This window comes from Bombina bombina, chromosome 2 (assembly GCF_027579735.1).
Source record: "Bombina bombina isolate aBomBom1 chromosome 2, aBomBom1.pri, whole genome shotgun sequence".
NCBI classification, from domain to species: domain Eukaryota; kingdom Metazoa; phylum Chordata; class Amphibia; order Anura; family Bombinatoridae; genus Bombina; species Bombina bombina.
The window spans coordinates 313,959,911-314,962,410 of record NC_069500.1 but is presented as its reverse complement, the minus strand read 5'-3'; the positions used below and the strand labels follow the sequence as shown (position 1 = coordinate 314,962,410).

Sequence of the window (1,002,500 nt, the reverse complement as noted above, 5' to 3'; positions counted from 1 at the left end):
TGGATGGCGGTTTAGGGGTTAATAAATTAATTATTTAATTTGCGATCTGGGGGAATGGTGGATTATGGGTTAATAGATGTATTAGGTAGTTTGCAATGTTGGGGTTGGCAGATTTAGGAGTTAATAAATTTATTATGCAGCTGTTTTTTTGTTTTTGTTTTTTTAATACTCATTGTGGGCTTTTTTTTTTAATACTTCTTATGGGTGGTTAGTTTTTTTTTTTAACACTTATTGTAGGTGGTAAGGTTTTTTTTTTGTAGTTCTCCGTTTGCCTTCGCTGCATCCAGGTGAATTATTTTGGCTGCGCACACAGCCAACATTCTTTTGGCTGTCTCGCGCAGCCAACATTCCTTTGAGGATGCGTGTGCAACTGGTGACACCGACAGACGTGTTACAAACGCGATGATAGTATAGGTATATATATATACACACACACACACATTCTTTTAACCATTTTAAAACATTTTAACAATATTTAAATTATATATTTGTATTAAAAAATGTATATATGTGTGAAATACTTTGTGTTTCACATGTGTTTTGTAATACTTACAGTTTACTTCAGGCCTCAAGTCATGCTAATAATTCTAGCGCAGTTTCAGCTTTTGCTCGAGCACAAACTATAACCTTCAACTTGTAATATGAGTCCAAAATAGCCCTTCGCGATATCCATTGAAAGAATAGGTTGCACTAACCCTTAATGTTAGCGTGGTCCACTTTTAATCTGGCCCTATATAATGATACATTGTTGTATAAAAGGTAATGCAAAGCAGATGAAGTTTAGCTCTATAGTTGGAACTGGAGAAAGTGAGCTCTTGGAGTGTGTGTTGTTTATATATGTGTTTATTAATATTCTTTTGCATACACTAAACCTGCAAGCACACTGCATAATACATATACACAAAAACACTTTTACACATACATTGTATTTTTCATACATTATGAGTAATGGAAAGGGTGTGTGAGAGGGAGAATGAGAAGGCTGGTGAGAGATAGATAGATAGACAGATAGATATACATATAGATTAATATACAGATGATAAATAGATAGATGATAGATAGATAGATAGATAGATAGATAGATGATAGATAGATAGATAGATAGATAGATAGATAGATGATAGATAGATAGATAGATAGATAGATAGATAGATAGATAGATAGATATGGCAAGAAGGAGAGTGTAAAGAGAGAGGGAGGGTTGAATCTAATTGTGTAAGGCAAAATAAAGTTGGGTAAGAGGAGTGCATAAGAGTGAGCAAAAAGTCAGTGAAGGCGAGGGTGAATACCTAAAGTGTACCAAAAAATACTAAATAAATTAAAAAAAATCCCATTAGTGACTTAACCACTTAACCTTTACAATTAACCACCTGAGGCTTATATATGGGAACAACGTGACATAAAAAGGAGATCATCTGGTATTCTGTGGGCAGTGAGAGCCAGGCTGTGGTATGTGCTTTATGCAACAAATTCCTTTACTGAATCCTCTGGAGTTTGTTGCATACCTGGCAAGGTTTAGTACACTGAAACAGAGAGTGTCTGTATGTGCTTGATACTGTGTATTTGTGTGAGTGTAACTAGATAAGCATATCTGACAGTGTATAAGTTTGGTGGTATGTAAATATGCCTGATTATATATGTTTTAGGGAGCCCTGGCAAACTAGACCATCTGAACCTCTCTTTCCGATGTCATAAGTGCAGTATATCCTTTGGTTTGAAGCAGATCTGTCTGTTGTTGATAGTCATTTTTTTCTTCTTGTTGGAAATGTCACATTGCATTACCTCAATAAGACCGATAGATGGCGATCACGTTTTCTAAAGTAACAGACAATGATATTATATCAGAATTACCTGCGGACCCAGATAGATGCAAAGAGAGCTGGCAAACTGCAGAGTCACAATACCTGATCTATAATGTTAATAATACTTACAGTCATATTTCACATGACTAATTGAAACAGCAAAATATCTGACAACCAAAATCTTTGAAGTCATCAATAAAAAACAAGCTGGACAAATTGCAACAAATAATGATTTTTAGTGACAGGGCAGGTCATCTGTCTGTGTGAGAACAGACTTTATTTGCATTTATATATATGTGACTCTATGTGTGGTTAAGTTTGTATTCCAAATATGGCTGTAACCGCCAAATATCCATCAATACAGGTGCTGCAGGTGCAGAAAGCAAACTTACTTGAAACTCAAGGGCAATATCATTAGTTTAAGTCATCACATTGTGTTACATTATATATTACACACAAGTACACACATGTATACAAATATGCACACAAAGACAAACATACAAATTCACACACACACACAAATTCATATATACACAGAAATATGTCTACATACACAAATACACATATACACAGAAACACACACACATACAAACACTTATGTGTATGTATGAATCTCTATGATAAACATATGAATAATTTTTATTAGATGGTGTTATTATGATCGTGTTTACTTTCAACTTGTAATACGAACAGAAAACACGACGCTTGCAAACACAATCAATAAACCCTTTTTCGCTCGTGCATAACTGTTAACGCAACACTTGCAAGCCATAATAAGCCATATTTTCAGCTTACACACAAGAGGGAGCCATATATCTTCATTTTAACACGATAATTTCTTAAACATTATATTGAGCACTGTGATCCCCCCTGCAAAACATAGTTAACAAAAGTATTGGCACTACTAAATAATATTCAAAATAAAATCAAATAAAGTGGCATCTGTTATTAATTTAATTATAGCTGTTCCTGTTTCCATGGGGTATAAATATAAGATTGCACATACATGCAATATATAGAGAGAATAGAGTAGACAGTTGGTGGCTAACCGACTAGGGACTCAGGGCTTGATTATGTAAACCTCGCAATTTCAGATGTGTTTTTTCTCGCCAACCTTTGCATGGGCTGCCCTTGTGGAATTATTGTAAAAACGGGGTAGTCCCTAGAAATGGAGAGATATCTCCTATTGAAAGTAATGGAGCTCGCTGGAACCATGGAACAAAGCTAGCAGTGAGCAGAGGGGGCGCAATATAAAATCTTTACAGAATTACGCTGGGATTAGAGAGATAATTTCATAGACACCCATGGAATGCCCATGTTCAGCCTAAACATTACGACTTTCTAAGTGTTTTTTGAACATCCTGTGTACATAAATTAAGATTTACACTGTGCATATTTAAAGCGATTTATTCTTAAGTAAATTACATACACATTTTACATTTTTGATAAAATATGATTTTTGTGAAAATGTTTGTTACAATTTTTGGTGCATCTTAACAATACAATGTTCCTGCATTTTTTTGAGTAAATGGTTAAATTATTCGTTTTGTAAGATATTTTAAATACACATTTTATTGTGCACTTTTGTAATCTATCCATCTCCTCCCCATACACAAATGCAGTAAACGCCCCTTAGCGAGACACCCTGTTTTCTTTGAAAGGAAAAAGAAAAAAGGACAAAAAAAACAGAAGGTGCTCCAATGGCATAGTATCCCAAGACTCAGGCCCCACCAGAATAACCCACAAGTAGTATACTCACAATGTATGAGCACTTATCACAAAGTGCATAATAAAATGATCTAAGGTATTAAAAGCTCCCCAGTAAACTTAAGTCCAGTAGTCAATGACACTTCCTGGTATCCCACGGTAACTTCCAATCACCATACAGGACCACAGGGCAACAAAAGTGTTTAAAATGCTCCACAAGCAGGAATAGCAAGGGAGAGTTTATTCCATTTAAGATACAAATGTACACAAGCTGGACGCATTTCGCAAGTTATACTTGCTTCTTCAAACAGCATATAATAATAAAGATTCACCGGACAAATATATGTAGCACACAAATCAATCAACAATTAAGAATGAATTAAAAATAATTACTTACATAAGGTGCATATACTCAAATAACATATCTCCCATTCTGATGTGGACATACTCCTCGAGGGATAATTAGAAACACGCAATTACCAGTACATTGAGGTAAAAACAGCACCAAATTGTATAATCCAATCAGGTACTTGTATTCCACATGACTAGCCTATAATCAGTGGTTACCAAATCATGTGATAACGCTGACATCATTTGACAAGAGATTTTGTTCACATGATAGGCCATAATTGCGCTGAATTATTGCGTGATCCCACACATCCATATTGTTTAAGGGCAAAACACACTTTAATGACAAAATGTGTAAGAAATTACAAAGCAATATATTTCAGTAGACAATCTAGGAGGAGGATACCCGCATCACAAAAATGTGATTACCCACTCTTATAGATCAATAATAAGAGTTACAATGTGACAGATGAAATTTCATAAATTGCACACTAGATAAATACAAATGTATCCAATACATATACAAAATATTAAAAAAAAATATACTAATCAGTACAATATTAAAAACCCAATATATAAAATACTAAGCAATGAACAAACGATATTTTAAAAAATATAATGATATAATAAGATGATAAATTAAAAACCCACAAAAAAATTCAAATACAAAACTTAATTAATGGCTGTTCAATCTAAATTTTCATTAAGACCCTCTGGGTTAAGAGTTCTCAATCTCCAAATCCAAAAGTTCTCCCTTTGTCTCAATCTGGTAAAGCGGTTGTATTGATTGGAAGGAGGAATACATTTGATAGGTCTAACTTTTTTTTTTCCCAAAATTTTTTTTATTGAGACAATCAAACATGAACAATAAAAGGATGAAAGGAGATACAGGAGGGATATGCTGTTGCAAATCATGATAACAATACAATTTTTCATCGCTATGAATACATGGTAATAGTTGGTGCGCATCTCTTTCAATGTCAGGGATGCGACCTGTAACATCTGTCATACCTATGATTGTATTACATGTCCATTAGTTGTGAAGAAAAAAAAAACAAACAAAAAAACAAGGAAAAAATTAGGATTCCCTGCCTGTATATATCTTGTCTCTATTTTATAATTTTTTTTTAAGAAAGATAGTAGAATAAGATTATACAATAATACATAAAACTCTTAAATAGTTTGGACTCTATGGTCCATTCTCTAAGATACAATAAGATCATTAGATAACTATGTAAACATTTTTGCTTTAATTTAGACATGGAGAAAGTAGAAGTGAGGTCTACACATTTTAGAACCTTGTACAAGTACATATCCATATATATCTGCGTACGATCACGCATATATAAATATATCCAGATAAGCAGAGAACATAAATATAACCATATCGATATCCAGAGGCAATGGGTGGGAAAGAGGGGGAGGGAGGGGGTGAGGGTCTGCGGGAGTAAGAGTTCTGTTTCGGTTTTTAGCTCATTCTGGGTAAAGTGTAAGCCAGGGATGCCAAATTTTGATGTGTGAATCTGTCTTGTCAAGTACTCTAAAGGAATATTGCTCCATTAGTCTGATATGTCTGACTATAGATAGTATTTGTGTAAAAGATGGTGGGGTTTCATTCTTCCACGCTCTGGCAATAGCCAGCTTAGTTGCCATGAAGAGATAAATCGTAAGGGCGTCTGCGGATTTGTCTAAAGTAGGAACTGGCATATGTAGGAGAGTGACCTCCGGTAAGCAAGGGGGATAAATATTAAGGTTATTCATTGTGTTGTATAATTTCCTCCAGAGAGGTTGAATTTTTGGGCATGACCACCAGATGTGTACATGAGTGCCTGACTGGCCACATAGTCTCCAACAGAGGGGAGATTGTGAGTTGTAGGTTTTATGTAAGTTGACGGGAACAAGATGCCATCTTACCGTGATTTTATAATATAGCTCCCATAGGGTAGCACAGTGGAGAGGTTTCCTAGTTGTCTGTATTCTGCTATGCCAAACATCAGTGTCTACTATGAATCCAATCTCTTTCTCCCAAGCGCTGTATTGCGATATTTTGAGGAAAGGCTTAGTGTTTGTTAGGAGGCTATAATGTAAGGATAGTGCGTGCTTGATAGTGTGCGCCTTAGTCCATGTGTGCTCCCATATCGAGGGTAATCTAAGAGCCCTCTTTGGATAGTCCCATGAGCGCAGTAAGGAGCTAATGCGGAAGGCTTCAAATTGTAACTTCGGGGGTATGTTAAATTTGGTGCAAAGCTGCGGGTGAGAGAGCCAGGTCCCTAAGTCATAAAAATTATTAACAGTTTTAATGTGCAGGGTCTGCCATAGGTCTGGATGAGTTTCTAGCAATGCAACCAAAGCTGCTGCCAAGGTAAGAACAGGCGAAGGGTAAGGTGAAATATTGGGGTCATGGCGAATATGATCCCAAAACTTTAATGCGTCTTGAAGTGTGGGGCACAGGGATCCTAGTTTTTGCCTGTGATGTGAGGGTATCCACAGGAGGTCAGGTAAGGTTAGATTAGGGGGAAGCATCAAGGATTCCACAAGGTACCAGCCTAAGGCATTCGACTTATGATTATTCCACTCTAATATGTGTGAAAGTGTAGTAGCGTTGAAATATGTAATAAGGTTAGGGAGAGCTAGCCCTCCTTGCGTGTATGGTCTTTCTAAAGTCTGTCTCGCCGTTCTAGGGCGTCTGTCTTTCCATATGTAAGTAGTAATCATACCTTGTAATTTATTCAGAATGGGTCTTGGGCTGTTGTATGGTATGCATCTAAATAGATATGTGATCTTAGGGAGAAAGGACATCTTAATAGCAGCCATTCTCCCTGTTCAAGAGATTTCCTTGAATTCCCATGGATTTAGGAGTTTGTGAAACTCTGTGAGCCTATCGGTGAAATTTTTAGATATGGTGATCATGGGATCTAAAGCTAAATGAACTCCTAGAACTTTAACAGAGTTGGATTTCCAACTAAACCTATAGGAGTTTTGCAGTGCCCCGAGTTCCTGAGCCGTGAGATTAGCTATTAAGGCTTCCGTCTTGTCGACGTTTAATTTATAATAGCTCATAGAGCTAAATTTGTCTATAATCTTAAATACTGCTACCAGGGATTCAGCCGGATGAGTCAAGAATAGGGTTATATCATCCGCGTATAGCGAGATTTTGTGTGTATGATCTCCAGATGATATGCCTTTTACCAAAGGGTCTGTTCTTATGGCCTGTGCAAGGGGTTCTATGGCTATGGCAAATAGTAGTGGGGAGAGGGGGCAGCCCTGTCTTGTGCCATTTGTAATGGCAAAACTTTTGGATTGAAAGCCTGTACCTCTGATTCGAGCTGTAGGATGAGAGTATAAGGCTTGTATGGCCTTGATAAAAGGCATGGGAAACTTGAAGGTCCTCAGCGTCTCCCATAGATAAGTCCATCTTACTCTATCGAAGGCTTTTTCCGCGTCCAGGGATAAGGCCAGAAATTGGGCCTCACCCCTGGACGCTATATTAAATAGATCCAATATACGTCTAGTGGCGTCTGGGCCCTCTCTGTCTGGGATAAATCCCACTTGGTCAGGATGGATGATTGAAGTAATTACTTTCGATATCCTGTTAGCTAAAATTTTGGCGTACAATTTAATGTCAATATTGAGGAGGGAGATGGGTCGGTAACTACTGCATTTTTCTGGGTCTTTCCCTGGTTTGAGGATTGTGACCACTACCGCCTCAAGATACTCAGCATTAAACGAGCCCTTTTGCATAACCTCTTGGAATAATCTGCAGAGCAGGGGGGCTAGTATAGTTTGATAAGTTTTATAAAAGCGAGCTATGTATCCGTCTGGACCTGGGGATTTCCCTAGTTTCAATTACTTAATCGCATGAACTACCTCTTGAGGTGATATTTGGGCTGTTAAAGCGGAAGTAAGTGCTGAATCTAGCGTAGGTAGATTGAGGTTTACAAGGAAGGTAGCTATGTCTGTAGAGGTAGGGGGGGGGGGGTATATCCATGTCCTGTTCTATATTGTATAGTGACTGGTAGAAATCTTTGAAAATATTATCAATATATCCAGGGGCAAAGACGGGCTGTCCTTGTTTATTTCTAATAGTTAGTATCCTGGACTGTGCAGAGCGATGTCGTAATTTCTTTGCTAGTAAGGATGTGGCCCTATTACCAAAGTGGTAGTATAATTTTTTGAACTTCTCTAATGTGTAGTGTGCCCTTTGTAATTCAGCATCTTGTATCTGTTTATTTACCTCTTGAAGTCTGTTATTTGTAGTGATGGAATATGACTCAACTAATTGTCTCCTCAAGAGCCTGGCTTGAGTAATTAACGAGGAGAGAGTAGCCACTCTCCTCTTTTGGAATTCTGTCTCTATGTCAATTAGGTGTCCTCTTAGTGTAGCCTTAAGTGTAGCCCATAAGTTCTCAGTAGAGGTTTGGAGGTCATCATTTATTTCTAAAAAACTGGTGATTTTTTCCTGTCTATCTTTCTTAGTGAGCGGGTCTGTTAACATATAATCTTTTAGACGCCACAAAGAGCCTGGCGAGAGTGGGGGCTGGGCCATGAATGACATGTGTAAGGCATCATGATCCGACCAGGATATCGGGTCAATTTTAATTTGTGATATTTTATCCAATAAATCTATTGGGTGTGGGATTTATGAGGGGAAGAGTAAAAGGTAAAATCCCTTTCCTGCGGGTAAAGTGATCCCCACGCATCATAGATATCATATTGACAAATTAAAGATCTGAATGCTCTAGAAAGGGAGGACACTGATCTATCTATGGTGGAGATCTTAGGGCCCATTCTATCTATATTGTGGTCCCATATAAGGTTGAAGTCTCCCCCTAAAATCAGTTCCCCTTGTTTTATGTCTGATAAAATATGTAAGACCTTATTGAGAAAGCGTAATTGTTTCGTATTTGGGGCGTAAAGATTTGCAATAGTAGTCAGTTTGGAGTCTATTTTGCAAATGATAATTATATATCTTGCTTGGGGATCAACTTCGGTGTGAATGAGCTCAAACTTTATGTCTTTACTAAAAAGAATGGCTACCCCTCTAGTTTTTTATGTGAATGATGCTTCTAGAACTACAGGGAATTTCTTAGTTGAATGAGAGGTATGCGGTGTAAGTGTCCAATGGGTTTCTTGAAGAAGGGCAATGTTTGCTCTAGATTTCTGGAGGTAGTTAAAGAGGAGGCTACGCTTTGTCGGCGAGTTTAGACCCTTAACATTAAGGGATATAATGCGTAGCTGTTCCATATTCTATGATATCTAACTGTTCAATAGGGTATGAAGAGAGGAATGAGGGAGAAGGGGTAAGGTGTCTTGCCTCTGGATAAGTATAGCTACAAACGTTATATGTTTCTCATGGTATGATCCAATAATCTGCAGTGTTAGTAGAGTTTTAAGTGTTAAGCTTAAGAAAGGAAAGGGGTGAAAGAGTACAGCGGACAAGAGCCGCTCACGGTAAGGAAATAGGTAAAGAACCCGTATGGGGGGGGGCGGAGCTGCTGTGTATTGCTAGATGTGTCCTAGTAGGACCGGGTGAAGTTTTTGGTGAAGTATGTAGTGGAATGATGGTAGGGTGTCAGGGTCATGAGACCCTCCAGGGTATCTTTATGTTAATGTGTTCTAATATTAAGGAACTCGATAGGCTATTATATGTTTGAATAAAGAGTGCTGTACGCCATGGTGTATACCTAGCAGGCTACGAAGTGGACTCTTGAGTAGGGAAGCGCTTATCAAGGGGAATTACTAGTGGATTCTATTTCTATAGAGAAGTGGGCTAAGTCTAGAAGGTTAACTTTAGGGGTTAGCTCCATCAGTCATGTAAATCTTTGTGAAATAAGTTACCTGCAGTAATAAACAAAGAGGTGTGAAAGGGAAAGGTATAAAGTGTGAGTACATAGGAATGCCACGTAATAGATTAGCTATATTGTGACTGTTCTGTAACCTTCTTATAACCAAGACACAATTGTTAAATGCTCATTTGTTCTAAACAAGAATAACATACTAATAGTCTAACGTGCTAATATACTAACAGAGTAACATAACTAAACATAAACAGATAATCTGGTTAAAAGGACAGTTTGTTTGCAGTGTAAATACATTTCTTCTAAGATGATACTTGTGTTTTACATATCTGTCTTAAAGCAAATCTTATATAGTTGAGCTGAACTGCTCTATTCAGCCTTAGAGTTCAATATAGAGTAACGTGTAACCTTTTTGCAAACTGCTAGGTATATACTGTGTTAGTAGTAAAGATAAAATCACCTGTAGGCCTATTGAGCGAGAGCAAAGTCCTGATGTTCTCTTCAGTAGTTAGGCAGTCTGTGTGGAGAGGTCTGCTAAGTCTTTCAACTCTCAGCGGTGAAGAAAGTGTTGTGTCCTTTGTGTCTCGAAGTCCTATCTTGATTAAGGGTTCGTTAGGTCTGTTCCAGGCAAAAGTGTAGGTCTCATAATGTCCGCTTGGGTATCAGGCATATGCAGGTTTGAGTATATGAGCTAGAGGAGAGTAAGATGAGTACCCGTGTGTGAGCTCATATAGCGCCCGAATAACAAGAGACCTTTTTAAAGAGTAGAGTAGAATGTGTATGGTTACTTGAGCTTTGATGAGGGTAAGATATGTACCCGTATGTATGCTCAGATTCCTATGTGACTTGGTCGTTAGGCGAACATGGGCTTGGATTCCAGTCTGGGACTGATGCGTTGAGCGGTTCTGAGATGTCTGTTTGGTTGCGACTTGGTTTCTGAGGGAGGTTAAGTTCTAGAGTGTTAAGAAGCTTCATTCCTTGTTCAGGGGTAGAGATTACGTAGGATCTTTCTTGATGCTGCAAAAAGATTTTCACGGGGAATCCCCATCTGTATTTGATGTTATGTTGTCGTAGGCACTTTGTGAACTGTTGAAAGGATCTTCTCCTTGCTAGAGTGTGTTGTGACAGTTCTGGGAAGATTTGCAGGTTATGATATGGTTCTTTTAACGTCTTGTTAGCAAATGAGGCTCTTAGAAGTTTTTCATTGGCTGTGAAATGATGTAGTCTCAGAATAACATCCCTAGGGGCATCCGCAGAGGCGTTTCGGGGACGTGTGGCTCTATGAGCTCTATCAATTAACAATTCTTGTGGCTGGAGCATGTCTAGTATTTCTTTGAATAGTCATTGGAGATAGCCTGAAAGGTCAGCTGAGGTGACTGACACTGGCACTCCTCTGATTCTCAAATTATTGCGACGTGACCTGTCTTCTAAATCTGCCAGCTTACCCTCTAGGTCTGAGATCTGTATTGCTAAATTTTGTGAGTAATCTAGGAGGTTTGAGTGATCAAGAGAGAGATCTTCATGTTTCTTTTCCAGAAATTCAGTACGTGCACTCACTGCAGATACATCTCGTTTCAGCTTAGTTACAGATTGTCTAAGTTCCTGACGTAAGGATGTGTAGTGTGTATCCATTTTGTCAGACAGAACCTGAATTGTATCTAGAAATGTTGACTGCGAGAGGGTAGTACCTTCCCTACGTGGATTGTCTGATTTGGCCAATCTGTTAAGGGAGATGGTTGAATCTCTGGAGTCATCTTCTGAGTTTTCCATATCTGAAGCATGTTTGCTATGAAAATGATCAGTTAAGGTTCTTTTGGGATTTTTTTGAGTTTTTTGCTTTCTTCTTATTACATTTGCCATGGTTAATCGGGCTTGTAGGGGTTTTAACGTCTTGCTTGTATAGCTGGTTTAGCAGGGTCCTTAATTAAGAAAGCACCTGGAGGGTTCACTATCCTGCACCCTTTACATTATGCCTTTAGCCTTGCATCATGTTTTGAACTTGTTTCAACTAGAACCGAGGGCTAGATGTTTGTAACACAGGGCTTGTGCAAGACTTCCCTCCCAGGGGAGTGCCCCCTATTGGGCGAAGTGGGTAAAAGGGAGTTGGTTATGACCCGCTGTTACAGAGAGCAGCGAGAAAGGAGGGGAGGGAGTCTGAGCTTGAGAGCCTTTTGTAACTATGTAGTGACCTCTGATAAATTAGGCTGGAAAAGATATCTAGACCCCAGCAAATCTTAATAACTCTGTAGAATGGTAAAGATATAAAGTCTGTCTTTGTGGGTCAAGTGTTCCTTCCTAGTTTGCTCCCTGCTCCTATTCAAAAATAAGAGAGAAGTCTCCCAGAAACCAAATGTATTTTCTCTGTCTCAGCTGAGGCAATATACTTTCTCCGTCCCAGCTGAGGCTGTTAAGTGAGCTTGTACAGTTCAGTAGTTACTGCAAATCAATACCGTACCATACAATGGCAGCTGTGTTTTGAAGCTGTGGGATATGCTGCAGTGCTACGTATTGAGGGATCTTTTATGTTAGGTGAGGGTTATCTCAAGGTTCCCCTCTAATGTGCTTAGCTGATCTGTCGCAGTTCTCTATCCGGAATGCACTGCGTGTGTCACCCTTACTTCATGTACCTGTCATAAACTGAGCCTGATTTAACTATGTCAAGACAGGAGAAGGAGTGTGGATATGACCTGCTGCGACTCAGCACAGCAGGAAATGGGAGAGGAGTGCGCCTCTCAAATTTGATGTGTACTTGGTATGTAGAGTTAGGGCTGCTATTAAAGTATTGCAGAGTACACAGTAAAGAAGATACTTTTAAATGTCCAAGATGTTTAGTTCTGTGTTTTTATCTTAGGGAGAGGATGGAGCTGTGTGGAGTGCGGTATAGTTACTTAAGACACTGCCCACGAAAATATTTATTGCAGTTTGTTAGGGCTGTTAGAGCTAGGACATCTATTTGAGTATTGCAGGGTCCTCAATAAAGAAATTATTTCCAACAGACCAAAATATTCAATTATGTGCCTTTAAATCATGTATGGGATGTAACCATGTGGTGTGCAATTTAGATTCTCAGGACACTATCCTCTGAAAGATTACTTGTAATTATCAATAGCTGCACACTTGTTAGTAGTGCTAAATATGGACAGTGAAGAGCTTGTATTAGTCCTGGTACCCTCAATAAAATTGGTTACTTTAGTACTATGTATATGTGACAGACCAGAGTAGAAGTCTTCCTCCTGAGCTGGGGAAGGAGGGGAACACTTGCAGAAAAACTTTTATTTTAAGGCGTTTTTTAATGCTGCCTTCACACAGCCATAACTATTTAGTGTGTCTTCCAGATGAATCCCACTTTTCCAGTTTAACAACATCCCCTGAAGAATATCTGGGGGAAAGTGTCTTTTCATTATTGTGTGCCCAGACGCTGCAGAGTTGTGAGGAGGGAGAAGGAGAAATGGCGGAGTTCGGCGCCTTTTTATGCAGCAGGTCTGAATGCCTCAAGTCTATATTTTATGTAATGGGAATCAATTACCCTCCAGCAACAGCGAGTGTCCCTTTTAAATATACACTTCACCCCTTGTAGGCAATATAAACAAAATCCCAGGCTTTACCTTGTGGGAGCCCAGTTCGATGTCCAGCACCAACCGATCACGCCGGCAACAGGGGAAGTACCTTCCGTGCTCTGCTGACAAACCCCTCTGACCGGACCTTAGCCGGGTTATGTCAGATTGTTCCGCAGGCTCCACCGGGCAGTGTGTAAAGCAGGACCAGCTCAGTGATGGTGTTACAGAGTCGGCGGTCTCAGGGAAGCAGCCGCGGCTCAAATTGTCTAAAGGGGGGTAGTCCCGGCACCATTAGGGTTAGATTTATATTGGTGGCAAGGTTCTTTACTGAAATCACTCCGGAGCGGATCCCCGACCCTTCGGAGTGCAGGACACAAGTAGCAAGACTGTCCGGTGTGCTGTATAGGCCTCCTGTTAGAGTAGGGAAAACTAACTGGTAACTCGCAAACTTCAGCTCTTAGGTGAATAAGATATGGTTATAGTATGAAACCTAGTTATTAGGAGCACTTTTTTTTGCTGTACCTTAGCTAAATACTATATAAATTTGGGTCTGTGAGCAGAGACCTAAACACAGACGTCTTTACAGAATGGCAGTTGGCTCCGCCCCCCAGGTCTAACTTTTTAAATACCCTTTTTACCTAGATGTTTACTGGTGCTATGATAGAATTTTTTTATTCCTAAGGTGTTCACTCCACCGTTCTCTCAAAGACCTGCTGGTGTGGCCACAATATTGGAGACCACGAATGCAGTCAACTAAATATACCACATAACAACTATCACAACTTATCCGGGATTTAATCAGAAAGGTTTCCTGAGTAGTATTGGATTTAAACACAGAACATTTGTTATCAAGAAAAATACAAGTACCACATCTTGCTTTATTGCACTTATATACACAATTAGAAGTTCCTAAAAAGTTCAAACCCTTATTGTTTCCACACTTTTTTAATTATGGTGGGATACTACCTTACTTGGTGCTAAGGCATATGGGCCTCTCTCTAATTAGATCTTTTAGAATCGGATCCAAGGATAAAACAGACCAATGTTTGTTTATAATGTTTACAATACTTTTATAATTGCTATTAAATTTGGTGATAAACTTAGAAGATTTCTCAAGCTTACTATCACCTTTTTTATTTTTAGGTTGTGTAACAAAAAAAAAAATCCCTATTCTATGATAGTGCTCTACTTTTACTATCATAAATGCAAGTAGGATCAATGACATCCAATTCTGCGAAATTGACTGAACAGGATATTTTCCAACCATTTTGGATGATGATTGCTGTGTCTATTAGTATAACTGTTAGGGGTCAATTTATGATAGTGTATCATGTCCGCCACACATCGATAAATGCTGACATGTCAGCATTTACCATTGCACCAGCAGTTCTTGTGAACTGCTGGTGCAATACCGCCCCCTGCAGATTTGCGGCCAATCGGCCGCTAGCAGGGGGTGTCAATCAACCCGATCATATTAGATCGGGTTGATTTCTGTCCGCCGCCTCAGAGCAGATGAGCTTGATAAATTGACCCCTTAGAGTCTACTTTTTAAAATAACTTTTAGACAAAACATGGCCTTCAGGGCTCCATTCAAAAATGACATCTAGAAAATGTATAGGGTTTTCTTTCTAACTGCTGGTAAAATGAAATCACCCAAGTATTACAATTCAGATATTTCACTAAATATTCTGCCAATACTGTTGGGCCCTCCCAAACAAACAACAGATCGTCTATGAAATGGCCATAGAAAATCACGTTTGCCCAGAACGATGACAGATACATCAAGCTCTGCTCAAAATGACCCATAAACAGGTTCCCAAAGTTAGGGGAAAAACGCGTTCCCATGGCCGTTCCACAGGTCTGGAGATAAAATGTATCTAAATAAACAAATTAATTATGGGTTAAAATAAACTGAATAGACTCCAATAAAAATCCACGTTGTATAACAGGTAGATATAAATCTGTATCCAGAAAAGATTTCACCGCTATTAGTCCCATTTGTGTTGAATATTGGAATATAATGCGGTGACATCGCAGCTTATCCACAGTCTATCCTTATTACTAACAGGGGTTTTATTAAGTTTATCAAGGAGGTCGGTCGTTTCTTTAATGTATGATTCCAAATTGGTCACATACTTCTTTAGGAACCAATCAATATACCTAGATAAATTGCTAGTCAAACAATCTACACCCCAAATAATAGGTCTCCCAGGGGGAGTATCAACATTTTTATGGACTTTCAGTAGGTGGTAATAGTAGGCTACCCCAGGTTTATTGGAAGTAGAAGATTCCTCTCTTTCTAAAAAGTGGCTTTAGATCCTTCCACTAGGGAAATATAAGTACTGGTGAGCATTCTTTAATAATCTCGCCAGCCCAAAGACCTTTAGGTCATAGTGCCCTATGTATGGCTGCTGACCCAGGAGGGGGTCAGGAAGCTGCAGACGTGAAGCATAGAAAGACTGCGGATTCAGTTTGGCCTCTGATGAAAAGGTAAACACTTATGAAAATGAACACTGCATGGTATGTCAGCTTCTGAGTTGCTAAAAGTTGATGGGGTTGTGCAAACTGAGCAAGCAGCAAAGCTCACTTATCTCAATTCGTTTGGCAGACTTGCAATTTAGCCAATCAGTGCCTAACTGTGAATAGCTTTCAAAATTCACTGAGATAAGAGGTTCCTAGGTTTAGCTTTCAGAAAAAGAATACCAAGGGAACAAAGCAAATTTGAAGTAAATTGAAAGTTGTTTAAAATTGCATGCCCTATCTAAATCATGAGGGTTTAATTTTGACTTGACTGTCCCTTTAAGTGAGGGCAGACAAGAAAATTAATCTTTCTTTAGTGAATCTGAGCAAATCAACAAACTTTGCAGCCATGTGCAGCTGCTGCAATCAGCAACATGGAGGCAGTAAAGAAAAGTAATACAGACATAAATTTTGCTTGTGCACAGGCCAAAAATGGGGATTATGAAGAAGCAATGGATGTGAGTAATAGAGGGGAACAACGCTATAAGCAAATCTCAATATGTAATGCAGCCTGAAGCAATACTAACTCCTTGCATTTACATCAATCGCTCACAACAGCGCACTTACATAGGCTCCAATGGGAGCCTCATTTTCATGCCGCCAGCCGCCAGCAAACCACCTAGCGCAGCGCAGGGAGAAAAAGTGCAGCATTGGGCAGCAAGAAATAAATATATATGTATATGCTTATATACATATATATTTATGTGTTTATATGTTTATATGGTTTCTGGTTAATGATTTCAAGCGCTATGTGTAAAACTGAGCTCACAGTAGCATTAACCAGCCACTTGTAATGGCTACTTATTTAACATTTGCTGGTAAAAGGTAACAAGCGAATGTTAAGATAGCACCTTACTATTAATCCAGCCCTAAGTCATTTGCCAGTGTTGCATCATCTGTGTCTCCTGTTTTTAAATGCAAATGCTGCTGCTTCCTTTGCTGACTAACTTTAGACTTCCAGATGTAAAGCTTAGAGAGGCCCTAAGTCTTTTTGTAATTTACATGGGAAAAATCCTTTAAATAGAAGGGATGTAGTCAGATTAACCTATTGTGACAATCATGAAGAGGACAGAGGTGCTTATTAATAAATCCCTGGGTTCAGATGCTGTTTCTGCTCTGCTGCCTGCTCCATATTCAGAGCATTATGATATCAGCTTTAAGATGCCGTCTCATCTGGAGTCTTCCTGGCAGCAGTAGAAGATTGTAAAAGACACACCTGAGTGGAATAACTTTGAGGCAAATGCAATTACCAGGCTGGAGTCTGTGATCATTGTATTTGATCCTGAATCCATTCCAATAGAGGACATAATTTTCTGGCTGAAACGCCAATGTGTAGACCTTAGTGGGCGTAAGAAGATCTACAGTGGAGATTATTGGAATGGAGGTTATTTGTTAGAAGTCAAGCTTTTTCCCAGGATAATATAAGAATCAATGTGCCACACTTCTTTTTCATTGGCAATGTTAGAGGGAGATGCTATTATCATGGACAGACAAAATGTTGCTTTGTTTGGTTCCAGAGGACATTTTTTACTTCAGACTGTGATAAAATCTTATGCAGTAACTGTAAGGAATTTATTCATCAAAGAAGTGAATGCATCAACACCATTGTTTGCAATTTGTCCGAAGCTTTAGAATAATCAGAAGTATGAAGAGGAAAATTCCATTAGTGATATAGGGGCCTATTTATCAAGGCATCAACCGCAAATACGCTGGAATTCCGCAGTGTAATTGTGGAGAGCTTGATTCGCCTTATTTATCAAAGACTACAGACCGGCAAAAGTAGAATTTTGTGACTTAACATACGATCCGATGTTCTCAGTCCGACAGAGATCAATGCTTACGTCACTACAGATGTTCCAAATGCAAATTCAGCACTATCTGACTACTTTTGCTAATTAGCAAATATCTAACAGGTCCGCTCGCCACTATTCTTGCCCAGCGTACCTGGTTTACAATAAAACGCCCCTGGAGGCGGCGGATGCCATAGAAATCAATGGGAGTCTGAAAGCAGCGAGAGCTATGTTTGCTGCTGCCCAATATCCCATTGATTCCTATGGGAGATTATAAGTAACATTTACATCTAACACCCTAACATGTACCCCGAGTCTAAACACCCCTAATCTGCCGCCCCCTACACCGCCACCACCTACATTATGTTATTAACCCCTAATCTGCCGCCCCCTACACTGCCGCCACCTACATTATACTTATTAACCCCTATTCTGCCGTCCCAACACTGCCGACAAATACATTATACTTATTAACCCCTAATGTGCTGCCCCCTACACCCCGCCACCTACATAAAGTTATTAACCCCTATCCCGCAGCTCCCCACATCTCCATAAACTAAATTAACCTATTAATCCCTAAACCTAACAACCTGCTAACTTTATATTAAATATTGACTCTAACTATTATACTAAAATTACCATAAACTATATTAAAATAATAATTAATCTACCCTAACTTTTAAACTAAAATTACATTAAACTACAAATTAAAATAACTATATTCTATATTTAAACACCTAACCCTATTTAAATAATTTAAATCTACACTAAAAAATTACTAAGTTACCAAAAACTTACAACTAAGTTACCAAAAATAACAAACACTTACACCTAGATTACGAGTTTTGCGTTAGAGGCTGTGCGGTGGTAGCGAGCAGTTTTCCCTCACCGCTCACTTACCTACAGCGCTGGTATTACGAGTTTTCAGAAACCCGTCGTTAAAAAACAAGAAGTGAGTGTTGAGCAAAATTTTGCTCATTACCGCACTCCAATACCAGCGCTGCTTAAGTCAGCGGTGAGCTGGTGTAACGTGCTTGTGCACGATTTCCCCATAGGAATCAACAGGGGAGAGCCGGCTGAAAAAAGTCTAACACCTGCAAAAAAGCAGCGTAAAACTCCATAACGCAGCCCCATTGATTCCTATGGGGAAATAAAAGTTATGTTTACACCTAACACCCTAACATGAACCCCGAGTCTAAACACCCCTAATCTTACACTTATTAACCTCTAATATGCCGTCCCCGACATCACTGACACCTATATTATACTTATTAACCCCTAATCTGCCGCTCCGGACACCGCTGTCACCTACATTATACTTATGAACCCCTAATCTGCTGCCCCCAACATCGCCGCCACATACATTATATTTATTAACCCCTAATCTGCTGCCCCCAATGTCGCCGCCACCTACCTACACTTATTAACCCCTAATCTGCCGCCCCCAACGTCGCTGCCACTATAATAAACATATTAACCCCTAAACTGCCGCACTCCCGCCTTGCAAACATTAGTTAAATATTATTAACCCCTAATCTGCCGTACCTAACATCGCCGACACCTACCTACATTTATTAACTCCTAATCTGCTGCCCCCAATGTTGCCGCCACTATATTAAAGTTATTAACCGCTAAACCTAAGTCTAACCCTAAACCTAACACCCACTAACTTAAATATAATTTAAATAAATCTAAATAAATATTCCTATCATTAACTAAATAATTCCTATTTAAAACTAAATACTTACCTGTAAAATAAACCCTAACTAGCTACAATATAACTAATAGTTACATTGGCATCTACTTATCAAGCCGTCAACCGCAAATACGCTGGAATTCCCCAGCGTGATTGTGGAGAGCTTGATTCCCCTTAGTTATCAAAGCCTACAGACCGACAAAAGTAGAATTTTGTGATGTAACATACAATCCGCCGGTCTCAGTCCGACACAGATCGATGCTTACGTCACTACAGATGTTCCGAATGCAAATTCGGCACTATCTGACTACTTTTGCTAGTTAAGAAATGTCTACCAGGCCCAGCGTACCTGGTTTTCAATCCGCCACCCTGGAGGCGGCAGATGCCATAGGAATCAATGGAAGTCTGAAAGCAGCGAAAGCTCATGTTCGCTGCTGCCCGATATCCCATTGATTCCTATGGGAGAATAAAAGTTATGTTTTATGTTTACACCTAACACCCTAACATATACCCTGAGTCTAAACACCCCTAATCTGCCACCCCCTACACCGCTGCCACCTACATTATACTTATTAACCCCTAATTTGCCGCCCCCACACTGCCGCCACCTACATAAAAGTATTAACCCCTATCCCGCCGCTCCCGGAGCCCACTGCAACTAAATAAATGTATTAACCCCTAAACCACCAGCCCCCACATCGCCATAAACTAAATTAACCTATTAACCCCTAAACCCAACAACCCGTTAACTTTATATTAAATATTAACTCATCCCTATCTTAAAATAAATTTAAACTTACCTTTAGATTTAAATTAAACTATATTAAACTAATAATTATCCTTCCCTAACTATTATAATAAAATTACATTAAACTATATTAAATTAATAATTAATCTAACCTAACTTTTATACTAAAATTACATTAAACTACAAATTAAATTAACTATATTATATATTTAAACACCTAACCCTACTCAAATTATTTAATTCTACACTTAAAAATTACAAAGTTACAAAAAAATTCTATCAGCCAATCGTAATTAAGGTAGGAAAAATCCTATTGGCTGATTGGATCAGCCAATAAGATTGAGGTCGCATTCTATTGGCTGATTGGAATCAGCCAATAGGATTTTTCCTACCTTAATTACGATTGGCTGATAGAATCCTATCAGCCAATCGGCATTCAAGGGACGCCATCTTGGATGACGTCATTTAAAGGAACCTTCAGTCAGTGTTAGGACGTAGGGAATTTTATTATTTTGGGGGGCTTTTTTATTTTATTAGGAGGATTAGATTAGGTGTAATTAGTTTAAAATTCTTGTAATTCTTTTTTTTTCTGTAATTTAGTGTTTTTTCATAATTTAGTTTATTTAATTTAATTGTAATTAATTGTAGGTAGTTTAGGTAATTTATTTAATAATAGTGTAGTGTTAGGTGTAATTGTAACTTATGTTAGGATTTATTTTACAGGTAATTTGTACTTATTTTAGCTAGGTAGTTATTAAATAGTTAATAACTATTTAATAACTATTGTACCTAGTTAAAATAAATACAAAGTTGCCTGTAAAATAAATATAAATCCTAAGCTAGCTACAATGTAACTATTAGTTATATTGTAGCTAGCTTAGGGTTTATTTTATAGGTAAGTATTTAGTTTTAAATAGGATTAATTTATTTAATTATGTTAAATTTATTTCATTTAATTTAAATTATATTTAAGTTAGGGGGGGTTAGGGTTAGGGTTAGACTTAGGTTTAGGGGTTAATACCTTTAATATAGTAGCGGCGGCGTTGGGGGTGGCAGATTAGGGGTGAATAAATGTAGGTAGGTGTCGGCGATGTTAGGGACGGCGGATTAGGGGTTAATAAAATGTAACTAGTGTTTGCGAGGCGGGAGTGCAGCGGTTTAGGGGTTAATATATTTATTAAAGTGGTGGCGATGTCCGATCGGCAGATTAGGGGTTAATATATTTATTAAAGTGTTTCCAATATGGGGAGGGGGGGCTCGGTTTAGGGGTTAATAGGTAGTTTATGGGTGTTAGTGTACTTTGTAGCACTTTAGTTTAGAGTTTTATGTTACGGCGTTAGCCCATAAAACTCTTAACTACTGACTTTTAAATGCGGTAGGAGTCTTGACAGGAGAGGGTGTACCGCTCACTTCTTCTTCCAAAACTCGTAATACCAGCATTAGGTAAATCCCATTAAAAAGATAGGATACGGGGGGGCGGAGCTACGCCGTGCTGGAGCATGGACGCACTGTAAAAGAGCTCCGGAGCTGTTTGGGACCTTTGGGCATTATTAATGGCATAAATGCTACCAATTACCGCTGCCAGGTCATCCTAATTAGTGTCTAACAACCCAGACACACTATTCACTTTGCAACTTCGAGGAAATCTGTTGCGGAACTATCTGTAACAAGAACTGCAGACGCCATCTTACCGCTACACAGGACCCCTGATCGGCGACTAGTGCCGCTTATGCTGTTTGCCACGTGAGGCCTCCTACCCGACTGCACTCCTGAACGGCTCTGTTTGGGGATCCTGCCGGTCCGGATTCTCCCCGGCTTCACCATCTGCCGGTGGCCCGACACGCAACTGCCTCCCACGTGGCTACAGGTACTCATAACTACGCACTCCATCCTAACAGACACTAATGCTAGAGGCCTCCACTCTCACCTCTCAGGATTATATATTCCCATACAACACTCATTTAGCCTCTCTGAGTGGCCAGTAAACCTACGCTCTTTTGAGTCATTGCTTGACCGGACCTCACCAGTACACTTTTTTGGTCCGTTGCAGTTCTGCAGTATAACTTAATATTTCCTCCTGAAGTTTAGCGCATGGACTGTTGCCTTATACAGAAATTGATCCCTTGAGCTTAACCCAGAGAGACTGTAATAGATTTCTCCATAAGATCCCTGCTACTCAGTGCAGGAAGAACCAAAAAGAAATTTTCTTTACTATTAGCCTATTTTTCACAATATTTTGCTACGCCACCAATCTCTCTCACCATGACAAGTAAGAAAGGAAATAAACCTGACAAACCCACAAAAACACTAACTCTGGGCCCCTCAGTAACATCATTTTTTCACCCTCAAGAAACTGTAACGACGGATAATGCACAATCCTCAGAACTGCCCTCCACTGTTCTTAACCCTTCTTCATCCCAAGATTCCCTACAATCTATTCAGACACAGATAGCGGGACTGCCATCCAAATCAGATATAGAATCCTTAAAGAAATTTATTAAAGATGAAATTAAAGATCTTAAAAAAGACCTTAACGAATTGGGCTCCAGAATGGAATTTTTAGAAGACGGACAAGAACATCTCAACAACATGGTCAGCACCAATACTCAAAACATTAATGTGCACGACTCTATGATCCAAAACTTAAACGACAAAATCGAAGACCTCGAGAATCGAGGAAGAAGAAACAATCTCCGCTTGAGGGGGATACCAGAGGATGTCTCTACTGAACAACTCAGGACATATGTCACAGAATTTTTTCACTTCCTCTTACCCCAAGCCCCTCTTATTCAGAACGACGACATCGAGAGAATCCATAGGGCTCTAAGACCTCCTGCTAAACCGCCTGCCCCACCTAGGGACGTTATCCTCAGATTTCTTAAATACACCACAAAAGAAGAGATCTGGCAATCTGCCAGAACCCGACGGACCATTCAATTTCACAACCACTCCCTACAAGTATATCAGGATCTCTGCCCTCAGACAATCCAGCGCAGAAGAGAGGTCCGCTTTATCACCAAAACTTTACAAGAACACAATGTCAGATACCGTTGGGGCTTTCCATTTAGCCTAATCATCTCCCACAATGGAGGCCAACTTGTCTATAAAGGCTTCTCAGACCTGGACCACATTTCTAAGAAACTTAACCTTACATTCGAACAACCTCCTGAGTCGATCATCACTAGCCAACACCACCTGATACATTCAGATGACGAGGCACCGAAAGACCAGAGACCTAGCTGGTCGAGAATACTACCTAAGAGACGCAGAACAGGCCTTGCCACCACTTCTACAGGATCCTAAACTGACCACTTACTAACTTCCCATTGAAAATTCCCACAAGCCTTACCCCATAGGCTAATTGTTCATTCATACCCTTATTCCTCAATACATTTGAGGGATCTGTCTCCAGTTTTTCTCCCTCGAAGAAAAACCTGCAAGTGACTTATACTCTGGACTGGTACAGTATAAACCCACTACACCTGGGCTTGTATTGACATGCTTCTTAGATTTACCTTACATGCTACTTTGCCCATATGTGTATGTTGCTCAAGCTATAATTATGCCATATATTTATGTTTGTTTAACAAATTTCACCCCTTAGGTTCCATAACATCATTCCACCCCCCTGGATGATGTCCTTTCCAGGCCGCAGTACTGGCTGCGGTAACCTGGATCAAGTTGTTTTTCTGTTTTTGTTGTTGTATGCCCAGTTTATTCATGCAAGTTCTGCTGTAATTGTTCAAGTTTATTTGTGTGTGTTATATTCAAAACGTATTATGCTCATTTTCACATATCTTTATCATATTGCTCAAGGTCATTATAGATTTATCTTTATCACCTCTGTTTACCTTCTCACCAGAGGTATTTGGTTGCTACGTGTCTGCTTATATTACCATGTTCCCCACTCTGCCCTTACTTTTTCATTTGTCTTCTACTTCTCCCTTAGTCATTGGGCCATCATAGACCCCCTACCTTACTCTCACAATCGCCCTACCCTCTTAGGCGACATCTCTCTATCCTCGACTTCAGCGCTCACCCACTCACATAGACATGGATAGGAACCCCAGATCCATCTCCATCGCTTCTCATAATGTAAAGGGCTTTAACACCCCTCAGAAAAGATCGAGGGCCATGAGGGAATTCCAAAAACTCAAATACGATATCATCCTACTCCAGGAAACCCATTTCAAAAAAGGTAGAGAGCCATTATTATCTCTTAGGAAATTTGGCCAGGTGTACTTATCCTCTCACTCGACAAAGCACAATGGGGTAGGCATTTTGATCAGAAATCAGATCCCCTTCACCCCCTCTAATATATACAGAGACAGGGAAGGTAGACTAGTGATTATCACCGGCCGGCTGTTTAATAGGACAGTAACCATTGCCAACATATATGCCCCTAATTCCAACCCTACTGGGTTCTACCACCAGTCCTGTACTATCATTTCAGAAATGACTAGAGGCACCCTGATCCTGGGGGGTGATTTCAATTTGGCCTTAGACCCTGGTCTTGACTGTTCCTCCGGCCACACATCAATCCCCCAAAAAACCCTTAAGTCAGTAAAGTCCTCCCTCTCCAAATTGAATTTACACGACACCTGGAGAATCTACCATCCCCAGGAAAAAGATTATTCTTTTTACTCATACCCCCACCAATCCTACTCTCGTATCGATTATATAATGATTGATGTTTCAAGTCTGACCCTAGTGCAAGCTACCGACATCTCCCCCATAACCTGGTCTGACCATGCTAGGATTAGTTGCACACTGTCGTGGCCCACCTCCCAGAGATTAGACTACACTTGGAAGTTAGATGAGTCCTTACTGTCCGACCCTATGATTAAAATACAACTACAAGAAAAACTCACTTCCTACTTTAGATTAAATTCTACACCTGGGATGTCTCCCCTTAATATCTGGGAGGCACACAAATGTGTCATCAGGGGGGACCTCATTGCAATCAAGGCAGATAGGAGACGGCAACACTCTCTAGCCCTCAAAAACTTACTAGAAGAACTGACAAAACTTCAAGACTCCCACAAGAGATTTCCTAAGTCACACTCCCTCCTCGATCATATCCAACATAAACAAAAACAACTAGACTTACTTTTAGGGGTTGAGGCTAAACGTAGGGCCCTCTTCCTTAGAAGGAGATTTTACGAAGGGGGAAATAAACAAGGTAGACTGCTAGCGAGACTCCTCCGCAGTAAAGCTTCCAAAAAATACATTATGCACATAAAAGACGCTAAAGGGAAAACCTGGCACTCCTCCTCTGATATAGCTGATAAATTTAAAAACTTCTATGAGGAGCTATACAATTTACATAAAGAAAGAGCCCCCCCCTCCCAGGAGGCCATTTCGGAATACCTAGCATCTATTGATCTACCCTCCCTCTCCACAGACCAAAAATCAGACCTAGACTCTCCTTTTACTTTAAAAGAACTCCAGACAGCTATCCGATCCTTCCCCACCGGCAAGGCCCCTGGTCCAGATGGTTTTACCCATTCATACTACGCTAAATTCCTCGACATTCTGGCCCCCCCTCTTTTAGCTTACTTTCTAGATATCGACAATGACGTCCCCTTCCCATCCTTGTCCCTCCAAGCCCACATTTCCGTTATCCCAAAACCTAACAAGTCCCCTGACAGTATCCCGAATTACAGACCAATATCCCTATTGAACGCAGATATCAAAATTTATGCGAAAATGATAGCGACCAGATTAAATCGTTATCTCCCAGACCTAATCCACCGAGACCAAGTGGGCTTTATCCCTTTCAGAGAGGCGAGGGACAATACAGTCCGGAACCTGTTTCTCCTCTGGCATGCCAAAACGCAAAATCTCCCCACGATCTTTCTCTCAACCGACGCGGAGAAAGCGTTCGACCGCGTCGGCTGGCCGTTTCTTAAAGCCACCCTTCAGTCCCTGGGCATTGGAGACTCTATGCTCCATAGAATCTTAGCCCTGTATGATTGCCCGTCCGCTCGAATATCTCTCAACGGCATTCTCTCCCCTCCCTTTCAGATTTCAAATGGCACTAGACAAGGATGCCCCCTGTCCCCCTTATTGTTTGTCTGCCTCCTAGAAACATTCGCATCCAGAATCCGACAAAATTCAAAAATTCATGGTATCTCGATCCAGGGGGAGTCCTACAAACTCTCTTTATTCGCAGACGATGTACTATTCTCCCTCACCGACCCCTCACAATCCATTCCAGCCCTTATAGATGAACTCACGCTTTTTAATACCCTGACTAACTTCCTGATCAATCACTCCAAATCCGAATACCTGGGGGTCTCCCTGCCGCCACTCCTCAGACAACAACTTAACTCATCCTGCCCCTTTCGCCAATGCTCCTCCCACCTAAAATACCTAGGCACCCTCCTCACAGAGGAGATAGATTCCATATACAATTTAAACTTTGCCCCTTTAAAACTTTCTCTAGAGCGGGAACTTTCATCCTGGCACTCCAGGCACCTTTCCTGGATGGGTAGAATCAATGCAATTAAAATGACGGCCTTCCCCAAACTTCTATACCTGCTGCAAACTCTACCCATACCCCTCCCCCCCCGATTTCTCTCTAACATACAAAAACTATTCACATCTTTTATCTGGGGTGGTAAGCACTCAAGAATTAATAATAAAGTTATGATGAGTCCCCGAGTTCACGGAGGTCTGGGAGTCCCCGATCTTAACCTTTATAACCATGCCATCTTTATACAGAGAATCGTGGATTGGAGACTCCACAGATCCCAGAAAAGATGGGTTGTCTTAGAGGAACTTATAAATACTGGGCTTAACTTACAATCTTGTTGCTGGGACCCGGGGGGCGGAGTTGTACCGGAGGGAATAATGAACCCAATTACCAAAGAAACCTTGACTCATTGGGACAAGATCAATAGACTTAACCCTTACCTCTCATCTAGGCCCTCCCCATTGACATCCCTACTTTTTAATCATGAGTTTTCCCTGACGACCTGCAGAAGAATTCCTGAGGACCCTTCCCCCTCGACTGACATTTCCATATACCACATCACTGATAATGAGCGCCTTCTGACACAAGCTCAACTTATAGAGTCAGGCTTTACTTGGGCCCACAACTGGTTCACCTTCAGGAAGATCCACCACTACATTACATCCCATAGACATCACCTTAACATGCTGAGACCACTGACCAACCTAGAAAAATTATTTTCCTCCACCTCTATTCTCAATCACACCCTCTCTAGAATATACTCCATCTTAACCTACCCCCCTCCTGGCAACCTTCCCCATTCTATGGAATCCTGGGAAAGGGAACTGGGGGTCACTATTCTCCCACAGATGGCCTCCTCTATGTTCATCAACACTAAATCCTCCTCTTCCTCTGCTGGCTTGCTAGAACTGAACTACAAAATACTCCACAATTGGTATCTTACACCACGCAGACTACATAAATTATACCCCACAACTACGAACCAATGCTGGCGCTGTGGCCACGTGGGCAGTGGCATGGGCCACATGTGGTGGTGGTGTACTGTCATCAACTCATTCTGGAGATCCCTCATTGGGGAAATAGAGACTATCTTCCAAAAACCATTACCTTGCGACCCCCTGCTATACCTCTTAAATAAAAACATCAAACTCCCATCCAAACCACTCATCACCTTGTTTCGTATCTTTATAAACAGTGCCAAATCCCTTATAGCCAAAAATTGGAAATCCGCAGACCCCCCCACTATTGCACAATGGAGAGCTAAAGTTTCAGATCTTCTAGAACTTGAGGAATACAGGGCTTATAGATTAGATAATAGGGACCACTTTATCACTGCTCAGATTACCTGGGAACAGTATCTCAAGAACACTCTCGACTTATCGCTTGCTGTGCAGGACACCGCTTAAATAACCATTCTTACCCGTCATCCATAGATTCTATTTTGACTATTCCTAATTGACCCAGACACACTATTACTTCGACTCTAGCAGACACATTTGACCGTTGCTAATTCAATGTAAGCAAACGATATCCCCCTCCCTAATTCCAACCAACCCTCTTATCCGCTTTCCCCTTTTCCCCCTTCCTTCACCCTCCTTTTTTTTCCCTCCCCCCTCGCCCTACCTCCATTCTCCCTTCAGCCCTATGTATATATTGTTTAATTGACTTTGATTTTTCTCACGAAACTGAATGTTTGTAACAAGCATGTTCTGGCTGATTCTATGTTGTAAACTTCTTATAACCCCTTTAATAAAAAGAATTTGGATTAAAAAGATAGGATACGGGGGCGGAGCCAGCTACCGCACTGCAAGGACGTGCAGACACTGAGCTCTCTTACATAAAAGTCTAAAACAAAGTTTTATATATAAGCTTCTTCTGCAAGATTAGGCTAAAATATTACTTATATTATATAAGTAATATAACCCAGCACCCTGGTACCATCATATAGGGCTAGACTCTATTGCTTTGGAGAGACTTGACTCATTTTGCTACACCGGGCTGGCCACACACTAACTTGCCGCCTACACTACTGAGACTGCGTCTGCCCGTGTTCTGGAGGGTTGGGGCTCCACTCCAGAACGTCCACATATCATCTCTCCCTTGCTGAGCTTGGTTCAGGGGACCCGTGCAGAGTCGAGAGTCCGAAGAGGGTGTAAAAAAGGCTTCCTGCAAGATAGACCTATTTAGGGAGACACCTGCGGCTGGTATCGTGAGCTCCGGTTTGAGTGCCGCGGCTGCCGTGGTTCCTGGTCTCCGGAGGGTCGGGGCTCCACTCCGGAGACTTGACTACATTCTTACCGGCTCGTCAGAGTGAAGCTGCTTACCCCTGGGACCCTCATCGACAAACACTGAATTAAGGCCTTACACCAACCGGAGATCGACTGCTGCCTTGGATGCTGGCCGGGCTTCTCTGGCCATCCTAGACTGCTGGGGCTGGAGCCCGAGGTGAGGCAGTGAAGCCATTGGAGAAAAGGGAGATCCGACAGGACAGGCCTACATACCCCCCTGTTGCGCGGCTCAGAAGCGAGGGTGCGAAAATCAGCCATCTTGGGCCTAAGCGCTACATCCAGGCCGCCTCCAGAAGTGCTGGATAGCTGAGGTGCGGTGAGTTTTTTATTTGCCCCAGACCACCTTGGGCCTCTTTCGCACATACAGCTAGCCTGGGCGGCTTACTAGAGGAAGGGAGAACTGCAGGGGGAGCAGATGTCACTGAGGGTTCCCCCTGGTCCGAGAGCAGGCCTCACCCACGTAGGAGATTAAGGTACTGGCTTATCACAATATTCTATAGACATAAGGGTCCCTATTACAATTTGTCAGCACACAACTACATGGGACATAAGCACTGATATATTGCACCTAGCTTCAGCTTGGGGTCCCCCCATTCTCCCAGTCACACTGTTTGCCCCTAACATCACAGATAACAGTTAACTTGGAGACTCTGCCTGCAATAGTTGGAGACAAAGATAATCCCCTGAGAGGCCTGGGCAGGACATTGCACCTTCTGGAGCCAACTATAGCACAGTTCTGAGAAAAAGATTACTGGGGGATCACAGGCTTACAGGGGGTACAGAACACTTGAACAGAGGATCTTGCAGCAGAGTGCTAAATAATAATACTGCTAAGTCACATCTGCTGTAAGGGCATTGAAGGTTTTTCTTTTTTATATATCAGTGCAGCCCTGTGATACATACCCAGCTTTATCTTATACTGCGGGCCCTGGGTCTAGGTCATTTCATTCAGGGTGAGGTGGACTCTCACACACATAATAAGTTGCGGGACTGGCTGGACTTACTCCTCAAGAACTTTTAGTTTGGGAAACTTTTTGTGTTTAAAGCTGCTGCGTCAGCATAATTTTCTCTGAGTCCTGAGCTCTGAGTGGAGTGTAATGCTAGTTCTCTCTGTGTGCTTAACTAATATCTTTTGATTCTCCATACAGGTTTAAGGACATTATAACATAAATAAGTGCTACTGATCTGAGTATAGCCTTAAGGGTATGCCTAGGGTACCTCTGTTATTGTAGTTCTATGTTGCTTAACTTGCTGCATGTCATACTGTGTGATTAGGGCCTGAGTCATTGTGTTATAAGCGTCACTGAGTTGAACTGAGACATATTTACATTTATAACATAAGCTTTATTTTCAGGTAGTAAGAGTGCCCTCTCCTCCCTTTCCCGCCAGGCTATCGCTGGCGGGTCATATCCCCCTCCCTTTTCCCCACATCGCATGGTGACAACTTCCCCAGGAGAGGGCCGCACAAGGGTACAAAGGCCTTGCACCTTGGGGGCTCAAGCTTCAAGTTAAGATCTACACAAAACTAGTTTTTCCTGGCCTCCTGCAGACCTAGGGACCCCTCCCCCCTGTGGGGAGTCAATATTTTTTGCAAATATTTTTGTGTATCCTAAGTAAGTCTGACTACACCATGTCAGTCTAAAAAGGGCCCTGGATGCCCCCCCCCCCCTACTCGCATATCTGAGAAAGACAAGATAGCATCTATCTAACAATCACTGCAGTGACCGGCATCAACAAAGGAGCCATCATGTCGCAGCAAGCGAAGAAAAAACAAAAAAGCAATTTTGGGCCTAAGAAAACCGTGATGGATCACTTCCATCCGCAGGGACAGAGGGAATCCGCCAGATCGGAAGGCGAGCAATCTAACGCTTCAGACATGCCAGATGACCATATTGAGAGTAGGCTCTCTGCCTCCAGCACTCCAGGCCGAAACAAGGGGGACACCCCGACCTTACCGCTGGAATCTATACAGCACATGTTTGAGAACCAGAACCAGACCCTCACTAGACGGTTTGATAAACTGGAGAAATCATTTGAGGACCTGAGGCGGGATATTTCCTCCATCAGTGAAAGAACTGATACCATCGAAAGGAAACAGGAAGATCTTATGGTGGACCACGCTAACTGGGTGGGTCAAACACAGAGCCTGACAGATCAAGTGTCCTCTTTGGAGGCGAAAGTGGCAGACCTGGAGGACAGATCCAGGCGAAATAATGTGAGACTCAGGGGTATCCCAGAGTTGGTACTCCCGCAAGATCTGGAAGATTATGCTCATCGCCCTTTTCAGTCAATTCTTGGGCCTGCTGCCGGAGATGTAAACAGAATAGACCGAATTCATCGTACGGCGAGACCCAGAAACCTTCCTCCTGGTAAACCCAGAGACACTATAGCCCGCTTACATTACTATTCATACAAAGACAAATTGATGAGAGCAATGTTGCGCTCACCACAGCTTAATGGGCAATTTAGAGAGGTCTCCCTGTTCCCTGATCTGTCCTCCTACACCTTGTCTCAAAGGAGACGTTTTGCGGAGGTCACTAGAGTCCTAAGAAGCAACCAAGTCCGATATAGGTGGGGCTTTCCAACCAAACTAATAGCCACTAAAGATGGAACCCAACATATCATCCTGACTCCACAACAGGGGCAGGAGCTCATTAGGACGTGGCAATTGCTGCGGCAAGATAGGTCCCCGTCAGCCTCCCCGGGGAGGCCTCCTATAGATCAGAACCCACCTGTACGCCCACGCAGAAGGAGCCCAGATCTAAGAGTGAATGCCCAGGAATGGAATCCGGGAAGCCCATAACCCTGTGAATGACTTTCTGCTCATCTGGGTCTGACTTACTTTGTTTATTCCTCAGGTTGAAATCTATCCTAATAAAACTGCCCGCACACCCAGGAGGGGTGTAGGAGTTTTTGAAAATAATTAGGACCTGTAATCATTTTTACTTTTTTCTCAACCTTGTCAAGTTCTGATATAAGGTCTGCTTATGCTTAATCATTCTATGCTCACCTTGAGGCACAACAGTGGGTCTCAGTTGGGCAGATAGTTCAGGTAGACGCACAGTAGTTAAATGTCACTAGTATCACTGAATGCTCTCCTGTTTCATAACTAACAATATTTACTTTGTCAATTTAGATTTAAAGGTTACCATTCTTTAAGGCCTATAGGGGCTATATTTGGTCACTGGTTTTCATACATTTGTTTATGACCTCCTCTAGTTACAGGTTTGGGGGGGGGCTGTGGGTCTGTTGCTGGCTCCGCCCCCTCTTTCATCTTTTCATCTCTCATCTTTCATCTTCCATCTTTCATCTTTCACCTTCCATCTTTTATCTTTCTTTTTTCAACTCTCAGCTGCCATTTCTCATCCTTTACCTCTCATCTTAAGACATTCATTTCACACCTCCCACATACTTCTCATCCCTTCTCCTCTTACCTTACACCCCCTGTCCTGTTCCCTCTCATCCCTCATCTCTCATTCCCCATCTTTTCATCCTCCACCTTCCAGCTTACGTCTCCCATTCCTCACCTTCATCTCGTGTCACATCTCATTTCACCTCGCTTTATACCCCCCTGCCTCACCATCACCACCCCACCCCATCTACTCTTGTCCCATCCTCCCCCATCTCATTGCTCTTACCCTTCTACATGTCATACTATTTCTTCTCACTACTCCCTAACTCACGAAACATAGGATTCATTTGCGGTTAGGGGACCCTTGACCCTCCGCATACCCCTGGCGGAGTAGAGAGCTCTCTGCCATTCCGGGGCGGCGGGGCATCTGTACTGGTTAGACCTTTTCTACGAAAACCTACATTCTATAACCTTTACCCCTTCCCCTTCCCTATATCCCCCCCCTTTTTTTTTTTTTCTCCCCCTTCTTCTAGGGTTCCCCTCACAATTAAGAAACATGAAACTATGCACCTTAAACTATGCACCTTAAATTTCTGAAATGTCACCAATGTCTAGATATAGCTCTCCTCCAGGAGACTCACTGGACGGAGGATATAGCCTCCAGATTTAAATCAAAACATTACCCAGTTAATATCGCATCCACATTTCACAAGAAAGCAAGGGGGGTAACGATATTGATAGGGGAGCAAGTGGCTTATGACCCTATATATACAGAGTGTGATGTGGCAGGGAGGTATGTAATCTGTGTATGTCGGCTTGACTGTATTCTGTATACGTTAGTGGCTGCATATGTGCCCAACACCAATCAAGCTGGTTTCCTTAGAAAACTCCTCCGGAAAGTAAATAAAGTGAAACAGGGCCACACCTTCTTTGCTGGGGATTTCAAAATGATCTGGGACCCCGAGAAGGATAGGAGGGGGAACACCAGACTGACCGGGGATAGGAATAGAGATTACACCTCTTAAAAGTTTAGGGAAATGACTGCTCAAAACGATCTCCATGATGTCTGGAGGGCCCTTCATCCTGACTCCTGCGATCACACCTACTACTCAGCTCCCCACTCATCTTTCTCTAGCCTGGACTACTTCTTTTGTGTCCTTTGGACACTGAGGAGGGTGCAAAGATCTGTCATAATGCCATGCACATGGTCTAACCATGACGCGGTGGTGGTTACCTTAGATGCGAGAGGTGCCCATGGAGGACCTAAAAGATGGAGCATGCCTGACAATCTATTTCAAGATATTTCCATGCCTGAATGGTCCAGAGAAACCACAGAATTTCTGAGGATCAATAACACCGGGGAAACCTCAGTGCCCATAGTCTGGTTGGCACTAAAAGCCTATGGGGGGTAATTATCAAGCCGTCTACTTTTCTGGCTTCGCCGGCCCAATACGCCCGCCTAAGCTCGCCTCACATCACCGCCGGGGACCTGAAAAAATACGCCTAAGTTATCAAATAAAGCTGTCAAAAAGCCGCGGGGCGATGAGCAGCGGACTGTGAGAGTTATCACTCATCCGATCTCGCTGCTCTTCAGCTTTTTCCCAGCTTTATTGCTAGCCAGTCACTAAGCACCCACACTAAACTACACTATTCTATCCCTATACCGGTGCCCCCGGAGCCTCCCGCAACTAAATAAAGTTACTAACCCCTAAACCGCCGCTCCTAGACCCTGCTGCAACTCTTATAAATGTATTAACCCCTAAATCGCCGCTCCCGAACACCGCTGCCACCAACAGTATGCCTAGTAACCCCTATCCTGCCCCCCCTACACCATCGCCCTCTATTATAAAGTTATTAACCCCTATCCTGCTGATCCCGCACCTCTCCGCAACGAAATAAATAGTTTAACCCCTAAACCGCCACTCCCTGAACCCGCCGCAACCTATATTAAACCTATTAACCCCTATCCTGCCCCCCTACACCGTCGCCACCTATAATACATTTATTAACCCCTAATCTGCCTCCCCTACACCGTCGCCCCCTATAATAAATTTATTAACCCCTATCCTGCCCCCCACTACGCCGCCGCCACTGAAATAAAATTATTAACCCCTAAACCTAAGCCTAACCCTAACCCTAACGCCCCCCTAACTTAAATATTAATTAAATAAATCTAAATAAATTAACTCTTATTAACTAAATGAATCCTAATTAAAACTAAATACTTACCTTTAAAATAAACCCTAATATAGCTACAATATAAATAATAATTATATTCTAGCTATCTTAGGATTTATTTTTTTATTTTACAGGTACCTTTCAATTTATTTTAACTAGGTACAATAGCTATTAAATAGTTATTAACTATTTAATAGCTTACCTAGCTAAAAGAAACTGAAATTTACCTGTAAAATAAATCCTAACCTAAGTTACCATTACACCTAACACTACACTATACTTTAATAAATTATTCCTATTTAAAAATAAATACTTACCTGTAAAATAAACCCTAAGATAGCTACAATATAATTAATAATTATATTGTAGCTATCTTAGGATTTATATTTATTTTACAGGTAACTTTGTATTTATTTTAGCTAGTTAGAATAGTTATTAAATAGTTATTAACTATTTAATAACTACCTAGCTAAAAAAATACAAAATTACCTGTAAAATAAATCCTAACCTAAGTTACAATTAAACCTAATACTACACTATCATTAAATTAATTAAATAAACTACCTACAAATAACTACAATTAAATACAATTACATAAACTAACTAAAGTACAAAAAATAAAAAAAGCTAAGTTACAAAAAATAAAAAAATAAGTTACAAACATGTTAAAAATATTACAACAATTTTAAGCTACTTACACCTAATCTAAGCCCCCTAATAAAATAACAAAACCCCCCAAAATAAAAAAATGCCCTACCCTATTCTAAATTAAATAAAGTTCAAAGCTCTTTTACCTTACCAGCCCTTAAAAGGGCCATTTGTGGGGGCATGCCCCAAAGAAAACAGCTCTTTTGCCTGTAAAAGAAAAATACAACCCCCCCCCCAACATTAAAACCCACCACCCACATACCCCTAATCTAACCCAAACCCCCCTTACAAAAACCTAACACTAATCCCCTGAAGATCATCCTACCTTGAGTCGTCTTCACTCAGCCGAGCAGTGATGGAACCGAAGTGGACATCCGGAGCGGAAGAAGTTAATCCTCCAAGCGGCGCTGAAGAAATCTTCCATCCGATGAAGTCATCATCCAGGCGGCGCTGAAGAAAAGTCTTCGATCCGGCCGATGTCATCTTCAAAGAGGCGCTGAAGAGGTCTTCTATCCGGGCAATGTCATCTTCCAAGCCGGGTCTTGAATCTTCCTTCCGCCGACGCGGAACCTCCTTCTTCACCGACGGACTACGACGAATGAAGGCTCCTTTAAGGGACGTCATCCAAGATGGCGTCCCCTCAATTCCGATTGGCTGATAGGATTCTATCAGCCAATCGGAATTAAGGTAGGAAAAATCTGATTGGCTGATGGAATCAGCCAATCAGATTGAGCTTGCATTCTATTGGCTGTTCCGATCAGCCAATAGAATGCGAGCTCAATCTGATTGGCTGATCGGATCAGCCAATCGGATTGAACTTGATTCTGATTGGCTGACTCCATCAGCCAATCAGAATATTCCTACCTTAATTCCGATTGGCTGATAGAATCCTATCAGCCAATCGGAATTGAGGGGACGCCATCTTGGATGACGTCCCTTAAAGGAGCCTTCATTCGTCGTAGTCCGTCGGTGAAGAAGGAGGTTCCGCGTCGACGGGAGGAAGATTCAAGACCCGGCTTGGAAGATGACATCGCCGGATAGAAGACCTCTTCAGCGCCTCTTTGAAGATGACATCGACCGGATCGAAGACTTTTCTTCAGCGCCGACTGGATGATGACTTCATCGGATGGAAGATTTCTTCAGCGCCGCTTGGAGGATTAACTTCTTCCGCTCCGGATGTCCACTTCGGTTCCATCGCTGCTCGGCTGAGTGAAGACAAGGTAGGATGATCTTCAGGGGATTAGTGTTAGGTTTTTGTAAGGGGGGTTTGGGTTAGATTAGGGGTATGTGGGTGGTGGGTTTTAATGTTGGGGGGGGTGTATTTTTCTTTTACAGGCAAAAGAGCTGTTTTCTTTGGGGCATGCCCCCACAAATGGCCCTTTTAAGGGCTGGTAAGGTAAAAGAGCTTTGAACTTTATTTAATTTAGAATAGGGTAGGGCATTTTTTTTATTTTGGGGGGGTTTGTTATTTTATTAGGGGGTTAGATTAGGTGTAAGTAGCTTAAAATTGTTGTAATATTTTTAACATGTTTGTAACTTATTTTTTTAATTTTTGTAACTTAGCTTTTTTTATTTTTTGTACTTTAGTTAGTTTATGTAATTGTATTTAATTGTAGTTATTTGTAGGTAGTTTATTTAATTAATTTAATGATAGTGTAGTATTAGGTTTAATTGTAACTTAGGTTAGGATTTATTTTACAGGTAATTTTGTATTTCTTTTAGCTAGGTAGTTATTAAATAGTTAATAACTATTTAATAACTATTCTAACTAGCTAAAATAAATACAAAGTTACCTGTAAAATAAATATAAATCCTAAGATAGCTACAATGTAATTATTAATTATATTGTAGCTATCTTAGGGTTTATTTTACAGGTAAGTATTTATTTTTAAATAGGAATAATTTATTAAAGTATAGTGTAGTGTTAGGTGTAATTTTAACTTAGGTTAGGATTTATTTTACAGGTAAATTTCAGTTTCTTTTAGCTAGGTAAGCTATTAAATAGTTAATAACTATTTAATAGCTATTGTACCTAGTTAAAATAAATTGAAAGGTACCTGTAAAATAAAAATAAATCCTAAGATAGCTAGAATATAATTATTATTTATATTGTAGCTATATTAGGCTTTATTTTAAAGGTAAGTATTTAGTTTTAAATAGGATTCATTTAGTTAATAAGAGTTAATTTATTTAGATTTATTTAATTAATATTTAAGTTAGGGGGGCGTTAGGGTTAGGGTTAGACTTAGGTTTAGGGGTTAATAATTTTATTACAGTGGGGGCGGCGTAGTGGGGGGCAGGATAGCGGTTAATAAATTTATTATAGGTGGCGACGGTGTAAGGGGGGCAGATTAGGGGTTATTAAATTTATTATAGGTGGCGACGGTGTAGTGGGGGGCAGGATAGGGGTTAATAAATTTATTATAGGTGGCGACGGTGTAGGGGGGGCAGATTAGGGGTTATTAAATTTATTATAGGTGGCGACGGTGTAGGGGGGGGCAGGATAGGGGTTAATACATTTAATATAGGTTGCGGCGGGTTCAGGGAGCGGCGGTTTAGGGGTTAATAAATTTATTATAGTTGCGGTGGGCTCCGGGAGCGGTGGTTTAGGGGGTAATAACTTTATTTAGTTGCGGCGGTGTAGGGGGGGGACAGATTAATGGTGTTTAGACTCGGGGTACATGTTAGGGTGTTAGGTGTAGACAGCTCCCATAGGAATCAATGGGATGTCTGTCAGCAGCGAACTTGTACTTTCGCTATGGTCAGACTCCCATTGATTCCTATGGGATCCGCCGCCTCCAGGGGTGGCAGTTTGAAAACCAGGTACGCTGGGCCGTAAAAGTGCCGATCGTACCTGCTAGCAAAAGTAGTGAGAATGTGCCGCACTTGTGTGTGGAACATCTGGAGTGACGTAAGAATCGATCTGTGTCGGACTGAGTCCGGCGGATCGAAGCTTACGTCACAAAATTCTACTTTTGCCGATCTCGAGCCTTTGATAACTAAGGCGTATCAGCCTCGCCACAAATACGCTGCGGAATTCCAGCGTATTTGAGGTTGACGGCTTGATAACTACCCCCCTATATGAGAGGACTCCTTATAAAAAAGGAATCGCAACAGAGAAAACGGAAAAAAGAGTCCCTGGCACAGCTATATTGCAAGCTGGGGGCGATTAGGAAGAGACCAGCACCTCCCCCTTAGACGCCATTAGGTGGCAAGAGGTTAAGGCACAAATCCAAAAATTGGAGCTGGAGCAAACGCAAAGAACTCTTAGGTATTTGAAGCTGAAATTCTACCATAGTGGAAATAAGGCCGACCGCATGCTTGCGAATAAATATCGCCAATAAACAATGGCGAATAGAATCACTTATATATAAGTAGAGAAAGGGAGGTGTTATTCTCCTAGAGCCATAGGTGAAGCCTTTGTGGAGTACTACAGCAGGCTTTATCAGATACCCTCTTCGGAGAGGAGGCCGATCCTCCCTAGGGAGGATATTGTGAGCTTTCTACATACTCTCAACCTGCCTAAGGTCCCTAAAGAAGCTGAGGAGCCTTTATCAGCTCCTATCACTATCTCTGAGGTGACCCAGGCCATAAAAGGGTTAAAATTACACAAGGCCCCGGGGCTGGATGGCTTCTCATCTATCTTCTATAAGAAACTTTCGGTGGAAATTAGCCCCATCCTGTTATCTGTCTTTAACTCAGCCTTCCAGACTGGGTGCTTTCCCAGAGAGTACTTGGAAGCGAAAATTGTGACCATTCCAAAACCAGGTAAAGACCCGAGCAGATGCGAAAGTTACTGACCTATATCCCTGATAAATGTGGATATAAAACTCTACTCGAAAATCCTGGCCAATAGGCTAGCCAAAATACTCCTCTCATTGATCCATCTGGATCAGGTGGGGTTATTCCGGGGTCATCAGGGCTCGGACAATACGCGCCGCCTGCTGGATATCTTTGCTGAATCCAAGTTTCTGGGGCTCCCACTCGTTGCCTTGTCACTGGATGCAGAAAAAGCCTTTGACAGGGTGCGGTGGGAATATATGGAGGAAGTCTTGAGGGTCTTTGGGCTCCCGGCTCACCTAATCAGTGCCATTATGGCACTATACTCAGGCCCTTTGGCTAGAATCAGAGGAAAAGGGTTCTGCTCGGATTCTTTTGAGATTAGAAATGGGACCAGACAGGGGTGCCCGTTGTCCCCGCTGCTCTTTGTATTGACCATTGAGCCTCTGGCAACCATGATCAGACAGACTAGCGGAGTACAAGGATTGTTGATTTACGACACCATGCAGAAACTCGCGCTTTTTGCAGATGACCTCACCCTGTTCATCACAGAACCTGAGACCTCACTGCCAGCAGTGTTTGTGTGTTTACGGACATTTGGCGAGATATCATATTATAGACTTAACTACACTAAGACAGAGGCATTGGCGATAAATCTTCCCGCGGAGCAACTTTTGTGGCTCAAAGAGATGTATCCATTTACTTGGTCCATAACTGAATTAAAACATCTAGGGGTTATCCTTTCCCCAGACCTGAAGACAGTAATTCGGGCAAATTATGACCCTTTGCTAAAAGAATTTGATACTTTCACCGCATAATGGGCTAGGTACGAGATATCATGGATGGGGAGAATACAGTCGGTAAAGATGTCGCTTTTACCCAAGGTCACGTACCTTTTTAGGTGTATACCGTTGGCAGTCCCGCAATATATCCTCAGTCGCTTTCAAGCAATCATCAACAGGTTTATCTGGCAGGGCAAACCCTCGCAGATAGCCATGCAACAACTGCAACGGCCGGTTCTCCATGGAGGGTTGGCGGCACCCAACGTATGTAAATACTACAAAGCGGCCATGCTTTCACATGTGACGGCATGGAGGGCCCCGTCTGAAGACACCAGATGGGGACAACTTGAGCAGGCTGTACTCCCCTTGGGCCTATCGCTAGAAGACCTTATATGGGTCCCTCAATATACAGACGTACTTATGGGAGTTGATAATCCTATCATTAAAGCAGGTATTAAAATTTGGAGGAAACTTCGCGGTCTGGCTCGTGTTGCACCTCATCCATCTCCAGTGCATTCAGTTAGAGCTCTGCTATCCTGTCTGCCGGAGTCACATGTGCAGATGTGGTCTGGTTGGGGCATTAAGCATGTTAGGGATCTCTATACGCCTCGGGGCTTGGCGATCCAGGCTCCGGACCTGTCTGACATAGATATCCCCAAAAAGTTCCACTTTGAATATTTCAGGCTTATATCTTTGATAATATCCTGGAATTTCCAGAAGGGTAAACCCAGAGAATTGACCCAATGGGAAAAAAGGTGGCTCACGGGCAAGCCTCTTCGAAAGGCTTTGACAATACATTATCAACTCCTATTAGATTCCGAGGGATTTACAAAAACTTTCCGCATCTTGGAATGGGAGAGAGATATGAGGAGGGAGCACAAGGAATCAGAGTGGCAGCAGGCAGTTCAAAATACTAGAGCAGCAATCCACTGTGTCACATTGTATGAGCTTTACATAAAATTGGTCCTGCGATGGCATAGAGTACCAGTTAGCTTAAATAAGATGTTCTCACAGACCTCAGACAGATGCTGGATGGGGTGTGGCCAAAGAGGTTCTCATTTCCATATTTGGTGGAGTTGTACGGGAGTCCGGGGAATTTGGAACCAGGTGGCGACACTGTTAGATCACTTTGGATTACTGCGCAGACTGACGCCCGACACTTCCCTATTCCATCTGGGATTGGGGGGGCTAGCCCAGCTTGCGAGGATGCTATGTGTAGTTATCCTTTTAGCCACGAAATTAGCAATTGCAAGATGCTGGTTGGGAAAAGCACAGGTCACACTCAATATGATACGTGATATCATCGAATACATCCGTTCTATGGAAGAATTCTCTTTAAGATCCGTGGGCAAAGTAGGCTTACATGGACAAGTTTGGGCACTTTGGGACACTGTGGGAAAATATAGGATATCTAGGAGGTAGCGGCCCTTGGGAGGAGAGGCCAAGGGGAGCATAGAAGGGGGTAGTTACACCCGCGGACAAGGCTGGGGCCCTGGTTACCCCCCCCTTTTTTTTTTTCTTCTTCCCTCTTCCCCTCTCTACCTCTATTCTCCTCTTTATTCTTAGACGCCCTGTCGCCCTGCTGAACTTTTACTCTTTGACCATTAAACAAGGTATAACTTGCCTGGGCTTAGACAATTTATAATCCTACAACACTACATCCCGTATTAGCCAATGCTTGAGGAGGGGACCTGTCCCAGGCGAGGCCCAAGTAGACTCCTAGTTAATTTCTTTTGGTTTATGTTACTTCAGCTAAAAATGTTGTTTTTGAACTGATCATTGACAGGGATAAGCCCTCAGGTTTTAAGCACCACTGTTAGACTATAGGCTTACAGTAGGAAGCTCTGATGCCCTTATTATTCACTGTCTGTTGAAAATGAAGTTATGTAAAAAGAGTTTGGATGGAACTCAAGGTCTCTACATAATGTTAAGGACATGTCTGTTATACTGGTCTTTTAATTTTGTTTTCTGATGTATGTCATACGGGCATGTTGCCATGATACTCTCATGTAAATGTACTGTTGCATATGTGACTTTACCTCAATAAAAAAGTATTTAAAAAAAAAAAAAAAAAAAATATAGGATACGCAATTGACGTAAGGGGATTTGCGGTAGCCTTGAGTCATGGAAGAAAAGTGAGTGGTACACCTGTACCTGCCAGACTCGTAATACCAGCGTGCATTAAAAAGCAGCGTTGGGACCTCTCAACGCTGCTTTTTAAGGCTAACGCCAAACTCGTAATCTAGGCGTTTGCTTTTCTTTCCTAAGATATGGTGAGTACATGGCTTGAGTAATTACTGTTGTGAAGCAATACCCAAGCTAGAGGACACAGATAAATAGGGAGGGACAAGACAATCAGTCCTAAACAGAAGGCACCACCACTTGAAGAACCTTTATCCCAAAAGAAGCCTCAGCCAAGGCAAAAATATCAAATTTGGAAAACTTGGAAAAAGTATGTAGAGAAGACCCAGTTGCAGCCTTGCAAATTTGTTCCACAGAAGCTTCATTTTTGAAAGCCCAAGAAGAGGAAATAGCTCTTGTGGAATGAGCAGTAATTCTCTCAGGAGGCTGCTGTCCAAACAAATTATACTTCGTAACCAAAAAGAAAGAGTAGTAGCAGTAGCTTTCTGACCTTTACATTTCCCAGAGAAACAGACAAAGAGGGCAGAGGACTGGTGAAAATCCTTAGTCGCCTGTAAGTAGAAGTTAAGAGCACGTACAACATCCAAACTGTGTAACAAACGTTCTTTGGAAGAAAAAGGATTAGGACACAGAGAGGGAACAACAATTTCCTGTTTGATATTTCTATTAGAAACAACCTTAGGAAGGAAACTTAACTTAGTATGAAGAACTGCCTTATCGGCATGAAAAATAAGATAAGAGGAATCACACTGCAGAACTGAGAGTTCTGAGACTCTTTGAGCAGAAGAGAAAGCAACAAGAAACAAAACCTTCCAAGATAACAACCTAATGTCTATGGAATGCAATGGCTCAAATGGGCACAGCTGTAAAACTTTAAGAACAAGGTTAAGGCTCCAAGGAGAAACAACAGACTTAAAGACAGGCGTGACTTTTAAAAAAGGCCTGACAATTAGATTGCACATCTGGCACATCCGCCAAACGTTTATGTATTAAAACTGATAAAGTAGAAATCTGACCCTTAAGGGTACTGACTGACTATCCATTTTCCAGGCTTTCCTGAAGAAAAGATAAAATTCTAGGAATTCTACTTCTACTCCAAGAGTAGCCCTTGGATTCACACCAATAAAGATATTTACGACATATCTTATGGTAAATTCAGGCTTGCGAGCCTGAATCATGGTCTCAATGACCGACTCAAAGAAACCACGCTTAGATATAATTAAGCGCCCAATCTCCAAGCAGTCAGATTCAGAGAAACGAGATTTGGATGAAGGAAGGGACCCTGAATCAAGAGGTCCTTCCGCAGAGGTAGTCTCCAAGGTGGGAGAGATGACATCTCCACTAGGTCTGCAAACCAGATCCTGTGAGGCCATGCAGGGGCTATTAGAATCACTGACACCCTTTTCTGTTTGATACAAGCAATGACTGGTGGAAGGAGAGCAAAAGGAGGAAACAGGTATGCCAACCTGAAAACCCAAAGAACAGCCAGAGCATCTATCAGAATGGCCTGCAGATCTCTTGACGGGATGCCATCATATCTAACTCTGGCACCCCCCCCATTTGAGGACTAGGCTGGAAAACACCTCCCGGATGGAGTTCCCACTGCCCGGGATTAAAAGTCTGTCTGCTCAGAAAATCCACTTCCCAGTTGTCTACTTCTGGAATGTGGATGGCAGAAAGACAGCAATTGTGGGTCTCTGCCCACTGAAGAATCTGAGTAACCTCCATCTTAATCCCTCTCTGGTGATTGATGTGAGCCACAGAGGTTATGTTGTCTGACTGGACCCTGATACACTGGGCTGAGGACAACTGAGGCCAAGCCAATTGAACATTGTAAATCACCCTCAACTCCAGGATGTTGATGTGATGGGTAAAGCAGACTCCTCCCGAGTCCAAAGTCCCTGAACTTTTAACGATTTCCAGACTGCTCCCCAGCCCATCAGGCTGGCGTCCATGGTCACTGTGACAGACCCTTCTGTCAGGACTGAAGGAGTTAATTGTGTTTAGCTAAGAATCTAATTTCTAAAGACAGGTTTTCTGGCCTCAGCTATTGTGTGCTATAATTACATTTAAGTAATAAACAGGCCATTGTTTAATCACCCTCAGAGAGCAGACGCTAGGTGATAAGACAAGCCAAATGTGTTTAAGTTGTTATCTGCCTAAGTAAAGTATTTAAGTAATGTAATTCTACTGTTTCATAAAAGGGCGTCTTCCCCTTTTTATCTAAATGTACAAGAGTCTTTCAACCCCCCCATCTGGGGTCAAACCTGTATAAATACTAGGCATCTAGCCTTTAATAAATGTCATTCTGTTTTAAACCTGAAACTGGCTGGGTTGTGAATTGCTGATTCCCTATGCAGGACATTGTTCATCTGGTATTAACCCTTGGTACACTGTTGGTACCGTAACAATTGGTGGCAAGCGACGGAATGAACCTTATCGCCCAGAAGAGCAACTACACAAGCCAGTAACCTCAGGAAGAGGGGGATTATTACAATACTGACTAAGATGGAAAAGAGAAAAGTAAATTTTGCAGCTTTTAAAAACTTCCTGGAAACAGAAGGAGAGATTGATGGGTACCTTGCGGATTTTGAGAGGCAATGTGCACTACACAAGATACCCGTAGAGGACTGGGTCACGATATTATCTGGAAAATTATCCGGCCGGGCCAGAGAGGCTTTTCGGGCCATTCCAGATGAGGAAGTCAGGGATTATAATACTGTAAAAGAGGCTCTGCTCTCCAGGTATGCGGTTACACCGGAGGCATACCGGAGGCGGTTCAGAGAAACTGTTAAATTAGCTGGAGATTCCTACCTTGAGTGGGCATGTAAGGTGCACCGCACAGCAGCTCACTGGATAGCGGGGTGCCAAGCCATATCTGGGGAAGAGGTGCTGCAGCTATTCCTGTTGGAACATTGCTTCGACAAGTTACCCGCAGGAGTTCGAGAGTGGGTTCGGGACCGTAAACCCTCCACCCTGCAGGAAGTGGCTCGCTTGGCAGATGAGTATACGGATGCCCGCAAACTGGACACTGCTACCACTAAGCCCCCTGCTAGAGTGGAGTACAGACCCCCAGTCACCCCAGCAGCTGCCAGTTACCAAACCCCGGCGCACCGCTATACCACACGGCCTCCGGCCACGAACTACCCTCAGAGAGCCCGGTTCAATTCGCGGTGCTACTCACAACCTATTCGGTGCTTTAGATGTAAGCAACTAGGGCACAAAAGACCAGAGTGTCCCCTAAACGCAGCGAAGCAAGCGCAGTCCTGGAGAAGACACGCCGGCGGAATCCCACGTAATCCTCAGCCTGCGGCCCGCTACGTAGAGGCGCAAGAATGCTGGAGCATCCTACATGAGGCAGACCTTGTGCAAGCTGCCCACCGGAATAACCGGCAACTGGTTAAAGTGAATGGGAAGAAGGTCAGTGGTCTACGGGATACTGGTGCTACCATGACCTTGCTTCAAAAGAACTTGGTGTCTGAGAAACAGTACACTGGAGACACTGTGGCTGTGAGGGTAGCAGGGGGCGATGTGTTCAGCCTACCTGTTGCCAGGGTACATTTGGATTGGGGAGTGGGCGCTAGACCTGTGAATGTGGGGGTCAAGAAGGACTTACCTGCTGATGTTCTTCTTGGAAATGACTTGGCCCCCCTTGTTTCTGCCTACGCTCCTATGGGTCCCGCTGATGTTAACTCTGTGACTACCCGTGCCCAGATCCGTGCAGCAGAGACTGACCCCCCTGCTGCTAAGCCCCAGGATGCTGAGCTCAGTAAATCTCTATCCGCTATTGATACATGGAAGTCCCGTTACAATGCGCTGATGAAGGAGAAGAGGAGCGCAGAGGAAAAAGCACGTTTAGAACGTGAATCTCTGCTAGACAAGCTGCACCGACAGACTGCAGAAAACACCAGCTTGAGAGTGGGACATGAAACATTAAAGACAAACTTAGCGACACTTGAGGAGAAGCTGACGCTGGCTCATAGTGAGGTGCAGCAACTCAAGGGCACCCTATGTCAGTAAAAGACCAGAGTGTCCCCTAAACGCAGCGAAGCAAGCGCAGTCCTGGAGAAGACACGCCGGCGGAATCCCACGTAATCCTCAGCCTGCGGCCCGCTACGTAGAGGCGCAAGAATGCTGGAGCATCCTACATGAGGCAGACCTTGTGCAAGCTGCCCACCGGAATAACCGGCAACTGGTTAAAGTGAATGGGAAGAAGGTCAGTGGTCTACGGGATACTGGTGCTACCATGACCTTGCTTCAAAAGAACTTGGTGTCTGAGAAACAGTACACTGGAGACACTGTGGCTGTGAGGGTAGCAGGGGGCGATGTGTTCAGCCTACCTGTTGCCAGGGTACATTTGGATTGGGGAGTGGGCGCTAGACCTGTGAATGTGGGGGTCAAGAAGGACTTACCTGCTGATGTTCTTCTTGGAAATGACTTGGCCCCCCTTGTTTCTGCCTACGCTCCTATGGGTCCCGCTGATGTTAACTCTGTGACTACCCGTGCCCAGATCCGTGCAGCAGAGACTGACCCCCCTGCTGCTAAGCCCCAGGATGCTGAGCTCAGTAAATCTCTATCCGCTATTGATACATGGAAGTCCCGTTACAATGCGCTGATGAAGGAGAAGAGGAGCGCAGAGGAAAAAGCACGTTTAGAACGTGAATCTCTGCTAGACAAGCTGCACCGACAGACTGCAGAAAACACCAGCTTGAGAGTGGGACATGAAACATTAAAGACAAACTTAGCGACACTTGAGGAGAAGCTGACGCTGGCTCATAGTGAGGTGCAGCAACTCAAGGGCACCCTATGTCAGTATGAAGGGATTGTGGATACCTATAAAGAGCAGGTACAGAAAACTCGTAAAGAAGCTGATGGGATTTTGAAGGACTGTTTAGCCCTAGTCTGGGCACTGAGGAAGTTGAACCCTTCTTTGTATGGACAGGAATTCTCTCTCATAACGGGAATACAGATGGATTGTCCTGGCAAACTGACATGCCTACCACCTCCTAGTCCGGTCATCCCCAGGTTGACCCGCCAAAGGGTCAAGCCGGGTCTGCCGGAGTGTTCCACAAGGGGGGAGATATGTGACAGACCCTTCTGTCAGGACTGAAGGAGTTAATTGTGTTTAGCTAAGAATCTAATTTCTAAAGACAGGTTTTCTGGCCTCAGCTATTGTGTGCTATAATTACATTTAAGTAATAAACAGGCCATTGTTTAATCACCCTCAGAGAGCAGACGCTAGGTGATAAGACAAGCCAAATGTGTTTAAGTTGTTATCTGCCTAAGTAAAGTATTTAAGTAATGTAATTCTACTGTTTCATAAAAGGGCATCTTCCCCTTTTTATCTAAATGTACAAGAGCCTTTCAACCCCCCCATCTGGGGTCAAACCTGTATAAATACTAGGCATCTAGCCTTTAATAAATGTCATTCTGTTTTAAACCTGAAACTGGCTGGGTTGTGAATTGCTGATTTCCTATGCAGGACATTGTTCATCTGGTATTAACCCTTGGTACACTGTTGGTACCGTAACAATTAGTGGCTAGCGTTGCCCTCAATTACTCTCCTACGATACCAGTGCTGTTGTGGTGCTGCTCCTTGCGCTAGGACGCCAATCCCACCGCTGCCGCCAAATGTTACGGTTGCCTCCAGGCTGGCTGGAAGTTGGACCGTAGAAAAGGATGCTCCTAGCGCTCCCCAAAGGAGCAGCAGCACCGTAGACACTATAATTACTGCGTAGCCACCATAAGTAATGCAGACTCTATGAACCACCGCTGCTGGGCTGGTATCTCGCCGTCTGCTCTGCGCCCTGGACCTACAACCAGGCTCCAGTAGGTGAACCTCTTCCTTCTGTAGCAATCCCTGTAGCTAAGGGAGTATGAAAAACATAGCAATCCCTGTAGTGATTATAAGCTGTATCCTACAAACATGAGTCAAAGCTTCAAGTTAGAGGGTCAACATAGGTCTGATGTGCTGGAGCACACAGCCTGCTTTTTATTGAGGTTACATGCAAACAGGACACTCTCAGGGGGAGGCATAAAATCCCCCATCACACATTTGATATTAGATAGAGAGACACTCCCTTTGACAGGCCACAACATTACTTCAGCAGATAACATTTTACACACAATAAAACAATGCAGTCCACCTTATCAATACTAGTCTGATTAGACAATGGGAAAGTTGATCACTAAACCTAATTAGAGCTAATCCCAGCAGACTTGTATTTAGAATAGGTTTCTTGAAGCTGAACAAAATTTAACTCTTTAGTTCTGACCGAAGTGCTCCCCCTCTGTGGAACACAATGCCTGTGTGGCACCTGGCTCAGCAAGTCCCATTCACTGAACCAAGTGGGAGAAAGCCAGGGACAAGCTATTTTACAGGTCTGGTGACATAGTCTTAAAGGGGCATTGTTCACCAAAGTCACAATATGTCCCCAGACGGTTCTTAAAGGGCCATACACACCCAATAAAAGTTAATATACTCTCAGGGACACAATCTTCCAGGGGCCATAGTCATGAGGAAGGAGGCTGGCAAATAGGCTTCTCCAAAATCCAGGGAAGCAGGGCAATTTTCCATTTAAAGATCCAGTTATAAATAGCAGTTTGTAACATATCTCCCCTTTTGGAGGGAGACTAACCAGGCACCTGACCTTCTGTCGGTCAGTGCCTAAGTTAGTCTCGCAACCCACCCACAAATAAACACTAGCAGCAAAGCAGCCCCCCCACAACAAGTAGCACTGGCCTGTAGGTTCCAGGTTATAGGATGAAAGTGTAGCATCCTCTGCCTTCCTGGCGCAGCTGGGCAAATAGCTGATGGTACTTGGGGGGCAGAGGCCAGCGGCACTCTGCCCTGGTGCCAGCGCTTCTGCTGGGGTGAGGGGTTTGCAGGCCAGTCCTGTAACAAGGGGGTCTGTAGGGCAGAGGCCAGCAGCGCTCTGTCCTGATGCCAGCTCTTCTGCTGGGGGAATTGGGGCATAGTCCTGCCCGGTGGCAAAGGGAACGTGGGGGTCAGTGGGGGTTAACATCTCCACTGTTAACCCTGGGCCCAAGTTAGGAGTTAGCTGTGGAGGGGGAGATTGGCTTACCTCCTCCTCCTGATACTCCGGCGGCCGTTGGGAAGGGAGGTCGATGCTCTCCTCTTCCTGTGGAACATGCTGCGGCTGGGGAGAGAGACCGGTTGTCTCCTCTCCCTGGAAGGCACACTCCGGCTGGGGAGGGAGGTCGATGCTCTCCCCTCCCTGTAGCTGGGTCTGTCGCTGGGGATCTGGGCCGCCTGCCCAGCATCCCTGTAGGGCCGGTAGAGAGACTGCGGTCCCATCTCCACCTGCCTGCTGGGGGTCCTCCCAGGACCAGTCTATGAGGCCTGCTGCCTCTGGTATCTCTGGTTGGGGTTGGGGAAGGAGACCGGTTGTCTCTTCCCTCTGCACAGTATACTGCCGCTGGGGAGGGAGGTCGCTGCTCTCCTCTCCCTGTGGAACATGCTGCGGCTGGGGAGAGAGACCAGGTGTCCATACCCTCAAACTCCACAGTTGGCGCTCAAAGGCTCGTGCCGCTTTGTTCTCCGTATACAATTCCCGGATGATGCGACTGACTACCTCCTGCGCAGGGTCTGGACCATAACGGACTAGCCGCCTCTTTACCTCTGGAACGAAATCCGCGCCCTCATAGCGACGGATCCGGTTGAGGTGCTCTTCACATGGTTCTGACCAGTATCTTGTCAGCTCCATGCTGCTGTAGGTAGGGATGCTGCGCAGTGGCTAGCGTTGCCCTCAATTACTCTCCTACGATACCAGTGCTGTTGTGGTGCTGCTCCTTGCGCTAGGACGCCAATCCCACCGCTGCCACCAAATGTTACGGTTGCCTCCAGGCTGGCTGGAAGTTGGACCGTAGAAAAGGATGCTCCTAGCGCTCCCCAAAGGAGCAGCAGCACCGTAGACACTATAATTACTGCGTAGCCACCATAAGTAATGCAGACTCTATGAACCACCGCTGCTGGGCTGGTATCTCGCCGTCTGCTCTACGCCCTGGACCTACAACCAGGCTCCAGTAGGTGAACCTCTTCCTTCTGTAGCAATCCCTGTAGCTAAGGGAGTATGAAAAACATAGCAATCCCTGTAGTGGTTATAAGCTGTATCCTACAAACATGAGTCAAAGCTTCAAGTTAGAGGGTCAACATAGGTCTGATGTGCTGGAGCACACAGCCTGCTTTTTATTGAGGTTACATGCAAACAGGACACTCTCAGGGGGAGGCATAAAATCCCCCATCACACATTTGATATTAGATAGAGAGACACTCCCTTTGACAGGCCACAACATTACTTCAGCAGATAACATTTTACACACAATAAAACAATGCAGTCCACCTTATCAATACTAGTCTGATTAGACAATGGGAAAGTTGATCACTAAACCTAATTAGAGCTAATCCCAGCAGACTTGTATTTAGAATAGGTTTCTTGAAGCTGAACAAAATTTAACTCTTTAGTTCTGACCGAAGGGTCTGTCACATAGCACTTAATGGCACACAATGAAAACCAATGCCTCTGTAACAGTGCTCCCCCTCTGTGGAACACAATGCCTGTGTGGCACCTGGCTCAGCAAGTCCCATTCACTGAACCAAGTGGGAGAAAGCCAGGGACAAGCTATTTTACAGGTCTGGGGACATAGTCTTAAAGGGGCATTGTTCACCAAAGTCACAATATGTCCCCAGACGGTTCTTAAAGGGCCATACACACCCAATAAAAGTTAATATACTCTCAGGGACACAATCTTCCAGGGGCCATAGTCATGAGGAAGGAGGCTGGCAAATAGGCTTCTCCAAAATCCAGGGAAGCAGGGCAATTTTCCATTTAAAGATCCAGTTATAAATAGCAGTTTGTAACAGTCACGATCACCCAGGAAGGTCTCCGAAAGCATGTGCCCTAAAACAGATGTTCCTGAGAAATCCACCATGTGAGAGAGTCCCTTGACGAATGATCTAACTCTATTCTCTGAGATGGATCTGCATGGTCATCATTCCATTGCTGAGCATGCACAACTAGAGAGCTCTCAAATGGAATTGAGCAAAAGGAATGATGTCCATGGAAGCCACCATCAGACCTCCATACTATGAGTCACTGAAGGACAAGCAGTAGCCTGAAGAGAGACGCAAGAGGAAATGATTTGTTTTTCCTGAGCTCTGCTACTCTTGTAGCAGGGGAAAGGGGTCTTTTTTTCAGATTCACATTTCATCCATGGGAAAGAAGAAAAGACAACAATGGGGGGGTAGTTATCAAGCCGTCAACCTCAAATATGCTGGAATTCCACAGCGTATTTGTGGTGAGGCTGATTCGCCTTAGTTATCAAAGGCTCGAGACCGGCAAAAGTAGAATTTTGTGACGTAAGCTTCGATCCGCCGGACTCAGTCCGACACAGATCGATTCTTACGTTACTCCAGATGTTCCGCACACAAGTGCGGCACATTCTCACTACTTTTGCTAGTTATCAAATGACTAGCAGGTACGCTCGGCACTTTTACGGCCCAGCGTACCTGGTTTTCAAACCGCCACCCCTGGAGGCGGCGGATCCCATAGGAATCAATGGGAGTCTGACCATAGCGAAAGTACATGTTCGCTGCTGACAGACATCCCATTGATTTCTATGGGAGCTGTCTGCACCTAACACCCTAACATGTACCCCGAGTCTAAACACCACTAATCTGTCCCCCCCTACACCGCCGCAACTAAATAAAATTATTACCCCCTAAACCGCCGCTCCCGGAGCCCACCGCAAGCTACTCTATACATATTAACCCCTAAACCGCCACTCCCAGAGCCCACCGCAACTATAATAAATGTATTAACCCCTAAACCGCCGCTCCCTGAACCCGCCACAACCTATATTAAATGTATTAACCCCTATCCTGCCCCCCCTACACCGTCGCCACCAATAATACATTTATTAACCCCTAATCTGCCCCCCCTACACCGTCGCCACCTATAATAAATTTATTAACCCCTATCCTGCCCCCCACTACGCCGCCGCCACTGTAATAAAATTATTAACCCCTAAACCTAAGTCTAACCCTAACGCCCCCCTAACTTAAATATTAATTAAATCAATCTAAATAATATTTTTATTATTAACTAAATTAATCCTATTTAAAACTAAATACTTACATTTAAAATAAACCCTAATATAGCTACAATATAAATAATAATTATATTCTAGCTATCTTAGGATTTATTTTTATTTTACAGGTACCTTTCAACTTATTTTAACTAGGTACAATAGCTATTAAATAGTTATTAACTATTTAATAACTTACATAGCTAAAATAAACTGAAATTTACCTGTAAAATAAATCCTAACCTAAGTTATAATTACACCTAACACTACACTATACTTTAATAAATTATTCCTATTTAAAACTAAATACTTACCTGTAAAATAAACCCTAAGATAGCTACAATATAAATAATAATTATATTCTAGCTATTTTAGGATTTATATTTATTTTACAGGTAACTTTGTATTTATTTTAGCTAGTTAGAATAGTTATTAAATAGTTATTAACTATTTAATAACTACCTAGCTAAAAGAAATACAAAATTACCTGTAAAATAAATCCTAACCTAAGTTACAATTAAACCTAATACTACACTATCATTAAATTAATTAAATAAACTGCCTACAAATAACTACAATTAAATACAATTACATAAACTAACTAAAGTACAAAAAATAAAAAAAGCTAAGTTACAAAAAATAAAAAAATAAGTTACAAACATTTTAAAAATATTACAACAATTTTAAGCTACTTACACCTAATCTAAGCCCCCTAATAAAATAACAAACCCCCCAAAATAAAAAAATGCCCTACCCTATTCTAAATTAAATAAAGTTCAAAGCTCTTTTACCTTACCAGCCCTTAAAAGGACCATTTGTGGGGGCATGCCCCCAAAAGTTAAGCTCTTTTGCCTGTAAAAGAAAAATACACCCCCCCCAACATTAAAACCCACCACCCACATACCCCTAATCTAACCCAAACCCCCCTTACAAAAACCTAACACTAATCCCCTGAAGATCATCCTACCTTGTCTTCACTCAGCCGAGCAGCGATGGAACCGAAGTGGACATCCGGAGCGGAAGAAGTTAATCCTCCAAGCGGTGCTGAAGAAATCTTCCATCCGATGAAGTCATCATCCAGGCGGCGCTGAAGAAGTCTTTGATCCGGCCGATGTCATCTTCCAAGAGGCGCTGAAGAGGTCTTCTATCCGGGCGATGTCATCTTCCAAGCCGGGTCTTGAATCTTCCTCCCGCCGACGCGGAACCTCCTTCTTCACCGACGGACTACGACGAATGAAGGCTCCTTTAAGGGACGTCATCCAAGATGGCGTCCCCTCAATTCCGATTGGCTGATAGGATTCTATCAGCCAATCGGAATTAAGGTAGGAAAAATCTGATTGGCTGATGGAATCAGCCAATCAGATTGAGCTTGCATTCTATTGGCTGATCGGAACAGCCAATAGAATGCGAGCTCAATCTGATTGGCTGATTTTTCCTATCTTAATTCCGATTGGCTGATAGAATCCTATCAGCCAATCGGAATTGAGGGGACGCCATCTTGGATGACGTCCCTTAAAGGAGCCTTCATTCGTCGTAGTCCATCGGTGAAGAACGAGGTTCAAGACCCGGCTTGGAAGATGACATCGCCCGGATAGAAGACCTCTTCAGCACCTCTTGGAAGATGACATCGCCCGGATCAAAGACTTCTTCAGCGCCGCCTGGATGATGACTTCATCGGATGGAAGATTTCTTCAGCGCCGCTTGGAGGATTAACTTCTTCCGCTCCGGATGTCCACTTCGGTTCCATCGCTGCTCGGCTGAGTGAAGACAAGGTAGGATGATCTTCAGGGGATTAGTGGTAGGTTTTTGTAAGGGGGGTTTGGGTTAGATTAGGGGTATGTGGGTGGTGGGTTTTTTTTTTTTTTTTTTTTTTTTTTAAAGATATTTTTATTGAGGTTCTGTTCAAAACAAACAAAAATTAACTGTCAGTACATAGTAAAAAGGAGAGTAAAATTTTACAGGGCAATCTGCCAATACAAAATCGTACAGGTACACAAAACATTTGAATGACAAATTACCCATTAGAAAGGAGCGATACACTCTATCTTCAGTGTTTTACCTGCTATTAGAAATAAGTGGCCGCTTGTAGACCACACAGATGCTATAGCAAAATATGAAGCAGGCAAGCAATGGTGTGACAGGGCCACTCATGGACCCCTAATGGAGAACCTCTATTTTATATATATAAATCTGTTAAGTATACATAAACAGAAGTGTTAAACCAGAAATATAGTGTCAACACTGTGGTAAAATTTAAGAAATAGTATAGGTTGCGGTATTAGTTAGAAAAACCGCAGAAATAGTCCTCCTAAACTAGGAGGCACATTATGCAATAATGGGAGGGAGGGTTGGTATTAAGGCATATTAGGTAACTAATATGGTATAAACTGGAGGTAAACTTATAAACAAGGCTGGCATAGCTTATGGAGCTTATTTGAGGTGTGATACTCGGTAGGGCCAAGAATAACAATAGTTAAGCAGGACCTGCCTGCCTCAGAGGGTCTGTCACAGGCTTCAAAGTAAAGCTATGCATCCCAAGGTATCTATGTCCACAACCGCCAATTGTGTATGTGCTGGAGTAGTTATAAGGAGGTACAAGGGTTATTGTAGCCAACCCTTCTGTGAAAGGGGGTTTATTATGGTGAGGTGTGGGGGGGTAGATGGCAAGGTAAATAAGATATATACAAAAAATAGCTTACGGACTGATAGACTCGCTGTGGGTGAGAGGGATGGTAATTGGGTGGACATATCAAAAAACAAATGCTAGGTACACTAATTAGACACGCTGCAGTGCTACAAAGCAAGATAGGCATACGCATATTCTCACGGGCATATCAGCTAACAAGAGAGAAATAAAAGTGAATTAAATACATATCGAAGTAGTGGTATACCGAGTGTAGTTGAGCCTAGTTCTGTGTATAGTGGGTCAAAAAGGATGCGTGAGGCCAATATATCTTACATCAGGAGTTCAAATATCCACCATTACTAATTGGACACTGGGCCCACAGAAATGTGTGACAGAGTAGAACATTTAAAATCTAAGATAGATCTCAGACTATATGAACAGGAGTTAATACTAAATTAACATCGTTATGGGGAGAGGATGAGTATGTGCTAAAGGATACCAACACCACTGGACAATTTGCGTACTATGAAGTTGCCTCGGCCGCAGGCAACGCCCTAGCTAAGAATGACTAAGTCACAGCGGTTGGAGCAAGATAATATGGGTTTAACCTCCCTAATATCCCTCAAAAAGAGAGTAGATGGACTATTAAAATATCAAGTAAGGCACAAACATTGTTTGCAAATTGGTATACTCAAATACACGCAGACACTTCAAGGATAAATCCACTATGCTTTCAGGATACATAGATATTGGTCTGAGGGCAGTCTCAATTGTATGGAAGGGTCCACACCATAACCATAAGATAGTGAAAAACTGCATAGTCCAAGTCTATAGATGTGCCCCTGCAACCATTAATATAACTATATTATAGAGAAAAATATAACAATACAGGCTTAATAGTATTAATTACAAACATCCTTAGAAACAAGCTCAAGCTATGTAAAATATTGATCTTGGCAGACCTAGAGACATAAGAGAGATCTTTAACTGTGTTAGCATAAACATTTGAAAGTATTGCATGTACATAATGATAAGACTTAAGAGCATGAATGTTTCCCAGCCATTGGATATGCACATCAGTCTGATCATGGCCTATATATATATATATAAAGAAATATGCAGTGATCCTAGGTAAAGCAGCTCCATACCTACTGGGCTAGAAGTCTTGGAGGAGATAAGAGCAATAAAAATAAAAAAAAAGTGAACTGTAAAAGCACAGAAAGTAATGGTGTGGAAGGAAGGAACAAGCTGTGACTCCCCTCTAGTGGTAGAATATGGCAATTGCATCCTCTAAGCAGGAACAGTAACTTTAAAGCCAAATTCTGCAGCGTGGCTAGTTTTAGCAGAGGTGGTTCAAGTGATATAGTACTGTATAACCTAATGCATAGCAGGTATAAGAATAACTGATCTCAACAGCCCCTAAATATTCCTAAAACATGGTTCAACATGCATACAGATAACAATAAGCAAATACAAATGCAGACAGTAAATTTAAGCCAAAATAAAGCTGTGAGAAATAAAGACAGTGCTATTGACGTCTAGTCCACATGTAGAAAGTAAGTCAATATTTTCCCTTTAGTGAATATGCGAACTGCTAGTGAGATGCTACAGATGAAAAATAAATGTATTCACAAGCCCATAGAGGACTAGAAAGGCTTTGGGTAATACAATCTGCAATGCCACACTCCAATTAACAGTACAGATAGCCAATAAAGTAAATAATATGAAAAGTGGAACTTTCTCTGCTAGTGTTCCGTTTTAGCCTGCTTCAAAATAGGTCAGAGGCAGCTTGTGACCAAACAATAGACCCTGCAGTAACTGCTCTTCCAAGCCATCTAGGATCCAGATGCTGCAGCTCCAGCGTGTTACATGCATTTGTATTAGAGCTAGCAAGGCATATACCGTGGTGTGAGAGATAACACATGGGTTTACTGCTGCGATAGGAGGGTGAGCGGTGTGCAGCTTTATGTTTCCAGGACTATGGTCAAATTTCTGAGAAGGGATCACTTGTAAACTATAAGCAGTGCGCTCTTGATCCTGTAGTATGGTTAAACTGATCACTTTAAGTGTAGTTGCACCAGCTGGGGGCAAAGTCTTAAGGCTCTGTATAACTCTATCTGCTTTTCTGGCCGTCATTTCATTATGATGTGTTAGCTTCTTAGCTGTGTCAGCCTCCCGATTTTCTATAGGAGTGTTAAGGACAGGAGACAAGCACCGGGGCCCCAAAGCGCACCCCCCATTCCTTTCAATCAAGATGGGCTCATCTAAGTCAGGTTGCTGGAAGTAACTTGCGCCTCTGCTATTAGGCGATGCGTACAGCTTGTCAGCTAAGGCAGTATGATGCCTCTCCAGTATGAATCGCAGCTCCTCGAGAAAATGAGAAGCAGTGCCCATGGTGGGGACTTAGCAGGGAGCGTTGAGAAGGGGTATATTTTCAATGTCTCTCAGGCTAGCTGGGTGTCTGTTGATGATGCGTGTAATTCTCAAAATGGCGGCTCCCTTCTTAGAAAGCTAATGAGGCAGTTATGCTCTCCGGTGAGATGGGACGCCCCAGATCTTACCAATATATGCCCATCTGCACTGCTTGTGTAAAGCGTTGGCTAAATTTTATGGTTTCCTCATCCACCGTGTCACTGAAAGTAGGACAATAATGATGTCCCGGTGCAGTCTCTCCGGTACCTTAGCAAACTCATATCAGTAATATGGTAGTTCTTGGGTCTCTCTACATTGATGCTGGGTATAAAGCAGTTGAATCATGTGAAAAGACCCCTAATTTAGGATCTTGGCATCCGGAGCTGCACCGAGACACGTCCAGCTGTGGGTGGTGGGTTTTAATGTTGGGGGGGGTTGTATTTTTCTTTTACAGGCAAAAGAGCTGAACTATTAGGGGGCTTAGATTAGGTGTAAGTAGCTTAAAATTGTTGTAATATTTTTAAAATGTTTGTAACTTATTTTTTTATTTTTTGTAACTTAGCTTTTTTTTATTTTTTGTACTTTAGTTAGTTTATGTAATTGTATTTAATTGTAGTTATTTGTAGGTAATTTATTTAATTAATTTAATGATAGTGTAGTATTAGGTTTAATTGTAACTTAGGTTGGGATTTATTTTACAGGTAATTTTGTATTTCTTTTAGCTAAGTAGTTATTAAATAGTTAATAACTATTTAATAACTATTAAACTAGCTAAAATAAATACAAAGTTACCTGTAAAATAAATATAAATACTAAGATAGCTACAATATAATTATTATTTATATTGTAGCTATATTAGGGTTTATTTTACAGGTAAGTATTTAGTTTTAAATAGGAATAATTTATTAAAGTATAGTGTAGTGTTAGGTGTAATGGTAACTTAGGTTAGGATTTATTTTACAGGTAAATTTCAGTTTATTTTAGCTAGGTAAGCTATTAAATAGTTAATAACTATTTAATAGCTATTGTACCTAGTTAAAATAAATTGAAAGGTACCTGTAAAATAAAAATAAATCCTAAAATAGCTAGATTATAATTATTATTTATATTGTAGCTATATTAGGGTTTATTTTATAGGTAAGTATTTAGTTTTAAATAGGATTAATTTAGTTAATAATAAAAATATTATTTAGATTTATTTAATTAATATTTAAGTTAGGGGGGCGTTAGGGTTAGACTTAGGTTTAGGGGTTAATAATTTTATTACAGTGGGGGCGGCGTAGTGGGGGGCAGGATAGGGGTTTATAAATTTATTATAGGTGGCGACGGTGTAGGGGGAGCAGATTAGGGGTTAATAGGTTTAATATAGGTTGCAGCGGGTTCAGGGAGCGGCAGTTTAGGGGTTAAACTATTTATTTAGTTGCGGAGAGGTGCGGGATCAGCAGGAGAGGGGTTAATAACTTTATTATAGAGGGCGACGGTGTAGGGGGGGCAGGATAGGGGTTACTAGGTATAATGTAGGTGGCAGCGGTGTCCGGGAGCGGTGGTTTAGGGGTTAATACATTTATAAGAGTTGCGGCAGGGTCTAGGAGCGGCGGTTTAGGGGTTAATACATTTATAAGAGTTGCAGCAGGGTCTAGGAGCGGCGGTTTAGGGGTTAGTAACTTTATTTAGTTTTGGGGGGGCCCCGGGGGCGCCGGTATAGGGATAGAACAGTGTAGTTTAGTGTGAGTGCTTAGTGACAGGCTAGCAATAAAGCTGGGAAAAAGCCGAAGGGCAGCGAGATCGGATGAGTGATAACTCTCACAGTCCGCTGCTCATCGCCCCGTGGCTTTTTGACAGCTTTTTTTGATAACTTAGGCAAACGTATTCAAGGTCCGCGGCGGTGAAGGTAGGCGAGCTTAGGCGGGCGTATTGGGCCGGCGAAGGCAGAAAAGTAGACGGCTTGATAACTACCCCCCAATATCTCTGTGTGAGATTTTGCTTGTTGAAAAGATGGCGCCAGGTAGGGTGCCACAGCAATTAATGAATCAATGCCAAAATAGCCCCCAGAACCTTTGAAAAAATTCTGGCAGCCGTGGCTAGACCAAATGGAAGGGCCACAAACTGGAAATGTTTGTCCAGAAAGGCAAATCTCAGGAATCTGTGATGGTCCCTGTGAATAGGAACATGAAGACATGCTTCCTTTAGGTCTATGGTTGTCATGAACTGACCCTCTTGTCCTAAAGAAAGAATGGAGCGTATAGTCTCCATCTTGGAGGATGGAATTTTGAGAAACTTGTTTAGACACTTCAAGTCTAGAATGGGATGGAAAGTTGCCTCTTTTTTGGGAACCACAAATATGCTGGAGTAAAACCTGAGACCCTGTTCCCGCACTTTAACTATCACTCCCAGGGAGGAAAGATGTTGTATACATTTCAAGAACGCCCCTCTCTTTATCTGGTCTGCAAATAATCTTGAGAGATGGAATCTGCCTCTGGGAGGAAAAGTCTTGAATTCCAATTTGTAACTCTGGGATACTATGTTCACAGTCCAGGGATCTGGGACATCTCAGGCTTGACAGAACTGAGAAAGTCTGTCCCCACCTGATCTGATCCCAGATCAGGGGGAAACCCTTCATGTTAATTTGGAATCTGCTGCGGGTTTCTTTGATTGTTTCCCCTTGTTCCAAGACTGATTGGGTTTCCAAGAAGACTTGGATTGTTCCTGCTTGGAAGAAGAAGGGGAAGGCTTTCCTCTGAAGTTACGAAAGGAACAAAAATTACTTTGACGTCCTTTAGGCCTATTCTTCTTATCTTAAGGTAGAAAAGACCCTTTTCCACCAATAATATCAGAGATCATTTCTGCCAAACCAGGTCCAAACAAGGTTTTTCCCTTGTAAGGAATCGCCAGAAGCTTGACTTTAGAGGAAACGTCTGCAGACCTGGATTTTAACCATAATGCCCTGTGGGCTAGAAAAAGCGAAACTATAAGTTTTAGCTCCTAGTCTAACAACCTGTAAAATGGCATCTGCAATAAAGGAATTGGCCAATTTAAGAGCTTTAATCCTATCTTGAATTTCATCCAAGGAAGTCTTTACTTGAATAAAATCAGACAAGGCATCGAACCAATAAGATGCCGCACAAGTCACGGTGGCAATACACACCGCAGGGTGCCATTGGAGACCTTGATGAACATTAGTGCTGTGGAATCTGTTGGTGCTCTACAAATAACCGATAATAATAATAATAAATCTTTTTCAAATAAGCATCTGGCTTCTTGTCCATCGGATCCTTAAAAGAGCAGCTATCCTCAATAGGAATAGTGGTTCTCTTAGCCAGAGTGGACATGGCCCTTTCAACTTTGGGTACAGTATACCAAGGGTCTTTAATGGAATCTTCAACAGGAAACATTTTCTTAAAAATGGGAGACAGGGAAAAAGACACCCCTGGTTTCTCCCATTCCTGTGAGATAATCTCCCTAGCATGGTCCGGCACAGCAAAAACATCTGAAGTGGAAGGTTCATCAAAGAAACTATTAAGTTTATGATTTCTTAGGAGTGACAACGACAGGGGTATCAGAGTCATCTAAAGTAGCTAAAACCTCCTTTAACAATACACGAAGGTGCTCAAGCTTAAATCTGAAGGATACCACCTCAGTTTTAGAAGAGGGAATTATACTGTCTGAATCTGAGATTTCACCCTCAGAAAGTCCCGATGTATCTTCCTCATCAGACTTATGAGAAAGGGCAACTTGGGAAGCAGAACTGAGGACAAGCACCTTACTTTCTGAATTTCTAGATTTCCTCTTGCGTTTTTCCTGTAATCTGAGAATGGCAGCTAATGCGGCAGATACTGGTGAAGATACCTAGGGAGCAATTTTTTATTTTAAATAAACTCCACTAGGAGATATAGAAGAACCGCAGGGCACTGCATGTGGCACCATTGAGGCTTGGGACATAGCAGGAGAAAGCTGAGGTATTATTTTAATAGCATCATCCTGAGAGACATTAGGCTCAAACATTTTACCTTTATTTTGCAAGGTTTTCTTGACACATGAAGAACAAAATTGCATAGGAGCTGCAATATGTGCATCTAAACATAATAAACATGAATTCATGAGAGCAGGCTCTTGATCCATATCAGACATGTTGTGAAACAGTAAATAAACTTGTACAGATAAGTTTCAAAGATTTTAATATTCAATTAAAATAAGCCAATAAAATACACTTTAAATTTTACCCCAAATTAGGATCGATAACCAGCTAAAATTATGTGAAAAAGTAAAAAAAAAACATTTAATAAACATCAAATAAACTTCTAAAATGCCCCTCAGGCAACCCCAAACCTCAATTACTGAGGTGCCTTACTGCTACCAATTAAGACCAGATCACCCAGAAATGGAGAAAAACAACTTTTTCCACAGAAACGTTACGAAGTAAAGCCGGTCATGTGACGGCAATTGCAGAGCTTAAATTACTGCTGCAACACAGAGAGGCACTACTTCCTGGTACACTGAGTACCAGAAATAACCGGTTTTCAATGTTGCATTGTTTGATAAGCAGAGGGGAAATGAATAAGCTGCTGAAATAGAAAATTCAGCCTTACTTTTAGTTTAAACTTCTATTGTTTTATCATGTAAATATGTGTCAGAAAATAAAGCCTAATAAAAAAAAATGTACCCTTTCTTTTTTAAAAGAGTTTAAATGTTAGTCTCACACATGCTACAGTGCCTGCTTCATGTCCCAGTGTAACCCATACAACAGAATTATCTATGTCCCAATAAATAAGCAGTGTCTTTTAATTGGTTAAGTGCATGGTCTCCCCAATTGGAAGAAAAAGCACTTATCTGCTCCGCTGTCCGGCATGCAGACAGTTACAAGGTATGAGAGGACACAGTTCCTCACAGAGAACTTTGAAAAAGAAAGAACAGAGTAGCCATCTCTGGCTTTCTAAACTAGGGCAGCAATTGTTAGAAAAATGCGGTAAGTACCTCTTTACAAGTGCCTAACTGCTTTAAAGCCACCACTACCTGATTGCAAGGAATGACGTGGAATACGGCTATACCCCAAAACTTGCTTGTAGATGAAATAAAAAAAATTCTTCAGACACCTAAACTTTACCTCCTCCATGCACCGAAGGAAAAGAGAAAGGGAGTGATACTTGGCAGTTTGACTGTGGTGCTCTTTGCCTCCTCCTGCTAGCCAGGAGTTATATTCCCAACAGTAATTACTCAAGCTGTGGACTCACCATATCTTAGGAAAGAAAAAGGTTGTTGCTTTGCTTATAGGAGAGGACTAACCCTGGGAAACAGAATAGCACCCACCCAAATAAAGAAACAGAATGAACAAAGATTAACATAGGAGCTGCAATATGTGCATCTAAACATAATAAGCATGAATTTATGAGAGCAGGCTCTTGCTCCATATCAGACATGTGAAACAGTAAATAAACTTGTACAGATAAGATTCAAAGATTTTAATATTCAATTAAAAAAAATACTTTGACACAAAAGATAAAGCGGGCCCCTCACTAGCTAATGCCCTTAAACGCCGCCAACTTAACACGCAGGTACATAACATCACAAACTCAAGAGAAGATGTCTATAAAGATAGCAAGGCCATTGCGGAAGTGTTCAGGCAGTAATATGCATCTCTATATAGTATTAAAAACACAGCTAGCCAGCAGGAAATAGACCGTTTTTATCAGACTCAAACTTGCCAACACTAGACAGGGAAGAAGCAGAACATATAGAATCCCCAATCACACACAAGGAGATACAAAAAGCGGTCAAGGATATGCCTGATGGACTAAATATGAAGTACTACAAAGCATACTTACACCACCTTTTACCACCCCTACTTACCCTATTCAACACACTATTGGAGGATGGGGGATTCACAGACAACATGTTAGAGGCACACATCACGCTATTACCGAAACCGAGCAAAACACCGGACAAGCCAGAACATTTTCGTCCGATTTCACTATTAAACTCAGATATCATTTTTTTTTGCAAAAATGCTAGCAAACAGGATAAACTAATATTTACCCAAATTGCTAAATCCTGATCAGGTGGGGTTTGTGCCAAATATCCTGAAAATTCTCAACTTATATTACATGCATAAAATACAACAATATACCTATGGTCCTCATTGGTACAGATGCAGAGAAGACCTTTGATAGGGTTCATTGTTAATTTCTAAAAGCAGTTTTGCACAAAATGAAATTTGGCGATAAAATGATCAAACAGATATTCTCGCTATACCTCTCCCCCACAGCAAAATTTAAAGTTAATGTCCTCCAATCAGAAAAATGTAATATTAACAATGGACAGGGCTGCCCTCTCTCTCCCATCCTCTTTGCCCTCGCAATAAAAGCCTTAGCACAAAAAATTAGAAATAGTAACCAAATAACGGGAATTAAAATTGGCAACCATGAACACAAATTGGCATTATATGCTGATGATGTCCTACTCACACTCACAAACATATGAACATCTGTACCAAAGACCTTAGAGATCTTCAAAGAATATAGCCACATCTCTAACTTCCTATTAAACATTACCAATTTTTACTCGGCATGGGATAAATTAATATACACATTTACAAACATCCCTAACATACTATCACCTATGATTCCCATATGCCACAACCCTGCACTTCCCTAGAACCACAGAGACACACCAATAGACCAGATCGGCCACATCAAAAATAGGATAATATCCATCTTTCTCCAAGATAAAAAAAATTTTAAAACATGAAATGACATTCAGGAACAATTTTCTGATCTCTCAATAAATTGGTACACATACAGGCAGATGAACCACTATATAAACTCACACCCCAACAAATACTGCATGATCAGAAATGTAACGCTATTTGAAACTTTATGTCTAATAGACACTACACAGAGACATGCAATCTCAATTTTATACAAACAACTCATGGCAGAAACCATACAAAACCTGCCCACATACACTAGATCTTGGGAGACTATCTTGGGAGACAGAGCTAGGGACAAACATAAGAGACAAAGATTGGTCCACAGCTTTCTCGATAACCAAAAAAGTGTCAGTGTCCACAAGAATTCTAGAGACAAAATATAAATTCATTACAAGATGGTACTTAACTCTCAACAGGTTACAAATGCTATATAAATCAGCTAGCAATAAATGCTGGAGAGGATGTGGGGAAACAGGCACTCCAACACACATATGGTGGACGTGCACAAAGCTAGACACATGTTGGACAAATGTACTCCATCATATAACAGATATAATAGGTAAAACACTGCCAAATGACCCGCAAACCCTATTGTTTCTCTCGCTCCCCAAGTTAGGCAACACAACTACAAATGCATTGCTAATTCTGATGCTGAATAGCGCTAAAACACTGATACCAAGGTATTGGAAAACCAATACAGTTCCAACAGTAGAATAATGTTATCAAGTAGATAATTTTTTTCGACTGGAAAGGTATCACCACCTTCAGACAGGAACTCTTGACAAACACTAGCTAATGCTAGAAACATGGAGACAGCACTACACAAATTCATCAATACAAAATATAAAGGTTGAGAGAGAGTGTCCACCTTTTCCCAACACCATACTCACCCCCCCCCCTCCAATCTAAAATACGCCCCACTGTTGTGCACAGTTTTTTGTATGATAGGATAATAAGTATAAAGTTACAAAATAAAAACTATGGACTAAGGTTGGACTGCACCACTTAAGGTTTTAAAGTCAACGGCATCTACATATCAAGCCGTCGACTTTCTTGCATTTAACAGCACCAATACGCTCGCATAAGTTCGCCTAACATCGCTGCCGCGGACCTGAATACGTTCTCCAAAGTTACAAAAAAAGCTGTCAAAAAGACACGCACCAAGTACGGGGCGATGAGCAGCGGACTGTTGTTAACTAACAGTCATCGATCTCACTGCTCTTCAGCTTTTTTTCGGCTTTATTGGTACCCTGTCACTAAACACCCACCCTATACTAACTGTTTTACCACCTATACCGCCATCCCGTACCCCGCCGCACCTAAATAAAGTTATTAACCCCTAAACCGCTGCTCCTGGAGCGCACCACAACTCTAATAAATGTATTAACCCCTAAACCGCCACTCCCGGAGCCCACCGCCACTTACATTATACATATTAACCACTAATCTTCCGCCCCCTATACCGCCGCCACCTACATAAAGTTATTAACCTCTATCCTGCCGCTCCCGGACCCAACCGCAACTAAATAAAGTGTTTAACCCCTAAACCGCCGCTCCCGGAGCCCACCGCCACCTACATTATATTTATTAACCCCTAATCTGCCCCCCCTAAACCGCCGACACTATATTAAATGTATTAACACCTAAGTCTAACACTAACCCTAACACCCCCTAACTTAAATATAATTTAAATAAATCAAAATAAATAATTCCTAAATAATTCCTATTTAAAACTAAATACTTACCTATAAAATAAACCCTAACGGCTAAATTTAGAGTTTGGCGGCCAAAGGGGTGCGTTAGCTACGCGTGCTTTTTTTCCCCCGCACCTTTTAAATACCGCTGGTATTTAGAGTTCACAGAATGGCTGGGTTTTCAGTGCGTTAGGCTCCAAAAAGGGAGCGTAGAGCATAATTTAACGCCACTGCAACTCTAGATACCAGCGGTGCTTACGGACGCGGCCAGCTTCAAAAACGTGCTCGTGCACGATTCCCCCATAGAAAACAATGGGGCCATTTGAGCTGAAAAAAAACCTGCAAAAAAGCAGCGCTCAGCTCCTAACGCAGCCCCATTGTTTTCTATGGGGAAACACTTCCTACGTCTGCACCTAACACCCTAACATGAACCCAGAGTCTAAACACCCCTAACCTTACACTTATTAACCCCTAATCTGCCGCCCCCGCTATCGCTGACACCTGCATATTTTTTTTAAACCCTAATCTGCTGCTCCGTAAACCACCGCTACCTACATTATCCCTATGTACCCCTAATCTGCTGCCCCTAACACCGCCGACCCCTATATTATATTTATTAACTCCTAATCTGCCCCCCTCAATGTCGCCTCCACCTGCCTACACTTATTATTAACCCCTAATCCGTTATTAACCCCTAATCCGCCTCACTCCCGCCTCAATAACCCTATAATAAATAGTATTAACCCCTAATCTGCCCCCCCTAACATTGCCAACACCTAACTTCAATTATTAACCCCTAATCTGCCGACCGAATTTTGCCGCTACTGTAATAAATGGATTAACCCCTAAAGCTAAGTCTAACCCTAACCCTAACACCCCCCTAAGTTAAATATAATTTAAATCTAACTAAATAAATTAACTCTTATTAAATAAATTATTCCTATTTAAAGCTAAATACTTACCTGTAAAATAAACCCTAATATAGCTACAATATAAATTATAATTATATTATAGCTATTTTAGGATTTATATTTATTTTACAGGTAACTTTGTATTTATTTTAACCAGGTACAATAGCTATTAAATAGTTAAGAACTATTTAATAGCTAAAATAGTTAAAATAATTACAAAATTACCTGTAAAATAAATCCTAACCTAAGTTACAATTAAACCTAACACTACACTATCAATAAATGAATTAAATAAAATACCTACAATTATCTACAATTAAACCTAACACTACACTATCAATAAATTATTTAAATACAATATCTACAAATAAATACAATTAAATAAACTAACTAAAGTACAAAAAATAAAAAAGAACTAAGTTACAAAAAATAAAAAAATATTTACAAACATTAGAAAAATATTACAACAATTTTAAACTAATTACACCTACTCTAAGCCCCCTAATAAAATAACAAAGACCCTCAAAATAAAAAAATGCCCTACCCTATTCTAAATTACAAAAGTTCAAATCTCTTTTACCTTACCAGCCCTTAAAAGGGCCCTTTGCGGGGCATGCCGCAAAGAATTCAGCTCTTTTACCTGTAAAAAAAAACATAAAATACCCCCCCAACATTACAACCCACCACCCACATACCCCTAATCTAACCCAACCCCCCCTTAAATAAACCTAACACTAAGCCCCTGAAGATCTTCCTACCTTGTTTTCACCATGCCAGGTATCACCGATCGTTCCAGGCTCCGAAATCTTCATCCATGCCCAAGTGGGGGCTAGACATCCATCATCCGACGGCTGAAGAAGTCCAGAAGAGGGTCCAAAGTCTTCATCCTATCCGGGAAGAAGAGTAGATCCGGAGCGGCAACCATCTTCTTCCAAGCGGAATCTTCTATCTTCATCCGATGAGGACCGGCTCCATCTTGAAGACCTCCACCGCGGACCCATCTTCTTCTTCCGACGACTTCCCGACGAATGACGGTTCCTTTAAGGGACTTCATCCAAGATGGCGTCCCTCGAATTCTGATTGGCTGATAGGATTCTATCAGCCAATCGGAATTAAGGTAGGAAAATCAATCAGCCAATCAGATTGAGCTCGCATTCAATTGGCTGTTCCGATCAGCCAATAGAATGCGAGCTCAATCTGATTGGCTGATCGGGGTTAATAAATATAATATAGGGGTCGGCGGTGTTAGGGGCAGCAGATTAGGGGTACATAGGGATAACGTAGTTGGCGGCGGTATACGGAGCGGCAGATTAGGGGTTAAAAAATTTAAATATAGTGGTGGCGATGTGGGGGGACCTCGGTTTAGGGGTACATAGGTAGTTTATGGGTGTTAGTGTACTTTAGAGCACAGTAGTTAAGAGCTTTATGAACCGGCGTTAGCCCAGAAAGCTTTTAACTACTGACTTTTTTCTGCGGCTGGAGTTTTGTCGTTAGAGTTCTAACGCTCACTTCAGACACGACTCTAAATACCGGCGTTAGAAAGATCCCATTGAAAAGATAGGATACGCAATTGACGTAAGGAGATCTGCGGTAAGTGAGCGTTAGACCCTTTAATGACTGGCTCCAAATACCAGAGGGCGGTAAAAACCAGCGTTAGGAGCCTCTAACGCTGGTTTTGACGGCTACCGCCCAACTCTAAATCTAGGCCTAAGATAGCTACAATATAACTAATAGTTACATTGTAGCTAGTTTAGGATTTATTTTTATTTTACAGGAAACTTTGTATTTATTTTAACTAGGTACAATTGTTATTAAATAGTAAAATACCTGTAAAATAAAACCTAACCTAAGTTACAATTACACCTAACACTACACTATTATTAAATTAATTACCTACATTAACTACAATTAAATAAAATTATCTAAAGTACAAAAAAAGCAAACACTAAATTACAGAAAATAATAAAATAATTACAAGAATTTTAAACTAATTACACCTAATCTAATCCCCCTAACAAAATAAAAAAGCCCCACAAAATAAAAAAGCTCTACCCTACACTAAATTACTAATAGCCCTTAAAAGGGCTTTTTGCGGGGCATTGCCCCAAAGTAATCAGCTCTTTTACCTGAAAAAAAAGTACAATACCCCCCCAACATTAAAACCCACCACCCACACACCCAACCCTACTCTAAACCCACCCAATCCCCCGTTAAAAAACCTAACACTAATCCCTTGAAGATCACCCTACCTTGAGATGTCTTCAACCAACTGGGCCAAAGTCCTCAACGAAGCCGGGCGAAGTGGTCCTCCAGACGGGCAGAAGTCTTCATCCAAGCCGGGGCGAAGTGGTCCTCCAGACAGGCAGAAGTCTTCGTCCAGGTGGCATCTTCTATCTAAGCGAGTCCATCTTCAAGAATTCTATCAGCCAATCGGAATTAAGGTAGGAAAAATACTATTAGTTGATGCAATCAGCCAGTAGGATTGAAGTTCAATAGTATTGGCTGTTCCAATCAGCCAATACAATGCAAGCTCAATCCTATTGGCTGATTGGATCAGCCAATAGTATTTAACTTCAATCCTATTGGCTGAGTGCATCAACCAATTGGATTTTTCCAACCTTAGAATTTTATCAGCCAATCAGAATTGAAGGGACGCCATCTTGAATGATGTCATTTAAAGGAACCTTCATTCGTCGGTTAGTCGTCGGCCAGGAAGGATGCTCCGCGCCAGATGTCTTGAAGATGGACCCGCTCCGCACCGGATGGATGAAGATAGAAGATGCCGCCTGGATGAAGACTTCTGCCCGTCTGGAGGACCACTTCACCCGGCTTCGTTGAGGACTTCGGCCCGGTTGGGTGAAGACATCTCAAGGTTTTAGAGTAGGGTTGCGTGTGTGGGTGGTGGGTTTTAATGTTGGGGGGTATTTTACTTTTTTTCAGGTAAAAGAGCTGATTACTTTGGGGCAATGCCCCGCAAAAAGCCCTTTTAAGGGCTATTTGTAATTTAGTGTAGGGTAGGGCTTTTTTATTTTGGGGTTTTTTTTTAATTTGTTAGGGGGATTAGATTAGGTGTAATTAGTTTTAAAATCTTTTATTATTTTCTGTAATTTAGTGTTTGTTTATTTTTGTACTTTAGATAATTATATTTAATTTTATGTAATTGTAGTTAATTGTAGTTAATGTAGGTAATTAATTTAATTATAGTGTAGTGTTAGGTGTAATTGTAACTTAGGTTAGGTTTTATTTTACAGGTACTTTTGTATTTATTTTAACTAGGTAGTTATTAAATAGTTAATAACTATTTAATAACTATTGTATCTAGTTAAAATAAATACAAACTTGCCTGTAAAATAAAAATAAACCCTAAGCTAGATACAATGTAACTATTAGTTATATTGTAGCTATCTTAGGGTTTATTTTATAGGTAAGTATTTAGTTTTAAATAGGAATAATTTATTTTGATTTATTTTAATTATATTTAAGTTAGGGGGTGTTAGGGTTAGTATTAGACTTAGGTTTAGGGGTTAATACATTTAATATAGTGGCGACTTAGTAGGGGGGGCAGATTAGGGGTTAATCAATATAATGTAGGTGGTGGCGGAGTAGGGGGGGCAGATTAGGGGTTAATAAATATAATGTAGGTGGCGGTGGGATTCCGGGAGCGGCGGTTTAGGGGTTAAACACTTTATTTAGTTGCGGCGGAGTCCGGGAGCGGCGGTTTAGGGGTTAATAAGTATAATGTAGGTGGCGGCGGTGTAGGGGGGGCAGATTAGGGGTGTTTAGACTCGGGGTACATGTTAGGGTGTTAGGTGTAGACATTACCATAGGAATCAATGGGATATCGGGCAGCAGTGAACATGAGCTCTCGCTGCTTTTCGACTCCCATTGACTCCCAAAACTTTTTTATTGCTCTTGAGAAAGACGATTCTACTCGTTGAAACGCGAAGAGCCAAAATAAGAGCTTTTATCAACATGTTTTAATAAATATTTGTTTTTTACAAGTATTTTTCTCTGCTGCCTTTTTGGAAGTATTTTTTAAGCTACAAACCTACATTTGAGGAACCGGATTCCGAATTATTCGGAGTGAGTATATTGCACTTTATATATTTTGTGAGATACAATCACTTTCAGTGCAATCTCCATTGTCTGCAGATACCTGTTAAATCCTAAATATGGGCAAACCAGGCTACAAACGTATGTGAAGAGGCTGAACTCTAAATTTTTCGGAGTAAGTATACTGCACATTATTTGGTGTTAACTTTTGCAAATCACAAGCCAAGTTTCTCTCTTCAGTGTGTCAACAACACATAAAAGGATATACCATTAAGACCAGCGCCTCATCCAATTTCCACTAATCTATAAACAGTCCTTTGGGAGAGACTGATAGAAGGCTGCGGTCACTCAAGAGGGGACTATTTTTCTCTAATTATTCTAGTCATTCTGTACAGTTTGTTGTTTTAACACCTACCATATTTGTATAGCATCTGAAATTCTAAGTTACAATTACACCTAACACTACACTATAATTAAATACATTAACTAAATTAAATACAATTACCTAAATTAAATTAAATTAGCTAAAGTACAAAAAAAACCAAACACTAAATTACAGAAAATAATAAACAAATTACAGAAATTTTAACTAATTACACCTAATCTAATAGCCCTATTAAAATAAAAAGCCCCCTCAAAATAAAAAAAAATCTAGCCTAAACTACCAAATAGCAGTTAAAAAGGCCTTTTGCGGGGCATTGCCACAAAGTAATCATCTCTTTTACCTGTAAAAAAAAATACAAACAACCCCCCCAACAGTAAAACCCACCACCCACACATCCAACCCCCCAAATAAAAACCTATCTAAAAAAACCTAAGCTCCCCATTGCCCTGAAAAGGACATTTGGATAGGCATTGCCCTTAAAAGGACAGTTAGCTCTTTTGCCGCCAAAGTCCCTAACCTAAAAATAAAACCCACCCAATACACCCTTAAAAAAACCTAACACTAACCCCCTGAAGATCAACTTACCAGGAGAACGTCTTCATCCAAGCCGGGCAAAGTGGTCCTCCAGACGGGCAGAAGTCTTCATCCAAGCCGGGCAGAAGTGGTCCTCCAGAAAGGCAGAAGTCTTCATCCAGACGGCATCTTCTATCTTCGACCATCCGGTGCAGAGCGGGTCCATCTTCAAGACATCCGACGCGGAGCATCCTCTTCATCTGATGACTAACACAGAATGAAGGTACCTTTAAGTGACGTCATACAAGTTGGCGTCCCTTAGATTCCGATTGGCTGATAGAATTCTATCAGCCAATCGGAATTAAGGTAGAAAAAATCCTATTGGCTGATGCAATCAGCCAATAGGATTGAGCTTGCATTCCATTGGCTGTTCCGCCACCTACATTATATTTATTAACCTCTACTCTGCCGCCCCCAATGTCGCCGCCACCTACCTACACTTATTAACCCCTAATCTGCCGCCCCCAATGTCGCCGCCACTATATTAAAGTTATTAACCCCTAAACCTAAGTCTAAACCTAAACCTAACACCCCTAACTTACATATAATTTAAATAAATCGAAATAAATATTACTATCATTAACTAAATTATTCCTATTTAAAACTAAATACTTACCTGTAAAATAAACCCTAAGCTAGCGACAATATAACTAATAGTTACATTGTATCTAGCTTAGGGTTTATTTTTATTTTACAGGCAAGTTTGTATTTATTTTAACTAGGTAGAATAGTTATTAAATAGTCATTCACTATTTAATAACTACCTAGTTAAAATAAAGACAAATTTACCTGTAAAATAAAACCTAACCTAAGTTACAGTAACACCTAACACTACACTATAATTAAATTATTTCCCTAAATTAAATACAATTAAATTAAATGATCTAAATCTAAAGTACAAAAAAACCCCCACTAAATTACAGAAAATAATAAACAAATTACAGATATTTAAACTAATTACACCTAATCTAATAGCCATATTAAAATAAAAAAAGCCCCCCCAAAATAAAAAACCCTAGCATAAACTAAACTACCAATAGCCCTTAAAAGGGCCTTTTGCGGGGCATTGCCCCAAAGTAATCAGTTCTTTTACCTGTAAAAAAAAATATAAACAACCCCCCAAAAGTAAAACCCACCACCCACACAGCCAACCCCCCAAATAAAAACCTATCAAAAAAAACCTAAGCTCCCCATTGCCCTGAAAAGGGCATTTGGATGGGCATTGCCCTTAAAAGGGCAGTTAGCTCTTTTGCCGCCCCAAAGTCCCTAACCTAAAAATAAAACCCACCCAATACACCCTTAAAAAAACCTAACCCCCTAAAAGATAGACTTACCGAGAGAACGTCTTCATCCAAGCCGGGCAAAGTGGTCCTCCAGACGGGCAGAAGTCTTCATCCAAGCCGGGCAGAAGTGGTCCTCCAGACAGGCAGAAGTCTTCATCCAGACGGCATCTTCTATCTTCATCCAGACGGCATCTTCTATCTTCATCCATCCGGCGCGGAGCGTGTCCATCTTCAAGACATCCGACGCGGAGCATCCTCTTCATCCCTCTAACACAGAATGAAGGTACCTTTAAGTGACGTCATCCAAGTTGGCGTCCCTTAGATTCCGATTGGCCGATAGAATTCTATCAGCCAATCGGAATTAAGGTAGAAAAAATCCTATTGGCTGATGCAATCAGCCAATAGGATTGAGCTCGCATTCTATTGGCTGTTCCAATCAGCCAATTGGAATCTAAGGGACGCCATCTTGGATGACGTCACTTAAAGGTACCTTCATTCTGTGTTAGTCGTCGGATGAAGAAGATGCTCCGCGTCGGATGTCTTGAAGATGTATCCGCTCCGTGCCGGATGGATGAAGATAGATGATGCCATCTGGATGAAGACTTCTGACCGTCTGGAGTACCACTTCTGCCCGGCTTGGATGAAGACTTCTGCCCGTCTGGAGGACCATTTCGCTCGGCTTGGATGAAGACTTTTCCCAGTAAGTTGATCTTCAGAGGGTTAGTGTTAGTTTTTTTAAGGGTGTATTGGGTGGGTTTTATTTTTAGGTTAGGGACTTTGGGCGGCAAAAAAGCTAACTGCCCTTTTAAGGGCAATGCCCATTCAAATGCCCTTTTAAGGGCAATGGGGTGCTTAGGTTTTTTTATATAGGTTTTTATTTTGGGGGGTTGGTTGTGTGGGTGGTGGGTTGTTTGTATTTTTTTTTACAGGTAAAAGAGCTGATTACTTTGGGGCAATGCCGCACAAAAGGCCCTTTTAAGGGCTATTGGTAGTTTAGTTTGGGTTAGGTTTTTTTTTATTTTGTGGGTGCTTTTTTATTTTAATAGGGCTATTAGATTTGGTGTAATTAGTTTAAATATCTGTAATTTGTTTATTATTTTCTGTAATTTAGTGGGGGTTTTTTGTACTTTAGATTTAGATTATTTAATTTAATTGTATTTAATTTAGGGAAATAATTTAATTATAGTGTAGTGTTAGGTGTTACGCTAACTTAGGTTAGGTTTTATTTTACAGGTAAATTTGTCTTTATTTTAACTAGGTAGTTATTAAATAGTGAATAACTATTTAATAACTATTCTACCTAGTTAAAATAAATACAAACTTGCCTGTAAAATAAAAATAAACCCTAAGCTAGATACAATGTAACTATTAGTTATATTGTCGCTAGCTTAGGGTTTATTTTACAGGTAAGTATTTAGTTTTAATTAGGAATAATTTAGTTAATGATAGTAATATTTATGTAATTAGTTTAAATATCTGTAATTTGTTTATTATTTTCTGTAATTTAGTGGGGTTTTTTTTGTACTTTAGATTTAGATAATTTAATTTAATTGTATTTAATTTAGGGAAATAATTTAATTATAGTGTAGTGTTAGGTGTTAGTGTAACTTAGATTAGGTTTTATTTTACAGGTAAATTTGTCTTTATTTTAACTAGGTAGTTATTAAATAGTTAATAACTATTTAATAACTATTCTACCTTGTTAAAATAAATACAAACTTGCCTGTAAAATAAAAATAAACCCTAAGCTAGATACAATGTAACTATTAGTTATATTGTAGATAACTTAGGGTTTATTTTACAGGTAAGTATTTATTTTTAAATAGGAATAATTTAGTTAATGATAGTAACATTTATTTCAATTTATTTAAATTATATTTAAGTTAGGGGGTGTTAGGTTTAGGGTTAGAGTTAGGTTTAGGGGTTAATAACTTTAATATAGTGGCAGCGACGTTGGGGGCGGCAGATTAGGGGTTAATAAGTGTAGGTAGGTGGCGGCGACATTGGGGGCGGCAGAGTAGGGGTTAATAAGTATAATGTAGGTTGCGGCGGTGTCCGGAGCGGCAGGTTAGGGGTTAATAATTATAATTTAGGTATCGGCGATGTCTGGGCAGATTAGGGGTTAATAAGATTAGGGGTGTTTAGACTCGGGGTTTATGTTAGGGTGTTAGGTTTAGACATAAATTTTATTTCCCTATAGGAATCAATGGGGCTGCGTTAAGGAGTTTTACGCTGCTTTTTTGCAGGTGTTAGACTTTTTTTTCAGCCGGCTCTCCCAGTTGATTCCTATGGGGAAATCGTGCACAAGCACGTTACATCAGCTCATCGCTGACTTAAGCAGCGCTGGTTTTGGAGTGCGGTTATAAGCAACATTTTGCTCAACGCTCACTTCTTGCCTTTTACCGACGGGTTTCTGAAAACCTGTAATACCAGCACTGTAGGTAAGTGAGCGGTGAGGGAAAACTGCTATTTAGCACTGCACAGCCTCTAACGCAAAACTCGTAATCTGGGCCAGAGACTTACAAAATGCAAAAAAAAGGACAATTTTTTAAAATATGCTGGAACTTTTAAAAAGGTCTCAGATTACAACTGATTTATATCGTTGACACGCTTTTTGAAATTGATGCACTCTTATTATATTCTGTATAATTACAGCCCCACAATGTGTGGCATTTTGTATTTATCTAATTTGAAATAAAGATAGTTTGAAAAGTAAAAAAAAAAAGACAAAGCTGAAAATACAGTAAAAAAAAAAGAAAAAGAAAATACAATAGTGCAATAAATGGATACATTTTCTGATAATTCCCTTTAAAAAAGTGGATTGGGAAAGAACTACAATAATAGAGTAAGTGGTTAATCTGAAGTGACTGGATATACTGCTTAGTGAATTTAGCAGATTATACCTAGATTCCATTAAAAATATGGAGACAGCATATTTTTATGCACAATCACCCCGCTGAGTATATTCAGGGTCACACGAATACCTCTGAGAGTTAGGACACTTAAAAGCCAGCTAAGATCTCCCCCAAAAAACATCAAACTGAACACATGCTTAAAGCCATCAATTAAGAAGTCAATTAGTAAACCTGCGTTCACTCACCGGACCACACAAGCAGCTCAAAAAAGGGATCCCTTCACAACCCCTTAAAAGGAGATAAAAAAATATTAACCCCTTAATGACCACAATGTACCCTGTATGTCACTGGTCGTTAAGGTTTTTTTCAGGACATAATAGCACAAGTCTAGCAAGAACACACTATTAATGCCCTCCCTCCAGCAGGCTTTGTGGAATAGAGCAGTCTCAAAGCTGGTGGCAAGACCGCGCTATAAACAATCAAGTCCCAAAAAAAGACCAGCGACATACAGGGTACGTCGCTGGTCCTTAAGGGGTTAATATACTGTTGCACCAATAAATGCAATTTACTAAAGGTCCTTAACAAACATTATTTTAGTATAGAAAATATATATTTTTTTTAAATACATGTATATTTGGACTTTTTTCCTTGGTTTGTGAATATGATTTGACTCTGTTTAGGACTAGATTACGAGTAGAGTTTTAAGTGTAGCAAGCAAGTAATATGGTGTATTTCACAGGTTTTTTTTCTTGCATCAGAAATAGCCTGTGTATAATGAGTTAAAGTAAAGCACAATCAAATTTAAAGCATTTGGTTAGTGTGAATTCAGAGCCCTGGTTAACTGTTATGCGAGACAAAAAAGTTTCAGAAAAAACATCAAGAATACATTTGAAAGTAGAGTTGCAATCATAATAACATTCACCTAGATTTGGAGTTTTGTCGGTAAAGACCTTTGTTGCTAACAAGCCTTTTTTTTCCAGCTCACCCTTAAGACAACGCTGGTATTACGAGTTGTCTGAATGGCTGCGTTAGCCTCAGAAAAGGGAGCGTTGAGCCAAATTTAGATCCACTTCAACCCTCAATACCAGCGTTGCTTACGGTAGCGGTAAGCTGGAAAAACGTGCTTGTGCACGATTTCCCCATAGGAAACAATGGGGCTGAGCTTACTGAAAAAAAAAAACTAACACCTGCAAAAAAGCAGCCCCATTGTTTCCTATGGGGAAACACTTTCTAAGTCTACACCTAACACCCTAACATGAACCCCGAGTCTAAACACCCCTAACCTTACACTTATTAACCCCTAATCTGCCGCCCCCGCTATCGCTGACACCTACATTATATTATTAACCCTTAACCTGCCGCTCCGGACACCGCCGCAACCTACATTATAGCTATGAACCCCTAATCTGCTGTCCCTAACATTGTCGACACCTATATTATATTTATTAACCCCTAATATGTCCCCCCCAATGTCGCCGCCACCTACCTACACTTATTAACCCCTAATCTGCAGACCGGACATCGCCGCCACTATAATAAATGTATTAACCCCTAAACCACCACACTCCCGCCTCGCAAACACTATAATAAATTTTATTAACCCATAATCTGCCCTCCCTAACATCGCCGCCACCTACCTACAATTATTAACCCCTAATCTGCCACCCCCAACGTCGCCGCTACTATAATAAAGTTATTAACCCCTAAACATAAGTCTAACCCAAACCCAACACCCCCCCAAAGTTAAATATAATTTAAATAAAACTAACTAAAATTACTATCATTAAATAAATTAATCCTATTTAAAACAAAATACTTACCTATAAAATAAACCCTAATATAGCTACAATATAACTATTAGTTACATTGTAGCTATTTTAGGATTTATATTTATTTTACAGGCAACTTTGTATTTATTTTAATTAGGTACAATAGCTATTAAATAGTTAATAACTATTTAATATCTACCTAGTTAAAATAATTACAAAATTACCTGTAAAATAAATCCTAACCTAAATTACAAATACACCTAACACTACACTATCAATAAATTAATTACATAAATGAACTACAATTATCTAAACTAAAATACAATTAAATAAACTAAACTATAATACAAAAAAAAAACACTAAATTACAAAAAATAAAAAAATATTACAAGAACTTTAATCTAATTACACCTAATCTAAGCCCCCTAATAAAATAAAAAAATCCCCCCAAATAATAACATTTGCTACCCTAAACTAAATTACAAAGTAATCAGCTCTTTTACCAGCCCTTAAAAGGGCTTTTTTGCGGGGCATTGCCCAAAGTAATCAGCTCTTTTACCTGTAAAATAAAATACAATCCCCCCCCAACATTACAACCCACCACCCACACACCCCTACTCTAAACCCACTCGATCCCCCCTTAAAAAAAAAACTAACACTACCCCCTGAAGATCACCCTACCTTGAGCCGTCTTCAGCCAGCAGGCCACCGATAGGCCAGAAGTGGATATCCGGAGCGGCAGAAGTCTTCATCCGATCGTGGCAGAAGAGGTCCTCCAAGCGGCAGATATCTTCATCCAAGTGGCATCTTCTATCTTCAATCAACCGGAGCGGAGCCATCTTGAATCCAGCCGATGCAGAGCCATCCTCTTCTTCCGATGACTTAAGGCCGAATGAAGGTTCCTTAGGATTCTATCAGCCAATCGGAATTAAGGTAGGAAAAATCTGATTGGTTGATTTAATCAGCCAATCAGATTGAAGTTCAATCCGATTGGATGAGCCAATAAAATGCAAGGTTAAATCAACCAATCAGATTTTTCCTACCTTAATTCCGATTGGCTGATAGAATACTATCAGCCAATCGGAATTTGAGGGACGCCATCTTGGATGACGTCATTTAAAGGAACCTTCATTCGGCCTTAGGACATTGGGAGAAGAGGATGGCTCCACATCGGCTGGATTCAAGATGGCTCCGCTCCGCTCAGGTTGATTGAAGATAGAAGATGCCGCTTGGATGAAGACATCTGCCGTGTGGAGGACCTCTTCTGCCCCGATCGGATGAAGACTTCTGCCGCTCCGGATGTCCACTTCTGGCCCAGCGTTGGCCGGCTGGCTGAAGACGGCTCAAGGTAGGGTGATCTTCAGGGGGGTAGTCTTAGCTTTTTTTAAGGGGGGATCGGGTGGGTTTAAAGTAGGGGTGTGTGGATGGTGGGTTGTAATGTTGGGGGAGATTGTATTTTATTTTACAGGTTAAAGAGTTGATTACTTTGGGGCAATGCCCCGCAAAAAGCCCTTTTAAGGACTGGTAAAAGAGCTGATTACTTTGTAATTTAGTTTAGGGTAGGGAATTTTATTATTTTGGTGGGCTTTTTTATTTTATTAGGGGGCTTAGATTAGGTGTAATTAGATTAAAATACTTGTAATATTTTTTAATTTTTTGTAATTTAGTGTTGTTTTTTTTGTATTATAGTTTAGTTTATTTAATTGTATTTTAGTTTAGATAATTGTAGTTAATTTATTTAATTAATTTATTGATAGTGTAGTGTTAGGTGTATTTGTAACTTAGGTTAGGATTTATTTTACAGGTAATTTTGTAATTATTTTAACTAGGTAGATATTAAATAGTTATTAACTATTTAATAGCTATTGTACCTAGTTAAAATAAATACAAAGTTGCCTGTAAAATAAATATAAATCCTAAAATAGCTACAATGTAACTAATAGTTATATTGTAGCTATATTAGGGTTTATTTTATAGGTATTTCGTTTTAAATAGGATTAATTTATTTAATGATAGTAATTTTAGTTAGTTTTATTTAAATTATATTTAACTTAGGGGGGGTGTTAGGGTTAGACTTAGGTTTAGGGGTTAATAACTTTATTATAGTAGCGGCGACATTGGGGGTGGCAGATTAGGGGTTAATAATTGTATGTAGGTGGCGGCGATATTAGGGAGGGCAGATTAGGGTTTAATACAATTTATTATAGTGTTTGCGACGCGGGAGTGTGGCGGTTTAGGGGTTAATACATTTATTATAGTGGCAGCGATGTCTGGTCGGCAGATTAGGGGTTAATAAGTGTAGGTAGGTGGCGGCGATGTTGGGGGGGCAGATTAGGGGTTAATAAATATAATATAGGTGTCAGCGATGTTAAGGGCAGCAGATTAGGGGTTCATAGCTATAATGTAGGTGGCGGCGGTGTCCGGTCAGCAGATTAGGGGTTAAATATTTTTATTATAGGGTTTGCGATGTAGGGGGGCCTCGGTTTAGGGGTTCATGGATAGTTTATGGGTGTTATTGTACTTTGTAGCACTGTAGTTAAGAGCTTTATGTTCTGGCGTTAGCCCATAAAACTCTTAACTACTGACTTTTTTTTGCGGTTGGAGTCTTGGCGGTTGAGGCTCTACCGCTCACTTCTTCCAAGACTTGTAATACTGGTGTTAGGCAAATCCCATAGAAAAGATAGGATATGCAATTGATGTAAGGCGATTTGCGGTAGCCTCAAGTTGCGGAAAAAAAGTGAGCGGTAGACCCTTTCCTGCCTGACTCGTAATACCAGCGGGCGCTAAAAAGCAGCATTAGGACCCCTTAATGCTGCTTTTTAAGGCTAACACAGAACTCCAAATCTAGGTGATTGTCTAATAATTATTACAAAATAAAATTTAATTTAAAAGTTATAAGGGCTCAAAGATATGAATTCTCAGTGGTTAGAAAATAAAGGGCTGCAAAAGGGTTTTTTTTCTCTGTAATGGTAGTTTGTTTATTTTTTAGGTAAGGTTAGTTATTTTATTTTTAAAGGTTAGGTTTTTTATTTTTTACAGGTAAGGTTAGTCTTTTTGGGGGATTTCTTAGGGGGTGTTAGGTTAGGGAGTTAGCTGGTTAAGGAATTTAGATTATAGTGGGTATTTTGTGGTGGGGGTTGTGGTGGTTTATGGGTTTATAGAGTAGTAAGGTATTTTGTGTTGTGGAGTTGTGGCGGTTTAGGGGTTACTATAATAGTGGGGACTTTGCGGTGGGCTATGCAGCAGGTTAGGGGTTAATAGTGTAGTGGGGACTTTGCGGTTGGCTATGTGGTGAGTTAGGGGGCTTATGGCAGTTAGCATGAAAGTATGGGTATTTTTTCCACTTTTCTCTCCCTTTGAAGTCTATGGGAGAGTACGTTAACAGGTTGTGATATTCTAACTCCTAATCATTGCACACATCAGAGTTAGCACACACAAAAACATTTACTTTCAACTTGTAATACGTGTGCTACCCAACGCACACAAAGAGTAGAATTCGAGCGAAGTTAGTGTGCAAGTATGAGTGGTAAATACTGCTCCACTTGTAATTTAGCCCTATATGAGAAAATTCAAAGATTTGGCTTTGTATTAGAGGATTTTGCCCAACTGTACACTAATATAAATATCCTGAGCATGTTTAATTAAGCTAAGCTATGATGTTCGGTAGGTTAGGTGCATTAAAGAGACAGTTAACACCAACACTGTTATTTTTTAAAAAGATAGATAATGCCTTTATTACCCATTCCTCAGCTTTGCACAACCAACATTGTTATATTAATATCATTTATAACATTTAATCCTCTAAATTACTGAAAAAGAAATTCAAGAGAAGGAAGAAATACACTGAAAATAGCATGACAGTAAAGAGGTGATTTTCATTTCTGCTGTATCTGAATCATGACAGTTTAATGTTAGTTGGGCTATCCCTTTGAGCTATCAGCTTAAGATCAAACTAATCAAACATCAATTTGAATTTTAAAATCCTTGTCTAAAATATTACACTGTGTGTCCTAATGTCAGCATCAATGCTTATCTTTAATTCTGCATTCACGTATACATACTTTCAAAGTATAATACACAATGTAACAATGTAACAAATGGCACTTACAAGTTCTGATAAGTGATCAATGACACAAGTATCAAGCATTTTGATTTGTTAGTGATTGTTTAAAATGTATATTTGAATCAGATTTGCTGATGTCATAAATCATGTGATTATGCATATTCCAATCAAAAGTGTTTGAAAAATTCACTAGTGTGTGGGTTGTTTAGGAGTTTGCATCATAATTGGTGCAAAAAGTGTTGAGTCAAAATTGGTTCGAAGTGGAGAGTGGGACTTGTATTACATGGCTGAAACATGGTGCACATAGATTTTTCACAACAAATAAAAATGAAGTTTGCTATATTATGTTGTGTATTTATTTCATTTTTATCTCTATATCAATTAGTGTGAAAAGTTTGGGGCAAAACTTTTCAACAAATTTGTAGAAATAATATTGTCCCCTTGCATTGTAATGAGAGACACATTTGTAGCATAATCCATAAGTAGTAATGTATTTTTCATTTGTATCCCTTTATCTACTACTGCACCAAATGTGGAGCAATTATATTGTTTGATTTAGAAAGGGTTCTATGGCATCCTCGACCTCAAGGATGGCGAATTGAAAACTAGGTACGCTGTGTCGGAATAGATAAATTGGGAAAAGTGTCAAATAGAGTTGAATGTGAATTTGAAACGTCTGTAATGTTGCAATCATCGATCTGCGTCAGATTCAGATCGTGGGATCGTATTTTACATCACAAATTTAAACATTTGCCGATCTTGATGCTTGATAACTACAGCGGATCAATCTCGCGACAAATACGGCACGAAATTCAAGCGTATTATCAATTGACGCTTTGATAAATTGACACCTAAGGGGTCAATTTATTATTGGCTGAATTGGGCCAATTCACACTGTTTCTGTGCGAGCCTTTATGCCCCTTTATGCTCTTGCCCCACTATATATAATTGTTCTTTTTTTTTTCTTTTTTCTTTTTAATTGTTCTTTTTTTCCTTTTTTGTACTTTAGTCTATGATTCAGTAATATAACAGACAATATACACAATAACCTAGAAGAGTATGTAAATATGCTTCTAGGATTCATTTTACATATTCCAAATTATCTTACCTGTGCTTCTGAGATGAAGAGATCATTTTAGTTGTACGGGGTCATATGTCTTTTTAATACAATTATGTGTATTTGCATTCTCTCAATATATTTTTTTTTTGTATTTTACTTATTCAAATTGCGGATTATTTTTAAAGTGGATAAGTAAATTTGAAAATTGAATGAGATTTTTTGTACCCAGCCCTTGTTTCATCCACAACTTGAGAGTCCAGTTTCATTATAATTAATAGAGTCACATTTATCTCACAACTGCACACTTTTGACTGTATTGAATGGATTCAATTGTAAATGATACAGGCATCACAGAAAAAATTCCTTCAAAACCTTACAAAGCAAAAACATTTTAAATAAAAAAATACACCCTTTATAAAACTCAACTCTAACTCTGTAAATCATCATTACTTTCTATGTTTTAGCTTTGTACTGTAATTCCACAATTAGCCACATGTGTTGCACAGTGGGTGGACGTTTTTTTAAAGTTTCTTTCTCACATCCATGGGGCATATTTATCAAGCTCTGTATGGAGCTTGATGCCCCGTTTTTCCAGCGAGCCTTCAGGCTCACTGGAAACAGAAGTAATGAAGCAGCGGTCTAAAGACCGCTGCTCCATAACTTGTCCGCCTGCTCTGAGGCCGCAGACAGAAATCACCCCGATCGAATACAATCGGGTTGATTGACACCCCCTGCTAGCGGCCGATTGGCCGCGGATCTGCCGAGGGTGGCATTGCACCAGCAGTTCACAAGAACTGCTGGTGTGATTATAAATGCTGACAGCGTATGCTGTTGGCATTTATCGATGTGCCGTGATGTGCAGCGGACAAGATACGCTACTTTGGATCATGCTCGCTCGCACATTGGTAAATATACCCCAATGTTTTGAGTTAGTCTTTGCTCTGGTTGTGATTATAATTTATTCTGATATTTTTTTATGACCTCCTGTTGCCTCCTGACCTTCCCTCAAATCATGACTCTCCATATCTGTGACCCTGTAACATTGGAAGGTAAAACAATGAGCCCAATTCTGTGATTTATCAGGATGTGACTTGACAAATCTGAACACAGAGGGAGATTCACATACCCATGCCCCAGCTAAACTGTGGAACCACAGTAGGGAAGTAAACTAGACAAAAGTCTGGCTAAGAAGTAAGACCCACACCAGTGTAAGTATAAGGTAAAATTCTGAATAAGGAACAGCACATAATTGTGCATATTAGTACTTACAACAAATATCCAGAAATGAGGCACGCAAGAGTCATAAGCAAAAGCATATAGCCAAAGTCAGGAAGCAAAGATATTATCGAATACAGGTTCAGGTAACCTCAAAGCATAGACTACTCTGATACTAGAGCACTAGTAAACAGAATTATATAGAGGGCTAATTGGAAACACTGCTTACTTAAAGCACGACAGTTGTGAACAAGCAGTTAGACAATGGCACTTGCAGGCTTTTTACAAAAATGTAAAAATACATTATTACATGTTATAATCACTGGTGTCAATGTGCTATAGGTCACTTGATAAACCAATAAGAAAAGATAAGGCTTCTCTTTGACATTCATGAGCCCTCCCACTTATTTCAATAGTTATTTTTTTACTAATTTTGAATCTTGAATAATATTCAAGTAAACAGAGGAAAAGTAGACCAGGCCTATGACAAGGAGGACTTTAAGGGACGATTGTTTGTGTTACAGGCAGAGACTACAGATGAACATCACTGGAAACATATTAGACTTAATTTAGTGGTTGAGGCTGCATTTATATTTGAAGAGCTCAGTGTTCAGAAAGTAGATATTAAATGCATTTTTGAAACAAATGTGATGAGGGTTAATCTTGTGTGGGGTGGTCATATGGTGGGGATGAGTTTAGGGGTTCAGAGTTGAAGGTTTTTATGGGGTTTGCTATTTTTATAGTACTATGTGAAGGCTGGAGATGTATGGGCTTTGAGCTGATGTAATGATAAAGGGCTTACTAGCTGCTCACAGAGAGGTCATAATAAATTGTTACCGGTTTATGATATCATCTTAATTTGGTTTTGAGGTTCTCATTGAAAGCTGCAGATAATTGTGACTGGTTGGTATGGGTCTGCTTGTATGTTTGTTTGTTTTTTTTGTTTTAATAATTTTTTATTGAGCTTGTGCAAACAAAACATCATAAAGGAATTTGCATAATACATAAGAAAACATAAATTGCAGAGTTACAGTAGACATTATCAATCATAAAATCAGCAAGGTAATTGCAAAGAATAAATATCTAGAACCTCCATTTTAAAAGAATTTTTAATATATTTCCTCACTAGAATTAAAAGGCAACTCTTGCAACCATTGTCACTTTATATGACTAGCAATTGATACATTAAATATTACAATAATAAAAGAGGTGAGTATATAATACAATGATGATCTTAAAGAAGAGTCTAGTATCTGATGCAAGTAAGTGGTACAGAGACACATGTATTATACCATATCCAATCATGAAGTAGCTATGGTAATTTGAACAAACATATCATGACAGAGGCTGAATATTTAGTTTGATTACTAGCGACCAGTATAATACAAGAGTAGCAGAACTGTGGGGACAAGTAATAGGATATATTAAAAGTTGTCATCTTACATCTAACAAACTTAAGCAGTTCTAATAGCATATAAAATATATTTTCTGTGTAACCTGAGAAAGGCCTCGTAGATAGGTTATTAATTGTTTTTATAGCACACTATCTATCTGGAAAGGAACCTCATTGAGAATTCTAGTGGATTGACTTACCACTGAAAAAATGCACCTCAAGTTATCTCTCTGCATAGATAAGAATATTATAAAATATTTACTGCAACCTTTTAAAGGAAACTTTAAAATTTGGCATAGTAGACCCTAATGTTTCAGCCGCTGACACGAGGGCCACCACTGATACGTCAGATGTTGTTAAATAGCTTATTACACTGTTAGTAGAGAGATTTCAAGGGTTGTGCATTAACAATGGGGTTTCTATCATCTTAATACTTTGACAAGCTTAGTATCTCTAATCATCAGACATTAATCTTTTCTTGAAGCAGATAACAATTTAAATGAATACTAAAGGTGATATGGGACAATGAATTCTATATATGAGTGACCAATATATTTCCCACATATGAATCTTTGTTACTGAAAGGCAGCATAAACACACATAAGAGAGCTCAACCTCCCCCAAATATATTAGAACAATGCAAAAATCGATAGTATAACGTAAGGGATTAACTTCTGTAGCTCATAAGACACATAAAATAATTATTCCCCAGTTCTCTGACTTCCAGTCTTCAATTGGAATTATATAGCTATTCAGTGTAGAAAAACAGACTTTCTCTAACACTGATCGTAGCTGACCGTAAGAGTTTGTCATTAGAGACCCCACTGGAATGAAGAGCATCTTCAGTTATGCCTTGCCATCTAGATTGTCTCTTAGTCAAAGCATTAAGCACTTGCTCCTGGTATTTTGATTCTGGCCACCAAATTGCTCTGTATACTTGTGTTTCTGCCATCTCCCGAAACTCCCCTAGCATGACTACAGTATTTTCAGGTTGAAATATCTCCACCTCCATCCTCCGACTCTGCTTTTGAATTCCGCCATAATCCGTCTCTTCCTTCCGCAAATTTGGGAGCTGCAATACAAACACCCCAGCCGGAGATCTATGCCGGGGCCAGTAGTATCACCCTGGTCTAGGAGTCCGCACTCGTTGTTAGGAGGTGGATTTGCAGTAGACTCTGGGATCAGAAGAAGGCTTACTGCAGACTTCAGAGTGGACAGACAGGCCGCACAATGGTAATCTAGGCGGCTGCTTAAATCTCACAGTAGCTCGGTAGCTGACTTCATGATATAATTGTAATCCATTGTAGTTGTAATTACTTGAGATAAGCTGGTAATAGCAGACCGAAAGCTGCTCGGGGGGGGGGGGTGCGAGATCTTATGAAAAGGCCGCCTCCTAAGGCCTCAGTTGTCTGGATTAGATCCCAGTTAGCAAAAGTGCACTAAGATAGGTATAGATCAAATCCATATAATATTATCAAGCTGTAACATACGTTTACATGTGGAAATAATAAAAATCTTGAAGGATAATTGGCGGTTTATCCAAATCTTCCTGGGAGCTTCTGAAAATGCACCTTAGTATGGCCGCCGCCCAGACACGCCCCCTGCTTGTATGTTTTTAATACCTATAATTTAATTATATAAATCACAACTAATACTTGCAGGGTCATCATTATTTAATGGATCAGCTGCTATCAGTTCAGTTTTATTATATTACACTTGTGTGTAACTCTCTTAGTTACATCCAAAATTAGATGCAAATAAAGTGCAAATAAAGAAGTAGCATAGTAATCTTTTATTAAATTACATGTTTAGCTTGATTCTTAGGGGTAGATTTAACAAGCAGCCGATGTTGCTTTCTACGCCCAAACGAATGTTAAGAAGCACCAGTCGTAAGACCACTGCTCGTTAACTACTCTGCCACATTTTAGGTGGCGGACTGAAATCATCCCGATCTGATATGATCGGGATGATTGACTCCCCATGCTACCGGCCGATTGCCCGCAAATGTGCAGGGGTGGCATTGCACCAGCATTTCACAAGAAATGCTTGTGTAATGTTAAATGCTGACAGAGTATGCTGTTGGCACTTAGTGATGTCGGGCGGACATGATTCGCTATAGCGAATCATGTCCGCCCTGTACTTTTTAAATCTACCCGTTACTGTTTATTTGTCCTTATCTAAGCTTGTCCTTCACTCTGAATATCTGAATATCTGTATGTCTGTCTGTCCAACTAGTTAAATGTATTAAAAAGACTTGAAACCCAAGAAATTTGCTTTCATGTTTTAAACAACTTTCCAGTTTACTTCTATTATCAAATTTGCTTCATTCTCTTAGTATCATTTGTTGAAGGAGCAGCAGTGCACTACTGGTTTCTAACTGAACACAAGGGTGAGCCAATGACAATCAGTATATGAATGCAGCCACCAATCAGCAGCTAACTGAACTTACCTAGATACACCTTTCAGCAAAGGATAACAAGAGAAGGAAGCAAATTTAAAAAAAAAGTAAATTAGAAAGTTGTATACAATTGTATGCTCTGCCTAAATCATGAATGTCTAATTGAGACTTTTCTGTCCCTTTAAGTGATTTTTAAAAAATATCTTCCTTTTTTACCTAGAGATATTCAGGTGATATTATATTGTCAATGTGCTGCAGTTACAGTATATTGTATCAATTTCAAGTGATTTAACTATATTATGTCCCTTTTAGCCCATACCATTATCTGTCTTGCTTATACATGTTTTACACGTCATCAAAACAATTTGATATATTTGAAAAGGACTGGGGAACAAATGGTGTATATTGTGCTTTACTTTAAAAATTGATTACAAAACTGCATCACAGTGTACACGTACAATACAGATATTTAAGTATGTTTTTTAAGTGACATGTTTTTATGGTTGACTAATTACTAGTTGTAGCAAGTTAGAGCAATGCTGCTATGTTTTGATTTTTGAAATTATTGTAGTTCATTTATCAATGGTTTGTCACATAGCGACGTGTGAAACATTTTTTGAAAAATGAATTGATTGTGTGATGTAGATATTTCAAACAAAGTAAACTTCATAATAACATAATAATATACTTCATAATAACACTTATTGCATATTTTTTCTAAAGTATCTGATATTTTGTGTAACCTCTTGAGAATTAATATAATGAAAAACCTTTGACACATGTAGCAAACTCACAATCAACCCACAATTTTCGGAGGTCAATCCTGCTGCTCTGCTCCCTGTATGTATGTTCCAATTTCCCTTTCAAACCTAGGATTGTTCATACTTACTACAGATTTATGATCATGATTTGCTGTGCAAAACGTGCTTAAATTGTGTTTCCATCTCTTTCAGCTTCTTCAGTGCCTATGTTATGCTATGCATGCTATTCTTTAGAAATGAGGAGGCTGTTGAGGTAATTGATTATTCCCTGAAAGTCAGAGAATCAAGCCAATAAGATTCTAAAGACGCACATCCTCGACTGAAGATGGTGGTAACTGCTCTCTTGTCAACATCAACCAGCTCTGAACATATAATAAGAGAGAATAAATATATTGCTTTAGATTTGACCTGGAGCCTCTGCAGTTCTAGAACTTTCTCTTGGAATTATTGTGTTTTGGGCAATCTTCTTAAAGAGCCATTATAGTCATACATACATGCTTTAATTTTAATTATGCTTTTTAATTTTAAGACTAGCCACCATTTAATGCTATTTGTTAAACCCAAGAAAGGTGTTAAAGGGACAGTCTAGTCAAAAATAAACTTTCATGATTCAGATAGGGCATGTCATTTTAAACAACTTTGCATTTTACTTTTATCATCAATTTTGCTTTGTTCTCTTGGTATTCTTAGTTGAAAGCTAAATTTCGGTAGGCTCATATGCTAATATCTAAGCCCTTGAAGGTCTCCTCTTATCTGAATGCTTTTTGACATGTTTCACTACTAGGTTGCATTAGTTCATGTGTGCCATATAGATAACATTGAGCTCACGCCTGTGGCATTACCTAGTAGTAAGCACTGATTGACTAAAATGCAAGTCTGTCAAAAGAACTGAAATAAGGGGGCAGTCTGAAGAGGCTTAGATACAGGGTAATCACAGAGGTAAAAAGTTTATTAATATAACTGTGTTGGTTATTAGTGATGTTGCAAACCTAAAAATTTGGGTTCGCGAACGGCGAACGCGAACTTCCACAACTGTTCGCGAACGGGCGAACCGGGCGAACCGTCATAGACTTCAATAGGCAGGAAAATTTTAAAACCCACAGGGACTCTTTCTGGCCACAATAGTGATGGAAAAGTTGTTTCAAGGGGACTAACACCTGGACTGTGGCATGCCGGAGGGGGATCCATGGCAAAACTCCCATGGAAAATGACATAGTTGATGCAGAGTCTGGTTTTAATCCATAAAGAGCATAAATCAACTAACATTCCTAAATTGTTTGGAATAACGTGCTTTAAAACATCAGGTATGATGTTGTATCGATCAGGTAGTGTAAGAGTTACGCCCGCTTCACAGTGCGCAGTGTAGGTGATATACCTGCCCTGACCATGCTTTGCAGACCAAGTATCAGTGGTCAGATGGACCCTTGCCCCAACACTGTGTGCCAGACATGCCATTATAGCAGACTTATATGGCTTTGGTATTGCTTTTTGGTAATTAGAAGGCTGCTAAATGCCACTGCGCACCACACGTGTTTTATGCCCAGCAGTGAAGGGGTTAATTAGGGAGCATGTAGGCAGCTTGTAGAGTTAATTTTAGCTTAAGTGTAGTGTAGTAGACAACCCAAAGTATTGATCTAGGCCCATTTTAGTATATTTCATGCCACCATTTCACCGCCAAATGCGATCAAATAAAAAAAAATTGTTCACTTTTTCACAAACTTTAGGTTTCTCACAGAAATAAATTATTTACAAACAACTTATGCAATTATGGCATAAATGGTTGTAAATGCTTCTCTGGGATCCCCTTTGTTCAGAAATAGCAGACTTATATGGCTTTGGCGTTGCTTTTTGGTAATTAGAAGGCTGCTAAATGCCACTGCGCACCACACGTGTTTTATGCCCAGCAGTGAAGGGGTTAATTAGGGAGCATGTAGGCAGCTTGTAGAGTTAATTTTAGCTTAAGTGTAGTGTAGTAGACAACCCAAAGTATTGATCTAGGCCCATTTTGGTATATTTAATGCCACCATTTCACCGCCAAATGCGATCAAATTTAAAAAAAATTATTTTTTTTCGCAATTTTAGGTTTCTCACTGAAATTATTTACAGCTTGTGCAATTATGGCACAAATGGTTGTAAATGCTTCTCTTGGATCCCCTTTGTTCAGAAATAGCAGACATATATGACTTTGGCGTTGCTTTCTGGTAATTAGAAGGCCGCTAAATGCTGCTGCGCATCACACGTGTATTATGGCTAGCAGTGAAGGGGTTAATTAGGTAGTTTGTAGGGAGCTTGCAGGGTTAATTTTAGCTTTAGTGTAGAGATCAGCCTCCCACCTGACACATCAGACCCCCTGATCCCTCCCAAACAGCTCTCTTCCCTCCCCCACCCCACAATTGTCCCCGCCATCTTAAGTACTGGCAGAAAGTCTGCCAGTACTAAAATAAAAGGTTTTTTAAAAAAAAATATTTTGTGGTGTAGCATCCCCCCTTAGCCCCCAACCTCCCTGATCCCCCCAAAACAGCTCTCTAACACTCCCCATCTGCCTTATTGGCGGCCATCTTGGGTACTGGCAGCTGTCTGCTATTATTTCACAGTCAAAAAAGTGTTGTTGTTTTTTTAAATGTACACTACTGTTACACCAGATATGAGTGGTGGCACTGGGCAAGTGGGCACAGTATATGCTGTGAGCCTGACACACACGCTGGCAGGCAGGCAACTACAATTAGATTACACAGGAGAAAAAAAAAAAGCAGACTGATGTTCTAGCCCTAAAAAGGGCTTTTTGGGGTGCTGTCCTTACAGCAGAGATCAGATGAGTCCTTCAGGACTGTAGTGGACACTGAATACACTAGCCTAGCTATCGATTTCCCTATTAAATCAGCAGCAGCTACACTGTCCCTCCTCTCACTAAGAATGCAGCTTCCAAATGAATCTAAAATGGATGCTGTCCAGGAGGTGGGAGGGTCTGGGAGGGAGGGTCTGCTGCTGATTGGCTGTAATGTGTCTTCTGACTGTGAGGTACAGGGTCAAAGTTTACTCAATGATGACGAATAGGGGGCGGATCGAACATCGCATATGTTCGCCCGCCACGGTGAATGCGAACATGCTATGTTATGCAAAACTGGAGAATGGATAATAAAGGGATTATCTATCTTTTTAAACAATAAGAATTTGGTGTAGACTGTCCATTTAAACACATAGTAGAATTGCTTCTGGCCCTGAGCAGATAATGATGCTGACCCAATCAGCAGCACTAGTCACATGCTCTGCAGGATCCGAGCAATACTTCTACTATGTGTTTAATCGCTTTGTAGGTGTTTAACACGTAGCATTAAAAGGTTGCTAGTCTTTAAATGACATGCCATAACAAATTAGAGCATGCAATTTTTCAAGTATAATGGCCCTTTAATGTCTTACTGTCCCTTCACTGTATATTTTTAGAATGATTTATTTAATAGGGCTCTATATTCATAAAACTGAATTAATCTAGAAGATATTTATATTTGGGTTATCTAATACAGAAATCTGAAATATTATTCTGCACTTATGTTTTGTATTTTTTTTTTAATAATGTCAACAGCACTGATGACATAAAATGTTCACTAAACAGATACCTTATTCAAGTTTAACAGATTTACCAGTGTTTTTATAGTTTTACATCATTACCCCTAATGACACCACTATATTGTAAACAAAATGATTTTGGAACATGGTAAATTCACTGTAAACAAAAATGACTTAATTTGAAATATTAATAGTTATCTGAAATAAATTAGGTTAAATGGTAAAACAAAGCTTTGAAACACAAAGCTTTGTTCACAAATGAGCTATTTATGCAAATAACCCTTCCATCATATTTTTTGTGCTAAAAGGACGACATAACTTAAATTTGTATGTATAACTTATATGTCAAAATTCCACATGCAAAGTTATAAACCAAGAGCTATTAGATTTATCCAAGGGTCACTTGAGAGGTAAATCAGTGGGATCTAATTTTGTAGGTATGCACCACTACAGGAAAATAGAAGCAGTATGGGGGTAATAAAATGCAGGACCATCTTAATTTATTAAATAAAAGGTTTTTAAACATTTTTAAACCCAAGTTTTTCTTTTGTGATTCAGATAGAGCATGCAATTTTAAGCAACTTTCTAATTTACTTCTATTATCAATTTTTTTCTTTGTTCTCTTGCTATCTTTATTTGAAAAAGAAGGCATCTAAGCTTTTTTTTTGTTCAGGACTCTGGACAGCACTTTTTTATTGATGGGTGAATTTATCCACCAATCAGCAAGGACAACCCAGGTTTTTCACCAAAAATGGGCCAGCATCTGAACTTACATTATTGCATTACAAATAAAGATACCAAGAGAATAAAGAAAATTTGATAATAGGAGTAAATTAGAAAGTTGCTTAAATTTTCATGCTCTATCTGAATCATAAAAGAAAAAATTTGGGTTCAGTCAGTGTCCCTTAAAAGAGAAATAAAAGTTATTTTTATTTATACATTGTAAATTGTTAACTGCATTACAAAATGTATGCATGCAAAACAGATGTTTTAAAATAATTTACAACTGTCATTTTGTTAGAAAAATATCCATTGCGTTTTTTTTTTCTGTAGGCCTGAGACACACCGCTAAAAGAATTGTAAATGTTGTTTATCCTACTTCCTTTGCTGGGGCCAAATAGAGAGATATATAAACAATCTCCTGCACATCAAGAACATCAGCTGTGACCCCAAAAGAATGGGTATGCTAAAGTAAGTTTGCTTCTATGTACTATCTGTAAATACTTGAATAAAGATGTATTAAAGATATATTAAAATGTAGCTTTTAATTAAATTTCTTTTAAAAAAGCAGCAAAAAAAGTTATGAGAGCTGCTTGTTGCTCACACACACACACACTTAAAAACACACCACCAGTGTATATATATATATAAGATAAATAGTAACTAATGTTGAAGTCAATATCGATTGAATAATAATGATATAGAAATTAGGCTAATAAATTTCCAGTAGCAACACTGAGTACTGTGTCTTTAAATATCTTGTTTATCTATAATTTGGCTTATATTGTATGCTTGCTTATATTGCTTTTCCTCAGACCAGACACAATATCACCGATGTTACCCACTCCTAGTGATACTAAGAGCATACCACACTTTTGCAAAATATATACCATTAAACTTGAGCAATGGATCTTGACAGTTAACGAACACCCCTTAAACAAAAAGTATAAGATCCAGATCACCACAATGACCTCTATGGCCTCTATTTATCAAGCTGTCAACCGCAAATACGCTGGAATTCCACAGCGTATTTGTGGCGAGCCTGATTCACCGTAGTTATCAAACCCTACAGACCGGCAAAAGTAGAATATAGTGACGTAACAAACGATCCGCCAGACTCAGTCCGACACAGATCGATGGTTACGTCACTACAGATTTTCCGAACGCAAGTTCGGCACAATCTGACTACTTTTGGAAGTTATCAAAAAACTACCAGGTACGCTTGCCACTATTCCGGCCCAGCATACCTGGTTTTCAATCCGCCGCCCTGGAGGATGCCATAGGAATCAATGGAAGTCTGCCAGCAGCGAAAGCTCATGTTCACTGCTGCCCGATATCCCATTGATTCCTATGGGAACATCTACACCTAACACCCAAACATGTACCCCAAGTCTAAACACCCCTAATCTGCCCCCGCTATACCGCCGCAACTCTAATAAATGTATTAACCCCTAAACCGCCACTCCCGGAGCCCAACGCAACTCTAATAAAGTGTTTAACCCCTAATCTGACCCCCCTACACTGCCGCCACCTACATTATACTTATTAACCCCTAAACCGCCGCTCCCGGACCCCGCCGCCACCTACATTAAATTTATTAACCCCTAAACCTAAGTCTAACCCTAAACCTAACACCCCCTAACTTAAAGATAATTTAAATAAATCTAAATAAATATTCCTAGCATTAAATAAATTATTTATATTTAAAACTAAATACTTACATATAAAATAAACCCTAACGGCTAGATTTGGAGTTTTGTCGGTAACGACCCGAAAAACTAACGCCGGCTTTTTTCTGGCCGCACCATAAAAATAACTCTGGTATTGAGAGTCCACATAAAGGCTGCGTTAGGCTCCAAAAAAGGAGCGTAGAGCATTTTTAACGCAGCTTCAACTCTCAATACCAGAGTTGCTTATGCAAGCGGCCAGCCTCAAAAACGTGCTTGTGCACGAATCCCCCATAGGAAACAATGGGGCTGATTGAGCTGAAAAAAAACCTAACACCTGCAAAAAAGCCGGGTTCAGCTCTTAACGCAGCCCCATTGTTTGCTATGGGGAAACACTTCCTACGTCTGCACCTAACACTCTAACATGTACCCCGAGTCTAAACACCCCTAACCTTACACTTATTAACCCCTAATCTGCCGCCCCCGCTATCGCTGACACCTGCATTTTATTTTTAACCCCTAATCTGCCGCTCCGTAAACCGCCGCTATTTACATTATCCCTATGTACCCCTAATCTGCTGCCCCAACACCGCCGACCCCAATATTATATTTATTAACCCCTAATCTGCCCCCCTCAACGTCGCCTCCACCTGCCTACACTTATTAACCCTTAATCTGCCGAGCGGACCGCACCGCTATTATAATAAAGTTATTAACCCCTAATCCGCCTCACTAACCCTATAATAAATAGTATTAACCCCTAATCTGCCCTCCCTAACATCGCCGACACCTAACTTCAATTATTAACCCCTAATCTGCCGACCGGAGCTCACCGCTATTCTAATAAATGGATTAACCCCTAAAGCTAAGTCTAACCCTAACACTAACACCCCCCTAAATTAAATATAATTTTAATCTAATGAAATTAATTAACTCTTATTAAATAAATTATTCCTATTTAAAGCTAAATACTTACCTGTAAAATAAACCCTAATATAGCTACAATATAAATTATAATTATATTATAGCTATTTTAGGATTTATATTTATTTTACAGGTAACTTTGTATTTATTTTAACCAGGTACAATAGCTATTAAATAGTTAAGAACTATTTAATAGCTAAAATAGTTAAAATAATTACAAAATTACCTGTAAAATAAATACTAACCTAAGTTACAATTAAACCTAACACTACACTATCAATAAATTAATTAAATAAACTACCTACAATTACCTACAATTAACCTAAAACTACACTATCAATAAATTAATTAAATACAATTCCTACAAATAAATACAATTGAATAAACTAGCTAAAGTACAAAAAATAAAAAAGAACTAAGTTACAAAAAAAAAAAAATATTTACAAACATAAGAAAAATATTACAACAATTTTAAACTAATTACACCTACTCTAAGCCCCCTAATAAAACAACAAAGCCCCCCAAAATAAAAAATGCCCTACCCTATTCTAAATTAATAAAGTTAAAAGCTCTTTTACCTTACCAGCCCTGAACAGGGCCCTTTGCGGGGCATGCCCCAAAGAATTCAGCTCTTTTGCCTGTAAAAAAAAAACATACAATACCCCCCCCAACATTACAACCCACCACCCACATACCCCTAATATAACCCAAACCCCCCGTAAATAAACCTAACACTAAGCCCCTGAAGATCATCCTACCTTGTCTTCACCTCACCAGGTATCACCGATCCGTCCTGGCTCCAAAATCTTCATCCAACCCAAGCGGGGGTTGGCGATCCATCATCCGGTGGCTGAAGAGGTCCAGAAGAGGCTCCAAAGTCTTCATCCTATCCGGGAAGAAGAGGCGATCCGGACCGGCAACCATCTTGATCCAAGCGGCATCTTCTATCTTCATCCGATGACGACCGGCTCCATCCTGAAGATCTCTACCGCGGACCCATCTTCTTCCGGCGACGTCCAACTGAAGAATGACAGTTCCTTAAGGGACGTCATCCAAGATGGCGTCCCTCGAATTCCGATTGGCTGATAGGATTCTATCAGCCAATCGGAATTAAGGTAGGAATATTCTGATTGGCTGATGGAATCAGCCAATCAGAATCAAGTTCAATCCGATTGGCTGATCCAATCAGCCAATCAGATTGAGCTCGCATTCTATTGGCTGTTCCGATCAGCCAATAGAATGCGAGCTCAATCTGATTGGCTAATTGGATCAGCCAATCGGATTGAACTTGATTCTGATTGGCTGATTCCATCAGCCAATCAGAATATTCCTACCTTAATTCCGATTGGCTGATAGAATCCTATCAGCCAATCGGAATTCAAGGGACGCCATCTTGGATGACGTCCCTTAAAGGAACCGTCATTCTTCAGTTGGACGTCGCCGGAAGAAGATGGGTCCGCGGTGGAGGTCTTCAGGATGGAGCCGGTCGTCATCGGATGAAGATAGATGATGCCGCTTGGATCAAGATGGTTGCCGGTCCGGATCGCCTCTTCTTCCCGGATAGGATGAAGACTTTGGAGCCTCTTCTGGACCTCTTCAGCCACCAGATGATGGATCGCCAACCCCCGCTTGGGTTGGATGAAGATTTTGGAGCCAGGACGGATCGGTGATACCTGGTGAGGTGAAGACAAGGTAGGATGATCTTCAGGGGCTTAGTGTTAGGTTTATTTAAGGGGGGTTTGGGTTAGATTAGGGGTATGTGGGTGGTGGGTTGTAATGTTGGGGGGGTATTGTATGTTTTTTTTTACAGGCAAAGAGCTGAATTCTTTGGGGCATGCCCCGCAAAGGGCCCTGTTCAGGGCTGGTAAGGTAAAAGAGCTTTTAACTTTATTAATTTAGAATAGGGTAGGGCATTTTTTATTTTGGGGGGCTTTGTTGTTTTATTAGGGGGCTTAGAGTAGGTGTAATTAGTTTAAAATTGTTGTAATATTTTTCTTATGTTTGTAAATATTTTTATTTTTTTTGTAACTTAGTTCTTTTTTATTTTTTGTACTTTAGCTAGTTTATTTAATTGTATTTATTTGTAGGAATTGTATTTAATTAATTTATTGATAGTGTAGTGTTAGGTTAATTGTAGGTAATTGTAGGTAGTTTATTTAATTAATTTATTGATAGTGTAGTGTTAGGTTTAATTGTAACTTAGGTTAGTATTTATTTTACAGGTAATTTTGTAATTATTTTAACTATTTTAGCTATTAAATAGTTCTTAACTATTTAATAGCTATTGTACCTGGTTAAAATAAATACAAAGTTACCTGTAAAATAAATATAAATCCTAAAATAGCTATAATATAATTATAATTTATATTGTAGCTATATTAGGGTTTATTTTACAGGTAAGTATTTAGCTTTAAATAGGAATAATTTATTTAATAAGAGTTAATTAATTTCGTTAGATTAAAATTATATTTAATTTAGGGGGGTGTTAGTGTTAGGGTTAGACTTAGCTTTAGGGGTTAATCCATTTATTAGAATAGCGGTGAGCTCCGGTCGGCAGATTAGGGGTTAATAATTGAAGTTAGGTGTCGGCGATGTGAGGGAGGGCAGATTAGGGGTTAATACTATTTATTATAGGGTTAGTGAGGCGGATTAGGGGTTAATAACTTTATTATAATAGCGGTGAGGTCCGCTCGGCAGATTAGGGGTTAATAAGTGTAGGCAGGTGGAGGCGACGTTGAGGGGGGCAGATTAGGGGTTAATAAATATAATATAGGGGTCGTCGGTGTTAGGGGCAGCAGATTAGGGGTACATAGGGATAATGTAAGTAGCAGCGGTTTACGGAGCGGCAGATTAGGGGTTAAAAATAAAATGAAGGTGTCAGCGATAGCGGGGGCGGCAGATTAGGGGTTAATAAGTGTAAGGTTAGGGGTGTTTAGACTCGGGGTACATGTTAGAGTGTTAGGTGCAGACGTAGGAAGTGTTTCCCCATAGCAAACAATGGGGCTGCGTTAAGAGCTGAACGCGGCTTTTTTGCAGGTGTTAGGTTTTTTTTCAGCTCAAACAGCCCCATTGTTTCCTATGGGGGAATCGTGCACGAGCACGTTTTTGAGGCTGGCCGTTTGCGTAAGCAACTCTGGTATTGAGAGCTGAAGCTGCGTTAAAAATGCTCTACTCTCCTTTTTTGGAGCCTAACGCAGCCTTTATGTGGACTCTCAATACCAGAGTTATTTTTATGGTGTGGCCAGAAAAAAGCCGGCGTTAGTTTTTCGGGTCGTTACCGACAAAACTCCAAATCTAGCCGAGGATACGCAATTGACGTAAGGGGATCTGCGGTATGGAAAAGTCGCTGCTGAAAAGTGAGCGTTAGACCCTATTTTGAGTGACTCCAAATACCGGCGGTAGCCTAAAACCAGCGTTAGGAGCCTCTAACGCTGGTTTTCACGGCTAACGCCAAACTCCAAATCTAGGTCTAGGATAGCTACAATATAACTAATAGTTACATTGTAGCTAGTTTAGGGTTTATTTTTATTTTACAATCAAGTTTGTATTTATTTTAACTAGGTACAATAGTTATTAAATAGTTATTAACTATTTAATAACTACCTAGCTAAAATAAATAGAAAAGTACCTGTAAAATAAATCCTATCCTAAGTTACAATTACACCTAACACTACACTATCATAAAATTAATTACCTAAATTAAAATAAATTAATTATAATTAAATAAAATTAACTAAAGTACAAAAAAAACACTAAATTACAGAAAATAATAAAATAATTACAAGAAGACAAATAAATATTCCTTTTAATGACGTCATCCAAGATGGCGTCCCTTGAATTCCGATTGATAGAATTCTATCAGCCAATCGGAATTAAGGTAGGAAAAATCCTATTGGCTGATGCAATCAGCCAATAGGATTGAGCTCGCATTCTATTGACTGATTGCAACAGCAAATAGAATGCAAGCTCAATCCTATTGGCTGATTGCATCGGCCAATAGGATTTTTCCTACTTTAATTCCGATAGAATTCCATCAGCCAATCAGAATTCAATGGACACCATCTTGGATGACGTCATTTAAAGGAATATTCATTCGTCAGCTAGTCATCGGTCTGGATGGATGCTCCACGTCAGATGTCTTCAAGATGGAGCCGCTCCTAGCCGGATGGATGAAGATAGAAGATGCCGCCTGGATGAAGACTTCTGCCCATCTGGAGGTCCTCTTCTGCCCAGATCGGATGAAGACTTCTGCCCACTGGAGGACCACTTGTGCCCGGCAGGGTGAAGACGTCTCAAGGTAGGGTGATCTTCAAGGGGGTAGAGTAAGGTTTTATTAAGGGGGGATTGGTGGGTTTTAGAGTAGGGTTGGGTGTGTAGGTGGTGGGTTGTAATGTTGGGGGGTATTGTTTTTATTTTTTACAGGTAATAGAGCTGATTACTTTGGGGCAATGCCCCGCAAAAGGCCCTTTTAAGGGCTATTTGTAATTTAGTGTAGGGTAGAGCTTTTTTATTTTGGGGGGCTTTTTTTTATTTTATTAGGGGGATTAGATTAGGTGTAATTAGTTTAAAATTCTTGTAATTATTTTATTATTTTCTGTAATTTAGTGTTTGTTTTTTGTACTTTAATTAATTTTATTTAATTGTAATTAATTTATTTTAATTTAGGTAATTAATTTAATTATAGTGTAGTGTTAGGTGTAATTGTAACTTAGGTTAGGGTTTATTTTACAGGTACTTTTGTATTTATTTTAGCTAGGTAGTTAGTAAATAGTTAACTATTTAATAACTATTGTGCCTAGTTAAAATAAATACAATGTTTCCTGTAAAATAAAAATAAACCCTAAGCTAGCTACAATGTAACTATTAGTTATATTGTAGCTATCTTAGGGTTTATTTTATAGGGAAGTATTTAGTTTTAAATGGGAATAATTTATTTAATGATAGGAATATTTATTTAGATTAATTTAAATTATCTTTAAGTTAGGGGGTGTTAGGGTTAGACTTAGGTTTAGGGGTTAGTAAATTTAATATAGTGGCAGCGACGTTGTGGGCGGGAGATTAGGGGTTAATAAATTTAATGTGGGTGGGGGCGGTGTAGGGGGGTCAGATTAGGGGTTAATAAATTTAATTTAGGTGGCGGCGGTGTAGGGGGGTCAGATTAGGGGTTAATAAATTTAATGTAGGTGGCGGCGGGGTCTGTGAGTGGCGGTTTAGGGGTTAAACATTTTATTTTGTTGCGGCGGGGTCCAGGAGCAGCGGTTTAGGGGTTAAACACTTTATTAGAGTTGTGGTGGGCTCCGGGAGCGGCGGTTTAGGGGTTAATAACTTTATTTAGGTGCAGTGGGCTCTGGGAGCGGCGGTATAGGGGGTAAAACAGTATAGTATAGTGTGGGTGCTTAGTGACAGAGTAGCAATAAAGCTGCGAATAAGCCGATGAGCAGCGAGATCGATGACTGTTAGTTAACAACAGTCCACTGCTCATCGCACCGTACTTGGTGCGCGGCTTTTTGACAGCTTTCTTGATAATTTTGGCAAACGTATTCAGGTCCACAGCAGCGATGTTAGGCGATCTTAGACGAGCGTATTGGTGCCGTTGAATGCAAGAAAGTCAACGACTTGATAACTAGAGGCTTTAGTGATTACCTTGAAAGATAAAAAATATTACAGTAATACAACAATTAAAAGATCCAGGCATTGGATAAAAAACATTTTTCTAGATTTTGCAATGGTGATATATTTATTCTTGTCTTTATATTGATTCTTGTGTGCTCTGCAAGATATATAATATGTAAAATAAATGGCAAATTAATATAATAAAATATTTCATTCTTAGGATCGACAGTGGACTATAAAGCAGATACCAATAAAGCCATAATGAATCTTGACCATTGTATATTATTCCTTTCAAAAGGTCTTGAGAAAAACAAATCATTCACATGATTTATGAAGTCCTGTATGAACAGTTGCAATGACTTTATAATCGCTTCTCACTTTCTTAACATTTTCAGCATTTACTGAAATCTTGCTTGAGTGCAATGGTTAATCATGAACTTGTAATATGAGTGAGTTTCCCCTTTGTACTTGTCATATTAAAGAATATAGAGAGTTATTTATTTGTAATACGGATTTGAACAGTAAAATTATCACAACTTTGCTTTATTTGGGGGATAACACACAGTGGCAATATTAGCGAGACATCTCTTAGATCAGCAAAAATAAGCACTCATTTCCTGACTGGGATTCTAGTGTTGTACTTATAAAGTTGCACATATTACACACTTGTACAATTATTCATTGTGCAATGTCTATTGCTAAAAAGTTTTAAAAAGTCTCATTTAGTTATGCACTTTCTTTGCACTTTTTCTGAATGCAAAGTAAAGATACTTATCATACCTAAATCAGAGGTGCACAAGATATATAACCCAGGAGCCCTGTCCCACCAAGTTTTTCTATCTGGAGTTTAAAAGAAAAGAGAGTTCACTATAATCTACATTTTCAGCCTTAAGAATTCTATTTAATGATACGTCCCTCACCTAAATCAGAGCTGCCCAAGATATAAAACCCAAGGGCCTGTCCCACTAAGTGTTTCTAATTGGAGTTTATATAAAAAGAGGGTCCAATATAGTCTACATTTTCAGCCTATAGAAGTCTGTTTTAATAATACGTCTCTCAACTAAATCAGAGCTGCCTACGCTATAACCTATGGCCCTGTCCCACCAAGTGTTTCTATCTGGAGATTAGAGGGTTCACTATAGTCTACATTTTTGGACTTTAGAATTCTATTTTAATGATACTTCCCTCACCTAAATCAGAGCTGCCCAAGATATATAACCCAAGTGTAAGATATATATATATAACCACCAAGTGTTTCTATCTGGAGTTCCTATGAAAACATCGTCCACTATAGTCTACATTTTTTGCCTTTAGAATTCTATTTTAATGATACTTCCATCAACTAAATCAGAGCTGCCTGAACTATAACCCAAGGGTTCTGTCCCACTAAGTGTTTCTATCTGGAGTTTCTATGAAAATATAATTATATAGTGATAGTTGATATTTGATATTAGCAAGCTTTGTTTTCTCATTTGAGACTTATAAACATAAGACTCTTTTGTGGTCTCATTACTTTGACTTCTATTTTTCTATGTTTGCATAGTTGAGCTTTCTTATTATTACTATATCAACTAAAATACAAATATTCTCAAATTGGCTTACAATTTGAAACAGTAGTTTCTCTCATAGGAAACCTCCGTATGGTTGATGGATTTCTACAAATAACAAATGCCAAGCTGGGCAAACCCACATATATACAGGTACATAATACTCATCCAAATGTGGTTTTTAAAAAAGTATTCTATCATGAATATTGGAAAATAAATACTTCTCTACACAACACTAATGTAGAAATACCTCATTAACTCGCCATCCAGTAAATCAATGTTTCTCAATTTCAGTCCTCCAAACAGACCAGATTTAAAGGATTCCCCTACCTGAGCACAAGTGAGACAGGTATAATGACTGAGCTAATGAACAACCTTAGAACAGAAATACTTTTTTGATTCAGACAGATCTTTTAGTTTTAGACAACATTCCCATTTACTTAAACTATCTAATTTGCTTTGCTCTTTTAGTATTCTTTTTGAAAAGTCTACCTATGTATGCTCAGAGCAGCAATGCATTACTGAGAGTTAGATAGTGATTGGTGGCTACCACTTATATGCCTCTTAAAATAGGCTAACCAGATGTATTTAGCAAGCTCTCAGTAGTGCATTTCTGCTCATGTGCCACTGCCTACCTTTGTATGCTTTTCAACAAAGGATACCAATAAACTGAAACATGTTTGATAACTGAAGTAAATTGTATACTTTTTTAAAATTGTATGCTCTATCTGAATAAAGAATTAAAAAATGTGGGTCTTATATCCCTGTAAAATCTGACCCATAAGGGCTTTTCGTGGACTGGCAATGAGAAATATATATTTTAGAATGATGTGCCATAAAACATAAATAAAAACACTAAAATAAATGTAAAAGCATATAATAAGATCTACACTAGCACTTCATTTCAAGCAATCCACCCTGAAGTTATAACTTACTAAAGTAGTTACTGCAATTTCTCTTGAAATATTTATAGTAGAGCTTTAAGCTTCATCATGCTAAAAAAAATAATTAAAAATAAACATACTAACATGGTATGTTTTAATTAGCTGGAAGGGAGTGTGGAGCTGTGTTTTATCAAGGCTGCAATTCTGTATTTCATAATGTGAGTTAATGGGATTTTTCACACAGATATTAGATAAAAGCTGTAATATCAGACACAATATATGAGGATTGTGTAGGTCCTTTTATGAAAGATATAGTAAGCACAATGCAATTCTTGTATTGCCCACATGAATATAGCTCCTTACTTTTTATTTGTTGTCTCAGTGACTGATTGGTTCAAAGGTTATATGTAAATGTGACATTGTAAGTGCAATAAAATGCATATGGACATACGGCTTCCTCCACTGTAGCTATACACAAAATGCTTTCATTGATTTTTACCATGGTATATTAAAAACGTCCATATGCTGCAAGAACAAATCTAGGAGAAAGCAAAGAGGACATGCACTATTGATTGTTTTGTGCATGCAATCAACACCACACACATTAACCATGACATATATTACCATTTCCCAAATGCTAAATATCAGTCTTGATTACTAAAAGGTGAGTTGCTGTTATCCGCTGTGAAGAAACAAACAACTTCTGACAGCACTGTATTAAATGACATTTGAAAAATAATTATTTCTGCTGTGGTAAATCATCATGTACCCTAAATATTCCAGTCATATGTTCCCTAAAGTGGGTAGTGTCCTATGTAGGACTCATTTACTAAACCATTTTAAACTTTTGTGCACCCTCTTTTCCTCCTACCCAGAGGCAAAATGGATCTGGCAAATGTCACATCTATTTGGTTAAAGGGACACTGAAATCAAAATTTAACTTTCATGATTAAGATAGAGCATGTCATTTTAAAAGACTTTCCAATTCACTTCCATCATTAAATTGTGTCTTTTAATACATACATTCTGAGGCATCAGATCTGATTGTATATCAGTCTGAGATTGGCTGATGGCTGTCACATGATAAAGGGAGCTGTCAAATTAAAGTACATTTTTAAATTTGTCAGAAAAGAAAATCTACTTCCCATTTAAAATTCAAAATAAGGCCGCCATTTACCAAGCTGCCTATGCAGACAACAGTTAGGAAGCAGCATTAATCAGACCGCAGCTTCCTAACCAGTATGCCAGCTATTAGCTGGCAGATTAAATCACCCTGGGTACACTCGCCCCAGGGTGTTTGACAATCCTCTACTCGTGCACCATTGGGCTAGAGCAATAAGGAGGCATTATTGCAAAAGCAAGCGCTTGTGCAATATTAAGTACCGGCAGCATATCACTGCAATACGCTGCCTGCATGCTGCAATCTCGGATGGACAGTTTTGCCTGATAAATGCCAGCCTAAGGGGCCCATTTATCAAGCTCCGTATGGAGCTTGTGGGCCTGTGTTTCTGGTGAGTCTTCAGACTCGCCAGAAACAGCAGTTATGAAGCAGCGGTCTAAAGACCGCTACTCCATATCCCTGTCCGTCTGCTCTGAGCAGGCGGACAGGAATCGTCGGAATTCAACCTGATCGAGTACGATCGGGTTGATTGACACCTCCTTGCTGGCAGCCAATTGGCTGTGAGTCTGCAGGGGGCGGCGTTGCACCAGCAGCTCTTGTGAGCTGCTGGTACAATGCTGAATACGAGAGCGTATTGCTCTCCGCATTCAGCGAGGTCTGTCGGACCTCATCCTCACTGTCGGATCAGGTCCGACAGACCTTTGTTAAAAAGGGCCCCTAAGTGTCATATAATTTTTTATTATGCATGTTGATTGTGCAATTCTACTGTATTTTGTGGTCATTTAAAGCTTACAGTTGGTTTACAGCAAATACATTTGGTGATGGTAACAGCTAGAAGCTTTTTCCGTAAAAAGTACAAATGTTGTAATAGAAACATAAATATTGACGGCAGATAAGAGCCATAGGCCCAGCAAGTCTGCCCGATATTACCTAATAGTATAAACTTATCTAGTTCATAGGATAGCCTTATGCTTGCCCCAGGCATTTTTAAAGTCCCTGACAGTGTTTGTCATTACTACCTCTTGAGGAAGTTTATTCCATAAATAAATCACTCTTTCTGTAAATCCTCAAATTACTCCTGAATTTACTACCCTTCAACTTGAGATCATGACCCCTTGTTCTTGAATTTTCCATTTTATGTAAAATACCCACAGCCCTTTAACGTACTTGAAAGTTACTATCATATTACCTCTTTCCCTTCTCTCCTCCAAGCTATACATATTTAGGTAATTGAGCCTATCCTGGTAAGTTTTATTTTTTAGACCATGTACCATTTTGGTAGCCCTCCTTTGCATACATTCAAGTTTGTTAATATCCTTCTGAAGGTATGGCCTTCAGAACTGCACACAATACTCAAGATGAGGCCTAACTAATGATCTATAAAGTGGCATAAGAACCTTACTATTTCTGCTGCAAATACCTCTACCAATACATCCAAGCATTCTGCTAGCCTTACTCGCTGCATTACTACATTGTTTACTAAGTTTTAAATCATCTGAAATAATAATTCCCAAGTCCTGTTCCTCATCTGTAACAGTCAGTAAAGTGTTATTGAGTCTGTAATTAACATTTGGATTTTTCTTCTCTAAATGCATTATTTTACACTTTGCTGTGTTAAACTTTAGATCCCAGTCGTTTGTCCAATCCTCCAATTTTTGTATATCACTTCTCATTTTGTCGACCCCCCCACCCCAGAATATCCACTCTGTTACAAATTTTTGTATCATCTGCAAACAGACATACTTTCCCCTGTAGCCCTTTGCTGATATCATAGATAAATATGTTAAACAAAACAGGCCCCAGAACTGACCCCTGGGGAACACCACTAGTAACAGCCCCCTCTGCTGAATGAACTCCATTTACTAAGACACACTCACCTACATTATAAGTTTTGCGTTAGAGGCTGTGCGGTGCTAACGAGCAGTTTATGCTCACCACTCATTACAGGTTTTTACAACCTAGACAAGAAGTTAGCGTTGAACAAAATTTTGCTCCTTACTGCACTCCAATACCAGTGGTGCTTACGTTAGCGGTGATCTGGTGTAACGTGCTTGTGCACAATTTCCCCATAGGAATCAACGGGGAGAGCCGGCTGAAAAAAAGTCTAACACCTGAAAAACAGCAGCGTAAAACTCCTTAATGCAGCCCCATTGATTCCTATGGGGAAATACATTTTATGTCTACACCTAACACCCTAACATGAACCCCGAGTCTAAACACCCCTAATCTTACACTTATTAACCCCTAATCTGCCTCCCCTGACATCGCCGCAACCTACATTATATTACTAACCCCTAATCTGCCGCTTCCGGACACCACCGCCACCTACATTATACTTATGAATGCCTAATCTGCTGCCCCCAACATCGCCAACACCTACATTATATTTATTAACCCCTAATCTGCTGCCTACAATGTCGCCGCCACCTACCTACATTTATTAACCCCTAATCTGCTGCCCCCAACGTCGCCGCCACTATAATAAACATATTAACCCCTAAACCGCCGCACTCCCGCCTCGCAAACATTAGTTAAATATTATTAACCCCTAATCTGCCGCCCCCAATGTCGCCACCACTATATTAAAGTTATTAACCCCTAAACCTACGTCTAACCCTAACCCTAACACCCCCTAACTTAAATATAATTAAAAGAAATCTAAATAAAATTATTATAATTAACTAAATTATTCCTATTTAAAACTAAATACTGACCTGTAAAATAAACCCTTAACTAGCTACAATATAACTAATAGTTATTAAATAGTTATTAACTATTTAATAACCACCTAGCTAAAATAAATACAAAAGTACCTGTAAAATAAAACCTAACCTAAGTTACAATTACAAATTATTTTCCTAAATTAAATACAATTAAATACAATTAAATTAAATTATCTAAAGTACAAAAATAACACTAAATTACAGAAAATAATAAACAAATTACAAGATTTTTAAACTAATTACACCTAATCTAATCCCCCTAACAAAATAAGAAAACCCCCCAAAATAAAAAAAAAAGCCCCACACTAAATTACAAATAGCCCTTAAAAGGGCTTTTTGCGGGGCATTGCCCCAAAGTAATCAGCTCTTTTACCTGTAAAAAAAAAGTACAAATCTCCCCCCAACATTAAAACCCACTACCCACACAACCAACCCTACTCTAAAACCCAACCAATATCTCCTTAAAAAAACCTAATACTAACTGCTTGAAGATCACCTTACCGGGAGAAGTCTTCATCCAACCGGGCCGAAGTCCTCAACAAAGCCGGGAGAAGTCTTCATCCAAGCCAGGTGAAGTGGTCCTCCAGATGGGCAGAAGTCTTCATCCAGACGGCATCTTCTATTTTCATCCATACGATGCGGAGCGGGTCCATCTTCAAGACATCCGATGCGGAGCATCCTCTTCTGATGACGGCTAAGACTGAATGAAGGTTGCTTTAAATGACGTCATCCAAGATGGCGTCCCTTCAATTCCGATTGGCTGATAGAATTCTATCCGCCAATCGGAATTAAGGTAGAAAAAATCCTATTGGCTGATGCAATCAGCCAATAGGATTGAACTTCAATCCTATTGGCTGATCCAATCGGCCAATAGGATTGAGCTTGCATTCTATTGGCTGTTCCAATCAATGCAATCAGCCAATAGGATTTTTCTATCTTAATTCCAATTGGCTGATAGAATTCTATCAGCCAATTGGAATTGAAGGGACGCCATCTTGGATGACGTCATTTAAAGGAACCTTCATTCAGTCTTAGCCATCGTCAGAAGAGGATGCTCCACATCGGATGTCTTGAAGATGGACCCGATCCGCGCCGGATGGATGAAGATTGAAGATGCCATCTGGATGAAGACTTCTGCCCGTGTGGAGAACCACTTCGCCCGGCTTAGATGAAGACTTCTCCAGCTTCGTTGAGGACTTCGGCCCGGTTGGATGAAGACTTCTCCCGGTAAGGTGATCTTCAAGGGGTTAGTGTTAGGTTTTTTTAAGGGGGTATTGGGTGGGTTTTAGAGTAGGGTTGGTTGTGTGGGTGGTGGGTTTTAATGTTGGGGGGGATTTGTAATTTTTTTTTACAGGTAAAAGAGCTGATTACTTTGGGGCAATGCCCCGCAAAAAGCCCTTTTAAGGGCTATTTGTAATTTAGTGTAGGGTAGGGCTTTTTATTTTTGGGGGGCTTTTTTATTTTGTTAGGGGGATTAGATTAGGTGTAAGTAGTATAAAAATCTTGTAATTTGTTTATTATTTTCTGTAATTTAGTGGGGTTTTTTTTTTTTTTTTGTACTTTAGATAATTTTATTTAATTGTATTTAATTGTATTTAATTTAGGGAAATAATTTAATTGTAGTGTAGTGTTAGGTGTAATTATAACTTAGGTTAGGTTTTATTTTACAGGTACGTTTGTATTTATTTTATCTAGGTAGTTATTAAATAGTTAATAACTATTTAATAACTATTGTACCTAGTTAAAATAAATACAAACTTGCTTGTAAAATAAAAATAAACCCTAAGATAGCTACAATGTAACTATTAGTTATATTGTAGCTAGCTTAGGGTTTATTTTACAGGTAAGTATTTTGTTTTAAATAGGAATAATTTAGTTAATGATGGTAATTTTATTTAGATTTCTTTTAATTATATTTAAGTTAGGGGGTGTTAGGGTTAGGGTTAGATTTAGGTTTAGGGGTTAATAACTTTAACATAGTGGCAGCGACGTTGGGGGCGGCAGATTAAGGGTTAATAAATGTAGGTAGGTGGCGTCGATGTTAGGGACGGCAGATTAGAGGTTAATAATATTTAACTAATGTTTGCGATGCGGGAGTGCGGCGGTTTAGGGGTTAATATATTTATTATCGTGGCGGCGATGTCCGGTTCGGCAGATTAGGGGATAAAATTTTTAGTTTAGTGTTTGCGATGTGGGAGGGCCTAGGTTTAGGGGTTAATAGGTAGTTTATGGGTGTTAGTGTACTTTTTAGCACTTTAATAAAGAGTTTTATGCTACGGCGTTGTAGTGTAAAACTCTTAACTACTGACTTTAAAATACGGTACCAGTCTTGACAGGAGAGGGTCTACCGCTCACTTTTTGTCAGACTCGTAATACCGGCGCTATGCAAGTCCCATTGAAAAAAGAGGATACGCAATTTACGTAAGTGGATTTGTAGTATTTCCAAGTCTGGCCAAAAAAGTGAGTGGTTCACCTGTACCTGCAAGACTCGTAATACCAGCAGGCGTTAAAAAGCAGTGTTTTTAAGCCTAACGCACAACTTGTAATCTAGCCGTTTGTTTTCTGTCCTTAAATTAATTTAATGAAATTAAACTTTCATTATTCAGATAGGACTTTTAATTTTAATCAACTTTCCAATTTACTTTGTACATTTTATATTTTAGACCATGTACCATTTTAGTAGCCCTCCTGTCCAAAGGAGGGCTACTAAAATGGTACATGGTCTAAAATATAAAACGTACAAAGAAAGACTCTATGATCTAAATATGTATAGTTTAGAGGATAGAAGGGAAAGAAGTGACATGATAGAAACCTTCAAATATATGAAGGAACTTAATAAAATAGAAGCTGAAAGCATTTTTCACAAAAAAATAAATGCCAAAACAAGGGGTCACAATCTAAAGTTAGAGGGTAGTAGATTCAGGAGAAATTTGAGGAAGCATTTTTTTACAGAAAGGGTGGTGGATTCATGGAATAAACTTCCATTTGAGGTGGTAAACACAAAGACTGTAAAGGAATTTAAAAATGTCTGGGACATGCATAAGGCTATCCTAAGGAAAAAATAACATGTAATATGGGTAGACTTGATGGGCCTTTTTGGTTCTTATCTACCGTCAAATTCTACGTTTCTATGTTTCTATGTTTCTATCAAATTTCCTTTTTTTCTCTTGGTATTCTTAGTTTAAACTAAACCTATGTAGGCTCATATGCTAATTTCTAAGCCTTTGAGGGCTGCCTTTTATCACATTCTTTTTAAATCTCTTTTCAACACAAAGAGACAGAAAGTACACGTGGGCCATATAGATAACACTGTGTGCAGGCACAGTGGGTTATTTAAGATTTAGCACAAAACAATGCTAAATGCAAGACAATAGATAATAAACAGTCACAGTCATGTGATCAGGGGGCTGGAAGAAGGTTCCTAGATACAAGGTAATCACAGAGGTAAAAAGTATATTGATATAACTGTGTTGGTTATGCAAAATTGGGGAATGGGTAATAAATGTATTATCTATCTTTTAAAACAATAACAATTCTCTGGTAGACTGTTCCTTTAAGCCAGCATTCCACCCAGTTCACAATTTTTGAGTCTAGACCAAGGAGATACAGTTTGTGAATTAGTTTATTGTGTGGGACGGATTCAAATGCTTTGTTGAAATCTAGATATGCTACATCAACTGCTCCACCCTTGTCTAATACTTTTGTTACATAATCAAAGAAGTTGATTTTGGTCCTCTAAATTGTTTTTCTTTATGTAAGTCATAATTCTTTCTTTTAAGAGGCTTTCCATTAATTCCCCTACTACTGAAGTTAAACTAACTGGCCTGTAGTTACCAGATTCCTCTCTACTGCCCTTTTTTATGAAGAGGTATTACATTTGCTATTCTCCAATCATCTGGGACAGCTCCTGGTAATAGTGACTGATTAAACAGATCAGTAAATACTGTAGGACAGTTAGCACTGATCGAAGTTCTTTTAAAACCCTTGGATAAATATTATCAGGACCCACTGCCTTTTTAACATTTATTTTTGATAATGCTAACAAAACCTCATCCTCTGTAAAAAGATTAGTGTTAAGCTTGTTTCTATTTTTCATAGCATCCCTTAATGTAGACATTCTATCTTCACAATCTTTTATGAAAACAGAACAGAACTAGTCATTGAGACAGTCTGCAATTTGCTTATCTCCTTCTATTATTCTACCAACAACTGATTTAAATTTTACTATTCCTACCTTATTTTTTCTTCTTTCACTGATATATCTAAAGAATGTTTTGTCTCCATGTTTTACTGACTGTGCTATCTTCTCTTCTGCATGAACTTTAACCTTCCTAATTATCTGTTTAGTCTTTTTTTGTTGTAGTCTCCATATTTTCATATTATCATCTGATTGTGTGCGTCTGTAATTTTTATACGCTATCTTTTTTGTCTTTACAGCATGTGCTACTTCTTTGGAAAACCAAATTGGTTTCCGCTTTCTTTTACTTTTACAGACATGTCTAATACAGTGTGAGTTTGCATCTAAAATGGCACCTTTCACAAATTCCCACTGTTCTTGAACCCCTTTAACCCCTTAAGGACCACAGCACTTTTCCATTTTCTGTCCGTTTGGGACCAAGGCTATTTTTACATTTCTGCAGTGTTTGTGTTTAGCTGTAATTTTCCTCTTACTCGTTTACTGTACCCACACATATTATATACTGTTTTTCTCGCCATTAAATGGACTTTCTAAACATACCATTATTTTCATCATATCTTATAATTTACTATAAAAATTTTTTATAAAATATGAGGAAAAAATGGAAAAAAAAACACACTTTTTCTAACTTTGACCCCCAAAATCTGTTACACATCTACAACCACCAAAAAACACCCATGCTAAACAGTTTCTAAATTTTGTCCTGAGTTTAGAAATATCCAATGTTTACATGTGCTTTGCTTTTTTTGCAAGTTATAGGGAAATAAATACAAGTAGCACTTTGCTATTTCCAAACCACTTTTTTTTAAAATTAGCGCTAGTTACATTGGGACACTGATATCTTTCAGGAATCCCTGAATATCCCTTGACATGCATATATTTTTTTTTAGAAGACATCCCAAAGTATTGATCTAGGCCCATTTTGGTATATTTCATGCCACCATTTCACTACCAAATGCGATCAAATAAAAAATTTGTTCACTTTTTCACAAATTATTTCACAAACTTTAGGTTTCTCACTGAAATTATTTACAAACAACTTGTGCAATTATAGCACAAATGGTTGTAAATGCTTCTCTGGGATCCCCTTTGTTCAGAAATTGCAGACATATATGGCTTTGGCATTGCTTTTTGGTATTTAGAAGGCCGCAAAATGCCACTGCGCACCACACATGTATTATGCCCAGCATTGAAGGGGTTAATTAGGAAGCTTGTAGGGAGCTTTTAGGGTTAATTTTAGCTTTAGTATAATGTAGTAGACAACCCAAAGTATTGATCTGGGCCCATTTTGGTATATTTCATGCCACCATTTCACCGCCAAATGCTAACAAATAAAAATAAAGTGTTAAATTTTTCACAATTTTAGGTTTCTCACTGAAATTATTTACAAACAGCTTGTACAATTATGGCATAAATGGTTGTAAAAGCTTCTCTGGGTTCCCCTTTGTTCAGAAATAGCATATATATATGGCTTTGGCTTTGCTTTTTGGTAATTAGAAGGCAGCTAAATGCCGTTGCGCACCACACGTGTATAATGCCCAGCATTGAAGGGGTTAATTAGGGAGCTTGTAGGGAGCTTGCAGGGTTAATTTTAGCTTTAGTGTAGGTATCAACCTCTCACATGACACATCACACCCCCTGATCCCTCCCAAACAGCTCTCTTCCCTCCCCCACCCCACAATTGTCCCCGCCATCTTAAGTACTGGCAGTAAGTCTGCCAGTACTAAAATAAGAGTTTTTTGGGGATTTAAAAAAAAAAAAAAAGATAATTCTGCTCTGTAGGATCCCCCCTTAGCCCCCAACTTCCCTGATCCCCCCCCCCAAACAGCTCTCTAACCCCCCTCTCGGCCTTATTATGCGCCATATTGGGTACTGGCAGCTGTCTGCCAGTACCCAGTTTGAAATCAAATATGTTTTTTAGAACATTTTATTATTATGTTATTTTAAAAATAGTATTTTCTGTAGTGTAGCTGCCCCCCCTCAACCCCCAACCTCCCACCCTCCCAGATCGTTAACATTTGTAAAACATTTGCCCCCCCTCAACCCCCTCTCTCCCACCTTACAGTGTTTCATAGTGTAGGGTTCCCACCCGCGTGCACGCACCCGCTCCCGTGCACGCGCGCCCCCGCTCCCGTGCACGCGCGCGCACTCGATCCCGCCTCCCTTCACCACCGATGGCCGCCCACCCGCCTCCCACGATCAGCTCCCACCCACCAACGAACAGGGCCATTGATGGCCGATGCAGAGAGGGCCACAGGGTGGCTCTCTCTTTATCGGACGGCTTAAAAATGTTATAGCAGGATGCCTCAATATCATCACTGCTATAACATGAAAGCAGTTGGAAGTGATCAGGATCGCTTCCACTGCTTTCAAAGACCAACGACGTACGGGGTACGTCCTTGGTCATTAACTGCATTTTTTTGCAGGACGTACCCCATACGTCGTTGGTCGTTAAGGGGTTAATATATTCTCCCATTAATGAAAAATCTGCCTTCCTAAAGTCTAAAACTTTTGTTTTAGTTTGGGTGGACAGTTCCTGCACAGGAATACTAAACCAAACAGATTGATGATAACAGGATCCTAAGTTCTCACCTACAGACACATCAGAAACTGTATCACTGTGTGTAAGTATTAGATCTAATATAGCTTCCTTACGAGTTGGTCCCTTAACTAATTGCTCAAATGATTCCCCTAGCAGAGATTCAAGAATTTACCTGCTTTGAGCTGATCTAGCAGAAGGAATCTTCCAGTCTATATCTGGCAAATTAAAGTCCCCCATTACTATAACCTTACCCTTCATGGTCATTTTGGTTATTTCTTCTAATAATAGATTGTCCAGTTTTTCATCCTGCAATGGAGGTCTATATACAACCCCTATTCTAAACACACTTTTATCTCCAATTTCCAAAGTCATCCTAATACTTTCCACCTCATCATTTGTTCCTACAATTTCAGTAATATTTATATTTTCATTTACATACAGAGCAACTCCTCCACCTTTCTTTCCTACTCTGTTCTTTTTAAATAACCTGTATCCAGGTATGACTATGTCCCAGACATGCAAATCATTGTACCATGTTTCTGTTATAACTATTAAATCCAAGTTGTCCCTAGTCATTATTGAAATGAGTTCAGGTAATTTTTTTCCAAAGCTGCGAGCATTTGTGCTCATTGCACAAAGAATTTTTCTACTAGAATTTCTAGAATTGTTAATTGGACTAACAGTTTTGGCATTCTGTGGGGGGCAGGTGGATATATTAATGCTACCCCCTTTATTAGTTTAAATGATTTCTAATAAAGCATTTGAACTCCTCTCCCAGATACGATGTTCCTTTAACATCCAAATGCAAGAAATCTCTCCTAAATAACTTAGTATCTTGCCAAACAGAGCTATAATGGCTAATAGAACCAAATCCTCATTCCCTGCACCACTTATCTAACCAAGAATTAAATGTTGTTATTATTATTGTTGTTAGTAATTATTGTGAACCTACACTATTATTTAATTCTCTTGTTTAAATTCTATGTCAAAAGCTATGAGCTTTCCTTGGTGTTTCCCAGGACATCTCCTTTTCATATGGGGGCCGATTTATCAAAGCTTCAACTGATAATACAATGGAATCTGCTTGAATCCCGCGTCACATTCTACACAAATTGAATCTGCCATAATTAACAAAGCACCAACATAGTAAAATGTTGAAATGTGTGACGTAATATACGCTCCCGCAAACTCAATCTGACACAGATCGATGCTTGCGTCATTCCAGATGTTTCTAATTCATATTCGATTCTATTTGACCCTCTTCCCAGTTTATCAAACGTTCAACAGGTACGCTCCCATCTTTTCCGCTGCCGTTGAGGCCGCGAATGCCATAGAAATCAATGGGAGTCTGAAAACCCAGAAAGGTTATGTTAGATGCTGCAAGAGAATGAAGCTTATTACATATTTATGTAAATTAGAAAGTTGATTACAATTGTATACTCTTTCTAAATCACACAGACAGCAAAGATGCATGCTCAGTATCTAAATAATATGTTAAATAATAATATTATAATCACATGTAATTTCAAGGGACTGATTCATTTAAAAAGTAGTTTTAATGACAGGTAATGTCTGTCTGGCAGCAGGACTAGTAGATATAGTTCTCCCGGCTTCGTTGAGGACTTCTGCCCACTTGGATGAAGACTTCTCCCGGCTTGATGAGGATGGATGTCCGGTCTTCAAAAACTGTAAGTGGATCTTCGGGGGTTAGTGTTAGGTTTTTTAAGGGTTTATTGGGTGGGTTTTATTTTTAGCTTAGGGTTTGGGCAATGGAAAAGAGCTAAAATCCCTTTTAAGGGCAATGCCCATCCAAATGCCCAATGGGCAATGGGGAGCTTAGGATTTTTAGATAGGATTTTATTTGGGGGGTTTGGTTGTATGGGTGGTGGGTTTTACTGTTGGGGGGGTTCTATGTATTTTTTTTTACAGGTAAAAGAGCTGATTTCTTTGGGGCAATGCCACACAAAAGGCCCCTTTAAGGGCTATTGGCAGTTTAGTTTAGGCTAGGGTTTTTATTTTGGGGGGCTTTTTTATTTTGATAGGGCTATTAGATTAGTTGTAATTAGTTTAAATATTTGATAATTTCTTTTTTATTTTGTGTAATTTAGTGTTTTTTTTTTGTAATTAAGTTTATTGTATTTAATTAATGTAATTTATTTCATTGTAGTGTAATGTTAGGTGTAAGTGTAACTTAGGTTAGGTTTTATTTCACATGTAAATTTGTATTTATTTTAGCTAGGTAGCTAGTAAATAGTTAATAACTATTTATTAACTAGTCTACCTAGTTAAAATAAATACAAACTTGCCTGGGAAATAAAAATAAAACCTAAGCTAGCTACAATGTAACTATTAGTTATATTGCAGCTAGCTTAGGGTTTATTTTACAGGCAAGCATTTATTTTTAAATCGGAATTATTTAGTTATTGATAGTAATTTTTATTTAGATTTATTTTAATTATATTAAAGTTAGTAGGTGTTAGGGTTAGGGTTAGGTTTAGGGGTTAATAACTTTAGTATAGTTGTGGCGGTGATGTTGGGGACGGCAGATTAGGGGTTAATAATATTTAACTAGTGTTTGCGATGCGGGAGTGCGGCAGTTTAGGGGTTAATATGTTTATTATAGTGGCGGCGATGTCGGGAGCGGCAGATTAGGGGTTAATAATTTGATTTTAGTGTTTGCGATGCGGGAGGGCCTCAGTTTAGGGGTTAATAGGTAGTTTTGTTAGTGTACTTTGTAACACTTTAGTTATGTGTTGTATGCTACAGATTTGTAATGTAAAACTCATAACTACTGACTTTAGATGGCGATACGATTCTTGACGGTATAGGGTGTACCGCTCACTTTTGGCCTCCCAGGCAAAACTCGTAATACCGGCGCTTTGGAAGTCCCATTGAAAAAGGACTTATTGAAAGGTGCGATAGTTACATTGCATTACGGCCAAAAAAGTGTGCGGTACAGCTATACCTGCAAAATGCGTAATAGCTGCGGTAGTGAAAAAGCAGTGTTATGAGGCTTTTTCACTGATAACGCAAAACTCGTAATCTAGCCATAAGATACCCTGATTACATGTTATATTGACAATTATTCTTCCTCAGAATAATAATATATTTACACTATATACATATAGTGGTATCAATAAACACAGAGATATGAAATACAACATTGTTTAGAACAAAATAAAATTTAGGGACATGTAAATATGTTTGGAAAAGAGTTCTGACATAATATACTGTATATAAGTATGTGCAAAAATATATGTACAAATTCTAGCATTAATGATCATTTTAAGAAAAGAAAAAACATGAGATAGTCATACCATGATTTCTAGAAATACAAATACAGATTAATTTATGTGAAAATATCATATATCAGATTTTTTGTATAACAAATAAAACAAAAAAATTACTTTCTATGAGATATTATTGTTTGTTCAGGTATAAATTTAGCTATTTCTTGGACATTAACAGATGAAAAATAAAAGATTAGCTTTAGAGAAATGTGCTTGTTCATGGACAGTAATGATATGGTATAAATAAAGTTGGAAAAAACAGAATGTCCATGACATTGATGACTCTTATTTATCAACAGTCCGATGCTCATCACTCTGTACTTGACCCGCGTGTTTTTGACAGACTTTTTAATAAATAAGGTCGTCATATGTGGATTTGCGGCAGCGATGTCTGGCAATGTCTGGTGAGCGTATTGACTCAAGCGAGTGCACCGAGATTGACACTTTGATAAATCAGCCACACAGAAGCCTACTTATCAAGCCGTCAACTGTCCTGCATTCGACGGCACCAATACGCTCGCTTGACATCGCCTAACATCGCCTAACATCGCAGCCGCCAGCGCAACTCTAATAAAGTTATTAACCCCTATCCCGCCACTCCCGGAGCCCACCACAACTATAATAAAGTTATTAACCCCCATCCCGCTGCTCCCTGAGCCCACCGTAACTCTAATAAAGTTATTAACCCCTAAACCGCCGCTCCCGATGCCCTCTGCAACTAAATAAATGTATTAACCCCTAAACCCCTGGCTTCCCACATCACTACCACTTATTAAACCTATTAACCCCTAAACCACCAGCCCCCCACATCGCCATAAACTAAATTAAGCTATTAACCCCTAAACCTAACAACCCGCTTACTTTACATTAAATATTAACTCATCCCTATCTTATAATAAATTTAAACTTACCTTTAGATTTACATTAAACTATATTAAACTAGTAATTAACCTACCCTAACTATTATACTAAAATTACATTAAACTATATGAAACTAATAATTAATCTACCCTAACTATTATACTAAAATTACATTAAACTGTATTACATATTTAAACACCTAACCCTACTCAAATTATTTAAATCTGCAATAAAGAATTACTAAGTTACAAAAAACTAACAACTAAGTTACAAAAAATAAAAAAACACTAAGTTACACAAAATAAAAAACACTGTTACACAAAATAAAAAACACTAAGTAACAAAAAATAAAAAACACTAAGGCCTAGATTTAGAGTTCGGCGGTAAAAGGGCTGTTAACGCTCCGCGGGTTTTTTTCTGGCCGCACCATAAATTTAACTCTGGTATCGAGAGTTCAAACAAATGCTGCGTTAGGCTCCAAAAAAGGAGCGTAGAGCATTTATACCGCAAATGCAACTCTCGATACCAGAGTTGCTTACGGACGCGGCCGGCATCAAAAACGTGCTCGTGCACGATTCTCCCATAGGAAACAATGGGGCTGTTTGAGCTGAAAAAAAACCTAACACCTGCAAAAAAGCAGCGTTCAGCTCCTAACGCAGCCCCATTGTTTCCTATGGGGAAACACCTCCTAAGTCTGCACCTAACACCCTAACATGTACCCCGAGTCTAAACACCCCTAACCTTACACTTATTAACTCCTAATCTGCCGCCCCCGCTATCGCTGACCCCTGCATTACACTTTTAACCCCTAATCTGCCGCTCCGTAAACCGCCGCCACCTACGTTATCCCTATGTACCCCTAATCTGCTGCCCTAACATCGCCGACCCCTATGTTATATTTATTAACCCCTAATCTGCCCCCCACATCGTCGCCGACACCTGCCTACACTTATTAACCCCTAATCTGCCGAGCGGACCGCACCGCTACTATAATAAAGTTATTAACCCCTAATCCGCCTCACTAACCCTATCATAAATAGTATTAACCCCTAATCTGCCCTCCCTAACATCGCCGACACCTACCTTCAATTATTAACCCCTAATCTGCCGACCGGAGCTCACCGCTATTCTAATAAATGGATTAACCCCTAAAGCTAAGTCTAACCCTAACACTAACACCCCCCTAAGTTAAATATAATTTTTATCTAACAAAATAAATTAACTCTTATTAAATAAATGATTCCTATTTAAAGCTAAATACTTACCTGTAAAATAAATCCTAATATAGCTACAATATAAATTATAATTATATTATAGCTATTTTAGGATTAATATTTATTTTACAGGCAACTTTGTAATTATTTTAACCAGGTACAATAGCTATTAAATAGTTAAGAACTATTTAATAGTTACCTAGTTAAAATAATAACAAATTTACCTGTAAAATAAATCATAACCTAAGATATAATTAAACCTAACACTACCCTATCAATAAAATAATTAAATAAACTACCTACAATTACCTACAATTAACCTAACACTACACTATCAATAAATTAATTAAACACAATTGCTACAAATAAATAAAATTAAATAAACTATCTAAAGTACAAAAAATAAAAAAGAACTAAGTTACAGAAAATAATAAAATATTTACAAACATAATAAAAATATTACAACAATTTTAAACTAATTACACCTACTCTAAGCCCCCTAATAAAATAACAAAGCCCCCCAAAATAAAAAATTCCCTACCCTATTCTAAAATACAAATATTACAAGCTCTTTTACCTTACCAGCCCTGAACAGGGCCCTTTGCGGGGCATGCCCCAAGAATTTCAGCTCTTTTGCCTGTAAAAAAAAACATACAATACCCCCCCCCAACATTACAACCCACCACCCACATACCCCTAATCTAACCCAAACCCCCCTTAAATAAACCTAACACTACCCCCCTGATGATCTTCCTACCTTGTCTTCACCATGCCAGGTTCACCGATCCGTCCTGGCTCCAAGATCTTCATCCAACCCAAGCGTGGGCTAGACATCCACTGAAGAAGTCCAGAAGAGGGTCCAAAGTCTTCCTCCTATCCGGCAAGAAGAGGACATCCGGACCGGCAAACATCTTCTCCAAGCGGCATCTTCTATCTTCTTCCATCCGATGACGACCGGCTCCATCTTGAAGACCTCCAGCGCGGATCCATCCTCTTCTTCCGACGACTAGACGACGAATGACGGTTCCTTTAAGGGACGTCATCCAAGATGGCGTCCCTCGAATTCCGATTGGCTGATAGGATTCTATCAGCCAATCGGAATTAAGGTAGGAATTTTCTGATTGGCTGATGGAATCAGCCAATCAGAATATAGTTCAATCCGATTGGCTGATCCAATCAGCCAATCAGATTGAGCTCGCATTCTATTGGCTGTTCCGATCAGCCAATAGAATGCGAGCTCAATCTGATTGGCTGATTGGATCAGCCAATCGGATTGAACTATATTCTGATTGGCTGATTCCATCAGCCAATCAGAAAATTCCTACCTTAATTCCGATTGGCTGATAGAATCCTATCAGCCAATCGGAATTCGAGGGACGCCATCTTGGATGACGTCCCTTAAAGGAACCGTCATTCGTCGTCTAGTCGTCGGAAGAAGAGGATGGATCCGCGCTGGAGGTCTTCAAGATGGAGCCGGTCGTCATCGGATGGAAGAAGATAGAAGATGCCGCTTGGAGAAGATGTTTGCCGGTCCGGATGTCCTCTTCTTGCCGGATAGGAGGAAGACTTTGGACCCTCTTCTGGACTTCTTCAGTGGATGTCTAGCCCACGCTTGGGTTGGATGAAGATCTTGGAGCCAGGACGGATCGGTGAACCTGGCATGGTGAAGACAAGGTAGGAAGATCATCAGGGGGGTAGTGTTAGGTTTATTTAAGGGGGGTTTGGGTTAGATTAGGGGTATGTGGGTGGTGGGTTGTAATGTTGGGGGGGGGTATTGTATGTTTTTTTTTACAGGCAAAAGAGCTGAAATTCTTGGGGCATGCCCCGCAAAGGGCCCTGTTCAGGGCTGGTAAGGTAAAAGAGCTTGTAATATTTGTATTTTAGAATAGGGTAGGGAATTTTTTATTTTGGGGGGCTTTGTTATTTTATTAGGGGGCTTAGAGTAGGTGTAATTAGTTTAAAATTGTTGTAATATTTTTATTATGTTTGTAAATATTTTATTATTTTCTGTAACTTAGTTCTTTTTTATTTTTTGTACTTTAGATAGTTTATTTAATTTTATTTATTTGTAGCAATTGTGTTTAATTAATTTATTGATAGTGTAGTGTTAGGTTAATTGTAGGTAATTGTAGGTAGTTTATTTAATTATTTTATTGATAGGGTAGTGTTAGGTTTAATTATATCTTAGGTTATGATTTATTTTACAGGTAAATTTGTTATTATTTTAACTAGGTAACTATTAAATAGTTCTTAACTATTTAATAGCTATTGTACCTGGTTAAAATAATTACAAAGTTGCCTGTAAAATAAATATTAATCCTAAAATAGCTATAATATAATTATAATTTATATTGTAGCTATATTAGGATTTATTTTACAGGTAAGTATTTAGCTTTAAATAGGAATCATTTATTTAATAAGAGTTAATTTATTTCGTTAGATAAAAATTATATTTAACTTAGGGGGGTGTTAGTGTTAGGGTTAGACTTAGCTTTAGGGGTTAATCCATTTATTAGAATAGCGGTGAGCTCCGGTCGGCAGATTAGGGGTTAATAAGTGTAGGTAGGTGTCGGCGACGTTGTGGGGGGCAGATTAGGGGTTAATAAATATAACATAGGGGTCGGCGATGTTAGGGGTAGCAGATTAGGGGTACATAGGGATAACGTAGGTGGCGGCGATTTGCGGTCGGAAGATTAGGGGTTAATTATTTTAAGTAGCTTGCGGCGACGTTGTGGGGGGCAAGTTAGGGGTTAATAGATATAATACAGGGGTCGGCGGTGTTAGGGGCAGCAGATTAGGGGTACATAAGTATAACGTAGGTGGCGGTCGGCAGATTAGGGGTTAAAAATTTTAATCGAGTGGCGGCGATGTGGGGGGAGCTCGGTTTAGGGGTACATAGGTAGTTTATGGGTGTTAGTGTACTTTAGGGTACAGTAGTTAAGAGCTTTATAAACCGGCGTTAGCCAGAAAGCTCTTAACTCCTGCTATTTTCAGGCGGCTGGAATCTTGTCGTTAGAGCTCTAACGCTCACTGCAGAAACGACTCTAAATACCGGCGTTAGGAAGATCCCATTGAAAAGATAGGCTACGCAAATGGCGTAGGGGGATCTGCGGTATGGAAAAGTCGCGGCTGTAAAGTGAGCGTTAGACCCTTTAATCACTGACTCCAAATACCAGCGGGCGCCCAAAACCAGCGTTAGGAGCCTCTAACGCTGGTTTTGACGGCTACCGCCGAACTCTAAATCTAGGCCTAAGTTAACCCCTAAACCTAACAACCCACTTACTTTACATTAAATATTAACTCATCCCTATCTTATAATAAATTTAAACTTACCTTCAGATTTACATTAAACTATATTAAACTAGTAATTAACCTACCCTAACTATTATACTAAAATTACATTAAACTATATGAAACTAATAATTAATCTACCCTAACTATTATACTAAAATTACATTAAACTGTATTACATATTTAAACACCTAACCCTACTCAAATTATTTAAATCTGCAATAAAGAATTACTAAGTTACAAAAAACTAACAACTAAGTTACAAAAAATAAAAAAACACTAAGTTACACAAAATAAAAAACACTGTTACACAAAATAAAAAACACTAAGTAACAAAAAATAAAAAACACTAAGTTACAAAAAAACAAAAAACTAACGGCTAGATTACGAGTTTTGTCGGTAAAAACTTGCGTTGCTAACGAGCCTTTTTTTTCCAGCGCTCACTTTAAACAACACTGGTATTACAAGTTTTCTGAATGGCTGCCTTAGCCTCAGAAAAGTGAGCGTTGAGCAAATTTAGCTCCCCATCTCACTGTAATACCAGCGTTGCTTACGGTAGCGCTAAGCTGGCTAAAACGTGCTCATGCACGATTTCCCCATAGGAAACAATGGGGCTGAGCTGGCTAAAAAAAACAACTAACACCTGCAAAAAAGCAGCGTCCAGCTTCTAACACAGCCCCATTGTTTCCTATGGTGAAAGAAAAAATATGTCTGCACCTAACACCCTAACATGAACCCCGAGTCTAAACACCCCTAATCTTACACTTATTAACCCCTAATCTGCTGCCCCGACATCGTTGCCACCTGCATTATATTATTAACCCCTAATCTGCTGCTCCGGACACCGCCACAACCTACATTATACTTATGAACCCCTAATCTGCCGCCCCCAACGTCGCCGCAACCTAACTACACTTATTAACCCCTAATCTGCCAACCGGACATTGTCGCCACTTTAATAAATGTATTAACCCCTAAACCGCCGCACTCCCGCCTCACAAACACTAGTTAATTTTAATTAACCCCTAATCTGCCTGCCCTAACATCGCCAACATCTACTTACATTTATTAACCCCTAATCTGCAACCACCAACGTCGCCGCTACTATAATAAAGTGATTAACCCCTAAACCTAAGTCTAACCCTAACCCTAACACCCCCTTAATTTAAATATAATTTAAATACATCTAAATAAAATAACTATAATTAAATAAATTATTCCTATTTAAAACTAAATATACTTACCTGTAAAATAAACCATAAGATAGCTACAATATAACTAATAATTACATTGAAGCTATCTTATGATTTATTTTTATTTTACAGGCAACTCTGTATTTATTTTAACTAGGTACAATAGTTATTAAATAGTTATTAACTATTTAATAACTACCTAGCTAAAATAAGTACAAAATTACCTGTAAAATAAATCCCAAAGTAAGTTACAATTACACCTACACTATCATTAAATAAATTACCTAAACTACCTACAATAAATTACAATTAAATACAATAAACAAAATTTCAAAAAACAAACAAACACTAAATTACGAGAAAAAAAGAAAACTAAATTACAGAAAATAAAAAAAATTACAAAAAGTTTAAACTAATTACACCTAATCTAAGCCCCCTAATAAAATAAAAAAGCTCCCCAAAATAATAAAAAGCCCTACCCTATACTAAATTACAAATAGCTCTTAAAAGGACCTTTTGTGGGGCATTGCCCCAAAGTAATCAGCTCTTTTACCTGTAAAAAAAAGAATACAATACCCCTCCAACATTACAACCCACCACCCACACACCCCTACTCTAAAACCCACCAATACCCCCTTAAAAAAAAACTAACACTACCCCATTGAAGATCACCCTACCTTGAGCCGTCTTCACCCAGCCGGGCACCAGTGGTCATCCGATCCGTCCAGAAGTCTTCATCCAATGGGCCAGAAGAGGACATCCAGACCGGCAGAAGTCTTCAGTCTGATAGAATCCTATCAGCCAATTGGAATTCGAGGGACGCCATCTTGGATGACGTCATTTAAAGGAACCGTCATTTGTCGTTAGTTTGTTGGCCTGGAAGGTTGTTCCGCGCCGGAGGTCTTCAAGATGGAGTCGTTCCTCGTGGGATGGACGAAGATAGAAGATGCCGCTTGGATGAAGCCTTCTCCAGGTCCGGATGTCCTCTACTGCCCGGATAGGATGAAGACTTCTGCCGGTCTGGATGTCCTCTTCGGGCCCATCGGATGAAGAATTCTGGATGGATCAGATGACCACTGGTGCCCGGCTGGGTGAAGACGGCTCAAGGTAGGGTGATCTTCAATGGCGTAGTGTTAGGTTTAAGGGGGTATTGGGTGGGTTTTAGAGTAGGGGTGTGTGGGTGGTGGGTTGTAATGTTAAGGGGGGATATTGTATTCTTTTTTTACAGGTGAAAGAGCTGATTACTTTGGGGCAATGCCCCACAAAAGGCCCTTTTAAGGGCTATTTGTAATTTAGTATAGGGTAGGGCTTTTTATTATTTTGGGGAGCTTTTTTATTTTATTAGGGGGCTTAGATTAGGTGTAATTAGTTTAAACTTTTTGTAATTTTTTTATTTTCTGTAATTTAGTTTTCTTTTTTTTTTCGTAATTTAGTGTTTGTTTTTTTTCGAAATTTTGTTCATTGTATTTAATTGTAATTCATTGTAGGTAGTTTAGGTAATTTATTTAATGATAGTGTAGGTGTAATTGTAACTTAGGTTGAGATTTATTTTACAGGTAATTTTGTACTTATTTTAGCTAGGTAGTTATTAAATAGTTAATAACTATTTAATAACTATTGTACCTAGTTAAAATAAATACAAAGTTGCCAGTAAAATAAAAATAAATCATAAAATAGCTACAATGTAATTATTAATTATATTGTAGCTATCTTATGGTTTATTTTACAGGTAAGTATTTAGTTTTAAATAGGAATAATTTATTTAATTGTAGTTATTTTATTTAGATGTATTTAAATTATATTTAAATTAGGGGGGTGTTAGGGTTAGGGTTAGACTTAGGTTTAGGTTTAGGGGTTAATAACTTTATTATAGTAGCGGCGACGTTGGTGGTGGCATATTAGGGGTTAATAAATGTAAGTAGGTGTCGGCGATGTTAGGGCAGGCAGATTAGGGTTAATAAAAATTAACTAGTGTTTGCGAGGCGGGAGTGCGGCGGTTTAGGAGTTAATACATTTATTAAAGTAGCTGCGATGTCCGGTCAGCAGATTAGGGGTTAATAAGTGTAGTTAGGTTGCGGCGACATTGGGGGCGGCAGATTAGGGGTCAATAACTATAATGTAGGTTGCGGCGATCTTAGGGGCAGCAGATTAGGGGTTCATAAGTATAATGTAGGTGGCGGTGATGTCCGGTCGGCAGATTAGGGGTTAAAAATATTTATTATAGTGTTTGCGATGTGGGGGGCCTCAGTTTAGGGGTTAATATTTAGTTTATGGGTGTTAGTGTACTTGTTAGCACTTTAGTTAAGAGTGTTATGTTACGGGCGTTAGCCCATAAAACTCTTAACTACAGACTTTTAAATGCGGTAGAAGTCTTGCCAGGAGAGGGTCTACCGTTCACTTCTTCCAAGACTTGTAATACCGGTGTTAGGCAAATCCCATAGAAAAGATAGGATACGCAATTGACGTAAGGGGCTTTGCGGTATGGAAAAGTCGCGGAAGAAAAGTGAGCGGTACACCTGTGCCTGCTAAACTTGTAATACCAGCGTTAGATAAAAAGAAGCGTTAGGACCCCTTAACGCTGCTTTTTAAGGCTAACGCAAAACTCGTAATCTTGCTGTAAGTTACACAAAATAAAAAACACAAACGGCTAGATTAAGAGTTTTTGTCAGAAAGGCTTGCATTACTGACGAGCCTTTTTTTTCCAACCGCTCACTTAAGACAACACTGGTATTACAGGTTTTTTTAAACTTGGCGTTAGCTGCAAAAAGGTGAGCGTAGAGCAAAATTTAGCTCCACATCTCACCTCAAAAGCAGCGTTGCTTAAATCAGCGGTAAGCTGGCTAAACGTGCTTGTGCACAATTTCCCCATAGGAAACAATGGGTCTGAGCTGGCTGAAAAAAACCTAACACCTGCAAAAAAGCGGCGTTCAGCTCCTAACGCAGCCCCATTTTATCCTATGGGGAAAGGAATTTTATGTCTGCACCTAACACCCTAACATGAACCCCGAGTCTAAACACCCCTAATCTTACACTTATTAACCCCTAATCTGCCGCACCCGACATCGCTGACACCTACATTATATTATTAACCCCTAATCTGCCGCTCCGGACACCGCAACCACCTACATTATAGTTATTAACCCCTAATCTGCTGCCCCCAACATCGCCGACACCTACATTATAGTTATTAACCCCTAATCTGCCCCCCCAACGTCGCTGCAACTATATTACATTTATTAACCCCTAATCTGCCGCTGCCAACGTCGCCACCACTATTATAAATGTATTAACCCATAAACCTAAGTCTAACCCTAACCCTAACACCCCTCTAACTTAAATATAATTTAAATTAAACTAAATAAATTTACCATCATTAAATAAATTAATCCTATTTAAAACTAAATACTTACCGATAAAATAAACCCTAAGCTAGCTACAATATAACTAATAGTTAAATTGTAGCTATCTTAGGATTTATATTTATTTTACAGGCAACTTTGTATTTATTTTAACTAGGTACAATAGTTATTAAATAGTTATTAACTATTTAATAACTTCCTAGTTAAAATAAAGACAAATATACCTGTAAAATAAATCCTAACCTAAGTTACAATTATACCTAACACTACACTATAATTAAACTAATTACCTAAACTACCTACAATTAATTACAATTAAATTCAATAAACTAAATTACGGAAAAAAAAACCCACTAAATTACAGGGGGAAAAAAAAAGAATTACAAGAATTTTAAACTAATTACACCTAATCTAGTCCCCCTAATAAAATAAAATAGTCCCCCAAAATAATAAAATTCCCTACCGTACACTAAATTACAAATAGCCCTTAAAAGGGCCTTTTGTGGGGCATTGCCCCAAAGTAATCAGCTCTTTTACCTGTAAAAAAATACAATACCCCCCCAACATTAAAACCTGAACCCTACTCTAAAACCCACCAAATTCCCCCTTAAAAAAACCTAACATTACCCCCCCTGAAGATCTCCCTACCTTGAGCCGTCTTCACCCAGCCGGGCATAAGTGAACCACCAGAGGGGCAGAAGTCTTCATCCGATCCAGGCCGAAGAGGTCCTCCAAGCGGCAGAAGTCTTCATCCAGGCGGCATCTTCTATCTTCATCAGTCCGGAGCGGAGCAGATCCATCTTCAATCCAGCTCTTCCATCGACGTCCTAACGAAGAATGAAGGTTCCTTTAAATTACGTCATCCAAGATGGAGTCCCTTGAATTCCGATTGGCTGATAGGATTCTAAGGTAGGTAGGAAAAATCCTATTGGCTTATCCAATCAGCCAATAGGATTGAAATTCAATCCTATTGGCTGATTGGATCAGCCAATAGGATTGAGCTTGCATTCTATTGGCTGTTCCAATCAGCCAATAGAATGTGAGCTCAATCCTATTGGCTGATTGCAACAGCCGATAGGATTTTTTCAACCTTAATTCCTATTAACTGCTGATAGAATTCTATCAGCCATTCGTAATTCAAGGGACGCCATCTTGGATGACATAATTTAAAGGGAAACCTCATTGTAAAGAAGACGTCAGAAGAAGTGGATGCTCCGCACCGGATGTCTTGAAGATGGCGCCGTTCCGCGTCGGATGGATGAAGATAGAAGATGCCGTCTGGATGAAGACTTCTGCCCGTTTGGATGAAGACTTCGGCCCACTTGGATGAAAACTTCTCCCGGCTTCACTGAGGATTTCTGCCGCTTCGTTGAGGATGGATGTCCGGTCTTCAAAAACTGTAAGTGGATCTTCGGGAGTTAGTGTTAGGTTTTTTTAAGGGTTTATTGGGTGGGTTTTAATTTTATATGAGGGGTTTGGGCACCGAAAAAGAACTAAATGCCATTTTAAGTGCAATGCCCATCCAAATGCCCTTTTCAGGGCAATGGGGATCTTAGGTTTTTTTAGATAGGTGTTTATTTGGGGGGTTGGTTGTGTAGGTGGTGGGTTTTACTGTTGGGGGGGGGTGTTTGTATTTTTTTTTACAGGTAAAAGAGCTGATTTCTTTGGGGCAATGCCCCACAAAAGGCTCTTTTAAGGGCCATTGGTAGTTTATTGTAGGCTAGGTTTTTTTTTTTTTGGGGGGGGGGCTTTTTTATTTTTGTAGGACTCTTAGATTAGGTGTAATTAGTTTAAATATTTGATCATTTATTTTTTATTTTGTGTAACTTAGTGTTTTTTATTTTTTGTAACAGTGTTTTTTATTTTGTGTAACTTAGTTGTTAGTTTTTTGTAACTTAGTAATTCTTTATTCTAGATTTAAATAATTTGAGTAGGGTTAGGTGGTTAAATATGTAATATAGTTTAATGTAATTTTAGTATAAAAGTTAGGGAAGATGAATTATTAGTTTAATATAGTTTAATGTAATTTTAGTATAATAGTTAGGGTAGATTAATTATTAGTTTAATATAGTTTAATGTAATTTTAGTATAATAGTTAGGGTAGGTAAATTAATAGTTTAATATAGTTTAATGTAAATCTAAAGGTAAGTTTAAATTTATTATAAGATAGGTATGAGTTAATATTTAATATTAAGTTAGCGGGTTCTTAGGTTTAGGGGTTAATAGCTTAATTTAGTTTATGGCGATGTGGGGGGCTGGCGGTTTAGGGGTTAATATTTTTAGTTAATGGTAGTGATGTGGGAAGCCAGCGGTTTTGGGGTTAATACATTTATTTACTTGCGGAGGGCTTCGGTAGCAGCGGGATAGGGGTTAATATATTTATTTAGTTGTGGAGGGAATCGGGAGCGGCAGGATAGGGGTTAATACATTTTATGTAGGTGGCAGCAATGTCGGGCGGCAGATTTGGGGTGTTTAGACTCGGGGGTTATGTTAGGGTGTTAGGTGTAAACATAACTTTTATTCTACAATAGAAATCAATGGGGTATCAGGCAGCAGCGAACATAAGCTTTCGCTGCTTTCAGACTCCTATTGATTCCTATGGCATCCAGGGCGTCCAGGATGGAGGATTGAATAGCAGGTATGTTGGGCCGGAATAGTGGCGAGCGTTCATGTTAGAGGTTTGATAACTTGCAAAAGTAGTCAGATAGTGCCGAATTTGTATTTGGAACATCTGTAATGACATAAGCATTGATCTGTGTCGGACTGAGACCGGCGGATCGTATGTTACATCACAAATTTCAACTTTTGCCGGTCTGTAGGCTTTGATAAATGAGGCGAATCAAGCTCGCCACAATTACGCTGCGGAATTCCAGCGTATTTGCCGTTAGACTTTATCATACAACCTCTCTGCCTTTTCCACAGTATCTTCTCTTCTATAATCTGATGCACAACTTCGAAATAATATGCTTCAGCACAGGGCAAAAATCTGCTCAGTTCAATTCGAATGTCCAATGTAGTTTTAGTTTTCCAGCCATATATTATTGTTATTACTGAGTAAGTGCTCTGCAATATCATATTAAAACCTATCCCATTAGGTACACATCAAAGGCAAAAAATAGATTATTTATATTTACTAGACATGTTGAAAATGCTATTAAAAAAAATAATCAATTTTTCAAAAATAAATTGTTTACATACATGGTTCTGCTGTCCTTAAATATAGCAATGTGACCAGCAAATTAAATAAAAGTTTGATTGTTTTATAGATATGCATGTAATACATTTTATTTGTATTATTTCACTAATTGTTGATTCATTTAGCAGCCCCTTTTTAATCTCTAGAAGTAAATAATCAAACATCATCCCGTGAGGTTTTGTTCAATTAATTTTTAATCGGTTAACACTTTTTTACAGTAAGCAAATTAATGTGCATGCCATCATTTCAGTGACCCTTTTGGTGACTGAAAGATGAATAGCTTAGTGGAGAGCAGAAAGACAGGTGATATGATAGAAACTTTCAAGTATGTCATGGAATTTAATAAAGTATTGGATGAACAAGGTCAGATTGTCCTACCAAAATACCAGAAGACAATTTATATAAGTGGGGCTGGTGGTAAGGCGGCACTTATGTATCAACTCTCTTTGCTCCTCTGAACTATATATGTTAAGGTTACAAAATATTTCCCTGTAAGCTTAATTTCCTACACCATGCACCATTTAGTAGCCCTCTTTTGAATGAATTCTAGTGTCTAGTCAAATCACCCTCTGAGACAAAGTGGCACACTATTTTGTGAAGAACATAAGAACGTAAAATATTTATTACTCACTTCGGGTTATCATTGTATTTTGAACACGGTATTGTTTTTATATATATATATATATATATATATATTGGCTGCACCATCCATTGAAGTCTATGTCGATAAGAAGTTAATGTGGTTGTGATATCTGAAGTCCTACAGTTATCACGTGTCAGGTTTTGCTCTTGCGCTAATGTTTTACTTTCAACTTGGGGGCGGGGTTGAAGTTCAATCGACAGGGTTTGAGAACGCCAATGTTTCCTGTTGCAGGTGGTGAGTCCACCAGGTGACTCCTAGGATCTAGACTGCTTGCATTGCACCTAGTGCACATTCTTAAATGTGAGTTGCTCCTTTTTTTCTATTTTGTACCTTCTAATCAGACATATTGCACTATGAGGAACCTTCTGTGTTTCATTTTCTAGAAGATTGCAAGTGTATTGGAGGATTTTCCCCAATTATAAAGTTTCTTTGGGGCTATTATTGAGGACCATATTGGTATTTCAAGAATTGTGCAAAGAACAGATAGGGGACACCCTTGAAAGAATAGAATAAGGTATACAATTGTAGTTGCAATTGTGATACAAAAAATGATAAAACAGAATTTATGCTTACCTGATAAATTACTTTCTCCAACGGTGTGTCCGGTCCACGGCGTTATCCATAACTTGTGGGAATATTCTCTTCCCCAACAGGAAATGGCAAAGAGCACAGCAAAAGCTGTCCATATAGTCCCTCCTAGGCTCCGCCCACCCCAGTCATTCGACCGACGGACAGGAGAAAAAACAGGATAAACCATAAGGTGCCGTGGTGACTGTAGTTAAAGAAAAAAATTCATCAAGCCTGATTAAAAAACCAGGGCGGGCCATGGACCGGACACACCGTTGGAGAAAGTAATTTATCAGGTAAGCATAAATTCTGTTTTCTCCAACATTGGTGTGTCCAGTCCACGGCGTCATCCATAACTTGTGGGAACCAATACCAAAGCTTCAGGACACGGATGAAGGGAGGGAGCCAATCAGGTTACCTAAACAGAAGGCACCACGGCTTGCAAAACCTTTCTCCCAAAAATAGCCTCCGAAGAAGCAAAAGTATCAAATTTGTAGAATTTGGCAAAAGTGTGCAGGGAAGACCAAGTCGCTGCCTTACATATCTGATCAACAGAAGCCTCGTTCTTGAAGGCCCATGTGGAAGCCACAGCCCTAGTAGAGTGAGCTGTGATGCGTTCAGGAGGCTGCCGTCCGGCAGTCTCGTAAGCCAATCAGATGATGCTTTTCAGCCAAAAGGAAAGAGAGGTAGCAGTAGCTTTTTGACCTCTCCTCTTGCCAGAATAAACGACAAACAGAGAAGGCATTTGTCTGAAATCCTTTGTTGCTTCTAAATAGAACTTTAAAGCACGAACTACATCTAAATTGTGTAACAAACGTTCCTTCTTTGAAACTGGATTCGGACACATAGAAGGCACAACTATTTCCTGGTTAATATTCTTGTTGGAAACAACCTTTGGAAGGAAACCAGGTTTAGTACGCAAAACAACCTTATCTGAATGGAACACCAGATAGGGCGGATTACACTGCAAAGCAGATAACTCAGAAACTCTTCTAGCAGAAGAAATAGCAACCAAAAACAGAACTTTCCAAGATAACATCTTGATATCTATGGAATGTAGAGGTTCAAACGGAACCCCTTGAAGAACTGAAAGAACTAAATTCCGACTCCAGGGAGGAGTCAAAGGTCTGTAAACAGGCTTGATGCTGACTAAAGCCTGAACAAAAGCTTGAACATCAGGCACAGCTGCCAGTCGTTTGTGTAACAAGACAGATAAAGCAGAAATCTGTCCCTTTAGAGAACTCGCTGATAATCCCTTATCCAAACCTTCTTGTAGAAAGGAAAGGATCCTAGGAATTTTGATCTTACTCCATGAGAATCCCTTGGATTCACACCAACAGATATATCTTTTCCATATTTTATGGTAAATTTTTCTAGTTACAGGTTTTCTGGCTTGTACCAGAGTATCTATTATAGAATCCGAAAACCCACGCTTAGATAAAATCAAGCGTTCAATTTCCAAGCCATTAGCTGGAGGGAAACTAGATTTTGGATGTTCGAATGGACCTTGTACTAGAAGATCCTGTCTCAAAGGTAGCTTCCATGGTGGAGCCGATGACATATTCACCAGGTCTGCATACCAAGTCCTGCGTGGCCACGCAGGAGCTATCAAGATCACCGAGGCCCTCTCCTGCTTGATCGTGGCTACCAGCTACTAATGCATCCACTACAGTCGCCTTGGGATCCCTGGATCTGGACCCGTAGCAAGGAACCTTGAAGTTCTGACGAGACGCCATCAGATCCATGTCTGGAATGCCCCATAATTGAGTCAACTGGGAAAATATCTCCGGGTGGAGTTCCCACTCTCCCGGATGGAATGTCTGACGACTCAGATAATCCGCCTCCCAGTTTTCCACTCCTGGGATGTGGATCGCAGATAGGTGGCAGGAGTGATCCTCCGCCCATTTTATGATTTTGGTCACTTCTCTCATCGCCAGGGAACTCCTTGTTCCCCCCTGATGGTTGATGTAAGCAACAGTCGTCATGTTGTCTGATTGGAATCTTATGAATCTGGCCTTTGCTAGTTGAGGCCAAGCCCTGAGAGTATTGAATATCGCTCTCAGTTCCAGAATGTTTATCGGGAGAAGAGACTCTTCCCGAGACCATAGCCCCTGAGCTTTCAGGGAGTCCCAGACCGCGCCCCAGCCCACTAGACTGGCGTCGGTCGTGACGATGACCCACTCTGGTCTGCGGAAGCTCATTCCCTGGGACAGGTGATCCTGGGTTAGCCACCAATGGAGTGAGTCTCTGGTCTTCTGATCTACTTGAATCACTGGAGACAAGTCAGTATAGTCCCCATTCCACTGTTTCAGCATGCACAGTTGTAATGGTCTTAGATTAATTCGCGCAAAAGGAACTATGTCCATTGCTGCAACCATCAACCCTACTACTTCCATGCACTGAGCTATGGAAGGTCGTGGAACAGAGTGAAGAACTTGACAAGCGTTTAGAAGTTTTGACTTTCTGACATCTGTCAGGAAAATCTTCATTTCTAAAGAATCTATTATTGTCCCCAAGAAAGGAACTCTTGTCGACGGAGACAGGGAACTTTTTTCTATGTTCACTTTCCATCCGTGAGATCTGAGAAAGGCCAGAACAATGTCTGTGTGAGCATTTGCCTTTGAAAGAGACGACGCTTGTATCAGAATGTCGTCCAAGTAAGGTGCCACTGCAATGCCCCTTGGTCTTAGAACCGCTAGAAGGGACCCGAGTACCTTTGTGAAAATCCTTGGAGCAGTGGCTAGCCCGAATGGGAGAGCCACAAACTGGTAATGTTTGTCCAGAAAGGCGAACCTTAGGAACTGATGATGATCTTTGTGGATAGGAATATGTAGATACGCATCCTTTAGATCCACGGTAGTCATAAATTGACCCTCCTGGATTGTAGGTAAAATCGTTCGAATAGTTTCCATTTTGAACGATGGCACTCTGAGAAAATTGTTTAGGATCTTTTAATCCAGAATTGGTCTGAAAGTTCCCTCTTTTTGGGAACTACAAACAGATTTGAGTAAAAACCCATTCCTTGTTCCACGGTTGGAACTGGGTGTATCACTCCCATTTTTAACAGGTCTTCTACACAATGTAAGAATGCCTGTCTCTTTATTTGGTTTGAAGATAAGTGAGACACGTGGAACCTTCCCCTTGGGGGTAGTTCCTTGAATTCCAGAAGATAAAGAGAAACTATTTCTAGTGCCCAGGGGTCCTGAACATCTCTTGCCCAAGCCTGAGCAAAGAGAGAGAGTCTGCCCCCTACTAGATCCGGTCCCGGATCGGGGGCTACTCCTTCATGCTGTTTTGGTAGCAGCAGCAGGCTTCTTGGCCTGCTTACCCTTGTTCCAGCCTTGCATCGGTTTCCAAGCTGGTTTGGTTTGTGAAGCATTACCCTCTTGTCTAGAGGCTGCAGAGTTGGAGGCCGGTCCGTTCCTGAAATTGCGAAAGGAACGAAAATTAGACTTATTCTTGGCCTTGAAAGGCCTATCTTGTGGAAGGGTGTGGCCCTTACCCCCAGTGATGTCTGAGATAATCTCTTTCAATTCTGGCCCAAAAAGGGTTTTACCCTTGAAAGGGATATTAAGCAATTTTGTCTTGGAAGATACATCCGCTGACCAAGACTTTAGCCAGAGCGCTCTGCGCGCCACAATTGCAAACCCTGAATTTTTCGCCACTAATCTTGCTAACTGCAAAGCGGCATCTAAAATAAAGGAATTAGCTAACTTAAGTGCGTGAATTCTGTCCATAACCTCCTCATACGGAGTCTCTCTACTGAGCGACTTTTCTAGTTCCTTGAACCAGAACCACGCTGCTGTAGTGACAGGAATAATGCACGAAATAGGTTGCAGGAGGTAACCTTGCTGTACAAAAATCTTTTTAAGTAAACCCTCCAATTTTTTATCCATAGGATCTTTGAAAGTGCAATTATCCTCGATAGGAATAGTAGTGCGCTTGGCTAGTGTAGAAACTGCCCCCTCGACCTTAGGGACTGTCTGCCATAAGTCCTTTCTGGGGTCAACCATAGGAAATCATTTCTTAAATATAGGAGGGGGGACAAAAGGTATGCCGGGCTTCTCCCACTCCTTATTCACTATGTCCGCCACCCGCTTGGGTATAGGAAAAGCGTCGGGGTGCACCGGAACCTCTAGGAACTTGTCCATCTTGCACAATTTTTCTGGAATGACCAGGTTGTCACAATCATCCAGAGTAGATAGCACCTCCTTAAGCAGTGCGCGGAGATCCTCTAATTTAAATTTAAATGTCACAACATCAGGTTCTGCCTGTTGAGAAATTCTACCTGAATCAGAAATTTCCCCATCTGACAAAACCTCCCTCATGGCCACTTCAGATTGGTGTGAGGGTATGACAGAACAATTATCATCAGCGCCCTCCTGCTCTACAGTGTTTAAAACAAAAATATTTGGATAAAATATTTGCTATGGAGTTATCCATTACTGCCGTCAATTGTTGCATAGTAACAAGCATTGGCGCGCTAGAAGTACTAGGGGTCTCCTGCGTGGGCAAAACTGGTGTAGACACAGAAGGAGATGATGTAGAACTATGTCTACTCCCTTCATCTGATGAATCATCTTGGGCAACTTTATTATCTGTGGCAGTACTGTCCTTACTTTGTTTGGACGCTATGGCACAATTATCACACAATTTTGAAGGGGGAGACACATTGGCTTCCATACATGCAGAACATAGTTTATCTGAAGGCACAGACATGTTAAACAGGCTTAAACTTGTCAATAAAGTACAAAAACCGTTTTAAGACAAAACCGTTACTGTCTCTTTAAATTTTAAACAGGGCACACTTTATTACTGAATATGTGAAAAACTATGAAGGAATTGTTCAAATGTAACCAAATTTTCACCACAGTGTTTTAAAGCATTCAAAGCATTGCACCCCAAATTTCAGACCTTTAACCCTTAAAATGAGGAAACCGGAGCCGGTTACAGTTTTAACCCCTCTACAGTCCCAGCTACAGCCTTTGCTGCGACTTTACCAAACCCAGGGGGGTATACGATACCAAATGAAGCCTTCTAGGAACCTTTTCAACTACTTTCAGACCCACACACATGCAGCTGCATGTCCTGCTCTCAAAAGTAACTGCGCAGTAATGGCGCGAAAATAAGGCTCTGCCTACTACAGAGAAGGCCCTTCCTGACTGGGAAGGTGTCTAAACCAGTGCCTGACGTAAATAAACGTTCCCCAAAGTTTATAAAGTGTGAATTTCAACATAAAGCTGTATAAAATGCCCAAATAAAGCAATTGATCTAGCCCATAAAAGTGTCTACCAGTTTTATAGCCCATATTAAGCCCTTTATTCTGTTTCAGACTAAGAAAATGGCTTACCGGTCCCCATGAGGGGAAATGACAGCCTTCCAGCATTACACAGTCTTGTTAGAAATATGGCTAGTCATACCTTAAGCAGAAAAGTCTGCCAACTGTTTCCCCCAACTGAAGTTATCTCATCTCAACAGTCCTATGTGGAAACAGCAAACGATTTTAGTTACTGCTGCTAAAATCATATTCCTCTCACAAACAGAACTCTTCATCTTTTTCTGTTTCAGAGTAAATAGTACATACCAGCACTATTTTAAAATAACAAACTCTTGATAGTAGAATAAAAAACTACAACTAATCACCACATACTCTTCACCATCTCCGTGGAGATGCTGCTTGTTCAGCGGCAAAGAGAATGACTGGGGTGGGCGGAGCCTAGGAGGGACTATATGGACAGCTTTTGCTGTGCTCTTTGCCATTTCCTGTTGGGGAAGAGAATATTCCCACAAGTTATGGATGACGACGTGGACCGGACACACCAATGTTGGAGAAATTAGACTCAACTGATGAGAGATATACAACGTATCAAAAAGAGTAAAAATAATAATATAGACAACCAATAATGATATAGATATCTTAAATAAATGTGCAATAGTATTTTAAAGGGTGAGCTAGGTAATTGATATATACTACCAGCAAACGATGGATATCAGAGTACATAAAAGTTCATAAGTGACTTTTGAATGGTATCAATAAGGATGTGTGAAGAAATCCGGGAAGGCAGCTATCTGTAGAGGATAAATGCCACAATCCAAAATCAGTAATCTGTAGTGGAGAGAGAAAAACAGAAGCGCCACATGGCCCAATATTGTAGGGTAATAGGTGTAAAAAAAAAAAAGGTAATGGTTTCACTCACATGTGATAAATCACCCCTATTGGTGTGGAAGGAGCAGTCTGGGATCAGATGACAGTCACCCAGAAGACAGGCCTCCAATCAAGGTGTAATGACCTGTAGAGGGTAGTATAAAGCACAAGAGGGTGCCTATATGGCAAAGGACTTTTGGAACAAAATATAAGGTATAATCAGTGAAATATTTAGGTTTTGTGCTGCCCTAGGCACTCAAAATTATGCTGCCCCCCCCCCCCTAGGTTTTAGGTTGTTTTTTGGCCATAATATTTTTTGGCCAGGGGATATCATGACTTTTTATGTCTATATATATATATATATATATATATATATATATACACACACACATATACACACACATCTATATATCTATATATACATCTATATATACATATACAGGGAGTGCAGAATAATTAGGCAAATGAGTATTTTGACCACATCATCCTCTTTATGCATGTTGTCTTACTCCAAGCTGTATAGGCTCGAAAGCCTACTACCAATTAAGCATATTAGGTGATGTGCATCTCTGTAATGAGAAGGGGTGTGGTCTAATGACATCAACACCCTATATCAGGTGTGCATAATTATTAGGCAACTTCCTTTCCTTTGGCAAAATTGGTCAAAAGAAGGACTTGACAGGCTCAGAAAAGTCAAAAATAGTGAGATATCTTGCAGAGGGATGCAGCACTCTTAAAATTGCAAAGCTTCTGAAGCGTGATCATCAAACAATCAAGCGTTTCATTCAAAATAGTCAACAGGGTCGCAAGAAGCGTGTGGAAAAACCAAGGCGCAAAATAACTGCCCATGAACTGAGAAAAGTCAAGCGTGCAGCTGCCAAGATGCCACTTGCCACCAGTTTGGCCATATTTCAGAGCTGCAACATCACTGGAGTTCCCAAAAGCACAAGGTGTGCAATACTCAGAGACATGGCCATGGTAAGAAAGGCTGAAAGACGACCACCACTGAACAAGACACACAAGCTGAAACGTCAAGACTGGGCCAAGAAATATCTCAAGACTGATTTTTCTAAGGTTTTATGGACTGATGAAATGAGAGTGAGTCTTGATGGGCCAGATGGATGGGCCCGTGGCTGGATTGGTAAAGGGCAGAGAGCTCCAGTCCGACTCAGATGCCAGCAAGGTGGAGGTGGAGTACTGGTTTGGGCTGGTATCATCAAAGATGAGCTTGTGGGGCCTTTTCGGGTTGAGGATGGAGTCAAGCTCAACTCCCAGTCCTACTGCCAGTTTCTGGAAGACACCTTCTTCAAGCAGTGGTACAGGAAGAAGTCTGCATCCTTCAAGAAAAACATGATTTTCATGCAGGACAATGCTTCATCACACGCGTCCAAGTACTCCACAGCGTGGCTGGCAAGAAAGGGTATAAAAGAAGAAAATCTAATGACATGGCCTCCTTGTTCACCTGATCTGAAACCCATTGAGAACCTGTGGTCCATCATCAAATGTGAGATTTACAAGGAGGGAAAACAGTACACCTCTCTGAACAGTGTCTGGGAGGCTGTGGTTGCTGCTGCACGCAATGTTGATGGTGAACAGATCAAAACACTGACAGAATCCATGGATGGCAGGCTTTTGAGTGTCCTTGCAAAGAAAGGTGGCTATATTGGTCACTGATTTGTTTTTGTTTTGTTTTTGAATGTCAGAAATGTATATTTGTGAATGTTGAGATGTTATATTGGTTTCACTGGTAAAAAATAAATAATTGAAATGGGTATATATTTCTTTTTTGTTAAGTTGCCTAATAATTATGCACAGTAATAGTCACCTGCACACACAGATATCCCCCTAAAATAGCTATAACTAAAAACAAACTAAAAACTACTTCCAAAACTATTCAGCTTTGATATTAAAGAGTTTTTTGGGTTCATTGAGAACATGGTTGTTGTTCAATAATAAAATGAATCCTCAAAAATACAACTTGCCTAATAATTCTGCACTCCCTGTATATATATATATATATATATATATATATATATATATATATATATATATATATATATACGGTGAAGGAAGGCACTCACTGGTCTTTTCATCAAAACAACTTTATTGAGCGTGACGTTTCGGGGACACACTCCCCTTCCTCAGACAAAAATCAAACTGAAAATGATTGAACATATAAAGCCAAACAAACCCCTCCCAGTGAAAATTGCGCCAAAAACAGTTGCCGTGGTGATCCTCAACAACATTCTAATCATGTGATCAGTGTCAATTATGTAAATAGTTACAACAACTGTTGTAACAAGAAATATAAATAATCCACAATTAAACAAATAAAACTCAATTCAGCAAAAACATCTGATAAACACATGTGGACAAACTAATGTTAGAAAACAACATATATAAAAATAGCCATATGAAGTAAACAAGACAGTCAGGTGTACTGGTAAGTGTATCTTACTAGTGTGCTAAACATATAAGGAGACTAAACCATAAACTCTCCTACTCGCAAAATAAGTGTACTAAATACCTGTGTGTCCCCTAACACATGTGTTGTGTTAATATACAGTGTACTAGTGACTATATCCTAGTGTGCACAGTAAAAATATGAATATTATAAGCCCCCTGGATAACCTAAACATAGATTCTGGTTAAACACTCTGATCTCCAGAGTGTCCCTATCGAATATTAGAATGGGCAGAGTTACAAGTACATTAATAATTATCACTTCTAACAATAAAAATAAAATAAAAACCAACACAATATTGATAAATGCATACTGTAGGCATAGTTGTTGTAACTATTTACATGATTGACACTGATCACATGACTAGAATGTTGTTGAGGATCACCACGGCAACTGTTTTTGGCACAATTTTCACTGGGAGGGGTTTGTTTGGCTTTATATGTTCAATCATTTTTAGTTTGATTTTTGTCTGAGGAAGGGGAGTGTGTCCCCGAAACATCACGCTCAATAAAGTTGTTTTGATGAAAAGACCAGTGAGTGCCTTCCTTCGCCGTGTATATTTACCTGCTGGCACCCTGGCATCAGGATTTTGAAAGTGAGAGTGCTCTCTATCTACATATATATATATATATATATATATATATATATATATAGATATATATATAGATATATATATCTATATATATATTACATATATATCTATATATACACACATATATATATATATATAGATATATATATATATATATAGATATATAAATTCATATCTCTATATATCTATCTATATAGATATATGATCAGTGTCTTTGAAAAAGTTGTTTTATGGTGAAGTAATTGCTTAGTCACTAGAGAGGTTTTGACCAGATACAAAATGAAGAGCAGTGTAATGACTGTACCTGCTCATCAAAACAGGTTAATGCAGTCACATTTTTTTATTTTGCACCAAACAAAACGTGAAATAAGCCTGATTAAAATTCCATTTTAATTAATAATTATAATTAAGTGAGATATTTGAAAAAGATACATTTTATGTTAAACTCCTTGACTACCTGGAGATCTGGGAACCTAATTCATGTTAGGTGATCAGATCCAGAGATAATGGTCTTTAGGAAGAAGATTATTATTTTCTTAAGCAAAATACCAGTAATCTGTATTAAATATAACCCTGGCTGGCTCAAAACTTAATTTGCCATTGCAATCCCATCGCAAAAATTAATAAAAATCTCTATTCTTTCCTTTATATTGGTAAACCTCCACTTTTTATTCTCGCATAGGGAATTTTACTATTTCACAAAGAATTATGCTACATTTTTTAACCATATATATGGAATGTCTATAAGCACAACAATAATGGGCTAGATTACAGTTGTAAAATGTTTACCAGAATTACCAGCCCGCCGCCACTGATGTCCTCAAATCACTCCCAAGTCCTTTGTGTGCTCACACAGACGTAAAGAGCACAGCTCCTGACAACTACTGAGAAGGAGAGAGTTCTTTGAACGCAGCACCCATTCTCTCATCCTCTCCTCTTCCCGCTCTTGCTAGTAAGGAGGGGCTGCGCCTGATGTCTCTATACTGATTCCTGAGTGTTTCTGCACACTAGTGCACAATGCAGATGCGATGGAGCCGGATTTGATCACTGTGAGGACTGGAGCAAGCAATGGATAAAACAGCCGCCTTAACTCTGATAACTTGTAAGCCACAGTGCGGCGTGGCAAGTTGCAACTTACAACACTGGTCCTGGTGAGTGCGGCAGCTTGATTGGCAATGACACTATATATTTTTATATAGGCATTGCCAATCAATCTGAAACACTCACCATGGCCAGTGTTGCTATGCACTGTGGCTTACAAGTTAGCAAAGTTAAGGCGGCTGTTCCATTGCTCCTCTGGCAAAGAGCTGTGGCTGCTGCGGCTGGGACTGCTGCTCACAGAACTCTCCGGTAGAAGGGGCCATCATACTAGTGCAGCTAACAGAGTAATAAGCGCTAAAATAACTTTCCTTTTGGGGGAAATTTGTCGGGTGGACAACTGTGAGAGGGGGAGTCAGACTTTCTACAAAGGGTCCAAAAAGTGCCGCCCCTCCCAAGCTGCCACACTAGGCACCGGCCTTGTGTGCCTAGGCGGTAATACGCCCCTGGGTATAAGTGTATTGTATTCACTCACATTTGGTGGAGCACCTCCCTTGGTGCTGCAGAGGCAAGCTTGGATCAATATGGTCACCCAGTAGACTTAAAACTCCAGCAAATCAGGAACTCTCGGTGGTCCAAAAAATCAGATTTGAAGGCTGAAGGATAATTAAAAAACAGGAAGCAAGTGGTAAGTAATAACTTACTTTATTAAAAAGGTAAAAAATTAGCAACACGTTTCTCAGCCAACCGGTGGCTGTTTCATCAGGCTTAATAAAACATGTATAAAACACTTGCTATATATGCCAAACAAACAAGTCTAATTGATTTAGAAAATGAGGAACACCTGAGGGGTGTGTGGCTTAGAGTACATGCTGTGTAGGTCATAAACGTTTACATCAAGAGGTATTCTCAAACATCACAATTGATCAATACATGAATATAAAATCATAATATATTAGAACACAGATATTAAAAACACAGTATTATTAGAGATATTAAAACACAGTATTATTAGAGAGAATACATAAATGAGACAAGTTCATAATTGACACACATGTATATATACATATATAAAACCAATAAAGATCTAGATCATCATCTTAGATAATATATTCGTTCTAGGCCTATAGTGTGTGACATGCAGATATTGTGAGTGTTAGATTCACCTCTAGAATTCATGGTAACCCAGTTATGGAGAGTGGGGGATATTCTGACACAATTGTTCAATATCCTATAAATACATGTATAGACACCCTTTCCTTTCTATGCTACCTATAAAGTCGATCTTTACATTTAATGATGTCACATAGGACAAAATGTACCTGCAACACTGAGATGTGTATGTGTATATGCGCATCCTTCTTATCATAACAATCATCATATATGTCTCTGGGAGGAGTGATTTCGTCAGTCTGGTTTGTAACGCCGAAGTGTTGCTATTTTTTCTAACAAACACTGCAAACAAATCCTCAATGCTTTCGTGAGAGGGGATGGTAGTGTGACGTAAGTGATATGTGGCGAATTTTGATAGGGTAAGCAAGATCTTGTATAATTGGCCAGAAAGAGGTGAAAACGTCATAAAGAGGTGGAGTTAAAAGCGGACCCTGATTCATAAATATATAGTAATAGAAACAGACAATAATATATAGTAATAGAAACAGACAATAATATATAATGTAGAAAGTAATGTGGAAAAAGAGATAATATAACACTCTTTATGCGAAAAACGATATGATTAATACTAAATATAGTGCGACTATATGAAGTCATTGACCGTAAATCAATATTGTATCATAATAGTGCGAGAGTGAAGTGCCTAACAATTTGTGCTATAGGTCAGAAAAAACAGTGTGGTATCGTATGATAAACATATCTAATTAAATAACTCTTTTTCCACATTACTTTCTACATTATATATTATTCTCTGTTTCTATTACTATTTATTTATGAATCAGGGTCCGCTTTTTACTCCGTCTCTTTATGACCTTTTCACCTCTTTCTGGCCAATTATACAAGATCTTGCTTACCCTATCAAAATTCGCCACATATCACTTACGTCACACTACCATCCCCTCTCACGAAAGCATTGAGGATTTGTTTGCAGTGTTTGTTAGAAAATATGAAATGGGTGTGGAAGGGAGCGCTGAAAGCTTAAAAGGCTAAAAATGCTTATAAATAGTGACAATTTATTATAATGACATATAAAAACAGCAATTCAAGCATATAAAAATACAATAATATAATGTTACAATGGCTAAAAACTAAATGGATCCATGATATAAATAAAAAAGAGTTGATACATGTTGAAGTTATACCATAGGTGGTAATGTACAAAAGATGCAAACACAGCAAGGAATAAATGTGCCACACACATCACATGATTGGTTATTAACCCATTTTAAATTTATTCCTTGCTGTGTTTGCATCTTTTGTACATTACCACCTATGGTATAGCTTCAACATGTATCAACTCTTTTTTATTTATATCATGGATCCACGTAGTTTTTAGCCATTGTAACATTGTATTATTGTATTTTTATATGCTTGAATCGCTGTTGTTATATGTCATTATAATAAATTGTCACCCATTTCATTACTGTTACCTTTTAGGGGACTTTTGGAAGTGAGCTTAAGGCATATATACTAGCGCACGGTTTACAACATCCAGTTTGTTAGAAAATATAGCAACACCTCAGCGTTGCAAGCCAGACTGACGAAATCACTCCTCCCAGAGACATATATGACGATTGTTATGATAAAAAGGATGCGCATATACACATACACATCTCAGTGTTGCAGGTACATTTTGTCCTATGTGACATCATTAAATGTAAAGATTGACTTTATAGGTAGCATAGATAGGAAAGGGTGCCTATACATGTATTTATAGGATATTGAACAATTATGTCAGAATATCCCCCACTCTCCATAACTGGGTTACCATGAATTCTAGAGGTGAATCTAACACTCACAATATCACTGTCACACACTATAGGCCTAGAACGAATATATTATCTAAGATGATGATCTAGATCTTTATTGGTTTTATATATGTATATATACATGTGTGTCAGTTATGAACTTGTCTCATTTATGTATTCTCTAATAATACTGTGTTTTTAATATCTCTAATAATACTGTGTTTTTAATATCTGTGTTCTAATATATTATGATTTTATATTCATGTATTGATCAATTGTGATGTTTGAGAATACCTCTTGATGTAAACGTTTATGACCTACACAGCATGTACTCTAAACCACACCGCCTCAGGTGTTCCTCATTTTCTAAATCAATTAGACTTGTTTGTTTGGCATATATAGCAAGTGTTTTATACATGTTTTATTAAGCCTGATGAAACAGCCACCGGTTGGCTGATAAACGCGTTGCTAATTTTTTACCTTTTTAATAAAGTAAGTTATTACTTACCACTTGCTTCCTGTTTTTTAATTATCCGTCACCCTTCAAATCTGATTTTTTTGGACCACGAGAGTTCCTGATTTGCTGGTGTTTTAAGTCTACTGGGTGACCATATTGATCCCAGCATTTTGCAGATGCACTTCTTTACACAAAAGATAGTTGATTAAGGAACATACTTTTCAATAATATCCAAGTGGAAAAAAATGGCCTGAATTCCAATTCAGGAAAATGGCCTCATGATACTGATGAGGTTTTTAATAGGTTTAACAAATTCGAGAATATTCCAATCTATTTGTCAACCTCCCAATGAACCATTAATTTAAACATTTGTTTATTTATGGACTTTCCAACATACGCAATTTAAAACACAGTTTTGCCTGTATTGGGTGAGTTTGTTTTTAATGTTGGCACATCATTTTACTTTATTTTATTTATATAAAAGTAAAGAAAATGTAGTTTAAATGTTTTACTTAAATTGTCTTTTATGATTGCAAAGTGTTTAAAAGCATAACAATGTTAATTATAAACTTTCAGATACATAAGATACATCAATATTGTATTAGAAACATAACTTTCATACACCTAGATTACAAGTTGTGTGGAACGGCTATACCGCTGAAAACCTTTGTGGGCTGAATACTCAGCTTACCCGTATTACAAGTCACAGTGGTACAGCTATACCGCTAGCGTTTTAGCCTATACCGCAACTCTCCACTTTGCATTCAAAAAGTGAGTGTGGAATACTCAGCTCACCTGTATTATAGGTTCTGCGGTCTGGCTATTCCGCTAGCGTTATAGCTTATACCGCCACAATCCATTCCACTATCAAAGACCAGTAGTTATGGATTTTGCGATACAAAAATGCTTCCCAAAACTCATAACAAAAATGTTACAAAGTACACTAACAACCATTAACTACACGATTAACCCCAAACCACCACCCCCGCATTGCAAATACTATAATAAGCCTATTAACCCCTTATCTGCCACCCACCCACATCTCCAACACTAAAACAAGCTATTAAACTCTAAACCGCCGCCCCCCACATCACCAACACTAAATAAACCTATTAACCCCTAAACTGCCGACCCCCACATCGCTAACACCTACATAAAACTATTAACCCCCAATCGGCCTTGCTCCGCAATGCAAATACTAAACTAAACCTATTAACCCATAAACTGCCAAACACTCACATCGCAAATACTCAACTAAACCACATTGTGACTACCTAAATTAAACTATTAACCCCTAAACCTAACACCTGCTAACTTTAAATTAAAGTTACAATATAACTACCTTAAAATAAATAAAAACTTACCTGTGAAATTAAAAAAAAACTAAGGTTAAACTATAAAGAAGCCTAAAATTACTATTTACCAAATAATAAAAAACCTAAATTACAGAATTAAAAAATCCTATCACTCCTAAAAAAACAAAAAAAACTAACATTACAAAAAAAAAAAAACAATATTAACCAAAATAAAAAAATGAAACAATCTAATACCCCAATACAATAAAAAACAAAAAAGCCACCCCAAAATAAAAACACCCCCTAATCTAACACTAAACTACCAATAGCCCTTAAAAGATCATTTTATAGGGCAATGCCCTAAGTATAACAGCTCTTTTACTTTAAAAGAATACAAATTACCCCCTAACAGTACAGCCACCCAACCCACCAAAATAAAAAAAATACCTAATTCTAAAAAAAAACTAAGCTACCCATTGCCCCTAAAGGGGCATTTTTATAGGCATTGCCATTAAAAGGGCAATCAGCTCTTTAGTACCCATTAAAAAACAAAAAAATCCTAATCTAAAAAAAACCACCCAAAAAACAAACAAAAAAAACCCTAAAACTAACCCCGCCATAGGTACTCACCATTCCTTTCCTGAAGTCCGTCGGTGAAGGTCTTCTTCCAAACGGCTCCATCTTCATCCAGAGTGGGGCCATCTATTTTCTTCATCCCGGTGGCATGGAGTGAAGAGTAGCGGAACAGAGCTGGATTGGCGGCTGCACACTCATACAGCGAGTATCCTCTTCATTCCATTGTCCGCCGCACACTGATTTTTTCGCAGTGTTAGGATTTTTAATTTTTTTTAATTTTGCAATATCAGTTTGTTATTTTTGGTATATATATATATTTTTTTTTTTTCAAGTAATGTTAGGTTTATTTATAGTTTAAGCTTAGGCTTTATTTATTTCACAGGTAAGTTTTTATTTATTTTAAGATAGTTATATTGTAACTTTAATTTAAAGTTAACGGGTGTTAGGTTTAGGAATTAATAGTTTAATTTAGTTTGTCGCAATGTGGGTGTTTGGCAGTTTAGGGGTAAAAAGGTTTAGTTGACTATTTGAGATGTGGGTGTTTGGCAGTTTAGGGGTTAAAAGGTTTAGTTGAGTATTTGCGATGCGGGGGGAGGCGGATTAGGGCTTAATAGCTTTATTTAGGTGTTAGCGATGCGGGGGGTAGGGGATTAGGTGTTAGCGATGCAGGTGGGTGGCAGATTAGGGGTTAATAGGTTTATTGTAGTGTTGGTAATGCATGTGGGTGGTGGAAAAGGATTTAATAGGTTTATTGTAGCGTTGGCGATGAGGTTGGGTGGTGGTTTAGGGGTTAATAGCTTTATTTTGGTGTTAGCGATGCAGGGGGGCAGTGGTTTAGGGGTTAATAGCATTATTAAGGTGTTAGTGATGTAGGTGGGTGGTGGATTAGGAGTTAATAGGTTTAATGTAGTGTTGGCGAGGGGGTGGCGGTTTAGGAGTTAATAGCTTTATTTAGTGTTGGCAAAGTCGGGGGCAGCGGTTTAAGGGTTAATAGCTTTATTTAGGTGTTAGCGATGTTGGGGATGGCAGATTAGGGGTTAATATCTTTATTTAGTGTTGGCAATGTCGGGGGGCAGGCGGATTTGGGGTATTTAGATTAGGGGTTTATGTTAGGGTGTTAGATTTATACATAACTTTCTTGTCTCCATAGACATCATTGGTGATTGCGTTATAGTGATCGCCATTCCGCAATCGCAGGTTTTTTCTAACACTTTTTCTCCATTAATGTCTATGGGGGAAAACGTGCATGAACACGTCAAGTCAGGACTTGGCTTTTGTGCGGTATGGAGCTTTTTCGCACCATACTGCACAACACAAGAAGTTTTTTTTGTAACTTTTAATGGCAGCGCTATGGAAAATTCCGTACTGCTGAATTATTAGCGTTATTTACGCACCAGGTTTAGTGCATAACTTGTAATCTAGGTGGAAATGAATACAGCAAGTAATTAAATCAAAATTACGTAATTGGAGAGCATAGACGCAGGTTTAAATCAATATTTCAAAGTTATACAATTTTGATCTTTAAATTGCAGCAGTGTTGTCAATCATATTCCAACCATACATGTATCAATGTCCTTACTCTTCTCCTTTAGACAATATTCAATGTAGTAGGTATATCACCTAAACAATGGGGAAAATCGCAAAAAGGAAACAACATTCTTTTACACTGTAACTTATAAAGTTAACTTGCATGTCTTAGAGTTTAGCATTCTGTATATATTAAAATGGACTGCTTGAACTTTAACTTTAAATATGTTTTATTTCTATCAAACAAAGATTGAAAATGAAATGTAGTAACTTATGGTTATTAAGGTAGATATCAACAATACTAAAAGCCCAAATTAATATTAAAGGGACAGTAAAGTCAAAATTAAATTATCATGATCCAGATAAAGCATGCAACTTTAGACAACTTTCTAATGTATTAATGTAATTTGCTTTAATCCTTTAGAGACCAGACCATTTTTCAATTTTCTGACCGTTAAGGACCAAGGCTGTTTTTACATTTCTGCTGTGTTTGTATTTAACTGTAATTTTCTCTTACTCATTTACTGTACCCACACATATTATATACAATTTATATCGCCATTAAATGGACTCTAAAGATACCATTATTTTCATCATATCATATAATTTACTATAATTTTTTTTTAATAAAATATGATGAAAAAATTAAAAAAACCACACTTTTTCTAACATTGACCCCCAAAATCTCTTACGCATCTACAACCACCAAAAAACACCCATGCTAAATAGTTTCTAAGTTTTGTCCTGAGTTTAGAAATAGCCAATGTTTACATGTTCTTTGATTTTTTTGCAAGTTATAGGGCAATAAGTACAAGTAGCACTTTGCTATTTCCAAACCATTTTTTTTTTCAAAATTAGAGAAAGTTACATGGTAACACTGATATCTGTCAGAAATCCCTCAATAACCCTTCACATATATATTTTTTTTTAGTAGACAACCCAAAGTATTGATCTAGGCCCATTTTTGTATATTTCATGCCACCTTTTCACTGCCAAATGCGATCAAATAAAAAAAAAACTTTAACTTTTTCACAAACAATCACCAAAAATGATTTACAAACAGCTTGTGCAATCATGGCACAAATGTTTGAAAATGCTTCTCTGGGATCCCCTTTGTTTAGATATAGCAGACATATATGGCTTTGGCATTGCTTTTTGGTAATTAGAATGCTGCTAAATGCAGCTGCGCACCCCAGCAGTGAAGGGGTTAATTAGGTAGTTTGTAGGTTAATGTTAGATTTTGTGTATAGACCTAATCCCTCTCAAACAGCTCTCTTCCCTCCCCCATCCCATAATATAAAAGGCTTTATATATATATATATATATATATATATATATATATATATATATATATATATATATATATATACTAGTTCTAAAGCCCGTGTACACGGGCTATTTTTTGCAGTACAGTGGTCCCACCCCTTGCTCTCTCTCTATCCCCCCTCTCTTTTTCTCTCTCTTTCTCCCCTCTCTTTTGCTCTCTCTTTCTCCCCTCTCTTTTGCTCTCTCTCTCTCCCCTCTCTTTTACTCTCTCCCCCTTCTCTTTTACTCTCTCTATCCCCCTCTCTTTTGCTCTCTCCACGCTCTCTTTTACTCTCTCTCTCCCCCTCTCTTTTGCTCTCTCTCTCCCCCCTCTCTTTTGCTCGCTCTCTCCCCCCTCCCTTTTGCTCTCTCCCCCTTTCTTTTGCTCTCTCTCTTCCCCCTCTCTTTTGCTCTCTCTCTCCCCCCCTCTTTTGCTCTCTATCTCCTCCCTCTCTTTTGCTCTCTCTCTCCCCCCTCTCTTTTGCTCTCTCTCTCCCCCTCTCTTTTACTCTCTCTCTCCCCCTCTCTTTTGCTCTCTCTCTTCCCCCTCTCTTTTGCTCTCTCCCCCCCTCTCTTTTGCTCTCTCTCCCCCTCTTTTGCTGTCTCTCTCCCTCTCTTTTGCTCTCTCTCTCTCCCCCTCATTTGCTGTCTCTCTCCCCCTCTTTTGCTGTCTCTCTCCCCCTCTTTTGCTATCTCTCTCCCTCTCTTTTGTTCTCTCTCTTCCCCCCCTTGTTTGCTCTCTCTCTCTCTCTCTCCTCTCGTTTGCTCTCTCTCTCCTCTCTTTTGCTGTCCTTCTCCCTCTCTTTTGCTCTCTCTCCCCCTCTCTTTTGCACTCTCTCCCCCTCGCTTTTGTGCTCTCTACCCCTCTCTTTTGTGCTCTCTCCCCCTCTCTTTTGTGATCTCTCCCCCTCTCTTTTGTGCTCTCTCCCCCTCTCTTTTGTGCTCTCTCTCCCCTTCTCTTTTGTGATTTCCCCCCTCTCTTTTGTGCTCTCTCCCCCCTCTCTTTTGTTCTCTCTCCCCCCTCTTTTGTGCTCTCTCCGCCTCTCTTTTTTGCTCTCTCCCCCTTTCTTTTGCACTCTCTCCCCCTCTCTTTTGCACTCTCTCCCCCTCTCTTTGGGCTCTCTCCCCCTCTCTTTTGCACTCTCTCCCCCTCTTTTTTGTGCTCTCTCCCCCTCTCTTTTGTGCTCTCTCCCCCTCTCTTTTGTCCTCTCTCCCCCCTCTCTTTTGCGCTCTCTCCCCCTCTCTTTTGTGCTCTCTCCCCCCTCTCTTTGTGCTCTCTCCCCCCTCTCTTTTGGGAAGTCGGCCCGGCACATGGCCCCGCCCGCGTCACGCCCATCCCCGCCAGCGTCATGCCTGGCCCCGTCCGCGTCATGTCCGGGCCCTGTCCACGTTGCACCCGCACGGCCACGCCCAGGTCATACCCACCGGCCATGCCCACTCCACCACATGCTGACGCCAGATGCCAGGTCAGTTGGAAGGCCAGGTGTGTTTGTCCTCACGCGCAGTCTCTACTGCGCATGACAGCTTCGGACAAACACACTTGGCCTTTTATTATATAGGATATATATATATATATTCTGCAGTGTAGGATTCCCCCTTAGCCCCCAACCTCCCTTATTCCCCCCAAACAGCTCTCTAACCCTCCCCCCTCTACCTATTTGCCACCATCTTAGGTACTGGCAGCTGTCAGGCTTTTTAAAAAAAAAAAAACACAAAAAAACACAAAAGTGTAGCTGCCCCCTCAATATCCTATCCCCTCCCCTCTCCCTCCCAGATCCCTTTTCCAACACTTATACCGCCTCTCCCTCCTTCACACTCACTAAACTTTTGCTGTAGTGTAGCAGTCCCACCCACTCCCGTCCCCTCACTCCCACTCCCAGACCTCTCATGCCTGCTCCTGGACCTCTCAAACCTCCTCGCACCCTCCACTTGACCCCTCCAGCAATGTGCTACTCACCCGCCTCCCTCCTATCCCATCCACGCCACCAACAATCGGAACCATCGCTGGCCGATGCATAGAGGGCCACAGTTGCTTACCAGAGGCATCGCTGCAATATCCTGAAAGTGGCTGGAAGCGATTACGTTTTTTTGTAGGACGTGCCTGTAACATTTTTGGTCATTAAGGGGTTAATATCTTTTATATACTTTGTTGAAAAGCATACATAGGTAGGCTTAGGAGCAACAAAGCACTACTGGGAGCTTGCTGCTGATTTGTCGCTGCACATATATGCCTCTTATCATTGGCTCATCTGATGTTTTCAGCTAGCTTTATCGAAGGTTACCAAGAGAATGAAGAATATAATATTAGAAGTAATAATAAAAGTAAATTGTTTAGATTTGTATGCTGTGTCTGAATCATAAAAGAAAAAAATTGGGCTTCATGTTGCTTAAAGAACGAATTGTCCCAAATATTGTCTATGATTATAGCTTTGTAAGCTGAAATGTGTCAAGTCATTGACCTACATGTAATCTTGGTATCAGCTTATTCGTTTTCTTAAACCATATGGTAACAAATGTTTTTAAATTTAAATAAATGTTGAACCTTTGTGTTTCCTAATTGTTGTGTTAATACTTGGAGTACAAGGACTTTGATTACAGGAGAATCACTGGTTACTGCATATTCATACTGCTGCCGGTTCATACCTTGTAGGAATAAAGAGGCTTAATTAATTAGAGATATGAAAAACATTTCCTTGGTGATACATGATATAGATTGAATAATGGTTTAGACAGAAGGCCTGATGAATTAAAGCTTTCTAGTCTGGTGAGATTATCAAGACAGTCTCATCAGCACTGAAAGGTCCCTCATAGACATTTAGGAAAGCTAATTTTAGCTGCAGAGCTGTTTATGTCACAATATCGGCTTCTGGGTGTGAAGGATCTTATAATGCTATTTTTAATAAAATTTAAAAAAAAAGGATTTTTGGTGATTTATCTCCATGCTGGAGACATTCTGATCATCAAGTCCATAGTCAGCACTGCTGCTCTCCAGATTCCCCAAGGTAGAGAGGGTAGAAGTGGCTGGTATTGCACTGTCCCAACTAGCCCATGGGATAGTGGTGGGTAAGAGAGCATGTCTGCGGCACTAAGCAATTGCAGCTATTAATTATGTATAGCCATTGGATTTCATTAATGAGAAATGGATCTGACCTTTTAAGAATTTTATTTGTTGTAACATAAAAAGCACAAAATATGAAAATAAAATTAAACATGCAAATTATTGTCCAATATTCACACGGGCTCCTGCTGAATTTATTAACAAAAAAAAGTTGACCTGGGGGGCGGAGCTAGCCGCTAAAGCATCTAGACGTACATAGCTGGAGCTCCTGGCCTGAATGGGGCTTTTGGGGGTTCTTTTTGACCAATTAACCCATAATAAGTGCCGGATGGTCTCTGAATCCCTTCCCAAGAGCCTGCCGTGAGGATCTGCAGAATACCTGGGAGCTTCACTCATAGCCTACTGACAGGGTAACTTACTGTGGCCTAACTAGGAGGCAGCGCAACATGGCGGACTCCCGCGCAACTATCTTAGCCCTCTTTGAGGAGTATGAGCGATATATCCTCAGCAGATTTGACCGGCTTATTTCGATCGTTGCATGCCGGGCTGAAAAAGAAGTAAATGCTGAGCCAAATGGAGGAGCAATAGAGGCTCCGGGAAAGCGCATGTTTGGTGACCAGGGGACTATCGTCCGATACTCTATACCGGAGACAGCCTATCCTCCAGAGAATGCTCCAGCTTCCGGGAGCATTGGTTGCCCTCTTTACCTCTGTGCTCCGGGAACTGTGGCTGATGATCGGGAGCTAACTGAGACCTCATTGTACCTGCAGGAGGGCACAGTGCGGGGGAAGGCTGAGGCTGGGGTCCTTGCGATGATTGGAGAAGGAGCCATGGCGCAGTCTGTATACAACATTACAACTTCTGAGGTGCACTATCCTGCCAGATGGGCATTCTTGCTGCATGGGCTGGGATTGCAGCGGAGCTGTTCTACCATCCACATTCTTGTGTGGTCTCATTGGGGACCGGGAGAGACTGGCCGTGCCACCATAAAAGTAGGAGTTGGGTGACATTTTTGCAGGGGCAGCAAATACCAAACGCTTTAGCTTGCAGCAACACTCTTATTCGCTCCTAGCTATAACTTTTTATTCTTTGAAAACAGAGCACCAGCACTTACGAGGATTCCTATCTGAATATGTGTGGATTCTACAGTTGAATCTTCCAGCTATTTATTGAATATACCTTTACTGACTGGTGAATAGATTTGCTATTCAAAAAGAATTGGTATATATGCAAAAGGGATGGACTGATTATGCTAGTGCATCTTTGCAAACCTGACTTGCTACACTAGGTCCCCTGGACATAATATGGGCATGCTTTTCTGTAGGAGAAATTTGACTCATTACTTGGGGTCCAGCACAACTTACAGCAAGAGTGACATGTTCTTTAAAACTCAAGCTATATAATGCTGCTCCTTATGTTGATTTTGGTCTATCTGTTTATACCTCTCAAACCCATTAGTTCATCAATGCTTTATTATAGCTGGTCTGTGAAAATTCTCTCTAGGGCTACATAGCCCTCTATCACCTAATTCCTAGTGTTTATAGTCCCTTTATATCCATAATCCTGGGGGTGGGGCAGTTGCTCTGTTATCTATTTACTAAATTTATCTGTTGTTCTTTATCATATCCTATTGATCAGAGCTATGTCTAAGAATAATTTAAAAATGTTTTCTATCCTATATAAGCTAACATATTGGGCTTCTGCTGAGACTCGGTTGCTACCTCCTCTATATTCTATTGTCAGAGGTACATAGTTTGACATTACAGAACCACTCTGTGCAGGTTCAAAAGAGGATTACTATACCTAAAATTCCCCTGATGCCCCTCGTATAGATTATATCATATTAAGCTAAAATGCCAGGTAATTCTATGCATTGCTAGCTATATATAGGGCTTAACCCCCCCGGAGGGTAACCTTGGCTGGAGAATCTTAGAGGGTACAAATACTGAAATACATTGCCTCAAACACACACCAGTCCCAGTATGGCCCCTCCTAAAAACCTTTCTTATTCTATACAAAAGGTTCACCTATTTGTTATTTTCTCGTATGTTTGGTGAGCAAGTTTCATGATGTATGTTGCTTTGGAGTGCTGTTGTCTGGTTGTGCTGTGAGTCATATTGCATATCCTATTGTAATTTGATTGTTAGTAACTCATATGTTAACGAGTGTCCCCATGCTAAATAGCCTGACTTACAGTATGAGCCTATTAGTAAGGTAGGGCAAGTAGAAGCTAAATATATCTGCACAGAACAACAACCAATATATGTCAATAGCTTATCCCAGCATTAAGGTAGACTGAGCATTGCTACACATTGCCTGTTGGTTTTATATCTTATCACACTGTCTGCAAGGCGTAGGATGACGAGAGATATCACTGTAGTAAGGGTGTAAAGTCTACTGGACAAGATAAAAATTGAGCTAGTGTATGGGTGAAGTATTCTGGGATCAAAAGGGTAACTAGACCTTATCCAACCACTGGCTTAGAGGAAGTGCCTTTGTTATTAGAGCCTAGCTTTCTTAAGGGTATAAAAATATATCACAGTATAAGACAATTTAATTACATCTGGATACCTTTTAAACCAAGTATAAGGTGCTGTCTTATCAGCGAGACATTGTCATAATAGTCTTGAACCCTTAGAGTGCTTTATTATGAATAATTATATATTGCGCACTGCTCGGCCATATAATGGGAACAAAGTTTATGTGTAAATGTTTATATGCCATATTGTACTAGTTGTACATTGTACTGATATTGAAATGCAGGACTATGTAAACAGTAATGTATTACTGACAGGTAACACGCATCTTTACTGCTTAAGTTATTCCCACCCAGGATGAGCAAGCCTGTAATGTTGTTTAAACACATTTTTGTGATTCCTGCTAATATGCATAGGATACATGTTATTTGAATAATGAGAGCATACACAGAGGATACAGGTCAGACTAGGTATCAAGTTTGATAACGGGGACTCCGTTACTAGTCTTTCATTCGCCCCCCTCATCTCTCCCCCCCTCCCCTTTCCCCCCCCCCCCACTATGTGGTAAGAGATAGACTATTTATCCTTCACATTCAATTTGTTAGCAGAGTTTTGTTGCCTTTGCCCTCCCGTAGAGCCATTATCATAGTTCGTCCATATATTAGTATAAAGAAGGCTCTCCGGGCCCTAATGTGGAAGAGCCAATTGTGCCTTTCTATATGTGTTTCCTAGCTTTATATGAGTTATCACCGTATCCACTGTTATTAGTCCATATTCTGTTAAAAAGTTGTGAACCCCTTCCATTCTTGTACCAGTTTTCTGGACCTACCCAAGGTTCTGGTAGTGGTGTGAAGGAACAGGTTAAATATAGGCCCAAAAGTGCTTTTAAAAAATCCTCTGATTGTTACTTTAAGTGCATTGGGGTCCAAAAGTGGCCGCAGCCATTCCTGAGGTAAAAAAAGGGGGAGGTTTGGTGTTTGCTCTCTAACCATTACGCGTGAAATCCTTTTTTTTTTTTTTTTCAACTTTGTCGTTAAATCAAATTGTTATACTTGAGGTTATGTATGTTACTGTACATCTTTGTATCAACTTATGACTTTTGTTATACTGAGCAAGCTGAATTCAGTTTGCTCAGTATAACAAAAGTCATAAGTTGATACAAAGATGTACAGTAACATACATAACCTCAAGTATAACAATTTGATTTAACGACAAAGTTGAAAAAAAAAAAAAAAAGTTGACCTGCTTTTTCCTATAGGTAATGTCTTCAGGGCAGCCGGTAATCAACTCGACAGCAGATTAAATTCAATAAGGTCAAAGTAGTAGGTGGTGCTACTGCTACTAAATTTGAACTTTCTTATCCTTCTTCAGAGGTATTTTGATTTGTATTTTGGGGCTGGGAAATATCAGTGGGATCAAACTGATACATTTCAGAAACATTTTCCCTTTCCTTGTTGGGTGCTTCTCTTGGTTTAAAAAAGTGAACATTTGAACTTTGTAATGCCCTTTCAACCTAAAAAAATATTTTCTCATGCAATGCCGCACCCTGCCCAACCAATTCCTCTAGAGCAGGGAATGTCAATCTCCCCATACATGCTATTGTCAGGGTTATTAATCATGCCACTTCTAAGGTGGTGAAAGGTTAATAAACCAGTTTCTGCTTATTGAATTTGTGGCTTGTAGGAGCCTGCACTGCAAACCCTCAAAAGCTGCTTAATAATTCTTCCTTATGTTTTGCTTTAATACCAAAAAACAATCTCAGTATTGAAAATTTGTATTCCATTTTATTGTTAGAGAACCAACATGCACATGCAAAATTAATAAGGGATAAACTCAGATATTTGTTAATAAATGTATTTGTTATAATTTCTGAGTGCATCTTCTTGTATCAGGCTGTGTGTGTGTACAGTACACTGTGCCATGTTTGAGAGTGCATTAATATAAATGTGCAGTGTATATTTATCAAATTCTGACTGATAAAATAACCTGAACCTGACATAACCTGATAACTATTTAATAGCTATTGAACCTGGTTAAAATAATTACAAAGTTGCCTGTAAAATAAATATTAATCCTAAAATAGCTACAATGTAATTATAATTTATATTGTAGCTATATTAGGATTTATTTTACAGGTAAGTATTTAGCTTTAAATAGGAATAATTTATTTAATAAGAGTTAATTTATTTCGTTAGAATAAAATTATATTTAAGTTAGGGGGTGTTAGTGTTAGGGTTAGACTTAGCTTTAGGGGTTAATCCATTTATTAGAATAGCGGTGAGCTCCGGTCGGCAGATTAGGGGTTAATAATTGAAGTTAGTTGTCGGCGATGTTAGGGAGGGCAGATTAGGGGTTAATACTATTTATTATAGGGTTAGTGAGGCGGATTAGGGGTTAATAACTTTATTATAGTAGCGCTCAGGTCCGCTCGGCAGATTAGGGGTTAATTATTGTAGGTAGCTGGCTGCGACGTTGTGGGGGGCAGGTTAGGGGTTAATAAATATAATATAGGGGTCGGCGGTGTTAGGGGCAGCAGATTAGGGGTACATAAGGATAATTTAAGTAGTGGCGGTTTACGGAGCGGAAGATTAGGGGTTAAAAATAAAATGCAGGTGTCAGCGATAGCGGGGGCAGCAGATTAGGGGTTAATAAGTGTAAGGTTAGGGTTGTTTAGATTCGGGGTACATGTTAGGGTGTTAAGTGCAGACGTAGAAGTGTTTCCCCATAGCAAACAATGGGGCTGCGTTAGGAGCTGAACGCGGCTTTTTTGCAGGTGTTAGGTTTTTTTTCAGCTCAAACAGCCCCATTGTTTCCTATGGGGGAATCGTGCACGAGCACGTTTTTGAGGCTGGCCGCTTGCGTAAGCAACTCTAGTATTGAGAGTTGAAGCTGCGTTAAAAATGCTCTACGCTCCTTTTTTGGAGCCTAACGCAGCCATTCTGTGGATTCTCAATACCAGAGTTATTTTTATGGTGCGGCCAGAAAAAAGCCGGCGTTAGATTTTCGGGTCGTTACCGACAAAACTCCAAATCTAGCCGTTAGTTTCTACAACTGAGTCGAATGACTCCTATGATTTCTCTGATCAAGAATTTAAAAATGATGATAATGATGATAATAATTTTACAGATATTATTGATTCTTCTGAAAGAGAAGACTAAAAAGGAAAAGTGAAAAATTTCTAATTCTCCTAAAACTAAACTCTTTGATAATAAAGGAGATTTATTTACTGATCCTGATGAACTCCAACACCCTAGATCCTCCCAATGGAGACCATCTAAATAGGTTGCGAAGTTCCTAGATTATTATATCAGGAAACCATTATCTAAGAAAACAAAATCTACTTTGAGGGCGGAATGTCCCAGGCCTGACCTTCCTCATAATACTCATTTAACACCGGAAATTTATGTGAATTTATTAAAATTTATTGGTTCAAAAGATTTTAGTTTAAGAAAAGCTCCTGACCGATACTTAAAAGCATGCCAAGATAAGTTACTTGATGTTCGAGGACCTGTAACTAAATTGTTTGAAATTTATGAAGAGGCCATTTCTCTAGACTCACAAGTAGATCCATACATTCTAAGAGAATGGATTCAGAGAGTTGTTTATTTATTAGGTGACGCCAACACGTCTTTAGCCTCTCAGCGTAGACGTATTGTTTTAAGACGTATTGATCCTAAAATTTCTGACTTTGCCTTAACTGAGATGGGCCCTAAAGCTAATGGGTTACTCTTTGGTGACGCTGGACTGAAAGAACTGGGTCATTATGTTAATAATTTTAACTCTCTTAATAAAATTAAAATGAACACTAGAATTTTTTTTTATCCTCAACAAAATTATTTTTTTTTACAGGGCTGGGAAAGGCAGGGGCCGCTTTCCCAGCCATACCCCATCAATCTCTCGGTCCTATTTTCAAAATAAGCCCACTCCAGCAACATCCCATTCAAATTTCTTCCCATCAAGGAACAGACAATGGGCAAGTCGAAACTTCAGATACAGATCATTCTGCAGACATTTCTCAGGTAAGTTCTCACATCTCTCTATTCACTCCTTTTTCCCAAAAAAGAAATTGGCACCTTATTACTTCATATCCTTGTGTTTTCCAGACAGTTACAGGTCTTCATTTAAATTTCACTTTCCCTCCAATTCAAACATTTCTTCCAACTCCAATAAAATTTTCCCAATCAGATGTGTCCCTTTTGAATCTAGAACTACTAGATCTCTTGGAAAAAGAAGCAATAGAAAAAGTATTTTTCCCTTCAAACTCCTTCATCAGCAATATGTTTCTGGTGAAAAAGAAAGAAGGGTCCTTTCGACCTGTAATAAATTTTAGAGATTTAAATTGTTTTCTAGAATACAATCACTTCAAAATGGAGGGTATTCATCTCCTCAGAGATTGTCTTCTAGATTTTGATTGGTTAGTTCGCCTAGATTTAAAGGATGCTTATCTAACCATTCCTATTCATCCAGATTTCAAGGAATTATCTTTGTTTCCTTTGGAAATATTCAGTTTTACAATTTTCTTGTCTCCATTTTGGTCTTTCTTCAGCTCCTTGGGCTTTTGCGAAAGTTTTAAAACCTGTTGTAGCTTGGTTGAGGACAAGAGGTGTTCGTCTAATTATTTACTTAGACAATATTCTTTTACTCCACCAAGATTATTCTCAACTTCTAGATCATTTACATCTCACTATATCTTTCCTTCAGAACTTAGGTTTTATCATAAATTTCAAAAAATCTGTTCTTATTCCTTCCCAGAATCTTATTTTCTTAGGTTTCATATCAACACTCAATCTGCTACATTGAGTCTTCCGTCAGACAAAATAAAGAAGATAAAGAAAGAAATTGTTTATCTTCTCAAAAGAGACCTTTTTCCTATTCATTTTCTTGCTTGAATTATAGGGCTTTTGTCAGCTTCAATTCAAGCTTTTTTTCCAGCTCCTCTTCATTACAGAGCTCTTCAAAGATTGAAGATTCAATACCTTCGTCAAGGTTTCTCCTATTTTCACAAAATCTCTTTATCAGAGGAAGCCAGAATAGAATTACAATGGTGGCTTGCAAACATAGAAGCATGGAATGGCAAAGCAATTTTCGGGAAATCCCCAGACATTATCCTGGAATCAGATGCAAGCAAATCAGGTTGGGGTGCAAGATGTGGTCCTCATATTACGGGAGGAAAATGGTCTTGTCCAGAGAAGAATCTCCATATCAAATTGTTTAGAACTTATAGCAGGCTCATTTTCAATCCAAAGTTTTGTAAAAATCAATCAAACTGTTTCAATTCTCCTTCGGATGGACAATATTTCAGCAGTCAAATATGTCAATCGTTTAGGAGGTACAACTTCAAAGTTTTATCCAATCTTACCAAGGATTTTATTCATCAATGTCTTTCTCAAAATATTTTTCTACGAGCAGAATATTTACCAGGTCTCAACAATCAAGCTGCAGATTGGGGTTCTCGATATTTGTCGGATGCCAGCAACTGGAAATTGAACAGAAATATTTTTCTTCTTTTACAATCTCTGAGAGGTTCTTTTCCATAGATCTTTTTGCCTCTCGTCTAAAATTTCAGATTCTCCCCTTTTTCAGTTGGAGACCAGATCACAAAGCACTAGCGACAGACGCCTTCCTGCAACACTGGCCAGTCAAAGGAGCTTATGAATTTCCACCTTTTTCGATGATTCCTCGAACAATCTCATTTGTGAAAAAGAACCGATCATCTCTCCTTCTGATAACTCCTTGGTAGCCAACCCAATCTTTGTTCCCTTCTCTTCTGGAAATATCTTTCCTTCCTCTAGTATTGATCCCTCTTCAACAAGACCTCCTCACAAATCCCATAGGAGAATTTCACAAACTAATTCTTCAAGGTTCCCTTCAACTTATTGCTTGGAACATTTCAGGGGATCCTGGTCCTCTGATGGTCTTTCGTCAGGAGCTAAACTCCTCCTTGAAGACTCTTGGGCGCCAGGAACCAGAAAATGTTATATTTCCTCCTGGTCTAAATGGTCTAGCTGGTGTGACAACTGGATCCTCTTGGCGTCTGGATCCCTTTTCAGCCCCTTTAAATGAAGTTATTAATTATCTCACTTCTTTATTTGAGGCTGGTTTGGCTTACAGATCAATTAATGTTGCACGTTCTGCTATTTCAGCTGGACATGAACTTCTTCATAATATACCTATAGGTCAACATGTTACTATATGTAAACTTCTGAAAGCTATTAGAGTCAAGAAACCTCCAGTACCCAGATACAAATATTTTTGGGATATAGATTTGGTTATTAACCTTTTTAAATCTTGGCCTGATAACTCTGATTTATCATTAAAACAACGTACATTCAAACTGGCTACATTATTATGTCTTTTATCATGTAAAAGAATTTCAGATGTTAGAGCTATAGATTATGATGCAAAGATGTTTTCCCCCCATGGTGTCATTTTTTCTTTGTCTAGACGTACTAAAACTTTATCCTCTTCTATATTTTATCCTTATTTCTATGAACAGCCTAAACGTTGTGTTGTATCTTGTCTTAAAATCTATGAATCTAAAACTATTTCTCTTTGAAACTCTTCTTCTAATCAACTTTCGATTTATTTTTCTCTTCTTCATTTACCTGTAGGTGGGTTAAATGGATTATGATGCAAGCTGGTGTGGACTCATTTTTTTACTTCCCATTCAGTTAGAGGAGCCTCAGCTTCTAAAGCTTTCTCAAAATCTGCATCTTTACAAGATATTTTGAATGCAGCAGATTGGTCCTCTGACTCTATTTTTCGTCAATTTTATTTTAAACCTATTTCCTCTATTCCACACCATCTGGTATCCTAATTATTTGTTTGCTTTAAACTAGCAAAATATGAAGTCTCTGTCCTTGTAATAAAATTCCAATTATCCTAATATTATGACGGAATAATCTAGATTCTAGATCTAGAGACAAATATTTTCCCACCTCTTTCATTGTTTATTATTCCCTCCCTATATTTTATATTTTATTATATTTAATAATTTTTATATATATTTTAAGCTCCACCTTCTTCAACTCCAGGAATTTAAGAGAGAAGATCCTATAGATTTCTCCTCAGATTTTCTAAATTCATCGATTCCAAAGTTGTCTTCGAGATAAAGTTTGACTAACCTGTTCCTTCCACGAGGGATTCGTTTGGCCTTGTCATTGTTGTATTTCTTCAGCATGTGTTGCATATTTTCTGAATTTTGTTTCTTCCTTCTTCCAATAATTTTCTTCTTCATCGCATCAAACAGAAAAGAGGATGTTTAACTGTCTACTTGGACTATTTATACCTATTAACCGTCTTACTGGACATTCAAATACTGACCTATGTTATCCTAATCTCATTGGATGTTATATTTATGTTTTTCTTTTAATTTATGGCAGTTTATATGTTATACTTTAAAAAGCTGTTGAGCAGTAAAGAAAAGTTATAAGCAAAATATTCGTCTCCGTCTCTTTAATAAAATCTAGATTATTCCGTCATAATATTAGGATAATCGGAATTTTACATATAGGGCTCCAATGTACTTGGTCCTGGATGAAGAAGGAAGTGGTACCCGCTTGGAAGAAGGTGTCGGCTGCTTGGAAGAAGACTTCAGCGCCTGAAACAGGACCTTCTCCGCCGGACTTCAGGAACGGTGAGTATCTATTTGGGGGTTAGAGCTAGGAATTTTTTAATTTTTTGGGGCGTTAGATTAGGGATTTATTGGACACTCTTAAAAGAGCTGAATGCCATTTTAAGGGCAGTAAAAGAGCTGAATGCCCTTTCAAGGACAATGCCCATACAAATGCCCCTTTAGGGGGAATGTGTAGTTTATGATTTTTTTGTGTTAGTTTTTTTATTTTGGGGGTTTGTTGGGTGGTGTGTTTTACTGTTAGAGGGGGGACTTAATATTTGTTAAGGTAAAAGAGCTGTTTAATTTAGGGCAATGTCCTACAAAAGGCCCTTTTAAGGGCTATTGGTAGTTTAGCATTAGATTAGGGTTTTATTTTTATTTTTGGGGGGCTTTTTTAGTTTAGGATTAAGTTTAATTTTTTTATTTTGGATAATTTTGTTTCTTATTTTCTGTAATGTTAGACTTTTTTATTTTTGGTAATTTTAGATTAATTTATTTTAATTTAATCTTAGGTTTATTTTTCTTAGTACTGTTTGGATTTTTTATTTTAATTTAATTTTAATCAGAATTTTATTATTTTATGTAATTTGTGGTTAATTTACTGGGTGTTAGGTTAGGGGGCTTAGTAATTAAATTAGTTATTTGCGTTGTGGGTAGTTGGCGGATTAGGGGTTAATAGAATAATTAGGGTACATGCGCTGTGGGGGTTTGGCAGATCAGAGGTTAATAATTTTATTATGATTATTGTGTTGTGTGGGTTTGGCGGATTAGGGGTTAATAGATTTATAAGGTTTGTTGCGATGTGGATTAATGGTGGATTAGGGTTTAATAGTTTTAATAGGTAGTTTGTGATGTGGGTTAATGGTGGATTAAGGGTTAATACATTTAGTAGGTAGTTTGCAATGTTGGGGTTGGTGAATTTAGGGGTTAATATTTTTTCTCGGTAGATCGCGATGTGGGTGAATGGTGGATATGGGGTTAATAGTTTAATTAGGCATATTGCGTGTGTGGGGTTGTCGGTTTAGGGGTTAATACATTTATTATTAGTTGCGATGTGGGGGAATTGCAGATATAAGGGTTTTTACGTGTCAGGTTTATTTTTGGGAGGCGGGTTAGAATTTTACGGGACATTTAATTTTTTTTTATTCACTGGCGACTCCAGAAATTTGTATTTACGCACATTTCTAGACATCGCTAGTTTATCCAACTTATGGCACTTTATGAACTGCCGGCACTGTATATGTGATACCCCGATGTGCGAGGTGAAATTATGGGCGGCTCAAGTTTCAGCAGTTACGCTGAAGCTTGCACCGCTTATGTAATCTCGCCCTTAAATTGTGCTCAATCTATTGCATTTACTTTCATCCTGTAATACCCACACAACTTTTATTGCACACAAAAAGATGCGACAAACCTGATAATGCTCACATGCAACAGTTAGGGCACCACTCGTAATCTAGCACAAGTATATTCTGCACTACTACTTTGGCCTCAATTAAAAAGAAAATAAGCACAGTCCCTTTGTTAAATGTAGGTCATTCCTACAACTAAGCAAATATTTTCTTATGCTTACCCAAAGAATAAGTAGATCACACAAACTTAACAAAAAAGTACACACCATTATTACTGGTTTATAATCTGATTATACAAGCAGGAAGTATGATTATAGCTGTATAAGGAACGCATGTGTAATGATGAGCTTCAGTTATATATATATATATATATATATATATATATATATATATATATATATATATATATATAAATTTAAATTCTAGTCTGTTCATGGCCTTAGTAGACGTGAATTGAACTCAAGTGAGATATATTGTTATTAACTCACCAAGTCAAAAATAAACAAATAAACATGAGTATGGTACGTAATATGCATGAAGGAAATTGCAACACATTGCACTTGTTTCATTGAAGCCCATTTGAAGAACAATCATTTTATACTAATAGGACAGCTGAATAATCCATCTGCATTTTAAATATCAAAGCTAAAATAAAGAAAAAAAATCTAAAATATGTTGATTGTTTACCACACTGTGTAGTGTCATAGAAAATTATATTTTGGATTCTTGCACTTACAATAAGGACATATATGGGGTATTCTGAAAATAACTGCTATCAATAGAAAAGTAAGCATGTTTTGGAGCAGCTAAAAGCAATATATCGCCTGTAATTACTAAAGATTGCCACAAGATGGCAGGATAGTGATATTAATAAAGGGAAAGGGAAACCTGAAAATATGGAACAAAATAACTTAAATGCAATTTCATATCTCTTTACCATAATGTTAATTTTCCGCTTCACTTCACATAACTATTAATATTACTGATAATTCATGAAAATTAATTATTTTTTAGATCTTTTATCAAGTTCTAAGTACAAATGTAAATGTGTATGTGTCCTAAAAACAGATGTATATTTATGTTTAAAATTCATTTTGTTATCATGTATTCCATTTAACCCCTTGGTTGTCAGACAGGCATGTACCAATTTGCTGGAACACATTCATAGGCAGACAAGAGGTTAAAAAGCTCACATGTCATTGCAATAAAGCTGAATTTGAAATCAAAGAGAAAAACAAGTATAGTAGGTTTGTTTAAGAAAAATAATGCAGAAACAATAGGTCAGTTTAGTTTGCATCTGCAAAAGTTGGTAGAATATTTAACCAAGGGAAAAAAATTTACTTGGTTCAGATAAGACTTCATTAAAAATAGCCTGTGATAGCAGCAACCATTCACCTAGATTACGAGTTTTGCGCTAAACAGGGTGCGAAAATAACGCCAAAAATTTGCGTTATTGCACTCTCCATTGCACTGCCATTACGAGTTACTGAAAAGCCTCCTAGTGCTGTGCGTTATTGTGCGATAAGCACCATACTGCACAAAAGCCAAGGGCTGAGTTTACGTGCTTGTGCACGCTTTCCCCCATAGACATCAATGGGAAGAGAGCTATAAAAAAAAAAAATAACACCTGAGATTGCGGAATGGAGATCGCCGTAATGCAACCCCATTGATGTCCATGGGGAAAAGAAAGTTACGTTTAAAGGGACAGTCAACACCAGATTTTTTGTTGGTTTAAAAGATAGATAATTCCTTAATTACCCATAACCCAATTTTGCATAACCAACACAGTTAAAATAATTCACATTTTACCTCTGTAATTACCTTGTATCTAAGCCTATGGAGAATTCCCCCTTATTTCAGTTCTTTTGACAGACTTGCATTTTAGCCAATTATTGCTCACTCCTCGGTAAATTCACGTGCATGAGCTCAATGTTATCTATATGAAGCACATGAACTAACGCCCTCTAGTGATGAAAAACTGTCAAAATGCTTTTAGATTAGAGGCGGTCTTCAAGGTCTAAGAAATTAGCATATGAACCTTCTATGTTTAGCTTTCAACTAAGAATACCAAGAGAACTAAGCAAAATTGGTGATAAAAGTAAATTGGGAAGTTGTTTAAAATTGCATGCCCTATTTGAATCATGAAAGTTTTTTTGGGACTTGACTGTCCCTTTAAACCTAACACCCTAACCTAAACCCCTAGTCTAAATACCCATAATCTGCCGCCTCCGACATCGCTGACACTAATAAAAGTTATTAATCCCTATTCCGTCGCTCCCCTACATCGCTGACACTAACAAAAGTTATTATATCCCCTAATCTGCCGACGCCGACACCTAAATAAATCTATTAACCCCTAAACTGCAGCCCCCCCACATCGCTAACACTATAATAAAGTATTAACTCCTAAACCTCCAGCCCCCACATAGTAACTACTAAACTAAACCTATAAAGCCCTAAACCTCTGCCCCCCACATCTCAAAACACTAAATTAAACTATTAACCCCTAAACCTAACACCCTTCCTAACTTTAAATTAAAAATACAATATAACTATCTTTAAAAAAAATAAAAACTTACCTGTGAAATAAAAAAAAACTGTTTAAACTATAAATTAACCTAACATAACTATGCTAATAAAATTTAAAAAAAACTAAAACCTAAAATGAAAATTTTAAAAAAACCTAACACTGCGAAAAATAATACAAAATCTAACATTATAAAAAATAATAAACACTAAATTACGAAAAATAAAAAACTCTAAGATTACAGAAAATAATAAACGAAATTATAAAAAATAAAAACAATTACACCTAATCTAATAGCCCTATAAAAATAAAAAAAGCCCCCCCCCAAAAAAAAAACACACCCTCTAACCTACAAAAAACTACCAATAGCCCTTAAAAGGGCCTTTTGTAGGGCATTGCCCTAAGTTAAACAGCTCTTTTACCTTAAAAATTACTAAATACCCCCCTAAAAGTAAACCCCCCCCACCCAATCAACCACACAAAATAGAACAAACTAACTCTAAAAAATCCTAAGCTACCCATTGCATTTATATGGGCATTGCCCTTAAAAAGGGCATTCAGCTTTCTTACGGCCCTTAAAAGGGCATTCAGCTCTTTTACTAGTTCCCATCCTAAATCTAAAACAAAAAACAAAAAAAAACCTAACACTAACCCCATAAAATCTACTCACGGTTCCTGAAGTCCGCACATCCATCTGCATCCAGGCGGATGAGAGCTACTGAAATATTGGCTGATTTGAACAGCCAAAAGGACTTCAGCAGCTCTTATCCTATTGGCTGTTTTGAACAGCCAATAGGATTTCAGAAGCTTTCATCCTATTGGCTGATTTAAATTTGAAGAATCAAATCAGGCAATAGGAATGCAAGGTGTGCCATTTTGAAACAGCCACCTTGCATTCAACTACAGTGTATGGCGGGGACTGTATGAAGAGGATGTCTTCACCATCCAGGATAGCTCTGCTCCGCGCCGCTGGGATAAAGATAGAAGATGTTCCCGAGATGGATGAAGGTGTTGCCGCCTGGATGAAGACTTCTCGCCGCCTGGATGAAGATGGATGCCCGGATTTCCGGAACCATGAGTAGATTTTATGGGGTTAGTAGGGGTTACTGTTAGTTTTTTTTGGGGGGGGTGTTTTTTTTTTAGATTAAAGATTTTTAGGGCAGTGTAAAAAAGCTGAATGCCCTTTTAAGGGCAATGCCCAAACAAATGCCCCTTTAGGGGCAATAGGTGGTTTAGGATTTGTTTTAGACTTATGTTTTTAAATTTGGGGGGTTGGCTGTGTGGTGGGTTCTACTGTTGGGGGGACTGTATATTTTTCTAGGTAAAATAGATGTTTAACTTAGGGCAATGCCCTACAACAGGCTCTTTTAAGGGATATTGGTAGTTTATTGTAAGTTAGGGAGTGTTTTTATTTTGGGTGGGCTTTTTTATTTTTATAGGGCTATTAGATTAGGTGTAATTGTTTTTATTTTTGATAATTTAGTTTATTATTTTTGTAATCTTAGAGTTTTTTATTTTTTGTAATTTAGTGTTTATTATTTTTTTGTAATTTTAGATTATTTTTTTTTGTAGTGTTAGGTTTTTTTAAATATGTAATTTATATTTTTTAATTGGTAGTTTTTTTATTTTATTAGAATAGTTATGTTAGGTTAATTTATAGTTTAAACTTAGTTTTTTTATTTCACAGGTAAATTTTTATTTATTTTAAGATAGTTATAATGTAATTTTAATTTAAAGTTAGGTGGGGTGTTAGGTTTAGGGGTTAATAGTTTAATTTACTGTTTTGCAATGTGGGGGACGGCGGTTTAGGGATTAATAGGTTTAGTTTACTAGTTACAATGTGTGGGGCTGGAGGTTTAGGTGTTAATAGGTTTAGTTTAGTAGTTTCAATGTGTTGAGCTGGAGGTTTAGGGGTAATAGGTTTAGTTTATTAGTTGCAATGTGGAGAGCTGGAAGTTTAGGGGTTAATACTTTAGTGTAGTGTTGGCGATGTGGGGGGCTGGCGGTTTAGTGGTTAATAGGTTTATATAGTGTCAGCGATGTTGGGGGCGGCGGAGTAGGTGTAAATAGGTTTATTTAGTGTTGGCGATGTCGGGTAGTGGCGGATTAGGGGTTAATATATTTTATTAGTGTCGGCGTTCTCGGGGAGCAGCGGATTAGGGTTTAATAGGTTTATTTAATAGTTGCGATGTGGGTGGGCAGCAGATTAAGGGTTAATAAGTTTAATGTCTATGATTACGGCTATACTCTGCCGAAACATGTAAGACCTATTTTGTATAGAAACATAGAAACATAGATATTGACGGCAGATAAGAGCCATAGGCCCAGCAAGTCTGCCCGACCTTACCTAACAGTATAAACTTATCTAGTTCGTAGGATAGCCCTATGCTTGTCCCATGCATTTTTAAAGTCCCCCACAGTGTTTGTTGCTACTACCTCTTGAGGAAGTTTATTCCATAAATCAATCACTCTTTCTGTAAAGAAGTGCTTCCTCAAATTACTCCTGAATCTACTACCCTTTAGCTTGAGCTCATGACCCCTTGTTCTTGAATTTTCCATTTTATGTAAAATACCCACAGCCTCAGTTTTACTAAACCCTTTAATGTACTTGAAAGTTGCTATCATATCACCTCTTTCCCTTCTCTCCTCTAAGCTATACATATTTAGGTCATTGAGCCTGTCCTGGTAAGTTTTATTTTTTAGACCATGTACCATTTTGGTAGCCCTCCTTTGCACAGATTCAAGTTTGTTAATATCCTTCTGAAGATATGGCCTCCAGAACTGCACACAATACTCAAGATGAGGCCTAATCTTCCACCATCCCTTGATGTTACCTTCATATGCTTTTAACGAATTTGGATTTGAATCCTGAATAAAGTTTGGACTTTTATTTATCTACATTGGCGACTTTTTGGACTTATTTTTTCTATTAATAAGTTTAATATAGTATTTGCGATGCGGGAGGGTAGCGGTTTAAGGGTAAATAGGTAGTTTATTGGTGTTACTGTACTTTGTAACATTTTAGTTATGAGTTTTGAGAAACATTTTTTTTACACAAAGTCCATAACTACTGGTCTCAGATGGCGGTATGGATCGTGTTGATATAGGCTGTAACGCAAGCACAACCTGTAATATGGCGCTATGGAAAATCCTGAACTCAAATGTCATTTTTTTTGAGTGCGGAATGGACGTTGCGTTACAGGCTAACATGCTTGCGGTATAGCTATACCACCGCAACTCGTAATATGCATTTCCAGGCCATTCCATGTGCAATCGCTAATTTTTCAGTGGTATAGCAGTACCGCAAAACTCGTAATCTAGCCGATTGTTGCTAAACAAATGTTAAATGTTTTTGGAAAATAATGTTATCTATTCACTTTATCAAATAGTTCATCCAGACATCGAAAGTAGCATAAAAATATTCAAATATATAATAACAGTTAAAAATTAACATCTGGACATTCAATGATCCTTTAGTAGATTATGATACCTTTTAATGGACCAACAAATTCAAGTTTTTTTATTCCATAAGCTTCGAAGACCTAAACAAAATAATAAAAAAATATGAATAGAAGATTAGAAAATTAAAAACATTGTATGTGCAAGCGACAACATTGTGTGTTTGAATAACAGTTTGGTTAAAATATAAGATGTTTACTGATATCAGCGTAAAATTGTGATAAGTGCTATAAATAGTATAATATAGAAATAAATACAGTTTTTCTCCCAAAAGGGATACGTTAATAAAAAGAACAATATGATCAAAGATAAGGGTGATAAGTGACTAACATAAATATAATTTATAAAATGATCTGATTGTTGTGCACAGGTGACTGTTTTTAATAAATATTTAATACTGTACATTCAATAACATTATGGAATACTGAAAATACATATTAGATATTAGTATTCACGTTTTGTAGAAGTTTCATAAAGATGCATAACAATTGTTGTTCTCATTTAGCCCTCTTGGTTGTATGGAATCTAATAGATCCATCTACAGTCTGCTTTTGAAAGGGATTTTTCTAAATTTCGTCCTTTTATTCCTAATGAGATTTTTTTGGGTAAGACAGAGAATTTTAGCCATTTAGAATTACTTTTGTGTGCCTCTTGAACATATTTTGCTACTGTTGTTAATTTCTTTGACTTTTTCTTCATCTTTTTTGGCATTTTTAATATTATCAATGTGCTCCATGACTCTCATTTTTACCTGAAGGGTCATCATACCTACATACACTTTGAAACAAAGACAGTATAAAGCATATATGATTGCTTCTGCTGTGCAAGAGAAATACTGGTTGATTGTATATTCGTGACCCCATTTGTCTGATTTTTAATGATTTTACTTGAGGGCTAATTAAGCAACTGAAAACAATCAAAAAGCGGTGCTTCAGGATACTCAAAATTTTTTAGAACACTTTATTGTAGTAGCTTGTTCACAACATGGATAAGATAAAATAAAACACTTGCAAGTGTCAGACAAGAGTGTGACGCGTTTCGGCTTACGCCGTCATCAGAAGCCTTAATCATATTATCTGCCAACACCACTTTTAAAGGCTTAACTCCTTACTGATAGGTTAGCAATCAAGTTATATCACTAGACAATTGAGCACAGATTAACCCCTTATAGACTATTTCCCCTGACTTAACCCCTCCACCTCTGTTTTACTTATACTTTGAGATTTTTACTTGCTAAAAACAGGAATATCTATCCCTCAACAGCTATTTTAAATCTACACATAGTAATTTGCTGAGGAGGAGTGAAGGGAGGGAAGGTGGGTGAAAATTATATACATATTACTTCCATACATTTATCAAGTCTTCCCCAGTATTAAAACCAAATGGCAAACGTGTTTGCAAAGAAAATATCCAGAAAGCTTCGCATTTAGATAACAGCATATCTAGGTTCCCCCCTTTATCCTTTAAACTCACTTTCTCAATGACTTGCCACTTGAATGATTTTACATTTTCATTGTGTTGAGTTATAAAATGTGTCATTTAAATGTTCTCTAATCCATACTCTCACCTCCCTAGTGGTCATACCCACATACTGCATCCTGCATTCTGTGCACTGAGCCATGTAAACAACATATTTTGACCTACAATTGGTACAACTGGTGGCTTCATAAACTTGTTGTGACACACATGATTGGAACTGCTTAGAGACTAATGCATGTCCACAAGCTTTACAATTGACATTATTACACTTGTAGTGTCCCTTACACAATAGCCAGCTGCTATGGTTTGGTTTTGTGGAGTTGACTGCACTAGGTGAAAGGTAATTACCTAGAATGCGATTACGCTTAGATACAAAGCAACATCCTCCTTTTACAATGTCATATAAGACATTGTCTCCCTTCAGAATTGCAAAATGTTTTTCCACAATCTTTACAATTTTTTTTATAAAGGTTGGTTTGTCCCTATCATGTACTCTCTTACACTTTCTATTGTCTGATAGCAATTCTATTAGATTTTTAAATTAATCTTTTGTTATAACCTCATTGAGATAACCTTTGAGCTAAAAAATTATATTCCTGCATGTATATTTTATTTGTTCGGATGAACAAATATCAGAGTCTTATAAATTCCCCATAAGGTATTGAACTTACTGTTCCCTTGGCATGTGAGCTAGATCTGGGAAGTAAAGTATTAGTAATAGTTTCTTTATAATACATTTTGGTCTTTAAGGTTCCATCTTGATTAGGATCTATTGTTAAATCAAGGAAAATTAAAACATTTTGACTCACCTGAAAAGCAAGTTTAATATTTAAATCATTAGTATTACGTATGGTACTGAATTCATCTAATTTGTCATAATTGCCTTCCTAGAAGAATAAGTCATCATCTATGTATCTTATCCACAATGGGATAAGTTGAACATATTGGTCATTGATATCATAATAAATTATCTGACGATAAAAGTTATCATTAAATGTGAAATAATTATGAATTAGAATGTATTTCTACAAATTTTGAACAAAGTAATTGTGATCTGTATTGTTATATTGATTCTTAGTTAAAAAAAAAATTTGATTACATTTATTCCATCTGAGTGTTTGATGCTAGTAACCATTCTTGTATTGGGAGATATTCTGTAATTTGTGTAATACTTCTGTTGTATCCCTCACATATGATGTTTTTATTTACCTTGGGAATTAAATACATTGTTGCAATTTTAGGATTTTCAGACATGAGAAATTTATTTTCTATATTTGTGATAATTTTGTTCTCCCAGGCATTGATTATTAAAGGGATACTAAACCCAATTTGTTTCTTTCATGATTCAGATAGAGCATGCAATTTTAAGCAAATTTCTAATTTACTCCTATTAAATTTTTTTCCCAATTTTATTTGTAAAGCAGGAATGTAAAGCTTAGGGTAGCACTTGCTGATTGGTGGCTAAATGTAGCATCCAATAAGGAAGCGCTATACAGGGTGCCAAACCTAAAAAGGGACAGCTCCTAAGCTTTACATTCCTGTCTTACAAATAAAGATAGAAATAAAACAAAGAAAATTGATAATTAGAGAAAATTAGAAAGTTGCTTAAAATTGCATGCTCTATCTGAATCATGAAAGAAACAAAAGTGGGGTATTATTTTAATCTGTTATATTGGGTTTTCTATCCTATTGTAGGATTGCCACAAAGTGTTTTTATAACAATTTGTGTTACTTAATTGTTTATTGGCCTCTGCTAAATACATTTGTCTTGACCATAAGTCAACATTGTTGCCTTAACCCTTTAAGGACACAGCTTTCAGTTTGCTCAGTTGTTTTATGACGGAAGAATTCCATCATATGTCCTTAAGAGGTTAATCTGAGGGCTTTGTGATTGTATCTGTCCAGGAAGTAACATCTTGTAATACTTTAAGTTAGGAGAACTATTAAATGTCTGTAATTTGTCTATATGATTACAGACCACATCACTTGCATTTCTTTAGATATGTTGTGAGGAGGAGTGTATGTAGATTTACATTTAATTTCAACAAATGATATCAAGAGAATGAAGCAAATTTAATAATAGAAGTAAACTGGAAAGCTGTTTAAAATTGTATGTTCTACCTAAATCATGAAAAATAAATGTTAAGTTTCATGTCCCTAGATATTACACAATCTAGTATTACAAGTGTATGGTTAAAAACGTTAACCAAAGCATTTTAACCCCTTAAGGACAAGGTCATTTTTCAATTTCTTTCCCTGAAGGACCAGGGCAATTTTTACATTTCTGGGGTGTTTGTGTTTAGCTGTAATTTTCCTCTTACTCATTTACTGTACCCATACATATTATATACCGTTTTTCTTGCCATTAAATGGACTTTCTAAAGATAGCATTATTTTCATCATATCTTTATATTTACTTTAAAAAAAATGATAAAATATGAGGAAAAAATAAAAAAAACACACTTTTTTTAACTTTGACCCCCACAATCTGTTACACATCTACAATCACCAAAAAACACCCATGCTAAATAGTTTCTAAATTTTGTCCCGAGTTTAGAAATACCCAATGTTTACATGTTCTTTGTTTTTTTTTTGCAAGTTATAGGGCCATAAATACAAGTAGCCCTTTGCTATTTCCAAAACACTTTTTTTCAAAATTAGCGCTAGTTACATTGGAACACTGATATCTTTCAGGAATCCCTGAATATCCATTGACATGTATATATTTTTTTTTAGAAGACATCCCAAAGTATTGATGTAGGCCCATTTTGGTATATTTCATGCCACCATTTCACCACCAAATGCAATCAAATCAAAAAAATTGTTCACTTTTTCCCAAATATTTTCACAAACTTTAGGTTTCTCACTGAAATTATTTACAAACAACTTTTGCAAGTATGGCATAAATGATTGTAAATGCTTCTCTGGGATCCCCTTTGTTCATAAATAGCAGACATATATGGCTTTGGCGTTGCTTTTTGGTAATTAGAAGGCCGCTAAATGCCACTACGCATCACACGTGTATTATGCCCAGCAGTGAAGGGGTTAATTAGGGAGCATGTAGGGAGCGTCTAGGATTAATTTTAGCTTTAGTGTAGTGTAGTAAACAACCCCAAGTATTGATCTAGGCCCATCTTGGTATATTTCATGCTACCATTTCACTGCTAAATGCGATCAAATTAAAAAAAAACGTATTTTTTGTTACAATTTTAGGTTTCTCACTGAAATTATTTACAAACAACTTTTGCAAGTATGGCATAAATGATTGTAAATGCTTCTCTGGGATCCCCTTTGTTCAGAAATAGCAGACATATATGGCTTTGGCGTTGCTTTTTGGTAATTATAAGGCCGCTAAATGCTGCTGAGCACCACACGTGTATTATGCCCAGCAGTGTAGGTTGTTTGTACGGAGCTTGCAGGGTTAATTTTAGCTTTAGCGTAGAGATCAGCCTCACACCTGACACATCACACCCCAGGATCCCCCCTAAACAGCTCTCTTCACTCCCCCATCCCACAATTATCCCCACCATCTTAAGTACTGGCAGAAAGTCTGCCAGTACTAAAATAAAAGGTATATTTAAAAAAAAAAAAAAAAAATTGTATAACATATTTACATATGCAGCTGTGTAGGATCCCCCCTTAGCCACCAACCTCCCTGATCCCCCCCCCCAAACAGCTCTCTAACCCTCCACCTCTACCTTAATGGGAGCCATCTTGGGTACTGGCAGCTGTCTGCCAGTACCCAGTTTGCAAATTAAAATGTTTTTTTTTTAATTTTTTTTTAATTTTTTTTCCTTTTTTCTGTAGTGTAGCTCCCCCCCCCGCCACAGACCAATCCCCCACCCGCTCCCAGATCCCTTAGATTTACTTTTATTAGGGATTTTATCTATCCCCCCTTACTGCCACTTATATCAAATGTTTTTTCTGTAGAGTAGCGGTTCCTACTGTTTTTTCTGTAGTGCACGCGCCCGCCCGCCGCCCCCCGTGCACGCATGCTCCCGACAACCCCGCCCCCGATCCCGCCCCCTCTCTCTTCAGCCTTTCATCAATGGCCGCCCACCCGCCTCCCACGTCAGCTCCCACCCACCAACGATTGCGGCCATCGATGCCGGTGCATCTCTCTGCATCGGATGGGGGAAAAATGTTAATGTTAAAAATGTTATTGCAGGATGCCTCGATATCGAGGCATCACTGCAATAACCGTAAAGCAGGTGGAAGCGATCAGGATCGCTTCCCGCCACTTTAATCAACCTCGTATAGGGTACGTCACTGGTCTTTAAAGACTAGGTTGTGTGCGACGTACCCTGTACGACTCGTGTCGTTAAGGGGTTAATGCAAATATTTTTAGCACAATAATTTTAATGGAGCGCCATTAGCATGCTCATTGCACTTGCATATTTTAGTTGTGTATATGCTCATAAGTGTATTATTTTATTTTATTTTTGTTATCATTGATTTCTGTAATCCTTACGGTATCCATGTTTTTCAATCTTGACATATTTTGTAGGTAGAGTTTAATAATTATTTTTATGTATTTGGGGATATCACTGACATTTATATCAATATTATAAGTGGTGAGTTAAGTGTTGCGCTTTTGCACAATCCAAAATACCGCTGTAAAATGTAGTGCTTTTTAAGGACTGAAGTAAATGATGTTTTAGTTTGCATAACAAACACAGGAAAATGCTAAAAACTTTAGACTTAAATACTTATGAAAAAAAGGTATTAATGGCAGAAATAAAAGGAATATGACAAGTATGTGTAGGTATATATGTTTATGTTTGTGTACATATGTGTGAAGTCTTTTATGCTTATGTTTCATTAAAGGGACACTGAACCCAAGTTTTTTCTTCCATGATTCAGATAGAGCATGGCATTTTAAGCAACTTTCTAATTTACTCCTATTATCAAATTTTCTTCATTCTCTTGTTTTGGTGAACAACCTGAGTTGTCCTTGATGATTGGTGGATACACTCATCCACCAATAAAAAAGTGCTGTCCAGAGTCCTGAACCCAAAAAAAGCTTAGATGTGGGGGGCGGAGCCAACTGAAGTTGAAAGCAGCCGCATTATATCTGAGCTCTGCAGAAAGTTGATAAAAATTTGCTTTTTTTAATCAAAAAGAGGTTTAAAACTACCAATCATGGTTCAGGAGATCTTCAAGAACCTTAATATAACCTCAATCAACTGGCATAGTGTCTCATGGACTTTATCATCTAAGCACCTCCGGTACAGCGGTAGGAAAGACCGCGGCTGCAGCATACTACGGGAGACGCACGCACCTAAAGAGACAGCCAACTTCCCCCAGTTTGAGAGCCAAACAGATCTAGAGGTGCCCTGCATGCTAAGGGAGGAGAAACCTGTAACTAGATTGCTGTAAGCTGGGGCCCCAGGACCTATACAATCCAGAGCTAGAGCTGGATGGGTGAGAGTCATCTGGTCACTCACGGCATAGACTCAAGCCACTCACTAGAAAGCTTGGGGCATCGAGTGTTCTGATCTCCTTCAGAGGTTTGCAGGAGTGATCTCAGCAGACACAGGAAAGAATAAGACCGGCGATAGGAAGTTGGTGCGAATCGCCATTAACAAGGTCCATCACATAACTTACAGAGCGGGCCTACCTGCAGGGGACACATTTAACAGGCACAAAAGGATCCACATTTAAACAGTGACATCACTGCACAGATAACCCCATTCGTGCGGGGTGAGGCCCAGAGGTGTTGTGCCATACGCAACTATTATACCTCAGACTTTTCATAGGTTCAAGCACAGAGGCCGTTGATAGCCCCATCTATCAGAAAGAAGCCAAACAGGGGTATAAACTCATAGCCTGTTTTCTGAACTTTAGCCTGCAATCTATCTACACGTCCCCCTGAAGGACCATCTAGTTTCCTGGTACAAATTCCCCTCCTACCCATATATAAAGCTTAGCGGCAAAGCTGACAGGGGGGGACTTGAGTCTTCGCAGTCCTGTTAATCAACAGATATAGGGGGGGAAAGCATAGAGACTGTCAATAGCTGCAATTGAGCCCCATTATATATATATATATATATATATATATATATATATATATGCAACAGGGCTGATAAGGAGGGAGCAGTTTGTGTGTGGACTACCTACTAATTGCAACTGGGGAGCAGCCTAGCCTTTCTTTTCATAAATAACTAAACCTGACCACGGTTCCGCTAAAGTTGAATAAGCTGCAATTGAATTCTAGGAACTAAAAGTTTGCTGAGAATAACATTCTCTCCTCTCCCTTTTCCTGCCAGCAACTGTATCCCAGACTCCCTTCCCGAGATTGTCCTGTGAGGACAACCTTCCCCGAGGAGTTGAGTGCTATTCAGATCTCAGATGCACCCAGGAACAGTGTAAAAAACAAGCTTAATCCTACATGATTATTAATTAGCAGATAGATTTTTGACAGGGTGGTGCAGTATTTGTAGGGGCTTTTATCACTCGCTAACCTCTCATCCTATAGCCAAGAGACTTTTTTGGTGACAAGGACTACATGAGAGGTATTCATAGTAGGCCTCAATTCACCCCACTCTGTCATTTCCTTCTTCAAACTTCAATCCAGGAAGATATGCTATTAAGCCCAAATGACCTAGCCCATGGAAGTTTCAGGCACGATTGAAAAATAAGCAAGGCAAAGGTGGATCCATAAGAGTTATTGGTCATCTCAACCACTCTATAGGTGTGGGGGTAGCATTGTTGTGGAGAAAGAAGCCACATATTTGGATTCCAGACTATACCTAGTTCAAAGCACAAGAGTCTCCTCTATATCTCATTCCAAACCTCAGTCCAATCATGAAGAGCCATACACAATCGGTCAAGGAATGCTTGTCAAAGTCACAACAGAAGAAGAAACAAGCACTGATGGAGTCCTCACACTATATAGAACATGTCGATGATACAGTGACTCATTCGCCATCTTCCCCTAAGACGTCTGCCTCGAATGAGGCACTATTAAAGCAAATAAAGCAAATGTTCCATGAAGAAATAAGAGCGGCCCTCTCAGAACTGAAACAAGATATCTCAGACATTGGTGAGAGAACCTCATCATTAGAAGATAAAGTGGATAAAATATCCGAAGAGATCCCAGAATTACAAGCTACTGTGGACTCGCAACAAGCCCAGATCCATAAATTAGAGGAACATCTGGAAGATCTGGAAAACAGATCCAGAAGGTCTAACATCCACATAGGTAATTTACCTGAAAAGTATAATAATCTTTCAGATGTCATAACATTTTCCAGCAATTCCTCCCTGAAGAGGATACATCACTCTTTTGATGGATAGAGTACACTGAGCTCTGACCAAACCACTAAACTCTGGGGCCTCCAGAGACATTATAACCAAACTCCATTTTTACCATGTTAAAGATAGAATTATGCAGGCTGTTCGAGGAGTTCCAGAAATCACTTTTGAGGGATAGAGGATTCAACTATTTGCTGACCTCTCACCCATCACTTTAAAGAAGAGGAGAGACTTTAAACCCATAGTAGCTGCACTCACTAAAGCTCAGATAAAATACAGATGTGGGTTTCCTTTTCGTCTATCTTTCATGGTGGACAAAACATCCTTCTCATGCGTCACAGTGGAGGAGGGACATTCTATCGTGAATAAGCTCCAGATTGATAAAACAACGCCATCAGCAGATCAATCACCCAAACCGCAATGGAAGGCATTGCCACATACCTGGACACAATTCCACAAAAATGGAAGGGCACAAAGGCGTAGCCAAGGATCAGAGAGCCCGACCTGAGCTGTACTGGTGAAGTTCCTGTTTTGTATGCAATACAAACTGTTTCCCATCCAGTGGGATTGAGTGACTTGCTCAGCTTGTTTTGAAAATTCAAGCCCAGAGAGGCTGTTTCAGATTGTTATATATATAGTTTTAAAGATATTTAACCACTCTGCATAGCCCTCTCTGCCTCTCTTTGTGAGTGCTCTGCTACTGTCCGCTTTCCCTTCTCACTTTTTTCAGCTGTATCATATTGCCAGATTTGAATCCTGCTATTAACTATGCCAATTTCTTTATGTTTATCTTGGATTGATCAAGAGATCCACCTTTATTCCTAATTTATTTCTAATTTTCTCTTAAAATGTACTTAATATTTCAGTCATGTATGCCCGAAGTTCTTTATTTTTATAGTTAATCTCTTTTTTTTTTTTTTGCCATATGTTTGAACCTAAATTTTGTGTTCGGACCGAGTATGGTCGCTTGTTATCTGTTTTATTGTTATATTATTTGTTATTCTAATGATTATTCATTTTTTTTTCAATTTCAACAATATGTGAATTCTATATAAGTGAGATCTATCTCTTACAATTCCTGAAGTACATGGTCAAGTGCACTGTGTTGATGCGGGGGAGCTGACCCAGCCTGCTAGAATTGGGTAGGTTCAAATGTCTGTTTTATTTGAGCACCTCACAAATACCTAAAAGATGTCAATAAATGTAGTATCACACAAAGTTAGTGGGTTGCATTCCAATTTTAAGAGACATAAGGCAATAGATGTTTATGAATCACTGAATGCCCATATAGTTTTAATGCAGGAAACTCATTTTACAAAAGTTAAAACTCCTTAGTATTGGGACAGAAGTTATCCTGCACAATTTCACGCCACATGTCAATCTAAAAAAGTGTGGGGTATCAATACTGATCCATTCTAACCTTAATTTTAAGGAAGATGAATAAATAGTGGATACGGCTGGATGTTATATTATTGTTAAAGGCAGAATCGACGACACACATGTGATAATAGGTAACATATATACGCACCTAACGAATCTCATGCCATTTTCTTGTCCAAGATAGGGAAATTATTAACTAAATGGAAAAAATCTAATTTTTTAAATAAAAATTTAATTGTGGGGCGTGATTTTAATCTGGTAGTCAATGCAGAGGCAGATAAATCATTGGTCCTGCAATCGATATCATCCCAAAACGCATGCATGATTTTATCCTAGGCCACAATCTAGTTGACAGCAGGAGATACCAGAACCCAAAAGTCAGAGATTATACATTTTACTCCACGTCACATAAGGTATACTCCAGGATAGACTATATCCTGGTTAGTCAGATTATGTCCCCACTAATAATGGCATCAGATATTCTACCAGCAACTTGGTCAGACCATAATAGTGTAATGACAACATTATCAGGCTTAATCGACCCCTCTAGAAGTAGGAGTTGGACACTGAATCCAATGTTATCTACGGATAAACTATTCACACAGACCTTACAGACAGAAGTAGCCCAATTCCTAGCAACAAACCATAATTCTGTATCAAACCCCATGCATATTTAGGGGGCACTTAAAGCATTTACTAGGGGTATCCTGATAAAAGAATCTAATAAGCAGAAGAGGAATTACTTGCAACAAGTTCAACAACTTAAACAGGAGATCATACATTTTCAGTCGCAACACCAAAAGACACATGATGGAGGGATCCTTAGATTATTAAACAATAAAAATATTCTCTTGACAAGCTCTTAACATCTGAAGCAGCTAGGTCTTTAAGACTTATCGATACTCAATACTTCATACAGGCTAATAAACCTGATAAAATGTTAGCTCATAAACTGAAGGAAATTTCAATAGTAGCATCAGTGCCACAAATTCAGAAGCATGATGGGCAAATTTCTAGTCATTGCAGACACTTTCGGACACTTTCGGACACTTTCGCTCATTATTACCAAAAATGATATGCTCTTCCTGCTCACAATAATCCCCCCAGTAAGACATAGAAATGGCTGACTTTTTACAAAATTGTAATTTACCTAAAATTGATATAGAGGATCTGAACAAATTAAATTCACACATAACCATACAGGAAGTGAAACAAACAATCCGTGATCTAAAGACTGGCAAGGCACCTGGTCCAGATTGCTTCTCTGGTATATTTTACAAAACTCTACTACAGGGTGTTAGCCCCATTTTAGCTACCATATTTAATCATATTCTGGAAGAAGGATATTTCTCCCCAGAACTCTTAGAGGATTGTATATCAGTGCTGCAAAAGCCTAGTAAAATCAAACAACACTGTAAAAATTATAGGCCCATCTCTTTAATTAATTTAGACATCAAGCTATTTAACAAGATTTTAGCTACTAGGCTGAATGATATACTACCTAAACTTATCCATCGGGATCAGGTGGGATTTATCCATAACCGAGAGGCCCCTGACAATGTACGAAAAAAATTATAGACTTAATAGTCTTTTCAACAAAGCAAAATGTGCCTTCTCTGTTTCTCTCCTTGGATGCAGAGAAGGCATTTGACTGAGTGAGCTGGGGTTACTTGTTAAAAACCATGGGATTTACAGGTAATTTCTGTGCAGCAATTTCCACAATATACTCTAGTCCACCTGCATTCATTAAAATAGCGGGCTACAAATCTAAAACTATCAATATACTCAATGGAACTAGACAGGGATGTCTGCTATCACCATTATTATTCGCCCTATGTATCGAGCCTCTTGCAGCCAGTATTAAGCAAAATGTGGACATCTCTGGAATTAGAATACACACCGGGAGCATAAAAATGAGCCTATTTGCAGATGATGTTATTCTTTCGGTCACCAAACCTATTGTTTCTCTCCCTTTGATATATTCAACTATTAATAAGTTTGCCACAATTTCAGGATACAAGATAAACAATGATAAATGCAAGGCAATTAGCTTAAATCTCATACAACACACAAAATATTTATTGGCACTAAACTTTGATTTTAAATGGTCAGATAAGGGCATGAGATACTTGGGCATCACTATCCCCAACAACTTAGATTTCCTCTACAAACTTAACTATTCTCCCTTATTTACACAAATTAAAAATTTGATATCTAGGTGGAGTAAGCTTAACATCTCCCTCTACGGTAGATTGATTACAGTCAAGATGACAGTTTTACCCAAGATTTTATGCTTGTTCTGCTCACTACCTGTGACTGTTCCCATCTCAGTTCTACAGAAAATCCAAAAGGACTTGATAGCATTTATCTGGAAATATCGAAGGGCTAGAGTTAATAAAAAATGATTAATAGAAATGCCTCTAAAAATATACGGAAGTTAATTACCCTGATAGATTATGCCTGGAATACGGAGCAAAAATCTACTACAAGTAATTGTAATGATATGGCCATTCTTACACTAGATGCAGTTAAAGCTTTCGATTTGATAGTATGGGACCACCTTTTTACCTCACTTGGTAAATTTGGGATGACGGGGAATTTTTTGCAATTTATCCATAGAATCTATGCGAAGCCCATATCATATATACTCGTAAATGGGATGATCTCCCCTAAAATAACACTACAGCGAGGTACAAGACAAGGATGTCCATTGTCGCCATTGCTGTTTAATACAGCATTAGAGCCGCTAGCGATAAGTTTGAGAAACAGTCTACCAGGGATTACATTAGGATCTATGCGTTTAAACATATTGTTATATGCTGATGACATTCTAGTGTTTCTAGAAAATACACAGCAATCCATTCCTATTTTGAGGCAGTTACTAGAGGGTTTTAGCTCGTTTTCAGGTTATAAAGTGAATACGGAAAAAAGTGAATTAATGTATATTGGGAAAATAGCCTCAAGTTACCCCAGTAACCCGTTCAAACTGGTAGACTCCGTTAAGTATTTGGGTCTCTTACTACATAAAAACCCGAAGCACTGGTATACAGATAATTATTTGCCTGTTTTCCAAAAAATTAAACAAGACCTACAACTATGGACATCCTTTCCTATATCATTAACGGCGAGAGTGAATCTGGTCAAAACAATTATCTTTCCACGTCTTCTCTACCTAATTCAAAATTTTCCATTACTGATAACTAATCGGGACCGCAGAAGCTGGTACTGTTATCTATCTAAATTTATCTGGCAAAATAAAAAACCTTGTATTGCTTTAGCTAGGCTAATGCAGAAATCAAGGGCTGGTGGCTTATCATTGCCAGATATTAATCTATATAATATTGCAGCGATGGCAAAAATTGCAATTGATTGGCTAGCAAGAACAGATATATTTTCCTCTACTGAGCAGGAGTCTTTGCTGATATACCCTTTCACATTGTCAGCTATATTACATTGTAAGCCGCGCCAATTACCATCTAACGTTTCTTCACTTATTACATTTAAAAATATAGTTCTGGCATGGCACAAATTCTGTAAATTGCTGAAGATAGATTTTTCTTTCTCAGAATTTCTTCCCATTCGGGGTAATCCTCTATTCTCCCCTGGTTTACATCAAAACACTTTTAAGAATTGGGCTGAAAAGGGGTTAAACAGGATTGGTCAATTAATCGGCTCAGATGAGTTAGTTCTAGAAGGTGAAACTTTGTTCTCTCTTTATCAGTTACCGAGATCAGATTTATTTGCGTTTTTTCAGGTACGTCATTTTATCGTGACACAGGAGTGGAAGTTTCCTATATCTGCTGCATGGTCCGATGTCAGAGTCTTAATACAGAAATTTGTTTCGGGTGTTACTTCGATCTCGTTAATTTATGATATTATGCTCTCAAAACAAACGCAAGGTTTTTTAAGTAAGATTTGTGGCCAACTAGGTAGGTTAATCCGGGATATAGAGTCGGATAGTATTATACAGAGTTTTAAGTCTCTAGAAAATTGTAAAGTTCCCTCAATATGGCAGGAATCTCATATGAAACTAATAAATAATTTTTATCTCCATCCTGTTAAACTGGCTCGATTCTATCCATCTAGGTCAGCTTCTTGTCCTAGGTGTGCATATAGGGAAGCAGATTTATTACATATGTTTTGGAAATGCCCTAGGATAAATCAGCTTTGGTTGAAATTGATATATTGGTTTAATATTATACATGGTGTATCGGTTTCCCTCACATTCCGGGATATTCTCCTATTGGTTGACCCTTTGAACAGTCTAGATAGGTATTGGACCCGCTCTTTAAATACTTTAATATTAGCGGTAAGACAGAGTATTCTTAAAAAATGGAAAGCAAAAAAAGGGCCTGTATTTTCCGAGATCCTGCACGCTATCCAAGATCAGATTAGTTTTGAATCATACCACTTACAGGATGCCTCAGAAATTAGAATTAAATTTTTTTTACTTGGCTGGTATCCCATTATTAACTCTTATCCCGTCCCTATACAAAAACGAATCTTAGCACCTTTTACATCTTCAGTTAGTTTTGCTGAAATGGTCATACTAGACCTTTTTCCGCATTCATGGATATCAAGTGCTACAGAAATTCAGTATTAATTATAGTTTGGAGTCTGGGTAGGAGTGAGGGATTTTCCCCCCTTTTTTTTTTTTTCTCTCTTTTCCTTCTCCGTTTTTTTTCTATTCTTTTTTATCTATTGGTCTGTTTGTCTTGTTTTTTTTGTGTATCTAAAATATAAAAATCCCAGCTCTATGTACAAAGATTGCTCATAATGAGATTAATTTACTGAGAGAAAGTAAATCTGTTTCTATAATTTGTGCCGTTGTTGTTTTATAACATGTTGTATCCTGCCCTGTGTGGCACAAAATGTTGAAATTATTTGAGTGTACATTGTGCTGGTAATAAAATAAATATATAAAAAAAAAAAAAAGTTAATTAATTAAAGTTAATAAAAAAAACACTTACTCAACATAGGACAGGTGGAGGGATGGGGCTCCCAGATTTATTCACTTACTTCTACGCTGCCAGAACAGCAAAGTCCTCCTTATGGCATAATCAATCAGATAGGATTCAATGGGTCCAAATTGAATCAGATATGATGATGCTAAATCCCATTTACAAGCTGCTCTGGACCGCTAAAAATGATAGACCTCCTAACTGGCTATCATTTGTCACTATTTCACATACCTTGTAATTGTGGGAATCCCTAACAGTTAAATATTTTTTGATTCAGAAGGGTTCGAAGGCAGCCCCCTTGGTAACCTTGTCAACTGATTATGACCAAGTCACGCAGGAGAAGTGGGCAAATAAAGGTCTATACCATATTGCAGATGTTTTGATAGGTACTAAGCTACTGTCCTTTAATTAATATGCTGAACTAAATAGGCAAGAGCGATCTAGCTGGTTCCATTATCTCCAGTTGAGGGCCAGAGTAAATACAGTTATGGGAAGTAATGGACTAACTACTAGCTCATATTTAGAGAATATTTGTTTAGCTCCTGGGCACACGAGAGGTGTTATTTCCAACCTATATATTCGGTTTAATGTTCCTTCTAAATTAAGTAAACTACTGTTTATGCTAAAATGGGAATCAGACTTTAATTTTAATTGGTCGGCTGAAAAATGGTGTGACACGTTGATGTCAGGTACTTCTTTTTCAATATGTGCCCACCTAAAGGAAATTTTTATTAAGGTAGCTTTTCAGTGGTATTTCTATCCTTCTAGAATACATAATAAGGAACATACTAGCACTAACTGTCTGCGTGGTTGCGCTGAGAGGAGTACATATACTCATATGTGGTGGCAATGCTGTCATGTGTCTAATATATGGTCCTAAACTTTGGTTCTTCTGAGTGAAATACTAGACAGGCAAATTGACTTAACCCCTACTCAGGCACTATTACACAATCCTCTTCCAGATCTAAACTCTAAGGCAAATAAATTAGTGGCTATCATTTGCACTATAACTAAATTAAGCATAGCAAGATACTGGAAAACTATAATCCCAACTTATTCGATAATTAGGAACAAGATTGATTTCTATTATCAGATGAGTAGTGCTTCTGCAGACTTACTAGGCAACAAAGAGCAGTTTCTTTCGATTTGGGAACCTTGAATTATGTATATTGAAAGTAGGAACAGACAGATGATAATAGGGTACTTAATTAAACTCCACTTGGGTATGTAAGGAGGACTGCATCTCCTGCCTCCTCCGCTCCCATCCAGCCTGCCTGGACGGGTCATTTCACACTTCCTTTTCCCCTTCCTACGGGTCAAATCCCATGTTCCTCGAGGCAGGGGGTGAGTCTTTACGATAGATAACTGAGATATGCTCGGGTTTCTTTTGGGCTGGGCCTCCGCCCTAGAAGGGGATTTCAAGTCTTGAAATAAATGTCATGGTAATATACTGTCTGTTTGAATTATATACACGTTCTCAGGAGAGATAGAAGGACAGATTTGTTAAGAATGTAAATTTGATGGCAATAATGAATCGTGAATATTTGTCATGTAAACATTTCTTTGTAATTGGAAAATTCAAAATAAAAACTATTTTTCAATTAAAAAAGCTTAGATGCCTTCTTTTTCAAATAAAGATAGCAAGAGAATGAAGAAAAATTGATAATAGGAATAAATTAAAAAGTTGTTTAAAAATGCATGCTCTATCTGAATCACGAAAGAAAAAATTTGGGTTCAGTGTCCCTTTAAAATAGTACAGCACAGAACTAAATGAATAACTCCACTATTGGAATGTATTTTTTTGTGCATCATGAGCTTAGCACTAGCGATATTTGACATTAATTTTACTGCTCGCCACCATGGATATTTATTATGTGGGGGAATTAGTGCTCCCACCCTATCTAATATGTAGATCTTAGCATGCAATAGACTAACGCTTGATTGATAAAAAAATAAAGTAGGGCTATGTGGGCAAAAATGTAAGCATTGATTGATGTTAACACACAATAGTAATAAAATTTTGAGCTCCATAATCTAGTCCATAATGTTTAAGAAAGCATTATAAGGAAATGGTTTTGATCAGTGAACAGATTTTATCTGCTCTTTTGAATATCCATTACCTTATGTTTTAGAAGGCAGTGGCAATATTATAATATTATTCTGTGCTAGTAATATGATTCATCTATATTTTAGTTGTGTATATGCTCATAAGTGTATTATTTTATTTTATTTTTGTTACCATTGATTTCTGTAATCCTGATGGTATCCATGCTTTTCAATCTTGACATATTTTGTAGGTAGAGTTTAATAATTATTTTTATGTAGGTGGGGATATCACTGACATTTTTATCAATATGCTGGTATGGTCCATTAGCAGTCTTTGCAATTTGCTCTACATATAGCACTGAACTTAAGCTTATTGAAAATTATTGTCATTTTTTTTAATTTTTATTTTATTTTGAAAAATAAATGTGTATGTTTTATAAGAAATACTTATCTTTATTTAATCTGTAAGGCAGCAAAGCTGTATCTGTACAGTGCTAAGGGTCACTGGTTCTAGCCCTCGAAGGGTTTTCATCAGCCTGACTAAAAGGGATTAATAAAAGTATAGCTTTGAATTAATTAAATTTATGCTTTAGAAGAAAGGATGAACCTTCGGGCTCTTATCTGACATTCTGCTATTTTTTTTTCTACTTACTCTTGAAGTTTTTTTTTTAATTTGTTATTGTAACATTTTATCTTCTATTATTTGAGAATGCACAGCAAAGCAGATTATATAAATATATTTGTGTGTGTGTACACTGTATATATTTATATACATATATGTGTGTGTATATATATATATATATATATATATACATACAGTATATATATATATCCTATATTATAAAAGGCCAGGTATGTTTGTCCGATGCAGTTATGTGCAGTAGAGACTGCAGCGCGAGACAAACATACCTGGCCATAAGGAAGCATCAGTCAGTGAGGATCAGACAGCAGATGGAGGGGTGGGACACAGGGGGCGTGAGCAGGCATGGGGTCCGCAAGCGGGCGGAGGGGGGCAGGAGAAGGTGGGACCGCTGCACTACATAAAAAAAAAAAGTTGAAAGCAGCAGGGAAGGGAAAGGAGGGAGAGAGAGGGGATCCAAGTGAAAGGGGATTTTGGTCTGTGTACACAGGCTTTAAGACAAATATATATATAAAGATACATATGTTCAAATAAATGTAGTTTCATTTTAAACTCCATGTTGATCATTGATTTTTGTTGTTGTTAATTAATAATATACTTTGATCAGAGTGCATATATATATATATATATATATATATGTATATATATATATATTTATATATATATATGTATGTGTGTGTGTGTGTGTGTGTTATAACAGCTAGTTATTTAAATTTGTAATTTTTATTTGATTTTTTTACATTTTTGTTTAATCTATTTATAGTTTTGCTAAAACAAATCAGTGGAATTTTAACACAAATGGGGCCCCATTATATATGTGGCGTCGCCCGCAAAAGCCAGCGACACCGGTTTTTGCATGGTTTTGGTATCATATATACAGCGCCGCATATAAATGCGGCATGTACAGGGTGTGCAGAATTATTAGGCAAGTTGTATTTTTGAGGATTAATTTTATTATTGAACAACAACCATGTTCTCAATGAACCCAAAAAACTCATTAATATCAAAGCTGAATAGTTTTGGAAGTAGTTTTTAGTTTGTTTTTAGTTATAGCTATTTTAGGGGGATATCTGTGTGTGCAGGTGACTATTACTGTGCATAATTATTAGGCAACTTAACAAAAAACAAATATATACCCATTTCAATTATTTATTTTTACCAGTGAAACCAATATAACATCTCAACATTCACAAATATACATTTCTGACATTCAAAAACAAAACAAAAACAAATCAGTGACCAATATAGCCACCTTTCTTTGCAAGGACACTCAAAAGCCTGCCATCCATGGATTCTGTCAGTGTTTTGATCTGTTCACCATCAACATTGCGTGCAGCAGCAACCACAGCCTCCCAGACACTGTTCAGAGAGGTGTACTGTTTTCCCTCCTTGTAAATCTCACATTTGATGATGGACCACAGGTTCTCAATGGGGTTCAGATCAGGTGAACAAGGAGGCCATGTCATTAGATTTTCTTCTTTTATACCCTTTCTTGCCAGCCACGCTGTGGAGTACTTGGATGCGTGTGATGGAGTATTGTCCTGCATGAAAATCATGTTTTTCTTGAAGGATGCAGACTTCTTCCTGTACCACTGCTTGAAGAAGGTGTCTTCCAGAAACTGGCAGTAGGACTGGGAGTTGAGCTTGACTCCATCCTCAACCCGAAAAGGCCCCACAAGCTCATCTTTGATGATACCAGCCCAAACCAGTACTCCACCTCCACCTTACTGGCGTCTGAGTCGGACTGGAGCCCTCTGCCCTTTACCAATCCAGCCACGGGCCCATCCATCTGGCCCATCAAGACTCACTCTCATTTCATCAGTCCATAAAACCTTAGAAAAATCAGTCTTGAGATATTTCTTGGCCCAGTCTTGACGTTTCAGCTTGTGTGTTTTGTTCAGTGGTGGTCGTCTTTCAGCCTTTCTTACCTTGGCCATGTCTCTGAGTATTGCACACCTTGTGCTTTTGGGCACTTCAGTGATGTTGCAGCTCTGAAATATGGCCAAACTGGTGGCAAGTGGCATCTTGGCAGCTGCACGCTTGACTTTTCTCAGTTCATGGGCAGTTATTTTGCGCCTTGGTTTTTCCACACGCTTCTTGCGACCCTGTTGACTATTTTGAATGAAACGCTTGATTGTTCGATGATCACGCTTCAGAAGCTTTGCAATTTTAAGAGTGCTGCATCCCTCTGCAAGATATCTCACTATTTTTGACTTTTCTGAGCCTGTCAAGTCCTTCTTTTGACCCATTTTGCCAAAGGAAAGGAAGTTGCCTAATAATTATGCACACCTGATATAGGGTGTTGATGTCATTAGACCACACCCCTTCTCATTACAGAGATGCACATCACCTAATATGCTTAATTGGTAGTAGGCTTTCGAGCCTATACAGCTTGGAGTAAGACAACATGCATAAAGAGGATGATGTGGTCAAAATACTAATTTGCCTAATAATTCTGCACTCCCTGTATATTTCACCTGTTACTCACAATTTTTACTCCCATAGGCTAACATGGTACTGCGTCGCAAATCGGTATTGAATATCCAGCGCAAGGACTTACGTGGCGAAAATGGAGAAATCTTACTCCATTTTTACCTCGCCATAAAAGGCAGCCATAGCAGGCCTTGTGCTGAGTATGGGAGCACCGTAACTCCCGAAAATGCCTGCAAAAATAAACTAACACCTAACGCATGCGCAATGTCTATCTACCTGTCAACCGCAATCCCCCACCGCAATAACTAATGGCTAGATTGCGAGTTTTGCGTTATGAGTGAAAAAGCAGTGTTATGTCTCTTTTTCACTACCACTGCTATTACGAGTCTTGCAGGTATAGCTTTACCGCACACTTTTTTTGTCCGCAACGCAACGTAACTACCGCAGCTTTCAAAAAGCCATTTTTCAATGGAACTTCCATAGCTCCGGTATTATTATTTTGCTTTTCCGGCCAAAAAGTGAGCGGTACAGCCCATAACTACAAGATCCGTACCGTAAACTGAAAGTCAGTAGTTATGGGTTATGCTGTAACATAAAACTCATAACTAAAGTGCTAAAAAGCACACTGACACCCATAAACTACCTATTAACCCCTAAACCGAAGCCCTCCCACATTGCAAACACTAAAATTTAATTATTAACCTCTAATCTGCCGCTCCGGACATCGCCGCCACTATAATAAACATATTAACCCCTAAACCGCCGTACTCCCGCATCGCAAACACTAGTTAAATATTATTAACCCCTAATTTGCTGTCCCTAACATTGCTGCAACCTACATTACTGTTATTAACCCTTAATCTGCCACCCCCAACGTCACTGCCACTATACTAAAGTTATTAACCCCTAAACCTAACCCTAAGGGGCATATGTATCAAGCTCCCGAATGGAGCTTGATGCCCCGTGTTTCTAGTGAGCCTGTAGGCTCGCCAGAAACAGCAGTTATGAAGCAGCGGTCACAAAGTCCGCTGCTCCATAACCTGTCCACCTGCTCTGAGCAGGCGGACACACATTGCCACAATACAACCCGATCGAATACGATCAGGTTAAGTGACACCCCCCTGCTGGCGGCCCATTGGCCGCGAGTCTGCAGGGGGCTGCGTTGCACCAGCAGCTCTTGTGAGCTGCTGGTGCAATGCTGAATACGGCGAGCGTATTGCTCGCCGTATTCAGTGAGGTCTGGCGGAACTGATCCGCTCTGTCGGATCAGGTCAGCCAGACCTTGATAACTATGCCCCTATGTCTAACCCTAACACCACTAACTTTAACATAATTAAAATAAATCTGAATAAAAATTACAATTAATACCTAAATAATTCCTATTAAAAACTAAATAAATACTTACCTGTAAAATAAAACCTAAGCTAGCTACAATATAACTAATAGTTATATTGTAGCTATCTTAGGTTTTATTTTTATTTCACAGCTAAGTTTGTATTTATTTTAACTAGGTAGACTAGTTAGTAAATAGTTATTAACCGCTTGGAAGAAGACTTCACCGCCTGGAACAGGACCTTCTCCGCGGGACTTCAGGAACTGTGAGTAGCAACCTGGGGCTTAGACTTAGGGTTTTTTAATTTTTTTTTTTAAATTTTATTTTGTTTAGATAGGGTGGGCAGTAAAAGAGCTAAATGTCCTTTTAAGGGCAATGCCCAACAAATGCCCTTTTCAGGGCAATGGGTAGTTTAGGGTTTGTAGTGTTAGGTTATTTTATTTGGGGGGCTTTGGTGGGTGGGGAGTTTTAATGTTAGGGGGGCTTTGTGTATTTTCTTGTAAAAGAGCTGATTATCTTGGGGCAATGCCCTGCAAAAAGCCCTTTTAAGGGCTACTGGTAGTTTATTAGAGTAGGGGGTGTTTTTATTTGGGGGGGTTATTTTCATAGGGATTAGGTATAATTTTTTTTAAATTTGGTTATTTTCTTTTTTATTTTCTGTAATCTTAATTTTTTTTATTTTCTGTAATTGTAGTTTAAAGGCTCAGTCTATTCCAGAATTTAGATTAGACTGTCCCTTTAATTTATACTTAGTTTATTTGTATTTTTAAAGTAGTGTTAGTTTTTTTTAAATTTAATAGTAACTTTAGTATTTTGTAAATTAGGTAATTTGGGTTCATTTAGGGGGTGTTAGGTTTGGTGTGGGCTTTGGCGGTTTAGAGGGTTAATAGTTTTAATGGGTTTATTGCGTTGTAGGTTAATGGTGGATTAGGGGTTAATAGTTTTAATGGATTTATTGCATTGTGGGTTAATGGCAGATTAGGGGTTAATAGTTTTAATAGGTAGTTTGCGATGTTGGGGTTGGCGGATATAGGGATTAATAATTTAGATATTACTTGCGGTGTGGGTTTGATGGTGGATTTAGGGGTTAATAATTTAGTTATTACTTGCGGTGTGGGTTTGATGGTAGATATAGGGGTTAATAGTTTAATTAGGCTTATTGCTTTGTGGGGGTTGTCGGTCTAGGGGTTAATAAATTTATTATTAGTAGTGAGAGGGGGGCTTGCGTATATTGGGGTTTTTACGTGTCAAGCTTATTTTTGGGAGGCGTGTTAGACTTTTACGGGAGATATGTTTTTTTCTTTACTTTTCTTAGACGCCGGCAGTTTCTAAAGTGCTGTAAGTCACTGGCGACTCCAGAAATTTGTATTTTATCTCATTTCTGGACATCGCTAGTTTATCAGACTTACGGCACTTTATGAACTGCCGGCGGGGTATATGTAATACCCCGATGTGTGAGGTGAAATTATGGGTGGTGCGAGTTGCAGCGCTTGCGCTGAAGCCTGCGCCGTATATGTAATCGCGCCCATGGTATTTAAAATTTATATTCCTGCTATATTTTTGGTACTTATTTGATATCATATGACTCTTAAACACGGCTAGCAGTGCAACATTGCTGTACCAGAGAGTGGAGTGAAAGGGACACTATACCTAAACATTTTCTTTAAGGTAGAGAATATAATTTTAAACAACATTCCAATTTACTTCTATTACCTAATTTGCTTTATTCTTTAGATATACTTTAATGAAGAAATAGCAATGCACACAGTGAACCAATCACAGGAGGCATTTATGTGCAGCTACCAATCAGCAGCTACTAAGCATATCTACATATTCTTTTCAGCAAAGAATATCAAGAGATTGAAGCAAAATAGATAATAAAAGTAAATTTGAAAGTTGTTTATAATTGTATGCTCTTTCTAAATCATGAAAGAAAAAAAATTGGGTTTCATGTCCCTTTAATGACATCACATGCTTTCATTATAATTTTATATATAGTTTTAGCACATTCTTATGGTACTGAACAATTTCACACAATGGCATTTCATAAAATACGCAAAGCACACCCAGGCAGAACACAGTATTTTATTATTAAAAAACAGTAGCTGTTTCAATCTAAATTCTTATTTTTCTGCTGTTTTATAGGCAAAAATGTACAAAATCTTTGCAAAAAATGTAAACAATGCAAAACATTATATCAAGTGAATAAACAAATAACAGTTACTATGGCAATAAAAATAGAACAAATCAATGCACAGAACATGACAATTTTACAGTATTTTAGGTGTTTTTTTTCTTTTTCTTTCTTTTTTAATAGTGAGTCATAGCCAGGTGTGTAAATATCTTCCAGCCAGTACTGTAAGTCATTTGGGTTTTCCTGTTAAAGAATTTGAAATTATTTATTAGTAGAGAAATCATGCAAAATCTTTGGGGGGTTTAGACCATGTATTGTAATGTAGGAGTCTCTGTTTCATATAAACACTACATAGCAACTTAAAGGGACACTGTACCCAAAAAAATTCTTTCGTGATTCAGATTGAGCATGAAATTTTAAGCAACTTTCTAATTTACTCCGATTATCAAATTTTCTTCATTCTCTTGGTATCTTTATTTGAAATGCAAGAATGTAAGTTTAGATGCCTGCCCATTTTTGGTGAACAACCTGGGTTGTCCTTGCTGATTGGTGGATAAATTCATCCACCAATAAAAAAGTGCTGTCCAGAGTACTGAAACCAAAAAAAAGCTTAGATGCCTTCTTTTTCAAATAATGATAGCAAGAGAACAAAGAAAAATTGATAATAGGAGTAAATTAGAAAGTTGCTTAAAATTGCATGCTCTTTCTGAATTACAAAAGAAAAAATTTGGGTTCAGTGTCCCTTTAAACATGTCTCAAGCTAACATTTGTGTTTATAAATTTATTTAAGAGACTTGCTGTAACAGGGAGACATTAGAATATCTTGCTTGAGCGGCGAGGTATTGAATATCAGGCCCTGGGCCTGATATAAAAAACTCGCAGACATGGAAAGAAATCACACAAAATCTTTGGGATTTTTTTTAGATCTTGAATTGTAATGTAGGAGACTCTGTTTCACACAAAGAACACTACATAGCAACATAAGCATTTCACAAGATAACATTTCTAATGGCATTGCCGTACCAATGAGACTTCTTAGAATATATTGCCTCAGTGGCGAGCTTTTGAATATAAAGGGGAATATTTATCAAAGCCTCAACCACTAATACGCTGGCATTCTGCAGCGTAATTGTTGCGAGATTGATCCAACCTAGTTATCAAAGCCTACAGACAGGCAAATGTTGAAATTTGTGACGTAACATACGATCCGCTGGTCTCAATCCGACGCAGATCAATGCTTACATCATTACAGATGTTCCGAATACACATTCAGATCTATTTGACACCTTTTCCCAATTATCAAACTTTTAACAGGTACGCTGGCGGCTATTGCGGCCCAGCGTACCTGGTTTTTAATCCGCCACCCTGGAAGCCACGGATGCCATAGAAATCAATGGGAGTCTAAAAGCAGTGAAAGCTTATGTTCGATGCTGCCAGATATCTCATTGATTTATATAGTTGAAAACAAGTTACGTTTCCGCCTAACACCCTAACATAAACCCGAAGTCTAAACACCCTTAATCTACCCCCCCCAACATCACTGCCACCTAAATAAAATGTATTAACGCCTATTCTGCCACTCCCTGACACCCCTGCCACTAAATAAATGTATTAACCCCTAAACCTCTGGCCTTCCACATCACCACCACTAACTAAACCTATTAACCCCTAAACCATCAGACCACCACATCACAAAAAACTAAATTAAGCTATTAAGCCCCTATTAAGGGGGTCGCCGCCATAAACTGGAACTTCAATGCAAGTGACATCATCCAAGATGAGTGCTCAATCCTAGTGGCTGATTGGAACAGCCAATAGGATTTTAGCAGCTCTAATTCTATTGGCTGATTGAAATCTTTCAGCCAATAGGAATGCAAGGGACACCATCTTGGATGACATCACTTGCATTGAAGTTCCAGTTTATGGCGGTGACCGTATAAAGAGAATGCTCCGCACCGGGTGTCTTCAGGATGAACCCGCTCTGCGCCGGATGGATGAATATAGAAAATGCCATCTGGATGGAGACTTCTTGCTGACTGGATGAGGACTTCTCTGGCTGGATGAAGATGGAAGTGGCCGTCTGGATGAAGTCTTCTTGCTGCCTGGATGATGACTTCTCTGGCTCCGGATGGATCTTTCAAGCGGGACTTCAAGAACTGTAAGTGGATCGTCGGGGGTTAGTGTTAGGTTTTTTTAAGTTTTTTTTGGGTGGGTTTTATTTTTAGATTAGGGTCCGTGCATGTCAAAGAGCTAAATGCCCTTTTCAGGGCAATGGGGAACTTAAGTTATTTTAGAAAGGTTTTTTATTTGGGGGGGTTGGTTGGTTGGGTGGTGGGTTTTACTGTTGGGGGGGTGTTTGCATAATTTTTACATGTAAAAGAGCTGATATCTTTGGGGATATGCCCCACAAAAAGCCCTTTTAAGGGTCTTTGGTAGTTTATTGTAGGCTAGGGTTTTTTTATTTGGGGGGGGGGGCTTTTTCATTTTGATAGGGCTATTAGATTAGGGGTAATTCTTTTTTATTTTTGATAATGTGTTTTTTTATTTTTTGTAATTTAGTGGGGGGGGGGTTTGTAACTTAGTGTTTGTTTGTTTCTGTAATTTAGTAATTTGTAATAATGTTTAAGAGTATATTTAAATCATTTGAGTAGGGTTAGTTTTCTTTAATATGTAATTTAGTTTATTTAATTGGTAGTTTAATTTAATTGTAGGATAATAGTTAGGGTAGGTTAATTAATAGTTTAAAATAGTTTATTTTAATTCTACAGGTAAGTTTAAATTTATTTGAAGATAGGAATATTGTAATGTTTATTTAAAGTTATCGGGTTTTTAGGTTTTGGGGTTTATAGCTTAATTTAGTTTATGGTGATGTGGGTTGCTGACGGTTTAGGGGTTAATAGGTTTAGTTAGTGGTAGTGATGTGGGAGGACAGAGGTTTAGGGGTTAATACGTTTATTTAGTGGCGGCGGTGTTTGGGAGCGGCAGGATAGGGGTTAATAACTTTATTTAGGTTGCAGCAATGTCGGAAAGCTGCGGGATAGGGGTTAATAACTTTATTTAGGTTGCGGTGGTGTCAGGGAGTGGCGGGATAGGGGTTAATAACTTTATTTAGACAGGGTATAAATAAAGTTGGGAAAAAGCCGAATAGACTCAAGATCGATGACTATTAGTTAACAACAATCCGATGCTCATCGCCCTGTTCTTGGTGCGCGTCTTTTTGCCGGCTTTTTTATAAATAAGGAGAGCGTATTGAGATACGCGGCCATGATGTTAGGTGAGCGTATTGGTGCCGGCAAATACAACAAAGTTAAGGCTTTGATAAATATCCCCCAAAGCCCTCTCATTTTAGATTCTGTACTAAATCTTATAGGGGCTCCATACTTTATTACCTCTCTGGTGCTCTCTGTATTTAAATGCACTGTATCACAATACATATATTTCTGAGCTCAGTTTAAGTCTTGATTCTCCCTATCTGGGAAGGTTTAGGTCTCAAAAAATAGGTTTAAAGCAATATCACTTTCACCTGTTCTATGGAGAGTCAGGGATGGGGTGTTACAGAGGGAGTCACTGCTGAGATCCAGATATGGAGCCAATTTAGAAGAGACATATCATTTAAAACCAGAAAAGATTGATATTCCCCAGAGAAACTGACATATGAGGACCTAGTTAACCCTAGATCTGATCATTAACTGATGTTACCTGCTTTAACTTCAGCTGTACAATGTGTTTTCAAAAAAAATATGTATTAAAAGTAATTTGAACCTAAATGAGCATATCACTTTGTTTGTAGGTTTGTTATTACAAAGTGTTTTATTGAATTGTTGAGTTGCCCCTTGCTGGGAAGTATACACGACAGATGTGCAACTAGCACATCTGATTTCAGTGGCAGTTTCCTTCCACACAGGGCCATCAGTATTCTACAAGTCCTGAGGGGCACTTCTAAACTGTGTTTAACCCTTTTACAGGTTAAAATACAAAATTGTCTAGGGTTGATAGGCTTAGAATTTCAAGTTCTAATTAATTACATGTCATTTTGTGACTGTCACAGCCCTTTAAGATTTATTGTGTGATTATTTAAGTCTTTATACTATATCTTAGAGGAGCCCCACACTGTACTACTTTTGGGGTGTTCCCTATAGGTGTAGACACTACATCTTACAGTCATCCCTTCTAGGCCCAAATTCAGTCCTGATTCTCCAAATCTGCAAAGTGTTAAGTCCTAGATTAACAGCAATAACACCTGACCTAAGCAGACTCAGGAAAGGGATGGTACATGCATATATAAAATGTTTTGGTACCTTTAAGTAAAGTGAAAACTTGGGGTTTTGAGAATGTCTGTCGTAATCCTGAATGGTCCATGAAGGTTGTTTCTTATTTTCTTCCTTTCTATCCTCCTTCCCAGCATCCAAGTACAAAGGATTGCTTTTAATGGTAGATGTCAAGATTTCAGGAGTGATGTGTCCAATCAGTTCTTTGTCAATAAACCCTGGAAGTTCCTCATTTGAAGAATAAAAAGGTTCGTTGATACTCTTGTGCTTCTATCATAAACAACAAAATGTTATGGTCTAAAAATGTTTAACTTGCAATAAAAATTTCAAACATTATAAAATAAAAAATAAAAATGCTGTTGTACATTTTGGTGTTTAATAAAACACTATTTTATATGACTTGCTACTTTTGCACCATTTGAGTAACCTGTTTCCACCATTGGATGGTCAATAGCCGAAAGGAGGCCGATGTACCCCCATCTACTGCGAGTGAAGAGGCACTCTTTTGTATCCAGTGTATCCTTGTATCCAGAGAAGAGTTTTACCGGACCACTCTGAGGTTCCGATCTGCCTAGTTTTCACTACGTTACAGTCCAAGACCAAATGTGAGTGTATTACATTCAACATTTATCTTTTGTTACACCATACAGAATTATGCTATTTGGCGCCTTCTCCATCTTTTTCTAAAAATACTCTGAAGTGGAAGGCCTTTACCCTGAGGAGAGCTGCCAGTTTGCACCTACCTATACCAAAGTGCATTTGAACTTACACATACAGGGAGTGCAGAATTATTAGGCAAATGAGTATTTTGACCACATCATCCTCTTTATGCATGTTGTCTTACTCCAAGCTGTATAGGCTCGAAAGCCTACTACCAATTAAGCATATTAGGTGATGTGCATCTCTGTAATGAGAAGGGGTGTGGTCTAATGACATCAACACCCTATATCAGGTGTGCATAATTATTAGGCAACTTCCTTTCCTTTGGCAAAATGGGTGAAAAGAAGGACTTGACAGGCTCAGAAATGTAAAAAATAGTGAGATATCTTGCAGAGGGATGCAGCACTCTTAAAATTGCAAAGCTTCTAAAGCGTGATCATCGAACAATCAAGCGTTTCATTCAAAATAGTCAACAGGGTCGCAAGAAGCGTGTGGAAAAACCAAGGCGCAAAATAACTGCCCATGAACTGAGAAAAGTCAAGCGTGCAGCTGCCAAGATGCCACTTGCCACCAGTTTGGCCATATTTCAGAGCTGCAACATCACTGGAGTGCCCAAAAGCACAAGGTGTGCAATACTCAGAGACATGGCCAAGGTAAGAAAGGCTGAAAGACGACCACCACTGAACAAGACACACAAGCTGAAACATCAAGACTGGGCCAAGAAATATCTCAAGACTGATTTTTCTAAGGTTTTATGGACTGATGAAATGAGAGTGAGTCTTGATGGGCCAGATGGATGGGCCCGTGGCTGGATTGGTAAAGGGCAGAGAGCTCCAGTCCGACTCAGACGCCAGCAAGGTGGAGGTGGAGTACTGGTTTGGGCTGGTATCATCAAAGATGAGCTTGTGGGGCCTTTTCGGGTTGAGGATGGAGTCAAGCTCAACTCCCAGTCCTACTGCCAGTTTCTGGAAGACACCTTCTTCAAGCAGTGGTACAGGAAGAAGTCTGCATCCTTCAATAAAAACATGATTTTCATGCAGGACAATGCTCCATCACACGCGTCCAAGTACTCCACAGCGTGGCTGGCAAGAAAGGGTATAAAAGAAGAAAATCTAATGACATGGCCTCCTTGTTCACCTGATCTGAACCCCATTGAGAACCTGTGGTCCATCATCAAATGTGAGATTTACAAGGAGGGAAAACAGTACACCTCTCTGAACAGTGTCTGGGAGGCTGTGGTTGCTGCTGCACGCAATGTTGATGGTGAACAGATCAAAACACTGACAGAATCCATGGATGGCAGGCTTTTGAGTGTCCTTGCAAAGAAAGGTGGCTATATTGGTCACTGATTTGTTTTTGTTTTGTTTTTGAATGTCAGAAATGTATATTTGTGAATGTTGAGATGTTATATTGGTTTCACTGGTAAAAATAAATAATTGAAATGGGTATATATTTGTTTTTTGTTAAGTTGCCTAATAATTATGCACAGTAATAGTCACCTGCACACACAGATATCCCCCTAAAATAGCTATAACTAAAAACAAACTAAAAACTACTTCCAAAACTATTCAGCTTTGATATTAATGAGTTTTTTGGGTTCATTGAGAACATGGTTGTTGTTCAATAATAAAATTAATCCTCAAAAATACAACTTGCCTAATAATTCTGCACTCCCTGTATATATGGAATTGGTAATATAATTTCTATACATTTGCACTACTCCACGACTGTTTGTGTAATTTGGTCCTACACTTTTGGTATCATATGCTATATATTGTTTAGGGTATATATATATATATTTTTACATTGTTGCTGACATTTTTTATTGTGGTGATAGCGCCCCTATATACACTTTGTATGTGGTTTTTATTCCATAGCCTGATGTTATTTTTTTTTAAATGTTCACAATGCAACAAAATAAAATGTATTACATATGTATAAAGATGTACAATTAGCAATATAATCAATTGCATAATACAATGATTATCTTATTATAGAGTTGGCTGTATAGTATTGTACTGCAAGGTTTTCTAGCAACAAAGGGGTTAAGGACTGCACATCCCATTAGACTGAGTAGGGATGTCTATACCCAGCTGCATGTGCAGCATGAATGTCTATAACCAGCACTTAAAATGTTTGAATTTTAATGCTGGATGTTTTTGCTACTACAGGACACTTATATCAGGAGGTGCAGGGGGTACCAAGTAAGGAACCTTGTCCATTGGTGATTTGATAAATGGGGCCCAATGTGTTGTCCTCTGCAATTAATTAGAGCCTGCAAACATATGTCACAAGTATTCCTTTGACATGACCCTGAAGTGAACCAATGATTGATGCAAACATAAGTCAAATGACACAAATTTAGTGTGTGCAGAAAATGTTCAGACTCAACTTTGCCTGTACGGTAAGGCAGTTTTAGATTGTTTAATGTTTTCCTCAATAATGTCAACATATATTTAGCTTGCTCAATTTAGTGACTAAAGGTTAAATATTCATCTCTATGCCCAAACCTTGAATTATAATGCACAGGTTATAATTTAGTTTCACTATTAAATTTTGTATCTCACACACATTATCCTTATGGGGTCAATTTATCAAGCTCCATACGTTCACAAGCGTATGCTGTCGGCATTTATCGGTGTGCAGTGGACATGATACGCTACATTGTATCATGTCCGCTCGCACTTTAATAAATTGACCCCCTATATCTCTAAAATGAAGTTTAAAGTATTCCTAAATTTTCCTTCACATAAAATGCTTCCAAATAACATCACATCCTATCACCGGGATAAATACGCTTTTCTTATACTGTCTGCATGGAATACAAAGCTTCTGCAGACACTAATGTACAAACACACATATTTATATACAGACACATATAAATGCATAGATACATGCAATGGCCGAGGGTTCCTGAGGAGCCTCTACCAATTGAATCTACAAAGGTAAATCCAGACCTCTGAACATTTCATTTACATATGTATTGTATTATAAATATATTTAAAAATGTATGTATGATATCACAGAGATATGCATGTAATGTATTAAAAAGATAACAAAAATAATTTTATTGTAAGTTTAATGCCACTTTGTGGTAACATTGCCTTTAAACTGCATAGAATTTCAACAGATGAAAATTATGAATAATCTTAAAACTGATTAAACTCTCAAAAAAAATTAAGAAATTAGAATTTACCACATTTACAATTTCACAAATAAATTAAAATAATGAGCCCTAAACTGACAAATATGCAGACACCCATATTGAATGCATATAGTGCAGAAAAACACACACAGTTACTGTATACAAATAAAAGGACTTAGTAAGAATAAAATAGTGAGCTATACAACAATGTGTTCAATATTGATCACGAGTAAAGGTGAATGCAAACTGAAAAGCATGAAATAACGAATTACTTCCAAAATCAATAAAATGTGCTCGCTGGAAGAACTTACCTGTAAATAAACCTTATTATGCCATTGTCTGCCCTGTAGAACTGCAGAATTTGCTATTAAATTCTTTACGTCTAAGCGAAGAAATTTGTCAGGATGATTGTTATTTGGCAAGACTGAAAGATCCATGTTTCCTGTTCATTATGTGAGAAAGACTGATAAATGTTCCCGGAGCTGCGGTTACATACATTCTGCATAATGCATGACAGAGACAATGATCTCACAGGTAAGTGAAACAGTAACTCACTACTTCAATATAATTGCACATCCATCTGACTTCAGTGCTCTGCACAATGGACATGGCTATTTTAGTTATATCACATTTCTAGATTTTTTTTTATAACAAAATGTATCATTTCTATCAAAACGTATTTTAATCTGTAATTAAAAAAAAGGGATTACCTTTTTTAAAATGTGTAAGACTATGTATGTGCTTACTAGTGAAAAATATCAACCTGTACACCCAGATGTAATACAGATATGCAATTATTAACCCTTTTCTATAGCATTAATAGCATTAATGTGAATGTTTCAATGTTAATATTTAATTTCTTATGTTATTTATGCCTAAAATGTTATGCCTAATGCCCCTGGGGCAATACCTTTATCTGTGCCCGCAGCTAGTTCCATACTCCTGACAAATTGCAGGTCCCACTATTAGAAAATTAGGTGTATATATATCTGAGAGAGGATGAGAAAAAGAGGAAGATATAGAGGGGGAAAGGGACAAAATGGGGGAAAGAGAGGGAGAGACAGAGGAGGAAGAGCTGGAAAAGAGGGTGGAGAGAGATTGATGTAGAAGAGGGGGAGGGGAAAGGAAGAGAGTGGAAAGACAGAGGGGGAAGAGATTGGGAGAGACAGAGGGGGAAGAGATTGGGCAAGATGGAGGGGAAAGAGAGTGAGATACAGAGAGGGAAGATAGGAAGATAGAGGAATAAGAGAAAGAGGCAGAGATGGGGAAGTGTGGGAAAGAGAGAGAGAGGGACAGAGGAGGAAGAGAGGAAAAAACAGAGAAGGGAAGTGAGGGATGAGAGAGGGAGATAGCAAAGAAAAGACAGAAATGAGGGGGAGACAGAGATGGAGGAGAAAGGGATGAGAAAGTGAAGACTAGAGTGAGAGACGTAAAGGTGAATGAGAGGGAGAGACAGAGGAGGAAGCGGTGGAGGGATATACACACATACACTCAAACAAACACACACACATGCACAAATACACTCATGCATACATACATACACTTATAAAGATGTACTCAGACTCTCATAAATACATGCACACTCGTACAGAAATACCCTCCTATACACACTCATATACATGCATGCAAACACAAATAAGCATTAATACATACACACATTCCTACACTTATACATATGCACACACATTTATAAATACACACACACTCATACATAAATACCCACATGTACACTCTCATAAACATGCATGCATTAATGCATATACTCATTCGTACATACACATACACACACACTCATTTATACATACACACATTCCTACACTTATACATATGCACACACATTTATAAATACACACACACTCATACATAAATACCCTCATGTACACTCTCATAAACATGCATGCATTAATGCATATACTCATTCATACATACACATACACACACACTCATTTATACATACACACATTCCTACGCTTATACATATGCACACACATTTATAAATACACACACACTCATACATAAATACCCTCATGTACACTCTCATAAACATGCATGCATTAATGCATATACTCATTCATACATACACATATACACACACTCATTTATACATACACACATTCCTACTCTTATACATATGCACACACATTTATAAATACACACACACTCATACATAAATTCCCTCATACTATTACCCTAACACTGCGCTAACTGACCACTGCTGTAGAGCCTATTGCCACCTATTATTAAACTGGCTGTACTCTACACACTAGACCGGGTACAGAATTAACATACAAGGTAAAATTCACAATGTAAGTTGTCTAAGTGAGCTAACCGCTAAACACTCCTTGTACACGATAAAACAACACAGTCACAATGAACGATGTTAAAAATCAATTAAATAACAAATGTAACACAATATTCAAGAATAAAAGCACAACCTAACTAATACATGTAACATTGAAACAAACTAACTACATAAAGTAGCCTTGAACATGCTACCTATCTCACCTCGATGTCCCCAGGAGTATGGTAAACTTTGATGTGTATTCAAGTGTTTGAATAAGAATCCTCCTGTCTCTGTTGCTGAGAGCGGTGCTGCTTTAATGTTCGTTAGACGCTGAAGAGCGCCCAAACAACTGGTAGCTGTGAACACAAAAAAGGAACAGAGCGCAACCGCAACTCAAGGTAAAAGTTTTATTATTTTGTCAAGCGCTAAAAACAAATTGCACTTACAAGAAGTTAGCAATATTCAAGCCTTTAGGTTTAACAGTCCGCTAGATCGCAATTTCTCTGTTAGCCCTCCACGCTGGAATCGGATATGGCGTCTCCGGGAAGTCCACAGGCTCAGATGTCAATAACCAAATGGTGACTAGTAAACAAGTACTTGTAAGAGCAAATAGATATAAATGTCTTTCAACAGTATCCCTTTTTAAGGTCTACGCGTTTCGTCCTCTTTTGTCTGGACTTTCTCAAGACTCAGGGTATAATGACCTATTTCGCGGGGATCCTCTTTTTAAAAGGCCAGCTATGTTTCTATTGGTTGGAATTTAGGCCAATCACGGACACCAATCCGACACACCCACTATCAAACAATGTCTCTCATTTGCGGTGAGTCAGATTGGAGTCGCCGGTCTTCACATTCTTATTTAAATTCAAAACACCAACACATAAGGAATGCGTATTGCAGTGGAACTGAATAAATATATTTAAAAATACATAAAAATGCAAACATAACAACAACATCATATGATATATCTAAAAACACGAACATATCGTTGTATTGTGCTTTAGAATAGCGGTTGTGGGGCTCTTACTTACAACACACTTTGCTAGGAGTTCTTAAAGGGATATTATCAATTCCTTAAAGGGATATAAACATTGCCTTCTCCCTTATATACCTCCTATTACTGGCAATAATGATGTACCAACACCAATTCTAATCTTAACTAATGTGTGCTTTCCTACAGATTGAATGTTTTTTTAAAAATACTTGTAAAACTTTAAAACATTAATTTATAATAATACTAATAAAAATATATATATTATTCTAAACAATTACTACTTATTAAATTAAATTATTCTCTTTAAAATCATTGTTGATTATATGAATGTACCTATGATAATTAGTTAATAAATTATTGAAATTAAATCATGAATGCTTGGAGGTCCAAATCTATATTTAACCCTTTTGGAGCCAAGCAATCTAAAGATTGAATCCACTTCGTTTCTCTTTTTCTTAATTCTGTTAATCTTTGATGGGGATTGGAAGTCACAGAAACTGTTTCTAAAATACTGATTTTAAGACTACTGGGGTCCTTGTTATGGAACTCACGGAAGTGATCAGACACACTGTGTGTCTTCAGACCTTGTTCTATGTTGTAAATATGCTCATAGCATCTACGTTTCACTTTCCTTTTTGTCCTCCCTACATAGACACACCCACATTTGCATGTTAAGCTATATACCACATAAGTGGATTGACAGGTGCCTCGTGATTTAATGGGAATTAATTTCGAATGACTTGTGTCCTTAATAGAGTCCCTATTCCAGATTAAGGGGCACATGCAACAGTTTTTTCGACCACATTTAAAGGTCCCTGGTTTCCCTTTCGCCCAATGGTCTAATGTTCCCAGGCCACCTTGTCTGTTCTGGTCTAGCATAGGCAATTTGGAGGGGGCTAGTATATTCTTGAGGCTCCTATTTTTCTTATACACAATATTTGGTTTGTCTTTAATTGCGTCCTTAAGTAGGGGATCCGCTTGCAAGATACCCCAATGTTTATTCAGAATTTTCTTAAAGAAACCAGCACCTTCATTGTACGTGGTTATGAACCTAATTGTGTTGTGCTCGGACCCTTCATTAATAGTTCTCTCTTTGGAACATAATAGTGTGTCCCTACTACTCACTGTATTCCTACTTCTTGCTTCTGTTATCAGCTTTTTATCATACTCCTTTTCTAGGAACTTCATTTCTAAAACATCAGCTTCCCTACTGAAATCCTCTAATTTTGTACAATTTCTTCGTACCCTACGAAACTGCCCATAAGGGATATTTTGTATCCATGATCTCTTATGGCCACTATTGGCATTTAAGAATCTGTTACTGTCAGTGGGTTTACGGAAATTTTTTACCATTACAGTATTTGGAATACCTTCACTGAAAAATTCAACGTCCAGAAATTCGATACTAACTTTGGACATTTTACTAGTAAATGATAAATTAAAAGTATTGGTATTCATATAATTAATAAATTCTGTGGCCAATAGTTCTTCTCCTTGCCAAATGATAATGATATCGTCAATGTATCTCAGATACTTGACGATATACTTTGCAAAGGGATTATTATTCCAAATTTTCATATCCTCAAATTGGGCCATGTATATATTGGCATAAGAAGGCGCCATCGGGGTACCCATGGCCGTCCCTTGGATTTGTCTATAAAAATTACCCTAAAAATTAAAGTAATTCTTACTTAATATAAAATCTATCGCTTTAATTAAAAACTCAAGCTGTTTATTTGATATGCCACTATTAGCACCTACTGTATTAAAGGCTTCTATTCCTTCTTTATGAGGAATGCTGGTGTATAAAGAAGACACGTCGCATGTTATCCACACATAGTTCTCATTCCATATTAAACCTTCTAATTGAGTGATAACATCCAACGTGTCTTTAATATTCGATTTGATCTCTTTCACAATTGGCTACATAAAAAAATCAATATAAGTCGATAAATTACTGGTAATTGACTCCACCCCTGAAATAATGGGATGACCAGGGGGATTACACGGGTCTTTATGTAGTTTAGGAATATGATAAAAAATGGGTATTTTTGGATGGGGATTGTATATAAATCCAAATTCCTCATTGTTCAGGATAGATTCATTTTTAGCCTCACTCAAGATGCTTATCAGCTGTTTATTATATTCGACTGTGGGATCTCTACATAATTTTTCATAAGTTTGTGTATCTCCCAAAAGTCTAGAAGCTTCATTTAAATAATCTGCCCTGTTCTGGACAATAATCCCCCCACCTTTATCCGCCTGTCTTATGACCAACTGTTTATCATTTTTTAACTTATTAAGAGATATTCTTTCTTGCTGATTTAGATTATCTTTAAACTTAAATTTATTCTTGAAGGTACCTGAATCAAAATATCTATTTAATTCTTCAGTCATTAGTGTATTGAATACTGGAATGTATTCTCCCTGCGTGGACGTGGGATTAAAAGAAGATGGACGTTTAAAATTACTGTGTTTGATTTCAACCTCAGAATCATGTAAACTCAATTCTAACAAATCCTCCAATTCTGGGTTCACAACATTTTCTGCCTCTCTTGTATCTTTAAGCTCATTAAGAATCCTTAGAGTTTCAACATCTTTTTTATCCCAAATATTTTCCGTCTGGTCTTTCATGTTTACTACTTTGAAAGACCAGACGGAAAATATTTAGAGGATTTCAGTAGGGAAGCTGATGTTTTAGAAATGAAGTTCCTAGAAAAGGAGTATGATAAAAAGCTGATAACAGAAGCAAGAAGTAGGAATACAGTGTGTAGTAGGGACACACTATTATGTTCCAAAGAGAGAACTATTAATGAAGGGTCCGAGCACAACACAATTAGGTTCATAACCACGTACAATGAAGGTGCTGGTTTCTTTAAGAAAATTCTGAATAAACATTGGGGTATCTTGCAAGCGGATCCCCTACTTAAGGACGCAATTAAAGACAAACCGAATATTGTGTATAAGAAAAATAGGAGCCTCAAGAATATACTAGCCCCCTCCAAATTGCCTATGCTAGACCAGAACAGACAAGGTGGCCTGGGAACATTAGACCATTGGGCGAAAGGGAAACCAGGGACCTTTAAATGTGGTCGAAAAAACTGTTGCATGTGCCCCTTAATCTGGAATAGGGACTCTATTAAGGACACAAGTCATTCGAAATTAATTCCCATTAAATCACGAGGCACCTGTCAATCCACTTATGTGGTATATAGCTTAACATGCAAATGTGGGTGTGTCTATGTAGGGAGGACAAAAAGGAAAGTGAAACGTAGATGCTATGAGCATATTTACAACATAGAACAAGGTCTGAAGACACACAGTGTGTCTGATCACTTCCGTGAGTTCCATAACAAGGACCCCAGTAGTCTTAAAATCAGTATTTTAGAAACAGTTTCTGTGACTTCCAATCCCCATCAAAGATTAACAGAATTAAGAAAAAGAGAAACGAAGTGGATTCAATCTTTAGATTGCTTGGCTCCAAAAGGGTTAAATATAGATTTTGACCTCCAAGCATTCATGATTTAATTTCAAGAATTTATTAACTAATTATCATAGGTACATTCATATAATCAACAATGATTTTAAAGAGAATAATTTAATTTAATAAGTAGTAATTGTTTAGAATAATATATATATTTTTATTAGTATTATTATAAATTAATGTTTTAAAGTTTTACAAGTATTTTTAAAAAAAACATTCAATCTGTAGGAAAGCACACATTAGTTAAGATTAGAATTGGTGTTGGTACATCATTATTGCCAGTAATAGGAGGTATATAAGGGAGAAGGCAATGTTTATATCCCTTTAAGGAATTGATAATATCCCTTTAAGAACTCCTAGCAAAGTGTGTTGTAAGTAAGAGCCCCACAACCGCTATTCTAAAGCACAATACAACGATATGTTCGTGTTTTTAGGTATATCATATGATGTTGTTGTTATGTTTGCATTTTTATGTATTTTTAAATATATTTATTCAGTTCCACTGCAATACGCATTCCTTATGTGTTGGTGTTTTGAATTTAAATAAGAATGTGAAGACCGGCGACTCCAATCTGACTCACCGCAAATGAGAGACATTGTTTGATAGTGGGTGTGTCAGATTGGTGTCCGTGATTGGCCTAAATTCCAACCAATAGAAACATAGCTGGCCTTTTAAAAAGAGGATCCCCGCGAAATAGGTCATTATACCCTGAGTCTTGAGAAAGTCCTGACAAAAGAGGACGAAACGCATAGACCTTAAAAAGGGATACTGTTGAAAGACATTTATATCTATTTGCTCTTACAAGTACTTGTTTACTAGTCACCATTTGGTTATTGACATCTGAGCCTGTGGACTTCCCGGAGACGCCATATCCGATTCCAGCGTGGAGGGCTAACAGAGAAATTGCGATCTAGCGGACTGTTAAACCTAAAGGCTTGAATATTGCTAACTTCTTGTAAGTGCAATTTGTTTTTAGCGCTTGACAAAATAATAAAACTTTTACCTTGAGTTGCGGTTGCGCTCTGTTCCTTTTTTGTGTTCATAAATTCCCTCATGTACACTCTCATAAACATGCATGCATTAATGCATATACTCATTCATACATACATACACTTATAAATATGTACACACACACACCCATAAATAAATACATACTAGAACATAAATACACTTATATACACACTAATATGCATGCACACACACACATGGGGGTCAATTTATCAAACAGTCAATCTGCCCTAATGCATCTGTTTCCGCATGAGCCTTCAGGCTCGCCGGAAACAGGAGTTAAGAAGCAGCAGGTCTTAAGACCATTGCTCCTTAACTCGTATGCCTCCTCTGAAGCTGTGGACATCAATCCGCCCGATCGTACACGATCGGGTTGATTGACACCCCCTGCTAGTGCCTGATTGGGCGTGAATCTGAATTCTAGTTGGTAATGTGTCTGTATAATTTAATATGTAAAAATAATTTATGTGCTGCTATGCACCATATTATTGATGTTGTTAAAGAATATGATATGATTTTTTTGTAGCCTCCACAAATAGTCTGTAACTATAAGCACAGCAGTGTTTCTAGTTGGTAATATACATGTAGTCTTTATAAACGAAATACAGGATTTACATTGCACCTTCTCATACCCTTACCCCTGATGAAAGTATGGGGCTCAGGAAGGTGCTGTCATTTCACTACCGTCAGCCATCTTAGTTAAGGTTGCCAGCATATTGGTGAATGCAGAGTATGTGTGTGCACACTGTACACAGTGATTGTTAACACTAACCCTTGCTGCACACAGTGATATTGCTGTATATACAGTGAGGTGTCTATAAAACCAGCAGCACTACCAAGGTAGACTGTATTCACTCTTTATTAAGTACCAGGAGGAAAAAACATGACGTTTCGGGCTCAATTGATATGATTAAGGGCAATTGAGCCTGAAACATCATGTTTTTTCCTCCTCGTACTTTATAAAGAGTGAATACATCCTATCTTAGTTGTGCTGCTGGTTTTATAGACTTTTTGATTATTTGGCGTCTTTAAGCAGTGGCTCCTTCAGCTTGCATACCGATAGCCACTGGTGCTGGAGAACTTTTTGCTTTACGTATATACAGCGAGGGTTAGTGTAAACAATCACTGTGTACAGTGTGCAATGACAATAACAAGTTATATGTGTGATATGAGGGTTCTTTGTCAGTAACAGAATGTTCTATACTGCAGTATTACTGTGTGCAGAGAGGGATAGCGTAAACAATCACTGTGTACAGTGTGTAATGACAATAACAAGTTACATGTGTGATAAGAGGGTACTCTGTCAGTAACAGAATGTTCTATACTGCAGTATCATTGTGTTCAGCGAGGGTCAGTGTAAACGATCACTGTGTATACTGTGCAATGACAATTACAAGTTAAAAGGGTGATATGAGGGTTCTCTGTCAGTAACAGAATGTTATACACTGCAGTATTACTGTGTGCAGCGAGGGTTAGTGTAAACAATCATTGTGTACACTGTGTAATGACAATAACAAGTGTGATATGAGGGTTCTCTTTCAGTAACAGAATGTTCTATACTGCAGTTTTACTGTGTGCACTGCAATTGATTTCCTCCAATTGCAACGAATGCCCAAATAAGTGTAATATTCAAGAGCACATACAGTACTACTAACCCGGATGCTATACACTAATCCTGTCAGAGTCTGTTTACAAACTAATGGCTAGATTTAGAGTTTTGCGTTAGCCGTCAAAAGCAGCGTTAAGGGGTCCTAACGCTGGTTTTGACGGCCACTGATATTTAGAGTCAAGCAGGAAAGGGTCTAACGCTCACTTTCAAGCCGTGATTTTTCAATACCGCAGATCCCCTTACGCCAATTGCGTATCCTATCTTTTCAATGGGATCTGCCTAACGCTAGTATTTAGAGTCTTGGCTGAAGTGAGCGGTAGACCCTCTACCGACAAGACTCCAGCCGCAGAAAAAAGTCAGTAGCTAAGAGCTTTCCGGGCTAATGCCGGTTTATAAAGCTCTTAACTACAGTGCTCTAAAGTACACTAACACCCATAAACAACCTATGTACCCCTAAACCGAGGCCCCCCCCACATCGCCACCACTATAATAAATATTTTTAACCCCTAATCTGCCGACCGCACACCGCTGCCACCTACATTATCCCTATGAACCCCTAATCTGCTGCCCCTAACATCGCCGACACCTAAATAATATTTATTAACCCCTAATCTGCCCCCTTAACGTGGCTGCTACCTTACCTACACTTATTAACCCCTAATCTGCTGACCGGACCTCCCCGCCACTATAATAAATGTATTAACCCCTAAACCGCCGCACTCCCGCCTCGCAAACCCTATAATAAATAGTATTAACCCCTAATCTGCCCTCCCTAACATCGCCGCCACCTAACTTCAAGTATTAACCCCTAATCTGCCGACCGGACCTCGCCGCTACTCTAATAAATGTATTAACCCCTAAAGCTAAGTCTAACCCTAACCCTAACACCCCCCTAAATTAAATATAATTTTAATCTAACAAAATAAATTAACTCTTATTAACTAAAGTATTCCTATTTAAAACTAAATACTTACCTGTAAAATAAACCCTAATATAGCTACAATATAACGACTAATTATATTGTAGCTATTTTAGGATTTATATTTATTTTACAGGCAACTTTGTATTTATTTTAACTAGGTACAATAGCTATTAACTATTTAATAGCTACCTAGTTAAAATAATTACAAAATTACCTGTAAAATAAATCCTAACCTAAGTTACAATTAAACCTAACACTACACTATCAATAAATTAATTAAATAAATTACCTACAATTACAAGCAATTAAATAAATTAAACTAAATTACAAAAAAAACAAACATTAAATTACAGAAAATAAAAAAAGATTACAAGAATATTAGGCTAATTACACCTACTTTAAGCCCCCTAATAAAAATAAAAAAGCCCCCCAAAATAATAAAGGTCCCTACCCTATTCTAAATTAAAAAGTAACCAGCTCTTTTACCAGCCCTTAAAAAAAATACAACCTCCCCCAACATTAAAACCCACCACCCACATACCCCTACTCTAACCCAAACCCCCTTAAAAAAAAACTAACACTACCCCCCTGAAGATCTCCCTACCTTGAGTCGTGTTCACCCAGCCGGGCACCGATGGACCAAAAGAGGACATCCGGAGCGGCAGAAGTCATCATCCTATCTGGGCAGAAAAGGACATCTGGACCGGACATCTTCATCCAAGCAGCATCTTCTATCTTCATCCATCCGGAGCGGAGCCATCTTCTTCCAGCCGACGCAGATCCATCCTCTTCAACCGACGCCTACTCACCGAATGAAGGTTCCTTTAAATCAGTGTTTTTCAACCAGTGTGCCGTGGCACACTAGTGTGCCGTGAGAGATCCTCAGGTGTGCCACGGCAGACTGACAACAGTGTGACATATTTTTTAAACTTTGCTTGTTTTTTACTCTCAGTGCAGGGGTAGTTTGTAGGAGGCATGGCATAACAGCACAATACATACAGTATGTGTGTGTTTGTGTGTATGTGTATATATATATATGCTGTATTAGGCTACAATGTGTGATTTTTTTTAAATTTTGGGATGGTGGTGTGCCACAGGATTTTTTAATGTAAAAAAGTGTGCCACTGCAAAAAAAAGGTTAAAAATCACTGCTTTAAATTACGTCATCCAAGAAGGCGTCCCTCGAATTCCGATTGGTTGATAGGATTCTATCAGCCAATCGGAATTAAGGTAGGAAAAATCTGATTGGCTGATCTTGGATGACGTCATTTAAAGGAACCTTCATTCGGCGAGTAGGCGTCGGTTGAAGAGGATGGATCCGCGTCGGCTGGAAGAAGATGGCTCCGCACTGCTCTGGATGGATGAAGATAGAAGATGCCGCTTGGATGAAGATGTCTGCCGGTCCGGATATCCTCTTCTGCCCGGATAGGATGATGACTTCTTCTGCTCTGGATGTCCTCTTTTGGTCCATCGGTGCCCGGCTGGGTGAACACGACTCAAGGTAGGGAGATCTTCAGGGGGGTAGTGTTAGGTTTATTTAAGGGGGGTTTGGGTTAGAGTAGGGGTATGTGGGTGGTGGGTTTTAATGTTGGGGGGGTTGTATTTTTTTTTTTTTACAGGTAAAAGAGCTGATTACTTTGGGGCATGCCCCGCAAAAAGCCCTTTTAAGGGCTAGTAAAAGAGCTGGTTACTTTTTAATTTAGAATAGGGTAGGGACCTTTATTATTTTGGGGGGCTTTTATTTTATTAGGGGGCTTAGAGTAGGTGTAATTAGCCTAATATTCTTGTATTTTTTATTTTCTGTAATTTTGTGTTTTTTTTGTGATTTAGTTTAGTTTATTTAACCCCTTAAAGACAGAGGACGTACCAGGTACGTCATAGAAAATACTTCCCTTAATGACAGTTGACGTACCTGGTACGTCCTCTGTTGTCTGAAGTGCTGGAAGCGATCTTGATCGCTTCCAGCTGCTTACAAGGTATTGTAGTGATGCCTCAATATTGAGGCATCACTACAATCCCCCATTTTACATACCGATGCAGAAAGGGCCACTCTGTGGCCCCATCTGCATCGGCTATGTATCTTTTACAATTAGTGGCTGGTTGGTGTGCTGCTGTTAAGCAATATATACCCATGATTACAATTACTACCCGATCTCTATGTCTTCCGTTTTTCTGCTGGTCCGGCGGTAGCGGCGGGGGGAGGCTGGGGGGCTGGCAAAATTTACAGCACATAAAAAAAAAAAAAAAAAAGATCGATCTAGATGCAGTGGCATCTTTGTTCTTTAATAAGGGATCTGGGAGGGGGAGGGTTGAATATTATTTAGGGGGGGCCAGCTACACTACAGCAAACATATTTTATATTAAAAAAGTAAAAAAAAAAACTATTTTGGGGGGCAAATTGGGTACTGGCAGACAGAGATGGCGGCATATAGACAGAGGGGGAGGGTTAGAAAGATGTAAGGGGGGATCAGGGAGGTTGTGGGGTAAGGGGGGATCTATCACTGCAGACTTTATGCCAAAAAATAAAAAAAATATTTTTATTTCAGTACTGGCAGACTTTCTGCCAGTACTTAAGATGGCGGTGACAATTGTGAGGTGGGGAGGGAAGAGAGCTGTTTGAGGGGGGTCAGGGGGGGATCAGGGGGTGGGATGTGTCAGGTGGGAGGCTGATCTCTACACTAAAGCTAAAAATTAACCCCACAAGCTACCTAATTAACCCCTTAACTGCTGGGCATATTACAAGTGTGGTGCGCAGCAGTATTTAACGGCCTTATTATTACCAAAAAGCAACACCAAAGCCATATATGTCTGCTATTTCTGAACAAAGGGGATCCCAGAGAAGCATTTACAACCATTTGTGCCATAATTGCACAAGCTGTTTGTAAATAATTTCAGTGAGAAACCTAAAATTGTGAAAAATTTAAGTTTTTTTTTTTTTATTTGATCGTATTTGGCGGTGAAATGGTGGCATGAAATATACCAAAATGGGCCTATATCAATAATTTGGGTTGTCTACTACACTACGCTAAAGCTAAAATTAAACCTAAAAGCTCCCTACAAGCTCCCTAATTAACCCCTTCACGGCTGGGCATAATACACGTGTGGTGTGCAGCGGCATTTAGCGGCCTTCTAATTACCAAAAAGCAATGCCAAATCCATATAGGTCTGCTATTTCTGAACAAAGGGGATCCCATAGAAGTATTTACAACCATTTATGCCATAATTGCACAAGTTGTTTGTAAATAAATTCAGCGAGAAACCTAAAGTTAGTGAAAAAAATTGTGAAAAAGTCAACAATTTTTTTTATTTGATCGCAATTGGCGGTGAAATGGTGGCATGAAATATACCAAAATGGGTCTAGATCAATGCTTTGGGATGTCTTCTAAATATAAATATATACATGTCAAGGGATATTCAGGGATTCCTGAAAGATATCAGTGTTCCAATGTAACTAGCGCTAATTTTGAAAAAAAGTGGTTTGGAAATAGCAAAGTGCTACTTGTATTTATGGCCCTATAACTTGCAAAAAAAGCAAAGAACATGTAAACATTGGGTATTTCTAAACTTGGGACAAAATTTAGAAACTATTTAGCATGGGTGTTTTTTGGTGGTTGTAGATGTGTAACAGATTTTGGGGGTAAAAGTTAGAAAAAGTGTGTTTTTTTCCATTTTTTCCTCATATTTTATCATTTTTTTTTTTAGTAAATGATAAGATATGATGAAAATAATAGTATCTTTAGAAAGTCCATTTAATGACGAGAAAAACGGTATATAATATGTGTGGGTACAGTAAACAAGTAAGAGGAAAATTACAGCTAAACGCAAACACTGCAGAAATGTAAAAATAGCCATTGTCCTTAAGGGTAAGAAAATTGAAAAATGGTCCGGTCATTAAGGGGTTAATTGTTTGTAATTGTAGGTAATTTATTTAATTAAATTATTGATAGTGTAGTGTTAGGTTTAATTATAACTTAGGTTAGGATTTATTTTACAGGTAATTTTGTAATTATTTTAACTAGGTAGCTATTAAATAGTTAATAACTATTTAATAGCTATTGTACCTAGTTAAAATAAATACAAAGTTGCCTGTAAAATAAATATAAATCCTAAAATAGCTACAATATAATTAGTCGCTATATTGTAGCTATATTAGGGTTTATTTTACAGGTAAGTATTTAGTTTTAAATAGGAATACTTTAGTTAATAAGAGTTAATTTATTTTGTTAGATTAAAATTATATTTAAATTAAGGGGGGTGTTAGGGTTAGGGTTAGACTTAGCTTTAGGGGTTAATTCATTTATTAGAGTTGCGGCGAGGTCCAGTCGGCAGATTAGGGGTTAATATTTGAAGTTAGGTGGCGGCGATGTTAGGGAGGGCAGATTAGGGGTTAATACTATTTATTATAGGGTTTGCAAGGCGGGAGTGCAGCGGTTTAGGGGTTAATAACTTTAATAGAGTAGCGGCGAGGTCCGGTCAGCAGATTTTGGGTTAATAAGTGTAGGTAAGGTAGCGGCGACGTTGGGGGGGCAGATTAGGAGTTAATAAGTCTAAGGTTAGGGGTGTTTAGACTCGGGGTTCATGTTAGGGTGTTAGGTGCAGACTTAGAAAGTGTTTCTCCATAGGAAACAATGTGGCTGCGTTGGGAGCTGAACGCTGCTTTTTTGCAGGTTTTTTTTTCCATCCCAAACTGCCCCATTGTTTCCTATGGGGGAATCGTGCACAAGCACATTTTAGCTGCTTACCGTTACCTTAAGCAACACTGGTATTGAGGTTTGAAGTAGCGGTATATTAGGCTCAACGCAACCTTTTTGGAGCCTAACACAGCCCTTCAGACAACTCTAAATACCAGCGTTGTCTTAAGGGTGCGTTGGGAAAAAAAGCGACATTAGCTACGCGGGTCTTTACCGACAAAACTCAAAATCTAGCCGTAAGTCTTCTGTTATGTGATGTCACAATCTGTCCACCAATCGTGATGCACAGAATCAGCACAAGCCCACACCACAGCCACACACAGCACAGATAGGGGTGGCTCTGGATACTGCATCATGATTGGTGAATAGCAGGTAATATGTCTGTATTTGAAAGGGTGGCATTTGGGGCTTCTGCTTGTTACTATTCACATTGAAAAAGGCCACTACTTGGGCCGAAACTAGTTTGTGTATTCTTTGAGTGATATTGCATATTTTTTCACCCCTGGCACCTGATGCCGACGACTGCAGCTATCAGCCAGGAAACAGGGGGGAGAATGCATGCACTTTTTGTCTTACTTGATTATTACTTTGGATGGTGCGGTTTCATTTATTATATAGAGGTTGTTTCCTCATTTTTACATTTAATTATTAAAAGTTATTTTTTTAATTCCTTACTATTTAAACTAGGAAAGAGTGCTCATTAAACCCTAAACCTTTATTCTTTACTTATATTGTTATATACCACTGTGTAATCTGCTGGCGCTTTATAAATACCTGATAATAATAATAATAATATATGTCTGTTACGGTACCAACTGTGTACCAAGGGTTAACCCCAGATGAACAATGTCCTGCATAGACAATCAGCAATTCACAACCCAGCCAGTTTCAGGTTTAAAACAGAATGACATTTATTAAAGGCTAGATGCCTAGTATTTATACAGGTTTGACACCCCCCCCCCCCCAGATGGGGGTTGAAAGACTGTTGTACATTACATGGAGGGAACAAGCCCTTTGACATGATACAATAGAATTATATTACTTAAACACTTCAACCACAAGACACTCTTGGCCCTTCTTATCACTTAGGCGTTTTCTCTCTGGAGGTGATCAAACAATAGAATGCTTAGCACTAATTAGATTATAGCTGGAGCCAGCAACTCTGTCTTTAGAAATTAGTTTCTTAGCTAAACACAATTAACTCCTTCAGTCCTGACAGAAGGGTCTGTCACATATCTCCCCCGTTGTGGAACACTCCGGCAGACCCGGCTTGACCCTTTGGCGGGTCAACCTGGGGATGACCGGACTAGGAGGTGGTAGGCATGTCAGTTTGCCAGGACAATCCATCTGTATTCCTGTTATGAGAGAGAATTCCTGTCCATACAAAGAAGGGTTCAACTTCCTCAGTGCCCAGACTAGGGCTAAACAGTCCTTCAAAATCCCATCAGCTTCTTTACGAGTTTTCTGTACCTGCTCTTTATAGGTATCCACAATCCCTTCATACTGACATAGGGTGCCCTTGAGTTGCTGCACCTCACTATGAGCCAGCGTCAGCTTCTCCTCAAGTGTCGCTAAGTTTGTCTTTAAGGTTTCATGTCCCACTCTCAAGCTGGTGTTTTCTGCAGTCTGTCGGTGCAGCTTGTCTAGCAGAGATTCACGTTCTAAACGTGCTTTTTCCTCTGCGCTCCTCTTCTCCTTCATCAGCGCATTGTAACGGGACCTCCACATATCAATAGCGGATAGAGATTTACTGAGCTCAGCGTCCTGGGGCTTAGCAGCAGGTGGGTCAGTCTCTGCTGCACGGATCTGGGCACGGGTAGTCACAGAGTTAACCTCAGCGGGACCCATAGGAGCGTAGGCAGAAACAAGGGGGGCCAAGTCATTTCCAAGAAGAACATCAGCAGGTAAGTCCTTCTTGACCCCCACATTCACAGGTCTAGCGCCCACTCCCCAATCCAAATGTACCCTGGCAACAGGTAGGCTGAACACATCGCCCCTTGCTACCCTCACAGCCACAGTGTCTCCAGTGTACTGTTTCTCAGACACCAAGTTCTTTTGAAGCAAGGTCATGGTAGCACCAGTATCCCGTAGACCACTGACCTTCTTCCCATTCACTTTAACCAGTTGCCGGTTATTCCGGTGGGCAGCTTGCACAAGGTCTGCCTCATGTAGGATGCTCCAGCATTCTTGCGCCTCTACGTAGCGGGCAGCAGGCTGAGGATTACGTGGGATTCCGCCGGCGGGTCTTCTCCAGGACTGCGCTTGGTTCGCTGCGTTTAGGGGACACTCTGGTCTTTTGTGCCCTAGTTGCTTACATCCAAAGCATCGAATCGGTTGTGAGTAGGCCCGCAAATTGAACAGGGCTCTCTGAGGGTAGTTCGTGGCCGGAGGCCGTGTGGTATAGCGGTGCGCCGGGGTTTGGTAACTGGCAGCTGCTGGGGTGACTGGGGGTCTGTACTCCACTCTAGCAGGGGGCTTAGTGGTAGCAGTGTCCAGTTTGCGGGCATCCGTATACTCATCTGCCAAGCGAGCCGCTTCCTGCAGGGTGGAGGGTTTACGGTCCCGAACCCACTCTCGAACTCCTGCGGGTAACTTGTCGAAGCAATGTTCCAACAGGAATAGCTGCAGCACCTCTTCCCCAGATATGGCTTGGCACCCCGCTATCCAGTGAGCTGCTGTGCGGTGCACCTTACATGCCCACTCAAGGTAGGAAACTCCAGCTAATTTAACAGTGTCTCTGAACCGCCTCCGGTATGCCTCCGGTGTAACCGCATACCTGGAGAGCAGAGCCTCTTTTACCGTATTATAATCCCTGACTTCCTCATCTGGAATGGCCCGAAAAGCCTCTCTGGCCCGGCCGGATAATTTTCCAGATAATATCGTGACCCAGTCCTCTGCAGGTACCTTGTGTAGTGCACATTGCCTCTCAAAATCCGCAAGGTACCCATCAATCTCTCCTTCTGTTTCCAGGAAGTTTTTAAAAACTGCAAAATTTACTTTTCTCTTTTCCATCTTAGTCAGTATTGTAATAATCCCCCTCTTCCTGAGGTTACTGGCTTGTGTAGTTGCTCTTCTGGGCGATAAGGTTCATTCCGTCGCTGCCACCAATGTTACGGTACCAACTGTGTACCAAGGGTTAACCCCAGATGAACAATGTCCTGCATAGACAATCAGCAATTCACAACCCAGCCAGTTTCAGGTTTAAAACAGAATGACATTTATTAAAGGCTAGATGCCTAGTATTTATACAGGTTTGACACCCCCCCCCCCCCCCCCAGATGGGGGTTGAAAGACTGTTGTACATTACATGGAGGGAACAAGCCCTTTGACATGATACAATAGAATTATATTACTTAAACACTTCAACCACAAGACACTCTTGGCCCTTCTTATCACTTAGGCGTTTTCTCTCTGGAGGTGATCAAACAATAGAATGCTTAGCACTAATTAGATTATAGCTGGAGCCAGCAACTCTGTCTTTAGAAATTAGTTTCTTAGCTAAACACAATTAACTCCTTCAGTCCTGACAGAAGGGTCTGTCACAATGTCTATATATATATATATATATATATATATATATATATATATATACATATATATATATATATATACATACCGGTATATATATATATATATATATATATATATATATATATACACATATAAATACATAAATTCAGATGTACTGGGGTTTTAGTGTTAGTATCTTCTATTTTTTTTCTTATTTTTTAACTTAGGTTTTTTTGGGCACTTTGAAAAAGAGCTTAATGCCCTTTTAAGGGCAGTGAAAAAGAGCTGAATGTCCTTTTAAGGGCAATGCCCATACAAATGCCCTTTTCAGGCAATGGGTAGATTAAGTTTATTAGTGTTAGTTTTTTTTTAATTTGGGGGGTTTGGTAGGTTGGGGTTTTACTGTTAGGGGGGACTTTGTTTATTTTTAATATAAAATAGCTGTTCAACTTAGGGCAATGTCCTACAAAAAGCCCTCTGGGGACGGTCTGAGGAAGGGGATACGGTCCCCAAAACGTTACATTAAAGGCACGTTTTTTGAAAAAGACCAGCGAGTGCAAGCCATTGTTTATTGATATATATATATATTGTAGCCGGTGGCCTAGCACTCCTTCCACATCAATGTTGCCAATGCCTGGATGCTATCCTCAAGTGGTATGTATAGAGTAGTGGTAGAGATGGAGGGCACACACAGGACTTGTATCAATAAGTAACTTTTATTATGCTGATTACATTAATACAGTGTCGACGTTTCGGCCTTTTCTAAGGCCTTCTTCAAGACAAATTCATAGTCTTAAATCATGCGGAATGCACTGTCAGCGGCGTACTCCCAGAGTAGAAAGTATAGTTCACTATACTTTCTACTTTGGGAGTACGCCGCTGACAGTGCATTCCGCACGATTTAAGACTATGAATTTGTCTTGAAGAAGGCCTTAGAAAAGGCCGAAACGTCAACACTGTATTAATGTAATCAGCATAATAAAAGTTACTTATTGATACAAGTCCTGTGAGTGCCCTCCATCTCTACCACTACTATATATATATATATATATATATATATATATATATATATATATATATATATATATATAAATAAATAAATAAATAAATGAACTGCACTGTGCCCTTTTAAATTAAACACCTAAATTTACATCCACAGCCATTTTTAAAACTTTAGCTATGCAAGTTTGGAGGTGGAAAATCCCAAAAAACACGCTGGCTTAATTTAGCCACCCTCTTTAGGGGTATCAGATTCCGGATCCTCAATTGCCCTATGTTCTAATAAGTGTTCTTTGAGGATCCTTTTAGTCCTAGCCATGTACTGATGGAACAGCCACAGCACATATGTAAATATACTATATGAGTGGTGTTACAATTTATAAAAAAATAAAATTCATATTGTATACGGTAACTATTGAGGTAAATGTGTGGGACCCTCCTTGACAAAATCTCAGGTTTTGTACTTTGACCATCTACACCAAGGCATTTGTAAGCCATTGTTCATGTCTCTTTTTACGTAACAATGAGAGTAAAACCACATTTCCAATTGTTCTGCCTTTTCTAGAAAAAAATGACAACCTCCTTGTATAATATTTTTTAATATAGGGTCAATATACAAAACAAATGCAAAACTAAACTTGGTTACAAAGGTAGGCTTACTAGTGTATATTCTATGCACCCATGTATCAGATTTATATTTTAATAGATCAGATCTGATAACTGACTTTTTTTTGCAAATTTGTAGTAACACGTTTTCATTGTAACCCCTTTCTTTGAGGTGATTTGCAATATCTGTGGCACAATTTTCATAATCAATAATATTTGTGCAAATCCTCTTTGCCCTAATATATTGGCTCTTGTGAATACCTTTAAAGATACAGTCTACTCCAGATTTTTTATTGTTTAAATAAGATAATCTCTTTACAACCCTTTGACAGTTTTGCATAGCCAACAGGGTTATATTAAAATACTTTTTACCTCTGTGATTACCTTGTATCTAAGCCTCTGCAGACTGTCCCTTATTTAAGTTATTTTGACAGACTTGCATTTTAGCCAATCAGTGCTGACTAGCACTGTCTAGCTGTGAAAAACTGTCAAAATGGACTAAGATAAGAGGCAGCCTTCAAGGGCTAAGCAAATTTAATGAAAAAATTAAATTAGAAAGTTGTTTAAAAAAATGTTCTGAATCATGAAAGTTTAATTTTGACTAGACTGTCCCTTTAACTATATGCGTGGGCTAACAAGATCTGTAATGAAGAATTGTATTTACTGCTGTTTTGGTTATAGTAAAGTGTCTTATCTACACACCAATATGCAGGTATATATCCAAAGTGAAAAGAGTCTTTAATGGAAACAGTCCCACAAATACAAAAAGTTCAAACAAAGTTCCTCAAAAGGAAGATAAAAAACACCTCATAGCATGCATAATACTGTGTAGATCTTCACTTCCCAGATTGAAGGCAGACCCAGAATATTCACATTAGTTAGAGCTTCAACAGCTCAAGATAATTAGCTCTATTGTGCAGACCCAAGGCAAACTGGATACAGACAATGTCAAATGCTCAAAGCAAATGTACAATTTATTAAAAACAAAAGCCAAAGTTCATATCATTCACTAAGGGTTACAGGTACAAACATACAAGGATACTATGGATGTGATAGTCCGTTACTTCAGACCACATGAGGCTCCACACCATATCTGTAGTTTTTCTGCACCGGAAAAGTACCCCTCCTTGGGACCAGTCTATAGGTAGATAGATATAGATATGAAGAGATATACACTGAAAGAGCAGTCTGTCAGGAATGAGCAACAGCTCAGTGGCTTGTTCTATGGCCTGGTTACAACCTGGGATTAGCTTAATTTAGGCCAATTATGCTTTTCACAGAGGAAAACTTTTCCTCATCAGTGAGGTGTAGCCATATCCCTCTAAGCACTTCCGGCAAGGAGTCCACGTCTGGTTTCCCCCATGACCCTTAAGGTGACTTTCCCCAGGGTCGAAATACAAATATACAGAGAAAGAGTAGCAGTCAGGCAGTAACAAACAGCTTAGTGGTTTGTTCTATGACTTGGTTACCACCTGGGAGTAGCTTCTTTTAGCACAATTATGCTTTTCACAGAGAAAAACTAAAGTATATCAGTCTGCCCCCGCCTAACAATGTCAGTCTAGCCCTGAAATACCAGGCAATTTTCCTCTGAACAAGGGAAACGGCAACCCCAGGCGATTGCTTTGGCCCTCACCAGGGAGGTGCAGCCAGATCCCTCTAAGCACATTGGGCATTTGATATGAAGAGATATCAATATATGTTATATCAACTGGAAATCTATAACTCTTTCATACAAATATGGGACTCTGTCCCACATATTCTAAATACAGATGTAGAGATACAAGACTAATGGTAGATTATTTCCTACCTGTGATCTGGCTTCCCTATTTATCATATTGAGATTTATGAAACACATGAGATGGTAGAGGTTATTTAAAGTAGACATAGCATAACCCGTTAAACCTACCTTACATAACACCCTTGCAGACCATTATAAGAACTGTTACAACATATCATTAAGCAAACATAATCAAAGGTTATACCCTGGTTCTATTTTGTCCTAAAGGAATTGAAATTTAGAATTTGTAATATCTATTGTTAATTGTTTTATTATATCGCTAGTATTGCACGTTGTTATTGCTCATATTTTTAGTTTTAATTATTGTTTATATGCTCAATATTGTACAGTAAATCCCGTATTCATACCATTAGTTGTTAAAGAACTATCAAAGAAGGGGATCTGGATGGGCATTTAACCATAATGCTTTCCTGTAGAGAGACTGTAGCTAATTTCGATTAGATGCAGAATGTAATTGAATGAATTATAGACAGTTGTAATTCTGTTTCTTTGTTTATATTTTTTTCAGAAATTACAGTAACCATTATCACACTCAATCTATTTTTTTATTTTCATTTAATTTGAAATACATTTAGAATTATTCCACTAGGTGTTTATTAGCTGATGATTTTTTTTATTTCTTTCAAGGTTTATATGATTTTATTTTTTTTGGCTGTCAAATTGCCAAGTTCTAAAGTATGTTTGAATAGAATAACACTCACAAGAATACACCAATATATCAAATATTTCAAATATTTTAAAATGAAAAGAAAAAAATACTCATGAACCACTAAACATCTGAAATATATTTTTTAATGTTAAATTCAGGTAAACAGTATAATATTTTTAAAGAAATATTTAACATTCCCAAATAATTCACCAAACTTTTAATAGACTAAGGATATATTTTTACACAAACAAACACATGGCAAACAAATGCAATGTTATGAGGAAATGTAAAGAAAATGTTTTGTTGAGACACTGGTTCTTTTTGAGGACAAGGCAAATAGAGGTCAAAATTGAACTTTCATGATTCAGCTAGTGCAGAATTGTAAACACTTTCCAGTTTGCATCTTTAGTCAAATTATCAGATTTATTGCTTTCCTCTGCAAATTTTGGCTTCTTTCGTGATAGAATACCTAGGTAGGTTTTGTAGCATGCTAATTTCAGTGCTATATACTGTATTACCATATTAATAATCCTACTTTTGCATGCTCTTATGGAAAAATACTTAGTTTTAAAAAAAGATACTAGGAGAAATGTGAATCTAGCAAAAGTTTTATAAAACTGTATACTTTATTTGAATCATGGAAGTTTCATTTTGACATCAAGGTTCCTTTAAAACTAGATATATACTGTAATTACCATAATTGTGTGTTTAACATATTCATTTAAAATTGTAAGTTTTCTTTATCCAAAAAAGCATTTATTACCAATGCAAATACTAGACATTTTTTTATAAATCAAATCATTTTTTAAAAATCCTTTTCTGAATAATACTATATGCTTATTGGTTATACACTGTGCATATGGAAATATGTGCTTGTTTGGATTATATGTGGGAACCAAAAATTGGCATCTGTATTATAAGTGAACCTACATTTTTGCTGCCCACTCTGATAGATAAGGGGTTAAGCAGATAGGTCTCCTTACCAATAACATTCTGGACTATATTATCTAAACATTGGCAATAATTATTAGGTGTAAAACTGAGGGGAGCCCTAAAAGAGTTGGTTTGCCATTTAAAATGGTCGTTTATTCTTTGAAATGGATAGGTCCACCACCCATACAATTAAGTAAGTGAGTAGTCAGTTTTGATATTATCAATAAACAGTGTAAAGTGCATGATCTAATTATTAAAGCTAATGCTTCTCCGTATATGTTCCCAAATTATAGTATACAAAATTGAAACCATGATTTGAAAAGTTATGTTTAAAGGGACATGAATGCCAATTTTTTTCTTTCACGGTTCAGACAGAGCTTGTTATTTCAAACAAATTTCCAGTTTACTTATATTATCTAATTTGCTTAGTTCTCTGAGTATCCTTAGTTGAAAAGAATGCCTAGGTAGGCTCAGGAACAGCAATGCATTACTGAGGTCTAGCATCTGATTGGTGGCTGCACATAAATACCTCTTGACATTTGTTCCCCAGATATGTTCAGCTAGTTCCCAGTTGTGCGATGCTGCTCCTTCAACAAAGGATACCAAGAGAATGAAGAACATTTGATAATAGAAGTACTGGAAAGTTGTTTAAATTCCCAATTGTATCTAAACAATGAAAGAAAAATTGTGGGTTTCATGTCCCTTTCACTTATTGCCCCATGATAAATTACCATCAATAGGTAGATTTAGCAAGTCTTCAACTTTCAAATATTCAAAGTTATTCAATATTGTATTCTTTATGAGGTTATAAAGCAACTAACCTATACCAATAAGTAACAAATCATCATACAGTATTACTTAGGCACAGAGATGTATACCTCCTGAAACAGCTAGTACTTTATATACAGATTCAATCCCCTTGTAAAAGAACCTATGACATTATATGTCCACTTAAATAACAAGGACAACATTTACATTTAATAGTCAATGTAAGTAAAATTGTAAAATAAATTGAATCAATTATAGTAAACTGCCTAGAAACGTTCTTAAAGTATTTAGTTTACAATTAACCAGTGCAACAGTGATTCAGTGTAAACATATACAGTGTTTGATATTGTATTCAAGTTGATGTGAGTGAACACTAGTGTCCTGATAAGATAGCAGTTGACACAAGAAATATGTTCAGGAAGATCTATATAAAAATATGACCTCTCTACTTGGCACACTTGAAGAAGTAAATGTCTCCACTCTGCTTCTATGATAAGGTCAAATGACCATTCTGTTTCTTCAGTGCAATAGCAGATCCCTTTACTTAAAGGAACACTGAACCCAATTTTTTTATTTTGTTATTCAGATAGAGCATGACTTTTTAAGCAACTTTCTAATTTACTCCTATTATCAAGTTTTCTTCATTCTCTTGGTATCTTCATTTGAAAAGCAAGAATGTAAGTTTAGATGGTGACCCATTTTTGGTGAAAACCTGGGTTGTTCTTGCTGATTGGTGGATAAATCCATCCACCAATAAGAAAGTGCTGTCCAGAGTTCTGAACCAAAAAAAAAAGCTTAGATGCCTTCTTTTTCAAATAACAATAGCAAGAAAACTAAGAAAAATTGATAATAGTAGTAAATTAGAAAGTTGCTTAAAATTGCATGGTCTAGTCTATCTGAATCACAAAATAAAAAAAATTGGGTTCAGTGTCACTTTTAAGGTAAATGCAAGCTGACGGTTCATGCAACACTTTAGTTTATGGCTGTTACAGGCATATGATGTAAAAATAACACCTTAAATATTTAATTGGTTTAATGCAATCTCTAATGAAAACATACATTTACTTATTTTAGTTTTATTAACACTGGTTTTAAAAATCCTCCAGGTGATTTCATGCTAAGCTGTTAGTTTAAATACTACTGAAATGTAATTTTATTTTTGCACTTTGTTGCTATTTTGTTAGAACAACTGGACACTATATTTAATTCCTGTGCCTCTCCCAAAATAATTTAATGTTATGGAAGTGGTATTATGCATGTATGTGATATCTAAAGATATCAGTTCAAGTAGGATACCGAATATTATCCATCAAAACATTTGTTAAATTGAAAGTCTTTGTAGTTTTGTAAAGATGAATGGCTACTGTAGATCTCATTTTTAAACTAACTGCAAATTATACAGTACTGTATTAGTCAGTAAGTAAAAGGTGTAGCTGTTTAGTAGTGTTCAGAGAAATATGACTGGTAAAGTGATTCATCTTTACAAAACACACAATGCAAACTTGAATGTTTGATGCAGGGAAATGCTACAATAGGAGGATTTAAAGCCTCTTCAGTAGTAGTGTGTGCGGATTATTCTGATGGTGGCATTGCAAAAGTTAGGAAAAATGAACAGGTATATTTTATAAACCGTGTTGGCAATGCTAGATGTGTTTGTATGCTCAGAAATGTACAAAAAAAAAATGTTTTGTTCACAAACGTCATAATTTATCACCTGTGTAATAAGATATTTTATAACTATTCCCTTTTCTAAAAAATGTTTTTTCCAGAATAAAATTAAGAGTTTTAGTGGTTAAACTGTAAAAGTGCTATTTATTTTTTGTTGAATTATTATACAAAAAGGATCACTTTGTCACTACAAACATGCATGTAATTAGCTAGCTCACAAAACACATGATGCTATAGAACTTCCTGATTTGATCATTTTCTAGTATATATCACACACAACATAAATTATTTAAACTTTTCTACAAGTCTTGCAGAGAATAAAAATGAATATTGATATTGTTCATGAAATACAAAAATTTTTAAAAAATAAGGGGTTGTGCTTTTTTTCCCTAAAATTAAAATGTCTCGGGGTTTATATACTTGTTTTGGAAGTCAACCAAGTTTTTCTTGGAAATATGTATTAACAATTATTAGAATTTTAAAATGAATGTGTTACTGTTCCTAAATGAAAAATATGGCTGTTGCTTATATTTTTCTGAACAGCAGAGAGAAAAAAAAGCTAAGAAAGTGTTAAAACAGATTAAACTCTAAGGGGTAGATTTATCATAGGCAGAATGGCTATTGTTCCCCTTGTTTCCGCGTGAGCCTTCAGGCTCACTGGAAACAGCAGTTATGAAGCAGCGGTCTAAGATCGCTGCTTCATAACTTGTCCGCTGCCTCTGAGTCTTCAATCCGCCTGATCCTATACGATCGGGCTGATTGACACCCCCTGCTAGCGGCAGATTGGCCGCAAATCTGCAGGGAGCGGCATTGCAGAAGCAGTTCTGGTGAACTGCTTGTGTAATGATAAATGCCGACAGCGTATGCTGTCAGCATTCAGCAATGTCGGGCAGACATTGGTAAATCTAGCCCTAATAATCTATTCACTCTATTATTTTAACATTTATTTTAGCCAACAAAAATGCATACCAGAAATCATGACTTTATTTATGAATAGCACCAAATTTCTGGTTTAGCACCGTTTTCAAATTTGGGTTTAGCACCTTAATATATTAATGTTTCTATGGCCCAGTTCCTATTTGCTACAGTACTCAAGGCACACGTCTACTAACTATTTACTAAATTGCAGCATTATATAATTTAAGGGCAACACCACCTACTTTATGTAATGCCTCTATTATAAATCACAATTATCTTTACAAAAAGACACCTGATGTGATCACAACTATGAGTTTTACTATATTTTAGTGTAATAGATCCAAAAGATTAAGAAATATCTTTGTTTATTTGCAGTTAAAATGAGTTTTGTGTCTCATCTCCACTATCTGAAAAAGTATAATAATCTGATTCATTTACACATACTGGCCATTTGCATTAAACTGATACACTAAATTACACATTATTTAGATATATATATATTCTATTGCAATTACAGTAGAAAGATGCCCTAACGGTATGCATTTCTGGTTTAAACACGTGCTGCATATATATAGCAATTGTGGTGTGGAAACTGCACAAAATAAATTAAATTGATAAAATTATTTAAAAAAATACTGAAAACATTTCGGCTTATGTATGTATGCATATTTTTGTATTGTTTTTAAATAGGTGTGTAATAGAATAGAATCAGTTAGGTGAATGTCAAGTCCTTCGCTGCATTTTTTGAGCATAAAAGTCCCTGCAGGTTTCACAGCAACGTTGGTACCATCTCATGTCCTGACAGAGGTTTTTTTCACGAATGACTTTGCAATATACTGGCCATTGGTCCTGAAGACATTTGAAGGTTAAAGCAGCTGCAAAAAACACAAAACAGGAAAATGATGTATAAATGTGATTGCTATATTAAAAATGTAAAAATTTAGAATTGAATACCTTAAATACATTTATTATACTAAGGGCAAGATTGCAAGTGGCGTGACAAATGTATTTTTCGCTTGCTCGGTAACATCGAATAAAGTGCGATTACAAGTTGAAAGCATAAAGTTAGAGTGTGAACGAAACCTGATGCACACTAAATTCAGGACTTCAGATATCACAAAAGCACTAAGTACTTCTCCCCATAGGCTACAATGGAGCATGCTGTTCAGGAAAAAAAATAACACGTAGCTTGCGTGCTAACTCGGCACTGTGTAAGACCTACAGCACTAAAGCCAAAAGTAGTTATATTTTACATTCCATTTTTCGTCACATAGAAAATGTTCTTTCTATTTTAAAATGTATATTTGTACATATATGCTATATATATATATATATATATATATATATATATATATATATATATATATATATATATACCTATATATTTATATGAATATATACAGGTAGAGATATACAGGGAGTGCAGAATTATTAGGCAAATTAGTATTTTGACCACATCATCCTCTTTATGCATGTTGTCTTACTCCAAGCTGTATAGGCTCAAAAGCCTACTACCAATTAAGCATATTAGGTGATGTGCATCTCTGTAATGAGAAGGGGTGTGGTCTAATTACATCAATACCCTATATCAGGTGTGCATAATTATTAGGCAACTTCCTTTCCTTTGGCAAAATGGGTCAAAAGAAGGACTTGACAGGCTCAGAAAAGTCAAAAATAGTGAGATATCTTGCAGAGGGATGCAGCACTCTTAAAATTGCAAAGCTTCTGAAGCGTGATCATCGAACAATCAAGCGTTTCATTCAAAATAGTCAACAGGGTCGCAAGAAGCGTGTGGAAAAACCAAGGCACAAAATAACTGCCCATGAACTGAGAAAAGTCAAGCGTGCAGCTGCCAAGATGCCACTTGCCACCAGTTTGGCCATATTTCAGAGCTGCAACATCACTGGAGTGCCCAAAAGCACAAGGTGTGCAATACTCAGAGACATGGCCAAGGTAAGAAAGGCTGAAAGACGACCACCACTGAACAAGACACACAAGCTGAAACGTCAAGACTGGGCCAAGAAATATCTCAAGACTGATTTTTCTAAGGTTTTATGGACTGATGAAATGAGGGTGAGTCTTGATGGGCCAGATGGATGGGCCCGTGGCTGGATTGGTAAAGGGCAGAGAGCTCCAGTCCGACTCAGACGCCAGCAAGGTGGAGGTGGAGTACTGGTGTGGGCTGGTATCATCAAAGATGAGCTTGTGGGGAATTTTCAGGTTGAGGATGGAGTCAAGCTCAACTCCCAGTCCTACTGCCAGTTTCTGGAAGACACCTTCTTCAAGCAGTGGTGCAGGAAGAAGTCTGCATCCTTCAAGAAAAACATGATTTTCATGCAGGACAATGCTCCATCACACGCGTCCAAGTACTCCACAGCGTGGCTGGCAAGAAAGGGTATAAAAGAAGAAAATCTAATGACATGGCCTCCTTGTTCACCTGATCTGAACCCCATTGAGAACCTGTGGTCCATCATCAAATGTGAGATTTACAAGGAGGGAAAACAGTACACCTCTCTGAACAGTGTCTGGGAGGCTGTGGTTGCTGCTGCACGCAATGTTGATGGTGAACAGATCAAAACACTGACAGAATCCATGGTTGGCAGGCTTTTGAGTGTCCTTGCAAAGAAAGGTGGCTATATTGGTCACTGATTTGTTTTTGTTTTGTTTTTGAATGTCAGAAATGTATATTTGTGAATGTTGAGATGTTATATTGGTTTCACTGGTAAAAATAAATAATTGAAATGGGTATATATTTGTTTTTTGTTAAGTTGCCTAATAATTATGCACAGTAATAGTCACCTGCACACACAGATATCCCCCTAAAATAGCTATAACTAAAAACAAACTAAAAACTACTTCCAAAACTATTTAGCTTTGATATTAATGAGTTTTTTGGGTTCATTGAGAACATGGTTGTTGTTCAATAATAAAATTAATCCTCAAAAATACAACTTGCCTAATAATTCTGCACTCCCTGTATATACAAATATATATTTCAATTAAAAACATTTTGTTATAAGTGAAGACCAATGGAAGGTAAAATATTTTCAAATCACATTAAATATACATTTAAAAGTACAGTTACACTCATAATAATGATACAAGGTGAATGAAGGATTACTCGGCACTCTGTGCAGTGATAAAATCTTTTTCTTTATTCGTGAAAACCAGTTAAAAGACAGGTATCAGCGCCTTCATCCAAATACTATGTACAGCACACTTTAGATAAGCAGTAGGTTGGTGGTCACTAATGCTGACGCGTTTCGGCTCCCCACGCCGTAGTCATAGCATCTAAAGTGTGCTGTACATAGTATTTGGATGAAGGCGCTGATACCTGTCTTTTAACTGGTTTTCACGAATAAAGAAAAAGATTTTATCACTGCACAGAGTGCCGAGTAATCCTTCATTCACCTTGTATCTATATTCTTTAGCCAACGAAGGATAACGGCCGACTGATATCAGTTAAAAACTCCCCCGTTCCACCTTAGCAGTGAAGAAAGGACGAGGGCGTGACGTCAGACGCTGAGCCAAGTCACGCGTCATTTCTCTGTACCCGGAACCAACAGGCGGCTTGAGGAGGGGAGCGGGCAAACATTGCCGAGTGAACCGCAGTCAGCGGAGAGTCTGCGCTCCCCCAGGACCGAGTGCCATGGACGGAATGGGACAGAGGAAACTGTGAGTTATAAAGCAAAATGTACAGAATCTTCTTCGTAAGAAATTTGCAATTATTTATTAATTAATTGCTTTAAAGTCTGCTAAGGTGGTGTATGTGTGAGGAGTTGGGAGTACTGGTCGTACACGGAAAGGAGAAAACCCTTTTGTTGTTTTTCACACTCATAATAACACTAATACAATTATTACAAATACACATTGCACAATAAAGTTATAAGGGCTCAAATATATGAGGTCTCAGGAGTTAGAAAAAAAGGCATGCAAAGGGCTTTAATATAAAATGTTTATATGTATGTATATATTTATATGTGTGTACAGGTGTATTTATAGGTGTATATATGTATTTACAGACATTTGTACACATATAAACATAAATATATATGTACACACACACACGTATATATATATATATATATATATATATATATATATATATATATATATATATATATATATATATATATGTGTGTGTGTGTGTGTGTATAAAATGTGCATTGGAGCCCTTTGCAATTAAGTAGATGAAAACATGTTAAATCATATTTATGCAATATTCAGTGTATTTACTGTAAATATTTCATATTACAATGTTCTGCACATAGAGGAATATGTTCTAAGTACAGTATTTATAAATATATAAATAGATATATTATGTATATATTTATACCTATATTTAATCATCTATATACAGTTATCAATATATATTGTACCAAATTACCATCAGATATATGTAGAAATATGTATTTATGAATTAATAGAACAGATTCTTCAATGTGAAGAAAATTGGAATGTAAAATATTCATATTTTCATGTCGGGTTGCGTGCGAGTAAAGCTTACTTCTAGCGGGATTATTAAATACCACTCCACTTGTAATCTGTATTAAAGGGACATTAAACCCAAATTTTTTCTTTCATGATTCAGATAGAGAATACAATTTTAAACAACTTTCCAATTTACTTCTATTATTTAATTTACTTCCTTCTCTTGTTATCCTTTGCTGAAAGGTTTATCTATGCAAGCTCAGGGGCAGCAGAGAACCTAGGTTCTAGCTGTTGATTGGTGGCTGCATATATATATTGATTGTGATTGGCTCACCCATGTGTTCAGTTAGAAACCATTAGTGCATTGCTGCTCCTTCTACACATGATACCAAGAGAATTAAACAGATTAGATAATAGAAGTAAATTAAAAAGTTGTTTAAAATTGTATTCTCTATCTGAATCAGAAAAGAAAATTTTTAGGTTTCATGTCCCTTTAAGGAGTGGATGGGCAACAAAGCAGCAGTCTAAAGACTGTCGCTCCTTTACTTGCAGTTGCTGGTTCATGTGAGCACCTCAAGGGATCAGAAAATCCTATCTTCATCTGCATAAAATAAGTTTTTTTTTTTTTCCTCCTACCATTGCCTTTTACTAGCACATTTTAAATTTACTTCTATACATCTATCCTGGCTCACCTTAGTAACATTCACCAAAAAAACAAACTGGCCCTAAGCAGGGATTAAGTAAGGGTTAGAAAGAAAAACAAAACCTAACAGTTATCTTTTCAGCTGGGCATAAAACTCATCTTACTGCCACTGAGCATGTTTTTTATTTTTTGCCCTAGAGAAGATTTTTAGCCTGGAAGCTTCCCTACCCATAACCATTAATTTATTTCCTTTAAAGGGATACGAACCCCTCATTTTTTCTTTCATGATTCAGATAGAGCATGCAATTTTAAGCAACTTTCTAATTTACTCCTATCATCAATTTTTCTTTGTTCTCATGTTATCTTGATTTGAAAAAGCATTAATAAAAGGTTAGGAGCCGGCCCATTTTTTAGTTCAGCACCTTAGTAGAGCTGCTGATTGGTTTGCTACATTTAGCCACAAATTAGCAAGTGCTAACCATGTGCTGAACAAAAAATGGTCTGGCTCTAAAGCTTACAGTATTGCTTTTTCAAATCAAGATAGCAAGAGAATAAAGAAAAATTGATAATAGGAGTAAATTAGAAAGGCGCTTAAAATCTCATGCTCTATCTGAATCATGAAATAAAGAAATTGGGTTTAGTATCCCTTTAAGTTCATACGATTTAGATAATAGTAGATGCCAAGGCTGTGTTTTCTTCAGTCTTTTACCTTGGACTGAATATATTGTTATATGACTACTTTTTTTTTTATATAGATACAAAAAACAGTCAGTGTTTTTTTTATCTAGCACTTCCTTCAATATCTAATCTTGTCTGAGTTACCTGAGGGCACAAGCCTTTTCTTAGTAAATATCATAGAAGATAGTTGCTCCTATTCTTAGGTGTTTTATGTGGTTTGTCCACAAAATAGATATTCTGTGGACTGAAAGTTAAAAAATTGGATGTAGTCATTGTTGTGTACATATAGAATAATGCTCTTCATTTGACATACAGGAAATATTACTATCACTTATCTGTTCAATTTGTTGGTCTTACCAAGGCGTGGAGAAGTTATTTTATTAACATTTATCTTCTCATTACAAGCATGTAGATGACATGGTCTGTATGCAGCTGGTTTTTCAGATGAAAAACATTCATTTCCATGTCTTCCTGTAATCTTGTGCATGCACTGAATAACTCTTGATTGCATGCCTTTTCCACAGGTCACAGAACACTACATTTAAAATAAGAATTGAAAGTTAGAAATAATATTCATTAATATTTCTGTGATATAAAAACATGTGTATTGTATTCAAAAATGAGCATATGTGCAGATATAAAAACAGTTTACCAAATACAGCTGATATCTCCCCAAGTGTTATAAAAATGCACAAAGCTTATATTTCAAATTATTAGAAAATGAAACATGATTTGATTCAATATTCTCATACGCCTAGATTTAGAGTTTTGTCGGTAAAGACCTGCGTAGCTAATGCAGCTTTTTTTTACTACCGCTGCTCCCAAACAACGCTGGTATTTAGAGTTGTCTGAAGGGCTGCGTTAGGCTCCAAAAAGAGTGTGTTGAGCCGAATATACCGCCACTTCAACCCCCAATACCAGCGTTGCTTATGGTAGCGGTAAGCTGGCAAAACGTGCTTGTGCATGATTTTCCCATAGGAAACAATGGGGCAGTTTGGGCTGAAAAAAACACCTGCAAAAAAGCAGCGTTAAACTCCCAACGCAGCCCCATTGTTTCCTATGGGGAAACACTTTCTAAGTCTGCACCTAACACCCTAACATGAACCCCGAGTCTAAACACCCCTAAACTGACACTTATTAACCCCTAATCTGCCGTCCCTGCTATCGCTGACCTTTGCTGTATATTATTAACCCCTAATCTGTCGCTCCGTACACCGCCGCAACCTACATTATCCCTATGTACCCCTAATCTGCTGCCCCTAACATCGCCGACACCTATATTATATTTATTAACCCCCAATCTGTCCCCCCCCCAACGTCGCCGCCACCTACCTACACTTATTAACCCCTAATCTGCTGACCGGACCTCGCCGCCACTATAATAAATGTATTAACCCCTAAACCGCCGCACTCCCGCCTCACAAACACTATAATAAATTGTATTAACCCCTAATCTTCCCTCCATAACATCGCCGCCACCTAACTTCAAGTATTAACCCCTAATCTGCCGACCGGACCTAATAAATGTATTAACACCCCCCTAAATTAAATATAATTTGAATCTAACTAAATAAATTAAATCTTATTAACTAAAGTATTCCTATTTAAAACTAAATACTTACCTGTAAAATAAACCCTAAACTAGCTACAATATAACAAATAATTATATTGTAGCTTTTTTAGGATTTATATTTATTTTACAGGCAACTTTGTATTTATTTTAACTAGGTACAATAGCTATTAAATAGTTATTTACTATTTAATAGCTACCTAGTTAAAATAATTACAAAATTGGGGGGGCGTGGCCAAGCACCACTGGGAGAGGACGCAAATTCACCCAGCTCCAGTTGGGGATCTCATATACCTTAACTTTTCCTGAAAACTGGCCAACATATATTAGAATAAGTGATTTAATCACTTACATAAAAACGTACTGCCCACGAAACTACCTGGCTTTCTGGATTTTATTGAATATATAGCCTGAGCCAGGCCAGTGAGGCCTACGCACGCAAGATCCTCGCCGCCCTCTCCCGGTGTGAAAGTTCTAACTATTACCCTAAACCTTCCCATTGACTATTTAATAAAAATGGCTCATACAGAGGGAACCCAGAAGACGCTACAGGCTCTACTACAAGGTCTGATTCAACAGATGGACATTCGCTTTTCAGACCTATCTAACACATTGACATCGGCAATGGCGGGAGTGACTAGCGATACTACAGATCAGCCAGCAAAAAAGGACTTGTATCAACAGACCTTGCCTCAGTGCGACTCAGTCCAACATCATCGGCTCCCGTGGCCTGACTACGCCAACGCTATTATGGAGGCTGCCGCTCAAACCCAGGACACGGCTGTTATCACCAGGGGTCATGACGACCCGACAATAGAGGGAACTCCTGCTACGCTGTCAGTGAAGTTTCTGCAGCCCCCGACACTACAAGCTCCTCTCACTAACATAGTCTACTCTGGAATGTTGTTCAGGAGGGACCGCGATCTGAAAAACTCCAGCACCTGGATGGCCATAGGGGCCGGACTGTTACAGCGGAGAGCAGACACTGATGCTGCCTCTATCTCGTGTAGTCACCCGGTATCCTTCCCCCTGGTGGCATGGATACACTTAGGGGGATTCCTCCGACAATTTCCTTCCACCATTTGCTCAGCATTTAACTCCTGTCTCAGCCATTACAAGATTAGCGCTGCTAGAAGAGGAATTGGGTAATGTTTCAAAATGCCCTGCAGCCCTCCACATCATAATGGTAATCTTCTAGCTGGATACCTAGATACATACTTGGGACACTAGCTGCACACACCCTGCTCTATTAGTGGTCTTAACATCTAGGATCTGGCAAGGACAATCTCATTATCCTGGACATTACATACCACTAGAACCCAGATTTGAGGATGGTTCTGCTCTAACCATTTGAGCTAAACCTGTTAATGATGACTGTTTAGTATGATGCTCAAATTTGTGGTCTCATTTTATTTTTCCTATCGTACTTATATTATCAAACTATAAGCTTATATAGTGCTTCTATTTACTATTTTTCACTATTCTCTTTTAATATTCAATATTTTTTATTTTTTTTTACTCTTTATGCTTCTTGTTTTGTTACATTTGAAGAATAGGCTATATTTTTCCTTTTATAGTCTTACATAATGACTATGCAAATTTTCTTTGAATATATTTAAGGTACTGTGGGACAGGTTCTGTCTAGTTGGTCAGTATGAATCACTCTACTGCAAATGTTAATATAAATGAGGTTAAGAAATGTTATACAATTGCTACTCAGTGAGAGGACATGCAGTGCCTAATGCCTCTCAATTAAGACATGTTTATGTTCTATTTTTCATATGAAGCAGATATTCTACTAACATATAGTTTCTATTCCACAACAGAGCTTTAGAATAACTTCATGACTTAGAAATTTACTTTTTTTTTAGGTTCTCATTTTCGTATAGTCAAAAAAATTTTATGCCTCCCAAAACCTTAGGACTACATGTATATTTGTAGCTTATTTATCCTGAGCGATAACACAAGTCTTTATCTATATATGAGGCAACACTTGCTAATCTAGCAATTAAAGCATCTACACCAACCCATACAGAAGCAGACATATTATAATCTTAAACGACCCTCTTGTGACTCATGCTTCTTAGACTTGATAGCCTGCAAACGAGTGTTGCCTATATTTTCCTCTCATAGGCCCTACATATACCCTTGTCCAGCTTGTAACACGTTCACTTAGTCGGAACTTCCTTGCTGAATTTTTACTGAGGCTAGGCTTCTGCAAAGTTTAGACTAATATAGCACGTAGCTATAGTTCTGTATATATATTAGTCACCTTGAAATATAGCTCTATGTACCCCCGCTATGGCATAGTTAAGTATTCTCTCCCTACTTTAAATTGTGCTTTGCCTAAAGCTAGAGTAGCGTGGTGCAGACCTTCATTATCATTCTCTAGAAGACTGAGCAGTACTTAAAGAATTTCTGCCTAATTACGCCCTGCTTAAACTTTCCTGTGTCATGCAGTTTAATGTTGAGTCTTTGTATGGATATTATAACAACAATATCCTATTACATGTCGTACAGGATATGACGCCAGCAAAATTTTCTATTGGCTCTTACACTCTAGTTTACACATTACAAAATATGGTTTAACTATTACTTAAATGTGACATTATATCACTACCTTCTTTTTTATAGGGTAAAGGAGTCATCTAGACTCTATCTGGCTGTTGTTAGTCTATTCAATACTGCACCCCCTTATGGGAAAAATTAAGCATAAGTTACTATAGGAATTCAACATAGGGAGCTTTCTCTGAGAAAGCATGACATTTGCTGTTGATCCTGCATGTAACTAGATAGTCCCTGACAGGGTTTAAAATAGTCAACTTGCCTCAGACTTTATATATGGTAATTGCCAATATTATATCAATAACACTCCCCATAGACCATTAATAATTTGGGTATAGGAGGTTAAGTTCTATATTATATTGCCATGTCTATTGCTCTGCATTAGGTATAATATTTATTGTCCTAAAAATCTGAGCATTACTTAAATAATTTCTGCCTTAATACGCCTTACTTATACCTTCCTGTGTCATGCAGCTTACTGTTTAGTCTCTATACTAATATTGTAACAACTATATGCAAGGTATATTTATCACCTACTATGTATGTATGAGTATTTGAGGGTATAATATAATCCAGGTGTCATGCCCAGATTTGTTCGGTGTCCCACATTGGTTATTTAGACAGATGCAATCTCCCCCTTTTATTGCTGTTATATATTAACCTATTTACTATTAAGGCCTGTGTTACGAGTACAGCTCTCTACATTAGTTATAATATTTATTACTCTAAAAATCTGTGCATTACTTAAATAGTTTTTGCCTTAATACGCCTTACTTATACCTTCCTGTGTCATGCAGCTTACTGTTTAGTCTCTATACTAATATTGTAACCACTATATGCAAGGTATATTTATCACCTACTATGTGTGTATGAGTATTTGAGTATATAATATAAACAAGGTGTCATGCCCAGGTTTGTTCTGTGTCCCACACAGGTTATTTAGACAGATGCAATCACCCCTTCTTATTGCAGTTATTGATTAACCTATTTACTATTAAGGCCTGTGTTATGAGTACAGCTTCTATAAAAAAATAAAAAAATAAAATAAAAAATAAAGAGCTTCTATTAGGTCTTGACAGCTTGTATACTCCCCCTGTCTAAGTAAAGTAAGCTAATAGGGGTACATTCCATCTACCCTGCTCTATGGTCAAGACCAACCTACTCTCACAATCTCCTGGCTCGTAGCTTATACAGGGTTAAAATCATTCTACGTCCTGATAATGCCCCTATTTTTGCTAACTTCCCTTCAACACTATTGATACAATCATACCAATAAAGGAGAAGCTTACCGACAGGGAATACCCTAATTCGCTATTTATTAGATTTAATAATCCCTAGTCAGCCCTGGGACTCCCCCTCCTTGGACATTTCTAGTCTCCCAGCTCATACTTTAAAGCTTAAACTTTGCATACACATATAAGGCTCTGTCCCCCCCCCTCCCTCTTTCCTATACATATAGCGGTGCTTACCCGCTGAATATCCCCCCCCCCTTAGATATCTCAGCCCAAAAGTGGCTGATGCATAAGCCAACTCTCCACAGCTTGACTTCTCTGACCTGGATACTCTATTGATTATTTTCTATAGTACTGTGGAGAGCATATATTAAACAGATAACATAAAATGAAGTTGTATTCCATTTCGCCTAAACTTATTGTCTATTTTTCAGCTTACGATTTGATATGTAATTATATTAGTACATGTATATCTTGTTTTTCTATTTCCAAAAATGTCAACCTATAGACAATGTATTATTTACACTGGTGTAATTTTTGCCCCAGGGCGATGTTTGCTTGTAAATCTATGTGTTAAACTTCAATAAAAAAATTATTTTCAAAAAAAAAAATAATTACAAAATTACTTGTAAAATAAATCCTAACCTAAGTTACAATTAAACTTAACACTACACTATCAATAAATTAATTAATTAAATAAATTACCTACAATTAAATAAACTAAACTAAATTACAAAAAAAAAACCCCACTAAATTACAAAAAACCCCCACTAAATTACAAAAAATATATATAACAATATTACACCTACTCTAAGCCCCCTAATAAGATAAAAAAGCCCACCAAAATAATAAAGGTCCCTACCCTATTCTAAATATGCCCCAAAGTAATCAGCTCTTTTGCCTGTAAAAAAAATACAACCCCCCCCAACATTAAAACCCACCACCCACATACCCCTACTCTAACCCAAACCCCCTTAAATAAACCTAACACTACCCCCCTGAAGAGCTCCCTAACTTGAGTTGTCTTCACCCAACCGGGCCGAAGTCTTCATCCGATGGGGCAGAAGAGGACATCCAGACCAGCAGAAGTCTTCATCCTATCCTGGCAGAAGAGGACATCCGGACCGGCAGACATCTTCATCCAAGCAGCATCTTCTATCTTCATCCATCTGGAGTGGAGCGGAGCCATCTTCTTCCAGCTGACGCGGATCTATCCTCTTCAACCGGCGCCTACTCACCGAATGAAGCTGTTCCGATCAGCCAATAGAATGCAAGCTCAATCTGATTGGCTGATTGGATCAGCCAATCAGATTGAACTTGAATCTGATTGGCTGATTCAATCAGCCAATCAGATTTTTCCTACCTTAATTCCGATTGGCTGATAGAATCCTATCAGCCAATCAGAATTTGAGGGACGCCATCTTGGATGACGTAATTTAAAGGAACCTTCATTCGGCGAGTAGGCGTCGGTTAAAGAGGATGGATCCGCGTCGGCTGGAAGAAGATGGCTCCGCTCCGCTCCACTCCAGATGGATGAAGATAGAAGATGCCGCTTGGATGAAGATGTCTGCCGGTCTGGATGTCCTCTTCTGCCCGGATAGGATGAAGACTTCTGCCGGTATGGATGTCCTCTTCTGCCCCATCGGATGAAGACTTTGGCCCGGCTGGTTAACACGACTTAAGGTAGAGAGATCTTCAGGGGGTAGTGTTAGGTTTATTTAAGGGGGAGTTTGGGTTAGAGTAGGGGTATGTGGGTGGTGGGTTTTAATGTTGGGGGGGTTGTATTTTTTTTTACAGGCAAAAGAGCTGATTACTTTGGGGCATGCCCCGCAAAAAGCCCTTTTAAGGGCTGGTAAAAGAGCTGGTTACTTTTTAATTTAGAATAGGGTAGGGACCTTTATTATTTTGGGGGGCTTTTTTATTTTATTAGGGGGCTTAGAGTAGGTGTAATTAGCCTAATATTCTTGTAATCTTTTTTTTATTTTTTGTAATTTAGTGTTTGTTTTTTTTTGTAATTTAGTTTAGTTTATTTAATTGTATGTAATTGTAGGTAATTTATTTAATTTATTGATAGTGTAGTGTTAGGTTTAATTGTAACTTAGGTTAGGATTTATTTTACAGGTGATTTTGTAATTATTTTAACTAGGTAGCTATTAAATAGTAAATAACTATGTAATAGCTATTGTACCTAGTTAAAATAAATACCAAGTTTCCTGTAAAATAAGTATAAATCCTAAAATAGCTACAATTTAATTATTCGTTATATTGTAGCTATATTAGGGTTTATTTTACAGGTAAGTATTTAGTTTTAAATAGGAATACTTTAGTTAATAAGATTTAATTTATTTCGTTAGATTAAAATTATATTTAACTTAGGGGGGTGTTAGGGTTAGGGTTAGACTTAGCTTTAGGGGTTAATACATTTATTATAGTAGCGGCAAGGTCCGGTCGGCAGATTAGGGGTTAATACTTGAAGTTAGGTGGCGGCGATGTTAGGGAGGGAAGATTAGGGTTTAATACAATTTATTATAGTGTTTGTGAGGCGGGAGTGCGGCGGTTTAGGGGTTAATACATTTATTATAGTGGCGGCGAGGTCTGGTCGGCAGATTAGGGGTTAATAAGTGTAGTTAGGTAGCGGCGAAGTTGGGGGGGCAGATTAGGGGTTAATAAATATAATATAGGTGTCGGCAATGTTAGGGGCAGCAGATTAGGGGTTCATAGGGATAATATAGGTGGCGGCGGTGTGCGGTTGGCAAATTAGGGGTTAAAAATATTTATTATAGTGACGACGATGTGGGGGACCTCGGTTTAGATTTACATAGGTAGTTTATGGGTGTTAGTGTATTTTAGAGCACAGTAGTTAAGAGCTTTATAAACCGGCGTTAGCCCATAAAGCTCTTAACTACTGACTTTTTTTGGCGTTAGGAGTCCTGTCGGTAGAGGGTCTATCGCTCACTTCAGCCAAGACTCTAAATACCAGCGTTAGTAAGATCCCATTGGAAAGATAGGATACGCAATTGGCGTAAGGGGATCTGCGGTATGGAAAAGTCGCGGCTTGAAAGTGAGCATTAGACCCTTTCCTGCCTGACTCTAAATACCAGCGGGCAGCCAAAAGCAGCGTTAGGAGCCCTTAACACTGCTTTTGACGGCTAACGCAGAACTCTAAATCTAGGTGATAGTAATGAGATATGAGAACCATCCTTCCGTAAATGTTCAGTATTATCTATTAAGTTAAATTACATTTATTAACACAATATCCTATCCATTCTAAGTGGTGATTTCTAAAAGTTACTTTTTTTTCCACAATATCCTTTTAAAACTAGAGGGGAATTGCAAGCATTTTATGTATGGCATACATAAGCAATTAATGCAGAAAATAGTCACTTTTGCTCTTGCCACTTCAGAAACCATATGCAAATGTAAATTTGCTCTACTACAGCAAGTATGCCAAAAGAAAAGATTAAAAGACAAAAATAAGATGTACATTAAAAGTAGAATTCCAATGAAAATATACATATATGTTACTAATGATGTCACTTATTAAAGGGACACTAAGGGCTAGATTACAAGTTGATCGCTAATTAGCGCGTTTGCTATAGCGCTAGCGGTAAGCCTTTTGTGCTCTTCAGGTAGTGCTGGTATTTTCAGTTGAAAGTAAAAAGTTATCACTCCAGCGCTAACCCGACAGAGCAAAAAGCAGATCTTACACTATCGCTCGAGGAAAAAAAGTGGAAAAAAACCCTAACACCCTACTCGCGCACACCCGATCGCCATAAGCCTCTACTCTAATAACCCCTTAACTGTCACATAGCCCACCGCAAAGTCCCTGCTACACTATTAATCCCTAAACCACCAGCCAACACAAAGTAAAAAACTACATAATTAACCCCTTAACCGTCATCCCCCACCGCAAAGTAAAAAACGAAACTATTAGACCCTAAACCGCAACTCAGCAAAGAAAATAACCCACTAACATCTAAACTCTTAACCTAACACCCCATAAGTTAAACCAAAACATACAAATCCACTCTAATACAGAAAAGTGTACAATTACAGGTTATATCTGCATAAAAAATAATAACACAAGCAGCTTGGATTGGCAATTTAAACTAGATATGCAGCCAAAGTGGAGTCATTTTGATTTAACAATATACCATAAAAAAAATGGTTCAGCCCTAAAATGTGTTAAGTGTCATTAGAAACAGAGACATTAATGCTTTTGTGTTAGAAACAAACGTTCTACCCTGATGGAAAAAATAAACACAGCATTCCTAGCTACTGATGCTAATTTGGCCATGTTTGCTTTTACGCAGAAGTTTCAGGAAAGTTTGATGAACACAGATAATTTTTTGTTAGATATCACGATACATTATACAGACTGTGACCTTTTCAAGAAAAATAGAGCACTTGATGAGTTTGTGATTTTAAGCTATATAGTTACCCTTGACATGTCTTTTACTCACATTTAAATATAATGTATTAGCTTTTAATAACATTTTTACACTTTTCTTTCTAAATAAACAATGACATTTTATAACCCAATAACAAAAGTGAGCAACGACAGAGACCATGGCATATGTTATAAAATGTAATCAAACTTTAAGAGGTAATAAACTGTTTAAAGATAAACATTCCTGTATTATTTTCATTAATTTGTTCGTGGGACTCTCATTTGTTATACCTTTACTTTACATTAACTTATTAATTATGGGTTTAAAAGATCATAAACATTTATTTGTTTATATATGCACAGTACATTTCAACAATTAAGTACTGCATTGAAAAAAAAAATCTGTGTACTAAAGAAATATTTTATAAACACTTAAAACTGCTATTTTTTAGTAAAATGTATTATTATTGTTATTATTATTATTATTATTATTTATTTATTTATTTCTAAAGCTCCAAAATTGTATTTAGCTTTGTGGCATTAGCTATATGATTACAGATTAAAATAAACAAAGGCTGTTACACGAACCATAAAGGGTAGAAAACCCTGTCCATGTATTACTGTTTGCTGTAAACCACCTATATACCAGGTGATCTCTAGGATGGACTTCTGAGCTTACATGATAAATCCAAGACATTGCTTTGAAGTGATGTGTATGTCTCTGACCTGTACAGGCTACTGTTGTATATACTCCAGGAGCTAGATCTTATTCTAGCTACTAAAATTGAGACTTAGCCATAAAAACAGCAATAGCGATTGTTCTGCAGCAATTCTACTTGTGCATGTGTCATTTGCATTATATGCGACTCATCAAAATTGTGTGGCTCCTTATGACTAGTTATGATCAACCAGGTGCATTAACACTGGTAACTATAGGTATTAATGTTAGCGCCCTTTATACCTTGGGAAAGTGAGGGTGTAATGCACACCAGTGTGTATTACCACCCATAGGGGGCGCCTCCTAAGGCGTATCAAACAAACAAATGCTAAAGCAATATCAAAAACCTAAATAGTTACTAGTAGAATATACAAATATGCTTATACATAAATAATAAGATGTACCAACATAAAGTCCAAGTGGGTAATATTGATACAGTCCCAATAGAAAAATGGATCCAAGACAAGGTAGGCAGCTCTCAGTCTTAGGATGGTCTTCCTGGTAGATGGGTAACTGAAACAAGATAAAACACAGAGGCGCCAAACATGGCCTAGTACAGCCAGATACTTGTTTGACATGTTTGGCGCCTCTGTGTTTTATCTTGTTTCAGTTACCCTTTATACCTTACCTAATCTGATTTCAACAGAAATAAATTCAAACCAGGTTGCTACTAATCATACTGTAACTCAGCTCCACTAATATTAAGCCTAACTGCACTAAGACCATGAGGGGACCAAACATGATTAACTGTTAATTACAAGCAAGCGACAACCACTATTAAACAGTGATCAGCACATGGGGTGAAAAGCAATATCCTCATGGTAACCCTAATTGGTTAAATCACCCACAATATATCCCCTTCAATAAATCCCACAGCATAACCCATCATTGTTAAATTCTATCAATAAAATATAAACTTGCACAGAACCATACCCATACCAAACACCCCATGATCCAGTCATAAATACCAAAACGCTACTCCCCAATCTAAAACTCAATACAAACATCTCCAATAAAATCCATTCTTTGCATACTTTCACTATCTGCAAACACACTTTCTAACTTGTTACCATAGAAACAGAATTTGATGGTAGATAAGAACCATAAGGCCCATTAATTCTACCCATATTACATGTTACTTTTTTCTCTATGTATTATGGGTAGACTTGATGGGCATTTTGGCCCTTATCTACCATCAAATTATATGTTTCCATGATAACAATTTAGAAAGTGTGTTTGCAGATGGCGAAAGAATGTAGGATTGTATTGGAGATGTTTGCACTGGGCTGCAAAATGTCTTGTAGTAAAAACATAAATAAAAATCTCCAACTCTTCTGCTGAAGAATTTTCTTCAATCTCCTTAAAACAACAGTTTCCTCTTCATCCAACCTTCATCAAATTCTGAGGCTCTTTGATGTTTCTCTCAAATATTTAAAGTGATTTAGTGATTTAATTAACTAATAAGGTAATTAGCTCTACCCAAACTGGTCGATCATCTCCTGTTCCACTATGCAACTGCACCCCTGAAACAACTATCATTAATTGTGACCTTACTGAACCACACATAATACTGATGGTCCAACCTCAACCCTTAATTAACTCTCAAATGCAATTATTCTAAACAGAACTACCCTTGATCATTACCTGGGCCCTATCACAGAAATTCCTAACCATGACCTCATCCCACTGCAATTTTCACTACCAGAAATGGCCCAAAAGCATGTCTATGGTCCACTACACCATTTCCTACCCACAATACTTACCAACACTCCAGAGTTCCCCTTACATGAATATCCCCCAACAACGAAAATATCATTTTAGCTCAATACACCTTCAACACCCAAAGATCCATCCATTATACCTAGGAATCCTCTTAAATATGAAGGACCCACCTAAGTTTAAGGATCTGGTTCCCCTAATTTTAACTCTAATTAACCCAACAAATTAACTATAATTCCTGTTCCACAAATACTGCTGAAGGTCTCATTTCCAAAGCTGATTCCTTCAAGTCTTTTGAAGGGTTACATATTTCAGCAATTGGGTCCAGGGCAAAGATAGAAATAAATATAGTTAATTATGATTGGGATGTGGATCACAACTATGGTTAAAGTGAATGTCAAACTAACACTATTACCTGAACTGAAAGGATAGCAGTTAAAAAACGATTAATCAAATCGTTAGTAGATACTTATCTTCAGAGATATTTCACTCTGAACGCTATAGGGATAAGAGCCAAAGCTCGGGTCACCATTTACAGCAATTGATTGACAGATCACTCATCTGCAATCAACAAATCATTGTTTCCCCCCCAGGGTGTTCAGTTCCTCTGCACAAACATCACTGCCCGGGGGGAAGAAATGATTTGTTGATTGCAGATGAGTCATCTGTCAATCAAATGCTGTAAATGGAGACCGGAGCTTCGGCTCTTATCCCTATAAGATTCAGAGTGAAATATCTCTGAAGATAAGTATCTGCTAACGATTTGATGAATGAAACCCTCATTCATTTTTTAACTGCTATCCTTTCCGTTTAGGTAATAGTGTTAAAGGGACACTAAACTCAATTTTTTTATTTCATGATTAAGATAGAGCATGCAATTTTAAGCAACTTTCTAATTTACTCCTATTATCAATTTTTCTTCATTCTCTTGCTATCTTTATTTAAAAAGCAGGAATGTGATGCATAGGAGCCAGCCCATTTTTGGTTGAGAACCTGGGTTATGCTTGCTTATAGGTGGGTAAATGTCAGCCTCCAATAAGCAAGCGCTATTCATGATGCTGAACCTAAAATGGGCTGGCTGCTAAGATTTACATTCCTACTTTCAAAATAAAGATAGCAAGAGAACAAAGAGAAATTGATAATAGGAGTAAATTAGAAAGTTGATTAAAAATCCATGCTCTATCTGAATCATGAAAGAAAAAATTTGGGTTCATTGTCCATTTAAATTAACATTCACTTTAATTGTTTCAGGTGGCCAGGCTGTGGTATAGCAATGGTTAGGGTCTTGATGTGCAAAGCAAATATCAGAATATAAAAAAGAAATCATTAATCCTAAATAGTTTTGTTACAATGTAAAATATTTCTGTTGACATTTTTAAAGGACAATTGTTTTTTTATAGGTTTAGGGAAAAAAATATGCCTGTTTACCCGATAAATTCCTTTCTTTCATGGGGGTGAAAGTCCATGATTCATTACACCTGAGATTCACTTCCCTGCTACGAGTAGGAGGCAAAGTTTCCCCAAACTTTCAAGAGCACTTCATCCCTCCCACTTCACTGTTATGTAAGTTGTACGTATAGCCAAGTAAGGAGAGTAAAAGTTGAAGGTAGGAAAATACAAAGCTGGGAAAATTGAGGTGTAAGGAACAATCACCATGATGCATTACGCCTGGGATCTTATACCAAAGCTGTGGGGTCCACCAGTAATGAAGTGGTAGAAAAAGGAAAGGAATAAAATGGTAAACTGTTTTCCAAACACTGCTGCCTGAAGGACTTTCCTACCAAATGTCGCTTCAGAAGAAGCAAAAAAATGTAAAAATAGAAAAGTTTAGTAAAAGTATGTAGGGATGATCAATTTGCTGCATAAAAAAATCTCTACCATTTTTTGAAGTAGAAAAAGATCTTGTGGAATGAGCTGTGATACATTTTGGAGGAGGTTTAACTGCCTCAAAGTAAGATTTGTGAATCAAAGACCTAAGACAAGGCAGCAGATAAAAATTCAGCTGATGTTTTCAAACTCTTTCAAGGACTTGAGTAAAGAACAAAAATACTAGAATATTGTCTAAAATCTTCAGAAGCTTGTAAATAAAACTTTAAAGCTCTCGCCACATCCAAATTATAAATTAGCCTTTCCTTCGAATTTTGTGGATTAGCACAGAGAGATGGTGTAATAATCTCTTGATTTATATTATCAGCAGAGACTACTTTTGTAAAAAGTAAAATGTAGTTTTTAAAATTGCCTTATCCTGGTTAAATATAAGATATAGAGTTTCAAAAGAAAGAGATGGAAGTTCAGATACCCTTCTGGCAGAAGAAATTGCAAACAAAAATAAAACTTTCCATGAAAGAAATTTTATGTCCAAAGAATGCATAGGTTAAAAAGGTGGAGCTTGTAACAATTAGATTCAAATTCCATGGTGTGCAAATTGGCTTGAGCACAGGATGAATTCTAACTAAAGTTTAGACAAAATTTTGAATATCAGGTAATGTTTGCAATATTTTTGATACAACCTTTACCAAAGCTGAAATCTTAACATCTAGAGAGCTGACAGATTAACCTTTATCAAAACCCTCTTGTAAAAATTGAAGAATCTTAAGAATTCTGAAAAAATAACAATTGAAGTTATTCTTTTCTCTCTAGAAAAGTCTTCAAAATCTTGAGATAATTTATTCTAGTAACAGGTTTTCTGGCTTGGATTTCATCAGAAAAATGTTGCAGAATCAGGCATTCAGTCTCCAAGCCTTCAAGTTGAGAGACTTGAGATCACCTTGTGATAGAAGATCTGATTGAACACTTCTGGATGCAGACACCATTATCCAGGATGAAGCGATTTACAACTAAGATAATATGTTACCCCAATTGTCACTCCTTTGATAAGTATGGCATTACTAGAGAACTGTGAGTTCCTCTTTGGTGATTGATGTATGCCACCGCTGTGACAATGTCTCATTGGATTAGGAGATAAATCTCTTTTCTCAGAAGAGGCCAGCTTTGAAGAGCCCTGAAGATAGCACAAAGTGCTAAGATGTTTATTGGTAACCTCGCCTCCTGAGGAGACCAAACTTCCTATGCTCTCCTAGACCCCATACTGAACCACAACCCAAGAAACCTGTATCTCTCGTGATAATTGTCCAGGATAGAGAAGTTGTTGTAGCTGAGTGTAGTCCTTCCACAACTGACAAAGCATAAATAAAATGACAGGTCTCATATAAAATCAAAGAAATGGAATTGTGTCTGATGCTGCAATCATCAGACCTAGAACTTCCATAAATAGAGCTACTGAAGTATTTGACAGAGACTGATGTTTCACACATGTTGTTTGCAATTTGAATCATCTTTGATCTGTTAGAGAAAGTTTAATAAGACTCAAAGAAAGTATACTCTGGTCTGAGGAGAGAACTCTTAGGAATGTTGATCCTCCAGCCATGATTGCAAAGAAACAACAAAAGTTTTATGGTATGAGAAACAGATAAAGATTTAGTCTGTACCAGGATATCATCCAGTTGTGCTACTACTAAAATAACTTAGGCCCGAATTACAGACAGGAGGCCTCCCATAAACTTTGTAAAGATACTGGGAGTGGTAGCCACACCAAATGGAAGAGCAACAAACTGAAAATATTTGTCCTAGAAGGCAGAAATAAGGACTGATGATGGTCTCTGAGGATGGCTCCTGTTGAATAAGGGGAAGAGTTGTTTGAATTGTTTCCATCTTGAAGGTAGGGACTTTGAGAAATGTGTTTATAGTCTTTAAATCCAGAATTGGGTTGAAATCTGGGACTATGAACCAAATGGAATAAAAAAAAACCTTGTTCTGATATCGGAACTGGAACTATTACTCGTTCTAGTTCCTGAACACAATGAAGAAAGACTTGAGCTTTCACAGGGCTCTTTGAAACACAGGACAGATGAAACCTTCCTCTCGGAGGCCTTGATCTGAAACCCATCCTGTATCCTAGATAAACTATGTTTAGAACCCTAGGATTCTGTACAGTTTGAGACCAGGCCCCTTGAAAATGGCATAACCTGCCACTTACCAGAATTGAATCTAGATTGGGAGCCATATTTTCATTGTGATTAGGAAGTGAAAGAAGACTTTTTGGACTGTTTAGACTTGTCCAGGAAGGATCCGTTTTCCAGGAAGGTCTGTAAGAGTCTGGTTTTTGAATGGAGGAGGAATTTCTTTGGTTCCTTGATTGACGAAAGAAAAGAAAATGATTTGAAGTTTTCCCTTTTCCCTTAGACTTCCTGTCTTGAAGGAGAAAAGCATCTTTACCTCCAATAACAGCATAGATAATAGTGTTTAGATCAGGTCCAAAGACTAAAGACTGAACTTTGATACCATGGCATCTACTTATCAAGCCATCAACTTACTTGCATTCGACGGCACCAATACGCTCGCCTAAGATCACCTAACATCGCGGCCGCAGACTTGAATACGTTCTCCAAAGTTACCAAAAAAGCTGTCAAAAAGCCGCACACCAAGTACAGGGCGATGAGCAGCGGACTGTTGTTAACTAACAGTCATCGATCTCGCTGCTCTTCGGCTTTTTCCCAGCTTTATTGGTATACTGTCACTAAACACCCACACTATACTATACTGTTTACCCCCTATACCGCCGCTCCCGGAGCCCACCGCAACTCTAATAAATGTATTAACCCCTAAACCGCTACTCACAGACCTCGCCGCAACTAAAAAAAGTGTTTAACCACTAAACCGCTGCTCCCGGAGCCCACCGCCACTTACATTATACTTATTAACCCCTAATCTGCCGCCCCCTGCACCGCCGCCACCTACATTATACTTATTAACCCCTAATCTGCTCCCCCTACACCGCCACTACCATATTAAATTTATTAACTCCTAAACCTAAGTCTAACCCTAACCCTAACACCCCCTAACTTAAATGTAATTTAAATAAATCTAAATAAATATTCCTATCATTAAATAAATTATTCCTATTTAAAACTAAATACTTACCTACAAAATAAACCCTAAGCTAGCTGCAATATAACTAATAGGGTTTATTTTTATTTTACAGGCAAGTTTGTATTTATTTTAACTAGGTACAATAGTTATTAAATAGTTATTAACTATTAACTACCTAGCTAAAATAAATACAAATATACCTGTAAAATAAAACCTAACCTAAGTTACAATTACACCTAACACTACACTATAATTAAATAAATTCCCTAAACTAAATACAATTAAATACAATTAAATAAAATTATCTAAAGTACAACCCCCCCACTAAATTACAGAAAATAATAAACAAATTACAAGATTTTAAAACTAATTACACCTAATCTAATCCCCCTAACAAAATAAAAAGGCTCCACAAAATAAAAAAAAAGCCCTACCCTAACTAAATTACAAATAGCCCTTAAAAGGGCCTTTTGCTGGGTATTGCCCCAAAGTAATCAGCTCTTTTACCTGTAAAAAAAAAATTACAAACCCCCCCCACATTAAAACTCAACACCCACACAACCAACCCTACTCTAAAACCCACCCAATACCCCCTTAAAAAACCCTAACACTAACCCCTTTAAGATCCCCTTAATATGAGAAGTCTTCACCCAACCGGGCCGAAGTCCTCAACGAATCCTGCAGAAGTGGTCCTCCAGACGTGCAGAAGTGGTCCTCCAGACTGGCAGAAGTCTTCATCCAGACAGCATCTTCTATCTTCATCCATCCGGCGCGGAGCGGTCCATCTTCAAGATATCCGATGCGGAGCATCCTCTTCTGACGACGTCTTCTTGTTGAATGAAGGTACCTTTAAGTGATGTCATCCAAGATGGTGTCCCTTCAAATCCGATTGGCAAATCGGAATTAAGGTAGAAAAAATCCTATTGGCTGATGCAATCAGCCAATAGGATTTAAGTTCAATCCTATTGGCTGATTTAATCAGCCAATAGGATTGAGCTTGCATTCTATTGGCTGTTCCAATCAGCCAATAGAATGCCAGTTCAATCCTATTGACTGATTGCATCAGCCAATAGGATTTTTTCTACCTTAATTCCGATTGGCTGATAGAATTCTATCAGCCAATCAGAATTGAAGGGATACCATCTTGGATGACGTCATTTAAAGGAACCTTCATTCAGTCGCCGGCCGTCATTTGAAGAGGATGCTCTGCGTCGGATGTCTTGAAGATGGACCCGCTCTGCGCCGGATGGATGAAGATAGAAGATGCCGTCTGGATGAAGACTTCTGCCCATCTGGAGGACCATTTCTGCCCATCTGGAGGACCACTTCTGCCCATCTGGAGGACCACTTCTGCTGGATTCGTTGAGGACTTCAGCCCGGTTGGGTAAAGACTTCTCACGGTAAGGTGATCTTCAAGGGGTTAGTGTTAGGTTTTTTAAGGGGGTATTGGGTGGGTTTTAGAGTAGGGTTGGTTGTGTGGGTGGTGGGTTTTAATGTTGGGGGGGTTTGTAATTTTTTTTACAGGTAAAAGAGCTGATTACTTTGGGGCAATGCCCCGCAAAAGGCCCTTTTAAGGGCTATTTGTAATTTAGTGTAGGGTAGGGCTTTTTTATTTTGGGGGGTCTTTTTTATTTTGTTAGGGGAATTAGATTAGGTGTAATTAGTTTAAAAATCTTGTAAATTGTGTATTTTCTGTAATTTAGTGTTTGTTTTTGTACTTTAGATAATTTTATTTAATTGTATTTAATTGTATTTAGTTTAGGGAATTTATTTAATTATAGTGTAGTGTTAGGTGTAATTGTAACTTAGGTTAGGTAGCTAGGTAGTTAATAAATAGTTAATAACTATTTAATAACTATTGTGCCTAGTTAAAATAAATACAAACTTGCCTGTAAAATAAAAATAAACCCTAAGCTAGCTACAATGTAACTATTAGTTATATTGTAGTTATCTTAGGGTTTATTTTATAGGTAAGTATTTAGGAATAATTTATTTAATGATAGGAATATTTATTTAGATTTATTTAAATTATATTTAAGTTAGGGGTGTTAAGGTTAGACTTAGGTTTAGGGGTTAATAAATAATATAGTGGTGGCGGTGGCGGGGCAGCAGATTAGTGGTTAATAAGTATAATGTAGGTGGCAGCGGTGTCTGGGCGGAAGATAAGGGGTTAATAAGCATAATGTAGGTGACTACTAGCAAAAGTAGTCAGATTGTGCCGAATTTGCATTTGGAACATCTGTAATGATGTAAGCATCGATCTGTGTCGGATTGAGTCTGACGGATCGTATGTTACGTCACAAAATACTACTTTTGCCGGTCTGTAGGGTTTGATAACTAAGGGGTATCAAGCTCGCCACAAATACACTGCGGAATTCCAGCATATTTTCTTTAGCTTGATAAGTAGATGCCCATGTCTGCTGAAAAAGATTTAAACCACAAAGACTGACAGAGCCATGTATTTGGCATTCAATTTGATGATATCACTAATAGGCCTCTAGTTATCGACGTGTCTACATACCTGCATTCGCAAGCCCCAATACGCTTGCCTAAGCTTGCCTAACATCGCCGCCGCGGACCTGAATAGGTTTGCCAAAGTTATCAAGAAAGCTGTCAAAAAGCCGCGCACCAAGTACGGTGCAATGAGCAGCGGACTGTTGTTAACTGACAGTCATCGATCTCGCTGCTCATCGGCTTATTCACAGCTTTCTTGCTAGCCTGTCACTAAGCACCCACACTATACTATACAGTTTTACCCCCTAAACCGCCGCTCCCGGAGCCTCCCACAACTATAATAAACTTATTAATCCCTAAACCGCAGCTCCCGGAGCCCCCGCACCGAAATAAACTTATTAACCCCTAAACCGCCGCTCCTGGACCCCTCCGCAACTATAATAAACTTATTAATCCCTAAACCGCCGCTCCCGGACCCCGCCGCCACTATAATAAATATATGAACCCCTAAACCGCCGCACCAGGACCCCACCACCACCTACATTATACCTATTAACCCCTAATCTGCCGCCCCCTATACCGCCACCACCTACATAAAGTTATTAACCCCTATCCTGCCGATCCCGGACCCCGCTGCAAATAAATTAATTATTTAACCCCTAAACCGCCACCCCCAGAGCCCTCCGCCACCTACATTACATTTATTAACCCCTATCCTGCCCCCCTACACCGCAGCCACCTACAGTACATTGATTAACCCCTAAACTAACCCCCCTACACCGCTGCCAATATATTAAATGAATTAACCCCAAAACCTAAGTCTAACCCTAACCCTAACACCCCCCTAACTTAAATATTATTTAAATTAATCTAAATAAATATTCCTATAATTAAATAAATTAATCCTATTTAAAACTAAATACTTACCTGTAAAATAAACCCTAAAATAGCTACAATATAATTAATAATTACATTATAGCTATTTTAGGGTTTATTTTTATTTTACAGGCAAGTTTGTATTTATTTTAACTAGGTACAATAGCTATTACATAGTTATTAACTATTTAATAGATACCTAGATAAAATAAATACAAAATTACCTGTAAAATAAATCCTAACCTTATGTTACAATTACACCTAACACTACACTATCATTAAATAAATTAAATTAATTAACTACAATTACCAAACATTAAATAAAATTAACTAAAAATAACTAAAGTACAAAAAAACCTCTAAATTACAGAAAATAAAAAAATTACAAGAAGTTTAAACTAATTACACCTAATCTAAGCCCCCTAATAAAATAAAAAAGCCCCCCAAAATAATAAAATGCCCTACCCTATACTAAATTACAAATAGCCCTTAAAAGGGCCTTTTTGCGGGGCATTGCTCCAAAGTAATCAGCTCTTTTACTTGTAAAAAAAAGAATACAATACCCCCCAACATTACAACCCACCACCCACACACCCCTACTCTAAAACCCACCCAATCCCCCCTTAAAAAAACCTAACACTACCCCATTGAAGATCACCCTATCTTGAGCCTTCTTCACCCAGCTGGGCACCAGTGGTCATCCGATGGGGCAGAAGAGGACATCCCGACCGGCAGAAGTCTTCATCCTATCCAGGCAGAAGAGGACATCCGGACCGGCAGACATCTTCATCCAATCGGCATCTTCTATCTTCATCCTTCTGACGATGAGCGGCTCCATCTTAAAGACCTCCGGCATGGAACATCCTTCTAGGCCGACGACTACCCGATGAATGGCTGGTCCTTTAAATGACGTCATCCAAGATGGCGTCCCTCGAATTCCGATTGGCTGATAGGATTCTATCAGCCAATCGGAATTAAGGTAGGAAAAATCTGATTGGCTGATGTAATCAGCCAATCGGATTGAAGTTCAATCCGATTGGCTGATTGGATCAGCCAATAGAATGCAAGGTCAATTCTATTGGCTGATCCAATCAGCCAATCGGATTGAACTTCAATCCGTTTGGCTGATTACGTAAGCCAATCTGATTTTTCCTACCTTAATTCCGATTGGCTGATAGAATCCTATCAGCCAATCGGAATTTGAGGGACACCATCTTGGATGACGTAATTTAAAGGAATATTCATTCGTCGGGTAGTCGTCGGCCTAGAAGGATGTTCCGCGCCAGAGGTCTTCAAGATGGAGCCGTTCCTCATCGGATGGATGAAGATAGAAGATGCCGCTTGGATGAAGCTTTCTCCCGGTCCGGATGTCTTCTTCTGCCCGGATAGGATGAAGACTTCTGCCGGTCTGGATGTCCTCTTCTGGCCCATCGGATGAAGACTACTGGACGGATCGGATGACCACTGGTGCCCGGCAGTGTGAAGACGGCTCAAGGTAGGGTGATCTTCAATGGGGTAGTGTTAGGTTTTATTAAGGGGGTATCGGGTGGGTTTTAGAGTAGGGGTGTGTGGGTGGTGGGTTGTAATGTTGGGGGGTATTGTATTCTTTTTTTTACAGGTAAAAGAGCTGATTACTTTGGAGCAATGCCCCGCAAAAGGCCCTTTTAAGGGCTGTTTGTAATTTAGTATAGGGTAGGGCATTTTATTATTTTGGGGGGCTTTTTTATTTTATTAGGGGGCTTAGATTAGGTGTAATTAGTTTAAACTTCTTGTAATTTTTTTTATTTTCCGTAATTTAGAGTTGTTTTTTTTGTACTTTAGTTATTTTTATTTAATTTTATTTAATGTTAGGTAATTGTAGTTAATTAATTTAATTTATTTAATGATAGTGTAGTGTTAGGTGTAATTGTAACTTAGGTTAGGATTTATTTTACAGGTAATTTTGTATTTATTTTAGCTAGGTAGTTATTATATAGTTAATAACTATTTAATAACTATTGTACCTAGTTAAAATAAATACAAAGTTGCCTGTAAAATAAAAATAAAACCTAAAATAGCTATAATGTAACTATTAATTATATTGTAGCTATCTTAGGGTGTAATTTATAGGTAAGTATTTAGTTTTAAATAGGATTAATTTATTTAATTATAGGAGTATTTATTTAGATTAATTTAAATAATATTTAAGTTAGTTGGGGGTTAGGGTTAGACTTAGGTTTAGGGGATAATTCATTTAATATATTGGCGGCAGTGTAGGGGGGTAGATTAGGGGTTAATCAATGTACTGTAGCTGGCGGCAGTGTAGGGGGGGCAGGATAGGGGTTAATAAATGTAATGTAGGTGGCGGAGGGCTCCGGGTGCGGCGGTTTAGGGGTTAAACAATTAATTTATTTGCGGCAGGGTCCGGGATCGGCAGGATAGGGGTTAATAACTTTATGTAGGTGGCGGCGGTATAGGGGGCGGCAGATTAGGGGTTAATAGGTATAATGTAGGTGGCGGCGGGGTCCGGGAGAGGCGGTTTAGGGGTTCATATATTTATTATAGTTGCGTCGGCGGTTTAGGGGTTAATAAGTATAAAGTAGGTGGCGGCGATGTAGGGGGGCAGATTAGGGTTGTTTAGACTCGGGGTACATGTTAGGGTTTTAGGTGCAGACACTTCCCATAGAAATCAATGGGATATCGGGCAGCTCTGAGAGAACACGTCCTGTTGCTTCGGTTATCGGCTCCGCCCCCCCTCTGTTTTTATCCAGAAATGCATCTAAACCATTTTTAAATATATCTAAGTTATTGGCACTTACTACCTACTTAGGCATGGTGTTCAACAATTTGATAGCTCTTACAGTGAAAAAAATATTTACTTTTTTGGAGATTAAATCTAATTTCATAATTTCCTGAAAGCTTGCAGTTGTATCCACTATTAGTTAGTTATTAAAGGTATCATCTATATATCATTTTTCTTATTTTCTTACAAAATGATTTTTACTTTTTTGACTTTCCTCTAGTTTTAAATTATGACTACTTGTCACAAACAACTACCTTGAAACAAACAACTCTTCCCTCAACATGTTATAAATTTTTCTTTGTACTCTTGCTATCTTTATCTAAAAAGCAGGAAAGCTTAAGAGCCGGCCCATTTTTGGTTGAGAACCTGGATTATGCTTGCTTATTTTTTTGCTAAATGTAGCCACCAATAAGTAAGCACTATCCAGGGTGTTGAACCTAAAATGGGCTGCCTCCTAAGCTTTAAATTCCTGCTTTTTAAACAAAGATAGCAAGAGAATGAAAAAATTGATAGCAGTAAATTAGAAAGTTGCTTAAAATTGCATGATCTCTCTGAATCATGAAAGAATAAAATTTGGGTTTAGTATCCCTTAAACCTCTTATCAGGTACGTCCTACAAAAACCGGCCATTAACGACTAAGGACGTGCCTGGTACATCCTCAGTGGTTTCAATCGGTGGAAGCAATTGTGATCACTTCCAGCCACTTTCAGGGTATTGCAGCGATGCCTCGATAGTGAGGCACCGTGCAAAATACCCTTTCCTAAGCAACCAATGCAGAGAGGGCCACCATGTGGCCCTCTCTGCATCGGCCAGTGATAGTGCCGATCGTTGGTGGTGTGGGAGGTCTTGGAGGGAGGTGGGTGGGCGACCAATAGCTGGAGAAGGTGGGAGAAGGGCGTCAAGAGCGTGTGAAGGTGGCCAGGAGTATGTGGGACCGCCACGGCCATGCTACATCATGGCAGTAAGTAGGAAGGAGGGAGAAGGGGGAAGGAGCAGAGGGGGATCCTATGTGGGATCCATGTTTGTAAAGGGATCTGGGAGGGGGAGGGGGGTTTGCTAATGAGGGGAGGTAGCTATACTATGGAAAAAAGTTTTTTTTTTTTGCTCTCTCTCTCCCCCCTCTCTTTTGCTCTTTTTCTCTCTCTCCCCTCTCTTTTGCTATCTTTCTCTCTCTCCCCTCTCTTTTGCTCTCTCTCTCCCCCCTCTCTTTTGCTCTCTCTCTCCCCCCTCACTTTTGCTCTCTTTCTCACCCCTCTTTTTTGCTCTCTCTCCCATCTTTTGCTCTCTCTCTCTCTCTCTCCCCCTCTTTTGCTCTCTCTCTCCCTCTCTCTTGCTCTCTCTCCCCCCTCTTTTGCTCTTTCTCTCTCTCCCCTCTTTTGCTTTCTCTCTCTCTCTCTCTCTCCTCCTATTTTTGCTCTCTCTCCCACCTCTCTTTTGCTCTCTCACCCCTCTTTTGCTCTCTTTCTCTCCTCTCTCTTTTGCTTGCTCTCTTTTCCCCTCTCTTTTTCTCTCTCTCCCTCCTCTCTTTTGCTTTCTCTCTCTCCCTCCTCTCTTTTTATCTCTCTCTCCCCTCTCTTTTGCTCTCTCTCTCCTCTCTTTTGCTCTCTATCCCTCTCTCTTTTGACCTCTCTCCCCCTCTCTTTTGCTCTCTCTCTCCCCCTCTCTTTTGCTCTCTCTCCCCCTCTCTTTTGCTCTCTCTCTCTTTCTTTCCCCCTCTCTTTTGCTCTCTCTTTTCCCCCCTATTTTGCTCTCTCTCCTCTTTCTCTTTTGCTCTCTCTCCCCCTCTCTTTTGCTCTCTCTCTTTCCCCCTCTCTTTTGCTCTCTCTCTCCCCATTCTCTTTTGCTCTCTCTCCACCCTCTCTTTTGCTCTCTCTCTCCCCCCTCTCTTTTGCTCTCTCTCCCCCCTCTCTTTTGCTCTCTCTCCCCCTCTCTTTTGCTCTCTCTCTCTCCCCCCTCTCTTTTGCTCTCCCTCTCTACCCCTCTCTTTTGCTATCTCTCTCCCCCCTCTCTTTTGTGCTCTCTCTCTTTTGCACACTCTCTCTTTTGCTCTCTCTCTCCCCTTCTCTTTTGCTCTCTCTCCCCCTCTCTTTTGCTCTCTCTTCCTCCTCTCTTTTGCTCTCTCTCTCTCCCCCTCTCTTTTGCTCTCCCTCTCTACCCCTCTCTTTTGCTATCTCTCTCCCCCCTCTCTTTTGTGCTCTCTCTCTTTTGCACACTCTCTCTTTTGCTCTCTCTCTCCCCTTCTCTTTTGCTCTCTCTCCCCCTCTCTTTTGCTCTCTCTTCCTCCTCTCTTTTGCTCTCTCTCTCTCCCCCTCTTCTCTTTTTCTCTCTCTCACCCCCTCCTCTCTTTTGCTCTCTCCCCTCTGTTGCTTTCTCCCCCGCCTGGCCACGACCACTCATCATGCCTGCCGGCCACACCCCCATCACGACACACCCGCTCTACCACGTCCCCATCACAACACGCCCGGCCACGTCCCCATCATGACATGCCCAGCCACACCCCCGTCACGTCGCTCCTGTCCGGCCACGCCCCCTCCACAGCAGCTTCCGAAAAACACTTTCTCTGCTGCTCAAGGTCAGGTATGTTTATCCTCGTGCAGTCTCTACTGCCCATGACTGCATCTGCGCATACCTGTCCTTTTATTATATAGGATGATGAATATAACGGTATCTTTAGAAAGTCCATTTAATAACAAGAAAAACTATATATAATATGTGGGTACAGTAAATGAGTAAGAGGAAAATTACATCTAAACACAACACCGCAGAAATGTAAAAACAGCCCTGGTCCTTAACAGTAAGAGAATTGAAAAATGGTCTGGTCACTAAGTTGTTAAGGGGCATGAGTTGCAATATTTGACTCGTAGTTGTACTAAGGAAGTTACATTGGGACAGTAAAAATATTGTTAGTGTTAAATAGCAGTTTGAGTATAAAAGACTGGCTTAAATTGCTAAGATTAAAGAGACAAATATATATTATATTCTGCAATTTAGTGGTCCTTTAGCAAGGCTAAAAGAAAAGAAAGCCACAGTAATAAGGACTGCTCTCTGCAAGTAACTTTTATATAACATTTTGTTTTTTTACATGGGCCAAATGTTTTCCCTTCCTTTGCTTATTTAAAAAATGTGGATTGTTTACTGTATTATGATAAAACATTACCTTAGACCAGTCTCCAGTTCTCCATATGTAGCACTTTGAATAGTCTTCACAATCTTCCATTTCTTTAGGTCTTGATGACAAAAGGCATTTCTTACGGGGATTTGTGCACCTCACAGTTCGATGCCGTACACCTTTACCACATTTTAAAGAGCACTAAAACAACAAGAAATGTTCCTTTTAAAACATATCAGGTTACCATGACATACACCCTTAATAACTTAACATTACCTAGAACTTTTTTAAACCAATGCATATCTTATATTTTATGCATATATTAAAGGCTTGGATTGGAATACTGATTTTTTTTCTGAAAGGGGCATAGTGCACTTTTACTGCACTATCGGCCAGATTATGAGTTTTGAGTTACGGTGTGGTACGGCTTTTAACGCTGAAAAATTGGCCTTTACGCTGGAATGGCCAGGAGTGCATATTATGAGTTGTGTCGATATAGCTATACCGCAAGCATTTTAGCCTGTAACGCAACGTCCATTCCGCACTCAAAAAATTACGTTTTTGTGTAGGATTTTCATAGCGCTGGTATTACAGGTTGTGCGGTTCGGCTAAAATGCTTGCGATACAGCCTACACGATTTATACCGCTATCTGAGAGCAGTAGTTATGGATTTTGTGAAACAAAGATGTTTCACAAAACTCATAACTAAACTGTTACAAAGTACACTAACACCCATAAACTACCTATTAAACCCTAAACTGCAACCCTCCCGCATCACAAACACTATATTAAACCTTTTAACCCCTAATCTGCCGCCCACCCACATTGCAACTATTAAATAAAGTTATTAAGCCCTAATCTGCCGCCCACCCACATCGCCAACACTATTTAAATATATTAACCCCTAAACCACCGCTCCCCAACATCGTCAACACTAATAAAAGTAATTTACCCCAAATCCGCCGGTTCCCGACATCACCGACACCTAAATAAACCTATTACCCCTAAACCGCCGGCCCCCCACATCACCAACACTATAATAAAGTATTAACCCCTAAACCTCCAGCCCCCCACATCGTAACCATTAAACTAAACATATTAACCCCTAGACCACCAGCCCCCCCACATCACAAAACACTAAATTAAACTATCAACCCCTAAACCTAACACCCCCTTAACTATAAATTAAAATTACAATATAACTATATTTAAATAAATAATAACGTACCTGTAAAATAAAAATAAACCTAACATTAAACTATAAATTAACCTAACATAACTATTCTAATAAAATTTAAAAATGCTACTGATTAAAAACCTAAATTACAAATTTAAAAAAACCTAACACTACGAAAAAAAATTTAAAGTCTAAAATTCCAAAAAATATTAAACACTAAATTACAAAAAATAAAAAACACTAAGCTAACAAAAAATAATAAACAAAATTATCAAAAATAAAAACAATTACACCCAATCTAATAACCCTATAAAAATAAAAAAGCCCCCCAAAATAAAAACACCCCTAACCTACAATAAACTAATAGCCCATAAAAGGGCCTTTTGTAGGGCATTGCCTTAAGTTAAACAGCTCTTTTACCTTTTAAAAATACAAAGTCCCCCCAACAGTAAAACCCACCACCCAACAAAACCCCCAAAATAAAAAATCTAACTCTAAAAAATCCTAAACTACCCATTGCCCCTAAAGGGGCATTTGTATGGGCATTGCCCTTTAAAGGGCATTGAGCTCTTTTTCACTGCCTTTAAAAGGGCATTCAGCTCTTTTACAAGTGCCCATCCCTAATCTAAAAAAAAACCCACCCAAAAAAACAAAACCAATACTAACCCCATAAAATCTACTCAAGATTCCTGAAGTCTGGCCATGCATCTTCATCCAGGTGGTAACACCTTCATCCATCTTGGGGACCTCTTCTATCTTCATCCCGGCGGTGCGGAGTGGTGCTATCCTTTTCATACGGTCACTGCCGTAAACTGAAGTTGAATGCAAGGCACCCATTTTAAAATGGCGTACCTTGCATTCCTATTGGCTGATTTGATTCTTCAAATTCAAATCAGCCAATAGGATTAGAGCTTCTGAAATCCTATTGGCTGTTCAAAACAGCCAATAGGATGAGAGCTAATGACGTTTTCTGTTGGGGGGACTTTGTATTTTTTTACAGGTAAAAGAGTTGTTTAACTTAGGGCAATGCCCTACAAAAGGCCCTTTTTTTGTTTTTTTACAGGGCTATTAGATTAGGTGTAATTGTTTTTATTTTTGATAATTTAGTTTATTAATTTTTGTAACCTTAGTGTTTTTTATTTTTGTGTAATTTAGGCCTAGATTTAGAGTTGGGCGGTAGCCGTGAAAACCAACGTTAGAGGCTCCTAACGCTGGTTTTTACCGCCCTCTGGTATTTGGAGTCAGTCAGGAAAGGGTCTAACGCTCACTTTACAGCCGCGACTTTTCCATACCGCAGATCCCCCTACGCCATTTGCGTATCCTATCTTTTCAATGGGATCTTTCTAACGCCGGTATTTAGAGTTGTGGCTAAAGTGAGCGTTAGAAATCTAACGTCAAAACTCCAGCCGCAGAAAAAAAACAGTAGTTAAGAGCTTTCTGGGCTAACGCCGGTTTATAAAGCTCTTAACTACTGTGCTCTAAAGTACACTAACACCCATAAACTACCTACGTACCCTAAACCGAGGTCCCCCCACATTGCTGCCACTCTATTAAAAAATTTTAACCCCTAATCTGCCGACCGCACGCCGCTGCCACCTACGTTATCCCTATGTACCCCTAATCTGCTGCCCCTAACATCGCCAACCCCTATATTATATTTATTAACCCCTAATCTGCCGCCACCAACGTCGCCGCTACCTACCTACACTTATTAACCCCTAATCTGCCGAGCGGACCGCGCCGCTATTATAATAAAGTTATTAACCCCTAATTCGCCTCACTCCCGCCTCAAAAACCCTATAATAAATAGTATTAACCCCTAATCTGCCCTCCCTAACATCGCTGACACCTAACTTCAAGTATTAACCCCTAATCTGCCGATAAGAGCTCACCACTACTCTAATAAATTTTTTAACCCCTAAAGCTAATTCTAACCCTAACCCTAACACCCCCCCAAATTAAATATAATTTTATTCTAACGAAATAAATTAACTCTTATTAAATAAATTATTCCTATTTAAAGCTAAATACTTACCTGTAAAATAAACCCTAATATAGCTACAATATAAATTATAATTATATTGTAGCTATTTTAGGATTAATATTTATTTTACAGGCAACTTTGTAATTATATTAACCAGGTACAATAGCTATTAAATAGTTCAGAACTATTTAATAGCTACCTAGTTAAAATAATTACAAAATTACCTGTAAAATAAATCCTAACCTAAGTTACAATTAAACCTAACACTACACTATCAATAAATTAATTAAATACAATACCTACAATTATCTACAATTAAACCTAACACTACACTATCAATAAATTAATTAAATACAATACCTACAAATAAATACATTTAAATAAACTACCTAAAGTACAAAAAATAAAAAAGAACTAAGTTACAAAAAATAAAAAAATATTTACAAACATTAGAAAAATATTACAACAATTTTAAACTAATTACACCTACTCTAAGCCCCCTAATAAAATAACAAAGACCCCCAAAATAAAAAAATGCCCTACCCTATTCTAAATTAAAAAAGTTCAAGGCTCTTTTACCTTACCAGCCCTGAACAGGGCCCTTTGCGGGGCATGCCCCAAAGAATTCAGCTCTTTTGCCTGTAAAAAAAACACATACAATACCCCCCAACATTACAACCCACCACCGACATACCCCTAATCTAACCCAAACCCCCCTTAAATAAACCTAACACTAAGTCCCTGAAGATCTCTCTACCTTGTCTTCACCTCACCGGGTTCAGCGATCGGTCCAGAAGAGGGTCCGAAGTCTTGATCCAAGCGGCGGCTGAAGAACTCCATCATCGGGCTGAAGTCGGAAGTCCATCATCGGGATGAAGTCTTCTATCTAGCGGCATCTTCAATCTTCTTTCTTCTGGAACGGAGCGGAGCGATCTTCTTCCCAACCGACGCGGATCCAACCTCGTCAACCGACGCCTACTCGCCGAATGACGGTTCCTTTAAATGACGTCATCCAAGATGGCGTCCCTCGAATTCCGATTGGCTGATAGGATTCAGCCAATCAGATTGAGCTCGCATTCTATTGGCTGATCGGAACAGCCAATAGAATGCGAGCTCAATCTGATTGGCTGATTGGATCAGCCAATCGGATTGAACTTGATTCTGATTGGCTGATTCCATCAGCCAATCAGAATTTTCCTACCTTAATTCTGATTGGCTGATAGAATCCTATCAGCCAATCGGAATTCGAGGGACGCCATCTTGGATGACGTCCCTTAAAGGAACCGTCATTCGTCGGGAAGTCGTCGGTGAAGATGGATGGATCCGCGCTGGAGGTCTTGAAGATCAGCCGGTCGTCATCGGATTGAAGAACATAGAAGATGCGGCTTGGAAGAAGATGTTTGCCGGTCCGGATATCCTCTTCTGCCCGCTTGGATCAAGACTTCAGCCGGAGGATGGACGTCACTCTTTAGCCCCCGCTTGGGCTTGGATCAACACTTCCGAGGCTTGGATCAAGACTTCCGAGGACGGATCGGTGAACCTTGGAATGGTGAAGATAAGGTAGGAAGATCTTCAGGGGCTTAGTGTTAGGTTTATTTAAGGGGAGTTTGGGTTAGATTAGGGGTATGTGGGTGGTGGGTTGTAATGTTGGGGGGGTATTGTATGTTTTTTTTTACAGTCAAAAGAGCTGAATTCTTTGGGGCATGCCCCGCAAATGGCCCTTTTCAGGGCTGGTAAGGTAAAAGAGCTTTGAACTTTTTTAATTTAGAATAGAGTAGGGCTTTTTTTATTTTGGGGGTCTTTGTTATTTTATTAGGGGGCTTAGAGTAGGTGTAATTAGTTTAAAATTGTTGTAATATTTTTCTAATGTTTGTAAATATTTTTTTATTTTTTGTAACTTAGCTTTTTTTATTTTTTACTTTAGTTAGTTTATTTCATTGTATTTATTTGTAGGTATTTTATTTAATTAATTTATTGATAGTGTTGTGTTAGGTTTAATTGTAGATAATTGTAGGTATTGTATTTAATTAATTTATTGATAGTGTAGTGTTAGGTTTAATTGTAACTTAGGTTAGGATTTATTTTACAGGTAATTTTGTAATTATTTTAACTAGGTAGCTATTAAATAGTTATTAACTATTTAATAGCTATTGTACCTGGTTAAAATAAATACAAAGTTGCCTGTAAAATAAATATTAATCCTAAAATAGCTACAATATAATTATAATTTATATTGTAGCTATATTAGGGTTTATTTTACAGGTAAGTATTTAGCTTTAAATAGGAATAATTTATTTAATAAGAGTTAATTTATTTTGTTAGATAAAAATTATATTTAACTTAGGGGGTGTTAGTGTTAGGGTTAGACTTAGCTTTAGGGGTTAATACATTTATTATAGTAGCGGTGAGCTCCGATCGGCAGATTAGGGGTTAATTATTGTAGGTAGCTGGCGGTGACGTTGTGGGGGGCAGATTAGGGGTTAATAAATATAATATAGGGGTCGGCGGTGTTAGGGGCAGCAGATTAGGGGTACATAACTATAATGTATGTTGCGGCGGTTTACGGAGCGGCAGATTAGGGGTTAATAATAATATGCAGGGGTCAGCGATAGCGGGGGCAGCAGATTAGGGGTTAATAAGTGTAAGGTTAGGGGTGTTTAGACTCGGGGTACATGTTAGAGTGTTAGGTGCAGACGTAGGAAGTGTTTCCCCATAGAAAACAATGGGGCTGCGTTAGGAGCTGAACGCTGCTTTTTTGCAGGTGTTAGGTTTTTTTTCAGCTCAAACTGCCCCATTGTTTTCTATGGGGGAATCGTGCTCAAGCACGTTTTTGAAGCTGGCCGCGTCCGTAAGCACCGCTGGTATCGAGAGTTGCAGTGGCGTTAAATTATGCTCTACGCTCCCTTTTTGGAGCCTAACGCACTGAAAACCTAGCCATTTTGTGAACTCTAAATACCAGCGGTATTTAAAAGGTGCGGGGGAAAAAAAGCACGCGTAGCTAACGCACCCCTTTGGCCGCAGAACTCTAAATCTAGCCGTTAGTGTTTTTTATTGTTTGTAATTTTAGATTTGTAATATAGATTTTTTTAATTGGTAGTTTTTTTTTATTTTATTAGAATAGTTTTGTTAGGTTAATTTATATTTTAAACTTAGGATTTTTTTTTATTTCACAGGTAAGTTTTTATTTATTTTAAGATAATTATATTTTAATTTTAAAGTTAGGAATGTGTTAGGTTTAGGGGTTAATAGTTTAATTTAGTGTTTTGCGATGTGGGGGGCTGGCGGTTTAGGGGTTAGTAGGTTTATTTAGTGGCGGCGATGTGGGGGGCCGGAGGTTTAGGGGTTAATCGGTTTATTTAGTAACAGCGATATGGGAGGCCGGAGGTTTATGGGTTAATAATTTCATTTAGATGCAGCAATGTCGGGGAGCGGCAGTTTAGGGATTAATCATTTTATTTAGTGGCGGTGATGTGGGGGAGTGGTGGTTTAGGGGTTAATAACTTTATTTAGTGGCAGCGATGTTGGGGAGCGGCGGATTGGGGGTTAATAACTTTATTTAGGTGTCGGCGATGTCGGAGGCGGCGGATTAGGGGTGTTTAGACTTGGGGTCTATGTTAGTTTTTTCCCCATAGACATCAATGGGGTTGCGTTACGGAGATTTTTCATTCCGCACTTCAGGTGTTTTTTCTTACACTCTCTCCCCATTGATGCATATGGGGGAAAGCGTGCACGAGTACGTAAAATCAGCCCTTACAGGCATTTTATGGCTAACAGAGCCCTAGATTTTGTGCGGTATGGAGCTTAATGAACCATATCGCACAGCGCTATGGAGAATGAAATAACGCAACTTTTTGGCATTAGTTTCGCACCCTGTTTAGCGCACAACTCGGAGAATGGCATTTAAGGCCCACTTTGATTGCCATTTTTGTAAATCTACTTTAAACATTTAAAGGACCATTAAATACAGTAGAACTGCATAAATAACAAGTGCATAATAAAGTGAATAAATCATAGACAATGCAATAACACGTGACAGAAATCAGCTAATCACAAAATAGTATACGTATACTCTGTGAGCTTGTGCACATGCTCAGTAGGAGCTGGTTCTCAAAAAATTTGCATATATAAAGATATATAAAATTTGTTAATGGAAGTAAATTGGAAAGTTGTTTCAAATTGTGTGCTCTTTCTGAATCATGAAAGTTCAATTTTGACTTAAATGTCCCTTAAAACATTTTAAATAGACCAATAATAATAATAATTAAAAAATCCATTAATGTAGAAGGGGTTTACTGTTCCTAACGAATCTATTCCATATGTGCTACTACACCTCAGACCATACTCCGGCCTCCCACACTGTGAAACATTCCTGGCCGTCACAGCGCTGGGTAGAAGCTGGTTTAGATCCAGGGCAGTCTCTTTCTCTTGCTGTAATCAGTGTTCCATTGCGTAGTTGTTGAGTACATGCCGTCTGCCTACTTTGAGTTCCTTTCCCACATGTCCTGGAACATGACGTCCATTCTGTCATCATCCATCTAATAAAAAAATAAAAAAACACACAAAAGAAAATCAGTTTAAAAACTGTATTAAAAATAAATAGTAAATATTACAAATCATATTATGCTCATTAAATATTGTATCAAAGTTATGCAACAAAATGTGACTTAAAATGCACAAAACTCAAAACCATTTGTAGTATGCATGAAAAAATGTATTTAATGTACACAATAAACATTCGGCTAGATTATGAGATTTGCGGTATGAGTGAAAAAGCAGCGTTATGGCTCTTTTTCACTACCGCTGGTATTACGAGTTTTGCAGGTATATCTGCCTGCACACTTTTTTGGCCGTAACGAAACGTAACTACCGCAGCTTTCAAAAAGTCCTTTTTCAATGGGACTTCCACAGCGCCGGTCCTGCCAAAAAGTGAGCAGTACAGCCAATACTGTCAAGATCTGTACCATAAACTGAAAGTCAGTAGTTATGGCTTTTATGTTACAAAGCCGTAACATAAAACTCATAACTTAAGTGCTAAAAGTTCATTAACACCCATAAACTACCTATTGACCCCTAAACCGAGGTCCTCCCGCATTGCAAACACTAAAATAAAAACATTGCCGCCACTATAATAAATATATTAACCCCTAAACTGCTGCACTCCCGTATCGTAAACACTAGTTAAATATTATTAAGCCCTAATCTGCTGTCCCTAAAATTGCTGCATCCTACATTACTGTTATTAACCCCTAATCTGCTGTCCCTAACATCACCACCACTATACTAAAGTTATTAACCCCTAAACCTAACCCTAAGTCTAACTCTAACCCTAACACCCACTACCTTTAATATAATTAAAATAAATCTAAATAAAAATTACTATCATTAACTAAATAATTCCTATTTAAAACTAAATACTTACCTGTAAAATAAAACCTAAACTAGCAACAATATAACTAATAGTTACATTGTAGCTAACTTAGGTTTTATTTTTATTTCACAGGCAATCAGCCAATAGAATGCAAGCTCAATCCAATTTGCTGATTGGATCAGCCAATAGGATTAAAGCTCAATCCTATTGGCTAATTGCATCAGCCAATAGGATTTTTTACCCTTTAATTCCGATTGGCTGATTCTATCAGCCAATCGGAATTCAAGGGACACCATCTTGGATGATGTCATTTAAAGGAGGATTCATTCTAGAAGAGCCGTGGAAAGAAGAGGATACTCTGTGCCGGATGTCTGGAAGATGGAGCCCCTCCCCGTCGGAAGGATGAAGATAGAAGATGCCGTCTTGATGAAGACTTCTGCACGTCTGGAGGACCACTTCTTGCCGCTTGGATGAAGACTTCTCCCGACTTCGTTGAGGACTTCTTGCTGCTTGGATGAAGACTTGAGGATGGATGTCCGGTCTTCAAAAACTGTAAGTGGATCTTCGGGGGTTAGTGTTAGGTTTTTTTTAGGGTTTATTGGGTGGGTTTTATTTTAAGCTTAGGATTTGGGCAGAAAAAGAACTAAATGCCCTTTTAAGGGCAATGCCTATACAAATGCCCTTTTCAGGGCAATAGGGAGCTTTGTTTTTTTTAGATAGGATTTTATTTGGGGGGTTTGGTTGTGTGGGTGGTGGGTTTTACTGTTGGGGGTTGTTTATGTTTTTTTTACATGTAAAAGAGACAATTTCTTTGGGGCAATGCCCCGCAAAAGGCCCTTTTAAGGGCCATTGGTAGTTTATTGTAGCTAGGGTTTTTTTTTATTATTTTTTATTTTTTATTTTGATAGGGCTATTAGATTAGGTGTAATTAGTTTAAATATTTGATCATTTCTTTTTTATTTTGTGTAATTTAGTTGTTTTTTTGTAATTTAGTTAATTGTATTTAATTATTGTAATTTATTTAATTGTAGGGTAAGGTTAGGTGTTAGTGTAACTCAGGTTAGGTTTTATTTTACAGGTAAATTTGTATTTATTTTAACTAGGTAGCTAGTAAATAGTTAATAACTATTTACTAACTAGTCTACCTAGTTAAAATAAATACAAACTTAGCTGTGAAATAAAAATAAAACTTAAGATAACCACAATATAACTATTAGTTATATTGTAGCTAGCTTAGGGTTTATTTTATAGGTTAAGTATTTAGTTTTAAATAGGAATTATTTAGTTAATGATAGTAATTTTAATTTAGATTTATTTTAATTATATTAAAGTTAGTGGGTGTTAGGGTTAGACTTAGGGTTAGGTTTAGGGGTTAATAACTTTAGTATAGTGGCGGCGACGTTGGGGGCGGTAGATTAGGGGTTAATAAGTGTAATGTAAGTGGCGGCTATGTTAGAGGTGGCAGATTAGGGGTTAATAAGTGTAATGTAGGTGGCGGCGATGTTAGGGGTGGCAGATTAGGTATATAATAAGTGTAGGTAGGTGGCGGCGATGTCGGGGGCAACAGATTAGGCGTTAATAAGTGTAATGTAGGTGCCGGCGATGTTGGGGGCAGCAGATTAGGGGTGTTTAGACTCAGGGTTTATGTTAGGGTGTTAGTTGTAAACATAAATTTTCTTTCCCCATAGGAATCAATGGGGCTGCGTTACGGAGCTTTACGCTCCTTTATTGCAGGTGTTAGGCTTTTTTTTAGCCGGCTCTCCCCATTGATGTCTATGGGGAAATTGTGCACGAGCACGTAAAACCAGCTCAAAGCAGCGCTGGTATTTGAGTGTGGTATGGAGCTCAATTTTGCTCAATGCTGCCATATTGCCTGCTAACGCCGGGTTTTTGCAAACCTGTAATAGCAGCGCTATAGGGAGGTGAGCAGTGGAAATAACTTGCAAGTTAGCACCGAGCGGCTCTTACCGCAAAACTCGTAATCTAGCCGACTGTATTTAAAGGGACATTGTTCTCTAAACTTTTCTCCTCTTTAAAATGCCATAAAACAGGTTGAGATTTGTGCATACCATAGAAGGGCTAATTAATTTAAAATAGTGTGCATAAAAAATTGCTGGCAAGTATTTTAAAATAATTTTCAAAAACAAGCTAAATTAATTACATAGCTAAGCTGCCTGGAGCAGCCAACTCCACCCCTCTTATCAGTGTTTAGACACAAGCATTGTATTTCAACTGAGATCACAGCTTCTATAGGCATGCTCCAGCAGATAATCCCTATTTACTTTTGCATTTTACCAAAAGAACAATAAACTTAGATACAGCCATAAAATGAAATGTGTGGGGGGAGTTAGAGCTTTACAATTCAGAAACTAAAAAGAAAGGGTTAATGGTGAGGCACTGCAGTATAAATTTGCAGGTAAAGTAATTAAAGTACATATATTATTTTGTCTCTATCCCAACTTATTTCATGTCCCTTTAATGTGCTCCCAATGGTCCATTTTACCTGCTGAAGTGTACTTACAGGTTATTTTGTGATTTGAAATGGCTTCATGTTGTATCCCCATCTATACTGAAAATATGAGTAACCAATGTTTTTCTATGTAGAAAAGCTAATTAAACAGTAGACAATAGCCCTATTTATTCTCCCAGTGGGGGGTAGGATGGAGAGAGATATTTTGTATCTGAAGTAGCTGGTTGAGCTCATTCATCCCAACAGTCATAATTAACATTTCTATTAATAACATTGGGGTCGATGCTCCCCAAATGGTCTATTCAAGTAACCCTTATATTCAATGTGCAAGGGAAATACTCATTTACATGTGTGACATTGACCTATTGTTATCAGAATCCATCCTCATCACTGATTAACTATATGGATGCCATATGTATCGTAGCATGATGGTCATACTTCAATTGTCACACCAGGAAACCAACAACTACAAATGGCGTGTTTTTATATTTGATTCTAAGGGGCCTATTTATTAATGTGCAAGCGACATGATCCAATATTGCGGATCATGACCGCAGCACATCGATAAATGCCGACAGCATACGCACTCAGCATTTATCATTGCACCAGCAGTTCTGGTGAACTGCTGGTGCAATACTGCCCCCCGCAGATTCTAGCAGGGGGTGTCGATCATCCCGATCGTATTCAATCGGGTTGATTTCTGTCCGCCGCCTCAGAGCAGATGGACAGGTTATGGAGCAGCGGCATAACTTCTGTTTCCGGCGAGCCAGAAGGCTCGCCATAAACACACGGCATCATATCTACTCACCGTTCCTGAAATCCGTAAGTCCAGGCAGAGCAAAGTCTTCATCCAGACAGCGAAGATCATGTTCCAGGGCGGCACCATCTTCTATCTTCTTCCCGGAGGTGCGGAGCGGTCTTCGGCTATGCGCGGATCCGGAGCACTGGTCCTCATCTGGAGCTCTGGTCCTCTTCAGCGGTGGCGGTCTTCAGAGACGTGGATCTTCCTCTTCATGCAATCGTCCACCGCACACTGAAGCTTGAATGCAAAGTACCCCTTTTATATTGGGGTACTGTTGCATTCCTATTGGCTGAAATTTTCAAAACAGCCAATAGGATGAGAGTTGCTTAAATCCTATTGGCTGTTCAAATCAGAGTGCTCTTTTATAAATAGAGGGGACACTAATTACACATGGCCCTTGCACATGACATTGACATTATCAGTTTGTATGTCTAATTAGTAATTTATTCCTAATGTTTTCCCAAATCACCTGAATATGCAAATGATCTTGCATGTTTATGCTAAAAGCATGCACATAAAAGTCATATTTTTATACCCTCTATTTTGAAAAAATGCAACCTTACCTTGATCTTCTTCTTCTTCTTACTATTAATAATTTATTTTTAGGGGCACACATGCATTTTAATCTTTTTTTAGTTATGTGTTAGCTGTCATTAAATCAGATGGCTGACTAATCCATATTCATTTTTACTTATGGCAAATGATGGCAACTTTTTTATTAGACTCCCTAGGGTATAATAGGAGGATTTTTTTCAGGTGGTCTAGTAGGCAATGGCGTGGATATTTGGATAGCAAGTGGCAAAAGAAGGGACCATGTGCCCACACTAGAAAAGGAAATACAACACAGTGGATAATTGATAGAGCAAGCAGCCCCCTCCCCTATAAACACCAAGGAAAGCAAACATACTTTTTGGTTCTTTGACATTCTCCCAGGTTGCTCACTAATATCCTGTTCTTGCTAATTTCCTGTAAGTACTTTCACTACTTGAGTTTTGTTTGTATGATCTCCTTTACCCCCAGACTTTAAACACAGAGAAGCAGGTTTGACCTTTATGAATGCTAATGTAAATAACTTTTACTAGAGATTTGCATTCATCTACATTTTGCAGATTGGCTAAATCGTCTAATACATGAACAGCCAAACACATTTTTGGACAAAACAGAAGAAGAAAGAATGATTGCTTGACAAAATTGATTTGTCCATTTGTTCATGCCATTTGGCACCAAAAAAAGGTGCAGGAAGACCAGGGGGTTATAATTTTTGCGTTAAGCAGCTCATTTGTTTGTATTGATAAATAGGGGCTCTAACCATTTGTGTATCCATTGTCCCCTGTCCAAACCTGCCATAGTATTACTAATGGCTGATATTAGGGAAAGACAGTCATGTACTAAATGTTTGATTTTAGTCATACAGACTTGCTTTAACCTAGCTAAGGGAGGAAGGAGACAAGTGGATGCTCAGACATAATTTCACTTTGACTAGACCTATTAGAACATGCAGTTTCATGAATTTTGTGCCTCTGTGAGACAATTTTAATTAAATCAGAGAGTTGTATGTTCTGTTAATTGAAAGATAGGGTTCTTTAATTATTTGAATCCCATAGTGTAAGATTTTTGTTAATATTAGTTGTCTATATTTGCTGCTCCTATTGAAAATAACGGTAATGAATCTGAATCCAATATCTGTCTGAAATAAACGTCCACATGGAAAAACTTTTTCTGAACCAAAAGCTTAAAAAAATCTTTAATGAATCTTTTAGACAAATCATGTGCACATCTATTTTCTATAAACAGCTTACAGAAAAGCATATCAATTCTCTCCGGTGTATGTGCAATTAATTATTGTCCTATTCTGTTAAAAATATTTTAATTAATAGAATATAAATAATCTTATTTTATACTACTGCAAGTTTTTTTCAGCTTATTTTTACTTGAAGGGATACGAGACTTTAAAATGAATAACAATACATGCAACACTAGAACTTACCTTTAATGGTGTAAAACCTCCAACCAAAACGCCTTTTTCCCCAGTCTACTGCTTCTATTCAAGCCTTGCCAGCAACCCCCTTTTCGGAGTTTTTTTTTCCCCAAGCACTCTCATGCTTCTATGCACTCAGGACTATAGTGCAAATGGAAATAAGTGAGAATGCACACTTACTGAATTCCATGAAGCAAACGGTGCGCAGTTTGATTGGCTTAATTACCTGTTCCATCAGGTGTGGAAAAAGAATCCCACCAGCTCCGCAAGCCCAAGACAGAAGCACCAGACTAGCTGGTTGCCCTAGCTTTGTTGGATTCTTAATCATTTTAAAGTGTAATTTTTTTTTTTTAAACAGACTTTCAATATTGTGCTAACATTGTTTATGAAACGGATCATTTTTGCTCTATTTTTAAAATCTACATGGTTTGAAAACGTAAATAAGATCTACACCCATTGTCTGTTATATCAACATACTGTGTGTTTTTTGTTTTGTTTTGCGTGTCTTAAAACAGACACTAACAATTCCTTCAATTTAAATATATCTTAATGATAAATAACATCTGTAGGAAATTAACTTTATTATTGCACTTAAAAAGATGTATGAAAAACCTCTCACCTCCTATTACAAACTCACTCTGGTCCCTGTGATAATATTAAGCACTTGTTTGAAGCAGCTGGAATTCATATCTGGGCTTTAATTTCTAGAATTATTTTATCTGAGACAATATCACAAAGCATACAATATTTTAAAGGCAATACAATATGTATAATTTGGCAGGTAAGGCCCTATCATGAATGTTTGTGAAATGTGGCAGATTATCTAGAGATGACTATAAAAATATAGGTGACAAGTATATGCTAACAGAAAACACTTTCCTATTGCTAATCTGTGTTTTTATTATTTAGACTCAGATTTTGTGAACAATTTGTGATGGTGAAATGTGATATTATTTCAAGGGGCAGTTTAAGAACATATGCATAAATAGTTATATGTGAATGATCTGTGCAAGACACATGGTTTCTATGTACACATATTTTACCTTATTTGACAAGGCTGTTCATTACATTTCCTGATTTGTGGATCTGGTTTTGTAAGTTCTTTGCAATATTTGCTGCCAACAATGGTGATATTTTTATTCAGAATTTTAGTGCACGACACAGTGGTCTTCCTTTCCCCTATTTGGAAAAAAAGATAGAATATTAGAGTCATACTAATGAAAATAAAAAATGTAGGTAAACTGAGACATAATAACCAAATATTGAATCACTTGGTTCTAAAAAAACTTATCTTATGATTTGTCTTTATTGTATTACTTAAAGGGACATTGTACACTAGATTTTGATTTGCATAAATGTTTTGTAGATGATCCATTTATATAGCCCACCTGGGAGTGTTTTTGTAACAATCTATAGTTTTGCTTATTTTATATAACATGGCTACCCAAACGCCAACGTTTTAGATGTATACTGATGTCTATAGACTCCAGCTTGCTCCTGTTTGTGTAAAGGGTCTTTTCATATGCAGGAGTGGGAAGGGTGAGTGTATTTTCTTCTTGCTTTTTCAGCCCATTTTAGTGGGTGTCCCAGCCTAAACTCATCAACAGTACTAAATTGGGAGCTTCTAAGTACGTATTTTAAAAAGGTTTTATACCAGATTTTTATATCAGTATCTGTGCATATTATTCTTTATAGTAGTGTCTATAACATGCAGTTATATAAAAAATGGTGGATACTGCCCCTTTAAAGGGATAGAAAGGTCCAAATTTAAATCTGCATGGGTGCATTTACATTTTAAATAGAAGCATTTTTGCAGTATATTTCTATAATCAAAAATGCTTCTAGAAAAAATTATTAGTTTTTTGTGTGTGTGCGGCATACTCACATATGCTCTGAGCATTCAAAACACAACTCAGAGAGTTAGCAGTGGCATGTAACACAAATTATTCTTAGGCCTAGATTTGGAGTTTGGGGGTAGATGGGCTGTTAACACTACGCAGGCTTTTTTCTGGCCGCACCATAAAATTAACTCTGGTATCGAGAGTCCCAAAAAATGCTGCGTTAGGCTCCAAAAAAGGAGCGTAGAGCATTTTTACCGCAAATGCAACTCTCGATACCAGAGTTGCTTACGGACGCGGCCAGCCACAAAAACGTGCTCGTGCACGATTCTCCCATAGGAAACAATGGGGCTGTTTGAGCTGAAAAAAAACCTAACACCTGCAAAAAAGCAGCGTTCAGCTCCTAACGCAGCCCCATTGTTTCCTATGGGGAAACACTTCCTACGTCTGCACCTAACACTCTAACATGTACCCCGAGTCTAAACACCCCTAACCTTACACTTATTAACCCCTAATCTGCCGCCCCCGCTATCGCTGACCCCTGCATTATATTATTAACCCCTAATCTTCCGCTCCGTAAACCGCCGCAACTTACATTATCCCTATGTACCCCTAATCTGCTGCCCCTAACACCGCCGACCCCTAAATTATATTTATTAACCCCTAACCTGCCCCCCACAACGTCGCCGCCAGCTACTTACAATAATTAACCCCTAATCTGCCGAGCGGACCTGAGCGCTACTATAATAAAGTTATTAACCCCTAATCTGCCTCACTAACCCTATAATAAATAGTATTAACCCCTAATCTGCCCTCCCTAACATCGCCGACACCTAACTTCAATTATTAACCCCTAATCTGACGACCGGAGCTCACCGCTATTCTAATAAATGTATTAACCCCTAAAGCTAAGTCTAACCCTAACACTAACACTCCCCTAACTTAAATATAATTTAAATCTAACGAAATTAATTAACTCTTATTAAATAAATTATTCCTATTTAAAGATAAATACTTACCTGTAAAATACATCCTAATATAGCTACAATATAAATTATAATTATATTGTAGCTATTTTAGGATTAATATTTATTTTACAGGCAACTTGGTAATTATTTTAACCAGGTACAATAGCTATTAAATAGTTAAGAACTATTTAATAGCTAAAATAGTTAAAATAATAACAAAATTACCTGTAAAATAAGTCCTAACCTAAGTTATAATTAAACCTAACACTACCCTATCAATAAATTAATTAAATAAAATACCTACAATTACCTACAATTAACCTAACACTACACTATCAATAAATAAATTAAATACAATTGCTTCAAATAACTACAATTACATAAACTAACTAAAGTACAAAAAATAAAAAAGAACTAAGTTACAAAAAATAAAAAAATATTTACAAACATAAGAAAAATATTACAACAATTTTAAACTAATTACACCTACTCTAAGCCCCCTAATAAAATAACAAAGACCCCCAACATAAAAAAATGCCCTACCCTATTCTAAATTAATAGAGTTAAAAGCTCTTTTACCTTACCAGCCCTGAACAGGGCCCTTTGCGGGGCATGCCCCAAGAAAATCAGCTCTTTTGCCTGTAAAAAAAAACATACAATCCCCCCCCCAACATTACAACCCACCACCCACATACCCCTAATCTAACCCAAACCCCCCTTAAATAAACCTAACACTAAGCCCCTGAAGATCTTCCTACCTTGTCTTCACCATCCAGGTATCACCGATCCGTCCTGGCATCCGGTGCTGAAGAGGTCCAGAAGAGGCTCCAAAGTCTTCCTCCTATCCGGCAAGAAGAGGACATCCGGACCGGCAAACATCTTCTCCAAGCGGCATCTTCGATCTTCTTCCATCCGGTGCGGAGCGGGTCCATCTTGAAGCAGCCGACGCGGATCCATCCTCTTCTTCCGGCGTCTCCCGACGAATGACGGTTCCTTTAAGGGACGTCATCCAAGATGGCGTCCCTCGAATTCCGATTGGCTGATAGGATTCTATCAGCCAATCGGAATTAAGGTAGGAAAATTCTGATTGGCTGATGGAATCAGCCAATCAGAATCAAGTTCAATCCTATTGGCTGATCCAATCAGCCAATTAGATTGAGCTCGCATTCTATTGGCTGATCGGAACAGCCAATAGAATGCGAGCTCAATCTGATTGGCTGATTGGATCAGCCAATAGGATTGAACTTGATTCTGATTGGCTGATTCCATCAGCCAATCAGAATTTTCCTACCTTAATTCCGATTGGCTGATAGAATCCTATCAGCCAATCGGAATTCGAGGGACGCCATCTTGGATGACGTCCCTTAAAGGAACCGTCATTCATCGGGAGACGCCGGAAGAAGAGGATGGATCCGCGTCGGCTGCTTCAAGATGGACCCGCTCCGCACCGGATGGAAGAAGATCGAAGATGCCGCTTGGAGAAGATGTTTGCCGGTCCGGATGTCCTCTTCTTGCCGGATAGGAGGAAGACTTTGGAGCCTCTTCTGGACCTCTTCAGCACCGGATGCCAGGACGGATCGGTGATACCTGGATGGTGAAGACAAGGTAGGAAGATCTTCAGGGGCTTAGTGTTAGGTTTATTTAAGGGGGGTTTGGGTTAGATTAGGGGTATGTGGGTGGTGGGTTGTAATGTTGGGGGGGGGGTATTGTATGTTTTTTTTTACAGGCAAAAGAGCTGATTTTCTTGGGGCATGCCCCGCAAAGGGCCCTGTTCAGGGCTGGTAAGGTAAAAGAGCTTTTAACTCTATTAATTTAGAATAGGGTAGGGCATTTTTTTATTTTGGGGGTCTTTGTTATTTTATTAGGGGGCTTAGAGTAGGTGTAATTAGTTTAAAATTGTTGTAATATTTTTCTTATGTTTGTAAATATTTTTTTATTTTTTGTAACTTAGTTCTTTTTTATTTTTTGTACTTTAGTTAGTTTATGTAATTGTAGTTATTTGTAGCAATTGTATTTAATTTATTTATTGATAGTGTAGTGTTAGGTTAATTGTAGGTAATTGTAGGTATTTTATTTAATTAATTTATTGATAGGGTAGTGTTAGGTTTAATTATAACTTAGGTTAGGACTTATTTTACAGGTAATTTTGTTATTATTTTAACTAGGTACCTATTAAATAGTTCTTAACTATTTAATAGCTATTGTACCTGGTTAAAATAATTACCAAGTTGCCTGTAAAATAAATATTAATCCTAAAATAGCTACAATGTAATTATTATTTATATTGTAGCTATATTAGGATTTTTTTTTACAGGTAAGTATTTAGCTTTAAATAGGAATAATTTATTTAATAAGAGTTAATTAATTTCGTTAGATTAAAATTATATTTAACTTAGGGGGGTGTTAGTGTTAGGGTTAGATTTAGCTTTAGGGGTTAATACATTTATTAGAATAGCGGTGAGCTCCGGTCGTCAGATTAGGGGTTAATAATTGAAGTTAGGTGTCGGCGATGTTAGGGAGGGCAGATTAGGGGTTAATACTATTTATGATAGGGTTAGTGAGGCGGATTAGGGGTTAATAACTTTATTATAGTAGCGCTCAGGTCCTCTCGGCAGATTAGGGGTTAATAAGTGTAGGCAGGTGTCGTCGACGTTGTGGGGGGCAGGTTAGGGGTTAATAAATATAATATAGGGGTCGGCGGTGTTAGGGGCAGCAGATTAGGGGTACATAAGGATAACGTAGGTGGCGGCGCTTTGCGGTCGGCAGATTAGGGGTTAATTATTGTAAGTAGCTGGCGGCGACGTTGAGGGGGGCAGGTTAGGGGTTAATAAATATAATACAGGGGTCGGCGATGTTAGGGGCAGCAGATTAGGGGTACATAAGTATAACGTAGGTGGCGGTCGGCAGATTAGGGGTTAAAAAAATGTAATCGAGTTGCGGCGATGTCGGGGGACCTCGGTTTAGGGGTGCATAGGTAGTTTATGGGTGTTAGTGTACTTTAGGGTACAGTAGTTAAGAGCTTTATGAACCGGCGTTAGCCCAGAAAGCTCTTAACTCCTGCTATTTTCCTGCGGCTGGAGTTTTGTCGTTAGAGCTCTAACGCTCACTTCAGAAACGACTCTAAATACCGGCGTTAGGAAGATCCCATTGAAAAGATAGGATACGCAATTGACATAAGGGGATCTGCGGTATGGAAAAGTCGCGGCTGAAAAGTGAGCGTTAGACCCTTTAATCACTGACTCCAAATACCGGCGGTAGCCTAAAACCAGCGTTAGGAGCCTCTAACGCTGGTTTTCACGGCTAACGCCGAACTCTAAATCTAGGCCTTAGTCTTTAATAATGCAATGTGCACCACTGTAAGCTATCTGAGCAGGCATGGTGTTTGGTTTGAATCCCTGTTCTCTAGTAATATGTAACACATATGAGTATGCTGCTAAAACAGCAATACATTTTACTAGAAGCATTTTGGTTAATGGAAGTATGTTGCAAACATGAACACAAACCATTGCAAGCACAATCAGACAAGCATATCTAGCTCTTATTGGCTTAGACGGAAGCACTAAAGACTGCTCACCATTATACATTAATTATGTCATGAATGAGCCCTTTTTCTAAAATATGCATTTTTTCTACACATAGATTCCAGGTGTGACTTCCTTTAGAATTATGTGGTAAACAACAAGTTTCCACTGTTTTATGTTGTATTTTTATAAACATTTTTATAATAAAACAACAAACTTTAAAACTTTGCATTATCATGAACTTCAAACTTTATTTTTACTTGACACATATTATTTGCAACTAAATCATCTTGCCATAGGTCAATGTATATTAGAAGGTCAATTCAAAAATATTTTTATTTTACACTTGAATAGTAACATCACTTTACATGATGACTGCAGACGCACACCAAAATGTTTTAACTACAAAGGCCAGCATTTATCATCTGCCATACAGACAGTGTTCACTCACAATCGCAAAATGCATATTAAACGCTTGTGCAATGCTACCCACTGCTCTCACTAGCCCAATGGGTTTAGCATAGGTGTTTGCGCGTGTTGGAAGTAGTGCGCTTATTACAAGTTGAAAGTAAACCATTTCGTTCGAGCGCAATTTAAATGAACGCTCATCAGGTAAGTGCGACTTTAGAGGCCTGGTTAACTGTTAGACTTGAATAAAATGTGTAAAAAAAACCCCATAATAATTACATCAAACAGTACAGTTACACTCATAACAACACTATCTAATAAAAATTAATAAAAAAAATGGCATACAAAAGTTAGGTCTCAAAGATATGAGATCTCATGTGTTAAGAGAAAAAAAGGACTGCAACGGGCTTTAACATTGAGATACATACATATAAATTTCTAAATATGTATATGTATCTATATATATATATACTGTATATATATATATATATATATATATATATATATATATATATATATATATATATATATGTGTGTGTTATTATTGATGTACTATACATATTTAACATTCCAATGTTCTTCACTTACAGGAATGTTCTTCACTTACAGGATAATGTCCTTTTTATTTTTAACTACACACACATATATATATATATATGTGTAAAACTTCAAACCGGAAGGGACACCGAAGGTCACTTCCGGTCCGGACTAAGGCAATAAACTTAGAGGGACACTGTACCCAATTTTTTTCTTTTGTGATTCAGATAGAGCATGCGATTTTATGCAGCTTTCTAATTTACTCCTATTATCAATTTTTCTTCGTTCACTTGCTATCTTTATTTTAAAAAGATGGCATCTAAGCTTCTTTTTTGGTTCAGTACTCCGGACAGCAGTTTTTTATTGGTGGATGAATGTATCCACCAATCAGCAAGAATAACCCAAGTTATTCACCAAAAATGGGCCGGCATCTAAACTTACATTCTTGCATTTCAAATAAAGATACCAAGAGAATGAAGAAAATTTGATAATAGAAGTAAATTAGATGTATCCACCAATCAGCAAGAATAACCCAAGTTATTCACCAAAAATGGGCCGGCATCTAAACTTACATTCTTGCATTTCAAATAAAGATACCAAGAGAATGAAGAAAATTCGATAATAGGAGTAAATTAGAAAATTGCTTAAAATGGCAAGCTCTATCTGAATCACGAAAGAAAAAATTTGAGTTCAGTGTCCCTTTAACTATTGCATATGCTAATCGTCTATGCATTCCACCTCATAACAAAAGCTAGCAGTTTCAACCCCCAAAACACACATATAAATAATACATCAAATGAGAATTCCTGCAGATGTTACCACTAAAAACCAGATCAGATGCAGGCTAGTAATCAGGAAGTGTCACTATCTATGTGAAAAACGGAAGTTGGGCACTCTTGTAGCCCTGTGCAACTAAAACACTGGTATTAGAAACCGGAAGTGGGGCATATTGATATTGTAAATATAACATAAAAACACTAGAAAAATAACATAACATAAAAAGTCATGTTAGCACATGTCAGGTATCATGTACTTAATGAATAATGTGATAGTGCAAACTAGAAGGTGTGCAAAATATTATGCATATAGTGATCCAATATATCAAATAACATAGAATGTAAATATATTACAAATATCCTATATATATCTTGTACTGGCTAAGAACCATAGTTCATTTGTAGAGGTATTACTCAAACTTAACAAACAGTAATATTACTAAAGCATTGACACTAATAGTGCTAATTGTGCCAATTCTACACATTATAACCATGTAATATTAGGTATTCTATGTGGGGTAACTATGCAATGTCTCATTTAGTTATACAGCTAACAAGTATTGATATATAAATGGCCACCTTATTCACTAAAAGGGAGCTATGTTACATAGTATACCATGCACAAAAAGGGTCCACCTCAGGGTTTATACAACTCTGGACACTGCATAGTTAACCCACAGAGAATACCTAATACTACATGGTTATAATGTGGAGAATTAGCACAATTAGCATTATTAGTGTCAATGCTTTAGTAATATTACTGTTTGTTCAGTTTGAGTAATACCTCTACAAATGAACTACGGTTCTTAGCCAGTACAAGATATATATAGGATCTTTGTAATATATTTACATTCTATGTTATTTTATATATTGCATCACTATATGCATACTATTTTGCACACTTTCTAATTTGCACAATCATATTATTCATTAAGTACATGATACCTGGACATGTGCTAACATGACTTTTTATGTTATTTTTCTAGTGTTTATTTTTGTCTACGTACCCATTAATTTTTATGTTATATTTACAATATCAATATGCCCCACTTCCGGTTTCTAATACCGGTGTTCTGTCGAGAACTCCAATCTGTTGAAACTCCAATCTGACGTCACTTCCGGTATTTCTATATATCTGATTAACCTCATTCTCCAAGGTTTACTTAGGGTGTATGCCAAAGAGTCTGCGGTGGCCCCCCAGGCAGAGGCAAAACAGATATTAAATAAGAGTCACCGGAAGTGACATCAGATTGGAGTTTTTGACGAATTGGAGTTCTCGACAGAACACCAGTGTTTTAGTTGCACAGGGCTGCAAGATTGCCCCACTTCCGGTTTCACATAGATAGTGACACTTCCAGATTACTAGCCTGCAACTGATCCGGTTTTTAGTGGTAACATCTGCAGGAATTCTCGTTTGAATGTGTGTTTTGGGGGTTGAAACTGCTAGCTTTTGTTATGAGGGGGTATGCATAGATGATTAGCATATGCAATAGTTAAGTTTATTGCCTTAGTCTGGACCGGAAATGGTCTTCAGTGTCCATTCCGGTTTGAAATCTTACACAGTGTGTGCATTTGATTTTATTTTGGCACCTGTTTGGAAGGGGGAGGTAATCACTGTATTAATATTTGCCCTATTTAAGGGGGTTATGTGTATTGTTTGATTGTTCTGAAGAAGGGGAATAGTATCCCTGAAACGTTAATAAATTGTGACATTGTTTGGAGAAATCCTGAGACTTCACTGTTTTTGTTGAGTGTGTATCCAGAGTGCAAGCTCAAGTGGTTGATCCTGGAGGGTGGATTCATTGATGGAGTTTGGTGTATAATTAACATTTGAAGAGCCCCCATTTGTGACTACATTCAGAATACCTAAAAACAAGAAAATAGAGAGATGCATGAATGACTAAATTTAGAATACCTCTTCCAGTCTTGTGGTTCCCATTGGAATCTGAGAGTCTCATTTCACTACTGGCTTTGAACTGTATGCTTTGTCTGGACATTTATCGGTACTACTATTTGGCCCTTAATTGTATTATTTACATCTTATAGGAAGGAGTATGCAATATAAAGCATCTACCATAGAATTGGCAAGCACGGATGACACTGCAACCAACGTACAGCAAGCACAACAAGGTACTGTTTCCTTTTCACAAGAAGATGCTGATAGGATTCTCTTTGAACCGATACAACAGACTGTGAGTGAGACCCCTATTAATTTATATTATGCTTTGTTAAAACTAAAGAAAAGAGAAATTGATCTATCTTTACATGGAAGTTATCTTTCAGAGTATCACAACTGAATCAGATCCCACAGGGCTTTAGGGTTAGGAATATACCCACATTTGGTAGAGATAACTCAGAGTTCAAAAGGAGGTGGTGTAGTATCCTCAATAAATGTTCTTATGATTTGATTTTGCTTGTTATTGAGGAAGTAAAGGCACTGCTCAATAAAATTAAGCTTGAGACTAGGGAATTTGAGGAATTACACAAACATACTCTCAGTACAGACGCCTATAGGAATGACCTGATCTCATTTAAAAATAGGAAGCTGGACACAGTTAAAAGTGACTATGAAAAGGGGAGGGTATATAGGTGGTTGACTAATATACAGGAAGGGAGAAAACAGAGGGCACAACGCCAGGGCAGAGTAAGATTTGACACCATAGATTCAAGTGGGGGTGATACATCTGATTGAGACAGGGATTCTTCCTTAGCTAGACATAACAATACTGGTTCAACAACAGGGTCAGGGCCTATACTTACGGATAAAAGACAGTCTTTTTTAGAGGTCACTACTCGGATCAGGATGGAGAAATTTCAGCCCAGCATTAGGTCCAAGAAGAGTCTCTCACAGACCCCCTAGGAGGAGCAGGTAAAAACTGATAATAACATAATCATTAATCTTAGCTCACATAGACTTACGAGTAGAGAAGAATCTCTCCTTAATAGGGGTAACTTGTGTGAGATGGATTTTATGAAAGATATGCACAAAATAAAGAGAACTTTAAAGGTTAAATAATATTTTCAAACTAGTGCAAATGTGCAACCACAAGGATTTAAAATCACTAAGAAAGATAACTTCGATCGAGTCAATTACAGTGTAGGTATTAAAACCTACATGAGAATGGTCCAAAAGGATATAGATGAATCTAACAAACATCTTGTCAGGGTGCCAGGAATCAGACTGAGATGAGAAGTGTAAACATAATCACACCTTTATTAACAACAAAAAATAATAAAAAGTCCACAAGTCAAATAACAAGCCAGGAGTCAAAGCAAGAGCTGGTAGACAGACAAGCCGAGTCAGGAGCCAAAGTGAGTAGTCAGACGAGCTGAGTCAGGAGCCAAAGCGAGTAGTCAGATGAGCCGGAGTCAGGAACAAGGAGAACAGCAGATTAAGGAACAAGCCAGGGATCAGGAACCAGGAGGGACGTCAGACAGCCAGGTAATACACAGGAACTCACAAACAGGTCTGAGACAATGCAAGGGCAAAACATACTGAACAGAGGCCCTTTAAATAATAAGTGATGACATCACAATTCTGAGACTGCAACCTGTCTCACATGGATGATGTACACCAGTCTGGCCATAAGAGGGCATTCAGGAAATGAGCAGCATCACACACTCTGCACCAGACTCAGCAAGAGAGGTGAGTAAAATGCCTGCCAGCAGCACATGGAAAACAAAGCAGGTAAAAAACCCTGACAGTACCCTCCCCTCAACAACCCCTTCCCCGCGGGAGGACAAAAGGCTTATTAGGGAAACAGGCATGGAAGGCACGGAGGAGGGTGAGAGCATGAACATCACAGGAGGGAACCCATGAACCCTTGTCTGGACTGTAGCCCCTCCAGTGAACCAAATACTGTACGCGGCCCCTGGACATACGAGAGTCAATAATGCCGCTGACCTTATATTCTTTATGGTTGTCAACAGAGATAGGATGGGGATGAGGCAACACAATGGTAAACCAATTACAAACCAATGGTTTCAAGAGGGAGACATGAAAAACATTGGAGATGCGCATTGCAGGAGGAAGGTCAAGAGCGTAGGCCACAGGATTCACCCGTCGGAGTATTCAAAAAGGACCAACATATCTGGGAGCCAGTTTATTGGAAGGCACACGAAGGTTCAAGTTGCGGGAGGACAGCCAAACCCTCTCACGAACCTGGTAGGAAGGTGCGGGCAGATGCCTACGATCAGCCTGGAACTTTTGGCGCTGCATAGAACGATGAAGGCAATCCTGAATCTGCACCCACGTGGAACAGAGTTGCCGGAGATGCTCCTCCAAAGCCGGAATACCCTGAGACATGAATGAATCGTGCAACAAGGATGGTCGAAACCCACAATTCGCCATGAACAGGGAAAATGGGAGGAAGCATTAATAGTACTATTACGAGCAAACTCTGCCCAAGGTAACTGTTCAGACCAATTATTGTGGTGATCTGAGACATAGCAACAGAGGAACTGTTCCAGAGCTTGATTAGACCGTTCCGCAGCCCCATTGGATTGAGGGTGATATGCCGAGGAGAAGGAAAGCTGGACCCCCATTTGAGCACAAAAGGAAAGCCAAAATCTGGAGACAAACTGGCTACCCTGGTCTGACACTATCTCATTAGGTAACCCATGTAAACGGAAGACCTCCCGGGCAAAAATTGAAGCAAGCTCCTGAGCGGTAGGCAGCTTCTTCAAGGGAATGCAATGTGACATTTTAGAAAAACGGTCAACCACCATTTGGATAACAGTATTGCCAATGGAAACAGGGAGCTCGACAATGAAGTCCATGGAAAGATGTGTCCAAGGACGCTCACCATTAGCAATAGGTTGAAGAAGACCCACAGGAAGACGTTGAGGAGTCTTATTCTGTGCACAAACTGAGCAGGAGGCAATAAACATAGCTACATCAGAACGAAGACCTGGCACCAGAATTGTCGAGTGACAGACTATATCATTTGGCTTTTGCCTGGGTGACCTGCGGCTTTAGGATAGTGGTAAGTGTGCAAAAGTTTAGTTTGAAGATTCTCAGGAACAAAGCACTTACCACTAGGTTTCTCAGGAGGTCCATTGGTTTGTGCAGCCAGGATCTCCTCCTCCAAGAGAGAAGTCAAATTAGTCAAAGTATGGTAGTCAAAATATGGTAAGGTGGTATAACTGGAGTAGGTACAGACTCTTCCTTGGACATTGGCGAAAATTGTTGAGAGAGGGCATCAGTCCTAACATTCTTACTACCAGGCAGGTAGGAGACCACAAAATTGAACCAAGACAAAAATAGAGCCCATCTGGCCTGTTGGGGGCGACAAACATTTAGCTTCGGATAGATAAGTTAAATTCTTGTGGTCAGTAAGAATGAGCACTGGTATGCTAGTACCCTCGAGAAGATGCCTCCATTCCTTGAGTGCCAAAATTATGGCCAGTAATTCCCTGTCACCAATTTAATAATTGCACTCCACTGGAGACAATTTCTTAGAGAAGAAACCGCACGAATGCAAGGAACTGTCAGGTGTAGGACGTTGAGACAAGAGGGCACCTACTCCAGTCTCAGACTCATCAACCTCAAGAACGAAAGGCAGGACAGGGTTAGGATGAGCCAGTACTGGAGCGGCAGCAAAGGCAGTCTTAAGACTATTAAAGGCCTTAATGGCAGTAGGTGACCAATGGAGTGAATCATTTCCTTTACGGGTCATGTCTGTGATAGGTTTGACCAAGGAAGAAAAGTTTTTAATAAACTTTCTATAGTAATTGGCAAAGTCCAAAAAATGTTGAATAGAGCGAAGACCAACTGGGCGAGGCCACTGCAGAACTGCAGACAACTTGTCAGGATCTATGGAGAACCCTGCAACGGAGATTACATAACCTAGGAAGGTTACTTGAGTCTGATGGAACTCACATTTCTCGAGTTTAGAAAACAGTCCATTCTCACGTAGTCTCTGAAGTACCCGTGTGACATCAGAACGATGACCCTCAAGTGTGGGTGAGTGTATGAGGATGTCGTCTAAGTACACAACAACATGCTGTTGCAACATATCTCGTAGGACATCATTAATAAATTCCTGAAAAACAGCAGGAGCATTACATAGGCCAAAGGGCATTACAATATATTCATAATGCCCGCTCTTGGTGTTAAATGCTGTTTTCCATTTGTGGCCCTCTTTGATCCTAATGAGATTGTACGCTCCTCTCAAATCAAGTTTAGAAAAGACATTAGCTCCCTTGAGGTGGTCAAATAGTTCCATAAGGAGCGGAATAGGTTAAGCATTCTTAACAGTAAGACGATTAAGACCCCTAATCAATGCATGGTCTTAACTCGCCAGCCAGCCCCTGCAGGAGAGCAGTATTTGCGGATGATCCCCTGCGACAGAGCATCAGCAACATACTCCTCCATAGCACAATTCTCCGCAACAGACAGAGGGTAAACCTGGCCCGAGGAGGAATGGCTCCAGGTTGCAGGTCTATGGCACAACCGTAAGACCGGTGAGGAGGCAACGTACTGGCATGCACCTTGTCAAAAACATCTAGGAACTCTCGGTACTCCTCTGACAATTGAGATACTGAAGAAGTGCACAAGACTTTGACTGGTTTCCGAAGACAAGTGGAAATACATTGTGGAGACCATGACAAAATGTCGGACCTGCGCCAGTCGAGACTGGGAATGTGCTTTTGGAGCCAGGGATAACCCAGAACAACCAGAAAATGTGGAGAGTTTATTGCCTGGTACTGGAGAGTCTCAAAATGGAGAGCCCCAACAGCCATGGATAACGGAGCGGTTTCATGAGTAACGAGTGTAGGCTGAAGGGGCCTGCCATCAATGGCCTCAATAGCAAGCGGAATGGACCAAGGCAATACAGGAATGGAGTGCTTTGATACAAAAGCACTGTCCATGAAATAGCCTGCAGCACCAGAGTCAACAAGAGCCTGGGTGACTATGGAGGAGTCAACCCAGGAAAGGACAAACGTGACCAAAGGTTTCTCCTTTAGCGGTTCCGGGGATGAGGAAAAACCACTCAAGGTCTGCCCCTGACAGGACCTTAGGTGCGAGCGTTTCCCGGCCGTGTATTACAAGACTATAAAAAGTGGCCCTGTAACCCACAATAGAGGCAGAGCCCCTCCCTCCTCCTAAAGGCCTTATCCACTGCGGAGAGACGCGTGAATCCCAACTGCATCGGCTCAGCAGTACCTGGTGACTCGGGACCAGGAGGCATGGGAGGAGAGGGAGGCATGGGTAGGAACGAACACGTAGGAGACAAAGGAACAGGAGGCTTCCGCAAGCGCACCTTGAAAGAGGGCCTCTCTCTGAGTCTGATATCAATTAGGATAAAAAAGACACCAATGCCTCGAGATCCTCTGGTAAATCTCTGGCAGCAACTTCGTCTTTAATCGCATCAGAGAGCCCATGAAAGAAGGCGGCAACAAGGGCTTCATTGTTCCAACCTACCTCTGCGGCAAGCATACGGAACTCAGTGGCATACTGAGCAACAGATCTCGTACCTTGCTGAATAGACATGAGTCGTTTAGCAGCAGAGGAGGAGCGAGCCGGAACATCAAATACCCTTTGAAAGGAGGCCACAACTTCAGGGTCATTTGAAATCACAGGTTTATTAGTCTCCCACAAGGGATTTGCCCAGGCAAGAGCTGTGTCAGAGAGTAACGAGATGAGAAATCCCACCTTAGCTCTGTCAGAGAGAAACGCCTGAGGTAACATCTCAACGTAAATGCCAACCTGGTTCAAAAACCCTCTGCACTGAATAGGATCACCTCCATATCGCTGAGGTAGAGGTGCAGAACCGGACATGCTCCTGGTAGGACTAGGTGCAGAAGCAGAAACAGGAGCAGCCATAACTTGTGAGACACTCTGGTCCAAATGTGCAGTGCGAGTCAGCAGGGTTTGCAGGGCTAGTGCAAATTGATCCAAACGGTGATCCTGTTCATCCATCCTAGAAATGATGGTAGGTAAAGGTGGATTATTAGCACCATCAGGATTCATGGCCCTTGCGTAATGTCAGGGTGCCAGGAATCAGCCTGAGATGAGAAGTGCAAAAATAATCACACCTTTATTAATAACAAAAAATAATAAAAAGTCCACAAGTCAAATAACAAGCCAGGAGTCAAAGCCAGAGCTGGTAGTCAGACGAGCTGAGTCAGGAGCCAAATCGAGTAGTCAGACGCGCCGAGTCAGGTGCCAAAGCGAGTAGTCTGATGAGCCGGAGTCAGGAACAAGGAGAACAGCAGAGTCAGGAACAAGCCAGGGATCAGGAACCAGGAGGGACGTCAGACAGCCAGGTAATACACAGGAACTCACAAACAGGTCTGAGACAACGCAAGGGCAAAGCATACTGAACAGAGGCCCTTTAAATAATAAGTGATGACATCACAATTCTGAGACTGCAACCTGTCTCACATGGATGATGTACACCAGTCTGGCCATAAGAGGGCGTTAAGGAAATGAGCAGCATCACACACTCTGCACCAGACTCAGCAAGAGAGGTGAGTAAAATGGCTGCTAGCAGCACATGGTAAACAAAGCAAGGAAAAAACCCTGACACATATAAAATGTAAGGATAATCTATATAAAAGTGAGAGAGAAGCTATTAAAACCCTTATGAATGATACTTCCATAACTATCTGCCCTGCTGATAAGGGAGGAGTGATAGTGCTATTAGATTATGCATACTATAGAGATGACATCATGAAACAACTAAATTATTGTGAAACTTACCTTAAATTAACTTTTGATCCTACATTAAAATTCAAAGAACAGTTAGATTATTTGATAAGATTTGGATTTGAGCAAGGTTTTTTGACTGAGAAACTCAGGGATTTTATGATTACTACACATCCTAAACTTCCAATACTGTACACAATCCCAAAGGTTCATAAGTCACTGCAAGAACCCCTGGGCCGCCCTATTGGGATCTATACTTCAACCAGTGGCCCAATTCTTAGACTACTTCAACCAGTAGTCAAATCAGATAGATCTTACTTACTTGACACCAATGAATTGTTACGTACACTGAAAAAGACCAATGTCATGAGAGATGATATTCTGGTTTCGTTAGATGTGAGCAATCTTTATAGTATCATCCCTCATGACATAAGACTGGCAGCAGTCAAATAAACACTTGAGAATACTGATAAATACATAGGGCCACCAATTGAATTTGTAATACTGCTACTGGAATTTTGTTTGAAAAAGAATTATTTAAAATTTGAGAGGTCATTCTTTCTTCAAACATCCGGCACAGCTATGGGGTCCAATGTGGCCCCAGACTATGCCAATATTTTTATGGCTTATTTTGAGAAAGATGTACCTCCTATAATTTTTTACAGGAGATACATCGATGACATTTTACTAATTTGGAGAGGTGGTGAGCACAGCCTAAAAGATTGGTTTCAGTCAGATTCAAAATAATTACAGCATGACTTCAATACAATTTCTGGACTTACTAATCACAAAGGTTGACGATAGGTTAGAAACGACAATATATTCAAAACCTACAGACCGAAATTCCCTTCTCAGAGCAGAGAGTTGCCATCCCCCTTCACTCACCAGGGGTATAGTTAAATCACAAGCAATTCGTACAATTAGAAACTATTCTAACACTAAAAAAGGGGTCTCACAATTAAGTAACATGAGATCAAAGTTCCTGGACAGGGGATACAAAGCAAGGATGATTGACCCCATTCTGGAACAAATCAAGGGACTCACCCAAGATGCTATTCTACAGACACAGAGTATAAATAAGGACACAACTTCAAAACTGATTATGACAACTACATTTTCTCCTAATACAGCACAACTTAGCCAAATAGTAAAAAAGCATTGGAATATCCTTCATTCTAACTCTAAATTGGAGTTTGCCAAATCAACCACCCCCATGATAGGCTACAAACATAATGCCAACATTAGAGACCTTTCGGTCAAAACTGACCTGGTCAGTTCGTACCTAACTGCCACCACAACTAACATCAGAGGCTGCTACAGGTGCCAAAATTGTACCACATGTAATGGCTTAATTGCCACCAAGAAATTAAATCACCCACATAATAATAAGAAATATACCATTTTGCACTTAATTACATGCACCACTGAGTATGTGGTATATATGCTGTTTTGCCCATGTGGGAAACATTTCATTGGAAAGACTCAAGGAACTCTGAGAGAATGCATAGCAAACCATAGAATGGCTATGAGACAAGCCATAGAAAAGGGACGCTCGGACCAACCAGTGGCACATCACTGGATGGAGGCCAAACATCTTGTAGCTTCTGTTAGGGTGATTCTGATTGACCACATACCAAAACCATTAAGAGGTGGAAATAGAAACAAGTTACTTCTCAGGAGAGAAGCAGAATAGATTCTGAGATTGGACACTATTGCTCCAAAGGTTTTGAACTCTATGCCAGATTTGGGTTGTCTCATATGAATACGACTATTGGTGTAAAGGGGCCAGTGAGCTGTAGTATTTACCATTGCAGATGTAGTGCAGGTATCTTGATGTCTTTAGACACCAGATTTGTGCATTTTTTCATCCTATAGACTTCAGCCCAGAGTTGTATAAACCCTAAGGTGGACCCTTTTTGTGTATGGTATACTAGTATGTAACATAGCTCCCTTTTAGTGAATAAGGTGGTCATTTATATATCAATACTTGTTAGCTGTATAACTAAATGAGTATGCATAGTTACCCCATAGAGAATACCTAATACTACATGGTTATAATGTGTAGCTCAATTAGCACTATTAGTGTCAATGCTTTAGTAATATTACTGTTTGTTCAGTTTGAGTAATAGCTCTACAAAATGAACTACGGTTCTTAGCCAGTACAAGATATATATATAGGATCTTTGTAATATATTTACATTCTATGTTATTTGATATATTGCATCATTATATGCATAATATTTTGCACACCTTCTAGTTTGCACATTTTTCATTAAGTACATGATACCTGGACATGTGCTAACATGACTTTTTATGTTATTATTCTAGTGTTGCATAGACGATTAGCATATGCAACAGTTAAGTTTATTGCCTTATTCCGGACCGGAAGTGGCCTTCGGTGTTCCTTCCTGTTTGAAGTTTTACACAGTGTGTGCATTTGATTTGATTTTGGCGCCTGTTTGGAACGGGGAGGTAATCACTGTATTAGTATTTTCCCTATTTAAGGGGGTTATGTGTATTGTTTGATTGTACTGAAGAAGGGGAATAGTATCCCCGAAACGCTAATAAATTGTGACATTGGAGAAATCCTGAGACTTCACTGTTTTTGTTCAGTGTGTATCCAGAGTGCAAGCTCAGGTGGTTGATCCTGGAGGGCGGATTCATTGATGGAGTTTGGTATATGTATATATATATATATATATATATATATATGTCACATAGGTATGGGCACTCGCAGGATTTTAAAAAAATCAAGCTTTATTGTAGAAATTCTTTTAAAAGTCAATGTCGACGTTTGCGGCCCAGAGTCGGGCCTTTATCAAGACAACATGTCATATTGATGTAGCACAATACAGACACAGTAGCGGCATCAAGCCGCCCTCCCAGCGTCTATGAGTAGAAAAGTCGGGTCTTTATCAAGACAACATGTCATATTGATGTAGCACAATACAGACACAGTAGCGGCATCAAGCCACCCTCCCAGCATCAATAAGTAGACACTTTATTAAATATGAATATTGCATATATATATATCTATATATGTATACTTATGTGTTTTACTGTATATTTTCTGTAATATTTTAAATTCCATTGTTCTTCACTTATAGGGTAATGTCCTTTTTATTCTTAAATAAATATATATATATGTACCTGAGCCTGGATATCTATAGGTATTTTACATGAAGAGTATCAGATATATTTAAAAATATATATTTAAATGTAAAATATGTGTTTTGCGCATCGCGTTTCTCAATTTAGATCTTAATGCAGTCAGGTTAGCACACATAAAAACTTAGGGGTCCATCCGATAAAAATCGTCGCCCGCAAAAGCCGGCGACGCCAATATTTGCGCGGGTTTGGTATCCTATATACGGCGTAACCTAGAAGTTACGCGCGTATATTTCTGCCGTCGCCCGTAGTTTTTTGGGCTATAGGCAGGTATACCAAACCCGCGCAGTTTGGTATCCAATATGCAGCGTAAGGACTTACGTGGCGAAAATGGAGAAAACTTACTCCATTTTCACCTCGCCACAAAAAGCAGTCGTAAGAAGCCTTATGCTGACTATTGGAGCCCCGTAACTCCCTAAACTGGCAGCTAAAATAAACCTAACACCTAACGCATGCGCAATGTCTATCTCCCTGTCAACCTCGATCTTCTAAAATAAACCTAACACCTAATGCATGCGCAATGTCTATCTCCCTGTCAACCGCGATCTGCTAAAATAAACCTAACACCTAACGCATGCGCAATGTCTATCTACCTGTCAACCGCGATCCCCCCCCCCCGAAATCCCTAATAAAGTTATTAACCCCTAAACCGCCGCTCCCGGACCCCGCCGCCATCTACATAAACTAACCCCCTACTGTGAGCCCCTAAAACCGCCGCCATCTACCTTATCTATCCCCTAATTAGAACCCCTTACACCGCTGTCATCTACCTTATCTATCCCCTAATCTGACCCCTTACACCGCCGCCACCTATATAAAAATAATTAACCCCTAATCTAATCCCCCTATACCGCCGCCAGCTATATTAATATTATTAACCCCTAATGTAAGCCCCTTACACCGCCGCCATCTCTATTAAAATGATTAACCCCTTATTTAATCTACCTACCCCGCCGCCAGCTATATTATCTATATTAACCCTAAGTATATTATAGTTAATATAGGTATTACATTATATATATTAACTATATTAACCCTAATTATATTAGGGTTAATATAGTTAATATAGTTACTATAGTATTTATATTAACTATATTAACTCTATCTAACCCTAACACCCCTAACTAAATTTATATTAAATTAATCTAATTCATTTATAAACTAAAATATTCCTATTTAAATCTAAATACTTACCTATAAAATAAACCCTAAGATAGCTACAATATAATTAATAATTACATTGTAGCTATGTTAGGGTTAATATTTATTTTACAGGTAAATTGTTAATTATTTTAAGTAGGTATAAAAGCTATTAAATAGTTATTAACTATTTAATATCTACCTAGTTAAAATAATTACCCAATTACCTGTAAAATAAATCCTAACCTAAGTTACAAATACACCTACACTATCAATAAATTAAATAAACTACAAACATCTATCTAAAAATACAATTAAATTAACTAAACTAAATTACAAAAAAAAAACAAACACTAAATTACAAAAAATAAAAAAAGATTACAAGATTTTTAAGCTAATTACACCTATTCTAAGCCCCCTAATAAAATAATAAACCCCCAAAATAAAAAAAATTCCCTGCCCTATTCTAAATTAAACAAATTTCAAAGCTCTTTACCTTACCAGCCCTTAAAAGGGCCTTTTGTGGGGCATGCCCCAAAGAATTCAGCTCTTTTGCATACAAATACAATACCCCCCCATTACAACCCACCACCCACATACCCCTATTCTAAAACCACCCAAACCCCCCTTTAAAAAGCCTAACACTACCCCCCTGAAGATCTCCCTACCTTGTCTTCACCACACCGGGCCGAACTCCTGATCCGATCCGGGCGATGTCTTCCTCCAAGCGGCAAAGAAGAATTCTTCCTCCGGCGATGTCTTCCTCCAAGCGGCAAAGAAGAATTCTTCCTCCGGCGACGTCTTCCTCCAAGCGGCAGCAAAGTCTTCATTCTTCCGGCGGCATCTTCAATCTTCTTTCTTCGCTCCGCCGCCGCGGAGCATCCATCCCGGACGACTACTGAACTTGGAATGAGGTACCTTTAAATGACGTCATCCAAGATGGCGTCCGCCGAATTCCGATTGGCTGATAGGATTCTATCAGCCAATCGGAATTAAGTTAGAAAAATCTGATTGGCTGATTGAATCAGCCAATCAGATTCAAGTTCAATCCGATTGGCTGATCCAATCAGCCAATCAGATTGAGCTCGCATTCTATTGGCTGTTCCGATTGTAGTTTATTTAATTTATTGATAGTGTAGGTGTATTTGTAACTTAGGTTAGGATTTATTTTACAGGTAATTGGGTAATTATTTTAACTAGGTAGATATTAAATAGTTAATAACTATTTAATAGCTATTATACCTACTTAAAATAATTAACAATTTACCTGTAAAATAAATATTAACCCTAACATAGCTACAATGTAATTATTAATTATATTGTAGCTATCTTAGGGTTTATTTTATAGGTAAGTATTTAGATTTAAATAGGAATATTTTAGTTTATAAATGAATTAGATTAATTTAATATAAATTTAGTTAGGGGTGTTAGGGTTAGATAGAGTTAATATAGTTAATATAAATACTATAGTAACTATATTAACTATATTAACCCTAATATAATTAGGGTTAATATAGTTAATATATATAATGTAATACCTATATTAACTATAATATACTTAGGGTTAATATAGATAATATAGCTGGCGGCGGGGTAGGTAGATTAAATTAGGGGTTAATCATTTTAATAGAGATGGCGGCGGTGTAAGGGGCTTACATTAGGGGTTAATAATTTTAAGATAGATGGCGGCGGTGTTAGGGGCTCACTTTAGGGGGTTATAGATATAATATAGCTGGCGGCGGGGTACGGGAGTGGCGGTTTAGGGGTTAATAACTTTATTAGGTTGCGGCGGGGTACGGGAGCGGCGGTTTAGGGGTTAATAGCTTTTTTATTGTTAGGATAGTGAGGGGGGATAGCGGATAGAGGGTTAGACAGTGCGGGCTATGTTAGGGAGGCGTGTTAGACGTGTCGGGCTATGTTAGGGAGGCGTGTTAGACAGTGCGGGTGTTTTAGACTTTAGTCAGGTTTTATAGGTGCCGGAAGTTTCTAACGTGCCGCAAGTCACTGGCAACGCCAGAAATTTGTACTTACGCAGATTTCTGGACATCGCTGGTTTGTCAGACTTACGGCACGTTAGCATCTGACGGCGACTTATATGGGATAGCTCGAGTTGCGAGCTGAAACTGCGGGCGACGCCGGTTCCCTCGCTTGCGCCGCAAACTGCTATCTATATCGGATCGCGCCCTTAAGGTGTGTTATTGAAATATTAGATATGTTTAAAAAATGATTATAAGTTATTAAAAATTATTAAACATACTGTAATTTTATAGAAATATTCTATATATTATTTAGAATATTTTAATCATTTTTATAATTTTGTATTTTTATTTTATATGTAATATTTCAATAGTGTTCATGTGCGCTAACCTGACCGCATTAAGATCTAAATTGAGAAATGCGCAAAATGCATATTTTACATTCCTATGTTCTGCATATACAAAATAATGTACTTTTTAATATATATATATATATATATATATATATATATATATATATATATATATATATATATATACTGTATATATATATATATATATATACTATATATACAGTATATATAAACTAGTCCTAAAGCCTGTGTACACGGGCCATTTTTTGCAGTACAGCGGTTCCACCCCTTGCTCTCTCTATCCCCCCTCTCTTTTGCTCTCTCTGCCCCCTCTCTTTTGCTCTCTCTGCCCCCCCTCTTTTGCTCTCTCTGCCCCCTCTCTTTTGCTCTCTCTCTGCCTCCTCTCTCTTCTGCTCTCTCTTTCCCCCTCTCTCTATTTTGCTCTCTCTCCCCCTCTATTTTGCTCTCTCTCCCCTCTCTTTTGCTCTCTCCCCCCTCTCTTTTGCTCTCTCTCTCTCTCCCCCTCTCTTTTCCTCCCTTTCTTTTGCGCTCTCTCTCCCCCTCTCTTTTGCTCTATCTCTCCCCCTCTCTTTTGCTCTCTCTATCCCCCTCTTTTACTCTCTCTCCCTTTTCTTTTGCTCTCTCCCCCTCTCTTTTGCTGTCTCTCTCCCTCTCTTTTGCTCTCTCCCCCCTCTTTTGTTTTCTCTATCCCCACTCTTTTGCGCTCTCTCCCCTTTCTTTTGCGCTGTCCGCCCTCTCTTTTGCTCTCTCTTTCTCTCCCCTTTCTTTTGTTCTCTCTCTCCCCCCTCTCTTTTGCTCTCTCTCTCTTTCCCCCTCTCTTTCCCCCCTTTCTTCCCCCCTATCTTTTGCGCTCTCCCCCCTCTATTTTGCTCTCCTTCCCCCCTTTCTTTCCCCTCTCTTTTACTGTCTCTCTCCCTCTCTTTTGCTCTCTATATCGCCTTTCTTTTGCTCTCTCTCTCCCCTCTCTTTTGCTGTCTCTCTCCCTCTTTTTTGTTCACTCTATCCCCCCTCTCTTATGCTCTCTCTCTACCCCCTCTCTTATGCTCTCTCTCCCCCTCTCTTTTGCTCTCTCTCCCCCCTCTCTTTTGCGCTCTCCCCTCTCTTTTGCTCTCTCTCTCCCCTCTCTTTTGTTCTCTCTCTTTCCCCCCTCTCTTACCCCCTCTCTTTTGCACTCTCCCCCTCTCTTTTGCTCTCCTTCCCCCCCTTTCCTTCCCCTCTTCTTTGCTGTCTCTCTCCCTCCCTCTCTATCTTTCTCTCTTTCTATCCTCTCTCTCATGTCCGCACAGCCCCACCCATGCCCCGCCTGGCCCCGTCCACCCCGCCTGTGTCCCATCCGGCCCTGCCCCGTCACACCCGGTCAGCCTCATCCAGGTCAGCCTGTTGAATACCAGGTGTCTTTGTCCTCGCGCAGTCTCTACTGCGCATGGCAGCTTCGGACAAACACACTTGGCATTTTATATTATAGGATATATCTGACACTGTTCATGTAATATACATATCTATACATATATATCTATAGGAATAAATCCACAGGTATAGGTATACACACACACACACATATATATATATATATGTATATAATATACAGTACATACAATATATATACGTATATATATATATATATATATATATATATATATATATATATATATATATATATATATGAAAATATATACATACATACGCACATATATAAAGTATATATATATATATATATATATATATATATATATATATATATATGTGGATGTCAGTCACCAAGCACTCCACATTAGGTACTCCATAAATGACCTGGGTGGAATCCAAAAAGATTCAAAGTATATAACAGTCACATAGGTATGGGCACTCGCAGGATTTTAAAATATTCAAGCTTTATTGTAGAAATTATTTTAAAAGTCAATGTCGACGTTTCGGCCCAAAGCTATTTTACATTTAAATATATATTTCTACATATATCTGATACTGTTCATGTAAAATACATATCTATACCTATATATCTATAGATATGCAGGTATAGGTATATATATATATATATATATATATATATATATAGATATATATATATATAACATAATTTATGCTTACCTGATAAATTTATTTCTCTTGTAGTGTATCCAGTCCACGGATCATCCATTACTTATGGGATATTAACTCCTCCCCAACAGGAAGTGCAAGAGGATTCACCCAGCAGAGCTGCTATATAGCTCCTCCCCTAACTGCCATTACCAGTCATTCGACTGAAAACATGCAGAGAAAGGAAAACCATAGGGTGCAGTGGTGACTGTAGTTTAATGGTAAAATTACCTGCCTTAAAGTGACAGGGCGGGCCGTGGACTGGATACACTACAAGAGAAATAAATTTATCAGGTAAGCATAAATTATGTTTTCTCTTGTTAAGTGTATCCAGTCCACGGATCATCCATTACTTATGGGATACCAATACCAAAGCTAAAGTACACGGATGACGGGAGGGACAGGCAGGCTCTTTATACGGAAGGAACCACTGCCTGAAGAACCTTTCTCCTAAAAACAGCCTCCGAAGAAGCAAAAGTGTCAAATTTGTAAAATTTGGAAAAAGTATGAAGAGAAGACCAAGTTGCAGCCTTGCAAATCTGTTCAACAGAAGCCTCATTCTTAAAGGCCCAAGTGGAAGCCACAGCTCTAGTAGAATGTGCTGTAATTCTTTCAGGAGGCTGCTGTCCAGCAGTCTCATAGGCTAACCGTATTATGCTACGAAGCCAAAAGGAGAGAGAGGTAGCCGAAGCTTTTTGACCTCTCCTCTGACCAGAATAAACGACAAACAGGGAAGACGTTTGTCGAAAATCCTTAGTTGCCTGTAGATAAAATTTCAGGGCACGGACTACATCTAGATTGTGTAGCAGACGTTCCTTTTTCGAAGAAGGATTAGGACACAAAGATGGAACCACAATCTCTTGATTGATATTCCTGTTAGTGACCACCTTAGGTAGGAACCCAGGTTTAGTACGCAGAACTACCTTGTTTGAATGAAAAATCAGATAAGGAGAATCATAATGTAAGGCAGATAACTCAGAGACTCTTCGAGCCGAGGAAATCGCCATTAAAAACAGAACTTTCCAAGATAACAACTTGATATCAATGGAATGAAGGGGTACAAACGGAACCCCCTGTAAAACATTAAGAACTAAGTTCAAACTCCATGGTGGAGCAACAGTTTTAAACACAGGCTTGATCCTAGCTAAAGCCTGACAAAAAGCTTGAACGTCCGGAACTTCTGACAGACGTTTGTGTAAAAGAATGGACAGAGCTGAAATCTGTCCCTTTAAGGAACTAGCGGATAAACCCTTTTCTAAACCTTCTTGTAGAAAAGACAATATCCTCGGAATCCTAACCTTACTCCATGAGTAACTCTTGGATTCGCACCAATATAAGTATTTGCGCCATATCTTATGGTAAATCTTTCTGGTAACAGGCTTCCTAGCCTGTATTAAGGTATCAATAACTGACTCAGAAAAACCACGTTTTGATAAAATCAAGCGTTCAATTTCCAAGCAGTCAGCTTCAGAGAAATTAGATTTTGATGTTTGAAGGGACCCTGGATCAGAAGGTCCTGTTTCAGAGGTAGCGACCAAGGTGGACAGGATGACATGTCCACTAGATCTGCATACCAAGTCCTGCGTGGCCATGCAGGCGCTATTAGAATCACTGATGCTCTCTCCTGTTTGATTCTGGCAATCAATCGAGGAAGCATCGGGAAGGGTGGAAACACATAAGCCATCCCGAAGGTCCAAGGTGCTGTCAAAGCATCTATCAGAACTGCTCCCGGATCCCTGGATCTGGACCCGTAACGAGGAAGCTTGGCGTTCTGTCGAGACGCCATGAGATCTATCTCTGGTTTGCCCCAACGTCGAAGTATTTGGGCAAAGACCTCCGGATGAAGTTCCCACTCCCCCGGATGAAAAGTCTGACGACTTAAGAAATCCGCCTCCCAGTTCTCCACTCCCGGGATGTGGATTGCTGACAGGTGGCAAGAGTGAGACTCTGCCCAGCGAATTATCTTTGATACTTCCATCATTGCTAGGGAGCTTCTTGTCCCTCCCTGATGGTTGATGTAAGCTACAGTCGTGATGTTGTCCGACTGAAACCTGATGAACCCCCGAGTTGTTAACTGGGGCCAAGCCAGAAGGGCATTGAGAACTGCTCTCAATTCCAGAATGTTTATTGGTAGGAGACTCTCCTCCTGATTCCATTGTCCCTGAGCCTTCAGAGAATTCCAGACAGCGCCCCAACCTAGTAGGCTGGCGTCTGTTGTTACAATTGTCCAGTCCGGCCTGCTGAATGGCATCCCCCTGGACAGATGTGGCCGAGAAAGCCACCATAGAAGAGAATTTCTGGTCTCTTGATCCAGATTCAGAGTAGGGGACAAGTCTGAGTAATCCCCATTCCACTGACTTAGCATGCACAATTGCAGCGGTCTGAGATGTAGGCGTGCAAAGGGTACTATGTCCATTGCTGCTACCATTAAGCCGATCACCTCCATGCATTGAGCTACTGACGGGTGTTGAATGGAATGAAGGACACGGCATGCATTTTGAAGCTTTGTTAACCTGTCTTCTGTCAGGTAAATCTTCATTTCTACAGAATCTATAAGAGTCCCCAAGAAGGGAACTCTTGTGAGTGGAAAGAGAGAACTCTTCTTTTCGTTCACCTTCCATCCATGCGACCTTAGAAATGCCAGTACTAACTCTGTATGAGACTTGGCAGTTTGAAAGCTTGAAGCTTGTATCAGAATGTCGTCTAGGTACGGAGCTACCGCAATTCCTCGCGGTCTTAGTACCGCCAGAAGAGCACCCAGAACCTTTGTGAAGATTCTCGGAGCCGTAGCCAATCCGAATGGAAGAGCTACAAACTGGTAATGCCTGTCTAGAAAGGCAAACCTTAGATACCGGTAATGATCTTTGTGAATCGGTATGTGAAGGTAAGCATCCTTTAAATCCACTGTGGTCATGTACTGACCCTTTTGGATCATGGGTAAAATTGTCCTGAATAGTTTCCATTTTGAACGATGGAACTCTTAGGAATTTGTTTAGGATCTTTAAATCCAAGATTGACCCGAAAGTTCCCTCTTTTTTGGGAACCACAAACAGATTTGAGTAAAACCCTTGTCCTTGTTCCGACCGCGGAACCGGATGGATCACTCCCATTAATAAAAGATCTTGTACGCAGAGTAGAAACGCCTCTTTCTTTATTTGGTTTGTTGACAACCTTGACAGATGAAATCTCCCTCTTGGGGGAGAGAATTTGAAGTCTAGAAGGTATCCCTGAGATATGATCTCTAACGCCCAGGGATCCTGGACATCTCTTGCCCAAGCCTGGGCGAAGAGAGAAAGTCTGCCCCCCACTAGATCCATTCCCGGATCGGGGGCCCTCGATTCATGCTGTCTTAGGGGCAGCAGCAGGTTTCCTGGCCTGCTTGCCCTTGTTCCAGGACTGGTTAGGTCTCCAGCCTTGTCTGTAGCGAGCAACAGCTCCTTCCTGTTTTGGTGCAGAGGAAGTTGATGCTGCTCCTGCTTTGAAATTACGAAAGGAACGAAAATTAGACTGTCTAGCCTTAGGTTTGGCTCTGTCTTGAGGCAGGGCATGGCCTTTACCTCCTGTAATGTCAGCGATAATTTCTTTCAACCCGGGCCCGAATAAGGTCTGCCCTTTGAAAGGTATATTAAGCAATTTGGATTTAGAAGTAACGTCAGCTGACCAGGATTTTAGCCACAGTGCTCTGCGTGCCTGAATGGCGAATCCGGAATTCTTAGCCGTAAGTTTAGTTAAATGTACTACGGCATCTGAAATAAATGAGTTAGCTAACTTAAGGGCTTTAAGCTTGTGTGTAATCTCATCTAATGGAGCTGATTGAAGTGTCTCTTCCAGAGACTCAAACCAAAATGCTGCTGCAGCCGTGACAGGTGCAATGCATGCAAGAGGTTGCAATATAAAACCTTGTTGAACAAACATTTTCTTAAGGTAACCCTCTAACTTTTTATCCATTGGATCTGAAAAGGCACAGCTATCCTCCACCGGGATAGTGGTACGCTTAGCCAAAGTAGAAACTGCTCCCTCCACCTTAGGGACCGTTTGCCATAAGTCCCGTGTGGTGGCGTCTATTGGAAACATCTTTCTAAATATCGGAGGGGGTGAGAATGGCACACCGGGTCTATCCCACTCCTTAGTAACAATTTCAGTAAGTCTCTTAGGTATAGGAAAAACGTCAGTACTCGCCGGTACCGCAAAATATTTATCCAACCTACACATTTTCTCTGGTATTGCAACTGTGTTACAATCATTCAGAGCCGCTAACACCTCCCCTAGTAATACACGGAGGTTTTCCAGCTTAAATTTAAAATTTGAAATATCTGAATCCAGTTTGTTTGGATCAGAACCGTCACCCGCAGAATGAAGCTCTCCGTCCTCATGTTCTGCAAATTGTGACGCAGTGTCTGACATGGCCCTAATATTATCAGCGCACTCTGTTCTCACCCCAGAGTGATCACGCTTACCTCTTAGTTCTGGTAATTTAGCCAAAACTTCAGTCATAACAGTAGCCATATCCTGTAATGTGATTTGTAATGGCCGCCCAGATGTACTCGGCGCTACAATATCACGCACCTCCCGAGCGGGAGATGCAGGTACTGACACGTGAGGCGAGTTAGTCGGCATAACTCTCCCCTCGTTGTTTGGTGAAATATGTTCAATTTGTACAGATTGACTTTTATTTAAAGTAGCATCAATACAGTTAGTACATAAATTTCTATTGGGCTCCACTTTGGCTTTAGCACATATAGCACAGATATCTTCCTCTGAATCAGACATGTTTAACACACTAGCAAATAAACTAGCAACTTGGAAATACTTTTCAAGTAATTTACTATAATATGAAAACGTACTGTGCCTATAAGAAGCACAGAAAAAGTTATGACAGTTGAAAATTAATAAACTGAAAAGTTATAGCATCAAATCTTTGTAAAAAACACAATTTTAGCAAAGGATTGCTCCCATTAGCAAAGGATAACTAACCCTGATAGCAGAAAAAAAAAAAAAAAAATACAGAAATAAACGTTTTTTTATCACAGTCAACTACAATCTCACAGCTCTGCTGTGAGTGATTACCTCCCTCAAAACAAGTTTTGAAGACCCCTGAGTTCTGTAGAGATGAACCGGATCATGCAGGGAAGACAATAAACTTCTGACTGAATTTTTTGATGCGTAGCAAAAGCACCAAAAAAGGTCCCTCCCCCTCACACATAACAGTGAGAGAGATCAGTAAACTGTCATAAATTAAATAAAACGACTGCCAAGTGGAAAAAAATAGTGCCCAAAACATTTTTTCACCCAGTACCTCAGAAAATTAAACGATTTTACATGCCAGCAAAAAACGTTTAACATTAATAAATTGAGTGTTATTAAAAAGCCTGTTGCTAGTCCCTGCAAATTAGGCTAAAATTTTATGCATACAGTATAATTCCAGTGAAGTGCCATTCCCCAGAATACTGAAGTGTAAAATATACATACATGACAGCCTGATACCAGTTGCTGCTACTGCATTTAAGGCTGAGTTTACATTATATCGGTATGGCAGAATTTTCTCATCAATTCCATTGTCAGAAAATAATAAGCTGCTACATACCTCTTTGCAGATTAATCTGCCCGCTGTCCCCTGATCTGAAGTTTACCTCTCCTCAGATGGCCGAGAAACAGCAATATGATCTTAACTACTCCGGCTAAAATCATAGAAAAACTCAGGTAGATTCTTCTTCAAATTCTACCAGAGAAGGAATAACACACTCCGGTGCTATTATAAAATAACAAACTTTTGATTGAAGGTATGAAACTAAGTATAACCACCACAGTCCTCTCACACATCCTATCTATTCGTTGGGTGCAAGAGAATGACTGGTAATGGCAGTTAGGGGAGGAGCTATATAGCAGCTCTGCTGGGTGAATCCTCTTGCACTTCCTGTTGGGGAGGAGTTAATATCCCATAAGTAATGGATGATCCGTGGACTGGATACACTTAACAAGAGAAATATATATATATATATATATATATATATATATATATATATATATATATATATATATAAAGGACATTACCCTGTAAGTGAAGAAGATTGGAATGTAAAATATCAAAGTAAATATACAGTAAAACACACATAAACACATAAGTATACATATATAGATATATAATAAACAAATAAGTACAAAAATCACTTGGTATATTGGTAATAATAAGAATAAAAAGTGAAAACTAAACAAATCAAATGTGGTCAAATACAATTTTAAGGATATGTGTAATCGGTGAAGTCCTCCTCAATCTATGGCCTAGATTTAGAGTTCGGCGGTAGCCGTCAAAACCAGCGTTAGAGGCTCCTAACGCTGGTTTTGGCCGCCCGCTGGTATTTGGAGTCAGTGATTAAAGGGTCTAACGCTCACTTTGCAGCCGCGACTTTTCCATACCGCAGATCCCCCTACGCCATTTGCGTAGCCTATCTTTTCAATGGGATCTTTCTAACGCCGGTATTTAGAGTCGTTTCTGCAGTGAGCGTTAGAGCTCTAACGACAAGATTCCAGCCGCCTGAAAATAGCAGGAGTTAAGAGCTTTCTGGCTAACGCCGGTTCATAAAGCTCTTAACTACTGTACCCTAAAGTACACTAACACCCATAAACTACCTATGTACCCCTAAACCGAGCTCCCCCCACATCGCCGCCACTCGATTAAAAATTTTAACCCCTAATCTGCCGACCGCCACCTACGTTATACTTATGTACCCCTAATCTGCTGCCCCTAACACCGCCGACCCCTATATTATATTTATTAACCCCTAATCTGCCCCCCACAACGTCGCCGACACCTGCCTACACTTATTAACCCCTAATCTGCCGAGCGGACCTGAGCGCTACAATAATAAAGTTATTAACCCCTAATCCGTCTCACTAACCCTATCATAAATAGTATTAACCCCTAATCTGCCCTCCCTAACATCGCCGACACCTACCTTCAATTATTAACCCCTAATCTTCCGATCGGAGCTCACCGCTATTCTAATAAATGTATTAACCCCTAAAGCTAAGTCTAACCCTAACACTAACACCCCCCTAACTTAAATATAATTTACATATAACGAAATAAATTAACTCTTATTAAATAAATTAATCCTATTTAAAGCTAAATACTTACCTGTAAAATAAACCCTAATATAGCTACAATATAAATTATAATTATATTATAGCTATTTTAGGATTAATATTTATTTTACAGGCAACTTGGTATTTATTTTAACTAGGTACAATAGCTATTAAATAGTTAAGAACTATTTAATAGTTACCTAGTTAAAATAATTACAAATTTACCTGTAAAATAAATCCTAACCTAAGATATAATTAAACCTAACACTACCCTATCAATAAATAAATTAAATAAAATACCTACAATTACCTACAATTAACCTAACACTACACTATCAATAAATTAAATAAACACAATTGCTACAAATAAATACAATTAAATAAACTAGCTAAAGTACAAAAAATAAAAAAGAACTAAGTTACTAGAAAATAAAAAAATATTTACAAACATAAGAAAAATATTACAACAATTTTAAACTAATTACACCTACTCTAAGCCCCCTAATAAAATAACAAAGCCCCCCAAAATAAAAAATTCCCTACCCTATTCTAAATTAAAAAAGTTACAAGCTCTTTTACCTTACCAGCCCTGAACAGGGCCCTTTGCGGGGCATGCCCCAAGAAGTTCAGCTCTTTTGCCTGTAAAAGAAAACATACAATACCCCCCCCAACATTACAACCCACCACCCACATACCCCTAATCTAACCCAAACCCCCCTTAAATAAACCTAACACTAAGCCCCTGAAGATCTTCCTACCTTGTCTTCACCATACCAGGTTCACCGATCCGTCCTGGCTCCGATATCTTCATCCAACCCAAGTGGGGGCTAGACATCCACTGAAGAAGTCCAGAAGAGGGTCCAAAGTCTTCCTCCTATCCGGCAAGAAGAGGACATCTGGACCGGCAAACATCTTCTCCAAGCGGCATCTTCGATCTTCTTCCATCCGGTGCGGAGCGGGTCCATCTTGAAACAGGCGACGCGGATCCATCCTCTTCTTCCGATGTCTCCCGACGAATGACGGTTCCTTTAAGGGACGTCATCCAAGATGGCGTCCCTCGAATTCCGATTGGCTGATAGGATTCTATCAGCCAATCGGAATTAAGGTAGGAATTTTCTGATTGGCTGATGGAATCAGCCAATCAGAATCTAGTTCAATCCGATTGGCCGATCCAATCAGCCAATCAGATTGAGCTCGCATTCTATTGGCTGATCGGAACAGCCAATAGAATGCGAGCTCAATCTGATTGGCTGATTGGATCAGCCAATCGGATTGAACTTGATTCTGATTGGCTGATTCCATCAGCCAATCAGAAAATTCCTACCTTAATTCCGATTGGCTGATAGAATCCTATCAGCCAATCGGAATTCGAGGGACGCCATCTTGGATGACGTCCCTTAAAGGAACCGTCATTCGTCGGGAGACATCGGAAGAAGAGGATGGATCCGCGTCGCCTGCTTCAAGATGGACCCGCTCCGCACCGGATGGAAGAAGATCGAAGATGCCGCTTGGAGAAGATGTTTGCCGGTCTGGATGTCCTCTTCTTGCCGGATAGGAGGAAGACTTTGGACCCTCTTCTGGACTTCTTCAGCGGATGTCTAGCCCCCGCTTGGGTTGGATGAAGATATCGGAGCCAGGACGGATCGGTGAACCTGGTATGGTGAAGACAAGGTAGGAAGATCTTCAGGGGCTTAGTGTTAGGTTTATTTAAGGGGGGTTTGGGTTAGATTAGGGGTATGTGGGTGGTGGGTTGTAATGTTGGGGGGGGGTATTGTATGTTTTCTTTTACAGGCAAAAGAGCTGAACTTCTTGGGGCATGCCCCGCAAAGGGCCCTGTTCAGGGCTGGTAAGGTAAAAGAGCTTGTAACTTTTTTAATTTAGAATAGGGTAGGGAATTTTTTATTTTGGGGGTCTTTGTTATTTTATTAGGGGGCTTAGAGTAGGTGTAATTAGTTTAAAATTGTTGTAATATTTTTCTTATGTTTGTAAATATTTTTTTATTTTCTGTAACTTAGTTCTTTTTTATTTTTTGTACTTTAGCTAGTTTATTTAATTGTATTTATTTGTAGCAATTGTGTTTATTTAATTTATTGATAGTGTAGTGTTAGGTTAATTGTAGGTAATTGTAGGTAGTTTATTTAATTATTTTATTGATAGGGTAGTGTTAGGTTTAATTATATCTTAGGTTAGGATTTATTTTACAGGTAAATTTGTAATTATTTTAACTAGGTAACTATTAAATAGTTCTTAACTATTTAATAGCTATTGTACCTAGTTAAAATAAATACCAAGTTGCCTGTAAAATAAATATTAATCCTAAAATAGCTAAAATATAATTATAATTTATATTGTAGCTATATTAGGGTTTATTTTACAGGTAAGTATTTAGCTTTAAATAGGATTAATTTATTTAATAAGAGTTAATTTATTTCGTTATATGTAAATTATATTTAAGTTAGGGGGGTGTTAGTGTTAGGGTTAGACTTATCTTTAGGGGTTAATACATTTATTAGAATAGCGGTGAGCTCCGATCGGAAGATTAGGGGTTAATAATTGAAGGTAGGTGTCGGCGATGTTAGGGAGGGCAGATTAGGGGTTAATACCATTTATGATAGGGTTAGTGAGGCGGATTAGGGGTTAATAACTTTATTATTGTAGCGCTCAGGTCCGCTCGGCAGATTAGGGGTTAATAAGTGTAGGTAGGTGTCGGCGACGTTGTGGGGGGCAGATTAGGGGTTAATAAATATAACATAGGGGTCGGCGATGTTAGGGCAGCAGATTAGGGGTACATAGGGATAACGTAGGTGGCGGCGGTTTACGGAGCGGAAGATTAGGGGTTAAAAGTGTAATGCAGGGGTCAGCGATAGCGGGGGCGGCAGATTAGGGGTTAATAAGTGTAAGGTTAGGGGTGTTTAGACTCGGGGTACATGTTAGAGTGTTAGGTGCAGACGTAGGAAGTGTTTTCCCATAGGAAACAATGGGGCTGCGTTAGGAGCTGAACGCTGCTTTTTTGCAGGTGTTAGGTTTTTTTTTCAGCTCAAACAGTCCCATTGTTTCCTATGGGAGAATCGTGCACGAGCACGTTTTTGATGCCGGCCGCGTCCGTAAGCAACTCTGGTATCGAGAGTTGCATTTGCGGTAAAAATGCCCTACGCTCCTTTTTTGGAGCCTAACGCAGCATTTGTTTTAACTCTCGATACCAGAGTTAAATTTATGGTGCGGCCAGAAAAAAGCCCGCGGAGCGTTAACAGCCCTTTTACCGCCGAACTCCAAATCTAGGCCTAAGTGATTCAAGTGGTTTCTCGCCTCAAAAACAAGAAAAAGAAAATATAGTGCAATATTTTTTTTTAAAAGGAGATAAGGCTCTAGGTTTAGATGCACACCTGGTTTTATACTGCCAGGTCCCCAGTATAACACCAATCGCAGGTCGCTGCTTTAGGTAAATAGCTTTTTATTTAAAAACATAAAAATTCTTTAAAAGCCACACATGACTACTCATACATATAGTCACTTGGGTATCTGTCCACGTGCAATGCTTTAGTGGAAGTGATATTCCAACCCCTTCTCAGATGTAGGTAGTTGGCGTGCCTGATAGCTATGCTAACCCTCGCCGGGTAAGTGATAAACACTTGATACCTGTCCTGGTCACTTTTTTGTAAGAGTGTAGTAGTGGTCTTCGCTGATGTTCCGACTTATGTTTCGCCTTAAGCATACAGCTTTTTAAAGGAAGTGGAAGATTCCACTTCCTTGAAAAAGCCGTACACTTACGTAGGATGTTAGTTGTTTTTTTCACTTTTCGCGCTCGATTGAAGTGATTACATTGCTGGTTATTGCTACCATATGCTCGCAGTAGCAATTAGTGCTTATAAAATTAACCAGAGACCAGATCTCTGGTTAATTTTATAAATGTGCCCAAATGCCCCCAAAATACAGTGTAGTGTATTCTATTGAAGAAAAAAAGAAAACTAGCATTTTTTATTTTTTAATAAAATAACTGCACTAGGCAGTATTTTGGGGTAAAGTTGGCGGGAGTGGGGTGTTGGAAAAATATAGCACTGAAAAGTGCCTTTACATTGCGGTCTTCAGGAAATTGTGTGTTCCCAGTAAATATATATGTATATGCTTATATACATATATATTTATGTTTTAATATGTGTATATAATCATATACATATATATTTACAATTTGTTGCCATTGCTGTGCGACTTACTCCCTTCGCTGCCCTAGTTTTCATGCCGTCTCTGATGGTATGAGAACGAGGCTCCCGTTGGAGCCTATAGAAATGTTCTCTCATGAGCGCAATGCTTCCCAGCAATGCAAATGTGAGCTCATGTTCACATTGCTGTCAACTTGTAATACCAGCGCACATTAGCGTGTGCTGGTATTACTCAGTGGAGCACAAATATTTAGCGCGTCACTTGTAAGCTGGCCCTTAATTTGTAGAAAATGGTACATTTATCTACTATCTATTTAAACAGAAAATAAGATTTGCTACTTTGAACATTAAAATATCATAAGCAAAAAAGAAAAAAATATGAATCAACTGTTTTTTTAATTAGCCACAAAGCTCTATCATCACAAAACATTTCATAAACTGATCTTCATCTATATTAGCTGTAGAAATAACAAACCATCTGTAATAGGGGTGGGCAGCTATTTCATTGCATTTGAATATTGGTCTCATTCATTCAATATGAATGTAAAATATCTGCCTAACAACCCACTTCCACTTAAAATAAATGTCAGAGATTGAAGATCTTACCCGGGCAGGATATGAGCTGCACTTAGAAGTCTGGGGTTAGAGCAGTCAATATCATAAAGTTCATGTCCTGAGATTAGCGCTACTATGGAGGAAGGGTGCTCTATAACTAGCGTGGTGGTTGACTATGCTGACATATATTATGTTCTATGGTAGCGCTATATGTGGTGACAACATTGGAAATAGCCTTGCAACATTATTGGCACTAGAAGTTACAGGAAATTTTAATAGGCCTGTAATGCATCATTTTGTGCTAGGCTATTTTGTCATGAAGACCCTGATATTTCTGTTCCTTATTTGTTTATTCTAGTTTGACCCCAGATTGTTTTTTGGACCATGCTACCTGCTTGCGTCTCTGTACTTTTGCTTGTCTTGGAATGATAACAAGGTTGATTAGGTACTGATTATGGAATTACTATTCTGTTTGCTTCTCTTGCTTTGTTGCCTGGTTATATTAAAATGTTAAACATTTAAATGAAAAAACATTGACAGGATAAATCTCCAGGAAAAATTTGGTTTACCATTCAAATGTCCAAATACCCCTAAAAAGGAATATTTGTTTACAGTTTACATTAATATTAAACTAGTTTACTGGACACTTTGTAGAGATGAACAATTATTCATCCTTTAATTATAATCATTAGTTAAATTTGTTATTGCAATATTTTATGCATATAAAAATAAATACATATAAATTAAAACAAAACAAAAAACTACAAAGAACTATAAAGATGACAAGCTGTAGTTAAACATCATATATGGATAGATGGATTAATGGATACTAGACTGTGTTTTTTTATTTTTATGTATAAATCAAAACATATTTACCTCCTCCACAAACAGCATCACAGTCTTCCCAGCCAGAATGTGTCCACATAAATAACGGTTCATTCACTTTAACTCTACGATTCTCTTGACCAGGGTCTACAGGAATTGTATATTCATAATGAAGACCATAATTCTGATCATGAAATAGCAGCACCTGTAAAATTCACAGAAATAAAAATTTGGCACATTAGGCAACCTAAAGCAGTGTTTCTCAACCTCGTTCCTCAAGTACCCCCAACAGGCCAGGTTTTCATTATAGCTAAACCAGTGCAGAGGTGAAATAATCAGCTGATGGGTGAGAGCAGGTTAGTAACCATGGTTACTTATCAGCTGATTACTTCACCTGTGCACTGGTTCAGCTATAATAGCCTGTTGGAGATACTTGAGGATTGCAGTTGACAAACACTGACCTAAAGTGTCTGAAAGTTTGCAAACTGGGCTGAGAACTAGAGAAAAATTTAAAGCCCCTATGTGTATGCAGTTTATTGGGGAGACTTATGTTTTATTTATTTGGAGCTAGATTAGCAATGGAGCACAATTAACTTGTGGTTTTACAAGTGGATAGTTAAAAATGTTACTGTGCTCTTATAAAAATGTTTAGAGCTAAAGATACCTCAGCAATGCCAGCGCATTGGTAAAAAAAAGTTTCCTTCATCAATTAAAAATAAATAATATATATTTTAAAAACAATATTTATTGTATATACATATTCAAATAAACATTCAAGAATAAAAAGATACGTAAAAATGCAACAATGTTTAAAAGTCCTAGTAGTGCATGATCTAATCTAAATCCTGTTGAGTTTGCACACATAAGCCCGACATGAGTACACTAATTATTCATGTATTCAAGGTGCATTATGAATTTATTAAATATAAAATATTTTAAAATATTAATAATTATTATAAATAATTATAGATGTACTAAAATATTTTAAAAAAATCAATAGAATATCTATCTATACACGCTGTATGTGTGTGTATATATATATATATATATATATATATATATAAAATATATATATATATATATATATATATATAAAATATATATATATATATATATATATATATATATATATATATATATATATATATATATATATATATATATAAAGAGACAAAGTGCACTCCTAACTTGCAGAACCAGGCCTTGCGTGCAGCAAACAAGGTATCAAGTAAAAGCAGAAGGAAGCGCACTCCAAAGAGCTTGTACTAAATATTCACCAATAAAGGTGAATATTTAGTACAAGCCCTTTGGAGTGCGCTTCCTTCTGCTTTTACTATATATATATATATATATATATATATATATATATATATATATATATATATATATATATATATATATACTACAGTAACTATAATTATTATTATTTTTTCAATGTTTCTATTCAATATTTACATAACGCGCCTTAAGATAACTAATTCTTTATGTGCGCTAACACGACACAGCGTTAACCCAACAACGTTATGCATATTTTACAATCCTATGATCTTCACATAGAAAAAAAAAGTTCTTTTTATTTTCAAATAGATTGAAATTATATATATATATATATATATATATATATATATATATATATATATATATATATATATATATATATTATACTATAGCCTGTAATGAGTGTCTGGATTCTGGATAAAGGTATTTTGGACCATTCCTCCTTGCAAAACATCTCCAGTTCAGTTAGGTTTGATGGTTACCGAGCATGGACAGCCCACTTCAAATCACCCCACAGATTTTCAATGATATTCAGGTCTGGGGACTGGGATGGCCATTCCAGATTATTGTACTTGTTCTTCTGCATAAATGCCAGAGTAGATTTTGAACAGTGTTTTGGGTCGTTGTCTTCTTGAAATATCCAGCCCCGGCGTAACTTCAACTTTGTGACTGATTCCTCAACATTATTCTCAAGTATCTGCTGATATTGAGTGGAATCCATGTGACCCTCAACTTTAACAAGATTTCCAGTACCGGCATTGGCCACACAGCCCCACAGCATGATGGAACATCCACCAAATTTTACTGTGGGTAGCAAGTGTTTGCTGTGTTTTTTTGCCGCCATGCATAACGCCCCTTGTTATGACCAAATACCTCAATCTTTGTTTCATCAGTTCACAGCACCTTCTTCCAAAATGAAGCTGGCTTGACCAAATGTGCGTTTTCATACCTCAAGCGTGTGTGCAGAAAAGGCTTCTTCCACATCACTCTCCCATACAGCTTCTCCTTGTGCAAAGTGCGCTGAATTGTTGAACGATGCACAGTAACACCATCTGCAGCAAGATGATGTTATAGGTCTTTTTTGTGGTGGTTTGTGGGCTGTTTTTGATCGTTCTCACCATCCTTTGCCTTTGTCTCACCGATATTTTACTTGGCTTGCCACTTCTGGCCTTAACAAGAACTGTGCCTGTGGTCTTCCATTTCCTCACTATGTTCCTCACAGTGGACACTGACAGCTTAAATCTCTGCAATAGCTTTTTGTAGCCTTCCCCTAAACCATAATGTTGAACAATCTTTGTTTTCAGGTCATTTGAGAATTGTTTTGAGGCCCCCATGTTGCCACTCTTCAGATGAGAGTCAAAGAGAACAACAACTTGCAAATGGCCACCTTAAATACCTTTTCTCATGATTGGATGCACCTGTCTATGAAGTTCAAGGCTTCATGGGCTTACCAAACCAATTGTGTGTTCCAATTAATCAGTGCTAGGTAGTTACAGGTATTCAAATCAACAAAATGACAAGGGTGCCCAGATTTATGCACCTCTCTAATTTCATTTTGATGCATATTGCACATTTTCTGTTAATCCAATAAACCTCATTTCACTACTGAAATATTACTGGGTCCTTCAGTTATTTGATAGATCAAAATGAAATTGCTGATCCAAACACCCAATTATTTATAAATGAAAATCATGGAAATTGTCAGGGGTGCCTAAACTTTTGCATACAACTGTATATATATATATCTCTGTGTGTTGTATTAATTTGTTTTGTAATTTTCCCTATGGTTCTTGCACCCAGACCTGTCTGGGGTTAACTGCTTGTGGCTCTGGGGACAGCACAGCTTCCTGTGAGTGCCAGTGGCACCCAGGGCTGAGCATGTTGCAGGGTCATGGGATGTGTACCCGGTCCGGTATGAGAGTGCAGTTCCCTTCCGTGTTTTGTATATGTCTAGGGTGGTTACATATTCCTGTGCACCCTTCCCTTGTTTTCAGTTTGTTTGGATTTGAAAGCTTGCATTGTGTGGCTGTTTTAGGGTCTCAGGTATTGGAGAGGACCTTGACGTGGTACCTGAGCTTGTCCCATTTGGCCAGATGCGGTGACTAACCTTTCCATTTTTGCTTTTAAATCTTAGCTGAGAGCTTGTAAGTGAGTGCTGGGTTTTCTCTGTGTGTTGTATTAATTTGTTTTGTAATTTTCCCTATGGTTCTTGCACCCAGAACTGTCTGGGGTTAACTGCTTGTGGCTCTGGGGACAGCACAGCTTCCTGTGAGTGCCAGTGGCACCCAGGGCTGAGCATGTTGCAGGGTCATGGGATGTGTACCCGGTCCGGTATGAGAGTGCAGTTCCCTTCCGTGTTTTGTATATGTCTAGGGTGGTTACATATTCCTGTGCACCCTTCCCTTGTTTTCAGTTTGTTTGGATTTGAAAGCTTGCATTGTGTGGCTGTTTTAGGGTCTCAGGTATTGGAGAGGACCTTGACGTGATACCTGAGCTTGTCCCATTTGGCCAGAGGCGGTGACTAACCTTTCCATTTTTGCTTTTAAATCTTAGCTGAGAGCTTGTAAGTGAGTGCTGGGTTTTCTCTTTGTGTTGTATATATATATATATATATATATATATATACTGTATATATATGTATATGTATATATATATATATATATATATATATATATATATATATATATATATATATATATATATATATTTGCAGTCAAATACATGGCCATGTGCTATATACCTAAGTTTAATGAAAACTACACTAACTACCTCAGGAGATATAGTCTCAACAGCTGATAGCTGGTGAGACAAACATGGCCACTACCCACCTCACAACCTGCACTTCGTCGATTTAAACTATTTTTAGTTTCAGTGAGCGCACTCTCTGTGCAGTGCAGGCCCACATCAAATAGTGCCTTCTCCAGCCTCAGTAATATGCCGATGAGCAGCGATGTTGACGATGCGGGTGCTGACATCACACTCCCATTGACCTCTATGGGAAAGACATCGCTGGTCGCCAGTATTGCTTGTTTACGCCCCTTTTCTTTGAATATCTCTACAGATCGTTGGACTGAGAGGCCGAAGAGGCCAGTAAGGCAGTTTCTCGACAGTCTGTCGATGCTTTGAATATCAGGGCCAGAGAGAGAATTTAGAATTTGAATGAGAAGGTTATGAAGGTAGAGAGGTGTATTGGGGAAGCATAAAGTTAGTATGTATGTGTTTGTTGGGGAGGCCAGAAATATAAGGAAATGAGAATAAAATAAGGTGAAACAAAAATACAGAAAAATTTAAGTTAAATATCACCAATATCTTAATGGATGGAACATGGTTTATTTTTTAGTTTAGTTTCAGGTAAGCTGATAATATAGATAAACAGGGAGAAGCACCAATCAGAGCCTCTGTATATTTTGTGAATGGCATTGGGGATGTGCAAAAATATACAAATCTTAGAGTTATATTTGGAATAAGGAAGATTTAAAAAAAAAAAAAAACTATAACACTGCAAAGTCTGAATACATAGTTAACTGGGGATGAATAGACATTTCTTGCTTTTATGTCCCTTTAAACTAAAAACGATGCAAATGATTACAAGTGTAAATGTACAAATGTGGAATTTCCTTTTGAATACTACCATTTCCTTAACAATCTTATTGTTACCAAAATATGTAGAGGAGATGTCGTTGGACCTTTCGCAGAAATCTTTTCCCACAGACCTCTTCTAATATAATGCACAGTTGTTCCGGCCATCTGAAATGCTCCTGGCTCTTCAATTTTCCAGTCATCATTAATAGTCTGTTTGCTGGCATCCCTGAGAGCTACAGAAAACAGAATACTATAAATACTTAAAACATAAAGCTTACAGATTTGATTGGTGGTTAATTTTGGAGATTTGTGGTTAATTTTGCAATTTTGCAATAAAAAATGATTGTATGTATGTATCAATAATAATATGCAAGGCATGTTAAAGTTACATTAAAGACTTTTGAGATTGTAATAGAAAAATATTTAATTATGTTCAGTAAAAAAAAAAATGTGATTTACTTTCATTATTTATTTAATCCAATTCCCCTGTAATTAAATTCTGAAAATAGTGGCTTTTCCAATTCCTCCTCAGGCTATACCCATGAGCCAGTGTCACTACTGTGCCATTATATAGTGCTGGGTGTTATTATACTGATGCAGATACCACTGATCCTATAACCGTCCCTCCTCTGGCCATACCCATGTGCCAGTGCCACTACTGTGTCATTATATAGTGCTGGGTGTTATTATACTGATGCAGATACCACTGATCCTATAACCAGCCCTCCTCTGGCTATACCCATGTGCCAGTGTCACTACTGTGCCATTATATAGTGCTGGGTGCTATTATACTGATGCAGATACCACTGATCCTATAACCAGCCCTTATCTGGCTATATCCATGAGCCAGTGTCACTACTGTGCCATTATATAGTGCTGGGTGTTATTATACTGATACAGATACCACTGATCCTATAACCAGCCCTCCTCTGGCTATACCCATGAGCCAGTGTCACTACTGTGCCATTATATAGTGCTGGGTGCTATTATACTGATGCAGATACCACTGATCCTATAACCAGCCCTTATCTGGCTATACCCATGAGCCATTGTCACTACAGTGCCATTACATAGTGCTGGGTGTTATTATACTGATGCAGATACCACTGATCCTATAACTGTCCCTCCTCTGGCTATACCCATGTGCCAGTGTCACTACTGTGTCATTATATAGTGCTGGGTGTTATTATACTGATGCAGATACCACTGATCCTATAACCAGCCCTTATCTGGCTATACCCATGAGCCATTGTCACTACAGTGCCATTACATAGTGCTGGGTGTTATTATACTGATGCAGATACCACTGATCCTATAACTGTCCCTCCTCTAGCTATACCCATGTGCCAGTGTCACTACTGTGTCATTATATAGTGCTGGGTGTTATTATACTGATGCAGATACCACTGATCCTATAACCAGCCCTTATCTGGCTATACCCATGAGCCATTGTCACTACTGTGCCATTACATAGTGTTGGGTGTTATTATACTGATGCAGATACCACTGATCCTATAACTGTCCCTCCTCTGGCTATACCCATGTGCCAGTGTCACTATTGTGTCATTATATAGTGCTGGGTGTTATTATACTGATGCAGATACCACTGATCCTATAACCAGCCCTCATCTAGCTATACCCATGTGCCAGTGTCACTACTGTGTCATTATATAGTGCTAGGTGTTATTATACTGATGCAGATACCACTGATCCTATAACCAGCCCTCCTCTGGCTATACCCATGAGCCAGTGTCACTACTGTGCCATTATATAGTGCTGGGTGCTATTATACTGATGCAGATACCACTGATCCTATAACCGTCCCTCCTCTGGCCATACCAATGTGCCAGTGTCACTACTGTGTTATTATATAGTGATGGGTGTTATTATACAGATGCAGATACCACTGATCCTATAACCAGCCCTTATCTGGCTATACCCATGAGCCATTGTCACTACAGTGCCATTACATAGTGCTGGGTGTTATTATACTGATGCAGATACCACTGATCCTATAACTGTCCCTCCTCTGGCTATACCCATGTGCCAGTGTCACTACTGTGTCATTATATAGTGCTGGGTGTTATTATACAAATGCAGATACCACTGATCCTATAACCGTCCCTCCTCTGGCTATACCCATGTGCCAGTGTCACTACTGTGTCATTATATAGTGCTGGGTGTTATTATACTGATGCAGATACCACTGATCCTATAACCAGCCCTTATCTGGCTATACCCATGAGCCATTGTCACTACTGTGCCATTACATAGTGTTGGGTGTTATTATACTGATGCAGATACCACTGATCCTATAACTGTCCCTCCTCTGGCTATACCCATGTGCCAGTGTCACTATTGTGTCATTATATAGTGCTGGGTGTTATTATACTGATGCAGATACCACTGATCCTATAACCGTCCCTCCTCTGGCCATACCCATGTGCCAGTGCCACTACTGTGTCATTATATAGTGCTGGGTGTTATTATACTGATGCAGATACCACTGATCCTATAACCAGCCCTCCTCTGGCTATACCCATGTGCCAGTGTCACTACTGTGCCATTATATAGTGCTGGGTGCTATTATACTGATGCAGATACCACTGATCCTATAACCAGCCCTTATCTGGCTATATCCATGGGCCAGTGTCACTACTGTGCCATTATATAGTGCTGGGTGTTATTATACTGATACAGATACCACTGATCCTATAACCAGCCCTCCTCTGGCTATACCCATGAGCCAGTGTCACTACTGTGCCATTATATAGTGCTGGGTGCTATTATACTGATGTAGATACCACTGATCCTATAACCAGCCCTTATCTGGCTATACCCATGAGCCATTGTCACTACAGTGCCATTACATAGTGCTGGGTGTTATTATACTGATGCAGATACCACTGATCCTATAACTGTCCCTCCTCTGGCTATACCCATGTGCCAGTGTCACTACTGTGTCATTATATAGTGCTGGGTGTTATTATACTGATGCAGATACCACTGATCCTATAACCAGCCCTTATCTGGCTATACCCATGAGCCATTGTCACTACTGTGCCATTACATAGTGTTGGGTGTTATTATACTGATGCAGATACCACTGATCCTATAACTGTCCCTCCTCTGGCTATACCCATGTGCCAGTGTCACTATTGTGTCATTATATAGTGCTGGGTGTTATTATACTGATGCAGATACCACTGATCCTATAACCAGCCCTCATCTAGCTATACCCATGTGCCAGTGTCACTACTGTGTCATTATATAGTGCTGGGTGTTATTATACTGATGCAGATACCACTGATCCTATAACCAGCCCTCCTCTGGCTATACCCATGAGCCAGTGTCACTAATGTGCCATTATATAGTGCTGGGTGCTATTATACTGATGCAGATACCACTGATCCTATAACCGTCCCTCCTCTGGCCATACCAATGTGCCAGTGTCACTACTGTGTTATTATATAGTGATGGGTGTTATTATACAGATGCAGATACCACTGATCCTATAACCAGCCCTTATCTGGCTATACCCATGAGCCATTGTCACTACAGTGCCATTACATAGTGCTGGGTGTTATTATACTGATGCAGATACCACTGATCCTATAACTGTCCCTCCTCTGGCTATACCCATGTGCCAGTGTCACTACTGTGTCATTATATAGTGCTGGGTGTTATTATACAAATGCAGATACCACTGATCCTATAACCGTCCCTCCTCTGGCTATACCCATGTGCCAGTGTCACTACTGTGTCATTATATAGTGCTGGGTGTTATTATACTGATGCAGATACCACTGATCCTATAACCAGCCCTTATCTGGCTATACCCATGAGCCATTGTCACTACTGTGCCATTACATAGTGTTGGGTGTTATTATACTGATGCAGATACCACTGATCCTATAACTGTCCCTCCTCTGGCTATACCCATGTGCCAGTGTCACTATTGTGTCATTATATAGTGCTGGGTGTTATTATACTGATGCAGATACCACTGATCCTATAACCAGCCCTCATCTAGCTATACCCATGTGCCAGTGTCACTACTGTGTCATTATATAGTGCTGGGTGTTATTATACTGATGCAGATACCACTGATCCTATAACCAGCCCTCCTCTGGCTATACCCATGAGCCAGTGTCACTACTGTGCCATTATATAGTGCTGGGTGCTATTATACTGATGCAGATACCACTGATCCTATAACCGTCCCTCCTCTGGCCATACCAATGTGCCAGTGTCACTACTGTGTTATTATATAGTGATGGGTGTTATTATACAGATGCAGATACCACTGATCCTATAACCAGCCCTTATCTGGCTATACCCATGAGCCATTGTCACTACAGTGCCATTACATAGTGCTGGGTGTTATTATACTGATGCAGATACCACTGATCCTATAACTGTCCCTCCTCTGGCTATACCCATGTGCCAGTGTCACTACTGTGTCATTATATAGTGCTGGGTGTTATTATACAAATGCAGATACCACTGATCCTATAACCGTCCCTCCTCTGGCTATACCCATGTGCCAGTGTCACTACTGTGTCATTATATAGTGATGGGTGTTATTATACTGATGCAGATACCACTGATCCTATAACCAGCCCTTATCTGGCTATACCCATGAGCCATTGTCACTACTGTGCCATTACATAGTGTTGGGTGTTATTATACTGATGCAGATACCACTGATCCTATAACTGTCCCTCCTCTGGCTATACCCATGTGCCAGTGTCACTATTGTGTCATTATATAGTGCTGGGTGTTATTATACTGATGCAGATACCACTGATCCTATAACCAGCCCTCATCTAGCTATACCCATGTGCCAGTGTCACTACTGTGTCATTATATAGTGCTGGGTGTTATTATACTGATACAGATACCACTGATCCTATAACCGGCCCTCCTCTGGCTATAACCATGTGCCAGTGTCACTACTGTGTTATTATATAGTGCTGGGTGTTGTTATACTGATGCAGATACCACTGACCCTATAACCAGCCCTTGTCTGATTATATGCATGTGGCAGTGTCACTACTGTGTCATTATATAGTGCTGGGTGTTATTATACTGATGCAGATACCACTGATCCTATAGCCGGCCCTCCTCTGGCTATACCCATGAGCCAGTGTCACTACTGTGTCATTATATAGTGCTGGGTGTTATTATACTGATGCAGATACCACTGATCCTATAGCCGGCCCTCCTCTGGCTATACCCATGAGCCAGTGTCACTACTGTGTCATTATATAGTGCTGGGTGTTATTATACTGATGCAGATACCACTGACCCTATAACCAGCCCTTGTCTGACTATACCCATGTGCCAGTGTCACTACTGTGTCATTATATAGTGCTGGGTGTTATTATACAAATGCAGATACCACTGATCCTATAACCGTCCCTCCTCTGGCTATACCCATGTGCCAGTGTCACTACTGTGTCATTATATAGTGCTGGGTGTTATTATACTGATACAGATACCACTGATCCTATAACCGGCCCTCCTCTGGCTATACCCATGTGCCAGTGTCACTACTGTGTCATTATATAGTGCTGGGTGTTATTATACTAATGCAGATACCACTGATCCTATAACCGGCCCTCCTCTGGCTATACCCATGTGCCAGTGTCACTACTGTGTCATTATATAGTGCTGGGTGTTATTATACTGATGCAGATACCACTGATCCTATAACCGGCCCTCCTCTGGCTATACCCATGTGCCAGTGTCACTACTGTGTCATTATATAGTGCTTGGTGTTATTATAGTGATGCAGATACCACTGATAATATAACCGGCCCTCCTCTGGCTATACCCATGTGCCAGTGTCACTACTGTGTCATTATATAGTGCTGGGTGTTATTATACTGATGCAGATACCACTGATCCTATAACCGGCCCTCCTCTGGCTATACCCATGTGCCAGTGTCACTACTGTGTCATTATATAGTGCTGGGTGTTATTATACTGATGCAGATACCACTGATCCTATAACCGGCCCTCCTCTGGCTATACCCATGTGCCAGTGTCACTACTGTGTCATTATATAGTGCTGGGTGTTATTATACTGATGCAGATACCGCTGATCCTATAACCAGCCCTCCTCTGGCTATACGCATGTGCCAGTGTCACTACTGTGTCTTTGTATAGAGCTGTGTGTTTCTATACTGATGCAGATACCACTGACCCTATAACCAGCCCTCCTCTGGCTATACCCATGTGCCAGTGTCACTACTGTGTCATTATATAGCGCTGGGTGTTATTATACTGATGCAGATACCACTGACCCTATAACCAGCCCTTGTCTGGCTATACGCATGTGCCAGTGTCACTACTGTGTCATTATATAGCGCTGGGTGTTATTATACTGATGCAGATACCACTGACCCTGTAACCAGCCCTTGTCTGGCTATACGCATGTGCCAGTGTCACTATTGTGTCTTTGTATAGAGCTGGGTGTTATTATACAGCTGCAGATACACATCCAGTATTTCACTCAGGCTTTTATTTATTCCATAACTTATCACCCAATATCGCTAGCAGTCTCTTGACAAGCCACTAACTTTATTCACACTACATATTTTTTTTTTCCTATTATTTAATCAGAAAGAAAAGATATACTAAGGTTGTCGCGGACCCTGCAAGGGCTAGTCACGGACACCATTGTCCGTGTACGGACACCTTGCCTATCCTTGATGATGCGAATCTCCGTTCCACCACATCCCAAAGGTGCTCTATTGGATTGGGATCTGGTGACTGTGGAAGCCATTAGAGTACAGTGAACTCATTGTCATGTTTAAGAAACCAGTTTGAGATGATTTGAGTTTTGTGACATGGTGCCTTATCCTGCAGGAAGTAGCCATCAGAAGAAGGGTACACTGTAGTCATAAAGGGATGGACATGTATTTTATAGATGCTAAAACTTTACTCTAATTTCTTCAAACAACTAATATAAAATATAAAAATATGTCTACATATTGGATTCCCTTTACAATGCAGCAGATATTGCTATGGAGTCCTTGCAGGGCAGCCTCGCTTTACACCCTTTTCACCACCTCTGAGGTTGCGGAGATAAATCATTCCAAACTCACTTGTCTAAGTAATTGGTAGTCACACAAGAGCAAGGGACAGAACTACACAAGCAAATGCTTCTGCAGTAGCAAATACAGGCAGTGGACTTACAATGTCCACTGCCCGTTCACTGCAGCATATGTTAGTACAGGGGGGCCTATAATTCTCAGGCTAATTTTTGCTTGTAATATGTTTCTTAATCTGGTATTTATTTACTATTTAATGTTCTTTTAAGCAGGATGACCATTAAGAATGTTCTCAGGACAACACAGAAACATCCATTTTGATGAAATTATTATAAAGCAAATCCAGCACAATTGTATGAATTTTCCATATGGATCTTTATTAACCCCTTCCACGCTGAGACATTTTACACCTCTGTGCAGAAGCCATTTTAACACTCATGAAATTTAACGTCAATTCTAATAATTTTCCTGAGAGTTTTTACAGGAGAACTATACAGATACAGCAAATATGAGAACACATTGTCACCAAAGTGTTTTACTTAATTTTTTATAGCACACATTATTTTAATGTAAGGCTTTTTTTAAAATATACATTTTTAAATCACTTTATGGTTGCAAATTTTAAATCTATTCACTTTTAGAAAAAACAGCATTTAGGATTCAGCAACTCTGTTTTGCAATAAATATAAGTAAATGAGACTTAGATGATAACATTATTTATTTATTTATGTGTTTTTTGTTGTTTAGTTTACATTATTGTAGCTCTCCCAAACAGATTAGAGGTTCAGGTGTGTCAGAGACATGATGTCTAAGGAGTGGTCATGTAAACAATGATACATTGAGGGCTTATTTAAGATTTGTCTTGTATTGTATTGTATTAGAAGCCTGATGAAACAGTGCTTAGCTGTGATCCACTTTTGTTTTGTTTTTATACGCGAAGAAGTATGGGATCATTTTGAAATGTTTAAGGATCTTTGCAGTGGGCGGACAGGGTCCTCTCTTACCGGCAGCCACAAACTGTTTGTTTTTAAACATTTGTCATTTGACATTATAACATTTATTTTACCTCTTAAACGCTTTGCAGCTGAAATTAATAATAATAATAATTAATATTTAATAATAATTAAAAAATTAATAATGAATTAATTAAATTTCTACTCTATTCTATACAGTATTATGCTATGTTTGTATCTTTCTTTCTTGCATGAATCTGGGGAACTCTGTCAACCACTCTCCATACTCCTGAGGCAGTTAAGATTCTCACCATTGCATGAAAGATCTACAGAGAGTCCAATGATGCCATTGAGTATAAAGATCTCTTCCCCACACCTGAACAAGACGTGGAAAAAAGAATTAAGAAAATAGTACTCTGGAGGACAAAGATAAAACCACCTTTACCCACACAGAGCAGACAGCTTACCTCATAAGGATTGAGGTCATATCTGGTAAGCAGGAAGTCTTTTACAACCTTATTGAATACGCTATCCACAACAAGAAATCAACATTAACTAGGTCTAAAAGAAAAAAAGTTCTATATATATCAGAGAAATATATACTATAGCAGAGCGTCATCTTATTATTATTGATTGCTCTTTCCTTACCATTTCTAACAGTGACATGGGTACACTGTGTCAATACTGAGGCAGCACGCTATTTAAGTTTTGTTGTACTATATGCGGTGCATATATATGCCTTTCTCATAACAAATTCGACTATTTCTACATAAACCAAACAGTGATATCCATCATTACCAATATTAAAGTAGGATAGTACAAAGGCAAAACACACCTCATAAACTAATACACTGAAAAAACATATCATATTGTAAGGGTTGAGCGCAGGTGATTTTTCTTGATTAACATATATATATATATATATATATATATATATATATATATATATATATATATATATATATATATATATATATATATATATATATATATATATATATATATATATATATATATATAGGCAAAATGAGTCAGTTGCACTCTCACAAACAATTTTCCAAGGGCCAGGGTGCTAGAGTAGGTGAAATATAGTAGAGAAGAAAACAGCACTCTCTGGACTTAAATTTAAACAGATAGTTTAATAGGTAATATTAAAGTATCTGTTTAAATTTAAGTCCAGAGAGTGCTGTTTTCTTCTCTACTATATATATATATATATATATATATATATATATATATATATATATATATATATATATATATATATATATATATATATATATCATAGAAAATAGAGAACCGCACTCATAGGTCTTTGTGAAAATACATCTTAGTTTTTAATACATATATGACGTTTCGGGGTTTCCGCCTTTATCAAACATAACAAATACAATACACATACCTTGCTTTATACCCCAACACCCAAATTGACATTCAGCTCTATCCGGTGGGACTTCCGGTAGCGTCTCCTCAATGCAACCACGCATGCGCCAAGCAGCGCTATGGAAGCCCATACGGACCAACTGTTGGAAATCAAAAGACAAAAAGAACCGTTACTAGGCAACAGAGCCTAACAAAAGTTTAACAATACCGAACATCCTTGTGCAGCTATTTTCGTATACAATCGGATAAATCCTTGAATTAATAGACTATATAATCTCAATTATGCATACTTATCCCATCTAATTTTACTTAAATACAATATATTATCTTTGGTTTCTGCTGAGTTGAAATACAAGTTGACATGCAGTTGTGATACCATTGATTTCTTGGACTTAAGAATTACCAAGCAGGCAAGCAGATTGAATACTGAGCTTTTTTCAAAACCCACAGATCGGAACTCCATGCTACTATATACCAGCTGCCAAGAGAGCGTTACCAAGTTCACAATTTTGTAGAGTGGTAAGAAATAATTCCACAGAGGAGGGCAAATTGAAACAATTGGAAACCATGTATCAGAAGTTTCAAGAAAGACAATATGAACAACACGTCATTGAGAAAGCATATCAAAGTGCATGCAGCAAGTCGCAACAGCAACTACTGACGAAAAGGGAACATCAGGATGATCAAACTAATAGGATGACTTATGTCACTGAATACAGCCCTGATAAGAAAGAATACAGGAACATACTTGATCAGCATTGGCACATAATTGCTAGTGACAACAGTTTGCCCTTAGCGAATACCATAGCTCCAAGATTGAGTTACCGTAGGGGTAAATCACTACGGGACACGCTCATGAGACCAGATTTAATGCAAGCCTACACTAAGGTCACCTGGTTACAACAGAACAAAAAAACAGGTTGTTTTAAATGCTTGGGGTGCACAACGTGTAGTGCCCTAATACAGTGTACAGAGTTCACTCATCCTTGGACCAACCAAAAATTTAAAATCAAATACCGTGTTACATGCACGACGACCCATGTAGTCTATCTGCTACATTGTATTTGTGGCAGATTTTACGTTGGTAAAACGACTGATGATCTGCGCACTAGAATGGCGAATCACAGGGCAGCCATTCGGGCAGCGATAGATAAAGGTGATTCTGAACAGCCTGTTGCGAGACATTTCGCTGACTATAAGCACACTGTGAAAGATCTAAAATATGTCATCATTGACCATGTACCCCCTCTAAATAGAGGAGGGGACAGAGGCAAACTTCTGTTACAAAAGGAGTCCAGGTGGATTCACACCTTGGACACGCTGATGCCAAAGGGACTGAATACACACTTTGATTTACAGTGTTTTCTGTAGAATCGCTGTGTCTTTAAATTTCTTTAAATTTCTCCAAAAATGTAATTTACAATGTTGTTGTTAAGATAATTTGCTCCATTGTTTGGGTAATTTAGATAAACTGTGTGAACAGGGAATTATCTAAATAATTATGTTAGACCTATATGTAGATAGTGGCATATCCGTAAGTAACAGCAGATAGACTTATTTATGTATATGAATGTACCAAAGATAATATATTGTATTTAAGTAAAATTAGATGGGATAAGTATGCATAATTGAGATTACATAGTCTATTTATTCAAGGATTTATCTGATCGTATACGAAAATAGCTGCACAAGGATGTTCGGTATTGTTAAACTTTTGTTAGGCTCTGTTGCCTAGTAACGGTTCTTTTTGTCTTTTGATTTCCAACAGTTGGTCCGTATGGGCTTCCATAGTGCTGCTTGGCGCATGCGTGGTTGCATTGAGGAGACGCTACCGGAAGTCCCACCAGACAGAGCTGAATGTCAATTTGGGTGTTGGGGTATAAAGCAAGGTATGTGTATTGTATTTGTTATGTTTGATAAAGGGGGAAACCCCGAAACGTCCTATATGTATTAAACACTAACGTGTATTTTCACAAAGACCTATTAGTGCAGTTCTCTATTTTCTATGATATATGTGTATGTATGCACCGCACCTAGGCAGAACAGTGGAACACGTGAGTGCTTTGGAATGAAATTTTGTGGACTATATATATATATATATATATATATATATATATATATATATATATATATATCACTATACCTGTATATCTATTCCTATAGATATCTAAGTATAGATAACCTATTTTACATTGATATTATCGGACATATATAGAAATACATAGTTAATAAAAATTACATTCTTTCTATGTGAAGAACAGAGGAATGTAAAATATGCAAAATGTGCTTCGGGTTTCGTGCTTTAGGTCTAACACAATGTCGAGTAAACTCACATGCAGAAATAGTTACCTTAAGGCGCCTTATTGAAATATTTAAGATAAAATATTAAAACATAATAATAATTCTTAAAAATGATTATAGATACTGTAAAACATTCTAAATAATCCATATAGCATATATATATATATATATATATCAGTATTTATAATATTTTTTAATAATTATTATTTATCGTTTTTAATATTTTATATTTAATATTTCAATAACGTGACTAATTCTTCAAGTGCGCTAATCTGACACTGTTTTAAATCTAAACCTGAAACCTGAAGTGCGTTACAAATATTTTACATTCCTACGTTCTTCACATAGACTTTTTTATTATTAAATATATATTTCTATCTCTATGATAATGTTAATTTAAAATATATATCTACACCTATATAGCTATAGGAATATATATATAGGTATATACAGACATATATATATATATATATATAATTTTATTTAAAATAAAAATAACATTGTCCTGTATGTGAAGAACAATGGAATGTGAAATATGTACAGTAAATGCACAGTAAAACACATCATTAAATATTAATATGGTATAATTATGATTTTTCATGTTTTCAGGTATTTGACTGCAAAGGACTCCAATGTGTATATATATTTATGTATATATACATATAAATACATAAATACATATGTACACACATATATGCAAATGTATACATACATGCATACACATATTTAGACAAGTATATGTATGTATATATAAACAATATAGCCCTTTACAGTCAAACCCCTTGTCATGGAGAAACAATACGATAAAAGACAAAATTTTACAAACAAATACAGGGGGAATTGATAAGAGGCTCCATTTGTGATTTTCTAGAGAAAGGAGGATTATTGACATTTTGTATGTGAACTCCCCTTTTTATAAGAATTATTATCAATAAGTGAAATTGTGGAGATTGCTTTTTATATGCCAGAGGTGGCACATATAGTTTTGAGTACATAATTTTGTTGGCATGATTAAAAGATATTAAGAGTGAGACTGGAGAAAGTAGAGAGAAAAAGATTCCTTGTTACATATGTACTCTTCTGGAATCATTTTATCCTGATAGTTACACACACCTTATCTCCTAAACTGTCTACTAATGTGTGCAAGTCATTGCTCAACAATATTTCTTGGTAGCTTCCCACCACCTAAAAAGTGAATTAATCAAACACTGTACTTGAATGGATTTCACTTTGATCAAAATCCTGACAGCAGCATTATTTATCACTGCCCATACTTTTACTATGGGACCAGCATAGCAAGTCAACTACTTTGGGGTTATAACCGACATTGGTGTTTTCTACCATGTTTTCAGAGCCCTCATTTGCTACAATTTTTTCAACTTATTGCTTATTTTCTCTGAAATCCTTTGGGAAACTAACCCCTTTTTTAAGGCACTTAAAAACATATTTCGCCTAAAAGTACAGTAAAGTTCAAATTAAACTTTCACGATTCAGATACTGCATGAAAATTTAAACAACTTTTCAATTTATTTCTAATTTGCTTCATTATTTTTGTATTCTTTATTGAAAAGCATACATATATAGGCTCAGGAACAGCAATGCACTACTAAGAGCTAGCTGCTGATTGGTGGTTGCACATATGCTTCTTATCATTGTAGTACCTACGTCTAGCAGAGAGGCGCATGATGCAGTCCCCACTGTTAGCTTAGACAGTGGGAGCTGCAATCAGGAGGCAGAAGAATTGTGCTCCCTTACCATATGAAGCCAGATTACATATAGTTACAGAGAATGACACTGATGGTGTCACTCTCTGTAACAATCCTCTGTTAGTGCCAAGTCGGAGCAGTGAGGTATAGGAAGATGGTGGGTGGGCAGCCCAGTAGAGGAGAGGGAGGGTAATTGCAGGGCTCCATAGACTATTGCCAAAAGTTATGAAGGGGTAGGAAGGAATGGTGCCCTGCACTACGGAAACATATCGGCTGGAGGTGGGTGGGGTCCCTTCACTACAGAAAATAACAAATATAATAAATACAGAATTAAAAACAGAATTAAGTCTTGCAGCCATTAACAAACATAGCGGGAAGCAGTGGGAGGGGGATTATATAACTGTTTTGGGGAGGTCAGAAAGTGGGGAGTGTGAAGAGGGATCTACACTACAGAACTATTAGTACCTAAGTTGGTAATGACCAGTAGGGGAGGTAGGTGTCTGGGAGGGTACAGGTAGGGTCAGGGGGTGGGAGGTGTCAGGTGGGTGGGTAACCCCTACACTAGAGCAAATATTAACCATACAAGCTACCTTGTGTTGTCTACGTTAAACATATAAATATAGTTTTCATAGATATATTTTAAAAAAAGAATGGAAAATGTTGACATATTCTTAACTTAAAGGAGTTGATCATCATTTAGGAAGCATCACATAAGGCGGGACCCTCTGAATACAACTGAACTAACTCTGATCCAAGATCAACTGGGAACGCTGAGTTGCCACGGCCTTTCTTCAGCTGTAAATCATACACCTGTACTGTTCCTTGTCCATTAAAGCCAGTGTGCTTATGTAATGTCCTATATTTGAAGTTTTTTATATATGTTTTAAATAAATATTTACCTGGATCCTGCGATCTCCTGTTATCTCCTGCCAGAGGAGTCAGAAAAAATTGAGCAAATATAACTGAGAGCTCAGTCATGTGTGAGTATGGTCCTATAGAATTAACATATATTGTTTAAATCACAGAACTTCACTATTGTTTGTACATCTCTCTCTTAATTTTGAGGATTCTGGTGTGGAAAAGGTGGTCTTAAAGGACCAGTAAACACAGTAGATTAGCATAATCAACAAATGCAAGATAACAAGACAATGCAATAGCATTTACTCTGAATTTCAAATGAGTAGTAGATTTTTTTCTAACACATTTCAAAGTTATGTATATTTCCACTCCCCCTGTACCATGTGATAGCAATCAGCCAATCACAAATGCATATACGTATAGTCTCTGAATATTTGCACATGCTTAGTTGGAGCTGGTGACTCAAAAAGTGTAACTATAAAAGGCTTTTTTTTAATGGAAGTAAATTGGAAAGTTGATTAAAATTACATGCTGTATCTGAATCATGAAAATTTAATAAAACCTGAGTGTCCCTTTAAAGGAACATTTCCTTAAAGGAACATTTTCCCAAGATAAATTCAACAGCATATACCAGTCTAAAAGACTATGACCTAGATTACAAGTTGTTATTTTGCTGAAAAATTGGCCTTTGCGAGCCGAATATTCAGCTCACCCATATTACAAGTCGCGCAATACGGCTATACTGCTAGCATTTTAGCCTATATCGCAACTCTCCATTCCGCACTCATAAAATGGCTTTTGGTGTGGAATTTTCAATAGCTTATACCGCCACGATCCATTCTGCTATCAAAGACCAGTAGTTATGGATTTTGCGAAACAAAAATGTTTCACAAAACTCATAACAAAAATGTTACAAAGTACACTAACACCCATAAAAAACCTATTTACCCCTAATCCGCCACCCACCCGCATCGCCAACAATAAATTAAAGTATTAACCACTAATCTGCTGCCCCCCCACATCACCAACACTAAATAAACCTATTAACCCCTAAACTGCCGATCCCCCACATCGCTAACACATAAATAAAACTATTAACCCCTAATTCACCGTCTGCCCGCTTTCACAAATACTAACCTAAATCTATTAACCCCTAAACCACCAAACACCCACATCGCAACTACCTAAATAAAACTGTTAACCCCTAAACATCCCCCTAATTTAAATTAAAGTTACAATATAACTACCTTCAAATAAATACTATTTTAAGAACATAAAATATACCAAAAATAAAAAAAAACTAAATTACAAAATTAAAAAATCCTAACACTACAAAAAAACTGTCTAAAATTACGAAAAATAAAAAAAATAAGTTTACACAAAATAATAAACGAAATTATCCAAAATAAAAAAATAAACCTAATCTAATACCCTATAAAAACAAGAAGCCACCCCAAAATAAAAAAAAACCCTAATCTAACAATAAACTACCAAAGGGCCTTTTGTAAGGTATTGCCCTAAAGAAATCATCTTTTTAAAAAAAAAAAAAAAATTACAAAGTCCCTCCTAACAATACAACCCCCCACCCACCCAAACCCCCAGAATAAAAAAGACCTAACTAAAATAAACCTAAGCTACCCATTGCCCCTAAAGGGGCATTTGTATGGGCATTGCCCTTAAAAGGGCAATATGCTCTTTTGCTGCATATTAAAAAAAAAAAGCCCTAATCTAAAAAAAAAACACACCCCAAAAAAAACTAACACTAAACCCGACAAAGGTACTCACCATTCCTGAAGTCCAGTGTTCAATTGAGAACTCCAATTCATAAAAAACTCCAATCTGATGGCACTTCCAGTGATTCCATACATCTGATTGGTTCGAGTCTCAGTGAGTGACAGGATTCACAAAAAATCAGATGGGCACTGTGATCGCCTATCTTCCCTATCTATTTTGCCTCCGCCCAGGGGGTTCAAGGGGGACGAAGCCCCCCTTGTAAATCTCATTCCCCAAGGTTTACTTGGGGTGTGTGCCAGAGGATCGGTGGTGCACCCCCCCCAAGACAGGCAAAACAGATAGTGAAGGTCTTCCAGGCGGATCCATCTTCATTCATCATCCCGATGGCGCAGCGCAGAGAGGGAATGTCGGGCCGCGCAGACATCCAATGTGGAGGGTCCTTTCATGTGATCCTCCGCCGCACTCTGAAGATTGAATGCAAGGTACTGTTTTGTATTGGGATACCTTGCATTCCTGTTGGCTGAAAAATTTCAAATCAGCCAATAGGGTGAGAGCTACTGAAATCCTATTGGCTGTTCAAATCAGCCAATAGGATTTCAGTAGCTCACATCCTATTGGCTGATTTGAAATTGTCAGTCAATAGGAATGCAAGGTACCCCAAGTATATATAGGATAATGTAAAATAGATATATTTACCTATATATTTACAGTAATAGATACATAAGTTTGGGTATATACAGATATATATAGGAATATAAATTTACAATAAAAAAAAAAATTCTGTATGCAAAGAATATTTGAATGTGAAATTAATAACTCCATTTGGGTTAGCGTGCGAGCAATGTGTTAGATTTTTTTTCCTCTACGATGTCCATTGAAGTCTTTTGGGAAGACTAAGCTAATAACTTGTAATAGTCACGCTACCCGACGTGTGCAAAAAGCTTAATTCTAGCACTCTTGATTAAAAGCGCTAAAAAGTGTGTCACTTGTAATCTAGCCCAGAAGGTTTAAGTATTATGTCCCTTTAAATCTGCATTTTTGAGCAGAAGGCATGTATAATAAAACAGTCAACATTTAAATTTTCATTTGGAATCAAGTATTCATTACTCTCTAGACGACACACTAGCACAATGTTTCACATTGAATGGAGTTGGAATAATAATCTTTATACATTTATCTTAATGTCCCAAATCATAGTGGTTTTGATTCTTGAGCAATAAAAGTACATGCATTTTACTAGCAGGCATGTTTTTCATCATATAGTTAGATGTCAACCTGTTTTTAATAAGCACATTATGAGGCTGAATGGCAGCATACTGATGGTTATATGCAGCTTTTTGTTTTATACAATTTTAGTTATTAGATGCAATGTCAAAGGTATTTTAAGTGGGAGGTCTTAGTGAGGTAGAAATTAAAAAGTAGAAATCTATACTATTGTACCTTATTTCTATCATATTGTACCTTATTTCTATCATGTATATGAAAGCGCAGCAATTAAAGAAGAAAGCACTAAGTTGCATTTTCAAATACTCTGTTTTAGCTAGAATAAAAAAAAGTTTTGAGTATTTTGTTTATAAAATGAGAAAAAATTCCTAAGACAATATTTTCTGAAATGTTCATAAATTTAGATTATTAAATGTGTAATTGTATAATAGTCTGGGCAAACAGTATTTACATTTATTAAAAACATTATTAAATTTGTGTAAAGTAATGTGAAGTCAAAGAGAAAATGCATAGAGGCCGAGGGGGAGGTGCACAAGCTTGAATAAATTATAAAACCATATATTAACTATTCTGAAAGTAAAATTTGCATTAACTTGCATTGTCAAAATAATCAGTCCAAGAACATTTGGAGAGAAACAAAAATAAAGGTTTCTTTATTTAAATATTTCTATGTCATGGAATTGCTCTGTAACAGAATATAAATGAAGAAATTGAATGAAAGTGAAGCCCAAACAGAAAATGTTATGTCTAAGTTCTTAGATGACATACATCCTGTTTATGGCTGATACTCACCACTAGGGGCACCCTTATGTCCAAGGTTCTTCTGGTTTGTTCACTAAATGATAAAGTTCTTTAGGTGTATGATATTACCCTTATAAAGCTGGATACATTAACAAAATTGCTTCATTCTACTTACCAAGGTAACTATGAGCAGGCGTTTCTTCTACAACTTTAATTCTTCTTGCACCAGCTGGTATCACCACTGCTTCTACATATCCTGAGAAGACAATAACCTATTGTAACTTGGGAGTATCACTAATGAATAAAAGTTACAGGGATTCATTTTGTTTTAAAATTCAAGTAGGTAAAATTTTCTAGTCATGCTGTCAATATAAAAATTAAAAAATAAAACGTCACAATAAAAAAATAATAGAAATCAATGGCAACTGTAAAAGTTCCAAATTAGTTCTAGCAACTCTATCATCTGATCCACATATTATGTAAAATAGTTCCAGGGATGCACAGAAAATGCGATTTTGTAACCAGAAGAAAATGTATGATTAATATACAGTAGGGTAATTTCGATAGCCCAGTGCAGAGAGTTAAAAGAGCAATGTCAGAGCTTTGTATTATAAAACATAAATTTAATAAAAAATGTAAGTTTAAATGTTTAAACTCTGTGTTCAATAAATACATTAATAACTGCTTGTGTTGTATTTGATGTATTCATGAAATAAAATTGTAATTCCAAATGGTTCACATATTTTGTCTTGCCACTGTAAATGTACCTATTCTGCATAAAGTTAAAGATGTTGAGCGCATAAAGGATATTATAAACTAAGTATTAGATAGCCTAAATATTAATTCTTAATACTTAACCATATATAAAGAAACAAAAAATGCAGCATAAAGCCAGACAGAATGTCTTCTTTATGGAACTTTATTGTTCCACATTTAGCATGAATTCAACTTTCTAAAACTTTCTAAATAGTATATATAACTATATATATAAATATATATATATATATATATATATATATATATATATATATATATATATATATATATATACAGTATATATATATATATATATAAAAAAAATATTTAGTTATAAATACTTAGAACATATGTTCTGCTATGTGCAGAACATTGGAATGTAAAATATTTACAGTAAATACACAGTATAACACTATTAAATATGAATATTGCATATATATAATATATATATATTTGTCTGTATGTGTGTACATATGTATTTATGTGTATATACCGTATGTGTATATCTGTCTGTAAATACATAAATACATATATAAATGCATATGTACACACACACACACACACACACACATATATATGTATATATATATATATATATATATATATATATATATATATATATATATATATAGTAACAAAGGAGAGCACTCCCACTTAGTCCAGCAACTGCCAGGGTGCTAGTACAGTTTAAATACAGCTGAACAAAAAGCTTGCACTCTCTGGTCATTTAAAAAAAACTCTTTACTGTGAAAAGTAGTGACGTTTCGGGGACCAAATCCCCTTCCTCAGACACAGTGTATACATATTACAAACAATATATAGCAAACATTCAAAGCCCCATCCCCCAATTAGGACCAACCCCCCCCCCCGCCAAATGGTAGTCATAGTAACCACCCAATCACATAGTAAACAAATAAAGTGTACATCATAATAAACAAAACCAGTTTGAGCTTAATAATGCATAAAGGTGAATTAATCTTATGTGAGCTATATATCTTTTAACCAGATCAATATACCCTCAATAGAGAAACAGAAGCGTTTAGGTAGTGGCTGTTGGAGTTTTACAATTTATATAGCGTGTCTGACTTAGACCGCAACATGATACCCACATGTAATACAGTTGATAACAACACAGAGCAATATGGACAAGAATAAATCCAGGCAGGAGATACAATGATTAATCTGTATAAAGCCGTTGTCACATATTTACAGAACCGCCACGGCATAGTCCCAAATCATGAGCACAATACTTCCTGGAAAGTCACATGGTAGATTGCACCAATCGACGGCTAGCATCTGTGTTGCTATGGCAATGCATCGTATAGTACTATAATCAATACAGGAATGGAGGAACCAATCAGCAGGAAGGATCGAGTGGGCGGGATCCACCAACGATGTGTAGTCAAAGCAAGACACGGCTACTGTAGATAATAAAATACATACGGCTAGATTACGAGTTTGGCGTAAGAGGCTATGCGGTGCTAACGAGCAGTTTATGCTCACCACTCACTTACAGACAGCGGTGGTATTACGGGTTTTTACAAACCCGGCGTAACCACAAAAAATTGATTGTAGAGCAAAATTTTGCTCCACATCTCACCTCAATACCAGCGCTGCTTACGTTAGCGGTGAGCTGGCTGAACGTGCTTGTGTACGATTTCCCCATAGGAATCAATGGGGGAGAGCAGGCTGAAAAAAAACCTAACACCTGCAAAAAAGCAGCGTTTAGCTCCTAACGCAGCCTCATTGATTCCTATGGGGGAAAATACATTTATGTATACACCTAACACCCTAACATGAACCCAGAGTCTAAACACCCATAATCTTACACTTATTAACCCCTAATCTGATGCCCCCGACATCGCCGACACCTACATTATATTGATTAACCCCTAATCTGCCGCTCCGGACACCGCCGCCACCTACATTATACTTATGAACCCCTAATCTGCTGCCCCCAACATCGCCGACACCTACATTATATTTATTAACCCCTAATCTGCCACCCCCAATGTCGCCGCAACCCACCTTCACTTCTTAACCCCTAATCTGCCGCCCCCAACGTCGCCGCCACTATATTAAAGTTATTAACCCCTAAATCTAAGTCTAACCCTAACACCTCCTAACTTAAATATAATTTAAATAAATCGAAATAAAATAACTATTATTACCTAAATAATTCCTATTTAAAACTAAATACTTACCTATAAAATAAACCCTAAGCAACCTACAATATAACTAATAGTTATATTGTAGCTAGCTTAGGTTTTATTTTTATTTTACAGGCAAGTTTGTATTTATTTTAACTAGGTAGAATAGTTATTAAATCGTTATTAACTATTTAATAACTACCTAGTTAAAATAAAGACAAATTTACCTGTAAAATAAAACCTAACCTAAGTTACAATTACACCTAACACTACACTAAAATTAAATTAATTCCCTAAATTAAATACAAATAAATACAAATAAATAAAATTATTTAAAGTACAAAAAACCCCCCACTAAGTTACAGAAAATAATAAACAAATTACAAGATTTTAAACTAATTACACCTAATCTAATCCCCCTAACAAAATAAAAAAGCCCCCCCCCAAAATAAAAAAGCCCTACCCTACACTAAATTACAAATAGCCCTTAAAAGGGCTTTTGTGGGGCATTGCCCCAAAGTAATCAGCTCTTTTACCTGTAAAAAAAAGTACAAATCCCCCCAACATTAAAACCCACCACCCACACAACCAACCCTACTCTAAAACCCACCCAATACCCCCTTAAAAAAACCTAACACTAACCCCTTGAATATCACCTTACCAGGAGAAGTCTTCACCCAACCGGGCTGAAGTCTTCAACGAAGCCGGGAGAAGTCTTCATCCATGCCGGGCGAAGTGGTCCTCCAGACGGGCAGAAGTCTTCATCCAGACGGCATCTTCTATCTTCATCCATCCGGCGCGGAGCAGGTCCATCTTCAAGACATCCGGCGTGGAGCATCCTCTTTCATCTAAGTCTTGTTACTAAAAGACGGTTCCTTTAAGTGACACCATCCAATATCAGCCAATCAGAATTAAGGTAGAAAAAATCCTATTGGCTGATGCAATCAGCCAATAGGATTGAGCTGGCATTCTATTGGCTGATTGGAACAGCCAATAGAATGCCAGCTCAATCCTATTGGCTGATTGGATCAGCCAATAGGATTAAAAATGTTCTACCTTAATTCCGATTGGCTGATAGAATTCTATCAGCCAATCGGAATTGAAGGGACGCCATCTTGGATGACGTCACTTAAAGGAACCGTCATTTAGTAAGAAGACTTCGATGGAAGAGGATGCTCCGCGCCGGATGTCTTGAAGATGGACCCACTCCGTGCCAGATGGATGAATATAGAAGATGCCGTCTGGATGAAGACTTCTGCCCGTCTGGAGGACCACTTCGCCCGGCATGGATGAAGACTTCTCCCGGCTTCGTTGAGGACTTTGGCCCGGTTGGGTGAAGACTTCTCCCGGTAAGGTGATCTTCAAGGGGTTAGTGTTAGGTTTTTTCAAGGGGGTATTGGGTGGGTTTTAGAGTAGGATGGTTGTGTGGGTGGTGGGTTTTAATGTTAGGGGGAGATTTGTAATTTTTAACAGGTAAAAGAGCTGATTACTTTGGGTCAATGCCCCTCAAAAGGCCCTTTTAAGTGCTATTTGTAATTTAGTGTAGGGTAGGGCTTTTTATTTTGGGGGGCTTTTTTATTTTGTTAGGGGGATTAGATTAGGTGTAATTAGTTTAAAAATCTTGTAATTTGTTTATTATTTTCTGTAATTTAGTGTTGTTTTGTTGTACTTTAGATAATTTTATTTATTTGTATTTAATTGTATTTAATTTATGGAATTAATTTAATTATAGTGTAGTGTTAGGTGTAATTGTAACTTAGGTTAGTTTTTATTTTGCAGGTAAATTTGTCTTTTTTTTAGCTAGGAAGTTATTAAATAGTTAATAACTATTTAATAACTATTCTACCTAGTTAAAATAAATTCAAACTAAAAATAAAACCTAAGATAGCTACAATGTAACTATTAGTTATATTGCAGCTAGCTTAGGGTTTATTTTATAGGTAAGTATTTAGTTTTAAATAGGAATTATTTAGGTAATAATAGTAATTTTATTTAGATTTATTTAAATTATATTTAAGTTAGGGAGTGTTAGGGTTAGGGTTAGACTTAGTTTTAGGAGTTAACAACTTTAATATAGTGGCAGTGACGTTGTGGGTGGCAGATTAGGGGTTAATAAATGTAGGTAGGTGTCGGCGATGTTAGGGACAGCAGATTAGGGGTTAATAATATTTGACTAGTGTTTGCGATGCAGGAGTGCGGCGGTTTAGGGGTTAATATATTTATTATAGTGGCGGCGATGTCCGGTTCGGCAGATTAGGGGTTAAAATTTTTATTTTAGTGTTTGCGATGTTGGAGGGCCTCGATTTAGGGGTTAATAGGTAGTTTATGGGTGTTAGTATACTTTTTAGCACTTTAGTTAAGAGTTTTATGCTACGGCGTTGTAGTGTAAAACTCTTAACTACTGACTCTTAATACCGGCGCTATGCAAGTCCCATTGAAAATATAGGATACGCAATTTAAGCAAGTGGATTTGTGGTATTTCCAAGCCTGGCCAAAAAAGGGAGCGGTACACCTGTACCTGCAAGACTCGTAATACCAGCGGGCGTTAAAAAGCAGCGTTAGGACCGGCCAACGCTGCTTTTTAAGCCTAATGCCAAACTCGTAATCTAGCCGATAGTTTTGAAAAAGGTTCATAACTGATATACATAGCCATCACTCCTGTACATTACGCTGAATTCAAGTGGAACACCCATATTGCTATGCATATATACATAGAGTACATATACGCCCACTCAAAGTAAAATAGTGCACTTAAGAGAATAAAGTACATCATAGATGCTCACCACAGTAAAGAACAAAGTGATATATGCGCAATATCAAATAGAGTCTATGACAGGAGGATATAGAAAACAAAGTACTGCATGAATTTAATTAAGGAATTAATTTAATGGTGGCAAGTATAGATATACCTCTGAAAACCTTACTGTATATTACCAAAAGATGAGAGGTTTATATAAAACACCTTCAAGGGATAAATAGATCACCCCACAACCAGGGAAAAAAAGGGGAAGGAAAGCACTGCTCAAACGATTGGTTCAATGGTCTAGAACTCTCATTAAGTACATAACAGATTGTGGACCCACATTATATAGGTAAACCATCCCATATTTATAAGAAACAATGCCAGTCTATGACTGTATTCAGTCCATTAGGTTGCACAGTGTTAAGGCGGTGAATCCACCTTGCTTTTGTTTGCAGGAGTATATTGTTCCAATCACCCCCACGTTTGAGAGGGGGGATATGATCGATCAAGACGAAACGTAGATCATTCACCTTGTGGCCGGCCTCCAAGAAATGCCTCACCACTGGCTGCTCACTCTTCTTATTCTTTATGGCAGTCCTAATAGATCATCTATGGTTGGCAAATTGTGTCCAGGCATCGTCTGAGGTCTTGCCGACATAGAACCTCCTACAGCAGCTACAATTCAACAGATAAACCACGTAAGTGGTGGTGCAGGAGATAAAGTGCCAGATGGAGAATCTCTTATTGGTATGTGGGTGTCCAAAAGTGGTGCCTGGTACCATTGCACTGCAGGTCGTGCATCCTGCACATCTAAAGCAACCTTGTTTCTTATTCTGTTGAAGCCAACTGACTTTTTTGTAGCAATGAGAGGGTGTCCTTTAAATTCCTGTTCCTTTTAAAACCCACCCATGGATCACTTTTAATGATGTTCCAGTGTTGATTAAGGCTCTTACCCAGATTACTCATGGGAGGACTATATACTGTAGTGAAGGTCAGGCGTTGTATACTGTCATTATCCATGTTAGCAGCCGTGGTATCAAAGTCATCAACCATTCTTTTACTCTGATCGATAAGTTTTTGATTGTAGCCTCACTGTACAAATTTGCAGGCCATTTCAGATAGTTGGGACTGTCTCATTACTGGTTCACTGTTGTTCCTTGCTACACGGATCATCTGTGCCTTCGGAATGGCTTTCAGTAGAGATGTTGGATGATTACTTGTTGCGTGTAGCCGTGAATTTCTGTCCGTAGGTTTGCAGTAGAGGGATGTTCCCAATTGATTTTGTTCTTTCTTGAAGATCTTCAGATCCAAAAACTCAATCGAGCTTTCATTGTAATTGAGTTTGAATTTCACCGGGTTGTCTAAGGCATTTAAGTGGTCAAACCAACTCGTCAGGTCCTCCACTGTGCCACTCCATACAATAAAGAGGTTCTCAATGTAGCGACGATAAAACCTTACCTCAGGTTTAACAAAGACATCCATCACTGTTACCTCATACTTTTCCATGAATAGGTTGGCCAGGGAAGGAGCCACGTTCGATCCCATGGCCGACCCAGATATTTGTTGGTAAAAACACTGTTCAAAGTGGAAATAATTAAGCCTTAAGCCTTAAGCTTAAATCAAGTATCTGAATGAGAAAATTGCTTGGGGGCCGATATAAGGGTATCTGTTTAATGCCTCCATGACACATTGCTTGCCACTTTCGTGCGGTATAAAGGTGTACAAACTGGTAACATCAGCAGTCGTGAGAATCCATGTATCTTCAATATGTAGATTCACCACTTCATTAATCAACTGTGAAGAATCGCGTACAAACGATTGCATGTTTCTGACTAGAGGTTGCAAGAAGTGGTCCACAAACAATGCTAATCTAGACGTGATCGAGATGCGTGCTGAGACAATTGGTCTCCCCGGGGGTCATTCCATGTTTTTATGGATTTTCGGCAGCGTGTACAATATGGGACAGGAAGGAAAATCCAACTTCAGGTACTTAAACTTACTTTCATCTATCCATCCAGAATTATAGCCCTGCAGTACTGCTTCATCAATAATATTCTTAAATTCTCCTGTTGGGTCATTGTTTAGTAGCACATAGGTGGTACCATCGTTCAACTGCTGAAGTATTTCCTCACGATAGTAAGAGCAGTCCAGGACAACCACCGCTCCCCCTTTGTCCGCCGTCCTTATGACAATATCTGGATCAGAGGACAGGGATGTAAAGGCTTGTTTCTCATCTTCTGAGAGATTGTTACAGTATTTCACCTGTTCCATTCTTGTGATATCCTGGGTAACCATTCTCATATAGGTCTTTATACTTGGATTCAGGCTGTGTGGCTCAAAGGTGCTTTTACATTTGAATGGATGGCATATAACTTGAGAGTCTGTGTCTTTAAAAAATTCTTTAAGTCTCAAAGATCTTTGGAATTTTTGGCAGTCGATGTAGGTATCAAATTAATCGTGTCTGCGAGTAGGGACAAAACTCAGGCCCTTATTTAGAAGGCTTTGCTCAGCCAAGGTAAGGGGCCGGTGGCTGATATTCACGACCAGGTCTGTCCCTAAGTTGGAAATCTGTGTTACCTGGGGGCAGTGGTGGCTTTCTCTCTCTAGCCCCCCCCTTCCCTCCAGCCCCCCCCCCCCCCACCATAAGTGGGGCCTCCCCCTCATTTTCTTTGGCCGGCTCTTGCAGTGACCCCCTGAAAAAACTGCTGTGTATTTCCAGACATGTCAACAGGGCCACTGTCACTCTGGGGCATGTCACTGTCAGAGCCCGAGCTACTGTCCACAGTTTGGAGTGATTGCTTACTGTAATAGCATTGGCACCTCCTCCTCTGCATGTAGGGTCCTCGATTGTTACCCCCCTATCAACCACCGATACACTTTTTTGTCCTTATGGTCCTCGCACACTGTTTGCAATTTCCTGTTCTTAAACTGGATGAGATTGTCCTTATACTCCTTAATGAGTAGCCAACTTGTCAAGCCATAGTTCAGAAGTGTCTTCCCTTAAGACTTGGATTTTCTTTGTCTCACATCTTTTTTTTCCCTGGTTGTGGGGTGATCTATTTATCCATTGATGGTGTTTTATATAAACCCCTCATCTTTTGGTAATATACAGTAAGGTTTTCAAAGGTATATCTATACTTGCCACCATTAGATTAATTCCTTAATTAAATTCATGCAGTACTTTGTTTTCTATATCCTCCTATTGCACATATATCACTATGTTCTTTACTGTGGTGAGCATCTATGATGTACTTTATTCTGTTAAGTGCGCTATTTTCCTTTGAGTGGGCGTAGTGTACAGGAGTGATGGCTATGTATATCAGTTATGAACCTTTTTGAAAACTATGTTTTTTATTATCTACAGTAGCCGTGTCTTGCTTTGACTATGCATCGTTGGTGGATCCTGCCCACTCAATCCTTCCTGCTGATTGGTTCCTCCATTTCTGTATTGATTATAGTACTATACGGTGCGTTTCCATAGCAATGCAGATGCTAGCCGTCGATTAGTGCAATCTACCATGTGACTTTCCAGGAAGTATAGTGCTCATGATTTGGGACTATGCCGTGGCAGTTCTGTAAGTATGTGACAACGGCTTTATACAGATTAATCATTGTATCTCCTGCCTGGATTTATTCTTGTCCATATCGCTCTGTGTTGTTATCAACTATATTACATGTGGGTATCATGTTGCGGTCTAAGTCAGACATGCTATATAAGTTGTAAAACTCCAACAGTCACTACCTAAATGCTTCTGTTCCTCTACTGAGGGTATATTGCTCTGGTTAAAAGATATATAGGTCACATAAGATTAATTCACCTTTATGCACTATCAAGCTCAGACTGATTTTCTTTATTATGATGTACACTATATTTGTTTACTATGTGATTGTGTGGTTACTATGTCTACCATTTGGCGGGTTTTTTTTGGTCCTAATTGGGGGGTGGGGCTTTGAATATTTGCTATATATCGTTTGTAATATGTATACACTATGTCTGAGGAAGGGGATTTGGTCCCCGAAACGTCACTACTTTTCACAGTAAAGAGTTTTTTTAAAAAGACCAAAAAATGCAAGTTTTTTGTTCAGATATATATATATAAATATATATATATATATTTATATATATTCACACATACACAGCATATACATATTTAAACATGTATATGTATGTACTGCATCTATGTTAAAGACCTTTGCAGTCCTTTTTTTTATCTTTGAGCCCTTATAACTTTTTATTGCAATGTTTTTATTAATTATTTTTATAAGGTGTTATTATGAATGTAACTTTACTATTAAATGAATTTTTTTGATGTGTTGTGACACTTTTTTGTTTCACGAACCAGTTAGCCAGAGTTCTATGGACGCGCTTTCCTGACGAGCGTTAAAGGGAAAGTCTACACCAGAATTTGTATTGTTTAAAAAGATAGATCATTTTTGCTCAAGGTTATAAAAGTGTTTGTCTTATGACCACTCTCAATGGAGCCAATATGCTACTTGTGTTATTGTTAAAGGTTATAAGATTGTTGTTGTTTTTTTGATAATTACTCATGATGTAATAATGATGGATTGTTTAAAAGAGTTTAAATACCCCTTCGCTGACCTTATAAGGGGGAAGAAAATATTATGTGAACGAAAATGCTGTCAGACTGTCTGGTATGGTATAATATTTATTTATATGCAAACTTGACTAAATGATTGTAACTCTCTTGTACTCAAAATCTATTATAAGATATGAGACCATTTTTACTTATATAACATTAGTACGTGTCTGGATTTTCGTTTTCAGAATAACTTTTCTTTAAGGCAATATAAGAGGGAAAAGGTAAGGAACGTTACAAAAGAATCATCAATTAAAAATCCCTTTGAAATTCAGTAGCTCATAAAGCTTAGTGGATACTTTTACTGATTGGATTTAGAAGGGTCATGATTTTGTACTCTGTTTAAGGAATCCTATTTGATCCCTTTCATTCTTATAAATAAAGCTAAAGTAATAGAATATGTAATGGCTTTCAAATTCATCCTGAAAACAGAATGTTGACATATTTAATATGTGTTTTTATGAAAATACAGCACTCTAAAATTGTGAAATAAAACAAAATGTTAATTGCATATTTAAAAAATTAAGCTTGTGAATTTCGCAAATTAAGTTCTCTGTCAATGCTGTCACATTTTTCATGTATTAGTGCAATTAAAGGGACACGGTACTATAACATTTGTTTCCCCTTACTTTGTTTCAAATGACTTATACCTAATGCACAGTATTACATGTATGGGAAATGGCTTTTTTCATGTTTATTTCTGTATTTAAAATACCATCACATAGGAATTGACCATAACAATGGGCTGAGTCTGCAAGTAAAGCAAACCTGATGATGCTTTTTATATTAGGTATTGAAATGCTAATTATGGCTGAAATTATGGCTGGGTGGTTGAATAAACACAAGCAGCTATTTCCCATACAAAATCTCTGTCTTCCTCATCACCCTAACTTGGAGATTAATCAGCGCTATCTACATAGCTTTTCTACAGAGAAAATGTTTGTTTACTCATATTTTCAGTATAGATGGGAATAAAACAGGCAAAAGTAGCTATCTAAAATAAAAAATACAGAAGCTGTTTGCAAACAATTAAATACACTCAAGCAGGGGAAAAATGGACTATTGGGAACACATTAAGGCTAGATTACGAGTGGTGAGCTAACTGTACTTCGCAAGCAATATGGGGTATTTCTCTACTCTTTTCGCATGATGGAGATGGCATTTATTTGGAGTTAAAAGTAATCTTGTTCACTTGAGTGCAATCAAATTTAACATGCCTTGGTTTTAGTGCGATTTCAGAGCTCTGGTTAACAAAAGAGACAAAAAGTTGCACAATACACATACAAATACTTTTAACAGTACAGCTACACTCACATAAAAACTGTTTCATTGTTATAAGGGTTCAAAGATATGAGGTCTCAGGTGTGAGGAAAAATAAAAGGCATGCAAAGGGCTTTAAAATAAACTTACATACATATGTCTATATATGTGTATATTATGTGTGCATATATGTTTTTAAGTATTTATGTGTTTTACTGTATATGTAACGTACATGTTTAACATTACAATGTTCTCCACTTAAAGGATAATGTACTTTTAAATGTAAATACATAATTCTATATATATCTGTCTGAGGAAGGGGAGTGTGTCCCCAAAACGTCACGCTTTATCCATTAAAATGTATTCACTAAAAGACCAGTTAGTGTCTTCTACTGTCCTTATATTCCTATAGATATATACGTATAGATATGTATTTTATATGAACATTAATATATATATATATATATATATATATATAATATACTAGAGTTACAGTAAAACAGTACATTATTTTCTATGTGAAGAATGTAAAATATGCACAAAATATGCATAACGCGCATTGAGGTTCACAATTTGGCAATAACTGGATTTTTTTTTTAACTTTTTTCCTGTTTTTGTGCTCCATTTAAGTCAAAGAGAGAATACGTTAACACAATTGCAATATTCAAAGTTCAACTTTTTGCACATGTCGGGTTTTTGCTCCTAGACTAACGAGGACAACCTTATGCACGCAAAAAGCCTCTGTCTAGCGAACTTATCGCACTAGTAATCTAGTACAATGTCCCTTTTATACAGAAAATAATGTTAGACTATATAGTAGAAAGATCATATGAAAAATAAAAACTACCTGCTCCTCTAGTATGATTAAAGTCACCCTTAATAATTTTGCAAGATTTTCCATTGCCATTGCAAATACCGCAATGATCCTCTCTTGATAACGAACCTAAAATTCCATCACAGCCAACTTTCTATGAAAAAAAGAAAGAAATGAAGATCAGTGGGTTATTCATTGCCGCTTGGTATTTATTAATGCACATTACGTCAAGATATTTCATGTAAAGAAAATTGTTACACAATGAATATAATTGTTAATTTATTTAAATGATTAGCAAACAAAAAAAAACAAAACAAAACGGTTTGTTATAAGGGAAATAGGAAATGGTGAAAAGGAGAATTAAATCATAATGACTGAGATATTAAAGGAACTGTAAACACCCTGGGCCAGATTACAAGTGGTGTGCACTCAAAGTAAAAAATGAGCGTGGCCGCATTAGCGCTGGTATTACAAGTAAAAAGTTAACGTTTGAGTGAAAGACTCAGATGGGTTAACTTCAGGACTTTGGATATTGCAACAGCTCTAAATCCCTCTCCCATAGACTTCTATGGGTGCACTAAAAAAATATTAGTTATTGCTCGCACGCAAACCTGAAGATGCATTCGAAACACTTAAAGTAATTGTAGAGTTAACGCTATTATTATTGAAACGATAGAAGTTAAGAAATGAATGAGACTTTCATTCATGAAATATTTAGTATATATAGTACTTATCTTCAGCGAAATTTCACTAGAAACGCTATACGGATAAGAGCTGATCCTCCACCCGCCATATTCAGCAATTGATTGACAGATTACTCATCTGCAATCAACTAATCGTTGTTTCCCTCCGGGCAGTGACGTTTGTGCAAAGGGACTGAACGCCCCAGAGGGAAACAACAATAAGTTGATTGCAGATGAGTCATCTGTCAATCAATTGCTGAAAATGGCGACTGGAGGTTCAGCTCTTATCCGTATAGTGTTTCTAGTGAAATATCTCTGAAGATAAGTATATACTAAAGATTTCATGATTGAAAGTCTCATTAATTTTTTAACTTCTATCGTTTCACTTTAGCTAATAGCGTTAACTTTACATTCACTTTGAATACACATGTATACTGATATATACACAAATATAGATATGCATATATAAACACATACACACACACACACGCATATATATATATATATATATATATATATATATATATATATATATATATATATATATATATATATATATATATATATATATATGTCCCTTTAAGATACTTTCACTCCACAAGACTCTCCCCTAGTTTTGAAAGCTTCAAGCATTTCCTAAAGACTGTACTATTCAGGAATGATACAACCTACACTGACCTTTCCTAACTCCATTGCTATCCCCTTGAACCCCTTAGCATGTAAGCCTATGAGCCCAGCTGTTTGTAGATCACCCTCATAAGAGCTGACTACATCAGTGCAACTGTCGGCAGGGCCCTCTACCCATTTGATCCCTATAAATGTTATCATGTATACCGCCTATGTTTATAGCGTAGCGGAATCTGTTGGCGCAACACAAAATCTGATAATAATAATAATAATAATAACTCATTGCTAAACAACAGATTAACTCACTGCATAATTAATTCAGCTTCCTATACACAGCTACTGATAGTTATGGACACTCCTGTGTATCAGTAAGACAGGGAAACAGAACGGCCAATTATTCTGCATTTTGCAGGATTGCCCTAAACTGGAAACTCAGTCCCAACCTCAGATGACTTAGTCTGGCTCCAGACTAATTGTGAGGTTTGCTTATTGGTAGGTAAATAAGCACTAACCAGACAGAATAACATTATAATAAATGCTGTATTGCATTTTATTAGTGAATAGATGTATGTGGTGCCAATTTTGGCAATCAGAAAGGTTTATTAATCCTTATTATTTTAATAGTGTTTTGTAGCATCTGCAATATGGGGTTATGCAGGAGCTATACAGCACCAACATACTCCTGATGTTTATGTCCTTGAGACAGCAATTTACAGCAAGTGCAGAACTACCAGTGGTGCAGTAGCACTGGGGCCCAAGTTCTGGGGGTGTAGGAAGTCGCTAGTCTGTACATAGGGGTCATTATCAGCATCATTATACTGTGTAGCATACTTATCATATAGTATAAAGATACATCATTATACTGTGTAGCATACATATCATATAGTATAAAGATACATCATTATACAGTGCAGCATACTTATCATATAGTATAAAGATACATCATTATACTGTGTAGCATACTTATCATATAGTATAAAGATACATCATTATACTGTGTAGCATACTTATCATATAGTATAAAGATACATCATTATACTGTGTAGCATACTTATCATATAGTATAAAGATACATCATTATACTGTGTAGCATACTTATCATATAGTATAAAGATACATCATTATACTGTGTAGCATACTTATCATATAGTATAAAGATACATCATTATACTGTGTAGCATACTTATCATATAGTATAAAGATACATCATTATACAGTGTAGCATACTTATCATATAGTATAAAGATACATCATTATACTGTGTAGCATACTTATCATATAGTATAAAGATACATCATTATACTGTGTAGCATACTTATCATATAGTATAAAGATACATCATTATACAGTGCAGCGTGTACAGTGTATTTACAGCCAGTGTATAAATACTCAGTATCTTATTATCATTATGAAGTGCAGCATGCTCATCATCAGTGTTTGTGTATGTTTGTATCTATCTAGCTATATATAACTCATGATACAGAGAAACATGCATATTATTACTATTGCTTATTTCTCAGTAAGTAATTCACAGTCATGTGTCTTTAGCAGATTTTAAATTGTGTTTTTCAGAACAAGTTCTGTTTACAGCAAGTGTGGCAAATCTACGGCACTGTTGCCAGCTTTAGCATGCAACCAAAAAAGTTCATTTTTTCATGCAGGACTGACAACCCACTATAATGCTGATTACAGCACCAAGTAAATCAGTTATGTAATCTGAGGAATTATTAGGTAAATATTTCATTTTAATTCATAATATTTTATAGTCAGAAGATCATCTGCAAAGGTGGAAACCAGCAATACTGAAACATGCAAAAAACGTAAAAACAAGTTTTTAGTTATATTTTTTATTTTTTATCTTTTCTAACATTGCTCTTTTACTGTTATTAACACATATAGTGATTTGAATATTCACTAATCTGCTGCTCAATAATAATCTTCTACTCAAATTACTATGGGCATGACAGAGAATTGTTCAGAAAATTAGTGACAATTTGGGTGCATGCTCTCAAAAGTTATCAAAACCCCAGTGATGAGGATTACACTGGACAGATTGAGGTTGAACGATTTGACAATATGCTCATCTACTTGGATTTGTATATCATTTTTCTTAAAATGCATTTTAACCCAACTAGAATCCAGTCTGATAAATAATTTTAGGATGGATTAGCACATAAATATAACAGGCAATATCACTTATGTGACTCACACACAAGTCTGTCTTCAGTGTGTTTAGTCTATCTTAGACTATCTATCTATCTATCTATCTATCTATCTATCTATCTATCTATCTATCTATCTATCTATCTATCATCTATCTATCTATCTATCTATCTATCTATCTATCTATCTATCATCTATCTATCTATCTATCTATCTATCTATCTATCTATCTATCTGTCTATCTAGCTCTCTCTAGTGGCCTTGTATAAATATAATGTAACATTTTTGCATTCTACAATGTTACACTTAACTATAATTAAATTAATATATAAATATAATGCTGATGGTAAGCAGTAACTTATTAAGGACATATGGACATATGATCTATGGATCTACACAGTCTAGTCTTGAAAGTAATTGTGGAGGGTTTTGTGAATTGTGAGCAAACTTTACTTGCATACAGCTGGGGAGATACATCAGTGAGAACAGCTTGTTTAAACTGCTTACAATTTCACAAGACTGGTGAGAGAGCTTCAGTTATATCCTGGGAATTTCCCTGTCCGTCCAGGGAACTGCCCTGTCCCTCCCCACTTTCTGAAACTGTCTGTTTTAGTTTGTAATGCAGTAAATGCAAGGTGCAATGTAATTTGTAAACAATACACAAACATATATTATGATCCTAATTTGTTAAAATAATACAGAAACTTTCAAAATATAATCAGATTTGTAAAATCACTGCTAAATCTAAATCTAAATGTATTAAAATATAAATGAGAAAGTGTAAAGCTTAAATGCAATAATACTAAAAGGAACCAATCTGAAATGTATAGTAAGATAAAAAACACAATGCACAAAGTGTAAGTGTAAACAAAACTCATGTCATGCAGTGCTACATTGCACTGAGCTTGTCTCTCCTTCACATACAGAAATGAGAGCCTCTGTGAAGTCTGAACTGCAATTCCTTTTCAAGATGGAGAATCCTTTGAATACCAGGGCCTTAGGACCTGATATTCAGAAGCTCACCAGCATGGAGAGAAATTATGCAAAATCTTTGGGATTTTTTTATACCTTATATTGTAATGTAGGTGTCTCGCCTTCACATATAAAAACCCTGCATAGTGAGAGAAATATCTTTCAAACAAAAATTTGTGTTTCTAACATTTTTTAGGGACCTTTCCATTCTGATGAGATGTCTTAGATCATCTCACCTGAGCGACGAGCTTTTGAATATCAGGTCCTTAGAGTTAACAATTGAAAATTAACATTTTCCATAGCGACTACTAGTATTGAAATGTTCAGTATAGGTGGGGATACAACAGGCAAAATTAGCGATTTCAAATGACAAAATAAAGCTAAAGAATACATTTGTAATATACTACAGCAGGTAAAATAGAAAATTGGGAACACATTAAAGGGACAGTCTAGTCAAAAATAAACTTTAATGATTATGATAGGGCATGTAATTTTAAACAAGATTCCAATTTACTTTTATCATCAATTTTGCTTTGTACTCTTGGTATTCTTAGTTGAAAGCTAAACCTAGATAGGCTTTTATGCGAATTTCTTAGCCCTTGTAGCCACCTCTTATCTAAATGCATTTTGACAGTTTTTTACAAATAGAGGGCGTAAGTTTATGTGTATCATATAGATAACATTGTGCTGATACCCATGTAGTTACCTAGGAGTCAGCACTGATTGGATAAAATGCAAGTCTGTCAAAAGAACTGAAATAAGGGGGCAGTCTGCAGAGGCTTAGATACAAGGTAATCACAGACCTAAAAAGTGTATTACTATAACTGTGTTGTTATTAAAAACTGGAGAATGGGTAATAAAGGGGTTATCTATCTTGTTAAACAATACAAATTCTGGTGTAGACTGTCCCTTTAAAGAGGAGAATTTTTTACAGAACACTGTCACTTTAAATCAAATGCTGACAAGTGGATAAGATGATCAATCTCTCACTATGTTACTGGTGGGCAATGACATTACAGAAATCTAAAAACTAAAAAAAATAATCTTTCTTTGTATTTTAAATTGCTTGCAATTTTACAATTTGACTCAACAATTACTAATGTCATCTTAATATTTGAAAGATTAGTAAAACTTAAAAATGTTTACAGAAAATTCCATAATTCATCATACATAAGTAAAATAATCACAATACTATAACAGTTTTGGCACAGATTTATGTAACGTCTGTGACTTTAATCAGTAGCTGTATTAAATGTTATGCTTGTTAAAGCCATCAAGACATTTCATAAATCTGCACAAAGTGTGTGTTATTTTCTAGGTATTTATTTTTTACTTGTGTATAATATATATATTAATAAAAAAATAAAAAATAAAATTAACTTTGTGTGTAGATTTATGAAAGGTATTAATGGCTTTAACCAGCAGGTGCATAATAGTTAATACAGCTACTGATTAAAGTCACTAAGACACTTTAAAAGCATGTGTGTGTGTGAGAGACTATATTTTTAAGCACTATAACTGTCATTTATGGCAAACTTCATTGAGGTCAGTGGGTTAAGAGCAGTCAGCCATTATTATCTTTCCCAAACAACCCACTCCTTTCCTTTTTACTCACTTCTTGTGTCTAGCTCCATATGGGAACTTCTCCCTCCCATTCAGATTCGAAGATTTTTTCTGCACAGCATTCTGGAACTTATAGTTTCCAGCCGTGCAGCGTGGAAAGGGCCCAGTTGCACCTAATTAAATTTCCTGTGTGGCCAGCTGTTGCAAGTAGCAGGGGTATGTGGGGGTCAAAAATGAAGGTGACATCACCTTTCTTTAAGTACTAATGGCACCCTGGCTCCTGACTGGAGTTATTTCTGTCACCCCCTCATGGCGGCCCTGGTTGAACTTTAACAAGAAGAAATCCGCCTCCGAAATGAGCTGAATGCCCCAAGTAACCGCCATCTTCTGCATTCGGATCCTAACAAAGCATCCAAATGCACATCCCTACTTTTATCTCATATCAAAAGATAAAATCAGAAAGATTGCACTGGACCCTAGGTTTGATTTTATTATGATGACATTTTAGAAGTGTAAATGGTATACAATAGCAAATTTTGATTTACAGGAAAAGTAATATATGTGCATACGAAAGTGACACACAGGCATGTATTTATCAAGCCGTCAACCGCAAATACGCTGGAATTCCGCAATCAAACCCTACAAACCGGCAAAAGTAGAATTTGGTGACGTAACATACGATCCGCCGGTCTCAGTCCGACATGGATCGATGCTTACGTCACTATAGATGTTCCGAAAGCAAGTTCGGCACAATCTGACTACTTTTGGAAGTTATCAAATAACTACCAGATACGCTCGGCACTATTCCAGCCCAGCGTACCTGGTTTTCAATCTGCCGCCCTGGAGGCTGCGGATGCCATAGGAATCAATGGGAGTCAGAAAGCAGCGAGAGCTCATGTTTGCTGCTGCCCGATATCCCATTGATTCCTATGGGAATGTGTACACCTAACACCCTAACATGTACCCCGAGTCTAAACACAGAGTCTAAACACCCCTAATCTGCCCCCCCTACACTGCCGCCACCTACAATATACTTATTAACCCCTAATCTGCCGCCGACACCGCTGCCACCTAAATAAAACTTATTAACCCCTATCCCGCCGCTCCCAGACCCCGCCGCAACAAAATAAACTTATTAACCCCTAAACCACCGCTCCCGGAGTCCACCGCCACCTACATTATACTTATTAACCCCTAATCTGCCCCCCTACACTGCCGCCACCTACCTACATTTATTAACCCCTAATCTGCACCCCCAACGTCGCCGCCACTATATTAAATTTATTAACCCCTAAACCTAAGTCTAACCCTAACCCTAACACCCCCTAACAAATATAATTTAAATAAATCTAAATAAATATTACTATCATTAACTAAATAATTCCTATTTAAAACTAAATACTTACCTATAAAATAAACCCTAAGATAGCTACAATATAACTAATATTTACATTGTAGCTAGCTTAGGGTTTATATTTATTTTACAGGCAACTTTGTATTTATTTAAACAAGGTACAATGGTTATTAAATAGTTAACTATTTAATAACTTCCTAGTTAAAATAAAGACAAATATACCTGTAAAATAAAACCTAACCTACGTTACAATTACACCAAACACTACACTATAATTAAATAAATTAACTAAACTAAATACAATTAAATACAATTAAAATTTTTTATCTAAAGTACAAAACCCCCCACTAAATTACAGAAAATAATAAAATAATTACAAGATTTTTAAACTAATTACACCTAATCTAATCCCCCTAACAAAATAAAAAAGCCCCCCCCCCAAATAAAAAAGCCCTACCCTATACTAAATTACAAATAGTCCCTAAAAGGGCCTTTTGCGGGGCATTGCCCCAAAGTAATCAGCTCTTTTACCTGTAAAAAAAAAATTACAACCCCCCAACATTAAAACCCACCACCCACACAACCAACCCTACTCTAAAACCCACCCAATATCCCCTTAAAAAAACCTAACACTAACCCCTTGAAGATCACCCTACCTTGAGAAGTCTTCACCTAACCGGGCCGAAGTCCTCCACAAAGCCGGCAGAAGTGGTCCTCCAGACGGGCAGAAGTGATCCTCCAGACGGGCAGAAGTGATCCTCCAGACGGGCAGAAGTCTTCATCCAGGCGGCATTTTCTATCTTCATCCATCCGGCGCGGAGCTGCTCCATCTTCAAGACATCCGACGTGGAGCATCCTCTTCTTTCGATGTCTTCTTGATGAATGAATGTTCCTTTAAATGACGTCCTCCAAGATGGCGTCCCTTGAATTCCGATTGGCTTAATTAATTCATCAAGAAGACGTCGAAAGAAGAGGATGCTCCGCGTCGGATGTCTTGAAGATGGAGCAGCTCCGCGCCGGATGGATAAAGAATTGTATTTAGTTTAGGGAATTTATTTAATTATAGTGTAGTGTTAGGTGTAATTGTAACTTAGGTTAGGTTTTATTTTACAGGTATATTTGTCTTTATTTTACACATTATTAAATAGTTAATAATTATTTAATAACTATTGTCCCTAGTTAATAGTTAAAATAAATACAAACTTGCCTGTAAAATAAAAATAAACCCTAAGCTAGATACAATGTAACTATTAGTTATATTGTAGCTATCTTAGGGTTTATTTTATAGGTAAGGATTTAGTTCTAAATAGGAATAATTTTGTTAATGATAGGAATATTTATTTAGATTTATTTAAATTATATTTAAGTTAGGGGGTGTTAGGTTTAGGGTTAGACTTAGGTTTAGGGGTTAATAACTTTAATATAATGGCGGCGACGTTGGGGGCAGCAGATTAGGGGTTAATAAATGTAGGTAGGTGGCGGCGATGTTAAGGACGGCAGACTAGGGGTTAATAATATTTAACTAATGTTTGTGAGGCGGGAGTGTGGCGGTTAGGGGTTAATATGTTTATTATAGTGGCGGCGACGTTAATAATATAATGTAGGTATCTGCAATATGTATAGAAATATGTATTTATGAATAAATAGAATAAATAAATAGAACATATTCTGCTATGTGAAGAACATTGGAATATGAAATATACAAATTTTCCTGTTGGGTTAGCGCACTTGATAATATGCGTTCGGATTAGCATGAAAGTGGGGTGTTAGGATTTTTTTCCACCTTTTTTGCCCCATTAATTTCCATTGAGGAGTACGTTATCCTAAATTTGTCTTTTTGCGTGGATCGGGTTAGTGCGCAAGCAATAATTTTTTACTTTCAAAATGTAATTGAACCGCAACCCGATGCATGCAAAAAGCTAACTTCTAACACAGTGCGAGAGAGAAATTGCTAAATAGGGCTTCATTTGTAATCTAGTCCAAAATGTTTTATGTATGTACAGTATACATCAGCAATTAAGTGACACATTACAAAAGGTCTGCACACACAATACACTTTTATACAGGGAGTGCAGAATTATTAGGCAAATTAGTATTTTGACCACATCATTCTCTTTATGCATGTTGTCTTACTCCAAGCTGTATAGGCTCGAAAGCCTACTACCAATTAAGCATATTAGGTGATGTGCATCTCTGTAATGAGAAGGGGTGTGGTCTAATGACATCAACACCCTATATCAGGTGTGCATAATTATTAGGCAACTTCCTTTCCTTTGGGAAAATGGGTCAAAAGAAGGACTTGACAGGCTCAGAAAAGTCAAAAATAGTGAGATATCTTGCAGAGGGATGCAGCACTCTTAAAATTGCAAAGCTTCTGAAGCGTGATCATCGAACAATCAAGGGTTTCATTCAAAATAGTCAACAGGGTCGCAAGAAGCGTGTGGAAAAACCAAGGCGCAAAATAACTGCCCATGAACTGAGAAAAGTCAAGTGTGCAGCTGCCAAGATGCCACTTGCCACCAGTTTGGCCATATTTCAGAGCTCCAACATCACTGGAGTGCCCAAAAGCACAAGGTGTGCAATACTCAGAGACATGGCCAAGGTAAGAAAGGCTGAAAGACGACCACCACTGAACAAGACACACAAGCTGAAACGTCAAGACTGGGCCAAGAAATATCTCAAGACTGATTTTTCTAAGGTTTTATGGACTGATGAAATGAGAGTGAGTCTTGATGGGCCAGATGGATGGGCCCGTGGCTGGATTGGTAAAGGGCAGAGAGCTCCAGTCCGACTCAGACGCCAGCAAGGTGGAGGTGGAGTACTGGTTTGGGCTGGTATCATCAAAGATGAGCTTGTGGGGCCTTTTCGGGTTGAGGATGGAGTCAAGCTCAACTCCCAGTCCTACTGCCAGTTTCTGGAAGACACCTTCTTCAAGCAGTGGTACAGGAAGAAGTCTGCATCCTTCAAGAAAAACATGATTTTCATGCAGGACAATGCTCCATCACACGCGTCCAAGTACTCCACAGCGTGGCTGGCAAGAAAGGGTATAAAAGAAAAAAATCTAATGACATGGCCTCCTTGTTCACCTGATCTGAACCCCATTGAAAACCTGTGGTCCATCATCAAATGTGAGATTTACAAGGAGGGAAAACAGTACACCTCTCTGAACAGTGTCTGGGAGGCTGTGGTTGCTGCTGCACGCAATGTTGATGGTGAACAGATCAAAACACTGACAGAATCCATGGATGGCAGGCTTTTGAGTGTCCTTGCAAAGAAAGGTGGCTATATTGGTCACTGATTTGTTTTTGTTTTGTTTTTGAATGTCACAAATGTATATTTGTGAATGTTGAGATGTTATATTGGTTTCACTGGTAAAAATAAATAATTGAAATGGGTATATATTTGTTTTTTGTTAAGTTGCCTAATAATTATGCACAGTAATAGTCACCTGCACACACAGATATCCCCCTAAAATAGCTAAAACTAAAAACAAACTAAAAACTACTTCCAAAAATATTCAGCTTTGATATTAATGAGTTTTTTGGGTTCATTGAGAACATGGTTGTTGTTCAATAATAAAATTAATCCTCAAAAATACAACTTGCCTAATAATTCTGCTCTCCCTGTATAGGTAAGTATTTAGTTTTAAATAGGAATTATTTAGTTAATGATAGTAATATTTATTTAGATTTATTTAAATTATATTTAAGTTAGGGGGTGTTAGGGTTAGGGTTAGACTTAGGTTTAGGGGTTAATAAATTAAATATAGTGGCGGCGACGTTGGGGGCGGCAGATTAGGGGTTAATAAATGTAGGTAGGTGGCAGCGGTGTAGGGGGGCTGATTAGGGTTTAATAAATATAATGTAGGTGGCGGCGGTGTAGGGGGCGGCAGATTAGGGGTCAATAATTATATGTAGGTGGCGGTGGGCTCCACGAGCGGCGGTTTAGGGTTTAATAATTGTATTTAGTTGCGGCGGGGTCCGGGAGCAGCGGTTTAGGGGTTAAACACTTTATTTTGTTGCGGTGGGGTCCTGGAGCGGCGGTATAGGGGGTAAACAGTATAGTATAGTGTGGGTGTTTAGTGACAGGGTACCAAGAATGCTGTAAAAAAAGCCGAAGAGCAGCGAGATCGATGACTGTTAGTTAACAACAGTCCGCTGCTCATCTCACCGTACTTGGTGCTCGGCTTTGTGACAGCTTTTTTGGTAACTTTGGAGAACATATTCAGGTCCGCGGCAGCGATGTTAGGCGAGCGTATTGGTGCCGTTGAATGCAAAAAAGTCGACGCTTTGATATATAGATGCCACAGTGTTGGAGCGGGGGAGAGGGAGGTTGAAACAGTCTGTGTAATTTTAAATGGCTTCTAGAAATTAAATTACTTAATTTAGGAGATACCTAAGTTATTTTAATTTTTAATGCAAACACAACTATTTTTAAAACATGTAATGTAGAAATTTGATAATTAGGTGTAAATTATTGATTAAAATGTATTTCTGTGCATTTATTTAATACAAAAAGTCTAATGAAGAATATCTGCATAGAGGCCTCATTAATGTTTATGATAATTTATGACGTATAAGATAGCTGGAGTGTCTAGTTTGGTAAATCATGTAATTGGGAAATGCTGCATAGTTTGTCAAAATGGAAGACACTTTAGAAGCAAGAACACGGTGAGATTCATAGGTAAAAAAAAAAAAAAACAGTGTCTGTTCATGCCAAATAAAAGTTCCAGATAAACAGATAAATTCAGTCTCAAATGTTCACTTAATGGAAATTAGAAACATAAATCCCGCACAGAGGCTGCATGCAAACAAAAGTACAAAAACACTACACCTCCTTACCTATGATACACAGGAGATTCAGGGAGAAGGGGAACTAAGAAATTATGTTTAACATTTCCATGTACATCCTCTCCTTTTCCCATGTCAAATATAATCATAAAGTTACCTTTTGCTCATTTATTATACACTTAAGAAATTGATGACTGCAATGTGAGCATTTAAAAAAAAAAAAAAACATGTTGTAGTGCAAAACTGTTCTCTGGAATCTTTATTTTAAAAAGCGCAACCCATGTGCTGAACCAAAAATGGGCCAGCTCCTAAGCTTAAATTCCTGCTTTTCAACTATACCAAGAGAACAAAGGAAAATTGATAATAGGAGTAAATTAAAAAGTTGTTTAAATTGCATGCTCTATCTGAATCATGAAAGAAAAAAATTGGCTTTACTATCCCTTTAACTGTTATAACGATGGGATAAACACTTTAAGGGGATATAAAACTGCAATTAGAAAATGTTCTAATATGTTAGGCCATTTTCTTATTTACAACTATTTTTTTAACTCAGGCAAAAATGATAAACACATAGTTAAAGTCAGCTCCAGGGTGGCAACGCACTACTAGTCCAATGATTAATTGCTATGTATACATGCCACTCCTGATTGACTAACTGGACGAGTTAAGCTCAGGATCAGAAGTCCATTACTGCTCTGACTTTAACTATGTATTTAACTAATTTGCTGGTATAGGCAAGCATTAGTTTAATAAGAGAATGTTATAATGCAACAAAGGACACAATTAGCTGTGCAGTTTACTGTACCTGGCATCTACCATTTGAGCATATGTCCACCCCATTCTGGCCACAAGGTGTTCCATCCAAAGCTTTTTCTGCCACAAGTATAGGCTGATCTTTTCCGAGCGCAGAGCAGAAAAGTGAACAAGGTTTCTCTAGATATGAAGGAAGCAGAATATAACACAAATAACTAATCAATAACATTAAGACTATATCTCAGTACTGAGGAAAAAGGGCTAATTAAGGATAGTGAGCAAAAGAAGGGCAACCAGAATTACCCGCAAACTTCATCATAAAATTAACTTATCTCCATTCTTATAGATATATGCTACTGAATAATCTTATTTGCTCCTTGAACTCAAAAAGAACTAAATAAACTGTACAATTAAAGGGATAGAAAAGTCAAAATTGAAAAGTGCATGAGTGCATTTGAATTTGAAATAAAAGCATTTTTGCAACATATTTCCATTAGCAAAAATGCTTATAGTAAAACGTATTACTGTTTTTCAATGGCATACACACATATCCTGTGAAGGCCATGCACCAGCATTCAGACACCCAAATGATGTCTTCGCTGAAGAAATACACACCATTGCCTGCTCTTTGAGTTATAACTTTTGCTAGAAGCATTTTTGCTAATGAAAGTATATTGCAAATATGTTTTTATTTCAAATTGAACTACATCCATGCAACTTTAATTTTTGACTTTTCTACCCCTTTAATAGAACAAACATTCTAAATCACCTGTTTGAAATAACATTCATTATGAAACTATTTATCACTTTTGATCCGACCATTGCACTAAAGTTTTTCAGCTACTAATAAAAATAGCCGCTGCTTTTATACAGCTTATTGGTACTTATTTTAATGATCTCTGAGTAAGTAATTTAAGTGATACATTTAAAATTATTTAATATAATTAAATCATAAAAATAAACCAATATTGTTATCCTCATAAAATAAATTGTCTGATTATTATCTGACACCAGATAAAATAATTCAGAAATGTTACTATTGTTATATTTTTAAAGCATCTCCAATATAGAAACCGAAAGAACAAATGAAGATCAATGTGCATTATACAGGTGAAACTCGAAAAATTAGAATATCGTGCAAAAGTTAATTTATTTCACTAATGCAACTTAAAAGGTGAAACTAATATATGAGATAGACTCATTACATGCAAAGCAAGATCGTTCAAGTTGTGATTTGTCATAATTGTGATGATTATGGCTTGCAGCTCATGAAAACCCCAAATCCACAACATGCAATCAATAAAACAAGGATTGTACATAGAACAATATCGGACCTCTGAAAAGTATAAGCATGCACACTGTATGTACTCAGTACTTGGTTTGGGCCCCTTTTGCAACAATTACTGCCTCAATACGGCGTGGCATGGAAGCTATCAGCCTGTGGCATTGCTGAGGTGTTATGGAAGACCAGGATGCTTCAATAGCGGCCTTCAGCTCTTCTGCATTGTTCGATTTCATGTCTCTTATCTTTTTCTTGGCAATGCCCCCATAGATTCTCTATGGGGATCAGGTCAGGCGAGTTTGCTGGCCAATCAAACACAGTAATCCCACAGTCAGTGAACCAGGTTTTGGTGCTTTTGGCAGTGTGGGCAGGTGCCAAGTCCTGCTGGAAAATGAAGTCAGCATCCCCATAGACCTCATCTGTGGAAGGAAGCATGAAGTGCTCCAAAATATCCTGGTAGACGGCGGTGTTGACCCTGGACTTAATGAAGCACAGTGGACCAACACCAGCAGATGACATGGCTCCCCAAATCAACACAGACTGTGGAAACTTCACACTGTACGTCAAGCATCTTGCAGTGTGTGCCTCTCCATTCTTTCTCCATACTCTGGGTCCTTGGTTTCTAAATGAGATGCAAAATTTGCTCTCATCAGAAAAGAGGACTTTGGACCACTGAGCAACAGACAAGGTCTGTTTTTCTTTAGCCCCGGTAAGACGCTTCTGATGTTGTTTGTTGTTCAGGAGTGGCTTGACAAGAGGAATACGACATTTGAAGCCCATGTCCAGGATCCGTCTGTGTGTGGTGGCTCTTGTTAAAGTCCCCAACACTTTTGAATGGCCTTTTCCTGACAATCCTCTCCAGGCTGCGGTCATCCCTGCTGCTTGTGCACCTTTTTCTTCCACAATTTTCCCTTCCACATAACTTTCTATTAATGTGCTTTGATACAGCACTTTGGGAACATCCAACTTCTTTTGCAATTACCTTTTGAGGCTTTCCCTCCTTACAGAGGGTGTCAATGATGGTTTTCTGCACAACTGTCAGGTCAGCAGTCTTTCCCATGATAATGATTCCTACTGAAGCAGACTGAGAGACCATTTAAAGGCTCAGTAACCCTTTGCAGGTGTTATGGCTTAATTAGCTGATTAGAGTGGGACACTTTGAGCCTAGAATATTGCACCTTTTCACAATATTCTAATTTTCTAAGATTGTGGATTTGGGGTTTTCATGAGCTTTAAGCCATAACCATAACAATTATGACAAATCACAGCTTGAACTATCTTGCTTTGCATGTATGAGTCTATCTCGTATATTAGTTTCCCCTTTTAAGTTGCATTAGTGAAATAAATTAACTTTTGCACGATATTCTAATTTTTCGAGTTTCACCTGTACTGTAGTAAAATCAGTTACGTCATAAAAAATTAGATTTAAAATTACACTGTCCCTAATTTCAATTTGTTAGTATGGGATTTGTTAAATGTTCTGTTATATAAAAGTACATGATTAGTAGAATTAAGAGGTTCCACCTTATATAGGTAGTCATCTATATTTATGAGAAACTATTGTGAGAATAAATATGTTGGGTTTTAAGAATAAATTATTGTTTTATAAACTCAGTATAGGAAATTGTAGATATGTGCACGGGTGAAAATTTTGGTTCGTACAAATTATTCATTAGTCGGTGTGTTCGGTTCAACCGAATTTTTGTATATGTATTTTGTATGACACAAAATTCATTACATTGGATCAAATCATTTGGGAGCTTTCCTTTTAGCCACATAATTACACTGCTAGGAAATGCAAACAATCTAAAGATTCATTGCTAACTGGGACATGAAAACATACAAGAACTAGAATACGTTTTATAAAGAGAATTCAATCAATAAATTGAAATTAAAAACAACACTACAACAACCTTTCTGTACATTTTTTTTTCATTCAACCCTTTTTTTGTTTTTGTTTTAAATCCCTCATGCTACCCCTTTTCCTCTATTTTCCACCCACCTGCTCCATACCGTAAGTTTGTAGTTACACTAGTTAGCTTGGAGAGTCAATTCAAAGAAGGGCAGAAGCAGGAGAGGTGGCACCAGCAGGCAGCAGAGTTACTGGCTTAGGTAGGCCTGACAATACAAACATTTACTTGATTTTTTTTACTTTAACTGATGATGACCACCACAGAGCAGGAAAGGCAGGAGCAGGAGTGAAAGGAGCAGCAGACAGCAGACTTACTGAACTAGGTAGGACTGACAGTACATAAACCTCAGGGGAGGAGGAGGGCAAAACATGCCTAGAGCCCCTCAGACTTAGAGTCCCTTGTAAAAAGCGGCCAGCAGTTCTCTGAGGAATTGGCATTGATGGATGATGACCACCACAAAGTAGAGAGGTCAGGAGCAGGGTTGACAGCAGCAGCAGAAAGCAGAGTTACTGAACTAGACAAGTAGGCTTGATACATGACGCTGCAGTCTGCTGGCCCCTGTTGTGAGTACTGCTCCTAGTAGGTGGCATTTCTGGCTGTTATTCATGTGTCCTTCACAAAGATAAATCTCCCCAATTGCAGGTCATCTTCTCTGATGAGTCCAATTTTCAGCTTTGCCCAACACCTGGTCATCTAATAGTTAGACAGAGACTTGGAGAGTCCTACAAGAAACAGTGTCTTTCACCCATTGTGGAAATTTATGGAGGATCGGTAATGATTTGGGTGCTTCAGCAAAGCTGGAATCAGGCAGATTTATCTTTGTAAAGGACATATTAATCAGGCCATGTACAAGGCTATCCTGGAAGAAAACTTGCTCCCTTCTGCTCTGACAATGTTTTCCAACTCTGTGGATTTGTTTTTCCAGCAGGACAATGCTCCATGCCACACAGCCAGGTCATTCCAGGTGTGGATGGAGAAGACCCTGTCATGGCAAAACCAATCTCCAGAACTGAACCCCATTGAAAACCTTTGGGATGTGATCAATTGGAAAATGGATGGTAACAAACAATCAAACAAAGCCGAGCTGCTTACATTTTTGTGTCAGGAGTGGCACAAAGTCACCCAACAGCAATGTGAAAGACTGACAGGCAAAGATGCATTTGAGTTGTGATTGAAATCAGCATTATTTCACCAAATATTCATTTCTGAACTCTTGCTACGTTAAAACATTAGTATTGTGTTGATTAAAAAGACTGATCATTTTGCAGTGATCTCTTAATTTTTAGATAGATAGATAGAGTATATATAATAAAATATTACATGTTTTGCTAGATAACTATAGAAATCAACCATTTAAAAAAAGGCAGTAATGTGCACTGACTACATGAAAAAATAATAATTCTAAACACAAAAGTTTAAACTTTAATTAAAATGTATGTGCACCCCCCAAAAAAGGGCAGCTGGCCTTCCTATAAGTCACAGGCTATGCTTTCACTGCAATATAGTAAGCTAAATGGACTGCAAGAAAATAGTAATGCTAAACTTTAATTTAAAATTGTTTAACACCCTCCAAAAAAGCCAGCAGTCACAGGCTATGCCCCGACAGCAATATAATTATCAATAAACAAAACATGCAGTTAATGAACTAAATGTGCAGTTAACGGCAAGAATATAGAAATGTTTCTGCACACAAAGGGTTAAACCTAAATTAAAAAAATAATTCTCCAAATATAGCCAGCAGGCCAACCTATCAGTCACAGGCCCAAAGCAATATAATAGGTTAACTGCAAGATAGTATCATTTTTCTACACACAAATGGTTAAACTTAAAATAAGTTACCCCCCCCCCCCAAACACTGCACCGCAAGAAAAGCTCTAAGGGGCCATTTATCAAGCTCCGGATGGAGCTTGAGGGGCAGTGTTTCTGGCGAGCCTGCAGGCTCGTCAGAAACACCAGTTATGAAGCAGCAACTCTGAGCAGGCGGACAGACATTGCCGCAATTCAACCCGATCGAGTACGATCGGGTTGATTGACACCTCCCTACTGGCAGCCGATTGCCCGCGAATCTGCAGGGGGCAGCGTTGCACCAGCAGCTCACAAGAGCTTCTGGTGCAATGCTGAATACGGAGAGCGTATTGCTCTCTGCATTCAGCGAGGTCTGTCGGACCTGATCCGTACTGTCAGATCAGGTCCGACAGACCTTTGTTAAATAGGGGCCATATTCTGCACAATTTTACACCAAAAAAAACAACACAGCAAGCTGACACAGACATACACCACTGTACTGCTTAAGAGCTGAAGTTAAATTGACTAGAAGGTGGCTGATGTTCAATAGACTACCACCAACCTATGCTAGGTTAACAGTGGATTGGGCAAGCTTGTTTGGTATTTAATGCCTGACTTGCTGGCCCTTGCATCAATCAGTTAGTAAAGCTCTGTTAGGATTGGACAGGGGGAGATGTACACATGAATGGTCAGACCAACTGTACATCACTGCAAACAAAGGAGCTGATTTGTAACAACAATATCAGCTCCTTTGCCCTCTCCTGTGTTCCCTGACCCCTTTTTTAGTGCAGAAAGTTTCAAATGAAAATGAAACAAATGTGACTAATAAACAGATAACATTTTTGTTATGGTCAAACTTTAGTCCCATTTTCATTTGTCCACTTTGTATGCTGTTGAATGGACAAATGGGCCATAATTCAGACAAATGCACATGGCTAGTAAATGGAAACGAGGTAGCTGGAACAACTGAAACTCCATGTCCAAAGCAATCTGGCTATTTAAAGGGGGATTCCAGACAAAATTGGAATCCTCATGGATTGCATTTCAGTTTTGATTAGAAACATTTGTGTAATATACAGTACATGTATTAGCAAATATGCTTCTAATAAAAGCTATAGCTGTTTCAAAAGTATGCATCATGCACCAGCATTTTAATTACAGCACTTGCTCAGAGAGCCGAAAGGGTTTGTATCTTTAGGTAATGACTCAATTTGCTCCATTTATTAAGCAGCGGGTGCTGCTTCGGAGCCTTATCATTTCAGTCTTGCCTGAAACTGAAGTTTAGAAGCAGTGGTTGTAAGACCGCTGCACCTTAACTTCTCCGCCACCTTTTAGGTGGCGGACTGAAATCATCTCGATCCAATGCGATCGGGATGATTGATGGCCCCTGCTAGCGGCCAGTGAGCAGGAGGCGGCATTGCAAAAGCACTTAACCAGAAATGTGCAATAATAAATGTCAACAGCTCATGCTTTCGGCATTTAGTGAGGTTGAGCGGACATGATTCACTACAGCGAATCATGTCCACTCGCTTTTTAAAAAATCTACCCAAATGTATTAATTACTGACATGATACAAGTCCCACTGGCCCTCTTAGCAGCTGCAGTGTTTAAAATGCTGGTGCACTGAAAATATCTTGATATGCTTCACATGCATGTGCAAGATATGCTTCACATGCATATTGGCAAGAGTCCATGAGCTAGTGACGTATGGGATATACAATCCTACCAGGAGGGGCAAAGTTTCCCAAACCTCAAAATGCCTACAAATACACCCCTCACCACACCCACAATTCAGTTTAACGAATAGCCAAGCAGTGGGATGATAAAGAAAGGAGTAGAAAGCATCAAAAAAATAAATTTGGAAATAATTGTGTTTTATACAAAAAATCATAACCACCATAAAAAGGGTGGGCCTCATGGACTCTTGCCAATATGAAAGAAATTAATTTATCAGGTAAGTTCTTACATAAATTATGTTTTCTTTCATGTAATTGGCAAGAGTCCATGAGCTAGTGACGTATGGGATAGCAATACCCAAGATGTAGAACTCCACGCAAGAGTCACTAGAGAGGGAGGGATAAAAATAAAAACAGCCATTTTCCGCTGAAAAAATTAATCCACAACCCAAAAAAATAAGTTTATTCTCATAAATGAAAGAAAAAAACTTAAATCAAAAGCAGAAGAATCAAACTGAAACAGCTGCCTGAAGAACTTTTCTACCAAAAACTGCTTCTGAAGAAGCAAATACATCAAAACGGTAGAATTTAGCAAATGTATGCAAAGAGGACCAAGTTGCCGCTTTGCAAATCTGATCAACTGAAGCTTCATTCTTAAAGGCCCACGAAGTGGAGACTGATCTAGCAGAATGAGCTGTAATTCTCTGAGGCGGGGCCTGACCCAACTCCAAATAAGCTTGATGAATCAAAAGTTTCAACCAAGAAGCCAAGGAAATAGCAGAAGACTTCTGACCTTTCCTAGGACCAGAAAATAAAACAAATAAACTGGAAGTCTTCCTGAAATTTTTAGTAGCTTCCACATAATATTTTAAAGCTCTTACCACATCCAAAGAATGTAAGGATCTTTCCAAAGAATTCTTAGGATTAGGACACAAGGAAGGGACAACAATTTCTCTACTAATGTTGTTAGAATTCACAACCTTAGGTAACAATTGAAAAGAAGTCCACAAAACTGCCTTATCCTGATGAAAAATCAGAAAAGGAGACTCACAAGAAAGAGCAGATAGCTCAGAAACTCTTCTAGCAGAAGAGATAGCCAAAAGGAACAACACTTTCCAAGAAAGTAGTTTAATGTCCAAAGAATGCATAGGCTCAAATGGAGGAGCCTGTAAAGCCTTCAAAACCAAATTAAGAGTCCAAGGAGGAGAAATTGATTTAATGACAGGCTTAATACGAACTAAAGCCTGTACAAAACAGTGAATATCAGGAGGTATAGCAATCTTTCTGTGAAATAAAACAGAAAGAGCAGAGATTTGTCCCTTCAAGGAACTTGCAGACAAACCCTTATCCAAACTATCCTGAAGAAACTGTAAAATTCTAGGAATTCTAAAAGAATGCCAAGAGAATTTATGAGAAGAACACCATGAAATGTAAGTCTTCCAAACTCTATAATAAATCTTTCTAGAGACAGATTTACGGGATTGTAACATAGTTATAATCACTGACTCAGAGAAACACCTATAACTTAGTACTAAGCGTTCAATTTACATACCTTCAAATTTAATGATTTGAGATCCTGATGGAAAAACAGACCTTGAGACAGTAGGTCCGGCCTTAATGGAAGTGGCCAAGGCTGGCAACTTGACATCCGAACTAGATCCACATACCAAAACCTGTGTGGCCATGCTGGAGCCACCAGCAACACAAATGATTGTTGAATGATGATTTTGGAGATCACTCTTGGAAGGAGAACTAGAGACGGGAAAATGTAAGCAGGATGATAACACCAAGGAAGTGTCAGCGCATCCACTGCTTCTGCCTGAACATCCCTGGACAGGTATCTGGGAAGTTTCTTGTTTAGATGAGAGGCCATGAGATTTATCTCTGGAAGACCCCACATCTGAACAATCTGAGAAAACACATCTGGATGGAGAGACCACTCCCCTGGATGTAAAGTCTGATGACTGAGATAATCCGCCTCCCAATTGTCTACAACTGGGATATGCACCGCAGAGATTAAACAGGAGCTGGATTCCACCCAATCAAGTATCCAAGATACTTCTTTCATAGCTTGGGGACTGTGTTTCCCACCCTGATGATTGACATATGCCACTGTTGTGATATTGTCTGTCTGAAAACAAATGAACAGTTCTCTCTTTAACAGAGGCCAAAACTAAAGAGCTCTGAAAATTTTGCATGGAGTTCTAAAATATTTATTGGTAATCTTCCAAACCCCTTGTGCTGTCAGAGATCCCCAAACAGCTCCCCAACCTGAAAGACTCGCATCTGTTGTGATCACAGTCCAGGTTGGCCAAACAAAAGAAGCCCCTTGAACTAAACGATGGTGATCTATCCACCACGTCAGAGAGTGCCGTACATTGGGATTTAAGGATATTAATTGTGATATCTTTGTATAATCCCTGCACCATTGGTTCAGCATACAAAGCTGTAGAGGTCTCATGTGAAAACGAGCAAAGCGGATCGTGTCTGATGCTGCAGCCATGAGACCTAAAACTTCCATGCACATAGCCACTGAAGGGAATGACTGAGACTGAAGGTACCGGCAAGCTGCAACCAATTTTAAACATCTCTTGTCTGTTAGAGATAGAGTCGTGTACACTGAATCTATTTGGAAGCCTAAAAAGGTGACCCTTTGTCTGAGGAATCAAGAAACTTTTTGGTAAATTGATCCTCCAACCATGTTTCCGAAGAAACAACACTAGTTGATTTGTGTGAGATTCTGCAGAACGTAAAGACTGAGCTAGTACCAGGATATCGTCCAAATAAGGAAAAACAGCAATACCCTGTTCTCTGATTACAGAGAGTAGGACACCTAGAACCTTTGAAAAGATTATTGGAGCTGTTGCTAGGCAAAATGGAAGAGCAACAAATTGGTAATGCTTGTCTAGAAAAGAAAATCTCAGGAACTGAAAATTTTCTGGATGAATCGGACTATGAATGTATGCATCCTGCAAGTCTATTGTGGACATATAATTTCCTCGCTGAACAAAAGGCAAAATAGTTTTTATAGTCACCATCTTGAAAGTTGGTACTCTTACATAACGATTCAAAATTTTCAGATCCAGAACTGGTCTGAATGAATTTTCTTTCTTTGGGACAATGAATAGATTTGAATAAATCCCCAGACCTTGGTACTGAAAAGGAACTGGCATGATTACCCCTGAAACCTCCAGGTCTGACACACTTCAGGAAAGCCTGAGCTTTTACTGGATTTACCGGGATGCGTGAGAGAAAAAATCTTCTCACAGGAGGTCTTACTCTGAATCCTATTCGGTACCCCTGAGAGACATTGCTCTGAATCCATTGATTTTGGACAGAATTTGCCCAAACATCCTTGAAAAACCTTAATCTGCCCCCTACCAGCTGAGCTAGAATGAGGGCCGCACCTTCATGTGGGCTTAGGGGCTGACTTTGGTTTCTTAAAAGGCTTGGATTTATTCCAATTTGAGAAAGGCTTACAAATGGAAACAGTTTCCTTGGGGGAAGGATTAGGTTTTTGTTCCTTATTTTGACGAAAGGAACGAAAATGATTAGAAGCCTTAGATTTACCCTTAGGTTTTTTATCCTGAGGCAAAAAACTCCCTTCCACCCAGTAACAGTTGAAATAATAGAATCCAACTAAGAACCAAATAAATTATTACCTTGGAAAGAAAGAGATAGAAATATAGACTTAGATGTCATATCAGCATTCCAAGATTTAAGCCACAAAGCTCTTCTACCTAAAATAGCTAACATCAATTTTGATAATATCAAAAATTGCATCACAAATAAAATGATTAGCATGTTGTAGTAAACGAACAATGCTATATAAGTCAGAATCCAACTTTCTCCAACCAGAAAGTTGATGCAGCCGCAACATCAGCCAAAGAAATTGCAGGTCTGAGAAGATGACCTGAATATAAATAGGCTTTCCTTAGATAAGATTCAAGCTTCCTATCTAAAGGATCCTTAAAATAAGTACTATCTTCCATAGGAATAGTGGTACGTTTAGCAAGAGTAGAAATAGCCCCATCAACTTTGGGGATTTTTTCCCAAAACTCTATAGAATTTTCTGGTAAAGGATAACATTTTAAACCTTGAAGAAGGAATAAAAGAAGTACCTGGCTTATTCCATTCCTTAGAAATCATATCAGAAATAGCCTCAGGAATAGGAAACCACAGGAGGTTTAAAAACAGCATTTAAACGTTTATAAGACTTAACGTCAAGAGGACTGGTTACCTCAATATAATTAACACTTCTTTTAATAAAGAATGCATATACTCTATTTTAAATAAATAAGTAGATTTGTCATTGTCAATGTCTGAGGAAGGATCTTCTGTATCAGATAGATCCTCATCAGAGGAGGATAAATTATTATGTTGGTCATTTGAAATTTCATCAACTGAATGAGAAGTTTTAAAAGACCTTTTACGTTTATTAGAAGGTGGAAATGCAGACAAAGCCTTCTGGATAGAATCAGAAACAAATTCTTTAAAAATCATAGCTATATCATGTACATTAGAAGTTGAAGGAACTGCAACTGGCAATGTACTATTACTGATGGACACACTATCTGCATGTAAAAGTTTATCATGACAACTATTACAAATGACATTCGGCGAAATAATTTCCACAATCTTACAACAAATGCACTTAGCTTTGGTAGAACCAATGTCAGGCAGCAATGTTCCAGCAAAAACTTCTGAGGCAGGATCAGATTGAGACATCTTGCAAAATGTAAAAGAAAAAACAACATATAAAGCAAAATTATCAATTTCCTTATATGACAGTTTCAGGAATGGGAAAAAAATGCAAATAGCATAGCCCTCTGATAGAGAAAAAGGCAAGAGGCAAACATCAATGGGCTATTAAAATAATGAAAAAGTTTGGCGCCAAGTATGACGCACAACATAACTGAAAACTTTTTTGGCGCCAATAATAACCGGAAATGACACACTCGCGTCACTAATGACACAACCGTGTGTAAGGCTTCGGCGTCAACTATGACGCCGGAAATGACGAAGTTGCGCCATAGACGTATTTTTCGCGCCAAAAAATTCTCACGCCAAGAATGACGCAATAAAGTCTAGCATTTGGCGCACCCGCGGGCCTAATACCATCCGCAATTTGCAAGAAGTAGTCATTTTGAAAAAAAGACAAAACCCCAGGTAAGAAAAAAAAAATTCTTAAAAAATGTTTATTTTCCCCAAATATGAAACTGACAGTCTGCAGAAGGAATTACATAAACCTGACTCATGGCAAATATAAGTACAATACATATATTTAGAACTTTATATAAATGCATAAAGTGCCAAACCATAGCTGAGGTGTCTTAAGTAATAAATAACATACTTACCAAAAGACACCCATCCACATATAGCAGATAGCCAAACCAGTACTGAAACAGTTATCAGTAGAGGTAATGGTAAATTGAGAGTATATCGTCGATCTGAAAAGGGAGGTAGGAGATGAATCTCTACGACCGATAACAGAGAACCTATGAAATAGACCCCCGTTAGGGAAATCATCGTATTCAATAAGTTATACTCCCTTCACGTCCCTCTGACATTTGCTGTACTCTGAGAGGAATCGGGCTTCAACAATGCTGAGAAGCGCATATTAACATAGAAATCTTAGCACAAACTTACTTTACCACCTCCATAGGAGGCAAAGTTTGTAAAACTGAATTGTGGGTGTGGTGAGGGGTGTATTTGAAGGCATTTTGAGGTTTGGGAAACTTTGCCCCTCCTGGTAGGATTGTATATCCCATACGTCACTAGCTCATGGACTCTTGCCAATTACATGAAAGAAATGTTAAGACTAAAACAAAGATACGTTTTACTAGAAGCATTTTTGCCAATACATGTATATTGAAAATATGTTTCTTTTCAAAGATGTAATTCATCTATATGCATTTAAAGTTTGGCTGGAATGTCCCTTTAAGATCAATCCAGTAAACAGAAAGCAAGGTAACTGGAACAACAGCTACTGCAAAGCAAAGTTTAGTCCAGAAAATATCAAACAAGATAGTTGGAACAAGAGGTATTGCAAACCTGGATCAAACTATTACATACTTATTTGTAACTATATTGTTATTTAAAGAAGATGACAGTAACACAGATATGAATAACACATTACCATAGAAAAAACATTATCCAAAGACAAAGCAAATATGTATACAAATCCAGTCTTGATACATGTATAATTCTACTTATAACACAATGTATCACTCTTTACCCTCCTTCAGCTTATCTCATACCTTCCTGAAATTGTTTACTGCTACAGATTTCTGAAAATAAATGAAAATGTCCAGCACAATATGAATAGTAGTGTTACCCTGCCAAAGTTATGCAAATCAATAAACTTGCGTCCCTATAGATATAAAAATTTGATCAGTCTGTTTTACTTTAATTATTTAAATTATTGTATCTTAATAGGTTTAGGGTGTTAAAAATATTTTTGCTAATAGGATGTTCTTTTGTATTAAATCATTTTGACATTAGGTGTCACTATTGTATAGGACATGTTCAAGATATTGTTAATGAATGGTTGTTAGGTGTTTTAAGATATTTAAATGACATGTATTTTTTTTATATGCAGACATGATTAAGAATATTGGTGTGAAAGAATGTCTATGGTACATTTAATCTGAAATAAATTGATTATTTGCAATTGAGGAGTGTACTGATGATGATATATAAATTTACAGGACAGATGTCTAAGAACACAATTCATCATGAAAAACATGGCAATATACAGGTATTCTAGCAGGAAGACATTCCACTACAGCAGTTTGCAAAAACACTGTCCAGCAGAACAAGTTGGGTAATACAAGGACCTTCAGGCTCAAGCAGAATAGAGATCCAATGGCAGGTTAAAGGGACACTTAACACAAATTTTTTTCTTTCATGATTCATATAGAGCATGCAATTTTAAGAAACTTTCTAATTTACTCCTATTATGAATTTTTCTTCGTTCTCTTTATTTGAAAAAGAAGGCATCTAAGTTAAGAAGCCAGACCGTTTTTGGTTTAGACCACTGGACAGCACTTGTTTATTGGTGTTGTCCAATCAGCAAGGACAACCCAGGTTGTTCACCAAAAATGGGTCGGCATCTAAACTGACATTGTTGCTTTTCAAATAAAGATACCAAGAGAAGCCGGACAGATAGCTCAGCATGCTAAGGCACTGTGGCTAAACTCTGTAGCAACCCAAGAATTGCAGGTACATTCCCCAGTGACGTCCACTCAGCCTTTCATCCTTCTGAGGTCGATAAAATGAGCCCCTTATGGGTGATTAGCCGCGCTATGTACCCAATACATACATACAGAATGAAGAAAATTTAATAATAGGAATAAATTATAAAGTTGCTTAAAATTTCATGCTCTATCTGAATCACGAAAGAAAAAAATTGGGTTTAGTGTCCCTTTAAGTAGCATCATACACAAAGTCAGAATGAATTAGGAACTAACCCAGAGCAAAGATAGACTTAAAGAGAAAGACAGACTTTTAAAGACCATGCCAAGCAACAACTGTGATCAAATCAGAGCTCAAATAAATACAGATTCACAGGGGCCCATTTATCAAGCTCCGGATGGAGCTTGAGGGTCCGTATTTCTGGTGAGCCTGCAGGCTCGCCAGAAACACCAGTTATAAAGCAGCGGTCTAAAGACGGCTGCTCCATAACCCTGTCTGCCTGCTCTAAGCAGGTGGACAGAGATCGCCACAAATCAACCCGATCGAGTGCGATCGGGTTGATTGAAAACCCCCTGCTGGCGGGGAATCTGCAGGGGGCGACGTTGCACCGGCAGCTCACAAGAGCTGCTGGTGCAATGCTGAATACGGAGAGCGTATTGCTCTCCGCATTCAGCGAGATCTGTCGGACCTGATCCGCACTGTCGGATCAGGTCTGACAGACCATTGTTAAATAGGCCCCACAATATGTACCAGTGATCTGAAAACTATAGAAGTAGAAAGATAATTTATCATTATCTGCAAAACTGGTTATTTGTCCATCTCCTAGTTTGATGTTTTATGAATAGAAAAGCAAACACTTGTTTGTGTCTGATTACCTAAGTATAAACCAGGCTCTAGAGTGAGTAGTTATTTTAAAATCAGTATCTTCAACAGTTTTGCCCAGTTGCTTTAGACAACTAGACAAATCTACTGTTCCATTTTGGAACACTTAAAGGGACATTCCAGCCAAAATTGGAATGCACATGGGTGCATTTCAGCTTGTAATAGAAGCATTTTTGCAATGTACGTGTATAAGCAAAAATTATTCTGTGCAGCAGCATTTTGAACACAATATTGGCTCAGAAAGCCCAAGGTGCTTATATCATATAGTAATTACTCAATTTGTTAATTGCTGACATAATACAAGCCCCACTGGTGTGCTGAGCAGCTGCAGTATTAAAAATGGTGGTGCACTAAGAATACCAAGCTATACATCACATGCACGTGCAGAGAAAAATGCTAACACTAAAACGTTTATAAATTTTACTAGAAGCATTTGGCCAATACATGTATATGGCAAATATGTTTCAATCCAAAAATGTAATTCATCTACATGCATTTGAATTGACTGGAATGTCCCTTTAAGACTGAAATAGAAACACATATGTTAATGAGCAACTCAAAACCCATTTTTTTATTGGTGTATGGAAAGCTGGGAAAGATAGAAAGACCTTGAAAGCATTTTAGTAAACATGTGCATTTGTTTTCAGAAGAATCAAAGAAAACAAGAAAAAATTGCATTTTTGTTATATTCTGTGCTTTACCGGAAATTAAAACAGGCAAAAATAAAAAAATAAATAAAATAAAAACACTTTATTTTCTAATAAAATGTTAATTTTCAGTTGGTGGATGCTGTTTTTTTATGATGCAAGCAGTCATTATTTAATGAATACACACCAGGAAGGAGCGGCAGAATAGACTGACAGTTTCTCTCAGCATGTGACATTTTTTAGCCAACCAGAATTCTCAGGGGGAGGGAAGTGAAAGGGGATTTTTAACTTATTGCTGAGCTGCTCAGAGGCTTAGATTTGTGGAGGAACTTTAAGAGGCTATGGACAGACACGTCCGGTAGTTTTGTCACAGTAGCAGCATAGCAATGCTGGTGGTACTGCTACTTTTTTTAAGTGGGTCAGTCACACATAATATTTGTGTAACACTGGTCAAACAAATAAAACAGACTCCCAGCAGCCACTGATGTTCTTGTGGACCCTGTAATAGCTGCTGGGGAAAGAAAGGGCCTGCAGCTGTGGGTTGTTTTTTTTCCAGACAAAGTCGTATTTAGTTGTCACTCAAGAGGAAAATACTATTTGGCAGACTTAGAACTCTGTAATGAAATCAATAAAAAAGTTAAATGTAAATGTAGAGTGAGCAGTGGAGAACTTATCTATGGGGACAACTATTCAAACTGTGTACTGACTGAACACAGATATTATTTCCCTGCATGTTTTTTTTTTTTCCTTTTAATTAAAAATAAATGGTTGCTGCCGGCAGAAAATGTTTTAAAAGAGTATAACAAATAACTGAGTGAAGCTTTAGACAAAGACAAGACAAAAAGGCGTGAGAATAAATTTGTTAATTCTACCAAATTTATTACAAAATTCAATAGCAATTATATAGGAATTATTGAAATTTTAAATAAACATTGGCCTGTTTTATCTATAGATCCGATTTTGAAGGATATAATAGCGGAGAGACCAATATGTGTATTTAAGAGGGCTCCAACCTTGAAAAACGCTCTATCACTGAGTAAAGTTGTATCAACTAAAGTGAATAGGTGTAAGAAAAACAATTATATTTCATTTGTAGGTACTACTAAGGGTGTTTTCAAATGTGGCAAGTCCAGGTGTGGAACTTGCACATTTTTGGAAAATAAATGTACAGAATTTAAATCAAATGTTACTAGTGAAAAATGTCCCATTAAGTCTAGGATGAGTTGTGAAAGTTGTTATGTGGTCTATTTGGTTGACTGTGTTTGTGGTTTACAGTGTGTTTGTGGTCTACAGCACATTGGGACGCACATATAAGGAATATCAAACATAAATTCCTCAAACATATTGTTTCTCTCCATCGTGTATGCAAACACCAGGGTAAAAATGGGATTTATAGAATTAGACCAATAGAGTTTATCCCCCCATCTACCAGTACAATAGGTTTACTAGGCTGAGACAAAGGGAGACCTTCTGGATCTGGAAATTAAGAATGTTATCTCCAGAGGGTCTTAATCATAATATAGACCTGGTAGCCTTTAACTGAATCAAGTTTGTTTTAGATGTCTTTTACATATCTATTTGTCATATACTGTATTTGTATATATGTTGATATCAATTAACATTTTTATTTTATTAGATTGTGGGTTATGAATTTATTATTATTTTTATTAAATTTAAATGTTTTTTATATATTAGTTTTAATTGTTCCTTATATATATACATATTTCATATTTTGTTTCACTGCATTAATTGTATCCTTTTTTTAATGATTGTTATTGTATTTGTGTCACTTTATGTATCGATTACTCACCAAAAATGTTTATTTATTTGATTGGGTCCGGTATGCACAATGGAAGTTTGCTGCGATATACACGCTCCGGTTGCTATGGATACATGTGTCTGAAGATCGCCACAGTAACCGCTTGTTGTGGTCTGGGCTATAGAATCCTAGCGAGATTGGTGACATCACATGTGCACTCGTGATTGGGGTGTTCTGTGTCATAGTTAACATTTCCGGTTTGAATTATATCTTACATGATTGGTGGATTTATATAACCGTTAATAGGAGTCATGTGAGCAAACTTAACATTGAGCTTGGGCCTCTGTGCTGGGCCAGGTGATTGTTCACATATGTTCTTATGAGGATAATTATGGGAAACCTGTTTGCAATTTAATATGCCTTATTGTAAATGCTGTGTGTGTGTGTATATATATTTGTGTATAAGCCTTGTTCATGTATGCTGCTTGAAGAAGCAAGTCAATCTTGCGAAATGCATTCAGTTATTTTTTATATGTGCTATTAGCACTTTTAATAAGCCATATTATCTTTTACAAACAATTTTAAGTGTGTTTATATTTGGATACTGTATGGTGTTTGGTAAACGCTGTGGGTATCCAGGACATTGCTTATACCGGATGAGTGCTATCTGGGGAGCTCCTAATCGCCCAGACCACTTGATATTGCACTTTGTGATAAGTGCTTAAAATCTGTGAGTATATCTCTTTTGGGGCCATAAAGTGCACTTTTTTGGGGGAACCTTACTCCAGAGATAATACGCCATTGGAGCGCCTTCTTCTTCTCTTCCAAGCTTTAGAATAAATAGACTCAAAATGGAAAAGTAAAACTTATAGTGCAAAGCCAGCAGCCAAAAGGGTTAATTCATTTTCCAAATTAAAGTGGGCATGTGAGAGTGTGTGTGCGGTGAGTAAACATGGTTGTTGGTTGACACAATACCATGGTGTTCCTGACACTGCAAGAGTAAAACCACATTGTGCCAATTCAACCAATGACAAGTATGCGTGGTAATGGGATTGTGTGGACACAGTTAAATGGTTGACGCAATAACATGGTGTTACTGACACTGCATGAATAACACTACATTGCGCTTGTCAACTGACAAGTATGTGTGGTATGGAAAATAAGTGTGTATGTGACTGTGTACTGTGTTTTCTTTGTTCTTTCTTTTAATAATTTGTAACCTAAATAGAAGTACAACAGCAAAAACTAGAGTTCCCAGGTTGAACATTGCTAATCCTTCATCAAAGGATTAAGCAAATGTTATAATAGAAGAAAATGGAAAAGTTGTTTACATTTGTATGATGTATCTGAAGAATAATAAAAGAAAAAAAAATGGTTTTCACTATGAAACCCAAATATTATATATATTTTTTTTTAAATATTTTTTATTGAGGTTTTGCATGTCAAACAGAAAACATAGTACGCTTGAACAAATCATTTTAACAGTTATGCAGTGCATTAATGATAGGCTAATGAAACCTCAATTTTTCTATTATATGGCATACCTGACTGACCAGATGGAAACACAGTATTAGGCCCAATGGACCCATATTGTAAAGAAAAGAAAGGAAATATCTGCTGATCAGGAGCTCAGCTCTATGAGAGCTTCCAGAAGAGAAGGAATGCGCATATAGTAGGGGGGAGGGGGGATATTCAGCGGGTAAGCACCGCTCTAAATATAGGTGAAAGGGTGGAGGGCGGAGCCATAGTATATACATGGGGTGGTGAATGACTACTCACGTATAGCCACTAAAGGAGCTTATTGCAAACTGTATGTAAACTATGCAAAATCCCAAGCTCTTAGTGATATATAGATTATAACTTTGAATTAGCAACCTTCTGCAGGGGACTGAGGTTGTCCTCCTTAATTAAGATGTAAGTGTAGGGCCTAGTAATTAAAGCATAGAGCATAGATACATTAGCGGGGTGTACACAGGATACATACTATAACCATAGGCAGAAGTTAGGCCAGGAAAAGGGAATTATATTAATTATTAGGAGACCTGTATATAATTAGTTTAGAATGTAACTAGTAGAGAGACCACATCCTATGTAGGATTGATATGACATCATCTTGCAGACAGCATATTAAATATCCTATCTATATCTTAGTCTGGAGAAAGGCCCCTTACAAGCCTACCACTTAATCACATTCGAGTCATACTACTCAGGAATCCATAACCATCCCATTATGCATAACTTCAAAATAGTACTATCTGGTGCAACCCCATAAAAATACTTGGAAATAATAGAATCAGTACCATATATTATGGATAATTCTAACAGGTCAACAACAAGAAAGGTAGTAGTGAGTTCCTTATTGTCTTAAATCAAATACATCTGGATACTTAAATAAATGCCAGTTTTAAATATGGTAAAATAGTTGTTGCTGACAGGCAGAACTACAATTTAATCCAGGTGACCTAAACACTAGTTAGGGACTTACAGTAAACACTATACATACAGGAATAGTATACAAGAGGAGCATTACATATGGCATGCTAATGTGGAAATTAGCTTGAATGTATGCTAAGCCCACCTAAAGGACCTATGTAGAACCTCAGGCTGACATTAGTTAATAGCATAAATGCTAATTGATGGGAGCTACCTCTATACATAATATGGTTCTTGCTAGAAAGCAAGTGATATTTGTAGGGTATATGAGAGCAAAGGAGATATACATTGAGTCGGGTGGCGTTACTCACATCTCAGCCACTAACCATGCAAAAAGCTAAACCAAAAAAAAATATATATATGTGAGAGACTATTCTACAACATATTGGAGTACATGAAGAGTTAAAAAACTACATAAATTATTCTGCGGACTCCAAAGTTTAGGCACCTTAAAGTAGACACAGGGGATAATGTCTTGCCATGAGTACTATAGAATAGTATAATATATGTACATATCACACAGATCCCACAGCAGGAATTCTTAGGAGATAGGAAAGGTAGTACCTGGCTTTATAAAAATAGCATCTTAACTCCACGTCTCCTACTCTCTTATATAACTAGTATGATTATCTAAATCAAGTGCATATCTAAACATTTTATATATAGGGGGACTAAAACTTTTTTGATCTAATTTGCTGCGTTTGGTCACCTGTCCTAAGGTAATATAGGGGTATAGGGGTATATTTCAGTGGGGAGTTAATACCCTCTGTAGCTGTTTAGAAAACTGTTCTATAAACCATTTTTTCAAAGTATATTATTGGGTCTAGTATATCTACTGCAGGTCATACGATATACATGAAGTGTTAAGGGTATATGACTTCTTTGCTATAAGTATCATAAGTATAGACATAAGTAGATTCAATTTATCAACCCCTACTAAGTGCTAGCATAACCACCTATAACAAGGTTATACACTCCAAGTTGTAACAGGAAACTATAAACAGTTGCATACGAATAGAATATATACATTTTGGTTGAAATAGACATTAGTGGGGAATGTTAGTTATCTTACAGTGTGGCTGTACTCCAGGGTACCCTTTTAGAATACACCCATGAACTAGGGCTATCAACAAAAATTAGCAAACAGAAACAGTGCCCAGACTTAGAACATGTCAGACATACGAATGCCTGTGAAGGCAGTGGGACCATATAGTTGGCGCAAGCGTCCCAAACATTAGCCTAGGATATATATCTGTGAATGTATAGTCCAGAACTGTCCTTAGCAGACAATAAATGTTATTAATTTGGGCCAGACCTCTGAGATCTAGATCTTATTCACAGTATAAGGGGTAGTCTCTGATTCCCTGGAGTAACTTTACAGCCCAAAGATATATATGAAATCAGGACTATGCATTCAAAAGTCCTGCAAGGTTGCATGAGAGTTCACAAACCACCGTATCAGTAACTCCGATACTCAGCCTGTGGTTAAGCAGAAAAAACAAAGAGAAAGTTAGCCACCCGGATCAAAGTTCCTCCTCAGCCATCCAGAGAGCATCATGTAGTTCAGCCTTCGGGTTCTCTGCCTCAGACTCGGGTATTTATTCGTAGCGTAATCGCGACCATAGCCGCTCAGATGCCAGATAGGAAAAGGTTGCGTATAAGCGAGTGGCAGAGGTGTCTTATCTGCGGCGGCCATTTTCGGAAGAGATAGCATCTCGGCAAAAACCGCCACCTTGAGCGGAGTGATAGAACTTCTGGCCGGGTCATATTTAGAGACCAAAGATGGAGGGTTGGGCTGCTTAGCTGGGAGCAGGACCTCAGTAGGGAGGTCAATTACATTCAGAGAAAGGATCGCCTCGGGCATCCGCTGTCCAGCTCTCTTCCCCTTATATATGTCAGCACTTGACACAGATTTTGAACCATCCGCTTGAGTCGTGTGTGCCTGTGTGCTAGCTCGTAGGTCTACTTGCTTTACCACCTCCCCTGTAGTTGCAAATGTCTCTCTTTGTTCAGCGCCATAACATATGACGCTTCTCAGGGAGTTAAATTGGTACCTCATGCGATTGTCGAATTCTATTAGGAGGGCTCTTACTTCCTCCAAGCTCTCCATTATGCCGTATATAAGCAGAACAGTTTTGGTGATTTAGGCAGAGTTGCAGTAATAAAAGAAGTGCGGTAGTTAGAGTTATGACATGAGCCACATGGTTTCTCTCACAGCCACTAGTTGCTGGTTGTAGTAGGACCCAGTTCAAATAACCTCAGATGTTGCTTCCCAGATCACATATCCGGATTCTACTCCCTAAGAAGTTTACAGAGACAGTTACCCTTAGATCCTGTCCATTCTGGAGATTCCAGTTAATAATAAATTGGGTATTTGCTCATGTTTAACTTTTTGGAACAGAGGAGCTCCAGGCATGCACGTCTGTTCTCCTCGGCAGTAGGCTCCGCCCCCCCAATATTATATTTTCATGATGCAGATAAAGGATACATTTGTAAGCAACTTTTCCTTTTATTTCTATTATTAGTTTTGCTTTATTATCTTGATATCCTTTGTTGAATGTTCAGCAATGACAAGAGGTTTATATGTGCAGTCACCAATAATCCGCTAGCTCACTTCCTGCTTCTGAGTCTCAGCCTAACTGTAAGTATGCTTTTCAACAAAGGATGCAATGAAAAAGAAGCAAATTAGCTAAATAAGTAAATTGGAAAAATAGTTCCTGCACTATCTGAATGAAATTTTTTTTTTCATATCCCTTTAAGATATTAGTAGTTAACTGTACCTTTAAGTAAATTTATTTGTTTTACCAAAAATACAGTGCATACAAATTAGATGTATAAATTAAAGAATAAGTTTAAAGGGATAGGAACGTCAAAATCTTAAAGCACTTTTAAAATCACTTCTATTTGCAAATGTGCTTTGTTCTTTTGGTATTCATTGATGAAAATTAAGACGCACATATCCTATACTATTGGGAGCTAGCTGGTGATTGGTGCCTGCATACATTTGTCTCTTGTGATTGGCTAACTAGATGTGTTCAGCTAGCTGCCAGAAGTGCAATGTTTTTCCTTCAGCACAGGATAACAAGATGATGATGGATATGTGATAATAAAAGTACATTTTAAGGGGGGGCGGAGCCGACCATGGACTGAAATGGCCGCATAGTTTTTAAGCTCTGCAAATCCTAAGTCACAGTTGGGGCATAACACTCTAAATACTCATGCTTTAATTATATAAACAGGCTTTGAAAACTCCTTAAACTCTAAAGCACAAAGAAAGTCACAGAAAGAAAGTGTGAGTATCATAATAGTTCTGCTTCTAACGAAGCGCCAAAACCGCCATACAAAGCACAGTGGTAATCATTTGAAAGAAGTTAAACTTGCCACACTGACAGGACGGTTCGCCGCAACTCAGAACCAGCATCACTCCTAAGGAAAAGTAACTACCCGATCGCTGATCGAGTGAACCGGCATAGCGACGGACCGAGTGCAGAGAAGGAGTGAAGGAGGCGGCCGTCACAACGCAAACGCAGGTCAGAGGTGAGCGCCATATTTAAACAACACAAGCACAGAGGCGATCAGCTTTAATTATACTGTCCCAGCATATAATTCGGATCTCACAGAGCTGACTGACATTTACATCAGATGGGAAGCCATAAATAGCGCCGTTTGCACTATAGCTAATAGGAGCTGCTTTAGAGCCAATACATCAGGCATAGTGGCAGGCCCATATTCTATGACCTCGAGGCTTGGGACTGGATAAATTAAGCATCAGTGACTAAGACTTATCTTCCCGCAGCAAATACTCAGACAAAGGTTTTCCCAGACAGAGTCTAGCTCATTGGCTCAGTATCAGAGAGGTTTAAGAGAAGGTGAATGCTGTTTTCTCTCTCTTCCACCTAATTAGCCAGTGGCAGTATTTGAAAGATTAAAATATACCCCTGTGAGAGATAAGAGGGCTTATAGTTACATACCCCTATTACATATCTATCATCAAGCTAAGAAACAAATAAATAATTATAAACCTAAAAGGGGAAGAAAAGAAAAAGTGAGTAGAGGAGGAGGAAAGAAGGAGAAACAAAGAAAACAAGGAAAGTAGGGGTAAATAGAAGATAATCTGGTTCACACCGCATCCACAAATATAAGCTACATTTTAGTGACAGAGATCCTCTGCACTGAGAGGGAGGATTGTATTGATAGATACCTGCTGAGGTTTCAAATATGGCTTCAAGGAGATCAGTTAAAGGTGACAAAAATATGAAACATAACCCCAATAAGATGAGCATGTTCTTTAAAACGTCACAGGCGTTGACAATGGAGGATGAGGACTCATCTCAGACTCCAGAAGAGGCAGAAATCCAACAGGATATAACAGCGGATACCCCTCTCACAAGAGCTGATTTAAAGGATCTCCCTACAAAAGGTGATTTCACCTCATTCATACAGCAAGTAGGCCGCATGATCAAAGATGGGCTGGCGGAGGTGAGGAAAGAGGTTAATGAGCTGGGAAATAGAGTGGAGTACTTAGAGGAACAGTCGGAAACACAGACATCAGATATGGATCTAATAAATAGAAAACTATTGGCTCAAGAATCCCAAATATCCTTTCTTCAGGAAAAATTGGAGGACCTGGACAATAGAGGGAGGAGGCAGAATATAAGGATTAGAGGTCTACCAGAAAGAATTACCCCTGAGATTCTGCACACATCCCTCCAGGATTTGTTCAAGTCCATATTAAGAGATCCTGAATATAATGAAATACCACTTGACAGAGCCCACAGGGCATTACGCCCTCAACCCAAAGAGAAGGATCCCCCAAGGGATGTAATCATAAAGTTCCATAAATATCTGGACAAAGAGAGGATAATGAAAGCATCGAGACAGCAGCAATCTATATCTTTCCAGGAGCACCAGCTACAAATTTACTCTGATCTTAGCCCACTCACTCTACAAAACAGAAAAGAAACAAGATTTTTGACACAACACCTTCAAGACAACGGAATCCCTTATAGATGGGGGTTTCCCTTCAGTATCAAAGTGCTGAAAAACAACCGCATGCATGTCTACAAATCTTTAGATGACCTGGAAACCTTTTGTACCCAACTTGGAATACCGCACCCCTCCTTGCCGTCACTACATGAAGCAAAAGCTCCAGAAGAAACCAACCCACTACAGCAAAGACCACGCTGGCAAACAGTCCAGCGAAAGCGCTCAAGAGCCCCTGCTGTAGGTGGCTCATCAGCAGCACAAGACTCTGAGGATAGATGATTTCTCACCCTGTAAGTAGAATACGGATCTTAAGAAGAAACCAAGGGCTTGGAAATAAGTCTTTGGTTCCCCACTGCCTTGAAGAGGAGAACTCTCATCTGCTCAGGTAATACAGTTTATTGTTCCTTATGCTACACTGTTCAGAGCTCTACAGGAATAGGCATTGAGCCTAAATATAACTGACTTTGCAGTGGACTCATGTTCTGCTATTGAACCCAAATTCCATTGTTACTGTTACTGAAAGACTTTGCATTCATAATAAATTAACAGAGTCACTTGAGATCACTGATTATTTGCCCAGCATGAGTATTTAGTATACTAATAAATAATAAATTTAAAAAATAATAAAAAAAAAAAAAAAAATAATTAAAAAAAAAAAAAAAAAAAAAATATATATATGTATATGTGGAAAATAATAAATATATAAAAAAAAAAAAACAAAAAAAAAACTTAAATATAAAAAGCAAGTGTAATTTTACAACCTTGTTCCCCTAACTGTGTCTAGACCTAAAAAGGTCTGTGGATTCCCCCACCATATTTTTTCTTTTTTCTCTTTTCTCTCTTGTCTTTATTTCTCAATAGAGAAAATGATATGGTTAACTAGATTTATGGTTAAAATGTTGATATTGTTTTACCTGGTTATCAGGTTATGTTTGATTTTTATGTATTGTTGGTCACTACTATATAAGAGGTACTATTGTATGGTCCGCCCGTTAGAGATGACGATTAAGAAAGTGCAAATGCAAACTAAACTCATAGTCAATGTCTTATGATATAAAGCTAATATCACAAAACTGTAAGGGTCTGAACTCCCCTACCAAAAGGTCAATTGCCATGGCATGGTTTAAAAAATCACAGGGATCGATAGTGTTTCTACAAGAAACCCATTTTCCCAAGCATAAAGAACCAACTCTATACTCCAAATATTACACCCAACAAATTCTTCACTCTAATGTCAGAAAAAAGAATGGGGTAGGCATCTTAATTAGTAAGGACGTCCCTTTCCAAATTTTAGATCAATACTCAGATGAAGAAGGCAGGTTCTTGATATTGGTGGGTACACTATATAACACTCAGCTAACTTTGATGAACATATATGCGCCCAATACAAACCAACAAGCTTTTTATAACAAGGCTCTAACCAAACTGGGAGAGGTTCAGAGAGGGGTAGTGCTGATGGGCGGAGATTTAAATATCACACTGAACCCTCTCATTGACTGCTCCACGGGGAAAAGTCAAATAACCCAGAAAAACAGAACATGTATCACCCAAAGATTGGATACTCTCTTGCTAATGGATGTTTGGAGGTTAAATCACCCCAAAACCCGAAGCTATACCTTCTATTCGCACCCGGGTCATTCTTACTCTAGAATAGATTATTGGCTGCTAGACCATAATAATATAGCTTTGGCCACTGAAGCAGAGATTCTGCCGATATCATGGTCGGACCACGCTTCTATCACCTTAGAACTTAGTTGGCCCTCAATGCCCCAACGCCAATCTATGTGGCGACTAGACCCCACTTTACTACACAACCCACTTATTAAGAATCATATAGGCGAACACATAAAAGAATTTTTTCAGCACAACACCTCAGGGGACACAAATAAGGTTAATAACTGGCTTGCACACAAAGCGACTATCAGGGGAGAATTAATTAAACAAAGAGCAACTCTCCGTAAACAAAATGAAAAAGAGTATCAAAAATTATTCTCTAATTTAAAGTCAGCAGAGCAGCGACATAAACTTAACCCCACAAGCGAGGACCTCACGCGGCTGGTATGTGGGGCCAGAGTTGCCTTCCGAACACACTTGCAAAAGGCCGCAAATAATAAAGCATTCTACCTTAAAAAAATGTACTTCCATAATAGCAATAAAGCAGGTACGTGGTTGGCAAAAACCTTAGCAAAAAAGATGTATCAGGCTCACATTTTTAAAATTGACAATGATAGGGGACAGACTGAGACAGAGCCGAAAAAAATAGCGAATGTGTTTGGTGACTATTATGCTAAATTATACAACATTGCAAATCAGGATGAAATAAGAAACTTAGACACCCTTAATCAGTACCTAGATTCGGTAGATACACCTAAAATTTCCACCCAAGAAGCAGATATCCTAGACTCTCCATTCACATTGAAAGAGATCTTAGATGCTATTGAGACACTGCCCAATAATAAAAGCCCAGGCCCAGATGGATTTTCAAATGATTACTATAAAATGTACAAATTACTATTAGCCCCACACCTATTAAAAGCATTCCAACATATAGACGAATTAGGTAGTTTCCCAGCAGAGTGTTTGGAAGCATATATTTCCGTGCTTCCTAAACCAAATAAGCCAGCCAATCAACCAAGCAGTTATAGACCCATATCGCTACTCAACACGGACCTAAAACTCTACGCAAAGATTTTAGCAGGGCGCATTAATAAAATATTACCCCAGATTGTCCACCTGGACCAAGCAGGTTTTGTCCCAGGGAGAGAAGCGAGAGACAACACCATCAGAACACTACAACTAATTGACTATGCTAAAATTAATAAACTAAAAATGGTGATTGTCTCTGCTGACGCAGAAAAAGCGTTCGATCGCTTAAATTGGAGATTTCTACAAGCGATATTAAAGAAATTGGGATTTGGGGAAACTATTATAAAAAGAATCTTTAGTTTATATCACAATCCCTCAGCTAAAGTAAAAACAAATAATATACTCTCAGATAAGTTTTTCATCCAGAATGGAAGCCGACAGGGATGCCCTTTATCCCCTCTTTTATTTGTGTTGAGTATGGAGGTCTTGGCCCATAAAATTAGACAAAACGCGCAAATTTCAGGTATAAAAATAGGGCAAAATGATTATAAACTGTCCCTCTATGCCGACGATGTGTTGCTCACACTGTCTAACCCATTTGAGTCGATCCCAGAGGTGCTTAGGGAGTTTAGGGAGTTCGGAACTTTTTCCAATTTCCTACTAAATGATCAAAAGTCAGAAATTTTGAACATTAATATGTCAAATAAAGAATACTCTGAATTATTAAAGAGATGTCCATTCACCCCTCAAAAAAAGGCTATCAAATATCTGGGGATTTACTTGTCACCTAGACCCAGTATCCTGTTTGAGAAAAATTACCAAAATTTATATAATGAGCTAGCTAAAGAATTAAATAGGTGGAGCGATAAGTCAATCTCATGGTGGGGACGCATACAGGCAGTGAAGATGACTGCATTGCCCAAAATTCTCTATATGCTTCAAACAGTACCAATTGCGCTAACTACCTCATTTCGCGATAAGCTCCAAAAAATGCTAAATAAATATATATGGGGCAAAATTAAACCAAGAATCATTAAGTCCACAATGTATAGACCTACCCAAAATGGAGGGTTAGGACTCCCCAATGTTGAATCATATTATAAAGCGAAATGTCTACAAAAAATATTAGATTGGCATCGAAATGCCGAAAACAAGGCATGGGTGGCGTTAGATTCTCATATTTTGAAATCTCCCTCCCCAGGGGTGTTGTGCTGGGTAGAAAGAAAGAGTCGCCCACCGTGGATTAAAGCATATCCACTATATCAACATGTATTCGACATCTGGGACAACACTATAGCCGGCAATAGCGGGATATCGTCCCTTAGATCCCCGATGTCTCCAGTTTCACCTAACGCTGAATTACACGGGGGTTTAGAACAAAAACTTAATATGCAACTTGACTGGGAAATAGGCTACACAACACCCATACACAAATTTTTAACCGGCGGTAAACTTAAGCAGAGAACTGATCTTGGGGAGGTAATGGGGGGTGCTTTCACGAAGTGGTTGAAATATTTTCAACTCCAGCACTTTCTGACCACTTCTCCAGACAGAGAAAAGCTGACTAGACAGCCCACTTTGTTCGAGCTACAGTGTCTGGGTAATCAACCCCTATGTCATACCTTGGCATGGGCTAAGAGGGCATTGTCGCTCAGTGATTTGAATGAAGTTCCTAATTATGTGAGTAGATGGCATAGGGAGCTGGGGAGAGATCTAGATGAAAGGGACTGGAAACTCATAATGCAGAACACCAGAAAATCCTCGACCTCTGCCAGGGCTCTAGAATTAAATTTCAAAATCCTGACGAGGTGGTACCTCACCCCAGCGAGAATCAAGACAATCTACCCGACAGCCTCTGATATGTGCTGGAGGGGGTGCAATAGTAAGGGCACCATGATACACATCTGGTGGTCCTGCACTAAGCTACAACCTTTCTGGCTAAAAATAGGGGATTATATTAAATCTGTCAGCAACCAAAGCAACGAGTATCAGATCCAACCCACCACAGCATTACTTAACCTACTCCCAAAATGTAAATGCAAAATACGCAGGAAACTAATACAATTAGCTCTAAATACTGCTAAATCCCTGATAGCCACTAACTGGAAGTCACAAACAATCCCCTCATACAGAGAATGGGAAGCGTCAATGGATCGTACGATCCAATTGGAGGAATATGGCTATTTTATAAGAAAAGATATGGAAATGTTTCACAATGTAAAGTTCTATTGGGAAACACGAATGCACACACATTGAGTACTGTATATAATCTAGGAGAAATTCACGGTAATTGGGAGAGGGTAGTCCCTATGGTGACCATGCAGGCACTGCATAAATAAGTATATCTTTACATCAAGACGGGCAAGAGACTCTTTAACTCCTGCATAATCAAGATGACCAATATTTGTTCTGTTTTTGTTTTTCTTTTCTTTTTTAGTGAATTACAATGTACCTAAGATAAATTAAATATAGGATGTTAAGCTATTGTAAAACACAGCATGACATGTTGACTTGTAACCAATGTGATTTGAAATGCATTAACGTGTATTGTTTTATTTTTCATCCAATAAAAAAAAAACTTTAAAAAAATAAAAAAAAAAAAAAAAAAAAGTACATTTTAAAGTTGAATTCAATTTTTGAGGTTTTCTGTTCCTTTAAGAATTAAATAGAATTACAAAATTAAAGCTAATATAGAGGATTATATCTTCAGATAAAGAAATAATCTACACTGTAGCTCAAAATGAATATTTTAGTTTGAAACAAAAACTTCAAACAAATTTAGTTTGAAACTAATGGAACACTGAACCTAAATGAACTAAAACAAAAATAATAAATTTAACAAAAAGAAAAATTTGGACGATACAAAAAAAAAATCTGTGCTAATCTCTACATTTGAGATCTTAGGGTTTTACCATATTGTATAAAACCTATCTGCTCGGCAAAGAAAGAGGGCCCATTGTTCAAAGGATACAAAAAAAATAAAAAATTAGTCTCTCCAATCTCACAAAATGCCCACCAGGCAATTTGCTATATAAAGTGGGCTGACCCTCATTGTACAGACATGTGGTGATGTGCTTTTCATATGCTATTATAGGGCTCGCACTTCTTTTCAGCAATGACCACATCTTTAGTGAATGTGGATTTAGGCAGTGTGGAGGGGGCATATTTTCAAAGCATGTATATATAACATATATTGTGGTTCAATAAATATAAAAATGGTTTCTGTTTAGTAACATTTCAAATAATAGCTGTGTTAAGTTTCACTGTAACTGCAGTAGATTTTTTTATTTTTTTTTAATTGCTTTTATCGCCACTGAAAGGATGGCGAGACAGGTATGTGTGAAAAGGTTAACCTAAGCTGGCATATATTGTTTATAACATAAGAAATCTCCAGTGATGTTTCTTTATTATAATACAGGTTACTCCTATGGAACACCCATGAAACTCTAAGGGGAACGCCTATATATTTGTTATGTATGTGATCACCATTGTTAATAAAGAACACAAAAAAACCTTAATAATAAATCTTTATGAGCTGGGGGATTGTGGGTAAATTGTACATGTGTATATGTTGTGTCATATGTATTATACTGTAAAATAGTAAATTATGGCCTAGATTACAAGTGGATCACTAAATGATTGCTGCATGATAAATAACCAGCCATTACAAGTGGATGGTTATTGCTACCGCAAGCTTGCGGTAGCAATTAGCGCTTATAAAATTAATCAGAGATCAGATCTCTGCTTTATTTTATAAATGTCTACCAAATGCCCCCCAAAATAAAATGTATTATACTTTATTAACCCCTTGAGTGCTAATGAAAGGCTCTGAGCCGTCGCAGAGTTTCCCACTCAGGTGCTAACGGCGGCTCAGAGCCGTTGCTAGTACTCTTCCACCTTGAGGGAGATCTGGAGGCTCCCATCCGCTCCTACCCCGGCAATCGAGCCTGTATAGTGACAGGCATCGCTGGGGCTTTATGTTTTGCGTGGTGACGTCACAGGCAATGACGCGATGACGTCACCTCGCAACTTTATTAAAAAAAGACAATGACAAGTATAAGGAAAGGGGGCATGCTGCTTATAGGCCTGTATCTCAGGCATCTAAGTAGCTACAGACCCACTGTTGGAAAGGTAATCTCCTAACCTTTCTAATGTTATGAGTCTTGGGGATCTGAAAAAAAAAAGTAAAAAAAAAAGTTAAAAAAATTAAAAATGAAAAAACCCTCAAATCCGCTTAGCACCCAGGTGGGAAAGTGCTTAGCACTAGTGATGTCGCAAACCTAAAAATTTCGGTTCGCAAACAGTGGATACAAACCTCAACTGTTCGCGAATGGGCGAACCGGGTGAACCGCCATTGACTTCAATAGGCAGGCGAATTTTGAAACACACAGGGACTCTTTCTGGCCACAATAGTGATGGAAAAGTTGTTTCAAGGGTACTAACATCTGGACTGTGGCATGCCGGAGGGGGATCCATGGCAAAACTCCCACGGAAATTTACATAGTTGATGCAGAGTCTTGTTTTAATCCATAAGGGGCATAAATCACCTAACATTCATAAATTGTTTGGAATAACGTGCTTTAAAACATCAGGTATGATGTTGTATCAATCGGGTAGTGTAAGGGTTACGCCCGCTTCACAGTGACAGACCAAACTCCCCGTTTAACGCACCGCAAACAACCGCAAACAGTCCATTTGCACAACCGCAAACTCCCCATTGCCACGAGATAGATAGATTTGATAGATAGATACATAGATTAGATAGAAAGATCAATAGATGCAATAGATACATTTGATAGATACGATAGATAGATAGATAGATAGATAGATAGATAGATAGATAGATAGATAGATTTGATTGATCAATAGATAGATTTGATAGATAGATAATTTCCCAGACAGAGAATTACAAGACGTGCAGTCTGTGACCCATGGTAAGGTTCCCAGAGGCAGTTGCAGCACCCGAGGCTCTGATTAGAACAGAGCACTCTGGAACGTATCTGCCCTCAGCCGAAATCGGAACATTCTTTAGCTTTCTATCTGTCGGCCAAATGTCCGTCTGCCAAATGTCCGTCTGCCAAATGTCCTTCTGCATTTTGTCAGAGCACCGTGTGCAATCTACTGTGCCAACAGATATGAGTGGTCTGTCAAGTAGTATTATTCTTATCAGTTTAATCCCTGTTACGTCTCCTATCAAGGGACGTGTATATGGCATGGATTTTAGGAACCGGGAGATGGAAAAAGATGCTTGGTCGGTCCTGCCACGAGATAGATAGATTTGATAGATAGATACATAGATTAGATAGATAGATCAATAGATGCAATAGATACATTTGATAGATACAATAGATAGATTTGATAGATCAATAGATAGATTTGATAGATAGATAGATAGATAGATAGATAGATAGATAGATAGATAGATAATTTCCCAGACAGAGAATTACAAGACGTGCGGTCTGTGACCCATGGTAAGGTTCCCAGAGGCAGTTGCGGCACCCGAGGCTCTGATTAGAACAGAGCACTCTGGAACGTATCTGCCCTCGGCCGAAATCGGAACATTCTTTAGCTTTCTATATGTCGGCCAAATGTCTGTCTGCCAAATGTCCGTCTGCCAAATCTCCTTCTGCATTTTGTCAGAGCACCGCGTGCAATCTACTGTGCCAACAGATATGAGTGGTCTGTCAAGTAGTACTATTCTTATCAGTTTAATACCTGTTACGTCCCCTATCAAGGGACGTGTATATGGCATGGATTTTAGGAACCGGGAGATGGAAAAAGATGCTTGGTCGGTCCGGCCACAAGATAGATAGATTTGATAGATAGATAGATAGATAGATAGATAGATAGATACATAGATTAGATAGATAGATCAATAGATGCAATAGATACATTTGATAGATATGAAAGATAGATAGATAGATTTGATAGATCAATAGATAGATTTGATAGATCAATAGATAGATTTGATAGATAGATAAATAGATAGATAATTTCCCAGACAGAGAATTACAAGACGTGCAGTCTGGGACCCATGGTAAGGTTACTTCCTTTTGCACAATCGAGTACAGGTTGGGGATTGCCTTTTGTGCAAAGAAATTTTGGCCGGGTACCTTCCACTGTGGTGTCCCCTATCAGGGGACGTGTATATGGCATGGATTTTAGGAACCGGGAGATGGAAAAAGATGCTTGGTCAGTCCTCCTACTTCAAATTTGGGGCACTGCGCGTGCAATCTACTGTGCCACCAGTTATGAGTGGTGTGTTAAGTAGTACTATTCCTATCACTTTAATCCCTGTTACGTTCCTTTTTTTTTGTTTTGTTTTTTGAAGCCACAGTGCAGCACCAGAGGCCAGAAAAATTTGGCAGGTACACATGCCTGAAAAATTAGTTATTGTGGCAGCCGCTGCTGTAGCAGCGGCCAGAAAAATGTATGTTTGTTTCCCTGGCAGAAAGTGCCCTAAAACATTGCGGCTTGAACACTAGTTGGTGGCGGATAAGTCACGCAAGTCATCCGGCATTCAAAGATAACATACAGCAACTTGTGGACCATTTATAGCCCAAGGCAGATCATCTCATTAGGCCTTTTTTACTCTAATGTATCGCCCAATGTCAGTCCCTTCGGGATCCATCCCTCATTCATCTTAATAAAGGTGAGGTAATCTAGACTTTTTTGACCTAGGCGACTTCTCTTCTCAGTGACAATACCTCCTGCAGCACTGAAGGTCCTTTCTGACAGGACACTTGAAGCGGGGCAGGCCAGAAGTTCTATAGCAAATTGGGATAGCTCAGGCCACAGGTCAAGCCTGCACATCCAGTAGTCAAGGGGTTCATCGCTCCTCAGAGTGTCGAGATCTGCAGTTAAGGCGAGATAGTCTGCTACCTGTCGGTCGAGTCGTTCTCTGAGGGTGGACCCCGAAGGGCTGTGGCAATGCATAGGAGTTAAAAAGCTCTGCATGTCCTCCATCAACATCTCATCTGTTAAGCGTCCTGTCCTTGCCGGCGTGGTCGTGGGAGTCGGAGGATTACTTTCACCTCTTCCCCTGTTAGATTCCCGTTGTGCTGTGACATCACCCTTATACGCTGTGTAAAGCATACTTTTTAATTTATTTTGGAACTGCTGCATCCTTTCTGACTTGTGTGAATTCGGTAACATTTCAGGCACTTTATGCTTATACCGGGGAATATTATTATAATAATATAATAATTATAATATAATAATAATATTAATAAAGAATATTTCAGCAGCTATAGTAGTCCTGAACAGACTCACCATTTAGGAAGACTGGTGAACTTGACCCCAACAGCTACAACTCTAGCATCAGAACTTACTCCTGCCTGATTGGCGATGAAGTCAATAGGACACTGACATCTAAATATAAGAACACTCTGACAATGGATGAGATCCTAGCAATTAAATCACTGGCGACTGATCCTCAAATTATCATCTGCCCGGCGGATAAAGGGGGTGCGGAGGTCGTGATGAATTACAAGAATTATAGAGGAGAGATCATTCAGCAATTAAATGACATCTCTACATATCTCCCATTACAAAGAAATCCTGTGAAAGAATTCCAGAACAAGATTAAAACTGTGGTATTTGATGGGATTGCCCAAGGCTTCATTGAATAAAAGATTGCTGACTTTCTACTGGTTGATTATCATAAGTGTCCAATACTATACACGTTACCTAAGGTGCATAAGAATCAGACGCACCCACCAGGCAGACCTATCATCTCGGCCAGGGACTCTATCACGTCACCTCTTTCCCAATTTGTGGATTTCTTCTTGCAACCCATAGTTAAGAACATGAGATCATATGTCCGTGATTCCACGGATCTCATACAGACGCTAAAGGGTTTAAAAATGGAAGAGAACTGGGTACTGGTTACGGCGGACGTAACCAGTTTATATACAGTAATACCACAACAAGATGGCATCAAGATGGTAGCAAGAGGACTGAGCAGATACCCTTATGCGGGACCTCCCATGACGTTTTTGCTGCAAGTTTTGGAATTAAGTCTACGGCTCAATTACTTCAGATTGAAGAGCCCTATTACAGCCAAATAAAAGGGACTGACATGGGGTCAAACCTGACCCTCTCCTTTGCTAACCTTTATATGGAGCACTATGAAGAGGAAATCATGAAAGTTTATCACAAAGAGGAGGTGGTCATGTACCAACGATATATTGATTACCTCTTCTTGATTTGGGCAGGACCCGCAGCAACAGCAGAGAAGTGGTTTAAGGATCTCAATGACCAGAAACATCCAATTCAATTCAGGATAAGTCTGAATAAGGAGAAAGTAGAATTTCTTGATCTCTGCATCTTTAGGGATAAAGAGCAAGTGGGTACCACGTTATACCGCAAACTGACCGATAGGAATTCGGTCCTACACGCACAGAGCTGCCACCCCTCTTCCCTACTAAAGGCTATACCACAGGGCCAAATGGCCAGGGTCAATCGTAACAACAGTGATATATTGAAGAAAAATCTAAAAGTACAGGACATGGCAGCAAAGTTTATTGCCAGGGGATACAAATGGGAACATTTACTTGACTGCATCAATGAACAAAATCACCCTAAGGGGGTGAAATAGAAGGATTCCCGTAATCGGATGACGTTTGTCACAAAATATTGTCCTGATACCAAGAATATTGGACACAGTATTAGAAAGCACTGGCACATCATCCAGAGTGACCCCAATCTACCATTTCAGGATTGGAACAGCCCCAGGGTGGGATTTAAGAGAAATCGGAACCTGAGGGACCAATTGGTTTTGACAGATCCCAAACACTGTTATATTAAATGAACATGGTTGAAGGGCACAAAAAGAGGATGTTTTCGTTGCATTGGCTGCACAACATGCAATTCCATGATTCCGGGTTCTACCTTCCATCATCTAGAGATGAATCGCAAATTCCAAATACAGCACTACTTAACATGTACCACCTTGTTTGTAGTATATATGATTAATTGCCCATGTGGCATTTTCTACATTGGAAAGACAGGGGATGATGCGCGTACATGTATGGCTAACCACAGGTCCTCCTTTAGAGCTGCAATTAAAAATGGAAAAAGTGACCAACCTGTGGCCCATCATTTTGCCACCAAGGGACATACAGTGCAGGATCTGAGGTTCAAATTAATAGATCACATACCAGTTTTATCGAGAGGTGGTGACAGACACCGGAAACTGCTTTAAAACGAGTCCAAGTGGATTTTTACTTTGAACACAGTACGCCCAAATGGATTGAACATTAGTCTGGACTGGCATTGTTTCTTATAAAGAGATCTCGATGTAAAGACATGATCTATCAAGGAAGCTTATTAGTACTTGGGAAATAATAGGGGGATTAATTTTGTCCCTATACTATAGTATTGTTTTATGAGAGTCTCACAATCTATACCATATGAGAGCCACCATTTCATGTAAAGCAGCCATAATCCCACGTCCAGTTCCTTGACTCTTGGGGATTCCCCTGTCCCTTTAAGAGATTTATAGAGTAATTTACGATCTATATAATCTTTATAATATTTACCTAGATTATAATATTTACCTAGATTCATATAGTAGTTACTATACATCCCCTCGTATGAATATGACTATTAACAGTATTTTATGTCTAGCTTGGAGCAATGATCCTCTCTCAACAGTAGTACGTTTTGTAATTTCACATGAGATCACTGGCCTGCTGTATGATTATCTCATCTGAGTGTTCTATGACAGCTTATATCATTAGATTATGTATAGTGCCCCAATAGCGATTCCCAAGCAGTATGTTAGGATCTTAGCACTATGATCTGTGTTTAAAAGAAAAGATTGTTCCCTTTATCAGCTTTGATGTACATATTGGGTCATGGGTATCCATTTGAGATTTGTTCTGTTTTAATGTAATGTTTTTTCGTTGCAATAATTGTATATACCACAGGGGGGCGGATGGTCTCTGTGTAATCATTGTGTGGCCTCTCAGTCACGTCTCTGAATTATGACGCCTATACTATGAGCCTGAGCGATGTGAATGCGGTGAGGTTGCACGCTGGGGACAGGTAGATGGTGTGGATTAGGAGGATATTAAAGGTAAACTATATTATCTTACTCCGTATCTCTTCTTTTTTATATATATATTTCATACATATCTCATATATATCTGAATATGTTTGGGATTTACTTTATTTAACTGGATTTGTTGTCCGTTCTGTTTTGTGACACGGGTATGTATTGGTTTTTCAACATGTGGGCCATTATATGTATCTTGTATATCACACTTTAGGCTAGATTTCGAGTTGTGCGTTAGGGCAAAAAAGCAGCATTAAGAGGTCCTAACGCTGCTTTTTTACGCCCACTGGTATTAGGAGTCTTGAAGGTTTAGGGGCACCGCACACTTTTTTGGCCTTGGCCTGATTGCAACAGCCAATAGAATGCCAGCTCAATCCTATTGGCTGATTGGATCAGCCAATAGGATTGAACTTCAATCCTATTGGCTGATTGCATCAGCCAATAGGATTTTTTCTACCTTGGATGACGTCACTTAACCCCTTAATGACAACTGACGTACCAGGTACGTCATGCATTAACAAGCAGTTAATGACAATAGATGTACCTGGTACGTCAGTTGTCTAACAGAGTGCTGGAAGCGATCGCAATCACTTCCAACAGCTCTGAGGGTATTGCAATGATGCCTCGATATGGAGGCATCCTGCAATACCCCTTTACAAGCCTCCAATGCAGAGAGAGCCACTCTGTGGCCCTCTCTACACCGGAGCATCGTTGGTGGGTGGGAGCAAAGCAGGGAGTTGGGTGGGCGGCCTGCAATGGGCCTGAGATCATGTGGAGGGGGTGGTATCGGAGGCGGGAGTGCCAGGGGGCGTGCACCGACTGCGCGTGTTCACGGGGCGGCAGGCGGGCGCGTGCACGGGGCGGGAGCGGGTGGGAACCGCTACACTACAGAAAAATTGAATAATAAATTTGGAGAAAAGGGGGGATTTTTAATCTATAAAGCAAACAAAGGGTTCTGGGAGGGAAGGGGGTGGGGGGGATAGCTACAGAAAAGGGCAAAAAATTAAAGCATTTTTTTTTTTACTAAACTGGGTACTGGCAGACAGCAAACTCCCTACAAGCTACCTAATTAACCCCTTTACTGCTAGCCATAATACACGTGTGATGCACAGCGGCATTTAGCGGTCTTCTAATTATCAAAAAGCAATGCCAAAGCCATATAAGTCTGCTATTTCTGAACAAAGGGGATCCCAGAGAAGCATTTACAACCATTTGTGCCATAATTGCACAAGCTGTTTGTAAATAATTTTAGTGAGAAACCTAAAGTTTGTGAAAAAGGAAACATTTTTTTTTTTTTATTTGATCGCATTTGGCGGTGAAATGGTGGCATGAAATATACCAAAATGGGCCTAGATCAATACTTTGGGTTGTCTACTACACTACACTAAAGCTAAAATTAACCCTACAAGTTCCCTACAAGCTCCATAATTAACCCCTGCACTGCTGGGCATAATAAACGTGTGGTGTGGTGCGCAGTGGCATTTAGCAGCCTTCTAATTACCAAAAAGCAATGCCAAAGCCATATATGTCTGCTATTTCTGAACAAAGGGTATCCCAGAGAAGCATTTACAACCATTTGTGCCATAATTGCACAAGCTGTTTGTAAATGATTTCAGTAAGAAACCTAAAATTGTGAAAAATGTAAAGTTTTTTTTTTTTATTTGAACGTATTTGGCGGTGAAATGGTGGCATGAAATATACCAAAATGGGCCTAGATCAATACTTTGGGTTGTTTACTACACTACACTAAAGCTAAAATTACCCCAAAAAGCTCCCTACATGCTCCCTAATTAACCCCTTCACTGCTGGGGATAATACACGTGTGGTGCGCAGCGGCATTTAGCAGCCTTCTAATTACCAAAAAGCAACGCCAAAGCCATATATGTCTGCTATTTCTGAACAGAGGGGATCCCAGAGAAGCATTTACAACCATTAATGCCATAATTGCACAAGCTGTTTGTAAATAATTTCAGTGCGAAACCGAAAATTTGTGAAAAAAATTGTGAAAAAGTGAACGATTTTTTGTATTTGATTGCATATGGCGGTGAAATGGTGGTATGAAATATACCAAAATGGGCCTAGATCAATACTTTGGGATGTCTTCTAAAAAAAAATATATACAGTACTTGTCAAGTGATATTCAGGGATTCCTGAAAGATATCAGTGTCCCAATGTAACTAGCGCTAATTTAAAAAAAAAAGTGGTTTGGAAATAGCAAAGTGTTACTTGTATTTATGGCTCTATAACTTGCAAAAAAAACAAAGAACATGTAAACATTGGGTATTTCTAAACTCAGGACAAAATTTTGAAACTATTTAGCATGGGTGTTTTTTGGTGGTGGCAGACGTGTAACATATTTTGGGGCTAAAAGTTAGAAAAAGTGTTTTTTTCATTTTTTCCTCATATTTTATAATTTTTTTATAGTAAATTATAAGATATGATGAAAATAATGGTATCTTTAGAAAGTCCATTTAATGGCGAGAAAAACAGTATATAATATGTGTGGGTAAAGTAAATGAATAAGAGGAAAATTACAGCTAAACACAGACACCGCAAAAATGTAAAAATAGCCTTTGTCCCAAACGGACAGAAAATGGAAAACTACTGTTGTCATTAAGGGATTAAAGGTACCTTCATTCAGTTTTAGTCGTCGGATGAAGAGGATGCTCTGCGTCGGATGTCTTGAAGATGGACCCGCTCCGCACCGGATGGATGAAGATAGAAGATGCCGTTTGGATGAAGACTTCTACCCGTCTGGAGGACCACTTCGCCCAGCTTGGATGAAGACGTCTCCCGGTAAGTCGATCTTCAGGGAGTTAGTGTTAGGTTTTTTCAAGGGTGTATTGGGTGGGTTTTATTTTTTAGGTTAGGGGCTTTGGACCGCAAAAGAGCTAACTGCCCTTTTAAGGCCAATGCCCATCCAAATGCCCTTTTCAGGGCAATGGGGAGCTTAGGTTTTTTATATAGTATTTTATTTGGGGGGTTGGTTGTGTGGGTGGTGGGTTTTACTGTTGAGGGGGTTGTTTGTATTTTTTTTACAGGTAAAAAAGCTGATTACTTTGGGGCAATGCCCCGCAAAAGGCCCTTTTAAGGGCTATTGTAGTTTAGTTAAATGTAGTTAATTTAGTTAATTTATTTAATTATAGTGTAGTGTTAGGTGTTAGTGTAACTTAGGTTAGGTTTTATTTTGCAGGTAAATTTGTATTTATTTTAGCTAGGTAGTTATAAAATAGTTAATAACTATTCTACCTAAAATAAATACAAACTTGCCTGTAAAATAAAAATAAATCCTAAACTAGCTACAATGTAACTATTAGTTATATTGTAGCTATCTTAGGGTTTGTTTTATAGGTAAGGATTTAGTTCTAAATAGGAATAATTTTGTTAATGATAGGAATATTTATTTAGATTTATTTAAATTATATTTAAGTTAGGGGGTGTTAGGTTTAGGGTTAGACTTAGGTTTAGGGGTTAATAACTTTAATATAATGGCGGCGACGTTGGGGGCAGCAGATTAGGGGTTAATAAATGTAGGTAGGTGGCGGCGATGTTAAGGACGGCAGACTAGGGGTTAATAATATTTAACTAATGTTTGTGAGGCGGGAGTGTGGCGGTTAGGGGTTAATATGTTTATTATAGTGGCGGCGACGTTAATAATATAATGTAGGTGTCTGCAATGTCGGGGGTGGCAGATTAGGGGTTAATAAATGTAAGATTAGGGGTGTTTAGACTCGGGGTTCATGTTAGGGTGTGTAAGTGTACAAGCTTACTCAACAACAATGCGACCTAACTAACTCCTCTGTTTGCACCTCTCTCTCTACTCTGACTAATCCTCCACTCCAGTGAAGTGTGTTGTAGCTCAACGAACAATTCAAATACGCTGAAGGAAATGGTGGCTGCGGATGGGTTTATATATGAATTTGAATAGCGCAATTACGTGTCGCATTTTATCTGAATTCTGTTTGTTATTTTTACGAGTGTTAACCTAATTTGCATAAAACTACTCTTTATTGACACTTTCCGTGGACATAATACTGGCGTAAGTTACTTGCGAAGACTAAAATGTGCATTTGCGCACATTTCAGAAAATCAAAAACCAGTTTGTCCTACTTACGCCAGTTTTGCATCTAACGGCACAGTTTATGTAATACCCCGATATGCGAGGTGAAATTACGGGCGGCGCGGGTTTCCACGCTTGCGCCAAAACCTGCGCTATTTTGAATCGCGCTCTAAATGTATAGTTAAGCCACTTTATAGGTGGTGAGCAATAAGTCAACTATATTTCCAGCCAGTTTGAATTTAAATAAAAAAATATATATTTGTAATGCAAAACTTTTAATAGCTTTTACCTTATATCAATAAAGCATGTTAATCACGTTTTACTGAACTGATTAGAAAAATATAAGGTGCAAAATGAAAGAAAAATATATTTAAACAATAATTCTAGTTTAAAAAGTAAAAATATAGATTAAGGCCTATATTACAAGTGGGTGCACAAATATTACAGCGTTAATGCTAAATCATAGTAGTGCATTTATTTGTGTGCTCAAGTTATTTTTTATCGCTCAGCTGATAGTCTTGCACATGTTAACATCTGTATGATGGATATCACTGGAGCACTAAATCTAGGGTTGCCAGGTGTACAGTATTCAACCAGACAGTTAAGTATTTTAGCAGGCTGTCAAGTAAAATCTTCACAAAAATACTGGACACTTAAATGACATAAGTCTATGGAACAAATTTATTAAGATGCATCAGGACAAGATTCTCAAGTTGAGAACTTGGGGCCCATTTATCAAGCTCCGTAAGGAGCTTGTGGGCTTGTGTTTCTAAAGACCGCTGCTCCATAACCCTGTCCGCCTGCTCTGACGAGGCGGACAAGAATCGCCAGAAATCAACCTGATCGAGTACGATCAGGTTGATTGACACCTCCCTGCTGGCGGCCGATTGGCCGCGAGTCAGCAGGGGGCGGCGTTTCAGCAGCAGCTCTTGTGTGCTGCTGGTGCAATGTTAAATGCGGAGAGCGTATTGCTCTCCGCATTCAGCGAGGTCTTGCGGACCTGACCCGCACTGTCGGATCAGGTCTGCAAGACCTTTAATAAATAGGCCCCCTTGTCTGCACGACTTCACGCCATACTGATAGCATACCCTGTTCGTCCGCTGCCCGTATGTACCATTACATACTCAAGTGAGTGTGTAATGCCGCCCCCTTCTCACGCATGACCAATTCTGTGAGAGAAGGGCCTGTCAATCATCTCAAGGGAGATAGCTTAGGGTGATTCTCTCCGCCAACTAAGAGGTGGTGAAGAGTGTAAGAAGCAGCGGTCTAAAGACCACTGCTTTGTACATTGCAGGAACTAGGTGCATACCTGCCATGCAAGTCTCTGAAGCAGCTTGCACTGCTTAGTGCATGGAGTCCCATGAGTGTTAGCTAAATGTAAAAAGCCTCATATGTCTAAACACTTTACAAATATGGAGGAGAAAGAAGTGAGGAGCGGTCACGAGTGTCAAATCATTTCTGTTTATGTGTGTTACTGGCAGCCAAAGAGGTACATTTTTTGATTGTATGTTACTAGCAGCCAAGGGGTAAAATGACTGCTCAGTTGTGATGGTGCACAAGTAGTGGAGTTATTTATGTAGTTCTGTGCTATACTAATAACTAATAATAATGGTTTACGTAAGTTCTTAAAAGGGCTTCATTTTACAGCTGTATTTTGGATTGCACTCAAGAACAACACTTAACTCCCTGCACTACTCATTAATTGTATAGGGAGTGCTAAACAAAGTTTCAGCCTCACTGAGATGCTTTGGTTCAAATATTTAATGTTCATCTTGTTATACCAGCTAGACAGTACTACGTAATGTGTGCCATATGGATAACATTGTGCTCACTCTTGTGGAGTTTTTTATGAGTCAGCACTGATTGGTTAAAAGGCAAGTCTGTCAAAAGAACAGAAATAAGAGGGCAGTCTGAAGAGGCTTAGATACAAGGTAAAAAGTATATTAATATAACAGTGTTGGTTTGCAAAACTGGGTAATAGCTTATAAAGGGATTATCTATCTTTTTAAACAACAACATTCTGGAATAGACTGTCCCTTTAAGGTGTGGAAAACTTATCATGAACATTTCAAATGATTAAAGGTAAAACCCCCTCAAAATACACATAATTATTATTATTATTATCATCCTCATTTTGATGTATGAAATCTACAGTATCAGAGAAAGGCCCCTGGTGAACCAAGAAAATACATAATCTTGTTCATCTGTTGCTGGCCCTTATACTCTAAATAACTGCAGATTTTAGCTTCCACTTCTAATCAGTCTGTCAGAACCACTGTTTTATGTCAGGAACTGCATGCCAAGCTTAAACAGTATCTCATTGTATTACATTATTATTCCCTTACATTAAAACAATCTGGATTGTTCTGCAAAGAGGCCACTAGGCTACTTTTATGCTTCAGTCACAATGTGACATATTAACATGTTACTACTTTAGACACAGTGATCAATATGGGGCCCTGGTCTCTGTAATTAAAGTAATTGTTCTACATGCTTCATACGTACAGTATAAGTTACAAGTTTTGCAGCATTGGTAAGTTACAAATTGCCAACATATATTTCACTATTGCAATGCTTCTTTTTGTATTGATATGTAAGAAATACTTCATAAAGTAAACAATTAGTGATTCTAGTGAACACAAATATTATTTAAAGGGATATTTTTAATGTTTCACTATCAGAATAAGAAGTATAATGAAAAGCTGCTTTTATGCTTTGTTTTTGCTTTAATTCAATATTAATGTGTACAGAAGCAGTAGATACAAACAAATGATGTACTTTTTATAGACACTACAATATACTCAATGAACAAGAAGTGCTACATTAAATGTAATCCCTCATATTAGTAAGTGAAAGATGTTCATGGAATGTAATCAATTCTCTAAACACATCATGGGCAATATCACAAAATTAAGTTTGTCTGAATCTTTCGGAATGAATATTCCAAATATTTAAACTAAACAAAAATGGAATATTCCAAAGCTACAGGTGAAAAGGTTTGCCTGCAGCTTTATACTTACCTTTAGCACACTGAGGAGTCACATTAAAGGGACAGTTTACTCAAAAATTTTCTCCCCTTTAATTTGTTCCCAATGATCCACTTTACCTGCTGGAGTGTATTAAATTGTTTACAAGTAGCTCCTTTACCCTTATATTGGCATTTGAAATAGTTGATTTAGCATGTGGTATCCCCACCTATTCTGAAAGTTTGTGGCCGCAGGTCCAAGCTATAGATAAGCTTTGTAAACACAGCCAGCAGAAGAAATTACACTCCCAGCGTGATAAAGCAGAGATAAGGTAATAAAATGTTGATTTTCCATTGTTCTCTACAAGTACTGGTTATTGTTTTAAGGACAGATATAAGATAAGTAATGAGATCTGATTATACCTACAAGCTCAACCCATTTTATTAGGTTGTGGCTTCAAAATACAAAATCAGAGCTTTAATATACACAAATAAACCTTAAAAAGCTAATTTTCATACATTTTTTACTCTGCAGTTGGTAAAAAAAGCAATTGTAAACACTTTAAGGGAAAAACTATTTTACAGTATACTGTCCCTTTAACTCACTCCTCTTCTTCACAAAGGACCTTCTCCATTAGCGCAGGCCCTGGGACCCGTCGCACTAAGCCTCATATTAGCACAGCCGTGGTTCAGTGTAGAAGAGGACGAGGTAAGTGCAGCTCTCCCGCATGCTAGAGGTAAGTATTTAACTTCTTAAAGGACATTTAAAGAAAACTAATGAATTCTGGCAAATTCCATCAGTATTTTTCAATTTCTTTAAATTTTTAAACTTCATTGGTGTATTCATTCGGATATTTGTTTTGCGTAATGAAACAAATGCACATCTCTATTACCTAGTTTAATATCAAGACCCCTCAAAAAAACACAAAAACAATACTAATTTAAACCCCTTTTTATAGAATAGAATTTCCTTTTGCGGATATAAACAGAAATGGGTACAATAAATCTAGACTGAATAGCCCCTATTGCCTACAAGTAGCTGGAGATGTATATTCAAATTAACTAGTTGAAACATTAACTCAAATTGTAATTCCCCATAGAAATTCAAATTGCACATAGTGAAAACAAATATTATTTATTTTCCAAGCTTTCCAGTAATTGAAATCTGAAAATTTTCATTGTTCTACTCCCGTAGAGAGGCAGGAGTGCATTCCTTTAAATTGAGAAATCTGATCACCCTACATATTGCAGTGATTATTCAATTCGTTCTGACAACAAATTGGCCACTGCAAGGAGTGTTTCCCTGGACTGCAAAACAATCTAATTTTTTTTTTTACAAAATAATAGTTTTATATTATTTTGTATGAAGATTTTTTGCAAAGCAGTGATACATGTCTGATAAATATATATAAACATGCATAATATGGGCACACAAAACAAAGCTTTTTATAGATATACTGTATATATATATATATATATATATATATATATATATATATATATATATATATATATATATATATATATATAAACTGTCATTTTGCTGTCCAAGAGCAGTCCAGTGTCATAACCATTTTTAAAAATAATAATAATAAATAATTTTAAAAAATACCCCCCCCCCCCACTGTGCCCAGTTGAGGGCAGACATAAATGAGCTCATGTGTTGATCATGCAAGCACTGTGTAGCATGTTGCAGGGTAAAGGTTCTATATCCTGTAGTATGAGCTACAGCTCTAAAAGAGCAGTGTCAAAAACACATTTGAAGTGACAAATTACATAAGACAGAAAAAAAGTGCACTGTATTGTGTTTTTTAATAGATAGATGATGACAGATAGATATATAGATAGATAGATAGATAGATAGATAGATAGATAGATAGATAGATACCTTTAAGTTTGGTCTGTGCTCGTTTTTTTCTTTTTTTTAGCATTATCAAGATTTTATTAACCAGTGGAGAAAATGTTTTGTTCCAGGTTGTCACCAACTGATAAAATGCAAGGCTTCTCAATAGAGCACCATATGAAATCACAAAAACGAAATAGAATGGGGACCTTTATGTGAACTTCATTATTTCCAAGGAGACCAGGATAAACAGGAAATAGCTGTCTGCAGTCACTGATCCCGAAGGGGCCTTGTATGAGCTATAGTCTGAATGAAGTATGTATTGACAATAATCAACCACACTAAATTCCAAATACATTTACATGTATATCTGAGTGTAAAGTGCAGCATATAGAAAATAAATCCCTGCATATGTGCACCATTATGTATATAGCGAAAACTATTTGAGGTAAATGAACACTGAATAGGTTAAATATATACCATAAACAACATATTTATAAATATATTCTTCACTACTAAACATAATTTATGTTACTGTAAGGTTGGGCTGCTTTTGGTAATTGTATTGCAATCAGTGCAGATAAGATAAGAGCAATTAACCATAAAATCAAATATTTTATACAGAATGTGTCTGTCAGAGAGAACCGACGGCGACTGCAAGTAAACACAGATCCTTGTTACGAGAGCAAGAATGTGTATATAGAGGGCAGTTATCGTTTGCTGCCATTAGTCCTCTAATTTATTACACTGGCTGCAGATTAAAGGCTGTACTGAGCAACTTAGGCTGCTTTCGAGCACTTGCAGGGCAGGTTCACACATGGAAACCTGCTTTCTTCAATGTAAGAAGCAGCGGTCATCAGATCACCAGTTCTTACACTCTCCGCCACCTCTGAGAAGGCAGATTGAAATCACCTCAAACATGCTCGTTTAGGGTGATTGACACCACAGGAAGTCTGGTCTGAACGCAAAAGATGGGTACATTCTAGGGAAACATTTCAAGACAGTATCTGATGCATGTTCTGACATATTTTACCAAGGCCTGTGTTCTAAGTACAAAATTATTGAGATTCATTTGTAAGGGAGACTGACCATATCTTTCAAGAATATTTATTTGAGGTCACATGCATGCTTAGCATAAGGAATTAATGGCACAGGTGGTTAATTATGATAGCAGATATGTCTATACAATCTTATAAAATTATTCCCTGTTTTATAGAAGGCTTTGTCACTACTTTTAAACAGATTTTTTGGAGTTTTCTATTTTAACAGCGTTGACCTTTAAGTGTTTGTTTAATGTTCACCATACTAATAAACACAATGGTTTCCTGGTGTACAAAAAAATTAAATAAAAATAAAATATATCTGACATTCTAAATAATTAAAAATATATACAAATATCTATGATTATCAGAATGTTTACTTTTTTAATATTCTTATATTATTATGCAACTGTTCACATCATTCATTGATATTATTAGTAAAGATAATATAAGGTAATCGTCATCGATACTGAATTTATCAGCTGCTATATTTTACTTTTCAGTTGACTATTTATATTTTACGGCTGTGTGGGTTCAAGGAAACCCTATGAAAACCCCCACTTAAAAGCTTGTTTTCTGTAGTTACGTCAAGGTGCAGTGAAGGATCTCACCTGTTTTCCTTAACCCCTTCACCCAAAAGGACATATATATACGTCTTGCAGTACTTTGCCTATCGTACTGCAAAACGTATATATATATATACTGTACGTCCTAGCTTTAGGAAGCTCCAGCACTACAGCCGAGAGCTGGATCTCCTGTAGTTTCAGGCATCTGCTGCATATGGAGCCAGAGTGCGATCGGTTCCCCCGCCTTCATATGAGGGCAGATGCCTGATCGTTAGAGACGGTGACACTGTATGTGTCACTGTCTGTAACAATCTTCTGTTGGTGCCGGCGGGAGGTGTGGGTGGGAGGCGGGTGGTCGTCCCTGCAGGGAAGGAGGGAGGTAGTGGGAGGAAGAGGGAGGGCCCTACACTAGGTAAAAAAAATAAAAATAAAGGGACAGGGAGTGATGGGGCAGCTTCACTACAGAAAAGGGGATCTAGTGGTGTGGGGGACCCTAATTAAAGATCGTGGGTGGGGGAGGAGTGGGGGAGACACTTCGCTACAGAAAATATTGTAAAAATAATTAAAATAAATATGATTTTTTTTAAATAAAGCAGTTTATAGGTACTGGCAGAGGCAGACAGCTGCAAGTACCTAAGATGGTGGGTAATAGTTATAAGGGGGAGGTTTAGAGAGCTGTTTGGGGATCAGGGAGGTTGGGGGTAAGGGGGATTCTTCACTGCAGAAAATGTAAAAATTTATTTTAAAAATAAAAAAGCCTTATATTTTCATACTGGCCAGTACCTAAGATGTGAGTTACCAATGAGGGGTGGGGGAGGGAAGAGCTGTTTGGAAGGGATCAGGTAGGGATCAGGGCGTGGGAAGTTGGGGGCTAATCTCTACACTAAAGCTAAAATTAACCTTTTAAGCTACCTAATTAACCCCTTCACTGCTGGGAATAATAGAAGTGGGGTGCACAGCTGCAATTAGCGGTCTTCTAATTACCAAAAAGCAATGGCAAAGCCATTTATGTCTGCTATTTCTGAGCAAAGGGGATCCCAGAGAAACTTTTACAAACATTTGTGCCATGATTGCACAAGCAGTATATAAATCATTTCTGTGAGAAACTCAAAGGCCTAGATTTAGAGTTCGGCGGTAGCCGTCAAAACCAGCGTTAGAGGCTCCTAACGCTGGTTTTGGGCGCCCGCTGGTATTTGGAGTCAGTGATTAAAGGGTCTAACGCTCACTTTTCAGCCGCGACTTTTCCATACCGCAGATCCCCCTACGCCATTTGCGTAGCCTATCTTTTCAATGGGATCTTTCTAACGCCGGTATTTAGAGTCGTTTCTGCAGTGAGCGTTAGAGCTCTAACGACAAGATTCCAGCCGCCTGAAAATAGCAGGAGTTAAGAGCTTTCTGGCTAACGCCGGTTTATAAAGCTCTTAACTACTGTACCCTAAAGTACACTAACACCCATCAACTACCTATGTACCCCTAAACCGAGCTCCCCCCACATCGCCGCCACTCGATTAAAATTTTTAACCCCTAATCTGCCGACCGCCACCTACGTTATACTTATGTACCCCTAATCTGCTGCCCCTAACCCCGCCGACCCCTATATTATATTTATTAACCCCTAACTTGCCCCCCACAACGTCGCCGCAAGATACTTAAAATAATTAACCCCTAATCTTCCGACCGCAAATCGCCGCCACCTACGTTATCCCTATGTACCCCTAATCTGCTGCCCCTAACATCGCCGACCCCTATGTTATATTTATTAACCCCTAATCTGCCCCCCACAACGTCGCCGACACCTGCCTACACTTATTAACCCCTAATCTGCCGAGCGGACCTGAGCGCTACTATAATAAAGTTATTAACCCCTAATCCGCCTCACTAACCCTATCATAAATAGTATTAACCCCTAATCTGCCCTCCCTAACATCGCCGACACCTACCTTCAATTATTAACCCCTAATCTGCCGACCGGAGCTCACCGCTATTCTAATAAATTGATTAACCCCTAAAGCTAAGTCTAACCCTAACACTAACACCCCCCTAACTTAAATATAATTTTTATCTAACGAAATAAATTAACTCTTATTAAATAAATAATTCCTATTTAAAGCTAAATACTTACCTGTAAAATAAATCCTAATATAGCTACAATATAAATTATAATTATATTATAGCTATTTTAGGATTAATATTTATTTTACAGGCAACTTTGTAATTATTTTAACCAGGTACAATAGCTATTAAATAGTTAAGAACTATTTAATAGTTACCTAGTTAAAATAATAACAAATTTACCTGTAAAATAAATCCTAACCTAAGATATAATTAAACCTAACACTACCCTATCAATAAAATAATTAAATAAACTACCTACAATTACCTACAATTAACCTAACACTACACTATCAATAAATTAATTAAACACAATTGCTAAAAATAAATACAATTAAATAAACTATCTAAAGTACAAAAAATAAAAAAGAGCTAAGTTACAGAAAATAAAAAAATATTTACAAACATAAGAAAAATATTACAACAATTTTAAACTAATTACACCTACTCTAAACTCTAAGCCCCCTAATAAAATAACAAAGCCCCCCAAAATAAAAAATTCCCTACCCTATTCTAAAATACAAAAATTACAAGCTCTTTTACCTTACCAGCCCTGAACAGGGCCCTTTGCGGGGCATGCCCCAAGAATTTCAGCTCTTTTGCCTGTAAAAAAAAACATACAATACCCCCCCCCAACATTACAACCCACCACCCACATACCCCTAATCTAACCCAAACCCCCCTTAAATAAACCTAACACTAATCCCCTGAAGATCTTCCTACCTTGTCTTCACCATCCAGGTATCACCGATCCGTCCTGGCTCCAAGATCTTCATCCAACCCAAGCGGGGGTTGGCGATCCATAATCCGGTGCTCCAAAGTCTTCCTCCTATCCGGCAAGAAGAGGACATCCGGACCGGCAAACATCTTCTCCAAGCGGCATCTTCTATGTTCTTCCATCCGATGACGACCGGCTCCATCTTGAAGACCTCCAGCGCGGATCCATCCTCTTCTTCCGACGACTAGACGACGAATGACGGTTCCTTTAAGGGACGTCATCCAAGATGGCGTCCCTCGAATTCCGATTGGCTGATAGGATTCTATCAGCCAATCGGAATTAAGGTAGGAATTTTCTGATTGGCTGATGGAATCAGCCAATCAGAATCAAGTTCAATCCGATTGGCTGATCCAATCAGCCAATCAGATTGAGCTCGCATTCTATTGGCTGTTCCGATCAGCCAATAGAATGCGAGCTCAATCTGATTGGCTGATTGGATCGGCCAATCGGATTGAACTATATTCTGATTGGCTGATTCCATCAGCCAATCAGAAAATTCCTACCTTAATTCCGATTGGCTGATAGAATCCTATCAGCCAATCGGAATTCGAGGGACGCCATCTTGGATGACGTCCCTTAAAGGAACCGTCCTTCGTCGTCTAGTCGTCGGAAGAAGAGGATGGATCCGCGCTGGAGGTCTTCAAGATGGAGCCGGTCGTCATCGAATGGAAGAACATAGAAGATGCCGCTTGGAGAAGATGTTTGCCGGTCCGGATGTCCTCTTCTTGCCGGATAGGAGGAAGACTTTGGAGCACCGGATTATGGATCGCCAACCCCCGCTTGGGTTGGATGAAGATCTTGGAGCCAGGACGGATCGGTGATACCTGGATGGTGAAGACAAGGTAGGAAGATCTTCAGGGGATTAGTGTTAGGTTTATTTAAGGGGGGTTTGGGTTAGATTAGGGGTATGTGGGTGGTGGGTTGTAATGTTGGGGGGGGGGGGTATTGTATGTTTTTTTTTACAGGCAAAAGAGCTGAAATTCTTGGGGCATGCCCCGCAAAGGGCCCTGTTCAGGGCTGGTAAGGTAAAAGAGCTTGTAATTTTTGTATTTTAGAATAGGGTAGGGAATTTTTTATTTTGGGGGGCTTTGTTATTTTATTAGGGGGCTTAGAGTAGGTGTAATTAGTTTAAAATTGTTGTAATATTTTTCTTATGTTTGTAAATATTTTTTTATTTTCTGTAACTTAGTTCTTTTTTATTTTTTGTACTTTAGATAGTTTATTTAATTGTATTTATTTGTAGCAATTGTGTTTAATTAATTTATTGATAGTGTAGTGTTAGGTTAATTGTAGGTAGTTTATTTAATTATTTTATTGATAGGGTAGTGTTAGGTTTAATTATATCTTAGGTTAGGATTTATTTTACAGGTAAATTTGTAATTATTTTAACTAGGTAACTATTAAATAGTTCTTAACTATTTAATAGCTATTGTACCTGGTTAAAATAAATACAAAGTTACCTGTAAAATAAATATTAATCCTAAAATAGCTATAATATAATTATAATTTATATTGTAGCTATATTAGGATGTATTTTACAGGTAAGTATTTAGCTTTAAATAGGAATAATTTATTTAATAAGAGTTAATTTATTTCGTTAGATAAAAATTATATTTAACTTAGGGGGGTGTTAGTGTTAGGGTTAGACTTAGCTTTAGGGGTTAATACATTTATTAGAATAGCGGTGAGCTCCGGTCGGCAGATTAGGGGTTAATAATTGAAGGTAGGTGTCGGCGATGTTAGGGAGGGCAGATTAGGGGTTAATACTATTTATGATAGGGTTAGTGAGGCGGATTAGGGGTTAATAACTTTATTATAATAGCGCTCAGGTCCGCTCGGCAGATTAGGGGTTAATAAGTGTAGGTAGGTGTCGGCGACGTTGTGGGGGGCAGATTAGGGGTTAATAAATATAACATAGGGGTCGGCGATGTTAGGGCAGCAGATTAGGGGTACATAGGGATAACGTAGGTGGCGGCGGTTTACGGAGCGGCAGATTAGGGGTTAAAAGTGTAATGCAGGGGTCAGCGATAGCGGGGGCGGCAGATTAGGGGTTAATAAGTGTAAGGCTAGGGGTGTTTAGACTCGGGGTGCTAGGGGTGTTTAGACTCGGGGTACATGTTAGAGTGTTAGGTGCAGACGTAGGAAGTGTTTCCCCATAGGAAACAATGGGGCTGCGTTAGGAGCTGAACGCTGCTTTTTTGCAGGTGTTAGGTTTTTTTTCAGCTCAAACAGCCCCATTGTTTCCTATGGGAGAATCGTGCACGAGCACGTTTTTGAGGCCGGCCGCGTCCGTAAGCAGCTCTGGTATCGAGAGTTGCATTTGCGGTAAAAATGCTCTACGCTCCTTTTTTGGAGCCTAACGCAGCATTTGTTTTAACTCTCGATACCAGAGTTAAATTTATGGTGCGGCCAGAAAAAAGCCCGCGGAGCGTTAACAGCCCTTTTACCGCCGAACTCTAAATCTAGGCCAAAGTTTGTGAAAAAAGTAAAAAAAAATTTAATTTGATTGCATTTGGCGGTGAAATGGTGGCATGAAATGTACCAAAATGAGACTAGATCAATACCTTGGGTTGTCTACTAATATATATATATATATAGTTTTGATAGGTAAATAAAAAAAAAAGAAGGCTCTATTTCTGTTTAAATGGAGTGATAGCAAAAATGCTAAAAATTCTCTGGTATTTTGGGCAAGTCTTTGTCAGAAAGTCCCGGTAGTGAAAGGGTTAACGTTTGCCTGGAATACTCTTACCACAATTGTAAAAGAACATGTCAAGCACGATGGTTGCGACACTGATGATGGAGCAACGCATACGTTCTAAAGGCAAAGTGCCTGAGGTGCTGAATCTCAATTTGTGACTCTTCCTGGACTCCCCTTTGTGTATTAATCCAAACAATTGCATTTCCTGCTTTAAATTTGGACATTGGCTTGCTACTGACAATGTTCATGTATTAACCTGGTGGTTATTATTTGACAGGCATTGGTTTGGCTTCTGACTAGCGTTACCCTCTGGCTGCTCTGTATGACTGATCCAGCTTTAGACCTTGACCTTGCTCCTCACTACCCTTCAGAATTACTCTCTGACTGCTTTTTATTACTGATCTGACTCCAGAACTTGGCTTGGCTCCTGACTACGATCCTGCATTAGTTTCTAGTTGCTATGTATTCTGATTCCATTCCGGACCTTGACTTGGTTCCTTATATACATTGTGCTGTGTCTTGTTAATTTTGTGTTCTTTTTTAACGCTCTATTCAAAATAGATGTTTGTTAACTTTACAATATCTTACATAGTAAAATAATCCTTCAATCTCCTTATTTATTACTAGTGAGGTGTCAGATAACAATCATTTGTATGCTTATCAAGATTTAAAAGTTTCTTGATAGACATATTTTATTGCTTTTCTCTTATTTTTTCTTAATTTTATCTTAATATTCAAATGTTTTCTCTAATTATTTGCTATTTTTTATATATTGTACAAAAAATCTAATGGGATATGTCTGCTAGTCTACTAACAACTTAAACTAAAGCACAAAAAGACTGCAATTTTGTTACAGTAATACTTGCCTAGGCATATCACTTTGTGATATGGAAAATCTAAAAGCGTGCTCTAGTACTGTAAGGCACCATGACATAGCTTACATGAGCTTGTCTACAAATTAATTAAGTAATGGTAATTGCTGCCTTTTTCCCACACATGGAAATGCTGGAGTTGAGATCAATTTAAGATGAATCGGCAGAAAATGAGAAAGCGATATTACACACAAAAGCATTAAAAAATAATATAAAACTACTTTAGGTTCTATGTATAAGCTGTATTGTGACATGTAAATATCGCCTAAGAGACATAAGATAAGAAAATAATTATTTAGGTGCCCATTCAGAGATATGTCAAAAATGTTGATGTTGCAGACCCATTTGTTTTAAAATTCTAACAGCTGATTTAGAGTTTTGTCGGTAAAGACCTGCGTAGCTAACGCTACTTTTTTTCCCAGCGCACTCTTTAAACAACGCTGGTATTAAGAGTTGTCTGAGTGGCTGCGTTAGGCTCAGAAAAGGGAGCGTTGAGCAGAATTTAGCTCCACTTCAACCCTCAATAACAGTGTTACTTACGGTAGCGGTAAGCTGGCAAAACGTGCTTGCGCACGATATCCCCATAGGAAACAATGGGGCAGTTTGGGCTGAAAAAAAACCTAACACCTGCAAAAAAGCAGCGTTCAGCTCCGAAAGCAGCCCCATTGTTTTCCTATGTGGAAACACTCTCTAAGTCTACACCTAACACCCTAACATGAACCCCGAGTCTAAACACCCCTAACCTTACACTTATTAACCCCTAATCTGCCGCCCCCCCTATCGCTGACACCTGCATTTTATTATTAACCCCTAATCTGCCGAGCGGACACCACCACCTACATTATCCCTATGAACTCCTAATCTGCTGTCCCTAACATCGCCGAACCCTACATTATATTTATTAACCCCTAATCTGCCCCCCCCCCAACGTCGCCGCAACCTAACTACAAGTATTAATCCCTAATCTGCCAACCGGACCTCGCCGCCAATATAATAAATGTATTAACCCCTAAACTGCCGAACTCCCGCCTCACAAACACTATAATAAATTTTATTAACCCCTAATCTGCCCTCCCTAACATCACCGCCACCTACCTACAATTATTAACCCCTAATCTCCTGCCCACAACGTTGCCGCTACTATAATAAATGTATTAACCCCTAAACCTAAGTCTAACCCTAACCCTAACACCCCCTAACATAAATATAATTTAAATTAAACAAAATAATATTCCTATAATTAAATAAATTATTCCTATTTAAAACTAAATACTTACCTAGAAAATAAACCCTAATATAGCTACAATATAACTAATAATTACATTGTAGCTATTTTAGGATTTATATTTATTTTACAGGCAACTTTGTATTTATTTTAACTAGGTACAATAGCTATTAAATAGTTAATAACTATTTAATAGCTACCTAGTTAAAATAAGTACAAAATTACCTGTAAAATAAATCCTAACCTAAGTTACAATTAAACCTAAAACTACACTATCATTAAATTAATTAAATAAATTACCTAAAATTAGCTAAACTAAAATAGAATTAAATCAACTAATCTATAATACAAAAAAAAACATTAAATTACAAAAAAATAAAAAATTACAAGAATTTTAATCTAATTACACCTAATCTAAGCCCCCTAATAAAATAAAAAAGCCCCCCAAAATAAAAAAATTCCCTACCCTATTCTAAATTACAAAAGTAATCAGCTCTATTACCAGCCCTTAAAAGTGCTTTTTGTGGGGCATTGCCCCAAAGTAATCAGCTCTTTTACCTGTAAAAGAAAATTCAACCCCCCCAACATTACAACCCACCATCCACATACCCCTATTCTAACCCACCCAAACCCCCCTTAAAAAAAGCTATCACTAACCCCCTGAAGATCTCCCTACCTTGAGTCTTCTTCACTTAGCCGAGCTGAAGTCTTCATCCAATCCGGGCGATGTGGTCCTCCATCCTGTAGAAGTCTTGATCCAAGAGGCAAAGAAGAGGTCCTCCATCTGGGCGAAGTCTTGATCCAAGCGGCAAAGAAGAGGTCTTCCATCCGGGCGATGTCTTCTTCCAAGCGGCATCTTCTATTTTCTGTCTTCCGGATCCATCCTCATCCCGCCAACGCGGAACATCCTCCTTCCCCGGTGGACTAACGACGAATGAAGGTTCCTTTAAGGGACGTCATCCAAGATGGCGTCCCTCGAATTACAATTGGCTGATAGGATTCTATCAGCCAATCGGAATTAAGGTAGGAAAAATCTGATTGGCTGATTCAAGCAGCCAATCAGATTGAGCTCACATTCTATTGGCTGATCGGAACAGCCAATAGAATGCAAGCTCAGCCAATCCTATCAGCCAATCAGAATTCAAGGGACGCTATCTTGGATGATGTCCCTTAAATGAACCTTCATTCATCGTTAGTCCGTCGGGGAAGGAGGATGTTCCTCGTCGGCGGGATGAAGATGGATCCGGAAGACAGAAGATAGAAGATGCCGCTTGGAAGAAGACATCGCCCGGATGGAAGACCTCTTCTTTGCCGCTTGGATCAAGACTTCGCCCAGATGGAGGACCTCTTCTTTGCCGCTTGGATCAAGACTTCTACCGGATGGAGGACCACATCGCCCGGATTGGACTTCGGCTCAGCTGAGTGAAGATGACTCAAGGTAGGGAGATCTTCAGGGGGTTAGTGGTAGGTTTTTTTAACGGGGGATTGGGTGGGTTAGAATAGGGGTATGTGGGTGGTGGGTTGTAATGTTGGGGGGGTTGTATTTTCTTTTACAGGTAAAAGAGCTGATTACTTTGGGGCAATGCCCCGCAAAAAGCCCTTTTAAGGGCTGGTAATAGAGCTGATTACTTTTGTAATTTAGAATAGGGTAGGAATTTTTTTTATTTTGGGTGGCTTTTTTATTTTATTAGGGGGCTTAGATTAGATGTAATTAGATTAAAATTCTCGTAATATTTTTTTTATTTTTTGTAATTTAGTGGGAGTTTTTTGTATTATAGATTAGTTTATTTAATTGTATTTTAGTTTAGCTAATTGTAGGTAATTTATTTAATTAACTTAATGATAGTGTAGTGTTAGGTTTAATTGTAACTTAGGTTAGGATTTATTTTACAGGTAATTTTGTACTTATTTTAACTAGGTAACTATTAAATAGTTATTAACTATTTAATAGCTATTGTACCTAGTTAAAATAAATACAAAGTTGCCTGTAAAATAAATATAAATCCTAAAATAGCTACAATGTAATTATTAGTTATATTGTAGCTATATTAGGGTTTATTTTCAAGGTACAGTATTTAGTTTTAAATAGGAATACTTTATTTAATTATAGAAATATTATTTTGTTTAATTTAAATTATATTTATGTTAGGGGGGTGTTAGGGTTAGACTTAGGTTTAGGGGTTAATACATTTATTACAGTAGCAGCGACGTTGCGGGCGGAAGATTAGGGGTTAATAATTGTAGGTAGGTGGCGGCGATGTTAGGGAGGGCAGATTAGGGGTTAATAATATTTATTCTAGTGTTTGCGAGGCGGGAGTGCGGTGGTTTAGGGGTTAATACATTTATTATAGTGGCGGCGAGGTCCGGTCGGCAGATTAGGGGTTAATACTTGTAGTTAGGTAGCGGCGACGTGGGGGGGGGCAGATTAGGGGTTAATAAATAAAATATAGGTGTTGGCGATGTTAGGGGCAGCAGATTAGGGGTTCATAGGTATAATGTAGGTGGCGGCGGTGTCCGGTCGGCAGATTAGGGGTTAAAATTTTTTATTATAGTGGCGGCGATGTGGGGGGGCCTCGGTTTAGGGGTACATAGGTAGTTTATGGGTGTTAGTGTACTTTGTAGCACAGTAGTTAAGAGCTTTATATTCCGGCGTTAGCCCATAAAGCTCTTAACTACTGGCTTTTTTTGTCGGTAGGAGTTTTGTCGGTAGAGGGTCTACCGCTCACTCCAAAGACTCCAAATACCGGCATTAGGCAGATCCCATATAAAAGATAGGATACGCAATTGGTGTATGGGGATCTGCGGTAGCCTGGAGTCGCGGTAAGGAAGTGAGCGTTAGACCCTTTCCTGGCTGACTCTAAATACCAGCAGGCGGCCAAAAGCAGCATTAGGACCCCTTAACGCTGCTTTTGACGGCTAACGCCAAACTCTAAATCTAGCCGTAAGCTTTTTTTTTAATCATGACAGAGTGATATTACCACGTACATGCATTTTACTTCTGCAAACCTACATGTATTTTTCTAAGAAGCTTATGCACTTGTTCACAAATGTAGCCCTTGATTGGTTGCACAACAACAAATAGAATATTAGACAATCTTAAAGGAACAGTAAAGTCAAAATTAAACTTTCACGATTCACATAGGGCATGCAAATTTAAATAACTTTCCAATTTACTTCTATCATCAAATTTGCTTTGTTCCCTTAGTTTTCTTTGTTAAGCTCATATGCTAATTTCGAAGTCCTTGAAGACTGCCTCTTATTTCAGTGTATTTAAAAAAAAAAATCACTGTTAGACAGAGCTAGTACATATGTCCCATATAGATAACATAGTGTTCACTCCTGTGGGGGTTACCTATTATTATTATACCTTATTTATGAAGCGCCAACATATTCTGCAGCGCTGTCCATGGGTACAATTCATTGAAATAAAACAATGATACCAAACTTGTAAATTTTACAAACACATGCAGGAGGAATTTAGGGCCCTATTCCTGTGGGAACTTACAATCTAGTGTAGGAGGTTGAGAAACAGGAGGTGAGGACTGCAAGATTGAGAAAGATGTTAATGCAGAGTTAGATGAGGGAAATGTTAGGTAAGTGAAATTAATTTATTACTGAGCTGGGTGGTAGGCTTCTCTGAACAAAAACGTATTCAGGGAGCATTTAAAAGAAGAAAGATTTGGGCAAAGCCTGACAGCACGAGGGAAAGTATTCCAGAGGGTAGGTGCTGCAATATAGAAGCCCTGCAGTCTAGCAAGGGAAGAGGTGATAGTCGAAGTATACTTGTTGATTAGAGAGGATAGGTAGTGGGCGGGATGGAGTTGGTGAGAGCTTTGTATGGAAGGGTGAGAATTTTGAATTTAATTCTGCTGTGAATGAGGAGCCAATGAAGGGACCTACAGAGAGGTGCAGCAAATACTGAGCGATGGGAAAGGTGGCTTAGCCTGGCAGAGGCATTTAGGATAGATTGAAGGGGGGAGGGGCAGGAGAGAGGAAGGCCAGTAAGTAGGTTATTGCAGTAGTCAAGTCGGGAAATAAAAAGGGAGTGGATTATCATTTGCTTTGTGGTGTTAGCGCTCAGAAAAGGGTAAATCTTAGAAATATTGTGTAGGTGGTTGCAGCAGGATGAAGAAAGCGATTGAATGTGGGGGGCCACAGGATAGATTTGAGTCACATGCAACTCCGAGGCAGCGGACTTGGGGCGATGAGGAGATGGTGATGCCATTGTCAGGGATAGAAAAGTCAGAAGTTGGCGTAGAGCTTGAGGGTGGAATTAGAAGGAGTTCAGTCTTGGACATGTTAATCTTTAGGTGATGAGAGGCCATCCAGGAAGAAATACCTATGAGTCAGTACTGATTGGCTAAAATGCAAGTCAGTCAAAAGAACTGGAATAAGGGGGCAGTCTGCAGAGGCTTATATACAAGGTAATCACAGAGGCAAAATATATATTAATATATAACTGTGTTGGTTATGCAAAATTGGGGAATGGGTAATAAAGAGATTATCTATCTTTTTAAACAATAACAATTCTGGAGAAGCCTGCCCCTTTATTATATATGGGTCATCAATGCACCCCTCTAAGTAATGGATCTTAAAGGCAGCTGTTTACATTGCTAATGGAAAATCTAGCCTGCCTCAGATAAAAACAAATCTTTAAAAAGTGACATAATATATGTCCAAATCACCTATCTTCATAATCCAAACAAAATGCAATGCAGTAGAACAAAAATAATACACCACTAAAAAGATAATGGTAGCTTGACCAGACAAGAAATACAAACATGAATTATGTTATTCATATAGTATATTTAAGTATTATTTGTCTTAATAAATTAAAGGGACATTTTATAATATAAATTTTGTTGTTACCTTTATGCAACTCTGAGAACGTGTTTTGATGTATATGCATACCTAACTAAAATCAATTCACCAGTAACTAATTTGTGAACCGTTCAGCTAATACTTTTAGCAACATTTAGGCATTAAACATATCTTTTATATAAAAACAGAACCAAAAATGACAAGTGTTCTCAAAATGTCTCTCCAATTTATTATAGTGTTTGATATTCAATTGAGTATTTTCATTATTCACACACATCATAACCCACGGCTAGATTATGAGTTTTGCGGTAAGAGCGGCTCGGTGCTAACTTGCAAGTTATTGTCACCGCTCACCTCCCTATAGTGCTGCTATTACAGGTTTGCAAAAACCCGGCATTAGTAGCAGGCAATATGTAAGCATAGAGCAAAATTGAGCTCCATACCGCACTCCAATACCAGCGCTGCTTTGGGCTGGTTTTACGTGCTCGTGCACGATTTCCCCATAGACATCAATGGGGAGAGCCGGCTGAAAAAAAGCCTAACACCTGCAATAAAGGAGCGTAAAGCTCCGTAACGCAATCCCATTGATTCCTATTGGGAAAGAAAAAGTTATGTTTACACCTAACACCCTAACATAAACCCCGAGTCTAAATACCCCTAATCTGCTGCCCCTGACATCACCGACACCTACATTACACTTATTAACCCCTAATCTGCTGCCCCTAACATCGCTGCCACCTACCTACATTTATTAACCCCTAATCTGCCGCCCCCAATGTCGTCGCTACCTACCTACACTTATTAACCCCTAATCTGCCATCCCCCGACATCGCCGCCACCTACATTACAGTTATTAACCCCTAATCTGCCGCCTCCAACGTCACCGCCACTATACTAAAGTTATTAACCCCTAACCCTAATGTAACCCTAACCCTAACACCCCCTAACTTTAATGTAATTTAAAAAAATCTAAATAAACCTACTATTAATAACTAAATCATTCCTATTTAAAAATAAATACTAACCTATAAAATAAACTCTAAGCTAGCTACAATATAACTAATAGTTACATTGTATCTATCTTAGGTTTCATTTTTATTTCACAGGCAAGTTTGTATTTATTTTAACTAGGTAGACTAGTTAGTAAATAGTTATTAACTATTTACTAACTAGTTAAAATAAATACAAATTTAACTGTAAAATAAAACCTAACCCGAGTTACACTAACACCTAACATTACACAACAATTAAATAAATTACATTTATTAAATACAATTCACTAATTTTCAAATAAAAATAAACACTAAATTACACAAAATACAAAAAGAAATTATCAAATATTTAAACTAATTACACCTAATCTAATAGCCCTATCAAAATAAAAAAGCTCCCCCAAAATAAAAAAAAAAAACCCTAGCCTACACTAAACTATCATTAGCCCTTAAAAGGGCCTTTTGCGGGGCATTGCCCCAAAGAAATCAGCTCTTTTACCTGTAAAAAAAAAATACAAACAACCCCCTAACAGTAAAACCCACCACCCAAACAACCAAACCCCCCAAATAAAATCCTATCTAAAAAAATAAGCTCTGCATTGCCCTAAAAAGGGCATTTGGATGGGCATTGCCCTTAAAAGGTCATTTAGCTCTTTTTTCGCCAAAACCCTAAGATAAAAATAAAACCCACCGAATAAACCCTTAAAAAAAACCTAACATTAACCCCCGAAGATCCACTTACAGTTTTTGAAGACCCAACATCCATCCTCAACGAAGCGGCAGAAGTCCTCATCAAAGCCGGCAGAAGTCTTCATCCAAGCGGGCCGAAGTCTTCATCCAAGCCGGCAGAAGTCTTCAACCAGACGGAATCTTCTATCTTCATCCATCTGGCGTGGAGCGGCTCCATCTTCAAGACATCTGACATCCTCTTCTTTCCACGGCTGTTCTCGAATGAAGGTTCCTTTAAGTGACGTCATCCAAGATGGCGTCCCTTAAATTACGATTGGCTCATAGAATTTTATCAGCCAATTGGAATTAAAGGTGAAAAAATCCTATTGGCTGATCCAATCAGCCAATAGGATTGAGCTCACATTCTATTGGCTGTTCCAATCAACCATTAGAATGCAAGCTCAATCCTATTGGCTGATCGCATCAGCCAATAGGATGTTTTACCCTTTCATTCTGATTAGAATTCAAGGGATGCCATCTTGGATGACGTCACTTAAAGGAACCTTCATTTGAGAAGAGCCGTGATAAAGAAGAGGATGCTCCGCGCCGGATGTCTTGAAGATGGAGCCGCTCCGCGCCGGATGGATGAAGATAGAAGATGCCGTCTGGATGAAGACTTCTGCCCGGTTGGATGAAGACTTTGGCTCACTTGGATGAAGACTTCTGCCGCTTCGTTGAGGACTTCTGCTGCTTCATTGAGGATGGATATCGGGACTTCAAAAACTGTAAGTGGATCTTCGGGGGTTAGTGTTAGTTTTTTTTAAGGGTTTATTGGATGGGTTTTATTTTTAGCTTAGGGTTTGGGTGGAAAAAGAGCTAAATGCCCTTTTAAGGGCAATGCCCATCCAAATGCCCTTTTCAGGGCAATGGGGAGCTTAGGTTTTTTAGATAGGTTTTTATTTGGGGGTTTGGTTGTGTGGGTGGTGGGTTTTACTGTTGGGGGGTTGTTTGTATTATTTTTTTAAGGTAAAAGAGCTGATTTCTTTGGGGCAATGCCCCGCAAAAGGCCCTTTTAAGGGCTATTGGTAGTTTAGTGTAGGTTAGTTTTTTTTATTTTGGGGGGGCTTTTTTATTTTGATAGGGCTATTAGATTAGGTGTAATGAGTTTAAATATTTGATCATTTCTTTTTTTATTTTGTTTAATTTAGTGTTTGTTTATTTTTTAAATTAGTTAATTGTATTTAATAAATGTAATTTATTTAATTTTAGTGTAATGTTAGGTGTTAGTGTAAGACAGGTTAGGTTTTATTTTACAGGTAAATTTGTATTTATTTTAACTAGGTAGTTAGTAAATAGTTAATAACTATTTACTAACTAGTATACCTAGTTAAAATAAATACAAACTTGTCTGTGAAATAAAAATAAAACCTAAGATAAATACAATGTAACTATTAGTTATAGCTAGCTTAGGGTTTAATTTATAGGTAAGTAAGTATTTAGTTTTAAATAGGAATTATATAGTTATTAATAGTAGGTTTTATTTAGATTTATTTTAATTACATTAAAGTTAAGGGTGTTAGGGTTAGACTTAGGGTTAGGTTTAGGGGTTAATAACTTTAGTATAGTGGCGGCAATTTTGTGGGCAGCAAATTAGGGGTTAATAACAGTAATGTAGGTTGCGGCGATGTAAGGGACAGCAGATTAGGGGTTAATAATATTTAACTAGTGTTTCCGATGCTGGAGTGCGGCGGTTTAGGGGTTAATAGGTTTATTATAGTGGCAGCGATGTCCGGAGCGGCAGCTTAGGGGTCAATAATTTTATTTTAGTGTTTGCGAGGCGGGAGGGCCTCTGTTTAGTGGTTAATAGGTAGTTTATGGGTGTTAGTGTACTTTTTAGCACTTTAGTTATGAGTTTTATGTTACGGCGTTGTATAAAACCCATAACTACTGACCTTCAGTTTATGTTATGGATCTTGTACCGCCTCCCGCCACTTTCTGGCCTCCCAGGCAAAATTGTAATACCGGTGCAAAGGAAGTCCCATTGAAAAATGACTTTTGGAAAGCTGCGGTAGTTACGTTGCGTTCTGGCCAAAAAAGTGTGCGGTGCAGCTAAACCTGCAAGACTCGTAATACCAGTGGTAGTGAAAAAGAGCCTTAACGCTGTTTTTTCACTCATACCGCAAAACTCGTAATCTAGCCACCAGTTTTTTACTCAGGGATAGAGTATAGAAGGCGTGCATTTTGTTGACATAGTTTAAAATACATACGCCTAGATTACGAGTTTTAGTCGGTAATGGTGTGTGGTGCTAACGAGCGTTTTTTTCTCACCGCTCACTTAAGACAACGCTGGTATTACGGGTTTTCTGCAAGCCGGTGTTAGCCTCAGAAAAGTGAGCGTTGAGCAAAATTTAGCTCCACATCTCACCTCAATACCAGCGTTGCTTAAGTCAGCGGTGAGCTGGCTGAACGTGCTCATGCACGATTTCCCCATAGGAAACAATGGGGCTGAGCTGGCTGAAAAAAAACTAACACCTGCAAAAAAGCAGCGTCCAGCTTCTAACACAGCCCCATTGTTTCCTATGGGGAAACAAAAGTTATGTCTACACCTAACACCCTAACATGAACCCTGAGTCTAAACACCCCTAATATTACACTTATTAACCCCTAATCTGCCGCCCCCGACATTGTCGCCACCTACATTATATTATTAACCCCTTATCTGCCGCTCCGGACACCGCCGCCACCTACATTATACTTATGAACCCCTAATCTGATGCCCCCAACATCGCCGAACCCTACATTTTATTTATTAACCCCTAATCTGCCCCCCCAATGTCGCCGCAACTATATTAAATGTATTAACCCCTAATCAGCCACCACCAACGTCGCCGCTACTATAATAAATTTATTAACCCCTAAACCTAAGTCTAACCCTAACCCTAACACCACCCTAACTTAAATAGAATTTAAAAACATCTAAATAAATTTACTATAATTAACTAAATTATTCCTATTTAAAACTAAATACTTACCTGTAAAATAAACCCTAAGATAGATACAATAAAAACTAAATACTTACCTGTAAAATAAACCCTAAGATAGATACAATATAACTAATAGTTACATTGTATCTAGCTTAGGGTTTATATTTATTTTACAGGAACTTCAATCCTATTGGCTGATTGGATCAGCCAATAGGATTTTTTCTACCTTAATTCCGATTGGCTGATAGGATTCTATCAGCCAATTGGAATTGAAGGGACGCCATCTTGGATGACGTCACTTAAAGGAACCTTCATTCTTCAGTCGCCGTCGGATGGAAGAGGATGCTCCATGTCGGATGTCTTCAAGATGGACCCTCTCCGCTCCGGATGGAAGAAGATAGAAGATGCCGCCTGGATGAAGACTTCTGCTGGTCTGGATGTCCTCTTCTGGCCGGATCGGATGAAGACTTCTGCCCCTCTGGAGGTCCACTTGTGCCCGGCTGGGTGAAGATTTCTCAAGGTAGGGTGATGTTCAAGGGGGTAGTGTTAGGTTTTATTAAGGGGGGATTGGGTGGGTTTTAGAGTAGGGTTGGGTGTGTGGGTGGTGGGTTTTAATGTTGGGGGGGTATTGTCTTTTTTTTTACAGGTAAGAGAGCTGATTACTTTGGGGCAATGCCCCGCAAAAGGCCCTTTTAAGGGCTATTTGTAATTTAGTATAGAGTAGGGAATTTAATTATTTTGGGGGACTTTTTTATTTTATTAGGGGATTAGAGTAGGTGTAATTAGTTTTAAAAAATTGCAATTATTTTGTTATTTTCTTTAATTTAGTGTTTTTTTGTACTTTAATTTATTTAATTTAATTGTAGTTAATTGTAGTTAGTTTATGTAATTTATTTTATGATAGTGTAGTGTTAGGTGTAATTGTAATTTAGGTTAGTATTTATTTTACAGGTAAATTTGCACTTTATTTAACTAGGTAGCTATTAAATAGTTAATAACTACTTAATAACTATTCTACCTAGTTAAAATAAATACAAACTTGTCTGTAAAATAAAAATAAACCCTAAGCTAGCTACAAATTAACTATTAGTTATATTGTAGCTAGCTTAGGGTTTATTTTATAGGTACGTATTTAGTTTTAAATAGGATTAATTTATTTAATTGTAGTAATTTTATTTTGTTTTAATTAAATTATATTTAAGTTAGGGGGCTTAGACTTAGGGTTAGACTTAGGTTTAGGGGTTAATAAATTTAATATAGTAGCGGCGACGTTGGGGGCGGCAGATTAGGGGTTAATAAATGTAAATAGGTGTCGGCGATGTTAGGGACGGCAGATTAGGGGTTAATAAAATGAAACTAGTGTTTGCGAGGCAGGAGTGTGGCGGTTTAGGGGTTAATATATTTATTACAGTGGCGGCGATGTCCGGTCGGCAGATTAGGGGTTAAATCATTTATTTAAGTGTTTGCGATGTGGGGGGGGGGCTTGGTTTAGGGGTTAATAGGTAGTTTATGGGTGTTAGTGTACTTTTTAGCACTTTAGTTAAGAGATTTATGTTACGGCGTTAGCACATAAAACTCTTAACTACTGACTTTTAAATGCGGTAGGAGTCTGGACAGGAGAGGGTCTACGCTCACTTTTTCAAGCAATCGTAATACCGGCATTAGGAAAATCCCATTAAAAAGATAGGATACGCAATTGACATAAGGGGATTTGCGGTATGCGAAAATCGCGGAAAAAAGTGAGCGGTACACCTGTACCTGTCAGACTCGTAATACCAGCGGGCGTTAAAATGCAGCGTTGGGACCCCTCAACGCTGCTTTTTAAGGCTAACGCAAGACTCGTAATCTAGGCGATATTCTTTATTACATCGATTTTGGGTACTAACTGCTGAAACATATGCACTTATTTCATTAAGCATATTACAAAATGTCAGACAAAAAATAAATATGAAAATGACAGCAATTGTGCAATACATGCACAGCTTTAGAGATATTGTTCATTGATAAATCAGTGCATAGGTTTTAACTTCTCCATATCAGATAACCAATTAAAATATTTACATTCTATAACTAAATCATTCTATTTCATCTCTTTATATTCAGTTAAAACATTCAAGGAACATCATACTATTTCAGTTGTGAGGGCTAATTATGCTTTACTGCTTTATTTCTTTTCAGACTTTTAACAGCTGAACATAGCCAAGCCATTGTAGTAAACTGTTTCCAGCCTCTCTGTATCACTGGTTAAAATATATATGGATACCACTTAATATTAAACCTTTATTTTATTGCAGAAATGTAAAGTACAATATCTAATTCTTTCCCCACATTTTCACATGGAATGATGGAAAAATTAAAGTTTGGAAATCTGTGTACATTTTATAGCATGCTGAAATATACATTTTATGGTCCCTACTTACTGGTACATGAAAAATATGAAAAGTGAAATCCATTTATGGAGCAGCCTTGTTCCTTCCTATTGAAAACAACAATTCTATTGAAAATGATGCATAAAGCAATTACACACAAAAAAAAGAAAAAGGTATGGCTATATATCAAAGTTTTTGTACTAAGCAACTTAAAAGATAATGGCAGTTTGAACAGACAAGAAATACAAACATGAATTATGTTATTCATATAGTATATTTAAGTATTATTTCGTCTTAATAAATTAAAGGGACATTTTATAATATAAATTTTGTTGTTACCTTTATGCAACTCTGAGAACGTGTTTTGATGTATATGCATGCCTAACTAAAATCAATTCACCAGTAACTAATTTGTGAACCGTTCATTCAGCTAATACTTTTATCAACATGGTATCCTAATGACCGCAATTCTATGCTACAGGCTAGCAGCTTTCACCAGCCATTCCTCAAAAAAGGCATCACGAGGTCCCAGTTTCTAAGAGTAATAAGAAGCAACACGGACTCAACCAACACTCTTAGACAATTGGAGCAGATTAAAATCACCATATTGGAACAGCCAATAGAATGCAAGCTCAATACGATTGGCTGATTGGATCAGCCAATCGGATTGAACTTCAATCTGATTGGCTGATTGAATCAGCCAATCAGATTTTTCCTACCTTAATTCCGATTGGCTTATAGAATCCTATCAGCCAATCGTAATTGAAGGGATGCCATCTTGGATGACGTCACTTAAAGGTACCGTCATTGTGTTAGAAGACTCCGGATGAAGAGGATGGCTCCGCGTCGGCTCCTTGGAAGATGGCTCCGCTCCGGATGGATGAAGATTGAAGCCGCCGCCTGGATGAAGACTTCTACTGGATGAAGAACCTCCTCTGCGCACCTTGGATGAAGATTTCGGCCCGGTAGGGAGATCTTCAGGGGGTTAGCGTTAGGTTTTTTTAAGGGGGGTTTGGGTGGGTTAGAGTAGGGGTATGTGGGTGGTGGGTTTTAATGTTGAGGGGTTTGTATTTTTTTTTACAGGTAAAAGAGCTGATTACTTTGGGACAATGTCCCGCAAAAAGCCCTTTTAAGGGCTGGTAAAAGAGCTGATTACTTTTCGTAATTTAGAAAAGGGTATGGCATTTTATTATTTTGGGGGGCTTTTTTTATTTTATTAGGGGGCTTAGATTAGGTGTAATTAGTTTAAACTTCTTGTAATATTTTTTTATTTTCTGTAATTTAGTGGGGGGGGGTTGTATTATAGATTAGTTTATTTAATTGTATTTTAGTTTAGCTAATTTGTAGGTAATTTATTTAATTAATTTAATGATAGTGTAGTGTTAGGTGTATTTGTAACTTAGGTTAGGATTTATTTTACAGGTAATGTTGTACTTATTTTAACTAGGTAGCTATTAAATAGTTATTAACTATTTAATAGCTATTGTACCTAGTTAAAATAAATACAAAGTTGCCTGTAAAATAAATATAAATCCTAAAATAGCTACAATGTAATTATTAGTTATATTGTAGCTATCTTAGGGTTTATTTTCTTGGTAAGTATTTAGTTTTAAACAGGATTAATGTATTAAATTATAGGAATATTATTTTGTTTTATTTAAATTATATTTATGTTAGGGGGGTGTTAGGGTTAGGGTTAGACTTAGGTTTAGGGGTTAATAACTTTATTATAGTAGCGGCGACATTACGGGCGGGAGATTAGGGGTTAATAATTGTAGGTAGGTGGAGGTGATGTTAGGGAGGGCAGATTAGGGGTTAATACAATTTATTATAGTGTTTGCGAGGCGGGAGTTCAGCGGTTTAGGGGTTAATACATTTATTATAGTGGCGGCGAGGTCCATTCGGCAGATTAGGGGTTAATAATTGTGGTTAGGTGGCAGCTACATGTGGGGGGCAGATTAGGGGTTAATAAATATGAAGTAGGTGTCGGCGATGTTAGGGGCAGCAGATTAGGGGTTCATAGCTATAATGTAGGTGGCGGCGGTGTCCGGTCGGCAGATTAGGGGTTACATTTTTTTATTATAGGGTTTGCGATGTGGGGGGCCTCGGTTTAGGGGTACATAGGTAGTTTATGGGTGTTAGTGTGTTTTCTTCGTGACAGTCCTGGGGTGACTGTTTTAGAGTGGCCTTGTTCTCTTTCAGCTATTAGCGCTATACTCCTGTGTTCATCTGTTTTTACTTTCCCCTTTGTATAGCAGCTTTTTGCACATATTTATAGTCATTTAACCATTATTTATTAATTCTAATTTTGTAGTAACCTCACATAGCACTTGTCCTTTAGCACTTTATCTTCACTATGGACTCTGAACTTTTTTCATTCAGAGAAAATTTATTATCTGAATTAAGTAACACACATATCACTGAGGAACGCCCACAAAGCAATCTTTTAGATTTTCACCAACTAGTAAATGAACTAGACAAATTAATGGTAAAAGAAATTAAACAAAAAATGGAATTGGTCTTTTTAGAAAATACACTAATTTAAATATAATTCCTAGAGGCTTGAAATTTAAGAAAGCATGCACGTTCACTTTAAAACAAACACACCAAAAAGAATGGGATTTGGCACTAAAAGAAACTTCACTAAAATTGATTGAAATTATAAAAAAATCACGTAATGAAACCTTAGAGGAAATCAATACTAAAATTACAGATCTTAAAAACCAATTAGAAAATAAGAGAGAACACCCTAACTTTAAAGAAAGGCAGAATATTCTAGTAAATAAATTGATAGAACTAAAACATGGCCTACTAGACACCAAATGGAAGAAATTAGAAAGAGATAGGAATGATTTATTGGAACAAACTAAAGAATTAAAAGACAGAATTGAGAATGCTAATAAAGTAACTAAACAATCAGATGATTGGGATAAACATAAACATACTAATAGACAACATTCTAGAGGCCACATACCACCTAATATACCAAAAAATAAAAATTTTGAGATATATGGGAATAGAAACATACAAAGTGGCCAGCTTGAGAATGTATATGATACACAATATCCTGAACAATATCAATCCAATACCAACTGGAGAGATCGTTCTAATTATGGGACACATAGATATAAGGTTCCTTTCCAACAATATCGTCACAACCCTAATTATCCCAATAGAACATACCATGAAAACTCTGAAAATTATTATGGCAATAGAATACCACAAAACTTTAGGGATACATATAGGAATGGGTACAGATCCCAATATTATGAGAACAGAAATCACAATAACCATAATTTTTGGCAAAATACAAGACAACAAAGAAATTCATACTATGACTCAAATGATGAATATTATGACAATAGGAGAAATAGATCAAGGATGGATAGTTGGCATTTAGAAACCAGCAATAGATTTGCAACCTTAGATAATGAATGTGAGATCGGGATAATCAATAATGAGAAAGATTTTTTAGGCAACAGCCCTCCGAGGGAGGGCACCTCAAAGAACCTTGCAGCTCTAGAAAAAAGAGAGAAATCTTACACCCCATCAAATCTAAGAAAAAGGCAATTAGAGGACAAAGAGGAGGAAAGAATAGAAGGAGAGGCAAAGAGAGTGAGATAAATATTGGTAACACAGGTATTTTTAACCTGAGCAATAAAGAATTGAATAATGATGAAAAAAGGATATTATCATTAGGTTTATCATTTGCTCCAACTACTACTCTGAACAAATTCAATACCCATATTCATGTAAAACAATTCATCCGAAAGTTAACACTAAAACGTTATTTTCTGAAGAATCCCATAGAAAGACAGGTAAATCCATCCAAATTCCCAAAAATTGTAACAGATAATGATGATAAAAGAACCCATACTAACCTTAGACCCATATCCAAATTCTATCCTTCATACGCCAAAGGATCTAACATAGAAACCTTTGAAAAGATGGTCTTAAAAGATTTAAAAGAATTTAACCCTAAAAAATCGAGGCCCAATTTTAATTTATCATAAAAAGATAAAGAAATTATAGATAAACTACAGAAAGATAAAGACGTAATTATAAAGACAGCAGATAAGGGTGGGGGGGTTGTTATTATGAATAAAACTAATTATATAACAGAAGCAAACAGAATATTGAGTGACCCCAAAACATACAAAATATTAGAACTTAACCCGATCAATAAGATTAAGAAAAATTTACTTTGCATTCTGGAGGAGGGAAAAGATGGGGGAACTATTAATGATAATGAATTCAAATACTTGTATCCTGAATTCCCAAGAACCCCCATCTTTTACTTCCTCCCGAAAATTCATAAGGACCTTAAAAATCCCCCGGGGAGACCCATCATATCTGGAATAGGCTCTATAACATCTAATCTTTCCAGATATGTGGATATATTTCTTCAGAAATACGTTAAAAATCTTAATACCTATTTAAAAGATTCCACACAAGTACTACAATTAGTTGAAAAAATTAAATGGGAAGACAATTATTTCCTTGCAACTAGTGACGTTACATCCCTTTACACGATCATTGATCATGAACAGGGCCTAAGGGCCATTGAAAACACTCTGGAATCAGATAAAGATATGGATAATCATCTTAGAAAGTTCATTCTAAAAGGAATAAAATTTATATTAGAAAACAATTATTTCGAATTCAATGGTAGATATTATCTTCAATTAGAGGGTACCGCGATGGGCACGAGGTTCGCGCCAAGTTACGCTAACATATTCATGGGAGACTGGGAGGATCACTTCCTTATGTCACATGAATTTGGCGCGGACCTCGTGCTCTTCAAGAGGTATATAGACGATATACTAATAATATGGAAAGGCTCAGAAGAAAACCTGAAATTGTTCTTTCAAGCGATGAATACCAATGATAAGGGTCTTCATTTCACCTACCAATATAGTAAAACTTCCATTTCTTTTTTAGATTTAGAATTATTTGTTGATGAGGGTAGTCTAGCTTCCAAAACATTCTTCAAACAAGTAGACTGTAATGGGTATGTACATAAGAAGAGTTGCCACCATGAAAGATGGAAAGGCAATATACCCATAGGTCAATACCTTAGAATTAAGAAAAATTGTTCTAGGTATACAGACTTTGAGACCCAGGTGAATGTCCTCCAACAGAGATTCTACGAAAGAGGGTACAGTGAGCAAGAACTAGAAGGAGCCATGATTAGAGCTAAAACAACGGAGAGAAGTTCTCTCTTACAGTATAAAGAGAAAAACACATCAGCCATCAGGGATAATAAAAATGAGTATGATGTAGCACTAATAACAAACTATAATGACGATCATCAAACATTACGTAAAATAATGACAAAACACTGGCACATAGTTAAAAAAGATCCCTTGATAGGAGATCTTCTAGCATACAAACCTAAAATCATTTTTAGAAAAGCCAGAAATCTAAAGCAAATTCTAGCTCCCAGTGTCCTAAAGAAAGACAATGTCACTATGGTAGATCAAGATCTCAGAGGGAATAATCTAAAGGTTTTTTTTTCCCTGCATTTCATGTAGGGCTTGTAGGTATAGTAGCAAAATTAGCTCCATTCAGATAACAGGGACAAATATAGATTTTAAAATTAAAGATACTATAAGATGTTCTCACAAAGGCATTATATATCTTCTAAAATGTTCATGTGATTTACTTTATATTGGAGAGACCACCAGATTTTTACGTGACAGGATCAGGGAACATCTCTGTAATATTGAAAAAGGGAATCTAGACACCCACTTATATAAACATTTTAGAGAGATCCACAAAAATAATTTACAGCATTTAAAATATTGGGGAATATGTAAGGTCAGAGGAGATTGGAGAGGAGGGGACTTCGAAAGCAAATTACTCAAAAAAGAAGCCGAACTAATCTATAAATTTGATACCCTTTTCCCCCGAGGTCTCAATTCAGAGATAGACCTATCCCCTTTTTTAGGAATTAAGATATAATATATTCACAATTAACATATAGATAATATATGAAAACATCCTAAATCCTATATGAAGAACTGATAACATTGACTCTAGAATGATTTTTAAAAATGTATAAAAGATAAATAATTCTTTAGAATTTTAGAATTTTATAACATTTAGTAATCAATAAAAGGTTTCATAGTTTGATTAATTTACTACAAGGTTATATATAATGAAAATCATTCTTTATTCTCTAGTACCATTTAATACCCAACTATGATAAGTTGATGTCCAAAGAATTCTAATAAATAATTTCTATGATCATTTCTATTCTTTATGTACTAGATGATTAAACTGTCCATTCCAATGGATATGAAACTCACTAAATTTTTTATAAAATACCACCTTTGGCTTTACCACCTTAATCGAGTTTTACCACCTTAACTGAACATTCAAACATATGTCATGATATCTTTAAGTTTGAGCGCGATAAATTTCTATAAATATTATATGTATCAGCTTTTATTGAATGAGCGGATGACCCAATTCAAACGAAGATAATATACCACCTTAAGTATAAATAAGCTTGATCATAATTCCACCTTTAATTGGAAAGACTCACAACCAATGAACACAATCCAATGATCATTTAAACCTTGTCCCGGGAACTAACCAGTATCTTGAAAAAGCCCTATCGGGTGAAACGCGTAGACTTACTTGTGTTGTTCCCAACAAAAGACTTTATCTTCAAATCTAGGTACCTAGTTTTACTCTGTAGCCCGCGCGTGATTCACGCTAAGTGCGGGTCTGTGGACTTTCATTATCCCCTTGGAATCCTGCAACATCTGACACATAGAGGTTTGAAAAAACAAGCTGTCTCCAATCACGCTGACCGGGTTCAGCCGATTCAAGCATAGGAATTTTGGAGCAAAGAAAGCAGTTTTCAATCACGCTGACCTGGTTCAGCCGACTCAAGCAAGTAAGAAAAGTTACTAACACTTTGGAAATATTGTTTACTTCTGATAATCTCCAAAAGTGTAAGCTATCAAGCCGTTATTACAGTCATTTGGAAGAGTGTGAGTATAACCTGATTACAAGGTGTTCAACATGATCGCTTAACTCTTATGAAAAATCCTACTTACTAACTCCACGCTGACACTATTTGCTGAACTGTAACATTTTTTTCGATCAGTTAACACAAGAAACTATGTTACAAAGACTGTGAAGATTTCACTCAAGAACGATATTAACATTGTAACAATCTTGCTGCATTTTTACACAACGCTCAAATATTTTAACAAAAAATATTCCTTTTTTCCATATTTTTTTACATTTTTAAGGTGGTAATCCAATTTTTAAAGGGAGATGTCCCTTCTATCGTATTATTCATATTTTAATGTGTAATGTTGTAATTGTATTTAACTGTGAGTAAAGGTATTCATTTCAATTTTTATTTGCATTTCCCGTTATTTGACCAAGTGTGGTGAGAACTTAGCTTTTAGCGCCCTCTTTTTTCTCCTAAACTTTGTTTTCTTCGTGACAGTCCTGGGTTGACTGTTTTAGAGTGGCCTTGTTCTCTTTTAGCTATTAGCGCTATACTCCTGTGTTCATCTGAGTGTACTTTGTAGCACTGTAGTTAAGAGCTTTATGTTCCGGCTTTAGCCCATAAAACTCTTAACTACTGACTTTTTTTGGGGGTAGGAGTCTTGTCGGTAGAGGCTCTACCGCTCACTTCTTCCAAGACTCCAAATACCAGCGTTAGGCAAATCCCATTGAAAAGATAGGATACGCAAGTGACGTAAGGGGATCTGCGGTAGCCTGGAGTCGCGGAAAGAAAGTGAGCGGTAGCCCCTTTCCTGACTCTAAATACCAGCGGGTGTTAAAAAGCAGCGTTAGGACCCCTTAACGCTGCTTTTGACGGCTAACACCAAACTCTAAATCTAGGCCATAGTTTGTTAAATATTTTAAATATGAAATAAGAGACAGGGGGAAATGTTAAAAATTACAATTTTGCCCCCTATAAAAAAATTATAATAATAAGAGAAGCCTCAAACCTGACATGTTCTGCATTCACACTATACTTACCTGGGTACCCCCTAAAAAATAGGACTGAGACTCAAACCTTTACCATTATAAAGTGACCCTAAATGTGGAACTTTCCACAATTTTCATTACATTAGGACTTTAGTTCTAATTCTAATGATCAAGAATGTGAAATATGTTTATATATGAACATATACCTTGTAATGTGATCTAGAGATCAGTTTTTGTTCCAAGGAGCTAGGACCATCTTTAGCTGGGATATAGAGGTTTCCATAAAAATCTGTATAACCAAAATTTGTTGTACGCCATGACACAAAGATGACTGCTGTGCTTAAACCAAGCTGGTTTGTTGGATGTTGGACCACTTGAGATAGATTGACCCTCCATTGAGGTCTATAGGGAGAAGTTAGCCCAGTATCTGAAGCGAGCATGCATAGGGTTTTGCTTGCGTGCAAACAATTTACTTTCAGCTTGTAATACACACACGCTAACCCACCCACATTAAAAGTTTACTTTGAGTGGTGTTTGCAAGCATACAATAAATGATTTAATGATCCACTTGTAATCTAGCCCTAAATATTTAATTATACTTATTAAAAAATAATTGTGATTCAGTTTCAATATTTATTTTCATGTAATTTGCTTCCCAATAGTTTTCTGAACTTTCCTCATAATCCTCAGAGAAGCTGGAGCACATATCGTACGACCCAAAAACCTGAGCCTGCAACATGCTATACTTTACTTAGTTGATAAAAGGAAGACCTTGTTTACACTTAAACTAGCCATATCAAAGGTGATACAGTAAATATATTTAAAAGTCGTTTAAAGTATATGTCCCTGGACTGAATAATGATGTTGCTAACATTACAATTGCATTGTTTTACTGCTGATGTATATACACATATATAAAAACATAACTTTAATGTCCTTTTAAATCCTACTAGTTCAAATGGAAAATAGATCAATGATAAATAACAATCATTAGTCTAGATAGACATCATTACATTATATATCTGTTTTTAAATAATATTACCTTCAATTATGACTGCATGCCATTGGTATTTCTGCTTGTGGTAGGAAGACCTGTAGTTAAAAGCTTGGCACTGCCAGTCTCTGAATTCAGGTGATCCAGCAGGACAAATAGGATTTTCACAGATTCTGTACTGTATCTTGGGATCATTACAATGTCCTTCTTCAGAGCCTTGACTAGATCAGAAAGCAAAAAAATCCAAATTAAAGCTGTGAAATTATTGAATAAATAGAAATTAAAAAGAAAATACAGTTAAGATGAATCAAACAATGATACATATTAAAAGATAGGAAACAAAGTTTACCGAAGACATTTCCGTTGCCGGCTGCTGATCCCAGTACCACATGTCCTGCTACAAGCGTTCCAGGCACTCCATTCGCCAGCTAAGTGTTCTGCAGATGATGTCTTGCTGATACATTCGCCAACCCTACACCACTGTGGGAGAAAAATGTTAAATACAATATGTTATAAACAAATAGAATAAATGCATCCAATATTAAATGCACAAAACAAATAATGCTTAATAATTAATATGTAAATCTAAATGTTATATCTAATTAAAGCAAATATATATAATCACACACACATTGCTGATTCTAATAGTCATTTTTTATTGATAAAATTATCCAGATTGTATAAATAGAAACTTTAAACTCTATTAATTCTGAACACACAGAAGTGGCTTTGGTAATGCAGAAGCTGGAAACTGTTTCTTGCCAGCATATTGCTTACACTAAATTAATGATTTCCATTTAAGCTGTAATGAATTATTGCAATTAAGTACTTCAAGGATCATCTTAGCATATTAGGAAATAATATATAACATGAAAACAATTTTATAATTGTATGAAAAGCATATGGCATATTAAATTACATTACCATATCATTCTACATTTTATTGCATATACAAATGTTAAATTATGCTACTCAAGTAACAAAAAACAATTTATCTAGTGCAGAAAAAAACATAAGATACATTCCACGTTGGTTAACAAATGATGTAAATATTCCTTAGTACCATTTAACAGCTGAATAAATTAACCAAGTGCAGTTAAAGGGGCAGTAAACGTTGGATGAAAAACCTGTAATGTGCAAAGTGTGTTCATAACAGGCTTAATATATGTAAAAGTTAATATAGATTAACTTATACAAATGACCTTTGACAGTCTTCTCTTGAACACTATTTAATCAAAGCAATGAATGAGTGCTACAGCCAATCAGAAGGCAACCATCCATGCCACGTCAGTACTAGGAGTAATTTTAGTGCACATACACAGGGAAGCCAGGCAGAAAGCCTGAACAAACAGCATAAGAAGGGAAAAGGGTAGTTGGCAGCACGCTCATGGGCTGCTAATTTTCTGGAAAACAAAATTTATGGCAATAGATGCCTTCAAGGGAGGGCAATTTTAAATAAGTCTGTGTACTGTGATTTTTTTTTTCTCTCCTCTCTAATTGAATCCCAATCATCCATTTAACCTGTTGGTGTGTATTAAATCCTATTATATAAAAGGCCAAGTGTGTTTGTCCGAAGCTGTCATGCACAGTAGTGACAGCACAAGGACAAACACACCTGGCCTTACCTGTTTGCAGCAAAAGTGGGTGTGGCTGGATGGGAGCATGGGCGTGGCCGAGCAGGAGCGTGGGCGTGGACGGACATGACCGGGCATGGTTGGGGGTGTGGTCTGGCATGGCAGATGCGTGGCCGGGCACGGTCGGCACGACAGAGAGGGGAGAGAAATAGAAAGAGAGGGGGAGAGACAAAAAGAGATAGGAAAGAGCTTAAAAGAGGGGGAAGAGCAGAAGAGAGGGGGAAGTGCAGAAGAGAGGGGGGAGAGAGAGCAAAATAGAGGGGAAAGAGCAGAATAGAGGGAAGAGTGAGAAAAAGAGAGGGGGGGGGGAGAAAGCAAAAGAGAGGGGGGAGAGAGAGCAATAGAGAGGGAGACAAAGAGAAAAAGAGAGGGGGGAGAGAGAGCAAAAGAGAGGGGGGAGAGTGAGCAATAGAGAGGGTGAGAGAGAGAGCAAAAGAGAGGGATGGAGAGAGAGAGCAAAAGAGAGGGGAGAGAGACAGAGCAAAATAGAGGGGAGAAAGAGAGAGCAAAAGAGAGAGGGGAGAGAGAGAGCAAAAGAGAGGGATGGAGAGAAAGTTCAAAAGAGAGGGATAGAGAGAGAGAACAAAAAAAAAAAAGGGAGAGAGACCAAGCAAAAGAGAGGGGGGAGAGAGAGCGCAAAAGAGAGGGGAGAGAGAGAGCACAAAAGAGAGGGGGACAGAGAGAGCGCAAAAGAGAGGGGGAGAGAGAGCACAAAAGAGAGGGGGAGAGAGAACGCGCAAAAGAGGGGGAGAGAGAGCGCAAAAGAGAGAGAGAGCGCAAAATAGAGGGGGAAGAGAGAGCGTAAAAGAGAGGAGGAGAGAGAGCAAAAGAGAGGGGGAGAGAGAGAGCAAAAGAGAGGTGGAACGAGAGAGAGCGCAAAATAGAGGGGGAGAGAGCGCAAAATAGAGGGGGAGAGAGCACAAAAGAGAGGGGATGAGAGAGAGAAAAAGAGGGGGAGAGAGAGAGCAAAAGAGAGGTAGAGCAAAAGAGAGGTGGAGCGAGAGAGAGCGCAAAAGAGAAGGGGAGAGAGAAAGATCAAAAGAGAGGGATAGAGAGAGAGAGCAAAAAAAAAAAAGGAGAGAGAGGCCGAGCAAAAGAGAGGGGGGAGAGAGAGCGCAAAAGAGAGGGGAGAGAGAGAGCACAAAAGAGAGGGGGACAGAGAGAGCGCAAAAGAGAGGGGGAGAGAGAGCACAAAAGAGAGGGTGAGAGAGAACGCGCAAAAGAAGGGGAGAGAGAGCGCAAAAGAGAGAGAGCGCAAAAGAGAGGGGGAGAGAGAGCGTAAAAGAGAGGGGGAGAGAGAGCAAAAGAGAGGGGGAGAGAGGGAGCAAACGAGAGGGGGGGAGAGAGAGCAAAAGAGAGGTGGAGCGAGACAGAGCGCAAAATAGAGGGGGAGAGAGCGCAGAAGAGAGGGGGAGAGAGCGCAAAAGAGAGGGGGAGAGAGCGCAAAAGAGAGGGGGAGAGAGCACAAAAGAGAGGGGGTGAGAGAGCAAAAGAGAGGGGGGAGAGAGCAAAAGAGAGGTAGAGCAAAAGAGAGGTGGAGCGAGAGAGAGCGCAAAAGAGAAGGGGAGAGAGTGCAACAGAGAGGGGGAGAGAGCACAAAAAAAGGGTGAGAGAGCACAAAAGAGAGGGAGAGAGAGCGAGCAAGGGGTGGGACAGCTGTACTGCAAAAATTGGCTGTGTGAACGGCTTTAGGACTAGTTGTTTATAAATACCTACTTTACTTTTTTTTTTTTTTTTTTAATTTTAATACATAAGTACTCGTTATAGAAAAGCTGTGTTAATGAAAAGGTGCAAAAATCACACTATCAGAGGCAGGTGGGAGAAAGAAGTACTTAAAGGGACAGTATACACCACTTTTCATATAACTGCTTGTAATAGACACTACTATAAAGAAGAATATGCACAGATATTGATCTAAAAATCCAGTATAAAACCTTTAGTTTTTAGCACTGTTGATAAGATTAGCAGGAACACCCAGTGAAAGGGGATAATAGCAGACACTCCCCCTCCCCTGAATATGAAAAGACAGATTATACAAACAGAAGCCAGCAGTAGACTGGAAAAGCGCGTCTACTTCTGACACTGGAGTCTGCAAATCTACACAGTTATTAAAAAATAAGCAAAATTATATATTGTTACAAAACACCCCCAGATGGGCTATATAAACGTATCATTTACAAAACATTTATGCAAAGAAAAGTTTGGTGTATAATGGCCCTTTAAATGTTTATTTTAATTGTGTATACAGTGGGAGATAAGATAAGGATGATTGTGTGTGTATGTATATAGATACATAGAAAAGATGAGGAGGACATCTCTTCCAGTAACCACAGTCCATTTGTATTGTTTAAATTAGCAAATACAGCTATTTCATATACAAAAAAAATCCTTTAGGCACAATTTCCACACATTAAGGGGAAAACAATGTTACGGTACAATGTCCCTTAAATCTTGCGGCATTGTGTTAGTTTATATATTTATTTAACCTATTATGAACTTAAATTGCATTCTAAGAGGTTTTTCTTCCAGCATTTCGTGTGCCTTTAATAAGATTACTTATACCTACTTTTAATGTATGACATTTTATACACATTGCTTTAAAAGTAGAAAGACAATAAACCATACAAGATATTAAATTATTAAAATGTAGAATTTTTTTTTATTATTATTATTATTTATTCCAAGCAGTAAAAAAAAGTACATAAACATTGGTATTATGTTTACAAATCAAATGCAAGAAATACACCACTTTCCAAGAGATTATTAGCAAAACATCACTAACATGTTAAACCATGTTACCTTTATGAAGACAATGACCACAAAACTTACATATACAAATCATGGTATTGTTTGTACAAGTAACTTACTACCTAATTAAGGTCCAACCTCTGGTCAAGTTATGCAGTGCAAATATCATTATTTCCCGCAGCGTCCATAACTATTTGTGTCACCTATCAATAGTGACAAAATGTGTTTTTTTATGAACTTGGATCTCTAAAACTTTAATGAAGCTATGCCATTTCCAAATAAAAAAATCTATTCTTTGTTCTCTTTCGTGCAAAACATTGCACACGTCAATAGACACTTGTTTTTTTAAGGACTCTAAAATCTTTTAAATACTGAGGATGCTAGGGAAAAGCCAAGATCTCAGCATTCATTTCCTTGTCGTGCACGATTCCCCCATAGAAAACAATGGGGCTGTTTGAGCTGAAAAAAACCCTAATACCTGCAAAAAAGCCACGTTCAGCTCCTAACGCAGCCCCATTGTTTGCTATGCGGAAACACTTCCTACGCCTGCACCTAACACTCTAACATGTACCCCGAGTCTAAACACCCCTAACCTTACACTTATTAACCCCTAATCTGCCGCCCCCACTATCGCTGACACCTGCATATTATTTTTAACTCCTAATCTGCCGCTCCGTACACCCCCGCCACCTACATTATCCCTATGTACCCCTAATCTGCTGCCCTAACATCGCCGACCCCTATATTATATTTATTAACCCCTAATCTGCCGCCCCCAACGTCGCCTCCACCTAACTACACTTATTAACCTCTAATCTGCCGACCGGACCTGAGCGCTACTATAATAAATGTATTAACCCCTAATCCGCCTCACTCCCGCCTGAATAACCCTATAATAAATAGTATTAACCCCTAATCTGCCCTCCCTAACATTGCCGATACCTAACTTCAAGTATTAACCCCTAATCTGCCAACAGGAGCTCACCGCTACTCTAATAAATGTATTAACCCCTAAAGCTAAGTCTAACTTTAACCCTAACACCCCCCTAAATTAAATATAATTTAAATCTAACGAAATAAATTAACTCTTATTAAATAAATTATTCCTATTTAAAGCTAAATACTTACCTGTAAAATAAACCCTAATATAGCTACAATATAAATTATAATTATATTGTAGCTATTTTAGGTTTAATATTTATTTTACAGGTAACTTTGTAATTATTTTAACCAGGTACAATAGCTATTAAATAGTTAAGAACTATTTAATAGTTACCTAGTTAAAATAATTACAAAATTACCTGTAAAATAAATCCTAACCTAAGTTACAATTAAACCTAACACTACACTATCAATAAATTAATTAAATAAACTACCTACAATTATCTACAATTAAACCTAACACTACACTATCAATAAATAAATTAAATACAATTCCTACAAATAAATACAATTAAATAAACTAACTAAAGTACAAAAAATAAAAAAGAACTAAGTTACAAAAAAATAAAAAAATATTTACAAACATTAGAAAAAATTACAACAATTTTAAACTAATTACACCTACTCTAAGCCCCCTAATAAAATAACAAAGACCCCCAAAATAAAAAAAATGCCCTACCCTATTCTAAATTACAAAAGTTCAAAGCTCTTTTACCTTACCAGCCCTTAAAAGGACCTTTTGTGGGGCATGCCCCAAAGAATTCAGCTCTTTTGCCTGTAAAAAAAACATACAATACCCCCCCACACATTACAACCCACCACCCACATACCCCTAATCTAACCCAAACCCCCCAAAGTCTTCATCCTATCCGGGAAGAAGAGGCGACCATCTTGATCCAAGCGGCATCTTCTATCTTCATCCAATGACGACCGGCTCCATCTTGAAGACATCCACCGCGGACCCATCTTCTTCCGACGACTTCCCGACGAATGACGGTTCCTTTAAGGGACGTCATCCAAGATGGCGTCCCTCGAATTCCAATTGGCTGATAGGATTCTATCAGCCAATCGGAATTAAGGTAGGAAAATTCTGATTGACTGATGGAATCAGCCAATCAGAATCAAGTTCAATCCGATTGGCTGATTCAATCAGCCAATCAGATTGAGCTCGCATTCTATTGGCTTTTCCGTTAGTGTAGTGTTAGGTTTAATTGTAACTTAGGTTAGGATTTATTTTACAGGTAATTTTGTAATTATTTTAACTATTTTAGCTATTAAATAGTTCTTAACTATTTAATAGCTATTGTACCTGGTTACAATAAATACAAAGTTACCTGTAAAATAAATATAAATCCTAAAATAGCTATAATATAATTATAATTTATATTGTAGCTATATAAGGGTTTATTTTACAGGTAAGTATTTAGCTTTAAATATGAATAATTTATTTAATAATAAAATTTATTTTGTTAGATTTAAATTATATTTAAGTTAGGGGGGTGTTAGTGTTAGGGTTAGACTTAGCTTTAGGGGTTAATCCATTTATTACAGTAGCGGCGAGATTCGGTCGTCAGATTAGGGGTTAATAATTGAAGTTAGGTGTCGGCGATGTTAGGGAGGGCAGATTAGGGGTTAATACTATTTATTATAGGGTTATTGAGGCAGGAGTGAGGCGGATTAGGGGTTAATAACTTTATTATAGTAGCGATGTGGTATGGGTTAATAAATATAATATAGGGGTTGGCGGTGTTAGGGGCAGCAGATTAGGGGTTCCGATCAGCCAATAGAATGCGAGCTCAATCTGATTGGCTGATCGGATCAGCCAATCAGATTGAACTTGATTCTGATTGGCTGATTCCATCAGCCAATCAGAATTTTCCTACCTTAATTCCGATTGGCTGATAGAATCCTATCAGCCAATCGGAATTCGAGGGACGCCATCTTGGATGACGTCCCTTAAAGGAACCGTCATTCGCCGGGAAGTCGTCGGAAGAAGAAGATGGGTCCGCGGTGGATGTCTTCAAGATGGAGCCGGTCGTCATCAGATGAAGATAGAAGATGCCGCTTGGATCAAGATGGTTGCCGGTCCGGATCGCCTCTTCTTCCCGGATAGGATGAAGACTTTGGAGCCTCTTCTGGACCTCTTCAGCCGCCGGATGATGGATGTCTAGCCCCCGCTTGGGCTTGGATGAAGATTTCGGAGCCTGGAACGATCGGTGATACCTGGCATGGTGAAGATAAGGTAGGAAGATCTTCAGGGGCTTAGTGTTAGGTTTATTTAAGGGGGGTTTGGGTTAGATTAGGGGTATGTGGGTGGTGGGTTGTAATGTTTGGGGGGGTATTGTATGTATTTTTTTACAGGCAAAAGAGCTGAATTCTTTGGGGCATGCCCCACAAAAGGTCCTTTTAAGGGCTGGTAAGGTAAAAGAGCTTTGAACTTTTGTAATTTAGAATAGGGTAGGGCATTTTTTTATTTTGGGGGTCTTTGTTATTTTATTAGGGGGCTTAGAGTAGGTGTAATTAGTTTAAAATTGTTGTAATTTTTTTCTAATGTTTGTAAATATTTTTTTATTTTTTGTAACTTAGTTCTTTTTTATTTTTTGTACTTTAGTTAGTTTATTTAATTGTATTTATTTGTAGAAATTGTATTTAATTTATTTATTGATAGTGTAGTGTTAGGTTTAATTGTAGATAATTGTAGGTAGTTTATTTAATTTATTTATTGATAGTGTAGTGTTAGGTTTAATTGTAACTTAGGTTAGGATTTATTTTACAGGTAATTTTGTAATTATTTTAACTATTTTAGCTATTAAATAGTTCTTAACTATTTAATAGCTATTGTACCTGGTTAAAATAAATACAAAGTTACCTGTAAAATAAATATAAATCCTAAAATAGCTATAATATAATTATAATTTATATTGTAGCTATATTAGGGTTTATTTTACAGGTAAGTATTTAGCTTTAAATAGGAATAATTTATTTAATAAGAGTTAATTTATTTCATTAGTTTTAAATTATATTTAAGTTAGGGGGGTGTTAGTGTTAGGGTTAGACTTAGCTTTAGGGGTTAATCCATTTATTACAGTAGCGGCGAGATTCGGTCGGCAGATTAGGGGTTAATAATTGAAGTTAGGTGTCGGCGATGTTAGGGAGGGCAGATTAGGGGTTAATACTATTTATTATAGAGTTATTGAGGCGGGAGTGAGGCGGATTAGGGGTTAATAACTTTATTATAGTAGCGGTGCGGTCCGCTCGGCAGATTAGGGGTTAATAAGTGTAGGCAGGTGGAGGCGACGTTGAGGGGGGCAGATTAGGGGTTAATAAATATAATATAGGGGTCGGCGGTGTTAGGGGCAGCAGATTAGGGGAACATAAGGATAACGTAGGTGGCGGCGCTTTGCGGTCGGCAGATTAGGGGTTAATTATTGTAGGTAGCTGGTGGCGACGTTGTGGGGGGCAGGTTAGGGGTTAATAAATATAATATAGGGGTCGGCGGTGTTAGGGGCAGCAGATTAGGGGTACATAAGGATAACGTAGGTGGCGGCGCTTTGCGGTCGGCAGATTAGGGGTTAATTATTGTAGGTAGCTGGCGGCGACGTTGTGGGGGGCAGGTTAGTGGTTAATAAATATAATATAGGGGTCGGCGGTGTTAGGGGCAGCAGATTAGGGATACATAAGTATAACGTAGGTGGCGGTCGGCAGATTAGGGGTTAAAAAAATTTAATCGAGTGTCGGCGATGTGGGGGGACCTCGGTTTAGGGGTACATAGGTAGTTTATGGGTGTTAGTGTACTTTAGAGCACAGTAGTTAAGAGCTTTATAAACCGGCGTTAGCCCAGAAAGCTCTTAACTACTGACTTTTTTCTGCGGCTGGAGTTTTGACGTTAGATTTCTAACGCTCACTTCAGCCACGACTAAATACCGGCGTTAGAAAGATCCCATTGAAAAGATAGGATACGCAAATGACGTAAGGGGATCTGCGGTATGGAAAAGTTGCGGCTGGAAAGTGAGCGTTAGACCCTTTCCTGACTGACTCAAATACCGGCGGTAGCCCAAAACCAGCGTTAGGAGCCTCTAACGCTGGTTTCACGGCTACCGCCCAACTCTAAATCTAGGCCTTAGTTTGTGATACCCTGAGGTATGCATCACATGTTACTTGATGAGTAAGTTTTAAGCTTTTATGCAAATCTTCTATAGAGACCCCTTCATCTACCTCCTTGTTCCAAGACTCTTTGAGTTTGGACAAAATCTTGCCCTTATTTGAGTCCAGCAGAGCTTCATAAATAAGCGAAAAAGTATATTTCCCTTTCTTAAACATTAAAATAGTTTTAGCCAAGCAGTAAACTTCCAATACAGAGGCTGCTTTTGCAGTAGATCATTAAAGGGACAGTCTAGTCCAAAATAAACATTCGTGATTCAGATTTTGCTTTGTTCTCTTGGTATTCTTAGTTGAAAGCTTAACCTAGGAGGTTTATATGCTAATTTCTTCTTTCTTTTCAGAATGCATTTTAACAGTTTTTCACCACTAGAGGGTGTTAGTTCATGTGTTTCATATACAGTGGGGAAAAAAGTATTTAGTCAGCCACAAATTGTGCAAGTTCTCCCACTTAAGAAGATGAGAGAGGCCTGTAATTTTCATCATAGGTATACCTCAACTATGAGATACAAAATGTGGAAACAAATCCAGACAATCACATTGTCTGATTTGGAAATAATTTATTTGCAAATTATGGTGGAAAATATGTATTTGGTCAATATCAAAAGTTCATCTCAATACTTTGTTATATATCCTTTGTTGGCAATGACAGAGGTCAAACGTTTTCTGTAAGTCTTCACAAGGTTGTCACACACTGTTGCTGGTATGTTGGCCCATTCCTGCATGCAGTTCTTCTCTAGAGCAGTGATATTTTGAGGCTGTTGCTGGGCAACACGGACTTTCAACTCCCTCCAAAGGTTTTCTATGGGGTTGAGATCTGGTGACTGCTAGGCCACTCCAGGACCTTGAAATGCTTCTTACGAAGCCACTCCTTCGTTGCCAGGGTGGTGTGTTTGGGATCATTGTCATGCTGAAAGACCCAGACACATTTCATCTTCAATGCCCTTGCTGATGGAAGAATGTTTGCACTCAAAATCTCACGATACATGGCACCATTCATTCTTTTATGTACACGGATCAGTCGTCCTGTTCCCTTTGCAGAGAAAAAGCCCCAAAGCATGATGTTGCCACCCCCATGCTTCACATTAGGTATGGTGTTCTCTCTCCTCCAAACATGGCAAGTTGTGTTTCTACCAAACAGTTCTAATTTGGTTTCATCTGACCATATGACATTCTCCCAATCCGCTTCTGGATCATCCAAATGCTCTCTATCATACTTCAGACAAGCCCGGACATGTAGTGGCTTAAGCAGGGGGACATGTCTGGAACTGCAGGATCTGAGTCCCTGGCAGCGTAGTGTGTTACTGATGGTAGCCTTTGTTACGTTGGTCCAGCTCTCTGCAGGTCATTCACTAGGTCCCCCCGTTTGGTTCTGGGATGTTTGCTCACCGTTCTTGTGATCATTTTGACCCCACAGGGTGAGATCTTGCTTGGAGCCCCAGATCGAGGGAGATTATCAGTGGTCTTGTATGTCTTCAATTTTCTAATTATTGCTCCCACAGTTTATTTTTTCACACCAAGCTGCTTGCCTATTGCAGATTCAGTCTTCCCAGCCTGGTGCAGGTCCACAATTTTGTTTCTGGTGTCCTTTGACAGCTCTTTGGTCTTCACCATAGTGTAGTTTGAAGTGTGACTGTTTGAGGTCTTGGACAGGTGTCTTTTATAGTGATATCAAATTCAAACAGGTGCCATTAATACGGGTAATGAGTGGAGGAAAGAGGAGCTTCTTAAAGAAGGTGACTAAATACTTATTTTCCACCATAATTTGCAAATAAATTCTTTCCAAATCAGACAATGTGATTGTCTGGATTTGTTTCCACATTTTGTCTCTCATAGTTGAGGTATACCTATGATGAAAATTACAGGCCTCTCTCATCTTCTTAAGTGGGAGAACTTGCACGATTGGTGGCTGACTAAATACTTTTTTCCCCCACTGTAGATAACACTGTGCTCATGCACGTGAAGTTATCTGGGAGCAGGCACTGATTGGCTAAACTGCAAATCTGTCAAAAGAACTGAAATAAGGGGGCAGTTTGCAGAGGCTTATATACAAGATAATCACAGAGGTTAAAAGTATATTAATATAACTGTGTTGGTTATGCAAAACAGGGGAATGGGTAATAAAGGGATTATCTATCTTTTAAAACAATAAACATTCTGGTGTAGACTATCCCTTTAATGTAGTGAGTAATTTGACAATAGGCAAAATAGTGAGAATCTGGTATCTGAACCTTACGTTGTAACTCTTCAAAATATATTATTTTCCTTTGTGGTATATTTATTAAATCTCCTATTGTTTTTATGTTAGCCTTATGTCACACTTTAGAAAATCCTAAGGACATACCTGGTAAAAACCATGGGTTTCCCCTTATAGGTAAAAGTAATGAAAATTGCTGCTGAGCTCCCATAACCTTATGGACTTTCTGCCAGGCCCTAAGTATACTCTCATACATGATGTTGTTTCTAATTACAGGTAAAATATCCTTCCATTTTCGATGTAACAATGAGGATAATGCTATATCCTCTAGAATAAAAGCATACATTGCCTCAACATAAAATTGCTCTTTGTCTAGGAGCCAGTCTATTGGTACCTTTGTCAGTGCTGCAAGATTATAATAATGAATGTCTGGGATGCCTAATCCAACATTTTCCCTTTTCATCTATAATTTTTTAAACTAATTCGTGTTTTTTTCTCTTCCCACAGGAAGGAGTTAAACATCCTATTAAATTTGTTAATATCAGTTTTAGGAATCATAATCATTGGGTACAATAATTTAATAATAGTAGGGGCAATAAAGGACATCCCTGCCTTGTTCCCCTTTCTAGGAAAAACCTTGGGGATGTCTCCCCATTAACAGACAATGGAGCAGCTGGTTTGTTATAAATGTTTTTAATAAGGGAGAGGAAGAATCCCTGAATATTATATTTTTTTAGGCAGGAAAATAGGAATGGCCATTCAACCCTATCAAAAGCTTTTTCTGCATCTAATGCTAAGAGAGCAGCATTCCTCTTAAGCTGTTCTGTTAGCTGTTTTTTATTAAGTAACCAAAAGTGGTTAACAATGTATAACACTTTTCTCATGTTTTTTTTTTTGTCAAAGATCTTGCTTGAACAAAAACTGACTGATCATTGTGTATTAATAAAGGTAAAACTTTTTTAATCTGTTGGCAAAAAAATTTGCCAGCATCTTGTAAACTTGGTTGAGCAATGGTATTGGTCTATATGAGGCAACATTAAGAGGATCTTTCCCTGCTTTTGGTATAACGATTATACATGCAGCTGAGAATTCTTGAGAGGGCTGAATTTCCCCTGATAAATATAGATTAAATAGTTCTACCAAAATTTTAGAGGCTTGCTCTTGAAGTATTTTATACCATTCCTCAGGGACACCATCTGGTCCTGGTGCTTTTCCTATTTTTAGCTCCCCTATAGTTTTAATAACTTCCTCTAGCGTAATTACTGCATTTAGATCTTATTGTTGTTCTTGTGTAATTTCTGGCTGGGGTGTCGAGTCTAAAAACAATTTACTTTCTTTTTTTATATTGCTGTATTTTTCTGATTTATACAGTGTTCCATAATATTTACTAAACTCTTAAAGTGAAAGTCAATCTTAGCATTGTACAAATGCTAGGATTGACTATTGAAACAAATAAAGGGGATACTTCATGTAGAAAGCTCCTTTATTTGTTTCAACCGATTGCCATTCTTGGCTGCTGCAGCAGCCCACGGCTAAAAGATTTTTTTGCTAAGAGGTGATGTTTTCACCTTTTAGCCAATAGTTGTGCGGTAAATCCGGCTTGGTGTCCATGGGAGCCGGATTTACCACACAGCTATTGGCTAAGAGGTGAAAACGTCACCTCTTAGCAAACATTTTTTTAAATGTGGGCTGCTGTAGCAGCTAAGAATGGCGATAGATTGAAACAAATAAAGGAGCTTTCTACATGAAGTATCTTATACTTCATGAAGGAAAGTCCCCTTTATTTGTTTCAATAGTCAATCCTAGCGTTTGTACAACGCTAGGATTGATTTTCACTTTAAGCAATCTCCTCCAATCTTATCTTAATTCCCTTCTCTGTTTCTATTTGTAGAATTTGCTTATTTCCCTGCTCAGTTGCCCTGTCTATAAAATTTACCTTGAGTTTTCTTCATATCTCTAGTGGCTTGCTGGGTCAGATAAATATTAATTTCCTTTTTATTGGTAAGATAACTTTTTAAGTTTTTGTAAGAACGATTACCCAAGTATAGTGCATACGATGCTCCCAGTTTTTCACTTAGCTGCCTATACTGCGTTTACATGGTTTAATTATAGTTAGCTACAAAAGCAATAATGTGACCTCTAATAACCACTTTCCCTGCTTCCCAAATTGTTTGAATATTACAATCATCACCTTTTTTATTCTCAAGAAATTCTTCCTATTTTTCTTTTAGAAACGCCTCAAATTTTTTGGAGCCGTATAAAAACTTGGGGAGCATAAATCTCAATGTTTTCTTCTACTTGTCTATAATTTGTTGCACTAGTTCCTTTAAGATAAAAAATAAATCTATCCTAGACATCGATCCATATTTTTTTGACATGCTTGTGAATTCCCTTAGAACTGAATTTTTGTATCTCCATGAATCTATTAGGTCAAATGCTCCCATCAGAAAAAAAGCTAAATTTTTTTTAATCACATTTACCTCTTATATCTTTATTTTTCTTAGTTGCCCTGATTTATTTGTTTAATCTATCAATTTTAAAATTGGGGGTTAAGCTAAAGTCACCGTCTATGATCATTTTTGTATCACCAAATTTATTTAGTACTTCAATCAATGATTCCCAAAATGCTCTGCTGGACTCATTAGGACCATATATATTACACAAAGTCAACACTTCTTTATTTAATACAATTTGCACAAGATACCTTCCCTGGGGACCATGAATTGTCTTTTTTATCGATAGTCTAGTTTTTTATTAAACAAAATTGCTATACATCTACTACTTTTTTTGTAGGATGAGAATATGATTTCCTTAACCCATTATCTTTTCAGTTTCAGATGTTCCTAGCTGAGCAAATGTGTCTCTTGTAAAAATACCAAATCAGAATTAAAGCATTTTCTTAAGTGATTAAAAATATTTTTCCTTATGGGGAGTTTATACCCCCCCCCCCCACACATTTCACAATGTAACATATAACATTCTTAATATCAAATAATGCCAGTAGATTAGCCGGCAAAGGGAGAGCAGATAAGAAGAGGAAAACAAGAGAAAAAAGAGAACAAAAAAGGGAAAGAAAAAAGTGGATATGTTAAAAAACATAAGTGTGAAAGTAGTGCAAGCTTGATATAAAATAATTTACTATATAATTTATATAAGAGTCGAACATTTTGTGAAAAATTCTGTATCTTTCCGGTCTCAAAATATTGAGGACTCTTAGTACAACGTAGTATTGCTATTTTGTAGTTATAATAGTGATTTATTAGTGTATACCAGTGTATCTTAATGTGAATAGGAGCATTATGCTCTGTATTAAAAGCAAAGTGGATAGAATAATAATAAAAAAACAAAACAAACAAACAGTAACAACAATAGTGATTCATTAATGTAAACTAGTGTGATAACTGTGAATAGGATTATTTTACTCTATATGATTTTGAAGGTATGTTCAACTCTCTGCCCACCCCTTGCCTCAGAAACCTTCACTGACAGGCCTTTTTACACGTTAAAAGCTTCTAAAAAGCTGTAGATCTCTACTTTATTTTGCAAGAACTTTACCTCGTCTTGCAAGATAACTTTGACTTTAGCTGGGAAAATATTATGAAGTTAAGTCTAGAGACTGCTGCTCCTTAACCTGTCCACCTGCTCTGAAGAAGCGGACAGAGGTCGCGTGAAATCAACCCGATCGAATACAATCAGGTTGATTGACACCCCCTGCTAGCGGCCGATTTGCCGCGATCCTGCAGGGGGTGGTGTTGCACCAGCAGTTCACAAGAGCTGCTGGTGCAATGCTGAATGAGGAGAGCGTATTGCTCTCCACATTCAGAGATGTCTGTCGGACATGATCCGCTGATCAGACAGACATTTCATAAATAGGCCCCAATGTACTCTCTTAATTGCAAAAGTCGCCGATCTCTGCCTTAAAACCCAACAAGCATGGTAGTTCAGCCTCAAACAAAACCTTCAATTCTGCTGCTTAACTGTTTCTGGGATACCCAATACTCTCAGATTTTTTCTCCTTGACCTATTCTCCATATCTTCTACTTTGAGCGTCAAGCCTCTATTTTGTTGTTCTAACTCCCTGATTCTATCTAGAATATTTATTTGGGAGTCCTCTATATCTGTTCACAAAATATTTTCCCATTAAACTGAGAAAAAAGTAGGGAATTAACACAAGCTAACCACCAGAAAAAAAACAGGAAGGCTACTCAATAAATATGTAAAACAATGTAGCACCGCTATGGTTCTGTAAAGTATGGCTATATGGGTATTAAATTTCTCACCTTCAGGTACATTTTAAGAAAAAAAAAGTCTAGCTTACAATAATAAAGAATAAAATTGATTTCCCCTGTATCCAACAGTAGCTGGTGTCACCAGCTGCACCTGCACTCGTTATCTTTTACAGCAACAATTACATCCAGACTAGATTATAGTAATACAGAATACAATTGATTTTCCCTGTATCCAACACTAGCCGGTGTCGCCAGCTGCACCTTCACTCACTTAGCTTTAACAGCAACAAGTACCTCCAAGTACCCCAAAAAATTACAAATTAGCTCATTTTGGAGATCTAATCTCATTAAAATTCCACTATAAGTGCATTTTGAAAAAATAGTAGCAATCAAGTCCATTTGAAGATTAAGAGTCCAGCTGGTTTTGAGCAAAAGTTAATCTTAAAGTGAGTATGGTGGACCAAGACAGAGCTTTACTATGTGTAAAACCAGTAGTGCCTGTTCTTTAATGAAGGCCTCTTATCCGATTCTTCACTTAGTGAGGGAGAACAAAAGAAAAAAAAAGTCTTGGCTTGATAGCTTATTTGTTTTGCCCACTGTTACATTTTATCCAGAAAGTGTGAGCATTGCAAACAGAGTTTTGCCACTTAAGCTCCCTTATGCATTTTTATTGTTCTTTGTTGCACAGCATTACACCAACAGGCAAAACCTTGATTTGTCTAGCACCCCAAATGGGGTCTTCCCGGTTTCTTCACTGGGGGATTCAGTACCCAAAGTTCAAAACAGGCTTAACCCTCTGCATTGCTGCCTAATAGACAGCAAACAACCACACCACAACTGCAGTCAATCCAATGACCTTCAAGCCCCCTTAACGTAAGGTAATGTACTTACAGTTTTCGGTTAACTGTAAAAGGTTACCACTGCTGGTACTTCCCCCAGACTAGCTGACTTTCGGTTTTGAGCTGCTTGCCGCTGTAAGGGCAGCCTGCCTTCAGCTGGTTCCTTACTACTGTTAGGTGATTACTTTAACCGGGACCTTCCGGTGCTGCTTTGCTATGCGGTGTCTCCTGATCTCTGCTGCATTCCTCCACTACTCTCCTGGCCATGCTACTTCCACATGGAGATCTTAAAGCTCCTCACTGCTGCCAGATCCAGCCGGGTGCCACTGTCACCACACGCGCTATTCCCCTGGAGCAAACAATGGCTTCCCAGCTCAGCCCCACTCGAGCGCTGCACCTTGCCCAACCAAGTCAGTATACAGCCTGGTCAAGGGCCCTTGAGATGGCATGTACACGGTGTATGCTGATGGGAGACTGCTCTCATGCATCTCAACACACCGCTCTCTGCCCACTGGAAGTCACTAGCCAAAATGTAGTAATTTATAGAAAAATGCTATTACTACTATTAAGCAAGATTTGTTGGCAAAAACAAAACAAAAAAATATTAAACAGGATCACCATATATTGATTCATTTTACAAAGAACATCACAATAAATATTTTGATTTCCTATGTTCCATCTAAGATTTGAACATCTGCATTAACCTTATTTTAGTTTGACATCTGAAACGTGAACAATGTAGAGAAAAGAAAAGACTGAAAATGAAAATGGTAAAAATGATAACAAACAAGTAGGGATGGGCGAATGTGTCTAAAAATTCGAAATTTAAAACAAATTTTGATACATTCGTTCATTCGAATCGAATTTCGAATGTTTATATAACATTCTAACATTCTATTTTCAAATTTTCGTTTTTGAATTTTTCAATAAAATTCGAAAATATTCGTTCGAATAATAGAATGTTTAGCTATGTATTCATTCAATTTCAAAATGTAATATTCGAATTCGAATGTGACATTCGAATTCGAATGTGACATTTAAATTTTAAATAGTTTTTCTAGTCTACAACTGTGTTTAATAAATGTAATATTAGAATTCAAATGCTACGTTCGAATTCGAATGTCACATTCGAATTTGAAATAGTATTTCTAGTCTAATACTGTGTTTTAAATGTGATATTCGATTTGAATGTGATATTCGATTTGAATGTGACATTCAAATTCGAAATAGTATTTCTAGTCTAATACTGTGTTTTATTAATGTAATATTTGAATTCGAATGTGACATTCGATTCGAATGTGACATTCGATTCGAATGTGATATTCGATTTGAATGTGACATTCAAAATAGTGTTTCTAGTCTACAATTGTTTTATAAATGTAATATTCGAATTCGAATGTGATATTCGAATGTGACATTCGAAAACTGTAAATAACATTAGAAAATCGAAATTTTAAGAATATTCGTTCTTATCAACATTCTATTATGTAAATCGAATTTCTACAATAACATTCGTTCTAACATTCAAATTCGGATATAAACACATTCGCCCATCTCTACAAACAAGGTGAGGCTATACAGAGTATAAAAGACGGAGGCCCCATAAAGTGACATAACATTAATACTGTATGTGTTAGAGCATTTTCTTATGCCACTAATGCGTAAATATAACCATGTGTTTAACCCCTATAGAGGTACAGTTCTGTTACAGAAATGAATGCATAATGCGGCTAGCATGTGCGGGCTATGCATAAATGCGACAACAGTGCAATAAGAAAATGGACACATTAAAGCATTACACTTTAATAGAGAAACATTATATAAAAATTTACTCATCAGCATTATGCATCCTTACTACTCCCATGATCCAGACGGGCACGAGTTATCATTTTAAATTAACCAATAAAACTTTTTTATATATATATAGAATTTTTTATTTATTTCTTTGGAAATGTCTTTGTGCAGAAAGCAATGAACAAGGGGAAAGGTTCAAATAAGTGTTACTGCCTATTAGGGATGGGCAATATGTGAAAACATGAAAATCGCGATTTTGACCATGAAATATCGCAATTTTTTGAAAATAATTCAAAGCTAGTAGTGACAAGCCCCCCCACCCCCAACAAGACAGACAGTTCCTCTTACACATCTGATCCTGCAGCCCCTTTAGCTTGCCGCTGCCCACCATCTTTCCCTCTTCCCAGTGCTCTTTCCCTCTTCCCAGGCACAATAAAAACATATGTTGTGAGGAGCTACAAATTACAGCCCACAGTAGCGGCTGCAGGAAGGCCTATAGAATAATATACCAGCACTGCCGCCCTGCAGTCACTGCTGTGGGTTGTAATGTTGTGCAACTCCTCATTACACATGTTTTTATTGTGCCTAATGATTCTACTAAGCGATGAGAATATAAATCTGATGCTACAATAGCGCTATATGATTTATATATAGTGAGAATGTAAATCTGATGCTACAATAGCGTTATATGATTTATATATAGTGAGAATATAAATCTGATGCTACAATAGCACTATATGATTTATATATGATTTATATATAGTGAGAATATAAATCTGATGCTACAATCTGATGCCCACCATCTTTCCCTCTTCCCAGTGCTGCCGCTTAGTAGAATCATTAGGCACAATAAAAACATATGTTGTGAGGTCCTGCAGATAACTGGGCAGGCGTCACAGCCCCGAGTCTGCCCCCATTCCAGCTCCTCGCAGCAGAACCTCGACCATGGCGATGTGGAAATTGAAGTCACTGCCACGCCCCTTACCCGCATGTGGCCGCAGTGGAGCTCATAGGTGGCGTCATAATGGGCTGGTTAAAGATTGCCCACTCCCGCAATTTGAAATTGTGGTGATTTTAAATCACGATTAATCCCATCATGCGATTAATCGCTCAGCCCTACTGCCTATCCACCTTGCCCTACCACAATTAAACCATAAACTAAGCCTCACTGCATTAAAAAATAAATGAGACAGCTCTAAATACAAATGCTAATCCACCTGTTTCAGATTTACAATAGTCCATAGCCATTCTAATGTAATCCCTATTAACACCCAAGGGATCATCTTCATAACCTCACAATGTAAACATTCTAATACCTCAAGAACTTACCATAACCTAATAGCCTCTTACCAACCACTAGATTCACCCCCATAAAAAAGAAAGAAACACTCACCATAGAGACCCACCAGCATGATTTATTTCCCTATGCTACTAAAGTTTCAAGTATGATCTATCTTCAGCTTCTTCCGGCTGCCACAACATGTTGACCTGTGTTCTTCTTCCTCATCATGGGGAGTGTGGTCCATATGCAAATAGTTGAAAGCTCAATTCTGACATTGAACTTTCTCACCACAATCCCAAGTGATTATGGCTAAATCTCTTAATAAATGTAGCATAAGATATAAATAGGAAGGAACCCTAGAAAAATTCCTTTGCTACGACAAAGAAAAAGGAATATAAGGGGCCCAGTTGCTGTAACTAAATGAGAGTAAAGCTGGACTGAACTAGATCCTGAAATAAAGTAAAGAACTTGCATTTCAAAGTTAGAGGCAGTTGTATTTTGTTTTTGTTTTAGAGGAGGATCTAGTGGTCAGAAGAGGTACCCTTACTTGTATGTTTCATTGGTGATGGGGCATTGGGTGAAAGGTCAAGTAAGGATCATGGTGGTGTTATAATAGTATATCACAGTGTCAGGAAGTCATGGTTATGGTTTATTACTAGCGGCGGATCTCAGGAACGTAAATATACTTTTAACTGTTGGTATTTAATGTTTCAGTGTAAAGAACTCAGTGAGGCAAATAATTTATTTTTTATTTCTACATTTAGATGTTTCCTGACTTGCAGACTTATACCAGATTAAGGAAAATTGGTTAAATAGGCATAGTGACAGACAGGGTTAAAATTGTGTAACTATTTTTATTTTGGGTATCCCATGTAAATAAATAAATGTTGCTTGTTGCTAATATACTGTTGGCTATTTAATTGCCAACATGCTTTTAATTACATGTGACCCACAACTGACAGCAACAGGGTTGTCACTATGTTGCCATAAATTGTTATATGATTGAGGTCTAACCCATTTTCGTCATCAGTTTGCATAACATAACTTCTAGATTTTCTTTTATGATTCAACTACAGCCAGCTGGTAACCATCCAATAAAGAGTAATACTTAGCATAGTGTCTGAAGGACAGACAGAGCTGTATGTCATCTCCATAGCCAACTAATATGTCATCTGACAATATTTACAGGTGGTTGCATTTACATGAAGCATTACATAAGAACTATAGTAAGTGCTTATTAAGATTCTATGTGAAATAATTGTGCACTAAGTGTTACTAAAAAATTAATAATAATAATAATAATAATAATAATAATAATAAATAATAAGTGTGCTTTTGTTAATAGGAAACAAAATGGCTGGGAGAGAAGGGTGGAGGGTGTATAGGTTAAGGGTCTATTTTTAACTTAATTTAATTGCATCATGTTATGGTAAATTGTTAAATAGTATAAACTAATTGGTATTATACAAAATAAAGACTTGTTATATGACCATTTTTATACCATTAAATGCTGCTAATGAGAGGGGGAGGGGAGTAGAGTAACCATTTACATCACCACAACAGATGCAATACGTGTAAAATTAACCTACTTATAAAATGTAAATCAATGAGAAGTCAATGAGTTATGTTCCAGGCCTCCTCTCCCTCTTGTATATATTTATAGCCATTTGATGATAACTGCATACCCCACAAGGCTTCATCGGTACAGTTAAGCATGTCTACATTATTCCTACAAAGTTTTATCTCTTTGGCTTCTTGGCAACCTAACACAAAGGAATTGACTGTTACTTTTGTTATATGATAGAGGTATCTCACTCCTTCTCAGTAATTTCCAGCCCATCTAGAATTTGGTCTGGTAACCTAACTTATCCCATTGACCTCAGAACTCTTCATAATGTCGTTTAGAAAAGATAGCTTGAAATGTTGACACATTTATTAAAAATAATGAATATGCATTGCACTACTGTCAGCTATCTGAACACATCTAGTTAGCCAATCAAAATAGACAAATATGTGCATATTCTTTTTCAACAAGGGATACCAAGAGAATGAAACCAATTGAAAAAAAAAAAAAATTAAAAGTATTTTAAAATCACATGCTCTATATGAATCATGCAAGTTTAATTTTAACTTCCCTATCCCTTTTTGAATCAGATGTAATATTCATATATAACATTTAAATTTCCCTTACTAAGGGCTCGATTACGAGTGGAGTACTAACAGTTATGTGCAAGCGAAAATAGGTTTATAACGGGTGTTATAACTCATATTACAAATTAAAATTAAGTGCAATTGAGTTAGCAAAACAATTAAATTTAACAAAGCACACCAAAAATGCATTACAAAGTACAGTTACACTCATAATAACACCATCTAATAAAAATTATAAAAAAAAAAAATATTGCACAAAATAGTTATAAGGGCTCAAACATATGAGGTCTCAGGTGTTAGAAAACAAAAGGCAGGCAAATGGCTTTAACGTAGACATAATACATATACATGTCTAAATATATATATATATAAAATATATATATATATATACTGTATATATATATATATATATACATATGTATATATGTATTTATATGTGTATATAGATGTATTTACAGACATAGTTACACATATAAACACATGAATACATATGTACATATATATATATATATATATATATATATATATATATATATATATATATATATATATAGAAGTGCATTCGAGCCCTTTGCCGTTAAGTAGATGAAAACAAGAAAAAACATATTTATGCAATACTTATATTTAATAATAGTTTTAACTATGCATTTACTGTAAATATTTCACATTACAATGTTCTGCACATAGCAGAATATGTTCTTTGTATTATTTCTAAATACATATTCATATATATCATATTTATTTATATATATATATATATATATATATATATATATATATATATATATATATATATATATATATATATATATATATATATATATATATATATATATATATATATATATAGTATATACATACAGTGGGGCAAAAAAGTATTTAGTAAGCCACCAATTGTGCAAGTTCTCCCACTTAAAGGGACACTCAGGTTAAATTAAATTTTAATGATTCAGATACAGCATGTAATTTTAAACAACTTTCCAATTTACTTCCATTAAAAAAAATGTGCACAGTCTGTTATATTTACACTTTTTGAGTCACCAGATCCTACTGAGCATGTGCAAGAATTCACAGACTATACGTATATGCATTTGTGATTGGCTGATTGCTATCACATGGTACAAGGGGAGTGGAAATATACATAACTTTGAAATTTGTTATAAAAAAATCTACTACTCATTTGTAGTTCAGAATAAGTGCTATTGCATTGTCTTGTTATCTTGCATTTGTTGATTATGCAAATCTAATGTGTTGACTGGTCCTTTAAGAAGATGAGAGAGGCCTGTAATTTTCATCATAGGTATACCTCAACTATGAGAGACAAAATGTGGAAACAAATCCGGAAAATCACATTGTCTGATTTGGAAAGAATTTATGGTGGAAAATAAGTATTTAGTCAATATCAAAAGTTCATCTTAATACTTTGTTATATATCCTTTGTTGGCAATGACAGAGGTCAAACGTTTTCTGTAAGTCTTTACAAGGTTGTCACACATTGTTGCTGGCATGTTGGCCCATTCCTGCATGCAGATCTCCTCTAGAGCAGTGATGTTTTGGGGCTGTCGCTGGGCAACACAGACTTTCAACTCCCTCCAAAGGTTTACTATGGGGTTGAGATCTGGAGACTGGCTAGGCCACTCCAAGACCTTGAAATGCTTCTTACGAAGCCATTCCTTCGTTTCCTGGGTGGTGTGTTTGGGATCATTGTCATGCTGAAAGACCCAGACACGTTTCATTTTCGATGCCCTTGCTGATGGGAGGTTTGCACTCAAAATCTCACGATACATGGCCCCATTCATTCTTTCATGTACACGGATCAGTCGTCCTGTTCCCTTTGCAGAGAAACAGCCCCAAAGCATGATGTTGCCACCCCCATGCTTCACAGTAGCTATGGTGTTCTTTGGTTGCAACTCAGCGTTCTCTCTCCTCCAAACATGATGAGTTGTGTTTCTATCAAACAGTTCTACTTCGGTTTCATCTGAACATATAACATTCTCCCAATCTGCTTCTGGATCATCCAAATGCTCTCTAGCATACTTCAGATGGGCCCGGACATGTACTAACTTAAGCAGGGGGACATGTCTGGCACTGAAGGATCTGAGTCCCTGGCAGCGTAGTGTGTTACTGATGGTAGCCTTTGTTACGTTGGTCCAGCTCTCTGCAGGTCATTCACTAGGTCCCCCCGTGTGGTTCTGGGATGTTTTCTCACCGTTCTTGTGATCATTTTGACCCACAGGGTGAGATCTTGCGTGGAGCCCCAGATCGAGGGAGATTATCAGTGGTCTTGTATGTCTTCCATTTTCTAATTATTGCTTCCACAGTTGATTTCTTCACACCAAGCTGCTTGCCTATTGCAGATTCAGTCTTCCCAGCCTGGTGCAGGTCTACAATTTTGTTTCTGGTGTCCTTCGACAGCTCTTTGGTCTTCACCATAGTGGAGTTTGGAGTGTGACTGTTTGAGGTTGTGGACAGGTGTCTTTTATACTAATAACAAGTTCAAACAGGTGCCATTAATACAGGTAATTAGTGGAGGACAGAGGAGCCTCTTAAATAAGAAAATAAAGGTCTGTGAGTGCCAGAAATCTTGCTTGTTTGTAGGTGACCAAATACTTATTTTCCACCATAATTTGCAAATAAATTATTTCCAAATCAGGCAATGTGATTGTCTGGATTTGTTTCCACAAGTTGTCTCTCATAGTTGAGGTATACCTATGATGCAAATTACAGGCCTCTCTCATCTTCTTAAGTGGGAGAACTTGCACGATTGGTGGCTGACTAAATACTTTTTTTCCCCACTGTAGATAACACTGTGCTCATGCACGTGAAGTTATCTGGGAGCAGGCACTGATTGGCTAAACTGCAAATCTGTCAAAAGAACTGAAATAAGGGGGCAGTTTGCAGAGGCTTAGATACAAGATAATCACAGAGGTTAAAAGTATATTAATATAACTGTGTTGGTTATGCAAAACAGGGGAATGGGTAATAAAGGGATTATCTATCTTTTAAAACAATAAACATTCTGGTGTAGACTATCCCTTTAATGTAGTGAGTAATTTGACAATAGGCAAAATAGTGAGAATCTGGTATCTGAACCTTACGTTGTAACTCTTCAAAATATATTATTTTCCTTTTTGGTATATTTATTAAATCTCCTATTGTTTTTATGTTAGCCTTATGTCACACTTTAGAAAATCCTAAGGACATCTTCTTAAGTGGGAGAACTTGCACAATTGGTGGCTGACTAAATACTTTTTCGCCCCACTGTACATATATATATACACATATATATATATATATATATACACATATATATATATATATATATATATATATATATATATATATATATATACACAGACTAGCTGTTTCTCGTGGCTTTGCTCATGTAGATTTTGTGATTTGTAAAAAATAGCGAAAAACTTGACCACTTGCAACAACGTGTGCCCTCACGTGTGTGCCCGTTCGGGTTGCACACTCGCTGACATGAACTTCTTGAGTTTTCATTAATTCTCTGTGTTTCGTGTAATCTAAATACCAATTTTCACGTCTGTAACATCTTTGTTTTTTTAGATAGATGTATCCTCATAAATCAGCCCCCCCTTTTGACCCAACTTAAGTGGATTTATAAATCACGTGTTTATTTTTAAAGGAGAATCTAAATACCAATTTTCACGTCTGTAACATCATCGGTTTTTGAGATATAGGTATCCTCATAAATTAGCCCCACCTCTTTTGACCCTCCTTAAGTGGATTTTGGGGAAATGTTAAAACACATGTTTCTTTATTCTTCAAGGAGAATCTAAATACCAATTTTCACGTCTGTAACATCGTCAGTGTTTCAGATATGGGTATCCTCATAAATCACCCCCCCCCCCTTTTTTTTGATCCCCCATATGTGGATTTTGGGGAAATGGTAAAACACGTGTTTCTTTATTTTTCAAGAGAATCTAAATACCAATTTTCACATCTGTAACATCGTCGGTTTTTGAGATATAGGTATCCTCATAAATCAGTCCCCCTTTTGACCCCCCTCCCCCCATAAGTGGATTTTGGGGAAATGGTAAATCACGTGTTTCCTTATTTTTCCAGGAAAATCCAAATACCAATTTTCACATCTGTAACATCATTGGTTTTTGAGATATAGGTATGTTCATAAATCAGCCCCCCCTCTTTTGACCACCGTTAAGTGGATTTTGGGGAAGTGTTAAAACAAGTGTTTCTTTATTTTTCAAGGAGAATCTAAATACCAATTTTCCCGTCTGTAACATTGTTGTTTTTTGAGATATAGGTATCCTCATAAAAAAGTTCACCCCCCTTTTTCTCATCCTTAGGGACATAATTTTAAAAAATCCTTTTATTTGGTACCTACGTCATAAAAAACAAGGTACGTTCCAAATTTCACGTTCCCAGGTTAATCTAAATACCAATTTTCACGTCTGTAACATCTTTGTTTTTTGAGCTAGAGGTATCCTCATAAATCAGCTCCCCCCTTTTCACCCAACTTAAGTGGATTTATAAATCACGTGTTTATTTTTAAAGGAGAATCTAAATACTAATTTTCATGTCTGTAACATCATCAGTTTTTGAGATATAGGTATCCTCATAAATTAGCCACCCTCTTTTGACCCTCCTTAAGTGGATTTTGGGGAAATGTTAAAACGCATGTTTCTTTATTCTTCAAGGAGAATCTAAATACCAATTTTCACGTCTGTAACATCGTCTGTGTTTGAGATATGGGTATCCTCATAAATCAGCCCCCCTTTTTTGATCCCCCTTATATGGATTTTGGGGAAATGGTAAAACATGTGTTTCTTTATTTTTCAGGAAGAATCTGAATACCAATTTTCACATCTGTAACACCGTCGATTTTTGAGATATAGGTATCCTCATAAATCAGTCCCCCTTTTGACCCCCCCCCCTTAAGTGGATTTTGGGGAAATGGTAAATCACGTGTTTCTTTATTTTTCCAGGAAAATCCAAATACCAATTTTCACATCTGTAACAATGTTGGTTTTTGAGATATAGGTATCTTCATAAATCAGCCCCCCTCTTTGGACCACCGTTAAGTGGATTTTGGGGTTAAAACAAGTGTTAAAACAAGTGTTTCTTTATTTTTCAAGCAGAATCTAAATACCAATTTTCCCGTCTGTAACATTGTTGTTTTTTGAGATATAGGTATCCTCATAAAAAAGTTCACCCCCCTTTTTCTCATCCTTAGGGACATAATTTTCAAAAATCCTTTTATTTGGTACCTACGTCATAAAAGCAAGGTACGTTCCAAATTTCACGTTCCCAGGTTAAACGGTTTGAGCTGGGCATTGATCAGTCAGTCAGTCAGTCAGTCAGGACTTCTTTATATATATATATATATCTGTATATATCTATACCTATATATAATCATGTGTGTGTATATATATATATTAGGGACAGATATATATAGTACCAAAATACTATCAGATATAAGTAGAAATATTTATTTATAAATAAATAGAACATATTCTGCTATGTGAAGAACATTTTGATTTAAACTATTCATATTTTCTTGTTCGGTTAGCGCACTTGAGAATATGCGATCGGGTTTGCAAGCAAGAAGGGTGTTTTCCCCAACTTTTTTTGTATATTGCACCAATGCAATTTTTCATCATTGCTATTATGGGTCACATATATATATATATATATTAAAAAAATACTATTTACCCTATTATTACTCTGCTGCTTTTTGATTTCTGTATGCTATAAGTATTTTAATGGACACTTTATGCTATAAGTATTTCTATGTACATTCTTTGTCATAACTTTTTTAAACCTTACTGTTTTTAACTATAGAATTCTGTGAATACATTTTTATTGTTAGCACCCTTCAGCCTCATTAGACACTCCTTTACACACTCTAACTACTTCCTTTAATGATCCTGTTAGGTGATCATCATCTAAGTGAGCCTGTGTGCCTCTTTTGGCGCTGTATACTATACTTCTTACCTGTTAAATAATGCTCCACTTGTTATTTGACAATAAATATTTAAACTGAGGTCAATGAGAATCAACATTTGAAAATCTATTTCTGTAATTCAAATTTTATATTATATAAATGAAAAGGTAACATTCTTTCTTTTCATTTTGTTAATTGATAAAATAAACTAATAACATTTCTATTTTTGAAAGAATTCTTACTTTACAGTATTTGTTTACACTAAAACTTTTGCACAGTAGTGTATGTTTGCTACATTATATGCAAAGGTAATATAAACAGTTTTTCATTTATATGAAAAAAACAAACAAAAAAAACCAACAACATCCTAGTGAAAATTTCTCATATTGGATGGCAGACTGTGTATAATATACACTGATGTAACTCAGTTCATTATTACGGTTGGTATAATACAAATTAGACCATGTATTTCTACCAATAACTTGTGTCATACAACAACTAAACATGAATATCTCCCAGATCTACACCTCCGGCTCAGTCTGCCACCAATGTAAAAAAGAAACTTACATTTATACTATCTGCAGAAACACAATAGACATCAACTTCTCTTTATAGATCATGAAATAAGCTGTTATAACATAAAATAATTATCTTTTAAAAAAATATTTAATACAGGTTGAATACATAAGAATTCTGTAAACCCTTTGATATGCATTTTTTTGGGTTAATCAAAATCACTGTAGCTATTATCTCTTTTAGTTAACGGCATATATGTTCTATTATATCATCATACAATGCTTTCCTCTTAAAGGGATACTAAACTTAAAATTTTTCTTTCACGATTCAGATAGAGCATGCAATTTTAAGCAACTTTCTAATTTACTCCTATTATCAATTTGTCTTTGTTCTCTTGCTATCTTTATTTGAAAAAGAATGCATCTAAGCTAAGGAGCCAGACATTGGTTTAGCACCCTGGACAGCACTTGTTTAATGGTGGATACATTTAACCACCAATCAGCAAGAACAACCCAGGTTGTCAACCAAAAATGGGCCGGCTTTTAAACTTACATTCTTGCTTTTCAAAAACAGATAGCAAGAGAATGAAGAAAAAATTATACTAGGAGTAAATTAGAAAGTTGCTTCAAATTGCATGCTCTATCTGAATCATGAAAGAAAAAAAATGTGGGTTCCGTGTCCCTTTAAAGGGACATGAAACCCCAAAAATTTATTTGATTCAACTACAGCATACAATTTTAATTTTTTTTTAATTTAAAAAATGTATATTATCTAATTTGCTTTATTCTCTTGGTTTTCTGTGTTGAAAAGGATATCTACATAAACTCAGGAGCTGGAAGGCTTCAAATTGATGCCACTTGTTAATAGTTAACCAATGTAGTCAGCTAGCTCCCAATAGTGCACTGTTGCACATTCAATAAAGGATATTAAGAGGATGAACATTATGGGTTTCATATCAGTTTAATCCAGTATTTATTTAAAGGGACAGTCAACACCAGAATTTTTGTTGTTTAAAAAGATAGATAATCCCTTTATTACCGATTCCCCAGTTTTGCATAACCAACACAGTTATAATAAAACATGTTTTACATCTGTAATTACCTTGTATCTAAGCCTCTGCAAACTGCCCCCTTATTTCAGTTCTTTTGACAGACTTGCATTTTAGCCAATCAGTGCTGACTCCTAGGTTACTTCACGTGCATGAGCTCAATGTTATTAATATGACACACATGAACTAATGCCCTGTAGTGGTGAAAAACTGTCAAAATGCATTCAGATTAGAGGCTGCCTTCAAAGGCTAAGAAATTAGCATATGACCTACCTAAGTTTAGATTTCAACTAAGCAAAATTGGTGATAACAATAAATTGGAAAGTTGTTTAAAATTGCATGCCCTAGACATGCCCTAGGAGAGGTTCCGGAGGAGGAGCTTAGCACAGGTAGCTGAGCGTTTATTCTCCAGTCCCAAGCATCTGGCGGTGCAATCCACGCGCCAAGCCCTGAAATCAGAGGCTGCTACCTGGACGGCAAGAACCACACGCAGAGAGACCCCCTGTTCTGAAGGGGAACATAACTCCAATACACCACACTGTAAATGAGGAGGACTCAAAGGTGTAATTGACGGAGAAAAGATCACAAGTCTGTGCACCTGACAAGGCTTCTAACTTTCTGTTTTATATTTGTGCCCTCTGTTAAATCCTGCCTGCTTGCACTCTTCCCCTCCCGGTGTGAAGTCCGAACACTAACTGCCTCTGGCCGTGGAGGAGTGTTGTGTGGTTCCCAGGGGAGCCTGCGAGTCCGGCGAGGACTCGGGATCTGCCCCTCCTCCCCCACCGGTGCTGCGTGGGAGGAGGCGCTGAATTGGCATCTCGGAGCGTGGAGACCCTACCTGGAGTCCTCGTGTGGGGACGATTTGTCTGAGCACCTGTGTTGGTGGTGCCGCTTTCGGACCCGACCTAGAGGCTGTCACCGGACCCCCTCCCCCCCCACCGGTGCTGCGCGGGAGGAGGTGGGTCAGACAAGGCAAGAGCGGACACCTTCCGCGACAACACGGAGTACAGCTTAGAAGCATCCCCTAATCTCTGGCAGTCAACGGCAGGGTTTCAAGCCCAGAGGTTACTTCCTGGACGGTAGTCCCCAAAAAAAGAAGACACCGGAGGGTGAGTGCAATAAGCAGAGGCAAACATTGTGTGCTAGGAAACCCTGGGACTTTTCTTTGAAAGATAGCGGGTGTTAGCAAGCAGGGGGAACAGACTTATTTTAACTATACACGCTGCACAGAAACTTATACAAATTCAAGAAAAGGGGGAAATCAAGGAAAAAAAAAACAAAAAAAAACATCCCTTTACATAAGTAAACTATGCTTCGCTAAACTCAAGACCTTGGGATAAACCCCTAGCAAACAAACAAGATAAAGTTTGTGGGATCTTTACCTTACCAAAAAGCCCAAAGAAGCGGGAGAAGGGGCAAATTAAGGGCTCATACTAAAGGGGAAGGAGAAGAAGGGAAGAAAGTGGAAGGAGGGAGTGAAGGAAAAAGAAAAGGAAAAATAGAATATGATACATCGCTACTAGAAGATACAGTCACAGCAAAAAAAATACATTTTCCCCTCCTCAATCAGCGTAAGATACAAAGGGAGAAACAGTAACATTAAAAGTTTCCGAACTAACCTCCGCTTGTTAAGACTCCTATCTTAACAACTCAATAGGACTGTGACTCCTTAAATTCATATACAAATTTCTACCCTTGAACTGCAAAATTGCTGAATATACAGCAGATGTGTTTTTCGTCTGCTGACTATTGATTTCTTTCTTTTTTCTTTGGTTGTTTTTTTTTTTTTCCTCCTTGCCAATATCGCTAATTCATTACCTGTGTTTAAAACAATGCTATGTATTTAATGTATGTTATTCCTACTAACCTGTCCACAATAGGGTATTTGTTTGGTCTCTGCATCTTCAAACCATTAGGGACTAAACTACCAATGTTAGAAGATTTGAACAATCTCAGGCATTATATATCAATGTTATAACCATATAGCGGGCTAGCCACATGTCTATTTTTGGTCAAGTCAGGGTAATTGTTTGTAGAGGTCCCTCATATGGGCTTACTGGAATAGACTTCTTGCCTCATTTACAGCTATTTTTCCGCTGGATTTAAACGATTCAAAGCTCTGATTTAATATATCAGCTAACTTAGATTAAAATTAGCAAGGAAACTGATCCTGGAAACAGAGGCTATATACTAACCGCAACTGTCTGCAAGCTGCTTTAATTCTTGAAAGTACAATAGCTACGTCTATTTTCACTAACATCGCTAATTTACTATCTAGGATTAAATTGCTGTGTACTAACCTTTGCCACTCTAGTTAAGGTGCCCATAAAAGAGCACTTCCTCTCTGGTTTTTGTAATTAAGTCCTCAGGTTTTTTTATAGGCTCTTGACTTGCAGGACAAAATTATTAATTCAAACAGCTTGTACTAACTGCAGGTACCATACTTCACAGCCATAAGGGCACCGTGGGACAGTCACAGTCTTACCTGTGTTGGGTTGGGGTATCTGCCCAGGGGAATCCCACTTCTGGGTTCCCCCGAGCAAGTTCTTAGTTTTAACAACTGATACTTAATTGTAGGACAAAAATAAGCAGAATCTCATACTATCTTGAGATTCGTGTCTTCTCTCAGTCAGCTCCTTATTAAGAGACTTAAGGCCTTGATTCAATTTCCCAGCTAAATTTAAATTTAAAAACTGATCTTGCAGGCAGAGGTCACACACTATTTGCTCTGCTCTACCCATTTTAAGTATGCGACTCTGTGACTGACTGCCTAAGCTTGACTTGAACACTTTAAAGCCACTCACACCCCCTTTTTTTTTTTTTTTTTTTTTCCTTTCTCTCTTTTCCTTTTTTCACTCAGAGCTTTATCGCACCGTCACGGTATACACAAATAGTCACATAAATTGGATCACTCTTTTCTTTTGATCCCTAAATTATTTTCTCACTTATAACCTATACACACTTTCCTCCATTTTTCTTTCACAAGAGTTATTTACTCTCCTATCTCAACACTATCACACACTACTCAGGGGCACCCCCTTAATTAGCACTTTCTCCACACGCACAATTAGCACATGGACAAATTTCTCAATACTTCCTCCAAAACAACATCTCCAAGCATGGCAGGCAGACATAGAGATAAGAAATCTAAAGGAATCGCCGAGCCTTTAGTTGAAGCTCACTCTGCAACCAATCTAAGCTCCATAAGCGAGGTATTGAACTTACAAAATCTGGTTACCAATATTTCAGAAGCCCTGACCCCCAAATTTGACACCCTAAGAAATGAAATAAAACAAGATATAGATCGGCTATCTCAGGAAGTCAGACAATTTTCAAGTAGACTGCAAGAGGCAGAACAAAGGGTATCAGATTTAGAAGATCTTTCAGTGGTACAAGGCTCTAAATTAGCAGACACAGAAACTAAACTACAAAAAATGCAGTTGAGATTAGAAGACTTAGAAAATCGTTCGCAAAAAAATAATATCAGGATAATTGGCATACCTGAGGAAAAAAAATACGAAAATTTAACGCTATTTATAACAGAAACGTTAGCTCAAATTTTGGAAATATCAAACACTCAGATAATAATCGAAAGGGCTCATAGAATTGGCCCTCCCCCAGATGATAACAAAACAAGCAGAAGACCCAGGGTAGTCATTGCACGATTTCTGAACTACTTAGATAAAGTTTATATCCTTCAACAATTCAGAAAAAAGCAACCTATTAATATAGATGGTGCAAAAATTTTATTGTTCCAGGACTACTCAGTAGAAACCTCCATAAAACGGAGAGATCTAGCACCTGTCTGTACAAAATGTATTCAAAAAGGTTACAGGGCAACTTTAATATATCCATCCAAACTCAAAGTAGTCACTGGTGATGACATACATTTTTTCGAAAATGCTAAAGAAGCAGAAAGGTTCTTTATTGAATTAGAGTCAGCAGGCTAAGCACTTGCTTAACAGGGGCTCATAGCTCAAAATTAAGAGTATAGAAATAATTTTGTTCTTTGTTTTACCGTCTTTTTTTTTCTTTTTCCTGTTGTCACTTAAATACAATATGGGTGTCTTATCAAAATTACTTCCCTCGGAAAGAGATCCCTTTAGGGACAGAGGGAAAAAGGAGGAGTTAGCCCTCCTTTTCTATCATATAATAGAGTATCAATCCCCCCCCTCCCCCTTATTATATATATATATTTTTTTTTCCCTCTCTCGTCTCTCTCCCTCTCTCCCTCTTCCCTTCCTCCCTCGTTTTTCCCTCCCGCGTGCTTCTTGTTCTCTTTTTTTTTTTACTATATATTATCTGAACGGATAAGCTAATTCGATGAAGCCGCCAGATAGGTTTAGATTAATTTCATGGAATGTGGGTGGAATCACAACTCCTATAAAAAGAAAAGCCATAATCTCACACACGCGAAAATTACAGGCAGACATCACTTTTCTCCAAGAAACACATCTAAACTTAGAAGAAGTAATTAAATTGAAAGGCTCTTGGATAAAGGAGGTAATTGCCTCACCTAGTGTCAGAAGGAAGAGAGGGGTGGCAATACTGCTAGGTAAAAGACTAGAGTATGATATACTTCAGATAAGGAGTGACCCAGAGGGGAGATTCATAATGATTAAAGCCTGAATAGCCAAACAAGTATATACATTGTGCAATTTATATGCACCTAATGAATTGGATTATGAGTTTTGGAACTTAATGCAAACCACCATCTTGTCCTTCACAGAAGGGTTTTTAATAATCGGAGGAGATTTCAATATGGCCCCACAATCCCCTTAGATAGACTGAGATATAATAGCAGGCAACTAAAGTGTTAAAAGGATAAGCTTGAAACAAATATTTTTAAGATTCTCTTTCAGAATTTACTGGTCAAAGACATCTGGCGAATACAAAACCCTGATGTCCGAGACTATACCTGCTTATCCAGGGTACATAAAACCTTATCAAGAATAGATCTACTATTAACTGACGAGAGACTCTGCTCAAAGAATATGAAAGCAGGAATCACACCTATAATCATCTCAGACCACTCCCCCATCTTCCTTGAGATACATTTAAATACTGCGATAAAAACACCTCTAAGATTCAGGTTTCCCTATCACCTGACAAATGACGCGAAATTTAAAAAACACCTAAATGATAAATTTAAAGAATATATTCAAATGAATATTGAATATATTGATAGACCGGAGATCTTTTGGGGTGCTGCAAAAGCAGTCATCAGAGGAGAAATAATCGCCTACGCGGCCAAACTTACCAAGATATTGAAAAATAGAGAAAAAGAAGCACTTAATTTTGTTGTAAATTCTTATAATCATTTTCTTCTATACAAGTCAGCTTTTAATTGGGCCAAATATATGAAAGCCAAAAAAGAAAGAGACGCCTTAACACTGCTCATAGAAACTCAAAAAGATCTTAGATATCAGGCGAAAATCTACCGATTCGGCAATAAATCCGGTAAACTTCTGGCAAGGCTAGTTAAGGGAGAAAAAAAACCCTCATACATCGATAGAATACAACAAAAAGAGATCATTCTTACAAAATCAGAGGATATTTTAGAGAGCTTCAAAAAATTTTATGAAGATATTTACTCCTCTAGAGTCGCCAACTTGGATCAGTCTCAAAAATTTTGGAGCAAAATAACCTGTCCCACAGTCCCAGAGGAAATGTTAACTAATTTGAACAAACCAATCTTAGAGGAAGAAGTTAGCAAAATGATCTCTGAGTTATTACTTAACAAAGCGGCAGGCCCTGATGGGCTCCCTAATGAGGTGTATAAAATTTTAGCCCCCGAAGTGGTCCCATGTCTCTGTAAACTATTTAACGAATATTTTATCGATGGTAAAAATATACCTCCTAGTTTTACGGCTTCCTATACAACTTTATTGCTCAAAGGAGGGAAAGATCCAACCCAAAGAGATTCCCACAGGCCCATAGCTCTTCTGAATACTGAATATAAAATATTAGCCTCAATTTTAGCAAGCAGACTTCAAAATGGTCTCACTCATATTATTCATAATGATCAGGCAGGCTTTCTTAAACATCGTAACTCGGCCTCCAAAATCAGAGAAGCTCTAGCAATAACAGAATACTTCTCTCGGAAGACAGCCGTCGGGGAGGAGATGGGGGATCCTGATCTTGCAATAGTTGCAATCGATGCTGAGAAAGCTTTCGACTCGGTCTATTTTAGCCACATATTCACATCTCTGGAAAAATTCGGAATTTCAGGCAAATTCCCTAGCTTTATAGAAAATCTATACAAAAACCCACATACAAAATTAATTATTAACAATTCTCTATCATCAGATATTGCAATTCAAAGGAGCACGCGGCAGGGTTGTCCCCTATCTCCTCTCATCTTTGACATAGCCATTGAGTCTCTGGCAATAAAGATTAGACAGTCTCTCCAAGGGGTCACAATTTCTAAACATGAATTAAAAATCGCGCTTTATGCGGACGATATACTTCTCTATCTCTCAAATACAAAGAGGAATATACCCAAGTTGATGCACATAATAGATAGGTTTGGGTCCTTCTCAGGATACAAAATAAATGCAGCAAAGTCAGAGATCATGTGGCTTAGGAAAAAAAAGGACTCATTAATTGAGTGCCCTTTCAAAGAGGTGAGGGAATCATTTAAATACTTGGGAATTTTTATACCAGTTAATCCCTCAGATCTATATAAACTCAATATAATACCAATTCTTTCACTGATCCGAGATAAACTGAAAACCTGGTTAAATTTACCAATCTCACTCTCAGGGAGAATTGCGCTATTTAAGATGGCCCTCCTGCCCAAACTTTTGTATATATTACAGAATACACCAATATTGATGGCTGTAAAAGATATTCGGTCTCTTAATTCGGCAATTAGAAACTTTATTTGGCAAGGGAGGAGATCTAAGATCTCAATACCTAAATTGTCAACAGGTAAAGAATATGGAGGACTGTCTTTGCCAGACATAGGAAATTATAACCTAGCTTTCCTCGCTCGCACGGTGACAGACTGGTTTCTCTCCACAAATTATGTGACCAATAATTTGCTAGATGAAAACATCTGCTATCCTTTCCTCCCTACGGGGCTGGCTCACTGCGAGCCCAAAGCACTTCCACCTGAAATTAAGAAACTCAAAATCATACTAAATCCCATTAAAGCATGGTGGAAAATAGGGAGTCTTCTGAAAACTAACTGCAGTGCTTCGCAGTATCTACCCATACAGGGTAACCCCAATTTTTGCCCTGGCCTGAATTCAGCAATTTTCAGTAAATGGGCCTCTAGGGGCCTGGGGAAAGTCTATCAACTGGTCAGGTCAAATACAAATTGTATGAGAACATTTGAGGATCTAAAAAGAGAATTCAACCTAGCAAACAAGGAATTCTTTGCATATCTTCAACTGAGGCATTATATTTCAGAATTGGTCACAAAGACAGGCTGGAATTGGGCCTTGGGAAACCTGGAAAATTGGCTAGTACTAACAAAGAGCGGACATACAGCAATCACATATTGCTATAGATCTTTATGTAATGTTAAGGGCTTACTGGTACTGGAAAAGATAACGTTGAATTGGAATAGGTTTATTGTCCCTAATGACATTGAACCGAAATGTATCCAAAGATCTATTAGTAAAGTATCCCAGACCACCCTCTCTGCGAACTGGAGAGAGGCACATGTCAAACTTTTGCATCAAGCATATTTCACGCCAGAGAAGGGCCATAAATTGCACAATGTAAACTTCAACACATGTCCAAAATGCTCCTTCTTCGCAGCAGACTTAATACATATGATATGGAGCTGCCCAAAAATTAGGCAATTCTGGCATAAATTGGAATATTGGCTTAACAACACCCTGGGGATCTCCCCTCTGGGTTTCACACTTACGCAGGTGTTTTTTTGTATAAAGAAGCACGAAGGGCAACACTCCCAGGAGAAACTGGTTACTCTCTCAATATTAGCTTCCAGGTATCTAATCACCAAGTGCTGGAAGATACATAGGGCCCCCACAATATTAGAAGTTAAAAATTATCTCAAAAAACAATGCATGTTAGAACAGAGAGACACTAATCTAAATAATGAAGAAGAGATAAAGGCATTCTTTAAGAAATGGTCTCTTTTTATTAAAAGCTTCCCAGAAAACGAAGTAGAGCATCTGATCTTCCCATTTAGAAATTCAGAGCTAATACAGCTTAATATTTGGTAACCCACGGAGAGGAGGAAGAGAGCGGGAGAGAATTCCCCCCCCCCCCCCTTTTTTTTTTTTTTTTTTTTCTCTTCTTCCCTTCCCCCGCCCCATAGATATGTTTTGTTTTGAGGTGTTTTCTTCTTATTTTGGTTTTTTATTTATTATCTTTTTTTTCTTTAATTAATGTCTTGATTTAGTCGCTACAAATATAAAAACCCAACTTTGCGGTTATATAAACTGGATATAACAATGTACTATCTCCGTAAAATGTGGACCCAAGTATGACTGAAATACTCTATTTAAGATACATTCCACAAACTTGCAGTATAGTAAATTTTAGCATTAATGCAGGTATTGCATTTAAAAGTTGTATACTTAAAGTATAAGGTAACGCTGGGTAGAAACAGAATCTCTCTTTTACTTTCTCTTTTTGATCATCCTTTTTGTTTATTTTTTGCCCTGAGTGGCATATCCATATGTACAGTGTCTTTTCACCAAATGTTGGTTATAAATAAAAAAAAAAAAAATTGCATGCCCTATTTGAATAATGAGAGTTTATTTTGACTGTCCCTTTAAGCAACAGCTTCTCAGCAAAAAAAATTCAAAGTTTTAAATGTATTTTTAAAATATTTCTAAAGAATGAAATTATTTACTAACGGCTAGATTTGGAGTTTTGTCGGTAACGACCCGAAAAACTAACGCCCGCGTTTTACTGGCTGCACCATAAAAATAACTCTGGTATCGAGAGTCCACATAAAGGCTGCGTTAGGCTCCAAAAAAGGAGCGTAGAGCATTTTTAACGCAGCTTCAACTCTCGATACCAGAGTTGCTTACGGACGCGGCCAGCCTCAAAAACGTGCTCGTGAACGATTCTCCTATAGGAAACAATGGGGCTGTTTGAGCTGAAAAAAAACCTAACACCTGCAAAAAAGCCGCGTTCAGCTCCTAACGCAGCCCCATTGTTTGCTATGCGGTAACCCTTCCGACGTCTGCACTTAACACTCTAACATGTACCCCGAGTCTAAACACCCCTAACCTTATACTTATTAACCCCTAATCTGCCGCCCCCGCTATCGCTGACCCCTGCATATTATTATTAACCCCTAATCTGCCGCTCCGTAAACCGCCGCTACTTACATTATCCCTATGTACCCCTAATCTGCTGCCCTAACATCGCCGACCCCTATATTATATTTATTAACCCCTAATCTGCCCCCCACCACGTCACCTCCACCTGCCTACACTTATTAACCACTAATCTGCCGACCGGACCGCACCGCTATTATAATAAAGTTATTAACCCCTAATCCGCCTCACTAACCCTATCATAAATAGTATTAACCCCTAATCTGCCCTCCCTAACATCGCCGATACCTAACTTCAATTATTAACCCCTAATCTGCCGACCGAATCTCGCCGCTATTCTAATAAATGTATTAACCCCTAAAGCTAAGTCTAAGCCTAATACTAACACCCCCCTAAATTAAATATAATTTAAATCTAACGAAATTAATTAACTCTTATTAAATAAATTATTCCTATTTAAAGCTAAATACTTACCTGTAAAATAAATCCTAATATAGCTACAATATAAATTATAATTATATTATAGCTATTTTAGGATTTATATTTATTTTACAGGTAACTTTGTATTTATTTTAACCAGGTACAATAGCTATTAAATAGTTAAGAACTATTTAATAGCTAAAATAGTTAAAATAATTAAAAATTTACCTGTAAAAGAAATCCTAACCTAAGTTACAAATAAACCTAACACTAGACTATCAATAAATTAATTAAATAAACTACCTACAATTACCTACAATTAACCTAACACTACACTATCAATAAATTAATTAAATACAATTGCTACAAATAAATACAATTAAATAAACTAGCTAAAGTACAAAAAATAAAAAAGAACTAAGTTACAAAAAATAAAAAAATATCTACAAACATAAGAAAAATATTACAACAATTTTAAACGAATTACACCTACTCTAAGCCCCCTAATAAAACAACAAAGCCCCCCAAAATAAAAAATGCCCTACCCTATTCTAAATCACTAAAGTTAAAAGCTCTTTTACCTTACCAGCCCTGAACAGGGCCCTTTGCAGGGCATGCCCCAAGAAGTTCAGCTCTTTTGCCTGTAAAAAAAAAACATACAATACCCCCCCCCAACATTACAACCCACCACCCACATACCCCTAATCTAACCCAAACCCCCCTTAAATAAACCTAACACTAAGCCCCTGAAGATCATCCTACCTTGTCTTCACCTCACCAGGTATCACCGATCCGTCCTGGCTCCAAAATCTTCATCCAACCCAAGCGGGGGTTGGCGATCCATCATCCGGTGCCAGAAGAGGTCCAGAAGAGGCTCCAAAGTCTTCATCCTATCCGGGAAGAAGAGGCGATCCGGACCAGCAACCATCTTGATCCAAGCGGCATCTTCTATCTTAATCCGATGACGACCGGCTCCATCCTGAAGACCTCCACCGCGGACCCATCTTCTTCCGGCGACGTCCAACTGCAGAATGACGGTTCCTTTAAGGGACGTCATCCAAGATGGCGTCCCTCGAATTCCGATTGGCTGATAGGATTCTATCAGCCAATCGGAATTAAGGTAGGAATATTCTGATTGGCTGATGGAATCAGCCAATCAGAATCAAGTTCAATCCGATTGGCTGATCCAATCAGCCAATCAGATTGAGCTCACATTCTATTGGCTGATCGGAACAGCCAATAGAATGCGAGCTCAATCTGATTGGCTGATTGGATCAGCCAATCGGATTGAACTTGATTCTGATTGGCTGATTCCATCAGCCAATCAGAATATTCCTACCTTAATTCCGATTGGCTGATAGAATCCTATCAGCCAATCGGAATTCGAGGGACGCCATCTTGGATGATGTCCCTTAAGGAACCGTCATTCTGCAGTTGGACGTCGCCGGAAGAAGATGGGTCCGCGGTGGAGGTCTTCAGGATGGAGCCGGTCGTCATCGGATGAAGATAGAAGATGCCGCTTGGATCAAGATGGTTGCCGGTCCGGATCGCCTCTTCTTCCCGGATAGGATGAAGACTTTGGAGCCCCTTCTGGACCTCTTCAGGCACCGGATGATGGATCGCCAACCCCCGCTTGGGTTGGATGAAGATTTTGGAGCCAGGACGGATCGGTGATACCTGGTGAGGTGAATACAAGGTAGGATGATCTTCAGGGGCTTAGTGTTAGGTTTATTTAAGGGGGGTTTGGGTTAGATTAGGGGTATGTGGGTGGTGGGTTGTAATGTTGGGGGGGGGTATTGTATGTTTTTTTTTTTACAGGCAAAAGAGCTGAACTTCTTGGGGCATGCCCCGCAAAGGGCCCTGTTCAGGGCTGGTAAGGTAAAAGAGCTTTTAACTTTAGTAATTTAGAATAGGGTAGGGCATTTTTTATTTTGGGGGGCTTTGTTGTTTTATTAGGGGGCTTAGAGTAGGTGTAATTAGTTTAACATTGTTGTAATATTTTCTTATGTTTGTAGATATTTTTTTATTTTTTGTAACTTAGTTCTTTTTTATTTTTTGTACTTTAGCAAGTTTATTTAATTGTATTTATTTGTTGCAATTGTATTTAATTAATTTATTGATAGTGTAGTGTTAGGTTAATTGTAGGTAATTGTAGGTAGTTTATTTAATTAATTTATTGATAGTATAGTGTTAGTTTTAATTGTAACTTAGTTTAGGATTTCTTTTACAGGTAAATTTGTAATTATTTTAACTATTTTAGCTATTAAATAGTTCTTAACTATTTAATAGCTATTGTACCTGGTTAAAATAAATACAAAGTTACCTGTAAAATAAATATAAATCCTAAAATAGCTATAATATAAATATAATTTATATTGTAGCTATATTAGGATTTATTTTACAGGTAAGTATTTAGCTTTAAATAGGAATAATTTATTTATTAAGAGTTAATTTATTTAGTTAGATTTAAATTATATTTAACTTAGGGGGGTGTTAGTGTTAGGGTTAGACTTAGCTTTAGGGGTTAATACATTTATTAGAATAGCGGTGAGCTCCGGTCGGCAGATTAGGGGTTAATAATTGAAGTTAGGTGTCAGCGATGTTAGGGAGGGCAGATTAGGGGTTAATACTATTTATTATAGGGTTAGTGAGGCGGATTAGGGGTTAATAACTTTATTATAGTAGCGCTCAGGTCCGCTCGGCAGATTAGGGATTAATAAGTGTAGGTAGCTGGCGGAGACGTTGTGGGGGGCAGATTAGGGGTTAATAAATATAATACAGGGGTCGGCGGTGTTAGGGGCAGAAGATTAGGGGTACATAAGGATAACGTAGGTGGCGGTCGGCAGATTAGGGGTTAAAAAAAATTAATCGAGTGGCGGCGATGTGGGGGGACCTCGGTTTAGGGGTACATAGGTAGTTTATGGGTGTTAGTGTACTTTAGAGTACAGTAGTTAAGAGCTTTATGAACCGGCGTTAGCCCAGAAAGCTCTTAACTACTGACTTTTTTCCTGCGGCTGGAGTTTTGTCGTTAGATGTCTAACGCTCACTTCAGACACGACTCTAAATACCGGAGTTAGGAAGATCCCATTGAAAAGATAGGATACGCAATTGACGTAAGGGGATCTGCGGTATGGAAAAGTCGCGGCTGAAAAGTGAGCGTTAGACCCTATTTTGAGTGACTCTAAATACCGGCGGTAGCCTAAAACCAGCGTTAGGAGCCTCTAACGCTGGTTTTCACGGCTACCGCCAAACTCCAAATCTAGGTCTCAGGATGCCTGGCTCAGAATAAAAGCAAGAAAGCTACTTTTCAGATTAATCATTTAACATAAACCTGTCATTCTCAAAATAACAACACTATATCATCTAACAATACTATATTATTTTGCAACCTTTAGCCTTATGTGTGTTCAGAGTTTGCTTTGCTTATACATGCATTATAGCATGGATGTCTGTATTTGCAGCTGCATTTAATTATAGCGTCTAACAACATGCACTGCCATATTTCCCCTTCATAGTGCAATTTACTTATGGACTCATGCGCTACATGAAAAAACCTAGATGCTGTCCAGTTAAATTAAGCCATTTATTTTACTGTTTGTTTTTAAATCTTCATTATGTTTTATATATTATCATACAAAAAAATGATAATACAAAAAAGGCTCTGACCAGCACCTCTAAAAGTATTTTCTTAGACAATGAAAACTCAAAAAATCGTGTTATACAATATAAATATTTTATTTAAAGTCAGAGAAGGTGTCTAACTTAAGCAAATGATCGCCTAGAAAGCCTTAAAAAGCAGCATTGAGGGGTCCCAACGCTGCTTTTTAACGCCCTCTGGTATTACGAGTCTGGCAGGTACAGGTGTACCGCTCACTTTTTTCCGCGATTTTCGCAAGCCGCAAATCCCCTTACGTCAATTGCGTATCCTATCTTTTTAATGGGATTTTCCTAACGCTGGTGTTCCGATTGCTGGAAAAAGTGAACGGTAGACCCTCTCCTGTCCAGACTCCTACCGCCGTAACATAAAACTCTTAACTAAAATGCTACAAAGTACACTAACACCCATAATCTACTTGTTAACCCCTAAACCGAGCCCCCCCCCACACATCGCAAACACTTAAATAAAATTTTTAACCCCTTATCTGCCGACTGGACATCACCGCCACTGTAATAAATATATATTAACCCCTAAACTGCCACACTCCCGCCTCGCAAAAACTAGTTAAATTTTATTAACCCCTAATCTGCCGTCCCTAACATCGCCGACACCTATCTACATTTATTAACCCCTAATCTGCCGCCCCCAATGTCGCCGCTACTATATTAAATTTATTAACCCCTAAACCTAAGTCTAACCCTAAGTCTACCCCCCCACTAACTTAAATATAATTTAAATAAAACAAAATAAAATTACTACAATTAAATAAATTAATCCTATTTAAAACTAAATACTTACCGATAAAATAAACCATAAGATAGCTACAATATAACTAATAGTTACATTGTAGCTATTTTAGGATTTATATTTATTTTACAGGCAACTTTGTATTTATTTTAACTAGGTGCAATAGTTATTAAATAGTTATTAACTATTTAATAACTTCCTAGTTAAAATAAATACAAATAAACCTGTAAAATAAATCCTAACCTAAGTTACAATTACATCTAACACTACACTATCATTAAATTAATTACATAAACTAACTACAATTAAATAAAATAAAATAAAGTACAAAACCCCCCCACTAAATTACAGAAAATAAAAAAATAATTACATTTTTAAGCTAATTACACCTACTCTAATACCCCTAATAAAATAAAAAAGCCCCCCAAAATAATAAAATTCCCTACCCTATACTAAATTACAAATAGCCCTTAAAAGGGCCTTTTGCGGGTTATTTTTACCTGTAAAAAAAGACAATACCCCCCAACATTAAAACCCACCACCCACCCACACACCCAACCCTACTCTAAAACCCACCCAATCCCCCCTTAATAAAACCTAACCTCCAGAGGGGCAGAAGTCTTCATCCGATCCGGCCAGAAGAGGACATCCAGACCGGCAGAAGTCTTCATCCAGGCGGTATCTTCTATCTTCTTCCATCCGGAGCGGGTCCATCTTCAAGACATCGGACGCAGAGCATCCTCTTCCATCCAACGGTGACTGAAGAATGAAGGTTGCTTTAAGTGACGTCATCCAAGATGGCGTCCCTTCAATTCCGATTGGCTGATAGAATCATATCAGCCAATCAGAATTAAAGTAGGAAAAATCCTATTGGCTGATGCAATCAGCCAATAGAATTGAGCTTGCATTCTATTGGCTGATTGGAACAGCCAATAGAATGCGAGCTCAATCCTATTGGCTGATTGGATCAGCCAATAAGATTGAACTTCAATTCTATTGGCTGATTGCATCAGCCAATAGGATTTTTCCTACCTTAATCAATGGCCATCTTGGATGACATCACTTAAAGGAACCTTCATTCTTCAGTTGTCATCGTCGTCGTCGGATGGAAGAGGATGCTCCACGTCGGATGTCTTCAAGATGGACCCACTCCGCTCTGGATGGAAAAAGATAGAAGATTCTACCTGGATGAAGACTTCTGCCAGTCTGGATGTCCTCTTCTGGCCGGATCGGATGAAGACTTCTGCCCGTCTGGAGGACCACTTGAGCCCGGCTGGGTGAGGACGTCTCAAGGTAGGGTGATCTTCAAGGGGGTAGTGTTAGGTTTTATTAAGGGGGGATTGGGTGGGTTTTACAGTAGGGTTGGGTGTGTGGGTGGTGGGTTTTAATGTTGGGGAGGTATTGTATTTTTTTTTACAGGTAAAAGAGCTGATTACTTTGGGACAATTCCCCGCAAAAAGCCCTTTTAAGGGCTATTTGTAATTTAGTATAGGGTAGGGATTTTTTTTTATTTTGGGGGGCTTTTTTATTTTATTAGGGGGATTAGATTAGGTGTAATTAGTTTAAAAATTTGTAATTTCTTTTTTATTTTCTGTAATTTAGTGTGGTTTTTTTTCAGAATTTAGTTTATTTTATTTAATTGTAGTTAGTTTAGGTAATAAATTTAATTATAGTTTAGTGTTAGGTGTAATTGTAACTTAGGTTAGGGTTTATTTTACAGGTAAATTTGTACTTATTTTAACTAGGTAGTTATTAAATAGTTAATAACTATTTAATAAATATGGTATCTAGTTAAAATAAATACAAAGTTGCCTGTAAAATAAAAATAAACCCTAAGATGGCTACAATGTAACTATTAGTTATATTGTAGCTACCTTAGGGTTTATTTTACAGGTAAGTGTTTAGTTTTAAATAGGAATAATTTAGTTAATTATAGTAAATTTATTTAGATGTATTTAAATTATATTTAAGTTAGGGGGGTGTTAGGGTTAGACTTAGTTTTAGGAGTTAATACATTTATTATAGTGGCGGCGACGTTGGCGGTGGCAGATTAGGGGTTAATAAATTTAATATAGTTGTGGCGACATTGGGGGGCAGATTAGGGGTTTAATAAATATAATGTAGGTGTTGGTGATGTTGGGGGCATCAGATTAGAGGTTCATAACTATAATGTAGGTGGCGGCGGTGTCCGGAGCGGCAGATTAGGGGTTAATAATATAATGCAGGTGTCAGCGATGTCAGGGGCGGCAGATTAGGGATTAATAAGTGTAATATTAGGGGTGTTTAGACTCGGGGTTCATGTTAGGGTGTTAGGTGTAGACATAACTTTTATTTCCCCATAGAAAACAATGGGGCTGCGTTAGGAGCTGAACGCTGCTTTTTTGCAGGTGTTAGTTTTTTTTTTGCCAGCTCAGCTCCATTGTTTACTATGGGGAAATCGCGCACAAGCACGTTCAGCCAGCTCACCGCTGACTTAAGCAACGCTGGTATTGAGGTGAGATGTGGAGCTAAATTTTGCTCAACGCTCACTTTTCTGAGGCTAATGCCGGCTTGCAGAAAATTCGTAATACCAGCATTGTCTTAAGTGAGCGGTGAGAAAAAAAGGCTCGATAGCACCGCACACCATTACCGACAAAAACTCGTAATCTAGCCGGATGTGTTTTAGTTAATCACCATTTAGAAAGACAAAGATGATTTATCTATGAGTATCATTCGCTCAAGCTAGACTCCTCTGTCTGTAAATACTTTATTTACATTAATCTATGCCTGCTTTTTGGGTTTGTTATTGTCTAACAAAATTCTTTTGTCTCTATAGTTTAGATTACAAATGAGGTTGGGTAGGTTATAGTTATACTCTGTAATCTATGACACCAAAACCAGTGGAGGTGAGTTAAAGGGACACTACAGTCAAAATTGGAATCCACGTGGATGCATTTCAGTTTTAGATACAAGCATTTTTATAATATAAATGTATTAGCAAAAATGCTTCTAATAAAAGCTATAGCTGTTTCAAAAGTCTATTTAAGTAGTCACCGTGCACCAGCATTTTAAATACAGCACTAGAGAGCTTAAGGTGCTTGAACCATCTGGTAATGACTCAGTTTGTTAATTGCTGACATAATACAAGCCCTACTTGTGCACTTAGCAGCTGCAGTATTTAAAATGCTGGTGCACTGAGAACATCTAGCTATGTTTCACATGGACGTGTAGAGAAAAACATTAACCCCTTAACGACCGACGACGTGCAGCGTACGTCCTCTAAAAAATGTCAGTTAACGACCAAGGACGTACCCTGCACGTCCTCAGTCTGGAAAGCAGCTGGAAGCGATCCTGCTCGCTTCCAGCTGCTTTCCGGTTATTGCAGTGATGCCTCGACATCGAGGCATCCTGCAATAACACTTTCTGGCCATCCGATGCAGAGAGAGCCACTCTGTGGCCCTCTCTGCACAGGACATCGATGGCCGGTATCGTTGGTGGGTGGGAGCCGACTTGGGAGGCGGGTGGGCGGCCATCGGTGATCTCTGTAAGGTTGAGGGGGGCGGGATCGGGGGGCAGAGCTTTCGGGGGCGCGCATGGGCGCGCGCGCGTGCACGGGGGGTGGCGGGCGGGCGCGTGCACAGGGCGGGAGCGGGTGGGAACCGCTACACTACAGAAAAAGTTAGGAGTAAAGTGTAATAAAAAATTAAATAAACCTTTATTTTAAAAAGCATCTAAGCGATCTGGAAGGGGTGGGGGGTTGGTATGGGGGGGGGGGGAAGCTACACTACAGAAAAGGGACATTTTTTTTTAATAAAAAAACATATTTTCACTAAAATGGGTACTGGCAGACAGCTGCCAGTACCCAAGATGGCGCACATTAAGTCAGAGGGGGAGGGTTAGAGAGCTGTTGGGTGGGGGATCAGTGAGGTTGGGGGCTAAGGGGGAACCTACACAGAAGCATATGTAAATATGCTAAAAAAATGCACAAAAAAACCCAAATTTTCCTTTTATTTTAGTACTGGCAGAGTTTCTGCCAGTACTTAAGATGGCGGGGACATTTGTGGGGTAGGGGAGGGAAGAGAGATGTTTGGGAGGGATCAGGGGGTCTGATGTTTCAGGTGGGAGGCTGATCTCTACACTAAAGCTAAAATTAACCCTGCAAGCTCCCTACAAGCTACCTAATTAACCCCTTCACTGCTAGCCATAATACACGTGTGATGCGCAGCGCCATTTAGCAGCATTCTAATTACCAAAAAGCAACGCCAAAGTCATATATGTCTGCTATTTCTAAACAAAGGGGATCCCAGAGAAGCATTTACAACCATTTGTGCCATAATTGCACAAGCTGTTTGTAAATGATTTCAGTAAGAAACCTAAAATTGTGAAAAACTTAAAGTTTTTTTTAATTTGATCGCATTTGGCGGTGAAATGGTGGCATGAAATATACCAAAATGGGCCTAGATCAATACTTAGGGTTGTCTACTACACTACACTAAAGCTAAAAATACCCCAAAAAGCTCCTTACGTGCTCCCTAATTAACCCCTTCACTGCTGGGCATAATACACATGTGGTGCGCAGTGGCATTTAGCGGCCTTCTAATTACCAAAAGCAATGCCAAAGCCATATATGTCTGCTATTTCTGAACAAAGGGGATCCCAGAGAAGAATTTACAACCATTTATGCCATAATTGCACAAGCAGTTTGTAAATAATTTCAGTGAGAAACTGAAAGTTTGTGAAAAAATTTGTGAAAAAGTGAACGATTTTTTGTATTTGATCGCATTTGGCGGTGAAATGGTGGCATGAAATATACCAAAATGGGCCTAGATAAATACTTTGGGATGTCTTCTAAAAATATATATATACATGTCAATGGATATTCAGGGATTCCTGAAAGATATCAGTGTCCCAATGTAACTAGCGCTAATTTTGAAAAAAAAATGGTTTGAAAATAGCAAAGTGCTACTTGTATTTATGGCCCTATAAGTTACAAAAAAAGCAAAGAAGATGTAAACATTGGGTATTTCTAAACTCAGGACAAAATTTAGAAACTATTTAGCATGGGTGTTTTTTGGTGGTTGTAGATATGTAACAGATTTTGGGGTTCAAAGTTAGAAAAAGTGTGTTTTTTCCATTTTTCCTCATATTTTATAAAAAAATTTATAGTAAATGATAAGATATGATGAAAATAATGGTATTTTTAGAAAGTCCATTTAATGGCGAGAAAAACGGTATATAATATGTGTGGGTACAGTATATGAGTAAGAGGAAAATTTCAGCTAAACACAAACACCGCAGAAATGTAAAAATAGCCTTGGTCCCAAACGGACAGAAAATGGAAAAGTGCTCTGGTCACTAAGGGGTTAAACTTAAACAGTGATAACTTTTACTAAAAGCATTTTTGCTGATACATGTATATTGCAAATATGTTTCTATTCAAAGATGTAATTTGTCTAAGTGCATTTAAATTTTGACCGGAATGTCCCTTTAATGTTGCCCACCAAGGATGAGGTTGACAAGCCATGTGACTGTATAACACATTAAACATAAAAGTACAGAAAGAAAATATAATAATGCACTACATATACAGTATGTGTGTGTGTGTGTGTGTGTATAGCTGAATATGAATGGTAATTTGTGGCTACACACACACACAGTTATAAGCGAGTAATAATGCTTTTTAGGAAATATTTTAAAAATTAGAACATTTTATTATGGCACTTTTATCTCTCTTTAGATGACAGATGTTGAACAGCAATAGCTTTGAATGAGTTAAATTGAGTAAAGATTGTTTATCTGGAGCTGCTGAACTTTTTATGAATATAGATTATCTGTAATTAAAAGGGATGCTGCTGGGAAATAGGTTATTATTGTGATCAACAGTCAAAAAGACATGCAGTATATATACTGTATATATATATATATATATATATATATATATATTTATATATATATATATATATATATATATATATATATATATATATATATATATATATATATATATATATATATATATATATATATATATATATATATATACAGGGAGTGCAGAATTATTAGGCAAATTAGTATTTTGACCACATCATCCTCTTTATGCATGTTGTCTTACTCCAAACTGTATAGGCTCGAAAGCCTACTACCAATTAAGCATATTAGGTGATGTGCATCTCTGTAATGAGAAGGGGTGTGGTCTAATGACATCAACACCCTATATCAGGTGTGCATAATTATTAGGCAACTTCCTTTCCTTTGGCAAAATGGGTCAAAAGAAGGACTTGACAGGCTCATAAAAGTCAAAAATAGGGAGATATCTTGCAGAGGGATGCAGCACTCTTAAAATTGCAAAGCTTCTGAAGCGTGATCATCGAACAATCAAGCGTTTCATTCAAAATAGTCAACAGGGTCGCAAGAAGCGTGTGGAAAAACCAAGGCGCAAAATAACTGCCCATGAACTGAGAAAAGTCAAGCGTGCAGCTGCCAAGATGCCACTTGCCACCAGTTTGGCCATATTTCAGAGCTGCAACATCAATGGAGTGCCCAAAAGCACAAGGTGTGCAATACTCAGAGACATGGCCAAGGTAAGAAAGGCTGAAAGACGACCACCACTGAACAAGACACACAAGCTGAAACGTCAAGACTGGGCCAAGAAATATCTCAAGACTGATTTTTCTAAGGTTTTATGGACTGATGAAATGAGAGTGAGTCTTGATGGGACAGATGGATGGGCCCGTGGCTGGATTGGTAAAGGGCAGAGAGCTCCAGTCCGACTCAGACGCCAGCAAGGTGGAGGTGGAGTACTGGTTTGGGCTGGTATCATCAAAGATGAGCTTGTGGGGCCTTTTCGGGTTGAGGATGGAGTCAAGCTCAACTCCCAGTCCTACTGCCAGTTTCTGGAAGACACCTTCTTCAAGCAGTGGTACAGGAAGAAGTCTGCATCCTTCAAGAAAAACATGATTTTCATGCAGGACAATGCTCCATCACACGCGTCCAAGTACTCTACAGCATGGCTGGCAAGAAAGGGTATAAAAGAATAAAATCTAATGACATGGACTCCTTGTTCACCTGATCTGAACCCCATTGAGAACCTGTGGTCCATCATCAAATGTGAGATTTACAAGGAGGGAAAACAGTACACCTCTCTGAACAGTGTCTGGGAGGCTGTGGTTGCTGCTGCACGCAATGTTGATGGTGAACAGATCAAAACACTGACAGAATCCATGGATGGCAGGCTTTTGAGTGTCCTTGCAAAGAAAGGTGGCTATATTGGTCACTGATTTGTTTTTGTTTTGTTTTTGAATGTCAGAAATGTATATTTGTGAATGTTGAGATGTTATATTGGTTTCACTGGTAAAAATAAATAATTGAAATGGGTATATATTTGTTTTTTGTTAAGTTGCCTAATAATTATGCACAGTAATAGTCACCTGCACACACAGATATCCCCCTAAAATAGCTATAACTAAAAACAAACTAAAAACTACTTCCAAAACTATTCAGCTTTGATATTAATGAGTTTTTTGGGTTCATTGAGAACATGGTTGTTGTTCAATAATAAAATTAATCCTCAAAAATACAACTTGCCTAATAATTCTGCACTCCGTGTATATATATATATATACACACATATATATATATATGTGTGTGTGTGTATACATATATATATATATATATATATATATATATATATATATATATATATATATACATGTAATAATAACAACTACTACTATTCAGCTGCCGATTTGGTTAATTCTGATAGTGAGCGCTGAAAAAGCGCTTTGAGTCCCACTGGGAGAAAGGTGCTATATAAATACTAGTTATTATATATATATATATGTATATATATATATATATATATATATATATATATATATATATATATATATATATATATATATATATATATATATATATATATATATATATATATATATATATACAGTCATGGCCAAAAATATTGGCACCCCTGCATTTCTGTCAGATAATGCACCACTTCGCCCAGAAAATTGTTGCAATTACAAATGTTTAGGCATTCTCGTGTTTATTTCTTTTGTTTGTATTGGTATGACTAAAAAAAGTGGAGAACAAAAAGCCAAATCTGATACATTCCACGCAAAACTCCAAAAATGCACTGGACAAAATTATTGGGACCTTCTCGAAATTGTAAGAAATAATTGCATTCCAAGTTTGTGATGCTCCTGTAATTTGTAATCAAACTCACCTGTATCAATTAACAGGTGCTGACAATATAGAAATTACACCGGCAACCAGTTAAAATGGTGAAAAATTGACTCAACCTTTCTGTTGTGTGTCTCTGCGTGCCACACTGAGCATGGAGAATTGAAATAGCAGCAAAGAATTGTCTGAGGATTTGAGACGAAAATTGTGGAAAGCCCATCTCCAGAGATCTTATTGTCCTTTTGTCCACTGTGCGCAACATTGTCAAGAAGTTTACAGCCCATGGCACTGTAGCTAATCTCATTGGAAGTGGACGAAAGAGAAAAATTGATCAAAGATTGCACCGAAGGATTGTTCAAATGGTGGATAAAGAACCTTGATCAACTTCCAGACAAATTCAAGCTGACCTTCAGGCACAGGGTACAAATGTCTCAGCTGGCACTATATGTTGCCATCTGAATGAAAAGGGACGCTATGGTAGGAGACCCAGGAGGACCCTACTGCTGAAACTGAATAATAAAAAAGCCAGATTGAAGTTTGCCAAAATTTACCTGAGATAGCCAAAATCCTTTTAGGAGAATGTGCTGTGGACAGACAAAACAAAATATTACAGCTTTTTGGTAAAGCCCATGATTCTACTGTTTTCAGAAAAAGAAATGAAGCTTTTAAAGAAATGAATACAGTCCCTACAGTCAAACATGGTGGAGGTTCACTGATGTTTTGTGGTTGCTCTGCTGCTTTAGGCACTGGATGTCTTGACTGTGTGCATGGCATTATGAAATCTGAAGACTACCAAAGAATTCCATGGTGCAATGTAGGGCCCAGTGTGAGAAAGTTGGGTCCCCGTTGGAGGTCATGGGTCTTACAGCAGGACAAGGACCCAAAGCACATGTCAAAAAGCACCCAGAAATGGTTTAAGATAAAGCGCTGGAGAGTACTGAACTGGCCAGCAATGAGTCTAGATTTCAATCCCATAGAGTAACTGTAGAGAGATCTCAAAACAGCATTTGGGGGGAAAAAAAACCCTTCTGATCTGAGAGACCTGGAGCAGTTAGAGAAAGAAGAGTGGTCCAAAATTCCAGTAGAGAGGTGTTACAAACTCATTGTTGGTTACAGGAAGTGATTGATTTCAGTTATTTTTTCCAAGGGACTGTGCTACCAAATATTAAATTGAGGGTGACAATAATGTTGTCCAGTCCATTTTTGGAGTTTTGCATGGAATGTGTCAGATTTGGCTTTTTTCTCTCCACTTTTTTGTATCATACCAATACAAAAAAAAGAAATAAACATGATGATGCCTAAATGTTTGTAATTGCAACAATTTTCTGGGTGAAGTGGTGCATTATTTGACATAAATACAGGGGTGACATATATATATATATATATATATATATATATATATATATATATATATATATATATATATATATATATTATTCTGTTTGATGCTCTGACAATTGGGCCTATGACCAATAAACCAGCATTTATCTACACACATCTATTGAAGCTAAAGTAGAGGGAAAAAGATTTGGCTCTCCATGGGGCATAGCTCTCTGAGTACTACCGGAAAAGCTATGTACCCCGGGTGTTTCATATTAAGAACATCCCTACATTTGGACGCAAAAATAAAACCTTCTGTAAGAGGTGGTGTAACAACCTGAACAAGTGTTCCTTGGACTTAATACAGGTGGTGGTTCAGGAAGTTGGATGTTTACTACAAGAGATGAAAGCAGAAATTGGCAAATATGAAAATATGAATCTGCAGAAACTCCAGCAAGATAGCACGGAGGACTGGCTGAAGAAACTGGGGGACCAGGTAAACACATACGAACAAGACCTGGTGGAATTCAAGAATCACAAACTAGAGACAGAGACAAATGACTACAGGGATAAAAAGATTTTACCTCTGACTTACCCCTAGGTTGGAAGAATGACGTGATCAAACTGGCAGACAACGTAGAAGATTTCATTATAAGAAACCTAAGAGTCTGCAGATGGTGGACAGTTTAGGTTCGGCCTCAGAATGTGAGACTGCCGTTCAGGGATCAGACAATAGACCAACAGAACAAACAGGGGTAGTTACATGGTCAAAAACTCAGGAGGCCGGGACCTAACCCCAGATTTGGGGGCTACAAAGCAAAAACCCCCAGGCCCCCCGAGGTAACAAAAGAAGATGTGGTGATTAATCTAAGTTTCTACACATTATCCACTACTGAAAAGGATATTTTAAACAAGGTCTTATCCTTTATTCCAACCCAGAAAACTGACCAGTTCGAATTATATGTGGATTTACAAAAATTCCAATGGAACTTGAGACTTAGGGAATTCTTCTCCACACAACATGAAGGGCGAAGGATGCTGAAAATGGTTTCCAGATTTGACCCCACTAGTAACAACGCAAGTATAATACATTTTCAAGATTGGTCCATACAGAGATGTAAATTGACATAAAGAAGAACAACAATTGTACACACAATCTTTCCTGTGTGGAGCGGATGGCTCTCAAGACACTATCAGAACAAGCATCCACTGTGATACACCAGGCAGACAAAGGGGGTGTGATAGTGCTGCAGAATTATGATGATTACAAGCTGGAGATTATAAGACAACTCAGTGACACAAGTACCTACTTACACCTCTTGACGGACCCTGCAAAGAGTTTCAAGGAGGCTTTCTTGACAAGCAAACATGGAAGTATTTGAAGACAGAGTTCCCCAGGACTCTGGTGTTTTACACCCTTCCAAAGGTACATAAGAGTCTGGACTGCTCACCTTGAAGACCTATAGTGTCAGCTATAGGATCATTAATGAAACCCATACGCCTAGATTTAGAGTTCTGCGGTAGCCGTCAAAAGCAGCGTTAACGGCTCCTAACGCTGGTTTTGGCCGCCCGCTGGTTTTTTGAGTCAGTCAGGAAAGGGTCTAACGCTCACTTTCCAGCCGTGACTTTTCCATACCGCAGATACCCTTACGCCAATTGCGTATCCTATCTTTTCAATGGGATCTTCCTAACGCTGGTATTTAGAGTCTTGGCTGAAGTGAGCGTTAGAACTCTAACGACAAAACTCCAGCCGCAGAAAAAAGTCAGGAGTTAAGAGCTTTCTGGGCTAACGCCGGTTCATAAAGCTCTTAACTACTGTGCTCTAAAGTACACTAACTTCCATAAACTACCTATGCACCCCTAAACTGTGGTCCCCCCACATCGCCGCCACTCTAATAAATATTTTTAACCCCTAATCTGCCGACCGCACACCGCCGCAACCTACATTATCCCTATGTACCCCTAATCTGCTGCCCCTAACATCTCCGACACCTACATAATATTTATTAACCCCTAATCTGCCCCAACGTCGCCTCCACCTAACTTCAAGTATTAACCCCTAAAGCTAAGTCTAACCCTAACCCCCCCCCCCAAATGAAATATAATTTAAATCTAACTAAATAAATTATTTCTTATTAAATAAATTAATCCTATTTAAAGCTAAATACTTACCTGTAAAATAAACCCTAATATAGCTACAATATAACGAATAATTATATTGTAGCTATTTTAGCATTTATATTTATTTTACAGGCAACTTTGTATTTATTTTAACTAGGTACAATAGCTATTAAATAGTTATTAATTATTTAATAGCTACCTAGTTAAAATAATTACAAAATTACCTGTAAAATAAATCCTAACTAAGTTACAATTAAACCTAACACTACACTATCAATAAATTAATTAACTAAACTACCTACAATTACCTACAATTAAATCAACTAAACTAAAATACAAAAAAACAAACACTAAATTACAAAAAATAAAAAAAAGATTACAAGAATTTTAAGCTAATTACACCTACTCTAAGCCCCCTTAAAAAAATAACAAAGCCCCCCAAAATAAAAAAATGCCCTACCCTATTCTAAAATAAAAATTTAACAGCTCTATTACCTTACCAGCCCTTAAAAGGGCATTTTGCGGGGCATGCCCCAAAGAAATCAGCTCTTTTGCCTGTAAAAAAACCACAATACCACCCCCCCCAACATTACAACCCACCACCCACATACCCCTACTCTAACCCAAACCCCCCTTAAATAAACGTCACTTAAAGGAACCTTCATTCATCGTCTAGTCGTCGGGAGAAGAGGATGTTCCGCGCCGGAGGTCTTGAAGATGGAGCCGCTCCTCATCGGATGGATGAAGATAGAAGATGCAGCTTGGATGAAGATGTTTGCTGGTCCGGATATCCTCTTCTGCCCAGATAGGATGAAGACTTCTGCCGCTCCGGATGTCTTCTTTTGGTCCATCGCTGCTCGGCTGAGTGAAGACGACTCAAGGTAGGGAGATCTTCAGGGGGGTAGTGTTAGGTTTATTTAAGGGGGGTTTGGGTTAGAGTAGGGGTATGTGGGTGGTGGGTTGTAATGTTGGGGGTGGTATTGTGTTTTTTTACAGGCAAAAGAGCTGATTTATTTGGGGCATGCCCCGCAAAAAGCGCTTTTTAAGGTAATAGAGCTGTTAAATTTTTATTTTAGAATAGGGTAGGGAATTTTTTTTATTTTGGGGGGCTTTGTTATTTTTTTAGGGGGCTTAGAGTAGGTGTAATTAGCTTAAAATTCTTGTAATCTTTTTTATTTTTTTGTAATTTAGTGTTTGTTTTTTTTGTAATTTAGTTTAGTTGATTTAACTGTAGGTAATTGTAGGTAGTTTAGTTAATTAATTTATTGATAAGTGTAGTGTTAGGTTTAATTGTAACTTAGATTAGGATTTATTTTACGGGTAATTTTGTAATTATTTTAACTAGGTAGCTATTAAATAGTAAATAACTATTTAATAGCTATTGTACCTAGTTAAAATAAACACAAAGTTGCCTGCAAAATAAATATAAATGCTAAAATAGCTACAATATAATTATTAGTTATATTGTAGCTATATTAGGATTTATTTTACAGGTAAGTATTTAGCTTTAAATAGGATTAATTTTTTTAATAAAATTTAATTTATTACGTTTTAAATTATATTTAATTTAGGGGGGTGTTAGTGATAGGGTTAGACTTAGCTTTAGGGGTTAATACATTTATTAGAGTAGCGGCAAGGTCCGGTCTGCAGATTAGGGGTTAATACTTGAAGTTAGGTGTCAAAGATGTTAGGGAGGACAGATTAGGGGTTAATAAAATGTAATATGGGGTTGTGAGACTGGAGTGCGGCGGTTTAGGAGTTAATAGATTTATTATAGTGGCGACGAGATCCGGACGGCAGATTAGGTGTTAATAAGTGTAGGTAAGGTAGCGGCGACATTGGGGGGGCAGATTAGGGGTTAATAAATATAATATAGGGGTCGACGGTGTTAGGGGCAGCAGATTAGGGGTTCATAGAGATAATATAGGTTGCGGCGGTGTACATAGCGGCAGATTAGGGGTTAATAATATAATGCAGGTTTCAGCGATTAGGGGTTAATAAGTGTAAGGTTAGGGGTGTTTAGACTCTGGGTTCATGTTAGGGTGTTAGGTGCAGACTTAGGAAGTGTTTCCCCATAGGAAACAATGGGGCTGTGTTAGGAGCGGAACGCTGCTTTTTTGCAGGTGTTTTTTTTTCAGCTCAAACTGCCCCATTGTTTCCTATGGGGGAATCGTGCACGAGCACGTTTTTCAAGCTGGCCGCTAACGTAAGCAACGCTGGTATTGAGAGTTGAAGTGGCGGAAAATTATGCTCTACGCTCCCTTTTTGGAGCCTAAAGCAGCCATTCAGACAACTCTAAATACCACCGTTATTTAAAAGATGCGGGAGAAAAAAAACACGCGTAGCTAACGCACCCCTTTGGCCGCAAAACTCTAAATCTAGGTGATAGCAACTTACCTGAATGTTTTACTATAACCACTCGTAAGGAACATGGATTCCTTCCTTCTTGACTCACCATCATTACTCAATATGATTGAGATACTACCAACATTGGAGGAAGATGACTTACTTGTCACGTTGGATGTGACAAGTTTATATATTGTAATCCCCCATAGCGAGGGTTTACAAGCCGTCAGGAGACAACTATCCGGTAACCCTTATGTGGGACAAGCAAAAATATGCAAACTCCCGGCTGAGATTTTGATACACCTACTCGAATTTTGCCTAACAATGAACTACTTCAGGTTCAAGCAACAGTTCTACTTACAGAAAACTGGGACGGTGATGGGGTCCAATGTGGCCCCATCGTACACCAATCTGTACATAGCAAAGTTCAAAACCAGTGAGGACAGCCTCTTCAATGACCAACAGTTCAAATTCTTCAAACGGTACATCGACGACCTGGTGTTGATCTGGAATGGCAAGAAGGAATCTCTGGATGAGTGGTTCATGAAATTCGACAAGGCTAAACCTGCACTTAAATGTAAAATGGAGGTCGATGATAAGAAAATTCATTTCTTAGACCTCTGCCTTTACAAAGAGGATGGTCAACTGAAGTCCACACTGTTCACTGGTATATGTGAGAAGGGAATTTTGGTCTATGGTCTTCCTGGACATCCACCATCACTTAAAAGTTCATTGCCAAAGTCTCAATTTAAGAGAGTATATTGGAACAACTCTGACGACTACAAGGCTTCTACACAGATTGATGAGATGTACAGGAGGTTCCAGCAGAGAGGATATTTGCCAAGGGTATTGGACCAGCAGTTACAAGAGCTGGACATTGCCAAGACAAAGAAACCCCAGTAACCAGTAACCATCTATACGGGTGAGAAGAAGGATATCAGGAAAGCTATGGACAAGCACAGGGTGATTCTGAAGATTGGCCCCTCCCTTGAATTTGGAGCCACCACGTATTGGATATAGAAGAGCCATATCACTACGTGATATGTTAGTTAAAACAGATCCCAGATCCAGCTATCAGAAGAAGACCTGGCTGGACACTACGAAATCTGGCTTTTTTAGGTGCCACTTGTAGTGCTTTACAAACTGGCCAATACGTCACACATCCCACAATGAAGATGAAATGCAGGCTTAAATTCAGATTGACCTATACTACTACACATGTGGCATATCTCCTGCATTGCCCATGAGGACATTTTTATGTGGGGAATCGACCGATGACCTGAGAACCAGCATGGACAATCATAGGTCAGCCATAAGGTTGGCCATACAAAAAGGAACATCTGACAAACCGGTGGCCAGACATTTTGTCCTTAAAGTGCCATAAATCAGGTTGAGATCTGTGCATATCCTAAAGGGCTAATTTAATTTAAAAATAGTTTGCATAAAAACATGTTTAAAAATTGCTGACAAGTATTTTAAAATAATTTTCAAAAATAAGCAAAATTAATTACATAGCTAAGCTGCCTGGAGCAGCTAACTCCACCCCTCTTATCAGTGTTTAGACACAGGCATTGTATTTCAACTGTGTTCACAGTTTCTAGGCATGCCCAGCAGATTATCCCTATTCACTTTTGCATTTTACCAAAAGAACAATAAACATAGATACAGCCATAAAAGGAATTGTGTGGGGGGAGTTAGAGCTTTACAATTCAGAAACTAAAAAGAAAGGGTTAATGGTGAGGCACTGCAGTAATTTGCAGGTAAAGTAATTGAAGTACATATTATATTATTTTGTCTCTATCCCAACTTGTTGTATGCCCCTTTAAGGGACATAAAGTGGTGAACCTGAAGTACACCATTATTGACCATGTCCCTCCCCTACCACAAGGGGGGGGATAGGGGGAAAATCTTGTTTCAGAAGGAAGCCAGATTGAAATACAGATTGGTACTATGTCCCCTAATGGCCTCAACTCACATCTGGGCTGGCATTGTTTCCCTTAGTGTGGTCTTTAAGTTTTGTTCACCAACCTGGAGAATTGCTTTTCCAGGGATTTGTATTGACTGCATCCCCTATGTGATTTATTTTGGTATTTATAGTGTTAGTTAGTGTTTCTGTTTTACCCATTGGTGTTTATGTGTATGTGTGTATGTGACTGTGTGTGTCTTTATGCATGTATGTGTATGTTTGTGGAACCAGCAAAATACAGACCTTGTTACTGCAGCATGGGGGGCAGGGGGTAAACAGTGTCACTATACCCTTCTTAGACTCTTGCACCTGGGCCCTGTGGTTTCTAGTTATGCCTCTGCCTTTGAGAGGGCCGAAACGCATTGACAGTATATGGTAAGCCTATTTCTACATCTTACATTTTTTCCAGCATTTTTGCACTATTGTATATATCTTTTATTTCAGGTTGGATTGCGAGGTATACAAAAATACGTTTCAGTTTCACTTAAGTGGGATTTATTGTACTTTATTTTTGAAATTATCCACATATTTTTGGAATTATCCACATTTTTCCCATTTTTCTTATTTATAATTTTTAATTTTTTAATTTTTAATTTTTTATATATTTTTTCATTTTTTCACGATTTCTGCACTGACGTTTTTAAATATATTTTTTTGTATTTTTGATTTTTTGCATTATTTTTTAACCAAGATTCACACGGATTTGGATATCACAATTTTCCTAGTGGTTTTTATTCCCAACTGATACCTCTTCCAGAAGCCCACCCACTTAACTTGGTATACCACTAAGGAACTTACACCCCAGTTTCCCCTGAGAGGGGTATACCTATAGGCTTTCTTTAGATGTTTCAAGTTTATATGTGATTTTAATGTATTTTTTATGAGTTCCCCTTTTTTTCACATGGATCCATGTTGAGTGGACTATATGTTTTAGTTTGTGTTTTTATGTGAGAGGAGAATAAATGTGTAATCGCTTTTAGATTTTATTTTCACATATATTTTACTCCACATCACATATACCTTAGCCTATATTTTGGTGCTCCTTGTACCTTTCTTTTGTACTGATTATTTTAAGGGCTAGCTAGGTACCCTTCTCAAGGAGCCATGGGTATTTTCCTAACTTAGCGCTGGGTTATTTTGATTTGTTTTGTTTAAAATAGTAAGTAGGTTGGTAGGGAATGAACAATAAATGAATGCTAATACAGGGAGTGCAGAATTATTAGGCAAGTTGTATTTTTGAGGATTAATTTTATTATTGAACAACAACAATGTTCTCAATGAACCCAAAAAACTCATTAATATCAAAGCTGAATATTTTTGGAAGTAGTTTTTAGTTTGTTTTTAGTTTTAGCTATTTTAGGGGGATATCTGTGTGTGCAGGTGACTATTACTGTGCATAATTATTAGGCAACTTAACAAAAAACAAATATATACCCATTTCAATTATTTATTTTTACCAGTGAAACCAATATAACACCTCAACATTCACAAATATACATTTCTGACATTCAAAAACAAAACAAAAACAAATCAGTGACCAATATAGCCACCTTTCTTTGCAAGGACACTCAAAAGCCTGCCATCCATGGATTCTGTCAGTGTTTTGATCTGTTCACCATCAACATTGCGTGCAGCAGCAACCACAGCCTCCCAGACACTGTTCAGAGAGGTGTACTGTTTTCCCTCCTTGTAAATCTCACATTTGATGATGGACCACAGGTTCTCAATGGGGTTATGATCAGGTGAACAAGGAGGCCATGTCATTAGATTTTCTTCTTTTATACCCTTTCTTGCCAGCCACGCTGTGGAGTACTTGGACGTGTGTGATGGAGCATTGCCTGCATGAAAATCATGTTTTTCTTGAAGGATGCAGACTTCTTCCTGTACCACTGCTTGAAGAAGGTGTCTTCCAGAAACTGGCAGTAGGACTGGGAGTTGAGTTTGACTCCATCCTCAACCCGAAAAGGCCCCACAAGCTCATCTTTGATGATACCAGCCCAAACCAGTACTCCACCTCCACCTTGCTGGCGTCTGAGTCGGACTGGAGCTCTCTGCCCTTTACCAATCCAGCCACAGGCCCATCCATCTGGCCCATCAAGACTCACTCATTTCATCAGTCCATAAAACCTTAGAAAAATCAGTCTTGAGATATTTCTTGGCCCAGTCTTGACGTTTCAGCTTGTGTGTCTTGTTCAGTGGGGGTCTTTCTTACCTTGGCCATGTCTCTGAGTATTGCACACCTTGTGCTTTTGGGCACTCCAGTGATGTTGCAGCTCTGAAATATGGCCAAACTGGTGGCAAGTGGCATCTTGGCAGCTGCACGCTTGACTTTTCTCAGTTCATGGGCAGTTATTTTGCGCCATGGTTTTTCCACACGCTTCTTGCGACCCTGTTGACTATTTTGAATGAAACGCTTGATTGTTCGATGATCACGCTTCAGAAGCTTTGCAATTTTAAGAGTGCTGCATCCCTCTGCAAGATATCTCACTATTTTTGACTTTTCTGAGCCTGTCAAGTCCTTCTTTTGACCCATTTTGCCAAAGGAAAGGAAGTTGCCTAATAATTATGCACACCTGATATAGGGTGTTGATGTCATTAGACCACACCCCTTCTCATTACAGAGATGCACATCACCTAATATGCTTAATTGGTAGTAGGCTTTCGAGCCTATACAGCTTGGAGTAAGACAACATGCATAAAGAGGATGATGTGGTCAAAATACTAATTTGCCTAATAATTCTGCACTCCCTGTATCTTTAAACAAAATAGAAACTAGAATGGTAACTTGTAGATAGTATAAGAGTATCAATATCAGCAAAATTTAATATGGTAAATAGATAGGTGTGTAATATACAACATATATGGATTACCATAAAACAGAAATGACAAAAAATGTCAGTGTAACAATAGTCATTCATACAAGTCAAAATATACTATGTAATGATCTATAGTAGTGTTTGACCTTATATTATGGAGTTAACAAGTGAAAATATTATGACATTTAGTATGAAAATTCTGTTTTAAACATATAGTAGCAGTTAATTACTATCTATCTGTTTAGATAAAGGAACTTGTTACATGAAATTGTGCGCACTAACACAGATATGAGATGTCTAAATTCTAGTTCTATGAGTAACACTGCAATTGTTGTCCGCCTTCTAAGTAAAATATCTAATTCTGATAATAGAAATGTAGAGATGGAAAACTGAGTAAATAGTATAAATCACCTAAGCTTTACAGAGTATTATTTTAAAATGGGATGGAAGGCTATACAGGGATGAAGTAAGAGGTATTAAGGCACTCTAAAGGGAACATATTGTCTGATTATATGATAATATGTTTGTGATGGTATTCTTACAGTGTAGGGGAACCGTCTCCTACACTATATATATGTATGTAACTTACAACTGCTCTAAATATTGCATTAATAATAAGCTCCACATTTGGAACTGAGTTAAGTGACTCTTTATCCTAGTTTATACAATGATAATAAACTAACTCCGGACAATGAATATTTAAAGTTTAGGTTATATACTAATAATAGAGACGGGGCAGATATGAGCTTTCTCATCTTGGTAACAAAATATGCAGAGGTTGCTGTGCCTTATCTGACTCAAAAGGTTCACTACATGGGGAGACTGAAAAAGAGCAGGTCCCCACTACAAAGAGCATCCGTAATTAGCCAATGCCGTGTCAATGGAATGACTTGATTATAGCTCCTGACATTGAAACATTGTTAGTATTAGAGGTGACCTTCTGAGCCAAGGGTAGTGAGATGAGTGCAGTCCAGATCAAGAGTGGATGTACCCACAGTGAAGTCGTCTCATCTCTCGGTGAGAGTGTGAGCGCTAATGGCAATGATCCTCCACCATGGAAGCTGGCCGCTCCTCCTCGGTGATGTGGGTAGTGTTCATTCTTGTCTCCCTCCAGAAAGGGATTGGGTTAAATGTCTGCTGGAGCGCTGACCTTTATTGATGCTCTTGTTGGACCTCGAGTGGTAAACTTACCGTATCTTGTCGTGAACAGAGGTAGAGGCATCAATATAGTTGGGCATTATGCAGGAATCCCGCTTCCCACTACTCGATACCGCACTTGTATGAGATGCCTCTGAACAGGGTGAAGCAAGATACTGCGATTGTAAAGACTCTGATTCTGCTGGGTTGGTGTATAATATGTCATGTTCCTCCTGATCTGAGCTTCTCACTGTTGGCAATACAACTGTCTTCTTTATGGGTAAACTGCTGTATCAGTGCTAGTATTAGCGCTTGATGTTCCTCAATATTAGAAGTGAAATAAGATTTGCTGATGATAGTCTTCTTATAACTGTTTTACCTGATGTACGGGGCTGTTGAAGCCTCGCCTCTAGGCCGCCGCCTAAGGTTTCAACGGCTCAGATCTGGTCCTATCGGTCATTTACTCTGCAAGATTGGTATCATTAGATTTATCAATGCTTAAAGTGAATGTAAAGTTTTTGTTTTTTGCAGCCTGTATTCTATTCCTCATCTAATATATAGTATGATCGCAACTTTTTTTAATTTTTTTTTATATATATTATAGTTATAAATACACTTTATATTTACATTCCCGGCCGTTCCTAGCTCCACCCTCCATGTATTTCCGGCTAATGCCTTTATTACTTCAAATGCGCGTTCCCGATTGCCGAACCAATTGCACATGCGCACCATTCCCCATACAATCGATTTGCGCCTGCGTGACACAAAAAATGTTATGCCTAAAGCGCAGGCGTCAATCGTTGCATTCAATGACTAGCTATCAATGATAGTATTCAATGCCGGCGACGCTGAAATTTGCGCTGGTTTGGTATCCTATATACGAGCGTAACCTAGAAGTTACGCTCGTATATTTCTGCCGTCGCCCGTAGTTTTTTGGGCCATAGGCAGGTATACCAAACCAGCGCAGTTTGGTATTCAATATACAGCGTAAGGACTTACGTGGCGAAAATGGAGAAATCTTACTCCATTTTCACCTTGCCACAAAAAACAGCCGTAGTAAGCCTTACGCTGTCTATTGGAGCCTCGTAACTCCCTAAACTAGCTACAAAATAAACACCTAACGCATGCGCAATGTCTATCTACCTGTCAACCGCGATCCCCCGCCGCAATCCCTAATAAAGTATTTAACCCCTAAACCGCCGCTCCCGGACCCCGCTGCCATCTACATTAACTACCCCCTAATGTGATCCCCCTACACCGTCGCCAACAATATTAAACTACCCCCTAAATTGAGCCCCTTACACCGCCGTCATCTACCTTACCTACCCACTAAAGTGAGCCCCTTACACCGCCGACATCTACCTTACCTACCCACTAAAGTGAGCCCCTTACACCGCCGCCATCTATTTTAAAATTATTAACCCCTAATTTAATCCCCCTACCCCGCCGCCACCTATATTAAATTAATTAACCCCTAATCTAATCCCCCTACCACGCCGCCACCTATATTAAATTATTTAACCCCTAAAATACTAAACTATCCCTACCACTAAACCCAAGTCTAATCCTACAAATAGCCCTGAAAAGGGCTTTTTGCGTGGCATTACCCCAAAGTAAACTGCTCTATTGCCAGCCCTTAAAAGGGCTTTTTGCGGGGCATGCCCCAAAGAATTCAGCTCTTTTACCAGCCCTTAAAAGGGCTTTTGGTGGGGCTTTGTCACAAAGTAAACTGCTCTTTTGCATCTAATCCAAATCCCCCTACACCGGCCCTAACTATAATAAATGTATTACCCCCTAATCTAATCCCCCTACACCGGCCCTACCTATAATAAATGTATTAACCCCTAATTTAATCCCCCTACACCGCCGCCAGCTATATTAACTATATTAACCCTAATTATATTAGGGTTAATATAGTTATTATATTATATAGATTAACTATATTAACCCTAATTATATTAGGGTTAATATAGTTAATATCGTTATTATATTATCTAAGTATTAAGTATAATAACCCTATCTAACTCTAACATCCCTAACTAAACTCTTATTAAAATAAATATAATATAAATATTATTAATGAAAATATTCCTATTTAAATCTAAATACTTACCTATAAAATAAACCCTAACGGCTAGATTTGGAGTTTTGTCGGTAACGACCCGAAAAACTAACGCCGGCTTTTTTCTGGCCACACCATAAAAATAACTCTGGTATTGAGAGTCCACATAAAGGCTGCGTTAGGCTCCAAAAAAGGAGAGTAGAGCATTTTTAACGCAGCTACAACTCTCGATACCAGAGTTGCTTACGCAAGCGTCCAGCCTCAAAAACGTGCTCGTGCACGATTCTCCCATAGGAAACAATGGGGCTGTTTGAGCTGAAAAAAAAACTAACACCTGCAAAAAAAACGCGTTCAGCTCCTAACGCAGCCCCATTGTTTGCTATGGGGAAACACTTCCTACGTCTGCACCTAACACTCTAACATGTACCCCGAGTCTAAACACCCCTAACCTTACACTTATTAACCCCTAATCTGCCGCCCCCGCTATCGCTGACCCCTGTATATTATTTTGAACCCCTAATCTGCCGCTCCGTAAACCTCCGCTACTTACATTATCCCTATGTACCCCTAATCTGCTGCCCTAACATCGCCGACCCCTATATTATATTTATTAACCCCTAATCTGCCCCCCACAACGTCACCTCCACCTGCCTACACTTATTAACCCCTAATCTGCCGACCTGACCTGAGCGCTACTATAATAAAGTTATTAACCCCTAATCCGCCTCACTAACCCTATAATAAATAGTATTAACCCCTAATCTGCCCTCCCTAACATCGCAGACACCTAACTTCAATTATTAACCCCTAATCTGCCGACCGGAGTTCACCGCTATTCTAATAAATGTATTAACCCTTAAAGCTAAGTCTAACCCTAACACTAACACCCCCCTAAGTTAAATATAATTTACATCTAACAAAATTAATTAACTCTTATTAAATAAATTATTCCTATTTAAAGATAAATACTTACCTGTAAAATAAATCCTAATATAGCTACAATATAAATTATAATTATATTATAGCTATTTTAGGATTTATATTTATTTTACAGGTAACTTTGTATTTATTTTAACCAGGTACAATAGCTATTAAATAGTTAAGAACTATTTAATAGCTAAAATAGTTAAAATAATTACAAATTTACCTGTAAAATAAATCCTAACCTAAGTTACAATTAAACCTAACACTACACTATCAATAAATTAATTAAATAAACTACCTACAATTACCTACAATTAACCTAACACTACACTATCAATAAATTAATTAAATACAATTCCTACAAATAAATACAATTAAATAAACTAGCTAAGTTACAAAAAATAAAAAAATATTTACAAACATAAGAAAAATATTACAACAATTTTAAACATTACACCTACTCTAAGCCCCCTAATAAAATAACAAAGACCCCCAAAATAACAAAATGCCCTACCCTATTCTAAATTACTACATTTCAAAGCTCTTTTACCTTACCAGCCCTGAACAGGGCCCTTTGCGGGGCATGCCCCAAGAAATTCAGCTCTTTTGCCTGTAAAAAAAAACATACAATACCCCCCCCCAACATTACAACCCACCACCCACATACCCCTAATCTAACCCAAACCCCCCTTAAATAAACCTAACACTAAGCCCCTGAAGATCTTCCTACCTTGTCTTCACCCTACCAGGTTCACCGATCCGTCCTGAAGAGCTCCTTCGATGTCCTAATCCAAGCCCAAGCGGGGGGCTGAAGAGGTCCATGATCCGGCTGAAGTCTTCATCCAAGCGGGAGCTAAAGAGGTCCATGATCCGGCTGAAGTCTTTATCCAAGCGGGAGCTGAAGAGGTCCATGATACGGATGAAGTCTTCTATCAACGGCATCTTCAATCTTCTTTCTTCCGGATCCATCTTGCAGACCTCCGACGCGGAACATCCTCTTCTCCCGACGCCTACTAGCCGAATGACGGTTCCTTTAAGGGACGTCATCCAAGATGGCGTCCCTCGAATTCCGATTGGCTGATAGGATTCTATCAGCCAATCGGAATTAAGGTAGGAATATTCTGATTGGCTGATGGAATCAGCCAATCAGAATCAAGTTCAATCCGATTGGCTGATTCGATCAGCCAATCAGATTGAGCTTGCATTCTATTGGCTGTTCCGATCAGCCAATAGAATGCGAGCACAATCTGATTGGCTGATTGGATCAGCCAATCGAATTGATCTTGATTCTGATTGGCTGATTCCATCAGCCAATCAGAATATTGCTACCTTAATTCCGATTGGCTGATAGAATCCTATCAGCCAATCGGAATTCGAGGGACGCCATCTTGGATGACGTCCCTTAAAGGAACCGTCATTCGGCTAGTAGGCGTCGGGAGAAGAGGATGTTCCGCGTCGGAGGTCTGCAAGATGGATCCGGAAGAAAGAAGATTGAAGATGCCGTTGATAGAAGACTTCATCCGGATCCGGGGTTAATACATTTATTAGAATAGCGGTGAGCTCCGGTCGGCAGATTAGGGGTTAATAATTGAAGTTAGGTGTCGGCGATGTTAGGAAGGGCAGATTAGGGGTTAATACTATTTATTATAGGGTTAGTGAGGTGGATTAGGGGTTAATAACTTTATTATAGTAGCGGTGCGGTCCGCTCGGCAGATTAGGGGTTAATAAGTGTAGGCAGGTGGAGGCGACGTTGAGGGGGGCAGATTAGGGGTTAATAAATATAATATAGGGGTCGGCGGTGTTAGGGGCAGCAGATTAGGGGTACATAGCTATAATGTAGGTGGCGGCGCTTTGCGGTCGGCAGATTAGGGGTTAATTATTGTAGGTAGCTGGCGGCGACGTTGTGGGGGGCAGATTAGGGGTTAATAAATATAATACAGGGGTCGGCGGTGTTAGGGGCAGCAGATTAGGGGTACATAAGTATAACGTAGGTGGCGGTCGGCAGATTAGGGGTTAAAAAAAATTATTCGAGTGTCGGCGATGTGGGGGGACCTCGGTTTAGGGGTACATAGGTAGTTTATGGGTGTTAGTGTACTTTAGAGCACAGTAGTTAAGAGCTTTATGAACCGGCGTTAGCCCAGAAAGCTCTTAACTACTGACTTTTTTCCTGCTGCTGGAGTTTTGTCGTTAGATGTCTAACGCTCACTTCAGAAACGACTCTAAATACTGGAGTTAGAAAGATCCCATTGAAAAGATAAGATACGCAATTGACGTAAGGGGATCTGCGGTATGGAAAAGTCGCTGCTGAAAAGTGAGCGTTAGACCCTATTTTGAGTGACTCCAAATACCGGCGGTAGCCTAAAAACATAATTTATGTAAGAACTTACCTGATAAATTCATTTCTTTCATATTAGCAAGAGTCCATGAGCTAGTGACGTATGGGATATACATTCCTACCAGGAGGGGAAAAGTTTCCCAAACCTCAAAATGCCTACAAATACACCCCTCACCACACCCACAAATCAGTTTAACGAATAGCCAAGAAGTGGGGTGATAAGAAAAAAGTGCGAAAGCATATAAAATAAGGAATTGGAATAATTGTGCTTTATACAAAAAAATCATAACCACCACAAAAAAGGGCGGGCCTCATGGACTCTTGCTAATATGAAAGAAATTAATTTATCAGGTAAGTTCTTACATAAATTATGTTTTCTTTCATGTAATTAGCAAGAGTCCATGAGCTAGTGACGTATGGGAAAGATGTGGATCTTTCCACGCAAGAGTCACTAGAGAGGGAGGGATAAAAATAAAGACAGCCAATTCCTGCTGAAAATAATCCACACCCAAAATAAAGTTTAATGAAAAACATAAACAGAAGATTCAAAAGAAGTTCGCAACACCGCCTTATCCTGATGAAAAATCAGAAAAGGAGACTCACAAGAAAGAGCAGATAATTCAGAGACTCTTCTGGCAGAAGAGATCGCCAAAAGGAACAAAACTTTCCAAGAAAGTAATTTAATGTCCAATGAATGCATGGGTTCAAAAGGAGGAGCTTGAAGAGCCCCCAGAACCAAATTCAAACTCCAAGGAGGAGAAATTGACTTAATGACAGGTTTTATACGAACCAAAGCTTGTACAAAACAATGAATATCAGGAAGATTAGCAATCTTTCTGTGAAAAAGAACAGAAAGAGCAGAGATTTGTCCTTTCAAAGAACTTGCGGATAAACCTTTATCTAAACCATCCTGAAGAAACTGTAAAATTCTCGGAATTCTAAAAGAATGCCAAGAAAAATGATGAGAAAGACACCAAGAAATATGTCTTCCAGACTCTATAATATATCTCTCTAGATACAGATTTACGAGCCTGTAACATAGTATTAATCACAGAGTCAGAGAAACCTCTTTGACCAAGAATCAAGCGTTCAATCTCCATACCTTTAAATTTAAGGATTTGAGATCCTGATGGAAAAAAGGACCTTGAGACAGAAGGTCTGGTCTTAGCGGAAGAGTCCACGGATGGCAAGAGGCCATCCGGACAAGATCCGCATACCAAAACCTGTGAGGCCATGCCGGAGCTACCAGCAGAACAAACGAGCATTCCTTCAGAATCTTGGAGATTACTCTTGGAAGAAGAACTAGAGGCGGAAAGATATAGGCAGGATGATATTTCCAAGGAAGTGATAATGCATCCACTGCTTCCGCCTGAGGATCCCGGGATCTGGACAGATACCTGGGAAGTTTCTTGTTTAGATGAGACGCCATCAGATCTATTTCTGGAAGCTCCCACATTTGAACAATCTGAAGAAATACCTCTGGGTGAAGAGACTATTCGCCCGGATGCAACGTTTGGCGACTGAGATAATCCGCTTCCTAATTGTCTATACCTGGGATATGAACCGCAGAGATTAGACAGGAGCTGGATTCCGCCCAAACCAGAATTTGAGATACTTCTTTCATAGCCAGAGGACTGTGAGTCCCTCCTTGATGATTGATGTATGCCACAGTTGTGACATTGTCTGTCTGAAAACAAATGAACGATTCTCTCTTCAGAAGAGGCCAAGACTGAAGAGCTCTGAAAATTGCACGGAGTTCCAAAATATTGATCGGTAATCTCACCTCCTGAGATTCCAAACTCCTTGTGCCGTCAGAGATCCCCACACAGCTCCCCAACCTGTTGGGCCAGATTTTTCTACCTTAATTCCGATTGGCTGATAGAATCCTATCAGCCAATCGGAATTCGACGGACGCCATCTTGGATGACGTCATTTAAAGGTACCTCATTCCTCGTTCAGTCTTCGTGCCGGATGGATGCTCCGCGGAGGAGGAGCGAAGAAAGAAGATTGAAGATGCTGCTTTGCTTTGAAGACATCACCGGATGGAAGAAGACTCTCTGCAGCTTGATTGAAGACATCGCCCTGATCGGATGAAGAGTTCTGCCCGGCTGGGTGAATACAAGGTAGGGAGATCTTCAGGGGGGTAGTGTTAGGTTTATTTAAGGGGGGTTTGGGTGGGTTTAGAATAGGGGCATGTGGGTGGTGGGTTGTAATGTTGGGGGGTGGTATTGTGTTTATCTTTACAGGCAAAAGAGCTGAATTCTTTGGGGCATGCCCCGCAAAAAGCCCTTTTAAGGGCTGGTAAGGTAAAAGAGCTTTAAACTTTTTTAATTTAGAATAGGGCAGGGAATTTTTTTTATTTTGGGGGGCTTTATTATTTTATTAGGGGGCATAGAATAGGTGTAATTAGCTTAAAAATCTTGTAATTTTTTTTATTTTTTGTAATTTAGTGTTTGTTTTTTTTTGTAATTTAGTTTAGTTTGATTTATTGTATTTTAGTTTAGATATTTGTAGTTTATTTAAGTAATTGATAGTGTAGGTGTATTTGTAACTTATGTTAGGATTTATTTTACAGGTACATTGGTAATTATTTTAACTAGGTAGCGATTAAATAGTTATTAACTATTTAATAGATATTGTACCTAGTTAAAATAAATACAAAGTTGCCTGTAAAATAAATATAAACCCTAAAATCGATACAATGTAATTTATTAATTACATTGTAGCTATCTTAAGGCTAGATTTGGAGTTTTGTCGGTAACGACCCGAAAAGCTAACAACGGCTTTTTTCTGGCCGCACCATAAAAATAACTCTGGTATTGAGAGTCCACATAAAGGCTGTGTTAGGCTCAAAAAAAGGAGCGTAGAACATATTTAACGCAGCTTCAACTCTCGATACCAGAGTTGCTTACGCAAGCGGCCAGCCTCAAAAACGTGCTCGTGCACGATTCCCCCATAGGAAACAATAGGGCTGTTTGAGCTGAAAAAAAACCTAACACCTGCAAAAAAGCCGCATTCAGCTCCTAACGCAGCCCCATTGTTTGCTATGCGTAAACACTTCCTACGTCTGCACCTAACACTCTAACATGTACCCCGAGTCTAAAAACCCCTAACCTTACACTTATTAACCCCTAATCTGCCGCCCCCGCTATCGCTGACCCCTGCATATTATTATTAACCCCTAATCTGCCCCTCCGTAAACCGCCGCTACTTACATTATCCCTATGTACCCCTAATCTGCTGTCCTAACATCGCCGACCCCTATATTATATTTATTAACCCCTAATCTGCCCCCCACAACGTCGCCTCCACCTGCCTACACTTATTAACCCCTAATCTGCCGAGCGGACCTGAGCGCTACTATAATAAAGTTATTAACCCCTAATCCGCCTCACTAACCCTATAATAAATAGTATTAACCCCTAATCTGCCCTCCCTAACATAGCCGACACCTAACTTCAATTATTAACCCCTAATCTGCCGACTGGAGCTCACCGCTATCCTAATAAATGTATTAACCCCTAAAGCTAAGTCTAACCCTAACTCTAACACCCCCCTAAGTTAAATATAATTTACATCTAACAAAATTAATTATCTCTTATTAAATAAATTATTCCTATTTAAAGCTAAATACTTACCTGTAAAATAAATCCTAATATAGCTACAATATAAATTATAATTACATTGTAGCTATTTTAGGATTAATATTTATTTTACAGGCAACTTTGTAATTATTTTAACCATGTACAATAGCTATTAAATAGTTAAGAACTATTTAATAGTTACCTAGTTAAAATAATTACAAAATTACCTGTAAAATAATCCTAACCTAAGTTAGAATTAAACCTAACACTATACTATCATTAAATTAATTAAATAAAATACCTACAATTACCTACAATTAAACCTAACACTACACTATCAATAAATAAATTAAATACAATTCCTACAAATAACTACAATGAAATAAACTAACTAAAGTACAAAAAATAAAAAAGAACTAAGTTACAAAAAATAAAAAAATATTTACAAACATAAGAAAAATATTACAACAATTTTAAACTAATTACACCTACTCTAAGCCCCCTAATAAAATAACAAAGACCCAAAAAATAAAAAATGCCCTACCCTATTCTAAATTACTAAAGTTCAAAGCTCTTTTACCTTACCAGCCCTGAACAGGGCCCTTTGCGGGGCATGCCCCAAGAAGTTCAGCTCTTTTGCCTGTAAAAAAAAACATACAATACCCCCCCCAACATTACAACCCACCACCCACATACCCCTAATCTAACCCAAACACCCTTAAATAAACCTAACACTAAGCCCCTGAAGATCATCCTACCTTGTCTTCACCTCACCAGGTATCACCGATCCGTCCTGGCTCCAAAATCTTCATCCAACCCAAGCGGGGGCTGGCGATCCATCATCCGGTGGCTGAAGAGGTCCAGAAGAGGCTCCAAAGTCTTCATCCTATCCGGGAAGAAGAGGCGATCCGGACCGGCAACCATCTTGATCCAAGCGGCATCTTCTATCTTCATCCGATGACGACCGGCTCCATCCTGAAGACCTCCACCGCGGACCCATCTTCTTCCGGCGACGTCCAACTGAAGAATGACGGTTCCTTTAAGGAACGTCATCCAAGATGGCGTCCCTCGAATTCTGATTGGCTGATAGGATTCTATCAGCCAATCGGAATTAAGGTAGGAATATTCTGATTGGCTGATGGAATCAGCCAATCAGAATCAAGTTCAATCCGATTGGCTGATCCAATCAGCCAATCAGATTGAGCTCGCATTCTATTGGCTGTCATCGGATGAAGATAGAAGATGCCGCTTGGATCAAGATGGTTGCCGGTCCAGATCGCCTCTTCTTCCCAGATAGGATGAAGACTTTGGAGCCTCTTCTGGACCTCTTCAGCCACCGGATGATGGATCGCCAGCCCCCGCTTGGGTTGGATGAAGATTTTGGAGCCAGGACGGATCGGTGATACCTGGTGAGGTGAAGACAAGGTAGGATGATCTTCAGGGGCTTAGTGTTAGGTTTATTTAAGGGGGGTTTGGGTTAGATTAGGGGTATGTGGGTGGTGGGTTGCAATGTTGGGGGGGGGGTACTGTATGTTTTTTGTTACAGGCAAAAGAGCTGAACTTCTTGGGGCATGCCCCGCAAAGGGCCCTGTTCAGGGCTGGTAAGGTAAATGAGCTTTGAACTTTAGTAATTTAGAATAGGGTAGGGCATTTTTTATTTTGGGGGTCTTTGTTATTTTATTAGGGGGCTTAGAGTAGGTGTAATTAGTTTAAAATTGTTGTAATATTTTTCTTATGTTTGTAAATATTTTTTTATTTTTTGTAACTTAGTTCTTTTTTATTTTTTGTACTTTAGTTAGTTTATTTCATTGTAGTTATTTGTAGGTATTGTATTTAATTTATTTATTGATAGTGTAGTGTTAGGTTTAATTGTAGGTAATTGTAGGTATTTTATTTAATTAATTTAATGATAGTATAGTGTTAGGTTTAATTCTAACTTAGGTTAGGATTTATTTTACAGGTAATTTTGTATTTATTTTAACTAGGTAACTATTAAATAGTTCTTAACTATTTAATAGCTATTGTACATGGTTAAAATAATTACAAAGTTGCCTGTAAAATAAATATTAATCCTAAAATAGCTACGATGTAATTATAATTTATATTGTAGCTATATTAGGATTTATTTTACAGGTAAGTATTTAGCTTTAAATAGGAATAATTTATTTAATAAGAGATAATTAATTTCGTTAGATGTAAATTATATTTAACTTAGGGGGGTGTTAGTGTTAGGGTTAGACTTAGCTTTAGGGGTTAATACATTTATTAGAATAGCGGTGAGCTCCAGTCGGCAGATTAGGGATTAATAATTGAAGTTAGGTGTCGGCGATGTTAGGGAGGGCAGATTAGGGGTTAATACTTTTTATTATAGGGTTAGTGAGGCGGATTAGGGGTTAATAACTTTATTATAGTAGTGCACAGGTCCGCTCGGCAGATTAGGGGTTAATAAGTGTAGGCAGGTGGAGGCGACATTGTGGGGGGGCAGATTAGGGGTTAATAAATATAATATAGGGGTCGGCGATGTTAGGGCAGCAGATTAGGGGTACATAGGGATAATGTAGGTGGCGGTCGGCAGATTAGGGGTTAAAAAAATTTAATCGAGTGGCGGCGATGTGGGGGGGCCTCGGTTTAGGGGTACATAGGTAGTTTATGGGTGTAAGTGTACTTTAGAGTACAGTAGTTAAGAGCTTTATGAACCGGTTAGCCCAAAAAGCTCTTAACTCCTGGCTTTTCTCTGCGGCTGGAGTTTTGTCATTAGATTTCTAGCGCTCACTTCAGACCCGACTCTAAATACCGGAGATAGAAAGATCCCATTGAAAAGATAGGATACGCAATTGACGTAAGGGGATCTGCGGTATGGAAAAGTCGCGGCTGAAAAGTGAGCGTTAGACCCTTTTTGAGTGACTCCAAATACCGGAGTTAGCCTAAAACCAGCGTTAGGAGCCTCTAACGCTGGTTTTCACGGCTAACGCCAAACTCCAAATCTAGCCGTATGGGTTTATTTTATAGGTAAGTATTTAGATTTAAATAGGAATATTTTCATTAATAATATTAATATTATATTTATTTTAATAAGAGTTTAGTTAGGGATGTTAGAGTCAGATAGGGTTATTATACTTAATATATATATATATATATATATATATATATATATATATATATATATATATATATATATATATATATATATATATATATATATATATACAGGGAGTGCAGAATTATTAGGCAAATTAGTATTTTGACCACATCATCCTCTTTATGCATGTTGTCTTCCTCCAAGCTGTATAGGCTCGAAAGCCTACTACCAATTAAGCATATTAGGTGATGTGCATCTCTGTAATGAGAAGGGGTGTGGTCTAATGACATCAACACCCTATATCAGGTGTGCATAATTATTAGGCAACTTCCTTTCCTTTGGCAAAATGGGTCAAAAGAAGGACTTGACAGGCTCAGAAAAGTCAAAAATAGTGAGATATCTTGCAGAGGGATGCAGCACTCTTAAAATTGCAAAGCTTCTGAAGCGTGATCATCGAACAATCAAGCGTTTCATTCAAAATAGTCAACAGGGTCGCAAGAAGCGTGTGGAAAAACCAAGGCGCAAAATAACTGCCCATGAACTGAGAAAAGTCAAGCGTGCAGCTGCCAAGATGCCACTTGCCACCAGTTTGGCCATATTTCAGAGCTGCAACATCACTGGAGTGCCCAAAAGCACAAGGTGTGCAATACTCAGAGACATGGCCAAGGTAAGAAAGGCTGAAAGATGACCACCACTGAACAAGACACACAAGCTGAAACGTCAAGACTGGGCCAAGAAATATCTCAAGACTGATTTTTCTAAGGTTTTATGGACTGATGAAATGAGAGTGAGTCTTGATGGGCCAGATGGATGGGCCCGTGGCTGGATTGGTAAAGGGCAGAGAGCTCCAGTCCGACTCAGATGCCAGCAAGGTGGAGGTGGAGTACTGGTTTGGGCTGGTATCATCAAAGATGAGCTTGTGGGGCCTTTTCGGGTTGAGGATGGAGTCAAGCTCAACTCCCAGTCCTGCTGCCAGTTTCTGGAAGACACCTTCTTCAAGCAGTGGTACAGGAAGAAGTCTGCATCCTTCAAGAAAAACATGATTTTCATGCAGGACAATGCTCCATCACACTCGTCCAAGTACTCCACAGCGTGGCTGGCAAGAAAGGGTATAAAAGAAGAAAATCTAATGACGTGGCCTCCTTGTTCACCTGATCTGAACCCCATTGAGAACCTGTGGTCCATCATCAAATGTGAGATTTACAAGGAGGGAAAACAGTACACCTCTCTGAACAGTGTCTGGGAGGCTGTGGTTGCTGCTGCACGCAATGTTGATGGTGAACAGATCAAAACACTGACAGAATCCATGGATGGCAGGCTTTTGAGTGTCCTTGCAAAGAAAGGTGGCTATATTGGTCACTGATTTGTTTTTGTTTTGTTTTTGAATGTCAGAAATGTATATTTGTGAATGTTGAGATGTTATATTGGTTTCACTGGTAAAAATAAATAATTGAAATGGGTATATATTTGTTTTTTTTTAAGTTTCCTAATAATTATGCACAGTAATAGTCACCTGCACACACAGATATCCCCCTAAAATAGCTATAACTAAAAACAAACTAAAAACTACTTCCAAAACTATTCAGCTTTGATATTAATGAGTTTTTTGGGTTCATTGAGAACATGGTTGTTGTTCAATAATAAAATTAATCCTCAAAAATACAACTTGCCTAATAATTCTGCACTCCCTGTATATAATAACTATATTAACCCTAATATAATTAGGGTTAATATAGTTAGTATAGCTGGCGGCGGTGTAGGGGGATTAAATTAGGGGTTAATATTTTTAAAATAGATGGCGGCTGGGTAGATGTCGGCAGGGTAGATGGGGTAGATGTCGGCGGGGTAGATGGGTTAGATGTCGGCGGGGTAGATGGGGTAGATGTCGGCGGGGTAGATGGGGTAGATGGCGGCGCGGTAAATGTCGGCGGGGTAGATGGGGTAGATGTCGGCAGGGTAGATGGGGTAGATGGCGGCGCCGTAGATGGCGGCGGGGTAGATGGGGTAGATGTCGGGGGGGTAGATGGGGTAGATGTAGATGGGGTAGATGGCGGCGCGGTAGATGGCGGCGGGGTAGATGGGGTAGATGGCGGCAGGGTAGCTAAGTTAGATGGCGGCGGTTTAGGGGTTAATAACTTTATTAGGTAGCGGCGGGGTCCTTGAGCGGCGGTTTAGGGGTTAAACACTTTATTGGGGATCACGGACCATGGTTGACAGGTAGATAGACATTGCGCATGCGTTAGGTGTTCATAATTGTTTGCGCATGCGCTACATATGAACGAGCATGGATTGTCAATGACGATTTGTTAGGGAACGCATGCGCAGTTTGATCGCGTTACGTGTGCAAAAAGGGGCTGGACGCCACGGGGCATGAGCTAGAATTCGTTAAGGGCAATGTCAATCAAATTAGATACGAGGGACAAGATGGCGGGCGGAGGAAGAAAGTAAGCGAAGTAGGTTTATAAATCCTTCGATTATGGTTTTAGTCTTAAATTATAAAAAAATGATGAATTAAACTAACGTTTATTTTAGGTAATTAACAAGATGAGGAAGAGTGGTGAACGTGACTTGACATTCGCTTTAATCTATTCAATGCTATGTTGTATTTCAGCTGATATTGCAGATATAGCTTGGTAATTGGCGGATTAGGGAGATCTCGTTAGGAGCTCTAGATTTTGCAGCCTATCATGGCCGTTGCCTGGACACGCCCCCCTCAGCAAACTTTTAGTATGATGCCAAAAATAAATATTTATTCATGATGATTCACATAGAATTTATAAATAGAAAAGTGCTATAAAGATATGAACAGACCACATCACAAACAAGTGCCTCTGCACCCGCACTGCCCATAAGTGTACAATTCATACACACATGCATAAAAACATATAAAATAAGGGATCAAGCCTAGGGTGAAAAGATACCAAAATATAGTGGCGATCACAGTATCAGATAAGAACAATATACGAACTAACTGATGTTACGATAGCATTTCTACACAGACTGACAACACCCGCTGCACACAGAACCCCCAGAAAATACACAAAGGCTGACCCTTGGCAGGTACAAATTGGGATCTAAGTCATCCGAAATTGGAAGTGCTATAGACAATTGTCATACATAGTTATATGTGTATAACACCACTGATACATAGTAGTGGAAGGGTAACAAAGTCGATCATACAAATAAATCAACCTATACAAGTTACCAAGTATCACTATCGTGAGCAAAGGTCTACTGCAAAAAAAGTTCAACAGACAGATCCGCTAGGTTCAAGACCGATCTCAGCCTCAATGCTGTCTCCTTATGCTGGACAAATGTCATAGATAACAGGCAAACATTTCAAAGCAAGACTGTGCACAGATCCAATTCATTTGTGTGTGTTACAGAGTTAATAGTTCAGCTTAAGGTCAATGCTGGTAATACATAGCTTCGGCTTTCAAAGTGTTTCCATGAGGAGACGCCACTTGGATGCCATTCAGACTGCCAGCAAGTGAGGTTTATATCTTTCAACAGTCACGGGACATGGTCCTCCAATGCCATATATATATATATATATATATATATATATATATATATATATATATATATATATATATACACACACACACATATATATATCCATATATATATACATATATACACACACTCACACACACCTATAATATACATCTTACCTCATAGGATTGAGGTTTTATCCTGTAAGTGAGAATTTTAGATATCCATACAGAAGTATATTGTCTTATTAGAGCTTGTTGGGCAATATTCTCCAGACTATCATCTGGAGGATTTTCCATTGGGTCACACACACACACACACACACACATATATATATATATATATATATATATATATACATATATATATATATATATATATATATATAATGTGTTCATTTATTTTATTTAACACACATTTAGTTTGTATCTTACTGTCAAAATGTATTTATTTATGTATGTACTAGTACTAAAGCCCGTGTACACGGGCCATTTTTTGCAGTACAGCGGTCCCACCCCTTGCTCTCTCCCCCCTCTCTTTTGCTCTCTCTTCCCCCCTCTCTTTTGCTTTCTCTCCCCCCTCTCCTTTGCTCTCTCTCTCCGCTCTTTTGCTCTCTCCCCTCTTTTGCTCTCTCTCTCCCCTCTTTGGCTCTCTCCCTCCTTTCTTTTGCTCTCTCTCCCCTCTCTTTTGTTCTCTCCCCCCTCTTTGGCTCTCTCCCCCCCTCTTTGGCTCTCTTCCCCCCTCTTTGGCTCTCCCCCCCCTCTTTGGCTCTCTCCCCCCCCTCTTTGGCTGTCTCCCCTCTTTTGCTCTCTCTCCTCTTTGGCTCTCTCTCTCCCCCCTCTTTGGCTCTCCCCCCCTTTGGCTCTCTCCCCCCCTTTGGCTCTCCCCCCCTTTTGGCTCTCCCCCCCCCTTTGGCTCTCTCCCCCCCCTTTGGCTCTCTCCCCCCCCTCTTTGGCTCTCCCCCTCTTTGGCTCTATCTCCCCCCTCTTTGGCTCTCTCCCCTCTTTTGCTCTCTCTCCTCTTTGGCTCTCTCTCTCCCCCCTCTTTGGCTCTCTCCCCCCTCATTGGCTCCCCCCCCTTTGGCTCTCTCCCCCCCTTTGGCTCTCTCCCCCCCTCTTTGGCTCTCTCCCCCCCTCTTTGGCTGTGTCCCCCCCCTCTTTGGCACTCTCTCCCCCCCTCTTTGGCTCTCTCCCTTCTTTTGCTCTCCACTTTGGCTCTCTTTCCTCTTTGGCTCTCTCTCTCCCCCCTCTTTGGCTCTCCCCCCCCTTTAGCTCTCCCCCCCCTTTGGCTCTCTTCCCCCCTCTTTGGCTCTCTCCCCCCCCCCCCTCTTTGGCTCTCCCCCCCCCCCTCTTTGGCTCTCCCCCCCCTCTTTGGCTCTCCCCCCCCCTCTTTGGCTCTCTCTCCCCCCTCTTTGGCTCTCTCTCCCCCCACTTTGGCTCTCTCTCCCCCCTCTTTGGCTCTCTCTCCTTTTTTGCTCTTTTTCCTCTTTGGCTCTCTCTCTCCCCCCTCTTTGGCTCTCCCCCCCCTTCTCGTTGGCTCTCCCCCCCTTCTCTTTGGCTCCCCCCCTTCTCTTTGGCTCCCCCCCTTCTCTTTGGCTCCCCCCCTTCTCTTTGGCTCTCCCCCCCTTCTCTTTGGCTCTCCCCCCCCCTTCTCTTTGGCTCTCCCCCCCCTTCTCTTTGGCTCTCCCCCCCTTCTCTTTGGCTCTCCCCCCCCCCTTCGCTTTGACTCTCCCCCCCTTCTCTTTGGCTCTCCCCCCCTTCTCTTTGGCTCTCCCCCCCATTCTCTTTGGCTCTCCCCCCCTTCTCTTTGGCTCTCCCCCCCCTTCTCTTTGGCTCTCCCCCCCCCTTCTCTTTGGCTCTCCCCCCCTTCTCTTTGGCTCTCCCCCCCCTTCTCTTTGGCTCTCCCCCCCTTCTCTTGTGCTCTTCCCCCCTCTTTGGCCCTTCTCCCCCCCTCTTTGGCCCTTCTCCCCCCCTCTCCTGCTCCCTCTCTGGCTCTGTCTTCACATCGTGGGACCCCGCCGGGCCACGCCCCATCACGGCGACACCCGCCCGGCCACTCCCCTCGCGATGCCCGGTCACGCCCCTCGTGATGCCCGGTCACGCCCCTCGTGATGCCCGGTCACGCCCCCATTGCAACGCTCCCGTTGGCCACAAATAGCTGTGAGGTCTGGGGAGCGCGTGGCCGCTTCTCACGCAGCAGACCTCACAGCTGTTGAGTAGCTTACCTCGCGCTCCCCAGACCTCACAGCTGTTTGTGTACCTCGCGCTCCCAAACTCAAGGCCAAGTGTTTGTCTCTACTGCGCATGACGGCTTCAGACAAACACTTGGCCTTTTATAATATAGGATATGTGTTCATATTTATACTTGTGCTTAGATTAATTAGTGCTCAGAATTATTTATTATTTTTTTAACAATATCAAATGTTTTAATATTCTATCCCTATATTATCATTACCATTATCACTATTCTATGTCTCATATATGGGTTCTATTTATGTATCCCATTTAACAGAAACAGCACCACTTTATTCCCTTTTCATCCTCTTTTTTTACATATTCACATTGAGAGTACCTGCTGGAGTTTTTTACTCCAGTGCACACTTTCTTTAAAGAGATAGCAACTTAGGTTTTAGGTTATTGTTTGAAGAACAATTGCAATCCAGTTCACATTTTTTTTGTCCCTCTTTTTGCGCCCTACCTTTTCACTTTTAGTTATATATATATATATATATATATATATATATATATATATATATATATATATATATATATATATATATATATATATATATATATATATATATATATATACATACAGTATATATATATATATATATTATCGAGAAATAAATACGGGAGAGAAGCAAATGCTATATATATAGGCTAGTGTACAAGGTTACCTCAAATCGGTCCTTGTTTGATTCATAAATACTTATGGTGCAGGCCCTTATATAGTATTATAATGTGTAATATAACAAGAGAACTCATCCTGGAAAATCACCAGGTTGAAAAAAAGACAGGGAAACAGCACTCTTTTGAAAATAATCAATATTTACTAGCACAATTTATATACATAAGTAGTAGAGGAGATGGCATTCGGGAGTCCTGCCTCCACCCTTGCACCGCAAGGATAGGAAAAATACACTGTGTGTGAAGTACAAAATCGGTTTGCAACAGTAATATTCATCAAAAGGAAACAAATACTATGGGACCTTTCGAGTCCAATAGACAGAACCTGACCGGTCAGGGGATGTGCGGAGCAAGTTGCCAAATATGAAAATACAGCACAATACAAAGCTGACTTTAAGTAAAGCCTGTCACACTTCCGACACCCGGCTGCTCACAGCACCTCTGTGAAGAGGTAGTTGCTGGGCAGGTAAAAGCGTAAAAAGGGATCTAAGAAAGTGATGACAGCTTTATTACATGCGGGATATACTAGTCAAACATACCTTGCAATCTGTACATTAAAGAAATTATATTCAGAGGGGAAGCGTATGCCAGAGATCAACTACACCCTGCTGCATCCGACACCTCACTCAGGAGGTATAGCAGTCGGGCAGGTAGAGTAATGGGATCTAAGTGATCAAATGGAGACACGCCCTCAGGATATGTACAAAAGTAGATAAACAAGACATTTCAATCTTCATGTATGAATAACATGTTTTGCAGACAAGGTATTAATAAGCACATTTAGGCAGACAGCGTTATAGCATGCTATGCAGGGAAGCAGATGAATGTGTTAGTATTAAGCATGTGTCTGTCCATCTGTTATTCAATAAACTGTGATCCTAGTAAGTTCCTAGAAAAAGCTGCGCCCCCTCTCGACAGAGTGGCGTTTGCCAAGTGCGAAATTCATGCACATAAGCCAGAGCTGATTAATGCGGTTAGCGGCAAGGAATCTAGTAACAATATGGAACCATACGACCTGATAGCTTCAGTGACAAATCGGCCGTGCCGAATCGCTGTGAGTCAATGACCATGGAAGCCAAAAGATGCTGAGTATTGATCCTGACTTTGCTTTAAATGTGCCTGGTAGAAAACCGCAGGACTTGTTTGCAGATTCTTTGCTTTGAGATCCTCATACGCACATCACGTGATCCGGTCGGCTGGACCTATGCCGACGCGCGTTTCACCCGTGCGTCCAAATTGCTTAACGGGCTTCGTCAGGGCGTGATATCCAGGGTGCACCTGTCACCCTATTTATACGCAGTATCGTTATGCGCCTCTACTGACGGGTGAAAATATTGCAGGTATATACAAAGTATCAACAATTGGAAAAAAGACACAAAGTGTCGATATTCAAACAAAAAGTATTAAAGGGACATATCCTACTTTACATTGCATATTTTAAGAAATGTAAAAAAGAAAGATATAAATATATTAATGTTGCAAACATCTATTGATTTATGATTAACCGAATTTAGCTAACTGTAATACAAGACGCAAGAGAATGTGTCCAATTATAAAAAGCAGGCCATATCCAATTTATCATTGAGGCCTGCAGGAAGCTGTGTACCCAAAACTGAGATCCACCTGCATTCCTTTTGGAGGAGAATTTTGTCGTTATCCCCCCCTCTATTATTGGTTATACCCCTATCTATACCGATAAAGGAGAGAGAGTCAGGATTACTATCATGCATGTGTTCGTAATGTTTAGCAACATTACTTTTCTGGTTCTTATATTTCACGTCGTCCCGGTGCTCTGTTATCTGGTCTTTTATGGCCCTTCTCGTTTTTCCCACGTAATAACGCGGACAGCTACATGAAAGAAGGTAGATAACCCCTTCTGTATTGCAGTTCACAAAGTGTTTAAGAGTATATGTTTTTCCTGTGTGTGTTGCAAATTGTTTGGTTTTAACCATATACTTGCATGCAACACATTTACCGCAGGGGTGGTTGCCATAGGATCTATGTTTGGACAGCCAGTTCTGTTGTTTAGGAGTCGACAAATATTGGCTCCTCACCAATTTGTCTTTTAGATTAGGTGCCCTTTTGGCTGTGATGTTTGGAAAATCCCCAACATCACGTGAAACAGCTTCATCACTAATCAAAGTGTGCCAATTGTGTGCCAAGATCTGTTTTAGTGATGTCCAGTGGCAGTTGTACTCAGTCACCAATCTAATTTTTGATTCACCAGTCTTGTCTTTGGGTACCAGAAGGCTATCTCTATTCAGATGAGCCGCACCGGTTAGGGCCTGTTTCACTATCCTCTTTGAATATCCCCTATTCAAAAACCTTTTTTCCATTTCAGCCGCATGTTGATAATACTTCCCTTTTGTGGAACAATTCCGGCGTAGCCTAAGAAATTGGCCCTTGGGGATGCCTCTTTTAAGGTGACTAGGGTGATGACTGGAAGCGTGAAGAAGGCTATTGGTGGCCGTACTTTTGCGATAGTTTTCTGTCATTAAACAGCCATCTTTGATCTTCACATTTATATCCAAAAAGGATATTTCTTCCTTACTAAACTGTAAGGTAAGTGAGATATTGCTCTTATTCATATTTAAAGAATTCACAAATTCTTTCAGGTTCTGCTCAGAGCCTTCCCAGACGAGGAAAACATCATCCACATATCGTAGCCATATGTGAATGTTCTCGTCGAAGAGGGGATTCTGGTACACTTCTTCCATTTCCCAGATGCCTAGATGGAGACACGCATAAGTGGGAGCACATGTTGCTCCCATTGCTGTGCCCTGTTGCTGGGAATATATCTTGTTATCAAACATGAATACGTTGTTTGTAAGTGTAAATTTTAGCAGTTCAATCACAAAGTCAGTGTGTTGAACCGCGCTCATGCCCCTCGTCGATAGAAAATGCTTGCAGGCCCTGAGTCCTACTTCGTGTGGGATTGATGAATACAATCCCTCCACGTCAAGGGTGACAAGGATGGCATTCTCAGGGATCACCAGCCTGTCGATCTTTCGTAGGAAATCCGAGGTATCCATGATGTAAGATGGTAGGGTTATGAGGAAGGGTCTAAGAAAGGAGTCCACGTAGTTGCCCAGATTCTCGGTAAGGCTGCCTATACCTGCCACGATTGGTCTACCTGGTGGGTGGTTGGCATTCTTGTGGATCTTCGGGATACAGTAGAATACAGGCATCACCGGATGTTCTGGATATAAGTACTTAAATTCAGTGGATGTTATAATATCCTTACTCCTTGCTTCTTTCAAAATATTGAAAAGTGCAAATTGTAGTGCGGGGATAGGGTTAAACGTTAAACTCTTGTAGAATGTTTTGTCCAAGAGTTGGCGTTTAACCTCCAGAGTATACATGTTTTCGTCCCAGAGAACCAAATTGCCACCCTTATCCGCGGGTTTTATTACAAAGCCCTTGGCATTCATTAGCTGATTTAGTGCCTTTCTTTCAGGTTTTGTCAAATTGTCATTGACCAATCCAATAAAGGGTAGTTCTAAGATTTGTTTTTCAACCTCTCTGACGAAAATATTCACAGCTGGTACCATGGATAGCTGTGGCATGTATTTGGATTTTGCCTTAAAATTAGAGTGAAACCTCTTATACTGGATGGAATCTTCCATCTGCGAGGGGACATATTGACTGCCTTCACTATCTGCCAAAAGACTCTGAAGGTTTAATATACTGGATGTATCTTCTCTATTTAGAGCAACATCCTCCACCAGGTGTCTGCTTTTGCCTTTCATGATTTGCGATAGTACAACACGACGTGCAAATAGGTGTAGGTCTTTAATGAATTTAAACTTATTAAGTGAATTAGTAGGACAAAAGGTTAGTCCTTTTTTTAAAACCTCTATGTGCATGAGATTCAATTTGAAGGAGGACAAATTGATTATCTGGAGACCCTCTTCAGAATTATTCAATATCCCCTTCGACCCCGGAACCCTCGCGATCTGCCCCGAGGGTAGTTCGCTTGGTTCTGGTCGTAACTCCGTTGCCAACGTTGTCTGGAGGGATAACTCCTCTCTTCTAAGTGTGTACCTGCTGTCTTCCCTCCTCCTTTTTCTTCCCCCTCTCCTCCTTCTCCTAAAAAAGACTGTGAGTTCCTATGGGTAGGTCTTCGGTGCTCAGATTCTATATCTGACCCATCAGTACCCGAGTCGTAGGAACTTCTTTGTGGTAGATAATTATAAACTTTTTTGTTTTTATAATCATCATTGTCTCGCGAAAATTTCCTACCTTTTCTTAATTTAATATCATTTTGTAACCTTGATATTTGTTCTTTTATCTCCTCATTTAATTTTGCAAAGTTTGTATTGCTTGAAAAAGTATTAACCAGTTTGAGTGATTCCTCGGCCTGAATAATGGTCTTTTCAAGTCTTTCTTTGTTACGAATAACCATTTTTTTCATCAAAATGATGGAACAGTCTGAGAGGCTGGAATTCCAACCTTCCATAAACTCTTCACCTCCCTCGTCTTCCCTCAGATTAGTCCCAGGGTCCAGTCGAAGACGTAGACCCCTCGGGATGATGTTCATTTTAATGTAATTCTCAAGGCTTGATGTCTCAGCCCTGAGTTTTACTTGTTTTACAAGTTGTTTTTTATAGCTCTTAAAAGCACCATAAATGTTAACTGGTGTATTGCTGCTAGTATCCTGACTCTCTTCCAAATTGGATACAGATAGGGAAGCTGTAAGTTCAGCCTCCCAATTTTCATCTGAAAATGTGAATGCCATTCTAATTGCGTCTTGTACAGTAAAGCTTATGCCAAAAACTCACGGCTCAAAGCAGGAGGCAAGGTATCCAGAATGCTTAAATTACTCCTAAATTCTTCCAGGGCAATGTATGATAGACCTGGTTATTTAGCTAGGGGATCTATCTCACCGGAGGCCAGGGAAACAAGGTATCAACCTAAGTAGCCTGGTAAATGTAAAGATTATCGAGAAATAAATACGGGAGAGAAGCAAATGCTATATATATAGGCTAGTGTACAAGGTTACCTCAAATCGGTCCTTGTTTGATTCATAAATACTTATGGTGCAGGCCCTTATATAGTATTATAATGTGTAATATAACAAGAGAACTCATCCTGGAAAATCACCAGGTTGAAAAAAAGACAGGGAAACAGCACTCTTTTGAAAATAATCAATATTTACTAGCACAATTTATATACATAAGTAGTAGAGGAGATGGCATTCGGGAGTCCTGCCTCCACCCTTGCACCGCAAGGATAGGAAAAATACACTGTGTGTGAAGTACAAAATCGGTTTGCAACAGTAATATTCATCAAAAGGAAACAAATACTATGGGACCTTTCGAGTCCAATAGACAGAACCTGACCGGTCAGGGGATGTGCAGAGCAAGTTGCCAAATATGAAAATACAGCACAATACAAAGCTGACTTTAAGTAAAGCCTGTCACACTTCCTACACCCGGCTGCTCACAGCACCTCTGTGAAGAGGTAGTTGCTGGGCAGGTAAAAGCGTAAAAAGGGATCTAAGAAAGTGATGACAGCTTTATTACATGCGGGATATACTAGTCAAACATACCTTGCAATCTGTACATTAAAGAAATTATATTCAGAGGGGAAGCGTATGCCAGAGATCAACTACACCCTGCTGCATCCGACACCTCACTCAGGAGGTATAGCAGTCGGGCAGGTAGAGTAATGGGATCTAAGTGATCAAATGGAGACACGCCCTCAGGATATGTACAAAAGTAGATAAACAAGACATTTCAATCTTCATGTATGAATAACATGTTTTGCAGACAAGGTATTAATAAGCACATTTAGGCAGACAGCGTTATAGCATGCTATGCAGGGAAGCAGATGAATGTGTTAGTATTAAGCATGTGTCTGTCCATCTGTTATTCAATAAACTGTGATCCTAGTAAGTTCCTAGAAAAAGCTGCGCCCCCTCTCGACAGAGTGGCGTTTGCCAAGTGCGAAATTCATGCACATAAGCCAGAGCTGATTAATGCAGTTAGCGGCAAGGAATCTAGTAACAATATGGAACCATACGACCTGATAGCTTCAGTGACAAATCGGCCGTGCCGAATCACTGTTTGTCAATGACCATGGAAGCCAAAAGATGCTGAGTATTGATCCTGACTTTGCTTTAAATGTGCCTGGTAGAAAACCGCAGGACTTGTTTGCAGATTCTTTGCTTTGAGATCCTCATACGCACATCACGTGATCCGGTCGGCTGGACCTATGCCGACGCGCGTTTCACCCGTGCGTCCAAATTGCTTAACGGGCTTCGTCAGGGCGTGATATCCAGGGTGCACCTGTCACCCTATTTATACGCAGTATCGTTATGCGCCTCTACTCCCGAATGCCATCTCCTCTACTACTTATGTATATAAATTGTGCTAGTAAATATTGATTATTTTCAAAAGAGTGCTGTTTCCCTGTCTTTTTTTCAACCTGGTGATTTTCCAGGATGAGTTCTCTTGTTATATTACACATTATAATATATATATATATATACACACACACACATAATATATGTATATAGATATAGATAGATAGATAGATAGATAGATGATAGATAGATATAATACACACAGAGAGAAGCACACTCACAGGAGCGAACAACTGGCTCAATACTATTGTTAGCCTGTTCTATAGCAATTTACCACCTGGGTGCAGCTTCTTTTAGCCCAGTTATGCTTTTCACAGCGAAGAACTTTCCTGTAGTATATCAGTCTGATCCCGCCTATTATGGTCAGTCCATAGCCGAAATACCAAGCAATTACTTTCTGAACAAGGAACACAGCAACCCCAGATGATCATTTCGGCCTTCATTGGGCCTCGTCAGTAATGTGTAGCCATATTCCTCTAAGCACACTGAGCAAGGAGTCCATGTCTGGTTTCCCCCTTTTCCCATAGGGAGACTAAATACACACAGAGAGAAGCACACTCACAGGAACGAACAACTGGCTCAATATTATTGTTAGCCTGTTCTATGACGATTTATCACCTGGGTGCAGCTTCTTTTAGCCCAATAATGCGTTTCACAGAGAAGAACTTAACTGTAGTATATCAGTCTGATCCCGCCTATTACGGTCAGTCCAGTGCCAAAATACCAGGCAATTCCTTTCTGAACAAGGAACACAGCAACCCCAGAAGTGTGCTTCTCTCTTTGTGTATTTAGTCTCCCTATGGGAAAAAGGGGAATCCTTGCTCAGTGTGCTTAGAGGAATATGGCTACACCTCAATGACGAGGCCCAATGAAGGCCGAAATGATCATCTGGAGTTGCTGTGTTCCTTGTTCAGAGAGGAATTGCCTGGTATTTCGGTGCTTGGCTGTCCGTAATAGGCGGGATCAGACTGATGTACTACAGGAAAGTTCTACTTGGTGAAAAGCATTACTGGGCTAAAAGAAGCTGTACCCAGGTGGTAAATAGCCATAGAACAGGCTAACAATGGTATTGAGCCGGTTGTTCGTTCCTGTGAGTGTGCTTCTCTCTGTGTGTATATATAGATATATACATACATACACATACAAGTAATACTTATGTATAAGGCTATTCAGACCGGAATATATAGCTGATAATACATACCTTTTCTGTACCACACTCTGTTCCATCCATTGGAGGATCCAGTTTGGTTCTACATTCTTTTTCCCCTTCCAACTTACACCACAGTCCTGTACAAACGATATGCTAAAAAATATATTAAATATGTAAGATAGATAAACAGGTTCACATGCTAGTAGGACTATTAAAAAAAAATAGTGTAATTGATGACATGATTAGCAAAGTATTTATGAATTATATATGCTAGAAAAAATAATGCTTTTTAAAGAGACTGTCCAATTTCTAGACATTTGCCATGAAGACAACATAGCTGCTCTTTTTGGATTGTGTCACTTTAGACAAATATTTTCCACAACATATTACTAAATTGTTATGAGATCTACTGTATCTTTTGACTTTGATTCTTTGCTGACACCTCAAAATACACAAGGGGATCATTGCAGCTCTAAAAGCCGTACACCTCTTTCAGAACTATATTTCAGCAGTATATAAATCATTCTCAAAATGATGCCTGATGTGGTAGCATCCCATTTTATTGCATTTATTAAGTAGCTAATTGTGGCTTTCAATACTTAAATGAACAAGCCAATTCCCATTTGTATGAATCATATTAAACTTTCTGGTTCTTTTTTTGCTTATCTTCTTTTATTTGCTGCATGTCTTATTCTTTGCTAGTCTGACTTTGCTTCTGCTTCATATTCTACACAGACTCCAATTATTGTTATTGTTATTATGTCCTAAGAAAAATGCATACCTTATTTTCAAATCTGTGTAATTATCATATAATTTATAAAGGCTATTTTTTCAATTAAGTAATGGAGAGTAATTAAATTAACCAATCAGAAGAGTTGCTGGGGTCCATTTGCCCATCTGCAATTCAATAACCAATCAGGATTTTTAATTATTTTAAATATAGAATCAAAGAGATAATATCATGTTCCTAAATATTCCCTAACTTGACTTGACTTTTGATAAGTCAAATGTATTGGTCATTTATTTGATTATTTTCTGTTATTCTGGTGCTCACATTTTAGGAGGGGGTGTTAGTTTTTTTTTTACAGCTTTAAGTTAAAGGCATTAAGATGAGAGAATGAGGTATATGAAACTCAAAACATTTATTTTATGATTCAGATAAAGAATACAATTTATACAACTATCAAATTACTTTTAATGTCTTATTTGCGTCATTTTCTTGGTATTCAGCAATGCACTACTGGGACCTAGCTGAATGCATTGTGTCAGCCAATAGCATGAGGTATATATGAGAAGCCACCAGCAGAGCTCCTGAGCCTAACTAGGTATCCATTACAACAATAAATATGAAAATATAAAACATTGGATAACAGAAGTAAACTGGAAGGTTGTTTAAAATGACATGCTCTATCTGAATCATAAAATAAAATATTTGATTATCATTTCCCTTTAACTACTGTTAAAAACATAGGGGTTACATTGAGAGGGGAAATTTGCAATCAGGGGCGCGATCCGATATAGATCTCAGTTTGCGGCGCAAGCGAGGGAACCGGCGTCGCCCGCAGTTTCAGCTCGCAACTCGAGCTATCCCATATAGGTCGCCGTCAGATGCTAACGTGCCGTAAGTCTGACAAACTAGCGATGTCCAGAAATCTGCGTAAGTACAAATTTCTGGCGTCGCCAGTGACTTGCGCCACGTTAGAAACTGCCGGCGCCTATAAAACCTGACTAAAGTCTAAAACACCCGCACTGTCTAACACGCCTCCCTAACATAGCCCGCACTGTCTAACACGCCTCCCTAACATAGCCCGCACTGTCTAACCCTCTATCCGCTATCCCCCCTCACTATCCTAACAATAAAATATGTATTAACCCCTTAACCGTCGCTCCCGTACCCCGCCGCCAGCTATATTATATCTATAACCCCCTAAAGTGAGCCCCTAACACCGCCGCCATCTATATTAAAATTATTAACCCCTAATGTAAGCCCCTTACACCGCCGCCATCTCTATTAAAATGATTAACCCCTAATTTAATCTACCTACCCCGCCGCCAGCTATATTATCTATATTAACCCTAAGTATATTATAGTTAATATAGGTATTACATTATATATATTAACTATATTAACCCTAATTATATTAGGGTTAATATAGTTAATATAGTTACTATAGTATTTATATTAACTATATTAACTCTATCTAACCCTAACACCCCTAACTAAATTTATATTAAATTAATCTAATTCATTTATAAACTAAAATATTCCCTTTTAAATCTAAATACTTACCTATAAAACAAACCCTAAGATAGCTACAATATAATTAATAATTACATTGTAGCTATGTTAGGGTTAATATTTATTTTACAGGTAAATTGTTAATTATTTTAACTAGGTATAATAGATATTAAATAGTTATTAACTATTTAATATCTACCTAGTTAAAATAATTACCCAATTACCTGTAAAATAAATCCTAACCTAAGTTATAAATACACCTACACTATCAATAAATTTAATAAACTACAAACATCTATCTAAAAATACAATTAAATTAACTAAACTAAATTACAAAAAAAACAAACACTAAATTACAAAAAATAAAAAAAAGATTACAAGATATTTAAGCTAATTACACCTATTCTAAGCCCCCTAATAAAATAATAAACCCCCAAAATAAAAAAAATTCCCTGCCCTATTCTAAATTAAACAAATTTCAAAGCTCTTTACCTTACCAGCCCTTAAAAGGGCCTTTTGTGGGGCATGCCCCAAAGAATTCAGCTCTTTTGCATACAACAAATACAATCCCCCCCCCATTACAACCCACCACCCACATACCCCTATTCTAAAACCACCCAAACCCCCCTTAAAAAAGCCTAACACTACCCCCCTGAAGATCTCCCTACCTTGTCTTCACCACACCGGGCCGAACTCCTGATCCGATCCGGGCGATGTCTTCCTCCAAGCGGCAAAGAAGAATTCTTCCTCCGGCGACGTCTTCCTCCAAGCGGCAGCAAAGTCTTCATTCTTCCGGCGGCATCTTCAATCTTCTTTCTTTGCTCCGCCGCCGCGGAGCATCCATCCTGGCTGACTGCTGTACTTGGAATGAGGTACCTTTAAATGACATCATCCAAGATGGCGTCCGCCGAATTCCGATTGGCTGATAGGATTCTATCAGCCAATCGGAATTAAGTTAGAAAAATCTGATTGGCTGATTGAATCAGCCAATCAGATTCAAGTTCAATCCGATTGGCTGATCCAATCAGCCAATCAGATTGAGCTCGCATTCTATTGGCTGTTCCGATCAGCCAATAGAATGCGAGCTCAATCTGATTGGCTGTTCAGATCAGCCAATCGGATTGAACTTGAATCTGATTGGCTGATTCAATCAGCCAATCAGATTTTTCTAACTTAATTCCGATTGGCTGATAGAATCCTATCAGCCAATCGGAATTCGGCGGACGCCATCTTGGATGACGTCATTTAAAGGTACCTCATTCCATGTACAGCAGTCGGCCAGGATGGATGCTCCGCGGCGGCGGAGCGAAGAAAGAAGATTGAAGATGCCGCCGGAAGAATGAAGACTTTGCTGCCGCTTGGAGGAAGACGTCGCCGGAGGAAGAATTCTTCTTTGCCGCTTGGAGGAAGACATCGCCGGAGGAAGAATTCTTCTTTGCCGCTTGGAGGAAGACATCGCCCGGATCGGATCAGGAGTTCGGCCCGGTGTGGTGAAGACAAGGTAGGGAGATCTTCAGGGGGGTAGTGTTAGGCTTTTTTAAGGGGGGTTTGGGTGGTTTTAGAATAGGGGTATGTGGGTGGTGGGTTGTAATGGGGGGGGGGATTGTATTTGTTGTATGCAAAAGAGCTGAATTCTTTGGGGCATGCCCCACAAAAGGCCCTTTTAAGGGCTGGTAAGGTAAAGAGCTTTGAAATTTGTTTAATTTAGAATAGGGCAGGGAATTTTTTTTATTTTGGGGGTTTATTATTTTATTAGGGGGCTTAGAATAGGTGTAATTAGCTTAAAAATCTTGTAATCTTTTTTTTATTTTTTGTAATTTAGTGTTTGTTTTTTTTTGTAATTTAGTTTAGTTAATTTAATTGTATTTTTAGATAGATGTTTGTAGTTTATTAAATTTATTGATAGTGTAGGTGTATTTATAACTTAGGTTAGGATTTATTTTACAGGTAATTGGGTAATTATTTTAACTAGGTAGATATTAAATAGTTAATAACTATTTAATAGCTATTATACCTAGTTAAAATAATTAACAATTTACCTGTAAAATAAATATTAACCCTAACATAGCTACAATGTAATTATTAATTATATTGTAGCTATCTTAGGGTTTATTTTATAGGTAAGTATTTAGATTTAAATAGGAATATTTTAGTTTATAAATGAATTAGATTAATTTAATATAAATTTAGTTAGGGGTGTTAGGGTTAGATAGAGTTAATATAGTTAATATAAATACTATAGTAACTATATTAACTATATTAACCCTAATATAATTAGGGTTAATATAGTTAATATATATAATGTAATACCTATATTAACTATAATATACTTAGGGTTAATATAGATAATATAGCTGGCGGCGGGGTAGGTAGATTAAATTAGGGGTTAATCATTTTAATAGAGATGGCGGCGGTGTAAGGGTTTTACATTATGGGTTAATAATATTAATATAGCTGGCGGCGGTATAGGGGGATTAGATTAGGGGTTAATAATTTTTATATAGGTGGCGGCGGTGTAAGGGGTCAGATTAGGGGATAGATAAGGTAGATGGCGGCGGTTTTAGGGGCTCACAGTAGGGGGTTAGTTTATGTAGATGGCGGCGGGGTCCGGGAGCGGCGGTTTAGGGGTTAATAACTTTATTAGGGATTTCGGGGGGGGGGGGATCGCGGTTGACAGGTAGATAGACATTGCGCATGCGTTAGGTGTTAGGTTTATTTTAGAAGATCGCGGTTGACAGGGAGATAGACATTGCGCATGCGTTAGGTGTTAGGTTTATTTTCTAGTTAGTTTAGGGAGTTACGGGGCTCCAATAGTCAGCGTAAGGCTTCTTACGGCTGCTTTTTGTGGCGAGGTGAAAATGGAGTAAGTTTTCTCCATTTTCGCCACGTAAGTCCTTACGCTGCATATTGGATACCAAACTGCGCTGGTTTGGTATACCTGCCTATAGCCCAAAAAACTACGTGCGACGGCAGAAATATACGCGCGTAACTTCTAGGTTACGCCGTATATAGGATACCAAATCAGCGTAAATATTGGCGTTGCCGGCTTTTGCGGGCGACGCTTTATATCGGATCGACCCCTAGGAGGGAATTATGTAGAGAGTAATTTTGGTGGTTGGGATCATGCAGCGCTGTGTATATGGTTGTTGGAAGGAGCATCTATTGGGTGATGGGGGTGCTTACATTAATTGATGGGGGTAGAGGGTGACATTTAGGGTTACATTTTGCTGAGGACAGTGATATGGTTAATATTAATTAAGTTGATAGCAGTCATGGTTAACACCGACTGAGCACCAGTGTAATATGTTAACACTTTACTTACAAAGCAATAATAGCAAGCTGAGAACTCATTATCTGTGTTTGTTGCATTACAAATCTGTACTAATGACATATTTACAGTATTTTAATTGAATGCTATCTTGTTTAATATCCTTTAACAACATAAAATGTCAGTTTGACCTTCTGTGGTATTTCTATAAAATACAACAAGAATTTGATAGTTTTAAAATATTTGCTTGCCAAGTTATGTGCAACAGATTACAGCTGGAGAAGGTCAATAATTCTTATTCAAAATAACAATAAACAAAGAGAATAACATCCAAAATACTAAACCATTACTTGGAACCAGAACTTGGATACAAGGAGATATGCAATTTACAAAGATTGCTATTATTATGGTATAATATTACTTTTGTTTATTTATTATAGGTAGTACAAGGAATATCACTGACTTTAAAGTGATACAAAGGCCCAATTTATAAGTAAAGTGCTATTGATAGCTCAGGGTTCGCTTATTAATATTGCTGGACTCTGCTAGGATTGATATCACAAGTGCATGGTAAAGAGGAACAACCATAGAATGTTTAGTGTGGCCAACATCCATTTAGCACATCCTATAATTTCAATGGCTAGTGCAACCATGCTAAACATCACTTATATTACAAGTTGAAAGTTATGTGTTGTGCTCAAGTGCAACACATAACAGCGCTAACAAATTTAACGTTACTTGAGACCGGAAGTAAAGTATTAGGACTTCAATTTTTTTTTTTTAACAAAACACATGAAAAACATATTAAAATTAAGTATTGCACTCATATATATACATTTTCAATGTAAAATATAAGTTTAGTGTTTAAATAAATGTTTAAAAAGGTTAATAAAGGGATTTTGATATATTACAAAGTGTTTGACTGGGAAGGGCTCAAAAGTCTATATGTATACATATATAAGTACATACATACAGTATATGCACATATATACACACTTTTGAGCCTTTCCTAGTCATACACCTTGACATTTAAAATATACATTTTGAAAAAAATAAATATAAATAGAAATACCATATATATATATAAATACCATATATATGCACACACACACACATATATATATATATATATATATATATATATACATATATATATATATATATATATATATATATATACATACATACATATGTATAAATATATATATATATATAAAATATATATATATATATATATATATATATATATATAATATATATATATATATATATATATATATATATATACAACACACAGAGAAAACCCAGCACTCACTTACAAGCTCTCAGCTAAGATTTAAAAGCAAAAATGGAAAGGTTAGTCACCGCATCTGGCCAAATGGGACAAGCTCAGGTACCACGTCAAGGTCCTTTCCAATACCTGAGACCCTAAAACAGCCACACAATGCAAGCTTTCAAATCCAAACAAACTGAAAACAAGGGAAGGGTGCACAGGAATATGTAACCACCCTAGACATATACAAAACACGGAAGGGAACTGCACTCTCATACCGGACCAGGTACACATCCCATGACCCTGCAACATGCTCAGCCCTCGGTGCCACTGGCACTCACAGGAAGCTGTGCTGTCCCCAGAGCCACAAGCAGTTAACCCCAGACAGGTCTGGGTGCAAGAACCATAGGGAAAATTACAAAACAAATTAATACAACACACAGAGAAAACCCAGCACTCACTTACAAGCTCTCAGCTAAGATTTAAAAGCAAAAATGGAAAGGTTAGTCACCGCATCTGGCCAAATGGGACAAGCTCAGGTACCACGTCAAGGTCCTTTCCAATACCTGAGACCCTAAAACAGCCACACAATGCAAGCTTTAAAATCCAAACAAACTGAAAACAAGGGAAGGGTGCACAGGAATATGTAACCACCCTAGACATATACAAAACACGGAAGGGAACTGCACTCTCATACCGGACCGGGTACACATCCCATGACCCTGCAACATGCTCAGCCCTGGGTGCCACTGGCACTCACAGGAAGCTGTGCTGTCCCCAGAGCCACAAGCAGTTAACCCCAGACAGGTCTGGGTGCAAGAACCATAGGGAAAATTACAAAACAAATTAATACAACACACAGAGAAAACCCAGCACTCACTTACAAGCTCTCAGCTAAGATTTAAAAGCAAAAATGGAAAGGTTAGTCACCGCATCTGGCCAAATGGGACAAGCACAGGTACCACGTCAAGGTCCTTTCCAATACCTGAGACCCTAAAACAGCCACACAATGCAAGCTTTCAAATCCAAACAAACTGAAAACAAGGGAAGGGTGCACAGGAATATGTAACCACCCTAGACATATACAAAACACGGAAGGGAACTGCACTCTCATACTGGACCGGGTACACATCCCATGACCCTGCAACATGCTCAGCCCTGGGTGCCACTGGCACTCACAGGAAGCTGTGCTGTCCCCAGAGCCACAAGCAGTTAACCCCAGACAGGTCTGGGTGCAAGAACCATAGGGAAAATTACAAAACAAATTAATACAACACACAGAGAAAACCCAGCACTCACTTACAAGCTCTCAGCTAAGATTTAAAAGCAAAAATGGAAAGGTTATTCACCGCATCTGGCCAAATGGGACAAGCTCAGGTACCACGTCAAGGTCCTTTCCAATACCTGAGACCCTAAAACAGCCACACAATGCAAGCTTTAAAATCCAAACAAACTGAAAACAAGGGAAGGGTGCACAGGAATATATAGCCACCCTAGACATATACAAAACACGGAAGGGAACTGCACTCTCATACCGGACCGGGTACACATCCCATGACCCTGCAACATGCTCAGCCCTGGGTGCCACTGGCACTCACAGGAAGCAGTGCTGTCCCCAGAGCCACAAGCAGTTAACCCCAGACAGGTCTGGGTGCAAGAACAATAGGGAAAATTACAAAACAAATTAATACAACACACAGAGAAAACCCAGCACTCACAAGCTCTCAGCTAAGATTTAAAAGCAAAAATGGAAAGGTTAGTCACCGCATCTGGCCAAATGGGACAAGCTCAGGTACCACGTCAAGGTCCTTTCCAATACCTGAGACCCTAAAACAGCCACACAATGCAAGCTTTCAAATCCAAACAAGCTGAAAACAAGGAAAGGGTGCACAGGAATATGTAACCACCCTAGACATATACAAAACACGGAAGGGAACTGCACTCTCATACCGGACCGGGTACACATCCCATGACACATCCCATCCTATTGGCATGAATAGGGAATGCGATATCAGTTATTTTATTGATAACTAGATTATGTCAAATTATCATTGTTTGATATCTATGGCTTGTACTTTCCTCTTATTTGTTTCTTCCCTTTCTTTGTTAGCTCAATATTATTGTGCATCAGTTAACTGTACAATGTTTCACATTAGTTAGTTAGTTTTTTCTACTAGCAATGATATAGAAAACCATACAAGTTAATCTCTTTGTTGTAATCAATGGTGCAAATTCCTTTATTTTAAAGTATATATATTTTTGCCCAACTTCATAATACTTTGTTTTTTGAATTTTGTATCTTGATGCATTAAGTAGTTCTATTACTAGCTTTTACATCTTATGACTGTGTACTCTGTAACTCTGTTTATCAACTGTTAATTACAATTGCCTGTATCCACCCAGAACTATCTATGTTTTTAACCTGTTTTTATTTGGCTGCTGAAGGGTTAACCTTTTTCATGTTTAGCCTATAAATTGTTAAGGTTGTAACATAGACAACAGTCTATGAGTAAGCACCACTAGGGGGCGCGAAACGCGTAAGACCTTGTTGTTCTGTTTCCCCTGCCTGTCAGTCTGCTTTTTTATATGGCTAAGTGCCTTCAATAAAGACTTTGTTTTTTACTACTTACATTTGTGGGTCTGTTAAGTAGTGCCTGCCGCCTCCCCTTCTCTTGTATTGCTTTACGGGCTAATCCTCCGTTTTTTGGCTACGGCACTCCGTGAGTATCCTGGGGACTTTTCAGTGACCTCTTCTCGAGGATTGTACTTCCGGTTCATTCCGAGGACGCTACAGCTGCGATTACCCACTTACCCTCACGCTTCTTGGATTTGCTTATCGCTTGGCTCAGCTACCTTCGGAACAGGTTGGGACATTGAGAACTACACAGTCAGTGAGTAACCTTTTTAACTACTTGATAACTGTGTATCGCTGTTTTGAAATTGGCTTGTTTTACAAAGGAATTTTGCCTCAAGCAAATAATAAGTTACGGCGACACATTGCAGTTTAACGGTCACTCTCACTTCATAGCGGGATTACTCATTTGTCCAACTATTCATTAAAGGACATTATAGTTAGTCTGCACTTTGGTTTGGACTTCCTTTATTTTGTGCCTTATTGTATAATACCGGAGCTTATCCAGCTACTCACGTACACAGAGCCACTTTTCTTCTGACTTGACATGGCAGGGGTGGATACAGGTGCTAATAGTATGGCTGACACAGAGTACACAGACGATAATACTGCATCAGATCCATCAGAGGATCAAACCACAGATTACTGTTATGAGATTTTTGATCTCATCACAAGGAAAAAGTTCTTTGATCAAATTTTTTCAGAGGACTTGGGCAAAGATAACTTAGATATAAAGAAATCTTTTAAATCACTACAACATTCTCTGACAACAGACTTAAGACTCATGTGGGATATCATAGCATTTCAGAAATATCTTGATCATCAACGCATACCAAGAGGTTTAAGAATAAAAAAATATCCCTCTTTTGAGTTTGAAGATAGTACTATATGGATGATTGGAATACTGCTTTATCTGAGTGCTCATTCACACTTATTAACATTCTGGTACGAGTTAAGACAAAGAAGCGTGCACAATTACAATCAGAAATTAAAGTTAAAAAAGAAGGTTTGAAAAATTATGAGCACTGCACTAATTATGCTGAAAATAAAAAGAAGATGGATGAGGCAATAAATAAATATGATGCCGAACAAGCTTCCAGAAAAGGCAACAAATTTAATCGTGATAAAGAAGATTATGAACAAAATAAAGTTTACAACTGGGCTGCTGTTCGAAAGCAAAGAAAAGAATCATTCTGGAAAAATAAGCAAGCTAATAAAAGCAATAATACTGGGAAAAGTCAACAAACCCCTAAAAGCAATGATGACTGGAAAGAACACCCTAAGTCCATTCTGAAAAATAAACAAAAAAGAAAAGTAGTATTCAGTAATGATGGAGAGTCCACTGATTCAGATGTTACATCTAGGGGTACTGGGATTTCTTCCAGTTCCTCTATTCCCTCTTCTCTCTCCTCCTCCCCCTCCCTCTCTTCTTCCTCTGCTTTTTTACAGGTGCCAGTGGTGGACGAACCAGAGGAGATCCAACGGGCAGGTCGAATAAAAACAAGGAAAATAATTCCAAAAGAGAAAGAAGAAAGAGAAGATGGAGAAGCAAAAGGTCAAGTAAAAAACAAAAAGAAGAAGTGAAGTTACCAATTGAGTCATCTGTCGAAGAGACCTCATCTGCATCTTCCTATGATCTAAGTGTGGTCAATATTTTGGACTATTCATTATCCAAAGAGGAAACTAAAGTCTTATCTAAAGGACTTGGGTTTGCACCTACTAACAAATTTTCAAGTTTCAATACATTGTTAGATGTGAACAAATTTGTACGCAAATTGTCTCTCAAAAGGTTTTTTGCACAGAATAGAACCAATGATATACCACCAAACAAAAATGTAGTAAGTCTTCAACATAATTCTAATGTTTCTCATTTAGCATTTCAGGATGCATGTGCTTTAAATACTCTAGAAGATCTATACTCAGATAATTATAATAATCAGGACTCCAATCCTCATTCAGTACCGAGACCCAATAAACATAACTCTGAGTTTTATCCAAAGAATTCTAGGGGCCCTTTGGTAAATGCATTTCAAAAAGCAGTTCAGGCTGATATACTGCGGCTAGAAAGTGATACTGGCAATAATGCTGCCTCCCCCAATCTCACATATAAAGAGAGACTAGCTGTTAAGTCTTTATGTGACAATAACAATATTGTTATACGTAATTCTGATAAGGGAGGCAGCATTGTAGTCATGAATAAGACTAGTTATTTCTGTGAAGCCTACAGACAGCTGTCTGACATAGGCACTTACTGTCTATTGAACATCAATCCCACTAATATCTTTAAACATAGTCTTAAACAACTAATAGCTGATGGTATTACCTTGGGAGTCTTCAAAGAACAAGATATGAATTCCTTGTTACCTGAAAATCCAATATGTCCCGTGTTTCATCATGTACCCAAAATACACAAGAGTTCAGATTCCCCACCGGGTAGACCCATAGTGGCTGGAATTGGTTCCTTGTTTGAACCATTAGGAGAATGGTTAGATTCCATATTACAGCCAATTGCCACTTCCCAACTTAGTTATCTTAGAGATAGCTCACATCTCTTAAATACATTAGATAACATTAACTGGCAATCAAACTTTACTTGGGTTGCTATAGACATAACTTCCTTATACACCTCTATCCCGCAAAATTTGGGTATTCAGGCAGTTGAGTTTTTTCTGCATAGGGACTCTAATTTGGAATCCCCCATTATTGAATATGTTTGTGAGGTATTGAGATTTCTTTTGTCGCATAATTATTTTTTATTCAACAATCAATATTATTTACAAATATGTGGTACAGCCATGGGGGCCAAGTATGCGCCCTCATTTGCCAATATCTTTGTTGCCTGGTGGGGGTTACTTTATGTGTATATGCCAATGAACCCTTGGTGTGAAGATATAGAATTATTGGTACGCTATATAGATGACCTTCTTTTCATAGTTAAAAAACCTGTTGATGATACACTGTTTTATGAATTTATTGATTTTTGTAACAACAATGAAATGGGTCTAAAATTTACTGGGGTTTTTAGCAGAGTAAGTGTGAATTACTTGGACTTAACCCTTCAAATTATTGATAATCATATAGTGACCAAAACATTCAGAAAAACCACAGCTGGCAACACAATACTTCACGCCACCTCTCAACATCCACAACATCTTATTGAATCTATACCCAAATCACAATTTCTAAGACTTAGATGTAATACCAAATCTGATGAGATCTATGATCAGCAGTCCATAGAACTCAGAAATAGACTAACTAGAAGAGGATATAAGTTTCAGAAGTTAGAAAAATGTAGAAAAATGGTTAGTACTCATCATCAAAATGTTCTACATACTAGGCCAAAGGAAAATAGCTTTGATGACTCAATAGTGTTTACGACTGAATACAGTCAGCAATATCAGGATATAATAAACATCTTAAAAAAGCATTTACCAATACTGGCTACAGATGATGTACTTGGTGAATACATTCACAAATTTAAATTTGTCCCTAAAAAATCTAAGACATTGGGACAAATATTGTCTCCTAGTATGGTTAAGAATATATCCCAAGGTACTCCAAAAAACTGGCTGTCCAAAAAAGGTACTTATAAATGTGGGGCCAAAATTTGTTATGCGTGTCCTAACATCCTACAGGGTGACACGTTTCACTGCTCTGCTGATAACAACACTTACAATATAGACTTTTATGCCAACTGTTCTACTCAATATGCAGTTTATTTACTTACATGCAAACTTTGTTTCTGCCAGTATGTAGGCATGACATCACGTCATGTCAGAACTAGATTTAATGAACATATTAGGGATACTAAAAATTATGAATCTGACTCTGCAGTTGCTAACCATTTTAATTATGTTCATTTCTCTAATCAAGCAGAATTGGCTTTGCAAATCATAGATATAGCTACAGTTCCCCCAAGAGGAGGTAATAAATCCAAGATATTAGAGAAGAAAGAATTATATTGGATTTTAAAACTCAAAACACGCCATCCTATTGGCATGAATAGGGAATGCGATATCAGTTATTTTATTGATAACTAGATTATGTCAAATTATCATTGTTTGATATCTATGGCTTGTACTTTCCTCTTATTTGTTTCTTCCCTTTCTTTGTTAGCTTAATATTATTGTGCATCAGTTAACTGTACAATGTTTCACATTAGTTAGTTAGTTTTTTCTACTAGCAATGATATAGAAAACCATACAAATTAATCTCTTTGTTGTAATCAATGGTGCAAATTCCTTTATTTTAAAGTATATATATTTTTGCCCAACTTCATAATACTTTGTTTTTTGAATTTTGTATCTTGATGCATTAAGTAGTTCTATTACTAGCTTTTACATCTTATGACTGTGTACTCTGTAACTCTGTTTATCAACTGTTAATTACAATTGTCTGTATCCACCCAATTGCCTGTATGCTGAAGGGTTAACCTTTTTCATGTTTAGCCTATAAATTGTTAAGGTTGTAACATAGACAACAGTCTATGAGTAAGCGCCACAAGGGGGCGCGAAACGCGTAAGACCTTGTTGTTCTGTTTCCCCTGCCTGTCAGTCTGCTTTTTTATATGGCTAAGTGCCTTCAATAAAGACTTTGTTTTTTACTACTTACGTTTGTGGGTCTGTTAAGTAGTGCCTGCCGCCTCCCCTTCTCTTGTACACATCCCATGACCCTGCAACATGCTCAGCCCTGGGTGCCACTGGCACTCACAGGAAGCTGTGCTGTCCCCAGAGCCACAAGCAGTTAACCCCAGACAGGTCTGTGTGCAAGAACCATAGGGAAAATTACAAAACAAATTAATACAACACACAGAGAAAACCCAGCACTCACTTACAAGCTCTCAGCTAAGATTTAAAAGCAAAAATGGAAAGATTAGTCAACGCATCTGGCCAAATGGGACAAGCTCAGGTACCACGTCAAGGTCCTTTCCAATACCTGAGACCCTAAAACAGCCACACAATGCAAGCTTTCAAATCCAAACAAACTGAAAACAAGGGAAGGGTGCACAGGAATATGTAACCACCCTAGACATATACAAAACATGGAAGGGAACTGCACTCTCATACCGGACCGGGTACACATCCCATGACCCTGCAACATGCTCAGCCCTGGGTGCCACTGGCACTCACAGGAAGCTGTGCTGTCCCCAGAGCCACAAGCAGTTAACCCCAGACAGGTCTGGGTGCAAGAACCATAGGGAAAATTACAAAACAAATTAATACAACACAGAGAAAACCCAGCACTCACTTACAAGCTTTCAGCTAAGATTTAAAAGCAAAAATGGAAAGGTTAGTCACCGCATCTGGCCAAATGGGACAAGCTCAGGTACCACGTCAAGGTCCTTTCCAATACCTGAGACCCTAAAACAGCCACACAATGCAAGCTTTCAAATCCAAACAAACTGAAAACAAGGGAAGGGTGCACAGGAATATGTAACCACCCTAGACATATACAAAACACGGAAGGAAACTGCACTCTCATACCGGACCGGGTACACATCCCATGACCCTGCAACATGCTCAGCCCTGGGTGCCACTGGCACTCACAGGAAGCTGTGCTGTCCCCAGAGCCACAAGCAGTTAACCCCAGACAGGTCTGGGTGCAAGAACCATAGGGAAAATTACAAAACAAATTAATACAACACACAGAGAAAACCCAGCACTCACTTACAAGCTCTCAGCTAAGATTTAAAAGCAAAAATGGAAAGGTTAGTCACCGCATCTGGCCAAATGGGACAAGCTCAGGTACCACGTCAAGGCTCTGGGGACAGCACAGCTTCCTGTGAGTGCCAGTGGCACCCAGGGCTGAGCATGTTGCAGGGTCATGGGATGTGTACCCGGTCCGGTATGAGAGTGCAGTTCCCTTCCGTGTTTTGTATATGTCTAGGGTGGTTAAATATTCCTGTGCACCCTTCCCTTGTTTTCAGTTTGTTTGGATTTGAAAGCTTGCATTGTGTGGCTGTTTTAGGGTCTCAGGTATTGGAAAGGACCTTGACGTGGTACCTGAGCTTGTCCCATTTGGCCAGATGCGGTGACTAACCTTTCCATTTTTGCTTTTAAATCTTAGCTGAGAGCTTGTAAGTGAGTGCTGGGTTTTCTCTGTGTGTTGTATTAATTTGTTTTGTAATTTTCCATATGGTTCTTGCACCCAGACCTGTCTGGGGTTAACTGCTTGTGGCTCTGGGGACAGCACAGCTTCCTGTGAGTGCCAGTGGCACCCAGGGCTGAGCATGTTGCAGGGTCATTGATGTGTACCCGGTCCGGTATGAGAGTGCAGTTCCCTTCCGTGTTTTGTATATATATATACATATATATCAAAATAACAATAGTATTGCATTGAGCAATGATACTGTTTTTTATTGGACTAACTATACATTTATAAGTTGACAAGCTTTCGGAAGAGTTCCTTCCTTTATCAAGTCTAAAGCAATACTGCAATACTGCAGTATTGCTTTAGACTTGATAAAGGAAGGAACTCTTCCGAAAGCTTGTCAACTTATAAATGTATAGTTAGTCCAATAAAAAACAGTATCATTGCTCAATGCAATACTCTTGTTATTTTGATATCTAAATCTCTGGACTAACATGGCTACTCCAATCAACGTATATATATATATATATATATATATATATATATATATAAACAGAAGCAAAGACCGCACTCATAGGTCTTATATTTCACCACTGATGTGGACTTTATTCAATCTGTAACGTTTCGGGGTTTCCCCCTTTGTCAAACATAACAAATAACATAATGCAAGTCCTTTATATACATACATAAAACCCCTCTTACCCCAGGTGCAAACCATCCAGCTCTGCCTACGGCGGGCTTCCGGCAGCGTTCACTCCGCGCAACTGCGCATGCGCGAGGCAGCACTACGGAACCCCCAGCAGGCCAACTGAAACAAAAAGCGAAATAAAAATTACCGTAACTTAGCAACGGTAATGCTTAGACAAACATAATGGAACAGCGCTGTAAGGATGACCTCTACATAATACAGAGACACCCCATTTCTATTCTTAACATCTCCTCATCAGTAATTTCCACATTAGATATCAACATAACCAATATAAGTATAACATAACATTATCGTTAAACATTGGCATTTTAGCCAGTTATCAGAGGAGGAAGTGGGGGGCTGGGTATTGACAGCAATATACTGGCCAGTATTTAATCTGTATAGAGAGACTTTTAAATAAACTCAACATTACCACAATTGGAACAAATATAATTCAGATTGAAAACATGAAGCTAATTCTATTTACAGAATATATAACAGTATTGGAGTAGTCATGTTACTAGATGTGTGGACCTATCAGAATCTAGTATCAATAGACTCCCTTCCTTATCCAGATGTTAATTCACATATTGTTATTAGACATCATTATCACTTTACAGGAAACAGTGTAAATCGAAATTGGTATTCAATCCTTTTGGAGTTAAAGTGTCCAGTGTGTGAATCCATCTGGACTCCTTTCGTAGCAGTAACTTGCCTCTGTCACCACCCCTGGGCAAGGGGGGGACGTGGTCAATGATCACATATCTCAGGTGATCATTGACCACGTCCCCCCCTTGCCCAGGGGTGGTGACAGAGGCAAGTTACTGCTACGAAAGGAGTCCAGATGGATTCACACACTGGACACTTTAACTCCAAAAGGATTGAATACCAATTTCGATTTACACTGTTTCCTGTAAAGTGATAATGATGTCTAATAACAATATGTGAATTAACATCTGGATAAGGAAGGGAGTCTATTGATACTAGATTCTGATAGGTCCACACATCTAGTAACATGACTACTCCAATACTGTTATATATTCTGTAAATAGAATTAGCTTCATGTTTTCAATCTGAATTATATTTGTTCCAATTGTGGTAATGTTGAGTTTATTTAAAAGTCTCTCTATACAGATTAAATACTGGCCAGTATATTGCTGTCAATACCCAGCCCCCCACTTCCTCCTCTGATAACTGGCTAAAATGCCAATGTTTAACGATAATGTTATGTTATACTTATATTGGTTATGTTGATATCTAATGTGGAAATTACTGATGAGGAGATGTTAAGAATAGAAATGGGGTGTCTCTGTATTATGTAGAGGTCATCCTTACAGCGCTGTTCCATTATGTTTGTCTAAGCATTACCGTTGCTAAGTTACGGTAATTTTTATTTCGCTTTTTGTTTCAGTTGGCCTGCTGGGGGTTCCGTAGTGCTGCCTCGCGCATGCGCAGTTGCGCGGAGTGAACGCTGCCGGAAGCCCGCCGTAGGCAGAGCTGGATGGTTTGCACCTGGGGTAAGAGGGGTTTTATGTATGTATATAAAGGACTTGCATTATGTTATTTGTTATGTTTGACAAAGGGGGAAACCCCGAAACGTTACAGATTGAATAAAGTCCACATCAGTGGTGAAATATAAGACCTATGAGTGCGGTCTTTGCTTCTGTTTATATTATTTCTATGCACTGCACCTAGGCATTATATGTATAACGAGAGTGCTTGGTGACCACAATTTGCTTATATATATATATATATATATATATATATATATATATATATATATATATATATATATATATATATATATATATATATACAGTATATAAATAAAAATAAAATTTACTTCTAAGTGAAGGACTAAGGTATTTCAAGTACTTCTTAATGCACCTTTGACTTTGAGCGCAGTTGTCCTATAAGTCTATAGGGAAAGGGGGTTAGCACGGAAATGCTATGCAATCTCCAGATGTTAGCGTGCCTGAGTGTTTCGATTATGGGCTAACATTTTACTTTCAGCTTGTAATACTATTTAACTTTCAAATTGCTAACTCACCACTGCAGAATAGTTGTTCTATGTATCAAATTGTAGTATAATTTAGCTTAAAGGGACACTAAACCTAAAACATTTAACCTGTTGGGTTGTTTGAGAATTCAGACATCATAGCTTCTGATTGACTGTGCCCTCAGTCTGTTACTAAAGAGTGTTAATAGCGCTTTGCCTTCTCAAGCTAAAAACATGCTATAATACTGGGACAGGCTGGTGGTGAGTGGCTGTCAGTGGCTTGTAAACAAACGACCCAGCAGGTTAAATGTTTTAGGTATAGTGTCCCTTTAAGCTAAATTATACTACAATTTGATACAAAGAACAACTATTCTGCAGTGGTGAGTTAGCAGAATGGGTATAAATATAATGTTGTTCTTGTTGTCTCATTAATGATACATATTTGTCCACAGACAATGTGTTCTCATTTGAGACTCAGATGAGTGACTGACATGCAAAATATAGCATTTATCCCTGTGTGCCTACAAGTTTGCCACATTTTCAAATATAGCAATTTGTGCACCTACATAGCTGTTTCCACCATAGGAATCATATCAAAAACTACCGATGTCTTTAAATAAAAAATATGCAGATTTCACATAAAAAACACAGAGAGATATGTTCTTTAAGCCAACCCTAACCAGGACATTTGTATGGGTTCAGATATTTATTACTAGTATAATAAGATTTGTTCCAACCCGGACACAAATTAACTGACTGCTTCCTTAATAATTCCTCTATGTGAGTTTAGTCTTACATGATGAAAGGTGAGGTTAATTAGTTTTCCATTTGATTTAAGAACTGTTGATAAATAAACTGTGGGTCCTTGATTAAAAATTACTGAAATATGTAGTAAAGGTAATTTGCATAGAGAGTTTGTTTATGAACACATTTCACCTACATCTAAATAAATCAAACAATAACTCTTATCTATAAACATCTGCTAAGTGGTTTCAGTTCCTGCATTGAAATTATGATTAATTTCCAAATAAATACCTCTTTGTCATGTTGGCATAAATATTTTAATATTACTGAGCTACAATAGGAGAAATAATGTGACGGCACTCCACTAGATTTTTGTTGGAGTTTTATTTTTTTGCATGTGATTAACCTCCTCAGGTTTTTAATATTGGTACATTTTCCTGAGTCAATAATAGTGGAAGATAAGTTGTTAATTTGTATGTAAGATGATGCCATGATATATTTCTCCCCCTATGTGATTGGGGATTGGTTCAATTTTTATTGTTTAGGGTTTAAATATGTGTATTGTGTTCACTATTGTTACCTTGAAAATGGAGCAGGCAGCACTGAAATGTTGCTCTTATAAGATTGAATAAAGTTTTCACATCCAGCAATAATCAAGTGGAGTGTTATAATGATTTCCCATATTTACATATATTTGGGCTCTCTGAGGGGAGCCTTAGGATTGCGCACCCTGACTGATTTTTATTGATGCTCAATTTTATTAAAGGGACATAAAACAAGTTGGGATAGAGACAAAATATAATATCATGTACTTTAATTACTTTACCTGCAAATTTGTACTGCAGTGACTCGCCATTAATCCTTTCTTTAAAATTTGTGAATTATACAGCTCTAACTCCCCCTACACAATTCATTCTATGGCTATATCTATATCCACTTTTGATTTGGTAGAATGCAATACTTTAACACTCATTATCTGCTGGAGCATGCCTAGAAGCAAATAAGCCACTGTGAACTCAGTTCAAATACAATGCCTGTGTTTCTGATACTAAAGACTGATAAGGGGGGTGGATCAGACTACTCCAGCCAGTATGGCTATGTAACTAATTTTGCTTATTTTTGAAAATGATTTTCAAATACTTGCCAGCATTTTTTAAACAATTTTTTTAATGCAAACTAATTTTACTTAATTAGCCATTTTAGGATATGCACAGATCTCAACATGTTTTATGGCACTTTAATCCCCTATTGTAATGTAGTTAAATACACTCTTGGTTTTAAATCACAATTATTATGGGCAGATAACAATATATTTACAGCAAAGTATTGATGCTCATACATTTCATTATAACTGTCTTTTCCATTTTTTTATCTATTCCAGCTGTCTTTCCTGCTCATGGAAAACGTGATAGTTTGCTCCTTATCCCTCACTGCTTATAAAAATGCTGTTCTTTAAAGCATGCCAGGACACTGTCATCAGCACAGAATTAAGAAAACATTATGCATGGACTTGGTGGTGTTTCAAATATAGAAACAACATTTCTAGTGTATCTTGGCCTTAAGCCTGTGATACTCACCAGAACACAATCATTTAATCTTGATATATGACCACAAAGTTCAGGGTTTCCTTTTGCGTAAGGTAAAGGGTTTGACAAACTCAGTGAAATAACAGTAATTCACAAGGTTATGGTATTTTAAAGAACAAAAATCTAGACACAATATCTAGGGTATAAAACACCACTCTGATAAGTCCAAAGTAATGTTGTAAGATAATAATGTAAACATGTAAATAAAATGTATATTTGCCTTTTGATTTGCTGTGAATTAAAATTACAAAACTTTTTCAAATCCTCTCCACTAGAAACAGAAATAACTCTAGCCTCTCTGACCCTATTTCCCATAGCAATTAACCCTAACTTTTACATTTCCCCACTGCCATAAAAAGGGATACTGAACCCACATTTTTTTTTTTTTTTAAATGATTCAGATAGAGCATGCAATTGTAAGCCACTTTCTAATTTGGGTATTGCTTGATGAGTGGTGGCTAAATGTATCCACCAATCAGCAAGCGTTATCCAGGGTACTGAACCAAAAATGTGCTGGCTCGTAAATTTTACATTCCTGCTTTTTCAAGTAAAGATACCAAGAGAACGAAGAAAAATCGATAATAGGAATAAATTAAAAAGTTGTTAAAATTGAATGCTCTATCTGAATCATGAAAGAAATGGTTCAGTATCCCTTTAACTATAAGTGATCAGATCTTCTTTCCAATTACCAGTTACCCCCCCCACAGCTCCCTTAATACTAACACCCCAAATAAATTCTCCCAGCACAAAACACCGTCATCCACATACTCCCCCATGGGTATTCCATAGCCACTAAATTTCCCCCATCACTAACAGAAACAAAAAACAAACTTCTCTAATGTAAATTTAAAAAAATAACTTAGAGAACCACTTTAATGTTCCAGTCCTAAAATCTATAATATCTAAAGCTGTATCCATCGATTTGCAACAGGGTCCTCTTCTACATTCTGAATTTTAAAATGGGCTCCTGCTCTATTTATCTACTAATATTCCTGAATGGATAATCATGCCAAAATTAGACTTCCATGATTTACACAGAGCCTAAAATAAAAATAAATAAATAAATACAATTTTCAAATTTACATCCATTACCAAATTATGTACAGTATTTTTATATGCACACTTTCTGATGCATATGCTCTTACTAAGCATGTGCACAAGTTAACATTATAAGTATATGTCTATGATTAGCTGGTTGCTTTCACATAATACAGAGGACATGTTATTACATTGTATTTTTATTATTAATTTGTTGATTATACCCTTCTAATGTATTTAATTGTGCTTTAATCAACAAAAAAGCAAAAACAATATTGAGAGCTAGCCCATAGTTTATACCAATCTTGGAAAATGTCTGAATGAAAAGGATATAGCTATTGCACTATGGTAAACCAGTAAATATACAACCAAAGATAGTTCCTTAAAGTTGTAATGAAGATGCAATATAACTTACTTTTTAAAATAAATATAAAATTAAAATACCCTGCACTCCACCGCCCACTTCAAAAGTAAATTTTTCTATGTGCTAATTTTTGAATTGTTGTCCAATCAGCGTTCTTCCCATATAGCACTTTTGTTGTAGCTAGATTGGAGAACAATTCAAACCTTTAGCTCACAAAAAATTTACTTTTGAAGTGGGCGGTGGAGCACAGGGTATTTTAATTTTATATTTATTTAAAAAAGTAAGTTATATTGGATCTTCATTACAACTGATGAATGAAACTCCATCTAAAATATCATTAACCTTCTGGATCTGATTTTAAAAAGGGAATCGTTTACCATCCCTTTAAAGGGATAGTAAACACCAAACATGTTATTGTTTAAAAAGATAGCTAATCCCTTTATTTCCCATTCCCCAGTTTTGCATAACCAACACTGTTATATTAATATACTTTTTAGCTCTGTAATCACCTTGTATCTAAGCTTCTGCAGACTGCCTCCTTATCTCAGATAATTTGACAGACTGGCATTTCAGACAATTAGTGCTGACTCTTAAATAACTTCATGTGCATGAGCACAATGTTATCTATATTTTACACATGAACTAACACCCTCTAGCTGTGAAAAAAACTTAAATGCAGAGGCGGCCCTCAAGGGCTTAGAAATTAGCATATGAGCCTACTTAGGTTTAGTTTTCCACTAAGAATAACAAGAGAACAAAGCAAATTTGATGATAAAAGTAAATTAGAAAGTTGTTTAAAATGGCACGCCCTATCTGAATCATGAAAGTTTCATTTGGACTTTACTATCCCTGTAAATGGTAAAAAACTACATTCAAACTTGTTGGCTAATGAATTTAATATAATGACAACTATCTATCATTTGTCACTTTATCTCCATTCCTTTTGCTATTGTTAAGGGCTGGGAAACCACATGTAAAAGTAAAATGACTGTTTCTAACAGTTTTTTTTATATATTTAGCTGTATCTGGTTATACAGTATTTGAGCAGTTTTACTATGTTAAAACATGTTTGTTCAAATGCATTGGAGTGACTTAGAAAAGAAGCCATTAATCACTGAACCTTTTTTCATGACTATTTTGATGGATTACAACGAGGGCCTAGTTAGGTTACAGTAAATAAAATGCCCTGTGATTCTGTAGAGTACTGGAAAATGGTAGTACTTAGTGCATCAACACTCTTTTAGAATCCATACTATATATGATGTAGAAGTAAAGCAAACTTAAACATTTTCTGAAATTCTATGCTATGTCTTAATCAAGAAAGTATAATCTTGAGTTCCATGTCCTTTAAGTAAATTAAAACATCTAAAAATGTTTTCATATCTACAAACTGCTATGTTGTTTTCATTTAAAATGATAAATCACAACAACAAAAAATAGAAAGAAACCTTTATATAAATGTTAATTTGCAGAGAGGATGTACTACCCCTGTAGTGGATAATTAGTGAGCATATGTTTTAGAGACATTTTAGTATGTACAGTACCTGCATTTCTTGACAAAAAGAAGCTGTTGGTCCAAACAGAATTTGACATTGCTCATCTGCTGTGTACGTCATCCCTGGCAGTTTTGAGGGAATAATCATGGAGCTAAGGCTTTGGGGATTTGTCTGCAACAAACAGTTACTGGCTTTTGACCTGGCAACATAAAAAAAAGTTTTAAAATGTGGAACAGAGAAGTGGTTATGACTGAACTGCCATAAACATTAATTTTACTGTAAAAATACAAAAAGACGATATATCATTATCATTTTACAGAAATTTGATCTGCTTCCTTTAACTCTCCTTTCAGAATGCTGCATCTTTCTTATAGGAAGATTTTAGTCTTACAGAAATAAATCTACTTCAGCTTTCACAATATGTAGATACACACACATTTCAGAAGTCTCATTGCTTTTCAACATTTGTAGAAGTTTGTATGAATTAGAAAATTGTGTAAAACACCAAGAAATGATATACATTTAATATATGGAATGTTCTTTATCTTTTTTAAATGTATATTTCATTTTTATTTCAATTGTTTTGTAAAAAAGTTATAGAGTTACCACTAGCATATACAAATATAGCCTACAAATAATACCACTAAAAATGCAATGGAATAGGGGAGGTTAAACTGGGACAGTCATATTAAAGGACAGTGTTCACCAGAATTTTTATTGTTTAAAAAGATAGATAATCCCTTTATTCCCCATTTCCCAGTTTTGCATAACCAACACAGTTATATTAATACACTTTTTACCTCTGTGATTACCTTGTATCTAAGCCTCTGCAGACTGCCCCCTTATCTCAGTAGTTTTGACAGACATGCAGTTTAGTTAATCAGTGCAGACTACTTAATAACTCCACGGGAGTGAGCACAATGTTATCTATATAATACACATGAACTAGCCCTGTCTAACTGTGAAAAACTTTCAAAATGCTCTGAGCTAAGAGACGGTTTTCAACGGTTTAGACATTTTAAAAATACCCCCAACAGAACAAAGCAAATTTGATGATAAAAGTAAATTGGAAAGTTGTTTAAAATTTCATGCCCTATCTGAATCATGAAAGATTCATTTTGATTAGACTGTCCCTTTAATTGTATATAAGACTATCACAAGGGATAGCTAAGGACTGACCCTACGCATAAAGGGACATGAAACCCATTTTTTTAATAAATTCATTAGATAGAGAAAACAATTTTAAACAACTTTCCAATTTACTACTTTTATGTAATTGGCTTAATTTTCTTGGTATCCGTTATTAAAGAAGCAAAAATGTACTACTGGGAACTAACTGAACACATTAAGTGAGCTAATAACACGAGGCATAGATGTGCAGCCACCAATCAGCAGCTCCTGAGCCTACCTAGGTTTCCTTGTGAACAAAGAATGCCAAGAGAACAAAACAAATTAGATAATAAAAAAACTTGGAAAGCTGTTTAATCATTTGTGTATGTAAATTATGAAAGAAAAAAATCGGGGTTCATATTCCTTTAAGTGGATGCTCTTTCTACGGAACATACAACAGTAAAACCTTACAACCAATCAGTACTATCTATTTTATTTCTGATTTCCAGCTGCCAATGCCCATTAGGTTTACACCTAATTTTATCCTTTATTTATGTATTTATTTACTGGATTTTGTGCTATTTCGTATTTCACAATTAATACTGTTTTAACACACAAGAGATGTCAACTTGGACAAAAATTACTTTACAATTGGGAAAAAAAGTTGTACCCTGAATGACTTTTGATTTGCATAAATGCTTTTATACTTGTTTGAAGTTATATTTGAAAATGAGACATTAAAGGGACACTGTACCCAAAAAATTTCTTTTGTAATTCAGAAAGAGCATGCAATTTTATTACTCCTATCATCAATTTTTCTTCATTCTCTTGCTATCATTATTTGAAAAAGAAGGCATCTAAGCTTTTTTTTTTGTTTCAGTACTCTGGACAGCAGTTTTTTATTGGTGGATTAATTTATCCACCAATCAGCAAGGACAACCCAGGTTGTTCACCAAAAATGGGCCGGCATCTAAACTTACATTCTTGCATTTCAAATAAAGATACCAAGAGAATGAAGAAAATTTGATAATAGGAGTAAAATAGAAAGTTGCTTAAAATGTCATGCTCAATCTGAATCACGAAAGAAAATGTTTGGGTACAGTGTCCCTTTAAGCATTGTAGATAAATAAGTACACTCAATTAACCCTACACATATCATGTGAGATAAAACATATAAACATATAAAGTATATATTTAGGAGGGTTACAATGAAGACTGATTGATAGAACCTTATCACATGAAGATATACATTTCCTCCCATTTATGTTTTTATGCAAAGCAAACAATTGCAGCATTAATACAGATCAAAATACAACAATCACTAAAATATACATTTATGAAAAGAGAAGACGTTCACATTATAAAATTTAAAGTTGGTCACAACAATGTAGATACTGAATGTATCTCGTCATAAGATTATCTGCACTCAACTACAAATCTAGACTAGTAGTATAATAACTAATCACTTTAAAGTGAAAATTAATTATACTATCCTGTTATAAACAACAGATCATTAAATTAAATAATTACTAAAAAATAACCCAAGTAGTTCTGCTAATATTTTGCAAATAATTTATTTTATGAATTTCTCAAACACAGCCAGTATTTTAATATGTACAGAGGATCTGTTACAATGAATCATGTTAATTATTTCTAAGCAATGGAATATTTCCCTTACAAATCCAAGTAAATTGTCATTTTTGTTAGTTTAGTAAAGGCATATCCATCTGACAATCTAATACAAGGCCACGTTTTCATTAATGAGGCATTACATTTAGATATTAACACTACCAAGTGAAATATACACAAATCGCATGCTGGATTCACTTAAAAGAAAACACCAATTTATGTGGCTTAAAGTATGAAATGTAATTACGAAGATTAATTTAAAACATTTGTATATGTAATTTACAATTTGATGATTTATTAATTTTGCATCTGTTTCACATTACAAAAGATTATGTAGAAGAAAGATGTGTAAAGTCAATGTCTAGTAATATGCAAAATATACATTTTGGATGCTTTAGCAAAATGCAGCAATTAATTGTGACTATTCTTTCTGCATTTTGAATACATTACATAGATTAAAGGGACTATGAAACATAAAACATTAAAAGGATATAAAACCCAATGCAATTTTAAGTAACTTTCTTGGTATCTTTATTTGAAAAAGCAGGAATGTAAGCTTAGGAGGCAAATAGAAAGTTGCTTAAAATTGCATGCTCTATCTGAATCATGAAAGAAAAAAAAACTGTCAGTATAAAAAATGAAATTTACCAGGAGCGCTAAAAAAAAGCTAAAAGTGATATCCTAATAATAAAGTGCCAAGTGGTAGTGCAAATGAGTATGTGCAAAAAATATTCTATCGAGTGAAAACAAATTTTTAAACCGTGAACACAATGTATTCAACCAGGGTTATATATCTTAATATAAGCCTAACTATTATATAAGTGGTACAGATACGTCTGAAAAAAACAACTTGTTTAAGTGTACAAATGTGATCCAGAAGGTCTATATATCTTAATATATGCCTATAAATACTAATGTCTCTAAAATTTCTTTGCTTAAAGTGCAAGAGTGAAAAAATGGTCCTCTGACCAAGCGTGTATAGAAACCAAAACAGTAATTATCAAAATAATTCTATGAATTAGTGCAAGTGTAGGATATACATAAAAATTTATTAATATATGGCCAAATATGCAAACATTATATGCAATAAAAACAGAATATAGAAAATATAAAAAAAAAAAAAAAAACGGACGTCTCCGTATAAAATCAGGTTGCCACCACACAAGATTTCCTAAATGCGTATAGTCATTCGAAAAAACTTTCAGTCTTTGTGCAAAAAAGTCACTTTTCTTAAGCGAAAGTTTTCTATTTGAAGGGAAAACCTTTTAGCTTACCCCCAGCAGTTCAGTCAGATCAGTCCGTCAGTTTGGAATTACCGCCGTGGCGGAGTGACGTCACTCTTATAGGCGTTGTCCTCAATCCGTGATCCGATTGGTCCTTAGATCCCAGCTCAAGTTTCTAAGCTGCCGTGTTCAGTAAACAATCGTATCCGCTCTTTAGTGCTGAGTAGCACGCAGGATACTATTTGTAGTATGCAGACAATTAGAGTAAGTGCTGGAACTCCTGATTTCACCTTAGAGTTCAGTGGGCGCTATATCAGTGTTTAAGCGCAAATTCCAATAGGTTTGTGAATGTCCATTTGCCAGGGTATTAATATGACAGGAATAGGTCCACAGCTTAAGAAGAGTATTCAGCAACAACAGTACATAGCATCAACGCGTTTCTCCCTATACAGGGCTTTTTCAAGATGAAAATGTTGCCACAGTTGCACCTTTTTAAAGGTGTTCCCAATTTCTCATTGGTTCAGTATAATTAGTTAAGGTGGTTTAGAACATTTTTTAAGGTGGTATTGGCAAACCTCTATTATGGCAAAATTACTTGTGATTTGTTATCAAATTCTATTAGTGCATATGTAAGAGTCTAAAATGTGAAAATCCAATAACTTAGAAGTGTAGTAATTAAAACCTATACTATAAAAAAGAGGATTAAAAAGAAATCCATAGTTTTCTAGAAAGATGTATATTCCTAAAATCCAGGTTACTTCTTATACTATCTTATAAAAGTTTTTAAAACAATTTTTTCACAAAAAAACATAAATATAAAATCATGTAATTGTTACTCCGGACATTAATTCATATAAATAACTAAATAAAAATGGGAATATAATTACGTATTTGTACAGAGACTAATAAGAATCTAAAATGTGGTTAATCCAATAAAAACGGTGAGATATCAAGCTCTGAGTTGAGGCCAGTAGGGTATAGTGTCTCATATTTATAGATGAACTCTGCTTCTTTCAATTTAAGGAATTTTTCCATATTTCCCCCTCTCCAATTTTGTTTCACATGTACTATTCCCCAATATTTCAAATCTGAAGTTCTGCCTTTATGTTTTAGTTTAAAATGTTTATATAGATTAGTGTCATCAATTCCTTTTTCGATACATAAAAGGTGCTCTCTTATTCTATCTTTGATTATTCGTTTTGTTTCCCCAAAGTAAATCAAATCACATGTGCACTTAAGGGCATATATAACTCCCTTGGTGGTACATCTAATGCATTCTTTAATCTTAATATCTTCTCCTAATTTTGAGACTTTTAGTGTACTTCTTTTATCACTGTGTTTACAGGCCTTACAAGAATAGCAGGGAAAAAAGCCTGAGATTTTTTCTCCCTGTAGGTCTTTTTGAATAAAACCCCGTGTTTTTGTGTTTGATATACTGGGTGCCAGAATAGACTTAAAATTTTTTGTTTTTCTGAAAATCATTTTCGGTTTGGGTGGGAGGGAATTTCCTATTATAGGATCTGCTCTAAGTATGGCCCAGTGTTTATTAAGAATTTTTCTCATGAGTCCATGGTCTATGCTAAAATCTGTAATAAACGGAACATTAATTATTTCCTTATTCTCTTTAGTATCTTTTTGTTTGTAGATCAGTAAGGAATCTCTGTCTGTTTCTTTAGCTCTTTGTACAGCTTTGTTCACAGAATCTTCATTATAACCTCTGTCTTTAAACTTCTCTATTAATACCTCAATTTGATTCTCAAAATCACACATTCTGGAGCAGTTTTTCCTTATCCTTAAACTTTGTCCAACAGGGATATTGTCTTTCCACTGTTGCAAATGACAACTATTAGCGTGAACGAAGCTGTTAGAATCTACTTCCTTGAAATGTGTTTTCGTTTGTATAGAATTATTAATAACCATGATCTCTAAATCTAAAAAGACAACTTTGTCCCTACTGTAATTAAAAGTAAAATTCAGGCCACTGTCATTATTGTTCATGTCTTTAAAAAGGTTAAGTAGTTTGTCTTCTGTTCCTCTCCATAATAGTAGGACATCATCGATGTACCGTCTATAGAGCACGAGGTCCGCACCACAGTCATGCATCTGGAAAAAGGAATCTTCCCAATTTCCAACAAAGAGATTGGCATAACTGGGTGCAAACCTCGTGCCCATAGCCGTACCTTCAATTTGTAAATAAAATTGATTATCATGCATAAAATAATTGTTTTTTAGTATAAATTCTATGCTTGTGAGTAGGAATTCTTTTTGTTCACTCTTCATATCAGGGTCAGTGTCTAGATACTTACTAATTGCTTTAATTCCCTTTTTGTGATCTATCACTGTGTAGAGTGATGTTATATCTCCAGTGACTAGAATTAGATTTTCTTCCTAGACTGTATTCTGTAATATATTCAGAACCTCAGTCGAATCCCTTAAATAGGAATCTAATTTCTTAACAAATTTCTGTAGATAAATGTCCACATAATGAGAAAGGTTGGATGACAAAGAGCCTATCCCGGAGATAATAGGTCTCCCTGGGGGTAGTTCTAAATTTTTGTGAATTTTAGGGAGGAAGTAGAACACCAGGACCCTCGGGTTCTAAACCACCTTAACTAATTATACTGAACCAATGAGAAATTGGGAACACCTTTAAAAAGCTGCAACTGTGGCAACATTTTCATCTTGAAAAAGCCCTGTATAGGGAGAAACGCGTTGATGCTATGTACTGTTGTTGCTGAATACTCTTCTTAAGCTGTGGACCTATTCCTGTCATATTAATACCCTGGCAAATGGACATTCACAAACCTATTGGAATTTGCGCTTAAACACTGATATAGCGCCCACTGAACTCTAAGGTGAAATCAGGAGTTCCAGCACTTACTCTAATTGTCTGCATACTACAAATAGTATCCTGCGTGCTACTCAGCACTAAAGAGCGGATACGATTGTTTACTGAACACGGCAGCTTAGAAACTTGAGCTGGGATCTAAGGACCAATCGGATCACGGATTGAGGACAACGCCTATAAGAGTGACGTCACTCCGCCACGGCGGTAATTCCAAACTGACGGACTGATCTGACTGAACTGCTGGGGGTAAGCTAAAAGGTTTTCCCTTCAAATAGAAAACTTTCGCTTAAGAAAAGTGACTTTTTTGCACAAAGACTGAAAGTTTTTTCGAATGACTATACGCATTTAGGAAATCTTGTGTGGTGGCAACCTGATTTTATACGGAGACGTCCGTTTTTTTTTTGGTTTTTTTTTGTTTTTTTTATATTCTATTTTCTATATTCTGTTTTTATTGCATATAATGTTTGCATATTTCGCCATATATTAATACATTTTTATGTATATCCTACACTTGCACTAATTCAAAGAAATAATTTTGATAATTACTGTTTTGGTTTCTATACACGCTTGGTCAGAGGACCATTTTTTCACTCTTGCACTTTAAGCAAAGAAATTTTAGAGACATTAGTATTTATAGGCATATATTAAGATATATAGACCTTCTGGATCACATTTGTACACTTAAACAAGTTGTTTTTTTCAGACGTATCTGTACCACTTATATAATAGTTAGGCTTATATTAAGATATATAACCCTGGTTGAATACATTGTGTTCACGGTTTAAAAATTTTTTTTCACTCGATAGAATATTTTTTGCACATACTCATTTGCACTACCACTTGGCACTTTATTATTAGGATATCACTTTTAGCTTTTTTTAGCGCTCCTGGTAAATTTAATTTTTTATACTGATTTTATACACCTTTGATAGGGACCCTTAGGTTACTCAGGAGTTTAGTGATTACACTCTGCGCTTACTAGTCTTTTCTACACTAAAAAAAACTGTCACCTAGATTACGAGTTTTGCGTTAGAAACTGAGCGGTGCTAACGCGCAGTTTATGCTCACCGCTCACTTGCAGACAGCACTGGTATTACGGGTTTTTACAAACCCGGGGTTAGCCGCCAAAAAAGTGATCGTAGAGCAAAATTTAGCTCCACATCTCACCTCAACACCAGCGCTCATGCACGATTTCCCCATAGGAATCAATGGGGGAGAGCCGGCTCAAAAAAAAACTAACACCTGCAAAAAAGCAGCGTAAAGCTCCTAACGCAGATTGAAGTTCAATCCTATTGGCTGATCCAATCAGTCAATAGGATTGAGCTCGCATTCTATTGGCTGTTCCAATCAGCCAATAGAATGCAAGCTCAATCCTATTGGCTGATTGCATCAGCCAATAAGATTTTTCCTACCTTAATTCCGATTGGCTGATAGAATTTTATCAGCCAATCGGAATTGAAGGGACGCCATCTTGGATGACGTCCCTTAAAGGAACCGTCATTGTTGAAGAAGACTCCGGATGAAGAGGATGCTCCGCGTCGGATGTCTTGAAGATGGAGCCGCTCCACGCCGGATGGATGAAGATAGAAGATGCCGTCTGGATGAAGACTTCTGCCCGTCTGGAGGACCTCTTCTGCCCGGCTTGGATGAAGACTTCTGCCCGTCTGGAGGACCACTTCTGCCCGGTTGGGTGAAGACGTCTCACGGTAGGGTGATCTTCAAGGGGATAGTGTTAGTTTTTTTAAGGGGGGATTGTGTAGGTTTTAGAGTAGGGTAAGTTGTGTGGGTGGTGGGTTTTAATGTTGGGGGGGAATTGTAATTTTTTTTTACAGGTAAAAGAGCTGATTACTTTGGGGCAATGCTCCGCAAAAGGCCCTTTTAAGGGCTATTTGTAATTTAGTGTAGGGTAGGGCTTTTTTTTATTTTGGGGGGGCTTTTTTATTTTGTTAGGGGATTAGATTTGGTGTAATTAGTTTAAAAATCTTGTAATTTGTTTATTATTTTCTGTAATTTAGTGTTTGTTTTTTTTCGTATAATTACGTATAATTACGTATATAATAAATACAATTCGTATAATTGTTTTAAATTGTAATTAATTGTATTTAGTTTAGGTAATTAATTTAATTGTAGTGTAGTGATAGGTGTAATTGTAATTTAGATTAGGTTTTATTTTACAGGTAAATTTGTCTTTATTTTAACTAGGTAGTTATTAAATAGTTAATAACTATTGTACCTAGTTAAAATAAATACAAAGTTGCCTGTAAAATAAAAATAAACCCTAAGCTAGCTACAATGTAACTATTAGTTATATTGTAGCTAGCTTAGGGTTTATTTTATAGGTAAGTATTTAGTTTTAAAAAGGAATAATTTAGTGAATTGTAGTAATTTTATTTAGATTTATTTAAATTATATTTAAGTTAGGGGGGTTAGGGCTAGGGTTAGACTTAGATTTAGGGGTTAATACAATTAATATAGTTGCGGCGACGTTTGGGTGAGGCAGATTAGGGGTTAATAAATGTACAAAGGTGTTGGCGATGTTAGGGCCAGCAGATTAGGGGTTAATAATATTTAAATAGTGTTTGCGATGCGGGAGTGCGGCAGTTTAGGGGTTAATATGTTTATTATAGTGGCGCGATGTCCGGTTTGGCAGATTAGGGGTTAAAAAAATTATTTTAGTTTTTGCGATGTGGGGGAGCCTTGGTTTAGGGGATAATAGGTAGTTTATGGGTATGAGTGTACCTTTTAGCACTTTAGTTAAGAGTTTTATGCTACGGCGTTGTAGTGTAAAACTCTTAACTACTGACTTTAAAATGCGGTACCAGGCTTGACAGGAGAGGGTCTACCGCTCACTTTTTGGCAGACTCATAATACCGGCGCTATGCAAGTCCCATTGAAAAAAGAGGATACGCAACTGACGTAAGTGGATTTGTGGTATTTCCAAGTCTGGCCAACAAAGTGAGCGGTACACCTGTACCTGCAATACTCCTAATACCAGCGGGCATTAAAAAGCAGCGTTGGAACTGGCCAACGCTGCTTTTTAACCCTAACACACAACTCGTAATCTAGCCGTGTGTTTCTTATCCCTTTAAGAAGCCATGCAAATGCTTGCTTGAAAAAAAATATCCTCACTTGCTATGTTTTCAACAATAAAAAAAAAATGTTTGCATGAATTCTTTTTTTTTTTTTGGGGGGGGGGTTGCTGTCCCTTTAATTGATCATATGCATCCTGTAAAGGGAAAGAAATACCTGAGGAATCTTTCAAGGTCTTCTCGACTGCATCTGGACCATGAAACATCTCCAAGATTTTGTCCTTTGATCCATTCTCCAGACATAATGTGAAGGCCATCAGCACAGTTTGGGTGGTCGTTGTCATGATTAATTCCCATGCTGATTATTTTTAAAATGTTAACAAAAAAAGTAAAGATTAGAAAGGTATTTAAAAAAAACATTTTGTAATCAAATAATTTTTAGAAAAACTGTGAGCACTTCAGTCTGGTTAGAGATACTGAAATATAGTTCTGAAAAAGATTTTATATATGTGTATGTGTGTGTAAATTATAAAAAAAACTAATAGTAAAATAATATATGTATATATAATGTACCATATAACTACAAATGCAGCTATCTTACAAAAAGAGGACAACATTTTATGAATTAAAAAAATAAATAGCTAAATAAATATTGTTTTTAAATATAAAAAACATAAAAAGCATTAAAATACAATAAAAAGTTATACCTGTCTCTCAACAGTTGTCTCTCTGGCCAAACAGTAACCACAACACGCTTTATGGTTTTTATATTTAACTTAAAGCGACAGTCTACACTAAAAATTTTTTTATTTTTTTAAAAGATAGATAATGCCTTTACTACCCATTACCCAGCTTTGCACAACCAACAGCCTCTTATCACATGCTTTTTTATTTGCTTTTCACAACAGGAGACTGCTAGTTCATGTTGGCCATATAGATAACACCCGAGGATTTATTTTAAATTTAGCACAACACAGTACTAAATGCAAGTCAATAGATAATAAATAAATAGTCATGTGATCAGGGGGCTGTCAGAAGATGCTTAGATACAAGGTAATCACAGAGGTAAACAGTATATTAATATAACAGTGTTGGTTATGCAAAAATGGGGAATGGGTAATAAAGGGATTATCTACCTTTTAAAACAATAACAATTCTACTGTAAACTGTCCCTTTGAAAAAAAAATTAACTTCATGTGCTGCCTCACTTCTTTAATTTATAAACACATTTTGTAATCAACATTATGCTGTCAAGAAAAAACACAATTTAATATTTACAAAGTTCCTGTAATGAATGTTGAGATCTCTATGTATATGAGATATCCAGCCATGACATACCATGCATGCGGTTGTGGCCATGCAATATGACCACAAAAAATTACTACTGTGATCAGATTATTTGAAAAGTGAATGGCATATTCATATCAAATAGAAAAAATATAATTATTGTAACAACTAAATTTAAATTAGAAATGTTCAATAATAAAACAAATATGAGCCAGATTACAAGTGGAGCGCTAAATAACTCTTTCATAAAAGTGATATTTGCGCTCTCCTGTGTAATATCAGCACATGCTAATGTGCGCTGGTATTGCAAATTTTCAGCAATGCGAATGCGAGATTGCTTTTGCATTGCTGAGAAGCATTGTGCTCATGAGAGCGCGTTTTAATAGGCTTCAATGGGAGCCTCGTTCTGATTCCATCAGAGACAGCATCAGTACCTAAGAGCAGTGAAGAGGGTAAGTCATGCAGCAATTGGCAGCAGATTTTACATATATAAGTACATGCTTATATACAAATATATTTATGTGTTAATATTTGTATATACACATATTAACACATAAATATATATGTATATAAGCAGATACATATATATTTACAGGGAACAAACACTTCCCATAGACCGCAATGTAAAGGTATTTTTCAGTGTGCTTTTTTTTTTCTTACACCCCACTCCTGCCAACTTCAACCCCAAAATACTGCCTAGTACAGTTATTTATTAAAAAAATAAAGATGCTACTATCTTGATTTTTTAATAAAATACACTAGACAGTATTTTGGGGGCATTTGGGTCATATTTATAAAATTAATCATAGATCTGATCTCTGGTTAATTTTATAAGTGCTAATATAAACATAGAAACATAGAAACATAGAATTTGACGGTAGATAAGAACCAAAAAGGCCCATCAAGTCTACCCATATTACATGTTACTTTTTCCTTAGGATAGCCTTATGCATGTCCCAGGCATTTTTAAATTCCTTTACAGTCTTTGTGTTTACCACCTCAAATGGAAGTTTATTCCATGAATCCACCACCCTTTCTGTAAAAAAAATGCTTCCTCAAATTTCTCCTGAATCTACTACCCTCTAACTTTAGATTGTGACCCCTTGTTTTGGCATTTATTTTTTTGTGAAAAATGCTTTCAGCTTCTATTTTATTAAGTCCCTTCATATATTTGAAGGTTTCTATCATGTCACCTCTTTCCCTTCTATCCTCTAAACTATACATATTTAGATCATAGAGTCTTTCTTTGTACGTTTTATATTTTAGACCATGTACCATTTTAGTAGCCCTCCTTTGGACAGCTTCTAGTTTATTTATATCTTTCTGAAGATATGGTCTCCAGAACTGTACACAGTATTCCATATTTGGTCTAACTAATGATCTGTAAAGTGGCATAAGAACCTTGCTAATTGTAATGGCTGGGTAATTATCATGCACCAGCAAACGGGCACATTTTCCCATTTGCGAGCGCGCAATAATTTAGCACTCCACTTGTAATCTAGTCCATATATTTTAAGAAATAAGACCTTCTGATTTATGAAAAGGTGGTTTTTATAAGAAAAGATTTTGTTGCTATCAGAAGAATAGCATCATTATATATCTACTTCAAGGGAGATTATCTCACTATTGATCTACTTACAATACAATTATTCCAAAACAAGTCCAGGGATGCTGTAATGCTAATGCAAATAAAATGACACCAGTTTAAAATTACCTTTAAATTAAACAATGGACAAAATGAAATCATGTTTAATAATACTGAGTCATGTGATCATTACTTTCATTGCTCGTCTTATTATATTAATTTAATTCTATTACAGGTGAGGTGATATATACTGCAGTATAGTAAATAGCAAAGATCTCTACTAATCAAAGATGACCTTTTATTTCTGCTGTCATTTTTGTTACCACCTGTATAGACATTGAACCCATTGGGGGGTAGTTATCAAGCCGTCAACCTCAAATACGCTGGAATTCTGCAGCGTATTTGTGGCAAGGCTGATTCGCCTAAGTTATCAAGCCCTAGATACCGGCAAAAGTAGAATTTAGTGACGTAAGCTTCGATCCGCCGGACTCAGTCCGACACAGAACGATTCTTACGGTTCCGAACACAAGTTCGGCACAATCTGACTACTATTGCTAGTTATCAAAAAACTAGCAGGTACGCTCGGCACTTTTCCGGCCCAGCGTACCTGGTTTTCAATCCGCCGCCTCCCATAGGAATCAATGGGAGTCTGACCATAGCGAAAGTTCATGTTCGCTGCTGCCAGACATCCCATTGATTCCTATAGGAGATGTCTACACCTAACACCCTAACATGTACCCTGAGTCTAAAAACCCCTAATCTGTCCCCCCCCTACACCGCTGCAACTAAATAAATGTATTACCCCCTAAACCGCCCGCTCCCGGAGCCCACCGCAAGCTATACTAAATATGTTAACCCTTAAACCGCCGCTCCCGGAGCCAACCGCCACTCTAATAAACTGATTAACCCCTAAACCACCGCTCCCGGAGCCCACCGCAAGCTATACTAAATATGTTAACCCCTAAACCGCCGCACCTGGAGCCCACTGCCACTCTAATAAACTGATTAACCCCTAAACCGCCGCTCCCGGATCACACCGCAAGCTATACTAAATATGTTAACCCCTAAACCGCCGCTCCCGGCCCCGCCACATCTATAATATATGTATTAACCCATAAACCGCCACTCCGAGACCGCCACCTACATGATACCTATTAACCCCTATCCTGCCCCCCATACCGTTGCCACCTATAATAAATGTATTAACCCCTATCCTGCCCCCCACTACACCGCCGCCACTGTAATAAAATTATTAACCCCTAAACCTAAGTCTAACCCTAACCCTAACACCCCCCTAACTTAAACATTAATTAAATAAATCTAAATAATATTTCTCTTATTAAATAAATTAATCCTATTTATAACTAAATACTTACCTTTAAAATAAACCCTAATATAGCTACAATATAAATAATAATTATATTGTAGCTATCTTAGGGATTTTTATTTATTTTACAGGTAATTTTCAATTTATTTTAACTAGGTATAATAGCTATTAAATAGTTATTAACTATTTAATAGCTACCTAGCTAAAATAAAGAGAAATTTACCTGTAAAATAAAAACTAACCTAAGTTACAATTACACCTAACACTACACTATACTTTAATAAATTATTTCTATTTAAAACTAAATGCTTACCTGTAAAATAAACCCTAAGAAAGCTACAATATAATCAATAATTTCATTGTAGCTATTTTAGGATTTATTTTAATTTTACAGGTAACTTTGTATTTATTTTAGCTAGTTAGAATAGTTATTAAATAGTTAATAACTATTTAATAACTACCTAGCTAAAAGAAATACAAAATTACCTGTAAAATAAATCATAACCTAAGTTACAATTAAACCTAACACTACACTATCATTAAATTAATTAAATAAATTACCTACAAATAACTACAATTAAATACAATTACATAAACTAACTAAAGTACAAAAAATAAAAAAGCTAAGTTACAAAAAATAAAAAAAATAAGTTACAAACATTTAAAAAATATTACAACAATTTTAAACTACTTACACCTAATCTAAGCCCCTTAATAAAATAATAAAGCCCCCCAAAATAAAAAAAATGCCCTACCCTATTCTAAATTAAAAAGTTCAAAGCTCTTTTACCTTACCAGCCTTTAAAAGGGCCTTTTGCGGGGCATGCCCCAAAGAAAACAACTCTTTTGCCTGTAAAAGAAAAATACAACCCCCCCAACATTAAAACCCACCACCACATACCCCTAATCTAACCCAAACCCCCCTTAAAAAACCTAACACTACCCCCCTGAAGATCATCCTACCTTTAGTCGTCTTCAGCCAGCCGACCATTGATGGAACCGAAGAGGAGATCCGGAGCAGCAGAAGTCATCATCCAAGGGGCGCTGAAGAAATCTTCCATCCGATGAAGTCATCATCCAGGCGGCGCTGAAGAATTCTTCCATCCAGGCGATGTCATCTTCCAAGCGGCGTCTTCAATCTTCATCCATCCGGAGCGGAGACATCTTCAGACGAGCCGATGCGGAGCCATCCTCTTCTTCCCGACGACTACCGACGAATGGATATTCCTTTAAGGGACGTCATCCAAGATGGCGTCCCTTCAATTACGATTGGCTGATAGGATCCTATCAGCCAATCGGAATTAAGGTAGGAAAAATCTGATTGGCTGATTGAATCAGCCAATCAGATTGAAGTTCAATCCGATTGGCTGATCCAATCAGCCAATCAGATTGAGCTCGCATTCTATTGGCTGATCAGAACAGCCAATAGAATGCGAGCTCAATCTGATTGGCTGATTGGATCCCTCTAGTGGTCATTAATGGTTATTATACCAGATGTATATATTATTTCCTTAGGGATATATATTACTAATTTAAAAACAATATACAATGTATACTACTATAGTAGAATATAAGACAATATCAAAAATACATAAATGTATGAAAAAATTTACAAATTTGATCACCTTTGGACTGTATATTATAGTTGCGGCGGGGACCGGGAGCGGCGGTTTAGGGGTTAACATATTTAGTATAGCTTGCGGTGGGCTCCGGGAGCGGCAGTTTAGGGGTTAATCAGTTTATTAGAGTGGCGGTGGGCTCCGGGAGTGGCGGTTTAGGGGTTAACATATTTAGTATAGCTTGCGGTGGGCTCCGGGAGCGGCGGTTTAGGGGTTAATCAGTTTATTAGAGTGTCGGTGGGCTCCGGGAGCGGCGGTTTAGGGGTTAACATATTTAGTATAGCTTGCGGTGGGCTCCGGGAGCGGCGGTTTAGGGGGTAATACATTTATTTAGTTGCGGCGGTGTAGGGGGAGACAGATTAGGGGTGTTTAGACTCGGGGTACATGTTAGGGTGTTAGGTGTAGACATCTCCTATAGGAATCAATGGGATGTCTGGCAGCAGCGAACATGAACTTTCGCTATGGTCAGACTCCCATTGATTCTTATGGGATCCGCATATAAATGTGTATAGCAGTGATATTTGCATAGTGTAGTTGCTTCTCTACTATAGAATTATTTATTATATACTTTTTTAAAATAATATTTTAATTAATATATTTGAATACATTTCTCAGCACCTGAGCTTTTAGTGTAAAATTTTAGACCATAATTCGACTATTGCTTTTCAAGAGAACATTAGACATACTATTGCAAAAATATATTGATTAGAATTAGAAAAAAATGAATAGAATATTACATTCAAAGATAGCATTAGAAATACTATTACATTAAACAAATGTTAGAATGTTGTATAAACATTCAACATTCTAAATGAGCAAATGAACAAATGTGTTTAAACTTGTCTCAATTATATATGAGTAGTCGATAAGCCTGCCCAGAGGGCAGTCTAATTATTTTTTAAACTGATTTCCTAAATAATTTACAGATGTTGCAAACCCCTATTAGCAATATCTTTCTTATATTATTCTAATCTATAGTTAAATGTACAACTTTTTTTTAACTTTAAAAAATAAAACCCAATTTAAAAAAAAAATATAAAAAAAATATATATATATATATATATATATATATATATATATATATAGTATACCTTTTAAACAAAGAGTATACTTTATAATAATATATTTATATAAATTAATATTAAATATATTTATTATATTTTGTAATAAAGTTACAAAAAAACAACTAAGTTTACAAAAAATAAAAAAGCTAACATTACAGAAAATAAAAAAAATCAAATTACCAAATTTAACAAAATTAAACCTTATCCCTATTAAAATAAAAAAGACCCCTCAAAATAAAAACACCCCCTACTCTAATAATAAACTACCAGTAGTCCTTAAAAGGGCTTTTTGCAGGGCCTTGCCCCAAGATAATCAGCTCTTTTTTACAAAAAATATACAAAGTCCCACCTAACATTAACCCCCCCCACCCCCCAAAATAAAAGAACCTAACACTATAAAAACCTAAACTACCCATTGCCCTGAAAAGGGCATTTGTTTGGGCATTGCCCTTAAAAGGGCATTTAGCTCTTTTTCTGCCCATCCCTAATCTAAATAAAACAAATCCCCCCAATAACCCTTAAAAGGTTGGTACTCATGGTTCCTGAAGTCCGGCGGAGAAGGTCCTGTTCCAGGTGATGAAGTCTTCTTCCAAGTGCAACCTCTTCTTCTTCCAGGAACATGATGCGAGTAAGTTAAATTTTATTGGCTATTCAAATAAGCCAATAGAATTTCACTTGCTCTCATGCTATTGGCTAATTTAAATAGCCAATAGGATTTAAGTAGCTTTCATCCTATTGGCTGATTTGAATTGGAAGAATCAAATCACCCAATAGGAATTCAAGGGACGCCATCTTTAATCGCGTACCTTGAATTCACTATTCAGTGTATGGCGAAGATCATACAAAGAGGATTCTCCACGCTCTATGGCTCCGAGGCCACCGGTCTTCAGTTCTAGGGTCGCTGGTCTTCAGCTCCGCGGTCTTCAGTCTTCAGCACCACTCCGCACAGGATGTTTCAGGAAGAAGAGGTTGCGCTTGGAAGAAGACTTCACCACCTGGAACAGGACCTTCTCCGCCGGACTTCAGGAACCATGAATACCAATCTGGGGGTTAGACTTAGGATTTTTTAAGGGTTTTTTGGGGGGATTTATTTTATTTAGATTAGGGATGGGCAGAAAAAGAGCTAAATGCTCTTTTAAGAGCAATGCCCAAACAAATGCCCTTTTCAGGGCAATGGGTAGTTTAGGTTTTTTAGTTAGGTTCTTTTATTTTGGGGCTGGGAGGTTTAATGTTAGGTGGGACTTTGTATATTTTTTATAAAAGAGCTGATTATTTTGGGGCAATGCCCTGCAAAAAGCCCTTTTAAGGGCTACTGGTAGTTTATTATTAGAGTAGGGGGTGTTTTTATTTTGTTTTTGCTTTTTTATTTTAATAGGGATTAGGTTTAATTTTGTTCAATTTGGTAATTTTATTTTTTTATTTTCTTTAATGTTAGCTTTTTTTGTCAATTTTTTTTTGTGTAACTTTAGAATGTATTAGTTTAGGTAATTTGGGTTCATTTAATAGGGTGTTAGGTTAGGGGTTGTTAGGTTAGGGGGTGTTAGGTTAGTGTACTGTACAAATGTCTAGATTTAGAGTTTTGTCGGTAAAGACCTGCGTAGCTAACGCTGCTTTTTTTCCCAACGCACCCTTAAGACAACGCTGGTATTTAGAGTTGTCTGAAGGGCTGCGTTAGGCTCCAGTGTTGCTTACGGTAGCGGTAAGCTGGCAAAACGTGCTTGTGCACGATTCCCCCATAGGAAGCAATGGGGCATTTTTGGAAGAAAAAAAAATGTAACGCCTGCAAAAAAGCAGCGTTAAGCATCCAACGCAGCTCCGTTGTTTCCTATGGGGAAACACTTTCTAAGTCTGCACCTAACACCCTAACATGAACCCCGAGTCTAAACACCCCTAATCTTACACTCATTAACCCCTAATCTGCCACTGCCGCTGACACCTGCATTATACTATTAACCCCTAATCTGCTGACCGGACCTCACCGCTACTCTAATAAAGTTATAAACCCCTAAACCGCCGCACTCCCACCTCGTTATTAACTATTTAATAGCTACCTAGTTTAAATAATTACAAAATTACCTGTAAAATAAATCCTAACCTAAGTTACAATTAAACTTAACACTACACTATCAATAAATTAATTAAATAAATTACCTACAATTACATACAATTAAATAAACTAAACTAAATTACAAAAAAAAAAAAGATTACAAGAATATTAGGCTAATTACACCTACTCTAAGCCCCCTAATAAAATAAAAATGCCCCCCAAAATAATAAAGGTCCCTACCCTATTCGAAATTAAAAAGTAACCAGCTCTTTTACCAGCCCTTAAAAGGGCTTTTTGCGGGGCATGCCCCTAAGTAATCAGCTCTTTTGCCTGTGAAAAAAAATACAAACCCCCCCAACATTAAAACCCACCACCCACATACCCCTACTCTAACCCAAACCCCCCTTAAATAAACCTAACACTACCCCCCTGAAGATCTCCCTATCTTGAGTCGTCTTCACCCAGCCGGGCACCGATGGACCAAAAGAGGACATCCGGAGTGGCAGAAGTCTTCATCCAAGCGGCATCTTCTATCTTCATCCATCCGGAGCGGAGCCATCTTCTTCCAGCCAACGCGGATCCATCCTCTTCAACCAATGCCTACTCGCCAAATGAAGGTTCCTTTAAATGACGTCATCCAAGGTGGCGTCCCTCGAATTCCAATTGGCTGATAGGATTCTATCAGCCAATCAGAATTAAGGTAGGATCCGATTGGCTGATTCAATCAGCAAATCAGATTGAGCTTGCATTCTATTGGCTGTTCCGATCAGCCAATAGAATGCAAGCTCAATCTGATTGGCTGATTGGACAATAGGTTTATTGTGATGTAGAAGTTTTGTGGTTTAGGGGTTAATAGGGTAAATAGGTTTATTGCGATGTAGGGATTTTGCGGTTTAGGGGTTAATAGGGAAAAAAGGTTTATTGCGATGTAGGGATTTTGCGGTTTAGGGGTTAATAAGGTAAATAGGTTTATTGCGATGTAGGAGTTTTGCGGTTTAGTAGTTAATACTTAGTGTAGGATTTTTTTTGTTATATTTCGTGTGGGCGGTGTTTTTTTTAATACTTGATGCGGACGGTTAGTTTTTTTAAAAAAATACTTTAATGCGGGCGATTAGGTGTTGCTTTTGTAATGCTCTGTTTGCCTTTGCTGCATCCACCGGAATGCAGCTTACGCTGCATCCCACCTGTATGTTTTGTCTTTGCGCTGCCAACATTCTATTGAGGATGCGTGCGCAACTGCCGACGGCGACGGACATTACAAACACAATTATAGCATAGATAGAGTAGAACATGGGAAAGAGGCATGGTCCTCCTCAATAAAAAGATGGGGGACAACACAAGAAACCAGAGATCTGGACATTACCCTTAAAAAAGACTAAAAGAGTATAGATGAAACACAAAGGATTGGATCTGTTACGGATTGTTTATTTCAAGCACTGCACATCGTAACCACCTTTTTGAAAACATATATGATCCAGTGACACAGGATTCCCTGCTGTGAGGTTCCGGAATAAGCACTCAGAGGGATTCATTCACAGGTCTCTTTTGATTGTTTGCTTTTTATAGGTTTTGTGAAGAATTTTATTCTGTAAATGCATTTTAAGCAGATAGAGCTGTATGTAATAAATTTGCTACACTTTAATTGTGGAGGCACTTGCATATTATTGTCTATTTATTGATGTAACCAGGGACCTAACAACGGGTCTTGCTATTCAATAGCTGCACCACAAATTCTTAAAGAGCCATCAAGAAAACCTGTTTCAGATGACCATTTTCGGATAATTTAATATAGAGAACAATCCATTCATAAAATAATCGAACTGACTTGGTAATATTGTTCTAAGCATTATATTGTTTACAGTTCTTATAATCTATGAATTCAGATTTATAATTTATAATACAGAAAGGAAGTGTATTATTAATTTATCATTTTATTTTATAATATATATATACATTTTATTATTATTATTATTATCATTATTATTTTTATCACTTATTTTGTTTAAGAATTGGATATTACTTGTTTGCACTGATTACATTAGTAGGATTTTATACATTTTATTGTAAATAAACTTTACAACAGTTATATTTTATATACAGCTATAATATTTTTTATAGCCATTAACATGAAATAACTTTTACTAAAACATGTAAATGATAAATGCAACAAGAAGCAAAACATTATTAAAAGCTTTAACAACACTGGGAACATAGGTTTTAATGATCATTTCAAATTTATTTTGACAGTGAGCCACAGGCAAATGAACTCTTCACTAACCTTGCGCATGGTTGTCAAGTCAACTAAAAATATTTTTATATTATAAAACCCTTTTAAAGAATGCATCAACTTGCCCTAACCTTATAATATGTTTTAAAAGATGAGCATTTTCCCTCTGGATTATTTATTACTGATAATATAAATAAACAAAATAAATATATGTGTGTGTGTGCATATTTGTTTGTGTGTATGTACATCTGTGTATGTGTGTGTGTATATGTTTACCATATCATGTTAACACTTTTTTTAAACATTTGTTTCAATAATAAACACATACATTAATATATGTATATATATATATATATATATATATACATACAAATTAATATATATATATATGTTTATTATTGAAACAAATGTTTATATATATATATATATATATATATATATATATATGTATGTGTGTGTGCTAGATTATTTTTTTTTGCACTGCTAAGTTTTGCTCTTGTATGCAACACATAAATTACAACTTGTAATATGATCAATGGTTAGCACGGCTGAGCTACACATTCTACCATTCATTTGTAATAACAGATATTGCACTATTCTGAGCATGGGCCCAAAATATCGATAGCACACCTTGCTCTATCTATAGCACTTCACTTATATATTTTTAACACATTCAGTCCTCTCATTTCATTTAAAGGAAAATGAAATGCAACATTTTTTCTTTCATAATTCAGATAGAGCATGAAATTTTAAACAACTTTCTAATTTATTTCCATTAACACGTTTTCTTTGTTTTCTTGGTATCTTTTGTTGAAAATCATGGACATAAGCTCAGGACCGTGCATGTGTCTAGAGCACTATATGGCAGCAGTTGTGCAAGAATGATATCCATATGATGCAAGAGCACTAGATGGCAGCACTATTTCCAGCCACGTAGTGTTCTAGACACCTACCTAGGTATCTCTTGAACAAAGAATACCATGGGAATGAAGGAAATAAAATATTAGAAGTAAATTGGAAACCTTTTTTTTTTTTTTTTTTAAATGATATCCTCTGTCTGAATAACATAATAACATTTTTGGGTTTCATATCCCTTTAAAGATTTTTATAAAATTCCAAGATGCTGTGGATATCCCAGTACTAATTATATATAGGTACTCATAATTGTAAAGGCTATATTTACACAAAATTTCTAAGAATGCAACATTATTTTCTTTATGTGCAAACACAAAAGACCAGTTGGTAATATACGGCTAGATTTAGAGTTTTGTCGGTAACGACCCGCGTAGATAACGCTGGCTTTTTTCTGGCCGCACCTTTTAAATAACTCTGGAATTGAGAGTTCACAGAATGGCTGCGTTAGGCTCCAAAAAAGGAGCGTAGAGCATATTTAACGCCACTGCAACTCTCGATACCAGAGTTGCTTATGGACGCGGCCAGCTTAAAAAACGTGTTCGTGCACGATTCCCCCATAGGAAACAATGGGGCTGTTTGAGCTGAAAAAAAACCTAACACCTGCAAAAAAGCAGCGTTCAGCTCCTAACGCAGCCCCATTGTTTCCTATGGGGAAACACTTCCTACGTCTGCACCTAACACTCTAACATGTACCCCGAGTCTAAACACCCCTAACCTTACACTTATTAACCCCTAATCTGCCACCCCCGCTATCGCTGACCCCTGCATATTATTTTTAACCCCTAATCTGCTGCTCCGTACACCCCCGCCACCTACATTATCCCTATGTACCCCTAATCTGCTGCCCTAACATCGCCGACCCCTATATTATATTTATTAACCCCTAATCTGCCGCCCACAATGTCGCCTCCACCTAACTACACTTATTAACCCCTAATCTACCGACCGGACCTGAGCGCTACTATAATAAATGTATTAACCCCTAATCCGCCTCACTCCCGACTCAATAACCCTATAATAAATAGTATTAACCCCTAATCTGCCCTCCCTAACATCGCCGACACCTAACTTCAAACATTAACCCTTAATCTGCCGACTGGAGCTCACCGCTATTCTAATAAATGTATTAACCCCTAAAGCTAAGTCTAACCCTAACACCCCCCTAAGTTAAATATAATTTAAATCTAACTAAATAAATTAACTCTTATTAAATAAATTAAACCTATTTAAAGCTAAATACTTACCTGTAAAATAAACCCTAATATAGCTACAATGTAAATTATAATTATATTATAGCTATTTTAGGATTAATATTTATTTTACAGGTAACTTTGTATTTATTTTAACCAGGTACAATAGCTATTAAATAGTTAAGAACTATTTAATAGCTAAAATAGTTAAAATAATTACAAAATTACCTGTAAAATAAATCCTAACCTAAGTTACAATTAAACCTAACACTACACTATCAATAAATTAATTAAATAAAATACCTACAATTATCTACAATTAAACCTAACACTACACTATCAATAAATAAATTAAATACAATTCCTACAAATAAATACAATTAAATAAACTAACTAAAGTACAAAAAATAAAAAAGAACTGAGTTACAAAAAATAAAAAAATATTTACAAACATTAGAAAAAAATTACAACAATTTTAAACTAATTACACCTACTCTAAGTCCCCTAATAAAATAACAAAGACCTCCAAAATAAAAAAAATGCCCTACCCTATTCTAAATTACAAAAGTTCAAAGCTCTTTTACCTTACCAGCCCTGAACAGGGCCCTTTGCGGGGCATGCCCCAAATAATTCAGCTCTTTTGCCTGTAAAAAAAAAACATACAATACCCCCCCCAACATTACAACCCACCACCCACATACCCCTAATCTAACCCAAACCCCCCTTAAATAAACCTAACACTAAGCCCCTGAAGATCTTCCTACCTTGTCTTCACCATGCCAGGTATCACCGATCGTTCCAGGCTCCGAAATCTTCATCCAAGCCCAAGCGGGGGCTAGACATCCATCATCCGATGGCTGAAGAAGTCCAGAAGAGGGTCCAAAGTCTTCATCCTATCCGGGAAGAAGAGTAGATCCGGACCGGCAACAATCTTCTTCCAAGCGGCATCTTCTATATTCATCCGATGAGGACCGGCTCCATCTTGAAGACCTCCATCGCGGATCCATCCTTCTTCTCTGACGACTTCCCGACGAATGACGGTTCCTTTAAGGGACGTCATCCAAGATGGCGTCCCTCGAATTCCGATTGGCTGATAGGATTCTATCAGCCAATCGGAATTAAGGTAGGAAAATTCTGATTGGCTGATGGAATCAGCCAATCAGAATCAAGTTCAATCCGATTGGCTGATCCGATCAGCCAATCAGATTGAGCTCGCATTCTATTGGCTGTTCCGATCAGCCAATAGAATGCAAGCTCAATCTGATTGGCTGATTGAATCAGCCAATCGGAAATGATATTGGCTTTGAAAATGCTTCAATAAAACAATTAAACAAATTACTCAATCAGGAACAAAGGTATAAAATAAGATAAGATTCTAAGCAGGGCTGACAGAAGCTTGAGAAAGGCTCTTTGGAGCTGAAACGCGTTGCTTTGGATACAGACTGCTAACTGATCACCTTGGATACAGACTACTCACACCGCATTGGAGAAACCCTGCTCTTTACCTATCTGTCAATCTCATCATTTGGTGGGCGTGTCAAGACCGGACACAGAAGTGACAGAGGCAACTTTCACAGGAGACATACACGCTGCAACAAGCGCTCCTAGAAACTTTGAAAGGACAAAGAAAGTTTCTCATCTATACCTCATTTGGACACGCAAGAACCTTCTTATATGACTTGAAACTGCAAATAAGGTACCTTATTCAAAGTCTGTTGATTAATAATACAGCAAAGGACAAGCTAAGTGTTCAAAAACTATTTTGATATAATTACTGTGACATACAGAAAAAGGCTTAAACACCTAGCCTAAAACTTTTGGTCATATCACAAAAAGACTTATTTCATAAAGGCTGAAAATAAACAGCTATTGTTGAACCAGGTGTCAATAGTTGTCTTCAACAACGATCTCTAACAACTGTGTTTCTACTAATTATACCCTATTTTCTACCTTTGGTGCATTTTATGAGCGAAAAGCCAAATCTTTTACAAAAAGTATTTTTAAATACCTACCAAGGTATATACTGGACTTGCTAATTTTATACACTGTTTTTACACACATATATCGTATACTAATTTTAGCTACACCTCAAAACATTTGGTTGGTACCAACCTTCTCACATAACCACTTTAAGATTAGGCAATTTTGACTGACTGTTTTATATTTGATTCTAATAAAAGAATATTATTTTTAACCAATAATCTTTGTATATTTTTTTACTATTATTATTATTATTTTATATATTTTTTTTAATTAGAACTTAATGATATTATTCTACGAAAATTCTTTAAAAACTAAAAAACGTTTTTTTCTATACATTTTTTATATAAACATAGACATATAAACACAAATACTACTAAGACCATTGTCATTTGGTAGATATTAAGCCAGTGTTTGCACACAGGCGCACACATATAAGACAATCATAGCCAAATTGTTATCAGCAAATTGTTTATCAGCAACAGTCAATTCAATTAAGGTCAAAATCACTTTACACCCTTTTTTTTAATTTTCATTTAAATTATTAAGAATTAATCTAAAAGAAATAGCGTAGGTAATATGAAACAAAATTATTTATTAATAGGATATATTTGTGCATACTTACATTGTACAATATATGATTACAGGTAGCCGTCAGTTTACGCCGGGGTTTCAGAAGGAATGGTTGTAAATCGAAACCATTGTAAATTGAAACCCAGTTTATAATGTAAGTCAATGGGAAGTGAGGGAGTCAGGATCCAGTCCCCTTTCAAAATTGACATAAGTAACACCTAATAGATTATTTTTAAAGCTTTGAAATGAGGACTTTAAATGCTAAACAGCATTATAAACCTAATAAAATAATCACACACCAGACTGTATCATCAAACATACGGCTAGATTTGGAGTTTTGTCGGTAACGACCCGAAAAACTAACGCCAGCTTTTTTCTGGCCGCACCATAAAAATAACTCTGGTGGGGCGGAGCCAAGCCACGCAGGCAGATGGCTGTGTTTTAAGTTTGCTCCTCAAACCCTCAGGCATTTATAGAATAAAAATGGCATAATTTTGTAAATTTATCGTTTAAAAGCACTTCCATAGAGGCTTCATCACACAGCAATCCTGGCTAGACCAACAAAAAATCACAAGTGACAGCGATCCCCAGGAGACCACACAGAGCATACAGCTGTGATCTGAATTCGGACTACCGATTAAGCAACAGAAGAAGAATAGCAACACCGGTATTATATACTACCTATCGCTTCCCTGAAAAGACCGGTGAAGAGAGTAAGAAAATATCGCTTGCCGCTCACCCTCCCTGGGGACTCCACAGCCTTCTTGTGCCGCTCTGGGGTAAGACCTGTAGTAACTCACGCGGCCGCGCCGCAATACACAGCTTTAGGCCTAAGTGCGCCACGTATTTACAACGGCTCCCTACGGGCTAGCACGACCATTCTAAGAGTGACAGGGGGACTAGCGGCTCTAGCATATAGATAGTACAAACGAGCATACATCTTTGCTTCACACCCGATGACAGTATTTCATTAGTGCACCTGTGAGAGAGGTTTAAAAGTTTATCGAGGTGAACAAGGCCCACTCCTTAATATAACTCTTTCTGCTCCCTGCTGGGTATTCACTTTTTTGTTTCCTACTACTTTTACTGCAACTCAGATTTGACAGTGATAAAGGTTATGAAGAGACCGCATCTAACTTTATGAATAAAACTGAGAACATCTTCTTGCATTGTTTTTCTAACATGGATGTGATGCAAGAATAGAACAGACCCTTGTTTTGAGAGATCTGCCTGAACAGACTTTTGCCCATTGTAGATACACCATAACACACTTAATACCCAGCTCCTGTGCTACTTCAGAATATACACATTGATATTAAGAGAGAGTGATATTAACTATATAGATATAGCATACCAGATTTTTACTTGTATTAACTATATAGATATAGCATACCAGATTTTTACTTGCTACATAAAAGGAGAACACTGAAAAGAGAAAACAGAGAGAGAGAAGTAAGCACACATTTAAAAAAAAAAAAAAAAAGAAAAAAAAAAAAAAAGGGGGGTCTGAGGGATGCCTTGCAAAAAACAGGTTAAGACTGACAAAGCTACGCCCGCAAGCACATTAAATAAATATCTAAAGCAAGTAGAGCAACCCTACTCTTCAACAATAGACACTGCAGAGATCAACCTGTCACACTCTGCTGCACAGCAAAAAGATTTTGACAAAATGGCTTCTAATAGTGATCGCATAACGAAAGAAGATCTGAAACATCTATCCTCAAAAGAGGACATCAAGAATGCGGTTCAAGAGATGCGCACCCTTTTTAATGACCTTAGAAAAGACATTACAGTGCTGGATGCTAGGGTCTCGAAGGTGGAAGCTATACAACAAGAGCAAACAACATCTGTACAGTTACTGAGCACGGAGCTACAGGATAAAAATGAAGTTATACAACAGCTCTCAGACAAGGTTGAAGACCTGGATAATAGGGGTCGCCGGAATAATTTACGCTTTAGGGGGGTCTCTGAATCTGTCCACCCACCGGCTATTGATGGCTACCTACAGAGCTTATTCCGAACACTAAAGGATTCTCCATCGGCTCCAGATATAGTGCTAGAACGAGCACACAGAGCGCTTAGAGCTAAACCACCACCTAAGGCACCCCCCAGGGACATAATTGTACGCTTCCTAAATTATAAAGACAAAGAAGAGATCCTTAAATTTGCCCGACTCAAAAACCCTATACATCATGCAGGTGAGGAAATTCAAATCTTTTCAGATCTGTCACCCACTACCCTTCAAAAGAGAAGGGAACTAAGCCACGTTACTTCCAAATTGAGGGTGCATAAAATTCAGTACCGCTGGGGCTTCCCGGTCTCACTAGTTGCCACGCATCAGAACAAAACTGCAGTGTTCAGCCCGGGAGCTGACTTACAAGCCTTCTACGCAAACCTCTCAATTGCAGAGACACGACCTGGTCTAGAGACAACTCAAGAACACTCTTCAACAAGTCCATGATGGAGAATAATCAAAACAGGAGGTTTCTCACAGTGAGAGCACAGAGGCTCTGTTTCAAGAATCACCCATAATGTATCCTTTATTGGTTGTCTGAGCTTCTTGCAAAATCTCTGGTCCGGGCGATATCCCTAATCCCCCTGAAAACAGGGGGTCACTGATTTATAGGAGGACGCTAAGATACCATTAATATTAAGAATACCACGACCAGAGACCTATAGAACCTAGAGTTTGTTGCATTTAGACTATATAATGTTGAATTTTATGAGGTTTATAAAACTAGTTTATAATATGTTACCATTGTTGGGTATAAGTTAAAATATCTTTGCTAAAAATGCAAGACTGTTACCTTTGTTCTATGAAGCCTCTACCCTTCCCTTTACATTCCTTTATTCAAAACCTACCCTACCCCTTTCCTAACCCCCCCTCATTACCCCTTCCCCACCCCTCCCCTTTCCCATACCAATTAATAAGTTATGCCTACTGTACTATTGTCCTCTAGAGGGTAGGCTAGACCTACGCCGGAGAACATGAATGTATCTAATGTTTAAATTAGCCTGGGGGTTACTACCCTGTCTGTATTTCTGTTTTCACTGTTATTGTCGAATACATAACTGGTATTTGATCTCTTCTTCTTCAAGTCTCTAATCTATACTTTTTATATCCTTCTTATTCTTTGCACCGGATAACTATTTTCACTTATTTTTCTTTCTAGCCGCCCTACTTTACCCTCTCCCATACTTTAACCCTTAGACTTTTTACTTCTCCCTTTTTCTTTTTTTTCCCTCCAGAATGCAGCAACGAAATTGCAGATTTGGCGCACACACCCTGACATTGACTACGGTCAACGCCAAAGGTTTAAATAATCCCGGTAAGAGGTCTATTGCTTTTAATGCTCTTAAGAACCTACACAGTCATGTTCTTTTCTTCCAAGAGACACATTTCCGTAGAGGGAGGGAGCCAAAATGGTTTAACGCACAATACCCGACTGCTCTTTTCGCCTCTGGTACAACTAAAAAAGGTGGGGTGGGTATCTTGATACACCATTCGGTCCCACTGCAGAATTTACATGTAGAAAAAAACCCAGAGGGCAGATATTTGATCGTCACAGGTCTGCTATATGAACACCCTATCACTTTAGCCACATTGTACAGCCCGAACTCTGATCAGCATCTGTTCATGACTAAATTCTCTAAGATTCTCTTAGATCACGCGAAGGGCCCGGTATTTCTCTCTGGAGACTTTAATATCACTATGGATATACAATTAGATACATCAAACGGACAAGCTAGCACCCCACCCAAAACACTTAAATCAGTTAGGTCCACAATCGCAAACCTACAATTACATGACATCTGGCGGACACTACACCCGAACAGCAAAGATTTCACCTTTTTTTCCTCCCCACACAATAAATCTTCCCGTATAGATTACATCTTTACTGATTCTAATGGTTTGTACATGGTTACTGACTGCTCAATAGGACCAATCACTTGGTCAGACCACGCCCCTGTTACCTGCTCAATACAGTGGCCTGATCTACCACCTACTGCATACACTTGGAGACTGGATGACACCCTACTTAATGACCCTTTAATAAAAATTGACATACAAAACTCACTGAAAGACTATTTGGCTCATAATTGCCCTTCTCAGACCTCACCTATAACAGTATGGGAAGCACATAAATGTGTCATTCGAGGCGAGTTTCTCAAACATCAGGCAAAACTTAACAGGAATCGCAGATTAAGACATACACATTTGCTCCAAAATATTATTCAATTAGAAGAGAAACACAAAAGTGACCCTTCCGACTTAGATATCAAAAAGACGCTAGAGATAGCTAAAATTGATCTGAACACACACCTTCGGGAGGCCTATCAACGCAAAATGTTGCATTTAAGGCAACAATATTACGAAGGAGGCAATAAACCTGGCAAATTGTTAGCCAGAGCCGTCCGGAGAAAACAACTTAAAACACATATACATTGGATACAAAACCCTGACGGGTCAGTATTAAAGGGCTCTAAACAAATAGCTCATTCCTTTCACTCATTCTATCAGTCTTTATATAACATCACACACACGCAGGGACCTAGGGACAATAGTAGAGATGAGACTGAGAGGGACCATCTGGTAAAACAATATTTAACCACACTGCATCTGCCTCAATTAGATTCTGAGCAAAGAGATAGCCTTGATAAAAACATCACGGCAGATGAACTTACACAAGCCATAAAGGACTTCCCGAGCGGGAAAAGCCCGGGACCGGATGGTTTTTCACCTAGGTATTATGAACTATTCGGGGAAACCCTGAGTTCCTTAACGCTCCAGCTTTTTAATAATTTAACAGAACAGCCCACACTCTCTAGCTCTATGCTCGAAGCATATATTACAGTTATCCCCAAACCCGGAAAACCTCCCACCTCTCCAGCTAATTTCAGACCCATATCTTTATTAAACCTAGATATAAAAATTCTAGCCAAAATCTTAGCGAACCGCCTTAACAAATTTTTACCGAATCTCGTCTCATCTGACCAAGTTGGCTTTGTCCCGGGAAGGGAGGCACGGGATAATACCAATAAAGTGATTCAGTTGTTGAATTATGCGCAAATTGAGAATGTGCCTATGGCACTTTTTTCGACAGACGCAGAGAAGGCCTTCGACCGAGTCGATTGGTCTTTCCTGCGTCAGATTATGAAGGTCATGAACTTTGGTGAGCATTTCCTGAGCATGGTTTTCACGCTATACTCATCTCCAAATGCATGAATTAGGATAAATGGAACATTGTCAAACACATTTACAATATCAAACGGAACCTGACAGGGTTGTCCTTTATCCCCTTTACTTTTCGCCCTCTCTATAGAGGCTCTAGCGCAAAAAGTCAGACTTAACCCAAATATTAGGGGTATTAGGGTAGGTGATGTAGAGCATAAGCAAGCGTTATACGCTGATGATGTTCTTTATACCCTCACTAATGTCGAAAAATCCATCCCTGAGCTGCTGAGAGAGATTCGAGATTATGGTAAGATATCTAATTTCCACCTGAACCTCTCGAAGTCAGAGCTCCTTAATATTAATGCCCCAGCAGATCAGATTGAATTTTTGGCAACTAAACATAAGGTCCCCATAGCTGTATCCAAACTGAAATACCTAGGTATTTACTTATCAGCAAACTCCTCAGACTTGTATAAACATAATTACCTCACACTACGTAGGGAAATAACTAATGACTTGTCCTCATGGAAAAACAAATCCTTATCTTGGCTAGGGAAAATAAGTTTAGTCAAAATGAACATCCTGCCACGCATCCTATACGTTATGCAAACTGTACCTATACGTTTGCCCACAGACTTCCTCTGGGTTCCTTGGAGCGGTTTATCTGGACCGGAGTAAAACCTAGAATACCAAAAAAAACACTGTACCTTCCCAGGGATAGGGGGGGACTGGGGTTTCCTAACTTGGCCCTATATAGAAGAGCTATACTCCTTCAGAGACTAGTGGAGTGGTCACATAACACACCCCAGAAACAATGGGTTAGGCTAGACGGACAGATCCTTCATACCAACAATGTAGCATCCTTTGCGTGGATCCATGCTTCAAAACGCCCTAAACTCCTATACAAATATCATTTAACGTCAGAAACACTCCTAGAATGGGATAGATTACTTGCAACCAGCACACATGTTTCGGCAAGAGCATCCCCAATGCTACCGATTCTTGAAAACCCTGAGATCCCTTACTATGAACTGTGTAAACGCAAAACTGCACCACATGATTTGAGAACAGGAATACTACATTTCGCTCTCAATAACGGCAGACTACACTCACAACAAGAGATGATGGAACGCCATGGGGAAGTTTTTTCCTCATGGTTAAGATATCATCAGCTCTCACATTACTTGTCACACCATAATGGCAGGGGGAACTTTCTCAGAGACCTCACTCCCTTTGAAACACTTTGTACAGTGACATCACCACCAAGGCGACTAATATCAAAAATATATAAATTGCTCCTGACACCACCAGACAGTCCACTCCCCTCCTATACCAGAGCATGGAATAGAGATCTTAATTCTATTGTCGAAGAGGATGATTGGCTCAAATCATTTAGGCTAGTCAAACGTTCTGCCACAGTTCAAGAAATACAAATTAAACTACTCTATAGATGGTACCTTACCCCACACAGACTTCATCAGATTTTCCTGACTGTCAAAGACACCTGCTGGAGGGGGTGCGGTGAACAGGGCACCCTTATTCACATTTGGTGGGAGTGCCCTAAGCTGACTAGTTATTGGACGTCAGTCCTGAAAGAGATGTCTGACAAACTTAATACACATATACCAATATCTCCTGAAACTTTACTGTTCCTTCACCTTCCTGACACTAAGAGCAGCCATTGCCGGGCCCTTCTCTTGATTATGCTTACTGGCGCTAAGAGACTAATACCAAGGCTATGGAAATCTAAAGAAACACCTACCATCTCTGACTGGCGCTCGGCAGTAGAGGAGTTGCTGAACCTAGAGAAACTCCATTACCTTCGGAGCAACCAATTGGCCACGTATGAAATGATGTTGGCCGCTTGGAACCCTACCCCTGCGCGTTCGCTATAACGGTGTCCCACCAATTATACTTTTCCACCCCTGGCCGAGTCAATTATAATTATAGAGGTTTTTTTTGGGGGGGGTTTTTTCTCTCCCTTCCGGTGCACTGTACCCTAATTTCTTTTCTTTTTATTTCTTTGTCTTCTGTATTTTTCTTGGTCCTTGTCAGAATGTATACTCCTTTTCAAAACAAAAAACATATGCAAAGGACAAAAAGAAAAATGTTGAACTGTTTACCGACAAAAAACAAGTTTTGCAATACTGAATGTTACGCCAAAGCATTTTTTCTTTTTTTTTTTTTTTTTGTGACCAGTGGACATTACAATAAATACACCAGAGGATTTACCCTCTCCGATTTCGGGGAGGGTCCACTTCCGGACACTGAATCATGATAGACTTATTCCACTTTTCTTCTAAAAATTCAGCTTTTGAAAATCTTAAACACAAGTCCTCCTGTATATTTTGATGGTCTAACATTCTGTTTATGTATGATGTTTCTTTATGATTAATAAAGCTTGTTTAAAAAAAAAAAATAAAAAATAACTCTGGTATTGAAAGTCCACATAAAGGCAGCTTCAACTCTCAATACCAGAGTTGCTTACGCAAGCGGCCAGCCTCAAAAACGTGCTCGTGCACGATTCTCCCATAGGAAACAATGGGGCTGTTTGAGCTGAAAAAAAACCTAACACCTGCAAAAAAGCTGCGTTCAGCTCTTAACGCAGCCCCATTGTTTCCTATGGGGAAACACTTCCTACGTCTGCACCTAACACCCTAACATGTACCCCGAGTCTAAACACCCCTAACCTTACACTTATTAACCCCTAATCTGCCGCCCCCACTATCGCTGACACCTGCATTTTATTTTTAACGCTCCGTAAACCGCCGCTACTTACATTATCCCTATGTACCCCTAATCTGCTGCCCCTAACACCGCCGACCCCTATATTATATTTATTAACCCCTAATCTGCCCCCCACAACGTCGCCTCCATCTGCCTACACTTATTAACCCCTAATCTGCCGACCGCAAAGCGCCGCCACCTACGTTATCCTTATGTACCCCTAATCTGCTGCCCCTAACACCGCCGACCCCTATATTATATTTATTAACCCCTAATCTGCCCCCCTCAACGTCGCCTCCACCTGCCTACACTTATTAACCCCTAATCAGCCGAGCGGAACCTGAGCGCTACTATAATAAAGTTATTAACCCCTGATCCGCCGCACTAACCCTATAATAAATAGTATTAACCCCTAATCTGCCCTCCCTAACATCGCCGACACCTAACTTCAATTATTAACCCCTAATCTGCCGACTGGAGCTCACCGCTACTCTAATAAATGTATTAACCCCTAAAGCTAAGTCTAACCCTAACACTAACACCCCCCTAAGTTAAATATAATTTAAATCTAACGAAATTATTTAACTCTTATTAAATAAATTATTCCTATTTAAAGCTAAATACTTACCTGTAAAATAAATCCTAATATAGCTACAATATAAATTATAATTATATTATAGCTATTTTAGGGTTAATATTTATTTTACAGGTAACTTTGTATTTATTTTAACCAGGTACAATAGCTATTAAATAGTTAAGAACTATTTAATAGCTAAAATAGTTAACATAATTACAAATTTACCTGTAAAAGAAATCCTAACCTAAGTTACAATTAAACCTAACACTAGACTATCAATAAATTAATTAAATAAACTACCTACAATTACCTACAATTAACCTAACACTACACAATCAATAAATTAATTAAATACAATTGCTACAAATAAATACAATTAAATAAACTAGCTAAAGTACAAAAAATAAAAAAGAACTAAGTTACAAAAAATAAAAAAATATTTACAAACATAATAAAAATATTACAACAATTTTAAACTAATTACACCTACTCTAAGCCCCCTAATAAAAGAACAAAGCCCCCAAAATAAAAAAATGCCCTACCCTATTCTAAATTACTAAAGTTCAAAGCTCTTTTACCTTACCAGCCCTGAACAGGGCCCTTTGCGGGGCATGCCCCAAGAAATACAGCTCTTTTGCCTGTAAAAAAAAACATACAATACCCAAGCCCCCCAACATTACAACCCACCACCCACATACCCCTAATCTAACCCAAACCCCCCTTAAATAAACCTAACACTAAGCCCCTGAAGATCATCCTACCTTGTCTTCACCTCACCGGGTATCACACCGATCCGTCCAGAAGAGCTCCTCCGATGTCCTGATCCAAGCCCAAGCGGGGGGCTGAAGAGGTCCATGATCCGGCTGAAGTCTTCATCCAAGCGGGGCAGAAGAGGTCTTCCAACCGATTGAAGTCTTCATCCAAGCGGCATCCATCCGGAGCGAAGAGGCAGCATCCTGAAGACCTCCACCGCGGAACATCCATCCTGGCCGACGACTGAACGACGAATGACGGTTCCTTTAAATGACGTCATCCAAGATGGCGTCCCTCGAATTCCGATTGGCCGATAGGATTCTATCAGCCAATCGGAATTAAGGTAGGAATATTCTGATTGGCTGATGGAATCAGCCAATCAGAATCAAGTTCAATCCGATTGGCTGATCCAATCAGCTAATCAGATTGAGCTCGCATTCTATTGGCTGTTCCGATCAGCCAATAGAATGCAAGCTCAATCTGATTGGCTGATCGGCCAATCGGAATTCGAGGGACGCCATCTTGGATGACGTCATTTAAAGGAACCGTCATTCGTCGTTCAGTCTTCGGCCAGGATGGATGTTCCGCGGTGGAGGTCTTCAGGATGCTGCCACTTCGCTCCGGATGGATGCCGCTTGGATGAAGACTTCAATCGGATGGAAGACCTCTTCTGCCCCGCTTGGATGAAGACTTCAGCCGGATCATGGACCTCTTCAGCCCCCCGCTTGGGCTTGGATCAGGACATCGGAGGAGCTCTTCTGGACGGATCGTGATACCCGGTGAGGTGAACACAAGGTAGGATGATCTTCAGGGGCTCAGTGTTAGGTTTATTTAAGGGGGGTTTGGGTTAGATTAGGGGTATGTGGGTGGTGGGTTGTAATGTTGGGGGGCTTGGGTATTGTATGTTTTTTTTTACAGGCAAAAGAGCTGTATTTCTTGGCGCATGCCCCGCAAAGGGCCCTGTTCAGGGCTGATAAGGTAAAAGAGCTTTGAACTTTAGTAATTTAGAATAGGGTAGGGCATTTTTTTATTTTGGGGGGCTTTGTTATTTTATTAGGGGGCTTAGAGTAGGTGTAATTAGTTTAAAATTGTTGTAATATTTTTATTATGTTTGTAAATATTTTTTTATTTTTTGTAACTTAGTTCTTTTTTATTTTTTGTACTTTAGCTAGTTTATTTAATTGTATTTATTTGTAGCAATTGTATTTAATTAATTTATTGATAGTGTAGTGTTAGGTTAATTGTAGGTAATTGTAGGTAGTTTATTTAATTAATTTATTGATAGTCTAGTGTTAGGTTTAATTGTAACTTAGGTTAGGATTTCTTTTACAGGTAAATTTGTAATTATTTTAACTATTTTAGCTATTAAATAGTTCTTAACTATTTAATAGCTATTGTACCTGATTAAAATAAATACAAAGTTACCTGTAAAATAAATATTAATCCTAAAATAGCTATAATATAATTATAATTTATATTGTAGCTATATTAGGATTTATTTTACTGGTAAGTATTTAGCTTTAAATAGGAATAATTTATTTAATAAGAGTTAATTCATTTCGTTAGATTTAAATTATATTTAACTTAGGGGGGTGTTAGTGTTAGGGTTAGACTTAGCTTTAGGGGTTAATACATTTATTAGAATAGCGGTGAGCTCCGGTCGGCAGATTAGGGGTTAATAATTGAAGTTAGGTGTCGGCGATGTTAGGGAGGGCAGATTAGGGGTTAATACTATTTATTATAGGGTTAGTGAGGCGGATTAGGGGTTAATAACTTTATTATAGTAGCGCTCAGGTCCGGTCGGCAGATTAGGGGTTAATAAGTGTAGGCAGGTGGAGGCGACGTTGAGGGGGCAGATTAGGGGTTAATAAATATAATATAGGGGTCGGCGGTGTTAGGGGCAGCAGATTAGGGGTACATAAGGATAACGTAGGTGGCGGCGCTTTGCGGTCGGCAGATTAGGGGTTAATAAGTGTAGGTAGGTCGAGGCGACGTTGTGGGGGGCAGGTTAGGGGTTAATAAATATAATACAGGGGTCGGTGGTGTTAGGGGCAGCAGATTAGGGGTACATAAGGATAACGTAGTTGGCGGTCGGCAGATTAGGGGTTAAAAAAAATTATTCGAGTGTCGGCGATGTGGGGGGACCTTGGTTTAGGGGTACATAGGTAGTTTATGGGTGTTAGTGTACTTTAGAGTACAGTAGTTAAGAGCTTTATGAACCGGCGTTAGCCCAGAAAGCTCTTAACTACTGACTTTTTTCCTGCGGCTGGAGTTTTGTCGTTAGATGTCTAACGCTCACTTCAGAAACGACTCTAAATACCGGAGTTAGAAAGATCCCATTGAAAAGATAGGATACGCAATTTACGTAAGGGGATCTGCGGTATGGAAAAGTCGCGGCTGAAAAGTGAGCGTTAGACCCTATTTTGAGTGACTCCAAATACCGGCGGTAGCCTAAAACCAGCGTTAGGAGCCTCTAATGCTGGTTTTCACGGCTAACGCCAAACTCCAAATCTAGGTGTAAGTTTAATGAACAAAAACGTTTTTTTACTTGCATTTTTCTGCAAACAGTTATCTGCATTGTTAGCATGTTAGATAATACTGGGTCTGCACCTATTCAATGCATTTCAATCTCGAGTGATTAATAGGCAGTTAGACACCCTCACCTCAATCAGCTGGACAGGAAGATAATAGGGAAGTGGCTGCTAGATCTTGTTGCTCGATAGCTAAGGTCTGTTCTGTATACACTGATTAATTTCAGTCTGCTAAGTTGCATAACTTTGCTGCAACACAAGCGGACAGCTCCACCTACTGGCTTTTTTAATTAGTGCACTGCTTTTCAATGATTTCAATAGCAGTAACATGACTGAAAAAAAGGTTGTTATTCTTAAACGGCGCAAATTGAACCGGTGTACACTGAGGGCCACCTGTACTTGTCTGATGCATATTATATTGTAGCATATGTTTATTTAAATGTATAAACTACTTGGCTTTGCTATTTATATACACTATATAACAATGGTGTATAATTATATGTTATAGAACATCTGGTTTCTGTGCCCATTATAATCACACACATTCTTTCATTATGAAAACCACATAACATAAAAAGGCCACTAATGATTTGAACTGATAAATATTTTTGTCATGATAGGATCTTTAATTAGTCAGAGTTATGGGACTGTGTTAAGGCTACAGTGACAAAAAACAGAATTTATGCTTACCTGATAAATTACTTTCTCCAACGGTGTGTCCGGTCCACGGCGTCATCCTTACTTGTGGGATATTCTCTTCCCCAACAGGAAATGGCAAAGAGTCCCAGCAAAGCTGGTCACATGATCCCTCCTAGGCTCCGCCCACCCCAGTCATTCGACCGACGGACAGGAGGAAATATATATAGGAGAAACCATATGATACCGTGGTGACTGTAGTTAGAGAAAATAATTCATCAGACCTGATTAAAAAACCAGGGCGGGCCGTGGACCGGACACACCGTTGGAGAAAGTAATTTATCAGGTAAGCATAAATTCTGTTTTCTCCAACATTGGTGTGTCCGGTCCACGGCGTCATCCTTTCTTGTGGGAACCAATACCAAAGCTTTAGGACACGGATGAAGGGAGGGAGCAAATCAGGTCACCTAAATGGAAGGCACCACGGCTTGCAAAACCTTTCTCCCAAAAATAGCCTCCGAAGAAGCAAAAGTATCAAATTTGTAAAATTTGGCAAAAGTGTGCAGTGAAGACCAAGTCGCTGCCTTACATATCTGGTCAACAGAAGCCTCGTTCTTGAAGGCCCATGTGGAAGCCACAGCCCTAGTGGAGTGAGCTGTGATTCTTTCAGGAGGCTGCCGTCCGGCAGTCTCATAAGCCAATCGGATAATGCTTTTAAGCCAAAAGGAAAGAGAGGTAGAAGTCGCTTTTTGACCTCTCCTTTTACCAGAATAAACAACAAACAAGGAAGATGTTTGTCTGAAATCTTTAGTAGCCTCTAAATAGAATTTTAGAGCACGGACTACGTCCAAATTGTGTAACAAACGTTCCTTCTTTGAAACTGGATTCGGACACAAAGAAGGTACAACTATCTCCTGGTTAATATTTTTGTTGGAAACAACTTTCGGAAGAAAACCAGGCTTAGTACGCAAAACCACCTTATCTGCATGGAACACCAGATAGGGCGGAGAACACTGCAGAGCAGATAACTCTGAAACTCTTCTAGCAGAAGAAATTGCAACCAAAAACAAAACTTTCCAAGATAATAACTTAATATCTACGGAATGTAAGGGTTCAAATGGAACCCCTTGAAGAACTGAAAGAACTAGATTTAGACTCCAGGGAGGAGTCAAAGGTCTGTAAACAGGCTTGATCCTAACCAGAGCCTGAACAAATGCTTGAACATCTGGCACAGCTGCCAGTCTTTTGTGAAGTAAAACAGATAAAGCAGAGATCTGTCCCTTCAGAGAACTTGCAGATAATCCTTTCTCCAAACCTTCTTGTAGAAAGGATAGAATCTTAGGAATTTTTATCTTGTTCCATGGGAATCCTTTAGATTCACACCAACAGATATATTTTTTCCATATTTTATGGTAAATTTTTCTAGTTACAGGCTTTCTAGCCTGAATCAGAGTATCTATTACAGAATCTGAAAACCCACGCTTTGATAAAATCAAGCGTTCAATCTCCAAGCCATCAGTTGGAGGGAAACCAGATTCGGATGTTCGAATGGACCCTGAACAAGAAGGTCCTGTCTCAAAGGTAGCTTCCATGGTGGAGCCGATGACATATTCACCAGGTCTGCATACCAAGTCCTGCGTGGCCACGCAGGAGCTATCAAGATCACCGAGGCCCTCTCCTGATTGATCCTGGCTACCAGCCTGGGGATGAGAGGAAACGGTGGGAATACATAAGCTAGGTTGAAGGTCCAAGGTGCTACTAGTGCATCTACTAGGGTCGCCTTGGGATCCCTGGATCTAGACCCGTAGCAAGGAACCTTGAAGTTCTGACGAGATGCCATCAGATCCATGTCTGGAATGCCCCATAATTGAGTTATTTGGGCAAAGATTTCCGGATGGAGTTCCCACTCCCCCGGATGGAATGTCTGACGACTCAGAAAATCCGCTTCCCAATTTTCCACTCCTGGGATGTGGATTGCAGACAAGTGGCAGGAGTGATCCTCCGCCCATTGAATTATCTTGGTCACTTCTTTCATCGCCAGGGAAGTCCTTGTTCCCCCCTGATGATTGATATATGCAACGGTCGTCATGTTGTCTGACTGAAACCTTATGAATTTAGCCTTTGCTAGTTGAGGCCAAGCTCTGAGAGCACTGAATACCGCTCTCAGTTCCAGAATGTTTATCAGGAGAAGAGACTCTTCCCGAGACCATAGACCCTGAGCTTTCAGGGATTCCCAGACCGTGCCCCAGCCCACTAGGCTGGCGTCAGTCGTGAAAATGACCCACTCTGGTCTGCGGAAGCTCATTCCCTGTGACAGATTGTCCAGGGTCAGCCACCAACTGAGTGAATCTCTGGTCTTTTGATCTACTTGAATCGTCGGAGACAAGTCTGTATAATCCCCATTCCACTGTCTGAGCATGCACAGTTGTAATGGTCTTAGATGAATTTGTGCAAAAGGAACTATGTCCATTGTTGCAACCATCAATCCTATTACTTCCATGCACTGCGCTATGGAAGGACGAGGAACAGAATGAAGTACTTGACAAGAGCTTAGAAGTTTTGATTTTCTGACCTCTGTCAGAAAAATCCTCATTTCTAAGGAATCTATTATTGTTCCCAAGAAGGGAACTCTTGTTGATGGGGACAGAGAACTTTTTTCTTTGTTCACCTTCCATCCGTGAGATCTGAGAAAGGCTAGGACGATGTCCGTATGAGCCTTTGCTTTTGACAGGGACGACGCTTGAATCAGGATGTCGTCCAAGTAAGGTACTACTGCAATGCCCCTTGGTCTTAGAACCGCTAGAAGGGACCCTAGTACCTTTGTGAAAATCCTTGGAGCAGTGGCTAATCCAAATGGAAGTGCCACAAACTGGTAATGCTTGTCCATAAAAGCGAACCTTAGGAACTGATGATGTTCCTTGTGGATAGGAATATGTAGGTACGCATCCTTTAAATCCACGGTAGTCATAAATTGATTTTCCTGGATAGTAGGTAGGATCGTTCGAATAGTTTCCATTTTGAATGATGGTACCCTGAGAAATTTGTTTAGGATCTTTAGATCCAAAATTGGTCTGAATGTTCCCTCTTTTTTGGGAACTATGAACAGATTGGAATAAAATCCCATTCCTTGTTCTCTTATTGGAACTGGATGTATCACTCCCATCTTTAACAGGTCTTCTACACAATGTAAGAATGCCTGTCTCTTTATTTGGTTTGAAGATAATTGAGACCTGTGGAACCTTCCCCTTGGGGGTAGTTCCTTGAATTCCAGGAGATAACCTTGAGAAACTATTTCTAGCGCCCAAGGATCCTGAACATCTCTTGCCCAAGCCTGAGCAAAGAGAGAAAGTCTGCCCCCCACTAGATCCGGTCCCGGATCGGGGGCTATCCCTTCATGCTGTTTTGGTAGCAGTGGTAGGCTTCTTGGCCTGCTTACCCTTGTTCCAGCCTTGCATTGGTTTCCAGGCTGGTTTGGGTTGTGAAGTATTACCCTCTTGCATAGAGGATACAGAATTAGAGACTGGTCCGTTTCTGCGAAAGGGACGAAAATTAGGCTTATTATTAGCCTTAAAAGACCTATCCTGTGGGAGGGCGTGGCCCTTTCCCCCAGTGATGTCTGAAATAATCTCTTTCAAATCAGGTCCAAATAATGTTTTACCTTTGAAAGGAATGTTAAGCAATTTTGTCTTGGAAGACACATCCGCTGACCAAGACTTTAGCCAAAGCACTCTGCGCGCCACGACAGCAAACCCTGAATTTTTCGCCGCTAATCTAGCTAATTGCAAAGCGGCATCTAAAACAAAAGAGTTAGCCAATTTAAGTGCTTGAACTCTGTCCATAACCTCCTCATACGAAGATTCTTTACTGAGCGATTTTTCTAGTTCCTCGAACCAGAAACACGCTGCCGTAGTGACAGGAACAATGCATGAAATTGGTTGTAGAAGGTAACCTTGCTGTAAAAAAAATCTTTTTAAGCAAACCCTCTAATTTCTTATACATAGGATCTTTGAAAGCACAACTATCTTCAATAGGAATAGTAGTGCGTTTGTTTAGAGTAGAAACCGCCCCCTCGACCTTGGGGACTGTCTGCCATAAGTCCTTTCTGGGGTTGACTATAGGAAATAATTTCTTAAATATAGGGGGGTGAACAAAAGGTATGCCGGACCTTTCCCACTCTTTATTTACTATGTCCGCCACCCGCTTGGGTATAGGAAAAGCGTCGGGGGGCACCGGAACCTCTAGGAACTTGTCCATCTTACATAATTTCTCTGGAATGACCAAATTGTCACAATCATCCAGAGTAGATAACACCTCCTTAAGCAGTGCGCGGAGATGTTCTAATTTAAATTTAAATGTCACAACATCAGGTTCAGCTTGATGAGAAATTTTTTCCTGAATCTGAAATTTCTCCATCAGACAAAACCTCCCTCATGGCCCCTTGAGATTGGTGTGAGGGTATGTCAGAACAGTTATCATCAGCGTCCTCTTGCTCTTCAGTGTTTAAAACAGAGCAATCGCGCTTTCTCTGATAAGTAGGCATTTTGGATAAAAGATTTGCTATGGAGTTATCCATTACAGCCGTTAATTGTTGCATGGTAATAAGTATTGGCGCACTAGATGTACTAGGGGCCTCCTGTGTGGGCATAACTGGTGTAGACACAGTAGGGGATGATGTAGTATCATGTTTACTCCCCTCATTTGAGGAATCATCTTGGGCAATATCATTATCTGTTGCATTACTGTCCTTACTTTGTTTGGACACTATGGCACGATTATCACATAAATTTAAATGGGGAGACACATTGGCTTTCATACATATAGAACATAGCTTATCTGATGGTACAGACATGTTAAACAGGCTTAAACTTGTCAACAAAGCACAAAAAACGTTTTAAAATAAAACCGTTACTGTCACTTTAAATTTCAAACTGAAAACACTTTATTACTGAATATGTGAAAAAGTATGAAGGAATTGTTCAAAATTCACCAAAATTTCACCACAGTGTCTTAAAGCATTAAAAGTATTGCACACCAAATTTCAGAGCTTTAACCCTTAAATTAACGGAACCGGAGCCGTTTTTACATTTAACCCCTATACAGTCCCAGAATGAGGCTCTGTTTATAACTAGAAAGGCCCCCATCTGAAAAAGGTGTCCAACACAGTGCCTGCCGTTTTTCTAAACGTTCCCCAAGATTATAATACCAATAATTAGTTAGAATCTGCATAATATGCCTAGTAAAGCAATTGTTTTAGCCCAGAAAAATGTCTACCAGTTTTTAAGCCCTTTTTGAAGCCCTTTATTCTTTTATGTTTAACTAAGAAAATGGCTTACCGGTCCCCATGAGGGGAAATGACAGCCTTCCAGCATTACATGGTCTTGTTAGAAATATGGCTAGTCATACCTTAAGCAGAAAAGACTGCTAACTGTTTCCCCCAACTGAAGTTACTTCATCTCAACAGTCCTGTGTGGAAACAGCAATCGATTTTAGTTACTGTCTGCTAAAATCATCTTCCTCTTACAAACAGAAATCTTCATCCTTTTCTGTTTCAGAGTAAATAGTACATACCAGCACTATTTTAAAATAACAAACACTTGATAGAAGAATAAAACTACATTTAAACACCAAAAAACTCTTAACCATCTCCGTGGAGATGTTGCCTGTGCAACAGCAAAGAGAATGACTGGGGTGGGCGGAGCCTAGGAGGGATTATGTGACCAGCTTTGCTGGGACTCTTTGCCATTTCCTGTTGGGGAAGAGAATATCCCACAAGTAAGGATGACGCCGTGGACCGGACACACCAATGTTGGAGAAAGGAAGCATTTAAGGAGATCACATGGACAATGAAGGCAGATGTTATAGGTGACTTCTAGTATACATCAATGAACATCAAGCAATCAATAGCTGTATATTAAATGTATAATAAAATACACTTTTCATAAGCACACTAAGGTTTCATGATTCAGATAAAGCACACAATTTAAAAAAACAACAACTTTTCAGTTACTTCCATTATCAAAATGTGCACATTCTTTTTTATATACACACTTTCAAAGACTTCAGCTCCTACTGAGCATGTGCAAAAGCACGCAGTATATACATATATTTAATTTGTCATTGGCTGATGGTTCTCACATCATACAGGGAGAGGGAAAATTGGATTAAGTTTGAAATTTGACAGAAAATATTCTTCTCTTCCTTTCAAATTCAAAGTGCTATTGCATTGTATTTTTATTGTACATTTGTCAATTATTAAATTCTACACTATTTAGTGATCCTTTGTCAACAAAATATAAAGGATTTGCTATTGAACAGCAGTTTAGAATAAAACCCTTGAAATACCCTTTGAATATGCCTTGTCTTGCTGGAGCTAAATGTAAAAAAAAAAAACTCTTGCACTGACCTAATTGCAGTGAAAAAGTTAAATACTGATTTTCCAGTATATGTATTCATTTCTAAGGAACTGGACCTATTAAGCATTTACGTATTGCTGCAATTGTAGAGTATCCCCTTAAGAATTCTCAGAAGGAGAATCTGAATACTGCAATCAATGTGATATATATATACAGGTAGCCCTCAGTTTACGCCAGGGTTAGGTTCCAGAAGGAATGGTTGTAAATCGAAACCATTGTAAATTGAAACCCAGTTTACAATGTAAGTCAATGGGAAGTGAGGGAGATAGGTTCCAGGCCCCTCTCAAAATTGTCATAAGTAACACCTAATACATTATTTTTAAAGCTTTCAAATTAAGACTTTAAATGCTAAACAACATTATAAACCTAATAAAATAATCACACAACACAGAATATATAATTAAACTAAGTTAAATGAACAAAAACATTTGCTACACAGCATTATAAACCTAATAAAATAATCACACAACACACACTTTACTTTCATTTTTCTGCAAACAGTTCTTTCTATGCATTCCAATCCGGACTGATTTTTAGACAGGACGCTCTTGTTCCTTTGAAATCTGCTCTATAGCTCAGGTCTGGTTAAACTGATTAATTTCAGCTTGCTTGGCTTTGCTGCAACACAAGCGGACAGCTACACCTACTGTCTATTTTAATAAATGCACTGCTTCTCAATGCTTTTCAATAGCAGTCACATGACTGGAAAAAAAAGGTTGTTATTCTGAAATGGTGTAAATTGAACCGTTGTAAAACGAGGGCCACCTGTATATATATTCACTAAAAATATTTATCATTGTATTTCTTCTGTGAGCAAACATTTAAAATACTGAGTTAATAAATTTAAAATTATGTTTTAAAAACCATTTGTTTAAAGGGGGGAGGGGATTTTTCCCTGTGGACATCATATTTCTACCAATTATTAACTTTAATCATATACAAAAGGAAAGCTACATTTGTTCACTCATTCTTAATTTTAAAGGTGTTGGTGATTGTGATACTTTTATTTTTGGAAAAAAGCTACATATCCTATGCTTCAGGTGTCTATAGATCTCATTGATAATGCATACCTGCCCTCAAGAGAACTCCTGCTAATCCTAAAGTGGCCAGGAGCATGCTAAATCCATTGTATTCAGCTCTGTAAAAACGATATAAACTAAAAGGCTCTTGGACACATATTCAAGTAGAGATAAAATGCATTATAGTAATATGTAAAATAAAACATGTCAAATTACACAGTGAAATATTAGAGATACACATACTTGTGATTTCTCCAAACCCAATACTCTTCCATTTAAGCTGTCATGTTTTGATCTTCTAATCATTTTTTGGATATTATTACTGTTATCATTAACTAGCTTCATACTACCGAGAAAGAAGAAACATTTTGTTTGATTTATTGCTTCCTGCAAATATCCTAAATCATAGTTTCCTCTATTACCCATTAACTATAATTTTCACATATTAAACAAATCATTTATGTATCACTTTTAAAGGATTTATATTCCTTAGGCACGTCTAAAATATTCCTCCTCTACTCTTTTCTAAAGTACAAAATCTGTGTAATTACTTGCCTTTACTTGCCAGGCGTATAATAACAATCTGAGGGTATACTGCTAATGAAATTTAAGGAGGGGGAGAACTCCCTAAAGCCACCTCTTTTTAAAGTGTCTTTTAAAGTACTTCAAAAATCATTATTTTATATAATATATATATATATATATATATATATATATATATATATATAAATGAAGCCGAGAGTCATTATATTTTAAGGCATAGGAAAAATGTTGTGTCTGTAAGATACTTAAAGGACCACTCAATGCAGCGGAATTACACAATCAACAAGTACAACATAAAAAGACAATACAATAAGCAGCATATTTTATTCTTACAAATTTATTTTTTCTCCCATTTTCCAGCCCCCTGTATCATGTGGCAGACATCAGCCAATCATGGACTAGTATACATATACCGTGTGAGCTTGTTCACAAGTAGGATCTTGTTCTCCAGAAAGTGTGAATATAAAAAGATAGTGCAACATTTGATAATGGAAGTAAATTGGAAAGTGTCTTAAAACTGCATGGTCTATCTGAATCATAAACGTTTATTTTGACTTTAGTGTCCCTTTAAAATGAGAATCAATGGCAAAATTTAAGATAGAATAACAGCATTTTTGGACATTAAGATAAGTATTAAATGAAGTATATGAATGAAGAAACCAATGATTAAAGCTGAAATCATTAGTGTAAGAAATTACCTATAGTTATAGGTTTCAGGAGTTTTGCTGGATAGAAAGAGCCATGATAGAACGGTCCCTTCAATTGCTGTGGTCTCTTGTGTGGGAAAGGTTATTTTTGGGTCATTTGGGTGTAGGAAAATTATTTGCAAGAAAAAACAAAGTGTCAGGGGACTCTAAGGGGGAATTACTTTCAATGGAGGTTCCACATATATTTTCAAGGGGAGGGGGGATATGCCCTAAACAAAATAATATCAGAGTCTACAGGTGTAGTAGGAGAGAATAGCTTGTATACATCATCACCAGGTCATTTTAAAACATTTGTTCTCCTTTCCCCTGGTCAGAAACCCATGGCTGTAAGGGATGTTTAATCTGAGTACCTGTAATAAATGTGCTATAATGTCTAGAGAGAAACTCAGATTCATAGAACTGAACCCTTTTATTTGGGTTGTTGGTAACCACTGAGCCCCCCCCCCCCCCTTGGATATATATAAGGAATTTGCTAAGAGTTTTAAACAAGTTTATGATTTTTATCATTTATTTATGAACATATTTCTTCCTCACTATAATAGCAGTCATATGTCAGCTCTTTACTGGTAACCCGTGAAATTAGAACATCTAAAATTGATATCTCAAGACCCAAAGGAAGTAGTACTGATCAAGTGGTGTAGCTTTTTTTAAGACTACCTGCTGTGTTGTTAAAGAGCTACCAAAAAGGATTGATTTTAACTCTAATTTTTATTTGCCAGTAGCCTGGCAACAATACAAGTGTACAACTAATTTGCAAAGTACAACTTATGTAAAATACAGAAAGACAGATTAGATAGCAGAGAAGTGTCTATTTGTCACTGCAATATATCTGACATATTTATATACTTTCCAACATAATCCCACAAAAAAAAAACTGGGACAGGAGCATGGTTTGTGGTCTGGACTGCAGAATTTTGGCAACCTGAATGCAGGATTTGGCCAATTCATTGGGGCTATGGAGAAGCAGCAGGGCAGTCTGGAACAGAAATCACTGGTACAATATATTTTCTTAAAGCCAGGAAATTACAGAGAGGAGAAGGGACTTCAAGCCAGAAGTACCAGTTGAAAGTGCCCCACATTATTTTGGCTTCATAAATCCCAGAGTAAATGTTAAGTTAGTGTTATTTTAATTTACTAACAGTTTTACTACTGAATTGACAATTGATCTATAGTGCTTTTATTGCACCATATTGTGCCTGCCAGGGTAGTATACAGGTCTGCTACACATATTAGAGCTGATCATAGCTCTTAGAATAGTCAGTACACTTTTGGCACAGGATATAATTTGTTGTTTTTGGACTGTACTATACTATTGTGTGTTTTCTGTTTTATATTTTTTACATGTTATTGAAACGAGGAGTATTATAAATATCCAGAACACATAGTGATATAAATATCCTTTATTTTAAGCACTTTTTTCACATTTAGGGCCTTATGATCTAAAGCGCCTTCCTCTTTGGTAAGATTATCTAAGAATGTTTGCCAGAACTGTGAGGGCCCTCAAATATTTTAGAAAGACAAAGTTAACACTGAGAGATTTGTATCTAGCTGTGCAGAGTTCTGGGTGTAAAGGTGAGATACCTTCATTACAGTATAATGCTAAAAAAAAATAAAAAAAAAATTGAAAGATTTCACGCCGGTGAGTTTTTGATCATTAGGCCCTCAAAATAAAAAAACAATGTAATAATATCTTTGGCGTTTTAAGATTACTTTTATATTTCCTTTTATTTAAGTCTCTCTATTACACTATCAATTTAAACAAAACATCTATAAAAGTAGAGATGTGATTTTAACTCTATTTTAAGTATACTCACTTGTGACCCATTTCATGAGCAATAGTAAATGCAAGATTCAGACCGTTGTCTTCTGCAATAATACATTTTCTTTTCTCGCTACACATTCCATTCAAATATGCTATACCTGGAAAAAAAATATTATTGAATTATTACTGGTATTTATTCATATAATATTATCAATGAATCTACAACACAAATGAAAACAAAAAAATTCACTACAGCTATTTTTACTGAACAATTCAAGAAAAACAAATTCACTTCTAGCAACTATAAATTCAGAGACAGCTTCCCCAAGGTATATATTACAAACTCAGCATCGCATTAATGTGTAAAAAATAGTTTGAGATAAATAACTTTTTCACATAGCAAGCTCAAAAATAATTTCTAGAGAATGATATATATCCAAATCTACTTATTTTAATCTTAAGTAATACATAATCGGAATTCCATCACCAAAAAGAAACAAAATCAAGTTGGTTATCTTCCAAAGATTATTTTAAAAAAAAGTTGCAAGACTTGGAATTGATTCCAAAACCACATTATTGACTCAGGAAAATTAGCTAATACATTCACTCAACATACTAATTCATCTTCTACTTTTATAATGAATTCCATACACTCCTTGACAATTTGATGGTTATATTATCTCAACGTCTGGATATTAAGATGTTGCCTTTTTCCTTATATATCTTATAGGCAGTTAAAGATACTTGTATTGCAAAATATACTCATATTGCAAATAACCATTTCACATTTGCATATTGCAGATATAATATAGGATGCTGCTTTCAGTAGCAACGAAAACTGTATTGGTTTCAAAAAGTAGAATAAGAGATCAGGTATATGTGGCCCTTTGGTTAGTGGACCAGTGATTATTTTAAGAAAAAAATCTTTATTCATATACCAAAAATATTAATTCATATAACAAAACCGTTACAATGTCTTATGACTGGTGTGACTAAGAGGCCTATTCATCAAAGCGTCAACTATGTTGCATTCGCGGGCATCAAAACGCTCGCCAAACATTGCGGCCGCGGATCTGAATATGATCTTCTTATTTATAAAAAAAGCCGTCAAAAACACGCGAGTCAAGTACGGTGCAAAGAGCATCGGACTGGTGTTAACTAACAGTCATCGATGTTGAGGCTATTCAGGCTTTTCCCAACTTTATTTATACCATTTCAATACTGTCCATGAAAAAGCACATTTCTCTTTAGCACATTATTGTATATAGTGTAAATGTATTCTTTTTCTGAGCAGGACTAATTGCAAATATAGCAAGTAGCGACATATTTGGTGCAAAGTAGAGAGTGAATTATTAGAATTCTTTTTAAGATTGAACATACATATTTTAGCATGTATATACACACACACACACATATATATATATATATATATATATATATATATATATATATATATATATATATATATATGTGTGTGTTTTTGTGTGCTATGTCAGAAATCTTTTGCAAACATATTTACATGTCCCGAAGTTCCTTTTTTTGTTCTAAACAATGTTTTCTGTCATATCTCTGTGTTTATTTATACCACTATATGTATATACAGGTAGCCCTCATTTTACGCCGGGGTTAGGTTCCAGAAGGAATGGTTGTAAATCGAAACCGTTGTAAATTGAAACCCAGTTTATAATGTAAGTCAATGGGAAGTGAGGGAGTTAGGTTCCAGGCCCCTCTCAAAATTGACATAAGTAACACCTAATACATTATTTTTAAAGCTTTGAAATGAAGACTTTAAATGCTAAACAGCATTATAAACCAAATAATATAGATTGTATCATCATCAAACTAAGTTTAATAAACAAAAACATTTGCTAAACCGCACCTAATAAAATTATCACACAAACACAGACTGTATCATCATCAATCTAAATTTAATGAACAAAAACAAAATAATCACACAACAGACTGTATCATCATCAAACTAAGTTTAATGAAGAAAAACGTTTTTTTACTTGCCTTTTTCTGCAGCTAAGGGAATTGGCTGCTAGATCTTGTTCCTTTGAAAGCTGATCCATTAATCACGTCTGGCTTGCTTTTCTTTGCATGTGTTTGCTGCAACACAAGCGGACAGCTCCAACTACTGGCTATTTTAATGTATGCATGTGCTAATGCATTCAATAGCAGTCAATGCTTTTCAAAAGCAGTCACATAACTGGGGAAAAAGGGCATTATTCTAAAACGGCGCAAATTGAACCATCCTAAACCGAGGGCCACCTGTATTGTAAATGTATTATTATTCTGAGCAGGAATAATTTGAAATATAACATATAATCAGAGTTTCATATGTATTTATTTGAAATCTATGGCTATTTTAAAGGGATAGGAAAGTGAAAATTGAAGTTGCACTAGTGGGATCTAGCTGCTAATTGGTGCCTGCACACATTTGTCTCTTGTGATTGGCCAAATAGATGTGTTCAGCTAGCTGCCAGTAGTGCAATGTTGTTCCTTCAGCAAAGGATAACAAGAGAATGAAGCAAATTTGATAATAGAAGTAAATTGGAAAGTTGTTTAAAAGTGTATGTTCTATCCAAATTTTGAAATAATATTTTGGGGTCTCTTGTCCCTTTAAGAGCTGGGCCAGTTTTTTTCTCGGCACCTGTCTAACCCCTCCTGATTGCTGATCTATTTTTAAAAACCACCCCTTCACAGGTGTTATAAAATGGCCTGGCATTAAAGACGACATTTCTTACTGAAAAAGAAATTCAAGAGAAGGAAGAAATACACTGAACATATCATGACTGTAAAGAGGTGAATTTAATTTCTGCTGTATCTGAATCATGACAGTTTAAAGTTAGGTGGGCTATCCATCTGAGCTATCAGATTAAGATTTTATTGAAAAAACATCAATTCGAATTTTAAAATCCTTGTCTAAAATATTACACTGCATGTCCTAATGTCAGCATCAATGTTTATCATTAATACCCAACTACATACTTTCAAAGTATAATACACAATGTAACAAATGACACTTACAAGTTCGGATGAGTGATCAATGACAGAAGTATTGAGCAATTTGATTTGTTAGTGATAGTTTATAATGTATATTTGAATCAGATTGGCTGATGTCAAAAATCATGTGATTATGCATATTCCAATCAAAAGTGGTGGAAAAATAAACTAGTGTGTGGGTTATTTAGGAGTTTGCATCATAATTGGTGCGAAAAGTGTTGAGTCAAATATGGCGCGAAGTGGAGAGTGGGACTTGTATTACATGGCTTAAACATGATGCACATAGATTTTTAAAAAAAATAAAAAGGAAGTTAGCTACATTATGTTGTGTATTTATTTAATTTTTATCTCTATATCTATTAGTGCAACAAGTTTGGGGCAAAACTTTGCACCAAATATGTAGAAATAATATTGTCCCCTTGGTTTGTAATGAAAGACAAATTTGTAACATAATCCATAAGTAGTAATGTATTTTTCATTTTTATCCCTATATCTACTAGTGCACCAAATGTGGAGCAATAATATTGTTTGATTTTTGAAGGGTATACATATTTAATAGTTTGTAATTGACTTTTATTAGGTGATATGCTTCATTGTCTTGCAGCATCGAACATAAGATTTCAGTCTTTTCCGACTTCCATTGAGTTCTATGGCATCCGCGACCTCAAGGGTGGTGGAATGAAAACTAGGTACGCTGCGTTGGAAAAGACGCGAGCATAACTGCTGAATTTTTGATAACTTTGTAAGAGCTTTAAATAATGTCGAATAGGAAGGCTAATGAACACAATTCAGCTTGAATTCCACAGGTTTTCAACTCGCATTGATCTGCATCGGATTGAGATCGTGGGATCGTATGTTACCTCACAAATTTCATTTGACTATCTTGACGCTTTGATAATTATGGCGGATCAATCTCGCGACAATTACGACGCGGAATTCCAGCGTATTTTCAGTTGAGGCTTTGATAAATAGGCCTCTATATGTGAGAGTAAATTTGTGTGACGGAGTAAGCAGGGAGAAAGAGTGATGCTTAATGGATACAAGAGATGGAGAGGGGGAATGCAGACATAAAGCCAATGAGAATTAAAATACTGAACTAAAAATGTAAGATATGGCTGGTTACCAAACACTGGCCTCGAATACAAGATTAGCACTAACTGCGCTCAAGGTAAATCGATAGTGCTCCTATGTTAGCACAGGTATTACAAAGTTGAAAGTAAAACTTTAGCAAGCAAGCAAAATACTCAGGTGTGCTAACATTTGGAAGTCGGATATTGCAACCACGCTAACTCCCTCTCACCATAAACTTCTAATGGGTGCGATAAAAAGCCTTTTCTTTTTTTTTTTCTGTGTGCTAACCTAAAGGTACGCTAGGCCAACTGCGCTAAAGCTGAAGGTGTGTTAGGAATGCTTTAAATACCTGAGAGAAAAAATATTATTTTTATTTTTTAAATATATATATATTGTAAAATATCTATACCTATATATTGATAGACAAATAGAGTATATATATATATATATATATATATATATATATATATATGTATATAAATATATATATATATACACACACACATATATATATATATATATATATATATTTATAGATATATATTTAAAGTAAAAATAAAATACTATTCTAAGTGAAGAACATAGAAATCTCAAGTTTCAAGATATTGCATGATTCACAGTGTTTATGTGTATATATATATATATATATATATATATATATATATACAGGGAGTGCAGAATTATTAGGCAAATTAGTATTTTGACCACATCATCCTATTTATGCATGTTGTCTTACTCCAAGCTGTATAGGCTCGAAAGCCTACTACCAATTAAGCATATTAGGTGATGTGCATCTCTGTAATGAGAAGGGGTGGTGTGGTCTAATGACATTAACACCCTATATCAGGTGTGCATAATTATTAGGCAACTTCCTTTCTTTTGGCAAAATGGGTCAAAAGAAGGACTTGACAGGCTCAGAAAAGTCAAAAATAGTGAGATATCTTGCAGAGGGATGTAGCACTCTTAAAATTGCAAAGCTTCTGAAGCGTGATCATCGAACAATCAAGCGTTTCATTCAAAATAGTCAACAGGGTCGCAAGAAGCGTGTGGAAAAACCAATAACTGCCCATGAACTGAGAAAAGTCAAGCGTGCAGCTGCCAAGATGCCACTTGCCACCAGTTTGGCCATATTTCAGAGCTGCAACATCACTGGAGTGCCCAAAAGCACAAGGTGTGCAATACTCAGAGACATGGCCAAGGTAAGAAAGGCTGAAAGACGACCACCACTGAACAAGACACACAAGCTGAAACGTCAAGACTGGGCCAAGAAATATCTCAAGACTGATTTTTCTAAGGTTTTATGGACTGATGAAATGAGAGTGCGTTTTGATGGGCCAGATGGATGGGCCGTGACTGGATTGGTAAAGGGCAGAGAGCTCCAGTCCGACTCAGACGCCAGCAAGGTGGAGGTGGAGTACTGGTTTGGGCTGGTATCATCAAAGATGAGCTTGTGGGGCCTTTTCGGGTTGAGGATGGAGTCAAGCTCAACTCCCAGTCCTACTGCCAGTTTCTGGAAGACACCTTCTTCAAGCAGTGGTACAGGAAGAAGTCTGCATCCTTCAAGAAAAACATGATTTTCATGCAGGACAATGCTCCATCACACGCGTCCAAGTACTCCACAGCATGGCTGGCAAGAAAGGGTATAAAAGAAGAAAATCTAATGACATGGCCTCCTTGTTCACCTGATCTGAACCCCATTGAGAACCTGTGGTCCATCATCAAATGTGAGATTTACAAGGAGGGAAAACAGTACACCTCTCTGAACGGTGTCTGGGAGGCTGTGGTTGCTGCTGCACGCAATGTTGATGGTGAACAGATCAAAACACTGACAGAATCCATGGATGGCAGGCTTTTGAGTGTCCTTGCAAAGAAAGGTGGCTATATTGGTCACTGATTTGTTTTTGTTTTGTTTTTGAATGTCAGAAATGTATATTTGTGAATGTTGAGATGTTATATTGGTTTCACTGGTAAAAATAAATAATTGAAATGGGTATAAATCTGTTTTTGTTAAGTTGCCTAATAATTATGCACAGTAATATTCACCTGCACACACAGGTATCCCCCTAAAATAGCTATAACTAAAAACAAACTAAAAACTACTTCCAAAACTATTCAGCTTTGATATTAATGAGTTTTTTGGGTTCATTGAGAACATGGTTGTTGTTCAATAATAAAATTAATCCTCAAAAATACAACTTGCCTAATAATTCTGCACTCCCTGTATATATATATCTCCAAGTTATAACACAAGAACTCACTGGACTTGATATAGGTGAAATAAAAAGTGTTTTATTCCATATAAACAAGTGACGTTTCGGATGTTCACCCCTTCATCAGACCAAATGTTATACTGAATAAATCTAAACATTTTGGAAATGCTTCATATCTATTTAGCAACTTCTATTATAGATCAGGAAATGAGAATTACACAACAGAAAAAAGATTGCAGTGAATTATTAAAAAACAATAAATAAATAAATAAGATTAGTACAGTTGGGCTGGATGTACTAAAAGACAGATGGACTCGCTCCCCAACTTTGGAACCTGTCAATTCTACTTTGCCGGGGGCCGGCAGTGGACACTGTACATCTGATGCCCGTAGTTACCATTGTACTAATCTGTCCTTGTTCAGCACCACTTTTGTCAATCACCCCAAATAAACAAGTTGGGGTAATTTATTTTTGACTGATGAATGCTGTAAGGGGTTTAAAACAGCCTAATCCACTTAGTAAATGAACCCAGTGAGTGTTATTTACACACACGACCAGTAGTAGAACTTTATTATCAATTATTTATTATATCAATTGCCCAGCAAAGGAGAGAGTTGATTTACTTCAAGTCATTGACAAAGGAAAAAAGAAAGTTATCTATGTTTAGAAGAAATCATCATCTTTTATTGGTACATATGGAGCAATATTTTGATATTTTATTTTAAGAAAAACAGTATACATTGTTTAAATGTTTAAAGGCATAGTATAAATCATTTAATAATAGTGATGTCGCAAACATAAAAATTTGCGTTCGCGAACGGCGAACGGGAACTTCCGCAAAAGTTTGCGAACGGGCGAACCGGGGGAACCACCATAGACTTCAAGAGGCAGGTGAATTTTAAAACCCACAGGGACTCTTTCTGGCCACAATAGTGATGGAAAAGTTGTTTCAAGGGGACTAACACCTGGACTGTGGCATGCCGGAGGGGGATCCATGGCAAAACTCCCATGGAAAATTACATAGTTGATGCAGAGTCTGGTTTTAATCCATAAAGGGCATAAATCCCCTAACATTCCTAAATTGTTTGGAATAACGTGCTTTAAAACATCAGGTATGATTTTGTATCGATCAGGTAGTGTAAGGGTTACGCCCGCTTCACAGTGACAGACCAAACTCCCCGTTTAACGCACCGCAAACAACCACAAACAGTCCATTTGCACAACCGCAAACTCCCCATTTGCACAAGGTTGGATCCTTATCCTCACTGATGTCATTGAAGGTCTCTTCCTCCACCCAGCTATGTACAACACCAAGGGTCCCCGAAAGGTGACAACAAGCCCACTGGGACGCCTGCTGTGTTTGGTCTTCCACCTCCTCAAAGCCACCTTCCTCCTCTGACGCCTCTTCTTCAGACTCCCCTCTCTGCGTTGCCTCTCTCTGCATTATTATAAGGTGTGTTAAGTAGTACTATTCCTATCAGTTTAATCCCTGTTACGTCCCCTATCCAGGGACGTGTATATGGCATCGATTTTAGGAACCGGGAGATGGAAAAAGATGCTTGGTTGGTCCTCCTACTTCAAATTTGGGGCACTGCGCGTGCAATCTAATGTGCCACCAGATAGGAGTGGTGTGTTAAGTAGTACTATTCTTATCAGTTTATCCCTGTTACGTCCCCTATCAGGGGACGTGTATATGGCATTGATTTTAGGAACCGGGAGATGGAAAAAGATGCTTGGTCGGTCCTCCTACTTCAAATTTGGGGCACTGCGCGTGCAATCTAATGTGCCACCAGATAGGAGTGGTGTGTTAAGTAGTTCTATTCTTATCAGTTTAATCCCTATTACGTCCCCTATCAGGGGACGTGTATATGGCATCGATTATAGGAACCGATTTTAGGGACCTCCTACTTCAAATTTGGGGCACTGCTCATGCAATCTAATGTGCCACCAGATAGGAGTGGTGTGTTAAGTAGTACTATTCCTATCAGTTTAATCCCTGTTATGTGCCTTTTTTTTGGTTTGGTTTTTGAAGCCACAGTGCAGCACCAGAGGCCAGAAAAATTAGGCATGTACACATGCCTGAAAAATTAGGTATTGTTGCAGCCGCTGCTGTAGCAGCAGCCAGAAAAATTGATGTTTGTTTCCCAGGCAGAAAGTGCCCTAAAACATTGCGGCTTGAAACCTAGTTGGTGGCGGATAAGTCATGCAAGTCATCCGGCATTCAGAGATAAAATACAGCAGCGTGTGGACCATTTTTAGCCCAAGGCAGCTAATCTCATCAGGCCTTTTTTAGTCGAATGTATTGCCCACTGTCAGTCCCTTCGGGATCCATCCCTCATTCATCTTAATAAAGGTGAGGTAATCTAGACTTTTTTTGACCTAGGCGACTTCTCTTCTCAGTGACAATACCTCCTGCTGCACTGAAGGTCCTTTCTGACAGGACACTTGAAGCGGGGCAGGCCAGAAGTTCTATCGCAAATTGGGATAGCTCAGGCCACAGGTCAAGCCTGCACACCCAGTAGTCAAGGGGTTCATCGCTCCTCAGAGTGTCGATATCTGCAGTTAAGGTGAGGTAGTCTGCTACCTGTTGGTTGAGTCATTCTCTGAGGGTGGACCTCGAAGGGCTGTGGCGATGCGTAGGACTTAAAAAGCTCAGCATGTCCTCCATCAACAACACGTCTGTAAAGTGTCCTGTCCTTGCCGGCGTGGTCGTGGGAGGAGGAGCATTACTTTCACCTCTTCCCCTGTTAGATTCCCGTTGTGCTGTGACATCACTCTTATACGCTGTGTAAAGCATACTTTTTAATTTATTTTGGAACTGCTGCATCCTTTCCGACTTGCGGTAATTCGGTCACATTTCAGGCACTTTATGCTTATACCGGGGGTCTAGTAGCGTGGACACCCAGTACAGGTCGTTCTCCTTCAGCCTTTTTATACGAGGGTCCCTCAACAGGCACGACAGCATGAAAGACCCCATTTGCAAAAGGTTGGATGCCGAGCTACTCATGTTCCTTTCCTCGTCCTCAGTGATCTCACTGAAGGTATCTTCTTCCCCTCAGCCACGTACAACACCACGGATACCAGATAGGTGACAACGAACACCCTGGGATGCCTGTTGTGGTTGGTCTTCCTCCTCCTCAAAGCCACATTCCTCCTCTGACTCCTCTTCCTCACAATCCACTTCCAGTGTTGCCGCAGGTCCAGTAAGCGATGCTGATAAGGCTGTTTCTGGTGGTGATGTTGACCACAACTCTTCCTCTTCACACTCATCTACGGCCTGATCCAGCACTCTTCGCAGGGCACGCTCCAGGAAGAAAACAAATGGTATGATGTCGCTGATGGTGCCTTCGGTGCGACTGACTAGGTTTGTCACCTCCACAAAAGGACGCATGAGCCTACAGGAATTGCGCATGAGCGTTCAGTAACGTGGCAAAAAAATTCCCAGCTCCGCAGAGGCTGTCCTAGCACCTCGGTCATACAAATAGTCATTAACAGCTTTTTCTTGTTGGAGCAGGCGGTCGAACATTAGGAGTGTTGAATTCCAACATGTCAGGCTGTCGCAAATCAAGCGCCTTACTGGCATGTTGTTTTGCCGCTTGATATCTGAAAAGTGTGCCATGGCCATGTAGGAACGCCTGAAATGGCCACACACCTTCCTGGCCTGCTTCAGGACGTCCTGTAAGCCTGGGTACTTATGCACAAAGTGTTGTACGATCAGATTACACACATGTGCCATGCACGGCACATGTGTCAACTTGCCCAAATTCAATGCCGCCAACAAATTTCTTCTGTTGTCACAAACCACTTTGCCTATCTCCAGTTGGTGCGGAGTCAGCCACTGATCCACATGTGCGTTCAGGGTGGACAGGAGTGCTGGTCCGGTGTGACTCTCTGCTTTCAGGCAAGTCAACCCCAAGACGGCGTGACACTGCCGTATCCAGGATGTGGAATAGTACCTGGGGAGCTGCGGGGGTGCCGTTGATGTGGAGCAAGACGCAGCAGCAGAAGAGGACTCAGCCGAGGAGGTTATGGAAGAGGATGGAGTAGGAGGAGTAGAGGAGGTAGCAGCAGGCCTGCCTGCAAGTCGTGGCGGTGTCACCAACTCCTCTGCAGAGCCACGCATTCCATGCTTGGCAGCCATCAGCAGGTTTACCCAATGCGCAGTGTAGGTGATATACCTGCCCTGACCATGCTTTGCAGACCAGGTATCAGTGGTCAGATGGACCCTTGCCCCAACACTGTGTGCCAGACATGCCATTACTTCCTTTTGCACAATCGAGTACAGGTTGGGGATTGCCTTTTGTGCAAAGAAATTTCGGCCGGGTACCTTCCACTGCAGTGTCCCAGTAGCTACAAATTTTTTGAACGCCTCAGACTCCACCAGCTTGTATGGTAAAAGCTGGCGGGCTAAGAGTTCAGACAAGCCAGCTGTCAGATGCCGGCCAAGGGGGTGACTTTGTGACATTAGCTTCTTACCTTCAAACATGTCCTTAACAGACACCTGACTGTGGGCAGATGAGCAGGAACTGCTCAGGGCGAGACACGGAGTGGCGGATGGTTGAGAGGGGGCAAGGAGGACAGCAGTGGTTGACGTGGCTGAAGATGCTGGACCAGGAGGAGGATGGCGGCTTTGAGTTTGTGTGCTGCTTGTACTCATGTGTTGATCCTATAGGTGTTTGTGATGTGCGATCATGTGCCATCGCAAAGCAGTTGTACCTAGGTGGGTGTTGGACTTCCCACGACTCAGTATCTTTTGGCACAAGTTGCAAATGGCATCGCTGTTGTCAGAGGCAGACACACAAAAAAATGCCACACTGCTGAGCTCTGCAATGACGGCATTCTGGTGGTGGCAATAGCATGCGTTGATTGGCGTGCTGTCTGGCTGACCCCGGGTGCCGATGCATGCTATCTGACTGTGCCACTAGCTCCTTGCGATGACCTCCCCCTGCTTCCAACTCGTCTCCTCCTCCTCTCTGTCTCCCCATCTGAATTTTCCCCCTCTTCTTCTTCTCTTCTAGCGGGCACCCACGTGACATCCACGGATGCATCGTCCTCATCAACCGTTTCACTTGTATCTGACAACTCAGCAAAGGAAGCAGCAGCGGGTACAACATCATCATCATCACACCGTATGTCCATGTGTGTAATGCTGTCTGACTGAGACATATCCCTGTTATCTACATCCTCTGGCAATAATGGTTGCGCATCACTATCCCTCATTTCTTCCAACTGATGTGTAAATAACTCCTCTGACAGATCAAGTGAAGCGGCTGTGGTGCTAGTGTTGGTGGTGGCAGCAGGCGGGCGAGTAGTAACTTGAGAGGTGCCCGAATCTAAGCTGGAGGAGGATGGTGCATCAAGGTTTCGAGCGGAAGCTGTAGAAGATTGGGTGTCCTGTGTTAGCCAGTCAACTATGTCCTCAGAACTGTTCGAGTTCAGGGTATGTGGCCTCTGAACACTGGGCATTATTCTAGGGCCAAAGGGAATCACAGCACCACAACCACGACCGCCCCTGCGGGGTGGCCTGCCTCTGCCTGTCATTTTTTTTTTTCAATTAGTGGTACTAAGCGTGCAAGCTACTGTGACAACAGATATGAGTGGCACTGTGCACTGGCAGAAGTTGGCAGAGTTGACGCTGTAGGCCTGACACACACGCTTGCAGACAACTAACTGCTATTCAATCTATTACAGTCAAAATTGTATTTTTTTTTTTTTAAATGTACACTACTGTTACACCAGATATGAGTTGCACTGGGGTGACACTGTGCCCTGGCAGGCACTGAAACGCACACGTGTGAAGGAAACTGACTGCTATTATTTCACAGTCAAAAAAGTGTTGTTTTTTTTTAAATGTACACTACTGTTACACCAGATATGAGTTGCACTGGGGTGACACTGTGCCCTGGCAGGCAGGCACTGAAACGCACAAGTGTGAAGGAAACTGACTGCTATTATTTCACAGTCAAAAAAGTGTTGTTTTTTTTAAATGTACACTACTGTTACACCAGATATGAGTTGCACTGGGGTGACACTGTGCCCTGGCAGGCAGGCACTGAAACGCACATGTGTGAAAGAAACTGACTGCTATTATTTCACAGTCAAAAAAGTGTTGTTTTTTTTTAATGTACACTACTGTTACACCAGATATGAGTTGCACTGGGGTGACACTGTGCCCTGGCAGGCACTGAAACGCACACGTGTGAAGGAAACTGACTGCTATTATTTCACAGTCAAAAAAGTGTTTTTTTTTTTTTAAATGTACACTACTGTTACACCAGATATGAGTTGCACTGGGGTGACACTGTGCCCTGGCAGGCAGAAACTGAAACGCACAAGTGTGAAGGAAACTGACTGCTATTATTTCACAGTCAAAAAAGTGTTGTTTTTTTTAAATCTACACTACTGTTACACCAGATATGAGTTACACTGGGGTGACACTGTGCCCTGGCAGGCACTGAAACGCACACGTGTGAAGGAAATTGACTGCTATTATTTCACTTTCAAAAAAGTGTTGTTTTTTTTAAATGTACACTACTGTTACACCAGATATGAGTTGCACTGGGGTGACACTGTGCCCTGGCAGGCAGGCACTGAAACGCACACGTGTGAAGGAAACTGACTGCTATTATTTCACAGTCAAAAAAGTGTTGTTTTTTTTAAATGTACACTACTGTTACACCAGATATGAGTTGCACTGGGGTGACACTGTGCCCTGGCAGGCACTGAAACGCACACGTGTGAAGGAAACTGACTGCTATTATTTCACAGTCAAAAAAGTGTTGTTTTTTTTAAATGTACACTACTGTTACACCAGATATGAGTTGCACTGGGGTGACACTGTGCCCTGGCAGGCACTGAAACGCACACGTGTGAAGGAAACTGACTGCTATTATTTCACAGTCAAAAAAGTGTTGTTTTTTTTAAATGTACACTACTGTTACACCAGATATGAGTGGTGGCACTGGGCAAGTGGGCACAGTATACGCTGTGAGCCTGACACACACGCTGGAAGGCAGGCAACTGCAATTAGATTACACAGGAAAAAAAAAAAGCAGACTGATGTTCTAGCCCTAAAAAGGGCTTTTTGGGGTGCTGTCCTTACAGCAGAGATCAGATGAGTCCTTCAGGACTGTAGTGGACACTGAATACACTAGCCTAGCTATCGATTTCCCTATTAAATCAGCAGCAGCTACACTGTCCCTCCTCTCACTAAGAATGCAGCTTCCGAATTAATCTAAAATGGATGCTGTCCAGGAGGTGGGAGGGTCTGGGAGGGAGGGTCTGCTGCTGATTGGCTGGAATGTGTCTGCTGACTGTGAGTTACAGGGTCAAAGTTTACTCAATGATGACGAATAGGGAGCGGACCGAACATCGCATATGTTCGCCCGCCGTGGCGAACGCGAACAAGCTATGTTCACCGGGAACTATTCGCCGGCGAACTATTCGCGACATCACTATTTAATAATGATATAGTTATATACAATTATACAACATATACATTGTTCACAGAAGAAAAATGAGTGCATAATATACATTGTAATTTCACTCTTTCATTATTTTTACTTTACCCCAAAGCAATCAATAAGCACATGATCTGTGATTAATCTTGTAAAGGCATTGAGAACACAGATTTTTTTAAAAGGAAACCTGTAGGCTCTCTGGCAAGATGAGAAGACTTAACCTGAAGCATTAAACTTAGTAACATAGTAATAACTTTCAGCTGTTCATTAGTGTCAATCACATGAAATGTTGACCATTCAAGTCATACATTAAAGCATTTAATTTCAGAGACTGCACACATTTTTCTTATTTTTTTATACAAACATTAGTAGTAATACTATAAAATTTAAGTATGTAAAAAGCATAATTAGTGAGAGTAAGCAGCACAGCAAAATAATTTAAACAATAAATATACTGTAGCAAAAAAGATCATATACATTGATATGTTTACTTCACTGCAGAATATAAATAAAGCTAATGACTTGATCGATCTTATTGTCCGTAAAAATGTTTGCAATTTATAACACAAAATATCTCCCAATGGGCTAAATTACAGGTGGCACAGCATGAGCACAACCTGATATTAAAAGTCCATGGTAAATCCCATTTACCAGAAGGGTTAGCGCATCCGACATCATTCAAGCGCAACCTATTATTTCAATGGATAGCACAACGGTGCAAAATAGCGCTCATTTTACAAGTTTAAAAGTTATAGGTTGCATTCGAGTGAAAGCTGGAATTTTGCTAGAATATTTAGTGAGACTTGAGACCTGTAGTAAAGTGTAAGGGTTAAAAAATCAAAAGCCTATTCAAATACACTGTTATACTCACATTTTTATTACAAACTTAATATTTAAAAAAAAAGTTTTAAAAGGTTTAAAAAGGGATATGGCAAGGTTTTTGACTCGAAAGGGCTCAAAAGTATATATATATATATATATATATATATATATATATATATATATATATATATATATATATATATATATATATATATATATATATATATATATATATATACACATACATACATACATAAAGTACATAGATACATAAACACACACACACACACACACATATATATATATATATATATATATATATATATATATATATATATATACATACCGTATATACACACAATGCTTTAAATCTGGCAAGATACAAAACCAAATTATATGGCATCCAAGTAGATATTATAAACATTTATAAATTGTTGTGAAATGCTACAGAATATCCCCTAATTCCCCCTAATGGATTTTAATATATTTCAAATATTAGTAAGGTTGTCTTAACACAGTGAATTATAATTTATTAACCATTATGGGCCAGGTTACATGTGGAGCACTAAATATTGCTTTCGAGAAAGTGATATTAGCGCTCCACTGAGGAATACCAGTGCAAGCTAAAGTGCACTGATATTATAACTTAAGCACAAAACCACATTGCGAGGAAGCATTGCGCTCAAGAGAGCGCATTTCCATAGGCTCTAATGGGAACCTCGTTCTCATGCCGTCAGACACGACATGAGAACTCTTGCAGCACAGGGGTTAAGTAGCGGAGCGATGGCAGCAAAGTATAAATATATATGTATATGCCTATATACACATATGAACACATAAATATATATGTATATTAGTATATACATACAGGGAGTGCAGAATTATTAGGCAAATTAGTATTTTGACCACATCATCCTCTTTATGCATGTTGTCTTACTCCAAGCTGTATAGACTCGAAAGCCTACTACCAATTAAGCATATTAGGTGATGTGCATCTCTGTAATGAGAAGGGGTGTGGTCTAATGACATCAACACCCTATATCAGGTGTGCATAATTATTAGGCAACTTCCTTTCCTTTGGCAAAATGGGTCAAAAGAAGGACTTGACAGGCTCAGAAAAGTCAAAAATAGTGAGATATCTTGCAGAGGGATGCAGCACTCTTAAAATTGCAAAGCTTCTGAAGCGTGATCATCGAACAATCAAGCGTTTCATTCAAAATAGTCAACAGGGTCGCAAGAAGCGTGTGGAAAAACCAAGGCGCAAAATAACTGCCCATGAACTGAGAAAAGTCAAGCGTGCAGCTGCCAAGATGCCACTTGCCACCAGTTTGGCCATATTTCAGAGCTGCAACATCACTGGAGTGCCCAAAAGCACAAGGTGTGCAATACTCAGAGACATGGCAAAGGTAAGAAAGGCTGAAAGACGACAACCACTGAACAAGACACACAAGCTGAAACGTCAAGACTGGGCCAAGAAATATCTCAAGACTGATTTTTCTAAGGTTTTATGGACTGATGAAATGAGAGTGAGTCTTGATGGGCCAGATGGATGGGCCGTGACTGGATTGGTAAAGGGCAGAGAGCTCCAGTCCGACTCAGACGCCAGCAAGGTGGAGGTGGAGTACTGGTTTGGGCTGGTATCATCAAAGATGAGCTTGTGGGGCCTTTTCGGGTTGAGGATGGAGTCAAGCTCAACTCCCAGTCCTACTGCCAGTTTCTGGAAGACACCTTCTTCAAGCAGTGGTACAGGAAGAAGTCTGCATCCTTCAAGAAAAACATGATTTTCATGCAGGACAATGCTCCATCACACGCGTCCAAGTACTCCACAGCGTGGCTGGCAAGAAAGGGTATAAAAGAAGAAAATCTAATGACATGGCCTCCTTGTTCCCCTGATCTGAACCCCATTGAGAACCTGTGGTCCATCATCAAATGTGAAATTTACAAGGAGGGAAACAGTACACCTCTCTGAACAGTGTCTGGGAGGCTGTGGTTGCTGCTGCACGCAATGTTGATGGTGAACAGATCAAAACACTGACAGAATCCATGGATGGCAGGCTTTTGAGTGTCCTTGCAAAGAAAGGTGGCTATATTGGTCACTGATTTGTTTTTGTTTTGTTTTTGAATGTCAGAAATGTATATTTGTGAATGTTGAGATGTTATATTGGTTTCACTGGTAAAAATAAATAATTGAAATGGGTATATATTTGTTTTTTGTTAAGTTGCCTAATAATTATGCACAGTAATAGTCACCTGCACACACAGATATCCCCCTAAAATAGCTATAACTAAAAACAAACTAAAAACTACTTCCAAAACTATTCAGCTTTGATATTAATGAGTTTTTTGGGTTCATTGAGAACATGGTTGTTGTTCAATAATAAAATTAATCCTCAAAAATACAACTTGCCTAATAATTCTGCACTCCCTGTATATATTTATAGGGAGCACACAGTTCCCATAGACTGCAATGTAAAGGCACTTTTCAGTGCCGTTTTTTTTTTTTTTTTTTTTTCTAACATCCCACACCTGCTCCCTTTAGACCACAAAAAATGCTTTTTGTAGTTATTTTATAAAAAAAATAAAGATGCTACTATCTTTATTTTTTTAATAAACTTTATCACACTTGATTTTGAGGGTATTTTGTGGAAATTTATAAAATTAACCAGAGATCTGGTTTAACGCATAATCAAAGATGCTAAAATTTTTGAATATGCTCAGATTTAGAGAGTGAGCTTTAGGAATCAAAATGCCTATTCAGTGGAGGCTCTTTCATAGGGGCTGTTGAGGTAACATCCCATTAATTTTTTTTTTGGAGGGGGGGAAATAAAATGCCTCAAAAATAAAATGCCCTTGTGCACAGTTAAAATAAAACACATGTTTCTGTTATTAGTTTATCCCAGTTTATGACATAATTTTTAAAGATCAGTAAATTATTCTTCCCACAACAGGAAGAAATAGTCAATGAAATTAATTTTGAGTCAGATAAAAAAATAGTTGTATTCCAAAATGAGTAAAGAAATGACAAACTCCATATGATCCATATATCTATGTCTCTGAATTAAGAACTAACTGCCTAAATTCCTTAATTATGGGGAATGGAAGAGTAAATGGACTCAACATTGATCAAAAACAGTTGTTGGTGCTACTGTTATATTATCTAATTTTCTAAAAACATCCGTACTGTTTGAAAAATATGATGGAAGGCATGATAGATGTGGTTACAAAAACCAATCTACATATTTTATGTATATTTTCATTCAGACGTCCCTGGCTATCACTAGCGCTCCACTTGTAATCTAGGCTATAGTGTTTACTGCCCCTTTAAAAGAAAGGGCAATATTTTGGATTGTGCACAAGTATAACACTTTACAGACAACTTGTAAAATGACTTCAATGAGCACACTACCACTGCTTCCCAGTAAAATTCTGTGCACTATATGTGTATTTTGGAAGCATAAAAGAAAAAAGGCTTTGGATAAACATTTTAACTACCAACTTTACATTTTAATGACACCCCATGAAATCTTATTTCTGTTTTACAAATAATATAAAAATTAATTTAAACAAAAATAATATCATGCAATGCAAATCTACTTATATAAATGTATGTATAGCACATTTTCTTACAGGTAGCTTCTCATCCTATATTAAAAAAGGCCGGGTATGTTTGTCTAATGCAGTCAAGCGCAGTAGAGACAAACATACCTGGCCATAAGGATCAGTGTCTGGTGATCAATGACAGACTGCGTGTGCTGTGGGATCTCTACGCTGTTAAATTGGTGGTGTGGGAGGGTTAGGAGGGAGACGTGTAGGCGGTCCATTGCTAGAGGGGGCAGGAGTGGGTGGGACCGCTATGCTGCAGAAAAAAAAAAGTATCATTGGCTCGTGTTATTGCGATATAGACAAGTTGGTGGCATAGGAGGGTTAGAAGGGAGGCGGGTGGGCGAACCAAAAGTTGAGAGCGGCAGGGAGGGAGGATGAGGGAGAGGGGATCAGAGGGTAGGCAAAGGTTCTTGGAGGGAGACGTGATTTTGGCCCATGCAACGGGCTTTAAGACTAGTATAAAATAATACACCAATTCAATGTGTCCATTTAACAGCTGATGTCATACTTACAAGTTAATTATAACAGCAAAGTTAGTTACTCACCAACTGTATCACATGGTTCATCTTTATGGACACAGAAATCCATCCTTTAAAGAAAAAAAACATTATAAGGCACAACCAAAGCCTTGAGAGTCATAATAATTATAGGACTTAGTTACACTAACTGTATACATCTTGCTGAGTAAATAAAACAGTGCTTATTTAAACGAGGCCTGCAGCAAAGTTTAGAATTAACAAAAAGGTTTAGCAAACATTTTTCTTTAAAAGTTTGACATATGCTCCTCATGTTTTAAGTTAAGGAATCTAAAAATCAGACCAGATTATAACAAAAACAAACAAACAACATAATGGATTAGGTGTCTATATTAAACAATTCATCTAGTAAATATGTATTACATTGATAGAAAGTTGCAAATCATACTTGGTAATAACCTTTGCTCATTATTTTAAGTTGCAGTGGAATTAGACCGTTTGTGGAAAGCAGTCTAGCAGTAGGAAGGGGGATCAAGAGGTGTTGCAAGGCCATAGGTGTTTCCTTAAAAACATATCTGTTCAAGGATGCATATAACTTATGTTAAAGTGAAGGTAAACTTTGATGAATGAAAGCTCGTTTTTTTTAAATATTATAAAAAACCGGGGCACTTTCATTCCTCAAAGTTTAGAAAGCAGCCATTTTGATTAAAAACTTACCTTTGTTCTTCTCACAGCCAGAGCAGCTTCCCCCACTCGGAGATCCGCTCTTCACACATCATCGATGACAAATCCTGCTTCCTCCAATCACAGCTTTCCCCCCAGGGGAGTCATTGCCTGAGGCATGCCGTGATTGGAGGAAGCCGGATTAGTCATTGATGACGTGTGAAGAGAGGATCTCCGTGTGGGGGAAGCTGCTCTGGCTGTGAGAAGAACAAAGGCAAGTTTTTAATCAAAACGGCTGCTTTCTAAACTTTGATGAATGAAAGATGGCTTACTTTATAACCAGTTCACAAAGTTTGTAATTGGAAATGGAAAACTAGCACAGAGCTTGGCTCTAAATGAGTAACTTCAGAACTTATTTAGAGCCTGATTATCTAAAATTCCTCAGTGTCGGAGAAATATTATGCTGACTTGCTGACTGTTGCATGGGCAGCCCTCAAGGTATTTTGTAAGGAATGGGGCTGAACATGGATGACCGGGTAAGTTGCAAAGAGACTTACAAAGAAAGTAAAGATCTATAGAATGCTGAATCTCGCAGGAAAGAGGAAAAGTAAGCACCCAATACTGAGAGAAATTTTTTTTTAAGCAGACACTATGGTGGTTTTAGTGTACTTTACCTTACATTTGTTTCTAGTTACGCAAACATGTTTTTTTTAGTTCAGTTTAATAAGCATATAGTGTATTTTAAAACAAACTCAATGTCTTGAATTCTGGCAAGACAAAACATTTAGATCTGCAAGCGTAACATGCTTACAGAATTTTTATATGAACTGCAGGAAAACTTCATACACACCCAGGAAACGCCCCTGTTCAGCCCAGTGATCATGGTTTTGAGAATCATTGTAAAACAGAAATATAAGGAACCCTCTGAACATATGTACATACTATTTTTCAACAATGGATACCATTAAAAAAAATTCCTTTGACAATAGAAGTGAATTCAAAAGTGTCTTAAAATGACATGCTCTAACTGAATCATGCAAGTTTAATTTTGACTTTCCTATCCATTTAATTGGGATTTCCACTGTTTTAGAAAAAAATATTTTGTACGTTAAATATGAGTTTTACTGTTTGATTAAATGTGATTTGTTTTATACAGGTGCTGATAATCTACAATTCATTTCTCCTGAGAATTACTCTTCCCTACCACTAGGAGGAGGCAAAGATTCCCAAACCCCAAGAGCTCTATAAAACCCCACCTCACATGTACCACAGTCTTTACTTTGCCTCCACTGGAGGTGGTGTAAGAATGAAGACGTGCAATTGATTCTTTAGAAAGTGAGGTTGTCAGTCTACATAGAAGCCTGATTTCCCCTCAGAGTACAGTGCTTGTCAAAGGGACATATATGGGATATGGTTTGTGGTTCCTTTTTCGCTGCATGGGAATCTGTCACAAACCCTCCATAATTGGTCACAGGGACTTGTCTATTGGAAAGTATCATTTTATAATTTTAACTTTTAGACACTCTATAGCCTTATTATGGGCATTTATTGGTTTATTTATATATATATATATATATATATATATGTGTGTGTGTGTGTGTGTGTGTGTGTGTGTGTGTGTGTGTGGCCCTGGTTAAGAACCTATTCATTATTCCCCTTGCTGGTTTGCACAAGTCGGGTTCTTTGGTGCCCATATTTGAAATTTCCCATGTCAGGATAGTGCATGTTAGATTACCCACATTGGGTTAGGACATCTATGTTTGGTCTTGCGCATAGTGGGTTTTGGAACGTATTTTTCCCTTATAGCCATCAGTTTTTTCGTGTGCATTATTTTACACTGTTGAGCATTATCTAAGCTTCAGATGTGAAGTTTTATATGTCTCCTGCTTTGTTTTGCAGTTCCTCAAGAGCTTTAAGGGGTTATAGAGCTTATTGTTTTGCTGCTAATGTTGAATTGTGGGAAACTGTTCCTAAAGTTGACAGACGTTCTGTTAAAGGCCCTTTTGGACAGGAAATTAGAGTCTTTTCTTTGAAGGGCCTTTTTACAAGCAGGGTATTTGCTTAGGTCAGCTTTTTCTATTACTGATATGGCTGCTGCTTCAACTTACTGGTTATCTAGTCTTTCAGAAAAGTGTTCTGATGACTCTGCTAAGATCTTTTGGGTTTACTCAAAAGTACCAATTCTTTTATTTGTGACGCTGTGTTTGATGATTTCAAGATCAATATCAAAAGCTTGTCCTTGGTTGTCTTTGCTAGGAAAGCCTTATGGCTTCAGTCCTGGTCTGCTGACATGATATAAAAATCCGGACTATTGTCTCTTTCTTTTCAGGGAAAGAAACTGTTTGGTTCTGATTTAGATTCTATAATATCTACTGTAACTGGAGGTAAAGGGGCTTTTCAAGAAGACTAGAGGGAAATCTAATGTTTCTAATCTTTTTTGTTCCTTTCATCAGAATTAGGAACAAAAGGTTGACTCCTCTGCTCAGAAGCAAGGCACCTCTGGCCAATAATTTGCATACAAAGAGAGAAGCGCTCTACCAGGAACGAACAACAGCTCAGTGGCTTGTTCTATGGCGATTTACCACCCGGAAGCAGCCTCTTTTAGACCAGTGTGCTTTTCACAGAAGAAAACTTTCCTGAAGTATATCAGTCTGATCCCGCCAAGTAAGGTCAGTCCAGCCCCGAAATACCAGGCAATTCTCCTCTGAACAAGGAACATGACAACCCCAGAGGCTGCCTCCAGGTGGTAAATCGCCATAGAACAAGCCACTGAGCTGTTGTTCGTTCCTGGTAGAGCGCTTCTCTCTTTGTATGCAAATTATTATGACCCTGGGGAAGTCTCCCTATGGGTGATGGGGGAAACCAGACGTGGACTCCTTGCCCAGTGTGCTTAGAGGAATGTGGCTGCACCTCACTGACGAGGCCCATAGGAGGCCGAAACGATCGTCTGGGGTTGTCATGTTCCTTGTTCAGAGGAGAATTGCCTGGTATTTCGGGGCTGGACTGACCTTTCTTGGCGGGATCAGACTGATATACTTCAGGAAACTTTTCTTCTGTGAAAAGCACACTGGTCTAAAAGAGGCTGCCTCCAGGTGGTAAATCGCCATAGAACAAGCCACTGAGCTGTTGTTCGTTCCTGGTAGAGCGCTTCTCTCTTTGTATGCAAATTATTATGACCCTGGGGAAGTCTCCCTATGGGTGATGGGGGAAACCAGACGTGGACTCCTTGCCCAGTGTGCTTAGAGGAATGTGGCTGCACCTCACTGACGAGGCCCATAGGAGGCCGAAACGATCGTCTGGGGTTGTCATGTTCCTTGTTCAGAGGAGAATTGCCTGGTATTTCGGGGCTGGACTGACCTTTCTTGGCGGGATCAGACTGATATACTTCAGGAAACTTTTCTTCTGTGAAAAGCACACTGGTCTAAAAGAGGCTGCCTCCAGGTGGTAAATCGCCATAGAACAAGCCACTGAGCTGTTGTTCGTTCCTGGTAGAGCGCTTCTCTCTTTGTATGCAAATTATTATGACCCTGGGGAAGTCTCCCTATGGGTGATGGGGGAAACCAGACGTGGACTCCTTGCCCAGTGTGCTTAGAGGAATGTGGCTGCACCTCACTGACGAGGCCCATAGGAGGCCGAAACGATCGTCTGGGGTTGTCATGTTCCTTGTTCAGAGGAGAATTGCCTGGTATTTCGGGGCTGGACTGACCTTTCTTGGCGGGATCAGACTGATATACTTCAGGAAACTTTTCTTCTGTGAAAAGCACACTGGTCTAAAAGAGGCTGCCTCCAGGTGGTAAATCGCCATAGAACAAGCCACTGAGCTGTTGTTCGTTCCTGGTAGAGCGCTTCTCTCTTTGTATGCAAATTATTATGACCCTGGGGAAGTCTCCCTATGGGTGATGGGGGAAACCAGACGTGGACTCCTTGCCCAGTGTGCTTAGAGGAATGTGGCTGCACCTCACTGACGAGGCCCATAGGAGGCCGAAACGATCGTCTGGGGTTGTCATGTTCCTTGTTCAGAGGAGAATTGCCTGGTATTTCGGGGCTGGACTGACCTTTCTTGGCGGGATCAGACTGATATACTTCAGGAAACTTTTCTTCTGTGAAAAGCACACTGGTCTAAAAGAGGCTGCCTCCAGGTGGTAAATCGCCATAGAACAAGCCACTGAGCTGTTGTTCGTTCCTGGTAGAGCGCTTCTCTCTTTGTATGCAAATTATTATGACCCTGGGGAAGTCTCCCTATGGGTGATGGGGGAAACCAGACGTGGACTCCTTGCCCAGTGTGCTTAGAGGAATGTGGCTGCACCTCACTGACGAGGCCCATAGGAGGCCGAAACGATCGTCTGGGGTTGTCATGTTCCTTGTTCAGAGGAGAATTGCCTGGTATTTCGGGGCTGGACTGACCTTTCTTGGCGGGATCAGACTGATATACTTCAGGAAACTTTTCTTCTGTGAAAAGCACACTGGTCTAAAAGAGGCTGCCTCCAGGTGGTAAATCGCCATAGAACAAGCCACTGAGCTGTTGTTCGTTCCTGGTAGAGCGCTTCTCTCTTTGTATGCAAACCTCTGGCCAATAGTTTAGTTTGAAGATTCTCAGGAACAAAGCACTTACCACTAGGTTTCTCAGGAGGTGCATTGGTTTGTGCAGCCAGGATCTCCTCCCCCAAGGGAGAAGTCAAAGTAGTAAATATGGTAGCCAAAATATGGTTAGGAGATATAACTGGAATAGGTACAGACTCCTCCTTGGACAGAGGCGAAAAACGTTTTGCTTCAGATAGATAAGTCAAATTCTTGTGGTCAGTAAGAATGAGCACTGGTATGCTAGTACCCTCGAGAAGGTGCCTCCATTCCTTGAGTGCCAAAATTATGGCAAGTAATTCCCTGTCACCAATTTCATAATTGCACTCCGCTGGAGACAATTTCTTAGAGAAGAAACCGCACGGATGCAAGGAACCGTCAGGTGTAGGAGACAAGAGGGCACCTACTCCAGTCTCAGATGCATCAACCTCAAGAATGAAAGGCAGGACAGGGTTAGGATGAGCCAGAACTGGAGTGGCAGCAAAGGCAGTCTTAAGACTCTCAAAAGCATTATTGGCAGTAGGTGACCAATGGAGTGGATAATTCTCCTTACGGATCATGTCAGTGATAGGTTTGACCAAGGAAGAAAAGTTTTTAATAAACTTCCTATAGTAATTGGCAAAGCCCAAAAAACTTTGAATAGAGCGAAGACCAACTGGGCGAGGCCACTGCAGGACTGCAGACAACTTATCAGGATCCATGGAGAACCCTGCAATGGAGATTACACAACCTAGGAAGGTTACTTGAGTCTGATGGAACTCACATTTCTTGAGTTTACAAAACAGGCCGTTCTCACGTAACCGTGTAACATCAGAATGATGAGCCTCAAGAGTGAGTGTATGAGGATATCATCTAAGTACACCACAACACACTGTTGCAAAATATCTCATAGGACATCATTAAAAAATTCCTGGAAAACAGCTGGAGCATTACATAGGCCAAAGGGCATTACAAGATACTCATAATGCCTGCTCCTGGTGTTAAATGCTGTTTTCCATTCGTGGCCCTCCTTAATCCTAACAAGATTGTATGCTCCTCTCAAATCAAGTTTAGAAAAGACTGTAGCTCCCTTGAGGTGGTCAAAGAGTTCTGTAATGAGCGGAATAGGGTAAGCATTCTTAATGGTAAGACGATTAAGGGGTCTATAATTGATGCATGGTCTTAACTCGCCACCCTTTTTCTTCACGAGGAAGAAGCCAGCCCCTGCAGGAGAGCAGGATTTCCAGATGATTCCCCACAACAGAGTATCGGCAACATACTCCTCCATAGTACTATTCTCCACAACAGACAGAGGGTAAACCCGGCCCCAAGGAGGAATGGCTCCGGGTTGCAGGTCTATGGCACAATAGTAAGACCGGTTAGGAGGCAACGTACCGGCACACACCTTGTCAAAAATGTCTAGGAACTCTCGGTACTCCTCTGGCAATTGAGATACCGAAGAAGTGCACAAGACTTTGACTGGTTTGAAGTGGAGATACATTGCGGGGACCATGACAAAATTTCGGACCTGTGCCAGTCTAGACTGGGATTGTGCTTTTGGAGCCAGGGATAACCCAGAACAACTGGAAAATGTGGAGAGTTTATCACTTGGAACTGGAGAGTTTCAAAATGGAGAGCCCCAACAGCCATGGATAACAGAGCGGTTTCTTGAGTAAAGTGTGGGGGCTGAAGGGGTCTGCCATCAATGGCCTCAATAGCAAGTGGAACAGACCGAGGCAATACAGGAATGGAGTGCTTTGATACAAAAGCACTGTCAATAAAATAGCCTGCAGCACTGGAGTCAACAAGAGCCTGGGTGACTATGGAGGAGTCCACCCAGGAAAGGACAACCATGATCACCTAATGTGTAGGTATACCCGGCGTTACAAATTAACCACTCAGAAGAGCTGACTGTTTACATAAATACAAACTTACCTGTAAAATAAAAATAAATTCTAAGCTAAACTAAAAAAAAAAAACTAACATTACTTGTTTTAAAAAGAAATACAAAAAATTAAAAACCTAAAATTACTAAAAATAATAAAACCTAACATTACAAAAAAAAAAAAACTACCATTACAAAAAATAACAAATAAAATTTTCTAAAATAATAAAAATTATTCCTATTCTAATACCCCCGTTTAAAAAAAAAAAAAAAAACAAAATACCTCATCTATAATAAACTACTAATAGCCCTTAAAAGGGCCTTTTGTAGGGCATTGCCCTAAAGATAACAGCTCTTTTGCCAATAAATTAGATGGATGTGTGGAGGCGGAGCAGAGGCGGAGGTCCATCGGTCTGACGTGGAGGTCCTCTTAATGTGATCCTCTATTGTTCAAATCAGCCAATAGGATTTGAACAGCTCTCATCCTATTGGCTAATTTTCATTTTTCAGCCAATAGGAATGCAAGGGTACCCCAATATAAAATATCTTCAGTGTGCGGCGGACGATCGCATGAAGAGGACCTCCACGTCTAAAATTGAGCCGTAAATTACTTTTAGCTGTCGGCCGCTTCGGTAGCTTACAGCTCCATTTTTAAAGGGCTTAATGGAAGTGAGCTCTCTGTGTCCTGATCCAAAAAATGCTTCAAAAAGATCTCTGCATAATTTGGATATTGTTAAAGCATTAAAATATTATATTGATGCTACTAGGGATTTTAGAAAGACTTCTAGTTTGTTTATTCACTTTTCTGGTGCTAGAAAATAACTGAAAGTTTCTGCTCTTTCTTTGGCCTCTTGGTTGAATCTCTTTATTAACAAGCCTTACTTGGAGACGGGTCAGTCTCCACCGCAACAGATTACTGCTCATTCTTCTAGGTCAGTTGCCACTTCTTGGGATTTCTAGAATGAGGCTTCAGTTGACCGAATTTGCAAAGCAGCTACTTGGTCTTCTTTGCATACTTTTACTAAAATGTACCATTTTTATGTTTTTGCTTCTTCTGAGGCAGCCTTTGGTTGGAAGGACCTTCAGATAGCTGTCTCAGCTTGATTTTATCTTGACTGATTTGTGTACGTATAAAAAAAGTTTTGCCCTGGTTGAGTTTTTTGGGGTTAAGGATTTAGTTTCCCTTTATGTAATTACTTGTGGACTCCACAGTTTGGATATTAGTTCCCAGGAGTAATGGATTGTGGACTCTCACCACCTGTATGAAAGTAAACATAATTTATGCTTATCTGATAAATTTATTTAATGGTGATGAGAGCACACGAGACCCCACCCTTTGTTTTTGGGTTTAGTATTTTCTTTAGCACATCTTTTTTCCCTGCTCCTTTTATTATTCCTTTTTCTTACTTTATTTTGCTTTGCTATAAGTTAGACTGAGGTACATGTGAGGTGGAAGGGTTTTAAAGAGTTCTTGGGGTTTGATAATCTTTGCCTCCTCCTAGAGGTGGGGAAAAGTAGGAGTAAAGGATTGTGGACTCTCACCACCATAAAAGAAATGAATTTATTTGGTAAGCCAAAAATTATGTTTTTCCAAATTTCATGTCTTATGTAAAATGCAAATGTCTTTGAATACTATTGGTTTAGCATAATTCCATTGTGATTTTTACAGCTTACATTCAAAATACTTAAAAAAAATGTTTTTATTGAGTACTATGCAGTATGTATGTATGTTTCTTGCCTTTGCATACTGAAATATATGTTATGCTCCTTAGAGAATTCTGTGAAAGGATGCAGCTACATAGAACAAGAGGAGCTGCATCTTTGTGACTGTGGCACAAAAGTGCAAGAGGCGTCGAGATATTCAAAAGAGAGAGCCAACAGTACAGTAATGTGTTAAAGGCCTTTGACAAAGCAGATGCAAAATGCGCGTCAGGCGTTCGCACTGCACCTCTCCTTTGTGTTAAAAATGTAGTTTTACTTGTTGGCCTTTATTGGCACTTTGTATTTTCTAGCGGGTTCTGTACAACTAAGTTTGGGGGCTTATCCCTTATGGACACTTTAATATAGATACTTACCGTATTGTTGCTTAGTGATTGTGTATCCTGCATCGTATATTGCTCTAATATTGCTTAAATGATATAGCCTCATACAATAACGTATTTATGGACAGTGTCCTCTAAACTACATATTTACCTTTCTAGAATTATGATACTTACAGGGTTATCCTGTTTCTTGGGAGAGGTAGCAGCACTCTTATCTTTTTTGATTTTAATATTAAATCTCACACCTTTTTATTGGTGGCATGGTCCACATTGATATTTTTAACTATATAATTAAATGTTATGTTTTAATTTAATTCCACTTTACCGTACTCCACATATATTGTATATATAATCAACCTTTAAAGTGTGCCAAATAATGCTCCTGCCCTTTTTTTGCTACTATCTTTTGTAACTGCTTTAATACAAATGTCATACTATTAATACTTAATGCCCCTTAGAGAATTCTGTGAAGGGATTTTTTTGAAGAATTTGCCTGTGCTGGGAACTTTAGAGAATCAGACCCTTAGGCCTCTATTCATCAAAGTCTGGTGGACCTGATCCAACAGTGCGGATCAGGTCCGCCAGACCTCGCTGAATACGGAGAGCAATACGCTCTCCGTATTCAGCATTGCGCCAGCAGCTCACAAGAGCTGCTGGTGCAACGCCGCCCCCTGCAGAATCGCAGCAAATCGATTTTACTTGATCGGGTTGAATTGCGGCAATGTCTGTCCACCTGCTCAGAGCAGGCGGACAGGTTATGGAGCAGCGGTCTTTAGAAACACAGGGCCTCAAGCTCTATCCGGAGCTTGATAGATATTCCCCTTTGAGTCAAATATCTACAGTTTCTCTGAAACTTGTTTTAATTTAAGCTTTGCAGTGCCCTTCTTGTCCCTCAATTAACCATCTCCATGGGTTAATCTATGAACTGAATAGATTTAATACCTCAAAAAGTTGACTTAATTCTTAATAAATCTATGATCATAAATATAACACATAGCATAGTAAGGGGCGTCAAAAGTGCTGAATAAACCTATGACAGGACTAAAGTGGGGATAAACAGACACACAAATAAACAAATAACTAACTCTAAAGTTTAAAAAACAAATAGGCCATTAAAAAGATTATGTTGTATCTGCTGACAGATTCACAATATCCATACCATATGATCTGTTTACACTGATAATTTTATTGCATATTATTTTTATGCAAAAAGTACCTAATTTAATTTAAAAAATGAAACATTTAGTGAGATATTATTTTTCTTGTTGTTTGCAGACAACTGTATTTGCATTTAAAGCCCTTTGTATATAGACATATATATTTAGAGAATCAAAGAACCATTTCCCGATTAGAAGCTTGTTTGAAAAACAATTCTTATGACAAATGGATACGATAGTACAAAACTGGCATCTGTATAAAATGTAATATTTAGCACTAAAAGTGTATTACAATAAAACTGAAATAAATCTTTATTTTTAGTTTTTAGGCACAAGCTAAAATGTAACTCTACTTAAAAATAGTTAGCATTCCATTTGTCAGAACTGACAGCAAAGCATGCTGATTACATTTCACATACATTTTTGCAAAGCAACACGTGCTAGGATTTTTATTTTTGTTCGAGAACAGTTAAAATATAGATTTATACAAAATAGTAAACTCTAAACTACGCTTAAACAATTCTTTAGATACATTTTTTAGAAACATACAATTTCATACATATGTTTATTAATCCCTATGAAATGCAAACACGGTAACATAAAAACTATGGATTGTAATAACTGGTCAAAGGTTACGATAATGCTTTTGTGCTTTGTGTGGGATTACTTTAACTCACAAGAATATAGACTCTGAAAGCAGATAAAAAAAACTTAGCTCCATTAATACTTGCCCTAATCAGGGTTGTAACTGTATCTCACTGAAGCCCAGGGGAATGCCAGTGATGGGGCCTGCTTTTTAATAGCGCCCTTTCAGGCTGTTTGCAATCTTTTGAGGCTGAGCCTACAGCAACACAGAACAAGAGGAGCTGCCTCTTTGTAACTGTGGCTCTAATGATTGAAAGGGTCATAAGGCGACGAGATAAGGGATCCGTCGGGATGTCAAAGAAGCTGGTGAAATATTAAAAAGGGCTTACAGTACTTTTTAAAGACAGCATCGCCAAGAGGCGTTTTACCATACATTTCAGTGGGTGGCAATGCTGCTATGTTACCAGAGACATATTTAAAGCAGCAGCGCACCTACATCAAAGGTGTCATGTAAATGATCCCTTTAAACAGTACTGTATAACAATACAATTTACACGTGTCAACAGAAACTCAACCATTGTTCTTACAATACAATAGTGAAATAAACATATCAATAATGCACCTATAGGAGCGAGGGGATTGTGGGTATATAATATATGTATATACATTGTTCAATGTATTATGTATTGTATAATCTTAGAATATGTATGTAAACTGTAAACATGATTTTACTAATCCTCTATTGTGTGCATTTTTACTTAATTAAAAAATTGTGATTGCTAGTTCTTGATATTCATATTTACATTATATTGATAACGTGCATTTGCTGTTGCAGTATTCATATTTCACAATATTGTGATCTTGATTGCACGATCATGTTTTACTTATAATATTGCAGTCGCACTGTAACAAACGTGTTCTATATTAATATATATCTATATCTACATCTATAAATATATATATTAATATTAATATAGAACACATTTGCTACAGTGTGATCGCAATATTATAAGTAAAATGCGATTGCGTGATTATAAGATAAAAAAAGGGGACAGGCGCAACGGCAACTCAAAGCATCCGTTTATTAAACACACATACATGACATACAATATTGCACTTACAAGATAGCAATAGGTTATTCGCCTTAAAATACTCCAACCACCCTTGGCCAACAGTTTTGTAGTCTCTAAAGGGCTGTTTGTATAACGTCTCCTCAAGCGGGTACTTTTATTCTGTGTATTCGCTCACTATGTGCAATCGCCTTAAGGTGCCGGATAGGTCTTTAAGTTCTAAGGTTCCAAAACAACACTCCTGGACGCGTTTCGTCTGCAACACGGGCGGACTTTTTCAACAGATGATCTTTTGGATATTGATGTAAAGCACCGGAAGGGCTTTTAAATTTACCGGGCTCCACAGAATCCCCCCTCTCAATGTTGATTGACATATTTTTTTCTAGCCTAACCGCTATGCTGTTACATAGTATACCTAGCAATTGTTAGTTTATAACTATATTGCACAAATTAATACAAAATGCGAATTAATTACAATTACACAATAAATACATAATAAGAAACAATGTTTTAGCAATCTAATAGATAAAATATAAATACACATTTCATTAAAATTTCCCTTACTACTATACACACAAGAAGATTACAAATTAAAAATATGTATAAAAAATATTAATAACTCTCCAGCTGTTATTAGTATCTGTAAAAATTGGCTCTATGCTACTTATTATAGAAAGCCATGTATTATTTATTAGATAGTATCTTATCTATAACCTGCAGTTGCAAGTACAACAGGAACAACTACTTTTACATTTGCAGCTCTTATAAGGATTGATCTAAATACTACAACATAAAAGCTTGTAAGTCTATGTCAATATTCAAACCATTGGGGGACATACTACCTAACATGTGAATCCACCTTGTTTCAGCTTGTCTGATTATTATCAATAAATTCTAATACTTCAACTGTAATACCCTCACTATTGCAATTATGTTTATATGTACAGTGTTGGGATACACTGTGTCCCTCAAACCTATTTTTTATATTATTCAGATGTTCGTATATTCTTTTTTTTATTTTTCTCTATGTACGTCCTATATAAATGAATCCACATAAACAGGTTAGCTGATAAACGACATATGTGGAGTTGCAAGTTGTTCTAAAATTGATATTAAACTTTTTTCATCTGTTCCAATTCATTGTGTACTCTCTTGTTTTATCAATCATAGTACACATGCAACAATCCTTTCTATAGCATTTGCAGGTACCATTTTTTAACGTTAACCATGTGGATCCTTGGGTGTTTTTTTTTTTTGTTTGAATTTGTTTTAATTTTGAAGGGGCTACAATGCTTTTTAAATCTGTATTCTTTTTATATACTATATTCGGTTATTTGTCTATAATATCTTCCAATAAAGGATTATTGCGTGATTGCGTGATGATTGCAATATTATGAAATATGATTATTACAAAGTCAATGGCAATATTGTGAAATATGAATATTGCTATCGTGAATGAGGATTCTCAATATAATGTAAATATGAATATTGAGAATGTGCAATTGCAATCTTAAAATAAGTAAAAAATACACGCCCAAGGACACAATAGGAGATTAGTACAATCACGTTTAGACTTTACATAACTTTAGTTTTAAAAGGATTTTTTTTTTCTTTATTAACCTACGGCTAGATTACGAGTTTTGCGTTATGAGGGGCGCGGTACTAACTTGCACGTTATTGTCACCGCTCACTTACCTACAGCGCTGGTATTACAGGTTTTTACAAACCCGGCGTTAAAAAGCAAGAAGTGAGCGTAGAGCAAAATTGTGCTCCATACCGCACTCCAATACCAGCGCTGCTTAAGTCAGCGGTGAGCTGGTTGTACGTGCTCAATCAGTCAATAGGATTGAGCTTGCATTCTATTGGCTGATTGGAACAAAGAATATATACTTGCATAGCTTTCCTTAAAAATATGATGGCAGGTTTTTCTGTGCAACATTGTAGCAATCTTGGAAACGCTGTCACCATGTTTGTAAAGGCAAAGTCATACACTTACTGTACACTGTGAGACCTATTTCCAATATTTAGTAAATTTTTATTTAAAAAAACCTTAAACTATCTCAATGCAAAACTATACATGTATTTATATATTTAGATTCATTGAAAAACATTTAAATATTTTAATTCAATCCAAGCTTAAGTATTTGACAGGAAAATGGCACAAAATTATTTAACTAAGTTGTCTTTTCAGCAACAAATCATTCAGTTTATGCCTAAACATGATTTTCTGTAGCATGCTACACCACAACACTGCATACCATCAGAAATAATGTAATGTGTTAGAGCATTTTATGATTGCATTATTGCTTGAATATAATGATGTGTATAACTCCTGCAAAAAGGTTAAACACATAGTTAAAGTCATCTGCAAAGCAGCATTGTGCTACCAGGATCAAGCTGAATACATCTGGTGAGCCATTTATAAGAGGCATCACCATCTATCTCCTTATAGTGAGTAGCTGCTCCTGAGCTTACCAAGTCATGCTTGTCAACAAAGGATACAGGTAGAATTAACCCCTTCATGCCGGGTGGCAAGTGCTGAGCTTGGAAAGATGTTCTGATGTAAACACTTGCTGGAAAAATAAAATCATGCGATTGTCAATGCGATCATGGGGGACTGCATATGCTGCTAGGCACTCCCCCTAGTCTGATTTTTCATAGCATAAGAGGAGGCTGCAGTACGCCATATAACGTAGAATGTTCCATGCCGTCTTATCGGCGTTAAAGCCCAACGCTGTTAGGACGACATGGAACGTCATAACAGCGTGAAGGGGTTAAGTACATGAAGTACAACTAAGTTTAAGAGGCCCATTTATCAAGCTCCGGATGGAGCTTGAGCGCCCATGTTTCTGGCGAGCATGCAGGCTCACCAGAAACAGCAATTATGAAGCAGCGGTCTAAAGACCACTGCTCCATAACCCTGTCTGCCTGCTCTAAGCAGGCGGACAGAGATCGCCACAATTCAACCCAATCGGGTACGATCGGGTTGATTGACACCAGCACAAGAGCTGAATATGGAGAGCGTATTGCTCTCCGTATTTAGCGAGGTCTGACGGACCTGATCCGCACTGTCGGATCAGGTCCGAGAGACCTTTGATAAATAGGCCTCATGGTCTTAAAAGGAAAAGCCTTGAACCATGAAAGTTTATTTTTGAATTTCTTGTCTCTTTAAACGTCATTAACTGTATAAATTAAGTGAATTTCAGAACTGTATTCCAATTGTTTAGAAAACACATTTTATTCTTATTTATTAAATGTTTTTGCTTTCTTCTTCCATGAAGATCTGTAAAACAAATTGAAAATCTGAAGAAACCCCTGTTTGTTTTAGTTTTTCTTACTGTTTTATACATCATTTGAGCAGTTTTACTAAACTTAACTAATAAATTGGAATGCCTTAAAAAAAGAAGCAAAAAATCCACTGAGCTTCCACAAAAATATTTTGCATGGAAATTTTCACATATTTTATATACATTTGTTTTTCTTTTTTCATTTATTGTCTTAATTTGTTTCAATTTTTTTACATTTTATTACACTTTCTGAGTAATATTATTTCTACTCAATTGTTGTCCTGTAAGTTAGACCTAATTCTGTAAGGGCCTCATTTTTTAACCAGTAGACTGAAAAAGGTTCCCAGCTAGGCTTATGTGGGGGCATTTAGCTCCTCAATTATCAATGCACAAGCACATGCTTGTGCAGTTCCACCCAAACTATTACTTGAGATCATCTGGACAAACCAGCCTTGAACTGCTGCTTCTTAATTGGGACTTGCAGACTATCATCAGCGAGGAGAGGTAGCATGGGTTGTGGTATAGGAAGTGTGGGGTGGCAGACTAAAAAAGTAATAATAATTCTACAGGTCATGATGTGGCCTCCAAGGGGTAGATTTAACGAGCAGCGCATGCTGCTTTCTATGCCCATCGTTTCTGGTCCACAAGAAATGGAAGTTAAGAAGCAGTGGTCGTAAGACCGCTGCTCCTTAACTTCTCCGCCACCTAAATCATCCCGATCCGATTGGGATGATTAACATCCCCTGCTAGCAGCCGATAGGCCACCAGTGTACAGGGGGCGGCATTGCACAAGCATTTCACTAGAAATTCTTGTGCAATGTTAAATGCCGACAGCTTATGCTGTCTGCATTTAGCGATATAGAGCGGACATGATTCGCTATAACAAATCATGTCCACTCACCTTTTCATAAATTGACTCGTGCTGATGCTGAACAAACAGGTACTCTGACCCAATTAATAGCAGTAGTCACTGAACCCAGCTGTGTGACTATTGCTGCTGATTAGGTAACTAACAGTTTCTTCCCAGGGTGAGCAGTTCTCTGTGACTCCAGAACAGTGCATTAACTATCACCTAGATTACGAGTTTTGTGTTAGAGGCTGTGCGGTGCTATTGAGCAGTTTATGCTCACTGCTCACTTACAGACAGCGCTGGTATTACGAGTTTTTACAAACCAAACAAGTGAGCGTTGAGCAAAATTTTGCTCCTTACCGCACTCCAATACCAGCGCTGCTTACGTTAGCGGTGAGCTGGTGTAACGTGCTTGTGCAAGATTTCCCCATAGGAATCAACGGGGAGAGCCGGCTGAAAAAAAGTCTAACACCTGCAAAAAAGCAGCGTAAAGCTCCTTAACGCAGCCCCATTGATTCCTATAGGGAAGTACATTTTATGTCTACACCTAACACCCTAACATGAACCCTGAGGCCTCTATTTATCAAGGTCTGGCAAACCTGATATGGCAGTGCGGATCAGGTCCGCCAGACCTCGCTGAATACGGTGAGCAATACGCTCGCCCTATTCAGCATTGCACCAGCAGCTCACAGCTGGTGCAACGCCGCCCCCTGCAGACTCGCGGCCAATGGGCCACCAGCAGGGGGGTGTCAATCAACCTGATCGTACTCAATCGGGTTGATTTCCGGCAATGTCTGTCCGCCTGCTCAGAGCGGGTGGACAGGTTATGGAGCAGCGGTCTTTGTGACCGCTGCTTCATAACTTGTGTTTCTGGCAAATCTGAAGACTCGCCAGAAACACGGCCCTTCAAAATCCTTATGGAGCTTGATAAATATGGGCCTGAGTCTAAACACCCCTAATCTTACACTTATTAACCCCTAATCTGCCGCCCCCGACATCGCTGACACCTACATTATAATTATTAACCCCTAATCTGCCGCTCCGGACACCACCGCCACCTACATTATACTTATAAACCACTAATCTGCTGCCCCAACATCGCCGAACCCTACATTATATTTATTAACCCCTACTCTGCTGCCCCCAATGTCGCCGCCACCTACCTACACTTATTAACCCCTAATCTGCCACCCCCAACTTCGCCACCACTATACTAAACATATTAACCCCATAAACCGCCACACTCCCGCCTAGCAAACATTAGTTAAACATTATTAACCACTAATCTGCCGGCCCTAACATCGCCGCCACCTATCTACATTTATTAACCCCTAAATTGCCGCCCCCAACGTCGCCGCCACTATACTAAATGTATTAACCCCTAAACCTAAGTCTAACCCTAACCCTAACACCCCCTAACTTAAATATAATTAAAAGAAATCTAAATAAAAATTCCTATAATTAACTAAATAATTCCGATTTAAAACTAAATACTTACCTGTAAAATAAACCCTAAGCTAGCTACAATATAACTAATAGTTACATTGTATCTAGTTTAGGATTTATTTTTATTTTACAAGCAAGTTTGTATTTATTTTAACTAGGTAGAATAGTTATTAACTATTTAATAACTACCTAGCTAAAATAAACACAAAAGTACCTGTAAAATAAAACCTAACCTAAGTTACAATTACACCTAACACTACACTATAATTAAATTATTTCCCTAAATTAAATACAATTAAATAAAATTATCTAAAGTACAAAAAAACCCCCACTAAATTACAGAAAATAGTAAACAAATTACAAGATTTTTAAACTAATTACACCTAATCTAATCCCCCTAACAAAAAAAATGCCCCCCCCCCAAATAAAAAAAGCCCTACCCTACACTAAAATACAAATAGCCCTTAAAAGGGTCTTTTGCGGGGTATTGCCCCAAAGTAATCAGCCCTTTTACCTGTAAAAAAACTTACAAATCCCCCCCAACATTAAAACCCACCACCCACACAACCAACCCTACTCTAAAACCCACCCAATACTCCCTTAAAAAAACCTAACAATAACCCCTTGAAGATCACCTTACTGGGAGAAGTCTTCATCCAACTGGGCCGAAGTCCTCAACGATGCCGGGAGAAGTCTTCATCCAAGCCGGGCGAAGTGGTCCTCCAGACGGGCAGAAGTCTTCATCCAGACGGCATCTTCTATCTTCATCCATTCGGCGCAGAGCGAGTCCATCTTCAAGACATCCGACACAGAGCATCCTCTTCATCCTATGGCCCTTCTGGAAAGAAGGTTCCTTTAAATGACGTCATCCAAGATGGCGTCCCTTCAATTCCGATTGGCTGATAGAATTCTATCAGCCAATCGGAATTAAGGTAGAAAAAATCCTATTGGCTGATGCAATCAGCCAACAGGATTGAGCTGGCATTCTATTGGCTGTTCCAATCAGCCAATAGGATTTTTTCTACCTTAATTCTGATTGGCTGATACAATTCTATCAGCCAATCGGAATTGAAAGGACGCCATCTTGGATGATGTCATTTAAAGGAACCTTTATTCAGTCTTAGCCGTCGGATGAAGAGGATGCTCGACCCGCTGCACGCTGGAAGGATGAAGATAGAAGATGCCGTCTGGATGAAGACTTCTGCCCGTCTGGAGGACCACTTTGCCCGGCTTGGATGAAGACTTCTCCCAGCTTCGTTGAGGACTTCGGTCCGGTTGGATGAAGACTTCAAGGGGTTAGTGTTAGGTTTTTTTAAGGGGGTATTGGGTGGGTTTTAGAGTAGGGTTGGTTGTGTGGGTGGTGGGATTTAATGTTGGGGGGGGAATTGTAATTTTTTTTACAGGTAAAAGAGCTGATTACTTTGGGGCAATGCCCCGCAAAAGGCCCTTTTAAGGGCTATTTCTAATTTAGTGTAGGGTAGGGCTTTTTTTATTTGGGGGGGGGCTTTTTTATTTTGTTAGGGAGATTAGATTAGGTGTAATTAGTTTAAAAATCTTGTAATTTGTTTATTATTTTCTGTAATTTAGTGTTTGTTTTTTTGTACTTCATTTTATTTACTAGATCATTTTATTTAATTGTATTTAATTTAGGGAAATAATTTAATTATAGTGTAGTATTAGGTGTAATTGTATCTTAGGTTAGGTTTTATTTTACAGGTAACTTTGTATTTATTTTAGCTAGGTAGTTATTAAATTGTTAATAACTATTTAATAACTATTCTACCTAGTTAAAATAAATACAAACTTGCCTGTAAAATAAAAATAAATCCTAACCTAGCTACAATGTAACTATTAGTTATATTGTAGCTATCTTATGGTTTATTTTATAGGTAAGTATTTAGTTTTAAATAGGAATTATTTAGTTAATGATAGGAATTTTTATTTAGATTTATTTTAATTATATTTAAGTTAGGGGGTGTTAGGGTTAGGGTTAGACTTAGATTTAGGAGTTAATAACTTTAGTATAGTGGCAGCGATGTTGGGGGCAGCAGATTAGGGGTTAATAAATGTAGGTAGGTGTCGGCGATGTTAGGGACGGCAGATTAGGGGTTAATAATATTTAACTAATGTTTGCGAGGCGGGAGTGCGGCGGTTTAGGGGTGAATATGTTTATTATAGTGGCGGCGATGTCCGGTTTGGAAGATTAGGGGTTAAAAAATGTATTTCAGTGTTTGCGATGCAGGAGGGCCTCGGTTTAGGGGTTAATAGGTAGTTTATGGGTGTTAGTGTACTTTTCAGCACTTTAGTTAAGAGTTTTATGCTACGGCGTTGTAGTGTAAAACTCTTAACTACTGACTTTAAAATGAGGAATCAACGGGAAGAGCCGGCTGAAAAAACGTCTAACACCTGCAAAAAAGCAGCGTAAAACTTCTTAACGCAGCCCTATTGATTCCTATGGGGAAATAAAATTTATGTCTACACCTAACACCCTAACATGAACCCTGAGTCTAAACACCTCTAATCTTACACTTATTAACTCTTAATCTGCCGCCCCCGACATTGCCGACACCTGCATTATATTATTAACCCCTAATCTGCCGCTCCGGACACCGCCGCCACCTACATTATACTTATGAACCCCTAATCTGCCGTCCCCGACATCGCTGACACCTACATTATATTTATTAACCCCTAATCTGCCGCTCCCAAATGTCGACGCAACCTACCTACACTTATTAACCCCTAATCTGCCGCCCCCAACGTTGCCACCACTATAATAAACATATTAACCCCTAAACTTAAGTCTAAGCCTAACCCCCCTAACTTAAATATAATTTAAATAAATCTAAATAAAATCACTATAATTAACTAAATTATTCCTATTTAAAACTAAATACTTACCTATAAAATAAACCATAAGCTAGCTACAATATAACTAATAGTTACATTGTAGCTATCTTAGGTTTTATTTTTATTTTACAGGCAAGTTTGTATTTATTTTAACTAGGTAGAATAGTTACTAAATAGTTATTAACTATTTAATAAACTACCTAGCTAAAATAAATACAAAAGTACCTGTAAAATAAAGCCTGACCTAAGTTACAATAACACCTAATACTACACTATAATTAAATTAATTCCCTAAATTAAATTCAATTAAATACAATTAAATTAAATTTGCTAAAGTACAAAAAAAACACAAATTACAGAAAATAATAAACAAATTACAAGATTTTTTTTAACTAATAGGATTTTTCCTACCTTAATTCCAATTGGCTGATAGAATTCTATCAGCCAATCGGAATCTAAGGGACGCCATCTTTAATGACGTCACTTAAAGGAACCTTCATTTTTCAGTCGCCATGGAAAGAAGAGGATCCTCCACGTCGAATGTCTTGAAGATGGACCCGTTCTGCGCCAGATGGATGAAGATAGAAGATGCCATCTGGATGAAGACTTCTGCCCGTCTGGAGGACCACTTCTGCCGGATTCGTTGAGGACTTCGGCCCGGTTGGATGAAAACTTCTCCCGGTAAGGTGATCTTCATGGGGTTAGTGTTAGGTTTTTTTAAGGGGGTATTGGGTGGGTTTTAGAGTAGGGTTGGTTGTGTGGGTGGTGGGTTTTAAATTTGTAATTTTTTTTACAGGTAAAGAGCTGATTACTTTGGGGCAATGCCCAGCAAAAGGCCCTTTAAGGGCTATTTGTAATTCAGTGTAGGGTAGGGCTTTTTTATTTTGGGGAGGCTTTTTATTTTGTTAGGGGGATTAGATTAGGTGTAATTAGTTTAAAAATCTTGTAATTTGCTTATTTTTTTCTGTAATTTAGTGTTTGTTTTTTTTGTACTTTAGATAATTTTATTTAATTGTATTTAATTTGTACTTTAGATAATTGTATTTAATTGTATTTAGTTTAGGGAATTAATTTAATTATAGTGTAGTGTTAGGTGTTAGTGTAACTTAGGTTAGGTTTTATTTTAGAGGTAAATTTGTATTTATTTTAGCTAGGTAGTTATTAAATAGTTAATAACTATTTAATAACTATTCTACCTAGTGAAAATAAATACAAACTTGTCTGTAATATAAAAATAAACCCTGAGCTAGGTACAATGTAACTATTAGTTATATTGTAGCTATCTTAGGGTTTATTTTACAGGTAAGTATTTAGTTTTAAATAGGAATAATTTAGTTAATTATAGTAATTTTATTTAGATTTATTTAAATTATATTTAAGTTAGGGGGGGTTAGGATTAGGGTTAGACTTAGATTTAGGGGTTAATAACTTTCGTATAGTGGCGGAGACGTTGGGGCGGCAGATTAGGGGTTAATAATATTTACCTAATGTTTGCGAGGCGGGGAGTGTGGCGGTTTAGGGGTTAATATATTTATTATAGTGGTGGCGATGTCCGGTTAGGCAGATTAGAGGTTAAAATTTTTATTTTAGTGTTTGCAATGTGAGAGGGCCTCGGTTTAGGGGTTAATAGGTAGTTTATGGGTGTTAGTGTACTTTTTAGCACTTTAGTTAACAGTTTTATGCTGCGTTGTAGTGTAAAACTCTTAACTACTGACTTTAAAATGCAGTATCAGTCTTGACAGCAGAGGGTCTACCGCTCACTTTTTGGCAGACTCATAATACCAGCGCTATGCAAGTCCCATTGAAAAAATAGGATACGCAATTTACGTAAGTGGATTTGCGGTATTTCCAAGTCTGGCCAAAAAAGTGAGCGGTACACCTGTACCTGCAAGACTCGTAATACCAGCGGGCATTAAAATTTTGCTTCCTTCTAATGCAGGAGCATAACTATCATTGGTACAGCAGGTGCAGTGGTACCAGGGCCCACATGCTGGGGGGGGGGGGGCAGAGCAGCCAGTCTAGGCATAGACATGTCTAATGCAGGGGAGCCTGTTATTATTGCAGGACCATCTATCTTTCAAATCATTATACTAAGCAGCATGTATATTATTACTATTGATTACTACTGAGCACTACATGGCAGTAAACACTTTCAACAAAGGATAGAGAAACACTTTTTGAATAACTACTGGTCTTTTACATGTATGATAGAACAGTTACATTACACTGTTCGACACAGCTACAATAGCATGGTTAATACTCACTATGCTATTGCTTTCCCTCATCTTCCTGCGGCTCTACTCAGTCATTCTACTATCTAAACCCTTTGAAGGTGCCAGATAAGCTCCACCTGTGTATACTGGGCGCTGCCATTTTGGAGCGCAAGTATTCTCACACACTGTGACAAAAGCAGGGTATATATACAGTAAGTAAGCCAGCTTGTTGACAACTGTATAAGGTTGTTGAGGTACAGGTGCATAATACAAAGCAGGAGCTTTACCTTTTTTAAGTGGCTGCATTGTTCTATGTTATTGCTGCTTGTTTTTTTAAATATATTTTTAATAACTTTAAAACTATTAAAAAAAAAAATACAACAATATAAAACTCACATGCTCTATCGTACACCTTAACTCAAAGCCAAAATATTGGGATACAATAAGGGTTTTATGGCTTAAAGCTAAGTGTAGAATTATACACGAAGGGGCATATTTATCAAGCTCCGTATGGAGCTTGATGCCCCGAGTTTCTGGCGAGTAGAAATGTGCGATTCGTTTCGGATCTATTCGGAAATTCGGACGAATTCGGTAAATTCGGAGATTCGGATGGATTCGAATTTCCGAATTGAAATAGTGCCGAATCTACTGAATAAATCCGAATTAGTTCGTATTTATTCGGTAGATTCGGATGGCCATGGATTACACTAGTATTGTACAGTATATTAAGTTATATCACTCTGCTATGGGTTACACCTAATATACAGTACATAATACTAGTCTAATACACAGCACATCCTACCTAACACATACCGAAATTCTGAATTTCCAAACCGAATCCAGCCGAATTTATTCGAATCCGAATGAATCCGAAACAAATCCGAACCGAATTGATTCAAATTTTTCCGAATTCGAATCGATCTGAATCGAAACCATTTGAATTGATCCGAACCAAACCAAATTTTTTCGCCATGCACATGTCTACTGGCGAGCCTGCAGGCTCGCCAGAAACAGCAGTTATGAGGCAGCGGTCACAAAGACCGCTGCTCCATAACCTCTGAGCAGACGGACAGACATCACCAGAAAACAACCCGATCGAGTACGATCGGGTTGATTGACACCCCCCTGCTGGCGGCCCATTGTGAGCTGCTGGTGCAATGCTGAATACGGCAAGCGTATTGCTCACCGTATTTAGCGAGGTCTGGCGGACCTGATCCGCACTGTCAGAGCAGGTCTGCCAGACTTTCATAAATAGGGGCCTAAGTATGCAAATAGTGGGTTAAAACGTAACACTTAATTGAAATAATATATTACACACAAATAAGAATAATCTAAAGTTGGGTTATAGGAAAGAGTATATCACAACCCTGGTTGTGATATAACCTTTCCTATAACCCAATTTTAGATTATTGTTATGTCTGTGTTATATATTTTTTCAATACAGTGTTAAATTTTAACCCATTATTTACACTAACCCAAAGCAAATGATACAGTTGTCAAGATGTTTGCAATATTACTGATCTGTGAGCGTGCACTGTTTCTGTCCAAGATGGCCGTACCCAGTATAAAGATGTGGAGCTTCAGTATCTGAAACATTAATTTTAAAAAATGGAGAACTGTTTTGAAGAGAGTTGCAGACACAGAAGGGAATATCATAGCATGGTGTACTATCCTTTTGTATTTGTGCTCAGCAGTTTACTGTCCCTTTAAGCCTTGAGTTTGGAGCATGGTAGAGTGACAAGGTACTTGGCATTATCCAGGTTCACAGGTTCATACTTCAGAAAAAATATTCATTTTTTTATCTCAACTAACTTTGGGTCTATCTATATTTAACTACAGTATGTTGCATTGATTAAAATTAATTTAAAATAAATCAAATGTGCTTTTTACCAAGACCTAAGATTTAAATGTGTCAAAATAACATCTATGCAGTTTCAAAAGTAAACTTTAAAACTGTGTTAGGGATATATTATTGTGTAGTTTATGTTTACAATTTACATGTAATTTCAATATTGCTAACATTTACTACATCAATAACTCTTAATAAGTTTTCTTTTTTACAAGTGCATAAAATGCTTAGTAAAAATTCCTGATCTCAGTCACCTGATAGATTTATGTAGAATTTCAGAGATAATAGCTTAAAGGAATCTAAACATGACTGTGCACATACCTTACAACCCAACAATAAATCTAACATGTCTTACACATCCCTTTAAAAAAAAAAAAAAAAAAGCGGAATCAAATGCATTTCAAGAATTCACAAATTTGCACTTTGATAAAGTTTTGGTGGACTAATCGTATGTTCTATTTCATGTTCTTTTCTATAGATTTTCTAATCTGTTTCACAGATAATAACTGTAATGCTATTAATAGTAAGCAAGATTAATAATGACTAAACATATTAGGCAACAAATAACCTTCTAATTTTTATGCTAAAGGAACAGATTAATTAGAACAAAAGTATCCAATGGAGTACCAATATCCTATATAATAAAAGGCCAAGTGTGTTTGCCCAAAGCTGTCATGCGCAGTAGAGACTGCGCACGAGTACAAACACAACTGGCTTTCCAACTGACCTGGCTTCTGGTGTCAGCGTGTGGTGGAGTGGGCATAGCCGGATGGGTGCGACGTGGGCGTGACCGGACGGGTGTGACGTGGGCAGGGCCAGGGTGTGGCACAGACGGGCCGGGTGTGACGCGGGCGAAGCCAGATGCCGGGGCAGACTACCGAGACAGAGAGCTCTAAAGAGGGGGGATAGAGAGAGAAGAAGAGGGGGGATAAAGAGAGGGAGAGTGACAGCATAAGAAAGGAGGGAGAGTGCACAAAAGATAGGGGGGAGAGTGCACAAAGAGAGGGGGGAGAGAGCAGAAAAGAGAGGGAGGAGAGAGCACAAAAGAGAGGGGGGAGAGAGTGCAAAAGAGAGGGGGAGAGAGCACAAAAGAGAGGGGGAGAGAGCACAAAAGAGAGCACAAAAGAGAGGGGGGGAGAGAGAACAAAAGAGAGGGGGGAGAGAGCACAAAAGAGAGGGGGCAGAGAGCACAAAAGAGAGGGGGGAGAGAGCACAAAAGAGAAAGGGGGAGAGAGCACAAAAGAGAGGGGGGAGAGAGCACAAAAGAGAGGGGGGAGAGAGCACAAAAGAGAGGGGGAGAGAGCACAAAAGAGAGGGGGGAGAGAGCACAAAAGAGAGGGGGAGAGAGCACAAAAGAGAGAGCACAAAAGAGAGTACAAAAGAGAGGGGGGAGAGCACAAAAGAGAGGGGGGAGAGAGCACAAAAGAGAGGGGGGAGAGAGCACAAAAGAGAGGGGGGAGAGAGCACAAAAGAGAGGGGGAGAGAGAGCACAAAAGAAAGGGGAAGAGAGAGCACAAAAGAAAGGGGGAGAGAGCTCTAAAGAGGGGGGATAGAGAGAGCAGAATAGGGGGGATAAAGAGAGGGAGAGTGACAGCAAAAGTGAGGGGGGAGAGTGCACAAAAGAGAGGGGGGAGAGTGCACAAAAGAGAGGGGGAGAGAGCGCAAAAGAGAGGGGGAGAGAGAGCAAAAGAGAGAGGGGGGAGAGAGTGCAAAATAGAGGGGAGAGAGAGCAAAAGAGAGGGGGAGAGAGAGCAAAAGAGAGGAGAGAGAGAGCAAACAAGAGGAGAGAGAGTGCAAACAAAAGGAGAGAGAAAGCAAAAGAGAGGAAGAGAGACAGCAAAATAGGGGGAGGGAGAGAGACAGCAAAAGAGGGGGAGAGAGAGCAAAAGAGACGGGGAGAGAGAGAGCAAAAGAGAGGGGGGAGAGAGAGTAAAAGAGAGGGGGAAGAGAGGGAGCAAAAGAGAGGGGGAAGAGAGAGCAAAAAAAAGGGGGGAGAGAGAGAGCAAAAGAGAAGGGGGGAGAGAGAGAGCAAAAAAGAGAGGGGGGAGAGAGAGAGCAAAAGAGAGGGGGGAGAGAGAGCAAAAGAGAGGGGGAGAGAGAGAGCAAAAGAGAGGGGAGAGAGAGCAAATGAGAGGGGAGAAAGATGGAGCAAAAGAGAGGGGGAAGAGAGAGCAAAAGAGAGGGGGGGAGAGAGAGAGCAAAAGAGAGGGGGGGAGAGAGAGAGCAAAAAAGAGAGGGGGGAGAGAGAGAGCAAAAGAGAGGGGGGAGAGAGAGAGCAAAAGAGAGGGGGAGAGAGAGAGCAAAAGAGAGGGGAGAGAGAGAGAGCAAAAGAGAGGGGAGAAAGAGGGAGCAAAAGAGAGGGGAGAAAGAGAGAGCAAAAGAGAGGGGGGATAGAGAGAGAGCAAGGGGTGGGACCGCTGTACTGCAAAAAATGTTCTGTGTACACGGGCTTTAGGACTAGTATATATATATATATATATATATATATATATATATATATATATATATATATATATATATGTTAATAAATGGAGGCTATAGACAGTACAATAACACATTTTACATTGTCTCTGCAAATGGACTACTAATAAACTAGAAATCTATTACAGCTTTTTATCTCCCTTCTTTCCCTTACTAATGTTAACATTTCAAACTGTAACTGTAAATTGTTCTTGTGTTTTTTTGTGCCAAAGTTAATATTATTTTGCACAAAGATACAAATAAGCATAAAAGTATGACTCTGGGCTAGATTATGAGTGGCACACTAACAGTTGTGCACGAGTGAAAAGGGTTTATCACGGCTCTTTGCGCACAATGGAAGTAGCACACATATTACAGATTGAAAGTAAACATGTTCGCTCTAGCGCGATTTAAAAGTATTAACGTCTAATAAAAATTATTAAAAAAATATTGCAATAAAAACTTATAAGGGCTCAAAGATATGAGTTTTCAGGTGTTAGAAAAAAAAGGTCTTTAACATAGAGCTACTTACATATACATGTAAACATCTAAATATGTATGTGCACATAGCAGAGTATGTTCTAAGTATTTATAAATAGCTATTCCTATATACAGTATCCCACAAAAGTGAGTACACCCTCACATTTTTTTTTGTTTTAATTCAATATGATAACGACCCCAAACACACATCCAAGACGACCACTGCCTTGCTACAGAAGCTGAGGGTAAAGGTGATGGACTGGCCAAGCATGTTTCCAGACCTAAACCCTATTAAGCATCTGTGGGGCATCCTCAAATAGAAGGTGGGGGAGTGCAAGGTTTTTAACATCCACCAGCTCCGTGATGTTGTCATGGAGGAGTGGAAGCTCTGGTGAACTCCATGCCAAAGAGGGTTAAGGCAGTGCTGGAAAATAATGGTGGACACACAAAATATTGACCCCAATTTGGACATTTCCACTTAGAGGTGAACTCACTTTTGTTGCCAACAGTTTAGACATTAATTGCTGTGTGTTGAGTTATTTTGAGGGGACAGCAAATTTACACTATTATACAGGCGGAACACTCACTACTTTACATTGTAGCAAAGTGTAATTTCTTCAGTGTTGTCACATGAAAAGATATACTAAAATATTGAAAAAAAATGTGAGGGGTGTACTCACTTTTGTTAGATACCAACTATATATATATATATATATATATATATATATATATATATATATATATATATTAATTAATATAATATAATATAATATATATATATATATATATATATATATATATATATATATATATATATATATATATATATATATATATATATATATATATATATATATATATATATTAAGTCCAGAAGAGAGCATTCTTACCTTACAATCAACTGCCAGGGTGCCAACGGTTAAATACAAAGAAAACAGAAAATGAGGAAGCACTCACTGGTCTTTTCCAAATGTAGTTTAATAGAAGAAGCGTGATGTATATATATAGCTGAACACAAAACTGGCACTCGCTGGTCTTTCCAAAAAATCATTTACTGTGAAACTAGTATTACTTTCACAGTAAAGGATTTTTTGGAAAGACCAGAGAGTGCCAGTTTTGTGTTCAGCTATATTCAATTACACTAGCACCCTGGCAGTTGATATACTGAGTGAGAGTGCTCTCCCTTGTTACTATATATATATATATATATATATATATATATATATATATATAGGTATAGCTGGGATGTGCACTCTCACTCCATCAAGCAACTGCCAGGGTGCTAGTGGAATCAATAGCATCAAACAAAAATCTTGCACTCACTGGTCTTTCCAATCAAGTAACATTTTTACTGTAAAAAGTGATGTTTCGGGGAGAAAGAATCCCCTTCCTCAGACACAGAATATACAAAGTGATACAAACTATAGCAATTCTTAAAATAAACCCCACCCCCCAATTAGGACAAAAAGACCGCAAAACGGTTGCTATGGTGACCACTTAGAAACAGAATAAAAAAAACCTTCATCACAATGCAGTGTTAGGACCAGTCAACATTGGGACACCCTGTAAGTTGGTGACTGGCTTAAGCAAAATATGGCCATATTGTGTGACTAAGATCCCAATTTTAAAATATGAGCTTTGGTGAATTTTTGCAATATTTAAAATGTTTTGATAATGTAGAAGCGGATGTGCGGCAATATTCTATTTTGTGTGATTATTTGATTGGTTACTTGCACCCCTAAGAAGTAATATTAATAAAATAATTTTCGCCTATATTACGAGTCTTGCGTTAGCCTTAAAAAGCAGCGTTGAGGGGTCCCAACGCTGCTTTTTAACCCCCGCTGGTATTACAAGTCAGGCAGGTGTACCGTTCACTTTTTTCCGCGATTTTAGCTTACCGCAAATCCCCTTACGTCAATTGCGTATCCTATCTTTTTAATGGGATTTTCCTAACGTCGGTTTTATGATCGCCTGAAAAAGTGAGCGGTAGACCCTCTCCTGTCCAGACTCCTACCGCATTTAAAAGTCAGTAGTTAAGAGTTTTACGGGCTAACGCCGGAACATAAAGCTCTTAACTAAAGTGCTAAAAAGTACACTAACACCCATAAACTACTTATTAACCCCTAAACCGAGCCCCCCCCCCCCACATCGGAAACACTTAACTAAAATGTTTAACCCCTAATCTGCCGACCGGACATTGCCGCCACTTTAATAAATGTATTAACCCCTAAACCGCCGCACTCCCGCCTTGCAAACACTAGTTAAATTTTATTAACCCCTAATCTGCCGTCCCTAACATCGCCAACACCAACCTACATTTATTAACCCCTAATCTGCCACCCCCAACGTCGCCGCCACTATATTAAATTTATTAACCCCTAAACCTAAGTCTAACCCTAACCCTAACACCCCCCTAACTTAAAAATAATTTAAATAAAACAAAATAAATTTACTACTATTAAATAAATTAATCCTATTTAAAACTAAATGCCTGTAAAATCAACCCTAAGATAGCTACAATATAACTAATAGTTACATTATTAACCCCTAAACTTAAGTCTAAGCCTAACCCCCCTAACTTAAATATAATTTAAATAAATCTAAATAAAATCACTATAATTAACTAAATTATTCCTATTTAAAACTAAATACTTACCTATAAAATAAACCATAAGCTAGCTACAATATAACTAATAGTTACATTGTAGCTATCTTAGGTTTTATTTTAATTTTACAGGCAAGTTTGTATTTATTTTAACTAGGTAGAATAGTTACTAAATAGTTATTAACTATTTAATAAACTACCTAGCTAAAATAAATACAAAAGTACCTGTAAAATAAAGCCTGACCTAAGTTACAATAACACCTAATACTACACTATAATTAAATTAATTCCCTAAATTAAATTCAATTAAATACAATTAAATTAAATTTGCTAAAGTACAAAAAAAACACAAATTACAGAAAATAATAAACAAATTACAAGATTTTTTTTAACTAATAGGATTTTTCCTACCTTAATTCCAATTGGCTGATAGAATTCTATCAGCCAATCGGAATCTAAGGGACGCCATCTTTAATGACGTCACTTAAAGGAACCTTCATTTTTCAGTCGCCATGGAAAGAAGAGGATCCTCCACGTCGAATGTCTTGAAGATGGACCCGTTCTGCGCCAGATGGATGAAGATAGAAGATGCCATCTGGATGAAGACTTCTGCCCGTCTGGAGGACCACTTCTGCCGGATTCGTTGAGGACTTCGGCCCGGTTGGATGAAAACTTCTCCCGGTAAGGTGATCTTCATGGGGTTAGTGTTAGGTTTTTTTAAGGGGGTATTGGGTGGGTTTTAGAGTAGGGTTGGTTGTGTGGGTGGTGGGTTTTAAATTTGTAATTTTTTTTACAGGTAAAGAGCTGATTACTTTGGGGCAATGCCCAGCAAAAGGCCCTTTAAGGGCTATTTGTAATTCAGTGTAGGGTAGGGCTTTTTTATTTTGGGGAGGCTTTTTATTTTGTTAGGGGGATTAGATTAGGTGTAATTAGTTTAAAAATCTTGTAATTTGCTTATTTTTTTCTGTAATTTAGTGTTTGTTTTTTTTGTACTTTAGATAATTTTATTTAATTGTATTTAATTTGTACTTTAGATAATTGTATTTAATTGTATTTAGTTTAGGGAATTAATTTAATTATAGTGTAGTGTTAGGTGTTAGTGTAACTTAGGTTAGGTTTTATTTTAGAGGTAAATTTGTATTTATTTTAGCTAGGTAGTTATTAAATAGTTAATAACTATTTAATAACTATTCTACCTAGTGAAAATAAATACAAACTTGTCTGTAATATAAAAATAAACCCTGAGCTAGGTACAATGTAACTATTAGTTATATTGTAGCTATCTTAGGGTTTATTTTACAGGTAAGTATTTAGTTTTAAATAGGAATAATTTAGTTAATTATAGTAATTTTATTTAGATTTATTTAAATTATATTTAAGTTAGGGGGGGTTAGGATTAGGGTTAGACTTAGATTTAGGGGTTAATAACTTTCGTATAGTGGCGGAGACGTTGGGGCGGCAGATTAGGGGTTAATAATATTTACCTAATGTTTGCGAGGCGGGAGTGTGGCGGTTTAGGGGTTAATATATTTATTATAGTGGTGGCGATGTCCGGTTAGGCAGATTAGAGGTTAAAATTTTTATTTTAGTGTTTGCAATGTGAGAGGGCCTCGGTTTAGGGGTTAATAGGTAGTTTATGGGTGTTAGTGTACTTTTTAGCACTTTAGTTAACAGTTTTATGCTGCGTTGTAGTGTAAAACTCTTAACTACTGACTTTAAAATGCAGTATCAGTCTTGACAGCAGAGGGTCTACCGCTCACTTTTTGGCAGACTCATAATACCAGCGCTATGCAAGTCCCATTGAAAAAATAGGATACGCAATTTACGTAAGTGGATTTGCGGTATTTCCAAGTCTGGCCAAAAAAGTGAGCGGTACACCTGTACCTGCAAGACTCGTAATACCAGCGGGCATTAAAATTTTGCTTCCTTCTAATGCAGGAGCATAACTATCATTGGTACAGCAGGTGCAGTGGTACCAGGGCCCACATGCTGGGGGGGGGGGGGCAGAGCAGCCAGTCTAGGCATAGACATGTCTAATGCAGGGGAGCCTGTTATTATTGCAGGACCATCTATCTTTCAAATCATTATACTAAGCAGCATGTATATTATTACTATTGATTACTACTGAGCACTACATGGCAGTAAACACTTTCAACAAAGGATAGAGAAACACTTTTTGAATAACTACTGGTCTTTTACATGTATGATAGAACAGTTACATTACACTGTTCGACACAGCTACAATAGCATGGTTAATACTCACTATGCTATTGCTTTCCCTCATCTTCCTGCGGCTCTACTCAGTCATTCTACTATCTAAACCCTTTGAAGGTGCCAGATAAGCTCCACCTGTGTATACTGGGCGCTGCCATTTTGGAGCGCAAGTATTCTCACACACTGTGACAAAAGCAGGGTATATATACAGTAAGTAAGCCAGCTTGTTGACAACTGTATAAGGTTGTTGAGGTACAGGTGCATAATACAAAGCAGGAGCTTTACCTTTTTTAAGTGGCTGCATTGTTCTATGTTATTGCTGCTTGTTTTTTTAAATATATTTTTAATAACTTTAAAACTATTAAAAAAAAAAATACAACAATATAAAACTCACATGCTCTATCGTACACCTTAACTCAAAGCCAAAATATTGGGATACAATAAGGGTTTTATGGCTTAAAGCTAAGTGTAGAATTATACACGAAGGGGCATATTTATCAAGCTCCGTATGGAGCTTGATGCCCCGAGTTTCTGGCGAGTAGAAATGTGCGATTCGTTTCGGATCTATTCGGAAATTCGGACGAATTCGGTAAATTCGGAGATTCGGATGGATTCGAATTTCCGAATTGAAATAGTGCCGAATCTACTGAATAAATCCGAATTAGTTCGTATTTATTCGGTAGATTCGGATGGCCATGGATTACACTAGTATTGTACAGTATATTAAGTTATATCACTCTGCTATGGGTTACACCTAATATACAGTACATAATACTAGTCTAATACACAGCACATCCTACCTAACACATACCGAAATTCTGAATTTCCAAACCGAATCCAGCCGAATTTATTCGAATCCGAATGAATCCGAAACAAATCCGAACCGAATTGATTCAAATTTTTCCGAATTCGAATCGATCTGAATCGAAACCATTTGAATTGATCCGAACCAAACCAAATTTTTTCGCCATGCACATGTCTACTGGCGAGCCTGCAGGCTCGCCAGAAACAGCAGTTATGAGGCAGCGGTCACAAAGACCGCTGCTCCATAACCTCTGAGCAGACGGACAGACATCACCAGAAAACAACCCGATCGAGTACGATCGGGTTGATTGACACCCCCCTGCTGGCGGCCCATTGTGAGCTGCTGGTGCAATGCTGAATACGGCAAGCGTATTGCTCACCGTATTTAGCGAGGTCTGGCGGACCTGATCCGCACTGTCAGAGCAGGTCTGCCAGACTTTCATAAATAGGGGCCTAAGTATGCAAATAGTGGGTTAAAACGTAACACTTAATTGAAATAATATATTACACACAAATAAGAATAATCTAAAGTTGGGTTATAGGAAAGAGTATATCACAACCCTGGTTGTGATATAACCTTTCCTATAACCCAATTTTAGATTATTGTTATGTCTGTGTTATATATTTTTTCAATACAGTGTTAAATTTTAACCCATTATTTACACTAACCCAAAGCAAATGATACAGTTGTCAAGATGTTTGCAATATTACTGATCTGTGAGCGTGCACTGTTTCTGTCCAAGATGGCCGTACCCAGTATAAAGATGTGGAGCTTCAGTATCTGAAACATTAAATTTTAAAAAATGGAGAACTGTTTTGAAGAGAGTTGCAGACACAGAAGGGAATATCATAGCATGGTGTACTATCCTTTTGTATTTGTGCTCAGCAGTTTACTGTCCCTTTAAGCCTTGAGTTTGGAGCATGGTAGAGTGACAAGGTACTTGGCATTATCCAGGTTCACAGGTTCATACTTCAGAAAAAATATTCATTTTTTTATCTCAACTAACTTTGGGTCTATCTATATTTAACTACAGTATGTTGCATTGATTAAAATTAATTTAAAATAAATCAAATGTGCTTTTTACCAAGACCTAAGATTTAAATGTGTCAAAATAACATCTATGCAGTTTCAAAAGTAAACTTTAAAACTGTGTTAGGGATATATTATTGTGTAGTTTATGTTTACAATTTACATGTAATTTCAATATTGCTAACATTTACTACATCAATAACTCTTAATAAGTTTTCTTTTTTACAAGTGCATAAAATGCTTAGTAAAAATTCCTGATCTCAGTCACCTGATAGATTTATGTAGAATTTCAGAGATAATAGCTTAAAGGAATCTAAACATGACTGTGCACATACCTTACAACCCAACAATAAATCTAACATGTCTTACACATCCCTTTAAAAAAAAAAAAAAAAAAAAAAAAGCGGAATCAAATGCATTTCAAGAATTCACAAATTTGCACTTTGATAAAGTTTTGGTGGACTAATCGTATGTTCTATTTCATGTTCTTTTCTATAGATTTTCTAATCTGTTTCACAGATAATAACTGTAATGCTATTAATAGTAAGCAAGATTAATAATGACTAAACATATTAGGCAACAAATAACCTTCTAATTTTTATGCTAAAGGAACAGATTAATTAGAACAAAAGTATCCAATGGAGTACCAATATCCTATATAATAAAAGGCCAAGTGTGTTTGCCCAAAGCTGTCATGCGCAGTAGAGACTGCGCACGAGTACAAACACAACTGGCTTTCCAACTGACCTGGCTTCTGGTGTCAGCGTGTGGTGGAGTGGGCATAGCCGGATGGGTGCGACGTGGGCGTGACCGGACGGGTGTGACGTGGGCAGGGCCAGGGTGTGGCACAGACGGGCCGGGTGTGACGCGGGCGAAGCCAGATGCCGGGGCAGACTACCGAGACAGAGAGCTCTAAAGAGGGGGGATAGAGAGAGAAGAAGAGGGGGGATAAAGAGAGGGAGAGTGACAGCATAAGAAAGGAGGGAGAGTGCACAAAAGATAGGGGGGAGAGTGCACAAAGAGAGGGGGGAGAGAGCAGAAAAGAGAGGGAGGAGAGAGCACAAAAGAGAGGGGGGAGAGAGTGCAAAAGAGAGGGGGAGAGAGCACAAAAGAGAGGGGGAGAGAGCACAAAAGAGAGCACAAAAGAGAGGGGGGGAGAGAGAACAAAAGAGAGGGGGGAGAGAGCACAAAAGAGAGGGGGCAGAGAGCACAAAAGAGAGGGGGGAGAGAGCACAAAAGAGAAAGGGGGAGAGAGCACAAAAGAGAGGGGGGAGAGAGCACAAAAGAGAGGGGGGAGAGAGCACAAAAGAGAGGGGGAGAGAGCACAAAAGAGAGGGGGGAGAGAGCACAAAAGAGAGGGGGAGAGAGCACAAAAGAGAGTACAAAAGAGAGGGGGGAGAGCACAAAAGAGAGGGGGGAGAGAGCACAAAAGAGAGGGGGGAGAGAGCACAAAAGAGAGGGGGGAGAGAGCACAAAAGAGAGGGGGAGAGAGAGCACAAAAGAAAGGGGAAGAGAGAGCACAAAAGAAAGGGGGAGAGAGCTCTAAAGAGGGGGGATAGAGAGAGCAGAATAGGGGGGATAAAGAGAGGGAGAGTGACAGCAAAAGTGAGGGGGGAGAGTGCACAAAAGAGAGGGGGGAGAGTGCACAAAAGAGAGGGGGAGAGAGCGCAAAAGAGAGGGGGAGAGAGAGCAAAAGAGAGAGGGGGAGAGAGTGCAAAATAGAGGGGAGAGAGAGCAAAAGAGAGGGGGAGAGAGAGCAAAAGAGAGGAGAGAGAGAGCAAACAAGAGGAGAGAGAGTGCAAACAAAAGGAGAGAGAAAGCAAAAGAGAGGAAGAGAGACAGCAAAATAGGGGGAGGGAGAGAGACAGCAAAAGAGGGGGAGAGAGAGCAAAAGAGACGGGGAGAGAGAGAGCAAAAGAGAGGGGGAGAGAGAGTAAAAGAGAGGGGGAAGAGGTGGGAGCAAAAGAGAGGGGGAAGAGAGAGCAAAAAAAAGGGGGGAGAGAGAGAGCAAAAGAGAAGGGGGAGAGAGAGAGCAAAAAAGAGAGGGGGGAGAGAGAGAGCAAAAGAGAGGGGGGAGAGAGAGCAAAAGAGAGGGGGAGAGAGAGAGCAAAAGAGAGGGGAGAGAGAGCAAATGAGAGGGGAGAAAGATGGAGCAAAAGAGAGGGGGAAGAGAGAGCAAAAGAGAGGGGGGAGAGAGAGAGCAAAAGAGAGGGGGGAGAGAGAGAGCAAAAAAGAGAGGGGGGAGAGAGAGAGCAAAAGAGAGGGGGGAGAGAGAGAGCAAAAGAGAGGGGGAGAGAGAGAGCAAAAGAGAGGGGAGAGAGAGAGAGCAAAAGAGAGGGGAGAAAGAGGGAGCAAAAGAGAGGGGAGAAAGAGAGAGCAAAAGAGAGGGGGGATAGAGAGAGAGCAAGGGGTGGGACCGCTGTACTGCAAAAAATGTTCTGTGTACACGGGCTTTAGGACTAGTATATATATATATATATATATATATATATATATATATGTTAATAAATGGAGGCTATAGACAGTACAATAACACATTTTACATTGTCTCTGCAAATGGACTACTAATAAACTAGAAATCTATTACAGCTTTTTATCTCCCTTCTTTCCCTTACTAATGTTAACATTTCAAACTGTAACTGTAAATTGTTCTTGTGTTTTTTTGTGCCAAAGTTAATATTATTTTGCACAAAGATACAAATAAGCATAAAAGTATGACTCTGGGCTAGATTATGAGTGGCACACTAACAGTTGTGCACGAGTGAAAAGGGTTTATCACGGCTCTTTGCGCACAATGGAAGTAGCACACATATTACAGATTGAAAGTAAACATGTTCGCTCTAGCGCGATTTAAAAGTATTAACGTCTAATAAAAATTATTAAAAAAATATTGCAATAAAAACTTATAAGGGCTCAAAGATATGAGTTTTCAGGTGTTAGAAAAAAAAGGTCTTTAACATAGAGCTACTTACATATACATGTAAACATCTAAATATGTATGTGCACATAGCAGAGTATGTTCTAAGTATTTATAAATAGCTATTCCTATATACAGTATCCCACAAAAGTGAGTACACCCTCACATTTTTTTTTGTTTTAATTCAATATGATAACGACCCCAAACACACATCCAAGACGACCACTGCCTTGCTACAGAAGCTGAGGGTAAAGGTGATGGACTGGCCAAGCATGTTTCCAGACCTAAACCCTATTAAGCATCTGTGGGGCATCCTCAAATAGAAGGTGGGGGAGTGCAAGGTTTTTAACATCCACCAGCTCCGTGATGTTGTCATGGAGGAGTGGAAGCTCTGGTGAACTCCATGCCAAAGAGGGTTAAGGCAGTGCTGGAAAATAATGGTGGACACACAAAATATTGACCCCAATTTGGACATTTCCACTTAGAGGTGAACTCACTTTTGTTGCCAACAGTTTAGACATTAATTGCTGTGTGTTGAGTTATTTTGAGGGGACAGCAAATTTACACTATTATACAGGCGGAACACTCACTACTTTACATTGTAGCAAAGTGTAATTTCTTCAGTGTTGTCACATGAAAAGATATACTAAAATATTGAAAAAAAATGTGAGGGGTGTACTCACTTTTGTTAGATACCAACTATATATATATATATATATATATATATATATATATATATATATATATATATATATTAATTAATATAATATAATATAATATATATATATATATATATATATATATATATATATATATATATATATATATATATATATATATATATATATTAAGTCCAGAAGAGAGCATTCTTACCTTACAATCAACTGCCAGGGTGCCAACGGTTAAATACAAAGAAAACAGAAAATGAGGAAGCACTCACTGGTCTTTTCCAAATGTAGTTTAATAGAAGAAGCGTGATGTATATATATAGCTGAACACAAAACTGGCACTCGCTGGTCTTTCCAAAAAATCATTTACTGTGAAACTAGTATTACTTTCACAGTAAAGGATTTTTTGGAAAGACCAGAGAGTGCCAGTTTTGTGTTCAGCTATATTCAATTACACTAGCACCCTGGCAGTTGATATACTGAGTGAGAGTGCTCTCCCTTGTTACTATATATATATATATATATATATATATATATATATAGGTATAGCTGGGATGTGCACTCTCACTCCATCAAGCAACTGCCAGGGTGCTAGTGGAATCAATAGCATCAAACAAAAATCTTGCACTCACTGGTCTTTCCAATCAAGTAACATTTTTACTGTAAAAAGTGATGTTTCGGGGAGAAAGAATCCCCTTCCTCAGACACAGAATATACAAAGTGATACAAACTATAGCAATTCTTAAAATAAACCCCACCCCCCAATTAGGACAAAAAGACCGCAAAACGGTTGCTATGGTGACCACTTAGAAACAGAATAAAAAAAACCTTCATCACAATGCAGTGTTAGGACCAGTCAACATTGGGACACCCTGTAAGTTGGTGACTGGCTTAAGCAAAATATGGCCATATTGTGTGACTAAGATCCCAATTTTAAAATATGAGCTTTGGTGAATTTTTGCAATATTTAAAATGTTTTGATAATGTAGAAGCGGATGTGCGGCAATATTCTATTTTGTGTGATTATTTGATTGGTTACTTGCACCCCTAAGAAGTAATATTAATAAAATAATTTTCGCCTATATTACGAGTCTTGCGTTAGCCTTAAAAAGCAGCGTTGAGGGGTCCCAACGCTGCTTTTTAACCCCCGCTGGTATTACAAGTCAGGCAGGTGTACCGTTCACTTTTTTCCGCGATTTTAGCTTACCGCAAATCCCCTTACGTCAATTGCGTATCCTATCTTTTTAATGGGATTTTCCTAACGTCGGTTTTATGATCGCCTGAAAAAGTGAGCGGTAGACCCTCTCCTGTCCAGACTCCTACCGCATTTAAAAGTCAGTAGTTAAGAGTTTTACGGGCTAACGCCGGAACATAAAGCTCTTAACTAAAGTGCTAAAAAGTACACTAACACCCATAAACTACTTATTAACCCCTAAACCGAGCCCCCCCCCCCCCACATCGGAAACACTTAACTAAAATGTTTAACCCCTAATCTGCCGACCGGACATTGCCGCCACTTTAATAAATGTATTAACCCCTAAACCGCCGCACTCCCGCCTTGCAAACACTAGTTAAATTTTATTAACCCCTAATCTGCCGTCCCTAACATCGCCAACACCAACCTACATTTATTAACCCCTAATCTGCCACCCCCAACGTCGCCGCCACTATATTAAATTTATTAACCCCTAAACCTAAGTCTAACCCTAACCCTAACACCCCCCTAACTTAAAAATAATTTAAATAAAACAAAATAAATTTACTACTATTAAATAAATTAATCCTATTTAAAACTAAATGCCTGTAAAATCAACCCTAAGATAGCTACAATATAACTAATAGTTACATTGTAGCTAGCTTAGGTTTTATATTTATTTTACAGGCAACTTTGTATTTATTTTAACTAGGTACAATAGTTATTAAATAGTTATTAACTATGCCACACAACAGGTCACTAATAAGATATCATTACACTCCTTCACTCTTTCCCTCATGATACTTTTCACACCTTGGTTGCAGTCCCTATTTCTAGCACTGTTTGCCTTTTTTACCTCCACACAGATGCGTCACCCCAAATATCCCATCAACCCCCTCTATGGCCACAAACCTTAAGGTAGTATCTTGGAATGTGGGGGGCATAACTTCCCCAGCCAAGAGGAGCAAAATCATCCAATTTCTTAACTCATTACATGCTGATATTGCTCTATTGCAAGAAACGCATCTCACGGCTGGGGAACACGAAAAATTCAAAATAAGGTGGGTAGGGCGCATTTTTTACTCCCCTTCGGAGGGAAGGAAGTGTGGGGTGGCCATCTTAGTACGCAAAAACTTGCCAGTAACCTTTTCCAATACAAAAATAGATAACAAAGGAAGATACATATTCACTACCGTTCATGTTGACGCAAATAAGTATCAGTTATGTAATGTATATGGCCCCAATCATTCTGACCAGATGTTCTGGGCGTCTCTTCAATCACTCATTGCCTTACACTCAGATTCCCCAGTGATAGTGGGAGGGGATTTCAACATGGCGCAAGCACTTCCATTAGATAGATTCCCGGACCCAACACTTCCTCTTACACAGCAAAAATCACACCCCAAACACAAAAAAGAAATACAAATAATATCGACGTTCAGAGAGGGGCTGGGACTACATGACCTTTGGAGGTCCCGACACCCAGACTACAGGGATTATACCTGTGTCTCTAAGACTCATCACACTTTCTCACGCATTGATTACTTCCTCACATCTCCTCAACTTGCTCCTAATATACTAGACAGCTCTATCCTCCCAATCACAATATCAGACCATGCTCCCATAAAACTAACATTACAGCCATGTAAAATGCCTCCTTTCCAAAGGGCTTGGAGGTTCCCTTCATATCTATACACTAATGTAGATTTTCGCCAAAACCTGAAGGCCTTCTGGCTAGAATACACCTCTGACAATAACCAACACAGAGCCAACCCTAACTTGTTTTGGCATTCCTCCAAGGCGTTTATTAGGGGAAGAATCACAGCTTACACGTCAAATCACACCAAGTCACAAACTAAAGTCACCACGCAACTCCTCTGTAAATTGACTGAGGCATACAATACATACCTAACTAACCCTACAACACTGAATCGTCAGAGATACTACGATGCCAAGAAAGAGAGAGACTCACACCTGCAGATCCTAGACCATAAGTTTAATATACACTGACAGGGGAGGTTTTACAGACATGGGAATAAGGCCGGCAGACTTCTGGCAAACTTGGTGAAACTGCACACACCTAAATCCATCATAACTGCAATCAAATCTGGGTCACACCTTAAGACAGACACCAAAGATATAATGAAGGAATTCACAACATACTACAAATCACTATACACTAGTCAAAATACAAAAGCAGAAGACAAGCACACATTTTGGAGTAAAGTTACCATACCCCAACTAACTGAAACACAGAGAGATAATCTTAACTCGCCCATACATATACAGGAAGTGCTGAAAGCCATTGGTACCTCAAAAATAGGAAAAGCTGCAGGACCAGACTCCCTTCCTATTGAATATTACAAGATCCTTAGCACCGATATAGCCCCAGTGCTAGCTTCCACCTACACTAGCTACCTGTTAGGAAAATCTACCCCAGATGCGAGATTTACCGACGCTAACATCTGTATTCTACCAAAGCCAAACAGAGACCATACACTGACCTCCTCATATAGACCGATATCTTTGCTCAACAGCGATTATAAATTATATACCAAAATCTTGGCAAGCAGGTTGGCGAACATACTGCCAGATCTGGTGCACCCAGACCAAACTGGCTTCATTAAGAATAGATCCTCAGTAATTAACATTAGGAAAACACTTGCTGTCATAGCTCACTACTGCAACTCATATTATACAGAACATCAAAAACCCATTGTAGATGCATGTTTACTCGCCATCGACGCCGAAAAAGCGTTCGATAGAATAGAATGGGACCACCTCTATACCTCTCTAGAACAGTTTGGCATACATGGGCACTTCCTTCAAGCACTCCAACAACTATACACTTCACCCTCAGCTTCCATACTCATTAATGGTCAAATATCCCCCTCATTCCGCCTAGATAGAGGAACCAGACAAGGATGCCCCCTGTCGCCACTACTCTTCAATTTGGCAATTGAGCCCCTGGCATGCTACATCCGCCAACATAGTGAGGGCCTAAAAATTCACAGACAGACTGTACACTTATCTTTATATGCTGATGATCTCCTATTATATGTCCCCAATCCACACACTAACCTACCCGAAATATTACGCATCTTAGAACTATTCAGTAATGTTTCCGGTTATAAAATCAACATAGACAAATCCGAATTAACATGGCTACGTAATACAAATAAAACACAACTGCAGGGCATTGACTTTAAAGTAACTAAGGGCACCTTCACATACCTGGGAATACATCTCCATATCGACGTGAACAAATTGTACCACCTAAATATAGGCAGAACAATAGCTCACATTCAAAATCAGATGACAGGCTGGAGGAATCTACCTTTATCACTCACGGGTAGAACCCAACTCCTGAAAATGATTATACTACCGAAATTACTTTATCCCCTACAGATGCTACCTCTCTTACTGACCAAACGAGATCTTAGCACCTTGTCGGCTCTGTTTGGCAAATTTGTCTGGCAACATAGAAAACCGAGAATTAATAGACTTCATCTGGCAATGCCAGTTAGGGCGGTTGGACTTGGTCTCCCTAATCTTCAATGGTACAATTGGGCATCTCTATCTAAGATAGTGGTGGGGTGGCTGACCCAATCAGATTACTTCTCTCCTCCTGTGGAAAGAGAACTCCTAACACCCATATACCCGGCCTTTCTGCCACACACATTGGTGGCGACACTTCCCCCACACATAAAGCAAAACATACTTTTCAGAGACCCGCTGAGAGCATGGGCCAAACTATGCAAAACATGGGGGATAAAGTTCACACTTAGCAAATACTTACCACTCCAAGGGAACCCTAACTTCATTCCAGGGTATACCACAACTGTCTTTCAACACTGGGAACAAAAGGGTTTGACCACGGTAGCACAACTGATTAACCCCCTGACACATCAGATGCACCCCTTCAACGACCTACGAACGCAGTACGCCCTCCCTATCACACACAGATTTGCTTATTTCCAGAGTAGACACTATGTGCAAAGCCTACTGACAGAGGGATTGGCTTCCCTAGACATAACCAAGATTACTTCCCTCTGCAACATGGCAGCTCAAGGACAACATTCCATATCCCCCATTTACAAACTGATAGTCGCACATCACGAACCACAAACAATGCATGACATCACTACTAAGTGGCAAGAGCAGAGGATCCCTGAAGTCACGGAAGAACATATCACACAGAGCATAACTAGGGTCAGAGTAGCCACCCTTTCAGAGAGCCTACGAGAAACGCAAACTAACTGCGTCCATGCATATATAACACCCCACATCCGATCCAAATGGGTTCAGGATGCTGTAGATGAGTGCCCTAAGTGCTCAGCTCATACCCCAGACTTGGTACACCTGGTATGGGACTGCCCGAAACTGCAGAGCTTTTGGGGCAAGACCAGATTTTGGCTGTCAAAAGTACTCACTACAGATATAACTATAACGGTAGCTAATATATTCCTTTTTCAAGACACCTCTCCATCTCCCAACCACCAGAGGTTCTTTAACCTCGTGGTGCTCATGGCTAGGAGATTGATCCTGCAATACTGGGTTAAAAATAGGGAACCCCCCTTCAAAAAACTAATTCACGCAATATACCAGCAATTCCTGGCAGAACTTGCAGACACGCAAAGTGACCAAGATGCTAGAATTAAATCATTTATGAACAAGTGGGATGCATACATTATGTACCTACCGAAGGGCCTCAGGAAAAAAGTATTACGTCCCTTTGAACACTCTGTGTTTATGCTGACTGAAAACTTGCGTGGACGCTGGTACACCTCAGAGGAGACCCATGGATGGGGACCACAGCCATCCGCCGTAGCAGAAGCCTGAATATAATTACACTTACATAGCGAAGGTACCTAGATGGTTTTATGTCTCACGTTTTTTGTATCTGGTGTTAATCATTGGCAATACTGCATCTGATTTTAGGGATGTTCAAGGTTTTTCAATATTTGCAAACTATGTAACAGACCTGCACACGCACAATCATACTTAACGCAGGATGTGACTTACATGGGTATTGATGAAGTATTCACCAATGTGCGGTTGGTGCCTAGGAGTAAATTTCTAATATACCTCGAAATGTATAATCTTACAATGTCACTGATCTCTTTGATGCTGATTGCCATTATCTCTTACCTAATTATTTATCTTATTCTTATTATTATTTTATTTTCATTATTTTATTTTATTTTTAGTTAGTTATTTTCTTTTTTTTTCTTCTTGTTATTGAGGTTATGTTTTGTTATAACTGTTTTAAGTACAAAAAGGGGCCTGACCGCCTCACATGGCTCAAGAAAAGACTTTATGAACTTAGAACAGACCCAGCCGCATTGCAAAGTCTATACTATGTTATACACTGTTGTGTCAAATGATGAATATAATTGTGTAATGCTATGTGATGCTGATCGGGTTTACCCTGAGAAAAATTTCAAAAATAAAGTTATTAAAAAAAAAAAAAATAGTTATTAACTATTTAATAACTTTGAAGTTAAAATAAGTACAAATTTTCCTGTAAAAAAATCCTAACCTAAATTACAATTACACCTAACACTACACTATCATTAAATTAATTAAATAAATTACCTACAATTAACTACAATTAAATTAAATAAACTAAAGTACAAAAACAAACAAACACTAAATTACAGAAAATAAAAAAAGAATTACAATTTCTTTAAACTAATTACACCTAATCTAATCCCCCTAATAAAATAAAAAGCCCCACAAAATAATAAAATTCCCTACCCTATACTAAATTACAAATAGCCCTTAAAAGGGCATTTTGCGGGGCATTGCCCCAAAGTAATCAGCTCAGCCAACCCTACTCTAAAACCCACTCAATCCCCCTTTAATAAAACCTAACACTACCCCCTTGAAGATCACCCTACCTTGAGACGTCTTCACCCAGCCGGGCACAAGTGGACCTCCAGAGCGGCAGAAGTCTTCATCCAATCTGGCCAGAAGAGGACATCCAGACCAACATCATTTATCTTCTTCCATCCGGAGCGGAGGGGGTCCATCTTGAATACATCCGACGCGGTGCATCCTCTTGCATCTGACGGCGACTGAAGAATGAAGGTTCCTTTAAGTGATGTTATCCAAGATGGAGTCCCTTCAATTCCGATTGGCTGATAGAATCCTATCAGCCAATCGGAATTAAGGTAGGAAAAATCATATTGGCTGATTGGATCAGCCAATAGGATTGAAGTTCAATCCTATTGGCTGATCCAATCAGCCAATAGGATTGAGTTTGCATTCTATTGGCTGATTCGAACAGCCAATAGAATGTGAGATCAATCCTATTGGCTGATTGGGGGGCTTTTTTGGGGGGCTTTTTTAATTTATTAGGGGGATTAGATTAGGTGTAATTAGTTTAAAAAATGTAATTCTTTTTATTTTCTGTAATTTAGTGGGGGGTTTGTACTTTAGATTATTTAATTTAGTTGTAGTTAATTGTAGGTAATTGTAGGTAATTTATTTAATTAATTTAATGATAGTGTAGTGTTAGGTGTAATTGTAATTTAGGTTAGGATTTATTTTACAGGAAAAGTTGTACTTATTTTAACTAGAAAGTTATTAAATAGTTAATAAATATTTAAGAACTATTCTACCTAGTTAAAATAAATACAAAGTTGCCTGTAAAATAAACATAAACCCTAAGATAGATACAATTTAACTATTAGTTATATTTTAGCTATTTTAGGATTTATTTTATCGGTAAGTATTTAGTTTTAAATAGGAATAATTTATTTAATTGTAGTAAATTTATTTAGATGTATTTAAATTATATTTAAGATAGGGGGGTGTTAGGGTTAGACTTAGGTTTAAGGGTTAATAAATTTATTATAGTGGCTGCGACGTTGGCGGTGGCAGATTAGGGGTTAATAAATTGAATATAGTTGCAGTGACGTTGGGGCGGCAGATTAGGGGTTAATAACTATAATGTAGGGTGCGGCGATGTTGGGGGCAGTAGATTAAGGGTTCATAAGTATAATGTAGGTGGCGACGATGTCGGGGTGGCAGATTAGGGGTTAATAAGTGTAAGATTAGGGGTGTTTAGACTCCTAAAGATTAGGGTGTTAGGTGCAGACATAAAATTAATTTCCCCATAGGAAGCAATGGGGCTGCGTTAGGAGCTGAACGCTGCTTTTTTTGCAGGTTTTAGTTTTTTTTTCAGCCAGCTCAGCCCCATTGTTTGCTATGGGGAAATTGTGCACGAGCATGTTTTACCTGCTTACCGCTAACGTAAGCAGCGCTGGTATTACAGTGAGATGTGGAGCTAAATTTTGCTCAATGCTCACTTTTCTGAGGCTAACGCCGGCTTGAAGAGAACCTGTAATACCAGCGTTGTCTTAAGTGAGCGGTAAGAAAAAAAGGCTTGTTAGCAACGCACAGCCTTACCGACAAAAACTTGTAATCTAGCCGATTTAAGGTGTGCAGAAACATTTGTATTTGTATTTAAAGGAAGACTATCCATCTTCATGGTTTCTAGCACCCCACCCAGTTGCTCAGGTTCTCTCATTATAGTACATTTGAAGTGTGTATAAAGCCAGAAACGCTCATTCTTAGATGCATAGTTAAAGCAGGAATGTTGCAGCCCAGAAAGGCATCACATTGCAGTGTTAGGACCAGTCAACAATGGGACACCTAGTAAGTTGGTGACTGGCTTAAGCAAAATATGGCCATATTGTGTGACTAAGATCCCAATTTTAAAATATGAGCTTAGGTGAATTTTTGCAATATTTAAAATGTTTTGATAATTTAGAAGTGGAAGTACGGCAATATTCTATTATGTATACATATATATATATATATATATATATATTGTGTGTGTGTGTATAGATATATATTTTACCAAAAAAACATCATATATATATATATATATATATATATATATATATATATATATATATATAGAACTATGTATTAATTAATAAGTAGAACATATTCTGCTATGTGAAGAACATTGGAATGTGAAATATTAATATTTCATGTTGGGTTAGCGCACTTGCACAAACAAAGATTGGGTTTGTGCGACTTATTGGGGGGGGGATTTTTTTCAATTAGTAATATGTGATAAATAGCGGTCCTCTGATAATCTAGCCCTCAAAAGTATTATTTTTGGGTGAAAAGTACAAATATGGAGCAAGTATTTTGAATGATCTAATGCAGGTAATTCTCTGTCACCGTGCTGTGTTGAGTTACAAACACGTTGGTCACATTCATTGAAGCTGAATTTAAAGGTGAGAAAAGTTTAATAATAATAATCTGTTCATCACAACCTGGTACACTCAAGGTAATTTTACTTTGCATATTTTAAAAAGGCATAATAATTAGAACACAGGTATAGTATTTCTTTGCAGCAGAAATATCACTTAGTGTTCAACTATTTCCCCCCCAAGGGCAAAATGCGACCCTGGTACACTTTTTCCTAATGGTTTTGACTTCTCCACATCATGTCAGGGAGGCATTTTTAAGAAATTTAACCCTAAAGGAACATTCTTATATAATAATTACATGCTTTGATCTGTTAGAACATGATTTATGTATTCTAGCTTCTATGTTTTTATGCCACACAAAGAGGTTAAACACCCAGGTAAGTTCCACATTGAACCTTTATCTATTATTAACCCCTCATACTACTATTCAAATGAACTCTAACAGCAATTGACCCCTAACCCCAGATTGGAATAATTGTAGAGAAAGGGTTATTTGCAGTTGGGAAGTATATTTAGAAAAATAGAAACATAGAAACATACATATTGATGGCAGATAGGAGCCATAAGCCCAGCAAGTCTGCCCTATTTTACCTAACAGTAAAAACGTATCCAGTTCATAGGATAGTCTTATGCTTGTCCCAGGCATTTTTAAAGTCCCTAACAGTGTTTGTCATTACTACCTCTTGAGGATGTTTATTCCATAAATCAATCACTCTTTCTGTAAAGAAGTGCTTCCTCAAATTACTCCTGAATCTACTACCCTTCAGCTTAAGATCATGACCCCTTGTTCTTGAATTTTCCATTTTATGTAAAATACCCACAGCCTCAGTTTTACTAAGCCCTTTAACGTACTTAAAAGTTGCTATCATATCACCTCTTTCCCTTCTCTCCTCTAAGCTATACATACTTAGGTCATTGATCCTATCCTGGTAAGTTTTATTTTTTAGACCATGTACCATGTACCATCCTTTGCACAGATTCAAGTTTGTTAATATCCTTCTGAAGATATAGCCTCCAGAACTGCACACAAAACTCAAGATGAGGCCTAACTAATGATCTAAAAAGTGGCTTAAGAACCTTACTATTTCTGCTGCAAATATCCCTACCAATACATCCAAGCATTCTGCTGCCCATACTCGCTGCATTACTAGATTGTTTACTAAGTTTTAAATCATGTGAAATAATAATTCCCAAGTCCTGTTCCGCATTTGTAACAGTCAGTAAAGTGTCATTGAGTCTGTAATTAACATTTTGATTTTTTTTCCCCTAAATGCATTATTTTACACTTTACTGTGTTAAACTTTAGATTTCAGCAATTTTTCCAATCCTCCAATTGTTGTATATCACTTCTCATTTTGTCTACCCCCCTGGAGCATCCACTCTGTTACAAATGTTTGTATCATCTGCAAACAAACATACTTTCCCCTGTAGCCCTTTGCTGATATCACAGCTAAATATGTTAAACAAAAAAGGCCCCAAAACTGACCCCTGAGGAATACCACTAGTAATAGCCCCCTCTGCTGAATGAACTCCATTTACTAAGACACTTAGTCCTTAAGCCAGAATTCCACCTAGCTCACAATTTTTGAGTCTAGACCAAGGAGATACAGTTTGTAAATTAAATTGTTATATTGGACGGTGTCAAATGCTTTGATGAAATCTAGATGTGCTAGATCAACTGTTCCACCCTTGTCTAATACTTTTGTTACATAATCAAAGAAGTCAATTAGATTAGTCTGACATGATCTCCCTGAAGTGCTGATTTTGGTCCTCTAAATTGTTTGTCTTTATGTAAGTCATAATTCTTTCTTTTAAGAGGCTTTCCATTAATTTCCCTACTACTGAAGTTAAACTAACTGGCCTGTAATTACCATACTCTTCCCTACCGCCCTTTTTATGAAGAGGTATTACTTTTGCTATTCTCCAATCATCTGGAACAGCTCCTGTTAATAGTGACTGATTAAACAGATCAGTTAATGGGACAGTTAGCACTGATCAACATTCTTTTTAAACCCTTGGATGAATATTATCAGGACCCATTGCCTTTTTAACATTTATTTTTTATAATGCTAACAAAACTTCATCCTCTTTAAAAAGATTAGTGTTAAGCGTGTTTCTATTTTTCGTAGCATCCCTTAATGTAGACATTCTATCTTCATAATCTTTTGTGAAAACAAAACAGAAGTAATCATTTAGAGAGTCTGAAATTTGCTTATCTCCCACCTTCTATTATTCTACCATCAACTGATTTCAATGTTATTATTCCTACCTTATTTTTTCTTTTTTCACTGATATATCTAAATAATGTTTTTTCCCCATGATTTACTGACTGTGCTATCTTCTCTTCTGCATGAGCTTTAACCTTCCTAATTAACTGCTTAGTCTTATTTTTGTTGGAGTCTCCATGTTTTCATATCATCATCTGATTGTGTGTGTCTGTAATTTTTATAAGCTATCTTTTTTGTCTTTACAGCATGTGCTACTTCTTTGGAAAACCAAATTGTTTTCAGCTTTCTTTTACTTTTACAGATATGTCTAATACAGTGTGTGGTTGCATCTAAAATCGCACCCTTCACAAATTCCTACTGTTCTTGAACCCATGTAATAAGAGTTTTCAATTTTAAATATTTTTAAAGGGTTAATTTTGGTTATTTAATAAAAGCTACTTTTTGGTGTATAACATTCATTTTATCTCTGAGCATGGGATCTAGGGCCCAGTTTATCAATCTTGTTGGCACAAGATTTAAAGGGCCACTAAACCCAAAATCTTTCTTTCATGATTCAGATAGAGAATAGAAATTTAAACAACATTACAATTTACTTCTATTATTTATTTTGCTTCATTTTTTAGATATCCTTAGTTGAAGAAAAAGCAATGCACATGGTGAACCAATCACACAAAGCTTCTATATGCAGCAACCAATCAGCAGCTGCTGAGCATATCTAGATATGCTTTTCAGAAAAGAATATCAAGAGAATAAAACAAATTAGATAATATAAGTAAATTAGAAAGATGTTTAAAATTGCATGCCCAACAATTTATTTGGTACTATCAGCTAAAGAGGAAAAACACTTTCCAAGAGGTTTTATGCCTTGAAAAACTAGAATTAAAGGGACAGTCTACCTAAAAAAAGTTTTGTTTAAAGAGACATTCCCTTTATTACCCATTCACCAGTTTTGTAAAACCAACATTGTTATATTAATATATACTGTTAACCTCTGTGAATACATTGTATCTATGCCTCTGCAGACTTCCCCTTAATTCCAGTTCTTTTGAGAGACTTGCATTTTAGCCAATCAGTGCTGACTCATAAATAACTTCATGGCTGTGAGCACAATGTTATCTATATGTTATCTATATCGCACACATGAACTAGCAGTCTCCAAAATGTGAAAAACTGTAAAAATAATAAATAAGAGGCGGCCTTCAACGGCTTAAAAATCAGTTTGAGCCTACCTAGGTTTAGCTTGCAACAAAGAATACCAATGTAACAAAGCAAATTTGATGATACAAGTAAATTGGAAAGTTGTTTAAAATTGCATGCCCTATCTGAATCATAAAAGTTTAATTTTGACTAGACTGTTCCTTTAATTAAACTATTTTTTAATAGAAAACACTATTTAAACATGTTACAGATATATTATGTGTTAAAAAACATTAAAAGGACAGTCAACACCAGATTTGTTGTTGTTTTAAAAGATAGATAATCCCTTAATTACCCATTCCGAGTTTTGCATAGCCAACACATTTATAATAACAGACCAGGGATAGGCACGAGCCAAGGCTGTGGCGGACATTTTCTAAAGTAAAGACCTTTAGTGAAGGACACCAAGGTACATTTACAATTAAAACTATTATTTTATAGTGCTGAATTTTATTATACTGATGCAGATACCACTCATCCTATAACCAGCCCTTGTCTGGCTATGCACATGTGCCAGTGTCACTTCTGTGTCTTTGTATAGTGCTGGGTGTTATTATGCAGATGCAGAAGATACACATCCAGTATTTCACTCAGGCTTTATTTATTCCATAACTTATCACCCAATATTGCTGTCAGTCTCTTGACAAGCCACTAATTTTATTCTCACTAAATATAATTTTCCCTTTCCTATTATTTAATCAGAAAGAAAAGATATACTAAGGTTATGATTCACAACCTTACTATATCTTTTCTTTCTATTTAAATACTACTTATAATAAACCTCAGGTGCTGGTTAAAGTGCTTTACCTTTGCATATAAAGCTCCAGGGACACAGTGGCAGCTTGCTTCTTGAATCTTCCCTCTCTCTCTGTCTCACTCAGAGTCATTTTCTGGTACTAAGCGGCATCATGTGGGAGTGGCCACAACCCTGCAAAACGTGGCACCGCATGTGTTAAGGAGGAGTCAGGACCAGTATTCATCTCTCTTACTTCTCCCTCCCCACAGCAAAATGGGCGGCGGACACTGCAAGGGCCAGTCGCGGACACCAGTGTCCGTGTACGGACACCTTGCCTATCCCTGTAACAGACGTTTGTGATTACCTTGTATCTAAGCCTCTGCAGACTGCCCCCTTAGTTCAGTTCTTCCGACAGACTTGCATTTTAGCCAATCACAGTGCTCACTCCTCTGTAAATTCACGTGCATGAGCTCAATGTTATCTATATGAAACACATGAACTAATGCCCTCTAGTGGTGAAAAAATGTCAAATGCAGAGGCGGCCTTCAAGAAATTAGCATATGAACCGCCTAGGTTTAGCTTTCAACTAAGAATACCAAAAGAACAAAGCAAAATTGGTGATAAAAGTTAATTGGAAAGTTGTTTAAAATTACATGCCCTATCTGAATCATGAAAGTTTTTTTTTTGGACTTGACTGTCCCTTTAAGATACCTTAAAGGGCCACTGTAAGTAAATATTTTCTATGCCTGTTACTAACTAACTACCTACCCCAAATACACTTTTTATCAATAGCATTTCATTAACATATCTCTACCGTATGTCAGAAATCTTGTCTGCAAATTTAATTGTTTTCCAAACCCACTCCGTGGGTATCTTTTGCTCTGTACCAATCCGTTTACAATACCTAGGTTTCAAAATGGCGCTTTAAACACAAAGTTATTGGTTTAAGTATTTTGAACATGCAGTGCTGAAAATAGTGGGCAGGATAACGTGACATCATCGGCGAATAAAAGATATAACTTTTAGAACGTTATGAAACTTTGTTTTGGAGAAAATATAGGTCAGTAGGTTTTAATTAATGTTTATTAACTTTAATATGTTAGTTGTTTAGCTTAAAAATTATAACAGAAAGTAATCCTTTAAGAAAAAAAATGTTCAAGTTTGTTTAATACTGATCCATGGGAATCTCACTTGATCAAAACAAAACTTCAAGTGCTCTATTGGAGGACAATAACAAGCCCTAAAATCATAATCACACAAAAAAAAAACAGTTTTTTGTTGCGTTTTTCTCTACGTAGAAGACCAACATTTTACTTAACATATTTAAAAATTACTCTTTTAGATAAGGCAAAGAAAAAAAAATGAATGTTCCTTTAACAGACCTTAAAATACTCTACTAACCTATTGTGAGTGGATTGCTAACCAATGTATCGTAAAATTGTTTTTACCTTAATGTGTTTCAAATGATTTGTTATACCGCTGCAGAGGATATATAAAATAGCTGGTTTTGTTATTTGAAACCATAACCATCAAAGCGCTAGATTACGAGTGGAGCGATATTTATCGCTGCTGCTCGCAAGCTAATTTCGCTAGAAGTAAGATTTTTGTGCGCGTCCAATAGCGTATTACAAGTTGAAAGTAAAAAAGTTTTGCACGAGCACTAACCCAATGCGCACAAAAGCCAAACTTTAAATATTGCAACTGAATTAATGTATTCCCCCATAGACTTCAATAGAGCGCAAAAGGTGGGAAAAAACTAGCACCCGGTTGAAAAAACCTAACACATGTTTTCTCAAGTATGCTAACCACATAGCAGAATATGTTCTGTTTATTTATATATATATATATATATATATATATATATATATATATATATATATATATATATATATATATATGTTGTAATCAAAATCATTCAACCCCCATTGCAAATCAGGTTTATTGTCCAAATTTACAGAATTTCAGCTGTAATAGACAAATCTAACAAAAGCAAGTGAAGTAGCTCAACACAACAAATGCTTCAAGTGGATTCAGCAAATTCAACTGAAAATGCAACTTTTAATGAATTCTGCAGTCTCAAAATTATTCAACCCCTGAATATAATCCCTCAAACAGCAAACAAATATGCAAAACCAACATTTATGCTTACCTGATATATGTATTTCTTTCCGGATATGGTGAGTCCACTACGTCATCAATTACTAGTGGGAATATCTCTCCTGTCCAGCAGGGGGCAGCAAAGAGCACCACAGCAAAGCTGTTAAATATCACTTCCATTCCCATAATCCTCATTCATTTGACTGTAGGGAAATGGAAAAAGGAATAACACAAAGGTGTAGAGGTGCCTTAGGTTTAGTAAAAAATAACTGTCTTAAATATAAGGGTGGGGTCATGGACTCACCATATCCGGAAATAAATACATTTATCAGGTAAGAATAAATTTTGTTTTCTTTCCTAAGGTATGGTGAGTCCACAACATCATCAATTACTAGTGGGAACCAATGCCCAAGCTAGAGGACACAGATGACTAGGGAGGGAAAAAGACAGGTGGACCTAAACAGAAGACACCACCGCTTGAAAACACTCCTCCCAAAAGAGGCCTCAGCTGAGGCAAAAGTATCAAATTTATCAAATTTTGAAAAAGTGTGCAGAAAAGACCAAGTTGCAGCCTTGCAAATCTGTTCCACAGAAGCTTTATTTTTGAAAGCCCAAGAAGATGAGACAGACCTAGCGGAATGAGCTGTAACTCTCTCAGGAGGCTGCTGTCCAGCAAAATGAATCATACTTCTCAACCAAAAGTAAAGAGAAGCAAACAGTACGTAGGACCACCTTATCCGCATGAAAGATAAGGTAAGGAGAATCATACTGCAAAGCCGAGAGTTCCAAAACTCTCCTCGCAGGAAAAATAGCAACATGGAATAAAACCTTTCAAGTTAACAATTTAATATCTATGGAATGCATTGGCTCAAACAGAGCCTGCTGTAAAACCTTAAGAACAAGGTTAAGACTCCAAGGAGGAGTAACCGACTTAAACACAGGCTTGATTTTAACCAAGGTCTGACAAAAAGATTGAACATCTGGCACAACCGCCAAACGCTTATGCAACAGGATAAAGCAAAAATCTGACCTTTCAGAGTACTGACTGACAAACCCTTCTCCAGATCTTCCAGGAGAAAAGACACAATTCTAGGAATCCTAACCCTACTCCAAAAGTAGCCCTTAGCTTCACAACAATAAAGGTATTTATGCCATATCTTATGGTAAATTTACCAAGTAACAGGCTTATGAGCCTGGATCACGGTCTCAATGACTGACTCAGAAAAACCACGCTTAGACAAAACTAAGCGTTCAATCTCCAAGCAGTCAGTTTCAGAGAAACGAGATTTGGATGGAAGAAAGGACCCTGAGTTAGAAGATCCTTCCTCAGAGGCAGCCTCCAAGGAGGCAGAGATGACATGTTCACTAGGTCTACATACCAGATCCTGCGCAGCCATGCCGAAGCTATTAGAATTACTGACACTCTATCCTGTTTGATACGAGCAATGACTCGTGGAAGAAGAGCAAACGGAGGAAATAGATAAAGTAGACCGAACCCCCAAGGCACCGCCAGAGCATCTATCAGAGCTGCCTGCCAATCTCTTGACCTTGAACCATACCTTGCAAGCTTGGCATTCTGCCGAGATGCCATCAGATCCAACTCTGGCACCTCCCATTTGAGGGTTAACCTGGGGAACACCTCCGGATGGAGAGCCCACTTCCCGGAATGAAATGTCTGTCTGCTCAGAAAATAAATCTGCTTCCAAATTGTCCACTCCTGGAATGTGGACTGCAGATAGACAACAATCGTGAACTTCCGCCCACTGAATAATCTGAGCCGCCTCCCTCATGGCTAAGGAGCTATGAGTTCCTCCCTGGTGGTTGATGTAAGCCACAGAGGTGATATTGTCTGACTGAAATCAGGTTAAAGCTAACTGAGGCCAAGTTGAGAGACGCCTACTGACTGTAGAATCCAAATGGATTTTTAACATTGACTGTCTTTACCCTAGAGGCTTAAATAATAGAGAGGACCTCTCACACCTATTAAGTACAAAGTAATATTTTAGGACTCTTAGCTAGTTAGCATGTATCTTCATACTAGCTTTTTTAGCAAAGCGTTACTATCATATAAACCATAACAATAGGCTCTTTCAACATTAGACGCTTTTATTTTATTTTATATAGAACTGAGTACCTACATCCCATTTTTAAGTCCCATTTTTAGCCTTATTTTAGTCTGTTCTGAGAGAAGACGATTTTAGATACTTATGAATCTCCAGATAACCTTTTTTGTATTATGGATACCATTACTATATGTACCTTTATTGAATGTACACCCATTGTATCCCCCTATTATATCTCCTTTTTAATAGATGTCCCCGGGCCTTATTTATGCACTTTATACATCCTATGACCATAGTCTATCATTTTTACCAATTTACATTATAATCATAATTTATAATTTTATGACTCTAGTTTATCATTTTTACAGTAATTTTAAACTTCTTTTAATCCTGAAATTTTTAAAATTGTTACTAACTGTAAGATTATTTTGGGATTGTCATTTTATTATGTGTTATGTTTAAGTATTTAAGAATGTTACCCACTGTATTTCGAATATTGCTCATATTATTTATTATTTATATACCCCAAATATGACCACCTCATATGGAGCTTACATTTGCCTAATTTGTTTATGTGGGAGCTCCATATATAGCATTAATGCCCCCATTACGATTAACGTCATTTGCCAAACTGCCATAGAAATAATGTAACCGGAAGTACAAATAACCGGAAGTAAACAAACATGACGTCCGGTCCGATGCTCATGAATTTATTTGCCAAACTGCCACAGAAATAATGTAACCGGAAGTACGAATAACCGGAAGTAAACAAACATGACGTCACTTCCGGTCCGACGCTCACGAGTTTACAAACTGAGCGATCGGCAATATACATTTCCAAAGATCTAGAATGACAGAATGGAACAATATTGATCAATAAAGGATATACTGATCAATTAGGCATGCAAATACATTACCCAAAAACAGAAGTATAAGAGTAATAGAACTTCCGTTTTTTTGGCGCCAAACCCGTTTTTTGGCGCCAAAACGAAGATAATTCATTGGCTGTTGATATATATAAATAGAGCCACCAATACTCACCTTTAGTTAGTCTTGAGAAAGGCCTTTTATAGAGGCCGAAACGCGTTGACAAAATTGGTGAGCATTATTTCATATCTTTTCATATGTTAAAACGTTATTGCACTATGTTGTTGTTTTTTTAAATTACAGGGATAATCGAAGTTCACATTGCAAAGATCAAGTAAAGTCATCTAGCACATAAAAGTCCATTACCATCACTCATATGGAGAAATTCATAAGGAGGATCATTCACTAATATATTTTTTCTTACTAAATATCACTTGGATTTCATTCTCATTTTTATCACTTATATTTTTACTATTTTTACACTTTCACACAATTTTACACAATTTTTACACTTACCACTAGTGTTAGGGGGATCCCCCGTTCATATTACACTTTTATATATACACTTGGATTATTTCAATTGGATTTTATATATATTATTTTTCACTTGATTTTTCATCAATACTTGATTTTTCATCACTGTTTTTTCCACTGGATTTCTAGACTCATTAGCTACAACTAAGAATTGCACCACAATTCCTTTGGACAATTTTCTAAAAAACTCTTTTAGAAACTTTTTGTTCTTTCTAAGAGATCATTTAATGTGACTCTTATTTTATATATCCCCGTAATTGGTGATATTAATTTGTGGAATATTGTATTTTTATTGTATTTTTATTGTATTTTTATTGTATTTTTTACTGTATTTTTTATTGTATTTTCCACTGACCTGATTATGTATTTTTAACTACATGTTCACTGCATCTCATTTTCGTATATGTTACATGGATCCATGGTTTTAATATATGTTCAAATAAATGTTTTTGACTGTTATTCACTTTCGTGTTAGAATCTTCCTTTGCCTCTAGTTGGCGCTCTCGGATTGTTTTGTTAATTCTTTGTAATCTTATCAGGGTAAGCTAGATACCCTTTTATCCAGGAGCTGTGAGGAAGCAGGTTGAGCGCTGTCAGATTTTTTCCGTAAAGCTAACTGAGGCCAAGTTATTTTAAAAAAAGCCAGCCTGATCGTTGTTTTTTGTGAAATCACCTGCTGTTTTTTTGTGAAATCACCTGTGGAGCTATTTGCCTGATATCATTCTGTGAGTATACTGCACTTATATATTAAGGTGCACAGACATACTATGTCAATGTGATATTTTTTGAACACAGATACAGACAGAACCCCTCTTTGGGAAGATTGTGAAATTACCTGTGGAGCCGTTTGTCTGAAATTATTCTGAGTATACTGCACTTATGTATTAAGGTGCTCAGACATACTATGCCAATGTGATATTCTTTGAACACAGATACAGACAGAATTCTTCTGGGAAAATTGTGAATTGGAGATCCCTTAGAACCAGCGCCTCTATCTGCCAATATATAAAGCTAGCTGAGGCCAAGTTATCAAAGAATTGTAAAGCGCTCTCAACTCCAAGATGTTTATGGGGAGTGCAGACTCCTCCCGAGTCCATAATCCATGCACCTTTAACAAGTCCCAGACTGTTCCCCAGCCTAGCAGGCTGGCATTCATGGTCACGATCACCCAAGAAGGTCTCCGGAAACATGTGCCCTGAGACAGATGTTCCTGAGAAAACCACCACGGAAGAGAGTCTCTTGTTAACACATCTAGATCTACCCTCTGGGACAGATCCAAATGGTTTCAGTACCATTGGCTGAGCATGCATACTTGCAGAGCTCTCAAATGGAATCGAGCAAAGGGAATGATGTCCATGGAAGTGACCATCAACCCATTTACTTCCATACATTGGGCTACAGATGGCCGAACAGTAGACTTAAGAGAGAGACAAGCAGAGAGAATTTTGGATTTCCTGGCCTCCATCAGAAAAATCTTCATAGATAGGGAATCTATTATATTCCCTAAGAACACCACTCTTGTAGCTGGAACAAGGGAACTCTTTCCCAGATTCACTTTCCATCCATGGGAACATAGAAAAGACAACTGTATGGGAGCTTGCTTGTTGAAAAGATGGTGCCTGAACCAAAATGTCGTCTAAGTAAGGCACCACTTCAATTCCCTGACACCTGATCACTGCCAAGAGAGCTCCCAAAACCTTGGAAAAAATTCTGGGAGCTGTAGCAAGGCCAAACAGAAGAGCCACAAACTGAAAATGTTTGTCTAGAAAAGCGAATCTCAGAAATTTGTGATGATCCCTGTGAATAGGGACATGAAGATATGCGTCCTTCAGGTCTATGGTCATCATGAACTGACCTTCTTGGACCAAAGGAAAAATGGACCGAATGGTCTTCATTTTGAATGATGGCACCATGAGAAACTTTTTGAGACACTTTAGGTCTAAAATGGGATGCAAAGTTCCCTATTTTTTGGGAACCACTAACAGATTTGAATATAATCCTAGACCCTGTTCCTTTACTGGAACTGGAACAATTACTCCCAGAGAGAAAAGATCTTGAACGCAGTTCAAGAATGCCTTTCTTTTTTACCTGATCTGCAGACCAGAGAAAATTATATCTTGTAACCCTGAGAAACAATGTCCATAGCCCAAGGATCTGGGAAATCTCGTAACCACTCCCAATAAAAAAGGGAAAGTCTGTCCCCCACTTGATCTGACTCTGGACCGAGGGCCGACCCATCATGCTGACTTAGATTCAGCTGAGGGTTTTTTAGATTGCTTCCCCTTGTTTCATGACTGACTGGGTCTCCAAGAGGACTTGGATTGTTCCTGTTTAGAAGCAGAAGAGGCCGGCTTTTGACCTTTAAAATTATAAAAGGAACGAAAATTACTCTGATGTCCCTTAAATCTAATCTTCTTGTCTTGTGGTAGAAAACATCGCTTTCCACTGGTAAAATCAGAAATAATTTCTGCCAGTCCAGGCCCAAACAAAGTCTTACCCTTTTAAGGAAGCGCCAAAAGCTTAGACTTGGAGGAAACATCATCTAACCAAAACTTAAGCCATAAAGCCCTGTGAGCCAAGACAGAGAAACCAGACAGCTTGGCCCCCAAATTAATAACTTGCATGTTAGCATCAGAAATGAAAGAATTGGCTAGCTTACAAGTCTTAATCCTATCCTGAATTTCCTCCAACAAAGTTTCCTCTAAAATAGATTCAGACAAAGCATTGCACCAATAAGATGCTGCACTTGTTACTGTGGCAATACAAACTGCAGGTTGCCTTTGAAGACCCTGATGCACATACATCTTCTTCAAATATACCTCCAGCTTCTTATCCATTGGATCCTTTAAAGAGCAACTTTCCTCTATAGGGATCGTAGTTCTCTTAGCCAAAGAAGAAATAGCCCCTTCTTCTGTAGGCACTATGCGCCAAGAATCCATAATGGATTCAGCAAAAGGAAACATCTTCTTAAAAACTGAAGACGGGAGAAAGGAATTCCTGGTTTTCTCATTCCTGTACAATAATCTCCGTCACACGATCTGGAACAGGAAACACTTCCATAGAGAAAAAGACATCATAGAATCTATTAAGCTTACTAGATTTCTTAGGGTTAACTGCAACAGGAGAGTCAACTTCATCCAAAGTAGCCAAAACCTCCTTTAATAAAACATGAAGGTGTTCAAGCTTAAATCTAAAGCTTACTTCTTCCACCTCAGACAAAAGATTAACACTATCAGAATCAGAGATTTCACCCTCCGAAGGAACTGAGGTAACATCCTCCCTAGAGTTATGAGGAAGATCGACCTGTATATTAGCTGCTGAATTAGGCACTTTACAATCTATTAAGTGTTTAGTTTTCCTCTTGCGTTTTCCTAAAACAGGAAAAGCAGATAAAGCTGCAGATCCTGCAGAAGATATCTGTGCGGCGAAATCTGCAGGCAAATATACCCCACCAGGAGGTTGAGAAGAACCACAGGGCACTGCATGTGATGTCATAGAGGCTTGGGACGTTTGAGGAGAAGGCTATGGTAGTGCCTGAACAACATCATCCTGAGAGACATTAGGCTCATAAGACAATAATTTTTCTTTACATTGAAGCGTTCTAGTTAAACAAGTAGTACAAAATTGCAAAGGAGAAACAATTTGCGCCTCTAAACATAATAAACATTTATTAAAAACAATATGATCATTATCCATGTCCATAGCTAAGAAAAAAAATTAAATTTGAATAAAGGACAGCTGTCACTTTAAGAGAAACCTAAAAACAAAAAGTTATCAAAAAAACTAAAGCTTGACAACCTCTACACCTCAGCAGCACTGAGATGCCTACCGCAACTCCAGGAGACTTGAAGAGGACACAGAGACTCACACGCAACTGCAGATACATTGAGACAGACTGCAGCAACAACACAGAGACCCAGATTCGTCCAGTATAACTGAAACACAAGAATCACATGGCCAGCACATCCAGAAAAGCGCAGACAAGAAAAAAGGAGCGCAATTTGAAAAAGACATAGGCCCCTATTTATAAAAGGTCTGTCGGACATGATCCGACATTGGGGATCATGTCCGACAGACCTTGTTGAATGCGGAGAGCAATACGCTCTCCGCATTCAGCACTGCACCAGCAGCTCTTTTGTACTGCTGGTGCAATCCCACTCCCTGCAGATTCGCTAGCAGTGGGGTGTCAATCAACCTGATCGTATTCAATCGGGTTGAATTGCGGCAATCTCTGTCCATCTCCTCAGAGCAGGCGGACAGGTTATGGAGCAGCGGTCTTTAGACCACTGCTTCATAACTGATGTTTCTGGTGAGTCTGAAGGCTCGCCAGAAACACGGGGCTTCAAGCTCCATACGGAGCTTGATAGATAGGCCCCATGGCAACAACCGTTACTACATAAACAAAACAAACATTTGCCAAAAATAAAAAACTAGCAGCACCCGGTCCCATTGTGCAATCCCAAAATCCCATAGTGCCTGCAAATTGCCTATCGAATCCTTTTAAAAGGATTACTAAATCACATAAAGAAAAACTGCAGAATATAAATAATTAATCTTCTAAAGTGCAAAGTCACCCAAAACCTAGAAGACAAAAACGCACTTAACTGCAATCTAGCTTTCCGGCAGGAAGACGGCTCACAAGGCATGAAAGGACATAAACTCCTCACAGAGACTTGTGGAAAAAAGAAAGAACAGAGTAACCAACTCTGGCTTTCTATACTTAGGGCAGCAATATGTTAGGAAACAAAGTAAGCACCATCTTATAACTTTCTAACTGCTTAAAAGCCACTAATACTCTGCAGCAGAGATTGACGTGGATTACAGTTATACCCAAATCCTTGCTTGCAGGGAAAACTATCCACATAAAGGATTTCACTTCTGCAGGCACCAAAACCTCACCTCCTCCATTGACAAAGGCAAAGAGAATGACTGGGGATTATGGGAAGGGGAGTGATATTTAACAGCTTTGCTGTGCTGCTCTTTGCCGCCTCTTGCTGGACAGGAGAGATATTCCCACTAGTAATTGATGACTTTGTGGACTCACCATATCTTAGGAAAGAAATGGGTGCTGCCTCAAGCACACCTGATGCAACTAATCAAGGGCTTCAGTAGTTGCTCCAGGTGAGCTTGAAGCTAGAACACATGAAATACCTGAACTGGCTAGGGGTTTGTTGACTGTCACATTTGAACTCATAGAAAATATCTGGTGGGATTTGAATAAGGTGGTTGCAGCATGTAACCCAAGAATATTACTGAACTGGAGGCCAATGTTCATGAAGAATGGGCTAAGATTACTCACGAATGCTGCCAGAAGCTGGTGTCTGGCTATGCATCTTGTTTGCAGCAGGTTATAACATCAAAAGGGTGCTCTACTAAGCACTAAAGATGATTGCCATGAAGGAGTTGAATAATTTTGAGAGTGCAGAACTCATTAAAAGTTGCATTTTCAGTTGAATTTGGTGGAACTACTTGAAGCATTCATTGTGTTGAGCTATTTCAATTACTTTTATTTAATCTGTTAATTGCAAATACTTAGAACATAATCCCCTACGTGAAGAACATTGCAATGTGAAATATTTACAGTAAATACACAGTAAAAAAACTTTATTGAATATGACCATTGCATAAATATGATTTTACATGTTTTCAGCTTCTGGACTGCAAAGGGCTCCTATGCACTTATATATGTATACATATGTATTTATGTTTTTTATGTGTATAAATGTCAATAAATACATATATACACGTATAAATACATCTGTACACACATATATGCCTTAGTTTATCACTTTCTGTATGCACATATGCTTCTTTATTTTATCTATGTAAACCAAAGCCCAATACTTAAAACAATTGAAAATTTACATTTTATTGCTTTTCTCTTCTACATCCTATTTGGATTTCTGCTTGCTATGTTTACACAGGTTTTCCTAAACCTAAGCTTAAAGGGACACTCAAGTCAAAATTAAACTTACATGATTCAGACAGAGCATGCAATTTTAAGCAACTTTCCACTTTACTTCCGTTAAAAAAATGTGCACAGTCTTTTTATATTTACACTTTTTGAGTCACCAGCTCCTACTGAGCATGTGCAAGAATTCACAGTTTATACGCATATGCATTTATGATTGGCTGATGGTTGTCACATGATACAAAGGAAGTGGAACTAGACATAACTTTGAAATTTGCCAGAAAAAAAATGTACTACTCATTTGAAGTTCAGACTAAGAGCCCCATTACATATGCGGTGTCGCCCGCAAAAGCCGCCGCCGCCGGATTTTATGCGATTTTGGTATTACATATACGGCGTAGCATACAAGTTATGCACGTATATTTCACCTTTTGGCTGTAATTTTTATCCCCATAGACTAACATAGAACAGCCGCGCAATTTGGTATCCAATATACAGCGTAAGCACCTACGCACGCAGAATTCAGAAAATCTACTCCATTCTCATCTCGCCGCATATTGCAGGTGCAGCAACCCTTGCACTGACTAAAAAAGCAACGTAACTCCCTGGAAGCCTTAACAAACACATACATTTAAGCAGCATCTCAAGGTTAAAGGGACAGTATACTATGATATTGTTTTTTTAAGGTTTATTTGTATATTTGAAATAGCTGATTTTGTTCTTTGAAGCCACAACATAATCAAATGGATTGAGCCTGTAGGTAGAATCAAATCTCATTACTTTATCACATTGTGGACATATACTTGATTATTTACTTTAAATTTGTTCTCAAAACAATCATCAATACTTGGAGGAGAGAACAATGGGAATTCATAATTGTATTACCTTCATCTCTTTAGAACCCACTGGAGTATAATTTATTCTAATGTTAACACAGCTTGGCTTTGATACCAAAATATATAAAGGGACAGTCAAGTCCAAAGAAAACCTTCTTGTTTCAAATAGGGCATGTAATTTCAAACTATTTTCAGATTTAATTCTAACACTTGCTTTGTTCTCTTGGTATTCTTAGTTGAAAGCTAAACCTAGGATGGCTCATATGATAATGTCTAAGACCTTCTTGAAGGCCACCTCTTTGAAATTGTGTCAAACCAATCACAGACAACACAACCTCTCACCTGCAGCCTTAAAACACCTGATAATGCACACCCTATCAGTAACATCACTATTATATATACCCATGTGTCAATTTATATTGGATGTGAGATACATTGATTTACATCTTAGACGTGAATATTACTATATGTACCCTTCATAAACAACTATTGTGGATGTGAATTATAGTACAAGAATATGTCATAAACATGATAATATTACCTGTTTTTATGGCCATTTCCACACAGGTTATATTATATGTTTTAACAATATTAGTGTACCAAAACACACCTCACATGGGTGTGGATGACAATTATATGGTAAATAACAGAGGACAAGATTTATGGTGAGCTATAAGAATATTTATTTATTTTTTTGCTTCTTGGATGAGGGAGCTGAGGTGACTGTAGTGGATTTCCTTGTTCTCCTGGTTTGAGAAGATTCTGATGTTTCTGCTGGTGTGCTGGCCACAGATGATAGGCTGGAGGCAGTGTCCTGCTGGTGTGTAAAGTGCTCAACCAACACACCCAAGAGTTGATTTTGTTCTCTCCATCTATTGTCCATTTGCATCTGCATATCAGACAGAATTTGCATTATCTGTGACTGGTTATGAACACTTGCACTTAACGATGCTGCCATGTCCCTCTGTAGCATAACGTATGCTACGTTGTTGTATCCTCTCTTGGCTCCTGATGAACCTTTCATGGTTCCTGAAGAACCTCTCTTGAAACTCTCTTGGCCTCTTTGTATGCTCTTGGTGCTTGTTAAGCCTCCTCTGGAGTGCAATGTATTCGTCACCCAGGGGAGAATACAATGCATCCACAGGCTCTTGAGCAGCAGGGCTTCTAGGTATTTGTGGGGCAGGGTCACCTGCATCTGCTGTTGCTGGAGGTGCAGGGTCAGCTTCAACTGCTGGTTCATGTGGGGCAGGGTCACCTGCAACTGATGGTTCGTGTGGGGCAGGGCCAGCTTCAACTGATGGTTCATGTGGGGCAGGGCCAGCTTCAACTGATGGTTCATGTGGGGCAGGGTCACCTGCATCTGATGGTGCTTGAAGTGCAGCTGTAGATTCTACTATATTTCCATCTGCCGATGGAGGAGCTTGTCCAATTGCTGATGAAGGTGGAGCTCGTCCAATTGCTGATGATGGTGGAGCTCTCATGGTTTGGTTGATAGTCCCACTGATGACCAGTGTGTGATGACTCAGCCTGTCCAATTGGCACTTCCTGTGACATTGTTTGTGGGTAAAATCCCTGACTGCCATGAGATTGTGTTGTGGGGGGGTAAATACATGGACCCTTTGTGGCTGTCTTGGCTCCCCCTCAAAGCCAAAGGGAGGATATTCCTCTAGCCAGGAATCTTGCCAGGGGTCATATGGCAATGTTGGTGGCATCACTGCCAAGTCCTCAACTGAAGCCATCCAACCATGCTCATGCCTGGGAGCATACCATTCTTGCGGTTGCTTGAAGACTGGTGGTGGTGGTGGTGGCATGGATGTTAGTATCCTCGTGGCAGGAGGTTCTGTGAAGGAGTCAAAGGATAAGAGGGATTAGTACAGTCAGATATATGTCCACATGGGCATACAATATACATTGATACATGCTAGGGCCTATACTGATTCTCATGTCAAACTCTATAGCATGTGTCCTGTGTTATTCTGAGACATGTTAGTATTGCACTATTCCACCTCATATCATGAATTGCATTGTGTTAAAGGGACATGAAACCCACATTTTTTCTTTCATGATTTAGAAAGAACATGCAATTTTAAACAACTTTCTAATTTACTTCTATTATCTAATTTGCTTCACTTTTTTTATATTCCTTGCTGGAAAGCATATCTAGATAGGCTCAGTAGCTTCTGATTGGTGGCTGCACACAGATGCCTCGTGTGATTGGCTCACCCATGTGCATTGCTATTTCCTCAGCAAAGGATATTTAAAGAATTAAGCAAATTAGATAATAGAAGTAAATTGGAATGTTGTTAAAAATTGTTTTCTCTATCTGAATCATGAAAGAAAATGTTTGGGTTTAATGTCCCTTTAAGTAGCAGTAATGTCAAATATAATTGTAGATGTTTTTGTTAGTAGGCCAAATACCATGCTCCTCATTGTGTACATGAATGTATGATATTAAAGGATGTTATATCTCAAATACATATAATACTGGTGTGTGGGATGTTACTTACCAGCATGATGTGCTGTGGTTGCAGCCCCTGAGTCACGAGCCCCTGGAAGTCCACGGACTGCTGTGATACTCAGGGACCTGCTCATCATCTCCTGCCAGGTGTTATACTCAATATCCAGGGATGGACCACCACCTGTTTCCCTCTGGTGCATAGCTTCCTGTCCCATCTTTTCTTTAACCCATCTCTTGCAGTCATTCCACCGCTTTTTCAGGCCCTCAACAATCCTCCTCTGCGGGGCCACACTGTTGACGGCATCCTCTACCACCAACCATGCAGTTTTTTGCTTTCTAGCAATGCTTTTGCCCTTCTCCTGCCCGAAGAGGGCACTGTAATTGTCCATGATTGCCTGGACAAGGGCAACATTTTTATTAAATAAGAAGTTTGAACTTCTCAGCCTCTCATCCTCCATGGACACTTGGCTTCCTCCCTGTGATGTCCCTGGTGTGGGTTCCTCACTATCCTCTTCCTCCTCCCCCCTTCTGTTCCCATGTGCACCCTCTGTCCCTCTCCTAGATGTGCCTTCTCTCTGGGGCTCGCGGGCATCTCCCCTCCCATCATCCCTTCTAGCTCTCCATCTCCCCACTCCACTTACTCCCTGATGGGGGGCCCACTGCTCCTCCTGTCCTCTCCAATACTCCTCTCCCTGCTACTCCTCTCCCCTCCTCCCTTCCTCTCCCTGCCATCGTCACACTAAATCACACTACACACACTCACAGTCACTACCAGTTCAATCAAACACAATCACAACCAAACACTCAGCCTATCAAACTGTAAAAATCAAATAAAATGTGTGAGATGTTAGAAAAAAAGTGTGGTGTATTTTGTATATGTATGTATGCAAAATATGTGTGCAATATGTAAAAATATGTGTAAGTGTACAAGCTTAATGAAACAACAATGCGACCTAACTCACTCCTCTGTTTGCGCCTCTCTCTCTATTCTCACTAATCCTCCACTCCAGTGTGGTATGTTGTAGCTCAACGAACAATCCAAACACACTGAAGAAAATGGCGGCTGCGCATGGGTTTATATATGAATTTTGAATAGCGTAATTGCGTGTCACATTTTTATTTGAAATCTGTCCATTTTTATGAGTGTTAGCCTAATTTGCATAAAATTACTCTTTATTTACACTTTCCGTGGAAAAAATACTGGCTTAAGTTACTTGCGAAGACTAAAATGTGTATTTGCGCACATTCCAGAAGATCACCAGTTTGTCCTACTTACGCCAGTTTAGCATCTAACGGCACAGTATATGAAATACCCCGATGTGCAAGGTGAAATTACTGGCGGCACTGGTTCCCACACTTGTGCCGAAACCTGCGCCATATATGTAATCGTGCCCTAAGTGTTATTGGATTGTCTTATTATCATGCATTTGTTGTTTATGCAAATCTACTGGTCCTTTTATTATTGATTTTCAGGTTATCTGAACTAGAGCACTAGAGCACAAGGGAAATAATCAGCTGGTAAGTATCTATGTCTATCATCCTGCTCTTGCCCAAGGCAATCCAGAAAATACCAGTGGCGTCACTACAGGGGTGCAAAGGGGGGCATTCCCCCCCAAGTTTACTCTCCCCCCCAGTTTGCCCTCCCACCTCGCAGAGACCTCCTTCATCTGCCTGTGCAAAGTAATGGATTGGGAGCCTGCTGTGCGCTGATGCGCAGGGCCAAGTTTGCATACTGTATTGCTACTGTACTTCATGTGGGATTTTAGAGTGAGAAGGATGGATGTGGTGGGAGGAGCAGCTTTCTTTGCCGATTGCAGCTGTGTCCTCTGCTGTGGTGCAGAAATAAAGCACACAAGTAAGTTAGACCAGGGACAGGGGTAGACAGTAAAAGGTACTGCAGTTTATCTTTTTTGTGACTGTGATCTATGACAGTCAATTCTGCTTTCCTCTGAACGGGCTGCTTAGAAAAAAATTAGCACATTTTAACTCCTTATCTGCCAAAATCTGCCAAAAGGACTGTAGCTTATTCACAAGCAGTGCAAAGTAGCCCTTTTTGTCAGCTATGGGGTTAAATGTGTGCTCTGCAAGCTATCTTGTTATCTTAGATAGATTTGCAGGGAAGAAGGTTACGTGAGAGGGGTTGCCACTCCAATAACACAAATAGTGATTTACAACTTTCAATTTCAAAGAACACTGGTCTACTAAAAATTAGTATGCAAGTTTGTGTGAAGCTTATATTAGAAGTATAAGAGTCAGACTAAATAAAATAAGTGTGTAGTAATATATATATATTGCTATATATAGTATTGCTTCAGACTTGATAAAGGAAGGAACTCTTCCGAAAAGCTCAATAAAAAATATTATTGCTCAATGCAATACTCTTGTTATTTATATATATATAAAAATTGTATTAATAGTATTTGATAACGCTCCTTATTATATATACACATTAAAAGTAAATTATTTCAGATTTGCAGTGGTTTAGCTTACCAAAAACATAAAAACATAGAAGATGGGGGAAAAAAAACACTATTTTTAAAAAACATATGTGTATAGTATAGCATGTGTGTGTCGTGTATTTCTATATTTGTGTCACTGAATAAACTACATTGTTTGCTGTAACTAAGATCAGAGAGTGCTGTCTCTTACTTGCTGTTCCTAATCCTCATTCAGCACCCTCGCTCCTTGTATATATATATATATATATATGTGTGTGTGTATATATGTATGTGTGTGTACTCAACAAACTATAGGGCTGGTCTTTAATATTTCCAGGGCTGCATATTATGCCCAGTCCGGCCCTGCTTGTGCGCCCTGACAATTTTAAATCAGCTAGTTACTGCGGATTACCATGGCAACACTTTGAAACATTTCCTGGTGAGCAGGAAAGAAGGAGCTGTTTGCGTGAATGCAGTAATGCAGTTAAAACCTAGTGAGTGAAGTGGAACTGGAGGTGAGTGCATTGCTAAACCAATTAATGCTGCCTAATCTAGCCGTCTCAGCACCAGAAGAGTGGTTAATGTGTCAGCCCTCAAGTACTTCTGTACAACCATTCTTCAAGAGGTTAATGCCATCGCCTAACTGAATTAATCATTTCGGCAATGAGTTGAGCGCAAGGTTGACAGCCTTTTTGGCACATCTACAAGCTGCGGGTGTCACACAATATGGCATTCTGCATGGACTCATTCTCACATAAGGAGCCCAGATTTCTCTTCAACCAGTAGGGTATCCTTATAAAAGTGAAACCCTCTTTGTCTTTCTTCTTTAGCAGAATAAGATTACATGCCACATTTATACAGATCGTTTTGTTTGGCTCTTTAGATATATAGCTAAGACTGTGCTGGCATTTACCCGGTATCTTATGCTGCATGGGGTTTTGTGCGTGTGTGTACATTAGGGTTGCCACCTCGGCCATGTTTTCCTGGACACACTTACCTGTTACACATGCTGCAGGGTAAGCAGGGAGGAACATGTATTGTGTTCCTCCCTACAAACCCTACAGCATGTGTAACTCATAAGTGTCCAGGAAAACATGGCCGAGGTGGCAACCCTAGTGTACATGTGTGTGTATATCTGGGTACATAAGATGTGTGAATGTGTGTGAACTTGTGTGTGTATACAAATGTTTGTATGGGTACATGTATTTGCATGCATTTGTATTTGTGTGTGCATACATTAGTGTTTTTGTGTGTGTACATTAGTGTTTTTGTGTGTGCGTATGTGTGTCTGCATATTAGTGCATGCATTTGTACATGTATGTGTATATGGGTCTATTTGTTTGCATTTGTGAGTTTATGTAGGTACATGTGTGATATGTTTGTTCGTTTGTGGGTGTATGTAGGTACATGTATTTGTATGTAGGTACATGTGTGTGTGTATGTGTGTGTATGTCGGTACATGTGTGTATGTAGGTACATGTGTTTGTATGTAGGTATATGGGTTTGTATGTGTGTGCATTTGTGGGTGTATGTAGGAACATGTGTTTTTATGTGTGTGTATTTGTGTGTGTATTTAGGTACATGTCTTTGCATGTGTGTGCATTTGTGGGTGTATGTAGTTACATGTTTATGTGTGTGCATTTGTGGGTGTATGTAGGTACATGTGTCTGTGTGTGTATACATACGTACATGTAACCTGCTCTTTGTTTGTCAAGTGAAGTCCTGCTTCCCCGCCTGTTAATAAGTAACATTACCGCAGTTATGAAGTCAACACCCTATTGTTGTGCCATATACACATTAATCAATGGCCTCACAAGCAATATCATTTTCAATTAGATTAAAAAGTATTTAAAAAAACAATAAATAAAAATTATCTGCTAATAAACATTTTGACCACAGGGCTAAGAACTAATTTTGCCATAAATTAAAATTTATTGGCCAATTATCAGTCAGAGATGGAGCAGATTACCAGAGGGGTTTCTGCAGCCGACCTCTAGCCTACAGGTCATCACATTCTTTCTACAGAACTGAGTTACTCATTCTATTGTTTGGAAATAAATGTACTTACTCTTCCCCCACTACAACAGCCTCTGTACTCTCACTACAGTCCCTTTCCCCTCAGTTACTTATTCCATTTGTGCTTGGAAAAGCTGGAAATAAATGTACTTACTGTTCCCCCACTACAGTCCCTATCCCCTCACTACAGCCCATATTCCTCCTACTACAGCCCATATTCCCCCACTACAGCCCATATTCCCCCACTACAGCCCCTATCCCGCAATACAGCTCATATCCCCTCACTACAACCCCTATTCCCCTCACTGCAGCCAATATTCCCCCACTACAGCAACTATCCCCTCACTTTAGCCCGTATCCCCTCACTACAGCCCCTATTCCCCCACCACAGCCCATATTCCCTCACTACAGCCCCTATCCCCAAATACAGCCCCTATCCCCTCACTACAGCCCCTAACCCCTCATTACAGCCCCTAACCCCCTCACTACAGCACCTATCCCCCCTAAAAAAACATAAGCACATTTTAATAATGGTTTGTAGTTTGACGCTTATGTTGAAATTGGATAAAAATTTAAAGGACAAACAGTACAAATCTTCTGAAATAAACTATATAAGCATGTCGTGTGTAACTCACAGAAAAAACTCTGAAACTAATATTTGATGCAATAAACACACAGGAGTGTAAAGTAACTCAGCAGGGAAGATGCTAATGAAAGCCTACCTTGTTATAAGAATTGCAGCATCTACTGCTGAATATTCATCCCCCCAGCTTGTTGACATTTCCAAATGAATATCATTCTTCTTTCCAAATTCTTCAAGTTGCCATTTACAAAAACTTTCCAGCATTTTCTCACCATGGTGTCCAAAGTACATGTCTATCTGAAAATAAAATAGCAGTTTTCTCAGAAATATTTACCTTCTTTTTAACCTGTATTTTTTATCCCATATTATATAAGGGAAACTGTAATGTTTTTAAATGGAAACACTGTAGCTTAATTTTTATGACAGTGTTGTATTTAGATTTTGTGCTGCCCATGTCCCCAGGTTTTAAGCCAATTTTGGACATATTTTTTGGTCGGGGTTAGGGTGTAACATTACTTTTTTACGGAATTTCCAAAGTAAATGATAGGAGAGGAGGGGAAGGAGGGAGAGAGAGAGAAGGGAGAGATGGCAGATAATGGAAATAAGGGAAGGAGAGGAGGGAGAGAAGGAAGAGATGGAGGGAGGGAGGGAGGGAGGAAGGGAGAGAGGGAGGAAGAAGAGAGGAGGGAAGGAAGGAATGGACAGAGAGGAGGGAAGGGAGTGAAGGAGAGGATGGAGGAAGTCAAAGGAGGGAAGGGAGGGACGGAAGTTAGGGAGAAGTGGATAGGAGGGAAAAGAGAAGGCAGGGAGTGGCATTTGGGATGAGTAAACAGTGACACATAAATTGTGAGAAAGGTTGTAAAAATAGGTTTTTTTATTGAAGTTATTGACAAAACATCATCAAATAAACATGTACATAGGTATTCAGAAACATTCTTTTAAACTATGACATTACTTAGGAGTTCAAAACTATGCCATAGTCACATGCAGGTAAAGATTTGTCATGAGAAAACCCAAAGCAACATCTCTATATTTAAATGTAACATGCAAAACTGAAACCTCATTTTCTACTTTATAGTATTTTCCTCTCCTAATAAAAGAAGCCACTTTTGGACTCCTGTCATCTAAAATGATGTCTAGAGGAAATAGAGTGATAAAAATGGTCTCTCTTGAACCTATGGCAAATTAGAATACATTTTTCAACTGATATAAGCTTCTGAAACATTTAGGAATATTCAAGCTACATCTTCAAACTTTGTTATGTTTCGGAACATTCTAAATATCTTGATAAACTGCAAGATTTTGCTAGTAAAGAAGGGAAATAGGGTGCGGTATGTGCAAGAGAAACCGCGTATTTAACCCTCCTGTAAAAGGAGGTTTATTATATGGGGTGGGGGGTAGGAGGTGGTAAGATATACATGAGAAGCCGATAAAACATCTGAGTAATTTCTAGGTATGTCAATCAATTGCATCTGTAAGAGATTGCAAATGGGTCAGCTACTGTAGTTGATTGCTTGAACGAGGTAGATGAGGGCTCATTATGTCTCTGTGTAAGGTCTTATAAGCATATGAATGGCTATGGGGAAAGTAGAGATAAATTAACTCTAAACTAGAGTAATGTTGCATTAAGGGTATTGCAAGTGAGTAGACCTGAAATAATGGCAATGTTAATGCAGGGCCAGCCTGCGTCAGAAGCGTATCATAGGTCTTGAATTAAAATTATGCCTCACAGGGTAGCTATGCCCAAAGTATCGCCAGAAAAAAGGACATCCTGAAGAGACTGAGATCATAGCATAGGGTAGGTATTAGTTAGCAGTACGGCTACAGCTCTCCTGTATGTATATACAAATATGAATAATATTGATAGCACAGGAGTATGCCATGGTTACACAACAAATGCAGATAGGTAATCGAGATCAAATCTATAACCTTAGCACAAAGTGAACAATTAGAACATTATTTATGTTCAATAACAGGCATTGTGGGGAAAAGTTATATCTAAGACTATTCTATAGAGCCATATATTTGTTGGGCACAATCATCACACCGCCCCAGCCGCTGGCAGCGAGAAGACATGCACACAAACTTCCTCTAAGCACAATGCCCATACATGAAGCATGGGGGTCTGTAAACTTAGAAGAATTATGTGATGAAATGTTTAAATTCTGGTAATCTCACCATATATGCAAACAATGAGTAGCCTGTACATATAATGTAATAAAATAAATAACTAGAGGGATGATAAGCTGGCCCCATTCAAGCATAGACAGAAATACAGCTAGGTAGCATTACATTCAGTGTCTATTAGTGCCCCAGTGAAAATAAAAAAAAACATAGCATGGCACAAACAGAATTTCCAGGGAACAGCTTGAATTAGTCTATAAACATATAGAATTGGAGCTCTACACTTGGGGCTTTTACTGTAAAACTCACTGTTGCACATACACAATCACATAATACAGTAGACCACAAGTAGCTGTCTTTATAGCACATTAAGGATAAACAGAAAATAGAAGTGCGCTTAGGAACTAATACCAAGCACCTCTCTAAGAGACACTATCCCTAAAAAGTGTCAAGATATAGTGAAAGTAGAATGTTAAGCTTTTTACGGCTTACAGAAAAAGAGGGCGCCAAAGGCTAAAGGTATCAGACACCAAAATAGTGTTATTTAAAATTATTTAATACAAGTCAATATACAACCTTAAAATCAAACAGTATAAACAGGGACGTCTCCCTAGGTTTTAAAACCCTATGTAACAGTTTATTGCTACAATTAGATAAGCAAATGGGAATAGATAGAAATAAAATACATATAAGATCTGTTTTAAATGCAATACTCAGTGAGTAAGTTAAAAACAAGTGGTGATTAAAAAATATTAGAAACAATACAAGTTATACTTGAAACTTAGATATGTATATGCCCAAGGGATATAGCAGATATTTCCCAAGTGTACTGTGGGATATAGGATGGCGTGGAACTTCCTAATAAAGGAGATTGATCCGGAATATGTCCAGTATACCTGAAATTGTATATAAAGCTTTGATTCAAAGATATATATCAACAATGTTAAAGCAGCGCTTTACTTTACCACTTATGAGCGATGTCCAGCGCACTTTAGGCTATCACCTTGGGGTTTGGATTGTCCATTTGACGGTTAACAGTGGTAGCTGCAGCCATATCATAATTTAGTCAGTTCTGAGCCGTTATAATCATTAAATTTATCGGCTTAGAGCCGGAGCTGTAGAGAAACACGTCTGCTCAGTTGCACGGCTGGCTCCGCCCCCCATGAGAAAGGTTTTTAATAATGAAAGACTGCATATTGTGTTAACATTATTTACACAGTCTCTCCCTACAGGTGATCACCTTAATTTATCAAGGGCACCAATGTAGAGAGAGACTGTGGACATAATGTTAACTCATTATGCAGTTTAATACCCCTGTGATAGGTTAGCTTATAGAGCCCTATAGTGTGAGGCTGTGCACAGAAGAGAGTCCTCACACTTCTGCCACCATTAGCTTATTTCAGGGCTTGACAAATGTTCACAAAATGTAGGAGTCAGCAGCTCCTTCCATATAAGTGGGATACAAGAAAAAACAGCTACGTTTTGGGCCTGCTCAGCCCTTATTCATTGAATAAGGAATGAGCGGGCCCGAAACTTTCTTGTATCCCATGTTGCCTCAGTAAAGGAAATTTTTTATCAGTGCTGCTCTATCCAGCGAGCAGAGTGATCTGTGTGATGGTCCCAATGCTCATCCAGCTGATCCCCAGTGCAGAGTAAGATGGTGGATACTATAGAGTGGTACTGTTTGGTAGTAGCCACAGCTACACTTCCTCATCACTCAGCCACACTCTGAACATTTGCATTTTAAGCATCCCACTGGCCATGCCTCCTGTAGTCCTTTAGCACAATCTAATTTGCCAACCATTGAACGCTTCCTTTTCTGCACCTTTGTTCTACTAGTTGGGTATACATATCTTACCCTCCTGGGTCTTGTAGTCCCCTGCCTCTTGGCAAAAAAAGGTTCCAGCGGCACTTCTAATTTAGCTCGGTGTAGTATTTAATGTCCCTTTAATATTGGACCCTTTTTTACTAAACCAATCATTTTAAAAATGCAATCGATAATCAAAGAAAATGGCTGATTGTGGTCAGGTTGAAAGCTGTTTAGAAACTAATAACATACTTTATCAAATCAGTAGCGGACCTACTCAAAAAAGGCCCCTGGTGCAAAAAAAAGTTAGGGGCCTCCCAAAAGGTAACTCAGTGGTAATCATCGCTAAAAGACTAGGACCCCGACAGGCAAAATGGGCTCTTGTCTTCTCTTGTTTTTAATTCCAAGTGAATTATGCCAAGGGTCTAAGAATGGGAAGGTAGACGCAATATCTTGCATGCAAAAAGAACATTCTATGGACCAAATATCATTAGACATTAGCTGGAAAACCAGTCATTATGTAGCAAACAGAATACCTTTTTCCTGTCCCAGCAGGCATTTTCTCAGTGTCACTACAAGTCCTGGAGATGGCTAAGCAGTTAAAGAGTTAATAAAGCCCCCATGCTACCACAGAACTCTTAAGGTCCTTTCCTCAGCTTCAGGTCCCCATAGAGGTTAAAGGGACATTCTAGTTAAAATTTAAATACACATAGATGAATTACTTCTTTGAATAGAAACATATTTGCAATATACATGTATTGTCAAAAAATGCTTCTAGCAAAAGTTATCACTGTTTTAGTGTTAACATTTTCTCTGCATGTGCATGTGAAGCATAGCTAGATATTCTCAGTGCGCCAGCATTTTGAATACTGCAGCTACTCAGAGCACCAGTGGGGCTTGTATCATGTCAGCAATTAACAAATTGAGTCATTACCAGATGGTGCAAGCACCTTGGGCTGTCTGAGCAAGTGCTGTGTTTAAAATGCTGGTGCACATGCATACGTAAATGCACATTTGAAACAGCTATAGCTTTTATTAAAAGCATTTTTGCTAATACATGTATATATCAAAAAATGCTTCTATTCAAAACTAAAATGCATCCATGTGGATTTCAATTTTGGCTAGAATAAGCTTGTAAGGGTGTGCTGTTGGGTTTCAGTTCCTAAACAGCCTACCAGGTCAGTGACCATTTGTATAAATATGAATGAAATACTTTATTTAAATATATATTTTACTTGTACTTTGTTATGCATATATTCAGGCGTTAACATTAAATTTCCCAGCATTATTTTTTGTTGAGCTTCAGCAAAATACTCAAGTTCACTATCTGAAATATGAGATATAATAGTAAACCTTGCGCTATCCATTCAAAGTATAGGGTGTACTTAAAGGGACAGTTTACTCAAAAAAATTCTCCCCTTTAATTTGTTCCCAATGATCCACTTTACCTGCTGGAGTGTATTAAATTGTTTACAAGTAGCTCCTTTACCCTTATATTGGCATTTGAAATAGTTGATTTAGCATGTGGTATCCCCACCTATTCTGAAAGTTTGTGGCCGCGCGTACCAGCTATAGATAAGCTTTGTAAACACAGCCAGCTGAAGAAATTACACTCCCAGTCGGATATAGCAGAGATAAGGTAATACAATGTTGATTTTCCATTGTTCTCTCAAAGTACTGGTGATTGTTTTAAGGACAGATATAAGATAAAGAAGCAGGTATATATGCACAATGTGATACAGTAATGAGATCTGATTAAACCTACAAGCTCAACCCATTTTATTAGGTTGTGGCTTCAAAACAAAAAAATCAGAGCTTTAATATACACAAATAAGCCTTAAAAGGCTAATTTTCATACATTTTTTACTCTGCAGTTGGTAAAAAAAGCAATTGTAAAACATTAAGGGTAAAACTATTTTACAGTATACTGTCCCTTTAAGAAATGTCAGCTGTGTTAAGATTCTCTGTTAAACCTTTTTTATCATCTACTTATAATACAAGATTGTTCGATATTCTAATCACAGGGTCCCGCTAAGGATAACACACCCAGTACTATGGGTTGCACTCCACTTGTAATCTAGCCCAGTATGTATTTTGTGTTAAAAATCCATTGTTTTTAGTGCTTGATCTGTCTTTTCATTTAAATACCTCCGTTATTTGAGAAGCTTAACATAAATGTGTTCATATTGGGTTTTCAAATCAATTGGAATGGGTATGAATTTGAAAACCTCATGAGAAACCAATGATTGCACTAAAACTCTGTTAGAAATCACTTGCAAGAATAAGAAGTATTTTGCAAGGAATTTGTCTAGATACATCTCAGTCTAAATTGTAATCTGCTTACATAACAACTTGTGACATGTTCTTACAATTTACTGAATTGTATATATAAAAAAAATATCTTAATATGCAACTATCATCAAATTTCTTTTACAAAAACAACTTACAATTTGCTTACTTACCGGTGTTTCATGAAGGAGGACAAGTTTTGTAACCCGAAGGTTCATCTGTACACCTAGACTTTTGTGCTGGAAGAGGTTGTAAACCTAAAAAAGATTAGATTTTTTATAATACATTTATAAATAGAAAAAAAAAAAAAAAAAGAAAAGAAATGAAAATCCTTCCTTAGCTTGCTACGCAAGTGTGTAATAAAACTATGGTATTATAAATAAAGGGTGCCCACAGTTTTTATACAGAGTCAGCTACTGACAGCATTGGATGCACATCATTTTGCATTATAATCAAACATAGGCTGAAGATAATGAGGTCTGTTTACCATGCTGAGGATGTAACTTTTAAGTCACTCATGCAAGCCTAAAAACTACCTCAAGACACTGCTTCCTAACCACACTGCCACTTCAGAGATGGTGAAGTTAAAAAGTCCACAGTGATTGATAGGCCCTGTCTTTGTATAATTGGTCTGGCAAGAGCAGTGGGAGGTGCTATTGTTTGAGCAATAATAGTCATTAAGTTACTATTGTCCGGTGTTTTTTTCTTTGACTTATGTACATATGCAAACACTTTGTGCTAGTTTCTAGACAATATTACACCCACGCTTGTGATGTCACTCTTCTATGCTATATTAACTGACATTGCATCAGGAAATGTTTTTGCAATCACTCTCTGTTTAGTAGCTTATATAGTAGTGTATACTGAAGCTCCTGGCATTATGTTTACCATGGGTTTAAGTGTGTTCCTGTTTTTGTCTGCATTCTGTATTTGTCTGACTGTGTTTCTGATGCAACACATCTCTAATAGTGCCAGTTGACTTTAGAACATCACAGCTGTCTTGATTGATGTACTGCCAACTTTTTCCTGCTCTTATCTGCTGCAGAACCTCTAAGCTGTCTTGAGTCTTCACAATCCAAATACTGCCAAGTTTATCCTGCTCTTGTCTTCAGCAGCACAGCTCAGCTGACCTTCAGTATCCAACTAGTACTGTCTAGTTTAACTTCTTTCCTGTCATTCCTCTGCAGTATGGGCCCATCTTGCTACCTACCTGACTTCATCAGAAGCATGTTACACTCTGAATAACTATTTTGGGGCTGACAATATCAGACAAAGTTAAAAACTTGATATCAGACAAAAAAGACAGATATATTTTTGTTATGTCAAAACTATTGCTTTAAAAGGACAATGTCACCCTAAAGCAAGCTGCAATTGTTTACCGGCTTTAACTTAAAATCACATTATTTTTTGAACTAATCACATAAATGAGAAAAAATATTCGCCATTTACTAACAGACAGAGTAACCCTATAGATCAGTGATGGCAACAGCCTTGTGCTGCCAGTTGGCCTCCGTGATTTAGATTAAATAACTTGTATATTTGCCAGAATCAATAATAATACAAGCTGGGAAGTTCTACTAGTCGTTACATTAGACCAGTAATTATTCTCACCTAACCAGTAGGGGTGGTGCAAGTCTTTCTGATGCCTCCAATTATTACAGATCTAAGCTATAATATCAATACTACTATACACATGATTTCAGACTAGATTACAAGTGGAGCGCTAATTTATCGTGCGTCTGTAAATGGGCAAATTTGCCTGTTTACTGGCGCACAATAAATAACCAGTCATTACAAGCTTGCAGTAGCAATTAGCTCTCCGAAAATTAACCAGAGATCAATTGTGTGGGCTGATATTACGAGTGGAGCAAAAATATCGTGCTTGCAAAAGCACACATTTTGTGCCCTACTCCTAATCTGGCCCTTAGTGGGCTGGTGAACAAAACAAAAAATGGTTAACAAGGTTCTAGCTGACAAAAACTATATCATTAAAATTCACATAATTATAAAATAAATAGGATCATGTTGTGTCCTTTAAATCAAGTATTACCATATTAAGGATGGTGAGAATGAACTTTCTGGTAGCATCTGATCCGTGATAGGAAACCATGGCTGGATCAGCAACAACTACAGTTTCTATATTGTATTCTTGATTTTGTTTATAGGAATATCTTTTTCCTCTTCCATTTTCAGGAGCTTTATAATTTGTTGTTCTTCTTTTATCTGTAAAAGATAAAATACCCAATTAATTCAATCATCAGGGCCACTTGATTTTTTATTATTATTGTTCTCAATATTATCTCAACATGTCAAAAACCTCTGCAAACTAAAATACAAGTCATAAACATGAAATTTTTTTTTTTTAGATATATATATATATATATAAATTATATATATATATATATACTATAATTGCGTTTGTAATGTCTGTCACCGTCGGCAATTGCGCGCGCATCCTCAATGGAATGTTGGCAGGGGGCGAGGCAGCCAACAGAATGTTGACTGCGCGCGCAGCCAAAAGAATTCACCTGGATGAATAAGTAAGCTGCATCCAGGTGGATTCTTTCACCGCGCTGCATTCAGGTGGATTCCGAAAATGGCAGGGTGGTTCCGTTACCACAATAGACTGCCCTTCCGAAAATGGCAGGGTGGTTCAGTGGTTCCGTCACCACAATAGACTGCCCTCTGGGCAGGCTTTCCCACTAGTATATACTGTATATATAAATAAATAAATAAATAAAGGTGCAAGGGAAATGGCACACACCAACAATTACTAACCAGAGAATAGGTGAACCCCTCTCCCAGCGTCAGCGAAAATGGGATACCCAAATGAAGCAGGCAAAGCACAGGAGTATGTTACAAAAAGCCTTTATATAATGAAACAGAGACAAGGGCCTTAACCCATAATCATGATGTTTCGGCTCTCGCAGGAGCCTTTTTCAAATGGAGGCCGTGAAGACATAGGGGCCTATTTGCGAAAGCGACAACCAAAAATACGCTGGAATTCTTCATCGTAATTGTTACGAGATTGATCTGACGTAGTTATCAAAGAGTCAAGATCGGCAAATGTTGAAATTTTTTACGTAACATACAATCCTGCGATCTCAATCAAACGCAAATGTAAACATTTAACAGGTAAGCTCGCGGCAATTCTGACGCAGCATACCTGGTTTTCAAACCACCACTCTTGAGGCCGCGGATGCCATAGAAATCAATGGGAGTCTGAAAGCACCGAAAGCTTATGTTCAATGCTGCAAGAGAATGAAGCATATCACATTGATTTATATGGTTGAAAAAAAGTTACGTTTACACCTAACACTCTAACATAAACCCTGAGTATAAACACCCCTAATCTGCCGCCCCTGAAATCGCCAACACAAATAAAATGAATAAACCCCTATCCCACCACTCCCCGACACCTCCGCCACTAAATAAACTTATTAACCCCTAAACCTCTGGCCTCCCACATCACCACCACTAACTAAACCTATTAAGCCCCAAACCGTCAGCCCCCCACATCGCAAAAAACTAAATGAAGCTATTAACCCCTAAACCTAATAAGATCCCTATCTTAATATAAATTAAAACTTACCTGTAGAATTAAAATAAACTAATCATAAACTGTAAATTAACCTACCCTAACTATTATACTAAAATTAAACTAAACTACCAATTAAATAAACTAAATTATATATTAAAAAACCTAACACTTCTAAAATTATTTAAATAAACAATTAAACATTTTTGCAAAGTACTAAATTACAAAAAACAAACAAACACTAAGTTACAAAAAATAACAAACACTAAATTACAAAAAATAACAAAACAAAATTATCCAAAATAATTTTTTTTTGCACCTAATCTAATAGCCCTATCAAAATATACCCCCCAAGTAAAAAAAACCCTAGCCTACAATAAACTACCAATAGGTAGGTCTTTTGTGGGGCATTGCCCCAAAGATATCAGCTCTTTTACCTGTAAAAAAAAATAGAAAGACCCCCAACAGTAAAACCCACCACTCAACCAACCCCCCCCAATGAAAACCCTAACTCTAGAAAAAACCTAAGTTACCCATTGCCCTAAAAAGGGCATTTAGATCTTTTACAAGCCCAAACCCTAATCTAAAATAAAAACCCACCCAAAAATTAAAAAAAAAATCCTAACACTAACCCCCGAAGATCCACTTACAGTTCTGAAGTCCCGACATCCAGGCGGAGAAGTCTTCATCCAGGCGGTGATGTCTTCATCCATCCAGGCGGCAGACATCTTCATCTAGGCGGCAATGTCTTCATCCATCCAAGCAGCGAAGTCTTCATCCAAGCGGCATCTTCTATCTTCATCCCTGTGGCGCGGAGCGGGTCCATCCTGAAGCCATCTGATGCAGAGATCCTCTTCTTACGGTCGCCACTGTAAACTGAAGCTTTAATGCAAGGGGCGTGATTCAAGATGGCGTCCCTTGCATTCCTATTGGCTGATTTGAGTGTTAAATTCAAATCAGCCAATAGGAGGCAAGCTTCTGAAATCCTATTGGCTGTTCAAATCAGTAGCTTAGGGGTTTTTTTAGAGTTAGGGTTTTTATTTGGGGAGTTGGTTGGGTGGTGGATTTTACTGTTGGGGAGTTTTTTTCTATTTTTTTTTACAGGTAAAAGAGATTATATCTTTGGGGCAATGCCCCACAAAATGCCCTTTTAAGGGCTATTGGTAGTAGGTATAGGCACAGACAAAGGCTGTGGCGGACAGTTTCCAAAGTACAGACCATAGTGAAGGACACCAAGGTACATTTGAAATTAAAAACATTATTTTATAGTGCTTGGTGTTATTATACTGATACAGATACCACTGATCCTATAACCAGCCCTCCTCTGGCTATGCCCATGAGCCAGTGTCACTACTGTGTCTTTGTATAGTGCTTGGTGTTATTATACTGATGCAGATAATACCACTGATCCTATAACCAGCCCTCCTCTGGATATACCCATGTGCCTGAGTCACTACTGTGTCATTATATAGTGCTGGGTGTTATTATACTGATGCAGATAATACCACTGATCCTATAACCAGCCCTCCTCTGGATATACCCATGTGCCTGAGTCACTACTGTGTCATTATATAGTGCTGGGTGTTATTATACTGGTATAGATACCACTGATCCTATAAACAGCCCTCCTCTGGCTATACCCATGTGCAAGTGTCACTACTGTGTCATTATATAGCACTGGGTGGTGTTATACTGATGCAGATACCACTGACCCTATAACCAGCCCTTGTCTGGCTATACGCATGTGCCAGTGTCACTACTGTGTCTTTGTATAGAGCTGGGTGTTATTACACAGATGCAGATACACATCCAGTATTTCACTCAGACTTTATTTATTCCATAACTTATCACCCAATATCGCTAGCAGTCTGTTGACAAGCCACTAACATTATTCACACTACATCTTTTTTTTTTTTATTCCTATTATTTAATCAGAAAGAAAAGATATACTTAGGTTGTGGCGGACAATGCAAGGGCTAGTCACGGACACCAGTGTCCGTGTATGGACACCTTGCCTATCCCTGATTTGGTAGTTTATTGTAGGCCAGGGTTTTTTATTGGGGGGGGGTTATTTTAAAAGGGCTATTAGATTATGTGTCATTTTTTTTATTTTGGATAATTTTGTTTATTTTTCGTAATTTTGTGTTATTTTTTGGAACTTAGTGGGGTTTTTTTTGTAATTTAGTACTTTGTAATAATGTTTAATTGTATATTTAAATAATTTTTGTAGTGTTAGGTTTTTAGTGTAATTTAGTTTATTTAATTGGTAGTTTAATTTAATTTTAGTATACTAGTTAGGGTAGGTTAAGTTTTAATTTATATTAAGATAGGGATCTTGTCATTTTAATTTAAAGTTATGGGGTTGTTAGGTTTAGGGGTTAATAGCTTAATTTAGTTTTTTGCGATGAGGGGGGCTGACTGTTTAGGGGTTAATAGGTTTAGTTAGTGGTGGTAATGTGGGAGGCCAGAGGTTTAGGGGTTAATAAGTTTATTTAGTGGTGGCAGTGGCGGGGAGTGGCGGGATAGGGGTTAATAATTTTATTTAGGTGGTGGCGATGACGGGAAGCGGCGGAATAGGGGTTAATATTTTTATTAGTGGCGGTGATGTCGGGAGCGGAAGATTAGGGGTTAATAGGTTTAGTATATTGTTTGCGAAGGGAAGGTGGCGGTTTACGGGTTAATAGGTAGTTTATGGGTGTTTCGTGTACTTTGTAGCACTTTAGTTATGAGTTTAGTGAAATGGTATAAATAAAGTTGGGTACCCCGAATAACAGCATCATCGATGACTGTTAGTTAACAACAGTCTGATGCTCATTGCCCCGTTCTTGGTGCGCATGTTTTTGACAGCTTTTTTCCTAAATATGGAGATCATATTCAGATCCGCAACCGCAATGTTTGGCGATGTTAGGCAAGCGTATTGATGTCCGCGAATGCAACATAGTTGACGCTTTGATAAATATACCCCATAGTGAACACCTCTCACACCCCATACTTAAATACCCAAATAACACATTAACTAAAGTGCAAACACATTAACTAAAGTGCGGGACAGCGCAGTAATCGCATACACAGCATCTTACCACACGCTGAAAGACATCACACCAACTGCTGACGTCTGCTAAGCCCATACCAATGACAGCGTGATCAGTTGCCATAGCACCGAGTAAACAGATAAGCAACCTGGAACAGCGTGCTGAGAGATAGTGTGCGATCACGGTCATGATCTTACATAAAAACAAGAGTGATACAAGGTAATAGCAAGCTGTGAAACACAGAAATTAATCAAAGTGTGAATATGTTTATAACACATCTACTCGGGCATATTACACATATAGCTCTGACTTTAGCGGACCATTCTATACCCCCTTGTATCAATGCTGTCACAACAGACAGAGTGAATGGGGAGAAACTCCCTTCATATCCCATGGAGTATGGTTTAGACTTAAATTTGAGCTTTAGAGCAAAGAAGATTCCCGCAGTCCTTTCATTTCCTGTAGCAGCAGGCATAATCTATAGTGGTGTTCAATCCCTTCGGGGAGACAATGTCTAGATCATAGATCCATTTTGCCTCCAGGCGTAGGAGGGCCAAAGCCCTGTCACCACCTCGCCTGAGGCACGGTACATGATCTATGAGCATCATTCTTAAGGATCATACAGAGTGTCCAGCAGAGATAAAGTGCCTGGCAACAGGTTGGTCTGAATGACCCTTTTCAATCCCTTGTCATTTTGCAGACTTATGGTTAGCCAGCCGTTCTCTGAAAGAAGTTACTGTCTTGCCAATATAGAAGAGGGAACAGGGGCAAATGATAGCATAGACAACATACTCTGATGTGCACGACAATCTGTGTTTGATGGTATATCTTCTGTTGGTATGAGGGTGATGGTAGCAGCTGCCTGTGATAAGGCTGTTGCACGTAACACAGCTCCCACAGTGGAAGCCTCTCGCAAGACCTACTAGTGCTTAACGACCCAACTCATTGCTGAAAGCAAAATATGTGGTTACCTAAAGGCAAGCATGGATGCTTTCGCTGTGGGAGTTGTGTTACGTGCAACAGCCTTATCACGGGAAGCAGCTTCCATAACCCTCATACCAACAGGAGATATACCATTAAACACAGATTGTTGTGCACATCAGAGTATGTTGTCTATGCTATCATTTGCCCCCCCCCCCCCCCTTCTATATTGGCAAGACAGTAACAGAACGGCTGACTTACTATAAGTCTGCAAACGGCAAGCAATTAAAAAGGGCCATTCAGACCAACCTGTTGCCAGGCATTTTATGACTGCTGGACACTGTATCATCCTTAAAGGGACATAAAACCCAATTTTTTTCTTTCATGATTTAGAAAGAGCATGTCATTTTAAACAATTTTATAATTTACTTCTATTATCTAATTTGCTTCATTCTCTTGATATCACTTGCTGAAAAGCATATCTAGATATGCTCAGTAGCTGCTGATTGGTTGCTGCACAGAGGCCTTGTGTGATTGGCTCACACATGTGCATTGCTATTTCTTCAACAAAGGATATCTAAAGAATTGAGCAAATTAGATAATAGAAGTAAATTGGAAAGTTGTTTAAAATTACATGCCCTATCTGAATCATGAAAGTTTAATTTTGACTAAACTGTCCCTTTAAGAACGATGCTCATAGATCATGTACCACGCCTCAGGCGAGGTGTTGACGGGGCTCTGGTCCTCCTACGCCTGGAGACCAGATGGATCTCTGATCTAGACACTGTCTCCCTGAAGGGATTGAACACTACTATAGATTATGCCTGCTGCTACAGGAAATGAAAGGACTGCAGGAAAACTTGCTCTAAAGCTCAAAATTAAGTCTATACCATACTCCAGGTGATATGAAGGGAGTTTAGTCTCCCCATTTACTCTGTCTGTTGTGACAGCTTGTTTAGGGCTTGCTCTACCAGTGGTCACATTGATACCAGGGGGTATAGAATGGTCCGCTATAGTCATAGCTATATGTGTAATATGCCCGAGTAGATGTGTTAGAAACATATTCACACTTTGATTAATTTTCTGTGTATCACAGCTTGTTATTACCTTGCTGGCACTCTTGTTTTTATGTATGATCACGAACATGATCGCTCACTCTCAGCACGCTGTTCCGGGTTGCTTATCTGTTTACCCGGTGCTATGGCAACTGATCACGCTGTTTGTGTGTTGTATTAATTTGTTTTGTAATTTTTATATAATTTTTTTTAATGGGTACTTACATTACCAGTCATATTTTGGAAACGTGTCACATTAAAGTGATTGTAAAGTTTAATGAATAAGTGCCCGGTATCTAAAAATAATCTTAAAAACAGGGACACTTTAATTCATTAAACCTTACAAAAGATGCTTATTTTTAAAAATACTTAACTTGGCATTATGGTAATCATAACGCCTATCCTCTGCCCGCAGCTCCTGCTTTCATTAGCAGATCGATGATGATTTGGCTTCCTCCAATCGTTGCGTGCCTCACGAGCTGGACACCAAAGGGGACACACAACAACTGGAGGAAGCCAGATTCGTCATCGATCTGCTAAAGAAAGCAGGAGCTGCGGGTGGAGGATCGGCGTTATGTTTATCATAACTCAAAGGTAAGTATTTTAAAAAATAAGTGTCTTTGTAAAGTTTAATGAATGAAAGTGTCCCTGTTTTTAAGATTTTTTTTAGATAGTGGGCACTTATTCATTAAACTTTACAATCACTTTAAGTATTAGAAAAACACAGAAGACTTTGCTTCCATCCTATGTGTTACTTACATAAGACTTTAGATTGGCCTGAAGAGTGTCTGCAGCCAATCCAAAGCCTTTACCTGAGTAATGCATGGAAGTACGCATTAGGAGTGTAGCAGAAATTACTAGTAGCGGTGATTGTTTTGCTGATTTTCACAATTGAAATACAAGAGTATTTGTCAAGGTCAATATGCTCCTTTAAATTTTCATAATGCATATTTTCAAAATGTAATTGACAATGCAGAGCCACTTAAACCCTTGTGTATTGTTTGTATAACAATTCAGTCCTTTCCAATCATGCATTCCAATACAAAGGAATTGTTAAGACACATTGCTAAATACAGTTTGATAGCAAAACCAGCTGTAAATAAAATATAATTAAAAGCAAAGTGAATCATTAAATTTTGTCTGTTTTAAAGTTATGTCGTAATTTCAGGCTCTCAAGGAATAAAATTTCAGTACATGACAAAGGTAGGGTTAGGCCAACAATGTATATATATATATATATATATATATATATATATTCATTATGCATTTTCTAAGTGAGCAGTATTTTACGCTTCTGCTATAGCGCTAATTGTGCTAGAAGTAAACTTTTTGCAAGCGTCGGGTTCTGCTGATATTACGAGTTGAAAGTAAAAAAGTTATTGCACGCGTGGTAACCCAACAAGTGCAAACAGCTTACTTCTAGCACAATTAGAATGTTGTGCAAAAGATAACCTATTCCCCATAGAAGTCAATGGAGACTCGCACTCTAAACCAAAAACTCATATTCTCATATACTAACCCAACATGAAAATATGAATATTTCACATTCCAATGTTCTGCACATAGCAGAATAGGTTCTATTTATTTATAAATACATATTTATATATATATATATATATATATATATATATATGATGGTATTTTGGTACAATATATATCTCTATACACACATATATATATATATATATATATATATATATATATATATATACACACACACACACAAATATATATATATATATATATATATATATATATATATATATATATATATATATGTATATATGTATAGATATATATATGAATATCTTTTTTATAAATACTTACAAATATTTACAGTAAATCCACAATATAACACTTTATTAAATATGAATATTGCATAAATATGATTATATATATTTTCATCTACTTAATTGCAAAGGGTTCCAATGCACTTCTATGTATCTATATTATTATATATATGTACATATGTGTATATATGCCTGTAAATACATATTTACATACAGCACACTTTATTCAGCAGTGACATTTCGGGGCATTCACCCCTTCCTCAGACATGTGTATATATATATATATATATATATATATTCACACACACATACATATATATATATATATATATATATATATATATATATATATATATATATATATATATATACATACATATCCATCTTTAGAGATGTATGTATCTCTATGTTTGCCTGCCTTTTTTTTCTAACACCTCAGATTTCATATCTTTGAGACCTTACAACATTTATGTGCAATATTTTTTAAAACAAATTTTTATTACATGGTGTTATCATGAGTGTAAGTGCACTTTTGTAATGTATTTCTGATGTGCTATGTGCAACTTTTTAGCTTTGCAAAACAGTTTACCACAGCTCTGAGATTGTAGTAATCATTCCAGCGTAAACCATGATCACGTGAGCTCAACTTGTAATATGAGCACAATTTAACATGGTCGCAAACGATCACGAAAACCCACGTGCAAACGTTTGCACTCCACTCGTAATCTATCCCAAAATGTGACTTTGGATACTGCTATCAAGGACCTTTAAATAGTTTTTTGTGAATATTCAAATATGATACGAATGCATCACAGGCCGTATATTGTGACTGTATTCCTGGATAGGGACCAAAGAGTTCCCTAAATATAAAACTCACTCTAAAATGTCTTGCAGCTCATGTGAAACCAGTCACTGCAGAGGCTGATTGAAGGCAGCATGAGTGTGCACCTTCATTATCAACAGATGCGGGTGGCTGAGGATAAAGTTGGTTGGTTTTATTAAAAAACATAAAGACAACTTATTTTTCTTGCAGGACTTAGTTTTTGCACTTAAAGAAAATGGTGCAGAATTATGGAGATCTTGGTGTGACAAAACCAATCTCGCCACTGTACATTGGAGGGCCTGTTATGGAACATTCTTTGGGCTGGAGGTACATGGGCTTAAGGATACCCAGAGACTGCATGGAAATATGGAATTTTATATGCTGGACACCCCATGTACTTTCATACCTCTGTCTTATGTCTATGTCACCCTGTATCCATAAATACAGGATGGGTACAGGGTGTGAGTGCCCCTTGTGGGAGCAATTGTGACTCTATAAGCAAAGTGGGCATAAAAGACTTTATAGCTAATAAGAACTGTTCCTATATTCTGTAATAAGATGTATTCTATGTATGTTTAAGATCTGATTGTGTCTCAGGAGTCTGTCTGGGTAAACTGATTGTGTCCTTGTGTGATTATGTTAACTAGACTGCCCAACATCAGATTGTCTGAGTAAACGTTCTTCCCTAGTTAATTAACTTAATATGTTAATCTGTTTTACCTGTGAATAGACAATTGTTTGATGCATTGTTCATATGTTTGCTTTACTGTTAAACCAATGCCCTTTGTAACCTGAAGCCAGGGTGTATAAATCTGTGTGCTGCCTTCAAATAAAGCAGATATTCTGTTTAAACCTGAAAACTGGCTGGTTTGTGAATTGCTGATTCCCTATGCAGGACGTTGTTCATCTGGTATTAACCTTGGTATCCTGTTGGTACCGTAACATTGGTGGCAGCGACGGAATGAACCTTATCGCCCAGAAGAGCAACTACACAAGCCAGTAACCTCAGGAAGAGGGGGATTATTACAATACTGACTAAGATGGAAAAGAGAAAAGTAAATTTTGCAGCTTTTAAAAACTTCCTGGAAACAGAAGGAGAGATTGATGGGTACCTTGCGGATTTTGAGAGGCAATGTGCACTACACAAGGTACCCGCAGAGGACTGGGTCACGATATTATCTGGAAAATTATCCGGCCGGGCCAGAGAGGCTTTTCGGGCCATTCCAGATGAGGAAGTCAGGGATTATAATACTGTAAAAGAGGCTCTGCTCTCCAGGTATGCGGTTACACCGGAGGCATACCGGAGGCGGTTCAGAGACACTGTTAAAGTAGCTGGAGATTCCTACCTTGAGTGGGCATGTAAGGTGCACCGCACAGCAGCTCACTGGATAGCGGGGTGCCAAGCCGTATCTGGGGAAGAGGTGCTGCAGCTATTCCTGTTGGAACATTGCTTCGACAAGTTACCCGCAGGAGTTCGAGAGTGGGTTCGGGACCGTAAACCCTCCACCCTGCAGGAAGCGGCTCGCTTGGCAGATGAGTATACGGATGCCCGCAAACTGGACACTGCTACCACTAAGCCCCCTGCTAGAGTGGAGTACAGACCCCCAGTCACCCCAGCAGCTGCCAGTTACCAAACCCCGGCGCACCGCTATACCACACGGCCTCCGGCCACGAACTACTCTCAGAGAGCCCTGTTCAATTTGCGGTGCTACTCACAACCTATTCGGTGCTTTAGATGTAAGCAACTAGGGCACAAAAGACCAGAGTGTCCCCTAAACGCAGCGAACCAAGCGCAGTCCTGGAGAAGACCCGCCGGCGGAATCCCACGTAATCCTCAGCCTGCGGCCCGCTACGTAGAGGCGCAAGAATGCTGGAGCATCCTACATGAGGCAGACCTTGTGCAAGCTGCCCACCGGAATAACCGGCAACTGGTTAAAGTGAATGGGAAGGAGGTCAGTGGTCTACGGGATACTGGTGCTACCATGACCTTGCTTCAAAAGAACTTGGTGTCTGAGAAACAGTACACTGGAGACACTGTGGCTGTGAGGGTAGCAGGGGGCGATGTGTTCAGCCTACCTGTTGCCAGGGTACATTTGGATTGGGGAGTGGGCGCTAGACCTGTGAATGTGGGGGTCAAGAAGGACTTACCTGCTGATGTTCTTCTTGGAAATGACTTGGCCCCCCTTGTTTCTGCCTACGCTCCTATGGGTCCCGCTGATGTTAACTCTGTGACTACCCGTGCCCAGATCCGTGCAGCAGAGACTGACCCACCTGCTGCTAAGCCCCAGGACGCTGATCTCAGTAAATCTCTATCCGCTATTGATATGTGGAGGTCCCGTTACAATGCGCTGATGAAGGAGAAGAGGAGCGCAGAGGAAAAAGCACGTTTAGAACGTGAATCTCTGCTAGACAAGCTGCACCGACAGACTGCAGAAAACACCAGCTTGAGAGTGGGACATGAAACCTTAAAGACAAACTTAGCGACACTTGAGGAGAAGCTGACGCTGGCTCATAGTGAGGTGCAGCAACTCAAGGGCACCCTATGTCAGTATGAAGGGATTGTGGATACCTATAAAGAGCAGGTACAGAAAACTCGTAAAGAAGCTGATGGGATTTTGAAGGACTGTTTAGCCCTAGTCTGGGCACTGAGGAAGTTGAACCCTTCTTTGTATGGACAGGAATTCTCTCTCATAACGGGAATACAGATGGATTGTCCTGGCAAACTGACATGCCTACCACCTCCTAGTCCGGTCATCCCCAGGTTGACCCGCCAAAGGGTCAAGCCGGGTCTGCCGGAGTGTTCCACAACGGGGGAGATATGTGACAGACCCTTCTGTCAGGACTGAAGGAGTTAATTGTGTTTAGCTAAGAAACTAATTTCTAAAGACAGAGTTGCTGGCTCCAGCTATAATCTAATTAGTGCTAAGCATTCTATTGTTTGATCACCTCCAGAGAGAAAACGCCTAAGTGATAAGAAGGGCCAAGAGTGTCTTGTGGTTGAAGTGTTTAAGTAATATAATTCTATTGTATCATGTCAAAGGGCTTGTTCCCTCCATGTAATGTACAACAGTCTTTCAACCCCCATCTGGGGGGGTGTCAAACCTGTATAAATACTAGGCATCTAGCCTTTAATAAATGTCATTCTGTTTTAAACCTGAAACTGGCTGGTTTGTGAATTGCTGATTCCCTATGCAGGACGTTGTTCCCTGGTATTAACCCTTGGTACACTGTTGGTACCGTAACATTGGTGGCAGCGGTGGGATGAACCTTATCGCCCAGAAGAGCAACTACACAAGCCAGTAACCTCAGGAAGAGGGGGATTATTACAATACTGACTAAGATGGAAAAGAGAAAAGTACATTTTGCAGCTTTTAAAAACTTCCTGGAAACAGAAGGAGAGATTGATGGGTACCTTGCGGATTTTGAGAGGCAATGTGCACTACACAAGGTACCCGCAGAGGACTGGGTCACGATATTATCTGGAAAATTATCCGGCCGGGCCAGAGAGGCTTTTCGGGCCATTCCAGATGAGGAAGTCAGGGATTATAATACTGTAAAAGAGGCTCTGCTCTCCAGGTATGCGGTTACACCGGAGGCATACCGGAGACGGTTCAGAGACACTGTTAAATTAGCTGGAGATTCCTACCTTGAGTGGGCATGTAAGGTGCACCGCACAGCAGCTCACTGGATAGCGGGGTGCCAAGCCATATCTGGGGAAGAGGTGCTGCAGCTATTCCTGTTGGAACATTGCTTCGACAAATTACCCGCAGGAGTTCGAGAGTGGGTTCGGGACCGTAAACCCTCCACCCTGCAGGAAGCGGCTCGCTTGGCAGATGAGTATACGGATGCCCGCAAACTGGACATTGCTACCACTAAGCCCCCTGCTAGAGTGGAGTACAGACCCCCAGTCACCCCAGCAGCTGCCAGTTACCAAACCCCGGCGCACCGCTATACCACACGGCCTCCGGCCACAAACTACCCTCAGAGAGCCCTGTTCAATTCGCGGGGCTACTCACAACCTATTCGGTGCTTTAGATGTAAGCAACTAGGGCACAAAAGACCAGAGTGTCCCCTAAACGCAGCGAACCAAGCGCAGTCCTGGAGAAGACCCGCCGGCGGAATCCCACGTAATCCTCAGCCTGCGGCCCGCTACGTAGAGGCGCAAGAATGCTGGAGCATCCTACATGAGGCAGACCTTGTGCAAGCTGCCCACCGGAATAACCGGCAACTGGTTAAAGTGAATGGGAAGAAGGTCAGTGGTCTACGGGATACTGGTGCTACCATGACCTTGCTTCAAAAGAACTTGGTGTCTGAGAAACAGTACACTGGAGACACTGTGGCTGTGAGGGTAGCAGGGGGCGATGTGTTCAGCCTACCTGTTGCCAGGGTACATTTGGATTGGGGAGTGGGCGATAGACCTGTGAATGTGGGGGTCAAGAAGGACTTACCTGCTGATGTTCTTCTTGGAAATGACTTGGCCCCCCTTGTTTCTGCCTACGCTCCTATGGGTCCCGCTGATGTTAACTCTGTGACTACCCGTGCCCAGATCCGTGCAGCAGAGACTGACCCACCTGCTGCTAAGCCCCAGGACGCTGAGCTCAGTAAATCTCTATCCGCTATTGATATGTGGAGGTCCCGTTACAATGCGCTGATGAAGGAGAAGAGGAGCGCAGAGGAAAAAGCACGTTTAGAACAGGAATCTCTGCTAGACAAGCTGCACCGACAGACTGCAGAAAACTCCAGCTTGAGAGTGGAACATGAAACATTAAAGACAAACTTAGTGACACTGGAGGAGAAGCTGACGCTGGCTCATAGTGAGGTGCAGCAACTCAAGGGCACCCTATGTCAGTATGAAGGGATTGTGGATACCTATAAAGAGCAGGTACAGAAAACTCGTAAAGAAGCTGATGGGATTTTGAAGGACTGTTTGGCCCTGGTCTGGGCACTGAGGAATTTGAACCCTTGTTTGTATGGACAGGAATTCTCTCTCATAACGGGAATACAGATGGATTGTCCCAGCAAACTGACATGCCTACCAGGCGCTCTGGTGGTATATGCCACAGTATATACCCTGGACAGCCGAGCATGACAAACCAGAGGGAGAGGAGTTTGATGGTCCTGTCCCCCAGCAACACGGCTGTTTAGCCAAAGGGGAGATGATTGGTCTCCCCCTCCAGCAGCACAGCTATGTATCCGAAGGGGAGACAGTCGGTCTTCCCCTCCAGCAACCAGGCTCCCACCAGGCTACTTCCATGGTAGTGCTGGCACCCGGGCAGAGTACAGCTGGTCTCTGCCCACCTCGCAACCCACCAATTCAGCGTACCAGTCCCCCACACAGCTGTGGTGAGGCACCTGGACATGGACAAGTTTTCCCCGTACTCAGGTGTAGTAACCATTTATTGTGGGTGGGCTGTACTACTAATTGTGTTTTATGGGTGGGTTGCTGGACTAACCAGGGCACTGACCGGCAGGAGGTCAGATACCCTGTTAGTCTGTTTGGAAAAGGGGAGAGATGTGACAAAACCAATCTCGCCACTGTACATTGGAGGGCCTGTTATGGAACATTCTTTGGGCTGGAGGTACATGGGCTTAAGGATACCCAGAGACTGCATGGAAATATGGAATTTTATATGCTGGACACCCCATGTACTTTCATACCTCTGTCTTATGTCTATGTCACCCTGTATCCATAAATACAGGATGGGTACAGGGTGTGAGTGCCCCTTGTGGGAGCAATTGTGACTCTATAAGCAAAGTGGGCATAAAAGACTTTATAGCTAATAAGAACTGTTCCTATATTCTGTAATAAGATGTATTCTATGTATGTTTAAGATCTGATTGTGTCTCAGGAGTCTGTCTGGGTAAACTGATTGTGTCCTTGTGTGATTATGTTAACTAGACTGCCCAACATCAGATTGTCTGAGTAAACGTTCTTCCCTAGTTAATTAACTTAATATGTTAATCTGTTTTACCTGTGAATAGACAATTGTTTGATGCATTGTTCATATGTTTGCTTTACTGTTAAACCAATGCCCTTTGTAACCTGAAGCCAGGGTGTATAAATCTGTGTGCTGCCTTCAAATAAAGCAGATATTCTGTTTAAACCTGAAAACTGGCTGGTTTGTGAATTGCTGATTCCCTATGCAGGACGTTGTTCATCTGGTATTAACCTTGGTATCCTGTTGGTACCGTAACACTTGGTAATCAAATTGTGTAAGAAAATTAGGACTTTTTAACAGAAGATAAGAACCATGGGTCCAACAAAACTGCCAGTATTTCCTGCAGTGTAATATTCATTATAGGATAGTCATATGCTTATCCTAGACATTCTTGAAGTCCTTGGTGTTGCAGTCAGATCCACTGTGAGAACTGCAATTGATTGTAATTAAAAGAGAAGGTATATAATAGAACAAGGTTTTTTTTTTTAATTCCAGCTCACAAGAAACGCTAACAGTTCAGATCAAAATGATTTCCCTACCAAACTACAGGTGAAACAGTCAAAATAAATTATCTGCTGTGATCTTCTATTAATGGAAAAACCTTAAAAATATGGCCTGAAAACAACTGAAACTTAGTGATTCTGTAACATAATAAACATCAGGTCATGATGTAAATTTTGCCCCACAATAAAATGCTAATAACATATGAAATAGATAAAATACCTGTCACTCCACAATGTGGATGCTGAGAAGCGGTAGTTCTGTCTCCTGCAGATCTCTTTTTTCTGTATATGCGATGTGCATGCCCAGCTACTGCCAGTGTGGTGTTCAAGGGCTCAACGTAAATGAAGTCTTCATTAACTTGAATAAAACCCAGCTAAGAAGTACAAAATAAAAATCACATGTAAAACAATTAATAAACACATAATATTATTCCTTGTTTCTTAAAAAAAAAGAAAAAAAAAAAAGAAATATTTTGTGAAATAACCTGATTCGAGTATAGACGTTAAAGGGACATTAAACACTTAATAAAAGTCAGATAGAATGAAATATTCAAAGAGAAGATAACATGTAGATGTATTTTTTTAAAGTTTCATTAGTTGATTAAATAGAGACAACATAAGTGTAAGTTTTAGTGTCTATAAAACAATGGGAGCTGCCATGTTGTAACTTAGGTTACTTTCTCTGCTGTGGCCAATTAGGGACAGTTATAAATAGGTCACTAGAGTATACAGCCAATGGGGCATATGTATCAAGGTCTGGCGGACCTGATCCGACACTGAGGATCAGGTCCGCCAGACCTCGCTGAATACGGCGAGCAATACGCTTGCAGTATTCAGCATTGCACCAGCAGCTTACAAGAGCTGCTGGTGCAATGCTGCCCCCTGCAGACTCGCGGCCAATCGGCCACCAGCAGGGGGGTGTCAATCAACCTGATCGTACTCGATCGGGTTGTATTGTGGTGATGTCTGTCCGCCTGCTCTGAGCAGGCGGACAGGTTATGGAGCAGCGGTCTTTGTGACCGCTGCTTCATAACTGCTGTTTCTGGCGAGTCTGCAGGCTCGCCAGAAACACGGGGCATCAAGCTCCATACGGAGCTTGAAACATATGCCCCAATGGCTGTGTGGAATATAACAGTGTTCTGCACTTCCATTTCTAAAAGGAACTGAAATGCTCACAATTTTAGAATTTACTTCTGTCATCAAATTTGCTTCATGGTCATGTTATTCTTTGTTGAAGAGATTCCTAGGTAGGCAGCGTGCACATGCTGTAAATATAGATATATTCTATGGATTATTTAGAATATTTTACAGTATGTATAATAAATTTAAATAATATATATTATTATTTTTTAAATATTTTATATGTAATTTTTCAATAACGTGCATTGAAGATAGCAATTATTCGTGTGCCACATTTGTCCTAAATTTTGAACCCCAATGAGCTTTATGTATATTTCACATTCACATTGACAAAAAAATTAATTATATATATATATATATATATATATATATATACACACACTGTATAGTAAACCAGGCACTCTTGCTTAATTCGAATAAATTCTTTATCATCCGGTACAATCCGGTATTCCCAACGTTTCGGTCCTCACAATGGACCTTTGTCAAAGGTAAGAATCTGTCAAAACAGTACACAGGTAATCACAAAAAGTTTTACTTACATATTTACAATGTCACACATGGAAACACAGAACAAATCATCAAACCGGAAGTGATGTGATACCTGATCCGGGTCCGACTATCACATACTTCCCCTTCATTAACCAAAGACTTTAAGGCCCCCAGGCCAAAAAAACAAGGCAATCAGAGCAGCAAGGCGTAACTATCGCCCTGACAACCAGCAAGCAGAAAAAAAGTGAACATTACCTGCAGCAAAATAAAAATATACTTGCAACTAAAAAATTTAAAAAATAAAACATTATTATTTTTACCAAAAGATGTATCTAGAGTAGGGATGGGCGAATGTTTCGCAACATTCGAAAAACGGCACGAATTTTAACACATTCGTTCGTTCGAATCGAATTTTGAATGTTTACATAACATTCTAACATTCGATTTTCGAATATTTGGTTTCGAATTTTACGATTACATTCGAAAATATTCGAATTCGAAAAATTCGAATTTAGATTGTAATAGTATTTCTAATGCTTTTTCTTTAAATGTAATATTCGAATTATGCAATATTCGAATTCGAAAAATTCGAATTTAGATTGTAATAGTATTTCTAATGCTTTTTCTTTAAATGTAATATTCGAATTATGCAATATTCGAATTAAAAAAATTCGAATTTAGATTGTAATAGTATTTTTAATGCTTTTTCTTTAAATGTAATATTCGAATTATGCAATACGTGTATTCGAATTCGAAAAATTCGAATTTAGATTGTAATAGTATTTCTAATGCTTTTTCTTTAAATGTAATATTCGAATTATGCAATACGTGTATTCGAATTCGAAAAATTCGAATTTAGATTGTAATAGTATTTCTAATGCTTTTTCTTTAAATGTAATATTCGAATTATGCAATACGTGTATTCGAATTCGAAAAATTCGAATTTAGATTGTAATAGTATTTCTAATGCTTTTTCTTTAAATGTAATATTCGAATTATGCAATATTCGAATTCGAAAAATTCGAATTTAGATTGTAATAGTATTTCTAATGCTTTTTCTTTAAATGTAATATTCGAATTATGCAATATTCGAATTCGAAAAATTCGAATTTAGATTGTAATAGTATTTCTAATGCTTTTTCTTTAAATGTAATATTCGAATTATGCAATATTCGAATTCGAAAAATTCGAATTTAGATTGTAATAGTATTTCTAATGCTTTTTCTTTAAATGTAATATTCGAATTATGCAATACGTGTATTCGAATTCGAAAAATTCGAATTTAGATTGTAATAGTATTTCTAATGCTTTTTCTTTAAATGTAATATTCGAATTATGCAATACGTGTATTCGAATTCGAAAAATTCGAATTTAGATTGTAATAGTATTTCTAATGCTTTTTCTTTAAATGTAATATTCGAATTATGCAATACGTGTATTCGAATTCGAAAAATTCGAATTTAGATTGTAATAGTATTTCTAATGCTTTTTCTTTAAATGTAATATTCGAATTATGCAATATTCGAATTCGAAAAATTTGAATTTAGATTGTAATAGTATTTCTAATGCTTTTCTTTAAATGTAATATTCGAATTATGCAATATTCGAATTCGAAAAATTCGAATTTAGATTGTAATAGTATTTCTAATGCTTTTTCTTGAAATGTAATATTCGAATTATGCAATACGTGTATTCGAATTCGAAAAATTCGAATTTAGGTTGTAATAGTATTTCTAATGCTTTTTCTTTAAATGTAATATTCGAATTATGCAATATTCGAATTCGAAAAATTCAAATTTAGATTGTAATAGTATTTCTAATGCTTTTTCTTTAAATGTAATATTCGAATTATGCAATACGTGTATTCGAATTCGAAAAAATTCGAATTTAGATTGTAATAGTATTTCTAATGCTTTTTCTTTAAATGTAATATTCGAATTATGCAATACGTGTATTCGAATTCGAAAAATTCGAATTTAGATTGTAATAGTATTTCTAATGCTTTTTCTTTAAATGTAATATTCGAATTATGCAATACGTGTATTCGAATTCGAAAAATTCGAATTTAGATTGTAATAGTATTTCTAATGCTTTTTCTTTAAATGTAATATTCGAATTATGCAATACGTGTATTCGAATTCGAAAAATTCGAATTTAGATTGTAATAGTATTTCTAATGCTTTTTCTTTAAATGTAATATTCGAATTATGCAATATTCGAATTCGAAAAATTCGAATTTAGATTGTAATAGTATTTCTAATGCTTTTTCTTTAAATGTAATATTCGAATTATGCAATATTCGAATTCGAAAAATTCGAATTTAGATTGTAATAGTATTTCTAATGCTTTTTCTTTAAATGTAATATTCGAATTATGCAATACGTGTATTCGAATTCGAAAAATTCGAATTTAGGTTGTAATAGTATTTCTAATGCTTTTTCTTTAAATGTAATATTCGAATTATGCAATATTCGAATTCGAAAAATTCGAATTTAGATTGTAATAGTATTTCTAATGCTTTTTCTTTAAATGTAATATTCGAATTATGCAATACGTGTATTCGAATTCGAAAAATTCGAATTTAGATTGTAATAGTATTTCTAATGCTTTTAAATGTAATATTCGAATTATGCAATATTCGAATTCGAAAAATTCGAATTTATATTCGAATTTGAAAAATTCGAATTTATATTCGAATTCGAAAAATTCGAATTTATATTCGAATTCGAAAAATTCGAATTTCGAATGTAGACATTCGATATAATTATAAACATTCGAATTCGAAAGTGACATTCGAAAACTGTAAATAACATTCGATTTTCGAATTTTTAAGAATATTCGTTCTTATCGACATTCGAATTTAGAATTCGAATTTCGGTAATAACATTCGTTCTACATTCGAAATTCGAAAATTTGCACATTCGCCCATCCCTAATCTAGAGCCAGATCAGAGAGTGACAGACACGGAATACAACTGGTAGATAGGTTGAACAATGGTACTATTGTAGGCAATCTCCACTTATTTTGTATTTATGGAATAATGTGAGGTAAACCTGGTATGGTTCCTCCCTGCTTGTACTATATACTCCTGTTTGTGGGTTGGTGCTTGTGCATGAAATTTATCTATACTTGAAAATTGTGGAAATAGAGTTTTTCCACAGGACAGCATGCACGTTTAGCACTCTAGTGCCCAGACTCTGTAGGCGGTGCTTTTCGGGAATAAAATAAAATATAACTTTTATTATTGAAAATTTTAAATTGTATTTAACACAAACATTCACAAAACACTATATTGTTAAAATCAACTAAGTGAGATAGATCCAAGTTATTAGGTAATGTGATACTATTCAAATATTTAAAGCCTTGGTTGTAAGAATTCCAAGTATCACAATTGTAGGTTACTTATATTAGTCTAATACCTAATTTGCAATGTGTCTGCCCCTGTAGTGGGAATATACATTTCTAGCTAGATTCAGCATATGTTGACATAGACAAGTACGATATAAGCTGTAGGTATTCCTACTGGAGTACTAGTGGCATGAATGCCTGCTAAATAATTGGTAATCCTGCTATAATACTTGTAACATCTATGGCTATTGCTACTTTCCAACTGTGAAGGGCTTAGGGGGTAAAAACCTGAGTATAGTATTGAAAACAAAATAATAACAAGTTCAGGGAGCTCTCCCTAAATGTGAGTTGGTAGTATAGCAGTTGGTAACAGTGATTAGTACACTGAAATCGTATTCTTTTGTATAGCAAAAAGTTCAGAGGTTGTTACTATAATATAGCTGTGTTACTATGTTTCATAAAAAGCAGCTAAGTAATGCTTTAATATTTGCAGAGTTGCGCTTCTGGTAATAGTGCTAGTTAGCTGATTTATTAAACACTTTATAAGTATGATGCAAGTAAATGTAACTTGTAAGCGCTCGTAACAATATTAATTCAAAGATTGGGCTTATTATGTGCCTTATACCTATGTTAAACAATTGAAGGGGAATTGGATATGGTCCAATGTATTGGTGTTTTACTTTGGTTTGCCCACAGTGTACATAAATAATTTGTCAAGGTTGTAATATTATGATTGATCACCGTATGTCTGATGTTTTAAGATAATTACCCATCACAGTTATTTTTCAGTTGCTATTGTGCAATTGTGTCTCACTATATGTCTAGTATCTCAGATGGAAAACCACCTGGCAATTGATTAACCATGTATAAAAAGATCATCACATATTATGTTTTATATCTACTCGACTTATAGCCGTATTGGTATGTTCACGTTTAGATTCTGACGGTTAATCTGTGCTTACTTAACTTCTGATATTACCTTGAAGGTATGGGGCTTTGAGAAAGCCCTAACGAGCAAAACGCGTCAGTGTAGTGTCTAGGACGCTTTTTATCATAACATGTTGAGTTAGAACCAGTCTATACCTAACTACCATCTAGCTTAATCAGCATATTAGTATAGCGTAATACTATGGAGCTTACTCCGGGTGGGTCATACAGCAATTAACAGTATCTCATAATATGCTGATATGCGCACATTATCTTAGTTTAGCAAAGCAAAGTGAGGGTTCACCTGCATTTTGATACCTGAGTTGGCTGACAAGCGGCACAAATTTTCTTACTGTGAGAATAATCTTACTTGATTTAACTTATGATGTATAGAATGTAACAAGAGGTCATGCCAATATCTATATCTATAAGGTTGCCAAAGTGATCACCAAATTCTAATTCTAGTTATTACTAGATGTCAAGTCTTATGGAAATGGAATTATGCTAAACTATATATAGAAGATGTAAATTTTGCCATATTATTTATAACCTAAGGGGGATTCAAACTAACTGATCACTAGTATTATATAAACCACAATTAGTCTTATCCCCATATTATAGCCAATATAGATTAACGGTTATAGAAACATAGAAACATAGAAACATAGATATTGACGGCAGATAAGAGCCATAGGCCCAGCAAGTCTGCCCGACCTTACCTAACAGTATAAACTTATCTAGTTCGTAGGATAGCCTTATGCTTGTCCCATGCATTTTTAAAGTCCCCCACAGTGTTTGTTGCTACTACCTCTTGAGGAAGTTTATTCCATAAATCAATCACTCTTTCTGTAAAGAAGTGCTTCCTCAAATTACTCCTGAATCTACTACCCTTTAGCTTGAGCTCATGACCCCTTGTTCTTGAATTTTCCATTTTATCTAAAATACCCACAGCCTCAGTTTTACTAAACCCTTTAATGTACTTGAAAGTTGCTATCATATCACCTCTTTCCCTTCTCTCCTCTAAGCTATACATATTTAGGTCATTGAGCCTATCCTGGTAAGTTTTATTTTTTAGACCATGTACCATTTTGGTAGCCCTCCTTTGCACAGATTCAAGTTTGTTAATATCCTTCTGAAGATATGGCCTCCAGAACTGCACACAATACTCAAGATGAGGCCTAACTAATGATCTATAAAGTGGCATAAGAACCTTACTATTTCTGCTGCAAATACCTCTACCAATACATCCAAGCATTCTGCTAGCCTTACTCGCTGCATTACTACATTGTTTACTAAGTTTTAAATCATCTGAAATAATAATTCCCAAGTCCTGCTCCTCGTCTGTAACAGTCAGTAAAGTGCCTTAAACATAAGGCGGTCATAAGTCAGTACCTTTACTATTTAGGTATATGCAAGGAATAATATATGCCCCATACCATCAAGGTAATATCAGAAGAACTTAAGTAAGCAAAGATTAACCGTCAGAATCTAAACGTGAACATACCAATATGGCTATAAGTCGGCTTAGTCGAGTAGATATAAAACATAATATGTGATGATCTTTTTATACATGGTTAATCAATTGTCAGGTGTTTTTCCATCTGAGATACTAGAAGTATAGTGAGACACAATTGCACAATAGCAACTGAAAAATAACTGTGATGGGTAATTATCTTAAGACATCAGACATACAGTGATCAATCATAATATTACAACCTTGACAAATTATTTATGTACACTGTGGGCAAACCACAGTAAAACACTGATACATTGGACCATATCCAATTCCCCTTCAATTGTTTAACATAGGTATAAGGCACATAATAAGCCCAATCTCTAAATTAATATTGTTACGAGTGCTTACAAGTTACATTTACTTGCATCATACTTATAAAGTGTTTAATAAATCAGCTAACTAGCACTATTACCAGAAGCGCAACACTGCAAATATTAAAGAATTACTTAGCTGCTTTTTATGAAACATAGTAACACAGCTATATTATAGTAACAACCTCTGATCTTTTTGCTATACAAAAGAATACGATTTCAGTGTACTAATCACTGTTACCAACTGCTATACTACCAACTCACATTTAGGGAGAGCTCCCTGAACTTGTTATTATTTTGGTTTCAATACTATTCTCAGGTTTTTACCCCCTAAGCCATTCACAGTAGGAAAGTAGCAATAGGCATAGATGTTACAAGTATTATTGCAGGATTACCAATTATTTAGCAGGCATTCATGCCACTAGTACTCCAGTAGGAATACCTACAGCTTATATCTTACTTGTCTATGTCAACATATGCTGAATCTAGCTAGAAATGTATATTCCCACTACAGGGGCAGACACATTGCAAATTAGGTATTAGACTAATATAAGTAACCTGCAATTGTGATATTTGGAATTCTTACAACCAAGGCTTTAAATATTTGAATAGTATCACATTACCTAATAACTTGGATCTATCTCACTTAGTTGATTTTAACAATAGGGTGTTTTGTGAATGTTTGTGTTAAATACAATGTTACAGAAGCATTAGTTATTTTGTTGTGCAGAGCTTATTTCCCAGCAGCAATGCCTGAACCAGCAAGCCAGCGCCTAAGAAGGGCTCCAAGAAAACCGTAACAAGTATCATTTCATAAAGAGTTAACTCTTTTTTTTCAGCTTTTAGAAACTATTGTCTAATTACACGTTTGCTGGCCGCAGCTCTAAGTTTAGTGATAACAAATCCCATTGTCTAATCACCTCTGGAGCCAGACTGCTAATTGATAAGATGAACTTGTAAACTTGTTATCTTAAGTACTGTAATCCTATTGTGGCCTGTCAAAGGACAGTGCTCTCTATCTAAATGTGTGATGGGGGATTTTGTGCTTCCCCCCCTCTCCCCCTGGGAGTGCCCTGTGTGCATGTAACCTTAATAAAAAGCAGGCTGGGCATCCCAGTCCTGAGTTCTTGTTTGACCCTCAATCGCAGCATTGACTCGTTTTTGTGGGCAGAAGGGTATCCTAGCTGTACTGCAGCTAAGGGAGATTATTCTATATTTGCGAGACTCATATAGAATACTATGGAAAGCAGCTTCTCCCCTCTTTAGCAATAGGGATCCAGGCTACTAAGCGGTCCATCTCTCAGCGAGACTAAGGGTAACCGTAACATTTGGCGGCAGCGGCGGGATTTTCCTGGATTTCCTAGGAGAGGTACAGAACGGATGGAGAGCGCTTACGAAAAATTGAAGCGTACAACCCTAAAGGATTTACTTGAAAGCAGAGGGGGGTACGCCAGCAACCGGCCGAGGAGAGCGCTGATCGCAGAATTGACCGAACTGGATCAGAGCTTCACAATGGCGGAAACACCGACCACGATTAGTGACGAAAAAACCAGGATTGTTCGGGAAAGGCTCTCATTATACGGGCCGAACCCCTCCATGGAATTGGTACAGCAGTCGATGGCGGAGGCGGACGAGGATATACGAGAGACTCGAGCCCACGAACTCAACCTAGCGAACGCACACCGCAATGCTGAAGCCCCGCAGGTAATCATCCCTGTCGAAAATGCTGGGAGGCCCAAGATACCCTATGCGGCATTTCGACCCTTCCTAGAGAGCGAGACAGGGATTGATGAATATTTGGCGGACTTCGAAAGGCAATGTGCCCTGCACCAGATTCCCAACAGAGAGTGGCCCACGATATTGTCTGGGAAACTATCCGGGCGAGCCCTGGAAGCCTTTCGTACTCTGAGTGCTGAGGAAGTGACACAGTATGAGCTAGTTAAGGAGACACTGTTGCGACGGTACGCTGTAACTCCGGACATGTATCGCCGACAGTTTCGGGGCACGGAAAAGAAGCCTAACGATACCCATATGGAATGGGCGCACCGAATGCGGAGAGCGGCAAATCACTGGCTGAGCGGAAGTAAAGCGGTGACTGGGGAGGAAATTTTACAATTGTTTCTCTTAGAACATTTTTATAATGGCATGGAACATCAAGGGAAGGAATGGCTGCGAGACAGGTGGCCTTCTACCTTAGAAGAAGCAGCCAAATTGGCCGATGAACATTATGACTCCCGTCTTCATGAACCCATGAACTACCAAGCTCCAGCACGGGTCGAACCCAGAGAGGTTTACCGTGCACCCCCTCGTGCTGAATTCCGAGCTCCGGTGCCCACAGGGCCCGTCCGACACTCAGGACCACCCAATAACAGCTCTGAGCGTCCCAGACCGACTTGCCACCGATGCAAGCAACCAGGGCATTTCATGGCTAGCTGCCCCCTTAATACGCACCAGACACCCAGGAATTACAATTACCCCTCTGGGTCCTATCGTCCGGCCCGGGCCCTCTGTGTTAACCAAGAGGCCCCTATGGAGGGATATGTGGGGCCGCTTCACGAGGCAGACCCTGTATATGCTGCCTCAGATAACCGCCAGCACCATCGGCAGAGGGTATGGCTCGAGGGGCGATCTACCGAGGGATTGCGAGACACAGGGGCTACTATCACGCTGGTACAGAGTCATTTGGTGCCAGAGCACAAGCGATCCGGACAGACTGTGGCCGTTAGAGTGGCGGGGGGGGATGTGTACAAAATTCCAACAGCTAAAGTGCATCTTGATTGGGGAGCGGGAAAGGGGGCTGTGAACGTGGGCCTAATGGATAATTTACCTGCCGAAGTACTACTGGGCAACGATTTGGGCCCCATGACTTCTGCCTATGCTCCAGTATGCAACAACGAGGCGGACCCAGTGACTACACGGGCCCAAGCCCGGACGGAGCGAGAGCTCTCACCAGTGCGGGAGACACAGGTAAGACCTACCCCGACCTTGCCTGACAGGTTAGGCCCCATACCCTGGGACACCCCAGATGCTTTCGAGGCAGAGTCTAAGACTGACCCGACCTTACAAAAGTACCGGGAACGAGCAGAGACCGGAGGGGGCGGGGCAGATAACGAAACATTCTTATGGGAAAAAGGGAAACTATACCGCTGGACAGAGAAAAGGGGACAGCGTAGGCGACAGCTGGTAGTGCCCCACAAATACCGTCAAGAAATCCTCAAAATAGGCCACGACATCCCCTTAGCAGGCCACCTAGCCGTTACCCGTACCCTACACCGCATTACTCACACGTTCTTTTGGCCAGGGGTGCACGCTGACGTTAGAACTTACTGTAACACCTGCGATGTGTGTCAACGAGTAGGAAGGCGAGGCGATCACCCTAAAGCCCAGCTAGTAAATATGCCCATTGTAGAGGAACCCTTCAGCCGGGTTGCTATTGACCTAGTGGGACCACTGGCTACCCCTAGTCCCTCCGGTAAGCGATACATTCTTACCGTAGTGGACTACGCTACCAGGTACCCAGAGGCTGTCGCCCTATCCAACATACAAGCGGATACGGTAGCGAATGCACTAGTACAGGTGTTCTCCCGGGTAGGATTTCCAAAAGAAATCCTATCCGACCGAGGCACCCAATTTACGGCTGAATTGACCCAACAACTCTGGCAGGTTTGCAAAATTAAGTCCCTCCTGAGCTCCCCATACCACCCCCAGACGAACGGGCTGTGTGAGAGGTTCAATGGGACCCTCAAGCAAATGCTCAAGACGTTCACTCAGGAATACCGAGACTGGGAACGCTTCCTGCCGCACCTCCTATTTGCTTACCGGGAGGTGCCCCAGGAAACGACAGGGTTCTCTCCCTTCGAGTTGCTCTACGGAAGAAAGGTACGGGGACCCCTAAACCTGATCCGGGAGCACTGGGAGGGAGAGATGGAGGCTGACGGTGTCCCCATTGTGCCATACGTGCTGGAACTCAGGGACCGAATGGAGCAATTAGCCAAATCCGTGCGGGCTAATCTCCAGTTGGCCCAGAGAAGACAGAAAGTATGGTACGATCGGGGGGCCCGAAAGAGAATCTTCACCATAGGACAAAAGGTGTTAGTACTTAAGCCGGTGAAGACAGACAAATTGCAGGCGTCCTGGCAGGGTCCCTACCAGATCGTAGAGAAAAGGGGAGACACCACTTATGTGATAGCTAGCTGCCACGACAACAATCTTAGAAAGACATTCCATGTAAACATGCTCAAGGAATATTTTGAGCGACCAGAGAACGTGACGGCCGTATGTTGTTCCCCTCAGGAAGACCCCGACAGTTTACCCATTCCAGACCTATTAGAAAAGAGCCTCCCCACAGGTATAGTGGCGCAGGTTCAGATAGGGGACCGACTTAGCCCCACTGAAAGGGAGCAGCTCAACCAACTCCTCCAGTCCAAACACCTCACCTTCTCCCCGAAGCCAGGGTACACTACTTTAACCACCCACCAGGTAGATACTCCGGGACAAGCTCCCTTGCGCCAGGCTCCGTACCGAATCCCCGAAGCAGTTAGGACAGGAATGAAGAAGGAGATCGATGAGATGCTCCAGCTCAGGGTAATTGAGCCCTCCGATAGTCCCTGGGCCTCCCCAGTTGTCTTGGTGCCCAAGAAAGATGGGACCACCCGGTTCTGCGTAGACTATCGGAGGCTCAATGAAAATACTGTGACGGACGCTTACCCCATGCCCAGGGTAGACGAGCTACTCGATCGTATAGCCAGGGGAAATTACCTGACCACTATTGACCTCTGCAAAGGTTACTGGCAGATTCCCCTGGCCCCGGAGGCTATCCCCAAGTCGGCATTCGTCACCCCATTCGGCTTATATCAGTTTAGGGTAATGCCGTTTGGGATGAAGAATGCCCCAGCTACATTCCAGCGCTTGGTGGATAGGCTCCTGGATGGCTTCCAGAGTTTTGCTTGCGCCTACCTGGACGATATAGCGATCCACAGTGAGTCCTGGGAGGACCACTTAGCTCATGTGGGAATGGTTCTGGATCAGATCCGGGCTGCTGGCCTGACTCTGAAGCCAGAAAAATGCCACTTTGGGATGGCCGAGGTACAGTACCTGGGTCACCGGGTGGGGTGTGGAAAGCAGCGACCAGAGCCGGCCAAAATAGAAGCTGTCGCCAATTGGCCCACCCCCATCACTAAGACTCAGGTCCTAGCCTTCCTGGGCACGGCAGGGTACTATAGACGGTTCGTACCAGACTACAGCACACTTGCCAAACCCCTGACTGACTTGACCAAGAAGAACTTACCTCGACAGGTCCTGTGGTCTCCCCACTGTGAAACGGCTTTCCAGGCTCTCAAAAATGCTCTAATTAACGCTCCTGTCTTGGCGGCCCCAGCCCTTAACAAACGTTTTATCGTCCATACAGATGCTTCCATGTTCGGGCTGGGAGCCGTCCTCAGCCAAGTAGGCGAAGATGGAGGGGAGCATCCAGTTGCCTACATCAGCCGTAAGCTCCTGCCCCGCGAAGTCAGCTATGCAGCGGTTGAAAAGGAGTGTTTGGCTTTGGTGTGGGCATTAAAGAAATTGACTCCCTATTTATATGGTCAGGAGTTCACTCTGGTCACCGACCATAACCCGTTGGTGTGGCTGAACCGGGTCTCTGGAGATAACGGCAGGCTATTACGTTGGAGCTTATCGTTGCAACCCTTCAATTTCACCATTACTTACAGACCTGGGAAACAGAATGGCAACGCCGACGGGTTGTCCAGACAAACCGACCTCAGCCCCGCATAACCAGCGGTCTGGACAGCCTTAGTCTGCCCCGAAAAGGGGTCAGACCGTGTCTGCCAGAGTGTTCCACAGAAAGGGAGCACTGTTACAGAAGCATTAGTTATTTTGTTGTGCAGAGCTTATTTCCCAGCAGCAATGCCTGAACCAGCAAGCCAGCGCCTAAGAAGGGCTCCAAGAAAACCGTAACAAGTATCATTTCATAAAGAGTTAACTCTTTTTTTTCAGCTTTTAGAAACTATTGTCTAATTACACGTTTGCTGGCCGCAGCTCTAAGTTTAGTGATAACAAATCCCATTGTCTAATCACCTCTGGAGCCAGACTGCTAATTGATAAGATGAACTTGTAAACTTGTTATCTTAAGTACTGTAATCCTATTGTGGCCTGTCAAAGGACAGTGCTCTCTATCTAAATGTGTGATGGGGGATTTTGTGCTTCCCCCCCTCTCCCCCTGGGAGTGCCCTGTGTGCATGTAACCTTAATAAAAAGCAGGCTGGGCATCCCAGTCCTGAGTTCTTGTTTGACCCTCAATCGCAGCGTTGACTCGTTTTTGTGGGCAGAAGGGTATCCTAGCTGTACTGCAGCTAAGGGAGATTATTCTATATTTGCGAGACTCATATAGAATACTATGGAAAGCAGCTTCTCCCCTCTTTAGCAATAGGGATCCAGGCTACTAAGCGGTCCATCTCTCAGCGAGACTAAGGGTAACCGTAACATACAATTTTAAATTTTCAATAATAAAAGTTATATTTTATTTTATTCCCATAAAGCACCGCCTACAGAGTCTGGGCACTAGAGTGATAAACGCACTTACGGAATACAAATCTATTACAAATGTCTAAACCTAAACATAATATAGATGGAAGTGGCACAAGTATTGAAAAAAAATATTTACTTTGTACTTTGCTCCTAAGCATACCTATTTAATCTGACTTTAAATACAGCAAAAATATAGTGTAACAGTGGATCTCTCTCTCTCAGAGAGAAAACATGAGAGCTTTACTTGTTTATTTAACCCCCACGGGGCCATTGTTTGTAGGTGATATATCCACTCCACCTCCCTACAGAGTAACTGTTTTTTAGTGTCGCCCCCTCTTGGATGGCGTATAATCTGATCTATGGGCATACACCTCAGGTCAGCCACACCATGGTTAGCTTCCAATTTGGGCATCCTTCACATAATTTAAGTCCTAAGTTTAAGTTAAAAAGTATTATGGATTTCAGCAGTACTAACCCAAGTGTTGTTACATTTGGCAGATTGGTTAAACAGAGTGCTAAAGATTTTGATAAAATATGTTATTTGAATTTAAGCAAAGATGAAGCCAAGGCCCTTCATGACCTACAGAATAATACTGAGATTGTAATTAGGGGGGCAGACAAGGGAGGAGGGATTGTGGTTCTTGATTATGACAAATATAGGAATGAGGTGTAATCACAATTACAGGATGTAAATGTTTATGAGAAATTGTTGGTTGACCCCACATTAACTATTCAGAAAGAGGCGTGTAAACTCATTGGTGAGGGGTTAAATGAAGGATACTTTGATGAAGACACAGCATCATTTCTTACACAAAAACATTCTAATAGACCCATCATTTACTTTATTCCGAAAGTACATATGGATCCTGTTAATCCCCCAGGTCGGCCCATCATCTCGGCAAGGGGTTCAATAATGCAGCCTTTAGCTCAATATATAGACCATTATATTTAGCCCTGTGTATAGGAATTGGATACTGTTGTAAAGGATACTGGTCATTTTTTGAGACTATTAAATGAGGTATCTTTAGACAATTTTCAGGATATTATATTAGTTACGCTAGAAGTGTCTATCTTATATACAAATATCCTGATTGAAGATGGAATTAAGATAGTGGGTGATTTGGTTACCTTAAGTGATAAATATGATGGACCTGATGTTATCTATATGCAGAAATTATTAAGATTTAGCCTTAACAACAATTATTTTAAATTTAATAAAGATTATTATATGCAACTAATGGGAACCGCAATGGGTTCAAATGTAGCGCCTTCATTCGCCAATATGTTTATATAATAATAATAATAATTTGTGATTTATATAGCACTTTTCTCCCTGTGAGACTCAAAGCACTTTACAAATATACCAACATAAGACATAAAAGTTAGGAGTTTCTGAAGGTCAGATAAGTGGACTGAATGCCTGATGGAAGAGGTGGGTCTTTAGCTTTTTTTAAAAGTCTGTAAGGACAATGCTTCTCTGATTGCGCACGGTAAAGAGTTCCAGAAAGTAGGGGCAGCGTGGCCGAATGCTCTGGAGCCTGAGTTTGTCCTTATTCTTGGCACTGAGAGGAGGGATGTGTTGGCAGACCTAAGTGAACGGAATGGGATGTAGGGTGTCAGGAGCTCTTTCAGGTACTGTGGGCCTTGGTTGTTTAAAGCTTTGAAGGTCAACAGGCCAATTTTAAAATATGTTCGCCATTTAATTGGAAGCCAATGCAGGGAGTGAATAACAGGTGTTATGTGGCAGGAGCGAGTTTGATTGGTCAATAGTCTGGCTGCTGCGTTTTGTACTGTCTGAAGGCGATGGAGTTCTTTTTTTGGGAGGCCCAAGTAAAGTGTGTTGCAGTAATCTAGCCTAGAGGATACAAATGCATGGATTAATGTTGGCATATCATGCGGTGGAATTAAGTGTTGTATCCTGGCTATGTTTTTCAGATGAAAGTAGGCAGATTTTATTACGGAGGAAATCTGCTGTTTAAAAGATAGTCCAGCGTCAATCAGCACTCCGAGGTTTCGTACATTTGCTGAACTAACGAGTTTAGAGCCTCCAAGCTCCAGGCCAGTTGAGTGATCGTGGGATATTTTTGATGCCCGGGGTCCCCTCACCAAGAGTAACTCTGTTTTGTCCGGGTTCACTTTGAGACAGCTAGCATTCATCCATTCTATGAGGTCTGTTAAGCAATTGTTTATGCAGCATGCTGGGTCTGTAGTATCTGGAGCAAAGGAGAAGTAGAGTTGTGTGTCATCAGCGTAACAATGATACCTTAGGCCATGTCGGTTAATGATGTCCCTCAGTGGTAGTAAGTAGATTGCGAATAGCATGGGAAACAGGATAGATCCTTGTGGAACTCCGCAGGCCAGTTCTGTTGGTGCTGATGAGCTTGATCCTGATACTACTCTCTGTGATCTACCAGCGAGGAAAGATTTAAACCAGTTAAGGACTGTGCCTCCTAGACCACAGATGTACTGCCAGCGCTCTATTAGAATCCTATGGTCAATGTTGTCAAATGCAGCTGAGAGATCCAGGAGGATTAGAATGGAGTAATCACCTTTGTCTCTTGCCATGAGGAGATCATTTAGCATTCGGACTAGCACTGTTTCAGTGCTGTGGCGGCATCTGAAGCCTGACTGGAAAGGATCGAATATGTTTAGGCGTGATAGATGGGCTTCCAGTTGAGTTGGCACTACTTTTTCAATTACTTTCCCCAGAAATGGGAGGTTGGATACTGGTCTGTAATTAGTCATGCAGTCTGGGTCTAATAAAGGTTTCTTTAGGAGTGGTTTTACCACAGCTTCTTTTAGAGGATCTGGGAAGTCTCCTGTTTTTAGTGAACACTGCACTATTTTTGTGAGGACTGGGGCGAGTGTTTCAATGCATCCAGATTGAGCTGAGTTGGAGCAGGGTCTAAGTCACACGTAGTAGGGTGCAACTTTTGTATGGTGTTTTTAACTCCTTTTATATCCACATTTGTAAAAGTGGCCCATAAACTAGGGCAATCTGGCATTCCATTGTAGTGGTTCTGGTGTGTAACTGTTTGGCCTGCTGTGATAGCGGTTCGGTTTGAGGAAATCTTGTCTCTGAAGAAGTTCGCAAATGCTTCACATTTATCCTGAGAAAAGTTGGTAGGGCTAAGCATGCATGCTGGTTTGCAGAGCCTTTCTACTGTGCGAAACAGTTGCCTGGGTCTATTGTGGGAGAGTGCAATTTTGCGTGATAAAAATGAAGATTTTTTCTGAGTTATCTTGGATTGATATTTATTTAGATGTGGCTTTATCCTCTGGATCATGTGTTCTGCGCCACTTTCTCTCGAGCTTACGTCCTGTTCTTTTCATTTCTCTGATGGAGCTTTCAAACCACGGTGCATTGTTGTGGGTTTGGACAGTGCATATGCGAGATGGTGCAGTGCTTTCTAGGGTGTCTTTCATGGTTTTGTTGTAGAGTCAGATTAAGGAGCTGGGGTCTTTGCAGGTGCCCATTAGTTCACTTAGATCCATATGTGATGCTACATCCAGTGGTGTCACCCCTTTTAATAAGCAGTGTTTGACCAGGTTCTGAGGCTGGTGTCTGGTTGATTGTGATACAATGGAGAAGTGAATGGAGTGGTGGTCTGACCAGGTAACTGGGTTTACAGTTACTGGTGACACTTCTAGTCCAGACTGAAACACTAGATCAAGTGTATGACCTTTTCTGTGGGTGGGAGTGGTGACGATTTGTGTAAAGCCGAGTGTACTCATCAAGCTGAGGAGATCCTGCCCAAGCAGGGATAGGGTGTTGTCGATCCAAGTGTTGAAGTCTCCTAATATAAGCCATCTAGGGTGTTCAAGGATTAAGCCAGCCAAAAGGTCTGGGAGTTCCTGAAGAAATCTCTTCCCATCTCCTGGGGGTCTGTATATTAGCAGTATTTGGAATCCTCTCTCTATTGAGAGGCTGGCAGCTACACATTCAAAAGATTGGGTTTTGTGGACTGATATTGGTCTGGGATTTAAGGATGATTTTGCACAGATCATAACTCCGCCTCCCTTGTGATCTTGTCTCGGGCGGTGGAACACTGTGTAATTATCTGGAATAGCTGCCTCTAGAATAGGCCCTGCATTTTCATCTAACCATGATTCTGTGATGCATGCTAATTTGCATGTTTCAATAAGGTCGGAAATAACAGCTGTTTGGTTCTTTATTGATCTGGCATTGCATAGGATTGCTCTGATAGGACAGTCTTGGGATTCTGAGTTCTTGCTATGTACTTTGGAGACAGCGTGTCTTCTAATAGGGATCACACAAAGAGATTTTCTTGATTTGATAGTGCGGTTTTTGTGGCTTTTAGGTTGGATTACTTCAATTGGGCTTGTGGGTGGACAGGGTGGTGGGGCAGCTGTGATAGTGTCAGGATATAGAACTTTAAATTTTGATTTTCCTCCACGACAGCCCCTGTCAGTCCCTTTGAAAATGCTGAGTGATTTTAGGGTAGCCACCAGTGAGGGACTGAGTGCTGCGACCGCTTTTTGGGGTCTTAAGGAGTGCAGATGTGAGGGCGTATAGGTGGTCATTCCCTCTGCAGTGAAGGGGTTAAAATAGCTTCTAGTATTTGTAGGAATGTTAGCAGTGGGGGCTGGTTACATTGCCCTGCTCTATAGTATTCAGGCCAGAGTGAGGTGTGAGATTTTACACTTCAGGTTGCATTGTAGATAACAGCATGCAGGGGTTTTAAAACCAATGTATTTTAGTAAAATAGACTTCATCAATTAGTTTTTCTTGTGTTTAGAAATGAATCTGAGCATTGCTAAATGGATGATTAAATCCAAAACCCAATTTGTGCATGGGTTGAGTCTGTGTTTTTTTTTTTTTTTTTTAGTTTAAGTGTACCTTGTTTGTGGTGTTCAGCTGAAGGTATCTCTTTCTGGTAGTAAGATGGTCCGGTGGGAGTATATTTCCATCTGTTGAGTATCTCACTTTAGTAATGTCATCCGTTCAATTTTTATGAGTCTAGTTGTGCGTTATGTGGAGTCGGTATTGGTCCTTGAAATAATTATGATGAATTTTGAATGTAAGAAGGTTAAAATTAAGATAAATCCAGAAGAGGTCAGGAGCCTGAGGAAAGTGTGGCAGCCAGCAGCGGCGCCTCCCCTTATTGTTTATGTATGATTATGAGAAGAGACACATCCTGAGTGATCCATTATATTCACAGTTCATTGGGATGTACTATAGGTACATTGATGATTTGTTCCTAATATGGACAGGAGATATGCAGAGTCTGACTGACTTTATTAATAAGCTGAATAAGATTGATTCAAAGATTCGCTTCACTATGAATGCAAGTTATTCTCATTTAAATTACTTAGATGTTATGATTATCAAACAGAATGACAGCTTAGTCACAGACTTATACTCTAAGGAGACAGATAGAAACACTCTGTTACTAGCATTCAGTTTCCATCCCAGGGGGCTGGTTAACAGTTTGCCTATTAGCCAACTACATAGGGTTAAAATAATTGTTTCAGACCCTGTAGTAAGAGAATTAAGAGAAAGAGAAATGATGGATACATTTTTGACTAGAGGGTACCAGCAGGCGTGTCTCAATAGGGCTAAGGTGATTATTACACAAGATCCATGTGGCACTAATCCCAATGATGGACCTCCCTCATGGGTTTTCTCACTTAGATACTATCTACAGTCTTTAAATATGAAAAAGGCAATTCCCAAGAATTGGCACCTACTACAGAGTGACCCATTACTCAATAAAAAGTTAGCTCAATGCCCACTTGTGGGTTTCAAAAGGGGCAGAAACCTTAAGGACCTGTTGGTCAAGAGTGACCCAATTGGCAGTTATATACATAAGTCATGTGACACTAAAGTTGGTTGTTATAGGTCTGACGTATCTGTCACTTGCAATAGTTTGATTTTAGGGGAATCATTTGGACACCGACGTACTGGGAAGATGATGCACTTAAAGCATAGGTTTACTTGTTCATCTGAAATGGTTATATATAAGATTAAGTGCCCGTATGGGTTAATGTATGTTGGTAAAAAGGAGCGCACCCTAAAGGACAGAATTGCAGATCATAAATCTACAATCAGACAGGCCTTAAAAAAATAAAAAAGTGACCACCCGGTTGCCTTACATTTTTTGGAAGCTAACCATGGTGTGGCTGACCTGAGGTGTATGCCCATAGATCAGATTAAACGCCATCCAAGAGGGAGTGACACTAAAAAACAGTTACTCTGTAGGGAGGTGGGAAGGATATATCACCTACAAACAATGGCCCCGTGGGGGTTAAATAAACAAGTAAAGCTCTCATGTTTTCTCTCTGAGGGATAGAGATCCACCGTTACACTATATTTTGTCTGTATTTGAAGTGAGATTAAATAGGTATGCTTAGGAGCATAGTACTAAGTAAATAATTTTTTCATTGCTTGCGCCACTTCCATATATATTATGTTTAGGTTTAGACTTTTGTAATAGATTTGTATTCCGTAAGTGTCTGTCACTCTCTGATCCGGCTCTAGATACATCTTTTGGTAAAAATAATAATGTTTTAATTTTTAAGTTTTTTAGTTGCAAGTATATTTTTATTTTGCTGCAGGTAATGTTTTTTCTGCTTGCTGGTTGTCAGGGCGATAGTTACGCCTTGCTGCTATGATTGGCTTGTTGTTTGGCCTGGGGGCCTTAAAGTCTTTGGTTAATGAAGGGGAAGTATGTGATAGTCGGACCCGGATCAGGTATGACATCACTTCCGGTTTGATGATTTGTTCTGTGTTTCCATGTGTGACATTGTAAATATGTAAGTAGAACTTTTTGTGATTACCTGTGTACTGTTTTGACAGATTTGTACCCTTGACAAAGGTCCAATGTGAGGACCGAAATGTTGGGAATACCGTATTGTACCGGATAATAAAGATTGTATTCAAATTAAGCAAGAGTGCCTGGTTTACTATACAGTGTGTGTATTTCTAGGGACTGAGCACCTGCGGATTTGCAAAGCAAGGGAGTGCAATGGTTTGAGATATATATATATATATATATATATATATATACTGTATATATCTCATACTGTTCATATAAAATATATATCTATACCTATATATTTATGTTAATACTAAAGAAATAGAGAAAGATTATTTTACACGCTGACTGCAGTCCAGTGAGTGCTTATTACAAACATATATAGATATATACAGTTGTATTTAAAATTATTCAAACCCTATTGCAAATTAGGTTTATTGTCAAAATGTATAGCATTTCAGCTGTTCGCAATTAACAAATCAAACAAAAGCAATTGAAATAGCTCAACAGAACAGAAGCTTCAAGAGGTTTCCCCAAATTCAACTGAAATTGCAACTTTTAATGAATTCTGCAGTCTCAAAATTATTCAACCCCTTCATGGCAAGCATCTTTAGTACTTAGTAGACCACCCTTTTACTGTTTTGACCTGCTGCAAATGAGATGCATAGCCAGACATCAGATTCTGGCAGCGCTCCTGAGGAATTTTTGCCCATTCCTCATAAGCAATGGCCTCCAGTTCAGTAATATTCTTGGGTTTGTGTGCTGCAACCGCTTCTTCAAATCCCACCAGATATTTTCTATGGGGTTCAAGGCAGATGACTGTGATGTCCACTGTAGAATCTTCCAGGACTTCCTCAGCAACCAAGCCTTGATGGAATTTGAGGTATGTTTGGGATCATTGTCCTGTTGAAAGGACCTATGATAACCGAGCTTCAGCTTCTTCACAGACGGCATGGCATTTTCTCCTAGGTTTTTCTGATACCTCAATGAATCCATCTTGCCATTGCCAGAGGATGCAAAGCAGCCCCAGAGCATCACAGAGCCACCACCATGCTTAAATGTAGGCAAAGTGTTCTGTTCATTGTATGCTTCATTTTTCTTCCTCCAGACATACCGCTGATCCATCAAGCCGAGTTTTGTTTCATTGCTCCACAGAACAGAATCCCCAAACTTCTGTGGCTTATTTATACAATTTTGAGCATATTGGAGCCGACTATTCTTGTGCTTTTGGGTCAGTAGGGGAGTACATCTTTGAGTTCTGGCATGGAAACCTTCTGCATTTAGTACGTGCCATATTGCACAAACTGAAACCTCAGTGCCTGTTGCCACCAAGACCTGCTGCAGGTCTTTTGCAATCACTCAAAGGTTTTTCTCAACCTGGTTTCTCAGAAATCTGGTTGCATTCGTTGATAACTTCTTTTTTCTACCCCGTCCAGGTAGAGTAACAACTGTTCTTTTAACTTTAAACTTGAACACTATCCTTCCAACAATGGTATCTATTTATCAAGCTGTCAACTTACCTGCATTCGACGGCACCAAAACGCTCGCCTAAGATCGCCTAACATCGCTGCCACGGACCTGAATACGCTCTCCAAAATGATCAAAAAAGCTGTCAAAAAGCTGCGCACTAAGTACGGTGCGATGAGCAGCGGACTGTTGTTAACTAACAGTCATCGATCTCGCTGCTCTTCGGCTTTCTTACAGCTTTCTTGGTACACTGTCACTAAACACCACCACTATTCTATACTGTTTACCCCCTAAACCGCCGCTCCCGGAGCCCACCACAACTAAAGAAATTGTTTAACCCCTAAACCGCCGCTCCCGCAGCCCACCGCAACTCTAATAAATGTATTAACCCCTAAACTGCCACTCCCGGACCCCGCCACAACTAAATAAATTGTTTAACCCCTAAACCGCCACTCCCAGAGACCACTGCAACTCTAATAAATGTATTAACCCCTAAACCGCCACTCCCGGACCCCGCTGCAACTAAATAAATTGTTTAACTCCTAAACCGCTGCTCCTGGAGCCCACAGACACCTACATTATATTTATTAACCCCTAATCTGCCCCCCTCCTAATCTGCCCCCCTACACCGCCGCCACCTACTATACATTTATTAACCCCTAATCTGCCTCCCATCTGCCCCCCCTACACCGCCCCCACTATATTAAATTTATTAACCGTTAAACCTAAGTCTAACCCTAACCCTAACACCCCCTAACTTAAATATAATTTAAATAAATCTAAATAAATATTACTAGCATTAAATAAATTATTCGTATTTAAAACTAAATACTTACCTATAAAATAAACCCTAAGATAGCTACATAACTAATAGTTACATTGTAGCTAGCTTAGGGTTTATTTTTATTTTACAGGCAACTTTGTATTTATTTTAACTAGGTAGAATAGTTATTAAATAGTTATTAACTATTTAATGACTTCCTAGTTAATAAAAATACAAATATACCTGTAAAATAAAACCTAACCTAAGTTTCAATTACACCTAACACTACACTATAATTAAATTAATTTCCTAAATTAACTACAATAAAATAAAATTATCTAAAGTACAAAAAAAACAAAAACACTAAATTACAGAAAATAATAAAATAATTACAAGATTTTTAAACTAATTACACCTAATCTAATCCCTCTAACAAAATAAAAAAGCCCCCCCAAAATAAAAAAGCCCTACCCTACACTAAATTACAAATAGCCCTTAAAAGGGCCTTTTGTGGGGCATTGCCCCAAAGTAATCAGCTCTTTTACCTGGTGTTTAGACTCGGGGTACATGTTAGGGTGTTAGGTGTAAACGTTCCCATAGGAATCAATGGGATATCAGGCAGCAGCGAACATAAGCTTTAGCTGCTTTCAGACTTCCATTGATTCCTATGGCATCCGCCGCCTCCAAGGCGGCGGATTGAAAACCAGGTGCCCTGGGCTGGAATAGTGCTGAGCCTACCTGGTAGACTTTTGATAACTAGCAAAAGTAGTCAGATTGTGCCGAACTTGAGTTCAGAACATCTGTAATGACGTAAGCATCGATCTGTGTCGGACTGAGTCTGGCGGATCATATGTTACGTCACAAAATTCTACTTTTGCCGGTCTGTAGGGTTTGATAACTAAGGCGAATCAGGCTCGCCACAAATACTCTGCGGAATTCCAGCATATTTGTGGTTGACAGCTTGATAAATAGATGCCAATGTCTCTAGGAACATTTAGTGCCTTCTCTATCTTTTTGTATCCTGTTTCTTGTTTTTGAAGTGCAATGATCTCTTCTCTTAACTTTTTTGACCATTCTATATTTCTAACATGCAGTCAAACGTGACACTCAACAAACCCCTAGCCAGTTCAGGTATTTCATGTGTTCTAGCTCAAGCACACCTGGTGCAACTAATGAAGCCATTTTACTAAAAATTCATCATATATATATATATAGAAATATTTATTTAAGAATACATAGAACATATTCTTCTATTGTGAAGAACAAATAATCATAATTCATGTTGGGTTGAGCGCACTTGAATAAATGCAGTCGGGTTAGTCTACGAGTATTGGTGTTTTTGTACTCTATTGAAGTTTATGGGAGAAAATGCTAACACGGTTGCAATATTTTGTTAACGCACATCGGGTTTTTGCCGTGTAAAAACATTTTACTTTCAACTTGTAAAACAAGTGAAACCCAACACGTACATCTAGCATAGTTTAAACTCATTTGAGTTCCACTCACAATCTAGCCATTTATCTGTTTTGCTTTGTCCTCTCCAGAGGCCTAATGATCTAAAGTTCTGCTCTCTGGCAAGATTATTTAAAAAATCCATTCAGTATTCTGAGGTCCCTCAAAGAAATTTAGAAAGATAAATGTTAGTTTAGGAGCATTGCACGGTTCTGGATTTGAAGAAGAGACGCTTGCATTACATTATAATGCAAAAAAAGTGTGCATGTTTTCTCTCTATCCTGGAGAGTGTTGATCATCAGGCCCCAGGTGGGATTAGAGAATAAAACCCTAGGTTTCACCGCCGTGCCCCATATTACTTTATAGAGACTGAAGTACCTTTTAGAACATTTGTTTATGGTTTAAAGTCTAGTAATGTACAGGAGTACTTTTCAATTTAAATGACAAAAAGAATCACACATATAATATTCTGAAAAACAAATTGGGACGCCATATAGTGCATCCTAACACCAGTAATGTTTTTTCTATATTTGTTCATAGATACTTCAACATGGTGTACCTTGCATTCCTACTGGCTGATTTGATTCTTCAAATTCAAATTAGCCAATAGGATGAGAGCTTCTGAAATCCTATTGGCTGTTCAAAATAGCCAATAGGATTTCAGAAGCTCTCATCCTATTGGCTGATTTGAATTTAAAGAATCAAATCAGCCAATAGCAATGCAAGGTACGCAATTTTGAAATGGCTACCTTGCATTCAACTTCAGTGTACAGCGGTGACCGTATGAAGAGGACACTTCGCGCAGGATTCCAGGATGGCTCCGTTCCACCGGGATGAAGATAGAAGACGACCCCGGGATGGATGAAGATATCACCGCCTGGATGAAGACTTCTCGCCCCCTGAATGGAGATGGATTTCCGGACTTCAGGAATCGTGAGAAGATATTCTAGGGTTAGTGTTAGTTTTTTTTTTCTTTTTTTTGGGGTGGTTTTTTTTTTAGATTAGGACTTTGGGCTTTTGGAAAAGAGCTGAATGCCCTTTTAAGGGCAGTGAAAAAGAGTTAAATGCCCTTTTAAGGGCAATGCCCATACAAATGCCCCTTTAGGGGCAATAGGTAGCTTCAGATTTTTTATTTTGGGGGGTTGGTTGGGTGGTGGGTTTTACTGTTGGGGGGAACTTTGTATTTTTATACAGGTAAAAGAGCCGTTTAACTTAGGGCAATGCCCTACAAAAGGCCCTTTTAAGGGCTATTAGTAGTTTATTGTAGGCTAGGGGGTGTTTTTATTTTGGGGAGGGCTTTTTTATTTTTATAGGGCTATTAGATTAGGTGTAATTGATTTTATTTTTAAAATTACGTTTATTATTTTTTGTAAACTTAGTGTTTTTTATTTTTCGTAATAAATTGTTTATTATGTTTTGTAATTTTAGATTTTTTAATTTTTTTCCGTAGTGTTAAATAGTGTTAGCGATATGGGTGGGGAGCAGATTAGGGGTTATTAGGTTTATTTAATAGTCGCAATGTAGGTGGACAGCAGATTAGGGGTTAATACGTTTAATATAGTGTTTGCGATACAGGAGGGTTACGGTTTAGGGGTTAATAGGTAGTTTATTGGTGTTAGTGTACTTTGCAACAGTTTAGTTATGAGTTTTGTGAAACATTTTTATTACACAAAATACATAACTTCTACTCTCAGATAGCAGTAAGGATCGTGTCGGTATAGTTGAAGGAAGAAAAGAGGGCGATCATAGTGTATTTCATACAAATAAATATGCAAACTTGTGAATGCTGTTAGGCTCACCAGATAGTGTTGCACCATACTGTGACCAGTGCTTGCGAGCAGGCTAGCACTTTCCAGCGGCTAGTACACTGTTTGTGGATTCCAAAAATGAAGTCTGGTATAGAGTTCAGCAATCTCCTATTGTTCCATTAGCGTGGGTGAAATTGTTCTGCTCAATTTGGTTAAAAACTAGGGCTGAACTAGGTCAGAATGTGAAAGCAACTTCCCGAGGATAAAATATAAACACAATGCTTTATTTTTTTCCTCGCAACGTGTTTTTCGACCGTTCAACAGGTCGCTTCATCGGGCAATACAAAATGGATACAATGTAGCTTCATTAGCAACATTAAATACAATTGCTGTAATTAAAAAAGGAAGTTGTCATTTTTAAAAACACCAATTGGTTTGCAATATATCAGTCATATGTGATCTGTTCACCTTGTGTCAAAAAAATCTCTCTGTGCATGAGCGACCAAACACTTTTCTTCCTCTCATATGGTCATATTTGCATCCTATCAGTGCATCATTATAAACAACATGTACTTTATACAAAGCAACATTTAAATATGAATTGGAAAATACATTTCTATAGAAACATTTAACAGTTCAATACACAATGTAAAATACTGATTATTTCATTAGTTAAATGCGGAAAAATGTAGATAAGCACAATGAAATGCTTGTGTTATTCTGACTCGGGTTTAGCAGTTTTTTTAAATAAACAGAAAAATTGTTGTTATTTACATCATGTTATCAATTTGTTTTTGAAGGCACATCTATCTTTATAACCTATATAATGTGTTATAGAATCAAAGATTAAAAGTTAAAGAAAAAATGATTCCAGGAAATGTATTTCCAATAATTACATTTTTCCACTTTTGATTTCGGAGGAAAAAATTATTATTTGTATATAAAAAGTATAATAGACGCAAGTCTGTCTACTGAGGCAACACCAGCATAGTAGATAAATGTGTTATATAACCTGAGAGAGAGATCAAAAGAGAGAGGGGGAAGAGAGAGAGAGAGAGAGAGGGGCAGGAGGAAGAGAGAGAGAGGGGGAGGAGAGAGAGAGGGGAGAGATAGATCAATAGGGGAGAGAGAGATCAAGAGGGGAGATAGAGAGGAAGAGAGACAGCAAAAGAGAGGGGGAGGGAGAGCAAAAGAAAGGGGAGAGAGAGATCAAAAGAGAGGGGGGGAAGAGAGAGATGGGGGGGAGATAGGGGGGAGGACAGAGAAAGAGGAGAGAGAGCGCAAAAGAGAGGGGGGAGAGAGAGCGCAAAAGAGAGGGATGAGAGAGAGCACAATAGAGAGGGATGAGAGAGAGAGCGCAAAAGAGAGGGGTGAGAGAGAGAGCACAAAAGAGAGGGGGAGAGAGAGCACAAAAGAGAGGGGGAGAGAAAGCGCAAAAGAGAGGGGGAGAGAGAGAGCGCAAAAGAGGGGGGGAGAGAGAGAGTGCAAAAGAGGGGGGGGAGAGAGCGCAAAAGAGAGGGGGGTGAGAGAGAGCTTAAAAGAGAGGGGGAGAGAGAGAGCTCAAAAGAGAGGGGAGAGTGAGGGGGGAGAGAGAGAGAGCTCAAAAGAGAGGGGAGAGAGCACAAAATAGAGGGGGGGAGAGAGAGCGCAAAAGAGAGGGGAGAAATAGATCAAGAGGGGAGAGAGAGATCAAGAGGGGAGATAAAGAGAGCACAAGAGAGGGAGAGAGACAGCAAAAGAGAGGGAGAGAGATATCTAAAGAGAGGGGGGAATAGAGAGAGAGAGAGGGGGGGAGAGAGAGAGGGGGAGGAGAGAGAGAGGGGAGAGAGAGAGAGCGCAAAAGAGAGGGGGGAGAGAGAGCGCAAAAAAGAGGGGTGAGAGAGAGAGCGCAAAAGAGAGGGGCGAGAGAGAGAGCGCAAAAGAGAGGGGTGAGAGAGAGAGCTCAGAAGAGAGGGGTGAGAGAGAGAGCACAAAAGAGAGGGGGAGAGAGAGCACAAAAGAGAGGGGGAGAGAGAGCGCAAAAGAGAGGGGGAGAGAGAGAGTGCAAAAGAGGGAGGGAGAGAGCGAGCGCAAAAGAGGGGGGAGAGAGCAAGCGCAAAAGAGGGGGGAGAGAGAGCGCAAAAGAGAGGGAGGAGAGAGAGAGCTCAAAAGAGAGGGGAGAGAGAGAGCTCAAAAGAGAGGTGAGAGGGGGGGGGAGAGAGCGCAAAAGAGAGGGGGGGAGAGAGAGAGCACAAAAGAGAGGGGAGAGATAGATCAAGAGGGGAGAGAGAGAGATCAAGAGGGGAGATAAAGAGATCAAGAGGGAGAGAGACAGCAAAAGAGAGGGGAGGGAGAGCAAAAGAAAGGGGATAGAGATCAAAAGAGAGGGGGGAAGAGAGAGAGAGAGAGAGGGGGAGAGAGAGAGGGGGAGGAGAGAGAGAGGGGGAGGAGAGAGAGAGGGGAGAGAGAGAGCGCAAAAGAGAGGGGGGGAGAGAGAGCACAAAAGAGAAGGGTGAGAGAGTGCAAAAGAGAGGGGTGAGAGATGGAGCGCAAAAGAGAGGGATGAGAGAGAGAGCTCAAAAGAGAGGAGAGAGAGAGAGCACAAAAGAGAGGGGTGAGAGAGAGCGCAAAAGAGAGGGGTGAGAGAGTGCAAAAGAGAGGGGTGAGAGAGCACAAAAGAGACGGGGAGAGAGAGCGCAAAAGAGGGGGGAGAGAGCGAGCGCAAAAGAGGGGGGAGAGAGAGAGCGCAAAAGAGAGGGGGAGAGAGAGAGCTCAAAAGAGAGGGGAGAGAGAGGGGGGAGAGAGTGCAAAAGAGAGTGGGGAGAGAGAGAGCACAAAAGAGAGGGGAGAGATAGATCAAGAGGGGAGAGAGAGATCAAGAGGGGAGATAAAGAGAGCACAAGAGAGGGAGAGAGACAGCAAAAGAGAGGGGGGAGAGAGAGAGCACAAAAAGAGAGAGGAGAGATAGATCAAGAGGGGAGAGAGAGATCAAGAGGGGAGATAAAGAGAGCACAAGAGAGGGAGGGAGAGCAAAAGAAAGGGGAGAGAGATCAAAAGAGGGGGGAGAGAGAGAGAGGGGGGGAGGAAAGATAGAGGGGAGAAAGAGAGAGCACAAAAGAGGGGGGAGAGAGAGCGCAAAAGAGAGGGGTGAGAGGTGAGAGAGAGAGCACAAAAGAGAGGGGTGAGAGAGAGAGCGCAAAAGAGAGGGGTGAGAGAGAGAGCACAAAAGAGAGGGGGAGAGAGAGCACAAAAGAGAGGGGGAGAGAGTGCAAAAGAAAGGGGGAGAGAGAGAGAGCGCAAAAGAGAGGGGTGAGAGAGAGAGCGCAAAAGAGAGGGGTGAGAGAGAGAGCACAAAAGAGAGGGGGAGAGAGAGCACAAAAGAGAGGGGGAGAGAGAGCGCAAAAGAGAGGGGGGAGAGAGAGCTCAAAAGAGAGGGGGAGAGAGAGAGCTCAAAAGAGAGGGGGAGAGAGAAAGCTCAAAAGAGAGGGGGAGAGAGAGAGCTCAAAAGAGAGGTGGAGAGAGAGCACAAAAGAGAGGGGGAGAGAGAGCAAAAGAGAGGGGAGAGAGCGCAAAAGAGGGGGGAGAGAGAGATCGCAAAAGAGAGGGGGGAGAGAGAGCTCAAAAGAGAAGGGGAGAGAAAGCGCAAAAGAGTGCGGGGAGAGAGAGCAAAAGAGACGGGGAGGAAGAGAGCGCAAGGGGTGGGACCGCTGTACCCTGCAAAAAATGTCCCGTGTCAACAGGCTTTAGGACTAGTGTATAAATAATCTGCATCATCTGCATGTTATTTGTTGGTCTAAATAAAGTGTATAATTAAACTGTCTAAGTGATATAGTGTTAATGGTATATATTAATATTGGTGTGGGTCGATGTTGATAACAATTGGATAATGTTTGTAATAATATGTGTGTACTATAGTGGTGTAATGATGTTAGTTGTGAATATTGGTTATGATTATCGAATAGTTGTGTTTGGGAAATTGGATATGTATATCTGCTGTAAGAAAATATGTAAATAAAAATGATTGGATCTAAATTTACTATAAAAAAATATGTAAATAAAAATTGTTAAATGGGATTGGACATTGGTAATTTTATTGAATTCTGAAAAGTGAGAGTAAGACAGGGGACTATATATCACCTAGACGGTGTGATTATACACTTTATTTAGACCAACAAATAACATGCAGATGATGCAGATTATTTATACATTAAGACAACATTTAAATCATATGTTATCTAAAACATCAAATAATGATACAATAAAACATGAAAAATATTTCGGTAAAGGAGAAATCTGGTTGTTTAAGCTAAATTTCTAGATGTATACAGGGAGTGCAGAATTATTAGGCAAGTTGTATTTTTGAGGATTAATTTTATTATTGAACAACAACCATGTTCTCAATGAACCCAAAAAACTCATTAATATCAAAGCTGAATAGTTTTGGAAGTAGTTTTTAGTTTGTTTTTAGTTTTAGCTATTTTAGGGGGATATCTGTGTGTGCAGGTGACTATTACTGTGCATAATTATTAGGCAACTTAACAAAAAACAAATATATACCCATTTCAATTATTTATTTTTACCAGTGAAACCAATATAACATCTCAACATTCACAAATATACATTTCTGACATTCAAAAACAAAACAAAAACAAATCAGTGACCAATATAGCCACCTTTCTTTGCAAGGACACTCAAAAGCCTGCCATCCATGGATTCTGTCAGTGTTTTGATCTGTTCACCATCAACATTGCGTGCAGCAGCAACCACAGCCTCCCAGACACTGTTCAGAGAGGTGTACTGTTTTCCCTCCTTGTAAATCTCACATTTGATGATGGACCACAGGTTCTCAATGGGGTTCAGATCAGGTGAACAAGGAGGCCATGTCATTAGATTTTCTTCTTTTATACCCTTTCTTGCCAGCCACGCTGTGGAGTACTTGGACGCATGTGATGGAGCATTGTCCTGCATGAAAATCATGTTTTTCTTGAAGGATGCAGACTTCTTCCTGTACCACTGCTTGAAGAAGGTGTCTTCCAGAAACTGGCAGTAGGACTGGGAGTTGAGCTTGACTCCATCCTCAACCCGAAAAGGCCCCACAAGCTCATCTTTGATGATACCAGCCCAAACCAGTACTCCACCTCCACCTTGCTGGCGTCTGAGTCGGACTGGAGCTCTCTGCCCTTTACCAATCCAGCCACGGGCCCATCCATCTGGCCCATCAAGACTCACTCTTATTTCATCAGTCCATAAAACCTTAGAAAAATCAGTCTTGAGATATTTCTTGGCCCAGTCTTGACGTTTCAGCTTGTGTGTCTTGTTCAGTGGTGGTCGTCTTTCAGCCTTTCTTACCTTGGCCATGTCTCTGAGTATTGCACACCTTGTGCTTTTGGGCACTCCAGTGATGTTGCAGCTCTGAAATATGGCCAAACTGGTGGCAAGTGGCATCTTGGCAGCTGCACGCTTGACTTTTCTCAGTTCATGGGCAGTTATTTTGCGCCTTGGTTTTTCCACACGCTTCTTGCGACCCTGTTGACTATTTTGAATGAAACGCTTGATTGTTCGATGATCACGCTTCAGAAGCTTTGCAATTTTAAGAGTGCTGCATCCCTCTGCAAGATATCTCACTATTTTTGACTTTTCTGAGCCTGTCAAGTCCTTCTTTTGACCCATTTTGCCAAAGGAAAGGAAGTTGCCTAATAATTATGCACACCTGATATAGGGTGTTGATGTCATTAGACCACACCCCTTCTCATTACAGAGATGCACATCACCTAATATGCTTAATTGGTAGTAGGCTTTCGAGCCTATACAGCTTGGAGTAAGACAACATGCATAAAGAGGATGATGTGGTCAAAATACTCATTTGCCTAATAATTCTGCACTCCCTGTATATGATCAAAGGCTTGCCTTATGTAAGGGTTGACAATATACATAAACATACCTATGGTTTGCATATATACCGTAGTAACCATATCATTTTCATGACATTCAGACAGATGTATAACATCAGGTTATATAACACATTTATCTACTATGCTGGTGTTGCCTCAGTGGACAGAGTTGCGTCTATTATACTTTTTATATACAGGGAGTGCAGAATTATTAGGCAAGTTGTATTTTTGAGGATTAATTTTATTATTGAACACCAACCATGTTCTCAATGAACCCAAAAAAACTCATTAATATCAAAGCTGAATAGTTTTGGAAGTAGTTTTTAGTTTGTTTTTAGTTATAGCTATTTTAGGGGGATATATGTGTGTGCAGGTGACTATTACTGTGCATAATTATTAGGCAACTTAACAAAAAACAAATATATACCCATTTCAATTATTTATTTTTACCAGTGAAACCAATATAACATCTCAACATTCACAAATATACATTTCTGACATTCAAAAACAAAACAAAAACAAATCAGTGACCAATATAGCCACCTTTCTTTGCAAGGACACTCAAAAGCCTGCCATCCATGGATTCTGTCAGTGTTTTGATCTGTTCACCATCAACATTGCGTGCAGCAGCAACCACAGCCTCCCAGACACTGTTCAGAGAGGTGTACTGTTTTCCCTCCTTGTAAATCTCACATTTGATGATGGACCACATGTTCTCAATGGGGTTCAGATCAGGTGAACAAGGAGGCCATGTCATTAGATTTTCTTCTTTTATACCCTTTCTTGCCAGCCACGCTGTGGAGTACTTGGACGCGTGTGATGGAGCATTGTCCTGCATGAAAATCATGTTTTTCTTGAAGGATGCAGACTTCTTCCTGTACCACTGCTTGAAGAAGGTGTCTTCCAGAAACTGACAGTAGGACTGGGAGTTGAGCTTGACTCCATCCTCAACCTGAAAAGGCCCCACAAGCTCATCTTTGATGATACCAGCCCAAACCAGTATCCACCTCCACCTTGCTGGCATCTGAGTCGGACTGGAGCTCTCTGCCCTTTACCAATCCAGCCACGGGCCCATCCATCTGGCCCATCAAGACTCACTCTCATTTCATCAGTCCATAAAACCTTAGAAAAATCAGTCTTGAGATATTTCTTGGCCCAGTCTTGACGTTTCAGCTTGTGTGTCTTGTTCAGTGGTGGTCGTCTTTCAGCCTTTCTTACCTTGGCCATGTCTCTGAGTATTGCACACCTTGTGCTTTTGGGCACTCCAGTGATGTTGCAGCTCTGAAATATGGCCAAACTGGTGGCAAGTGGCATCTTGGCAGCTGCACGCTTGACTTTTCTCAGTTCATGGGCAGTTATTTTGCGCCTTGGTTTTTCCACACGCTTCTTGCGACCCTGTTGACTATTTTGAATGAAACGCTTGATTGTTCGATGATCACGCTTCAGAAGCTTTGCAATTTTAAGAGTGCTGCATCCCTCTGCAAGATATCTCACTATTCTTGACTTTTCTGAGCCTGTCAAGTCCTACTTTTGACCCATTTTGCCAAAGGAAAGGAAGTTGCCTAATAATTATGCACACCTGTACATATAATAATTTTTTACTCCGAAATCAAAAGTGGAAACATGTAATTATTGAAAATACATTTCCTGGAATAATTTTTTCTTTAACTTTTAATCTTTGATTCTATAACACATTATATAGGTTATAAAGATAGATGTGCCTTCAAAAACAAATTGATAACATGATGTAAATAACAGCAGTCAGAATATTAGGAGCACTTCAATGTGCTTATCTACATTTTTCCGCATTTAACTAATGAAATAATCAGTATTTTACATTGTGTACTGAATTGTTAAATGTTTCTATAGAAATGTATTTTCCAATTCATATTTCAATGTTGCTTTGTATAAAGTACATGTTGTTTATAATGATGCGCTGATAGGATGCAAATATGACCATATGAGAGGAAGAAAAGTGTTTGGTCGCTCATGCACAGAGAGATTTTTTTTGACACAAGGTGAAGAGATCATTTATGACTGATATATTGCAAACCGATTGGTGTTTTTAAAAATGACAACTTCATGTTTTAATTACAACAATTGTATTTAATGTTGCTAATGAAGCTACATTGTATCCGTTTTGTATTGCCTGATGAAACGGCCTGATGAACGGTCGAGAAATGTGTTGCAAAAAAAAATAAAGCATTGATTTAATGTTTTATCCTCGTGAAGTTGTTTTCACATGCTTACCTAGTTCAGCCCTGGTTTTTAACCAAATTGAGCAGAGCAATTCCTCCCACACTGATGGAACAACAGGAGATTGCTGGAAAGTGCAAGCCTGCTCGCAAGCACCGGTCACAGTATGGTGCAACACTATCTGGTGAGCCTAACATCATTTACAAGTTTGCATATTTATTTGTCTGAAATACACTATGAAGCACCCTCTTTTCTTTCCTTCAACTTTACAGATTGCTCCACACACCCCGGGTTTTGATTGGAGCAGCCTTATTCCAACCGATCCCATATCGGGAGTAACACAGATCATCACAGACTTTTGCTGGCCACTAGAAATTTGGACTAAACACCACCATTGGCACATAAGGTTCCATTCCGATTATAATACACAAACATATTTTTGCTATCAAGCTTTTGAATCACAACATGTATTTTGTTGCGTCACTATTTTGTTGTGTCACTACCAAGTTGATTGCACACTTATTTGCTAAGGTTTTGTTTTTTGCCCTATTGGGCTTTTTTGTATTAAGATTTTTTAGTACCTTTTTTTTTCTTTTCAGTGTTTATTTGTGTTCAAAGCCTTTTAGTGTGCCCCAATAGGATACCCCATTGGGTTTTTCTTTTCTTTTATCGTGTCGGTATAGGCTGTAACGCAAGTATTTTAGCCTGAACGCATAACCTGTAATACCGGCACTATGAAAATCCCACACAAAAACGCAATTTTTTTGACTGCGGAATGGACGTTGCATTATAGGCTAAAATGCTTGCGGTATAGCTATACCGTCACTACTCGTAATATGCGCTCCGAGCTATTACGCTGCAATGGGCATTTTTCAGTGTTAAAAGCTGTACCGCAAAACACTTGTAATCAAGCCTATTGTTTGTTATGCAAAGCTGGGGAATGGGAAGTAAAAGGTGTTATCTATTATTTTAAACAATAAAAAAATCAAGTAGATTTTCCCTTTAACATAAATTTTAAGAACAGCCTAAGTAAGAGTCATGTGTATTGATTACATTTTCCAGGATGCAACCTTAAAAGTGGAAGTAAAAAGTAGGCTATAAAAAGTTAAAAAGTGGGCATGCCTACAGGAAAGAGGTGCTTTCATTGCTAAATAGCAAATGTGTATAACATCAGGGACATAACATCTCTAACCTTATTCCCATTGACTCCTGTAAGTCTTTTCTCCTGTCCACTATGAAACCTATGCTTTTTTTTGGCACAAACACTCATTTACGATCTCTTCATCTCTTAACCCTTCAGCCTCTTAGCCATCACTTTAGAGTGAATATCAGCTTCTGACACTACTGCAAAACTCCAATAAATACAGTCCATGTACAAAATATGTGTCAGCACCACAGTACAAGCTGCTTCTTTTAAAGGTGAAAAATTCTCTTTATTTAGGGTATAACAACCATAAAAAGCAACGTTTCGGACCTACATGGTCCTTATTCATGCATGAATAAGGACCATGTAGGTCCGAAACGTCGCTTTTCAATAATTGTTTTGGATAATTGTGTTTGTTATTTTTTGTAATAGTAGGTTTTTTTTATTTTTTTTTGTAGTTTTTTTTGTTTTTTGTAATTTTATTTTTTATTTTTTGTAATGTTAGGTTTTAGTGTAAGGCAGCTTACGTTTTATTTCACAGGTAAGTTTGAATTTATTTTAACTAGGCAGTTAGTAAATAGTTAATAACTATTTACTAACTAGTTTACCTAGTTAAAATAAATACAAACTTACCTGTGAAATAAAAATAAAACCTAAGAGAGCTACAATATAACTATTAGTTATATTGTAGCTAGCTTAGGTTTTATTTCACAGGTAAGTATGTATTTAGTTTTAAATAGGTATTATTTAGTTAATAACTATAAATTTAATTTAGCTCTATTTTAATTATGTTAAAATTAGGGGGTGTTAGGGTTACGGTTAGGGTTAGGGTTACGTTAGGGTTATGTTTAGGGGTTAATATAGTTTATTTAGGTTGTTGCAATGTGGGGGGCTGGCAGTTTAGGGGTTAATAGGCTTATTTAGTGGTAGTGATGTCCGAGGCCAGAGGTTAAGGGGTTATTAACTTTATTTAGTGGCGGCGATGTCGGGGAGCGGCAGAATAGGGGTTAATAGATTTATTATAGTGTGGGCAATGTTGGGGTGCAGGGGAATAGGGGTTAATAACTCTAGTATAGTGGTGGCGATATTGGGAGCGGCAGATTAGGGGTTAATATATTTATTTGAGTGGCAGCTATATCGGGAGCGGCAGATTAGGGGTTAATAACATTATGTAGGTGTCGACGATGTCAGGGGCGGCAGATTAGGGGTGTTTAGACATGGAGCTTATGTTAGGGTGTTAGGTTTAAACATAACTTTTTTTTCCCCATAGACATCAATGGGGCTGCGTTACGGAGCTTTTCATTCCGCTATCGCAGGTGTTAGGTTTTTTCTAACCCACTGTCCCCATTGATGTCTATGGGGAAAGCGTGCACGAGCACGTCAAAACAGCGTTTGTATTTTGAGCGGTATGGAGCTCACCGCAACCATATCGCACGCACAAGCTGGCTGTTTCAAAACTTGTAATGGCTGCACTATAGAGGGTGAAATAACGCAATTTTGTTGCGTTCGTAAAAAAATTCCCTATAGTGCACTTAACTCGTAATCTACCTGTTTTTTGCAAGGCTCTTACAAAATATTATTTGCTTAGGATAATTAACACATTTCTATACAGGCAGGTTAATAGTCCATAGTGTACAGAATATAGTATTTGTTCCAGAGGTTTTAATTTCTGTCATCACATGCATAGTCAGAATTTGAATACATCTGTTTCTCTACAATGGGCATTTTTATTGCAATATTAGCAGCAGATTTAGTTTCCCAAAATATTTTTCTGTTAAGCATCACACACCAGCTGTGTATCAACTGATTATTTGTTCTAATACTGTATGCATTGTGAGTTTTAGGTATGTATTATATCATATTTATGGCCAAAGTTTCATAAAAGTTTATTAATTTCCAAAAATAATGAGTATATCAAACAAAATGACACCTGCATTACTGGCATGTCAAGATATACAGCATATGGACTTGGTGAAAAGAAAAAAAAAGCTGCACAACTAAATGAAAAAAATATGTTTACAATTTAAACTAAATACAATATGCAGAAGTAATACAAAGACATACATGGTAAAAGAATTGAGACAGGCTTACGCTGATATTTTCATAGTTACCACATTTTCTACTGATAATTAAAATGTGGCAAATCTAAATATAAAAAATTAGTAAAAATGGTAAAACATGTTTCCCTTGATATCTGCTCTATGATTAACGTAGCATATTTTGGTTAATGTTTAATAAAAATGTATTTAAGGCATTTTCAGTATCAGATACTACTAAAGTGATTTACTTCAGATAGCCAAGCTTTTGGTGCCATAGAAACATTAGGCCAGATTACAAGTGTAATGCAAACATTTGTGCTTGAGCGATAAGGGGTTTATCATGGGTGTTTGCGCTCGTCTGGCTTACCGCTGGTAATATGAGTTGAAAGTAAATGAAACCTCTTGAGCGCAATCGCGATTTACGCTAGGATGATTACTGCATGCTCAGAGCTAAATATAACGCCCAATCAGCAAGTGCTACCCAGGGTACTGAACCAAAATTTGTCCAGCTCCTAAGCTTACATGCCTGCTTTTTCAAATAAAGATACCAAGAGAATGAAGAAAAATTTATAAAAGGAGTAAAATAGAAAATTGCGTAAAGGGATACTGAACCTATATTTTTTCTTTCATGATTCAGATAGAGCATGCAATTTTAAGCAACTTTAGAATTTACTCCTATTATCATTTTTTCTTTGTTCTCTTGGTATCTTTATTTGAAAAAGCAGGAATGTAAGCTTATGAGCCAGACCATTTTTGGTTCAGCACCCTTGGTAGCACTTGCTGATTGGTGGCTATATTTAGCAGTTTTGGCTTGTAATACCAGCGCTATTTAGCACGGTCGCGATTTCCATTGTAACAATAGTGATGTTGGCCATGCTAACCCATCTCTGCTTAACATGCTTTACCATGGACTTAATGCACTATTGGTAGCGCAGTCCAGCAATATTGCTTATCGTGTCCCACGCTATAATTAGCGCACCATTTGTAATCAGCACTGTTATCAGGGCCAGATTACATGTGGCGTGTTAAAGGGACAGTCAACACTCGACATAACATTAACCTATATGAAAAAATTAAAAGTGAAGATCCGCCTGCAACGTACCCCCTTTCTCTTCCTTCCTTCCTTCACCTTTTAATCTTGTACGATAACTTCTCAATTCTGATGTGAATATGGCTGCCTAACTCCCCCCACCGTTACGTATGGACCTTCTTTTAGAAACGAGCAGCCAATCAGGTTCCATTCCTCGGACTGAAATTGAAAGCGCGTTCACGGACGGCGCATGCGTGTTAACCTCGGACTTACGATTACGATACGACTCGCACTTACGATTTCAGCTTGCGTTTGCGAGCGGGCAGAAGATAATGCGCATGCGCATTATCAGAAACAGCAACGTCACCCTTTGGGACATGAACGAGCAGGGAAAATATTAGAGAAGGGGACGAAGAAGGATGGGGAGGAGTTTGGCGGCCATATCTACACGACATAAACAATAGTATTTTGTTTGATTACTCCAATACTGTTAGAGTGTTTCAACATGCGATGCACTACAGCGGAATCTTCTATTCCTGATCTAAGGTATAGAGTTAAGTTACGTCAAGTGTTGACTGTCCCTTTAACAGTAATGCCCAAGTATTAAAAGGTAAACGTAAATGTGTTCATTTGAGCGCAATTGAAGTTTACATGCATCGGGTTAGCATGATCTCAGACCTCTGGTTAACCGTTTTGCAAAACAAAAATGTATCACAAAACAAATCAAAAATACATTACAAAGTACAGTTACACTCATAATAACACCATCTAAATGTAAGAGGTCTCAGGAGAGAGAGTGAGATCTAAATATGTGTACAGATGAATGTATGTATTTATATGTGTTTGTATGTATTTACAGACATATATACACATGTAAACACATAAATACATATGAACACACACACACACATACAGTATATATATATATATATATATATATATATATATATATATATATATATATATATATATATATATATATGTGCATTGGAGCCCTTTGCAATTAAGTAGATGAAAACATGTAAAAACATATATATGCCATATTCATATTTAATAAAGTTTTATACTGTGTATTTACTGTAAATATTTTACATTTCAATGTTCTGCACATAGAATATATTCTGAGTATTTGTAAATACATATTTATATATATATATATATATATATATATATATATACAGGGAGTGCAGAATTATTAGGCAAATGAGTATTTTGACCACATCATCCTCTTTATGCATGTTGTCTTACTCCAAGCTGTATAGGCTCGAAAGCCTACTACCAATTAAGCATATTAGGCGATGTGCATCTCTGTAATGAGAAGGGGTGTGGTCTAATGACATCAACACCCTATATCAGGTGTGCATAATTATTAGGCAACTTCCTTTCCTTTGGCAAAATGGGTCAAAAGAAGGACTTGACAGGCTCAGAAAAGTCAAAAATAGTGAGATATCTTGCAGAGGGATGCAGCACTCTTAAAATTGCAAAGCTTCTGAAGCGTGATCATCGAACAATCAAGTGTTTCATTCAAAATAGTCAACAGGGTCGCAAGAAGTGTGTGGAAAAACCAAGGCGCAAAATAACTGCCCATGAACTGAGAAAAGTCAAGCGTGCAGCTGTCAAGATGCCACTTGCCACCAGTTTGGCCATATTTCAGAGCTGCAACATCACTGGAGTGCCCAAAAGCACAAGGTGTGCAATACTCAGAGACATGGCCAAGGTAAGAAAGGCTGAAAGACGACCACCACTGAACAAGACACACAAGCTGAAACGTCAAGACTGGGCCAAGAGATATCTCAAGACTGATTTTTCTAAGGTTTTATGGACTGATGAAATGAGAGTGAGTCTTGATGGGCCAGATTGATGGGCCCGTGGCTGGATTGGTAAAGGGCAGAGAGCTCCAGTCCGACTCAGACGCCAGCAAGGTGGAGGTGGAGTACTGGTTTGGGCTGGTATCATCAAAGATGAGCTTGTGGGGCCTTTTTGGGTTGAGGATGGAGTCAAGCTCAACTCCCAATCCTACTGCCAGTTTCTGGAAGACACCTTCTTCAAGCAGTGGTGCAGGACAATGCTCCATCACACGCGTCCAAGTACTCCACAGTGTGGCTGGCAAGAAAGGGTATAAAAGAAGAAAATCTAATGACATGGCCTCCTTGTTCACCTGATCTGAACCCCATTGAGAACCTGTGGTCCATCATCAAATGTGAGATTTACAAGGAGGGAAAACAGTACACCTCTCTGAACAGTGTCTGGGAGGCTGTGGTTGCTGCTGCACGCAATGTTGATGGTGAACAGATCAAAACACTGACAGAATCCATGGATGGCAGGCTTTTGAGTGTCCTTGCAAAGAAAGGTGGCTATATTGGTCACTGATTTGTTTTTTTTTTTGTTTTTGAATGTCAGAAATGTATATTTGTGAATATTGAGATGTTATATTGGTTTCACTGGTAAAAATAAATAATTGAAATGGGTCTATATTTGTTTTTTGTTGCCTAATAATTATGCACAGTAATAGTCACCTGCACACACAGATATCCCCCTAAAATAGCTATAACTAAAAACAAACTAAAAACTACTTCCAAAACTATTCAGCTTTGATATTAATTTTTTTTTTTTTGGGTTCATTGAGAACATGGTTGTTGTTCAATAATAAAATTAATCCTCAAAAATACAACTTGCCTAATAATTCTGCACTCCCTGTATATATATACAGACATATACATACAACATCATTTAAAATTAGGGGGAGGTAAAAGATGAGTTTAAAATCCTCCACTACGCAGAAAATATAGAGAAAATAACTCATTGTGTAGTTCATTAACAAATCTAGACAAGCCAGAAGGCTTGTTTTTCCCACAGAAAACCTCTGAATTACAGTGTTTCCAAAGCAGCAAAAGATTCTGGATTTCTGTTTTTTTTTTTAAATATGTAAATTAGGTTCACAATGACACACCTTTTTACTTCAAGTCAGCTTTTCAGAAGATTCCCTTTATGCCAAAGCATCGCTGTTCACACAGCTTATAAGCTTAGCTAGGGTTAGTGCAGTGATTCATAACCATCCCAGGACAGACTGTTTCGTAGTTTTTGCTACTCATCAGCTGGGAGAAGGTTTGAATCACTGCTTGGTGAAGTTTATTTTGGGGCAAAATACAACAACATTTAAAATTAGTGGGAGGTAAAAGGTGATTTTAAAGTCTAGCGGCTAGATTACGAGTTTTTCGTTTTGAGGTGTGCGGTACTAACAAGCAGTTTTTTATCACCGCTCACTTACCTGCAGCGCTGGTATTACGGGTTTTTACAAACCCGGCGTTAACAGGCAAGAAGTGAGCGTTGAGCAAAATTGTGCTACTTACCGCACTTCAATACCAGCACTGCTAAAGTCAGCGGTGAGCTGGTCGTACATGCTCGTGCACATTTTTCCCATAGGAATCAACGGGGAGAGCCGGATGAGAAAAAGCCTAACACCTGCCAAAAAGCAGCGTAAAACTCCTTAACGCAGCCCCATTGATTCCTATGGGGAAATACATTTTATGTTTACACCTAACACCCTAACATGAACCCAGAGTCTAAACACCCCAAATTATACACTTATTAACCCCTAATCTGCCGCCCTTGACATCGCCGACACCTGCATTATACTGATTAACCCCTAATCTGCCGCTCCGGACACCGCCGCCACCTACATTATACTTATGAACCCCTAATCTGCTGCCCCCAACATCGCTGACACCTACATTATATTTATTAACCCCTAATCTCCCTCCCCCAATGTTGCCGCAACCTAACTACACTTATTAACCCCTAGTCTGCCACCTCCAACGTCGCCTGCCACTATAATAAACATATTAACCCCTAAACCGCCGCACTCCCGCCTCGCAAACATTAGTTAAATATTAGTAACCCCTAATCTGCCATACCTAACATCGCCGCCACCTACCTACATTTATTAACCCCTAATCTGCCACCCCCAACGTCGCCTCCACTATACTAAATGTATTAACCCCTAAACCTAAGTCTAACCCTAACCCTAACACCCCCTAATTTAAATAAAATTTAAATAAATCTAAATAAAAATTAATATTATTACCTAAATAATTCCTAATAACTAATAGTTAAATTGTAGCTATCTTAGGGTTTATTTTTATTTTACAGGCAAGTTTGTATTTATTTTAACTAGGTACAATAGTTATTAAATAGTTATTAACTATTTATAACTACCTAGCTAAAATAAATACAAAAGTACCTGTAAAATAAAACCTAACCTAAGTTACAATAACACCTAACCTAAGTCTACAATTAAATAAATTAACTCAATTAAAAACAATTAAATACATTAAATTAACATTTAACAAAACCCCCCCACTAAATTACAGAAAATAATAAATTACAAGATATTTAAACTAATTAAACCTAATCTAATAGCCCTATCAAAATAAAAAAAGCCCCCCCCCCAAAAAAAACAAAAAAAATTCCTAGCCTAAACTAAACTATCAACAGCCCTTAAAAGGGCCTTTTGCGGGGCATTGCCCCAAAGAAATCAGCTCTTTTACCTGTAAAAAAAAAATACAAACAACCCCCCCAACAGTAAAACCCACCACCCACACAACCAACCCCCCAAATAAAATACTATCTAAAAAAACTAAGCTCCCCATTGCCCTGAAAAGGGCATTTAGATGGGCATTGCCCTTAAAAGGGCAGTTAGCTCTTTTGTGGCCCAAAGCCCTAACCTAAAAATAAAACCCACCAAATACACCCTTAAAAAACCTAACACTAACCCCCTGAAGTTCGACTTACAGTTCTGAAGACCATCCTAAAGGAAGCGGCAGAAGTCTTCATCCAAGCCGGGCCGAAGTCCACAACAAAGCCGGGAGAAGTCTTCATCCAAGCCGGGGCGAAGTGGTTCTCCAGACATTCAGAAGTCTTCATCCAGATGGCATCTTTTATCTTCATCCATGCGACGCGGAGCGGCTCCATCTTCAAGACATCCGACGCGGAGCATCCTCTTCTGCCGACGACTAACGACGAATGAAGGTTCCTTTAAGTGATGTCATCCAAGATGGCGTCCCTTAGATTCCGATTGGCTGATAGAATTCTATCAGCCAATCGGAATTAAGGTAGAAAAAATCCTATTGGCTGATGCAATCAGCCAATAGGATAGAAGTTCAATCCTATTGGCTGATCCAATCAGCCAATAGGATTGAGCTTGCATTCTATTGGCTGATTGGAACAGCCAATAGAATGCGAGCTCAATCCTATAGGCTGATAGAATTCTACGAGCCAATTGGAATCTAAGGGACACCATCTTGGATGACGTCACTTAAAGAAGCCTTCATTCATCGTTAGTCGTCGGATGTCTTGAAGATGGAGACGCTCCGCGTGGGATGGATGAAGATAGAAGATGCCGTCTGGTTGAAGACTTCTGCCCGTCTGGAGAACCACTTCGCCCGGCTTGGATGAAGACTTCTCCCGGCTTCGCTGAGGACTTCGGCCCGGCTTGGATGAAGACTTCTGCCGCTTCCTTGAGGATGGATGTCCGGTCTTCAGAACTGTAAGTCGATCTTCAGGGAGTTAGTGTTAGGTTTTTTTAAGGGTGTATTGGGTGGGTTTTATTTTTAGGTTAAGGCTTTGGGCCGCAAAAGAGCTAACTGCCCTTTTAAGGGCAATACCCATCCAAATGCCCTTTTCAGGGCAATGGGGAGCTTAGGTTTTTTTAGATAGTATTTTATTTGGGGGGTTGGTTGTGTGGGTGGTGGGTTTTACTGTTGGGGGTTGTTTGTATTTTTTTTACAGGTAAAAGAGATGATTTCTTTGGGGCAATCACAAAAGGCCCTTTTAAGGGCTATTGATAGTTTAGTTTAGGCTAGGGTTTTTTTTTTTATTTTGGTTAGGGTTAGACTTAGGTTTAGGGGTTAATACATTTAGTATAGTGGCGGCGATGTTGGGGGCGGCAAATTAGAGGTTAATAAATGTAGATAGGTGGCAGCGATGTTAGGGAAGGCAGATTAGGGGTTAATAATATTTAACTAATGTTTGCGAAGGTGGGAGTGCAGCGGTTTAGGGGTTAATATGTTTATTATATTTGCGGCGATGTCCGGAGCGGCAGATTAGGGGTTAATAATTTTATTTTAGTGTTTGCGATGCGGGAGGGCCTCGGTTTAGGGGTTAATAGGTAGTTTATGGGTGTTAGTGTACTTTTTAGCACTTTAGTTATGAGTTTTATGTTACAGCATTGTACCATAAAACTCATAACTACTGACTTTTAAATGCGTTAGGACTCTTGACGGGGTAGGGTGTACCGCTTACTTTTTGGCCTTTCAGGACAGACTCGTAATACCGGCGCTATGGAAGTTCCATAGAAAAAAGAAAAAAAGAAGTTTACGTAAGTCGTTTTGCGGTAAGGCCAAAAAAGTGTGCAGTGACCCTAAACCTTCAAGACTCGTAATACCAGCGGCGTAAAAAAGCAGCGTTAGGACATCTTAACGCTACTTTTTTTACCTTAATGCACAACTCGTAATCTAGCCGTTTATTTGTTAATGAACTACACAATGAGTTATTTTCTCTATATTTTGTGCGTAGTGGAGGATTTTGCACAATTATCAAGACCATGGTGAGTGATAATTATTCCACTGCAGGAGTACTCAGTAATTTAATCGTACCATTTAGCAAACTGCATTCTGTCTCATTTCCTTTTAGGCACATAACTTATTTCCATATTTCCCCTGCAAGATACAGACCACTCGCACACAACACATTACACTATAACCACTATCAAATGAATAGGATGCAGCAGTTAAAACGTCAATTTACCTGCAAAGAGCTGCTCCTTGATTATTGTCCAAAGCAGTCGCGCGTATCACCCACCTACAAACTGACTTCCGGGTTTTGTCACGTGACATTTTATGTTATGGACGTCATGAAAAAATGGCTTGGTTACTGGTGTGTGATTTATCACGTCTCACAAAGCACGTTCACGACAGATCTCTGCATTGTTTTACAATGATTGTAGACTGAATAAGTTAACGAGAATTAAACAGTACTCCTTGTCGATAATTATGGTTTCAAAGATAAACGTAAGCCACTGGGCTGCTAGAGAGGGTTGTATTAAACGTGTCAGCAGTATTCTGCAGTAAGTTCATCCAAAATGTAGGTAATGCGATCTGTGAGCAAGCACTAAAGATATAACGTGAAGGAAAATAAAGCAGTGCTCAGCAGCGGCGGTGCCCTCTGGGGTGCTGTGCCCTGTGTGACCACTCCGGTCGCACACCCTAAAGGCCGGCCTTGCACACTACCATATCTTCAAACACCTTCACAGCGGTGGCTCCTGCATATGAGCGTCCTGCTCATCAACCAAACCGTTGCAATCCTACCCAACCTACCCAACTCCGGCGGGCTACAACACCCATAAGGCCACAGGGTGCACCGGAAGTTTGGCTGTACTGCTCATGTATGATATTGCAGAAAGCACCCGATTATAGGCCGCACCGCAAATTTAAAGCTACAAATTTAAGGGAAAAAAGTACGGCCTATATGCGGAACAATACAGTACATTTATTTTAATAACTTACTTTATATTGTTAGGATCTGATTTGGATCCATTAGCTGGCCTTCCCCAAGGCTTTAACTACTTGAGGGAAATATTTGGATATAGCGGTCCAGCCCACAAGTAGGCTAAAGCTTTATTTTTACCTCCCCCCCCCCCAAAGCTCGCTCATGAGCTTTTGCGTCTGCCTGGCTCGTCCAGACACACAAGCTGCGCATTTGTTTGTTTCAGATTCTTGTGACTATAATCAGTACTGGGAGCACGCTTACATATCTTCAGTTGGGACGCATGGGGAATAGAGGTGTAGGCTGTACTATAACTTTAAAGTTTTAATCACAGATAAAAATTATGGATTGATAAACAAAAAGATTAAATTAAAAAGGTACCTTGTGTATGCAAGAAGGTTATCGTGTGAGAAAAATCTCTCAAAAGGTTTGACATCCCTGCCCTAATCTAATCCAATCGAATCCAAGCAGCCATTAACATTTCTAGTTTAAAGGGATGTGAAAACCAGATTTTTTTTCTCTCCTGATTCCGATAGAGCATGCAATTTCAAGCATCTTTCTTATTTACTCCTATTATCAATTTTTCTTAATTCTCTTGGTATAATATTTGAAAAGCAAGAATAGAAAGTTTAGAAGCTGGTCTATTTTTGGTTAGCACCTGGGTAGCGCTTGTTGATTGGTGGTTACTTTTAGACACCAATCAGCAAGCGGTACCCACGTGCTGAACCAAAAATAGGCTGGTTCCTAGGTTTACATTCTTGCTTTTTCAAATAAAGATACAAAGAGATCAGAGAAAAATTGATAATAGGAGTAAATTAGAAAGTTGCTTGAAATTGCATTCTCTATCTGAATCATGAATGTTTAATTTTGACTAGACTATCCCTTTATTGTCAATCAGATTAACATCAAATGACAAACACTGTGCTTCATAACATTAATGTATATATTACATATGATAAATTAATAAAGCCTTTATCTGCAGAAATTAAAACACACAAATAACAGACCCATAAAATATATTGCCCGGTGGACAACAAACAAGTAAAGGTTTAGGCCATGGGAAGTAACACGAGGAAATAATTACTCTATTACTGTTAAAGGGACATGAAACCCAAAATGTTTCTTTAATGATTCAAACAGCATGCAGTTTTAATAAACTTTCTAATTTACTTTTATTATCACATTTTCTTTGTTCTTTTGGTGTCTTTTTTTGAAAATCAAGGATGTAAGCTCGGAAGCATGCACATGTCTGGATTACTATATGGCAGCAGTTTTTCAAGAATGTTATCCATTTGCAAGAGCAGTAAATGGCAGCAGTGCTTGAGACATCTGCCTAGGTATCTCTTCAACAAAGAATATCATAGGAACAAAGCAAATTTAATAATAAAAGTATATTGGAATATTGTATACTCTGATTCACAAACATTTTTGGGTTTCCTATCCCTTTAATTATAAAAAAGTTAAAGGGACATTAAACCCAAAATATTTTTTTCATGATTCATATAGAGAATACAGTTTTAAACAACATCCCAAGTTACTTTTATTATCTAATTTGCATCATTCTTTAGATATCTATTGTTGAAGAAATAGCAATGCACATGGGTGAGCCAATCACACGAGGCATCTATGTGCAGCCACCAATCAGCAGCTACTGGGCATATATGGCTATGCTTTTCAGCAAAAGACATCAAGAGAATTAAGCAAATTAGATAATAGAAGTAAATTAAAAAGTTGTTTAAAATTGCATACTCTTTTTAAATCATGAAAGAAAAAAATTGAGTTTCATGTCCCTTTAATATTCTAACTAGGTTGTTTCTAGGTTATACACATTAAATACATATCAAGAAGATTAACAGACAATGATTAGTTTGATTGAGATGCCTCAGAAGGACCATAATTAAATAATATTCACATTAATATTTAATGATATTAAAACTGAAGTTTGATACTAGAAATGAGAATTCAGATTTGGATTAACTAAAAAAAATACAAAATGTTAAATAGTTTTTGTATTAATCTGTAAACAAACTTTAATGAAAAACTTTCAAATAAACACGACACAAAAATGTTGTTACTTGATTCCTGCCATTAAAAAACTATCACCAAGGTGGGAAAGGCTTCATATTACATTATTCAATATCGATTTAACAATGGTGTTGATCACAATCCTTTAGAAAAATGATTTATATACAAAAATCCCCCTAGACTTTAATGCTGTTTTTGTCCTTGCTAGATGATTGATTCCTTTGTCAATCAATAAGTATGTAACCTTAATGAGAAAAGAAACCACAAAAATGTCATTCAGGATTCGAATAGAATATACAATTTTAAGCAACTTTTAAATTCACTTTTATTATAAAAATTTGCTTGCTTATCTTTTTATCCTTTGCAAACGAAACAGCATTACATTTCTGGCAGCTAGCTGAACACATCTAGTTAGCCAATCACAAAAGACAAATGTATGCCGACACTAATCACCAGCTAGCTCCCACTAGTGAAAGATATCATTTTCAACAATTGATACCAAGGGGCCGATTTATCAAGCAGTCAATCAGCCCCAATGCATCTGTTTCCGCACAAGCCTTCAGGCTCGCCGGAAACAGGAGTTAAAAAGTTAAAAGGCAGTGGTCTTAAGACCGCTACCCCTTAACTCGTCCGCCACCTCTGAGACGGTGGACAGCAATCAGCCCAATCGGATACGATTGGGATGATTGACACCCCCTGTTGGCCGCAAATCTGCAGGGGGCGGCATTGCACAAGCATTTCTTGTGAAATACTTGTGCAATGATAAATGCCGACAGAGTATGCTGCCGGCATTTATCGATGTGAGGCGGACATGATCGCTACATCGGATCATGTTCGTCCGCATATTGATAATTCGGCCCGCAAGAGACAAAAGCACATTTTAAAATAGAAGTGATTTTAAAAGTGTCTTGAAATTGCATGTTCTATCTGATTCTATTAGAAATAAAATGTAAATAAATAAATACACTTAAAAATATATTTATTTTTGTTCTGTAGTAGTAGTACTAGCCATTGCTTTAACTTTATTTAAAGGGACAGTTCATCCAAAAATGTTCTCCCCTTAAAAGTTCCCAATGATCAATTTTACTTTTTGGAGTGTATAAAATTGTTTACAAGTAGCTCCTTTACCCCTCTTTTGACACTTGAAATAGCTGATTAAGGACTACAAGTGGTTCTTTTTTCCCTTGTTAAGCTTTTTGCGATAGGTTGTATTCTTATTACAAGTAAAAAAAACAAAAAAACAAAAAAACATATCTTGCGTTTAACCCAAATTGCGTGAAAATCCTAAACTTAAGTTTTCGTGTGCGCGTGCATGTATTCCACCATAGAAATCTATGGAAAAAAAGGTAGAAAAAACCCCTAACATCCGAGATCTCGCAAACACCACTGCATTTTCGCATTCCCCATAGAAGTCAACGGAGAAACAGAAATTGTTGAAAAAAAAACTAACATCAATCACACATACAACATAGCATATTTGCATTAGCAAATGTGAAATATTTATAGTAAATACATAATTAAAATCTTTATTAAATATTAATATTGAATACATATGTTTTATCATGTTTTCATCTACTTAATGGCAAAGGGCACTAATGCACATATTTATATGTTTAGATTTGTATACATATATATTAAATGCTTTTATATGTGTATATATGACTGTAAATACATATACAATATACACTTATAAATACATTACTCGATATGTACACACACACACACACACACACATATATTTCATTAAAGTTTTGGTGGAGATAAAAATCTGAGATTAAAATCCTCCGACCTCCACGTTTAAAAACGTAAATCAATACAAAAATTTTGCATAGGAAATTAGCACATATAATCCTATTAAGGGATCACTATGTTTAAACAGTATTGGATGCAAAAAATCTGAGATTTTGCATATCTAATTTGCATATCCTACCCAGAATCCTCTTGTGCATTGGTAACAATGTACATGCAGTTTTACTGTGGAAAAGCAAGCGGGGAACTTGCCTGGATGTGCTAATTTCATATGCAAAAATGTTGTATTGCTATATATATATATATATATATATATATATATATATGTATTTATATACATATACACACACATATACATACTAATACATCTTAAACAATGTATATGTATGTGTCTCAATGTCAAAGCCATTTGCCGGCCTTTTTTTTTCTCTAACACCTGAAATCTCATATCTTTGAGCCCTTATAACTTTTTTGTGAAATACATTTTTTTAAATAATTTTTATTAGATGGTGTTAATATGAGTGTAACTGTACTTTGTAATGTATTTTTTGTCCAACTTTTTTGTTTCAGAAAACAATTAACACACAGCTCTGAGATTGTGGTAAGGATTGAAGCGATTTTGCTCAACTTGTAAAATCAACGCAATGAAAAGGCTTACAAAAAGACAACATTGCTTGCGCAAATCCGTTTGTGCCTCAATTGTAATCTAGCCCTTATCCTATTGTATACCCACTTATACTGAAAGTTTCTATACTGGAGTCTAGTCTGTTAAATAGTGTCAGGATATCTGAGTATTATTAAATAATATATATATGTATGTTTTTTTATCTACACATAGATTTATGATAAGACCAAGAACTAATTTTTTTTATTTGCTTTGTGAAACTGCCTATAAGACATTAGATGCCTGAATGGCCACAATTCAATCCTCCCCCACTCAATATGCAAAATTACAATGCATCCAGGTGAGGACAAAAGGAAGACATTTGGTCTAGTTAAGTTCAGACAGTCATTTCAAAGAAAGACAAATTAAAATGGTCATCTATATTCTGTGTATTCCAGATCTTAGGTCAGACATAAGATACGCTTATCCTGATTAAGATAACATTTAAGTTATTTCAAAGAGAGAGCATCTGTCTCATTACCTAGGTCACAGGAACCCCTGAGTTAATAGAGACGTGGTGTCTGGGATTTTTCTTTTAGGCCTAATGAGATTCGTAAAGAGAAGATTTTTAGCTGAAGAAATGACTAAAGTGTCGCCTATGTGTTAAATTGTCCCTGTTGTATTGAATCAACATCTGTACAGGATAACAAAGACACATGTCTTGCATTGTAACTCTTGGGTTCATTTTAAAATACAACCTGTATAATTTTAAATACTATATAAAAATGTGTAATCTGCTGTGTTTTTATATGAATATAAGTAAATACTCAAATGAACATGTATATTCAGACACATATTAAATATGAACGTAAAAACCTGAGAGTTAAGATTTTAACATGTCTTAACCGATGTATTTTTTTTAAAAAAAATCATAGAATGTCTTAAGGATTCAAAATGTCTCAAAATTAATAACACTATTATTTTCATTTCAGATCTGCATCTGGTATTGCCATGCATTCGAAATTCATTAGAAATATGAAATACATTGCATTCCTATTGAGATGCAATGCAATGCCAGGATGTTGAATGCTGTGATTCTGGGGAGGACAAATGATCGATAGTGTAATTGTCTATTAATATGATCACTAGAAACATACTGTATTTGGTATTGGAGTAATCAGAAAAATGACATTATATTACCCCATCTATAATCAATATTGTAAATGATTAATACAAGGAAGTAAAGTAGTTTAAATAATCACTTTATAAGGATGTATTAAATTGTAGCAAAAATGGATGGTAAGACTATATTTCTTGTTGTCTGCTGCCCCCTAGGTGATTAAAACTGGTATGATAGCCAAATGAATTGTCTATTGGAACCCATACAGAGCCAATCAGGGACGCGTCTACCAGATAACTAATCAATGCTAAGCATCTGAAGGGCCAATCACAGACAAGCATCTGAAGGGCCTCTCATATTTTTTCACCAATGATTAAGAGATATAAGCTGAATGCAAGAGGAGGGAGGAGGGCTGACTTTTGCTGAACTCTGGACTGATAACTGGTCGTGTGGGACACAGTCACTTTTAAGCAAATTGGGCTACTTTTTCTTATCCACATTGCAAATACCCTTATTTTCATATGAGGTGAAACAAGGAATATTGTAATATTAAATTGGATCACGTTGATAATGTATGAACTCTATAATTTGATATTTTAAAGCAAATACATTCATTATTGCTACAATCAAACTGCAGTTAACAGATTTAAAAGGTATTTTGTATTTTAGCTTGCATTCATAATTCTGTGTGGTTTAAAACTAATATTTTGTTTGCCAAGTAATTTATAACTGTAACCATATAAATATATTTTAGAATTTACCTTATTGCTGCTAAAGAATTTATTTCATCTCAGATAACTTGGCATAGAAATTGACTGTTAAAGTATATTGTTCTATTGTTTAACTAAGCAATGTTAAAGTTAGTGAACCCTACCCCGGTATCTCAATGTGATATTTAAATGCAACTCTGATTTGAGAGACTATTGTGAAAAAGGTCATTTTTATGATCTTTGCATAGCATAGTATAACAGTTTAAACGTGTATGGTTTGATTCCTATCCGGTTTTCTATAAATATAATTCAATGTTTTTATAACTTTTAACTAATATAAAGAATTTAGGAATTGACATTAATTTTATTATTTTGTATATGCATTTTTATTGGGGGTTTGTTTTAAAGAATAATTATTAAATATATTATATTATAACCTGGCCATATACTGACAATAGCCTAATAAACACATCCAGCAGAATAAATCACACTCCAAGTAGGGTGCAGGATAGCTAAGTAATAAAATGATAATGTTCCATTGTTCTCTCTAAGTACTAAGCTTTGGATTTCCAGACAAATATAAGCTAAAGAAGCAATTTTATGTACCCAAAGTGACAACATAATGAGATATGATATTACCTGAAACTCAACACATTGTAATAGACTGTGGTTTAAAAACACAAACCAGCTACTTCATATACAAAAATAAACCTTAAAATGCAATTTCTCACACATTTTATACTCTGCAGCTGGTATAAAAAGTCATAGAAAATACATTAATATAAAAACAATTTTACAGTGTACTGTCCTTTTAAATACAGTGGAAATGCATAATTAAGGGGGGATCCTACACTGCAGAAAATATATAATTAAAAATTATTATTTTATTTAAAAAGGAAAAACCTTTTATTTTTATACTGGCAGATTTTCTGCCAGTACTTAAGATGGGGGTGACCCTTGAGGGCTGGGGGAGGGAAGAGAGCTAATTGAGAGGGGTCATGGAAGGATCAGGGGGTGGGATCTATCAGGTGGGAGACTGATCTCTACACTAAAGCTAAAATTATCCCTACAATTTACCTAATTAATACCTTCACTGCTGGGCATAATACAAGTGTATGCGCAGTGGCATTTAGTGGCCTTCAAATGACCAAAAAGCAATGCCAAACCCATATATGTCTGCTATTTCTGAACAAAGAGGATCCCAGAGAAGTATTTACAACCATTTGTGTCTTAATTGCACAAGCTGTTTGTAAATAATAATTTCATAGAGAAACCTAAAGTTTGTGAAAAAGTTAACGATTTTGTTTTTAATCACATTTGGCGGTGAAAAGGGGTCATGCAATATACCAAAATGGGCCTAGATCAATATTTTAGGTTGTCTAATAAATATATATATGTGAAGGGTTATTCAGGGATTCCTGACAGATATCAGTGTTACAATGTAACTATCACTAATTTTGAAAAAAAATGGTTTGGAAATAGCAAAGTTCTACTTTTACTTATTGCCCTATAACTTACAAACATTGTAAACATTGGGTATTTCTAAACTCAGAATTTTTTTTAGAAACTATTTAGTATGGATGTTTTTTGGTGATTGTAGATGTGTAACAGATTTTGGGTGTCAAAGTTAGAAAAAGTGTGTTTTTTTTATTTTGTTATCATATTTTATATGTTTTTTTATGGTAAATCATATGATATGATGAAAATAATAGTATCTTTAGAAATTCAATATAATGGTGAGAAAAACGGTATACAATATGTGTGGGTACAGTAAATGAGTAAGAGGAAAATTACAACTAAACACAAACACCACAGAAAAGTAATATATATTTATATATACAGTATATACACACACACACACACACACACACAGTCATGGCCAAAAATATTGGCATCTCTGCATTTCAGTCAGATAATACACCACTTCACCCAGAAAATTGTTGCAATTACAAAAGTTTAGGTACTCTCATTTTTATTTCTTTTGTTTGTATTGATATGGCACAAAAAAAGTGGAGAAAAAGCCAAATCTGACACATTCCACGCAAAACTCTAAAAATGAACTGGACAAAATTATTGGCACCCTCAATTTAATATTTGGTAGCACACCCCTTGGAAAAAATAACTGAAATCAATCGCTTCCCTTAACCATCAATGAGTTTCTTACACCTCTCTACTGGAAGGGTTCCTTTTCCGAACTGCTGTTTTAAGATCTCTCCACAGGTCCTCGATGGGACTGAGATTTAGACTCATTGTTGGCCAGTTCAGTACTCTCCAGCGCTTTGTCTTAAACCATTTCTGGGTGCTTTTTGATGTGTTCTTTGGGTCATTGTCCTGCTGTAAGATCCATGACCTCTGACAGTGACCCTAATTTCTGACACTGGGCCCTACATTACACCACAGAATTCTTTGGTAGTCTTCAGATGGCATAATGCCATGCACACAGTCAAGACATCCAATGCCTGAAGCAGCAAATCAACCACAAAACATCAGTGAACCTCCACCATGTTTGACTGTAGGGATTGTATTCTTTTTCTAAAAACAGTAGAGTGATGGGCTTTACCAAAAAGCTGTAATATTTTGTTTTGTCTATCCACAGCACATTCTCCCAAAAGGATTTTTGCTTCCTCAGGTAAGTTTTGGCAAACTCCAATCTGGCTTTTTTATGTTTCTGTGTCAGCAGTGGATTCCTCCTGGGTCTCCTACCATAGCGTCCCTTTTCATTCAGATGGTTACGTATAGTGCAAGCTGACACATTTGTACCCTGTGCCTGAAGGTCAGCTTGAATTTGTCTGGAAGCTGATCAAGGTTCTTTACCCACCATTCGAACAATCCTTCGTTGCAATCTTTGATTATTTTTTCTCTTTCGTCCACGTCCAGGGAAGTTAGCTACAGTGTCATGGGCTGTAAACTTCTTGACAATGTTGCGCACAGTGGACACAGGAACAATAAGATCTCTAGAGAAGGACTTGTAACCTTGAGATTGTCCATGCCTAGTCCACAATTGTAGTTCTCAAATCCTCAGACAATTCTTTGCTGCTCTTTCTCTTCTCCATGCTCAGTGTGCACACAGAGACACACAAAGAAAGTTTGAGTCAATGTTTCACAATTTTAACTGGTTGCCGGTGTGATTTCTATATTGTCAGCACCTGTTAATTGATACAGGTGAGTTTAATTACAAATTACAGGAGCATCACAAACTTGAAATGCAATTATTTCTTACAATTTTGAGAAGGTGCCAATAATTATGTCCAGTCATTTTTTTGGAGTTTTGCGTGGAATGTGTCAGATTTGGAATTTTTTTTTTCTTTTTTTGGGTCATACCAATACAAACAAAAGAAATAAACTTGAGAATGCCTAAACATTTGGGATTGCAACAATTTTCTGAACGAAGTGGTGCCTTATCTGACAGAAATGCAGGGGTGCCAATATTTTTGGCCATGACTGTATATATACATATATATAATTATATATTGGTATAGATATATACATTTATAAATAGGAATATCTATTTATAAATACTTAGAGCATATTCTGCTATATGCAGAACATTGGAATGTGAAATATTTACAGTAAATACACAGTATGATAATTTATTAAAATTGAATATTGCATAAATATGCTTTAACATGTTTTCATCTACTTGACTGAAAAGGGCTCCAATGCACTTCTATATATGTTTTTATATGTATACATATGTATGTATGTGTTTATATCATATGTGTATATATACCTGTACGTACATATATATATATATATATATATATATATATATATATATATATATATACATACACACACACATTAGATATGTATATATACATACATACATATTAGACATAAATGTTAAAGCCCTTTGTCTGTCTTTTATTTTCCAACACCTGAGACCTCATATCTATGAGCCCATATAACTTTATGTGCAATATTTTTTTTAATATTTTTTATTAGATGTTATTATGAGTTTAACTGTACTTTGTATTGTATTTTTGATGTCTTTTGCAAAACAGTTAACCAGAGCTCTGAGGACGCACTAACCAGACGCACGTTAACTTCAATTGCGTGCAAGCGATCAGGTTTACTTTCAACTTCTAATATGAGTGAAAAACTTGACGCGCGCAAACACAGGTGAGAAACCCCTTATCACTCTTGAGTAGCTGTTAGCGCTTTACTTGTAATCTGGTCCAAAGTTGATACATTTATATAGGCTTAAAAAGGAGCAAAGAGATTCCAAGGTTTCACCCAACAAGTACTATTAGAACTCTACTGAAAAATCCATACACAGGCAATTGTAAAATTGTTCCATATGAGCAGATGTACTGAAAAAAGCTAAGAACATCACAGAAATTTTCAGCTAGAGGGTAAGGAAACGCGATTAACTGATGGAAAAACGGTGAACGTTCTGGAATATAATGAGCTGCTTAAAGCTAAAACACCATTACCACCTCATAAAAGAACACCATTTTTAAATGCACAAGAGCAAAAACTAATTCAAAGAAAATGTATGAATATTTCAAAGAAATACACAGGCTAATTTTTTTATGAAAATATGAAAAGAGCATTTAAACATTTCTATTCAAGAATGGACGTGTAAACTAAAATAGAAATTCAAGTAGGCATTAAGTATCAGTATAGTTATACAAGCCTGTCAGAAATGAAATACCCAGGATTTGAGATGAATAACACAGAAAAAGTATGAGCTTGCTAAATTTTCATTCAGAATAGACTTCACTAATAATTTTTGATATAGTAATGTACAAAAAGGTCATTATCTACTAAAATCATAAGCGATATGGACTAAATACATTCCCTAATACACTATGAAAACTTATAAGAGAAAACAAACAGTAGTTTACTACCAAAAGTACTATAGCATATATTTATAAGTGCCACTAATCCAATTGTATACTTAAAAGGGACAGTCTAGCCAAAATTAAACTTTCATGGTTCAGATAGGGCATGCAATTTTAAAGTGAAGGTCAATTTTCATGTAAAACTGCCGTTTTTAAAAAAAAACCTATTAGTCGTTTTTTTAAAATATACTTACCTTCTCTTCTTGAAGCCGCTCCAGTGCTTTACCAGACCACCGCAAGCCTCTTCATACGTCAGCAATGACAATTCCTGCATTCTCCAATCACAGCTTCCCCCCCAGGGTAAACATTGCCTGAGGCAATGCCGTGATTGGAGGAAGCAGGTTTCGTCATTGCTGGGTAAGTAAACCAGGAAGAAGCAGGGGGGGTATAGTTTCAGAACGGCGATCCAGCGTTTCAGAAGAACAAGGTAAGTATTTTTTAAATATGGTGCTATGTCAATTTTCATGAATGAAAGTGCCCCTGTTTTTAATAGTTTTTTTAAAAAACGGGCACTTTCACATGAAAATTGACCTTCAATTTAAACAACTTTCCAATTGACTTTTATCATCAAATTAGCTTTGTTCTCTTGGTATTCTTTGTTGAAAGCTAAACTTAGGTAGGCTCATATGCTAATTTCTAAGCCCTTCAAGGCCGCCTCTTATCTCAATGCCATTGACAGTTGTTCACAGCTAGAGGGCATTGGTTTATGTGTGCCATATAGATAACATTGTGCTACATTAGTTAATATATTTAATTTAAAAATATCTTTGGAACATAGAACCAACAATTTAACAGTGCTACTATTTAATTCCCAGTGTGTTTGATTGATTGATTATTTACAGCAGAACTTTCCAAACTTTTCATGTTGGTGACACACTTTTTAGACATGCATCATTTAGTGACACAGTAATTCAGTTGTACTAGCAAACCGGAGGGTAAACTAACTTGTTATAAGAGATACGGAAACATACATAAATGATATAATAACAAAATGTATTTACCAGTAACAGTATGTATGTGCAAGAATTAAAAAAAGTTTAATAACACCAATAACTACTTACCATTTTAATGGGATGTATGAGGTTGGTGGGATGAACACAGTTTCTGAATATTTGATGGATTATTAGATAAAGATACTCACATTTCGTCATCAAGCATTTTTAAACGTTTCAGTGTCTTTAAGTTTGTCATCCTTGAAAAGGATAAATGGCAGAAATCAAAGTATAAGTGCAGCGTGGTGGGTGGTTTGCTGTTTGCCACATTGGATTTGGGAGGGTGGCCTCCCTTAAAGGGCCAGTAAAGCTAAAAAATAATGTTATATAATTCTGCACATAGTGCAGAATTATATAACATTATATTAGTGCTAGCTATTTATTACATAATATATCTGGTGATTTTTGATTACAAAAGAGGGTTTTCCAGACACACCCGCTGTGCTCTACTGAGTGGGTCTGGTTTTTCCTCAGAGCGCATCGGGCCAGCTGTTTAGACACCGCCCGGCCCGACCGCTCTGTCTGACAGCAGGAGTGAGCTGCATTGAATGTAATGTCATGGTCGGACAGGGCTGTGACTAAACAGCTGGCCCGATGCGCTCTGAGGGAAAACCAGACCCGCTCAGTAGAACACAGAGAGCGGGTCTGGAAAACCCACTTTTGTAATAAAAAATCACCGGATATATTATGTAATAAAAAACTAGAACTAATATAATGTTATATAATTCTGCACTATGTGCAGAATTATATAACATTATTTTTTTGGTTTACTGGCACTTTAAGCCAGCAGTAAGTGGGTTGACTGGGTGACAGCCTGCAGCTGCGCTCGTCCGTGCGATTGGGTGCACACTGATTCCAAGTCTTCTGGCTTCCACTGAGCCTCTACACTATTGTCCTGGATGGTGGATGGCCTGCTCAGTGCAGTCCCAGTCCAGGACCTCCGGGGGACCCCGCCACTCAGCACTGTCAAGAGTTGGGGGTGCTGAAACTCCTTGCTCCGTTCTTCTCACTCTAGTTTACACTCCACATTCTTCTTCTTCCACACTCCTCATCATACCGCTCAGACACAGCCAGTCACATTAGCAGAGCTGCTTTCCTGCTTTCGATAGTTCCAAGTGAGGGACCAAGGGAAGCAGGTGCGAGTAAGGGAGCTATGTGGTTCCGTTCTGCAAAATGTTCTGCATTTCGTGCGACACACCTACACGATGCCGCTGACATACTAATGTGTCACGGCACACAGCTTAGAAAGCACTGATTTACAGTATCGATCTACTGTAGTATTTTAAAATATGATACTACACCTCTGGAATACTGGGGACACTGCACATCATCTGAGTCCCTTATAAAATGCTATTTTGAAACCAAAAAAGTTCTTTAGAACTTAAGACAAAATAAACTTTTTATGAATCAGATAGAACATGCAGTTTTAAGACACTTTCCAATTAACTATAGGGCTGTGGAATCTGTTGGCGCTCTACAAATAACCAATAATAATAATAATAATAAATTCCATTATCAAATTTTGCACAGTCTATTTATATATACACATTCTGGGGAACAAGATCCTACTGAGCATGTGCACAAGCATTGAGTGGTCCTTTACGCTTTTCAAAATCACTAGAAAGGCATTTAGTTAGAGACTGCTAGCAACTAGAGCCTATGGGGTAAATTTAACAAGCAGCGAGTGCTGCTTTCTACCCCCCTAGTTTCCAGATCGATAGAAATAGGAGTTAAGGAGCAGCAGCCGTAAGACCACTGCTCCTTAACTTGTCCACCATCTCTGAGGCGGCAGACAGCAATCAGCCTGATCGGATACAATCGGGTTGATTGACCCCGGGGCGGTATTGCATAAGCATTTCACTAGAAATACTAGTGCAATGATAAATGCCAACAGCGTATGCTGTCGCCATTTATCAATGTGCGGCGGACATGATCCACTACAGCAGATCATGTCCTCCCGCACAATGACAATTCGGCCCCTATATCTTCAGTACCAGGATAGCATGCATGATGATGTCACTGTGTACACTCAGCACTTCAGTGCTGATCGATTATAGAATTATGGTTGTTCTCTCATCATAAACGTTATACAATATTAATCTGATATGTTGGCAATGCAAAAATTCTAAAAACAATCAATTTCATATTCAAAGCAAACACAACAAAATTAATAAATAACAGACTCAATGCAACCAAAGATACACCTGTCATTGCTGAGATAAAGATCTTCTGTTTTTTCAATACTTCGTATGTCCAACTTTATTTTTGATGACAGCAATGCAGAGATTTCAACAACAAAAAAGGGGCCATTCAGGAAAATTCCTGTAGATAGGAGAGTATCTGGAAACAAGATCTGAGATACAGGGGGGGGGGGGCAGTGTTATTAAGAGGCCTTGAATATTAGAGTCAAGATTTTGGGCTAGATTACATGTGAAGCACTCATTTATTATTCATATACATATATATATTCGTATACATATATATTTATATTTGCTGCCTATCGCTGCACAACTTACCCCCTTTGCTGCGCTAGTTCTCATGGCATGAAAACGAGCCTCCCGTTGGAGCCTATGGGGTATATTTATCAAAGCCTCAACTATGCTGCATTCGCCGGCACCAATACGCTCGCCTAATATCGCAGCCGCGGACCTGAATATGCTCTCCATATTTATAAAAAAAGCCGGCAAAATAGCCCTATCAAAATAAAAAAGCCCCACAAAAATAAAAAAACCCTATCCTACAGCGGGTCCATCCTGAAGACATCTGGCGCGGATCTCCTCTTCAATATGGTCGCCGCTGTAAACTGGAACTTGAATGCGTGACGTTAATAGGATGAGAGCAGCTCAAATCTTATTGGCTGATTGGAACAGCCAATAGGATTTTAGCAGCTCTAATCCTATTGGCTGATTGTAACCTTTCAGCCAATAGGAATGCAAAGGACGCCATCTTGGATGACGTCACTTGCATTCAAGTTCTAGTTTACGGTGGCGACAGTATTGAAGAGGAGCTCAGCGCCGGATGTCTTCTGGATGGACCCGCTCCGCGCCAGATGGATGAAAACAGAAGAGGCCGCATGGATGAAGACTTCTTGCTGACATGATGGATCCTTCAAGTGGAACTTTAAAAACTGTAAGTGGATAGTCGGGGGTTAGTGTTAGGTTTATTTAAGGGTTTTTTGGGTGGGTTTTATTTTTAGAGTAGGGTCTGGTCAGGTAAAAGAGCTAAATGCCCTTTTTTTTTTTTTTTTTTTTTGTTCAATAATTTTTATTGAGGTTATACAATTAAAAAGCACAGCTCAAAGTAAATGTACATCTGTAAAGACAACGTGTACAGAATATTATACAAACATGACAAAGGTATGTATAGCGGTTAATTATGAAGAAAATTAAGAGTCAAACAAATAGTCTCCTGTATAAAACTGTTGAGCACTAGCAATGAACCTCATTTATAGTTTTAATAAGTAGATGTGTGCCCCCAACTCTACAAAAGGCCACTCTTGGACCCATGAAAATGTAAGACTCAATAGGAGGACCTTAATGATAGGTACAGCCACTTTTGCACCGTAGTATATAATAAAGAAACAAAGTAAAATGTTCCTATGTCTGCTAATTCAAAATAAAAGCACAGGGAAGATAAAAAAACAGGGATATTGACCAATTGTATGGGACATGTAGTTGAATATACTGGTGACAAATCTTTGCTCTAAGCGGACCTCTAGTGCAATAAGTATAACTACATAGAGAAGAGCTGAAACTTGTGGAGAGGGGCGCTATCATATCTAAATATCCTCCCTTCGCACGCCCCCAAAGTGAAATAATAACCCTGATTTTAAAGGGGGAAGATGAGCCTACCCTCCCTTTCAGTCAAGCACCTCTGCCCCAGAGGAAATGTGAAAATATAACAGTGCCCAAAAAAAAAAACCTCAAGTGATTTGCAAGACATTGCCCCCAACATTGAACATTAATATAGGTTATCTTATGGAATGTAAGTAATCTGCCAGGGAAAACACTTAGATGGGCGCAACAAAATAGAGTATAATATTTACATCAAAGTCTGAGCAATAGAGCATATCATATCAATTAGTGGGTCACAGTGACACACATAGATCTATATGTCTCTGTACACATGAGTGAAAGCAGGATGTATAGCCATGGCTTACATATAGGAGTATTATACCTGTATTACAAGTTAGTCTGGCATCACAGTGTATTATACATTGCTGTCTATAAAGGTGTAATATGGTAAGTCAAAGGGAAGAGAGAGCATACATTCAAGCAGTTTTTCTATTCTCAGTGATACAGGGAAAAATACACATTCACATCTCTAAGGAGTACTGTGGAATAATGGCGATCATCAAAGGGCTTAGTGAAGGGACCCAAAACACAAGAATTAAACATGCCTATTGCACTTTAAAGGAAGTTCAGCGTGCAAGTTAAAGTACCGGTCAGTTCAGCTATCCTGCATCGAAACCAGAGAGAGCAGTGTGGGACATGATATAGCAATTTACCCGATGCCAGCTCTCCTTACTGCATCCTCATTGCTAGAGAACAGGGGTTGTGGCCCAAAAGGAAGAGGACTGTGCGGCGTGCACTCGTTGCCGGTTATGCTGCTGATGTCAGGCTCCAGCACACTTCCCCTTTTAGTGGAGCTTTGAGTGCGATGACTTTGGCCTGCAGATGTGGGCGAGACAAGTGCCCCTAGTGCGGCGTCTTTTGATATCAGGTATGGCGAGAGTCCTGAGACCATCCCCCACCCAACTAACTGTACGCCATGGGTCCCCTTAAGTCCGGGGGGAGCAGCAAGTAATTCCGCTCTGGCCATGCTTACAGATCGCCCTGCATTCGGCCTCCTTGTGAAAGAGCCTCCTGTTAACTCTCTCAGTCCTGGGGAGCAAGTAGAGGCACTATTCATAACTAAAGCGTCACCCGCCAGATTGCTCAGGGAATAGTGCTGATCTGTCCCCGCCAGAGCCTGAGGTGAGGGATCCGGTGGGGTCGGGATGTAAGCTTGGGTGTCGGCTACTTTGTCAGGTTTCTCTGGGGAAACATCAGGCATATAGTGTCGGCGGCTAGCTTGCTTAGCACTCTCTCGAACACTGTCAATTTCAGCCGACCAAGTCTGTAATATCCTCTCGTGGTGCTCATCTAGTAGGCGGGTGACAGCCTCAAGTAATATGGTGGGACAGGGCGCCATTTCTCACGAATACAAGCGTACCAATAAAGCTTCTTAATCTTCTCTCCTATATGTCCCCTAGTACAAGGATGACATAGCAGACATAGTATAAATGTTCAAAAAGAAAGTTCTGAAATTTTCAGTGTCTGTGCACTGCATACCCGGCTTGCAAGATACCGGGGGGGGGTGTTGAGAGCCTCTCACTCCAGTGACTGCCTTAGGCCTCAACGTTCCAGATCGGTTATTCAGGGTGGTAGCCCCAATATTGTGATATCAATCGATTTAGCTTGATAAGTAGATTCTAGATATCAGGGTGAGGTAGATGAATGATCCTCATAAACATCAATAGAAGGCTTACTATTAATGCTTCACTCAGAGCAACCGATATTGCTTCCATTCAAGGTGCTGCCCAGAAACACGCCCCCGCTAAATGCCCTTTTAAGGGCTATGCCCATACAAATGCCCTTTTCAGAGCAATGGGGAGCTTAGGTTTTTTTAGATAGGGTTTTTATTTGGGGGGGTTGGTTGGTTGGGTGGTGGGTTTTACTGTTGGGGGGTGTTTTTTTTTTACAGGTAAAAGAGCTGATTTATTTGGGGCAATGCCCCACAAAAGGTCCTTTTAAGGGCCATTGGTAGTTTGTTGTAGGCTAGGGTCTTTTTTATTTTGATAGGGCTATTAGATTAGGTGTAATTTGTTTTTATTTTTGATACTGTGGTTTGTTTTTTTTCGTAATTTAGTGTTTTTTATTTTTTGTAACTTAGCATTTATTTTTTTGTAATTTAGTAATTTTTAATAGTAGATTTAAATAATTTGGTTAGGGTTAGGGTTTTTTAATATGTAATATAGTTAATTTAATTGCTAGTTTATTGTAATTGTAGTATAATAGTTATGGTAGGTTAATTAATAGTTTAAAAATAGTTTATTTTAATTCTACAGGTAAGTTTTAATTTATTTTAAGATAGGGATGTTGTAATTTTAATGTAACGTTAGCGGGTTGTTAGGTTTAGGGGTTAATAGCTTAATTTAGTTTATGGCGATGTGGGGGGCTGGTGGTTTAGTAGTTAATAGGTTAAGTTAATGGTAGTGATGTGGGAGGCCAGAGGTTTAGGGGTTAATAACTTTATTTAGGTTGCAGCGATGTTGGGGAAGCAGATTAGGGGTGTTTAGACTCGGGGCTTATGTTACGGTGTTAGGTGTAAACGTTACTGGTTTTCTACCATAGAAATCAATGGGATATCTTGCAGCATCGAACATAAGCTTTCGCTGCTTTCAAACTCCCATTGATTCCTATGGCATCCGTGGCCTCCAGGGTGGTGGATTCAAAACCAGGTACGCTGGGCCGGAATAGCCGAGAGCGTACCGGTTAACTATTTGATAACTTTGAAAAAGTGTCAAATAATGCCGAATGTGTATTTGGAACATCTGTAATGACGTAAGCACCGATCTGTGTCGGATTGAGACCGGCGGATCGTATGTTACATCACAGATTTCAACTTTTGCTGGTCTGTAGGGTTTGATAACTAGGTTGAATCAAGCTCGCCACAATTATGCTGCGGAATTCCAGCGTATTTGCGGTTGACGGCTTGATATATATCCCCCTATGGAAGTGCACATTTGTGATCGCAATGCTTTCAAGCAATGCGAACATGAGGTCACGTTCGAAGTGCACCTCACTTGTAATACCAGCAAACATCTGCTGTGCTGGTATTACTAAATTGAGCGGAAGCAATATTTTGTGCTCAACTTGTAATCTAGCCCTTTGCGTTTTTTTCTGGAGGCTAGAGGAAGCCAGTGAAGGGATTGGCAGAAATGTGTAGAATATGAGGCGAAATGTAAATAAAGGTGAATGATAAATTAATAGCCCTTTTGAGTTAAAATAAATAACAACTAGAATATCTAAAATATATGTTTACTTAATCAATGATAAATGTAATAAAAAAGAATTAAAAAAAAGCCCTAAATTGGACAAAGAACATGCACTGGTACTAAAAAACCAAAGTAAAAATAAAATGGAATAATCACTCACTGCAATGATAATAAATGTCTAATGTTCATGCACCTATGTGCAAAATATTCCTTGATCCTCTGTAGCATATTTGGTGGACTGTTAAAAGATATTGAAGTCCAGAGTTTTATAATCCGATTAGGAACTGTGTTTGTGGTTCTCCCTACCAGTTAATTGTCAATATTAACTTGGTGTTCTGATTTATGTTACCTGATGAGGGCTCAGCATCTTCTGTTGCTCTGGGCGAGCCTCCAGGTCACATGACCTCTGAGCCGATCAGGGATTGTTTGATTCGCAGCACACCAATCAGGGGTGTGTAATTCCTAGCCAACATGTCAGCATCACAGTTTTTTCGAGATGAGTGAATCACACAACGTTAAACCTCTTGTAATGTTTGTTTTTAGTGGCTCCACGGCGAATAGTGAGGTGTTGAAATCACTCAAAGCTGTGTGAATAAACAGCAAAAGCTGGCTCCACCGAGAATTGCACTTACCAAGTTACTGCTTAAGTTAGGTCGCTCTGCCAGTGTTAGACACAATGGGTTATCACCTACACGTTGTGTGGCCTTTATCAAGATACCCCTCTTGAGTCATAATAAGATATATTAAGCCTTAATTATTCCATAATCATTGGTACATTAATTTGGCGACTCAACTAATGGTAATCCCTTTAGGGTCCGGAAAATAGTCTACAGCTGTTTGTCGTATCCAGGGACCAATTATCTTACATTCTTCATTAAATTTGTAGTTCCTTTTGATTGATCAGTCTCTCAGCTTGTCACAGCAGCTATATAAGTATATATATATATATATATATATATATATATATATATATATATATATATATATATTTATATATATTACATTTATGACTGATTAAGTGTACATATTTTAGATATTCTAGTTGTTGTTTATTTCTTTCTAATGACACGCCAAAAGAAAGGGTGCTCCAGCCTTTGCAGTTTAAAGTAAAATGACCTTTATTGTGCCATGTTCCACAAAACAAACAACATTCCAGACCTACATTAGGTCCTTAGTCATGTCAGACATGACTAAGGACCTAATGTAGGTCTGAAACATTGTTTGTTTTATGGACCATGGCACAATAAAGGTCATTTTACTTTAAACTGTAAAAGGCTGGAGCACCCTTTCTTTTGGTGTGTCATTAGAAAGAAATAAACAACAACTAGAATATCTAAAATATGTACACTTAATCAGTCATAAATGTAATATAATATAATAATATAAATGTAATATATATAAATATATATATTACAAATATATATATATATATTGATGTGGATGAGGTGGCTGCTTCCTGGCTCCTGTGCCTAATTGTTTTGGCTGCTGTTCCCTACCTTTTGTTTTTCTAATGACACAGTGAGTCCACGGATCATCATCAATTACTGTTGGGAATATCACTCCTGGCCAGCAGGAGGAGGCAAAGAGCACCACAGCAAAGCTGTTAAATATCACTCCCCTACCCACAATCCCCCAGTCATTCTCTTTGCCTATAGTGCAAGGAGGAGGCAAAGTTTAGGTGTCTGATGAGAAGTTTTCTTCAATCAAGATTTTTTTTTTTTTAGCAGAGTAAGCTTACTTGGTTCTTTTCTGGGGTCTCGCCTAGTCCACATCAGTCTCTTCAGTAGGGCAGTGGTGGCTTTTTAGCACTTGAGAACTTGTGAGGTACATTCCTCACTGCGATTTCTCAAGAATCTGCTGCCCTAACTAGAAAACCTGAGTAGGTTTACTCAGTTTTTCTCTCTTCACAGGTCTATGTGAGGTGCTGTACCCTCTCAAACCAGGTGAGCTGTCCTGCTGCCGGACAGCACTTTCAGGTAAGTGCCATTTTAATTTTCTTTTGCAAGGAGATTGCTGGCACTTGTTACAGCTAAAAGCTGTCTTATTTAATATGGGACTTTATTAAACCTTCATGTTGGGGGTTTATTTTAGGCAGATTGGGCATTGAGACCGTGAGGTGATTTATGGTGGCTCAGAGTGTTATAGTAGTTTTTATACTTTAACTTTTGGTCATGGAGATTACTGTTGAAAGCCGTTTTTTTCGGCAGTTAGGGCTCTGTAACCACTCTGTATTTAAAAATGAGCTGCAGGACAAGTAGGTACCTCAGTAAAGCTACTGATGTGTATAGGTAGCCTGAGGTCTATTTGGTTTGTTGCGCTAACACACATTTATATTTAAAGACATAGTACACATTTATTTTGTATCTTCAAATAAATAATTTTTACACTTTATCCTTATTTATTACATAAGATGGATCAAGAGGCTTTTCAAACAATTATCCCAGCCAAGTTGCTGCTTGTCAGTTATGTTTTGATGCTCAGGTGGAACCCCCAGTTCATTTTTGTTCCTCATGTATTGAGAGAAATTTAAGTTATAGAGATAAAATATTTGACCATGAGCCACCATTATCCCAGGCAAATGCTGTTCAGGTGTCTCCTGTTGCAGATATGCTGCAGCTTTCTCCTCAAGCATCCAACGTTTTTCAGTCTCTACATACAGTGCCCTGTGTTTCCTCTTGCAATCCTGTAGGATTTTCTCTACAATACATTGCTTCCCAGGTATCCCTTGTGGTATCTGAGGCCTTGTCAGCTTTCCCCATGTTGCAGAGAAGGTGTAAAAGTAAATTTAAGGAAACAGTAAGGTTTTTGATCAAGTTCTGGCTATCCAGAGTGTCCCTTCCCATAACCCTGAGGAAGAAGACATGTCTGTAGCATCTGAGGGGGAAATCTCAGACTCTCAGTGTAATTCCTTCTTCTGATGCTGAAGTGGTATCCTTCAGATTTAAGCTAGAACACCTTCACTTATTACTTAAGAAGGTTTTGGCTACTTTGGACGACTCTGACACAACTATCATAGTCAATCCTAAAAAGTCTAGTAAATTGAACAAATACTTTGATGTTCCCTCCACGGTGGAGGCTTTTCCAGTTCCTGACCATGCTGCGGAGATTATTGCTCGATAATGGGAAAGACCTGGTATTCCCTTTTCTCCATCTTCTATTTTTAAGATGATGTTTCCTATAGCGGATTCTATTAAGGAATCGTGGCAGACTGTTCCTAAGGTAGAAGGAGCGATCTCCACTTTGGCCAAAAGGACTAATATTCCCATAGAGGATAGTTGTTCTTTTAAAAATCCAATGGATAAAAAATTGGAGGTTTTACTAAAAAAGATGCATGTCCACCAGGGTCTACAATGGCGACCTGCGGTGTGTATCGCCATTGTTACCAGCACTGCGGCTTACTGGTTTGATGCGTTATCTGAATCTCTTCAGATGGATAACCCACTTGATGAGATCCAGGGCAGGATTAAGGCTCTTGAGTTAGCCAATTCCTTCATTACAGATGCTTCCTTACAGGTTATTAAACTGGGAGCCAAAATTTCTGGTTTTGCGGTCCTAGCCCACAGGGCCTTGTGGTTGAAGTCCTGGTCTGCAAAGGTTTCATCTAAATCTAAGATCATGGCTATTCCTTACAAGAGTAAGATCTTGTTTGGACCTGGTTTGGCGGAAATTATCTCAGATATTACTGGAGGAAAGGGTTCTTTTCTTCCTTAAGATAAAACGAATAAGCAGAAGGGACATCAGTGTAATTTTTGTTCCTTTCGTAACTTTAAAGGCAAGTCTTCCTCCCCTTCCTCCAAGCAAGATCAAGCCAAGCCTTCCTGGAAGCCCAACAAGTCCTGGAATAAAGGAAAGCAATCTAAAAAGCCTTCAGCTGATTACAAGTCAGCTTGAAGGGTGGGCCCCCGATCTGGGAGCGGATCTTGTAGGGGGCAGACTCTCTCTTTTTTCCCAGGCTTGGATAAGAGATGTACCGGATCCCAGGGCGGTGGACATTGTCTTCCAGGGATACAAAATAGACTTCAAATCTTTTCCTCCCAGAGGCAGGTTTCTCCTCTCCAGATTATCTGTAGACCAGATAAAAAGAGAGGCGTTCTTACATTATGTCAATGACCTTGCCGCCCTGGGGGTAATAGTTCCAGTTCCCTTTCAGGAAAGGGGTCTGGGATTTTACTTGAATCTGTTCGTAGTTCCAAAAAAGGAGGGAACTTTTCGAACAATCCTAGATCTAAAATGTTTAAACAAGTTTCTTAGAGTGCCATCCTTCAAGATGGAGACTATACAATCCATTCTTCTCTTGATACAAGAGGGTCAGTTCATGACAACCATAGACCTAAAGGATGCATACCTTCATGTTCCCATTCACAGGGACCATCACAAGTTTCTGAGATTCGCCTTTTTGGACAATCATTTCCAGTTCATGGCCCTTCCATTCGGCCTTGCCACAGCTCCCAGAATTTGTTCAAAGGTCCTGGGGGCTCATTTAGCTGTGTTTCAACCTCAGGGCATTGCAGTGGCACCTTATATGGACGACATTCTGGTTCAGATATCATCTTTTCAACAAGCAGAATCTCATACAGAGATCTTGTTGTCTTTTCTTCAATCCCACGGATGGAAGGTGAATCAGGAAAGAAGTTCTCTGGTTCCAGCTACAAGGGTCATATTTTTGGGGACCATAATAGACTTCCTGTTAATGAAGATTTTTCTGATGGAGGTCAGAAAAAGAAAGATTTTTGACTCTTGTCTTGCCCTTCAGTCCTCTCCACTGCCATCAGTGGCTCAATGTATGGAGGTAATCAGTCTGATGGTGGCTTCCATGGACATCATTCCGTTTGCTCAGTTCCATCTCAGACCTCTGCAGTTATGCATGCTCAGACAATGGAACAGGGGCTATACAGACCTGTCTCCCCATGTAGATCTAGATCAGGCATCAATAGTCTTTCTTCTGTGGTGGCTATTTCAGGATCATCTCTCCCAGGGTACTTGCATCTGCAGACCCTCCTGGGTGATTGTGACCACGGATGCCAGCCTTCTAGGTTAAGGAGCAGTATGGGGCTCATTGAAGGCTCAGGGCTTATGGACCAAGGAGGAGTCAGTCCTACCCAGCCATAAACATCTTGGAGCTTAGAACAATCTTCAATGCTTTTCTGGCCTGGCCTCAGTTAGCCTTAGCCCGGTTTATCAGATTCCAGTCGGACAACATAAACTCAGTGGCCTACATCAACCACCAGGGGGGAACTCAGAGTTCCTTGGCCATGACAGAGGTGGCCCAAATTATTCAGTGGGTGGAGATCCACAACTGCTGTCTTTCTGAGATCCACATCCCAGGAGTGGACAATTGGGAAACGGATTTTCTAAGCAGACAGACTTTTCATCCCGGGGAGTGGGAACTTCATTCAGATGAGTTTTCCAGCTTGACCCTCAAGTGGGGGCAGCCAGAGTTGGATATCATGGCTTCTCGTCAGAATGCCAAACTTCCGAGATATGGCTCAAGGTCAAGAGATCTGCAGGTATTTCTGATCGATGCTCTGGCAGTTCCTTGGAACTTCAGTCTAGCATACCTGTTTCCTCTGTTCGCTCTCCTTCCATGAGTCATTGCTCGAATCAAGCAGGAGAGGACATCTGTAATTTTCATAGCCCCGGCATGGCCACGCAGGATTTGGTATGCAGACCTAGTGGAAATGTCATCCTTTCCACCTTGGAGACTTCCTCTGAGGAAGGACCTTCTACTTCAGGGAGATTGTACGCTTAGTTTTATCTAAGCGTGGATTTTCAGAGTCGGTCATTGAACCACAAGATCTGGCGTAAATACTTGTATTAGTGTGAACCCAAAGGATACTCTTAGAGTAGAGTAAGGATTCCTAGGATTTTGTACTTTCTCCATGATGGTCTGGAGAAGGGTTTGTCGGCAAGTACTCTAAAGGGTCAGATTTCGGCATTGTCTATTTTGTTACATAAGCGCTTGGTGGATGTGCCAGACGTGCAATCGTTTTGTCAGGCCTTGGTTAGAATTAGGCCTGTGTTTAAACTTGTTACTCCTCCATGGAGTCTTAACCTTGTTCTTAAAGTTTTACAACAGCCTCCGTTTGAGCCTATGCATTCTTTAGATATTAAGATGTTATCTTGGAAAGTTTTGTTTCTTGTTGCTATTTCCTCTGCTCTGAGAGTTTCTGAACTCTCTGCTTTACAGTGTGATTCCCCTTATCTTATATTTCACTCTGTTAAGGTGGTTCTGCGTACTAAGTTTTGTTTCCTGCCCAAGGTTGTTTCGGTCAAGAATATTAATCAGGAAATTGTTGTACCTTCTTTGTTTCCTAATCCTTCTTCTCACAAAGAATGCTTGTTACATAATCTGGATGTTGTGCGAGAGCTAACATTTTATTTGCAGGCAACTAAGGACTTTCGTCAGTCTTCTGCACTGTTTGTTTGCTTTTCTGGGAAACGCAAAGGTCAGAAAGCTATGGCTACTTCACTTTCCCTTTGGCTGAAGAGCGTTATACGTTTGGCATATGAGACTGCTGGACAGCAACCTCCTGAGGAAACAACAGCTCATTCCACAAGAGTTGTTCTTCTTCCTGGGCCTTCAAAAATGAAGCTTCTGGGGAACAGATTTGCAAGGATGCAACTTGGTCATCTTTGCACACTTTTTCCAAATTCTATAAATTCGATACTTTTGCCTTGGCTGAGGCTTCTTTTGGGAGAATGGTTCTTCAAGCAGTGGTGCATTCTGTTTAGGTTCCTGTCTTGTCCCTCCCTTATCACCTGTGTCCTCTGGCTTGGATATTGGTTCCCAACAGTAATTGATGATGATCTGTGGACTCACTGTGTCATTAGAAAGAAAACAAAATTCATGCTTACCTGATAAATGTATTTATTTCTTAAAACGCTGAGTCCACGGCCCGCCCTGTATTCAGACAGTTTCTTTTTTATATAAACATCAGGCACCTCTGCACCTTGTGTTACTTCCTTTCTCTCCTTTCCCTTTGGTCGAATGACTAGGGGATTGTGGGTAGGGGAGTGATATTCAACAGCTTTGCTGTGGTGCTCTTTGCCTCCTCCTGCTGGCCAGGAGTGATATTCCCAACAGTAATTGATGATGATCCGTGTCATTAGAAAGAAAGAAATTTATCAGGTAAGCATACATTTCGTTTTTAACGCCAACGGCTATTAATTTAGCGCTTATCATTATTTGCATTTCTATTCTGCGCTGTCTATTACAAAGTGGGGAGTATTTGTAACACAAGGGAGTAGCTTATTTTGAGAAGAGTCTTTTTATTGCAAATTGCATTTTGTTCCATTTGTGCAGCAGATGAGGAGCAACATATAAGGAAGATCAGCCTGGCAGAGGCATTCATTATGGATTGTAAAGGAGATAGACAGTAGCTGGGGAGACCAGAGAGGATGGAGTTGCAATAGTCAAGGCGGGAAATAATAAAAGAGAGGATTAAAATCTTAGCTGTCTCTTATGGGAGGAAGTGGTGAATTTTAGAGATGTTTTTAAAGTGCAAATGTCAGGAATTGGCCAAAGTCTAGAAGTGAGGAGTTAAAGAAAGATCTGAGTCAAGTGTAATCTCAAGACATCGGGCATGCAGGGTTGAGATAATAATATTATTAACAGTTATAAAAAGTTGGGAAAGTAAAGATTTTGGAAGGGGGAGGAGCTCAGTTTTGGAAAGATTTAACTTAAGTTAGTGAGAGAACATCCAAGATAAAATATTAGAAAGACAGAGACATGAGTTAGCAAGGAAGGGGATAGGTCTGGTGCAGAGAGGTAAATTTGTGTGTCAACATATAAATGATATTGAAATCTATGTGACTTTATTAAGAAACCTAAGGATGATGTATACATTGAAAAGAGAAGAGGAGACTAGGACAGAGCCTTGTGGTGCCCCAAAATAAAGTGGTAAGGGGGGCAGAGGATGTACCATAGAAGGCAACACTAAAGGTACTACTGGACAGGTAGGAGCAGAACGAAGATAGGGCTGTGCCACAAATGCGGAAGGTTTGGAGAGCTTGAAGCAAGTAGTAGTAGTATTTTTCAAGTTATTTTGATATGATAAAATCACATAATTTCTGTATAGTCATGAGGTTTTTGAGACAACATTACATCTAAATGATTCATGTGCATGTGGATGGGCAGTATAAGTAAAACAGAAAAAAAATGAATCCTTGTGTACGCATTCCAATTTCTAACAGCATTGCTTGTAAAAAATATTAAATTGATATTAAATTGGACACAATATGTAGATAAATGAAATCTGTGAAACATAGGGAGAAGATGGAGGAGGAGAAGCAACAATAAAAGGAGAAGTATAGTGGGAAAATGGAGAGAAAACGAGTTAGGGGAAGAGAAGAGAGGTAAAATAAGAAAAGCTTTTTTTTTTTTTTTTCTTCACAGAAAGCACCAAACACATTTCACATGGTTCTAAAAATAAATAATAAGTTGCTAACTCAGTATGTAATGTCACTATGAAGCAGAAATCAATGTCATCGGATATTGTATGTGTTTTATTGATTTATTTTTCATTTATTTATTTATTTCAAATAGTCATGTATCCATGTTTATATGGATATATCCCAACGCTGCTTTTTAAAGCCTGCTGGTATTACGAGTCTTGCAGGTACAGGTGTACCGCTCACTTTTTTGGACAGACTGGGAAATACCGCAAATCCACTTACGTCAATTGCGTATCCTCTTTTTTCAATGGGACTTGCATAGCGCCGGTATTATGAGTCTGCCAAAAAGTGAGCGGTAAACCCTCTTCCATTAAGCCTGGTACCGCATTTTAAAGTCAGTAGTTAAGAGTTTTACACTACAACGCCATAGCATAAAACTCTTAACTAAAGTGCTAAAAAGTACACTAACACCCATAAACTACCTATTAACCCCTAAACCGAGGCCCCCCCACATCACAAACACTTAAAAAAAATATTTAACCCCTAATCTGCCGAACTGGACATCGCCGCCACTATAATAAATATATTAACCCCTAAACCGCCGCACTCCCGCCTCGCAAACACAAGTTAAATTTTATTAACCTCTAATCTGCCGTCCCTAACATCACTGACACCTACCTAAAGTTATTAACCCCTAAATCTAAGACTAACCCTAAACCCCCCCTAACTTAAATATAATTTAAATAAATATAAATAAAATAACTATCATCAACTAAACTATTCCTATTTAAAACTAAATACTTACCTATAAAATAAACCCTAAGCTAGCTACAATATAACTAATAGTTACATTTTTATTTTACAGGCAAGTTTGTATTTATTTTAACTAGGTAGAATAGTTATTAACTATTTAATAAGTACCTAGCTAAAATAAAAAAAGCCCCCCAAAATAAAAAAGCCCCCAAAATAAAAAAGCCCTACCCTACACTAAATTACAAATAGCCCTTAAAAGGGCCTTTTGCGGGGCATTGCCCCAAAGTAATCAGCTCTTTTACCTGTAAAAAAAAATACAAATCCCCCTCCAACATTAAAACCCACCACCCACACAACCAACCCTACTCTAAAACCCACCCAATCCCCCCTTAAAAAAAACCTAACACTAACCCCCCGAAAATTGACCTACCGGGAGACGTCTTCATCGAACCGGGCAGAAGTGGTCCTCCAGACGGGCAGAAGTCATCATCCAAGCCGGGCAGAAGAGGTCCTCCAGACGGGCAGAAGTCTTCATCCAGACGGCATCTTCTATCTTCATCCATCTGGCACGGAGCGGGTACATCTTCAAGACATCCGACGTAGAGCATCCTCTTCTTCCGACAGCTATGACTGAATGAAGGTTCCTTTAAATGACGTCATCCAAGATGGCGTCCCTTCAATTTCCGATTGGCTGATAGAATTCTATCAGCCAATCGGAATTAAGGTCGAAATCAGCCAATAGGATTGAGCTCGCATTCTATTAGCTGATTGGAACAATCAATAGAATGCCAGCTCAATCCTATTGGCTGATCCAATCAGCCAATAGGATTGAACTTCAATCCTATTGGCTGATCCAAACAGCCAATAGGATTTTTTCTACCTTAATTCCGATTGGCTGATAGAATTCTGTCAGGTATGGGGTGTATGCCTTTAATTCCTACCTTATTTAAGACTGCTCCTCCCCCTCTCACCTGCCGTTTAATTTTAGTTGTGTACTCTTTCTCAAGCAGAGATGCTACCACAACTCTAACTAGGCTCTATACCAATTGAACCATTAATCCACTGCTGAAAGGATTAAAACTTTTGCACTTAAAGTCGCCAGTTAACTACTGTGACATCCAGCTATTGAACTATTCTGACCTATCTACCGAGATCAACCCCTTCTGGGGATCTCCTTGTATCTCTCGGTTATCAAACAGCAAGACCGGATCCTCACTCACCATTACAACTCTGGTGACACTCAGCTATCCTTCCCAGCTGCCTTCCAAACTCCGGTGAGCAACACAAGTTTCCCCGCTCTCCTCTGCAGCAGCGCGGGTCTCCCCGCAAACAAGTTTCCTTACAGCCGTTACTGTGCTACGCTGCATCGTAGCCTGTCAGCGATTCCTGCCTCCTGATTGGTGCTCACGCACACACCCTCTGCTCTTGCAGCACAGAGCCAGCAGCTGCTCACCTCTCCCTACTGCTTCGTGCTCGCAAACTCAAAGGCTGTTACTTTTCTCTGCACTAACAAAGGGACTTGCATTCCGGTTACTTCATAATAAAAGACTCATTCCTCCACATGCCTCAATAGTAGCTGAAAGCCAAAACCTAAATCATATCACCAGGGTACAAGCAGTGAACAGAACCGGACTCTCTCCTGTAACCAAATATTCCTTAACTTACACAGGAGTGTTTTATCTTTCTTCCAATCTAACCCTTGTTGTTAATTCATTGAACTATTTGAGATTTAGACTCAACCACCAATTGCATATTTATTTGTATATCTGCAGTTGAGATCCAACCATCCAATCAGCTCAGATTTCAGAGACAGAGTGTGACATATTAAATGGCCCAAAACAATGGATCCAGCAGATTTACCCACAGTCGTGTATAATCTCACACAAAGGGTGGACCAGCTATCCCATGGTTTAAGAGACCTACAACTGCAAAATGACAGCCTCAGAGCAGCCATAAGAGATAACACACCTTAACCCCAGGTGTGTTTACCTGAGAGATTCTCAGGGGACAGGAAGCTGTTTAGACAGTTCAGGAATGCCTGTATCCTGCTTTTTCAAATGAAACCTAGGACCTACCACACCGAGAGGCTCAAGGTTATGACTGTCATTTCTTTCCTTACTGGCGAACCCAGAGTATGGGCGGATACATTCCTAGAGAACAACGATCCTATCCTGGGATCTCTTTCGGATTTTTTCACACAGATGGGCCTCCTATACGAGGATACCCAGAAGCAGCTCACTGCAGAGGCAAAGATGCGCTCTCTGCGCCAGGGTAGAAGACCTGTAGAGGAATATCTCTCTGAGTTTAAGCTATATACGAAGGACTCAGAGTGGAGTGAGATAGCATTAAGGAACCAATACCGCCTCGGTTTATCCGATTCACTGAAAGATGAGCTTGCTCGAATTGAGATCCCTAGAACCCTAGAAGGGCTGATGTCCCTATTGATCCAGATTGATAGGAGACTCCGTGAGAGGAGGTCTGAACGACAGCAGTCTGAAGGTAACCAAAGATACTATCCATCACCACAAACACCAAAAGAAGTCACCACTCCTATGGAAATAGGGTTCACAAAAGGACCACTGACCCTAGAAGAGAGACACCGCAGACAACAAAAGAATTTGTGCATGTACTGTGCATCACCCACACACCCAGTCAAGGAATGCCCACTCCTTCAACGACAAAAAAGAAGTAAGCCTAGACAAGTTAATGTATGCTTGACTAACAAGATTGTAAATGTAGCTTATTGTACTATGTCTCTCCTCTTACAGTGGGACCATCGGGCCCTCCAAGCTGAAGCCATCGTAGACTCGGGTGCCTACTCCAATTTCCTGGATTTAACCCTTGTAAAAAAGAATAAAATACCTACACTTACCAAAGCAGTTCCTGTCTCAATTCGTGTTATTGATGGTACCTATGTCCAATCCGGTCCTATAACACACCACACGGTGCCTCTCAAGGTCACCCTAGGTAAGGGTCATACCGAATACATTACTTTCGATGTCATACCCTCTCCTTTATATCCTATAGTGCTAGGGCTTTCCTGGCTTCAACAACATCAACCTTCCATATCATGGCAAAATCTCCAGGTTGATTTAGATTCTCCGTATTGTAAAAAATCCTGCTATCCTCAGCAACACTTATTACAACTCTCTGAAGAAGTTGTTCCTCATGAATATCACGAATTCCTGGATGTCTTCGATAAAAAACAAGCGGAAACCTTACCACCTCATCGTATATACGATTGCCCCATAGAACTCTTGCCAGGATCTACTATACCCTATGGGCATATCTATCCGCTCTCACAACCTGAGTTGGAACATCTCAAGACTTATCTTGATGAAAACCTCAAAAAAGGGTTCATTAGACCTTCTACATCCCCGGCCGGCGCTGGGATCTTCTTTGTACGGAACAAGGATAAGTCCCTACGTCCGATTATTGACTATCGGGAATTGAACAAGAGAACTAAGAAGAACAGGTATCCGGCTATCCGCTACCCCTCATTCCCGAATTGGTGGAACGACTTAGCAAGGCTACCATTTATACCAAACTGGACCTCAGAGGAGCCTACAACCTTGTCAGGATCAGAGATGGAAATGAGTGGCTTACCGCCTTCAGGACCCGCTATGGGCTTTATGAATATACGGTGATGCCGTTCGGGCTTTGTAATGCCCCTGCCACGTTCCAATATTTCATTAATGATATATTCAGAGACTTATTGGACGTGTGCTTAGTGATATATCTGGACGATATCCTGATCTACTCTGACAACTTAGAGGATCACAAGAAATATGTATGCTGGGTTCTAAATCGACTAAGAACCCATCAGCTGTATGCCAAACCGGAAAAGTGTTCATTTCACACATACGAAATAACCTTCCTAGGGTATAACATCTCTTTGTCTGGTGTAAAGATGGAAGATGGTAAGATTCAAGCCATCCAAAGCTGGCCTGTTCCTACTTCCTGAAAGGAAGTCCAACGTTTCCTCGGGTTTGCCAACTTCTACAGGAAGTTCATCAAGGGGTTCTCCAACTTATCCAGACCCCTGTGTAAACTCACTGGATCACACACACCTTTCCATTGGACTTCAGAGGCTCAACAAGCATTTGACTACCTCAAGAAATCATTCGTCACAGCTCATCCGGACAAGCCTGCTCCTCCTGCTGTGGTGCAGCACCTTTGATGGGGGGACCTGTCAGGTATGGGGTGTATGCCTTTAATTCCTACCTTATTTAAGAATGCTCCTCCCCCTCTCACCTGCCGTTTAATTTTAGTTGTGTACTCTTTCTCAAGCAGAGACGCTACCACAACTCTAACTAGGCTCTATACCAATTGAACCATTAATCCACTGCTGAAAGGATTAAAACTTTTGCACTTAAAGTCGCCAGTTAACTACTGTGACATCCAGCTATTGAACTATTCTGACCTATCTACCGAGATCAACCCCCTCTGGGGATCTCCTTGTATCTCTCGGTTATCAAACAGCAAGACCGGATCCTCACTCACCATTACAACTCTGGTGACACTCAGCTACCCTTCCCAGCTGCCTTCCAAACTCCGGTGAGCAACACAAGTTTCCCCGCTCTCCTCCGCAGCAGCGCGGGTCTCCCCGCAAACAAGTTTCCTTACAGCCGTTACTGTGCTACGCTGCATCGTAGCCTGTCAGCGATTCCTGCCTCCTGATTGGTGCTCACGCACACACCCTCTGCTCTCGCAGCACAGAGCCAGCAGCTGCTCACCTCTCCCTACTGCTTCGTGCTCGCAAACTCAAAGGCTGTTACTCTTCTCTGCACTAACAAAGGGACTTGCATTCCGGTTACTTCATAATAAAAGACTCATTCCTCCACATGCCTCAATAGTAGCTGAAAGCCAAAACCTAAATCATATCACCAGGGTACAAGCAGTGAACAGAACTGCACTCTCTCCTGTAACCAAATATTCCTTAACTTACACAGGAGTGTTTTCTCTTTCTTCCAATCTAACCCTTGTTGTTAATTCATTGAACTATTTGAGATTTAGACTCAACCACCAATTGCATATTTATTTGTATATCTGCAGTTGAGATCCAACCATCCAATCAGCTCAGATTTCAGAGACAGAGTGTGACAAATTCTATCAGCCAATTGGAATTGAAGGGACGCCATCTTGGATGACGTCACTTAAAGGTACCTTCATTCAGTCGTAGGATGCTCCCAGTTGGATGTCTTGAAGATGGACCCGCTCCATGCCAGATGGATGAAGATAGAAGATGCCGTCTGGATGAAGACTTCTGCCCATCTGGAGGACCTCTTCTGCCCGGCTTGGATGAAGACTTCTGCCCATCTGGAGGACCACTTCTGCCCGGTTGGATGAAGATGTCTCCCAGTAGGTCGATATTTAGGGGGTTAGTGTTAGGTTTTTTTAAGGGGGGATTGGGTGGGTTTTAGAGTAGGGTTGGTTGTGTGGGTGGTGGGTTTTAATGTTGGGGGGGATTTGTATTTTTTTTACAGGTAAAAGAACTGATTACTTTGGGGCAATGCCTGCAAAAGGCCCTTTTAATGTCTATTTGTAATTTAGTGTAGGGTAGGGCTTTATTATTTTGGGGGGGCTTTTTTATTTTGTTAGGGGGATTAGTTTAGGTGTATTTAGTTTAAAAATCTTGTAATTTTTTTATTATTTTCTGTAATTTAATGTTTGTTTTTTTGTACTTTAGATATTTTTATTTAATTTAGGGAATTAATTTAATTATAGTGGTAGTGTTAGGTGTAATTGTAACTTAGGCTAGGTTTTATTTTACAGGTACTTTTGTATTTATTTTAGCTAGGTAGTTATTAAATCATTAATAACTATTTAATAACTATTCTACCTAGTTAAAATAAATACAAACTTGACTGTAAAATAAAAAAAAACCTAAGATAGTTACAATGTAACTATTAGTTATATTGTAACTAGCTTAGGGTTTATTTTATAGGTAAGTATTTAGTTTGAAATAGGAATAATTTAGTTAATGATAGTTATTTTTATTTAGATTTATTTAAATTATATTTAAGTTAGGGGTGTTAGGGTTAGACTTAGGTTTAAAGGGGTTAATAACCTTAATATAGTGGCGGCGACATTGGGGGTGGCAGATTAGGGGTTAAGAAGTGTAGGTAGGTTGCGGCGACATTGAGGCAGCAGATTAGGGGTTAATAAATATAATGTAGGTGTCGGCGATGTTGGGGGCAGCAGATTAGGGGTTCATAAGTATAATGTAGGTTGCGGCGGTGTCTGGAGCTGCAGATTAGGGGTTAATAATATAATGTAGGTGTTGGCGATGTCGGGGATGGCAGATTAGGGGTTAATAATTGTAAGATTAGGGGTGTTTAGACTCGGGGTTAGGGTGTTAGGTGTAGACATAAATGTATTTTCCCCATAGGAATCAATGGGGTTGCGTTAGGAGCTAAACGCTGCTTTTTTGCAAAGGATGGTGCCGCTTTGTGTCCAAAAGGAATATGACGATACGGAATATGATTTCACCAAGTGCCCTAAGAAAAGCTAAAAAAGTGAGCAGCTGGATTACGTGTAAAGGGCATTATAGATGCGGTACCAGTAATTGTACAGCTTGTGACTATACAATAATTAGTAAGTTGTTCCAATCTATACAAATACAAAAAGTGTATAATTGTAGTTTCTGTACTAATTGTAGACTAGACCACACAATATACATGATTACATGCACTTCCTGTCAGAAACAATATGTAGGATGCACCTCACGAGAAACAAGGGCAAGGGTTAGGGAGCACCTTAACGATATTGAAAATGGCAGAATCACTACAGGAGCAGCTAAACATTTCATATTTGAACATCACGGCAACACAAGTTCCTTTAATTGGATGATAATAGACCTGGTAAAGAGAAAACCTAGAGGTGGTAACCGTGTACAAGATCTTTTTAAAAAAGAAACCTTTTGGATCTTCACATTAAAGACACGTAGACCAGAAGGTATGAACATTGATGGTGATATCATCAATTTTTGGCAATAAGTTTGATGTACACTATAATGGGAGAATACATATACACATTCAACTCCAAGTTATATGTTATAATATCCAAAGGCTGAAAGAAATTCAAAGACCAAAATGGGGACAATGTAGTAGTGATTACACTCACTACTACAAAAATTGCCAACAGGTCCAATATACCCTAAATTTGGAGAATATATGGGCTTACATATTCTATTTGCTAAACAAGTAGGAAATGGTAGGAACAGTAAACCAGTTGAGTTTGAGGAATAGGGAATATGAAGACAGAACACTTATACTATGTAGAAGTTAGCTGTTAGTCGCAAAATATTAGGGTATATACAACTGTTCTTAAATACATGGGCTCACATATTCTATTTCTTAAACAAGTATGAAATGGTAGGAACAGTAAACCAGTTGATTTTGAGGAATAGGGAACATTTATGTTATGTAGAGGTTAGTTGTTAGTCGCAAAATATTAGGGTATATACAAATGTTTTTAAATAGTTTGAGCTTTGATGTGGAACTCAACACAATAACAGCTAGCTAGTGGTAGTAATAGTTCCCCCCATAAATGAGATGGGAAATTTGGTTAAAAGCGTGGCAACCTGCTTATACATATATACACATATGTAGCTTACTAAATAAACCTTGTAGCTTACTAAAAATACAGAACAAGAGATATACCTGTTCCTTCAAGATAAGAGAAACAGGAGCAGAGAAGCTATTATACTAAGACAAAATGGGTATTTATATCCCTTTTTAAACCAACAAACAATACGTGTGATATATAATAAGCAGGGACAAATTAGGTATTTTATATTAAAACCTACCTAAGTATACATGTCCCTTTACTAATACATAATAGTTAAAAAGTTATTTGGAGAAATTTGTTAATGATCTGATGTGGATATACTGTTTCTTTAAATTCTGGCTTTTTAACACAGGCTGATTTTTCACCAATGAGATTGTGAGGGAGCATATAAGCTCCACAGGAACATATAACAATTAAGTCTATGATTAAAGGGACAGTAAACACCAGAATTTTTGTTGTTTAAAAAGGTAGATAATCCCTTTATTACCCATTCCCCAGATTTGCATAACTAACACTGTTATAATAATATACTTTTTACCTCTATGATTACCTTGTATCTAAGCCTCTGCAAACTGCCCCCTTATTTCAGTTCTTTTGACAGACTTGCATTTTTAGCCAATCAGTGCTGACTCCTATGAGCTTCACATGCCTGAGCTTAATGTTATCTATATGAAACACATGAACGAATGCCCTCTAGTGGTGAAAAACTGTCAAAATGCTTTCAAATTAGAAGCGGGCTTCAAGGTCTAAGGAATTAGCTTATGAACCTAGGATTAGCTTTCAACTAAGAATACCAAGAGAACAAAGCAAAATTGGTAATAAAAGTAAATTGGAAAAGTGTTTAAAATGACATGCCCTATTTAAATCATGAAAGCTTTTTTTTACTTGACTGTCCCTTTAAGGCTGTTGGCAGTCGAAACATGTCAGACTAGGTTGACAGTCTGTGTTGGATTTATATGCTTTTATATTCATGTGTGCCATTATATATTTTTTTTAAAAAAGATTGAAATAAATTTCTACTTTTTTAGCAGTTTTTTATCTGTTCACATTTCAACAAAGGATATCAAGAGAATGAAGCAAATTTGATAATAGTAAAGTAAACTGAAAAGTTTTTAAAATTGCATGCACTTTCTAAATCATTGAAAGAAAAAAAAAAATTATGATTTAGGTAGGACATACAATTTTGAAGCAACTTTCCAATTTACTTCTATTATCAAATTTGTTTCATTCTCTTTGTATAATTTGTTGAAGGAGCAGCAATGCACTACTGGTTTCTAACTGAACACATGGGTAAGCCAATGAAAATCTGTATATTTATGCAGCTACCAATCAGCAGCTAGAACCTAGGTTCTTTGTTGCTCCTGAGCTTACCTTGATAAACCTTTCACAAATGGATAACAAGAGAAGGAAGCAAATTAAATAATAGAAGTAAATCGGAAAGTTGATTAAAATGGTATGCTCTGTCTAAATCATGAATGTCTAATTATGACTTTACTGTCCCTTTAAGATCTATTTTCAAAACTGAGATTCACTTCTCTCCTCCATCCATGCATTGAGGTAAAAACAGGTAAGTGGACACTCAAAGGGTTAGAGAAAGAAAGGGATATATGTCTATATATTCACAGAAAATGCATAAAGGACCTTTTAACTTTAAAGGGACACTGAACCCAAAGTTTTTCTTTCGTGATTCAGATAGAGCATGAAATTTTAAGCAACTTTCCAATTTACTCCTATTATCAAATTTTCTTTATTCTCTTGGTATCTTAATGTGAAATGCAAGAATGTAAGTTTAGATGCCGGCCCATTTTTGGTGAACAACCTGGGCTGTCCTTGCTGATTGGTGGATAAATTCATCCACCAATAAAAAGTGCTGTCCAGAGTACTAAACCAAGAAAAAAGCTTAGATGCCTTCTTTTTCAAATAAAGATAGCAAGAGAACGAAGAAAAATTGATAATAGGAGTACATTAAAAAGTTGCTTAAAATTGCATGCTCTATCTGAATCACGAAAGAAAATTTTTGGGTTCAGTGTCCCTTTAAAGTGACAATCAAGAATAAATAGGTTTACTTAAATATTTTATTTAACTTACCTTGATTTTCTTTGAAAATGTACAAATGATTATGATATCAGGAATGGTTAATCCCAATTTAACAGCAATATATCAGATGCTATATCCTTTAAACCTGACCCATGACATGAAACTTACCAGTCCACCACATGTGCTAAAGGAAGCCAAAGACCCACGGTGGCCAAGCACAGTGCCGCTATAGTAGCAGTCTCTATCTGTATCCCCTGTAGGAGACGATCCTCTGCCCTCTAAAGGTCTTTCCTCAATCACAAAATTTGGAGATAAAAAGTGGTTATCCTTTTTCAGCAATAAATAGAGTTCCTTGCCAAAAGCTGGTATCCTTAGTCTCATCTTTCCAGCATTTTCAGAAGGTTGAGCAGAGTTTCTAGGCCTGCTGGTTGAATGATCTGAAACTGAAGAAAATAATCTAGACACGTTCATGCTTTTACCCCCAGACAAATGCTGAAATGGTGGCCAGTGGTAAAACTCTTGAAACTCATGGTCTTCTTTGTCATTATGTTGGTTTTGTTTGTATTTGGGAGTTGATGACGAAGAAGAAACAGAACGCACTTCTCGAGAACTTGTAGCACCTTGATTGCGTAGAGAAAAGGAGTCTTCAGAGCTGAGATTTTTGGAATGGGTAGAAGTATTTAGCAACACAGCACTGTCTTTGTCAGCTAGTTTGGTCTTTTCTAAACCCCAAACAGATGGATAAACAACTTCCCATTCATCATCCCACTGTGACAAGTGCATTAAGCCTATAAAAACAAAAGCAATGTCCCCTATTAGTCAAACTGATAAAAATCATACAATGTACAATATAAATTTGTTTTACAATTTTAGATGATGAACCAGTTGAATAATTCTTCATTCTGTTTATGCATCCCTGTTACAAAGTATAAGAAATAACTAGTTTCGTATTTGTAGGTAGGTTAGTTTTATAAAAACAAATACATAAAAGCAGAGAATCTTGTAAATTAAAGGGACACTGTACCCAAATTTTTTCTTTCATGATTCAGATAGAGCATGCAATTTTAAGCATCTTTCTAATTTACTCCTATTGTCAAGTTTTCTTTATTCACTTGGTATCTTTATTTGAAAAGCAAGAATTTAAGTTTAGATGCCGGCCCATTTTTGGTGAACAACCTGGGTTGTCCTTGCTGATTGGACTGCACAAATAAACAAGTGCTTTCCATGGTTCTGAACCACAAATTGGCTGGCTCTTTAGCTTAGATGTCTTCTTATTCAAATAAAGAAAGCAAGAGAACGAAGAAAAATTGATAATAGGAGTAAATTAGAAAGTTGCTTAAAATTGCTTGCTCTATATGAATCACAAAAGAAAAAATTTTGGGTTCAGTGTCCCTTTAAGGCAATATGATTACACACATTTTGCTTGAGAAGCTACCCTTTTAGAAACAATAAAATGTGACTAATGCAAACAGGTATTAATGATGGAGCTTTAATATGTAAATATCTGTCTAGAATAAAGATTGTATGCCATTGAGAGAAATAACTTGACAACGGGTGACTATTACAGCTAGCAGCCAACGAGCCCTAAGCGACATAATTATATGGAGACAAAAATGTCTTCATTAAAGGGATGCAATGGTCACACTTGAAAAGTGCATGGTGGATTTCAGTTTTAAATAGAATTATTTGAACAATACATTCCTATGAGCAGAAATACTTCTGTTTAAAACTATTACTTCTATGCACATACAGTATACTTTGCTATGCATGCTCTGTGCACCAGCATTCAAACATCGCACCAGCTCCGAGAGGCACGATGCAAATGATACAATTGCTGACATGATACAAGCAGGTGCAGTGTTTGAATGAAGGTTCAAGGGGCATGTGCAGTATCTGTGCATTTGCCACTGAAACAGTGATAGCTTTTACTAGAAGCATTTTTGATCATAGAAGTATAATGCAAAAATGCTTGTATTTAAAATGGTAATGTACTCATGCACATTTCAGTTTTTACTATTATGTCCCTTTAAGCAAAATTACAATCCTAGACATTAAAATATTTAGTTGAACTTCAGGACAATATTTTGCAACAGTCACTGTGCCTTGTAACAGTTTAGCCAATAGCCACGCAAAACAAATCTACTCTTTATTTATTTATTTATTTATTTATTACAGCTATAACAAATAGAAAAAAAAACATACTGAATCATTTAGCCATCCAGGATTTTCTTCTTTTCAAGAACTGGGTATATAGAGTTATACAGCAAATGTGTTATTAGACAAAAAAAAAAAATCATAACTAGATTTTCTCTTTACTAATTGTATTTTTTAAATTAAATAAGTTTTCTAAAATAATTGCTAAAATATGCTTTTTCTCTTTATATCATCATCAATTCTGTGAAATTAGACAACAATATTTACTCTTCAAATATACCTTAAAAGCATCATTGCTTTAAGTAAAGTGTACACCCAGTGAAATAACACAACATTTATGTTGTACAGTAGTATATTCTGTATTGCCAAGTGTAGTGTTGTTGGTTGGTAGGAACATCTCCAATTTGAATTGTTCATATTTGTCAATCCTTACAACACAAATTTACTTTTAATTCTTACATTTATGTAAATTAAAAATATAACACTGTAGACAAGCTAATTCTTAAAAAGTATGCATAATAAATGAAGCAATTATAATTTGAAAAGCTAATTTAAATATTTTCTAATAATGTTTGAAATGTTGACATTTTTCAGTGAGGGACAAGTATGAAAATGCAGTAAAACTAGACAAGATAGCACACATCAGGAGCAATAAACCTACCTGTGCTGATCAGAGTTGACAGGACACACAGAATATATAAAAGCCAGCAGTTGCAGTGAAATCTTCCCATCCCTTTTCCTTGCCCCATTCACTTAATGGTCTAAACACATGTAGCAGACGTTGAAAAACTCTTAAATCTGCCAATGTGTGTTTCTTTTCCTGATTGGTTTTACCAGCTTTTTTTCCAGCAAAGTTAGTTAATCACTGCCCAGAGAACAACTTTGTCTTTTTTTTTTTTTGCACCGGCGTCTGTGTGGATTTATTGAAGGGGGGCAGAAAAGGGAAAAGTATCAATTTTAGTTCAAGGATTTCTTTCTGCAGTGAAATAGTGTCTTTTTTCTAGCAATGTTATAGAGGTAGTAAGCTGTTTTCTATTGAGTACAACTAAGCAAGAGCTTCTTATTGAAAAATAAACCAGACATTGAATTAGGAGCCAGATAAAAGTAAAGAGTTGTGCAGGAAGAGAGAAATATTAAGCAGCTGCACAGCAGACAAAAGAGAGAGATCAGATCCCCTTTGCAGTCACACAAATGCACATGCTGCACTGAATTACAGCACACACATTATCTCTGTCTCACACACTATAAGGGCAGCAGGCGGGGAGGAGAAGTAAAGAGAATGCTGTAACAGATTAGGTGGCTATACAAGCACTGATTTTCACAAAAGAGGAGGGGGCTCACCAATCCCTTTGAACTGAAATCGGATTGGCTATAGAAAATAACTTATTTGAATACACTGCACATGAGGTGGAAGCAGGTAGAAGTGCATTGTCTCAGAGCAATCCTGCACACTTACATTGTATATGGTACAGTAGAATGCAGTGCTAAGTTCTTTATAGGACACAAGGAGGTAAATTATCAGACTTAATTCTAACTATATTTTATTATTATAGACATTTATCAAATTCAAACCAGCTTTATTTGTATAAAAGGTTAAAAGGAATAACAGATTACATTAGTGTTGCCAAATATTTTAGGGAAAAGGGATTATGGTATGGTTTAAAAGATTGAAGTATGGAAAACTATCTGAACGTAGCCTTTAAATGATATCTTCACCCAACTAGGTTTGGAATAATAGAAAACCTATCTCCACAGTTATGCTACAGAGATTACGGTGAGAGAGGATCGCATTTACACATGTGGTGGAATTGTAGTAAAATTAAAGAGATCTGGGATTGTACTTCTGATCTCCTGAGCTCTATATTCCAAACTCAGATTATTTTAAAACCTGAACAAGTTTTACTACACTTCACAATACCTCAAATCTCTAAGAGAAATCAGAAACTAGCCATGACTATTTGTATAATTACTAGAATTAGCTGAGCCCAGTTTTGGAAATCTACACCCCCAAATTTTTCAATTATTAAAAATAAAATAATTCACCACTATAACATAGCAAGCATGACAGCTGAAACTCTACACACTAAGGATAGTTTCATCTTGAAAGAAGGGGAAGCAAGTTATCTTAGTAGGGACAAATTGATGATGCAGAATAATAACAGAGAGTCGGGGCCTGCTCAATACTCACCACCGATTAATCGTATGTATCTCCTGCAACGATGTAACAATACATTTGGAAGTGCGGTGACAATGATGACATGATTATGCAATATGTTTATGTTTATTAATATTATAAAAAAATTTAATAAAAACAATTTCAACAAAAAAGATTGAAGTATAATTAGGCCAGAGGGGTGTTTTCAATTTGTTCATAAATCTTTCAAAGTTTATAAAGGGTCTTTATGAATCAATAAACTGAAAACATACAGGTTGTTTTAGCTGGTAGATTTCCTTAAATGCAAACGCACCCACATACCAACAAATTTATGTTTAAATACTGTGTCAGTATTATTATGGGCTTTGTTATGGTGCAAAGCAGAAGTTTTTTTTTTAGAAATATTTATTTACAAAAAATAAAAAGGGAACTGACCTGAAAGTCAATATATTGCTTTAAAGGGACAGTCAACACTAGAGATAACATTATCCAATATTTAAAAATAAAAAACAAAGATCCGCCTGCACCATACCCTTTTTGTCTTGCCTACTTGCTTCTCCTAGTAATCATCATAGATAACTTCTATAATATGATGTAAATATGGCAGCCTAACTCCCCCCCACCGTTACATAGCTACCTTCTTCTTCAAATGATCAGCCAATCAGAATCCAATCCTCGGTCAGAAATTGCAAGCGGACAGCAGATTAGGGGTTAATAGGTTTATTATAGTGGAGACGATGGGGAGCGGCGGAATAGGGGTTAATAATTTTATTTAGTGGTGGCGATGTCCGGAGCGGCAGATTAGGGGTTAATAAATTTAATATAGTATTTGCGATTCAGGAGGGCCTCGGTTTAGGTGTTAATAGGTAGTTTAGGGCTGTTGGTGTACTTTTTAACACTTTAGTTATGAGTTTTATGCTACAGATTTGTAACGTAAAACTCATAACTACTAACTTTAGATGTCGGTACGGATCTTGTCATTTTAGGCTGTATCGCTCACTTTTTGGCCTCACAGCAAAATTTGGAATACCGGCGCTATGGGAGTCCCATTGAAAAAGGACTTTTTTAAAAGTGCGGTACTCACGTTCCGTGACGGCCAAAAAGGTGTGCGGTACACCTATTCTGACAAGACTTGTAATAGCGGCATTAGGGAAAAAGCATTGTTATGAAGCATAACGATGCTTTTTCACTCATAACGCAAAACTCGTAATCTAGCTGTTTGTTAGATATCTGTCCCTAAATTGGCTATTATTGATAACAACTGCAAATAAATTAATTCTATACTAACTTTATGACAGAGGCTATAGCCTGGTAGTCTGCTGACTAAAGTCCAAATTGGCTCCTCCAATTAAGGCAAATGATAGGTGGATTTTGTCTGTTGAAAAATAATTGCAGACAAAAGGATGTTAATGTTATTCTTTAGCAACGCAACAGAAATGTCTTGCAATTACATGTGTGCTGTCCCTTTAAATTGGTGTGTTCCTGAACTGCTCTTGATTGGGATAACAATTTTAAATGCTTTCAAAACATTTATTCCATATTTAGGTTGTTTTTGTAGGGCAGTGTATTCAGGAACCTGACGGTGTCTTGAACATTACATGGCAGCAATGCTTGCAACAATATTTGTAACAATGTTATTAATTGTTGCAAATACTGCTCCCCTTTAATGCTCAACAATTAATTACATTGTTAAAAGCATAAAAAAATGCTTCTATATAGTACTCAGAACACATGAACACTTGAACCTATTTAGTTATGATCTTAAATTAAGAGTAAAAAGTAAACAAAGTAATATGATCATAGAAGTAAATGAGAAAGTTGTTTAAAGGGACAGTACAGTCAAAATGTAACTTTCATGATTCAGAAAGAGCATTTCATTTTAAACAACGTTCCATTTTACTTCTGTTATCAAATTTGCTTAATTCTCCCGGGAAGTTTTATTGAAGAGTAAAACTAGGTAGGCTCATAAGAGCTCAGGAGTGTGCACGTGTCTTAAGTACTCTTTGGCAACAATGTTTTGTAATATTGTTTAACAAAGCTACAAATAATTTAGCAAAAGACTGCTGCCTTAGAGTACTAAAGACACGTGCACACACCTGAGCTGTTATGAGCCCTACCTAGTTTTACTCTTCAATAAAAGATACCAATAGAATTAAGCAAATTTGATAACAGAAGTATATTGGAAAGTTGTTTAAAATTGCATGCTCTATCCGAATCATAAAAGTTTTATTTTGACCTTACTGCCCCTTCGAAAGAGCATGCTCTATCTGAATCATGAAAGTTTAATTTGCAGGTTCATTTAAAGGGACATGAGGCCCCACATGTTTCTTTCATGATTTAGATAATAATATTAATTTACTTCTATTATCAATGTTACTTTATTCTCTTGGTATCCTTTCTTGAAGGAGCAGCAATGCACTACTGGTAAGTAGTTGAACACATCGGTAAGCCAATCACAACAGGCATATATGTGCAGACACCAATCAGAAGCTAGCTCCCAGGTCCTGAGCCTATCTTTTTTAACAAAATACACCAAGAGTAGGAAGCAAGTTTTACTTCTGAAGTAAATTGGAAAGTTGCTTAAAAATGTATGCTCTGAGTTTCAAGTCCCTTTAACTAAGATTCCTTTCCACCTAAATACTTAGACATTCGTAGTACTGGAACTGATTTATTGTTTTTGCCTCAAAGCTTTAAACTATCCTGCTGAATTTATTCCTCACGATTACTGACAAATTACATTCTCTTGATATTTTTTTTTTACAAGGTTAGCCAGATACTTTCTGTAGTTCTCATATTTAAACAGATTTCAGTTCTTTTATGTTTAATACAATCTTAGATTTTATATTGTTACCATTATTACATTGTCATAAACTACAGCCTAGTAAGTATGTTTTTGCTTGCAATGGTTTTACTACAATGTATAGTTCAAAAAGGGTTGCAAAAATGTGAAACATAATCCTATTGATAAATATTTCATATTGCCAACAAGAAGACTTTGTCCAGACCATATAAAAAGGGGAGTATTGATGAAAAGGATTAAAGGGAATTGGAAGTCAAAATGAAAAAAGACATCAAACACTAAAGACTTTTTATAAGCATAGCATTTAGTTTATTTCCCACCTAACATATAGTCATGGTTGCCGCCATGTTGATCTTTCACTACATTCCACTTCTGACCTGTTTGTACATGTGCAACACCTCTCTTTCTGATACCTGCAGGGTAATCTAGGTTCCAGAATGGCAGAACCCATAATTAGAGGGAGTTTCATTAAAAGTATTTAATGTTTAGTGTCCTTTTAAACTTTCATGATTCAGGCAGAGAGCAATTTTTTAAATAAACTTTCCAATTGACTTATATTACCAAGTGTACTTATTTTTCTCAATATCCATTATTGATACTTTCCATAAGAACATACTGAAGTAGTCTCTAGAGAGACTGGTAAACTAACTATATTTTGGTAACCTGTGATGTTGCACCACTATATACAATTCCCCACACATAAAGATTTAAATAAGTAAAATATTTTTTCGATAAAGATTATAACATGCCACAAGAACAAAAAGATTTTATTCTTAATGGCATTGACTATATTTTAACACATAACTACTTCAGTTTTAAAGGGAGACAGCTATGTGGAACAGTGATGGGGTCCAGGTTTGCACTGAGTTACGGCAATTTATATGTGGACAACTGGATAACAATTTTTTGTGATTCCTGCCCTGCCAGCCGTGGGATTGCTCCTATATCAAAGATATATAGATGACATTCTAATGATATGGAAAGGGAGTGTGTTAGATCTTATACACACTTTGAATGTTATGAACAATAATCTTGTTAACTTAAAGTTCACATACAAATATAGTCATAACAGTGTCCATTTCTTAGACCTCAATATTAACATAAAAAATAGAAAGATAGAAATCTCTACTTATTTTAAAGAAGTTGACTGTTATAATTATATTCATCAGACCAGCTGTCACCATGCTAAATGGAAAGGCAACATCCTGAAGGGGAAATTGGTGCGGATTAGAAAGAATTTCTAAAATGGGGTTTTGAGGAATCCATTATTGATGAGACTATATGAGAAGTTAAAATAATTGATAGAAATTATCTTCTTACATATAAAATAAAGATAAAGAGGTCTTGAAGGATGGAATGATTAATATCCCCTTTATCACTAAATGCAGTGAAAATAAATACATTCCAGAGAGAATCATCAAAATGCATTGGCACCTACTCAAGGGGATAATATAATTAGAGAAAAACTGAGGGAAGTCCCCCAGTTTGTCTATAGAAGAATACAACCTTAAAACTATGGGGCCCCCAGCATACCTAAATGCAATGGGACTTCAACAGATAAAGACCTTAGAGGGAATATACTGAAAGTTTTTTTTCCCCATGTTACACATGCAAAGCATGTAAACTTAGCAAAAATCAGATACTTTTAGATCTAAGGTCACAAGTGTGGTTTTTAAGGTAAATGACATTATACGTTGTAATGATAAGGGTGTGATTTACATAATTGAATGTGACTGCGGGGTCTCCAACATGATGGGTAGACTTCAAGGAAACTCAGAGACATGACTAGAGAGCACCTTCTTCAAATCAAATGGAAGAAAGAAGATATCCCTCTTTATAAGCATTTTAAAAAATACCATGGTAGTAACAGTATTTTGTTTTATTATATGGGCCTATGCAAAATGTCCAAATATTTGAGAAGTGGTAATGTGGAGAACAGAGTCAAATCAAAATGGATTGCATTTATCCTAAAGGTCTTGATGCCAATTTTTAGAATATTTTAGAATAATTTATACATGATACATACTAATTCTAATACTGTTTTTAAATGATCATAGGTGCTTCACTTCACATTTTACTTTCTTTTATATATATTTTTTTTATACTAATGACTTCTATTATGTAGTTTTATTATCCATTGCGTATGTGTTTTTAGATATGTGTCTTGAGAAATGGGCAAATATGCATATATTAAGGATAGAGATAATTTGAAAAGAGATTTTTAATGAAACATATATATATATATATATATATATATATATATAGTGTGTGTGTATATATATATATACTGTATGTATGTACATATATATATATATATATATATATATATATATCTGTGTATGTGTATATATATATATTTATATATAAAATAAAAAGAGAGAAGCGCTCAACCTGGGAACGAACAACAGCATATTAGCTTGTTCTATGGCTAGCCACCACCCAATAAGCAGCCTCTTTTTGTTCAACATGTGCCTTTCACAAAGAAGAACTTTCCTGTAGCATATCAGTCTGATCATGACTTAAGAGCACAGTTCAGCCCCAAAATACCAGGCAATCCATCTCTGAACAAGAGAAACAGCAAAACCCCAGATGTATGTTTCAGCCTATTGTGGGCCTCGTCAGTGAGGTGCCATATTTCCTCTGTGAAAAGCACAACTGGACTAAAAGAGGCTGCGCCTAGGTGGTAACTCTCTATAGAACAAGCCACTGAGCTGTTGTTCATTCCTGTTAGAGCACTTCTCTCTTCGCATGCAAATGTTTATGACCCTAGGGAGGTCTCCCTAAGGGTGATGGGGGAAATCAGACGTGGATTTCTTGCCCAGTGTGCTTAGAGGAAAATGGCTGCACCTCACTGACAAGGACCATAGAAGGCCAAAACCATTGTCTGGTGTTGTCATGTTCCATGTTCAGAGGAGAATTGCCTGGTATTTCGGGGCTGGAACTTGGCGGGATCAGACTGATATACATCAGGAAAGTTTTCCTCTGTAAAAAACGAAACTGGGCTAAAAGAGGCTGCTCCTAGGTAGTAACTTGCTATAGAACAAGCCACTGAGCTGTTGTTTGTTCCTGGTAGAGCACTTCATATGCAAATTTTAATGACATTAGGGAGGTCTGGGGAGGAATTTGTCTGCACCTCACTGACGCTGCCCATAGAAGGCCGAAACCATCTGGGGTTGTCATGTTCCTTGTTCAGAGGAGAATTGCCTGGTATTTTGGGGCTGGACTAACCTTACTTGGCGGGATCAGACTGATATACTTCAGGAAAGTTTTCCTCTGTGAAAAGCACAACTGGGCTAAAAGAGGCTGCTCCTAGGTGGTAAGTCACTAGAGAACAAGCTACTGAGCTGCTGTTCGTTCCTGGTAGAGCACTTCTCTCTTCGTATGCAAATATATATATATATATATACATATATATTTATATATATTTCTATATGTATATATATATATATATATATTAATATGTGTATATGTGTGTGTGTGTGTGTATATATATATATATATATATATATACTGTGCATATATATATATATATATATATATATATATATATATTGTATGTATATGTGTGTGTGTGTGTATATATATATATATATATATATATATATATGTATATATGTGTGTGTATATATATATAAATATATATATATGTTTATATACAAAATTATGGATAAGCACTCAACAAAATGTAAATCTCCTATAAAACAATTTATTAAATATGAACTAATAATAATGCATGGGGGGCAGAGTTAACTGCCGAGCTGAGCGGACGCACTGGAGGAGAGCTCCATGCTTAATATACCCAAAAAGTCTAAAAAATTGTCTGGATTTTTTCTTTTTTTCTTGACATACACCTGTCTGAGGTACTACTCAGGCAATCTGTATATCCTAAATATTGGGACTTTTGCCTTAGTTATCTCCTAGTCGCAAGTTTTGAGCCAACCTACAAAGTGCACATTTACGGCCTGCACCAAGCACTGAAGTCTATCAGCTAGGACTACCAGTGTTCGTCCCTGACATTTGCTCCGGTGGGTCTTGGCTCTGCTCCGGAGCTACAGCTGGCACAGCTAAGGTGAGGGCTGAGATCAGAACGTGCAGGTAGATTTGCCTACAGGAGCGCCAACAGTTTGAAGCCCAGCGACCACAAACGAACTGAGTGGTTCACGCTGACCGCCGGCACAACCCCAGACTGCTAACAGACTTCAGGAGCCATCTGTGAAAGAAGTATTGAGGGGATTTGTAAGCCTGCGTGAGGTTATGGCTGCAGCTCCCCTGGTAAATCTAGAGTAACCGGACAACAACGATGTGGCACAAACGGCCGCCATTTTGACTCCAGACCGGAGGCCCAGAAAGTATTAGGTTCCCGGGTGAAGAGCCTACGTTGCTATTAAGGGAACAGAGTGTTTGACCTGCTTCTGCAGGATTCCATCAAGATTTAACCCATCCTTGTGCAGTCGGAAGGCCTATAAGATGGCCCTGCGGCCCGTCCAACCTTCGAGCAACGAGCTGTATGGTGAGACCCACCCTATATACATTACATAGATTGCCAGTGGGCTCCCCAAAGTCCTCAGCACTTATCCTTATGCCATAACACCCTGGAGATACTCGCTAGGGGCCACCTTAACCTAGCAACATTTTGGGTATGTATATCCAAACCTAAACTCCCTCAGCATATACACCCTCTCCCATCTAACTAAGGTATTCTGCGGACAGTTATTAAGGCATACACCTATAGCTATTAAGGCATAACCTCAGCAAGCAACAATGAGTGTCACATCACTAAAGCCCAACTGCAAGCACCTGCTTTACAAATAACTGTCTTTCCTCTTTCATTTCATCGCAACTGTTAAGGCAGGCAATAAAGAACTTATTTGGATTACCAGAGACAGTGGGAGATTGCCCCAATTGATATTACATCATACCCAATACTACAACTGATAAGATTCCCTTACTACACAGAGAAGTCCACAATATACCCTAAGAGTCTAGACTATATAAAGAAAGAATTATTCACCAATTACCAAATATATGGGACTTCTCACGCACATATCACTCTATATCATTGCCTGTGTAGATTTTTTGTAAAACCTATCTCCCGCCTCCCCCTTTTCTACCCTGCTTGTCTGGGTAGGTTATCTCCCTCTCCCTTTGATCCTTCTTTGGGTCGTATCCACTTATACCTGAGGCAGGGGATAGGTCATAGGAAACCTCTGTGATTGTTTATTTATATATTGTAAAGTACCTTGCAGGTAACCATCTCTCAAGTTTGCCACTCTTATACTTGACTTAATATAATCCCAGGCTTTATGCCTGCTGTTAAACTAATCTCTCCCCTCCCCGCTACTCCCCAGCCTGTCTGGGTGGGTCACTTACCCCTTCCTTCGGGTCGTATCCCCATTTCCCCTGAGGTGGGGGCCAAGTCTTGAGGAATTACTGCATTGGTTTTGTTCTGATTTGGTGTATCCTCCTCTACCCAGTCTTGACTGCTAATAGACAGACTTAGTGACAGAAGAACATCACGCTGACCTGCTCCTACATCAGGAGGTCCTGGGGTGCTCCTCTTCTCCCTTTCCTACCCGGCTAGCCTGGGTGGGTCACTTTCCCCCCCCTCCGGCTGGAGCGTGGTATCCTTTACTCCTGAGAAGGGGCATCTTAGGTCTATGCATTCCATTTAGACCTACCATTTTAATTGGTCTAATCTTACTAATAAGGAGGCTTTCCTCTTACGATGTAGTGATCGGTAAAGTGTGATGCATAGAGTGGTTTCTTAGCCATAACAGTCTATGCATATCACTGTATGTCCTTCTAATATGCAATTTACCCTTCTTATTTTTCCTGAATACCTTCCTCACCAAAATTAATATCTGGGAACTTATAAGGCCAATTGAAAGTCACAAATGTCTATAGAGAAAATGCCACACATCTACATCTAAATCTCATCATAAAGCAAAAAACGGTCTTGGACCATTTTTCACAATCTTCTTCTCAAGTGCCTACTCACCCTATCTGCCACCACACAGACCAGGACTCACAGGATGAAGACTCCCAATCCAGCATGCATTCATGCAGTGCCTCTGAACAATACATTATGGAATCTACTATGCAAAAGATGCTTGCTGCTCAAACCCTATCTATAAAGCGTAAGGACATATCAGAGATTGACCATACCAGTCTTCTGTCATACTCAGAATCTCTATCTGAACAAATCACACAGCTTGAATTTAAGTTAGCTGATCTGGAAGACAAATCAAGAAGAAGTAACATCAGATTTAGAGGCATTCCTGAATCAGTGGCACCTTCAGACCTTCAAGACTATCTGGTGGATATCTTTAAGCAGCTACTCAGATCATTTGAGAGCACCTCCAATACAATGGAAAGATGCCACTGTGCTTTAAGACCCAAATCAATCTTTTCTGATAAACCCAGAAACTTTATAGTCTGCTTTCATAGCTATAGCCTCAAAGGCTGAATCCTGCAGGCAGCCTTCTGCAAGCCTCCCTTTTCTGAGAAATACAGCAACATACAGTTATTGCAAGACCTATCACAACATACTCTGCAACAGAGGCGACTGTTTTCCCCAAATTACTGAGGTATTGAGGCGTAAAAACATCAAATATAGATGGGTATTCCGCACTAAAATTGTCATCACAAAAGACAATCAAACATATAATGTCAACACCTTCAACCAAGGCTTCACACTCTTGGAGTCTTGGGGTCTACGCCCCATGGAAGGGAACCCTCAGCATCCTCCCCAAACATGAGTGCACCGGAGTGGCAGGCAAAAGAACAGAGAACCAAACAACAAAAGTAACAAGGATCCCAACAGGACATAGTGTCTTGAGTTTTGACTCTTGCGGACTTCACATTTATAAATAATTGAAGGCTCAAGAGATGTTGGAGACTATGCAGATCTGGGGATTTTTCTGGGTCTCAGCCAGCATTTATTTCTTCTCAGCTATTAGGTGTTAGCATTGTTATACTTATGTTATGGTTACTGTTATTTATAGTTCACATTTATTGATTCTGTATGCCCTGCCAGGGTACACCACTGTAGCTCTTTAGAGAAGCTAGACACTCCCCCCCCCACATAGCCCTTGAGAAGGGCCCCACTTGGTGGACTACTTCCACCGCATTGTTCTTTCTTTTGAAATTGCTGCAATGATGCATTTACTATTTCTGTTCTCTATTCCTTATCCCCCTTCCTCTCCCATCTCCACAGCTCCAGACATTCTTTATCCCTCTATCTAAGTTAAATGACTGACAAAACAGTGATTAGGTTTCTTACGCACAATGTAAGGGGGTTGAACTCCCCAGGCGAGAGAAGTATCTTCCTTAGATTCTTAGTCCACTTCAACCCGGATGTAGACCTATTGCAGGAGACCCACTGGAAAACAAATGACATGCCCAGACTTATATCTAAGCTATACAGCTACATGATATATGCCCCATTCACAACTAAGGCTAGTGGAGTAGCCATTCTTATACATAAAATATTTGCTTGAAATACTACACATTGAGAAAGACCCCCAAGCTAGATATCTAATAGTGATATGCAAACTTAACCAGCATATTTACACCCTAGTCTCGGTTTATCTCCCAAACACTGGACAAAACAAATTCCTACACAAAATCTTACGCCTTGTGGACAAATATAAACAGGGTAGAGTAATAATGGGTAGCAACTTCAACATGGTTTGGGACCCACTAGTGGCCAAAAAAACCCAAATAGACTTAACCCTAGGGAACGTAGACAGGATAAACTGATATAAAAATATACTCTAAAAAAGTTTAGCTAACCGTATCTCACAATGTCTCCCTTCCCAAATAAATGAAGACCAGGTAGGCTTTATACATAATTGAGAGGGCCCTGATAATACCAGACACCTCCTTAACATTGTCATGGAGGCCACTAGACAATATCCAAACAATATCCAATCCCAAATAAAAGCACTGTACTCAACCCCTAAAGCAATGGTACGGGGATTAGGCTTTTGCTCATCTCCCTTTTTCCTCTCCAATGGTAGAAGACAGGGTTGTCTGCTATCTCCCTTTTTGTTAGACCTCGCTATTTAACCCCTAGCTGAACTCATCTGCCATGATCCCAAACTTAAGGGTATTACTCTTCATGGCACCACTCACAAGATGGCACTCTTCGCGGACGATATCACAATATTCACCTCATCCCCTAGGCACACCATCTCAGCCCTACTTTCTTCTTAGAAACATTTGGAAATATGTCCCATAACAAATTGAACTCGGCAAAGACGGAGCTTTATATGCAGGGCTACCCCCAAGATTATATGCAGCACCTTTTAGATAAATATGATTTAACGTTGAAAAAGGAAATTTTAAACACTTAGGGATTTACATACCTAATAACATTTCACAACTGTTGCGTGACAACTACACTCCCTTATTGACTGGACTGAGATCATAAACTACTAAATGCAACTAAATATTTTATTATATCTTTTCATGTGACAACAATGAAGAAATAACACTTTTCTACAATGTAAAATAGTGAGATTACAGCCTGTATAACAGTGTAAATTTGCTGTCCACTCAAAATAACTCAACACACAGTCATTAATGCCTAAACCATTGGCAACAAAAGTGAGTACACCCAAATTTGCACAAGAAAGCCCTCAAACAGTTTGCTGAAGACATGCAGACTAAGGACATGGATTACTGGAACCATGTCCTGTGGTCTGATGAGACCAAGATAAACGTATTTGGTTCAGATGGTGTCAATCGTGTGTCACGAAAACCAGCTGAGGAGCACAAAGACAAGTGTGTCTTGCCTACAGTCAAGCATGGTGGTGGGGGTGTTAAGGCCTGGGCCTGCATGAATGTTGACAGCTCTGGGGAGCTACAGTTCATTGAGGGAATCATGAATGCCAACATATATTGTGACATACTGAAGCAGAGCATGATCACTTCCCTTTGGAGACTGGGCCGCAGGGCAGTATTCCAACATGATAAGGACCCCAAACACACCTCCAATATGATGACTGCCTTGCTAAGGAAGCTGAGGGTAAAGGTGATGGACTGGCCAAGCATGTCTCCAGACCTAAACCCAATTGAGCATCTGTGGGGCATCCTTAAACAGAAGGTGGGGGAGCGCAAGGTCTGTAATATCCCCCAGCTCCGTGATGTCATCATGGAGGACTGGAAAAAGACTCAAGTGGCAACCTGTGAAGCTCTGGTGAACTCCATGCCCAAGAGGGTTAAGGCAGTGCTGGAAAATAAGGGTGGCCACACAAAATATTTACACTTTGGACCCAATTTGGACAATTCCACTTAGGGGTGTACTCACTTTTGTTGCCAATGGTTTAGACATTAATGGCTGTGTGTTGAGTTATTTTGAGGGGACAGCACATTTACACTGTTATACAGGCTGTACACTCACTACTTTACATTGTAGCAAAGTATCATTTCTTCAGTGTTGTCACATGAAAAGATATAATAAAATATTTACAAAAATGTGAGGGGTGTACTCACTTATGTGAGATACTATATATATATATATATATATATATATATATATATATATATATATATATATATATATATATAAATATATATATATATATATATATATATATATATGTATGTGTGTGTGTGTATGACCAATTAACCTCTCTGTCTAGGATAGAGTAGCAGATTTCTATATAGTATATACCTTTAAGGTATTTACACACAAAGACTAGAAGCAGGTGTTTTTTTTCTTTTAACCTATCACCTTTGATTGTATGCTTTATAAGCTGAGAGATAGGTGTGCACTATTAGCTATTATTTTTCCTAGTCCCGAAACATGTCAGCAGTGCACATGCTGTGTCTCTGTGTTTTATATATATATGTGTGTGTGTGTATGACCAATTAACCTCTCTGTCTAGGATAGAGTAGCAGATTTCTATATAGTATATACCTTTAAGGTATTTACACACAAAGACTAGAAGCAGGTGTTTTTTTTCTTTTAACCTATCACCTTTGATTGTATGCTTTATAAGCTGAGAGATAGGTGTGCACTATTAGCTATTATTTTTCCTAGTCCCGAAACATGTCAGCAGTGCACATGCTGTGTCTCTGTGTTTTACTTGCTTTATGATGTATCCCATTCATTTTTAATTAAGTTTGGAATAAACATTTTAGATTTTAAAAGATGCCATCACTGCCACCTTCTTCTTTGGAACTATCTGTTTTATACCAGGATAGCAGAGACATTTTGGGCTTGTTCTATTGCGCCTCTAAGAACTTTTTGGCAGCTTAAACCTCCAGCCTTGGGACCCAGAGGAGCTGTACTATACAGGAGTATCACAGCCGAAATTGGACATCCTATTGGACAAGCAGCACACGTGACTGGATTCATGTGTGGCATTAGATATCCCAGAGGTATTCGAGAGGGCAGTTTGTTTAACAGCCTGCGCACAGCCATCAGACATCCGGACTTTTCACGTTTTGATTCCGGTGGCCACCAGGACCGGTGGCTTTGGCCACATAGCGGTGCATGAATAGGCACGGATAGCCTGTTAACACTTGCCGGTAGTGCTCTTGAATGTTTGACACTTGTTTTTGACCGGACTAGCTCTAAGGGGTTAATATGACTCTAACTTGCTTGACTAAATATCTGTTGTAGAGTGGTCTACTTTATTTTATAATACTACTCTGGCTGTGAGGTTTATGGGCTAAAACTTGGGGACTACCTTAGACAATATAGTCTGGACTAATTGTCCCGGCAGTATATGGTTGCTTTCTTTACTCTTTTGGTTACATTACTGTGCATCCTGGTAGCACAGTTTAGCCCGGTTTACAGTTTGTTACAGCCCTTGTTAAACAGACAGGGAGTTTATGGACATGGAAAAGATATTCACAACAAGTATAACGGAGTATACCTTGAGCAGTCTTTTTGAACAGATGGAAAATACTTTTGATAAAGGAACATAAGTTGCAATATGATATATGGAACTTTGAGAGATACATTAAGCTTAATATTGTTCCACGGGGGCTTAGAATGAAAATATTCCCCACTTTTGATGTTCAGGATCCAGAGTTTATAGTATCTAGGAACAATACTCTAACTGAATGTTCTATCAGATTGATGCTTTTACTAATTTCATATAAAACCAAATTATTGGCCACTGTAAGGAAATAAATAGGAGGTCTGCAACTGGAAATGAATAACAGAAAATTGGAAGCAGACTTTGCAAGATTTGATACCATTCTAACAAAATCCCTTACTGAGGCAAAAATTCTGGTACTTAGCATAAAACATACCAAGTATGTTAGGGATCAGATAGATTACGATAATAAAAGTGTTTATGTATGGACCAGAGCACACAAAACTAATACTAGGAGGGGACAGAATAGGAGGAATAATAGAATATTACTCCATCCCCAAATTCAGATAGTGAATTTGAGTCGGGGGATGAAACAGGCAATCCAAGTACAAGTGTAACAACACACCAATTTCCTACACAACCAGGTATTCTCAAGCATAACACTGCAAGAAATGGGCTCCCACTGGCACAAGCAAGTAAACAGGTAGTCAGGCCTAAAGGGCAGGCACAGCAAGCTGTAGCACCCAATAAGAGTTTGAAGTATGTGAACAATGGTATAACAGAACAGCAAAACACTGCTAATGAGGATAGAAGGAACTTTGAGCAGGTTTTTCACTTCCCTAAAGAAAAAAACAGGTATAGGGCTAGAGAAGAGAGACAAATACCAGTTAAAGGGAAACAAGAACAACATCAAATTTCAATAAATAATATTATCAATCTGTCCACTAGGGAACTTACAGGGGTGCAAATTAAACTACTTAGCTATGGCTTAAATGTTTCCCCCACTTACCACTTTGACCTATTTGGTACAAAGCTAGATTTAAATAGACACACACACACTAACTTTGCTAACCCTAATATTGATGAGGACCTAGAGCCAACTAGAGAACAAGGTGTTAGTGTGATAGAAGGTCTGGATGATTTAAAATTCAAAGATGCGTGTTATTTGACAACCCTTAACTCTTTGGCTGCCGAGGGAGAAAGAGAACATGACCAACTCACTGTTAATGAATTTAGTGGTTTTAAACGAGCATCAGAGTTTTATCCAATACAACACAGGGGCTCCATTTTGGAAACCTTTTACAGGAGGGTTGAGAATGATCTCTCTATATTACATCAAAACAAAAGATGTACATACAACCTATTATTTATGGAAAGGAAGGCTTTGACAGAGCTTAAAAATATGGATGACATTGTTATTCGTAATGCGGATAAGGGGGGATAAATAGTCATCCTTGATAGGACAGATTATGTGAAGGAGGCACATCGACAGCTACAAGAAATAGACAACTATGCTTTACTCCCGGGAGACCCCACTAGGATCTATCAGGCTGAGCTTAGGTCACTTTTGGATGATGGGTTGAAAGATGGACACATTAATAGAGCCACTAGAGATTATTTGTTTGTTGAACATCCTGTGGTTCCCATCTTTCACCACCTTCCAAAGGTGCATAAGACCCTCACTAATGTACAGGGTCACCCCATTGTAAGTGGAATTGGCTCCTTGTTTGAGCATCTCTCGGAATGGTTGGACACTATTCTTAATCCAATAGTAGTGAGATTACCCAGATTCCTGAGGAATGCAAAACATTCGATCAACCGATTTGGAGAACAGAGGTGGAAAGTGGGCCATTTATAGGTGGCTCACAAAAGCCATGGAGTATTTTTTGGAAAATTTCACTTACTTTTCGGAAGAATTGAGGGATTTTGTATTGAGAGTGACCAATCTCCTTTTAACACACAACTATTTCAAATTTGAAGACCAATTTTATCTCCAGAGATGTTCGACAGCGATGGGTGCAAAATTTGCACCATCTTACGCCAACCTGTCCCACATCTTTGGAGATGAAAATGAGCACAAAGAGTGCATCATATTTTACCGTCATTATATAGATGACCTGCTGTTCATTTGGAACAGATGACACACTCAGGTCCATTGTTCAGAGATTTAGAGGCTTACTTATCAAGCCGTCAACTTACTTGCATTCGACGGCACCAATACACTCGCCTGACATCGCCTAATATCGCGGCCGCGGACCTAAATACGCTCTCCATATTTATATAAAAAGCTGTCAAAAAGCCGTGCACCAAGTATGGGGCGATGAGCAGTGGACTGTTTTTAACTAACAGTCATCAATCTCGCTGCTCTTCAACTTTTTCACAGCTTTATTTGTATACTGTCACTAAACACCGCCATTATACTAAACTGTTTAACCCCTATCCCGCTGCTCCCGGACCCCGCCGCAACTAAATAAACTTATTCACCCTTAAACTGCTGCTCCCAGACCCCACCGCAACTCTAATAAAGTTATTAAGCCCTATCCCGCCGCTCCCGAAACCCACGGCAACTCTAATAAAGTTATTAACCCCTATCCCGCCGCTCCCAGACCCCGCCGCAACTAACTAAAGGTATTAACCCCTAAACCTCTGGCCTACCACATCACTACCACTTACTAAACCTATTAACCCCTAAACCGCTAGCCCCCCCACATCGCCATAAACTAAATTAACCTATTAACCCCTAAACCTAACAACCCGCTAACTTTATATTAAATATTAACTCATCCCTATCTTATAATATATTTAAACTTACCTTTAGATTTAAATTAAACTACATTAAACTAATAATTAACCTACCCTAACTATTATACTAAAACTACATTAAACTATATTAAACTATTAATTAACCTACCCTAACTATTATACTAAAATTACATTAAACTATATTAAACTAATAATTACCTACCCTAACTATTATACTAAAATTACATTAAACTATATTAAACTAATAATTAATCTACCCTAACTATTATACTAAAATTAAATTAAACTATATTAAACTATTAATTAATCTACCCTATTATACTAAAATTGCATTCAACTATATTAAACTAATAATTAATCTACCCTAACTGTTATACTAAAACTACATTAAACTACAAATTAAATTAACTATATTATATATTTAAACACCTAACCCTACTCAAATAATTTACAAAGTTACAAAAAACTAACAACTAAGTTACAAAAAATAACAAACACTAAGTTACAAAAAAATAAACACTAAGTTACACAAAATAAAAAATAAATTATCAGATATTTAAACTAATTACACCTAATCTAAGAGCTCTATCAAAATAAAAAAAACCTAACCTACAATAAACTACCAATGGCCCTTAAAAGGGCCTTTTGCGGGGCATTGCCCCAAAGAATTCAGCTCTTTTACCTGTAAATAAAAAATACAAATACCCCCCCAACAGTAAAACCTACCACCCACGCAACCAACCCCCCCAAATAAAAACCTAACTAAAAAAAACCTAAGCTCCCCATTGCCCTGAAAAGGGCATTTGCATGGGCATTGCCATTAAAAGGGCATTTAGCTCTTTTTCAAAAGCCCAAACCCTAATCTAAAAATAAAACCCACCCAATAAACCCTTAAAAAATCCTAACACTAACCCCCGAAGATCCACTTACAGTTTCTGAAGAGCCACCATCCATCCTCAACGAAGCGGCAGAAGTCCTCATCGAAGCCGGCAGAAGTCTTCATCCAAGCCCGCAGAAGTCTTCACCCAGACAGCATCTTCTATCTTCATCCATCCGGCATGGAGCGGCTCCATCTTCAAGACATCCGAAGCGGAGCATCCTCTTCTTACAACATCTTCTTCGGAATGAAGGTTCCTTTAAATGACGTCATCCAAGATGGCGTCCCTTAGATTCCGATTAGCTGATAGAATTCTATCAGCCAATCGGAATTAAGGTTGAAAAAATCCTATTGGCTGTTGCAGTCATCCAATAGGATTGAGCTTTCATCCTATTGGCTGATCCAATCAGCCAATATGATTGAGCTTTCATCCTATTGGCTGATCCAATCAGCCAATATGATTGAGCTTGCATTCTAATGGCTATTCCAATCAGCCAATAGAATGCAAGATCAATCCTATTGGCTGCTAGAGACTCCATGTGGAATGATGTTTTGCTAAAGAATCAGTTCTGCCTTGGGCTACACATGAGGTTAAGGACTGCCCTATCTTATCCAAATAAAAGAAGGGTACGTCACACAGCTTACCTATAAGTTTTGTAGCTACAACAGTAGACACAACATACATAACTATACCCCTTCTTTTACAGTGGGATCGCTTCAGGATCAAAACTGACGCTATTGTTGGCACTGGTTCTTTTAGGAATTTTATTGATGTTGATTTTGTGAAAAGAAATAAAATTCCTCTTCTAAGTAAGCATAATCCCGTCTCTGTGAATGTCATTGATGGTATTATCATTGTCATCTGGTCCAGTCACACACCAGACCATAACTTTACATGTAACTACAAACACACATCTTACTGAAAATCTATCTTTTGATGTGATTTCCTCCCCCATGTTTGATATTATCCTTGGTATCAACTGGTTGTGTTTACATAAACCAAACATTAATTGGTCTGACCTCAATCTTACTTTCTCTTCTTCCACAAAAAAGGGTAATAATGACAAATGTCCTATCCTGTTACATGTAACAGATACTTGCCTACCTGCATATTATTCTGATTATTCAGATGTTTTCGATAAAAAAAGATGCAGAATGCTTACCCCCACACAGGGCCTATGATTGCCCCATTGATTTGCTCCCTGGGGTCTCTATCCCTTTTGGACATATCTATCCCCTTTCCAAGCCTGAACTTGAGCATCTTAAGAATTATATTGATGAAAACCTCAGGAAAGGATTCATCAGGCCCAGTACTTCCCCAGCAGGTGCGGGCATATTTTTCGTAACAACAAAGACGGGTCGCTAAGACCGATTATTGACTACAGGGAGCTTAACAGACGTACGAGAAAAAAAAGATACCATCTTCCCCTTATCCCGGAATTAATAGAGAGATTAAGGGGTGCCTCGGTTTTCACTAAACTGGACAGTACATTCAAACTGACCAGTCACACACAATACATTTTTGACCTTCTAAAACTAAAGTTTTCCTCTGCACCTATTTTGCAATATTCAGATTTGGATAATAAGTTCATACTGGAGGTTGACGCCTCTGACTTCGCCATTGAAACAGTTTTGTCTCAGAGGAAAACTTTCAAAGAACCCTTGCATCCCGTAGCCTTTTTCTCGAGACTCATGCAACCAGCAGAATTGAACTACCCCGTGGGGGAAAAGGAGTTACTAGCTATTAAGTGCTCATTCGACCATTGGCGCCACTTATTAGAAGGTGCCTCTCAACCCACTGTTATATACACAGATCATAAGAACTTACAGTATTTACAATCTAATAGAACACTATCCTCCAGACAACTATGATGGAGCCTTTATTTCTCCAGATTCCAATACATCATCACCTACAGACCTGGTACAAAGAACGGTAAGGCAGATGCCCTTTCTAGACATGGACACAAGCTAGTTTCGGACAACTCTCCATCTACGATAATTCCCAAACACGGCAAGATTGCCAGCTACCTAGAGCCTGTGGTCAGCCTTACACCTACACACAAAGGAAAAAGGCCACACATAAACGAGGAGTTAGAGGACGAAATACAGCCCTCAAAAAGGCACGATTACAGGCCCTGAGCAGCGGAATCTTTAATTTGTCTTCCCATCACCTAACCAATGATGAGGTTAGGGTTTTAGGCAAGGGATTGTCTTTTAGCCCCTCCAATTCGCATAATGTGTTTGCACTTTTTGTGGATTTAAATAGATTCACCCAGAAAATTTCAATGCAGAAATATTTTGCAGAGAAAAAACTAAAAGAGGAATCGTGTTTACCAATTTTAACAGATACAATGGACTCCAGGCTCAATAACCAAACCATTCCGGTTTATGAGCCGGAATCTTTAGTTAATCACTTATGTGAAGGTTTCATTCATACACCCTCCAGAAACAAATCTAATTATACCCCTAAACCAGTAAATAATTCCCATATAGAGATATTTAGACAGCTTGTTAGTGATGAATTCGACCAGATCCCGAAAGGTGCAGACAAGAACAAAAGGGGTAACCTTTATTGGAATGAGAAGTGTGCTTTAGAAACCTTAAGAAATGACAAATTGATTGTCATCAGACAGGCCGATAAGGGCGGAGGGGTTGTCATTCAGGATCTGACCGATTACCTATTAGAGGCTGGGAAGATCCTGAATGACAAAACCTATTATATTAAATTAACATCTGATCCTACTATGAAGTATCTAGAAATTTTGCGAGATATAGTTGAATGTGCCTTTAAGGAAGGAATTGTAAACAAAAAAGAAAAAGACTATCTTATCCCCACAGAACCTAATCGTGCATTCTATTATCACTTGCCAAAGTTGCATAAAGATCCCAGATGTCCCCCTTGGGCCGCGCCGATAATATTGGGAATAGGCAGGTTTAACAGACAATGCTTGTCTTACGTTGTCTTCTTTTTACAGAAGTATGTAGTTGGTCTGGATTCTCATATATGGGATTCATCAGATCTGATCAGTAAACTTGAACAGATCCACATCACACGTGACCTTATCTGGATCACGTGTGATGTCCAAGCCTTATATTCTAATATTATACATGATCTGGGAATAGAGGCAGTTCTTGGGTTTCTTGAAACAGATTTATATTTACCAGATTCTCAGAAAAAATTTATTATATCACTAATATCATTTATCCTACATCACAATTATTTTATTTTTCAGGACAAGTTTTATCTCCAGGTCAAGGGGACGGCCATGGGTACCAGATTTGCCCCAAGTTATGCTAATCTATTCATGGGGTCTTTCGAACAAGAATATATTTATGACTCCAGATTTGGGGCGAGCCTGGTATACTATGGCCGGTATATAGATGATCTGGTGGCATTGTGGAGGGGCGATAGGTCATCAGCTGAGGAATTTGTGAGACATCTTAATAGTAACAATAAGGGTCTAAAATTTACATGTACAATTGATACCAAAATGGTTGTCGTTCTGGATCTTAATCTATGCTTTGATAACGATAAGATTATTATCAGTACTCATTTTAAACAAGTTGATTGCAATAGTTATATAGATTTTAGAAGCAATCACTACCTTCCATGGAAGAGGAATGTACCATATGGTCAGTTTAAACGGGTCCAGAGAAATTGTAGCAGTCAACTAGACTACGAAACACAGAGTAAAATCCTTAAGGACAGGTTTAAAGAAAAGAGATATCCAGAAGGAATCATTAATAACGCTTACAAAAGAGCCAAAAAGGATGATAGAAAAAAATATTTTGAAAAAAAGAAAGTGAACATACAACATCAGGATAATATTAAAAACCAGCCCCTTTTTATTACAGAATATAACAGTAATTATGACGTGATCAAAAAGAGCATCAATAAGCATAGGAAAATTCTATTAAAAGATCCCATATTGGGTCCAATGTTAGATCCTACACCCACTATTGTGTATAAAAGAGCACCCAACTTAAAAACAATTTTGCACTATGAAAAATAGTGAAAAATAAGAACAACCCAATTAATTTAAAGAATAATTTGGATAATAACACAGTCTGTAGGATACAAAGAAAGGGTAGTTATAAATGTCAAAACAAGAAATGTAAAATGTGTGATTATATCACACACAATACGAACAACTTTCAGTCCAATAAGACATCCAAAACATACAAAATGTGTAGCCGGATGACTTGTGCATCCAACTATGTGATTTATTTACTGTCTTGTATTTGTGGGTGCCAGTATGTGGGGAGCACCTGTAGACGCTTGAGTTTGAGATGGTCTGAACATTTTAGAAACATTAAGGCTAACTTTAAACTACACAGCGTGTCTAGACACTGTAATATAAAACATAGTGGGAATTTACATTGTATGAAAATGACCCCCATAGAGCATATCCCTAGGTCTGATTTTTATAACCGTTTCTTTAGGCTAAGACAGAGGGAAACATTTTGGATTTATAGACTCCAAACTCTGTATCCCTCAGGCCCAAATATGAATATTGATCTTGCTGCATTTCAAGATTAATATTTAGCAGCTATCGGTTACACAATAATACGTTTTAACCTCTATATTGGATCATCCATTATTATTTTAATTATTTTTTCTATTCGTTAGATAACCATATAGGATAAATTATGAGCATGAGCCTATATCAAATTTTGATGGTTAATTTGATAGGAATATTTACTAGGTCTTTTAAGATAGATATTTTTCTTAGGGTGATGCGAATGTTGGTCTGTTGGCCTGTGTAGATAGGGGTTTGGTGTTTAGGGAATTATAATTAGCAATTTATATGTGATATGTTCAAATGTTCCCTTGTATTAAGTAATATATTTATTTTTATGTTTATAAAATTATTTTTTAACAGTTTAATAAGCTATTAATACTGTATGATAGTAAGATGTATTAAGCCTTACAATGATATGTGAACAGTTGGCGTATCAAGGGTATATGGAGAAGTCTGTCTTTAGGGAATATGAAATAACAATTTTATATGTGATTGTTAAAGTATTAGCATTTATCAACTAATAGATTTATATGGATTTATGTATATGAATTGTATTTGACTTTTAGATTCTATGTATTATCAGTATATATGTCTATAAATTGTCTTTTAACAGTTTAATAAGTTATTAATACTGAGTGATAGCAAGATTCATTAAGCCTTATAATGATATGTGAACAGTTGGCGTATCAATTGGTATAGGTAGAAGTCTGTTTTTAGGGAATATGAAATAAAGATTTTATATGTGATTGTTAAAGTATTAGGCCTAGATTTGGAGTTTGGCGGTAGCCGTGAAAACCAGCGTTAGAGGCTCCTAACGCTGGTTTTAGGCTACCGCCGGTATTTGGAGTCAGTCAGGAAAGGGTCTAACGCTCACTTTTCAGCCGCGACTTTTCCATACCGCAGATCCCCTTACGTCAATTGCGTATCCTATCTTTTCAATGGGATCTTTCTAACTCCGGTATTTAGAGTCGTGTCTGAAGTGAGCGTTAGAAATCTAACGACAAAACTCCAGCCGCAGAAAAAAGTCAGTAGTTAAGAGCTTTCTGGGCTAACGCCGGTTTATAAAGCTCTTAACTACTGTGCTCTAAAGTACACTAACACCCATAAACTACCTATGTACCCCTAAACCGAGGTCCCCCCACATCGCCGCCACTCGATTATTTTTTTTTAACCCCTAATCTACTGACCGCCACCTACGTTATACTTATGTACCCCTAATCTGCTGCCCCTAACACCGCCGACCCCTATATTATATTTATTAACCCCTAACCTGCCCCCCACAACGTCGCCGCCAGCTACCTACAATAATTAACCCCTAATCTGCCGACCGCCACCTACGTTATACTTATGTACCCCTAATCTGCTGCCCCTAACACCGCCGACCCCTATATTATATTTATTAACCCCTAATCTGCCCCCCTCAATGTCGCCTCCACCTGCCTACACTTATTAAACCCTAATCTGCCGAGCGGACCGCACCACTACTATAATAAAGTTATTAACCCCTAATCCGCCTCACTAACCCTATAATAAATAGTATTAACCCCTAATCTGCCCTCCCTAACATCGCCGACACCTAACTTCAGACATTAACCCCTAATCTGCCGACTGGAGCTCACCGCTATTCTAATAAATGTATTAACCCCTAAAGCTAAGTCTAACCCTAACACTAACACCCCCCTAAGTTAAATATAATTTAAATCTAACGAAATTAATTAACACATTAAATAAATTATTCCTATTTAAAGCTAAATACTTACCATTAAAATAAATCCTAATATAGCTACAATATAAATTATAATTATATTATAGCTATTTTAGGATTTATATTTATTTTACAGGTAACTTTGTATTTATTTTAACCAGGTACAATAGCTATTAAATAGTTAAGAACTATTTAATAGCTAAAATAGTTAAAATAATTACAAATTTACCTGTAAAATAAATCCTAACCTAAGTTACAATTAAACCTAACACTACACTATTAATAAATTAATTAATAAAATACCTACAATTACCTACAATTAAACCTAACACTACACTATCAATACATTAATTAAATACAATATCTACAAATAAATACAATGAAATAAACTAACTAAAGTACAAAAAATAAAAAAGAACTAAGTTACAAAAAATAAAAAAATATTTACAAACATCAGAAAAATATTACAACAATTTTAAACTAATTACACCTACTCTAAGCCCCCTAATAAAATAACAAAGACCCCCAAAATAAAAAAATGCCCTACTCTATTCTAAATTACTAAAGTTCAAAGCTCTTTTACCTTACCAGCCCTGAAAAGGGCCCTTTGCGGGGCATGCCCCAAAGAATTCAGCTCTTTTGCCTGTAAAAAAAACACATACAATACCCCCCCCCCAACATTACAACCCACCATCCACATACCCATAATCTAACCCAAACCCCCCTTAAATAAACCTAACACTAAGCCCCTGAAGATCTTCCTACCTTATCTTCACCATACCAGGTTCACCGATCGATCCAGAAGAGCTCCTCCGATGTCCTGATCCAAGCCCAAGCAGGGGGCTGAAGATGTCCATGATCCGGCTGAAGTCATCATCCAAGCGGGAGCTGAAGAGGTCCATGATCAGGCTAAAGTCATCATCCAAGTGGGAGCTGAAGAGGTCCATGATCCGGCTGAAGTCATCATCCAAGCGGGAGCTGAAGAGGTCCATGATCCGGCTGAAGTCTTCTATCAACGGCATCTTCAATCTTCTTTGTTCCGGATCCGTCTTGCAGACCTCCGATGAGGAAAATCCTGCTGGCCCGACGGACTACCGACGAATGAAGGCTCCTTTAAGGGACGTCATCCAAGATGGCGTCCCTCGAATTCCGATTGGCTGATAGGATTCTATCAGCCAATCGGAATTAAGGTAGGAAAATTCAGAATCAAGTTCAATCCGATTGGCCGATCCGATCAGCCAATCAGATTGAGCTCACATTCTATTGGCTGATCGGAACAGGGGCTTAGTGTTAGGTTTATTTAAGGGGGGTTTGGGTTAGATTAGGGGTATGTGGGTGGTGGGTTGTAATGTTGGGGGGGGTATTGTATGTGTTTTTTTACAGGAAAAAGAGCTGAATTTCTTGGGGCATGCCCCGCAAAGGGCCCTGTTCAGGGCTGGTAAGGTAAAAGAGCTTTGAACTTTTGTAATTTAGAATAGGGTAGGGCATTTTTTATTTTGGGGGGCTTTGTTATTTTATTAGGGGGCTTAGAGTAGGTGTAATTAGTTTAAAATTGTTGTAATATTTTTCTTATGTTTGTAAATATTTTTTTATTTTTGTAACTTAGTTCTTTTTTATTTTTTGTACTTTAGTTAGTTTATTTAATTGTATTTATTTGTAGATATTGTATTTAATTAATTTATTGATAGTGTAGTGTTAGGTGTAATTGTAGGGATTTTATTTAATTAATTTATTGATAGTGTAGTGTTAGGTTTAATTGTAACTTAGGTTAGGATTTATTTTACAGGTAAATTTGTAATTATTTTAACTATTTTAGCTATTAAATAGTTCTTAACTATTTATTAGCTATTGTACCTGGTTAAAATAAATACAAAGTTACCTGTAAAATAAATATAAATCCTAAAATAGCTATAATATAATTATAATTTATATTGTAGCTATATTAGGATTTATTTTACTGGTAAGTATTTAGCTTTAAATAGGAATAATTTATTTAATAAGAGTTAATTAATTTCGTTAGATTTAAATTATATTTAACTTAGGGGGGGTGTTAGTGTTAGGGTTAGACTTAGCTTTAGGGGTTAATACATTTATTAGAATAGCGGTGAGCTCCAGTTGGCAGATTAGGGGTTAATGTTTGAAGTTAGGTGTCGGCGATGTTAGGGAGGGCAGATTAGGGGTTAATACTATTTATTATAGGGTTAGTGAGGCGGATTAGGGGTTAATAACTTTATTATAATAGCGGTGCGGTCCGCTCGGCAGATTAGGGTTTAATAAGTGTAGGCAGGTGGAAGCGACGTTGTGGGGGGCAGATTAGGGGTTAATAAATATAATATAGGGGTCGGCGGTGTTAGGGGCAGCAGATTAGGGGTACATAGGGATAATGTAAGTAGCGGCGGTTTACGGAGCACAGATTAGGGGCTAATAATAATATGCAGGGGTCAGCGATAGCGGGGGCAGCAGATTAGGGGTTAATAAGTGTAAGGTTAGGGGTGTTTAGACTCGGGGTACATGTTAGAGAGTTAGGTGCAGACATAGGAAGTGTTTCCCCATAGACAAAAATGGGGCTGCGTTAGGAGCTGAACGCGGCTTCTTTGCAGGTGTTAGGTTTTTTTTCAGCTCAAACAGCCCCATTGTTTTCTATGGGGGAATCGTGCACGAGCACGTTTTTGAGGCTGGCCGCGTCCGTAAGCAACTCTTGTATCGAGAGTTGAAGTTGCGTTAAATATGCTCTACGCTCCTTTTTTGGAGCCTAACGCAGCCATTCTGTGGACTCTCAATACCAGAGTTATTTAAAAGGTGCGGCCAGAAAAACGCCAGCGTTAGCTACGCGGGTCGTTACCGACAAAACTCTAAATCTAGCCGATAGTATTTATCAACTAACATATTTATTTGGATTTATGTACAGGGAGTGCAGAATTATTAGGCAAATGAGTATTTTGACCACATCATCCTCTTTATGCATGTTGTCTTACTCCAAGCTGTATAGGCTCGAAAGCCTACTACCAATTAAGCATATTAGGTGATGTGCATCTCTGTAATGAGAAGGGGTGTGGTCTAATGACATCAACACCCTATATCAGGTGTGCATAATTATTAGGCAACTTCCTTTCCTTTGGCAAAATGGGTCAAAGAAGGACTTGACAGGCTCAGAAAAGTAAAAAATAGTGAGATATCTTGCAGAGGGATGCAGCACTCTTAAAATTGCAAAGCTTCTGAAGCGTGATCATCGAACAATCAAGCGTTTCATTCAAAATAGTCAACAGGGTCGCAAGAAGCGTGTGGAAAAACCAAGGCGCAAAATAACTGCCCATGAACTGAGAAAAGTCAAGCGTGCAGATGCCAATATGCCACTTGCCACCAGTTTGGCCATATTTCAGAGCTGCAACATCACTGGAGTGCCCAAAAGCACAAGGTGTGCAATACTCAGAGACATGGCCAAGGTAAGAAAGGCTGAAAGACGACCACCACTGAACAAGACACACAAGCTGAAACGTCAAGACTGGGCCAAGAAATATCTCAAGACTGATTTTTCTAAGGTTTTATGGACTGATGAAATGAGAGTGAGTCTTGATGGGCCCGTGGCTGGATTGGTAAAGGGCAGAGAGCTCCAGTCCGACTCAGACGCCAGCAAGGTGGAGGTGGAGTACTGGTTTAGGCTGGTATCATCAAAGATGAGCTTGTGGGGCCTTTTCGGGTTGAGGATGGAGTCAAGCTCAACTCCCAGTCCTACTGCCAGTTTCTGGAAGACACCTTCTTCAAGCAGTGGTACAGGAAGAAGTCCTGCATCCTTCAAGAAAAACATGATTTTCATGCAGGACAATGCTCCATCACACGCGTCCAAGTACTCCACAGCGTGGCTGGCAAGAAAGGGTATAAAAGAAGAAAATCTAATGACATGGCCTCCTTGTTCACCTGATCTGAACCCCATTGAGAACCTGTGGTCCATCATCAAATGTGAGATTTACAAGGAGGGAAAACAGTACACCTCTCTGAACAGTGTCTGGGAGGCTGTGGTTGCTGCTGCACGCAATGTTGATGGTGAACAGATCAAAACACTGACAGAATCCATGGATGGCAGGCTTTTGAGTGTCCTTGCAAAGAAAGGTGGCTATATTGGTTACTGATTTGTTTTTGTTTTGTTTTTAAATGTCAGAAATGTATATTTCAGAGATGTTATATTGGTTTCACTGGTAAAAAAATAAATAATTTAAATGGGTATATATTTGTTTTTTGTTAAGTTGACTAATAATTATGCACAGTAATAGTCACCTGCACACACAGATATCCCCCTAAAATAGCTATAACTAAAAACAAACTAAAAACTACTTCCAAAACTATTCAGCTTTGATATTAATGAGTTTTTTGGGTTCATTGAGAACATGGTTGTTGTTCAATAATAAAATTAATCCTCAAAAATACAACTTGCCTAATAATTCTGCACTCCCTGTATATGAATTGTATTTGATTTTTAAATTCCATGTATTATTAGTACATTATGATAGAGATTAACTTTTAAAGTTTTCAGATGTTAATATGAGTATTGAGCTATAGAGATTCTACCAGTCCTGGTGTTATTGGGGGTGTGTATTAGGAGTTTCAATCTGATTGGATAAAGGAGGTATTTAAGCAGCAGGCTGTCTAGAACATGTATTATAGCCTGATGAAATGGCTCTGTGTAGCTGAGAAACGGGTTGCTTTGTTTTAAAAACATTTTAATAAATTTGTTTTTATTTATCCTGCTGGAGTTCGATCTCCCCTTTATCCATTATCAACCTGCACTAAATACTGAGGAACAGGAGGTTGCTCCCGGCGTATTGTGTGGTCTGTTTTCTACCCAGCTGAGCGTGCAGAGCCCTGGAGGTATCGAGAGGAAGGTGTGTTACCAATTCGGGTTCTTGATTGGTTACTGGTAGTGTGTTCCTGATTGGCGATTGGGTATTGCCTGTGTTGGTCTTCCGGGCGACGCTGAAGTCCCGGTCTGCTGGTTAAGGCACGATTCAGTGCCGCTCTGCTTGTGAGTACAATTCTTAATTACCCTGCTCTATGTTTGGTCTATAGCGATATTATTGTATTGGCGCCTTCTTTTTCCTGCTACAGATACCACTCATCTCATCTCTTACCGGAAGAGCTGTCTTGCATCTAGACTTTGGAATCCATTTACTATCTTCACTGTTTGTTTCCTGAGCGCACCTCCATAGGAGGATTGTTACTCTGAACTGGTCATATTGATGAAAACCTCAGGAAAGGATTCATCAGGCCCAGTACTTCCCCAGCAGGTGCGGGCATATTTTTCGTAACAACAAAGACGGGTCGCTAAGACCGATTATTGACTACAGGGAGCTTAACAGACGTACGAGAAAAAATAGATACCCTCTTCCCCTTATCCCGGAATTAATAGAGAGATTAAGGGGTGCCTCGGTTTTCACTAAACTGGACTGTACATTCAAATGGACCAGTCACACACAATTCATTTTTGACCTTCTAAAACTAAAGTTTTCCTCTGCACCTATTTTGCAATATTCAGATTTGGATAATAAGTTCATACTGGAGGTTGACGCCTCTGACTTTGCCATCGGAACAGTTTTGTCTCAGAGGAAAACTTTCAAAGAACCCTTGCATCCCGTAGCCTTTTTCTCGAGACTCATGCAACCAGCAGAATTGAACTACCCCGTGGGGGAAAAGGAGTTACTAGCTATTAAGTGCTCATTCGACCATTGGCGCCACCTATTAGAAGGTGCCTCTCAACCCACTGTTATATACACAGATCATAAGAACTTACAGCATTTACAATCAAATAGAACACTATCCTCCAGACAACTATGATGGAGCCTTTATTTCTCCAGATTCCAATACATCATCACCTACAGACCTGGTACAAAGAACCGTAAGGCAGATGCCCTTTCTAGACATGGACACAAGCTAGTTTCGGACAACTCTCCATCTACGATAATTCCCAAACACTGCATATTAGGAGTTCTAACCAGTATGGCCCCTCAAATCAAAAAGACACAATCCTCCGACCACTCCATGCCTACTAAAGTTGTAGTCCAGAATACAGACGGTCTGTTCTATAGAGACGGAAAATTAAACATTCCTCCAACCCTAAGACATTCAGTCTTCGAGGTCGTACATAATTCACTTCTTGCAGGACATATGGGTATGGATAAAGCCTTAGAGCTTCTTAAACTATCCTTTTGGTGGCCCTCCATGCATTGGGATCTAAAGGAGTTTTTGTTGCGATGCACAGTTTGCGCTACTTCTAAACATTCCAGGCAACTACCTATTGGACTCCTCCAATCTCTTCCAGTACCTCTCATTCCTTGGGAGGTGGTGTCGATGGATTTCATCGTTGATCTCCCTACCGCTAACACATTTACCACTATATTTGTTGTCACCGATGTCTTCTCCAAAATGGCACATTTTATCCCTACAACAGCTCTGCCTTCCTCTAAACAGACATGTGATTTATTCATTAAGGATGTCATTCGTCTACATGGTATTCCTAAGGTCCTGATAAGCGATAGAGGAACTCAGTTCATGTCCAGATTCTGTAGACACGTTTGCCAGGCTTTGCATATCAATCAAAAGCTTAGTACTTCATTCCCCCCTCAGACTAACGGGCAAACTGAGTGAGTGAGTCAATGGCTCTAACAATATTTGTGATGCTTCTGTTCTCAGCAACAGGACTCCTGGGCCTCCTACCTAAGACTTGCTGAGTTTGCTTATAATAACAACAAGAGCTCCTCAACTGGATACAGTCCTTTTTTTGTTAATTACGGATTACATCCTCGATTTACTCTCTTTCCTAAGATTGATACTCCTTGTCCCCAAGTGAACGATCTAGTCAATGACATTTCTCAAATTTTCTCAGCTGTGAGAGACAACATACTTGAGGCTCAGTCTACTCAGCAGAAATGCTATAACCTACATCATCGGAAGAATCCTGAATACACTGGACAACTTGTGTGGCTCTCCACGAAGAACCTCAGACTTCCCTACCCCTGTAGGAAACTGGGTAGGCTGTTCATTGGTCCTTATCCTATCCTCAGTGTAAACAGTCCAGTTACTGTCACCTTGCAACTTCCTTCAACATTCAGAATACATCCCACATTTCATGTTTCTTTGTTTAAGCCTTGTACCTCTCCCCCCTCCAAACCTCCTGTCATGAGTACTGAACCTGCAATGGATCTTGATGTCCAGTATGAGGTGCATAGCATCCTCGACTCTCGTATCAGATAGGGTAAACTTTATTATCTCATTCATTGGAAGGATTTTGACCATGAAAACGACTCCTGGGAACTTGCCTCCAATATCTTTGCCCCTAAGTTGGTTTCCCTCTACCATAGAAGGAACCCCGATAGACCCAGGCCTTGACCCTCGCTGTGGTTCTATAAGGGGGGACTATGTAAGGGTTAACTTCTCTGTGCCTTGCAAATCCTTCTGGTCCTTTAAGTTCTCAATCTTCCCCTTATTTAAGCCGCCTCCTGCCAGCTCTCATTGCTGGCTAATTGAGTTCATGAGTAGAGACTTCTCTGCTCAGTACTATACTGCTGTGCCTTTTACCTTATTATTATCCATTCCCAGCAAAGAGGTTTTCTGGTATCCTGCCGACTGTACCCACTATCATTCTCTCGTTCAGCTTTTCCACAGACTGCCATTTTCGGAAGTGTCTGACGTCATCAGCTAGGGATGCCTGTGGCTGTTTCACGCTCTCTCCACGCTGACAGTTTAACATCCAGGTCACTGAATAGCCGTTTTTCTGCTTACTGAGCCGAATTGGTACACAGCACCTTAGACCAGACTGGTTCCTCCAAGGATCAAGGTATTTAAGCCTCTAGTGTTTTTCGTTTTAATACTACAGTATACCTACTTAATTCACTAACGGCTGATATTATCTCACAGAGGTAACCTGTAAACTTACATTATGGTTACCACTGTGTGACAAACTAACATCTTATATACAAAGAGTCTTATGGTTAAGGAATAAATATATATTAGGAAACCCTGATTACGCCTGTGAAATACATTTTTTACTCTAAGGGACGCCATCTTGGATGACGTCATTTAAAGGAACCTTCATTCCGAAGAAGACGTCGTAAGAAGAGGATGCTCCACGTCGGATGTCTTGAAGATGGAGCCGCTCCGCGCTGGATGGATGAAGATAGAAGATGCCATCTGGGTGAAGACTTCTGCGGGCTTGGATGAAGACTTCAGCCGCTTGGATGAAGACTTCTGCCGGCTTCCATGAGGACTTCTGCCGCTTTGTTGAGGATGGATGTTGGCTCTTCAGAAACTGTAAGTGGATCTTCGGGGGTTAGTGTTAGGATTTTTTAAGGGTTTATTGGGTGGGTTTTATTTTTAGGGTTTGGGCTTTTGAAAAAGAGCTAAATGTCCTTTTAAGGGCAATGCCCATACAAATATCCTTTTCAGGGCAATGGGTAGCTTAGTTTTTTTTAGTTAGGTTTTTATTTGGGGTGGTTGGTTGTGTGGGTGGTGGGTTTTACTGTTGGGGGGATATTTGTATTTTTTATTTACAGGTAAAAGAGCTGATTTCTTTGGGGCAATGCCCCACAAAAGGCCTTTTTAAGGGCCATTGGTAGTTTATTGTAGGTTAGGGTTTTTTTATTTTGCGGGGGCTTTTTTATTTTCATAGGGCTCTTAGATTAGGTGTAATTAGTTTAAATATTTGATCATTTATTTTTTATTTTGTGTAACTTAGAGTTTATTTTTTTTGTAACTTACGGCTAGATTTGGAGTTTGGCGGTAGATGGGGTGCTAACGCTACGCGTGGTTTATGTCTAACGCACGGCATTGTTTGACTCCGGTATTTAGAGTTCAAACAAAACCTTCTAACGATACTCCTAACGCGTGTATTTCACACGCGGAATCATGCCCGCGTTAGACTGTCTCCCATAGATATCAATAGAAAAGCAAACAAACATGCTTTTTTCACCTAACACTCGATCTCGTGAGAAATACGCACTGCTCGGTCATATGACGCATACCACATCATGCACAACAATAACACGCCGCAAATGTCACAACAACAATCACTAAACAAAGCACATAAGCATTACACATTCACAAGCGGGGGGAATTTTAATAAAATAAAATACAGGGAATACGCATATACTTTAAGATGCAGAAATACGCAAAATGTTGCGTCCCAGCATCTCCGAGGTGGATGTAGTCGGTATCGGAGGAATTGATACCGGGAACCTGCCATTCTCATCTGACGGTAAGCTCATTTAAGAATAAATTCACATACAAATGTATTTCAAGGGACACTATACGCAAACCTTTACTTTCATGATTGAGGTAGAGAATACAATTTGACAAAACATTCAAATTTACTTATATTACCTAATTTGATTCATTCTTTAGATATACTTTAATGAAGAAATAGCCATGCACACGGTGAACCAATTACAGGAGGCAGCTATATTCAGCTACCAATCAGCATCTTATAAGCATATTTAGATATGCTTTTCAGCAAAGAATATCCAGAGAATGAAGCTAATTAGATAAGAAAAGTACATTAGAAAGTTGATTATAATTGTATGCTTCGAAATCATGAAAGATAAAACATTGGGTTTCATGTCCCTTTAAGGATCAGATTAATGCTATAACGTTGTTTACACGCATTCACAATTACTTTGCAGTTACATCAGTATCTAGGCTATAGGTTAGGTGTGCATTTAAACAGACTGAAAACAAACGCTAAAACATTCAGATTGACCAGAGATATCACAAACACGGTTTAGAAAATGCAGAAATTGTATTGATTGTTAGATTTCAAAGTGGATTAATGAGGCTGCATTTGTAACTGTATCGTAAGCTAAGTCATTTAAAGCTTTATTTGGAAATATGCTAATATATACATTTCTTTCTTTTTCAAATATACAGAGTCTGGGGAGGAGGCAGCACAGCAAATACAGGCTCCTCCTTTTCCCCGGGATGAGAGTGGTGGGGATGAATCTCCACCTCGGAGGGAAGATGCCCCCCTTGACGAAGAGGCCACGGAAGCAGAGGAAGAGGCCCCGGAAGCAGAGGAAGAGGCAGCGGAACCAGAGGCCCTCAAGGACCCGCACCCCGCCATGCATGGGCACCCAGCCGTGCACGGGCACCCCGCCGCGCACAACAAGAGGAAATAGCAGAGGTGCGGGTTCTACTAGACTACATTGACCAGATGCGTAACTCCCGGATACAAAATATAGAAGGCAGAACTAGAATTCTTGAAGGACAAAACAAAATTATTGAAGGCCAAAACCAAATAATAAACATCCTTACTCGAATAGAAGAAGGCCAAAACAGAACCTTTAATCTCCAACAAGAGATGTTTAATTTCTTCCGGGAGGCGCATGCTGGTCTGCCTCCAGCTGGTCTGCCTCCTGGTCCGCCTCCTGCTGCTGGGCCTCCTGCTGCTGGGCCTCCTGCTGCCGGGCCATCTTCTCCTGCCGGGCCATCTTCTCCTGCCGGGCCATCTTCTCCTGCCGGGCCATCTCCTCCTGCCGGGCCATCTCCTCCTGCCGGGCCATCTCCTCCTGCCGGCCCATCTCCTCCTCCTCACCTTGGTCGTCCCAGTACTCTTCCTTCCACTCTTCCCACAACATATCCAATGAGAACTCGTCAGAGTCGGCAGTTGACCCTCCCAGAGCCTCAGCCCCGTGGGAAGAGGGGAAGGAAGAGGAAGTAAGTATTTGTTTTCATGTTTAATGTTATTTTTATTTAATGTGTAATGGATAGGTATGTAATGATGTGGTTTTCATACACTTGTGGACCACACTCTGTATATAATCTACTTCTATGGGACCGGGTCCATGGAGGCAGATTGTTTGCAGAGTGTGGGTTATAAGTGTGTGAAAACCACATCACATACCTATCCTTGTTCATGATATTAATTGGTTTCTGTGATGTGATGTCCAAACTGTTTCCCGAATCGCAAACAAAATTACCATTACAATTATCCATGATGGCATATTACTGTTTGAATGCCAATAACACAGCTTAAAGGGACAGTCAGAAAATTATTGATTACAAAGAAAACACTGTATTACGCATTATCAAGTTGGAAACAACAAAACATGGAGAAATATGTGTGACTTATGTGCTTACCCTTGTATATATGCCTATGAAAAATGACCACTTATTTGTTGTTCTGACATAACAACATTTTAGACATCAATGATCAATACATGGTAAATATGCTGTATGAGCACAAGGTTTTAGATATACAAATGCTATCCAAATGCCCTCTAGTGGTCAAATTGCATAATGATTACATGCACTCTTCAAGCTCTAAGAAATGAGCCCACGAACCTCATAGGTTTAGCTAGCAAATTAAAATAAACACAGACAAATGATTAATTGGTGAGAAACCTTTGATATCATTGATATTACAAAATTGACTTTTATAATAATGCAAAACATGATTTGTTTTCTAAACTGTCCCTTTAACAAAATTACATATGCTAACATATATTTGCAGATTGTTGGTATATCTACATGTACTTGTTCAAACAATAAATATTGAAAACAGATTTATATTGACGTGTTAAATAAAGTCTATTTTCTTAAAGAGACATTATTGTGTTAATTTATTTTTAGAAAGACATTTGTTTTAACAATGAATATGGTTTAAAGTCCTTTTAGGAGTGGGGGGTGAAAATATGCTAACAATAATATATTTGGAGATTAACCAATGTGGAACTCATACATGATACAAAAATCAACATTTGCATTAAAGGGACAGTATACTATATTTTTAACAGAACTGTATGTAATAGACACTACTAGAAACAACAAGATTAACATATACTGATATCAATATTACAAAGCTTTAAACACTTTCAAAGAAAATCGGGTTAGCTCTATTGAAAATATAGATGAACCCCCATTACAACCGTAAACCAAGACAATACCCCATCATTAACATATGAAAAGACCCTTTACACAAACAGGAGAAAGCTGGAGATGGTACTCACATGAAACTTAGAGGCTTGGCGAGGAGTCTGAAAATTACTTACATTTTATTTGAACAGAAGCAAAATGAGACGTGTATTCGTTAAACAATGGACTATCTAACTAGAGACAAAATAAAATATTTTGATTTATAATGTGAGTGTCTAATGAACCTTTAATAAAATATACTACGAAATTACATTTAGAAGAAGTCGGCATCATATATTTAGCATATGATAAAGATAAATGCATATTGATTACTTGATTCTAACACAATAGCGCATATTTATGAATTAGATATCTTTAACATTAAGCAGTCATTTTTCATAAAAAGGAACATATTGTTGACAAACGTATTAAACAACATGGACTATAGAGATTTGCACTTGCCTCAAAATATCTTATGCATGAAAACATTTTGCTTTCGTTCGTTTATTCAACCAGACATCCAGCAAAAGAGAATGTGGTGGTCTTTATCAGCTATGGGTCAACAATGTAACATGATGCAAACAATCCATATTCGCCATGTTTTTAAACTTGGCTTCATTCACAAACATGTTTAACGTGCACAAACAAATATTGCGGGACTACGTAATACAATCAGACGTTTTTTTACCTTTGCATGTGACGTCTTAATTAACATGGCGCTTCCTTGATCACGTAAGAACGCAATCCAATAAAAGGCACATTCTTGATCACGTAAGAATGCAATCCAATAAAAGGCACATTCTTGATCACGTAAGAACGCAAACCAAAAAAAGGCGCATCCTTGATCGCGTAAAAACGCCATCCAATAAAAGGTGCATCCTTGATCGCGTAAAAACGTCAGTCAATACAAGGAATCATTGGACAGCCTGGCAGGTGACGTCTTAAGCAACATGGCGCATCCAAGATAGCTGAAAAACCGCAGCCAATACAAGGACTCAGTTGACAGCTTGGCATATCACTAAGAAACGTATTTATATTTTAGTAACTAGTATGTGTCTAGATTGCTATCTAGGAATGTCACGAAATCATGAATCATCTTTTCGGACTTGACTGTCCCTTTAACTATAGCTATGGTGTATATCTTTAACATTTAAAAGATACACATGAGAAATACATATGCCATTGATGTTTTAAGATATGTTTAGATTGTTTTGGAATAACAATAATGACACATGTATTGATCAAACGTGTCATTTATTCAAGTTGAAATATGGTCAGCCTACCTATAGCCATATATGGGAGGAGAAGTATTTTTTAACAATATTTGGAAAAACATATTCCTCATCTAAAATATGCGCATTACACACAGAGATTGATTTGGTTACACTTTTACAATAAGATAGAATTGAAAATGAAATACATGTGCTGTCAACATTACAATAAGATTGTTTATTAATAAGATTATATGTCCTTGTTCATTTAAAAAGGACAAAAATGCTTTAGAAATGGAAATCCATTCATTAACAATTGTGCTCACCATCACTTAAAGGGACATGATTTTTATTTTTAAAAAGAGGATACACAGAGACAATACTATTTCAATAAAATGAACACTTTACAGGGATTATATCATTGTATCAATCCTCAGATCATTTGTTAAAGGTGCATCAATTCATGCAGAGTTTATAAATACACACATGGATGTGAAATTTGAAATATACATATATAACAATCTATATATACATATAAAAAAGAATTACTATGCTAATCATAATCATGCAATGATAAAGCTTTTAGAAAAATATATAAAGACAAAAATTAAAATTACATTGGAGATGTTAATCTTAAAGTCATTTAAACTGTATTACATATATGATTCAGGAAACACCATTATTTTTGGTAGGTCCCTTTAAGGATCAACAAGATAAACTAGAGATTTCAATCAATGACATGAATAAGGAGGACAAAGAATTGTGCAATGACATGTCTTTTATTAGTATGTCAGAAAACATCAACAACGTTTATAAATAATCTGGTAAAGATCAGGAAAATTGGAGCCATATGACAAGGTAACAGAGTGCATCACAGTCCATGAAGAGACTTGCCAAGGGCCAGCATAGCCCCATTGGAGCCATATGACAAGGTAACAGAGTGCATCACAGTCCATGAAGAGACTTGCCAAGGGCCAGCATAGCCCCATTGGAGCCATATGACAAGGTAACAGAGTGCATCACAGTCCATGAAGAGAGTTGCCAAGGGCCAGCATAGCCCCATTGGAGCCATATGACAAGGTAACAGAGTGCATCACAGTCCATGAAGAGAGTTGCCAAGGGCCAGCATAGCCCCATTGGAGACATATGACAAGGTAACACAGTGCATCACAGTCCATGAAGAGAGTTGCCAAGGGCCAGCATAGCCCCATTGGAGCCATATGACAAGGTAACAGAGTGCATCACAGTCCATGAAGAGAGTTGCCAAGGGACAGCATAGCCCCATTGGAGCCATATGACAAGGTAACAGAGTGCATCACAGTCCATGAAGAGAGTTGCCAAGGGCCAGCATAGCTCCATTGGAGACATATGACAAGGTAACAGAGTGCATCACAGTCCATGAAGAGAGTTGCTAAGGGCCAGCATAGCCCCATTGGAGACATATGACAAGGTAACACAGTGCATCACAGTCCATGAAGAGAGTTGCCAAGGGCCAGCATAGCCCCATTGGAGACATATGACAAGGTAACACAGTGCATCACAGTCCATGAGAGAGTTGCCAAAGGCCAGCATAGCCCCATTGGAGCCATATGACAAGGTAACAGAGTGCATAACAGTACATGAAGAGAGTTGCCAAGGGCCAGCATAGCCCCATTGGAGACATATGACAAGGTAAAAGAGTGCAACAGGCACAACAATAAACAGAAATAAAGGCCAAAAGCAACCATAAAACCAAACATCAACATGTGGACGGAGGATTCTTATCAGCGCCCTTGGAGCATCTCCAGATCCTCCACTTACTGGTCATCCCCTTCATCGTCCTGTGCCTATCCAGCTACAGATTCAAGCATTGAGTTCCACCGCCTCATCTGACGTAGAGTCATATGCTGAACCTGTAGCTGGGCCTGCATGGTGTCGGCCATCCCTCTCAGGACAGCTGCGTTCCTCAACACGGCCTGCTCTATGCGTGCTAGACCTTCGAGCGTGAGCCATGTTGAGTCACAGCCTAAAATAAAGAAAAAAACAAATATTAATGATAATTACACAACAGACAAAATAAAAACAAAAGATACATTGTCATCATAAAGACAAATCATTCTTTAAATTAATTTGTTGACATTGATTATTTACACATGAAATATGTTCTTCAGACAGACCTAAACCATTAAATGGACATTTTAATCCAACATGTTGTCCCCTTTAATTGGTTTTTGATGATCCACTTTTACAGCTTGAGTGTTTAAAATCTTGTTAAAGGATTTACATTGTACTTACATTAGCAATTTAAAGATTTTTGTTATACTGTGGTAGGCACACCTATCCTTAAACATTTTGGTGTTGAGGACAAGCTGTGTAAACATAGCAACCAGAAGAAATTACATTCCCACTGGGTTATACAAGAGATAATGTATGAACATTTGTACATATATTGTTGGATCCAAATAGTGGTGATTGGTATATGTAGTGATATCAAATTAAAGGGACAGTAAACCTAAATATTTTAGTTACTGATTCAGATAGAGCATGACATTAAAAAAAAATATTAATTTACTCGTATTCTTTAAATGTTAGAATTCTCTAGCTATATTTTAAATGCAAGAATGTAAGTTTATAGGGCAGGCCATTTTTGGTTATCAACTTTGGTTGTCCCTGCTGATTGATGGATACATTCATCCAACAATAAAGAAAGATGTCCATATTTTATTGGAATAAAAAAAAAAATAGGCATTTCTTTGTTTCAATAAAGATAGCAAGAGAATGAAGAATAATTGATAAGAGTAGTAAATTATAAATTTGATTAACATTGCATGCTCTATTTGAATCACAATTGAAAATGTTTCATTCAGTGTACCTTTAAGTATCTTATAATGTTGATTTTGAATGATACTTACAGCTGTGCCTGGGAAGGACAATCCGACACCCAGGACAATGAAGGTTGAGACAGGGGGGAGGGATGGGATTGGGTTGTGGAGGGATGGGATTGGGTTGGGGAGGGATGGGATTGGGTTGGGGAGGGATGGGCTGCTGCTCTGGGGTAGCCTGTACAGCTGGGGAGTGGTGAGTTGGGGGCTGGGCAGCTGGGGTAGCTGTACGGGCCAAAAGACGGGGAGAGCGGCGAAGGGGGACGAAGGGGCGTTTTTTTGGGAGGTATAGAACAGGACAAATGGGAAGGGCCGGGAGGGGTAGGGGGCTGGGCAGGGGGCTGGGCAGGGGGCTGGGCAGGGGATATGCATATAGGCACTCAGATGAATAGCAATGACTGTCTGTACAATTTTAAAATTATTATTGTGGTTTGGCCTAGAATATGCATGTGACATCATGATGGCATGAATTTCAAATCCAAATATTTAAACAAATCCAAGCATATCTTCATGATGCCTGATATATAAAGGGGGCAGTAGTGTATTTGAACAGACAAATAATATTCCTTTTTAAAGTGCAAAAGCTGTAGACTTTGAATGTCTTCAATAAATGATTTCCAATAAAGCAACATGTTGGAAACATGTTAGATATATTTCACATACCATCAGACTTCAAGGGAGTCTCTTCCTCCTCCGTCCCACATGTTAAATCAATCTCTGTAAAACATAACATGTTGTGTACACGTTAAGATCAGATATTATAACATATGTTACTGTTGCTCAAAGACACACATCAATGTTGCATTAAAGATATACACACCCAAAGTTATGATTTACATCATTTTGATGGAGCATACAAATGACATTAGATTTGTTATTCTCAATGATTCAGATTTTCAATTTATTGTTTGTATTAATTTTTAAATCATAAAAGCATAGTACATTGAACATTTAAGATTTCTCATGTGTGTATCACTTTATGATTGTTGTCAAAAATGAACATGGAAACAAACATATGCTATACATCTTCTGAATAACAAAGGTGTAGACTAAGAAAGTTTTAATTATTAATCTTTCAATATTCAAATAAAATGAATATATAATCAGAGGAGTAAATTATATGTTTGTTTCAAATATTATGCTTCATCAGAATCATGTTCATAATATTGATTACCAATACACCTTCAATGACATATAAATGAGTCTATGGACTTACCAGAAGACCGCAAGGGCATTTCTGCGTCGGTGCTGGATTCCTCTGGGCTCCCCACACCAACTCTCTCTATGAATGATATAGATATATATTAGTGAACACATTTGGGATATCACTAAATCACATCTGTATCGATTTATAAGAATAATCAACTTGAAAATGTGAAGAATAGAGCAGTCATTATAAAAAAAATGCTTGATTGAATCAAGGGGATTCTGTAAAAAATGATGTATTGAACATATGTTTAATTTCTGACTACATTAGACATCAAACTCATCTCATACGATGCTATTGCATATCTAAATATACCCATTGATCAATGTTCTTAAAAGAATACACACAAACCACATTTTGAATAACAGCTGTTGACAAATTTAAACAAAGACATGTGGCACATCGAGCCATTTGTGCAATGTACAGTAATCTTGTTTAGGACACAACACATATTGATCACAATACCAAACCAAATTGATTAGTACAAATATGTAATCATGGTGCTGTTAGAGTATGCTTATATCTATAAAGTAACTCCAACAGTGAATATGTGAATTATATATCATTATTGTCTAATCCAAAGAATGTAAGGATTAATTAATCTATTGTTTATTAAAGGGACACTGACATGATTTATTTCAATCATTGATTTCACTGTTCAAAGTGTTCCAAATGATTTAACATTGACTCCTATTATATTTTTAATGTTGCTACATTTTAATCTTAAAGGCAGATAAGCAATATTGGATTCAATAAATATTGTTTGTTGAAGGTATCCACCAATCATCAATAAAAACCCAGGTTTGTCAACCAAAATTGAGCTGCAGATAAATGTACATTCTTGATTTTAAAATACATTTAGCAATAGAATATTTCACATATGATTATAGTATTATATTTAAATGTTGCTTAATATTGCATGCTCTATCTGAATGACAACATTAATAATTTTAGATCAGTGTCCCTTTAATATAAAAATATATTGATTTGACAATGTTGGTGTTAATGAATTCTCTACTCCATATGTTGATGTAATGAATGGGATTGAGCATGCAATTCCAATCTAATATGTTATTTAAGGATTTCCTAGGAATTATTTAATTTTCATCTATTAAAGGGACATGAAGCTCTAAAAGTGTAATTGTATACTTTTTGAAACTATGTACTACTGTTATCTGAACACATGATTTTAACTTTTGACCCAATGCCAATTTATGCATAAAAAAGCAGGATAATACCAGTAATGCATTGTTTAACCTAAACCAAAATCAATATGTTTTTAGAAGAACTAAAACAATAGACTGAACCAATGTAGATTATAAAATGTTTAAACAAAACAATAAAATCACGTTTAAAAATCATTCAATGTAAAATTTAGTTGGCATGTCCCTTAAATGATGTGATCAATTTCAATAATGGAATCTATATTTTTAATATCAAATCATATGCAAAAGTGTGTGAATTTTTTCAAAATGTATACAAATAAGATTAAGCAATACACAAGGGAAGAATATAAATTGGACATTCAAAGAATCTTACATTAAAATTAAGATATCTAGAATAGATGGGATATCTTAATTTCGAAAAAAATTCAGAGTAGTCTTACAATGTAATCCTATGGTTTTTTTTTGTTTATTCTTATTTGTAAAGATTTTAATAATCCTTTTTGCAGATACATATAAATATTGAACAATGTGGATTTAGTATGTAATGTTCTGTCCATGTTTCTAAGACAAATGTCAATTAAAATGAGACATACCATACTGTGACAAGCCCTGGCTTGAGGATCCAGCACCAACATCCAGATCTGTAATATATTAAATGAGGATTGGATATCATTAATACAAATCATGCCATGTTTAAAATCTTTACATTATTAGCAAATCAATTAAAAACTATTAATCTTTTGGTAGTCCCATGAGTTAATTGTTTCCTCAATTAAATTCATGATAAATATATCCTGTACTCTTATTTTCAATCCGTTGTGCTGTTTACTGTAGCTTTAATTATTTTTTAGTGTTATTTCATTCTCATCAATTGATGGGCATATGTTATTATTTTTTTGTATTCTGCTATTTTGTTTTTATTATGTATAATATTGAAAATAAGAATACTGTATTCTTCACATATATAATAATTCACATTTAATTTTGACCAACATGTATAAAGCAATGCCACTTACAGCAAACCCATGTTAACGTGTATGCGCAATTCCATTTTTGCGATCATTGCGCAATGATTCCAAGCGGAATTACGCATCCGTCATTTGACCAACATGTATAAAGCAATGCCACTTACAGCAAACCCATGTTAACGTGTATGCGCAATTCCATTTTCACGATCATTGCGCAATGATTCCAAGCGGAATTACGCATCCGTCATTTGACCAACATGTATAAAGCAATGCCACTTACAGCAAACCCATGTTAACGTGTATGTGCTATTCCATTTTCGCTCTGTGACGCATATTCTGTAGAGCAGAATTCTGTAGAATTCTGTAGAAACATCATTCCTATTTCATGTGTCACTAATCTAAAATCAGATATCTAAACATCATATGTAGTGTATGTTGTGAGATCTGTATAGGTTTAGTATCTGACTATATACACATTTTCTAAAATTCTAATCAAATATTAAGATATTATATGAAGTTGGATAATTACCTGGTTCAGATTCTCTTTCATCTCCTCCCAGGCCACCGGACAGAGAAGCAGCTGCCCTGGCCCCCGCGTCAGGACTTTCAGATCCCGCAGCTGGGAGGGAAGAAGAGGAGGCCGAGGATGGCGAGGATCTAAATCTTTTGGGAACCCGGAGAGTGAGGAGCTCGCATAAAGTCACCTCATAAGGGAGTAGGTATAGTTTCCGCGGGGCCTTTCTTTGGCCCCCTCTTTTACAGGCTTGTACCCAGTCCCTTATGAGGTTGACTTTTTTTGACAAGCGCAACCTCATATCTCCGAATCTCCTCATTATTTGATCCTGGCTCCTCTGGACGCCACACACCAATTTAACCACATTGGTGATAGACTCCCAGAGGACCTTCTTAACAGGCACATCTGTCGACCTCCTCTTGTTCCCAAACAGCTGGGGATAAAAGTCCTTGACGGCGAGGACCAGTGCAGCGCTCTCCTGCTTGGTGAACCTGGGAGATGACATGCCTGCTGGGTTGTATAATAAATCCCGGTATATTATAATTAGAATATATACTGCCTGCAGGCATTAGAGAACTGACAAAGATGGCAACGTGTATGGACTTTATATGGGGAAGTAAACATGAGATGCACCATGGGACAAGTTATCTGTACATCTGATTGGATAAAAGTTTGAAATATTGTTAGAATGTCTGTGAGACCATCCTGACTCAAGTTGTGTTTGTGTGATGAACTCTGATTGGCCGTTCCTTAATGTTTTATATCTTAACTTGTAACTTCCTTACACATACCTCCTGGTGGTGCTGTTACTTCATTTTTCATGTAGACTTATTTGTAACTCATGGGCCTGTCATGCGGATATGTGTGACGCAGATTTAATATCCGTGATCCATTAAATCTTAATGTTTAAATTAACTTTAAAATCTAATACTGTCACATTATTAAATGTTGTATACATTTTTCGGTTTAATAACGGTCTGTTTCTTTAATACAAATATACATTTAATATTGTATGTCTTTATTGATCATAAAATCAATTTTTTGACTTATTGTGAAGTATTGACATTGCTCTATTAAATGTATTTTAGAATGCACATTGATTGTGTGCTATTGCGTGACATTAGACTCTAATGTTTAAAGATGCAAATCTGGTGTTTCAAGATCCGTTTCCCACGCAACATTTCTGAATGTTCAAATTCAGGTTATAATGTCAGTAACTTGGATAATCTGTTTATAGATGTTAAACTGTTTGTTTGTTTGTTATTAGTAAATAAACCTCGAGCTTGTATTTGTCTGAACTGCTCATATATGTTATTGTGCAATGGCGTCTTTATTTTTAAATAGACATTACAAACAAACAATTGTATCAAATGATCTGTAGAGATAGAAAATTGTTCAGACTTTAAAATGTAACTCAATTTATCTTTGTATTTAGATATCCTCAACAGAAGAAATTTAAATGCACATGGTTGAGCCAATCACATAAGGCATCTCTGTGCATCCACCAATCTTCATCTACTGAGCCTATCTCGATATGCTTTTCAAGCAAAGTATGTCAAGATAAGAAGAGAAGTAAATACACTCTTTAAATCTCTTAAAGGGACACTGTCCAAACAAATTTAGCGTTCGTGATTCAGATTGAGCATGAAATGTTAAGCAACTTTATAATTTAATCCGATTCTCAAATGTTAAGAATTATCTTGTTATCTTTCTTTGCAAATCAATAATGATATTTTAGATTACGGACAATTTTTGAAAAAAACCTGGGTTGTCCTTGATGATTGTTGGAGAAATTAATCCAACCAAAAAAAAAAAGTTCTGCCCAGAATACTGAAGCAAATAAATAATCAATTTAATGCCTTATTTTTAAAGTAATGATAGCAACATCACGAGGAACATTGATAATATGAGACAATTTATAAAGTTGCTTAAAATAGAATACTCATTCTGAATGTATAAATCATTACTTTTTTAACTGTCTCCCTTTAAGTATATTTTGAGTTCATGTCCCTTTAAAGAGACATTTCACAATAATGCTTGAAACATCAGAAACCTAGGCACCTTCCTTTTGCTAAATTAGTATAACATATGAGTAAAGCATATTTAGATTAACTTCTGGATTGTTTTACACACTGACTGAAATATATATTGTAATGGATGTATTTCGCAGTCTTCAGCTTAGACAACACTGTCACTTTAATGTAAGTGAACCACTTCCCCTTCTTAAAAGTGAAAAAAATAAATTTAGGTCAAATTCTGACTACATATCCGAAATTATTTTAACATCTAAGATTTTCACAAGAAAAGCATCGATGGATCTCACTGCCCAATTAATTTAAAAAAGATAGTTTAATTTAATATTCTCTGAATCAGTGGATTTTCCAAAATTAATGCATAATTTGATCTTATGCATGTGCTTGTCAAATAGACAACTACCAGTCATGGGAGTCAAATTGTTTTTTATTGACAGATTATATGGATATTTATTATAATCTGTTCAAAAGAGGGTATTTAATAATAAAATGTTGATTATTACCATTTAAAAATAAAATGTTTTTTAAACAAAAACAAAAACAAAAAAATATTCCTGGAAGTCATCAGATGACAATCTGAAATTAAAAAACAAAGGCCTAGATTTGGAGTTTGGCGTTAGCCGTGAAAATCAGCGTTAGAGGCCCCTAACGCTGGTTTCTTACGGACTCCGGTATTTAGAGTTCAGTTACCAACACTCAAAAATCACCCAACGCTCAAATTTCTACCGACACCTCAGACCCAGTAGTAAACATATACCGACAAAATAAACATTCAGGAATCACAAAACAAATATTACACAAAGTACACTTACACTCATACAAACACTACACTATATTTATTTTTAAGATTTATTAATTTTTCATCAAAATACAAAGGATCAAAGTTGAGAGATCTCGGGTGTTAGAAAAAAAACAACACAAATCCATTTTCCCATTGACTTACATTGACACACGGGAAAAGACCCTCATATACCTACATCTAACTAATAAGATTATCACAAACATACACTCATCGATGCATACAAACAATATACACCACATGACATACAAAAAATATTTATTTATCACAAAAAGAACACGATTTAGTTACTTTTTCACTCAAGCTCATGATGTCACTCACTTTACGAGGAAAACCAGTCTTAGAAAAAAAAATTACCAATTTTTAGAGCCTCCATTGACTTCTATTGGGAAGACGTGCTCGTGCACGCGAAACCAACATTTCCCTAACGCACGCAAATAGCGTAGACAGAAAAACTCCAAAAAACAGCGCTAGAAAATACATGATTTCATGCGTTAGACCCAGCTATGATAAATAGATCAAGAAATGACTATTTCCCTATGGTGGATTTATGGATTTTACTTATTGAATATTCACAACACCATTAAATTGTTTCAGACTTTTATATTACATCAACTACAAATCAACATCACTAGTAACAAACTTTTATTTAAAAAAATATTACATTTAAACGGACACAAAAATAATGTCAACTTTTCAGGATTCACAAACACTACACGATGGGAAACAATTCTTATTTACCTTTATTATTGCATTTCAGTTATTCAACTCATATGCTTGCAGCAACAGAATATCTACATAGGCTTAACACATGATCAGTCATGGATGCACATACATTACTTTTAACATTCACTCATACATGTGCATTCAAATGATGTGGGAAAAACACATTACATTCTCTATAGGAATCACAAAACAGAACATATGGATTTTACTGTACTTTTAACATCATGATTCCATCACCAGAAACCATTAGGAATTACGTACAACAAGAACATCATTACACCAGATTACAGATGTCACTTTATGGGAAGGAACAACAATGCCAGACCGCTATATAGAAGTCAGCATATGTGGGACACAATCACAATATATACGTACATGTACATAACACGCATCACCCATCACGCAACCACAAAGCACACATTTAGATTTTATTTAGCACACAATAACAATGTAGCACAATACAACAACACAATGAGGATTTCAGAACTACATAGGCAGGTTAATAATATCATGACGTCATTAGAAGATTCAACCATACACATCACAGATTCACGACTGTACCGCCCCTTTCGGAACATTAACACTCAATACTACAATACAACATATACGTAAAGAACAGTTTGGAACAGCATTATTAGGGAGATTTGAATGGGACAATTAATAAATATTGTCAGATCGCAAATCACTTATATATATATAATACTACAGATGACAGCCGGAAGTTATTCAGCATTAGTGCGATTTGAAAGGGACGCATACAATATTGACAGCTCGGCAATCACTTATATATACAATACTACAGATGACAGCCGGAAGTTATTCAGTATTAGTGCCATTTTAATGGGACGCATACAATATTGACAGCTCGGCAATCACTTATATATACAATACTACAGATGACAGCCGGAAGTTCTTCAGTATTAGTGCGATTTGAAAGGGACGCATACAATATTGACAGCTCGGCAATCACTTATATATACAATACTACAGATGACAGCCGGAAGTTATTCAGTATTAGTGCCATTTTAATGGGACGCATACAATATTGACAGCTCGGCAATCACTTATATATACAATACTACAGATGACAGCCGGAAGTTATTCAGTATTAGTGCCATTTTAAATGGACGAGTACAATATTGACAGCTCGGCAATCACTTATATATATAATACTACAGATGACAGCCGGAAGTTCTTCAGTATTAGTGCGATTTGAAAGGGACGCATACAATATTGACAGCTCGGCAATCACTTATATATACAATACTACAGATGGCAGACAGAAGTTCGGAATTATTATTGCGATTTTAAAGGGACGCATACAATATTGACTGCTCGGCAATCACTTATATATACAATACTACAGATGGCAGACGGGAAGTTCGGAATTATTATTGCGATTTTAAAGGGACGCATACAATATTGACAGCTCGGCAATCACTTATATATACAATACTACAGATGGCAGACGGGAAGTTCTGAATTATTATTGCGATTTTAAAGGGACGCATACAATATTGACAGCTCGGCAATCACTTATATATACAATACTACAGATGGCAGATGTTACTTTATCGTTTACAAACAATATTGCAGCAACATTGATCGATCACATTCGATGCACATTATACACAACTATGCACTTTCATTCATGTTAGCCTGGACGTGTGCTTGTTACTATAAGATCGCGTTTAAGAAATATTGATTACGCATATGATCAAACATTACAAACATGCACTGTATGTGTGATATTTTACACTTTCACATTGAGATTCATTGTTGGAAAACAACATTTCAGCAAACAACAAAAAAACGCCCAATGTGAAAGCATTCGCGCCGCTCACATACAAACAAGTGAATACAATTAGCAATCATTACAAACTCACTACCATTGGACTAATCGTACTATAAATCCCCCAAACAACATGGCCAAAGCATCACTTGTGATCCACATCAGATCAAGTGCATACCTTGTTACGCTGTTTTGAAACGTGGATGACGATGACATGGTAGACGCTGCTGGTGCTGCTATTGGCGAACTAGCTGTTGGTCGAATCAGGCAGCCTCGGCGGCTCAGACTGAGACGAAGGGGTCGTCTGGTTCGAGGTCCTCCTGTCTACAGGGTGAGACCCACCTTGGAAAACATGAGCGACTTTGAGGTTTATGATAAGTATCGGCTCGATCGCGAACAGCTCATTGGCCTTTACGATCTTCTTAAACCTCATTTGGAGCCACGTATAAGAATAAGGACTGCTGTTCCCGCCATGAGTAAGATGCTAAGCTGTCTATACGTCCTGGCCTCCGGGAGTTTTCAATCCGGAGAACTGTACATGCATGGCCTGGCTCAAGGTACATTCTCTGTGGTGTTTGATAACTTTCTGGACGCCATGGTACGTATCAGTAAGCAATACATAGGATTCCCACAGAATGATGGTGATTGGAGGCGCCTGAAGCGGGAATTCTTTGATATTGCTGAATTGCCCAATGTCTTGGGAGCCATAGATTGTACCCACATTGCGCTGCGTGCTCCAATTGATGACTTGCCCTTCAGAAATCGCAAACATTTTCATAGCCTCAACGTGCAGTATGTTTGTGACGCACGGATGAGGATTATGCATGTGTGTGCGAATTTTGGAGGGGCTAGTCATGATGCCCGCATCCTCTCTCTGTCGTCCCTGTGGAGACCGTTTGAGGAAAGACAAATGCCCCCTGGTTATCTCGTTGGTGAGTATTTGTGCACAACATGGTTAATTAGTTTGACAATTGCCACTGTAGTTTTAAAATGTTAGCGTAATGTTCAGCTATAGGATGCAATTTAACCATTTTTTTCCCCTCGCTAATGTCTACTTTTAGTTCAATGCAGATATGTAGCATGTCTTACCTTAAATGCTCAGATAGAGAATGTAATGTAACCATGTAGTTTGCATTTTACACAAGGTTTGGTTTAGGAGAAATACGCATATGTAGCATGTCTTAGCTGAAATGGGAAGATATTAGCGAATGCAATTTAACCATGTCATTGTCTCTTTCCGCTAATGTCTTTTAGTTCAATGCAGATATGTAGCATGTCTTACCTTAAATGCTCAGAGAATGCAATGTAACCATGTAGTTAGAATTTTACACAAGGTTTGGTTTAGGAGAAATATGCATATGTAGCATGTCTTAGCTGAAATGGGAAGATATTAGCTAATGCAATTTAACCATGTCATTGTCTCTTTCCACTAATGTCTTTTAGTTCAATGCAGATATGTAGCATGTCTTACCTTAAATGCTCAGATAGAGAATGCAATGTAACCATGTAGTTTGCATTTTACACAAGGTTTGGTTTAGGAGAAATATGCATATGTAGCATGTCTTAGCTGAAATGGGAAGATATTAGCTAATGCAATTTAACCATGTCATTGTCTCTTTCCGCTAATGTCTTTTAGTTCAATGCAGATATATAGCATGTCTTACCTTAAATGCTCAGATAGAGAATGCAATGTAACCATGTAGTTAGCATTTTATACAAGGTTTGGTTTAGGAGAAATATGCATATGTAGCATGTCTTAGCTGAAATGGGAAGATATTAGCTAATGCAATTTAACCATGTCATTGTCTCTTTCCGCTAATGTCTTTTAGTTCAATGCAGATATGTAGCATGTCTTACCTTAAATGCTCTGATAGAGAATGCAATGTAACCATGTAGTTAGCATTTTACACAAGGTTTGGTTTAGGAGAAATATGCATATGTAGCATGTCTTAGCTGAAATGGGAAGATATTAGCTAATGCAATTTAACCATGTCATTGTCTCTTTCCGCTAATGTCTTTTAGTTCAATGCAGATATGTAGCATGTCTTACCTTAAATGCTCAGATAGAGAATGCAATGTAACCATGTAATTAGCATTTTACACAAGGTTTGGTTTAGGAGAAATATGCATATGTAGCATGTCTTAGCTGAAATGGGAAGATATTAGCTAATGCAATTTAACCATGTCATTGTCTCTTTCCGCTAATGTCTTTTAGTTCAATGCAGATATGTAGCATGTCTTACCTTAAATGCTCAGATAGAGAATGCAATGTAACCATGTAGTTTGCATTTTACACAAGGCTTGATTTAGGAGAAATACGCATATGTAGCATGTCTTAGATGAAATGGGAAGATAGAGAATAATATTGAACTAGATTTTTTTATTTTAAAATAAACATTTGTTACTGGATTATCGTGTACCAAACTTTTTATTGGACTACAAATACTATTTTGAGGATTCAGTTAGAATTATGTTCTGTTCATAATTTATAGGTGATTCTGGGTACATGAGCCGGCCTTGGCTCATTACCCCCTTGCGTAGCCCGACTGATGTGTCTGAGGAGCGCTACAATAGGGCTCATAAGAGAACCAGGGCGGTGGTTGAACGGATGTTCGGGCTCCTGAAGATGAGGTTCAGGTGCCTGGACAGGTCGGGAGGAGCCCTCCAGTACAACCCAAAGAAGGTGGCTAAGATCGTTGTAGCCTGTAGAGTCCTGCATAATATTGCACAGCAGGCTGGGATGCTGCAGGCCGTCCCGGTGGACCGAAACCTCCTCAGAGATGAGGAGGATGATCCTGTTCTAGAGGGGCCATTCCGGGACGAGGGGCTCAATGTCAGAGCAGACATCATCAACCGCCACTTTAGACGGTAAAGAATAGAAGTTAGACTGGAGTATTGTCAATAGATGTGAACTCTAGGGAAATGACAAGTAGAGAATTGTGCAAACATGTTAGGATTGTTCATCAAATGCTAAAAATGTGTTTAATTTATTAATATAGGTGATGCTCTGGGCATTGGGTCCTGTAGCGAGTCTTTGCCACCTGGTTTTTAAAGAGGACATCAGATGGTAAGTATAAATGTATGGACTGTTGCTGGCATGAATTGTACACAAATACATCATATGGCATACATTTTCTAAACTAGTATTTAGTTTACACATTACTTAAAATGTAAATACTCAGAAAGGGATCCTCTAGCATGACTATGGTTCAATGTCACACATTAGAGGTTTGTTCTGCTCAATATGACTCATCTTCACACTTGATAGAACATAACACAAGATGCTACACACGCTTAGTAAGCTAGTGACAGAAATTTATTCTGAAATGGGGGTGGGAGAGGGGTACAGAACTGATTCACACACTTGTAGTAATTTTTATTAAACTTTTTCTGCCATTAGGGAGCTGACTTAATCTAAAGACTGAAAGGGAAGAATTAGAAGCCTGACAGTGAAGATTGCCCAGACTGACAGTGGAAAAAGCCAAGATTGAAATTGAAGTATACCAATGGGATCATGTCTGGCATTATCTTTCCAATCTGCTGACCTTGAAAACCATACAAAGACATGTTCACATGGTAAGTGCCAACTATTTGATAGAATAAGGCTGTGGAGGCATCCTATTGGAGACACTTAGATGATTTTCTAATTTTTAGATGGTATTTCACAGTCCTCTATTTTATGAACTGATGAATAAGACACCTATTGAAGATCAACTGTTTACCCCTGAATTGACTTTCAAAGACCATGCATTATCCAGGTTGGTGTACCAATGCATGCTAGTTAAGAATCACAGGAAGAATGTTGAATATTAGTAGCTTACATACATTAGTCATATTTAGTTATTAATTAGATATTTAGGGATCACAATCAGACACTTAGATGATTTTACTTTTTTAGATGGTATTTCACAGTCCTCTATTTTATGAACTTATGAATAAGACACCTATTGAAGATCAACTGTTTAATGCATGCTAGTTAAGAATCACAGGAAGAATGTTGAATATTAGTAGCTTACATACATTAGTCATATTTAGTTCTTAATTAGATATTTAGGGATCAAAATCAGACACTTAGATGATTTTACTTTTTTAGATGGTATTTCACAGTCCTCAATTTTATGAACTGATGAATAAGACACCTATTGAAGATCAACTGTTTACCCCTGAATTGACTTTCAAAGACCATGCATTATCCAGGTTGGTGTACCAATGCATGCTAGTTAAGAATCACAGGAAGAATGTTGAATATTAGTAGCTTACATACATTAGTCATATTTAGTTCTTAATTAGATATTTAGGGATCACAATCAGACAATTAGATGATTTTACTTTTTTAGATGGTATTTCACAGTCCTCTATTTTATGAACTGATGAATAAGACACCTACTGAAGATCAACTGTTTACCCCTGAATTGACTTTCAAAGACCATGCATTATCCAGGTTGGTGTACCAATGCATGCTAGTTAAGAATCACAGGAAGAATGTTGATTATTGGTAGCTTACATACATTAGTCATACTTATTTCATCATTAGATATTTAGGGATCACAATCAGAAAAAGGAATACATATTATAGTTGATATAGAGTGGTTAACTTACCAAAGGATTAATATTTTTAAATTGATTTGCTAATAATGTAAAGATTTTAAACAGGGCATGATTTGTATTAATGATATTCAATCCTCATTTAATATATTACAGATCTGGATGTTGGTGCTGGATCCTCAAGGCAGGGCTTGTCACAGTATGGTATGTCTCATTTTAATTGACATTTGTCTTAGAAACATGGACAGAACATTACATACTAAATCCACATTGTTCAATATTTATATGTATCTGCAAAATGGATTTTAAAACTTTTTGCAAATAAGAATAAATAAAACAAAAAAATAGGATTACATTGTAAGACTACTCTGATTTTTTTTTTCGAATTTAAGATATCCCATCTATTCTGGATGTCTTAATTTTAATGTCAGATTCTTTGAATGTCCAATTTATATTCTTCCCTTGTGTATTGCTTAATCTTATTTGTATACATTTTTAAATAATACACACAATTTTGCATATGTTTAGATTTTAAAAATATAGATTCAATTTTTGAAATTGATCACGTCATTTAAGGGACATGCCAACTACATTTTACATAGAATTATTTTTAAACGTGATTTTATTGTTTTGTTTAAACATTTTATGAGCTACATTGGTTCAGTCTATTGTTTTATTTCATAAACAAATTAATGGATTTTGGTTTAGGTTAAACAATGCATTACTGGTATTATCCGGCTGTTTTAGGGATCACAATCAGACACTTAGATGATTTTACTTTTTTAGATGGTATTTCACAGTCCTCTATTTTATGAACTGATGAATAAGACACCTACTGAAGATCAACTGTTTACCCCTGAATTGACTTTCAAAGACCATGCATTATCCAGGTTGGTGTACCAATGCATGCTAGTTAAGAATCACAGGAAGAATGTTGATTATTGGTAGCTTACATACATTAGTCATACTTATTTCATCATTAGATATTTAGGGATCACAATCAGAAAAAGGAATACATATTATAGTTGATATAGAGGTATTTGAATGGACATGAAATATTACATTTATGTTCAGCATACATATATATTATTGAAATGTGATATACATTATTATGTATAATTAGAAATTCAGATATTTAAATTTATTTTTTATTACACAATATAATGGTGTATGTTTTTTTTTTTTTTTAAATAAATTTAATTAATAAATATCTTGAAAAAATGTTGAACAAAGTTAGAGCATAGACACAAGATGATTGTAAATGTATTTTATGAATATTTGACAACGTGTGTATTAACTTTGTTAAATATTTGTTTTTTTATTTCAGATTGTCATCTGATGACTTCAAGGAATATTTTTTGGTTTTTGTTTCAGAAACTTTTAATTTTTTAAATGGTAATAATAAACATGTTATTATTAAATACACTCTTTTGAACAGATTATAATAAATATCCATATAATCTGTCAATAAAAAACAATTTGACTCCCATGACTGGTAGTTGGCTATTTGACAAGCACATGCATTAAACTATCTTTTTTAACATTAATTGGGGAGTGAGATCCATCGATGCTTTTCTTTGGAAATTATTAGATGTTAAAATAATTTCGGATATGTAGTCAAAATTTGTCATAAATTATTTGTTTTCACTTTTAAGAAGGGGAAGTGGTTAACTTACATTAAAGTGACAGTGTTGTTGAATGTAAAATTAATTTTATAAGATCTTGTATCTTCCTTAGGTATCTCAAAACATTATTTTCAAAATTATTTTAATTTTTACATATATAAATGGTAGGTCATTTAACTTGATATTTTTCACAAGCTAGTTATTGGATGCCAGGTTAATCGATTTAATTTTCTAGTGGAGTCTTTTAACTATAGTTATTAATATTATGTAGTTTTTAAAATCTTACCTCTTGGGTTAGACATCACATATCTATATATAATTTTCATTCCCCTTTAGTTTATTTTGACAATGTTAAATCAACATTCCAAATGTTTTGGTCCTTAAAGGGACATTCACAAAGTATATTGTGTATTGATTTTTAATTAATTCTTAAAATAATTTAAACATATTTAGAAAGTACTATAGAATTACATTCATTCTTTAAATATACTTTTAAAAAGATACATCAATGCACATATCTTAGTCAATTACATAAGGCATCTATGTGCAACCAACAATCAGCATCAAAATAGCCTATGTAGATATGTATTTAATCCAAGAATATATAATTACAATCTAATGATTGAATACCAAAACATATTAAGTAGTTCAAATATTATAATCTTATCCAAAATGCATACATAACATATAGCTTAATGTCCCTTTAAGCTGAAGACTCCGAAATACCTCCTTTACAATATATATTTCAGTCAGTGTGTAAAACAATCCAGAAGTTAATCTAAATTTCCTTTACTCATGTGTTATACTAATTTAGCAAAAGGAAGGTGCTTAGGTTTCTGATTTTTCAAGCATTATTGTGAAATGTTTCTTTAAAGGGACATGAACTCAAAATATACTTAAAGGGAGACAGTTAAAAAATTAATGATTTATACATTCTGAATGAGTATTCTATTTTAAGCAACTTTAACAATTGTCTCATATTATGAATGCTCCTTGTGATGTTGCTATCATTACTTTAAAAATAAGGCATTCAATAGATAACTTATTTGCTTCAATACTCTGGACAGAACTTGGTTTTTTGTGTTGGATTAATTTATCCAACAATCATCAAGGACAACCCAGGTTTTTTGCAACAATTGTCCGTAATCTAAAATATCATTATTGATTTGCAAAGAAAGATAACAAGATAATTCTTAACATTTGAGAATCGGATTAAATTATAAAGTTGCTTAACATTTCATGCTCAATCTGAATCACCAACGCTAAATTTGTTTGGACAGTGTCCCTTTAAGAGATTTAAAGAGTGTATTTACTTCTCTTCTTACCTTGACATACTTTGCTTGAAAAGCATATCGAGATAGGCTCAGTAGATGAAGATTGGTGGATGCACAGAGATGCCTTATGTGATTGGCTCAACCATGTGCATTTAAATTTCTTCTGTTGAGGATATCTAAATACTAAGATAAATTGATTTACATTTTAAAGTCTAAACAATTTTCTATCTCTACAGATCATTAGATACAATTGTTTGGTTGTAATGTCTATTTAAAAATAAAGACGCCATTGCACAATAACATATATGAGCACTTCAGACAAATACAAGCTTGAGGTTTATTTACTAATAACAAACAAACCTGTAGTTTAACATTTATAAACAGATTATCCAAGTTACTGACATTATAACCTGAATTTGAACATTCAGAAATATTGTGTGGGAAACGCATCTTGAAACACCAGATTAGCATCTTTAAACATTAGAGTCTAATGTCACGCAATAGCACACAATCAATGTGCATTATGAAATGCATTTAATAGAGCAATATCAATACTTCACAATAAGTAAAGAAATGGATTTTATGAACAATAAAGACATACAATATTAAATGTGTATTTGTATTAAAGAAACAGACCGTTATTAAACCGAGAAATGTCTACAACATTTAATAATGTGACAGTATTAGATTTTAAAGAGAATTTAATCATTAATATTTAACGGATCACGGATATTAAATCTGCGTCACACATATCCGCATGACAGGCCCATGAGTTAAAAATAAGTCTACATGAAAAATGAAGTTACAGCACCACCAGGAGGTATGTGTAAGGAAGTTACTAAGATATGAAACATTAAGGAATGGCCAATCAGAGTTCATCACACAAACACAACTTGAGTCAGGATGGTCTCACAGACATTCTAACAATATTTCAAACTTTTATCCAATCAGATGTACAGATAACTTGTCCCATGGTGCATCTCATGTTTACTTCACCATATAAAAGTCCATTACACGTTGCCATCTTTGTCAGTTCTCTAATGCCTGCAGGCAGTATATAATATTTATACAAAATTATATTCGACAACCCAGCAGGCATGTCAGCTCCCAGGTTCACCAAGGAGGAGAGCGCTGCACTGGTCCACGCCGTCAAGGACTTTTATCCCTAGCTGTTTGGGAACAAGAGGAGGTTGACAGATGCGCATGTTAAGAAGGCCCTCTGGGAGTCTATCACCAATGCGGTTAGATTGGTGTGTGACGTCCAGAGGAGCCAGGATCAAATCATGAGGAGATTCGGAGATATGAGGTTGCGGTTAACAAAAAAAGTCAACCTCATAAGGGACTGGGTACAAGCCCATAAAAGAGGGGGCAAAAGAGAGGCCCCGCGGAAACTGTACCTACTCCCTTATGAGGTGACTTTATGCGAGCTCCTCAATCTCCAGGTCCCCAAAAGATTTAGATCCTTGCCATCCTCGGCCTTCTCTTCTTCCCTCCCAGCTGCGGGATCTGAAAGTCCTGACGCGGGGGCCAGGGCAGCTGCTTCTCCGTCCGGTGGCCTGGGAGGAGATGGAGAATCTGAACCAGGTAATTATCCAACTTCATATAATATCTTAATATTTGATTTTTTTAAAAAAAATGTGTATATAGTCAGATACTAAACCTATACAGATCTCACAACATACACTACATATGATGTTTAGATATCTGATTTTATATTAGTGACACATGAAATAGGAATGATGTTTCTTGCGCTCTACAGAATATGCGTCACAGAGCGAAAATGGAATAGCGCATACACGTTAACATGGGTTAGCTGTAAGTGGCATTGCTTTACACATGTTGGTCAAAATGAAATGTGAATTATTATATATGTGAAGAATACAGTATTCTTATTTTCAATATTATACATAATAAAAAAAGAAGAATCCAAATAAATTATAACATATGCCCATCAATTGATGAGAATGAAATAACACCAAAAAATAATTAAAGCTACAGTAAACAACACAACTGATTGAAAATAAGAGTACAGGAAATATTTATCATGAATTGAATTGAGGAAACAATTAACTCATGGGACTACCAAAGGATTAATATTTTTAAATTGATTTGCTAATAATGTAAAGATTTTAAACAGGGCATGATTTGTATTAATGATATTCAATCCTCATTTAATATATTACAGATCTGGATGTTGGTGCTGGATCCTCAAGGCAGGGCTTGTCACAGTATGGTATGTCTCATTTTAATTGACATTTGTCTTAGAAACATGGACAGAACATTACATACTAAATCCACATTGTTCAATATTTATATGTATCTGCAAAATGGATTTTAAAACTTTTTGCAAATAAGAATAAATAAAACAAAAAAATAGGATTACATTGTAAGACTACTCTGATTTCTTTTTTCGAATTTAAGATATCCCATCTATTCTGGATGTCTTAATTTTAATGTCAGATTCTTTGAATGTCCAATTTATATTCTTCCCTTGTGTATTGCTTAATCTTATTTGTATACATTTTTAAATAATACACACAATTTTGCATATGTTTAGATTTTAAAAATATAGATTCAATTTTTGAAATTGATCACGTCATTTAAGGGACATGCCAACTACATTTTACATAGAATTATTTTTAAACGTGATTTTATTGTTTTGTTTAAACATTTTATGAGCTACATTGGTTCAGTCTATTGTTTTATTTCATAAACAAATTAATGGATTTTGGTTTAGGTTAAACAATGCATTACTGGTATTATCCGGCTGTTTTGCTATGCATAAATTGGCATATTTCCAAAAGTTAAAATCATGTGTTCAGATAACAGTAGTACATAGTTTAAAAAGTATACAATTACACATTTAGAGCTTCATGTCCCTTTAATAGATGAAAATTAAATAATTCTTAGGATATCCTTAAATAACATATTAGATTGGAATTGCATGCTCAATCCCATTCATTACATCAACATATGGAGTAGAGAATTCATTAACAACAACATTGTCAAATCAATATAATTTTATATTAAAGGGATACTGATCTAAAATTATTAATGTTGTCATTCAGATAGAGCATGCAATATTAATCAACATTTAAATATAATACTATAATCATATGTGAAATATTCAATTGCTAAATGTATTTTAAAATCAAGAATGTACGTTTATCTGCAGCTCAATTTTGGTTGACCAACCTGGGTTTTGATTGATGATTGGTGGATACCTTCAACAAACAATATTTAATGAATCCAATATTGCTTATCTGCCTTTAAGATTAAAATGTAGCAACATTCAAATTATAATAGGAGTCAATGTTAAATCATTTGGAACAGTTTGAACAGTGAAATCAATGATTGAAATAAATCATGTCAGTGTCCCATTAATAAACAATAGATTCATTCATCTTTACATTCTTTGGATTAGACAATATTGATATATAATTCACATATTCACTGTTGGAGTTACTTTATAGATATCAGCATACTCTAACAGCACCATGATTACATATTTGTACTAATCAATTTGGTTTTGTATTGTGATAAATATGTGTTGTGTCCTAAACAAGATTACTGTACATTGCACAAATGGCTCGATGTGCCACATGTCTTTGTTTATATTTGTCAACAGCTGTTATTCAAAATGTGGTTTGTGTGTATTCTTTTAAGAACATTGATCAATGGGTATATTTAGATATGCAATAGCATCGTATGAGATGAGTTTGATGTCTAATATAGTCAGAAATTAAACATATGTTCAATACATCATTTTTAACAGAATCCCCTTGATTCAATCAAGCATTTGTTTGTTTAATGACTGTTCTATTCTTCACATTTTCAAGTTGATTATTCTTAAAATTCGCTACAGATGTGATTTAGTGCTATCCCAAATGTGTTCACTAATATATATCTATATCATTCATAGAGAGAGTTGGTGTGGGGAGCCCACAGGAATCCAGCAGTGACATAGAGCCGCCTTTGCGGTCTCCTGGTAAGTCCATTGACTCATTTATATGTCATTGAAGGTGTATTGGTAATCAATATTATGAGCATGATTCTGATGAAGCATAACATTTGAAACAAACATATAATTTACTCCTCTGATTATATATTAATTTTCTTTGAATATTGAAAGATTAATAATTAAAACTTTCTTAGTCTACACCTTTGTTATTCAGAAGATGTATAGCATATGTTTGTTTCCATGTTCATTTTTGACAACAGTCATCAAGTGATACACACATGAGAAATCTTAAATGTTCTATGTACTATGCTTTTATGATTTTAAAATTAATTCAAACAATACATTGAAAATCTGAATCATTGAGAATAACAAATCAAATGTCATTTGTATGCTCCATCAAAATGATGTAAATCATAACTTTGGGTATGTATATCCTTAATGCAACATTGATGTGTGTCTTTGATCAACAGTAACATATGTTATAATATCTGATCTTAACGTGTACACAACATGTTATGTTTTACAGAGATTGATTTAACATGTGTGACGGAGGAGGAAGAGGCTGCCTTGGAGTCTGATGGTATGTGAAATATATCTATCATGTTTCCAACATGTTGCTTTATTGGAAATCATTTTATTGAAGACATTCAAAGTCTACAGCTTTTGCACTATAAAAAGGAATATTATTTGTCTGTTCAAATACACTACTGCCCCCTTTCTATATCAGGCAGCATGAAAATATGTTTTTTTTTATTATAAATTTATAATTCATGCCATCATTATGTCACATGCATATTCCAGGCCAAAACACAATAATAATGTTATAATTGTACAGACAGTCATTGATATTCATCTGAGTGCCTATATGCATACCATATCCTCATTTCATAATTGTTTAGAAATTCTAACACACTTCGAAGTATATTGAAAACATAATCAATTTGAAATGCGTTGATTTGATTTCATGATGTATGAGATGTTAATATATTTGGATTATTTTTTTCAGATGGATCCTCCACCTCTGGTCATCTGGTTTCCGCCCCTGCCCAGTCCCCTGACCCCTGCCCATGCCCAGACCCCTGCCCATGCCCAGACCACTGCCCAGGCCCAGACCCCTGCCCAGGCACAGACCACTGCCCAGGCCCAGACCCCTGCCCAGGCACAGACCACTGCCCAGGCCCAGACCCCTGCCCAGGCACAGACTCCTGCCCATGCCCAGACCCCTGCCCAGGCCCAGACCCCTGCCGGCCCTTCCCATTTGTCATTTCCTGTCCCTCCCAAAAAACGCCCCTTCCCTGACCCTCCCAAAACACGCGCCTTCACCCCCCTTCGCCGCTCTCCCCGTATTATGGGCCGTACAGCTGCCCAGACCCCAACTCACCACTCCCCAGCTGTACGGCCTACCCCGGAGCAGCAGCTCATCCCTCCCCAACCCAATCCAATCCCTCCCCAACACAATCCCATCCCTCCCCCCTGTCTCAACCTTCATTGTCCTGGGTGTCGGATTGTCCTTCCCAGGCACAGCTGTAAGTATCATTCAAAATCCACATTATAAGATACTTAAAGGTACACTGAAGGAAAATTGTTTCTATTGTGATTCAAATAGAGCATGCAATGTTAATCAAATTTATAATTTACTACTGTTATGAATTATTCTTCATTCTCTTGCTATCTTTATTGAAACAAAGAAATGCCTAGAATTAATTTTAAATTGAAAATAATTGTGGACATCATTTTTTTATTGTTGGATGAATGTATCCATCAACCAGCAGGGACAACCAAAGTTGATAAACAAATATGGCCTGCCCTATAAACCTACATTCTTGCATTCAAAATCTAGCTAGAGAATTCTAACATTTAAAGAATATGTGTAATTTTGTCATATTTGTAATGTCATGCTCTATCTGAATCAGTCAATTAAATATTTAGGTTCAGTGTCCCTTTAATTTGATATCACTACATATACCAATCACCACTACTTGGATCCAACAATTTATGTACAAATGTTGATGCATTATCTCTTGTCTAACCCAGTGGGAATGTAATTTCTTCAGGTTGCTATGTTTACACAGCTTGTCCTCAACGCCAAAATGTTTCAGGATAGGTGTGCCTACCACAGTATAATTAAAATATTTAAATTGCTAATGTAAGTACAATGTAAATCCTTTAACAAGATTTGATACACTCAAGCTGTATAAGTGGATCATCGAAAACCAATTAAAGGGGACAACATGTTTAAGTAAACTGTCCCTTTAATGATTTCGGTCTGTCTGAATAACATATTTAATGTGTAAAGAATCAATTTAAACAAATTGATGTAAAGAATGATTTGTCTTTATGATGACAATGTATCTTTGCTTATTTTTTCGTCTATTGTGTAATTATCCTTAATATTTGATTTATTCTTTATTTTAGGCTGTGACTCAGCATGGCTCATGCTAGAAGGTATAGCACGAGTAGAGCAGGCCGTGTTGAGGAAAGCAGCTGTCCTGAGAGGGATGAACGACACCATACAGGCCCAGCTCCGGGTTCAGGATTTGACTCTGCGGCAGATCATGCTATTAAATTCAAGGCCTGAATCCGGAGCTGGACATGCACAGGACGATGAAGAGGATGACCAGTAAGTGGAGGATCTGGAGATGCTCCAAGGGCGCAGATAAGAATCCTCCGTCCACATGTTGATGTTTTTGTTATAGTTGCCATTTGGCCTTTTTCTAAGTTTATTGTTGTGCCTGTTGCACTCTTTTACCTTGTCATATGTCTCCAATGGGGCTATGCTGGCCCTTGGCAACTCTCTTCATGGACTGTGATGCACTGTGTTACCTTGTCATATGTCTCCAATTAGGCTATGCTGGCCCTTGGCAACTCTCTTCATGGGCTATGATGCACTGTGTTACCTTGTCATATGTCTCCAATGGGGCTATGCTGGCCCTTGGCAACTCTCTTCATGGACTGTGATGCACTGTGTTACCTTGTCATATGTCTCCAATGGGGCTATGCTGGCCCTTGGCAACTCTCTTCATAGACTGTGATGCACTGTGTTACCTTGTCATATGTCTCCAATGCGGCTATGCTGGCCCTTGGCAACTCTCTTCATGGACTGTGATGCACTGTGTTACCTTGTCATATGTCTCCAATGGGGCTATGCTGGCCCTTGGCAACTCTCTTCATGGACTGTGATGCACTGTGTTACCTTGTCATAAGTCTCCAATGGGGCTATGCTGGCCCTTGGCAACTCTCTTCATGGACTGTGATGCACTCTGTTACCTTGTCATATGTCTCCAATGGGGCTATGCTGGCCCTTGGCAACTCTCTTCATGGACTGTGATGCACTCTGTTACCTTGTCATATGTCTCCAATGGGGCTATGCTGGCCCTTGGCAACTCTATTCATGGACTGTGATGCACTCTGTTACCTTGTCATATGTCTCCAATGGGGCTATGCTGGCCCTTGGCAACTCTCTTCATGGACTGTGATGCACTCTGTTACCTTGTCATATGTCTCCAATGGGGCTATGCTGGCCCTTGGCAACTCTCTTCATGGACTGTGATGCACTCTGTTACCTTGTCATATGGCTCAAATATTCCTTATTTTTACAAGATTATTTATAAACGTTGTTGATGTTTTCTTACATACTAATAAAAGACATGTCATTGCACGATTCTTTGTCCTCATTCTTCATTTTATTGATTGGAAGCTCTAGTTTATCTGGTTGATCCTTAAAGGGACCTACCAAAAATAATGGATTTTCAAGAATCATATATGTAATACAATTGTAAATGACTTTAAGATTAACATCTCCAATGTAATTTTATTATTTGTCTTTATATATTTTTCTCAAAGCTTTATCATTGCATGATTATGATTAGCATAGTAATTCTTTTATATATGTATATATAGATTGTTATTTGTGTATATATGTATATTACAATTTTCACATCCATGTGTATATTTAGAAACTCTGCATGAATTGATGCACCTTTAACAAATGATCTGAGGATTGATACAATGATATAATCCCTGTAAAGGGTTCATTTTATTGAAATAGTATTGTCTATGTGTATCCTCTTTTTAAAAACAAAATAATGCCCCTTTAAGTGATGGTGAGCACAATTGTTAATGAATGTATTTCCATTTCTAAAGCGTTTTTGTCCTTTTTACATGAACAAGGACATATAATCTTATTAATAAACAATCTTATTGTAATGTTGACAGCACATGTATTTCATTTTCAATTCTATCTTATTGTAAAAGTGTAACCAAATAAATCTCTGTGTGTAATGCGCATATTTTAGATGATGAATATTTTTTAACAAATATGTTAACAAAATACTTCTCCTCCCATATATGGCTATAGGTAGGCTGACCATATTTCAACTTGAATAAATGACACGTTTGATCAATACATGTGTCATTATTGTTATTCCAAAACAATCTAAACATATCTTAAAACATCAATGGCATATGTATTTCTCATGTGTATCTTTTAAATGTTAAAGATATACACCATAGCTATAGTTAAAGGGACAGTCAAGTCCGAAAAGATGATTCATGATTTTGTGACATTCCTAGATAGCAATCTACACACATACTAGTTACTAAAATATAAATACGTTTCTTATTGATATGCCAAGCTGTCAACTGAGTCCTTGTATTGGCTGCGGTTTTTCAGCGATCTCGGATGCGCCATGTTGCTTAAGACGTCACCTGCCAGGCTGTCCAATGATTCCTTGTATTGACTGACGTTCTTACGTGATCAAGAATGTGCCTTTTATTGAATTGCGTTTTGACGCGATCAAGGATGCGCCTTTTTTTGGTTTGCGTTCTTACGTGATCAAGAATGTGCCTTTTATTGGATGGCGTTTTGACGCGATCAAGGATGCGCCTTTTTTTGCGTTCTTACGTGATCAAGAATGTGCCTTTTATTGGATGGCGTTCTTACGTGATCAAGTAAGCGCCATGTTAATTAAGACGTCACATGCAAAGGTAAAAAAACGTCTGATTGTATTACGTAGTACCGCAATATTTGTTTGTGCACGTTAAACACGTTTGTGAATGAAGCCAGTTTTAAAAACCTTGCGAATATGGATTTTTTGCATCATGTTACATTGTTGACCCGTAGCTGATAAAGACCACCACATTCTCTTTTGCTGGATGTCTGGTTGAATAAACGAACGAAAGCAAAATGTTTTCATGCATATGATATTTCGAGGCAAGTGCAAATCTCTATAGTCCATGTTGTTTAATATGTTTGTCAACAATATGTTCCTTTTTCTGAAAAATGACTGTTGTGTTTAATGTTAAAGATATCTAATTCATAAATATGCGCTATTGTGTTAGAATAAAGTAATCAATATGCATTTATCTTTATCATATGCTAAATATATGATGCCGACTTCTTCTAAATGTAATTTCGTCGTATATTTTATTAAAGGTTCATTAGACACTCACATTATAAATCAAATCTTTTAATTTGTTCTCTAGTTAGATAGTCCATTGTTTAACAAATACACGTTTCATTTTGCTTCTGTTCAAATAAAATGTAAGTAATTTTCAGACTCCTCGCCAAGCCTCTAAGTTTCATGTGAGTACCATCTCCAGCTTTCTCCTGTTTTGTGTATGATGGTGTATTGTCTTGTTTTACGTTTGTAATGGGGGTTCATCTATATTTTCAATAGAGCTAACCCGATTTTCTTTGAAAGTGTTTAAAGCTTTGTAATATTGATATCAGTATATGTTAATCTTGTTGTTTCTAGTAGTGTCTATTACATACAGTTCTGTTAAAAATATAGTATACTGTCCCTTTAATGCAAATGTTTATTTTTGTATCATGTATGAGTTCCACATTGGTTAATCTCCAAATATATTATTGTTAGCATATTTTCACCCCCCACTCCTAAAAGGACTTTAAACCATATTCATTGTTAAAACAAATGTCTTTATAAAAATAAATTAACACAATAATGTCTCTTTAAGAAAATAGCCTTTATTTAACACGTCAATATAAATCTGATTTCCAAATTTATTGTTTGAACAAGTACATGTAGATATACCAACAATCTTCAAATATATGTTAACATATGTAATTTTGTTAAAGGGACAGTTTAGAAAACAAATAATGTTTTGCATTATTCTAAAAGTCAATTTTGTAATATCAATGATATCAAATGTTTCTCACCAATTAATCATTTGTCTGTGTTTATTTTAATTTGCGAGCTAAACCTATGAGGTTCGTGTGCTCATTTCTTCGAGCTTGAAGAGTGCATGTAATCATTATACAATTTGACCACTAGAGGGCATTTGGATAGCATTTGTATATGTAAAACCTTGTGCTCATACAGCATATTATTTACCATGTATTGATCATTGATATCTAAAATGTTGTTATGTCAGAACAACAAATAAGTGGTCATTTTTTATAGTCATAGATACAAGGGTAAGCACATAAGTCACACGTATTTCTCCATGTTTTGTTGTTTCCAACTTGATAATGCGTAATACAGTGTTTTCTTTGTAATCAATAATTTTCTGACTGTCCCTTTAAGCTGTGTTATTGGCATTCAAACAGTAATATGCCATCATGGATAATTGTAATGGTAATTTTGTTTGTGATTCGGGAAACAGTTTGGACATCACATCACAGAAACCAATCAATATCATGAACAAGGATAGGTATGTGATGATGTGGTTTTCACACACTTATAACCCACACTCTGCAAACAATCTGCCTCCATGGACCCGGTCCCATAGAAGTAGATTATATACAGAGTGTGGTCCACAAGTGTATGAAAACCACATCATCACATACCTATCCATTACACATTAAATAAAAAAAACATTAAACATGAAAACAAATACTTACTTCCTCTTCCTTCCCCTCTTCCCACGGGGCTGAGGCTCTGGGAGGGGCAACTGCCGACTCTGACGAGTTCTCCTTGGAGATGTTGTGGGAAGAGTGGAAGGAAGAGTACTAGGACGACCAAGGTGAGGAGGAGAAGATGGCTGAGGAGGAGAAGATGGCTGAGGAGGAGAAGATGGCTGAAGAGGAGAAGATGGCTGAAGAGGAGAAGATGGCTCGGCAGGAGGAGATGTCCCAGCAGGAGAAGATGGCCCGGCAGGAGAAGATGGGCCGGCAGGAGAAGATGGGCTGGCAGGAGAAGATGGCCCAGCAGCAGGAGGCCCAGCAGCAGGAGGCCCAGCAGCAGGAGGCGGACCATGAGGCAGACCAGCATGCGCCTCCCGGAAAAAATTAAACATCTCTTGGTGTAGATTAATGATTCTGTTTTGGCCTTGTTCTATTCTATTAAGTATGTTTATTATTTGGTTTTGGCCTTCAATTATTTGGTTTTGTCCATCAAGAATTCGAGTTCGGCCTTCGATATTTTGTATCCGGGAGTTACACATCTGGTCTATGTAGTCCAGTAGAACCCGCACCTCCGCTATTTCCTCTTGTTGTGCTTGGCGGGGTACCCGTGCACGGCTGGGTGCCCATGCACGGCGGTGTGCGGGTTCTTGAGGGGCCTCTGGTTCCGCGGCCTCCTCCTCTGCTCCCAGGGCCTCTTCATCTGCTTCTGTGCCCTCTTCGTCACGGGGGGCCTCTTCCCTCCGAAGTGGAAATTCCTCCCCACCACTCTCATCCCGGGGAGATGGAGGAGGCTGTATTTGTTGTGCTGCCTCCTCCCCAGACTCTGTATATTTTAAAAAATAAAAATTGTATATATTAGCATATTTGCAAATGAAGCTTTAAATGACTTAGCTTACGATACAATTACAAATGCAGAATCATTAATCCACTTTGAAATCTAACAATCAATACGATTTCCGCATTTTCTAAACCGTGTTTGTGATATCTCTGGTCAATCTGAATGTTTTAGCGTTTGTTTTCAGTCTGTTTAAATGCACACCTAACCTGTAGCCTAGATACTGATGTAACCGCAAAGTAATTGAATGCGTGTAAACAACGTTATAGCATTAATCTGATCCTTAAAGGGACATGAAACCCAATGTTTTATCTTTCATGATTTTGAAGCATACATTTATAATCAACTTTCTAATGTACTTTTCTTATCTAATTAGCTTCATTCTCTGGATATTCTTTGCTGAAAAGCATATCTAAATATGCTTAGAAGATGCTGATTGTTAGCTGAATATAGCTGCCTCCTGTGATTGTTTCACAGTGTGCATGGCTATTTCTTCATTAAAATATATCTCAAGAATGATTCAAATTAGGTAATATAAGTACATTTGAATGTTTTGTCAAATTGTATTCGCTACCTCAATCATGAAAGTAAAGGTTTGCGTATAGTGTCCCTTAAAATACATTCGTATGTGAATTTATTCTTCAATGAGCTTACCGTCAGAAGAACATTTCCTCCCATCGGCAGTACTCTATTTCCAGGGCCTCCAGGCTTAACTTTTTCTTGAGATCCATCTTACAGTCCCGGTAGCGATGTTTTATAGAGTCCATATCTCTGTTCCGGCCACCCACTGCATTGACTGCATTCCTTATTTCATTCCAGAGCCTCCTCTTCTCAGATGGGGTAGTCTTCTGGTGCTGCAGCCTCCTATACCTGGCCATATAGGCCTCTACGAGGGCCTCCTTCTCCTCCATCGAAAACCTTGCCTCCCTAGTCACCTTGGCCTTCCCCTGTGACAATGCCCTCTGTTTCCCGGACTGTGAAGCCCTACTCTGTCCGCCACTGGGCCCAGCCACTTGTTCATCTTGAACCAAGTGGCTGGGTCCACCCACCGCTTCCACCCCCGCTTCCTGCCCCCCTTCCTGCCCCCCTTCCTGCCCTGTTCCTCTCCCCCTCCCTCTCCAACCCCCTCTACCTCTCCCCTGCCTGCCCTCCATCTGTTCCCTAAACTAAACCCCAAATAATCAAACAAAAAGTGAGTGTGATGAAATGAAAGGGGGTCAAAATAAAGAACTAAAAAGACAATAAAGTGCTGAAAGTGTGAGAGGGATCTAAAAAAACAAAGAGGGTAAGGAGTATTTAAATAAACCAAAAGAAGAAGAAGACTAAAAGGAGGATATGTAAACTAAATGTAACTAGGGGATGGGTATGGGATGGGTATGGGGTATGGGATAAGAGTAAATGGGATGAAAGGGAATGGGACTACAGGGAATGGGGTATGGAGTGCAGTATGAGGGGGTATGGGGTATGGAGTGTATGTAGTGTTATTGATAAGTGTATGTATGTATTGAATGTGTTTGCGTGTAAATGTGTTAAGTGTACAGAAAAATCACTCGCTCGCTAACTCACACTACTACTAATTCTCACTAACACACTACTACTAATTCTCACTAACAAACACTCCCACTAACTCTCACTAACTCCCACTACCACTAACTCACGCTCCCACTAACTGACTCACACTAGCACTAACTCTCACTAACAACTCTCACTAACAACACCCACTCCCACTAACTCACTCACGCTCCCACTAACTGACTCTCTCCCACTCCCACTAACTCCCAATAACTCACTCACGATAACACTAACAACTGACTCTCTCACGCTAACACTAACTCACTCACAATAATGCACAAACTCTCTAATCTTAAACCTCCAATCTCCAAAGACCCACCAGCAACACAGTCAAAGAAGCCATGCTTGTGTGGTGCTTATATACCCTGTGTAAATGTTTAATGATGTACCAATTTCCGTTGTAAATTGTGTTCAGGTGTGCTTTATTAGCAATTAATATTAGTGCAATGTGTATTAGTTGTGTGAATTTGCGCATGCTCATTTGGAGTTAGTATTTGTGGAATGTGTAGAATGCGATGATGTCATAGTGGTCGTTTTCTCTAACATTGTCCAATAGTATTCTGTTTAAATGTGAATTTGCGATGGTGTGTTATTAGTGAAGTGTTGTATATGTATGTTTGTCCTAATATATAGTGATATTGAATGCGATTATTTTTCTAGTGTATGTATATATTTTTTATTCCTTGTTGTTATTTTGCGAATTTCCGCATCTTAAAGTATATGCGTATTCCCCGTATTAAATTTTATTAAAAATCCCCCCGCTTGTGAATGTGTAATGCTTGTGTGCTTTGTTGATTGATTGTTGTTGTGACATTTGCGGCGTGTTATTGTTGTGCATGATGTGGTATGCGTCATATGACCGAGCTGTGCGTATTTCTCGCGAGATCGAGTGTTAGGTGAAAAAAGCTATTTTTTTGCTTTTCCATTGATCTCTATGGGAGACTGTCTAACGCGGGCAGGATTCCGCGTGTGACATACACGCGTTAGGAGCATCGTTAGATGGTCTTTTTTTAACTCTAAATACCAGAGTCAAACAATGCCGTGCGTTAGACATAAACCACGCGTAGCGTTAGCAACCCATCTACCGCCAAACTCCAAATCTAGCCGAAAATTTGACAAAGTTAATACACACGTTGTAAAATATTCATAAAATACATTTACAATCATCTTGTGTCTATGCTCTAACTTTGTGCATAATTTTATCAAGATATTTCTGATTTAAATTTAAAAATTAATAAAACAAACATACACCATTATATTGTGTAATAAAAAATAAATTTAAATATCAGAATTTCTAATTATACATAATAATGTATATCACATTTCAATAATAAATATATATGTATGCTGAACATAAATGTAATATTTCATGTCCATTCAAATACCTCTATATCAACTATAATATGTATTCCTTTTTCAGATTGTGATACCTAAATATCTAATTATGAACTAAGTATGACTAATGTATGTAAGCTACTAATATTCGACATTCTTCCTGTGATTCTTAACTAGCATGCATTGGTAAACCAACCTGGATAATGCATGGTCTTTGAAAGTCAATTCAGGGGTAAACAGTTGATCTTCAATAGGTGTCTTATTCATCATTTCATAAATAGAGGACTGAAATACCAATCTAGAAATTAGAAAATCATCTAAGTGTCTGATTGTGATACCTAAATATCTAATTATGAACTAAGTATGACTAATGTATGTAAGCTACTAATATTCGACGTTCTTCCTGTGATTCTTAACTAGCATGCATTGGTAAACCAACCTGGATAATGCATGGTCTTTGAAAGTCAATTCAGGGGTAAACAGTTGATCTTCAATAGGTGTCTTATTCATCATTTCATAAATAGAGGACTGAAATACCAATCTAAAAATTAGAAAATCATCTAAGTGTCTGATTGTGATACCTAAATATCTAATTATGAACTAAGTATGACTAATGTATGTAAGCTAATAATATTCAACATTCTTCCTGTGATTCTTAACTAGCATGCATTGGTAAACCAACCTGGATAATGCATGGTCTTTGAAAGTCAATTCAGGGATCAACAGTTGATCTTCAATAGGTGTCTTATTCATCATTTCATAAATAGAGGACTGAAATACCAATCTAAAAATTAGAAAATCATCTAAGTGTCTCCAATAGGATGCCTCCACAGCCTTATTCTATCAAATAGTTGGCACTTACCATGTGAACATGTCTTTGTATGGTTTTCAAGGTCAGCAGATTTGAAAGATAATGCCAGACATGATCCCATTGGTATTCTTCAATTTCAATCTTGTCTTTTTCCACTGTCAGTCTGGGAATTCTTCACTGTCATTCTTCGAATTCTTCCCCTTTCAGTCTTTACATGAAGTCATCTCCCTAATGGCATAATTTTTTTTTATAAAATTACTAATACAAATGTGTGAATCAGTTCTGTACCCCTCTCCCACCCCCCATTTCTGAACCAATTTCTGTCACTAGCTTACTAAGCGTGTGTAGCATCTTGTGTTATGTTCTATGAAGTGTGAAGATGAGTCATATTGAGCAGAACTAACCTCTAATGTGTGACATTGAACCATAGTCATGTTAGAGGATAGTTATGCTAGAGGATCCCTTGCTGAGTATTTACATTTTAAGTAATGTGTAAACTAAATACTATTTTCGAAAATGTATGCCATATGATGTATTTGTGTACAATTCATGCCAGCAACAGTCCATACATCTATACTTACCAGCTGATGTCCTCTTTAAAAACCAGGTGGCAAAGACTCGCTACAGGACCCAATGACCAGAGCATCACCTATATTAATAAATTAAACACATTTTTAGCATTTGATGAACAATCCTAACATGTTTGCACAATTCTCTACTTGTCATTTCCCTAGAGTTCACATCTATTGACAATACTCCAGTCTAACTTCTATTATTTACCGTCTAAAGTGGCGGTTGATGATGTCTGCTCTGACATTGAGCCCCTCGTCCCGGAATGGTCCCTCTAGAACAGGATCATCCTCCTCATCTCTGAGGAGGTTTCGGTGCGCCTGGACGCCCTGCAACATCCCAGCCCGCTGTGCAATATTATGCAGGACACTACTGGCTATAATGATCTTAGCCACCTTCTTTGGGTTGTACTGGAGGGCTCCTCCCGACCTGTCCAGGCACCTGAACCTCATCTTCAGGAGCCCGAACATTCATTCAACCACCGCCCTGGTTCTCTTATGAGCCCTATTGTAGCACTCCTCAGACACATCAGTCGGGCTACGCAAGGGGGTAATAAGCCAAGGCCGGCTCATGTACCCAGAATCACCTATAAATGATGAACAGAACATAATTCAAACTGAATCCTCAAAATAGTATTTTGAGTCCAAAAAAAGTTTGTGTACACGATAATCCACTAACAAATGTTTTATTTTTACAAGAATAATCTAGTTCAATATTATTATCTATCTTCCCATGCTACATATGCGTATTTCTCCTAAACCAAACCTTGTGTAAAATAAAAACTAAATGGTTACATTGCATTCTCTGAGCATTTAAGGTAAGACATGCTACATATCTGCATTGAACTAAAACTAGACATTAGCGGAAAGAGACAATGACATGGTTAAATTGCATTAGCTAATATCTTCCCATTTCAGCTAAGACATGCTACATATGCGTATTTCTCCTAAACCAAACCTTGTGTAAAATAAAAACTAAATGGTTACATTGCATTCTCTGAGCATTTAAGGTAAGACATGCTACATATCTGCATTGAACTAAAACTAGACATTAGCGGAAAGAGACAATGACATGGTTAAATTGCATTAGCTAATATCTTCCCATTTCAGCTAAGACATGCTACATATGCGTATTTCTCCTAAACCAGACCTTGTGTAAAATGCAAACTAAATGGTTACATTGCATTTTCTATCTAAGCATTTAAGGTAAGACATGCTACATATCTGCATTGAACTAAAACTAGACATTAGCGGAAAGAGACAATGACATGGTTAAATTGCATTAGCTAATATCTTCCCATTTCAGCTAAGACATGCTACATATGCGTATTTCTCCTAAACCAGACCTTGTGTAAAATGCAAACTAAATGGTTACATTGCATTCTGTATCTGAGCATTTAAGGTAAGACATGCTACATATCTGCATTGAACTAAAACTAGACATTAGCGGAAAGAGACAATGACATGGTTAAATTGCATTAGCTAATATCTTCCCATTTCAGCTAAGACATGCTACATATGCGTATTTCTCCTAAACCAGACCTTGTGTAAAATGGCAAATAAATGGTTACATTGCATTCTCTATCTGAGCATTTAAGGTAAGACATGCTACATATCTGCATTGAACTAAAACTAGACATTTGCGGAAATAAAAATAAATGGTTAAATTGCATCCTATAGCTGAACATTACGCTAACATTTTAAAACTACAGTGGCAATTGTCAAACTAATTAACCATGTTGTGCACAAATACTCACCAACGAGATAACCAGGGGGCATTTGTCTTTCCTCAAATGGTCTCCACAGGGACGACTGAGCGAGGATGCGGGCATCATGACAAGCTCCTCCAAAATTCGCACACACATGCATAATCCTCATCTGTGCGTCACAAACATACTGCACGTTGAGGCTATGAAAATGTTTGCGATTTCTGAAGGGCAAGTCATCAATTGGAGCACGCAGCGCAATGTGGGTACAATCTATGGCTCCCAAGACATTGGGCAATTGAGCAATAGCAAAGAATTCCCGCTTCAGGCGCCTCCAATCACCATCATTCTGTGGGAATCCTATGTATTGCTTACTGATACGTACCATGGCGTCCAGAAAGTTATCAAACACCACAGAGAATGTACCTTGAGCCAGGCCATGCATGTACAGTTCTCCGGATTGAAAACTCCCGGAGGCCAGGACGTATAGACAACTTAGCATCTTACTCATGGCGGGAACAGCAGTCCTTATTCTTATACGTGGCTCCAAATGAGGTTTAAGAAGATCGTAAAGGCCAATGAGCTGTTCGCGATTGAGCCGATACTTATCATAAACCTCAAAGTCGCTCATGTTTTCCAAGGTGGGTCTCACCCTGTAGACACGAGGACCTCGAACCAGACGACCCCTTCGTCTCAGTCTGAGCCGCCGAGGCTGCCTGATTCGACCAACAGCTAGTTCGCCAATAGCAGCACCAGCAGCGTCTACCATGTCATCGTCATCCATCTTTCAAAACAGCGTAACAAGGTATGCACTTGATCTGATGTGGATCACAAGTGATGCATTGGCCATGTTGTTTGGGGGATTTATAGTACAATTAGTCCAATAGTATTGAGTTTGTAATGATTGATGATTGTATTCACTTGTTTGTATGTGAGCTGCGCGAATGCTTTCACAGTGGCCGTTTTTTTGTTGTTTGCTGAAATGTTGTTTTCCCACAATGAATCTCAATGTGAAAGTGTACAATATCACACATACAGTGCATGTTTGTAATGTTTGATCATATGCGTAATCAATATTTCTTAAACGCGATCTTATAGTAACAAGCACACGTCCAGGCTAACATGAATGAAAGTGCATAGTTGTGTATAATGTGCATCGAATGTGATCGATCAATGTTGCTGCAACATTGTTTGTAAACGATAAAGTAACATCTGCCATCTTTAGTATTGTATATATAAGTGATTGCCGAGCTGTCAATATTGTATGCGTCCCTTTAAAATCGCAATAATAATTCAGAACTTCCCGTCTGCCATCTGTAGTATTGTATATATAAGTGATTTCCGAGCTGTCAATATTGTATGCGTCCCATTCAAATCTCAATAATACTGAATAACTTCCGGCTGTCATCTGTAGTATTTTATATATAAGTGATTGCCGAGCTGTCAATATTGTATGCGTCCCATTAAAATGGCACTAATACTGAAGAACTTCCGGCTGTCATCTGTAGTATTGTATATATAAGTGATTGCCGAGATGTCAATATTGTATGCGTCCCATTCAATTCTCAATAATACTGAATAACTTCCGGCTGTCATCTGTAGTATTGTGTATATAAGTGATTTCCGAGCTGTCAATATTGTATGCGTCCCATTCAAATCTCAATAATACTGAATAACTTCCGGCTGTCATCTGTAGTATTGTATATATAAGTGATTGCCGAGCTGTCAATATTGTATGCGTCCCTTTAAAATCGCAATAATAATTCCGAACTTCCCGTCTGCCATCTGTAGTATTGTATATATAAGTGATTGCCGAGCTGTCAATATTGTATGCGTCCCATTCAAATGGCACTAATACTGAATAACTTCCGGCTGTCATCTGTAGTATTATATATATAAGTGATTTGCGATCTGACAATATTTATTAATTGTCCCATTCAAATCTCCCTAATAATGCTGTTCCAAACTGTTATTTACGTATATGTTGTATTGTAGTATTGAGTGTTAAAGTTCAGAAAGGGGCGGTACAGTCGTGAATCTGTAATGTGTATGGTTGAATCTTCTAATGACGTCATGATATTATTAACCTGCCTATGTAGTTCTGAAATCCTCATTGTGTTGTTGTATTGTGCTACATTGTTATTGTGTGCTGAATAAAATCTAAATGTGTGCTTTGTGGTTGCGTGATGGGTGATGCGTGTTATGTACATCTACGTATATATTGTGATTGTGTCCCACATATGCTGACTTCTATATAGCGGTCTGGCATTGTTGTTCCTTTCCATAAAGTGACATCTGTAATCTGGTGTAATGATGTTCTTCTTGTATGTAATTCCTAATGGTTTATTGTGATGGAATCATGATGTTAAAAGTACAGTAAAATCCATATGTTCTGTTTTGTGATTCCTAGAGAGAATGTAATGTGTTTTTCCCCCATCATTTGAATGCACATGTATGAGTGAATGCTAAAAGTAATGTATGTGCATCCATGACTGATCATGTGTTAAGCCTATGTAGATATGCAGTTGCTGCAAGCATATGAGTTGAATAAATGAAATGCAATAATAAAGGTAAACGAGAGGTGTTTCCCATTGTGTACTGTTTGTGAATCCTGAAATTTTTAAATTATTTTTGTGTCCGTTTAAATGTGATTTTTTTGTTTAAAATGTTTGTTACTAGTGATGTTGATTTGTAGTTGATGTAATATAAAAGTATGAAACAATTTAATGCTGTTGTGAATATTCAATAAGTACAATCCATAAGTCCACCATAGGGAAATAGTAATTTCTTGATCTATTTATCATAGCTGGGTCTAACGCAGAAAAGCATGTATTTTTTTCCTATTTCTAGCGCTGGTATTTGGAGTTTTTTTGTCTACGCTATTTGCGTGCGTTAGGGAAATCTGTCTTTCGCGTGCACGAGCACGTCTTCCCCATAGAAGTCAATGGAGGCTCTAAATTTTGGTAATTTTTTTTTTCAAAGACTGGTTTTCCTCGTAAAGTGAGTGACGTCATGAGCTTGTGTGAAAAAGTAACTAAATCGTGTTCATTTTGTAATAAATAACTTTTTTGTGTATGTCATGTGGTGTATATTGTTTGTATGCATCGATGAGTGTATGTTTGTGATAATCTTATTAGTTAGATGTAGCTATATGAGGGTCTTTTCCCGTGTGTCAATGTAAGTCAATGGCAAAATGGATTTGTGTTGTTTTTTTTCTAACACCCGAGATCTCGCAACTTTGATCCTTTGTATTTTGAAGAAAAATTATTAAATCTGAAAAATAAATATAGTGTAGTGTTTGTATGAGTGTAAGTGTACTTTGTGTAATATTTGTTTTGTGATTCGTGGATGTTTATTTTGTCGGTAGATGTTAACTACTGGGTTTGAGCTGTCGGTAGAGATTTGTGCGTTGGGTGATTTTTGAGTGTCGGTAACTGAACTCTAAATACCGGAGTCCATAAAAAAAAAGCGTTAGGAGCCTCTAAAGCTGGTTTTGACGGCTAACGCCAAACTCTAAATCTAGGCCTTAGTGTTTGTTATTTTTTGTAACCTAGTTGTTAGTTTTTTGTAACTTTGTAATTTTTTATTGTAGATTTAAATTATTTGAGTAGGGTTAGGTGTTTAAATATATAATATAGTTAATTTAATTTGTAGTTTAATGTAGTTTTAGTATAACAGTTAGGGTAGATCAATTATTAGTTTAATATAGTTTAATGTAATTTTAGTATAACAGTTAGGGTATATTAATTATTAGTTTAATATAGTTTAATAAAATTTTAGTATAATAGGGTAGATTAATTATTAGTTTAATATAGTTTAATTTAAATCTAATGGTAAGTTTAAATTTATTATAAGATAAGGATGAGTTAATATTTAATGTAAAGTTAAGGGGTTGTTAGGTTTAGAAGTTAATAGGTTAATTTGGTTTATGGCGATGTGGGGGGTTGGCGGTTTAGGGGTTAATACATTTATTTAGTTGCGGTGGGCTCCGGGAGTGGCGGGATAGGGGTTAATAACTTTATGTAGGTGGCGGCGGGGTCCGGGAGCGGCGGAATAGGGGTTAATAACTTTATGTAGGTGGCGGCGGTGTCGGGCGGCAGATTGGGGTTAATAACATAATGTAGGTGGCGGCGGTGTCGGGGCGGCAGATTAGGGGTGTTTAGACTCGGGGTATATGTTAGGGTGTTAGGTGTAAACATAACTTTTATTCTCCTATAGGAATCAATGGGATATCGGGCAGGAGATTTCGCTGCTTTCAGACTTCCATTGATTCCTATAGCATCCGCCGCCTCCAGGGCGACGGATTGAAAAGCAGGTATGCTGGGACGGAATAGTGGCGAGCGTACCTGTTAGATATTTGTTAACTAGCAAAAGTAGTTAGATAGTGCCGAATTTGCATTCGGAACATTTGTAATGACGTAAGCATCGATCTGTGTCGGACTGAGACCGGCGGATCGTATGTTACATCACAAATGTCAAATTTTGACGGTCTGTAGGCTTTGATAACTAAGGGGAATCAGGCTCTCCACGATTACGCTGCGGAACCTATGAAGATACGTGTTATCAGGGGTCCTCTGACAGCAGATGAAATGTGCCAAAGAAGGAATAAATCTCTCCGCATGTACTGTGCTAATCCTATGCATACATTTAGGGACTGTCCCCTATTACAAAAGACCAAAAAAGTCCATCACTATCAATTCTTCTTAATCAACTAATAACAAATAATCTTATTGTCTCTTATCTCTCCTTTTGCAGTGGGACCAAAACCAACTGAATTCTGAAGTAATAATCGATTTCGGAGCATTTGGGAATTTTATTGATTTCTCTATTGTTAAAAGTAATAAAATTCCAATTGTTAAGAAGCAAAACCCTGTGTCTATTCGAGTCATTGATGGGTCTACTATTAGCACAGGACCAATTACTCACCACACTATACCCCTATTAGTAAAATCTAAATCTGGGCATACTGAATACAATGGCTTCAACAATATCAACAGGTTATAAACTGGTCTACACTCCAGGTAACTCTAGATTCACCCTACTTTCTTACTACTTGCTTCCCACAGCATTTACTTCTTCATACTGTAAAATATTAAAGTATCCTACCCGATGAATATACAGATTTCACTGATGTTTTCAGCAAGAAAGAGGCTGAAACCCTTCCTCCGCATTGGATTTACGACTGCCCTATTGAGTTACAACCAGGGGCAACCATCCCATATGGTCACCTTTACCCGCTCAGCCAACCTGAACTCGAACATCTCAAGGAATACCTAGAAGAAAATATACGTAAAGGCTTTTTTAGACCTTCGACTTCCCCTGATGGTGCAGGAATGATCTTTGTGAGGAATAAAGATGCATCTCTCAGACCAATTATAGACTATTGTGAGCTTAATAAGAGAACTATAAAGAATAGGTATCCTTTACCATTGATTCCAGAGCTTATTGAAAGTTTAAATCAAGCAACCATCTTTACTAAACTTGATCTAAGGGGCGCTTACAGCTTAGTATGTATCAGAGAGGGAGACGAGTGGCTGACCGCCTTTAGGACCAGATATGGTCTGTACGAGTATCTGGTCATGTCTTTTGGCCTTTGCAACGCCCCTGCCACTTATCAACATTTTATCAATGATGTCTTTAGGGATCTTCTAGAAGTCTATATGGTCGTATACCTCGACAATATCCTCATCTATTCTAAAACTAAACAAGAACATATAAAACACGTTCAATGGGTGTTATCCAAGCTCCGAATTCATCACTTGTATGCAAAATCAGAAAAGTGTGTTTTCCACACCAATGAAATTTAGTTCCTTGGTTACAAAATAACACCATCAGGAATACAAATACAAAATGACAAAGTCGAGGTTGTAAAGGACTGGCCTATTCCCAAGAATAAGAAAGATCTCTAGCGTTTCCTAGGGTTTTCCAACTACTATAGGAAATTCATCAAGGGATTTTCTCAAATTGTAAAACCTCTCACCAGACTCACTAGTTTTTCCACCCCCTTCCATTGGACTCCAGAAGCGACAACTGCCTTTATTATGCTAAAAACTTGTTTTGCCACAGCTTCTATACTACGGTTCCCAGATCCTAGTCTCCAAAATATCCTAGAAGTCGACTCCTCGGATTATGCTCTAGGAGCAATATTATCTCAAAGAACATTGTTAACCGAACCAATTCATCCAGTCGCTTATTATTCAAAAATGACAGAAAAGTATGTTGGAGTTTATACTTTGCCAGATTTAACTTTAACAAAACATAGTTTGTAGACCGGCCATAAAAAATGAAAAAGCGGATGCACTTTCTTGTAAAGAAAAGAAACCTGATTCCTTAATATCTCCTACTCCTATCATACCCTCAGAATGTTTTATTGGACTTTCATCTCAACTAATCCTGGATTTGAAACATAACTTGGTAGATGACCGTGAGATACCTCATTCCCAAGTCTTCAAAACTGCAGAAGGGATCTATTACCATGGGAATAAAATATAAATACCTCTTGATTTAAGACCTTTTATTCTGAAGAACTTCCATGATTCTCCTTTATCAGGTCATCCAGGTGTACAACGAACATTTGAACACATCTCCAGAGATTTCTGGTGGCCTAGAATAAAGAAGACCGTACAGGACTACATACAAACTTGCACCATATTTGCCACTTCCAAATCGGAAAAAAGACCAGTTTACGGCTTGTTAATGCCATTACCAATTCCAGACAAACCTTGGCAACATGTCGCCATTGATTTTATAGTCAAAAAACCATAATACTATTCTTGTGGTCAGAGATATATTTACAAAGATGGCTCATTTTATACCATACCATAAACTCCCCAAGTCTTCCGAAATTGCGATGCTTTTCCTTAAAAATATTGTTAAATTACATGGTATTTCACCCATACTTACCACAGACATAGGAACCCAGTTCACTTCTCAAATGTGGAGCAAACTCTGTGAAGCAACACAAATCAATCATCGGTACACCACTTCATTCCACCCACAAACCAACGGACAAGCAGAAAGGCTCAATCAATGACTAGAACAATACCTTTGATGTTATTATTCATACCACCAAGCAGAGTGGATACAGTTCTTACCCATGGCAGAATACGCTTTAAAAAATTCTGTCAACTCTTCCACTACGCCAAATATGGGTATCACCCCACTTTCAATTTGGTGTCCACTACTGGGTCGGACTCCCCATTAGTGGACGAACTAACCAATTCTTTACTAGACAACTTTAAGTTCCTTCAATAGAATATATAAAAAGCACAATTATCTCAAATTTTTTTATTGCAACCTACGGAGGAGAACTCCCCCTAACTATTCCGTGGGAGACTTAGTATGGTTTTCCACAAAAAAACTAAAACTACAAATCCCTAGTAAAAAATTTGCTGGCCTTTTTATTGGACCATTCCCTATACATTGAGTTGTTAATGAGAATGCAGTCACTTTGGAACTACAACCGAATATAAAAATCCATCCGACATTTCATGCGTCTTTGCTCAAACCATACAATTCCATGAGGGATACTGGAACTGTGTTACCACCACCTTCGCAATTTATGGATGCAGATGAGTATGAAGTACAGTCCTTGATTGATTCACGATATTATAGAGGGCAGTTACAATATCTAATCCGTTGGAAGGGGTTTTCTTCGGATGAAGATACTTGGGAACCTGCATCTTATCTCAATGCACCTAAGCTCATCTCTCTCTTTCATCGGAGATACCCTGATCGTCCTCGCCTCAAGCTGTGGGACAGCTTGCCTGAAGGGGGGGTCCTGCCAGGGATTGTCCAGATCTAACATCCTTAGATCCTCTTTAAATCTCAGACATACCCTCAGTCAGGTGCTTAGTATTGTATTGTAGTTGCTGCAAGCCACTGCTCTATCCTGAGCTTTCGTAATTGGATATACAATTTGTATTATTCCTGTTCCTAATCAATCTGGACTTTAACTTTTGCTGTTCAATATTTACCGGACTGTTTAATCCTCATTTCTACTCTCCTGTCATCCGGATTCATTCAGCCTTTACTGACAGTTACTCTAACCACAATTTTCTCACAGTTGTGGTTAACAACAAACCGCTCTCTCTCCACGACGGATCCCTGACTGAGGGTAGTATAGCAGACTTAGTGTCAGCATCAACCAAAGGTCGTGAACTGAGATCGGTAACTGTTTTCCGTAGCAAACAGAATTTTACTCCTCCCCCTTCAATACGGTACTCAACCATCGCACCTCCCTTCAGACTCAACTTCAGAATCACACTGAAAGCCATCTTTCAGTATATCATAGCCGGGAATCGGCTCCTCTTCAGAACCGTCATTAGTATAAATATCTCTCACACTCTTTGTCTGGCTGAAATGTATTAGAGTTCAAATTATTACTCAGATAATAGCCATCTCCTGTGAACCAAAACTGGCTGAGTCCTTCCATCTATAGCAGTACGATTTATATAAATTAATACTGCTGAAATTCTATAATCTCTTTTTCAGAGATCTTTTAGAGAACAACAAAGGAATCACTACATAAATTGATACTTACTTCATCATAGTAATTATCAACACTCAAGTGATACAAATTACCTACTTAAGGAAAATAACTTGTAACTATAATCTGCAGTTGAGCGCCACAAAACAGATTCCATTGGATCCTTAGATATACATATGGTTCTTAGGGGTACAACATGTGTCTATAAAGATATCTCTGACAATAAATATGTGTATACCTATTCAATTAAGTAAATAGGAATTTTACTGTATGTTTATATGTATATATGTTCTCATTTCTGTAGCATGCTATTGCCAGTTTTTGAGTCTAATTCATAATATTGTTTGTACTAACCTAAATGAGCAATTTAGTTAGGAAACAGAATAGATAATTAATATTCCATCCTCTCCTTTTCTTACACCTTATCTAAGTAGATATTTTAGTCTCTATATGAGACTCTGCTTCCCACTCACTATCATATTAGTATCATATTAGTACTACTGCTGTATTGTACTTATATGTATGTATGTAAGGATTCAAAAATGTTGTGGATATCTGTATCATTTTATGAGTTTAGTCTTAGGATAAAGGATCATATTTTGGATGTGTCAAGTCCGCATAGTAAATAGATAAGTAACGATTACAATGGTAAAATACAGTTTTGTGCCCCAAATTTCTACTAAATTGCACTAAACTGTAAAATAACACATTTATGGGATGTATTAACATTGACCAATTAGCCTCTATGTCTAGGATAGAGTAGCAGATTTCTATATAGTATATACCTTTAAGGTATTGACACACTGAGGCCTAGTTATCAAGCCGTCAACCTCAAATACGCTGGAATTCTGCAGCGTATTTGTGGTGAGGCTGATTCGCCTTAGTTATCAAAGGCTAGAGACCGGCAAAAGTAGAATTTAGTGATGTAAGCTTCGATCCGCCGGACTCAGTCCGACACAGATCGATTCTTACGTCACTCCAGATGTTCCGCACACAAGTGCGGCACAATCTGACTACTTTTGCTAGTTATAAAAAAACTAGCAGGTACGCTCGGCACTTTTCTGGCCCAGTGTACCTGGTTTTCAATCCGCCGCCCTGGAGGCGGCGGATCCCATAGGAATCAATAGGAGTCTGACCATAGCGAAAGTTCATGTTCGCTGCTGCCAGACGTCCCATTGATTCCTATGGGAGCTGTCTACACCTAACACCCTAACATGTACCCCGAGTCTAAACACCCCTAATCTGTCCCCCCCTACACCACCGCAAGTAAATAAATGTATTACCCCCTAAACCGCCGCTCCCTGAGCCCACCGCCACTCTAATAAAATGATTAACCCCTAAACCGCCGCTCCCGGAGCCCACCGCAAGCTATAATAAATATGTTAACCCCTAAACCGCCGCTCCCTGACCCCGCCGCAACTATAATATATGTATTAACCCCTAAACCGGAGCCCACCGCAAGCTATAATAAATATGTTAACCCCTAAACCGCCGCTCCCTGACCCAGCCGCAACTATAATATATGTATTAACCCCTAAACCGCCACTCCCTGACCCCGCCACAACTATAATATATGTATTAACCCCTAAACTGCCGCTCCCTGACCCCGCCGCAACTATAATATATGTATTAACCCCTAAACCTAAGTCTAACCCTAACCCTAACACCCCCCAACTTAAATATTAATTAAATACATCTAAATAATATTTCTATTATTAACTAAATTAATCCTATTTAAAACTAAATACTTACCTATAAAATAAATCCTAATATAGCTACAATATAAATAATAATTATATTGTAGCTATCTTAGGATTTATTTTTATTTTACAGGCAAATTTCAATTTATTTTAACTAGGTACAATAGCTATTAAATAGTTATTAACTATTTAATAGCTTACCTATCTAAAATAAAGAGAAATTTACCTGTAAAATAAATCCTAACCTAAGTTACAATTACACCTAACACTACACTATACTTTAATAAATTATTTCTATTTAAAACTAAATACTTACCTGTAAAATAAACCCTAAGATAGCTACAATGTAATTAATAATTACATTGTAGCTATTTTAGATATTCTATTTATTTTACAGGTAACTTTGTATTTATTTTTGCTAGTTAGAATAGTTATTAAATAGTTATTAACTATTTAATAACTACCTAGCTAAAAGAAATACAAAATTACCTGTAAAATAAATCCTAACCTAAACCTAACACTACACTATCATTACATTAATTAAATAAATTAAATACAAATAACTACAATTAAATACAATTAGATAAACTAACTAAAGTACAAAAAATAAAAAAAGCTGTTACAAAAAATAAAAAAAATAAGTTACAAACATTTAAAAAATATTACAACAATTTTAAGCTAATTACACCTAATCTAAGCCCCCTAATAAAATAACAAAGCCCCCCAAAATAAAAAATTCCCTACCCTATTCTAAATTAAAAAAGTTCAAAGCTCTTTTACCTTACCAGCCCTTAAAAGGGCCTTTTGCGGGACATGCCCCAAAGAATTCAGCTCTTTTGCCTGTAAAAGAAAAATACAACCCCCCCAACATTAAAACCCACCACCCACATACCCCTAATCTAACCCAAACCCCCCTTAAAAAAACCTAACACTACCCCCCTGAAGATCATCCTACCTTGAGTTGTCTTTAGCCAGCCGACCCACCGATGGAACCGAAGAGGAGATCTGGAGCGGCAGAAGTGATCCTCCAAGGGGCGCTAAAGAAGTCTTCCATCCGACGAAGTCATCATCCATGCGGCGCTGAAGAAGTCTTCCATCCGGGCGAAGTCATCTTCCAAGCGGCGCTGAAGAAATCTTCCATCCGGGCGATGTCATCTTCCAAGCGGGGTCTTCTTTTAAGGGCTAGAAGATGACATCGCCCGGATGGAAGACTTCTTCAGCGCCGCCAGGATGATGACTTCATCGGATGGAAGACTTCTTCAGCGGATCACTTCTGCCGCTCCGGATCTCCTCTTCGGTTCCATCAGTGGATCGGCTGGCTGAAGACAACTCGAGGTAGGATGATCTTCAGGGGGGTAGTGTTAGTTTTTTTTAAGGGGGGGTTGGGTTATATTAGGGGTATGTGGGTGGTGGGTTTTAATGTTGGGGGGGTTGTATTTTTCTTTTACAGGCAAAAGAGCTGAATTCTTTGGGGCATGCCCCGCAAAAGGCCCTTTTAAGGGCTGGTAAGGTAAAAGAGCTTTTCTATTTTAATTTTAGAATAGAGTAGGGCATTTTTTTATTTTGGGGGGCTTTGTTATTTTATTAGGGGGCTTAGAGTACGTGTAATTAGCTTAAAATTGTTGTAATATTTTTATTATGTTGGTAATTAATTTTTTTATTTTTTGTAACTTAGCTTTTTTTATTTTTTGTACTTTAGTTAGTTTATTTATTTGTATTTATTTGTAGGCATTTTATTTAATTAATTTATTGATAGTGTAGTGTTAGGTTTAATTGTAGATAATTGTAGGTATTGTATTTAATAAATGTATTGATAGTGTAGTGTTAGGTTTAATTGTAACTTAGGTTAGGATTTATTTTACAGGTAATTTTGTAATTATTTTAACTAGGTAGCTATTAAATAGTTCTTAACTATTTAATAGCTATTGTACCTGGTTAAAATAAATATAAAGTTGCCTGTAAAATAAATATTAATCCTAAATTAGCTACAATATAATTATAATTTATATTGTAGCTATATTAGGGTTTATTTTACAGGTAAGTATTTAGCTTTAAATAGGAATAATTTATTTAATAAGAGTTAATTTATTTCGTTAGATAAAAATTATATTTAACTTAGGGGGGTGTTAGGGTTAGGGTTAGACTTAGCTTTAGGGGTTAACTATTTATTATAGGGTTATGAGGCGGATTAGGGGTTAATAACTTTATTATAGTAGCGGTGAGGTCCGGTCGGCAGATTAGGGGTTAATAATTGTAGGTAAGGTAGCAGCGACGTTGGTGGCGGCAGATTAGGGGTTAATAAATATAATATAGGGGTCGGCGGTGTTAGGGACAGCAGATTAGGGGTACATAGGGATAATGTAGGTTGCGGCGGTGTGTGCTCGGCAGATTAGGGGTTAAAAAAATGTATTAGAGTGGCGGCGATGTGGGGGGGCCTCGGTTTCGGGGTACATAGGTAGTTTATGGGTGCTAGTGAACTTTAGAGCACAGTAGTTAAGAGCTTTATGAACCGGCGTTAGCCCAGAAAGCTCTTAACTCCTGACTTTTTTCTGCGGCTGGAGTTTTGTCGTTAGATTTCTAGCGCTCACTTCAGCCAAGACTCTAAATACCGGCGTTAGAAAGATCCCATTGAAAAGATAGGATACGCAATTGGCGTAGGGGGATCTGCAGTATGGAAAAGTCACGGCTGCAAAGTGAGCGTTAGACCCTTTCCTGACTGGCTCTAAATACCAGCGGTAGCCCAAAACCAGCGTTAGGAGCCTCTAACGCTGGTTTTGACGGCTAATGCCAAACTCTAAATCTAGCCGTTAGTTAATAATAGAAATATTATTTAGATTTATTTAATTAATATTTAAGTTAGGGGGTGTTAGGGTTAGTGTTAGACTTAGGTTTAGGGGTTAATAATTTTATTACAGTGGCGGCGGTGTAGGGGGGGCAGGATAGGGGTTAATAAATTTATTATAGGTGGCGACGGTGTAGGGGGGCAGATTAGGGGTTAATAAGTTTAATATAGGTTGCAGCAGAGTCCGTGAGCGGCAGTTTAGGGGTTAAACTATTTATTTAGTTGCGGCGAGGTCCGGGATCAGCAGGATAGGGGTTAATAACTTTATTATAGGTGGCTACGGTATAGGGGGGCAGGATAGGGGTTACTAGGTATAATGTAGGTGGCGGCGGTGTCCGGGAGCGGCAGTTTAGGGGTTAATACATTTATAAGAGTTGTGGCGGGGTCTAGGAGTGGCGGTTTAGAGGTTATTAACTTTATTTAGTTGCGAGGGGCTCCGGGTGCGCCGGTATAGGGGGTAGAACAGTGTAGTTAGTGTGGGTGCTTAGTGACAGGCAAGCAATAAAGCTGTCAAAGAGCAGCAAGATCGGATGAGTGATAACTCTCACAATCCGCTGCTCATCGCCCCGTACTTGGTGCGCGGCTTTTTGACAGATTTTTTGATAACTTAGGCGAAATTTTGCAGGTCCGCAACGGCGATGGTAGGCGAGCTTAGGCGGGCGTATTGGGCCGGCGAAGGCAGGTAAGTTCACACGTTGATAACTAGGCCTCACAGAGACTAGACACAGGTGTTTTTTTTTATTTTAACTTACCACCCTTGATTGTATGCTTTATAAGCTGAGAGACAGGTGTGCACTATTAGCTATGATTACGGCCTAGTGTTGAAACATGTCAACAGTGCATGTGCTGTGTCTCTGTGTTTTACTTGCCTTATGATGTACCCCATGGATTTTTTTGGGGGGGAATAAACATTGATTTTTTTAAAATGTGTCGTCTCTGCCATCTTCTTCCTTGGAACTATATATAGGTGTGTATATGTATGTATATATATATATATATATATAATAATCGAGAAAGTTACGGAGGGAACGCAATTGCTATTTGAGCTTTAACTTATTTACTAATAGGCACATTGGCCAAGTAAAGAATAAATAAAGAACAATGTGGTGCAGACCCTTAGAGATTAAATGTCATGGGAGAAAAAGGAGAATTTCCAGGAATGTAATCCTGGTGTGTAAAGACAGGGAATTCAGCACTCTTTTAAAAAAGCTCACCGAGAAATTTTTCAATAATAATAATTGATTTTAATCGTGACAAAGTAGTCCTCCACACCAAGGGAGCACAGCAAAGCAAAAATACTCAGCACCAATATTCATATAAGATGGAAGAAATACATATATGAAATTGAAACCTAGTGATGCTAGAATAAATAGAAAGGGTAGAACCTGACCGGTCAGGGGTACACACAAGTACAACAATAATACACAGTCAAATAGAGCTCAAATATATCACAGTGATTGTCAGAGTAATTTTAGCCTGCTACACCCTACTGCACACAGAACCCCTTGTTAATTAGACAAAGAGGTATACCCTGGGCAGATAGTAAAGTGGGATCTAAGAGGCTAAATACAAAAACTGTGAATAGATTTAGACTGTAGATCATAAGCTTGGAAATACAGTATTTAATTACAAGTACTGAAAATTTATTAAATCAAGAGGGACCACCTCAAGTCTAACTACACCCAGCTGCACACAGCACCCCTTGTAATAGAGGTATAACAGGCGAGCGAGTGAAGCGCGTGTCGGCATTGGCTGAGCCGACCAGATCCCGTGATACACGGTCCCGGTTATGGAGACCGCTCTTGGAACAGATCTTTCAAGTAACTGACATCGGATGGAATTAAAGGCATTCGTTGCTGCAACAAGCTTGGATTACATTCCTGGAAATTCTCATTTTTCTCTCATGACATATATATATATATATATATATATATATATATATATATATATATATATATATATGTTTATCAGATACCTCGACACATCTTGTGCGACCTGTTCTATTCTGACTTTTAATGATTTCAAATTCTTTTGTTTTTTTTGTTTTTTTTTTAATCTTTTTTTCTTTATTTAAATCCAGCAAAATTTAACAAAACCATATCAATAAGTGAAAACATACTTCAAAACTTTTCCCAATCTTATCTTTTTGCACCACGCAGGGTCAAAGCATTTTACATCACATAATCTCGTAACAAAGGAAAACCAAATTCTATACTAAAATTAGTAATTTTCTCAAAGATCGATTTAACTGCTGGATTTTAAATTCTTCCTTTTCCCCTAGAAGGGGAAGATGACACAGAGACAAACAAATAGATAAACAAAACACCAAAAAGGGGGAAAAGAAGAAAATAAAAGAGGAGAAACAGAAAATAAGAATAAGAAAAGGGAAAAAAAAAAAATAATAATTCAAAAATCCCAACCCCCCCACCCCTCTGCAGCCTACCCACCGTGCATTTTCAAAGACCCTCTATCCATGACTGTGGGAAAACATTTAATAGTGTCAATTCAGCAAAACTGATTGCAAAAATGGGTAGAAAATCCGTTTTTGGAGTGGTCTTGGGTAAGTTAGAATAGCTGGAGTCCACTTCCATAGGAAGTTCTTAATCCTCTTTTCTGAAGCATTCTTAAGATGGTATGATTCATATACTATTTGTTCCTGGATATATTTGAAGATCAAAGCTAGCCCTGGTACATGCTTAGCCTTCCAATTTTTAAGCAAACAACCTCTAACCACAAGTATAATAGTATTAAGACTATTTCTAGTACTATTACTGATAGCATTTTGTGAAGGAACCAAGAGCAAGACTTCCTCCAAGGACAATCCTATCGACACTTTGTATAGTTTATTAAACCAAAAAATTATCTTTAGCCAGAGCTGTCTAACTCTAGGACAAGACCAAAACATATGCCCTGTATCCGCTTTATTATAATAACAGCGTGGACATCTGCTAACCCTTGTTGTATAGAACTTAGATAATCTAAGAGGAGATAGATTGAAATTATTAATCAACTTCATGTGAGATTCCTTCATGCCCATTGGGACTCTACATTTATAGAGAGAGTCAAAACTCTGTTTTATTTTTTTATGATCCATTGTAGGCATTAATGAAGACCAAGAATTACAGATATCATCCAAATATAGCAAGCTTTGTTTATTCAACAAAATATCATATAACAATGAGATCGATGAATCTCCTGCCAAGAATTTTTAAATAGAAAATCTAATATCTGACCAAGCAATTTTGTGAGAAGAAAAAATGGCGGATTTGGAAATATGCAAACAAATTCGCCTGGGGTAGCTCATATTTATTAAACAAAGATCGACACGTATGTATTTGACAGTTTCCATCTAATAACTGATTCACAAAAACTAGCCCTTTTTGAGCCCATTCCTTAAATATTTCCTGATACATCCCAGGTAAAAAACTAGGATTACCTATAATAGGTAAAAATTCAGAGAATGTGGAGTCTATATCCAGCCATTTACAAAACTTGTCAGGCAATAATTATATTTTTAATTGTAAAAAGTCCACATACATTCTGAGGTAACTTGCGTACCGGCAAATGCAAAATGGCCTTTAAAGAAAATGGCGTAATTAAAAAGGTTTCCAGATCTTCTGAAGAAACAATATTAGTTCCGGCAAGCCAGTCTACCGCTATTTTAACCATTGCCACCACATTGTATAATTTAAGATTAGGGAGAGCCAGGCCAGCCGATTCAGATTTTTGCATTAATCTAAGAAGTGATATACAAGGTTTTTTATTATTCCAGATAAATCTTGAAAACTGTGTATAAATCTTCTTTAAATCTTTATTTGAAATAAATAATGGAAGATTCTGAAGAGGATAAAGAAGACGAGGAAATATGATAGATTTTATTAGATTAATCTTAGCCATAATTGACAACGGAAATACCGCCCATATCTGAAGATCTCTTTCAATTTTTTGGAACAGGGATTCAAAGTTTGCCTTATACCATTGAGATGGATTTTTGTGCAAAACTAAACCCAAATTCTTAATAGTGTCAACCACCTTAAACGGTATATTAGCTATAGAAGAGATAGTACCTAAACACATTAACTCACTTTTTTCTAAATTAATCCTGTACCCTGAAAAGGAACTGAAATCGTCAAGAGCTTGTAAGACAATTAGCTAAAAAAATCAGAACGTCATCAGCATAGAGTAACGTTTTGAGTTTCTGAGGGCCCATCTGTACTCCTATCAAGATATCCCTGAGGCGGATCGCTAATGGCTCAAGTGCAATGTTAAATAACAATGGCGATAGGGGACAGCCCTGTCTGGTACCTCTCTTTAAAACTATCTTAGGAGACAAAAATCCATTAATAAGCAAGAAAGATATTGGTTTTGAATAGAGTTTAGTTATAAATTGTACAAAGTTGCCTTTAAACCCGAAATTATCTAATGCCCTGAAAAGATACTGCCATACAATTGAGTCAAATGCTTTGACTGCGTCTAATGACAAAATAGCAACATCTTGCAACAGGGGTTTCTTACTGTTTTGATCTATATTCCAAGCATAGTCTAGAAAGTTTATAAGCTTGCGGATATTTTTTGTAGAATTTCTGGCAACCATGAATCCTGTCTGATCAGGGTGGATAATTTTATGGAGGCCCATTGAAAGCCTAGAAGATATAATAGTCATTAAAATCTTGTAATCTGAATTGAGCACAGAAATTGGCCTATAAGATGCTGGATCTTCCGCATTTTTACCTTTCTTTAATATCAGAGATATGTTAGCTGCAGAAAAAAAACTCGAGATAGTATCATCAGTCGCAAAATAATGATTAAACAATTTTTCCAACATTGGCAGAAGGTCTTCACCAATACATTTATAAAGCTCTGCTGGCAGCCCATCCAGCCCTGGCGCTTTGTTTAGTTTAAGGTTGTTTATAGCATTTCTTATTTCATCTATAGAGATGGGTGCATTAATTGAAGTTAAATCGTCCACATGTATTTGAGGCATCTTTATCTTAGTCCAAAACATTTCTTGATTCAACTCATTTGATTCTATGCTGGAGTAAAGTTGCTGATAATAGGAAAAAAAAACCTCAGAGATTTCTCTAGATTCGGTAAAGCGATCATTACCAGTCTGAATAGCGAGAATCATGTTTTTTTTCTTCCTGATTTTAGTTAACCTAGCAAGATGTTTAGCTGAGCAACCATGGAAGCCTTTAAATTGCAAACTAATTTTAACTTCCTCCTCTAGTGATCTTTTCTTTAAAAATAGGTCTCTTTCTCTCCTATTATCTAGATACTTCCTCCAATTAGTTTCTGTGCAATCTGAACAATATTTTCTGAAAGAATTCTTCACTTTATTAGTAATCTGAACTTCCCATGCTATATTTCTTTTCTGAACTAGGCTTATATAGGCCTGGATTTCTCCTCTAATCACAGTTTTAAACGCCTCCCAAAATATTTCAGGTTTTTCGAAATAATTCATATTATGAGAACAATATTCCTGCCACACAACCTTCAGTTTGTTAATGAATATAGGGTTAGAGCATAAATATCTGGGAAAAAAGAATCTAGGTATATGAGCCCTATTTTCATTTATTGAGAGAGATAATGAAATGATCGCATGGTCAGATATTATAATTTCTCCAATCTCCGCCTCTAATTTGTGTACAGCAAGAATTTCAGATGTTAAAAAAAAAATCTATTCGAGAAAATGTTCTATGAACTTTTGACTCACATGAAAATGCCTGTACAGGGAGTGCAGAATTATTAGGCAAATTAGTATTTTGACCACATCATCCTCTTTATGCATGTTGTCTTACTCCAAGCTGTATAGGCTCGAAAGCCTGCTACCAATTAAGCATATTAGGTGATGTGCATCTCTGTAATGAGAAGGGGTGTGGTCTAATGACATCATCACCCTATATCAGGTGTGCATAATTATTAGGCAACTTCCTTTCCTTTGGCAAAATGGGTCAAAAGAAGGACTTGACAGGCTCAGAAAAGTAAAAAATAGTGAGATATCTTGCAGAGGGATGCAGCACTCTTAAAATTGCAAAGCTTCTGAAGCGTGATCATCGAACAATCAAGCGTTTCATTCAAAATAGTCAACAGGGTCGCAAGAAGCGTGTGGAAAAACCAAGGCGCAAAATAACTGCCCATGAACTGAGAAAAGTCAAGCGTGCAGCTGCCAAGATGCCACTTGCCACCAGTTTGGCCATATTTCAGAGCTGCAACATCACTGGAGTGCCCAAAAGCACAAGGTGTGCAATACTCAGAGACATGGCCAAGGTAAGAAAGGCTGAAAGACGACCACCACTGAACAAGACACACAAGCTGAAACATCAAGACTGGGCCAAGAAATATCTCAAGACTGATTTTTCTAAGGTTTTATGGACTGATGAAATGAGAGTGAGTCTTGATGGGCCAGATGGATGGGCCCGTGGCTGGATTGGTAAAGGGCAGAGAGCTCCAGTCCGACTCAGACGCCAGCAAGGTGGAGGTGGAGTACTGGTTTGGGCTGGTATCATCAAAGATGAGCTTGTGGGGCCTTTTTGGGTTGAGGATGGAGTCAAGCTCAACTCCCAGTCCTACTGCCAGTTTCTGGAAGACACCTTCTTCAAGCAGTGGTACAGGAAGAAGTCTGCATCCTTCAAGAAAAACATGATTTTCATGCAGGACAATGCTCCATCACACGCGTCCAAGTACTCCACAGCATGGCTGGCAAGAAAGGGTATAAAAGAAGAAAACCTAATGACATGGCCTCCTTGTTCACCTGATCTGAACCCCATTGAGAACCTGTGGTCCATCATCAAATGTGAGATTTACAAGGAGGGAAAACAGTACACCTCTCTGAACAGTGTCTGGGAGGCTGTGGTTGCTGCTGCACGCAATGTTGATGGTGAACAGATCAAAACACTGACAGAATCCATGGATGGCAGGCTTTTGAGTGTCCTTGCAAAGAAAGGTGGCTATATTGGTCACTGATTTGTTTTTGAATGTCAGAAATGTATATTTGTGAATGTTGAGATGTTATATTGGTTTCACTGGTAAAAATACATAATTGAAATGGGTATATATTTGTTTTTTGTTAAGTTGCCTAATAATTATGCACAGTAATAGTCACCTGCACACACAGATATCCCCCTAAAATAGCTATAACTAAAAACAAACTAAAAACTACTTCCAAAACTATTCAGCTTTGATATTAATGAGTTTTTTGGGTTCATTGAGAACATGGTTGTTGTTCAATAATAAAATTAATCCTCAAAAATACAACTTGCCTAATAATTCTGCACTCCCTGTATATCCGGATTCTTGATTCTCCACACATCAACCAATTTTAACATTTGGCAAAATTGTTTCAAACATTTTGCATTTCTATTATTTTGTATTCTATTTTTCTTAGAGAGCCTGTCCAGCGTAGGACATAGTGTTGCATTAAAATCTCCTCCTAAAATAATAACTTCTGAGATAAAAGGAGTTAGCCTTACTCTTATTTCCTCCCAAAATGCTCTAGAAAATGTATTAGGTGCGTAAATATTACATAAAACGAAGTTTAGATTTTTTATTTGAATTTGCAACAAGATAAATCTAGCGGCTGGGTCTATTTCTACATTAAGAACCTTATATTCTAGATCTCTATGTATAAGAATCACTACCCCACATTTTCTAGTACTCCCGGGTGAGGAGATAACTTTTCCCATCCATTTAATTCTCAATTTAGCCGCTTCTTGTTCATTAATATGTGTCTCTTGAAGAAAGACAATATCAGGTTTATTTCTGGCTAATGTTTTGATAATCAATTTACGCTTACTGGTGGAGGAAATACCCCCTACATTCCATGACAAGAATCTAATTCCTTCAGTCATTAAAAATCTTCAAGAGATATACTATATACAAAATTTATTAAAGCAATTATGTACCGGTGAGGGCGCACAGGGGGGAGAGAGAAAAAAAAAAAAAAGGAAGAGAGGGGGGGGGGGGGGGGGAAACAAAAAAGACAGGACAACAAATTCAACCTAGCAGAAGCATACATGCTAATAATACTGGCTTATTTACAGATTAATATAGCTTTACTGAAAACTATTATGAACAACTATTCAACACCTAAATACTTCCTGATTTCGGTGACGTCATTAAAGATTAATTTAGCGTCCCCCTCCTCAACTAAAATACGAGCCGGGTATAGCAGATGTGCTTTGATACCTTTTTTGATTAATTGTGTACAATATGGGGCCATTAATCTCCTTTTGGAAGAAGTCTCAGATGAGAAATCTTGAAATAACAAAATTTTGTTATTTCCAAATATATGGGGATCACTTTTTTTATAAAATTTTAACAGTTCAATTTTATCTTGGAATTTTAAAAACTTGACTATACACAACCTATTTTTTACAGTACCATCTGGACCTGATCTTTTGGGGCCAAGCCTATGTGCTCTCTCAATTATAAGTGGTATCATGTGGGTTGGCATCCCTACTGCTTGAGGTAAGGTATAAGAGATAAACTTTATTAAATCCTCATATTCAGGGCTTTCAGGGAGGCCCACTAACCTGATATTATTACGCCTGGAGCGATCTTCCAAATCCTCCAGGCGTAGCTGCATAGTTTTAATTTTAGAATCTTGTTTATGAATTATAGATTCCTGTACATTCATTTGATCCTCTAAGTCAGAGATTCTACTTTCAGCTTTTAGCAGCCTAGTTGAGAACTGTCTGACTTCAGTAGATAATGTAGTTATTTCCATTGAGATAGTACCTAATTCCTTTTTAACAGACTCAAATTGTGGCGAGAATAGGTCAGTTAACTTAGAAATCAACACTTGATGATCTATTGAGACCCCAGCAGCATCATTTAGACTATCAGAACTGGAATCAGTTATTCTACTTTTCTTATCTTTCGCTTTCACTGGCTTTTTGGGTGAATTAATTTTCACCTGGGTGCAGAATTTTTCCATTAACAATCAAAAAATAAGAAAACGTGAAGAGAAACAAATAAAAAGTAAACAAAAAAGAGAAAACACACACCTGTGAATGGTGTAAATAAATAATTTAGATATGATACAAAGTAAGGAAGCTTTTACTGCTTCAGTATTGCTCAACAAAACCTCGACTTGTGCCCGTCTAAGGGGTACGTTTTTTTTTGTTTTTTTTTAAAGATATAGTGAAAAAACAAAAAAGAGAGCCAGTGATGTCTAGATAAATGAGTCTAACCAGTTAATTAGTGTGTTCCTGTGATATAACTTATCCTCACTAGTCTAAAAAAAATATCAAAATATTAACTGCAACACATTCTTCTCTTTGCAAAATGATCCAGATTCAATAAGATTAATCATAATCTAAAAATCAATACAAAGAACTTATGCCTATTATTGCGACACAAATATGCAGTTTAAATGTATAGTCTGAGTATAATGACCTGGCAATTCAATTCTCAAGGATAGTACAACCTTAAATATACAGGCATGGTATTCCAAGACTTATGTATCACTATATAAAATACTGAACACATCAGGAGACCACCCAGACAATTTTAAATTTTTTGGAGGGTGATAGCTAATCCACAAAGATAACTTTGTGAATTTGAAAAGCAAAAAACATGTACTGAAACAGCAAGAAAATATGCAGCTTTAAACAGCCTGAAGAGAACCCCCTCCTAAAGCAGATACAATAGCATTTGACACATTGAATAGACAAGGCCTATAATTGTCCCACAGGAGCTTTTACATGAGGCCTGATAGCTCCAAAAATGGCTTGCACAGTGAGATGTTATATACCATAATGTCTATCTTTTCCCAAGTAATATGTTTCAATGTTAATGTTCAATCCACATGCAAGAGATAACAGCGATGAAAGTCTCAAACTGACCAGCTGGAAGAAACAGCCATTACCACTTTTAAATAACTCTCCAGCATCAGAGCGTACTACTACTATACCCTAAGGGGTATTATCACCCCACAACGGATACTGAAAAAGGTCCTGTGTTAATCAGGGGATGAAATGTACCTCACCAGAAGACAAGATACTCAGCCACAGCACTGCACCAGCTCCGCATTTCTCTCTCTGCCCAGCTCTCCACGCTGTGATGTATCGCAGCAGCAGGCCGTTCAGACAGGTAAGACGCTCTTCCTATTCTGGCGGGATGCCAGAAATCCGCTCCCAGCCTCAGGATTTTATGCGGCTCTTGAATTTGAGGCAGCGCCGTAGCCCTTCAGCCCTCTCAACTGCGGCGGATTACCGCACCATGCAGACCACTCATGTATATCACGCTGGGGGACGGCCTCTGTAAGTTGCGCTATCCCGGGTGCTGGATGATATCTTAGCCGGAGCGGTAACTTGTAGTTTCAGCTTAGCAGTTCTGTTAGGTTGCGGCTCTGGCAAACAAGCCGAAGATTCAGCCTCTGTGGACTTCCACCTGCGCAGGCGATAGACTAGCCCAGCTACCTAGGGTGGGGCGGCACCGATAGCGGTAGTGGCGGCAGGGGGTTTAGCAAGGAACAGGTTGCTGCTACTCCATCATGCAGGCCATTCTGAGCGTGCTCTGGTTTCCACAGCTCATCCCATCCAGAAGTCCTTTTGTTTTCTAATGTTCCGTTATATTTGTATATAAACTTATTGTACATTATTCTGGTACATATTATATCCTAAATAAACAAGTTGTTATTTTTATGTTTTTATTTTAATGATTTTTTGAAAACTTGAGCAGTTCAAGTTGTACATTTTATTTATATATAATTTTATACGAGAATAGCCAACCTTTAAAATAGAGATTTTTGCCACCATTGGTTTCCATTACTACAACTGTGGGGGTCTAGTAAGCCTAATACAGTATATTTAGGGCAAGGCCTTCTTTTTACTACGGTTTTGCACTATGTTTGTATTTCTTTCTAAGGTTCCTATTCTCACGGGGACACTGGATTATTTTGAGGATTCTTTTTTTTGTTTTGTTTTTATAAACAATTTAACATTGATAAGGATACACTGACACTTGTTATTTTTATGTGTAGTACAGTAACATTTTTAAATTTTTCTATTTTGTCCCTATATTGACACTTGAGGATATTTTGTTGGGACTTCCTAACTAGTTTAGACTCTCTTTTCACTAATTTTTCATATATTTTTATAATTTCTTACACACATATATATGCCACCATACTCAAAGTTAAAAATCAAGCCACAACGTTTCAGGGTCCGCTTGACCCCTTTGTCAAATGAATGCTCATAGTTAAAAAAAAGAAAAAAGAAATTGTTATGGCTTGATTTTTAACTTTGAAAATAAATGCTATGTTTTATTGCACCAGCATTGTAAACTGAGCCCTTGCTTCAGAGAGCCTAAAGTGTTTGTATCACCTGATAATGACTAAGGGCTAGGTTACAAGTGGCGTACCCCCGCTAACTTGCTCTCATATTACAAGTTGAAAGTAAATACGACCACACAAGCGCAAACTAAATTTGCGTTTCTCAGGTAAGCGCAAGTGAAGTCCATCATAAAGAGTTAGGGGTAAATAAAAAGTTGCATTAAACACACACAAAAAAGTTATAACGGTTAAGAGGTATATGGTATATGACAAGGTGTTTGAATGGAAAGAGCTATAATGTATAAATACATACATATACATATTTATGTGTATGTATACATATATATCTATACACCTATGTGTGTATGTGCATATATATATACACTCCAAAACCTCAAAATCAAAATTCTCAGAGGCAACTTCAAAAACACCATGGAAAGAGAAACCTTTGAAATGAAAATGATAATGCACTTCAACCTGTTTAATTCTGGACTAAATGTGGACTCTGGATTCTTAACACATTATCAAAAAATTTTGTAATGTACTTTTATTTAGTCAATTACATTGTATATTCCACATTCTTTATACATAAGTACACAGGTAAGCCTATCTCCACACTTTTGTCTTTTTTTAACTTTTGTATTCCCCCTGTATATACAATTTCACATCTTTATAGATATTGATTCAATGTTGATATATAACTTTATGTCAGTATATGCTCTATGTATAGCTATATATTTCCCCTGTCTGTTCTCCTACACTGGACACTGTCTGCCTGTTACCTAAGCCCCCCTCATGATTTTTACGACACCTCCTCCTCTCCCTGCACTGTCTTCTTAGCTATTCTGTGTTTTAAGATACAATCTGTAAATTCCATTGAATTGATCAGTATTGCTTCAGAATTGATAAAGGAAGGAACTCGTCCGAAAGCTTGTCATCTTATAAATGTATACTTAGTCCAATAAAAAAAGTATCATTGCTCAATGCAATACTCTTGTTATTTTGAGATATATATATATATATATATATATATATATATATATATACATATACTGTATATATATATATATGTATATATGTTTATCTATGTGTTTATATGTGTATATATGTATATGCATACATACAGTTTATACACATGTATACAGATACATATATATGTATATATACATTGGAGCCCTTTCCACTCAAATACCTGAAAATAAGAAAAATTATTTTATTTTAGGGGAAAATAATTGTTTTATTTTATTTTAAAATAGATATTCACTCAATAGGTGTTAGGTTTTTTTCCATTTGCTGTCTCCATTGAAGTCTATAGGGAGAAGAAGAAGTAAGCGAGGTTGCATTATCTGAAGTCCAACAGTTAGCGTGTTTCAGCTTTCGCTCAGGCACAAACATTTTACTTTCAACTTTACCGTGTTTCAGCTTTCTCTTAGGCACAAACATTTTACTTTCAACTTGTAATACGCGTGCTATCCCGTGAATGTAATACTTAAATATGTTTTACTTCTGATTTGCTTTACATTCCTTTTAGCCCTAGCACTTTACTTCAGGTCTCCCGTCGCACTGTTTTTTTTGCTATATGTTGTGCTCTTTTAACTCACAACGTGCATTTTAAGTTATGCGTATAATGGTCGCTCTATCTTTTGAAAGTATACGGTACACTAAAGAGATGTCAGCCACTTTAAATACTCCCTGGTAATTATATTTTACAAAAAATTGATAGTCGCACCACCAAGTTACCAAATAAAAGTGAAATGCATGCATGACTAAGGACATTTGTCCGAAATGTTGCTGATTTTTCTGTATTTGGCTCAATAAAAGCACTTTTATTTGGTAACTTGGTGGTGCGACTATCAATTTTTTGTTACCTTTACTGGGGGTATGGTGCAGTGCCCCTTAGTTTGCACACTATATATATCCCAGGTGCTGGATCTTTGGAACTTTGTAATTATATTTTACCATTCAGTGGCGTCACTAGGGTTGGTGTCACCCGGTGCGGTAAGTTATGGTGTCACCCCCCCCCCCCCAGAAAGCAGACACACACAAAAACACAGGCAAACACACATACAAACACTCAGACACACTTAAAACATACTCAGATGCACACACAAACACTCGGAAACACACTCGACACACACACAAAAACACACACACAAAAACACTGAGACACACACACACACACAAAAACTCAGACACACACATACAAAATATGTAAACTGCACTGCATTAATTATAAAGCTCATGCCTAGAGCTGCTCCCTGGCTCAGCAGAGCATCAAATGAAAGATAAACAGTGCACTCTAAAAATAAATCACTAAAGAAAAGGTTTAGGTGCAAACTATGAAAATTCTGCTCTCTGACTCTGTTCCAAGTCTGTCAGTGCACAGCCCCGGGTCGCGTGCCTACCGCTTCTTATGGCCAATCACCTCTGCACTCTGCCCACCCCCAGACCCCCGCCCGCCCTCCTACCTGTTCAGTGTGCACTTAGTGTACCGTAACCGTAATGGTCTGGTGGGCATCATACGTGGCTCCTTCACTTTAAAGACAGTGTCAAACAGTCATGCGGTCAGGTGCCAGGCATCCCCTCATGATTTGCCAGTTCCCGTTTAGAGAGACAGCACAGCAGTGAGTGACTCCACTGCTCCACATGTCACTGAGCAGTGAGCACAGATAGGCAGGCAGGTTTAGGCTAGCAGCGCATCTTTGCAAGCCCCACGGCATGCCCACAACATTCATAGCGAAATTGGGCAGGGGAGAAGCAAAGTACAAACAAGCAAAAGCAGCCGGGAAAACTATTTGTTGAAATTGCAGCACTGGCTCAAGGGGCAAAAAAATTGTGTGTCTACATCTTCCCCAGTCCCACCAATGTTCACAAATGCCAGTGCCTCTAATAAAAAAAAATCTATGCATCTCAACATTGTATTTCTTTGAATTTCAATAAATTTAAAAAAAAAAAAAATAATTTTTTTGGTGTCACCCCCTGGTGGGTGTCACCCGGGTGCGGCCCGCCCCCCCCCCCTAGTGACGCCACTGTTACCATTCACTAGTAATATCAGATTGTGTGCTATTCTGAGCATGGGCCCGCAATATTGGTAGCGCACCCTGCCATGTCAATAGTGCTCCACTTGTAACCTAGGCAACTGTCAGTTAAAACAATCACACTGGTTTTAAACTGAAAATATAAATAAATAAAATCTGTTTGTCGCATGTAATCTTGCCTTATTATATCCTTATCATATATGCTTAAAACTAGTTTAGTATTCTCTTGCAAACATGAAGAAATATTTTGATCACGTTATATTTAAGCTTAATCGTGTGTATTACTGCCTATTAAACATTGAAGGCAAACAATAATTGAGCATATTTATGTATGAGCATGCATGAGGTTGGGAGCCAAAAGCCTAAATGTGCTGTTTGAAAATAGTAGAAATTGATTTTTAACAGTTTAGATATTTTGCACCAGGGTCCTGAAGTATTTGACAGATAAAAAGGATAAATAGGTCACAAATGAAATGTGCATGGGTGCATTTCAATTTGAAATAGATGCATTTGCTCAATATACTTCCATTAAAAAAAAAATGCTTCTAGTAAAAGTTATGACTGTTTTTCTGAAGCATACCCACATATCCTGCGAGGGCCTGTGCACCAGCATTTAATCACCACACCTTCTTGGAGAGTCAGTGGTGGATTGTATGACAGAAATTATGTCTTCACAGAGGCAGTACACACCATCACCAGCTCTCTAAGCAGATACGGTGTTGGAATATTGGTGCATGACCCTCGCAGGATATGTGCATATGCTGTAGAAAAATAACTTTAACTAGAAGCATTTTTGCTAATGGAAGAATACTGCAAAAAAATTCTATTTCAAGTTTAGATGGACTTATGCACAGTTTGATTCTGACCTTTCTTTAATGCACTGATGTTATCTGGAAAACAGCTAAAACAACTTTAACAAGCTTATTGAGGGCACATATTTTAAACATCGCTTATTGCCATGTCAAATTAAGTCTTCAGAAAATGTGTATATGAGGAGGAGAGGTTAATGATTCATTATTAAGAATATTAATGAAGATAAATGTCTTACGGCTAGATTACGAGTTTTGCGTTATAAGTAAAAAAGGAGCGTTTAGGCTCATAAAGCTGCTTTTTCACTACCCCTGCTATTACGAGTCTTGTAGGTACAGCTGTACCGCACACTTTTTTGGCCGTACCGCAAATTAACTTACGCAATTTTCGTAACGTCTTTTTTCAATGAGACTTCCATTGCACCGATATTACAAGCTTTTTTTTTTTAGGCCAAAAAGTGAGCGGTACAGCCTATCCCACAAGATTCGAATTGAACGAATTCTAAAGTCAGTAGTTATGAGTTTTACACTACAAACCTGTAGCATAAAACTCATAACTAAAGTGCTAAAAAGTACACTAACACCCATAAACTACCTTTTAACCCCTAAACCGAGGCCTTCCCGCATTGCAAACATTAAATTAAAATTATTAACCCCTAATCTGCTGCTCCTGACATCGCCGCCACTATACTAAACATATTAACCCCTAAACCGCCGCATTTCAGCATTACAAACACTAGTTAAATATTATTAACCCCTAATCTGTCACCCCTAACATCGCCGCCACCTACCTACATTTATTAACCCCTATTCTGCTGCTCCCAACATCGCCGCCACTATATTAAATTTATTAACCCCTAAACCTAAGTCTAACCCTAACCCTAACACCCCCTAACTTAAATATAATTAAATTAAATCTAAATAAAACATACTATTAATAACTAAATAATTCCTATTTAAAACTAAATACCTATAAAATAAACCCTAAGCTAGCTACAATATAACTAATAGTTACATTGTATCTAGGAAAGCAAGGGTATGAGTGACCAGCGCTCCAAAAGGTCTAGTGTTCAATATTGAATTGGATATCTGAGACTTAGTGTAGATTAGAAAGTATATATGTATGTCAGTAGATATCTGATGTTTTAAGGTGTGGTATTGTGCAGCTGAACCAGACAAAATGTGTACCCCTAGCACAATGGGTGGAAATAATAGATAAAGAGAACGGATAAGTCTGGGTGGTACAGCGCAACAAAATAAAAAATAAAAAATTATTTACACAAATTATTTACACAATAATAATGATGTGGTAAACACTGTAGTAGGTAATAAAGTACACCTTCAGAATTGAGAAAGTTCTAATATATTAATGCTTGTCTTGTTTTGCAAACACAATAGTCTTATTAGAGTTCTGTAACTTGTCTATTCGGATATATAGATAGTTGAAAGGATGTCTCCTTACCAGATGTTACCCCAATCGTATGAGGTAAGATTTGTTCATGTAGGGAATATCTTTGTCTTGTCTGTAGTGCCCACTAGTCCAAATGTTACAGGTATACCGTTTCAAGCAAGAGGGTCTGATTTCCTTCTCAGGATTCCGTCGCTTTAATATATACAATCTTTACCCAGTAGAACCTTTTTCCGATGGTTGGAGTCTTAGTGGCTCATGGGAGTATGGTACTTCGATTAGGATCTTTCAGACTCTCATGTTCATAGTTGGATATAAAAAGAAGAAAAGCAAAAGAACATAGCGTAATATTGTAAAACCAGGTTGATTTATTATACAGTAAGGTAGGAAATACACTCACATGTTAAAACCTCAATCATTGATGAGGTAAGGATAAAGCATATCAGGAATATGTATATACGTTGTTCACAGGGTCCCCCGGTGGGAGTAGTAGATAGATGATAAAATATGTATAGTGGTATTATATACACATAAATTCTTGAGAAAAAGATTCCTTATCTTGCTGATACAAAGTTCCAATAAATGGTATATTTTGGTTATTTGGAAAGTCCTGTTAATTGTGTGTTTGAGCCCTTTTTGTGCTTGATATGTGTGGGTGGCCCTATGTATTGGCGTGAAAAATGGGCTGACCCAAATACTTGTTCAGGTAAGGTTTACCTAATTTTGCCCCAGGGACTCACAAACAAACAAAGCAAAACTGAAGCAAAATGAGCGAGAAGAGTGGAATAAGACAATAATTGGTTAAAAACGTTATTCCAATCCGAATAGTGAAATCACATGGGGGTAGTGATTGTGCTGGGAAAAATCAAAAGTAGTAACTTGAGCAATAATTGCCCTGAGTTGGTTTGATGTGAGTACTGACAAACCGTCCTTTTCTAATGGACACAAGAAATTGCGGTATATGTGTCAGCAATGAATGAAACTAGCGGTATATAAATTCCCAAAAAATAGCCGGTCACAACTGAGTATGTGAGAAGACTGCACTGTCACACTTTGGTGATACTTTCACACTTTGGTGATACGTACTCAGTTGTGATCATCTATCTACTACTCCCACCGGGGGACCCTGTGAACAACGTATATACATATTCCTGATATGCTTTATCCTTATCTCATCAATGATTGAGGTTTTAACATGTGAGTGTATTTCCTACCTTACTGTATAATAAATCAACCTGGTTTTACAATATTACGCTATGTTCTTTTGCTTTTCTTCTTTTTATATCCAACTATGAACATGAGAGTCTGAAAGATCCTAATCGAAGTACCATACTCCCATGAGCCACTAAGACTCCAACCATCGGAAAAAGGTTCTACTGGGTAAAGATCGTATATATTAAAGCGACGGAATCCTGAGAAGGAAATCAGACCCTCTTGCTTGAACCGGTATACCTGTAACATTTGGACTAGTGGGCACTACAGACAAGACAAAGATATTCCCTACATGAACAAATCTTACCTCATACGATTGGGGTAACATCTGGTAAGGAGACATCCTTTCAACTATCTATATATCCGAATAGACAAGTTACAGAACTCTAATAAGACTATTGTGTTTGCAAAACAAGACAAGCATTAATATATTAGAACTTTCTCAATTCTGAAGGTGTACTTTATTACCTACTACAGTGTTTACCACATCATTATTATTGTGTAAATAATTTGTGTAAATAATTTTTTATTTTTTATTTTGTTGCGCTGTACCACCCAGACTTATCCTTTCTCTTTATCTATTACATTGTATCTAGCTTAGGGTTTATTTTTATTTTACAGGCAAGTTTGTATTTATTTTAACTAGGTAGAATAGTTACTAAAAAGATATTAACTATTTACTAACTACCTAGCAAAAATAAATACAAATTTACCTGTAAAATAAAACCTAACCTTAGTTACACTAACACCTAACCTTACAGTACAATTAAATAAATTAACAAAATTAAGTACAAATACCTAAATTACAAAAAAAACAAAACACTAAATTACACAAAATAAAAAACAAATTACAAGATATTTAAACTAATTACACCTAATCTAATAGCCCTATCAAAATAAAAAAGCCCCCAAAATAAATAAAAACCCAGAGCCTACAATAAATTACCAATAGCCCTTAACAGGGCCTTTTGCGGGGCATTGCTCCAAAGAAATCAGCTCTTTTACCTGTAAAAAAAAATACAACCAACCCCTCAACAGTAAAATCCATCACCCACACAACCAACCCTCCAAATAAAACCCTAACTAAAAAAACCTAAGCTCCCCATTGCACTGAAAAGCCAATAGGATTGAGCTTGCATTCTATTGGCTGTTCCAATCATTCGTCGGGAGTCGTCGGAAGAAGAGGATGCTCTGCGCCGGATGTCTTGAAGATGGAACCGCTCCGCGCCGGATGGATGAAGATAGAAAATGCCGGCTGGATGAAGACTTCTGCCCATCTGGAGGCCAACTTCTCCCGGCTTGGATGAAGACTTCTCCCGGCGATGGACGATGGATGTCGGCTCTTCAAAACTGTAAGTGGCTCTTCGGGGTTAGTGTTAGTTTTTTTTAAGGGTTTATTGGGTTTAAGTTTTAGATTAGGGTTTGGGCAGCAATAGAGCTAAACGCCCTTTTAAGGGCAATGCCCATCCAAATGCCCTTTTCAGGGCAATGGGGAGCTTAGGTTTTTTTAGTTAGGGTTTTATTTTGGGGATTCGTTGTGTGGGTGGTGGGTTTTACTGTTGGGGGGCTGTTTGCATTTTTGTTTACAGGTAAAAGAGCTGATTTCTTTGGGGCAATGCCCCGCAAAAGGCCCTTTTAAGGGCTATTGGTAGTTTATTGTAGGCTAGGGTTTTTTTTTATTGGGGGGGGGTTATTTTGATAGAGCTATTAGATTAGGTGTAATTAGTTTAAATATCTTGTAATTTGTTTTTTATTTTGTGTAGTGTTTGTTTGTTTTTGTAATTTAGGTATTTGTATTTAATTTTGTTAATTTATTTAATTGTAGTTTAAGGTTAGGTGTTAATGTAACTAAGGTTAGGTTTTACAGGTAAATTTGTATTTATTTTTGCTAGGTAGTTAGTAAATAGTTAATAACTATTTAGTAACTATTCTACTTAGTTAAAATAAATACAAACTTGCCTGTAAAATAAAAATAAACTCTAAGCTAGATACAATGTAACTATTAGATATATTGTAGCTAGCATAGGGGTTATTTTATAGGTAAGTATTTAGTTTTAAATAGGAATTATTTAGATATTAATACAGTAGTAGTTTTTATTTAGATTTATTTTAATTATATTTGTTAGGGGGTGTTAGGGTTATGGTTAGACTTAGGTTTAGGGGTTAATAAATTTAATATAGTGGCAGCGACGTTGGGGGCGGCAGATTAGGCGTTAATAAATGTAGGTAGGTGGTGGCAATGTTAGGGGCGGCAGATTAGGGGTTAATAATATTTAAATAGTGTTTTAGATGCGGGAGTGCGGCGGTTTAGGGGTTAATATGTTTATTATAGTGGCAGCGATGTCCGGAGCGTCAGATTAGGGGTTAATAAGTATAATGTAGGTGTCGACGATGTCGGGGGCGGCAGATTAGGGGTTAATAAGTGTAAGATTAGGGGTGTTTAGACTCGGGGTTCATGTTAGAGTGTAAACATAAATTTTCTTTCCCCATAGGAATCAATGGGGCTGCGTTACGGAGCTTTACGCTGATTTTTTGCAGGTGTTAGACTTTTTTTCAGTCGGCTCTCCCCATTGATGTCTATGTGGAAATCGTGCACGAGCACATACAACCAGCTCACCGCTGACTTAAGCAGCGCTGGTATTGAAGTGCTTTATGGAGCTCAATTTTGCTCTACGCTCACTTCTTGTCTTTTAACGCTGGGTTTATAAAAACCTGTAATACCAGCGCTGTAAGTAAGTGAGCGGTGACGTGCAAGTTAGTACCGCACCCCTCTTAACGCAAAACTCACAATCTAGCCGTTAGGTTTTATATCCTTACTATATATAATCAAGAGAATTTGGATTACTGAATGGATAATCTTGTTGTGTGGCAAAATGGTTGTAACAAGTAACATTTTAAATGGAAAGACTGTTTTAAAATCATGAGATAAGTGTGTCTGCGCCTATTAATATATGATCAAAGAAAGTTATATTGGGAGCCACAATTTTGGCTGTATGCAGTAACTGAACCTCTTTAATTTCATTAGTTAATTGTAATAATAATTGTTAATATATTCTCCAAAAATGTATCTAGTTGATTGTGGATTTATTTTAATAACCCACTAAGAGACAGCTATGAAATATTTTAGGAGGGATATGACAGAATATATTTGAAGTATAGAAAACAGAATTACAAATTAGAGCTGCCTGGATGTCCAAAACATTTCAAGCTAATTTAATTCCCAAAACATTTCAAGCTAAATTAATGATCAAAGCTATTTGATTCTGAGCCTACATTAATAGCTATGCATAAATTCATGCCTGAACGATCTATATGCAATTACCATTTTAGATTAATTTGCTTTTAAGGACACTCTAAAACATTGCAAAAACCTTGGGCCTGGGTGTCAAATGCATAATATATTATTTATATTTTGGATAATTTTGTTTATTATTTTTTGTAATCTTAGTGTTTTTTTATTCTACGTAATTTTAGTGTTTTTATTTTTTGGTAATCTTAGATTTTTATTTTTTATAATGTTAGGTTTTTTTAAATTTGTAAAAAAAAATCGGTGTTAGCTTTTTTAATCTTGTAATTAGTTGTTTTTTTATTTGCAGTTGATTTTATTTTCTTAAAATAGTTAGGTTTATTTATAGTTAAATCTTATTTTTTTAATTTCACGGATAAGTTTTTATTTATTTTAAGATAGCTATATTGTAAATTAAATTTAAAGTTAGGGGGTGTTAGGTTTAGGTGTTTATAGTTTAATTTAGTGATTTGCTATGTGGGGGGCCGGCAGTTAAGGGATTAATAGGTTTAGTTCATTAGTAACGATGTGGGGGGCTAGCGGTTTAGGGGTTAATAGGTTTAGTTTATTAGTATCGATGTGGGGTCCGGCGGTTTAGGGGTTAAAACTTTAATTAGTGTCAGCTATGTCAGAGGCGGCAGATTAGGGGTATTTAGACTAGGGTTTTATGTTAGGGTGTTAGGTTTAAACATTACTTTCTTTTCCCCATAGACATCAATGGGGTTCTGCTATGGCGATCGCCATTCTGCGATCGCAGGTGTTAGTTTTTTTCTGACACTTTCTCCCCATTGATGTCTATGGGGGAAAGCGTGCACGAGCAAGTAATGTTAGGCCTTGAGTTTTGTGCGGTATGGAACTTAACGCACCATACCGCACAACAAAAGAAGGTTTTGGGGGGTAGTTATCAAGCCGTCTATTTTTCTGGCTTCGCCGGCCCAATACGCCCGCCTAAGCTCGCCTACCTTCGCCGCCGCGGACCTGAAAAAATACGCCTAAGTTATCAAATAAAGCTGTCAAAAAGCCGCGGGGCGATGAGCAGCGGACTGTGACAGTTATCACTCATCCGATCTCGCTGCTCTTCGGCTTTTTCCCAGCTTTATTGCTAGCCTGTCACTAAGCACTCACACTAAACTGCACTGTTCTACCCCCTATACCGGCACCCCCGGAGCCTCCCGCAACTCAATAAAGTTACTAACCCCTAAACCACCGCTACTAGACCCTGCCGCAACTCTGATAAATGTATTAACCCCTAAACCGCCGCTCCTAGACCCTGCCGCAACTCTGATAAATGTATTAACCGCTAAACTGCCGCTCCTAGACCCTGCCGCAACTCTTATAAATCTATTAACCCCTAAACCGCCGCTCCCGGAGCCCACCGCCACCTACATTATACCTAGTAACCCCTATCCTGCCCCCCCTATACCGTCGCCCTCTATAATAAAATTATTAACCCCTATCCTGCTGATCCCGCACCTCGCCGCAACTAAATAAATAGTTTAACCCCTAAACCGCCGCTCCCTGAACCCGCCGCAACCTATAATAAATTTATTAACCCCTATCCTGCCCCCCACTACGACGCCGCCACTGTAATAAATTTATTAACCCCTAAACCTAAGTCTAACACTAACCCTAACGCCCCCCTAACTTAAATATTAATTAAATAAATCTAAATAATATTTATATTATGAACTAAATTAATCCTATTTAAAACTAAATACTTACCTTTAAAATAAACCCTAATATAGCTACAATATAAATAATAATTATATTGTAGCTATCTTAGGATTTATTTTTATTTTACAGGCATCTTTCAATTTATTTTAACTAGGTACAATAGCTATTAAATAGTTATTAACTATTTAATAGCTTACCTAGCTAAAATAAAGAGAAATTTACCTGTAAAATAAATCCCAACCTAAGTTACAATTACACATAACACTACACTATACTTTAATAAATTAATCCTATTTAAAACTAAATACTTACCTGTAAAATAAACCCTAAGATAGCTACAATATATCTAATAGTTACATTGTAGCTATCTTAGGATTTATATTTATTTTACAGTTAACTTTGTATTTATTTTAGCTAGTTAGAATAGTTATTAAATAGTTATTAACTATTTAATAACTACCTAGCTAAAAGAAATACAAAATTACCTGTAAAATAAATGCTAACCTAAGTTACAATTAAACCTAATACTACACTATCATTAAATTAATTAAATAAACTACCTACAAATAACTACAATTAAATACAATTACATAAACTAACTAAAGTACAAAAAATAAAAAAAGCTAAGTTACAGAAAATAAAAAAATAAGTTACAAACATTTTACAAATATTACAACAATTTTAAGCTACTTACACCTAATCTAAGCCCCCTAATAAAATAACAAACCCCCCCAAAATAAAAAAATGCCCTACCCTATTCTAAATTAAATAAATTTCAAAGCTCTTTTACCTTACCAGCCCTTAAAAGGGCCATTTGTGGGGGCATGCCCCCAAAAGTTCAGCTCTTTTGCCTGTAAATGAAAAATACAAACCCCCCCCAACATTAAAACCCACCACCCACATACCCCTAATCTAACCCAAACCCCCCTTACAAAAACCTAACACTAATCCCCTGAAGATCATCCTACCTTGAGTCGTCTTCACTCAGCCGAGCAGCGATGGAACCCAAGTGGACATCCGGACCGGCAGAAGTGATCATCCAAGGGGCGCTGAAGAAATCTTCCATCCGATGAAGTCATCATCCAGGCGGCGCTGAAGAAGTCTTCGATCCGGGCGATGTCATCTTCCAAGCCGGGTCTTGAATCTTCCTTCCGCCGCCGCGGAACATCCTTCTTCACCGACGGACTACGACGAATGAAGGCTCCTTTAAGGGACGTCATCCAAGATGGCGTCCCCTCAATTCCGATTGGCTGATAGTATTCTATCAGCCAATCTGAATTAAGGTAGGAAAATTCTGATTGGCTGATGGAATCAGCCAATCAGATTCAAGTTCAATCCGATTGGCTGATCCAATCAGCCAATCAGATTGAGCTCGCATTCTATTGGCTGTTCCGATCAGCCAATCAGAATTTTCCTACCTTAATTCCGATTGGCTGCGGAAGGAAGATTCAAGACCCGGCTTGGAAGATGACATCGCCCGGATCGAAGACTTCTTCAGCGCCGCCTGGATGATGACTTCATCGGATGGAAGATTTCTTCAGCGCCCCTTGGATGATCACTTCTGCCGGTCCGGATGTCCACTTGGGTTCCATCGCTGCTCGGCTGAGTGAAGACGACTCAAGGTAGGATGATCTTCAGGGGATTAGTGTTAGGTTTTTGTAAGGAGGGTTTGGGTTAGATTAGGGGTATGTGGGTGGTGGGTTTTAATGTTGGGGGGTTTGTATTTTTCATTTACAGGCAAAAGAGCTGAACTTTTGGGGGCATGCCCCCACAAATGGCCCTTTTAAGGGCTGGTAAGGTAAAAGAGCGTTGAACTTTATTTAATTTAGAATAGGGTAGGGCATTTTTTTATTTTGGGGGGTTTGTTATTTTATTAGGGGGCTTAGATTAGGTGTAAGTAGCTTAAAATTGTTGTAATATTTGTAAAATGTTTGTAACTTATTTTTTTATTTTCTGTAACTTAGCTTTTTTATTTTTTGTACTTTAGTTAGTTTATGTAATTGTATTTAATTGTAGTTATTTGTAGGTAATTTATTTAATTAATTTAATGATAGTGTAGTATTAGGTTTAATTGTAACTTAGGTTAGCATTTATTTTACAGGTAATTTTGTATTTCTTTTAGCTAGGTAGTTATTAAATAGTTAATAACTATTTAATAACTATTCTAACTAGCTAAAATAAATACAAAGTTACCTGTAAAATAAATATAAATCCTAAGATAGCTACAATATAATTATTATTTATATTGTAGCTATCTTAGGGTTTATTTTACAGGTAAGTATTTATTTTTAATTCGAAATAATTTATTAAAGTATAGTGTAGTGTTAGGTGTAATTGTAACTTAGGTTAGGATTTATTTTACAGGTAAATTTCTCTTTATTTTAGCTAGGTAAGCTATTAAATAGTTAATAACTATTTAATAGCTATTGTACCTAGTTAAAATAAATTGAAATAAGTTGAAAGAATTATTATTTATATTGTAGCTATATTAGGGTTTATTTTACAGTTAAGCATTTAGTTTTAAATAGGATTAATTTAGTTCATAATATAAATATTATTTAGATTTATTTAATTAATATTTAAGTTAGGGGGGCGTTAGGGTTAGTGTTAGACTTAGGTTTAGGGGTTAATAATGTTATTATAGAGGGCGGCGGTATAGGGGGGCAGGATAGGGGTTAATAGGTATAATGTAGGTGGCGGTGGGCTCCGGGAGCGGCGGTTTAGTGGTTAATACATTTATTATAGTTGCTGTGGGCTCCGGGAGGCGGCGGTTTAGGGGTTAAACTATTTATTTAGTTGTGGCGAGGTGTGGGATCTGCAGGATAGGGGTTAATACATTTATTATAGAGGGCGGCGGTATAGGGGGGGCAGGATAGGGGTTAATAGGTATAATGTAGTTGGCGGTGGGCTCCGGGAGCGGCGGTTTAGGGGTTAATATGTATAGAGTAGCTTGCGGTTTAGGGGGTAATAACTTTATTTAGTTGCGGCGGTGTAGGGGGGACAGATTAGTGGTGTTTAGACTCGGGGTACATGTTAGGGTGTTAGGTGCAGACAGATCCCATAGGAATCAATGGGATGTCTGGCAGCAGCGAACTTGTACATTCGCTATGGTCAGACTCCCATTGATTCCTATGGGATCCGCCGCCTCCAGGCTGGCGCTTTGAAAACCAGGTACGCTGGGCCGTAAAAGTGCAGAGCGTACCTGCTAGTTTTTTGATAACTAGCAAAAGTAGTGAGATTGTGCCGCACTTGTGTGCGGAACATCTGGAGTGACGTAAGAATCGATCTGTGTCGGACTGAGTCCGGCGGATCGAAGTTTACGTCACAAAATTCTACTTTTGCCGGTCTCGAGCCTTTGATAACTAAGGCGAATCAGCCTCGCCACAAATACGCTGCGGAATTCCAGCGTATTTGAGGTTGACGGCTTGATAACTAGGCCCCTTTGGCTTAACTTGTAATGGCAGTATTTTTTGCATTATTTACACACCCAGTTTAGCGCACAACTTGTAAACTTGGTGTATGTTAGCATTTCTAACAATTTTGTTGATTTATGTCTGCACAAAAATATTGACTAGGAAAGAAACACTTTATAATAAAAAACAGAGTCAAGTGTGCAATAAGTGCAATAAACAAAATCTATTTTACAATATGTTAAACACGTTTTAAAGTAAATAATTGCGAACACACAAAATAAACAACTTTTGGATAAGTACAATAAACAAATCTAACATAAAATCCAATAACATCTGAAGCATAAAAAATATTTACATGAAAATGTTTATTGTCCAAATTCTGCCTGAATATACTCAGCTCTAGCTTGGACTCCCCTAGCATAATTTGGCTCTATGGGTGCTAAGTTGTTATCGTCTTACTCTGCAAAATATAATATATCCATTTCCACATGTGGCATTCTAATTGCTATATAGTACAGCATACAGCAAATCAAAAATATCTGTGAAACTTTCTGTGGGGCATATTGCAGTACTTCAGCGGAGTTATCCAAACACTGGAATCTACTCTTTAACACACATTGGCCCCTATTTATCAAGCCGTCAACCGCAAATACGCTGGAATTCCGCAGCATAATTGTGGCGAGCCTGATTCACCTTAGTTATCAAACCCTACAGACCGGCAAAAGTAGAAATTTGTGATGTAACATATGATCCGCCGGTTTCAGTCAGACACAGATCGATGCTTACATCACTACAGATGTTCCGAATGCAAATTCGGCACTATCTGACTAGTGATGTTGCGAACAGTTCGCCGGAGAACAGTTCCCGGCGAACATAGCTTGTTCGCGTTCGCCGCTGCGGGCGAACATATGCGATGTTCGATCCACCCCCTATTTGTCATCATTGAGGAAACTTTGACCCTGTATCTCACAGCCTTCTGACACATTTGAGCCAATCAGCAGCAGACACTCCCTCACAGACCCTCCCAGCTCCTGGGCAGCAGCCATTTTAGATTCATTACGATCTTGCTTTCTTAGTGAGAAGAGCTTTAGTGTTGCTGCTGCTGACATTATAGGGAAATAGATAGCTAGGCTAGTGTATTTAGTGTCCACTGCAGTCCTGAAGGACTCATCTAATCTCTGCTGTAAGGACAGCACCCGAAAAAGCCCTTTTTAGGGCTAGAACTTCAGTCGTTTTTTTTATTATTATTATTTGTAATTTTATTTGCATTTGCCTGGCTTTCAGCCTGTGTGTGAGGCTCACAGCATATACTGTGATTAGTGCCACCACTGATATCTGCTTAACATTAGTGTAAATTTAGTGTAATCTAATTTCATTTTCTATCAGGCCTGTGTGTCAGGCTTACACAGCATACACTCTGGTTAATTGCTGTGCCAGCAGCCACCACTCATATCTGCTTAACATTATTTTAAATTAAAAAAAAAAACTTTTAAATCATTTTGCTAGTGTAATCTAATTTTATTTTCTTTCAGGCCTGTGTCTCAGGCTCACACAGCATATACTGTGGTTAATTGTTCTTTGCCAGCAGCCCCCACTCATATCTAGTGATGTCGTGAACCTAAAATTTTGCGTTTGTGAACGGTGAACGCGAACTTTCGCAAATGTTCGCAAACCGGCGAACCGGGCGAACCGCCATTGACTTCAATGGGCAGGTGAATTTTAAAAGCCACAGGGACTCTTTCTGGCCACAATAGTGATGGAAAATTTGTTTCAAGGGGACTAACTCTTGGACTGTGGAATGCCGGAGGGGGATCCATGGCAAAACTCCCATGGAAAATTACATAGTTGATGCAGAGTCTGGTTTTAAGCCATAAAGGGCATAAATCACCTAACATTCCTAAATTGTTTGGAATAACGTGCTTTAAAACATCAGGTACAGTATATGCTGGGAGCCTGACACACAGGCTGGCACTAGTGGCAGGCTGGCCTGGCAACTAAAATTAAATAACACTAGCAGACTGATGTACAAGTTTTTTTTTTTTTTTTAAATTTACACTAATGTTACACCAGATAGGAGTGGTGGCACTGAGGATGGAAGTAGGCACAGTATATGCTGGGAGCCTGACGCACAGGCTGGCACTAGTGGCATGCTGGCCTGGCAAATAAAATTAAATAGCACTAGCAGACTGATGTAAAAGTTTTTTTAAAAAAAAATTTTACACTAATGTTACAACAGATAGGAGTGGTGGCACTGAGGCTGGCAGTGGCAGGCTGGCCTGGCAACTGCAATTAGATTACACTAGCAGACTGATGTAAAAGTTTTTTATAAAAAAAATTACACTAATGTTACACCAGATATGAGTGGTGGAAAATAGAGTAATTAGGCACAGTATATGCTGTGGGCCTGACACACAGGCCTGATGGAAAATTAAATTAGATTACACTAGTAAACTGATGTAAAAGTTTTTTTTTTTTAAATTTACACTAATGTTACACCAGATATGAGTGGTGGCACAGAGCAATTAATCACAGTATATGCTGTGGGCCTGACACACAGGCCTAATGGAAAATGAAATTATATTACAATAGCAAACTGATGTAAAAGTTTTTTTTTTTTTAATTTACACTAATGTTACACCAGATATGAGTGGTGGCACAGAGCAATTAATCACAGAATATGCTGTGGGCCTGACACACAGGCCTGATGGAAAATGAAATTAGATTACACTAGCAAACTGATGTAAAAGTTTTTTTTTTTTAAATTTACACTAATGTTACACCAGATATCAGTGGTGGCACAGAGGAATTAATCACAGTATATGCTGTGGGCCTGACACACAGGACTGATGGAAAATGAAATTAGATTATTATAGCTAACTGATGTAAAAGTTTTTTTTTTTTTTAAATGTACACTAATGTTACACCAGATATCAGTGGTGGCACAGAGCAATTAATCACACTATATGCTGTGGGCCTGACACACAGGCCTGATGGAAAATGAAATTAGATTACACTAGCAAACTGATGTAAAAGTTTTTTTTTTTAAATTTACACTAATGTTACACCAGATATGAGTGGTGGCACAGAGCAATTAATCACAGTATATGCTGTGAGCCTCACACACAGGCTGACAGGCAGGCAAAAGCAATTAGATTTAAAAAAAAAAAAAAAAGAATGAAGTGCTAGCCCTAAAAAGGGCTTTTTGGGCTGAAGTTCTAGCCCTAAAAAGGGCTTTTTGGGGTGCTGTCCTTACAGCAGAGATTAGATGAGTCCTCAGGACTGTAGTGGACACTGAATACACTAGCCTAGCTATCAATTTCCCTATAAAATCACCAGCAGCAGCACTAACCCTCCTCTCACTAAGAATGCAGGATCGTAATGAATCTAAAATGGCTGCTGCCCAGGAGCTGGGAGGGTCTGGGAGGGAGTGTCTGCTGCTGATTGACTCAAATGTGTCTGCAGACTGTGAGATACAGGGTCAAAATTTCCTCAATGATGATGAATAGGGGGCGGATCGAACATCGCATATGTTCGCCCGCCGCGGTGAACGCGAACAAGCTAAGATCTCCGGCGAACTGTTCGCGACATCACTACTCATATCTGCTTAACATTAGTGTAAATTTAAACAACCAAACTTTTAAATCATTTTGTTAGTGTAATCTAATTTCATTTTCTATCAGGCCTGTGTGTTAGGCTTACACAGCATACACTGTGGTTAATTGCTGTGCCAGAAGCCACCACTCATATGTGCTTAACATTATTTTAAATTAAAAAAAACAACTTTTAAATCATTTTGCTAGTGTAATCTAATTTAATTTTCTATCAGGCCTGTGTGTCAGGCTTACACAGCATATACTGTGGTTAATTGCTGTGCCAGCAGCCACCACTCATATCTGCTTAACATTATTGTAAATTTTAAAAAAAAACTTTTAAATCATTTTGCTAGTGTAATCTAATTTCATTTTCTATCAGGCCTGTGTGTCAGGCTTCTGTGGTTAATTGCTGTGCCAGCAGCCACCACTCATATCTGCTTAACATTATTGTAAATTTAAAAAAAAAACGTTTAAATCATTTTGCTAGTGTAATCTAATTTCATTTTCTATCAGGCCTGTGTGTCAGGCTTCTGTGGTTAATTGCTGTGCCAGCAGCCACCACTCATATCTGCTTAACATTATTGTAAATAAAAAAAAAAATTAAATCATTTTGTAGTGTAATCACAACCTAGTTACCATGGGTCCCAGACTGCATGTCTTGTTGTTATACTTTCTCAGGGTAATCATGCAGGCCATATAGACCTACACAGATAGGGGGAGTAACATGGATTAAAGTGCTAAGAATAGTACTAATATAAACAAAACCTAGTTACCATGGGTCCCAGACCGCATGTCTTGTTGTTATAATTTGTCAGGGTGATCATGCAGGCCATATAGACCTCCCCCGATAGGGGGAGTTACAGGGATTAAACTGCTAAGAATAGTACTACTTAACACAACCTAGTTATCATGGCTACCAGAACGCATGTTTTATTATTATACTTTGTAAGGGTAATTATATATCTATCAAATCGATCTATTTATCTTCTATCGATTCTATCTAACTAGCAATCTATGTATATCTATCTATCAAATCTATCTATCTCGTGGCCGGACTGATTTGAGACAGCCACTTGTGTTTAGGCCAAATTTGAAGTAGGAGGACAGACCAATCATCTTCTTCCATCTCCCTGTTCCAAAAATGCAGCCCATATAGACCTCCCCCGATAGGGGGAGTAACAGGTAGTAAACTGCTAAGAATAATACTAGTTAACACTTCACGGGTCCCAGGCCGCATGTCTTATTGTTATACTCTGTCAGGGAAATCATATATCTATCAAATCTATCTATTTATCTATCAAATCTATCTAACTATCAATCGTATGTATCAAATATAAATTCCATCTATTGATCAATGTAATTCGTATCTATCAAATGTATATTGCATCTTTTGATCTATGTAATTCGTATCTATCAAATGTATATTGCATCGATTGATCTATGTAATTCGTATCTATCATCAAATGTATATTGCATCTATTGATCTATGTAATTTGTATCTATCATATGTATATTGCATTATTGATCTATGTAATGTATGTATCTAACTATCAAATCTATCTAACTCGTGGTTGTGCAAATGGACTGTTTGAAGTTGTTTGCGGTGCGTTACACGGGGAGTTTGGTCTGTCACTGTGAAGCGGGCATAACCCTTACACTACCTGATCGATACTACATCATACCTGATGTTTTAAAGCACGTTATTCAAAAAAAATTTAGGAATGTTAGGTGATTAAGGCACTTTATGGCTAAAAACCAGAGTCTGCATCAACTATGTAATTTTCCGTGGGAGTTTTGCCATGGATCCCCATCCGGCATGCCACAGTCCAGGTGTTAGTCCCCTTGAAACAACTTTTCCATCACTATTGTGGCCAGAAAGAGTCCTTGTGGGTTTTAAAGTTCGCCTGCCAATTAAAGTCAATGGCTGTTCGCGCGGTTCGCCAACAGTAGCGGAAGTTCGAGTCCGCCGTTCGCGAACCGAAATTTTTAGGTTTGCGACATCACTATATCTGACTACTTTTGCAAGTTAACAAATGTCTAACAGGTACGCTCGCCACTATTCTGGCCCAGCGTACCTGGTTTTCTATCCGCTGCCCTGGAGGCGACGGATGCCATAGGAATCAATGGGAGTCTGAAAGCAGCAAAAGCTTATGTTCGCTGCTACCCCATATCCGATTGATTCCTAAGGGAGAATAAAAGTTACGTTTACACCTAACACCCTAACATAACCCCTGAGTCTAAACACCCCTAATCTGCTGCCCCTACACTGCCGCCACCTACATTATACTTATTAACCCCCAATCTGCCGCCCCGACACTGCCGCCACTTACATTATACTTATTAACCCCTAATCTGCTGCCCTGATACCGCCGCCACCTACATTATACTTATTAAACCCTAATCTGCTGCCCTGACACCGCCGCCACCTACATTATGTTATTAACCCCTAATCTGCCACCCCCTATACCGCCGCCACCTACATTATACTTATTAACCCTTATCCCACCGCTCCCAGAGCCCACCGCAAATAAAAAAAGTTATAAACCCCTAAACCGCCAGCCCCCCACCTCGCCATAAACTAAATTAACCTATTAACCCCTAAACCTAACAACCCGCTAACTTTATATTAAATATTAACTGATCCCTATCTTATAATAAATGTAAACTTAACTTTAAACTAAAAGGGCATTTAGCTCCATTGCACCCAAACCCTAATCTAAAAACAAAACCCACCCAGTAAACCCTTAAAAAATCCTAACACTAACCCCTGAAGATCGACTTACAGTTTTGAAGATCCGACATCCATCCTCAAAGAAGCAGAAGTCCTCATCGAAGCCAGGAGAAGTCTTTATCCAAGCGGCCGAAGTCTTCATCCAAGCCCGCAGAATTCTTCACCGAAACGGCATCTTCTATCTACATCCATAATGCGAGGAGCGGGTCCATCTTCAAGACATCCGGCGCAGAGCATCCTCTTCTTCCGATGACTCCCGACAAATAAAGGTTCCTTTAAGTGACGTCATCCAAGATGGCATCCCTTAGGTTCCGATTGGCTGATAGAAATCAGCCAATCGGAATTAAAGTTGAAAAAATCCTATTGGCTGATGCAATCAGCCAATAGGATTGAGCTTGCAATCTATTTGCCTGTTCCATTCAGCCAATAGAATGCGAGCTCAATCCTATTGGCTGATTGGATCAGCCAATAGGATTGAAGTTCAATCCTATTGGCTGATTGCATCAGCCAATATGATTTTCTCAACCTTAATTCCGGTTGCCTGAAAGAATTCTATCAGCCAATTGGAATCTAAGGGATACCATCTTGGATCTTCATTCGTTGGGAGTCGTCGGAAGAAGAGGATGCTCCGTGCCGGATGTCTTAAAGATTGACCCGTTACTCGCCGGATGGATGAAGATAGAAGATGCCGTCTGGGTGAAGACTTCTGCGGGCTTGGATGAAGACTTTGGCCGCTTGGATGAAGACTTCTCCCGGCTTCGATGAGGACTTCTTCCGGCTTCTTGGAGGATGGATGTCGGATCTTCAAAACTGTAAGTCGATCTTCAGGGGTTAGTGTTAGGATTTTTTAAGGGTTTATTGGGTGGGTTTTATTTTTAGATTAGGGTTTGGGTGCAATAGAGCTAAATGCCCTTTTAAGGGCAATGCCCATCCAAATGCCCTTTTCAGGGCAATGGGGAGCTTAGGTTTATTTAGTTAGGGTTTTATTTGGGGGGTTGGTTGTGTGGGTGGTGTGTTTTACTGTTGCGGGGGTTGTTTGTATTTTTTATTTACAGGTAAAAGAGCTTTTTTGCGGTAATGCGGTAGCAGCGAGATCGATGACTGTTTAATTAACAACAGTCTGCTGCTCTTCGCCCCGTACTTGGTGCGCAGCTTTTTGACAGCTTTTTTGGTAAATTTGGAGAATGTATTCAGGTCCGTGGCAGCGATGTTAGGCTATGTCAGTCGAGCGTATTGGGCGATGTCAGGCTAGCGTATTGCTGTCGTCGAATGCAAGTAAGTTGACAGCTTGATAAGTAGGCCTCCGAATGTCCGAACTATGGCACATAGAGTAGATTAAAGTACAATTCTTCCTCAGATGTTGGATTGCTCACTGGTGTGAACAACCATAAAAAAGCAGGAATCTCCTGCATGCAAAAAAATAGACAATTGATATTAGCAATATGAATACATTAATCCTATACTATACATATATACATATATGTTAGGCATCCCAGCCATTTTATAAAAGTTGAGTTTTCAAGTATGCCAATCCTCTGGTGTTTTTGGGAAATGCACATAATGGATTAGCCGTTGGTGTAAGGCATTGAGAACAACCTTTAGACGTCTTGAGTCTGTGTGTATTTAGTCTCCCTATGGGAAAAAGTGTGCTCAGTGTGCTTAGACGAATAAGGCTACACCTCACTGAAGAGGCCCAATGAAGGCCGAAACGATCGTCTGGGGTTGCTGTGCACCTTGTTCAGAGAAGAATCGCCTGGTATTTCGGCGCTGGACTGACCGTAATAGGCGGGATCAGACTGATATACTACAGGAAAGTTCTTCTCTGTGAAAAGCATTACTGGGCTAAAAGAAGCTGCACCCAGGTGGTAAATCGCCATAGAACAGGCTAACAATAGTATTGAGCCAGTTGTTTGTTCCTGTGAGTGTGCTTCTCCGTGTGTGTATTTAGTCTCCCTTTGAGAAGGTTGCCAGGCGCATCCCAATGACTATACTGGTGACTGCCTAAAAGGATCCCGTAGCCAGAAAATAGAGTAAAGAGAGGAGTTTAAGCATAACAGGTATTGCCCTTGTCCTTGCTGTAAGAGGTTCTAAGGAGTCTTTTATTTCCTAATACAGTCTCTGTATTGAAACACTATTCAGCCGGAATCTCCTAATAATCCCCCTGTCACTGAGAGCATGGAGGCTAATTCTTGGTAAGAATACCCTTGGCATTCTTATGCGTCTTTGATGATGCTCTACCGCTTGTGCAGCTTGTTCCTGGTTCATTAACCTCTTCCTTCTGCGTCGATGAAGGTTAGCAAAACAAACTTATTGATCATTTCCATTGTTAATGACTGTCTCCGAATACAAACAGCATATAACTAAACCTTTCTGTGTTCTCAGACACACCCTTTTATAATGCAGTAATATCCCTTTGCTTTCTATAGCATTCGCGGGCTCAAAGGTGGCAGATTGAACATTAGGTTCGCTGCGTCAGAAAAGAAGCAAGCGTACCTGTTAAATGCTTCATAAATTTTAATTTGGTTGAATAGAGTTGTATGAGAGGGCGGATTGGCAGTAATACGCTCAAATGACGCAAATGTTTCGTCGGACTGTTCTACATTTTACTATCTTGACGCTGTGTTAACTACGGCATTTCAATTTTGCATCTATTATGATGCAGAATTCCAGCGTATTCACAGTTGAAACTTTGATAAATCGGAACCAGTGTGTGCTGTTTTTTCTTCTGAATTCTGTTCAAATAAAGAAGTAAACTTTGTCTGCACAGTACTGTGGCATCATTTTCTGATTATTTTTTTTTTATTTTAATTCTGAATCTGAGCATCAGTTTTAAGATTAACATTGTATTGCAGTTGGAAAAATATTAGTAGGGCTCCTGCCTGACCCTGACTTTTCTGTATAAGCTAGGCTGTGTCATATATCAGCACACTTTTACATTTATTTTAGAAAATAATCATTTGTATAGGCTTGTTGCCACACCGTGCATAGTACTGCTATAACTGAAGTTGTGACATTGCAGTTGGAGCATTATACTGATACTGAGTGGGCTCCTGCCTTCCCAACTCTTGAGTAGGCATAGATCCCAGTATTTAAACATCTCCTTTTTGTGTGTCAAAGCCCAATAACAAACAATTAGATATTATGTTCTGTAATAAAATTATTAGTCAGTCAGAGGATACTATGTTTCATGCTGTCACAACCACTACCAGTAGTATCACTACCACCTGTACCACTACTACCAGTGCAGAGTTTGTGTCTAGTTCTACTTGTCTAATGAGTGTGAGTGGAATAAGCATTGTTGCCTCTGCTTCACTAAGTGAAATATTATTTTCAAGGCACTTTTCTGCTGCTCTGACTCAAACATCTAGAGGAACAGAAGCTTCTTCAGCTTCTGTTGTAGCGGCTGCTCCTGTTGTTCCTGTTCTCCAGTGGTGATTAGTCAATGCCAAATCCTTAAGGAACAGCTATCTGCTGTGTCAAACAGAGTTTTGTCACATCTTTGTGCACTTTCATCGGAGGTGTTGGTGTACTATAATCTTGAGGCCTACTTCAGTAAAGTTGCTACATGCTGCAGCTGCTCCAGCCATTTCTATATATGGTGTAGACATGTGCGATTCGGTTCGGTTCGATTCGGAAAATTCGGAGATTCGGATCGAACCGAATCTCCGAATTAAAATAGTGCCGAATCTACCGAATAAATCCGAATTACTTCGGATTTATTCGGATTTATTCTGTAGATTCGGATGGCCATGGATTACACTAGTATTGTACAGTATATTAGGTTATATCACTCTGCTATGGGTAACAACTAATGTACAGTACATAATACTAGTCTAATCCCACCTAACACTTACCGAAATTCCGAATTTCCGAACCGAATCGAACCGAATCCAGCCGAATTTATTCGAATCCGAAACAAATCTGAACCGAATTTATTCGAATCCGAATGAATCCGAAACAAATCCGAACTGAATTGATTCAAATTTTTCTGAATTCGAATCGCTCCGAACCAAAATTAGAAAAAATCCGAATCGTTCTGAACTGAACCGAATTTTTTTGCCATGCACATGTCTAATATGGTGGTTATCAGTCAATGCCAAATTCTTAAGGAACAGGTATACGCTGTATCAAAAGGAGTTTTGTCACGTCTTTGTGCACCTTCCTTATAGGTGTATTGTTGGGGTTTGTGTACTATAAACTAGATGTCTACTTTATTAAAGCTGATGTCTGTTGCTTCTACTGCCATTCCTGCTCTGTAGTGGTCATCAGCCAATGCTGTGTCTGAAAGAGTTTTGACACCTCCTTGTGTGCCTTCCTTGGAGGTGTATTCTTGGGGTTTGTGCACTATATTCTAGATGCCTACTTCAGTAATGTTGTGCTTGTTGCTGCAAACCCTGCTTCTGTTCCTGCTCTGTGGTGGTTATCGATCAATTCCTTAGGAAACAGCTATCCACTGTGTTTTTGTGTGCCTTCTTTGGAGGTGTGTTGTTGGGGTTTGTGTACTATAATCTAGATGCCTGCTTGAGAAACTTTGCTGGCTGCTGCTGCTTCTGCTGCTTCTGTCGTTCATGCTCTGTGGTGGTTAGTAAATGTCAAATCCTTAGGGAACAATTTACAGTTGTGTCCAACTGAGTTTTGGCACATGTCTGTTTGCTTACTTGAAGATGTATTGCTTCCTTGAAGAGTTTTTGATGGGATTGGTGTACTATAATCTAGAAGTCTACTTCAGTAATGCTGCTACCTGCTGCTTCTGCTCTTGCTCCTGGTGTTTCTGCTCTGTGGTTATCATCAGTCAATGCAACATCCTTAAAGAACAGGTAGTCTCTATGTCCAACATACATTTTTTTCCCTTGGTCTTGTATTTTTTTTCATTTTTCATTTCTAGCCATGACTATAAATATCCAAGAAGGAGTTCATGATGACATAAGGCTGGAGGCCAGCCTGGAAGTCAGATATTCTACTTTTCAAATATGTAGAAAACACACAAATTAAGAAACAGAAATACACAAGATGGTGGTTGCTGCACTACTGACATATTTCATGATAATCCACACCATTCACAGTATCTTCCCGAAGTCCCCTTCCTCCACCAAATCAAAATTTTCAAATGAGATCTGTCCCTTCCTTTTAACTTTGGCTTCTGAGAGATACTGCTCATCTGCATTTTAAAGAACTTTCCCAAACTCATCTCCAAACTGAGTCTCCAAGGGCTAACTCCATACTTGTTATGGGGCATACAACATGCACTTCTGTACCTTGCATTGCCCTGACACACTTGCCATGCTTGCTTCCCCACTGCTAACACCAAAGTAATAGTGATCACCTGCTTCAATTTTGTTTGTTTGAGTTTTTTTCTATGGCTCTTTTAGCCACCCTTGTTTCCCATGTTAAGACCCACAGAGGGGTATGAATCCTTATTTTGGAAAGAGGGGTGGGCCTACAGGGTGGACCTACTTTCCAGCAAGTAGTCTCATGCCCCTGTCAGTGGAAGGGTATTGCCATACAATGGAAATAAACTATCTAAAGCATTTACTGTATTGATAGCAGTGGCTCCAACAGTGCCTCTATGCAATAAAAACAACATACACCAGGATATGCACACATACATACAACCCCTCTTTCAAAAAATGGGTTCAATACCCCTCTGTGAAATGGTAATCCATTGTCTACTAGATGATTTTACACTGCCCTTGGCTCCTAGGAAAACCATCTTATCAACAAATTAGGAAAATGACAATAATGTTTAAAGAAAAGTATTTCCTTGCATATACACGTGACTACCGTAATCACCATGGCAATAACAATCATCTGATAGATATATAATAAGAACAAAAACATATACATATAGATAGCTTATCCAACATATGTTTCACTGCTAAGGGCAGCTTTTTTAAGAAAAAAACCCCCTTAGCGGTGAAACTTACGTATGAAGAGAATTACAGAGGAACGTCACAGGAAGGGGTGGAGATTGTCTTAAGGAGAGACACACTATGAACTCTGATACACAATCAGGACTTGGTTTAATGGTTCTGTAAAGTAGTGTATAGTGCTTCGGTAAGGAATTTCTTTTATGTGCCTGTAAAGGGATATATCCACCTCATTTTATTTGAATGGATCCAGCTTGCCAGTCAGATTGCTATAACGTTTGATAATCAGAGCTATTGTGGCTATGACTTATGTGAGTACTTGTTGCACTTGCTAATTATATTGGAAGTTGTCATAGAGCTACAATATGTCCCTGCTTTTTTCTATTGAGGAAATGTTACACGGAAGATAATTCAAGAATAAATCCTTTAATTATCTACAACCAAATGACTGTTTTGGTGATTGTATCTTTTTCTGTATTGCGTTTTATTTTTAAATTTTTTTTATCATTTTTAAGTTTATATATGTGTGTGTGTTTATATTTGTATATGTATATGTGTGTGTATGTATGTGTATACATTTCCCTAAGAGTGCTGAAAAGTACCAGATTTCAACGATCCTTATAGGCTAAATTGGTCCCATGTGTTAAGACACACATCCCCCCACAGCTGAGTCTCCAAGCGTTCTGACACAGAGGAAGCTGACACACTGATACACAGAGGAGAAGTACAGAGCTTGTGTGGTGATCATTAGCCAAGCCAACACTCAAAGTATCTAGACAGTCGAAGACACAGACACATGAGGAGACGGTACAAGCTGGTGGTCAGTTGACACAGCTACTAGCTGTTGAGCACAGGTTGCTCCAAGTTGTAATTACTCCCGCTCCTGGCTGTATGTTTTGCTAAGGCATTTGAAGGTGACGCTGGATTCATCTTATAATGGGGGTTGAAGTGTGTCTTTCATGAGGTGTATCTATCTTTTTACGGCAATTAACAAACATTGCGGTAAATATATATGCATTGGAGGAAATGTATGTATAAGCCTATTTAAGGAATTGTTTAAAGTGATACATTCACTTAAATTACTAACTGGTATAGCCTAGCCACTAGTGTTTTCTCTTTTGTATCATATATATATATATATATATATATACACACTGCAAGGAGGGTTCCAGCACTCTTCTTTGTACTGTGTCAGCAGCCGGGGTGCACTTCAAAAAATCAATATAGAAAAACAAGCACGGGGAAGGCACTCACCGTTTCAAATATAACCTTTTATTTCACAGATTAACGTTTTCGGGGTTGCCCCCGTCCTCAGACCAACAGAACACATAACAAACTCACCCTTTTATGAAAGACCACATCACCGCCTAATTGCCGACAGCTGTTCTCCCAATGCATACAGCACACACAACTGCGCATGCCCGGACACACTACGGAGCCCAGCAGAGAGCAAAATTAAACAATTATCAAACCCATCACCATGGTAACATAACACCACCGTGTCCTATACATCTAAAATAACAATCGCATAGAGCCATAATCACATATAACTAGCTATCTGTCCAAATGAGCGCACCAATAGCTACACATTGTATAACTTAGCCTAAAGCCAGGTAAATTCATCATCATTCCCTTAATCGAACAGAACTACTGTTGCCTAGCAACCACACAACATTAACCAGAGCTAGTAAATGGCTAGTACACACCTACCCACTTCCTCTGAAAGTACCACTCGCTGCGAGTGGTACTTTCAGAGGAAGTGGGTAGGTGTGTACTAGCCATTTACTAGCTCTGGTTAATGTTGTGTGGTTGCTAGGCAACAGTAGTTCTGTTCGATTAAGGGAATGATGATGAATTTACCTGGCTTTAGGCTAAGTTATACAATGTGTAGCTATTGGTGCGCTCATTTGGACAGATAGCAAGTTATATGTGATTATGGCTCTATGCGATTGTTATTTTAGATGTATAGGACACGGTGGTGTTATGTTACCATGGTGATGGGTTTGATAATTGTTTAATTTTGCTCTCTGCTGGGCTCCGTAGTGTGTCCGGGCATGTGCAGTTGTGTGTGCTGTATGCATTGGGAGAACAGCTGTCGGCAATTAGGCGGTGATGTGGTCTTTCATAAAAGGGTGAGTTTGTTATGTGTTCTGTTGGTCTGAGGATGGGGGCAACCCCGAAAACGTTAATCTGTGAAATAAAAGGTTATATTTGAAACGGTGAGTGCCTTCCCCGTGCTTGTTTTTCTATATATATATATATATATATATATATGTGTGTGTGTGTAAGTAAAAAAAATGTAATTTTTTTTTTAAATATATATATAAAAGGTAAATGACATAATATATATATATATATATATATATATATATATATATATATATATATATATATATATATACTAATATATATACGTAAATGAAATAATATAAAAAGGATGTGTGTATATATATGAAGCCATCTATTTTATCAGATGTGCTGTAGAATAGAAATTCTGATGTCAGGATTTAATTCAAAACCCCCTACAAGATGAGAGCTGGGTGAATACACATTCATCAGGATTGGAAATCAGCATAGCCTTTTGAAGCACGACCCCTGCGGTGTGAGCACACAGACATTTTCCAAAAGGAACTGACTCAGTAACCATGCTCATTTGATTATATGCAGAGTTTTATGACTCTATGTCATTTGGCCTGCCCAATTTAATACAATCACTTAGAGGAATGTTGGGGAAGTAATTTTAACAGAGAACAGGATACAGGCCCATATATGAATTTCCTCCAAGGGAAATGCCGATCCGTCTGAAGAAATGTGAGAGATACAAACATTCTTCAAAGGAGCTGAAAATTGACAGCTGCCTGTTAAGTGTGTGGCTGATAACATCAGAATACACGTAACACAGACGTTGTGTCGGGGGTTAGAATAACACAGTGAAGACAAATGGCTTACATTATGATTTCAAAACAACTGTATATGTTTTAATGGACATGAGATGTGTGTGTATATATATATATATGTAATATATATATATATATATATATATATATATATATGTGTGTATGTTTTGAAAGCATGAATATCTTAGCCTCTGTGTGTTTAAGAACATGAGTAGATGTTTATGGACCTGAAGAGAAGTGATTATTAACATTTATTTTTATTTCAGATCTACATAGACAGGATTCACTTGGAATACAGTAAAATACTGAATTAAAAATAAGCTATTACTCACATATAAATGCCAGGATACCGATAAAATTGTAATGCATTTTAAGCTAATAATTAGCAGTATTAAAATACCTTAATATAACAAAATGTTAATAATATAACATATTTGGTATCAGAATAATCAGAAAAAATAACCTAATATTAATCATCTGTAATTGGGGTTATATATGATTAATGCAGAGAGTCTGATCTGATTAAATAACCATTTTATAAGAAAATAATTAACTTGATTAAAAATGTTAGATATATGTGATGTTTCATATCAAAATGATCAGAAAATTCATAAAACCCTACCCTATCTAAAACAAATATTATGAATAATTGCTGTAGAAAGGTATGGTCTGATTAAATAACCATTTTATGAAAATAATCAACTTACTTAAAAATGTTTAGAAATGTGAAGGTGAATTTGTGTTGTTTGTAAAATGCTGCCACCTGGTGTTGCCATGAGAGAACTACAGCCAGAAAGCTTTTTGGCTGTTGGAAATGGGATATTCAGATTATCCAATAGAGGGACAAGGTTTCGAAGGGCCACCCATATTTCACACCAATGATTACACTAATAAGTTGATGCAGAAAGAGAGACACTGGCTGCAAAGTTTTGTAACTGACTGAAACTGTTTTGCGTGGGACACAGTCAAACTATAAAAACAAAGTGGGCCATACTCTCTGATTCCATTGCAATTACACTTATTTTATATGAGGTGTGAAAAATCTTGAAGTTGGATCTCATTTTGGTAACGTATATATATATATATAGAGTATAAGAAAAGGACTGCTAATTACCTGTGATATTTTAAAGTCACTGCAGTTTAAAGATACAGTTTTCTGGGTTTTGTAAGATAAGTCATATGCATAGCCTTTACAGTTAATAGATTTAAAGAGCAGATTATACTTTTAAATCTGTATCTGATTTGCTAGGTAAATCATCTGTGCAAGTTCTGATATTGTAAGTTAATTCTGTATTAGGATAAATTGCAGTTAAATAGCAGAATATATATATATTATCCTATTGTTGAAAGAGCACAGTTTAGAATTGTATTGCTTGGATGTTAAAGGTTTTTAGTCCCATTGTGTTAAATAAATAAGGCTGAATTGTGAAGGTATATTTTTCTGGGTTTTGTAAGAAGGATAGCATATTTTAAGAGTTGGGTTTAACGCATATAAATTTTGTGTCATATTCTAATATTGCAAATATATTTCAAAAATGTTCATGGATATTAACTAAATAAAAGAGTTCAGGTATTTATATTAATTGTATGATCTAGTAGATGCATGTTTGATTAGGGTTTCAATTTTTAAGGAAAATTATTTTAAGATTGTGTTTATAACCCTGCCATAAACTTATATATTATTTGGATAGCACTACTAAGATTTTCATAAATATACTGACATAATAATTGGAGGCACCGCTGAGATTTAATAATATCCATCATAATTGATATAATATATTTGTAAGTAAATAGAAATTATTATAAAAGAGAAAAAAAAAAAATCATATTTCGATATTAATATTTTGAAGATATAATTTTTTTTGAAAGGTTGAAATATTAATTTTCATATTTCGAGATTGACATTAATATCTTGAAATATTATTAAAGATTAATTTTGAAAAATTAATAAAAATATTAATTTTTCATATTTCAAAATTAATCAAAAATATTGGTTTTTCATATTTTCAAAGTTAATCAAAAATATTAATTTTTCATATTTCGAAATATTAATTTTTCATATTTCAAAATTAATAATATTTTTTTTGAAATATAAATTTTTTTTTTCTTCTCTCTTTTTATTGGCAAAAATTGTATTAGCGTTTTAGTTAAATAAATACTAAACCAATACAATAATATCTGTAGCCAGAAGTGACTCATTTAATTCTATACATAGCAATGAGAATGGTCCCATTACAATACCCATTACTAAAGGCCAGGTCCTTAAGAAAGATATCTTAAGTTACATTAAAGGGAAGTTAAATATTGCTGGTGAATTAAATGATTTTGTGGATATGCTTGAAACTAGGGCTAAAAATATTACTGTTAATAATAATATGTGGAATGAAGAGAATGAATTCTTCCAGGAATTATTAATGATTAATCAATGCAAAGCTCCCATAAAGCGAGACGAACTAATACTAAAATCCTGGCCCCTTTTAATATGCATAATTGACGAAATGTCGTTTTGTGTCACAGACAAACGATTGCAAATACAGGAGCTAGAAAATAGTATTCGTTCCTCGCGCAGACGCGAAGAGGGTTTAAAAATAGCCAAAAATAAAATGGATGAATTTGCCCAAAACCTAGCCACCTTAGATAAGCACAATATGGACTTAATCGCGCAGATACAAGATTTAAATAAACAGCTTGCGCAAAGCCAGAGAGAATTAAGCGATTTAAAAAGGTCATATCGCCATAATGAAAACCCCTATATTAGCAGTGAGAATAATGCAGATAATGCTAACTCCTTTAGCGAACGCGTCAGGGACGAGGTACGAAAATATATAGAACAACATAGACAAATGACCCCTAACGGGTCAGAAATAGATTTCCCAAATAGACAATCCCCTCAGGATTTAAATCCAGAGGACAGCTGTAGCGCAGCTGGCGCGGGGGAGGGAAACTCTAACAGAGAAGCCCAGAGTAAGTCTGATAAAGTCTATGATTCCCATAAAATAATCACCTTCGTACAACGCGCAGTACCTATATTCTCCAATAAGGGAACAACATCTGTAATTGATCATTTACAGGCTTTTGAAAATGCGTTAGCTATAATGAATGTTACAAGTGAGAAATTGAAAATTGAATTTCTGCCTTGGGTATTTGACAGTAAGCATCACAAATTCTTTGCTTCACTAAAGGATATGAATATTCATTCCTGGAATGGGGTAAAACAACAATGCAGAAAAGAATTCGGGCAATATTGCACTAAAACTGCCGCGAAGATAGCGGTATATGGTTTAAAGTGTCGTGCGAATCAGAGTCCAATCGAATTCCTTTCTGTATTGAAAAATGCGTACAGTATGGCTGAAGATAATCCCAGATTTGATGGCTCAGAATTTGTAAATTTATTTTTTGAAGCATTGCCTACACCCATCAAAATCAACTTAGCTAGAGATTTTGATGAGGACTGCTCATTGGAATGGCTGATCAAAGAGAGTACGAAGTTATACTCTATTCAGCAGTCCAGTGAGCAGGGGGTTAAAAAGGAATCAAAACCCAAAATTGTAGCAGAAACTAGGGTGTCACCTAAACCCCTCAATTTGGAGTCTAAAAACAAAACTTATGCAGAGGTGGCCAGTCAAAACAGGCCATCTCCACAGAGGTTTAATTCCGCCTCTCCCCCTACACAGGTTGAGGCGCAGGGAGACTATAACCAAAGTGGGGGACATAATCAGGTGAATAATTACTCACAAAGAGAATACCCACCAAATAATTGGTATCCGCGCAAGGGTAGATACAATAGACGGCGAAGATATTCTCAGGGTAACCAGACACCCCAGGTATATAATGCTCCCCAAAATACTAATGCTGAACAAGCTGAACCCCAGGGGCAACCACGCCAGAATAGAAATAGTGGCCCTGATTCTGAGGGAACCCAATGGTCCAGGAATCAGTACAATGGGGCACCAGAAGATAGGCCCAGGGGTAGAGGTAACTTGTACAATCAGGTAGATATGCTGTTTACCCAGATAAATCAGTTGAGCGAACAAATCGCTAATATGAGTCAAAAATCTACGGCTCAGCAACCGAACAATACTTTTTTAGGGGTACAGCCAGTGGTCAGCAGTGGACCACAGGCAGAGTCATAAATACTGCAGTATCACCTGAAGGGGAGGGGAGAGATATACAAAATGTAATAATAAATATCAATGAAACTAATCATGTTATCTCCCCACAGACCGGAAACGGACGATTTAGCCGTGATGACAAGCAACCTCATCCGGGAAAAGTTAACAAATCTCTTCCCTTGCAGCTCTCTCCTAACCTTATCTCCACAGATGCAGTACAAAAGAATCCAACCGACCCTGTCATAGAGGAAACAGGTAGGTATGAAGATTCCTCTGCATCGAATGACACGGCGAATTCAGGTAACACGTGGCGAAGCCCACAGATGTGTGAGAATGCCAATTTTATGTGTGAAATGGTAGAAACTGCAGGAAGATATTATGTATTAGTTGAGCTGCAAGATTCAGTCTCCAACCCTATCAGGGGATTAATTGACACTGGGTCACAGGCAACTATCTTATCCCACAGGTACTACACACAGCTAAATGAGCTAACACCCCACAAACCTAAAATAAGAGAATTTGACGGTTCTCTAATAGGTGTTGGGGGTGACTCCCTAAAAGTTTACGGTACTGCATGGTTAAAATTTAAATTGGGGGGGGGCGGAGCTAAGCCACACTGGGTGATGGCTGTGTTTCACTAGAGCTCCTCAACCCTTAAGCCATACGATGCCTATAACATTGACAAAAGTTCCCCTTTTTACAATTATTTAAGTCAGTTAGTGCGGTGGAGCATTAACACAAATTTACAGTACGACACAGCGCAGGAAAACCTGTGCCGGATCATCGATGAGAGTGAGAAACCAGAGGTGAAGGAAGCGCCATCTTGACTACCTCCTTAAACGCAGGGATAATTATCACCACAAGCGGCACCGAGCCCCCGCTCATCTATACTTACTATCGCACAGAAGCTCAGAACAACGTGGCAGCAGCAACCGATCCCGACTAAGAGACTGAGGACACGCTGCTGATCTGAAAGGTGAGCCGCTCGCCCTCACGGGCCCCTTGTATACACTACTAGGACAGTAGCAAGGCCTCAGTGCGCCACATATGCTCACGCTGGAGGTAAATGTACACAAACATCTTGGTCTGTAACGGCCCAGCACAGCTCTCATTTCACCTACCAGAAATATGCACCATCTCCCTTAGAGACCCTTGCAGCGGGAGAGAAAGGAGAAATAACAAAAATACAATATAAACAAAACTTAAGAAGGCCGCCCTCAATCACTATCCTTACTCCATTTAGAAGTCATACCATATCCCGCGCTCTCTGCAGGGAACTATTATTAGCCCAAACAGTAATGATTTATAAGGCTATGATGTGAGTTATAATATAACCTCCCAAGCCCCTGGACAGCAGATTTAAACAACATACAGAAAATTCAAGCACAGGAAACAATAAGGCAAGGTGTTTGAACAATAGGCTAGGCCTAGATACATCTGCTGGCTACTACATAGAGCATAAGAAAACCTTGCACCTCTGTTGTAACCTTTCTTTGCAAACAAAAGCTCACCCTGAGGTTAATATCAGAAAGAGAGGGTAGGTAGAGGGGAACAAAGAGAACTGACAACTTTAATAAGTTATGTACCCCCCGCAGAGACACTTTCACTGACTCTTGCTTTCTATAACCTGCTGAAAGACAAAAGGGATGCCTGGCAAAAGACAACAAAGAGAAGTCAAAAACAATACAACTGGCACTCTAAACAAATATCTTAAACAGGCAGACCCACAGATCCCTGAAGCGCCTGAGAAAAGGGAAAACATCCCACAAATAGATAATTCTCAACATAAAGACCCAAACATGCAGGCCCAACAGCTAATTACAAAAGAGGACTTGTTACACCTCTCTTCTAAGGAAGACATTAGGGATGCTGTACAAGAAATGAGAAATCTCTTAGGAGAGACATCACAGCCTTAGACACAAGAGTCACGCAGGTAGAAGCAAAACAACAAGAACATTCAGCCTCTGAAAAAGCTATTACCACAGAGATCCAACTACAATCTGAAACAACTCAGCAACTAAATGTCAAAATTGAGGATCTTGACAACAGGGGGCGAAGGAACAATTTACGTTTTAGAGGGATACCAGAATCTGTCCGTCCCCCAGCCATAGACGGTTGTTTGCAGAGCCTGTTCCGCACACTGAAAGAGTCCCCCTCATCACCAGATATTGTCCTAGAACGCGCTCACAGAGCGCTTAGGGCGAAACCCCCACCTAAAGCCCCCCCCAGAGACATCATCGTACGGTTCCTAAACTATAGGGACAAGGAAGAAATCCTCAAACAAGCACGACTCAAACATCCTGTACATCATGCAGGGGTGGAGATACAAATTTTTTCTGACCTGTCACCAACCACCCTCCAGAAGAGAAGGGAACTGGGCCACATTACAGCCAAATTGCGGGCACACAAAATACAATATCGATGGGGCTTTCCGGTATCAATAGTGGCCACTCATCAGAACAAAACAGCTGTATACCACCCAGGAATGGATGAAAGAACTTTTTACTCTGGACTATCTATTGACGGCGAACAACTTCTAAGGCCCAATACACACCCTCAGGACCCCTCGACCTCACGACCCAACATCTGACCTCAGAGACTATCTCCTCATGAAGGAGTATAATATCTCTACCTGAAAAGTCCACTGTTGTATCCTTTTGCACTTTGTCACACTTAGTCGTGACGCTAGTTACCTCATACTGGACATTATGCTACGAAGGTCACCCTGGGGAAGACCCCATCAGGGTGAACCCTCCTTATAACAGTTAGCTTAAAATGTTTAGTCTGTTGCATAGAATAGTTTCTAAAGTTATTGCAAATGTTGGTTAAAGGGGAAGGGAGGGGGAAAAGAAAAAAGAAAAAAAAAAAAAAAAAAAAAAGATTTATAATAATCTTTTATATTTACCAATGTAAGTACTATACATTTGTCTATGTTCCTCCATGTCTGTCTAACATATATTTTCCCTTCTCCTTTCCTCAATCACCCAAAATAAGAACTTAGCAACCTCTCACCACAAAATGGAAAACACCTTTGAACATCCACCACACTCTCAAAGTTAACATGCTATACACACTCATAGCTTCCACCTGAAACATTAGACTAACCTTCATCCCTACTTTCCCAAATTGACCCCCTATTCGCCATTCACACATGCACTCCCACCCTCTTTAATACTCTTCACTTACCCACCCCCCCTTTTTTTTTCTCCCTCATCTTACCTATCCTTTACTCCAATGCCCCCCCCTCCACTCATTTATATCCTCTTACCTCTAACCTCCCACACTAGGCCCATTCCCCTTCCAAATTCCACTCCATTCTTCCTCCCTCATCAGCTCCCAACTAACTACACATCTCTTGATACCTCAACTCCTCTCCCCCCCCCCACTCTTACCTAACCCCTCCTCTCCGTCACCTCCTCTCCCCCTACAACCTTCCCACCCACACCCCTCCCACCTCAATATCCCTCCCCATACACTCTCGCTTCAGGTCCACATAATTTTAACTAACTACCTGAATAGACTCCACCACACTGACCTAACCTTGACAACAGGGAATTAAGATACACCATCTTTTTTTCATCGTATGTGCTTGAGGGTTACGACCCCGTTCACGACCCTATCTCTTTTCTCTATCTTGGTACCACTCACTTAGCAACTTAGTTGCTCAAAGAAGAGTAACTCTTGTTTTATTTATTTTGAATTGTTATTGCATAAGATAGTAAACCGGATTGTACCCTCTTTTTCTTAAATACTCTCTCTTTCTCTCAATTCTTACTAAACCCCTTATTCCCCCTATTTTCCTCTTCCGAAAGTACCCATCTTTCTCTCTCCTCCCCCCTCTCTCATCCCACTCCCCTAGACTGCTTTTCCCTCTCCTACCTTAAACTCCCTTTCCCCACCCCCTTTTTTTTTTTTTTTTTTCTCCTCTTCCCTTCCTCCATACAGAATGAATCATCAGCCAAGCAGACCCCACTCACATGACCTGGTAATGACCACCATCAATGCCAAGGGCCTAAATAATGCAGGTAAAAGGTCTATAGCTTTCAGAGCGTTAAAAAACCTCCATAGCCATATCCTGTTCTTTCAGGAGACTTACTTTCGAAAAGGGAGAGAACCGAAATGGTTCAACCCCCAATACCCAACAGCTCATTTTGCCTCAGGGCTATCCAAAAAAGGCGGAGTGGGCATTCTAATACACCACTCCATACCTCTAAAGATTTCACATGTTGAAAAAGACCCAGAGGGGAGATACTTGATTATCACGGGACTCCTCTATGATCACCCAATAACGTTAGCCACGATATACAGTCCAAACACAGAACAGCATACATTTATTACCAAAATTTCAAAACTTATCCTTGACCTTTCGAAGGGGCCGGTGTTCCTCTCGGGAGATTTTAACCTCCCGATGGATGTAATGCTAGACACATCAAACGGAGCATCGAGCATCCCATCTAAAATAATAAAGTTGGTAAAAAACACAATTGCAAACCTCCAGCTTCACGACATTTGGCGCACTATGCATCCAACACTCAAAGATTTCACTTATTTTTCTCCTCCCCACAATAAATATTCACGTATAGATTATTTCTACACAGACTCCAATGGTATAGACATGATTAACGAATGCCATATAGGCCAAATATCTTGGTCAGACCACGCACCAGTCACATGCTCAGTCTAATGGCCAGATTTTCCCCCCACGACATACATCTGGAAACTCGATGATTTTCTTTTAAATGACCCCACCATTATTGCAGAAATCCAAAAATCACTCGCTGACTATCTGACACATAATGATCCCATACAAACATCGACCACGAATGTATGGGAAGCGCACAAATGCGTAATTAGAGGGGAAATCCTCAAAATTAAAGCACGCATTAACAAACAAAACAGACTTAAACATACCAATCTTCTACAAACTATAACACAGCTGGAGGGTAAACACAAAGGCAACCCATCAGACAAAGACACTAGAGAGGCCCTGGATGATGCTAGAGGGGCACTTAGAACACTCCTTCTAGAAGCAAATAACCGTAAAACCCTTAACATGAAACAAAAATATCATGAAGGCAGTAACAAACCTGGCAAACTGCTCGCCAGAGCGGTTCGCAGAAAGCAGCTGAAAACATACATTCACTCCCTGCAGAATCCAGATGGAACCCTGATAAAGGGTAGCAAACAAATAGCAAACTCCTTCCACTCTTTCTATCAATCTTTATACAATATTAACCAACCCACAGACACCTCACACCTCTCTGGGGACGTATGCACTAGGAGCCAACTGATAGATCAATACTTAAAGACACTGAAACTACCACAGTTAGACTCTGAACAAAAAGACAGGCTAGATTCACACATCACTACAGACGAACTCCTACAGGCTATTAAAGACTTCCCAAGTGGGAAGAGCCCAGGCCCAGATGGCTTTTCTCTAAAATATTATAAGACATTTAAAGACACACTGGGACCCCTTATGCTCCAACTCTTCAATGAACTAATAGAGCACCCAACACTACCAGCAACAATGCTGAAAGCACATATCACTGTCTTGCCCAAACCGGGTAAACCACCGAACTCCCCATCAAATTTCAGGCCCATCTCCCTTTTGAATCAGGGTGACCCAAATACTCAATTATGCACAAGTCGAGGGGGTGCCGATGGCACTGTTTTCGACCGACGCGGAGAAGGCCTTCGACCGTGTCGATTGGCTTTTTCTGCGTCGAGTCCTGAAGGTCATGAATTTTGGAGATTCCTTCATCAACATGACCTTCGCACTTTACTCATCACCTAATGCTCAGATTAAAATAAATGGCACATCAAACACCTTTCCCATATCCAATGGCACACGCCAGGGCTGCCCCCTGTCACCATTATTATTTGCCCTCTCTATAGAAGCCCTAGCTCAAAAAGTACGCCTCAACCCCCTGATAGAGGGGGTCTGAATAGGAGACAACGAACATAAACAGGCACTTTATGCCGACGATGTTCTCTACACCCTATCTAACATTGAAACATCGATACCTGAACTCCTCAGGGAACTGGAGGAATTTGGTAAGCTTTCGAATTTCCAGCTAAATTGATCAAAATCAGAGCTACTCAATGTTAACTCCCCTCCTGAAAAGATTCAATTTCTCACAATGAACTATAGGGTTCCGCTATCCCCAGCCAGGTTAAAATACTTAGGTATATACCTAACAGCCTCTCCCATAGACTTATTCAAAAATAACTATATTAACCTAAGAAATGAAATAATTAATGACCTTTCCTCATGGAAGAATAAATCCTTGTCTTGGCTGGGGAAGATAGGCCTCATCAAGATGAATGTCCTTCCGCAAATTCTATATGTCCTGCAAACCCTCCCTATACACCTACCTAAAGATTATCTTACTAACCTTCAGAGAACACTAGAACAATTCATTTGGTCGGGAATAAAACCTACCTTCCTAGAGACAGGGGGGGCCTGGGCTTTCCAAATCTCACACTGTATAGAAGAGCTATTCTCCTTCAGAGGGTGATAGAATGGGCCCACAACACACAACAAAAACAATGGGTCAGAATAGATGGTCAAATCCTTCAGCATAACAATGTTGCCTCTCTGGCATGGATCCCCTCATCCAAACGCCCCAAAAATCTACACAGATTCCACTTGATTTCAGAAACTTTTTTAGAATGGGATAGAACTATAGCCTCCAGTACTCACATATCTACTTACTCGTCTCCATTAATCCCAATCCTGGAATATCCAGATATTCCCTACTCCACAATGTGCAGACGCCTACATGCACCATACAGCCTGAGACAGGGCACTATACATAACGCACTTGCTGACGGTAAACTCAGATCCCAAGGGGAAATGGCAGAATGCTATGGTGACACCTTTACATCATGGATGAGATATCACCAATTGTATCACTACCTAATGCACCACAAACATAAAAATGATTTCTGTAGGGCCCTCACCCCATACGAATCCCTCTGCACAGCCCTAACACCACCCAAGAGGATTATTTCAAAAGTATATGAATTACTACTCACTCCACCTGACACACAGCTGCCGACATACACTAGAGCATGGAACAACGATCTACATAACATTATTGAGGAAGAAGAATGGCTGAAGTCATTCCGCATGGTCCAATGCTCCTCTGTCTCGGCGACTGTCCAAGAAATTCAGCTCAAATTACTCACCAGATGGTACCATACACCATCAAGACTACACCGCCTCTTCCCATTGGTCACAGCGACCTGCTGGAGGGGCTGTGGAGAGACAGGCACACTGCTACACATTTGGTGGGCATGCCCCAAAATAACAAATTACTGGTCATCGGTAATCGAGACTATGTCGGAGAAACTAAACATGCAAATACCAAACACACCAGAAACCCTCCTTTTCCTGCACCTCCCTGAACAAATGGAGAAGCAGAAAAGGGGGCTCCTCCTGATTATGCTCACAGGTGCCAAGAGGCTTATTCCCAGATTGTGGAAGTCTTCAGAGACTCCATCTGTCTCAGAATGGCGACATGCAGTGGAGGAATTGCTTGTGCTAGAAAAACTGCACTACTCATTGAGCAAACAATTACCCTTCTATGACACAATGGTGTCCATGTGGAAATAAAATTGCCACATATGCTATAGCTATCAGGCTCTGGATACACCCTCTACCCCCCCCCTCTTTTTTTTTTTTTTTTTTTTTTCCCTTTTCTCTCCCCTTCCCCTCTCCCATCCTCTCCTTTTCTCACTTTCCACCTCTAGACTAACTCTCTTCCTAATTCTGATGAACATACTATATTGCTGATTAATATCTAACTATACTTAAACGTTAATATATGGTTTTTTATGTTCAAATATTCATAATTTAATGTTGAAAATTCAAGCTAAATACTGACGAAGGGCTTGCAAACATGCACAAGGACAATTGTTGTTAAAGTTTGATGAAAGAAGGAGAAATCAATCCGGCCTAGTCTGGGCCCTCCATGGACTCTTACTTTATATTTATTTATTATTTTTCCTACAACACCAAGGATGATTTGTGTTTAATTCCTCCTTCCCCCTAGACTGAATGCATGTTAATGCTGGGCTCTTTGTTCTTGTAATATTGTTCTTTTCATTTCAATAAAGCTTGTTGAAAAAAAAAAAAAAATTTAAATTGGGGAACAGGGTCATAAGACACCCTGTCATTATAGTGGATCTGCCAACTGATCGTTTAATTATTGGTAGTGATCTCCTGAAACAATTAAGCACCATAATTGATTGCATAAATAATGTAATTTGGTCACAAGTTAAACGGCCTATCAATTATGAAAAATCTGGTATATCTCACGCCCGACATAGCTGTCACGTGGTGGAAGAGAAACCAGATGCTGTGGAGATTCATTTCAGAAATAACTCTGTACCTGAAATCACTATTCTACAAATAGATGATCAGACTCCTTTTAGTGGCTCTGATGGTAATACTTTTAAAATTTCGCCTGGAAAGATAGCGAATATTTCCCTAGATGGCGATGTATTAACCATATCACTCCACAAGGGGGATCATAAAATCCCTAAGGGGGGAGGCCACACTCAATACCTCACAGGGATTGAGAGAGTTAAAGAGGATCTATTTATCCCTTTACAAGTACATGACCTTGGTAAAACCAAGTATGCTAAAATAAACTTAAAACAGGAAGCTAGCTATATAAGCGAAGGTTTATTAACGCAAATAGCTGAACCTAAAGTGATTAAATATATTTCTCCCCAAGACCACTGTGTCCACAACCTGGATAACAGGTCTGAAAGCTATAACATCACAGCTAAGTGCTTATTATCTATCGCTATTGGCAATAAGTCAGTGAAGCACCTGTTTTTAGTTTTAAGTACTCCCCATAATCAAATATACATTGGCAATGATATCTTACATAGATATGCCATACAAATAGATTTGATTAATTCTTGCCTCTGGAGCAGGTTAAAGGGGGACCCTGAAGTATTTCAGGATGAAAATGCAGCCCTGAAATCAAACCAGCAATTGCCATATGCTGTGAATATGCAGGTATCTAGCGATGTTATAATTCCTGCTGGGGCTGATAAGTTTCTTTTACCCTTACAGGTAAAGAGAGGTCAGAAATTAAAAACTTCTGAAACACTGATTTGCCTCTCCCATAGAATACAAAATCTGGGTGTCACTGTGACTTACACTCCTATGGTGAATATTGGAACTGTTCCAATACATATTGTTGTGCATAACATGACCCCACAGGATATAACATTATCCAAGGGAACTACCATAGGATATGCACTGGAATCAAGTTATTACACTTTTGGATTCCAGAATAATGTAATTGGGCTAATACCTGAAGGATACTTAACTGAAGAACAATTAATAGAACAATCCTTTGCATCTATGCCAGAGGGTCTATTTAATGTTCAGTCTATTTATCCCTTCAGCTCAGAGGAAGGCATCTGTAAAATTGAAGAAGCCTCTCTAGTGTTTGATCAGCCAATCAAACAGCAAGATTACCCCAATACCCAGAGTCATGGGAGCAATGTAAACTATAACCAAGGGGACCTCACCTCTAGGTTGGAGGAAGCCTATGAAATAGGACAGCCTGAAATATTTCCAGGATTTCAGCAAATAGTCGAAGAGCAAATATCCTTAGCTAATGGCTGTTCCAGCGATGACGAACGCCAAAAGCTGCGAGAACTCCTAATGGAATACAAGGATATTTTCGCTAAGGATTATTATGACTGTGGTACTACAGACTTGCACATTGCAAGAATACAAACAGATCCTAATGCGCCACCTGTATTTGTCAAACAATACAGACTTCCCTTAGCCTCATATGATTCTCTTGCAGAGATCATAAGGAATTTGGAAGAAAGAGGTATTATCAGACAGGTGCACAGCTCTTATAATAATCTTATTCTAGGTGTCCTTAAGCCCAATGGACAATGGCGTTTGTGTGCTGACTTAAGACAGCTAAACAAACGAGTATACATGTCTGGCTGGCCTGTACCATACATTGACCAGTGCCTAGCACAAATGCAAGGATCCAAAATATTCACTGCCATTGATTGTGCACAGGGATATTGGACCATAAAGGTACATGAAGAGGACCAATATAAGCTAGCATTCTCCTTCCAAAAGGTTCAGTATGCATTCCAGAGACTTCCATTTTGATACATAAATTCTGGACATGAATTTGCTGTATTCATGCATAAGGCTATGCCTGACGCACTGGAAAGGGGGACCTTATCTTATGTTGATGATGTTTTAATCAAAAGCACAGACTTTGAAAAACACATCGCAGAGCTTAAACACGTCCTCAGCCAACTTTAAAGGGCAGGTGTCAAATTATCCCTACAAAAAGCTCAATGGTGCCGCACTCGTGTAAATTTCTTGGGACATGAAGTTACCTCTGAAGGATTAAATCCCCAAAAGAAAAAGGTGGAAGCGATAGTGAATTCTAAAAACCCAACTAAATTAAAGGAATTGAGATCATTCCTGGGTATGACGAATTATTCTCGCAAATTCATTGATAATTATGCGGAATTAGCTAAACCACTACTATTTCTTCTAAAGAAAGATGTGAAATGGCACTGGAGTGAGTCTCAAGAGACAGCCATCAGAGAGCTGAAGAGGAAACTCACTCAAGCACCTTTCTTCTTAGAAACCGGTTACACAGATGTAAGCATGAGTGCTGTTTTATACCAAAAGCATGATAATTTGAACAAAGCCATTGCTTATGCGAGCAAAAATCTATCCCCAGTAGAAATAAAGTTTAACGATTGCGAAAAAGCCCTCTTATCTACCGTATGGGCTCTACAAAATTTCCGCAGCTATATACAGGGCGAGAAAATTATTGTAGAAACGGCCCACCAGCCTTTGCTATATTTGCAAAGTGAGAGAATAAGAGATGGGAATTTGTCTAATAGCCGCATAACAGCGTGGACTCTTTCCTTGCAAGTCTGGCCATTAGAAATTCGCTACAAGCAGAATAAAAAGAATCCAGTCGCACAAGGGCTTGCTGAGCTCCACGACTGTACTGCTAGAGATCCTGGGGAAGAATTATCAGAAGATGATTTTCTGGAAGAACAATTGCTTTCTCCATATAAAATGTACAATGAGGAAACTTGTCAAACATTACCTTGGGTATATGTTGATGGTTGTTCTTACCATGCCACTATTGGTAATGAGCGGAGATTAGTCGCTGGCATTGGTATAACTGGGACAAATGGATTCTCAAATATATCTGTAGGTTTCAACATTGGACCAAGATCCAGTCAAGTTGCTGAACTAACTGCTGTTTTCAAAATCATTGAAATGGCTATTGAACATGGTATTCATGAATTTGTGATCATAACTGACTCAAATTATGTGCGTGACAGTTTTGTTGAATACCTGCCAACTTGGAAAAGAAATGGCATGCAGAAAAGCAATAACAAACCAGTCAAGCATGGCAAGTTGTTCAGCGAGATTGATAATCTGGTGGTATCCAACGATTTAACCATACACTGGAAAAAGACCAAGGGTCATTCCAGAGTTCTAGGTCCTGATAAGGAAGGCAATGACCTTGCGGACTCATTAGCCAAACAAGGAGCCATAACTGGAGAACTCCTTAATATTAACCATTTAATGGGTGCATTTCAGGTAGAAGCCATTACCAGAAACCAGGCAAAACAACAGAGTGAGCCTAACTTGGTACAATGGAGTCAGGATTCTCCTAGTGAGGACCTGATCACTAGTCAAAAAGAAGACCCCATTGTAGGCATCTTCTATAAACACATAGAAGATCCTGAAAACAACCCCATCTCAAAAGATGATTGTATTGGCAAAGAAGATCTTAGAATCTTAATAAAATCTAGATCACAATTCAAGTTACAGGATGGTTTATTAATTAGAACCTCCAAAACTGGCATCCAGCAGTGGGTAGTACCCACCAAGTTCAGAGGTCTAATGCTTCAACATGCCCATGATGCTCCCACATCTGGTCATCGTGGTGCCAAACTCACGTATGAAATATTGCGTGATTACGCTTTTTGGCCACACATGTTGAAAGATGTTCAAACCTACTGTCAAGGGTGTTTAATCTGCCCACAGTTCCAACCCACTGCACCAACGCATAGAGCGCCATTGCAGAAAAGGGGGATGGTAATGCCATGGTCAGATATACAAATTGATTTTATTGGATCAGTAACAAGATCATCAAGAGGTAACAAATACATGTTAACCGTGACATGCCTGTTCACTAAATGGGTAGAGTGCATTAGTGCACCTAACAATAGTGCTGAAACATGTGCGGCGTTGCTCATCAACCATGTGTTTTCAAGATTTGGTTTGCCCCAAAGAATCGAATCAGATCGGGGGACCCACTTCACTAGCGAAGTGATGACCAAAATGTGGAAAATACTAGGGGTTAAAAGAAAGCTCCATATTGCTTATAGAGCTGCCTCAAGTGGTGGTGTAGAGCGTTACAACCAGTCCATTGTTAAAATCCTCAAAAAGTTTGTGAGTGAAACAGGTAAAGACTGGGATGTAAAACTACCTCTAGTCTTAATGGCATTGAGAGCAACTCCAAGTAGTGCTACCAAAATGTCACCTTTTGAGCTGATGACTGGTAGAAGAATGGTTCTACCTCAGCATCTGCTGTACCGTACATCAGACCAAAATTTGATAAACGCTGCCAATACACATCAATATGTGGAAAACCTAAGAAAGCACCTGCAATATGCCTTTGCATTTGCTCAAAGGAATTTAGAAAGAGCCGCAACTGCCACTAAAACCTATTATGATCTCAAAACATCCAAAAAGGAATATGAAATAAATGATAAAGTTTATCTTTATAACTTTGGAAGAGATCAGGTTAGGGAGAAGAAATTTCTTCCCTCATGGAAAGGTCCTTTCGTCATTACTGACAAAATATCTCCAGTGGCCTATAAAATACGGATCCCCAAAAATGAAAGTTTCATAGATAAATGGGTCCATATCAATCAATTGCGAGCGTGTCATCCCAGATCCCAACTACAAGTCATAGAGGGAGAATGAAGTGTCATATCCCCAAATGAACTAAAGACATACTGTAGTTTAAAGATGCCTAACTGATAAACATGAAGGTTCAAAATTGACAGACTATCTACATAGAAGACTGTCCATGATGTGTACGGTCAACATCCTCACCGAGTACCACTGACTTTGATCCAATTCAAAAACATGTGTCCTACATATATTTGAATTTGAAAGGGGGAATTATGTCAGGGTAAAGGTAAATGACATAATATATATATATATATATATACTAATATATATACGTAAATGAAATAATATAAAAAGGATGTGTGTATATATATGAAGCCATCAATTTTATCAGATGTGCTGTAGAATAGAAATTCTGATGTCAGGATTTAATTCAAAACCCCCTACAAGATGAGAGCTGGGTGAATACACATTCATCAGGATTGGAAATCAGCATAGCCTTTTGAAGCACGACCCCTGCGGTGTGAGCACACAGACATTTTCCAAAAGGAACTGACTCAGTAACCATGCTCATTTGATTATATGCAGAGTTTTATGACTCTATGTCATTTGGCCTGCCCAATTTAATACAATCACTTAGAGGAATGTTGGGGAAGTAATTTTAACAGAGAACAGGATACAGGCCCATATATGAATTTCCTCCAAGGGAAATGCCGATCCATCTGAAGAAATGTGAGAGATACAAACATTCTTCAAAGGAGCTGAAAATTGACAGCTGCCTGTTAAGTGTGTGGCTGATAACATCAGAATACACGTAACACAGACGTTGTGTCGGGGGTTAGAATAACACAGTGAAGACAAATGGCTTACATTATGATTTCAAAACAACTGTATATGTTTTAATGGACATGAGATGTGTGTGTATATATATATATATATATGTAATATATATATATATGTGTATGTTTTGAAAGCATGAATATCTTAGCCTCTGTGTGTTTAAGAACATGAATAGATGTTTATGGACCTGAAGAGAAGTGATTATTAACATTTATTTTTATTTCAGATCTACATAGACAGGATTCACTTGGAATACAGTACAATACTGAATTAAAAATAAGCTATTACTCACATATAAATGCCAGGATACCGATAAAATTGTAATGCATTTTAAGCTAATAATTAGCAGTATTAAAATACCTTAATATAACAAAATGTTAATAATATAACATATTTGGTATCAGAATAATCAGAAAAAATAACCTAATATTAATCATCTGTAATTGGGGTTATATATGATTAATGCAGAGAGTTTGATCTGATAAAATAACCATTTTATAAGAAAATAATTAACTTGATTAAAAATGTTAGATATATGTGATGTTTCATATCAAAATGATCAGAAAATTCATAAAACCCTACCCTATCTAAAACAAATATTATGAATAATTGCTGTAGAAAGGTATGGTCTGATTAAATAACCATTTTATGAAAATAATCAACTTACTTAAAAATGTTTAGAAATGTGAAGGTGAATTTGTGTTGTTTGTAAAATGCTGCCACCTGGTGTTGCCATGAGAGAACTACAGCCAGAAAGCTTTTTGGCTGTTGGAAATGGGATATTCAGATTATCCAATAGAGGGACAAGGTTTCGAAGGGCCACCCATATTTCACACCAATGATTACACTAATAAGTTGATGCAGAAAGAGAGACACTGTCTGCAAAGCTTTGTAACTGACTGAAACTGTTTTGCGTGGGACACAGAAAAACTATAAAAACAAAGTGGGCCATACTCTCTGATTCCATTGCAATTACACTTATTTTATATGAGGTGTGAAAAATCTTGAAGTTGGATCTCATTTTGGTAACGTATATATATATAGAGTATAAGAAAAGGACTGCTAATTACCTGTGATATTTTAAAGTCACTGCAGTTTAAAGATACAGTTTTCTGGGTTTTGTAAGATAAGTCATATGCATAGCCTTTACAGTTAATAGATTTAAAGAGCAGATTATACTTTTAAATCTGTATCTGATTTGCTAGGTAAATCATCTGTGCAAGTTCTGATATTGTAAGTTAATTCTGTATTAGGATAAATTGCAGTTAAATAGCAGAATATATATATATTATCCTATTGTTGAAAGAGCACAGTTTAGAATTGTATTGCTTGGTTGTTAAAGGTTTTTAGTCCCATTGTGTTAAATAAATAAGGCTGAATTGTGAAGGTATATTTTTCTGGGTTTTGTAAGAAGGATAGCATATTTTAAGAGTTGGGTTTAACGCATATAAATTTTGTGTCATATTCTAATATTGCAAATATATTTAAAAAATGTTCATGGATATTAACTAAATAAAAGAGTTCAGGTATTTATATTAATTGTATGGTCTAGTAGATGCATGGTTGATTAGGGTTTCAATTTTTAAGGAAAATTATTTTAAGATTGTGTTTATAACCCTGCCATAAACTTATATATTATTTGGATAGCACTACTAAGATTTTCATAAATATACTGACATATATATACACATACATTATCTCACAAAAGAGAGTACACCCCTCACATTTTTGTAAATATATTATTATATCTTTTCATGTGACAACACTGAAGAAATGACACTTTGCTACAATGTAAAGAAGTGAATGTACAGCCTGTATAAAAGTGTAAATTTGATGTCCCCTCAAAATAACTGGACACACAGCCATTAAAGTCTAAACAGTTGGCAACAAAAGTGAGTACATCCCTAAGTGGAAATGTCCAAATTGGGCCCAAAGTGTCAATATTTTGTATGGCCACCATTATTTTACAGCACTGCCTTAACCCTCTTGGGCATGGAGTTCACCAGAGCTTCACAGGTTGCCACTAAAGTCCTCTTCCACTCCTCCATGACAACATCACTGGTGGATGCTAGAGACCTTACGCTCCCCCAGCTTCCAATTGAGGATGCCCCACAGATGCTTAATAGGGTTTAGGTCTGGGAAAATGCTTGGCCAGTCCATCACCTTTACCAGAGTTTCGCAGGTTGCCACTGGAGTCCTCTTCCACTGCTTCCATTTGAGGATGCCCCACAGATGCTCAATAAGGTTTAGCTCTGGAGACATGCTTGGCCAGTCCATCACCTTTACCCTTAGCTTCTTTAGCAAGACAGTGATCATCTTGGAGGTGTGTTTGGGGTTGTTATTATGTTGGAATACTGCCCTGCGGCCCAGTCTCTGAAGGGAGGGTATCATGTTGGCATTCATGATTCCCTCAATGAACTGTAGCTCCCCAGTGCTGGCAGCACTCATGCAGGCCCAGACCATGACACTCCCACCACCATGCTTGACTGTAGGCAAGGTGAAGAAAAAACAGGCAGACACTCCAAAGTATTTTTGAAATCCAAAAGTCTTAACTTCGTGGGCAGCAATACAAACAGAGCAACGTTTTGGGGCTTACACCCCCTCCTCAGACTCAATACAAATGAACAAATGTTCTATCCTTAAATAGCCATAAACCACGCCCCCTCCTTCCCTGACATCATAGAAAACCACGTCCTAGCAGGTGTGTTAAACTAACAAGTCAGTAATAATACATCAAAATCACTACACCCAGCTTATCTATGAAGTAGACCATAAGAAAATCACTTATCAGATATTCTTTCAACTGAAAGAATATGTTAAATACAACTCTAAACCCTAAATTCCTTATGTTTTTGTTTTTTTGTTATTTTTTTTATTTATATGTTTTTCCATTTTTTATATAATTAATTAATCTTATTCATTGAATATATATATATATATATATATATATACACACCTGTATATATATATATATATATATATATATATATATATATATATATATATACACACCTGTATATATCAATTTATTGTAATAAATGATAAATGATATTCCCTATTAAGGCCCTTAGGATGCATAGTATTCAACCTATGCCTCCACATAGCCTCTTTTCTAAGTGCCATCCTACCCCTGTCAAAGCCAATATTGCCCCTAGGAACACGATCCAAAATTATAAGACTTATGTTGAGTTATGCGATCCTTTATTGTCTGGGAAGTCTCCCCTATATTTAATTAACCACATAGGCTTTTGAGCGCATATATCACATAAGTCGACTGACATGTATAGTGTCCTCTAATGTGAAATATTTTTCCAGAAAAGGGGTGACTAATAAAATTACCCTTAATAATGTTGTTACAATGGGAGCAATTCAAACATGGGAATGTCCCATTTTCCACAGGTCTAAAGACTCTTTGCTTTGATTTAGAGTGCATCATCTTAGTCCTTACTAACTGTCTACCAAGCAAATTTCCCTTTCTAAATGCTGAGAAAGGGGGTTGTTGAAATTCCTCAATTTCTGGCTTAGAATGACCTAACATGAGCAGTGTTTACAAATAATCTTGTGTAATGTCACACTAATACAATTTAAATTAGAAACAAATGCAAATTTTTTAGTAACAGAAGTTTTCTCTTGTGGTTCAAGATGAATAGACTCCAATTCCTCTGGGGAAAAACCTCTTTCTTGAAACCTGTTGCACATCTCATTTAAGCACATTTGACAGGCCGAAGGATCGGAGACTATTCTTTTTACCCTCAAGAGCTGCGACTTGGGCACACTATTAAATACTCTAGGGGGATGATGACTCTGATGGTATGGAAGGGTATTTTTGTCAGTAGACTTTCTATAAATATCTGTATCAAAGTGATCATCAGTAGTGATGTCGCGAATAGTTCGCCGGCGAATAGTTCCCGGCGAACATAGCATGTTCGCGTTCGCCTCGGCGGGCGAACATATGCGATGTTCGGTCCGCCCCCTATTCGTCATTATTGAGTAAACTTTGACCCTGTACCTCACAGTCAGCAGACAGATTCCAGCCAATCAGCAGCAGACCCTCCCTCCCAGACACTCTCACCTCCTGGACAGCATCCATTTTAGATTCATTTGGAAGCTGCATTCTTAGTGAGAGGAGGGACAGTGTAGCTGCTGCTGATTTAATAGGGAAATCGATAGCTAGGCTAGTGTATTTAGTGTCCACTACAGTCCTGAAGGACTCATCTGATCTCTGCTGTAAGGACAGCACCCCAAAAAGCCCTTTTTAGGGCTAGAACATCAGTCTGATTTTTTTTTTTTTCCTGTGTAATCTAATTGCAGTTGCCTGCCAGCCAGCGTGTGTGTCAGGCTCACAGCGTATACTGTGCCCACTTGCCCAGTGCCACCACTCATATCTGGTGTAACAGTAGTGTACATTAAAAAAATAAAACACTTTTTTGACTGTGAAATAATAGCAGTCAGTTTCCTTCACATGTGTGCGTTTCAGGGCCTGCCGGGCACAGTATCACACAAGTGCAACTCATATCTGGTGTAACAGTAGTGTACTTTAACCCCTTAATGACCACAGCATTTTCCATTTTCTGTCCGTTTGGGACCAGGGCTATTTTTACATTTCTGCAGTGTTTGTGTTTAGCTGTAATTTTACTCTTACTCGTTTACTGTACCCACACATATTATATACCGTTTTTCTCGCCATTAAATGGACTTTCTAAAGATACCATTATTTTCATCATATCCTATAATTTACTATAAAACAATTTATAAAATATGAGGAAAAAATGGAAAAAAACACACTTTTTCTAACGTTGACCCCCAAAATCTGTTACTCATCTACAACCAAAAAAAAAACACCCATGCTAAATAGTTTCTAAATTTTGTCATGAGTTTAGAAATACCCAATTTTCACATGTTCTTTGCTTTTTTTGCAAGTTATAGGGCCATAAATACAAGTAGCACTTTGCTATTTCCAAACCATTTTTTTTTTTCAAAATTAGCGCTAGTTACATTGGAACACTGATATCTGTCAGGAATCCCTGAATAGCCATTGACATGTATATATTTTTTTAGAAGACATCCCAAAGTATTGATCTAGGCCCATTTTGGTATATTTCATGCCACCATTTCACCACCAAATGCGATCAAATAAAAATTTTTTTTCACTTTTTCACAATTTTTTTACAAACTTTAGGTTTCTCACTGAAATTATTTACAAATAGCTTGTTCAATTATGGCATAAATGGTTGTACATTTTTCTCTGGGATCACCTTTGTTCAGAAATAGTAGACATATATGGCTTTGACGTTGCTTTTTGATAATTAGAAGGCCGCTAAATGCCACTGCGCACCACACATGTATTATGTCCTGCAGTGAAGGGGTTAATTAGGGAGCATGTAGGGAGCTTTTTGGGGTCATTTTAGCTTTAGTGTAGTGTAGTAGACAACCCAAAGTATTGACCTAGGCCCATCTTGGTATATTTCATGCCACCATTTCACCGCCAAATGCGATCAAATAAAAAAAAAGCGTTACATTTTTCCAAATTTTAGGTTTCTCACTGAAATAATTTACAAACATTTTGTGCAATTATGGCACAAATGGTTGTAAATGCTTCTCTGGGATCCCCTTTTTTCAGAAATAACAGACATATATGGCTTTGGCATTGCTTTTTGGTAATTAGAAGGCCGATAAATGCCGCTGCGCACCACACTTGTATTATGCTCAGCAGTGCAGGGGTTAATTAGAAAGCTTGTAGGGTTAATTTTAGCTTTAGTGTACTGTAGTAGACAACCCCAAGTATTGATCTAGGCCGATTTTGGTATATTTCATGCCACAATTTCACCGCCAAATGCGATCAAATTAAAAAAAATAGTCAACTTTTTCACAAACTTTAGATTTCTCACTGAAATTATTTACAAACAGCTTGTGCAATTATGGCACAAATGGTTGTAAATGCTTCTCTGGGATCCCCTTTGTTCAGAAATAGCAGACATATATGGCTTTGGCGTTGCTTTTTGGTAGTTAGAAGGCCACTAAATGCAACTGCGCACAACACATGAATTATGCCCAGCAGTGAAGGGGTTAATTAGGTAGCTTGTAGGGAGCTTGCAGGGTTAATTTTAGCTTTAGTGTAGAGATCAGCTTCCCACCTGACACATCAGACCCCCTGATCCCTCCCAAAGAGCTCTCTTCCCTCCCCCACCCCACAATTGTCCCTGCCATCTTAAGTACTGGCTGAAAGTCTGCCAGTACTAAAATAAAAGGTATTTTTTTTTTAATATACTGTATATTTTTTTAGCATATTTACATATGCTGTTGTGTAGGATCCCCCCCCTTAGCCCCCAACCTCCCTGATCCCCCCCAAAACAGCTTCCTAACCCTCTGCCTTATTGGGGGCCATATTGGGTACTGGCAGCTGTCTGCCAGTACCCAGTTTGCAAATAAAATGTTTATTTTTTATTTTTATTTCATTTTTCTGTAGTGTAGCTTCCCCCCCCCCCACAAGACCAATCCCCCACCCGCTCCCAGATCACTTAGATTTCCAAGTACTAAATATTTTGCACCCCTTTCTCCCACATTTTTTTCTGTAGTGTAGCGGATCGCTTCCAGCTGCTTTCCAAACCGAGGACATACGCTATACGTCCTCAGACGTTAACTGTATTTTTTCTGAGGACGTATGGCGTACGTCCTCGGTCATTAAGGGGTTAAAAAAAAAACTAGAAATTTGACTGTGAAATAATAGCAGTCAGTTTCTTTCACACGTGTGCGTTTCAGGGCCTGCCAGGGCACAGTGTCACACCAGTGCAACTCATATCTGGTGTAACAGTAGTGTACATTAAAAAAAAATGAGAAATTTGACTGTGAAATAATAGCAGTCAGTTTCCTTCACACGTGTGCATTTCAGGGCCTGCCAGGGCACAGAGTCACACCAGTGCAACTCATATCTGGTGTAACAGTAGTGAACATTTAAAAAAAAAAAAAAAAATTTGACTGTGAAATAATAGCAGTCAGTTTCCTTCACACGTGTGCGTTTCAGGGCCTGCCAGGGCACATTGTCACACCAGTGCAGCTCATATCTGGTGTAACAGTAGTGTACATTTAAAAAAAAAATACAATTTTGACTGTAATAGATTGAATAGCAGTTAGTTGTCTGCAAGCGTGTGTGTCAGGCCTACAGCGTCTACTCTGCCAACTTCTGCCAGTGCACAGTGACACTCATATCTGTTGTCACAGTAGCTTGCACGCATAGTACCACTAATCGAAAAACAATGACAGGCAGAGGCAGGCCACCCCGCAGGGGCCATCGTGGTCGTGCTGCTGTGATTCCCTTTGGCCCTAGAATAATGCAGTGCGGTGCGTTAAATGGGGAGTTTGGTCTGTCACTGTGAAGCGGGCGTAACCCTTACACTACCTGATCGATACAACATCATACCTGATGTTTTAAAGCACGTTATTCCAAATAATTTAGGAATGTTAGGTGATTTATGCCCTTTATGGATTAAAACCAGACTCTGCATCAACTATGTAATTTTCCATGGAAGTTTTGCCATGGATCCCCCTCCGGCATGCCACAGTCCAGGTGTTAGTCCCCTTGAAACCACTTTTCCATCACTATTGTGGCCAGAAAGAGTGCCTGTGGGTTTTAAAATTTGCCTGCCTATTGAAGTCTATGGAGGTTCGCCCGTTCGTGAACATTTGCGGAAGTTCGTATTCGCCGTTCGCAAATGCAAAATTTTAGGTTTGCGGCATCACTAATCATCAGCACGCATAACCACTGTGTCAAGAAACTCAATTTGACTCTGATGGTACTGTGAACTGTGATGGTTGTGAACTGCACAGCTGGTACCTTATCCTGTATCCTCTTTCGAAGATAAGTTTAGAGAGGAGCGCCAAAAAAGGCAAGGCCTAGTGTGTGTGTGTGAGGGATGTATTCACACTATGGTAAAAAGTACCTTTTGTGAGGGCTATGTCCCTATAATTAGCTACAGAGGCTATAGTGGTTACAGAACGATGAGGATAAAAGTAATCACAATTTTAATACAAACACAAATTACATCACTAAACATGGATCCATGGTACATAAAAGCATATACATATAAAAACAATTCTTAAAAACAAAAATCTTAAAATATACATTGAATACCAGGGGGAATGAATCCCTCCAAGAGCAAGTGGCCCAAAACTTGGTCACTGATTCAAATGATGTGATCATAATGTCGTTAGAACTGTTGTGTATATGGAAATGGTAGAGGTGGTTAGACTCAACTATCCTCTATGATAATGGATTTAGGGCTACCAAAGTAAGGTAGTTCCTATTATTATGATAGATACGATATTGATTATATAAAAAATGCACAGAATCAGAAAAAATTCAAATAAGAATTCACAGAGTTGTATATATCACATGTGAAAAAAGAAAAAATATAAAAATATAAGAGAAGGTGATCACAGATTAAACTAGTGTGTACACAGACTAGTGTTGATCAAAAGTGATTCCAAAAAGTGCTAAAAAATTGGATGGAAAAATAAAAATATATATAAAAATAATGTGTGAAAAATATGAGTGACAAATTACACAGTGAGTGATATGTGAGATGATAGGTGGGAAAAAATAGTGTATAAGAGTGGAAAAATATCAGATTGCGAATTAATACAATAAGAAACAAATTTATATTCCTAAAAAACGTCCCAAAAAGTAAAAAATAAAATTCAGAATAGTTCCAAATTAGTGTCCATAAAAATCAGATGGTGGTGACCTTATGGTAATCCTGATAAAAATTGTATCCCAAAAATAAAGTGAAAGTTAATGATTCCAATACATAGTTCAAGTCCTCAAGATTTTGCAATAGATAAACAGTTCCAATCCTTGATATCAAGGCAGAGATAAAAAATAAAAATAAAGGTAACAATGTGAGGAAAAAATGAGATAAAAGTAGAAGGCTGGGAAATCCTCAAAACCTAAGGACAGAAAAAAATAACATAGTATAATAATGTTTATATAATAATAAATCAAGAAATATAGCTCACCATATAGTTGCCAACGCGTTTCGGCCCACAGCTTGGGCCTTTCTCAAGACTAATAGTATAGAAGAATATTTCTGATTTGGTTAAGGTCATCCAAGCACTATTCAAACCATCCATATAAGGAATAATGGTGTATAAACTACAGACATATCATGTAGCAAAAATGACATTCTCAGGCAAATCAGACAAATGTTTTAATTTAAATAGAAAGTCACTAGTGTCCTTAAGATAAGACCTGCCTTGTCTCACAAATGGTGTCAGATTTTTTTCTAGAAATTTGGAAATGGGAATGAACAGAGAGTCTATGGAAGCCACTATGAGCCTACCAGGTGGATTAAATAAATCCTTGTGGACTTTAGGTAAAACATTTAAATTGGGAGTTTTCGGTCTCTGTAAATATAAAATCTGGGAAGAGGATCAACATCAAGTTCCTGATAAACCTCTGTGTCAGTGACTTTTTTATAAATCTCATTTTTATATTTTGAGGTATCCATAACAACAGTAGCCCCGCCCTTATCGGCTGCTTTAATGATGATATCAGAATTCTGTTTCAACTTACTAAGGGCTAGGTTTTCGGCAGATGTTAAATTATACTTTAAACACTGACTATCATGTTTGTTCACTAACATATCAAACTCCCTATTAACAACATTGATAAATGTATCAACAGCATGATTATACACAGTGGGAGTGAAAGAACATTTGTTATATAAACCAAAGTCAGCTGGATTAAGACCATCAATTCCATTTTCAGTCCCAGTATCAAATTTATCATCAGATGCACCAAATTAAGCTTTAATTTTGATGGATCTATATAAACGGTGCTAATCTAATTCCAATTGGAATGTATCAGTCTGTTCGACAGGGCAGAACAATAAGTATAAGATAACAAGGGAAGTTTGGCAGCTGTGAGCTTATAACTTGAAATGTTAATGGCATTTTCATTACCTATTTCTTTGTGTAGCATGTGCGCCATTGCAGGGCCAGACCTTGACTCCCTTCCAAGCCTGCGGCTTTGCCACCTCCTTCGTTTGGTGTGGGACTGTTGTCCCCCGATGATGTGGATGAGGAACTTGCCTCCGTGGAGGCCACATCTGCAGAGGGCTACTTACCCGAATGAGATTTCCATGGTTTAGCCCTGGTCTGGCTCTGATAACTCCCGGCTTGCCAGCGGTACACATTACCCGCTCTGTAATCTGACTCGTCACGTCTGAACTTCCAGCGCTTATGTTCCTCAACTTGACTGTAGGCAAGACACACTTGTCTTTGTACTCATCACCTGGTTGCTGCCACACACGCTTGATACCATGTGAACCAAATAAGTTTATTTTCGCCTCATCGGACCACAGGACATGGTTCCAGTAATCCATGTCCTTACTCTGCTTGTCTTGGGCAAACTGTTTGCGGGCTTTCTTGTGCATCATCTTTAGAAGAGGCTTCCTTCTGGGACGACATATATCCGATAGACAACCTCTTTATATGATGCTGAGCATGTGCACTCAACCTCTTTGGTCGACCATGGCGAGACATGTTCTGAGTGGAACCTGTCCTGTGAAACCGCTGTATGGTCTTGCCCACCATGCTGCATCTCAGTTTCAGGGCGTGGCAATCTTCTTATAGCCTATGCCATCTTTCTTTAGAGCAACAATTCTTTTTTTTCAGAACCTCAGAGAGTTATTTGCCATGAGGTGCCATTTTGAATTTCCAGTGACAAGTATGAGAGAGTGTAAGAGTGATAACAGCAAATTTAACATACCTGCTCCCCATTCACACCTTGTAACACTAACGAGTCACATGACACCGAGGAGGGAAAATGGCTAATTGTGCCCAATTTGGACATTTCCACTTAGGGGTGTATTCACTTTTGTTGCTAACAGTTTAGACATTAATGGCTGTGTGTTGAGTTATTTTAAAGGGAACAGAGAATTTCCACTGTTATACAGGCTGTACACTCACTACTTTACATTGTAGCAAAGTATAATTTCTTCAGTGTTGTCACATGAAAAGATATCATAAAATATTTACAGGGGTGTACTCACTTTTGTGAGATACTGTATATATTATATATATATATATATATATATATATATATATATTTACAAATATAGAAAGAGGGAGCGCCAGCTATAGGCTAAAGTATCAGATTAACAGAAAAATATTAAAATACATTTATTACATTCACATAAACTAGGGTACCCTATGTACATATAACAATTCGATTGAAAACAATTTACAAATAGTTAAAAAAAAAATAGAGTAAGTGCCCCTCAGGAGAGAGGGGAATACCAAAACATATAAATACAAAAAGTTTATACAATTGGATGAAAGGTAATGCTAAAACCACATATATTTAATAGACAGAAAATCTCACTAAAAAGAAGATATTTTCTAAAACATTTTAGAAATGACATTAAAAACAAAATAGTTTTATAAAAAGCATTTAAAAACATTAAAATACAGTAAATAACGGTAAGATGTAAAAACATATTGATGATTTATACTGAGTAGAAGTATAAAAAATGAAAGTATAGGAAGTATAAAAAGTGAAAAGTGAATCAAACTGTAGGAGGGGGAGTTGTATCAATATTTTCAAATTGAAATTTATTTAAAAATTAAAGTTGTATCAAAATAATTTAGTTAAAAAGATGAAAGACTTCAAAATCAGCATTTAGGCCCTGTGGATATATACTATCTATGTAAAAAATAAATTTTGCCTCGGCCTGTAGTAGTCTGTTACCATAATCTCCCCCTCTCCATTGTTTTGGTACTTAACATATATATATATATTTGAGACTTGTTTTTTTGCCTCCATGTTTGTCTTGAAAATGTTTGTATAGTGGGACATTGTCTCTATTATGTTTAATGGCTAATAAATGTTCCCTGATTCTGTCCTTGACACTCTGCGTTGTCTGTCCAACATATTGGAGGCCACAACCACATTCTAACAGATAAATTAACCCTTTGCCTGACATCAAATGATATCATTGATCTTAAAAACCTCTTGGCTAATATTTGATTTAAATGTGTCACCCTTGATACCATGCTGGCAAGCTTTACACCATCCACAAGGGAAGAAACTTTTTAGTCTCTCCCCTTTAATATTAGTCTCAAATAATCTCTTTTCTGTTTTTTTGTAGACTTGGTGCTAGCATTGTCTTGAGGTTTTCAGATTTATGATAGATAAATTTCAGGGCATTACTTAATTTTTCACCTATTATATTATCTTGTTTCAATAGGTACCAATTGTTCTTAATTATACGTTCAATTAGAATACGATTCTCACTATATTTTGTAATCAGTGGGACAATGATCTCATTTTCATTCTCACTTAGTTTATTCTTATTTTTATTTTTATATACCAAAAGAGATTCTCTGTCTATTGTATTGACAGTTTTAATGGTATTCTCTAACAAATCTTCTGAATAACCTCTTTCCACAAATCTGTCTTTCAGAAGACTCGACTGTTCCAACCACTTTTCTGCCTTTGAACAATTTTTCTTAACTCTTAATAATTGTCCCTTTGATATGTTGGTTTTCCAAGTAGGGTGATGGCAGCTTGATTGATGAATGTAGTTGTTACAGTCGACTTTTTTAAAAAAGGTGGATGTTTCAATTTTACCATTTTCTTTCTCTATATATAGGTCTAAAACAGTTATATTAGTATGGCTAAATTCATAGGTAAACTTGAGGTTTTGTTCATTTTTTTTCATTACTTCTATTGTAAATTTCAAGTCTTCCTCAGTGCCTTGCCATATCATAAAAATATCATCAATATATTGATGATAGAGGACCAGATCCGCGCTAGCTGGGCAGGAGTCCCAGAATATGGTCCCCATCGCTGTACCGCATAATTGTTTATAAAACTCATTATCAAAGTTAAAATAATTATGGTTTAAAATGTATAAAATACCTTCCATAATAACATTTCTTTGTTCCTCAGCCATAGTATTATCTTTATTAAGGAAATATTGCACAGCCTCTATTCCCTCTTTATGGGGTATACTTGTATAGAGGGACGTCAATAAATTGTGATAAATTACTTGTTATGGAACCAATACCCGAAATGATTGGTCTGCCAGGGGGATTAATGAGTGTTTTGTGTATCTTCGGCAGATAATAGAAGATGGGAATTTTGGGGTATTCTATTTTCAAATATCTATATTCTTTCTCGTTTAGAACCCTGTTCAGTTTAGTCCCTTCTAATAGTCTATCTAGTTCTGTCTTGAATCTCATTGTTGGATCTCCCCTTAGAATCTCATAGGTATTGGAATCACCCAATATTCTCTTAGATTCAGTCACATATGCTTCCTTGTCTAATAGCACAATATCTCCTGCCTTGTCGGCCGGTTTAATTATCACATTTTTGTTATTCTCTAGGCCTTTGAAGATTTTTATTTGCTCCCTCGAGAGGTTTTGTCTGTGTTTATTAATCTTGTGTGGTTTGAGTTTCTTAATTTCATCACATACCACTCTTTCGAATGCCTCTATAGCCCCTCCTTTATGGAAATTGGGGTAGAAAGTCAATTTGGGCTTGAGGTCTGTGTTTATAATTATATCCTCTTGTAAATTTATATATGTATGTGTTCTAGCAGTATTGTCCCTTTGTTGATTTTCTACTGCTGTTTTTAAAAAAATACCTCTTTAAGATAAATTTCCTTACCAGGTCTTTGATATGTGTGTATGTCTGAAACTTATAAAGACCCTTAGATGGTGCATAGGAGAGGCCCAAGTTTAAGACTTGTGTTTCTTTCTCTGTGAGACTTGTAGCACTCAAATTGTATATTCCATTGGAATGGGGCTTAGCATTAGGGGCGCTTGATATCAGGGTTTGGTCTTTCTCCTGCTTAAACTTCCTCTCATTTTTGCAATTTATTCTTCAAATCAATTGATGATTTTATCAACAATATGTTTTTACATCTCACCGTTTTTTACTGTTTTCTAATGTTTTTTAATGTTTTTAAATGCTATTTATAAAACTATTTTGTTTTTAATGTTATTTCTATAATGTTTTAGAAAATATCTTCTTTTTAGTGAGATTTTCTGTCTATTAAATATATGTGGTTTTATCATTACCTTTCATCCAATTGTATAAACTCTTAATTGTACTCTATCCTATTGTTCTTATTTATAAATGTATTGTATTCACAATGTGAATTACATTAGAGGTATATACCTACCGATATGGACAATCCCTAATACTAGTAGCTTTTATTTATTTTAGATTTAATGTAGACTCGAGCATATTAGTATAAATTGACAATAAATCAATATCCTCTTTATATATCAGAACTACATGTCCCAGAATACCATCATACAACCGACTGTGACCTCAGAGCGGGAACCGGAAGTGAAAGAGTCAGTAGCCACCATCTTTATTAAGGGCATTAGAGGATAGCCATGATACATGTAATGGCATTTTAAGGTGGGAAATTACAGGAAGTAAAAGAGCCAGTAGCCATTATCTTTATTAAGGGCATTAGAAGATTGCCATGATACATGTAATGGCATTTTAAGGTGGGAAATTACAGGAAGTAAAAGAGCCAGTGGCCACCATCTTTATTAACTGCATTAGAGGATTGCCATGATACACGTAATGACAATTTAAGGCCATTACATGTATCTTGATTGGTCCCTATAGGCTATTTAAGCACTACTTTCACCAGCTGTAGACATATTGAGAAAAGGCTCAGCTAAGGATATCATCACTTAAATATATCATTTGGGACTTTTAATACACATTTTTTTGCGTTTATATGTTTTGGTATTCCCCTCTCTCCTGAGAGGCACTTACTCTATTGTTTTTAACAATTTTTTAATTGTTTTCAATCAAATTGTTATATGTACATAGGTTACCCTAGTATATGTGAATGTAATAAATGTATTTTAATATTTTTCTGTTAATCTGATACTTTAGCCTATAGCTGGCGCTCCCTCTTTCTATATTTATATTAATTTTGTTTGAGTTTTTAGAGGTCCTACTTTGGGAGCTTGTGTCTGTTTGGATGTTGGAGCTGTATATGCACTTTTAAATAATATATATATTTACACACAGGATTATATATTTAAAAATACAAAGAACATCTTCTGCTATGTGAAGAACATTGGGATGTAAAATATTTACTGTACATACACAGTAAAACACATGATAAAATATTAAAATAGAATAAAAATGATTTTTCATGTTTTATGGTCACTGACTGGAAAGGACTCCAAAGTGTGTGTGTGTGTGTGAATATGTGTATATTTATATATACCAAAGATACCAAGAAAACAAAGAAAAATTGATAATAGGAGTAAATTAGAAATTTGCTTAAAAGTGCATGCTCTATCTGAATCATGAAAGTTTAATTTTGACTAGACTATTCCTTTAACACTGGGCATAGATGAAGGAAAGCATCTCTGGAAAGAGATGGCAGTCAAGTTCACACAAAGATATAGATCAAACAGTCTCTGAAAAGGCGATTAATCACTTTAAAGGAACAGGTGAAGGAAAACAGCCTCAGATAGCAAATCAGTATAAAAGACAATTAGACAGGAAAGAATTGCGGTACTAAAGTGCCTATAGACTTTCCATATTATAGAGAGAAATCACATTCATCAGAACATAATGTTTTGGTTGCCTGTGGTAGATGTTGTTGACTATACTCCGTGTTCTGTTTAAGAATGAGCCTTCTCTAAGCCTCTACCACTGCACAGTGTCCTAAAACTCATACCTAAAACAGTGGCTGTGCTCTTTGAATTTGCATGGTCTACCACATCATGGCTGGGATGTTGCTGCTCTTAGATGCTTCCACTTGACAATAATAGCACTTATAGTTGACTGGGGCAGATCTAGTAGGGCAGATATCATGAACTGTCTTGTGGCAAAGGGGGCATCCTATGACAGTGTCTTGTTTCAAGTCACTGAGCACCATTGTACTGTCAAATGTACTGCCAATGTTTGCCTAGATAGATTTGATGGCTATGTGCTGGATTTTATGCACCTAGTATCAATGGGTGGGTTTGGATTATCTGAACTAAATAATTAGTAGGGGTGTCTACTATATTTCCAGTTATTATAGATTTAGTTGTTGTTTATAAGTAAATAAAAGTCTGATGCATATAACAATGGCATTCATTTATTTATAATCAAACTTGGTTTATGATGTGTAAATAATATGTAGTATCAGACCCAAGAATGTAGGAAAGCAAGGCAAAGGTCCCTATTTCTAAAAGCTATAACCATCAATCCGGATGTGTTTTTGCATCAAAATATGTGTGTACTTAACTCTTCTAATTCATGAAAATATCAACCCTATTACATTAAATGTCAATATCTGATAACCGTACTGAACATCGATTTAGGTACGAGTTTGATTGATTTAAGATTTCTTTCCATTCCTACTTAGACAAAACAGGAAACTTTGAGAACTTAATCAGATGAGGCTAATATTCATATCTAATAATACACCTGGATATCAAATATTGATTGCACCATAGGAAACAGTAGAGGATGGCTGGATACCCGTCTGTGATACAAGATATGAGGTCTATTTGATGGCAAACACTAATAATACTCACAGATTTCTTATTTTCTTGCTTGTGGAACAGACATGGAATTGTTGGTCTTTGATGAGAGTTTATTAAATAGGGGCCATCAATGTTTTTTAATGTTTTTTTATCATTGGCTGCTAGTTTGCAGCACTCTTTGGCAGTAAGGAAAGCAATTTTCACTCTATAGTTATATTATTTTTATTTATTGGATTGTATAATAATTATAAGGGGTCATTTTAAAGGTTAAGGCCTAGATTACACGTAGAGTGCTATTGATAGCACGGGGTGCACTAACAATATTGCAGGATTGTGCTAAGATTAGCACGCAATATGGTCCATGGTAAAACTGAATAACCAGAGAATGTTTAACGTGGCGGAAATCCCTTTAGTAAGGCCCATTTTACACGTTGTACATATACACTCATATATATACATATTAAGGGCTAGATTACAAGTGGCACACTAATGTTAGTGTGCGTGATATAAGAATATTGCTGGAGCAAGCATATTACAAGTTGAAAGTAAAAGCGTTTGCTCGAGCGCACTCTAATTTAACGTGTCGGGTTAGCACGACTGAAGACCTTGCATAAAGGGTTAGGGATAAAATAAAAGTTGCATCAAACACAACATAAATACATTAAAATATACTGTTACACTCATATAAACACAATCTGATAAAAATTATTGATATAAATATTAATAAAACGGTTTTATAAGTGTTCAAACGTATATGGCCATGTATTTGACTGCAAAGGGCTAATAATTCTATCATAATATTTAATCATTTGTTTTACTGTGTATTTACTGTAAATATTTCCCATTCCAATGTGCTTCACACACAGGACAATGTTATTTTTATTTATATATATATATATATATATATATATATACCTATACCTACATATCTATTCCAATAGCTATAGGTATAGATATATATTTACATTAACATTATCACATATATATAGAAAAACATATTTAATAATAAAAATGATTTTTTTTTTTCTATGTGAAGAACATAGGAATGTAAAATATGTGTAAGGCACTTCTAGTTTGACACTTACGGTTAGCGCACATAAAAGATTAGTTGTCTTAAAGCATTTTATGGAAATATTAAATATATACATAAATGTTCTGTATGTGAGGAACATTGGAATGTGAAATATTAATAACTTCTGTCGGGTTTTGTTTCTTCCGTGTTCTCCATTGAATTCTATGGGTAGTGAAAGTTAGCATGGTCGCGATATGTGAGGTCCTGAAGTTAGCGAGTGGCGGGTCTCGCTCTTGTGCAAAAGTTTTACTTTCAACTTGTAATATGCACGGTAACCAGTTCTCAAAAAGATTGCTTCTAGCAATGTTTAAGCTCGAGTGGGAATGCTAAAAAGCGTGCCACTTGTAATCTAGCTCAAAATGTATGTCTATTATTGAAAACAAAGAGTTGGGAGGAGAGAGAGAGGGGGAGAGAGAGAGGGGGGAAAGAGAGCTCAAAAGAGAGGGGGAGAGAGAACACGAAAGAGATGGGGGAGAGATAGAGCTCAAAAGAGAGGAGGAGAGAGAGCACAAAAGAGATGGGGGAGAGAGAGCAAAAGAGAGGAGGAGAGAGCGCGAAGAGAGGGGGGAGAGAGCATGCAAAAGAGAGGGGGGGAGAGAGAGAGAGCAAAAGAGGAGGGGGTAAAGAGAGAGAGAGAGCAAAAGAGGGGGCCGTGAATGGGGCATGGCCGATGTGAAGGGGGCGTGGTCGGGCGCGGTCGCGAGATAGAGAGGGGAGAGAGATAGAGAGGACGGGAGAGAGAGGAGGGGGGAGGGAGAGAGGGGGAGAGAGAGAGGGGGAGAGAGCTCAAAAGAGAGGGGGAGAGTAAGCGCAAAAGAGATGGGGAGAGAGCAAGCTCAAAAGAAAGGGGGAGAGAGAGCGCAAAAGAGATGGGGGAGAGAGAGAGCAAAAGAGGGGGGAGAGAGCGCGAAGAGAGGGGGAGAGAGCGCAAAGGAGAGGGGGAGAGAGAGAGCAAAAGAGGGGGGCGAAAGCACAAAGGAGAGGGGGGAGAGAGCGCAAAAGAGAGGGGGGAGAGAGCGCAAAAGAGAGGGGGAGAGAGCACAAAAGAGAGGGGGAGAGAGAGAGCAAAAGAGGGGGAGAGAGCACAAAAGAGAGGGGGGAGAGAGGGGGAGAGAGAGAGAGGAGGGGAGAGAGAGAAAGGAGGGGAGAGAGAGAGAAGAGGAGGGGAGAGAGAGAGGAGAGGGGGAGAGAGAGAGGAGGGGGGAAGAGAGAGGAGGGGGAGAGAGAGGGGGGACAGAGAGAGGGGTGGGGGAGAGAGCGGTGAGGAGAGAGAGAGGGGGGAGAAAGAGAGCTCAAAAGAGAGGGGGAGAGAGAGCGCAAAAGAAATGAGGGAGAGAGAGAGCTCAAAAGAGAGGGGGTGAGAGAGCGCAAAAGAGATGGGGAGAGAGAGAGCAAAAGAGAGGAGGAAAGAGCGCGAAGAGAGGGGGAGAGAGCACAAAAGAGAGGGGGAGAGAGAGAGCGCAAAAGAGAGGGGGGAGAGAGAGAGCAAAATAGGGGGAGAGAGAGAGAGCACAAAAGAGAGGGGGAGAGAGAGAGAGCAAAAGAGAGGGGGGGAGAGAGCGCAAAAGAGGGGGGAGAGAGAGAGCGCAAAAGAGAGGGGGAGAGAGAGTGCACAAAAGAGAGGGGGGAGAGAGAGCACACAAAAGAGAGGGGGGAGAGAGAGAGAGTTCAAAAGAGAGGGGGGAGAGAGAGAGCTCAAAAGAGAGGGGGAGAAAGAGAGCAAAAGAGAGGGGGGGAGAGAGAGAGCAAAAGAGAGGGGGAGGGAGAGAGCGCAAGGGGTGGGACCTCTGTACTGCAAAAAATGGCCCGTGTGAACGGGCTTTAGGACTAGTAAATAAATAAATAACATTTTATTCTGAGTGAAGAGCAATGCTATTTAAAGTATTACTATTTTAAAAACAAGAAATAGTGTCCGCATTGTTTTAAAGGAATTATTGTATATGACTAGGAGAAGGGCTCACAGGTATATATATATATATATATATATATATATATATATATATATATATATGTGTGTATATATACAGTATATATATATAAATACAGGGAGTGCAGAATTATTAGGCAAGTTGTATTTTTGAGGATTAATTTTATTATTGAACAACAACCATGTTCTCAATGAACCCAAAAAACTCATTAATATCAAAGCTGAATAGTTTTGGAAGTAGTTTTTAGTTTGTTTTTACTTATAGCTATTTTAGGGGGATATCTGTGTGTGCAGGTGACTATTACTGTGCATAATTATTAGGCAACTTAACAAAAAACAAATATATACCCATTTCAATTATTTATTTTTACCAGTGAAACCAATATAACATCTCAACATTCACAAATATACATTTCTGACATTCAAAAACAAATCGGTGACCAATATAGCCACCTTTCTATGCAAGGACACTCAAAAGCCTGCCATCTATGGATTCTGTCAGTGTTTTGATCTGTTCACCATCAACATTGCATGCAGCAGCAACCACAGCCTCCCAGACACTGTTCAGAGAGGTGTACTGTTTTCCCTCCTTGTAAATATCACATTTGATGATGGACCACAGGTTCTCAATGGGGTTCAGATCAGGTGAACAAGGAGGCCATGTCATTAGATTTTCTTCTTTTATACCCTTTCTTGCCAGCCACGCTGTGGAGTACTTGGACGCGTGTGATGGAGCATTGTCCTGCATGAAAATCATGTTTTTCTTGAAGGATGCAGACTTCTTCCTGTACCACTGCTTGAAGAAGGTGTCTTCCAGAAACTGGCAGCATGACTGGGAGTTGAGCTTTACTCCATCCTCAACCCGAAAAGGCCCCACAAGCTCATCTTTGATGATACCAGCCCAAACCAGTACTCCACCTCCACCTTGCTGGCGTCTGAGTCGGACTGGAGCTCTCTGCCCTTTACCAATCCAGCCACGGGCCCATCCATCTGGCCCATCAAGACTCACTCTCATTTCATCAGTCCATAAAACCTTAGAAAAATCAGTCTTGAGATATTTCTTGGCCCAGTCTTGACGTTTCAGCTTGTGTGTCTTGTTCAGTGGTGGTCGTCTTTCAGCCTTTCTTACCTTGGCCATGTCTCTGAGTATTGCACACCTTGTGCTTTTGGGCACTCCAGTGATGTTGCAGCTCTGAAATATGGCCAAACTGGTGGCAAGTGGCATCTTGGCAGCTGCACGCTTGACTTTTCTCAGTTCATGGGCAGTTATTTTGCGCCTTGGTTTTTCCACACGCTTCTTGCGACCCTGTTGACTATTTTGAATGAAACGCTTGATTGTTCGATGATCACGCTTCAGAAGCTTTGCAATTTTAAGAGTGCTGCATCCCTCTGCAAGATATCTCACTATTTTTGACTTTTCTGAGCCTGTCAAGTCCTTCTTTTGACCCATTTTGCCAAAGGAAAGGAAGTTGCCTAATAATTATACACACCTGATATAGGGTGTTGATGTCATTAGACCACACCCCTTCTCATTACAGAGATGCACATCACCTAATATGCTTAATTGGTAGTAGGCTTTCGAGCCTATACAGCTTGGAGTAAGACAACATGCATAAAGAGGATGATGTGGTCAAAATACTCATTTGCCTAATAATTCTGCACTCCCTGTATATGTGTGTATATATATATATATATATATATATATATATATATATACTGTATATGTGTGTGTGTATTAATATATGTACATTCACACATGCAAATATACACATTTATCTATCAATCTATATTGATATATTGGTATATCATTGCTGTATGTGGATGTTTGTTGGTTGGGCTTATTAGTGCCATGTCCTTTCTCATAATTTTCAGATTTGGCTCTTATGTTTTGCTTGGTTACTATGGTAACCATGGTTGGGATCGGACATGACACATGAGGCCTCTCTTACGGAAATCTCTTTAGCTTATGTTGTAGTTTTGATATACAATACAGTTTCCTCTGTTATGGTCATATTTACATGATGTAAATGTTTATGGTTTTATGTTTATTATTGTTTCACATAATGTAGGGTTGACACTAGCGCACGCTGCCCTGGATGATGACGCCTAAGTTTGGCGCGTGTCTACTAGGGAGAACGTGGTGTTGAACGGCTTTCACCATGGGTTATAAGTCTGGTGGTGGGCATGTTAAACTGTACACTTTTTGTCTGAGGACGGGTCTTATTGACCCGAAAACGTTCACCAATAAAGTGAAATGTACTTTGGATAAAAGTCCTTTGGAGTGTGCTTTTTCACCTTGCTCTACATTTGCTTTTGCTGTACCCAAGACAGTCGTATATTGATATCTGTAGTGCACATTGTCTAATACTTGTATATATATATACATATATATACAGTGTAGATATATATATGTATATATACATATACATTTATATGTATATATATATATATATATATATATATACATACATACATACATATTTTGATACACACATACAAATATGCACATATATATATATACACCTATTGAGCCCTTCCCTGTTGAACACCTTGTCATATACCATATCCCTTTTAAACAATATAAACACCATATTTTTTTTTTTTAAATAGATATAATTTAAGTTGTTATCTATCTATCTATCTATCTTTCTATATCTATCTCTTGTAATATGAGCGATGTTTAGTGTGGCTTTGCTATCCTTTAAAAGTATTGGGTTGAGCTTAACGTTCTCTAGTAATTCTGTTTTACCATGGACTTGTAATAAAATTATTGTGCGGTAATATTAGAAGTACCACAATACTCATAGGTGCGCTATCAACAGCACTCCACTTGTAATCTGGACCATGATGTTTTCCACGCAAAATCAACATAGCGCTATAAGTCAGAACTAATTATTTTTTTCTTTTTGTTATACCTCATAGAACTAAACAGTAAATTATATTTCTGGGGTAGAATTATAAAAACATTATAAAACAGAAAACAATTCATCCCCTTTTTTCACTTCAGTAGAATGCATTTTCATGATGATGATCAATTATCTATGAAGATTACTCAGCATATAAAAAACTTAGAAGTGCCAAATATGCATTTGTATTTATATGATGTGCTCCATGTTGGCCCAAAAATAAATATTTAAGTATGTGCTAATAAAATAAAACTACACTGTTTAAAGCAGATTTCAGCCAGGGAAGTGATCTGCTGATGATATCTAAATTGTAGAAAGGAATCCTGTATCCTATTGACATCATCACAGTTTTACCTCTTAAGATGGCTGTAAATGCTCTGTATCAGCTTCATTTACATTTTTACAGCAGACTGCCAAATTAAATCTGCATGGGACATGATCTCATCCCTATGCATTCTGATCTGCCTATTAGCAGATACGTTTAGCTTCCTTCTTCTTCAAAGCTTTTGGCCCCATAAAGGTATCAGATGCATATGTTTCTGCTTCTTGCTTATCTAATCTACAGTTGCAAAATTCTAGCAACATGAAAGGCTTAAAGACAGAAAATATTTTAAGAAGCATGTCAGGATACCCATCATTGTATCATGCAGTTATTCATGTCATCTCCATAAATCATTGACTTTTTCCCCCCACATTCTCTATGTCTCTTCTGTTCGTTCTATCTATCTATCTATCATCTATCTATCTATCTATCTAGACATCTGTAAGAAAATATAAATAAAAAAAATGGTTACTCATTCAAAACTCAAAAATAAGATCGCCTACATTTAGAGTTTTGTCGGTAAAGACCCGAGTAGCTAACGCTGCTTTTTTTTCCCAGCACACCTTTAAGACAACGCTGGTATTTAGAGTTGTGGCTGTGTTAGGGTCAGAAAAGGGAGCGTTGAGCATAATTTAGCTCCACTTCAACCCTCAATACCAGGGTTGCTTACGGTAGCGGTAAGATGGAAAAACGTGCTCATGCACGATATCCCCATAGGAAACAATGTGGCTGAGCTGGCTGGAAAAAAACCTAACACCTGCAAAAAAGCAGCGTTCAGCTCCTAGCGCAGCCCCATTGTTTCCTATGGGGAAACACTCTCTAAGTCTTCACCTAACACCCTAACATGAACCCTGAGTATAAAAACCCCTTACACTTGTTAACCTCTAATCTGCGGACACCGCCACAACCTACATTATCCCTATGAACCCCTAATCTGCTGCCCCTAACATCGCCAACACCTAAATTATATTTATTACCCCCTAATCTGCCCCCCCCAACGTCGCCGCTATCTTACCTACACTTATTAACCCCTAATCTGCCGACTGGACCTCGCCGCCACTATAATAAATGTATTAACTCCTAAACCGCCGCACTCCCACCTCGCAAACACTATAATAAATTTTATTAACCCCTAATCTGCCCTCCCTAACATCGCCACCACCTACCTACAATTATTAACCCCTAATCTCTCGCCCACAACGTCGCCGCTACTATATTAAAATTATTAACCCCTAAACCTAACTCTAACCCTAACACCCCCCTAAGTTAAATACAGGGAGTGCAGAATTATTAGGCAAATGAGTATTTTGACTACATCATCCTCTTTATGCATGTTGTCTTACTCCAAGCTGTATAGGCTCGAAAGCCTACTACCAATTAAGCATATTAGGTGATGTGCATCTCTGTAATGAGAAGGGGTGTGGTCTAATGACATCAACACCCTATATCAGGTGTGTATAATTATTAGGCAACTTCCTTTCCTTTGGCAAAATGGGTCAAAAGAAGGACTTGACAGGCTCAGAAAAGTCAAAAATAGTGAGATATCTTGCAGAGGGATGCAGCACTCTTAAAATTGCAAAGCTTCTGAAGCGTGATCATCGAACAATCAAGCGTTTCATTCAAAATAGTCAACAGGGTCGCAAGAAGCGTGTGGAAAAACCAAGGTGCAAAATAACTGCCCATGAACTGAGAAAAGTCAAGCGTGCAGCTGCCAAGATGCCACTTGCCACCAGTTTGGCCATATTTCAGAGCTGCAACATCACTGGAGTGCCCAAAAGCACAAGGTGTGCAATACTCAGAGACATGGCCAAGGTAAGAAAGGCTGAAAGACGACCACCACTGAACAAGACACACAAGCTGAAACGTCAAGACTGGGCCAAGAAATATCTCAAGACTGATTTTTCTAAGGTTTTATGGACTGATGAAATGAGAGTGAGTCTTGATGGGCCAGATGGATGGGAACGTGGCTGGATTGGTAAAGGGCAGAGAGCTCCAGTCCGACTCAGATGCCAGCAAGGTGGAGGTGGAGTACTGGTTTGGGCTGGTATCATCAAAGATGAGCTTGTGGGGCCTTTTCGGGTTGAGGATGGAGTCAAGCTCAACTCCCAGTCCTACTGCCAGTTTCTGGAAGACACTTTCTTCAAGCAGTGGTACAGGAAGAAGTCTGCATCCTTCAAGAAAAACATGATTTTCATGCAGGACAATGCTCCATCACACGCGTCCAAGTACTCCACAGCGTGGCTGGCAAGAAATGGTATAAAAGAATAAAATCTAATGACATGGCCTCCTTGTTCACCTGATCTGAACCCCATTGAGAACCTGTGGTCCATCATCAAATGTGAGATTTTATAAGGAGGGAAAACAGTACACCTCTCTGAACAGTGTCTGGGAGGCTGTGGTTGCTGCTGCACGCAATGTTGATGGTGAACAGATCAAAACACTGACAGAATCCATGGATGGCAGGCTTTTGAGTGTCCTTGCAAAGAAAGGTGGCTATATTGGTCACTGATTTGTTTTTGTTTTGTTTTTGAATGTCAGAAATGTATATTTGTGAATGTTGAGATGTTATATTGGTTTCACTGGTAAAAATAAATAATTGAAATGGGTATATATTTGTTTTTTGTTAAGTTGCCTAATAATTATGCACAGTAATAGTCACCTGCACACACAGATATCCCCCTAAAATAGCTATAAGTAAAAACAAACTAAAAACTACTTCCAAAACTATTCAGCTTTGATATTAATTAGTTTTTTGGGTTCATTGAGAACATGGTTGTTGTTCAATAATAAAATTAATCCTCAAAAATACAACTTGCCTAATAATTCTGCACTCCCTGCATAATTTTAATTAAACGAAATAATATTCCTATAATTAAATAAATTATTCCTATTTAAAACTAAATACTTACCTATCAAATAAACCCTAATATAGCTACAATATAACTAATAGTTACATTGTAGCTATTTTAGGATTTATATTTATTTTACAGGCAACTTTGTATTTATTTTAACTAGGTATAATAGCTATTAAATAGTTATTAACTATTTAATAGCTACCTAGTTAAAATAAGTACAAATTTACCTGTAAAATAAATCCTAACCTAAGTTACAAATACACCTAACACTACACTATCATTAAATTAATTAAATAAACTACAATTATCTAAACTAAAATACAATTAAATAAACTAATCTATAATACAAAAAAAAACACTAAATTACAAAAAATAAAAAAATATTACAAGTTTAAACTAATTAAAGCTAATCTAAGCCCCCTAATAAAATAAAAAATCCCCTCAAAATAAAATAATGCCCTACCCTATTCTAAATTACAAAAGTAATCAGCTCTTTTACCAGCCCTTAAAAGGGCTTTTTGCGGGGCATTGCCCCAAAGTAATCAGCTCTTTTACCTGAAAATAAAAATACAATACTCCCCCCCAACATTACAACCCACCACCCACATACCCCTAATCTAACCCACCCTAACCGCCCTTAAAAAAAAACCTATCGCTAACCCCCTGAAGATCATCCTACCTTGAGTCGTCTTCACCCAGCCGAGCCAAATTCTTCATCCAAGGTGTGCAGAGGATGTTCTTCATCCGGTAGAAGTCTTCATCCAGGCGGCGTCTTCAATCTTCATCCATCCGGAGCGGAGCCATCATCAAAGGAGCCGACGCAGAGCCATCCTCTTCAACCGACGACTTCCCGACGAATGAAGGTTCCTTTAAGGGACGTCATCCAAGATGGCGCCCCTTCAATTCCGATTGGCTGATAGGATTCTATCAGCCAATCGGAATTAAGGTAGGAAAAATCTGATTGGCTGATGCAATCAACCAATCATATTGAGCTCACATTCTATAGAATCCTATCAGCCAATCGTAATTGAAGGGACACCATCTTGGATGATGTCCCTTAAAGGAACTCTCATTCGTCGGGAAGTCGTCAGTTGAAGAGGATGGCTCAGCGCCGTCTCCTTTGAAAATGGCTCCACTCCGGATGGATGAAGATTGAAGACGCCGTCTGGATGAAGACTTCAACCGGATGAAGGACCTCCTCTGCGCACCTTGGATGAAGAATTCGGCTCGGCTGGGTGAAGACAACTCAAGGTAGGATGATCTTCAGGGGGTTAGCGATAGGTTTTTTTAAGGGGGGTTAGGGTGGGTTAGAGTAGGGGTATGTGGGTGGTGGGTTGTAATGTTGGGGGGTATTGTATTTTTATTTTTAGGTAAAAGAGTCGATTACTTTGGGGCAATGCCCCGCAAAAAGCCCTTTTAAGGGCTGGTAAAAGAGCTGATTACTTTTGTAATTTAGAATAGGGTAGGGCATTTTTTTATTTTGGGGGGATTTTTTATTTTATTAGGGGGTTTAGATTAGGTGTAATTAGTTTAAACTTCTTGTAATATTTTTTTATTTTTTGTAATTTAGTGGGGGTTTTTGTACTATAGTTTATTTAATTATATTTTAGTTTAGATAATTGTAGTTTATTTATTTAATTAATTTAATGATAGTGTAGTGTTAGGTGTATTTGTAACTTAGGTTAGGATTTATTTTACAGGTAATTTTGTACTTATTTTAACTAGGTAGCTATTAAATAGTTATTAACTATTTAATAGCTATTGTACCTAGTTAAAATAAATACAAAGTTGCCTGTAAAATAAATATAAATCCTAAAATAGCTACAATGTAACTATTAGTTATATTGTAGCTATATTAGGGTTTATTTGATAGGTAAGTATTTAGTTTTAAATAGGAATAATTTATTTAATTATAGGAATATTATTTCGCTTAATTAAAATTATATTTAACTTAGGGGGGTGTTAGGGTTAAAGTTAGGTTTAGGGGTTAATAATTTTATTATAGTAGCGGCGACGTTGCGGGCCGGAGATTAGGGGTTAATAATTTAGGTAGGTGGCGGCGATGTTAGGGAGGGTAGATTAGGGGTTAATAAAATGTATTATAGTGTTTGCGAGGCGGGAGTGCGGCGGTTTAGGGGTTAATACATTTATTATAGTGGCGGCGAGGTCCGGTCGGCAGATTAGGGGTTAATAAGTGTAGTTAGGTAGCGGCGACATTGGGGGGGCAGATTAGGGGGTAATAAATATAATATAGGTGTTGGCGGTGTTAGGGGCAGCAGATTAGGGGTTCATAGCTATAATGTAGGTGGCGGCGGTTTCCGGTCTGCAGATTAGGGGTTAAAAAATTTTATTAGAGGGTTGATGTGGGGGGGGGCTTGGTTTAGGGGTACATAGGTAGTTTATGGGTGTTAGTGTACTTTATAGCACAGTAGTTAGGAGCTTTATATTCCGGCGTTAGCCCATAAAGCTCTTAACATCTGGCTTTTTTTTGCGGCTGGAGTCTTGTCTGTAGAGGGTGTACCGCTCAGTTCTTCCAAGACTCCAAATACCAGCATTAGGCAAATCCAATAGAAAAGATAGTATATGCAATTGACGTAAGGGGATCTGCGGTAGTCTGGAGTCGCGGAAAGGAAGTGAGTGGTAGACCCTTTCCTGGCTGACTCTAAATACCAGCAGGCGGCCAAAAGCAGCGTTAGGACCCCTTAACGATGCTTTTGACGGCTAACGCCAAACTCTAAATCTAGCCGGATGTTTTTTATTGTGTGCAATGAGTTAAACTTTCAATATCGAGACCACGTTAACATATTATCTGATAGACTGGAATGAATGAAGTGCGCAAACTAGAAAAAAAACACCATCATACACTGTCAACATTTAACAGTGCACAAGCATTTCTTGTGAAATGCTTGTGCAATGCAGCCCCCTTAACATTTGCAGCCAATCGGCCACTATCAGGGGGTGTCAATGATTGCAGTCCGCCACCTAAAAGATGGCAGACAAGTTAAGGAGCAAAAGTTAAGGAAACACGTTTACGACGAGCCAATAACTTTGGGAATAGAAAGATACATCCGCTGCTTGTTAAATCTTCCCCCTAGGGTGTAGCCATTTGTGTTTTTATTTTATTTTTAGTGCAATTTTTGTTAGGGTATATTAGGTTATTTTGTTTTTCTATACAATTGTATAGTAAACTTTTATAGTAGTAAGATTTATTTAATTGAAGCAAAAGTTAATTTTGTTTATATTTAGACAGGTAATAACAAGTCATTTAATTTTAATTGTGTCATCCATGGACTGTATATGCTTTTTTTAAATTGATTAGTTTGGCCATGCATGGTTATCTTTCAATGGAGTATATAAATTAACTCAAGCAGTTCGGTATAGCTTTTATTCCCTTAATTATTCATTCTGAACAAAAGTAAATATTATGCTCAAATTTGATGGGTTTGTAATGACTTAAAACTGCCAAATATGCTTTTCTATTTATATGATTTACTACAGGTTCACCCAAAAGGAAATATTTATTTCTGCACCAACAAAAATAAACTCTACTGTGCTATGTAAAATTCCGCCAGACAGCTGATTGGTTAATGAAACAGTTTAAAAAACAATCCTGTATCCTGATGACATTATCCCATAATTTACATATAAAAGCTTAATAAATACACCTACTGAGGTTCTTGTATACTGTTGTTGGTTAAAAAATAAAAAAACTGTCTCATTTTTATGGTGTATTAATTTGTAGTAGGCTCGGCTGTAATTCGTTTCCATTCTGTTAGCAATAGAATCTGTGGTGTACCCTCAAAGGGACAGTAAAGTCAAAATTAAACATAAACTGATTGGATAGATCATGAAGGTTTAACTTTACAGTGTATTTCTATTATAATTTTTGCTTAGTTCTCTAGGTATCCTTTTTTAAAGCGTAATTCTAGGTGAGTTTAGTAGCGGGCGGGTGTCTTTAGCAGTCTATGGCAGCATTGTTTGCTATATTGCTTATAGCAATGTTATACATAGTTACATACACTGCTGCCATAAAGACACATGCACACTCCTGAGCTCCTATTAGCCTCCCTAGTTTTACACTTTAACAAAAGGTTTCAAGACAACAAATCAAATTTGATAATAGTAGTAAATTAGAATTTTGATTAAAATTACATGTTCTACCTGAAAAAAAAGTTACATTTTAACTCTACTGTCCCTTGCAGTATGAATGTAGTTGTTAAAGCATATGGTTTAGATGCATTTGTATAAATATTCAGAGGTTCTGGATGACAGCAAATAAATAAATAAAACAATTGGTCTGCCTGGCGGTTTTGCCAAACATTTTTGCATTTAGGGTAGATGGACAAATAGTGCATCTGTAGGATGTTCAGCATTTACACCCTACAAATATTGAATTGTCACCATATTGTTTTGTAAAGATTTATTTAGTAGCCCAAGAAATTTTGGTACAGTTACATAATCTTTTTAAGCAGGCTGTTGGGTTATTAGTCTGAGATGAAAGCTAATTGTTTTGCAGGAACACGTTTCTACTGTAAATAGCTAATGCAGGGGTAATTAAAATCTATTTTTTGATAATTATCCACAGGATAATTAGGATATTGGCAAGACCACAATCAAGTCCCAAATAAGTAGTTTAAGTACTTATTGTCAGAATAGAAACAGGGAAGCCACCAAAACTGACAGATACAATAGCCCTTTTACACCTCTTTAGGTTACACAATGAACAGAGGGGTTACTGTAACCTATTGTAATCTGAATCCATCCTCATCACTACTAAACAATTTGAATGCCATTTGTATCTAGGCATGATGGGCATACTAGGCATGTTTACTCAGTCATTATATTGTTACTATTAATATTATTTCCTTTGTTTGAGCAAGTGACAGTCATTTTCTATGAAGGTAGAAGATTTTAAAGGAAACACCAACATTTTCTTTCATGGTTTGGATAGAACATACAATTTTAAACAACTTTCCAATTTGCTTCATTATCTTGTTATCCTTTGCTGGCATTACACTACTGGCAGCTAGCTGAACACATCTAGTTAGCCAATTACAAGAGACAAATGTGTGCAGGCACCAATCAGCAACTAGCTCCCACTAGTGTAGGATATGTGCATATTCTTTTTCAACAAGGGATACCAATAGAATCAAGCACATTGAAAATAGAAGTGAATTTAAAACTGTCTTAAAATTATATGCTCTATGTGAATCATGCAAGTTTAATTTTGACTTTCCTATCCCTTTAAGTTCTCATTTAAATGTGCAAAAGCCATGAAATTCTAAACGAAAAATCCCAAACTACTAAAAAAAAAACAATATTTAAAGGGCCATAAAACAGCAGGAGATAAATAATGAAATATTTATATATTGTGCTTTGGTCTCTCCCATGCATGCTAGTGAAGTCCCATTCTGCTCCATTGCACATGTGAGACAGGCCCTTTTCAACTGCCGAGTATACCTGGAGAAAGTTCAAGTGTAATTGAGCACGTGCACTCAGCTGAAATGGCATCCGACACTGCATAATAAAGTCCTTTACTACCAAGTACCTTACATTTTGTATTGCATTGAGTGTTTTAATTTACCTTTACTGCATGAAGTGTGATTTATGTACATAATACTGAAATTTTTATATATTAAAAATGTTATTTGCTGTTTGTTGGTTTTAGAAGAAAATATACATATTCGTGAAAATTGGATAGTACACATACAAAGTTAGGAAATATAAGTGGTCTGTAGGACTTATGCATTATGGATCTAAATACATTTTTAAGACTCTATTTAGTATTTTACATACAATCTGTCCTGTGACACACATTTCTATATATTTGGGAAATTACAACCACTAAGTATCCATTTACAAGTTACACCATTAAGAAGATATATGGAACATTTTCATATAGACATATAAGTAGATATATATTAAAAACTATCTTTGGGTTTAAGTCTCATACAATGTCGGGTTACCGAGCAAGCGACAAGTGTTTTTTTTTTCTCTTCATTGTGCTCTATTGACGTTTATGGGGAGAAGAATTGAATGTGGTTCTGAAGTTAGGGCGCATCGGGTTTCACTTGCACTCAAACTATTTACTTTCAACTTGTAATACGTGTGCTAACCTGCCTGTGTGAGCGGAAATACATTTAGTGCACCACTGGCCCAGAATAAGGAAGTATGTAAACCTAATAAAAAATGAAAGAAAAATGATTTAATGCTTTGTGGCTTTGTTTTTACAACAGCAATGTAAACTTTACCATTGTCTTTTTCTTGTCCAGAAGGGATTTACTTTGGTGAATTAACACATAATTTTGGAACATCAAAACACATTTTGTAGTGTTTAAAAACCACCTGTATTAACATATGAATCATTGTTAAGACACAAACCACTTGCAGATCAAGGAGTTTATGATGTTTACTAGAAATCAAATTTTAAGCTCCAACTCTTTGTTATTGACCCTTATTTTCATTTGAGGGATCCAGGTTTATGCTTAAGTTTTTATTTTTTATTTTTATAAACAGAATCAGATTCTGTACTACCAAATGCTGACATAGGTGATGAATACAAACTTGCAATTTTTTTTAGCAGAAGAAAATTTCTGAACACAGCCAATATTTTAAGTGTGTTTTTCCATTGATAACAATCACAAAATGCTTCTGTTGTGAATAGGCCTTGATATAGAGGAAATTGTGTGTGGTGTGCTGTTACGCACGAGCAATAAGGAGTTTATTGCACCTCTTTGCACGCATTCGAAGGAGTGCTTATTATGAGTTGAAAGTAAACGTCAGGACACTGGTAAGTGAAGGGCTGTTTGCTTTATTATCGAATTTGAGCATTGCAAAAGAGGCAATGTCTTTGCTATACTGTATTAACAGGAGACAGACTGAACATTGTTATTTTGTATTGAGGTTTGTGAATATCTCTACTCTGATTGATGACTTTGACACATTCAGGGGACAATCCTGATACAGTGTATTCCTGGGCTCTTATAGTTTTACTTGTTGCCAGCCTAATAGATGGTAGACATGTGCGATTCGTTTCGGATCGATTCGGAAATTCAGCCAAATTTCTTAAATTCGGAGATTCGGATCGATTCGAATTTCCGAATTTAAATAGTTCCGATCTACCGAATAAATCCAAATTAGTTTGGATTTATTCGGTAGATTCGTATGGCCATGGATTACACCAGTATTGTACAGTATATTAGGTTATATTACTCGGCTATGGGTTACACCTAATATACAGTACATAATACTAGTCTAATACACAGCACATCCCACCTAACACATACCGAAATTCCGAATTTCCGAATCGAACTGAATCCAGCCGAATTTATTCAAATCCGAATGAATCCGAAACAAATCCGAAACGAATTCATTCAAATTTTTCCGAATTCAAATCGATCCGAACCGAAATTCGAAAAAATCCAAATCGATCCGAACCGAACTGAAACAAATTTTTCGATCATGCACAAGTCTTATAGATGGTAATCATTTATATGAACGTTTGTTATGCCAAAATCAAGGTTTCCACTAATGTTACTGTTTTTATAAATTAATTAAATAACCTTTGTGCTGGAAAAGAAACACTTTGTTTTCTTTTTTCTTTGTGATTAATATATTTTTTTGTTTCTCCGAGCACTAGAGGTGGTGCAAAAATACTTTTGTTACACCATCCTCTATGAGGTTTATAGTTAAAATTTCTGGGGTGCAGCCATTAACATGTAGACGGTTTTCAAATAATAGATGGTAATTTCCATCACCTGTGCTTGCTTGTTGATCAGCACCTTAAATTTTAACATACATACAATTTATTACCTCTATTGCTGGACACAAACATGACATGCAAGGGAATTTTCATAGAATAAAATAGGGTGAGGATTTGAGGGTATCAAAGTCATTTAAAACATTCAAAAATCTTGGTAGACAGATCAAGATTTTTAAAACAGTTTATTGCACTACCTTAATCCATACAAAAAGCTAATTTAACAGATTAGAAAGTAGACTAAAGTCTATAAGAACAAAAGTGTAATAGCAGCCACATATAATGATCAGACCATAAAGGAGTAAAGCAGTCTCATGGAATTAGAGGGAAAGAATCAAATGTATATAATAATATAGTATATATATTAAAGAACAGCCTGCTAATAGGTTAAGTTCATTTCTAAATTAAAATGCAGCATTGCTTTGCAATTTAGAATAAAACATTCAAAATTCTAGTGTTTTTTTAACTGCATTCCATTTGGATTAAACTGTCCCGGCCAGATAATATCCACTAGGGACACAGCTCAATTTGGCTCAATTTTTAATACTGCTTTTCCAGGTTTTAATAAGCTTCTCTGAATATTTGTAAGAAACAGATGTTTTTGGCTGTTATGTAGCAGCAAACAATGCTTTTGGCAATATATTACATTTACTAAACAGCATTTTGTTTCCCCTTTTTAATTTAGCACAATTTCATGAAATGTGTTTATAGCAAGTATAAAAACTAGTCGTCATGTTGAAAATAATCCAGATCTTATTCAGGATAAAAAATATGCCAAATTGTACAGTTTTAGAAATACAAAAAATGGAGTCTGATAGAGTAATGTTTATTAGATACATTAGGAAAAAAAACTGATGATAATCAGAGCAGGACAGAATTTTCTGACTATTGAGGTTCTAGATATGGAGTCAAGGGCTAACTTCATGTTCTTTTTTGTTGCGTAATTTTATCTAGAACTTGCTTCTTCTATATTTGTAAGCATAGGTGAAAGTTTTGCAGAATAGCACAATCTATTCAAGCCACATGAACTTAAAGGGACAGTCTATTCCAGACTTGTTATTGTTTAAAAAGATAGATAATCCCTTTATAACCCATTCCTCAGTTTTGCACAATCAACGCTGTTATATTAATATATGTTTTACCTATGTGATTACCTTGTATCTAAGCCTCTGCAATCTGCCCCCTTATTTCTGTTCTTTTGACAGAATTGCACTTTAGCCAATCAGTGCCCTCTCATAAATAACTCCACAATGTTATCTATATGGCACACATGAAAACACGCCATCTAGCTGTGAAAAACTGTCAAATTCATTCAAAGAGAACCAAGCAAATTTGGTGATAAAATTAAATTTGAAATTACATGCCCTATCTGAATCATGAAAGTTTTATTTTTGACTAGACTGCCCCTTTAAGTCTATTTTGGTTGGATAGACTTGGAACTTAAACAAATATTTTACAAAATCATATATTTTTTTTTAGACAATTCTACTGTAATTGAATGGATTTGTTATTCAAAATCGATTTTGGAAAGAGGCGGTTGATTTTATTGCAGATAAAAATGTATCACATACTTTATCATACACATCATTATTAAATTCTGCTACAATAATTTGTAAGAGGACAAGTAAATACCAGAGCATCTGTTACAGAGCTATCAAAATCCTGTTGTAGGATGGAAAAAAAATAAAATAATGTATCCTGTTGTAAGACTAAAAAAAAAGAAAAAGAAAGTATCCTGTTGTAAGACTAAAAAAAGAAAAAGAAAGTATCCTGTTGTAAGACTAAAAAAAAGAAAAAGAAAGTATCCTGTTGTAAGACTAAAAAAAAGAAAAAGAAAGTATCCTGTTGTAAGACTAAAAAAAAAGAAAAAGAAAGTATCCTGTTGTAAGACTAAAAAAAAGAAAAAGAAAGTATCCTGTTGTAAGACTAAAAAAAAGAAAAAGAAAGTATCCTGTTGTAAGACTAAAAAAAAGAAAAAGAAAGTATCCTGTTGTAAGACTAAAAAAAAGAAAAAGAAAGTATCCTGTTGTAAGACTAAAAAAAAGAAAAAGAAAGTGTCCTGTTCTAAGAGGGGAAAAAATTAAATTAAAATAAAATCACACCAGAAAGCATGAATTACATAATACTCTATCATCAGAACCTGCTGGGGTTTCCTGTATCAATAAGCCTGCACAACCCCCTTTGCTTTACTTCTGTTTTATTATAGGGGTGTTACAGTCACTGGTCTAGATACAATAAAACCTGTTTTTGAAATGCATATCTTGTAGAAAAAACTTACACAACATCACAACTGGAATACTGAGGAATTCATGAAGATGTGTACCTTCCCCTCATCATAGCCTTGAGTTCTGATTCAATCTCTACTCTAATCAATGGAGCAGCATTTATCTTTATAACTATTCACTTCTCTGTGCATAGAATGAGTTTTTCTTGAAAGGTTACTGGCATCACAAAAAACACATTCAAATCCTTATAAAACAAATGAATAAACAGAAGAAAAAAAAACTCCCTCTGTGAAATAGTCCATGTTATGAAATATCTTGTGAGTTGAGTTTAAGGATTGGGCAAATGTGGTGAAGTCTGTATGGTACAACGAATCGTCCTGTGGACATTAGTTTTGGTGAATCGAATGTTGATAAAAACTAAAATCCATTGAAATTTGGTAATTGAATGTTATTTCAGGTTTTCGAATCTTACTTTTGTTTTCGAATGTTCAGTATTAGATTGAATAACCACATTCAAAATTTCAAATGTAACATTTGATTTAACAAATACTATTCAGAAGGTTAACAGTTCATGTGGTAGGAAATTTAGTAAACTGATACATTCAAATTTTTCTCTTTGAATATTGCATAATTCAAATATTAAAATTAAAGAAAGCATTAGAAATACTGTTACAAATATATAATTTAAATTTTTCTAAATTATGCAATATTTGAATTAGAAAAATTCAAATAGAATATTAAAGGGACATGAAACCCAATTTTTTTCTTTCATGATTTAGAAAGAGCATGCAATTTTAAACAACTTTTTAATTTACTTCTACAGGGAGTGCAGAATTATTAGGCAAATGAGTATTTTGACCACATCATCCTCTTTATGCATGTTGTCTTACTCCAAGCTGTATAGGCTCGAAAGCCTACTACCAATTAAGCATATTAGGTGATGTGCATCTCTGTAATGAGAAGGGGTGTGGTCTAATGACATCAACACCCTATATCAGGTGTGTATAATTATTAGGCAACTTCCTTTCCTTTGGCAAAATGGGTCAAAAGAAGGACTTGACAGGCTCAGAAAAGTCAAAAATAGTGAGATATCTTGCAGAGAGATGCAGCACTCTTAAAATTGCAAAGCTTCTGAAGCGTGATCATCGAACAATCAAGCGTTTCAGTCAAAATAGTCAACAGGGTCGCAAGAAGCGTGTGGAAAAACCAAGGCGCAAAATAACTGCCCATGAACTGAGAAAAGTCAAGCGTGCAGCTGCCAAGATGCCACTTGCCACCAGTTTGGCCATATTTCAGAGCTGCAACATCACTGGAGTGCCCAAAAGCACAAGGTGTGCAATACTCAGAGACATGGCCAAGGTAAGAAAGTCTGAAAGACGACCACCACTGAACAAGACACACAAGCTGAAACGTCAAGACTGGGCCAAGAAATATCTCAAGACTGATTTTTCTAAGGTTTTATGGACTGATGAAATGAGAGTGAGTCTTGATGGGCCAGATGGATGGGCCCGTGGCTGGATTGGTAAAGGGCAGAGAGCTCCAGTCCGACTCAGACGCCAGCAAGGTGGAGGTGGAGTACTGGTTTGGGCTGGTATCATCAAAGATGAGCTTGTGGGGCCTTTTCGGGTTGAGGATGGAGTCAAGCTCAACTCCCAGTCCTACTGCCAGTTTCTGGAAGACACCTTCTTCAAGCAGTGGTACAGGAAGAAGTCTGCATCCTTCAAGAAAAACATGATTTTCATGCAGGACAATGCTCCATCACACGCGTCCAAGTACTCCACAGCGTGGCTGGCAAGAAAGAGTATAAAAGAAGAAAATCTAATGACATGGCCTCCTTGTTCACCTGATCTGAACCCCATTGAGAACCTGTGGTCCATCATCAAATGTGAGATTTACAAGGAGGGAAAACAGTACACCTCTCTGAACAGTGTCTGGGAGGCTGTGGTTGCTGCTGCACGCAATGTTGATGGTGAACAGATCAAAACACTGACAGAATCCATGGATGGCAGGCTTTTGAGTGTCCTTGCAAAGAAAGGTGGCTATATTGGTCACTGATTTGTTTTTGTTTTGTTTTTGAATGTCAGAAATGTATATTTGTGAATGTTGAGATGTTATATTGGTTTCACTGGTAAAAATAAATAATTGAAATGGGTATATATTTGTTTTTTGTTAAGTTGCCTAATAATTATGCACAGTAATAGTCACCTGCACACACAAATATCCCCCTAAAATAGCTATAAGTAAAAACAAACTAAAAACTACTTCCAAAACTATTCAGCTTTGATATTAATGAGTTTTTTGGGTTCATTGAGAACATGGTTGTTGTTCAATAATAAAATTAATCCTCAAAAATACAACTTGCCTAATAATTCTGCACTCCCTGTATTATCTAATTTGCTTCACTCTCTTGATATACTTTGCTGAAAAGCATATCTAGATAGGCGCAGTAGCTGCTGATTGGTTGCTGCACATAGATGCCTCATGTGATTGGCTCATCCATGTGCATTGCTATTTCTTCAACAAAGGATATCTAAATAATTAAGCAAATTAGATAATAGAAATAAATTTGAATGTTGTTCAAAATTGTATTCTCTACTTGAATCATGAAAGAAATTGTTTGGGTTTAGTGTCCCTTTAAATTTAAAGATGGTATTAGAATTACTATTACATTAAAAAAAATGTTAGAATGTTGTAAAACATTGGAAATTCAAAATTAACAAACTAGGGCGCGATCCGATATAGATCGTAGTTTGCGGTGCAAGCGAGGGAACCCGCGTCGCCCGCAGTTTCAGCTCGCAACTCGAGCTATCCCATATATGTCGCCGTCAGATGCTAACGTGCAGTAAGTCTGACAAACCAGCGATGTCCAGAAATCTGCGCAAGTACAAATTTCTGGCGTCGCCAGTGACTTGCGGCACGTTAGAAACTGCCGGCGCCTACAAAACCTGACTAAAGTCTAAATCACCCGCACTGTCTAACATGCCTCCCTAACATAGCCCGACAAGTCTAACACGCCTCCCTAACATAGCCCGACACGTCTAACCCTCTATCCGCTATCCCCTCTCACTAGCCTAACAATAAAATATGTATTAACCCCTAAACCGCCGCTCCCGGAGCCCGCCACTACCTAATAAAGTTATTAACCCCTAAACCGCCGCCAGCTATATTAAATCTATAACCCCCTAAAGTGAGCCCCTAACACCGCCGCCATCTAGCTTACCTACCCCCTAAAGTGAGCCCCTACCCCGCCGCTATCTATTTTAAAATTATTAACCCCTAATCTAATCCCCCTACCCCGCCGCCATCTATATTAAATTATTTAACCCCTAAAATACTAAACTATCTCTACCACTAAACCTACGTCTAACCCTACAAATAGCCCTGAAAAGGGCTTTTTGTGTGGCATTGCCCCAAAGTAACAGCTCTTTTGCCAGCCCTTAAAAGGGCTTTTGGCGGGGCTTTGTCACAAAGTAAACTGCTCTTTTGCCTACAATCTACATCCCCCTACACCACGGCCACCTATAATAAATGTATTAACCCCTAATCTAATCCCCCTACACCGCCGCCAGCTATATTAACCCTAATTATATTAGAGTTAATATAGTTAATATAGTTATTATATTATATATATATTAAGTATAATAACCCTATATAACTCTAACATCCTAACTAAACTCTTATTAAAATAAATCTAATATTAATATTATTAATTAAAATATTCCTATTTAAATCTAAATACTTACCTATAAAATAAACCCTAAGATAGCTACAATGTAATTAATAATTACATTATAGCTATGTTAGGGTTTATATTTATTTTACAGGTAAATTGTTAATTATTTTAACTAGGTATAATAGCTATTAAATAGTTATGAACTATTTAATAGCTACCTAGTTAAAATAATTACCCAATTACCTGTAAAATAAATCCTAACCTAAGTTACAAATACACCTACACTATCAATAAATTAAAGAAACTACAAATATCTATCTAAAAATACAATTAAATAAACTAAACTAAATTACAAAAAAAAACAAAACACTAAATTACAAAAAATAAAAAAAGATTACAAGATTTTTAAGCTAATTACACCTATTCTAAGCCCCCTAATAAAATAATAAAGCCCCCCAAAATAAAAAAATTCCCTACCCTATTCTCAATTAAAAAAAGTTCAAAGCTCTTTTACCTTACCAGCCCTTAAAAGGGCCTTTTGTGGGGGCATGCCCCAAAGAAAACTGCTCTTTTGCCTGCAAAAAAAAACACAATACCACCCCCCAACATTACAATCCACCACCCACATACCCCTAATCTAACCCAAACCCCCCTTAAATAAACCTAACACTACCCCCTGAAGATCTCCCTACCTTGTCTTCACCACACCGGGCAGAACTCCTCATCCGATCCGGGCGATGTGTTCCAGCAAGCGGCAGTGAAGTCTTCTTCCATCCGGGCGATGTCTTGAAGCAAGCGGCAGAGAGTCTTCTTCCATCGGCGATGTCTTCAAGCAAATCGGCATCTTCAATCTTCTTCCTTCGCTCCTCCGCCGCGGAGCATCCTTCCGGCACGACGACTTTCCGACGAATGAGGTTCCTTTAAATGACGTCATCCAAGATGGCGTCCGCCGAATTCCGATTGGCTGATAGGATTCTATCAGCCAATCGGAATTAAGGTAGAAAAATCTGATTGGCTGATTGAATCAGCCAATCAGATTCAAGTTCAATCCGATTGGCTGGAACATTCGTTGGGAAGTCGTCATGCCGGAAGGATGCTCCGCGGCGGAGGAGCGAAGGAAGAAGATTGAAGATGCCGATTTGCTTGAAGACATCGCCGATGGAAGAAGACTCTCTGCCGCTTGCTTCAAGACATCGCCCGGATGGAAGAAGACTTCACTGCCGCTTGCTGGAACACATCGCCCGGATCGGATGAGGAGTTCTGCCCGGTGTGGTGAAGACAAGGTAGGGAGATCTTCAGGGCTGTAGTGTTAGGTTTATTTAAGGGGGGTTTGGGTTAGATTAGGGGTATGTGGGTGGTGGGTTGTAATGTTGGGGGGTGGTATTGTGTTTTTTTTTGCAGGCAAAAGAGCAGTTTTCTTTGGGGCATGCCCCCACAAAAGGCCCTTTTAAGGGCTGGTAAGGTAAAAGAGCTTTGAACTTTTTTTAATTGAGAATAGGGTAGGGAATTTTTTTATTTTGGGGGGCTTTATTATTTTATTAGGGGGCTTAGAATAGGTGTAATTAGCTTAAAAATCTTGTAATCTTTTTTTTATTTTTTGTAATTTAGTGTGGTTTTTTTTGTAATTTAGTTTAGTTTATTTAATTGTATTTTTAGATAGATATTTGTAGTTTCTTTAATTTATTGATAGTGTAGGTGTATTTGTAACTTAGGTTAGGATTTATTTCACAGGTAATTGGGTAATTATTTTAACTAGGTAGCTATTAAATAGTTCATAACTATTTAATAGCTATTATACCTAGTTAAAATAATTAACAATTTACCTGTAAAATAAATATAAACCCTAACATAGCTATAATGTAATTATTAATTATATTGTAGCTATCTTAGGGTTTATTTTATAGGTAAGTATTTAGATTTAAATAGGAATATTTTAGTTTATAATATGAATTAGATTTATTTAATAAGAATTTAGTTAGGGGTGTTAGGGTTAGATAGAGTTAATATAGTTAATATAAATACTATAGTAACTATATTAACTATATTAACCCTAATATAATTAGGGTTAATATAGTTAATATATATAATGTAATAACTATATTAACTATAATATACTTAGGGTTAATATAGATAATATAGCTGCCGGCGGGGTAGGTAGATTAAATTAGGGGTTAATAATTTTAATATAGATGGCGGCGGTGTAAGGGGTTCACATTAGGGGATAGATCAGTTAGATGGTGGCGGTTTTAGGGGTTCACATTAGGGGATAGATCAGTTAGATGGTGGCGGTTTTAGGGGTTCACATTAGGGGATAGATCAGTTAGATGGTGGCGGTTTTAGGGGCTCACAGTAGGGGGTTAGTTTATGTAGATGGTGGCAGTTTAGGGGTTAAATACTTTATTAGGTATTGCGGCGGGGGATCGCGGTTGACAGGGAGATAGACATTGCGCATGCGTTAGGTGTTAGGTTTATTTTAGAAGATTGCGGTTGACAGGGAGATAGACATTGCGCATTTGTTAGGTGTTAGGTTTATTTTAGAAGATTGCGGTTGACAGGGAGATAGACATTGCGCATGCGTTAGGTGTTAGGTTTATTTTAGCAGCCAGTTTAGGGAGTTACGGGGCTCCAATAGTCAGCGTAAGGCTTCTTACGGCTGCTTTTTGTGGCGAGGTGAAAATGGAGTAAGATTTCTCCATGTTCGCCACGTAAGTCCTTACGCTGTATATTGGATACCAAATTGCACGGGTTTGGTATACCTGCCTATGGCCCAAAAAACTACGGGCGACGGCAGAAATATACGCGCGTAACTTCTAGGTTACGCCGTATATAGGATACAAAACCCGCGCAAATATTGGCGTCGCCGACTTTTGCGGGCGACGATTTTTATCGAATCGACCCCCTAATGTGTTAAAATTTGTTTCTTTTTTCGAATGTTGTGATGAGTCATTATCAATTCTGCATTTTGAGCCACAGGGGCATATATATCAATGTACGAGTGGACATGATACAAAGTAGCGTATTATGTCCACTGCACATCGATAAATGCCGACAGCTGTCGGCATTTATCATTGCACCAGCAGTTCTTGTGAACTGCTGGTGCAATGCCGCCCCCTGCAGATTCGCGACCAATGGGCCGCTAGCAGGGGGTGTCAATCAAGCCGATCGTATTCGTATTTCTGTCTGCGGCCTCAGAGCAGGCGGACAAGTTATGGAGCAGCAGTCTTTATAGACCGCTGCTTCATAACTTCTGTTTCTGGGGAGCCTTCAGGCTCGCCGGAAAGAAATGGGCCATACGGAGCTTGATAAATATGCCCCTAAATGTAGGTGAAGAATTCTGACCAGGCCCCTGGAACACCCATAGCCATCTCCTGGAGACGCCTTTCATTCTATCTAGATAGACTTTTTCATAACAAAAGTAACATGCAAATATCAATAACAATCATTTGCATAAACCAGCTTGCAAGTGTATTTCCTAATATTGGGCTAGATTACAAGTGGAGCATTATTTAACTCTCCTTCTCGAGCATTAACAGCGCTAAAAGTAAGCCTTTTCCATGCTTCAGGTTGCGCTCATATTATGAGTTGAAAGTAAACTGTTTTCACTAGATGTGTGTAAAAAGCTGAATTTAGGATATTGCACTCATTATAACCTATTGCCCCATAGAAGTAATGGAGCAAGAAAAAAATGAAAATATGAATATTTCACATTCCAATGTTATTCATATAGAAGAATTTTATTCATAAATAAATATATCTAAATGTATTTCTGATGTTTTTTGCCCAAATATATATTAACACCTGTAAATATGCTTATATATACTGTAGGTATAGATATATACAGCTACACGTATATTTAGGAATATCTATTTACAAATACATAGAACATATTCCCTTATGTGAAGAACATTGGAATGTGAAATATTTACAGTAAATACCCAGTATAATACTTTATTAAATATGAATATGGCATAAATATGTTTTTATATGTTTTCATCTACTTAACTGCAAAGGGCTACAAACCACATATATATAATATTGGCAGAGGTAGTAGCACTCCTGGTAAATATTCGGCTTAAACAGCCCACATTGCCCTGGGTGCACTTCAAGAGTAAATACAGTCCAAGCAATAAGGAAGTCACTCACAGGGTCTTGGTCCAAAGAAATACAAAGTATTTTATTAACGTTTCAGGGTTTCCCCCGTTGTCAAAATAAGCTTATTTAGACAAGGGGGGAAACCCCGAAACGTTAAATAAATACTTTGTATTTCTTTGGACCAAGACCCTATGAGTGACTTCCTTATTACTTGGACTGTATTTACTCTTGAAGTGCACCCAGGCAATGTGGGCTGTTTAAGCCGAATATTTACCAGGAGTGCTACTACCTCTGCTAATATTATATATATATATATATATATATATATATATATATATATATATATATATATATATATTTATATATATATATATATATATATATATATATATATATATATATATATATATACTGTATATATGTCTATATAAGTGTACATATGTATTTATGTGTATATATGTTTATATATTTCTGTAAATACATATAATCACATATAAATTATTGATGTGTTTTGTGAAACAGTTAACTAGAAATTTAACGACATTTTATATAAAGGGACATAAAACCCAAAATTATTCTTTTCATGATTTGGATAGATATTACAATTTTAATCAACTTTTCAACTTACTTCTTTTATCTAATTTGCTTAATTCTCTTGGTATCATTGGTTGAAGGAACAGCAATGCACATGAGTCAGCCAAAAATGGGCTATATTACAAATGGCATTCTAACTTGTGCACAATTTACAAGTTAACAGATGTTCTAGAGTGCAGAATTTGTGCTCGTCTGGTTAGCGCGACTGAACACCTAAGTTAAAGTAACCATGGAATCGGCTACCTCAAGTAGCTCCTCCACCTTGCAGCCTTGAGCCATGGCCCCAGAGTTGCAAGCTCTGGCACAAAGACCTAAACCAGCTAAGAAGGGACTACCCTCTCCTCTTTCTCCATCCTCCTAACCATCCTAAGGACGGACGTGATCATGTCACTGAATCTTCATGCATTAGTTATACTACACTATTTTGAAGACTAATGCTGTGTGTTGCTGCTCATCTGTACTTTTAGACCAGTAGAATTGAAGTCCAACTATCCTTAAACTCTTTAGACTCCTTACATGAGACCCTACAAGAATGAGGAGAACCAACGCATCATATGTGAAGTAAACTTTCATTTTCTTTGTTTATAGTTTTGTTAATATCTTTATTCAGTACCTTAGCATTAGCAATTAGAATTGTCTCATGTATGTTCTTGTAGTGTTATTTATACACTTTACTGTCATTTGGTTTTTTTCTGCAGGTCTCTTTAGAAGCTAAATTGTAAGAGAGGATTTCTTCGCCAATATCCTTCCATACTTAAATCAACTCGAAAACTTTGTTTTGTTTTCCTGTAACCCATCTCATTTATCCCACCCACTGAGAAATAAACTATCCCCCTACAAATGGCTCCAATTAGAATTGCCACGTTAAATAAACAGGGATTGAATTATCCCACAAAGCAAAAGATTGTAAGATCCCATTGGCTAATTTATGGGACATTAGAACACTGGACATTATGAATAATAGAGACCTTAAAGCTTCAATTGTTGAACAGATAGGTATAATCTGTGAGGAGATAGCTAAACAAGAGGACAATCTACACAGGTTCAGACAATTATATTATTACAAAGGGAATAGAGCAGATTGACTACTTGCAATGAAGCTTAGACAAAGAACCCAGCAGCCCCATATATCTAACATTAAGACACCCACAGGCATTGTTTACTTCCCTAGGTAGATTGTTAAGGCTCTCTCTGATTATTATACCTTTTTCAACAATCTAGGAAGCACCCCTCATTGTATATAGATAGATAGTGCCATTATCCAAAACGTTTTGATAACATAGGTCTTCCTAATCACGCTCTAGATTTAATCACTGATCTTGATAGACCCTTGACAGTAAAAGAAATTCAGTCAGCCATCACATCAATGAAATTCCACAAAGCCCCAGGCCCAGTTGGATTTACTGCTGCTTTCTACAAAACCTTTGTGGATGAATTATCCCTGATACTTAAATTTTATATTGCAGCGACTCATGAAGGCTTTTTCCCAGTGAGTTCTTAGAAGTTAACATTCTCACTATTCCTAAAAAAGTTGAAGATTAAATCGATCTGAAAGTTATTGGCTAATTTATCTTATAAATATGGATGTCAAAATATATGCCAAAATGCTAGCCACCAGACTAAGGGGCTGATTTATTAACAGTCGGACAGACATGATCCACTGTAGTGGATCATGTCTGCCCAACATCGCTGAATACCGACAGCATATGATGTCTGCATTTAACATTGCAGTAGCAGTTCTGGTGAACTGCTTGTGCAATGCCGCCCCCTGCAGATTCACGGCCAATTGACCAGAAGCAGGGGGTGTCAATCAACCCAATTGTATGAGATTGGGCAGATTGATGTCCGCAGCCTCAGAGAGGGCATACGAGTTAAGGAACAGCTTAACTCCTGTTTCCGGCATGCCTGTAGGCTCGAGTGGAAACAGGGGCATTCAGGGCCATTCGACCCTTAATAAATTGGCCCCTAAGACTCCACTTGCCATCTATTATCCATCTAGATCAGGTGGGATTCATTATGGGTAGACAGGGAACAGATAATACCCATTGTTTACTAACAATATTTACTGAAGTGGCAGATATGGAACTCTCCCTCCTCATCCTGTCTTTGGATGCAGAAAAGGTGTTCGATAGGGTGAGATGGGACTATATGTTTTAGAACCTAAAAGTATTTGGGGTTCCTGCCTCCTTCAGTACAGCTTTTGCAGCTCTATGCACTACCCTGTCAGCTAGTGTGAAAGGCATAGGATTCTGATCCCTATTAGAACTGGCACACAGCAGGGTTGCCCCCTTTCCCCCCTACTGTTTGCCATATCTTTTGAGCCTTTGGTTGCTGCGATTCAACAATCCAGAGATATTCAATGCCTCATCCTCCATGACACTAAACAAAAACTTGTATTATTTGCAGATGACTTGACCATCTTTTTAACAACCAGTTGACCCCTCATTAATCTACCTGTTAGATCTTTTTTGGGATGCTGTCCTACTTCAAACTTAACATGAGTAAAGTGGAAGCGTACCATTTGGGAATTTCCACCCATAGAACTACAAAAGCTTCAAAAAGTATACTCTTTTAAGTGGTCTACTAAGGGAATAAACAGGGATTGAATTATCCCACAAAGCAAAAGATTGTAAGATCCCATTGGCTAATTTATGGGACATTAGAACACTGGACATTATGAATAATAGAGACCTTAAAGCTTCAATTGTTGAACAGATAGGTATAAACTGTGAGGAGATAGCTAAACAAGAGGACAATCTACACAGGTTCAGAAAATTATATTATTACAAAGGGAATAGAGCAGATTGACTACTTGCAATGAAGCTTAGACAAAGAACCCAGCAGCCCCATATATCTAACATTAAGACACCCACAGGCATTGTTTACTTCCCTAGGTAGATTGTTAAGGCTCTCTCTGATTATTATACCTTTTTCAACAATCTAGGAAGCACCCCTCATTGTATACAGATAGATAGTGCCATTATCCAAAACGTTTTGATAACATAGGTCTTCCTAATCACGCTCTAGATTTAATCACTGATCTTGATAGACCCTTGACAGTAAAAGAAATTCAGTCAGCCATCACATCAATGAAATTCCACAAAGCCCCAGGCCCAGTTGGATTTACTGCTGCTTTCTACAAAACCTTTGTGGATGAATTATCCCTGATACTTAAATTTTATATTGCAGCGACTCATGAAGGCTTTTTCCCAGTGAGTTCTTAGAAGTTAACATTCTCACTATTCCTAAAAAAAGTTGAAGATTAAATCGATCTGAAAGCTATTGGCTAATTTATCTTATAAATATGGATGTCAAAATATATGCCAAAATGCTAGCCACCAGACTAAGGGGCTGATTTATTAACAGTCGGACAGACATGATCCACTGCAGTGGATCATGTCTGCCCAACATCGCTGAATACCGACAGCATATGATGTCTGCATTTAACATTGCAGTAGCAGTTCTGGTGAACTGCTTGTGCAATGCCGCCCCCTGCAGATTCATGGCCAATTGACCAGAAGCAGGGGGTGTCAATCAACCCAATTGTATGAGATTGGGCAGATTGATGTCCGCAGCCTCAGAGAGGGCATACGAGTTAAGGAACAGCTTAACTCCTGTTTCCGGCATGCCTGTAGGCTCGAGTGGAAACAGGGGCATTCAGGGCCATTCGACCCTTAATAAATTGGCCCCTAAGACTCCACTTGCCATCTATTATCCATCTAGATCAGGTGGGATTCATTATGGGTAGACAGGGAACAGATAATACCCATTGTTTACTAACAATATTTACTGAAGTGGCAGATATGGAACTCTCCCTCCTCATCCTGTCTTTGGATGCAGAAAAGGTGTTCGATAGGGTGAGATGGGACTATATGTTTTAGAACCTAAAAGTATTTGGGGTTCCTGCCTCCTTCAGTACAGCTTTTGCAGCTCTATGCACTACCCTGTCAGCTAGTGTGAAAGGCATAGGATTCTGATCCCTATTAGAACTGGCACACAGCAGGGTTGCCCCCTTTCCCCCCTACTGTTTGCCATATCTTTTGAGCCTTTGGTTGCTGCAATTCAACAATCCAGAGATATTCAATGCCTCATCCTCCATGACACTAAACAAAAACTTGTATTATTTGCAGATGACTTGACCATCTTTTTAACAACCAGTTGACCCCTCATTAATCTACCTGTTAGATCTTTTTTGGGATGCTGTCCTACTTCAAACTTAACATGAGTAAAGCGGAAGCGTACCATTTGGGAATTTCCACCCATAGAACTACAAAAGCTTCAAAAAGTATACTCTTTTAAGTGGTCTACTAAGGGAATACCCCACTTAGGGATATTAATTTCACATGATAAATCTACTGTTATAAAGGACAACTATACCTCCCTTCTCAATGATATAAGGTTGATACTTCAATCCTAAAGACATGATAAGGTCTCCTGGCTAGAGCAGATTGCTACTGTTAAAATTATGATACTTCCCAAACAAACACACCTCTTTAGATTCTTACCTCTTAGAGTACCTGTATCACTTTTTTAATAAACATCAATCCTTATTCAACATATATATGGAACCACATGAAACCTAGGGTTGCAGCTCGTATTCTCCAGAATTCATCTGACATGAGCAATGTTGGTCTCCCTAATGGTAGACTATATTATCAGCAGTCATATCCCATTTCTCAGCCTGGGACCCTATTATCCCACCCGCTAGATGGAAAGAATTAGAACAGGCCTCACTTCCAGCCTATGTTAAACTAGAAAACTTACTTTCAGGTCTTGCCTCATTGCGCTAACCAGTACCCCATTTCTAATGCCTTAAACAGCTGTCAAGCCCAATGGTTAATACTTTAACATAATTCACTAATAGCTCCACACCCCTCCCCTATCCACTCACTCAAAAGCCTGATACAGATTTTTATTCCAATAATATTTTACACAGCCAAGCAACTTTAGTTACCCCGCAAACTTCACTTTGACCTGTTCCGCCTTAGGTTGCTGATGTGTTCATGGGGATTTTTCTCCACTGACCTTACCTAGCTAACCTCCTGGGAGTCTAGATTGAATGTGAATTTACAATTATATAAGCCACTATTATCCATACACTATAAATGTCTCTTGGAAGGGTTGGCCATGTTGAAAACTAAACATGTCGAATCATGGGAGGCAGAAAGGAGAAGAGAGTATACAGCCAAACAGTGGACTACTGCAATAAAATGAACTAAGCCAGCTTTACTGCATTAGATTATATGAACTATATTATAAATTACTGGTTTGATGGCATTTGATCCCCACCAAGTTACAGAATATTTACCCTGACTATTCCCCGACTTGTTGGAGGAGATTTGGAGAGCTGGATACTCACCTCCATATCTGTGATCTTGCCCTTCACTTAAGCATTTATGGGCAAAAGCCCATAAACTATGTGAATGTTTGGACCTTCCGGACATTACTCGCCCTAGCACTGCTCTATTGCATTTAGAAATTAGAAAAACACTACAACCCAACATTACAACCCACCACCCACATACCCCTAATCTAACCCAAACCCCCCTTAAATAAACCTAACACTAAGCCCCTGAAGATCTTCCTACCTTATCTTCACCATACCAGGTTCACCGATCGATCCAGAAGAGCTCCTCCGATGTCTTGATCCAAGCCCAAGCGGGGGGCTGAAGATGTCCATGATCCGGCTGAAGTCTTCATCCAAGCGGGAGCTGAAGAGGTCCATGATCCGGCTGAAGTCTTCTATCAACGGCATCTTCAATCTTCTTTCTTCCGGATCCATGTTCATCTTGCAGACCTCCGACGCGGAACATCCTGCTGGCCCGACGGACTACCGACGAATGAAGGCTCCTTTAAGGGACGTCATCCAAGATGGCGTCCCTCGAATTCCAATCAGATTGAGCTCGCATTCTATTGACTGATCGGAACAGCCAATAGAATGCAAGCTCAATCTGATTGGCTGATCGGATCAGCCAATCGGATTGAACTTGATTCTGATTGGCTGATTCCATCAGCCAATCAGAATTTTCCTACCTTAATTCCGATTGGCTGATAGAATCATATCAGCCAATCGGAAATTCGAGGGACGCCATCTTGGAGCCTTCATTCGTCGGTAGTCCGTCGGGCCAGCAGGATGTTCCGCGTCGGAGGTCTGCAAGATGAACATGGATCCGGAAGAAAGAAGATTGAAGATGCCGTTGATAGAAGACTTCAGCCGGATCATGGACCTCTTCAGCTCCCGCTTGGATGAAGACTTCAGCCGGATCATGGACATCTTCAGCCCCCTGCTTGGACTTGGATCAAGACACCGGAGGAGCTCTTCTGGATCGATCGGTGAACCTGGTATGGTGAAGATAAGGTAGGAAGATCTTCAGGGGCTTATTTAAGGGGGGTTTGGGTTAGATTAGGGGTATGTGGGTGGTGGGTTGTAATGTTGGGGGGGGTATTGTATGTGTTTTTTTTACAGGCAAAAGAGCTGAATTCTTTGGGGCATGCCCCGCAAAGGGCCCCGTTCAGGGCTGGTAAGGTAAAAGAGCTTTGAACTTTAGTAATTTAGAATAGGGTAGGGCATTTTTTTATTTTGGGGGGCTTTGTTATTTTACATGTTAGAGTGTTAGGTGCAGACGTAGGAAGTGTTTCCCCATAGGAAACAATGGGGTTGCGTTAGGAGCTGAACGCGGCTTTTTTGCAGGTGTTACGTTTTTTTTCAGCTCAAACAGCCCCATTATTTTCTATGGGGGAATCGTGCACAAGCACGTTTTTGAAGCTGGCCGCGTCCATAAGCAACTCTGGTATCGAGAGTTGCAGTGGCGGTAAATATGCCTGTACGCTCCCTTTTTGGAGCCTAACGCAGCCATTCTGTGAACTCTCAATACCAGAGGTATTTAAAAGGTGCGGCCAGAAAAAAGCCAGCGTTAGCTACGTGGGTTGTTACCGACAAAACTCTAAATCTAGGCGTAAGACTTTAAATTTTAGGAAAGGAAAATTCAACGATATAAGGAAAACATTAAATAACATAAATTGGGAAAAAGTGCTTTCTACTAAAAATACAGAGGATAAATGGATAACATTTAAAACATAATAAATATACATATCAACAAATACCATATGGTTATAAAAATAAAAAATCAAAATCTAAGCCAATGTGGCTAAATAAAAATGTGTCAAGAGAAATTAGGAAAAAACGTATGGCATTTAAATTATTCAAAGAAAATAGTACTGACTCAACATACCATATTTATAATGAATGTAACAAAGCATGCAAAAAAGCAATTAAATTAGCCAAAATTGAAAATGAAAGATTATAAATCTAAACCTAAAAGGTTCTTTAAGTACATAAATAGCAAAAAATCTAAGAAGGACAATATAGGTACATTAAAATGCGTGGAGGGTAGCATGATTAACAGTGACAGGCAGAAGACGGAGGTACTAAACCAGTTCTTTTCTTCAGTATACACAAAAGATGAACCAATAGAGGATACTTTGAAACAAACTAGAACATGCCAGCCCATACCATTAACTGGGTTATGTCTTGAGGATATCAGGAAAAAAACTGGATAATATTAATGTAAATAAAACTCCAAGCCCAGATGGAATACACTAAAGGGTGTTATGGGAACTTAGCACTGTTATAGACAAACCACTACTCTTAATTTTTCAAGACTCATTATCCTCAGGCATAGTACCCAAGGATTGGCATAAAGCTGATGTGGTGCCACTCTTCAAAAAGTGAAGCAGGGATGATCCAGGAAGTTATAGACCAGTTAATCTTATATCAATAGTAGGGAAGATACTTGAAGGTATTATAACAGATTATATTGATGAGCATATTTGTGTAAACAAGATTATGAAATCACCATGATTTTATGAGAAACAGATCATGTTGAACTAATCTAATTAGATTATACGAGGAAGTAAGTAAAAATATAGATAAAGAAGAATCAGTTGATGTGATATACTTAGATTTTGCAAAGGAATTTGATACAGTGCCACATGAGATATTGATGCACAAAATTAAGGGACTGGGACTAGCTGAAAATGTTAGCTTATGAATAAATAACTGGATAAAAGATAGGGAGCAATGAGTAGTAGTGAATGGTTCATACTCAGATTGGACAAAGGTAATCAGTGAAGTCCCCCAGGGATCAGTACTGCGCCTTGTTCTTTTTAATATTTTTATTAATGACTTGGAGCAAGGATTAAATAGCGATATCTCTATTTTTGCAGATGATATAAAGTTGTGTAAGGTCATTAGGTCAGAGCAGGATGAACTTTTGTTACAAAGGGATCTGCAAAAATTAGAAGTATGGGCAGGTAAATGGAAAATTAGATTTAATACGGGAAAAGGCAAGGTTCTACATTTTAGAAATAAAAATAAGCAGGCAATGTATTATTTAAATAGGAAAAAACTTAGGGCTCAATGATTGAAAGCTCTCTAGGCTGGCGAGATTATTAAAGAATGCTCGCCAGTCCTTCTATTTCCCTGGTGGAATGATTTAAAGCCACTTTTTACCCTAAAAACAGGGTGTCTCGCTAAGGGGTGTATACTGCATTTTCATATGAAATGTGCACAACAAAATTCGTATTTTAGACATCATACAAAACAAATATTTGAACCATTCACACAAAAACAAGCAAAATTCTTAACTAAAAATGGTATGTTAACAAAAAAAGTGAAATTTGTATGTAATTTACACAGGAATAAATCAAATTAAATATGCATAGCGTAAATTATAATTGTAGTTAGTACACTGGATATGCAAAAATCACACAGAAATATGAATGTATAAATACAAAATGCAAAGTGTAACTGTTGTTTTTTCGTAAAATGGGCTGAACATGGGCGTTCCATGGGCGTATCTTGAAATGTCTCTCTAATCCCAGTGTAATTCTATAAAGATTTTCGCACTGCAGATCTCAGTTTTTTCTCGCCAACTAAAAGGTGGCGAGCTTCTCCTAAAACAATACGAACACTTATAACCCCAATAGAAAAACAAATGCATACTAAAATGTAGGCTATTGTCTAATGCTGTATGCAAAAAGCATCATAATGTGGGTTATATTGGCTGCAGGATTTTAATTTTAAAGTGCTCCCCCTGCTCCCTGCTAACTTCCCATTAAGGAGTGAAGTGTCCCTATCCAGCGAGCTTCATTACTTTTAATAGGAGCCATCTCACCACTCGCAGGGACTGCCCCTTTTTTACGATTATTGCACGGGGCAGCCCTGCGAGAGTCAGTGAGAAAAAGTAGGTTTGAGCTGGCGAAGATTATATCAGTGAGCCCATAGCCAAACAGAGGAGGAAAGGGATTTGGGAGTAGTTATATATAACAAGCTAAAGAGGGGTGCACAATGCAGGGCAGTGGCTTCAAATGCTAATAAGATACTAGCATGTATTAAAGAGGCATTGATTCAAGGGAGAAAAGCATAATTCTGTCACTATATAAATCCCTGGTAAGGCCTAACCTTGAGTATGGAGTGCAGTTCTGGGAACCAATTGCAAAAAAAGATATTGCAGAACTAGAAAAAGTTCAGAGAAGGACCACAAAGCTAATAAAGGGAATGGAGCATTTAAGCTATGAGGATAGGCTAGACAAACTGGGTCTGTTTTCTCTTGAAAAAAGGTGCTTGAAAGGTGACATAATTACTTTATATAAATATATTCAAGGCCCATATACAGAGATGGCAGAAGCTCTGTTTATTCCAAGAAAAGTGTTTGTGACAAGAGGTCACAGTTTAAGGTTGGAGGAAAGGAGATTTAATTTCCTGCAACGGAAAAGTTTTTTCACTGTAAGAGCAATAAAATTGGAACTCATTACCAAAGGAGGTAGTGAATGCCAATACCCTAGACACATTTAAAAATGGTTTAGATACATTTCTGGCTAGAAACAAAATTCATGGATATGATTGCTTGTATTAAATGGGTCACATTTTAGTGGGATTAATTAAAGATCAACTGGAGCTTTTTGTAAGTAGATTGTATAGATTGAACTCGATGGACTTCAGTCTTTTTTCAACCTTATTTACTATGTTAAAAGTAAAACGTTTTCGCTCAGTTTAGCATGCACAAAAAGATGATCTTTGAATATTGTGACCGCATTAACTTATTCCCCCATGGGCATCTACTTATCAAGCCGACAACTTACTAGCATTCTACGGCACCAATACGCTTGCCTAAGATCACCTAACATCGCTGCCGCGGACCTGAATACATTCTCCAAAATTACCAAAAAAGCTGTCAAAAAGCTGCGCACCAAGTACGGGGCGATGAGCAGCGAACTGTTGTTAACTAACAGTCATCGATCTCGGTGCTCTTGGGCTTTTTCCCAGCTTTATTGGTACCCTGTCACTAAACACCAACACTATACTATACTGTTTACCCCCTATACCGCCGCTCCCGGAGTCCACCGCAACTTTAATAAATGTATTAACCCCTAAACAGCCGCTCACGGACCCTGCCGCAACTAAACAAAGTTTTTAACCTCTAAACCGCTGCTCCCGGAGCCCACCGCCACCTACATTATACTTATTAACCCCTAATCTGCCATCCCCTACACCGCCGACACCTACATTATACTTATTAACCCCTAATCTGCTGCCACCTACATTATACTTATTAACCCCTAATCTGCCGCCCCCTACACCGCCGCCACCTACATTATATTTATTAACACCTAATCTGCCCCCCTTACACCGCCGCCACCTACATTATATTTATTAACCCCTAATCTACCCCCCCTTACACCGCCACCACCTACATTATATTTATTAACCCCTAATCTGCCCCCCCTACACCGCCACTACTATATTAAATTTATTAACCCCTAAACCTAAGTCTAACCCTAACCCTAACACCCCCTAACAAATATAATTAAAATAAATTTAAATAAATATTCCTATCATTAAATAAATTATTCCTATTTAAAACTAAATACTTACCTGTAAAATAAACCCTAAGCTAGCTACAATATAACTAATAGTTACATTGTAGCTAGCTTAGGATTTATTTTTATTTTACAGGCAAGTTTGTATTTATTTTAACTAGGTAGAATAGTTACTAAATAGTTATTAACTATTTACTAACTACCTGTAAATCCTGTGACCACATTCATGTTAATGAGACTTTTGTTTCAGCCACTACTGGGGAAAGATTTGAGACAAGAGGTTGTGTTAAATGCAAGAGTAAGTTTGTGGTCTACCTAATAGAGTGCATTTCTTGTAAAAGGCAGTATGTAGGAAGGACGACCAGGGAGGTGGGCACAAGAGTCAAAGAACACCTGGCCCACATCAGTGGTGAAAGGGCAGTGTCAGCACTATCTAGACACTTTTTGGAGATGCACAATGGTGATGTTGGGTCCTTCAGGTGGCAGGCTATCGAACAGATCCAGAAACCCCAAGGGGAGGTGATAAGCTTCAAATACTCTCTAGACAAGAGATTTTCTGGATACATAAATTGGGTAGCCTGCTACCTGTGGGATTCAACTCCGAATTTGTTATTATCAACTATTGGAATAGATAGATACATTTTATCTATTCATTAACTGCATGCAGATATTGACATTCGATTCTGATAAGAAATACCTATTGTGAGTAGCATGGCTGTAAGGTTTAAGTGATGTATATGTACCATAAATAGAAATATTGTGGTTATTGATTTCACATATATATCAACTGTAATAAAAGCAGTATGCTACATCACTTGTTCCCCTTTTGACTCTAAGATAGCTATATCTTGAGCATTTGGAGGAATATAGTTTTCTAGTCCTATTTTTTATTTTTAAATACCAGATAAGATAGCTTTATGAGGATACATATTAAATTTTGATAATTTAATCATAATATTGAGGTTAATTTTTCACTAATATGTTCCATCTTTAAAGTTATACTCCATAGGAGAAATATACAATCACATCTTGTGATTGGTTATTTTGGAAGGGCTATCTAGGTATTAGTAACTACTTGCTGGTACCGCTGTAGTATTAATGTATTAATTTATTATTAATTTTCATGGCCTTATTGTCTACTTTTCATAACATTTCAATATAAATACTTATGTATATATATACTTTGTTTATTTTTGATTTATGTATAAATGAGTACTATACCATTTACATTGTGCATGCTAAATTGTGTATAAGTTTCATCATCTTAACACTAACATCATATAGTATACTGTGTCTTGTATTACTAAATGTTAACAAAGAGTTAAGTTGTGGGAGTGACTGGATTGTCCAATAGGAGAATTACAGTCTGATTAAAAGCCCTAGAATGGCAGTCTGTTTTTAGGTTTATGACTACGGTCGCTATGACCGAAACCGGTCAAACTTTTTCTATACCACTATTTTAACTCTAGAGGAATACTTCTCTGTTTTAAGGAATACTCTGAATAAAGTTTTGAATTTTTTATCTCTACTCCACTCTGCACTGTGTGTTTTACTAAAGAAGCAAGAGAAACACATTGTATCTTCCTTTTTTCTATTTACTAACTACCTAGCTAAAATAAATACAAATATACCTGTAAAATTAAACCTAACCTATGTTACACTAACACCTAACACTACACTATAATTAAATGAATTCCCTACATTAAATACAATTAAATAAAATTATCTAAAGTACAAAAAAACAAACACTAAATTACAGAAAATAATAAACAAATTACAAGATTTTTAAACTAATTACACCTAATCTAATCCCCTAACAAAATAAAAAAGCCCCCCCCCAAAATAAAAAATTGCTACCCTACACTAAATTACAAATAGCCCTTTAAAGGGCCTTTTGTGGGCATTGCCCCAAAGTAATCAGCTCTTTTACCTGTAAAAAAAAAATACAAATCCCCCCAACATTAAAACCCACCACCCACACAACCAACACTAATCTAAAACCCACCCAATACCCCCTTTAAAAAAAACTTACACTAACACCTTGAAAATCACCTTACCGGGAGAAGTCTTCACCCA

General features: G+C 38.3%; 3 protein-coding genes across 3 annotated transcripts; all 3 read right to left on the bottom strand.

The window, feature by feature from the left end:
- Window positions 1-193,525: 193,525 nt before the first annotated feature.
- On the bottom strand, window positions 193,526-201,972 carry MINAR2 (membrane integral NOTCH2 associated receptor 2). The gene is made up of 3 exons (XM_053699741.1): window positions 201,847-201,972; window positions 197,761-198,000; window positions 193,526-193,705 (listed from the first exon to the last, which is right to left on the bottom strand). Exons 1-3 carry the CDS (start codon window positions 201,970-201,972, stop codon window positions 193,526-193,528), a joined length of 546 nt encoding a protein of 181 aa, XP_053555716.1.
- A 22,243-nt stretch (window positions 201,973-224,215) lies between these two features.
- On the bottom strand, window positions 224,216-798,788 carry ADAMTS19 (ADAM metallopeptidase with thrombospondin type 1 motif 19). Its single transcript, XM_053701647.1, has 23 exons — window positions 798,194-798,788; window positions 795,547-796,166; window positions 711,468-711,621; window positions 695,697-695,869; window positions 693,820-693,903; window positions 687,566-687,723; window positions 616,471-616,514; window positions 597,806-597,911; window positions 559,313-559,453; window positions 549,305-549,455; window positions 525,891-525,992; window positions 436,857-436,987; window positions 436,556-436,728; window positions 360,404-360,531; window positions 347,480-347,600; window positions 335,301-335,381; window positions 317,240-317,397; window positions 312,356-312,509; window positions 275,296-275,431; window positions 267,965-268,169; window positions 260,522-260,674; window positions 234,487-234,664; window positions 224,216-229,252 (listed from the first exon to the last, which is right to left on the bottom strand). Exons 1-23 carry the CDS (start codon window positions 798,279-798,281, stop codon window positions 229,101-229,103), a joined length of 3,591 nt encoding a protein of 1,196 aa, XP_053557622.1. The 5' UTR covers window positions 798,282-798,788; the 3' UTR covers window positions 224,216-229,100.
- LOC128648784 (uncharacterized) lies at window positions 680,591-682,780 on the bottom strand. The gene is made up of 2 exons (XM_053701648.1): window positions 682,439-682,780; window positions 680,591-681,771 (listed from the first exon to the last, which is right to left on the bottom strand). Exons 1-2 carry the CDS (start codon window positions 682,776-682,778, stop codon window positions 680,858-680,860), a joined length of 1,254 nt encoding a protein of 417 aa, XP_053557623.1. The 5' UTR covers window positions 682,779-682,780; the 3' UTR covers window positions 680,591-680,857.
- Window positions 798,789-1,002,500: the final 203,712 nt, after the last annotated feature.

Excerpts from the sequence above, each read along its gene's own strand:
- LOC128648784 (XM_053701648.1), bottom strand. The coding sequence starts at position 682,778 with ATGGACAATTACAGTGCCCTCTTCGGGCAGGAGAAGGGCAAAAGCATT. Across the intron at positions 681,772-682,438 it reads AACCACAGCACATCATGCTG|AACCTCCTGCCACGAGGATA; the intron begins GTAAGTAACATC and ends ACTCCTTCACAG.
- MINAR2 (XM_053699741.1), bottom strand. The coding sequence starts at position 201,972 with ATGGATCTTTCAGTCTTGCCAAATAACAATCATCCTGACAAATTTCTT. Across the intron at positions 198,001-201,846 it reads ATAATAAGGTTTATTTACAG|AAGCACAAGAGTATCAACGA; the intron begins GTAAGTTCTTCC and ends TGTTTATGATAG. Across the intron at positions 193,706-197,760 it reads AGTTTTCACTTTACTTAAAG|GAAAACCCAAATGACTTACA; the intron begins GTACCAAAACAT and ends ATTCTTTAACAG.
- ADAMTS19 (XM_053701647.1), bottom strand. The coding sequence starts at position 798,281 with ATGGGGCAAGGAAAAGGGATGGGAAGATTTCACTGCAACTGCTGGCTT. Across the intron at positions 616,515-687,565 it reads GCTGCAATTCTTATAACAAG|GATGGATTTCTGTGTCCATA; the intron begins GTAGGCTTTCAT and ends TTTTCTTTAAAG. Across the intron at positions 317,398-335,300 it reads GCCTGCTCATAGTTACCTTG|CTCTCAGGGATGCCAGCAAA; the intron begins GTAAGTAGAATG and ends TGTTTTCTGTAG.